Below are 1,022,466 nucleotides of genomic sequence, written 5' to 3'. Positions count from 1 at the left end.
AACTAAAGCTGACCAGGCTTTTATCATCAGGTCCCCAAGGCTCTGGGACTCCTCGCCTGAGGAGAATAAGACTTGCCAGCACTTTAGCTGTTTTTAAACCGTTGCTTAAGATCTAATATAAGTTCACACGAATCACAAGATTTATAAAATTTCAGTGTCTGCTTTAGTAGACCTTTGTTGACGTAGTTACAATTCAGACCATGTGGGCTGTATGTTTCTATGTTCGTTCTTTGTTTTTAATCTATTTGCAGTGTGTGTGTGTGTGTGTGTGTGTGCGTGTGCGTGTGCGTGTGTATTTAAACTTTTTAACTTTACCCCTGCACATTTTGACCTGGACTCCCTGGCAGAAGAAATATTGTATTTCACCAACAAGGTCCCAATGAAATACAAGGACAAATAAATAAAACAAAAAAGGTCGGGTGATGATTGGGCTCCTGATTTGAAAATAATGAATGTTGACTGTCATTGGAAACAGGTCCCACGATTTGGTGGAGTTTCTGTTGTTTTGGGGCATTTGTGAAACCCCTGGTGCTTTTCGAAAGAGGACAGTCTCACGAGGCTGGTAAATGTTTAAGATAAAACAGTTGTGGTTGTTTTTCTTGGAAGGGAAGTGTCCTCTGTGCCTTCATATGTTGCCTGTTTTCCATCCTTGTCACTTTTACCTTCAACTCGGGGCCTGGTGAGGGGGTTTGAGAACCACAAGCCTCCTCCAGTCCACATTTTGTTTTTAAAGGAGTCGCAATAAGCAGCAACAAGAACACAATCCCTCACCGGCTTCCACTTGTGAGCTCTACTGAACAGGCCTGCTTATGTGTTGTGTTGCTTTCCTCTTTGTTTCTGAAAAGAGTTGTACAATAACAGGATGGCAAACAATCCATTAATTAGAAGGGCACTTGGTAAAAAGCATAGATCTGCCAAAGGCCCAGCAGTCTGCTCAGGTTCAATCCAGCTGAACCAAAATACACACATTCATTGATATCGGTTCCCTAAATATGCCAGATTTTTTTTCATCAATGTTAAAGATAATTTCCTGGATCGGTCCCGACCAGTTTCGGGGAATGTATATTCAAGAAGGCCTGAATTTCAACTTGTCAGTGGAATCATTGTACAGAGGCTATAAAATGTTATAGACTCAACTTTAGATACATATACACAAATGGATGGATCTCTGTCTGTTTCCAAATACAGTATATATATTCTGTCCATATTCCGTATATATAGGGTCTATAACTTAAATAAAAAAAAAAAAAACTGGAGAGACACTACTTTGATGAGATTTTATTCCTGATTCATGGCAGCATCACATATATTCTATTTATTTGTCTGTGTGGGAATCAGATATTTTCTCACAGATGATGACGCGAGACAGTAAATTATTGTCCAGAGAAAATTACGGCGGTTTTGACCTATTGGAGTTTTCCAAACAAACTTTACCACTTTGCCATAATTCATGGTGATATACAGGCTTGTAGGCACCTCCGCTCTGTAGACTGTTTACTGGGATTCTGTTTATTTATTTCAGGGTTATTTTGAAAGAGAGAGACAGCTTTTCTTATTTTCTAAGCTTTCCAGGCCTCAGCTGTGACTGTATCCATTTTTATTATATTTTATAATTGTGAATTATTGTTTACATTCTATAATATTTTGTCCCTGTCCAGAAAATAATGGCGTTAAAGAAAACGAAGCAGGCCTCACATCCTTCAGTCCTCAACACAACTCAATGCAACTATCACTGGTGGTTAAACCTGAGTTACACATTTCTACTGTTGTTTCTTTTTAACACTGTCTACACCCCCCAACCCTCTTCTCCCCTTACTGCATTCTTCTGTGTCTGTGTGTTCGGCAAGTGACAGTGATCCTTGGCCTGGAGCTGAATAGCACAGGAGAGGAGTGAGGGATGAGGAGATGGGCAGAGGGGGAAAAAAAGAATGGAGAGAAAGAAGCACATTGCGTGAAGAAGGAGGGAGGGAAGATAGAGGGAAGAAAGATAAGGAAAGACATGAGGGGAGGGAGAGTGAGGTTTAAAAGAAGAAGGTGAAAACAGGTGAGACCAGGACAGAGAGAGGAGGAGGAGGAGCTTTTACTCCTGTCTGGATCAGATTTCTGTTACTCTCACCTCAATATGGAATGTACTTTCCACTGAACCCTAACTTAACCACACACACACACACACACACACACACACACACACACACACACACACACACACACACACACACACACACACACACACACAACACAACACAAAGCAATGTTCATGTTCACATACAAGTCACAGACACACACACACACACTGTTTCACAGGAACCTCAAGAAAATAATTTAAGTGTCTCAAAAACACATACGAGCAGGAAGGAAGTTGATGACAACAATAAGATGATTATGGAACTTTTAAAATGTTTAACAAAGGGAAAAAAGTAATTATGGAAAAAAAAAAGACTACACATTCTAAAGATAACATTTAAAAAAAAACATTTAAATCAATTACATTTTGAAAAGAAAAAATCAAACCCAAATATTGAATGTTACACGGTCGCCCGATACAAGTTTTCCCAGCGTGAAGTTCGTGACTTTTCCCTCAGGGCCTCTCGATTCCTTGGCTCAGTTGTTGGCTCAGTCTCATATTTACAGCACACACACTCTCACACACACACACTCTCTCACACACACACACACACTCATGCACTGCCTTTATCTCCCCGTCTCTTTCTTTTGCTTACACACTCAGATGCTCTCGCTTACATGTGCAACATTTAATCTGTGAGGACCAACACTTCTTTTTGCTTACACTCAACATTTCATCAAAGGCCGAAGATGTCCTCGTCCGATGTTGTTTACCGACGCACAAACACACACGCACACACAACTCTTGGCCTGATGCTCACGTGTGTAGAACAGCAGAGTGTATACGTCCGTGTGCAGATCCTCTCAGAGGGTTTTGGTTTCCTGGCTTGCATGTCGGCACACAAGGTCTCCTCTCTCTGTGCCTCCCCGGCTCCAACGTGCTACACACAAAGAAACCCCCATAGTCTCTGAGTTCAAGCTATAGTCTATTTGGTTTGTGCTCATTCAGATGACAAAGGGCATAAATAACAAGAAGAGGGTGAAAAGTTTAATCTGAATTACAGAACAAAGCCCGGTTCGACTGAGGTCTACTGGTGTGGACTTTGCATGTTCTTGCTGTGTATACATTTTGCGGCATCACTTTTTCATCCTGGGATATTTGTTTTCATTTTTTTTCTTTAAATATTGCATCCATCGCTTGATGACAAAAATGTCACTCACTTGCGGTGAACCCTCAGTCGAATCTTCTGCTGTATTCTCACATGGGCTCATTAGGACATTATCTGGAGTTTTTACCAGGAGGCCGCCAGGAGAAACTCCAGAGAGCGTCCACAGCAACTGACTTGAACATTTGCGTTCTCACGTACAGCCCCTCTGGATAATTTCAGGAGATTATCTGGAGTTCAATGCAGGTCTGAAAGCAATTCATGTCAGTCTGTTGTTGAGCATCAGTCTCCACTCAAAACAAATCAAATTAATCTGACCGCACTACATTAATCTGAGAGGGTAAAGGCTTATCCTAAAAATTAGGATTGTGCATCTGTTTACAATTTTTTCTTTTATTCCTGAGAGGGGATTTTTCTGACAAACACATTTTCCTTGATTGCCCCAACCTCTACGTTGTAGGAGTACAAGATAGGATATCCTCTACTCTGAGGTGGAAACAATGTGATGTGGCGTCACTGGCAAATCGCAGCAGTTAACTGCCACAAGGTTAGGATCAGCTTGATAGTGTGTGCAATGTGTGTGTAAAACGATTAAGCACAGGCCTAACAAAGCAAAGACTGTGGTTCCATACATACAGTATTTCATTCTGCAACTTGTAGCTGCGCATGTCGGATACATGCTTGGCAGCTAATTTAGTGATTCTGCGATCATTCGGCACTTTTACATCCTCATCTGCAAGAACAAACATGCTCCTTTGACATGGCCCCTGAATGCAACATCTGGTCTTTCCCGTCTTATTGTGGCTCTCGTGGAATGTGCCATTACAGGTTGAGATGAGATAGCATTTACTGTGTTTGCATTCTTTCTAAATGGATTGAAGATGACGGCAAGAGTGAGGATGCTTTCGGAGGAAAATTGGAAAAGACGTCTTGGGAGTTTTACAGGAGTTTTAATGAGAGCTCTGTTGAAACAACAGCTCATAGATGAGTGACATCTGTTGGAGGTCAGATGTTGACCAACGCGGTCGCAGGAGGGAGAGCGGGGATAACAGTACACCTCCTTCCACGAGGAGTATTGGAGCTAAAGGAAAGAGGATGTGTTTTGTCTCAGTTACTGCTATCCCGCTCTCTCCCTCCCAGTCATTTGCATATAAACACACACACAGAGACTGTTGTGTGGGCTCGTCCAATCCCTCGCTTACTAACCTCAAGCGTGAGACCATGTGGAAAGTCACAGAGGACAGATAGAGGGGGGAAGGAGGGAGGAGAGGACAGGAGGGAAGGAGGGAAAGGGATGAGGAGACAGGTGGAGGAAGAGGAGGAGGGAGCGAGGAGGGTAATTCAAGGCCGCAGGTTTAGTTTACCTGTCGTGGCAGCCAGACGGCAGGGGAGCTGCTGCATTAGATCACTCTGCCAGATAGGAGAGAGGGAGAGAGAGAGAGCTTTTTTATTTGTGTGGGTGTGTGTGCGTGCGTGCGTGCGTGGGAGACTGTACAAGAGCACAAGAGAGTTGTCGGGTTAGATTGCCGTGTCTGATAAGTCGGCAGTTCCCATATGGGAGTACGGAGGTAACAGGTAACACTAGAATAAGTGGTCCTCCTGGAATAAATAAAGACTTCTCTTCAGTGAAAGGGGAAGAGGAATTGGGAAAGCAAGTGAAACGTTTATACGGCTGCTGAGTGAAATACGACAGCGTCTCGATTCGATCCTCGATTCATTATTACCTGCGCCAAGGAGAATATGTTTTCGTTTTGTCTGTCTGCAGAATCTTCCAAAAAAAAAAAAAACTACTTTCCATGAAGTTTGGTGGAAGGATGTGGTATGGGTCAGGAAAGAACTCAAAATGTACGGATCCAGGAAATTTGGTTTCTCTTTCTCTGCAGCAAACTCTAAAGAGAGAAAGAGACGTTCTCGCCTGAGGGAGAGAGCATGTTCTCAACGATGAGGTCTGACTGTCTGCGTGGATGGTAAGAGATTTATGGACAATAGCCCGAGCGCACAACCAAGCACAAATTAGAGATCTCTTACATTGGAGAAGTGTTAATCATTGGAGGGTCAAATTAGAATATGGCGGGCCACCACAGTCTAGAGAGTTAATGGGAAACACTGCTCTAACGTGGAAAGATAGGGCATTAGGTTTGTTGGAGACATGGGCTCTCAGAGACCAATAAACCTAAACTAGTCGCAAACATGTATTTAGGCTTGTAAAACAACTCAATATTTCCTGGGGGCATTAAACCGAGGCAGTGCCCCAGTGCAGCCAGTACATGCCACCGTCAGATGCTGTGGACACTCAAAATGACTTTGTCAAAAAGTCAAGTTTGAGTCGGTTAAAGAATTGTAGGACTCGGGACAGCCTGCCTGTCTTCTCCAATCAAAAAGTGTGTAAGAAGAAAGAAAAAAGAAAAACGGTGCTCGATTTCTTTGGTCTTGTCCGATGGGGTAAGACTAAACTACACATGGATTCCAGCTTGTGCATTTATGAAATCATGATGTTGGGTGGGACAGCTATTATTCAGTGAGAAAAGAGCAGTGGAGTTGTGGTGGTGCTGTGGTTAATATGTTTTACCACTGGTTAGAAGACTGTCAGAGGACGTTGTACTGCGCCTGTCAACGTCTCATCTTGGGCTCAGCTCTTTTGTCACTTGAATCTGATCTTTCAGATTAAAAAAGTTGCCGCTGAACAAGAAAATATTTGTTCAGGTGAGTTTCACAGCAGAGCCGCTTGAAGTGTTTGACAGTCAGAGTCAGGAATGATAACACAGGGCATGACCCCCATTTGTTACTACACGGTCAGGAGCTCAGAGCCAATTACAGTGGTTACAATGGGAGCGAATAATAAACTCTCAACCTACAACACTTGTCACTATGACTTCTTTCCGGGTCCGGACTCATTGAACCGATCCACAGCTCGTGGTCCACACACTTCTCCTGTGAGCTCACGCAGAGTTTACACTCATTTTTCCATTTAATGTCAGAGCTAAAACCAACCAAATACAGCGTAATCTTGTAAAAATGCAGCAAATCTAACTTGCTCAGACGTTCTTAGTCTCTATGACATACTGTGGATGACAACTATTGCATCACTAACGGAGAAAATACTTATTTAACCTGGAGCTGAGACTGAGAGAAACAAATTGTCCTTAGTGAGCCACCAGAGTTCAGCGAGTTTGAGATTTACTTCTGCCTCAACAACATAAACGGAATCAAGTGAACTCACGGCGGTGCACTTCTCATTGACGTGTTTCCGTTCTGTTCAATTCAGAATATTATCGTCCCCTAAGGGAGTTTTTTGGAGCAGCGTTGTGGTAATGAAAAACTAATAAAAACACAAAGTCCAGAAACAATAAACTGCAGCATAAGCAATTAAGCTACATAACATACAATCACCTTGTATAATTTGTAAACATGTGCTTGTATGACTGGAACTGAACTGAGGGTTATATAACCTTCACATACTGTACATACAGAAAATAACTAGGCTCCAAACACGAGCAGGAAACAGAATGACTTTACATACATGGCCTTGTGTGTAGTGATATACAGCATATCTGTGTTAGGTTATTTAAAAATGTGTGTCTCATATATTTTAAGTGTTTTAACATTTAGCAAGTAAATCAAAACAGCAGAATATAATATAATAAATAAAAATAATTAGCTTTAATCCGATTGTTAAATCTAGAATAAAAATAAGCAAAACTGACATGTGGCAACTGTTAACAGGTACATGACTTGTCATTTGTGTTGTTATTGTTCCTTCTAACTGATTTTGATATTCAGTCAAAACAGCGACAGGAGCAGAGAGTCGAGCTTGTGAACTTGAGGAAGCACAGAGCGGTGGGACCGTCCCGCTGCTCCACACCGGCATTAACTGCATCAGTGTTTACTGGCACTGTAACCATGCCGCCGCACGTTTCCATACAAGGACGCTGGCTCTGATAAAAGCAACACGCCATAAAGCTTACGCTGAGAACGGGGGAAACGTACAATAGAAAGGAAAAGGGTGTTGGCCTGTGGAGAATTATGAGGGAATTTAGAGTCACTAAACAGTAGGCAATTAACAGTAGAGGTAAAGGCAGACAGGAAGGGCGTGATGCAGGAGGACAAAGTATTTTGTGTAGCCTGGGCTCTTAAAGGCAGACAGGGAGGGAACTTATATTCCCGAACCAACCTGACATTGTCTTTAATTCACTCTAACGTGCAGGAGTCTGCTGCTGGCTTGGTCTATGTTTAACATTATTGATTAGAGTCTATACACTGTCAAAAGTGTAACAAAGGGTTACTTGGCAAATCTCATTTCACAAGGAAAACACATCTATATTTAAGAATGAGCAATAGTTGTTTAGATTTACTAATTATGTGGGTCAAATTAATTTAGATTTAATGATTATATGCAAAAAAATTAGACTAACAATCTATGTGAAAGAAATTGATTTGAATTCACTAATAATCTGAAGTAAATTAATTTGGGTTAACTAAGTACTAACAGTCTTTATTCTAATTTATATTTCAGCACATTGTTGCTAAGTTCAAAACGTTTACAGTAATATTCTTATTTATCTCTATATTTGTTAATTGTTTCAATTCAAGGTGTAATTGGCATCAAAAGACTTATTATTAGATGTCACTTTGTTGACATAATTTTCCTGTGTACTATTAACTCAATATTATCCTTTCTGTGCAACAGTTAACTTAAGTTTGTTTAACAGATGACACCAGCAAAAAGAAGAGATTGTTGGGATGTAATGAAACCTGCACTTTTTCATTTTTAATACTATGCATGTACATATTTTTATGCCAGAGTTGAAAAAGCTTTCAGAATAATGTCACTAAAGACGTAAACAAGTCTCTTCAGTCCCACTTGCAGCACCTGTCACTTTGTCCCACTGGCCTGCGTGTCACCTCAGGGTGAATGATGCCGGCCATCTGGGGTCTGTTGCAGGGCGTGGCTGGGTGGGACGTCGCCCAGAGGAGAGCAGGACACTGTGTGCTGTCATCGTGACAACAAAAAAACCCTTTCATGATGTTCCTCATGTGACGTTTATGTCAGTTTAGCCTGAAGAAGCCTTCAGCTACATGTCACAGGTCATGCATAGAGAAAAACAGAGTGGCAGAGGGATACAAATCTAAACAAGGTTAATAAGTAGCTGCAATCCTGAACAGTTAATGTGCATTTTTCGATTGAGGACAGAACCTTTTTTGGACAGATTTGATTTGATCTATATTTGGAAATGACCGTTTTGACCCTTAGACGGCACAAAAAAATGGAGGACATGACTGCTCCCTAAAAGTGTTCGTGGATTGGACATGAGCCAAACAAAAAAGTCAATGTAATCATAATTAAAAATGTTCTCAATGATGGTTTCTATGACTTTTTAGGTAGTTCTTATCACACAGATTTATTCTCAAGTGGTCATTTTGTCCGCTTAGTTTGTTTTTAATTAGTTATTTGATGCTATAAGAACGCAGTGAAAAGTCATGATTGACAGCTGAGGCTGACTCACAGTTGGTCGGGTGAGTGTATCAGCGGGACCTCGCTATCACTTCACCTCGCTATCACTTCACCAAGTCAAAACAAATTCCAACCATATACTGTAGGAACAAAATCTTAATTCTAATTTCAGATAAACCTAATGTGCTCATATGTTAAGCAAGTTGAAGATATACAACTACTACAACTCATATGTTGTTATAACTTGTCTAATTGTTTCTCAATGATAAATCATGTCGGCAGAGCAGGTGTGTAACTCTGGACCTAACAGCGTAACGTGATACAGCAGAGAAAGAGAGAGGCCTCGACGCTACACAGCAACCTCGAGGAAAAAGGAAGCGAGAAATGAGCAGGCTTTCATTGTCAATTTGGACTTTCCGTCCCCTGTTCTCACGGCAGTGCAGTGTTTTCACCTGCTGGAGGGTCAGAGGAGCAGGAAGTCTCCTCCCGGGGTATAGCCCGGGTCACAGGGTTGAAGCCAACGCCTGGGTTGTGTTATCGCCGCTTGGCACAGACCTTGTTGATGCATTTAGATGCTTTAAGTTGAACGGTGCAAACAGCTGAATTATTAATTGACGGCTCAATTTCTCTTTGTCACAAAGTGGCCGTGTGGTGTTGCTGCACTGCGCCTCTGAGGGATCACAGATCAGTGTGGTCAGGACCGCAATGTTCAATGTACATAATCTATGAGGGACGCCCATTGCTCTCCAATATCAAAATGCGTTGATGTACTGTATAATTTAATATGAATCAATAAATTCAAAGTGAAGGAATGAAGAATGAATATATTTACTGTTAAAACTGTCTAACAGCGTCAACACTAATGGAAAAGTAGACTCAAGCATGTTTTTGACATTGCTGCAGAATTAGTCGAAACTCCAAATACAGTTAAGATATATTTCGGATATGTTGTATTAATGATTATTATTTATTTGTGTTATTTGATATTGTTAATTGTTCATTTTGATGTGCAACGGTCCTGTTATTTGATTGGTACAATGCTTGTGTGGGAGCTCGACTGAAAACAGCAACACATGTAGCTGGTTAACCAGTTTGCGGTCAACGCTGTTCGCCATTTGGCTTTTCCCATGATTTCAGCACTTCTGCACTTGTCTCTGCCCTGATTCAAAATTGTGGAGTAACATGCTGAGGTCACCAGACTGGGACCGAGGTTTGGCAGCCTGCTCATTTGCAATTATCACGAATGGACCCATGAAAGCAACACCACCTATGTTAGCATAAGACAGGTTTCCATTTAATTGACACACATTTGAGCCAAATATACATTTATGTGTATTTCCATCCGCAGCTGCTGCTGTGTGAACATCAGAGGACGGACCGTTAAAATAAGAAGATGGTGGCAGTAATTTCCTAGTTGAGTGCCATTATAATAATAGAAGAATAATAATAATTTTAATTGTATAGCTCTTTTCAATACAATTGAAAATATAAAACTCACAAATAATGCTAATAATATCAAATGCGATATACATCACGTGGTAAAAAAAAATTTATACAGATGTTTCTTAAGCAGTAAGATAATTAAACTATTTCAGAAGAAGATAGAATGTGAAGATAATAAAATGAGATAGTAAATCAAAAAAAATACAAATACATCATTCCTGTGTGCCTCCTGTATAAGTGTGATGACAGCTCCACACTTCTCATCACTCCACACAGCTAGGTGTGGTTTGGCATTTGGTACCGCACGATATTACACTCACACCCCCACCTACACTGCGGATGTGGTAGATTGCATTGCCATTGTCAGTTTAAGTTCTCCTCCTAGATTTATTACTTAAAAAAAAAAAAAAAATCGGTTGATTTGCTTGATGTTGTGGGTTTCCTTCTTTTTTGTCACGGCCGTGATTGTGACTCCGCTATCCAAATCTGATTTGATTTTGGCGGATGTTCGTTGTCCTGACTGATATAAGGTTTAATTTGTAACTGCATGCTGATGGCTGAGAACTGTGGTGAGGGATATGTCCAGCACAACCTGTTTCTGGGGGGATTCATGTAGAAAAGCAAAGTTCATTTGGTTTGTTGGCTGTTTCATGCAGAGGAGTTCAGTGGGGCTGGCAGGGTGTGTTGACTCAAGTGGGTGAGTGTAAGCTATCAGCAGCGATTGTGTGGTCCCCTAGTGTGGTAAGATGTGGTTCTTTTAGGGGGGGGGTTCCTGTCATACATTTAGCAATTTGGTGCGTTGGGGCTTGTTGTTTTGTTTTCCCTGGTTTGTCCTTTTTGTGTGGTGTGCTGTGGGCCCGAACAGTGGGTCACACGCTGTATGTACCTCGTACCAAGTCTGTTTCCACTGCACTGGGTCACATAAAAGGTGGGGGGACAGGGGAAACCTGGGAGACACCCACCCAGGGGCTAATAAGTGCAAGAAATATGATGCATTGTTTGGGAAATGACGATTTATGTGCAATAGGAACTATTTACGGGTTACAACTACTGTGTTCATGAGCCATTACAGTGTGTGTGCATGCATTCCTGTCCATGTTTGGCAACTCCTTTTGGCAGATCAATCAAATTGACATTTTAATATGAATGCATTACCTGTTCTTTGGTTTCAGCATGGTTAACTGGATGTGCTGGTGTTTGTTAGTGCCAGACCTTCAACTGGAATATTAACCCTGCTCGGGACATGCTCAAACATTGCTCGATGGAAATCACGGAAACATTTAGTCTCTTTATTATTTCTCGACAAGCCCAAGTGCAGATAAAACAGTAGCAGTATCATGTTTAGCCCTCTGCTGATCCAGCACCATGGTAGTAGTGGTACAGTAAGCACATGTACACCGCGGCTACGGGTATTTGTTTAATTAGCCAGGTATTTGTGTTGCTGGATAAACAGTCAAAACTGTGTGTGTGTGTTTGTGTGTGTGTGTGTGTGTGTGTGTGTGCGCGCGCGCTTCCGTCAAACCAGTCTGTTTTCTTTGTGGCTTATTATCAGGCACTTTGTGTTTTCTGTCCTGGATAAGAGATAATCATTCTGGCTGTCACCATTTAAGTATTTCTCTGATTTTCTATTTCCATTGCTGCTGTAAAGCGTCGACTGGGCCTTCATTCTCAGCGCAGATATCAGACAGTTTTGTGTTATGTCAGATATGGTATCAAGCATTATTTACCCAAGTGAAGCACCGCCCTGCCTCTCACACAGAGTTTTCCCCACAGTCGAAACCTGGGTGTGAGCAGCATGTAAACCACACATGTCTGCCTCATGTAAAACCTGTACAATTATACATAAAGGTTCCATTGAGGCTGCGCACTCAAGGGAATGACGTCAAGACTAATAAAGAATCAGTGTCCTATTGTTTCCTTGATCTGCTTGAACATGCAGAAGGAATTTAACCTCTCATGTACTGCTGAGCCAGTAATCTTCCAGTCTTGATAACCATCAATAAATACAATCGTCCAAAAAAAAACACGACCAACCATTTAATTTAACAACCAACCACAACCGACCTAATAAAACAGTGGCTGTCGTACCTGCCTGTCACGATCAGACCTGCCTGCCTGCGTGCACCGGGCTCTCACTGAGCACGACCGGACTCTTCACAAGCTTGGACGAGAGGCCCGATGGGAGGGGATGGGACGTATCGTTGCATTTTTTCAAAGTGTAGCCTCCTCTTGCTAGCTTTAAATTTTTGCATAAATTAATTTAACATGAAGATATGTATATGTATTTATGTTTGATTGAGCACAGATATGATCCATTCATATTTACCTTGGTTAAGACAACTGGACAATTTGGAAACACCATCATGTCATTGCCAACGTTACTCAGAATGGTAAATGAACTGCATATATATATATATAGCACTTTTATATTCAGTGCTTTTCTATCACACATCATTCACATTCTGACATAACAGCCATCAGCAGCACTTTAGGGTTTAGTGTCTTGCTCAGGGACACTGATGCATGCAGACTGGAGGAGCCAGGGATTGAACCACTGACCTTCTGGGTAGAGGATGACCTGTGGGTGACGGCTTTAACCTGCAAGGAAAATGACCAGTAGCACAAATCAGTCTGCATGCTGCTGCTGGAAGAGGCAAGACATTGTCCTCCAAATATTTTGTTTCCCGCTTCCAAATACCAAACAGATACATTTAGATACAGACCACATAGTTGCCAGAAATAAGTGTGAGTTGTATGAATCTGTGCCAAAGGTGTGTCAAGACACACTATGATTTCAAGCAATGATCGCGTTGTGGCTCTTGCTAAGGAAATGTTACCGTCAGTTAAACACAGCAACCTCCTGAAGCAGTGATGCTAAACAAGGCTGGTGTCTTTGCATTAATGTCAACGTGACATGACCAGATCTTGTCTGTGTGTTGTGTTGAGACAGAGACAAAGTGATTCTAATGTCTGATGTGACAGTCAGATGTCTTTGACCTTAAGCATTAACATCAGGTGAAGCCTGCTCAGGGCGCCACTGTTTCCAAACCACAACTAGATGAGCTGGAAGATTTAATTAATTGATACCCATCTGAATGTCAGTTAGTCCCTCTGAGGTGCTGTGGGGGTGATGGAAGGGATGATGAGACAGAGACATGGAGCCAAGAGGGTGAACAGAAAGCAAGGGATCGACCTTGATCATCAAACTGAGGTCGAAACCAACGTGGTTTTTTTAAGGTGCATTCAATGAAATTTAAATAACTGCCTTTTTTGGTGCTTCTTCGCCAACAATGATGTAAATGAAAAGTCAGAATCAATCAAATCTCAGCTATTTGAAAGGAAAAAATGCAGGACACTATGAATATTAGAATTCGGGCGACCTTTATTGATCCTCCATAGAGGAAATTCACAAATGACACAGCAGCTCAAGAAAGTACCAGTGTAAGGGGAAATATAGTAGGAATAAAAAAATAGAAATATCTTATACAATAATAATGCTGTAATTACAAGGCTGGGTTTTTGCAATACAGAGAAAAGGATCAAAGTTGTAATTGTGCAATGTGTCCATTCCTGTACTGTACACAGTACAAAATGTGCAGCAGTTCTTTCCTGACATATAGATTTCAGTGTTGAACTGTGTGGCGCTGGGCAGTCTAATGGCTGATGGCACAAAGGAGCCCCCGAGGCACTATGAAGCACGTGGCTCTGTCCCTTCCTGTAGAGGGCCTGTCGGATCAGTCCAGTTTGTCATTTACACACATCCCCCCCCCCCCCCCCCCCCCATTGATCCAAACAGGGGAGGGGGGATCTCCTTCTGTGTCATATGTCCACTACCAGCTCCTTGGTCCCCTAATGTTGAGCTGCAGGTGATTTCTGCGCCACCATCATGTCTCTACACTTTATCAGGTAATTTATTTAACTTCTTTTAAAGATCATTGTAAGTTAATTCTTTTGTGTTCTGTTTCTTATTGTTCCCCAATTTTATTGTTTTTGAGAGCGGATCTTTTGCGCTACCCGCTGTATGATTAGCCTTGTGTCCCTGTGCAAGAACCGACTGACCTGATCACATTGGAACAGGCCCTAATCACAACAGAGATTTATGAACTGCATGTTCTCATGTGATTACTGTGGAACCCAAAGGCTCAATTTAATTACAACATTTAACCTGATTCTCGTGCAGAATTAATGCGACCGCCCACCGACATGTTTTTAAAACAATTGTTGTCCACTTCCTTGCCTCATATCTTTTACGTCACATACAGTAGTAAAATAAGGGAAATGAAACTTTCAAGGGGGCAGTACTCATAAACATCGCTGGCAAGTTCCGTTTTTGGACCTTGGTAATTCTAAGACAGGCATATGCTCATGACCTTTGTCACACACACACACACACACACACACACACAGCGACTACACTATCAGTGATTAAGGGAGATGAGGCATCGTGCATTAAACTGCGTCATCAGTCCACCTCCTCTCTGTCTCTCCTTAGCCTCTCTCTCTTTCTGTCTCTCCCTATTAATCTGGGTAAATCACATCTGATGTTCTCTCTGCCCCCACAGTAGCTTCCTGATCACCACAGATACACTTACTGGCAACAATGGATGACGTTTGGTTTGTGTGCGTTTTTTTCCTCCATGAGAATATTGTAAGGCTTTGAAGACTTTATTTCCAACATTGTGGTGAAGTGTTGTGCTCCAACTTGTGCCTTCAATTGCATTTGCCACATATGATTCACTGGTTCTATGAGCTCATATTTCACTTTCATAGTTTTGTAGCTAAATGAAGAAAGATCTTCCCTGTCAGAGGCATTTTTGCATCCATGAGTAACACTATACCAGTTTTTCAAAATAAAAACCTTCTGCTTCTTTTATATTTTTTATTGGAGGGGGAAACCGTATAGTTCTAAATACTAAAAGGGATTACTGATATAAAATATTAACAATAGGTTTGATAAATATATTTTATTTAATTGTGTACAACGTAGCGAGACGTTTCATTTTTAATAATGTCATATCTGTTTTTCATCTGATCGTAACTTTATAAACCAGATTTGCACCATTGCACGTACATTCTAAACCGCATGTCTGTCCCTGGCTCATTGAGAACAACATGCCACTGTGCGCTATGTTTCACTTGAATGTTATCTCGTCCTCTCCATCTGTAAACCAGGAGAAGTGGAGCATTTCTTTGGTGCAGCTGAACGCTCTGTCGGCTCTGTTGATGGAGCAGAAACACTGACTTACGAGACCGTCCTCCAGCACAGGTGGAGTTAGGTGTATTTGTTTTTTTTAGCTTTCTGTTCGTGTTTTTTGACATTATTCGATTGTTTACTTGAGATTTGGTCCAGAGCTCAAACATCACCTTTTAACACAGCTCAGCTCATCCGAACAAATGTACATTAATTAGTGGATTCTCTTGGGGAGAAGGTAAATCCACAAAAGAAAGAAAAAGTAAAACATTTTCGCCTCTGACCCGTTTTCACAGCTGACATTTGAGGAAACATTGAGAGATTCCAAAATGAAGGTTGTGTTACTGACTTTTATGTGATCCTCATCCGTCAGACTATTAACAATAGACTGTATTTAAAGATGGACGACGTGACAGCAAACCGTACAACTGTGCCACAGTTTAGTCTGATAAAACAAGTAAAAGTTTTATAACATTTGAAAAGCTCTGGAAAAAAAGATTCTTTCTTTATACAGCACCATTCTAACTGAAAGAAGATGGTTTGTTTTTTTCATTGAGATATGACTTAAATCCAGCTGACAGTCAGTAGGCTTATTAACCAAAAACTGCCTTTATTTTGAAAAAACAGTACAGTCACATTTTGTATTTCACATTTCAGATTTTCGTTCACCTCCCTTATTTTGTTTATAAACAAATTCTCCAGCGTCATATCAGAGTATAAGAAACGGTGTCTTGTAACCGAACGCTCGCAGGCATGGCTCACAAATGTAGTTGTTATTCCAGCGTCTGAACAGAAAGTGCCCTTTGCATTTGTTTAACAGTCTGTCTTTATGGTGGAATAAAAGCGTGGCGCTCTGATAGTAAAATCTTATATCTGCCCCGTTTAAAATCCGCTTTTACAGCACCCTGCTTTTATCGTCAGTGAAAGATTTCTCAGATGCTTTGATGCAGCAGTCTGGTTTACAGATGGAGCCATGTGTAAAAAAAACTGTTACCTGCTGCTCAAAAAGAAATCCCTGCTTTGCTTTTGTTCTATCTCCAAATCTGTCAGATGTTATAAGGAGCAGTTTGATAACTGACTGTTTCAAAGCCGCTTGTGTTAGAATCAATCAGTTTGGTTTGTTGCAGCCGGTGAAGCTTGCCTGCAGTGATAAAGTGGGACTGATGGAGGAGAGATGCATGCGAGAGCCACGACCCACAGTCAGCATTTCTTTATGTTTCATTACAGCTGGCAGAAAGAGGGCGAGAAAGAGAAGAAGGGGAAAAAAGCTTTTTTAAATCTTTAAAAACCAAATTGGAGCAGGAGGTTAAAAATGCTTTACTGGCGGCATCTTTAGACGGTTGAAAGTAATGAGAGAAGATCATAAAATTTAGAACCTTTCAGTCAACGTGAAAGAAAAAATAACTGGAGATAAACATCGTGAAATTATAGGGGTCGTGAAATTATAGGGGTTGTTTTATACATTTTGTTATTCATATCATTTGAAGTAGTCACCTTTTAGAAGGGAAATCTATTATCTGATGGTCCATCTTTGAAAAGTTACTCGGCTGCAGACTCGGCACAAAAATGGTTGAAGCAGTTACCGATTTTAGGCAAACGGAAGAATAAATCTGCCGTTCTTATACCTTCACAATCTCTAAGCTGCAAGGCCGACCTTTAGAGAGGCAGGTGCTCAAGGTTAAAAACATGGAACCAGATTTTTTTAAAACCATTCATCAATATAATTCAGGACAACCTGTTGAAATACAGTTAGCCATATTCAAAGAGAAAGTCAAATGGAATTGTTCTCTCCACTCATATCTCCTGGCTCATTTTCTTCTCTTTGTATCCCCGACCTCATCTATCAGTTTCTCTTTGCTCTCCATCTGGCAACAAGGTACCACTTGCTGTTGTAGCATTCATTTATTCAACACCTCGTGCAAATAATCAGTCATGAACCCACCCTCATGTGATGATAGCAAACTTTCAAGACCCAATTGACTTTTGTTTGAGCAAAAGTTCAATTATTGCATCCAAGAAAGTACATATGTGTCTCTGTGTGTGTCTGTGTGTGTGTGTCTGTGTGTGTGTTTCGTTTGTGTGTGTGTGCGTGCACACAGCTTGTTCTATAGCCAAACTGCCAATTCAGAATCTGTCCTCATAATTTTTTTCTACGTTTGGAAATACCAAATAGAGGCCAATGCTTGTTCTGTGAAAAATTGAAATGCTGTTCACTTCATCCTGTAACACAAACCAAAACAAAGTGGAAATAAACTTCCCTGTTTTAAAGGTCAAATTAAACCTCAACATTTCTCCTACTGAGCGTCCGTCTCCAGCGTCTCAGGTCGCAGCTGAATCTCTAGGAAATGACAGATGACCTCATGTCATCATGTGATGTAAACTGACCCACAGCAGCCGGGTCAATTTATCTGTAGATAAATCATTAGTAATTGTTAAGGCCACAGGAAGGCCATAACTAAAAAAGAAAGTATTTAAACTTTGGACTTTAAGGGGCAAAAGGCCACACCCACTCTCCTACTGTTTTAACCATTATATTTGTAAACCTTATTCTGATAGGAAGCAAAACAAAATTCTATGTTATTCGGGGCATGTAAGAAATAATACAAATAAAGGCATAATTATAATATTGTGGGGAAGATGAGAGGCAGTGGGTTTTCATCTGTCTGAAATGGCTGCTGAATAAAGACGAGGGAGTGGCGCTCAGAGTAAACAGGCTCAGGTGATGCATCACCTTGTTACACTTGACTGAGGGTTAATAAACACATTACTGCACTCCACTGAGCGACACCAGCCAGTCACCTCAGACCAGCACACACCGTCTACCAAGACAAAACCGATAATAAGGGTTCAATGGGGGGTGGGTCTGGCTCGTAATGTGTCAGCCTCCTGGAACTATTTTGCATTACGGTGAAATTAGATTATATGTGATAATCTATGCCGGGGTTTACACAACAGGAAGGGCTGTTTTTTTTCAACTCGTCCCTGATGGATTTTGCATGTTAGACGTGCAATGAAAAAGATCAGACTCGGATCATGTGTAGATTAAAATCTAATTTCATTTTTTTTTGAAAATCCTGATACGTCAGGAAGTGATTTCTGTCCTTGGACGACCTGTATCACTCTGTCGGCATCTCTCCATTGGCAGCGTGTTCCACCGTTTATCATTCGGCAGAGAATGCCTGCCGAGGCTTGGAGGCGCGCTATCTCAACTGTCAAGATCTTACTTTTGGCTCTTGAAAAGCACCTACACGCATGAGTTATGATATGAGGGAAATAAAACCCAGAGGACAAAAAAAACAAAACAAGCCCTTGGTGTTTGAAAGCAAAATGTGAAATATTGGCTGTCAAAAATCTCCTGAGCATCCCAAGAGTGAAATTAAAAAAAGAAAATGGACATAACATATCATGTGTTAATGTATGTTTGGCAAAACAAAGCTGCCTGGAAAGCATGTATGCCTAGATGGCGGAAATTTGCTGCAACTGCATAAATTACATTTGCATAAATTACAAATGTGATCTACCCAGCTGTACCGTGTCAAACCAAATATCGTTGCTTTACTTTATTTTTATTATTTGATTGTATGTCATTAAGTCTACTTAACATTTTCTTCCCATAAGAAACTTCCAACTCATGAATGAACTATCAGAGGCTGTGCTGTCCAATGATAGCTCCTGTTGTCACAGGCAACAGATAGTGGCACGGTGGTGTAGTGGTTAGCACTGTCACCTCACGGCAAGAAGGTTGTAGGTTTGAACCTGACGGGCCACCAGGACCTTTCTGAATGGAGTTTGCATGTTCAGGTAATCCAGCAGCCAGGCATGTTTCCCCCAAAGTCCCTTGAAACTTTGTGGATGTTTGACACAGGCAAAGGGACCTTGAATTGTCTTCATTGTTATTTTCATCAATGAAACTCTGCTGGAATAAGATATGATATTCCCTCCGTCACTTAGATTATCAACCATTGTTTGAAACAAAAAAAATTGGTAGGTTGAGAGCGCTAACAAACAAATAAACTACAGTTCTCATGATAAAATCCACCTTTTGCGTGAATATTTCAGCAAATCACGTGTGGTTTCATCAGTCACATGAGGGAGAAGCTCACAAACGTCGCCCTCGGCCTTAAAGGCAACCCTCAATTTGTATTTTAATCTAAAACACAAGTAATTATAAGATTAATAGTTTTACATTTTGGGGGAAATCGTTTTCTTCCTGAGAATGTCTGAGAATCTTAATTAAGTTGTAAATGCTGCATTTTTATTTAGACCCCTGCATCGGAGGAAATTAACTACTTCCTCTCACAATTGTTAAATAAATAGTTTCGATGTTCTGGGAGACGAAGCACAGAATGGCAAATTAAATCCAGGTTCATTTTGATTAGAAAATAGTGAATCCTTACAAAAGAATTTGCAGAACATTTGTTTTTCTTTGTCTGCCACAGATTTTACTCGTCCCATACACACACACACACACACTTTGTGAGAGTGAGGTCATTTTACCTAAACGTCTCTAAAGATGTCAAACAACTTGTGGTAGCTGCTCAGTTGACGGACAGTAAACTACAAGGGTTTATCCTTTAAAGAGAACAAGGGTGGATCGTGATATACATGTTGCAGTACACTCTGGGCAGTTATGTGTGTGAACTCGGACCTCCTGCAGTTTTACAGCGGCCTCTGACCAGTTACTCCTGTCAATTCTCTGCTCCTCTCTGTGGAATTTAGCTGCTGATGATTTGACCGGCTGCTGCTCTGCGCTGACATTTTTACCCTCACTCCCGCACCACAGCGTTGCCCGGGCCGTACGACTGGAGCGGAGATGATGCAAAACAGACGTTACTCAGCTCGGGGATCATCTGTTAAAAACAGACACACTGGCATCCCGAACTTCTTTTTTTTGTCTCCACCATGTGTCTGCTCTGCCGCTGTTATCTTCAATTCCTGTTTGAAAATAACACTCCAATTACACAGCCCACACGAGGAAATAAATGAAAAGATGATGTTTTTTAAGTTCAAAGCAAAACCTTAACCATTTTTTAAACAACACATTCTTTCATAAAATGACTGATGGAGAGACATTAACACTGAAGACATCAGTTTGTAACATCACAGCTACTTTCTGAACAAAGGGGAAAGCCTTAGATTAGATTAGACTAATTGGCCCTGTACACAGCTGGTGTTAACATGTGGTTTTTGTGATCTCAGGTGAACACCACTAAATACAGGTGTGAACGCACTCGGATCGGATACAGATCCAATCCCGCCAGACCATATTCGGAGGTGGTCTTGGCCACATGTGCCCACAGTCTTTAAACAGTGTGAACGCAAAGGCGTCCTGGGCCACATATGAAGGACCTGCTCCTCAGCTGACCTCCTCTGACCCGCTGCAGCTTCACTATGAATCAATTGTATTTTTTCTCTTTGTGACCCCTGCCGACCACAGTATCAATACTGATCCCCACATAATGATCGATACTTTCCGTGTAAAAACAAATCCCATAGTAACTATAGAAAGTGTCATGACTGGTCAGTGCATTCTGGATAGCAAGAAAAGGAAAATAAATTATGGCATTATCAACCTGTCTTCAGAGTCCTCCACATTATCCTCCAAGGCATCACACACATCCACATCCACACACACACACACACAAACACACTTTCCAGGGGAAATTACCATGAAATTGCCGCACAAATGTGCTAAACTGCTAGACAATTCCTTGTGTGTGGTAGTGGTGACTTGGAATAAACAAAACCTTAGCAATTCTTTTCAACTCTGACATCAATGAATGCAAGTGTCTTTTTCTTTTGACTCTCTCATTCAGTAAAACACACGCACACACGCTCGCACGCACACACACGCACACACTCACAAACCAAAATGTTGGGTAACACCAGACACATTGGCAAATTGAAAGCAGAATCACTTATCCTTCTAATCTCTATCAGACCTGTATTGACGGGCGGCTCTCTTGATTTTCAATTACTTTCACATGCGGGTTGCTTACAGACACATGCACACACAACCCCGAGAGTGAATTAAGACAGTGTCAGAGTCGACTCGGTAGCAAAAGGGTGCTCTGCAAAGTAATAGTTGTGAGCGACAGAGAAAGTGTGAGAGGCAGTTCTTTCCCCCTGCAGGTGACCTTATACCACAACCGTGACTGTGACCCTGACCTTTGACCCCTCCCGGGCCTCCAGGCATACTCAGTAACTCTATCCGAAGTTTCAAATTGTACATTGTTGAAGACACTCTGGGAAAGTTGCTGCTCCTCCAGGTTGGGTTTACGGCAGATAATTCCACATAACAGAGCACATAAAATCTGCAAGATTAGTTGCTGCTATATTTTTAAATTTACGTAAATTTCTACTGTCTCTCAATTATATTGTTTAATTCAGAGGTTTATCATGGATGGCTTCATGTTTATCTAACAAGATGCACTGTGTTAAATAATTGATGCACTGTTCAGTAACATGATGTCAATCATGGGTATACCTCAGGGATCAGTGTCAGGCCCCATATTATTCAGTCTGATAATCCTCCATAACAGTGGATAGAATTGTACATTTATGCCAGTGGTATTGACCTGTTGTGTACACCCATGTAAAACACCTGGGCTAAAAGCTGTACAACAGCTTAAGAATCCCATAAACTAATGTGCGGCGCCCTATAATTACTGAATTTAAATATCTTGGTGCCATAATGGTTACAAATCTTAATTTTAAGAAACAATGAAATACCAAATTGGAAACATTCGTCCTGTGGATGCAGCCAAAATAAGTCTGCATCCAATGAACCTTTCCCACATGTCCTAATGTGTTTCATGCTGTGGGCATTACACTGCCCATGTGCTGGGCCAACAAAAAGACCATCACTGCAGGAAACTGGAGAAACATATTATTTTTAAATGTAAGATTTTTAATTGAGACACGTAGTCCATATTTTCATGATCTTATTTTCTTTAAGTTGCAGCTTAAAGTCATACAGCTTTTTAAAATCTCCCGTGAAATCTATAAAATCCTCTGTAAGAAATTGTGTTAAAATTGTGCTCTACTGAATTTGGGAAGTCACTAAAAGCCATAACTCAGCAGAGGGTCCTGCGAGATGACCTAAATTCTATCAATAATTTTAAAGCCTATAAATTATACAGTCAGTTAAAGGAGCAACAAATCTCTCCTGTTTGTTTAGTCTTTTCATGCTTTTCCGTCGATGTGTACACATTTAAAAAGTCTCCTGCCAAAACGCGGTAGATAAGCAACCTCTGGTACAAACCATTTAAATGGTGACATTATAAGCAAATTGTACATGATCACCTACAAGTTAAATAGATTTTCTGGGTACATTTTTTTTTTCAATGGGCAAAAATTGTGATTTGAGATGTGTTTCACAATGTTCCATTATAAAACAACAAATATTTCTACATGGAAAAAAACCTGTGAACGTATATTGCATTTGCAGAAACCTGGATAATGTCAGTGAGGTTCGACTTATGGGTGGCTTCTATTTTTGCCAGAGTAGGCATCTGTGTTTCTGGTTGTGATCACCCTCAGCCTTAAAACATTCTTTGACATCATAACAAAAAACAATCATAAGCATTTATTTAAGAACCAAATTACTGGCACTTCTAATAAAAATCATGATTGTGCTTTTTATTGTTGGCAGCATTTAAAAGTAACTTAATATAACATATGTGGAAAACAGCACCTTTTTTTCATCATCTGCTAGCGCATATGGAGCGATGGCTAAGGACAGGCAACCTCATTGAAATCTAGTGGTGCAAATTAGTGTGTAGTTTGTGCGATTTTCACTCAAGTTAATAAACATGTAAAATTATGTATTTTACCTTGTTTACCCGTGTTCTGTTGTGTATTAAATGGTTGTAAAAGGCCATTATTTACATGACAGGCAGGAAGTGTTTGGGTTTATTCCTAATGAACCCCTGTAGCCACGTCCTGACAATTATCCCTAACTGCCTTCTGCTCACAGAGATCAGTGTGAAATACTGCCATCACCGTTTGTTCTGTCAGCTACATGTGTACATAGACAGTTCGGAATTTTCACAGCACATGTGTTTTTCTCAAGAGCAGCTTAGCCTTCATATGAAATCCATCATTTTGGTCCATTACTCATCGTGCATCTAAGCCCAAAAGTCCTGTAAACCTTTTCTTTTCAAAATATGGCACTTGAGCACATGAGCTCATCAAAAATAGTTAAAGAGTGTTCTGTAATGAAAACGACATCTTAGGTTTGATTCTTTAAAGGTGCTTTCGACGTTTCTCTATCGGAACAGCATCAGTGATAGAAGTGATAGAAATAGCAAAGCAGCTTTGTAAAACAACATCAAAGCAGAAAATGGCTCTGAACAAGAGAATACAAAGATGGTTTTGGTTGGTTAGGAAGAACCCAGTCTGGTTCTGACAGCTTTTGACAAATAAGGGAATTATGTTTGATGCTATTTCTCCTAGACTGCTGAGTAAACTGCAGTTCATACTTACAGTCAATACATAGCAATAGCAAAAACCTAAAAATAGCACCTTGAATGGTGCGTTCCCATCAAATGCAAAGTACATTTTTCGCACACCATGGGATAACATGTACATTCAAACTCAGTGCACAGATGCAAATACATGCAAATAGTTTTGAAACTCGTGCCGGGCAACACGAACGGCCTGGATGTTGTGAACTGGCTAATGACACTACGGGATATATACGCAAATTTAGCATAATTTGCATCACAAATTTGTTGACATTATATGGCAAAACCAATCAGCATGGAAAAGGGAAACTCACTGGAGACGGGTCCTGGCATCAAACTGGCCACTGGTGGACCTCAGGTTGCCCTGGAATCGGCCGTCATCCAGACACAGCTCCTGGAGCAGTCAGAGTTATTCACCGAGCTGTGTGGGCCTCCAGATGGTCTTGCGGATTCCGCTCCTCTTTTCTGTAGAAAATGCAAATATTATGCTGTGGTCAAACTCGTTGGAATAACACGACACAAAAATTTGCTTCGGTGTGAACACGGCATTAGATTTCCTTCCTGGTTACTGCTGTACTGCAACATCAGTGTCATTTCTTGTTGCTCCCTAAACATCTCAAACTCATCCACTGTCATAAAAAAGTAGTGAAAAGATCAATTCTTGTTTTCTTCTCTTCTACTCAGACAAATCTTTGCTGACACATACGGGGTTTCCTCTGAAGGACCTCGCGTTTCAGCAGTTGAACACTTCTATAATGTGAAGCGGCAGCAGTGGGAGATGTTGGGTTTACATTGGCAGTTACATAATCCAGTTCTGATACGGCAGCAGGAGAATGAACAGTAAACAGCGACACTGATATAGAGGATAAAAACATCTGGATTACACACTCATTTCCTGTAAATGTCTTGTGCGTGGGCAAGTAATGTAAATCCCTCACAGGAACCACTAAGTCAGCTGCTGCCAATGAAAACAACTATAGTAAAGGTAATTACTGAACGTAAATACACTGAATGCTTATTCCTGGAAAACCTTCATTTCCACCAAACAATTTAGTGGAAGAAAGTCTCAAAATAAGATTTTTTTCTTTTTTGATTTGCACCTGTTGGGTTTTCTTTAGAGCACCCATCTTTTGCTTTCATAGTCACTTCCCTTTTTTTGCCTCGGCTCTACATTTAGACCTTTCTCCTATTCAGTAGTTTCTTTTTAGTTTCCCTGCAATTTCCTCCTTTTTTAGCTTTCCCAGGGGATGACCGTTCTTCCTCTTCCACATCCCTGATTCAGAACAAGAAGGGCTGTAACACACACACACACACACACACACACACACACACACACACACACACACACACACACACACACACACACACACACACACAGAGAGTAACTTCAGTGCAGAATCTCAGGATCAGTTACTAAATTAGCATCCCAGACTGCAGTAGCAGGAAGAGAGAACAACAGAGAGATATTTTTCTATAGTTCTCTTCTTCCCCTCCAGCATTGTTTCCTTTGTGTCTTCCGGCTCCGTCATCTGTATGACACTGCAACCTGTTCTTGAGTCAGTGTTGAGAACATGTGATCTGTGCAGACAAATCTGCACAGCCACGGCTACATTTTCACATTATCATTAGAAAAATGAAATACCACACCGTAAACAGACAAAGGTTATTTCCTTTTTAAGAGTGATTAGACCCATGTACACACATGCTGTCCCATGTTGTCACAGGTCACCATCCTGGATCTGGAACATTACCACTGACCTCAAACTCAACTGCCCCAATTCAGGACAAAGCTTTTTCCCCTATTGGACATGCTGCCCCTAATTAACTGGTTTTAGTCTTTCAGTCAGATATCTGTTCCCAACACACACACACACACACACACACACACACACACACACACACAGTGAAAAGTGACCAGAGGGTATAGCTCCTATAGGGGCATGATACTACACATTAGATTAAAAAAGAATAGGTTCATGTTTCTGTCAAAAAATCACATGGCTCTGATTACAGGCCAGAGTGTGTGTGTGCGTGTGCGTGTGTGTGTGTGTGCGTGAAGAGGTAGAAACACAAACAGGTTTTGTTGTCAGTGCTCAGTATTATAAAATCAAATGACCACACTTATCTCTAAAATTCCTGGGTTTTAATGGGATTAAATCATGTAACCAACAACCTGGTCACAGTGCAGTGCTCCTCAGCTCTGTGCAACTGTAACGCCCGGGCCACACTGGGTGCGTGTGCAGCATGTGACGGCTGCGTCGCTGATCTGCTGCATCTCTGTTGTTCACACAGGGAGTGTATCTACATGAGGTTTTGCGATTTATCATTCTGTATATACGATAAATCTGTATTGGATAAATCACTACATGGTATAATCACACAATACTTAGTCATCTCTTTTATTTACCTTCAAACAACCTGCTCCTTATTAATAACCCACTATTTCTATTCTGCGTCTTAAGATATTGGAACTTAGTTATTCCTATTGTGCAGTTGCATGTTTGTGTTGACGTATGTGTAAAGCTTCTATACCTTTTGTGAAAATTTTATTTATATTACTTGTAACTTGTCATCATTGGGGATCTAGAGGGTGTAGCAAGGCGTGGGAGAGCTTCTGTTTGAATGTGTATGAGTGTATTCCTGTGGTTTGTCTGAAGGAAATGAGATAATTCATCTGAAGGGCTTTATCCTACTAATAATAACAAACATGGAGCCTTTACAGATTTCTGATCCGACTAATGGAGACAAGTTGCTAAACCTGTATTCTATCTGAAGTGGATTTGTCCAGAAATGAAACATTTGCAGCTTGGTATCGTGCATTGAGCCATTACAAACTAATATTGTATATTCTTGAAATTAAATGTTGCACCTTCCATGAAATTACCCATGGGTTTCTAGGTCCTTGTTGCAAAGTTCTTGACAAGCACCCTGGAGTCCTTTTTAAAAGACCTGCATGGGACGTGACCTTGAAAGGACCCCAGGGGGTTTAATGAGAGGGTATCAGAGGCCACATCTGTTTGAGATGGTTCCAGGGGTTTCCAGAGGAGATTCCAGCTCAAATCAGAATCCTATCAGTTTTGAGTTAGCCGTCTATAACATCGCCTAATCATTTCGAGCTGAGACTCAAAGTAATGAAAGGATTTGCGGTTGGATGAGTTAAAGGTTTTTTTAGGGTCCTTGAAGGAATTCCTGTGTAATAGAGGGAGGTTCAGTGAGAGGTTTTTCAGATAAATATGAGTATATATTACATAAACACATACATGTTTACATCCCCTAACCAAGGATTTCAGCATGCGTGTTATACTTTTATTATAATTTCCTTCCTTTCAACATGTGTTTATCTGCTTATTTGTACTTAAGAATGCAACTTCGGATTTCAGATAGCAGGGGTTCTGACTCACTCACTCGCTGAGTTGAAGCAAGGCACTCAAAACAGCAAACAAGCCAAGTTTTAATGACTCTCTCTCTGTCACACACTCTTTTCTGCCTCCCGCTTTCACCCTCCCCATCAATCTTTCTCTACGTCACATCTTCCTCTCTTTTTTTTTTAGAAATAGTTCTCGTCTCCTCTCCTCCTGTCCCAGACATGTCGGCAGTTTTTTTTTTTACTTTTTCCCAGGGAAGACAGACACAGAACATGAATTATTTCCACGGGCCCTGTCCTGTAAAGAGAGGCAAAGGGAGGGATTCAGGACACCAGAAGTCACTCCACATCCTTCATCTTCCAGCTACGCCTTCAGTCAGTGAATCAAGAACTTTCAATCAAATCTTGGTACATGTAGGATTGTTAAACCGGTGTTCTGTTGACCTGCTTCTGAAAAGAAATACATTTTGCCAGAGCTGTCTTTATGCCACTGCCTCTGAGGAAGAATATTGAAATACTGCTCATGTGTGCCAGAGTCAACAGATGAGGAAATCTGAAGTTATCAGCAGAATTGTTTGCCGATGCTGTTCTTTTTTTGGTATTCGGGAATTTCTGCTCAAGGCAACTGAGGAGTGATTGACGTTTGGATTACTTCAGATTCCTAGTGTGAGATTCCAGAAAAGGTCACGCCTTACTGCTCTGTCCTTACCCTCAAAACTGCAATGACTGCTTGTCACAACCTGACTCATATGACGAACCCCCAAAACACTGTTCCCAGCAGTCAAACAGGAATACTTTGTTAAACTAACTGAGGACACTTAAATACAAAATGAAAACATTAATCTATGGAGTGTGTATGCAGTACCATCCGCAGTGTAGGAGGTGCACAGGATTGGGAAGTGTGAGTAGAAGTTCTGCAAGTACATGAAAACAAAGTCAAAGAAATTTCATAACACGATTTTTTACGCAACATAAAGGAACTCTAACTTTGCACTGATACTCTAACTGTGTGCAGCGTTCTTAGCCCTGCTGTCGTTCTCTCTTTCACTTTCTCTCCCGCACCAACATAATGATCATCTGTCACTGGGAGAAACCCCACCCACCTTGGTGGCCCATTAAAACATCCATAAAGTTTTTAACATCCTCCATAGGCAGGCAGGATTCAGCTTAAACGCTTCCGCTGCGTGCATTCACATGACAAGCACACAGTTCTCAGCAGGCGGGCAGGCCTCGGCTAAACACTCGCCCTGCTCTGTCACAGCATACTGAGAGAGCCAGCAAAGGTGATGGACTGGGAACACTGGTTTAGCAGATATGCAACATTAGCATTAATTTACATATATTTACCATTTTTGATCTCCTGAGAAGAATTTCTTGCTCTTTAGCTTTAAAACGCTCCACTTTGTTCACCAGCTAATAAGTAACTTTATCTATATGCTGTTTGACGCTAAGCAAGGAGTAGACAATGGAGTCTTAATAGTCCACTGTGTGCACAATCAAGACTTGAGAGTATGACCGCTTAGGAGGCAGGAGGCGAAGAGTCGGGATGTGAGAGTGGGGACGTGATGGAGGCAGAGAGAGGTAATGGAGAGGAAGTGAAGTGTTGGGGCTGCCGGCAGACAGCAATGTCAAAACTTTGTCTGATGGGGGCATGATGGATAGAGAGAGAAAAGCAGAGAGATGTTTTGGCTTCCACTCAGGAGGTTTTGTTAAAGGTTTCTCATCTGTCATTGCCCTACTCTTTCTTCTGTCAACATGAAAGTTCACGTGTGAGAAAGTTGTTACGCTTCTCTGTTTCACGTCCCATGGGTTTTTGGTTCCACTCGAAAATGTTTCCTTGATTCCTTTCAGCACGAGCTGTTGCTGTTTTTTAATGAAATAAACCTGCTTGTTTTCCCCCGTGAGGCCGAGAGCCTCCGCTGGCCCTCTGATGAGAGACAGAGACGAGATCTGATTTCACTTCACTGCCACCAAAAGTGTCAGTGATTTCAACACTCAGATTTAATTAAGAGTGAAAGGAAGCTGATTTTCTGCTGCCTGAATTTACACAAGAAGAAAACACAATTCTTATTTGCTATTCTATAAGTAAATTGGATGTCTTGGTTTTTTGAGTTTTATTTGGGGATAAGGACATTTCACATATCTTTTTTTATTTAATTGTAGTGTACTGTTGAAGCCATTTACCATTTGAAAACTGTCGTTAAATTATTTCCATCACATGGCCATGACATGCTGGAGCTGATAATAGGATGCAACGGAGGATCAGCTGACCCGCAACTATCAATTCAATTTCACCAACAAAGCGGCTTTGACTTGTGTCACTGGGTCATTTCTATAGATAGACAAAAAATCTTAAGGAAACCAAAATCCATCTACAACCCAAAGCTTCAATTTAATTGTGAATCCATGCACATGACCACAACAACAGTAAAGTTGATGTTACCTGTGAACTCATCCCCGACTCACATGAACGCATTGGAGGCTCCAATCAAAACATTGCTCATTCATTTTGAATGGGATGACATCATTCAAATCAATATGTTGACGCCAATTTTGTCATCTGTACAAACAGTCAGGTGTAGACACTGGCCAATCAAATGTCGTAAATCCATCAACCAAATTTTATTTGTATCGCCAATGTCAACAATTTGATTTGTACGGCGTTAATGTGACAGAGGCAGCTGAGTAACATGGTGTGTGTTCATCTGGTTGTAGATATTATGTCCTGTGTATGTCTCTTAGCTAGTACTTTAACGTTAGCTCGAAAGCGTTGTGGTATTTTCCCACGGCCGTAGTTGTTGTTGTTCAACGTCAATCCAGCGACAATGACGTAATTCGAGTGGAGATTTCTGGCACAACCATTGTTGTTGTCCGGCGATGGCAGCACCGAGCCTCGTCACCCTCGTCCCCCCCCCACCTGCCTCAGAAGGAGTTCTCTGTTAAACAACAGAGAGGCAATGGTCATATTTGGGGAAAATATGCTGGGTTGGAACAAACATGAATTATCCTTTGAGGGGAGACATTACAACTGTCACAAGTTTGACAACATGACCTGCTTCCCACCCACAAACACAACCAGCTGTGTTTTTTGAAGTGCACAAATTAGGCTGAGCTGTTGTCGTCCAGAATTGAGAAAAATTTGGTGACGGAATTGTGAGCCTGTCCAACCCATATGTCCATTGTTGATTTTACAGCAGAAGTGTCAAACATCCACATTTTCACTGAAATAGTTGTGGGAAAAGCTGAAAAACTCACTGAAATCCGGCTTTGAGGATTTTAAAATCACACCCACAAAGCCTCCACAGCCACTTCAGATAACCCTATTAATCTTCTGTAATGACTGTGTAAGATAGTAGCCTGTTCTGGGTCTGTTTTACTGGGAAAAAATGACAAACTAGCATTTCCCAGGAGATAAATACTGGTCTGAATGTGACGCTTTATGGGGCCCAGAGCTAAATATAGTTACCCGACTGGCAAAGTCATCTGAAATCCACATAAAAATATTACTGTCACATAAAAGAGCAAAACAACTGCTTTAGATAAACAGTTGAAAGGTTTTGAGAACTTCATAACCAATTACAACAATGATCACACAACATATTAAATTTAATCAGTCTCGTCTGTCTGTCTTACTCGATTTTATTTGGATGCAGTCACCCTGTTTCACCCTCGCCAGTTGTGAGGGACTCAAACATTTGACATATGGTGAAATAAATAACTTGACTGGGAATAGCTCCTAAATTCTTTCCCATGTAGATGGCCGGCACAGAGCCATGTTGTTTCCTAGCTCGCCATACTGGTGCCAGTGGAGCGTGTCTGCTGATTTGTGTGCCACTTCCAGGTATTTCCAGCTGCTACAGTAATGATTGATGAAAGACAATGATTCAGCAATCCAAAGAATAAAAGGATCAGTCGAGTTTGAGAGCTCAAAGGAAAATGTTTACCCCAACGTTCAAGAATCCTGTGAAACGAAGGCGATTTCCACAGAGCATTGGAATGTGGGCCACCTCAGGCAAGGGTGTGGCACTCCTCGTCTTCTTCTTGAGACAAAATGGATTTGAGACTAATGTAACCCACATTTTAAATAGCAAATGTGGCCTAAATATCCCAAAACAAACGCTGGTCTTTTTTGGTGAATGGTCTGTAAATGGTTTACATAGCACTTTTCAACCAGTATAGTTCTTTCCATCCACACATTCGCACACATATTCCTACAGTCGATCTATGTGCAGCACTTTCTCTATCACACATTGCAAACACACTGCCGGCAGGGCCAATTTTGGGGTTCAGTATCTTGCCCAAGGACACTCCGGAATGGGGAAGACTGGGATCAGCAGAGGCTTGCAGTGCTCTAGGCAAAGTGTAATCTGGATGTGAACCTATTAAACTCTGGGCCACCTTTGCAAGGGTCTGGCACAGTCAACCTAGGCTTATCAGGAAGCACAAAGGGACACTTTAAAGAATAGATACATTTCATAGATTCTTAAAATGTATGACATTTCTCAATAGCAAGTCTGTACTCTATATATGAAGCTGCAGCTAGTTGATAAAATTGAAGTTGTGATCTTGCGGTTATGACAAAGTTGTGTACTTGCTATTCAAGTGGTCAAGTTGTGGGAACACCATTGCTAGGCAACAGCAACATGGACACTAATATTGACGTTATTTTCTGTGTTATGAAGCCACAGAAGCCAACAGTCTAGTACGCTGGAAGGCAGGTAGCATAATACAGCAAATGGAAAAGCATGATAACAAATGGAAAAGATGGGGCCGCTGGTGATATCAACACTTCTGTCTCCGGTGTGAAAAGGGTATTTCAACTAAAATAAGAATACACTAACTTAGTAACCATTATGAATACCATCAGAGAGGCATTTATATGTATTTAACAGGTGAACTTATAAAAACCACCCCATTTCAAAGCAGCAAAATACTAGAAACATTGAGAAATAGCTAGACTGGTGAAGTAAAATCTATTAAAAAACCACTTCACTGGTTTTATGGAGGATTATGTGCTGCAACCTCGCTGCAACATACTAGAATACCCTACTTTACACTACAATTAAACAAACCAGCTATAACACATATTAATATTAGATATTAATGAGCTGTAGGGTTACTTGTAGGCAGTTTTGGTAACTTTTTAGTTTTCTTTTTCACCGTTTCCAGTCTTCGCATTGAGCTAATGCAGTAAACTTATTGTGTAGCTCTTCAATCTTCCCATCGAGCAAGAAAGCAAATACTCATCAAAAAATTATTTACCAACAGCCAAATTTAAAACTTGATCAGCTGTAACACATGAGGAAATGGATGAGAGGATTTTCGTCTTGAGTTGTATTTAGTCGGATAGTGGGAAGGAGACCGGGGAAGTCATGGGTCAGCGGGAGAACGTACTCCTCCGAGTATTTGGGAATAAATGTGTGCAAGAGACAGGAATGTATACATTGATGTATAAAGGAGATTAACAGTGAGAAGTGGTTCCTCCATTTTGACCTAAATGGTGCTCTCATCCCTAGAATCTGGTGTTTCAGGAAGCATCAATGCCACATAAATCTGTGTATTCCTGACCGTTTCTGCAGGTCCAAACTCACCAATCGGGCCGACAACGGTACCATTGTCCTAAGAGGCTGCTGTAACACACAACACTGTACCCGCCGAATTCCCCTAACTCCAGCAAATACAGTATTAATAGAAAGACAGAGCTTGTGACATCAAGGATACTTAACAGCACTTGTGAGGAGTTTGTGTAAAGCTCTTGTGTGGTGTCAAAGTTAGTTTGCGGTTAAATCGCGGATTCCAAATGTTTCATTGTTCTGCGACATCTCTGTAATAAAAGAGGTCTCAGATTATGTTTATCAGCGCCTCTAGCCAGTCCAGACCCTGTTATGTAATCAAGTTTCTCAATAGTGAATCTCTTTCATGCACATTGAGAAAAGCACTGTGCTTAGGACAGTCAGGATCGAACTTGTTTGATGACGGAGGTGATCTAAGGTTCAGCCTATAGCTGCATACTATGGAATCTCATCTTGTAGTGTTTCAGCGGGGGTTTCCATAGAGCACAACAGTAGCATTCATTTAAATGTGTTTCTGACGACCTTATGATTGTGAGTTAAGTATCCACATTACTTATACTTTAACTATAAAGACAATATGCTCTGCTGTGATCGGCAGTGAGTCAGTAACAGTGTCTGTCTGCTGTTTGGAACTGGGCAAGTACGGACAAGTTTAAAACTGCAGTCACTTTTCACGTTACACATGATGTAATGTTGATCTGAAAATATGTGTTCGTAAGTGCCGCTTTATCAAATTGTTAAAGCTTAACCACAGCTGCTTTACAAAGCTGTGATGTGGTTTGAATACAAAATTAGTTTATTTAGCTAGAAAATGAGGGATTTAACACTCAAGCTTTTTGTGGTTGAATTAATTATCCAAACCGTCATTATTGTTGATCTTTGTTGCCATTTTTGTGGGATGGTAATACATTCAACCCCCATTAAAAAGACAACCGCATTTTACTTTTGCAGATTTTACAAATCAAAGAAATTAAAGAATTTGACCAAACATGATTTTTGTTTTATTTATTCCATTGTAATTTCAATTTAGTGGAACAAAAATGATCAAAGCATCACCGCTCAAATACGCAACACCATCTCTAACTGACATGACGCACCGCACAGTTATCTTGATTTAGTTTTTCTGAGAAATTATTGTTTTGTCTTATTCGATATGTCAAACAGCATCTGATAGCACAATACAGAAGACACCAGTCAGAAGGGGCTACAGCAGGGCTCCGGATAATTCATCACAGTCACGAAAAAAAAACACTAGATTCATCCAAAGTGCCAATCCATAATCCAAAAGTGCAAAGATTTAAATAGTAAAATGTATACAAAGTCTTCCACATAGTCCATCCTCTAAATTCAGCGTTCCATAAGCCACACAGCAGCAGGTTAATTACTAACTTGCCGGGTTAACCCATATCGGATATAATGTACGTGAAACAAACAAACAAAAGTTGCATAGCATTTGGTAACGTTATGTCTGGAAAATGTGCTAAACTGAGATTCACATTCATGCTCACACAGTTTCCGGGGCCTGTCAGTGAACTTTTGCACATTCAATGCACACAACTCGGAATCAAATGGTAGCATACAAGCTAACACATCTAACAAGTAGTTATAAATGTTCGAGCTAACTTGCTAAACCTCTATCGATAAGGGTTCCGATGGGATAAGTGAGCGAGTCGAGATCTTCACCCACATCAAGCTAGCAGAACAGCGCAAGACATAGAAAACAAGCAAAAGTTATGAATTATTTGTGTAATAACTACAACGCCAGCTCAGCATCTGTCCTGCATCCTTTGGCCTCTTTCCGTTCTTGCCAGCAGGTGAACTATGTTCTGATATTCATTCTTGTTCAGTTTCCTACTCTGTCACTTTCTCATTTCCTCTTCTTTGTTTCCTCCGACAATGTCCTCTTCAGTTTCGTCTGTGACTCTGTCAGTGATCCACTCTGAGAAGGTCGAGATACTCGTCTCTTAGAGCTAGCTGCTAACTCTGGTTGTTGGTGTTTGACATATATGCCGTAAAGAAAGGTTGTAATATTCCAGTTACATATAGTGCAGGTCCAGGACTCCAGGGGGCGCTGTGGCAATGACAGACATGCTATTGTAAGTTTGTGTGGCAAGAAAATTATTTTGAAGCTGTTATTTCAAGGCGTTGCTTCAAAACTGTCCACTAAACTTAATATGTGTACTTTTTTCCATAAACCATAAGTTTTCCAACAAATGTGGTCCTTATTTGCACCCAAGCATTGTCGACGTTCGACGTGAAGGGTTGATAGAACCATCACAACAAGAAAAACAATAACAGCATAAAGATGAGCAGAAGATTAACATCAAACATTTGCATAGAAGCAGGCTTGTGTTCAGAGGTGCATGGAAACAGCAGACAAGTGTAGCTGTTACAATAACACTCTGTTAGCGACCATTACGAAACCTCATGAGGAGTATCCTGGTTTGACCGTGTCAGAACAGGACATTTCATAACAGCTGCCGTAAAACTGTATTATAAGAGGCAGAGTGTCTGTGGACATCACTGGACCCTTGTAAATCTACACTACACTCTAATAATGACTGTACTGTAGTGTTATGTAATCTGCTTTTTCAACAAACCATCTCAGTCAGAGCAGACATTTGGTAAAGAGCAGCCAATCTCCTGGGGGGGGGGGTGTCTTTGTCAGTCTCTGTCTGCTGAGTGCTACAGGTTCCCATACCTTTTTAAAAAAAAAAAAAAAACTCTTAACGCTCAGAGGCAAATCGGTAAATTTCACTTAGCTCATAAACGCAGCATTGTTTCCATGCCATCTTCACAGCACATGAGACGTCTCAAATTGTTTTGGTGGCTATGGTGGGTTTGGCTGACATTAACGGAGCGAGTGTTATGTAATCAACAGTGCGATCAGAGGCGCCTTTCATGAACAGATGCAGCCCATATTGTCCTCAGGCTGTGATCACACCAAGAGCCCATTTACAGTGCGCTGACAATGCAATGTTCCTTGAGCCATCAGATAGCACGCTGACTCCACTTATCTATACAAGAAACACCGGTAAACACAGCAATAAAGATTCAGTTATAAATGTTTGCAGACCGTCTGGCTGTGGCCGAGTCCTAGTCAAGAGTATGAGGTGATAGGTAATGTCAAGACGCTTACAGTCACTATACTTAGTTTATTTCAGGGGTTTAGCTGCTTTGCTTGTGGTGGTTTTAAGCAGCATGGTCCTAGGAATGGAGTTGACTGATTGGAATCTCTCAGCGATTGAATGGATTGGAGTTCTTAACTTTTTATCTGTTCAAAAACATTACTGCGCCAAACTAAGGATCCTTCATCTCTCACACACACACACAATGGGAACAGATCCACTTATGTTTTCATCCATTCATCTGCATAAACAGGCCACATGACGGCTCACATTTGAGGATGTACTAGTAGAACCGCAGCGTGTTTCTGTCTGTTTACTTCCGTCCTGCAGACGTAAATGAGTGATCACATGTTGGTAACACTCTGTAAATATACTTTGTAGACATTGTGTTAATCTTGGTCTATGAATTACGCATCAGTGTAATGGAGCATCTTGATTTGTCAGGGATTTGATTTCCTTGATTTCCCAGAACAACAAACAAACAAATAAATAACACATCCTATATAAGAGCATCAAAAGTTGTAAACTTTTTTTTCAACTGATTTAGTAAAAACTTATTTTGCTATCATATTTAAATGCGTACTTTAATGGTTAATTTTATTACTCCCAGTTCTAGTTCAACGTGAAATGAAAGGTCTGTCAGTGTCACAGACAGTTTGAACAAATACAGTGTGAAGGGAACTGTCTTTGTAAGATATGCTTGCTCTACTTGTTATGCAAGAAGATATGAACTTCATCTTTATAACAGTTGCTAAGTAGAGCCTCTCATAAGACTGTAAATTATGGAGTTTAATTTCTTTCTTTCCTCATAAGGGTCGTGTTTTCATTTTCTAACAGCCCCTGCTCAAATTTGCAGATGCACTCTGCTCCTCTTCATCTGTGCTCAGTATACAGTTGATGCACAAATGCCCTGTGGAATTTGAGTTCTTCTCCTCGTGCTCAGGTTGCTTGTGTTCACTCAATTGAACACCAGGGATGACATTGACAGTTTTTAGGGGAAGCATCACACAGTCTGAAGAGGAATTAAAGAACTGGTGCTTTCAAGATGAAAGACCACACTCTTGAATAGGCTTTGGTGCTGAAATCTGGTGATCTGTGATGCTCCGTGTTCAACACTTTGCACATCAGTGGGCAGGGGGGGGCCTCCCTGGCCCTGGCCCTGGCGGTGGGGAGACAACTGATGAGTTTGGAGCTGATATGGAGCTGATATTGTTATTAAGTGTTAAATTAATGTGTCTGGGTCAGGTTTTATGCATGATGTGATTTAGTTGACTGTTCCTTTATCTTATAATCACGTGTACCAAGGTTGAACAGACTCTCACTGTTTATCCTTTCACTTGTTGTGGCTGGGAGCAAATGCAGTGTTGGCTGAAGATCTGCCACAGAAGTATATGATGACGTAATTCTCTGTCTGATTAAAAACTGCACAGTAGCAGAAGGGAAATGAAAAGAAAAGAGAGTGATCTTATTTCACGTTGTTACTTACAAGGCTTATATTTGAGTATCTTTGCTCATATCTTGAACATGTCATGGACTGTCCCACTAAAATAAGTCTGATGTAATCAAGATCTACAGAAATGCTGACCAGTTTGTTTTTATATTTACTGTCAGTACCATTTTATCAACTTAGACCACAACCCAAGATCATACTTTTATTTCTGAATGAAATGTCCAACGGTCCACTCAGGGTCAGCGACACAGAGGACGCGGGGTGGGTCACCGTCCCCGTAACGGGTCACATCCTCCTGCCGCTGTCGTGACGGTACACGCGATGATCACAGACTAATCCACCAGGAAGTGGAGATGAGCGTTAATCACTGCTCTTCTGATGGCATGCACGGATTACACACACGCACACAAACTCCAATATGGATACACACATGCACTTTTATAATTTCATGATACTATATTTCTAGTTCATCATACCAATGCTAAAGCTTATAGTTGACACCATGAACACTTTACATCCTGTAACTGTCGCCTTCTGGTTTCGGTTCATTTCAGTAGACTATATATAAATGGGGGGGGGGGGGGTTAAGTCTGACCTATTGAATATTACATGTCTTTTTTAAATTACTAAACAGTAATAATCATTGTTACGCTACTTTTTTTTTTTCAAGGAACAAACCAATATTTGGCAAATACTCTTGGTGAAACCCAAATGCCCAGTTCTGATTTTCACATTAAAAGCATAGTTTAAAGCTAAATTGGAAAACCTGAATTTCAGACTGTTTTCATCAAGATATAAGCGCGGCTGAACAGTTAATATAAAAAAAAAATGAAAAAATAAAAACGTCTTAACTGTCTTTCGCTTCTCAGAGACTTGATTGATTTCCACACCTCTGTTTGACCACAAAACTGCCTCTCGTTTAAATAAGTCACAGCTTTGCCACTAGGGGTTAAAAGTCGGGCCAAGTTATTTTTTTCCTTTGGGCAAATGCAGACATAATCCGAACGTCGTAATCTAGCACAGAGGTGGCGGAGTGGGCCATTAATCCTCCTACAACATCATCAGGGAAGCCCTCGCCATCACCACCCCCCCTGGATTGAGTGAACACATCCGTTTGGGCTTTACATCGAATCTCATTTCTCTAATGAAGTGGGATTGTGGGAAAACTGGGCAGTGGAACGTGGCGCAATGATGAGAGGGACAGAGCGGGAAGAGGGAGATGAAGAGGATGTAGGTGGGTTTAGTATGAGATCTGTTTAAAATCAGACATGCGGATTACGAGGCCTTTTCATCCGCTGAACAACAGACGTCCATTCATGAAGTGCTTTGCACGTCACAGCAATATCCTCTAGCATTTGTCCCAGTGGAAACCTCCCCAACGTGACGTCAAAGCGTCTGGACCATACGGACTGTTGCCCCTATGAGAAAGGCAATGATACAGGAGCACTTGTGCCCGAGTACCTATGATACTGCGGAATACAAGGTATCATCTTTCTCTGCTGGTGGCTCCTGGAGCAGGGGTAACTATTTGGAACTAAGCTCACTGAGCTATATTCAAATATTATAAAAAAAATATGAACAGATGATTAATTATTAAGAGGCTGTCTAAAGAAAAATCTTCATCAATTTAAATATTTTTTGGTGCAGAGTGAAGTTAGAAAACTTTGTGTTCATCCTACCTGGTTTATCTGCAGTGAAGATTGTTTAGTCGTCGTTTTTCAGAAAATTAAACAGAATTTCTTTATTATTGTTCATGTGTTTGGTTTATATATACGTTTGAATGATGTACTGAACTGGTGTCATTTTTTTCACACATTACATATGGGCTGTCTCAGAGGTCTGTTGAGTAACAGTCGGCAGACTGATGTTAAGGCACGCTGCCCCCGTCCCCATTCACACACACACACTGACTGTTACAGAACACTGTTTGCTTATTGAACGTATCTCATGTCGAAATCAAACTTGCCACCGCACTTCCTCTGGGAATTTGCAATGCGCATTCCAAGTGTGAAGCCCACAAGATGAACAATTCGATAGAGATGCGTTCCACATACAGACGGATGTTTGTGGAATGAGTAGGTAGATTGGAACGCATTTGAAATTGCCTGTACGATCACTAACAATGCCTCTGCTGCTACGTGATAGGCTAACCTTGTTCTCAATTAAACTGTCTCATCTTTATCCACCATTCTTCCATCGAAACCAAAATCCTTCCTTCGGTCATTGTCACGTGGTTTGGTGTCATGGTGTACATATACATGGTTTACTGGTTCAGCACATCTGGTTTGTGTACGCAGAGATTATAAGGCTGGCGTAGGTGATGATCGCACTATTAAACAATGGCAATAGGTTGGAGAGTCAATTTTAGGAATGTACAAGGCAAAACCTATGACACTTGGAACATATCAATTCAAATAATTGTTTTGGTCATATTTAAATTATTTTGCCACAGATAGGAGCGGCCAAAACAGAAGAAAATCTTCTTGCAGCTGTACCAACTAATGTACCCACTATTCTAAATAGAACATGAAGGAATAATTTGTGGTCTATGAAATCTAATTCAGCAAAAAGAGAGAAATAACTGTGGTATTTCTTTTAAGGTTGGTGTGAAAACCATGAATATCCCTATGACCTTTTTCCTGAGCTGGTGGTCTTTAATTGTGGGCCTTCAGGCGACTAGTGTTATCAGTATTTTTATTCCAGTGGCTGAAAGAAAACATCATTTTAAAACCAGAAATCATTATTATGACAACATTATTAAGACCACATGATTGGCTAAGTCTTAAACCTCTGTTCAAGCCATTAATTGCAAGTCTGCAGTACTTCCCCTGAGTGATTTCTGTGGAATTCGCCAACACTGTGTAGATTGATATTGGTTTATAAACATATATACATCATATATATATGCTTGTTTCATGCCCAGCATTGGTATTCAATAAAAACCCCTCTGTTTTCATCTTATCCACCATTAAGTTAATAGTAGTAATTATTTAGTAGAAGACAGTTATTTAGAAGGTGACACCCTGACGTCCTGTATCAAACCATTCCAGAAACATTTACTGGTGTACCCTTATTATTTTTGGCATCAAACTCTATTATTTAGATGTCTTTTTTCAACCCGTCTTTGCTATAGGAGTCGATGTGCAGATGTAAAATAGAAGAAGTAACAGTGATCATCCTGCCGGACCAGATGAGATATCAGGCAGCCAGACTTGGCCGCGATAAAAGCTGCAAGGCGCGCAGAGGATAGCACGCTGCAAGTTACATAACAAGGGGTTCATTTGGTAATAGAAAATGATCTGTGGAATGCAGATTGAGGCTTGGAGGTTATACTGGCTGACAAACAAGTCTCACTTATTTATTGAAAGTCTCTCCACACTGCTTTTAGTTGTAGTAAATATTACAATGGTACCCTTTGGGAAACTGTCTCGGTCCATGGGAAAAGTGTAACGAGGACAGAAAGACTGCCTTTGTTGATCGGGGATTTCCAAGTTACTGTAATACATTTTTAAATAAATCTAGACCGCCTTCTGTTCCAACACTGTCAATGCCATCATTACAAATAATTGAGAGTGCAGTTATATAACACTTGGACATTTGCAAGACTTCAAATTTATGAGCAGATTTAACATAGCTGTCAACATCTTTTTATTACCATATCCACATCGGTGCTAACTGAGCAATTGTTGCTTTCCTGTTGAAATCAAGTTAATTTCATAGCTGTACCAGTTGTACTTTCGTGTTGTCTTACTTATCCCCCTTACTATCCAAACAGTGAAGGAAGCTACATGTGCTCACTTATCTGATCTTTTCAGATAAATCAGATTTTTTTTATTTGATGTCAGTGTGAACAGCACAAATCAGATGGAATCTTATCATTTCAATTTAGATTTGGGCCTGTATCAGAATGTGACCCGTATCGGAATTCAATGCAACTTTTACGTTATTCTAGGATGATCCAGGACGTCACCCGGTGGAAACAAACAAGGAAAGACAGCTGCGACGGAGGGACAGTGTTGTTTTTTTACCTCATAAATACTTAGGGTGACAAGTCTGTAAAAGCAAAATTTGAGGGGCCGTATCGTAATTGTGTTGGAAAGCATATCAAGAGAAAAATGTAACCGTTCGGGCCTCCATGTTTATTACACACTTCTCCTTTTTAACTTCCGTACACGACGTACTTCAGGGCCTGGAATGTTTGGAACCAGCTCCCAGAGAACTGCAGGTCTAAACTAAATCAAATCATTACTGATTTTCTCTTATTATTTACTCTTTATGTCACTGATTTAGATTTATCTCTAAATGCTTCTAATTTGCATTGTTTTACGTTGCTTTTACGTTTTGTCATGATGCCCTATGATGTAATTAACTTCTGTGAGGCGCTCTGTGGCTACGGCCTGCAGCCGTGTGGCCACAGCAGCAGGAGTGTGTCTGGATCTCATGCAGCACTGGGCCTGGGCGGCTCTTTCATAACAACCCTACAAAGTTATCACACAGCAGACGACACAAACAAGTCATCCTTTCACATCATGTGAACACAGAGGCCTTCGACCTCTCTGATAAAATTAAACTTCATCTAATCAGAGAGGTGATGAGGTTCTACGACCTTTTTCCAATAATAGATGTATCTATTTATTTAACTTCTGCCATGTTCACATTTCTCATTGTTGCTATTCCCGATGTGCTTTATTTACTCCTCCGTAATCCTACAGCTCCAGTTATGGAAAATATCTTTTTTGGGTCAGTCAGAGACAAATAATGAAGATAACAGATACTGCTTTATTTTCCCAACTTTGTTTGGGTCCTTGTCCTTGGAGCTTATGTTGGAGAGAAGAGTCGAGAAATATTCCTCCAACTATTTCTGCTGGAAGTCATTCAACTATTTCAGAGTGATTGCTACCGAATGGGAACATAGTAGGAAGCTGTGGGCTCACGGCCAAATGTTGTACATCCGTCAGCAGCGCAGGCTCATTCTGCCACTTGCTCCTCATGTGAGGTCCAACATGAGGAAAAATACTCCTCTGCAGTCATGCCATATTTCACTTGATGCAGGTATGCCCCTCCCCCGGGGGTTTCAGAGACTGTGGACTGTAGCTTTAGTTGAGAGGGGGGGAAATGACAGAGAATCCTAATTATGATCATGTATACAATAGTTAGAAATGCCTCACAAACTAAATCTACTTGCGAAAACACAGGACAAATCAATGAAAGACTAAACCAAGGCTTCAAATAGGCTGGCAAGACCCAAACATGTACACACATTTAGTATTATACGAGGATCTGAGAGTAATCCGATAAAAAGAGTCAGTCTGGAGGCAACTTGAGGAGTGTGGAGGTGAGGGGGATGGGAGGGGGAGGTGAGGGGGATGGGAGGGGGATGGGAGAGCACCTTCACCTGGACCAGAGGATCGATCAGTGCAGGTGAGAGCTGTTAGCTGATTGGTCCTCAGCTTTAAAAGGCAGCAGTGGAGAGAGAGAGAGAGAGAGAGAGAGACTCAGAGACGGACACACACGCACATGAGAGACACGAGGGCTGAGCTGCAACGCTAACATGCCAGCACAAACTGCTGGCCTCTTTATGTTGCGTTTGATGTTTATGTTTATGTGTATGCATATACCTGGTCTCTGAGTAAAGCAAGTTAAAATGTTAAAGCCCGAGTGGTTCGTCTCTGGCTGGTGTGGTGGAGGAAGAGAGAAAGAGAGGGGTCGGACAACAACACCAAAACAGCTGCATCACTGTGGGCCTTTCACAAATCCAGTGGTATTATAAATACTGCATAAACATAAATACAAAATATCCTTCTCCCCTTTTATCTGACACTTAAAAGAAAAATCCTAACCAGTCTGGTCCGTTAACATTGTCTTCTTCATCTCTTCCTCTCAGGCTGCAGAGTGCATGACCGGGTTTGCACCAGTCTAAACACACTTTTGCAATATTCAGACCTCCAACTAAAATAGCTGGTTCTCCGGCAAGAGTTTAACTCCTCATAATATAAATACAAATTTCTTTGCCAAGTGATTATTTGTCTACATAAACAGTAGATGGTTAAGATTCGTTCACTGGTTAGGAGTAGGTTCAGTATAAGCAAAATAGGGTGAATAGAATGAAATGATCGATGTCTTGGCTCACTTAAAAAATAATAGAGCGCCATCTACAGTAACTATCTGACAAGTCAAGGACCAAGACACTGTCCCACCATCACTGTTTGACTGGCAGGTGATCTCGAAACATAAGATGAGAAAGAGAGAAATAATGTATAGCGAATTATGGAAAGTAAATAAATTAAGTAAAAAATAACGTTCTGATTTGAATCTGGCCCCTAGACTGTTTATAATGATGGACAATGTGACAGCTGTGCGAAGGTGAAGCCGAAACGTCTCGATTGCCTCCCGGTGGCGTCCATGTTAGCAAATGGGACATGTACGCCATTGGTCAAAAGCGTGTATAGGCTGGATCGAGCTACTGCAGAAAAGGCACAGGCATAATGAAGGACATCAGATGCGACTAAAATAAGAAATATTTCTGAAAACAGCAGCAAAGACATCACTATACCACAAGAGGGCGGTGTTTGTATAAAGTCTTCACCTGAACATGACGCCACGTGAAGACAGCACTGGTCTTCTCATCTCACTCTTGAAAAGAAACTTTGAAAAAAACTAAATTCTGCAGAGCAAGTTCATATTGAAACACTGAGACTGAAGAGACCCCTCACTTCCCACCAGTTCATGTACATTTACAGCAGTGACGTGAGCTGCATGATTCAGCTGAACCATCACCGTTTTATAGTGTGCAGTGATCCGAGACAGGCCGCGGGAACTCCCCGGCTTACATCAGCTGTGCCGGCTCCAAACAAACGTCACACTCTGTGAGCAGCTTTGTAATCACTCGTTAAGTTCAAATCCAAACTGTGTCCCCATGTGAAACTCCACCGTAACAGAGGCGTGGTACACGTGAAATATTTCAGGTAGTTTCCCGCTAATGTTATAATGTTTTCAGTGTGGAGCAGCAGTTTCTATGGACAGGACTTGTTCATTGATGTAAACGGTCTGATTGACTGTGTATTGATCAATAGATCTGTCTGTCACTGCAGTTGTCCGATGTGTCACTATTATAATGTCGGTTGATAACGGTTGTTAGAAGACAGTAAAAGTCAATCAATGAATCCATCAATCTTCATTTATATAGCACCGGCCATATAGGTCAGTGCAGTGAAAAATGCTTCTCAATATACTAATGAGCCAAGATTAGACAAAACAGACCAAAATGCAACTATTCCATGAAATAGATTTTAAAAGATATAAAAAAACAAATAAAATAGAAAGTACAATAGATGGAAGAAATAAAAGTAAATAAAACATGCACTCCAAATAATAATACAATTTAATAAATTTGAAGTATAGATGCATTCCAAATGTTTATAAACCATACTTCATTAAAAGCCGGGCTGAAACAACTAACTGACTTATTAAGTACAGATAGGACCTGACAAGCCGTACTGGAGCATGTGGGACATCCTGTACATGTGCTGGTGCAAGACCCTGAAGTGCTTCAAAAACAAGTCCAAAGTCTTCAGATCAATACAGAAACAAGCATTGTAAGGATTTTAGTACAGGAGTGATGTGAACTCTTGTTCTGGTCCAGGACAGCTCTTAGTCTGCATGCGAATCCTCGCTTTTATGTAATGTGGGACTTTTTCCTGCGACAGGGTGTTTTTCCACTGTGCTATCCTTTCTTCAGTTAAAGATCTGAATCCTCGTACCTAACAGGCCGCGTTAAAGGAGACCACTGTAGTCCCGACATAAAAGAGCATGCTCACTGTGACGTAAAGTCCCTTCGGTAACTTCTGACCTGATGTCAGCAGCTGAAGCCGGCGTTCATTCAGCATCGAAACTCTTACTTGTTTGCTGGAATATAACAAAAGCTGTATATTTACATAGCATTTACATACATATTTACATACAGCCAGACTGAATGCATCTTCTTACAGGGGAATTCAGGACAAAGGGTCAGTGTCCTCATTCAGTTCAGGGAAATGATGCGAGGGCCCGTTTCTGACCAGCACTGACCACACCTGCCGCCTCAGAAAGAACACATCACTTCTGAGAGGCACGACGCTGTTCTCACAACATCTCGAGTTCTGTAATCGCAGCCAAAATAGAAAGCGCATTCATTCTCCTGACAGGCAGTTTTTGACCCTCTCACTCGCAGCTTGTAATGTTGCCTGTGATTGTCCCGCTGGAAATGAACCTCTTGATCGTGCCATGTTGATTTAAGGTTTGCTTACATAGAATCAAGTGGCTCTGGAGCGACCTCTTAAAAAAGGGGGTGGCCTCATAGGGCTTGACAACATCCTCTGTCCAAAAAAACCTTGCAACCCTGTCAAGTAAGTGCTTTGAATTTGTGCGTCTAAGAATCTAAATATCAGAGATGTCAAATAATTGAATTCAATTTTGTGTTAAATCAGTAGTGTATAGTAGAATTGTTTGTGGCTTTGTTGTGTCCCTTAAATTCAGGAAAACTTCATTAAATTCTGTGTTACCTCCCTAATTGACATTAATGTTGAGTAATGTAAACCTGAGCTCCTCTTAAATCTTAAACCTTATAGCACCATCTGGTGTACACAGGTAGTATTGCCTCACTTTTTAACAAATGCCTAGAAAAAAAAGTTAACTTCTGTACTATCAGCATGCCACATTAATAATCATAAGTATTAATGGATAGCAATTAGTTGTGTTTTGCAGCGCGAAACAAATTTTGATTAAAATAATATATAGAAGACAGTACAAATGAATATACAAACACAAATCTTTAAGTATAAGTAATATACTCACAAGTCTTTCATTGCAAATACCCCTTTTAATTGGCAATCAGGCAATAGGACACAATGCAAAGGCTCAACCAGCAGGTGGCGTCACTACCGAAGAAACTAAGAACACTTGCCAACAAAGCAGCACATTTTTTGCTGCTGCCACAGCTACAACTTCAAATCGGCACAGTTGCTGTTTTGCACTTTTTTATTCTGGATGTTTGTCCACTCGGTATGAAACAGCAGCAGAAAATAAAAAAATTGCAACTTGGAAACTACTCTGTTAAAATCAGCTTCTGACAAAAACATGATTTTGAAACACTTAACACCTTACACACAGTTTTAAATACGCTCACACACATTCATGTGTATATCCATCTCATGTTTTATGCGTGTGTTTAGGTTTTGCATTTATTGCCCTGACTTAATTGTATGATGTGTACTGATATGGTCTGTCCAGCAGGTGGCGTGGTTGCTGCAAAGGTGGATAAATTCACCCAGCAGGGGAAGTGAACTATGTTCTTGCTTTTTTTCCCAAGCAGCTCCAGTGAAGCACATTTTACTGCGATTATTAACACCAAAGGCCCAGCAGCATGTGGGGGGTGGTGCTCATCATGTGAGCTGTGAGTCCGGACGTATACCTCCCCTCTGTCATCAGAATAATTCAACTTCTCCTTCTTAGAATAAGAAGAAGAAGAAGTTCTAAACTCAGTTGCAACTGTCTGCAAATTGAATTTAAGTCAAACAACAGCTATCTGGACGGTAGAAGAAACTTATTTGCACTAGTGGCAAAACTTAAATATATTGAAATACTGGAATTCATACAAAAGCTTTTGCAAGAAATGAAAATTAGACCTAAATCATAAATTGACCTTGAGCTAAAATCCTCATACTGACAGTGACCCAAACGAAAAGCCATTGTCAAATGGATAAATTAAGGTCAACAGCATAACCCCACACACACACACACACACACACACACACACTGCACTCCTTCACACAGCCAACCCATAATCCTATCAGTCCATACGTTTCCTGCCTTTTTATTTTCCTGTCCACTGCAAGGGCACAAAACCCCCTGTCCCCTTCCTGTTGAGTTCAGGGGGAAGCACAGTGACAGCAGCACTGCAGCCGTGACACGTTTCCCCACAGTGTAAACCAGCAACACACTTCTCAGTTCCCTTTTCATCTGAACAAGAACAATACAGTATTTATTTAACACATGTGATGTTCTCCCCTTCTTTTAATACAGGGTCCTAACTGCTTCTCTTTTCTTAATGCACATGAGCAAACCATTTTAAACTTTGGATTTTAGTCATTTAAATGGAGGACATCATGTTGCAACTTTTAAATGAATTTGTTGAACTCAATAGATCACTCACATCTCAGTGCTTACAATACACAGCAGATGTCATTGTTGTCAGTGCAGCAAACTGTAGCACTTAGATTGAATTTTTCACTTTGCTATTCCAAGTCAGACACCTACGGTGGGTCTGGAGCTGTTGTAGCCCTGTCTTTCCTGAAGAGGGCGCACACTCCCTACAAGATTCTCTCTCCTGTCACATGAGGGAACGACTCACTCATCTGTGTGGTCAGTGAAAGTGAGTCATGCTGGGAATCTCTGTGGGTGTGTGTGTGTGGGTGTGGGTGTGTGTGTGTGTGTTTTGTTGTTGTTTTATTTCCCTCCATGTAATTAGATTTTAATCTTCCGTCTGTGAGCTCTGTGAATGTGAGTGCAGGCTGTCAGCTCAGATTAGATTGCGTTATGAATTTAACGGGACACACACTGATCGCAGACGGACCATTAGAGAGTCAGACAGATTAAGCATGACCGCTCCTCCACCCACACACACACACACACAAAGAAAATGACTGGCCTCACAGATAACATATGCACCATGACCCACAGTGGGGTTTAATCTGCTGGTTCAGTGTTTGATATTTGAATACAGCTGCATCTGACAATCGTTCACTAACACAATAGCATACTGACAACACTGTCACTTATTATTCAAGAGGGAGAGGGAGGTTATCCAATGTACAGACTTTCTTTATATGGAGGTAGAGGAGCCTCCTGAACATTATCTAGACCAGCAAGGAACAATAAGAGCTCAAAAACACCTGCACGCACACGTCAAGCTTTCCAAAGATAAGGTCTTTAACTGTGGACGGAAAGGTCAATAACAATCTGATGTACTGTACCTGCAATACTTTTACTTTTGTTTTCAAGTAACCCTGCTCTCAGTGGGAAAAGTGTGTTTGTCTGAAATATGCAAACTGCACAAAATGTCTATGTACTGTAGTCTATGGCCCAATCCCATTTCACCCCTTCTCCCTACCCCTTATCCCTTCCCCTCCGTTTTGTGTGTTAGCGTGTAGGTGTAGTGTGTGCACACCTCAAACCGAGGGCTATGAGATTTTCCCAGAATACCTTTGCGGATCACCAGCAAGATGGGAGCGATACCCACAAATGTATTATTGTCAACAACCTTTGCATGATAATCCCATATTTTCATATAATAGGGAGAAGGGGTGAAATGGGATTGGACCTATGTATATGTTTTTTCCTCCTAGATTTACTGTCTGTAGGTAGTTAGGTAGGTAAGCTTGGTCGGTCGGTAGGTAGGTGTAGGCAGTTAGATGGTATGTGGGTAGGCAGGTTTGGTTGGTAGGTAGGTGGGCGGGTATAGGAATGCTGAGTGCTCACAATGCTAAATACTTGATGTTGGATTTATATGTGATCCTGCTCCGTGCACGTTGTTCTTAATGCCTCGTATCGAGATCAGGGTTAAGAGGATACACAGCAGCTGAGAGCAGATATTGACATATGAGTATCAGAGCTGCACTCTCACATGGTGTTTGAATGCATTAAGGTGCAGTTTACTGCTGAGTCAGAGACCTGCTGCACAGACAGTGCTGGTGAGAAGCCGCCCCTGCTCTTACTGCCCACACCGCTTCAAACCACTTGTATGTTATTGAGAAAGACATGTTTAGATCGCCACATTAAGGACTTAATTAACTGAATACAGGATAAACCAGTTGTCTGGGGACAGAAATGCAAAATTAATTCACACGTTGAGAAGAAAGCTCTGTGAAGACGAGGTCATTTAAAATGTTTCAATGTCAGGGACTGCTGGATCACATGGTCGATATTTTGAAGCAGAGACTTGTTGATAGAACAGAGGTTTGTAAAAGATCCTGGATAAGACCATTAGATCTGCCCTGCCGCTGACCACACAGAGGATCAGGCAGGTTAAAAGTTTCCGGGAATGATTCACCTGCTGTCACGCTGTCTGTCCTCTACGGCTTAAAAGATACACACACACACAAACAGCCCTGTGGATATACAGTTAGCTTTGGGTTTTAACTTTATTCACCCAATAGAAACAAATATTGAGATGATAAACGTGTAGTTTTTTATCTTTTTGCCTCTCACAGTGGCTCTTTAAAGGAGGTCACCTTCACCCCGTCCATGATCATTTTTGTCAGCAGGACAAAAAACTCCCAAACTAATTTCTACAAAACTTATTGGAAGGATGAACTCAGTAATTTTTGCTGTGGTTCCAGACAAAAGGGTGTATGGAGGAATCATATTCACGTTTTTTAACATTGCAAGTTTTTGCTTTTTGTTCTTGTTTTATATATTTTTACCAATTTCCCAGGTTATAAAACATGAATCTTGATGAGTGTGACATTTGGCACGGCTTGTTTGAATGAAAGGAGACTGTTGGGCCTTGGCAGGGTAAATATTCTGAGTGCCATTGTAGTTTCACTCATTTTAGTTTCACTTCAAGTGGGTAGCAAATAAATAGAAAAATCCTCACCAACCCATTGAAAACTGTATATATTCAAATGAAAAAAAAACACAAATCTACAAAGGTTGATATTTTTCTGTTGGGGGCGCAGGGGAGACAGGCGTCAGCTGGATCAGAAGTTTCGTTTTTTGCGCAAGTAGCAGGCTTTCACAAAACTTCGATCGCTCATGGGTCAACCTCAGGTCTCTCAGGTCTCTACCTCAGTGAAAGCCTGACGTAGGGGGAGTGGGGAAATCTAGTGCATCTACATTAGTGCTGTAGCCTAGTGATTCAATAAAGAAAATCAGTGAGTCTGTGATCAGTATTAACCGAGTGACTGCTTGGCAAACGTCATATGATGATGTACTTAATGACTTTGCATCAACAAGGGTCAGGATTCAGTTGTGCAATTCAGTTTGTGTGTTTCTTGTTCGAAGAGCAGTAGTGTAATAACCGGGCTCCCTTCTTTATAAGCGTTGTTATATGTGTGTCTCTTTATTGTGTAATGTGTTCTGATTTGTGATTGCTAGATTCTTTATTTTATTGATATTTATATACTAGAATTGTTTCTATTCTGCGTACTTCATTTGTGACATTTGTGATTATCATAATTGTGTATGAATTTGGGTATTTACGGTTGTTATCATTTGGGTTCACAGGGCTTCATACAAGCTGAGACTTCTAAATACGTTCTGATTTGCAGAAGTGCTTTGCTGAAACACAGGAAACTTGCACATTGAGAATCATTACTTATTGTGTTGAATGTGTCTTTGGTGTTTCACGCAGTTTCACATGAGGTACTTCCCCAAACAAGAACAATACAGCTCTTTCGTAATGAATCAGATTTAGACGTCTGACGCAGGCGGCATCAGCAAACAGGTCAAGTTGTGTATCAGCTGTCGTGCTGTTGCAAAGAGCAGCGATCCTGATGTTCTCTGTTCTGTTACACCTCATCTGCCTCCTCAATAATCCTTCATAATAACAACCCTGAGTTCAATCTATCCTAAAACGCACTTAAATCTCAGTGTGGGGAAATGTTTTCACACGGCGGCATCATGTCCTCATTGCTCTTCATTCGTTCTTCTTTAACTAAATCATCAACCTGACTCGTGAAATCCATCCCTGTATTTTTCTCAATGTTACTCTGTCATTAACTTTGCAGAGTCACTTTCCCTTTTATAGTGATTGGTACTCAGGCTGTGAAATAGTTCATCTCCTGACTTCTTCTTCGGTTTCTTGTTTTCCACCTGATGTTATTTCATCCTCAGAAACAACACTTTGACCTCACTTACCCGTGGGGGGGGAGCAGTCACCTGCACAGATACCCAACCACTCCTGCAGGTGCCTTGCGATACACGAAACGATTGGGAAATGTTGAAAAACAATCAATCTCACAATGTTAAAGAAATCCTGGACTTGCCCCCTGATTCAGACCAGCACCAAAGTTGAATGCGTTCTTTCTTGGGTCATTCCCCAAAACCCCTCCACAAAATGTAATAGAAATTGGCTGAATAGTTTTTGCATAATCCTGCTAACTAAACGCCAAAGAAAGCATAACCTCTAGAGCTTTTCTCTTTCATTTATGTCAACAGATCGATGGATCGAGCAGGTCACAGCCAAACTTACTGGCTGTCATAACACACACCATATACACATAGTTATCCTGTGTGTTTACCTCATATGACAGGAACTAGGTGTGAGCCAGTGACCTGAACAAGTTTGGTAACTGGTATTGCAGAATCTAATTGCAGCAATTTAAAAAAGTCAAGAAGTTGATTACAGTCATTCGAAGCTTCCCCCAATGTCTCAAGATAACAAGAAATAAAGTTGCCAGACAAATTTTCTACAATTTCTCTTATTTCAGATGTTTCTATATTTAATCCTGACTAGTTATTAGACCTGTATAAATGATGTAACACATAAGCAGAACAACATTCGCGTGTACAGTCTGTGAGTTTGTTTCCTGCCAGCAGTGTCGGAGCTGAGTGACCCCTCGACAGGGACGCTCACAGCGGGAACCTCCTGTCGCTCCACAGTTGCATAAGAACATTAACTCAAAGCATTTAGTGTAAACAGCAGGGAGTTGTTGGTACACAACCCGCTGGCACAATTGGCTTCACGGCGCTGGACCTGTGACATAAGCAGCTCCAATCTGTCTCAGAGCTCCACTCACCCTCTTCTGTATTTTTAGGCGAAGGTTACAGGTTTTTTGGCAGCTCCAGACACAGGAAATGTTCAATTCCTCCCTAATACCACTCTGCAGGTTGGTGCAAGTAACCTCCCATGAAACACTGACTGGACCCCACATAGTTAGGGTTTATGTTACCAGCAAAACAGTACAATATAATAGAAGCAACAAAGTAAAATGTGGGAGTCCTGGTTACAAATTACAAAAACATGGAATATGTTACATTAACATTATAGTTCTGGAAAACTGTTAAAAAAAAGTATATTGAAGAATCTAAAGATTAAAAGCATCAACCTCAAGACATTTGTAGCGTTGGAGCTGGATTCACTCACCAAAGACCAGAGTCACTGGTGCTGGTGTCGTCCCCCACATCCACTAATCTGGGACTGGAGGTAACGGATAACAGAAGCTTAACTTCATCAGAAAATTTGAAGTCAAACTAATGAGAGAACAGTTTAAAAAAACAAGGTATTTCAAGTTGATTTCTTAAGAAATATTATTTTTCGTATTATTTATCCGTCCATTATGTATACCCCTTATACTTTGAGGGTCAAATAGGGCCAGCTATATATATATACAGTATACTATACTCATCCACTTCTATCTATCTTAAGTTATAAAGTTGAAACCTTTTGTTTATATTTCTGCTTGTGAATTCCTATTTCCTGAGTCTGGAAAATGCACGTCATGAAATCCATGGACTTGGCCTCTTCCTGCACATTGTTACTGGAATACCACACACACACATACACACACACACACATTCTTGTACTTCTGTCTCCGTGAGTACAGTCATTGGCATAGTGCACTTCCTAACCCCTTACCTTAACCATCACAAGCAAATGCAAACTCTAAAAACACACACACACACACACACACACACACACACACACACTGATACAAACACAATAGTGTGAATCAATGAACTCTTGGTGCACTGAGGAAACGTCCCCTTGTCAGTCTGGGTCACCGACCAGGCCAAATTCAGCTCATTCCAGAGTTTTTCCCCTGACTGAACACACAATATGCAGCCCACTCTCTGTCTGCGCACACTGTGACTCACATGCCTGACGATCTAATGAAGCGTTTGGGGAGATGGTATTTTTCCCTTGTCTCGTTTTATATATTTTAACGAAATTAATCAGAAATGAACACGCGGACCACAGTTTCCCGGATTTGCCAGCAGAGATGGCACCACCTCAAACAAATGTGCATGCATATTCATAAAGAGTCACAGGGATCAGGTAAAAGTGTGTGCTGACTGGGTAACCTTGGAGGTGAGAGCTGTCAACTTGTGATGGGATCCCTCAGGACAGATGCTAATTCCAGGGCCTGTGGGGAGTTTAACCTCTAATTTGAGTTGTGACCTTGGGCCAACGCTGTGATGGCTGATCCATCTGGATGGAGATAGTCAGGCCTTAACATGCATCTTGGGTGAGCCAATCATTAGTACACAGCTCAACGCATACAGGTGTTTACATCCCACAATGCAATGAGGACGCATCCAGATCTGATCGCTCCGACCACATTCAGTATTCAAGTGAAGTCATCAAATTTAATCTTCAATTTAAATTCTCCTGAATCCATTACACACAACTGCAACACCAACGCCACAAACTGAGGCCTTGAAAGTAACTAAGAGTTGAATCAACACTGCATGGACATACTCTCAGTGAAAAGCTACATTTGAATCTACATAATGATATTTTCTGCTTCAGGGCTCTTGTAAGAGATTGTGTTGCAGCCTTCAAGTATTCATGTTCAGCAAGAGAATAACCAACAACATGTGTGTGCTACGGCTTCAGTGTTTAGATTAGTCCTGCTTATTTTCATCTTCACTTCACCTGTCACCAACTTTTACCTTAGAATCATCAACTGTCTCACATGGAAAGTAGCTGCTGAGTGACATCACTCGCTGCTTTGCATGGAACTATATTAGTGCTGCAGTGTGTACGTACCAACACTGTCAGCTTTGGATTTGGATCATTTGGATATCTGCGGCGGTCGGACAACGTTCCTGCAACTGTCAGTAACGAAATAGAAAAAAGAGTTTGGTGCAGAGGTCTCAGTTTTGTCATTTGCCACTGAGTGAATGTGTGTATGCATTATAACTGTGTGTGTGTGTGTGTGTGTGTGTGTGTGTGTGTGTGTGTGTGTGTTGAAACCCTGAGTGATTTCACCAGAAGAGGAAACACTTGAATCAACACATAGGTTTCTGGCAATTTTATCTGAACTGCTGCTTTTAGTTCCCCCCTCACACACACACAGACGGAAGATTAAAATCTAATTACATGGAGGGAAATAAAACAACAACAAACACACACACACACACACACACACACACCAGTGGCATTACTCTGCCTCAGAGGGTTCCCCCTCCCCCCCTCTCTCTCTTGCTGAGACTACGTGAGCCTCCACACGTCCCTTTTCTCAATTATTCATGCAGAGGCAAAAGGAAAAATGGGAAGAGAGAGATGGATGGAGGGAGAGGTTAGAGGAGTGTTTGCTATTTTTTATTCCTTCTCAACCTCCTCTCCAGTTCTTCCTCAGGCTTCATCCTGTGTTGTCTCTTCATCACTTATTTCCTTTCCCCTTCTTTGTACCCGAGCATCCAAATATTTCCCACTTCTCATTTGTCCCCTACTTTCCTTCCCTCTATTACCCCCTGTCTCATCTCCAGTGGTGGATTTAGATATGGGCCACATGGGCAGCTGCTTTTTCTCTATTTCTACAATGATCAATTGGTGTATTTATCTGTGTCTATATTTCTACACGTACCCAAACTCTAAATAAGGCAATTCTCACATGTACTGGCCAACTCAAAACAAAAAGTAGTAGACCTGCTCATTACATAACCAATCAGGCGTTGAACCTGCCTTTTTTTAAGTAAAGTTTTTAAGTAAAATCAGTCACTCGACAAAATGCCACAATTCATTTATAATGTAGCTTCAATTGTTATATTTTTATCTGGTTACTGGTGAAATTGTTAAGAATGATTTTAAACCAGTCTGCCACTTTATTAAAAATATGTTATGTTCTGTTATGATTCATGAACATTTCATTTTATTTACATTTGTAGACTAGAATTGTTTTTTTATTCTTCATGTTTCATTTTTGGTATTTGTGATTGTTATGTTTACTATTTTGTTATTTTGGCATTTGTTTGTATGGTATGGTAAGGACGCTATAAAAGCTAGAACGGCCACTGCTCACCTCTTCCTCTCCTCTCCCTCCCATCCCATTGTTGTCGTGTCTCCATCGCGGGACGATCCTATTAGTCATCTATCTCTAACCCATTAACTTGACGAGGCTTTAAAGTGTCGGGACAGCGATATAAGAGACAGTAAGCCGCTGTTTTCTAATAACGTCAAGAGCACTTTGAGGCCCTGGAGCCACCTGTGGCTACTCTTCCTCTTCTGAGACTGACCTCAGTCCAGCCACTAATCCGGGGTCTATTTCAGCCCAAAGGGAGTGATGTTCATCTCCGTTTGTGAATATGACCCAATTCCAGGTCTGATGTCCTCAGATGGAAATGATTGCAGTCTTCCACGGAAAAAAAGTCCGTCACACACTGTGAAGGCGTTGCATCATGATTTCTTCTTTCCACATCTGGATGATGAATACTAACATCATCAAACTCTTGACATGAAGTTTATGCAGATGATGGAGTATCATCAAGCATCACATAAAGTTATCACTGACTATCTACCAATTATCTTTTCTAAAATTGTAACATTATTTTATTTTAACCACAACATCCTGGTTTTACATTCAGCCGGGGACATTCTAATCCAAGTGTCCCTCGACAAACTATCTCCAATAAAGGCCACTAAGGCCAGTGGTTCGATCCCCGGCTCCCCCAGTCGGCATATGGAAGTGTCCTTGGGTAAGACACTGAATAGAACCACTGAGTCTCCATCAGAGTGTGAATGTGTGAAAGTGTTGCTTATAGAAAAATTGCATGTACGTGTGAATGGGAGAATGTGGCTTTTAGTGTCACTAAGGTTAGACAAGTTCTTTATACTAGAGGGGAATGATTCATATTGAAAGCAAACTGTGAGCTGAGTCTGGTTAAAAAAAAGGGATGTGATGATTGTGATGACAGTAACTTTCATTTTGAGTGAAAACTCAAACTACTCACTCAAAACAAAACTGGTCACTCAAAAACAAAACTCTCCACTTTCCCTCTTCTCTTGATGGCACCGAGAGATAAAAGCTAATACTGTTCTCTCCTATTATTATATATATTAATAAAGCATTGAAAAACCACAGAATAAAAGAGATGCAGACTGTTAAATCCATAATCTACTGATAAAAGTGGCACAAAAGACGAGATTAGTCCGACTCACTGTTGTAAGAGAATTTTTTTTGTTGCAGTGATGACACTGTGCACAGGATCACGTAAAAGGGCTTTTATTTGAGCGCCAGTGTAATCAGGGGTAGCGCGCGGCCTCTTTAATCTGCTCTGCCTCATTCAACGTCGGCTGAATGACTTATCCTGTCCATTCAGGGCAAAAGCTCCCCATCAATGGCCTCCGCACAAAGAGAAAGGGATGAGTTTTCACTCCACCTCACGTATAATACATTCCTCACAAAACGGCAGCAAAGACCACAAGGTCAACTTGAGCATGTGCATATGCTCATAGTAGTCACTACTTTAGTGAAGCTCAGCCAACATGCTCGGCAAAACTTTGACTTGCTCAAAGGCATTAATGATGGAAAGAAAAGTACATCTCACAAAGTGAAGCCAAAACATCCCTATCGCCCCCTTGTGGCCGATTAATACATGTCGTAAACCCCGCCTCATCCATGTTGGCGGTTCTTTTTTCGTGTTCTGGGGACGAATCAACCCAAGGAGAGATTTATAGACCAAAGAAATTATTTTTCATCAGACGTAGCTCCACAGCCCCGTCAGGTGAACTCAAAGCCCCCCCTCATCAACACCAACCATCAGGGTTCAAATATACTGCACATTTAAAAGTAATAAACTGGATGTTATTTAACCATAATGAACAATACTTATAAAATAATTATTATTTATCTCTGTTTTATTCAGATGTATTTTGGATTTTGTGTATTTATTATTATTTGAAATTTATTATATATTATAAACCCTTTGAAATGTATCATCTTGTTTTCGAGTGGGTCCCTCAATTAAAAACTAAATAAAGTGTTGCTCATAAACAAAAATCAAAAAGCGGTCCACAAGTGTATTATAGATAGATATAGATAGACAGGACAAATACATTGAAAAATGGGGAAATATCATTTTACCTAAATCCGGATTATGGGGAATAACACACAGTACCTTCACTCAACCTCACTTGGAACATTCCGGTAGTGGTATCAACCCATTTATTTAATTTCAGCTCTTTTTATTTGAAGTTGTTTGTTATTGTCACATGTAAAGAGTAATGTAAATTATGATCCAACTCTCTTTGACCTCTGCACTTTGTTAAAAACCTGAAAAACTTATCTAAATCATTAAAAGTCTAATTATAATTGTCAATTTCTTCTAATAATCTGAGATGATCCTCACCAACACTCCACATCCCCCCCTAGTGTGGAATGACCCCAATGGGAGCCGAGCAGCTGTGAGTGTGTGTAATTTTGTGTCATATGGGTCAATGAGTTTGTTTACAAGTGTATACTGTGTGTGTGTATGTGCTTTGTATGTGATGGGCATATGTAAACAACTTTAAATGAGACTGAGACACATGACCAGCTAATCAGGTCGACGAGCTGATGAGTCATGTTAAAGGAGCGACAAGGATAGAGGCACGATGCCGGGTCAGCTGCTGATGATGAGTCAGTGTGGGAACCAAGGTGGTTTGTTGAAGCTTTTGTTCATAATTACAAATATGACTCACAAGAGTTTTAATTGTAAACTGACCTCAGTCGACCAACTGGGTCCTGTCCTCTTTGTATACAGCCCACCTTTAACCTGGCTGATTGGGAACACACACACACACACAGTCCTGCATCAGCGTAGACTTAAGCAGCTATTTGTGGAGCTGCTGATGCTTGTTAACACCAAGCCCATGTACCATTCATACGCCTGACGCAGCAACTCAGCTCTCCCACAGGGATTACACACACACACACACACACACACACACACACACACACACACTGGACAGCAGCAGCAACAAAACTGCCAGTACCAACACCAGGCCATATGCAAGGCAGTAGTTTCAAGCACACCACACAGTCAGATTCTGAACTTCCCCAACTCTTATTTCAAACCTGGAGTGTTGACACAAGTTCTGCATGAAGAGCCGGGGAGATTACCCGCCCACACAAATCAAAGAAGGAGGAATGGGACGGACCATTTCTTGTCCTGCTCATGAGGACATTTTGGTCGATGGCAACACAGTCATGCGCCTCACAACAGATTCAAAAGTGAAGTTGAAATACCGGCATTTAATTGCAAATCTTTTTTTTTTTTTTGAAAGACAGAACTGAGCTTGAGCCTCAATCTTGTGCCTCTCCATTTTTGTTGCGGTTGGCCTTCTAAGCGGTTCCGTAATATAAATTTACGGCCAAACATGGCAACTTAAATAAACAGGGGTTGGTAACATTCTCAGTGAGACAACTTTAGCTAAAGACAACAATATACCAAGGTCTCTAGGTTTCAGTGAGCTGGTGAGTGCTGAGGAAAAAGTAAACCTGTCTGGAGTCACATACGCAGAAGTGTAAATGTGTGAGTACGTGCGTGTGTGAGAGTGAGCATCAGTACGTGGTGAGCCTGACTGCAGTCACATAGCCACAGACCGAGCCAGGACACTCTGCCCAGCATGATTCAGACAGGAAGGAATACCACAGTCGGTTGGCAAATGAGTGTGTGAGTGTGAATGAGTGGATGAGAGAAAAGTTACGTGTCACTACCATCTTTCAACTGAGGGCCAATTTGTGTTAATTATCAACTGGTTTTAAGATTTAAATATCCAAAAATGGCTGATTCTGCCCTTTGTCCGATGATGTCAGTGTAGCATCCTTAAACCCACAGCAAAAAACATGGGTAACCACTCCACACATCTGACTGCAGATTTCTCTTCAGGCAAATATCCCTTATATGGTAATTTTTTTATTCAGTGAGACAGAAATATTTGTCATTTGAAATGATTCCGAGCGAGTTTGCAGATACAGTAAGTTACCAGGAAAAAAGGGAAAGATGTAGTCGACTCTTCATGTCATTTTCCGCTGTCAGCAGTTTTAGATCTCCTTTTTGGTTTCATGTACAGTTCACATTTCTGTATGAGTCATTGGTAACTACTTGGTTTCAAAATGATTCAGTAAGTACGGGCCCTGTTTGGCCCTATAACTGTTTGTTGTTGTTTTTTAACACAGCCTCTTTAGTGATTGAGTTTGATGCTCTATAGCTGTATGCCATGTTTACCATTTTGCTAACTATCACACAACACAAAGTGTTACCGAGGCTGATGGGTATGTCTCTAGTTTAATATGTACTGGACACATGTAATTTGATTTGCTGGATGAAAAGTTTTTGTAATTAACTGCTGAGTTAGTGAGCACTCTATGCCTATAGATTTTATTTATTTATATGAACCTCAGTATCTGTAAGTTATATTATGAAGAGTATGGTCTTGACCTGGACTATATGAAGAGTGCCCCGAGAGAACTTCTGTAATGAAAAACTAAAATTGACTTGAGTTTATCACCACTGAACTGAAGGACAGAGTTTTTTTTTTTTTTCCGCCCATGCTGATGCAAGTTCACAGCAACATCCTGAACGCACCCAGTGTCAATTATCAGGAGTGTGTGACTCATGAATCTTGTGAACAGGTGGGATAGTGAGGGCAGGAACGTGCTGTGTGCACTGCAGATTATCCCCATCGATGGAAACACAAAAGAGTAGACAGGACATTAGAGTGGGGTTCGGGCCAAGAACGACAATAAGTAAACAACAAACACTTGTGTGTATTTTCCCGGAGTGAATTTATTGGTCCAGCAAGGCCAGCAAAATCAACTGTACAACATACTGTCCTCTCATGTGTAGTAGTCCTTCGGTCAGTCAGTCATTCAAAACTACGTATAAATAAATTAATAGTATAATAAAACAGTTTTTACAAAAAACAAATTTCAGGTATCTCAAGCAAACAGGTTTAGAGTTTTACTGAGAGACTTGAGCAGCAGCTTCGTTCTCCACACGCCTCCTGCTTTCCATTCAGTCCCACCACATACAAAAACACGATTACACACACACACATCCCCCACACGTCTCTCCTTACACTGTATGTACACTAAAATTTACAAGTATATTATTAACAGTACGCATTGTTATAACAAAAATAGAAGTGCTTACATTTGTGCATTGCAGACAATGACGGCAACAGGAAACCAAGCCAAATAAAGGTTCCCCCCAATCGGCGGAGAGAACTTTCTCAAATGATCGACACGTACTGTTTAAACTTCATTGTAATGAAAAATAAATATTCAAACTGTGAAAAATAAGATATTGAAATGATATGTTGAGTTATTAGGTGAAATGTGGGGCGCCTCTCCTCAAGCGATCAAGTCCATGGAAATAGCGAGAGAAGCGGCGTCAGGCTTGCAGAACAAGCACTACAGGCACTCGACGGTAAAACCATTAGACACCCATGGTCCTTTTTGAACGATGAAAGGTTTTGTCCTTTACAGACAAAATGACACATTCATCCAGTTGATCCTTGATGTTTGACAATTTGAGAAATGTTGCTTTTTTTTGAAAATCCAATTTCACTTTTCCTTATTTTTTTCCACTGTTATCGTCTTCCTTCGCCACTGATCCGCTTTCCGACCTCTTGAGCCCCGCGACACATCGGTGCAATTTCATTGGCAGGGCTGCAGGATGTCATGGCGGCCAGATGAGCTCCTCCTCAGGTTCTGCAAACACAGCAAAACGAAAGAAACAACGTTAAGACAAGTTGACAGGTCCTCCACAGTGAGGCTTATGATGCAATACAACACAAATGGCTACCAGGACGTGAGCAACAACACAAAAGGCAGCGCTCCTACATAAATATGCAGCCGGAAAAATGATACTGTCTCATGCAGCATAATCCCTAAACCACAGGTGACATCACCTGTGTTTTCTCTGGCCCTGATTTTCCTGTATGATATTTTTAGGGCGTGAAAACTGGCTCTGAGTTCATGAGTGTGTGAGCAACGGCCGCAGAGCGTTAATCCTCTGGTGATTATGAATGAAGCTGAGGAGATCATCGCACACCCAGCGGGCCACGCCTTTCCACTGTGACAGCAGAAAATAGCGAAGGCGTTTCCGTTTCTCCGCATGCACTCAAGTTCAGTGGCTGTGGCTGTTCACTTAACTACCTGCTGGGCTAGTGTTAAGAGCCTTTGGTTGAAGCTGATGTCATGAACTACAGAGAGAAACTAAATGAGGAGGAAATGAGGAAATGAGTCACGTTGGAGAAAGCTTCTACGGAAAGGCTTCGGTGGCCATTTGGGGGATATTCATTTTCTGTTAGCAAAACTTTTTCTGAAATAATGATGATTTTCATAAACAAAGGCTCTGGTGAAACCAAAATGAGGGGTGCCGTAAAGTATACTGTGAAGCGTGACATCCCAAATACTTTCAGAAACAATCACTACGATTAAAAAAGGTGCACATCTAATCTATTGGAACTACCAGTGCCAGAAAAGTTTTTCCTTTTTGGGTTACAGCTCCATAGGCCCCTAATTATTTTTCGGCCCTCTTGCAATTGCCCCCTAGTGTAAGTTCTCTCTATATTAGAAAGTGTCTGGTAGTGACTTCTAAAGAGTTAACTGTGGGATAACTGTACGTGTGTCAAACGAGGCTTCTGGCAGAAACTATGGAGCAACTGTAAAGCCACTACAGTGTGTTTACCTTTGGAAGACTAAGGGCGAAACCACTTTGAGATAGTGGAGGGTGGTTCGTCTTTAAGCAGCACATGGCGGGCCAAAAATAAACCAAACACAGGGACAAGAGCAGGGTAAGTCAGCATGAATCAGCATCGTATGAAGCAGAGTGTGGCGACGTCAGCACACAGGAATCACAGCAATGTAGACTGGGGAGTGAGTTCCCTGAGAACATCGTGGAAGCTTTTCCTCTTTTCCCTCACAGCCAGGAAACCGTGTTGCACAATACAAGGCATCATTTCCCATGAGTCAAGTCTGGGAAAGTTCAGACTACTAGTACTGTAAAACTACTGTATGTGTTAATGGAATCATACTTTATGTGTTACTGCATTAATCCTTATTAATTTGATTAACAGAGTGAGACCAGGAGCAGTCTTCACTTCAATATTATAGTAGTGGGTGGAAAAGAAACACGGAACACAGTGTAAACAAAACATACAGCAACAGGAAATGAGACAGACAAAGCGAGGCAGCTAGTGACACTGAGCTGAGCAGGATACTTACAGGCAGACTTTACCCAGCCAGTGCTGTGAGATGAGGAGAAGGCAGCAGGGGGAAAGAGGACGGGACACAAGTGAGTGAGCGTACATGCAAAGACCGTCAGAAAGGAAAGCTGCTGTTCAGAGGCTTCTCCGTCCATGATTTTCAAAAAATAGAGAATTCCTTGCAGGAACACGGACTTCTTTGCCGAATTGATCAGGAAAAAGCAGGCCCGAAACATCAGCTTCTCGTGACTTGGGTCTAAATTATTTGTTCCTGGCCTTAAGAAACCTAGAAATTTGATAAACTCACCTGTCCGGCCAAGGTGAGAGGGAGGTGCGAGGGGCTGCAGAGAGCCAGCGAGGCAGCCGCCGATGGAGGCAGCTCCTGGATCGGAGCCTCGTCCAGGTCATCGATTCGAGGTTTCTTAATGTTTGACTCGGGGCTGGTCAGGGGAGTCACGCTGTTCCTCCTGATCAAGGTGCCGGGGCCCCTCTTCACCTCCTGCAGGGGTACCAGATGTTACACATACTAGAAAGTCAGATATCAAGCAGCATATGGAAGTATTGTTAAGGCATTGTGTTTTGCCAACCACAAACGTTCTAAAATCAATCAATCGTTACCTCGGGTCTGTCTCTGTGGGTGTTCACTCCCTCCACATTCAAAGAGATGGACTCCACTTTGCACCCGTAGGCGACCGGGGTGAGCTTCAGCACCGTGTGCAGGGGGCATCTCAGGTAGGGCATCTCATCTGGAATGTCAGGGACACACGTATATGAATAAAGAGGAAAAGAGTATCGAACTCATCGTTTAGATTTCATTCTTTTAAGAGGGCTTCTGGGACTTGTGGTACCCACCTGCGCTCTTATCCAGGAAGTAGGCCAGCAGGCAGCGCATGACCGCCTGGTGGCAAATAACCAGGACGTTCTCCTGCCTCTCCAGCTCCATGATGACCGGCTCCACCCGCTGGACCAGGTCCTGGTAGGACTGCAGTCAGGAAGGAAGAGTTGTTGTTGAAATTGGGTTGAATTCATATAGTCTTTTTAATATTTGATTGTTGATTGGCCTAAATGTAACTTTATGTATGTGTGTATATGTGTACCTCTCCAGCAGGATAGCGGTAGTAGTATTTATCTTCATCTCTCAAAGCAAACTCCTCTGGATATTTCTCCTTCACCTCATCGTACGTCAAGTCCTCACACACTCCCTAAAAGAACATATATTCAAACAGAATTATTATACATAGTATTTCAGTTACAGGCAGGCAGAGCTGTGTGGTGTTGGTTTCAATGGTGTGTGTGTGAGAGTGATACTCACGGCATCGATCTCATTAAGAGCCTTCCACTGTTTGTACTGGACTCCCAGGTGCTCGGCAGTCTGGATGCTGCGACACAGCTGGCTGGTCCACACCTTCAAATTCTCCAGTTTCTGCTCCTCAACAAACCGGGCCAGGGTGGCTGAAAACTGTGGCAGGAAGGATGGTATTCAACCCCGGGAGATAATCGCTTATGATGTCTCAAATCTTGCCATCTTTCTCTCGACTTTCACTGTCTACTTCAGGCTCCTGTCTGCGGTTTTGTACCTGTCTGCCCCGCGGCGAGAGGCCAGAGTCCCCACCGAGCCGTCCCTCCAGGTTATCGGTGCTCTCTCCATGCCGACACAGGTAGATGGTGCGGGGCTGGATGTGGATGTTCATCAGGTAGTAGACGATCTTGCTCTGGATGTGATCTTGGATCCGGTTGACGAGGAACCGCCGGCCGACATCGATCACCTTGATGAAGGCGAGATCCCTGAAGGGACACAAGCAAACAGGATGGGATGATTAAAAACGTTTGTACAGGACGTTGCAGATGTCCTGACAGAGCCAACTCTGAGCATTTACCTGTCGTGCTGATCGGGGTCCAGGGGTTGGTAGCTGGTTTTGTAGCACTCGATTCTCCTCTGGAAATCCAGCATGGCGTCGGTCTTGTTGCAGTCCCGGTAGTCTGGACACGACACCTTCACTTCCTGCACAGGGAGGAAGACTGTCAGACGGCAAACAACACGCCTGAGGCCAGAGAGATGGGAGCACTGCAAGTTGTTAAAGGCATCACAATGATGCGTCGCCATGTGACTCACCATGATGTTGGACGCGATGACGCTGGGATCATCGCACACAGACTCGATGAAAAAGATCTGGGAATAAAAAAAGACAGATTGGTTAAATGCGACTGTAATGACGAAGATGCCATCCCTTGACTGCTAACGTCGCCATAGCAACGCTTACCTTGAAGCCGTTCTCATCGCCGAACTTGAGGATCATGTCTCGTCTTTCCCTTGTTGTGTTTGTGGCATCGAAGACCTAAAGGAAACAAGGCTGATGAGGACTTTTCAGAATAATGGTACAGTTGTTTCTTATCATGTTAGGAGAACGGACATTTAGAAAACACGATGAAAGACAGGAAACTCACCGCTACATGGCCTCCCTCGTCCTTCAGATAGGACTTGACATCCCTCAAGGCTGCTAAGGCACACTGCCTGAAGAACAGAGATGGTGGAAAACGTTTATTTTTCTGTTAAAAAGAAAAAAATATTGCTACAGTAATCATGTGTGTGTGTGTGGGGGGGGACTTACTGCCTGATTTTCACGGCACACTCATTATCAGACTTGAAGAAGTCATAGGAGCTGTAGTTCTTGACTGCCTCCCTGCGGTACTCTCCAACGTTAAAGACTACAACACGAAAAACAAGCAGAGACCAGAGTGTGAACACGTGGACGTGGAAACAGAAGTTGATACTTCCAGTATGAGCTACAGTGTCATTGTGTTCATTGTTAAGCTACTGAACAAACTGTGCTGGAATTGAAGTGTGTGTGTGTGTGTGTCCTGTTTACCTTTGGTAGGCATGCCGATCCAGTTGAGGTAGCGAGTGAGTTTCTTTGATATGTACGTTTTGCCTCGAGCAGGCAGGCCCACCATCACGATGACGGTGGGGGGGTTGGCCAAGTGGGGAGCGCCAGTTGCTGCAGAGGGGGGGGGGATGAGACATAAACCATGAGAACTGTGCCTGTTTAGAACTGCAAAAAAAGTAAATACGTCAATTTATGTGGCATTTATGTCAAAGCACAGCGAAGGAGCAACGTGAAATGACTCCACCAGCAGCCAGAGATCTGATGCAAATACCAAACGGCCTCCCACAGCGTCCACAACCTGCCTGCAGTTATTTAGTAACCACTCACCTCCCTGTGTCTGTCCGCCCTGACACACTCCCAGCGATGAGTCTGTGAATGTCTGCGAACGCCAGACTTTACTTCCACCTCACTGCACATCTGACCCACTTCTGCCAATATGAGCCAGGACGAGTTGCTTTCACGGGACCAAATATACTGTAACGCCCCCCCCTGAGGCCCATGAGAGTTTCTATATCATGTGTTACAGAGGGCGGAGGAATGCAGGGTGTTGATTCTGCATGAATGATATGATGTGTAGGTCAGTGAGTGTGTGAGTAGAACAGTGGATACCAACTGTTGAAAGAAAACTGAAGGTGCAGCATAGGGCTGGACGATGTGGCCAAAAATCATATCAAGATAAAGATGTTCATATCAGTCGAGACCGATTATTAGCACGATAAATGTCACATTACTTATTTAAAGATTAAAAACTGATTGTTGATCACACAGTCCTAGCACAGCAAAAAGCAAAGAATCTCTCATGGACTTCAGCTGAAATTTCTACAGATTTTAAAGTTTCCTTGTTGAACCAGATATAGTTATAAGGGGCAGCAGTGACCACTCATCATTTGATACATAACTAGAAGCTTAGATTCTTCCCTGTGCTTCTAATCTTGTGTCTCACACACACACAAGAGCCACGTTGCTCAAATGGAAAAACGGATCAAACTCTTAGTCAATACTCGACCACGTGGCTCATCCATCTCCATCATCTCACTTCCACCACATCCCACCTCTGCTCTTTCAACAGCCACACCTCATAGCTCCTTTTGTTTTTATCCTCTCCTCATGATGAAAAAAGATCCAAATGTACATTTACGACAAAGTTTCTTTTTTCTCATCAAACTCCTGAATCAGACCTGAAATGAATCAACTTCAAATGAGGACGACGCCATAATGGACAGTGAGCTTTGTCCTCCTCATTGATCAGTAAACCATGACAGGCAAATCAATAATCAATGAGCGGCAGCAGAAAATGCAGTGACTGTGAATCCAGATGTGAATGTGATCAAAAAACAAATACCCCTTCTCCTTCTTATATATTCTTATATATTCATAATCCTCTTAAACATTTCTCATATAGTTCTAATATTTCTCAATAGATTTAAATCCTCTCTAGTTGTAGCATTAGAAATTGAACAAATTAATTTCATATTACGGCACATACTTTCATATTTATATATATATATTTGCTTTTATTTTTTTAGATGTTTTTAAATGTATATTTCATTGTATAGCTTTTTCACTTGCTTTATATTTTCACTTTATTTATGATTGCTATGCACCAAACACCAAAGCAAATCCCTTGTATGTTGAAAACCAATCATCCAACCATTAAATACTAAAACAAAGAAAAGCAGAGTCTTAATAAAATCCTATATTATGATTTTATTATATTGTGATTTTTTTTATTGGTTTAAATTATCTAAAATAAAGAGCAATCTCAGTAAATGTGAAGTTAAAGTATTATAAGTCAATGATATTATATGTGATGTGTATCATTTGTCTCTGGACAAGAGACAGCGGCGGCCGGGTCGCACCATGCACGCGCGCTGCCGACGGACCAATTAGAAGCGGCCGCCGATCAGTAGCATCACACAGGTTGCGGGGCGCTGCGGTTGCCGTGGTGACGGGATATATGTCACTCTGCAGTTGCTAGGAGGCCGGGACGTGCCGCGCGTGCCGATGAAGAGACCACCCATGAGTGAACAGACCGCTGAAGGACAGGTGCACAGCGACGCTACACATCACCATGGAGACGTTTTAAGGGAAATGGAGGGAAGCGTTCGATTTAAAAGATATTTAAAGGTGTTTCTGTGTTGGCTGCTGGTGACACATGAGCCCGGGTACAAATAAAGATGAATCGATCCTGTAATCATGTGTCTGTGATCGATGACATGAACACGGTTAAAGAAAGGGGTTTGAATATGGCTCGTACCTCTCCGTGGCGCCGGCTTGTCATCTTTGGTGGGAACCCAGGTCTTTTGGGTCCTGTTCTGGGTCAGCTCTCTGGGCATTCCTCAGGGACCGAAGAGCCGCGCTGTACACGGGAACCGAGCCGCTTAGATCCGGGGTGAGGGGACTGACAGGAGCCGGTGGAGCCTCGTCCGTTCCGCTGAGGAGCAGCAATGAACCGGGGCTGTTCAGCGGAGTAATGAGAGCACGTTGAGCCGAGCTCATCTGCCGGTCTGCGGCACACATCCGCTATTTAACCCCGCCCGGCCGGGGCCGCCCGGGAAGACACGTGACTGCCGTGACGAAATTCACACACCCCCCTACACACACACACAGTGCACTGTACACTCACTGTGGATACACACACACACACACAGTGCACTGTACACTCACTGTGGATGGATGGATACACACACACACACACAGAGTGCACTGTACACTAACTGTGGATGGATGGATACACACACACACACACACACACACAGAGTGCACTGTACACTCACTGTGGATGGATGGATACACACACACACACACACAGAGTGCACTGTACACTAACTGTGGATGGATGGATACACACACACACACACACACACAGAGTGCACTGTACACTCACTGTGGATGGATGGACACACACACCAAACACACACACAGAGGCAGCCACAGCGCCGCTCTGTGGCGAACTCTATTTATTATTTACATAATTGTACAGGTAGTCTCTTTTTATGATCACGTACTGTATATTTAGTTCCTGGACATAAGCTGTAGCTCGTATTTACATTAGTGTTTTCTTGTGTTTATTACATTTTAATTACAGCTACATCTGTCACATATATTTGATCTTTTCTTTGTCTATAGATTTTAATAGACTATTTTCAAAGACTTATTTGGCCATTAGTTGTTTATTGTCATTATTCTTATAACTTTTTATTGTGTAGTATTTGTTGCTTTAAGTTACGGCCGGTGGACAATATGGTCAAGAATTATATCACGATAAAACGGTTGATATCAGTGGATAGGTGGAGGAATGTTGATTCTACATGAGTGATACGATCTGCAGGTCACTGAGTTTGTGAGTGACGCATTAAATACAGTCGGTTGAAAGTAAAACTGAAGGCCGAGCATAGGGCTGAGAAGTATGGCCAAATGTTATATTGAGATAACGAAAATTTCCTGTCAGTCGATATCATAGATATCACGATAAATGTTACATTATTATTTATTTTAAGGTAAACGACTGAGTTTGGCTCCTGCGTGAGTGTTGTGGTTTTAAACTCATCTTTTCGAGCAGAGAATGACAAACATTTTACAAATCTGAGGTCGATAAATTTCGTGTTTATAACGTCTCACTGTGCTGGACAATGCATAAGAAATATATATATCGATATATACAGAACTTTTGATGTTGTTTTTTATCTCAGTCCTATTGTAACTATTTATTTTGTATACATCTGTTATTACTTAACACTTCCTTATGCTGATGCACATGTTATCCAAATTTGGTATATCTGTTTTTAGGTAGCAGTGGGTATATGCAGTTTAATAGAAGTGGTGGTCATTTGTAATGTCAATATTAAATATATATTTTTATTTTTTTCAACAAGACAATGATAATCATGATGTGGCTGTTAACTGTGATTGAGCACTTCAGTCTGACATCATATACAGTGCCTTGCATAAGTATTCACCCCCCTTGGACTTTTTCCCATTATGTACTGTTACTAACTGGAATTCAAATAGACTTAAATAAACTTTTTCCCGTTTGATCAACAAAACATGCATAGTACTTTGGAGGTGCAAAATAAATTTTATTGTGACACAAACAATAATGAGAACAAAAAAGTTGACATCTGTTGGGTGCATAAGTATTCACCCCCCTGTGTCAATACTTGGTAGAACCCCCTTTCGCTGCAATTACAGCTGCAAGTCTTTTGGGGTATGTCTCTACCAGCTTTGCACATCTAGAGATGGAAAGGTTTGTCCATTCTTCTTGGCAAAAAAGATGAAGCTCAGTCAGATTGGATGGAGACCGTCTGTGAACCGCAATCTTCAAGTCTTGCCATAGATTATCTATTGGATTGAGGTCTGGGCTTTGACTGGGCCATTTTAAGACATTAACATTCTTTAATCCAAACCATTCCTTTGTAGCTCTGGCTGTATGTTTAGGGTCATTGTCCTGCTGGAAGATGAACCTCCGCCCCAGTCTCAAGTCTTTTGCAGACTGCATCAGATTTTCTTCAAGGATTTCCCTGTATTTGGCTCCATCCATCTTTCCCTGTATTCTGACCAGTTTCCCTGTACCTGCTGAAGAGAAACATCCCCACAGCATGATGCTACCACCACCATATTTCACTGTTGGGATGGTGTGCTCAGGGTGATGGGCAGTGTTGGGTTTTCGCCACACATAGCGTTTTGCATTGAGGCCAAAAAGTTCAATTTTGGTCTCATCTGACCAGAGCACCTTCTTCCACATGTTTGCTGTGTCTCCCACATGGCTTCTGGCAAACTCCAAACGGGATTTTTTATGGATCCCTTTCAACAATGGCTTTCTTCTTGCCACTCTTCCATAAAGGCCAGATTTGTGGAGTAGACGACTAATAGTTGTCCTGTGGACAGATTCTCCCACCTCAGCTGTGGATCTCTGCAACTCCTCCAGAGTAACCATGGGCCTCCTGGTTGCTTCTCTGATTAATTTTCTCCTTGTCCGACTCTTCAGTTTGGGTGGACGGCCTCCTCTTGGTAGGTTTGCGGTTGTGCCATATTCTTTCCATTTTCTTATGATGGATTTTATGGTGCTCAGAGAGATGTTCAAAGCTCTGGATATTTTTTTATAACCTAACCCTGCTTCATATTTCTCCACAACTTTATCCCTGACCTGTTTGGTGAGCTCCTTGGTCTTCATGATGCTGTTTGTTCAGTAATGATCTCCAACAAACTCTGAGTCCGTCACAGAACAGGTGTATTTATACTGAGATTGAATTGCAGACAGGTGGACCCTATTTACTAATTATGTGACTTGCAAATGTGACTTGTGAATGCAATTGGTCGCACCAGATCTTTGTTAGGGGTTTCACAGTAAAGGGGGTGAATACATATGCACTCAACACTTTTCAGATTTTTATTTGTAAATAATTGTGAAATCCATGTAATATTTCCCCCCACTTCCAAATGATGCACTATTTTGTGTTGGTCCATTACATAAACTCACGATGAAATAAATTTTAATCTGTGGTTATACCATGACAAAATGTAGAAAAGTCCAAAGGGGGTGAATACTTATGCAAGGCACTGTATTTGGGTCATGTGAAATCAGGACACACAATAACCTTTCTTCATACCCGCACATGTTGAAATTTTACAGCTTGAGGGAACGTGCAGAGCCTCACATCACCTCACTCCGCTTCCTCATACTCATAAAGGTGAGTTATGATTTCTCATTTCACCCATTAGATTACTACAAGGAAATGTTAATCAGTGATCAGATTAAAATAAGATCACCATCTGTTTTGCAGTTTCAGCGTGAACGAAACGACACCAGCCGACATTTAGGAGATGAAAACACACAAACATAAACAGCTTTCTGACAGTCAATCAATTCCAATAAAATCAATCTCTTACTTGCTTAAGTGGCTTAAAATTCAATGATCCTCATTACTCTCTCCACTGACCTTTTTTTTTAAAAATTGATTGTTCTGGGAAGCATTTTGTGACTTCTATTCAAAAAGTACTTTTTACAGATTTACAAATGAACTACTGGTGACTTGAATATTCTTCTGTCTATAGGAGTAATGTAGTAATTAGTACAATGTAAGGACTTGCAGTGATTAATCTTTTTTTTTCACAGTGAAATTCCTTGGTTGCCTTAGTCTGGACTTGCACTTTGAAAACACTCTGAACTCTCGCCAACCTCATCTCCAAAACCCATTTCCGGTTTACTGAGCAGGGTTTATTCATCAGAGTGACAAACTTGTTCCTGTTAACTCACATGAGCAAGGCTGTGATGTTTATGTTGCACTTTCCTGAGTACAACAAAAGTTTGAACTTGGACAAGGTCAGGTTGTGACCTCTCCCACTGAAGGTCTCATAGGTGTCAGTGTCCCAGTGTGAAGTGAGACAAAGTGTGGTTGTGAAACTGAACTGGGTTTGTGTCTTTTGTTTGTTCTGATTGTGAAACACTTGAAAGATAAAGTTTGGGAACACGGATGCAGTTTCTGGGTTTTCAGACGATAAGATTATTGCGTTCTTTCACTTCCCAGTAAGGCTAAAGCCAGTGAGAATGTTTTGTGTTATACATAGATGCTAATCCAAATGGAGCTACCGATACAGAATGTACGGGAATTTTTCCTTGGCGTGTTGCCGTCAGAGGACAGTGGACACAATTTATCCAGGTCGACTTCCCCTTACACACGCTGACCCTCAGCCACTTTAAGCCTCATCTCATGTCACACCTGCTGGTATGTAGGTCAGTGTTTAATGGCCACTGACAGCCAATCCCACCATTGCAGTGTTGTGCACGTTCAGGACACGCTCCCACCACTAGCCTCACGCCTGGTTCTCTCACACACACACAGTGATGCTATAGGACAGACTGTAGCCCCCACAAACCAGCTGCTGACCCTGAACTGCAGCATGGACACAGGACGTTGACACATTTTCTTTTAATCAGCTCTTTAAGTTTCGTACTTGATTCAAAAGCACATAAAGCATTTTATCTCTGCATCTGTGACCTCTATTTTGTATTTTCAGCTTTTGAAACTCAAGCTTTGAACTACAAATTGTGCTGTAAAACTTAATAAAACAGTAAAAGAAAGATGAGATGCGTTCCTCTGAGAAAATGTTACTTATGGCTGTAACTTCGTCAGGTTCTTTTTACAGAAGTGTTTACAGTAGTACGAAGAAACATTGAGAACCTTTAATAACAGGATGATTCTTTAGTCTTTCCACAGCTGGTCAAACAGCTGTTTTTATGCCTGTTAGCTCATATTCCCTCGACCTTTGACCCCCGGCCGCCCTGCGAAGTAAATTACAGAATGAAATCTTTCAAATGGGTCTCATTCTCTCTGCAACCCGTTTCCCTGATCTGAATTAAAACCTGCTCCGCCGGGACACCTGCTGACGTTTTCCACAGGAGCCTCCAGGGGCCTCTTTCGGTTCACTTACATAAGTTCTGAATGAGGCTGGGGCGGCGTTCACCGTCCCAGTCCCCTTCCCACAATCCATCAGGGCTAAGTTAGGACCACAGGGCCCTGGGGATGTGTTAACACTACTGTGGCGCCTGTGTTATGTCAGACAAAATTTCATAAAAGGGAAACTAGGCTTGGATATCATGTGCTCATCCAAAACAGGATGTGAGGATATGATGTGTCAGGTTTGATTCAGGATTTGACAAGTATGAACTATTTAACATTTTGAAGCTGAAAAACAAGGTAGTTGGCATTAGGAGACTCAATTGTAATACTGAATTTCAGCAAATAATTCGGTATAGACACTAATGATACAGGATATACGTGTAAAAAAATGTACATCTAAATGGAATACTGATAAATAAACAAAGAAAACAGTAAACTTGACATTATTTAGACCTTTTATTTTGTCAACATAAAGGTTATCTTTCATGACAGGAAAAAAGAAAAGTAAAACTCCACAAGTTGGTGTCGCTACATTCAGAAACTTCACTGCCGATCAGAAAATATAAAAAAAATGTTTATGTACAAGCGAGGAAGAGGAGGTGTGTTCATAGTCTGTTGGTGTATGTGTAGCTTCCCATGGAGACATCAGAACTGCTCCCCGAGATCCAAAACCCGAAACTTGTCTAGATTGTAGAAGCAGGCCTTGACGACTCGCCCGCCGAAGTAACGTCCATTAAGATCAACCACAGCTGCACAGGAGAGAGAGAGAGAGAGACACATGTAGGGTCAGTTTGTACCAAAATACATGGACATGGACAAACAGGATTAGTGCTGTGATGTTACAGAAACCGAATACGCATTCAGATACTCTGCAGTGTCCCAGGATGACAAGATTCTGCCAAGGGGCTTTGATATGCATGTGTTCAAAGGAGAGTGTAAGGAAATCGAGAAGAGTGTGTGTGTGTGTTTATTGCTAAAAGACAATTCTCTGAATCCATATGTATCCACATGTTGTGCTCGAGAAAAAGGGCAGCTGCACAGAGAAGCACCTGCTATTTACCTCATTCATTACTATTAGCATATATGTCGTTGATGAAAATATGTGTCGATATATGATGGCACATCAGATATCCAAAAATAGAACATAAAGACACCAAACACACAACCTTTTTTCATGGTTCACTTGTTCTAAGGTGTATTTTTCCCTTTAATCTCAAAGAACAGGCTCATATCTGTTCTCATGAGAAGAAATGTTTTGATGTGTCGAATAAACTGTTGTGAAAAGCTCCCGTGTGATGCAGCCACAGTTCCTTAATGTGAGTCATGATGGGCCAAGACGGAGCTATTCTGAGATAATAAGGTAGAATATGACATCAGCGTGGTTTCTCTGAAGTGTTTACGGCTAAAGAGGCAACGTACAGTGAACGCTGTTCTGTAGAACTAGTTCTCTTACACACACACACACACACACACACACACACACACACACACACACACACACACACACACACACACACACACACACACACACACACACACACACACACACACACACAGAGGTAACCTTCCAATTAAGGACAACTGAGACACACAGCGTTCATCCTGTCCTGTGTGACAGTGTTCACCTTATCAATGAAATGGACAATCTCATATTGTTTCTGTGCCTCAATCCAGTAATGGGTCCGATCCACTGTCCTTGAAGGACAGGACAGGATTTCCAACAGTCAGCACATTGTCCCGCAGCACCTTCAATTCCTGTGTGCCCACACTGTACCAAACAACGTGTGGGTTGCAGTGATTAGACGGAGCGAGGCTCTGACTTCACTTCTTTGAAAAGTGTAGTAGATAAACACCTCACTTGTTTTTTCAGTGAGTCCTCCACCGGTGGTGATTCAAGCTACATGCTGTTCTTCAGACTGAGCCAACTAGATACAGCGGTTTTATATGATTAATATCTATAACTGAATATATTAGCAATACACACATGAGCACATACATTAATATATATATACACATTCACACTTGTGATGCCCAGATTGCAGTTATACCCGCGGACTCGCAGTTGATCCGCAGGTCGGGTGGGTAGGGTCGTCATAAATGAACACTTCTGAATAATAGCACGTGGGTGAAATACGCCAATTGGAAGAGTCATCAGAGCGAAGTCGCCTAAATCCTGGCACAGTGGAAGCTATTTTATTCTTAGAATGTTCATGCGGGAGCGGGTTTCTGAATTTCCGAAAATAATTCCTTCGGTTGGGTGATGGGTTGATGAGTCAAGCATACGTGTGGATGAGGACGACGTCAGAGCCGAATCCGTGCATCTCTAATACAAACACACAGTGCATGTCTGAAAGTAGCTTCAGTCACAGAAAGAAACCAGGATCAGTTGGACTTGTGTTGTCAGGATGTACTGCTGATCTTTGGGCAAAGAGATCATCTCCAACCTGTCACTGTGTGCCCATCACCTTTGACCTCTACATGGTAGATTGGGAAGCAATGGCAATAGTCCAAGGTAAAAGCTCCTTCGTGGCGATAAAATCATCATCATCTATAGAAACCGACCGTGCAGCGTGACACCTCCGTATAATTCTTTATGACTGTGGCCCGCGTAATCGTTCTTTGAGTGCGTGTCCCGCTTTCTCGGGGCTGTGATGTAAGCGCGGTTCTGCCGGTGACGCAGGGAGACGGATGGGTTGCTGGGCCACATGTGATATAACACCACAGGGAGCAGAGTCTCACCTTGTTTCTGATCTGGGACAACTCATTTAGAATGGGACACACTTCCACCCACATTACTGGAGCAGTTATACAATGATAGGACCAAAATGATGCAATTACATAAAGTTGATCTCCAAATCATGAAACATTGTACACACATGACCCTTCTCAGTGACTATGTGTGACAACAAGTTCCCAAGGACCCATGTCCATTATTTCTTCTGATGTGTTCAGGCTTTACAAGAGGTCAAATGAGCAGGAGAGGCCTCGTTCAAAGTTGTGCACGAAAACCACAAGAAAGCACTGACCTTTGATGGCAGACTCCACCCTCTCAAACTCCAGAAATATCCTGACAGCTTCATCATCAGTAACCTCCGCAATCTGAGAAGGAAATTGTGTTTTTGTCATTGCTCTGTCTGATCACTAAACATCAAATCAAGCCCTGTGATTTGCTTCCCTCACCTCGAATATGACACATTTGACCACTTTGCCGTATTTCTCGCACTCTTCTTTCGTCTCTCCCTCCAGGTCTTCATCCACTTCTCCTCGGCCCACCATGTTCTGTAAGACAAACAACAAGGCTTATTGACATGGGACAACGGAAGATGATGAAATGTGATCTTGAAATCTGAAAAACCAAACTAGCCGCGCGTTCTTCCCACAAGGTTTTCTACTGTCTCCTTTTGACGGTCCTCTGATTGGTTCACTTTTACTCTATTTTCACCATTATTTTATGATTTTGTAATACACACAGAGACACACATACCCTCAGCAGAACCACTTTGGTTGGGTTTTTGAGGATCTCTGTGAGCGGGTTTGCATCTGACTTCTTGGAAGGATCCGCTAGTTGGAGGGAAACAGACACAAAGTTAACGTTTCTTTTCCCCTCAAAAGAATTTTCACATGCTGCTGGAAGGCTGGATGAAGCATCTGAGTGTGTGCAATAACAAATTGTATCATGTTGTATTGTTCAAGACTTGATCGAGCTTGATCGAATACGTATTGAATTTTTCATTATGTTATACATGTTGCTGAGAACCTGGTCTAAGTGGGTCACCTGTGCAATCGTTCAATTGTTAGTATTGCTGGATAAGTGACCATGCAGCAGGAAGGAAAACTGCCTTGCTCAACGGAACACTGACATATACAGATAAACAGTATTTATACTGTATATGCAGCAGCATACTGAACATTTTCTGCAAGTCTCTGATACCGATAAAAGCTGGTGGAACAGTTTAGCTGAAATAAAGCAGCAATACGTCTGACATCTAGTGGCCAAAAGCAGTCAATGTTTTCAGAGCGAAGCAATAGGAAACAACTACTCAGATGTAGCATTAAGAATGATATTTATGTCTTTTTCACATATTTACACACCAGGTTGTTAGTTCCAGGTCACAAAATGTCTAAAATCTCACTCATGTTATTGCATCTTTTTTCTCTTGTTTTGTCAGTCTTTATGCCAGGCTGACATCAGACTTTAAATTCAATAGTCAGATATGTGGGGGGGGTATCAATCTTCTCATCCAACTCTTCCTCAGAAAGTGAATTTCCCAAAATGTATAATTAGTTTCCCAAAACTATAACTTTAACCCATTTAAGCCCAATTTCATCATTGGAGGAGTTGGGAGAATGGGTTAATAAAAGACAGATACAGGCAGGTCTGAATCCGAAGCAGAGGTGTTAGAGAAGGAAAGGAGAAGGACTTTCAGTTTGCAGCTTTTGTAATAAATAAAGGTCACATTCAAAGTAGATGACAAAGAAGCCAAAGCTACATCATGAGAACAGACAGCGGCATTAAAAAAAAAGGAAGTGTGGATATCACTAACACACACATCCAACAGAAAACCCATGCAAAACTCTTAATACACCATGCCTGTAGGAATGCAATGTTTGCTAAACACCTATGCTTTATGTCTGGTTACAGGGAGTTTTAATAGTTAAGCAAATGCAACACACACACTTCTAAGTAAGGGGACATAGGAAAATGTAGATGAGGCCAACCTGAAAAGCCTCCGACTGAAGTCTCAGCAACACTTGACAGACTGGACCCTGCTGCTCAATCACACACACACACACACACACACACACACACACACACACACACACCAACAAACAAACATAGGCAACACAAACAATCGCACACACACGTTACACAGAATGAAAAAAGTATAAACATATGAAAACAAGGTCACAGTAATTTAACCAAATGATGCAAACCTGACATTACGATGTTCAATGATGAGTGTAGAGCAAAAATACACATAAAAGATCACTCGTGAAATCAAATGCATATGTTGTAACTTAAAGTCAATACAGATTAAACAGAATGAGTCACAAGCCTAGGTCAGCTTTCATGCCGTTGGCACGGAAACGAGACTTGAAAGCAAGCAAATTGAAAAAGACAAAGTGGACCAAGAAAGCATTAATCATGTGGATACTATTAACAGAAAAAAAGAAAAAATAGAGTGTCTTTACGTTTTTCTGCAGCATCGCCTATGATGATCTTTCCGCCTCTCTTGCTGGTCTTCTCCACAGACAGCGCCGTGCTGAGGCCCTGCTCATGCTTCCCCAGGCCTTGGCCTTCTTTGAAGCCGTACTTCTGCATGATCTTATGGGCCACCGTACCTCTGTGGGAACACGCAGGGAGAAAAACTTCCATCAACATAAAAGCTGATTGTCCATGCTTTGTAATTCACCATATCAGATTTCAACAAAATGTTGCATATGAAAAGAAACTAGATACAAATCATCTTTTTCGTTACAATACAAATGTCTGGTCTGTGTGTCTGTGTGTGTGTGTGTGTGTCCCCCACCCACCCCATGTTGGCCAAGAAGGAGCTGGTTGGTCCGGGCGGTGAACGTGGTCGCTCTGAGTCCTCATACATAGGTGGAGGAATTGCGGCCTTCGATCCTCTGGCAGGACGACCTTCATCCTCGTAGGAGAATGAAGAGGAGCCTGAACACATAAAAGAAACACAATCACTTGTAGTGCTGCACTAAGATGTGGGTCTAGTTTGTCTTACATTTTTGTTGCCAGCTTGCCTAAAATACGTACACTTTAGGTGGATAACTATTAATAGACATAGGAAAAAGGTAACCCTAACCCTTATTCTAATACAGGGCTTCATGGGTCATCTATCACTTGTGCATAAATCATGTTCCTGTTCATGTCCTTGTTGATTCCTGATGTTTGTTTATTTTTCTTTAAATGAGTCTGGGTTTTCTATTACTGAGACATTATAACTGTGTATTCATTCAGCTACAGTTTCACCTGATGGATAATCAGACCTACCGTCTCTGTCCATAAGTGATGAAGGAGGAGCGATGGCTGCTCCACCCAAAGCTGAGAGAAACAAGTAGACAGAGAGAGAAAGAGGAGACATAAGTTTAGTTTTCATTTTGGCTGAAACACAATGACTGTGATAAAGACCTAAAAATGCAACTGTATTGTCAGTGATGGCCAAGTGTCCAGATAGTTTCATTTCCCACTTTGAATCCCATATATCACTCATGTGGTGCGATCTGTGACCAAAATGATAATTCCAGACGCAACATAAGCAGAAATTCCTCACACATAACAATGAAAAAAAAAATGTCAGTTCCTAAAAGTGACTCTTTGGTTTCAAGTCAGAAGAAGAAAAATGTTCCGGACAAGGCCGACATTCAGACCATGGCATGACTTTCTAATATTGATTGATTACAGATCAGTTTTTAAGGATCTGTTTTGACTTTAAGCTTTCAAACTTAAAGACAGCTCAATAACGTCCACTCAATCACTGTGTAACAGTAATGACAATGACTTTCTGCCAAGCAGTGGGAAATACTCACTTCGTTTTTGGCGCTCTTTCTCATACTCGTCATCCTCGTCTGAGTCTTCCTCTGTTGCCGGGAAACGAGAGAAACCGGTTGGAGCTACTCCATCGTGCCTGTCTTTCCTTTTCCTGTAAAACACCAAGTCTCAGATTCAAACAGGAGTCATGTGATTCTTTAGTTTTTTAGTAAACGAGAAATAACCCAATTCTACAACATTTACTGAGTTACAGATACATCAAGATTCCTCAAAAGAGCCCAAATAGCAATAGATGTGAAACGTAGAAGAATCAACTGATTGCCAATTATTCTGTAAGTGGAAGGGTAGATTCATTGCAGTATGTTATGTGCTACTTTGTCTCTTTTGCCTCCAACATTATTACTCTCCTGTTTAATCCCAGCTCTTGTTTTCAATCACTGTTTGGTCAAGTTAAACAAGCATGGCAGTACTTTTCTCTCTCCTCAATTTCCTTCTGCCGCTCCTGCTCCCTCAGCCGCTGTCGTTCTTCTCTGTGTCGCTTCACCACCTTCTCATAGTCGTTGGGGAACATCGGGTCATACTCGTCCGCCAACGGGATCAGCGCGTCGCCCGAGGAGAAACCACTAGGCACAGTGTCCTGAAGCAAGCACAAACCCATTATGGACACTCCAATATCGTGATGTGGATTTATAAACTCTTATTTTGGCAGACAAACTGAGAGATGACCACTTGTGATCGGATCTCTCACGATGTTAATACCAGGTCTGAAAAGGGTCTAACATTACACATAAGATTGAGTGGAAACACACCACAAGAACATCAAGCCAGAGCAGCATCAGGAGTGCTGACACTCTGGTTTGCTGGTTCACTGGTGGAGACTGACCTTGAGTCCAGCGGCAGCGTGTGGAGGGGTATCTATGATCTGTCGCTCATCACTGGAGCCTCCTCTCTTTAGGTCAATAACAGGAGCCAAGACAGTGGTCTGCTTCATTCTCTGCGTCTACAAACAGACACAAACACAACAAAAACAGTGAAAACACAGACATTTGGGTTGTTTGTTCTTGTTGTTGTGTGTACAACGCCCACTATCTTCACCAGGGCCAGTGCTGTAATACCTGTGTACTGTGTGCCTACCTTAGCCTGGGTCAGAGCCGCCTTCTTCACCTTCAGCTGGGACTGAAGCAGCTTGAAATTCTTGGACCACCCTTCGGTCTTGGTGTCACTGGCCCCCACGCCGAGATCATCATACAGCGACATAGCTGCCGGTCAAAGCTCTTGTTCACCACACACCGTTCTTTAATAACTAGCTAACCCTCAGCTAACGCCAGCTAATGCTAACACAGCTACTTAGCAATAACTAAACGCCTTAAAACGAATTATTAAACCCCCAAAAACAAACCACAGTTCACGTTTGAACCCACCGGTGTTGGAAATATCAGGACATTGACTAAAAGATGAGTGAGTATCACTAAATAAAGGTGATGGTGCAGTTTAGATGTAGCTCCTCGCTGAACGTGACAAGAGGCTGCGGCACAACAACAAGAAGTGAAGCGCGACAGTCAACGACAACTGCGAACACGTCCTGCTCCTGCGCCACCTGGCGGCTTGGGGGACTTCACCCGTCTCCACCGTCGCGCACCTTCTCTTGTGAACGTAAACAATGAATGTCCGGAAGTGTTGAGCTGCCAAATAACGTGTCACGTGCAGAGAATGAACGTGTTTAATAGACTTAGATAGACAAATAAATGATTTGTAGTCCAGCGTGAGGGCGTGATTGTTGAATAACTATTAACATGTCCTCCGGCAGGCGTCATGTGGCTGCCGCGGAGGAGTGGCGGGTCGAAAGTGAAAGTGACGGCGGGGTGGAAGTTTTATTGTCATTGAGGATGGTCTGTACCGGGGCCAGTTTACCTGCTGGACACGATGCAGTGAGAGGTCAGTGGTTCTCCAGATGGATCCGGGTTCACTGTCTCTCTCTGTGCGCGCTGTGATCGTGTGTCTGCTCGGGGCTGCGCGCTGCTCCTCCGCCGGTAAGCACCGTTCAGAACTCCCTTTGACAAACTGGCAATTTGACTGTGAGTGTTCACTGCGCTGTTCAGCTCAAACTCAGCATATTCAAACATAACGACAAGGAATGACATGCTGTCTGACATGTGTTCCGCGTGCATTATTTTCATTTATTATTTGTCTATATTTTTCTATATAATACATAACACAATAATAAAAACATGACAATAAATGTATGCCCGTGTTATATGTATTAAGTGATATCCGGAGGAGAGTCAGGCCCATTTAATCTATGGTAGATTTTATATTTTGATAGGAAATTACTCAAACCTTAAACAGATAGTTTCAGATTCAGTATTGCGCCATTCACTTTTTGAATGTTTTCTGTGTATCATTTTCATTTTAATTTTTGTTTATGTTTATTTATTCTTGCCTTTAGAGTTAAAGAGAGAAAAGTGTCATTTTACACAGCTCAATATTTAAAATGAAACGCAGTCAAGTCTCTAACAAGACACAGAACAAAAATAAAAAATAAAATAACAAGATTAATGTTCGCATGTGTAATCTACTTTATTTATGTCGTACATTTTAATAAAGACAACTTACCTGGGAAGAGGGTCAAGGAATTGAAGAGAGAGTCTATGGTAGATCTTGTATTTTGACAGGAAATCACTCAAACTGTATAAAGAGACACTAAACTTTCAAGAGTTATATTTTCATTTATTTATCTATGTTAAAGTTTAGAGTTAAAAGTAGAACATATTTAGTTTGCAGCATTAGTCATTTTTTACACCTCAACATTAAAAGTGACACCCAGTCAAGACTAACTCGATAAAATACATGGAACACAATGATCAAAATATCTAAACAAATGTACTCGCGTGTAATATACTGTATATAATATATTTTCATATCTTTATATCTGTTTCATTTCTATCTATCTTGGCTGTGACTTGTGCTTCTTTTACAATTGAAGTTATTAAGACTAGGTACCAGAGGGCCAAGGAATTGCATAGTCAGGCCCATTTAATCTATGATAGATTTTTTATTTAGTGTATAAACAGATATTGAACTTTTAGATTCACATTCACCCCATGGATTTACAGAAAAAACTCTGGCCTATAAGCTTTTTGAACAAACACCTTGTAGCACTTACAAACTACATGGTGCAGTGTTCGCAGGTGAGAGGTGAGATCTACTCCATCCACCAGAGTTCATGTGTAACTGATTAATTCATGCATGAGCTATAAAACTGATTCTGGAGTGACTGTAAAACTATAAGTTGCATTGTGTTTGAATATCCATCTAAATTCCACCAATATAAGTTTTCTAGTTTTTCCCCTTTGCAAATTAACTCACAAGAAAAAAACACTGTAATATGAAGCCGTCTTTGCATTGACCTGTGCGTCCATGTTGTCCTTTTGTTTTTCTTCCAGACAAAAGCAGTTGTTCTTGTTCAGAGATCCCTGTACTGCCTCTGACGGATCCTCCACCCGAGAACTGTTCTCGAGACTCTTTTCGCTACACGTGTATAGATGGTTACTTGAGGAAAGCGGGAACATCGAACCTCATCAAATGCAGTGGGAGTAACAGTGCTGCGAAGTGGACCACGGCCACGCTCCGCTGCATACGTAAGATTTATTATTGTTTGTCTTTTCATTTGAAAAGCCCAGTCTTAGAATTCAAACTGATTTCACAGAGATGGTTGCTCCTTGAATGAAGTAATACTGTATATCTCCCTCAAGTTTAATAACATAAGCAAAATGTTAAACATAAGAGCAAAAAAAAAAAACCGGAGCAGCACTGTGCGGGCCCGAGCACTTGCCATCTCGGGACCTGCTGCGGCCGCAGGGGAGGGCGCACAGGGACCGGGGCGAAACGGATCCGTGTTGCGTGCGTTTTGTGCATCGCGGGAAGGGTAAACACGTCACTTCCTGCCTCCGTCAAGCGGCGCTGGACGACGCCCACTAATCACGCATTACGGTTCACGCCACCAGGTGTAGACCACACAGTGAAAAATTAATGGAAGTCGAATAAAAGCTGTAAAACGAAGCTTACCTGCTTTTGCAGTAGGTGAAGATCGGTTGAACCAGACGGAATTGCTGCGTTTTAGGGGGCCCTGTTGAGCCATTTAGCCACGCCCATTCCGAATTACTTCAGAATACTTACATTTTCATCAGGCCTGACGCGCCCGCAAAGTTTGGTGAGTTTTCGAGTATGTTCAAGCCGTCAAACATGCGATTAATTTATCTGAATAATCAAACGACAAGCAATACAAATGCTCCTGTCAGTAGCAGTGGGAAGGAAGTCGACAGGTGTATGTTGTTGAGTGGGGACAGCTACTGTGACTTAAAGGGGACATAGCATGCCCATTTTACCACAAGTTGATATGGTTCCTTGGGGTCTTAATGAAATGTCTGTAACATACTTTGGTCAAAATACCACAAGGATCATATAAAACAGCCCTCCACAGAGTGACCTGTTTTGAGTGCCTGTTCCTTTAAATGCTAATGAGCCAGCTCCCCCCTCCCCCCTCTCCCCCCATGATTTTAAACGATATAAATTACATATTTTTATATGATATAAATTATCAAATATGCATCCCATACTTTGTATTCCCCTTGTTGTCCTGGAGTTTTAATTTTCCCAATCACATAATTAAATGTCCCCCTCTGCCCATCCACTACAAGCACACAAGCAGACAGACAGAGAGAGAAAGAGAGGTGGGGGGGGGGCTATGAAGACCATCATTTACCCCCGAACCCCGACATTCAACGGGTACAACAACAAGCGGAGAAAGCAGAATCGCGGGCTGACCTTATATATACAGTCTATGGGGCTGACCAGCGGAGAAATGCTCGTCCCGTGTGAACAGCCAGGCGGCTGCGCGCTTGAGAACGGCGCTGCGCTGCCTCGCAGCGGCGCTTCCGCGTCCGGTGTACCCCGGCGTAACTACTGTACCCCGGCGTAACTACTGTAACCCGGCGTAACTACTGTAACCCGGCGTAACTACTGTAACCCGGCGTACAGTAGAGCTGAACACTGCGGAAGTCTTCCACACAGCTGGCAGTGTGGAAGACCGCTGCGAGGCAGCGCAGCGCCGTTCTCAAGCGCGCAGCCGCCTGGCTGTTCACACGGGACGAGCATTTCTCCGCGCTGGTCAGCCCCATAGACTGTATATATAAGGTCAGCCCGCGATTCTGCTTTCTCCGCTTGTTGTTGTACCCGTTGAATGTCGGGGTTCGGGGGTTACAGTAGTGCTGAACACTGCGGAAGTCCTCCACACTGTTGGCTGTGTGGCGCTGACACAAATTCCAGCTCACGCACGGGAGAGCGAGCGGTCGCTCCCGAGCAGCTGCTGCAGCCTCCCAGTCCCAACGATCCAGACAAATGCCACATGTGAGTGAATCGCGGGCTGACCAGCGGAGAAATGCTCGTCCCGTGTGAACAGCCCGGCTGCGTGCTTGGGAACGGCGCTGCGCTGCCTCGCAGCCTCGCTGCCTCCGGTGTAAACCCGGAAGTAACGAGTGTGGGGGGACGGGGGGGTGGGCCAAGACCATGTAGGGAGACTTCCAGTTCCTTGTTACGACACAATACCCAGGAAGCGCAATCGAGTCGCTCAAGCATGACGTTTCTGACTTAGAGGAACTATAACAAAACGCGCAAGTGTTTTTTCCCCAGAGTTTTTGGGTTGGTAGACATGCCAGATACCCACATTAACCTGTAGAAGCACTAACAAAGTGGAATTTGCATGCTATGTCCCCTTTAAAGGGCCCATATTGTGTAAAATTCATTTTCTGGGCTTTTACTATCTGTAATGACTGGAAGGGGGTCAGTGGGGACCCTCAAAGTATGAAAACTGTCACTCCACGGACTTTTTCACTCAGTCCATTCTAAGAAATATGTTATTGAAACGTCTCGTTTAGTACTTCCTCACCCTTATGGTGTCATCATAGAATCGAACTCCTCCCTCAGCCCCACCCAGCGGGTACCAGTCCAGCCTCCGAACCCACCACTCCTCCATGTTGCTGAGCTAGCAGCTTGTTAGCTACCACAGGCTAACCACAACAACAACACTGAAGAAACACTGCAGCGTGGAGGGATGCAAGGAAGAGAATGTGTCCGTGCACATTCCTCCTAAGAACGTCACTGTTCGAGACCAGTGGTTACGCTTTATTTCTTCTGACGTGCCGTGTCGCCATGTTCAGCAACATTTACTCCTACATTGGCCGACTGTCCTGCTAACACTTGAACAAACATGAGGACGGTGTAACTTACAGTTAAGAAACATCCTGTTGTAACCGACTGTAAATATGTGGCTGGTCTTCTATAGCTGTATCCGAACATAATGTGACTTTCAGCTGTGTTTACCAGAGAGATCGTCAATGCGCCAGAATGAGACCGGTGATAGGCCTGGTTGCATGTCACTCAAAGTGCAGTTAGCCAATCAGAGGAGGGGCTCAAGAGGCAGGCGAAAACAGCCTGTTCTGTCCGCAGCTCCAGAGAGAGGCAGAAGAGAGGACATGGAAATACACATTGCAGCAGTTTTTTCGACTTTAAACCACTGATATATCATATTAGGGGGACCAATACCTCAAATTAAATCCCAGAAAGGTGTAAAATATGGGCCCTTGAAGACCTGTCTCCCTTAGAAACACTGCTGCTACAAATAGATGGGCATTCTGGACAAGGAGCGACATATCATCAGGGTAGAGTAATATCTAGTGCTTGGTTATGTATAGTGATGGATCATGATACACCTAACCCTGGAGAGAGCATTGCCAAGTGTGAGGTAATCAGGCGAAATCTACGATAGAATCATGGCAAGTATTCGATCCATCGTTTTTACAGCTTGCCTGATACTCTGTCTTGCACCTAGTTCCAGTTTTATATATTTATTTTTCTAACTTAGTCATAGTTTCTTGTTGCAGTTGATCGTTAAAAATGTCCAACTTCTCATTTGTTCTTTTTAGCCGACCCCCGGAGAACCACAACACGTCCACCAAAGAGCCCAGTAACAAGTGAGTCCTCCCTGTCTGCATGAATCAAGTGGAAAATAGTGGAAAGTCTTAACTTTCACAACATGACTTCCTGGCTTTAATCACTGAAGCGCAAAAGCACTGCTTATTAAAGAAGCTTCATTGTGTGTATTCAACCGTGCAGTGTTTGTCTGTGTGTGAAGAGCGTGCATTTAAACAAACAATATGCACAGTAAGATTGAGTATGTGCCATGTGAGGCAATTTATCATGGTGTGCGTTTGCAGATGGTTCAACAACATCACAACATCAGTGAGTTCTGTATTTGCTTGAACTGTTGGAGGTGAAGAGCAGAAAATTCTACATCTGTCTGTTTGAGATCATTTTTGTTAGCATAGGCAGCACGATGCAACGATACCTCACAGAATGAAGGTTTCCGGTTCGAATCCCGGTTGGGCCAGGGGCTTTCTGTGTTGAGTTTGCGTGTTCTCTGTTCCGTGTTTGCGTGGGTTTTCTCCGGGTACTTCGGCTTCCTTCCAAAATCCCAAGACAGAAAAGGTTGGTTGGAGCCTGTAAATGGACTCGATGTCTCTGTGTGTTGGGCCTGTGATGCACTGGGGACCAATGTCAGCTGGGATTGGCTCCAGCTCCCCCTGCATCCCTGAAAGTGGTATAGATGAGTCAAATGACCATAATGTGAAAGGTGTTGCTTTTAGTGCATTGTTTTTTGAATTTACTTCCCACAACTCTTCTGTCGGGGCTCAATACGTTTTTCATGTTACTTAGCGGTAGTTTTATAAATAGTAGTGATGGTAGAGGAAGTAACAGGGAAGTAACATAGATATTAGTAGTAGTGTCAGCAGTAGGAGTAATGCAGTCATGCCCTCAGCTGTATTAGTAGAAATAAATCTTGTCTCGTCATCAGCAGCGTCTTTCACCAACCTTCAGATGACTAAGAGCGGAAGCTTCTCATCTACAGGGCTTCTGGAGAAAAACAGCCTCGAGCCAACGTCACTTAGTGTGCAGGTTGATCACTCACAGGGTCAGGAGCTCACCACGCACGCACGCACACACACGCACACACGCGCACACACGCACACACACGCACAAACCCACGCACACAGACAATTTTGGGGATTTCCAGCAAATTACTCCTAGGCTGCATCGAAGAATTAAGATTCACTCTTGTATCCAACAATATTTTGTGTATTGCAACATATAAGATGAAAACATATACCTTGTATTTACATCTAGGGAATTATTGTAAACACCACCGTTGACCTAAAAATGACACATTTAGTCAAATGTTGGCTGTCATATTTAAATGACACATTTTTTATTCTCTTATTTATTATCTTTAAAACCCCTGAGTTGATGTATTTTACTGCAGCTATTATCACAATTTGTTTTCTTTTTTAATCAATATAAAAAAGGTTTACATGAGAAATCAGCAGTAATGTGTAAATCACATCTTGAGACGTCCGCAAGGCTTTCCACGAATTTCTAAAATCAATCAATGCAGATCTGTAAATGCATAATCGAACCCACAGGAAAATCTTACAAATCCTTTCTTTCACATCTTAAAAACGTAGCAACAGACCGGACGACACCAGCCTCGTCCAACCAGCCTCCCAATAACAGGACGGATAGTCCTCCCTTGTCCGGCCACACTGACCACAGTAAGTTTAACACTGTCACAGTACCCAGTTTCACCTGGTATCTCCTGGTATGTGATATTTGTAAATGAGCAAATGATGCTTTTAAAGGATAAATACACATCAGGACATTCAGTGACCCCCCTCCTCCAAGTTTCATTATAATTTTTGATGTTCCTAAGATTTATCTACTTCCTGTCGTTTTGTCATCTTCCCATATTTTGTTAGTTAAGTGCTAAAGAGATACACATGAAAGGCTTGGGATCACTACATAAAGCAAATGCTGTAATGAAGCATACAGGGAGGAAATAGCTTTACATTTAGTTTCCTTTGTTTCTTTTACAGGACTTGGCACAACAACAACAGCGCTGATTGTCTGCGCTTCACTGGTGATTGTCTGTGCTTTAATCGGAATCAGCTACGTGTGTTATAGAAGGTAATGATGTGAACATTAAGGATTTAGGAATGAATTATATACGTGGAATTATGTCTCACTACACTTTCTTTCGCTTCATGAAATAACTAAAATTGAGGTGGAACAATTTGTATGATTCACATTTCTGCATTAAAATCCTGTGTGTTCACTTAGGGTTTTAATTGTATCATCATTTTCTTCATACCTCAGGAAGTCTCAAAGAAATGACAGGCCGGCGACAGATGAAGAAACGATATCCATGAATAATGTTCCAGCTGAACCGGCGTCATAGAGTTTGTCCCCTGTAACCTTCTGCTGTCACAGGAAGTCAAGAGTTTAAAGCTGCAAGTCAGCCTTTGTAAACCCCTGTTGTGAATCTGCATGAAAAGTTCAAGTTTCAAGAAGTTTGACACTTAGTGCGAGTTTTGACTTGTTTTTATACCTGAATCCGATTGGACTATTACAATCCAATCACAAAGCAGCGTCAAACTGTCCGATCAGAGAACAGGTGGTTGAGCTGCCTGAAATGTGGGCGTGCAGCGTCCAGGAAGGTAACTGACTGTGCTTTGTGATTGGACTATCTTTGTCCAATCAGATTCAGGTATAAAAACAGAGTACTTGTAACGTAGTGTCGTACACAGTGTTTGAACTTCGGAAGACGCACACTTTCATTTTATTTTTGTAATACATATCATATATATTATATATTGATTTCCAACTACAGGGTTTGGCATTTCGCCGTAACGTCACTTTAGAAGCTGAAAATCTCGTCGACCCCAGTGAGAGCTCATACTAAAAGCACAGAAAAATAACAATTAAAAAGCTCAACATCAAGGTGTCGCTCTCGTATTGACTGCTGAAGGCTCATTGGGTTTGATGAGGTCAATGACTGATCAGCTGATAAGGTCATAACCATAGACTTAAAAACATGATGCCATAAAAACCATAGGAAACGTCCACACCAGCATCACTGCTGCGCAGATTCTGGCTCCAGAGGATGTTCTTGATGTCCTCTGGGTTAGGGTTGGAGACGTGCTTCCTAACCCTAACCCTTATATATTGTCTGTGGTTCATACGAGCAAGAATTTAACCATAAAACCATGTAAGAGGTTGTTTTTTTTATTACAGAACTTGTAAATAGCCCCTCAAAATTCATAAATATCAAGGAAGTGACCTCACTGTCAGAAATGGCAGCTACATCCCTGGTTGGGTGTGACATAGTTATCCTGTGTTTGTTCATGCATGGTGTTGATACAGGGCATGCCTTCTTTTACACCTGATATTATATATACACTGTATATACAGACAACTGAATGTAATGCAAATTGTTTTCAGTGTTTTGCCTTTATTTATTATTGTCACAGCGACTAGAGCCTCTGAAATATGTGCTGCTTGGCATTAACTCATGTTCTGTTAAAATGCAAACATGGCCTTTTGACAATTTAGTTTTTTATCTCACTTGTCTTTCCTCCTGTCATGTAAACAGCATTTTCTTTCTACCTTAACCTGATTAAGGTCACACTTGGAACAAGCAATACTTAAATTAAGACACGTGGTATATCAGTCGCATTATATAGAGATGTATACGTGTTATTGGCATTATTACGTCCTATCGGATTTTTCCGCAGTATTTTACGACATTGACATGTACGGATACCAACTGTTTGACATAATCACACTATGCTCTGTAACATGTAAAAAGCAACATCAATGGAATATTATATTAGCAACTCATGTAAACATAATCAGTGTAATGTCTTATTCAAAATAAAGTCAATAGTCAGAATATTGCCCTCCATGTAAATATGACATTCTTACAAGTCCTGCAGAGGAAATAAATACACTTGTAAACCCATTTGTCAGCAGATTTATGTTTTGAGTCAATGTTTGCATGGAAACACGTTGCTCCTTTAATGTCAGTCCTCCGGAGTAGCACTGGATGCTATTGGCTGATAATCTCAACTGTACATTATATAACAATCCCATTTATCTCATAGAGAGAAATAAACACAGATAAACAGTTTTAAAAAACAAGATCACGTGGCAGAGTCAGTAAGCAGTGATCGCTGGAGAGCACCTCACATTAATACTCTCTGTTCCTATCCTGAACAGTGCATTGAAGGTCACTAACAACTGGACGTAAACAAATAAAAAAAAAATTGTTAAAAAGGAAATAGCTCTAGAAACCACGGACCATAGGCTGGACAAATTGTCCTGGTATTTCAGCCATTGAGAGAAGGTCATCAGTCATGAGGAAGGCTGTAGGTCCGACGCGTTGCCACACACACCCCTCGCACAGCGGGCCGCCTTTGGACTCGCTATCAGTCTAGATCAGAGGTCTTCAACAGGGGGTCCGCGACCCCTAGGGGGTCCGCGTAGGTACTGCAGGGGGGTCGCGAAATTTTGGGTTGATTAGACAATTTTTTATATATTTTTTTATTGTTCCACGAATTTAAATGTCTTTAAATACACAACATGAATCTAACATATTGTAGTGAACGGATAAATGGAGGCAGAAGACGTTATCTTTCAGTCAGCAATGCACACACTTGCAGCTCAGATACCTTGCACATGTTTAAAATAAAAACATGAATATATGAACCTGTGTATTATTTGAATAGCTTAGTATTGAATGCACAATAACAGGGTAGTTATGTTTATACATGGCAGTAGGCCCAGTTTAATATAACACACAATTTTATACAATATATATAGTAGGGGGTCCCTGCTCCATCTCTCCATCAGTTTGGGGGTCCTTGGCCTGAAAAACGTTGAAGACCCCTGGTCTAGATACAGACAAATGAGGGAGGTTTTTAAAAATAAATCATAGGGAGCTGAAGGTATAACAACACAAGACTGACAGTGTAGTTTTAACACTAACTCTAATGCGAAATGGCCAGTTCAGGCAAACAATACATTCCTGGTTGTTAACCAGTTGAACGCTCTAATTCTGCCACAGCGAGGTGAGACAGCGCCGCTTTCATGGCGGTTAATGGGTTTACGTTTAAAAGAAATCTGCATACACCCGCTTATTTTGGTGGGAAAGAGGTATAAGTAACCTATTTAAACCCAATTTCATCATTCGAGGAGTTGGACGAATGGGTTAAAATTTCAGACAGATACGGGCAGGTCTGAATCAGAAGCAGAGGTGTTAGAGAAGGAAAGGGAAATAAATGATTTGTACTCCAGCGTGAGGGCGTTGTTGTTGAAAAACTATAAACGTGTCCTCCGGCAGGCGTCATGTGGCCGCCGCGGAGGAGTGGCCGGGGTGAGAGTGAGGGCGGGGTGGAAGTGTTGGTGTCAGTGAGGATGGTCTGTACCGGGGCCAGTTTACCTGCTGGACACGATGCAGTGAGAGGTCAGTGGTTCTCCAGATGGATCCGGGTTCACTGTCTCTCTCTGTGCGCGCTGTGATCGTGTGTCTGCTCGGGGCTGCGCGCTGCTCCTCCGCCGGTAAGCACCGTTCAGAACTCCCGTTGACAAACTGGCAATTTGACTGTGAGTGTTCACTGCGCTGCTCAGCTCAAACTCAGCATATTCAAACATAACGACAAGGAATGACATGCTGTCTGACACGTGTTCCGCGTGCATTATTTTCATTTATTATTTGTCGTTTTTTATTTGGCTATCTTTTAAGTTTTTCTAAAAATAACGAGATTAATGTTCGCATGTGTAATCTACTTTATTTATGTCGTACATTTTAATGTATAAAGACAACTTACCTGGGAAGAGGGTCAAGGAATTGAAGAGAGAGTCTATGGTAGATCTTGTATTTTGACAGGAAATCACTCAAACTGTATAAAGAGACACTAAACTGTCAGGAGTTATATTTTCATTTATTTATCTATGTTAAAGTTTAGAGTTAAAAGAAGAACATATTTAGTTTGCATCATTAGTCATTTTTTACACCTCAACATTAAAAGTGACACCCAGTCAAGACTAACTCGATAAAATACATGGAACACAATGATCAAAATATCTAAACAAATGTACTCGCGTGTAATATACTGTATATAATATATTTTCATATCTTTATATCTGTTTCATTTCTATCTATCTTGGCTGTGACTTGTGCTTCTTTTACAATTGAAGTTATTAAGACTAGGTACCAGAGGGGCAAGGAATTGCATAGTCAGGCCCATTTAATCTATGATAGATCTTTTATTTAGTGTATAAACAGATATTGAACTTTTAGATTCACATTCACCCAATGGATTTACAGAAAAAACTCTGGCCTATAAGCTTTTTGAACAAACACCTTGTAGCACTTACAAACTACATGGTGCAGTGTTCGCAGGTGAGAGGTGAGATCTACTCCATCCACCAGAGTTAATGTGTAACTGATTCATTCATGCATGAGCTATAAAACTGATTCTGGAGTGACTGTAAAACTATAAGTTGCATTGTGTTTGAATATCCATCTAAATTCCACCCATATAAGTCTTATAGTTTTTCCCCTTTGCTATCTCAAATTAACTCACAAGAAAAAAACACTGTAATATTAGGCCGTCTTTGCATTGACCTGTGCGTCCATGTTGTCCTTTTGTTTTTCTTCCAGACAAAAGCAGTTGTTCTTGTTCAGAGATCCCTGTACTGCCTCTGACGGATCCTCCACCCGAGAACTGTTCTCGAGACTCTTTTCGCTACACGTGTATAGATGGTTACGTGAGGGAAGCGGGAACATCGTACCTCATCAAATGCAGTGGGAGTAACAGTGCTGCGAAGTGGACCACGGCCACGCTCCGATGCATACGTAAGATTTATTATTGTTTGTCTTTTCATTTGAAAAGCCCAGTCTTAGAATTCAAACTGATTTCACAGAGATGGTTGCTCCTTGAGTGAAGTAATACTGTATATCTCCCCACACGGTTACTGGAGCTTGACCCACAGGCCTCAGATCATAGGACAGAACTTAATACACAACTTTAGCCCAGCACGTACAGTCAAATAGACGCACTACTGCCTCAAACAATAGTCCCTGATGCTAAGAGTAGCTGAGTAGCAACCCCAATCCAGTGGTAGAGTGTGGCCTGTGCTCTGCCTTGACAATGTAAAGAGATTTGGGATTTCACTGGAAGCCGCTGTTGTAATCCATCCCTCAAGTTTAATAACATAAGCAAAATTTTAATCATAAAATAAAAACGCCCATTCCGAATTACTCCAGAATACTTACATTTTCATCAGGCCTGACGCGCCCGCAAAGTTTGGTGAGTTTTCGAGTATGTTCAAGACGTCAAACATGCGATTCATTTTCCTGAATAATCAAACGACAAGCAATACAAATGCTCCTGTCAGTAGCAGTGGGAAGGAAGTCGACAGGTGTATGTTGTTGAGTGGGGACAGCTACTGTGACTTAAGACCTGTCTCCCTTAGAAACACTGCTGCTACAAAAGCTGTTGTTCCACACAAACGTCTCTTTCATGCACTTGACAAATAGATGGGCATTCTGGACAAGGAGCGACATATCATCAGGGTAGAGTAATATCTAGTGCTTGGTTATGTATAGTGATGGATCATGATACACCTAACCCTGCAGAGCATTGCCAAGTGTGAGGTAATCAGGCGAAATCTACTATAGAATCATGGCAAGTATTCGATCCATCGTTTTTACAGCTTGCCTGATACTCTGTCTTGCACCTAGTTCCAGTTTTATATATTTATTTTCTAACTTAGTCATAGTTTTTTGTTGCAGTTGAACGATAAAAATGTCCAACTTCTCATTTGTTCTTTTTAGCCGACCCCCGGAGAACCACAACACGTCCACCAAAGAGCCCAGTAACAAGTGAGTCCTCCCTGTCTGCATGAATCAAGTGGAAAATAGTGGAAAGTCTTAACTTTCACAACATGACTTCCTGGCTTTAATCACTGAAGTGCAAAAGCACTGCTTATTAAAGAAGCTTCATTGTGTGTATTCAACCGTGCAGTATTTGTCTGTGTGTGAAGAGCGTGCATTTAAACAAACAATATGCACAGTAAGATTGAGTATGTGCCATGTGAGGCAATTTATCATGGTGTGCGTTTGCAGATGGTTCAACAACATCACAACATCAGTGAGTTCTGTATTTGCTTGAACTGTTGGAGGTGAAGAGCAGAAAATTCTACATCTGTCTGTTTGAGATCATTTTTGTTAGCATAGGCAGCACGATGCAACGATACCTCACAGAATGAAGGTTTCCGGTTCGAATCCCGGTTGGGCCAGGGGCTTTCTGTGTTGAGTTTGCGTGTTCTCTGTTCCGTGTTTGCGTGGGTTTTCTCCGGGTACTTCGGCTTCCTTCCAAAATCCCAAGACAGAAAAGGTTGGTTGGAGCCTGTAAATGGACTCGATGTCTCTGTGTGTTGGGCCTGTGATGCACTGGGGACCAATGTCAGCTGGGATTGGCTCCAGCTCCCCCTGCATCCCTGAAAGTGGTATAGATGAGTCAAATGACCATAATGTGAAAGGTGTTGCTTTTAGTGCATTTTTTTTTAAATTTACTTCCCACAACTCTTCTGTCGGGGCTCAAATACGTTTTTCATGTTACTTAGCGGTAGTTTTATAAATAGTAGTGATGGTAGAGGAAGTAACAGGGAAGTAACATAGATATTAGTAGTAGTGTCAGCAGTAGGAGTAATGCAGTCATGCCCTCAGCTGTATTAGTAGAAATAAATCTTGTCACGACATCAGCAGCGTCTTTCACCAACCTTCAGATGACTAAGAGCGGAAGCTTCTCATCTACAGGGCTTCTGGAGAAAAACAGCCTCGAGCCAACATCACTTGGTGTGCAGGTTGATCACTCACAGGGTCAGGAGCTCACCACACACACACACACGCAGACACACACACAAACCCGCACACACACACACACACACACACACACAAACCCACGCACACACACAATTTTGGGGATTTCCAGCAAATTACACCCAGGCCACATCGAAGAATTAAGATTCACTCAAGTATTTCCCATCACTCTTGTATCCAACAATATTTTGTGTATTGCAACATATAAGATGAAAACATATACATTGTATTTACATCTTGTGAATTATTGTAAACACCACCGTTGACCTAAAAATGACACATTTAGTAAAATGTTTTCTGTCATATTTAAATGACACATTTTTTATTCTCTTATTTATTATCTTTCAAACCCCTGAGTTGATGTATTTTACTGCAGCTATTATCACAATTTTTGTTCTATTTTAATCAATATAAATAAGGTTTACATGAGAAATCAGCAGTAATGTGTAAATCACATATTGAGACGTCCGCAAGGCTTTCCACCAATTTCTAAAATCAATCAATGCAGATCTGTAAATGCATAATCGAACCCACAGGAAAATCTTACAAATCCTTTCTTTCACATCTTAAAAACGTAGCAACAAAGACAACTTACCTGGGAAGAGGGTCAAGGAATTGAAGAGAGAGTCTATGGTAGATCTTGTATTTTGACAGGAAATCACTCAAACTGTATAAAGAGACACTAAACTGTCAGGAGTTATATTTTCATTTATTTATCTATGTTAAAGTTTAGAGTTAAAAGTAGAACATATTTAGTTTGCAGCATTAGTCATTTTTTACACCTGAACATTAAAAGTGACACCCAGTCAAGACTAACTCGATAAAATACATGGAACACAATGATCAAAATATCTAAACAAATGTACTCGCGTGTAATATACTGTATATAATATATTTTCATATCTTTATATCTGTTTCATTTCTATCTATCTTGGCTGTGACTTGTGCTTCTTTTACAATTGACGTTATTAAGACTAGGTACCAGAGGGGCAAGGAATTGCATAGTCAGGCCCATTTAATCTATGTTAGATCTTTTATTTAGTGTATAAACAGATATTGAACTTTTAGATTCACATTCACCCCATGGATTTACAGAAAAAACTCTGGCCTATAAGCTTTTTGAACAAACACCTTGTATCACTTACAAACTACATGGTGCAGTGTTCGCAGGTGAGAGGTGAGATCTACTCCATCCACCAGAGTTAATGTGTAACTGATTAATTCATGCATGAGCTATAAAACTGATTCTGGAGTGACTGTAAAACTATAAGTTGCATTGTGTTTGAATATCCATCTAAATTCCACCCATATAAGTCTTATAGTTTTTCCCCTTTGCTATCTCAAATTAACTCACAAGAAAAAAACACTGTAATATTAGGCCGTCTTTGCATTGACCTGTGCGTCCATGTTGTCCTTTTGTTTTTCTTCCAGACAAAAGCAGTTGTTCTTGTTCAGAGATCCCTGTACTGCCTCTGACGGATCCTCCACCCGAGAACTGTTCTCGAGACTCTTTTCGCTACACGTGTATAGATGGTTACGTGAGGGAAGCGGGAACATCGTACCTCATCAAATGCAGTGGGAGTAACAGTGCTGCGAAGTGGACCACGGCCACGCTCCGATGCATACGTAAGATTTATTATTGTTTGTCTTTTCATTTGAAAAGCCCAGTCTTAGAATTCAAACTGATTTCACAGAGATGGTTGCTCCTTGAGTGAAGTAATACTGTATATCTCCCCACACGGTTACTGGAGCTTGACCCACAGGCCTCAGATCATAGGACAGAACTTAATACACAACTTTAGCCCAGCACGTACAGTCAAATAGACGCACTACTGCCTCAAACAATAGTCCCTGATGCTAAGAGTAGCTGAGTAGCAACCCCAATCCAGTGGTAGAGTGTGGCCTGTGCTCTGCCTTGACAATGTAAAGAGATTTGGGATTTCACTGGAAGCCGCTGTTGTAATCCATCCCTCAAGTTTAATAACATAAGCAAAATTTTAATCATAAAATAAAAAATAAAAATTGGGCGGCGAGCAGCACTGTGCGGGCCCGAGCACTTGCAATCTCGGGACCTGCTGCGGCCGCGGGGGGCGCACAGGGACCGGGCGAAATGTGTTGCGTGTGTTTTGTGCATCGCGGGAAGGGTAAACACGTCACTTCCTGTGTCCGTCAAGCGGCGCTGGACGACGCCCACTAATCACGCATTACGGTTCACGCCACCAGGTGGAGACCACACGGTGAAAAATGAATGGAAGTCGAATAAAAGCTGTAAAACGAAGCTTACCTGCTTTTGCAGTAGGTGAAGATCGGTTGAACCAGACGGAATTGCTGCGTTTTAGGGGGCCCTGTTGAGCCATTTAGCCACGCCCATTCCGAATTACTTCAGAATACTTACATTTTCATCAGGCCTGACGCGCCCGCAAAGTTTGGTGAGTTTTCGAGTATGTTCAAGACGTCAAACATGCGATTCATTTTCCTGAATAATCAAACGACAAGCAATACAAATGCTCCTGTCAGTAGCAGTGGGAAGGAAGTCGACAGGTGCATGTTGTTGAGTGGGGACAGCTACTGTGACTTAAGACCTGTCTCCCTTAGAAACACTGCTGCTACAAAAGCTGTTGTTCCACACAAACGTCTCTTTCATGCACTTGACAAATAGATGGGCATTCTGGACAAGGAGCGACATATCATCAGGGTAGAGTAATATCTAGTGCTTGGTTATGTATAGTGATGGATCATGATACACCTAACCCTGCAGAGCATTGCCAAGTGTGAGGTAATCAGGCGAAATCTACTATAGAATCATGGCAAGTATTCGATCCATCGTTTTTACAGCTTGCCTGATACTCTGTCTTGCACCTAGTTCCAGTTTTATATATTTCTTTTCTAACTTAGTCATAGTTTTTTGTTGCAGTTGAACGATAAAAATGTCCAACTTCTCATTTGTTCTTTTTAGCCGACCCCCGGAGAACCACAACACGTCCACCAAAGAGCCCAGTAACAAGTGAGTCCTCCCTGTCTGCATGAATCAAGTGGAAAATAGTGGAAAGTCTTAACTTTCACAACATGACTTCCTGGCTTTAATCACTGAAGCGCAAAAGCACTGCTTATTAAAGAAGCTTCATTGTGTGTATTCAACCGTGCAGTGTTTGTCTGTGTGTGAAGAGCGTGCATTTAAACAAACAATATGCACAGTAAGATTGAGTATGTGCCATGTGAGGCAATTTATCATGGTGTGCGTTTGCAGATGGTTCAACAACATCACAACATCAGTGAGGTCTGTATTTGCTTGAACTGTTGGAGGTGAAGAGCAGAAAATTCTACATCTGTCTGTTTGAGATCATTTTTGTTAGCATAGGCAGCACGATGCAACGATACCTCACAGAATGAAGGTTTCCGGTTCGAATCCCGGTTGGGCCAGGGGCTTTCTGTGTTGAGTTTGCGTGTTCTCTGTTCCGTGTTTGCGTGGGTTTTCTCCGGGTACTTCGGCTTCCTTCCAAAATCCCAAGACAGAAAAGGTTGGTTGGAGCCTGTAAATGGACTCGATGTCTCTGTGTGTTGGGCCTGTGATGCACTGGGGACCAATGTCAGCTGGGATTGGCTCCAGCTCCCCCTGCATCCCTGAAAGTGGTATAGATGAGTCAAATGACCATAATGTGAAAGGTGTTGCTTTTAGTGCATTGTTTTTTGAATTTACTTCCCACAACTCTTCTGTCGGGGCTCAATACGTTTTTCATGTTACTTAGCGGTAGTTTTATAAATAGTAGTGATGGTAGAGGAAGTAACAGGGAAGTAACATAGATATTAGTAGTAGTGTCAGCAGTAGGAGTAATGCAGTCATGCCCTCAGCTGTATTAGTAGAAATAAATCTTGTCTCGTCATCAGCAGCGTCTTTCACCAACCTTCAGATGACTAAGAGCGGAAGCTTCTCATCTACAGGGCTTCTGGAGAAAAACAGCCTCGAGCCAACGTCACTTAGTGTGCAGGTTGATCACTCACAGGGTCAGGAGCTCACCACGCACGCACGCACACACACGCACACACGCGCACACACGCACACACACGCACAAACCCACGCACACAGACAATTTTGGGGATTTCCAGCAAATTACTCCTAGGCTGCATCGAAGAATTAAGATTCACTCTTGTATCCAACAATATTTTGTGTATTGCAACATATAAGATGAAAACATATACCTTGTATTTACATCTAGGGAATTATTGTAAACACCACCGTTGACCTAAAAATGACACATTTAGTCAAATGTTGGCTGTCATATTTAAATGACACATTTTTTATTCTCTTATTTATTATCTTTCAAACCCCTGAGTTGATGTATTTTACTGCAGCTATTATCACAATTTGTTTTCTTTTTTAATCAATATAAAAAAGGTTTACATGAGAAATCAGCAGTAATGTGTAAATCACATCTTGAGACGTCCGCAAGGCTTTCCACGAATTTCTAAAATCAATCAATGCAGATCTGTAAATGCATAATCGAACCCACAGGAAAATCTTACAAATCCTTTCTTTCACATCTTAAAAACGTAGCAACAGACCGGACGACACCAGCCTCGTCCAACCAGCCTCCCAATAACAGGACGGATAGTCCTCCCTTGTCCGGCCACACTGACCACAGTAAGTTTAACACTGTCACAGTACCCAGTTTCACCTGGTATCTCCTGGTATGTGATATTTGTAAATGAGCAAATGATGCTTTTAAAGGATAAATACACATCAGGACATTCAGTGACCCCCCTCCTCCAAGTTTCATTATAATTTTTGATGTTCCTAAGATTTATCTACTTCCTGTCGTTTTGTCATCTTCCCATATTTTGTTAGTTAAGTGCTAAAGAGATACACATGAAAGGCTTGGGATCACTACATAAAGCAAATGCTGTAATGAAGCATACAGGGAGGAAATAGCTTTACATTTAGTTTCCTTTGTTTCTTTTACAGGACTTGGCACAACAACAACAGCGCTGATTGTCTGCGCTTCACTGGTGATCGTCTGTGCTTTAATCGGAATCAGCTACGTGTGTTATAGAAGGTAATGATGTGAACATTAAGGATTTAGGAATGAATTATATACGTGGAATTATGTCTCACTACACTTTCTTTCGCTTCATGAAATAACTAAAATTGAGGTGGAACAATTTGTATGATTCACATTTCTGCATTAAAATCCTGTGTGTTCACTTAGGGTTTTAATTGTATCATCATTTTCTTCATACCTCAGGAAGTCTCAAAGAAATGACAGGCCGGCGACAGATGAAGAAACGATATCCATGAATAATGTTCCAGCTGAACCGGCGTCATAGAGTTTGTCCCCTGTAACCTTCTGCTGTCACAGGAAGTCAAGAGTTTAAAGCTGCAAGTCAGCCTTTGTAAACCCCTGTTGTGAATCTGCATGAAAAGTTCAAGTTTCAAGAAGTTTGACACTTAGTGCGAGTTTTGACTTGTTTTTATACCTGAATCCGATTGGACTATTACAATCCAATCACAAAGCAGCGTCAAACTGTCCGATCAGAGAACAGGTGGTTGAGCTGCCTGAAATGTGGGCGTGCAGCGTCCAGGAAGGTAACTGACTGTGCTTTGTGATTGGACTATCTTTGTCCAATCAGATTCAGGTATAAAAACAGAGTACTTGTAACGTAGTGTCGTACACAGTGTTTGAACTTCGGAAGACGCACACTTTCATTTTATTTTTGTAATACATATCATATATATTATATATTGATTTCCAACTACAGGGTTTGGCATTTCGCCGTAACGTCACTTTAGAAGCTGAAAATCTCGTCGACCCCAGTGAGAGCTCATACTAAAAGCACAGAAAAATAACAATTAAAAAGCTCAACATCAAGGTGTCGCTCTCGTATTGACTGCTGAAGGCTCATTGGGTTTGATGAGGTCAATGACTGATCAGCTGATAAGGTCATAACCATAGACTTAAAAACATGATGCCATAAAAACCATAGGAAACGTCCACACCAGCATCACTGCTGCGCAGATTCTGGCTCCAGAGGATGTTCTTGATGTCCTCTGGGTTAGGGTTGGAGACGTGCTTCCTAACCCTAACCCTTATATATTGTCTGTGGTTCATACGAGCAAGAATTTAACCATAAAACCATGTAAGAGGTTGTTTTTTTTATTACAGAACTTGTAAATAGCCCCTCAAAATTCATAAATATCAAGGAAGTGACCTCACTGTCAGAAATGGCAGCTACATCCCTGGTTGGGTGTGACATAGTTATCCTGTGTTTGTTCATGCATGGTGTTGATACAGGGCATGCCTTCTTTTACACCTGATATTATATATACACTGTATATACAGACAACTGAATGTAATGCAAATTGTTTTCAGTGTTTTGCCTTTATTTATTATTGTCACAGCGACTAGAGCCTCTGAAATATGTGCTGCTTGGCATTAACTCATGTTCTGTTAAAATGCAAACATGGCCTTTTGACAATTTAGTTTTTTATCTCACTTGTCTTTCCTCCTGTCATGTAAACAGCATTTTCTTTCTACCTTAACCTGATTAAGGTCACACTTGGAACAAGCAATACTTAAATTAAGACACGTGGTATATCAGTCGCATTATATAGAGATGTATACGTGTTATTGGCATTATTACGTCCTATCGGATTTTTCCGCAGTATTTTACGACATCGACATGTACGGATAGCAACTGTTTGACATAATCACACTATGCTCTGTAACATGTAAAAAGCAACATCAATGGAATATTATATTAGCAACTCATGTAAACATAATCAGTGTAATGTCTTATTCAAAATAAAGTCAATAGTCAGAATATTGCCCTCCATGTAAATATGACATTCTTACAAGTCCTGCAGAGGAAATAAATACACTTGTAAACCCATTTGTCAGCAGATTTATGTTTTGAGTCAATGTTTGCATGGAAACACGTTGCTCCTTTAATGTCAGTCCTCCGGAGTAGCACTGGATGCTATTGGCTGATAATCTCAACTGTACATTATATAACAATCCCATTTATCTCATAGAGAGAAATAAACACAGATAAACAGTTTTAAAAAACAAGATCACGTGGCAGAGTCAGTAAGCAGTGATCGCTGGAGAGCACCTCACATTAATACTCTCTGTTCCTATCCTGAACAGTGCATTGAAGGTCACTAACAACTGGACGTAAACAAATAAAAAAAAAATTGTTAAAAAGGAAATAGCTCTAGAAACCACGGACCATAGGCTGGACAAATTGTCCTGGTATTTCAGCCATTGAGAGAAGGTCATCAGTCATGAGGAAGGCTGTAGGTCCGACGCGTTGCCACACACACCCCTCGCACAGCGGGCCGCCTTTGGACTCGCTATCAGTCTAGATCAGAGGTCTTCAACAGGGGGTCCGCGACCCCTAGGGGGTCCGCGGAGGTACTGCAGGGGGGTCGCGAAATTTTGGGTTGATTAGACAATTTTTTATATATTTTTTTATTGTTCCACGAATTTAAATGTCTTTAAATACACAACATGAATCTAACATATTGTAGTGAACGGATAAATGGAGGCAGAAGACGTTATCTTTCAGTCAGCAATGCACACACTGCAGCTCAGATACCTTGCACATGTTTAAAATAAAAACATGAATATATGAACCTGTGTATTATTTGAATAGCTTAGTATTGAATGCACAATAACAGGGTAGTTATGTTTATACATGGCAGTAGGCCCAGTTTATTATAACACACAATTTTATACAATATATATAGTAGGGGGTCCCTGCTCCATCTCTCCATCAGTTTGGGGGTCCTTGGCCTGAAAAACGTTGAAGACCCCTGGTCTAGATACAGACAAATGAGGGAGGCTTTTAAAAATAAATCATAGGGAGCTGAAGGTATAACAACACAAGACTGACAGTGTAGTTTTAACACTAACTCTAATGCGAAATGGCCAGTTCAGGCAAACAATACATTCCTGGTTGTTAACCAGTTGAACGCTCTAATTCTGCCACAGCGAGGTGAGACAGCGCCGCTTTCATGGCGGTTAATGGGTTTACGTTTAAAAGAAATCTGCATACACCCGCTTATTTTGGTGGGAAAGAGGTATAAGTAACCTATTTAAACCCAATTTCATCATTCGAGGAGTTGGACGAATGGGTTAAAATTTCAGACAGATACGGGCAGGTCTGAATCAGAAGCAGAGGTGTTAGAGAAGGAAAGGGAAATAAATGATTTGTACTCCAGCGTGAGGGCGTTGTTGTTGAAAAACTATAAACGTGTCCTCCGGCAGGCGTCATGTGGCCGCCGCGGAGGAGTGGCCGGGGTGAGAGTGAGGGCGGGGTGGAAGTGTTGGTGTCAGTGAGGATGGTCTGTACCGGGGCCAGTTTACCTGCTGGACACGATGCAGTGAGAGGTCAGTGGTTCTCCAGATGGATCCGGGTTCACTGTCTCTCTCTGTGCGCGCTGTGATCGTGTGTCTGCTCGGGGCTGCGCGCTGCTCCTCCGCCGGTAAGCACCGTTCAGAACTCCCGTTGACAAACTGGCAATTTGACTGTGAGTGTTCACTGCGCTGCTCAGCTCAAACTCAGCATATTCAAACATAACGACAAGGAATGACATGCTGTCTGACACGTGTTCCGCGTGCATTATTTTCATTTATTATTTGTCGTTTTTTATTTGGCTATCTTTTAAGTTTTTCTAAAAATAACGAGATTAATGTTCGCATGTGTAATCTACTTTATTTATGTCGTACATTTTAATGTATAAAGACAACTTACCTGGGAAGAGGGTCAAGGAATTGAAGAGAGAGTCTATGGTAGATCTTGTATTTTGACAGGAAATCACTCAAACTGTATAAAGAGACACTAAACTGTCAGGAGTTATATTTTCATTTATTTATCTATGTTAAAGTTTAGAGTTAAAAGAAGAACATATTTAGTTTGCATCATTAGTCATTTTTTACACCTCAACATTAAAAGTGACACCCAGTCAAGACTAACTCGATAAAATACATGGAACACAATGATCAAAATATCTAAACAAATGTACTCGCGTGTAATATACTGTATATAATATATTTTCATATCTTTATATCTGTTTCATTTCTATCTATCTTGGCTGTGACTTGTGCTTCTTTTACAATTGAAGTTATTAAGACTAGGTACCAGAGGGCCAAGGAATTGCATAGTCAGGCCCATTTAATCTATGATAGATCTTTTATTTAGTGTATAAACAGATATTGAACTTTTAGATTCACATTCACCCAATGGATTTACAGAAAAAACTCTGGCCTATAAGCTTTTTGAACAAACACCTTGTAGCACTTACAAACTACATGGTGCAGTGTTCGCAGGTGAGAGGTGAGATCTACTCCATCCACCAGAGTTAATGTGTAACTGATTCATTCATGCATGAGCTATAAAACTGATTCTGGAGTGACTGTAAAACTATAAGTTGCATTGTGTTTGAATATCCATCTAAATTCCACCCATATAAGTCTTATAGTTTTTCCCCTTTGCTATCTCAAATTAACTCACAAGAAAAAAACACTGTAATATTAGGCCGTCTTTGCATTGACCTGTGCGTCCATGTTGTCCTTTTGTTTTTCTTCCAGACAAAAGCAGTTGTTCTTGTTCAGAGATCCCTGTACTGCCTCTGACGGATCCTCCACCCGAGAACTGTTCTCGAGACTCTTTTCGCTACACGTGTATAGATGGTTACGTGAGGGAAGCGGGAACATCGTACCTCATCAAATGCAGTGGGAGTAACAGTGCTGCGAAGTGGACCACGGCCACGCTCCGATGCATACGTAAGATTTATTATTGTTTTTCTTTTCATTTGAAAAGCCCAGTCTTAGAATTCAAACTGATTTCACAGAGATGGTTGCTCCTTGAGTGAAGTAATACTGTATATCTCCCCACACGGTTACTGGAGCTTGACCCACAGGCCTCAGATCATAGGACAGAACTTAATACACAACTTTAGCCCAGCACGTACAGTCAAATAGACGCACTACTGCCTCAAACAATAGTCCCTGATGCTAAGAGTAGCTGAGTAGCAACCCCAATCCAGTGGTAGAGTGTGGCCTGTGCTCTGCCTTGACAATGTAAAGAGATTTGGGATTTCACTGGAAGCCGCTGTTGTAATCCATCCCTCAAGTTTAATAACATAAGCAAAATTTTAATCATAAAATAAAAACGCCCATTCCGAATTACTCCAGAATACTTACATTTTCATCAGGCCTGACGCGCCCGCAAAGTTTGGTGAGTTTTCGAGTATGTTCAAGACGTCAAACATGCGATTCATTTTCCTGAATAATCAAACGACAAGCAATACAAATGCTCCTGTCAGTAGCAGTGGGAAGGAAGTCGACAGGTGTATGTTGTTGAGTGGGGACAGCTACTGTGACTTAAGACCTGTCTCCCTTAGAAACACTGCTGCTACAAAAGCTGTTGTTCCACACAAACGTCTCTTTCATGCACTTGACAAATAGATGGGCATTCTGGACAAGGAGCGACATATCATCAGGGTAGAGTAATATCTAGTGCTTGGTTATGTATAGTGATGGATCATGATACACCTAACCCTGCAGAGCATTGCCAAGTGTGAGGTAATCAGGCGAAATCTACTATAGAATCATGGCAAGTATTCGATCCATCGTTTTTACAGCTTGCCTGATACTCTGTCTTGCACCTAGTTCCAGTTTTATATATTTATTTTTCTAACTTAGTCATAGTTTTTTGTTGCAGTTGAACGATAAAAATGTCCAACTTCTCATTTGTTCTTTTTAGCCGACCCCCGGAGAACCACAACACGTCCACCAAAGAGCCCAGTAACAAGTGAGTCCTCCCTGTCTGCATGAATCAAGTGGAAAATAGTGGAAAGTCTTAACTTTCACAACATGACTTCCTGGCTTTAATCACTGAAGTGCAAAAGCACTGCTTATTAAAGAAGCTTCATTGTGTGTATTCAACCGTGCAGTATTTGTCTGTGTGTGAAGAGCGTGCATTTAAACAAACAATATGCACAGTAAGATTGAGTATGTGCCATGTGAGGCAATTTATCATGGTGTGCGTTTGCAGATGGTTCAACAACATCACAACATCAGTGAGTTCTGTATTTGCTTGAACTGTTGGAGGTGAAGAGCAGAAAATTCTACATCTGTCTGTTTGAGATCATTTTTGTTAGCATAGGCAGCACGATGCAACGATACCTCACAGAATGAAGGTTTCCGGTTCGAATCCCGGTTGGGCCAGGGGCTTTCTGTGTTGAGTTTGCGTGTTCTCTGTTCCGTGTTTGCGTGGGTTTTCTCCGGGTACTTCGGCTTCCTTCCAAAATCCCAAGACAGAAAAGGTTGGTTGGAGCCTGTAAATGGACTCGATGTCTCTGTGTGTTGGGCCTGTGATGCACTGGGGACCAATGTCAGCTGGGATTGGCTCCAGCTCCCCCTGCATCCCTGAAAGTGGTATAGATGAGTCAAATGACCATAATGTGAAAGGTGTTGCTTTTAGTGCATTTTTTTTTAAATTTACTTCCCACAACTCTTCTGTCGGGGCTCAAATACGTTTTTCATGTTACTTAGCGGTAGTTTTATAAATAGTAGTGATGGTAGAGGAAGTAACAGGGAAGTAACATAGATATTAGTAGTAGTGTCAGCAGTAGGAGTAATGCAGTCATGCCCTCAGCTGTATTAGTAGAAATAAATCTTGTCACGACATCAGCAGCGTCTTTCACCAACCTTCAGATGACTAAGAGCGGAAGCTTCTCATCTACAGGGCTTCTGGAGAAAAACAGCCTCGAGCCAACATCACTTGGTGTGCAGGTTGATCACTCACAGGGTCAGGAGCTCACCACACACACACACACGCAGACACACACACAAACCCGCACACACACACACACACACACACACACAAACCCACGCACACACACAATTTTGGGGATTTCCAGCAAATTACACCCAGGCCACATCGAAGAATTAAGATTCACTCAAGTATTTCCCATCACTCTTGTATCCAACAATATTTTGTGTATTGCAACATATAAGATGAAAACATATACATTGTATTTACATCTTGTGAATTATTGTAAACACCACCGTTGACCTAAAAATGACACATTTAGTAAAATGTTTTCTGTCATATTTAAATGACACATTTTTTATTCTCTTATTTATTATCTTTCAAACCCCTGAGTTGATGTATTTTACTGCAGCTATTATCACAATTTTTGTTCTATTTTAATCAATATAAATAAGGTTTACATGAGAAATCAGCAGTAATGTGTAAATCACATATTGAGACGTCCGCAAGGCTTTCCACCAATTTCTAAAATCAATCAATGCAGATCTGTAAATGCATAATCGAACCCACAGGAAAATCTTACAAATCCTTTCTTTCACATCTTAAAAACGTAGCAACAAAGACAACTTACCTGGGAAGAGGGTCAAGGAATTGAAGAGAGAGTCTATGGTAGATCTTGTATTTTGACAGGAAATCACTCAAACTGTATAAAGAGACACTAAACTGTCAGGAGTTATATTTTCATTTATTTATCTATGTTAAAGTTTAGAGTTAAAAGTAGAACATATTTAGTTTGCAGCATTAGTCATTTTTTACACCTGAACATTAAAAGTGACACCCAGTCAAGACTAACTCGATAAAATACATGGAACACAATGATCAAAATATCTAAACAAATGTACTCGCGTGTAATATACTGTATATAATATATTTTCATATCTTTATATCTGTTTCATTTCTATCTATCTTGGCTGTGACTTGTGCTTCTTTTACAATTGACGTTATTAAGACTAGGTACCAGAGGGGCAAGGAATTGCATAGTCAGGCCCATTTAATCTATGTTAGATCTTTTATTTAGTGTATAAACAGATATTGAACTTTTAGATTCACATTCACCCCATGGATTTACAGAAAAAACTCTGGCCTATAAGCTTTTTGAACAAACACCTTGTATCACTTACAAACTACATGGTGCAGTGTTCGCAGGTGAGAGGTGAGATCTACTCCATCCACCAGAGTTAATGTGTAACTGATTAATTCATGCATGAGCTATAAAACTGATTCTGGAGTGACTGTAAAACTATAAGTTGCATTGTGTTTGAATATCCATCTAAATTCCACCCATATAAGTCTTATAGTTTTTCCCCTTTGCTATCTCAAATTAACTCACAAGAAAAAAACACTGTAATATTAGGCCGTCTTTGCATTGACCTGTGCGTCCATGTTGTCCTTTTGTTTTTCTTCCAGACAAAAGCAGTTGTTCTTGTTCAGAGATCCCTGTACTGCCTCTGACGGATCCTCCACCCGAGAACTGTTCTCGAGACTCTTTTCGCTACACGTGTATAGATGGTTACGTGAGGGAAGCGGGAACATCGTACCTCATCAAATGCAGTGGGAGTAACAGTGCTGCGAAGTGGACCACGGCCACGCTCCGATGCATACGTAAGATTTATTATTGTTTGTCTTTTCATTTGAAAAGCCCAGTCTTAGAATTCAAACTGATTTCACAGAGATGGTTGCTCCTTGAGTGAAGTAATACTGTATATCTCCCCACACGGTTACTGGAGCTTGACCCACAGGCCTCAGATCATAGGACAGAACTTAATACACAACTTTAGCCCAGCACGTACAGTCAAATAGACGCACTACTGCCTCAAACAATAGTCCCTGATGCTAAGAGTAGCTGAGTAGCAACCCCAATCCAGTGGTAGAGTGTGGCCTGTGCTCTGCCTTGACAATGTAAAGAGATTTGGGATTTCACTGGAAGCCGCTGTTGTAATCCATCCCTCAAGTTTAATAACATAAGCAAAATTTTAATCATAAAATAAAAAATAAAAATTGGGCGGCGAGCAGCACTGTGCGGGCCCGAGCACTTGCAATCTCGGGACCTGCTGCGGCCGCGGGGGGGCGCACAGGGACCGGGCGAAATGTGTTGCGTGTGTTTTGTGCATCGCGGGAAGGGTAAACACGTCACTTCCTGTGTCCGTCAAGCGGCGCTGGACGACGCCCACTAATCACGCATTACGGTTCACGCCACCAGGTGGAGACCACACGGTGAAAAATGAATGGAAGTCGAATAAAAGCTGTAAAACGAAGCTTACCTGCTTTTGCAGTAGGTGAAGATCGGTTGAACCAGACGGAATTGCTGCGTTTTAGGGGGCCCTGTTGAGCCATTTAGCCACGCCCATTCCGAATTACTTCAGAATACTTACATTTTCATCAGGCCTGACGCGCCCGCAAAGTTTGGTGAGTTTTCGAGTATGTTCAAGACGTCAAACATGCGATTCATTTTCCTGAATAATCAAACGACAAGCAATACAAATGCTCCTGTCAGTAGCAGTGGGAAGGAAGTCGACAGGTGCATGTTGTTGAGTGGGGACAGCTACTGTGACTTAAGACCTGTCTCCCTTAGAAACACTGCTGCTACAAAAGCTGTTGTTCCACACAAACGTCTCTTTCATGCACTTGACAAATAGATGGGCATTCTGGACAAGGAGCGACATATCATCAGGGTAGAGTAATATCTAGTGCTTGGTTATGTATAGTGATGGATCATGATACACCTAACCCTGCAGAGCATTGCCAAGTGTGAGGTAATCAGGCGAAATCTACTATAGAATCATGGCAAGTATTCGATCCATCGTTTTTACAGCTTGCCTGATACTCTGTCTTGCACCTAGTTCCAGTTTTATATATTTCTTTTCTAACTTAGTCATAGTTTTTTGTTGCAGTTGAACGATAAAAATGTCCAACTTCTCATTTGTTCTTTTTAGCCGACCCCCGGAGAACCACAACACGTCCACCAAAGAGCCCAGTAACAAGTGAGTCCTCCCTGTCTGCATGAATCAAGTGGAAAATAGTGGAAAGTCTTAACTTTCACAACATGACTTCCTGGCTTTAATCACTGAAGCGCAAAAGCACTGCTTATTAAAGAAGCTTCATTGTGTGTATTCAACCGTGCAGTGTTTGTCTGTGTGTGAAGAGCGTGCATTTAAACAAACAATATGCACAGTAAGATTGAGTATGTGCCATGTGAGGCAATTTATCATGGTGTGCGTTTGCAGATGGTTCAACAACATCACAACATCAGTGAGGTCTGTATTTGCTTGAACTGTTGGAGGTGAAGAGCAGAAAATTCTACATCTGTCTGTTTGAGATCATTTTTGTTAGCATAGGCAGCACGATGCAACGATACCTCACAGAATGAAGGTTTCCGGTTCGAATCCCGGTTGGGCCAGGGGCTTTCTGTGTTGAGTTTGCGTGTTCTCTGTTCCGTGTTTGCGTGGGTTTTCTCCGGGTACTTCGGCTTCCTTCCAAAATCCCAAGACAGAAAAGGTTGGTTGGAGCCTGTAAATGGACTCGATGTCTCTGTGTGTTGGGCCTGTGATGCACTGGGGACCAATGTCAGCTGGGATTGGCTCCAGCTCCCCCTGCATCCCTGAAAGTGGTATAGATGAGTCAAATGACCATAATGTGAAAGGTGTTGCTTTTAGTGCATTTTTTTTTAAATTTACTTCCCACAACTCTTCTGTCGGGGCTCAAATACGTTTTTCATGTTACTTAGCGGTAGTTTTATAAATAGTAGTGATGGTAGAGGAAGTAACAGGGAAGTAACATAGATATTAGTAGTAGTGTCAGCAGTAGGAGTAATGCAGTCATGCCCTCAGCTGTATTAGTAGAAATAAATCTTGTCACGACATCAGCAGCGTCTTTCACCAACCTTCAGATGACTAAGAGCGGAAGCTTCTCATCTACAGGGCTTCTGGAGAAAAACAGCCTCGAGCCAACGTCACTTGGTGTGCAGGTTGATCACTCACAGGGTCAGGAGCTCACCACACACACACACACACACACACACACACACACACACACACACACACACACACACACACACGCACACGCATACGCACACACAAGTTTGGGGATTTCCAGCAAATTACACCCAGGCCACATCGAAGAATTAAGAGTATTTTCCATCACTCTTGTATCCAACAATATTTTGTGTATTGCAACATATAAGATGAAAACATATACCTTGTATTTACATCTTGTGAATTATTGTAAACACCACCGTTGACCTAAAAATGACACATTTCGTAAAATGTTTTCTGTCATATTTAAATGACACATTTTTTATTCTCTTATTTATTATCTTTCAAACCCCTAGGTTGATGTATTTTACTGCAGCTATTATTACAATTCTTGTTCTTTTTTAATCAATATAAAAAAGGTTTACATGAGAAATCAGCAGTAATGTGTAAATCACATCTTGAGACGTCCGCAAGGCTTTCCACGAATTTCTAAAATCAATCAATGCAGATCTGTAAATGCATAATCGAACCCACAGGAAAATCTTACAAATCCTTTCTTTCACATCTTAAAAACGTAGCAACAGACCGGACGACACCAGCCTCGTCCAACCAGCCTCCCAATAACAGGACGGATAGTCCTCCCTTGTCCGGCCACACTGACCACAGTAAGTTTAACACTGTCACAGTACCCAGTTTCACCTGGTATCTCCTAGTATGTGATATTTGTAAATGAGCAAATTATGCTTTTAAAGGATAAATACACATTCAGTGACCCCCCTCCTCCAAGTTTCATTATAAATTTTGATGTTCCTAAGATTTATCTACTTCCTGTCGTTTTGTCATCTTCCCATATTTTGTTAGTTAAGTGCTAAAGAGATACACATGAAAGGCTTGGGATCACTACATAAAGCAAATGCTGTAATGAAGCATACAGGGAGGAAATAGCTTTACATTGAGTTTCCTTTGTTTCTTTTACAGGACTTGGCACAACAACAACAGCGCTGATTGTCTGCGCTTCACTGGTGATCGTCTGCGCTTTAATCGGAATCAGCTACGTGTGTAATAGAAGGTAATGATGTGAACATTAAGGATTTAGGAATGAATTATATACGTGGAATTATGTCTCACTACACTTTCTTTCGCTTCATGAAATACCTAAAATTGAGGTGGAACAATTTGTATGATTCACATTTCTGCATTAAAATCCTGTGTGTTCACTTAGGGTTTTAATTGTATCATCGTTTTCTTCATACCTCAGGAAGTCTCAAAGAAATGACAGGCCGGCGACAGATGAAGAAAAGATATCCATGAACCACGTTCCAGCTGAACCGGCGTCATAGAGTTTGTCCCCTGTAACCTTCTGCTGTCACAGGAAGTCAAGAGTTTAAAGCTGCAAGTCCGCCTTTGTAAACCCTGTTTACAAAGGCTGCAAACACTGACAAACAAAGGCTGCAAACACTGTGTACGACACGTAGTGTCGTACACAGTGTTTGAACTTCGGAAGACGCACACTTTCATTTTATTTTTGTAATACATATCATATATATTATATATTGATTTCCAACTACAAGGTTTGGCATTTCTCCTTAATGTCACTTTAGAAGCTGAAAATCTCGTCGACCCCAGTGAGAGCTCATACTAAAAGCACAGAAAAATAACAATTAAAAAGCTCAACATCAAGGTGTCGCTCTCGTATTGACTGCTGAAGGCTCATTGGGTTTGATGAGGTCAATGACTGATCAGCTGATAAGGTCATAACCATAGACTTAAAAACATGATGCCATAAAAACCATAGGAAACGTCCACACCAGCATCACTGCTGCGCAGATTCTGGCTCCAGAGGATGTTCTTGATGTCCTCTGGGTTAGGGTTGGAGACGTGCTTCCTAACCCTAACCCTTATATATTGTCTGTGGTTCATACGAGCAAGAATTTAACCATAAAACCATGTAAGAGGTTGTTTTTTTTTATTACAGAACTTGTAAATAGCCCCTCAAAATTCATAAATATCAAGGAAGTGACCTCACTGTCAGAAATGGCAGCTACATCCCTGGTTGGGTGTGACACTGTTATCCTGTGTTTGTTCATGCATGGTGTTGATACAGGTCATGCCTTATTTTACACCTGATATTATATATACACTGTATATACAGACAACTGAATGTAACGCAAATTGTTTAAAAATTGTTTTCAGTGTTTTGCCTTTATTTATTATTGTCACAGCGACTAAAGCCTCTGAAATATGTGCTGCTTGGCATTAACTCATGTTCTGTTAAAATGCAAACATGGCCTTTTGACAATTTAGTTTTTTATCTCACTTGTCTTTCCTCCTGTCATGTAAACAGCATTTTCTTTCTACCTTAACCTGATTAAGGTCACACTTGGAACAAGCAATACTTAAATTAAGACATGTGGTATATCAGTCGCATTATATAGAGATGTATACGTGTTATTGGCATTATTACGTCCTATCGGATTTTTCCGCAGTATTTTACGATATCGACATGTACGGATAGCAACTGTTTGACATAATCACACTATGCTCTGTAACATGTAAAAAGCAACATCAATGGAATATTGTATTAGCAACTCATGTAAACATCATAATCAGTGTAATGTCTTATTCAAAATAAAGTCAAGTCAGAATTTTGCCCTCCGTGTAAATATGACGTGTGTTGCTGCAGAAAATAAAATCTGATAAAACACAATATGCGAGAGTAACTCAATTAATTCACTTTCCAAGTTCATCTGAAATGAATTATCCAGACACGTTTCATTCTCGTGTCACGCTTGAGCAGACTGAACCTCAAAGTTCAGGAGCGCAAAGTTCTGTATATTAACCTGTAATAACATGTTTGAGAATTTCTATTGTGTGAGACGTGTTGTCATCATCAGGAATTCTGCTCAGGATTAATAAATCTTCCCTATCAGTCGATGTTCGTTGATGGTTCTTTCTGTCATGTTCTCGGGAAGCTGTGTTGTTTTTTAATCTTCACTGGAACGGTTGTCAGTGAACCGTGAAGCCGCGGATGATTAGATAGCAGCTGTTAGGCAGTGGATACTTGGAACAGAGCGAGCTTCCGTCAGAGGAAACCATCGTACACACAGGAGTTGAGGATTGTTAACGCTTGAACCTGAACAGCAAAAAGTGACATGCTTACAAGTCCTGCAGAGGAAATAAATACACTTGTAAACCCATTTGTCAGCAGATTTATGTTTTGAGTCAATGTTTGCATGGAAACACGTTGCTCCTTTAATGTCAGTCCTCCGGAGTAGCACTGGATGCTATTGGCTGATAATCTCAACTGTACATTAAATAACAATCCCATTTATTGCACAGAGAGAAATAAACACAGAGAAACAGTTTTAAAAAACAAGATCACGTGGCAGAGTCAGTAAGCAGTGATCGCTGGAGAGCACCTTACATTAATACTCTCTGTTCCTATCCTGAACAGTGCATTGAAGGTCACTAACAACTGGACGTAAACAAATAAAAACATTTAAAAAAAAAAAGGAAATAGCTCTAGAAACCACGGACCATAGGCTGGACAAATTGTCCTGGTATTTCAGCCATTGAGAGAAGGTCATCAGTCATGAGGAAGGCTGTAGGTCCGACGCGTTGCCACACACACCCCTCGCACAGCGGGCCGCCTTTGGACTCGCTATCAGTCTAGATACAGACAAATGAGGGAGGCTTTTAAAAAGAAATCATAGCGAGCTGAAGGTATAACAACACAAGACTTGACAGTGTAATTTTAACACTAACTCTGTTGTGAAATGGCCAGTTCAGGCCAACGATACATTCCTGGTTGTACACAGTCTAGGATTTAGGAGGCGTTAGAATATGTTGCATCTCAAGCCCCTTCTCCACTGGTCAAAACCCCCCCCACTAACATCTGGCTCTTGTCTGCAACAGTGAGGTGAGACAGCGGCGCTTTCATGGCGGTTAAGGGGTTTACGCTTAAAAAAAAAACCTGCGTACACCCTATTATTTTGGTGGAAAAGAGGTATAAGTGAGGGTTAGATATTTCCTTACAAATTTCATCTGTTGTTTGGACATGATGAACGCTGAGTCTGGCTGGATGCAGTTGGGACAGTTGGTGACAGAGCAAGGGAGCACCTCGCCCTCCTTCATCAGGGAGTTGGGCATCTGCGACTTCAAGAAGTATTCCTGTTGATGATGTGGTGGAGAAAAGATTGCGGCACACAGTTTAGATTGTTGTACAAAAAAGGGAACAGCGATATATTCATAGTTTTGTTTTAAAAATATTTTTAAGTGTACAGGCCTTTGGTGTATGCTTTTTTTCAAAATCACATAACGCCAGTTTAAATGATCTAAACTTTGTTATTGAGAGAATTAGTTTTAGTCTCAATGAGCAGTTGTGCTGTTTGCATTACACCCATTTCAGCCTGTTTTTGGTTTTTCAGTAAATTTGAGCTTAACTCAATGTTGTCTGTACTGTAAAAACACAACAAATCCTTAGACCTAGACAGATGAACGTTACCAGTAGCGACAAATATTTCCGGTACAAACTCATCAAACCTGTGGGATTGCAAACATGCAGAACACATTCCAGGATTCTGTCATCCTCAGAGATTAACAGATAAATCTGAGTTCATGTTGCTGTGCCGGTTGTTTGGCTCGACAAAGAGGGGGTCCCAAACTGAACTCATTGAATCATGGGTCTATACACACTCCAGAAGCTTGGGCTCTTGCATATGCATCTAATCTGTGTTTTGTTGCCAAGAATGTTGCATTCTGGTTCCGTCTCTGGCCCCAGTTGTTCTCTAGAGGAGGGCGTCAGAAAGACATCTGTTGGCTGAGTGCAGCAAAGTGGAGACTTTGGCCTCAATGACACTTTCCTTGTCTTTATAGACAGTAAACTGAATATATTTTGATTTTAGACTTCCAGTTAATTCGAAAGTATGTGAATAAATCTGGGTATTTTCCTATTTTATTGATTTCACGTTCAGATCTGCTCTGTTTGTGCTCAAACTGTGCGCTTGCAATCAGATATTTTGGTGATTGGACTGATGTCCTGTGCTCCAGCTTCAGCTCTTCCAAACCAATAGAATGCCGGGTGTAGTGTTGAAAAATGAAATTGTCCTGCCCTCGTTGTGGATGGGTTAGTGCTAGTCCCATCTGGGCTGTTGCTTTAACCGGGTTCGTAGTATATACAATAAAGGCCATTTTATTGACTTTTTATTATATAATAAAGCCCTGGACGGCAGGAGTGCAATAACCCTGTTAAAGTAACCTCTACACCTGGCATTCTAGTGGTATAGGAATTTCAACAGACTTGTTGCACAAAAAAATCAAAGACACAGGTGGAGAAGACAACAATGGTTTGGCGAGATGAGCCAAGGTTTAGATATATTTGTCCAATAGAGGAGCTCCACATGACTACTAATGGTGTATGGCCACTGTGACTTGGGGGGATTATAATTCTCCTTTTTGCAAGGCCAGCTCAGATTTGGTGATGCCAATACAACTGTTAACTTTCTGTAGCTTGGTCTCCCTGATGCATCCAATAGACGTCACCTGTCTCCAGAAAGGCTTCATTCCTTCCCCCTGCAAGATTTCCCTCATTGAGTTGCAAGTCAACACAGCACGAAACACACAGGTGCTCTAGTCAAGGGTCCCAGTAAGCAGCTAAATGTAATATTATTAAATGTATAATTCTTTATTTATTTACAGTGCTGCTTCTGTGATGTGTCTGCTGTGACAGACGGGTAGTGTGCTGCTGTAAATGGGTTCTCCTCCAACAGTGGAACAACAAGATTTTTCTGTTTTTACGCCACAGAAAAGGTGCTGATGCGAGTTTATGTGGTTCAACAGAAATGTGAGGTGGACGGCTTCCCTGGAGGAATCATTTTGTTTCCATATTCGTAATTATTATCTTGAAATGTATCTGACCTCTAACATGTGGTAGTGAATCACTTCCATGTGACGGAAGATGACAACAATAGACATCGATTCATACAAAGTGGGAAACAGAAGTGGGAACAAGCAAAGAGAAGTTCAAACAGTGAAGTGTTGACTCAGCTACAGTTTGGTTCCTGGTGTCTATGGAAGCGATTTGTTAAAGGGGACATATCATGGAAATTCCACTTTGTTAGTGCTTCTACAGGTTAATGTGGGTATCTGGCATGTCTACCAACCCAAAAACTCTGGAAAAAAAACACTTGCGCGTCTTGTTATGGTTCCTCTAAGTCAGAAACGTCATGCTTGAGTGACTGGAATGAGCTTCCTGTGTACTGTGTCGTCACAATACACTGGAAGTCTCCCTACATGGCCTTGGCCCACCCCCCACCTCATCCCCCCCGCCCCCCCCACACTCGTTACGCCGTGTTTACACCGGACGCAGCGAGGCTGCGAGGCAGCGCAGCGCCGTTCTCAAGCGCGCAGCCGCCTGGCTGTTCACACGGGACGAGCATTTCTCCGCGCTGGTCAGCCCGCGATTCTGCTTTCTCCGCTTGTTGTTGTACCCGTTGAATGTCGGGGTTCGGGGTAAATGATGGTCTTCATAGCCCCCCCCCCACCTCTCTTTCTCTCTCTGTCTGTCTGCTTGTGTGCTTGTAGTGGATGGGCAGAGGGGGACATTTAATTATGTGATTGGGAAAATTAAAACTCCAGGACAACAGAAGGGGAATACAAAGTATGGGATGCATATTTGATAATTTATATCATATAAAATATGTAATTTATATTGTTTAAAATCATGGGGGGAGAGGGGGAGGGGGGAGCTGGCTCATTAGCATTTAAAGGAACAGGCACTCAAAACAGGTCACTCTGTGGAGGGCTGTTTTATACAGGGTAAAAAGGGTGCTGTTTTAAATGATCCTTGTGGTATTTTGACCAAAGTATGTTACAGACATTTCATTAAGACCCCAAGGAACCATATCAACTTGTGGTAAAATGGGCATGCTATGTCCCATTTAAGATTTTTATGGTAGAACTACTTTAATGGTACTTTCAGCAGTTCTTATTGGCTCATTCATACGTTTATGTAAACAAAAAGATATTGATGGGTGATTACACATTAATGAAAACACAATTATTAATACTATGTATGTACACGTATGAATACTTTAATACTGTAGATCCCTACAAATCGTACATACTGTATCTTTAAGTAAAAAAAGCAAACGCATTATTTTTTCCTTAACAGTATTTTTACTGAGCGGTATGCAGCTTCCAAATCACTTCCACCGTCCAGCAGTTCCAATGATGCTCTGTCATATTTCAGATTGAGTTTGAGAACGCAACAGTCATTAGTCATTATACCCACTGATGCCTTTGTTACTTTAGCTAGGCTCGTTTCACCACATCTGCCGTTTACAAATCTGAAAATAGCAGCAGATCCACTGGGTCCACTTTGCACCAGGTCACTAACTTGGGGCTGTGGAGGCTGAAGGTGAACTTCAAGTTCTAAAAGTTGAACTCAAAGTAGATTGTTCTTTGAACACCTCCTCTCTCATGTTATCGTGTTATCAGAGGCAATATTGATAACAATAGCTATTAAAAGTAGCTACACGAGAAGTGAGAGGTCATCTCTAAGACACACTTGGAATAAAAAAAGATATATATACTAGTATCTGTGTATGTGTGTATATGTAATGAATACAACAGAGGAAGCATTCAGAGTAAAAAGTGAGGGGCATTGTCTGACATGTCCTACCCCAGCCACTGTGAGGATTTGGTAGATGCTCCTGGTGATGATCAGCGTCATCTTGGCACGAGTCACCGCCACATACAGCAGGTTCCACTCATCGTCAGGAATTTTTGCTGAACCGGAAAGAGAAGTAAAAATATAACAACTTCCCACAAGAGGGGCTGACACTGAAAGTATTCAAATAGTTTCTACTGGTCAGTACTTGATGCTTTGTCCAAATTTGAACCATAGCATGTGAACTTCTTAGTCCACCACCAATAATGTGGCCAATATGGCAATATATTGGTCAATCATTTTAAACATAAAAACATAAACACTATCAAAAAGAGCCTTGATTGCCATTTACTGGCTACGTAACAAATATATATATATATGTATATCAGCAGGAAACCACATCTGCAAATAGCTTCTATCTGCAGTTTTATTGAGCCAGACACACTGAACAGTAATATCCAAACACAAGAGACAGTTAGAAACAGAAACAGATCATCCTGTGTGGGGCAGAATAAGAGAAACATAAAGAATATAAAATGTGTAGAAGAGAAGAGTTTTGTCCAAGAAAATACTCACTAAATGAGAAGTTGCGATCGTGGCGCAGAATGTATCCGGAAGAGGGAATCTTGGCAAAGTCATCGCTGATCATTACAGTGTCGAACTCCAGACCTTTAGCCTTGTGGACTGTTCCAACTATGAAGTCTGGAACATGAGAGGAGTGCAAAAAAAAGCTGTCATTGCAAAATAGTTTTTCAGGGATTGTAAAGAGGGCTCTTCTGCCAGTAAACCACAGATCACAGCTCTCTGAAGGGTTTTTCAACAATTCCATTTCAGACTGTTTTTAAATGTCTTCACGGTCAAAAAACTAAATACATGAATCTGGAAAAACACGTACCTGGGTGAATGTTGTAATTCAAACAGGTAAAAAAAAATCATTCTTCAAGGTGTAAGAATCACAGTATTCTGTTTTTCAGTGTCAGCAAATCCCTTTTACTTGTTATTACGGAGGTGTCTGTGTAGCCAAAATCTGACGTATCTTTTTCCTCTGTGCTACGGAGCTTTGTTATTTCCCAAAAACTATTGAGAACGCCTCACTGAGCTGCACCTTTTATACTGGCTGACCTGTTAATTCATTACAATAACCACACACACTGGAGTTTATATCAAACTGGAGACCATTATGTGATGGGACCACAGCCGGCCGCAAGGCACATCAACACGATGATGTACTGAGCCATGACCCATCTTCAACGTTGGCCTTCATTTAGATGTTCTGTACATCTGTAAAGTTTTGGGATTTTATCTTGCGTGGTAGTGATGCTATGGCTGTGAAAATATCTGCACCCCCCCTCTCTCACACAGAGAGTTTAAAGTTGTCGGAGTGATTTGAAAACATTCCCACAAACACACATGCATCTCTCACTTGAGTTCACATTATTTCAGCGTGTCGTGTGCCTGCAAACCTGCTTTGCGAAAGTCTTCTTCGAAGCAGGTTTCCAGGCGCTTCACCAGTTGGGGAATTCGACTCCTATATTTTTCAACGATGGTGACTTTGCTCGCCAGCTCCAAGTCCTCCGTCTGATCGATGTATTTCTTCAGGGCGTAGAAGGAATTGTGATTTTTCTTTGCAAAGGAGCGAATTAGGGGATCCTTGAAGACTGAGGACAAAGTAACATGAATGGCAAAGGTCAGCGTGTTTAGTTCTTTAAAAAAGGGAAATAATAATATAAAATCTGCAGGATTATTTCATGCATGTGCATTTGTAAGAGCCTTACCATTTGGTTCTTGGTCTGGCGCTTGCATCAGCCGCCAGATGTCCAGGATCCTATTCAGGCCGATGTTTTTAACATCCTGAGGGAGAAGTTAGATCTGTGAGCACTTTATCAACGAGGGCCTTTTACAGTTATCAGTTGTGCATTCAAGTTTGTTCAAACCTGATGTTGTAACTCGAACTCTGATAATTTTATGCTGAAAATTACAAATTCTGAATGTGTTTACCCAAACTAAATTCTTATCAGAGCGGAACCACTGTGAGTGATCCGTCACGTGTGGTTTTGCTCTGAGGTTTGCCAGTTTTTTGTTCTTTTCTATTAAAAGGGGATTTTGGTAGTTTCTCCTCACTCTTGCTGAGGGCAGACTATGTTGCACCTTAAGCCCTATGAGTCAAATAGCGATTTGTGAATATGGGCTATACAAATAAAACAGCTTTCAATCAACTATGAATAGTAAGTAAACCTTGCTATAGGTTGATGACTTTTCATTTTGCAAGTTTGATGAAAAGATAGTTACCACTTTAATAGCAACAGCCAGCAGTTGGCTAGCCTAGCTTAGCATAATCACTGTTAGTAGAGGGAAATCTTAGCCTGGAAGAGAACTATAGACTGTATATAAAGATGGACAACGCAACTCCACTTCCTCCCACTATTCCAAAAATAAAGCTGAAATATCCAGGATACGAACACTGGGCATTCGGTCTGCACAGTAGTAGTGCGTGCAAAGCCTTTTTTTCTTATCATTTAAGTGTCTGAAATGTTCCTTCCTGTTTGCATCTGTAATCTTGACAACGAGAGAGAGAGAGAGAGACGCTATCAATGTTCTGATCAAGCACTTGACAAGAAGCCAAATACACTCGAACCGTCAGACAGAAATAGTGGTGATGTATGTCAAGTGTGTGTGTGTGTGTGTGTGTGTGTGTTTTCATCTGTGTTTGTCTGTCTGTCTGTTAGTTAGCAGGATTATACAAAAACTACAGGATGGATTACCACAAAACCTAGTGGAAGGATGAGGTATAGAACAGCAGAGAAACTATAGAATTTTGGTGTGGGTCTGGATCAGGGGGCAGATCCAGTCATTTTCCCCCCCACTTTCTTTAACATTGTGAGATATAGATTTTTTCCAACTTTTTGGAGGATTTCTCTGAGAACAGGGGCCTTGATGAAAAAAATGCAGGTATGTTTTGGCGACTGTTATTTAATGAGCGACAGAAATTTGGTGCAGATTCAAATAAAAATCTTGACCGTGTGAATTTAAATGTGGTTTCATAAAAGGACTGTTGGACCTCGGCGGAGACATACCCTCCAATGAGTGCCCTTCAATTTGCTCTTTCTTTGCGTGTCTGTTTTTATACACACTCACTCCTATGAAGTGGATCCGGCAGTGCGGGTTGACGTCTGTCAGGCTGACGGCTGTACTGAACACGCTGTAATTGCACCTAGACAAGATGGCAATCTTCCCCGGGTTAGGACTCACACCTGTCCTCACAGTCTCTGAGATCTCGACTGCAGTCTGGTCAAACACACCACCTACAGAATGGACAGACAGCACACACGCGTGTCTAATCTAAAAAAAAAATCGACCAATATAATCTCTTTATGTCTTATTAAATCAAGTTTAAGGGGCATTGAAATCGTGTCCCTACTTTTTCAAGAACAGAAAATATTAAAAGGCCCTGATTGGCTGTATTTACCCTTCTGCTTGCCTCCTACCAGAATCTTCTGGACTCGCTTACACACTTTGAGGATGGTGGCGCCCACGTAGGCGATCTCCGCACCAAACCGAAAACTCTGCATAAACACGAGTGCCACAAAGGTTCATTTTTTTGGATTAACACTCAGTAAAATGTAGAAAAAAATATAACCTCAACAATAATCGTAGTGAATATGGTGATGAACAAACCTTTGGAACAAACACTTATAATCTTCCGTAGTAATCAGTATCTTGCACATAACTTAATATATTCTAGATAGATGAACAGATTTAACAATAATATTTCACAAATTTAGAAAATAATGAACAGAAGTTACTGGAACCACTGCAAATGGGTTTAACTAAAATTAAAAGGACAATGACCCATGCTGGAGAAGTGGTAAAGAGGCAGGGACTCATTCTTGAATAGGTTATTAGGAATAAATCAGATTAAATCTCTTGCGGCTATTTGGATTAATACCAAGTTAATTCAATTGTCAAACGGCAGACTCTAAGCAAAGACCCATAATAAAAATGTGATAAAAGTCTGGACATTCCATGCACAGTCGCTGTTGCCTCATTACATTGTTGCGACACCCTGCAGAGACAATCCACTGGACCGATTTCAAACGTTTTTGTGAGTACCATTCATTTACACACCCCTATTTATTATGTTGTACATATTCTAAACTTCTCCTATCTGCAGTGTGTATGCGTTTACCTGTGTCAGGTAGTAGATATGTGTGTGGTCAACAACATGCAGAGCATTGACGGCTCCTCTGAAGGTGTAGATCTGCTGATGAGGATCTCCGACCAGGATCTTCCCACACGTCTGAGACAGCAGCACGTCCATAATGGCTGAGAGGGAAGAAAAAGAAGACGTCGTCATTCTCACTAAACAAAAGAGAAATCATGCTCTTCCACAATCCTGCAGGTCAGTAACTGTTCTTTATCATCACCTGGAGTGCAGTCCTGGGCCTCATCGATGAAAATGACATCGTACTGGTCAGACAGGCAGGGTTTTGGGGATTGGAGCTGCCATAATTTGAGATAACCTTTGAATGAAAAGCTCCAGTTACCATGGCTGCATTGTTTCTCTTCAGATTATAAACAGATATTTTATACATTCACTTTTTTTGATTTACCATCATGGGTCATGTAGTATGCCTGTGCTCTCTTTTCATCGAGATCTTTCATTTTGTTCCATATCGTCCGTGCATCATGGACAACCAACTAGGATTTCAAAATAAAAGACAGTTACATTTTATAATTTATTATGAAACTAAAAGCACAAAGTTGTGTCAGCTGTATGCATTCATACCAATTTTTCATCATCTTTTATAATCGTCCTTTTGCCGAGACTAGTTACGTGGGTGCTGGGGACGTGGCTGGTGGAGATGGTCGGGTCTGCTGAAGCCATGAATGTGTTGAGAGTCGTGGTCAACACTTTGGCCTTGGTAAAGCCACCTCGGCCTTTAGGCAGCACAGAACTGATGGTAAACGGCTTCAGGTTAAAGGTCAGCTTCTTACGATTATGATACCTGATGCAGGGGAAACCGCAGAGCACAGGAAGTGAAAATAAACAGCTGTCCGTTAGGTACAAGTTTCTACAGAAACCAGGGCAAGTCCAAGATAATTCTGCTGCCGTGCTTGTATGTCACACTGGATATAAATGGACAAACAGATATCCACAGAGGAATGGAGTTTCTTTAGCAAAACATTTAGACAGTTTGTCTTCATGAACACAAAACAGTCTAAATGTATGACTTCGACTTGAGTATCTGGGTTAGGGTTATCTGAGTTCTCACATCCGCCCGACATCACTGAAGGCCAACGAGTGGACGGTCTTGCTGTCCACATTCTTGGGGAAGCGGCGCTCCGCTTCACAAGCCACTGACTTATTGAAAGCCACATACAGGAAGCGGAGGTGGGGCCGCTGCTCGGCATACTTCACCAATGTGGTCGTCTTTCCTGTACCTGCGACAGACAGCACTGAAGATAAGATTCTGAGGATGGGTTGCGTCACACTGGCACTGATTGAAACTTATTGATAACCTTTTTCACATCTAGAGGCAGTTCATGTGTTTCAATGACACATTTAAGACTTTCAGACTACCTCCTGGAATGTTACCAGAGTTTTGAAGACACTTTGTACCAGAACACAGCAGAGAAATGTCTGCAAAAACCCCATGATGAGAAATAATCAAGACATCACATTTTCATATTAGACATCTGAACCAGCTCTTCGGAAAACATTGGAGCTGACATGCAGCTCAAAGAAACCTGTCGCTACATGATAAAACAAATGAAGATTTAGAATCACGGGTGGTATGGATAAACTGTCTAAAGGAGAAAGAACGCCCCCTGGTGATGTTTCAGATGTTGTGTAATTAAATCTAGTTAAGGGTCTGTTTTACACAAACAGGAAATAGTGCAACTACAGTGTTGTGTTAAATTGGTTGTTCTGTGGTTCCTGCATTTACTTGTGTTGTTATGTTGTGTTGGTTTTATGAAGCAGTCTGTATCCCATTTATAATGGCAAACAACAATATTGTATTTATCACATTTATCCTACAACACTCTCACTTAGGATCAACTATTCACTTCAACACTCACTAATTTCTATCTGTGCGATTCAATGATTTTCCACTGGTCAGAAGAACCACTGTGTGCTTCCAACTCTAATCCTGCAGATCCACTGGTCAGTGAAACCAATGTTGGTGTGTTCTGTGAGTTTAAGGACTGCAGAATGTGCCATGAGGAGCAGTGACCATCACACCGCCACCAACTCCACGTACCTGCAAAAGCTATGATCTTGACCACATGGTCGTCCTGGATGTCGTGACTGAGGATGTGCTGCTGTTCACAGGTGAGCTGAATCTGAGGCAGCCTAGCAAAAACACACGCGCACACAAAATGTTAAGACTAAAACGAATATCCTTCATATACTTATTACAAGTTGTACTTCATTCATTAAAAAGCTTGAGTGACCCACAGTTACCTTTAATGGCATTGATAACAAACCAAACAAGAAACAACATGATGAGTTCAGCTTTCTATGGATAAATGTTGGTACTTTTAGAAAACCAGCAAAAGCAATAAGGCTTTAATTGATATGTACATGTTGCAATCTGCATAAAAATCATGCAGGATCTGGTCAGGGCTTTAGTCATGTTAACATCAAATATACTGACTCCAGACACATACTGATTACATAACTTGGCCACAGGCCGCAGAGTTTGTTTAGTTTGTTTAGATTTGTTTATAAACATAAAACCTATTTGGTTCATTTCTGTTTATCAATGGTAGTGCTCACAGTAATCAAATAAAGAATCTTTAATTTGTCAAATACTGGTGAGCCGACACTGCAGATATTATGAATGATAAACAAAGTACGATTCATTTATATCTCAGACAAAATTTTGGCTCTCACCCATTCTGAGTGGATCCGACAGAAAAGGGCCCGTTTTCCATCAGGTGAAGCACGTAGTAGATATTGTAATGCAACCTGAAGAGGCAGAGAAGAAGAAAAATCATGGGGAGGATGACATGAAGTGATGAAGGATGTGGGAAGATAAATGGGGACACTTGGGAGTTTTACCTGTTACTTATCTGGATTTGACTTCTCTCTAAGGCCAGCAACATCATGGCCATGTGGCTGAGGTACTCTGTAATGGCGGAGTGCGACATGCATCCGGAGAGTAGAGACACCAAGTCCTGCACGTCACCAACATTCTCACTTAGGATCAATATGATCGCCATGGCTGCACATGGGTTGGGACCCTGGAGATCAGACATGAATCATGTGAAGATTTCACATTTTTCTCAAAGTTATCATTTATCCCTTATTTACCACTTTTTAATTGACTAGATCCGGATCTTTGTTTCGATCCACACCAAATTGCACACACTCATAATGTTTTTCATCAAGATCAATACATTTTTCTCTGAGAAATTAATGAAAATGTTGAAAAATGTTCTATCTTGCAATGTTAATGAAGGAAAAAAAATCCGGGATCAATCCTTACAATACTTAGAACTCGTAAAATAAGTTGCTTGTAAAAAGTGTTTGAGTCAGTTGAAGACACAGTTGACACCACATCTGCCTCATTTTGACACATTTAACTTAATTTTCTACACCTGATTATACAAGGAATTGTGAGTTTTGTTTATGTGTGTGATTTGTACCTCAGAGCCATGGTTAAAGTACTTCTGAATATCAGGAATACGTAATCTGATGGAGGCCTCAGCCTCAGGAAAGAGGCGATGTTTCTTAACACACACCAGGACGTCCTCGGGACTCACCCGCTCTCCAACCTTATGTTGAGCCATCAAACTGAACACACACACACCCACACACACAAAGTTAGGATATTTACCACAGTCAACATATGAAAATATATGCCAGCCTTCCCTTTCTTATGCAGACTTACACAACGAGGTGCCGTATGCTGTGCTGTGACAATGCTGGATCTGTTATGCTGCTGTCTTTCAGGTTGGACAACATCTCCAGCTCGGCGTCCTTCTCTCTCATCATGTAGCGGTAGTATTGTTTCTTGAAGGGCAAAAACTGAAAGGAGAAACACACAACGTCCAAGTTCATTTGGTGAGCTTAACTTTGCCTCTGAGTTTTAGACAGAAAGTCATGTGATATATCTATATAGACGTAGGAAAGTTGATCAGGTGAACACACATTTTTTTTCTAATGACAAAAAATCAGCTCAAACCCTTCCCTCTGTATATATACACATGCCCTATAAGACTTAGGTGCAGTATCTGAGGGTTTTTGCGCAGTGACATAACTGACTAAATGGAAAAGACTATGCGTAGTGTGCTTTAAAAAAATGGAGGTTATATAGGTTTAGTTTTTCAGAACTAAACAACTACTTATTTATTCATAATAACAGATATTCTTGTTGAAACAGTGTAACAGTCTTCTACAGTGTTGCATTATGGGTCGTTTGTACCCTTAAACCTTTGTCCATCCTGGGAGAGACATTCCTCACTTGCGACTCCTTTGAAGTTTCTGTTTTGTCCCCCGTTAAAAGTATTTTTGGGTAGTTTTCCCTCACTATGGTCGAGGGTTAGGGGCAGAAGATGTTGAATCAAATTGTTATGTGTCAATATGGGTTATACAATGTGCTAAAAGCCTTGTTTTTACCAATGTTCTTTTGTCAAGTGCACAGAGTGATAAATCATAAAAATGTGACATTACTTCTGGACAAGCTCTCTTTAAATTTGTTTCACTAATATTCATGCTAATGCCTGAGTGTATGTGAAGATGAACTTCAGTACAAACTGTGTTTTGTTTCACCTTGGTGTCCTGGACAATGCTCCTCCAGTGATGGCAGACGAGGCTGATGCTGCGGTAGAGGTCCTGGGCAGGGATGTAGCCCAGCACCTGCCTCAGCACCTCCACTGGAAGGTCGTCTATGCAGCCCTGGGGCTGCAGCAGGTCCTTGCTTCTGCCTACCAGCCCATAGTAAGCATCAGGAAGGGCCTCCACCTCCTCTTCCTTGTTGTGATTGTCTCTTTCACATATTTCAAAGTCATCATCTACCCCAAACATTTCCACCGTCATTCCCTCCAGGTAATCCACATTCTCCTCAGCAGCTAGCAGGGAGGAATCGTCAACCTCCTCCTGCTCCTCGTCCCTTTCCTGAGCTTCTGAAGAGAATGCAGCAGCAAGGAGGCTGACATCATCAATCTCATCAACCTCCTCTTCCTCCTCCTCATCCTTGAGCTGAGGCTGTGAAACCATCCCTTGAGAGTGAAAGAGAAAGGACAAAGATCTATCATCAATTTTATGAATAAAACAACAGAAAGGTCAGTGGATAAAACAGTCCATAAATATATGTCATGCACGGATGTCCTCCTTTCGGTGTTTCTTTAATTTGACAATCAGTGATATTAAAAAGTGTCATTACCACACTTCTGTCGCTTGTTGGTTGTTCTGGGGAAAAGCCACTGGTTGGGGTCACGGCTGCCCTGCCCCTGGTTGAAGGTGTGGGGCTGGGTAAGGGCAGTAGTGCCCTCTGCACTCTGTCCCAGTTCATCGCACTCGTTTGCGTTCAGGTGCCTCCTCTTGACCTTTGCTTGGAAACCAAAGCACACAAAATTCAGTAACACCAGCATGGCACAAGCTAACATATTGGGATTGTTCCTACATACTGTCAGCTACTTATTAGTATATCTACAAAGGTAAAACACACTGTTTAGTCAGTGTAGCACCAAATAACAACAGAGCTTAAAATGTTACAGAGAGACAGCCAACACATCAACAACACAATGAGGCGATGATGGAGTCCATGGAGAGAAGTGGTGATGGGAGGAGGAAGAGGAGAGAAGTGGTGAGGTGAAGAGAGGAGGGAGAGTAAAGTGAAATTAGTTTTTTTTTAATGAAGAGAGAAGGCAGAGGAAAGATGTGGTGAAGAGGAGGAAGAGGATAGAAGTGGTGAAGAGAGGAGGAGTGTGAAAAGGGTGCTTTCTCCCTCTTTTTCACTCGGCCCTGTCTCCCTATATTAAAACATTTGGTCATTTGATTATTATTTGAATTTTGACTATCGATTAGATTTTGTAGATAACCTGGTTTTGAGTTGTGTGTTGTATTGTTTTTACAGCAAGTTTGTGTTGACAGTTTATTCTGTTATGTTGTTGATGTTGCTCTGTTTTGTTGTTGTTGTGCCAGCTAGGTGGGGTCAGATCAGCAGGTCGATCAGGGAGAGTGACAACAGGTTTGCACGATCAGGTCTGTGAGAGAGGAGGAGCTGGGCAGACTCAAGGGGACAGAGAATGGGTGAAGTCTGCTGCGTTCGATTACATTTTAGTCAACCTATTGCATTTATCGGCTGTATTTTTGCAGATAGGTTGAATTGTGAGGACAGCAGGAGCCCAGAGTCCAAACTTGGTCTAGTCTTGACTGTGGTTTCTCTTTGTCTTTCTGTTTAGCTCACCTCATACTTACCAGCAGAGGTGGTAGGTTCCAGGCAGGTGAGGCTATAAAGCAAAATGCCAGCCAGTCGTGAGAGGGGGAGAGAGGAGTTGGCAGCTTCCGGTGAGGCTGAAGATCTTTCTAGTTTTGTGCTTTTTTTTTTTCTCCTTCTCCAGTATGGTTTAGTGGGTTTTTTTTGCATTTCCCAGGGATATTTTTGTCTTTCTGTTGTAGAACCTGTTTGTTGATAAAAGGCACATTTTCATCTACTTTTTTCTTTTTCAGTGCCAGACAGCCCCCCCTTCACCCCTTATCTGGGGTTTACGGCGCTACAAGGAGGAAGAGGAGAGAAATGGTGAAGAGGAGGAGAGAGGTGGTAAAGAGAGGAGGAGGAGGAGTGAAGTGGTAAAGATAAGAGGAGGAGGAGTTAAGTGGTAAAGATAAGAGGAGGAGGTGTGAAGTGTCAAAGATAGGAGGAGTGAAGTGGTGAAGAGAGGAGGAAGAGGACAGAAGTGGTGAAGAGGAGGAAAAGGACAGAAGTGGTGAAGAGAGGAGGAAGAGGAGATAACTGGGGAAGGAAGAAGAGGACGAGGAGAGAAGTGGTAAAGAGAAGAGGAGATAACTGGTGAAGGAAGAAGAGGACGAGGAGAGAAGTGGTAAAGAGAAGAGGAGATAACTGGTGAAGGAAGAAGAGGACGAGGAGAGAAGTGGTGAAGAGGAGATAACTGGTGAAGGAAGAAGAGGATGAGGAGAGAAGTGGTAAAGAAGAGGAAGAGGAGAGAAGTGGTGAAGAGGAGGGTGGGCGGTGCGAGAAAAGACACCAGGAACAGTTTGCCAGTGACTTAAACCCATAAGACCTTGGTTTCCCCTTTCTCCTTAGTACAGGTGAACATTTCTTTAAGTGACCTTTTGAAGAACTGCCGAACTTAGAACAAAACCTAGGAGGTGTGTTCATGTCTTTGTTACGAGTTTACTAACCTTTCACAGCCACCTCCATCGTCGGGTCTACCAAACATTTAAACAAAGCCAAGCAGGATCTCTCCGTCCTTAGCGGGTAGGCTCCATGAAAGTAAACAGTGACTGTTGCTAGCTTGGTCAAGGATGTTCCTCCCGTTTCTTCAAAAGACACAGCTGTGACACGCACTCGTTGATTTTTTTTTTTAACAGATTAAATAAACACCATTACCGACTTGTTGATGTGTGTTCGTAAGGAAAAGCGAGAATCTACTTCTAAGAAGCTAGAAGCTGCGGGTCTAAAGTTTGAGTCGTGAGTGAAGAAGGCATATGATTGGTCAGCGACTTGTTCTCCTCTTCTTTGAATTGTACCGGTAAACTAGCTTAAAGGTGCAGTGTCGCCACCTGCTGGCAGAAAACTATACTTCGGTTTGTTTGTGATGAACGGAGCGATCAAAAATTAATAATAGTATAATGTGTAGAGAAGTTTGGTGCATGTGTGAAAGCAGATTTATACTGAAACTAGGACTGGACAACAAAACAATATCAATCACCACAATATGATTTATCAATAGCAATAGAACACAAGTCTTGTATATATCGATAAATATTGTTTGAGCACTGTGAGGAGGTAGTGTTTGTCATTCTCTGCTCATAAAGAAGAAGAGTTTAAAACCACAACCTTCACTCAAGGGTAAAAATATAAAAGAAATAACGTGACATTTATCTGGATAATCATCGATATCCACTCATATTAACATATATATTTAGATATAGTCTTTGGCTATTTTGTCCAGCCTGAACTAATACTAATAAATCTTGTAATTATTTATGTCTTTGTGAGTTATGCGAAATTAATATAAGAAACAAAGGTGAAGCAAAGAATGCTGCTATCTATACCTGCTATCAGTCTGCACTTTGAATAGAACGTTCCTACCTGATGAGGCAGAAAGACACACACCGACCAATCAATAAACAGTGTGAGCACAAACTGCACCAGAAAAAAAGACTTAGTGAAAGTAAGTGAAATGTACCAAGTTAACTCAATATCACAAACGCACACACACACCCCAGCAGCTACTCTCCCCAAGTAAAAACACAAACACTTAAAAGACCTTGTGTCCCTCATTTCTTTTAGAATGTGCACATGCCATATGGCTTAGCTGCAAATTGTGTGTGCACTCTGCACTACATGCCTTTGTGTGCGGGCATAAATAGCTCTGTTGCCACTGCAGCAATGAAGGGGCTATCAACAGCAGAGGAGGAAGAAGAGCAGGGGAGAGAAGGAGCACTGAAGGAAAATGCATCAACTGTAATTTAAGAGTCAAATCCACAGTTTTTGTGCTCTCCAGAATTTGGACCTTAAGCTAAAGACGCAGTGTAGCCTGTCGTCCTTATGGGCGACACCTGATTAATGGGCTCAACTCCACCAGTTTCATGGAATTTTGTTTGGTAGTTTTTGTGTAATCACGCTGACAAACAAATCAAAGAACAGAAGCCCACAGAGCAAAGGTAGTATGGCATTTATTCATTCGTCAGTCATTTCTAGACTAATTACAGCATCACAGTTAATTGCACCGTAATGAGGTTAGAGGCACAGCACAGGATATTTCCTTTTGGTCAGTTACGGATTTGATCAGAACAGTACATCTGTTGCTCATTTACTATGGAGTCAAAAAGAAAAAACAAACAAACCTCATTTAGTTAAAACTGTTAATAGTCCAAAATATGTTACTTTTAATACATTGCAGGATATATTTTGTGACTTGGCAGATTGATAGAACTCTCTGTTAAATGTTTGTATCCAAATCTTTGATTCTTGGAGACTGAAACCAAAACCTTATTTGCAAAGTTATAGTTGAGAAAAAGAATGAATATATCAAACAAATAACCAGTTTTAAGTGTTTAGATGGATTGAGGTGATAGTTTTCCCTCCATATATTCAGCAAAACCTATATTAGGGCATGTAAGGAATGTTTCACAATTACAAGATTAAAAAAAAAATCCAAACAAATTTCATCCTATCAAACTACTTATAATCTCATAAAAACCTGTAAACAACTGTTAGTCACTTAAGGCATACAAGACTAAAGCCTGAGACGTATTCTGCCTTAAGCGTGCAAATACTCGGCCACCGGATTGTGCAGCCTCACGGTGTTTAACAGTTCCTCCATGCTGAGAGCAAACAGTCGTCCAGGACATGTAGCGTAACCAGGGCTCCTTCATAGGCTCAGTTTCTTAAACCAAGGCTTTTTTTTTTTGAAGACTTTGATTTTAATGATTTGATTTCATAAATGTCGTGTTCAATTTCATTGCATCTTCTGCCATGTTGCTCAATGGAAAAAATATTAAAATACTGTGTGTGGTTACATGGGGTCTAAAGCCACAGTTCAAGTCTAATTCGTCACATGAGGCCTTATTAGAGTGGGGATATCAACCGTTTCTTTAATAGTGCGTTTTCAAATCTTTCCAGTCCTGTGTAGGAGCCCTAGGAATATGATTAAAGACGATTATTCCCCTCAATCCCCGGGACGCTTCACTGCTTCAGGACAGGGAGCTCCCTCGGTTTGAAGAAGGCCTGAACCATCCCCATGGCGAAGATGTAAACTTTAGCATCCACCACAATTTTCTCTTTCTTCATCAGATCTGCAAAATCGAACCAACAAGTATGTTAGCGTTTTTTGCGATGGTGTGCTTGATCCTGTTGCTCTCGTGATAAGTTCTCTGCAAACCCCCCCCCCCCCCCCCCCGAGGTCTCACCGTCTATTTTCGTCTGGAATTCATCAAGAGGTAAAAGAATGACTTCTACAAATTCTGGAGAGAGAAGATACAAGTGGTGATGATGTCTGATGATTTGTCTTATGAAAGAAAAAAGATTATTTCTGAAAAAGTGGGAAAATGTAACTCACCTCCATCGCCTGTGGGAGAACACAACAGAAGATGGTTAATACCATTTATATGTTACATGCAAACACATTCATGACACAAAACCCTACTGTTGGGGAAATCATTTAAAACTAGAAGTGCACTCAGCCGACGATTAAATGATGACCAACATGGTGCAAGTGTTCCCACATGAGGGAAAGAGTAAGAGGTGGCAGGAATGAAATGAGCCAGAGACTAAATCATATAACTGAGCAAATAAAAGGATTAGAAAGTGTGAGAGGATGAGGAGTAAATGTTTAATGAAACAAGAGTAAGGGGACGAATAAATGAATCAGTAGGTGCATGAATGTTTGAATCCTGCTCACCGAGCTGTTGCGTCGGGTTGATATTCTCCATGTCGTCTCCGTTGATGTTGACCATGACGATTTGAGTGGTGCAGTTAGACAGCCCGGGGTCCAGGCAGGTCACTACCATCAAAGTAAGAAGATTAACAACACTACACACACACACACCCAGACTTCACCTGAAAACAAGAGATAAGCAGGAGAGGCAGCTGATGTATCGGGTGTTCAATATCTCTCTTTGTGGTGATACCTGGGGTAACTCCCGCTACTTCGCCTTTGTAGCCGGTTTCTTCCTTCAGCTCCCTCAGGGCAGCAACTTCTGCCGTTTCCCCCTCGTCGATCAACCCTGAGCACAGCAGACACAGATAATATATATACCATTGTATCGGTTGAAACCAAACTATATAGCATGCAAAGCTGGTTATCAAATGACTTTTCAATCGTTTTCAGACATGAACTGAGTAGATGTCTGCACATTGGGGTCTGGACTTTCTCCAGAGCAGGAGATTCTCTGCTCAGAGATTACCTTTTTGTTTACAACACATCCACACTACTACACATACTTTTATGCATGTATGGCACCACTAACATAATTATATTCTTTGTTTCATTTTTCATTTTTATGTCTGTCGCCTGTTAGAAACATCGCTTTGAGGATCTCCTTCTGTGTTCTCACTCGCTCATTCAGACATTATCCCAGTTTTTACTGGGGCAGTGGCAGGAGAAACTCCAGGTGATTATCCGGAGTTCAGTGCATGTCTAAAAGCTGCTATAGTGACATGCAAGGCAAATTACTCAGTGTTTAGGAAGCCTATGTGCGATTACAAAACATTGAAACTTTGTGCTCCCTGAGTCCCTTCCACAGTTCAAACTAAATGTCCATGCATGTGAGGGGGGAAAGAAGCCTGACCTGCAGGAAACTCCAGAGAGCAGCATCCCATAGGAGGACGAAACTGCTTCACCATCACTACACAGTCTTTATGGAGTGTCCGTTTCAGGAGGGCGATGATTCCCACACCTGCAGGAGAATCGTGTTAAACTCTGAAGAACTGGAATATAAGCCGACAACACAGGGAAAGAGACGGATATTGCTCACCGTCCACTTCTATGTGGGTCTGCCTCGTTGTCCTCTTCACAGTCTCCCAGGTTCTGGGGGAAGGAAAACAGGGAGTGAAAGCAGCTCAAGGAGAAGCAGCTTTGTTTTCTTTTGTAGGGGGTATTAGTGAGTTATAGAGCAGTACCTGGTGTTTCCAGCTGGGTCCACGTATGTTGTTTTCTCCAATTTCAACCATTTCCCCGCTGCCATGAGCTGGAACACAGAGGGCAGCATGAAGACACTGAGCTAGGACGACCTGAGAGGTACGAAACCCAAGCCCCAGCATATCTTTGTGTGGATTGTTTTCTTTTCTTACCGAGTGAAACATGAAAAGTGTCCTTGGGTCTCTTGAAAGGGGCTCTATAAATTCAAGTTTTTATTATTTATTATTAACGCGTCACTTAGTGATCACAACGCTTCACAGCTTAAAAGCTCCATACAAGGAAGAGTGTTAAGAAAAATGAATGTGATGAACATCGACTTTGCAGTTTTATTCTATATTAAAAAGTTGATGGTTACTTCTTATCTGTGGCGATCTGTGAGACAGCAGTGAGGAAGCAATGACAGAAAGACATCATGCAGAAGCATCTGATTTTTGAATCAATGTGGGAAAAGCGATCAGGTCTGATTGTACGGTTCCTCCTCCAGTTCAATCTAAGCTGTGAGGTAAAGCAACGGTGACACTCATCAGAAACTGGTTAGGTTAAGTAAACACAGGTTTGTGAAGCTTGTTCTTAAAATAGTCTGCTTAGAGGTGTTGATTCAACTCTGATGGAACACTGAGTGTCCTAGAATCACTTTATTATTTGAAATATCTTTGACTTCATTTTGTTTGACTCTTTTCACATCCATAATATTTTTACTCACAAAAATTCCAATATTAGACGAAATGAGGGCATAAATAAATACATAATTATATATTAAACACCAAAGATGTGTTGTATTGTACACTGTATCTGCACATTAGATATTATTATAGGCTGACGCATCCAGTTTGGTTCAGTGGCGAAATCCTCTCGTGGAAAAACCAACCGTACCTCCTCCTTCACTATGTGTGGGGCTGTGGTCACTTTGGGCTCCTCAGAGTTGTTCATTGTTGACATTAGGACGACTGCAAACGGACGAGAAGACAATCAGACAACTTCAAACCTGACTGGAACACGACATTAGACGAGGATTCAGTTACAAACCACAGTTCCCAGACCTCTTTAGAAACAGCCTGTGGTCGGGACGGGAGGTTTGTGATCATGTGTTGCTCAATTAGCTGCTGCTGCAACACACAGAGCCAACTCGGACCGAGGGGAACGTGTACAGACACAGCTGCGGTTAGCTTCTCTGCTAGGCGCTAGCCGCTCCACATGACAACACGTTTGAAGCTCGTGTGTTTTTAAAACTTTGGAAATAATCTGGGGGAAAAAGGTGGAAAACAACTAAAGTGAACTCACGTGAAACTGCAGCCTCGCGTCAGTGGTGGTGGAAGAGAAGTACAGATGTGTCACTCCGCTAGCACTTCCGGTAGGGCAAACATCACCCAAGTTAAGTTTCCTGAAAGACTGCATTTATTGATTTAAAATTTGTTAGTGTAGATTATATCATATAATGACTAAAGAGATTATTAAATTACATTTGTGGCTTAACATTACTTATATTATAGAATGATTTACGATAAATTAGCCAAATATTGTTTGTTGACATAAACAAAACAACACCAAATGAATTATAAATATTAAAATATTGTCTCAAATTCTTGTTTCATATCAAAAATAGATTTTCGTCTTCTATTGTAAGAATGAACCGGAGTTACGTCTGTAGTTTTTTAAGGTACTGAGTGTCAAGTCTTTCTCATAGACGATCTATGTTAAAATCAGCGGGTTTGCTTTAACCACGCCTCCGTGTGTACCTCGAAATAACGTCCCCACCTGAAAACACCAATTCACCAAATTGTTCCGGCAATAAATCAAATTTATTAACTGATTATCACTGTTGGAATTTAAACACATTATAAAATAATATTTACAGTGTTTTAAAAAAAATCCAGCTTGTTTAATTAAAATGCCGCAGAGAGACTCGGGGGAAAAAAACAGCGGAGTCGGAGGATATTTACCGATGGACACGATTTCATTACAGGATATTGCAGCATGAAGAAGGAGCAAGTTGTCAACTGTCAGTTTTCGGTTTGGTATCCGATATTCAAGAAACACACGATTAAAAGGTAAACAGCCTCAGTTTGTCCAGGTCGACAGGAGCCGCCCTGTCTTCTCCCTTCTTCCAGTGAAACACATCTCAGCGAGCTAACGTTAGCGAGCAGCCACACACCTCCACAGTCTTCTTCATCCTCCACCGTGTGTGGGACTGGACGTCCGAGTCCACAGCAGGAACCTCGCTGTCTTCTGATGTCTGTTATTCAATGTATTATTGGATGTGTTTATAACCCGAATGATCATGTATCTTGTTTTTCAGCCTGATTCTTCCACTGCCTCAGAATGTAATAGACTATTTACTGGACGATGGGACACTGGTAGTCTCTGGGAGGTATGAGGACACACACACACACACACACACACACACACACACACACACACACACACACACACACACACACACACACTCCTGAGTGCAGGTTGTGGTTGTAAACACTTCTTTATGGAAAAACAGTTGTTTGTATCATATGAAGAACTTAACTTATGGTTCTCACTCCGTTGCTGGTAATTAATGATTCTTCATCTTCCACGTGAACATGCTGGTAGCTGAATAAGAAAACCCAAGGTTAACTGGGATAATCGATAATTTAGCTTCGTATCAGGATGGCTAATGTTAAGTGAAGCAAGAGAGTGAAAACATATCCCGGATATGTTAAACCTGCTTTGTAATGCAGGACCCAAGTGTGGAAGTACAACAATTGGATAGCCTACATATCCTAAATAGTATTTAGCTATTTCTTCAGCTCCATCCCAGGATGCTTCAGCTGACCTTCAGCATCAATGTAAAGATGCCATGTGGTTGTTTGTAGCAGATGAACTAATGTTACTAGTCGGCATTACAATATCCTCAGAGCTGATTTGTGTCTTGTCAATTGGTTTTGATTTATGTCTAGTTTGCAATGCAGCTCCCAAATTGACTCTGTTCCTTTCTCTTGTCTCCAGTGACCACGACACACAGCAGACACACAGTAACAACAACGACTCGGATGCAGAGGAAGACATTCAGGTATAGGAACCGAAAACTGAGGTGGTTTGTTCACCTGGAAATGGTTTCATCCTTTACTTGTTTTTTCGAAAAGGAAATGATTCATTGCATCGCCAGCTCATAATTAGAAAATATATTTCACTTATTTAGCTAAATGCATGGCTTTTGTAACATAATGAAAAGGAGTCATGTTATGCTCATATTCAGGTTCATTAGTTTTATTTGGGTTATTATTTGGAAAGGTATTCATGCTCTAATGTTCAGAAAAAATATCACTTTCCTCAATCAGCCTCTTTGGTAATTGTTTATTAACCTAATCCTGTTTCTTGTTCTCTGTTTCCCTCTAGTGGTCAGATGATGAGACAACCACCACTGCCACAGTAAGGACATCAACGGTTTCTTATTAAAACAGTGTTCAATACCTGAAACTAGCTCTTGTCTGAATACTTCCTCTTCACTGTTATGGAGAAGTGTTTTGTGTAACCTTCACGCTTGTGTCATCTACATGACTTAATAATGCATCAATGTTTGTGCCTGCCAGGCTCCTGAGTTCCCAGAATTCACCTCGAGAGTGCTGGAGGCAATAAACGCCCTGGGTGGCTGCGTCTTTCCTAAACTCAACTGGAGCGCTCCTCGGGTACGACACTGCACGCTGCTGCTTTATGAAAAATTGAGGGAAAAAACCCAGTTTGCTCTCCTCAGCTTCAGAGAAGTGTTTCTATGTGACCTGTTCTTTTATTCGCAGCATGAGGAAGCACTGAGGCATAACGTAGAATGTTCATGTGTGTGTCTCTCTCTCTCTCTTCTCCAGGATGCTAACTGGATTGCTCTGAACAGTTCCCTGCAGTGTCAGAGCCTCAGTGATATATTTTTGCTCTTCAAAAGTTCAGACTTCGTCACCCACGACCTCACACAGCCGTAAGCCTTGCAGCCCAACAACACCAACACACACACACACACACACACACACACACACACACACACACAGAGAAAGTATTTAGACTCCTTCACATTTTTATCTGTGTTCTATATACATTTGATCTTAATGGCAACTCGATCCATAATGACGGAGTTAAAACATGCGGTCAGGTCAGATGTCAGTAGAACTTGACTGGAGTCCACCTGTGCTAAATTTAATTGATGGGACATAGCTTACAAAGTCACACATCTGTGTATATAAGGTCCCACAATTCACTGTGCATGTCAGGGCAAAAATCAAGCCATGAAGTCCAAGGAACTGCCTGCACGACAATGACCCAAAGTATATTGCCAAGACAACCCTGGGGTGGTTTCAGAGTAATTCTCTGACTGTCCTTCAGTGGTCCAGCCAAAGCTCGGACGTAAACTCCATAAAACGTGTAGAGAGACAGGAAGACGGAAGTTTATAGACTCTTGTGACAGCCAACACCAACAATTGACCGGGCTCGCTGTGCACCGGCTGATCAGAATCTGCAGTAAAACACGAGAGGCGGCTGGAGAAATCGCTGCAATGCCGATTTATGTTTCACGCTTCTTCACTGTGCTCGACAAACATTTACTGCAGCGAGTGATGTAGTGCAGCACGCAGCCTTAAAGAAAGCTGTTTGTGTGATAGATGCTTATGTAGTGGACCTTTTTCTTTTACAACTTTTATTTGAAACTTTCTCTGAGGAAAACAACAGTGGAACAGGTTCCAGGTCCGGCATTAGGGAAAAGATGAGAGGAGGAAGATTTATTTTCATCTCTTTATTTCATTTTTCAATTTCAGAATAAAGTTGAAATGTTGAGTATAAAGTCAACTGCTCTGGTCCATCAGATTCAGTCAGAAGAGTGTATGATAGAGTGAGTAACCAATATACTTTATATACAGTATAGATGGATGACATGACAAAGAATTTCTTTGTTACTTAAACAGTTGCTGAAGAACAATTTCATCAATTCAACTTGAAAAGGCATTTTATAGAGGCAGTCATAAGTGCTAACATTAGAAGTTTGATAATTTCTTAAAATCTGGAAATGTCAAGTTTAATCGAAACATTTTGACGTTATTCTCGAGATGCAAAATACAAGAAAATCTACCTCTTCTCATTCTTCTTCATGTCTGACCTTAATACTCTTCTTTTCCATATTGATGCTACAGAGCACACATTTCATTTTTCTTTCATTTTACATTTGTAATATTAATTGATTTCTTCATTTGCAGATTCCTTCATTGTAGTGACCAGGACTCCCCAGATCCTGCTATCAACTATGAGGTACAAACCATACATATTATATAACACATTGTCCCAATTAGTTTGAATGTATTTTAATATATATGTATTCATCTTGACCTGTGCCTAAGATGACTTAGTGGTCCATCATGTGGGAAACTTGACAGTTTTTCAAATATTATCAGATTTTGCTAAATTTACACATACCACCTCACCTGTGTTGCAATAGCAGTAATGCTCTCGGTGTTTAGGTATCACTGTGTATAAAGTGTACACATGCACACTCACACGCTCACCCCTATAGGTTTTATCACTCGTGTTTCTTCTGTCCTCAGCTGGTCCTGAGAAAGTGGAGCGAGCTGATTTCTGGTGGAGAGTTTCGCTGCTTTGTCAAAGAAAACAAACTGATTGGTAAAAACCCACCGTTCACTATCACATCATCAGCTACTGTTGTAAACCAAACACACTATCACAGCTCTGTCACATTTTACCAAGTGAGCTGCCAAGTTGACTGATGAGGGAAACATCCTGGAACCAAAGGGAACTGAACATGTCTTAAGGGGGAATTATTTATGAAACAATACCTTTTAAACTATTATATCTATAAGTTAATTGTTTGAACATTATATTTAGTTCAGCCGTCTTATTTCGAGACAGGTATTAAATTCAGTTTAATCTCACCGGATGCTGTATCTGTCCCGTCTCTCAGCTATCTCCCAGAGAGACTACACTCAGTATTACCAGCACGTCTTGAAGCAGGAGGAGCAGATCTGTCACGCCATACAGGACTTCTTCAGCCAGCACATCCAGTACAACTTCCTGGACGAAGACTGTGAGCACCAGCTTCCTTTTCTTTTATTCACACTTTCTATAAACTCCTTTTAACTTCTTAAGGTCATGAAGTATGTTTAACACAGGATTCTCTCAATCTAAACTGTTACAAAAGATGGACTAGTTTGGTATTATAGGAGTTGTTGTCCTCACCATCATTGCTGGTGGTCAGCTTGTCCCTGTTTAGGCATGGTGGTCACACATGTGCAAATGCAAGCGAAGGAAGCAAATGTTTTATCCGCCTTCTCGATCGCACAGATTGGGAATGAACGAAAGGCAAAAGTTCACCACTGAAATATTTGATAATGTGTGCGAGATTCCTTTAGTGTTCATTGTTCATTAGAGTAACATTTGCTAAACTTTCAAAATTAAATTTAAGGCAATTTTTAAAAACCTTTTACTTTGTCTTTGTGAAACTAGTTGATGTAATATAAATGTTAAGTTATGGGATGTTCAGTGATGAATACAATTATTTTTGTTTTGCAGTTGTGTTTGATGTCTACAGAGACAGCCAGGTAAGCACATTCATGAATTCTGTTTTATAAATTAATAAATTATCACGCCCCTTGCAAACCGCGTTTCACTCATTTCTCTTTGTGTGTGTGTTGCAGGGGAGAGTGTGGCTGATTGACCTGAACCCGTTCGGAGAGGTGACAGACTCGCTGCTGTTCAGTTGGGAGGAGCTGACGTCCGGAGAAGTCGCCCACCAGCAGGTCAGCCATCACCAAACATCTTTTATTCCAACAGATCATTTTATTTCATTGTCTGTTTGTACACAGATGAAGGCTCAACTGAGAAAGAAAAGTGTAACACAGTAAAACAGCTTCATCATCATGGTTTCTCTGTGTGTGCAGGAGGGCCCTGCGTTCCGCTGCACCAACAGCGAGGTGACGGTGCAGCCCAGTCCCTGCCTCAGCTACAGAATCCCACGGGACTTTCTGGAGCTCTCTACCGGGGAAGACGCATACAAGCTCATCGACTTCCTCAAACTGGTAGGACGTTTAAATATCTTCAAGCTTTAGTTTAGTGGAGTTTTCACGTTCTCCCCTTGACTTGTTTTTCATATAATTACTGTCAATCATTCAGATATTAAAATAAATATAAAATTATTTAATATTTTTACATCTCACAAATTTATTCCACAAGAGCAGTGTTTCACAGAATGCGGAGGTCTATATTCAGTCTGGCAGATGGAGGATGAATCTCCTTTAGAATTATTGAAGTGTAAAAGCAAAAGGACCAAAAGTATGCACTAGGAACTTACGTTACATCACATGGTCGTTTACTCTAGTTTTGATGGACTGTGCCTGACACAGCTGTAATTCTACTGGTATATAATTCAGTAAACTTATTTTGCTTGCAGTTACACTACTTGACAATAGGGGGTGCTGCAGCCCCTTCAAACTTTCTAAACTTTATTTGCCTTGCAGTTACACCACTTGAGAGAAGGGTTAGGAACATGAGACTATTACTTGAGCCGGTTTTGTAAACATAGCTGAAATGTACCAATGTTACTTTTGTAGTTTAATGGACAGAGGCTTAATTATGTCTCTCGAGAGGGGGGGGGGCAAATACTGAGCTTACTGAAAACTGCAGAACTGAACTTTGTGACATTTTTTCTTTTTGACAAAGTTGTTTTGAAATCAATTTTGAAATAATATGTAAGCCCCGTCTTTGAATTACCAAGAGAGCAGTCGCAATACAACATTAATTTGTTGTTGCTAGACACAATTAAAAGTTGTAATTAAAGGTTCCCTTTTGAGTTTTGCAGTTTTACTTTCCCTGTTTTGTTTATCTCGTCCACATGCACAAAGATGTGCATGCACACATACAAGCACACACATACGCGGATGAGGTGACACACATTTCAACAGTGAGGGTAAATGTGTTATGGTAACACTGAATGTAAATATGAGAGAAGTCCACTTGGCACCGTCATCTCTTTATTTACTGTAAGCACCATCTTACTCCAGTGTTACCCAAGTGTTTTAGTTTTGTAGTTGATTTGCCACAACCACATACTTATAACATTACAACTAAAATCCTAAAAATTGTAATGTCAGTTTTGTATGTTATCTATGGCTGGCATTTATCATGCTATAGCCACTAAATACATTTACATTCATCAGTTGCTTCCCTGCATGGTAGTTCGTTTTACTAGCGGTGGGCTCTACCGTTTCCGTGCTTGATTCAAATGTTGTGCACATGCACCAGGGATTCAGAGGAAATGAGATGCATCAGATGTGCCAGGCAACCCTCCGCACATGCTGTATATACACTCAGGGTAACACTGTATTTATAGTCTAATCGACCACCAAAGCACCTTCAAGTCACATTCACTGTTTCACGCACACATCCATGCAGCTCTTTCTGATTCACACACCATTCATCCTCTGTCAGCACAGCAATCAGGGGCAATTTGGGTTTCAGTAGCTTGGCCAAGGGCACTCAGAATGCAGACTGGAGGGGCTGGGGATCGAACGCCTACCTTCTGGTTAGTGGAGGAAACACTCTTAAATCCGAGCCACAGCCGCCAATCAGGCAGTGTGGACTTTTTTTACATTGTTATAATAAAATGTCATAATAACGTCATCAAGACGTCATTTATATATCATATTATATCAAATGATGGGGAATTATATTCTGACCAATATAAGCTTTAGAGGGTCTCTTTAGCTCGACTATTTGCAGACACCCGGCACGCAGAGCAGCAACACATGAACAGCACAGGCACGGTGGATGAAATTCAGATGACAGTTCATGAGCTGTGCAGTAGTTATGTAATGTCACAATCAGGAATTCCCTTGCTTTTTGAACAGAGTACATTTGGTAGAAGCCTCGCCAGAGATTTATGGAGAACTCGAGGGCTGCTTGTTTTCCTGGTGACAGTTTGCAACAAAATAGCTGCCTGAAGCCCATTGTCTTGCCCCAGTGATCAATAAATGTGTCATTTCAAAGGGAACTCTGGGACTTGTAGTGTAAAGACATTTTTATCGTTACCACCAGCAAACGCAGGTGCAACCGAATCAATGAAGTGAAATTACTGTAGAGCAGACTGTGAGAATGTTAAAGATATAATGTATAACAATTTTTCATTAAAATGTCTAATAACAACTAGACCTGTGTTATATATCTTGTCGACTTGTGTTCATGCATTATCTAAAATGTTTCCAACAATGTTCAAACCCAGAGAAATCGCCAGTTTTATTCAAGGTAACAAATGTTTTATTTTATTCGCCTTTGATATCATCTTATTCGCTTTACCCGTGGCTCTGCTCATCTCTGCTATAACCTCCGGGGCAAACGACGTACAACGAAGGATAAACGCTCTGCTAGCCAGTTAGCCAGTTTTTCCTTCCACTGTTTGGTCATTCATTAATAATGGGTCACGATTATTCATTGGCTGCGTAACGTGAATACAATTTTAATACATGGCGTCACCCGGGAACATGATTTGCGCCTGAATCGTGTCGGGTAGATTTTCATCGGCAATGGTGGTGAAGGCAAAAACTCCCATGATCCCACGCTGCTTCAGGAGTTCATCAAGCAAGGTCTTTTGTTATTGTTTTGATTGAGGGACCCCTAGTGGCTGAAGTGACATATTGGACCCCAGTGTGGATCTAGTTGACACTGGTTAGAATCAGAATTAAGTATGAAATTTTGATACTTGCTGTGTCTTAAACATTTCTCTCCTCCCCTTTTTTTTCCTTTCTCCAGAAGAAAAACCAGCAGGAAGAGTCTGAGGAAGAGGAGGAGGAAGAGACCGCTCAACAGTGACACAGTTCCCCCTGAAACCTGAAGAATAGCTGCTAGTGTCAACAGTCCTCTCCCTATAACGATGTCTGCATGAAGTGACTCTTTACCCTCTGTCCTCTTTGAACTTGTTATTTCTTTTTAGTTTAATTTCTGCCTGTTTCCTCTCTTGCTCCCCTGCTAACAGTACGTGATGTTCCTGGCATTTCTTAAATAGCTCTCTGGCGTTAGTTGAATGGAACATGTTAAATGAACGGATCATGTTAACGGCTCTTTCGGGACTCATCTTCTGTCGATGTGTTCCCTGCCTCTGACGCTGCTGATGGCCGTCTTGCTGGTCGTTATGTGAGCCGGGCGAAGGGAAGCTTCAGCAGAGCCAAACTGTCTGTTCTTTCATTTTGGTTATTTGTTTTTAAGAGGGGGGGGGGGGAAGTATTGACTAACAATGTAAAGAATACATGATATGCTTTAAAATAAGTGTATATTAGTTTCTGTATTATGTACTTCAGCACAAATGGTGTCTGGATTTAAAATGAACACGCACGCATTTCATTGTACCTCTGAGTTTGTGTTATGAGGCCGCAACAGACTTCTCTATTTAACACTAAGGCCGTTCATCACTTGGTCACTTCTGATTTCTCTTCCCAGCTGTCCCTGCTCCTCAATCTCCCCCTGCCAATTTCCCCCGAGCAGTTTTGACACACTCATTGCTCCGAGCCGCTCGGGGCACTCCCTTGTTTTCCCATCATGCATCGCTGTAGACTGTTACTCCAAAAAACACCATTAAATTTCTTGTCGTGTATTGACTCGGCTGTCAGTCTGGTGGGTGCGGTAAACTAGCACATTAGAAATTGATTGCGCTTTTACGCAAGCTCTCATTATGCCGAGGGCTAAATGAGCTGTGGATGCTCGGCGCGGGGCAGGTCATTTTGGGGTTTGTTTTTACTTATTTATTTATTTATTCGCCTTCAGCGGAGTGATGGAGCAATTACAGGGAGATGGAAAGAGCCGACGCGATGAGAGTTACGGGTCCCCAGCTGAAACGCTGTGGACGGGGGAGACAAGGCGCATATTGTCGGGAAGGTTTCACATTCATCATCATTAGGAAGATGAATTCTGGCTGTAAACATACCATCCAGACCTGGAGGCGGTGTCTGGACTTGATCTGCGGTGGAGGATGAGCTTCACCACTGATGTCTGTGCACGGAGTTTGAGGTGTTAAAGGCAAACATCAAAATCAGAGCAGAGCTGTGGGAATATCCCAAAGTTATTGAGTCTGTTGCTTCCTTTGCTCCTTTTCTGTGGTGGAAAATACAAAGATAGACTCCAGTCTGAAACCCACGAAAACATAATAGTGAAAATACTAATAAGTTCTACAGTAAAGATAAGTATGAAGCACATTTTGTTCAGCATAGGTTAAAGGAGTCACCTCTATAAAACTAAATAGCTTTCATCAAGAACTATTCTCACAACCTGCTCCTTCAGAGGAAAAGCAGAGTTCCTGCAAAGGTTCTTAGCTCCTGGGGAAAGTTGCTGCCATGGAAATGCAGCTTTTGACACTAACACATTACAGAAGTGTTTTCTCATTGTCAAAGACGTGTATTTGCTATATTGGGCTTCTCCTCTTCTTCCCACTGGGACGTAATCAACCAGTAACACTACTTCTGCCTGGGGGAAAGTTACCAAGGGAAGTTATCTAAATGGCTGTTTTCACAGCCGACTTTTCAACTTGTGGGAAAAGCACAGGTTTTACCAACATTGACAATGGCTCATGTTCTATTCAGGTATCCCAGTAGACCATGACCGTGAGCCAGCATGCACAGTACCATGAAGTCAACCATCATCTACTTTGTTATGTCCACCTGTGCATTTCTTATTGAGATATCCCACAATCCCCTCTGTGGAAAAACACATGGCTCATGGCTGTATGTGACCTGAGCTGCGTAACATGAATGAAATTTTAATACATGACTTAATCTGGCAACATGATTTGCGCCTGAATCACGTCGGGTAGATTTTCATCTGCAATGATGGTGAAGGCAAAAACTCCCATGATCTCACGCTGCTGCATGATGTCATCCAACTATTTCTTTTGTTATTGTTTTGATTGAGGGACCCCTAGAGGCTGAACTTAGCTATTGGACATTTAAAATGGTACCTTTGCAGAATCAGTCCGTGTTGACAGCCTCCAGTGGGAATCTAGTTTACACTGGTTAGAATCAGAATTAAGTATAAAATTGAGATACTGGCTGTATCTTATAATGTTCTCAGTGAGCCAGCATGCACAGTACCATGAAGTCAACCATCATCTACTTTGTCATTCCCACATTTGCTTTTCTGATTGAGAGATCCCACAAACCCCCTCTGTGGAAAGACCCATGGCTCACGGCTGTGACCTGAGCTGCATCCAGATGAGCTAATGTGATGAAATTAGCTCTCTGTAGTAGATGTGTATGAATCTGATCTGTCAATCTGACAGTATCCCACGCATTTAGAGGATATTTAGGGTCGTTGGATGACATGTGTTACAGAACTGCAGTGCACAAATATACAACAACCAAACATGTAATCTCTGGATAAATGTATTTATGATTATGAAAGGAAACTGCTTAGACAAGGAAAAGACGGCTGAATTGGTTGTCACTTTTGTTGTGAGAACAAAAATGAATTTCAGCCTTACTGAAAAGTATTATTTTATTAACCACGCTCATGACATGATTTCTGTATGTGTGTGCACCTGCAATTTATATGTTTAAGCTGCAAGCAAGAAGTCTGCCCCTTCATCACCCTTAACATTCATCCTCTATTATTTAACCATCTCTTTTTTTTTTATCCTCTCCACTCTCTGAGTAATCATCTTTCATCAGGAGGGAGGTCAGATTTGCTGACTCAGCATTAAAGGATGGGAGGATGAGGAGGGGGAGGATGGGAGAGTGGGATGGGGGGGCGAAGAGAGGGGAGTTTTCCTCGGTTGCTGCCGAGGAAGAGCTGCAGTAGTTTGCAGCCGGAATACTCATGAGTGGCTGAGGCTGCAACACGCTGTCCCCCTCCCCTCCTCTCTCCACCTCTCCTCCTGTCTACAGTATCACACACACACACACACACACACACACACACACACCAAGTAACAAGGCCAGTGTGTGTGCGTGTGCGTGAGTAGCCTGAGGTGACCCCATCCCCCTGCAGCTGTCAGAGTCCAGGGATCAGTGCCCCCCCCCCCTGCAAGTTGAACCCAGGTGAACGTGCAGCTGCGCCGGGTCACTGCTGATCCCCGGGCGGCTCTGCTGGAGCCTGTGGGGATCCCAAATTGTGACGGATGCAGAATGGTTGTTGTTGTTGTTGTTTTTGGCACAAGTTGGCGCACTGCGAATTTAGCTCTCACACGTGCTGACCACACACACACACACAAACACACACACTCTGTACCTCTCTGTACCTCTCTGTGTCGGACAGGATGCGCCAGCAGCATCCCATCATCCCCCTTTATTTATGTCCAGTCCAAATAAATGGTACATGTTCGCTTTTAATAGACTCAATAAGAGGAAACGCTCAATTCTAACAAATAATGATGATGATGAAGAATTGCAAAATACGTAAATGTTGCAGTCAGCCACGTTTAGACAGTTGCAGGTGACATCAGGTCCTCGGTCAAGCTGCACTTCCGCAATTAGCGTAGTACAGGAAGTTGAGGGATGCTGTCTTCAGAATAAAAGCACTGGAGAAATGAGGAATTAAAGAAAGTGATGACAGAAAACCTCACTGTGAGACTTTGGAGGGGAGGGGGGGCATCGTTCCTTTTGCATTTGAGTTTGATTAGATATGTATAGAATTATTTCCAAGCCTTTCATGGTTTATGAAATTGTTCTATATGTTGATCAGATCACATATTACTAAATCAATAAACACTACTATACATCTATATATAATCTACAGCTTTACACGATAAAATAGAAAGAGCCCAGTTAAAAATCCTAAACCATAAAAAATGTTGTGATAATGTCGTTGGTTTAATACATTTTAATATGTTTATCTTGAATTATTTATAATGTGTCAGGTTTTTATCTATGATTTTTCTGTGTCATCTGTTTATTTGATATTATTCAGTGGAGAAAAATGTATAAAGTACAGATTTATAATTTGATTAAAAACTCAAAAGGTCCAAGTTTTAGTTTGTCCCGTTTGGGCTACTGTAAAAAACATGGCGGGCTCCATAGAGAGGACCCGCTCCTGATGTAAATATAATGTATTTAAATATAAAGGGCCCATTCTTGGGTAAACAAAACCACAATTCATCAATTTAGATGAAGCACACTAGTGAAAACATCACTAGGATTGTTTAATATTTAATTTCTGCTAATTGATCCATTTCAGCTAAATGTTACACACTGAACCTTTAAAACAAGATAAAATATGACAGGCCAGAGGGAAACAAAACTGTCAATGATACAAGATTTTTTTTTTTAGAGATGTTAAACGACAAGTGGAAACAATATGTTGTGTTTTCACGCAAACACAACGTGCAGGGGAAGTGCAGCTCTGTTATGGCTGACTTGACGGCAGCTGTCCAGGCGGCCGGAGAGGAAAATAGGGGAGGGAGGGAGGGAGGAGAGAGAGAAGGAGGGAGGAGAGAGAGAAGGAGAGAGGGAGGCAGCAGGGACACAGCAGGGACACAGTAACCTGCGGGAACACTCATCTGGTCCTGCAGCAGAGACACTCTCCAGACCTCCCGCTCCACCCGGCAGCTCACCTCCATTCTCCCGCGGCTCCTTCACAGACACCCTCCCGTTGTTTGCATCCCCCCCGCCCGCAGCCCCCAGTGTCGGTCGCACTCGGGCCGGTCGAAGCAGCGCCATGGCTCGGGAGAACGGAGACGCCGGCAGAGGGGAGACATGGAAGAAACAAGTGGACGACATCAAGAAGAGGTTCGACTTCAAGGAGCTGCTCGGCACGTGAGTACGCGCGGGCTTTGGACTCACTTCGCCCGGGGTACATCTCTGTGGTAGTGGCCCCTCTGACTGTACTGGGACCTCGCTGCACTTGTTGGCAGTGTTGCAGTATTTTCTACGGTAGTACCACAAAGACTCATACGTGTACCTCAGTGCTACACGTTTCTTCTCCCACAGTCTTATTGTGTTAGCAGCAGCAGTGGGTGGAGGTTTCATCTCACCACTGTCTGCGCTACTGTTATTTTACCAGTGTTATGGCATCATCTTTACCATCAGTGGAAATCCTCATGGCAGTCCACATTGACTTAATAACATTACCATTTATTTATTATCAACACTTTAAACTCATTCATTCATTCCATTCAGCTAAAAATTTAATGTGCTATATTTAATTTCGATTCCATAACAATGTAATCATTACTTTCAGTCATTTTAATCAGTAATCATTTACTTTCAGCATTAGCTAGCAATTTGAACTCGCTATCCACGAATGTTAGGATTAGCTAACTATTTGGACGTATAATTTGGTACTTTTAGCACTAGCTAACTGTTTGAACTAATTATTTATTAAATTAAGGATTAGCCAACTATTTGAACGCATAAATATTTGAACTTGTTACTCGTTACTTTTAGTGGCAGCCTACTATTTGAACATACTATTCATTGCTTGTGGCACTAACGAACCACTTGAACTTGTTAGCCATTACTTTTAGCGTTAATATTTAATCATTTAGTATCTACAGTATTTTCGCTATCTATTTTGTTCATGCGTAACCTTGAGCTAGCAGGGCCTATTTATCACATTACACATAAGTCATTTTGTTGTTGTTGGTTAATCCCTAGTATAGTAGCCACAGTATGAAATCCCAATAATTTCCCTACAAAATTACATGATTAATATTCAACGCCCCATAAACCTCTGACAGTCAGTCCCTGTCAGTGTCTGTTTGTTTTCATAAATCTGGTTGGACGGCATCCTAGAGGCTTGGCGGCGGGTGGGCGGTGGATACAGATTGGGATTAACTATGCAGGGATTAGCTAAATTTCCCCTGAATAAGAGGAAGTTCAGTCACAGGATGGGACACCAAGCTGGGGGGGGCGGTTTGGACCGGATCTGAAACTCTCAGACAGACACGCTTTGGATGCACACTGGTACAGGACTCGATGATCCGAGTCGGCCATGTTGCAGACACACATTAACCAGAGCTGCTGACGGATGTTTGAACCTGATGTATCAGCAGAAGGGGTCTCTCTCTCTCTCTCTCTCTCTCTCTCTCTCTCTCTCTCTCTCTCTCTCTCTCTCTCTCTCTCTGTCTCTGTCTCTGTCTCTCTCTGTCTCTCTTTCTCTTTCTCTGAGTGTGTTTGCAAGGCAGAATGAGGAAGAGGAGAGGTGGTTACAGTGCTTAAATTAGCAACAAATAAAAGCTTTGATCACCTTCATGAGACAAAGAACAGAAATAAAAGCAGCAGCATAGAACAAATGCCCGCTGATGGCATGATCGGCCCTTGGGAAATTGTCAGCAACAACATTAACACAAACTGAGATACGGATCTGAGTGTTTGCAGGGGGGACAAGTCACTTTGTTGAGCAGCAGCGTTGTGTTCAGGTGCAGCAACGCATTTGGGAAATCTTGAATTTAAGATTAATCTCAGTGTTACTGCTGCTTTGAATTTTCTGTGTCAGCTCAAAAGGGCTGACACGGAAACATTCTGTGCAATCTGTGCTGAGAGGACGCGTTGTCACAAATCTGACACTGATTCGTCATGTTTTGTCTCATCCACTGGCCTGTGTGTGTGTGTGTGTGTGTGTGTGTGTGTGTGTGTGTGTGTGTGTGTGTGTGTGTGTGTGTGTGTGTGTGTGTGTGTGTGTGTGTGTGTGTGTGTGTGTGTGTGTGTGTGTGTGTGTGTGCACTTTATCACCTCCTCCACCTCCCCTAACACAGGATTAATCTCACAAATCTTAACTCATGCTGGCAGATGTGTGTTTGTGTGTGTGTGTGAGAATGTTAACAGACACGTACATGCGGCTCTCCTCAGTGTCTTATTACCCTCCCCTGGTGTATATTCTGTCTGTGTCCCTGTTGCTCACCATTCAATAATTCAATACCAACAGGAGTGCGTGCGTGCGTGTACGTGCGTGCTTGTATGGCTCAGGTATGCAGCTCTCAGCTGGAGGGAATTGAAAATCACAGGGAAAAATGTCCTTGTGAGCCATTTTTAGGTACCTGACTAGGACTCAACACAGTGTGTGCTAAACTTTGCATTAGCTCCATATTTAGTGCTCTGGGTTCAGCTCAGGTGTCCAGATGAAGTCCGGTGAAAGCCTAACCTCCGGGAGGCCTATACACAGTCAAAGTGTACGTTAGAGCAGAAAGTAAAGTGGTGGCGGTGATGGTAATGCATTGTGGGAATGTCACTGTGCCATCTAGGGCACGCTGCCCTTAATTGATGCTCCACTTCCCCGCTGCTGGCACTGTTCTCGTCACTGTCTCTGGGACTGCACAGCCCCCCCCCCCCCACTCCACCTCCTCTTTCTATATCTTGCTCTTTATGTCATACATCTCCCTGTGTGTCCCTGTGTTCAACTCCAATAAGCTTTCCTTTTTTTTCACCGTGGAAGCAGATTTTTTAAGTTTCTTTTCTTTTATCACTGTCATAATTAGCATCTTATAAATAGAACTAAAGATGGTTGTTTGTGTGACAAAAAAAAACGTCATGGACCGTAGCCCACGTTTGTGTGTGTGTGTGTGTGTGTGTGTGTGTGTGTGTGTGTGTGTGTGTGTGTGTGTGTGTGTGTGTGTGTGTGTGTGTGTGTGTGTGTGTGTGTGTGTGTGTGTGTGTGTGTGTGTGTGTGTGTGTGTGTGTGTGTGTTTAGTTGAATGTTTGTCATTTCCAGACACATTTTTTCACAGTGTAGTGAAATGTGGAAACTTACAATATGTTCACAAGCTTATCCTCTGTTCATCTTTCCATCTGTGCTCTTCTCTGTTTTCTGCCAATTTTTCTTTCAGTCCCAGCATATTGAGCTGTGATTGGCTGCTGTTGTTGTTATTGTTGTTTGTCGATGACATTGGGTGGAGGAGGCCATCAACCCCGTCGGTGGTTATTGCTTACTCATGGTTTTGGTGTTGTCTCCACTTTCATGCTGGCTGATGATGTCAGTAATAGAAGTCAACAAGGTCAATCATTTGGTTACCTGGTAACAGCTGATCCATCCTGTTACTGATGCTGTGGACACACCTACGTTATGTACCACCTTGAGTTCAAATTTCTGCTTTGTTGATGACGCTGTCGGTGATGCTATTGTTATTGACATCATTGTTGACCTTCTATGCTTACCTTCTAGTTACATACACAGATTAAGGTTTCCACGCAGATTAACGTTGAATGTGATGATCTTGGTTTCGCATCTCAGTGCTATGAAATTTGAGCTATACTGTCATGTGTCACACACACACACACTATTCTGTGCAATCTGTGGGCTATCAAATGGGCTATTTGAGGGTTAAGACTTGGTTTTAGGGTCAGAATTAGGTTATGGTTTAGGTTTAGGCATTTAGCTGCGATTGTTAAAGTTAGGGTAAGGGGCTAGGGAATGCATTTTGTCAATGAGTGTCCACAACCATAGAGAGATATGCATGTGTGTGTGCGCGCAAAGGGGGAGTGGCACCATCCTTCTCTATGCACAGATTGACACGTGTGTCCAGACCTCTGAATATTAATGATCATAAACTTTAGTCCATTATCGGATCAGTGCTCTATTTTAAGCCTCTCAGCGACCACATCCAGCTTATAATGGCCCCGAGCTGAAAGCCTGTTGTCTCTGTGCAGTTGTGGCACACGCTGGTATGTTGCTGTTCATGTATGTAAACATAGGCACATGTTGGAAAAGGTCTCCAGAGAAACATTTGACAGGTTTGACGTGGAAACAACGTATCTGATAAAATGTAAATAAGGGAGCATGCCGAAATAATTTGTGTGTTAGTTCAGCCTGTTTTCCATAAAACTTAAAATTGTATTTTTCAGTTCAGTTCTTTAGTTTATTACTGTAGCATTTACTTCACACTGTATCATTTGTCGCACATAAAAAGTCAGGTATTTGTGAAGCTTGACGTTATGCATCAAAAACACTTTACACTCCCATTTTCTTCTGACAAAATGCTGTTTCCTGGTGACCCATTGCATGACAATTCTTTCAACAAACCGAGCTCAAGCAGGAGATATTACACTTCCTCATCCTTTTATAAGATCTGCAGATAAAGAAAGGAAAAATGAATGCAGTCATTGTGGTGCAGCTGCAGAAACACGACACTCAATTGTAATGCTACAGTTTGTTTCTCCTGGAGGATTTGGTTTCAGTCATGTTGCGCAATCCTGAATGGTCTAGACAACAACATCTGCTACTCCAAAGGGAATTCAGGGACACAGCCTGCTGGGACACCACGTTTACCAAATGCTCGCTATGGTGAATTTAGCGCCTGGTGGGCGACCATGTTGTAGCGATCAAGGACGTCAGTCAAGTCAACAGAGGACATGTTGCCTTAGTTTGGGCCTAACTACATCTATTACTGCTCCTCTCTCAGCAGAGAGGCGCCACTCTGTGATGAGTGAGCGCTTTGGTGAACTAATATGTCAACTTGTGCATTTTTGTTTAAATTTCTTGCAAAACCTGCTTCCTGAGTAAATCATAGAACGTGTCAGCAAGTGTCGTGGTTCCTGTCATTGTGGGTTTGGAATGACATTGCTCGCAGTTTTACATCAAGCTTTCATGCGTCTGCATCTTTTAATGAAAACGTGCACATGGAAGGCTCTCTTACAGAGGACCAAAAAGCCTGCGGTCTGCAAACCATTACAGTGATTAACTTAGCTTCATTTTCATTTGCAGATTCACGATAACTCATGTCATTCCAGTAGCAGCGCCTGAGGGCTAATGAGATTCTGTGGTTGCGTATTTTCCCTCTGACATTAAATCGTCAGGGTTAACGAAGGATCAACACGGGTTGAAGGTCAGGGGGAACATGTCCTTAGCATTGCACACTAAGGACCTAGTGCCATTCGATTTTGCTTTAACCTAGCTTCACTTTCATTTACAGATTCCCCATTACTCATGTCATTCCAGTAGCAGCACTTAAAGACTGGAGACACAAATGAGGTTCTGTGGTTTCAGAGTCCGACCACATAAAATATTTGGAGCAGTAAATGGAAAACCCTTTTTTTATCTCCACTGAACAGGCGACCAGAAGTGATGAAGATCTCAATGTCTATGAAGCAGTGACAGGACAATCTTTTTTTAAATTTATTTTGTGTAAAACTTACAGAGCAGGCCCTGATGGCTGTGATCCAGAGCAGCTGAAAGCAGCTTAGCATATCTACCCTCAAGGCTCTGCTGCAGACTGAGGCAGTGCAATATATAAGACAATACCAGAGCAGAGGAGGAAGAAGAAGAGATAACGCAGTGGTAATGAAAAGAAATCTGTGTGGGGTTGAAGCACATGTATGCCTCAGGGGGTGGCCTCGGGGCCCCTAATGGTGTCCTGGAGAAATATGTTGGAAGGGATTTATCAATCAGCCTTTCCTTCCTTCCACCATCTGCCATCACCACACACTTGTAAAAGCTTTTGCTCTGAAATAGCACCATCTTCCTGTTTTGAGCTGTAAAGCATTTCCATGTACAATGTAGACTAGAAATTATGTTTATGATCTTGGTCTGCTGCAGCAGTGTTAAAGGTTCACCTTGGAGAGGATGTGGGACAGAATTCACAATGAACCATCAGTCGGTGTGTCTCAGTCTGGGATCCGTCCATCTCTCCTCTCTGCGCTCTCTGTGAGGCTTTGTCCACCGCAGGAACACAGAGATCTGAGCTCTCCTGTCTTTCTTCTCATCTCCTGTTGCGACGGCAGAGAGCGAGAGAACCGGTTATGATTGATTTTCCAAGCAAGACTTTGCAATAAAAGCTATATCCAGCCTCGTTCACAGATGCAGTGCTGAATAGTAATGTGGGTTACTTTTGATGTCCCCCTATAATACATAACTCTTTTATATCCCCAGCAACCTTATACCAGTTTGACTGGGCTGGTGAAAGTCAGGCCTCCCTAGCGTATAAGATTCAGTCTGTCAACCTGCCTTCAGGTAACAGACATGTAGGTGCATGTGTGACTGTGTCTTGTAAGATACATGTGCATATGAATTAGGAAGACCTCAGCTCCCTTATCAGTAGTTTATGTCTGTATGTCCTAGAACAAAAAAATTAAACGGTGGCAAAGAAAATAAACTAGAATGGCACTGAGCAGAGACTATACGTCTACCAAGCCCCAACATTCCCCTTATATTTAATCAAGCCACACCACATTTCACACCCTTATAGATATCAGTCTCCTAAATCCATTATGTCCGATTTTTTTATATCAAGGTCTATGAATTTTTCCCTGAGAAAACTGTGAAATGTAGAAAAATTGCAATGTTAAAGAAATTGAAAAAATATTCCTTCCACCAAAATTTATTGGATTCTTCAAACAAACCTACAAACCAACAAACCAACAAACGGGTGAAAACATTAGAAATCCTCATGTTGCACAAATTGAGAGTTAAATTGTTCCATTCAGCTCGTCAGTGGTCATCATTTTCTTGCAAATGTGGCCGACCTGTTAGAAACTGTCTTACCCCTTGTATAATCGAATTGATGACGAGAAGCACGAATAACGGCTCTGAAACTCTTGATGCGGTTCCACCTATTTATCTGCCTCCTGATATACGGGTTTGTGTTAATCTCTGTCAGTAAGCGCCCCATGATGAGGTGACAGATGGAGGTAGCATGTGTGCATGAGGATGATGGTCACTCACATTGGCTTTGGGAGGACAGATCATTTTTAGCATTAACACACCACTTTCAACCTAGTACACAGAGTGGTTGTTTAAGTGTTGTGTTAATTGTATTTAGGCTTTAGTTAGCAATAAACAGGCTATGATTCTCTATCCATCCATTATTTACACTCTGTTTATCACAGGGCCAATATACAGAGACAAGTAGCTATGATTATAATAAAATAAAATAAGTAATCCATGATTTCTTGCATCAGTCGAAATTCACCATTTGGTTACAAATATAACACATAAAATTTGAAATCTTTTAGAAAGAGCATGGCACTAAAAATGGGTTGGGCTAAATTCCATTGCAAAGCTGTTGCAAAGATCTAGATTACTATATTTTAACATGTAGCAGGAGGAACGGCAACTTCTGATCATATTGCTCTAACATAGCTGCAAACTTGTCATCTTTTTGCAATGTTTACCATTCTGAATCAAAAATACGATCCTCAAGTGATTCGTGATGTTTCATTTGGTGGTGGGTGGTCCATACTCTGCCTGGGCAAATCACAGACCCTATTCAGACCTGGTATCATCATCCATCCTATAATGAGCCAATCACAAGTGGAGAGCTCTAAGTATAGGTGTGAACGCACCTGAGTGTGTCCTCAATGTGTCTTGAGATCTAATCACTCAGACCACATTCGGAGGACCTCTGGGAGCGTTCACACACAGGGGTGGTGTCCTTTTCTATACATGCTTTCCTTACAACACCTTGTGCAGCTTAATTCTACTGCAGTAGACCACTTGTTCACTTCCACCTCCAACCTTGATTTATCTATAAATGAGGGAACAATTGAATGATTATTTTACAGCAGATGAATCAGTGACCACAAGTGTGAACGCACTTTAAAATGTACGGCTTTTCATCCTCCATAGGAAGCTCTACACATGGTAAATCTTTTTCCACCAATTCATGTGTTTTATTTGTTAAAAACTCACAGCTTCTCATCTTACTTTAAAATCTACTTCACCGTAGTCACCTTGCTGTGTCTTCACCCGAATGCAATCAGATGACTGTGATCAGTAATCGAGTAACAACATGTACCCAAATAATATTTGGCAAGCAGATTTGGCAGGTTGCCTTAGCAACAGCTAGCCGTTGCCCATCAGATTGTGAATGATCGCTGGCGTTAATGGAAGCAGCGCAGCAGAATATCCGCTGCTGGCCAGCACACACTCTGTCTTCTGGACAGGTAATTTAGGGCCAACTGCACACACACACACACACACACACACACACACACACACACACACACACACACACACACACACACACACACACACACACACACACACACACACACACACACACACACACACACACACACACACACACACACACACACACACACACACACACACATATTGTTTAAAACATATCAAAGGTAATGTAAAATATTCTGTTGTTCCTGTTCTAGTAAGCATTACCCTTCACAAAAGTGACATACACACATACACTTCCACCTTGGAGGCTTGTTCTGTATTATAGCAGACCTACTTTCACTGAGACCCACTACTGTGCTTAGATCTCTGTGTGTGTGTGTGTGTTTGTGTGTGTGGCTGTTTATCTGGCTCAGCTTGGCCCATTTACACTCAAGTTGTCCTTGAACAGAACACAATGCACCACACACGCACACAGATCCAGCTGTTTGTGTTGTTGTGTGTGCGTGAGAAAATGTTGCATGCATCACCGGTCTAGTCATCTCAATCTAGCCGTGCTCTCCAGTCATTTGGACTAAGTTGCAGTTTACTGGTTATTTCTTTCAAAAGTTACTTTACTAAATACTGAGTTACTTTAAAATGTCTTCTTCAATTCTCTTATTAATGGAGACATAGCTTATATATTATGTAAGTGTTGCTGAGCCTGTGAAACAGTGTGGGACTAGACAACTGTCAAATGTTGTGACTGTACCCATTGTGACTATACTATGAAGTAAGAAGTGGAACTATAAAACACAACTGATGTGTTCTGATAGGTCCATTTATTGCCGCCTCAACAGGTCTTCAAATCAAGTTAAGTCAGTAAAACTGTTTTGGCCGCGTGAACTGAAATTTGTCAAACATTTACCAGGTGCTGCAGGAGATTAGAATTACTTTAGAACATAAAGTACAACTCCCCAGTATATTTTTGTCCCTGACCTTCAAGGAGGGAACAATATATTTTCAGGAGAAAAAGCTTGTATTACTCTGATGCAGCTGTTGTGTCGGTAGATTGATTTATGAGCGATGGCTGTATTAGTCTGCCATAGTCTGCAGTCACCTCTTTTAAGAAGGATGTAAATGAAGCCTGTGAGGTTTTCTTGCCCACATTTCTTGCCCTCTGCCCAATTCTTTTTTTTAAATGACCTATTTACTAATCTACACATTTCATTCCTACAGAAACTAAAGTGTAAAAACAACCTTTTCTGGTTTTATGTACTGAGCTCTTTCACGGTATCTCCACTGGTTGCCTCAGTGAGTGTAGATCTGTGGTTCTGAAATTTGAGTCCGTGAAAACTTTCCAGATTCATCCAATAAAATGATTATCATATGTTTTTTTTACTTATTACCTCATGGAGATCTCACATTTCAGGTATGTAGATGACCCCACCATCCGCAGTCACTAAGCGAGTGTGCTTGGCTGCTGGTGTGTCTCTCTGTAACCTCAAGGCCAGCCGCATCCTCAGCAGCCGTCTGCTTATAATGACAAAACCCCATTGCTATGCTTTTCTGTGTAATTATATTAATTTGTAATCGGTTGAACAAAGCCAAGATAAAGCTGTTTAGGTGTGACACAGCTCTGGTAACACCTGTTCTCCTGTATGTGACTGTCGGGGGGGGGGGGGGGTGATGACAGTATATCTGGTTAGGTTTATGCCTGGAAGCGATACAGCAGAGCTCCTGGGAAAATACTTTTATCAGAGGGAAAAACAAGTATCAGCACGTACGTGTGTTGGTCATGGGAATTGCTGAGCATTGTCTTAACCCTAACCCCGAAAGAAAATCACCCTCAAATATTTGCATTGGCCTTGTTTGTTTATACTGACACAACCAATATAATAGAGGCAGCTTTACCACTAAGCTCTTTAGCAAACCTCTAATTCTCTATTGGTGAGAAGATGTGCCAGACTGGAGAGAAAGAACTACAAATAAAAGCATGTTGCGGTGAAGCTGTAAGCCCTTCAGTCGCACTCATTCATGTTCTCATAGAACAGTCTGTGAAGTTTTTATGGATGAAGGCATTTTGTTTTCAGGTTATCAATCAGTCGCCATTAAACATGATATCTCAAGTACATCTGGCACCAACATTCACTTGGACCCAATGAGAACCTGTCAGAGGACAAGGTCACTGTGACCTCACAAAACACTCTCTTAAACACTATTTAAAAAAACGCCTGGAGAGAATCATTTCAAATTTGGCTCAAACATTCACTTAGACTCGCGGATTAACGGATTAAATTTGGGTGGTCAAAGGGCAAGGTGACCTCATAAAACATGTGTTTGGCCTCTTGAACATGATGTCTCACGTCTGCCTTCAGGGAATTTCTTCAAACTTTGATCAGTTATCACTTGAAATCAAAGATGAACTGATGAGATTTCAGTGGTCAAAGGTCGACTGTCGAACTGCACTGGTTAGCAAAGTGGAATTATAGTTGTTTTTTCCAAATAGAGCATGTTGTTGCAATTCATTATTTAGCAAAACTGTAATTTTTGTTCGCAAAGGTTTCGGAGCTCTTAAAGAATCAAAACAGCGACAGTGAGTTTGCAGGGAGTACTAATCCATCTTTTGTAATCACAAGAACGTTGTAATGGCGGTGCTGTACACCTGCATGAATATTACTGGACATTAATTATCAAACCCTGCAGCGGATGAATGAGCCTGTGATCATGAAGCATGAATGAGCTGATGCCAGTCAGCCAACGCAAGATTGATTTTCAGCTTCAAAAACATGGAGAATTGGCCTCGAGCTTCTGAATTATGAATCTGTTTTGGACTGTGCACACTCACAGCACTTTCTACTTTCTACAGTGGCCAACAGAGTACTCAGAGGGAAGTCGATATGTTGGCCTCCTGCCTCTGCACCACGCTCCGCTCTGTTAAGATAAAGGGAATGGAAACATAATGAAAGGGCTGTATCATAGGCAAATAAAGTGATGTTTGCTCACAGTGTGTGAGACATGTGGTTAAAATCCCCAGTCAACCAAAAGGTGATGTACAGCTGCTGTAGCTGGGATGTGTTTTTCTCTCTTCAGTGATTTTATTTTGTCAGATTAAAACTGTTTTCACTTTATGTTCTCTGCATTATTATCACGAAGGCAGGAATGAAAGGAGTATTTTATCCTAACTTTCCTATAAACCACAACGTCGGAGTCACTGGGATCTGTTATATATGTGCTGAGTTTGAATTGTAACGTACAATTGCTCCATACATGTGACCTCTCCTCTCAGGATACGAATCAACTGGCAACCACATTACTCTGGAGTTTTAGTCTGGAGGTAGAAATTTAGATGTTTGGAAACGATGACGTAGACACAACTGCTTGCTTTTCAGTCTTCGCTCATTCGTCAGGCTCCTATCACATGACCCCCTCTTGAAGGAAACAACTGTATAATCCATAACATGGATAATCCATTACAAGCATTGCTGACACTGTTGTCTTTGCTAACAGCTGTTGTCGGAGACGAGCTGTTATTCGAGCAATCGGCGACAATTCCTGTGTACACAAGCACATACATGCCCAGTGTCCGTGAGCGGTCATGTGATATGCGTTTTTAGGCATGTTAGTATTGACTTGGATCAAAGCTTATACAGAGTCAAAAAGCTTATGTAGACAGAGAAAGCATGGATGCAGCCTCAAACCGTATTTGATGAAAGACTCTTTCTTCTCATCTCGTGACAAATCCACTTTAATATTCTCCTCACTGCCTCCAAACCTGGTACCAGAGCGGAGCACCGCTGGGGTGGCCTTCGGCTTATTAGGTCATATCTTTTTTATCTCCAGGCGTTGGATAAAAGGACGAGTGAGGGAATGCTGTCTTGCTCATTGACTCTACTCTTTCTGCCTCCCCCCATCCCCATTCTCCTGTATGCCTCTCGTTCTCTCTCTCTCTCGCTCTCTCTCTCGCTCTCTCTCTGCATGGCTCTTGTAATACTTACTAGGAGTCTCTGCTGCAGTGCTGGCACACCATAGCATATTTGATGCTATTGTGGGCCATTCTTTGTGTGTGTCTGTGTGTATCTGTGCGTGCGTGTGTGTGTTTGTGGTGAGAGGAGGAATATCCAAGGTCAGAGGAGACGAACTGCTGAGTCACCTGCTGCTCTCTCATCAAAACAGCTCAGTCTCTCTCTGCTCTTTGATAAAAGGGTGATCTGCTATTTTATTGTGGATGTAAGGTCATTTTCTACTGTTAGATCCCTTCATGGCTGCTAGCGCCTCTGCTAGCTGCTTCTACAGGCTACATTTGTGTCTTCTGTGCATGTGATTATTTGCAGCGACTCCATACACAACTTGCATTTTGAGATTTAAGAAGACAGCGAGAGTCATTTTTGCAATGAGCCCAAACCTCTGACATAAAAACAGAGGAGTTTTGTAAAAGAGTCTTTAGTGTTCCTCCTGCAGGAACTGTTTACAACCAGTTTGACGACTGACATCACTGCCTTCCGCCATGTTTTCATACGAGTAACGGGCCTCCATACCTGTGAGAGACTGTTGCTAACTTGAGGGATTTTCAAAGCGTGATAACCCAAACCCCAGTTTTACTAATTAAAATTTGAAATGGTAATGCTAACCTTTGGTAATGTCGGTTGTGGTTACAGTGGGACCAGTAACTGTTTCATCCCTAGCCAGGAAACCATATCAGTCCTAAAATGCTTTGCAGAGCTGATAAGTTCTGCAGGGTTGGCTCAGAATATATGTAGAATGTGGACATAGTCATTTGATCCGTTATTGATATAGAACATTGCTAATGCAGTTTTAAATAGGGTTTCAAGACTCTTTCGACACCACAGACTTAATTATTAATAATAAAATCAAGTTCTCCGAGGCAGTGTTGATATTATACATCTGACGGTGAATCAAGTCACGAGTGGAATCACCCTTGTTGTAGCACATCCTGACATTAACAAGAAGAGTCTGAGTGAATTAGCTCTTGTAGTGACTGTTCTGCTGGATCGCAGCAGTTAACTCTCATTTGCTGCGGTGAGCAGTGATGCGGCCTGACAGGTTGTTTGGTATCATTTATCATGTTTTCTTTTCTCTCCTCTTTTGTGTTGCATCGTAGCCTTGAAACATCCGCTGCACTCTCTCTACTTGATCTATGTTTATTCATTTGCAGTTCCAAATTTTGACATTTGTTTTCTCTCTCTCTCTCTGACACACACATACTTTCACACACATATATATACACAAATATACCAGGAACACACAAACGCAGTCTCTGGCTTGCTCACACAGCATTGGATTACCCAGAGTCCGTGCACTTCCTCACACACACACACACACACACACAAAGGCTGAAGCTGTTTCCATGGTGATTAATGTAAACAGATACCACTCCCACACTGTTTCTCTTGTCTCGGGGGAATTCAGGTCATCACGCATCATTGTTATGAATGCTAGTCAACAATTTAGCTTTCAGCAGGTAGATGAAACAAAATCAGTTTAAGCAGAACCATTCATACAACAAATATTGAACATAATATGAGATAAATCAACGTAAAACATTAACCACTCCCGTCCTCCAAGTTTTGACATGGCAAATCTTCTGTTATCAATCTGTTATTTCAGTTTTTAAGAAGGAAAACTCACATACTTAGTTTCAATCATCTCAGTCAACCATCATTTTTATTAGATTTCAAGCTTTCCAAGCCTTTATTTTCAGTTATGGAATATGGCATGATTTTTATCCCATATATATTGTCATCATAATGCAAAGTGACCTGAAATAATCTCACCCTGAATTCACTGGTTCATGTCAACGTCAATGTTTAATTTTGTCCTGCAGAGCATGTATCTGTTATGGGATTGCTGTTGAAGTGGAGCATGTTCGTCACATCCATATGGATGACGTGTTGTGTTGTCTTTAGCTTTCCGACTAAATTCTGTTTAACGCGTCAGGTCTGTGGATTTATGTCTTAATTGCAGGGAGGACTAGGCATTTTCCTTTAGTGCTGCTTCCCCATTTTGCTCTTCTGCTTCATCCTCTGCTGTCAGAGTCACAGTGAGAATACAGACTATAATTGGCACTTAATTGCTGCCGTGGCAACAGTGCTATTTAAGCCTACACAATTTGCAACAAAGGCATATGTAGTGCACACTCCCAAAAAATGAGGAAGACACACAAGTAAGGAGCCTCTTAGCTCTTTGTGTGTGTGTGTGTGTGTGTGTGTGTGTGTGTGTGTGTGTGTGTGTGTGTGTGTGTGTGTGTGTGTGTGTGTGTGTGTGTGTGTGTGTGTGTGTGTGTGTAAGATGAGACCAAACATTGGTAAAACCCACTGGAAACATCATAATTCTGCAGTCGTGATGGATTTTTAATCCCTGTAAATTACTAATAATAAACTATAGTTACTCAAATGATACGCATCACTTATACAGATCAATTGCAATATTGTTTCCTGAACAGTTCATTTGTTCTTGGTTCAAAAAGCACATCTTTACATCACAAAATACTCCATTTGTCCCTCGGTTCACTTGGAAGCATTTCAATGTGGACAAATAACTGGATGTTTCAGTCCACTGGAAGTCTGACAAGAAAAAACAAGAAGCTACAAGAAATGACTCCATTTGCAAGGGATTATGGGTGAAGGATGACTAAAACTCCCACTTGATAAACTTGTTAGTCTCACTACAAAACATTGTAATTTGATTTTAGAGGAACCCAATATGCAATTTAAGTCGACGACAAAAGGTTTTGTGATACCCTCTGCTCACATCCTCCACCTGGTCCAGTGACCTGGGTGTGTCCTGGACAGTGCTGAGGTTATGCGTTGGATTCCCACTGCACAAAATACTCCATTTGTCCCTCGGTTCACTTGGAAGCATTTCAATGTGGACAAATAACTGGATGTTTCAGTCCACTGGAAGTCTGACAAGAAAAAACAAGAAGCTACAAGAAATGACTCCATTTGCAAGGGATTATGGGTGAAGGATGACTAAAACTCCCACTTGATAAACTTGTTAGTCTCACTACAAAACATTGTAATTTGATTTTAGAGGAACCCAATATGCAATTTAAGTCGACGACAAAAGGTTTTGTGATACCCTCTGCTCACATCCTCCACCTGGTTCAGTGACCTGGGTGTGTCCTGGACAGTGCTGAGGTTATGCGTTGGATTCCCACTGCACAAAATACTCCATTTGTCCCTTGGTTCACTTGGAAGCATTTCAATGTGGACAAATAACTGGATGTTTCAGTCCACTGGAAGTCTGACAAGAAAAAACAAGAAGCTACAAGAAATGACTCCATTTGCAAGGGATTATGGGTGAAGGATGACTAAAACTCCCACTTGATAAACTTGTTAGTCTCACTACAAAACATTGTAATTTGATTTTAGAGGAACCCAATATGCAATTTAAGTCGACGACAAAAGGTTTTGTGATACCCTCTGCTCACATCCTCCACCTGGTTCAGTGACCTGGGTGTGTCCTGGACAGTGCTGAGGTTATGCGTTGGATTCCCACTGCACAAAATACTCCATTTGTCCCTTGGTTCACTTGGAAGCATTTCAATGTGGACAAATAACTGGATGTTTCAGTCCACTGGAAGTCTGACAAGAAAAAACAAGAAGCTACAAGAAATGACTCCATTTGCAAGGGATTATGGGTGAAGGATGACTAAAACTCCCACTTGATAAACTTGTTAGTCTCACTACAAAACATTGTAATTTGATCTTAGAGGAACCCAATATGCAATTTAAGTCGACGACAAAAGGTTTTGTGATACCCTCTGCTCACATCCTCCACCTGGTTCAGTGACCTGGGTGTGTCCTGGACAGTGCTGAGGTTATGCGTTGGATTCCCACTGCACAAAATACTCCATTTGTCCCTCGGTTCACTTGGAAGCATTTCAATGTGGACAAATAACTGGATGTTTCAGTCCACTGGAAGTCTGACAAGAAAAAACAAGAAGCTACAAGAAATGACTCCATTTGCAAGGGATTATGGGTGAAGGATGACTAAAACTCCCACTTGATAAACTTGTTAGTCTCACTACAAAACATTGTAATTTGATCTTAGAGGAACCCAATATGCAATTTAAGTCGACGACAAAAGGTTTTGTGATACCCTCTGCTCACATCCTCCACCTGGTTCAGTGACCTGGGTGTGTCCTGGACAGTGCTGAGGTTATGCGTTGGATTCCCACTACACAAAATACTCCATTTGTCCCTCGGTTCACTTGGAAGCATTTCAATGTGGACAAATAACTGGATGTTTCAGTCCACTGGAAGTCTGACAAGAAAAAACAAGAAGCTACAAGAAATGACTCCATTTGCAAGGGATTATGGGTGAAGGATGACTAAAACTCCCACTTGATAAACTTGTTAGTCTCACTACAAAACATTGTAATTTGATTTTAGAGGAACCCAATATGCAATTTAAGTCGACGACAAAAGGTTTTGTGATACCCTCTGCTCACATCCTCCACCTGGTTCAGTGACCTGGGTGTGTCCTGGACAGTGCTGAGGTTATGCGTTGGATTCCCACTGCACAAAATACTCCATTTGTCCCTTGGTTCACTTGGAAGCATTTCAATGTGGACAAATAACTGGATGTTTCAGTCCACTGGAAGTCTGACAAGAAAAAACAAGAAGCTACAAGAAATGACTCCATTTGCAAGGGATTATGGGTGAAGGATGACTAAAACTCCCACTTGATAAACTTGTTAGTCTCACTACAAAACATTGTAATTTGATCTTAGAGGAACCCAATATGCAATTTAAGTCGACGACAAAAGGTTTTGTGATACCCTCTGCTCACATCCTCCACCTGGTTCAGTGACCTGGGTGTGTCCTGGACAGTGCTGAGGTTATGCGTTGGATTCCCACTGCACAAAATACTCCATTTGTCCCTCGGTTCACTTGGAAGCATTTCAATGTGGACAAATAACTGGATGTTTCAGTCCACTGGAAGTCTGACAAGAAAAAACAAGAAGCTACAAGAAATGACTCCATTTGCAAGGGATTATGGGTGAAGGATGACTAAAACTCCCACTTGATAAACTTGTTAGTCTCACTACAAAACATTGTAATTTGATCTTAGAGGAACCCAATATGCAATTTAAGTCGACGACAAAAGGTTTTGTGATACCCTCTGCTCACATCCTCCACCTGGTTCAGTGACCTGGGTGTGTCCTGGACAGTGCTGAGGTTATGCGTTGGATTCCCACTGCACAAAATACTCCATTTGTCCCTCGGTTCACTTGGAAGCATTTCAATGTGGACAAATAACTGGATGTTTCAGTCCACTGGAAGTCTGACAAGAAAAAACAAGAAGCTACAAGAAATGACTCCATTTGCAAGGGATTATGGGTGAAGGATGACTAAAACTCCCACTTGATAAACTTGTTAGTCTCACTACAAAACATTGTAATTTGATTTTAGAGGAACCCAATATGCAATTTAAGTCGACGACAAAAGGTTTTGTGATACCCTCTGCTCACATCCTCCACCTGGTTCAGTGACCTGGGTGTGTCCTGGACAGTGCTGAGGTTATGCGTTGGATTCCCACTGCACAAAATACTCCATTTGTCCCTCGGTTCACTTGGAAGCATTTCAATGTGGACAAATAACTGGATGTTTCAGTCCACTGGAAGTCTGACAAGAAAAAACAAGAAGCTACAAGAAATGACTCCATTTGCAAGGGATTATGGGTGAAGGATGACTAAAACTCCCACTTGATAAACTTGTTAGTCTCACTACAAAACATTGTAATTTGAGCTTAGAGGAACCCAATATGCAATTTAAGTCGACGACAAAAGGTTTTGTGATACCCTCTGCTCACATCCTCCACCTGGTCCAGTGACCTGGGTGTGTCCTGGACAGTGCTGAGGTTATGCGTTGGATTCCCACTGCACTAAAGCCCCTCAGCCTGTTAAGTATAATGGAATATGCCTCAGATTAAATGTTTCTGCCTAAGAACCCGGTGGCGCATGCTCGGAACTGAAGCAGGAGAATGCCAGACCTTTTCCACCAAACCGCAAATCTCCCTCTCTCCCTCTTCATCAATATCTTTCTTACTCCAAATCTGCTGCACACAAACTCTCCCATCATTTCCCTGTTTTTCTGTTGCTCTTTAAATTTTCTCTACCAACCTACCAGCTATCTTTCCCTCGCTCTCATTTTGTTTGTGTGTGTGTGTGTGCAACTGGCCTATCTTTTCACTGGCCTCAAGACAATGACACACAGTTCAGGCAGATTACTTTGTATTCAGATCACATGAAAATGATGGCGCATGTGTGTCAAAGTGTGTGTACGTGGTCTACGCAGTGATGACGTTATTTGGAGCGTTATATATTTGTCCTTGTCCCGGCTCTGTCAGTGTTAGCCCTTGTGCTCAGTGTGTGTGTGTGTGTGCATGAGCTGCCCCTACCCATCGCACACAGGCTCCAAAACGTTTAGCTCCAAATCTTCTCTGTGAACTGAGGGTTTTTCAAATGGTTTTTTTCTCTCCTTTATTTCATTGGAATAGACCTTGCTGTTCACATCCACTTGTATTTAGACTTTTGTAACTGATCTTATTACAGGGATAATAAAAATTGTAAAATGGAGGTTGGCTTCTACAGATATAAACCCCTCAGTGTGCAATGTTCTCCGAACAACAACAACAAAAGATTAGATTGCGTAGGGAGGTTTGTGTTTGCCCCCGACCTTGTGAGAGATGTTTTAATATTGTCTCTAAAGGAATGCAATCACTCAAAACCATTAGTGCCAACTCAGAGCCTCCATTTATGTCATCCACCCTACCTGTTTTCTAAGCCGAAAGAAAAGCAGTGATGGAGACTGTCCTGGTGTTGTTCTGGGTTCGTCTGGCATTGACTCGCCACCTCCCTGTTTATGTAGATTTGTTAATACAGGTGTGAAATAAAGGTGATAACACAAAAGCTTGTTCCATTTTCACGTGACCATTAAGTTGCTTTAATTATCAAAGAGGGGTTTAAATTTGTGTCTATTAATAAACCAGCTTCGGCCACAGCAGGTGTTGCATCGGAGGATGAAGCACAATGGAGGAAGGCTGGTTTGTTTCAGCATCACGTGAATGTGACGGCCTCTCAGACACTGGTTAATAAAACTATGTTGATGGATCTCACAAACAGATGACCTTGAGATTAACCGTAGAGTTATGGCTTTAGAATTGCACAACTCTGATTGGCCAATGCCACATGTTGCTGTCACATGGCCTTGTGGTAAACAAGTTTTTTTTGTCAGACTCCGCTGTCAATCATGACGTTACACCTAATTTTGATAGCATCAAATAACCAATCAAAACCAAATTTACTACTGATGTAACATACATAAACGCGACAAGAATTTAACTAAAAGGACAGAAACCATCTTTGAGGAAAACGTATTTAATTTGTAAATTTTTTATTTGGTCCATGCCCCTTTTACTTACATGGAGGAAGTGGAGTTTATTACCTATACTGCAGCAAAGGCTTTGGCTTCACTGATGGGAGCTGTCATTTTCTCCATCTTTATATACAGTCTATGCTTCAGATAGAAGGTTCTGCATTGGAAATGCAGTCATTTCCACAACTCTGGTTTAGGAGAACTCAATAGCGGGGAATTATTAACATGGAAAAGGCTGGCAGAGGATGAATGATTGAATGAACTTAGACAGTTATCGTTCTTGTGGCATCAGCTACACATGTGTAATCCAATTGACTTTGAGTCCAGCAGCTGTTTTTGTCCATTGAGACCACCGGTGATTGAACAGTCTGACAGCAGCGAGAACAAAAGGCCGGCGGGATAGCATATCTTCACACACTGGAGATGGAGCAGCCTGTCACTGATGGAGGAGCCCAGAGCGCTCCAGGTTTTATATAGGTGGCAGGAGTTGTTGGTCATGTCTGTCAGTTTGGTCATCATTCATTTCTCTCCCACCCCCTCTATAGAGACGAGGGACCTTGGGGGAAAAATGGTACCTTCAGCATCCAGAGTGATAGACAACACATTGCTTTTGTAGCCATGTTAGTAGCATAACTCAAGGGAGGGTAATGTCTTACTGTCCACACTGAAACACCTATCTCCACAGGTAGGGATTGCAATGAAATTTTGCACAAGGATTTGTGAAAATGCAGACTGCATCTTCACAAATCCTTGTGCAAAATTTCAATGCAATCCATGAATTACCATAAAATTTGGTTCATACTTTCATGTCCCTCTCAGGATAAATTGTTATCACTATGGTTATTCCAGGGTGGCACTGCCGCCTCACACAGTTCTTGCTCCCCAGTCCCCATGCTTGTGTGGGATTTCTCTGGGTACTCCTGCTTCCCACTGTCCAAAAACATGCAGACTGGGCTAAGGTTAATTGAGCCCCTTTCCCACTGGTCAAAAACTCACTAACACCTGTTAACATCAGGCTTTATTCTGTGAATGGACACAATTTGCATTAACATTACATAGGTTTTTATCAGCTCCGGCTCTGATAGGCTGGCAGGAACAATGACACCGCAGTAAATGTGCTATAATCCTCTTTGTTTTGGCTGTAGATGCTAACCTTTTCTGCTGCTACATTATGGCACGAATTGGACGAGGCATTGGTGCATAAATAGCCTTGAATGTATGTGTACTTTTTTACATCCTGGGATCAATTTTTTCTTTCTATCAAAAATACATATACCCGCTAATTTTGTTTTAGAAGAGGTATAAGTTGGCCCAGGTTTATCCAGGGTGTACCCAACCCATCGGCAATATCAACCCGGATTAGATCCAGCCACCATCCCCCGCCACTCAAAGGTTAAGCAGCATAGATAAGGGATCAGATTTTCATCTTGTCCCTTCTTGATGGTTAGTCTGCTGCTGCATTGCATTCTGCTCTGTTTTCCTACTGTGACCTCTTGGCCTCTTCTATAATGGTTTTCACTGTGTATGATTGTATGATGACAACAAAAACCAGTGTCTACCACTGCTGCATAAGATCTTTGGTTCACACCTTAGGCTGTAGGTGGATGTTTGCTTTCAGTAAATCAGAACAATGTAATGACAGAACAACCTTTTGTGGTAAATGTGCTTTCAGTTTGACATTGAGAAGCACCGATGGCTGCTGTCAGTCCTAATGTTAAATGTGTCACTGTCACCTTGTCAGCCTATTCTAGTCTCTCTTTCTATCTTTGTCTTACACTCTGTGTGTGCATGTGCGAGTGTGTGTGTGTGTGTGTGTTTGAATATATGCTTGGTGGAAAACACACATGGTCACACACCCACTCCTGCTGCAGAGGCAGTGGAGCTAAGCTGACACAGTTATACAGGTTCATGCTGGAGAAATTGCGATCATTGTTGCCGCAGGTAACGGCAAGCAGGGACTGCCTGATAGTCAAACCTCGACATACACACACACACACACACCTATACACACAAAATACAGCTCAGTGTGTGAACTCAGCTGCCAGATGTTACACAAGCTTACTTCTTCCAATCAAATGAACTACACACCTTCTTTCTGTGTTGTGTTGTGGTAGTGGTGCTGTGCATGTGTATTTGTGTGCACCTGCATGTACATTAGCTTATTTGTTAGTCCATTCTGCCTTCAGTCACATGTTAGGGTCTCTCGCTCTATCTCTCTCTCACACACACACACACACATTTCTGACCTTTTTCATCATTTCAGTTCAGTTCAGCTTCATTTTTTTCTTCCCACCATTCAGACACAGAATTCAGCATGAATGAAAACAGTCTGAACTGTGTATCAATGAACATCATGTACAAGTCATTTCTTCACTAATGCATTCCTCATTTTTTTGGTAATTATCATAACTGCTAACTGTTGATTAGATCGAATGTCGTTTATTTTGTGAGATATATTTGTATTTTAAAGTGTATTAACGAGATAAAGTGGAAGCTTTGGTATGACTTCAGTGCCAAGCAAAGAAAAACCTCAATCAATGAGCTGTGACCATAATATTGAAATATTATCTCCTTATAAAGTTAGAAAACAGTTACATATTTAGACATCTGGCAGAGTCAGAGTAACCTTAACCCTCAATTTAGAGACGTGTCCACTAACATGGAGGAGGCAGGGTTTATGACCTATACTGCAACCAGCCACCAGGGGTCGATTAAGACCTCTTGGCTTTATTGACAGTGTACAGTTGGTTTTTGAACAGCTATATTTAAATAACACACAAACATTCGAAGTGTGTATGAGAAAGCTTGAGAGCTTTGTGCAAGTGTATCCCTGTGTGGCTTTTTGTTCTCAATGGATGCTCATTCATGTATGTGCCAGTCTCTCTTTTGTGTGTTTCTTTCAGGGTAATGAATGCAAAGCTGTGTGTGTGTGTGTGTGTGTGTGTGTGTGTGTGTGTGTGTGTGTGTGTGTGTGTGTGTGTGTGTGTGTGTGTGTGTGTGTGTGTGTGTGTGTGTGTGTGTGTGTGTGTGTGTGTGTGTGTGTGTGTGTGTGTGTGAGAAGCAACAATACAAACAGCACGGCTGACTTGTAATATCTGGCTTTGACGTCATCAGAACCTGCAACAGCCATTATCAGTGCAAACAGAGGAGTGTGTGTGTGTATGTTCATGCATGCGTGCCTTGTGCGTGTGTGTGTGTGTGAGGCAGCTGAATTGATCTCATTGGTTGGCTGACTGTCCACTTTGATCACCAGGGGCAACCAGCTGTATGATCACTTGTCACTGTAAAAGATGTGCGGCGCGAGGTGAGAGACAAAGAGAGAATGATAGAGAGAGGGAGGTAGCGAGGGAGAAGAGGAGGAAATGAAGGTGAGAAGAAAACCAGGTTCTCGCTGAGAAGCGTGAGAAAAACACCAAGAGCAAGCTCCACAGGAGAGGAATCGACAACCCGTTTTATTGCATGTGTGTGTACCACTGTGATGGGGGGCTGGTGTTTTTTTAATACCAGTCCCCCTTGTGGCCGACGGGGCTGCTTGTCAAATGTGCTCCGGTCTGAAGTGCTCGAGGGCTTTCTGCACGCCAGCACACTATTGATGCGACAGAGAGCTCATTCACAACAGCTGCTTTCCGCTCCAATGAGTAGAGTAGAAGACACTTGCAGCACAAATGCACAAACCAAAGTACACCCAGATGAAACTATGAATGAATTCAAACTTCAGTATTTACAAGAGGCGACAGGTGTGATGAAGTTGTAGTATGCTGGTTGAGTGTATGAAAAGCAACCAACACTATTCTTCTAAGGAGGCAGGTTTGTAAGACGGACAGATGGATATTAATTCATCTGTGGGTTCTGAACGAGTCTTGACTGATGTAAATCTAAGGCCTTGATGGATATTAGAAGGAAATGTTAAATCAGCAGAACAATCCACCAATGCTTTCTTTGTGTCTTATTACAAATCAAAGATTTTTTTTAAATTTTGCCTTAACACAACATTCAGCATGAAATGGGGATAGAGAGTGAGGAAGATGCAGAGCAAAGGGCCTGGTCGGAACCGAACCAGAGGTCGTTGCAGGGGGACTTAAGCCTCGGGTGCCTGCTATTGCTCACCTGCGCATAATATATATAATATATAACAATTATAATATAATTAACACTTCGGATTGTTTCCATTCAGATTCTTCCCTATGAAATTGATTGCTCCTGTCAGTTTTCTTTCGGATAATAGATAATAGTAACAACAATATTTTTAATAAAGCACAATACACAAAATGCACTAGATTAACCACACTCAGGACGCATCTTACATCTGCAGCAAAAAGTGGGAACAAGGGTCTTTGCTTGTGTCAAAATGACGCACTTGTCATTTTCAAAGTCCAGCCCCCTTTGTTTAAATAGAAAATGCATTTGTTTCCATCTGAGCACCCATGGGTGTGTTGATCTTTAAATGAGGTGTGTTCAAACACATTGTTGTCTTGAGGTAGTGAAAAGCAAGTGATCAATGAAAACCTATTCTGAAGTCAGTGGTGCAGTATTTCCCTGTTATTTGAAGAAGCATTGCACAACAGCAATATGCCCCTACATGAATGAGCACACAACACACATGGACTCTGCTTGTTACACAAACAGATGGGGTGCTCGTGTGTTTCTTGCTGACTGCCTGGCAGATCTGCCATCATGATAACACTCCGTCAAGGTGCAAGCACATCTAGCTTTTAAGGGAAAAGGGAGATGGCACTCCATTTGGTTTACTGCATGTTTCACCCAAAACACACCCATGATCAAAAGGAGTTATTCTAGAGCTGTAGATCCCTGGATGTACATTTTGTCTCGGCCTTAATTTCTAAGCCTGACTTTCAGAACAGAAGAGAAGACCTGAGCATTTCAAGAAACAACACATATAAGCTCACATGGGACTACAAGGTCAGAAATATAGACAGCAGAAAGGCCATAACAGAATCCTTAATTGGATTGCGTTTTGCAGTTACAGGGTCTGTGAGCATCATAAATTTGGATTTGTTTCAGCTGCAGATAGGATGATTGTTGAGCAGGAAGAGATAAAGAGAGAGAACAAGGAGGGGAGCGAGAAGAGATAAGGACGGAGAGATTTTTACTCTAATGTGACATCAGTGAAGCTGAAGACAGATCGACACATGAGTCAACGCTCGGTTCAGGCAGATTAACTCGCAATAGGTTCATCTTCATTCATCGCCGTGCTTCTCTTCCTGACGCACACACGTACACAAACATACACACACAGACACACACACTCCTACAGGAGCTGAGATACTTCACCGAATTTCAATTTCTAATTATTTTGCCGAATAATGTTTCCAAGATTGTTATCAAGTTTTATGATGCGTGAAGCAAAAATTCTAAATTACTTTCAACCTTAGCTGTCGTTCTAGGTGAATAAACACAAAATTGCGGATGTTCTTCCCTTGGCTGATCCAATCACGTTAACAATGCAATTCCATTATCAATTTTCTGCATATTAGGATCAGCAGAGACAAACTGCACCTGTTGGAAATGGAATCTAAATGGTAAAATTACTGAATTTGAACAGAGTTAAATCTTGAGCTACGTTGACAATGTTATTGTTTTTTACCGAAAGCACAAATGAAAATATCAGTTTACATTCTTTAAAGAGAATTTCTGTTCAGGTTGTTTGAGGTAGAACTGACCAGCTGCGGTTCAACAACACAAGACAGATGCTTTTCCTCGACCTAGGGATGAAAGATTTTGTAATGTATTTCTTTTCTTCTTTTGTATATCAATTCAGTTTATAATAACAATAAAACTTTATGTAGCACATTTCAAGGTTCAACAGGTTCACAGACATAAAAACAGAAAATACATGCAGTGCAATTACGAGTTTAAACAAGTTAATGCAGTTAAAACAAGATACATCATAACCAGGGATGGGTATTGTTAACAAATTAATGATAGTACTATTGTGCATCTGTCCACCGGTATGTGAAGGACATTCATGAGATATTGCTCTTGTTTCAGCTGCAGGCAACTGACTGTGTTGCCCTTGTGACAACGAACTCTGACCACATTTTAAAAATGTTTTAGTTCTCTGTGCCATTGCCATCAAGAGGTGTGTGTGTGTGTGTGTGTGTGTGTGTGTGTGTGTGTGTGTGTGTGTGTGTGTGTGTGTGTGTGTGTGTGTGTGTGTGTGTGTGTGTGTGTGTGTGTGTGTGTGTGTGTGTGTGTGTGTGTGTGTGTGTGTGGGTGGGTGGGTGGGTGGGTGGGTGGGAGAGAGAGAGAGAGATGCCTCTGCCTCTCGCACACAAGCTCCAAAAGAGAGAGATCTGTCCTCTGGATCTTAATAGGGAGAATGCATCCTAGATGAATGTCGTAATAGGAAATGGAATTATGTGCAAGAGCTGAAAGGCACTAATGTCTGTAACAATTCATGCCAGGTGCCAGTTTAATACAGGGTTTTGTTGCTAAATCCTGATTGGTGTACAGAAATATGAGACAACTATTTCCCACTGAGCTCCACCCATATCAAGCGAGTGAATAGAGCTCAGATTGAAACAAAATACAGAAATCTCTTGTGAAATAACCCAAAAAGCGTTTCTGGTTTATGTAGATTTTATGTGTTTACTGGATATGAAACACATCAAATATGTGGTTAATTAGAGCTGCTGATTGCTGCGGCTAATGAGACATATTTATGAGAAGGGATAGCAACTTGTCTGTATACTGTACATGCTCCTGTTAGAATATCCTCTAAATAAACACTCCTAGTTGTGTGCTCCTAGTTCCTCCCAGCCACCCTACTGTGGATCATCAAATTTAATTTCTTTCTCAGCATCATGAAAACTTACTCCATGTATGAAACCCAGTTGGACACCAGAAGATGGAAGTTGCTGCTGTCTCATCAACTAGCTGCTGGTGACTCACGTGACTTTCTGTTGGTGTGTGTTCACAGAGGAGCCTTTTCAGAGGTGGTCCTGGCCCAGGAGAAGCTGACCGGCCGGATGTTTGCGGTGAAGTGCATCCCCAAAAAGGCCCTGAAGGGGAAGGAGAGCAGCATCGAGAATGAGATCGCTGTGCTGAGGAAGTGAGTGCTGTGACACACACACACACGCACACGCGCACACAAATGCTCATGAGCCTCCTAATTCCTGGTTACCGGGGAAACTGTGCACTCTCTCTTCCTTTCTCTTCCACGCATCACGACCCCCCCCCCCCCCATCCCTCCCAGGTCACGATCCACAGCCCACCTACCACACATCCATACGCATGCACACATCACGACTCAGACTACTGTCTCTCTTTCAAAACAGCTGCGCAATATCAACTACAAGAATCAGAGACTGTCTTCTTCACTGACGTTTAAAGAAAATGTGAATGGTCCGGTCCATTGAGAGAAAAAGTCATGGCTGCACTGACGGGAGAAGAAGTCTGGTAGTTTGCCTGATTTAGTCACCATCTTATTGGAAAAAGAGAAATACTACATGAGGTTAGAGTAAACAAAATGGCTCTTCACCACTTGGCGAACAGAATTTTGACACGATTTGTTTCTGAACCGTCAAAGCACCGATGCTCAAGAAATATCTCTCCATGGTTACTCTTACGGTATTGCTATGGCAACCATTTTGACTGTACTTTTAGATGTAACTGTGGGTATTTTGTATACCATCTTTTCCATGTACCGTTTTAAACACCTAAGGGCAACACACATTTGATGCCAATTACACACCAGGGATGCACTGTGAAGGTAGAAGAAGACGTCAAGGTACAGTAGCTGGAATGATCCAGTTCAAAGAGCAGAGGTGATGTGTAATTCTTCCTCAACAATCATGATGAGGCTGGTGTTTAATGGGGGAAGGTATGACATGTTGTGTGCCACAGTAAAAGAGTGTGTTGTCTTTTACTGTTTGGACTTCAACAGGAAATAAATGTCACTCCAATCAGTGGCAGCAAAGCGGGTAATTGCCTGGGGCCCTGAGCTCAGAGGGGGGCCCCAGGCAACGTCTGCACAGTTTGACCTCATAGTCTCTAATGCGAGAACTTATCTTTCACTCTCTATGGAAATACGCAAAGGTTGCAGGTCAGTGTTCACCAAAGTTCCACTTCAAGAGAAGCCATGCTGCAAATGTATTATTCGCCGCCACGCTCTCACAGACTTGAAGTGAGCCAAGGATTGTCGCGGCTACGATCGCATACGTGTGACCCTGCCCTTATTCTCTGTAGTGACCTCTGTGCGCGTGCATGTGCATCCCTGTTACCGCCATAGATTGGATTAATTCTGTGGGAAACGCTGGTTGAAGTCTTGAATGTATCTATCATGTACTGTTTTCTCGGGGGGGTTTCGGTTAAGTTCAATGTAGGTCTCCCAGATGCCTTTTGCATAGGGCTCCCAAAGTCTCTTGACATGCTACTGACTGGAAATCCCCAGAAACCGCACTTGTCATCCAACTCAGAACTTCTCACTTAATACTGTAAAACAGAGAAATTCACTCACACACACACAGACACACACTTTAAAAACATCCAGTTAAATATTCATTACTCGACCCATCAGTCAAATATTTTGCACGTTGAACAGCCACCAGGAGTCATATCACTATTATTTGTATGGCAGTTATATGTGCCAGCTGTCGACCACCAGTGCTCCTGTGATGGCTGGAAGCCATAGAAACGTCCTCCTGCAGGTGAGCAGATTTTAATGGGAATGAATGAGCTACTATGTTTGGATTCATCTTGCGGTGTTGAACAATGAATAATTAGTCGGCGCAGCTGGTTAACATACAATGGGAATAAAGTTCACCTGATACAACCAAAACTTTCAAAGGAGAAATAAACTACTATGACACAGTTACACCGAAATTTCAAACTGTTGGGTTTCTGCTTGCTGCGACATTAAGGATGTGTAACGCTATTAAAGCAATACATTTGTTAATTTGTCTCTAGTGTGTAACATTAGAGAAAATTAGAATGGCTTCCAATAATGAGGGAGAGAGTCGCTGTAGACAAATGAGGGTCGTTATTGGGAACAAATGAGAGCATCACCGGGCAGAGTGGCAGTCTCCATCAAACCCCACAGTGTGAGACACCAGGTCCTGTTGATTCAACTGCACCAGAGAAATCGCGCTGCGCTTCTCAGAATTTATGTGGGACATTTCATCTACATTCAGCCTGTGAGCATCATTGCTATGGATATAGAATTCTGTGATGTGCACAGAGGCTCAATTTAAACCCTTTTCACGGCACAGACCTGTCTTTTTTATTTTCTGTTCAACTTTATCAATTTATCAACTCATATTTTCCATCCATCCATTAACTACACCACTTATGCTTTTGAGGGGCACAGAGGAAGCTAGAGCCAGTGCATCACAGGGGCCTCATACACAGACAAACAACCATTCATACTCACACTCATATTCACTAAGGTGAATTTAGAGTACCCGGAGAAAACCCACTCAAACTGCCGAACAGGGATTTAAACAGGGAACCTTCTTGCCAACCACAGCACCACTGTGCAGCCCGATTTTAAATAAAATATACAAATAAAATCACAATACATTGTAGCCTTCAGCTTTGTTGCACAGTAACAATGGACACGTGCAGAAGAAATCCATGAATGATGAGAACTACAGTAACTGCAGCACAAAGCCGGTAATGTTTGAGAGGGTTTTTCTGAATGCACCCTGACTCTACTCTGCCATTACACTCAGGCGGTTTGCTGCCAGCCCGTCATTATCCCAGGCAAGGGCTTAAATGCACACACATTATCTTTCAACTGCACGCCTATATGTGTGTGTGTGTGTGTGTGTGTGTGTGTGTGCGTGTGTGTGTGGATGAGTCACGTCTCAGCTCAGCGGTTCATCGCCTGCCTCCCGTCGCAGAGATCATACGCTCCATAATAAGTGTTAGATGCTCACCTGTGCACCTGCTGTGCGTGCGTGCGTGCGTGTGTGTGTGTGTGTGTGTGTGAGAGAGAGAGAGACAGACCAGGGGGAATTACCTCTGTTCACAATGTAAAAGATGATTAGCCCACAGAGAAAATCAATCAACATATGAGATGCGATAACAAATAACACACCTACACAAGCACACACACAGGAGGTGGCAACACCCTCATCACAGCGCTGTAACCATGGAGAGATCTGGCGAGAACTGATGAAAACTGAGCAGAGAGGAGGTAGAAAGATGAAAATTAAATAAGTTGCTGTTCGAAAATACCTGAAGATTTGTGCGGGGAGCAAATGAGAAATATGGTTAGAGTGTCAAAGCTTTCAGGTGCTTCTCATTGTCTTCATCCTGTGTCAACAAGGCTTAATCTGCTAATGCAATTTTCCGGGCCGTTGCTTTTCATCAATGAAGAATTCAGCAGGAGTCTTTCTGGTTCAGACATGTTCACAAAAACAGGGAAATGTCCCTAACATTCAGTTTCACATCCGTCATGTTTTAGGAATGTCATCAACACCTTTATTTGCTCGCTGTGACGTATTCCTGCTGTATTCTCACTTGGACTCTGTCAAAAACCGGAGCAACTCTTTTCCATTGGGGAACTGAAGTGAGCTTTTTTTTAACCGTGGAACAAACCTTGTCAGGTCCATTTAGGTTTTGAGCTGCTGCTTTCTGATTTGGGAACTGTTGTGTTTCTATATAACTTTTAAGGTCTTGACCTTCTATGTAAAGTGCCTTGAGATAATGTATATTATGATTTGGCGTTATACAAATAACGTTTTATTGAATAACATTGTCTTCATCAAATCATCAGATCGAATTTGCAAGAATCTGGGTGAATATATTTTTTTTATTCGAAATGGAACATCAGCGAACATCAATATTTTCACGACTATTGGCCAGACACTCTTTTTGCTGATGAAGTTCATGTAACGTGATCGAAGGCTCTAGAACAGCCACTGAATGGACATTTAGGGTGAGGCTGCCTTGTCGAGAGGGAATTCAAGAATTAACCTTTATTCTTATAACAACCTGACAAAAGCTTCACTGGAGCAGGTGGAAGCAAATCTATTGAAGAGCATCAAAAGCAGTTGAAAGCTCCAGAAAAATACTAAACGGTGTGTCACAGTCAAACCTTATTTTCTTTTCCTCCCAGCACTAAAAGAAAAGACCTAATCTGTACAGGGAAATCTGGATTATGAGTTCACACTGGGTAAAACACTGCCAGAGCATTATGCTGGATTATCAGTTTATCAACGTAAAAAAAAACAAAGTTGGTGTAGTACAAACCTTCATTAGGATTAAGAGTCATGTGGTTCTGTTAATGGTTTATTGTGTGTGTGTGACCAAAAACATGCTGCAGTTTAATAATCTTGACTAATGGTTTGTGCTTCACAGGATCAAGCACGAGAACATTGTGGCTCTGGACGACATCTATGAGAGTCCCGACCACCTCTACCTGATAATGCAGCTGTGAGTGGAAGCTTTTCTTTTTCCTTCTTTGCCCTCTACAGTGAGCTCCATGCTGACATTTTACATTTCACACACAAAGTTCAGTCCACTTGTTTGAAGGAGCACCGCTCAACCTGTGAAATCAGCCTTTGCAAAATCTCTTTTGTGGGACTGGAGGGAACTTTTTAAAGTTTGAAAGTCATCACGGTTATAAGCTGGAAACTCATTTCAATTTCATTCCAGTTTCTTTTTTGTGCATGTTTCCCCCTCTATCTGAAACAGGCAATGAGTGAAGGGGATGTTAAGTTGTTTTAAATGTAAAACTAGATTGTCCCACATTATATAAAAACAATGATTAGAGACAGGCTGAGTACGAGTGTTTGATTTAGAATTGAGGGATAGCTATTTTGTTGTAAGATTTGGTTTTCAAAAATATAGGTTTATATATATTACTGACGTATGAAAGTCAGAACGATCCTTCTTACATGATGAAATAGTCTGTCATGCTTAGGGCTTTGTTAAAATATGATAACACCTCATCTCTGTCTTTCTCACACTTTTAATCCTATTCTGCTGCCCACCTATCAATGCATGCACACACATGCACACAGACATTGTGCACTTCAATGACTGTGCTGAGCTGACAACACACCACACGCTAACACACACACACATGCCTACAAAAGCCCACCTGTCCTCCCACACACACAAAACAACATCTCTGCTTTTATGGTCAGCGCTACAGTGAAACAGGATCGTCCATGGTTCACCCATGGGTGCCCCACTAACCTCCTCTGCAAGGTTAGTGCTGCTTACATAAGTGCAGAGGTTGGTCTGGGAGCTTGGCATTGGGGCTGGAAACATTTCAGTGAAGTTCAGGTGGAAGTCATGGCTGTGGATTACACAACAGTGGCTATGTTTACAAGCTGGCGTCAGCAGATTATCTCCTCACCTTCCGCATGTGTTTGAGTCGTTTCGATTTCCAGGCCAACTCTGCTCAAAACACAGGAAACTACAGTACTGCAGGGAATGCTCTAGTTAGTGCACTATAAGAGTATTTTACTTACTTTTAAATGGCATTAAACAGTCAATGTATATTTCTACTTTATATTCATGTCACTGTGGTGTTGCTTTTGGAAATGGAACAATGATTTCTACAGAGGAAAAACCACACAGCAAGCCTAGTTAATCAATGATAACGTTTTCATGAACTAACTGTAGAATTAGACAGAATCACATGATATCAGTCAGTATACATCGAACATTTATGCAGTATATGTGTAAAGGGACTCAGGAACAATTAGATCAGTCTCCAGGTTTTAAAATAAGATTACATTTATTATTAATCCATAATTTTTCATTTTTTTATTTCATAATTTCAAAGTAAAATTAACATTGAGGCAGTTTACCTGCACTTTTTCTCTACATATTGAACTGGTTAATTGTATTTTCTGTGATCTGCTTCTGGATTTCATGAAAGAATCAGTTCAAACCATAGATATAAAGATGGATGTTTCCACTTCCTCCCACTATCCAGAAATGAAGCTTATTTATCCTGGATCGTTTATATAAGCTCAATTCTAAGATAGCACATTCATAAAGTTTACCAGCAGCAGGTTGTGGCTTATAATAAAACGCAAACCAATTGATGCTTTGTTTAGTAGTTAAACAAACAATCCACAGACACTAAAAAAAATCAAATAGTAGCATCAGCAGCAAAGAGGAAACCTGGGAAGCTGTCTGTTTTTTCAGCAGCTTGTTGAAATCAGAAATCTACTGTCGCTGCAGCAGCTTGTCGAGCTGTGGTTGTAGTGACATTCACCTTGGAATGGATAGGCTGATGAGGTAGACATGTTTACTAAGTAGGTTACTGTGACATAGTTATGTCAGACCTCATCAGATTATGGACGTTTGAACTGACACCGCTGATATTTAATGGTATTTATGTTCAGCAGCAGGCCAAGTGGTGCACGCAGTAATGACCTTTTCTATCCGAGTCTTGGGAAATGCCTCGGACATTAAGTGGGTTTCAATCAGGAGAGACTTCAAACAAAATTTGTATTGCCGTGAATACCATACCAACTTAAGAGCTAATCATCCAATTGTGTGCTATCTTATTTTTACTGGCTACTATTTTGCAGGTTCTTACCTCAAATGAAAGAGCTTTCAGCGTCAGAAAAATACAGAAAACAGATTAGATCGAAAATAATTTTAAGTAAGTGTTAATACTTTAACAGTAGCATAAGAAGCACAGAGTCATAAAGTCTCAGGGAAATGACTCAGAAAGGTCAGTTACATAGAGTTATACATGTAAGCCAACATTAAAATTAGCGGACATATGCTACAGATTGTGTTGAATTCAGATGAAACTCTTCAGTTTTAAGAGAAATAATCAAATATTTCTTCTCACTGAAAGTAACCTATAGCTACTTAGCTTTTAACTGTGAATTAACGAGCTGGCATAATTATGATATATGACAAGTCACAACAAGCAGAGTAATCATATCTGTTGTTTTCAGACAAAGAAAATGGTAAATTAAGAATCCCATTCAGCCTCTCACAGAGCTGAAGTTTTCTAACATGCCTGCTGAGGAGTGTGTTACGTGACCTGAAATCCTTGTGTTGGCCCGACTCCCGTCACAGGTCCTTCTCTGATTAAGCTGTTTACCCACAGTGGCAACCTTCGGATTGACCTTCCTGTTGTCATGAATAAACCTGATCACACAGTATTTCTGTTAACTGGACGACAGCTTGTTGTTTATTGGGTTTCTTTGCATTTAAAGGAATCAGCGATCCCCATTTAGACAATTTACTGGGAAATAAGGTAAGGATTTTACACAGAGGCTTACAGTTAATGTTAAACGTTAGCGCCACATCACTCAACAGTTCCAGGTGAAGGTTTCAGATCATGACTGACACGTAAAAGTGATTGCTGCAAAACGTTACAGTTGTAATTACATTTTCACTTTCTCGAGAAACAGGATCCCAGCACTTAGTGGTAGCTATTGCTCTCACTGCTGCGGTTAATGTGTCTCTGGGTAGCTGGGTGGATTTTATCGGAAATGCTCTACGCACAGTCAGTACATCATCCTCCAGAGAGGTTTTCACTGCTCAATTTGTTGTTTTACTTTGGTTCTTTGACTGTCTTTCTTAATTAAACGTAACATAACTTGCTTGGAGAAGAAATGAGGTGGAGAATTTTCACAAAAGGTGGCAGAGACACCTCACCCCTGCTCCCTCCACCTCCTCTACACCTCCCTCTCCCTCTATCCATTTCTCACTAACCACCCCCCCGCATAGTGCATACACTCCACTCACACCTTGCTTCCATCGCCATCACCTCTTAGCTTTTTTTTTTTTTGCTCACTTGAAATTTCTTTTTCCTCTCTTCCTCCATTTAATTCCATGGCACCATCATCTCATTGAATCTGGGTTTGTTGCCATAGTTACTGGGTCAGAGGTTACGTCTGAGTTGTAAACAACCTTGAGAATGCAGCAGGAAGTTATGTGAGCATTACACATTTGATGTGAGGTTTTGAAATAGCTCAAAACTTGAAATGGGAAGTAGCTGCATCTCCATTCACTGTATCAATCACAGACTGTAAATAAAGCTGCACGACATTGATGGCAAATCATCTTGATCGCCCTCTGGTGGCTGGTGCAGTACAGGTCACAAAGCCCACCTCCTTCATGTTAGTAGGTGGGACATGAATCAAAGTAGAAAGACGAAGTACCCTTTAAAATACTTTTTTTCTCAAAGATGGTTTCTGTTATTTTAGGTAGTTCTCATCACAATGGTGTGTTAATTATTCATATACTTTTGGGTTTAGTTAGTTATTTGATGTTTAAAAAAAATGGGCTATATATATTATAGCTTCATTTTTGTAGCAAGTGGAGATGCATCGTCCCTGATAATATACAGTTTATGATCCTTATGTTATCATCAAGATAAACAATTCACTTATTAATGACATGTCATCAGAGCAGAAGCTTGTTTTGCATGTGCACAATAAGCAAACAACACTCATACTGCACACTCATTGTTGAGTGTGATTAAAGGAAGACATGACGTTATAAACACTTTAGTTTCTCTGTGAATAACGAGCTTAAATTCCCCACCTGACCTAAGACATGTCCTCTAATGAACTAACATTGCTTAGTGTTTCATGAATGTGTAAGTAAGCAACTGTTCACAAGCTGGTTCAACTTCAAACGGCAATATGTCAGCGTCGTGTTTACAGCTTGTAGTGCTGCTCTGAGGAGGCAGAAAACATGAAGGCTAAAGCTGTTCTGTGCGTGCTCTGTGTGTAAATAGACAAATGTGAATGTGTTCTTCAAAACAACCTGATAAGATGATAACATGCAAGATATTGTGTTTTCAGCTTGTGCCACTGCCCCAAAATGGCAAAAAAATAAGTTGTTAATACAGCTTAAATCAAGCAGTAACCCAGTGTTTATGGGGTATTGCTAATCTAAAAGCATCATTAATAAAAATTAATAAATTAATAAAGTTTTATTTTTGCTTTGTTGTGTTTACAATGTTTTTTGGAACTAATGTTTTCAAGGTTGTTTTAAGCTACTTCATATTATATGGAGAGACAGCGAGTCAGAGGGTGAAGTGTTTTACTTTGGAGAGAAATACTGAAATATTTAAGGCTGTATTTCACTCTCCCTTTTGATCTGACCTGAGAGCTGCAGGCTGTTCTTCTCTAAGCAGGAGCCTCATAACTGTACGACTGATCTTTTTTAACTTAAATCATTTGTGTCCATCATATCTTGCAAAACGTTTACCGCAAAACTGTGTTTTACCCAGGCACAAATTCAGAAAGTAAAACGACAGCTGTAATAAATAATGATATAATTTGTTATAATTATGTGCATTTATTGAGACGTCAAGTTTTTTTAAAGTTTTTTTCAACAGACAGAAATCTCATTTAGGGACAAGGCTTTTTGAAAATGTTCTGTGTAATTGCCGAGTGGTAGATCGATGCCGTCTGCCAGCGTTTCCTTCACTCCCATTCATCACAGCTTGTCTTACGTAACCTCAACCACAGGGAGGCAATCAGTCCGCGCAGTTATGAAAATCAATGCAACCAAGTGCAACGAGGGCTTTATATTGATGTTGCTTATTCTGTGAATTGCATATTAGTAACTGATAAAACACTTACAGTGGAGAGACAATCTGGCATTCATCGAATCAAGTAGGTGAGGACAAGCATGTGATTACGATGATGCATCATCAAAGCTAAGGATATGTCTCTTTCAGTTTTACTTTTAACTTGAAATATAGTTCTGAGTGCGACTCCACTGTGGTTTCTGCTGGGTTGTTAGGACGCTTCTATTACAGAACACATTCATAAACTGACAGCTTTTTACTTGTTGATCACAATTGTCCTTTGACTGCAGAGGTATCATCATCACTATATTTCTAATAACAGTTTATTTGAATAGTAGTTTCACTATTTTGCCTCCAAAGTATAATCAATGCAAAATACTAGAGTTTATTGGTAATTTTTAAGGGAAGACGGAGGCTGATTTACTCTTGAGTTTTACACAAGCCCCCAAACACTGCATGTTGACTCTATATTGTTATTAGATGGATCGTACCATTGTAGAAAATCGAGTTTACAAAATGTGATTGCAAGCAAATTATAATTAGAGGCTGTGCGTCTGAAAGAACTGGATGTCTCTCTCCTGGTTGTTCTGTTGCACCTGGTGACCCGCTGCTTGGGGCATGAATGCTAATGTTGTATGTGTCCCAACCCCTTCTGCTGTCAGGGTGCCCCACTACTCCACTTTTCTTTAAGTTTCTACTTCTTTCATTTCATTTAATGAATGACAGTATCAATTTGTTCTCAAAAGTCTGATTGACATTTTGGAAAATGTAAGTACACAAGTCAACAAAATATATTACATAAGTATAGTCATTTTCAGAAACTGAATTGTTAAATGTTATATCTTTAGTCGGTCAAACGTTATAGGCTCACTTAATGTGATTACTTTGCATAACTTTGTTCAAAAGAAAAATCATTGAAGTGTTAACATGGTTCCATGTTTTAGCCTAAATTTGTTTGACAATTTGATTGTCAAACTAGGTCCATATTATGGTGCAAGCTTCTTATTTTCAAGGTAAATTACCAAATCAGATTTTACCTAAACATTAAGTTATTGTTGAATTGCTGCCAAGCTGTGTTAATCAGGTTATGTTTAGACAGCTTAGGAGTTTAATACAATTAGTATACTTAGAGTGTTAACATGACCGTTTCCACAGTTTTACCTTAATCTGATAAAAGTGGTAAATTCAACAAACATGAGGTTTAAGTGCAGGCGTGTAAACAGTTGGGTTTTCCTCCGGCGACTAATCACCTCAACAGCTCATCTCCAACCCTGTGCTGTGATTAGTTAGTCTGGTCCTAAGACTGCAATGGCTCTCCAGTGAACAGCATACATCACATACACACACATACACTTGAAATTAAGGCTTGCTGTCAGTCATGATGCATAACCGTTGCAGCGAGAGAGAGAGCGATACAAGTGATGGCCTGTCAACGGATCTGCTGTTAGAGGAGAGATAGATGGAGATGCAGTGAAACTGGAAGAGATGTGAGGCAACATTAACACTTGAAGATACATGGAATTCATCCTATGACTCTACCACCAGAAACATACTTTAAAGGCCCCATATTTTACACCTTTCTGGGGTATTGGGAACTAAAAAACGTAAACAAATTGCAGCATTGGAAAAAACATTTTAATACTAAATTTCTGCTGGTTTTTCGACAGTTGTCATTACTGAAGCCTCTGTGGTTTAGTCGAACCCCCTAACCTGCGTCCCTCAGGGACACCGGGGTTTAGCACATGATCAATGACTCGCTCTGATTACATCAGACACAACTGGGGCTCGTTCAATCTCAAAACGTTTGACACCATTTTGCTGCAGTTGAAAAACATGTTTGCTGGAAATGGTGTGAAAGGGGCTCCGAGGTATATTTTCTCTCGTTTGGTGGGTGTGTCAGGGGTGTTGCTCAATCAGCAGCAAGGTGTGTATAAACCCAAACACCATCCAAACATGGCCCCTTGTGTATCCGTGGTAACAAGGCACAGAGATGACAGCAGTGACATGGACACCTGTGAGAGGGAGACATTCTCAACTGTATTTTCTCTATGCACTTTGCATTATCACAGAACAACTCTTCATCATGAGCCATTGTCAGCAGTATAGTGTTTATTCTATGTTTCTTCATTCTGTTGTGAAATGTGTGTCGTGCATATATTTCACACTCAGAATTTGCACACAAATAAAATGACGAAGGATGAATATTCTATAGTAAATAGGAAGTGATATCAAACCTGAGACATTATACAAATGATCAGGTCACTGTGACCTTTGAGCTTCTTACTCTTGGATGTTTTGTTTTTATAATTTTTTTTTATTTTACATTAGTTAAATAAATGGAGGTAATTTGACAAGCCTTTGGCCTCAAGCTACAGCTCCTTTTGTGCATGTTGCGTGTGTGACACTGCACACTGGAGTGTAAATCATGTTTCTCTTTGTGTATATGTATATATATTTATGTGTGTATGTGTTTGCTTTCTTTAATATGTTTGTGTGTGTGTGCCCTTGGATCTGTGTGTTTGTGTATGTGTGGGTGCTCCTGTCTGATTGCCATAGTCTCCTTACGCAAACACTTACGTAACCATGCAGCCTGGTGGCTGATCTCCCTTTTGGTGTGTGTGTGTGTGTGTGTGTGTGTGTGTGTGTGTGCGTGCGTGTGCGTGTGTGTGTGTGTGTAGCCCTTTCTTGTCATTCCCAGACATGACTGCCTCTGAAACCAAACGAGCCGCTGCCCTCTTTGAAGAGAGAGAGAGGATTAGCAATTAATTCTGATCTCTTTTTTTCAGAAACTTCATTAGGGTTTAACTTCCACTGGCTTTAATCTGATCTGTCGCCGTGACGACGCCACACAGATAGACCAGGCGACTGTGTGCGTGTGTGAGCATATTTGCCTTTGTACGTTTAATGGTGTGTTGTATGTTCATGTTTGGGGCCACTGGTGCACTGGTGTTCTTGTATAAAAAGAGTAGATATAGAGAAAACAACACGGTAGTTTGATTACTGCTGCCCATACTATTATTACTACTAGTAATATTATATTTTTTCTACCATTTTGAATTGCAAGTAGTTCATCTCTAATGCCTATGAAACAACATCATCATTTTTAGATTGTTGTGTTTGATCTGAAGGAGGAGCTACCCTCCAGCAGGGGGAGCTATGGGCCTGCACAGTACACTGATGAGCCAGGTCTCATCTGTACACACTGAATGTACTTTGTACCTGAACAAGTTAATTCATGTGGTCTGCAGTCATAAAACCTGAAACCCACTGTTGAAAGAATCTGCCAGAGGGGAAGAAATGCAGATTAACTTAAATGTTTTCTTGGGTCAAATGTGAGTTTTCCCATTTTTCTTTCCTGAAGTAACTGATTTCAATACCTCTGCTTCATCACACCTGCTTTACCTCCTTCCAACAACAACTTTAACATTAAAAAAGTACTTGCCACTATGGTTCATAATTCCTTTCACACATAAGCTGCAAATCGTCTAAGAATCGTCTGAGAAGCTTTCTGATAACTGTGTTGCTCTGATATTAATTGAATTGAATTTCTAAAGCCAAGGAACATGTTTGAGAATAAGAACACAAAGGAAGTGGATTTTACGCCACTGAAAGATTTGGACTTGAGTCTTAAAAATGCAAAATGGCCTCATCTTTAAAGCTCACAGAGACACAAATACACACACTCACCAGCCTTTCCTGTCTCTTCTTGCTCTTACTTCTTTACCATCGCTCCTCCATGAATCTGCTGCTGCTGTTCTGGAAAATAACATGCATCCAAAATAAGAGTTCAATCAGGCAGAGAGAAATCCGAGACGTTTAAAAGCTCATTTGGAAATTGGTGTGAAGGATGCAAGGAAAGAAAACACTCTGTAGGGGAATGTGTTCTTCAACTTTAATCACATTTTCAAAAATAACATGGAGATTTTACAAGGTATAGTAAACACCGCAGGGAATATTAGTATGTGTGTGTGTGTGTGTGTGTGTGGGCGTGTGTGGTAGCACATGGCTCGCAGCTTCCACTCTTCCAGCTGGAAACATCTACAGCTCATAAACGACCAGAAATCTCAGCCCAGCACTCCCCCCCCTCCCATGGCTTGTCGCCAGTTACTGCCATGTGTGTATGCGTGTGTGAGTGTGCACATGCTAAGGTTGTTGACACACTCCTTCTTATTCTACAGGGTTTCTGGTGGCGAGCTGTTCGACCGAATCGTGGAAAAAGGTTTCTACACGGAGAAGGATGCGAGCACGTTGATCCGACAAGTCCTGGACGCAGTTAACTACCTGCACAAGATGGGCATCGTGCACCGGGACCTAAAGGTACTGTACTGATTTACTGCAGCAATAAAGGCGGTGGCCTTGACACATGCAGTGCATCATGGGTCAGCGTGGTGCGTGCCGGCTGTTGGAATAGAGCGGATTGGATAGAGCGGCCTCCATAAAGCATCCAAGTGTAAAATGAGGAAGAAAAGAGGCAGTGTGATGCTTTCTTTTTTAAGGTTTAACTCATATAATAACTGCTCAGTTTTTTTCTTTACACACGACTTGATAACAAATTAGATTTAAAACCAATTAAAATCATAGATATGGAATGAAAACCCATTATTCTCTCTCTCTCTCTCTCTCTCTCTCTCTCTCTCTCTCTCCAGCCAGAGAACCTGTTGTATTTTAATCCTCAAGATGAGTCAAAGATCATGATTAGTGACTTTGGTCTCTCCAAGATGGAGGGCAGCGGTGACGTCATGTCCACTGCCTGCGGTACTCCAGGATATGTGGGTAAGTTCATCAGCCTTCCCTCTGACAGTCTGGTTCCTCTTCCCCCAAAAATTCTCAGTGTGGTGTCCTTGAAACCTGTCTCAATCGTTGCTGCTACTTAAGGCCTGTCAGGTTTTCCATTCACGGCAGATGTGCCAGTGACGGCAGACGTAACACTCAAACTTCAGTCCTTTTTGAAACACTGTTTTTTTTTATTTCAGATCCAGGAAGATAAAAGTATAGTTCGTCAGCTGAAATGACACAGTTCTTTTTGGCTAAAGTTTGGTGCTTCAGCTCCTTGAGGTGGTTGAACGCGATGACCGCAGCATCCTTTTGTCAAAATTTGCAGCAGACTCGATTTAAAACAAAACCTGATGGCTACAAACATGATATTGTGCTAAAAGACTAAAAGGCTACAGCTGCACATTACCCAAAAAAACATCCTCACCAGTTAATGATTATAGAAGACATGGAATAAAGCACTGTTCTTTAGTCGCAGTGCAGTCAGTCCTGCTGTTATAAGTATGATAAGGGAAATTTTTTAATCTGATGTTTTCAGACTAGACTTGGGAAAATGTCATAAAGTTTGGTCTGGGCATTTTTTCCAGAGTTTGTCTTTCTGATATGAAGAATGCAGCAGTAGATTTTCTGGGTCAGACGCGTTCACTACAACAGGAAAATGACATGACAGAAAAGGACATGACGTATAAATTCCACTGCAGGGATTATGTTTTTGTTTACAGGACATCTACACTGGTGTCTGCTCTTATCAACAACTCTCAAATCTCATTATCTTTCCAAATTGATAACTTGTTCTGCGTCTTCTATGTTAGTACGTTAGTTTTCCGCATCATCTTCACTTTGATCTGTATCATTATGTGTGTGTGCGTGCATATATGTGTGTGTGTGTGGGTCTCATAGTCAATATTTGTACCCCTTACAAATACACACCAATCATATTTATCACTCTCTGACACACACACGCGCGCACGCGCACGCGCGCGCGCACACACACACACACACACACAGACCCCTGTTGTATGTGTTAGCGTACTTTAATCCACTTGTTATGATCTACATGCGAATGCTCACAACGGTTTCTATTTTGTGGGGGTTGTAAGGATGCATGTTTTTGTATCTGTTTGTGCAGTTGCTTGTGTGTGCGACGATTTCGATCTTTGCGCGTGTGTGCGTGTGCTGTTACGAGAGACAGATGTTCGGATGTTCAGCGTTGAAAGCACACACACACACACCCATTGTGCAACACAAACAGACTGGTTATAGCATGTGAACTCTCACATAAACCAATCTGTCGTACAAACATAAAATAACTGTTTTAATTTTGTTTTGTTGCACTAGCTGGGCCTCATTGTGTGGAACAGTTTGAATTTTCACACGTTATTACATTATCAGCTGCTCACAAACTGCCTGCTGTTCTTTGTTTTGGTGTAATAGGACTTTTAAAACTCTGCAGGTACTAATGACTCTGATGTAGACCTGCAGATACACACACACACACACACACACACACACACATCACCCAGTACTTGACTTTAAATGGTGATATCCTTGCATCAATCACTCTGACGCTCCCCTCTAGCCTCCTTCACTTAACCTCTCTCATCCATTCATCCCCATCATCTCGGGCCCCGCTCTCACCCCCCACACTGCTCAGAGGAGACCAGGGAGGGTCGAGAGGTTTGCTTGGCCACAGGGCCTTTCCACTCCAGACAATGTGTTTCTAAATATAACTGAGGTATAAATAACCATGGAATGCACCAAATTAATACCAGATCAGAGTGATGGCAATGACATGCTTTGTTTCACCACACTTCAGAAGAACTGCGTCCCTTAGGCCATCGTTGTAACTGATGCCAGATCACCATACCGCAGGAACCTAAATTGAACTTATCTTAATGACAAACAAACTGGAGACAACAAGTTTTAATAAATCAAATGAAATGTGCACTAAAACATTCAAGAAAAAGAAATTCCTGGGTAATGGAGGTGAAGTCATGCTGCTTTACTTGTTACTAAAAAAGTCAAGTCAGTCACTAAACAGTTGTGCCTATTGTCATCATCCTGGCAACAGACGATGCCTATCCCTCATTAAACCACCGATCTATTGGTTTTGTTGGATTGATTTAAATTTAAGGATTTAATTATAATATCATATAATGGAACATGACCAGCCAAAATCTGGGCTGAATCATGTTTTATAAAAGTCTCGATAGTTCTCTGAAACTCCTTTTTCAGAATTCCCGGTGAAGTCGTGGATATTTATGACTCTGAAGCAGCTGCAGGCGCACAGTCTACTCTTCATATTGAGGAGTCACTTTGCTGCAAATGCCAAGAAGTACATTTAGATGAGAAAAGCAATTTAATGATATACCAGTGACATGACTTCGTGTGACTGTCGAGTACAAACAGCCTCATAGGTCCTTGTCTAAAACTAACCAACAAACTTAATCGAACTCTGACTGTTTCACAACCATAATCAGTGGACGGTATATGAATAGTGTGTAATCATTGGCAGATCTATGATTTTTCTAAATCAGGGGCCATAAAAGGGGCTGCAAGTTACACAGAGGGGCCAATCATATGTCCAACATCCATACACAATTCCTGATTCAGCAGGGTGGACATTTAAGTAATTTCTTGTTTACGGTTAGCGCGATAGCTTTGAGCAAAAACACAAACAAAGGAAAAAAAGAAAAACATACAGAATCGCTGTATGAATGTTTGTGATAATGGGTGACGGTGACTTGTACTGTAAAGCGCTTTGAGTGGTCGATTAGACTGGAAAACCACGATACAAATACAGACCATTGCCTACTTAACTGCATGTTTGTTACTGTTACCATGATGATAGAGCTCCAGTTCGCTTGCTGGTGGCATCTTCCTATGGGTAAAATTATTGCAACCAAGACAACAGTAGGTTTGAGGACTAATTGGATTTGTGGTGTTTGTTTTTTTGTTTTTTTAACTACAATCTAATCAGATGAGCTCATAGCAATGAGACTCAGCTGGTGGTCACAACAAAATCATCAGCGTCATCGGGCTGTTGGGAAGTAACAATAGAAGAGCTGGTTAGTCATCGTTTGCTGGAACAGAGATTCAAACATCATTAACTGAAAATCCAAACTGGATGAGGTCCCACCCAGTGTTCGACAGGGTATTTGTTGTACAATTAGTACTCAGCAACAGAAAATGAGTGAAAATGAGTGAAAATGAGTGAAAATGAAAAGAAAAATCAGGTCATTACTATTTGAATGATACAAAAACATTAAGTTGACTCTAAATCAAAAGAATGTCTTGACCCTACTTTTTGAAGCATGGAGCCCCAGCCATAATGACCTCAGTGTGTTAAAATGTCCTAATTCTGAATCCAGCAAAACAAGAACACACACACACACACACACAGTCACCTTCACGATGAGTCAGGGCAGACGTATAAGCAAACTCTCTGATTCAGCGCACGTGTGCAGAGTTTATATTTTGCCCCAGATATGAGTAGTATTTCTTCATATCGTGTGTGTGTGTGTGTGTGTGTGTGTGTGTGTGTGTGTGTGTGTGTGTGTGTGTGTGTGTGTGTGTGTGTGTGTGTGTGTGTGTGTGTGTGTGTGTGTGTGTGTGTGTGTGTGTGTGTGTGTGTGTGTGTGAGAGAGAGCCAAAATCCATCTGGAGCCAGCCATGTGTGTGTACGTGTGACGTGAGGTTATGGTGAGCTCATCGTCAGCGGCAATTCTCTCTGGCCTCGGTAACGAGGTGCAGAGGAAGGTCAGACCAGTCCAGTCAGTCAAAGACCTCGGGCAAAGCAAAGCCACAGAGATGACCAGGGTTTAGGTTTGCACAGGTTTCTCTGATGTCAGGTACAAGTATTTGAGGCCGTGAGAACCTGCACCTCCAGCAGAACATGTCCCACCATTAAACAAACGGACATGTGATTTTAATTTGCACAGAAATGGAGAGCCCGTGTGTTGTCTTTGTATTCAGGCTCATTAAACAGCTACGTTTTTTCACATAACAGTCGCACACGGCTTTTACTAGGCTTCAAGCTGACAAGAAAGTAAACTGCTATTTAAAAGCAGAGTAAAACAAGCACCAGGTTTACTGCAAGATGGAGTTATATTGCAAGAGGTGTACACAAAATAACTAACCAGGTGTTTCTCTGATTCTCCCTCAGCTCCAGAGGTTCTGGCTCAGAAGCCGTACAGTAAGGCAGTGGACTGCTGGTCCATCGGAGTGATCGCCTACATCCTGTGAGTACCTACCAGTCTGTTATGCAAGAAGTGGTTTCATCACTCAGCACTCTGACCGCCATCTCTTCAATTTCAGCTGGTGACCGATTCAATTCAGTTCAGTTTTGTTTGTATAGGCCCAAATTACAACAGACATTATCTCAAGGCACTTTACATAGTACGGTTGAGACCTGACAATGTTTAGACAAACCCAACAGCTCCCAAAATGAGTAAACGCTTGATGACAGTGGAGAGAGAAAAACTTGTAGAACCAGACTCGATCTGGGCCGCCATCTGACTCGACCGGTTGGGGTGAGAGAAGAATAATGGGGAATACAGGAGTGGTGGGTGGAAAAGAGGGGAGAGAAGATAGAGAGAGATAGAGATAGAGAGAGAACAGTTGTGTAACCGTCATAACAGTGATACTTATAGATTTCACAATATTATAGCAGCACCATAGTATTAGTAATGATAATAATAATGCTGATGATAATAGTATTAGTTAATCTCAGTTGCTCGAGTTGGGAAATCTGAAATTTGTATATATTTAATCACTTTATATTATTTACGGGGAAGTGCAGAGTCCGGTTATCATCCTCTGTGACTTTGCCACAACAGTCAACACCTTTCACATTGCACGTTGTGGAATACTACAATATCTATTTGCTGTCTGTGATGGGCCCAACATAGTTTTAGAGTGCATGTGGAATGTGTACGAGGCTACGGGTCATTGTGCATGTTTGATCTGTTTCCCCTGTGTGTTTGGGTGTGTGTGGGTGTGTTTTTGTGTAGAGCGTGACCCCTAAGGTGTGAACGATGCTGCTGACACTTGAAACCACTGCTTTAATTATTTTAAGGTGTGCGTGTGTGTGTCTGTATCTGTGAGTCTATTTGTGTGTGTGGGGGGGCTGGGGGTTCCCACCTGACATACACACTACTATCTCAAGTGTGAGGTCAGACCAGGGGTCCCAGGTCAGAGGTCAGCAGCAGGTTAATGGGATGCAGAGCATGGGATGTGGCAGGGAGGAAGTCACGCATGAACTGTGTGTCCAACTTGTCTGTGATTTGTCTCTATAGTTAAAAACGAATGTCTCTGCTCTATCTCTTCCTCACTATGTCCTTCATATAGAGTATTTTTGTGTGTTTGTGTGACACTTTTGAGTAGAATGAGGTTTTGGTGCAGCAAGCGGGGGCGGTGGAGAGAGTGACTTTGTGTGTGTGTGTGTGTGTGTGTGTGTGTGTGTGTGTGTGTGTGTGTGTGTGTGTGTGTGTGTGTGTGTGTGTGTGTGTGTGTGTGTGTGTGTGTGTGTGTGTGTGTGTGTGTGTGTGTGTGTGCAGAAATTGACTCCCTGCTGGCAATTAGCACAATTAGTGTTGGGATTCAGACCTTGTTAGCTTTTAGCTGTTGCTCAGGTGGAAAGATCAAATCAGGTAATCAGCCATGATAATCACCTCGGGACCCTGTGTGTGTGTGGGTCCAGTGGGGCGGATGGTGACTGATCTCTGAGTCTCCAACCATCCAACCAAACGTGAAGCATCTCTTCACACCAGGTGGGATCTTCCCTCCTGGTGCGTGTATGTGTGGGCGTCTGTGTTTGTGTGTTAGTGTGGGTCAGGTGAGTCTTTAACCAAATGATAAACCAGAAAAACAAATGGAAAGACTTCCTATCCTCACGGCAGGCAGAACCTTTCTTCCTTCCTTTTTTCCCCGGTGTATTTGTGTGTGTGTGCGTGTGCGTGTGTGTGTGTATTGATGGAGAACGGCATTTTAATGAGTTTTTATGAAAACCTCTCGGTGCATCCAGAGCTTGTGTAACGAGGTGTAGATGACGTTTGTGGCTGAGCAGCAGCTCTGCTGTTGGTCCAGGTGGCTCATTATAGAGTCTCAGACCAGTTCACCAGCACTGGGAACCAATAATCTCAGGTTAGCTTGATTAAAGTCGAACACAGAGAGTAAATGGGCTGTCCCATTTACCACAGCTGGTATTAACATCACTTTGTCCACTGCCACCGATGCGGCTATGACATACAGGAGCGTAGCAACAGGGTGGGCGAAGCAGGCAAGAGCGTTTGACACTGGCGTCTGCTCTTATCACAAAATATCAAATACAAAACACTGACTGTAATAATAATATCAATAATAATGATAGTAAAAACAATACCCAGTCATGTCAGTCATTAAGAGCATTTGAACACTGTTGTTGAAAGTGACTAGATTCATGATTCATTATTACCTCTTAATAGATCAATTAGTAAATTAATGATATCTTGATTTGTTGCTTATGAAATGTGTAAATGAGTTTATAAATGCATTCAAGACCGAGTGATCAGTCAAATGAAAAAAAAGAATAACTGATTGGATAATTGGACGTGAGAATCATGTTGTGATTAACTGAGTCATCTCCTCGTCTGCAGGCTGTGTGGTTATCCTCCGTTCTACGATGAGAACGACTCCAAGCTCTTTGAACAGATCCTGAAAGCCGACTACGAGTTTGACGCCCCGTACTGGGACGACATATCCGACTCAGGTGAGCTTTCCTCTTTCCCTTCCTTCAATTCCCTCGTCAGTCCTTCCTCCCCCTTTCTCTGTCCCACATGTGGCACAGATGGACTGCACACCACTTCTCCATCACGGCCTCTGACATCATTTGCCTGGAATGAACGTATGTGGTATATTGTGTGTGTATGGGTTCACTCACCAACACTGTTAAGTGCACAGTCTGGCAGTAAAACCACCATTGCGTGCCTGGAAACCCACATTTGATAAGATATCTCTGTCATACTGTCATAAAAAGTAACATTCTATATAGATGTCTATCAGTTTGTCACCACTTTGTTCCAGACTCAAATATTTCAACAACTGTCATATAGAGTGCCACGTCTAGACATTTGTGGATGCAAGATGATAAATCCAGATGACTTTGCTCAGACTTTTTCCTTTAGCGCCACCAAGACAGTGAAACTTTTGACTTTGAGTTAAAAGTCCCAATGTCATTTTGAGGGATTGCTGTGTAATGTGGTGCAGATACCCATGACCGTTTCTTCTTTCCACCAAGCACCATCACCCCGTCGACATTCTAATTAGTCTGATAAATTGGTTCGTAGAAAACCTGCACCAGACTTTCCCATCTGCCTAATTAGCAAATGTTAGCCTCATCTTTTCTTTTCTTTTTAAATGTTAAATTCAAAATGTGGCTCGGGAGGTAGAGAGGGACGTCCAGTAAGTAGAAGGTCGTGGTTTGATCCTCGGCTCCTCCAGTCTGCATTCTGAATTGTCCTCGGGCGAGATGCTGAACCCCAAATAATGCTACTGGCTGTCGACAGTGTGCGAATGGTGTGTGATAGAAAAAAGGGATTTACATAGAAGCACTGGATGAAAAGTGTCTGAATGAGTAACTGGAAAAGCTCCATAGAAATACAGTGCATTTATCATTTATACTGAAACCAGGATGTCTATTTAAAATATGATGCTCCATGTCGCTGGACATTTGCTCATTGAAATGTCAGTATTTACTAATCTTATTTGTGTCACAAATTGCGTTTTTAACTTGATCAGTTCAGAAATCATGTAGAAAAATCCATTTCCTGTTGGTGTGTGTTCAGTTTTTTGAATTTTTCTTCTTCTCTTAGCCAAGGATTTCATCGGCAGTCTGATGGAAAAAGATCCAGCCAAGCGTTTCACCTGTGATCAGGCACTCAGACACCCCTGGTGAGAAACACACACACACATGCAGTGTCAAACAGACTAACAAAAAGGCCTTAAATCAATACAGATATTGATGTACCGTCAGAAGTGTTAACAGAGAATTTCTGTGCGTGTGTGTAAATATGTTAGGATCGCTGGGGATACGGCTCTCTGCAAGAACATCCATGAGTCAGTGAGCCGACAGATCAGGAAGAACTTCGCCAAGAGTAAATGGAGGGTAAATTTTGTCTACTCCACTTTGTTCTCTGTGGTCTTGGCTGTATTGTTGCAGACTGCTGCATAGCTCCCGTACACCTGGCTCGCCGTATGTGAACCACAAGAGTCACCTGCTGATATGAAAGAGATCACACTTTCCTTAAGAGCTGCTCCTCACACAGTCCGTCAGTTTCAGCACATCGTTGTTCCAGTTTTTCATCCATCTTGACACAGATGTTATTAATGGAAGATTAAGGGGAAGGAGAAAACCGTATCATGGTACTTTAACACTAGTGTTTCTTTATTGAAAGCAGATTCTAGTCTGTGACTTCAAAGTCTCTATGACATGAAAAATCACTGAAAATAATCCCCTCTCCTACTCGTGATACAGTGCATTGATCTCATACCAAACAAAAGGTTGAAATAAAAACCTCTCTGTCACTGATATTCATTAGGTTTACCTCTCACTGATGTCACACATTGTAATCCAATGGTTTTTATGTTACCAAGAAGTCAAGGTTTTTTTTAATCATCTTTCCATTTCCATCCCCTCCCCAGCAAGCGTTCAATGCCACCGCCGTGGTCCGGCACATGAGGCGGCTGCAGCTTGGCAGCAGCATGGGCAGCAGCATGGACGCCTCCAACCCAAACCAGACGCAGAAGCCGGCCCAGGGCTCGAGCCCGGCGGTTCAGAACCAGTCAGCTCAGAGCCAAAACACGGCGCAGAGCCAGAGCACCAACATAGCCGCCAGCAAAACCTCTTCCACTGACAACAACATAGCAGCGCCACGCAAGGAATGTGAGTATGAGTCAGGGTTGTCGTAACATATGTAGATGACAAAAAGTGAAAGACTTGATGATTCACTGAAACCTCCAACAGCAATTGTACAACTCTAGTTTAGCAACCGAGAGTAGTGGTGTTTTTAGCATTTCCAAAACCAAAACACAAGAGCAAAAGAGATTGGATTAAACAGCGTATTTGTCTGGTTTGACGTGAGCGGCAAACCCATACACTGAATATAAACATGGACAGAGCATCTCCAGTTCATCCCACTATCCAGAAATGAAGCTAAAAATATCCTCGATACAAACGCTGCCATCTTGTGCCGATGACGTCATTTTGGAGTCATTTTAGCTGACTGAAACAATCACCAGGTAAAAAGGAGTCAGATAACTATGTCTGAATTAACTATGTCTGACTTTGGAGCCATAAATCTGCCACCATTATCATCACAAACTGCAGACTTGCTGGTAACAAAGTGTAGCAGGACATAGTGAACAGTTTTATAAAACTTGCTGCTGATTTAAGAGCCAACTTTTCCCTCTCAGGTGTGACTGCGCCCGTCACGCCCTGCAGTCTGGCGTCTGCGGCCTCGTCCCCCGCTGCTGGGGCAGAGCTGAACCGGCCACATCCATCAGCGGTGCCCGCCCCAGTGCTCACGGAGACCAAGTGACGCCAGGTCCAGCGGGGAACCAGCTGGGAGGCCACAGCACTGTGAGGCAAAGAGAAAAGAGGAGGACAACCCGAAGAGGAAGAGGATCGCCCTCTTCTTCGTTCCGTCTTTTCACCGTACTTCCTCTTGGATGCCGTCCAGCCAGTTCCCCGCCCTGCTCCCGGGAGAGCAGAGGACTTTTCCTCCACTCCACCAAGCCACACAGCGCCATACTGAACGCCCGCCACCCACCCACCCATCCACCAGAACAGCAACAGCATGGCCACTGACTCTCAGTGCAGATCTTTGTGCGGCCGGCTGTGATTGGTTGGCATTTGATGATGCGTGTCGACTGCCCTGAACTCGAGCAATGATCAGTGGCTCAGGAGGGGCGGTGGTATCATATTATTCAATGTCAGACAACATCAACTTCCCTCTTTAATCTTTCCTGCGACACTTTGTTTAGCTTTTCTCCAACCTTAGGTTTGACTGTTGGTAACTGGATTGTTTTATATTTTACTATTATTAATGTTCATTTAAAAGGTGCTTTGTGTAACTTTAAACAAATTTATCATTGTCAAACTGATCTTTGGTATCATAGCTGTAAATGAATAAGACCCGAGACAAGGTGACAGCTTGCTATCAATTGTGCAACTGTTTGTCAAGATTGAGACCCTATTTCCCATAACCCCCTTTGTTTCATCTTCATCCATCACCACATTGTCTGAAATCAGTAACTTTCTCTGTGAACCAATCAACAAGATTTAAATGCAGAAAAGAGGACGGGCAGACTTCTGAGTAATGACCTCACCAGTTTACACAAATCACACTAATGTTGTAAACTTGCTTGACAATGATTTATCCATGTGAAAATGTTACACACGCCACCTTTAAGACCTTTTCTATGTCCATATGGGCTTATTTGTTTGTTTGTTTGTTTGTGCTTTAAGAAGTGCTTTAAAAGTACCATACGACTGTTGAGATGTGAAAACATGAGTAAGCGCTTTACCTACTTTGCACAGAGAGGGTCAGATATGTTCTCAGACACAGATAAGCCACTCTCCACTCAGAACTTTAAAAACTTTAAAAACAGAAACCCAGGGTGGATTTCAAAGCATTTCACCACTTATATATTGTCTGAAACATTCTGATTTATTCTGATTTATTTATTATTTTCTTACTTTCTAAGACTTTTATAACAATCACCCCTAAAGGGGAACACATACAGGTTACTAAGAAGCATGCAGCAAGTGAAGGATAGGTTAGGAGAAGATGGAGATGTGTATTTACTGGAAGAACTGCCTCCATCTGAGAATGTTTGTGGCCGATAGCTCACATTTCACTTCCCAAACGAAGGAGCCAGAAGCAGCACAGGGAGCTACAGGACATACAGATGTTATGTTATATTCACCTGCCTCCCACGTGAACCTTCGGAGTATTTTGGCCCATGTGGAGTCAAAAAACCAGTTTGGAGAAGCTGCGGCCTCCCATCGTTCCTTCCCCCTCTAATGAAGCCATGATTTCCCCTTCTCGCGTCATGAAGCTGTACGCAGATCAGAAGTGCTCAGGGAAAACCGCAGCTGTACTGTGTGCTGGCCACCGCTGGTTTCCTGGTTTAGGTGTTTCCGTCATGGTCCAGGTGATGTGGCGTCGCAGTTAATGATCCAGGGCTCCAGACGTTAGCCGTGTCCGTACTGCAGAGTTTTTAGTGACTCGTGACTCGAGCATTTAGGACTTACAGACTTAGGTTACAGACTTTACCACCACTATGGACTGGGTTTTGAACCTTAAACGTTACTTTCTTTTTCTCAGTGCTACCTTAACGTCTCACCTGATCAACTGTTTGGTTAATAGTCCTAATCATCGAAAAACAAGAATAGCGTAGAGTGCATATACCTCCGCCAAGGTCCAACAGTCCCCATTAATTCAATCAAGCTGCAACAAATTGCACACACTCATAAATATCAGTCCCTTAAATGTGCCGGATTATAATAATAATCAAGATCAAGATAAAATCAAGATAAGTTTCCCTGGGAAATTGATGAAAATGTCAAAAACTACCCTATCTTGCAATGTTGAAAAAAAAAAGAAGGGATAAAAGAATTCCTGGATCCACAATTTCACGGCAAGATTAAATTGGTTCCCTCTTGGCCCACGTCCCAAAACTCGGTTTAATCTGACTTTTTTTTTTCAGACTAGATTTAACTGTGACCTTGGTATTGACCTTTTAAACATGACTCAGAGTGCATATGTGAAAAATGTTGGATGCTCAGTCACACATATCAGATTGTCATGTCTTTATTAGATGCAAATCTATTGATCCCTTTATTGTCAATTGTGGCTAAAGACTAGTGCTGGGTACTAAGATAATTTGGTTCATTCGACAGTACATGGTGAATTAACCAGAACAGAACTAGTCCGATTTTAAGTTGCTGAAGTGAACATTAAAACGTAAGGGCTGAATTAATCCGGAGAGACATCATTGACTTTTGACTTCCTCTTCCTACCCTGTTGCCATTTGCCTTTTTTTGCTATCTCCACTCAGTGCTGCTGAAATCTATCTGCAAATTATTCATAGTGCTTGTTTTAATCCGTTTGAGGCGAGGTGCCAGTAAATCAACACTCGCCCAAGCTGTCTGGAATTCACTTTGGCTCCCTGCTTCATTTTTTTCTGTGTGGATGTGTTCAGCCCAAACTATCTGGCACTGAAATCAACATTAAGAAAACATGACGAGACATTTGTGAATGTTGCCCAATCTCAATCTGTCGCTCCTCAACTCGCTCTGGGAGGACAATTCCAGGTTTTGATTCGTTTTGCGACTCTTTCAACTTTAAGGAAGTGCAAAACTAAATCACTGGAATACCCCTTTAAGAAATGAGAAACTTTTCACCTTTAATGATGCTGGAATTGTCCTTTAACAGAACACCTTGCATTCAACTCATTTATATGTTTGGAGCTTTCAGACACACACACACACCACAGATCTGCTGCATGGTTCCCCAAACACTTCATACCTTATGTTAGTTGCATCTGTGGAGACAGCAGGAGCAGACACTTTGTTGTCCTCATGGAGACTGGTATTAAGGTCCTTTTTAGACACCTTGCTGTTACTCGATGCATGTCCTCCTTGCAGCTTCTCCAATCATAGATGAGTTCTGGCTCGATAAGGTTGAACTAGTGTGTGAGCAAAGGCCAGTTAACCTGATTTATTGTGTTTTTTTTAAATGTGCACATCTCAAAGCGGTTAGAGAAAGCTAACCTCGTAGTGTTTCTTATTGAACGACAACACCCATGTGTCTACACAGGAGCCTGTATTTATTCTGGCGAGGTCTTGTGTTACATTTTTTTCCCCCTCTAACCACACGTTTCGAGTCGGTCCATGTAATTACCCACGTGTCACAACAGAGGGAAACATTTCAACCATGTAAGGGCTTTATATTCCAACGATCACCTTAATCTGATTAATCACTGTAACCGTGTGTAGTACGTGCCCATTTACTGCTATGCATTTTTTAACACTTTGGAGTGGTTTTTTTTCAGTGTATTTTCTTGGAAGTGAAATCAGGAAACACAGAGGAAACATCAGCAGCTATAGTAAAACAGTTACAGACACTGAGTCCCTCTCAGACAATTTCAATCTGTTAATTATCATATTTGTCATTATTATTGAATGAGCTACGATGTGAGAACGATGTTCCAGGTGCTTCTCTGGCACAAAGAATCGCCTGCCAGGACTGTAAGCTTGATTAAATACGATGTCGTCCATTTCAGTTGGGACGCTTTGGGTTTACAAATGTGTCGTGAGGCAGGCAGAGGGTTCAGGTTCATGCTCCTCTGTGGTTTCATGTCGGCTGTTAGTTTTTTTTTTCTCAAGAGACAAAGACAGAGATTAAAAAAAAAATCTATCTTTCCATGTTAAAGATGCTCCTGTAAATAGATTGTGAATACGAATGATCATTTTCCAGATAACATATAAGAATGTTTTGCTTTTCAGGCACGAGTGAGTGGATGAGCGTGTGTCGAGGGAAGTTGATTGTATTCTTTGTGGAATGTTTAATGTAGACAAGAAAAAAAACAAAAAAAAAGCTGACTTCCCCTTTACTCCCCACCGCAGTTTGCTTTTATATACTGCACCGCACTGTGTGACTGCCACCTGCAGAGCTGCACAGTTCAATGCCATCAGTGTTCCACCACCACCTCAGTCACACCAACTGAGGGTGAGAAGTATCGTTTACTGAACTCAGGCTTACGTTTTTTTGCCATTCTAAAAGGAAGAAATCCAAAGCTGTGACCGACTCAGAAACAGAAGACAAAGCTGTTTCGGGGCGACAACGAGCCGCTCTCATCCGCCCATCGTCCTCTGACATTTTTCTTTTTTTTAAACGAAGGCGCTGCCGAAGTGCATCGTCGCAAAAAAAAGATGAAAACACAAGCATGTCGGGGGGGAAAGTGCTTCAAGAATCCAACTCCACCATGAGTGTTTGCATAATCTTGTATCCCCTTGTATGATGTTAGTATCTCTGTATTATGTAAGGACGCGCACAGGTTCAGATGCCAGAGTGAACATTTTTTCACATTCATTTTAAAAGACATTGTGCTCCCCTCACACGTGAATAATGTAAAAATGTAAGGATTGGCCAAAAAGCACAAATAGTTACAGTAAATCATCTATTGGTGGTTGTGTCCGAAAAGTTTTTGCACGGTTATTTGGCAGTATACTTTGTAGTACATATTACAAGTTGATTTCTTTTGGCCAGTGGTCTTCAACTTATCTACACTTGTGACTGTGGACCCTATAGAAATATAGCCTCGTAGCTTAGCACCATTTTTTAGGCCTTGGTTAACATCGTAAAAACTCAAAAACATAGCTAGATTAGCTGAGGCTAACACCACATCTCATACAGTATCTCATTTCAAGAAAGTAAAAACAAAAAAAAGATTTATTGTGTTCTACCTTGAGTCATGCCCCACCCCTCCAAAAGATTTCATGGAAATCGTGTCAGACAGTAGCTTTTCGGAAATCCCGCTACACCTGGCGTCTCCATGTGCGCGTCCTCGTCCAGCGCCTGCTGAGCTAGCTGGCTGTATTTACTCTCTGCATGTGACCACGACAAACTCCCATCTTGTGCACTGTCGCCACGTTGGCGCCACCCTCACGTCTCCGAGCGGGCGCCGCCCGCCGCACTTATTGTGCTGTGATGAAGATGAAGATGACTTTCTGTTAATGGGGCTTGTATATCCGATGCCTTCGACAATCATGTGCACATATCAGAGTTACCATGACCACACAGGCCAGAGCGATTGATTGTGTTTCGTTTGTCTTTTCTCCTCGAATAAATCCTGAATGATCGTAAGATGACCCCTCGCCCAATTATTCTTTGGTTGTGGTAATTTTGTTGTGTGTTTTTGTGCGTACAAAATAAGCGATGGCTTATTAGTGTAATTTATACTCAGAAGAATAACAACAGTTCTACAAAATATAAACCTGTGCATTTATGTGTGCAGACACCAGACACTCACCGCTCTGACCGACATTCAGCCCATATATATGCTGCACAGCAGATGTTCAGCAGACAGGCAGATGTTGAGGCACATGTTGGGATACATCATTATGGTTAAAGCATTAAAAGCACATTGGCCACAGATGTTTCTTCCCTTCGTGGTTTCTGCCTTGGGTTTCACTCACAGTATTCCCACTTCAACAATGTGCATTTGCAGCAAAGGTTTCAGTTACAACAGACCTCGTATCAATTTAGCAATATCAGTGAGTTTCTGTCCTCACATTTACACTGTCACACTTTATTTCTCCTCTGTCCTGATACCTACAGAGGGCCTGGTGAGATCCATTAGGGCTGTTGCTGTTCTCTTGCGAAAATGCGACCACCTACTGCAGCAGACAACAAATTCTGCAGTGTGATAAACAGGCATCTGTGTGCTCCATTAACTCGAGATGCATTTGTGCCATATTTGAATTCCACTCTGGCCCTGAACACAACTTAAGAGAGAGGAAGAGTCAGAAATATATCAACATGAGACAGAGGAGCTGCAGGCTGCTTCCTGCTCCTCTGAACACCACAGTTCATAAGCTCTCATACAATCTCACTTTTGGAAGTCAACTTTTAAATTATCTTCAAGTGAAGTGACGCACTTTACTGACTGTTGCCTGCTGGGCTTCCTTGCATGAGCTCGTCGCATGATACGTTGTGTTACTAATTACAATATTATTGGTCCTTTATTAGCAGAGTTGTATCCTGAGGCAGCTTTTTGAGGTTCAAGTCATCAGATTTTCTTCTGGACTGTCCTTGTATATCAGCTTATTGGAACTCTCTCTCTCTCTCTCTCTCTCTCTCTCTCTCTCTCTCTCTCTCACACACACACTGAATGTGCCAGCTTAGTCAAAATAATTCATCCCTCTCTCACACACATTCACCAAAGCATTGAAATGAAAATTGTGAAATCAAAGTATTTTGCTCCCCTTTGACGCTCCGTGCCTAATAGCGTGCACACACAACATCATGCTCAGACACACACACACACACACACACACACACACACACACATACACACACACAAATTACCCTTTACAGTTCTTGTTGACATTGGCTGTCAAGCTGTGTTTGTGCTCCAGAGTCACTGATCTCTCTGCCTCTTAAACTGATTTCTCCTCATCTTTAATTCAGGACTTTGCCCCCACCGCCTCCACCAGCCCCCCCGTCTCCCACCCTCTCTCTCCCCTGCAGAAACATGGTGTTTTGTTCCTCACTAATCGCCATAACAACGCTAATTACAGGCGGATCATCTGAAACTGCGAGATAACGCACAGCCTCGCGGGAAGCAGAGCAGGGATCGTGGAATTCAAGGTGTTCGAGGGCGGCCCGTGTCATCTGGGCGGACAGTTCTGAGTGCGAACAGCAGGCGGTGATGTGATGTTTCCCCCTGCTGCCCCTGAAGAATAACCCAAACTGTGTTGAAAATAAACTTGCAGCAGTGTCATTATGCCACCAGTGACCTTAAGAGACATCTTCTTCTAGAGGCATGCAAGATCATGTTCTTTTAAAAGTAGTTACAGAACTCTATAGAGAGAAGTGACAGGAGAGTCAGGCCAAAACTGTAACCTGCCCTAAAATGTCCATGAGTGAGAAACCCTTGATTTGTCTTTATTAGGCAGTTATTTGTCAAGAAACGGACAACAAGGGGCCATGATGCAGAATCTGTGAAGACTCTTAGTCATCCAGGTCATTGTATCTTCAGGAGTTGAACATGTGCACACAGACAACTGGAACTCCAGAGGTTATATTGACACTGCAAACAAGTAAACTAAGAAGGTAGATACAAAGAGCCAAATGTTCTAGAATGACCCTAAAGTCAATGGGAGTCAGGTGGACAAGGACATAAGTGAATACATTTAAAGCTGAAGAATGACAAAGGGGGGCATCAAAAAACGACCCCAGTAGATTGAACTCAGGGTCACTTTGGTGGCTGCTTGAAAACAAGACCAAACAAGTGTGTGTGTTGTTAGTCTAACAGAATAGCTAGGGTTGGTAATCCTGGAGAAGTGGACTCGACACACCCACCCCCTTCCCCCAAAACACATGAACGCTCACCGACTCACAACTGCTAATGGCCGACTTTTCCATGCCTGGCTCACTAGCTTCTGTCTCTGCTTTAGCGGTGTACGTCTCTCCGGCTGAAGACTCTGGTCGCCGGCAGGGTGCGAGCAGGCAGGCAGGTCAGTTAGTGACAGACAGGTATGACAGCCAATCATGTTTGATCGTTGGGTTTATCACAGTCCTGCGAGGGCCAGACACTGTTTTCAAAAAAGTGTTTAAAAAACAACCTTTAAAACATTTTAACAATCAAAAAGCTGCAGCAATCGGGCAAAGATCCTGCCCAGTAGCTTTAACACCTTAGATCAGGGTAGCATGTCTAGACATTTACAACTTGTCACAACATGCATTTGGAAAGTTAATGAGTTTTTTTTTATAGTAGTTGCTGTATCTCTTTGAGTGACTGAGCTCTGCAGCAATATTATATTGTGGTGTGTATTAATATAGAGCTTTTCTTGTGTGATCGACCACTCAGGGCACTTTACACTGTTGGCACAGCCTTCAGGGGGTTCAGTATCTTGCCCGAGGACACTTTGCAGCCTGGACCAAGGGTCAAACCCCCGACCTTTGGAGTGGCAGTTCTATCCTGAGCCGCCCTGGCTGTTGCAGTGTTACTGAAGGCATAAAGAACTTCCTCCACATGTTTTACTTCTCCATCTACTCAGCACAGACCAGGAGGATGAAGGTCTGTTACACCTTTAGCAGAGAGTAAATTAGCGTTGATGCTGGCGTTGACCTGAGCCAGGTCATAACTCAACTGCTGCTTTACCCCGCACCTCATCCTCCCATCCCCGTCCGTCCAGCCCTCCTCTCACTGTGGTGAGTTTAGTGATTTGTTTTCCTCTCATCGACCGGGGTCTCGTGATGAGACAGACGCTCGCCTCCCTCCAGAGCTTTTGGATTTCCAGACTGAATTAGAGGAATATTTCAGCGACGTCCTGCTGTTCAGAACACTGCTGCCCACAAAAACACATTCCAGTCACTTGATGGACCAGACGGACACACACACATACACACTCCCAAATAGTGCACATATACACATACAGTGTCTTCTCTGACCTTGACTCACTGCATGATATCGTAGAGATTAAATGATGTCGTAGAGATTAAATGGATCACTGGTGTGTGTGTGTGTGTGTGTGTGTGTGTGTGTGTTTTGCTATTTGTACTCTGATGACCCAGATCTTTATATTCTTCTTCAAAACACTTCAAGTTCACACTGTTATTCATCCAATTTCAATTTTATAAGCAGAAAAACGTTCGTACAAAAATATTTACATACAAGCTGACGCTCAGACTTGAATTAATAACAAATCAAACATCCAATAACTTTCATTCACAGACATAAAACTCTCTCTGAAGTAACAGTTGACTAATAAGACATGTTAAATATTGAATGTAATAAGAACAAATATTGTATTTAAATTGCTGATATTGATTCTATGAAGACAGTGCACTTGCCAGAGCCCGATTCTAATGCCCAAATTCTGACTTTACCACTGGATCCATAGTGCAACTCAATGGTGTCCTTAGGGTTAGGGTTAGCAAAGATAACACAGTCGACTTCACCGTGATTATTTGAAGGGGGCTCCTTGTGGCAAGAAAAATTAGCTGTGTCCCATTTCAGGGGCCGCATCCTTCACAGGCCGCATTTGAAGACGGGCCTGCATCACAGCGGAGAAACTAGGCTGTTCCATTTTGAAGGCTCCCTCAAGTGCGTCCTTCCATTCCTGAGCAACAAAGGATCCAACAGGTGTATCCTTCTCAGCCCAACCTCTCCCAGGATTTATTTCGCGCTGGTGAGGAAACTAACAAGCTCGTTGCGCATGTGGCTGCAGTAAGTGCAGTCGTAAGAGTGGGACAAGCTAGGGACGCAAATAGGAAATCCTCTGTGGAACACACCGTCTCATTTCAGCTCGGCATTCGTGGACCATGTCCTTGAAAGAAGGGGGCCCCTGAATTCAGACACAGTTTTGACTATTGAATGTAAAAATGCAAAATATAGGTGAAGTGTACATTTTACTTTCTTCTTTTCTTGTTATTGCTCCTGCATAAACAGATCTATACTTCATAGATTTCGTTTCAAAGCCTGGACCTCAAAGGTTGGTGGAAACACAATATTTGAGAATGGCATGACCATGATAACGTGTCACTAGCATGGACCACGCCACAACGATGTATCGTTACATTTTTTGAAGGAACTCAGGCTGTATTGGATATTGTGGATGGATGAATGGATGTGAAGGGCGAGGAAGAGGACGGATGAATAATGTTTCTGTTAGGCTGGTCTGGGAGGATGGATCTGGTTCTGTCTCAGGCACATTTTCGCCCAAGCTGATGTCGAACCCCCCAGACTGAACCTAGGGAGAGACATGAGAGAAAAATGCCCTGGATGGAGCTGGAAGGGATGAGGGAGGGGAGGATGAATGGATGTAGGTAGGGATGAGGAAGGAAGAGGGAGGTAGAGATCTGAGACAAACGGAGCAGGATGGGTTGACCAGGTATAAGAAGGGTTGATGGGTAAGTAGAGGGGTGGTTGAGGCGTGGCCCAGCTCCCGAACCTAAGTTAAATTATTAACTTCATCTCTTTACACTCCTACGAGCGCCTGCTGATGTTTTTACTGTCGCTCACTCACAGTTGTGCCTAGTGTCAGGAAGTCAGCGGAGCAAGAAGTGCTGCTTATCGAGAGAATAAATGTTGGATTCTCTTTCAGGAAACTTTTGTCCGGTGACCATGGAATCATCCTAACCCTCACTGTTGTTGCAATCAAAGATATAAAAGAGAGAATTAATAAAACAAAACTACGTGGATTATTACTTTACAGCTGATTTTGCTCTTATATGAGGATAATTGTTTGTCCCTGCCCTTCCTTAGAGGCCGCCCAGCAGCCTCTCACTCTCCACAGCCAGTTTTCTGTCCAGGCGGGTGGCAGGTTTGGGGCAGGTGGGATTAGTTAAAGCTGCATACGCTGGCGCATCGCTGTGCTCGCATAACGCCCGGGTGGAGGCTCCTCCTGCGTGATGGCGTTGAGGTGGTGCCCATCCCTCCGCTCGACGGCCTTCAGCTTCTCCTGCAGCTCCTGCACCTCCTGCTCGGCCTTGCGCGTGGCCTTGCGGGCGTTCCTCAGGGAGCGCTTCACCTTGCGAACGCGCTCCTTCAGCTGCCGGTTCCTCCTCTCCGCCCCGGCGAGGCGCTCCTGCAGCTTCCGGCCTCGCTCCTCCTCTTCAAACAGCGCCCCCTGCACCGAGGAGCACATCAGCTGCGGGGGGGGGGCGGGGGGGGGGGGGGGGGGGAGAGACGGAGAGGGAAAGTGTGGAAGTTAGTGAACTTAAAGGAAGGTGTGTTTTTGTAGCGACTAGGCAAACAGTTGTAAACCACCAGTTGCCATCTCGTCAGCTGGTTGTTTAGTGTGGGAGCACTGGTGATGTGATTTTCCCAGCAGCCTCTCTGAGAAAATGACAAAAAACAACATGGGTCTTTTGATCTGCACAGCGCTGTTATTTCTCCTCTGCGATCACACTTGGAAGGAGGGAGCATTGGGAAAAGTGGAGGTCCTGACCCTCGTCATTTGTCTTTATCCACATAGGCGCCCTGCTCGCAGTTAAAAAACACATGAGGGGAATGTATATGCTGCTCGTGTGTGTCTGTGTCACCCACAGACCCCCCCACCCCTCCCTGACAATGTGAGGGCGAGCACTCTGATGTTCCAGGGGCCCTAATTTTCCTTCTCATCATTAGAGCAGAGCTGACCTGAACCAGTGGGGTTAGCAGGGGTGAACGCTCTCACAGTGGGGAGTGTGTGTGTGTGTGTGTGTGTTCCTTCCTCAGGAATACAAACTCACACCATGTACACTAAACCTACACAAAATCATTTTGAAACCACAACAGTTTATGGTCTCTGTGGCTGTTTTTTCACATTTCTGCAGTTGTAGGATGCTATTTTTGATAAATGTGATAATGTCACTGAGACATTTTAGGAAATACACATATCAGCTTTTTGGTCAAGCGGTAGCTGATAAGATAGAGAAGATAGAGACGAGAAGAAGATGTCACTCTTGTTCGTGTAGGTTTGGAACAATGATGTTTAACTGCAGTGCTGACATGACATGAGACAATACAAGAGGCAACGTGGTTCTTGTATGTTTGGAGGTGGTGACGGTGACGGTGTCGACTATGATGTCCCTGATGATGGTGGTTTGTATTACGGATAGCAAGATGCTGATCCCTTATTGGACTACATGTTCATGTTCTTTTATGTGTTTATGTTTCATGTCTTGTGTGTCGTAGCCCCTGCTGTGAACACAAATTGCCCTTTGGGGACAAAGAAAGTTGAAAGTGGGACAGAGTTAGCTCTTCTTCTTATCATCTAGTGGTAGCAATCTCCCAAAATGACAAACTACTGTTACTTGAGTGAAAGTAACTGAGGTTTTGGATTTCCACAAAAAAATCCATCTTTAACTGAAATTACCAAATGTGTAATTTAAATATTCAACAAGTGAAATGTACTTTGACTCTGAAATAATGTTTTTAAAGGCAAAGATTAGTTATAAATGATTAAATGTACGAGCGTTTGTATTTGTCTCCATGTTGAAAATACTGCATATATTTATTTTGTATAGTCAGTTCACCAAGGACATGTCATGCAACAGAGTTCACTGGCTCGAATCAAACAGCCTTTGCCTTAGAACAAGGAACAAGAGACAAATATCCTCGAAGTCTTTTTCTTCCTGTAACATTGATACTCTTTTTTTTACAGTTTGAACTCTTTGTCGTAGGAAGGCTCTCAGTCTGCTGCATGACCCCAACAGACACACACCACCTGTCAAAACATCTGGGTGTCACCTGCCTGCTGTTCATCATCATCTGTATAAACAGTATTTAGAGGACATGTGCAGACACACACACACACACACACACACATGAATGCACACAATGTCCTCAAATACAAGTATGCTAAGTTTTAAAGGCAGCAACACAGAAAGACAATGTCTCTATTGTCCAATACTGTAGAATGTCAAAACAAAGGGGAGGTGACTGTCATACATATGGATAGATAGATAGATAGATAGATAGATAGATAGATAGATTTCCATATCATTATTTTTATATATCCCATCAATTTCATACTTTGATGTCTATGTTGTGAACTTGTTGTGCTGACCCCAACGGCAGGAAAGTGAGAATACCAGGATTGGAATATTTTTTTAATAAAAAAAATAAGATATCACTAATTCTACTAATTCTTCACTTCTGCTGACGTTTTCTTCTCTCTATGAGGCCTGACACTGCTCGATGAAACAAGCTTCATGTTCTCTGGGATGTCGTCTGTCCTACTTCACTTAACGACCACATGGGGGATTCAGTGTCACTGTGGATGTTTCACTGAGGTTTAATGTGAGTAAACTTAATGTAGGAGCCTTGGCACCGTGATATTCAGTATATTTCCCCCTGGACCAGACTGCAGCACAAATTTTATCTAATTAAAAAAACAATTTGAATTTGAAAAAAATAACAGACTGAGGAGGAAAATTAAGAAAATAGAGACTGTAAACAAAAGAGCTCATTTATTTCTGAACTTTTGGAAATGAGCAGGTCGCCAGGGTTTCTCCTCTTCCTCCTGGGTGAGTTTTATTTTGAGGTGTGTGTGTCTGTATGTGTGTGTGTGTGTGTGGGGGGGGGGATGTGAGCGATAAAGAGATAAAAAGGAACAGAAGGGAGGCAGAGAAAGGAAGAAAAACAAAGATGAGACAGAGACAGTGGGAAATACACACACACACGCACACACACACACACACACACACACACACACACACACACACACACACACTGCATTCATCCTTAGGTTTAACTACTCAGTAAAACAGGCAGAGTAAGCGTCCACATAAAATGTTAATGACACAGAGAACTTGTTAAAGGTGTTTACTTGACAGTTACCACCAGAGTTTGCTCTCGTTGGGGTTACAATCATGTCATTAGGCTGCACGTAAACACAGAAAAGTGCTGATTTAGAGGTATTTGGGGAATTCGTCTATATCTCACCGTGACCTGAAGGCTAAAGAGCCCATGATAAGTGAAATCTGTATTAAACATACACAGATCTTACAAGAGTCTCTACCTCTGGCTCATGGTAAAAGCGGCTCAGCGCGCTGCCGATAAGAAGAAGCTTTGAACAAAAGTTAATTGAAGGTTTTGGCAGAAAAGTGGAGGAAGCGTCTTTTCTCTCCCTCTGGAGGGGCGTCTGGTTCCCACGAGGCTGAAACCAGAAGCAAACCACCTCCCAACTCCTATTTTTCAGGGACGTCTTGTGTTTTTAACTCCAGCCGGAGGAGGTCTTCAATCCTCCACGCACTTGGAGAGGGATACGACCGTGGAAATGCTTTCAAGACCCCTTTGGACCAAACCCAAAATTCAGGACGTCGAAATTAGAAATAAGATCTTGTGCTACTTTTTAATTTAGTTTCATTTGCAGCCCAAACAAAACAGAGGGGGAAGAAAGACATGAGGGGTTTTCTTTTGCTTCAAATCTGAGTTTCATCTTCTACTAAGGGCGGGGAAGGTGAGACATGACGTGGAAGTAGGAGGTCCTGCCATCTCAACACTCCTCCATAAATTCCCGGAGCGAAACATTCGTTTGGCGCCGTGGCCTCGCCTGAGGGTCACGGCCTCTGCATGCGGGTGCTCGTCCACTAAATGAGCAGCGCATTTAACCCCTGTCTGACTGACCTCTGACCTCATGGCTCAGACCTGCAGGTCAAACATGCAGAGAAAGGGAGAGGAAGACACCACCCGCACCTCCCGCTCCCTTTAATCCATTCCAGGAACCATTAGCCATGTCAACTTGTAGGAACGCTGCAGGCAGAGATGGGCTCGGTCTGGAACAAGGTGCAGTTTCCACAGAACAATGCAACAAGATCTGAGATGGCACAGTCAATGATATAATGATATACATGCGAATTTAGCAATTTTGTGTCTTAAATTACCTGCAATGTGTTGATTTCTGAATTACCGTAATGATGCAACTCGGTTCAAATCTGTGTTGTTTTGGAGCATGTCCATGTCTCAAGACATTCAACACAAGTCGAGTCAAAAAACAATTAAAAGACTGTGGAGACACATCAAGTCAAACATATTTTGGGACGAGTCAAATCTCATGTCACTAGATAGAAGACCCAATTCAACGTCAAGTCCACAAACACAGTCACGTTTTAAGTCAGTCAAGCTTTGTCAAGTATAACATTAGCAACAGATGAATTCAAGTCAAGTCTGAAGTCATTTGCGATTGTGTACATTTTTCTTTGGCCATTTTAAAGCAACCCTATGCTAGCTTTCGACATTCAACAGTTTCTCCTCCATCTGCTCTGCGTAAAGCAAAGCACTTGTGTGTGTTTTCCTCCTTGTTCTGGCTTGTTTCGAGGTGCGACCTGCTTATTTCAGTCAGAGCAGGTGATAAATGCTTGAACATCTGCATCAGCCCATCGTCTCCTGTCGAAAGGGCTCAGCTTATCTCTGGTCTCAAGTCAGCAAGATTGACACACTTTCAAACTGCTGTCTGCACAAAGATGTGGACCTTTGCCATTTGCCCTTTGACCCCTGGACGACCAGTATCCTGAGGAGCCAGACGGACGGACCTTGACCAATCGGCGATCGCTTTGATCTTCAACTTGCTGGGACGTGATCACACAGGACCAATCACACGCTGCAATTCTATAAAAGAGGCGAATCATTTCTTCTGTGTGTGTTTGTGTGTGTGTCTGTGGATACCTAATCTTTAATCTTTGCTTGAGCTGTGCTGACAGGAATGTGGTCAGGATCCCTAGAATCTGAATTTAACTACCCTCTGGCACAACACACACACCCACACACAAACCAAGACCTCACTCTGTCACACTTTCCTTCCAACACACTTAAATGAAATTCACACTTCATCACCACAGTGGATTTAGGAAGTGTGTGTGTGCATGTGTGTGAGTGTGTGTGTCTGTGTAATAGTTGAAACAGTGTTGAAACAGGCCGTTACCCTGTTGTCCTCCTGGGCGTCCCACTCGGGGCTGAAGGTGTGGAACGGCTGGCTCCCTTGGGTGCAGTTGGAGAACTGGAAGAGGCTGGAGAACATGCGCCTGTTCTCAGAGGTGTCTGGGAAGATGGCGTCCTGGAAGTTGACGCCGTGGGGGAGGATGTTGTAGTTCTCGTCCATCCTGGAGGTGACATGGACAGGAAGAGATGTGAGGAGGAAGAGTATAATTTCAAGTCACTTAATGGAAATGCTGAAGCAGCCAGCACATCAGAATAGCATTGTATTGTAAGTGCAGGAGTCTGACTCTACATAGTTTGCTCCAAAAATTAAAAGACAAGAGTTGTTGAATGTTAAAAGTTGCTATTTTGCAAAATGCACTTGTGTCTGGGAGTTTGTGTGTGTTTGAGAATGTTGAGAGTAAGTTGAGTGAGTCTAAGCATCTGCTGGATGTGTTTGCAGTGTGTGTGTCCAGCCCTTGCATCCTCACCTGAGGAAGAAGAAGTAGGAGTAGTTCTCCATCACCGTGTGGGACTGGCAGGACAGGTACCCCAGCCCAGTCAGATTGAGCCTGGATCCGGTGGGTACCTCCAGCATGCTGCCCCAAGCCTGGTCGCACAGCAGCTCCACCTCCGCCGAGTACAGCAGCCCTTCCTCTGCGCCCTCGTAGCCGTACCCGAACCCGAAGGACAGCGAGTTGTACATGCTGCCCTCCCCGCCCAGGGGCTCCCGGTGGAGCGCCAGGACCCGGGCGTACACGATGATCTCCGCCAGCTCCGCCCGGCAGCCCTCGCTCAGCGGCCGCCACTCGGAGGGCAGCTGGCAGCCGTGCGTAAAAGTGTCCATGTGCGCAAAGACGCAGAGCGCAGTGAGGAGGAGAGTCGCGGAAAACATCCCGAAGAAGTCCGTGAACACACTGGATGATGCAGCTCCTAATATTGTGTTTCAAAAGTGTTATTTGTAAAGAAGTCAACACTTCTGGTGGTTACCTGATCGCTTCAGGATGCTCTACCTGACCCAAAATACCCAAAAGTCAAATCTCCACACTGCATGCGAGCATCAATCTTGCAGAGATTTGCATGTTTCACTATTTAAGTTCATGTAAAAAGTATAAAATGAAAAGATCAATGCGCAGAAAGTCCAACAGCTCCAACCTGTTGTGTTCGTGGAGTTTCTCTCTCATCTGCTGCTGCAGGAGCCAGAGGAGCTTCTCCAGAGCGCACCGGTGCTGCGTTCACGGTCTGATGTGACGCTCTGACATCTGAGGTTTCCTTGTGGGACGTTCACTGCATCCAAGTGCTATTTGTCTGGGATAAGTGGGATGAACTCTATTTTGAACTGGCTGAACCAGATAATGTTCTTCACACATACTTATATAACCTAATTTAACACATTTTGAACAAATATTATTGGTAAACTATTCAGGACGTTACATTTTATCACTTAATCACACAAGATATGTTTCAGATGCAGATGCAAATTTCTCTCACAGACACAGAAGTCACTGTAGAGCAAATACAAGTATGTTTTTTTGAAAATGTAATTTCAACATCATTTTCCAACATATTGATTCACTGCTCTCAAACCTACAAGTTGCTCTTTAATAGAAATCATTTCTTCCCATTAGGAATTTGAAAGCATCTAAGGAGGATTCAAAAAGGATTTAAAAAAAAACAAGTGGTTCCTCAGTGAGGTAGAAAAGTGGTGTCTAATCTTAGAGAACATATTCAGTAGAAGTTTTTGAGTAGTTTTTCAGGCAGCACTGAAGGATTTCAATTCCCCAGGGAAGTGTCCTAAATTCTGTTTTCCAGGGGACACTTAGAGTCCCTGACATGGACTTACATGTAGGTAAGTAGGTTTCAGGCAATGGTCGGATTGTAATGAAGAATATTTACTTCATTACTGTGCTTGAGTACATTTTTCATTTATCCTACTTTACTTTAAGTTGATTTATTATCAGGTACTTCCCACTTTTACTCTTCTTCATCTATCAGCAAATATCTGCACTTTCTACTCCACTACACTTTTACAATGCATCGTGTCACATGTTCACATTGTTTTTTTTTAAATATCTTTAGTAATCAATAAGGATTGATCGAGAAGTGATTAGATATTGATCCAATCAGAGCGGGCAGGTTCCATTAGACCCCGCCTCTTGCAAGAGCAGCATCACTGATGAAGAAATGAAATGGATTTGGAAGAGGCCGAGTCTCAGCCATCAGATGTACCCCATCCCTGGTCTGTCCTATTCTTGTTTTAAACAATATACAGGATATGATGTAGTAGACCGATGCGTTCAGTAAATACTTTTACTTTTAATACTTTAAGTAGATTCAAACGCAAGTACTTATGTGGGAATTAAAATTTGACTTGAGTACCTGTTTACCTATTTATTTGTACTTCTACTTGAATAAAACATATGAGTAGTTCCTCCACCACTGGTTCCAGGGATTCCTGATCCAGGTCAGTGTTAAGTCCATGATAAGAGAAGGTGTTGGAGGAGCAGTGATGGTGCTCCTGGTCCTAGATCCAGGGGCTTTGAGGGATTGAAAGGCCTTCTGCTGGGGGCTCAGTGGGACCTGTGGGGCTGAAGAAGAGACTGATGAAACTCCCCATCAGTCCTCCCACCATCAGGCCTTCTGGAACTGCCATGTACGGTTTGCTTGGGCATCACTGTCATCTAGTGGAAGTTGTAGTGAAATGCAACGTGCGCTTGTTTTTCTTTGTGCGTAACAAATGCTCAGAATGGATTAATTGAAAGGTTGCTATGGAAATGAATACAAATAAAAGAGGCAAACTGGTATTTGACACCTATGATATTAGCAGAATACATATGCCATTACAGTCTAATATTTGTTTTTGCAGTGGTAGATATTCCACTGGGATTTATTATGCTATATTTTTCTGTATAATTGTATTATATATTTATATAAGACATGACTGTGCGGGTGTGTCTTAGGGAAACTCCAGTTCCTCCTCTCTCCAAGTACAAGGTGACACCTGCAGGGAAATCCCCCTGACAGCAGGCCCCGCCCCCAGCTGTCAGACTGCAGCTGATGTATAGAACATGTGGATGAAACTGTGAAGCTGCGGCTCCGCCACCGACGCGGCTGCGCTTTATATACACATCTTTGCTGCTGCATGACGTCACTTCAAGGAAATGAAAGCCCCTGCAGAAATCAACACAAGTCAGAGCTGCGTCAAAAACCAATAATTAGACCAGTGCGGACAGGAAGTGAGAAAAGTGAGCCTGAAAAATAAAATAAAATAAAGGGGAAAAAAACTACTTTACTACAATTTAATTTTTTTTTTTTTTAAATTGAGGTTCAAGTCAAGTGAATTTAAGACCTAACAACATACTTAGTTGAATCATTAGATCAAATAAAATAGAATCAAGTTATTTCTGAATATAATAATGTTGTATAATGTGGTCCGTTAAACTGTAAGGGAGATACGATTTTTTTGTTCGTTTTACCTTTTGAAATATTTTTTATTTCCACGTGTTGTGTATTTAATTTAATTTAATTCTATGTATCGGTTTGTTTTGTGACACAATGTTAACATGTATTGAAGCCTAAACAACTACATAACATCAGAGTAAAAAATAAAAATCTGTTATTTTACAAAATCTGTTATTTTACATTTACTTTAAAAACCATGTATTAAGATGTGTTGCTAAAAGTTTATCTCCAATCTTCTACCTTTTCCAGACCGAACCACACATCATCAAAGTGTGACTTTATTTGTTTAACCCCTTCCCGGAAGTGTCGTGTTGCTGCTCGTGAACTGACGTCAGCACAGAGATCTGGGTTGTGGGACACTTGTGTGTGTCTGTGTCTCCATGTCTGTGATCTGAACACACTGCGAACACACACACACACACACACACACTGTGTTTAGCTCCGCGGCTCCGACAGCAGGTGAGTGAAACGACTTAAAAACCCCTTTTTACACCCCCCGTGTGACGCAGTTGGTTCGGACTCGGACTCGTGTTCCGTGTCGTGTGGGTCGGTGTTGAACTTTTCAGTGAGTGGCAGCAGTGGGACAGCGGACAGGCCCACAGAGGAGAGGGTTCAAACACAACAACTATCTCCGTGGAAACAGTGAGTCTGTGGTGTTACAAGGCGGGTTCCAGCTGTTTGTTTACCCCCCTGTGGTTCACATAGTGTTTATAAAGGGACCGACCTGTCCTGTCACATCCCTCCATTGTTAATAATGTGTGATTCATCAGAGACCTGATTCCAGTCAGTGTGTGAGGACGGAGACAGACAGGGGCTCCCTGCTGTCTTATTATGTAATGGTTGAACATTCATGTGACCTGCTGCTGTGATCACTCCTTGTCTGTGGCTGAATCACTGACTCACTGGCTCCTGTCAACAGGCAGATAAAGTTGATCCTACTTAAAGGTCCAGTGTGTAACATTGAGCTGAAAGGGATCTAATGGCAGAAAGTGAATAGAAAATAATCCTAGTGATGTTTTCACTGGTGTGTTTCATCTAAAATGTACAAATTGTTGTTTTCTTAACCCAAGAATGAGAGAAAATACATTGACCTCTCTACGGAGGCCGCCATGTTTTTTACAGTCGTCCAGACTGACGAAACCGTGACAGTTGTTCAGACACCGAAAGTAAACAGGGATTGAAAGACCGAACAAGCTAAATCAACAGTGAGTGACAAAGGTCAGACGGACATAACAGACAGACAGACAGGTGATATATGTGATAATATGAAAAGGGTTCAGTGATAAATAGTGGGTCTGGCTCCCCAGAGATGATGATGATGATGATGAGAAGAGCCGCAATACCTTAATGTAGAGAAAAGAACAAAAAAAGAACCGTGGGTCTGTTGATTTGTGTTTTTTATTTTTTTAAGTAAATGCTTAAATAGAAACAAATAATAATTAAATATATGAATAAAACTTTGAATGTAAAAACACTACCAGCGATACAAATAATATAAATAGCAGTAACAGTTATGAGCTCACAGTCATACGAACAAGTTATTTCCTCTGTTATTTACCATGTAGTAAGCCTTGTTAAATCCATATCTGAAGAACATGAAAGGCCTAAATTCTCCGTCTCTTCTTATTTTCGTCCTCTCAGCATCATGGCGTCTGGAGGCCCTGTGATAAACGGCGACATCTCTCGCTCTCCCAGTCTGTCGGGCCCGCTGGAGGACACGCTGCTGCAGATGAACATCCTCATCCAGGAGAACCGAGACCTGAAAGGTGAGTGCGAGGGACGAGGATGTTGTGGTCAGAGCAGCAGGCTCATGTCATTTGTTGCTGCTGCAGCATTGAACCATGAAGAACTCTGTCCAAGTCATTATCTAGACTGGCTGTGCCGTATGGGGTCAAAGGTCAGATTGTTTTCCTGACGCTGTAGTGTAATGACACCGTGTACGGATGAAAACAGCAGTAGAAACTAATGTAATTCAGTACAATGTGCATTTATTCAAACTTTTTGTCTGACTCTCGTCCCCAGAGGCCCTGCGTCAGACCAACGTGATGATGAAGGAGCGCTTCGAGGGTCTGTCCGTGTGGCGGGAGAAGCAGCGGGATGAGCGGAACTTCCTGCATAACAAGCTGGAGGAGGCTCATGGCCGCATAGAGGAGCTGACCCGCGACAACCAGGAGCTGAGCAGGAGGTTGGAGGTGGTGGGGAGAGCTGGAGGAGGAGGAGCTCCAGGAGGGAGTCAGGTGAGGGTGGATCGGAGCAGCTGAGAGACACTGTTATGTTCCTGTGTTACATTATATTAAGCTACTGTATTATAACCAAACAGAGTGCGGAGGTGGATGCCCTGCGTGCCCATGTTGCTCGCCTGCAGGCGGAGAAGAACGACCTAGTGGCCATGAACTCTGAGCTGCAGCTGAAGGCGGACGAGGACTCGCAGGAGGACTCCTTCATCGAGATCATCAGGGTCTCGGTGAGATGCAAAACGTTTACACACACATATTATATAAAAGAAATTATAAATCAGGTTTCTTCTGTGATTATGGTCGTAAACTACATTTTTGCATCTAACTGGGTGTTTCTCTTCCAAGGATGGAGGCGTCGATGGCGTGAACAACGTGTGCGGCACAGAGCGAAGCACACGTCTGGACATGAGCATGACGGCGTCCCGGCTGGACAGCAACAAGGAGGTGACGGTGAGCCAGCTGCTGCAGTTGCTGAGGAACGAGACCCAGCGGGCCGATCAGCTGAAGGAAGAGCTGCAGGCTTCTGCTGCCAGGTTCGATGACATTAAGCATTAAAGAACACTTCACTGCATCCATATTTTTTTTTTCAGTAATGCCATTTAGTTCACATTTAAAGATTTTAAGAATTTTTCAATTTGTTATTAGTGCAGCGTTTTCATTCAATCTCACCTCTTGAAATTTGTTACAACAGAGTTACAGAGCTGAGGGAGAGGAAGAGTAATGAAGACGAATCCACACAGACGACACAGCCAGACATCACAGTGACCAAAGAGGATTCTGAGATGGAAGCGAAGGTCTTTTTTTTTTTTTTACTCAATTCTCGATAGATCCTTATCTATCTATTTATATTTTATTTATTTATGTGAAATGGTCACGTTTTTGTAGTTTATCCTCTCTAACAGTTCAGAAGAGGAGGAAGCTATGTCTGCTTTGCCCGATGGGAAATGTTTAATGTGTAATGTTTGTGTGCCATTCTGGAAATATTCAGACAGCATCTGAGGTGGAGAATCTCAAGTCTCAGACAATGACGCTGTTCAAAGAGCTGCAGCATGCTCAGAGCAAGCTGGACGAAGCAGAAGGCATGAAGAAGAACCTGCAGGACAGGTTAGACACACACACATGCGCGAATATGCAACATATGTAACATCTAGCCACATGAATACATTTTAACATTCAAACAAATTAATAATAAGAATGCACCAATAATTTAAGTTACCATAATTTGTTTTAATTTTGCCTTATTTAAAATAAAAATACAGGGAGATGCAGGAAAAACATTACAAAACAGGTACAAATGTTTCTTCTTCCGTATCTGATGTCCCTGTCCTATCTAGATACCGGGAGGTGGAGCAGGACGTGGCGACTCTGAGGGCTCAGCTGGTGGAGAAGCAGGTGGTTCAGTCGGAGAACGACCGGCTGAAGCTGCAGCTGGACAGCATGCAGGCCCAGAGCCTGATGGAGCAGAAGAAGGCCGGGGAGGAGAGGTCAGAGGACACACAGAAACACAGCAGACACAGACATCAGCAGGCCACGTGTTACGTTTGAATCTCTGCTGCGTTTTTGCTCTACAGAAAAATGGCTTTAGTAAATGACAAAGCATAATGTTTGACCTGATTAGGCACTGGAAACCACCTTTTTCCTCAAGCCACCATGAGAGTAATTGTCCCTGAGCCTGACTCACCTGTAACTCCCTCCTTCACAGAAACACATTAGGCCAGCTGAAGGACGCCTATACCAAACTGTTTGAAGACTACAATGAGCTCATAGAGGAGGAGAAGAAGAAGAAGAGAGAGGTATTTTTGTGTTGTAGCATGAGGACATTTTTATTCAAACGCTTTACACCAAACTACATGCAGGTATACAAGTGTAAATCTGGAGCAGTTCTCGGTGCAGTGGAGATCTTCTAGTTTAGGTTAAACCAGAGGCAGAAATTCAACTACATCTTTATAGCTAAGGCGGTAATTAGTGTTGTAGTTTTACTGGACTGCATTATATGTACATATAATATAACTGAGGACAAAACATTAGAAACACCTCACAATATAATTCTGTCTAGTTCAAAATCACAGCAGACTACAACCTCAACTTGTAGTTAAATTATTACATCTCAACAAAGTGTGTCAACACAGATGTTGTTGTTGCAACAGATTTTGTGTTTAGTGTGTGAAATGGCATCTGCGTGTTTATGAACATTTAAACTAGAAACATATTATATTATATTAATATTATATTATTTAGGATGAAAAATACATTCAGTAAGAAAAATCTGTGAAAAAATACCCAAATCAGAATGAGCAAAGTCAGACATGACAAATTGCTACATCCAGTTTTGAATAAATATTCTAGCTACTGAATTTGATAAGAGTGAAGGCGAGTTGCAGGCTGAACTCAGACCAGGCAGGAGAACTGGAGCCATTAATATCAGTATCAGGAGCGAGATGGAGTCTGTTATATTTTTGAATAACTACAGCCGTCCCTCACTGTGTTCACTGTACTTCCTTCATTTTGGTTGCCTGATTTTCAAAGATTAGAAGCTGTTCGCTGGAATATCTCTCGGGGGTAGAGGAGATGACCTCACTTGTGATGAATAGTCAAAGCTCCCTGGCACGAGTTGTAATATAAACGATTTACAAATGAAATCCAGTCACGCTTGACCTTTGCCCTTTGCTCCGGCAGTCTCAGCTCGTGAAGAAGGATGTTGTGGACGAGCTGCAGGTTCGACTGACTGCAGCAGAAGAGGCTCTGGCAGTAAAACAGAGCAAGATTGATGACATGAAGCAGGAGATTTTCATGAAAGAGTCGGAGCTGGAGACCGTATCTGTGTTCCAGGCGCAGGTCCGTGTGTGAATGCATGTTTTCATGTGACGTTGTGTGCTTACATGTTGTCCAGCATTAGACCTGGAGTATCAAGCTCACATGGCTCCCTTCAGTCCCACGGTGTTCATCATGCTTTTTGCTGTGTGCAGGCCGAGGTCTACTCCTCCGACTTCTACGCTGAGCGAGCAGCGCGGGAGAAACTCCACGAGGAGAGGGAGCGTCTGGCTGCCCAGCTGGAGTTTGTGAAGAAGCAGAACTCGCAGCTGCAGGATGAGATGGAGTCACTGGGCCGGTATGGAAACAAAAAGAAGACTTGAAGTGTTTTTAGTTGTACAATATCCTGGACTCCTTTAGTCGTTTATCAGTGTGCCCTCTGTTCAGTGAAGGCTTTTGTTGTCCGTCTCCACAGGCACTCACTGAATGAGATGCAGAGGAGACATGTGTCTGTGGGAGGAAATCAACGTGGAGCCGGCGCATCTCTGGTTGGAAGAGGTACAACTTAATTTATTTTATCACCCTGAATTTAGCCTCACAAAGATGCCTTCCTCCCAGGCTGCGTACAATAGAGTGCATATGAATTTGATATGATAAATATGTTAGTACACTTACAAATCCAGCAGACACAGAGCTATTTTAGCTTTAACCACACGGCACAACTTAAAACATGTTATGCTTGTAGTGATATATAACACAGTCTGGTGTACAGGGTCGGGGACCATGGAAAAGTACTGGCAAAAAATATAAATATAAATTCACAGGTACAAGTAAAAATAAAATAAACGCAGATGGGCTGGTGGGTGAGAAATAATGTATTTACGTACAATTAAAATGATTGTGCAGTGTTTAACATCTTAATAAGCTTATATAAAGCCTAGTCGGTTGCAAGGAATTGTTTTATTGTGAAAGCCCATAACACCACCTTTGACTACTTCACTTCTGAACTAGCTAGTAGATCGAAGTGGTTCACATAAAGTCAAAAAATAGCCAGTTGTGAATACGTTGTCAGTGGCTTTGCTGCTTGTAAAAAGTGCCAACATGTATGAGCTTTTTCTAGTCACAAGCTGGTTATGCCATCACTGAGGAAACACACTGACAGCTGCAGGAGCCCAGGTGCTCTGACAATTCACAAAAACATTTCCAACAACACAACTCAGCCACAAAAAACGAAGAGGCCATAACCCAGTATAGGGGGGTAGCGGACTTGGAGTTAATAGCTGGTAATGGGTTGTATCTGGTATGGAGCTTTGCAGGGGAAGGTGGGTGCGGGTTTGAAAACATGGACCCATGCAGGACTCTGATCACAGCTGGTAGGAAGTGCTTGTTCAGTATCTAACCATCAGGTTCACGTTGTGATCAACGTCTCTGACCCTCAGGTACAGACTGGCAGCAGGGGAACATTCCCGAACACGCGTGTCCCAAGTGCAATGAGATCCTGCCAGACCTGGACTCCCTGCAGATCCACATCATGGACTGCATCATCTAGCCCCCCCCCCCCCCCCCCCCCCCCCCCCCCCCCCCCCCCGTCATCACCAGTATCTATGACAACAGCAGCAACATTAGCACCTTTATCTGAGTCTTCCTCTGCTTTGACATGTACCTCTTCTCCGGTCCCTGTGACAGCACTTCACATAGGCCCTGCAAGATCAGTAATATTCACTGTTGGATGGGGACACTTACCGCATTACAAGTCAATGGATCCCAAAGCTGTTTCAAGGGTCACAGCACAGGAAACGTCTGGAAATTGTTTTAAAAAGATGGCGTCTCAAGTTTGAAAATGCTGAAAACATTTGGAATAGCACATAAATAATACTGTGGGACACGTCCTCTTGTAGGTTTTGTGTCTATGCTGTTTGTTTGTTGCTATGAAAACAAGCTGAAGGGGAAATCCTTCGAGGCGAAAGAAATCTGGAACATCCAAACAGAAAGTGCACAAACCCTTTGACAATATTTAAGTGTGGTGTTGCCTTCCGGCTGAGTACTCATTAATGAATCAACCAAAGCTGAGAATTTATAATTTGTATTTGTGTAGCAAGTTGATTGCTTAAGGCAATTTCTTTATTTAAAAAATGTTTCCTTGTCAAATTAAAATGAAATTCTTTCTTTATTTTTTAACTTAAGAAGGATATTTTAGGCTCATAGCTGTTTTTTTTGGTGTTGGTATAAAAAGGAGAATTTGCCATGTAGACATTTTAATATGAATATATATTTTATTTTGCCTCTGCAGATGATATCTGGGAATTAGAACACACTATACTTAACTTGTTAATCAACCTATGACTTTAAGCAGCAGCCTTTGTATGATACATCCAGGAGGCTTCAACACCATGTTGATTCTGTGCTCTGTAGATTATAAAGGCCTGTTAAATCAATGTTGTAAGTCTGTGAATATAATAAATAAAATGATTTCCAAACTGCTGTCTACTTTTACTAATATCAAAACCTGGAAGTAAAAACATCTACGATTAGTATCCATATTTTACATGATGATAATTAATGTTTGTACATTGTGACAAAATTTAAGAAGGTCTATCTAGTTTATTTATTTATTATAACTTTTGTATTACAAAATACATATTTATCAGACAAAAACATTTACAACAACAATATAAAACTGAACAAATTCAATATAAATATATATTAATATGCACAAACACGAAAATCATAGGTGCTATGGTTCAAAGTAAAAGGAATTTTAAATAAATAGATAAATAAAATGAAACTCTGGGCACAATAATATAATATTATAATAATAATCCCACTCACAGCCCGTTCCTCAGCTATGTAAATACATATTGTAGGCCCTTGAGTTCGCCTTGAAAAAACTAAAAAACAAACAATATCAAACTGATTTTGTTGTAACATTTTCTTTAATTATTCACAAAAATAATTGATTTTGATCAATTCGATCTTAGTTTTTTTGTCGAACTGCTAGTCTACGTCTACGACACAGAAACCTCTTCTTTTCAATCAGGCAAACTATTGGCCACCTAACACAGCTTTGACAACACAGCGGGGTCCTCCGTTTAGCGCCAGTTTAGATTTTTCTCCCTCGCTCTGAGTCTTTGTAGAAGAAGCGAGACGAACTGAATGTGACGTTTTTACTAAATATAACTGTAGTAATGGATCATAGCTGTGTTTACTGTTAATTGCAGGGACATATGTGTTATATTAACAGACCGGACGTGTTTATAAAGTCTGTCAAAGTTGCTTTTGAGCGAAGGACCCAGAGCTTCACAAGATTCCGAGGTGAGTCGGCTGTCATCTCAAAACTTAAAGTTTTATGAAATACTGTATCAACAGTTTCGTTCTGATATGCGCAGAGACATGTCATTGTACTAATCTCTCAAAGTTGACAGTCAAGTCTCTGTTAGAACATTAAGTGACTTTAAATGTCAGTTTAAATGGGCCCAGTGAACCAGGGCATGGCCTCCTCTGAGACACTGTAGTTTCCACAGGAAGAACCCGAATCAATACTTTACTCAACTCCTTTGTATAGAATGGGAGGGTTTTTTAAGACGTGGGGACACAGGACAAGAGTCTTTCCTGCACAGATCTGTGCTGGACTGTTGTCACAGCACCACTGGGTTACAGATTGTATACATAGTGGGAATGGTGCTCCCATTTACTTGACATACATGATAACATGAGAATGACATTTCTCTCAGAATACAGCTTCTTAGAAAACGTACATAGGTTGAAATGATCAATGTTTACTTCATGGTGTTAAAGTTTGATCAATCATGTAACTTATATTAAGAGTCATATGATAATCACATTGAAAATGAGCAGGGTTTTAATTGTGGTCACAGCCTCATATATATGTGAATATCTGATCTAGTGTCATATAATATAGGACATCCACATTTTAAAACGATGTCCAGCTTGTTCACTCTCCCGAACCAAATGTTTCCTGCAGGTCCGGGAATCAAACCACTGACCTTTTATATACATATAAGAAACGTTATAGTGTCAATCTTTGAATGAAATACTCACCTATGTAGAGAACATAAGAATTGGTTGAAGCTGCTAGTGCAACAAGACAAGTTATCATACTTGAATTTAGACACTATACTGCAGAGTGCCTGTTTAACATGAGAAAATGTGCAGTATGGCGTGATGTAAACATATAAATAAACCTGTCAACTACACATTTTAATGTGAGGAAAATATGCATGATAGGATTAAGTATCATGGGTCTTTGTAGCAGCAGATGCCATTTTAAATAGGGAGATAAGGGAGGAAAGACCCATTGAAATTGAGGTAAACAAACCATGAAAGGCTAAATAATGATTAGGTTACCCACAAGGCAAGTCTAGTAAGAATTGTCTGGATCATCATTTCAGTCTGTTTTGCAGATTTTGTGGATCCAATATACCAATGAAATAGACAATTATTATCCATATATCAGGTTTTCAGGTCTTTCGTCGGTTGCTCCACAATGAACATTTTTGAACCTTTTCTTATTATCAAGTTAAATTTAAAAGGTGTGTGTTTCTAGAGAGAAATGCTTTTTAACTTAAAGAGCTGCTGAATTAGATTCTTATTCTGCTTCCCTATAGGTCACCAGGTTATCTGAAATCAGCCCCATCGTCAATATCCCTAAAATGGACAGTAAGTATCAGAAGACTTATAATAAGCTTTACCAGTAGTTCAGGAAACACATATTTACACTGGTAATCTGCTCAGGTGAGGATGATCTGGACATTTTGACTGCGCTGCTGGCCGAGAGCGAGGATGTTGGCGAAGATCAGGCCGGTCAGGAGCAGGCAGACGACTTAGACGGCCTGTTTGATGATGACAACAACGAGGAGGAGGAGTACAAAGAGGGCATAGAGGAGGAAGAGCAGAATGCAGGAACGGATGATGTGGTGTCAGATCTCTTTGGAGATGTGGATGACATTGAAAATGAGGAGAAACACACTACAGGAAAATCAAGTGGAGCAGAAGCCAAGTCCAAAAAGGATTTACAAGGTTTGTGCCACAGCAGTCGCTCCTTAAATCTATTCATGTGCAAAGTAATTTAGTTCAGTAAAATGTTGCTCGATGAGTCTGTGTTCACCCCTGGAACCTTCTTCCCTCTCCAGAGGAGCTGAGAAAGATGCAAGAGCAGATGCAGAGGTTGCAGCAGCAGCTGGAGGTCAGTCAGAAGGTTTCCACCCCGTCATCCACTCCAGTCAGGACAGCAGGGCGCTCAGCTGCTCCCAAACGTATGACCCCCAAACCAACACCTCCCCGACAGCTCACCTCCAAAGTGACTCCGGCTAAATCAGCAGCTGCCACACAGAAGACACAAGCGGGTAAATGTTTTGTTGTTTGCTATTTAATGTTACACTTTAAGTACAAAATAAATCAGCAAGGGAAACAGACGATGATTGTGTCTCTGTTTCCTGACTGCAGCAACATCTTCATCCACTCCAGTCAGAGAAGGAAACGTGAAGGTCCACGAGTCCGCTGACTTCTCCGACCAGCTGAATAACGCTGACTCCTTCAAACGCAAAGCCAGGCTAGCCCACCAAGCCAAACCCAGCACATCACCAGGTCAAACATCGCTTAAACCATCTTTTCATAAATAACAGAATCGCTAAAAATGTTCCTTAATTGTAATTTGAAGACTGATGTACTTTCCTTTCTGTTTTCCCCTCAGAGGAAAGGGGGCCACTGGTGGAGATAAAGCTCGGCAGCACCTTCCAGCCTTTGGAGAGCACCAGCAAGGTTTACAAGCCTCTGCGTTCACCTCCGGCCACCAAACCTTCACCAGCTGCATCAGCGGCAGCCAAACCTTCTTCTCTCCCTGCTCTCCCTAAAGATGTGGCTGTTGAGAAATACTCAGGACTGCGGCTCAGGTGAGGACACTGAAAATGTGTGATTGACATTTTATTTAAATGGAAAAGATCCATACGCAATAAAGGCTTTTCGATCTGAATCGCGGCTTCTTTTTTTTTCGATTTCAGAAAACCTCGGGTTTCCTCCATTGATATGGACCGCAGGATGGGTGACCGCCGTCTGATCCGACTGTCGCAGGTGCCGGAGTGTTTGGCTCGGGAGAAGCTGGAGGACAGTGACTGGGTGACGTTTGGAGTATTGGTCAACAAGGCCACACCACAAAGCAGCAGCAGTGTAGGTCTATGCACCTTCCTCCCATTTTGGATTGTAACTCTCTGTGTTTTGATGAATACTGTTGTGTGTCACGTGGAAGGAATCTCCAGGTTCTAGCAGCTCTGCAAACAAATAAAATGTGGATAAATGGATTTTGACTCACTATTCACTAAATTAAAGAGAAACACAATTATCAGACCAACTCAAACTTTTCAGCAATACTTCAACTATGGATTTCTCGTTCCAATTAAAATTTTCCGAGCTTTTCTCAAACATTTTTCCCATTTCCATGTTCCCATTCTGTGCAGCCGTATCTCCGTAACGACAAACACTGGGCGTACATTATAGATCGTATGACTTACAGTAAACTGGCAGCTTCAAATTGTGATTAGTGGAAGATCTCTGTGATGAGTTTTTTTTTTTTTTATCGCAACAGTAAAGCTCCATCTAATCTAAAATGTATTGGAAATACTGTGCACCATCACACTCTTGTCTGAACGCATCTTCTCTACAGGGCAAAACCTTCAGCATCTGGAAGCTGAACGACCTCCACAACCTGGACGTGTATGTGTCTCTGTTGCTGTTTGGCGAAGTCCACAAAGAGCACTGGAAGACGGAGCCGGGCACCGTTATCGGACTCCTCAACCCAAACTCCATGAAGCAGAAGGAAGGATACGATGGGGTGAGCGCACAGTCTGGAAGTTTCCAGTTCCCAGTAGCACAGCTTGAGGATAGTTTTCTCTCATTATCTTGACGTTTGTGCAGTTATTTTACCAGATAACCTTTATGAATGTCAAAATCCTCAAGCAAGCTCCTCCAATCATCACCTTTTATTTATTTAGTGTTGTTGAGAGCGGTTGTCGACATTCACAACTGTCAGAAAATCCCCAGTTAAATATGATGTCCACTGAACAGATCGGCTGGAGGCTTTTTGGTGTTTCAGGTTCCCCAGCCAAATGTTTCATGCAGTTCTGGCTAACCCACCAATGATCTTCCAGTTGCAAGTCTGGGTTCTCTCATCCCTTAACTTACAACGATCTCCTTGAAACTCTCCTGTTGTAATATTAAGAAAATTACAGTTTTATCAGAAAGGCTTCCGATAAAAATCATAAACTTTTCTCTCAAAGATCATCGACTGTCTCCGGTTTTCAAATAATGAAGTTAAGTAAAGATAATTTATCATTTGGCGAGGAGACGAGAGCAACAGTCAATTTCAGAGAACCTTGAGAAAACTGTTGACATGATATATCCTCTTCCTAACTCCGAAAGTAAGAGTTTGTGGTGAACTTGCACAGGTCAGCCTGACGGTGGATCACCAACAGAAGGTGCTGCTGATGGGTGAAGCTCAAGACTTCGGCACCTGCCAGGCCCCGAAGAAGAACGGAGACCCCTGCTCTCAGATTGTCAACATGGTGTGTGCATCCTTTCAAGCTCCTTCTTTCCCTAAGTTGTACCCGTGTTTTTAAGTCCACATCCTCACCAGGGATCAATATTTCATTGTTTCTATGTGCTTGTTTGTTTCCAGTTCGAGTGCCAGTTCTGCCAGTATCACGTCAAGGCCCAGTATAAGAAGATGAGCTCGAAGAGGGCTGAGCTGCAGTCCTCATTCTCTGGAAAAGCTCCCAACAAGTTCAAAGGGAAAGGCAGCAGCTTGAAGGACCGGCTGTGTCAGGACGGCTTCCACTATGGTGGCGTTTCCTCGGCCGCCTGCGCTTCGTCACTGTGAGTCAATAGATTGATTGTATGTTCTTGCAAGTCTCATGCAATGGCAAACATATAAAGTTTTTTTTAATGACACAGTCATTCATCAAACTGAGATAACAAACCGGTCCCAGTTTAGATTGTGGCAGAAATTATCTTTGCACTTTAACTATGTGTATGTTGAAGTCACTAACGGCTGTATTTAAAGCCAGCAGCACTCTGGGTCTGGTCAGAGTCTCAGCCGCCTGGCATTTTCACGAGCACATCTGTGTGTTACAGAAAGTCCTCCAAGCCCGTCCAGAAAACTCTGGACAAGCTGTTTGTGAAAGGCTCGGCTCAGCTCGCGGATAAGGCCAAGAGGCTCGGTAAGGAGGAAGACCCACACACACACTCTGATCAATTATATTATTTCTATAATTTTCATGGAAATGCACTTCGATTTTATATCCTCTTTACTGTTGATTTGAGCAAAGGGCTGTAGAGGAAGAGACGTGGCCGCGTGAGGTGAAAGGATGGATCATGCTGGTGTTCTAAAAACAACAGACAGTCAGCTGCCGTGTCCTGACTGATGACACACTCAAGGGAGTTACGTTTAAACCCCTATTGTTGTAGTGAGCGCTGAAAGCCTTTGACCTCATAACTCAAATCTAAACACCATCCATAAAATCACTGAGAAAGCATCAAAGAAAAATGGTGCCGAGCTTGCCTGGGAATTAGTGTTTTTAGGTTTTCTTCAGTATTTAGGTAATTCGGTTTTAGTCGTCTTACATCATGGGTACACTGCACGGCACTGCTAATAGTTTATTCAGTGGATTTTGAATGGTGCCTGTTTGCCCAAAAATACATTTAAATATTTTAGGATTTGTTTAATAGTGAAACAATTCTCTCTAAAGTTATTTTTGTTGTGCTTTTTTATTTATATAGGTGTGCAGTCCGGTGAAGTTTCAGGTTGTACAAGCGACATTCAAGAGTCTGATGTCGTTGCCAACACCGGGAGCTCTGCAGCTGAAGAAGCACTTAGTCCAGGGCAGCAAATCAGGTACACAGCTCTGTCACAACCTTTGTGCCTTCACAAACCCTTAAAAACCTACAGACGTCTGTATGGGTTGATACCTGACTGGTAGCCTGGTATTTACAGTGCCCAGATATTCTCATTATTGATCTGTTGTCCATCCTCAGTCCCCAAAGATGCGACTGGTGCTCCAGTTCAGTCCATCACAGCCTCTGACCTGCTGAAGCAGCAGAAACAGATGCAGCGGGAGCTTCTGCAGAACCGTCGACAAAGAGCGGAGGAGATCCAGAAAAGGGCGCTGCAGAACTCTGCAGGGGTCAGACCCGGATCGTCATCGTCCTCACGGGCCCAAGATGGTCTGATGTCCCCGAAAGCAGCTTCTGAGGTCCCAGATCCACCCAAAGCCCCGCAGCACCCCATGCGCCCACCCTGGGCCGAGGCTTCTCCGAGGGTGACGACATCCTCTTCTTTGAGAACAGCCCCCCTCCGGCCCCTGCGGCCAGCGCTCTGAACCTATCAGCATCCAAGCTGGCTGCTCTGAAGAGACTGAGAGGAAAAGGCACGAAGCTTAAAAAGGAAGACCCCAACTCTGTGAAGAGGAAGAGGAGTAACGACGGGGAAATCAGCGCTCGGGTGGAGAAGAATCTGACCTCACCCCCAGGTACACACACACACACACACACACACCACACACACACACACACACACACACACACACACACACACACACACACACACACACACACATACACACACACAACACACACACACACACCACACACACAACCCACACCCCACCATACACACACACACACACACACACACACACATTTTTTCCCTGTACCTAATGTTTATTTAGTTTGTTTAGTTCTATTTTTATTGCTGACACATCGTGTGTTGGTTTAAATTAATTGTTGGTATTAACAGGAGCTTTTAAAAGTGCAGATCCTCACCTTTTCAATATCTGGCAATAATATTAATTTGCTTCTGTTGTATCTTATAACCTCTTTTTTCACTTTCACTGTTATTAATAATTTCCTCAATTTAACAACACCAACTTACTTGTACTTTTAAATCATTCCGTTAAAAGAAATCAGGACAGGACAAGACATCCACTAACATATGAAAAGAAATGTTCACTTCATTTCAGAACTCTTCGACAGGAAGTTAGCTCATTTACGTTTACCATCACCTGCTCTTCATCTTACCTGAACAGGTGAATCGTCAGGCAATGAGGAAGAGGAGCCAGCCGAAAAGAAGAAGAGAGAACAGCTCCGCTACATTGAGTCAGACGAGTTCCAGAAACTCCTCAACGCCAAATCTCGCCACGGGGCCGTGCTACAAGCGGTATGACCAGTGCATCTATTTTCATAGCCCAGTTTGATTAAAGTACATCTGATTTTTCTCTGTATTTTTTTACATCAGATGCTTTTCTACATATAAATCGTAGTAGAATGTGTGGAAACTAAAGAAACTTTCTCCCCTGACTTAGGCGGAGTACCAGCTGCAGGAGCGCTACTTTGACGTTCTGGTGAAGAAAGAGCAGATGGAGGAGAAGATGAGGGCGTCAGAGAGATGAAGTGTCGGGCTGTCAGCTGTAAAAGGTACTGAGCGGATTAGCGAATGTATGTGATGCTATTTTCAAAAAATCTTTAAGCTAAGGTTTTGTATGTCCGTGTCATAATCATGAACGAGAACATGGTGCGGATGATTGGTCGCCTCTGACCATCTCAGAAGTTGGAGAATTAAGCATTTTTTCCCCATGTTCCGCTGATTCCAGTGTAGTTACACCTACTTTAAGCCCGCGGATCGCTGTGTGGAGGAGAATCACGCCCTGCGGTGGCACGACGCCCTGAAACGTTTCTTCAAATGTCCGTGTGGACAGAGAGCCATCGCTCTGGACAGACTGCCGCACATACACTGCAGGTGAGACTCCGGCTGTGTCTCCAGCTTTTGTTGTCTCTTTCTCACGTTTAATGTTTTTTTAAGTGTCAGAGAATTTGAAATGGTTTACTTTCCATTAGTTCAGCAATAGTGAGTGGAACCTAAACTCGACTAGCACCTCTTATTGAATACAATCAAATGTTAAAAAGTTGTTTTCAGTTGATTGATTTTCTGTCTCTTTTCCCTTTGTCACATGAATAACTAATGTTGTTTTACCATTACAGTAACTGTGGTCTGTTCAAATGGGAGCGTGACGGGATGCTGAAGGTAAACTTTCTCTCTGGCTCAGATTTCCTTTCATTTAAAGTAAAATAAATATACTTTTATGGCTGTGAAAGAAAACACTCCTGAGGTTGATGTTCATATTTTATTACAGGAGAAAATAGGACCAAAAATCGCCGGAGAGCTTCTCCAGCCTCGAGGAGAGGAGCATGGAAAGTTCCTCAACAGCAGATGAAGTGACTTCATCTTCATCCCTGCGGCAACCCGGTCGTCAAGGGAACAGCGTGTACTTGGATATTTTTTTGTTTGTTTGTCTTGTGTCTTTCTACATGTCTATGAATTTTGTTTTTAAACATGTTGATTATGGAGATTTAAATGTTTGTGATTATATTGACTGGAAAGAATCTTATTAAAGTAAGAATTTGCGTAAGATTTCACGTGAAATGTGTGTGTTTCTACTCAGTTTGCAGCTGATAAACTTAAATGAAGAAAAGCTGAGCAAACAGATGCTGTATCTAAGTATGAAACGTCTAAATATGCAATGAAATTAGATCAAAATGGTAAATATGTCCCTCAGGTCAAAACAGCAACATCAGGTCAATTTTTAAATAATCTTACAGAATAGTAATGATTTCCTTCTTTCCTCTTTGTTGGACTTTTTCACAACAGAGGTTTTGACTTGTCGCAGTAGAAAAAGAATGTCTGAACGCATGATGGCTGCATTCCATTTAGCTGCTTCGGTCTCAGGACCCTGTTGTTGTTGTTCCTGCTGCCTCACAGTCACATTGTCTTATGACATAAACTGAACAGAGCCATTGTTCTTATAAATAAGATCTGTGCTAGTCCTCCAAAATGTCTGCTATGAAAAAGGATTATCCAACTAGATAAAAACTACTAAACGGATTTCCACGAAACCTAAAGATAAGTCCTCGGCCAAGAAGGAACACTTATCAATTTGGTGCAGATCTGGACAGAGGGGCCAAAGTCAGGAATTTCTAATCACTGTCTTTAACGTTGTGACTTTTTCACCAAGATTTTCCCAGATTTCCCAGATAATTTTTTTTTTTTTCTGGCGTATTTAGGGAACTGATATAATGTGTGAAATTTGGTGCAGCTTGATTGAATTTAAGGGGGCTGCCATGTCTTGGCAGTGTTTTTTATGATTATCATCAATATTGGTTGGAAGTTAAGATACTCAGAATGTAAAAATAAGGCAGTTTGCTTATATATCCAACTTATTTTTGTATCACATTAGTGAGGAGTTATTACTCTGAGTTATTACTCTGAGTTATTACTCTGCTAATAGTTCTGAACTGAGATATTTGGGTCATGGGGACTGAACCAGTCTCCTGTGATGGGACACAAACACCCACTAACACGCTCCATGTGTTGGAGCGATGACTGCAGAGGCCAGGTGGCACTCGCTCAAGTCTCCGAGCCAACGGTCTTAAAACAGGAGAGATCTGAGGTGGAATCATGGTATAGATATGAAATAAGGTTTTTGGATATATGTAATTATACAGAGTCAAGCCTCATCATTTTGAAGCTTTAATTTTCGGCTCATTACCCTGTTGCTGCTTTTTTTCCCTTCCTCCTCTCTCTACCTCTTGAGTCTCTCGGCTTCCCAGTCTAATATTTCCACTGTGGAATGTGGAATGGATTTCCGCCTGATGACTTCTGCAGCTCACCTCGTCTTCTCTTTTATTCCACACCACCTCCCTCCCTTTAAATTCTCCAAATACCAGACAGTGCTCGCTTGAGTCAAAACAGTGGCCTGGTAATGAGGAAATTCCTCTTTATTTGTTATTTACACTTAAAGTAATGACGTCACTCTCAGGCTGACTGAAGGACACTGTATATAACCACGTATATGTGTAAAAGGCAATAAAAACAAGCATGCAAAACATCAATGATAACATTTAGCTTCAATTCAAAAAGTGCACTTTAAATGCACTTTACAGTTTAACATGGAGACATATTGCATAGTTTAGGCTGTATAAAAAATAAAGCAAAAGAAAAGTTTCATCCTGCAGATTAAAGTAGAAAAACAACGGTACGAATTTTGGCACTGGCTCTCAACGTGTCAGTGGCAGTACCACTGCTGCCCCAGTGAGAGGCGCTGTAGCTTCCACACCAGCAGGTGTGCTCAGTGGAACCACTGGGAGCGAGGGTAATAGCCGTCGTAGTGATACTCCCTCAGCTGCTCGTTCGTCTCCCTCGATCGCTCATTTGTCTCTGTGGAAAACAAACGTTCAATTAGAGCAGCTATAATCAATATTTGTATAGTAACTCTATAGCCCCTAGAGCGTAACTGTTCTGTAACTACACGTATCGGCAATAGTTTGCTAATATGTCATATTAATGTTTCATTGCAGATTTGATTAAATGTATTTAAAACCCGGAACATAAATCTTTCGCTAAAATATCATTAAGGTTAAATACTAGTCCTCTAAACTGTTAGCATTTAGCTAGGTGCACATCAACACATCATCGTACAGACTGTTTACAAGCAGATAAGTAAAAAGCAATTTATCTCCCATGCAGCCATTGTAAACTAAACATATTGGGAATTTCTGATATCTCCCATTCAGTGAAACCAACGGCAAGTGCATGTGTCAACAACCCACTAACAAAATGGCGGCAAAGCCAACATCACTCGTTAATGTGCAATTTGAAAAAGCTAAAGTTTCTTTCTGCTTTTGGGACTGCAATGGGGTAGCCATCTTGGAATAGAATTCTTTTAATTCAGTATAGCAAGGTTTTTTCCTCTGTTCATGCTGAAGTAGTACATGCACTGACCCTAAACTTAACCCGAGGGGCTTTTTATGTAGCATAGGGACCAATGTAGGAATCTGTGCCTGCTACAGATGCTTGAATGTTTCGTCCTCTAACCCCAAAACAGAAAACAGCAATTTGACAGAGTCTTGACAGATGGTGATCAGTTGTCTTCCTTCAACCGGAGCAGATCTTTTTTGTTTTCCTAAAATAACTCGTTACCCCAAACACTGCGTCTCTGACATAAAACCGCATAAAAGCAGTCACATGTTTGTGGTTAGCAGTTCTTATTTTAGAAATTGTTGCTTTAACTTAATCATGCCGACAGACAACCACAGAGAAGATTGTCGGTCTGGGGTCAACCACAAATTAACACTTTAAATCGGTGTGGAGTCTTCGGCCCTCTGCTGCAGCCCACAGGCTCGTGGGTGCCGAGGGGTTCATCCAAGATCCAAACAAAAACTCTGGCTTCCCTTAGTCGATTCTTTCATTGAGCCTTTGTTGTGATAACTGATATTAAAGGTTGTCAGTGTCTATGCTCCATCTTTCTCATGAGATGTACTGACATTGGTATTTCCAGCCCTCTGTAGAAAGCAGGGAAATGAGGGACAGATGGATGGTGGTTTCTTCTTTATTTCACATCTGTAGAAAGTTGTTTTCACTTGTTCTACCTCCACCAACCAAACCAACCAAAAGCAGCCGAATCCAAGTCTTACCATCGCGATCCTCCTCGACGTAGTTCTCGTACTCATTCCTCTGCTCCTCGTTGTACTCCCTCCTCTGCTCGTCCGCTTTAATGAGTATCCTCTGCTCAGCTGCAGAGAGGAGAAGACGACAGTGTCATCTGTGTGCACCCACTCATGCTACTGATCGATGAAACGGGTGCAGCCATTTTCTGTTCCCTCCTTAAACAACCTTGACGCCCCATTTGCTGGCCTGGTTCACATTTGGCTCAAAACATTGCTAAGATGGATGTAGAGCCAAAGTCTTATTAACTATTAGATCACTGGAAAACCTCAAACTAAATCTAAAACACCTCCTCCATCTCTGTGCAAAACCGTGCAAAACCGTCCCCACCCATGCAGGTACAGAGCAGCCACTGTATATATTAGACGTTACTACACTGTCTGTGTTTTTCCCTCAATTAAATAATCAGCTTATAAATGTAGGAATTACAACACAACGTTCCATGTAAACACAGACCTGCCGCTACTCTGCAAACTTGTTTTTCTCATTGATTAGTGGCTTGTCGCACTGCAGGACATGGCTCACGTCCACCCTCACACCAACTTGTAGAATATTAGCACATCTCATAAGAACCACACAACACGAAACATTCATGTTATATTGAAGTATTAGTTCATTCTGTGCCCTCTTTAAAGTCATTTGGTCGTTCCACCACTTTCATCCAAACTGAAACTACTGCATTGCCAAATCGTGGGTGGCCAGTACCGGGAGTGTGTTGTATCAGTTGCATTGTAGCTGTGTAGCCTGCTCTATCTGTCTTTTCCAGGATTACCAACCCTAGCTTTAAATAATGGTGTACAATCTAGTACTTTTTCTTGGTCAATAATGGTCTTTTGTAAATGCTCCTTAAATTCTAGCCTTAGCTACTGCACATCACAATCATAACAGGGGGACAAGTGTCAAGGTCCCTTTCTCACACACACACACACACACCGTTCTCATGGACTGGGCTGGTAAGGTACACAATCAACCTTTCTCCAGGAATGTGGGTCTGTGTTTTCAAAGCCATGACCCTGTTTGGTGCTCCGATTGGCGGGCAAGACGAACCCGTCTCCGGAGGCCTGTTCAGGGGCACATATGTGCTTCTCTGATGGGTTTTCCAGCAGAAAAGAGAGAAGTTCACAAAGAGACACTTGAATAAAAAGATGGGAAAAAAATGCTGTCTGCTGAATATTGGCAAGTGTGGCCCTTTCCATGCTTTTATCTCCATTAACCGACTGCCCGAATCTGCTTTCAGTTTGTGAAAGATTGATTAAGAGGCACACGGTGTTGATATGATCCTTGTATGTTTTCACAATTCTCCTGCAACACCTCTCGTGTGTGTGTGTGTGTGTGTGTGTGTGTGTGTGTGTGTGTGTGTGTTGTGTGGTGTGTGTGTGTGTGTGTGTGTGTGTGTGTGTGTGTGTGTGTGTGTGTGTGTGTGTGTGTGTGTGTGTGTGTGTATCGTGCTGATGCTGGCAGTGGAAGAATGAGCTTATTGTACAGAGAAGCAGAGAGGGACAGCCTGCTCCATAGTACCCTGTGACTCCTTCTGCAGCCTCCAGCTCGGCTGTGCATGCGTGTGTGAGCAGCTACTGAAGCACCTGCCTCAGATTCCCCTTCTCTGTCTGTGTTTCTCTCTTGAACTTTCCCAGCTCGCAGTCAAAACCTCAAACCTTTATAATCTTCAGACTTTAAACCACAAACCAACAAAGCAAAACTCCCCCAAAGACCCACATACACACGTTCTGGGCAATCATGCCGTAGTAAAGGCTGCCCAGTGTGGCCACATCAACCACTCGGGCAGCGTTTGGGCAACTCAACCACAAAAAGAAAACCAAATATGAATAAACGCCACAGTCGACCCTCGTCTCCTCCTCACCACCAAACAACTCAGTCAAGATCCTGCTGGTTTTCTGCCACTGAGCTGACAGACACGACCTTATGAGATTCTAAAATGAAAAAAAGTTCTTAAAGAGAAGTAATATTGCTTGAGTTAAACTGGTCTGTCAGGTGCAAAGTCAGATGATTCCCAAATATTTTCCACCATTTTATGAAAATTACATCCACTTTCTGGCATGCAGCAGCAGCCTTTATCTCAGCCTCACCTTGGAACTCATAGTATTGGACCGAACGGCGACTGCGACCGCGACGTTTGAAGAAGTTGGAGGCGTCCGACTCGGGCATGAACACCTGCCGTGCTGCGCCTGAGGGTCAGATCACATGTTTAAGGTCACACGTGAAGACAAAGTCAAAGTCATGTGAAATAGTGAAAAGTGTAGAACTGGTGCCACCTTTGTGGTCGGCTGGTTTAGAGTCGTCCCGTACTGCGGCGTTTTCCACCACACTGGAAACTGAGGGCAAAAGGAGAAACTGTTATTTATTGTTTTTGCTTTTGTCTTTTTATCCTAGTGATAAAAGACCAATCGTACACAAAACCCCATGCATCTAACAAATTGATCTTGACAGCCACACAAAAGTTTGATCATGAAATATTCTTTATTTCGTTACACATATTAGTATCGGATGAAAACTATAATGGCCACCAAGATTTGTGGAAATCCATTCAGTAGTTTTTGTGTTGACTTTCTCACACACAACCAACTGAATGGACAGAGGTAAAAACTAAAAAACTCCTTGGCGGAGGTATTTTATCCATAATTGCAAAGCCATCTTCCAAATTTCACTTTACAAACTAAGAATCTTCAAACTGAACTGAATCAAATCAGTAACATTTAGCAGTGCAGCTCCGATCACTGGTGACGGCACTAATGAAAGCTCAGACGATTTTAAAAGTCAGTGGAAGCCAGAGAAACAATGACAAATTGATAACTTTGTCTAAATCATTTGGCTGCTGAGCTTTTGACCTCATGAACAAAGCTTTTACAGATACACCAGCTCGAAACTAACCAAATGTGTTTGTACTGCAGAACAGAATCAGGGCCAAATGTAACTTCACTTAAGAAAAGAGTGAACAATCCTAATATATTTCACTTTGATGCAAATATTTTTATTGAAGGTCTAATACAAGAATTATCATATATTCTGAGAACTCGACCTGCTATTATTAGTTGAAGTTTGAAAATAACGTTGAAATCAACAAATGAACTCTTATATTAAAAAGTGAAGTTAAAGTCAAAAGTTCTCCCAGCTTAATAAATATAAATTTTCATACAAAGAGTGACAGCACATATCCATATATGGTGCTGTATACGCTCAAACCACTTCTGCTTATCTCCCCTGAAGATGTAAAATCCCCAAATACCCTCCTTCCCCCACCCTTCCCTGTCCCCACCCCGCCCACACACACAATACTCACAGGTGAGGATGAGGAGGGTGGTGAGCGCAGAGAGGACAATCACTCGAGTCCAGGACATGTTGACAGAGCCAGGTGAGAACCGTACTGGACTTAAACAGTGCACCTAACTCAACTGGGAGAGGAGAGGAAGATGAGGGAGGGAAGGGAAGAAAGGGAGTGGGAGGAGATGGAAAAGGGAGAAAGGCTAAGAGAGGGGAGGAGGGCTGCTGGAATTTCAATCTCCCAAGGGTACGGAAAGAAGGAGAAGAAGAAATCAAGGAGGTAAAGGAGGAATAATGGATTGAGCTGATTTTTTTAATTTTTTTTAAGTAGAAACCAGTTGATGTTCATTCAATTTTAACTTAGGTCAATAGTTCATTTTACAAGATTCACTCACAAAGGTTTAAAGCTGAAATCAATCCTAAATCTTCTTAAAAGAAAATATAATATTAGACAGGTAAAACATGTCAGGAATAAATAATGTGTAGCTGTTGCAAAATAATCCCAAAGTATGACATATTATAATTTAACAGACTGGGCTCAGAAATGAGTTTTTATTCTTTTTTTGTTGTTTTTTATCACATGCTCTATGTCCATTGTTGTGTTTCTAAGTGAATGACATGTATTTAACAGGTTGAATGTGTATAGAGGTGGTAACATCTGAACCCATTTGTTAAAGCTCCAGATGTGTATGATCTCAGAAGGCAGCATACACCTGTACTAACCTGTGTTTAATGCTTCATCATGTTGAGAGATGCTTGGTACACACAGTAGGTTTATGTGGATTGTTCCTTGACTGTGAGTGTTGTAGTTCAATCTGAAGTGTGTTTCAGTTCACCATTCACGACATAGGGATTCACAATCTGCACGAGATGCAGCATCCTCCGTCTGTAACCATCAACCAGAGTGAGGAAAAACTACCAAAGACACTTGAAACTGGGGAACAGTTTCCTGCAAAGGAAACTGGGCAGAGACGACGGGCCCACTATTTTCAGATCTGGAGTCTGGGACATATTTAGCAGCAAATGAGCCTGAGTGAGGGTGAAACTATTTGCTGTGTGTGCAATAGTGTATTTATGCGAATATGCATGTGCAAAATGTATCCTCGTATTTTGCTTGCTGGTGTTTAATTATTAAATGGGCTCTTCTGTGCATTTGTGTGTCAACATGGGGTTAGGCCAAACTTACAAAACTTATCGGAAAAATGAACACAAACAAACTTCAGTGTGATAAGAACTACAAATGAAAAAAAACTATCTGGAGAAAACATGTACTATAACATGTACTTTGACTTTGGTCACTATATATGCTTATAGTCATTACTGTATGTAATGTATAACTGTATCACATTGTAGACGTATCGTATTTTACGACTGACCATTATTATATTAAACCACGTTTCACAGGTCAAAGTGGCAGCTTTGTCTGAAACTGTAGAGAAAATAAAAGCAAAGTGTCATAATCATAGCAGCAATTTTTTATTATTAAGCTTATTAAAACTTTAGAATTATCATACAAACAATATTAAAACCCACTCACTCGTTATCAAACACTTATCAATCAACAGAAACAAGGACGATTTACACAGTGATACGTTTATAAGCAGTTTAAATCAAGGCTGGGGTCGAGATCCTAAACTCTGTTCAAAGTAGAACCAAATCCCCTGTGTTCTGCTTATCAGCTCCTAGAGATATATGATTTGTTTTTGTGTTAAAGTTAGTTTGTTGAGTCATTGCTGAGATATCATTACTTATCTGAAGTGGCAACACATCCCTAATTCCCTAAAATGTTGTCGAACAACAGACACATGTAAAATAAAAATGATCATATGTATCTTTGTGTCTTCAAAGAATAAAGATGTTTTTTGTTATCTAAACATTTCACCCATTTGTACCGTATTGGAATAGAAAATCGGAATCGATGAGCAGAATTGGAATCGATAAAATTCATGATACTCAATCCCAATCCTGACCCATGTTAGTGCTTTAATCAGCCAGTCAGCAATACTCATTTTTCTGTCAAAGCAACATGCCACAAGTCTTTCTCAGGCTTACATCTTCGCACTTAACATCCCTTTCTTTGAAAACTAAATTACAGCTTTTTCCATTGTTCCACACAGGTCTGTTTCTTTTTTAAGTGCTAATTCAGCTTTATTTTGTGCTGCAAAACAAGCAGCACGAGGTTGAAAGAAAGTCAGAGGATTCATTTTCCTCAGAACTCTGATGAGGTAAATTATATATATTTCATATAAATCTGATTCCCTGTCTTTATGTTTTCTGTTAGGACCACATGACCTTTTCCAGAACAAATCTCCCAACTCTTCTGAGCATGATTACATGTACAGTAAGTAGTCTTAAACGCTCTATTCCTCCTCTGCTAAAGGAATTTAGGGATTTTACTTTAAGGAGCTCAGCACTATATTAACCTACTCTCCTCTCAGCTCAGTGATTGGTCATTCTGCCGTCATTTCTGCCGTCATTTCTGCCGTCATTCTGCCGTCATTCTGCCGTCTTCTGATCAATGGCGTCCTCACAGTGAAATCCTCTCTCCCTGCACCAGACGACCTCTGAAAGCCCAGGTATCCTGTAGAAGAAGAGTTAAAGATTCAATTCACCTTTTTTTTCAAATGTGCCTTTTTACAATAATTTAGCAATAATATTCAGACCAGAGCTTAGATGCTAAATATTAACAGTCAAGTAGAAAGTCATTTTTATCAAACAGTTTTTTGGTGAAAATAGGGAAGACTGTGAAGCAAATACTGGACTTTTAAACCCATCACATCACATTCTCACACTGAATACTTAGTCATCCTTGTGTTTGCTCTAATTCTAGGTTCTCTGTCTAATTTGTTACCATCACTGCTCTCTCATTGCTCTGAGCTTTAAAGTACTGTATATGCTCGCTAACTCATTTGTGTGATCATGTGTTTTGTGAAATCGTGCATTCATGTGGGATTCTACGGTGGACGAGACAAAAGCGTATACCAAACGCAAAAGCCACCACACAACTGCCACCTTTCTGAAACACAACCACAACAGAAGCACCCAAAAATGAAGAACATAAACATTTTTACTTTATCCTTTTTGGCTTTGGTGCTGAGGATTTTGTCTTCGTGTTGTGGTTTTTGCAGTTGTGCTGTAACTTTTGCAGTTGTGTTGTGGCTTTTGCATTTGTGTTGTCGCTTCAGTATTTGTGTTGAGGCTCTTGCATCCGTGTTATCACTTTTGCAGATCTGCTGCGCTTCTTCAGTTGTGTTGTCGCATGTTAAGAGGCAACGGGCTTGACCGCGGAAAGTAACTCTGCTCGCTTCATTGTCAACATTGTCGTCACTCACTTTCGCTGTTATTACATTGTGTTACTGTTGAGTGGCTTTTGTAGTTCTGTGGTGGCTTTTATAGTTGTGTTGTCATCAAACAGTGCAAAACACCTCAAAATCCAGGAGTCTATTACACGTAACATTGTTTCAAAGAAAGTAATATGAATGTAAATCGCTGACCTTGAATGTGATTTCGTCCACAGCGTACTTCCTGGACGCGATCTCCTTCACCTCCTCCTCTATGTTTTCCTGAGTGGTTCCTTTCACGTCGATGTAATAACACTCAGCGCTGGCGTAGTGACAGGAGATGGCCTGGGAACACACACATGATCACACAGGATCACACACAAGTGCCTTTGAATTCATAATATTTTTAAAATCACATCTACCAATACAATTTGTGGTTTTTAATTCCGATAAATAGTAGCGTATAAACCCTGTGAATTTACAGGGTGTTTGGTCTGGGAAACGCTGGACCACCAGGTGCATTGAGGGTAATGTCGTACCTTGCGGAACCCCTGTGTCTGATTCATGCCGGAGCCATGGATGAGCAGCGGGTGGAAGAAGACGGTGTCGCCCTTCTCCATCTCCAGGTGCACCCTCTGGTGCTGCGAGTCATAGCCTCGTACACCGTGATACATCTTGTTCACCCCACCCTGAGGACAGACACAGTGCTGAGATACTGTACGTGTGTGTGTGCTGGTGTGGTCCCGCTTCTGGCAGTGCTTTTTGTGTGCGTTTGTGTACCTCCCACTCGGGGTAGTCGTGCTCCTGCAGCGTGCCCATGTGAGTTCCTGGCAGGACGACCAAGCAGCCGTTCTGCCTGTTCACTTTCTCCATGGCCGTCCAAGAGCAGACAATCTGGTCGGCCGGTCGGAACGGGAAGTAGTGCAGATCCTGATGCATCGGGTGACGGGACGTCTTCTTACCTGAAACACAGGACACACACCAGATGACTAATTTGACCAATCATGGCATGTAGCAATATTTTTTGCACAAGGACTTGAGCAATGGGGACTGGGCAGCGATTGCTAGCTAGTAAATAATGCAGGATTAAAAAAAAAATAGGAAAAACTCTGTTAATAAGAAAACTCCACAGGGCACCTCTAAACTTAAACTTAGGATAAATTATATCTGATCTTTATTTTTTCAGCTGGAATTGGCTCCTGACCCATTTCAAGCCTTAAAGCAGGGATGGGGGACGTCCAGCCTCCAGGCTGTATGTGGCCCGGAGGCTTTTTTCGTGGAAGTAAAAGTTGTTTGATCCGACCAACAGTCCAAGCAGCGCCTTAGACCATTCGGCCGTCCTGGCTGTGAAAACATACATATGTTATGTAAAATGTATAATAATCAAGAATAAATAGAACGATCGGAGCAGGAGGTTGTTGTGTACACAGCCCATAATTTTCATGTTTTCGTTACAATATTAGGATAAAATTTATTTCACACTTTCCATCATCTTTCAAAACTCAGGTCTGAAAAACTGGTGTTGTGGAGGGTGAATTACTCAGCACAATCAAGATTGGAAATAGATGAAGACTGGTGTGATGAACGTGGATTTCTGCTGTCACACGTGATGGGATCAGAGTTTGACCTCAGCAACATGGACCCATCTCTGCTAAATGTCAGTGGTGTCAAGAGTGCAGTCTGCTGCTGGTGTAATGCTGTGGAGAATGTTTTGCTGGCACAGTCAATCCTGGTTTGAATGCCACAGCCTATTTAAGTGTTGTTGCTGACCATGTTCATCCATTTATAGCCACAATTCACCATCTGATTGCTAACTCCAACGATATGTTGCGTCACAAAGATAAATAAGGTTCCACCGAGATTTGAACTCGGATCGCTGGATTCAGAGTCCAGAGTGCTAACCATTACACCATGGAACCTGTTGATGCTGCCCCCTGGTGTTATGTAATCGTGTCCACAACCCACAAATATTGAGTTAATGATCATATACAGCAAATCAGCTGGTGCAGCAAATTTTGATCAATTTGATGATCAATCAACAAATCGGTTCACCTCAGATGAAGTGGTCTCCTCACTCCTTACCTGCATCAGGAGGTTTGTTGATCAGCATGGTGTGCATGGCCATGATGTTTGGTCCGGTGAAACACTCCACGTGCTTCAGGATCTAACACAAAAAGCCAAGGTTTTGTTCATCAGTGCTTGGGTTTGAATTATTTGAAAACTTAAGTTGCTTTTCAATCAGAAAGAAGTTTTTGCCTGTGGATAATAAACACGGCCCCAGTAAACAAAAAAGGTCTACCCTAACTAATTTGACAGTAATGCACAGCTACCACACTTTCAGTATTATTGGAAAGGAAGTGTTGAACATCTAAGCCACCAGATGAAAACCCACTGTACGTGTATGTACCTGCGGTAGGTTGCAGTACCGGAACAGCTCGGGATCCTCCTGGAAGTCCTGGAGTTTGGAGACGGCCCTCTGATCCTGGACGAACTCTGACTTGGCGATTGCCACGTCCTTCATCACCACCAAGCCGGGAACTTTCACTCTCTGTCGACAGATGCGTTCAAACTCCTTCCTGCAGAATGTACGTAGAACTGTTTAACAGCCGACAGCACATCTGAGGGAAAGAAACTGTTTCACTGTGGCGTTGTAGATTTTTTTATCGTGAGTATTTTGATACCAACGTACAATGAGACTAAGATTGAAAAAGTTAATGTCTGTGGTTCTCATTGGTTGATGGTGGTCCTTATCACAGGAGACTGTGTTACAGTTACTACTCTTAATATTATGAGTTTATACACTTGTTGTAAAGCTCTGTTTCCTTCGCAGGTGCCAGAGTTTGTGATGGTCACCTGAACTTGTCGATGTCCTCCTCCGACACCAGGTTCTTGATGAGGATGAAGCCATTTTCCTCATAGAAGAATCGCTGCTCTGGGCTCAGCAGGTCCGTCTCTAAGGTGTACCTGCCGAAGAAAAAGTGACAGTAAGCACAACTGAAGCTCCCTGCGTGTCGGCCCCGTTTGGATTTGAAAGCTGTTGTGGACTTTTGGTCAGAGGGGATTGATGGACAGACAGTGTTGCATTGAAAGTCTTATTAGATTTACAATGAAAAGGCAACTACATCGGTGCCTCTGTTCATCTCTGTATCATACAACTCTGTGTCTACACCACCTGAAAACAACTTGACAGTTCTAGTTGTCACTTGAACCCGCAAGGCACAGCTGTCTGCTGATATAAAACTGTGTCAGAGGTGAATGATAACAAGGCTTGTCTGGTACAAGAACCTTTGCCCTGAGGCAACTGCTGAAGCTGCCAAATGCTGCGACGGAATGAAGGAGTCCCTTCAAACTAAAGGTGGATCTCACCTCAGTTTGTGTGGCTGGCTGCTGTGCGTGAAGGTTTGAGCTGAGGTCGGTGCTGCTCGCTGGAGGAAAAACAGTTAAGGAGGGGAAACGAGGCCACAGTTCACAATGTCTCAGAGAGAGAGAGATTTCACATCTGTCAACTCCCTCAGTTAAATGTTGAATCCAACCAGGCTCTCTACACTTTAACATGTGATAATAATATGATAATAACACATTTTATTTTGATAGCACCTTTCATCCATTAAATGCAACTAAAAATGCTTTGTTAAATATTAAATAAGATAAATTGAATGAATAAAATAAAAGCATAAGTACAGGTACATGAAACAATAACACATGCAAGGTTGTTATAATAATCAGCAAGTAAGAAAAAAGATATAAAGGCATAAAAGACCAGAAGCCATGTTTAAACCAAAGACAATAGAAGAATACAAACTTCAAAATTAAAATAGATCCGTAGAACAAACAAGTTCTTCACATTCAAAGATCCAACTATAAATCCACTCATAACATTCATATACAATTCATATGATGTCTTCTTGTTGATTGATATGATCTCTTCATCTTAACTGTAGGGATGTGATCTCTTCTGTTTGTTAGAGCTGCTACATTTTGTCCAAGTTGAAGTTTTCTAATGCATGTCTAGTTAGCAGGAAGTTACAGTGACATAATCATGAGAAGATAACCTAACTGTCTAACTTCCATAACACATCATGCTTCTGCTTTGTTGTTCTGGACAAGTCATGATGTAAATCTTTGATGCACGTTCTGTCTAATAGCTTTTCTCTCGTGTGAAAAGATACGTGACAATCAAAACACAGAAAGCATGTATACGTTAGCTTGTGAGGATAAAGGCTAGTAGCATATAACGGGTTGTGAGCGGACAGGTTAGCCTTCTGAGCTACTTAAGCTAATGCCTCAGATATAGAGAGACATATTGAAAGAGTCTGGATGTGACTGAGACTGAGACACATGTACAGTTCAGCAAAATACTCAAACCTCTAACTTCCTGTTTCTGTGGATGGCGGCCCGCTGGCTGCACGGAGACCCCGGCCTGCTGCACCGGGGCTGCGCCGCTCGGTGCTCCGCTGACCGGGGGTCGGTCCGTGCGGTCCCGTGGAGCTCCGGTGGTACAGAATAAAGACACCGTGCAAACGAAAGGATACGATCGCAGCTTGTGATCGATCCAGGTGATGGATCAGCAGTTTGAGTCTGTCCGCAGCGCGAGACATCCTGCAGCCAGGTCGAGTTCAGTCCCGATGAGAAACTGAGAAACTGAGAAAGTGGGACAGAGGTTAAATGATGATCACACACACACACACACACACACACACACACACGCACACACACACGCACACACGTACACACGTACACACTATAGGAGGTGGAGTCAGAAGTAAGTTGTGTGTTTGTATTAGCTTTGGTTAAACTTGAAACTTGGTTAAGGTAAGTTTAGAGACAGCTATGAAGTGGTCATGGTTAAGGTGATAAGGTTTTGGCCAGACTGTCATAAATGAATGGAAGTCAATGCAAAGTCCTGAACTACAAACCGCAGATAGAACAGAATCATACTAACTGTACTTTGCTCCGTCCAGTCTCTAGTGTTTACTTATACAACATATTGCACAATCCCTCCCTGGTGCTTATAGTACATTTTATATTTCATTTTGGTTTCCTATTTGTATATGTTTTATATTTATACTTGCACAAATACACCACAGCATTGTATCATTTCCTTTTTATATGTGTATATGTGGTCCCTATATGATAAATCTAAAAACACCCAGGTTGTAATGTTCAAGTCTCCACATGGGCTGGATGCAAACACACACTGTAAGATGTCCTGTGAACACCAGTTTATTATGAACACAGTGCAGGTGTAACACAAATCCTCATATTGAACACTAAGATCATGACATTTCTCAGCAAACCTTGAATAACGGAATAGTAATGGTTTTAGGGCCTCTGGATATTTGAGTGTTATAGCTGAACATCCCTTTATAGCCACAATTTACCATCTTCTAAAGACTGTGTAGGTCCCGTGTGAACGTGTATAGTGTCACAAAGGAAAAGGTTTTATGAACATAATGAAGTGTCGCTCCCCTTCATTTCATCTTAATGCAATAGAACAGCTGTGGGGTGTGGTAGAGCAGGACATGACGCAGCAGCCACTGCCGGCTTTGTAATTTAACCAGGACAGAAAATGTTCTGCATCCTCAGAGGATTTAAATAATAATCTGTGTCCACATTTATGTAAAGTCTGTCTGAACAATGTTGATCAATTGCAGTACAATTAATTCTTGCAGCTCCAGCTTTTGTCCGGCAGATGGCGGTGTGCAGCCCAAACAAATTCGGCTCGACACAAGTCTTTGGTTCTTTGTTTCTATGGCTACAATTATTCATCCTTAAATCAAATTGAATGAAATTGGGTCAAGAGAAGCGAAATTCTCACAACATTCTGATTTCCAACTTGAAACTAAGAAATAATTTTTTACTGCTATTCATTTTATATTCCGGCATATAAATTAACTCAAAAGATATTGCATGGATAATCTTAAAATATACAACTGAAATATAACATGTTTTTTCACAAGCAACCTTTTTAGATTATTTTTCTATTTTCTTTTTACATGAGGTCATAGCTATGGGACTTGTATTAGTCATTTCCTGTCTTCAGGAAATGACTAATAAGGGACAGCAGAAAGTAAATGATTCAAACAAAGATACTATTGTTTCGGTTATCTTCATTTTACATCCCTGCTTCCAGTTTCATCAAACATGAGAGCGGAAATTCTCAAACTATCAATCAAGCCATAACATAACCCGATGAATTTATGTCACGAGTATATATGTCTAAAATGTTATGTTATGAGTATTTGTTACTTATTTGGAACACTGTGACCGAAAAAAGATGCATTCATGCCTTTATTTTAAAAGTTGTCCAAGATATCGCTGAATGGTGCTAAATTAATTTTCAAAAAATATATTAAGTTATAAGATTAATATTATTGTGAAATATTGACACAGTTAAACCTCAAAGAAGAAATTCCAGCCTGTGATTTAACAATGACAGTTTGCTTTTTCAGAAGATGAATAATAATTGTATTTATAGTCTATATTTACAATGTTAAACATTTACACTACAATCATTCTTGCAGGTGCAGCTTTTGTCCAGCAGACGGCGGTATGAAACCAATAATTATACTTAATGCAAGTTCATGGTTCTGTGTTTCAGCCTGATCCACAGATTCTGTCTTAAATGATTAATCCTTTAATAACCCTCAAGTCAAAGATAAATGCAATTAAATTAGGTGAAGAAAATCAAATTTTCACCACTTTCTGATGACACAATAAACTTTCAACTTGAAAATGAGAAAGTAAAAAATAAAAATAAAAATCGTATTTATTGTAGAAATTACATCAAGGATCATTTTGTTTCTTTTGAAATGAGATCCTAGCTTTGGGCCTGTGTTCCATGTTGCTCTGAAGACAGGAAATGACCAATAAGGGACAGCAGAGAATAAACTAATCAAATAAGGATACTATTATCATATGATTGAATAAACCACGACATAACCAGGTAAATGTAGGTAGCGTGTTTGTTACTTATTTTTGAACAAAGTGGCTTAAAAAAAAGGGACGCCTCTTATTTTGAAAGTCTTCAAATCCGCTTTTATCTCGACACGCCACAGGAAGCTCCTCCGGGCTGCGTGTGTTCAACTGACGGCAGCCTGACACTCCTCCCTGCTCAGTCGACAGCAGCGGATCCTCCTCCTCAGTTTCCCCCGCGTCCTCCGCCTCACACACGGCATCTCTGTCCGGTCGCCCCCCCCCCGCCGGTACCCGTGTGACGGAGTGAACGTGTGTTTTCTGGGGGGATATTTCTGTATTCCTCCCTGTTTTCTGTCTCTCTGTCGGAGCGTGTGGAGCCCGGACCGAGCGCGGACGCAGCCCGTGTCTCAGGCTGCACCGGTGGGCGGATAGAAAGCGGAGGAGGGCATCCGGAGCAGGGCCTGGCACCTCCGGAGAGTCGCCTTGAAACCCACGGAATTCACCATTTTCAGGTAAAGAGACGGAACACATTCTTCCACAGTCACATTTCTCAACGCGATGTCTGTCCGATAATGGACTCCGTGCCGTTACACGTTGTTCGACTGGGAGGGACGGGGAACAGCGCTCGGGTGTAAATGTCAACACAGAGGAAACGGAGGCTGTAGAATAATTCTTGCGTTTTTTTTCTTATTTTACAGCTTCCGTTTTGACCGTTTATACACGTGACTGTCATGTTCCCTCCTCCCACATGATCCCAGTATATAACATCTTCTATGTGTTTGTTTGTTTACACAACACACTGTGTTATTGAGCTGATCTACCCCCCAGACACAGGGTCCCTATTGTAAAATGTAAGAGGATTATATATATATATATATATATATATATATATATATATATATATATATATATATGAGGAATTAGCATCATTTCAGCTCAAACATAACATTTAGTGACTATTAAGAGACAGAAGAACATTACTGCATTCTTAGTGTTCATTTGCAGGACTGTCATTGTAAAATCAATATCATACATTTAATGTAAAATCGATTTATTATAGCAACATCATACATTTTCTTCAAGAACCTCAGCCTTTAACTACTGACCGTGGCTGTGCCTTTGTATAAATGTAATGGAGTGATGTTTCCTTCCACATTTACAATATATATTTATTATTATAATATTATATTTAGTTCTACTGAAATGTTTTTGTTGATTACAAATATCTTTCTATTATTGACTGCTTTAGTGTGCATTCGTCTCTAAATCTGAACTAGTGTTTAACATCCTATGTTTTGTCAAACACCTGAATAGCACTTTGAATTGCATTTGATTTGTTTGAAAGTTGCTATATAAATAAATTGGATTGATTGATACAGCAAAGCAACATTTGTCACAGTGAAAATGTTCAAATTTTGCCATTACTTTTTAATAATACAATTTTTAGTACATGGAAGAGTTTAGTTCTGTTTGTGAGGAAAACGCCTCCGTCAGACCTGACAGCATCTGTTGACTTGTTGAATTTGCCTCCACTTGAAATGACTTGTGTTCAGAATAAGCTCTCAGGAGACCGTTGACTTTCGCCAGTCCTGTCGAGATGCTTTTTGTGATTCGTGACTTGAGGTGGGAGATAATCCTGCTTTGAAATGACCTCTTTAGTATATGGGCATAAAACTCTCAAGTGTACACCATTCCACCATCCTGCTGTCACCTTGGCAACTGAGTTCTTGAGGGAATTGGTGTCAGATGAAACGGCATCTTAACTCCCACAAAAACATTGATGGGCTGTGAAATTGACCGCTCATCATCAGTATGTGATCCTCTTCATCATTTAGACCCTTGCCCACTTCCTGTTTGACCTGGATTTACTTCCACTTCATGTAGATCAACCGGCCAGTTATTTATATGTATGTGTGTGGGTGTATTGACCCACATTCACATCGAGACTTGGCTGAGAGACTGATACACCCCCACAGAACAGAGTAATTACCCTGACAGCCCCCTCCCCATGTCTGTTGGCCGGTATAGCAGTGCTGGTATTGATCTGCCTCTGCATTATATGGCATACAGCAGGAAGATGAGAGCATGTATTGTGAATGTGTGCAAACACACTCATACCAACACCTCCTCTCTGTCTGTTTGAATGGATGGATGGATGAGGGTTTCCAGTGAAGTGAGGTGTGTCACATAGAGCGACGTCTTCAGATGTGTGATTGGTTTCGGTTTGAGAAGTTTGAGCGATGTAATGGAACCACAGAGGTTGTCAGTGATTGGCTGGACATTTCCTGTCAGGGTTAAAAAGAGTATGAGCCAGAAGTCAGGTTAAGAGTTTTCGGTGGACGCATTCCTGTCAGGAACTTGTTATATTGCTCTAGTCTAGAGCATCTGATCTTATTGTTTGGAGAGGATGCTGTCTGGATTGATGCTCATATTCAGCTAGTTGTTCATCTGCTGATTTAGGAGCGTCTCTGTCCACACAAGTGTTTTAGCTCCGTATCAGTTTTAATCCCAGTCTATACTAACACACCTTTACCACCACAGCAGTTGTATCATTGTAAAAAGCAGAGTGTAACTGCACAACAGCTGTTAGCAAAGACAACACTTGTAAGTGATTATCCATGTTGTGTTCTACACTGGTAAAGACTAATGCCAGTTGTTTTCTTCTGGAAGAGGGTCATATGATAGGAGCCTGACGAGTCAGTGAAGGCTACATCGTGACCCAAAAGACTCAACTTTATTTGTGTAGCGCCAAATCATAATATAAATGATCTCAAGGCTCTTTACATTGTAAAGAGTTTGAGAGCCGCCAAAACAGGGAAGTTTAGAAACGCTGCTGGCCTCATTTAAAAAAATCTAGTAGTATGAATGAAGCCTTTTCACTGATTAAATCAATTCAAGTTCAAGCTCAGCTTGTGAAAACAGTTGAGTAATGTTCTCTGTGGCTGTGGGGGAGCTTTCTGAAGTCTGGATGAAGTAAGCCTGATGATGTTATTATGGGTTATCTCCATTTTGGCTTTAAAACAAAAACATACCATTTTCTATAAAGCTTTGTCTGCCTATATTTTCCCTCAACCTTCAAGAGCAGTACTAGATCACTGAAGTGTCCCTTTAAATCTGCATAAACTGAAGAGACAAGTGTAAATCCTACTTGTTAGAAAAATCTGTGAAACGTCGTTGCTGTGAGGCACAGAGTTTGCTCACAGTTGAAAATGTTCTGAATGCTGCTGTCCCATAATGTTCATGTTGTTTATGTAAACACTTATTAATACAGTAAATGTATCTGGAGGCAGAATCACGAGGTAGCATCATCTGTGATATCCCACCATGCTTTGCAGCAGACTTGGCTGCACTTACTAATGAACAACCTCCAAAACACTGTTGCCATTGACAACCAGGCCAGCAGCTTGCTATCGCTCTCATTTATGTAACTCCAACTTGTGCAGTGTTTTATTGATCAGATAGGTGTGTGTGTGTGTGTGTGTCTCTCTGTGTCTGTTTTTGCATGTCTGTATTGTTGCTTGTCTCTGTCAGTGTGTTTTTATGATTCTCTCTGTGTGTCTTTGTGTATGTGTTTGAGTCTGTATGTTTCTGCATATGTATATGTAAGTTCAAATGTGCACAAGTGTGTGGTTGAATGTGTTCCAGTGAGTACAGCTCAGCAGATGTATGTTTTAGTGTGTCTGCCACTGTGCTGCCGCAGGGTGGGCATCATGTAGCTGGAGTAGTAATTATTGGGCTTTTTTGGGGTCTGACTAATTCTAGGGCTTCAGAATGAGTACATTTAGTGTGGGCTGGGTGCAGCTTGAATACACACTTGCACACATTTGTAGTCATATGAACGTACACACACACACACACGAGGAAAGTTATGTGAGCCATGCAAGGAATGTGGAGTGTTGTGAGTTCATTCTCTCTCTCTCTCTTTCTCTCACACACACACACACACACACACACACACACACACACACACACACACACACACACACACACACACACACACACACACACACACACACACACACACACACACACACACACACACACACACACACACACACACACACACACACACCACCTCTTCATTCTTGCTCTATAAAGTGAAGCATGCTGGTCACACAACATCAACCACCTATGTCACTGTCACTGTTTGGCCTCAATCCCTTTATTGGTTGTTCACCTCCTCACCTTCACCCTGTGATCAGTAAAAGTAAAAGTCGTCACCATCGTTTGAGGTACACATAGAGGCATAGAAATCCACCAACTAGCGTTTGGTAGTGTAATCGCAGACGGACACAAATACACCATTGCCAGCAAGTATATCTGCTCACTATGGTGGCTTTACGCCAATCCTACATATAAACTATAAACCAGAATGTAGTGTGCTTTTGAAGCCTGTTTTTTTTCTTTCCACACTGTCTCTCCTCAGACACACACACACACACACACACACACACACACACACACACACACACACACACACACACACACACACACACACACACACACACACACACACACACACTTCGTATGTTTTGGCAATGTGTCCTGTCCAGTTACCCCTTGGATAAAATGTCCCATCGTGCTTACCCGGGGGTGTGTTGTTTTGGGCGATTGGAACAGGCTCATAGACTGGAGATTAACTAGTGGCCTTGTTAGAGCAGCAGTAGGTAGGGATTACACACACACAGACACACAAACACAAACACACACACACCCCTCACAAACAAACAAAAAGTCACTTCCCTCATGTGGTGAACACTTTAAACCGTAGTGGTGTCATTTGACAGTGAAGATACTGACATATTCATCTCTCACACACACACACCAGTGATGACCTGAACACTGAACCTTACTGTTTTTGTGTTTTTCTTTCCTGTGTAGCTTCATTTCTCACTCATTTAACACGTGAAGTTCACCCAAACAAACTATTACTTTAAACTTAATTAAATAGAAAACCCGTAGCTGGCTGTTTAAAGAAATGCAGCTAAAGTTGCTTTCAGACATGTACTGAAATCCAGACATTAGCTGGATGTGAGAACTACATACACTTTTGCTGAAAAGGGCTGTGGTCAGTGTTAATGTGCTGTGAACAAGAACATGTGATTTCTGCAGCAGAATTTATACGTCATGTCCTGCGTCCTGCTGCTCTACCCAGGTGCCACCCCTCGCCTGAATGTTCCGCACATTTTCCTGTTGTTGGGAACGATGTGTTTGACCTGGACAATTTCCTGCTGCCTTCTTCATTTGTAAAAGACAACTCTGGAAAATGTCTGCATCCAATTTTCTAAACATTTTCCAGAGTTTAAGTCAGAAACTAGCTATAGATTAGTGCGGGGCATGATGAAAATGCAGGAAAACATATAATTGCAATTATTCAGACCCAAAGTGCAATTTATATTGCATCTTTTTCCCATAAACACATTAATTGAAAACAAACTACAGGCTTGTTGGTGATCTGAGTCGCATTGAACAAGACAAGATTGTTTCAAACATAAATGTTTTTATAATGTAAGTTACAAAGCACAACAATTATGCACAGATTTAATATTATATATTATTAATGGCATTGGTGATAACATTATGTGAATCAGTAACAGCTACATAATAACAAACCACTGAGTAGTCACATCTGAAAAAAGATGTATGCATCTGCCCGACATCCCCTCATGATACTGCTGACCTTACCATAACTGCTTCAGCTAGCGCTAGCTTCACAGACTGATGCTAGTTGAGAGCCACAAATCCCCTCAAGGTTCTAATGCAGTGCTTTCAAGGTGATGAGCTTAAAACAACGATAAGATGTGCTTAGAAGGTTAAGTGGCAGATTGTCAACAACGGCTGCTAACCGTATTTTAGAAGTGATATGACGCAGCTATACTTCAGTGAACTAATTCTACAGCAGGCTTAGTCATGGTTGAGCAATTGAAACCGTGCCTCTGATTTAAGAAGTGCAGTCAAATTGTGTATTCAATATAAAAACAATGAATTGTCCAGCTGTCTCAAAAAAGGCTTTTCATAATACAATGCACACACAAATAAGAGGTACAGTGACAGTACCACATATAGTCGTCTTTAGTTGACACTCTGCTGTTCAGTACAGCCCGTCCTTCATAACTCTCCATCTGCCTGCTTCTCTAAAACAATCTTTGCAACTTATCGCTCATAGTCATAATAATCAAATTATTCTGCCTGCATTTTAAATTTGATTTACTTTACTCAATTTAGACAAATTTCAAGTTTTAGAAGATGTTGTTCTGCACACTGCTTTTGTTGGGGTTGACCCTGAGACAGATTTTGTGACCTTGTTCCTTCCTCTTCCACAGCTGCTCCTTTAAATTAAACTTTAAATCCTGGTTTCTTTGTAAAGTGAGTTTCCTTTTTAATCTCAAGTAGGAATCTCTAATTATCTTTCTCTCGTCCCGCTGGTTTGATCATTGCCTGCTAGACAGGCGTTATCTGCAATTAGTGCCGACAAAGTGCATCGAAAGTTCACAGGAAACAGTCTCAAAAAGTGAACCAAAGACTCAAGAAGCTCAGAGAGAAAATAGTTGTTGTTTATTAATTCAGTAATTTTTAATGAATTCTGTCAGGAATGTTTCCGTAATGAGCAGAACCTGCCGATGCTCCTCGTAAGTTCCATACTTCCCTTCTCAAGCTCTTCACTGTATCAGCATCACTAAGCACCTGATTCATTATTACCCAAAAGGTCAGATCTATTTGAGCTCGACAGGGTCGGAGACATTAACACACACGCACGTAATCTGGTCTAATCAGATTAACACAATTAATACAATCCATGAGTGACGATTTGTGCTTTGGCTGAACAAACAACAATCTACAGAGACTGAGGGAATACTAATCTGGACTGATGGACAGGAGGTGTCTCAGAAGCATAACACAGCACTGAGCACATGGCTCTTAAAATAGAAAGTAGATGAAACAGTCATCTGTCATCGATGCAGGAATTTTGCTTATGGCTGGTAACATCCTAAATTATTTAATTTTGGAAAATACACTTATTCACTTTCTCAATGTATGTTTGTATGCGAGGTATCAATGCTGCCGCTCCCAGCTGGTAAGCTTCACAGTGTAAAACGACTGGAAACAGCTACTATGGGTTCTGTGCCAGGCTATTTCTTGGCCAGACACATGGTCTTTTTTTATTTAGATAAAGTTCAGGGCAGTTTACAGCAGCCTGTGTTTGGAAAACATTTAAAGAGCCCGATCGATACTGGATTTTTGAGGCCAATATTAGTTGTAGGGAGTAAAAGATTCTGAAATTGATATATTCCTGAGATGAACCGTGCTTCTGCTACAGGCATTCAGGGGAAACTTTCACTGTATCTGTTTGAAAACCAGACTTTTCAATTTACGATTTTTGATGACTAAAATGCCATTATCTTCCACTCAACTGACAAGCTACGTAAAGTAGCTATGTGCTTGGACAGCTAGCCAACCAGCAGGAGTGAGTAAAATGGCGGGCAATGTTTATTAACATTGTAGCATTGCATTTTACCAACTACGTATCAATGTAACATGAAGTCAACATTCAACAGATTCAATGCACCACCGCATTATTATCTACTGAGCGTCAGAGTGAAAAGGAAGAGATGCTTTGATGCCACCACGTCGATAGTCGAAAACAGTCTGTGATAGGCTTGATTTTGTATTTTGTTATTTCTATGGAAACTATGCTATCCAATTGATGCTAGCATACAACATTTTACTACCCAGCCACAGGTGTGATGATGACACTCAAATGCAAAAAGGGTTTTGATGAATCTGCCTTTATAATAAGCCTTTTTTACAAGCTCCAGCAACCAAAAATGTCAGGTTTAACTATTGTGCATCACAGCAAATGAAATAAGAACAATTAATTACTGGTGTAATGATTTTATGGGATATCTTTGCCTCAGGCCCGGATGTCCCACCTGCCCTGGCACATAAAAGAGAGAAAAAGCTCAGGTAATTTTGTTGGATGGTGTGAGCAGAAAACACACATCAAAACAAACCACCTTTGGAGAGGCAACACCTGTTCCTGCAGGCCTCGGGGGGGATTGGAGATGGCCTTGGAGGCCGTGTTTGAGGGAGTGGTGGGGCGTGAGAATGCAAAGCCATAAAACGGACAGAAGAGGAGGAGGGGAGACGATTACAGAAGGAGGGATGTTAAAGTCCTGTTGTGTAAGAAGACCTGACCTCCCATAGAAAACTCTCTGTGGAGAAGCGTTGCCTTTGTTTTCGTGTTGTTGGGTGTGTTTGCCTGAAGCTGTCGTAGGTTTTATATGGCTACTGAGTGAAGAAGTAACCAGGTTTGGGTAATAACAGAGAACATGGAATCAGGATTATGCAATTACAAGTAACTATAATCAGCCCAGATTATTTGATTAATGGCATCAGTAATTACAGGATCATAGTTTTATAGTGACTTTAAATAATCACAATTTTAATATGGTGAGACTTAACTATTGCTATTAACCAATGAAAAACTTCTCTGACATACTTACACACCAGCTTGTGACGGTAGACAAAGAACAGTGTTGGGTCAAGAGAGGAGGTTCAAGCAGCAGCTTCAGTCCAAAAATTGCACTTTAATATGTATTCAGTAGGCGACTACATTTCAAAGTAATCGGACCGACCCCTGGAGGTAACTGACGTGAGCTTCTCTGGCCAGGAATTTAAGCAAAAACATGAATTATTGAAAACTTTGTGTGTGTGTGTGTCAGCTCAGCTCAGCTTATGCCATTTCCCCATCTCTTGCCACTGGAATGTGCCATCTCCAGCCATGTGTTTTGATTCACCAACCAAACACCCAGACAGGAAAGCGCATTCTTGTATGTTGTGTTCATCCAGCTGTGTGTGTGTGTGTGTGTGTGTGTGTGTGTGTGTGTGTGTGTGTGTGTGTTTGTGTTTGTCGGACGGACCGGAAGCTTCCCGTTTACCCTCGTTTGTCTGGTTTAGCTGTAATGAGACAGACGAGCGTTATGTAACGGACCGAGCAGAGGAGAATGCGGGTGTTGATTTCACAAACACAAAGGAAGAGGGAGTTGTATATGTGTGCAGGAGCAGCCGCAGATCACTGTGGTTGGAGGAGCAAAGACAGAATTAACAGCAGGTGGGACTGTGCATCACACGGGGTTGAGGGAGAAAAAAGGCGCTCTTATTTTGATGCAGTTGAAGTCTGGTTATCATTGTCGATTAGAAATTATATTAAGTACTGCATACAAGTGTGAATCTAGATAAAGATCTTAATACGATGAATCATGCAGCCCGACTAGTTAGACACAATACAAGTGATTTTAAAGCAGCGGTTGGGAAATCTTGGCAGCAAGAGGCAACTGACTTGGACTTGCAGCACAATAAGCATCCATGTGCACAGATAGTGACAGCAAGGCTTTTGTTTACACTGTCAGAAGCTGCAATGACGTAACCAGGACATCATTCATTGACAATAAAGCCGCCCGTCTCATGTAGGAGACAGCGCACGATAACAACCACTTAAATTACACAAACAGCATAGTGAGTGTATGTAAATTTAGCAGTTAACAGCAGCGATGACAGAAAGCAGATGCACTGAATAAGTATAACACCAGACACCGAGTTTATATCTACCCCTGATCAACGCGTAAATGATCTCATAGCTGTATCATTCACTGCTATATCCCTGCTGCAGATACTTTTTAACTTTGCACTTTTGACCAAATTTGTAACTCTGGTTTTGAAAGGCGCTATAGAAATAAAATTGGTTATTTTTATCATTACATTAAGAAAAGATGAGCAGTGATTCCTGAGATATAGATATTCTTAAAGTACACAAATGCTCATCTTTTCTGCATTGTTTATTCTGGAGAATTGAAATTGTTGTATCAGCAAACATTCAAAGACTAAACTTATATGTCTGTGAAATACCATCAGCCAACCAATAAATCAGTCAGGCTCTATTCTTTATCATATCAGTTTTGAGAAACCCTTTCTGTTTATGAGATTGTTTTGGCCTTGTAACAGCTGTACAAGGACAAGCTCTAAAAACAACATTCACATGATCATCGTAACATCGTTATGATCTTATAAAGTTGATATCGAGAACAAGTAAGGAGACACTAAATTTATCAGTCTGATGTTGGTGATGGGCAGGCATTTCAGATATTTTGTGTTTTTGCTAAACAAGGTTGATGAGAGCAGTGAGACTGAAGCATAACAGTAAAGTTGTGGAGCATACAACCTAATCAATAAGCTGAAAAACACTTAACTTCCTTAGTTGAGCCGAGGTGAACTGCATTTTTAATAATAATTCTCTCTGTGTGATTTACTGCACAAAATAGTGTTAACCTAGGTTTAGACCAATTTACCTGATGCTGACTCCACCACCTACCTCCTAAGTGTTTGTGTATATGTGCGTGTGTGTGTGAACAACTGATAAGAGATCTGTCCTGCACACGGTCTCTGTTTTGTAAAGAAGATGAAGTTCATCACTTGTGGGATGACCTCAAGCTAACCCCCTTCACACATGTGCACACACCCATACATATACAGTGCACTGTATACCTAGCTTGTTTGTTTTTTTCGAACCTCACACTTCTCTTGCTGCAAACAGATGATACTTAAGTGTTTGGGCATGCAGTCAAACTGTGCGTGTGTGTGTTGTGTGTGTCAGCTGAGCTCCCTGTGTGTTTTGTGGCCTGTGGGCCTTGTGTTTGTCATATGGCAAGAGAGTGATAGGATAATGTTGCTGTGTTTACATTTGTTTGAGTGTGTGTGTCTGTGCAGCCTTCACACCTAAAAATAACGTATTCCCTGCAGCTCGCCCTTCCTCTCCTCCGGCTTTATCTTCATTCTTTCCATCAAAAAACCTCTAGAGCAGTGTTCTTCTCCTTCCTCCTCTCCTTCTAGATTTTTCTCCATATATTTTAGTTTTCTTTTTATCTCTTTGGTAAATTATTTGTTTTACAGTGCTCAATATTTAAACGTCAGCATATGTTTAGGGATTTACAGGTAGGAGTCACTAGCTCCTTGAGGAGCAATGCATTAGGGGATCAAAATGTCCATTCCCTGCCACTTGGTGTTCTTTTTGGAGGGAGCACTCTAAGCAAGGTAACCTTGACATGACACCCAGGGCGTTTACAGGCCAGATGGGATGTATACTATATGATCCCGAGTGCTGTTGTGGATCTACCCCGGGGCCTCCTCACAGCTGTATATGGCTGAAAAACCTGATCACCGCATGCAGATGAATTCAAAGTAAACAAAAACAGGTTCTATTCCAGGCTTCTTTCTAATGTCTTGTCTCATGATTGTCCCTATAGGACACCCTGCGAAGACCATAGATAGATTAACTGATAAACTGAGAGCTTTGTCTTCAGGTTCAGGTCCCTCTTTATCATGATGGTCAAATACATCACCTGAACTACTGCTGATACACGTTTTCTCATGATCAATCTTACCCTGTATCCTATTACAACACTTTGATGTACTTTAAAGATATCATATCTTACAATCCTTCATGAAATGTCCAAAAACGATAAGACTTAACTTGTGTATTTTGTTTGACTTGCCCTTACATGAACCAAAAGGTTTCCAACAATGTTCAAACCCTGAGAAATTCCAAATTTTATTCAAGGTAGCAGGATGTTTCAGTTTGGTCACCTTTTAATTGCCCGATCTTAACTTAACCAGTAAGTTGACCAGAGACTCTCAAACTGTGCCACTTCTCTTTAAGTATCTTCCACGAAAGCTTGTGAAACTGTTCTCACTGGTTTATCTTCCCTTCCTTAATCTCTTTGTCATCAAAAGACTTTTTTTTTTCTCATGGTCACTGGTAATTTCCTGCTAATATTAACATCGCAGCCTTTTGTGTGATCACAGGCACATAGTGTTATTTCAGCTCACCCCTCTGGGTCAGTCATGCTGAAGCTCCTTTTAAAACAAAGGGTCTTTCAGTGGAAAGCACCCACTGTACCGGACAGCAGCACTGATGCTCTGTTTGTGTGTTCTCTTCACACAAACACATGCTTGTGACTGTACTCAGTAGGGTTCAGCTGAAATAGCTGCTTGAAGGCTGATAACAGTGGTAACAGTTTTGTGATAAGGTTGAAGATATTTTCCGATTTTTAACTTATGCAATGTGAATTTTCCTTTTGTGAAGTTGGGAAAGACTCAGAAAAACTGAATCTATATACACCATTGCAAAATAGAGAATTCTGGAAATTCATTCATTTAGTGGGAAAGTTGAAATTGCATAATTGTGTATTATATTGACAATTGGAAAAACTACATTACTAAATGAGAATGGCACACTCAGAGCTCAAACCTCCGCCAAGGTCCAGTTAGTGAAAATGTGAAAAAAACACCTGATCTTGCAATGTTCAAGAAAGTGATAAGAAGTTCCTGGCACTTTTCTTGGCTTGTGTTCCATCCTTCCACTAACTTACTTGGAAATCTGTTTGGTAGTTTTTGCGTAATCCTGCTGACAAACCAACAAAACAATGGCACTTAGTAGAGCCCACTGCTCCACCAAGGCCCAATCCTTAAATCCACTCATAAATAGTCCGCCTTAATTTTTTTAATTAAGAAAATGTAATCAGCGAAATATCTAAAAACATTAAGACTAGAGAGATGATGCCCTTTGGGGCTTCTGGCGTTTGAAGCCTTTGTAGTGGTGAACATCATGTAGGTCAGAGTGAGGTGCTTTGATTGTAATGTATGTCAGCAATAAGAAGGGAAACTCCCGGGTGTCTTCGTGTGCACTGCTGTGATCTCTGATCTATGTTAGCAGTGATGTAAGTGGACCTGGGGCATTGCAAACATTATACCCTCCTCTTATCCTAAAACCAGACATATCTACATGAGTAAAAGTCAAACGTGAGCACCTGTGTGTGTGTGTGTGTGTGCTCAGATTTTGCCCTCTAGCCTTTTTGGCTGGACTCCAGTCTTTCATCTAAACTGCTTTGATTAGTGTGCGTGTGCTTGATTACCATTATTTGGTGTGCACGTGGGCAGCAAGCGAGCTGTGAATGCAAGTCGGTCGGTGAGAGACATTTGCAGATAAAGGACAACTGAACGAACTTGCAAAAAAACATGTTGTGACCCAAATTTCTTAGATAATCATGAAGATGCAGAGGATGTTTAGCGTGGAGCTAAACTCATGAGTCAAAGCCTGAAACTGTGACAAAATTAAGCTTACGGTAGCTGCTGCCAAATGTTTTTGGTTGATCCTAGAAATTGCGGTTTCAGTTGTTGCCTTCATGAATTAAATGTCAACATATGAAAGGACAAAAAAAACCAACTGTTTGTCAAAGTGTAATACTTTTTCACTTTCTTATACTGTCTGTGACTCTTACACCTAAGCCCAAAATCACTACATGGTGTGTTTTATTTATTTTGAAATGTTGTAAAATATCTGGGTTTTGTAGATTTCAACAAATTTCCTTTAAGAAGGAGTAAATGGTGCATTTGTTTGGAACTATTTTCAGCTGTGGATTAATACACATTTGTTGCCCAAGTAAGCATTTTACTGCAAAAGGATGGTGTACATGATGACTTATAATGAATGTTTGTGTGTGTGTGTTCATGGTGGTGAAGAAACATGTGACTGTGCAATGCTGTGGCTCACTGATGTGTTTTTAATAGTCTTCGCACAACAATGGAGCTCTATGGCACAGAAGAACAAAATATATCAGGCTGGTGCTAAAAGTCGTTATACCCCCAGGAAAACTGTTTTTGTCTATACAGGCAATACTTGTTTCTAAGATCAATTCATTGTTTGTTTTAGACTTTTCATGGGCTTTGCTGATACTTGAAAATCAGGCCATTAAGTTGCTTCATATTACAGTATTATACATGCTCACTTTGTTGGATGCATGACCCTCCATAACACAATATTCCATAACATGCACACAGCAATGCTTGGACTCTAGTCGAGTCTTAAAATAGCTGTGATTGAACAAGTATGAGAACATTTCAGTTTATAGCCAGTATGTTTTGGCATTGTTCACATACATTCTTTATTACATGTTGCCAGTCATTTTTAGTTTGTAGTCAACCTATGGTAAGAACTTCTCACTTTCTTTAAATGTACAGTTGGTGAGAGCGGCAACACAAATCGAGCTGATATTGGTGATGCCTGTGGTGTGTTCAGAACAAATGTAAACAAATTTCTTTCCATGCATTACTCGTGCAAGTATGGCTGCTGGATTGTTTCTTGCTTCCAAATGTCTCAGCATTTGCCCGTCCATAAATACGCAAGCTAAAATGGAGGCAGCAACATTTCCCTTGAACCAAACTTCTCAGTTTTAGTTGCTTGAAAAGAAAGGGGTCGTATCGGGCCCACAGATGCCAACATAAAGTCTATTTTCCATTTCTGATTCTCGTGACTTGAGGGGAACACTGTATTATATTAGCGTATATTTGTGTTTGCCTGGCGTATATCCGCAGCTATTCCTGTCATTGCATTGTAATTGCACATGTAATCACACCGTGGGAAGACTTTGCTTTGCACTTGGTCTGAACACATCATTTAACTGAAGACATAAGAGACATAACCATTTTTTGAAGTTGCTATATGTGTTTAATGAAAGCACAACATTTTCGAGTTTCACAGGCTTGTGAAAAGTTCTTGTGTATCCTACCTCTAATGATTTCAAGGGTGTATATATGAACGTTATTTGTTTTCAAGTCAAATGCTTATTTATACAGTATATTATATAAAATGTTCATCTCATCCTTTTAGTCCATAAACAAACTTCTATTTCAAACATTTGCATTCAACTCCAATATATAGTGTGTTTACCCTGTTTGCAGTAAGTCTTTTTTGTTGGACAGCGTTGCTCCCAGCATGTACTGTATGTTGTAATATTGTTGTGATATTTAATCAGCCGTGCAGGGCTACAAATGACTGGTGTTATCCATGACCTGATCTGACCCACACTCCCCAAAGGACAGTTAGAGTCAATGAGCTTTAAAGAACAAACCACAAATAAAACTTTAAGATCTCTTTGACATGTGAGCTCTTTTACTCCTCAGGCTCTGTCGGACTCCTTCCTGTCTCCTTTCCAAAAGGAAAGTGATGACTCTGGTGTCTTTTTAAAAGTGCCTGTGATTCTCATATGAGAGAGTATTATTTTAACAACATTAACGGTTGTTTTCCTTTTTGCTAAAATCTCCAGCGACTGTTAAATATTCCCTTTAACTGTCCCTTTGTTCCCTTTTCTACTCATTTCCGCTCCAATTCTGTCAGTTCCATGAACTTTTATAAAACAAACGCAAGTGTTAAAGGGATATGTTATGACATAAGGTTGTGTGTGTTACTTATTTATAGTGTTATCAGTGTTTGCGCATGAGCTCGGGCTCTTTATGCTGAGGTTAGAGTTAATGGTTTTCGGAATTATGATTAATTTAATCTCTAATATGAAACTTAACTAAAGAACTACAATTTTTCTTTTTTGTATAAACATTGTGGATTTTGGGAAGAAATACTGTTTCGATCGGGGTCAGTCGATGACACATTAAAGGAACCAAACAGCTTATACATTTTTACATTTTGGGAACACACACACGCTTTATGCTTTTAAAGGACAAAGGTTTTAAAGGAACAGTCCAGCATTTTAATAAGAGTATACCTATTGACTTTCTTGCCCCAGAGTTAAAGGATGAGTGCCATTCAAATTATAATCTGTACTTTTCATTGTTACTGTCATGAGTTTGCTTCTCCCACATGGTGGTCAGGTCACATACCGAGATTCACAGGAAATGAACTGGGCACGATGCAAAAAGACGAACACAAACTTTTTTTCCAGTTTGATTTGAGGCAACATCTGAGAACTGCTTTCAATTCCCAAACCTCTCATTAAGCTACTGAAACCAAACTTAATGTCGACTGAACCACCGCTACTCTCAGTATATCTCTCCCTGTGTCAGCAGTACTGTACATGTCTGCAGTCACTTGGGTGATTTCATGGATCTTAACCAAACACAAAGACTCCATTATGGCTCCGCTCGCTGAAATAAACTCACTTTCTCTCCCCCGTTCCTTCTCTCCTTCCTCTTAGTCGTCTTCTTCTTCCTGCTCCCACTCTCTCCTCCTCCTCACATTCACACTTTCACCCACATCTCTGTTATCGAATATAAAGCCTCATTTTTCCTGACATTACCTCACTCTCATGTCTGAGTTGGAAATGAAGAGAGGGAAAAAAATAGAAGAGGAGGGAAAGCGAAGGGACAGAGGACAGGGAATGGATGTAGGACAGTGGTGGTGGTCTCTGTGTGTGTGTGTGTGTGTGTGTGTGTGTGTGTGTGTGTGTGTGTGTGTGTGTGTGTGTGTGTGTGTGTGTGTGTGTGTGTGTGTGTGTGTGTGTGTGTGTGTGTGTGTGTGTGTGTGTGTGTGTGTGTGTGTGTGTGTGTGTGTGTGTGTGAGATCATTAGCCTGGTAATTAGGCCCCGACACATTTTGTCTCTCCCCTTGCTCGCCCTTTGAAGTTCCCTCCTCCAGACTACCCACAATGCACTAGGGAGGCATCCAGGAGGGTACAGAGGATTGATGGTGTGGGGGGGTTGTCAGGAATGTGGGTCAAAATGTGTATGTAAGAGAATTTCTGGAAATGCTGATGATAAGAAGAGAGAGAGAGAGAGAGAGAATTGGGGGTTCAGTTCTCTCTCTGTCTCTCTGTTGTCTTTTTATGTTATTCCCCCCTCATGCACATCATTCATATGTGCCAGATGCTGTGCTCTCAACACACACACACACACACACACACACACACACACACACACACACACACACACACACACACACACACACACACACACACACACACACACACACACACACACACGAGCCTCTTTGTTTTGAGATAAAACCCAGCTCTGTTGCACCACTCTGTAAGGGAGACAAAGAGTGCTTATCTCACTATCTCACATATAGTGTGTGTGGGGGGGGGACAGAAAGTGTGATTGTGTTTGTGAGAGTGTTTTCCTATGAAGTCATTATACATTTGTATTGTATTGTTATTTTCATGAGCCGGATTTTCTGCCTCATTAGATTAAAATTGGTCTTTCCCATCTTAGCACTTTCGTGTGTGTGTGTGTGTGTGTGTGTGTGTGTGTGTGTGTGTGTGTGTGTGTGTGTGTGTGTGTGTGTGTGTGTGTGTGTGTGTGTGTGTGTGTGTGTGTGTGTGTGTGTGTGTGTGTGTGTGTGTGTGTGTCATCAGATCTTTATGCCGATAGGGCCAGCATCACACACATCGCCTGCAAATGTGGGCTAATCACACACCGGTTACATACACATGATAGTTCTGTTTAGCTCAGTGGTCAATTCTGAGACTTGTAGTGTTTTTAAGCATTTTATTCCCCTGCTATATTACAAGCAGTGGAAATGTTACAAAATGTCTGTAGACATTCAGTTTATTTTGAGTGGCTGAACCCTGTGAAAAATACAACATAATTATGCAGGTTAATTAGACCAACTGCAGGACACACACACACACACACACACACACACACACACACACACCTAGAACAGATTCTAGGTTTGATTCCTTAAATGTGTGTTTTGTACTGTACAGGACATATTGTATAGGATGTGTGTTGCTGTGTTAGTGTTTGATTGCGGTCAAACACCCCTGACACTGATTGATGAAGTGATTCTCGCTTCGCAGTACCATGAATGAAAAATTGCTGTGTGTGTGTGTGTGTGTGTGTGTGTGTGTGTGTGTGTGTGTGTGTGTGTGTGTGTGTGTGTGTGTGTGTGTGTGTGTGTGTGTGTGTGTGTGTGTGTGTGTGTGTGTGTGTGTGTGTGTGTGTGTGTGTGTGTGAGAGAAAACAGGCAGATGGTGTCTCATGAGTATAAACAGAGCTAACGACCTTGAAAGGGAGAAGGAAAGAGAGGAAGAGAGAAAGAAAGAGATGGAGAGAGACGGGGAGGGATGGTGACGGCAGGGGTCAGCGTGTTCTGCGTTGTCGGTCAGGAGGTACGGGCGAGGCATTTCTGCTGCTGCTTCCTCAATGCATTTCCTCCACTTGCACACACACACATACATACAGTATTTGTACACACACACTTGCATGGGGCGTTAACACAGCAACACAATGAGCAGGGACTGGCCTTAGGCAGATTGAGCAAGGTGTTTCCTGTGACCTGAAAGGCTGCTGCGTCGACACAAACACACGTCTGGAACGACACTCTCATGTGGTTGTAGCAGAGCTTGTGTGTGTGTTTTGTGTTGACTGATTTGACTCTCTCCTCAACCAATTAGACGTCATTAATCTCTCCGTGTATAAACGTGTGAGTGTAAGTGAAAACAGCTGTATTTAAGTCTGTGATATTCATCCTTTATTTATGTTGTTGTCATGGTTTATTCATGTGCTGCTCTGCCATTTGCAGAGTGAATGAATATTGGATTAAAAGCGTTTTTATTTTATTCATGAGCTGAGAGATATTTTGGCCTGTATGGAGGCTTCTGAAATCCTCACTGCTGCACGCACACGCACAGACACACAAAATAACAAAACATCCCTGTCAATGTTGTTTGTGTTTGTCTTTTTGTGCATCAGTCCTCTAAACAGTGTGTTTTTGTGCGTCTTACAGGCTGCACACTGCCCCGCTATGGAGAAGATGAAGAGGATCAAGAAGCGTTTGTCGTTAACGCTCCGCTCCAGTCACACCATCGACGAGTCCCTATCTGAACTGGCCGAGCAGATGAACCTTGAGGATGGCGGCACCAAGGACAATGGTCAGTGTCTGTGTTTGTTAGACCTTTTAAGAGCTTCCTAAAAAATTTTATTTCTAGTGTCCAGTGTTTTTAACACTAACTGGCAGCTCAGTTCCAGATTCTTTAGATTTCCTGTAACTGCAAGATTTAAGGAACCGTGTTTGTAATAAAAACACCTCCGTAATATACTGTATACTATCAGCATCCTCTTGCAGCAGGAAACCCAACAATGTGTGGATGCATGGAGTCGTAAAAAATGTCGGGAAATGATTTGCTCCTTTTAAAAGCTTACACATAATAATATTTCTCAAAATTATGTAATTTTGAAAAATATTTCGGGGGAAATATGTTTAAACTGATCTGTTTCATAAAAAAAGATTTACAAAACACATTTTCTGTTGAAAATAATTATTAAAAATAATCTGGATAAAATGTGTCCAAATATTAATTTTATGAGAGATGCAGTTAATAATATATATAACATATATCATGTGAAATCTGTCAAAAAGATAATAACAAAGCTGCATTCAATGCTGAAAACAGTATTGAAATGCTGTTAGAGCATCAGTGCCACATTCAATATCTTCCTGTACATTTCTGTCAGCACTGGCATGTAAAATACTCACACACACACACACACACACACACACACACACACACACACACACACACACACACACACACACACACACACACACACACACACACACACACACACACACACACAGAAGAGAGAGAGAGAGAGAGAGAGAGCTTCAGTGTCCTGGCAGCTCTTTGGGAAATTTAAATTATGAAGCTCTGATGAAGATAAAGAGAGAGAGTTCAGCATGTAACAGCTGTAATGGACTTCCAGTGAGGAGCTCTCTATCTCGTTATATAATAAGAGTAAGGGCGAGGGAGCTGCTTCATAACACTTACACACGCACACAAACACACACCATTAGATAGCAGTGATTGAGAAGAGAGAGAGAATCAACATTTACACACAGGCAAACACTTTCTCAGACTTCTCTCTGTTATGCAATGCCAAGCACCAGTGTGTCTCCAGCGAGCTGCTGCTGTGACGGACACGTGTCATTGACACATGTGATTGACAGCTGCCAGGATAAATTGACACACACGTCCATCTGTTGCACACTTTTTCCCCTTTTTAGATATTTGCTTTTGGTTCCACATCCACCAAGACTCAACAAAAGTTACAGGCATCAGGAACAGAGGCCAATGTCGTCTTCATAATTATCATGTAGCTCCATAATAATGGTGCGAAGAAGCCATTTGTCATCTTAAATAGTAGTTCCACATTTTGAGGTTTATTTTGTTACCTTAGGACGGAGCCATGTTAGCTGTTTCCACCTGTTTCCAGTCTTTGCTATTGGTGCAGTTAATTCAGCTGCTGTAGTTTTATACTTGTGGCATCTCATTTAACTCTTAGCAACAAAAGCCAGTGAGTATATTTCCCATAATATCAAACTGTTTCTTTAAATGTTGTATTTTATCATAGACAAAAAGGTGGCTACATGTTTGATCACAGCCGAGCCCCTCATAATTAAGTTTTTATCAATTAACTAATTTCTTGCTAAAATGTTTCCGTCCACTTAGCCCTGACATTTTTACCTTTTTAAATTCTGACATATCTGACAAGCACATTTAAGTTAGTGATGTTGACACCGCAGACTTTCAGCTCAGAGTTTAAAAGGTTGGTTAACAAAATAAGGTTGACAGGGGAAGACAAATGAATCCACGAAATCTGACAGACCTACGGCCTGCAGCTACGGGTGTTGACATTGTTCTGCCCACAGGGAGAACACTGAGTCTCAATATTTTCCACTGACAAATTCCTGGGCCTCTATTACTGAGAGAAAGCCCATTAATGAACCCATGTGGCTTATCCGTAGAGTCAAATTGTCCTTTTTTTTATCGATCATACAGTAATGCAAACAATTTTGTAATACCAGGAATGTTCAAATTACATTTTATTCTGCTCATATTACGTAAGTTCAGCAAACCCGAGTGAATGCAACATTACATAACTTCGGAGAGTACTTGAAATCCTGTTATTTTTACACATTTCTCTGTAATTGAGCCTGAGGGTTGGTTGTTTCTTGAAACTTCAGTACTGTGACTTAAATGTCAAATAAAGTTGTTTTGGTTTAAACAAAGCAAGGCCACACAGCTTGTGTTTCAAGTGAAGAACACAATGCTCAGAGCAGATGTTTAATGTTGCTCTGTGTTCGTACCTCATGTGGCTTCTTGAATATTTGTGATGCATCTGTAGAGCATCTAATTTTCAGAGGACCAGAAATGATGGCAGTTGTTGTTTTTCAGAGCCCTTCATGAGGAACGGCCGCCCCCCCACCTCCCACAGCATGCACTCCTTCCTGCACCAGTACACCGGCTCCTTCAAGAAGCCCCCGCTCCGCCGGCCGCACAGCGTCATCGGCGGCACCTTGGGATCCTTCATGGCTATTCCACGCAACGGCAGTCGTCTGGGTGAGATACATGCATGTGTTCACACAGTCACACACACACACACACACACACACACACACACACACACACACACACACACACACACACACACACACACACACAGCCCAAACACAAATGGAAGGAAGTGAGTAGAGGGAGAGCAGATGGCATCCGGGAACAAACAGGAAACGTGTCACGGTCCTGAGATTTCCGTCCTCCTTATATTTGAAAACACGCTCTGGGCCAGTGACTGGCTGTCCTTCCCGTGAGGCCGCTTCTCGCTCTTCGCACTCAGCAGGGCTGTTTCTACCCGAGTGACAGCTGGATGGTAGATTCAGTCAAACGTGACACAGTGTCCTGTGAGAACTGATTCATCACACTCGATCCGCAGCAACGAGTCCCAACCTCAGGGTTGGAAAGGAGGTGATGCTGATGATTCAAAGCAGCATCACATTTGAAGCTGCGGGTCGGGACAACCCACAGGATGACGAAATGATTCATGGGAACAATATGTGGGTATCAAGATCTACCAGCCTCCAGGCTTTTTACATTTTTAGTCAAGAAGAGCTGGACATATTTTGTAGGATCTGAGCCGATGAGGTCTGTAGTGCACAGTTACAGTTACAGTTAAAGTTCAAACATTTTGTTACTCCAGACTTTACCTCACTTGATCCTTCTGTTTACACCTCACACAATTCTGGCAAATATTCATGTTCACAAAATAATAAACTGCACTGATATACTGCACTGTATGTTACCAAAGACGTTTAATCTAACAGCACTCGATGAATCCATAAGTGGTGTTGAAAATCCCAGTACCGCACATTTCCTCCTTCAGTAGAGTGTCACAAGGCTTCTTTTTGTTGTTGTGGAGGTCATGAGTCAACTTGGAACTGAAAAAATTGTGAATATAGAAACTGAACACGCGGCCATGAGATCAGTTTTTTATTATTTCCAAGAATTCACTTTGTTCTTAAGCTTGAAAAGAGCATTATAAATAAAATGTATTATTTTATTATTTAATTCATTCATGTAATGTTTCTGTTAGTGCTCATTATATAAATACTGTATCTGGACTCTGATTGGTGCTTCTCTAAGCTATTTTTTGTGATACCCTTGAGGGCTGATAAGCCTCACACTGGACCCTGGCCTAGATTGAGGGACATGGATCTAAAAACAGGACATTTAAGTAGGACAGTGATGTACCACATATTGTTGCTACACTTTGTGTGCTTATTATCAAAGCTGCTAAAAATGGTAGCGATCATCAAGTCTCGAGTCACAAGTTCAAAAACTCGTTCAGAAGAAAGGATATGTGGAGATGATTAGGAAAGAAAGATTAAAAATAGATGGAGAATGAAATTCCATAAGAGAGGTGCAAAGGAAAAAAAAAAAAAAAAAAAACTTGAACTGAGATAAGAAATCTGCTTGTAGGGTTTTTTTTGGAGTGAGAGACACGCGCTGTTGGAAAGTGAATTCATAATGAAAAGTGAGAGAAAGAGTTTCAGGGGCTTTTGGAAGTTTTTTGAAGAGGAGTAGTAGGAGATAGTGGAGAGGCACGTTATGTGAACGGAAAAGAAAGTAGGCCAGAGGAGATCATTTTAAGAAGCAGCAATAGAAAAGTGCAGGTAGTGGAGGAATGTGTTGAAGCAATAGAGAAGGAGTCAGATGGACCAGTGCCAATTAAAACTACACCAAAGACAAAACAAAACCTGGGAAAATGAGGAATATGTAGAGTGACAGCAGTGGTGGGAAAAAAAATTGGTGAGGCAAGAAATATGTGAGAGAACAGTAACAGAAAAAGAGGGACGAGAGGTTGTGTGGATGTTTTCAAAGCGTAGACAAGAGAGAAAGTCACTGAAGAAAGTGCTGCAGTCACAGGGAAGAACTTTCTGGAAGAAGTCAGAGTAAGGTGTTGCTCTCCTAAGGATGTGTTTCAATAAGTTCTCTATTATTATGATGGAAATGCCTGTACAGATGAAAACGTGGGTATTTATTCTTGAACACACACATTCAACCTTTGCACAATGAACACTTTTAAAGGTTAAGTGTATGAGATTTGAAACAAAAATACTGCAGCCAACAGCTATTTTCTATATAAAGATACAGTGGAACAATGGCGTCATAAGCAGCAAATGAAGACCCCCTCCCTCTGTGTGTGTTGTGATCCGAGCTTCACTGCTCTTTGTTTTGGTAGCTGGTCAAGGTGCACATTCATTTTAGAGGGTGTGATTATATTATAAAAAGAGATGACCCCATTTTTCACCCCTTTTCCACACTGTCATACCTTTCAGAGCTACAAACACTGTAGACACACCTGTCACCTGCCCAGCACAATGTTGTTTGACTGCCTACTTACTAACAATATTAGCAATGCTAACGATCTGTTAGCTGCCATGTGCTGGGCATTTGGAAACACATTTAACCTGGTAGCGCTGGCACCTCACATTCAGAGGCGTGAGTCCTGCTGCAACAGCTGCAGGTTCAGTTCCGACCCCGGCATTTTGGTGCGTGTCCTCCATCTCTCTCTCTGTCCCCATTTCATGGTTAATACCCTTTCAATAAAGGTGAAATGCCTAAAAAAAATATCCAGGAAACACATTTTCCCACAGAGGTGCATTACACCGCCCATAAGACATGATGTCTGCAAGGCAGTTTGCTGGATTCCTCTGCACACAGTTTAATTTCAGTTGTAGTTCTGTGTGTGTTTGTGTTGTGTCTGTTGTATCTATTGTGTGTTTAGGGACTATACACCCTGCTCCTGAAAACAAAGGTTTCTTTGTCTGCCACGTCACAAGGTAGCCTGTGGCTCACCGGGACACGGCTAATTTTATTAGTAGCATCTGTACTTTTCATACTGTGACAGGTCAGAATGTCTGCTGTGTTTAAAGGCCTGTTGCAGTTCACAAGACTGAAGTATCTCAACAAAATGTTGATGAATTTCACACTCGTGTTCCCCAGAGGATGAATCATACAGATTTTGAATGTGATACCCTTATTTTTCCTCAACATCATTAGGTCAAAATTTAAATTTGTTCAATTTAACTCAAGGTCTTAATATAGCCTCAGAGAGCTGTTTTTTTACGCACCTGGCAACCCATTCAGTATAATGAAAATTATACCTGGTAAAGTGGGAATCAAGAAAGCAGTCGCATGAGACTCATAAGTACCTCTCCAGATTAATATACCTTCTGAAGCATATTTTTCGAAAGAAACAGTGTATCTTTAAATGAATTAAAATGAATGAAAGACCTCATTACCTCATTATTAATGCAGATGAAATACAATTGAGTGTCATTAACAGATCCTCAGGTTCTCTTGTCACTGAGCCAGCTGCTCAGTGATGCAGCACCAGAGAGAATCAAGTACAAATAGAGCCGCTAATGGTGTAATTTCCCTCTGAAATGTGTTCAGGCCTGATAGTTGACAATCTATCAATTATGCATACACGGCTGGCAGTAAAGTTGGTGTTTGTGTGTGTGTGTGTAATTTAGGCAATAGTTTATCCCAATTTACATCTGTGTTTGTTGTATGCATATAAATTAGTGTGTGCATGTGCAAATAATGTGCGTATGTACAGTTGATTAATGGGTCCCCCAGGAAAGGAAACAGGAGATGGATGAAAGTAGATGGCTGCAGAGACAAAGGCTAGAAAAACAGATGAAGAAATGAGGAAGGTGTTTGAGAATAGATGGACTGAGGACGGATGAAGCACAGTGAGAGGATAAGAAAGAACATAAGTCATTTATCTCCCTCTATTATGGAAACATTGCCACCATTTCTTGTTCGTCCCTCTTTTCTTCTTCCTTTTTTATTTATTCTTTGTACCCTCACCTTCTCCTGTCTCCTTCCTTCTCTTCCCTCTCAACAAATATGTCTCTGACGCATTCTCTCCCCTCCCTCCCTGCAGGTACTTTGCAAACCCTGAAGTTTTTATATTTTCTATTCCACTTAAAAAACCCTGCTGTCGTATGTCGAGCTCTTCCCGTGTGCCAGAAACTAGAGTTCAGCCAGAGAAGAGGCAGAGAAACCTCACACCAAATGATCTGTGGAAAAAGCGGAGTGACATGCAAAGTGCAGTAGAACGGAACAGCCCCAGAGGAAAATCCTGAAAACATTTTTGTTTCTAAAAGCGGATCAGCGGTTCCTATAATCTGGGGGGGGGGGAGACTTTCAGTTTTAACCAGATTACCACAGACAGGTTCACGTTCTGCAGCCTTTGGGTTGTGGCAGCACCACAGAGTAATGAATTAGCATTTTATGAAGTGGGGTTTGTCAATAAGGTGCATGAATAGAGAAGGAGAGGTTTGTTTGGGTGTAAACCAGCATACTTTTTTACAACATCTAAACTAACAAGTGTAAATAATCGTCTTTGGTACGATATTAGAGAATTAATCAGGATTATCATGTTATGAAATAAATGTACAGAGTAAATCTCCATCAACAGAAAGCTGACAAGAGATTTCTTTCTTCTCGTTCCTCCACTCTGCCTCCGCATTTGATGACAGACTGCATGGTTGAAGGCGCTGACACAATGATGACAGAGAACTGCTCAGCCGTGGCTACTCATTAACTGTGTGTGTGTGTGTGTGTGTGTGTGTGTTTGTGGAGGAGAAGGTGGGCATGTGGTTTGTACATCAGCGTGTTCACCCCTGCTGTGCTATGGCAGTAGTGGTAGTTTTACAGCCCTGGAGGAAGTGGTGCAGGTTTGAGTGTTTAATCTTTGGCCTCGGGAGTCACAAGGGTCTGAGAGATGAGAGAGATAGAATGAGAGAGTGGGATCTGTAGAAATAAAGATGCATATAAATAGTTCATAGTATATAATGTTGATAAATAATCAACATTATATACTATGAACTATAATCTATAATATAAGTAACCCATTGTTTATCAAGTATCAGTATGAAACTTGTAAATGATAAATAAACTGTTATGTCAATAGATATTTGTTTTCTCTTGTCAGATATTGTACATGAGAACTTGAAGATGGGCTCAGACGGGGAGAGCGACCAGGCGTCTGGAACGTCGTCTGATGAGGTTCAGTCTCCGACCGGCGTCTGTCTGAGGAACCGAGTCCACCGGCGGATCTCCATGGAGGTGAGACGCCCACACACACAGCACATAGACACACATATGCACTCACACATACATAGACACACACACACACACTGCACAGTAATTGTTAAAAAATGGCTGACAGGGCACGTCTGCATTTCTCCCTTTACCCCCCCGCTCATCTCCTTCTGCTCTGCTCTTCAACACCACCCTCCTCTTCTCCCCCTCGTTCTCTTGGGAGATCCAAGTCGGGAGGGGGTTGGGGAGGGGATCGTTCATCCCCTAATGGGCTCTCAGTGTCTGGGCATCATATGATACTGATAGCAGTCCTGCTCCCTGAGGAACGCAGCAGCGTCTGGTAAAGACATGCAGCGTGATCGTCTGTGCTGTGACCACATTGGTTTACTACATGTTGGCTGTGTCAGCACTGCTCCAGTGCATGCTGGGACTGGAATCTGCTTTGTTCCTCTTTTAAGGACATATATAATGTACATACACCCTTTAATATCTTGTTGCCATAAAAACATCTTCTTGACATCTTTACACCAGTTTTACTTCAATATAATTTCAAATGAAACTAGAAATTATCTTTTATATTTCCAGAGCTCTGCCATCTGTAAATGTAGAACTCCATCCTTTTCAGTCAGTAATTCCCCTTTTTTTAAATAATTTGTAGCTGCACGCATCTCTTTTCTCATCAAAAGATTCTCAGAACAGGCTTTTAAAATGCTTACTGAGTCAAATACCATGAATTGGCTCTGATGGCCCTCAGGGTGAATTCAACACAGTCACTTACACAAGCTCAGCAAATAATAAATGAACTGGATGAATTGAGAGGAGGCTGCATGGTTACCATGGGATTATTTTTGTCTACTAGTTTCTACTTGAACTGTGTTTTTGTATGAATTTAAAATTGTTTCTTCTCCGGACCAACATACATTTTTCAAAACAGTTATATTATTTTTTGCTAGTGATTTATAAGTTATATAAGTTGGAAGAGGTGGTTCGGCAAATGAAACGATGCTAAATCTTGGCTTTAAAATCATCTTTCTTATGAATCTCAACCTGGAGGACTCCTGCCCTCTGCTGGCAGAGGATTGTACTTGATCTTAGAGTGGGGTCACACACACAAACACAATTATGCTGACCTATTTTTCGCTTGAGTTAAAATCATTTGTAGTTGCATTAAACCTCACACACACACACACACACACACACACACACACACACACACACACACACACACACACACACACACACACACACACACACACACACACACACACACACAAAAATATGTTACATGACCACAACTCCACTGCTCTTCTTCTGGCCACAGTGTACTCTCACTTTCTGACCTATGTTAAAAGATGAGCAGCCTTTTGTTTTTTTAGCTCCGACTCCACACTCTAAATCTGTCCTCTCAATAAATTTGCATCTTGTCGAAGTGTCCTTAAAAATGAGACTGAAACCAAAATTAGCCCTGACGGCTGTGCTGACAGTTTGTAAATGGTGTGTGATAGAAAAAGCGCTGCATATAGAAGCGCTGTTTGTGTGACTGTGACTCTTTTTGTAAATTTATTTGAGTAGTCGATAAAGACCAAAAAAGCAGTAATACAAAAGAGCACTAACACCAATACTTTTTTTATCTTCAAGGAGCCAATCAGCAAAAACAAAGAATACAAATCACAAACACTGATGCATTCACTGACACTTAAAACAAAAATGTATCAGTTTTGTATGCTTTAGTTTATTTTCTACTATTTTCTATGTAAGAGCTGATCCTGTCACAGAGTCTTTAAACCAGTTCACAGTGTAATAATCACACTGTTTAAAAGAATAAAATATATTAACCCCAAATCTCCCAAAAAATGAACAAGGATACAACAAGTGGATCAGTTTCCTCTCCTTATTACACTTTACCCAATTTTAGTGTGTGTTTTATTTAGGCAAATGCTTTTGAATAGATATAATTTAACAAGTGTCTTTCATTAATATGTAAAAACGACACTATAAATTAACATGTATATATTCCTCATAGACATGACTGGAAAAGTACATTTTTCTGTGTGATCAGTTGTTTTTTCAAATTTTCTGTCGATTGACTCATTGAAACAATTATTTCAAGACTATATCGAAGTGTGTACACATGCAATTTTCAACCACAGTGAAAAGTATTGTGCACAGTGAGTGAACAAAATAAAAATAGATGAACTGCAGAGAGGATGGACCAAATTGAAGACTGACACTAAAGAGAGAACAAGCAGCACTGAGTCGTATTATGTAATAATTTTCCTCGTCTTCCAGACAGCGATATGCTCTGCATGATGTGAACTCTCCGTTGTCATAATACTGACAACCTTTCTTAGCAGCTCCGTGATAAAGAACTAAAGTAATGAAAAGAAATGAGATGATTTAAAAAACTGGTGTCATTTTCTCTCAGTGTATTTTTATTCCACTTCACATCTTTCAGCGTTATGCAACTTCATGTCAGATGTGGTGTTTTTTTGATCCTGGAATAGATGCGATGTGCCGTCCACAACAATAAGATATGAGCCCGGTAATATTGAGAGTGACAGCCTGCAGTGTGAGCTCAGACTGACAATAAAGAATATTGTACGACCTTTTCTTATCCTCACGTGGTTTTGTGCGTGTGTCACAATCTGATCTGTATAAAGTTTTGCTGTTCAGCAGCAATCACGCGTCCAAACACCACCTCTTACTTTTACCCCTCATGAGATGGTGATCGACCTGATCTGTCTTCTCGCTGTGGGAGTAGCAAGAGAAGAAAACAAGTTATTTTAAACACTGTGCATGTGTGTGTACGTGTGTGTGTGTGTTTTTATGTGTGGGTAGACTCAGTTGCCTACATTGCGTTGTGCTACTTGCTGCTGAAACAGGTCCCAAGCTTCACATGGACACAAGGCATGCAGCAGTATTTTTCTCGTGGTGTGATGTGAGCAGATTGCCGAACAGCAACAGTGTGACATACAATCATAAGCTCATGCTGTTAACTATCAAAGTGTATAAGTATGAGTGGCACGAATTTAATCTGGTTTTAGAGATTTTCAGCTCAAAATACTCTGTTTCTTTTCCACAAGCCGCAAACTTCTTAATAAACTCGACATCCACCACAGGAATGTCAAATTAAAAGCTGGCCTCAATCCTTAACTGTGTTTTATATGGGTTTGTGTTGCAGGACCTCAACAAGCGTCTGTCGCTGCCAGCTGACATCCGAATTCCCGACGGTTACCTGGAGAAGCTGCAGCTCAGCAGTCCGCCCTTCGACCAGCCACTCAGCCGACGCTCCCGCCGGGCTTCTCTGGTCAGTGCATGTGTGCGTCTGTTTGTCTACCTCTGTGTGCGCCACCTTTATTGCTTTGTGTTGCTCGCAGACTCCTCTCTGTGCTGGTTACCATGGCAACAGGCCCAGTGTGAGCCGAGGAAGGTTTTATCTGGAGTCACCAGCGACCACCTCCCGCCTTTAGCCCATCAAATTAGATTATATTACTCAACTGGGGTGTGATCATGCAGCTTATTTGCAGACAAGGTGGCATGGTTTATGTACATGAGGACCAAAGATGTCTGACAGTTTCTAAAGGAACGAATGAAACTTGTCTCTTTTTTAAAAGTAACTACTGATCATTTATTTAGCTTTTTTCATTCTCCACCTCCAGATATTTCCTGAAGCTATTACAGAGAGTCTGGGGGGGAATTCAGACATTGTTCATAAGAACCATGTTGAAAGGACAGTCTGTAAACCTCTGATCTAACACGTTGACTGTTCTTATTATGTTTGGTGTCGGTGTCTCTGAAACAAAAATCTTCATGCTGCATTTCTGCATCGTTGTCCAATACGTGAACAAGAAATCCATCACATTAGAAGCACAGACACCAACATGAACAAAGGACTGACCGATATGAAACACAGCTGCTTTTTGTTTTTAACTGAAGAGTTATCTTGACTTTCTGAATTAGAAAATGGTACTGTAAGTCTGCAGAAATAAGTTTGACTGTTGCAAGAGCAGTAAAACCACACATTCTCAAATCCAAAATGAGTTATAGCCTTATAGACATGTCTGATTGCTGATCATTATTGTAATTTATACTTAATCTTGAGTTTCTTCTGCCTTTTCCTCAGTCGGAGATCGGTTTTGGGAAGTTGGAGACGTACATTAAGCTGGACAAACTGGGAGAGGTGAGGAGGGACTGAAAATCCAGATGTGCCAATAACAAAAAAAAGACTATGCTTTGTAACTCTCTTTAAGTCAGTAATGTTCATCCAGCATTATGTTGTGGTTTTAGGGAACCTACGCCACAGTATTCAAAGGACGCAGTAAGCTTACGGACAACCTGGTGGCGCTGAAGGAGATCAGGTTGGAGCACGAGGAGGGAGCGCCATGCACCGCCATCAGAGAGGGTAATTCTACATTTTACACCTTTTACCGGCAATAACTCGGCTTCATCAGCTCCATGTTACATTCCTATGGGAATAAAGGTCTTGTCATATTGGTGGTTGATTTTCTTATGATGATCACAGACTGGAGGCTGAAAGGTATCTATATTTATCTATTATTTTTAAGTGTGTATGTGTGTTTATCTCTGTTTCTGTCTTTGTAGTGTCATTACTGAAGGACCTCAAACACGCCAACATCGTGACGCTACACGACATCGTTCACACTGAAAAGAGCCTAACGCTCGTCTTCGAGTACCTGGTGAGGCTCTTAGTTCTCAGAGCGTGATGGTCTTCATGAAAACACATTGGCTGATATTATTTATGAATTAAAAAACAATTACAGCATTTTAATTGTTTTCTCAACTGTTTTTACAAGCATTCATCATAGTTAAAGATCACACCCACACACTTTTGCCAACCCTCTTAGGTTACTTTATTCTTATTAATTTACAAACAGCATTGAAAACAATTAAGTCTATATTTGCCATTCATCATAGTGGATGAGAAGTAGTCATGTTTTGCAAAATCTTATTAGAACGATGTCAGGTTGCCATCATTATTTATTCATTCTGTAAAACAGAAAAGTGATGAGGTGAAATGTATTTGGAAAAAAAAAGGAAAGAATTGTGAAGGTGGAGGTCTGGGTGTTTTCGTATCTTGTCTGTCTAATAGCTCCTTCTTTTCCTGTAGGATAAGGATCTGAAACAGTACATGGATGACTGTGGAAACATAATGAGCATGCACAATGTGAAGGTGAGGACACTTTCCAATTGTTTCAATTCCCTCCTTGTGGAAACATTCAACTCTGCTTTCCCCCTTCTTGTTCTACATTTGTTCAATACGTCGATTTTAGCAGGACAAAGGTTTCAACATAACATTGCACTAGTCAATGGCCTTTTTGTTTAAATAGTCTGAGCTACTTCGGGCACTTTCACTTAAGTCCACTCCCTATATTGCAAAGGGAAAACTAAACCAACCAGATCAATTGTAAACAATGTAACAAAAGACATGAACTCTTGTTCAGACTTTCAGATGTGAAAAAGCTGCTGATGTGTGGTGTAGTCTTTTTTGTTATTTGTTTGCATTTCCATCCCATCTGAAGAACTGAGACATTTGACCCCTATGATAAAGGAATGTGTATGGAAGATATAGGGTTTGCACATGATAATGCTTATTTACACTTCAGATATTTCCCTCATGTCTTTCCAGATCTTCCTGTTCCAAATATTGCGAGGGCTGTCATACTGTCACAAGAGGAAAGTTCTCCACAGGGACCTGAAGCCTCAGAACCTCCTCATCAATGAGAAAGGCGAACTCAAACTGGCTGATTTTGGTGCGTGGAGGATCACATTTGTTATTTTTGCACGATATCTGTTTTATTTCCTCTCTGTGCTATGCTACTTTCCTGTGTGAGAAATCCTGACGTGTGTTCATGTCTGTGGTGGGTTTGTCAGGTCTGGCGAGGGCCAAGTCCGTCCCAACTAAAACCTACTCCAACGAGGTGGTGACGCTTTGGTATCGGCCTCCTGATGTTCTGCTGGGATCCTCTGAGTACTCGACACAGATCGACATGTGGTACGAGTCTCACAACAACCCTGCTACTAGATAGATAGATATTTGACTTTTTTACATTAGCAATGCATTGAATGACTTTGAGGTGCTAAAAAGTTATATAGTAGATAATATGAATAAATATTCTGACTGTGTGTCTGCAGGGGCGTTGGTTGTATATTTTATGAGATGGCTGCAGGTCGGCCGCTGTTCCCCGGCTCCACCGTGGAGGACGAGCTCCACCTCATCTTCAGGTTACTGGGTGAGCAGCTTCTGCCAGATCAGATCACCATGGCAACACAAATGTTCCACCACACGTTATTCACAAACTGTGTGTTGGTTTGCTGTGACTGTGTGACTTCAGGAGCGCCCAATGAGGAGAAATGGCCAGGAATCTCCTCCATCGAAGAGTTCAAATCCTACAACTTCCCCAAATACAAACCACAGCCGTTAATCAACCACGCTCCCAGGTACTGTGTGTGTGTGTGTGTGTGTGTGTGTGTGTGTGTGTGTGTGTGTGTGTGTGTGTGTGTGTGTGTGTGTGTGTGTGTGTGTGTGTGTGTGTGTGTGTGTGTGTGTGTGTGTGTGTGTGTGTGTGTGTGTGTGTGTGTGTGTGTTCTTATGAGTACATTTGTGGTTGTTTTTTATGCACCCATACCTCTATTTTTTTGTGCGTGTGTCAATGTGCCACTGGCAGGAAATCCTGTGGAACATTTCACTGACGGCTGGCCACTTCCTTCCTCCCAAGAGCCCCTACATTCCCATCAGCCTCTGCTGCACGCAGACAATAAACTGTTGCTCTTCCTTTTGTCTCCTCTAGGCTGGACAGTGAAGGCATCGAGCTGCTGCTGTCTTTCCTCAGAGTGAGTGCTTACTGTCTTTATATTACCCAGAATGCACATCACTGAACAGATTTATAAAGCAATTACCCTCATCTATATACAATACTTATGGAAACGGCACAATTCCCCTTCATAAATATTATTACTATTGGTAGTGGTTGAATTAGTGTTTAGAGTTTTATGTGGTTTCATTGACAAACGTAAAATCGTCATGAGATTATATTTGTTATTTCTTTTATCTCAAAGTTACAGCTTGTTATGAGACAAATTTTGATAAAATCACAAAATACAGTAAAATAATGACTTGAATAATGCGGTTTCCCACAATATACTAGTTTATCAGATGCAATTTTGTCTGATGAAAAAAGTAATAGTTATCGTTTATAAGCATTTATAAGTATTGCCTTCAGTACTAATTGTAGACAGCAGGGGGCGCATTACTATCAGTGGTGTCTGAGCAGTTCAACCACTGGAGACTGGAGACATTATTTAGATTAGGTTGATGTTTCCTGTTCCTCTCCTCACAGTACGAATCCAAGAAGAGGATTTCAGCGGAGGAGGCGATGAAGCATTCCCACTTCAGGCAGCTCGGGATGAAAATCCAAACACTGCCTGAGAGTAAGATTATAAAGCTGCAGTCTTTTCTGGCTCTTTCTTACTGTGTGGTGTTTTTTTTTTTCCTACGTTCAGACAATTTGCTGTAGATTGAAACTTTCCTCTGTGTTGCAGGTGTATCCATATTCACATTAAAAGAAATTCAGCTGCAGAAAGACCCCGGCTACAGGAACTCCTCGTATACAGAGTCAGGTGGGAACTCATCCAGATGCTTCAGCATGTCACCTAATGATATCATTAGATAAAGATACTTCCCGATTCCGATACATGGATTTTGTGTATCTGCAGCTACCGAGTACCGATCCAATACAAGTACTTTTGAAAAAACTGTACTTTAACAGCTGTATGCTACTAACGCTGGATAGAGGTGATGCTTGCCATCATTGTGTGGCACTAATGTTGTAATGTTGCAACACTCGAACTTAAAGTCTCGAACACGTCATCATTTTACTTGTTGGATTTTTTTGTGTGAAATGTTGCCAAATTGCTGTCATTGTTGCTAGCTCTGGCTAATGCTACTCTACTGTCTTTTGTGGAGACCCAGTCGCCGCTTAAAATTTGATGCTTTCTAGGTGTCACGGCACAGCTGCCCTTTTCCTTTTCGGCTTGTCCAGGCACGTGTACTTGTCTACTCAAATAGACAAGTATCAAGTTTAAAGCTGCAACTGGCTTGTCGAAAAGTGACTCTGCTCATTTCAGTCAACATCTGTTTTCGCTTACTTCCATTGTGGTTGTGTTTCCGTGGTGTGGCTTTTGCATTCGTGTTGTGGCTTTTGAGGTTGTGTTGTGGCTTTTAACTTTTATATTTTCTGTTTATGCGCTTGTGTGATGCTTCTCAGCCACCGTATCACCCCCCCTAAAAAGTGACTTTATATAATAGCGTCATTGATATAAGGCAAATGCATTATGGGTATTGTATTCTTCTTTTCTTCCAGGCAACGGCAAGATCAACAGGAGGCAGAGCATGCTCTTCTAATGTTCAGTGACGGTCGACTGCCCCCCCTCATCATCACTCCCCATCAATCTCTCGCATGAGCCCACCTCCTTTCAGAGTGACACCCCTCCAACTACCTACACACACACACACACACACACACACACACACACACACACACACACACACACACACACACACACCTCTGAGCAATTGACTCTGGGTTGAATCTGTTTGGAAACTGTGTTTATTTATTGGGGGGAACGGGGTGAGGTTGAATTTATTTGCTGCTAAACTACTACTGTCTGTATTTAACACACTGTGTGTGTGCATGTGTGTGTGTGTGTGTGTGTACATGATGTGAACTCGAGACGCCGTGCACAGTTCAGCAGTCAGTAAGGTTACTTTGTCTTCTGACTGCGATTCTCTGGCTTCGTTTGAGTTAGAATTCCACGGATGTTGATGTCGACGCTGTGATCCCAAGTTGTTGTTCTTGTTGTCGTGCTCGGAGACCGAACGCTTCAGTTTTCTCCATTTTTTTCCTTTTATAAATATGTATATCTATATAAATATATATTTGGAGTTTATGTTTTGTTTTCCTTCGAGCTTCCTTGACCGAACTCCACAGCATTTCCAGGTTTAGAAAGACTGGGACAGCTAAATTGTTGGGGGAAAAAATGATTCCTCTGGATTCCTTATCATCAGTCGTCCGTAACATTTCAGACGGACTCTGCTTTGAGAGGTCCGGCTGGTCTCAAGGGGTTTCCCTGAGGGTCTGTGATCGGACTGTGTTAACTGAGGGTTAAGAAGCACACAGAGTCCAGTAAAGCTGGGAGAACCTTGAACCAACTTGTGGTTCTTTCCAACCAATCTGGCTCAGCAACAAGACCGAACCTGAGGAACAGGGGAAGGCAACCAGTCGGGAAGATGAGCAGAAAGCACAGATGAAAGAGGAGGAATACTGGAGCCGAACAGGAAACCACGTGATATCCCACAGGAAGCCAGAAAGCCTTCCGTAAGACCCCTCAACAAACTGCCAGGACTTCTGTGCTTTTTGTTTTTTGTAATGCAAGCTACACCTTCTCGCTCTGTGTCATTCGCAGATCTCACTGCAGTAACTCTTTGTTTTTAACTTGCACTTCAGTGTGGTGTTATGGAATCAGGGACCCGGGCCTCGACACGGCCGAGTTTACCCAACAGTATTAAGATGTGTACTCTGTATCTGTGAACTTTGACCTCTCCTTGTGAAACAACGGTGTCATTGTGGCATGTTTTGGGAGGGGGCGGGGTTGGCGGGGTGGGACAGCGGGGACCAGTAGAGTGTGTTTCAAAGCAAAATGGTTGTTTTCCACTTGGCCTCGAACCACTGCTCTCTCCAGCTTTTGTACACAAGACGACAAAAGAAAAGATTTCAAATTGAAATGTTCGATTTAACGGCCCGCTGTGTTGTTTGCAACTGACAGTGATGCTACAGATGCAGCATGTTAAGAAGTCTCACTTTTGACAGCTTTTTCTACTGGAGCTAAAGAACAGAGCCCCGCCCCCCCAACAGCACTTGAACCCTGTGACATTGATGTGCTTTGCATTCCTGGTTGAATTTAGTTGCATGCATCATTTATTTTATAACTGGGAATCAACATAGGTGTAGTCGAGATACAGTATGTCCAGCAGCTGTGTGGTGGTTTTACCATTATTAAGGAAAAGTTCAACATTTTGACAAACACTATTGATATTGTTCTCGTGTCTGTACGGTAAACTAGCTTAGCGCCTCCAAAGCTCTCAAATGAACATGTCACATCTTGTTTGTCTTATCCCAACAAGTGTCACTCACAGTGAGTAGAAATAGCCTGGACTTACCCTTGGCAACTAGGCATTTGTACACTTCTGTATTTGAACAAAGTAAATGAAACAGGTTTTCAGGTTAGCTGTTCCCCCATTTCCAGTTTCAGTGCTAAGCTGAACTCTGATAACTATCTCTTATATGTAATGCACAGACATGAGACTTTCAGTTAACTTTTACTAAACATTGTGTTTCAGTGGTGTTTTAGTCTCTTGAATTTCCAGAGCTGCAACACAGAACAACCACACAAAGAGAAATCAGTCGTGGAAAAGTGAGTGAAGTGAAAAGGCTTCTGCACTAACTGACCCCAGGGATGCATCGGACATCACAAGTTAAACATGAACGAGTGTGTGAATATCCGAGGGGGGGTGGGGTTCTGTAACTGCAGCTTATTGTCTGTCGAGATTTCAATGAGCAACAACCCTAGAGTTCTCTAATTGGTAGAACAGATTAGAAGCGTGCAGGAAGCACCACTAATGCTCGATCAATAACAAACGTCATTAATGTAATAAACATTAACGGAAACACAGTTTGCCGCTGACGGTGTAATAATCCTGTAAACATACTGTATTACCTGTCATTCCTGTAGTTTGTCCTTTCAGTGGTTTTATGAATTAATCAATTAAAGTTCAGCACAAACGGTTACAGCCGATAGAGATGAAGATACCGTACATGGTTTATATTTCTAATAATGTAACAGTTATTGTGTTCATACTAAAACATCCTGTATTACATTGACTCACAGAGCTACGGTTTTCCCCTTGGTAGTTTCGAGTATCTGCATTTTTGGATGCTTCACTTAAAGACCTGTTAACACACATAAGGATGAAAGTTTATTCCAATATTAGCTGCAAACTGTGTTTCTGTTAATGGAGCATTTTGTATATGAACAGCAGTAACATGCATGAAAGGAGATTTCTACAATGGCAAACATATTTATCATTGTAAAACTGTACTTTTTTCAAACGTATGAATGACCTGACTTCATGTGAACATGTCTGAATGCGTGTATGTGTGTGTATGTATGTGTGCCTGATGCATGGAAGGCCTGCTGTGTTGTGAATACGACCTCTCGGAAACACTGAGCTGCCGGTGAACAGTTGGTGTGTGACTTTTTACTGGAACTATTTATTTCTCATAACCATCGAAAAAGTAAATTTAATCTGTTTCATAAACAGTCTGTGCAGCCGTCATTTCTCTGAGTGGTGAATATGAGAGTGTGTTACCAACTAAAGATGAGGTAGCATCTCTGAAAAGTCATTTTATTTTTCAAAAAAACATTTCTCCCAAGCAAACAAATCATGAGAATACACTTCCATTCATCTCTTTATAAAAATAACCAGGACCCATTTTACAAAAAAAGACACTTCTGTGCAGTTTTGACCTGGAATGTCTGTTACAACCTTGTTTTTAAAGCTTAATACATTTACATAAATCTTACAATATCGAAGGCACAGCTGGTACGAGGCGTCAAAAACAAACAAAACAGTGCATTAAAAACAAAAGCATGAAACTGCAGCTGAAGTTAAGTTCACAGCGTCGAGTCAACTTGTCAAAGCAATGCAAAAAGACCGCTCCGGCCAGCAGCTGCTCTGCTAGGAGTCGGTGAAGGTGTCCTCTCTTGTGTCCACGTGTCCAATTTTATACTATTAAATAACTAGCAATAGATATGGTCTATTGAAACTAAGCACAGGGGTAAAAAACTTGACTTGCTATCAGTCATAGCAAGGTCTCTTTACAGGCCTATGAAGCCTGTAGCGTCGAATCATCCAGTTATGGTCCCAGTTCTGGATTTTATATTTGGAGACTTGAAACAGGTGAGAACAGCCCAACATCTGCTTACCTGCACGTCTAACTCTCACTAGTTAATGTGTTATTGCCTGTTTGTTTAATCCCTACAAAGACCAAAGTGTAAAATTGACATGTTGTGGTTTCAGCGTGGTTAGGAGCTGAACTACTTCTTGGCATCACCTTGAATTTGACAAAATAACATTCAGTCCTCAGTAAAAAAAATCTGTTTTCCTTACACAGGTTTTCTGATGGATATTTGGTTATCATGTCCTAGATTTAGATTTTAATTGCATTTCCTGTAGAGCCCTCGGCGACCTGGCTCCTCTCCTGTGGAACCAACATCTCCACATTTAAGGTTACACTTAAAACGTTCCTCTTTCATAAAGCCTCTAGTTAGTTCTGGATCAGGTGAGTCCTGAACCATCCCTTAGTTATGCTGCTATAGGTCTAGACTGCTGGGGGGAACTCCCATCATGCACTGCGCACTTCTTAAAAAACTATTATTATAATAATAAGTCTAGTCATGATTATCTGGTGCTGTTATCAAGAACAACATTATTACATCTATGAATATAACTCTAATAATTTTCATTATATTAGCCAGTCAGACAGAACTCAAATATGAGGGTTACACAACTGTTCCTGGTCTCTCTCTTTTCTCCCCCTCTCCTCCTCTCTCACCCCAACCGGTCGAGGCAGATGGCCGTCCACATTAAATCTGGTTCTAGAAGTTTCTTCTAGGTAATGAGGGAGTTTTCTTTTCTCTCCACAGTCGTCAGTATTTGCTCGTTGTGGGAACTGTTGTGTTTCTCTATAATATTGTCAGGCCTCGACCTTACTATGTAAAGTGCCCTGAGATAATATCTGTTGTGATTTGGCGCTATACACATACAATTTAATCGAACTGAACTTTCTTGTGAACATCTATTCATGTAATGAAGCTGCACTCTGGTCTCATAGGTTAATGACATTCTGTAGTAAACTTATACAGTCTGTCTCTGTGAGGTGTGAGAGTTTCGGATGAGGATTTCCCAAGATCTCCATTGTCTGAGTCGGGGCAGAAAATAAAATTCATAAAATTGCAGTAGACTGCAATAACAGTCCGTGACTCTTAAACCTAAACCAAGTGGAGCGAGATGAGAGAACATGAGATGAGATGTGCATTTTTTTTTGCATTAAAATAAATTTAGAGGATTTTTCATCCTTAAAAGAAGAAAACATTAAAACAGAAATGAAATGAACATGAGCAGTTTAACTGTGGTAAACACACAAAGCAAAATACTCCTCTCAGAGAGCAAAGCTTCAGAGTGAAGCTCCCGTGTCTTTACGTGATCACTGTAAAGAAACTGGTTTCAAATCAAAGTGTAATCAGACTCAGGGGAAGCCTGTCTCCAGAAATGATGTTCCTCAGCAGAGATTAAAGCTGACTGGCTTTGTCCTGATCTGGACCCGCTCAGTCTGGTTCGGCCCAGCTCTCTTTAATGGGGTTGACATCAGGACTTGTGGGAGCCGGGGGACAACAGCAGGGGAGCATCCATGCAGGGGAATGGCATTGGGATGTGTCCGTTTAACAGAGTGGGAAACTGTCGGGAGACAAGTTACAGTTAAATGCTGAAATGACTACAAATAAAAAACTTGTGAGGTCCAAAAACATATAGCCTCTTTACAAAAATCTGCTTTAAAAAACAATGTATTGACTCTAACATAGAGTGAAGAAACGAATCACAAAAACAACATATTTCAGTCTCTATTTCTTTTTTTTAATCTATGAAAAAATATTGATGCAGAGTAGTCACACTAGCAGTACTACACTAATAAGCAGAAGTACAATAATGTTACTGATTTCACTTCAATCCATCAGAGCTTAAATATGGCCATTACACAACTGCTTCTCTCTAACACCTCATTTGTTAGTGGGGGTAATGTGATGTCATCCCAAAATGTGTAATGTCGCTTCGCGTTTGCGGACATGGGTGGGAGGGGCTCCTGACCAAAAAAAGCCCTCACCCTCTCCCCACCGAGCCAACAGGAAGTTGCCCCCTCTCCTCGTCCACACCAGAACGGAAACATCTGTGGCTTATTTTGAAACCCTGGCACACGGTGAATCACACACACACACACACTTACACACACACTCACTCCGCGAAAACAACAGTAAAATGTAAGTCTGTAGTGTGAGGTGACTAGACAGACCCTGTATTAATGAGAAAGGGCGTTTTTTTTAGCAGGCACAGACTTTTTATCAGTCACCGACAGAGAAAATCAGACTGATGAAGGTCTGTGTGTTTTATTTAAATTAATAGGACTGTCAGAACTGACCCCATAAAAGCCCAATTTACATCAGTCGTTTTCAGACATGAACTCCAAAGGATGTCTGCAGAAGTGGGTCTGGACTTTCTCCAGACTTTGCCTTTCACACAACAACGCAGCAGGAGATTCTCTGCTCAGGCGCTTTCGCAACAACACAGAAATCTCCGGGGGCTAAAGTAAGGGGAGGTGTAGCAGGCCTGTAAACAGCACATCGACACCGGCATCGGCCCTTATCACCGAAAACCCCGTTCAAATCTTGTTAATTGTAAAACACAATATTTTCAGTAAGCTCCCGACAGCTACTTTAAACTACAGTGATAGCAAGTACGACTATGGCAGCAAGTGTTTCATATTGTAGATAAAGTTGAAAATAAATTTCAAATGTAGCTTTATCTTTATATTAGGGTATGGGCTAAACTCTATGTCCAGCTTCAAGCACCTAGTCTGACGACATATGTCACAAACTAGTCTGTTTTAAGTGTAACCAGCTGGTTCTGTCTTCATCTGGTTGGAACTAGTCAGACGTTCTGATGTAGTTTAGGGTACGGGATGAGACAAACTGGATAAAGAATAAGATGAGACAAGACAAGCATGAAAAAAGGGAGCAAGAAACAAATGTACAAGGCTTACCTGGAAGAGGGGGGCGTGGCTCTGAAGCTGTGCAGGGCTGAGGGGTCCCACCGGGCTCAGACTGGACCAGAAATGGATATTGGAGAGCAGAGGACTGGGTGTGAGCAGCAGACCAGACGGAGTCTGCACAGACAAAACCCCACATTAAATATCAGAGGATAAATTCACCAAGATTCACAAACTGTTTATTCTGGCAATAATTCCAGAGAGCTGTACTTCTGCGGTGAAGTTTTCATGTCAGTCTCACCCGGAGCTCAGAGCCACGTCTGCCCTCTCGTGAACTCGCGTCCACCAGACAGACTGACTGACTTGGCAGACTGACTCCATGTAGGTCAGGAAGCTCCATTCATACAGAATTCATGACATCTATTTTCTCCTGTCTCGTCTTTCTTCATGTTTAACTAAGAGCAGTTGGGTTTTCTCTCTGGTTCTGCAGGAGAACATACGTCTCTGTTCCACAACAACAACAACCAACAATTAAACTGGAAATGTCAATATTTTGCACATCAGTGTGACATTTGCACATCACTTGAAAGTCTGCCTGTATAGCAATTACCAATTATATTATATTATTCCATATGCCTCTTATTGGGAAATCCTCCTATTATTTATATATATATATATATATAGTATGCTACAGTGAATTTATACACATTTATATACAGCACATACCATTTTTATACTCATATTCATATTGTATACCATATCTGCCTATATACTAAAAGTCTATATATGCATATGTATACGTCCAATTCAATATGTCATACAAAATGAACAAATACATTATACAATCATCCCATGCCAACTACATTTCTCTACAAACAATATTTCAGTCTGAAAGGTGTATATTATGTACGTATTCTGTGTAGTTTTATTTTAGTGCTTTAAACTATTGTCAGCTGTTTAATACTAGCTGGCTAATAAAGACATAAAAAGTATGAAAGCTGTCTTTTAAGGCAGAAACTAAGTCTACAATACAACCTGTGAAAATAATAACAGCTCTCACCTTCAGCTATACACTCTGACTTGGCCACTAATCAGTCAGTACATTAATTTCCCTGCTCATTTATAAACTTTACTAAACTTCATTTCCACTAAGCTACTTGTTAAGGAGCAGCTTACGATGGGCTTTCATCAGTGTTTTAACGGCTTCCGCTGATTCACTTGGCAAATCAAGTCGACTAAGAAGATATCGACTTGAACGGCAGCCACTATAAACTGGTTTGAGGCTCTTTAATCATTTAATTTGGGATATAGGCCACAGTGAAAAGGGAGGAAGCGTCTTGAAAAGGTTCCTGTATTCTGAAAAGCAGGTTGCGAGGACAGACAGCGGCTGTTCACATGACCACACTACAACATGTAATGACTAACGAGTGTAGTTGAGCCATCAGCCATATTTTCCATCAGCGATGTACACATAGCAGTGTATGATTACTGGGTCTGGATGAAAGCGTCAGCTGAATGCCTGAGTGTAGTCAGACTGTCCTGGTTTGGTCAGCGTGTTGTTGCCAGTGAATCTGGAGCTTCAGGAACATGTGGCTTCACTTATGAACCTCCTCCCTCCCTCTCTCCCTTCCTCCCTCGCCTCCTCCTTTCTTTCCGCTCACCTCTGTCTATCTCCTCCCTGTCTGACTTTCTTCACCCGAAATTTCCCCTCCACCTCCTCTCCTCCCTCGCCCACAAACCACTGCCTTCACAGGGAGCAGTGTGCGTGTGAAGTGATGTTAATACCCATGTGATGTGACACTGTACCTGTGCGGTGAGGAAAGCTGGGGTCAGGGACCCTGAAGGCAAAGCCGGGCTGTTGAGGGCGATGGAGACAAGGTCACTTCCTGTCAGCAGGAGGGAGGAGGCGGAGATTTCCAAGCCTTTGGGTTTCCTGCTCTTCGAAGGCCCACCATTGGCCAAGCCCCTCCTCTCTGGCGTGGTGGTGCTCTGTGACCTCTCCCTTTCTCTCTGACCTGACGACAGGTTTAAAGGTTGAGCGATCTGCTCCGACTCATCAGTATCTGTGCTCTGGCTCCGCCCCCTCCAATACGCGTGGTTGGGGCTTTGTTGCGGAGAGGTGGAGCAGGTGGGTGAGTGGGCCGGCCCGGGAGACGGCCTGGAGGAGTGTGAGGTGTCACTCGAGGATGGGGGTGGGGTGGAGGGGAGGGAGGAGTGACCACGGTTAGTTATGAACCGGATGACAGAAGAGCTGTCATCGTGGCGACCGGACCGGGGCTCCATCTTGATCGGCCGGTGTTGTTCCAGGGAGTGTTGCAGGGAGCTGACAGTGAAGGAGGAGTACAGGCCAGAGTGGAGGTATTCGTTTCTGCCACTCCCGTCCTCGTCTTCAGCGTCCGGCTCCGATGTCGCACTTTCCTCGCTGCAACGACCAGACTCCACCATCGCAGGGTCCATCTTCAGGATCTCGGGGAACGACACAAATTTGTAGACAAACTTCTGGCCGATCACTTTCTTGATGATGTTCTGCAGAAGACATGTGGTCCGTGAATTAGAGTTTTCCTACTTCAAAGATATGAGTTGGAATTTCATCAAATCTGTTTTAAACTTTTGCTGTCGTCGATAGGTGCACGTGTCGCATACCTTGTCGTAGTAGTAGCGCAGGGCTCTGCTCAGCTTGTCATAGTTCATGTTGGTCTTGTTCTTGCGCAGCCCCCACAGCTTGGCCACTTCTTCTGACTTGAGCAGCTTGAACTCGCCGTCGTTGGACGTCCAGCGGATGAGGTGTTTGTGGCTCTGGTCGAGCAGAAGCTGCAGCAGGAACTGCCAGAGTGTGATGGAGCTCTCCATGACGGGATGACACCAGAGACACAAGCAATCTGCAGAGGTCAAAGAAGATGAAGACGTAATGAAATCACATCAACCAACATATATTGCAATGTACTGTCAAGACGTATAATGGCCGCTTCTGTTTTCTGTTAGGTTGGGAGGGAAATGAATGGGATGTCAAATCAGGACAGTGGCCCTTTTTTTGAGTACAGCTAAAGCTAAAGTTTCACTTGACAAAGTCTTTGAATATAGGGAAACAGGAACAATTGTTGCTGATGGGAAATGTAGTTTCTCATTTGGAAGACTTCAACGTTTTTTGACTACAGCAAAACAAGCTGTAAACTCAACATTGGCATATTTATCAGTTATGGCTGAAATGTCAGCTGTTTTGCTGAGGTCAAAAAACTTTGCTAGATTGCAAGCTGTATGCTGTAAATCCAAAACAATAAGCTGAAAGATGCTAAAATGACCCATAGAGTTGACAGAAACTGCACACTTGAGTGGCCTTGTTACTATGAGTGGCCTTTTTCACATTACACTGTAGTTCTTTGCTTCATTGATGTTATAAACATATTGACTGTTCTTCCATCTTTAATATTCATTATTAACGGTGAAATTCAGTTGTATACATGAAGCCAGTCTATAGTAAAACATTCTAGATTAAAAGTGTACATGCACTTATGTAGAAAAGGTATTACGATGTGGAAATGTTATCATTATACCTGACATTTGGTAGCGTTTAAAGGTATATAAATAATTTCACACATCCTCAGACTGATTGAGATGGAGACGTCACAGAAAATATGAAAAGAGGGTTTGCTTCCTCTGAAGCGAACCCAGATAAAAACCACAAGCATAACATAGCTGACCATACCCAACAACACCACCCCCGACTCAGACTGGGAATTTCCTGTCCCAAAAACCCTGAACCCACAAACACACAACAACACAAACATGTCAACAGTTTAAAGGCTCCACGGGACAAACCATGTTTACTGTGTGTGTCCCTGACTACGATTCTTGAACAAAATCACACAACATATAAAACCTATATATAACAACAAAACAGGACAAACGCTGACACTGATGCTCCTTCTCCTGTTAATCTAAGAAAGAGTATATTTTTTATACAGTAGGTTGGCAAACTAAACCTTGGATTACTGAATGGAGAAATGAAATAAATCCAGATGCTTTGACACATGACATAAGAGGCCACTGAGTCACTTTCAGGGTTTTATTTCCTTGTATTCATCATATATGAATCTGTTATGACTGAAAGGACATCATGCTTAGGTTCACATCTTTACTTACAGACTCTCAATAAAGGAGTTGTGTAAGTTTCTACATAAACAACTAACCCTTCCTTTACCATGGAGAGACTTATCATCCTTTAAAATAGACGTCAGCATCCGGCCGTTAGCGAGATCAAATTACATTCTGTCATAGATTATTCATACACCTTACTTTTCACCAAGACAACAATTTGAAAAACATTTCTACCAAAGGCTGCTGCTACAGAACAGTATCACTGTGGAGATATCACTATCACTATTTATAAACGTGATGGGATTATCGTTTAAATTTTACACATTCATGTATGTTTTTGCTTCTACTAATGTGAACAACCATTGTAGGCTACTGGGGGGAAGATGCGTCATTGGTGTGTCCATGCGTGTGCGTGTGTGTGTGTGTATGTGTGTGTTATAGAGCGAAAGGAAGAGAAGATGACCAGACATTGGATGGTTTTCAAATGTTTCCATGGTGATAAAGCAGGATGTGGTCAGTGACCTGCCAAGACAAGCATGGGTCTAACCAACATGTTTACCTGGAAGTCAGACTGTGCACGCCTGTCTGTCTGTCTGTCTGTCTGTCTGTCCTTTGCTCTGTCTCCCTTCCTCAGATGAATTCATAATTAGTAGGAAATACAATACCACACACCACCAAAAGAAAACCATGACAGTTGCATCCAAAATCCCCATGGCAACCACATCTGCTTCCAAAGTGGAGAAACATTGTAGCTGAAGACCTCACCTCCAAAGGTAATGGCTGCTCCACCTGCCCTCACAACAACATGGTCCAGTAAGACTATCGGGCATCTGAATCAATACAAAGACACAGTATGCACTGGTCTTTGTTTCATTGTCTTTCTAACAGGAAACCAACCAGCAGAGAGGGGAGAGTCCATGTGGTGCAAACAATGATCCACCATCACAAACACACGTACAAGCAGCCATATCCCTTGCTTCCTTTTTCCTGCAGGGTGTGTGTGTTAAGTGATGGAAGAACAGCGGGGCCTTCTGTCTAAACCAGGACTTCCTGTCATTCAGCTTCAGGGGTGTCTTTCCTGGAGAAAGGCCTTCCCTCTCGGGGAGGCAGGACTTCCGGTCACCGGGATTCACCAGGAACACACATACACACACACTTATTTGTGTTAATATCTATTATTGTCAACACTTAGCGGATGCAGAAGTTGTGCACCACCTCAACACTACACACACACACACACACACACACACACACACACACGCAGATTCATGACAATACATGTTGACGCACATATGTCCTGATGTCTATCTGTGCTCAGCCTCTGACGTTTTTTCTTCTCACAACTCTAGACTGGAAAGAAACAAAGCTGAAGAAACTATTGATAATGAATTTTCTGAAAAGTGTCATGCTTCCCCAGTCTAACAGTTTGACAGTCTATGAACTCTCTGCCTCTCTCCACATAGACCCCCCCACACACACAGTATGGACCCCCCTCTCTAAATGTAAATGTATCAGATATCATCAGCCTTGTGTATCGTGGACCGTTTTCAGTCCAACATAAACAAACCAAACAACACATGACTCGACTCTCCATCCATATTCTATGGGCTACTTATTTCTTATTTTTGGACCTGTGCGAGTGTGTGTGTGTGTGTGTGTGTTGGGGGGGGGGATGTTCTTGCTGGAACTCAAATGGTTCTTTGTTTTGCACCAGTGACTCATTTTCAAGATGTTGTCTGCTGCCAGCTTCAATCCGGAAGCGCATGGCAATTAGTCTGCGAGGTCCAGACAAACCAGAAAGTCTACTACTGGATTTTAAAGGAGCCACGGCAGATTTTTCCACTGCAGCCTGTACACTAACCTCTTTTCGGTCACTTTTCAAATGTGACAGAAATTGGAGCAACTTTACGCATAAGCTTGTGCCAAATGGAGGCTTCTGGAGCGTGACTAAAACACATTTTACGCACAACTTCTACGCGCAGTTTTAACACGTCATTATATGTTGTTTCCGTGTTACCTGTGGGCATCTGAACATACAGTGAATACGGAAACAGCTAAAACAAGTCTGCCTCTTCCTCTCCATTACGCACAAGCGCGCAGATACATAACTCAACAAAGTTGTAGGGATCATGCACCTACCCGGCGGTGGACGTCGGCTGTTCCTCTGTCCGTCTGCCCGTGAGAGACGTGTGCGTGTGTGTTTTTGTCTTAAAGCGGGGAGTGTGCGTTGTGTTGGGGCTCCATGCCGCTGCCGCTGCCGATGTCTGAAAGCGGATCCGGAGCTTTTCTCTCTCCCTCCTCAGAGCAGGAAGTCGGGACGCGCAGACGGAGAACCGGCGCACTTCCTCTGGCGCAGTATTCCCGTCTGTACACACACGCACGCACGCAAACACACTCACAGAGAGAGAGAGAGAGAGAGAGAGAGAGAGAGAATCTCAATTTCCGATAAACACACCCCCTCCGTTAAATCACTCTCTCGCGCGCACGGACTGAAGCCACGCGCAACACACACTCTTTCAGATCTGCACACACACTTAACATCACGCACATAAACAGCTCAAAACAGTTTACATGCAAAGTATCTCTCTCTCTCTCTCTCACAAACACACACACACACACACTGAAATATTGCAGTTCCGACTGCAAAGCCAACTGACAACTGACGTCACCCTCTTCCTGTTCAACGGGAGGGGTTCCTGTTCCTGGACGCGCACACACACACACGCACACAGACAGACGCATTAATATGTTGCCCAATTTTGTGTATCACTTTCTGAAGGGGGGAAGGGGCTGAATTCGGCATTCAGACAAATTAAGCACGAATTAAAAGATATAATTTTTTAGCCAACCTTTTTTGGGTCATCAGGACTAGAGAAGCGCTTTATGGATGCTGGTCATTTACCTTGTGCATAATTAAGCTTCTCGTTTATTCACATTCTTTGTGTATTTTAATTAATCATTTTTTGTTATATGACTTCATTCCACATTTGTGCATTGAACGTGTTTACCACAATTAGTGTCTGTGGTATTTAATACTGACTGTAATGTTATGTACTGTGGATGAGTTTTAGGTTTAGAACTGCTGACGTCTCACATGAGCCATTACCACGTGACATAGGATGGAATTATTAGTTACCAGTAAAGGACCCAGATCTATTTCCATCCTGTTGGCTTATAACCACATTTTGACATGGATGTAAACCAGAAGCATCTTCACAGTTTCAGGGTCTGTGTGCTTGACACAAGTTTGAGAGAGCTGGATTTGGATTTCACGTTTCCCCCAATGCAACTCAATGGTATCTCGTGTAAGACTTTACTTGGTCAATGTCTTTACGTCCAGTTTATAACACAGACTTTATAAACATACATCTTCCAAGCCCAATCTTTTTTGCTATACATAACAATGCAAATTTGCTTATATTGGATTTTGGCTATGTAGGTGTATGAGTTTGTATACATGTATAAATATATACATAGCCTTACTTTTATTGTTTTATTATTATTTATATTGTATTTATTATTACATATATTTTTTGTACATTAAATTCAATATACAACACAGGTAAACAATATATTTACATACTAGTATAAGTATAAGATAATTATTAATTCATGATTAATGGAGAAGGGGTGAGATTATAAATCAAAGCTGAGATGATTGCAGATGACAGACAGCTGCCTCCAGAGTCACACACAACGCTACACATCTGTCTGGATGGGTCGCATACTAAACTACATCCTCGTGAGTAAAGTCAATTTCACCAGAGTCAGGTTGGTTTTACATTCATCGAGTATAGTTTTATGTAATAAATATAAATATTTAGCAAACAAGTCAGTATTTCCCTTACACTTCCTTCAAATCTTGATACACCGATAAACGAGGCGGAGTGAGAAGTCGCTCTCATGCTAAATCTCTGATGCCCCGTTAGGCCCCGCCCATTTGTTTGAAACACCAACAGCGCCAAACCTCCGAGTCTGAAGATGAGCGCAGACTTTAGCGCAGAGCCGCAATGGAGGAGAGTTCACACGGTGACCGGGGTGGTGCCGCGGTCCAGACACGGGCACCGAGCCGCAGCCATACGGGAGCTCGTCGTCGTGTTCGGCGGTGGAAACGAGGGGATATCCGAGGACCTCCATGTTTACAACACGGGTAAGCTAACGCTAGCCCCGGACGCTAACTAGCCCCGCTAGCGGCTATTGTTTTTAGCATGCGAAGGAGTGGAAAGAGCCACGCTAGCTCACGTTGCTGCACGTTTTTTGTGGTTTGTTCTTATCATCGACAGCTCTAACATTACTTTGTTTATAATGCTGTGGGTTTGTTGCCGTTGACTTGTCACCAACTTGAGCTGTGTGACGGTTCTTCAGCTCACTAGCTAGCGTTAGTTAATTGTCCGTGTTAATTGTTGGAGACAGGATTAAGAACAGCAGAGGCAGGTGTTAATCAGCGTAGCTAACCAACAGGCAAGTGCTAATGCTAATCATGCAGGTATCAGGTGTTAGCAGGGTTAGCTAGTGATGTTTGTAGTTTGGCATTAATGTTAATACACGTTGCATGTAGTGGGCACTTTATTTAACAAAAGACTACATGATGCTACTGTGAATAAATGACGTGTTGCAAAGGCCATGGTGTACACAAGGCATTAAAGTGTAATGTAGTTGTTTATTAAAACTAATTTCAATGGGGCGAGGTGATGAAGAACTGTGTTTAGTACGTTGTTTCTCCACCGGAGTGTGTACAAGTCAGCAGTAATCTGGATGTCATGTTTAATGCAACGTCCGTTCTTCCAGTCTCCAAGCAGTGGTTCCTCCCTGCTGTGAGAGGTGACATCCCACCGGGCTGTGCTGCCCATGGCTTCGTCTGCGAGGGCACTCGAATACTGGTGTTTGGCGGCATGGTGGAATTCGGCAAATACAGTAACAGCCTCTATGAACTTCAGGTAACCTTGAATAACATTTTTAAAACTAACAATTTAGTAGCACTTAAAATGGCACTTAATTATAGCACTTTGTAGTTTTGCTTTTTTGAAGAAATTGTACTTTCTCTATTCTTGTTGTTCTTGGTTTGTACCCTCATGGTTGAATGCACTTATTGTAAGTCTCTTTGGATAAAAGCGTCAGCTAAATGTAATGTAATGTAAAGGTAACGCCGTCACATTCAATAACTGGTGTTTCTGGAACTGGTGCGGTCACGTAGAAAATATAAAATCGTGTCGTTGCTGTTGTGTGGTTCAGGCCAGTCGCTGGCTGTGGAAGAAGCTGAAGCCCAGAGCCCCCAGGAATGGCTTGCCTCCCTGCCCTCGGATTGGACACAGCCTTACTCTTGTGGGTAATAGGTGCTACCTGTTTGGAGGCCTGGCCAATGACAGTGAAGACCCCAATGGCAACGTACCAAGGTAAGCTGCAAAGTTGACTTTGGCCCCGTTCAGACCTGGTATTAACATCCGCCCTGAGAGATCCTAACACATGGAGACAGCCTTAAGTTCGTCTGTTCACACCTGAAATTAAAATTCCCTTTCACTCTCCCACTCTATATGCAAAAAAATTGCCATCATTTCTGTTCATGAAGACCAAATGATGTTGCTTTTACCCTGTGTGTGTGTGTGTGTGTGTGTGTGTGTGTGTGTGTGTGTGTGTGTGTGTGTGTGTGTGTGTGTGTGTGTGTGTGTGTGTGTGTGTGTGTGTGTGTGTGTGTGTGTGTGTAAAGATGGAACTCTCCAAACTTGCCATTTTCAAGGTTCATTTCAGTTCCTCATCACATCAGCTCACTTTACTTTGCCTAAAAGACTGCAAGTCCCATAATGCACCACCAACAGGCCAGTGCAGGCTGCTCATTACTCATCAGTTGGAACACCTGTGAATGGAAGGGACTGAGAGAGAGAGAGAGAGAGAGAGAGCTCATGGTACAACCAAAGAAGAAAGAGTTGTCCCGTGCCTCCTTTGGGGTTCATGTACCAGGCCATTTCAAGTTGGGCAAGAGTTGAACAAAAAACCTAAGAACTTGACAGTTAGCTTGAGCGAGAGAGAAAGAGAGTGAGCAAAGTCTGGAGGGACTGAATGACTGTGCGGAGCTCTGAAGATTTTACCAATCTAAGAAAACATCAGTTAATACTTGGTGATTAGTGTTCATATTGTGGCTACAAACAAATCAATGTACGGACACCGAGAAACGTGGGTGAGTCGGCGGGCCTTCATATGTTGCCCAGGACGGATTGGCATTCAAACAGTGAAAAGAAGGTGGCCACATGCGTCCCAGACCGACTCCAAATGTGGTCTGAGTTGTCAGATCTCAGGATGCATTCATTACACATTTGAGTGTGTTCAGAGCTGGTGACCATTTGTGATCGAATCAATCAGTGCTAGTACCAGGTCTGAACAGGGCCATTGTCGAATGCAGGGCCTCCAGTAGCTTGCTCTTACTTCAGATGCTAAACTGAGTCAAATGGGGTCAGAAACCTCACTCTAAGCGTACATCTTTCTACCATCTTAGGTACATGGGTGACCTTTATGAGCTGGAGCTGCAGGCAGGATCAGGTGTGCGAGGCTGGAGCATCCCAGAAACAAAAGGTGGTGGTCCTTCAGCACGGGAGTCTCACAGCGCAGTGGCTTACGTTGGCCTCAGCTCGCCGAAGCTCTACATCTTCGGAGGAATGCAAGGATGTCGGTTAGACGACCTCTGGCAGCTTGACCTTGGTAGGACGACATTTTTTGACACATATCTACGCTGAAGTTTCGGAAAATGCAACTGCAATTTTCTTGCTTAAATACTAAAGTGTGGTTTGCCTAATTTTATGTCTGTACTTCTACATGACAGTGAGAAATAAATTGAATATTCAAATGACCTAATCTTCATCCTTCTCTCCTCTTCAGACACAATGATTTGGTCAATGCCCGAAACAACGGGTTCCATGCCACTTCCCAGAAGCCTTCACTCTGCCAGTGTAATCGAAAACAAGTAATCAACTCTTGGATTGGACTTATTGTTATTAATTTCCCTTTTAAAGCAGGTTTAGTTTGCTTGTGACACCTGATTGAACTAGCCATGGACAAACTTCAGGATGTCCCTCTATCTGCAGGATGTATGTGTTTGGAGGCTGGATTCCTGTTCCAGAGTCGGACAAACACAACGCTTTAGAAACCAAATGGATCTGCACCAACTCTTTAAGTGTGCTCAACTTAGGTCAGTAATTCTCACCACAAATGTTACTATAGTTTCATATTTCCACGGTTGTGACTGATTAAGTAGATGTTGAAACTTGCTACTGTTTTCTTACCACAGAGACGATGAACTGGCAGAACTTAGGCCCAGAGGAGCAGGACGAAATCGAGTCCCAGCTGCAGAGTCAGGGACCCCAGAGTGACGACACATATGCTTGTAGGCCCAGAGCCAGGGCCGGCCACTGCGCCGCCGCTGTCGGATCCAGGCTTTACATTTGGAGCGGACGCGACGGATACCGTAAGAGCTGGAACTACCAGGTCTGCTGCAAGGATCTCTGGTACCTGGAGTCGGGTGAGGACTTGTTTTCAGGCTTGTGCAGAAAAAAACTGAAAAGAACCAACACTGCCACTCAATATACTATTTTGTGTCCTGCCCTCAGAACGACCAGCCACCCCAGAGGCAGTGTTGCTTGTCAAATCCACCGTCAGCATGCTCCATGTGGCATGGCGCCCCCTGGCTGCAGCAGACTGCTACATTGTTCAGATGCAACCTGTGTGTCCTAACACTGCGGCCAGCAGTTCGCGTGACAAACCAGTGGAGACCGCACAAACAGGTGAACAAGAGGGAAAGAACAAAGATCCTAAAGGTGAGAGAGGGGGTACAGACTCAGTTATCTCCTTGATGAGGGAGTTTTTTCTCTCCACAGTTGCCAAAGTGCTGCTCATTGTGAGAACTGTTCTTTATAATTTTTAAGGTCTTGACCTTCTATGTAAAGTGCCTTGAGATAATGTTTATTATGATTTGGCGTTATATGAATAAAATTGAATTGGGCGTTATACAAATAAAATTGAATTGATTAGGTTAATGTGTCTTTATACGCTTAGCACGGGCCACAGAAAAGAAACATGGAACTGTAAACAGATGTTTTTAGCACACTGATGAGAATGTCAGGGTGTAGAAAATATGCCAAACTTTCTGTCCTGGCTCCTAACCATGATTTGCTTCACTCTTTTCTCTTAGGAGTCCAGTCTCTTCAGACTGAAACTGAAGGAACCACAAACAGACAAGAGAAGGCTTCAAGTCAGGTAGCTCCCTGTTCTATTATAGAATTTATATAGTGAATAAAAGTACTATCATGGACTGAGTCCGAACACACTGAAGCTGCTTTTCGTGGTTCATTCGCACTGATCGTGTTAAAAGCAGCTTCATCAGACACTGCTTTCTCCTTTTTTATTTGTTTGTTCATGTTACAATAATGACATTGAAAGAAATGCAGACATCAAGTTGAGTCTTAGGCATTTTTACAGAAAATGAACAAAAAAGAAAAAACAGCCATATACATTAAACAGGAGTAGTTGCATAAAGGAATTTCCGTGCAGTTTTTAGTTTAGCAAAGTTTGTTGCTTTCTGAAGAAATACTGCGAGTTGGCACAATTCAAGTTCCACTGTAGTTTAGAGTGGAAATAGGACTTTGACTTCTAGCACTGTTTCCTATTTAGAACAAATAAGTCTTGTGCTTTAATTTTCTCCTCAAATTTCAGGATGCTTCAGGGCAGCAGGAAACTGTGGTGAAATCATCCGGTGGCTCAGCACAGACACAAACACCAGGAGGGAAGAGTGATGCAGGGAGAGGCGCAGACATTTCAGACACAAAGAGCGGCTGTAAGTCTTGTTGCCAGTCTCCCCTTTCAGAAGGCAGCGCCAATAAATGTATTGCCTCCGTTATTACTTCTTCCCTATTTCACACACAGCGTTTCAGAAATGGTGAATTGGTTTTTAACTCCACACACAAACATTGTCATCAGACACATCTCAAACTTTTCCTGCTGGTTTTCTGCTTCTCTGCATCACCTGGGGTAACGATATGTTGTCATTGATTGTTGGAGGAAGAAGGAGCAGTTGTTTTGATTCTGAATGAGTGAGAATCAACATCATGGTTTTATGACAATTAATCCTGCAGCCCTAAGCAGCTGTTTAGTCTGAAATGATGTCATTTAATGCTGTTGTACTTGTAGCAGCTGCTGGACACGAGACATCAGCAACAGAGGTCCGCAGCTTAGCTCAGCCCCTGTCAGGTAATGATGATGCTCAAGTTTAAATATTAATGATAAATAAGACTGAAGAAAGGCTCATTGTGGGTTTTTTTAACAGACAAACCTGTTCCTACTGATAAGACTTCTGATTTCTACGCCCATGCAGATCAGGTCAGGTCCATTTCCCGACAAGAACTTTTAGTTCATTCACTTGGCTTGTTCTGAACTGAGAAATGTTACTTCCCACATTCAGCAGAATCCAGAAGAAACGGCATGGTTTGATGTTGGTGTGTTTAAAACACTCTACTCTGAGGTCAACCACTACTTTCTACCCGATGATGGTAACCAGGTGACTGCAGCTGTCAGCAGCCGGCCTCCGAACACTAAAGAGGTGGAAACTCTAGATACTCTACTCTGTCCTGTGCTTTCTATTCAAGCTTTGGCAATTCCACTCACCCTCTTTCCATCCTTTCCGCTCCCGTCAGGCTTTCCTACAGAGGAAGCAGCCGGGGCCTCAGGACTACCAGGGCAGAGAGAAGCAGGAGCTCACTCCAGGTCAGACCTACAGGTTCAGAGTCGCAGGCATCAACTGCTTTGGTCTAGGAGACTTCAGCACAGTCAGCGAGTTCAAGACCTGTCAACCTGGTTTCCCTGGAGCGCCCTCTGCTGTCAAGATCACCAAGGTGACATACTGACACATGTACACAATCGTCTGGGGAACATGGAGAAAATCTTTTTTCCATCCCCTAATTATTTTTCTTTTTGTATTTTCTGTGTAGGCTAATGATTCAGTCCATATCACGTGGGAGTCTCCGTCCTCTCCGTCGGGCCGCATCCTGGAGTATTCCATGTACATGGCTGTGAGGAAAAGCCGCTCCACCTCCTCGGAGCGCCCGGGTACGATGGCTTTCATCAGGATCTACAGGGGCACCAAGACTTCCTGCTCCATCAGCTCCACCCAGCTGGTCAACGCCCACATCGACTGCTCAGCCTCAAACCGTCCAGCTATCGTCTTCCGCATTGCTGCCAAGAACGAGCAGGGCTACGGCCCGGCAACGCAGATCCGCTGGATCCAAGGTGGATCTCAGTTTGTTGTAGTTTCTGCTCATTTCTTTTATATTCCTTTTTATTTTGGACAGAGCTTTATTCAATTCCCTCTCTGTCTTTTCAGATTCCATTAAATTGCGACCCTCTGCATCCAAAGCAGACATAAGTGCGGAGGCTGGCGGAGATGCTGCTGACAGGTAACCAGAAAACGCTCACCTTTTCTGTCCAGTTTTACTTTCCAAATTAGAGTTTTAAAATCTCTCTAAATAATTTGTCTTTCATTCTTTTTTTTGTTTTCTTGCAGCTCCAGCTGAAAAAGTTAGATCCTGTGATGTTTGAAAAATACGGCCCTCAGGAAGGTGGTCATGGCACTCAGATGTAATTGATATGTCTTAGATAGTTTTGTTAATTTATTTTTTTATGTATTTAATTCTTCCCCTGTAAATATATATACACATTCCCAGAAGCTTCACCTCTCGACTATTTTACATAACAAATGTTTTGTTATGTAATAATGATGTGATATGATCAGAGTACAACAAGCACCAGTATTTTTTTGTATTGATTATTTAAAGCTCTGTTAACATTGGAGGTGCCTTATTTCCTGTTTCACCACAGACTTACACGTCATGTGTCATGATTGTGAAAGGAAACACAAGTGGGGAGAGGTTTTCAGCACCAGTGCACACCAGTGTTTTGTTAGTGGGGACCACTTTTACAATCCTTATCAACACCAGCCAGGTTTGATAATGAAATGTTGTTTTATAAGCAGACGTTTTGGTTCAACATATTTGTGAATGTGCTTTTCATTGTAAATGGCTGCATCACTGCAAAGGATCTGTATACACACATTACATATCTGCATTTCATTTATTGGTTTATGATTTTTGTCACATTTTTTTTTTCATTATTGTCAGATAATTTTTCTCAGCGTGATATATCATCAGATAATCCAATATCACTTTTGACTTCAAAATATAAGCACAGCTTTACTCTAATTTGTGATATTAAAGCCAATGATAACAGTCATACTTTTAAACATAAAACTTTCTGGAAGAGGTTGAGTGTAATTATTCTCCTCCATCCTGTCAGGACTCAGTGTTCCAGACCTTTTTCAGAATCAGAAATAGTATTATTAGGGTTTTGCTCTAAAATTCTGAAATAATATATACAGACCAAGACAATGACAACAAACAGAAATAGTAAATATAAGAGAAGGTATACAATGAAAATGTATGTGAATTATATTACAATATATAAAAGCAAGCCGAATGAGAACATGTAAAAATACAGTGTATACAACAGAAGATATCTCATTGTAAATGAAGGTGTAATGTGCTAACATGGTGGAATAGGTGCCGGGCCATTGACTTACAAAAAAAGACAGTGTTGCACTACTTTCTCCCTATAAATTGTTATGAAAAGATTACATGTTTGTGCTTTCATCCATAGAGGAGCATTTATGTTTTTGTTCTTTTGTTAACACACTAAAAACTTCCAGATGATAATAGCTCAATGTAAATTGTAGTTAGTTTTTGTAATGATTCTTGAAACAATGTTCAGGAAAGTTTGAATCAGCTGCCAGAGTTTTCACACAGAGTATAAAGTTTATTTTATATAGACTATTTGGTTTATCTCTCTATTTATTTGTGTGAACGTTTAGAAAACCCTGTGGAACCATTTGATCATTGCAGCATCAAAATGATAGACTTCAGTGGTGGGATTAAACCTATTAGCGTAATGAAGGGTAAGATCCCAAATAGAAAACAGTCTTAATTGTCCCGATGAGGAAAGTCATTGCTAAACAAGCTGCACTAAATCATTTGAGATGCGGTGTGTGTATAAAACAGCTGAATGCGTCTCTTTGGGGATGAGTAAAATGGACCAGAAAAACAATATGGTTGTCATTTTCCTTTTTTGAAAAAACCAAAGCGTGTGAATGATGATCCCTGCTGCTCTAAATATGTGGAAAGCTGTGTGTTTATAAAAGTGGTTTATCTGTTACATGGTCAGAATAATGGGGACTTTAAGACAGTGTGCTTATAGTATTTTTTATATTTAACTTTGTTTCCTATTATTTATATTTGTTATATTTATACTTGCACAAATACCCCCAAAGCAAATTCCCGGTATGTGTAAACTTGCTTGGCAATAAAACCAGGTTCTGATTCTGGTGTAGAAATATCAATATATTACCTGCCAGATTACAGATGGAGATAGATATGTAGTTAATTGATACCAAATTGATAATTATTGAATTTGGGCTCAATTAAGTAATTACACCGAAATTAATTCACTTATGAACGAACTCAATCATTAATAATTATAATAATTAGGGCTGTCAAACGATTAAAATCAGGGTAGCTGTGATTAATGTGATGTGTTTTGTTATGAATCGATGGTGTCGGGTCATGTCTGCGTGTCGCTCCGCTCACTTTAACACTGTGAGCGTCTCGTGTTGTACTGAGCACAACATGCTGACGAGTCATTTTTCCTGAATTATTAAAAATGCAGCCTCATAAACTCTGGAGCGAATCAAACAAACACCCAGTGACTTCATGTGCTGATCAGGTCCTGATAACTAGTGAGGAGTGTTTATTAGTTCCAGTGTCAGCAGGTCAGAGTGGAGGAGGACACAGAAACTCCAGCTCGGTGCAAACCACCTGCAGCTTCTGCTCTGATCACTGAGCAGCTGAGACCAGAGGAACTCTGTGTTTTCACTGTTTCCACTGTTCTTCTACGAAGTCACTGACCGGCTGCTTCACGTGAACGAGCTCTGACCTCACTGCATGTGTCGCTGTGAGCGAGTGAGTGAGTGGGGGCGGGTACATGCAGCGGCTCATTCTGCGCGTGCGTTAAAAAAAATTACGCTTTAATTCCACAAATGAATCATCCCGCGTTAACGCGTTAATTTTGACAGCTCTAGTAATAATACGAACAACTCCTTACTAATGATAATAATTACCGCTTGATAAACTTTCGTGTGCGTTTGTTTTTCATCGCGGGCAATGCACTTCGGGAAAAGACTCCCATGATCCCACAGTTTGTAGTTCCCAGATTAGCTTGTTAGCACTGGCTATCAAAACGGAAAGAAAGGAGCGTTCGGTTCAGCAGCAGGTGAACAACTCTGCAGAAATCTGTCCACACAACTAAAGGTAATAACGGTGTCTTTCAACAAAACATTGTGGCTTCGTGTTTGGTTGCGAGGCACCACGATATACACAGTTTGTTTGCTATCATTGGCCTAGTTAGCAAGCTAACCTCAGCGGTGCTAACGTTAACTACGTGGCTTCCCCAGGTGTGGCTATAGCTAGCTAGCTTGACTAGCCACGTAAGTCGCTTTGAATTTCACTTGAGTTGAGATTGTTTGCGTTTACACGGACTAACCCGGTCTGAAGCGTGCTAACGACTGAGTGTTTACAGTCTACTGCCACGACTTAGCAAGGGAAACCTCCAGGGTAGTGGGTGTCCGACAACGGACGCAGCTAACAGGCTAGGTAGCATATCTTGTCGCGGGTCGTAGAGCGCGATATTTAAAACCGACTCGGAGCTTTTGACTGAATTCAGCCATGACTGGACACGTTCACTTAATTATACTTTAATACTTTATACTTTAGAACTTTAATAGCTTGTATTTGCTAAGAGCCGCCAACAAACAACCAAGCTGTCTGTTTTGGGATTAGCGTTGACTCTTAAAACTACACGAGCTGTTATTAAAGCAGTTAAGAGTTATATTTATTTATAGCCTGTTGAATATTAAGTGGACGCTGTTGTGCAGTAGTTGCAGACTCTTGATCCACAGAGGCAGCAGCCTGCGAGCTGAGCTAACTAATCACTTGAGATTGATGGAGAGCTTTTCCTGAGGCCGAGTGTTTAACAAGTATCTGGGGACTCCTCTCACAGCCTCCATGGTTACTGACAACACCACCAGGCTTCAACTGTCCTCTACGAGCTCCTCACACACACAATCTTTGTCACTGTTAAAGTCCACTCGTTCATTCCTTTATTGTGACACAGACACATCAGCTGCTTCCCTTCACCTCCCTCTGACTCTTCCCTCGCAGAGGTGAAATGACCTCGTCCGCCCTCGGCCAGTCGGCGCCTTTCGTCCCAAACCTGAGCTCCGGGATGGGGAAGTCTGCAGCCGTGCTGGGGTTGTCTGCCGGGCTGGGGGGAGCAGAGATGGAGCTGCAGAAAATGCTGATCGATGAGAGGATGAAGTGTGAAAACCACCGGACCAACTACCAGACTCTGAAGGCTGAACACAAAAGGTAAAGCTGAATGGAATTTAATATTTAGTGATTTATTTGTTAAGCCCTTATCTTTATCTGTAGTTATTTTCCTTAATGGATATGAATTTTGATTTCGATCAGATTAGGGAACATGCAGTAATGAAGTAATCATCTCTTCATTACAATGTATATCCATTAGAGAGTGAGTAGGCTGCAGTTTAATTCTGTGTTTACCATGTTCTCAACTGAAAATTGTGCTATACCTTATATACATGTATTTATTCAGGATGTACTTGATTTTTTTTTTACTTAATTTTAAATTGAGTTTCATTATTTGTCCTACTTTCTATTCTTTCATTGAGCCTGTGTTAAGTTAATATGACAAATTACTTTGAACCTGGAAAGCTTTGGTTGGTGTCAGTTAGCTGATTGCGTGATCCATCTCAATAGTGGTGTCTATTTTTCTCGCAGTCTGCAGGATGAGTTCACGCAGTCGCAGGGTGAACTGAGGCGGCTGCTGAGCGACAGGCAGGCTCAGCAGGAGAAAGTGCAGCTGTTGTTGGCTGAGCTGCGAGGAGAGATGATGGACAAAACCCGGGAGCTGGAGGAGCTTCGACTGCAGGTACAGTTTGATCAAGAAGAGAGGAAGAAGAAAAAATGGAACTTAAGTAACCCCAAAAAAGATGTAGATTCATACTTGATTGGTCAAAGGTTAGAGACTCCATGTACAGAAAGATGTTTGTTTTCATGTTTAAATAGGTTATTTTTGGTTAGTATTTCTGCATACAAGTTTGTGTGTGTGTGTGTGTGTGTGTGTGTGTGTTGACCAGGTGATGACCCCTCAGCAGTTGGAGTTGCTCAGAGCTCAGGTGCAGCAGGAGATGGAGGCTCCGGTCCGAGAGAGGTTCAACAAACTGGAGGAGGTTAGTATCTTGCTAATTGTCAGTCACCCTTAAGCTCTCTGTGGCAGAGGGACACAGGGTGTCACTGACAGAGCTCTGTACTGTGTCTTGTTTGCTGTTCTCTGACATATTGTAAAGCATTTAGATCAAATCATATAGAAACTTGGTGAACTGCTGTCCTGCCTCACAAAGATGCTGGAAATGAAAAGATGTGATTGTGCTAATTGATTTGAGAGATTTCTTGTCGGAGACTTCAGTTACATTCTTTGTCGATTCGATTGACACCAAAGTCAGCACAGTGAAAAATAGTAGAAAATGTTTTTCGTGTCTTTTAATATATTAATGATATGATACATTTTATTGATGTAGTGCTTTAACAATGCTCAACGACACTTTCCGTATCTTAAAATTCTGAGCAAATAACTGAAATATAAAATGCACTTCATTATCACATATTCAAATATAATATACACATCATAAAACTACTATTTACTCTCAGGAAGGATTAAATGTTTTATTAATACATGAATTAGCAGCTGCAAATGACCTCTGCTCGAGAGTGAAGTGGCCTCTTATCCTTCAGTACCTGCTCTAAATAGGACATTAGCAACTGGGACTATCGAATCCATAGCAACGGTCAAGAGATTAGCATTGATTGCCTTTTGTAAAAACCTTTGAAAGTGAGAGCTTTCAAGGGATAGTGGCTCATTTCCATTTTTGACTGCCTGATTGCGCCTGCTCTTCTTTGACTGATGTGTGGCTAATGTGTGGTTATTGTGCCTCTTCACAGGAGACAGAGAAGTACAGGTCTGACTACAACAAGCTGCGGTATGATTACACCTTTGTCATGTCCCAGTTTGAGCACCAGAGAGAAGAACATGCTCGTATACTGGAGGAGAGGAGGATTCACTTTGATGCAGAGGTAGGTGGAGTTGTTATGATACACCTTTGTAAAATGGTCATAAATACAAAATCAGAACATGAGGTCTAAAGTATTTAACATCGTTTTGTCAGCTCTCTCGCCTGGAGAAGGACAGGGAAGACCTGGTGGCTCAGTACCAGGGTTCAGACCTGCTGCGTGACGGGAAACGAGTTGAGGCTCTGCTGAGGGAGAAAGCTCAGCTCCATCAGAGGCTGAAGGGGCTGGAGGGGGAGGTGGGCGAGCTTCGAGCCCAGAAAGAAAACTGCGGTCAGCAAGCTGAGAACGTTCAACGTATTCAGATCCGACAGCTCTCAGAGTCCCAGTCTACACTCAAGTCAATGGAGGTGAGTCGACAGCAGGCTCGTCACAGTCGTGTTTGCATGTTGCTGCACTTGGTATTGAAATTGTGCTAGCTTTTTTGTTTTGTTTTCTACAGTAACTTTTTCAGTTATAAAGTATAAGATTCAACAGTCTGAATTTTTGTCTTGAATGCATTAAAATATAATTTGAATATATTTGGTCTAAATGATGTATATTTTCATTAAACGCTACCCAGGTCATGCTTTAAAATAAATACAAAATTTAAAAATAACTATTTTGGCACTTCTTGCAAAGAAGTCATGTTTTGTAGTGCTGTTATAAAACTGCAAATAAGGAATTGATAACTGATAATCTAGAAGGTCAGAGTGGATCTCAGTAAAATCAGCTTGTCTGGGGGAAGGACTATAAATACTTGGTGTCTGTAGTTTAAGAGAGTGTGGTGTTTTGAGGGTTCGTCTCTTCTATGCTACTTCACCTTATCTTCACTTATGTGGAGCTGTAAATAATTCTGTGAGTCTGATGTCTTGAATGTCAATCATTATGATCTTAAAGTCTTAAAGGTATCTTTTGAAAACTGCAGAAACTCTGTTTTAGTTTTTTGCTGCAGCAATGAGTAAACTTACTTGCAGGGTGATCCCATTTTATCTTGTGAGAAATGAATTTACTAAAATTGCGACAAGGAAAATTATATTTTTCTTTGCATTGGTCATTGTTGAATCTGATTCGTTTGACAGGCAGAGAGACAGTCACTGCACCTGAAGCTGGAGCGGAGGGAGAGCGAGCTTCATCTGAGCAACGAGCAGATAGTCCAGCTCACCGGGCGACTGCACAAAGCTGAGAGAGAGGTCCACTCCCTCACCTCTGAGGTACGCTGCTCTGACCTCATCATCACATTATTGTGATCGCATTATTGAGCTGTGTCTGGGTTTCAGTTTCAGGTCGAGTGGGAGGGTTAAAATGCGTCAAGTTGATTCTTAACTGTTTTTGTCACAACATGATTTGAGATGTGTTTTGTTGTCATGAGAGGATTGCGGCTAAAATCCAGTCAGACCTGTTTTTGATAGTGTTTTCAGACATGAAAGTTAGCCTTTCTCATATGAAAATCGCAGCAGGAGATTGTCAGTATCAGATGTGTTCACAACAACAGGAAAATATGCAGAACATTCAGGCGAGGGTTGATGTCTGGATAGAACAGCAGGAGGCAGGACATGAGTTATACTATTGACTCAGTCGTACTGTTTTTTTTTATGATGACAACTGTACTACAAGCATTTGGACATGTATATAATCTATCAATGTAAGAGTTGAGAAGAGTACGTTGTATGTTGAAATGTCACAAAGGACGTGAGTTTTCCAGACATTTTATTTCAGTATTTACACACAGGAATATTTAGACATTTCCTGGACATTTTAACAGGTGGCTGACAGGAAAGGTTCCAGAGCATGACACATGACATTTGAGTTGTCACATACAACTCCTTCAGTATATGTCAAGGAAATGTCTGCACTTCAGTGTATGTCTGAAAGCAGCTTAATCAAATTTCTCACTACCCACATGTGTGGTTAGTAAAGGACTGAAACAGTAAACAGCTTATGATATAGTGCTTAAGTAACCTAAAGCTGCCTGTTGAGTCCTAGCTAAGAATAAAGACAACTACAGCAACTGGGATTGTACTGGAAAACTAGAGCTCTAACTAACGCTAGCAAAAATATGTAGGTGACGATAGAATGAGACATTTTCAATAATTGCATCCAGCAGATGTTTCTTGTCTTTCCTGTAGCATAACTCATATGAATGTTGTCTGTCTGTTCTCAGATTCAAAGTCTGAAACATTCACATAAGCTGGAGATGGACGGTGTCAAACTGGAGTGTAACCACTCGAAAGGAGAGATGGAGAGGGAGAGAGACGCGCTGCAGGCGCAGAGCGATGGTATAAAAAAACAGACACACACACACACTGCAGTGTATGCATATATGTAGATGCCTAATCTCATTTAGTTTTGTTGTAATGTGATTCATTGAACAAATTTACTGACATTTTCAGGTCAGGGATTCAGTGGGGTCTTAAAAACAGTCCAAAATATAATAGTTTGAAAGTATTTATGAATCTGTTCAAATATAATGTTGTAGGTGTTAATTGAATGCTAATATTTTGAAAAAGTATTTTTTTTCTGCAGCCTGCATAGATTGTAATGCTTTGTCTTATATCAATAATATTGAACAAAAACTTAAGGTGTCCACACGGTGACGTCTTGAATTAACACTCGCAGATGTATCATTTCACTGCAAAGCAGAATGCAGTATACTTGTGAGACTCTGTCGGACTGTCATGGTAAGTTGTGTGTTTCAGGTCTGCAGGCGGATGTGGAGGTGCTTAAAGCTCTAGTGGAGCGACACAAAGATGTCCTGGTGGAGAAGGAGAGGGAGATGGTTAGGAGGGTGCAGGCGGCCTGTGAGGAGGACTTCCGCAAAACTGCAACTCTGCACGAGGAAAAGTGAGGATCATCTTTCATTAACAGTTTTAATCCCATAAAAGAATTTTGAAAGCATATGTGCTTTTTTTGATTACTCCACCAAAGTTGACATTTTAAAAGTGTTATTGGTACAACCTCATGACCAAAAGTTAGCTCTCTGCAACACAAACATTTCTTTTATTTTAGTTATCTTTTACTCTCTCCTGCTGTACGTGTCATTTTAAACCTTTTTCTACTGTATATGTCAGATTGGAGTTGGAGAACCGTCTTGCTGCACTGGAACAGCAGAGGGCGCTGCAGGACGCTACAGATCACGCTCAGAAGGAGGAGTGGGAGGAACGTGTCCGCAGCTCCCAGCAAGGGGAGGAGTCTTCCCGCAGAGAAGTGCAGAACCTGAGGTCAGTATCTACTCAGCTGAGTTTGTCAGCGAGAAAATCTGCTGCATGTGCAATTTGCGGTGACATTATCTGAACTGTAAGGTTAATTCCTCTAAATATAACCAATTTAAATTGGGGGTTGTGAGATGATGCACCTTCTCACAACAATCTTAATTCCCTTTTTAGCCTCTGCCTCAGTTTCCGTTCCCGTAGAAACACTGAGGAACAGAAACAGGGCAAAGCAATGGTGTCAGGGACTGATCAATGTGATGTGAGGACATTTTGACCAATTTGTGCAAGAAAAAAGGAGGGAAAGCACTTCAGCATTTTTGAATGATGGAATTATATTCATTGTTTTATTTAATGTTTTACTCAGAAGCAGAATTCAGCAGCAAATGTCACAGCTCGAGGAGCTGGAGAGACAGAAAACAGAGATTGCTGATCTACAGCAGGTAAACACAGTCCTGCAGTTGTGACACCTTGAAAAATGAAATCATACCAAGGAGATTCTGTTTCATTCTAATTAACGGTGATTTTGTTTGACCCAACAGCAAAACCAAGCTGTAGGTGTTCAGCTTGGGACGCTTTCACATTCTGAAAGTGACTTGATGGAGAAAAACCAGCGTCTCAGAGAAACAATGGACAGACTCAGGGAGGAGCTGAGGACGACCCGAGGTCAGGCCGAGAAGAGCCAACACGAGGCAGAGAGGTACGCCTGCATATTAAGAAAACTGCTGGAATGAGTCTGGAACATGCTGTCATTTAGACACTTTTTTTATTTGCGTGTTTTCCAGGATGTTGGAAGATCGTCAGGTGGAGTGGTGGGAGGAGAAGCACAAGCTGCAGCAGCGAGAGTCCGAGCTGCAGCACAAACACTCTCGGGTCAAAGAGAAAATGCAGAGGGCAGCGGCGGCTCAGAAGAAGGTAGTGATGCTTCCTACAGACTTTTCAACAGGAAACGTTAAGATGTTTGGTTCTAATAATTACATTCACTTACAAATGTGTCACACTGAACAACTCGAAATCAAACCCATTATCAGGCCCAACAGAAAATCTTTTTCAGTTAAAGTTTCATTCCAGCCCTCCGCTTCAATAAAACTTCCCCATACATCCCAATATTTATTAAATTCATAATTCCTTTTGGCAACATATCCTCACAAGACAGGTTTGCCGATTGTTTTATATAATAATTTGAGCACTTGCTTCCATGATGCAGGACCATCTAAAATACCATACCATTTTGTCCACAAGTATTATATGGAATAGCTAAGTATTTAGTATTTAAAAAGTAGGTTTTGTTGCCCTGTAGCATGTCTACAGACATTTTGTAACATTTTACAACTCAAGTGGCTTTAAAGGAGACTTTAATTTAACTTTGCAGAAGTGTTAGATAAAATGTGTGTGTGTGTGTGTGTGTGTGTGTGTGTGTGTGTGTGTGTGTGTGTGTGTGTGTGTGTGTGTGTGTGTGTGTGTGTGTGTGTGTGTGTGTGTGTGTGTGTGTGTGTGTGTGTGTGTGTGTGTGTGTGTGTGTGTGTGTGTGTGTGTGTTGTACAGAGGAAGACGCTGACAGAGAACAAGGAGAAGAGACTGCAAGATAAGATCCAGCTGCTGCAGGCACAGAAAGAGGAACTGGAACTGGAAACTGCTGCAGCCAAGAAGTAAACCTCAACTCTCATTACAAGAAATAATCACATTAAACTGATGTCCTTCTGTATGTCACTGGTCAAAGTTGTTAATACATGTAAATATCCATTAATCTTAGATCCTTATTTCCTCTCTCCCTCCAGACATTCATCATTCTCAGTGGAGCAAGCGCAACTCAGCAAACGGCTGAAGGAGCTGCAGCGTCGACACAATGAGTTTCGACACCTCCTCCTGGGCAGCGGGGTTTCTTTCAGCGGAGGCCCAGCGGTCCTCACCTCCTCACCCAACCCCTTCCTCGGCACTGAGGGGCCATTAGCTGACATCCCAGTAAGCACAAGCAGGCGAATGCACACATCTGAAAATGTTTGAGGCCTAAATCCAATTGCAGCAAAAACTGTGGATTTTTAGCTAAAGATGGACGACATGATTGCTCCCAAAAGGGAAGCAAAAAAATCATCTTGATTGTCCTCTGGCGGCAGTAATAGGTCATAAACAATCACAAAATATGCATGTATATACCTTAACGACCAGGTGCGACTTTGCGTGTTTCTCCCTTTTTAGAGCTGGATAAGACACGTTTTATACAATGTCATTGTTTTCAAGCGACTCGCGATTATTGAGCATGTGTATCAGAGGGACGATCACTACTGCACAGACTCTCGCTCCAAATGATGTCAACAGCGCAAGCCCCCTTATACCGGATTTGACTATAACGAGAGGGATCATCCTCATCTCATCATTACATTTAGCTGACGCATTTATCCAAAGCAACTTACAATAAGTGTGTTCAATCATGGGGGTACAAACCCAGAATCAAGTAAGTGTCATATAAGTCAGTATTTAAATTCTTATACACCATAGTTGACGGTGGTTTATTAAACATCTTCTTAACCAAGGTGTAGTCCAAAGAGATTTGTCTTTAGCCTGCGGGCAAAGATTTGTTGATTTTCAGCTGATGTCAATGGGGAGCTCGTTCCACTATTTAGGAGCCAGGACAGCAAACAGCGGGGACTCTGAGTGGCTAGTGAGGGAGCACCAAGCCGATTGGATGGGCTGGGGTGTAAGGTTTAACCATTTCCTGGATGAAGACTGGGCCTGACCTGTTCACAGCACGGTACGCAAGTACTAGTGTCTTGAAGCGGACGCGGGTGAAGGGTTCGGTGTACTGCGAGTGAACTTTTGAAGACCAGTGGAGCTGCTGCATTCTGGATGAGCTGCAGAGGTGGGATGGCACTAGCAGGCAGACATGCCAGGAGGGAGTTGCAGTAGTTTAGGCGTGAGGTGACCAGAACTTGTGCTGCCTTCTGAGTGAGAATTGAACGTATTATCCGGATGTTGTGCAGCATGTATCTACACAAGAATGTAAATGTTGCAATGAACAGGTATAGAATGTGTTGAGGGTCAGGGGTGCGAGGTACAGCAGTTTGTATGGCAAATAAGGTTAATAGTAGGGAAAAGAGTGAGCTAGCTTACTGAACTTATTGAAGTCTCAAGTACAAAATGGAAATCTGACCACATTGTCAGTAGTTAGCATATAACAATTTGCCTTGTTTAGAATGTAAGGGAAAAAATTACATATGCTATTGTAAAGGAGAACGGGTGGATCTGTCGCGCTGTGTACGGGCGCTGCCCACTGACTCTTACAATAAATTCATAATACTTTATAGGATTGATAACCTTGCCATCTGGCCCCACCACATATGAAAGAACAAACACACACAATATTTTCCCCAAACCCCAGGTTCATATAGTCCCTCTGTTCAAACGAAATAGTTTGTCACTTATAGTCCTGAATCCCAAAAAACGTCCCAAAGCAAAGTTTAAGCACGTGTGGTGTAGTGAGATTGCCGCAAACAATATACAAAATAGTCCACGCTATTCTCACCGCCCAGAATAAGAGTCCAGTCCTCACGGTAATCCCTGAACGTTTCGCCCAGGCAATAATCCAGTTTATCAGGTCCGCTGTTTCACCGAACTTTGCTGGTTGCTCACTGGCCCGCACAAACAAAACAACTGCCGTCACTTCCCACTTATAACATTTGGATATAAAGAAACCAATCTATACACAATACATACAATTCTAATTTAAGGCTTCTGACAGATAAATATGCACAGACTATATATTATGTAGGTAACAAGAGCAGATTCTCTGTCCTCCCCAACACATTTCCTGTACATATAAAGTGCACTTAGGTTACCTTTACAAGCAAAGTTGAAGGATTATGGAGCTCTTGACATTGTCGAGGTTTGCAAGATGGACACTTGTGTGACATTAATAAAGACAACGTGTTTTAAAAGGAACTAAATTATGAAACAATGTATAAACACAAACTAACTAAAGGTGCACTTACTATATATGAGTGAGTGAAAGTGGTGTCCAAATGGCGGCTGGCCACAATGAAACAAAGGAGCAACGGTTACACCATGTGGTTGAGATCACGTGTTACCTCTGCAGAGGCTAAAAGAAGTAACATTAGCTTTGAAATAACATTAGCAAATCTCACAACGACACCTCAAACTTGTAAAACATCACATGGATACAATTAAACAGGCCTGTGCATTGCCTAGTGTAATTAGGCCAATTGTTTGAAGTCTAGTGTAGCTGGTTGTGGCACATCTGCTTGTCAGGCCTTTTTGAAGGTTTTAGCAGTCTGCTTGGGTAGTGAGACGTGCCCCCTGTCCTCGTGGAGAAGTCAGAAAAGTCAAAGCTGTTATCAGCCTGGTGAACTCACCGGGCCCACAGGGACCAATAGTGGTAGAAAGTCTCGTTTCACGTAGTTGAGAAGACGAAGCACCCTGGGAGACTGAGTTGTGGAAGCTCTCTTTTTCAGAACAAAGGAAACATGCGGTCGCAGGCTTTGGCTACACCTGTAGGCCCAAGTCCTCCCCAAAATCTCCTAAAGGACCTGGTAGAAAACACAAATAATGAAATTCTAAAGACAGTGGAGTCAAATGTGGCAGCGTGTAGAGAGAAAAAACTTTTACCAGTGGTGGATGTCTTGGCCAGTTTGATCCAGGCTTCCAACTAGGAAGTCAAGAGATTGCTAGGTAGCAAAGCCAGAGAAGACGTTTTTCAGTTTCCAAGGCCTCCTGGGACGGGAGACGTAGGGGTCGCCGCAGCCGTCAGCCTCCCCGGAAGACTCCTCGTCCTCCGAGTCTTTGTACGCTGACACTTCAAGGCTCGGTGGCTCTTTGTGCTCTGCGCCTGACGATGCTCAGCTGCCGCGTGCAAACGGGGTCAATCACGCACCTGCTGCTAACGGGCCACCTGCATGCCACACTCTTTCTTTAAGTCGCTTGGGATCAAAGCACACACCACTAAAGCCACATCAGACTTTAATCAGTGAAGAGGTGAGTTGAGCTAAATCTCCAAATTTACCTCACAGGTACAATTGAATGCACTTTTACTCTTAACTGCTTCTCTTCAACTCTGAGCTACTTGAGTGAAACACAACTCAAGGTTAGACTAAACACCAATCTAATTAACTTAACAGACCTGATACATTAGAATTCTAGCAGACAAAGTTATTTCAAACATTACCTCAGCTGTCCAAATATAGAGTAAGGCATCAAAAAACCAATGAACATTACATAGTTAAGCATCTGAAAACACATTGCAGTATAGTGTTCAAATGTGGCAAGTGTCATAGCTGAGCTTGTAGACCACAGTAAAAACCAGATAGAACAGAATGAATTCCAAAGTGTTGGTGCCGTACCTTCATGTGGCCGTGTGAGTCGAGGCTGTTGGAGCGTCACCTTGCTCTTCCTGTGTGTTCCGCAGGACCGCAACCAGAGGGACTTGTCTCTGCTGCGTCGCAGGCTCCAGGATCTGGAGAGCGCCCAGCAGCTGCAGCTGGAAGAACTGGGATCTGTGGCGCAGACTGACCTGGCCTGACCTCTGACCCCTACACTGCTTCACATTGGACTTGCACTACAATGAGCCCAGGTTTCCAATCAAAGACACCAACAGTGTGTTTTTTTTTTACTAAATACTTTGAAAGTTTATTGATGCATTTACACGTCTCGCTACTGTGATGGTGAAATGCCACGGCACCTTTTTCAATCCACCTCAGGATTTGATGTTTTTGTACTTTTGCTCTCGAGTCACAGAGTTGATACAAAGGTTGAACACACTCCAGGCTGTGAATTACAATGTTTATACCGACTGTTGATGTCACATCCACCCTGTTTTACATGAATGATATTGATAAAAGACAATGATTTACCGATAAACACTTTTTGTGACACTTTTGACTTTGTGTATTTAAGTTGATATCGCAACAGTTAAAGATTCTTTGTGGAGGGTTTAGGGCAATCTATGGCCATTAACCTTAAATAGACAATCATTTTCATAAATATCTTTGGATCCTTCTACAATCACCTGAATCGTCGCTGCTTAATAGGTCATAGCATAGTGCTTTTTGGTCACCCAAAGACCACCGGAGCTTCTTCTGCATGCTTACAGTAACACAGGGGATTCTGTTGGTAGCAATCTCCACCCTCACTGCTAGATGGCCCTAAATCCTACACAATGAATTTTTAACAACTAAATGCTCATCACAAATGAACTACAGACAGGATGCGTGTCCCTGACAATTACTACTTAACACACAAACATGACGGTTACCGGCTCCCGCCACCTTCCTGTCGTGGCTCAGGCAGCTCAGCTCCACGAGCAGCTCTTCAGTCCGTCAAACTGCGTTTTCGCATGATGCAGTTGCTCCGTCAGCTCAGTAGGGGCGCCGTTCTCGTTCAACTTGTCTTTAATCTGGAAAAAGGCATTTTACAACACAGTTGCTTTTTACAATGCCATTGCTTTTTTCTAAATAATGTTTGGTGGGGCCACGTGTCATAAAAGACTTTAGAATGAAGCAGATTAATCCTCTTATATTAAGACAACTCGTGCAGTCATTTCTATTCAAAAAAGCTTAGTGTTTCGCTGCGATGACGTTTGAAAAAGTGCACAGGAAGCCACAGGAGAAGCAAAGGCTCATAAATCTCATATCCTGTACATGTGCCATCACATCACTGTTAGTTTCGCGAGGGAAGTCACTGTGGGTTGTTGCATGTCAACCCTGGGGCTACAGTAGAAAGACACTGAGCAGAGCACATAACCTCATCAAGCCCAAGTTTCAGTGTCTCAAACACCGGACGATTGACCCACCTCTGTGAAGTAGCTCTGGATGAATTTGTAGAGCTCTCTGAGGGCTGCCGTTTCGTTGAATTCATTGTCGTGTTTCTGAAATCCAAACAAACTGTCATCCTCTCGCAATGTCACCTTTATTCCTTCCTTCGTTTCACATCTAGTACTGAAATGGACGTTACCTTTGACTCCTCCCGCAGGAAGCTCTTGAACTCGGACTCTGATATTACTGACTGCTCTCTGATCTGCTTGTAGTAAGCCCTCACTTCCTGTTTGAACCTGGGAATGTCTTTGGCGTACAGGAGCTTGTTGGTCGGCGTGTGCTGCAACACAACAACATTCAAGTTCAAACTTTCAGCTGCGTGATTTGCCTTTTACGTTTGGCTCCAGCTCCGCCGGTATTGTGTGTGGCTCTTCACCTTCCCCAGCTGGAACTCGGTGAGGGAGAAGGAGTCCATGAAGGCCTGAGCGATGACGGACAAGCAGCCGTCGAGCTGTGGCGTTTTCTCCATGTCGAAAACAAACTGCGGGTTTTTCAGGATGTTGATCCAGAAGCGCAGAGGTAAACTGAAAAGATACAAAAACACGTTAAACTTGTCCACCTCGGCAGGTCTGCTGTGTCTCCTTCTTTCTGTCCACACAGCCGTACCTGTTGGTCTTCCAGATGTGCAACACCTCCGGATCCGTGATCTTCATGTCGGCTGCCTGAGCGTCCAGGAAGTCAAAGAAGTATTTGATGGCGTGTGGAGCTCTGCCGTGCGTCAACCCCCAGATGGACTTAAACAGGTTCTCCACAAACGAATGCACTGCCACCTGACAGACCGAGAGAAAAGGGGAGGTAAAGCCTTCTTTAATGTTTACAGCCCGATAAAATCAGCTGTTAGGAATTCTAACCGGGTGAAAGTGGGCGATTTTGGTTTTGTGTGTATTGTCATTCTTTTGACTTTGTTCTATCTTCTACATATTATAAATACTACACAATTGATTTGACGCAATATGTCCAGTAGATAATCTGTGTTGATTGATGGTTATGCCTCACAAAAACATGTTTTTTATTTTACAGAATATTACATATTGATGTTTACATTTTACATAAAAACTGTCATGGAAATCTGGTTTAACTGTGTTTGTCCTTTGTTCAAAGAACTCAGCTGACTGACACCACACCCTCATGATACTATTTCCTCTCCAACACATTTAACACACAGCCTCTATGTTCCAGACACACAACACAATGCTGCCAGCTTTAAGTAGAGCGCAGCTACAGTTTCTAATCTGCTTGGACTCCTCTCTGGGTTAACGTCATGCCACCTCCTCTCACCATAACCCTAAACTGTCGCTGTTTAATTTCCTGTCACAAAGGGGAAGCTCCAAAAAAAAGGTGCTCTTTGCAGTGCCACACAAATAGCGCTTTGGTCTAACTGAAATGAGGCTGTGTTCCTCTTGCCTTGGTGGACAGCAGCTTGGTGAGGTGCACTTCCTTCAGTTTTAACTTCTTCCTCTCTGGGTCCTTCCTTTGGTCCTCGTCCACATCAGGATCAATCTGCGTTTAAAGGACACACCGGCCACCAAGTGGGCTCATCTCAATCCAAGAAGAACTACATTTAATGATTCACTTCAAGAAACATCAAACTCATTCTTACCAAGTGGAAGTATTTTCTAGAGAAGTTCTCATCATCTAGAGCGAAAATGAGAAGAAATGAACATTGATCGTTGGGAGAAAGAATTACATTTGTTTGATGGGTGTTGATCAGATTGTTCCTTTTTCAAAACTGTCTCAATAAAATGAAGTTATGCTCCACATTAACTGCAACTGACTAAGATCCTTTTCTATACACCTGTGCTTCACAGGACAAATTGGGGCCATTTTTTTAAGGTGACACGCTACACGTGCAGCTGAAAATAGTTTGTTTCTCTCAATGAGCATTCATCCATGTTGTAAGAAACCCAATCTACATGTGTGACAAAATAATCACCAGTCAAACGGAAGCAGACTGACTTATAGGTTTTGCTTCAGTGGCGACTCAAATACAATTTCAATCTGCAAACCTCCGCCAACTTTTATGGAAATCAGCTCAGTTATTTTGAGTTATCGTGCTCACAAACAAACCACCAAAGACAAAGTTGGAAACATAAACTGACATAATAATAAAAATCTGAAAGTATTTTTCTTTCTCTAATAGAAATAACAATGGGAAAAAAATGTCTGAATTTGCATCTTATGACTGCACATTGCAAATATATATATTTTTGGAGTATGTGATATCTGACAATGGACATTTTGGGCTACGGGTTTATTAATTTTTTTTTACACTTCAGAGACTGGACAATTTATTGCTTGATCCAAAAAAGGAGAATTAAAATGAGTGAGTTGTGGGTCAGGTTGACATTACTTGGACATTCATAAAAATTATAGCAGGAACAACTCCCACAGTCAATTCAAACTGTTTTCAGGAATCTAAATGTGAAGAGGAAAAAAGTGTCTCAGCTCTCACCCTTCACACTTCCCTGTGGACTCAGAGGAGGATGACTTTTCCTCTGAAGCACTTTGATCGTCGCTCCATCGGGAACCTGAACGACCAAAAGACCGTCGCAGAGAAAAGGTCAACAAATCAGGTCCATTTCAACACATTGCTGCTCCTTCGGTTCTCTTGCTGTTAATACTGATGGGTTCTGAGGATGTGTGTGTGTTGTGTTACTATTTGAATGTTAAAAACAGCTTGGAGATCGGTTGGCTTGTTTTTGGTGAAAATTAACATTCTCTGATTTCAGGTTTTTTCCACAGTGCTCGTCTAATGACAGTAAATATCTTTGGTTTGTGGATGACGCGAGCCACTTGAGGAGGCCGTCTTGGGGATTCAGATTTATGGACCAAACGTAATCAACAGATAATTGATAAAGAAAATAATCATTCATTGCGGCCTTAACGTACATAAAGTTTAACTGCATTTCGAATATTACCGGAAACATTTGCAATGACTGGTTTGTTATCTACACTCTGAGTTCAGTTTTCAGTCTGTGAACCTCACATAACCACCACCACAGGTACAGTGGTGCACATTGACCAGCGGGCGGGGACAGCAGCAGTGAAGCTGAAAGTAGGAGGAGGAGTATGCCCAGTTGTAGATCTGTACAGGGTGTGTTTCAGTTTCTGTGAGGTTACACCGCAGCAGCTTCCTCTATCCAACACACAACAACACAACCCACAAGAGTCTGTATGACAGGGAGCAAGGGGGAGGGAGAGAGGGAGCCCTTGTCATCCGTCTCACCTTGTAGTGCTTCAGTGTGTTGAGCATCGTCACCTCCCCGATAACCTCAGAGCTTCTATCCACTTCCTCGAGAGGAACAAAACATCCGTCCCTCTCGTACTCTGGTGGGAAAGTTGTTGTTAAACAGCTTGAAGAGACATTTTTTTTTTTTTTTTTACAGGTAAAGACAAGTTTAGGGAAACTTTGATATCAAATGTTCATTTCATAAACCATCATGTAAAATGGACAAAAATACTTCAAATCACGTGCTGTGCTTTAACAATTAGATCTGCCATTGTTCTTCTTGCTGTGGGCAGTTTCTCAAACCTTTCTGTGTACATTTGGTGACAAATGTTTAAAGACATACTTGTCAATGCTTAAATAATAAAGGTCATAACAATCATAAAGATACAAAACCAATTATTAAGTAAAGAGGAAAAAATAAAGATCTATCTTTTTTTTCAGCTGTGTTTAACATGCTTTGATCTGTTTGATTTGATTCTGTAAAGTACTTTGTGGCTGTTTTTAAAAGCGCTGTACAAGTTACGACGCAGACACAGACACCAGACCTGTGTGTTGCTACTGACCGATACAGACGTCACTGAGGGGAACGTTGAAGGGGAAACCGAACTTGCTCCTGAAGGTGGACAGGATTTTCTCCTTGACCTGCTCCACTGTGTCGCAGCTCAGACTGTTGACCTCCAGAGGCTCGCTGAGCTCCCCGTCACTGCCCACAGCAAACAGCACCTTCAGCTTCTGCACACAGAAAACTGACATGTTGTATTTTCTAATCACCCAAAAACTAAAAGTCATTGATCATTAAGAAAGATAAGCACAGAGTACATGACTGGGACTAAAGGCTTTCCTCAAGATCACGTGTACACAGTAACTTGCAGTGATACTCGTAGAAACCACAACAATAACCACTAATCTCAGTTTCACCATCATGAAAACTCAGTGAAACAACACATTCAAGTCATTTTTGGAAAGTGGGAGGGAGCTTTGAGCGGAGGTCAATGAGAGGCTTTCAGAGCAGTGACATCAAGTGTCTCCATCTTTGTTTATCTTCATGCAGTTTGGTGGTTAATGTTTGCAGCAGTTAATGGAAGTGAGCAGTAAACTGAGCAGTGGTGGTTTGTTGTATACAAAAACGAGAAACACAAGAGCACTTTTCTACACAAACATACAAACTGCTGTACAACCAAAATCACATGGTTCAAATACAGAAAGTACATAGTAATAATAAGAGACACTTGTATCCTCAAGTCAGAGTGGACCCTGAGGAACACTCTGTCCCCCCCCCCCCCCTAGTTTTCAGCCTATGGATTCAGCTGGTAAATCAAGAATCAAAAGATCAGAGGTATGGCCTACTGGCCGTGAACAGCCTTAAAACTAATCTATACATTTTTATAATTAATCCAAAAACAAACCAATGTAAAAACAATACCTTTTTGGTTTTAATCACTGATTGTGAATACACTGGTCGACCAGCGCTGCTCCTCTTATCCACAATCATTTGGGGGAATAGTGCAGCAGGTGCACATATTCAACACCGCATAAAGCTGCAGCCCAGTGTGATCCAATACTCCATCTAATACTCAAGGTTCATTTCTTCAGATGTTTCTCTAATCTTTGCTTTTCCCAAGTGAAAAGTAAAAATTACTTGTTCAGAACTCAGAGCAAATCACTCTTACACCGTATAGACAGATACAGCTGATGTCCGTCACACAAGCTCAAAGGGTTGGGAGCCACTAATTTACATTAAGCTTAACCTGCTGCAGTTTTCATTTAAGTCCTTGTCTCAACCCAACATGTCAATCGCTGTTTCTATAGCGCAACATCTCTATGTTGAGATGCCCTCCCACTCAACACCTCCTGTGTGTGAGCATCTGGGGTCATACACTTCTTTATCCACTCTCTGATCAGTTGAGGTGTTGACTCAAAAAGTCTAAAAACATCTCTTTCACGGAAATGCCAATATTTTCGCAGCTTCCTGAAACGGGCTCTGCCACAGCTTCACTGTGATGTATTTTGGGGTTTCGCTTCAGCAGCAACAGCACATTAATGCTAATGAAATAACATGTCATGGCTTACCACGTTTTAAACTAGCTATTGGCTCCTATATATGAGGGACCTGTATTTTATTCAGTATGTCAAATGTCAAGAAGCTGCAGTGTTTGAGCAAAAATACAGTAAACATTTAAATGCCTTCTTTATATACAAAGCATGTCAACACAGTGAAGACACACAACAGCTTTAACTCTCATTCTTAAAGCAGATATGTCCTGACACATACATTTTTCAGTTGCAGTAAAAAGCTAGTGCTCAACTCTTATTGGTGGATATACGAATTTACAAATGTACTTTCTATTAAGTGATGGGTTGAGTTTGATATGCACAACTTTTAGCCCTTTAGATGTTTACATACTTATTGATGGTGCACGACAATGAGCTTCAGAGGAAGGGTCACGCCACATTTTGATTTGATTGAAGAATCTCTTCTGTTTACAGTTTATACAAGTTCAACTTCAGACTTTTTGGGTCCATATTGAATTCTATTTAAGATTTATGTCAAGTATGATAAGATTAAGGAATATCGCAGTCCCACAATAACTTATACTTCGCCCTAATTGAAAATAAGGGGAAGAAACCTGGTAGAGAATAAACATGAAACACCGCGTTGTCTCGCAAACTACAGGCAAACACAGCAGGTAGACTTTCCCACAGACAAGGATTTGTCTTGTTTTAATAAAGCATTGCGGCACAAAGATTTGTTTAGAAGAGATAAATACTTTTTAAGCACAATGGAAGTAGCGTTAAATGAATGTTAACATAAATAAGACCTAGTATGTAATATTTCAACACATTTAAAACCTTTTAAGGTTATTGATAGGTTATAGATTATTGAACCACTAATAATCGCTGTTTATAATAGTTGTTGAAACTCAGTTCCCAACCAGTAATGCCAGGTGTAGTGATGATGAATGAAATTGTCCAGCCCTTGTTGTGATTGCGTTTACTTAACCTGGTTCATGCCCTCCTGTAAGGGACTCTTAAACAAGTAAAGCTCACGCACAATTTCAACAGACGTGTTGCACAAACAAAATCCAAGCGCAGAAGACAGACTTCAAGAGTAGAGGAGAAATCCCAGAGCAGACATTTCATACGCACACAGGAGCAGCACGAGTGCTCGGGGAAGCTCCAACAGAGGAAATATGTCCATGCTTGCAACAAAATATCAGCAGCTTGAGCACAAGCAGAGCAAATCTAAGCACACGCTTACGGGGTTTTCAGAGTATGACTGAAAGAGAGAGAAAAAAAATATCTGAAGTAACCACACAAACCAAAGTGTGTGTGTGTGTGTGTGTGTGTGTGTGTGTGTGTGTGTGTGTGTGTGTACCAGGGAGCTGAAGTCCTGAGCCTGCCACAGCAGCCAGTCCTCACTGAGTGTGTACAGAGCCTTCTCTGTCACACAGTCCACAGGTCCTTTTTTGATCTGCTGCATGAGAGCGCTCACCATCAGGAACAGGTGCTGGCCGACACTTTCCTGCACAGAATCACAAACAGGAACTCGGTGCGTAAAAGACACCATGGCAACACTTCGAGTGGTGGCAACCACAGCGGGGAAGTTTAGTTTAGTAACAGTAAGAGTTAAAAGTCAAAGGCTGCCGGGCTAGTAAACCATCACATGGGTTGTGTAGTTACAACAATTTAAAAGGGACAAACGCATGTATGAATTACGATCAATACTTTATGTATAGTATGAGATATAACCTGGGAACTAATGACATGAACACTCCACTGACTCCATTAGAGCTGTCTGTTTTTGGCAGAGGAGGTTTAGTGAGGACAGGACTTGGTTTATCAAATTTAGTTCTAGATTAATAACCTGATGACAAATTAGTGACAAACCCCGAAAACATCTGAATAAACACAAGTAAATCATGGGACAAGAATACAGCAACATAACAAGTACAACACGTCCTTCTACTTAGGTTTCATGAACAGTAACCCACACATATTCTGATGCATGGTCTGTACAGTGTAATTATTAACAGGTTTACTTCACACGTTGCATTATATCGAGAAATACTTTTCCCCAATGTTATTAATACCACTGCGAGTCACAAGTAAAGGCTGCACTGAACTCCGCAGACCCTCCAGCCTCCGCAGTTTCTGCAGACTTTCTCCAACTGACCTTTGGTGACGCTTCTAACACGCACTAGACGCAAAAAAAGATAAAGAAAACTAATATCTCCAGCTGAAAATGCGGTGTCGCACTCTCCGCCTCTCGCCTGAATAATGCAGAGGATTTGATGCTGTTGTGAACACGTCTGTGCAGGAAACCTCTCGCTGTGTTGTGCACATGTGAAAGGCAAACTGTGCGCAAGTTTTCACACATGCGCAGGTCATGTCTGAAAACAACTTAAGAGTCTGACACAGTGACTGTCTTAGGTTTCGCAAACCGGTCGCCGTTTTAATATATAGTCTTAAACCACAAGGACGGTCCGGCTGACAGACAAACACTGGGCACGAGCTCAGCTAAAAGGAGCAACAAAGATTACAAGAAACAAAGTGGACGGACCCGCAGGAAGCCATAAAGGCATATGGACATCCAGTTGGTCAGCAGTTTCTCCACCGTTGACTCAGTGCCTCGTAGCAGCAGTTTGGAATGAGTGTTGCTGTTTTGCAGCATCAGATCCTTCAGCAGAACCTCCATCACCTCCGTCAGGTACAACAAGTCGCCGTGGAGCGCTACTGTTAGTAGAGACGCCAGCGAACACCTGAAACAGAACAGAGGAACACGAGGAGGAGACCAAGAGGACAAAACAATGCTTAGCAAATGGATAACAGGTAAGAGACGACGAAAACAGAATATAACTGCATTACGGAAAAGAGGGAGTCACTTAAAGAGGGGACTGACTTGTCCTTGATGGTGAAGCTCTTCTGCTCCTCCAGGGCGTGAACCATAGACGTGAGGAAGAGCCGATTGTGGATCAGCTGGGACAAGACGTGGCAACACTCGTCAAGCTGAACCTTCACTGCGTCCTGATCCAAGGTCGGGTACAACAACAATGCATCACTGACCCATCGCTGACAAACTGCACATCGTGAAGTGAATCGCAGCTGGTGTCCAACCTTACCTGACCAATGTCTTTGATGCACAACTTCATCAGAGTCTCTCTCTGGGAAACAGTAACACAAAGGAAACATCTGGATTATGGATGATGTCTTTGATTTTTCGCGACCTACAACATCAGTTTGAGGGATGTGGACGGTTGTTTTCTGTCCAGTTGTTCACTGTACCTCAGGAAAAAAGATTCTGGAGGCAAAGTGCTTGTAGTCCAGGAAAGGAATCGCTCCAACGTTTTCCATCAGGTCAGTTTTCTCTGTCTGCAGATCCACAAAACCTGTGCAGGACAATGAAATGATGGGCAGCAGACAAAGGAGTGACCAAGCAGGTTTAATAAACACACATACATGTTTGTACTTCTGTCTTAGTGTGGACACTCATTGACAAAATGCATTCCCTAGCCCCTACCTCTGACCATAACCATCCAAACTTAATGCCTAAGCCTAATTCTAACCCTAACCATAACTATACTATTCTTATCTTACTTATTCAAGGAGACATATTATGCCTATATTCAGGTTCATCATTTGAATTGGGGTAATTACTTGAAAATGTTTACATGCTCTAATGATCAGTGAAAGGGACGTCTTCATCAACAAACACAAACATGTCACCTTCTTCATACTGTCCATTGCTGCAGCTCCTCTTTTCATCCTCGACGTCTGAAACACTTGGTTTTAACTCCCGTCTCTTTGAGACGGGCATTGTGATGTCACGTGACTTTCATATACAAAGAGCGGGAAGAGCCAAAGTGAATGCTATCCAACACTTGAAGACACATAGGAACTCTCATGTCAATTTGTTCATTTATCTAATGCGTATGAATATATTGCTGTAAAGGCACCAGAGAGAACGTGTCTGATTCTGTTTAAAGCGAGACTGCAGATGAACAGCAGTGGAAGAGGATTATGCTGTCGGGATGGACGTTTGTATTAAAGCATTGATACTTGATCCACACCTTCCTGTTTCAGTACGGACACAGGGCGGGACTTTGTGACTGACCTTGTCTGATATCGTTCCTGATGTCCAGCTCCAGGTTTTCCATGAGTCTGTTCATGTTAGCAGTGAGCTTCTTCTGTTTGCTTCGGTAAACTAGCACCACCGCTGGGGGTCAAAACCAAGTGGTTGAATTTCGCAGATAAAAAAAAGAGGAAATAGTTTTCTTGTTGGAACAACATGGATCCAATCTTTTTGTACTCACTAATAATGCAGGGTATCGGCAGCAGAACAAGCAGCACCCAAATAAACAGAAACGATGATTCAAGGCGGAGTATTACCGTCTTGTCCCCATACTTTATCTGTAAATAAGCAATAATCACAGTATATTTGAAAGAAATTTTACAACGCACAAATACATGTTTACTACTTTGGAACTTTAGTACCAGAAAATACTTGTGAGGCAGTATGATCTGGCTTGCTCTGTTTCTGTGACTTTAAGACTCACCATTAACTGCTGAAATTCAACATCCAGTGTGTTTTGGATTTCACAGGCAAACGTGTCAGTCTCATTGTGACTTTCTTTGGCCGTCATGATGCAGGAGTAATGATGTCCTCCCAGAACGCCCCATACTGACAACTCTGCTGTCTCCATCTCCAGTTTGTCTGCCTTTTTCTGAGATGAAAACAAAAACCAACGCTGAACTTTTGAAAGCCCCGTGTTTGTGAATGTGTGATAAAAAGATGAGAACAATTCTTTACCTGTATGGTGATGCGCACGTCGCCCCCGACACGGATGAATTTGAAGCTGAGAAACTTGGGCTCTGGGTAGACGGTGATGTTTGGGGTGCATGGTAACGTTTTATTGGCTACTTTCAGAAACACAGTGCTGGGAAAAGGCCCCTGTGCATTTACAGCTGCAACTGTTTCAAAGGTGAGATTCTGCAGAGAATTAAAAGGAACATTCTGTGTTATATAGAATATGATATACTGATACATATTTCTATCATATCCCTCCACTATACTATAGCTTTACTAAAACTTACTAATGATAATAAATTAACAGGAGCAATCTTCATTGATTTGAAGAAAGCTTTTGATCTGGTTGATCACTGCCTTCTTTTAAACAAACTGTTTTGTAATTCTATACTACGGTTCAACTCTTATCTTCATAACAGGAAACAATGTGTTGTTGTACAAGAAAACCGATCTGATACATGAAAACAAGAACGAGGTGTGAAACTAGGCTCAAGTCTTCATCCACTGCTCTTCTCTTTTTTTTTTAATCAATGATCTCCCCACAATTTGTTCAGAATGTTGTGTTCATCTTTATGTAGATGATACGGTAACATACACGTCTCAAACGGATTTTACGTCTTACTAACGCACAACACTGGCTCGCTGCTAACAAACTAACACTTAATAAAACTCAATCTAATATGCGGATATTTGGTACTCACCAAAACATTACATAAAACTACTCATGTGTTATTTCCTGTCTTGATGCCACTCCTTTGCAAACAGCTGAACACACCATGAACAAACTAATGCATTTTGTTTTGCAAACACAAAACATATCTGACAAACAAATACACTACTTGTTTCTAATGATGCTTCAGAAACAAATGGCCTTCCACATTTCGTACAAGTACAAACAATTAATATTACATGTACAAATATGTATTTTGTAAACAAAGCATTTCTTGTTTAAAGCTCCTTCTGATTAGAATAATTTACCAGCAAATATTCAATCCATATCATCTTTCCATATCTTGTCAAAATGTACTTGTACGGAAAACAAGTTGATGCATCCCAAGGGGTTAATCCTAATAAAGAATTTCAATAGCATAATGTAATAATGTGACACGATTTGACATATGAGCTTCTCTCTGTATAGCTGTTTTCAGACATGGACTCTGGAAAATTGGATCTGGACATTATCTAGAGTTTGTTGTTCAGACATGAAGAAGGCAGCAGAAGACTGTCTGGACAGACACGTTCACAACAGCAGCAACATTTCCAGAACATTAAATGCCCTTATCAGCAAAAGCTCTCAAATCTTGTTGTCTTTCCAAGTCCACATCCTTGTCTACATCTTCTATGTGTATGACACCTTTTTTTTCATTCTGACAAATTTGTATTCTTCCAGTTTCACTCTCTCCAATTTCTCCAGACATTTTCCTGCTGTATCTTCAGGTGACATTTTGCGGACATTTAACTAAGGGGCTGGAAGGAAACGTTCCAAAAAAGGTCTAAAAGCGGCGAGAGTTTGTGACGTTGAATAGATACATGTGACTATTACTAATGTTATAATGTAAAATAATAGACATAATGCTAAAGGTTACTTGGGATGATTTGGCATGTTGTGATATAATGTGACAGTGTAGTGTAATTCAGCGTGACGTAAAACCAGACAGTGGAACACTGTCCGTCTACAGACCCACCTGATAGGTCCTGTTTTCAGGAAGTCGGACTTCCTGCGGGGCGTGGCTCTGCGTGACCCCTTCCACAAAGTCCAGATGAGAGCCTATGATCGCCAACTTCCTCTTCCCACTACCAGGAGACAGGGCAGCAGCCAATCAGACACAGAGAGAGAGAGAAAGGGGCTGGGGGTTCAACTCTCTAATGTGTTTATCGTAGTTAAGTGAACTAATTGAGATAAGCCTTAGAAAACCATTTAATGAGTCTGTCACCATAATACTGACATTAAATGAAGCAGTCACATCCCCGTCAAACCTTGATGACATCACAAAGGCTCTAAAATCCAAATAGACTAAATTACATCACATTACTTTCTTTGCACACCTGCTGTGTTATAAAACGTTCATGTCCTATATTGTCCATACAACAAAAAATATATAAAGTTTTTGTAAAGACTCAAAGACAAAGGCAGAAGTGGAAGTTGCTGCAAGTAAAAGAGGAAGTGGTCTTAAGGTGAAAGATGTTGCTTTGGGGAAGTGGCAATCTTTCCCCATCGGTTAACCATCTACCACTCGCTGTTCCTCACTTACTTAGCGTACCGGTGGTGCATCTACAAATAGCCTACTTACATTTTTACTGGCCTTATGTACTTATTGTATTTATTTCTGCTCGCATTGCTTCGTGTCCCCTCCCCATTAAAATGAGCTGCAAAAACTGATCCCAGTGATTATCTGGTTTGATCAGAATCCTTACTCTTCGATTTCAGAATTGATTATGTGATGATTTGCTTATGGCAGCACGCTGAAGCACTAAACCGTGACTTTAAAGAAGTTACCACTTGAGAAGTTCTTGTTTAACAAGTTCCCAAAAACAAAAACATTTTCTTCCTCGTATCTGCTTATATCTGATATATTTCCATTAGTGATGTGCGATAAGTTCTTCGCTTTGGAGAAACACACATTTCTGCAGCTGATGGAAACATCATTATCCGAATAAAATCTGATGTTTTCCCATTTATATCTGGACATTTTTACTTCCACCAAGGAGGTCATATACCATAAGACTATAAGAAAAGCTACAGGGCTTTTAATTTCAAATGACAGATATAGGAAGTGGCTGCACACGGCCGACAAGCCAGTCACTCGGTAAGTCGACGACAGACTTTCATAGTTTTAGGGTGGTTTGTTAGTTAGTTAGTAGAAAGGATGCATTATGGGTCAGGGAAGAACTTTTTTAATTTTGGTGCTGATCCAGAATTTGTTTTCTGTTTCCTTAACATTGTGAGACAGGGCATTTTACATCATTTTTATTGATGTCTCAAGAGGATCATTAAAACAGACACGTTTAGGGGAGTGATATTTAAGACTGTGTCGAATTTAGTCTGGATCCAAAAATCTGGATCTAGTGAATTTAAATGTAGAGAACTTGATGGAGGTATGCGTTCTACTGAGTGACATTGTAGGATTCAGCATGAAAGAACCAACAAATCCAAACATACCTGAGCCAGGTGCTGTTTGGTACAATGTCGGAGCAGGATGGGGATGACTGGTAGGTGATGGTGCTGCTGCCATGGCAACTACCGTCTGGGAGGAGGGCACAGACTTTGACCACGCCTTTACTATCTGCACTGGGAATGTGGAACGTCAGATTCATGCCTGTGTTGTTCCAAACAGGAGATCTGACAAGAACGCACAGGATGAGAGAGAGGAAACATAAGGACGCAATTAAACATCAATTTAAATCTGACTTAGATGGTTTTTCATAAGCTTAACACATCAGAATCATAAGTCTACCGGTGTTATACATCATATATCATATCTCAACCCTAAAAAAGAAGCCGAAATGGACAACGCCCAAGGTCACACGAATCAAAAATTGTCTTATCGCTGAATCCCCAAACTTTCAAGTTTACCATCAGACAGCAAAAAGTCTGTCAGAGTGATAATGTTTTAAAGGGAAACATCACATGTATAAATGATTCTGTCCATCATCCTCCACTAATCTGAGACTCGGGTCAAGTGGAAAATTGGCCAAAGTAGGGTATCCCAGACGTCCCTCTCGACAACCACACTTTCAAGTTCGTCCTGGAGGATCTCGAGTCGTTCCCAGGCCTGATGGGATATCTAATAATGTTTCGGACTATCTGGAGCCTTAAGATAATAAACCAAGTATGTAGTTTATAATATAGGTTTGCTTGCATGTGTGAAGCAAACAAAAGCTTCATTTTACTGAAAGTATTCACACAAAGACCTTGTTGATTACGTCTGTGAGCAGAACCATATTTTACATCCACACCCAGTTTCTGGCTTTAGGAAAGAGAAGCACATTCATATGTATTGACAGGACACTGACACGTATCGAGTCACCTGTCAATACTGTCACCTTGAATGTGTCAAGTCATACGACAGGTGGCATTTCCCCTTTAACGCCTGCTCTCTTTGCATAATGCATAATCGTAGTCGTCCGTGAGCTGACTCACTCTTGTGGCGTGCAGTCTGTGTGCGCCTGCATCCTCACTCTGGTCACGTCACTGAGGTTACGACCGTATAACACCGCGTGGTTTCTGCCGTAGAAAGACACAACGCCGGGAGCGATGGAGGAGATCTCTGGTGTCTGACGGTAAAACACACATACACAGATAATTATTTAGTACTGCCTACTGATGTTTTGAATTGGACTAAATGTGAATAACGTGAAGCATGTGTGTGAGAGTCGAGGGTTCCGACTCACAGAAAACTTTATTCCTGACACCATCCTTTTGCAAACACTGTCCTGCAGGAGGAAGCAGGAGGAATAAATTCAGCAGGTTTACAGACATTCGCATGAATTAACAGCTAATAGCAGTAAAAAACAGCTAGCATGGTAGAACAAACAACTTTAATTCTGTCTTATTTACATGTTGTATGTATGTGCAGAGATAAATACAAATAAATAATAATACAAATTAGGTAAAAGTTCAAAGTCAAAGTTTGTAAGAATGAAGCTATAAATATTTGGTATTCCTGACAAAGGAAGAAATGATGATTGGGATTTAAATCAAAGCAGAATCAACACATTTTCTGTCTGATATTTGATCTACTTTTTGATAATTGCTGAGGTGCACAACCACCAGGGTTTCAACATCAATTTCACTATAAAATAATGTCTCCAATGTGGTACAATACAGAGGAAGACTGGAACGTATGAACGTATGATAGATAGATAAAAATGGGCATAATTACATTTCTGTCTCCTTCATTAGCCCAGGAACACTTGTTTTTGCTCCAGCCGCATCCGGCCTCGATACACTGCCGACACCTAAAGAGAAATCAAACCTTACAAAACAGGCACCGAAATACCAAAATTACAGACAAGGTTTTTCTTTTCAGATAAACTAACTGGAAACTTACAACAAAGTATTAGGGCCATTTTGAAGAAAAACATTCAGAGATTTTAAGGATAATGTTACAAGAATGAAGTACAATTTTATGAGAAAAAGGCATGACATTGTGAAAATAAATTCGTAATTTTAGGAGGAAAAAAGAGTGGTAATATTGCAAGAATAACAAAAAAAAGTGTGTTTATTATTGGGAAACTACAAAACCCCTTTACATATCCTGCAGCTATTTTCCTTCTCTACAAGAGAGAATATCCTCCTTACTCCCTCTTGTGACAGGCTGATCTCCTGATATTCCTCCTCTGACACATACTGTACCTTAAAATTGCGACTTCATTCTCAAGAGTAGATTTTTTCCCCCATTGAGTGGCTCTATTACTCCATCGTACAAACTGATCATTTCTTCAGCACTTGCATGTTTTATCTTTTTCACCTATGATCGATATTAAACATGTGTTCGCAGTAAGTGTTTTGATTTGTGTAGAGCAGCGGTGGACTTACAGGACAGAGCTTGGCGGACCCCTGATGTCAGAGCAGTTGGTCAGCGTCAGTCGTTCCGATAACTGCATCGTCCCAAGTCTAATTTTTACCAAGACTGCAGAGATAAACCAAACAATGAACATTACAGCAAAGAAAGTTCATCTCATCATAGTTTTCAGTGATGAAACAGTTGCATTGAAGAGGAAAGTTAGTCCAAAGAAAGACGGAGGTAATGTGGCAGTATCCTCGCACTGCTAATTTCACTTTCACCATTATGAGACGCAGACTGAGATGCAGCTAGTAAATACCAGCTGAATGTTAGTAGTTGCCATTCACACACACAGCTATTCTATACCTAGGAATTTGCATGCATCTCATTCACATGTGATTATATTTATCAAAGATTACTAACCTTCTGCGGGAAGTGTGCCATTAGGGAGGATGCAGGTGCATTGTGGGAACAGCGGAGGAGGGCCACTGGTGCAGTGAAGTGCACTGGACCCTGCAGAAAACTCACAGGCGAAGTTAGACCGTGCCGTCTGGCCTGCGGTCAGGTGAGTCTGGACGTTCAGTGTGATCTGAGAGAGGTCGGGATGTGAGGGTTTAAAGCGACAGACACAACTGATGATAGTTCAAACTCTGTCCTTTATCTCTACCTGGTCAGTTGTCTCCTTAGTAACTCTGTGGGAAACCATTTTCTCTTGATAATCCTCAGGAATGGACAACCAGTCTGAATTTACACAGTCGTCTTCAAACATGCAACTAGGAAAAGAAATATATCTGAGAACTGACTTTACAATTGTTCGGAGCTGTTAACAGATTGATTAAAGATGCAGATGTTTCCTCACCTTTTTCCTGAGCCACACCAGACACAATATGGATCCTGTGCAGACCAACACTCCGTCACATCTCTGTACGTGCTGCATTTTGATACAGGAACACGCTTCATCTAGAACAAAACCCAACACTTAGCTACACTTGGATAAGTTGGGTCAGAATTATCAGTTCACCACATGTATGTTTTTACTTACCTGGTTTCTTACTGGCACGTACACATGGTTACGATCCACCGGATCCAGATGAATCTTGGGAAACACTTGGCGATCGTCATCAGCTCTGTAGAGCACCATGGGACAGGAGGTGTGATAGTCCTTATCCACAGCGAGCTGATGACAAGAGTACAGCTCTGGTTATGTTTCTAAGAAACTGAGCTGCTGTGTTGTTGAATATTTAAAAAGGTAGAGATAATATCGGTGAATAAAAAGAAAAAAAACTGCTTTTACTGTGTAAAAGAGAAAAGGGTAAATGTTCCTCTGTTTATGAGCAGACACAATAAAGTTGGCTATAACCAGCTGTAAGCTCATGTGGCCAGTTTGACTTTGGATGGATGGCTCAGCTAACTAGGTAACTTAGATCAGTCCTATGACTACATGCCAGGGTTCATAGCAATGGATACAAAACGAATACATTTTTTATGTCATGAACAAATAACATCAAACGACCTGATATGCTAAAATATTTTGATTTGTTGAAAAGGCTGAAAAAGGTCTTGAAACCACTTTCCTTCATTTTGGGGGGGATTCATTTAAGCTTTATTAAAATTAAACATTTAGAAAAATTGTATTGTTAAGAACTTTATTAAAAAAGTTATAGAATAAAACAATCAATTCAATAAATCTATTTTCTGTTCACCAGTCTTGTTCATTGATAAGGGAAAAAGTCTCTGGGTGCTCATGTGATCACGAATTTCAGCACAAGATGACAAACACAATACTTCATGCATTACCGCCCTTTATGTCACTGTGAAGTAAACAGTGACCAGAACTCTGTTTTCTAGACCTTTGCTTGTTTGCTGACTGCGGTAGTTTAGATGTCTCGTGCCGATGAGCACATCTTTGTACAGTTTCTCACGTGTTAGCTCTTCAATAAATAGCATTTTTTAGGGACTATTTTCAGCTATGGAATAATACACATTTGATATGCCAGAGTGTGTATATATGTACGTCAGCAAGACAGTGCAAGGGGGAAATGAAACCAAAGTAATGTTCATCAGAGTGAATTAACACTTGATGATTATTATTAATCTAAATCAGATAATTGTAGTTTGGTTTTTTAACCCTTTAATTCCGATTTGACAAACTTCTTTCTTTCTTAATTATTGCTGCTTTTGACCAATTGTTACACTTTAATCCAGTCCAGTTTGCTGTATAGACATGAATGGAAACATTATCAGCTGCTGCGATGAGTGGCTGTGGTGAAGCGGTGGACTGTGTGTAGTTCAGGACGCGAGCTAATGACCGCCACCATTATGGTTGTTGAGGCAAACCTTGATCCACTCGTGCCTTTCAGTCCTAATGGAGGACGCTGGGTTTTCTATAAGAGCTCACGCCATAGTAGAAAAACAAAATGCAGTGTGTCGAAATCTTCAAATCTTCGTGCTGGCTTTTCTGTCCCCTCGTCGTGTCCACATCGTGTGACTTGCACTACGTTGCCTCACTTAGCCATCAACTATACAGGATATGATGCAACTGTATGTTGCGTTGCTCAGGGTAAAAGGTTCAACAGAAATGTCATAGCGATGCCTGCACTCTCTCCATTTGTAATGTTTAAAATGGAAACAAACACGTTGTCCTTTCTCATCAATGTTGTACATATTGTTACTTTGTTGATGTGCTGTGCTCCAGGTGACATCTATCGTTCCTCTGTCTGTCCTGGGAGAGGGATCCCGCTCAGTGCTTATTTCCCCCTTGGTTAAAATGGGTTTTATTTGGTACTTTTTCTTTTTCTTGCTGAGGGTTAAGAACAGAGAATGTCACACCCTAGAAGCCCCATTTGTGAATATGGGTTATACAAATAAAACTTGACTGACTGACTTAATTGATACAACAAAAACAGATGAAAGATATCAGTAGCACAGATTGAGATGATACACACCTTAATGAGCTGCCCATCTCCAGTCCCGATGAAGAAAACCACCCAGGTATTGTGCCTCACTGCCAGCACAGAGGTCATGTTGCTCTGCCTGAAGAGCACGGCTTTCGGCCTCAGTGTCTTCGGCTGACAAACACAAACACATTGATCGTCACATCTGGAGCCAACAGAGCTCTAAAGGAGAGGTACTTGAAATAACATGTCATTACTCAAGGCTCAATACCAAGTCCTCAGGTAAAGACAGTCATGTTCATGTTTTAAGTCCAATGACTGAAGCTGTAAGTCCAGCTGAGAAATTGATAATATGATGAACTTAGTGTTGGATTTTACTTTTTTGAATGAATCAAATTCATGTCACTTATTAGTAATACACTTTATTTCTTATATATTTTGCTCTTCAATAAGATCAACTCAGTAGCTACCAGCTGGACTCTCATACAACCCACTGGCTGCCTACTTACAGTTACTGGATAACCAATATATTGATTATGAATTATTCTGTTATGGAATCTATAAAAGCTTCATAAATGGACCCATTACCTCTGGGGCACTTGACCCCTTGTCACCGCCGCTGTAGAAGTCTGGATCTGTATTTGGCTTTCCGGTGAGATCAGGGCTGATGTCAAACACAAGCAGCTCGGTGTTGGTCCGTCCCACGTCCGCACTGAACACTCCGCTCCACAGCACCGGCTGCGCCCCCGGGATCACCGAGGAGGCCACGAGTCTGTGACCTTCGGCTTCAGAGACCCTGAGAGTTGCACCTCGCAGCGACTTGAGAGTCAGAGACTTCCTGCCTTTACCCTCGAGCCAAATCAGACGGATTCTGTTGCTTTTATCGCCAGAGCGCACGTTGGAGAGCAGATACATGGAGGAACTGATCTGAAATCCATCCACAAACTCCACTTCGCCCCTGCTTTCGATCGATGGCGTGCCTTGTTCGCCACTGAGAGAAAATATGCCTCCATTCTGGTTCTTCTCCGCGTTGTGGAGCTGGACAGTGTGTAAGTCAGATGTGCAGCTGGGTCTCTCCTTCTGGTCCCAACTTTGCTGTATCGCGGTCAGAATGTACGTGTCGTTCTCGGTTGGATTCTTCTCCACCTTCACCAAGACTGCGACGGACGCGCTGCTGCGACTCAGTGGACCCAGCTGGACGCTCTCACTGTACTGGAGGCTGGAGATGTCCATCAGCTTCAGAATCTCGCAGTGGCCACACTCTTCTTCGATCACCCCGCAGCTGATCAAAGTATCGCTCTCAACGAATGGCAACAACACGTTGATCCTGAAAGTTGCGTTCGACCAAGCCGTCTCAGAAACCCGGTGAAACTGCTTCTCGTCCGGCCGCAGGACCCCGCCCTTCAGAACTCCTCTCTGGGGCACACTCTGGACCAGGGTCAGGTCGTGGCTCAGCTGGTACAGCCTATCCTTTGTAGCCACGTAAACCATGTTGGTGGCCACGGCGTAGTGGTGGATATCTCCATTGAAAGTGAAGCTTCCATCCTGCCCCCGACACCGAGCCGCTTCTCCCCAGAGAATAAAAAGCAGACCAGGCAGCAGGATCATTTTAGAGCAGCGATGGCAGCTTTACTGGGAAAACCCTCACACACTGACGGCCTGCATGGCACCATACACTCCACCACACTGTCACTGGAGCCGTGCGTAAAAGCGCAGCGCCTCAGCAGAAAACAGAAGTGGTGAAAGTGGGAGGGGAGCGCGCATCGAAAACGAAAACCAACTATCTTAGTGACATGATGACTTTGCATCATTATTGGATTAACTCAGCTAAATTGATCCCACTTTAATCGTGTTTAAAACCAGATCTACAGAGTTTCAGTCTGATATACCCAATGACGCGTGCGCTCCTGGGATGGTTCCTGACCACGACAGCCTCCGGATGATATCCCCACAGGAACAAAGTCGTGGGGCGCTGGGCGAGAACACCCCCCTGCCCCTCTGTAGCCCACTTCATAAGCTGCTACCACCACTGCTCACTGACCACACCAGAGCAGAATGAACCACAGACGATGTCAACAAGAAACGACTGGATGACATGTCAGCTCTGCAAAGTTTATTCCCCTTTGACATTCAAATAATCAATAAGATCAAATTATAAGCATGAGTCAATGTGAGTATACATTCATAGTTCCAGCTACTTTATCACTGCCATTACCGCTTCATCGTAAAAAATGACTTATAAACAGTTAGCAACATTACGTAGAGAATATTTTAAAGAGTCGTATACTGCCCTCTTGTGGTTGAACTGAAAGAGTTTGAATCCAAAGCCACTCCAGTTTGTGTGAATGATGCCCATATTTCAGAATTAGTTTGTTCTTGTCACGGAGGCCCACATGTTTTCCTGATGTAGTTTAAAGTTTCCTTTTCAAATTTTTTTATTTATCATTTAGCCATTAAGAGGCGTCTAATATATGTTATTTTTGATAACTTTGTTATTTCGAACATAGGTTTCACTCTTTTTGTTGAGTTCCGTTCCAGATTTGCTGGGGTCAATGTCAGAAAGACTTTCAATAGCACCAACACCTTTAAAAGTCACTAGTTAATATTGTTTGTTAAATCTGTAAAACATGGGTAAAAAAAGTTTGGTATTACAGGGTGTTATACGCTGACTATTTCTGGACCTACGTGAGCAACTATTTTTAGTCAGCCAGGAACCAACAGCGGCTCTCAGAAGGACGCTCCAAATAAAAATGTTATCAAACATTTTAAAAATGAAAGGGGGCCTCCTTGAGCAAAGATGCTGACGATGTAATTGCAATATTGCTAGTTTGATTCTGGTTCAGGGGGAATCAGTGAGGATTAAAACTGATGGTGGCGTCTTAAGACCAACACTGAAAGAAAAACAGTTACTGATTTAAACCAAGCTGACAAAAAAAAGTAATATCAATGCAGCGGAAAAGGTTCTCAATCAGTATTTCTACCACCATTGGATCCCTAGACTCAATTGAAAGCAGCAGCAAAATCCTTCAACATTACACTGTGTTATTGAACATACCTGGACACAATTATACAGAATCATAATCAAACCTTGATTTATGTTCACATTTTTATATAGATAGTGGCTCCTAAAGACATATACTGTCCAGGTTGATGCAGTTTAAATAAACGAGTTACCTTAATTGCTTAAATTCAGCGTTCGGTGTGCTGTGAATTTCATGGATGAAAAAGTCACGTCTTCCGAGTGGTTTCTTTGGCCTTCAGGATGCAGGGATATCACTTTTTCTGAAATGACAACACAAGCAAATGCTGACCTTTCATGAATTGGTGCCATATGTGTGTACATGTGTGCGGAAAATATGCTATACCTCTATGGTGGATAGTGGGAAACCACGTGGATGTGAAACCAGTAAACACTGGGTCTGAATAGTAGCGTATTTCAGTGCAGCAGCACAAGGGTTCAGACACAGTGCTGGTAAAAATCGCTTGTGTTTTCTCAGCTGCAGGTGCATCATAGGTGAGATTCTGCAGTAGTTGGTTTTGTATTGCCCCATACATCGACACATGATTCAAATATGCTCATACTAGTGAAAAATACAGTGTACAATGATTTATAATCCAGCCAGCTATTACACAAAAGACTAAGGCGTTCTGTGTGATTCGAGACGGACCAGACTTAAAGGTGGAATTTGAATGCCGGGGCTTACAGACACTTGGATGACACCACATGTCCTGCTCGGAGCTTGTTTCCACTCTCAGTCGCTAGAGGTCGCTGTCTCCCTGGGTATAGACATGCAGCGGCATGCAGCAGCAGCAGCCCGGTCAGAGGAGGCAGAGTGTCGGGATCTCCAGCTGCTCCGCTCCGTATATTTTCACTGACCCTTCGTTTCAGAGCTTCATTCATCCCAGTGAGAGCTGCTGCTCGGTCTCTGTCCTTCCATCCAGCTGCACACATCCCTCCTCCCATCCAGCGGTGCGCTGCGTCCACATCTGCATCTGGGAAGGTCAGACGCATCTTTTTTTTTCTACAGACGTCAACTTGCTATCAGAGGTTTATAGTCTAAGTGGTTTTAGATTCTTTTTATGTTAGGGGAGTAAACGGCATCGATCAATAATTCTGTCAAGCAATAACAGACTTTTCTAAATTCTTTGTAAGTGTAAGCATGATGTGTCAACCTTAACAGAGACAAACTGATGATTAAGCATTGTCCTTCTATTTGATCGAATTGCGTTAATCACAGAAATCTCTCATTCTGTTCAAAGGCGAGATACAACCTGACAGACTTGAGATGAAGGAAAAGGAACTGAGTGCGTCAATGTAACACACTACATGTGTCAGATAATCAGCTGTGTCACCCATCTCTGTTCTTTCAGTAATTGACTCATCTGCATAATATGGACATGGGAAACAACTTTGATTTAGTCTTGTCATGAGCATGAAATGATAAAGTAACTGTATTTTATGTACAAACAACTAAAAACTCAACTTGATCATGTGTTTGCTAAAAATGTATGTCATTATAAAAACTTAAGACTTTAAAATAATGTTTAAAACGTGGTACAAAGAATTTCCACAGAAACATATTTGAAAATGACTTCTCATTCTGATCATCATCAAACATTTGCAGAGTCTGTCTCTCTAACTGGCAACAGTCAGAAATATCAGCAACTCAGAAATCACCAGGAACTGTTTCCGGAAGTGGAGACATGTTGTCCAAACCTTTATATACAGTCTATACCCATAGCTATATGTAGACAGGTAGTCCATCTGTTTCTGCACCCTAAAAGCTCTGAGGCTTCATTAAACTGTCAGAGAAGCTGAAATTCCTCATTGTGCCAACACACTGTTTGTCCCTCTCCATCCTCCTCCACTTCCACATATAATGAACACATTACCTGCTGCCTGGAGCTTCCCCTTGTCCTCAGAGAGGCACAAGGTGAGTCTCTGTCATTCACCTGATCTGTTGAGCTCTCTGAAGGCGGATCGACCTGCTTCAGTGTCAGACCTCCTCCTGTGTTTCTATTCAACGGCACTCCTTCGCTCTGCACACTCAAAAGGTTGAACAAATATTGTTTTTTGCCAGAAAGGATATTTCTGGAGTAACGTTCCTGGCAGCCAATGTTCTGTGCCTCTTCTCAGTTTAATATGAGCAAACCAATTAATCAGCCGCCTCTTGAAACACACGCGTATGAAGTGGTGGACCCATAAAGGGAAATGATTATGTCACATTAGGGTGGGATTCTTTAATGTTAATGCCTTTTTCTTCAGCTGAATTATTTTTAGAGCCCACCTCCAACTCTCCCAGCCTCCACATATTGTTCATTCTCCACTTTTGGTACCTGACGTCCGTCACTGTCCTCGACTGGCGTGAGTCATCGCTGTTATTTCCCTCCTTGCTTTAAACCTTACTCTCTTGAGATTAGCAGTGCTTTTAAAATTTCATGAGGGATCCATTAAGTATTTTCTTCCATTGCTTCTGAAGCTGCTTATCGGCTGAGGTTCTGGCTCATTCAGTGATATTTGATTTATTAACAAGTGACATCTGCCTTCTTTTTTGAATTATCTAGTTTTAATTTCAAACTTTATTCTGCATGTCTTTGGGGCTTAATAAAAGGAGACTTAGATTCTCAGTCCATAACTACCTTCTGGCATCAGTGAGAGAAGGCAGTCTAAGAAAAGTCAAACTAAGATCTATCTTGGCTGGTCAAATGCCATATGCACGGGGCCCTAAGGAGAATGGCTGCCCCACCCCCCCCTCCCTCGCTGCCATTGTGAGCTTGTGGAGCTCGTCCAAAGTGGAGCGCAGGGGAGTTTGTTTGACCTTTACTGTCATTCAAAGTGAACTCGATATATACTGTGACTTGTTGTGCTCAAACAAAGGGGCATGCCTCTTCGTAGTGCAAAGGCTAAGTGTATTCAACTAGAGGTGCATTGAAAAGTTGAAGCTTTTATACTGTATGAGGTAGAGTGGCACTTTTAACTGGATGAACTGACAACTGCGTTTGTGAATCAGCGAAGCAAAAATTAATTGGTTTTCTTCCTACGAGGTGTTTGCGTCACCTGCTTTGGAGACCAAAATAACTTCATTTGTTGAGTCAGATCTCGACACACCTCTGTGTAGTTACTGAATAGATGTGAGAGCTCATATTACTGGAGGCATCGAATTCAAATGAGTTAAACCCTCAAATGTTTTAGAAGTAATTAGACATGATTAATGGTATTTTTTGGCAGTAAAATGAAGTAGAGATGTGATCTACTTTTTTGTCATTTAACCAGCATTAATTGGTTGTTGGCAACTTGGAATCAGCCTAAACACCATCTGTATAGACTGTATATAAAAGATGGACGACATGACTGGCTGCAGTGTAACAAAGAGCCTCCAGTATGTTAATGGAGGGGACGTGGAACAAACTAAAAACTAAAGGAAATCAAAAAAACACTCATTTTAAGTTAGTTCTTTTCACCCTGTTCTCATTTTTTTCTGATAAGTTTGGTTATAATTAGTTATTTGATGCTATAAAAATGAGGTGAAACCTCATGATTGAAAGCTGAGACAGCAGCATTCATATCCAAGATATTTTGGTTTCTTTTCTGGATAGTAGGAGAAAGTTAAGAATCCATCTTTATATACAGTCTATGGTTTCATCCCCCAGCAGACATGGAGCAGCATTAATTTGGACTCAGGTAAACCTGATGATTTGATGTCCAATATTTATTTTACTTTTATTGCAGTGTGAAGTTGCTCCGAGACGGCAAGGATATAGTACAGTATAGTGTTCAAATGTGACAATTGTCATAGCTGAGCTTGTAGACCACAGTAAAAACCGAATAGAACAGAATGAATTCCAAAGTGTTGGTGCCGTACCTTCATGTGGCCGTGTCAGTCGAGGCTGTTGGAGCGTCACCTTGCTCTTCCTGTGTGTTCCGCAGGACCGCAACCAGAGGGACTTGTCTCTGCTGCGTCGCAGGCTCCAGGATCTGGAGAGCGCCCAGCAGCTGCAGCTGGAAGAACTGGGATCTGTGGCGCAGACTGACCTGGCCCCCGGTCCCCAGCCTGACCTCTGACCCCTACACTGCTTCACATTGGACTTGCACTACAATGAGCCCAGGTTTCCAATCAAAGACACCAACAGTGTGTTTTTTTTTTACTAAATACTTTGAAAGTTTATTGATGCATTTACACGTCTCGCTACTGTGATGGTGAAAAGCCGCGGCACCTTTTTCAATCCACCTCAGGATTTGATGATGTTTTTGTACTTTTGCTCTCGAGTCACAGAGTTGATACAAAGGTTGAACACACTCCAGGCTGTGAATTACACAATGTTTATACCGACTGTTGATGTCACATCCACCCTGTTTTACATGAATGATATTGATAAAAAACAATGATTTACCGATAAACACTTTTTGTGACACTTTTGACTTTGTGTATTTAAGTTAATATTGCAACAGTTAAAGATTCTTTGTGGAGGGTTTAGGGCAATCTATGGCCATTCACCTTAAATAGACAATCATTTTCATAATTATCTTTTTATCGTTATACAATCACCTGAATCATCGCTGCTTAATAGGTCATAGCATAGGGTATTCAGTTGGTAGCAATCTCCACCCTCACTGCTAGATGGCACTAAATCCTACACAATTAACCTTTAACAACTAAATGCTCATCACAAATGAACTACAGACAGGATACGTCACTGACAAATCAGGAAACCCTGACAATTACTACTTAACACACAAACATGACGGTTACCGGCTCCCGCCACCTTCCTGTCGTGGCTCAGGCAGCTCAGCTCCACGAGCAGCTCTTCAGTCCGTCAAACTGCGTTTTCACATGATGCAGTTGCTCCGTCAGCTCGGTAGGGGCGCCGTTCTCGTTCAACTTGTCTTTAATCTGGAAAAAGGCATTTTACAACACAGTTGCTTTTTACAATGCCATTGCTTTTTTTCTAACTAATGTTCGGTGGGGCCACGTGTCATAAAAGACTTTAGAATTAAGCCGATTAATCCTCTTATATTAAGACAACTCGTGCAGTCATTTCTATTAAAAAAAAGCTCTAAACACCGGACGATCGACCCACCTCTGTGGACACACACACACACACACACACACACACACACACACACACACACACACACACACACACACACACACACACACACACACACACACACACACACACACACACACACACACACACACACACACACACACACACCTGCAGTGTGAGATTAAAAAAAGCTAACTTGTGAAGCAAGTGTCAATTTGCAGGTAACAAATACAAAGAGGGAGTGAAAATGGATGTGGTTCTGCAACTTACTTTTCAATACTTGACTTTAAGTTTGGATACTAAAACAACACTTTATACTTTATACTATACTATTCTTATCTTACTTATTCAAGGAGACATATTATGCCTATATTCAGGTTCATCATTTGAATTGGGGTAATTACGTGAAAATGTTTACATGCTCTAATGATCAGTGAAAGGGACATCTTCATCTAATTACAAACACGTCGCTTTCTTCATACTGTCCATTGCTGCAGCTCCTCTTTTCATCCTCGACGTCTGAAACACTTGGTTTTAACTCCCGTCTCTTTGAGACGGGCATTGTGATGTCACGTGACTTTCATATACAAAGAGCGGGAAGAGCCAAAGTGAATGCTATCCAACACTTGAAGACACACAGGAACTCTCATGTCAATTTGTTCATTTATCTAATGCGTATGAATATATTGCTGTAAATGCACCAGAGAGAACGTGTCTGATTCTGTTTAAAGCGAGACTGCAGATGAACAGCAGTGGAAGAGGATTATGCTGTCGGGATGGACGTTTGTATTAAAGCATTGATACTTGATCCACACCTTCCTGTTTCAGTACGGACACAGGGCGGGACTTTGTGACTGACCTTGTCTGATATCGTTCCTGATGTCCAGCTCCAGGTTTTCCATGACACTGTCCATCTCAGCGGTGAGCTTCTTCTGTTTGCTTCGGTAAACTAGCACCACCGCTGGGGGTCAAAACCAAGTGGTTGAATTTCGCAGATAAAAAAAAAGAGGGAATAGTTTTCTTGTTGGAACAACATGGATCCAATCGCTCAGCTCAACTTTTTGTACTCACTAATAATGCAGGGTATCAGCAGCAGAACAAGCAGCACCCGAATGAACAGAAACGATGATTCAAGGCGGAGTATTACCGTCTCGTCCCCATACTTTATCTGTAAATAAGCAATAATCACAGTATATTTGAAAGAAATTTTACAACGCACAAATACATGTTTACTACTTTGGAACTTTAGTACCAGAAAATACTTGTGAGGCAGTATGATCTGGCTTGCTCTGTTTCTGTGACTTTAAGACTCACCATTAACTGCTGAAATTCAACATCCAGTGTGTTTTGGATTTCACAGGCAAACGTGTGACTTTCTTTGGCCGTCATGATGCAGGGGTAATGATGTCCTCCCAGAACGCCCCATACTGACAACTCTGCTGTCTTCATCTCCAGTTTGTCTGCCTTTTTCTGAGATGAAAAACAAAAACCAACGCTGAACTTTTTAAGGCCCCGTGTTTGTGAATGTGTGATAAAAAGATGAGAACAATTCTTTACCTCTATGGTGATGCGCACGTCGCCCCCGACACGGATGAATTTGAAGCTGAGAAACTTGGGCTCTGGGTAGACGGTGATGTTTGGGGTGCAGGGTAACGTTTTATTGCCTACTTTCAGAAACACAGTGCTGGGAAAAGGCCCCTGTGCATTTACAGCTGCAACTGTTTCAAAGGTGAGATTCTGCAGAGAATTAAAAGGAACATTCTGTGTTATATAGAATATGATATACTGATACATATTTCTATCATATCCCTCCACTATACTATAGCTTTACTAAAACTTACTAATGATAACAAATTAACAGGAGCAATCTTCATCGATTTGAAGAAAGCTTTTGATCTGGTTGATCACTGCCTTCTTTTAAACAAACTGTTTCAGAATTCTATACTACGGTTCAACTCTTATCTTCATAACAGGAAACAATGTGTTGTTTTACAAGAAAACAGATCTGATATGATACATCTGATATGATACATCTGATACATGAAAACAAGAACGAGGTGTGAAACTAGGCTCAAGTCTTCATCCACTGCTCTTCTCTTTTTCATCCACTGCTCTCCTCTTTTCATTACAAAAAACTACTCATGTGTTATTTCCTGTCTTGATGCCACTCCTTTGCAAACAGCTGAACACACCATGAACAAACTAATGCATTTTGTTTTGCAAACACAAAACATATCTGACAAACAAATACACTACTTGTTTCTAATGATGCTTCAGAAACAAATGGCCTTCCACATTTCGTACAAGTAGAAAAAGAAAATATTACATGTACAAATATGTATTTTGTAAACATAAAGCATTTCTTGTTTAAATATTCAATCCATATAATCTTTCCATATCTTGTCAAAATGTACTTGTGCTATTGCGTTGAGGACCTCTTGAAAACGAGTTGATGCATCTCAAGGGGTTAATCCTAATAAAGAATTTCAATAGCATGATGTAATAATGTGACACGATTTGACATATGAGCTTCTCTCTGTATAGCTGTTTTCAGACATGGACTCTGGAAAATTGGATCTGGACATTATCTAGAGTTTGTTGTTCAGACATGAAGAAGGCAGCAGAAGACTGTCTGGACAGACACGTTCACAACAACAGCAACATTTCCAGAACATTAAGGCGAGGGGTGGCATCTGGGTCAGAGCGTGTAGGAGGCTGGACGTGATGTACAAATCAAATACCCTTATCAGCAAAAGCTCTCAAATCTTGTTGTCTTTCCAAGTCCACATCCTTGTCTACATCTTCTATGTGTATGACACCTTTTTTTTCATTCTGACAAATTTGTATTCTTCCAGTTTCACTCTCTCCAATCTCTCCAGACATTTTCCTGCTGTATCGTCAGGTGACATTTTGCGGACATTTAACTAAGGGGCTGGAAGGAAACGTTCCAAAAAAGGTCTAAAAGCGGCGAGATTTTGTGACGTTGAATAGATACATGTGACTATTACTAATGTTATAATGTAAAATAATAGACATAATGCTAAAGGTTACTTGGGATGATTTGGCATGTTGTGATATAATGTGACAGTGTAGTGTAATTCAGCGTGACGTAAAACCAGACAGTGGAACACTGTCCGTCTACAGACCCACCTGATAGGTCCTGTTTTCAGGAAGTCGGACTTCCTGCGGGGCGTGGCTCTGCGTGACCCCTTCCACAAAGTCCAGATGAGAGCCTATGATCGTCAACTTCCTCTTCCCACTACCAGGAGACAGGGCAGCAGCCAATCAGACACAGAGAGAGAGAAAGGGGCTGGGGGTTCAACTCTCTAATGTGTTTATCGCAGTTAAGTGAACTAATTGAGATAAGCCTTAGAAAACCATTTAATGAGTCTGTCACCATAATACTGACATTAAATGAAGCAGCCACATCCCCGTCAAACCTTGATGACATCACAAAGGCTCTAAAATCCAAATAGACTAAATTACATCACATTACTTTCTTTGCACACCTGCTGTGTTATAAAACGTTCATGTCCTATATTGTCCATACAACAAAAAATATATAAAGTTTTTGTAAAGACTCAAAGACAAAGGCAGAAGTGGAAGTTGCTGCAAGTAAAAGAGGAAGTGGTCTTAAGGTGAAAGACGTTGCTTTGGGGAAGTGGCCATCTACCACTCACTGTTCCTCACTTACTTAGCGTACCGGTGGTGCATCTACAAATAGCCTACTTACATTTTTACTGGCCTTATGTACTTATTGTATTTATTTCTGCTCGCATTGCTTCGTGTCCCCTCCCCATTAAAATGAGCTGCAAAAACTGATCCCAGTGATTATCTGGTTTGATCAGAATCCTTACTCTTCGATTTCAGAATTGATTATGTGATGATTTGCTTATGGCAGCACGCTGAAGCACTAAACCGTGACTTTAAAGAAGTTACCACTTGAGAAGTTCTTGTTTAACAAGTTCCCAAAAACAAAAACATTTTCTTCCTCATATCTGCTTATATCTGATATATTTCCATTAGTGATGTGCAATAAGTTCTTCGCTTTGGAGAAACACACATTTCTACAGCTGATGGAAACATCATTATCCGAATAAAATCAGATGTTTTCCCATTTATATCTGGACATTTTTACCTCCACCAAGGAGGTCATATACCATAAGACTATAAGAAAAGCTACAGGGCTTTTAATTTCAAATGACAGATATAGGAAGTGGCTGCACACGGCCGACAAGCCAGTCACTCGGTAAGTCGACGACAGACTTTCATAGTTTTAGGGTGGTTTGTTAGTTAGTTAGTAGAAAGGATGCATTATGGGTCAGGGAAGAACTTTTTTAATTTTGGTGCTGATCCAGAATTTGTTTTCTGTTTCCTTAACATTGTGAGACAGGGCATTTTACATCATTTTTATTGATGTCTCAAGAGGATCATTAAAACAGACATGTTTAGGGGAGTGATATTTAAGACTGTGTGGGATCTAGTGAATTTAAATGTGGAGAACTTGGTGGAGGTATGTGTTCTACTGAGTGACATTGTAGAATTCAGCATGAACGAACCAACAAATCCAAACATACCTGAGCCAGGTGCTGCTTGGTACAATGTCGGAGCAGGATGGGGATGACTGGTAGGTGATGGTGCTGCTGCCGTGGCAACTACCGTCTGGGAGGAGGGCACAGACTTTGACCACGCCTTTACTATCCGCACTGGGAATGTGGAACGTCAGATTCATGCCTGTGTTGTTCCAAACAGGAGATCTGACAAGAACGCACAGGATGAGAGAGAGGAAACATAAGGACGTAATTAAACATCAATTTAAATCTGACTTAGATGGTTTTTCATAAGCTTAACACATCAGAATCATAAGTCTACCGGTGTTATACATCATATATCATATCTCAACCCTTGTGGGCGGCTGTGGCTGAGGGGGTAGAGCGGTTGTTGTCCTCCAACCTGAAGGTCGGCAGTTCGATCCCCAGTCTTCCCCATCTGCATGCCGAAGTGTCCTTGGGCAAGATGCTGAACCCCGAAATGCCACTCATAGAACAACAAAGTGCTGCTAATAGATGCACTGTATGAATGAATGTGTGAATAGGTGAATGTTAAACTGTACTGTAAAGAGCTTTGAGTGGTCATAAAGACTAGAAAAGTGCTATATAAATACAAAACCATTTACCATTTAAAAAAGAAGCTGAAATGGACAACGCCCAAGGTCACAAGAATCAAGGATTATCTTATCGCTGAATCCCCAAACTTTCGAGTTTACCATCAGACAGCAAAAAGTCTGTCAGAGTGATAATGTTTTAAAGGGAAACATCACACGTATAAATGATTCTGTCCATCATCCTCCACTAATCTGAGACTCGGGTCAAGTGGAAAATTGGCCAAGATGTCCCTCTCGACAACCACACTTTCAAGTTCGTCCTGGAGGATCTCGAGTCGTTACCAGGCCTGATGGGATATCTAATAATGTTTCGGACTATCTGGAGCCTTAAGATAATAAACCAAGTATGTAGTTTATAATATAGGTTTGCTTGCATGTGTGAAGCAAACAAAAGCTTCATTTTACTGAAAGTATTCACACAAAGACCTTGTTGATTACGTCTGTGAGCAGAACCATATTTTACATCCACACCCAGTTTCTGGCTTTAGGAAAGAGAAGCACATTCATATGTATTGACAGGACACTGACACGTATCGAGTCACCTGTCAACACTGTCACCTTGAAGAATGTGTCAAGTCATACGACAGGTGGCATTTCCCCTTTAACGCCTGCTCTCTTTGCATAATGCATAATCTTAGTCGTCCGTGAGCTGACTCACTCTTGTGGCGTGCAGTCTGTGTGCGCCTGCATCCTCACTCTGGTCACGTCACTGAGGTTACGACCGTATAACACCGCGTGGTTTCTGCCGTAGAAAGACACAACGCCGGGAGCAATGGAGGAGATCTCTGGCGTCTGACGGTAAAACACACATACACGGATAATTATTTAGTACTGCCTACTGATGTTTTGAATTGGACTGAATGTGAATAACGTGAACTTCAGAGGGAAGCATGTGTGTGAGAGTCAAGGGTTCCGACTCACAGAAAACTTTATTCCTGACACCATCCTTTTGCAAACACTGTCCTGCAGGAGGAAGCAGGAGGAATAAATTCAGCAGGTTTACAGACATTCGCATGAATTAACAGCTAAGATAACAGTAGAAAACAGCTAGCATGGTAGAACAAACAACTTTAATTCTGTCTTATTTACATTTTGTATGTATGTGCAGAGATAAATACAAATAAATAATAATACAAATTAGGTAAAAGTTCAAAGTCAAAGTTTGTAAGAATGAAGCTATAAATATTTGGTATTCCTGACAAAGGAAGAAATGATGATTGGGATTTAAATCAAAGCAGAATCAACACATTTTCTGTCTGATATTTGATCTACTTTTTGATAATTGCTGAGGTGCACAACCACCAGGGTTTCAACATCAATTTCACTATAAAATAATGTCTCCAATGTGGTACAATACAGAGGAAGACTGGAACGTATGAACGTATGATAGATAGATAAAAATGGGCATAATTACATTTCTGTCTCCTTCATTAGCCCAGGAACACTTGTTTTTGCTCCAGCCGCATCCGGCCTCGATACACTGCCGACACCTAAAGAGAAATCAAACCTTACAAAACAGGCACTAAAAATACCAAAATTACAGACAAGGTTTTTCTTTTCAGATAAACTAACTGGAAACTTACAACAAAGTATTAGGGCCATTTTGAAGAAAAACATTCAGAGATTTTAAGGATAATGTTACAAGAATGAAGTACAATTTTATGAGAAAAAGGCATGACATTGTGAAAACAAATTCGTAATTTTAGGAGGAAAAAAGAGTGGTAATATTGCAAGAATAACAAAAAAAAGTGTGTTTATTATTGGGAAACTACAAAACCCCTTTACATATCCTGCAGCTATTTTCCTTCTCTACAAGAGAGAATATCCTCCTTACTCCCTCTTGTGACAGGCTGATCTCCTGATATTCCTCCTCTGACACATACTGTAGCTTAAAATTGCGACTTCATTCTCAAGAGTAGATTTTTTTCCCCCATTGAGTGGCTCTATTACTCCATCGTACAAACTGATCATTTCTTCAGCACTTGCACGTTTTATCTTTTTCACCTATGATCGATATTAAACATGTGTTCGCAGTAAGTGTTTTGATTTGTGTAGAGCAGCGGTGGACTTACAGGACAGAGCTAGGCGGACCCCTGATGTCAGAGCAGTTGGTCAGCGTCAGTCGTTCCGATAACTGCATCGTCCCAAGTCTAATTTTTACCAAGACTGCAGAGATAAACCAAACAATGAACATTACAGCAAAGAAAGTTCATCTCATCATAGTTTTCAGTGATGAAACAGTTGCATTGAAGAGGAAAGTTAGTCCAAAGAAAGACGGAGGTAATGTGGCAGTATCCTCGCACTGCTAGTTTCACTTTCACCATTATGAGACGCAGACTGAGATGCAGCTAGTAAATACCAGCTGAATGTTAGTAGTTGCCATTCACACACAAAGCTATTCTATACCTAGGAATTTGCATGCATCTCATTCACATGCGATTATATTTATCAAAGATAAATATAAACCTTCTGCGGGAAGTGTGCCATTAGGGAGGATGCAGGTGCATTGTGGGAACAGCGGAGGAGGGCCACTGGTGCAGTGAAGTGCACTGGACCCTGCATAAAACTCACAGGCGAAGTTAGACCGTGCCGTCTGGCCTGCGGTCAGGTGAGTCTGGACGTTCAGTGTGATCTGAGAGAGGTCGGGATGTGAGGGTTTAAAGGACAAACAAGCGACAGACACAACTGATGATAGTTCAAACTCTGTCCTTTATCTCTACCTGGTCAGTTGTCTCCTTAGTAACTCTGTGGGAAACCATTTTCTCTTGATAATCCTCAGGAATGGACAACCAGTCTGAATCTTTACAGTCGTCTTCAAACGTGCAACTAGGAAAAGAAAAATATCTGAGAACTGACTTTACAATTGTTCGGAGCTGTTAACAGATTGATTAAAGATGCAGATGTTTCCTCACCTTTTCCCTGAGCCACACCAGACACAATATGGATCCTGTGCAGACCAACACTCCGTCACATCTCTGTACGTGCTGAAATTTTGATACAGGAACACGCTTCAGCTAGAACAAAACCCAACACTTAGCTACACTTTGAAACGATATACAAAACAACCTGGATAAGTTGGGTCAGAATTATCGGTTCACCACATGTATGTTTTTACTTACCTGGTTTCTTACTGGCATGTACACATGGTTACGATCCACCGGATCCAGATGAATCTTGGGAAACACTTGGCGATCGTCATCAGCTCTGTAGAGCACCATGGGACAGGAGGTGTGATAGTCCTTATCCACAGCGAGCTGATGACAAGAGTACAGCTCTGGTTATGTTTCTAAGAAACTGAGCTGCTGTGTTGTTGAATATTTAAAAAGGTAGAGATAATATCGGTGAATAAAAAGAAAAAAAACTGCTTTTACTGTGTAAAAGAGAAAAGGGTAAATGTTCCTCTGTTTATGAGCAGACACAATAAAGTTGGCTATAACCAGCTGTAAGCTCATGTGGCCAGTTTGACTTTGGATGGATGGCTCAGCTAACTAGGTAACTTAGATCAGTCCTATGACTACATGCCAGGGTTCATAGCAATGGATACAAAACGAATACATTTTTTATGTCATGAACAAATAACATCAAACGACCTGATATGCTAAAATATTTCCAGTTGTTGAAAAGGCTGAAAAAGGTCTTTAAACCACTTTCCTTCATTTTGGGGGGGATTCATTTAAGCTTTATTAAAATTAAACATTTAGAAAAATTGTATTGTTAAGAACTTTATTAAAAAAGTTATAGAATAAAACAATCAATTCAATAAATCTATTTTCTGTTCACCAGTAGATCTTGTTCAGCTTGTTCATTGATAAGGGAAAAACTGATCACGAATTTCATCACAAGATGACAAACACAATACTTCATGCATTACCGCCCTTTATGTCACTGTGAAGTAAACAGTGACCAGAACTCTGTTTTCTAGACCTTTGCTTGTTTGCTGACTGCGGTAGTTTAGATGTCTCGTGCCGATGAGCACATCTTTGTACAGTTTCTCACGTGTTAGCTCTTCAATAAATAGCCTTTTTTAGGGACTATTTTCAGCTATGGAATAATACACATTTGATATGCCAGAGTGTGTATATATGTACGTCAGCAAGACAGTGCAAGGGGGAAATAAAACCAAAGTAATGTTCATCAGAGTGAATTAACACTTGATGATTATTATTAATCTAAATCAGATAATTGTAGTTTTGTTTTTTAATTCTATTTTGTACAAAATATGAAAAATATCAAATATCACCAGTTTCATCCTGTTATTGTCCCAGTCTTACCTCCTGCCTTTTTTCACATTGTGTTATCGAGCCACAAAAATCTATTTTTGACGCTTTAATGCAACTGTATGTTGCGTTGCTCAGGTTAAAAGGTTAAACAGAAATGTCATAGCGATGCCTGCACTCTCTCCGTTTGTGATGTTTATTTTGCGGTGAATAATTATAGCTCGACATCATTTAAGAAAATGGAAACAAACACGTTGTCCTTTCTCATCAATGTTGTAAATATTGTTACTTTGTTGATGTGCTGTGCTCCAGGTGACATCTATCGTTCCTCTGTCTGTCCTGGGAGAGGGATCCCGCTCAGTGCTTATTTCCCCCTTGGTTAAAATGGGTTTTATTTGGTACTTTTTCTTTTTCTTGCTGAGGGTTAAGAACAGAGAATGTCACACCCTAGAAGCCCCATTTGTGAATATGGGTTATACAAATAAAACTTGACTGACTGACTTAATTGATACAACAAAAACAGATGAAAGATATCAGTAGCACAGATTGAGATGATACACACCTTAATGAGCTGCCCATCTCCAGTCCCGATGAAGAAAACCACCCAGGTATTGTGCCTCACTGCCAGCACAGAGGTCATGTTGCTCTGCCTGAAGAGCACGGCTTTCGGCCTCAGTGTCTTCGGCTGACAAACACAAAACACATTGATCGTCACATCTGGAGCCAACAGAGCTCTAAAGGAGAGGTACTTGAAATAACATGTCATTACTCAAGGCTCAATACCAAGTCCTCAGGTAAAGACAGTCATGTTCATGTTTTAAGTCCAATGACTGAAGCTGTAAGTCCAGCTGAGAAATTGATAATATGATGAACTTAGTGTTGGATTTTACTTATTAGTAATACACTTTATTTCTTATATATTTTGCTCTTCAATAAGATCAACTCAGTAGCTACCAGCTGGACTCTCATACAACCCACTGGCTGCCTACTTACAGTTACTGGATAACCAATATATTGATTATGAATTATTCTGTTATGGAATCTATAAAAGCTTCATAAATGGACCCATTACCTCTGGGGCACTTGACCCCTTGTCACCGCCGCTGTAGAAGTCTGGATCTGTATTTGGCTTTCCGGTGAGATCAGGGCTGATGTCAAACACAAGCAGCTCGGTGTTGGTCCGTCCCACGTCCGCACTGAACACTCCGCTCCACAGCACCGGCTGCGCCCCCGGGATCACCGAGGAGGCCACGAGTCTGTGACCTTCGGCTTCAGAGACCCTGAGAGTTGCACCTCGCAGCGACTTGAGAGTCAGAGACTTCCTGCCTTTACCCTCGAGCCAAATCAGACGGATTCTGTTGCTTTTATCGCCAGAGCGCACGTTGGAGAGCAGATACATGGAGGAACTGATCTGAAATCCATCCACAAACTCCACTTCGCCCCTGCTTTCGATCGATGGCGTGCCTCGTTCGCCACTGAGAGAAAATATGCCTCCATTCTGGTTCTTCTCCGCGTTGTGGAGCTGGACAGTGTGTAAGTCAGATGTGCAGCTGGGTCTCTCCTTCTGGTCCCGACTTCGCTGTGTCGCGGTCAGAATGTACGTGTCGTTCTCGGTTGGATTCTTCTCCACCTTCACCAAGACTGCGACGGACGCGCTGCTGCGACTCAGTGGACCCATCTGGACGCTCTCACTGTACTGGAGGCTGGAGATGTCCATCAGCTTCAGAATCTCGCAGTGGCCACACTCTTCTTCGATCACCCCGCAGCTGATCAAAGTATCGCTCTCAACCAATGGCAACAACCAGTTGATCCTGAAAGTTGCGTTCGACCAAGCCGTCTCAGAAACCCGCTGAAACTGCACCTCGTCCAGCCGCAGGACCCCGCCCTTCAGGACTCCTCTCTGGGGCACACTCTGGACCAGGGTCAGGTCGTGGCTCAGCTGGTACAGCCTATCCTTTGTAGCCACGTAAACCGTGTTGGTGGCCACGGCGTAGTGGTGGATATCTCCATTGAAAGTGAAGCTTCCATCCTGCCCCCGACACTGAGCCGCTTCTCCCCAGAGAATAAAAAGCAGACCAGGCAGCAAGATCATTTTAGAGCAGCGATGGCAGCTTTACTGGGAAAACCCTCACACACTGACGGCCTGCATGGCACCATACACTCCACCACACTGTCACTGGAGCCGTGCGTAAAAGCGCAGCGCCTCAGCAGAAAACAGAAGTGGTGAAAGTGGGAGGGGAGCGCGCATCGAAAACGAAAACCAACTATCTTAGTGACATGATGACTTTGCATCAATATTAGATTCACTCAGCTAAATTGATCCCACTTTAATCGTGTTTAAAACCAGATCTACAGAGTTTCAGTCTGATATACCCAATGACGCGTGTGCTCCTGGGATGGTTCCTGGGGGGGGGGGGGGCGAGAACACCCCCCTGCCCCTCTGTAGCCCACTTCATAAGCTGCTACCACCACTGCTCACTGACCACACCAGAGCAGAATGAACCACAGAAGATGTCCACAAGAAACGACTGGATGACATGTCAGCTCTGCAAAGGTTTTTCCCCTTTGACATTCAAATAATCAATAAGATCAAATTATAAGCATGAGTCAATGGGAGTATACATTCATAGTTCCAGCTACTTTATCACTGCCATTACCGCTTCATCGTAAAAAGAATACTTATAAACATTTAGCAACATTAAGTAGAGAATATTTTATAGAGTCGTATACTGCCCTCTTGTGGTTGAACTGAAAGAGTTTGAATCCAAAGCCACTCCAGTTTGTGTGAATGATGCCCATATTTCAGAATTAGTTTGTTCTTGTCACGGAGGCCCACATGTTTTCCTGATGTAGTTTAAAGTTTCCTTTTCAAATTTTTTTATTTATCATTTAGCCATTAAGAGGCGTCTAATATATGTTATTTTTGATAACTTTGTTATTTCGAACATAGGTTTCACTCTTTTTGTTGAGTTCCGTTCCAGATTTGCTGGGGTCAATGTCAGAAAGACTTTCAATAGCACCAACACCTTTAAAAGTCACTAGTTAATATTGTTTGTTAAATCTGTAAAACATGGGTAAAAAAAGTTTGGTATTACAGGGTGTTATACGCTGACTATTTCTGGACCTATCTGAGCAACAATTTTTAGCCAGCCAGGAACCAACAGCGGCTCTCAGAAGGACGCTCCAAATAAAAATGTTATCAAACTTTTTAAAAATTAAAGGGGGCCTCCTTGAGCAAAGACGCTGACGATGTAATTGCAATATTGCTAGTTTGATTCTGGTTCAGGGGGAATCAGTGAGGATTAAAACTGATGGTGGCGTCTTAAGACCAACACTGAAAGAAAAACAGTTACTGATTTAAACCAAGCTGACAAAAAAAAGTAATATCAATGCAGCGGAAAAGGTTCTCAATCAGTATTTCTACCACCATTGGATCCCTAGACTCAATTGAAAGCAGCAGGAAAATCCTTCAACATTACACTGTGTTATTGAACATACCTGGACACAATTATACAGAATCATAATCAAACCTTGATTCATGTTCACATTTTTATATAGATAGTGGCTCCTAAAGACATATACTGTCCAGGTTGATGCAGTTTAAATAAACGAGTTACCTTAATTGCTTAAATTCAGCGTCCGGTGTGCTGTGAATTTCATGGATGAAAAAGTCACGTCTTCCGAGTGGTTTCTTTGGCCTTCAGGATGCAGGGATATTGATTTTCCACCCAAACTCCCCATACTGACCACCCTGCTGTCATCATCTCCAGTTTGTCCGCCTTTTTCTGAAATGACAACACAAGCAAATGTTGACCTTTCATGAATTGGTGCCATATATGTGTACATGTGTGCGGAAAATATGCAATACCTCTATGGTGGATAGTGGGAAACCACGTGGATGTGAAACCAGTAAACTCTGGGTCTGAATAGTAGCATATTTCAGTGCAGCAGCACAAGGGTTCAGACACAGTTCTGGTAAAAATTGCTTGTGTTTTCTCAGCTGCAGGTGCATCATAGGTGAGATTCTGCAGTAGTTGGTTTTGTATTGCCCCATACATCGACACATGATTCAAATATGCTCATACTAGTGAAAAATACAGTGTACAATGATCTATAATCCAGCCAGCTATTACACAAAAGACTAAGGCGTTCTGTGTGATTCGAGACGGACCAGACTTAAAGGTGGAATTTGAATGCCGGGGCTTACAGACACTTGGATGACACCACAGGAGCAGCATGGAGGCATTTTATGTTTGTTTTTTTTTACGTTTAAAGAAGCGCTCACCATTTACTTCAAGTGCATTGGATTGGGCTGTTTACCCCTGAAACACTTCCCCCAACCCTCCATCGGCAAAGTGGTGAGTAGATAATGAGTGAATTTTCATTTTTGGGGAGAACTATCCCTTTAAGGACAGAGGGTTGTTTGAATCAGGACCTTCCTGCTCGGAGCTTGTTTCCACTCTCAGTCGCTAGAGGTCGCTGTCTCCCTGGGTATAGACATGCAGCGGCATGCAGCAGCAGCCCGGTCAGAGGAGGCAGAGTGTCGGGATCTCCAGCAGCTCCGCTCCGTATATTTTCACTGACCCTTCGTTTCAGAGCTTCATTCATCCCAGTGAGAGCTGCTGCTCGGTCTCTGTCCTTCCATCCAGCTGCACACATCCCTCCTCCCATCCAGTGGTGCGCTGCGTCCACATCTGCATCTGGGAAGGTCAGACGCATCTTTTTTTTTTTTTTACTAATCGACGGACCTGACAACTTTTATTTTTGTAAATCCATCTCCAGATCAGCGTTGTATCATCGGGACATTGTTACTGCATCCAGCGGGCTCTGGTGAGTGGTTCTCCCGGTGTTTTCCATGTGAGGTGCTTCCCTCTGCGACACATGAGGGGTGGCGAAGAGGGAACCGGTGGTCAGGCCACAGGGTTTGATCGTCCCCTGACAGTGTGAAACCTTTAGGGCAGGAATAATCCGATTCCTCACATGGATAACCAGCAGAATGAGAAGTAAAATTATCATTCTTTTATGGGAATTTGAGTTTGTCCTCGGTGTTCCTGATATCTGTTATCTCGCTTGATATCAATTTGACGTTTCATTCTACAGTCACTGTTAAATTTGTTTGTTGAGAGAGGAGCAGCAGTGTCACATTTAAAAAGTTGGATAAATATTTCCAGACTTTTGGGATATTGCATGCGAACCAGGAGATTAAGCATTTTTTCTAAATTTAAGAGAATCACATCAGTCGTGCATCATGTTTCGTGAATATGCAGTTTAATCTTTCTCTGCTGCTTGATGTCCCTCTTGGGTTTCGAGGATGTGATCAGCATTCACGAGCAGCTCTAAGTGTTGCATAATAGCCCACATCTCAATGGGACTTGATGCCAGTCAGCACATCCCACACGGCTGCTTGCCAAAGCGGGGTCCGGAGGGGTTGGGGGCTTTGAGGGGTCCTGGAGAAGGTTGTAGGTGGGACGGCGACAAAAATGAAGATTGTGTTTATACGGATAGACTTAAACATCCTCAATAATAAGAGGTTAAAGCAGCTGTCATGCACATATTAAAATAATGTGCCAATAGTGTAATGAATCAGAATAAGTCACAGTGGTGGAGAATTTCTATTTTGTGGAACTTTCAATGTTAACGTTCAAACATCGAATGTCGTGTTGTTTGGGTTTAAGGAGGGTTTTTATATGTCTTCCACCTCTAATGACTCATTGTTATTGCAGTTTTTGTGTGTGTGTGTGATTGCGTTTACTCCTTTCAAAACTAGAGAAAGACAAACGTTATCTCAGAGAGGAGACTGAGATAAAACATGATCAAACAGGGACAAACTGGTCCAAAGTCTAAATCAGTATGAGGGCTGTCTGACAGGGGCCTGTCACCACTGGCTGAAGTCACCAGCTGCAGGAGTATATACAGTAAAGACACTTTCTTTGCTTAGTTTATAAAATATTGTCTTAATATTTCAGGAGAATATCAGTATTGTAATACACTTCAGTAGGAGAGCTTTCTTTCCTTTCAGAGGCAGTACACAGTGCAGTCCACTGTATGTAGTTTGATGACAGCCCTGTGGTTTGCAGTCTTTCTATAGCCTGTGGCGCAGCGGGTCTCCTCCCATGGTTTGGAGCTCAGAGGTCTGCAATCTCCATCGACCACAGCACCACCACCCAGATTCATTTCTCAGGGTAAAAATGACACAAAGAAAACAGCAGGGCACAGCGCGGCAGAAAATACACGTGCATTGTTTGACAATTTGGATGGAGTCCACTGTGCAGCAGAGGGCTGTGGGTTATAAAAAATATATATATTATGAAGTTACAGTAAAGTGTGGATTCTGAAAAGAGGCCATTGGGTCCATTGGTCTCATGCATTTCATGATCCCATCCTGTGATGCAGTACAATTCACTGTAATGTTAAAGACAGGAGCATGCTGAAGACTGTTTCAAGTTGAAGTCACAGTTAGTATCTGTTTGAAAAGCAGTAACAGAATAATGCAGTCTTGTCAAACTATTAATTGGTACAGGTGATACTTCGTACTAGGGTGGTCATGATACAATTTTAGAGTTTGATATGATGCCAGTATAGAAAAAACTATGCTCAATACCCCAATAAAAAGAAAAAACATTTCATAACACACAGTACTGTACAGGAAAAGTCACTGAACTCATACCAACATTATTAATACAATTCTTCTCATCTTCCCCACCTTGGAGGCCTACACATTCTCTATGTCATTGCTTGGTATTTTTTTCTGCGTTATTGACATTTAATACTTTAAGTACATCTTCCTAGCTTACTGACTTACTGTGTATGTGACGCAGTCTAGCAGGTTTGTTGCAGGAAGTGTAGTGAGTCTGTCGATGTGTGAGAGAAGAACCAGCACGTTGAAGCAGTCACACAAATGTTCATACTACAAAGGATACGTTATGTTACTGTCAGCCGCAACGTGTAACAAGATACGCAGTATTCTTGTGTTGTGTCCCTTTATTGTGTTCGCCTTTTCGAAGATAAATAAAAAAGTCCCTGTTCTTGCAACGTTACTATGACTTCCTGTTACCAACGGAAACACTGAGAAGATTGAGGGAACAAAAGTTGTGCTTTGGTATAAAAGGATGTTTTAAACACGTGGTATCGAAATAGTATCAAAGTATCAGTACTTTGACGAACTTCATAAGAAGATTGATACTCCTGTCTGTTAAATATGAAGCCTGAAACCAGTTGGTTTAGCAAGATTGGAAGCAGGGGGACCAGCTAAGCCCAGCACAATGACTCACCATTCTACTCACCACATAACTAACCATTAAACCACAATGTGTTGTTTCTACACTGTGGTTTTTGTACTGATTAAACAAATGAGATGAAAATGTGTTAATTAGTCACAATCTAAGCCAACTGTCTTAGATTAGGTATGAATTTGTCATGGTTAAAGTTACATTAACCATAATCTCTATAAACAGATTCTGCATGCAACAGATTCTATATGAAGTTTGAGCAGGCTTTGGTTGCGTGCAGGTAAACATATTTTAAATGATCTACATTCATATGCCCATAGCTGTTAAGAGGAGCCCAAAATGTCACCTGGACCTAAAACACCTACAAAAGGTATCACTGTTTGTTTTTTGTGTTGAAAAAAGTTTGACTTGTGTGATAAAAGAAACTAGACGGACTATAAACAATGTACACCGAACAGAAGATGGAGTCTTGGCCCGGACATCCGCGTCCTCCAGAGGCCAATTCATCATCAGACGATAGCTGGTGGGCTCTGTGATTGGAATGAATGGAAGCCAACGCCAATTCCTAATGACTATAGCTGAGCGAACATTTGTGACCACTGGAATAAGGACAAGTTGGAAAATGAGGACATTGCATTTCTGATAGCCCATTCAAAAGGTTGAGGTTAGGTTTAAAAGCATTTTGAAGTGACGGTTAAGGTTAGGTTTAGGCTCTGGGGAATACATTATGTCAGTGAGTTTTCTCGCAAAGCTAGAAGTACAAACGTGTGTGTGTGTGAGAAAGAGAGCGAGAGAGAGAGAGTGTGAGTCAGGCTGGTGGGTGGAGTGGGTGGAGGCCATAAATGGCAAAATGCAAAGAAGAATGACCGTGTCGGCAGGGAGACACTGCTGCGTGTTCCTCTGCCTCGTCTCTCACTGGTGTTTCCCTGCTGCTGCGTAGGAGAGCGAGGGATCACTGCAGCAGTGTGTCCGAGTCTGTGTGCATCTGCTTGTGCGAAAATGTGTGAGTTTGTAAAACGAATAGAGAGGCAGCAGGTACACGAATGTACAGGAAGACAGATGAATCAAATCAGTTGTAACAGTAAAGAGCCACATAATCTGTGCATGTGGGCTGCTACTGTCCTCTTCATTCAGTATAACACTGGTTATTGAAGGAGGACCATTTACATACTTTCAGCTTTTGGAAGCATTTCATGACTAATACTTTCGTCATATAATAGGAGGGGACGTGACCCTCCATCCCTCGTGGCGATTACGTGCTTTTTTCCAAACACCTCAAACTAAATTGGATGGACAGAACAAAACATTTTTGTTGTCGCGGTTACTTCCCTCACAGCAGTATCGCTGTGTGATTCATTGTTTTGATTGTGCTGTCTGCACGGTGGAAATGCATCCACATGAGTAATGAAAGAAACAATAAAAATATTTAAATACGCTGACGGCTGCCATGATGCTGACGAGTGAGAGACACAGAGATGGATGATCCTAGCTCCACTAGAGCCACGCCGAGTGGCACACAGCCACACCATATATGGGTGTGTGTGTTGGTTCAAAAAGGGAAAGTTATCTTAAACCCCGAGTGTGTCTCTGCACTTGTATGGCTATACATTGAGAGGACCAGTTTGAGAGTTCAGGAAGCTGAGGACATTTTGTCCGGTCCAAGAAAGCTGGAAGTTTGCCGCCTCATAACTTTAACCAGTGTGAAGCTGGAGAACACGTTTCTGGCACTGACACACACCCATGCACATTTTTTAGCTTTTATTAAACTGGACACAGTGTGCTCAACTTGTGATCCGTTTCAGTTTTCTCCCATTTTTCTTGGACCATCTCATTTGAATCAACAGAGATAAACAGATTTTTTTGGTTAATTCACACAAAAGCAACGGCTGACAGATTTTTTCACAAACATGGCTGAATTCAGAAGTAACTCAGAAAGCTATATATTGGTTCTCATGATTGAGAACCAATAGACGTTGCCTGGAATCACTTATTTTGCCTCATCATTACATTACAATTCACAGGTTAACCATTCCTGTTGTCCTTCATTGGCGCTTGATCAAATACATTTTTGCCCATTTTATGTAGCTGTGTGATTTGTGCTTTCACAACTTTCTGCAGAAAAGACTTAACATGTTACATACTGGTGCATTACAGTATTTTAAGTAACACTGATAAGCCCAACAGGAACTGGAACTCTCAGAATAACATTCACACAGTAAGAACATCCTGTTGTGTTTCAGCCTGCCATTACAAGACCAATTTGCTTCTGCGAGAACAGACTCAGTCAAACAAAAAACAACATCACGCAGTGACAGAACATTGGGAACAGAAAACAACATGAAGTTATTTGTTCTTCTTTTAGGGAAACTAGTGCAGTGCCCATTCTAAATATAATTGTTTGGAAACGGCCATTTGCTTGGCCTGTGGTGATGCTGGTTGCAGCTTTCTTTCTGGAAAAGTAAAAGTGACCAGCGATCAACCGGATTCTGTTCTTTGCACCAATTTTATAGTCAATGCTTTGCATAAAATGAAACTCACTTTGCTTTATTACTGTTCACGTGTGAATTATACACATTGCATGTTGTTTATTTCAGAGGTTTGTTAACCAGTCGACACACTCTTAGACTCAAGTTCACAACATTTCAAAATAAAAGCTCTGTAGTTTTGCTCGGTATAAAGTGTTGCAGCAACAAAACAAACACATGCTCTCACTTGGGTTTAGACCATTTTAATACTCTCTGATTGGCCTGAGAATCAGTCTGAATGGGAGGAGGCCCCACCTGCAAGTGTCAATGAACACAAGCTCACTGATTGGCTAGTTTTGATTTAACTGTCTAGCTGTTGCATGCCGAAACAACCACGCAGGTCGACTAGGTTTCACATGATGAAGCCTCGTGAGTTTTTATTAAATTTCAAATGAGTGACAACATGGTATGCGTCTGTCAGTATTTTCATTGTGACACTTCGCTGCAGCATAGTGCAACTCTTCGAGGAAAACAAGAACTTATCTTCAGCTGCAGCTTCTCAGCCGCAAACTGCACAGGTTCAAACTGTGAGCCTCTACTTAAACCGTTACAATAGTAATTCCACTGCATGAATGTTAATGTAAACACAAGACTCAGCTTTGTGTGTTTGTTTTTTTGTTATCAGTCACAGTGAGTGTATCCGAGGATTCTTCTGCAGTCACAAGATACTGATTTCAATGAGATTATCCTCATCCTCTGGTTAATTTCAGTTCAAACAGCAGCCAGGAGTGTCTTTGGGGCAGACATTTTGAATCAATTATTTTGATAAAATAACTGCGCAGTGGGTTATTTTCTTACCAAACAGACTTGTGATTGGTTGTTTAATCGGGCAGCAGTTCTGTTTTCTTTTTGAAGAAGTGATTTTAGCTCTGTGCAAGCTCTGCTCTACGCCTCCCCGCTCTCTCCCTCTTCTGCTCCATTTATCAACCTTTCGCATCTGTTGCACACCTGCGGGAAAAATCTAGGAGGTCAACAACTCCGAAACACAGACTGATCCCACTGTCTCTGTGCTATACAAGCTGCACACTGTTTGAAACTGAGGCCATATTAAATTGTGGTCTTTGTATGCGTTATCTCCTGCAGATGGACAGACAGAAGCGTGTTAGGGCCGTCACCTTCAGCTAATTAAATCTGCAGCAGGAACGATACAGTGCTTGTCTCAATCTGCAGTGAGAATATAAGGAATATGCTGCTTAAAGTGCTGCACAACTGCAAATGACTAACACAGTGCAAGTGCTTTTGTAAGGGACATCGGAAAATCGTTTTCTCCTATTTGAAATAGTCATACTAGTGGGACTAAACTCCTGAAGATAATTTACTTAACTGGCTGTCACTGAAGTTTGCCTCATTCTGCTGATGCTGTCTTCAGCAAAAACAATGTAGTTATTGTGCTCCAGTCTCTTTTATAGATGAAGCCATGCTCTGCCACGACTGTACTGGCGTCAGTCATTATCCAAACTGCAAAAACTGCATGTGCCCAGCTCCACTAAGACAGAACGATATCATCTCTTACCCAGGAACATGTCCCTGTCACACTTTCTATCCAAACTTATTTCGTTGAAATCACATTTTTGCTCTATTCGTGTACAACCACATATATGTTAAGTTAGAAACATGATGCTGTTTGAGTGACATTTCCTGTCAACATCACAAGAAAACATGTTTTATCAACAAACAGGTTCAGAGAATGCAGTTCATTTATATCCCTCCTCTAACTAGCGATACCAGCATCAGAAATGTTTCCGTTACTGCAGAAATTGCCAGGTTGGGCAATGGCATTTACGTGTATGTGAATCTATATATTGATCCTATATCACATCTTTAAAGTATATTAGTTTCACTCAGATAAAATAGCAATTTTCTTTTCATAGAAATCCCTTCTTCGCCGCTCCAAAATAGCCACTGGAACGTGCTGTTTTTGGAGCGGCAAAGAAGAAGTGATTTCCGGTAGTGTAGTGTTAGCCAGAGCAAGCTAAAATGTCTGCAATTTCACAATATTTCCCACTGGAAATTCCCTCAAGAAAAATGGCGACGTATACCATATGCAAGACTTCTGTTTCGAGGGGCGGCACTAGTATTGCCGATCAAAACACTGGCAATCTCATAAAGCATTTGAAGAACTATCACACAATGGAGCACAAGGACTTCACCAAGGCGAAGGGTAAAAGGGACTAACTGCAGCAGCACCTGGAAACCGCATTCAAACAATACGATAACTTCGATTAAAACAGCCCCCCGAGGCAAGTTTTTATGCATTGGTATCGGGTCGGTACTCGACATCAGCCAATATGCAAAATCCAGGTATCAGAATTTGTATTGGGAAGGGACAAATTATGAAAAAGCAAATAGGACTATCTCTACCAATTATAACCAGTCATGAAATAGTCATTATCCACTTGAGGTAACTGAAGTATGATATTGTATTTAAAAGGTTATGTAAGTGTTTATAGAACCTGGTTGGAAAGATCATGGCCTTGATTAAAAATACAGATAAGGTCAACTTTGACTTAAATGAACATTTACCAGGAAATCCCTGTATGACGCACAAATCAACAAACAACAAACTTGTCCTATTTGTTTCCTCAGACACTCCTGGACGGATGGCTGACATCGGAGCTCACTGATTGGCTCGCCGAGCTTTGCTGATCGCAGCTGCCGTGATGGCCAAAAGCCCGGAGGTGAAGCTGGCCATGTTCGGGAGAGCGGGGGTGGGAAAGTCAGGTAAACAGCTGTGTGTTTGTGTTTATTTGCGTGCATGTGAGTTCTTACAAAAGCATCTCTCAAAATTCATAGTTTACTTCTCTCTGCATTTGGTCTGAGGGCAGCTCTGTGTGTCTCAGGATGACCTCTGCTTTCTAATGTTTTCCTCAGTCACCCTGTCGGCCTTTCTCACAATGTTTGCGTTGTCCATGGTACAGTAGGAGGTTGTTTTTGGTCTGGCTTAAATACCTTCACTCCCACAGATAAGTCTGTCAAGTCATTACCATTGGGTTGCAGCATTCCTCTGTAAGAAGCGGCAATAGCTCGGCCTCAGCTGGCGCCCCGCATGTTTTTTTCTCCAGTAGCTAAGACAATAACACAGACCATATGTTTCCTGCCAGCTGCAAAACAAGACGTATTGCTTCTGTGTTGCAATCAGCTGTTCGAAAAACATGCTTCGGGAGCTCTTCCATGTTGAAGGAGGCCATTAAAATGCCTGAGGAGGTCAACTCAAGGACTATTCTGCAAAGTATAATGACTGAGGAGTTACCTTAGGCTGAAAGGCGAGTGGCGGTCTGACGTGGAACTCTGAAACCTTGTTTGTGGAAAACCACTCAGTTTTTACAGTGACTTCCCTGTTCTGTAGCCAGCCTCATGTTCTCATTTGAAATGACAGAAATGGTTGATTAGGTTATTGGTCAGGCTTCAGGCACTGTCACTGCTAATTTCTTTGGAACCTCTGTGATGATAATTGAATAAGAAAACTCACGTTTTCATTTCCAATCTGATACAACCGCAGTCAAACCATGACTCAAAACAATCGCAGCTAGTGATATTTAGCTAAATATAATAGCAGATAACCAGTTGTGAGTTCACAACATTACACTTTCGGTACAGGTTTAAAGTCAGGGGCCGATAAATCTACATTGGTCGTCTCTGCATGCTATACTCCACTGTTCAGTTACACAGCTTTCCTAAAATAACCTTAGGGGGAAAAGTCAATATTCCGCCTGTTATCTGACAGCGGGTTGTATCCTCCAAGGTATTTCTCTGATCAGATATCTGCTTTCTGCCTTGTGTGATAACACCTTTCATCGAAGCAACACAAGTGTCTAAATCCAGAATTTCCACAGACTGTGCACTTGCTTGCCACAGCTGACTTGATGTTTGACCAGAGAAGAAAAGCAGAATATAGTCTGTATTGGATTTAATAACTGGTTTCACCCAAGGCAAAAAAATACTGTATTTTATCATTCAGTGGACGGCAGACATCTGTGCTATGATCAAAGTACCTTTGAAGACATAGCCTGCTGACAAAAGGCTAAAAGCCTGCAGCCAAGCTACCAGCTATGTGAGGCTGTGCTAAGGAATAGAGGTGCTTTAAGCAAAACTATGGCACCAATATGCTCACAGTGACATTATTAACATGCTGACGTAAATGTTCACCAACTTATCAGACATTTCAATCAAAACCACAGCCGCAGGGATGTTCCAACAGGGTAGGTCCCCAAGCAGAGAAGGGCCCCCCAGGGAATGGCTGATTACGAAAGTTCTCAGCAACAATTTTGTGAGAAACCTAGTAAATTATATAATCGGCCATGTACAGAGGACCACAACCATCATGGTTGGAAACCTCCTAACGATTCCCCATGCCACTAGTGTCTGCCAAGTTTTTAAAAAAAGATTTTTTTGGAGTGGGTAGGTGGGTTGGGCGGGCAAGGGGGCTATTGCACTTAAACATTACTACTTTACTATTATTTATGTGTATATCTTTATAGTTCGATACTATGGTCCTGCACAGCTGTAAGCCTCACGGTGGTGCTAGAAGAAAAGTCAGGCGATCAAAATTTAGTAAGATCTAACCCTGGAGACCATGAATATCTGTACAAAATTTCAGCGCAGCCTGGTAAGTTTTTGCTGAGATACTGGATCAGTTGACTGATGCTGGATCTCTAGACCATGCCACTTGTATGGCACAAATGAAAAAAATCTACTATTCCCTGAAGGTTTGTATTGGGAACGCTCTGTCACTGAGGTCATAAATGGGGCTATGGCTGATGGAGTGTCCTACTTAAAACAGATTTCCAGACAGTTCAATCGTGTTTTTGTCTCCTGACCTGATGCCTGGGCTTAAGTCAGCAGTGTGGAAGAACAGAGAAAATTAGTCTTAAGTCAAATGAGGGTGTCAGAAGTCTAATTTCCATCCTGCTTTTTGTCTAGTCCTCATAATGAACTCATTGCTTACTTGCTGGAAAACCCTTCAACACTGACTACAGCCTAACATTGGATTTTCCTGTGGACAATTGATTCAAGCAGTTTAGCAGATTGTCCTGATACTATCCTGTCACCTGAATGCCTCCTGTTGTTCTCTATGATGCACACAGCACTAGAGTAGTCATTGTTTCCACTTCTGAAGCTACATGTTGCCTCAGTGAACAATGAACGGCTCTCATCTAAATATAGCTCTTTGGTGGAAGCCCACAGATTCTAATTAATCGTATTTCTTCACAATGGCAAACATCTGGACTTGGGCTGTAAATTAGATTCCCACTTAATGTCCAATATAACAGGAAGGAAAAACTAAACACTGATGTTATACACATTTGACATGTTTTAAAAGCTTCTGGTGTGTTGGAGGGAGACTCGTTTGCAGTAAATAAAACTATATTATCTGTCCATTTTAGGTAAAGAGGTTTTAAGTGTTTAACATTAAAGTTTAACCTCCCAGAACAACATTTTTTACTGCTCTTTCTGTTTTCACAATGTTATTGTATTGACCAATAAGAGTAAGAGACTAGAGGCCATGCTAGCAACTGAAAATGCTAAAATGTAGCAGATATATTATTTCCCATATTCACCATCTTATTGTACCTATATGCCTTTTTTTACAGATTACACTCGTGGATATATTATATTTATATATACCTGCAGATACTTCAACCGAAGTATGAGGCAAACAAATCTTTGCAGATAAAAAATTTAGAATCATTAGATTTATCTTCTGGGCACTCTGATTGTAGGTGGTAATTTTTCTTTATTAATACAACTCAAAATTCCCATATATTTGGTAAAATATGTCACTAAAAGCCCTAATTTGCAATCTCATGGTGGTGCTGGAGGAAAAAGTCAGGGGATTACCAAAGTCATCCTCTGGGACCATGAATATCTGTAATTTCAAGGAATTCATCTGATAGTTGTCTGAACAAAAGTGGTGGACTGATTTCCTGATTAATATTGCAATTCAGTTAGCCATGTCACTAGCCTGACTAGTCATTTAAATCAACATCACCTGTTACCATTCAGTTAACTGAAATTTTGTGTGATGGAGCTTCTCTGTTCACAGCTTCAGACTTTAAGTGCTTGGACAATATTTATGTTCTAAATCCACCAATTTTCCCATCTTTATTTTGGATAGCGGTACTTGTGCATATGGGTAAGTGATGTGACGTGAATGGTACTTGTTTTAGTTGGAGTTCAGTGTATTTGCGCTTAAATAGTGATCATTCACATCCAGAGGCTGTTATGTTCCCACTGCTGGCTGGGGGAAAACAAAAAGAGTAGCAGCAGAGCCACTGGGTGTCTTGGCGGCTTTGAGGGTTAACCGGGCTCTTTGTGATGGTCTGACCTGGACTCCTGCAGAGCGATCCAGCGCTCACAAAGAGCAGAGTGTATTAAGTTGAGTGTGGCTGCTCTGGCACTTGGAAGCCTTTGGTTTATTGACTCAGCTGAGGAGAAACTGGGGTTCAGGAAATAAGATAAATTTGTCCAATTACTGTATCTCCAACTTGGACTCTGCTAAACACACGTCTACATAAGCACACACACACACAATGGATTTATATCATGAATTAAAGAACTCGCTGGCAAAGTTTCTCTGTAGTTTTGTCAGTTAGGTAAAAAAAAATGTACATTAAAGCTGCACAAGATTCAAGATTCAAGAGTTTAGTCATATGCACAACGATAACATTAAGCAGTCGCTTGCAATGAAATGCTTGGGTCACAGGCTCTCTTATAACAATGCTCAATCAAAATTTAAAATTTAAAATAAAATATACATATCTAAATATATATATACACCTAAAGAAAAAGAAAAACAATAGTGCAAGTGTGTGCAATAGTGCAAATATGCAATGTGCAAATATGCTAAGGTGCAGAGTTATGACAGATTGGAGGAGTTTAAAAGTCTTATGGCCTGGGGGATGAAACTGTCTCTGAGCCTGGTGGTGCGGGCCCGGATGCTGCGGTACCGTCGGCCAGACGGCAGCAGGCAGAACAGTTTATGGCTGGGGTGAAAGGGATCTTTAATGATCCGGTTGGCCTTCTTCCTACACCGCTGGGTGTAGAGGTCCTCCATGGATGGTAGCTCCGTCCTGGTGATGTGCTGGGCAGACCTCACCACCCTCTGTAAAGCCTTACGGTTGAGGGCGGTGCAGCTGCCGTACCAGGCGGTGATGCAGCCAGTCAGGATGCTCTCTATGGTGCACCTGTAGAAGTTGCAGAGAATCCTGGCATCCATGTTGAGCCTCCGCAGCCTGCGGAGGAAGAAGAGCCGCTGTCTGGCCGTCTTCCTGATGGAGTCTGTGTGGTTGGTCCAGGTCAGGTCATCACTGATGTGGACCCCGAGGAACCTGAAGCTGCTGACTCGCTCCACCGTAGTCCCGTTGATGGAGAGGGGGGCGTGTTCTACTCCTTGTCTCTTCCTGTAGTCCACGATCAGCTCCTTTGTTTTGCTGACGTTGAGATGGAGGTTGTTGTCCTGGCACCAAGATGTCAGGGCTCTGACCTCCTCTCTGTAGGCCTTCTCATTGTCGCCGGTGATCAGGCCTATGACGGTCGTGTCATCAGCAAACTTAATGATGGTGTTGGAGCTGTGGGTGGCCACGCAGTCATGCGTGAACAGGGAGTACAGGAGAGGACTGAGCACACAGCCCTGGGGGGCACCGGTGTTTAGAGTCAGGGTGGAGGATGTGGTGCTGCCTATCCGCACCGCCTGTGGTCTGCCCGTCAGGAAGTTCAGAATCCAGTCACGGAGGGCGATGTTGAGCCCAAGGTCTCTGAGCTTGGTGACAAGCTTCAGGGGCACGATGGTATTGAATGCTGAACTGTAGTCAATGAACAGCATTCTCACATATGTGTCCCTCTGGTCCAGGTGGGAGAGGGCAGTGTGAAGGGTGAGGGAGATGGCATCTGCAGTCGACCTATTTGGCCTGTAGGCAAACTGAAGAGGGTCCAGTGAGTCAGGGAGGGAGGAGGTGATGAATGGTTTGACTAGCCGCTCAAAACACTTCATGATGGTGGAAGTGAGTGCTACTGGGCGGTAGTCGTTCAGGCAGAGGATTTTTGTTTTTTTGGGAACAGGGACGATGATGGTCTCCTTGAAACATGCGGGGACTACAGACTGGAGCAGTGACAGGTTGAAAATGTCTGTGAAAACATCTGCCAGCTGATCTGCACACACCTTGAGAGCTCGGCCAGGAATGCCATCAGGTCCAGATTACCACACTGAAAGAAAATGGTTTGGCTTGAAGTGACAACCAAACAGAGAATAATAGGCCAACTCTGCAGCTCATAGCTCAGCCCTATGAAACGTTCTAGCTTCCCTTCAGCTGATTGCTTTGGTTTTATGGCCTGCATCTTTACTGGTGTGCTTCATTTGCAGCAGGCATCTATCTTAGAAGCCCTTCACCTCCTCTCAACCAACCAGCAGTCTGCTAGCTAATGAACATAACAGAGCATCAAGCAGCTTCAGGACCAGATTGCTGGAGAACAGCAATATAATGGCATTCAGTAGAGAACATACCTCCAGCAAGGTTAAACAGTCCCCTTGATTTCAATCAAGCTGCAATTTAGTGCAAGTTTCAGTAACATTGGTTCAGTAGTTTTTTCTAAATGCTAGTCACGATCCTACTTTTATCCAATATATCAATAAAATCTGGCTGTTTATTCTGTGAAAACACTGGCACACAAAGACATTTACATACAGTGTGCTTTGGAAAAAAGGGGTTGGAAAACGTTTTGTCCTGTCGCACCACCAATGTCCCACCTTACCTCAGCCAGAGAACAGAACAATTAGAAAGGAGGCGGCCAACATGTGTCTGGGTCAGGGTTACCAATACAACTGTTAACCTGCACTTCCAAAAGTGGGAAGGGACAATGAATCAGTCTCATGCACAGGGTGGTCTGGAACATGATGTAAACAGGCAGGCTAGACGAATCCACAACAAATCAATGCTGCTGGACAAACAGACAGCTATGTCCGACTGAGAGCTGACACTGAAAATCCGCAAATCCATGTTTTTACGAGTTTTGTGACAAGGTGCTGACTGTTACTGTGAGGAAACATATTGAATGACAAAGTGAAGATCTTTTTTCTTTTCACCACAAGAGCAATAACGGATGACGTATCACCACTTGGATCGGCCTTTTTCCCCTGTCCGTCACATCAAAAGGTTCTGGTCTCATCTAATGCTTTGCTGAAGGGGATAACAAATTACACCAACTTTACCTCCATGCTCTTTATTTACATGTTTCTGTTGATGAATCACTGTTATGTCAGCTATAAAAGGAACAGGAAATTAATCAATATAAAAATGGCTTAGATTTTACACTACAGCATGTGAGGTAACATTCCAGTGAGGTTAAGTATTCTCTCGTTTAGCTTTTTTTATCATTTGCAATACAACTGACATTTACATTTACAACCAGCAACTAGCACTCTGCCCTACCTTCTCTGCCCACCACCATATCTTACAGACATATCTGTATAACAGATAAAACTCTCATGTATTGTAACGCCCTATTTCACAATGTTAAAGAAAATGAAAAAAATTCCTGGATGCGCTCATTTATTTGGATCCGCTCCGAAATTGAGTGGGTAACAAACAAAAAACAATGACAAAAACACAACCTCCCTGTTGGAAAAAGAAGAACCACTCTGCAGACAGTCTCCTGAAGGAGGCATCCCAAAAACAACAATGTAGAGAAATGGCCTCTACTGAGCTGACCTTGAAAATGCCTGCCAAAACCACCCCCCTCATTTACATGAAAAACACAGATAATCTAGGATGGCTATACATCTAGGATGGGTTAGGTTTTAGCAAGCCTGTCATTTAGTTAGAGGTGTAATGTTGTAATATTGTCGATGGTATAAACTGTGTTGTATCGGGGATCTCTAATTCCTTTTAATGTACATAAAAACAGTCAATGTAGAGGACAATGTAACGAGATAGCAGCAGGTCTCTAAATGGTTTTGACAGCATTACTTTGTGAGCTCATGATAATAGCTCTGAAATTGGCTTCCTGCTGAAACATGGCACAGCCAACCTCTCACACTCAAATCACTTTTGCAGTGATCATGCTGCTCCCAAAATCAACTTTGTGTGATGTCTGCAGCAGGAAATTAAAGTCCTGGAAAGTAATCAAATAAATGACGGGCTTTCACATCCATCAGGCTTTTCTGTGCATAGCTGCCCGCTCTGCACCAATGAGCAATTAACAGGATGTAGAGACACTGGGACAGTGGCTCATCCTGCTGCTGGAAGTTTCCAGACACATCTTTGGCCTTTGACAACCGAGAGAGCCCACAGCTGTGAAGCTGGCTGCCTGCTTTGCCTTCCCAGATTAAATTCTGTCATGCCAGACAATGTGAGCAGCTGTAAGGTATGATTTGTTGACTACATTAAGCTGCGGTGAAAACGCTCTTATCAGCGTGTCAGAGGTATGTTTTACTCTTTTAGATAAGAGATCTGAAAAGGCTTTTAAGTGGCTTTAAGAACGACTGGAGTGATGTGTTCAGTGAGGGGTGTGTCTACTGTACAGAACATTTAGCGACTTTTATGAGCTAATGTGTGTTACATAAGACTTAAACTACCAAACTAAGCTAAGACTTCATTATTTTAAATTGTTCTTGTTTGCTCGCTTTGAGTTGAGAGTTCAGAGCTTTTTGCTGCAGTGTGGGTGAAAAAGTCAAATAAGGCCTTGGCAGCAGCACAACCAGGACCAGGTGTGTACTATATTAACATCAGATTGTGAAACTGAATAGGATTTCTGTGTGGGGGATGAGTGATGCTGTTGATGAGGGAGTGTGATGGAAAAGAACTGAAATTCCCAAATAAAAAAAAGCCCACTTTTATTTAATGCTGTGGGAAGCTTTGGATGTGCGTGTGTTATCTTTGCCAGAGACAGATTAAGAAAAATGATTTGATGAAATACTTTCAGGACGGAATGGGAAAGACATGAACCCACAGAGGTTATTTATTCAAAAAGTTATATAATAAGAAAATCAGTGGTCTTCACGAGTGACTGAAATGTATTTTAACTGGGTATAATTCAAAAATCTGGCACAAGGAAAAAAAGAACCGAGAAGGTTGTCGCAGAGTGTTTTTTCCCAAACTCCTCAAAAGTAAAAAAAAAAAAACACAGGCCAAGTCTGGAATAAAAGGATGGTGTGTTTTATTTTTCGGCCTCCGAGTTCCTCAATAACTCATAGTTTTCAGAACAATTCATATGACTGACTCTCGAGCGCCAAGTGTGCACCCTAGGTTGCTACTAAAACAGTGACGTGAGAACGGATAATGGTGAAGTTTATTGCCTGTTAAGTGAGAACGGGAAGGAGTGAGAGAAAAGCGTTCGATTGTTGTGTGTTTGCATCTATGAGTGTGAGTCTGTTTGTATCCGCTCCCCTGTCACAGACGTCAACTTGCTATCAGAGGTTTATAGTCTTAGCGGTTTTAGAGAGAACAAAAAAAATAACCCTAATCCTTGATTTCTTTTTATGTTAGGGGAGTAAACTGCATCGATCAATAATTCTGTCAAGTAATCACAGACTTTTCTAAATTCTTTGTAAGTGTTAGCATGATGTGTCAACCTTAACAGAGACAAACTGATGATTAAGCATTGTCCTTCTATTTGATCGAATTGTGTTAATCACAGAAATCTCTCATTCTGTTCAAAGGCGAGATACAACCTGACAGACTTGAGATGAAGGAAAAGGAACTGAGTGCGTCAATGTAACACACTACGTGTGTCAGATAATCAGCTGTGTCACCCATCTCTGTTCTTTCAGTAATTGACTCATCTGCATAATATGGACATGGGAAACAACTTTAATTTAGTCTAGTCATGTATTTTATGTACAAACAACTAAAAATGTATGTCATTATAAAAACTGAAGACTTCTCACAGGAATATATTTGGGTGGGGTGGGGTGTCAAAAGAAGTGTTTAAAATAATGTTTAAAACGTGGTACAAAGAATTTCCTCAGAAACATATTTGAAAATGACTTCTCATTCTGATCATCATCAAACATTTGCAGAGTCTGTCTCTCTAGCTGGCAACAGTAAGAAATATCAGCAACTCAGAAATCACCAGGAACTGTTTCCGGAAGTGGAGACATGTTGTCCAAACCTTTATATACAGTCTATACCCATAGCTATATGTAGACTTTTTGGATGCAGGTAGTCCATCTGTTCCTGCACCCTAAAAGCTCTGAGGCTTCATTAAACTGTCAGAGAAGCTGAAATTCCTCATTGTGCCAACACTCTGTTTGTCCCTCTCCATCCTCCTCCACTTCCACATATAATGAACACATTACCCGCTGCCTGGAGCTTCCCCTTGTCCTCAGAGAGGCACAAGGTGAGTCTCTGTCATTCACCTGATCTGTTGAGCTCTCTGAAGGCCGATCGACCTGCTTCAGTGTCAGACCTCCTCCTGTGTTTCTATTCAACGGCACTCCTTCGCTCTGCACACTCAAAAGGTTGAACAAATATTGTTTTTTGCCAGAAAGGATATTTCTGGAGTAACGTTCCTGGCAGCCAATGTTCTGTGCCTCTTCTCAGTTTAATATGAGCAAACCAATTAATCAGCCGCCTCTTGAAACACACGCGTATGAAGTGGTGGACCCATAAAGGGAAATGATTATGCCACATTAAGGTGGGATTCTTTAATGTTAATGCCTTTTTCTTCAGCTGAATTATTTTTAGAGCCCACCTCCAACTCTCCCAGCCTCCACATATTGTTCATTCTCCACTTGTGCTACCTGACGTCCGTCACTGTCCTCGACTGGCGTGAGTCATCGCTGTTATTTCCCTCCTTGCTTTAAACCTTACTCTCTTGAGATTAGCAGTGCTTTTAAAATTTCATGAGGGATCCATTAAGTATTTTCTTCTATTGCTTCGGAAGCTGCTTATCGGCTGAGGTTCTGGCTCATTAATATTCAGTGATATTTGATTTATTAACAAGTGACATCTGCTTTCTTTTTTTAATTATCTAGTTTTAATTTCAAACTTTATTCTGCAAGTCTTTGGGGCTTAATAAAAGGAGACTTAGATTCTCAGTCCATAACTACCTTCTGGCATCAGTGAGAGAAGGCAGTCTAAGAAAAGTCAAACTAAGATCTATCTTGGCTGGTCAAATGCCATGTGTGCTGTATTATATGCAGCTTTGATGCCACCACACGTTGCTGCCAAATCTACACAATAGTGAATGTGTGCACCCTCAAAAATGCACCTACACATCTGGGCGACAGCAGCTTGAGAGACACTGTTCCAATTGTGGTGGTTAGTTGTGCGGGTTATACAGGATTCAAAGCAAGTTCAAAGCAAGTTAAGAGTGTTAAAGGAATACGTGGAACAAGAAATAGTCTGGCACATAAGACTGATAATACTGCAACTTACTTTCACAGTTAAGTTTTTGCATTGATCAATTAAATACATAAGATACAGATGTTAATAAATGTGTTTTAGACATCCTGGTGAGGGATTTTGAGTTCTTTCCAGAGTCGGGCTAGCATTTCTCACCTGCTTCCAGTGTTTATGCTAAGCTAAGCTTACTGGTATATGGTTACCTGCATTTACCAAACAGAGGGTGGTACAGATCTTCTTACCAAATTAAAAGATGAGCATTTCCCAGTATGCCGATCAACTGCCTTAAAGAAAGACTCAAGATTCTGCTGCTTCTCAGTTATATGCATCAAGCAAAGCTACTTCCACTGTGAACGTTCACCTGACACTCACGTGACAGAAAATACACTTAACACAGTAACTGATTTAGGACTGCCCCTAATAATCGACCAAATGTCAGTTGATGAAAAGAGTCTTCATCAAGTTGTGATTGGTTGGTCGGTCGCAGGGGAAAAAACATTCACAAGACAATTCAAGAGACTATTGGATGGTTATCACACAATATGTGTGGAAATCCTGAGAGTGGGATCATTTTGAGAGAGTAAAGGACAATGACAAGAAGGAGACATGAAAACTAATTCGTCAAATATTTCTCGTCATTTTAAAAACGTCCAAAAATAGGCTAATGCTACCACTTAGCATGGCCACTCACTCTAATAAAGGAACTGAGCAATTGTTTTTTGTTTACTATGGCTCAATCTTGCTTGCATCACAGAAATGGACCTTTCCCTACATTGGAATATGGAGTAATTTATTCTTAAATTTTGACACTTGATGTGTGTTAAGGTTATCAGAATCACTCCAAAAACAAAAACAGTATACCTCTACTATATTGTAGAAAAGACAAAAGCAGAATCAAAGATGATTTTCTGAGGCAGTATTTGATCACATATTTTCCCTCTTTAAATACAAGTAACAGGCCTGATAAAATGTTAGAAAGAATGATGTTTTCTTGCTAAACAACAGTGCTTACAGTTGCTACAGTGTGGACAAGATATTTGTATAAATGCTATAATACACAGGTTGTCAGTTTTATTGGTAAAATTAGGTACTTCCCTTTCGCTCAGCTTTTCCTTGTACACGTCTTTACCTTCATGCCCGTAACCACAGCCCCCATCTGCCTCACACATGGCTCTTTATGAATAGCGCTGTGGTGCTATTGTTAGACTAAATTAAAGGGATGAATGCGGTGTCTGAATCCTCACGCCCTTCCCATTCTAACCCCACAACTGCGAGCTTTTGTCCTTTTGCATCTTCAGAGATGTGAAATCAAAGCCTCTCTGGTGTACCATTTTGCAGAGCCACGGGGCCCTAAGGAGAATGGCTGCCCCCCCCGCTGCCATTGTGAGCTTGTGGAGCTCGTCCAAAGTGGAGCGCAGGGGAGTTTGTTTGACCTTTACTGTCATTCAAAGTGAACTCGATATATACTGTGACTTGTTGTGCTCAAACAAAGGGGCATGCCTCTTCGTAGTGCAAAGGCTAAGTGTATTCAACTAGAGGTGCATTGAAAAGTTGAAGCTTTTATACTGTATGAGGTAGAGTGGCGCTTTTAACTGGATGAACTGGCAACTGCGTTTGTGAATCAGCGAAGCAAAAACTAATTGGTTTTCTTCCTACGAGGTGTTTGCGTCACCTGCTTTGGAGACCAAAATAACTTCATTTGTTGAGTCAGATCTCGACACACCTCTGTGTAGTTACTGAATAGATGTGAGAGCTCATATTACTGGAGGCATCGAATTCAAATGAGTTAAACCCTCAAATGTTTTAGAAGTAATTAAACATGATTAATGGTATTTTTGTGAGTGGCAGTAAAATGAAGTAGAGATTTTTTTTCATTTAACGTGCGCTAATTGATTGTTGGCAACTTGGAATCAGCCTAAACACCATCTGTATAGACTGTATATAAAAGATGGATGACATGACTGGCTGCAGTGTAACAAAGAGCCTCCAGTATGTTAACGGAGGGGACGTGGAACAAACTAAAAACTAAAGGAAATCAAAGAACACATCAAATGGTTTTCTCATTTTAAGTTAGTTCTTTACACACTGATGTTCAAGTTCTCACTTTTTTCTGATAAGTTTGGTTATAATTACTTATTTGATGCTATAAAAATGAGGTGAAACCTCATGATTGAAAGCTGAGACGGCAGCATTCATATCCAAGATATTTTGGTTTCTTTTCTGGATAGTAGGAGAAAGTTAAGAGGTGTCGTCCATCTTTATATACAGTCTATGGTTGCATCCCCCAGCAGACATGGAGCAGCATTAATTTGGACTCAGGTAAACCTGAGGATTTGATGTCCAATATTTATTCTACTTTTAGCTTTGTTTTGGACTCTACTCTCTACCAACTAAAACAACTTTGTGTATGGCACAAACTTTTACTAGTCAAGAATATGGTGAAGGATGACTCATCTGACCTCATCTCTTTTTTCTATACTTCAGTAAATCAGTTTCAGCTTTTTTACCACTTTACTCTTAATGATTGATCTTGTTAACATACTCTGATTAGTTCTGTTTTCGATAGTCACTGTTCCTATTGAAACACCACGCAGCTGTAAGGACATTGTGATTGAAGTTGTTTACTGCTGTTGGCCAGAAAACCCAAACAATGAACTGAAAGATGCTAAAGCTCAGAGTAGAGCTGAGGACAAATGCAGAGCCAGGTGATATTTTTTGGGATGTTCATCATGAGGACCATTCTTTTAGACTGAATTACAATGAGCTTTATTAAAGATCTAATTTGTTTGTCTTACCAACAATACCAGCTCATCTAATTACACTGCTCATGATTGCAGCAAATCCCTTTGCATTAGAGGAAACAATTAGTAGCTCAGGAGAGTAAAACCCTGCAGTGCATGATGGTTCGAGTGTGGTTTGATTTATTATGAGCACATCGCTTGAAATTGGCAAAGCCAATCTAGCTGCCAAAATGGCATCTCGTGAGGCAGGGAGCGTGTTTAATGTGTGTGTTTACTGCACAACTAATTTAAATGGTAGGCTGTGTGCCAGCATCAAACAGAAGCTTGAGCACACAGATGTTAAGTAGGATAGACTGAATGTCCATCCTATGTTTATTTTCGTAATTCAAGTTCTATACATTCGGTTGTTTTTTTTTGTTTTCTTTTTTTACAGTTATCTATAATAAAGTTTATGGTTAAACTTTAGAATATCAAGCTCCAATTACATTTCTTTGTCATTGGGCTTTAATAACTTCTTAGAAAGCAATTTTTTCCTCAAATATATAAATCACCTATTCAGCATTCATGAAAAGGGGTTAGTGGACTCAATTTAAAATTGAGGACATAATGCCATCATCATTTTCTCATCAAAGCTCAGTTATAGTGTTTTTAATTATCATAAAAAGGTGCTAAAAGGTTGGTCAGATGTTGGAGTCGGTTCCTTGATTTGTGCTTCGTCGGGTATGTCTTGTTCAAAGGCGATGTTTGGCTCAAACACAGAATTCCCCTTTAACTCAGCTCACTACACAAAGTTAAATATTGTCCCTGATTGGCCCAGACAGTGCCCTGTCAGAGTGGATATGTTTACTGTTGCCTTGTGTGTTATTGTTACTTTGCTCACTTCAGAATTCCCACAACCCTTCTCATAGGTTATTGGTTAAAATCCTAGAATAAATATAAATGGAGCCTTATTGGTGAGCTGCACTCTGATCTGGAAAGGGACTGGCATGATGAGATATCGGACTAGATCTCATTTATATTTGGCAGAAGACAGAGATGGAATATTTCCCCCTGGTACAGCAGGACCTCCCAAAAGTCCTTGTTCCAAAGGGATATGTACAAATGTCACTTTTGTCTATCAAGCAGTCCCAGAGAGACATGGTATTGGTAGTCTGGGATGCGGACGTGCCCCAGGGAGAGGCTAGTGGTGACAGGAACTCTGGGAAAGCTCTGAGACTGAGCAAAGTAGTGTGACCTTCTGTTCAGGAAGTGGTTTTTGTGCTTTTGTAGCTAGTTTGTTTGCCTGCTTCTGTCATCAGGATAGTCACTTCTCAGTGTGTGAAGAAACAATCCCATATTCCTACAGAGGCATTTTCACCAATGAAAAACAGTGGCATTTAATAGACAGACAGAGGTTGTATATCATTTAGAAACTGAAAATATGTTTCCATCTATATAGTGAGAAGGACTATGGGGGAAAAGAAGAATGCTTATGCCATTGTTCCATCAAAGTTATCACGATACTTTCCGACTCTGTGTCCGTCACATTAATAAAAAAGTTGAGGAAATTTGTGAGAACTCTGGGGCAACAAACAGGAACCTGTTTTCCATCTTTCCTCGTCAGCCTCTGCCCTCTACAAACAATGTTCTCCTGTGTTCGTACTTTGTTCACAACACGTTGAGTCTTAAGTTATTCTTCTGTGGAAGTGATTTATTCCTTGTGTAAATTCTGAAGTTAAACAGATGTTCAGAATTAATGTCTGAGCTTTGACAAAATGAGCTCTTCAAAACTGCCGCACTTTTACGTGTTGTCCTTTTTTCAGTCCTTGTTAATGTGCTGAGGGGATTACCAGGAAATCATAAATCAATAATCACGGCACAATGCAGTGTAATCTATCCAACTGTTCTCAACAACTGGTAATAACTGCTGGAGATATTGATTAGAGATGAGGGCCTGCAGCAAAAGTAGCAATTTCATAGCCAGTAATGAGTCTCGCCATCCCAAACTACTTGAGATAATTGGAACAAAACTGTCAATTGTGTTTTGCAGAGTAAAGGATAAGATGTGGAGCATATTTACGGAAACGATTAAATGTTGGAGGACTCCTCGAAACATCGTATTTCTTAATGCTTTGGCCCTTTACAAGCATTTGGGGCCACGTCGTTTGGAAATTGCAGCTTTGTGTCTGCCAACAGAACAGCAGGGCAGCAATCGTCTGCATTTCTTCGGACAGAAATGCAATAAAACCCCAGAAACTGCTCGTCTGGTTAATGATTCACCTCTCTTCTATTCACGTAAAAACATGAGACAAACAGTGTTCGCCGCCAGCAGAGGAGCAAATTTACAGCAGCTCTGAGGACATCATTCAGCACTTCTGAGCGCCATGTACAACTACGTGGACTTTTCCCGAGGTCTTCCCGAAGAGCTAATGCCACTAATAATTTATTAATATTTCTGAGCTCTCATGTGCTTAATAGAGATTAAGTTATTTATGAAGCCACTGATAGTTTTCAGTCAAGACAGTATAAGTAAGTCAAGCAACAAATTTACTCATCAATAAATGTACACATCAATTCAGACAGGATATTTTCCATCAATGCTACACTGCAAAGGTTAACGGCAGTAACTACAAAGCTACTACTGTTACTTTTGTACTGAAATCAATACAATATTTTGATGTTCAATTCAATATCTTTTAATTAAAAGCAGTGTAACCACATTAAATGCAAGGATTCCAATGACTCCATGCACATCTTACGTAAATACATATGAGTCTTATGAAGATGGTGACAATAACTTTGCAATGAGCCCCACAACTAAAAACATCTGTTGTCTGTTGTGTTTCTTCTACTAGAACTGTTATACAACCAGTTTGACACCTCCAGGATTTTAAATTAGCTAATTATGTTATTGTGTGACAAATTTTTTCTTCAATGAGCAAATGAGTACAGCAGACACACAACAATGTGTAGTGTTTTAACAAAAGTGGGTAAAACTTTACATTACTGACAAGCTATTAGCAAGCACTTTCCCCAACCTTTCACAGTGATTTCCTCTCTGCATGTTCTGCAGACAAGGTGACCATCTAAACATGACTCCAGAGCTTAGTACCACACTTCAGACATACTTTCATTGATGCTAAAAAAAAAAACAAAAAAAAAAAACACGTTCCATGCTGCAACTCTGCCTCACGGAGTCGGTTGTTAACTTTGGTTTATACTAAACAGTATTTACCCTGAGTTTCTTTGAAGCATGGTAATCAAAGCCAGTTTTAATGATAATTAACACCAACTGTCAGGAATGTTAGTGTGGTTTACAGGGAAACCAGTAAACATTTCATCCCTGCTAGCTAGTTATATTAGCTTTTGCAGGATTAACCTGAAGTTTTATTCTGCATCTGTCTCATTTATTTATGTGGAATGATATGAATTAACAATGTCAAAATTTTCAGTTACGGATAAAAGAGATAGAGGGAAATGATTTAGCTTTACTTAATGTTGTCCATAGCTACCATCTCATCAGCTGGCTTTCACTCTTGGGTCAACACTCTACAGCTGATTGTTAAACAGCAAAGTAAGTGCGAAGACAAGTTCAGCCACAGATTGTGCGGGAACCAATAGTGCACTACAGTGTTACTGCAGTTTGGCTTGGTTTTACTAAAATGCTGTTTTCCCCAAAATACAAATCAGTAAAACAGATGTTAAAAATCTGATTCAGGTCTGACTTTGGACCAAATATTTAGTCTTTTACCCCCACATAAAGTACTGGCACTTTTTAATTCTGCCACCTGATTTTTCAGCCAGTCCCAGTCCAACTATTCCCACTCCAGTTTTAGCAGCACAACTGGCCTGTATGACATGACATGACATGAATACAATAGGTACAGAACTTGGCTGCAGCTGCACAGCACTGGGAGAGACCTATTTGCCAGCCAGTAAAGAGGTGTTATTGTGGACGAAGTGACCAAAGAGCCGTGGGTGTCCGTCTAATGGCCGTGGGGAATCAATGAGTAACACTAAGCCAGATCAGAGCAGGGCCATGGGCGCCGCTAATTGCTCTTGCTTTATTTGCAATCAGTCCAACATTCTGCCGCTAATGTGATTAGGTCACTTTGGACAAAAGCTGCTTTTGGCAAACACCTCCCGTGAATGATGTGTTTGACGTAAATCTGAGAACTTGGCACTGCTCAATCCGTTCACTCACAGCAGCCTTTTGAAGTCGGGATTGTTTGATGAATTTGATAAAATAGGATCAGTCTTTCGGCTCAGTCTTCAGCTACAGTATTTGTTGGGGAATATCAAGCTGTGAAAATCCAGTTTGCAGGTTGAGAATGAGAGTAACACTATATTAGGTCTATTGGTCTAGAAGGCAAGAGGGTATTGATTTTGTCAGATGCAATATATTATATATAAGACCAGCTGCATTTAACATGGCAGGTAATTTTGTAAGCACTACACTGTATGAGAGGAAGAAGAAATCAGGGAACAAACACAACATCTGTCAGTTTTCAGGTGAGAAAATCTGTTCCTGCGCATGGTGTCAGTGTCACAGGAGACCTGTCAGTGCAGGTGATTGTCAGAACAGCTCTCTTCAGCCACCCTGCTGATACTGTATTGCCCACTGCTACCTCAACATTAAACTCAAGAGGCTTGCCAAACTATAAAACCATTCAACACTGATGAGTCTATGTAACAAATAATATATTCTCTCTCTAACAATTAAAAAGCTGAATTCATGAGCAATGACTACATTCTGGCTCAATGCAGCATGTGGTTTAGCTGCTTTAGTCTAAGTAGGTCTGGTCTGACACATACCTGCCCAAGGACACTTCAGAATGTGGACTGGAGGAGTCAGTGATTGACCCAACAACGTGTTGGAAAACAATTACCTACTGAATGTGTAATCCATCTGACATACAGCAAGATTACCACTGACCCCGAGTTGTGTTTCTGGCTACTTGGCAAAAGTAAGTCTGAAATGTAGCTTCGCTTTGCTTTCCACCAAGTGCTGAAGAAAATGTGTCTATTTAGCTCCTACATACCAATTTATTTGACTGCTAACCTAGTCTATGCTGTTGATGAAAGAATCAGGTGAAAGGTCATTTCATCCATAGTTGACCTAAAAACATTGATTAATGCAACTTAAAAGACAATTATTGACAATATTTTGAATATGACAAAATATATCACACAATCCCCGTTAGGGTTGGGGAACACTAGCATTACCTCCACACAGGTATTAGGGTTATCGTACAGTGTTTGGTCAGAATCTTCTAAATCTATTACTGATTGTATGTTGTTTTTTTCACGTCATTCAGCAAGTTTATTATAAGCACAATTGAACGACGTGTGATTTGATTTGATGAGAATTTTGGGTTTAATAATTATTATAGCGGTTTTGCCTTTAACTGACAGTCAGTGGAGACAGACAGGGCTGGGATGATGGGCTGCTGCTTAACCAGGTGAACTACAGTTGTGCCACCTGATCTGAAATTTGATCACCGCTCAGCTAACTCTCAATATAATCCTTCAATTAAAATGGAAAACGAACAACAAAACTGAGGACTTCGAAGCAGTTTGACTGACAAGTGCAAAGAGGCTTCTTCTTCTTCTTTCTTAACCAGCACCGATCTCAGCTTTCCTCTCACTGCACACATTTGCCTGTCTTTGTTATCTGGTCAGCTCAGAGCACACTATTCCTTGTGCAAACCTTTAGTGAATCTGGGCCACAATGTCCATACTGACGCACGATAACAAAGGCTCCTTTCTTCCATGTGTACATTTCTTTCCAGTGGCAGTGAAAAGCAGGAGATACAGTTACCTCTAATGAGGAAAGGACTTCACACCCCATTGGTTGTTCTGTCTACCTGGAATCCAGGCCACTGTACCAGAAACGGCACAAAATAACCTCAGTGGGAAAAATTCAGCACCGAACAAGAGAAGTAAATGTGGTCAGAGAAGAAACGGGTATCGGCCTTCTGCAACAGAAAATACGTAATACAACAAAACCAGGGTGAAGTTCTCTGTAGCTATTCCATTCATACAAATGACAAATTGAATCATCAACCACTGCCGTGAGCTCAAATGCTGGACTTCAGTTCTTTAGAAAAGTAATGAAACGTGGCAGAGACGCTCTGGCTGACATAATTGGTTTCCTCCCATTGTTTATTGTGGCTAATTATGAGCAAAGACAGGCTCAAACAAGATGGATGTTTTTTTCCCCAGTTCAATGGGAGAGCTCTTTCTCCATTGTCTCATTTCCATAAGCTGCAGCTCAATAAGATCACAAGGACACAGATACCTGCCTGGACTCAAGTGGACCACTCAGGCCCATTGGGAGTCATTCAGGCACATGACAACTCCTGTAGAGAAGTGGACTGGAAGTGTGAACATTTGCTTGTTGATGTGTCTTAGCAAACAACCGGCAAAATGCCCCAAAAAAATGCTCTTGTATGGGACTGAAAAAGCCAGGAAGGTGTTAATTCACTTAAAGATTTTTTTTAAAGTGTGGTTCCTTGTCCTGTTGAGGAGGATGTGCTCTTGCCTGTACAATTTTTGCAGGTATATGCAAGTTTTTTAAATGCAGGTGAACCTGCCATAAAAAAAAGACGATTGACTTTCTTCCCATTGCCAGTAGAGTACGTTCATGGCTACTTATGCGCCATTGCCCAGAAGTTCAATGCACGTAATAACATTGCGCCGAAAGTTGCAGCGTTTATACTACCAAAATAAAGAGGAAGAATTAGCATGTGAACTGACAGGCTCTGCCGGTCTTTAATGCTCTACTGATTTTGTCGCCTAAATGTGCAGGGTCATTCTTTAGAGAAGACAAACAGTTATGTAAGCATTTGCCTCCTGCCCATTTTCATTCTTCTGTGACTTATTCTAATCCACTAGGGTTCTATTTCTACTTCACAGTAAGATACTTGTAATTGTTTGCCACTTAACTCTTGTGATTTTCTCTCACGATATTAACAACATAAAACAAAACACATGCAGTGTCATGCGTCATAGAACTACCACAGAGGCCTCCCATAGACACGTTATAAAATCTGAAAATTGCAGTAAAGGTGAATATTAAAAAAAATATGAGAAGTTGAAACAAAAGAAAAATGAAAGCAGAAACGTCCTTAGTTTTGGTTACATCTTGAATGGGTGCCAATTTATTTTAATTTTGTTAAATCTTCAAGACTTCCCTAAAACCTTTTGCATCACCATCGTAGAACCACATTTCAAAGTGGTGATAACAGGTCGTCTCACTCAACAGCAAACACTGGTTTGTAGCTCTGTGTGATCCACACACAGCCACAGGCCTCCTAATTCTGTCAAATGAAGGAAATCAAAATTTCAATGCGGCAGATTACTTGTTGACGGTAAGCCATTAAGGGAGTGAGTCACTGACCTGCTGGGGATGTTTTGTTTTTGTTACTGGTGATGAAGGCTGATGTTGTAAAGGGGAGACTAAATAGCCCATGTGAGAGATGCAGCTGATGATGAACTTTGAGAGCCGATGCTTCATCCTGAAGGCTGTTTGAACTCTGCCTTAATGATGTGGAACTGTTCAAATTAGCATTTAGATGAAAAGTCTGATGAAGTGCTTTGGATCTTGTGGCCTCTTGGGAGCTTATCCATAGCTGATTAGCTGTGGAAGTAGTGGATGTCATATTAGGCCCGAAAGCTTGATAATCAGCACAATTATCAATCGACAGTCGGGCACTTCAGGTATATTTTTCATTCAATACACAGTTAAACAGAATCCTGCTATTCCAACGTAATTTCTACTTAATAAATTCTGGAAGCCATGGAGAAGAATCTGAACAGTTTCCATATCCTCAACATGTTTTTATCTGTTCTCTACAGCTTTGGTGGTGAGATTTCTAACCAGACGCTTCATCTGGGAGTACGACCCAACACTTGGTAAGACAATCAGATAACTGTTTTTATGACCACTGGTGCTGCCATTAATACTGCCGCTGTCTCTTTTTCTATCCCTACTGCAATGGTAACAGTACAACTGCTGCTACGATCAATGCTATGAATCACCACAACTACTTTTTCTCTTGCAGAGAGCTAGAGGACATGTTTAAAAACCTCTCTCTGCAGCTACAGCCTGTATGTGATTATAAACTTAGCATGAGGACTCAGGGGAATCAGCTAACCTGGTAATCCACTTACTGACACCTCTAAAGTTCAGTAACTGTGTCTCATTTCCGTCCAGGCGGGTTAAAGTGAATCTAGATCAAATGTAAAAACATCAGCTGGTGCTTTTCTGGGAAGAAGAGAATTTTTAATTTGTATTTACTCCTACAAGAAAATCATATCTAAAAGCAAGGCCACTTCTGCTGCAGGGCTAATGCTGCAGATCAGACTCAAACACCACTAACCTCTTTTACCACCCCCTACAAACATCATAATAAACAGTATGGAATGAGTTTACAGTTGACAGCAAAGTACAACAAGTACAATTGAGTGCTCAGAACAAAACACCAGACTTAGACGTTGCATGATGCTTCTGGCTGTGACCCCCCATATGACCTCAAGATGGAAGGAGGTAACTGCTGCTTTTGAAACTTACATAAGCAAAGGAATTGCGTCTATTCATATGGCAAAAGACTATCTGGATATGAAATAAACTTTAATGGGATATGAGATTTTGGTCAAATAAATATTCATAATTATTTGAAAATGCTATATTAAAAAGGTGTAAAAACAAGGAACACTACCAGCATAATTACATTGAAAATATATTAAAAAATAAAAAAGTAAAGAATTAGCCACACTCCATAATGCATCAAATGCGAGTGAAAAAAACATCACAAAAGTAAAGTCAGACATTAAATATTTATTCAGTGGATGTGTGGATTACATTGTAAAGTTTGGGTGATTAAAAGCTGAACTCAAGGTGATGCTATATACTAGTGTTGTCTAGCTATGAGTGTTTTTCCTGCCCGGGTGCAAAATATAGAATAGGTTTCCATATACACTGATGTTGATTGAGCTAATTTCATACACTGTAATTATAGGGCACAAAGGCATCGTGCCTCCTCTCTAAGGTGCTTTTCATTTCCTGGCTGCACACAGTCTGTCAGAGGCTCTGGATTGCTCACATGGTGCTCGACTCAACACCACATCTGTTCCTGAGGAAACATCAGGTGCAACATCTCAGCAGAATGCAATTACCAGCATAGACAGACTGCACTCTAAATTAAAGCTAGTCACCTCTTACATGTAAGAACCGGATGATCACAATCTTGTAGCCATGATGGCGTCTGTGTCACAACTTGTGCCTGTTTAGGTTTTAAGGTGAGAAAATAGAAACAGAGCTACCAGGAACTGAAAGGTTTTTCCCCCCGAGGACAGAACTCCAGCACCTTCTTTAAACATGAGTAGGAAAAAATAGATTTGTTTTTTTCCTCTAAAAATACAGCACAACAATAATCCAACTGATGAATTTTTGTAATGTGGGGTATTGTAACTATGTGTACCAGCTTTATACAGCATGTGAACTGTAAGAACTCCAAGCAGTGTGCATGTTTTAAAAAGCACGAAATGAGTGTAAGTTGGCGTCACAACACACAGAAGCTCTGTTCGTGGGTTTCTGACCAATCAGAATGCCTGGCTAAAATAACCCATGAGGTCAACATGGTAAAATCATAGTATGATATCATGCAGGTAGAGAGTGTGCATTCAATAGCTGTTTCCAAAAATCTACTTCAAATGAATTTGACTCAGTATTCTGAGTACAAATGTCAGCGCGAGAGAGAGGAAGAGAACAAGCAGAACGGGCTGATGAATTAATGCACAGCTATAAAGAAAGATTTGACTCAGTGAAGTAAAGTATCGATCATTATGTGATGATCAGTGCTGATACGTTTAAACTGTAGTGGTTCAGAGAAGTCAGCTAACTCGAATACGCCAGTGCGCAATGTTACCTTTCCCTCCAGATCTGGGACTATGATACAGAAGCTAAGCAATTTGTTTATAGTAATCAACCGCTTGTAGTGATAATTTGGCCCGGGACAAACATGATCACTATAAGCAGTTTCCACTGTATAATGGTAATGATGAGCCTCAGTTCAACATAACTCATTGCTGCTTGATGCCATCTCAGAATAATCTGACTGCAGTTTAATCTATTAATAAAGTTAAATGTACAGTGTACTAAACAACAATAATTGCACCATCTCATATTACAGACATAAAAGTGTGGATAACTGCTTAGGACAGTCTTGCCGCATACACTCAGTAAAAGGCTGTCTAAGTTTGTGTATGTTGTGGGTATTAGATACTCTTCCGCCGACCAGTTGGATCTCATTCCCTGTGGCACAGCAGCTGCTCAGAATACTAATGGGGAAAATATTGCAATAGTGATTTCTGCCCATGTTCAAAGGCTACTTACAGTCATATCTCCTTTGACTCAGCTTGGCATCATAACATCAACAATACTGCATCAGATGTGTGCATTAATAACATTTCTGGTGAGAATATTTGGAAAATAAGTAACTATAAAGCAGTTTTGATATTGATCTAGTTGATTTTAGAGCAGCACGCACCGATGACCTGGCTGACTGGCTTTTGTTTTTGACACTTGGAGTCTGGCGTGACACTTTCTCTCTCTCCTGCCAAAGCAGCCTGCAGGCAGTGAAGGGTTTTGAATTATGAGGGATAAATTGCTTGGTGCCAGGAAAATTACTGCGTTTGTTTCTTTCCAAGACCTTTAGAAAGAATAATAGGGCCGGATAAATCATCCTGGCCATGCCCCCTGTCAGTACATTTAGCAACAGATACACAGAGGGGGTGGACGAAGACCGATTTGCTGGTGTGCAGCTGACAGAGTGATGGCTCCTGAAATAGGCAGTCCCATGAGTCTCAGTGTCAAGACTGGTACTCCTCAGAGATGCTCCTCATGCCTCTGGCCAAACAGCAATAAATCGCCGTCCCACTTCCGCCTCTGGCTCTCTGTGACATTTCATTTACGTCACAGGACGCAGTTTATCCTGGAAGAGAGAGCACACCTGGGACACAGTGGGGTGTACGTGCAGGGACTGGAGAAACAGCACAGCTTCAGACCTGCTCTTTAAAACGCTCTCGTCGCAAAGTCTGAACATCTTTCTGACAGGTCTTATGTATCAGTTTACATGAGTTTTTCAACTTAGCACTAAATTACAGGGAGTACAACAGGTTGTATATCATTGGTGTAGCAGTTTCGTCATAAAGGGAAAAATATTCAAATGTTTTAGCACATATTCCCTGAGAAAGTTAAAATTCTAACATTCAATTCTCACATTAACATGAGTTAAAACTTTAAACTTCAGATGTTGGTCAAGTTTTTTTTAAATATAAATAACCCTGCTACTTCAGAGTAGTTTGTGTTGTTGCCGGCAGCCTCGGAAAAGTTGGCTCGGTTGACAAGATATGTTAGCTAGTTATTCAATAAGTTAAGTTAGCAAAAATACTAACTTTGGCACAACCTATGCAGCTTCCAGTGTTTAATCACAAACTGATAACATGCATTAAAATTCCCATTCAGATCAGGAGTGCTTCCAGGAAATAGCCATATGCTCACACTCTAAACTCCAACAATGACAAAAACTCACTCTCTGAAGTTTGTCTCGTTAATGGTGGTTTGGTGAGAAATATCCAATAACTTGACACTAGCTTCGCACTCCTTCGCGCTCCTTCGTTTACAGCGTGAAGCTTGTTTTACTACTGTAAAAACATTCCGAATTATTGTGTTCCTATGTTGAAGAATTTTGATTTCATAAGAAGAGATTTCATTAAAAGGAAACTGAAATGGTAGTGAGGAAAAATGCTTCCAGAACCACCCACCTCCTAAACATACATTTTAAAACTCATGGTGAACGGAAAAAGCTCAGCGATGGAAGGAACATGATTTAATAATTCTTATTACGAAAAAACTAAAGTCTGGTCTCTTTCTTCTAATATTGAATTTCTTCTTGCTTGTAAAACGAACAAAGATTCCCAATGGTCTCCCTTGACAAAATCACCATGCATCAAGAGATGGCAACAGAACAGGCAGGATATGACTCACAAGATGAAACACTTGCAAGACTGGAGTCACAACCTCAAGAAGCTTTGATAAAGTGCTGGCTTAACCCATCTGGTAGCAATGATGGCGAAATCATACAGAATCTGTCTTTACAAGAAGGCTTTGGGGGTTTGTGTCGGTGCTCTCTGCGAAGTGTTTACACAGATGGGAGTTTTTTACAAGGGAGCAATTCAGGCAGATAACTCCTGCCCTGTCCAAGGTGGAATGAAAGGTCACAGTCACAGTTCACACCTGTGTTCCTGGGCCAGGAATAAGCAGCACTTATCCTGTTTTTCAACCCAGCTAGAGTTGAAGCTCAGGCCATCTCAGGTCATTGTGGGAGTCAGCCATCTCCCGGCAACAAGGAGGGTCCAACAACCTGCTGAGAATGTCCGCTGAGAAGAGAACACGGTAACCGAGAACATGCTAAGAATGTAGCCCAGGAGTGACCCTATAGCAAATGATTAGGCCACATACCATACACCTTGAGCAGCAGGTCCCCAGTCCTCTATTACTGTGTGTAGCTCCCCTACTCTCCCTCACCATTTCCTGCATCTCCTTCACTATAACTATAAAAAATTATGATGGCATAAAAAATTATTCAATTAAAGTGAGAAGCTCACGTCGAAAGAGTGGAGCTTGTCAGGTGGACTCAGGTGTCACTGGTATCAAATGATTCACTGGATTGAATTTTCTTGTCCTTTGTGTCTTACAGAATCCACATATCGGCATCAAGCCAACATTGATGATGAGGTTGTTTCCATGGAGATTCTGGACACTGCAGGGCAGGTGAGAAAAAGGATCAAACCACTGTGTCAAACATTTGTCGTTCAGTAGTTGATACAAAACAGTGATTTCAAATTATGCATGCTGCATTTTCTTTTACTGTGGAACTGCACTTGAATGTTTTTTTTTAGTTGAAAACTAAGTTATGACCCAGCTTGGATGAAATATATTAATAATGGCTTTAATATCAAATTTATTACCAAATTTATAAATAATCGACATTTATGGGTTGAACATGGCTCTTAACGCCACCTAGTGTTTCAAACCATCTTGGACATTGGAGGGCCAAGGCTTACGAAGAGTAGAGTCAACCGTTTGGGATGCCTCTACATCATGAAATGTATGTAATGTATGTAATATATATATAAAAAATATGAAAAGGTTAACACCCTTGGTCCCCTGCCAACAGTGACTGCTCAAGTGGAAATCTGGAAAGCCGCATTCATTTTCAAATCTTTGTTGAAACTAAACCCCCTAAACCACCACATCATCTACCATTACCACTACTCTGGCTGTTCCTCTCACACACACACACACACACACACACACACACACACCGTCTGAACCGGATTTATGAGACAGCCACTAGCAGTTTAAAAACCTCAGGACCAACATGCTCCTCAGACCAGGTTTAGCCCCGGCATCTCAGCACCAGCTGCCTGTGCCAGCGGTTCAAATGGCTCAGAATGAACAAGGTCTTGACCATCAGGAAACTCTGGAGCTACTGGAGTCGTAGCTCATAGCTAGACAACCTAGGTGACTTAGCACTAGCAAGCTAATTGGTCTGTCGTATGTGTGTGTGTATGTTTACTATGTCTGTGTGAGACGGTACACTTTAACTGATTAACCCTTTATGAATTTTGACAAACATCATTTGCTCAATTCTCTTATCTACAATAATTTTATTCCAAATTGAGAAAAAATTTGAAAAACAATCCATACTTGAAATCATTCAGCTGAGTATTGACACGACATTTACTTTGGACGGACACTTGAGGTAAGAGCTGTGGGAGTGGATATGAGACTGAATGGCACTTAGAGATGGTGGTTTCCTGAAGTCTGACAGAAACATGGACATGAAGATGAACTTGCGTAAGTCCTCCAGCCGATGATAAATATGCTGCACTGGTGCGTAGGTGTTCTGCTGGCAGCTGATTTCCCCCTGCCACTCTTCAGCCAAGTCATCTCACTCATTACGCTGTGGTCTATTTTCAGCAGGCGTTGGGATGAGGTCTGAATGTTTCTGAACGAGGCTGTGGTGAATGTCGGACCTCTCCTGACTCTGATCTTATCAAAGCATGGTCCTAATTCTAACATGATTTGTGGGGCTGCAGTCTTCTTGGTAGCTCATAAATTCCAGGTTCAACAGTCGGTCAGCTACACAAACGTCAAACTCTCCTCGGTCCTCTGGAGGAATGCTGTATTTTTAAGCTTCCTCTACCAACAACTGTGAGATCAGAATCTGTGTGCCTCCCTATAGTCAGGGTATGCACAGTTAAGACCAGAACTACTAGATGAAATATTTCTGCTTTGCTGCTATCGAATTAAGAGCATATGCCTGAATGTTTGCACTATATTGCATTTCTAGCATAAGCAGGTGTGAGAGAGTGGAAAGAGTTAGAAATGAAACACTCGATAGGAGAACTAGGTGTCTTATACAAGCTAACATGGCTGAAAACTGCAAAGAATAAATATTTCTTTTGTTCAAAGCCAAAAGGGCAGAAAAACATAAATGCTTTAAAGTGTCACTAACACAAAAGTTCAGAACAAATCTTTGTTTTAAGCTTGAAAATTCCAATTTGAGAGTCATCTTTTTTGTTTTGATTTCAGGAGGATATCCAGCAGAGGGAGGGTCACATGCGTTGGGGTGATGGATTCATCATAGTCTATGACATCACAGACCGGGGAAGCTTTGAGGATGTGGCACCTCTTCGGAGTCTCCTAGAGGAGGTGAAGAAGCCGAAGAATGTCCCTCTGGTTCTAGTGGGCAACAAGTCAGACCTGGACCATGTCCGGCAGGTTGGCACAGAGGAAGGCGAGCGGCTGGCAGCTGAGATGGCATGCGCCTTCTATGAATGCTCAGCATGTGCCGATGAGGGTGGTGCGGTGGCCGAGGCTTTCCACGAGCTCTGCCGCGAGGTGAGGCGCCGCAAGGCCGTGCAGGGCAAGGCCAGGCGCCGCAGCTCCACCACACATGTCAAACAGGCCATCAACAAGATGCTGACCAAGATCAGCAGCTAGGGAAGACCCACAAAGTCGTCTGATCACACAAGAACAAAAATATATACATTTTTGTAAATGTTTTAAAGAATTTTTTGTTCCAAAATGGACAAAATGTGACTGATATGACATGGAATGTGTTCTTTGCTTATTCTATAATCATGTTCCATCAAAAGATCCAAAGTGCAGGTGCTCAACATTGCACTCTCCAATTGTAAATGTTTATTATTATTTCTCGCCCAAATACTCAAAATTATACTGGATACAGATGATACGAGATGGTTCGTGATGAATCATTGAGTTCTCAACTTGTTTCTTTTATCCTCTCATTTAACTCTTTGAATCAATAAATATTCCAGAGAGCAGTGTGAAACTCGTGCATGCAAACTGTCTCTTTTAGCATGCAGCAAATCCAAGCCTTTTCTGACGAGAAGATTCCTATCTGTATGTTGTCAGTAGGGGGATATTGTGATGTGCTTCGGCCCATGTGTTTGTGTCAGCAAAGGAAAATAAGTTCAGATAACTACTATTAGATCCACTGTCCTTTACCCACGTCAACTCTGAATATTTACCACAGTTGTCAACATCCTGTCCTTCAAGCAAACCTTGTAACAAAGTCTACTACGTTCTGTCGACTTCAACTGTTCTGCAGTGGACTGCGGCTCCCTGTGTTGGGCTAAGACATGTTAACAAGATCTTTTTCCTCACGGAAGCAAAGCACAGGTTCAAAAACATGTCGAGGCTCATGGGAGAACATTTGCTGAAGTTTTATTGAAACCTACGAAAAGAAGCAGATGGCCGTCCTAACATGGCCACATTCCAGGGAGGCTATTCATGGCTCTAATGTTAATACTGTAAACTACAGTACGAATGAGATAGAATATTGCCTTAAGCACTGCTGTGTCTTAGGTGTATACAGAACCCAAAGAAATATACAGTAGTTCATACTGTAACTGTAATATGTAATATCTGTCTCCAGTGTGTGACCCGTCTCTGAAGAAAACAACCAGCTGTTCACTTGCAATTAAAACCAATATATCCCAGACCTAATGAGTCCATATGTTTGGTTGACATCTATGTGAATGTGATTTGACTAACTAGGAGGCCTTCAACCAGACCATTAAAAAAAGCTGCTTTAAGATATGCACTGAAGTCTGAAAATGTTCCTGAAATTCTGACAGGGCTAATATATATATATATACGCAAATATCCGAGTCAGTTGCTCCTGATGTTTTCCTGCTGCACATGGGAGAATATAGCAGGGAAAGTGCAGAGTGAGAGGGCATGTTTCTGCCATGTCAAGCACACAACAAATGCAAAAATGGAAGAATACAAATGTCCCTGAATGAAAAAGAAGTGTTGTATAAATAGAACACACCGACAAAGATGTCCCTTGAAAGGACGAGATTTCAGGGCTATTGGTGACGTATTTTTCAATGTGCTGTGCTTTCCGGAGCAGATTTTATTCACCATGTCCTACCTCCTGCATGTTCTATCTAGGCGCCACCCCCTGAATGTGCTGGAAATGTTCCTGTTGATATGAACGCCTCTGCCTGAACAATCTCCTGCTGCATTCTTCATACATGAAAGGCAAACCTCCAGAAAATGTCTAAAACCAGCTAGAGTGACGTAGTGTCTGCAGACCAAACTTACACTTGCTTTTACCCAACTCCTGAAACCCATTTGCAACCTACGGTTCTGCTGCATGTTATTATTCATGTTTAAATCTGGAATTTTTTTTTCCTTTTGCATGTTAAACTATTCCACAAAACTTAAGTGAACAAATAATACCTTTGTGGTGGGTTATGGAGGAGGCAGTCATGAACAGCTGAGAGGTGTCATTAGTGAAAAGCTTCACAACCATGTTTTTTGGACATGTAAAAAGACTGTTTACTCTAAACCTGCCAAGTAATGTAAATCGGATGATTACTGTCTGATTAGGTTATATAAGGATGACTGGATCTCACTGGTCTGCACATTTAAACACGAGGACTTCTTGATTTGTTAAAGGTCAAATAGACAGAATAATTTAAGATGCATTGTATCATTTAGACATAACTCAAAGGATATAAAGAACAAGTCGCACAAGCACATACACGAGTTCAATTGCTGAGAGAAACTGAGATGAAGAGCATCATGGACCCTAATTACTGATGTTAAATAAGTAAAATATCAAAAGTACAAAGACACAATTAGTATCAATTCAAGCACTTTCAATGGCCGATGTTTAAGTACAAAACCTTCTTCAAGGCCTAGATTACTTCTTGAATTCATGAACTTTCAAGGACTCATTGCAGCCCTGAATATTAAGCTTATCAGGATTTAAACAGAACACACCCAGTTCCTTATGTGCCTCTGCTTCTCTAAACTAGTGCACTGACAGACACGTAAAATCACTCCACACACTCCTGCTCTCATTCAGTCAGGAAGCTCCAGGGAAATATAAAATATCAAAATAAACACCTCTTTTCAATTAATCATTTTTATTGCTGTGAAGCCTGAAATTTAAACCTATTAAATAAAAGTTTTTTTCACTTCCTTCCACACACACACAGGCCAAGAATAGCAAAGCTAAGAGTTACCCACTTCTGACAGTGCACAGTATTAAAAAAGAAAACCTCCAACTAAACACACCCAGTAATTTCAAATAGATTGCTGAGTCAGGAAGAGGACACCAAAACAAAGAATAGCTTACTTTAGCTTGGGTGAAGCAGGAAGGAGTAGCCCAGCTCTATCCTCACTTAATTACTAGAGGCAAAAATCCCATAATAACAAGGGAAAGGAGCCACAGAGCTGTTCCTCATTCTGACCAGACTGTTAAAGTACAATGTCAGGTTTTCCCATTACTGACTGAATACAGAAAAAAGGTAGTTTATCACTGTTGAATGCAACTGGAGGTTTAACTTTTCACTGGCGAAAGGATCATTCTACCAGAACTGATGCCGTAGGGGTAAAATACTCCCTTTATCCTGTAGTGTGAACGATGCATCAACATGACTGAAAGCACAAACAAGCATCATCTGAGGTCACGTTCCTCCACCACTCCACGTTTGCTATTATTTATATTTTAAGTTGCATTAAACTGATTTAGGGTGTATAGGAATAAGCAGGGTTCCACACCTTCTTAAACATCAAATTCAAGGACTTTGAGGACTTTCCAGCCACAACTGCAAGGACCCACTGCAGAGTTATAACATGGATCCAGGTTCATTACTGCAACAACGCAGAGTTTACAGAAAACAATAAAAAAGATAGAGTGGTCTGGATATGTGAACATTGTCTCAGTTGCAGTCTGCAAACTGAATGTGGTCTTTTGCCTTTTCTAACACAGCACAGCAGCATAATATAGTGTACAGCGGGTTGAACGACAATGACAGAGACAAATTTAGTTCAAGAGCGGAGAGATACTGTGAGACAAGGAGCTGCATGTAGCCTAGTTACTAATGGTAAATAGATAAAATACACAACAAAATAAAGGATTTCAATGGCCTACGTCTATGCCTATTTTCAGAATATCCTGAAATCCTATATTGCTGGATAGTGGGAGGAAGTGGAGCTGCAGCTTCCATCTGTGTATACAGACTATATGCCCCCCCCATCCACCCCAAATCCAGAATCAAATGGGTTCTGCAATTGAACTAATGGAATCTAATATTCAGAACAACAACAAAAAACTATCTTAATTTAATTTACGATGGTGATATGATATTTAAATAAAGTTCAAGTTTAGTCAAATCTGAACCTGGATAAGCAGCTGAAAATGAATTGATAGAAGTATGAGTATAGTCTTTTTACACTATAGTACCATGTAGTTGTGTACCCTTCATGTGACGTGAGGTGTCATGTGATTACTCACTGTTCCTTCAGTCTGTCCAGGGCGCCGTGCACGTGCGTGTGCAGCAGGTAGACTCCTCACGCACGCGCGCCCCGTCCCCCTCTGCTACTGCTACCAGAAAATCCACAATGATGACACATTATAATTTTTTAAACTGCAAATGTCCACACGTGTCTATGTTTGTAAATACTGATAATACGCACGTGTTACACGGGAAGTCTCCTCTCGGCACAGCTGGCAGCAGCTTGAACTAACGAGCTAGCATAAGTCCGTCACCTGCTAGCGGCGTTCAGGTCTAATATGTCGGACTTACGTTTCTGTTCGACACGGTAACACAACGATATAAATATCAGCAGCTTCCGACTCAAGTTCCAAACGTTAACTTTACTCACTTTAACTCTAAACATACGTTTCTTTCATTTTGTACTTTCTGCGTTTACACTCGATATCTATCACCGGTTCTCTTTGTCCCGCCCATCTTCAAACGCGGTAGGTTATGGTGCTCTATGGTCCCTGATTGGCTACATCAGCGATTCCGACACCTGACCAACCAATGAACAACAAGTAAATAGAACATGAGAAGTTCAAGGGTTCCTCTAATCGGAGGACACTTTAGTTGCTTCATAAAACTAGTAGTTTAATCATTAATGAGCCGCTCGATATTTTTAAACAAAACACATTGGTAATCTAATATCGATGTCCAAAAAAGTATTATTTAAACACACTTAAAGTAGGGGGGTCAATTTAGAAGTAGAATTAGAGATATTCCTACTTTTCGCTCTCTTGTCCTATGGCACCCTGACACCAAAGAACAAGCAAACAATTAATAAATAAATCAGACTTTATTTTTCTAGCACTTTTCATAAAAACAATCTAACATAAAGCGCTTCACATAAAAACATCCCCAGTATACACACATACACAAACACGCACACACATCCAAGTGGCCTCTCCAGCCCAATGGCCTGGGACCCCAACCAGTGGGGGTCCCAGGCCATTAACCTCACTGGCTTCCATAGCTCGTCCCTGACCTTGGAATTGTTGACGCTCCAATATCTGGGTGTAGGTTGAGTGTCAGAGTTTATTGTTGACCTTGAAACAGAAGTTGACAAAACCATCTCACTTAATCTGCTGATAAAAAAAAACACGTGATACGATCAGACACTTTCAGAACAAACATCAAATGGAGCTTGTTTGCGAGGTCAGAGAGGGAACTTTTCATCAATCAGCCGTAAGATTAAAACTTGTATCAGATTTCAGTGGTGCAGCTGATCAGTGTGTGTGTCAAGCTGGACAAGACGTCCTTAAAGTGATTAGAAAATGTGAAGATTAATTTAAGCTTGATTTCCTTTTGAAATCTGGTCACTGCCAGTTGGACTCATCACTGCAACAAGTTGTCAGATGCAGAATGTAATCATCATCCTTGTCCTTGAATGTAGCACGAAGCAGCCTGTGTTTATAATTTTCTAGTATTTTGTAGCATTGTGCTCAGTCGGAGGAAAAATATTCAGCAGACAGATCTGGAATGCACATCTGCTGATACAACCAATGCGAAAAATAAAATCCCCAGAATGGAAAATAATTCCCACATCCTCACACAGGCTGATATCTCCCATGCATCCTGTTTAGATATGCAGTCATGGGGAAAACGAGCTCTGCAGTGATTTGGGCACATTCACATAAATAACCACGATTGCGTTATGACTGACAGACGGGATGACTGAGATAAAAATACAGCAGAGGACAAACAGAGGTAGTCAATGAGAAAGATTTTGGATGCACAGCGTGTTTACTTTTTGGGAATAGAAAGGGGAGCACTGAGGTTCTGCAGCAGAGGAAATGAACGGCCTGCAGAGAGAGGGGGGACCGTTCCCTCTGTAAACAGCCGGACTCTCCAAAGCTCTTCTCTCCCCCTTCAGCCTAATCTCTTACAAACAACACGTACGTCTTACTCTGAGTGGCCGCACACTGACACACTGTTTAAGTTGAACTCAGAAGAGTTTATTTCTAAGAACACTGAACAGAGCATCTGATCTCAAGGAGGAAAACATCATCACCTCGGCTCCATCAGCCGGGTGTCTCACAGTATCCAGTGCTTGAAGGTGTAAGATTCTCCTCGGCCTCAGATCTGCTCGTCAACAACAACTCATATTGTATTAATAGAAAAAAACTTGGCATAAAACTCTGAAACTCAAATAATTACATTTGCAAAAGATCTACTGATTTAAAGGCTGATAATTCTTTAACACAATTTGTACAGTACCTAAATTCAAACAGGGCACTTTATATCATTGTAACCTATCTTCAAGACTTTTGGAAGAACAATAATGAGATTTATGCAATAAATTACTTTATTATTTCCTGATAATTGTAAACTTTACCCTACAAACATATTAAATTACAGGCTTGACCTGTCGTCCTATTATCAGCAAATCACATTGTTTCTTTTTCCCCAGGAATCTTCTTGGACATAAATTGAAAATAAATTGGAAGATTACAGACTGAAATTAAATTACAAATGCTAATGATTCCAGATGGTTTTTGGTTTCTCCTTCCATCATGCACAAAGCCAACCTTTTCACTTATTCATAAGAAACATAAAGATCCAATGGAAACAGTTATTTAAGAATGTACTCAGCGCATTCATGCTCTCCAGCAGATGAACTTGTTTTTGCATAAGACTATTCATGCAAGGAGGCAGATTAAATCTTGATCTTTGTAGTAAATGAATATGAATCTAGAGCCAACACACGGAGTCAGTAGCAGAACAAAATATTCCAGATACTAACGCATCTGGAATTTTTGCAGTAGCTATCGGGGGATGAAGCTTTGTTCTCAAGGTTTTGCAGATACATGCAGGTCAGTCTGTGTGTGTGTGTGTGTGTGTGTGTGTGTGTGTGTGTGTGTGTGTGTGTGTGTGTGTGTGGCCAAGTGCCGATTCGTCAGTCTTACTGTCTTTATGTGGACATCAACATGGATAAATGCAGACACAGACATACAACAAACTGTGAGCCAAAGTCGGGATTTCTGTCTCTCTGTTTTTCTCTCTGTCCCTCCGTGCTCACTGAGGCATCGCAGTTGCCATGACAACCAAGGCCTTTCTTGTTTTAAAGATACTCACTCTGGTGACCGAGGCATTGTTGTACAGTCGGCAGGTCTGAGAGGGAAAAGGGGGTTTCTTACACACACACACATACTTACAGTACTACTGCAGCACTACTACATGCACATCCACACAGAGCCCCCCTCACAAACCCTGGTTAAATGATGATGCACATTGAGACTCACACACTGAGCTGAATCAAACTGAGTGAAGGTTCAAGGTGCCACTTCAGCCTTTACAATGACTTATGTTCTTCCTGAGGGCCGTGTAGTTACACTGTGTGCCTCCAGTGAGGAGATATCAGCTTTAATGAAGAAATGTAAGATTCACAGTGTCTGGAGGAACTCTGTCTTTGATGGCAAATGCTTTCACAGAATCCAGAATTTGTTTTTAATAAAATTCTCAAACTACTACACTTCCCACAATCCATGTGACTTGTTTGTGTGATAACCTTTGACCCTCAGGCATCAGCCTTGTACCTGTAGCTGCATCACAGCCCTGCCAACGTCTTACAGAAAAGTGCTACCAGGAGTGTTTTAACATTCAATATAACAATTTACCTTGTGTGTATTTTTTATTATTATTACCATTATTTGGTATTCCACTTAGAGATAAATAATATTCCTCGTTGCTAAGCAACATCCTTGTCTGATGCGGTTAGATTAAAGCTGCTCGGTCTGTGGAACAGAAGAACACACTGATATATTGTTGCCTTTTTCATTTGTGTGTGTTTGTTCATGAAGAAAAGCAAGACACAGAGCGAAAGTATTTACTTACAGTTGTGTGTGTGTTTGTGTGTGCGTGTGTGTGGCCACCTGATGAATGAGAGTTTTTATTTTCCAACGACTCATAAATATCCCGGCCTCAGGCGTTTTGGATGCCTACGTTGACTGTGTGCTGTTGGTTCTGGGCAGATCAGGGTTTCTGATGAAATGAGGTTGAAGGGACAAGTAACGCAGTCGGCAGTAAAATCAAAAGGAGCTGAAGGACACGCAAACACGTCATAGATCTGAGGATAAATCCTTCTCTAGGGTCCAGCAGCTGAATCCCCTGTAAGACGTCAAAGTTTGAAATGGTCTCTCTCCTTCACCTGTCACTTCAGTGCCACGGCCACAGAGTGACTCACCTCCACTCTGGATACCTACAGTGAGTATCGTCCTTCACCCGTCCAAGAGTCTCAGCATCCGTTCCCTGTGTTCACTTCATTCTTCACATTGCTCACTCTCATCTGTTTTCTCTCCTGATTTGAACACAGAGATGGGTGATAATTCTCAGTGAGTTCGTATCTACAAGCTCCTCCTTCACCATTAATGTAAGAAAACATGTCTATGACGCAGCTTTTATATTTCTCTAGGATTCACATTATTCAGGGATCTCATGAAAGTATCTCTATCCCAAGTGCAAGAGTCTGCTGTTCATTTACCAAAGCATCAAACTGCTCAACAGTGACATAAACCTTATATAATGCACAAGTAATATGTTATACGTTATATATGATGGTGGAAGGAAAAATAGAAATGAGGGGGAAATCAGTTTCAGACAAAGCAGCAGTGTTTGCTGAAGCTGTTATTAAATGACCTGTAATTTTCCAGGTAACACAAACACTGTGATGTCAGTGAAATGCTACAGCAATGACCGACTTTCCATTTAGTCTCAATGTGTTTGGTTACAAGATTGTATTTCTCAAATGAAGACAGGACACTGAGGATCATGTCCACAGCTTGAAGCCAGATATGAAGAAGGATGGGTTTGTTTGGGAGGACACCACCCCCTACTGGTATGATTGATTCATTATGTGAGCGTATAACAACCCTCTGATTTCTGCCACTTTCAAGATGTGAAGAATTACAGACACAAACTTCACCATCTCCCTTCTCTCAAAACAAGTTTATACAAAGTGTTGTCACGGAGCTGTTTGTTGTCGACTGGCACACGGGGGCCGCAGGCAGGCAGGGACCTGCGGCAGATGAGGGATTGGACATTCCACCTGGAGAATGCACGGAGGAATCACACTGGCAGCAGATTAGCATCAGGCTGCCAGTCGTCTGGTATGCAACACGTGTCTCGGACTGGGAAACAAATGCGAAGCACAGCAGGAACTGTGGGGAGGTTTCGGGGAGGGTCAGAGGGTGAGGGGTGCAGGATTTTAAAGCACAATACTAACACAATACTCACACTGAAAACTGAATAAGAAGAGAGGTGCATCCCTTTTAAAGGACTAATGAAAATCACTTATATAGTATGAGGCAAATTGATAAATGAAAGTGATTCTTTAAGAAACACAGTGTTTTACATATAGATGAAAATATAGTGAAAATAATTGATTCCCCTTTTTGCCAGGGACCCCCTGCAACCACTCAAGGACCCTTGGGAGTCCCCAGACCCCACTTTGAGATCCTCTGCTGTACAGGCTGTGGTGTTGTTCAGTTCCTCTTTTTTTTAAAACCTTGTCATCCCTTCATTTTCTCAGTAAGAGTTCAGATTAAGTGTTGAATGCAAATCTCTACTTGTCTTTGTTCACAATCATCAGACAAATATCAGGAAATAATGATTCTTACTTGGTAGTTGAGTGGTTGTTTTTCTCTGTGTTCACCGGCGACCTGTGGCTCACACTTCGTGCCCAATGCCAGCTGGGGTTCGCTCCAGCTGCCCCCCCCCCCCAGCCACAATCCTTACAGGGTAATGGCTGCATGGATGGATGTTGTCCCACTAAATGTTTAGACAAGTTTTATTTGAGGGAGGTTTTACCCGGAATGCATCTAAAATCAAGAACAGAAACGTACAGATGTTCTCTGACGTAATGTTGACTATATGCAAGCTGATTTACTAACAGTGGTACTGTTAAAGTTTACAATACTCTTTATTCTTTTATATATGTGATCAATCAAGATGAATAGCTGGAGGTTTATATGAGTTCTGATATTAAACACATCAATCACAATCTCACTTAGCTACTAACTCAAGACGAAATGGTCCAGTCCACAAGAAAATGAACCCTATACTATTTTTTATACTATAAATGTTGATTAATGGTTCAAGATAATGATACATGACTTGTGTTTTAAATGATTCGTATACTGTATATCGTCGTTGTGCGTCGGTATTGTTGTAAAAATGAGAACTGCTGTTGTGCTATAGGTCTTTTAGTTTGACGTCTCTATACTGATTTCCTGACATATCAGGCCAAAACTGTTTCCTCTGTATTATAGAATATTCAATTACCCTTTGAAATACATAATCATGTCAACATTCACTATTTAAAATTGTAGATGAAGCCTCGTCAGTGTGTTTTCAGTCCATGAGTCTAAACGCTGCTCCGGACCTTTAATTTCATAAAGTTGCACTTGTAAATATTTCCATATTAACAATGGACCTTGTGTACTTGACTCTACAGCAGCGCTCTCCAACATCTTTCAGTTTATTGTCTTGTTGTTGTGGCACACAACGTTACTGTTTCGGTTCCGTCTTGCCATTCACGAGCGATTTTCAGAAAATAAAAGCCCTTATAAACCCACTGTATGATACCTGCAGAGAAACAAGTGTCAGGCAGACAAAGTAAGTGACTATGGCTGGGAAACGCTCCAGCTGCTTCAGAGCCTCACATTTCCCTCAGGTTAATGGAGGTCAGAACACAAGGAAAAGGAGTTGGTCAGATACACAACTACAAGTTAAAGCTCATACAGTGTATTTCTCCATGTCTGCTGCAGGTGTAAATTAGCAGGATGGCATTTAAAGTTGATGTAGGCCTACATCAACTTTAAATGTCACAATATCAGTGTTGTGTTTACTGTGGGGAGAAAATCTATTCATGCAGGTTTACAATAGAAATGTTAAACATCTATTATTTCAATGAATACCCTCAGTTCCAAGCACCTTTCTCCTGTTATTCCAAAAAGAACCAATATAAAATATTCAGAGGAATATCTGGGTGATGATGCCATTGTTTGAAAAGCAATAAAGCGCGAGGGTGTGCGCAGTGACACATTCAAGACTGAATGTGTTTCACATTACCTCTGTTAACATTAGGGCTTAACACAATTCATTTGAAAGCTTGACGGGAAGAGGGCAGCGGATGAAAGTCTGTGGCGGCGTCCAGCAGGTTTCCCTCTCTGTGGCCTCGGGTTGCCAGTCGCCTTTTAACAGGCCGAGCTCCAGGCCAAGAGGTATAAAATACGGTAGTAATCCAAGATGAAGGGATTTTGGGATTATCACTACATTTTCTCAAAGTTGCGTGTTGCAGACTGGATTTTGTTTAAAAGGTAGAGTGCGAGCCAGGACGTCTCCTGAGGTGACCATAAATGGAGAAAACCCCTGGAATCTCTGCGGGTGACTGGTAGAAAGTGGAATGCGCAGCCGCAGGTGTAATAAAAGTTTTAATAACAGAAATCTTGATTTTTCGGACAAAAGAAGTGAAATACAGAAAACAAACTAATCTTGATACTAATAAATTACAGAAACACATGAGATGCATCACACTTCTCACAAATAAGCAGCCAGACGTTAAGATCACATGACGACCGAATGTACACACCTGAGGCACACAGAGAGGGGAGGGGGGAGGGGGGGTCTGTTTTCATGCCACATTTACACCGATATACCGAACATCTATACACTTAGAGTATCACACGATATCGCCCACCATTCAGCGGAGAGGAAGGGACACAGTGGACTGAAAGATCGGCAAATAAACCCGTGCAATGACATTAATATTTTCACGTTTCATTTACAAATACCATATTTAAAGAGGACTTGATTTCCTTGCAGTATTAGCTGTATTAATGGCAAGTCTCTGAGGCTGCATATATTCATATATTCAGGCTTTGTATCAGTTCAACACACCCAGAGTTGAGCCAGTGACTCAACCATGTCGTAACGAAGAGGAAAGAAAACAAGTTACAAATAAATTGAGTATTGTGTTATCTCCAAAAAATATGAAAGACATAGTGAAGTGATGCAACACTTTTCAGTTTTGTGAAAGGAGCAGCGACGGTGCACACACTGCAAACGAATGTTCATCCGGGACATCAACAGCAGGTTTCAAGAGAGACATTTATAAGTTAGGAGATTTTGGGGCGAGGAAGGGTGAAGCTAAGGGCTGTGACTGGCTGAGAAAGCTGTCATTCAAACAAGTAACATTAAAGAACTTGTATCTCTAATTGTCATTAGAGGCTGGAACCATAAAAGAAACTGGGAACCGGGGCCGGATTAACCTGCAGGGGGGGCTAGGGTTAGTCTGGATGTTAAAGGAAATCAAGACTCTGGTCTTTCTGGGGTTGGTGTCACACACTTTTCTACAGCCCACGAATCACAACAAATTGAAAGGAAGCACCTCCGTCTCACTTTTCTTTGTCATTCGCTGCTCTTTTCACAAAACCTGTTCCAGTACTACCACTCTACAGTCAGTTCCTGCAGAGCACTGCTCAACTTGAGGTAGTTACTAGTGAACTTTGCAGCTCAGTTCAAATTGAGTCAAATCAACAAATGTATCAGGTGTGTTAAGCTACGATAAAGCAGCCGAGCGAGAGACTTTGTTATAAAACATTTTTAAAACCCAAACAAGCAAATAAACCTTAAATCATCTGACATCTGGTCACTGATTTTGATCTGACCTAACACATGAGCATACGTATATATATATATGTATATATAGATGCACATGAACATATGTATATAGATGTAGTTGGCAGCAACTACATCCTGAACTGCATTTTAAACCCAAAGTGCACTAAAACTGAGAGAAGTGACATCAGAGTTAACCTTTCATCGTGACAGACATACTGGTAATTCAACTGTGTGGACAGGCCACCTAACGTCTTTAAAGGTAACAGACACAGTGCTCAGAGTCAGTTCATCAGTGATGTCACAGCCGTTATTGCGTGGCACATAAGGGACAGTGAATCCTCATGGTTTAGTTTATGGCTTATCACATCGCAGTATAACACACTAAGTGGTAGGTATCTTTACAACAAAACAAAAACAATATGATTGTAACTGTCAGGGAGTCTCACGACAAGATGCTAATTTGGTCCGTTTTGACACAGTGCCAAAGGCGCTTGCAAAAAAGTGCTCAGTGACGAGACACTGGATTATCTGCAGATCAGTTTTACTTTTCCAAACAATCACTGGACGCAGATTTATGACGAACGAGACAACACTCAAAACAAGAGGTTTGGCAAACTGAAATGGCGATAAAAGAAAATATCACAAGCATAGACTTCCTGGTGTTTGAACGTGAGTAGGCTGACTGATTGTTTGCTGACCACGCCCTGTGTTCAAAGCATAGACCGTATATAAAGATGGACGACACGACAACTCCCCAAATGTGAAGCCAAAATATCTCGGACACCCCCTGGTGGCTGTCTGCAGTATAGGTCATAAGTCCTAACAAAAAATACAAGGTGCAACTCAAGGACATTTTTCTCCTTGAAATTTGGTTTTAACTAGTTATTTTATGCTACAAAAACAGGAAAAAACACCGTGATTGACAGCTGAGACTGACTCGTAATTGGCTGAGCACATGTATGGGCGGGACTTTGATATTGTGGCTCCACTCTACGATCACTACTGTGGCTCCGAATGACTGAGTCCAGGGACACGACGTTCATCTTTATAAACGGTCTATAATTCAAATAAAAAATACGAAGCAGACGTGTAAGAAACGGATTAGATAGTCGATACATGAGCTACAAATATTAGCGTGTTTGTTTGCCTAGCTTACTGCTAACAGTCGTAATGTTACTTTAACGGTAAAGAAGCTTTTCACACGACATTATTTTAGTTTTACTTCACATAACGAAGAGCATTCATGACACATACCGGCGAGTCCTCATTTTAAAAGTGAAACATGTATTTGGTTACAGTGCTGTGCGATGATGAAAAGCTAAACTTGTGTAGCAACAGCAGCTAGCAACTTGAGTTAGACAAACAACTGTAGCTCCACACACTGACGATAAAGATCCGATTATTTTTGCTCCAGAGCAACTGTTTGTTGAAGTAAAACTACAAACCTGATCATTGCTTCGTAACATTATTCGTTATGTTGAGTGCATTTTATTTTGTCAAGCTAACAAAGCTAACGCACACGGAGCATTTTTAGTGCAATGAACAAGCAATGCTAGTTTAAAAAAAAGGCTTGGTAAAAATAACGACTTGTCTTTAAAAACTAAATGGGGTAGAACTTATTATTAACAAAATTATTGCCAAGATGAGCGGCTCTTTTTTAGTGATCGTATCATTGATAATCAGAATGGCAAATTTACAACTTAACACACACACACACACACACACAGCCACACACGACATAGATTTTATACAGATTCATGCATTTGTATAAATGTTATCTTATAATAAGGACCATTATTATTATTATTATTATTATTAATAAATGTAATACTTTGGAAACATGACAGGTCCATTTAAACTCTATACTGCACAATGAATGTCCCCTTTTACACACTCTTTTTCATATTTTTCGTTTTTGTCCAGGTCCATCTAAACCAAATAGGAGAAAAAAAACATATCTCTGCTTATTCAGTTTTCTTTCACAGAAAATTATGGCGCCAACGACCAGACATCTTTATGTCCAATTCATAGATTATGAGATTGTGATTGTGTTCTGCATGAAAAGCAACATATACAGTCAAACTCTCTCTGGAGGCAACTGTTGCACCGAGGCTGAAGGAAATATTGTTTGGGGGAAATAATTCACCTTGCCTCATTCTTGTAATTTCAAATTGTAATGTTTCCGGTATAAGATGTAATTTGGTGATAACTATAAGCAACCGAGAAAGATAAATAATAGGAATTAGGTTTCTATCACCTAAATACATTTTTACATAGATCATAATAGCGTAGGTTGCATCTTAAAAGCAGATTTGGAAGGAAATTACCTTTGGGCTTATAACAAGTCCTGCATGTGGGTACCTATGCCATAAAGATATTTCTAACAACATGTGTTCAATATCATTTTCATCAAAATTTCTCTAAATAGTTAAGACCAAGATTTATGTTTGACTCTGTTTGACTTTACGTACTGTACATTCATTTACGTGCAGTTCCAAAGCAGGATGAAAGTAACTGATACAACACACACACACACGCACGCACACACACACCATGCGACCAAAAGCTAAAACAGGATGCTAAATGATCTGCTGTCCCAGCTGACACTGGTTGTAGAGAATAAAGGAGAATTAAGATGCGATGTTACACGACCAAACCAAATCTTTTTCTGTCTGAATGAAGCACATAATTAGTCTCAAGATATTACAACCTCTCCATTTACCTTTAAACACATATTAGTAGATAGTATTTTACAAATCCCCAAGAAAAATACTCCATAGTGCTACTCACTAAAAGCACGAAACATCAAGAAAAAGAAAGATCGCAGGGGGAAGATCTGAGCTGTGATGGAAGACCATGGCTGCGAGCCAGTCCAGCATTTGCACCTTGTGAAATCACAAGCTCATGAGTTGGTTCGCTGTCTTTGTTTTCTTGACCCAGTGCAGACGGGATGTTTTTTTTTTTTTTACTGCGTTGTTAAAAAGCACTTTGGTAGTTTTTCGGCCAAGGTAAAGGAGTAAGCCAATGTGTGTCTACAGCACGTGGATGTCTGAGAGATGTGCTGGAAAGACGCTTGAAAAGGTCGCTGGTGAACCGTGTGGACTCGGTGCATTTCTCATGAGCTCACGGGAACAGATTCAGATAAGTATATTGCTGTAGATGTTTGGAAGCCGCGCGTCAATTCAAGTCCTGGAAATAAATTCAAAATAAATATAGAAATAAGTTAAACATGAACAGTAAACAATTTCACTGGTTGGACGAACAAATGAAGAATAACGTCTACATAGCAAGCAGTACCAGCAAGATCATGATATACACTGTAGTTATTTAACACTAGAAAGGCCAAACTCATTAACTGCCTGATGATTTGCATGCAAGAGGGCATTCACATATTTGTACTGATGCTGCACTTCAAATTACAGCATCGACTTTAAAACTTTTTTTGTTTACATGAATCCTGCAGTGCTGTTAAATAAAGAAATACAAGGAATTATGGGTAAAAGGAGACAGTTGCACGAGTACATTGGGAAAAATCTGCTAAATAAAGGCTAAATTTATGACTATATGGACCTAGTGTATGTGTTTATATTTTCTTAAGTGAACAGCACTGTGGAGTAAAAGTAACAGAAATGTGAATGGGGTTTGGTTTGATTCTGCGTCTGCACTGGTATCCCTCATCTCTTAACATCTCCTGTGAAGAAAACAAACACAAATATGTCAGCTTTTAAAGTTTCACTCATCACCGTGGTGACCTTCATCTGAAATCCGTTTGGCCTTTCTAGTGATAAATTTATTGTGGATTTGACGACAGCGGGTCGCACCAGGTGTTTGACTTCACAAACATGGAGAGAGAACAGGAAGCTGAGGCTCGGAGGAGGAAAGAGACTCCATTACAGATTAACCCAGTCAGGGTTTGGTTTTTTTCTCCACACCTGACGACTGACAGGAAGAGGAAGCTCCTGGGAAAGTTTGTTAGTCGGAGAAGAGGCTGGCGAAGGACTGTCGGAGGCTGCGGATGGTCTCGGCTTTGGCCTCGTCGTCAGTCACACTTCCTCGTAACGTCTCTGTGAAGGAGTTGGTCAGGGACTGGGATTTGCTGAGAAGTCAACAGAAGACTAGTTAGAGTTTCTACATTTGTAAGAAAAGAGGACAGATGACAAGGTAAATCCTGCATGTAATATTTATTTTATAAATGTTCACCAAACCACATTCAATGTAGTTTTGTCAACAATTAAGGTCTATCGGTAAAAAGGAGACTCAAGTGTCCTATCTGACTCTGTGTCTCCCCCTAGAATCAGCTTTGGGCTATTTTTGTGATGAACATTAATAACCAGAATAAAACCCACAGTACACCTCTTTTAAAGGGCCCTTATGAATCCATAATTAAATTCACTTGATCCAGATGTTAATTTGGATCGGCACCAAATTACACACACTCATGAATATCAGTCCCCTGAACATGTCTGATAAAAAAAATAAATCAAGGTCCATGCATTATTTTCTAATAAATCAAGAAATGAAAAACGTCTTTTGTCACAGTGTTTAAGAAAGTGAACAGAAATGTTGTTTTTGCGTTATCAGGCAAACAAACAAACACAGACGGAGGTGAATCAACATGTTTAAGGTGAACTTTCCCTTCCTCACATGAAAACAGTAATTTAAATATTTATGAAACCTAAAATACAGGCTAAACAACGTTATTGACATTTAATAATTACATCCTCTAAACACGATCTTTAGTCTGGGACTCACTTTAGCTGTGGCGACTGCTTCTGAGCTCCAGGCCCGGAGGCGGCGGGGATGGGACCGGGCTGGAAGGCCTGGCTGGGCGAGGTGGAGGCAGACCGGGCTCGCTGAGGTGACCCCTGGGCTGAGGAGGACGGAGAGGCGGAGGAAGAGCGCTGTCCTCCTGCAGGAGATACACACACATTTATATGTGCATTAATTGTTTTGCTGCACTGCATCACTGCAGAAGCAAACTGTTGTGGCAGTGAAATGTTTTCTTACCTCGTTTGGGCTGTGTGGTCTGTTGATGCGGAGACAAACAAAGTGAGACATGTTAAAATGGATGAAGAGGTTTAGCATGTTTGCGTGTTCTGCTGTTACTTGCACAACTACTACAATAATTATAATTTATTCAAATGTTTTCAATGGCAGTAATTAAATGGAATATTATTATTAGAGATGTTAGAGGTGGTAGCAACATAATTACACCCCCCCGACATAAATAACAGACTCAAATATTTGTATCTGTATATTTTATAATCTATTACTTCAGTGCACTTTTACCAATTATTTTCTATAACATTAATTGTCCAACATGAGGATTTATATACTGTACCAAAGCCTATCCACATTTTAGGTAGTTTTCTTTAGTGCTTAAAGTATTAAAATGTTAATATAGTGAGTCTAAAAGCACTGGTAATATCCATGTGAAGGTTATATTTTCTTACCCTATAGTCCATTTAATGGTGTTAAGGTATTATATGGTAAATTAATTAATTTCTAGTCTTATCGACCACTGAAAGCGCTTTAGAGTACAAGTCACATTCACCCATTCACGCAAACACACATACAGCTCTTCTACATGCAGTGCCTTGTGTGTTGTACCTTTATAGTGGAAGGCTGAGGTGTGGAGACTCCCAGCAGCACTTGGGCCATCTTGTTGATGATCAGCTCTGTGATCAGCTGTCTGTCTTCCTCCACGTGTTCACCAATCAGAGGCATGGAGCTGTCCATCACCTACAGAGACAGACACAAAAAGAAACAGACTCCTGGTCAGCTCATAACCTGAATGAATGTCTGCCACTACTGAATTAGAACCTCATCCACTAGGTGGCACTGTTGCATCTCTTATCATGAAGATCAGATTGTGTTCAGCCTCCGAATGATGTCAGTGATAATGGACTTGGTGGGGCTTTGCCAGCAGTGATGAGTCATTTTTACAGAGATCACATACACGCCAATGCTCCTCACAGTATGAGCTATAAGCTACGCAACACAATATATCACCAGATAGACTGAGGGTGACACTGACATCCCGGGCTGAACCCACACACTCCCACACTCTTCAGAAAGTCCCTTCTCCTGGATCTGTGCAACTACACCCTCCAGTCAATGGAGCTGCAACAACTACAGTAGAAGAGTTAACAGGTTGTTAATCAGAGGTTTCAGACCCTATAGAGAATCAGATTCTTCTCACGTTTGCTTTTTGGTCTTTTGAATCCTCCTATCGCTTTAACCTCACATCCTGCATTGACAATAAATCACATAAATCCAGTACAAGTAAAAATGAAACTTAAATGATTTACATATTAATAAAACATATTAATAAGAATAACAACACACATTTTATATAGCAATTTCTTTCTTAGTTTGTCTAAGTTCAGCAGCGGGTCGGGGGCTCTGATAGCAAAAGTCTGGTCACCCTGTTATGAGGTGAGACCTGGGAGTAACCAGCAGGGCTCCATCCGCAGATCTGTGGTCGAGAGCACACCAGGCCAATAAATCTGAAAGATGTTTGGGTGTAAGGCCTTCAAAGTGAGCTATAAAGTATTCAAATCAATAGGAAATTCAACAGGGAGTGAGTGTAGGGAGGCAAGCACAGGGGTGATGAGGCAAAAGGGTTTTGTATACCTAGTTAGGTGCATTGCAGTGATCAAGGTTAGGAGAAATGAAAGCACGTACAATGTTTTGTAAATTAAAATGGTTTGAACTAATTGACCTTTTCTCTATCTAAACCTGAAATGGTATAATTTCATTCCATTCCTTAAACTGGTGGTGAAAAGGAACCAAGATTGTAATTAACATTGAGCTGCAGATAAAATGTGACTCCATCTGTAAATATTATGTTGCCCTGGGCATGACTTGGAAGGACACAGACCACATCCATTGCCGCACAAATAATAAACCTAAAAGAAAAAAAACACAACAACTTTCCCACCACTTGAGGACACATGCACGTACACGTGTACTGCAGAACCACAGAGTACACGAGGCCCTGAGCCCCGCCGCCCTCCTCCCTGAAGACCAAAACAAACAGGAGCAGCGGAGTGTGGCTGCTGGTACTGCTGGTTTGGGTGCAGATGCCTGGAGATGTTGGATGAGGCTGCTGCACCGCGCCCCAGCCACAGGCTGTAAACAAAGCGCAGGGCATGCATGCATGTGCTGATCCCCTCGTAGACAGTGTACACCAAGCAGAGCCACATTGCGCTGCAGAGAGTGTGCAGAGCTCCCATTCCAAACAAACACTGTGCCAGCTCACTCAATGTGCTTCTCCCTCTCTGCAGCTGTTTTTATTAGTGGCATCAGTTTTATTAAATTGAAAGCACTTTATTTGTCTCTCAAAAGGCAATTCAACCCTGATTTGCAAAGGTGCTTGTGGTGTCATTCAAATTAAATTATGTGACCTTTGATGGCACAAGACACTTCTGATGTACAGTACATGCTTATAATGCAGAGCCAGAGGCCTGTAGTTTATAATGTTTCACCCTTGAATGTTTCCATATAGCAGCTGCTGTTCTTGGGCCTCGGCATGTTAAACACCAGTGGGAATATTTTAGGATCATGCAGAACAACCTGGGCTGCAACAATTTGTCATTTTAATAATCGTTCAACTGATGACTGAACAATAATGTGGGAAACACCCATTGGAAGCTCTAAGAGCCAAAGGTGACTTCCTCAGATGTCTTGCTTTGTCCGACTAAAACTCTAAGACCTTGACAATTTGAAAACAATCTAAATACAGTACATTTTTACAAGAAGCTGGATCAAAACAACGTTTCTTTCACTACTTCATTTGATCAGCTGTAGAACCACCCAATCACCGGTTTGCCACATGAATTCCCCAATCAGCTACTGTCCAATCACAGCTTATCGGATGTCACAATGCATGAGACAGTGCATGACACTGTAGTATGAGCTACAATCAGCACAGCTTGTTTTTTTTTGAGTTTCCAAAACCAGTTCTAACCGCAAATGTTAGCATGCCCCGCTAACTTCTTGCTACCTTGTAATGCTAAATGTTAAATCCACTTCCGGAAAATATAAACAACTAATTAAGTTTATCTTAGCTTATGATTAAGTCGTCTACATAGATACAGCAGAAAAAATCTGCCAGCATTTATCTTATTAGTCTGCAAAATGGACTATTACAACGATAAAGGAAATCTGCTTCTGTCTGCATCTGTCTGAATTGTTTTTTTGAAGAATTTGAATCTTAAATCTGTCAGCGTGGTCCTGTGAACTCACTGGATACGTCCCGCTAGGAGCACGAAGCTCGACAGGTATAGACACAGTCACGAAGGGAAGTGGAGCTCAGTGAATGCTTGATTAGAAGTAGCACTTACGAGTAAAATTAGATTGTATATTACAGTGTAGCATCAATAGCTTTGTTCAAACATGACCGAGCAAAGCCATCCTCCACCCGACTCTATGAGGTCTCCTGGTGTTAAATCATCATGTTTCATAAGGAAATGTTCAATGAGACCTGATTATTTCTTGCCCTGAGAATGTAAAGTAGATTTTTCCAAATCCTGGGTTTTTATGTAAGAGTGTTGCAGATCAGTTTGAGATCTCACACACTGGGTTCATATGGCCCTACCACGTACCAGAGAACCCTTTAAAGCCCTTCCTTTTCTGCGTGTAGCCACCTTCTTGGCTAGGATTGGCGGCGAGGTAGGGCGTGGCACAGCGTTTTGGCCAGTTGAGTCATTACCACAGGGGACCGACCGCCAGGCTCCACTTCAAATGGTGTGTGGTGGCAAGCAGGGTCGGGATCCACCCTGCTGATTTATTGGGAAACAGAGTCATCCTGCAGGAGACTGGAGCTGCTATTGGCCTTTTCAGCAGTGGAACAGAGAGGTGTTATTCTGCACTTTTATTGAGCTGCACAGTGTTCTGTCTGGACAATGTACCCCACTGTATAGGAGGGTTCAGACAGCACAACATGTGAAATGTGCTCATTGAAAATTATGGTGCAGGGATGGGCAGGGGGGGGTGACGTTTCCCTGGGAAAACAGCTCAAGCTTTAAGATAGCGGCGCTGGTGCTACTCCCTCTCGCCAGCTTCATGGTTTTTATGATCCATTAAATGTTTAAACCAGTATCTGAGTTTATATGATTCAGCTGTGGATCCTTAAACCCTGTATCTTGTTTCACCACTCTGTCTCAGTGTCTTTCAAACATTGTCCAATAAATGTGTTATTAATGATATGTCATGTCATGACCGCTGTCTCAAAACCATCATTTCTTGTCAGATTAGTTGTGGTTTATTCGTCAGTGTTGTCACTTTTTGCTGAGTCAAATACATGCCACTAAAATGCATGTTCATTTATCACTTTCCACCCTGTTAAGTGTCAGAACGTCACTATTTCCAATCCTGTCATGTGACTATAGCTGTGATGTGTTTTTTATTGTTTACTCTAACAAAAACATTGTTTACTTCACTCAAAATATCAATATTGTTAAATAAAATACTCTGTTACAAGTAAAAATTGTGCTGAATTGTAGTTCAGTAGAAGTTAAGAATTAGCAAAATGTACAGTAAATAAATGTGATAGGATATCCCCTATTGGAATGTTTTATTCCTTTGGGTAATGAATTTATTGTACAGTTTGCTCTGAAATGTGGACGAAAAGTATACTAAACTGAATTTAAATGGAAAACTCAAGTGCTGGGACCAAGCTATTGTACTTAAATACAGTAAATCTGAGGAAATAAATGTTGCTTTAATTGAGTTTGACCTAATGACAGGACTTTATACAAAGTGAAGGGATTAAAAAAGAAATGAGAATTCATCCCATGTGGACATGAAACTCAATTTGATGACAATCCTGTATCTTGCCATTGTTGTGTAGTTAAATTGCCTCATAATGTTATGTTGCATGAAGTCATGTCAGTATTCTAATCCATCCATCTATTCCCTGAGGGTTGCTGGAGCCAATCCCAGCTGATGACATTGGGTGAGAGGCGGGGCAGACGCTAGACAGGTTGTCAGTCAATCACAGGGCCAACATTCAGGAACAAACAACCATCCCCACTACGTCAGTTGTATTTGATGTGTAATTGTATCACTGAGTCGTGTTGCACTGTTATTTTTAGCCATGTCATCTCGATTTTCTATTGTCACATGTCAAATTGTCATGTTGTGTAATACTGTCATGTCAGTTGACATTAGGTCTGACTCTGTGCTTCCTGTGTCCTGATGTTGTGGGAGATCAGGTCACGTCCTCCTCCTCTGGACACAGTCTCTACTCATAAAGCTTGAGATTGTAAACTGTTGAAGTGCCAGTGAGCAGCTCATTACTTTTCATTAGGGAGAGGTGTCATGGCTGATGTCTTTGTCTGAAACAACAACAAGAATTCTCACTGTGATGGACCAACGGCTCATCCTTGTTGCGGTTAATTAAATTCCATCGTGCCGAAGAATTGGAGAGAGAGACGGCGAGATAGAGTGGACGAGCAGGAGGAAGTGGCTCGCCAGGGAACATTGTTACTCGACTGTGTCACTGGTCTCTCTGTCCAAACAGTCCAGTGCTAAGACAACACGTCTCTGGGGAGCTGGTAGATATTTCCTGAGATAGTTTGAGTTTAAAAAAAAAACTAGGGGGGGAGATATTTTCCTACCACTGACCTCACCCAGTGCAGAGATAGAAGGAAGTGTGATGTCATGTTCTCAGCCTAAAAATGGGCATGTGAGACGCCCAGGCTGTTCCCTGAGATCTGAGGACACAGGAGTCCAATGTGAAAACAAAACTGACTGTAGATAATACAGTTCATCCCCTGCTTATAACCCTTAAAGATAAATTCCCCTACATATCTTCCTCTTACATGGTGAATCATCAGTCACTCCTTTGTGACGACAAAGGAGTGAAATACAGAAGTAAATAAAAGAATAAATGCGGAAATAAATAAATGTAGAAATAAATAAATAACTAAAAGTAGAAAATACAGAGATAAATAAATAAATGAGGAAATACAGAAATGGCCTTTTACAGTGAAAACTGTATTTACTTTTTCATTTATTTATGTATCTAACTATCTATTTCTGCACTTTTGTCCCTGGTATTCTACTGCTGCATCTACGCCCAAGCCACTTACTGATTTCCTGTTTCGCAAAGACCCCCCCCCCGCAGCGTGACTGATTGTGCATGAGCAGTTTTTTTTTAATGTGCCAGTGGAGAAAGTGACGACAGCAGAGATAGCAGAGTGAGAGCTCTTACATTTGAGAGGAACAAGTCGTGCCCCTCAGTCTAAACTCAGCTGTTTTGTTGCAGTGTTGCGTTCTCGGCTATTTCAGTCTCCTGCAGGTGTAGAGATTGCCGACTGCTTTTTACCATTATGTTTTTCTTCCTGTATGATTGTTGAAGCAGCACCTCTAAAAGGAACATTTTGTACTTCTTTCTGATGGATATGTTCACAACCAAAGACGGATGAAATAATGTTTGTCTGCTTCGTTACAAAACAGCTTAAAAAATACAGATATAACCCCCATGTTAAAACCAAACCTATATTAACAGTTTTTTGCCACTTAGCTGCATCAAAAACAAGCTGTAAACACAACAGCGACACATCATCACGTCAATACGAGCACACCAGCAGATACAGATCAAAACTGGCTGATTTTGGTGGAGCGGTAGGGTACTTCCAGGACAGGTCACCAGGATGATATACCAAGACAAACAACTATTCATGGTCATTTTAGAGTCTCCAGTCAACTCAACCTCAATCATACAAACTCCACACAGAAGGGATCGAACCAAGAACCTTCTTTTGGTGAGGCGATAGCATCTAACCACTGTCCCACCATGTCACCCCATGACCGAACCAAAACAGTGAAATTGTGGGCTGAACAACGAGATGAAAGATGCAGAAAGATACATTTCTTAGTTTGAACAACACCTTTCACATGATACAGTCATTATATTAACTGTCAACATGAAACAGGACTGAGTCGGGCAGCTTTCAACTCAAGATCCACTGTAGAAGAGACACATAAGCCCATTTATCTGCATAGAGGCTAAAAGCTCCCTAAAGGTCAGAGGAACCACAGAGCTGGATGATAACTCCCTGTTGGTTCACTAGTATGAGCGACACCTCTTTATCATGTGATGATACAGACCACTGAAAGCATACATCTGGCATGTGTGGCTGTAGAGGGAACTGAATTGTTCCCAAACCCTAAACAAAGAGCCAGGCCTAATTAGTTGTATCAGGTTGTGCCACTGCAATTTTATTTGTCTAAAAACTTCAAACAACAAGTCGAATGTCAAACTTAACCAGAGGCCTGAAATAAACAGGCGGTGATAGCAGACACCGTGAGTCAGCTGTTGACTCCTAATGTTGTTTTCATTGTGCTGCCTGTGTTTGGTCTACAGACGAATCATTCTCTCAAGGCTCCGATGATCAAGTCTTGCTACACCCTTCCCGGTTGACTTTCACCATGATATGAAGAGTTTAATCAGAGGAGATTTCAAGTTTTCAAATGCACACCCGGTGCATAGTATATTCTCATAGCAAGTTTGCAGCCCCTTTTTCCTGCGGACTGTCTCTTTAAATCATCATCGTCAGGCCTCAGACTTGGGTTGGGGGTTATGCTGAAAACAGACTGACCTCGATGATATAGTCGTTGCCGTCTTTTCCGTGGACAGCCTTCACTGCACAGATATCTAGGCCACCAAACATCTCAGCACAGGAGTCCACCCACAAGCGATATCTGGAACACAGTGACACAAATAACCGATAAGCCCGTCATTAAATCGAATATTCTGTGGAGATACCATGAAGGAGGGGCTGGACCTCACAGGACTCACAGATACAAATAAGCTTTAATTCTCTAATAAACCTAATAAAAGACGTTTTGCAGGACAAACGCATTGAATAACAGAGTATTAGGGCCACAGTAAAGACAAAATTCACAGATTTCCTGAATAATGTTATTACGAGAAATCGGTTGAAAATGACAATAAAGTTGGAATTAAGAATTAATTAGTAATATCAGAAGAAAAAAGTCATAATATTAAGAGAATTAAGTTGTAAATGAGAATAAAGTCGTAATATGACAAGAATAAAATTAAAAATGAGAATTAAGTAATATCATAAGAATAAAGTCTGAATATTTTGTGAATAAAGTTGTAGTTGACAATAAAGTCGTAATATTCCGAGAATATATACTCTGTCTTAGCATTGTCAGTGTTACTGAATAAAAGCTAGATGTCTTTGAAGGTATAAAATATACAGTAGACAGGTCTACATATTCCCATCACATCACTGAGTCACTGCTCACCGGTCAGTCATAGCGATCTGTTCCAACATGGCCGACCCTGTGTTCGCCTTCCAGTTGCCAGAAATGGACGTTCTCCTGCAGATCAAACAGAACCATCAGGAAAGAGGCAATGCTCCACCAAGAGTCAGTCACCCACAACGGGCTGAATGACAAAGCCCATGGGAGAAACAATCAGCGATGATAATTACCATCCCCACCTACGCCGTGTGTGTCAGAGTCATTTCAAATGCTTTCATGGTGAGACCGGGGGAAACGAGATGAGATAAGGCTTGGCTGCTCTGTTTAACTCTCTGTTTTTGGTCAAATCATTTCTTAGATGCAGAGACTTGAAAGTTAAGAGGGTGTTGACTCATATTCTGTGTTTCTATATGCTCGACTAAGTTTACAGAAAATGGTCTCTAGCTTCCAGATGGGTGTGAGGGTTTGAAGAGGGAGTGGGCCTGAGAACTGCCTGGAAATAAAGCAGCACTCTGTGAAAGACATGCATACATCATAATAAAAGCAGATTACTGAACATAACTTTTTTACAAAGTCAATTTGTGTTGATACTGACTGATGGATGCTGGCCTCTGATGTCTGTAAACTGCATACATTTCCATTTATTCTTAACAACACATAAAAATCTACATACATTGTGGCGGCTAATATGATTTTCCAGGTAACGATTCTATTGGTTGGGAAATTTTGACAGACTTGATGTACAAAAAAGCACAAAAAGCAGAAGAAGAATCCGAGAGCAGACGTTTCTCGCGCGCACAGAAGCAGAGTGAGTGTGAGAAGAGCTGAAGCTGGAGGGCAGGAAGCACAAGCAGGTTATATTTGAGTGTGAGCACAGGGTTTTGAGTGAGAGCCTTACACAATCTGAACATGAAATCAATAAGTGCTGCTCTCACACTTAAGGACCACACTCTCGAATAAAGAGGGGGGGAAAAAAAACCCATACAGATCACATTTACTATACTGGTGTTTTTATGTTTTTATGAAAGTAATTACAAACTTTACAGCTTGTTTCTTCATGTTCAAAAAACGTAATATTAAAATGTAGGCTTCTTAGTGTAAATGTCACCTGTGAGGGCCTGCGGTAGTCTGGTTGTGTGTGGCATCTCTGGCATGCGTCCTTTCCCGATTTTATCCTGACCAATGAGCCGGGTTATGACACACCTAACTTTATTGTATAACTATAAAAATGTACAGTAAAACATTTGATGGAACCATTGGCTCATACTTAAAGCACCCCAAGGTGTCGCAGTACCCACTTCAGGAGCAAATGGTATAAATATAATGAAATACCAGTTTTAGAGGAGAATTGACCCTTAGTAACACGTTAGTTCTCTGGGGATGGTGCTATCTGATGGCCTGGGAACTGTTGGGGAATGTGAAAATGACACATGAAACGCCAGCCTCTTTACTATTGGAATTACTTGTCTAATCTACACAATGTACGATTTCTTCTTTGTAGTGAGTCAGTTCTTGTGGCTTCAAATGAGAATTCGAAAACACAATTTCTTAAGATACATCAGCTTTACAGGCAGCTGTTTAATGGTATGAGTCACCATATGACCTGGTTGAACCCTCCACAGTGTACGATGCGAGTGGTGTAAAACGTCTTACATGTACGCCTTGTAGTTGTTACCGATCTTCTGGATGCGGATGTCGTATTTGGACAGGACGTAGGGCTCGGTGGTGACGTAGGTCCCGGCCAGAGCCACCACACTGGTGATGTCCTGGAAGTCCTGTTGGTTTTCAACTTTGATCTGCGGGAGAGAAAACACTTGTTGGTGAGCGGCTAATTACAAAGCGAGTCGTCAAAGCTGGCAGCAGCTGCTTAGAATCCCACAGGAATTTAACACTTTGTACAGAGACGGGATAATGAACGCTCCCTGGATGGAAACATTGCAGAGGGCAGCTTTGAACTACATCACTTCACCTCTATTAAGTGATTAGGGTGGCAACTAATGAGGGGAAATGACGCAGTAGCAACGCATCAGGATAAACACGGCTTTTACATCAAACTCGGTGGTGCTTTACACTTTAACTTTTACATAATGAAGTAACAATGAGATATGTCATCGTAACATAGGACGGAAAGTGAATAAGTGACTCTCTAGCTGTGTCCCGATTCAAGGGCTGCATCCTTCGCCGTAGACCAACTGCGAAATAGTGGCACGACTAGGCTGTCCCAATTTTAAGGCTCCCCCAAATGCAGCCAACAAATGTGTCCCTCCATCCCTGAGCAACGAAGCCTCCACCGGGTGGATTGTTCCCGGCCTATCATTTCCTACGATTCATTCCCCTTAGTGACAAAGTGTTTCTCAAAGAGGTAATGGCGGCAAAAAGCAAGGTGAAAACGTCAGGAGCATATATTTTTAAATGTAAGTACTCAACTGTACACATGTTAAAAGGGCGACGGCTAGTCCGGATGCGGCCGCTGAATTGAGACCCAGCTTATTTCATATCCGCTTACTACGGTCCCCACGCATCACCTAACATTCAAACGGCCGGAATCTGATGTCATCTATCAATCAAATTCACTAAAATTTCACAAATTACAATTTCTCTCAGAGGGCTTAACAAGGTGCGACATCCTCTGTACTTAATCCTAAAAAAACGTAGACTTAGATGCTAATATTCTATAAGTTATGTCTACACCAATATCTGATTTTGTAGACGAGGGATGAAAAGCACAGATCTCGACTTTCATCTTCATGTGTCAATTTGTGAGCTCCACGAAAACAGTGTTCATGCCCTGTTTATGAGGTTTAAGGTTTAGTGCACTCTCACACATAAAAAAACCCCAAAATAACCACTGAAAAAGAAATACAAATTGTTTGGGTGGAACAAAGAATCTCAAGGGGCTTTTAAAAATGATGCAACCTTCACCAAAAAACGAACAAGAGAACCGACGGTAGGAAAACTAATAAAGCAAAAACTGAGCAAGAGAATGGTACCAAAACCATAAAAAGTAGTTTTAAATGCTTAAAAGATGGGCGGGCTACTTTGATGGTTCCTGTGGTCCAATAAACAATGTTGCCACTTTGATGGGTAATAACATTAATATGCTTGTTGAAACCCACATATGAAGCTGTTCTAATGAAACTGAATCCATTAGTCTCTCAAATGAGGTCAGGAGGCAGACTAGCCAATATCTTTACTTTTTGAAGACGATAAAGTCAGATAGCAGTCCGCAGTCTGTAGTTTTTGTGTAATCCTGCTGAAGAACCACCCAGCGCAGGGGTGAAAACATAATAAACATAACCCTCTTGGTGGAGTTAAAACACATTTCTTTTCAAGTACACACTCTGACGTTATATTGGAGGGAATATGGACGTCAGAGTGATTAAATGTGACTTCAGAGGAAAGAGAAACATGGAGGAGGACTTAGTTTTTCAGAGACCCCCCCCCCCCCAAAAAAATGGATGCAGTCATGGCTTAAAAAAGGCATACAAATACAGTTTGCACTGCGAGCTGGAGGTGAGTTGGAAATGTGTTGTTGTTTTTAGTCACAGCTGTACAAGTACGCAACATCTGGTTGGTGACACTTCCCAGTAGCTCGCTCCCTCACTCTCTCTCGCTAATGCAGGTTTCTGTCTGAGCCAATTATAGCAGACATCACAATGTTTGCGATCGGTGAGGCTTCGACTTAATCGGTAGCATTAAGATTTTTTTGTAAACCCCCCCACACTTCAAGATTATTGGGGCAGATAATCGGCACCGAGTCGGGAACAGCCCCACGATTGTCGGAAGGGGCAAATCGGGTCTAAAATTGTCCTGTTATCCTCTAGTGTGCAGCAAACTTAATACTTTAAATTCAATGTTTCATATGTAAAAGTTTGAAAGTTTGAAAAGTGACATGGTGTCCCTTAAATGTTGTGTTTACTGTCCATGTGGCTTATTTCTGTTGACAGTGTGTTAGTTTGTTGTTATTTTGAACCAAAGAGCATTCTGTTTAAATGTTTGTGTATCATTGTATGACTTTATAAATGACATGTAGATATGTCTACCTATGTATTCGATGGTTATTTCAAATGTGTGTACTCAGGTAACTCTTTTAATATTGAGTGTTGCTAACAGACAGAGTGAAACATTGAGGGTAAGCACTGAACGTTGCTTGTTTACCGTCATCACCAACTGAATGAAGAGAAGTGACACACAGTTCACATCATGGCTCCAGAGGTAGAACCTGATAGTTAGCAGCAGGTCCAGCACTGAGCTGCACGCATTACGAACCCATCCAGAGTATGACGCAATTCCTTTGAGAGACTAAACAAACCGTAGTGATGCAAACAGAAAGTAAAAAGGTAAAGAAGGTGACACACTGGCATGAAGATGAAGAACTGCCTCTGGTGGAAAAACTCATTTCACACTGGTCAGTGTCCAGACTCAATGACGTACCAGCAGGAATACAAAGCCTGAATGGTCTTAAAAGACGTCATGAAACTGGGTGGAAATCTTTCTGCTACTGTTATGTCAGTTATATCTGTCAAATGAAAGAGACCCATTGAGAAGCCTCATTTATATAATACATACACCCCATTAGGATATGAATATTCTAACATATTTATGTCCAATTAATAATAAAACATCATATTAGTGTTGTTTTTAGCTTTTTGTTAATGACCTAAGGAAGTGAACGTAACAAACTTTTATCCCTTAAGTTGACATGAGGGATATCATGTCACTACAGGTGATGAAGTATGAAGATTACACAGCCTCTTGCTCGCTGTGAATTCTCCGGATGTTTTCCTGCTGTATTCTCACATGGGCTCACACGCACATGTTGCTAGGGGTCAGAAACTGTGTGGAGCAAGTGACTCTGATATTTGGGTTCTCACATACAACCCCTGCAGAACATCAGGAGAACATCTGGAGTTCTTTCAACAATAAAATTGTTGAAAGTAAATAAGCTTTTGAAGAACACTGCCCTCTACCTGTTCAGAAATTCATCATATTTGATTCGGTGCAAAATGTAATTATGCATATCACAGTTTCCTCATTTATCTGCACAGTTGTAACGGCAATGGTTCAAAATGAATGTAGTAATGATCTTAAGTGCCACATGTAACCACTTTAATCTATGGTTGGTTTGGTGTTATTATAGGAAATATATATAATTAGTGTTTGGTCAAGTAAATGTGGTATTGCTAATTGGTGGTATTGCTAAATGTGGCATGCTAATTCACCGTCTGTGCTCCACTTGCAGATGCTTTACAGGTTTCTGTCAAAAGCAAACAGAACAGCAATGGCCCAAGTCCCACATATTTGTGTCTGTTCTCAGGGCTCTGTGAGGTCTGAGGGGTTAAATGAGGTCCTGCTCTACAAGAGTCAGCCAAGTTCCCCTCAAGTCTTATGGGAAATTCTATAGCATGTCTGGCTCCCGAACAGGAAACCAAGCCCGTCCAGGCAGACGAGGGTAAAGAGACATATAGGAAGTGCCTTGCCCTGTGAATTCAAATGACTGGTGGGTGAAAGAGACTCGTGTTTAACAGAATAACCTTGTTTTAACTGACTGTGTAACCATGTCCTCAAATCAATCTAAATCCATTTTAGGTGCGGTTTGGTCTTTAAGGATAAGTTTAACGATACGTTTTAAACGATAAGTCTACGATAAGAGTGGCTTTTTTATTGCTCAGGCAAATTGCAAGTTAAAATTTAACATATTAAAGTGGAATTAATTTGAATATAAAAATAGAAGTGCAAAACTCTGAACAATTCATGTACTGTAACAAAATCACATGATAAATATAACCTAACCTAAATACAATTATTTAACACTGAATAACAGTTTCAGTGCTTAGTACAACATGATACTCCAGCTCCAAACTCGTCATCAATCGTCTCCCCGGTGGTGGCCAGGGACGCTCACACCGCTGGCTGACGTGTTTGACGTGTCTGAGGTGAGGTGATTTCAAATGTGACCAGGTGCTTCGTCCCCTCCTTCCTCTTCTCTCGATTTCCTGGTGGATTGCAAACGACAAGGTGCATACCACCACCAGCTCTACAAGCTGCTGCTCGGACATTTGCTTCACGGCACGGTGTCAGAAACCTTTCACGTGAAATACAGCCACAGCCATGTAGAGAGTGTGTTGCCATCAGAGTTAAGTGTTTTGTTAACTAGGCACGTGTGGTGATGAATCTGTTGTTTAGCAGGTAACTATTTCTGGCACTGAAATGAGGCAACGAAACCAGTGTTGTTATTATGTCCGGTAGGTATTGACTTTATCGTAACTGGATCTCGGTACCCAACCCTACTGTTCATTGATCATTATGTAATCATCAGTCTACAGTTATTTCCATCTAGCAAAGTGTTGTTAGTAGCATTTGTTTGTCGGTCAGACTAGTGCATGAAACAGTCAAACTGCTGCTGCCGTGTACTCCGACCTGATCAGTGTGCTCCTCTGCCTTTGCACCTCAGATATCTGCTCAGTGAGAGTAAAGCCCAAGAACACAGAACTCACTCATCTGATCATAGCTGTGATTGGACCATCATGACTGATTTTAAAGATCAGAGACAGACAGCACCGATCTGCAGAAACTAGGACAGACCAGCTCTTTCTGGTCTCTTGCCTCCTCTTTAAACCTCAGACTTGTCAAGGCAGTTGGTATGATGGTATCACGTGTTTGATTTCCATGACTGGAAACTAAACTAATCTGATGCTGCTCTCAGACATGCACTGGACTCCGCAGCTCCTCCATTTTCACCGGAGGAGGTGCATGTGTGAACGCAAATGTCCGAGTGAGAACCTCCATAGTTTCTGCAGACTTTATCCTCCTGGCCTCCTCGTATAAAGTCTGTAAAAAACCAGGAGAAGTCGATGTGTGAACACAGCAGGGGATCCCCCGCTGGATTCATTGCGAGTGAGTGGGGGGGTTGATGACGCTATTATAACGCAAAAATTTAAAAAAGCTAAAAGAAAACAAATAACTCCCAGTGAAAAACACAGCTACATACACATAGAAGACACAGACGAAGATGTCAAGAGAGTTTGAGGTGATAAGAGCTGACGATGATGTCGGGGTGCTGATCTTGACAGTTAATACGTCACTTCCTGTCTCTGCCTGCTGCGCCCGGCTTCTCCACCTCTCGTCTGAATAATGCGGAGGATTTGATGCTGTTGTGAAAGCGTCTGTGCAGAGAGCCTCCCGCTGTGTTGTGCATGTGTGAAGGGAAAACTACGGGTAAACTCCGTAGCCTATTCTCCGGATTTTACCCGTAGGTCATGCGGCAAAAGGGCTTGAGTGTGATGCAGTAATCTGTGAGCATTGGGAATCTGAATTTGTGAGCTTGTTTTCAAAAGCTTTTTGTTAAATGCGATGCAGATGCCTTTTCGCTATCGGTTTGACGTTCTCTAGCATCTTCCAGGCTTATGATATGAATGAAAGAAAAACCTGATATGCAGTATATTTAATTTCAAATGCACCCTCACCCCAAACCCTGTTGTTTCAGGTAATGGAGTTTGAGTTATGCTCAATGCTAAGGTTACTTTTATAGTCTGGGATTAAGGACTACTGTCTGTGTATATTCATTTACTCACCTTTCCCATGCCAGCGTAGGCGTGCCCCATCTTGACCACCACAGGGTAGGAAGGAGTTGTAACCTGCAGAGAAGGACAACAGCATATTATTAGCCAGTGTGCTAACCTCAGTCTTTCTATACCTGGGGGTGGTGATGGTGTTTGTATTTGCTTTCTTGGCAACCAACTAGCATTCCAAACAATACAAACTGTGCGACGCTGATTGCAAAAGTAGAAAAGCTGCAATCCCTGGGCCACAATCAAGGAAGTGCAAGGTTAAATATACAGTTTAGTTACATTTTCGGTTGAAATCACATTTGTAGATTTTATGTGCAATTTCAAGGCAGCAGGAATATAATGTAAACACAATCACTATGGCAACTGTCTCCTGTGTCTACAAGTGACGCCAAAGAGAGTGGAGAGAATGACGCCTTGTGTCCAGTGTGTATCATTTTGTTTTTGTGTCCTAAATCCTGTTTATTATACGAACTCCGCCCACAAATGTTCAACGTACAGAAATACCTTCCCTTTATGGATGGATAGAGACGCCACTGCAGCCAGTGAACACACTTTGAGCTGACTCGCATACGGACACAGAGTTAGTTGGTCCGTAAAACTACAACAATGAGAATCTGTGTAAAGCTTTGTGGAGGTGCTACACAGCCAGGTACTCTTTAGGTTTGTCACAACATGCAATTCCTTTCACATCTCAAATTGAATACATTGTTAAGATAAAACTGTTGTTATGAGGGATCAAATGTGCTGTAAGTTTGCTTTAAGGACAGGGAAGATCAGAAAGTGTTTATGTGAACATTTTGTCCCACTAAGTAAGAAGATTCAGAACTTGACATGGTGTTCTAAATATACAGTGAGACCGACATGTGGTAAACACCACGTCAACCAAAAGTGGAAAAATGTCTTTCCTCTGCAGCTGATTTGGATGTGTACATGAAGTGTCCTGAACTGTGTCCTCGTAAAGAAACGGCCTCCATGCCATATACCACTGAACGTAAAGCTGCCCACTTTGAGAGGCATGAATTGCTATAGGAAGAATGTTGGGTTTGTTACACCAAACAGCGAGGCTCTGGGAAGCTAGGCGGAGTATCACAGTCAAACCCAACTGGCCGCAAACATGCTGTTTCTTAGAGTTTGTAGAAGTGAAGAGGATGAAACAGCAACAGATCATATCAAACTTCTGCGGTTCAGACGCCCCTTGATAAATCTACTGATTAGATTGTAAGTGGAATGTAATCTCAAGAGGGAAATACCTCTTCAGCAACAAAGCCAGGTTACATAAGGGGCCTTTAAATCAGGTTTACAGCAATAATGCTCGATAATAAACAACACATTTGTGATGACTTATTGACTTTTAAATATAGATACTAAACATAATCATCCAAACTTTGCATGCAGGTCTATTTCTGGGTTCCAGGAATGTTTTAAACTGAGAATGTGTTGTGCATGTTGCAATTTCACAAAGGCCTGAGGATGTACGAGGATGTAAGTGATCATTGCACCTCTAGGTGAAGCATACAATTTAATAAATACAGAAACAGAAAATGTTCCCGCCTCAGGCACAAGGCCAGATCATGCCTGGAGAAGTTCTGTCCCGCAAGAAGAAGCAAGGGGAACGCCAAAGCAGCTGCAATCAGTTCGTCCAAACCCTCCTTGAAACTGACAGGGCCACACATCCTAATGTTGCTGTCAGCTTGTTTGGTGCAGAGCCATTAACAGACATGGAGCTGCTTGAGGGTGTGAGCGCCGCCTCTGTTGACAGGTTCTAACAGAGCAGCCCTGGCCGACGTGCTGCCAAGATGAAGTGTGCTTAATTGTCTCCATTATCACTTCACAAGTGCCAGAACACAGACGGGAGTTGAGACTGTATCAAGGATTCGCAATCCATTTTCAAGAGTCGCGTGTATGAAGCGTTAAGTGGAGGGAGGGAAATTACAAACGTAAGAATTGGACAATAAAGACACATAAAACAAGAAGTTCTTGTGCAATGTCTTAAATGGCCATCTGGCCTGTTCATGAGCTGATGAACCTAGGTGCAGCATTTTTAAACTATGGTTCAACTCAAATGATACCAACAAAACTAAACATCTGTGGCCAGAGGTGAAAAGTGATTTACAAAGTGACACTTTTCTGTCGTTTTCAGGACTGAAATGCAACGTACGACAAGTTTTAACTTTTAATCCTAAAGACTTTTAACAAATCACTCCCTGTTTGATATGATTTATGGTCATTTCTCAGCTATACCTATTCAGTTTAGTTTCTTTTTTAACAAGCAAAGAGCTGACTTTCAGTTTGATGCGTGTTGAACAAGGCTGGATAACCAACCAGGAAAAGTGGGCAAATGGCAGATCTCCAGAGATTTACAGCATACTGCTCCTCATCTTCATGTCTATTTTACAGTATTATTGCCCAATTCAACCTTATAATTAGTAGCAATTAAGTTGGTTTAATAGTTAACAACCAAACAAGATCATAATCCTTGTATTATAATCTTTTAAAAGTAGTGCGATATGAGGCCGGTCACAAGTTTCAAACCTTTTGCAGCAATTACCTGTGTGCGTCACATGATGATTGATAAGATGTCTGAGGTTTAGCGAGTATCTGAGGAGAGGCCAGCCATAACACAGTGTGTATGTCTGTCTGTCTGGCTGGAGAGAGAGAGAGAGAGAGAGAGTGGAAGGGGCTGCAGCCACCCACTCTGTCTGGACATGTTCTTTCCAGCCATTCCCATCAGCATGGCAATGACGGCAGCCACTAAACATGTCGGGGAGAGCTGACCACATCCTGTTCCCCCTGACGAAAAGGGACCATCAGACGCAGACATGCACTCACTGGTGTTTCCTCCATTGATTCTCAGACCACAAAAATGCACCGTCACCTTAATGATATTGCATTATCACGGAAAGATTAAAGAAACATTCAAAGGCCTTTGTGTACGTGCGCTTAAACTTCTTTCTATTTTGACTGTACTGTGGTATTTACCTCTGATAATACTTTATTCACTAAGCAGTTATAAAGAGGGGAAAATGCTCTATGAGCTCACAAACCTGGTAGCTTTGGATTAACAAGCTTGTTAGCTATGGACATAATGCCAGCTCTGTTTTTCAAAAATACATATTTGTATGATAAAGGGGTTAATAAGGGTTAAAGTAACTTAGTTAAGAAACTGTAGCTTCTGATTGACTGCAGCATTAATCGTTTTGCCAGAACATCTTTAAGTTTCAAAGGCTTTTGTGACTGAGCCTTGAATTTTTACAGAATTAGCTCAGTTGATGTTATCAGTCTTCATTGGTGACTTGTATTTTCTAACTTTCTACTAATATAAGTTTTATGGTTTTAATAGTTTATTTTCGCTGTTAGTTTCCAATATTTTCTTTATGGCACAGAGTAAAACCTCTTTTCCACCTAAAGTAGCAGGTATACGCAGGTTTTTTGTTTATTCAGGAAAGCTTGTTAAAAAAGGCGATTTACTCCCATTGCCAGTGGAGGAGTTTGACTTTCTGAGGTGCTCTCAGATCAAATCAGATGTTTGTGCATTTGTGGGTTTTTTGATCAGTGGAAAAGAGGCTGAAGAGAACTTTTTGTGTCAATGCTGTGAACTGTGAACCCTTTTCCTCAGACATAGAGACCATTTTAGAAGAGTCTTTATTTGACAGTAATTCATATTCTCTATGAGATTGTTTAACAAAACAAGATTATGTCCCTAAAAACCATCTTGGTGGCCGTTAGAGCCTGTGAGGCGTCAGATGTGGAACTTCTGGTTAAAAACTTCAGCTTTCCGTTTCATTGCAGCTGCGTAAGCGCCACTCGGCCTTTTGTTCCCAGCAGAAGTCTGTAAAAGGCATCTAGTGTGGTAAAGACGTTAAGAAGTCACATGCTAAGAAAGCTAATTATATGGTGGGTGATTTCACCAGTCTAGGTTTTATTTCGTAACACAGGCCCACTTCATTTACGGCAAATGTACCAGACGACCAAGCCTGGCACATGATGGAAATACTTCAGGGAAGCCCATCCACCCCCGCGGACTTCCCCTCCTTCTGGGCCATAAAAGCTTGTTGGAAGTGAGTCACGCAGGACTGTCGCTCAGGTCAGTGTCTGAGGTGAATCATGCGTCCCTAACTTCAAAACACCTCCACGTGACATTCCGATGCTAAAAAAACGTTTGCAGTCGACTTAAAGTTTCCACATCCCACAGTGGAAATTTCAAATGTGAGAGCAGGACTGAATCCACTGGTGTAATATTTGGAGGTCCCAACAGTGTGAAGACCTTTAGACTCACAAATGAAACAGAATCGCTCACAAACAAATGCATCCCTACTATATAAACTAGTCCGACTCATGCGTTTCCAAACCACATGTTGCCCAGGTTTGTGGACTAATATACACACATCAAAATAATAGCTTCAAAGCAACTTGCAAACACTTTATCTAAAGTTGGTATAGCAATCAAACTAACTTCTTTTGCATTCCACTGAATTACTACATCAAATTAATGACTTAAATATAGTCACAATATGTATTTTTTTAGAAGTGTGTACTTCTAAAATAGAGTACAGGATCAACTTCTGATAAATAACCTCCTCCAGAAGGAGTATGATAATACAGAACCATATAAACTGTATCAATGCCTACTTTGAATTTATATATTACAATAAAATAATGTAAAAGTCCACTATAGTATCAAACACAAAGCCAAGCATATAAGGGTCACACACTATATCCAAGGAAAACTTGTATTGAGTGTTGGAGTTAAACTTCTCCTAGTGACCACATGCATCATCCAACTAAACACATGGTGCATCCATCCTGCATTTATGATCTCTCAATTTTTATTATGGCCGCTCGAATCTGCCACATCAAGGAGAAGACGTGAGGCGCGATGGCTTGGGCAGACGACGAGGGCAGGGGACCCCGACCCAGAATCCTTTTCAAGAGTCCAACCACAGTGGGACCATAGACAGCCTGCCCACATCAAACCCTGCCTGTGGATTATTGTGAGCCCATGGAGACCAGTAATGTTTATCATGCACGTCCCTGCTAAGTCACAGACTGAAGTCGTACACCTGAGAGGAATGGATACAGCTGCATTTGAGTGTCTGTGTGTGAAGGTTTGAGTTGTTTCAAATGAAGGCAGGAATGTTACCTTTCACTACAGAGTTGTATAAAGTATATAGCTGGGAATAAAGATTTACTAGTACAAAAGTCCCTTGATAGACTTTATACTGTGACGACGGGTACAACAGCTCAGGACGGACTGCGGATCAGCTGCAGGTCAGCTATTTTTTTTCACATTGACATGCAGTGTTTCAAATCTCTGAACATTTACAGCTCAGTAAATACTGGACAGGAGGGGAAGTGTGACATGGTACCAGGAATGAGTCAGTGTCCCAACAGGTACGTATATATGCTACCAAATGGTTTACAACAGATGGATGGGTGGATCTTTTGAAAGTTATCAAGCCGTACACACACACACACGCAATAATTCAGCATTTTGAAATGATCATATTCGTTTTCCAGACAAGAGTAAGATGAGAAGATCAACACAATTGCTACCTTATGTCTGTGCACTACATATGAGGCTTAAGCCAGGAACCAATTAGCTTAGCATTGGCCTAAAGGCTGGAAACAAGGGAAGCTCACTAATGGTACCCATCCAAAAACGGGAGGAGTTAAGTGTGGAGAGAATTAGGTTGTAAAATCACTAAAAGTAGTTTCAACAAGTTGGTTTTTGGTAAATTTGAAACAAAATAAACAAACAATCTATTGGTATTAAAAGTGTAAACATATCCCACCTTCCTCTAATCTGGAGAACTACTACAGATCATCCCGTTTCTGATATTTTATATATGACATCCCTTATTTAGTAGGAATTAAACTTGATTTTGTCTTGGCTGTAGTATTTTTCAAATAAAAAAAATCACAAATGTAGACGTGCTGATTCTTATTTATACATGGGACAAACGGAAATTAGTTTCAAGTGAACAGGACACGACCAGACCAGACTGTAAACCCTCAGACCAAAACTTTACAAAAGTGACACAAGCATGACACATGCAGTAGTTCCTCCACACGCCCCCATAATAGATATTTATGACTTGTCATGGTAACCTCTCGGACTAACATCCGCCCACAACAACAACTAACAGTAGATACTCATTGTGTTAAAGTGTGCACAGTAAAAACTGCCTAATTGGCCGTGGTAATTATTGTTGTGGAATTTCAGCTCATCTGGCTCCCATTACTCCATCCTGCTGTATTTCCATGAGGGAGACAGACGTCTGGAAAACACAACTTATTCCCGAGGATGGAAGTTTCCAGGGTGGAACGCTTCCCGACACCACCGAGGTGTTGATGGGGAGGTGACAGAGATGGTCGGTGGCATCTTCTAGTGGTCACAAGCCACATGCTTTCTCATCACAGCTTGCTAACTGACCAGGAGAGGAGGAAATTTACAGCATCTTGTTTTACTCAGTCTAAGAAACGAGCTGTGAATAATGTTATGATGCTATAATGTATTGCTGTATTTAATAATCGTAATTAACAGTGATTCCATCTACAGCAAGTCACTGAAACTCTAGTTTTTAGATTGTACAGATTTAGGCTTTCACACCCAACTTTTTTTGGTCGGGACCTTTGGACCTTTTAGTTAAGTCTGAACCAAAGTAACAGGTGTGAAACAGGTGACCAAACTCTGACCAAAAGAGGTGGGATCGATCAAGATCAGTGTGAAAACACTTTTTTTGGGATAGTTTGGACATTTGGACCAATGGTCACACACTAAACAAGGTTTCACCAGGAGAAACCCTGACTTACCGTCTGGTTTCTCTTTGTACGACCTTCAGCCTGTCCTGTGCTCTGATTGGCTGTAGTAATCGCAAATTTGTCTAGATTTTTAGCCAGCTAGAAAGTTGCAGGCAATGTGTCGGTGAGCCACTGGAATCGCGTATTTGAAGCATTCACACAAAGCAAGTGTTGACTGCTGAACAAACGCTGATGTAGCATTTACATGTATGTACCACACAGTCTCACCTTACAGCACCTACAAATCTCCCTTTATGCATTCTTTGACAATATTCAAACAGAAAGTGCTCTCATGGGAGAATTACTTGTAATATCTCAGTAATCTCCCAGGTGGTTAATATTACAGCTGCTTAACTTATATGATTTAATAAGAGAACACTGCCACTACTTGTGTCCAGTCCAGTTCATTTCACATAAACACAGGTTTGTCTGAAAGTCTGTGTTAAGTACATGTCCAGACTGTACTAAAGAGGAGCTATTTCAGTCCAGCTTCTCTGCGGCCGTGCTGTAATATGGACCTTGACAGGCCTTATTAGCGCTAATCAATTCACTAACCTACATTCCTGCTTCAGAAGGAAAAGGGCAGCCGAGCTTCGGGCGAGCCAGTCCTGCAAAAACTATCAACACGGTGCCACATTCCTCTCTGTCTAAAAGGAAAAGCGATGTTTCTTTCCCATTTTCCAGAGTCTCCTTCAGTATTAGGTCTCGGAAAAAGGGCTGAGAAGAAATGAGGTGCTGTTTTGGATTCTCTGTCCAATGGAATCATTCAGTCAGGCTTTGTGATACAGACAAAACAAATCATAGATCCAAACCCGCATCTGTTAAAAACCTGCACGGATAGATTTGTATAAAAACAGGCAGAAAGTCGAGTTATTATTATTATAATACTACAGAGGAAGTTGAAGGGGAAATTCAAAGTTTTGAACACACATGCAGAAGCAGGGAGGTCAGAGGTCAGGGTCCCACACATACAATTTAATTCCCTCTGATCGTGTGATGTCCAACAAAATGTCTACACTATCTCTTTTCTTGAATTATTCCTTCCTGCATTGTTTCCCACCCCAATATCCTGTTTCCATAGAAAATACAGGAAGCTGGATGTCCAACATGTTCATCAGATATGAAATATGTGTTATTAGTCTGGATTTAATGGAGCAGATGGATTGCTTCAAGTAAAATTACACTGGGGTTTAGATGGTGGTTTGCCACAGTTTCATGTAACATTGCCAAAAAACATTACTCAACTCATTCATTAAAGTTGCCTTAAAAACATTCTGACCGTAAACTCAATTTACCTGACTGGAGGTTTTCAACATACGCTGAGCACCTCCCCAAGAGGGTATGAGAGAGCGACTTCACATGAAGGTCTTTAAAACAAATTACCTACAAAAGATTCACACTCTATCATTCCCACAATTGAAGCACACACACAGATCCACAGATTCATACCTCCACTAGGGCCCAGCAGTCTGCCTAAATTCAATCAAGCTGAATCAAATTTCACACACTCAATCATATCAATTCCCTAAATGTGCCATATGCCAAGAGCCATGAATTATTCCCTGGGAAAACGGTTAAAATGTTGAAAAATACTTTTTGGCTCTGCCCCTGATCTGGATCCACAACAAAAATGTAATGGGTTCTCATATGACCCATGCTCCCACCAAGTTTTGTGGAAATCTGTTCGGTTTCTTTCGTATAATCTTGCTTACAAACAAAAAAACAAACAGGGCTGAAAATATATATAACAGGACAGAAAAATGCCATTAATTTAGTTTTTTTTCAGTTTACAATATGACTATTTTTGACAGTAGAAGGCCGAGGTTTGAGACCAAGGAGGTGTTGTCGCACTGACTCAAAAGTCATACGTGACGGAAACATTATGACACAATGTATTAAGAAATGTTCCCTGCTCTGTGTTCCTTATAAGGCTCAGTAAATGAAAGGATACAAGAGGCCAGAGGTGTCAGCAACTTTTTTGACAGCAGAGGAAGGAAAGGCGGGCTTCTGCACAGTGAATACCACGGCTCAGCCCAAATGTCAGCACAGCCACTGTTTTCAATTAAGACACGGTACATTGGGAGGAGAGAGGAGGAACATCAAGGAGGAAGATGTTTAGGAACAGCTGGAAGTGGCAAACCTAATCTGTATTTATACCGGCTGTGCAAGCAGCAGGAATGCTTGGAACGCTGCAGTACACTGCAGGAACATTACAGCCACGACTAAATTACACAAGTTATAAAAAATACCTTGAAACCAACCAGGCTGTACAATCCTTTAGAAATGTTTTTATAGCAATTTATAATCCCTCATGTGTATTTGCAGGCAAATGCACGTGGTGATAATCCTGCTGATTGGCTGACGGCTGGTCTTTCGAGAACACTATTTTGGACTTTGTGCAAGGAGGAATTGTGCAAACTCTAAACAGAGTTAAACTCATTCAAGTGTATTGTCTTACTAGTGCAGTCTATTGGTAGTTTGCTGGATATCTTGTAATAAACATGCCAAAGTGGTCCAAATCTAGAAGAATTTGGTGAGTATGGAAATGGTATGGAGTTTGAACAAGCAAACTCATGGATATGTTTGTTTGTTTTTGCAAAAAATCCAATTGAAAATCTCTTGCTCTAGAAATAATCATATAATTGAAGAATATTCTATAATCTTGTGAAATAGAGATTTTTGCTTAACGGCTTAGGAGTTATGGATCCTCGTAACCATAAAAAGCATAGATGAAAACATAAAGTAAGATAAATGCAATTTTGTGTTGCAAAGTTTAGATTTTTCTTGTTTCTTAGTCCTGAAAGAATCTTGCAACCCCTTCAATGTGTCTTGTGACTCCTTAGGGGGCCTCCACCCTCAGGTTGGACTCCAGCACTACAGGGACATGTGGACATGATATAAGTTCTGTATCACAGCACAGAGAAGAGGGGTTTCCCTCAAAAGAAAGCAGCTTTTATATAGTCTTTCTCGGGTCTGCATTCGTTCAGCAGTTATTTATTTCTAAATGAAATTCTGGCAAATCAAACAGAACAGAGAGTCAAGTGTTTGTGATACATTATGACTCAGATACCAGGACAAGATCCTCTGAACAAAGACGCTGTTATTGTAAGCTATCTAAACATCATTATGCACTTCTTACCAGCTAGAAAAATAATTGCATAATGCGACTGGGTCTCCACACTGAGCATAAATGTTTGTGTAGAGTCTCTTGTCTGGTTAATGGGGGATTCCAGCCATAAAAATACATGTGGGATGACTTACTTCTTGCTGTGGTTTGTACAGCAAACCCTGGTCAGCTATGGTCAACAAAACCAACACCCACTGCTCTCAGCTGCAGGGAAGGTTCATCACTACCCACAGAAATACTGAGCCATCCAAAAGACAAACGTTTAAAGGGAGTTCTCCCCACAACGCTTTATCATGACTCAAAACAAACAGTGGTGGAGTATGTGGGATCTCTCCGTCGAGATTTCAGTGTTTTCTTTATTATTTGGTCGACAACGTAGCAAATATAGACACATGATGTCAACAAAAGAATGTTTTAGCGATCTAAAACTGTGGCTCCTAAACTGGAGAGAGATCCCTAGACATGTCTAAGGGGCCACAAGATTATCAAAAGGATAAGAAAGAATAACATACAGAGCAATTTTGTTTCCACAAATTAACCTTTCAGACTTTTTTCAATGTAAAACTAGAGAAAAAAAAATTTGCCTTGACCTTTTCAGGGCCTTCGGAAAAAAATCTATCTGCAAAAGAAAAGACAAAAAAAATCTTTGGTTGAAAATTACATCTACACAAAGATGTGATCACAATAAATATTGGACAAGCCAGTGACATTGAGTGGGTCCATCCAGAGGTGCACACAGCTCAGAGAATTCCACTTTCTCATCCAGCAGCAGCACCTGAGGCTGAACAGTGGCCAGTTTGATGACCTGCTAGCTCAGGTCGGTGCCAGGACCTGTCTCAAGTGAGTCTCTTTCTCAATGCTGATTGGCTTTTGCGATATCACATCACGAAAGCTTTTTTTCCGCTCAAGTTCAAATATTTCAACTTGAAAGATTGAAGCGAATGACTCTTGTCTTTGCACCTATTTGCGTCTTTGCATTGACTTTGTGTGTAACTGCGTGAAAAATGTGCTTCGTTCTGTTCTGGTCTCGACCTCCATCAGAGGGAGATATCTGCCTCTTTATTTGATAAAAGCTCTCAGCGAGTTGCTAACTTTGCTGTTTAGAGCGGGACTGGTTATACAATTGGTTTATCAAAACTTTTTTAGCAGCTGGAAATGTGACAACAACTATAAGAGTGAACCAACCCATTCAAATTGTAGGCCGTAAAACCAAAATGTGTTCAGAAAGATGAGGAAGAACTGAGGGTGAACAGTCGTGTGGGGTTGGTTGATAATTGTCTGATTTGTTACTATGAATGACACCTTTCGTATAAAACATATGAACCATTGTTGATTTAAAAAATACATATGAGCAGAGCTTTAAAACATCAAAATCCATTGTACAAGAGGCACAGTTCTCCACACACTAGCCCGCATTACTACAATGTAGCGCAACAGGTTGAGCACAGCGACATGTCAGCAATCAAGGGGTTGAACAGGATAAATCCTTGAAATGCTGCTTGTCATAATCCACAGAACTGAGAGGAATCCTTTTGTTTTTTGTGGAAATGTTAAATGAATAAGAGTCCTTTCTGTGGCACTTTTCACTGACCACACACTTACTATTCTTAGCTCTTCTGTATGCAAAGGTTAGATGACTCACTCATAAAACTGTACCTCATTAATTGCCGTAAGTTTCCTGCCAAACATCATGGGTAGATAACAAAGCTCTGAAATGGTTTCGGAATGAAACCACAGCACGTCTGCTCCACAGACAACAAGGAAAAACTGACAGGGGTGTCCTGGTGGTGTGATGTAATTTCTAAATTTAAACCTGCCAGAGTCCCTCCACCCACCAGTGTGTGACGTCAACATCCTGTGGACCCTCCGTTAACACCCTTGACCTCTGACCTGCTGATGACTCACTCGACCATCTTCCCTAAATTAACTTTCTCTCTCCTTCTCCCACACACACCTTCGCTCCACTGCTCAGGTTTCCGGGAAACACTGGCCATTTACAGATTTCTGAATGTGTTCCAGTTTTACTATAGCTGCTTTCAGACATGCACTGAACTCTGCAGTTCCGTTGTATATTCTCCAGAGGAGGTGCATGTGTGAACGCAAATGTCAGAGTGAGATGCTCCGCAGTTCCTACAGATCCAGAATCCAAATCCAGAAGAAGTCGATGTGTGGGGGGGTTGATGATGCTTCTAACACACGACAGACGAAAAATGGTTAAGTAAATAGCCAATTCTCCAGATTTTACCCGCGGGTCATGTCTGAAAACGGCTTATGAGTTCCATATTAACTCTGTCTGAGGCATTTAATGGGGCAAACACAGTTCTCACATTACACATTAGTCATTAATCCATTAATAATACATTTTTATTAATGTAGCTTTAGGTGCTTTGCATATTTGGCTGCATATGTATTCAAATGTCTTGGTTCTATTACTGAAACATCCACCTTTATAACATATTTTGTCATTTTCATACGTAAAAATGTTTTCTTCTCCCTTTTTTAACTTATTCTACTTTTGTTTAAATTATTAAAAATGTCCCATATTGCTGCTACGATGACCTAGGTTGAGAGGAATTTTGCCGGAGCATTATATGACCAAACCAAACAGACATTTTTCACTGCGCTCGGTATCGGACTGTGTTTAGGCATTCTCTCAACCTAAAGGAATTCGTCCAAGCTATTTCCATGCTGCCATGTGCCCATGCTTATGGTTAGGCCTGGTGTCTCATTGTCTCATGCAGTAATACAACATAGTCATTTTGTGGGGTTTCCTGACCGCTCATGCACCAAATATGTACAGTAGAGTACAGCGGGGGGACCCTGCGTCTGAGCAGCGAGCGCTGTGGTTGCATTTGGCCGGCCGGACGAGGAAGTTACTGACCGTTCATCATATTTTATTGCAGGGGGAGTCCCGATGTGAGCAGGCTCATGGGTCAGGGCCATGTTTGTGTTTCTCTCTCTGACTCCACATTTGATGATAGACATGCTACAGCTAAAAATAGGTGAGCATCTGCCGAACTGTTCTGTGGATTGGGCTGACTGAATGATTAATGAAAGCTCCGCCACTTGATTTCATTTCCTTTTCAACTGGGGCGGAGATGAGAATGTCACCCAAACAACCAATACAGGTCTCACTGAGGCGTAATATACTTTCTTACTGTTCAGCCTCCGATTATCCGAATTTAGCAGGGTACCTAATGTCAAGTCACTCAAAACAAATGATTTCTGAATGCTCCTGTTTCGGTTTTGTCTCAATCAGGTGTCAGTGATGGTTCAAGCACAAGGTTGTTCCTCACACTTCTGAAGATTTCACCAGACTTCTGAAGTCTGAGGAAGGAAATAAATCCTTTCACGGGAGCTTTAAGCGAGTGGATTTTCTCTTCTTCAAATGTTTTGTGATGTTTTATGATCCAGCACCCATCAAAACATTTTCTACTTCATGGTATTCCCCTTTTTCTAGTCTTCTATTCCACCCATAATCCCATTAAAAAGCCCACTGACCACTGTTCAGTTACTAACAGTCTGTATTTCATTCAGTGGCCTACAGGTGTTTCCTGTCTGTCAAAGCAGCCACCCGGGAAGTTGAGAGAGAGATCCGCTGCCAAACCACGAGATCTCCTCGCAACCTCAAAACTCTCTACAACGAGGAAACATCCAATCAATGTTTTCCTCCTGTGACACAACTTCCAAAAGCCGTTGTCCTCAAAGCCCAGAGCTGCAGAGCAGGGGTTATCCTGTCTGTCCCACTTAACTTAAATGGCATGTGAATGGTGGGTGAGTCAGGGCTGGACGCTGTCCCTCTGTGACCGTAGCTCTCGGCGGTGCTGTATCTTTTCAAATTTCGCCTCTTCCTGTGACTCTTTTGGAGCTTGTCAGTCGGATGAAAGGTATTTCCTCTCAGTCACTCCCCTGTTCCCTTTTGTCAACCCAGAATCACGCAGGCCTTAAAGACCTCCAGTACACAATGCAGTTGTCTCCTCCCCCAGCGACTCAAAATAAGCCTTTTTCTATAATTGGACTTTTTCAAATAAAATGCACTCTGCGGCTGCATTATGTTTACAGTATGTTGGCCTAGTTTGGTGACATCCTTTCTAAAGGGTCCTGACTTTTATGTCATAGTGACACACACACAGCAGCATCATTCTGGAGAGTGGCTTCTGTTTCATCTTGTCCCATTTTTGATGGTAAAGTTAAAGTAGAGCATGCAGTGGCCCAAAATGTTATTGGTCTAGCCATGATTTTCAAACATAGTGACCTCGTTGTTGGACGGAAACACAGACCTCGTGTAACTGATTGTGCTCAAATCTCTCCTGCGAGGACAGCTGCAACAAGACAGACTGATCCCACAGAAACATGGTGAACAGAACTTTGTGGTGAGGCAACGAAGGGAAGGTTTTTATTATTATAAAATTGTCCCAATCCACCTTTTAATCAACTATCTTCACTGTACAAGTGAAGCTAGCGATACTAGAGGAAGGTTTAGGGGATCACTAAGTTAATATGATTTGTCTTTTGGGACAGATAAGCCAATATGACCATTTCGAGACCATTTGATAATCTATCTAAGAGCTGCCAAAAATGTCAGGGGATTATCAAAACCAGTTGGATCCATCCTCTGGGGACCATGAATGCCTATGAAGATTTCACTGCAATTGACAAACATGTACCAACCGCCCAACCTCATATCAGCCCTCTTAGAGCCACACTGCTAGCGAGGCTAAAAGCATAAAACAGAGTACATTTAATTTATACTGATCGGCCACAATATTTATTACCAGAAAGTGCTTTTAATGTTGTGGCTGACCAATGTGTATTTAGCTTCAATGACATCTGGTTTATTTTTATGCTCTTGTATGTGCTCAAACTGTCAAGATGGATTTCTCTCTGTATGATAGTTGAGCATCTGTGACAAATTACAGCTGTAGAAAGAGTAAACTGCTCATAACGTTTACATATATAAATGAATGAGCGAAAACACTGTAGCTGCTGGTCATCTGGACATGACAGAGAGTACACATCTGGGGAATTATCAATGGGAAAAAAACACAAATGGATGCAGAGATGCTATACACAGCTACCACCATACAAATTCCCCTTTAAAGGATACGTGTTGTTCCATCTCATTTCTTATTGTCAACAAAGTAGGAGTGGGCGATATGACCGGAAATTCCCTGATCACTATCAGAAAATACAGTTCCCACAATCATTGTAAGGAAAGAACAAGTCACTCAGTGCTGTGGTGTATGTGTTGTGAATCGTTTTCAGAAAAGACTGTGTACTGTGTACTTTAGCTATACATATACTTGTTAGTAGGATCAATTCTTTCTTGGTTTTATTATTTTTGTAGGATTTGTTACGATAATAAACATGTAGAATATTACCGGCCTTATCCTGTAACCCAGTCTATACATTACTTTTTCCATATCTGGTTCGTTTCCTTCTCTTGGCTTGATTCATGCCGTTATCTTTGGGATATGCAGAATGTAAGGAATGCAGAGATGTTTTACCTCTTCATGCATGAGTCATATGTGTCATTCCCTCCTTTCACCGGTCTCTATTACTCTGAATTGTCCTGATTTCATCGCCTCTTTTAGACACTAAAAAAAACAGAAGTCCGCCATGTCATGCATGCCAATCCACTGTCTAGCTAAGGAATGTCACAAATATGTTGATGCAGACTTCAGGGTGGGGGCTGAAATAATATCCGACCGGGCATTATCACAGGTTAACAACGGCTACGCAGCTGATGCATTTCCGCTTTTGACTTTTAGATGCATCCAATGATCCATGATGATGATAATGACTTTGCACAGTTAATAAATATCCTGCTGTTCTCATCTTCTGGGCTGAATCCAGAAATGTGTTAGTGTATTCTTTCTAGTCGAAGGACAAACACAAAGTGGATGATGAATTGATTTCTGTGTCACGGGTGAAAGGTAAATGAAAACTATCATTTTAGTCTAAACACATCCTGCTTGTTGTATTACGCCATTGTTGTCTTTCCTACGGTAAAACAAGGACCAAATACTCAGATTGTGACCAATAAATCTCTTAATATGAAATTTATGAGAAAATACAATCCACTTTTTAAAAACGAAATTGAAAGCATGCACTTGTCCACGCCACGCCAAGTACAAAACAAAGTCTATATCAGGCTGTGCAGGCTCTTTGAAATGAGATAACTGCTAATGAAGGCTCATGAAGGGTCAGAGTTCCTCGACCCGATTATTTCTGGCTTGGTTATATAACTGTGAGTATAGGGGCAAGTCAGCGCTGTCAGTCTCTGCAGATAAGACTCTGCAGCTATAATGCAGCTCCACTCAGGTCTATAAACAGTCAGGAAGTACAGACAAGAGACTTTAATTGGCTGATTTGACTGACGGCCACTTGACTGAAGCAATTTCAGAGTCAAATCAGACAAAATGAAGCTGTAGGTGCTGCCTGCGAGGCCATGTAATGTAAGCAGCTGCAGGTCTTTAGACTCAGTGATGTTCTGCTTACACATATTAAAACAAATATCTAACAGAAAACCGAAGTCTTCATTTGCCTTCACACTATTAGTTTTCACAGTTAGGGAATTAACAGTCATCTGGTTGCCTCTGACTGTTGCTGCAGACTGAAGGAATCTCATTGCACCTTGTATTCAATATTCATTAAGTACTTTTATTCAAGGGGGCGTCAGGGGGTGGGCAGCATGACTAAGTGAGACTTCTGGGTGGGAAGTGAAAACTGAAATGCTTTTAAAATATTCATAATCTTGTTTGAAGTCATCAGGAAAATGGATTTCTGGGGCTCAAAATGTGTGAGAGCCGACATGATTCATCGATTAACCAATTATCAGATCAAAATCAGTGTCATCTGCAATGTTTTTGATAATCAATTAATTGTCTAAGCCACTTTGACAAAAATGTAAAAGTCCTCGCCTCTCAATCATTATGCTCCACTGTCTCTTTTCCAGGCATTCTGGGCAATTTTATAGTTTCTCGTGACCATTTCCAGTCTTTCTGTCACTGCCACTTTTTTCAGTGCAGGAAAAAAAACCCGTGAAGGTTTATATTTCTGCACCATGTAGACATATACAGTCTTTTTGTTGTTGTTGAATCCAGGAAACGAAGCTGGAGCAGGATAAACTTCCAGTAAAGAGTCTGTGATTATTCTGAGGGCATCGCCGGCCGCTGATTGGCCGCCACCGCACGCGAGCCGCAGAGGAGCTCGGAGGGGGGCGTGCACGTCGGTGCGGCGCGCTTATATGTACGGCCGCGCGTGTGTCCGGCAGCAGGGGGAACGGGATCGAGCGAGAAGAGACGCAGCAGCGAACAAGAGACGAGACGCGGGACACTTTACACAGAGACGACTCCACGCGCACACACACACACACACACGGTGTATCCCAGCTGCAAGCACAGAGGAGCGGGGAAGTTCGCAGAGATGCAGTCGGTGTTCCAGCACCTCATCAGCCTGCTGTTCGTCTTCAGCAGCCTGCACCTCCACCAGCTGACGGAGGGCTGCTCGTGCGCACCATCGCACCCGCAGGACGCGTTCTGCAACTCCGAGATAGGTGAGTGAGTGCGTGTGTGTTTGTGTGTTTGTGTGATGATCGGATGGTGTCGACCCGCTGTAACCGCTGCTCAAGAGCCCGGTGTCGGTTCAGCCCACATGTGCAGAGAGAGAGAGAGAGAGAGAGAGAGAGAGAGAGAGAGAGTGAAAGTGCTGCCAGTCAGAGGCGAGTGTCCGATCAGCTGACTGCTAGTGAAGCTTGTTTTCATCCAAATCTCTGCGTTTGATCCCCACTTTAAAAACACCTCAGATCAATGGGGGATCTATGAATCTCATTCAAATGTTACCAGAAGTATTGCTACTGTGGCTTGTGTGCTTCTCGGAATACTATTATAATATTATTAAGGCTCTCTCCACCACACAAGTACTCAAAGGCAAGTTATTTGACGTTTATTTGGTCATAGAAGGACGCCGCTGATGTTTCTAAAGGTCATGGCTGTTGCAGCAGCTCAACGTTCCTTTTGCTTTTTATTCTTAAATTGATGGAGAGGTTTGGGAATCGCCAGCATATTCGTTCCTCCACCTGATTCTCCTCATTTCACTTTCTACTCTAAATGTGGGAAACGCACCAAGTTTCAGTGGCGTCTGAGAGCTGAAGCTGAGAGGATTGTGAGGTCTCACAGAGAAGTGAAGCATGTCACTTTTTTGTCACTTCCAGGGTCCCTCTGATCATGAGGTTATTTTCGGTCCTCAAACTGAGCTCGGTGTGGGAGATTTTGAGCTTTTGCTTGTGATACCTTTTAGTTTCTGTAAAAGACGTTCAACTAAAAATGTCTTCAAGCTGTTGGAATGAGCAAGCACAGTCGGCACCGATAAGAAGATCTACAGTCAGTTTAGCCGCTTTAAACGCCGCTTATTTATCTTTCACAGTCTGGTATTTACAGCCGCCCAGTTGTAACTCAGATATGCACGACCTCTGCTTCGCCAACAGCGGGTGAAGGAGGTTTACATAGCTTGTTTTACTGCTTGGTTATTCTCTTTGACTCCCCCAGAATAATATGAACTTGGGGATGTGGCTTAGGGCTGGAGCGCCGGTCCCACCTGACCTGTGTTTCTAGATAACACTGGGAAAGACTTGAGGATTATCTGATCTGCCCTGGAAGCAGAGAGGCTGTTTATGGGTTGAGGGTTTCATCAGGTTTGGGGCTGAAGGGAGGTTTGTGTGGGGTGACGGCAGAGGAACACACACACTCTCCCACACATGCTCTTTTGCAAAGGCAACAGCTAATAGTTTTTTGTGTGTAGCTGATATTTTGCCCGAGTATCATTTGACCCAAAAATGTGAAAACATCATGCAGCTCTCTAAAATCCTGACACGTCATCAAACAATAATCCCTCAGTCTAAAGTGAGCGCACGTGCACTAACACACACACGCACACACACACACTACAGCCATGTGCGTAAGCCCATGTGTTCACCCTGCCTTCTAGTGTCGACCAACAAGGGAAGTCCTAGTTCTGCAGTAACACCCCTGCACACATTCACACTCTTAATGCTGCATTTACTACTGGTCACCAATAGAGGCTGATAGTGATGATAAATGCTTTACTTTTCCCATGTTAAATAAACCTACAAAATTAACACATAAGGATGATTTTTATTTTTTTATTCCATATATTGATGAGAACATTTTGACCACCCTAAATTTCAAGCTCGAGCTAAGCTAACTGTTGCTTTTTCACATGTAAAACCTTTTTCTGTTCTAATTATTAAGCTAAGGCTTACTCAGAAAGAGCTAGAGGAGCAGACTGACATCATGCTCGTGTCTGTACACTTATCTGGCAAACAGATTATAAACAAGAAAACAGCTAACATGTCTCTCTCCAGAAAAAAACAACAACTTTAGCACCTCTAAATGACGAATTAACAAGTTTCATCTCATTAGTTTAATGTTGAATGAGTAAGCTTATAGGTGGACTTTGTTGGTTTTAGAAAAAACATGTTTCCAGTCTTAATGCTAAACTAATAGGCTGCTGACTGTATCATTGACACACGAGAATGGTATAAATCTTATTATCTAACTCTTGGCAAGACAGTGAAGAATTGTTTGCCTTAAAATGTTGAACTGTTTCATAAAATATAACCTTATTTGTTTGAAAACTTTTGCCCCATCGTGCGATCAGTAATTTGATTTACACTTGAGAATTATCCCTCTGCAACAACAAGAAATACTTAAAGGACACAACATGCCTTCAAAATGATATTTTAATTAGCAGTGTCCTATTTCTAGACTCTGTGCATCACAGTCACTCTACAAGGCTTTCCTTGTTCAAAGGCTTTGTCAAATGTGACTCACAAGGAAACTTAATTTGCTTAAATTCGGAGGATGCAACTAGGACGTCTTTGTTGGAGAAAGTCATTCCCTTTATCTTTTATGTACAAGAACTCACAATGATGGTGGCAATGAATCCTCTGCAGAGCGTCAGGCGAGGAGCTTATACCTTTTATATGAGGAAGTCCCTAAAATAGGACCCAGATATTGTGTCTCTAAGGACCCAAAAGGGCCACTCTGTGTAACCCCTTAGTAAACCCTAATCACCAGGCCTGTGAGTGCATCTTCAGCCAAGTGACCCGGTTGGACCGAGGGAGAATGCTGCACACTTGTGCAATGCCTTTCATAGTCCTTCAGATCTTCAGATGGCTCATGATGCTGGCACCCGCTGAGACTTCCCAGTGTAGAATCTGGGACTGACTTCAATGGATGCAGTGATCAGTTGTGAGCCTCATAAATCCCATTTCCAAGGTCCCAGCTTAGCGTGAAGTGCGCTTTGAATGCTTGTGGTCCCACTTGTACTTTAGAAACCCTTCTACAACAGCAGCTGGATGCAGAGCACAAAGGTCACAGCTCGTAACATTCTTTAACCTGCCACAAATTCATTCATATTTGATGTTATTCAAAGTTAGGATTGTCACAAATCCTGCATTTGTTTATGCTGACATTGACAAAGTCCAGAATTTTAAGATCTACATAGGAAGCTGTGATTTACTGTGACTTTTTCACAGATTCTTCAATTTAAGGTCCTTTTCTTTTACCTTAAACTTAAACCTGCACTTCTGCTTGTGTCACCAAGCCAAGATAAAACACGTGTACAGACATGGAACACAAACAAAGTATGGGGTTGAAAAGCTAATGCTGTGAGGGAGAAACCCTGTAATTCTCACTGTCAACATCAAAGCAGACAGGCTCTGAATCTTCCCAATTTAAAACCTGTAGTTGAGTTCAAAGTGTTTTGCTCTTGTTTTCTTAGCCCATAATCACTTGCAGGGACGCCGCCGGCTGAATTATAATTGGGTAAAAAGGCTGGAAATTGGGATATTTGAGTCTGTCCTTCTTTATTACATAAAATTGGAATATTGATGAACATGAAAGTGCTCTAAGAACAGACAGCTGTAACTTCTTGGTAAGTTTCTAATGTCTGACTTTTGCTTCATTTTGTTGGTGGCATTTTAAAGAGACCAGGAATGAATTGGGGCCACCCATTGATCGTTACCCGTTTAATGTTGTGGCCAATCGATTGTTGGCAACCATTTGAGTATTTGCTGATAAAATGTCCTTTTTGTTAGGGTTAGGCTCATGGTAAAGTCTATTCCAATCAGGTTGGACCAATCTTTTTCGGTTTGTCACATACCTGAGCACCAGTGAGCGACCCGGCTGCTTTCTTTAACAGAGACCTAGTTGGCTGCTATTAGGCATCTGTGTAAAAGCGGTCCATTCACAAGGAGAAGTGAGCAGCGCTTGTTTTTCCAAAGCCGTTCGAAGGCAAGATTAGAGGCCCGGCAGTAAACTTTGACCCTGAGATTTAATATCGCTGCCTAACAACGCTTGTTCCCAAGCGCTCGGGTGATAGGAGCAAACCTATGCATGCTTGCACTGTGAACCAGGTCAGTTGCTGAGGATTAGCGTGATATGTGTTTATGCTTGGTTTGGGATTGAGTATCAGGCTGTAAAAGCAGATTCTGTCGTGCTGTGTGTATTTTGTTGTGCGAGGAGCTTTGTAAAACAGTGCAGCATTGCAGGTTTAGAGCGATGTACGGCCTGGAGCTTTGTGACAGCGGCCTCCTGGTTCCAATACATCCTCCCTCTATTACTATTAATGAGTTATGTACAGTAGTTAAATCAATACTCCCTCTGCGAACCGCTGTCCCCCATTGATCTGCAGATCAACAGGTGACAGATGAAGACATGAGCGAAGCCAGGACTCCTGTTATGCAATGCATTATGCAAGCGTGGATCAGATATCCCTTGTTTTCCCAAAAGTTAGTTAAAATACGACGAGATGTCAAAGGTTCTGGATTCAGTACATGTTTTGAATGTTCTTCCCCTGAGCCAGGAGTATCAAATCTCCAGTCCATCCCTCCCTTCTCTGATGACCACACAGCCGCCCTGGGTCCAGTGTTTTAAACTAGAGGCCAGCACAGGGGAACAGACTAGCACCCACACATGAAAATTCCGTTACTTATGAGCCATAAAACATGGATTTACTTGCCATTGGTTATGCTTTTAAAGGTGTTATTATGTCATTTATGACCTTAAGCCATTTCACAGTGAAAGTAACATGATAAATACAACACCAGAAATTCACGTGAATCAATGGTTGCCTGTAACTGTGCAAGAGCAGTGATGGAGAGCATTTTAATCCAACTATGGACTTTTTTTGATATGACTGGCATTTAAGCAGACGCAGCTGAGAGGGAGAGTGAGAAAAACAGAGATATAAAGAGCTGTTGTGACTCTTGTTGTGACTCTGCCCTGGAGAATTCATTGATACTCACTAATTTGCAGACAAGGTTTGTTGTGAAGCAATTTATCTTAAATACTTTGGTCAAAGCTGACTAAAGGCACCAATTTAAGCTTTGACAAGTAGTATTTTTGAGGTACGCTAGCATGACCCTTGAATTTTAATGACTAGTTGGTTAAAGATTCCCATGCCTCTTTTCTACAGAAATGGGGGGGAAAAAAGGCCTTGTAGGTTTTTTCATTCACCGAATCAGAAATGGTGACTGAACTCAAGGTTTTTGCTGTTACGGCTTCACTTAGTCTGGTATGAAACTGTAGGTTATGATGACGACCTGGATATTTGTGTAACTGTGGCTACATCCATTCACGTTTTTGTTTGAAAATACATCAACTCTGCAAATGATAAGCCACAACAGTTTTAGAGCTACTAAAACAGTTTGCAAAGGCTGATGGCCCTGTTGGTTAGAACGTTACTTTGAAACAACCTCTTGCTGATTGGGTCTTTACAGTCACAACGTAGCCTCTGCTGCATCGTCAGGCATCTATCACATTTCCCCTTCCAGAAGAAAACACCCAGCATTAGCCTCGGTTACCAGTGTAGAACGCAACAAGGATAATAATTTACAAGCGTTGCTGATCCTGTTGTTTTTGCTAACAATTGTTTAATTCTGCATTTCACTTTTTGCCTTTGTTGCTTCTCGTTTGTAGCCTAGCTCTTTCTGCAACAAACAACCTTCATGTTTACACTGGCACACGAATGCCCAGTGTAAGCGAGTGGTCACATGTTATTTGTTTTCAGGCTTGTTTGTATGGTTGGGGGTTAAAACGGATACGGAGCCAAGATGCTTGTGTGTAGGGAGATCGGTTTAGTTTTCCAACTGACACGTGGTAGTATGGACGTAGCTTGACATTGCAGAGTCAGTTATCTAATCTTTTGACTTTACCTTATTACTTGTTGTAGTTTTAAACTGCAATATATTCATTGGTTGGTCACTTTAAATCTGACCGAATTCAAAAGCCGTTTCATTAAAACGCTATTGTCATTCTAAAAGAGGTCGTGACACATCAGAGACGGTGCTGAAAACTCACCTCACCTCACATCAAACCTCACTTCATGCTTCATAAGCTGCCTTTGCATTTCACCAACCAGTGAGTGGACTCTACAGACTTAATGCTCCAGCGTTTTCCATCTGACACACAGCTCTACAGCAGGGATTCAGTTTCAGTGTTTATTTTTGAGCGTGGTAGCACGTCGTCCTGAGAATTCCTCTTCCTCCCACTCGCCTCCTCAAACTTGGACCACTTTCTGCATACTAAAATCACCGTAACCCACCCTGCACCTCGCTTGCTTTCTCTCCCTCTCTGTCTCTCTCTCTCTCTTTCTCACACACACACTCACACAAATGAGTCACCTTATTCTTGTCATGCCTGCAGTTTGCCACATTGTACGTAGGCTGAAATAAACGTTTAACTAAATTACATGCTCACCTTAAGATTAAGCATTTGAGCTTGTGTAATCCCCTGCTTTAGGGCAAGAGATACTGAGAGAAAACGAATATTTTTTTCTTTTTGCTAGACCCTGGTTACCTCTCTTATCACAGAAATCCTCCCACTCGTGAAAATGTATGTCCGATCCTTGAATCGTTGTGCGTCATTGCACTGGCCTGTAATTCCTCATATTTAACTAAGTAAGAGGGAGAGATATTGACGGATATTACAACTCAACTTTATTAACCTCTGGGTTAGCAAGGGGGCCAGGTGACTTAAATGGTGCCTTAAACCTTAAACTAGGCAGAGAGTAAAAACACTTTTGCTAACTTAACTTACACAATGACTTGGCAAAAGATGGCTAATAGCTATGGTACTGGTTGATCTATTGCTTGATGGTAGAATAACCTGAAGAAGACTTTATACACAATATGTCCGTAGTTTCCAGTTCAACCAGGGCGATCAGATTCTAGTCTTAAACATGGTGACATAAACACTTGTGATGAAGACTTTTTGACGTGAGTAGGCAGCCATGCGGTTGTATGTAAATATAACTACGGAGCGGAAGGTCATGGGGTCACTACAGGGGGAATGACACAAATCCTCAGCAGCTGAGGCCCTTCACACATTCCTTTCGGTGATGGCACCACCACTGGCCAATTAGTGGCTGCCGTCCAACAAGAGGGGTCCTATCTGGATGTACTTCAGTTGAATCAGCTGACCCGTTGGCCCTTCAAATGCGAACATTTGTTTCTCCTGTGGGCTGGTTTAGAGGTCAGGGCAGAGTAGGAAACTAGGTTTTGGGATCCGCACATATCTTTGTAATTGTTTCCCCCGGTCCCTCCGTAACTGCAGTGGTAAATGTCTGTCAAATACCCTTTGGGTACAGTTATCAAAGGTCACTCAGGTAATAGCGCCTTATATTAAAATAGATGACAGATTAATGGATCAAATGTTCTGCAGCAAGTTACTGTGAGAGGTCATAAAGGGGAGGGCAGGCAGGGAGTCAGTACAGAGCATTAACAATACGAGGCCTGAAATGAAAAAGATTTACCTTGGTTGTGTGATGATTGAAAAGCTGCAAGTGAAAGTCACTCGCCTACGAGTTCTACTGAAGAGAAGTGTTACTTCACATTCAATTTGAATTCTGTTTTAGGCTCAAAGGTCACACTGGAGCCTAAATAAAACCTAGTAGGGATGAAACATAACATGGAGTAAGTTTGAATGAAACCCATGTTGCCCAAACTTCAACTACATGTTAGATTTGATGCTCCTCTCCCTTGCAGCACCTACTGGTTTTATTATATCTATATCTATCTATATATATCTATATATAGATATATATATAATAAAACATTTTTCAACATGAACACCAGTGGAACACGTCATTAGTAAATGCAACAAGTGAATAACACTGCTGCTGGCACTTAGCACTTCCATTCCTAACATGAACAAAATGAATGAAAATGGACCACATAAAGAAAACTGTATTTCTCTTGGAAAGCTCCTGAATGGCCACATATTTTGAATCTCCTTATTCTGGCGGAAAATATGAATTTGTGTGTTATATTTAGAATTGCAGGGTCTTCGTGTCCAAAATAAATTTGTGGTCACCTCTTTTGGGTGGTCATGCTTTAACTGCTTCCTGTTTGAATTTTCATTCCCATTTCCATTTGCCTGGAAGCAGGACAGCTAGACAAATATAGACCAAACCGAAGATGCCACATGCCTCTTTTCTTCTTTCTCCACTTGAAAAGAATGAAAGGCTTCTCGTTTTTTTTTCTTTCTGGGAATGTGAGCCCCCAAAGAATGTGGGAAGGAAATTCCACGAGGAGAAGATAACAAACACAGCCAGTGTTAGTTGTGTCTGTGGCTGGTTGGCTGTGGGCAGCAGGTGAACTTCACAGAAGATTGACCGCTTATGCAGGGCCCGCACGTCTGGGTAGACTCTATTCACTGGCTCAAATTATCACTCATTTCTACACTCCCCACTCCTGGCCTTCCACAATAAGCCCCCTTACTTCCAACATGAGTGAAAGCAAACAAATCAAAGTCACCACGGAGCGTTTTCACCTCGCCAGCATTTACATGAGGGTCCTGCATGCAGATAAGATCTTCAGAGCCCTAATCCCAATATAGAGGGAAGCCTGTTTAAACAGAGGACACACACACTGCACCCTGTTCCCTACAAACGACTATGTTCAGGTTTTTTTTTTTAAATCAACAAAAATACTGACTGAAGTCACGTTTTCCCTTTTTGATCTGAATAATAACCCTACATAATCAAAACCTAGCTGGATGTAGCATCCTGTAACTGTTAGGGGTACCATATTTGAATGGATAGGAGCAGTCATCCCAAAAATCTTGATCTTCCACGGTACACGGAGAAGGCCTCTTACTCTTTCCCTTGAATTTCTGTATCAAACTGAAAAGGGCCTTTAGTGTTTTTTCCCCCATTGGTCCTCATTGGCAAATGGCAGCAATGCAGAAAATCGGATAAACGGATTAAATGTGGTGCCAACCTGGTGCTGAAATGGTATTTATCAGGGGGTTTGCTAATGCCTCCTACTGGCAGAGGCAGTGTATTATTTGATGGCCCGCAGAGGAAAGCCCAGAGTTATGTGTCAAAGGTATCCGGGAGTTTGCTCTGATCAGTCTTTCTCCTCTCTTCACAGTGATTCGTGCAAAAGTTGTGGGCAAGAAGATCCTGAGAGACGGACCTTTTGGAACGATGCGCTACACAGTCAAGCAAATGAAGGTGAGAGAGTCGATCGTCATGCAAGACACCATTTCTCGGTTTTAAGCAAAAAGACACAAAGGCATGAGAGTGGTATCAATCTTCTCATCCAACTTTAACTCATCTAACTGGAGCGATAAGGCAGTGGGCACATGGTTAGGTTGTGATGTAGGGGCGTACCCGTGAGTCTAAATAATCAAGCTAGAAGATGTTTAACTGTTAAATAAATGTCTTTAATATTATTTGCTTAAAGTGCCCACCGCCATTTGGGGTTGCCATTTTTTTAGGCTCAGCGCTCAGCATCCCAGTGAAACATGAGGTGTGGTTTGTTTTTGATGTTATCGCAATGATTCAAGTTATCATCACCTTTTAGGGATCCATAAGTAAAACAGTACCATTATTAGATGTTAGCTTCACTTTTGGTTTGGTTTTCGTTATTGCCCCTTATTTGATAGGCTTCATTTTAATAGTGAGTGGACATTTTCAGGTAGAGTTGCAGATGGCAAAATCTGTGATTCTGATTGTGAACGGAAAAAAAAAAATTGCTAATGAAATTAGAAACAAACTTATTTTTCTTCTCATTTAAGAGGTTGGTCTCACTTTAAAGCTCTTACATTTAATGTTGCAGAATCTGTTTAGCTACAATGACGTCTGTCCATCCCCTCAGCTTCTGTGTGACAGCTGAAAAATCAGTTCAGGATGCTAATCCCGCTCTTCACTTCCTCTGTATTCTTACATAACACTGCATATTCTGACAGATGCCGACATCGGCCCATTGCTCAGACAGGAGCCAGGCCGGAGGATTAGCAGGCTTACAGGCATTAGAGCTCAACCAAACTCTGCACTTCGAGTGTAAACATTGCAACAGAGTCGTGCACTGCATCTGTACAATCAATAATAAAGGCATTGAGTGGCCTCTTGGTAGTGAAGCACACCGATCACCACTATAAGGATTATCCTCAGGAATTAGATGTGACCTTTGTACCTCTTGGGTTATTTGTTTGTGTTACAGCCTGTTGGTTTATACTGCATACAGAGGTTTTCTATGTGGGCTGATAAAGAACACAACTCCTTCAGAATTTCAACAAATCCTATGAGACAAATGCCTTCAGCTTTACCAAACCTCCACAGTTTTGGGCCTGAGTAACAGTTTGTTCTGTTTTTCTGGGAGCGACAAATCTAAACAGGGATTTCCTGTTGTTCCCAGACAAATAAATCACACTGAAATAAAAGTTCTCAGGCCAAACACTGACTTCTATCTCTACCTGAGTTGACAAAATGGACCTGAAGCCCACAGTTTAGCAATGACCTTGCTCAAACAGCATCAAAGTCGCAGCACATTAAACAACATAATCATGTTATCTATGATTTAGTTATGGGCAGAGTCTAATACTCTTTTCCCCCACGAGGCTTTCCTTTGGGAATGTCATCTGATAAAGTCGGCGCACTGTTTTCATTCCACGTTATTTATGTGTGATGTTGAGTAAAGGCTGCAGTGGCAGGGTGAGGGGCACAACATAATTCCATGTTTGGTTCTCATGTCTTACAGATGTACAAAGGATTTGACAAAGTCCAGCATGTGCAGCACATTTACACGAGCGCCTCTGAGAGTTCGTGCGGCGTCAAGTTTGACATCAACAAGTACCAGTACCTGATAACAGGTAAGATGATGGTTTTTCAATTCTGGATTTATCACAAAGCAAAACCACTTGTTTACATTTCTCAACCTCTCTGTGGGAAAATATTCTCAAGATTCATTTCCTGCCTTTCCGGGACCTGTCAACTATGTCCCTTTTTTAAAAATTGAGTTTTGCTTAGGTGTCATCAGTAGAGAACTGCAGTGAGATAACAGGTGGTTGTATTATGTATGTTGACAAAGATTAGCATCTACCCATATACAAGCACCTGTTATGACATGACCCAAGTTCTGATGTATGAAAAAGAAAGTTCCATTCACTGAGGAAGACGCTGCAGGAAACCAAGCCAAGTATATAAAACAGATACGTTTTTCCCAGGTGAAGAATGAATCTTGGAACTTTTTATGTGTATTGCTAAATGTAAATGTTATTGGCTGGTCCTGTATACAGTCACCACATCAGGAAGACCTCGGATATTGCTGAAAATGTCAGGTCGGGCATTGGCGAGTACACAAATCTATGTACCCACCTCAAACCTGTATTGATAGATGTTTTAATTTGTTTTTTTTTATCAATAGTGAAATGACATTATTCTGAAAACAAAAACCCCTCTACCCCTTTCTCACCAAGGATGTCTTCAGTTGTCCTGTGACACAAACTTTTCCACTATTTATAACCTATGCCACCGTGCAAGGAGGCAAATGCGCTCATTTCCTTCAGCTTCTCAAGCCAGGAACAGCAGAGAGCGTTTTCTCTCACACACAACTTGTAATTAACAGCTATAGCAGGAAGTGGCTGGCATTTTCCAGCAGAAGCATTTTATGAGTTGCTATTTCCAACGGAGGTGCAGTTTACTTTGGACCCTGCGGTGCTTGGTGTACGTAACCGTTGCTAAGACCTGACCTAGAACTACTGCAGCTATACACCCCGCAATACGAGTGCAACGAGCTGCCGTTACCAGGCAGCCACGGCGGTGTTTACGCAGCCTGGGTGCGAGTGACATCACAGACGTCTTTCACTGCTCTCAGGGCTTCTATAATAAGTCCTGCATATGATCAGGACTGCATTACAAGCAATTTAAACACACCAGGGCGGGTGAAATGAGCTCCTTCAGTCTGCTTTGATCAAGCTCTGAGTGCTGTAGCCCTGATTAGTATTTTAGGAGCATGTCACACACTCAACACCATGTAATAAGCCTGCAAGTGACGCCAGTAATCCCAGTAAGGGGATGCGAGCCGAGCGGAAGGGTCGAAGAAGCACATATTTGCGAGCTGTCAAATTCCTGCGTGGTGACAACACCACGACAAATCATGATATTCCTGAGTGCTCGCGGGCTGTTGTGCTGCACCTGTCTCAGGAGTCGGTAAGCCGCAATAGGTCCCGCGCTAAAAATAGATGTCTGCTGACCTTTCGATATTCAGGAATAGGGGTGTTGGTATAATATGGGCTTACTCTGTGAGGTTGTCTTACCATACATAAACAAATTGGATTGCTTGAGCAATGTGTTTATATTATCCTATGTTACATAGAAAGGATTATGAAATTAGACAAGTGTCTAAGAGTGGAAGTATGATCTCATTGTTTAGTGTGGATCGCAGATCGCTATGAAATTTTGCACAGACATTCATGGTCCCCAGAGGCTGAATCATCCTCATGCCATTGGATCTCATGACCCTTTACACAATGCCAGCATGAGATATATAATCCCCTCATTTTAATAAAGGCACATACACTCAACACGTGAACTTATCCCTTTCATTCTTTGCTTCCTCAGGTCGAGTGTACAACGGCAAGGTCTACACCGGCCTGTGCAACTTCAACGAGCAGTGGGACCGCCTCTCATTGGCCCAGAAGAAGGGGATCAACCATCGGTACCAGCTGGGCTGCAGCTGCAGGGTGAGTGCAAACCAGAAACCTACGTCCAGCGAGGACAGGAAAGATGAGGCGGGAAGAGGAGGCTGTACAACTAAAAACAAAGACTAAACTGCTTATATAAAGTCCACTTTAGCGCTTATCATTGATAAGAGGCAGGAAAACGCTTAATATTTACTGTGACTCTATGAGAAGGGTTAAACCAGTTCAGGCTCTACAATGCTACTGATTAACTACTACATCAAATGGAGACTGAGAGCAACACTAAAAATGACCTTCATGGTTACATATCATTGGTGCAATATAACCAGTCCATAGAGACTAATTTCCACCATTATCCACCATGGAGGTCAAGCATAGAAAGAAATGGAGAGAAAACTGGTTTTAGGACTAGCCTTGGCAGTTATTAAATGACAGCTCTGGAATCTCTTCATTCCCAGTTTTATATGACTCAAACACGTAGCCTGCCGCTGTGCAGCTGCTGACCCGCCTGCTAAACATCCTACTGTACAGCAGTGTCCTGGACATCTGCTAACACCATCGGCCCCTATCAGAATAAGTGGATTAGCAGAGAGACCGTTTTGTTCCCCGTTTGGGTCACTGCCTGCATACTGTGTTCAGTGTGTACATGGCAGCAGCCCAGAGGCATCCAGAGAGGGCCGTCAATCAACTGAGATGTCAGCGTGAGAGTCCGTGAGCACAGACAGGCATAAACATCATTGCACTTATTAAACTGCACGCGTCCTCCGCATTGCTCCTCAAGTTTAATGCGCTGGAAAGCAGGAAGCGTGTCATACCATTTAGAAAATTAAAAGCACTCAAACTAGGAAGTTATGTTGAACAGCTCTGAAGCGTGGAGGGCAGACTATGACAAAAACATCCAGAATGGGAAGTGTGCCCTCTAATTGAAATTGCTGTTGCATTCACATCCAGATAAGTGCAGCTCTTTGCCGCCGATGAGTCTTTGACTCCGTTCATCACCTCTCGGAGTTGTCATGTGGATCTTCCTGTCGGTTCATGCTGCACATTCATCCATGAAGCTGCTTTTTGTGCGAGCACCTGGGGGAGCAATGCACCAGTACAGGCTCATTCGCATTTAACTAAATCCTTCAGAAACATCAGTGCTTCAGGAAGCCGGCTGATGTTCATTTAACATTTCACAGCAGAGCGTATGCTTACTTGATTTGCCCGTAGTTATTTCAATAGCTGCTTTTTGACACATGATCTGTCAATCTGTTGCAGTAAATGAATAAAAGCAAAAGCGGAAAAGCAAAACATTTAGGATTTCATTTCAAATTACACACTTCTCATAATAACATTAAAGATCTCTAACTTGGTGTGTGCAGCGCTATTTGCTATGTGCTCGCGCTACGGTCCATAAAGTTTTTACTATTCATGCAGACATCGTAGTTTCAGCTGCAGTTGTGGCATACAATGCAGATCTTTCTCTCACGCGAGAACTTCTATTTCACTCTTGTACTAATCTGTGTTAATCATCCTATTCAAGAAAACAAATGAGGTTATTTTCCTGTTAAGTTGTAAATAAGTTGAAGTTAGGTAAAAGAGATAGACAACTATAAGCTAAAGCTAAAACTCACTGAGTCTACATTAGTTGTTGCTTGTACACAGTTTTTGTTTCCTCGAGGTTAAATCTTTACCTTTGTCTCTGTCTGTAGATTAAGCCCTGCCGCTACCTGCCTTGCTTTGTGACCTCAAAGAACGAGTGCCTATGGACAGACATGCTGTCCCACTTCGGCAATTCCGGCTATCAGTCCCGGCACTACGCCTGCATCCAGCAGAAGGAGGGCTACTGCAGCTGGTACCGGGGCATGACCTCCCGTGACAAAACCACCATCAATGCCACCGACCCCTGAGCCTAATCGCACCCTGCCTGAAACCCACTGTCGCCTCCCTGACTCCGTCCCTTCCCCGAGTATTTCAGGACTCTTAAAGCTCACTGGCCTGGGTGACTGCCCCCCTCAAAGGGGCAAAAAAGAGAGAAAAGAACAAATCCATTACAGTGCCTGTTTCGTAGCACTTCTGATAGAAAACAATACCTCTTTTGTTTTACAAATCGCCCTTTTGAACTCTTGGTTTTCCCACATGATACGATCTGTCTCTTTAGGGTTCAGTTGTGTTAAAAAGGCAACAAAGACAGACAATTGAAGAGCCAATAACCTCAATTGGGATATACAGAGTGAAAAATGTACAACCAGCAATGATGATTATGTATATTTGAGGTGAAAAGCTGTTGCATTGTTGCTACTAAACTGAACCTGCGATACAAAACACGTCTGCGACAGAGACCAGAGCCAAGAGTCTCACTGAGAAAACAGATTTAGGGCCAATGTGAAAAGTATGATCCCTGAAAATTATACCTCGTATTTTGGCTTCAAAACAATTTTTGAAAATGGTATTGTTTCACAGTGAAGTATATTGATTATGTTCGGTTTTTACTGTAACGTGTCTTTACAGATGATAGTGTCTGTTTCCCTGAGTGTTTGTGGCGTAACACATTTTGCAGTTACGTCACAAACAGCAGTCTTTCTGATGAACACTGATGAATATCAGCAAAATGCTACAAAATGTCTGTCTGTTACAGTGGCTACACAGGGAAGAGCTCATATCTCGCAGAGATGGTGATATTTTATTTTTTGCTGTATATAACATAAGCTAAAGAAATGAACTATCAGCTCAGCTGAAACCTCTGTAATACATTTATTTATGTTTAATGGAATACACATTAACCATGTGGTGTATCTGCAAAAAATATATATGAATAGTGACAGGCCAAAACTACATTGTGACAACAATCACGGCCTGGGCAATCGTCCAGAATGAAGGACCAGCATCTGCAAGTTATATATCATGGTACTTTTATTGTTTTTATTTGCTCGATTTAAGTTCCCCTGACTGGTGGTTCTCTTCACCTATCCAATGAAAGTACAGTATAAGCAGAGGTTTCAGAAGATGATTTATTTTGTAAGTGTATATTCAATCTTTTTGTATTTAACTATTTGAAATGGACATCATTCATATTATATATATATATTATATATATAGATGACAGTAACAATATTGTCTCTAAATTCGTTCTTCACCTGTGCCCATCTGGGGAGTTTTCCCAATTTTTTCCCGTGCAGTACCTTCAGTCCATTCCATTACCAGACACAGATCTGCCTCAAAGGGAATAACAACCTGTTCATCATGATGGATACCACACTCATGTTGGCTGGTTAGCTTAGCTTACAGTTGTATAAAGAAAGGAAACCAGTGGCCTGTTTCTGTTCAACAGTGATAATATCTGTCCAGTAGCATCTTTAAAGCTTGCTTATTATCACACTATAGTCGACTTCATTTAATACGTACAAATTCCAATGTGTAAATGTTGAGATATGAGACAGAGTTATGTGCTAGCACTGTGACGTGACGCTATGTTGTTTTTCTTGCAGTTTTGTAATGTATTAATCAGTGAGCTTTAAAGATGCTTATGTATTGTTTTCTTTTACAACTTGAAGAGAGCCATGCTAGCTGATTTGTTTCTTGTCTATGCCAATCTGAGCTAGCTAGCTGCGAGCTTTCAGCTCCAGATCTAACAGACAAATATGAGGGTGGTATCAATCTTCTCATCTGAGCGAATAAGTGGATTATCATAATGTCTAATACCAATCCTAGGTCCATGTATTCATATCCATTCCAACGTGACAAGAATGTTCCATCCATTGTTTTGAGTGTACAAAAGACCATCACAGGAAACTAACGCAGTTAAAGGAGAAAGATCGACTTGTATCTGATTCTAAATAAAAATCCAATACTGGCCTGTTATATAAATGAATGTAAAATATCTGATTAAGTTACATCGTCTACCTTTTTTGATTTGGCAAGTATTGAATTCTGACTAAATATCTCTCAAAGAATCTCAACAATTCATTTTCTTTTGCAAATTTTTTTTCTTTTTGAGTAAACTACTTATTAGTCCTCCACCTCCCTTTGATAAAGAATCAATAAACCGGTTTTCTTTGGTTTTCATCAGCTTGTACAACATGTCTGTCACATGTTGTCACAGTTGTTTTGTCTTTGAGACGTCTCAAGAAAAAAAGAAAGTTGACCTTTGAGGGAAAACGCTTTACATCATTACACAATGCAGTTACTTAATATGGTGTTTAGGCTGTTTCTCCCACTGTGGCGTTTCTGTGTCGCTATTTCTGTGGTTCATGTTTGTGTAAATATACTGTCTGCTTAACACAGAAACACTCGGTCAAGTCTGATCCTTAAAAAAAACAACCCTCAAATCATGGAAGCTGTGTACAGTTTGTTTGTAAACACTGATTCCTGAAGTGTGGGTGGGGGGCGTTTCCTTGTAGGGGTTATAGAAATGTTTGACTTAATTTCTGTGTTTTATATTTTTATAATAAAGATTTAATGAAAAATGGGCCTTGGGAAGTCTGTGGTGGATTTTTTCCCGCATGTGATTTTGTTTGTTCTCTGTGGTGTTTAAATGAAGAATAATATCTGTGAGGCACTCACCATCTGCGTGTGGTTGGGATAGAAGGTTTGTTCATTCAGGGGGAATTTCTCCGGACCCAGGGAGTGGTAGAGCCTAATCATCTGAGAAAACTGCAAACAGAAATAAACAAAGGCAGTCAGATGTCACGTCGGCAGCGGAGGAGAGCCGAGGTTAGACGGAAGCTTTTAGGGGTTACACCTGTGTTCACTGCACTTTTATAACCACAGGAAGTCAACATCTGGGAACAGGATGGCATGAGGTATTTTGACTGAATAGACAGTAGACACGTTAACATGGACACTAATATTCCGATCTTAACCTGATAAAGACATTACTCTGAATAAGACACTGCCAAGTAAACAGCATTTTCTGATTTACTTGACCTGAATAGTCATACTCAAAATAAGCAAAAATGGAAGTAAGACATTTTCTGACTTTAGTGGCATAATGTAGATATGTAGACGTCTATGTTTTCTTTTTCTGTATTTATTCAAGAGCTTTGTCTTTAAGTTTGAGAGCTGCACTTTTACTTAAATCCCTGCGCTCACACTCAAGGTCCAAGTGCAGAAGACAAAGGGTTTTGTAAAGACCACACTCTTGAGTAAAGACAGGGGAAAAAAACATGTAGTAGTGTATGTAATCTATAGCTTCCTATTGGAGATAGATTCAAGTGTAAACAAGACGTAATGTTGTTGAGAGTAATGATCAGACTCTGCTCTGAGACACGTAAACATGAATACGAACAGAATATTCTATTAGCAAATCATGTAAACATCATAATCGACATAACGTCTTATTCAGAGTAAGGTCAATAGTGTCCATGTAAACATAGTGATTGTTTTCCTGACCCACTCAGGTGGGTTATAAAGTCTGACCCAGTACCAGTAGACCAACTCTGACTGAGGACTAAAGGAACATCTATTTCCACATTATCAGGAGCAATTGATTTTAGAATTCATTTAACGTTGAGGTGGTGTAACCTCCCTTCATGCAGGACCTACTTCCTGTTAATGGCCTCACCTGCTTTAATAAATGTTTTTTGAAATGGTTGCATCCACCAGCGGGTTAATATAACAGGTGTGAGCTTGACAGTGTAGCTGCATTGTGTTCTGGGAAAGTGTCACATCACCACATTGGGTTCAGAAGTGTGTCTGCCTGTTTTATAATGGTCTGTATTGTTCAACGTGCAATTGCAGCTCGACAACGATATATATATATGAGCTACAATATGAATATAAAGAGAAATGCGTGTGTTTAGTCTCTTGAAGAATATACTCTAAACTTAAACTGTAGGAGATGAGACCATTTCGAGCCCATGCAGAGCCCATCACTTTTCACAGCAGTCTTGTATCTCGTTTTCTCTCACTACAGGGTGAGTAATAACGTGTAGTGGTGGCGGTGGTGGTGGTGGAGGATGCCTGCTCCACTGGCTCCACAGACAGGTGTTTCAGCTCCCTTTAATAGCCCAAATAAATCTGTCAGAGGCAGTCGCAGAGGGAGGGATTGGTATCACCTTTGTGTGGGTTAAAGTAGAGCAGTGAGAGCTGTTAAAAAGCGCTTACCACCCAAGGTTTGCTGCAGAAGTTGTAGATGGAGAAGAGGGAGTTGATGCTCGCGACGCCGCCGAAATGCAGGCCGATCACAAGGTTCCTGAAGTCCTCGCCGGGGACCATGCTGTAGGCGTGCTGGCGAATCAGGACGAAGTCTGGCTTGAAGGATCTGCGGCAAGACAGACATGGAAACCAAAACCATCAGATAGGGGGATTGTTTGGGTTACCAACCTGCAAGGTTTGCAAAGAATGTAAACTGACTGTTAAGGTCTTGGGTGGGAAAATTCGGTTTTGTTTAAGAGGATGGGGTCTCAGGTCAGGCGACGGAAGAAGGAATTCACGTTCCACACAATGTTCTGAACATGATTTAGAAAGTTATTAAGCCTTCTTTCTGTTATAATCAAAGTTTTAAAAGAGTCATCTTTGGTTGAGCACCTCTAACACGACTGTGCTCAGGTCAGACCTCTCCACCACATTAACTCCACCTGAGCCTGCTGCTCTGTCAGCACATTAACAGTGTACCAGCACCTTGTTTTTATAGTCAAGGACTCCATTATTCACTGACTGTGTCGGGCTGAGGGGGTGAAGAAATGCTCCTTGGTGCACCTAATCTTTTTTGACCATCTATCCAATTAACACAGCCTAATCCTTCCTTTACAAACTGTTCTGGGAGCAGGGCCAAGTCACCCATCAGGCAGCTGGAGGCCACCTTTAAACAAGGCACTCACAGGAAATTCACTTTGACTGTAGTATTTTTACCAGTTCATGCTTTCAGCTCTTTTTCAAGTATACGTGAAAATGGGCTTGTTTCACATCTGATTTTAACAATCTGTATTTGTACATGAAAGATGAATGCTATTCTTTGTATATGAACACAGGATGTGCAATTTATGTTCTCTGATTTTAAAGGCTTTTATATAACAAATAGGGGGGAAAAAAAGGCTGAATTCATTATTTTTCTTATTTAGTTAGGTGTTAATTTTGTCCGTTTGCTGGTTAATAAGAGCAGCGAGACTGAACGACAGAGTTCTGGGCCGTAAAACCAAAACAATGGACTGAAAGACACTAAAACGCTCTGAGGAGACCTGCAGAGATGAATGATACATTACTGTGAGTTTGTTCTTGTGAGAAACACATTACACGTCCTATTATCATTTGATCAAAAAAAGTAAAATGACTTCTTGTGTTTTTCACATGGTAACAATCCAACACCTGACCAGCAGCTGAGAGAGCAGTAACAATGTGTGTGTTTATGTGCAGGTAATCACACTCTCACACTCACACTCACACACACACACACACACACACACACACACACACACACACACACACACACACACACACACACACACACACACACACAGGAAGTGAAGGGCTGTGGGCTGTGGGTTAAAATTACAGCCAGGCCCTCAAACAGACTCTAGTTCCTCAAGTGTTGCTTATGTTGAGCGGCTCGGTCAGGACCGGCGGGACAGCTAAGGAGTAATCTGGTCTCGGCGACAGAGCGACTACAGCTGTTCCTCCCCACTGCTGCTGCACTCAGCCACAGTGGCAGCAGACCAAAGAATCGGCTATTTTTACTGGACGGAGCCGCTCGCTGAGGCTCCAGGACCAGACCAGACTGAAACGGTTCATGTGGAACTCGAGTTCCTGATAAATACACCGGCTGAGTCATGTAACATGCTTTTAGTATCAAACACCCAATGTTAAAAAGAGAACAACATTCTGCCGGAGAGCGTGCAGTTTAACGATGGTAGGATTTATAAGCCCAATAGTCCTGAGTCTCAGAGGAGCAAACCATCCCTGCTGACTGACTGGAATCAGGCCAATCCTAAACAGATTTTATCTAAGTCTTTTAAAATATATTTATATTATTTACTCAACCAAAGAGACGATCTTACAAATGACAAAATCATAACTTTGGTGACATTTGGGTCTATCATCGATCAGTTACCAGGCTCTGAATGTTAAAACGAATCTACTGAACTCAGTGACCTTAATCTTGATCATAGTGCCGAGAGGAAAGGTTGGGCCTCCTCTCTTAACTCCTTAAGCGTTATTGCGATGTAGCTGTAACGTTTCCAAACTGCCTGAATGGTACAAAAAGTAACCTGAACTTTAAAAAAAACAAAACAGAGGTGGTTAACTCTCTCAAGCAGGGGTTAAAAACACATGTGTGGTATACAGAAAGCCAAATAACCTTGTTTTCATGCTTGTGCATTCATGCTTTGGAGGGCAATATCACAACTTCAGCATTGAAGTGCACTCTCGTTACTCATTGTCTTGGAAAGTATTGGTTCCATGTTAAGCATGGTCACCTCACCAGCAGGTAATTGGATGCACTTCCACTCTTCTTTCACTTGGCAGCCCGGTGAGCGCAACGTGGATGAACTGGAAGCAAGAGTCTGGGAACAAGTCCATCTCTATGACCCCTCATTAATGCAGGAGCATAGAGAATCCTGGACGGCTCCGAGAGGGAGATTACAGAGACTTTTGGTAAAGACGAGACATTCTGCAGGAAACTATGGGAAAACCTCTGCGACTGTTTTGACAAGGAAAGAGAAGTGCGCACAATCCTGAAGCGGTGCTCCTGGAACAAACAAGCCAGTGCCAAAGCTGTTGTGTTTGCGTTCATTCAGCTTTGCACTGTTAATGGCGATGTGGTTGTATTTTTCTCAGTGACAACACCTATCGTTTAGGAGAAGACTCCACCAAGTCATTTCGATGACACAGTTGCTGCAAATAGGGAATAGGAATCCTAACCATCTCAAAGACCATAAGACTCATACTGATGCTAACTTGTGTTTGCGTAGGATTATTCCAACCTTAAAATAATACGTAACCACCGTAGATTTAAAAGGGTAAAAATATGACAAAGAAAATTACAACTTCTGATACCTCTTTTACATTTAGGCTGAAAATTACTATATTGACGATATTCATTGGACATTCTGCATCAGTTCTATCTTTACATAAAGCACCAAGACTGTTTTCCCTTCACAATGCTAAAAGCATGCATGCATAAAACCAGATAGCCGACACCCTTGTGCGACCTCATTATCACAGAATGGCCAGATCCAGAAGATATTCACCTTAACAGGATGGCTTTCATCGGGCTTTGGTTAATGGAGGCTGTGCCCTATAACATTACTGACGTTTGTCACCCATTAACTTTGTTTTTCTCTCTCCTCACTCGGACTCTTTCTGCAAAAGCAGGGTGCCTCGTGGGTTGTGGATTACACTAGAGCGGGACATTTATGCTTTATGATCCAAAACGCTCGGGCCCAACGGTCATCGGTCCACGGGCGATATGCTAATGCGCCCTTTGAATGGGTTATCAGTGGAGCAATAAAGGCTGATAACAGGCACTGATAGGGGATAACAGGGTTATAGATTAGGACAAGAGGGGAGAATGGATCCGTGTGGAGTAATGAGCCTTCTTGAATAGTAAATTGGGAAAGATAAGGAGCAAAAGAAAATCCATTTTAGCAATCCATTCTTATCGTCAAGTCAGATGAACCTTTGAATAGAAGAACGCTATTCAAACCAAACCTCTTTAGAACTGATTCTATCAACTGTGTTGTCTCTTGACTGGTGATCTTTTCACTTACTTGTAGAAACAAGTTTCACCTGGAGAAACTTTATTTTGAATTATTCTACTCTATTAACACATCAATACTGACAATGACCCTGCATTACTGCTGCTACAATCAATATTTTTGTTTCAACAAAAGGAGCTTGAATGGGAACGTGGTTGCTCGTAATGAGGAATCTAAAGCTGCTTTCAAACATGCACGTAAGTCCGTACACTTTCCTGACATTTTCCAGTGGGGCTTCATGTGAAAACGCAAATGTCGATGTCAGTTGCTCCAGATATTTTCCATTCCGCTTCCATTTTCCTGCCAGCCCCCCTATTAAAATGTCTGGGTGATCCTATGTGAGAATACAGCAGGAAAATTAACAGCCTGCGAGTGGCCGTGTCGATGTTTCTAACAAGCAATCGATGCAAAACTGCAGGAATACAAATGTTGCAGGATGAAAAAGAGATGCCATAGACATAGAAACTGGCACTTAAAAGTTGGAAAAACAGCAAGATTCAAGAGCTTTTGGCAATAAGGGTCAACGCCAGGGTCCATGTGCTGTAAACAAAATCACCTGAACGCTTTTCTTGCCGTTGGAAAAGTGTCTCACTCGGACAATCTCCTGCTGTGTCCTTCATGTGTGAAAGGCAAACTCGTGTCTGAAAACGGCTTCACACAGACTCATCAGGTCCTCTCAACAAGACCAATACAGAGCTGAAAGAAGAGTGAATATGTATCTGCTGGGAAGATACACAACTCATTATAGTGTCTCTCTGCTGTTTTACTAGGTAGATCATCATATCAATTCTATATGTGTCAAAGATGAAGCCTCTTTCCTCTTTCCCCAAAGATGTCAATGAAGGATCAATTCAGTGAAATAGAATGTTGTAAGGAGGTATATTCCCAAAAGCTCCAATAAACATTGTTGTTTAAATGGCAGAAAGAAGATCACCCAATCGTGTCTGTACGAACACACTGCATGCCTGACAGTTGTATAAGACCATTACACAATACTATGCAACCAACAGGATGTTTTTAGCAGAATTCCTAAAGCAGGAAACATTTCAAACCGAAGACAATATGCTGCTGTTCGGTCTCCAGATCCTTTTATCGTACGGAATCTATGACCTTCTAATAGGCTCCACAGGGATGTTTGAATTGCGGGGGGAGCATTTGTCCTCATAACGGCCCCGTGCCTGACGAGCCTTATCTTCTTCCATCAGGCTGTGTCTCATTGATAAGGATAATCGGGTAGAACACTGCAGGAATGCCACAAATGTCAAACCGTACATGCTGTGGATCAGCGCAGCCCTCGCACACAATGGCGCATTGTCCCAAACTGGTTGTCCGTCATTGGAGGGAAATGTACCTCTGGGAGAGATCTTTGCTTTTCTGTTAGGAGGACAGACACTGAGGCAAAAACAACCCAACTAAGTGCCAACATGTAACTCCTTCCTCCTTTCCTCTGGAAAATATGCTAATTTGCTTTTACCCACTTCATGAGCTCATTATTTAAATGGGTTGATATCTTTATATTAGTGATATAAAATGTAATATTTGCTTTGGCTCCCTGCAAAACTTTTGAGTATGCTTTTGTTTATGATCAAAATGTATTGAATGCAACCATTGATTATTTTTTTTAGTTGGTGAATTGAGATTTTGGTAGAACAGAGTTCAAAGTTTTTGATGTTGTATACCTAGTATCTATAAACACATAAAACTACCATATCCAAAGAACTCTGGAGAATTCCCTGTTCTCTGTGTGTGCAGTGACTCCCTGTAGCCTAACATCATGTTGTGGTCCCCTGGCCTGGATGTTGGACGCCTTGTGGTTGCGGCTGTGGCTCCAGGCCTGGTGGCACCTGGCAGCGGCTCACATCCTGGGCGGTGGCCCGGCCAGGGTTTGCCGGAGCTCGGGATCGCCTCCAGCTGAGATCGCGCACTTCAGGTCTCATCTCCACTCAACAATGAACATGCGCCAACAACTATACCAACAAAGGGTTGTAGATTAATTTGTATTAAACTTCTTAAATCCAAATAGGAGAGGATGTTACTTGAGCACATTTATCAGCAACACAAATCAGTGAATGTTTAGTTGCGTAACAGCGATTTTGTCAAAGATTTGAAGTAGAATCCCATGGGAGGCCAATGTAATGAGCAATAGAGCACCAAATGACCTCTGGCAGAAGGGGAAATGTGCGGAAATGAGTGTTTTGAGGAGTTTGAGTGAATTAGCGAGGCCATTTGTATTCATGGTTATATCACAAAAGCCAGGAAAGTGGAGTGGGCCTCATGGCCGCTGTACACTTTCATTACGGTCTGAGTGATCCTGAAGGAAACCCCCCTCAGGCCCACTAAAGCCATGTCTGAACTCAGCATGTCTGTGAGTGGGATTTATTTGCTAGGTAACAAGATGAACCTGGTATTAGGTGTTGAGGCTGTCCAGGCAGACAGTCCTTCACTGATTAAAATTGGCTTCATAGAGGTAAAAGGAAAGGGAGGGGGGGGCTAACATTTGTCTTTGAGTGCGTGTATCTGAATTGTCTCTGTGTGGTCTCAGTGGTAAATCATTACCTGAGGTAACCAGAGGAGAAGAGTCTTGTTATGTGTGCTGTGGGTATTGGAAAGAACAAAGAGGGTGGCCCCATCTGGCTCCCCCAGTAGCTTTCAGGTCAGAAAATTAAATGGAAGGAGAAGAAAAATGATGAAATCAGACATGGATCTGCTAATGTAATCTGGCTGCCTACTTTCCTGCTTCTGTGGGGCAGAGGGCGGCGAGGAATGTGACGAGGCATTGGGAACAACATACGACAGAAAAACACCCATATGAACACATGAACTGAAACCTTTCTAACATGAGTGCTGACTCTGGTGACACTAGTTTCAGCTATTGTGAGAATTTCTTTATTCTACACATATTTACAGACAACAAGATGAAGTCGATCATTCCTGGTTGTCCTGCTTCGACCACTGCTGCTTGGTCATCCTGCTATGGTGGCTCTCATAGATCAAGCAAATGACAATTGAGCTAAATTCTCAGTTAAAGTCGTAATCTCAATGAATCTAACCCTCAGTCAAAGTGAAACGCAATTTCCACACACTGTTAAAGTGTGGCTGAGGCACCCCAGTAACTTAATGGTTTGGTGCATACTACAAAACCAAAATGTCCACAGTGCAAGTCGTGGCCATTAGATCCTTTTTACATGTCATAACCTTCGCTCTCCCCATACTTCCTGTCTTTCTCTCTCTATATATAGAGACATTTAAACACATTATACATTGTAGAACTGACAGTTACCCTGGGAGGATGCTGTTGATGAAGCGAATGAGAAGAAGAGGCTGCAGTATGCGGAAATGGCCTCTGAGGCAATAGTCCCCCCCAAATGGGAGTTGGCTGCAGGGGTTTCATAGCAACATCCTCCATCAGGTTGGCTCAACAAGCTGGAAATCCACAGACAAGCCCTACACCAGACCAGAAAGGAAATATCACAGACTGCACAATGCTGCAGCTAATAGCTCTGGATCAGGAGGAAGACCTCAAGTGGGCCACAAGATGTTAGGGACAAACACCCAGGTCTGATCAGCCAGTGTTGGGCCTTAGAGGAGGCCGAAACGCCCAATGACACTAAGGTACACAAATGATGATAAGTCCCTGACATCCACTGGTGGTCGCCAACATGCTGCCGGTGGTTGGAAACTTAACATCAAACTAGCGCAGAAGATCTTCAAACGTACAAGTGGGATCAAAGGGTGTGTCATTTTCAAGTATGGTCCCCACTGTACACAGCTGTGTTGAAAGTCGACTCATAGGAATCCACTTTATAAGTCAAAATCAAAGTGACATTTTATTTAACTGCTTCAATTGCTTCCAATTTCAGGAAGGCTATGAATGAATGAAATGAAAATAAATGGCTGTTAACTCTGATTCTGAGGCTCCATGTATCTCACTGTCACTTCAACAGCCCTGCTCCTAGTGAGCAAAATGAGCTATAAAGCTCTTTTTAACTTGTATTATATGTGTTTGTTCAGGTCTTCCAAGCAACAGATGTGCATTCAACTGAAATTGACTACATCCTTTTGTTAAGTGTAGAGTCACCTTTATGAAATAAAAATTTTGATTTAAGTAAATTTTACTTTTCATAAAGCTTTGCTGTTGTTGTTTTTTGGATAAGATACTGTTGCAGGTTCAAAGTTCTTGATAGGTACACTAAAAAAATGGTTCCTAGTTTTACTATTAAACGTGACACATTCAGTTTTAATAAATCATCTTGTAACTGGATGTTTTGGCAGTCTTCATGTGTACAGTATTCATTAATGTTTAATGTTATGTTATTCTGACAATGTGTACAAATGTGCAGTTTATAAAGCTGTTGAGAAGCAGTTAGGTGGAAGTGGCACAAAAAAGCAAAAAACAATTGGTTTTGGATAATGAACAAACTTATGAAGTGTAATGATCAATACACAAGAATCTGTCAAATTTGTTCTACGTTCTATAAAAGCCAGTTGGACTGGCTTGAGGTTTGTCTCATGGACATTCAGTGTATCACGGTCCTCATGGGTACTGTAATGTGTGTAGAGGTGTTAATTAGGCCCTCTGAGAGCTATAACTTTTTATTGAGTTCAGATTTTTACCACACTAACTTCAGTGCTACATGGTAGAGAGGGCTCCCAGCAGTATTAAAACCGCCACCGCTCATTTAACTTTGCATTCACATTTTGGCCATTCAGCTGACGCTGCTTCCCAAAACTACTTCCAGTGACAAACTCAATAACCCCCTCAGTCACTGACAGTTAACACACTTACTGGGCAACATTAACCACTGATAATGAATTAAAGTATTGATTAACCAAAGCAGAAGCTGTGAGGATGGTGGAGGAGAGAATCGCTGCTCTGTGGCTTATCATACTTTGGCCACTGTCATCTGACTTTCAGCCAGACCAGCGTTCCCCACTTTGAGCCGAGCAGTTTGCTGGAGGTTTTGGCAGCGGAGAGTGGAGAAGCCAAAGGGCTGACTACAGCATTGCAGCAGGGAACAACATGTCATAACTACTGTACCTTGTGGCGTGTTGCTCTGCTTCACTGTAGGCTGTGCGGTACGTGCCACGTTGCACGTCGCACATAGTCGTGGCAGAGAGTTGCTTGTAAGCTCCACTTCATTATTTCATGCTCTGGAACCAAGCAGTCAGACTTGTTATGTTGTCATGTTAGTGCTCATCAGATCATCAAGGCTGTTCTCAGACATGACCAGCGGAGGATGTCCAGAGATTTGGACTTTCTCCGCAGTTTGCCTTTGACATATGCACAACGCAGCGGGAGCTTCTCCGCTCAGAGGCATTCACAACAACAACAAATCCTCCAAAGGATTCAGGCGAGGGGTGGCGCGGCGAGCAGAGGCAGAGTGAAACCTATATGCGGAGATCTAGTGACTTTGTTTATAGCATCGACACCGGCGTCGGCTCTTATCACTCAATGTCAAACTCTTTTGACATCTTCGTCTGTGTCTGCTACACGTGTGAGACTGCTTTTTCACCCGGAGATATTTGTTTTCTATCTATTTTGCGTCTGTTGATCTCCTGTGTTCTCAAATCGACTTCTGCGGACTTTATACCAGAAACTCCGGAGATACACTCCACACATACACCTCCTGAGCAGAAACTGTGGAGGATCCCCAGAATTCAGTGCATGTCTGAAAGTAGCTTAAGACAAATCTGTGAGAAGAGGCAGATGGTAGCAATATGAAGCCAAAATAAACACATCCACCACAAACCCTGCTGTCAACCAAAGGATAAAAAACATTTAAATCTTTTGCACCATTCAATGTATTTATATTATGTAACAACCACACTATATTGAGCTTCTGATTGTATTCTAAAACCTTCACTGGGGGCTCAGCTGGTCTTTATTCTGTAACAGTCACAGGTAATGCTACGTATAGCTAAGTTTTATCAGTACAAACCATAAAAGTGCAGGAGCCTCTGTGTGGCGTTCTCCCTGTGCCTGTGTGGATTTCCTCTACTACTCTTACTTCCTCCCACAGTCAAAACACACAGCGCCCTGGTTGATTAGCATCTCTAAATGGCCCGTAGGTGTGAATGTGATCGTGAAAGGTTGATATTCTTTTTAGCCGTTTTCAGACATGACCTGCGGGTAAAACCCGGATAATTGGATTACGGAGTTTACCCAGAGTTTGCCTTTCACACATGCACAACACATCGGGAGGTTCTCTGCACGTTAACATTAATGTTGCTCTCCACTACTGGAGACAGATGTTTGAAATTAAAAAAAGGAAATATGACAGAACATTTTGTGTGCAATTGGAATTAAACAGCTGTTCATGCTATAGTAGCCAATCAAAGATTGCAGCTCCCTTTAGTCATCTCATTAAATCTTGAACTATTGAGTAGATTCATTTCTTGTTATGTATTGTAAACATGACACAAGTGGAAGAAACTGCGAAACCACAGTAGTGTGAGAAAGTGTGCCGCTGCATGGAGTCAGCTGAGGAGACGTGTTCAGAGAGCACGCCTGTGGACAGAGGTCAGAGGTCACCGTGCTGTGAACACAACAGCCAGAGGAACTCGTGGAAAAGCAGGAACCTGTTGTAAATACATATACAGTGTGAAGAGTTCGTTTGCATGCAATCCTCCCATGAATGCACCCGCACACACACACACACACACTGCAAAATGTAAGCTGACAGAGAGCATGATAAATAAGTGTTGTATCTGTCCTCTGTCTATCTGTGGATATATTACGGCATTCTCCTGGCTGAGAATAAAACACATTGCTGAGGAAATAATTAGCTTTCATTGGCAATAATCTATGACAAGGACAGATTGTAATTAGTTCTTACTTAGAGGTTTTAGCCAACGATTTAATCCAGAGAAAGACCAGGTGTCGAACTCAATGAGGAAACTGATGGAAACATAGCAAACTTTAGACTTTCCAGTTACATGGCTCTCTAACCACCATACATTGTTAGTCATTAGCCAATCAAAGAACTTGTGAGAAAGAACGGTAACACTATCTGTCGTCCAATTCAGAGTCTTAAACGACAAACTGAACCACAGCAAGTTGGCAGTGAATATCAGTGTTTGGGAACAAGGCAGCAGTTGGACCATCTGCATCCAATTTGGCTCCTGTCATTGCAGCAGTATCTCCAAAAATATTCAACACACAATAATGACCTCAGTGTCAGATCTGACAACGGGCTGCATTGTAATATCGGCCGCATTACTGCCCGTGTCCGTGATTATTCTCGCTTGATTCCACCGATAACAAAGTTATTTCACAAGTCCAACTGCGGAGTCCAAGCCAGAGCACAGATTAGCTGATTACGCTCCAGACAGCCGAGAATTAGGGCTGACACTGGACCCAGTTAGCCCATCTGATCGACCAGTCAGGTTCTTATCGGCCTGGAGAAGCAGGGGACTATTTAGGCTATTAATATATATTATATAACCATGTTGGCCATGTTCAGCCATGACAGTTGATGCCCTGTCGAGAACAAGTAAACTATCACTGGCTATTGTTCTTTTGTCACTGCATCAAAAATGTGAATCTGTGTACTAAAGAAAGGAGTATAGGTTAGTTAAATAACCAAGCGCTGGTGACATTCATGGAGTAATACAGATACATTGATTATCATCGTTTGTGTAAATAATTCAATGTTCAGAATCAGGGGAAGAAGATGACCCGAGGAGTTTCCTTGTAAAAAACAGTGAAGTTTACAGTTTGTTAAATCTGCATTAACACATTTTATCCACATGGGGGTAGCAGAAACAAGATGGTTAATGTGCCTATTTGCACAGTCTTATATTAACCTTGCTTTTAGCTCTGTTTTGATCTCCACCGACTAATGACGGAAATATCTGACTCTTTAGCTTAGGTCATCTGGAGCAGGCCTTCTGGTTATTTCCTGGGGTCTTTACAAAAACTGGTGAAAGTGCTTTGAGCTTTTACGCTTGAAGCCACTGGAACATGCTACTATATCATGTTAGGTGTTCTCCAACACTACCGTCTTTTAAATCTAAACTAAAAACTTTATTTTTCAGCTGTGCTTTCAATAGTCTTTTTTTCAATTTTATAATTATTTTAATCTAATTTTATTTAGTATATCATCTTTTATTATAATTTCTTTTAATGTTTTTTTTATTTTCAACCTGACCCCCTATTATTTTATGTCTTACTTTTTTATTTTACACATGGTTTTGTAGCTGCTACATCTGTGGTAGCTCACAATCTGTGCAGCACATTGTGCGTCCACCTGGAATGAAATGATATAAATGAAGCTGTGCTTGCTTGCTGTGTTCACTCGCTGGTTATTAACTTTGTTAACTAACTGTCTGGTGTTGGACAGGGAGCATGCAGTCCCTTTTTAGAGTTTTTTGCAGGAGAAGAAAATCTGCCTGCTGTTGTGGAAAATCTGCTGATGAGAAATAAAAGCGTGACGTTTCAATCTTGTTTACTGATTTGGTAAATAAAGCATTAGTCACATTCAGACAGGAACATGGTGTCATCTTTGCCACCCAGATCAGCTGATCATCAGCGATCCCCTTGAGCTGCAACTTCACATAACAGAGCCGTCTATTTAAACACCAGCTCCACGTGTTGAACTGCTGCTGCAACAGGAGCTGCTGTCTGGCCAGAGGCCACCTCTGCCACTGTCACGGTTTTTTTTGTTTTTTAATTTCAGATGCATCAGCACAGCAGTCAAACTCAAAAATAACACAGTTTTTTATGAGCGGTATAAATAAGTGCAATAAAAACTGAATTAAAAAAACCAAAAAGATAACTAGCCCTCTTCGTTGCTGAGATTGCAACTAGTGGGTGAGAAGTCTTTTTTTAGGTTTTTCACTGGCATAATCACATTACAGTCTTGGTTTCTCTGAGTGCAAGCAGTGTTATATTTACACAGAGTCATGTCCAATGCTACTGAGAGAAAAGAACTGGAGCCTTTGTGCAGGCTCACTGAGGCAGATTACAGATTGCGTGGGGAAATGCGTCAAAGGAAAGGAGCACTGTGTCGGGCCTTGAGCAACTCACCTCACCACTTTACTGCCACCTTTGTTGACCTGCATGTCCACCATACATCCCAAGTTGACGTAGGAGGCCAGGTTGATCTCTGAGAACTCCGCCTGGAACACAGAGGTAGAAAACACCACCAGTGAAAAGATGCATACGACAACAACATTAAAAGGTTTTTCTTTTCTTTTTTTAAATAAAATTCTAAATAATGAATAGCACTTTGACTTATGAATGATCTATACAGATTATTGTTTAAAAAAAAATAATCAACAGGAAAAATACCTACAAGAAAGCCTACAATAGATTATTTCACTTCATTTTATATCTTTGCATTTGTAAAGCTGATAGTAAAGGACAAGAGTCACAAAAACAGAGGGACTTTGCGAGAGGAGGCAAATTAAGTTATCCCCAGTCTGTGGCCTCCCGGACAGTTAGGGCCTTGTGAAAGGCTGTAGCCCGGCTACCTAATGAGTCTGTCAAACTCCCAGAGATCCTCGAAAGGAGGGGCGACAGTTGATTTCTGGGAATAGACTCTCTGCATGGACGCGGACCAACGAGGGACAACTCAATTTTCTTTCTAATGACTGTCACTGCGGTCAAGAAATCAACAGTTTTTTATGCTCGAGCCAAATTTAGCTTTCCTGACATGAGCTTTTCTTCTGCCACAATAATGACGGCCCTTTACCACAAGAGGGAAAATGCAGTGTGAGAAAAAAGTTTATGTTACAGGGGGCGGGGGCATTATACTCTTTTAAAGTAAGTACACCCATTAACAATATTAAAGTTATACAAACAAATTAACTCAAACAAACATAGAAGCAGCTGAAAAGTGATAGTACCCAAGGGGGGGCATCACACTTGCTTACACCCAACATACTCATCAGACTCAACCCGGGTAAAGCCTGAGGAACAAAACCCAGCGCAACAAAAGGCCGCTATTGCTAGTGATACACATACGCTTACACATACGCTTACACATACGCTTATACATACGCTTATACATGTGCTTATGCAGGCGCTTGACAAATTGTGAGTCAGTCTCAGCTGTAAATCATGACATTTTGCCCCATTTTTATAGTATCAAATATGTAATTAAAACCGAACTTACAGCATCAGTGCGATAACAACGCCCTAAAATGACTAGAAACTACCTCTGAAAAATGTATTTGACACATACTTTGGCTTCGTTTGGTCTGTGTCCCATCCACTGACACATAGAATACACATATATTTATACACGCATATTTATGTCACATGAACAGAGAAGAACACAATCCCAATGTGTGTTTTTGTGCTCCAGCAGAATTTTTTTGTAAAAGTTACATAAGACATTAACTTTGTTAGTGGACACAATGATTTATGCTTTTCAAATACTTCTTAAGGACATTGACAGAGCAAATTCCCTCTGGAAGGATGTGTTGCATTTTGAGGGAAGCACACATGTACAGCACATGGCTAATGGCTTTTGGTAGTCATCTAATCAAAGACATAGGTTTGTGACTGGAGGGTCAGTGGATTAAATCCCAGGCTGACAACATAAATAAATAAGTAAAAGCTCAATCACTGATCAAAGAAACCTTTGTAGTTGCTTTGCATTCTAAACATTTTTTGTGCTTTTGTAAATTCTGACATTCAAAATGAAAAGTGGCTGGATGTCCTTTTTCTTTCTCCTTCCCAATCAGGACGATAGGGCGCCGCATGAGCTTTTTCAGACTTGACAGTTAATGTGGTACATCAGCCTTAAGCTATAAAGCCGCACTAATTCATATATTTCTATTAGTAATGAGTCAGAGGTCGATGTTTAATATAAGAACATATATGCAGTTGACTACACTGAGCTTTTTAGTATCTTAAAGCTCATTGTTTTGGTTTTACCGTGCACGATTGTACTATTTTGTTCCAGTCCCACAGTTCTCTTCCACAACTAGCCAGTGAACATAGGATTTAATAAATAAAGAGTCAGGTGGTTCCAAAACAAAACGCTGCCCCCGAGTGATCAGACACGAAGAAAATCTGTGAATTCACATAACTGCACTGGAATCTTCAGCAAACCTCTCTTCTCTTCGCTAATGAATATTTTGTGATTTGTACAGAAACCTCACAGCTAGCATGATAAAGAGCAGCTGTCTAAATGACATGCTGCTGTACCTTGTATGCTTCAGGCAGTGCAACACGCCTCATACAGACTCACCAGCCTCCACACACAACAGCATGGATGGGGATGGAAGCAGATCCTCCAGCTGACCCTATATTCAACCCATCTCCTGCCAATTTCCATGGCAAATTAAGGCAATTTCTATCTACACATTCTCATATACTGTGATCATCATTTGAGACGTTAAGCCTGCTTTACCAGGCTTTACATGGGCTTTCATCTCCATGAAAAGGAAATATTATCAGCAATATTCTTTCAGAGATAAATTTCCCTTTCATCTAGTGCCCTGGCCCATGTAAACGCTGTATGGGGGAGTGATTCGGTTTTGAAAAGAATGCGCCAACGTAACAAAACTAGCTTTTTTTGCCAAGAGAGAAAGAATGAGAGAGAAAAAAAAACACCAACCTCTTTTATTCATTGTGTTGCTCTCCCAGAGGAAGAGCAGGGGGCGAGTAAATGCCGTAATCTTATTTACGGGACAACGAGGCGCCACTCAAACTCAATGCGCCTCAAGGACATGCACTTGGCTCCCTTCCTTTTCTCAGCTCCTCTCTACTGATACCCACCTCTGAAAGAAACATCTGTGTGCTCAGCAGCTCTTGCCTGGCTAAAAAGCCCTCTTAAATGAGTAATGCACCCAGACGCACTGTGAAACACAGACACACACATATCATTCATCAGTGCATCTCCTCATCAAATCCTATCTCCTCATCAAGTCCCATCCCAAACACAGAGGCCTACGGTGACTTTTGCTGTGACCAGATACAGCCAGAGAGCGGGCACCATTTTGGCCAAGGGCCAAGCAGTCTACTTCACCTCTGATTGGCTGGTTCTGGGTAAGAGGAGTGCTTACAGCTACTGTCATTGGGCGGTAATGGATGAAGTGGCTGGTGCGGGGCACAGGCCCAGAAGCCAGGACAGGAGGCTTTTCACAGCGCCATGGTTACCATCACGGTAACACATTCAGACACTTGTCTTGGAGCAGCTCTTGCCTGGGAAAGGAAAACAGGAAGTGATACATGGAAGAACTGCTTCCAGAGCTGATTCTTCCCCAACTGTTGACCTGCTTTGAGGCTGGTTTTCAGCTGACCTGTTAGCATGAACACACTCACAGGACACAGCATGGTTGCCATTAGGTATAACCACAGTCTGTTGTTTTAGCTTCAGCCATTGTCACTCCTACGGCTCACTGCTACCTAATTCATTTATGTGAAACACAATGATTTCTCTCTATCACAGGAGAGTGGCTGATGGAAATGCTAACATAGTGCTAATATACATACATGTATCTATTTAGAAGAAAGGAGCACCTTAGACAGGTAGATTATGGAGCCCTTATAGATCCTGACAGGTAATATTTCTTTATCTTGCACAAGATAATAACCTGTGCACACAAGATATGGATTTAAGGGGCTCTGTAGTGGTGCTATCCAAACTATCTATTATTTTTGATAGACAGTACCCTGTACCTGACACATGGGTTTGGAGTTAAATGCACCATAAGAGCTTTTGAAGAACAATTTCCGAGCCAGCCTCACTTATCACTGCATGCACTCTGGCCTCACTGCCATGTCAAGTGAACCTGTGGACGGTACAGTAAACACCACTCGACAGTAGCTCATTTGGAATCTTTGTGAGTATTTTTAGATGTGGACTTACTGTCTATACTGAGATTCATGTGGTTATGGTGCCTTTTGTTTGCTCCTGAGTCAAATAGTAAACAGGATCTTTGGTCCTTTCGCCCAAAAACAACTTGGAGGGACTGGTCAAGCTGCATTTCAAATATAATTTGCTGCTAAATATTCTGAGCAACGAGACAACTAATAAAAACAGAATGTTGCAATGCTTGCATTGAAGGTATTCGACCACTGTAAACAGGTAAAAATGTGTTACAATTCTAATTCAGTTTGAAATACTACAGGAGTTACATTCTGATTTGAAGCACTAAAAGAAGTTGAAGTGTTGGTTAGAGCTGAAGCAGTAAAATGGTTTGAATTGTCATATGAAGTAGATGAATTATGTGTTTCATAGACTCCAAATGAATGAATGAAAAAAACTTGGAAGGGTGGGACATGAGCCAAGAAAGAACCCATTAAAGTTTGGCGTGGATCTGTATCAGGGAGCTGATCCAGGAATTGTATAGCACTTTCTTTAACATTGTGAGTTAAGGTGTTTTTTGACATTTTCAACATTTTTTGACAAATCTGGCATCATATCTGGTATCTGCTTGATATGAGTGTGTGCAATTGGTGCAGGTCCATATAAAAATCCTTATGTAGCACATTTAAATGTGGTTTCATAAGGGGAATGTTGTCTTGGCGAAGGTAAGCACTCTACTGAGAGCTATTCTAGTTTTCAAATGTAGCTGCTGCACAACAGTAGGTAGTTAAATTCCCGTTTCACATTATTTCGTGACTACAGAAAAGCTCTGTTTGTAATACGTTTTTTTTAACCTGTTATTTATTGTTCAAACTGTTTTAATACAACAATGATGCCTGAGATTACAAGGTTGTGTATCTGAGGTGGACAACTCTGCAACACCAGGTCACACTCACAATTCACTGTCCCAGCTTTTAAGTCCATGTGTGTGAACGGCCAGATGAGAGCAGTTGAGTTCTCATTTCAAGAATGAAAAGTGAAAGCAGGTCAACTGTAGGTTAAAGTGGAAGAGAAAGAAACATTTAAACTGTCAGTTTAAAGTGTGAGAGAGGAAAGCAACTGAGGGGTCATTAAAGGTGTGAGAGGTGAAAGCAATTGAAATGGTGATTCATTCATTCAAGATGCAATTAAAATATGGGAATGTTATACTGTGGATACTCTATACATAGTCTGAATTACACTGATTGTAAGAGACAGCACATAAAGATTCAATACTAAAAGTACTATATACTTTATGGTAATGCTTTGTGATGATCATTAGGATTTCTAATTCTAAGGCAGCTAAAACAAGGAGCCACTGAAGGCACAGTAAGAAAATCTGTCTATGCAGATCTGAGCCATAATTAACTTTACTAATTGTTCCTCTCCACAGATGATCATTATAATCCTTTTATCATTGATTTTATTCCACTGATAGTTGGTCCCCGGTGGAGGGGCTGTTGATAAAAATTGTTTTCGTATTACGTGGTTTCCTTATTACGTGGTTTCCTTTCATTTGAAAATAGATGTTTTTCTCTGGGACATTATGTGTTCCTTTCACCTCCTCAACTCTTTATTTCCTGCGCGGAAAACTTTGACAAACACAAACCTGGCCGAGATAAAAATACTTTGAATGGGAAATGTTACACAAGTCCCACATTGTAGCGCATGTGTCATAAGTTGTCTGGCAAACTGTGAAATAACATGAGGTGAAGTCTGCAGGGCAGATGCATTCTGGTTGACCATGTCTGGATGTTTTAGTAATTCCTGATAAACTTGCTAGAATCACATACTGATGCAATTGAGAGGTCTGAGGTACAGTGGACCATTCATATGCACCACAGAGAGGTATTTGCAGCTAATTACTCCCACCTTGTACAACAGTGAAATAATCCATTGAGGCATTAAACGCTAAAATGTATGACAGATGCTAAATGTAGTCGGGCAACAGAAGGCACGAGGGCAGCTGGGTCAGTCAAACGTCTGAGAGGAACAATCTTAATCATCTGTCTTAAGCTAACTTCTACCCAGATGCTCTATGTCATGGGCAAATACAAGCCAAAAAAAAGGCTACGGATAACATACAGCCAACTGCCTGTGCGCTGCCATGACTGCAGCAGAAAGGACCGCGGACAGCGCTGAGGTCATGCGCCTGTCGAGCAGATGTTCCCCCGCGCGACCCAAAACCACACATGGTCCGGCAACGCTGAAGAACTGGCCCTTGTTCTTTCACCAACAACAGGCCTCTTCATATTTAACTGACTCATTTGTGCAGCCGTGTAGATTGCTGCGTCTCCGACCTGTAAACATTCAGATTGTCTGCAGAATATTCACAACAGACCGCCGTCATTTTGACAACGCCCAGCATCGCTAGCTGGGTGACAACATGAAGGGGCCACCGCCACTGTGTTACTCACATCCAAGACCCTTGAAAGGCATGGGAGGCAACACCTAATCCTCTAAGCTCTGGTTCTCTGGAACGCACCACTAGCCTGGATACACACACCAAATCTCTGGGTCTGAGAACAAAGTGGGGAGGATATGTTAAGATTACAAATTGGTTAAACTGAATTATCTTCAGCCACCTACTGTGAGATAAAGAAAGGAAATTTCTACCAATAAAATAGCACATTGAGTCATTCAGAAGACTGGGGTCAACACTTAAAGTGATGTTACATTAGGATTTTGTCACATTTGTCATCATAGAAATTAAAAGGTTAATTCTAAAATAGCTAAATTTGATACACTCAGTGGTTATACATTGATCTATATTTTGTGTTGGCAATCTTGAAGTCTATAACAGACATTACTGTCAGAGTGCGCTTGCACATTATCTCAATATTGCCACTTGTCATTCCTTCATTTTTCTGATCCTAATTTTTGAGGCAAAATTTACAGACATATGTGAAGAGTTGGTCTTTTAATCAAAATATTTGTTTGTGTTTTTCAGCTGCTCATAACTGAAATTATACTGTAGGTACTGTAGATCAAGTTTACTCCTGAATACTCCTGTAATAGACCAGATACCAAATATAAACTTCAATTTATGTTTTATATCATGTTTATTCATTAATACAAAATAAATGCTAATCAATTTAAAAGTGTGTGGGTAGTGGTGAAAGTTATTTAAATTGTTTGCCCTTCAGTCGGGTGAAACGATACAAAACCTCTGGTCTACTACTACGAAAACACATCAGGCCTTTCTGCTCTGTTTAAAATTGCACCAGTTGTTCCTCAGATCTTATTCTGGTGTTATAAATTCTGATGTTCAATTATCAAACCCTTATTGTGCCAATTGTCAGACTAGTGTCAAAGTAGGAATAAACAATAACTTTACAAAAATATTTTCCTGCTACGATCTTATAACTTCTCAGCTTAACCTTAACGTTTTAGCATTCCCATGACTATACAGCTCTACTGTAAGACTTGCTCAAACTTTTACTGGAATGTTCACAGGAGAAACAACAAGAGAATATATTTATCTCATGATGCAAATGAGTCACAGGCTCTGAATTCTCAAGCATGAGATCTGATGTTACATTTCTGGTTGCATGTCATCAAACTGTAAAAACAGAACTTGGACTGAACATATTTAATCTAATGTGATGAAAAAGCTGTGTTGTTATTCGTAACAGAAGAGCTCAAAGAACCACCAGCAGTGCTCCCATGAGCTTCTGTTTAGTGGTAAAAAAAGAGAAAAGAGTTACCCGGTGAACACGGGACCTCGGGCGTCTGCCAAATGAAACTTCAAAGTGGGTCATGGAAATGAGCGGGAATGAGCTACAACAATGGGCTCGCAAATTTGCTATGGGGCAGTGGCTGCGTGAGGTAGAGGTGGCAGGGCAGCCTTAATGAATTATCACATCCGAGAATCAAAGCTGCTCTCTCTCTCTCTTTCTTGCACACTGGCATCAGGCCTCCCTCCTCACTGCAGCATGACATGCTTGCAGTGAGTCCACAGATTGTACCTTATATGGCAGCAAGCACTGCGGAGAAGAGTTATGATGATGGTTTGGGGCTTATGAGCGCTGCTTCAGATGGCACACTGCATGAAGATGATAGTTGACAGGTTGCAAAGGTTAGTTCAATGTCCCCCCCCCCCCCAAAAAAAAGTCTTGTATGGGCAATAACTTAAACCAGATTCATGCACTCACGCCTACAATTTCATTTGTCAACACTACACCTGGTATTCTATTGGATGGGAATTTGACAGACTTGTTGCACAAAAAAATCCAAGAGCGGAAGAGGAGAGATCTGAGAGAAGAGTGTCTCATGCGCGCATAGAAGCAGCATCAGTGCGAGGAGATGAGCTGAAACTGGAGCGCAGGAAAAACTAAAAAACTAAAAAAATATCTGAGTGCACAAGAAGAGCAAATCTGAGCACAAGCAGGGGCTATATGAGTGCAAGCGCAGCGTTTTGAGTGAAAGCATGAGAAATCAATAAGTCCTGCCCTCAAACTGAAAGACCACACTCTTGAAAAAAGATATGGAAAAAAAACATAAATGTAAAAAGCACAACATGTAGCAGGTAAGAATAACTACGAGATTGTGGTGAGTTCAATGTCGGTGCCCTGTTTTTGAATCGGTGCAGGTTGTTGTAAAAAGTCTGCGTTGAAATTTGCTGGGTAGAGATGTTTCAAAGCCAGCAAGAAAATGGGATTGAAGAGAGTGGAAGAAAGTGCAACGGGCCTCTCTGCTTTTATTGTCATCCCCTAAAAGGGTTCATCTCAGCATGTCGCCTAGTTTTCCCACAGAGATTGGGTTTCCATCTTCCTCAGGCTCTCAGCGAGGTGCACACACATCCTATGAGGAGTCTGGCTGCTGTAGGCAATTAGCGAACTGACTTGTTAGCGTCAGTGCGCAGGGCATGTGGGAAAGAGGAGCCAACAAGATGTAAGTAGGTCAGTGGGCCTTTTAGCACAGCTCTGGGGGACTCGTATGGTCCCCCACAACATCAACTCCAGGGGCCTCTTTAACTCTGCCAGTTTTTATTGGGGTTCAATAACTGTGACACCTCAAGAAAAAAAAAATATATATACAAAAATAAATCACATCTCATAGAAAAATCTGGACTCACTCCTGCTGCCACCCCTCCCAGAGAGAGGATGTGACCACAACAGTAGAGAGTCGAGCAATGAGGCTGTAAAATCACCGGTCCAACTTTCTGTGGTCCCTCTTTCCTTCTCCCATAAAAACCCACCACTCCATTTCAAAGACAGCTCCAGTCTCAACAATGGGTTGCAGATGTATAACCCACCAGTTACGTGTGTTATCTACACACCGTAAATACTGCGTGTCTAGACTTATAAACATATTTGTGTGCACACTGAATTATGCAGAATTATAATCAAGCTACATTTGGGGAAATATGGTTCTTCGCTCCCTGCTGAGAGTTAGATGAGGCGATTGATACTCTCACGTCTGTTAGAGCTAGATCCAGGTGGCGATTAGCTTAGTTTAGTTTAGCATTAAATATGGATAAATTGAATAAAGTTTTGAAAGGATGTATCAAAACACTTATTGGATAAGAGAGGTCAGGGTAGCCACTTTTCAAATTCCCCGCAGTCTAGATTTCACAAGGAGCCTCATCTCACTGGGACAGTTCTTAAAATTCGAAAAAGAAAAATCATAAGTGGAAAAGTATAAGAGTGATGATGCACAATGGTGTTGCAATATAGAAAGAAACTATTTTTTCATACTGGTACACTTGTTGTGCATTGTCACTTGGTGAGTTTGTAATTGCATAATTTCTACCCCACGACTGGATATAAAGATGGATGACACATCTCCACTTCCTCCCACTTTACAAAGATAAAGCCCAAATAATTTGGAGCCAGAGGCTGCACAGTGGGGATCGTGGTGTGGAGCTGCGGTTTTGAGGTCGCGCCAAAACACGTGCTTGATCAATTGCGGGGCCAGTCTCAGCTGTCAGTTATATTTCCGTTTGTTTTTATAGCGCCAAATACGTAATTGAAAGCAAACTTGTGTACTTCCTAGTTTGGTCCATGTCCCATTAATTAATATGGAGGAGGCCTTTATGGCGATCCAGATGTTTCATGTCACTTTCATTTACAATCTTTATTTCAACCTCATTGCGTTTGATGAAAGCCAGTGGCAGGTATAGCCTGAGGATAGGTTTCTGACTAACCTATGAAGTTCACAGTACTAATCAATTAAAGGAAAGCAGAGCACTTAAAACATGTCGGGAAACGTTTATAGCTTTTAAACTATTAATTCAAATATTTCATTAGACAGAATAATTAAATGTACTGTACCTGCTCCACCCGGATCTCGTATTCTCCATTCAGCTTCTTCCCTCTGAAATACTTCGCCCTGCGTTGGAAAAAAGAGACAAACCGTTCAGGAACAGCCAAAAAATGAGATTTTCATACAGATTAAGAGTCTTTAATTTAGGTTGAGTCCTGCACATGTGTCATTTAAACAATGGAAATCAAGTTTCAAAGGGTGTAGTATAAAGAGAATGCATAGATTTCTGTGTGGATCACACGTGCACATCAACATGTGGATTCCTGCCCTGCACAAACAGTACTGTGCATGTGCTGCAAACTCTCCCAACAGTCAAAACAACCTTAAAATAACCTTTTGTTTATTTGATAGTAGGAGGGCTGAAATTTCAACAGACCTTCCAAAATACCTTGTGAGACGGACAAAATAATGACTCATATTTTCCGTGATTACAGAATCTGACCTTGCAGGGCTTCTAGTGAGCAGAATCCCTTGGCAAAGAATAGCTTGTGAAATAAAGTGCGTTTAATAAAAGGAACTTGATGATCGAGGGTTAGTCTTTCTGTTTTTATTTTCTCCTGTGATATTCTGACATGTGGTTTGTGGGCAAGGTGAAGCTGCTGCCTTGATATTTATGAGTTCGTATCAGAGTTTATTTTTAAGTAGATGTTCTAGATGCTAAGATTCATGATTTCAACAAACTCAACAAGAATATTCAGTATAAGGCAACAGTAAAATTGTGATTAGTTCTTTGCAGCAATATGTGACATGAATGTGCCTTGGTGGCTTAATTTATTTGGCGTTTGGAGAACATCTATTGTAGTTACATTGATTTCTGATTTCTTTGTAGTTTGCAGTCTGAACCTGTGCACTCCCTTATACATAGACTGTATATAAAGATGGATATAGACAGCAACCCCCAAAAGTGAAGCCAAATCATCTGGATCACCCCCTGGTGGCTGGCTTCAGTGTAGGTCCTAAAGCCTGGTTCTTCATGCTAGCAGATTAGACATAGACCCAAACAAGTCCAGATTATAGATTTTACTGTCATTTTAGGTTGTTCTTATCACACTGTTTGTTCAAGGGTTCAAGTTTTGCTAAGTTTAGCTTTAATTCGTTATTTGATGATATAAAAGCAATTTGAAACGTCATTGACCACTTAGAATTACTCGCAATTGGTCGATCATGTGTATCAGCAGGACTACATGGCTCTACACCACGATCACTACTGCTGTGTAAGATGAAGTGGAGCAACATCATCCAACTTTATATACATTGTGTATTGTCTGTGAGACAAACCAAGAGATATATTGTATGCTATCCCCCTGGGTTGGGTCAAATCTGGCTGGATTTCCCATTACTTCATTGTCTAGCAGTGCTGTGAGGCCGCTGTTCTTCGGTACAACAATTTTACAATATTACCACATATATTGTTTACCACGTTCACCACCTGCATTTAGCAAGTTGCCTAACATTGGCTCAATGGCAGTAAACACAAAGTACAGCTGGGAATCTCATTAGTTTAACAGGCATTTGGTCGTGAACCAGTGTTGCAACAACTTAACATCTGACCTGATAACGGCTCAGAGAGGGAGCTTACAGCTTCACCAGAGTTATTACAGTTCATGCCCTGACCATGAATGTTGCAATCCATTCAATAACAGTTGAGACATTGCTATCCGGACTAAAGAGGTGGACCCACCAACTGGCACCAACTTTCAGTCCTGTCTGAATTTCATCCTTATGTCTTTCATATTGGCACTTATGGCATGTTCATTCTCTACCAACAGATTCTGCATGTGAATGTGCAGAAGCAACAGAGCATGATTTTGGAGCCGGAGGCCTTTTGGTTTCCGTTTCTAGTTTGACCAATCACGTTTGAGCAGGCTTTGGTTGCCCACAGGTAAAAAGTCTTTGTGAAGGCAAGAGAGAGAGAGCACATTGACCGAAATTCATTAGTTATCTGCTTTTTAACTACGCTGAATTCATATGCAGATAGAAGTTACCAGAGATAAGCCACAATTTCGTCTGGACCTAAAACATCTACAAAACTATTTGTGTTTTGTGAGGAGAAAGGTTCGACTTGCCTGATTATAGAAACTTGTCAGACTGTAAACGGTGTAGAGCAAACAGAACACGAGTCTTCGCCCTGCTATCCGCTGTCAACACCAGAAGTCCCAAAATATTGTCTGTTGCCTCCAGAGGCTAATACATCATCAGATGATGGTCGTCCTAACCCTTTATTCGGGCACACCCACAATGTCAACCTTTAGCAGTCTTTTTTTCACAATGTAGTGGACCACCATGCTGTAAGTAAAAATGTGTTGGATCCATTAATGGCATGAAAACACCAACTGTTTTCACAGTGACAATAATACTTTGCCTCGGCCCAAAAACTCAAGCTTTCCCAAGTTCTCAAGGTTTTGCTCCTACCTTCTGTTAGGTAGACGCAACAGTAACACAGTCATTGTTTATTCATTATCTACATGTAAGGCCGTAACTATTGCTCCACAATGGTATTAACTGAGCTGAACCTTTCAGAGTAAAGGGCTGAAATTAAGTTTTATTTTGGAGAAACACCAAAACTCAACAGATACATATTTACCCTCTATTTGACTCACATGGTATTTTGACAGTGACATAAGAACTAAAAGCTGTAGACCTGTGTTAGCTTGTGGATTGAAGTTTCTCTAACACACATTCTCAAGCCATTATATTGCTATAGTTGTGTCCCAGTGCTTTACAAGCACTGAACTCTCACCCCTCACAGGAGAGGGACAGTGAACAATCTGTTGAGGGCTTCAGGCTGGAGCTGTGTGTAGTTGAGGACATGCTCGAGGCCTTCGGTTTACTGGGCCAGGCTGTTTTGGGGATTTAGAGTGCCTCTCAACTTACCCGCAACTAAACACATTTTGCTTTTGCAGCGTTTGTCCTCAGAGCCACTCACCAAACAAAGCCTCCTTTCTCCTGCGCTTGTCTTCCCAATGTCTGCCTATTTGTTTTTCATCCCCCTACATCTGTCCTTTTACGTCCGTTCATTATCATTCATTACAGTCACTGAGGAGGATCTTGAAGTTAACATCTCCCAGCTGTTGGACCTTAAACGTTTTGGGTCCCTTGCCGTCTCATTCTCTGTAATTTTGGAAGCCGTGAATCTTCGGCATGACTGACCTACATACTAGACAGGCAATGCCCCCTCTCACCCTGGACCACCGTCGCCGCCACCATGAAGCATGAGGCGGGGGCCTTCATGCTCACTTCCCAAAAAAATGAATGGTATGCATTTCAATATATTGCAAAACATGTCGTCACTCCAAGTGATCAATCTAATTTACAGGCTGCCGGGCCCTCTGGTTTGAACAAGCCCTTTACGCGTGTTTCAACATAAACATTTAGCTCCGCAAAGAGGTCCGGGCTTTCCTTCTCCCAGTCGTGCACACGCCCACTAAATAAACACCATGGAGCTGAATTCCTTTTTTACTTTTTAACCATGAGAAAATGTCCTGTTTTGGACCACTAATAGAAAGTGTATGAGTCATAAATGGAGTCAAAAACCAACTGCTCCTATTTGCATCCACTCTAAACTTGATGTTATGCTAATACTGCAGTATTTACAAAAGATATAAAATAAAGTATTACATGTGTTGGTTTAGTTAATGTTTTCTTCCATCAAGGACACATGGTTTCTAGTATTAGGAAACAGTTTGTTTATAATTGAACTGATAGTTATTGTCCATCGATAACTTCTGTTATTAAATGAGTTTTTCGGCCACTTTTAATCAGTTATTTGATGCTTCAAAAATGGGGAGAATGTCATGATTGACAGCTGAGACTGGCTCACGATTGGTTGAGGGCATCAGTGGGACCTAGATATTGCAGCCCCCCCACCCTAATCGCTAGCCTACTGGCTCTAAACGTGAAGATGCCAGCTTTCATATCCGGGATAGTTTGGCTTTCTGGATAAATGGAGGAAATGGAGATGCTTTGTCCATCTCTTCCATACACACTGTGGTTTAAATTCATATTTCAGTGGCCAAACAAGTGAATTAAATCACGGCCCATAAAACAAAAACAATGAACTTAAAGATTCTAAAACGTTGCTTAGGTCTGAGAGCAAATTATAATTTGTTAGAACCATTGCAACAAACAAAATTGTCAACTTGGCTGGTGAGGAGCGGGATGTGGGGCAGTCAGTGTGAAGCTCTGCATCTATTAAAATGATCCTGACATTGAAAAGAGGGTTTCACAGTCTGTTAGACGATCAAACATTCGACTAATTTTAAGTTGATTGAGCCCCACATAACTTCCCTCAGTTTTTGTCAAAGTTGCTGCAGTGGTAAAAGTTGAAAACAAAGTATCACTACAGGACTGCTATTAGGCCAGCACCATCCCTTGCAGCCTCACCAAAGTCTGACCAGAGATTTATGGGATGTGATGGTTTATGGATCAGGAAACGCTCTGATATGATCAAAAGAAATGGCGAGACTTAAGGGGACTACACTTGATTATGTACTTAGCTGTTTTTCCCTTTTAAGTAAGTTTTGAGAAAGTGCTTGTGCAATCTTGGCACTTTGCAGCTCATGAACTTTTGCCCCTTTCGCGAAGCCACAAGAAGATGTTCCACCTCTTCTTTGCCCTTGAGACGTTCAGCAGTGTGTGGGCTTCCTGCTTTAGACTAAACATGAAATTAAAACCCTCTTCAAATGGCTCAGAGCGAGCAGAGGATCACGCAGAGCTGCCGACATACACGAAGAACTAAACGTGTTTTGCCGAAGAAGGGCTGAGTTGAGCAATCGGATGCTCATATCTTTCAGAACACGGCGCAAAACAGATGGACAGCTTCTTGGCAAAGCGTCGCACATGTCAGCCTGAGAGCGAGGGAGAGAGGCGAGACACAGGGACACAGAGAGAGAAAAGGAGGGATTGTTGGTGGTGACGGTGATGCTCTCGGAGTCTTTGCCTCAGTGCTGTGTACTGCTATTGTGGATCAGTCATTGCTGGAGGCCAAGCCTGTCAAGACAGAGCACCGTTTCCGCAGAGACCTCAGCCTCTCTGCTGGAATGCCCAGGAGGAAATTCAACCCAAAGGCAAGCAGGGATGGACAGACGGACGGACACCCTCCTCTCTTTCTGCTTTGATGCATGTTCATATGTCTGAAGGACAAAAATTGAGCCTCTTTGCAACAGATCAAATGTAGCTGTGTGGTTTTCTTTAGGCCCTGACAGAGAATATGTGTTGGCGGATGCTTACAAATTGCTGAAGCTGTTGATCAGTTTGTCCTCCAGATAGAAACTATTCTGTCGGCTACTGTGGCCCAAGTCAAAGCCGTAACTACAGATGGACGACAGAACCCCAGTTTTGATTTATGGAAATATGTGAAAAACATAGCACATCTGTTTGACTCCTGGAAGACTTTGCCCAGTGGTTTAAAAATAAAAAAACAAGATTACATCTGGAATCACTACAGGGCCATAAAATAAATTACAACTTTGGCCAGTGTGGTTTGATTTTGATCTGAACTATTTATTTTCAGCAGCCCTGCGCAGAGATTTCACCAGAGAAGCATTGCACAGTTCACCTACTGTAATTCCCAATGTGCCTAAATCCACAGCAGCGAGAGGACTCCGTTGTCCCAAAAGCAGGTTTCACATTGTTCCTAAAGCAAACACTGTGACAGAGAAGGCTGACACCATGACACAGACACGTTGCCAAAGCAGCAGCCAAATATTTGGTCTTTTTTACAAGTTGCACTTGTCTCAGGAGGCCGAGCATTAACTGTTTAGCTGCTTCTTTCGCACCAGACCTCTGATTCTGAAGTGGCCTCTGAGTATCAGTGACATTCCTATGTCACACAAATTAACCGTCAGGGAAGCGACTCGGATTAAGAGACACTTTTTGAGCAATTTAAAATGACCATGAGGCAGAAATTGTGCTGCAAGGCTTACACTGCAGTACTTTACTCCTGAAATAAGGTATTAACGTTTCTCTCTCACAATGATGGTCCATATAATTGCCATCAATTCTATTGTTCTTTTTAGTTTTTTTGCAATCCAAGAGGTTTCCAAGGACTAAACTGAGACAACTTTGCCCCTATATTTGTTTATCTTTAAATATTTTATTCTAAGATTTGATTGATGAGTTTTTAAGCTTTACACTACCCAAGCCCCTGGATATATCAAGGATTTAATAACTCCCTATGAACATGCGCGCCATCTTAAATCAGCTGTCTGTCTTCTGGTTTCCTGAACCTGATAGGTGAGTAAAGACCACCATGCCCCCAAACTGTGAAACGATTTATAATCTCTGGATGGATTTAAAGGTTTATATCTCAATTTCCATTGCTCCTTTATTGTTGTTTTAGCCTCTTGTGAAGCACTTGTGACTTCAAGTTTATTATTATTATTATATTTTGGAGGATTGGCAATGCATAGACACAGATCATTGGATTACTTGTCATGATTCTCAGGTAAACTCTGGATTTACAGGAAGCATTTTCCCTTTCTTCAATTTTAAGTGCGTTTATGGACATTTATTTGTGATGCACATCAGCAATAATGATATCCTTGAAAAGTGTAAGTCCCACTAAATCTAAAAATATGTGAATCATGACTGTGTGTTGACAGTTTAAGGAACTTATGACCCAGTAAGTCTTTTAAATAATTGTGCAGCCTTCATGGACCATGTGTCAAAGCCACTGCTGCTGCTACAACTGTTAACTGTGTCAAAGTAAGATAATTAACTTTGGATTGTTTTAAGAGAACCGACAAGCATCCATCTCATAGTGTCTTTGCTTCCCATCACTACCTTTGCACATAACCTTCAACTCTCCTGCACACCTCTATAGGGAGGCCCCCCTCGCAGTTTGAAGTCCTATGATCTAAGGTTTGAGAGGGGTGACCTTGATTTGCATAATTATGTCAATGCCGGTGATAATTATTACTTTCAAGCTGCAGTTGCCCGTTGTTTAAATGGCACATCTGCTCCAGCAAAGCTTTAGGACGACGTCCCTGAAGTCACACAGTCCAGGGTGGTTGATGAGACTAAACAGAGGTAGGTGCAGCTTTCTCTGGATGAAGGATGAAGGGCTCAGTTCGGTTTCACTCGCTCTCTTCCAGTGAGAGCATTTACATTAATATGGACACACAGCGCAACTCCACTAAAACATGTGGACTGATGGAGATTAACATTAACATCCACTCTTTATAAGAATCATTTCAGTGTAAAAAAAAACATCTGGCTTCTACTGAGAGGAGCTGCTGCTGATTCCAGATCATCTGTACACTCAAACTCTGCTAGTACCTCAGATAAAGCTCAGATGTTATCAGACATCACCATCTGCTGGTCACAGCCCTTCACTTCCCCAAAGAAACACAGCATGAGAGGTGACAAGCATTTCTCTGTGAAGCTGTCACTGAGCTACAGTGCCACTCGGTGGACAAAATATGGAACAGTCCGAGTAACAAATCCAATCCAATCTAATCCAAGCTGATCTTTAATATACATTATTTTTAAATGCGATACATATATGTATCTATATATAAATATAAAACAATGTCAACAGTGATAAGTTGTTACATGACCATGACATTTGCATAACATTGATGAACCTTTCTCAAAAGAGAAAAGTTAATGTGAAACATCCCCACCAGGCATGTTGTAAGACACGATAGAATACTCTGCATTGAATAAAAGAGAGGACAGAGAGGATTCTTTCACCCTTCAGACGAATCTAAGAACAGGTTTCTAGTGTGAAAGGAGCCTATGTGAGTTATAGTTGAACAAAATAATAGTAATCAACTACGATATAGTGCAATTCAAGAAAAAAGCACCACCAACTATGACATCATAAATGACCATATAAATAAATAAGGATCTTTTAGTCCCAGTCAGAAAAAACACAATTACAGCTGCGTAGTTGTATCCCTCTGCCAACAAGTCTACATAGACTTTTTTTTTAGACTCATACAAGGCAGACTTGAGAGATCATGTTCAAAGGGCCAATAAACATTTTGTGAGGACACTGTGACCTTGATCTTTGGCCACTCAGAAGGATCCGAGAGTCTAAGTGAATATTTTTACCGAATCTGAAGAACTTCCTTCTTGAGATATCATGTTCACATGAGTGAGACGGACAGAGGGATGCACAGACAAACAGACAGACAACCCGAAAACATAATGCCTCAAGCCACTGGCTGTCGCCGGCGTAGAGGCATAAAAAAGGCATAAAACATTAAAAGGTCCAGAAAGGTAGGATTTATTGCAGAGGTGCTGCACTGTATTACATTATACTGTACATGTCTTGCTGCTGCAACCATAACAGCTTCACAAAAAGGACTTTTCCTCTTGTTCATTTGCTGAAAAAGCGACCGACCCCTTCACTTATCAAAGCCTCCATTACTCTCTCTTTTAAGTAATTGAGTTTGGTGAGGTGAATAACAACCCCTGCTGTTCTCTCAAGAGTGAGGACACTCCCTCACAGCGTCTGAATGAGCCTGGACGCTTCAGAGGGAGGATGATCCCCTGATGAATCATGTCCGACACACCGGGATGTGAAGAGGAACGGGGCCCATTTGGGATTTCAGCCAGCCGGCATTAAGAAAAGAGGCCGCCAGGCTTTTCAGAAAATTGAGAGCAATTTCTGTGGCTTTGACACGGCTGACAGCGGGGTGCTTTAATTTAGTGATCATATTTAGACCGAGGCCTAATCTCCCCACTGAGCCGCAGATACAGATGCTTTGGTTCATAATGATCCCCACTAATTCAGTAAATAAATTCAAAGCGCTGGAAATAGCTAATAACAGTTTCGCCGAGGACGATTTACCGGCAAATGTCAGGCTACAGAATAACAATTCATGAAATGGAAGAGTGGTTTATCGATTCAGTAAGACAAACACCGGCAGCGCAAGAAATCAATTCAGCGGCAGCAAAAGGCAGCTGATAGCAGCCTCTCACATGTGTGTGTCGTGGGTAAAAGATGGAGTCATCTCTCCTCATTAAAGCTCATTTATTAGGACCTTCCTCTTGTTACCATGACAATTTTTACTCCAGCACAAAGAACCGTGGCCTGACTCGGCTAAAGCCAAGGACATACAAGTCTGTTCCTAACAATACAACCTCTCACACCTTTTGAAACTGAAACTAAACTTTTTTTTTGTAATGATAAAAATTGCTTTGGCTAAACTAGCTCCAGTCTGAGCTAATGGGGGATGTGTGGTAGTTTTTTGTTATTCATACACAAATAGATAGAAATAGCATATAAATCCCCCTTTAGCCGGGAGACAACTTCTTCCTCCTGACTTTTCTTCTGAAGTCCTGTTTGATCATGAATGTGTTCCACACAAAAAAACTGAAGAAGAAGAATATCAGGCAAGTTCTGTGAGATTTCAGTTCTCTGGATCAACCCGTGTGTGTGTTCTGAAGATTATATGATTAAAAATCGGTTAAATCTGTCATCATGTCTGTGGTCTCCCACGTTATTGAATCCTATAACAATCCTCTAGTGTGTAGCAGCCCAAAGCTAAGCTAACATCCTCCTCCCTCTGGCTACGTACTTAAAACACATGTATATGCAGAACATCATTTTGAAAAGTAAAAAATGATAGCACACCTGTTATTTCATAACCCAACAGCTATAATCCACACAGGTTCATTCAAACAAAACCTGGAGATAAAGGACTGAAAAGAAGTGCTCAATTATTCCGTTTCATACTTTGGAAACAAAGGTCAAGCTGTCATCTTTTATTTTCCAGACACAGATACTAAGAGATGTTACGACCAGTCGGTGAAGAGAGAAAGTGAACTAAAATGCTCATGGCTCTTTGTGATCGTGGACATTTTTACTGGAGCCAAACTGAACTGGAGCAAATTTGGCACCGGATGGAAGATAACTCCCAGTTCAGTTATTTTTCTGTTGAACCATGTACTGATGTGAAACAAATCCTGCATCATTCAATTCATTTATAAGACAGCTTTGTGTGATTTTTTTGGGGGGATATGAGCAGCAGGGTTTATAAAACATGCAGCAAACGGACTATTATGTGCTCAGCGAGCCACCTCCACACACGCTAACCCCATGAAACTTCCACTCACCAGTCTGTGTGTTGATCATCAATCACCAGCAGGATCTTGGGCTTGCGTATGACAGGCTTGGCTGGCTGACTGTTTCCTGCAGCGGCGCCATCGGCTGATGCTGCCGCTGATTTGGCGTGTGCAGCAGCGGCAACGTTTTGGGCCATCTGAGCACTCTTCACCACGCTGGAGAAGGAGCTGAGGAAGCTCCCTGCACCCAGGCCTGGAGCTGAGCCTGAGCTTGAGCCTGAGCCTGGGCCTGAGCCTGGGCCTGAGCCTGAGCCTGAGCCTGGGCCTGAGCCTGGGCCTGAGCCTGAGCCTGTGCCTGTGCCTGTACCAGAGCCCGAGCCAGAGCCAGAGCCAGAGCCAGAGCCCTGGGTCTGGCTTGGCATGCTCGGGGGCTGGCGCCTCTCTGTGGCCGGGGAGGCAGGCGTGGAAGTGGATGAACCAGGAGGAGTCGGTCTCTGCAGATCCATCATGTAGCCATTGGGGAGGTTGGCCACAAAGCTGCTGTCTGATAGGCGCCGGCGAAGATAGTTCATGGTGATGGGCTGGTGCGTCTGTCAGGCCAGAGGAGGTGAGGGGGAAGAATGACTGAAATCCTGCACAGGAGACAAAAGAAGGGAAAACATTATAATCAGCTCATATCGGATGATTTATCTCACCCCAACTCTGTTTTAATGAAAAATATGTCATACTTAAGCTGCACAAATCAATATTTTTCAACAATGGGGAAAAGAAGTCTACATTATGTGAAAGCTGTTTCTTGTGGTGATAAACCCACAGAAAATTACTACTCAACAGTTCCTCTAAGCTCTTAGGAGCGTTTTAGCACTTGTCGGCTATTTGTTTTGGTTTATAAAACCCACAGGTTAAACTTTTTTAATTGAGTTTCACTGCTCTAATTACACCTGATTCTCACCACAGCAGGCAGCTGTTTGGTGCAAAAACAAGAATCTTCCCCTGAACCCATATCACACAGCAACTCTGACAAACTACTAGTTAATGATCATATGTGGAGCATTTAGTGTGGCAGCTACAGAGACCGTTTCATTCAGGAGTAAGTGGAAACCAAAACAGAGCTTAAAAAAAGTGAATATTGAACTTACAATAGTCAAGAGGACTAAAAATATGACTCAACATAATTCCTAATGTTGCTTGTTATTTGTTGTATGTGTAAATGTTCAGGTGCCTGCCCGTTTACTACCGATCAATTTTACAAGGACGTGATATGTCACTACTGTGTTCACCGTTTCTTTCTACTGCCCCCAAGTGGCCAAACAAATCAATGAATGCATGAATAAAAACTGTTTAGATTGTGAATATTAAATTAAAAATGTTTTTACATATTGTCCCAATTACTCGTAGCATATTGCTCAGGGTGGAATTTTGTAACACAAATTAATTTTGTACTGATAAAAATAGATAAACAAATGTGATGCTTCTCCATTTCCTGATTCTCACATTAATTAGCAGACATGGGAGCTGAGGTGAAAAGAGTGAGACCCGGAAAACATTCAGATGCAAATGCAAAACAATACCTGCTGTTACATTAATTGTGTTTTTCACTGTAGAACCTGATTTGCATAAGGCAAGTAACTCAGTGACAGAGCAGTGACGATGCAAAGTTGGAACAGTGATTCACAGCTCATTTGGTTGTACGGCAGACAAAACCCCTGTGGGAGAAAGGAAACCGTTATATAACACATGGAACCCAGCGTGGCGGAGAAGAGACATTCAAACAGATTAGCTATCAAACTGCAACGAAGCAAAGAAGTCCCTTAAAGCTGATTGAAAGTGGGACACTCTCATAGTAAATGGAGCTTGGATGGGATGAAAGTGCGTTTGTTACTGAGGCGCCACGTCTCAGGCCGAGGTGCCCGGTGTTGGGAGCAGGTGTGTTTTTCTAGTTAAAGGGGGAGGAGGGTCTAACATGTCAACAGCGGGAGGGAAAGGATGTGGGGCAATCACCAACAGGAAGTCTTTGCATGAAGTTGTCGCTTCTGTCTACTTGAACTCTGCTGGATCTGTGGATCTGACATCTGAGCTCCATAGAGGATGTACAGCGTTAGCTTGTAAGTAGCATGACTGATCACAGCTGCTCTGGCAATAGTGCTGTGACATTTCTTAGTCCAGTACTGCAGCGATTACCAAAAGGGGAGTTTTCTTGTCTTGCTCCAGAAAGAAGTCAGTGGTCTGTGGTTACATAACAGAGGCCATGGAGCATAGACTCTGTAGCCCCCTGTATTGATTACCTGTAATACCACTGACCGGATATCATTTATAGGTTTCTGTGACTTCTTTCAGATTTCACTGACGAGGTGTCCTTAGTTTGTATGTATTTGTATGAATTGAGTTCAACAGCATCAACAAATTAAGTTTCTTTTTGTCTCTGAAACTCAACAACAACAAAAAAGACCAAAACCAACAATGTGATAGTCCATCTCTCAATGTTCTCTTAAAACGTCTCCACCCTGTCCAGGGCCGCTTCAAGGGACATTGCAATAGTTCTATAACGTTATGGTGCGAAACACGGCTCCACTGGGTCATCAAACCAGGACTAAACACAACACTGACATATTAGGACCTCATTAAGTTGTTGTCAGTTGTGGCTAATGTGTATACATCCTGCACACGCAACATTAGGATGTGAAATCGTTGTTCTCGCTACCTGTAAAATAGAAGAGGGTACAGGGCAGGGCTGGGCTGGGTGATATGATACGATTAATGAACGAATATTTAATGCTCTCAGTGAGAGGCTATAAATTGTCGGTTTTGATACATTTTCGGTTAATTGCCCAGCCCTACTTCAGGTGAACTGCTAAGTCAAGTGAATTCTTTTTGGAATTATCACAACAAATGACCCCTTTTAAATGACGTGAAAACCATTTAAGACACAGTTAGTGAGAAACTATGAATTATTAAACTGCTCTAAAATGGGTCAGAAGCATCTGGCATAATTTATTGCAGACTATTTTTAGCTGATGATTAAAACAAACTTTTGCGGAGCTTGTGTTAATGCTAATGACATAAACATGTCACTCAGTGCAAAGTTGAGGCTCAATGATGATTTCATAGTTTCTGAACAGTGTCAGAGCTCTGAGGCACAAATTGATGAAGACTTCACTACAAAGGCAACACCGAACCAATTCAATCATGGTTTTGCTCTTGAAAGTGTATTTGTTGTTAAAGCTCAGAATATTATGAGAGTAATCCTTAAATACTTGAGTTTGGGGATTCAGTGTTTTGCCCAGCAGCTATTCAGCGAGGCAGATGCTTGTTGTCACAAAGAATAACACTAAAACAGGAGATGCAGTTTGCCTTCCAGCAGCCAAGCTGTACCGCCGACCTTATCCCTGAGTGAAGGGGCTTCCCCCCTGGAATAATGCCTATGCATCAACCACCACAAATCTCTTAGAGATACTAGCAGGGCTCAAGACAAATCATAGAAAATTGCTGGCGAACAGACAGAATAAAGATGAAAAAACAAACAATAGCAATTACAGTCACAGGGTCTCTGATTGCCAGCTCGGCCCTCTTTGTCACGACTGGATCCCATTGGACAGATAAGGGGCTGTCTGCTGAAAATCACTATCTTTACACTTTTGCTGGCACATTCCCCACTTTCACAGCACCTCTTAAGCTGCTTTCTCTCTGAGTCCGAGCACAGCTGCCTCCCAGCTCTACCTGCAGTACATCCAGCACCGTGAGGAAGCTGTGAACCCTGTGACCTGGTGGCAGACACGTTTAGATGGACACCAATATTCAATGAAGACAATAGTCTGAATAAGACACTGTCATGTAAACTGCAATTTCGGATTACATTTACCTGAATAAGGTCATACTCTGAATAAACAACAATTTTGGAGTGGATCCATAAATAGTTTTTTCACTCTCTTCAACATTTTATGATGGTCCGCATTTTCTTTAATTACTCATAGAATTCATGGATCTTAATTTTTATTTTTATTCTTAGGAGACTGATATTCATGAGTGTGTGCTATTTTTATACTGATGCCCATTGTAGGTCAGAATAAGGTCAATATTTAGATTATTGGAGTCCATGTCAACAGAGACAGGTGTAAAAGAGTTATCCACATATTTCTGATCTTTTAATAATAACAACCTAAGATCCATTTTAAAGAGCTCGCTGGGCCTCAGTGTGAAATGCAATAGAGAGGATGTGACTGTTGGGTCAAATCATATATTTGATTCTCCATATTTCTGCATATCACCCAGATGGTATCCTATGGCTGAACGCTGATTAGTGGTACAGTACAGTAAGAGGTGTATAACGGAGAGGTCCTTCAACTGTAACAGCAAACAGGATTTGGCTCAGCAGTAATCACAGGCTTTGTTCAATAATAACAGTGGAAGAGCAGGATAATGTCACAGCACACTCAGGGACCCCCTGCTGATGAACAGTGTGTGTGTTTTTCTATATATATATATACATACATACATCTAAAATTACATATATAAGTGATGAAGACAGCACTAGGGGGATTGCAGCTCACTCCTGTTGGACAAATGTTTCGCATCCTCGGTGCGAATCTGTTAAATCTATCACATATTCTGAATTGCTGTTCTGTGAATTTACACGTCACAGCCTGGTGGAATCACTGAATAATTAGTGAAGGGAAATGCAGGAGTTTCATCCCATCGTCTTTGGCAGTGTAGCGTTTGTGTTTCCCACCTTTCATTTCTGAATTTTTCAATATCTTAAATATGCATTTTCAAAATGTACAGTGAATACACCAGATACTGATTTTTGTAAATGATGTGAGGCACACTTGAGATTTGAGACTGACTGCAGTTGGTTCCGCAGTAATGTTCGAGCACCATCCTCTTGTGAAAACTATCTCACACTCTGTATAAAAATATAGTTCGTGTGTATTTATTTTTGGAAGGATGGCAGATTGGTGGTGAGGTGCAGGGAATAGCCTTATTTGGAGCTGTGGCAGATTGCTGCACATGGAATAAAAGTAGTGAATGTGGCAAAAAGGATAAGACAGATAACGGAAACCACAAAAAAGCAGGGTTTTCATAAATGTGGAGCTTCCAGTTGAAATGAATATTCAATTTCCATTAGGTGATCAATGGAAAAGAAGTGTCTCAACAAATAGAGTTCAACATAGGTTCCAAAAGTAAGACTTAGCAAAAGCTATGAGACTGTGAAATAATATTATACGCTACCGCAGAAGCCACAAGTCTGTATGATATCAACTGCATTTAAAGACAAACCTGTTTTACTGGTGCTGTCAAGGAGAAATACTACACTACCCACAATCCTAAGGTGTAAAATTGACGTCTCTGACTGGTGGAGCTCGCTGTTACCATGGAAATGTTACCACGAAAATCACGTCGGCTGCTACGATCAGATTGTTCACCATTACATCACCTTTACCTCACAGCGACCCTGATTTCCCTTTTAAACATGCTGCGTTTTTTTAAGAGAAGAGAAAAAGAAAGGTGGGGAAGTCATTACAACAAGGTTAAATTCAAGAAGAAGCGCTGGAAGTCGTTGGAGAGGGATAATTAGCAATGTCTATGGGGTACGTGGTTCCTTCCCTGGTACCTTCATCTATTTTCAGTTTTTTGGTAACAATTCATCTCGTAGCTGGTCGGCCTGATTCGAGACATAAAATTATTCTAATAATTCAAATTTCTGGAATGTCAATTGAGAAAATGATTTGGAAATTTACTTCCAGAACCAGAGCCGTATCTATAGGGATGTACTGTAATGAAAAATACGCATAAATGTTAATCGGAAATGATTTAGCATCCTTTCTCAGGCTCTTAATAGGAACCTCCACACACCCCACACCAAGTCAATAACACACACACACACACACGTTTTAACACTGGTAAACTGTAACGATCTTAACTGTGCAGCATGTCACCACGAGCGGTCAAACACAGCTTTTATTATTCATGATGAGTCAGAGCAGAGGGCCGCTGGACTCAGGTCAATGTGAGGATGAACGAAATTGAAGAGAGGCGGGAGAGCGTGAAGACGGAGAGCTGGGACGGGAGGCAGCATTCAACCTGCCCTAAGGCATCCTGGGAGATTACAAATGAACGTGTGGGGCTTACTGCCAGATAGATGATCATAGATTCCAGTACAGTGAAAACGATATGGAGTAAAAGTGTTCTTGATCGTGAAGTCCTGTGAGCCGTTAGTGTATCGCAATACCTTACTATCAGAAATAATTATATAATTTTGTAACGCCATCCTGCCCTCAGACTCTAAGAATAATGAAAAAAGGAAATTGAGATATTTTTGTGTCTGTCCATTGTTTTTACCTGTAGTCTGGTTTAAGATTATTAGTTATGTTTCTTTTGAAAACATATTCCCAGGCCTCATATGAGCCTCCTCTTATCTTAGGTATTAGAGTCTGACAAACACAATTTAATTTAATGAGATTATTTCTGTCTTTAAGCAATGCTTGTCAATCTAAACACGCCCTCTAATTTGTCTGACTCACTGGCTGTAAAGTAGAATACTGGTATAAGACTGCTCTGGTTGATCATTTCAGGCGGCTTTCACTGCTATTACGACAATAAACCTGCAATTTAAGTTTCATTTTGATATTCATGGTTTACTATGACTTTTTGTGCAAACGTTCATGGTCCTAGAAGATGACCACGTGAAGAGACTCCAATCTGCCTAAACTAATTTGCAAATGCTTGCATGCAAGCTAATAAACATCACTGTGTAAGCATGTTGACATAAAAGTAGTAGATATGCACTGAACTCCAGTCCAGACATTTTCCTGAAAAGTTACGGATATTTTCCTTTGAATCATCTTGTAAAATGTCAGAGTAAGAGATAATTACCAGAAAATTCAAAAGCGAGAGAGTGGGCGAGTTAATGACGTTTCTAACATGTTACACAACCCCTTCCCCCAAAAATGCCATGCACATTGAAGAAGCCAACGAAGATGCCAACTTGCAAAGACTATGAGATGTGCTGTAAATAAAAACACTACACGTCATGTCCTTCATGCTCTACTCAGGCGCCACCGCTCGCCTGAATGTTCTGGGCATTTTTCTGTTGTTGTGAATGCGTCTGACCAGGACGATCTCCTGCTGCGTTCATCATGTGTGAAAGGCAAACTCCAGAAAACACAATTTTCTGTACATTGTCTGGAATTCAAACAGCGTACCAAAGCAACTAACGCGGTTCATATTATTAAGGGTTAAAGTAAATATTTACTGATTATTTCTGCCTGAACATGGGTGAAGCTAAAACTACAAATAGCTTCCAGCTATAGCTTATCATGACTACAAAATCCTTTGACTACGTCATACACTGCTCCTTGTTCATATACCACATGTAATAGCATCTTCTAAACAGGTATGTTTGCTCTTAACCTCAGGTACATTGTGGTGATAGAACAATCTGTCTGATGAGCCGTGGTGTTTTTGCAGTCGCTGAGCAACTCGATCCTTATTTTACCTTTGCGAACAAGCGATGCAGAAATCCAGCCACGCAACACAGCACTCGTACTTTACAGGGAACAGTAACATTATGACTCATCGTCCCTGTGTGTCTGGCGCTCTGCCCCCTTCTTAATGTTGCTACAGGGAGTGCACCAGGAGGCTAGATATCCCTTCTATAAAGCCTTTGTCTGACAAAGTGTCATCGTCATTACTCACCATTAATAATCGAATGGTGTTTGAGAAAATGCGTGTGCAGGTATCATCAGTAAAGATGATGATGTGTTGTATTATGTGCTCTCTACTAGAGTTTGACCGGTATCTTCTTTGCATTTTGGAGGCCAACACTATAAAAGAAAAATAACTATTGATATTTAGGGCTGATAATCAATATATCTTATAATGTCTACACAGGACTAAGATAAGAGTATCAGGGACATTTTATAGGGGCAATATCAGAAGATCAGTCTATCGTCTGTCGCCAGCGATAAAATGAGGAACATGGAGCATCTTGTTAAGTTTTACTTTAAGTTTCATAAATAATGAAATTCCTGTTCTTTTGTCACATTAGCTGCACATTATCATAAGTATCAGGAGTTTGAGAAGACTGTGTAAAAAACGGAGTCTATTCTGAAGGAAGAATCACACAGTGGAGTCTCTATGTGGAGGAGGAACTGTTTGGTAGTGGTCGGTGTGATATTTAAAGACGTTTCTCAAGAAACAATGAGATTGTTAATAATCAAATTGGATCCAGAAGTCGTGGAACTCTGGCGAGCGCGAGTTCTCCTGGCTTCTTATTTCCTTTAAAAATCATAATAATACAAATTTTTGGCTCTAAAACTCCATCGTACTATGTTGCAGTGGTAATAATCACACAGAATCACAGTGGGACATTCTTCATATCAGAGATGGATACGATATCTGGTGCTTCAGATGTGAAGCTGGTACTAGAATGAATTTAGAGCTGAAATCCTTCACTTCCTACAGCAAAGATGGTGTTGAGTTGTTGTGGGAGGTTGTGTGGAAGCCTGCTGCTTATTTTATTAGCCATCACTGAACTTGTAAAGTGCCAGCTTGTGAAGACACTATTAGGCTTAGACTGTGCATGAAAAATGAAAACGTGCTGTGAAATGCTTTCATTGCACTGCCTCTGTTTGGAGCAGGGCACGACGCAGTTAGATAACAAGAGCATGACTACAGATACATCTCCAGAATTGACTTATAAATGAAATACGATGAGGCTGGACACCGTAAGTGAAAATCTCACTGCTCTCTGCACTTGGAGAACTACCCGGCAGGAAGGAGAAAGTCGTCGGTGAACTGTGAACCTTGACGACTGCAGCGACAGAATGTGCTCAGTGACACACATGGTGTCTGCTCGCTCACTGCCAGAGAGTCTGCATCAGCAGCAACAGCAGCGGCAGTGATGAGTTGGCGAGGCGAGGAGTCACGGCAGAGTCACCACACAGTCACCTCTCCTCACTTCCCACTGCAGATGCCACAAGAGTATCAGACTTCTCTTTCTCCTAACCCATGCTGGACTTTCTCAGAAATGAGGCAGGTTCCCTCGAAAAAGATCTCAAGACACCATCAGATGTGCTTCACATCGGGGAGAGGAGACGAATAACCAGAGATTTCCCACTCATTTTCTGAATAGAGATATTTATTATTAGCCATAATATTGTTACCATCCAAGGTAGACTTCGCACAAGCTACGAGATTGTGAAACACTGATATATGCTCCTGTAGAAGCCACAAGTCTGTATGATATGAATTGTGTTTGAAAAAGAAAACATGTTTTATTGGCGATGTCAAGGGGAAGTACTACACTACCCACATCCTCAGGTCAAACAGTGGCGTCTCTGACTGGTGGAACTCGCTGTTACCGAGGAAATGTTTACCACAACCACGGAAACCAAGTTGGCAAGAGATGAGGAAGAGTCCAATAGTGAAAATCACCAAAACAAGGATAAATTCCATTAGTCGGTGTAAAGGGGTCATTTGCAATAGTTTATAGGATGAATGGTTCCTTCTCCCTAAAAATAATGATGTACATAGTCTTGTACCTTTGCCCCCTTTTCTGTTTTTAAATAGTTTTTGGCTCTGAATCAAATGGTCATGATTCATCTCGTAGCTGGTCGACCTGCATCCAAACTTAAAAATGCATGACTTCAAAAGACCCTGAACAACAAACCATCACACCTGCTTAACACAACATACCACCCATTCATATTTGAACTCTGACTAAAAGGCAGTTGAGCAATCATTTCCATTTAAACAGCATCAGCAGCGTATTGATTCAAAGCTCCATTCACTACAAACCAGCCCCCACATTACTACTACTGGCCTCTGCATCGTAGTCTCCTCCTTTCACAAACTGGACACTTTCCTGCATGAAGGCTGCTGCACGGCGAGCAGCTAATTAAGGACAAAAAGGTCACTGCCATTTTGCAATTCATCATTTCACAAAAAAAAAAAAGAAAGGTGGGGGGGGGTCATTACTGGCTGCAACAGCATCTGCTGGGAGACAAAGTAGATAACTGGTTATGGATGAAACACGTGAGTCTGCCCTCTGATTGGCTGATTAATATTGCATGGTGTTTTTTTGGCAGTATGGCGTCATTATCATAAATATTCAGGGATGAGCTGAAACAGTGTGTTCCACGTATGTGGAGGTGTTGTTTTTCATTAGAAATGAAGTTACCATACATCCGTATGTACGACATCAGCTCTTATCATATCAAATAACTTCATTTGATCTGCTCCATCAGGACTGTGTGGCTGTGGTTAGATCAGTGACAGCAGCTTGGCCCTGAGCCTGGGTCATTAGATTCTGATTTGGGAACAGAAATACATCACAGCCAGTTTTTTCATTCGCTTTAAATCCTTTTAGAGGAGCACAAAAAGAACAGTATAATCTCTTAAATTGATCTAAAAGGTCGTTGTTTTGATTTTGCTGCCATCACTTTACACTCATCAGTATCGTTTTCAGCCAGAGTGCTTAAAAAATGTAGTGTCCATTACCTGCCCAGCACCAGACAACATGCAGACAAAGCTAGTAGCTAATAGGTGCACACATTGTCACATTAAGGTGCTTAAGAGCCAGGTATCATCTGATCAAAGAAAATATATATATATATATCATTTCCCAAAATATAGAGCAGGAAGAGATTATAATCTAAAGGAGAGATATAACTTTGGAATTTGATGTGTATATTTTAAATGTTGTTTGTTGTATTTGTTTGTCTTCATTACAATGAATAAACTGTAAGTGAATGAATAAATACATAAATAGCAGAATTAAAGCAGAGTTACAGTCAGCAGGTGGCCTGAAACAGGACTCCAGGTGAATGCTAATGTTGCTCCATGTCCACCTGGAAAGTGAATCACCTTTTTCTTTGCTTGTTATATCTACCTACTAATTCCACAAATGTCAGCCTGTGTGGAGCGCACTTCTCGAGAACACAAATAATAAAATAAAAATTAAATAAACAGACGAGCAACATAGAATCTGCAGCAGTCAGTGGGGGGCGGGGCAGTGGGCCTCCAGTCTGCAGGCTGAGTTGAAAAAATTACCTCAGTTAAGTAAACCCTTCCAACTTATTTAGACTTAACTTTAAAATCTTCACTGACGATAAACCAGGTAGGATGAACACAAAGTTTCCTAACTGTTTATTAAAAGCTCTGCACACAACCTCCAGCGCACAAACAATAAAAAATGACAGTATATTGTAGAACTGCTTGAGGAGGACTCACTAATGAGAAATTAAAAGCATGTGTTTGCATGTGTTGCTAGTTTCATCTAGGGCTGGGGGATAAATCAATATTAATAATTATTGCAATATAACTTTCATCAATAGTAATACAACAAAATTCAAAATATATAAATAAAATGCTTGCATGGATTAAATATTATTGCCTGTTTCATTCTATTTTTATACTTTCTATCTCATTCGGACTGTTTGCTGCTGTACGAGTAAATGTCACCCCAGCGTGGGATCAATAAAGTTTTATCTTATCTTATCTTAAGCATTGTGCACGTACAGTGAGGAGGTATAACACAAAATTGAGAGACATCCGATCTGTAAAAAATATGTTGCTGTTTATCAACGATCAGTCTTTAAACATAGACAGAATATTATCATATTCATATCGTGATAATTATCGACACTGACCGATATGAACAGTATTATCTAGATATCATTTTTTGTCGATATCGCTCAGCTCTGGGGTTTCACAGTCTCTTAAAGGGACGCTGCCAGGGAAAATGAAAACAGGTTGACATGAGCATCAGTGTGGTGATCTAGCACGCACACACGCGCACACACGCGCACACACACACACACACACACACACACACACACACACACACACACAGCCTGTGATGAGGGGCTGCAGAGACATGGCTGAGGGGGGGAATCCCTGCACACATCCCACTGTCCACCACTGAAGCATCTGTTCATTCACACCAGCCTGACGCAGCACAAACACCGCGTCCACGCGTCACACCGCAGCTTATCTCATCTTCCCTGCTACCGAGGGACCCCCACTCTAATATCAATATAAATATATAGATACCCGGAAAAGAGAGGGGGCTTCATTTCATTGTGAGGTGCAGCTGCTGCTGCTTCTTCTTCTCCCTCCTCCTCCAAACCCGCACATCCCGCAGCAGGAAGCACGCACCTTCCTCTGACAACAGAACGTGGGGACGATGCTGCGAAGAAATAAATGCGCAGATGTACGAAGTATTTACCTGAGTGAGCGACGGTGTCTTCTTCTTCTTCTTCTGCTGCTGCTTCGTCTTCTTCTTCTTCTCCTTCCTCTGATGATGCTGCTTCTTCTTCTGCGCTCTGCTCCACGGTCCTCCTCAGCCTCCAGACCAACCTCCTCTCTCTCTCTCTCTCTCTCTCTCTCTCTCTCTCTCTCTCTCTCTCTCTCTCTCTCTCTCTCCTTCCTTCTCTCTATCTCTCTCTCGCTCTCTCTCTTTCCCTCCCTCCCTCTCTCTCTCACTACTTCCACACAATGCATGCCGGGAACGTGAGGGGTGTAGTTCATTGATTACCGCAGTCGGTCCGTGAAGTTCATTGGCTGACAGCATAATTAAGCGTCTCTCGATAAAGGGACAGGATAGGATGTGATGAAAAAAAAAGAGAAAAGGGGAATAAAACCAAAAACCACAAATATAAATAAAGACATTATTATTAATATTATGATTATTATGATTATTAGTAGTAGTACTATTATTCATATTATTATTCGTATTATTATTGTAGTAGTGGTACTTTAGTATATACAATGTTTGAATATTAGGTTTATCTTAAAAAGAAGCAGTTTTTTTTTGTTTCTATCATTTATCTTTGCTCACTGCCAGAGAGTGGTCAGAGTTGGACTGTACCATGTCAGTTCACATAAGAGTTTCAAGTTGTATTTGTCATATGCATATTAACACAGTCCAATGAAAGGCGTTGGACAAGAAGAAACCAGTACAATAGTTAAATGAAAATAAAAGCAAGGTAGAAAGAGTCAAATAAAATACAATTTGAATGTTGGGGCTTCCGGACACTTGGATGACACCACAGGAGAAGTATGGAGATATTTAATGTTTTTTATTTTATTTTTTTACGTTTGAAGAAGAATAAGAAATCACCATTTACTTCAATTGTATTGGATTTGGCTGCAACGCTGTTTGGCCCCGAAACTCCAACATGACTAATTACGACCCTTCTGACAAAAAGATAATTCATGCAGCAAACATCTGTGGTAAGCGGAGTGATTGAGATATCTGCCAGGCTGGTATCAGCAGAGGTAAATATTAGATGATGGCACTCAGGCGCAGAAGGAGAACATGTCGACCCACAGCTGTCACTGATGTAACGGTGTGTAATAACAACATCATTCATCTCTTCTCACCCACAGTCTGCAGCTGTAACGCCACTGAACAGCTCTGGTCTGTTTGATGAGCAAGTTTGGTGCCATGACAGAAACGCCTCTGTATGGTTGAACTTCAATCAAACACCACACTGATACATGTACAAGTAGTTTGTTTGGTATCAATCAATCAACCAAACAATCATTCAAAATGTATTTGTATAGCCAGTGTTCACGAATCACAATTTGCCTCTTAGGGCTTGACAAGATGTGACATCCTCTGTTCTTAACTCTCAAGAAAAGTGAGGAAAAACTACAAAACAAAAACTGTTACCAGGAGAAAAAACACAGAAACCTCGGAGAGAGGCACAAGTGACTGATCCCTCTCCCAGGACGGACAGAGGTGCAATAGATAGCGCTTGTAACAGAGCATGAAGAAAATAACAATGTTTACAACATTGGTGAGAGAAGACAGTGTCTAATATAGAGGGGCAGAAGTTTAAAGTAAATGGCTGCAGCCACAATCCAGGTTTGGCAACAATAAAGCACAAGAACTCTGGGGAAGAAGTCAAGTCAGTGGTGGCAGAGGAAAGAGAAGCTCAATGCGTCTTGCGTCCGCCGACAATCTCCCCATATATTTAACAATATCTATACAACATGAGCATTTTACAACCCTCCCTGCATTCTGCCTTAGACAGCAGGATCACTAGCACAAAGCTGGAGTAAGAAATCATTCAATTCATGAATGAATGCACAAAGCTTGTGTTGGTGCTTACAACACTTTAATGAGACGCTGTGGTCCAGCTTCCAGCCCCTTGGAGGCAAACACGTTCACAGATGCTGCGATAGTGAATAATTAATTCCACATTTAATGTTACGCAGCAGTTTGATCCTCTAAGTCACATATTCAAAGATAAATGTGTGAATCTGAGTGTAGCTGCTTCATTTCAGCTTCAGTCCTTCTTTTAGTGTCAGTGAGAATTCATGACAGAACCAACTCTGTGCCATGAATGTGTTTATTGCTCCCTCATCATCAGTGAGACAGATGATTACAGTATTATTTTTAGTTTTATACATTATAATTTATGATTACATTAAATGCAGTCAGGCACTGAATATGAATTACATGCCTATTTCCATAATAAGTAGCTTAATCCATTGGATTAAACATTTTTTTATCTAGTCTGAATACTTTTCGAATTAAAACTATGTCACCTTACACTAATTAATTCTTTAGTATTTTTTACCATCTTTACATTGGTCAACAACATTATCATTTTAAAAATGTCCCTATTTTAAAGACGTAATAGAAATAGAATAATATAATCCTCAACAATATAACTACTGTATATTCTAATTACACTTAAAAAAACAAACATAATCTGGGTTCATGGATAAGATTTTGTAATCTTGAAACTCCATAACCCTTAATCCCTTAATCAAAGGTGTAGTCTATAAAATACAATGTGTTGTACTTAGAGCGCAGCTTGTCTGAACCCCGACAGAGCAAGAGAGAAAAGTAACCGAGCCTTGCTCTGGCTGTGTTGGGCCCCACGATGAGCGCCTCTGGTGCAAAGTCCTTTGCCACCCTGGGTCTGGCAACACAACAAGACGACAGCAGCTGATATTTTCCGGAAAGTTATATAGCATGAATTATTTAATGGTATGAAAATGGGGTGAAACGTCATTGTTGAAAGCTAAGACTGACTCACTATTGTTTGAGTGTGTTTATTCACCACTGACTTCGTATTCTGATATTTTAGCTTTGGTTTCCACCAATAGGACAAGTTTCTTTCAGGTTTGTGATCTCTCAGAAATTTTGTGATTTACAGGAACAGAAACAACTTTAAAAAAAACTGTCCTTAATAATGAGCTGATCAACAGGTGCTTTATTGATCCACTGAGGCTCCACATACAGAGATAGCATATAGATATGCTGACTCTGTTATTTCCTTCCCCAGAAACATCTCAGAAGCTCAACAAAAACTTCTCCTGCTACCAGCCAATTAAAGATCTGACTCACTTCCACCTACCCTGGGGTTTAGACCGTAGCATTCTTCCATCAGCTGGAACTAAACCACTATCACTCAGCAGAAACATAAACACCTCAAACACCAGGAGGGACGGACACACACACACAAGGGAGTCATTTTTTATTCATAAGCTCTTGCGATGCAGGGAAACCAGATTTCCTGATACGCAGAGGCCTGGAAGATCCGACTACTAGGAAACAACAGCCAGGGCAAGACACAGCGGCACACACCAGACAGGAAGTGGCTGCTTAGGCTGGTTAATGTCAGTGGCTATTTACTGTCACTGGGTGGGCTACTGCGTCCTGCAGGGCACAGCTGCATTTACCAGAGGACAGCCCCATCTTAATAGGCAGCAAACGCATATAAAGCACAGGTGGTGGAGAAATGGATGCAGTGGCTGTGACAGCTCAAATCCATTTTCACCCTGGGAAATATGTCATCTGCTGTATAGCAGAAAATGACACCTGTATGTTTTGAACTAAAGGAGAATAAAAGTACTGGATTAAGGCCCATGGTGCTTTGGGGAAAATGTACCAAATCCACCAATCCCAAAGTATTCAGCACTGCTCATGAATCCACTCACAATATTATCATTCATACATATTCTTCAAAATTCAGATAGCAGTTTTATTTTCAAATGAGAAAAGACACCATAATAACAAGATGTGAAACCAGCCCCTAACAGCACCTGACCAAACTGGCATTCATTTAATGTGGTGACTTAAGTATTGTCATAGAAACAGAAACAGAAAGAAACAGAAAGAAACAGAAAGTGATTTTGTTTGGCAAGGAGCTGTAACACAGAAATATTCCCCTCCACTGTTGGAAGCATTCATTTAATATCATGTTTTTGGCAAGTCAGTCCAGTATTTGCACCTTTGTTTTTGGTCTCCACCCACTTCTGAGACAAATATCTGCCTCTTCAGCTGCAAAATGCTAAGATGCAAAGTTAGCTGAATGTTAAGTGGTTGAGAAGTTAAAGCAAAACAGCAAACTGAAAGAAGCCAATGGGTCAGTGCAGAGACGTGTGATAGTTCCCTGTTTGCCTAATAGAGCCACCAGCTGGAAATGGGGAAAATAATTGTACGGCTCTATTCAAACCGTAGACTGTATTACAAGATGGACGACACAACAGTCCCCCAAAAGTGAAGCCGAATTGTCTGGGTCGCCACCTGGCTGGCTAGTTTCGGTCATAAACCTTGCCTCCTCCATGTTAGTGGATGGGACCAAACTAAAAAGTACACTTTAAATACATTTCTCTCAAAGATTGCTCCTGTCATATTTGGTAGTTTTTTTATCATTCTGATTTTGAAGAGTTCATTTTTCTGTTAAGTTTGGTTTTAATTAGTTGTTTGATGCTATAAAAGTAAAATGAAACGCAACATCGACAGCAGAGTCTGACTCCCGATTGGTCAAAAATGAGCAAGATGGCAGCATTTGTATCCAAAATATTTTGGCTTCATTTCTGGTAAGCCGAGACGCACCGTCCATTTGTATATACAGTCTGTTTGTCACTACACCTACAGAGTACATGGGGGAGAACTTTATACCTAAATATGTAATATTGTCAGTAGTGGGTGGTAAATGTGAGATTGGTGAGGGAGCGTGAGAGCTGTCTGCAGGTTGGATGATTCTCTGTGCATAGTTCAAATACACTGCAGCATGTTGGGAAACACAACAGGAGGTGGATGCTAGTGTATATGTTGTGTGTGTATGTGTTTGGGGGGTGATTTGCAGGCCTAATGTCTCATGTCACAGGAAGCACTGGCAGCCATATTGATCATCATTCATGCCCTGCCTCATTTCACTAAGAGCCCCGACACGACCGCTGGTGGCATTTTCAATTCACTTAAGAGAGAGAGAGAGAGAGAGAGAGAGAGAGAGAGAGAGAGAGAGAGAGAGAGAGAGAGAAAAGAGAGAAATTATAATGTGAGCCAGTTTTCCATTCAAATTATTATTTATTTTTAATGCACAACAGTATAAACGATACAATATTTTCAGCGACAGAGGAATCATACTGTAAATAACTACGCATTATCTGTAAGTGTCGATTTCAATAATCAATAACTGCACACTTTCATTGTGTGAAACCAAAACCATTGACATTTTGGGAAAGAAGCCATCGAGTTCATTTTTGAATTGACGAGAATTGATTGTGTCGCCCTCTAATGGCACTGTGCAGCAGCATCTCTTCATTACACAATGACTTAGTGAACTATCCATTGTGAGCATTTTTAATCGGATTGTAGTGTTTAACATTTCCTCAGCACATCTATCAGAACTACACTCGTGTTTGTTACTTTATTAGTGTTAAAACAATGATGGTTACTAATTATTTTAAGGTGTAAGACTGGAAATTTAAAAAAATTGATATAAAAAGGTTAAATGTGTGTCAAAGGTTGAAAATCTGTTATACCAAGGAAAACTAAATTAATCATAACGTACCCGAAGCATGGAAATTGATGCAATGAAAAACTGCGAAAGAGGAAATGCAAAGACTAATAGCGCCTCGCTGAACAATTAGCACTATCAACTGTTTACAAACTATAAACATTTGCAAACCACTGGTTGATCAGCTTAAAATGTAATGCTTACCCGGTTACTGTAAATCAACTTGTCATTTATATTTCCTGTTTGCTCACTACTGTTTCTATCTATGTGGTTAATAATTTGAGTTTAACCATGTTAATCGACGCCGTCACGGGCTTCATAAACGCCTCTCTACTCCTCATTACACAATTTAAGGTTTCTTACCATTTTAAATCTATGCTCCAAATTATCCAAAGCATTCTGCATGAGCTCTTTCAACTCTCCTCTCACGTCAAACAAAAAGGATTTCTACTATTGCACGATCCATTCACTTCACCTTTGCACCTAAGCAATGACACAGGAATCAGATTTTTTCTTGTTGGGTAGAGATGAAGACGATGGTGAGCGTGGGTACTGGAAGGTGGCTGAGTTGGAATTGTAACTCAAATTGCTGGGTTGGTTTGAAGCTGTGTTAGACTGAGCTGATGTGCTGCGTACAAATGAGGGGTAGTACAGGTTGGTAGCGATCGGTGGCTGTACTGTCTTGAGGCCTGAGGTCTTGTACTGCAGCAGGTACTCGGGGTATATTTGTTGCCTTTCGAACACAACGTAGATAGACGGGTTTGTGACGTCATCTACGCAGCTGTCGTAGAGGTTTGCGCCCCTGCCGTCCTTGGAAGGAGGGCGGCGGTAGTCAGAGGAACCTTTGGTGAAGTCTCCCACCAGCACCCGTGAGATGAACATGGATTGGACGTCAGAGTCATCGGTGTAGCTGTGGGAGTATTTGGCGTCGCGGGCAAAGTAGCTACCTGTGTTTGGAAACAGAGAGAGATGGCAGATTTATGTTTTAATGTGAGAAAACATTATAATGTATGTGGAAGGAGACTAAAGCTACTCATTCAAGTAATAAATATGGTTACAGAATGTTTTGTCAAGTATTAATTATCATTTGATGGGAGTGTAAAATGTTCATTACTTCCCAGTGCCCAACATGTTTAAAACCAAAGATATAAAAGTTCGAAGCCCTGGACGAACATTTCTTCATCGCACCTGTGCCAAAAGCGGTTCCATGAGTTCCACAGATCCTCCAGTCAAAGTTGGTGAGGCAGATGGCATCCACGTGCACGGAGTCGGTGCCATGGAAGAGCTGTTCTTCTCGCACGTTGCGTCCACCATTGTTGGTCCTCATCTGAGTCCTCTGCCTTTGTTTAGGAATGAAAAAACAGTATAGCTAGGGTTGGTGATCAAACCCGTCTGAACGCACCCACACTCTTATGCTCAATGAATCCGATCACTTAGACCACATTCACAGGATGTCTGGGACGTATGTGGCCTCAGTCTGTTTTGCTGAGAACGAAAATACGTCCTGGGCCACATAAAAGACGGCCTACTCAGCTGACATCCTCTGACCAGCTACAGTTTAAATGTATCTTTAAGTTTCTCAATGTCTATACTTTGATTCGTTTGTTGCCATAATATCAACACTGACATGAGATGCGTAAATGAAGGTAATGTATATTGATACACTTTAAGGTCAGATGTGAACACACAGATGTTTATACCAAATGTAAACAGGGCCAAAAAGTTAGAGTAAACTGAAAGATAAGTTATGTCACAGCAGCAGCAATCTAGTTACCGAACTGAAGCTGACGTTGTAAGGTGTGTTCCACTTTTCATTTGCAAGAAGAACAATGTGTCAGTTCTACTTTCAAAGGTTAAACAACAAGACAGTGACGTGACCAGAACAGATGCAATAACAACAAAGAAATTAAACTCACAACAGATCAGAAGGAAGTGTTTGACTGGTAAGTTCACCATACGTACAACTGAAAGCTTTCCCACAGTGGTTTGTTCTGAATCCTCTCGATTTTGACGATGTCAAAGCCTCTCATGGTTGTAAAGAACAGAGCTTCAATCTCCGTAAATTCCTGTGAGGTGTGCTTCAGGGAGACTCGCTGGAGAGCAAAAACCACACAGCACAGTAAATTATCTTTTCCAAGTTCTCTCGAAAAACTCAGAGGCAGCGTTGTGAACACAACTTTGACAAATCTTCATCCTCTTTTAATTTGATAGGGCATTTTTTTTTGTGTATATTGTTAACTTGCCTTTGATGAACCCAAATAAAAAAGTGATTGTCACCAAAAGATTCTACTTTTGTCTTCTACCAAAACCATGTTTTTTCAAAGCACCTACCTACTAATTGAACAAACTGCAATTTGACTTCAAAGTAAAAGCCCAAAGTTAGTTTTGTTGTTGTCATGCTTTAAATCGAATTATCAAGCTTTTATTTTGAAAAGTTGTGAACTTGGGTCTGAAGATCTGAAGACGATTGTTTGAGTAGCAGAGTGTAAGATGTCTAAGGCTCTCTTTGCAAACAATGGGATACAATCCTCATATCTAAGTTATATTAACTGTTTAGAGAGCCTAAAATAAAATATATATTTATATAAACAGATGCCATTGAACCATATCTATAGAAATCCTGTTTGTTTCCAAAGCTTCAGCTACATACAAAACTGTGATTTCACCTTTGAAAGACGATACAAAAAGAATGAATGAAAAAAACCTATGCATTCACATAAGAGCTGCAAGCAAGAGAAGGAGGAGCCTTCGTCCAGATGACCCCAGAGGATGAGGATTGGTGCCCTCCTCACCTGCACCATCCACATCAGAAGTAGTTTTTTTTTGTATTTCTAGTGGAATACAAAGATTTGTTCAGTTGAAAGATGAGGTGTATTCAAAAATACCTTGTATCCTGTAGCAGGAATCTGTGTCTTGTCCCAGTGGTCTGGTATAGCAAGAAAGTTTGGTTGACCCAGAGGCCTCCTGTAGACACACAGCAAACAAAGGTTAGTTTGTCCACATGGATGAAATAGGCTGACACACTATACATTGGATGTCTTGCGTACCTCACTCTCTTTGCTCTGACATCGGCTCCAGTGACGAACTGGGGCCGTCTCCTCACGAGTCTCTTTGTGCTATAATGGTTGTTTGTTTGTATCATGTCTGAGATTTAAAAAAGAAAAGAAAAGACATCCTTGTAATACTACCTGAATATTTCATAACTGTAAACATCATGCTCATTTGCATTATCTCTCTTTACCCGGGAAACTGAGTGAATACGACTGTGAACCAACGATAAAGTCCACCACGTCTCTGGGGTTGGCCAGAAACCTCTTCTCCAGCTCACTGCTTTCCATGTCTGCTGCGCTGTGTCCTCCAGTCTGGAAACCAAGATGAATACGTTCTGTGTTTACCACAAAACCAATCTCAGCTTTAAGATGAACAATCAGGAGCAACTTGGTCAGTACCAGTCCAGTAGTTAACATGTCACATGCATGCGCAAACAAACAAGTGCATACAGTACAGTCACCTACAGGGTTCCTGTGAAAATCATCCTACTGTTATTAGTATAGGGAGTTAACACCGTCGATAACATTTAAAACTGGCTAAATAGCAACAACATAAGAATCAAGAATGAAATAAAACAGCCGTCTGCAGCTTGCAGCTCTCTCTCTCTCTCTCTCTCCCCCCCCTCTGTCTATCCCTCTCTCAGGGTTTTTCCAGGCTGAAAACTAGGCGGGGGTGGTACTGAGCCATCAGAGTGGGGGTGGTTACAAGGCCCGGGGCAGACACCCAGAGACCCATGCACAGCCTCACTATGTTCGCTTACACTCTTCATTTGGACCATAAAAAAGTTATTTTTGCCTCTGACTGAATTTCCAACAATGACATGATCTCCCACTTGTTGACATTGACAAACTGACAACAAATATATATATATATATATATCTATATATGTGTGGGTCTATATGCAAGTGTGTTTCCTGTGTCCTATTGACAGAGCGTCACATCTCACAGACAATTTGTGTTGATTTGTTATTAGCTTCTTCTCACTTCTAGTATAAAAGTAGTATGTTTATTTGAAAATTTGATTCCATTATTCATGTATTTATTTAATTGGTGGGGGGGTATTGGACACCAAACACAGTAACACACAAACAGACAAATAAGTGTAACAAGGGAGTTAAATGTGGAATTGAATCTATAAATAATATCAATGAAACAGTAACACAATAAAAAGATGAGATAATTGATTTTGATGGGAGCTGTTCCTTGTCTGAGCTGAAGGTCTAAGGTCAGAGAAAGTGGTTTGCTGTACAGATAGTGAAGCCCCTTGAGGCAACGTTTTGATTTGCGATGTCGAGATATATAAATAACAGTTATTTGACTTGACTCTGTTAAATTGTAATATTCTTTCCACCCTGGTTCTGCTGTACATCTATTGTGTAAAATGTACTGGTCGTTGTAGCTGTAGCATCGAAGGAACATAACTGTCACTTTCTCACATCCTGACAAGGAGTCTGAGTCAGTTACTCACGGATGAAGCGTACGCGTTCCACTTTCCGAACTCATCCTCCCAGTACCAGACCCACTCGGTGGTGTGGAGGTAGGTCGGCTCAACCAAAGAGTTACAGGTGGAGAGTCGTCGTACTTTTCTGGGTCCACAGGTCATGAGGTCAAAATCTACAGGCTGGGTAGTACCACTAATGAAAGAAAAGAAAAAAGTTATAGATTCAATCAAGTGAACTATTGAGTTACACCTATATGTTAGTTTCCTGAAACATCTCACCATCACAACACAACACTAAAAAAAGCTCTAATTTCATCTATATATTATTACTTTTTCTTTCCGGTGTATGAAAGTGGAAATATTGATTGTAGTGATTTAAATAGTAAGGATTTATTTGTATAATCGCACCTCATTCATTTACCATTAAGACCGCATGCGACACCAGTGTGCGTATATCTTTAAGACCTCGTATGGCATCTGCGTCTTTATACCTTTAAGACCGGGTGCGACATCTGCGTGAATTTACACAATGTCATCGTTTAAGACATGTGACTGATGAACTACATTACGATTCGCTAAAAGTTAAAATGCATTATGGGAAATGCTCCCTGTGTGAACAGCACAACAGCTGTGTGCGAGACGCAGCAGATCAGCTACGCAGCCGTCACATGCGGCACACACACCCAGTGGGGACCAGGTGTAAGAAAATCATCTTCCCAGAATTACCGAACTATTGTACAATCCTATTGGATGTGAGCTGAGAGTACCTGTGGGTTTTTTGGGGGTCACAGAAGTCCTTTTCAATCGCCTCATTTTTGGGCAGGGCGGTCCACTGCATCTCCTCTCTGACCTGCCACCTGTACGGCATCTTGTCGTGAGGTCTGAAACACTTATCTGAGGACACATCGGTAATATGAACGGTATAAGTGATGCCTCATCAAAGCCATGAGCAGGTAAAGCACCAGTATGCTGATGATGTTGATTTCGCATCGATTACTCACCCTCATGTTTACAGTGTCCGATGATGAAATGCATACAGATCTCAGTTTTATCTGAAGGAAACAAACAAAATGTACAATGATGTTTCGTTTTGATTTTAGACAACAGGTTGAATTTATCCTGCAGCTGATGAAGTTTACCTCTGACAGGCCTTTGTCTATTGTTTGGGTCATCATTGTTGGTATTCGGCAGCCATTGATAATTGCCCCTGTTTCCCCTGTTGCCACGGTAACCACCTCTCCCATTGTCGCTGCTCGCATCAGTGATGGAGGAAGAGTTTAGTTGTTGCTGCTCACTGTTGCCTTCGCTCAGTCCGTCTTCAGTGTACAGATCTAAGGCGTTGAAGTCAATAAGGAAGTCACTATTGGAACCGGATGGTTGAAGCTGTTCAACGCCGTCCTGGTTTCCCCTGTTGCCTCGAACTCCCCTGTTGCCCTGTATTACCCTATTACCTCTATTACCCCTATTACCCCTATTACCCCTGTTACCCCTGTTACCCCTGTTACCCCTGTTACCCCTGTTTCCCTGGAAACCGCCTCTCCCTCTGTAATACTCTGTTGGTATGAAATTCGGACCGCTGGCGCAAGCAAAGTTGGCAGCAGCATAGCCGTCACTGGTAGAAGAGCCTGGTTGCTGCTGTTGACGATCTCCCCTTTGGCCAGACAACCTTAAAGCATCTTTGTTTCTGTAGACGAATTTCAAGGAGTGGAGGATTTCGTCAGGCACATCTTTCTCCTTCAGGATTTTCAGTGGCTGTGGAGCATTGAAGTTATGAGTCCTGGAGCAGGTGCAGTTACCCCTCAGGTACCGCTCACAGATGTGCAGTCTTTCGCAGCCAACTCCAGCCTGACACAGGCCAAACATGCCATCGCCGTTGTTGTAATCGTGACATATCTGTCAGAGGGAGGACGAGACAAGAGGAAAAAGGTTGCTACATCAAGTAAACAAAAACAATAATGATTTCCTTCAGTGAGCAAGTCCTTTATGTTATCCAACTAAACATGAGAGCTGATCAAGTCAACAAACTGGTAACTACGTTTACATGGAAACTCCAAAAGTGTTTTGTGGACTCAAACACTTCACCCACCCCTCCATAGGCATAGTGGTGACTAGACAATGAGGGGATTTTCATTTTTTGGGTGAACTAGCCCTTTAAGCTTAATATCAGAATACTAGTGTCCATGTAAACGTAGTCAATGATAAAATATGAAATAAATTAACAGGGGCTTCAGAAGTCTGCTCAAGCACAGTTACTGACACATAAAGTAAAGCTTAGTTTATGCTTGTCTTTGACTTTGTGCAAATGCTGCAACTGGCTCAACTTGGACTGTGCTGGAGTCAAGAGTCTGTGAACAGGTCTGTTTCTACAGCCATCTCTATAACCCCCCCCCCCCCCCCCCCCCCCAGTTATAACAGAGATTCATGTCAGGCATCCGCAGCTTAAGGTCTCCAGTGATCACATTTAGGAGCCATGTTCCCGTACATACACTGAGACGGTCATTTTTAGTTCAGATCCCCCCTGTGACCGATGAAACTATGTGGATACACCTTGTGTGTGTTGTCAGACTTACATTAGGCGTGAGCGTGTGGTCGTTCTGCAGCAGCAGCGTGCACAGCTCTGTCCTGCTCAGGCTCTCTACTTCATGCTGCCTCAGTACCCTCTCATTGTGGTCAGAGTTCAGCTCATGGGAGAAGCGGCATCGTCCCCTGTCATAAAACAACAACACACAAAGACCCAGAGTTTGATTGTTAATATACAGTGGAAATTTCTGTACAAAGACCACTGGAAGTGGGGGTTCTGAGGAGGCTGCAGCACCCCCTACTGGCAACGGGTGTAACCGCAAAGAAAAAAAAGTTTACATTGAATCTTGTATTTCCAAAATTCTCCCAAGTAACATTTTGAGAGTAGCATAGTTATGTTTTTATTTTTTTTATTTGATTAGATTTTTAGAACATTCAGTGTATTTCTAACACAAAAATGTAGGCTAGCTAATGTAAGGTTCAACTTCTGTCTGTTGGAGAGAAAAATGTTTTAAAACTGGTGTAAAATGTTAAAATTCATACAAAAATTATGAATGTTGCAGCTCTGCATTTCATACGACGCCATTATATACAGTGTTTTCATGGTGTGTCTTTACTCCTGACCCATAAGACTTATCAACACTAAAAAGGTTAAAGGTCACCATTTTATCAGAGCTGTGAGCTTAAAAGAGTGTGTGCAATGGAGCCGCCCTCAACTCCAATCGTGAGGGAGTCTTGGCTGTCAATCATTATGTTTCACCACATTTTTCACATCAGATAACTAATTAAAAACAAACGTAACATTTATTTTTTTTATTTGAACATACATCAGGGTGATAAATATCTAAATGACCGAAACCATCTTCAGAAAAAAGCACGTACTTTGATTTTTAGGTTTGGTCCATGTCTCATCCACTAACATGGAGCCAACAAGATGTTTTTGGCTTCACTTTTTTGGGAGCCATTTGTCATCCATCTATAAGCACCGACAAATGACAGGAAAACTGACTCAAACTGTTCCTATTAAGGAAATAGTTTGGAGTCTTGGGAAACACATTTATTTACAGCATTGATCTTTTTGTTTCTAGTTATGCAAAGATTCTAGTTATGTTTAAATTTGTAAAAAATATTAAGCAGGTAAGCTTAATTTGGCATAAAGAGTGCCGTCGTGCCTTTCATCTTTATATACAGTCTAAGGTTGCAGGTCACAACTGTTGTGACATTGTTTGCTAACCAACCTGACAGCTTTTCCTAGAGTATCATTCTTTAACTCTGCACCAGAGGGCGTCAATTCCCCCACAGTATCAGGATATTCCATAAATTGTGTTTTTCTTAAACTTTATAAACTTTGAACCTACATAAAAAAAAATTTAAAAAAGATCTGATAAACAATCACATTTCCAGCTGATGTGTTAAATCAGTCCTACACCATGGATGCAGACTTTGAAATGAAAAGTCAGGAAACGTCAACTGTATGCGTGTCAAGGCCTTTAAATCCAGGTCAACACGAAACGCAGCCATGATCCAGTAAACTGGGACAAGGAAACGAGCCTGACGGTTCAAAAACACACTCAAAGAGACGATGGCTGTAATCTGACGAATACTAATTACTTTAAAAACAATTCCGGTATCTCTCGAGTACATTTAAGTGCACAACAACAGCAACAGGCCAGTTTGAGGTTTTTCCATCGAACCTCAACCTGTTGTTGTTTAGAGTGTAAACTAACGCGTTGTTTACCTGTGCAGGCTGAAGGAGCAGAGGCCGCTGAACAGGAAGTGTTTACACAGGTGGAGTCTCGAACATGTCCCCGGACAGTCCTTGACCCTGCACAGCCTCAGCCTGGTCCTGGCCACCACCACCTCCTGGCCTTCTCCTCCTCCACCTCCACACAGGAGGAACCTCTCACTCCGGATGATCTGCGACACATTGGCGGAGCCCACGTTGCACAGTTCCTCGGTGTCCACCGCTCCTCTGTTGGCACAGATGAACTTGAATATGTCCGACTCCTCCATCTCTGTCTGTGCTGTCTGTGCTCTGTCTGTCTCCCTGCGGCAGAAGACGTACAGCCTGCTGCCTTCAAGGGGGGGAGGAGAGTTCACTGTCGTTTCCGAGTAATAGAAACCGAAACTGAACTACTCTCAGCTGGGACTGATGCTGCAGCGCCGCACCCGTCCACCAGGGGGTGTCACGGTGTTATAGGACTTCATACAGACTGTGGTTTTCCATCTGTCTCAACACAGATATTAGAAATGTGTCTTATTAATAGACATGTTTCAAAACTTATTGCAACGATACTTATTAAAGGTGAATGTGTCATTATTACTATTATTATATTAAAATTTAAACATCTGAAAATATATAAAAACACATGTGTACATATTTATATAGTTACACATTTGTATAGTTTTGAACTTCATATTACTTGTTAGTGTTATGTGCCTGATAACCTGCTGCATCTATCTATCTATCTATCTGTCTGTCTGTCTGTCTGTCTGTCTGTCTATCCACCTGGGGATATAGAACAATGTTTATGAGCAGTAAGTTACATCTCTCCTCCAGTGACCCCCAAAAAGACACACCAAGGGACTTGGCTATATTCAATAAAAAAATGTAATAGATATAATAAAAAATATTGTAGTGTCATTTTAATGCAATTAACTTACTGAAAAATGTCAACTCCACAGACTATTTTAAATTCTTCTAAACCATGTGATGTCAGTAAAAGTAACATGAAATCTATTTTTATTCATTAATCTAAATGCTCTCTGTATTTACTCCCGTCCGTTTTCTCTTAAAGTGTCTGATTAACGTGTGTCTTTTCACGCCAGGCGTGTAGGATTACATTTGTCACTTTGTTAAATCTGATTACTGAAATCCCATTAATGTAATCTGTCAATCCCAGCATCTAAAAAAAATCAGCCTACTTCAAAGACAGAATGCATCCTGCCCACACTTTGTCACGTTTTAGTGAAAACACTGAATCTGATTCAATGCATTTAAGGTTTTATTCCCACACAGATAACAAGGTGACTAATACCAGCTGCACCAAGGAGAGAACTGAACATATATTATTTTTATTTTGCAGCTCAAATACACACACAAACTAAAATGCATATTAAAAACTAGGGCTGCGAGCAGCACTGTGCGGGCCTGAGCACTTGCGATTTTCCCTGCAAGGAAATTGGTGGAAGTGTTAAAGTTAATGAAACATTCAAAGTTAAATGTTAAAGAAATTGATTTTTAAAAATCCTACTTCTGCAGCATATTCCTCAGCCATATGTCATCGTGTCCGTGCAGTTATTTATATGTGATGCTGCTATCTAACAAACAAACAAGCGGCGATGAAAATATAAAACCTTGATGAAGGATAAGTAACATGATAAAATAACATGTAAACATGTAAGTCAAATCATTGATCAGTCCTCTGAAACATCAGGATGTATTCATCATCCATCAGCATCACTCATCTGCATTTACCTCGGAGCACATTTCCCATCAGCCTCATTGCTTCCTGCCCCCAACCCCCTCCTTTGAGAATCTATACATGCTGGAAGTGACTTTTCCATAATGGGTACTGGAAGGTGGCTGAGTTGGAATTGTAACTCAAATTGCTGGGTTGGTTTGAAGCTGTGTTAGACTGAGCTGATGTGCTGCGTACAAATGAGGGGTAGTACGGGTTGGTAGCGATCGGTGGCTGTACTGTCTTGAGGCCTGAGGTCTTGTACTGCAGCAGGTACTCGGGGTAGATGTGTTGCCTTTCGAACATGACGTAGATAGACGGGTTTGTGACGTCATCTACGCAGCTGTCATAGAGGTTTGCGCCCCTGCCGTCCTTGGAAGGAGGGCGGCGGTAGTCAGAGGAACCTTTGGTGAAGTCTCCCACCAGCACCCGTGAGATGAACATGGATTGGACGTCAGAGTCATCGGTGTAGCTGTGGGAGTATTTGGCGTCGCGGGCAAAGTAGCTTCCTGTGTTTGGAAACAGAGAGAGATGGCAGATTTATGTTTTAATGTGAGAAAACATTATAATGTATGTGGAAGGAGACTAAAGCTACTCATGCAAGTAATAAATATGGTTACAGAATGTTTTGTCAAGTATTAATTATCATTTGATGGGAGTGTAAAATGTTCATTACTTCCCAGTGCCCAACATGTTTAAAACCAAAGATATAAAAGTTCGAAGCCCTGGACGAACATTTCTTCATCGCACCTGTGCCAAAAGCGGTTCCATGAGTTCCACAGATCCTCCAGTCAAAGTTGGTGAGGCAGATGGCATCCACGTGCACGGAGTCGGTGCCATGAAAGAGCTGTTCTTCTTGCACGTTGCGTCCACCATTGTTGGTCCTCATCTGAGTCCTCTGCCTTTGTTTAGGAATGAAAAAACAGTATAGCTAGGGTTGGTGCTCAAACCCGTCTGAACGCACCCACACTCTTATGCTCAATGAATCCGATCACTTAGACCACATTCACAGGATGTCTGGGACGTATGTGGCCTCAGTCTGTTTTGCTGAGAATGAAAATACGTCCTGGGCCACATAAAAGACGGCCTACTCAGCTGACATCCTCTGACCAGCTACAGTTTAAATGTATCTTTAAGTTTCTCAATGTCTATACTTTGATTCGTTTGTTGCCATAATATCAACACTGACATGAGATGCGTAAATGAAGGTTATGTATATTGATACACTTTAAGGTCAGATGTGAACACACAGATGTTTATACCAAATGTAAACAGGGCCAAAAAGTTAAAGTAAACTGAAAGATAAGTTATGTCACAGCAGCAGCAATCGAGTTACCGAACTGAAGCTGACGTTGTAAGGTGTGTTCCACTTTTCATTTGCAAGAAGAACAATGTGTCAGTTCTACTTTCAAAGGTTAAACAACAAGACAGTGACGTGACCAGAACGGATGCAATAACAACAAAGAAATTAAACTCACAACAGATCAGAAGGAAGTGTTTGACTGGTAAGTTCACCATACGTACAACTGAAAGCTTTCCCACAGTGGTTTGTTCTGAATCCTCTCGATTTTGACGATGTCAAAGCCTCTCATGGTTGTAAAGAACAGAGCTTCAATCTCCATAAATTCCTGTGAGGTGTGCTTCAGGGAGACTCGCTGGAGAACAAAAACCACACAGCACAGAAAATTATCTTTTCCAAGTTCTCTCGAAAAACTCAGAGGCAGCGTTGTGAACACAACTTTGACAAATCTTCATCCTCTTTTAATTTGATAGGGCATTTTTTTTGTGTATATTGTTAACTTGTCTTTGATGAACCCAAATAAAAAAGTGATTGTCACCAAAAGATTCTACTTTTGTCTTCTACCAAAACCATGTTTTTTCAAAGCACCTACCTACTAATTGAACAAACTGCAATTTGACTTCAAAGTAAAAGCCCAAAGTTAGTTTTGTTGTTGTCATGCTTTAAATCGAGTTGAATTATCGAGCTTTTATTTTGAAAAGTTGTGAACTTGGGTCTGAAGATCTGAAGACGATTGTTTGAGTAGCAGTGTGTAAGATGTCTAAGGCTCTCTTTACAATCCTCATATCTAAGTTATATTAACTGTTAAGAGAGCCTAAAATAAAATACATATTTATATAAACAGACGCCATTGAACCATATCTATAGAAATCCTGTTTGTTTCCACAGCTTGCATTTGCAATTGATCTATGACTATACAAAACTGTGATTTCACCTTTGAAAGACTATACAAAAAGAATGAATGAAAAAAACCTATGCATTCACATAAGAGCTGCAAGCAAGAGAAGGAGGAGCCTTCGTCCATTTGACCCCAGAGGACCTATAGATCGATATATTTACATGTGTATGTGACGATGGTCAATACAAATTTGGAAAACACTTGACTTCAATAAAGTTTATCTATTTAATTTCTGCTCTATTGTTCAAATCACACTTATTTTCTGTCAGTAGAGGTCAGCACATTCTCCTTGAAACAGCTCTTTTTCATTTAATTATGCTTAATACATGATGTTGTTATCTATGCTTTTTACATGTTTTGTTGTTGTCGTTGAGCAAATATAGATGCCATGGAAATGATGATGTGGATTTGGTACTTCAAGCAGTTACTTATTTTTCTAAAATAATTTACATTAGGTTTGTTTACATAACTTCTAACTCTGGGTATGAATATTAGCTCAAACAGTAGAGATTTTGATCAGTTGAAAGATGAGGTGCATTCAAAAATACCTTGTATCCTGTAGCAGGAATCTGTGTCTTGTCCCAGTGGTCTGGTATAGCAAGACAGTTTGGTTGAGCCAGAGGCCTCCTGTAGACACACAGCAAACAAAGGTTAGTTTGTCCATATGGATGAAATAGGCTGACACACTATACATTGGATGTCTTGCGTACCTCACTCTCTTTGCTCTGACATCGGCTCTAGTGACGAACTGGGGCCGTCTCCTCACGAGTCTCTTTGTGCTATGATGGTTGTTTGTTTGTATCATGTCTGAGATTTAAAAAAGAAAAGAAAAGACATCCTTGTAATACCACCTGAATATTTCATAACTGTAAACATCATGCTCATTTGCATTATCTCTCTTTACCCTGGAAACTGAGTGAATACGACTGTGAACCAACGATAAAGTCCACCACGTCTCTGGGGTTGGCCAGAAACCTCTTCTCCAGCTCACTGCTTTCCATGCCTGCTGCGCTGTGTCCTCCAGTCTGGAAACCAAGATGAATACGTTCTGTGTTTACCACAAAACCAATCTCAGCTTAAAGATGAACAATCAGGAGCAACTTGGTCAGCACCAGTCCAGTAGTTAACATGTCACATGCATGCGCAAACAAACAAGTGCATACAGTACAGTCACCTACAGGGTTCCTGTGAAAATCATCCTACTGTTATTAGTATAGGGAGTTAACACCGTCAATAACATTTCAAACTGGCTAAATAGCAACAACATAAGAATCAAGAATTACATTTAATTACCTAATCAGAGCAAACAAAAAACATAATCAAAAGCAGGGGAACACAGGTAACACCTTTCTGCTTCTCATACACACCCCTTCAGGAACAACACACCACTTGAACAAAAAAGATGCTGAGCATTATTTAGCAAACTTGTTTTTAACTACAATGAAATAAAACAGCCGTCTGCAGCTTGCAGCTCTCTCTCTCTCTCTCTCTCTCTCTCTCTCCCCCTCTGTCTATCCCTCTCTCAGGGTTTTTCCAGGCTGAAAACTAGGTGGGGGTGGTACTGAGCCATCAGAGTGGGGGTGGTTACAAGGCCCGGGGCAGACACCCTGAGACCCATGCACAGCCTCACTATGTTCGCTGACACTCTTCATTTGGGTGTCTGGACCATAAAAAAAGTTATTTTTGCCTCTGACTGAATTTCCAACAATGACACGATCTCTCACTTGTTGACATTGACAAACTGACAACAAATATCTATATATATATATCTATATATATATATCTATATATATATATCTATATATATATATATAGATATAGATATATATATATATATGTGGGTCTATATGCAAGTGTGTTTCATGTGTCCTATTGACAGAGCGTCACATCTCACAGATAATTTGTGTTGATTTGTTATTAGCTTCTTCTCACTTTTAGTATAAAAGTAGTATGTTTATTTGAAAATTTGATTCCATTATTCATGTATTTATTTAATTGGTGGGGGGGTATTGGACACAAAACACAGTAACACACAAACAGACAAATAAGTGTAACAAGGGAGTTAAATGTGGAATTGAATCTATAAATAATATCAATGAAACAGTAACACAATAAAAAGATGAGATAATTGATTTTGATGGGAGCTGTTCCTTGTTTGAGCTGAAGGTCTAAGGTCAGAGAAAGTGGTTTGCTGTACAGATAGTGAAGCCCCTTGAGGCAACGTTTTGATTTGCGATGTCGAGATATATAAATAACAGTTATTTGACTTGACTCTGTTAAATTGTAATATTCTTTCCACCCTGGTTCTGCTGTACATCTATTGTGTAAAATGTACTGGTCATTGTAGCTGTAGCATCGAAGGAACATAACTGTCACTTTCTCACATCCTGACAAGGAGTCTGAGTCAGTTACTCACGGATGAAGCGTACGCGTTCCACTTTCCGAACGCATCCTCCCAGTACCAGACCCACTCGGTGGTGTGGAGGTAGGTCGGCACAACCAAAGAGTTACAGGTGGAGAGTCGTCGTACTTTTCTGGGTCCACAGGTCATGAGGTCAAAATCTACAGGCTGGGTAGTACCACTAATGAAAGAAAAGAAAAAAGTTATAGATTCAATCAAGTGAACTATTGAGTTACACCTATATGTTAGTTTCCTGAAACATCTCACCATCACAACACAACACTAAAAAAAGCTCTAATTTCATCTATATATTATTACTTTTTCTTTCCGGTGTATGAAAGTGGAAATATTGATTGTAGTGATTTAAATAGTAAGGATTTATTTGTATAATCGCACCTCATTCATTTACCATTAAGACCACATGCGACACCAGTGTGCGTATATCTTTAAGACCTCGTATGGCATCTGCGTCTTTATACCTTTAAGACCGGGTGCGACATCTGCGTGAATTTACACAATGTCATCGTTTAAGACATGTGACTGATGAACTACATTACGATTCGCTGAAAGTTAAAATGCATTATGGGAAATGCTCCCTGTGTGAACAACACAACAGCTGTGTGCGAGACGCAGCAGATCAGCTACGCAGCCGTCACATGCGGCACACACACCCAGTGGGGACCAGGTGTAAGAAAATCATCTTTTCTTGCTGAGAGTACCTGTTGGTTTTTTGGGGGTCACAGAAGTCCTTTTCAATCGCCTCATTTTTGGGCAGGGCGGTCCACTGCATCTCCTCTCTGACCTGCCACCTGTATGGCATCTTGTCGTGAGCTCTGAAACACTTATCTGAGGACACATCGGTAACATGAACGGTATAAGTGATGCCTCATCAAAGCCATGAGCAGGTAAAGCACCAGTATGCTGATGATGTTGATTTCGCATCGATTACTCACCCTCATGTTTACAGTGTCCGATGATGAAATACATACAGATCTCAGTTTTATCTGAAGGAAACAAACAAAATGTACAATGATGTTTCGTTTTGATTTTAGACAACAGGTTGAATTTTTCCTGCAGCTGATGAAGTTTACCTCTGACAGGCCTTTGTCTATTGTTTGGGTCATCATTGTTAGTATTCTGCAGCCGTTGATAGTTGCCCCTGTTTCCCCGGTTGCCATGGTAACCACCTCTCACTTCTGAGCCTCTCATCTCTCCTCCTAAGCCTTTGCTCTGTCCCATATTGCTACAGAGATCGAAGGTATTGAAGTTAATGAGGCGGTCCAAGGAAGAGGATCGGTGCAGCTGTTGGAGGCCACCCTGGTTTCCCCTGTTGCCCCTGTTGCCCTGGTTTCCCTGGTAACCACCTCTCACTCCTGAGCCTCTCATCTCTCCTCCTAAGCCTTCGCTCTGTCCCATATTGCAAAAGGTATCGAAGTCAAAGAGGAGGTCACCAGAGGAAGAGGATCGGTGCTGCTGTTGGAGGCCACCCTGGTTTCCCCTGTTTCCCCTGTTACCCCTGTTGCCCTGGTAACCACCTCTCCCATTGTCGCTGCTCGCATCAGTGATGGAGGAAGAGTTTAGTTGTTGCTGCTCACTGTTGCCTTCGCTCAGTCCGTCTTCAGTGTACAGATCTAAGGCGTCGAAGTCAAGAAGGAAGTCACTATTGGAACCGGATGGTTGAAGCTGTTCAACGCCGTCCTGGTTTCCCCTGTTGCCTCGATTTCCCCTGTTGCCTCGATTTCCCCTGTTGCCCCGAATTCCCCTGTTGCCCCGAATAACCCTGTTGCCCTGTATTCCCCTATTACCCCTGTTGCCCCTGTTTCCCCTGTTTCCCCGGAAACCGCCTCTCCCTCTGTCGTACTCTGTTGGTATGAAATTCGGACCGCTGGCGCAAGCAAAGTTGGCAGCAGCATAGCCGTCACCTGTAGAAGAGCCTGGTTGCTGCTGTTGATGATCTCCCCTTTGGCCAGACAACCTTAAAGCATCTTTGTTTCTGTAGATGAATTTCAAGGAGTGGAGGATTTCGTCAGGCACATCTTTCTCCTTCAGGATTTTCAGTGGCTGTGGAGCATTGAAGTTATGAGTCCTGGAGCAGGTGCAGTTACCCCTCAGGTACCGCTCACAGATGTGCAGTCTTTCGCAGCCAACTCCAGCCTGACACAGGCCAAACATGCCATCGCCGTTGTTGTAATCGTGACATATCTGTCAGAGGGAGGACGAGACAAGAGGAAAAAGGTTGCTACATCAAGTAAACAAAAACAATAATGATTTCCTTCAGTGAGCAAGTCCTTTATGTTATCCAACTAAACATGAGAGCTGATCAAGTCAACAAACTGGTAACTACGTTTACATGGACTCATACAATCCGACTACTGACCCTATTCGGAATAAGACAATCAGTCTGATCATGGTGTTTACATGAGTTGCTAATAGAATATTCCATTCATATTCCCGTTCTCATGTTACAGAGCAAAATCTGATTATGACTCACACCATTACGTTTGCCAGTTCTAAAAGCCCAATCTGAAATAGTTACACGTACGATGCTACCATGTCCCATTTAGCGTGTTTTCTTTCTAATTTTGCAAAAGCTACAACTTTCTACTTGTTTACACCCAGGTCATGCGTCGTCGAGCAGCTGGTAACTGTCGTATGTCGATGTTTCAAAATCCATTGAAATAAGAATAGGACATTTTAATGTGATTAAGATGTACACGTCAACATAATGTGACAAAGGTCAGAATACTCCACACGTCTTTATTTGATTGTATCTTATTCCGTGTAAGACCTTATTCAGGTTAAGGTGATAAGAAAATGCTGTTTACATGGCAGTGTCTGATTCAGACTATTGTCTTTAAGGGATAGTTCACCCATTATCTACTCATCACCAATACAATTAATTTGTATTGGATTTGGCGGCAATGCTGTTTAGCCCCGAAACTCCAAAAGTGTTTTGTGGACTCAAACACTTCACCCACCCCTCCATAGGCATAGTGGTGACTAGACAATGAGGGGATTTTCATTTTTTGGGTGAACTAGCCCTTTAAGCTTAATATCAGAACACTAGTGTCCATGTAAACGTAGTCAATGATAAAATATGAAATAAATTAACAGGGGCTTCAGAAGTCTGCTCAAGCACAGGTACTGACACATAAAGTAAAGCTTAGTTTATGCTTGTCTTTGACTTTGTGCAAATGCTGCAACTGGCTCAACTTGGACTGTGCTGGAGTCAAGAGTCTGTGAACAGGTCTGTTTCTACAGCCATCTCTATGACCCCCCCTCTTATAAGAGAGATTCATGTCAGGCATCCGCAGCTTAAGGTCTCCAGCAATCACATTTAGGAGCCATGTTCCCGTACATACACTGAGACGGTCATTTTTAGTTCAGATCCCCCCTGTGACCGATGAAACTATGTGGATACACCTTGTGTGTGTTGTCAGACTTACATTAGGCGTGAGCGTGTGGTCGTTCTGCAGCAGCAGCGTGCACAGCTCTGTCCTGCTCAGGCTCTCTACTTCATGCTGCCTCAGTACCCTCTCATTGTGGTCAGAGTTCAGCTCATGGGAGAAGCGGCATCGTCCGCTGTCATAAAACAACAACACACAAAGACCCAGAGTTTGATTGTTAATATACAGTGGAAATTTCTGTACAAAGACCACTGGAAGTGGGGGTTCTGAGGAGGCTGCAGCACCCCCTACTGGCAACAGGTGTAACCGCAAAGAAAAAAAGGTTTACATTGAAACTTTTATTTCCAAAATTCTCCTAAGTAACATTTTGAGAGTAGCATAGTTATGTTTTTATTTTTTTTATTTGATTAGATTTTTCGAACATTCAGTGTATTTCTAACACAAAAATGTAGGCTAGCTAATGTAAGGTTCAACTTCTGTCTGTTGGAGTCTGTGCAGTGGAGCCGCCCTCAACTCCAATCGTGAGGGAGTCTTGGCTGTCAATCATTATGTTTCACCACATTTTACACATCAGATAACTAATTAAAAACAAACGTAACATTAATTTTTTTTATTTGAACATACATCAGGGTGATAAATATCTAAATGACCGAAACCATCTTCAGAAAAAAGCACGTACTTTGATTTTTAGGTTTGGTCCATGTCTCATCCACTAACATGGAGCCAACAAGATGTTTTTGGCTTCACTTTTTTGGGAGCCATTTGTCATCATAAGCACCGACAAATGACAGGAAAACTGACTCAAACTGTTCCTATTAAGGAAATAGTTTGGAGTCTTGGGAAACACATTTATTTACAGCATTGATCTTTTTGTTTCTAGTTATGTTTAAATTTGTAAAAAATATTAAGCAGGTAAGCTTAATTTGGCATAAAGAGTGCCGTCGTGCCTTTCATCTTTATATACAGTCTAAGGTTGCAGGTCACAACTGTTGTGACATTGTTTGCTAACCAACCTGACAGCTTTTCCTAGAGTATCATTCTTTAACTCTGCACCAGAGGGCGTCAATTCCCCCACAGTATCAGGATATTCCATAAATTGTGTTTTTCTTAAACTTTATAAACTTTGAACCTACATAAAAAAAAATTTAAAAAAAGATCTGATAAACAATCACATTTCCAGCTGATGTGTTGAATCAGTCCAGTCAATCCAGTAAACTGGGACAAGGAAACGAGCCTCTGACGGTTCAAAAACACACTCAAAGAGACGATGGCTATAATCTGACGAATACTAATTACTTTAAAAACAATTCCGGTATCTCTCGAGTACATTTAAGTGCACAACAACAGCAACAGGCCAGTTTGAGGTTTTTCCATCGAACCTCAACCTGTTGTTGTTTAGAGTGTAAACTAACGCGTTGTTTACCCGAAGGAGCAGAGGCCGCTGAACAGGAAGTGTTTACACAGGTGGAGTCTCGAACATGTCCCCGGACAGTCCTTGACCCTGCACAGCCTCAGCCTGGTCCTGGCCACCACCACCTCCTGGCCTTCTCCTCCTCCACCTCCACACAGGAGGAACCTCTCACTCCGGATGATCTGCGACACATTGGCGGAGCCCACGTTGCACAGTTCCTCGGTGTCCACCGCTCCTCTGTTGGCACAGATGAACTTGAATATGTCCGACTCCTCCATCTCTGTCTGTGCTGTCTGTGCTCTGTCTGTCTCCCTGCGGCAGAAGACGTACAGCCTGCTGCCTTCAAGGGGGGGAGGAGAGTTCACTGTCGTTTCCGAGTAATAGAAACCGAAACTGAACTACTCTCAGTTGGGACTGATGCTGCAGCGCCGCACCCGTCCACCAGGGGGTGTCACGGTGTTATAGGACTTCATACAGACTGTGGTTTTCCATCTGTCTCAACACAGATATTAGAAATGTGTCTTATTAATAGACATGTTTCATAACTTATTGCAACGATACTTAGTAAAGGTAAATGTGTCATTACTATTATTATATTTAAATTAAAACATGAAAATATATAAAAACACATATGTGTACATATTTATACATATGTATAGTTTTGAACTTCTTATTACTTTTTAGTGTTATGTGCCTGATAACCTGCTGCGTCTGTCTGTCTGTCTATCCACCTGGGGATATAGAACAATGTTTATGTGCAGTAAGTTACATCTCTCCTCCAGTGACCCCCAAAAAGACACACCAAGGGACTTGGCTATATTCAATAAAAAAATGTAATAGATATAATAAAAAATATTTTAGTGTCATTTTAACTATTTTAACTGCTTTAAATTCTTCTAAACCATGTGATGTCAGTAAAAGTAACATGAAATCTATTTTTATTCATTAATCTAAATGCTCTCTGTATTTACTGCCGTCCGTTTTCTCTTAAAGTGTCTGATTAACGTGTGTCTTTTCACGCCAGGCGTGTAGGATTACATTTGTCACTTTGTTAAATCTGATTACTGAAATCCCATTAATGTAATCTGTCAATCCCAGCATCTAAAAAAAATCAGCCTACTTCAAAGACAGAATGCATCCTGCCCACACTTTGTCACGTTTTAGTGAAAACACTGAATCTGATTCAATGCATTTAAGGTTTTATTCCCACACAGATAACAAGGTGACTAATGCCAGCTGCACCAAGGAGAGAACTGAACATATATTATTTTTATTTTGCAGCTCAAATACACACACAAACTAAAATGCATATTAAAAACTAGGGCTGCGAGCAGCACTGTGCGGGCCTGAGCACTTGCGATCTTCCCTGCAAGGAAATTGGTGGAAGTGTTAAAGTTAATGAAACATTCAAAGTTAAATGTTAAAGAAATTGATTTAAAAAAATCCTACTTCTGCAGCATATTCCTCAGCCATATGTCATCGTGTCCGTGCAGTTATTTATATGTGATGCTGCTATCTAACAAACAAACAAGCGGCGATGAAAATATAAAACCTTGATGAAGGATAAGTAACATGATAAAATAACATGTAAACATGTAAGTCAAATCATTGATCAGTCCTCTGAAACATCAGGATGTATTCATCATCCATCAGCATCACTCATCTGCATTTACCTCGGAGCACATTTCCCATCAGCCTCATTGCTTCCTGCCCCCAACCCCCTCCTTTGAGAATCTATACATGCTGGAAGTGACTTTTCCATAATTCTCTTTTGCCCTTTACTCCCTCCGCCTGTCTGCTGTCACCAGAGACTCTGATGCTTTAGGTTTCATTGCCCTGGAAGAACAGCATTCTTTCTCTTCCTGTTTTGTGCTGTGAGGCAATCCAGACTCACTGACCTGGAGGCTGACGACAGTTAAGTACGAACTCACAGCCGAGCATTATAGGATGCATTACACATTATCAAGAGGTGTATAGTTTGAGTCCAGGGGCCCTTGTCATATGTCAGATGCTCCCACAGGCCACGAGGGGTCAGTCTGATGGTGTCCGTTACCAGGTCTCAACCCAATGAACACCCATGGGAGACTTTAAACCAACATTTTTGACAGTACTCACTGCTGATTAATGTTTGGACCCTAAACATCTTATAAATGCTCTTTGTTGTTCTTTGTAAACTTGTAAATGTTATCTTTATCTTTAAAGAAAAACGTGTGTCTTTATAAGTAGCAAACAACTAGATTTCCTATTTTCACAACCAGACAGAGCAACATTACAATTCATGCTTAATTGAACACTGGGTTTCCAAAACAAAACACGAGGTTGATGGGAGCTTGAACCAAAGACTGTATATTAAGATGGACGATGTGTCTTCACTTCCTCCCACTATCCAGAAATTAAGCAAAAATACCCTGTAACGCTACCGTCTTCTGGCGAAGACATAATTTGGAGCCAGACTCTGTGCAGTAGGATCAAGGGATGGAGCTGCAGCAGCGAGGTCCCGCCTATACATGCACTCAACCAATTGTGAGGCAGTCTGAGCTGTCAATCATGACAGCTCAAAACATCAAATAAGTAATTAAAACCAATGATTGGAAAACACCCCCTTGACATACATCTGTGTGATACGAACTACCTAAAATGACCGAAACTATCTTTAAAACATATTTGATGTGTATTTTGACACTTTCATTTGGCCCATGTCCTATCCAGTAACATGGATGAGGCAGGGTTTATAACCTATAAAACAGTTAGCCACTAGTTGACGATCAAGACACTTTGACGTCACTTTAGGAGAGCAGTCATGTCGTCCAACTTTATATGAAGTCTGTGGCTGAATCGTAAAATCAAAACAATAAGCAAAAAGAAGCTAAAATGTTCGGCAAAGATGAAGTTAATTACAGAATGGAAAATATTCACTGTGGGTTTATCACAGCTTTCACATAACACAGTCATTTAATTCACTGTTTATGTGAAAATAGTAATTGCTACTTCAGAATTAACCAATAGCTGCCCCGAATCTAGTACATGGAATGTAAACTAAACATTTGTTTACCATTCAGCTAAACTGCTGAATGTGCCTTTTTTTCAACAAAGCTGATTGGTCCAAAGTAACAAGTACTTTTTTCAGTTTTAAAATCTTAATGAATCAGTGAAAAATCTTGCTGGTATGTAACATAAAAGAGGCCTTGATGTGTTGATTTCTAGAATCACCTTGAAAACAATTAGACTATTTCAAAGTTCTTAGTATTCACTTTTGTATCATACTATTTATGTAATCCAATAACCACTACTTACAGTAACCTGGGCCTTTTGTATTACAACTTTTATATTGTGTTTCGTTAGTGAAGGGGACTTGGCAGTGACCTTTTGGTTTTATAAGTATTACTTCGGAAATAATTCCTCTCATTGAGTCATCCTCAAGGCCGATATTCATTTATATCTCTCTTAGTTATGGTTTGCTGCTTTTGATGTTTTGATGTTTTGTTTTGGTTTAGAAAACATAAACACAGAGAAAACCATTCGGACAAGTGTGTGCGTGAAGACATTCTTGTTTCCTCTTCAGGGACCTTTCCCAGTATAAACTCTGACCTTGTCGGGACCAGTAGACCTCATAGGGACCAAAGCTCAAACCTAATGAGACCAAACACAATTTCTGAAGTCTTGGTTAAGGATAGGGGTATTAGGTATGGATTGGTCAAGGATAAGATCATCATATTAAATCTTATTTTTCACTTGTAGATCATGTAATTCAGAATCGTGGTTTATTGCCAAGTAGGTTAACACAAACAAGGACTTTGCTGTGGTGTGTTTAGTGCAAGCAAAGATATTAAAATGTAAAAAAAAATGGCAAACAACATAAAAATACTGTAGAAGAGAGTTGTGCAATGAGCGCTAAGATATTTCAAATTGAAGTGTGTATGGTATGACCGTTACTGGCCATGGGAAGCTCAAGTGTCACAGTCACAGGTGGGGACACAAACACATTTTTATTACTTTTATTCTAATTCCTCTCCATGATAAGGTCAAAGTCAATGCAGGAAGAAGGGAAGGTATGTGTGTGAGTGTGGTGGTGGGGGGGTGTATAGTTGTCTGACCAGAAGACCTCAAGGGGACCAAAGCCTGGCCCTTACAATGCAGTGTGTGCGTGTGTGCGTGTGTTTTATGGTTAAGGTAAGAGGCTAGGAAACGCAGTAAGCCAATGAGTGTCCTCACTAAGATACTACAAGGTTTGTTTTAAGTGTGTACTCGTAATTGTTCCCTCCTTAGGACCCGTGCAGTGTCCTAACAAGAGTAGCAGCGCAAACCTGTGTGCGCGTGTGTAAGTGTATGTATGTATGTATGTACGTGTGTGCGTGTGCGTGTACGTGTGTGTGTGTGTGTGTGTGTGTGTGCGACCTGCTGCAATTTCCTGCTTCGGGTTTCCCTTTAAAAGGGGGCAAGGCTCAATGCTGGGAATTCACGTCATTTCGCCGTTTTACACACATCCAGATCAATGAGAGAGAGAGAGAGAGAGAGAGAGAGAGAGAGAGAGAGAGAGAGAGAGAGAGAGAGACTCAGGGAGAGGGAGGCAGAGTGAGGAAGCGAGAGACAGAGAGAGAGAGAGAGAGAGAGAGAGAGAGAGAGAGAGAGAGGGAGACTTAGAGAGAGAGAGAGAGTGTGTGTGTGTGTGTGTGTGTGTGTGTGTGCCTCGCTCGCTCTTCCAGGAAGGGATTATTAACCAGCGCGCTGCCGCCGACATGTGAAGGAAAACACTCGCAGAGACAAAAGAAGTTTTCACGCCGCGGACAGAAGCCGCGCCATGGCCCCGAGCAGCAGATAGAAGAAGAGGAGGAAGAAGAAGAGGGACTACATGACAGAAGAGGAGAAACTACTTGTCCCACAGTGACTAGCCGAGCAGCCCCTCCGCTGCTGGAGAAGAGGTGAAGAAGAAGAAGAAGAAGAAGAAGAGACGACGGAGAAGTGGACGCAGAGAAGTTGACGGGAGATAATGTCTGAATCCTCCTCCGCTGCGACCAAGGTAACACCGTCCTCTCCTCTTTGTTGTCCTCTCGCGCACACACGCACCATCTTCTTCTTCTTCTTCTTCTTGTTATCATCGCAGTTAGTTTAAACCGCTGTGTGTGATGTTCCTGCAGGGACTATCTCTCTCTCTCGCTCTGTGTGTGTATGTGTGTTACATATAACCCCGTTCAGTAACACTGCTGTGTGTGTGTGTGTGTGTGCGTGCGCGCGCGCTCAGGGCCATTCACTCCGTGCTTGTACTCATCTGTTGCTCCACGCTCATTCCGCGGCGGAGGGGGACACGAGTCGTGACCGCCTCACTTCGCTCACGTCCGCGCGCAGAGGAGAGAAGTGACCGGAGCCGGCGCGCGAGCGTGTGTTCGTGAACCCCCACGCTACCGTCGCTTTAGTTTCGTGCTCGTTTCAAACCGCGTGCTCGTGCAGTCACTCGCCACTAAACACCAGGGGACTGGGAGCTGCTAACCTCACATGGCTCCCAACACATGTACAAATACTGTGATGCAGCCCTGACAACACCAGGGTGACCGGTCCTTACATCTACTACACACATATATGAAGGAATAAGATCCGATAAGATCAGTTAATGTTTTATTGGTGCCACATGGAATTTGCAGCAAAGAGGACAAAACACAGACTTCAGTAAGTAAATAATCAGTAAGCATGCACTATAAACGCAAGGAAATAGAATAGAATAGAAATAAGATATAGTGTAAACAGAATGTATACAGTGAAACGGATTGCACAGTTGATCAACTACTATTTTCGTAATCGATTCATTCCCATTTATTGGGCAGAAATGCTAATATTTGCAAACTCTAGCTGATTTAATGTGACGCTTTGCTGTTTGTCTGTTATAAACAGAATGTTTATAAAGCTGCAACTAACATCGTTTCTACTGAATTAAAGTACAATAGCACAACAGTCCCCCCCCTGTGAAACCACATTTTAATTCACGAGATCACGCAAAAAAAACGACTGAACGTTGGAAACTTAGTGGAAGAATGCAGGACATTGGCAGAGAGAGGACACGTTAAAGTTTGCTGTGTGGATCTGCATCAGGGGCCAGATCCAGGAGTTTTATTCCCACTTTCTCTAACGTAGGAATAGAATAGTTTTTGGACATTTTTATGGATTTCCCACAGAATAATTCATGGATCTTGGCGACAAAAATCTTGGGGACTGATATGTATCGGAATTATAATGTTGATCAAGTGAATTTGAATGTGGTTTCATAAGAGAAATGTTGGGCCTTGGTGAAGGCATCTGCTCTGCTGAAGTTTTGCTGATTTGCTGGCTCAGGCTCTTAAAACCTGAGGATTTGCTGCCAATGTGTTTCTTCTGTTCTTTTAATTTGAATATCTTTGGGTTTTGAACTGTTGCTCGGACAAAACAAGACATTTGAAGTGGTCACCTTATGGTTTCCGAAGTTTCGATGGGCATTTTATTCATAAAAAATAATTTATGAATGGCTGACACATTATTGTGAGCCCCAATAGGAACACAGAAATATAATCTGGGATGCCAGGATCAGCCTGAAACTACTGCAGACTCCCTGCGGACTTACAGTGAAATCTGGTGTTCTGTTTGGTTTATGAGGGACGTCTGCTCATTACTGAGTCTGATGTCACTGCACGATTGCAGCCGCGCAGAAATAAGACCAGCGGTTCGCTCTCAGAGAAGTTTTCCACCGTTGTAGACAGGACTCCCCCCCACCTTCACCCTGCAATCCAGATCTATCACAATTCACTTTCCCTTCTCTCTTCCTTCCATCCTTACTGCTGCCTTCCCAATGAACTGACCCAGGCCCAGCTGTGGGGATGGAAGAGAGGAGAGTTCTTCCTTTCTCTGGCCATTTTTTAGAAAGTGGACGTGAAGCAGACGGGAGAGAAAGAGAGAGAGAGAGAGTGAGAGAACCCTTCGCCTCAGAGAGGAGGAAATAGAAGACTGAAAGATTATTGCCTGGCTTCCACAGGAAATTCCTGGTACATCGAGTTGGTGTGCAGGTCTCAAAGTGGCTGGCTGGTGACAGCAGGCTCGAACTGGCGGGAGAAACGGGTAAAGGACTGAGCCGCGTTTCCTCATGAAACAGAGAAGGCTTCATTTGAAGGAAAGGAAACCAGTCAACAGAGAATGACCACAAAGTGGAAAATCTCATACCTTAACCCAGACTGAATAAGAGCTGAAACAACAGCAGAGCCACAACGTCCTGGAGAGGACTGCAGCTAATAACTAATATCAATAATGAGTTTACCTGAAGAGTATTTTCCCTATTTATTATTTGGTATTACACAGTGGTAAAGATATTGTTAAAGAAATGCCCATCACAATGTTCCACAGGTGACACAGTATTAAAATAGCTGGTTTTGTCTGATCAATAGTCCAGACTACAAAGAGATTAAGAATCATAGAAAATCTTCACATCTAGGACTATAAAAGCCCCTGTGATATTTTTGCTTGTTGACTGACCAGTGGTGGAGCCAGGATTTTTCTAAATCAGGGGCCATAAAGGGGCCACAATTAACACAGAGGACATTATATGTCCAACATCTATGCACAATTCCTGATTCATACATTTAAGTAATTCCTTGTTTACTGTTAGCTGTATAGCTTTGAGCAAAGCCACATATCATTGAATATATTTGGAAAATTGCTTCTTGTTCATGCACATTGTGTCCTTCAAAAAAGATTAGAAAAAACAATTTCACCAAATTGTTATATTTATTGTCAGTAGTTCTTTTATTTAAAAGAAGAAAAGAAAAATACTTACAGGACACAGGCACTTCAGGGGACAACCAGATTTCAGCCAGGGGCCCGCTCGGCCCGCTCCAGGATCTGCCCCTGTGACCGACTTCACAGATTGATCGATTATTAAAAGCTTTGTTGTGATTTAACACAGAGGCAGTTTCAGTTCCCTTTAAACTCTTAAGTATAAAAATGGATAGCTGTTCAAGTGTATGTACTGTTCTGAATATAACTGTTAATGTAAGTAATATTTACAAAGATGCTTAAGAAAAACAGCTGTATAAAGTTAGTAATTGTTACTACCACATCAGAAGAAATCAGAAATCCACATGGGTCATTTCCCCTTGCGTTTTGGTTTATCTGCTGATCTCTTTCTGAACTGATTGGTTAATGATTGAGTGGTTGAAGTAGTGAAGATAACGTCTGTTTTCTCCCAGCAAACAGTCCAACAGCCAGAGATATACAATTTCAATACCAGGGACAGAGTAAATTGGCAAATTTTGAAGTTTCAGATGATTGTGTTTTTGCTTTAGAAAAACTTCAATGATACATTGATTATCAAAAATAGTTGATGTTACATGAAGCTTTGGGAGGTTTATTTTTTTACAGCTTTCAGATTTAGTCAATGATTATTTCAAACATGAATGGAAGGATTGATCTATAAAAGTACTGAGAGCGTGGCTTAGATGAAGGTGCAGAGTGTGGCAATCAAATGTTTGTGCTGCTGAAATGATTTGTAGATTTATTATTATTATTAGTCAACAACCAAAAAGTCGACAAAAAAATCTGATCATAGATTGGACCTGTTTTGGATTTATTGCGCTAAACAAACACTGGTTCCAGCTTCTTACGTTTGTTGCTCTCATATTATTGTTAATTTAATACTTTTAGGTTTCTGACCAAATGATGAGTGAAATCCTCTTTGCTCAGTTTAGAACTTAAATGTGCTGCATAGCAATGCTTGCTTAAGCTTGTGTGGCATTTGGTGTATTGTTGCCTCCAGAATGTGCTTCCACAGCTCGACTGGCCGGTGTGTTAGACGCGCACAGTGTACAGCACACTGCGTGGAGATGCGACCAAGGCCAGTCGATGCTGTGGGTGCATGGCGAGGTGAGGCGAGTCGGCGTTGGGCTGTTTGGGTTCAGGGCCGGTGCGTCGTGGAGCTTTTGTGAGCCATGCTTTGTGTCTCTGTGTCTATTCATAGCAGGAGAGGAGCTCTTTCAGTCCTTCCGCGAACCCGCTGCCAAACTCCACTTCCTCCCCCGTCCATGCTCCCGCCGCGAGGCCAGCCAGCCGAATGGAGGACGAGCCTGCCAGGCTGCCTGCGCACCTGCGTGAGTCACACACACTCACACACAGACACACACAGAGAAGAGCAGTGACTCCTACAGACATTGATTAGTCGGTCATTTGAACAGCACAGATTGATTTTTGTCTGTGGTTTTAGAAGCTTGCACTGTAAATGTTTCTGTTTTGGCTGATGGGGTGATCGTGGAAATCTGATTTTTCTATTTGATCTCCTCCCAAAAATCTTGTGTCAATCAAGCTGATTAGGGGGGGACTCTGACTGTGGCATGTTTGATTGTCAGGTGGCAACATGTGAGAGTGTTGAACAGTAAAACTAAGCTTTAGACAGTGTTGTTAAAGTGAAAAGATTTAATAAAAATAATTGAAAATGGGGCAGAATACCAATGCATCACAACCAATTATGACCACACACACACACACACACACACACACACACACACACACACACACACACACACACACACACACACACACACACACACACACACACACACACACACACACACACACACACACACACACACAATTATCGCTGCATGACTGCCGGTCCAGTCCTGCAGCCGTTTCTCTCAGCTGAGAGGTGTTGAAGCAGATCCAAGGTCAGACGTCTGACCCGTACTGGCTGCCACTGGACCAGAACTGACAGACAGACACTGGAATAACCAGCAGCAGTTACTCAGCAGTCAGGTACAGATAATATGGAGCCGAGAACACACAGGTGCTGGGAGGGAAAGTTGCTGAAGAAGAGGAGGGCCGAGGTGTGAGGAGTAAGATCCTGACACGCTTCAGTAGTAACACTGTAATCCCAAACACTTTGAGATAAGAATCTCTAAAAGTTTAAGAGTTAGCTTCTGCCATCTGATGTATTTCATTGATTTACTTAGGTCCGTTCCTCATTGATGATCCTTCATTTTTTGAAAAACAACCGAGCCAGTCGGAGCTTGGTTGGCGGGGTTAAGAATGATTATGTCAGTAGTTACCAACAGTCATTGAACCTCACTTAAAGAAATAACAATTCTTTAAGTGACTATGTGACTTCTAAAAGAAGAAAAAACACATTCTTGCACAAACTAACAAACAGACAGACAGACAGGGTTGAAAACATAAACATAAGTATGTAAAAAATGCTTTGCTAATGTTTTATGAGGAAGGAAAAGCATGTTTGATTTGTGGAATGGTGGCTTGACTAACTAGCACATATTTCCCTTCACTTCTTCACCTGATCCCCCCTATTTTGTTGTAGGGACCATAGTGAGCACTGAATATTTACCTCAAGCTCTCTGTGCTCAACTAGTGTCGTCCCCAAGTTGTAAATCTCTTTGGAAAAAAGCGTCTTCCAAAGGGCTAAATGTAAATGTAATTTGAATTGGTACAAACAGCATAAAGGAAAAACAAATATGAAACAACGTTTTCCGCTTTGTTTCAAACCAAGGAAAACCACCTTGTCTGCACCTTGCTTGACTCATTTAACAGAGTTAAATAGCCGTCTGTAAATGAGTAATTTAAGAAAAAATATGTTGAATGTTTTGAAAAGGTGTAAACGAACTTAAACAACGTCGTGGCATTCACAGCTCTGTGGAGCTTCGGTGCTATTGCGTGGGCTCGCTGTCGCTTAACCAATCGTAGAGCAGGCGGGGCTGGAGCCGTGCCAAGAGATAGTCGATGTTCAAAGAGTAACCCTGAGCTGCTTTGTCCATGCGTCCGTCAATATTTAACCAGTTTTTTTTCTTGCAAGTGTGAAGTTCAGGGCTTTTGTGGGGTGTTGGACTGGGCTGAGGTTGGAAGAGACACACAGGAAACTCCCTCAGCCCACTTCCCTTTTTGCATTGTTGCAGAAAAAGGAAGAACGTTCAACAGGTCCGCGTTGAGCTTCCTGTCGAGTAAACTGATGGGTCAGTTAACATCCGCAGACACGTGGAAGTCCCACTTTGTTTTACACACATTTCAAACACAGCTCCTCGCACGGCCGTGACTCACACATCTGCAGGTCGGAAAAACGTCTTTCTCTTCCCCCTCTCTTCAGTGTTTAGTTTAAATCTTCTCCCCTCTCCTCTCTCAGTCAGACAGACAGCGGCACGTCTTTGTCAGACGCTCACACAGCCCAAAACACCTCTGTCCTTTCTCCTGCTGCCTATCTAAACACACATGTGCTGGAAAACAAACCGTCCATTAACCCCCACACTCAGAGGGAGTTTTGTCCTGAGGGGTGGGGGGTGGGGGGGGGAGAGAGGAAGAAAGAAAGAGGCGGAGGAGGAGGGAGGAGAAGGGGGGAGGAGAGAGAGGCGGAGGAGGAGGGGGGGGGGGCAGAAAGAAAAAGAATGAGGGAGGAAATTGCAGTGTGGGCAGAAATCCGCCTTCTCCATTTCCTGGGGAGGAAGTGGATTAGATCGGGGAGAGTTGCAGCCTGCTCCTCACACTAAAGAATGCTACCATACTCGACTTTAACCCTTTCAGTCAGACACACTACACACCTTCATCTGGTGAAAGCATATTTGGAAGAAGTTGTCTTCTTTTCTACTTGGCCCTAAAATATATTTTCATGAGGTTGCTTCCTTGTTTTTCCTTTTTGTGTTTTTACAAGGTTTTTTCACATAGTCCTTCAACAGTTTTTCTTGCTTTTGTTCTGTAAAGCACTAAATCATCAGTGAAATCCTTCTAATATTCTTTCCATTCTCTCAAATATTGAACTCATTTCAATATAAATCTGTATTCAAGAAAGAATTAAAGATCAATTTGAAGATTTTTGAAGCCAGGATGCTTTGAAAAAAGGTCTCTTTTTGAACCCACTGTGCAAGCTATAAATATATATATATTTTAACATTGAAAATACATATAGACCAATACTAATATAAATATACTGTATATATCAATATATATAACTATATGAATAACTATGGCACTTAGTAAAGCGCATACTTCCGCTAAGGCCCAACCGTCCCCTTAAATTCAATCAAACTGCACACAGATGTTTTTCATCAAGATCCACAAATTATTCCCTAGCAAATCTGTAAAAATGTCAAAAATGATAGGTAGAACATATTTTGCATTTACATATATTTTGTTTATAAAGTGAACATGTGATGTTAAAGTCACAACTAACGAACAAGGACAGGACCTAAAACATGGAGCCATCAATCTCTGTTCAACTGTTCCAAATCCCACCCATCAACACCTCGAAAGGTCAATGAGCAAGGTGCTAGATCTTGTTTGTTTTAGTGACTTCCTGGAGTCGTTCTGGTTGCCTGGAAACGTCACGGTGACAACACTCAAGGAAGTTATTGCACTCGTCCAACAGCCCCGTAAAAAACACAACCTGTCCTTTTGTTTTTTGTACAAATCAAACAAACAAGATTAGAAACAATTAGGGAGCATTAGAGGCGGATTTCAAACCTGCGGTTAGAGCCAGGCTAGCTGTTGTTCCATTTACAGTCTTTATGCTAAGCTATGCTAACCGTCTTCTGGTTGTAGTGTCATATTCAGCACACAGATGAGTGTGTGGTCAACCTTTTCATCTCGTAGGGTCTATGCACACCAAGTCCGTATTTTTCATAACCATTTTCCAACCAATCAATATCATCACATGCATAAACCTTGCACACTGGGTCTGATGCAGGGTTTTTTCTATTCATTCACGAAAATGGATATGCTACCAGCACAGACGCCGCATATTAAAAGTAAGAAGAAAAAAAACTGAATTCTGTGATCTAACTGATTCCAAACAACTCTCTGGAATGCATTAACGTGCATAGACCTTTACCTAATTAAAAGACACGTTGTATGTTGAGGACGTTAAGTTGTATGGTGCAACATTTTTCTGTTAATGCTCGAAACAAACAGTGTAGAGTCAAGGTTTATTTGGGCAGATGAGCTATGTGCTCGGAGGGCATTCTGAAGAAATAGACAGCCACAATTTTTTTAATTTTTTTGTGGCCTTAAAAAACTCTGCATTGAACAAGTCACTAAATGAATCATCGAGCAGTATTTGTCTGAGTGGACAAATGTGCAGCTTCTAGCAGCAAGCAGAGGAGGAGTGATGTTTTCTTCTGTGTCAAAAGCGAGACAAGTACTAAAAGGCCAGCTTCACCAGCACACAGTGAAGCAGCACAGACGCTTACCAGTCCTGGATATATCTTTATTTTTTTTATCCAGGCATCACGGCTCGACATGGTGCCCACACTCCAAATATGACGCAAGGAGAACTAGTCAGTGAGACAGGAGTGAATTATTTAAAGGTCTAAAACACAAGGTGCTGCACTGTTGTTTCACAATAAACATGAATGAATTACAAAAGAACAGGGGCTGCGAGAGAAGAAATATCTCTATCTCTAAGGATGATTTAAAAAAAAAAATCTATGTCCATGGAAACAAGACTGGCTGCTTTCTCTTAGTGTGTGTGTGTGTGTGTGCGCACGCTCACAGCTGGGTTTGCACTATGCATGCTTGTACGAGTGGGTGGATGAGTGTTAGTGAATCTTGTGTCTTTGTGCAAGGCTTGCCAGAGGTAGTGTAGGTGTAGTGTATGTGTACGAGTGTATGACTAAATGTGTGTGCACTTGTATGTGTTATCGTACATGACTTCAAACCCCCCACCATCTTCCTTTAGTCTCTCTTTCTATTTGTGGTATATTACCCATTTTAGTGTGAGGGAATCAGTTTTATAAAATGTGTGTGCGGTGTGTGTGTGTGTGTGTGTGTTTGGTCTTTTTGAGGGGAAATTTCCTGCCCCTGGAAGCAGCTCTTGTCCTCAGGAATTTCCTGAGTGGGCAGACAGCGCTTCCTGAATAAATGTTGTTGTTGTTGTGTTTGTGTGCATGTGCGTGTGTGTGTGCCCGTGTGTGTTTTAACTTGCTCTCTTTTCTCCTCTGAAAGGGAAACTGTTCTCACATGCCAGCGAGAGGGCTGAGCGCAACCCCCTTCTCTTCCTGTTCCCGACACACTCCACACATTGAACACACTTTCTTGTGTTCATTGTGTGATGATGTGTTGATTCCAGACTTTTGTAGGAAATGTCACAATAGCACAATTAATTTAGATAAATATCCAGCCAATGATATCTTGTCCATTTGGTCTGGGGGTTATTTCCCGCTCCACACAGGAAGTGTTTTGTTTTAAAACCTCTGGTGTGTTTTGAATAATAAAAAGAGGAAGAAGAAGTGATCCAATCCAGCCATATTTTTTATTGGCGGAAATCAAGCACATCACATCTGATCCTTTCTTTACTATTCACCTCAGCCTGAGAGTGTTCCAGCACTTATCAATGGCTGACTTCTCATGAGGAGAATGTCGCTGTATTGACAAATAACAATTAAGCTCCTTTTTCCACTGGTCAAAAAACCCACTAAAATATGGATTTTATCTGCAATGGGAATGGATACAATCAACATTCACTCCCAGGTCAAATGACTCTGCAGTGTACACAGGTTCCAATCGGCTTCAATCTGCAGGGATGGAAACGTTACAACCAGCTGAACAAGCAATAATCTTCTTCTTCTCCATCTTCTTTATTTTGGCAGTTGATGCGATGCTGCACCTTTTTTTGTTACGATTTCATGAAGTGCATTGAACCTCCGGGTGTTTGGTGCATAAATCGCCATGAACGTTTGTGTTTTTTCATCTTGTGAACAACGTGCCACGTGAGATTTTTCTTTGTATCGTGCAAGAAGCAACACTGATAAGACAGCGACACATTGGTTTCTTACGTGTTGGTAGGAAGATACCATGGCGTTGGTAGGAAGCCAACTATAGATTTTAAAAGGGACACTCCGGAGAGTTAGTATTGCACTGAGATCATGTTGGGGGATGTGCCAGAAATCGAAAACTGAAAACTGCAGCACCAGGAGATGTAATATTATGACTTTCATTCCCCTGTACGGGCTGAATCCAAACCAACCTGATCCTACACGTCCCATAATTCAACACTGATATGTCAAAATGTACAGATACAAGGATTTTTGTCCCAATTCCACCAATTACCCTCTTTTTAAATATATTGATGTTTGTAGTATACTGTAAAACTGCACTGTAAGAAATCAACATTCAAAACAGTTTTATATGAGCAGAAGATGATACAAAACTGTGGATTGGCAATAAAAATGTTAAAACATGGCGAAAAAGAATAGAGATGTATTGATTTATTTTTTTCATTGTAAAACAAGCAACACAGGCAGAGAGACGAGGATGACATGAAACAACTGTCCCCAGCTGGACTAACTGATTATGCAAAGCGGGGACGCTGCGATTATGTGGTACGCGCCTTGCCGAGACGCCCCCGATATTTCATTCTCATACATCTTTTTGTTTCCTGCCATCTTCCCAGAGGTGTATCGCCATTTTCCGCAATTTATTTTAATTTTATGCAGCTGTTAGGAGCTTGTAGGTTTCCTGCAAACACTGTGTGGTGGGCCAGTGGTGTACAAGTATCTGAGTGTTTTGAATATACTACTGTTAGTTACCTTACGGTGATTGGAATCTTGTTTAAATAAGTGCTAACCATCAGAAACAATTACAATAGAGCACATCAGAGAAGAATGGTTCTTAGCTAGGACTCAGGAGGTAGAGACGGTCGCCCACTAACTAGAATGGTACTGGTTTGATCCCCGGTTCCTCCAGTTTGCGATCAGATATGGCAATAGGCAAGATACTGAAATTGGCTGAGCGGACAGTGGGTGAATGGTGTGTAATAGACATAGCTCTGTATGAATGTGTGTGAACGGGTGAATGAGACTTGTAATGTAAAGCAATTTGAGTGGCCAATTAGACGAGAAAAACACTAAATAACTTGGAATGAAATAATGACTTCACTTTCTCCACATGGACAGAAAAAAAAGAGTTCACCGTGCCTACAGGGAGTGTGTGTTTCAACAGGCAGGGGCCTTTTGATATAGTTAACAAACGTCTTTGAAGCTTCCGCATTTTCGAAAAAAAAACCTGGCACCTGAACAAAAGGAAGAGTGGCGGTTAACGCTGGATTCAGGAACTAACCTACAAGAGCCGGCTTGCTCCCGCACTCGACAACAAGCTATCAAAAACAGGTTGCACTACTTCCCGGCCATAAAAGTTGTGTGTGATTGATGATCTGTTTTATGTTTGTTTTGACTGGATGAAGTCCAGTTTTGCTGGACGGGGACAGGCACATGCACGCTGGAGCAGGACGTAGAGGATGAATATGAGTGTGGGGGGGGGGGGGTCTGTTGATTGAAAAGTAAAGGTGCTTGTGAGTGTGTGTGTGTGTGTATGCGTGTGCGTGTGGAGGTGGATTTTCCCCTGCCACACCCACCTGACAGGGAATCGATGTGCAGCGAGACACAAAGTGATGAATAGTGTGTGTGAGGACTGACTTACCAAATGTGTTGCTCTCTTACTCAGCCTTCCTCCTTCCTTCCTTCCTTCCTCCCCCTCCTCCTCATCTGTCTGGAGAAAGAAAGAAAAAAAACGCTTCTCTATTGAGATAACAAGACCAATATCCGCCAACTTCTGCTTTGAGAGAAAAGGCAAACATTTACTGAAGAACTAAGTGACTAAGGAGTTTGGAGAGCAAAGTCTCTGCCTTATTGATGCAGCCATTTTTTGGGGGTGTTTATTTAGCTATAGTTATAAAGCAGGAGAGGTTTCTACGTTCATTAGTTGTGTCTGTGTGCAGACTGTTGAAAGGCTGCAGTTTCAGATCCTGGTATGACTCAAATATAGCATGCATGCAGTTTTGTTCCAGTTTTACAAATAAAAGAGAAAGTAAACCGAGAGGTGTGACGCAGTAGAAAAACTGAACAAATTCAGTAAGCCCCAGTTTTGAAATGATTAGAAATATGTAAATGAGCTGACTTGTTATAATGCAAAATAACAATGGGAAACAGAGGTTAGTTAATCTTTAGAACATAATGATTAAAATTTTTTTTTCAAAAGTTGATTTGCTTATTGACATTATACCTGAATGCTGTATGTCCAAGAAATTAAATTAACAGCGAGTGAGTGGACGTGTTGATGACGTTTCCTACACCTGACAGACACAAAACCGGACAAAACTAAAAGAATACAAATATCTAAAGATGAACAAGAGGTGTCATACAGGAAGAAGACGCAGATGAACACTTGGAAAACCCGTCAGTGTCAATGGGCGGTAAAGAAAACACTGTGCTTTCTGCAGCACAATTGATGTCATGTCCTGGCTCCTGCTGATGCCACCCTTCGTCTGAATGTTACAGAAACATTTCTGTTGTTGTGAACGCATCTGACCCAGACATTATCCTGCTTCGTTCCTGATATGTGAAAGACAACCTCCAGAAAATGTGTGGAAAATTGGGTCTGGCCTTGTCTGAAAGCCGTATTAGAGAAGTAGATACTGGAGTTAACATGTTAACAGAGCAAATGAACCTAGCTTAAAATCTGTAATGTACATCAATAACTACACGATCAATCAAAAAAACGCAGAAAGAAATGAACTGTTGAAAATTTCTAAGTTTTCCCCTGTATAAATACGATACCTTTTCATTTGGCCACTAGAGGTGTGAGTTACAGTTTGCCATTCTAGAGTAATTTTATTCAGTCTAGTCATCAACAGGCAGTTGTTTTTGCACTTTTCGGTCGGGCGAGTTAAGCATACACAGCAGTGTGACTGTGGGTGAGACGTGTGAAGGCTAAGCTGTGATTCTGGACGGGACCTTTTAGCTACACAGCAGGTCGGACCTCATTAAGTCGTCTGGCTGAGAGGGGAAGTTGAGGACTTCTGTACCGCAACAACGAAACAAGATACCAGTGATCTCATCCTCCTCTTCCCTTCATTCATCCCAAGCACTTATGAGTTGCCTTGGCAACATGTGCGCTCTGTGTGTGTGTGTGTGTGTGTGTGTGTGTGTGTGTGTGTGTGTGTGTGTGTGTGTGTGTGTGTGTGTGTGTGTGTGTGTGTGTGTGTGTGTGTGTGTGTGAGTGTGTGAGAGCATGAGCGGGGGCCTGAGAAACCACAGAGTGAAAATTATGTGTCATCAGAGAGGATTAGGAGCCCACGGTTTAGTAAAGGGCTTGGGATCCTGCTGCTGTGATGCTTGAGGGTTTTATTCAATGTAAACACACATTCCCAAAACGCACACGCACACACATGGGAGCACGCACGCACACACACTGAACCTGATATGCGTCCAACAAAGGCAGGGACTAATGACAATGAAGACCGAAATTGATTTTCTTCCTGTAACCTGCAACAAATCGGTAAACGATTCTCTGGCGGAAAACAACCAGAAAGGTCAAATTTATCAGCTGAAGAAACGGAGTGAATGTGTTGAAGGAACAGAGTGTCACTAGGGTCCAAGGGGCTCTCTGCTCTCCTTACACTCCCTGTGCCTGCTGTCCATTTTCCTTTTCACCTCGAGTGAGCATATAAGGTTTACTTTCCTGTCTAGATCCCATGGATATGAAACCAGCTCCTGAAACATGCACCTTGAAGGTGATTCAAGTTTTAATAACGAAATCTGAAATGATCATTGTTGACAAATAAGTCTTCAGTGATTCTCCCTCAGCTGTCATAGCTTTTGGCATCTGACTGAGCAGGGTTAGCATGGAGGACAAATTGTGCAGACTTGAAATACCTATAGGACCTGAAATACCTGACCAGTGTTGAATATTATTGGAATAGTTGGGATAAGCAGCCATTTCTCTATATATGCTAGAGTGATGCACCTCTCTCCTTTGGTTACATCTCACTGTTATTACTGTATTTGTAAAATCTAGACTCACGATGAACTGCTGTTTCCTATCTCTCTTATTGTGATATTGATTTGGACCTAAAAACGGCTCTGTCTTTATGAACCATTCATCCCATATTGTTTATCCTTCGAGGGTTGCTGACAGCAGGCAAGAGACAGGGTAAATGCTGGATGGGTCGCCAGTCTATAACAAGGCTAGAATAGGTATAAAGCATAAAGCCCCTTTTCCACTGGTCAAAAATCCCATTAACACCCACTAACATCTTGCTTTTGTCTGCTGTGGGAATGGATGCAATCGGCATTCAGTGCCACGTCAAATGTCTCTGTAGTAGACATGGATTTTTATCATCTCCGGCTCTGATGGAAACATGATACCTGGGTGTATGCGCAAATTTACCAGACAGGGAGGTGAGAGAGCCCCTCGGTTGTTGGTGCGCTCGTGATGTTTACCAGTAATTTAAAAACCTGCTTATACAGGAAAATGTTGGTGTAAAAGAGATATTAGAATGGAGAAAATGACAGCTCTTCAAAAGTGAAGCCAAATCGGTCATAGGTCATAAACCCAGCCTCCTACATGTTAAGATGGGATGGTACCATGACGGGACATGTTAAATACATAGTTTGTCATTTTAGCTAGTTCTTTTATTTTTTTCCAGTAACTTTAGCTTTATTTAATTATTTGATACTATAAAAATGGAGCGAAACATCATGATTGACAGCTGAAACTGACTTGTGATTGGTCGAGCGGGTGTATCTGTGAGACCTCAATAATGCAGCTCCATCCCCCCCCCATCACCACCGCACAGTCCAGTATGTTTTGGTTTCATTGCTGGATAGTGGGAGGAAGTGGAGATGGGTCGTTCATCTTCATATGCAGTCTGTGGTATAAACAGTTAAAAGAATTGCAAACGAGCAAGAATTCAGGACTGAATATGGCGCCCTGCCCTGTGAACTTGAACTAAGTACAGACTTAGTACACGTTTCCCTTCCTGTTTGCTTTTCCTTCCTTTTTTACACCTCTGTCAAGTTCTCTTGTTCCTGCCATTTCATCTCTTCTGCCTTTATTTTCTCTCCATCTCTACACACAATCTGCCACTGTTCCCATCACTCTTTCCCCTCTGTTTCCACTCTTCCTTTTCTCCTCTCTGTCTTGCTGCTGTCTGTTAATAAACCTCCCAGCGTCACCCTCTAACCTTGCCGCAGGAAGTTTCCTGTGCTGAAACGGAGCCCACGCTGGATTGCTTCCTGCCAAAGTGCGTTGTGGGACACATTTGTTTGGACCCCCCTTCTTCCTTCTTCTCCTCCTCCGCCTCCTCCTCTTTGCCTTCTGCTCCCCTTGTTGCTTCCTCCTCTGGGCTCTGTGCAGATGGCTGAGGCCGGCAGACCGGATCTCGGAGGGGTTTTGGCAGAGCAGCGCTGCTCTCCGGCCCTGGAGAGAGCATACCGCAGCCATGACCTCGTGACCCAGGCCGCACTGCCGCCTCGGCCTCGCTGCTCTCACAAGTCAGCCACGAAAGACAAACATACAGCTGGTGCACGTAGTGCAGATGGTAGTTTGATTCAATATTGACAAAAAAAATCAATGCTGAAGTCAGTTATGGGTATTCCGTTGTATCCTATGAACAGTCTTTTGTAGTAATTTGATGCTGCAAAAGGGAGCAAACTTTATGTAAAACACAAGTTTAGCACAGTCTCTGATTTTCTTAGCACATTGCAAAGCATTCTCGTTTAAAGTTACCTTTACTGCTCTATTCATCAGGGTGTGTGGAACTAAATACATGCATATTTACATACAGTATACACATAACAGAAGCAACAAATAAAATCCTATCTGCCCTCCATTAGTTCCTTTGGTTGTGAAACACCTGTATCCCAGACACACTTTTTAAGGATGTCTGTTGACAAGCTGCGGGGTCAGAACTCGACAGGCTGTGCTTCAGATAACCTCGGCCTTCCCGGGCTTATCGTCTGCGCTCGTGCCACTGTCTGAATACAGTGGACTTGGGAAGAAATGGGAAGCTGACAATCTAGACAGGGTTTCATTATATATTGATTGCTCTCTGTGAAAACTTCCTTTGTTTGACGTGTGGTGTGTGTGTGTGTGTGTGTGTGTGTGTGTGTGTGTGTGGGGGGGGGGGGGGGGGGGGACTGAAAGCGAACACAAGGTTCCTATTACTCGTGTGACAGTGACATTGGCGGCCAAAGATAACAGCTGTCCGACTCCCAGAGGAAGTGTTTGAGTCTGGCCGATAACTGAGATGTAAGAAATGAGAAGTTATGCTCTGTGTGGGTGTCATGGATGTTCTGATCGCAGCTTTACGCTGCTGAAAGTCTGTTTTTGTGTGTGTGAAACAGAAAAAGAGAGGGGGTGTGTCTGAGTCATAGTGTAAATCATTGGGTTACACATTGAGGAAAAATTATATGATGAGGTGGCCATGTTAAACAAGATAAATACTAATAAAATGAAAATGTACATCTTGCTATGTCAGACAATATCAGGAATATCAGAGTTAAAGATCATTTTATAAATAATGCTGGTTTTTGGTCAAAATATACCTTAGTGAGCAGAACTAGAAAACTATAGCTCATCTGTGGGGTGACCAAATTTGATTTTAACACTAGGTTAGGTAAGCGTATTAGCTATTTTGCTAATTTGGCCCAATAGCGAGCTGCCTGTTAAACATATATTTCCTCAATCTACAAATTGATGATTGAAAAGAAGATTGGAGCTAAAATATAACAAATTATTAAAAATGTATTCCCTGGAAATGCTACTTTATTTGTAATTTAGCTAGCTAGCTTGTGCACAGCTGTTGGTGGACACCAAAAAACACAGGAATTTATTGAAAATATATTTCTGGGAGAAAACAAAGGGGGGTTTAAGTCACTTGTATACAGTTTGAGTTTTCCTGAGGCCAGAATCAAGGCCTACTGAATAGAAACTATTACGTCTTAGCACAGTAGCCAGCCTTCATTCAGCTGCAAGATTCAAGATTCAAGAGTTTATTGTCAAATGCACAACAATTACATTAAGCAATCGCTGGCAATGAAATGCTTGGGTCACAGGCTCTCTTATCACAATGCTCAGAAAATTACAGCAAAAAATATAGAATAAAATATATAAAATAGAATATCAAAGATTAAAAATAGAAAATAAAATATATATATCTAAATGTATATACATCTAAAGAAAAAACAATAGTGCAATTATGTGCAATAGTGCAAATATGCTAAGGTGCTGGTTTAGTGGAGTTATTGCAGATTGGAGGAGTTTAAAAGTCTTATGGCCTGGGGGATGAAACTGTCTCTGAGCCTGGTGGTGCGGGCCCGGATGCTGCGGTACCGTCGGCCGGATGGCAGCAGGCAAAACAGTTTATGGCTGGGGTGATAGGGGTCTTTGATGATCCGATCGCCCTTCTTCCTACACCACTGGGTGTAGAGGTCCTCCATGGATGGCAGCTCCGTCCTGGTGATGTGCTGGGCAGACCTCTCCACCCTCTGTAAAGCCTTACGGTTCAGGGCGGTGCAGCTGCCATACCAGGCGGTGATGCAGCCAGTCAGGATACTCTCTATGGTGCACCTGTAGAAATTGCAGAGAATCCTGGCATCCATGTTGAGCCTCCGCAGCCTGCGGAGGAAGAAGAGCCGCTGTCTGGCCGCCTTCCTGATGGAGTCTGTGTGGTTGGTCCAGGTCAGGTCATCACTGATGTGGACCCCAAGGAACCTGAAGCTGCTGACTCGCTCCACCGTAGTCCCGTTGATGGAGAGGGGGGCGTGTTCTACTCCTTGTCTCTTCCTGTAGTCCACGATCAGCTCCTTCGTTTTGCCGACGTTGAGATGGAGGTTGTTGTCCTGGCACCAAGATGTCAGGGCTCTGACCTCCTCTCTGTAGGCCGGTGATCAGGTGATCAGGCCTATGACAGTCGTGTCATCAGCAAACTTAACGTGGTGTTGGAGCTGTGGGTGGCCACACAGTCATGCGTGAACAGGGAGTACAGGAGAGGACTGAGCACACAGCCCTGGGGGGCACCAGTGTTTAGAGTCAGGGTGGAGGATGTGGTGCTGCCTATCCGCACCGCCTGTGGTCTGCCCGTCAGGAAGTTCAGGATCCACTCACGGAGGGCGATGTTGAGCCCAAGGTCTCTGAGCTTGGTGACGAGCTTCAGGAGCACGATGGTGTTGAATGCTGAGCTGTAGTCAATGAACAGCATTCTCACATGTGTCCCTCTGGTCCAGGTGGGAGAGGGCAGTGTGAAGGGTGAGGGAGATGGCATCTGCAGTCGACCTATTTGGCCTGTAGGCAAACTGAAGAGGGTCCAGAGAGTCAGGGAGGGAGGAGGTGATGAAGGGTTTGACTAGCCCGCTCAAAACACTTCATGATGGTGGAGGTGAGTGCTACTGGGTGGTAGTCGTTCAGGCAGAGGATTTTAGTTTTCTTGGGAACAGGGACGATGATGGTCTCCTTGAAACATGCGGGGACTACAGACTGGAGCAGTGACAGGTTGAAAATGTCTGTGAACACATCTGCCAGCTGTTCTGCACACACCTTGAGAGCTCGGCCAGGAATGCCATCAGGTCCAGGTGCCTTGCGTGTGTTGATCCGGTTAAGAGATCTCCACACGTCTGCCCTGGATATTACAGGGGGGCAGCGGTCCTCCTGGGCCTCTTGTATCTCCACAGCCGGGGAGTTGCTCTCAAAGCGTGCATAAAAGGTATTCAGATCCTCTGGGAGAGATGCAGACACTACATCAGCACTGCTGGTCTTTCCTTTGTAGTCAGAGATGGTTTTGAGTCCAGCCCACATGTTCCTTGTGTTGGAGCCCTTGTAGAGTTTCTGCCTATAGGAAGGCAGCAGCAGAACTGAGACGTGATCCGATTTGCCGAATGGGGGGCGAGGGAGGGCCTTATACACATCCCGGAAGGGAGTGTAAACATGGTCGAGCGTGTTCGCTCCACGCGTAGGACAGCTGATGTGTTGATGGTATCATAACTCGAGTATTGCTGCCTCCACTGCAGCTCGGAAAAATATTTCAATTCTACAAAAATGTTTTGAGCAAAATTCAAGTAAAGTGAAAATGTATTTAGATTATTTTCACAGTCCTCTCTCTTTTGCCACTCAATGTTTGTTGTCAACAATGCAGATAATTCACACCCTGTTCCCACAGCAGTGAGAGAAACGTTTCAAAAGAGGAGACAAAAAGAAACTGTCATTCCCGTTTCCTCTCTTTCCTCCATGTCTCCTTGTCCATTTATACACAAACTAATAAAGTGGCTGTCCTCTAATGTGCCTGTCTGTCCAGAGAGCAAAGAGCAGAACTGATCATAACAGATCAAATGAAATAACTGTCCGACCGTCTTTCTCGTATACCCCCGTCCTCTTTTATCCTTGTGATTCATTCTGTATTCTTCCCCTTAACCTATCTTCTTCTAATCTTTTATTCTCACCCGCTCTGCCTTTCTGTCTCTGCCTCTCCTTCATCTTTTTTTTCTTTATCTCTGCTACGTTCCCATAATCACTCCCTCCTTTTGGCTTTTATCTCCGCTTCCTCAATATCCTTTTTACTGCCTCTGCCTCCTTCCTTCCTTCCTCTCTCCCCCCTCTCCCTCCCCCTCCCCCTTCCTGCCTTTCCTTCCTTCCTCGACCCCCCAACCCCCTGCCTCCCTGTTTTTCCCCTCACTTATCTGACTAATCTTTCTTTTCTTCCCTCTTTCCCCCTCCACCACCATTTTATTTTGCTTCTTCTTCACCAAACCCTGCTCTCATATTCTACCTTCCGCTTCCTCTGCCCCTCTCACCTGCAGGTCTGCAGCCGGTCTTTTGGAGCAGGGAAGACGTGGCCCAGTGGCTGCGATGGGCCGAGAAGGAGTTTGCCCTGCGGCCGATCACCAGCGGCTCTTTCCAGATGAATGGCAAAGCCCTGCTGCTGCTCACCAAAGACGACTTCCGCTACCGATCCCCCCACTCTGGTACTCCTCTTTTTTCCTTCTATCCTAGAGGCTGGGAAAACTGGAGACATAAGTTAAAGGTTTTGCAAATGAGTCACTTTCATTGATTGGATTAAAAGTTATTTTTGAGTCCAACTGGAGCAGGACTCAGACTGGAAAACCAGATTTACCAAGTAGGTAGGAAGAAGAGTGTAAGATCATGGAAACACTGACTGAGTGGGTGCAGGAAAATCATGGAAAAAAGTGCTATAACTATACATAGAAGCTGCTTTACTGAGGAAAAAACACCTGATGTCACAAAATGACTGATAAATAAAACTGAAAATTAATAGTTTGGGTCCTTCTCAGATGAAATGTGATCAATGAAAATGACCACATTTTGTTTCACAACAGAATGAGACTGGGGCAAACAAATTGTACATGAAGATCTGTGTTTGTGCAGCTTTAAAATGAATGTGTTCACAGCAAACATGCACCCTTTAAAATTCAATAAAGTCAGCTGGAGCAGAGGAGGGAGGGCAGCAGCGACAGTGGAGGGAGGCAGCTGTTACAGTGAGGCTGATGGGGGAGGAAGTAAGAGACAGTTGATCAGGAAGTAAAAAACAACCTCAACTGTCGCCCTGGCAACACCACGAACCAGGCTCGTGAAAATAAAGGGAAAAAAAGGCAACCGTCTTTCCCCTTTGCAGAGTTTTGGATTTCTATTTCAAAAATGAAAGAGGATTTCGTGTCAGTTTGCGTGTGACTGTTGGTGCAGAGTCATGGAAATGTTTCACCACACAGGGATGAAGTCAGTGTTGTGTGGTTCAGGGTTATGAGTGGGATGCAATGAGTGGTCAGCGTTGTGAAATATACAGATAAGCCATGGGAGAAATCCCCCACACACACTGGAAACTGTAGTGATGAAACGTCAGGTCATGTTGGGTTCAGAAATGTGCAGGAATCATATGGATTATAAATGTAAAGTAAATGCATAACCCAAACACTTCAATTCATAAATAGGATAAATACACAACTTAAAGATGAAATGAATACAAACATAATAAAATGAACATGTGAAGTGAAGGTGTTACAAGTTCTCAAAAAATTCAAATGTATTTTTACATTGCTGCAAATCTACAGTTTCTATTACCCTACTTCTACATTTGTTACCATCTATATTTCTCTGTACTAACCTCAGTGTACAGCAGTTTTGGTCCAGGATTGATTCACTCTTTTACTTTGATTGTGATATGTAAAGCGAAGCAGGCGGCTGCCCAGTAGGGTGTTGGATGATGGGCCAAAAATTACATCATTTTCAAATGAGTTTATATCGATAATTATCACAATCAATGTCACATTATTATTTCTTTTGTGGTTTTTGTTCATGAGTGAAGTTTGTGTTTTTTTATTTGATTTTATGAGCAGAGAATGACAAACTTAGTCAATTATGTGTTCTACCTCTATGTAGAAGTAACTAAAAGTTTCTCTGTACAGCTGGAGCAGTGTAGTGTACATCTGTATTCATGTTCAGAAGTGAAGAATGGAAGAGATCTTCAAGTGTTACGTAACGTGTTATGACACAATCTAAGAGAGTGAGAGACGTGGACCAGCTGGCAGCTGTTGTCCAGCTCCTGTATGGTTGTATCCTTTTCAAAGATATGTGAAAATGTTCATATCCTGGCAGATTTCAAAAAATTGAAATCTGCAAACTACGGCCTCCATCAGTCGGTACCAGAGATCTTGAGATTTTTTAGATATCTTTTCCCTAAAACTTAATCATGTGTTAATCATGTGGTGTCAAGTGATTACAATGACTGGTTACATTTCAACATCAGCAGTTGCTTTGGCTTTTTGTTGTTACTAACATCAGTGAAAATGTCACTTTTAGGGAAGAGAGATGTTTTGTTTTCGTGTGATGTCTGTTTCCTCCTCCGGGCATTTGTAAAGGTAAAGTTCCCATCAGTCCCTGCTGTGTGCCATATTTTCCTCCTACAAATATTGTGAAATAATAGAGCATGTATGTCTTAACCTCTCTTCCAATCACAGCTTCATGTTTAGACTTGATTATGTTCAATGGGAAGATTTAAAGCTGAAGCTTTACGTAGGAGTTATGGCTGCAAGCTAACATGACACTTTTGAATTTCCTTGTACGCATACTTCATAATGATTAATGTAGTTTTGCAGATTTAAGACAAAAAGCAAACCTCGAAGTTTAAACAAACATTTTCAAAATTTTAAACCAAAGGTTAATGCACCAGGAAGCAGGAAATTTCCCTCGGCTGCAACTCTATGCCACAGGATCAGAAAGCGAGAACTGAAAGGGGTGTGTGTGTGTGCACACGCTCACCATCGCTTCCTTCATGAGAATCATTTCCTCGTTATGGTTAGCCTGTAAGAGGAGGTGAGGCAATGGCCGCCTGTGTTAAAAATCACTTCCACATCCACCTGATTTGTGCACCATGCAAATGTTGTGTCATGGCGGCAGCTGAGACATCGTTGTCGGTGTGAAGGCAAAACAAACAGCTGTTAATCATTCAGTGAGCTTCCTACTCCGCTTTGTGCCGGGTGTCACCACTACTGTATAACCACTTAAAGGAGAACATCAGTCGTACAGAGCTACGGCCCATTTACTTGTGTCAACAGATAGTTGGTGTTTTCTGCCTCCAGCTCCTGATATGTGTTTTGATTTGTCATATTGTTATTTTTAAAATCTCAGTTTTTGTCCTGTGGGAATCTTCTCCTTCCCCTGCTGCTGCCTCTCTATGAAAACACACGCTCAAAAGAAATTTCTTTGAGTTTAATTCGATAAATTAATTTGCTCTGTGGAGGCTAAATGCTTGTTCTGTCAGAGCAAACTCACTGGGTACAGTCCCGCACCAGAGGGAAACTTATAAACTTTTGGCAACCTCTATAATCATTGGGGTTGTCAGGGTTTAATATCGAGGAAATGTTTTTCTATTTACAAGCCTGATTTGCCATTCCACACTCCCCTGAGACTGTCTGATGTGGTGTCTACATCCTCAGTGACTCTTCCATTATTGCTCAAGCTCTGCGATGCCTGGAAAGCAAAGAGAAGAAGAACAAGAAGGGAGAACCTGATTCTGTGGTTGACACCACCACTAATTTCCCCTCTTTTTGCAGGCGTAAAAATGCTACTGGGAGACGTACGGTAACCTCTGACCTTTTCATCTCTGCAGGGGACGTCCTGTATGAGCTGCTGCAGCACATCCTGAAGCAGAGGAAGCCCCACGTGTTTTACCCCTCTGCCTACTTCCCTGGGAACTCCTTCCACTCGCTGCCTGAAAGCCCTGTGCAGCACGTGAAGCTCGAAGGTCAGTCCAATCATTTTGTAAATCCTCAAACATAATCTGCATTAGAATCAATATTTTTGTTGATAATTTAAATTCCACACCAGATTTTTTTTTATAACATCATGACCAACTCAACACTCAGCATCTGTAAGACTTTATCAACTGAATGTAGCAGAAACAGAAACAATGTAGAAAGTGAAATTTCAAATAAAGAGAATGTTTTAGCTCATAAATCAGTTAATGTAAATGAACAAATCATGTAATTCATATTCAATCAATTGACATATCAAATTATAAAATATTTTGAGATTTTAAATTAAATTACATACTAAGTAGCTTAGTTAAGTAGCAGGTAAATTGTCAACAACACGTCTACAGTCATGTTGTCAAGTTGTGAACCACACCTCAGTGACACCTGAGGTGTGGTTCACACTGAATGAGTCATTTTCCAGCTACCTGTGGAAAACAACGATTAAAAAAATCCATTGTCAACTGAGTCGAGTCAACTACAATGTTGTCGAGTTGTCTAATATTAGCTCCCTAAACACAGGCTGACTTGAGCCACTAATAGCAAATATTTTTGATTGTGGCGCTTTCAAATTTAGTGACGTTGTTTGTCCGAAGTAGAAAATAAGAAGGTTCAACGTACGTGCACAGAATGTAAAATGTTATTACTGTGGGAAATAACCTGTGGATGGAGAGTTGAGGAAAACATACAGTTCACCTGAACGTTTTGTACAAATGTCCACAGGGATTTGAACCACTTAATGGAAACCTGTGGTAAAAATACAATAAAATATGAACTTTTTCAAAAGTGGTAAACAAACATTTGAAAACAAAACTCTACAGGAAATGCTAACATATTTTAACAATATGGTCAATATAGGAAGATAATTTATCATTTGTGTGCATAGTGCTGAAAAGTTTTTCTTCACTTCTTAGTGTCTTTGTTTGCTGTAATCGAGGAAGTAAGATTGTTACCTGAGATTGTGCTTTTGGCTCTGATTTGAGGAAATGTAATGGGATTGGATGGAGCAGTAATTCTGCAGAATTTGCTGTTGACAGTACAACCTGTTCCACAAGGAAATGTTATTTAAACAGGCTGTGGCACAGGACACCACACACAGAAGTGATTGGCTCTCTGGTATTTATGACTCCTATCCACCTTGTTTTGAGGTCACTGTGTTTTTGTTGATGGCTTTTGAAAGAATGCAGCAGAGCAGAATTCAAGCTGCTGCCAAGACAAACCAGAGAACTTTTACCAAACATAATGTTACCAGGCTTAACTGTAGGATGATAGTGACACCTAGTGTTCATATGTGTGAAGCGAGTATACCAGGGAACCAGGAAGTTAAACACCTCTAAAACAATATCACTTAATTTTCATTCTCTATTACTCAAACTGTCTGGCAAGATTGGCAATTTTATTTGCACTTTAAACACTGAAGAGTAGAAAAAGACTTCATACAACTTGTCAAATATGTACAATCAGTGGAAAAACACAACCAGGATGTCCCAGATTTTAATACAAGCCAGTATCTCAGATTAGTTCTACTCTTTTAAAACTTGACATACGGATTTTGTATTTGGGGTTTTTGAGGCGTCAAAGTCTCGTAATGTTTCTTTCTGAGTTCCTACAATGATTTTCTGCACAGTGGCTGCCAACCTCACCTTGATATCCAGTATGTTTTTACTGTTGCCAAACCTGTATGCCAAACCTGTATGGCAGAGACAGGAACTAGTTCCACTCCCAAACCATGTAATGAAATGAAATGTAATGTACCCAGAACACACAGCTGTTTTCATTACCCGCCCTGGTCAGAAATCCGTTTCCCAAATGTTTTTACTTCCCACAAGCCACAGATAAGACAAAATGCAAGAAAATTTGATTATTTGTAAAGTGTAACTCGACTGTAGATATTTATGCACGTTGTTGCTTTTGTATCCTCAGAAACGGTACGACGAGGGCCGCGTGGTACAGAGCCACTCCCCCAGCATCCACCAACCATCGAGCTGCGGCACCGCTCCCGCTCCCCTCACCACCCAACCCAGCGTCGATCCCCTCTGGGGCCCAATCACCCTCGCCCCGCCAACGATGACTCCCTCCAAACCTTCTCAGAGCTGCCAGACAGCAACCACCACCTGCACGAGGAAATGTACCCCTTGTCTGTGTCCCCAGCCGCACCGAACGGCCGCTGCACGACACCACGAGAACCCCCGTGCCCAGGCAGCCCTGGGGGCCAGGAGGCGGGCCCTCCTCGCGTCATCCAGCTCATGCCTAGCACCATCATGAACCCTCTGCTCCTCACCCCGAGCAGGAGCGGCGGGGCTGCCGGCATGGACTTCAGGCACAGCCGAGGCGGACCCCTGTCCCAGACGACACACGAGAACGGGCGTGAAAGTAAAATTCACGGCCACCACCATGCGATACCCCTGGCGCATCAGCAGCAGCACCTGCTGCAGCAGGAGGAGGCGCTCTACAGGAACCACGTCATCATGCCTGTGTCTCCTCCAGAGGAGCCGCAGATGCCCATAGGACGGATAGCAGGTGAGATTCAGCCCTGCTGAGGTTGAAGGTTAAATCTGTGTGAGGGGACGTCTTGATTTAAAAACACGTGTGTTTCTATAGTCACAAAGTGAGCAGATGTTCCCAGAGACAGCAGCATCTTAGAGACTTATCTCTGGGGAATTGCAGACACGAAGCAGTAGTGCAGCTTTGAAGGACAGAAGTCAGACATTAGAATCTTTTTTGTTAAACCCACTCTGTGTTTTCTGGTCGTGTCCCTGCAGACTGCAGGCTGCTGTGGGACTACGTCTACCAGCTCCTGTCAGACAGCAGGTACGAGAACTACATCCGCTGGGAGGATCCAGAGAGCAAAGTCTTCCGCATCATGGACCCCAACGGCCTGGCCAGGCTCTGGGGGAATCACAAGGTAAACACTCAAACACACACACACACACACTCACACACGCACGCACGCATTCAGGCACACTGCTGCTAGCGTTACCTAAGCAGGTGCAGCTTCAGATGGTTATGCATAGCACTGGTATTGACTCACCGGTTTAAAAAAACATCAACTGGATAAATGGACATGTGTCAGTGCTGCCTCCTAGCGGCCAAAACAGTTAATGCAGGTTTATTTGTTAGCACAGACAGGCCTCGGAAGCGACTCTAATAGATTTATTCTTAATTAATAATTGATCAAATGACTATGTAATGTGAACGGTATTACAAATACCGATGAAGTGAGAGATTTATCTGCCAATTTTACATTTCACCTTATGTCTACAGAGCTTTTTAGCCTCGTTAAGCTCATTGTTTTGGTTTTAAAGTTCACAAACTGTGTCTGATGTGTGTTAGTAGGACAGATATTTGTTTTATTTATTTAAAATGTTACAGATAATATATCAGGTGTTGTCTTCAGCTTATTGTGGAGTTACTCTGCTACCATGTGACCACAACATTAACTCATGCAGCTTTGAATGACACAGATAATTTAAAGATGGGGAACTGCTATAACTACTACTGTCATCAACAAACCACATTATTATTATTATTTTATCATTATTATTAATAACAATATTGTGCTTTTACCTGTTACAGAACAGGACAAATATGACGTACGAGAAGATGTCGCGAGCACTGAGACACTACTACAAACTGAACATTATCAGGAAAGAGCCCGGACAAAGACTTCTGTTCAGGTACGTCAACCTAAATCAACAATTTGGGACGAAACATAATTACAACAGGATTCTAAATAAATAACCAAACTTCTGTTTACTCATCCGTGTTCCCCAGGTTCATGAAAACCCCCGACGAGATAATGAACGGACAGACGGACCGACTGGAGCACCTGGAGTCAGACACAGACGAACAAATCTACATCAAGGAGGAGTGCTGAGGAACTCCGGGGGGGAGAAAAACTGTCCACAAACTCCTTACTACTTAAACTACTACAGCCGCTGATGCCTTTCAGACGCAGCTTGAACAATCGATGTTGAATCCGGAGCGCGCGGACGTCCCCTCGTATCATTCCTACGCAGCGAGACGTGAAATCTGATCCCTCTTGTGATTGCCTTAGGATGATCCTTTTCTGAAGTTAAACAGACACACACAGCATCAGTTGTTTTGATTTCCCTGGTGGGCAGAGACTTTCCATGTGCTCCCCTCTTTGTTTCTGAATGAACTGCAGAAGCCAATCACATGTGCTTATGTCACTTTTACGATTTTTGTTTTGTCTCTTCACTTGCATTATACTGCGGAATTTTGTAAAAAGAAAATTGTGTGTGTGTGTGTGCCCGTGTGCGTGCGAGTGTGTGTGTGTGTGAGTGTGTGTGTGTGTGTGACAGGAATGTTTTCACCACGGAATAAACATTTTTGATCAAACTGAATGTGGAAATTATACTCAACTTTTTTGTCCAGTGTCTGCATAAAAAAACCTAATGACTTGATGTGAAATACACAAACTAATCACATGGGGGCACTAGTCCACAACTTTTCTGAGAGGAGAGCCTCTCTGTGGATATTCGCCTCAGTTCAACAGTTCAGGCTCCACACCTTTTAAATGACTTGGTCATTTAGAGGGAAAATGATGCTACGCTTCATGTGGTTGTCAGAACTGGTAGAAGGTTGAACCAAGTGTCCCATAGTAGGGAATTTCTACCATTCTGTGGTGTTATTGACATGGAAAAGATCAGCGCTGAAGTCTAATAATTAACCTGAGTTATCAATGAATATCCATCATTTGTGTGTCCAACCTCATCTAAGACACAACAGCAGCAAAAATCTGTAACATTCGCAAAAAACACAATTAAGTTTATGTTTAGTGGATCATTGCATGTACAAATGAACCTTGCAATATAATGAGGGACAGGATACAACAAGGGGCGGGATAGAGATCCAGGATCACGTTGTGGTTCATTTGGATACAACAGAAACACTCTTTTTACGCACTATGACATTCAGAGCAAACAGGTTACATGCAAGTATGAAACAGATCCATGACAGTAATCGGATTACAGGTGTAACGGTGTCGGAGAGGGAATCGGCGGCGGCGCAGCGTGCGCTCCGGAGTCTCCATAAAAAGTTGTTGCGCGCAGAGCAGAGCTGTCAGACTGAGGAGAGACGCTGCGCAGAGAGGAGCTGAGGAGGCTGACGAGGACCCAACACACTCTCATGTGGTATATTTACACACATGTATCTATAGAATCAGTGTGAGGGTGGTCTGAGCCTTTGGGTGCGTGTCAGCCGCTAAAAGACGCACGGACAGGACGCATCCAACGCTCTTTATCCATCCGAGTGTTCCCGGACTTGTGGACATATACTGGAGTAAAATCACTGGTTCGGACGCACTGGGAATCTGCGGCGGATGAGATGTTGGGACAAGAATCATCCTGAGAGATTCTGCTGCTTCATTTTCATCCAGGAACAGACAAGTGCGCCGTTTTCCTCCTGAACGCAAATGTCTCCACATCACAGACTCAGCCCTGGATTGTAGCAGCGGCCCCCCCGATGGTCTGAACAAGGGCGTTAAGGTGCGGGAAGGGAGTGGGACAATTACAGGTAAGAGACATTCAACCGACCCCCGACCCCCCCTTTTTCCTTCCCTGAGACTCGGGTCGCTTTGAGACCAGCATCAATATCCAGTCACCACAAAACCCAGTGCATTTATTCAAAGTGTCACACTGTCCTCCAGGGACCAGATTAGACATTTTAATTCACGTGTTAACATTATTATAATGAATTTGTTCCACGTGGTAATAAATAAATTAACTTTCCTCTTTTCCACCATTAGACACTGAGGTAAAGCTTCATCTGTCTCGGACTCATAGAAATGATGCAGTGATGCCTCATATTTGCCTCCAGGATAGTAATTTCTTAATTTATTTTATGATTTCATTATATTTTATTTTACATCATTTAATCAAATTTTGTATTATATAGTTCATTTTATTTCATTATTTCATTCTATTTTACTGCAGTATCTGAGCTGAAAATGATGCGATTGAACATCAGTCATTGAAATCATCATATTTTTCCCTAGTTGTCATTGAACTTAGCCAGATCAGTGTGTTACCTGGGGTCAGTGGATGTTAATGGCCTCCACATTGGAATGAAATCACTCTGGACCCACATCTTCACTAAAACATCTCTGTCTTCCTCCCGAACACAACACCTCACTCATCCCTGTGTGTAGTGGGGGTGTCACTAGTGGCAGCAGCACGTTCTGTAGCTGCTCTCAGGACTCGAGTCATTCTGATGATTCCACCTCCCGCTCTCAGACTAACGTGAGCTCACCTGAAGCAAACGGTCGAGCATCATGCCACTCCTCTGATGATGTAATCCGGCGACACAGCAGGGGCGGCGAGGGGTTTGAGACGGAGCTGATCCGGACCTCCTGCACCTGCCTGCAACATACATACATACATGCAGGGCTTTTAGAAAGGGAACAGGAAGGGATGGCACACAGATACAAGGAGGACAGAGTGGGTGGAGGGACGTGGATCGAGCTGTGTCAGTGCAGCAGTGGTGTCCAAACTCATTTTCTATGTTTATAAAAGGTAAAATATACAGTTTGAGCTTCATTTCAAGGAAAGACACATTTTCTTAGTTGAAGGAAAACTTCAACGGTTGAGAAGAAACCGTGAACGTCAGCGGCTTCCACTTGTGAACCAACCCCGACACCATCAGGGTTAGTTCTTCTTTCAAACTCGTGCCATAGAACACATTTGAAAAGGCTGTGAGATTCACTCCTCATGACAATTCAACTGACCTTCATGAGTAAAACCACTGAACAGTCCCTTAGAGGAGCAGCACTTAGCTCCGTATCTTTAGCTTCCCTATTTCTCACCTTTACTTCAACATCACATGAGCAGAGAAATCCTTTTTAAATTCAGTCAGAAAAAGCTGAAGATGAAGCAACTTCTCCAACGTAGCCACTCGGTTATTTGGAAGAGACTTGCAGCTATAAGCCTGAGCCGCTTTCAGACGTGGTCATTTGTCTGCGTCTTCTACGTGTGTGTGGCTCCTCCTTTTCATCCCTTTGTGTTCTTCCAGTTGTGCGTTTGTTACATGTTCAAAACGTCATCGGCATGTCCACTTGCCAACGGGGACATTTCCAGAGATGTTCCTGCTGTATTGTCACATGGGCCCCTCCGATCACCCTCGCCGAATCGTTTCAGGCAAATATCACTGCACGTCTGAAAAGCAGCTCTAGTTCGTCGGACCACATTTGGAAAAAGAATGATGAATGTTGACTCCTCACAAATGAAGATGTGCATACTGTCTTTTCTAAACCTTTACTCGAGTGTTTCCGTATATCTAGGCGAACCTCTCGAATGTGAATGGTATAATTATAATATTATTTCAAGGCCTTAAGAGGAGATACTATTCAATAGTTTAAAAAGAGTCAAAAGTTAAAATAAAACAGACATATACTACAATGTGTAAAAGCTTTACCTCATCAATCCTCTCAACACCTCAGATTTAAGTTGTGACCCTCTGGAGGGCCCAGACCCTCGTGTTGGTGACCACTGGACTATACACTACCTAACTATGTATTAAATACTTCAGTCACATGGGTCATATTCTGCATATGAAGTAGTTTGAGGTAATTTACCAGGTTTTCTCTTTGACATAAATCTCTCTTTAGCTCGTAATGGAGTATTTCTATTGCAGCCCTGCTTCTCTGACTTCAGAGAAAGATCTAAATACGTTTCTCCTCCGCTCCAGTGTCTCTGCACAGAGCAGAGATGCAGCAAATCACACACTGACGTCATCTGGCAACTTCCAGCAACTTTCTCGCAGCCAATAGCTGCTTCCCTCAGAAAGAACTGGCAGCGCTGGCAGTCCCCAATTAGCTGGAAGCATTAGCGGCAGCTCCTCCACCATGAGCCATCAGGTTTAATGCTCCGGGCAGCCTCGCTCAGGTCAGGCCGCTCCCCCTCCAGCTGGGCAACCTGGTGCCGACTGTCTGGTCAGCGCCGGCCGGATCTGCCAATGTCACCTTTTTTTTTGTGCTTTTGGGCGGGTCACATGACCTTGCCATCATGCCGCCTCGCCATTGATCCAGAGAGATGACACAGAGACTTCATGGTTCGCTGCTCCTCGCCAACCAGGCCGACTCGGTCCTGCCTCCGAACAGCTGCCACGTGCAACACACCAGCAGCGGGGGGTCTTTGAAGTACTCCATCTTTGTTGGGCGCCCAGATCTTTTTCATTTCTTTTTTTATTTTATTTCACAGTTTTTTTCAAAGACGTAGCACATTTGGGACCTACGCTAACAAATAGCTGCATTAGAAAAGTGTTTACAGTAAAACATCAGAGACGCACAACGAGACGGCTCCAGGATGGAAGATGTCTTTAATAAAATGCATGAAAAAAAGTAATTAACACAGAACATTTAGAGCACATTTTCAACAGATTCAAATCCTAACAGGGCCAACAGTTCCAGTCAGAGCGTCGTGTAAAGGTTAAAGGACATTTAATAAGGTCCTTGAATATAAGACAAACCTACAGTGAACCTTAAAGAAACTTTGTAGTCGAGCGCCTGGATTTCACTGCCACTGTATTATCATTACGGTGTCACCGACAGTATCACCAACTTCAGTAGTCGAGGAGTAGGAGAAAACCTTTTCTTCTTCTATTGTTTGATGCGGTTGCGACTTCCTGCAAGTTGTCTAAAATAATAAGAACTATCCAGAAAAATCTTTTCAAACCGGAAATGAGCCGAACTATGTTTCAGTTTGATCTGGACCGAGTCCACCTCCTTTGGTCAGACTAACTTTTGGTCTGTTTGTCTGGACCATGGTCTGAGGCACCTTTCACACCTGCTGTTTTGGTTCAGAATAGAAAAGTCTGAAGGTCCGGACCAAACCAGGGAGGTGTGAAAGTGTACCGGACTGGTCTGCCCTATCTGTAATAACATGAATTATTAACATGGATGCTGATGAAGTATCTGTGCTGAACTACCTTGCACATGAAGTCCTAACAAATATGACGTTTCAGTTTTTATGGGTAAAACTGTTAATTGTCCCAAAGTTAGACTAAAAACCAATTCATATTTTGGCCACATTGTTCAGCCTGGCATCATATGTACAAATATGACAGTGGTATTTATCTTCTTATTTACATCAGGTCAGACAGTTTCTTTTGTTTCCATCCAAATCTAAAAGTATATCTTTGCTGACCTCGTTTCTCGCCATGTTAAAGAAAGTGAAAATAATATTCCCTGATCTGCCCGTTTATCTGGATTCGCTCAAAATCTTTTCTCGTTCCTTGGTCATGCACCACCCCTCCACAAAATTTTAAGGAAATCGGCCGAGTAGTTTTTAAGTTGTCCGGATAACTAACAAACCGGTGCTCTGTAGCAGTGGCAGTTGGGACTCATTAAGATAACTGACGTGGTCGATCACCACTTTACAGCACGACAACTGATTCTCCCGTTTGGGGTTCTGGGTACAGAGAACAAGGGAACCCACCAGTCCAGCTGCAGGTCTTTTATCAGCATCACCACAGGCCAAACTAACAGCCCGTTCCAAACAGGCAGGTTTAGAATGGACACTGCACTAGTGTTACTTCTTCATCTTTTAACTTAACAGAAAAGGAAATTATGTTTTTATCTGCTGGAATCAGAACATTGGCACTGCCAGGTTCTTCCACATTGTTCTAATAATTAAAAATTCAAAACATTTTTTTGCATGAACTGCCGGTGGATTTATTCCTCTCCGGTTCAAATGAAAGACTTGAGCGGAGGTCATGTGCTCGGCTGTGCTTCCTTGATAGGAGACTTTGTGCTCTCTTCTCCTCAAACTGTTGGAATGTGTGTAAAATATCGGCGGCTGATTGGCTCCCGCTGTGCCGATGTTTGATGTAAGTAGGAAGCTTCCCCCCCCCCCCCTTCACTCTCTCACATTCTATTTGATGTGCACTCGCTCTCACTTTCATTTGAAGTAAAACAAATCCAGCAGCCGCTGAATAAACAGCAGCTCTGCACAGATGATAAAATAATAGCAAAAGGTTCTATTACATTTTTCACTCTGACCTCGTCCCCTTCTGTCTCTTCTTCTTCTGATTGGATTTTCCTTCTCCCGACACTTTGGCAGGACTTTATTTTGACTGGTGCTTTCACCTTTCTTCATATCGGCTGTGGGATTTTCTTCGGCCAAAGGTCAAACAAATATTTTCCAGCCAAACTGACTGGCTGTAAACACCGTAAACTCCTCCTGTGACCTGGAGCTTAGAGTTTGAATCATCTCCTGTTCTTACATAGAACTATATAGCTTCAGCAAAGCACCACAAAGTGTACAGCTGCAGATTCTGCAGGATTTTTCCTTACCTGTGCCCAGTGGAAGGATGCGATATGGCCCAGGGAAGAACCCATTAAAATTTGGTGCAGATCCAGATCAGGGGTTGTATTCAGAAGCTTCTTTTAACTTCCTTTAACACTGTGAGCTAAGGCCTTTTTCAACATTTTCTCAGGGAATTATTCATGGCTTTTGATTTTAAAGAAAATCATACATATTTAAGGACTGATATCTGTGAGTTTGTGAAATTTGGTGCAGCTTGACTGAAATTAAAGCGACTGCTGGGCCTTGTAGGAGGTATACGCTCTACTGAGGGACATTGTACTTTGTTTGACAGCCCGAACAACAAAACCTGCCTGTTTTTACCTTAACTACAAGAAAATACTTTACCAAATACACTATGGCTACAGGTAAAAGCTGAATTTTCTATAATTTCTCTTCTACAGTTACCACAGTGACCACAGTGTTTCCTGTCTACCTCTTTGCAGCCGAATAAAAAAGAAAGGGCAAAATGCCATAAACTAATCCGAAAATAAGTTTATGGTTGAACATTAATTGCAGTTCACTGTGTGGTGCCATCAACCAGCCGCTCCCCTACGTTCGCCTTGCTGCATAAATAACACACTGCTTCCTACTTGACCGCTGAACAATGACATCGGGCGTAAATCATGAGGTGCAGAAGTGTCCAATATGATCATAATTCTGAAGGATGCTGCGCGTCTTGCTTGACCTATTAAAACTGTAGCTCCACGTTCTGAGATCCCAGCAGCGAAGGTTATAGTAACTGTAGAAACGACGAAGTACTATCAAAATCAAACTGGGATTGTAAAGGCATCCCTGTTAACACCTGAACGTTTACAGCAGCTGTCTCCTCTATGAAAACATCCACAGCTCATGCAGCTTCCCTAAGATATGCACAATTGCAGAAAAGCAGAAATGAGATAACTTGGAACTGCTCCAACGCGACATAAACTCTGTGCGTTGCAGGGGTGATCAGCAGGAAAGTGAGTTAACGCAGATAATGGAGCTGTCGTGGCTCCAGAAATGATGCCTTCCTCAATGGACTTGTGCGCTCGGTGTCTATATTTCTTGCCGTTTATTGCCATCCCAGAATCCTCCTCTGCGCTGCTCCTCATAGTATCATGCTGTCCTCCTCCTCATCCAACAGTCCTCCTCCAGTTAACTATGATCCTATTTCATGCAGAGGCAGAAAAGGAGGGGGAGAGACAGAAGCGGAGAGAGAGAGAGACACTGAAGAGGAGACTGCGAGAGAACGGAGATCCGCTGGTCTGTGTCCAGATTTCTCCCCCACGTGGCCATTTTATCTCTTCAGCAGCGTCTTAGCGTGGCTCTGTGTGTGGCCCAGTGGCTTATACACATGTGCCCGTCACGCAGGATGACTCCTGCCTGCGACGGCCTCCAAACCAACGCACCGACACATATGTTGGACTGCAGGAACATCTTTCTATTCCCCGCGCTCTCCCTCCTCTCCCCTCTCGTCTCCGCCACCCATCCCCTTCCCTCCGTTTCATTTCGATGGCTGATGGTGTGTGCAGAGCTGTGGGCCTACGGTACTTTCATGATGTGAGCCAAACCCATCTGGGACTCAATATCCTGTTTACCAGCTCTCAGCACTCTGAAAACCACAACAATACTGAGCTGAGGCAGAAGTTCAGAACTCATTACAGTTTGTTCAGGTCACAGCTAAGGTCGAACTCTTCTTCTTCTGTGTTACTTGGCCGTGTCTTCGGAGAGATTTTGATTTATTTATTTCTTCCAATCAGAACATGTTATTGTGCCCGTGGTTTTTGAGCAAATCTCCCAGCAAACACAACAAGACACTCTGCTGGCCTACTAGATAATAGAATCAAGGAGAGGTGAGTTATTTGACGCTGCGAATAGAGACTTTATTAGAAAAAGTAAACTCTCCGAGGTGGTAGATTTGGTTCAGGAGAGATTGTAGTTTCGGTTTTAGATGTCAATAAAATATCTTGTGCTGAAAGTAACTTTTAACCTTTTCAAAATGAATCATATTAAACAACAATCTTACCCAGACTCCACATAAACACACACACTTTTAAATTGTGCCTTCATTACGATGAACAGATGTATCTGTGATACGTTCATTTGCTGCAGTTATTTACGGTTAATAAAAATGATTTCTTAACAGGGTGATAAAAACATTATCTGGAGGACTTTGTGTTTCTTTTTCTTGCAAATTAACAGTTAAACAGTATTTGTGCACAGCCTCTAAAGGTTTATAGATAAGCGCAAAACAGACGAAACAGAGCAGTACCACCAGAAATTGCAGGGGGCAGTGTAGCCAATAGTACCGGATATATACTATTAGCCTCAATATGGTGTTACTCTGCCCGGGCAAAGGGACAAACATCTGTTTTTGCCTCTTTCTTAACAGCGACATTATCACACATTATGCTACCAGAAACTCTTCGATTCTGCGCTGCCATCTAGTGGATGTGTTGCTTAACAATCATGTCAACGTAAAGGATGCATGGAAGAATGTGGGCAGTGACAGTTAGTGACGTAAAAGCGGCATAAGTATCACCTTCATGTCCTTTAAGCTGTAAATGGAGGTTTCAGACAATTAAGGAGCACCATCAAGTGTATTGTTGCTTCACTGTAATATACAGTACACCTCCATCAATGACAAAGCATTGTGTTGTGGAAATCTACGGGAAAAGCTCTTGTACATGCTACTTTTCTGCTCATTCGTGGGAATTTTGGAGTTCACTGTATAACACATCAGTTTTACATTTAGAATTCAGACTCACTGCATAACACTTAGAGCTAAAAGACTTCCAAAATGGCCACCAGAGTCTCTGTGGTGATTAATCTTATTGTGATAATAAAGTGAGGTTTTTCTATTTATTTCGGTCCTGGAGCAGAGTGGCAATGTGCTTTGATGTCGGGGGAATGATCTGCATCCCAGAGAATCTGTTTCACTCATTCATTTAAACATGTACATATGGAATGTATACATTTTATTCTATCTCTGCACAGCTTATTAAATCCACATACATTGCTCTTTTTGAGAAAAGAATCATCCTCTTTATATACATCTACCCATCATTATTTCAATATTCATTTTCTGTATGTTGGTTCAGCGCCTTGTCGTGGTGTGTTTCCCTCTGCTAGAGTTTCCTCCACACACTGAGCTGCACGCCTCGTTTGGCTCACACCGCGCTCCCGGGCTATTTAACCCGGGGGCTGTAACCTAAAGACCTGATACTGGCGGCCTGTGGCTTTCAATCTGACTGCTCTCCCCCACTTATCTGGCAAATAAGCCGTTTTAATTGCTTACACACAGAGCCCTATCAGGCCATGTAGTGAGCATGGAGATAAGGGTTACACTGAGTCAGGCATTAGTAACAGGATGAGAGGACCGCAGAAAAACAGAGCTGCGGGGTCCCAAGAGGAGGACGGGTCAGGAAATAGCTATGGCCATCCTATTAATTTCAAACTCACAGAGCCGTTTCTCCAGCTTACTGTCGGGCTCAGGAGGCGGCTGCTGTTCACTGAAATCAAAGCAAATTCGAATGATCTCTTTAACACGATAGTTTGCTGTGCGCTGACATTTTCAATGGGAGGACTAGGAGTAACAAACGTGTAAAATCACACAGATTATTGGGCAAAATGACCACAGTGATTTTGGTTGTTTCGTGCATTGGTGCAGATAGGAAAGAGGATTGTGAGTCTTCAGAATCTTAATTAAGCCCAGATGCCAGGACTTGCATGACTACTGACAAGTGCACTGACAACTTATCCTACATCATTAGTCTGGGCGGGCAGAAACTGAGATGTTCGGAAAAGATGACGTAGACACTCAACTGCTTGGTGATTGGGTTTTTTCAGTCACAACTTAGCCTTTGCTGATTCGTCAGGCTCCTGTCACGTGATCCCATTCTGGCAGAACACAACCAGCATCAGCCTCGGCTACCAGTGTAGAACGTAACATGGATAATCAGCTACAAGTGTTGCTGACTCTGTCGTCTTTGCTAACAGCTGTAGCGCAGATAAATTCAGCATTTTACAATGATACAAATTCTTACATACGTGGAGGACGAGCTGTTATTTGAGCAATTTGTGCACAGTAATAACTTTATTTCTACAGCACCTTTCAAAACCAAAGTTACAAAGTGCTTTACAATAGTAAAAGATGCAAGATTCACCAAATCTAACGGCACAAAACAATATGAAATTGTTAAAATCTAATCCCAACAGTTAAAAGTAGGACCTTCGATAAAAATAAGTTTCAAGAGGAGATTTAAACTGCTGATGGACAGAAATGGTTTTCACAGACACTGACAATTCACACTAACTGAATTTCAAATTAGTTTGTGTGGGTCATTTAGAAGTGAATATATATTCATGTGAATGGATTTTGTGTTACTTTTTGGGGCATTTTAGTGTTTTTCTATGTCCACATCATTTCACAGGCTCCAGTGACCTTCCATTCCAAAGCGATTTGGACTGTGGAAGTTTCGCTGTGTATTGTTTTGACCCACGTGCCCCACATGAAGAGCTAGTCAACACGGCGGGTGGATAAGTGTCGGCCACACTAGGATTCTAATGAGAGCCGAGACGAAGCGGAGGCCTGACACCATCGTAGGCTCGGTGCTGAGAGGCTCATTTACATTCTACCAGGCGACAGCTGGAGATATGAGGGTGGAGATAGAAGCAGAGAGGAAGGCAGAGAGCGAGAGAGCCGGAGACACAAAGAGCCAGCATTAAAAAACATGTCAGCTCAGAAGTCTGCAAACATTTCTCAGTAACAAATCGTCTCATTGGTCGAGCTAAACCCCAGTGGGCGGGGACAGATTATTATGGTAACCATGGAAAAATACTAAAGATTTAGCCGTGTGGAAACTAATCTACAGAGATTGATCACCTGACTCAGGTTGATGCAGCATCTCAGCCTCTTTTAGCTCATTGTTTTGGTTTTATGACAGCAGCTTAATGCTCTGATGAACCGACTGTACACGACCTAACCAATACCAAACAGACAAAAGTAAAAGACGGACAAAGTTGGCAACTAGATGATGAACGTAGTCGAGCATTTAGCAACTATGGTGTCAATTATTTATTTCAGGAGATGGAAGAGACCAAAAACGGAGCTAAAATGAGAGTGAATATTGAAGTTCCATATCAGGTTCCTAGAAACACATCTCCAAAGGAATGCTGATGTTGCACCATCTCTGGTGAATGTGTAAATAAGCCACCGTTTGCCAACACGTCATATAAACTAGTAATGAGGCAGCTTGTCTTTGCTGCTCCCAACTGGAAAAGTTGACGAAGCCTTTAGTAGCTTTAGACTAATCATCAAATGCTTTGTTTACTTTAACTACAACCCTGTTGTCCAGCTGCCTCTCTCACAATCTGAATGAAATGAGAAACTTCAGATAGAGAATGAGGAGCAGTAGACTTTACATTATGTCCTCGAGTCTGTGGGTTCCTCTCCACTGTGGCTGAGCGTCAGGCCACCACACACTTGTGGGGAAAGGGAAACGCAGCCACATTGGCTTGCGAGCACAGGAACATCCCAGAGATGAGTAACAGAAGGCCCAGAGACTGCAGAACCAACTGAGCTCCAGTCTCAAGGATCTTTTGAGAAGTTGATTTGCAAGCCAGGTCTTCCAGGTGCCACTTGAGATGGTCGCCAGTCTGTGACAGTTGCTGGGTAGATTATTTTGAAAAGGCCAGGTATTTAGGCAGTCTGATAAATATTACTGAATAAGGAGGAGGATTTTTGTAAGTTTGTTTGTTGAAGTGAGGAAATGATTCAACCCAGCAACAACAAAATTAACTTTATGACTTAAATGCAGATGAACAGATGCAGTGGCTAAACAAATTTAAACTGATGATTCACAGGTTTCGTTGAAGATTTGCATTTGGACACATCAAGATATCTACATCACCAATGGGTCTAATGACTATGTGTAATGTGAAAGCCTGTAGTGACGAGCCTGCACAGAATTATCACCGGACGGTGATTCTGCTTGGTTTCTCTGAGCATTTTGGCATCATTCAGTTTGACTCTTTCCGCTCAGTCCCACTTCTCCCACCTAACTCATGTCTGGCTGCAGCTGGCAGATGTTTTGAGGGGAAAAGTTCTACTAAAACCACTGAACTTCCCAGTACACAGCAGAAGACAAAATCAGAGGCGAGCTGGTGACACAGAAAAGCATTCTGCAGCTATGGAGCCAGATATTTCAGGACAAAACCGGAGCAAGAGGAGACGCATTGGACTTGTGTTGACTGATGGACAGAAACAATGCTCCAAATAAAAGTCAGTGTTTCTCTGCGCTAGGCTCAAGCATAATCCACTTTATGTAGATGTTGTGTTTAAAGGGTTGTATATTGCCCCCCCGACATGGAAAAACATCTATTAAAACACGTCATAGTCAAATTCTACAAATTGTTCAACTGAATTGATCAGAATTACTCGATTCAGTGAAGTGATTTGCGATTAAACTGGAATGCTTCACGCCAAAAAACAGAAAGGGTCCCCGTCTCCATGTCTTCTCTGGACAAGCTGAGTTGAAATCCAGGTCCAGTATTAAATGACATGCATTGATATAGGATGTGACATTTGTCAGTTGTAGATGAAAAGCGTGACACACAATGTGACCAGTCTGAACTGGATGTGAGCGCTGGACCCAGTAAGCTCCTCAGCTGTCTAAGCTGCCTGTGTTCATTGGTTCAGCGCTGGTTTTCTCCTGATGGCTCCAACACCGCAGTGAGCAGAGTGTTTCCTTTTCTGTCACTCTGAGGGACACGGCGCAAATCAAGATCTCAAACACTCAACTTTAATGAGTCGAAAGCAGCAAAGGAACCAATTACATAGTCAAGCTCAAGGTACTGACAGCTAATTACAGAGGCGGAGGGGAGGAAACACAGTCCATCTTCCTCAGGCAGTTGACAGCCATCACATTTCTGTATGTTGAAAACCCACTCCATTATCAATGTGAAAATGATTGTATAAAGCCATATATCACAAATCACGAATTAAGTTCGAGGAACTTGAGGGAAGCAAGCGAGTAGTGACTAGAAACTTTCAAAGGACTTTCCAACCTTTGAGTTGTATTATAATTCTAGTTTTCGAGTTTGACCCTATTGGTTGGCTGATTCTTTGAACTACGACAGATTAAAAGCCAGCACACCTCTGCTTATGTTGCTTTGATTTCTCATTATCTTTCCTCTGTGTGAATCCCCCAGCTTCATGGAAGAGGAATACTCAAAAAGCACAGGAGTACACCTTTCGACAGGATTCCTGAGAGAAGCTGTGTCACAATATTTCTCTAAATTTGGGTTTGGGATTAGGAAAAATCTCAATATGGGGACAGAAGAAATCACCAACAGCTTTAAAAAAATGTAAATGTTTGCTCAGCATCCGCTTCATGAAAGCACTCGGCAGACTCGGCAACAACACGCAGTCGCTTCCTGAGGTGTTGTTTTTCTTCACCGGGCTTTATTTAAAGGTGCAAGATCGGATACATACTGAGGAGCATCTGCTCGACGTAGCACTGTCTGTATTTGTGATGAGACTGCAGGGATGTGTGTGTGTGTGTGTGTGTGTGTGTGTGTGTGTGTGTGTGTGTGTGTGTGTGTGTGTGTGTGTGTGTGTGTGTGTACTGTCCTGTTAATAAAAACATTCTGCAATCCAAAGCAAAGGGAAACTCGTAGCGGCTGACAAGAACAATTTGGGAAAACTGAGCGCGAATATCGATCTTTTTTTTATTTTGAGAAATTAAGAAATCTTTTTGGAAATGTTGCCGTTTAGTCGCTGTTACCAAAGCAGATAAATATATGAAACTTAGCTCAACTAGCTCTGCTCTTATAATTACTATTTAGTATGCAGGCAACTCGGCTCCACGTCCAATTTATAAATAAATTCTATAATAAAAGTTTGATTCCTCACTTGGATACTGTTATTCCTTCCCCCTCCAGTCTCTGGCTTCTGTCCACTGAGCAAATAATCAAAGCCAATTGATACAGTTGACTTGTAAATGTGCAGGAGCGTTCTCTGATCACAGCGTCTATTCGAGAGTTTATTATAATAATGCCTCGCAGTCTCAGTGTTCTCCGCAGAAATCAAATCAGCTATCTCCGTGGCACGACTCCACAGTTTGACATGGCTCTGGATGTCGTAGGGGCATTAAGTAATTATCCTGTTTACTGACTGCTATAGGCAGCAATAGGAGCTGCTATAACACTGATAAAAGTTTATGCCCTCGCACCAGAACACTAAACCGCTGCCACAGCCTCCTCTCAGACCTGTGGGCTATAGTGGTTTGACACAAAAAAGTAAATTTTTACCCACTAGGATGGAGAAACACTTCCTTTTATACTGTTCCACTTCAAAATTGTGATTTTTAGTATCATAGATTGTTGCAACATCAGCCGAACAGTGAAAGCTGCAAGGCCATGGACGTTCATTCTCAGTCTTGGGAATAGAACGTCTAACAAAATCATTTCAGGGGTAAACAGCGTTGCAGCCAAACCCAATACTTGTGGTGTCATCCAAGTGATTCACCCGCGAACACGAGGATATCAGCGGACATTTAGGCTAAAAACATGGTGGAAATGACCTTGTTTCGATTCGAATTTCAATGTCGGGGCTTACGGACACTTGGATGACACCACAGGAGCAGTATGGAGGCATGTTATGTGTTTTTTCTGTAGTTTTTTAACGTTTGAGGAATCGGGCGCCATTTACTTAAATTTTATTGGATTTGGCTGCAACACTGTTTCCAAAAGTGTTTTGTGGACTCAAACGTTTCACCCACCCCTCCATCGGCGTAGTGGTTAGTCGATAATGAGCGAATTTTCATATTTGGATGAACTGTCCCTTTAACCCTGCTCTCATACCTCATGCTCTTTTTTAAAACAGTGCAATATCACCACATTTATTTTATAATTGATGAATGAATGTGTATGGTGGTTGTTTTAAAAAAAATTAAACGCACTAAACTTGAGCACTGTTAATCTCATTGTATCCTGTACAATGACAATAAAGCCATCCATCCATCCATCCATCCATCTATCTATCCATCCATCAGAAAAACGGATACTGTGTGTGTTTGTCAGTTCAGTATTTAAAACTTAAAGAGTTCTGCAACTGTCTGACATTGAGTTCCACACATGGCAACATATTGTGGAAACACTGAGGCTGATTACACACCCTGTTTTCCCTGGCGAGAAAAAAAACCCTGCTATAAAACTGACATCACTGGCTAAAATACAGTGAGCATACATCTAATTTGTAAAAGCATTGATTCTATACCATATCTCCATGCAGCGGAGTGTGCTGAACCCCATGCTTTCCAGGCTTACGACACGCTGGGTGCAATCAATTACCCGTCCAAACAGCACATCAACAGCTCGCAGAGTGACAGGCCCCTTTCATGTCGGCATTTCAAGAGATTGCAGTCGTCAGTTTACCAAATGTGTAGAGTCATGTGGCTCCGGAGGTTTTTAAGGGGAGCTTCTGAGTGATAGTAATGAGCTCTTGGAGACAGCAGCACTGCGGTTGTAGTCAGCACGGCGCCCAATTATCTGCCGGCACCTGTCGAAGTCGAGCGTGGCGTTACGAAGTGGCAGTTTCAGATGGCACGCATGCAGTCCCACCCCTCTACTTCCTACTGTACGTCCTCTTATAATGAGAGAGAGGGGTGGGTGGGTTTTCTCCCAGTTGGAGTTGGGTTATACTAAAGAATTACTTAAATCCGCCCAATCTGGTTTACTTCAGTTGAATTAGAAGAGCCGCCACCCACCTCCATGTCAGTGTTGAATAATTATGCGGAAAATCTAAATAGAGACGCCAAATAATAAGCTGCCGATTCGAGTCGCTCATATAGTTTCTTGTAGCTTGAGAGAAACCTTGTTCCTGTGGTTGGAGCTTTCCTGGAGAAAGTCTTGGCCATGTTTACTTGTGACTGGGTTTCTAACCAGCACAATAGATCTTAGCAACTAGACTTCAGACAAAGTACCAAGCTGAGTGTCAGGACCTGCATTAAGTCCTCCGTTATCATATTCTACACACTTCAGACTAAAAGTGAACTAACACAAGTAAACCATTAGAAGTCGAAATAACATGAATATTTGTGTGTCCATGCATTGATGCTGCAGAGAAAAGCTAGAGAGCCGGTCCTCTCACTGAGTGTTCAGTGAAAGAAAAGAATCTGATCACTGAGCAGCTGCATGGGCAGTATGGGCAGATCCACAGTCTGATTCTACTGCGCCTGTAAATGACTTCTCTGAGTTCCTGCATAACCTGATTTCTCTGCTGGTACGTTCTGATGGATGAAGGCAGATATGTGCTTCTATGTGCTCGTTTGTTTAGTAGTTGGGTCAATTTGGAATCCCGCCCTCCCCTGACACCTTTCTGATGATGGACATGTTTGGAGGAGAGAAAGGAGCCAGGTCTAACACTTCTCTCCAAGTGTTTTTTTCAGTTTTAAAAATTGTTGTTCTTTTTTTTTTTAGTCAACTGTCATTTGAACCACCAAGTGCAACACTAGGACTGTTTTCCTGTCTGAAAATAACAACTGTTGTCGCCATATAGACATATATACAGTATTGTGTCTCCCTGCTTTCCATGATGGCTCTTCTGTGTATCCTCCAGTGTGGCTGTTTCGAACAACTCAAAACACTTGCTTCATGACATGGCACTGTTCTTTCCACTAATCTGACTTTCCTGTGATCTCCGTGGATCTACAGTTCTTGACTCTGTTATTTTCTGGTTCTTCTCTGTCAGTCTCTCCTCCACCTCAGTCCAGCCGCTACTGCATTAATAGGAGAGTGCCCCGAACCACACCCACAATAACATTATTAGGAATTGGGCGCTGTCCGGTGCTGAAAGAGGTCTTTTTTCATTTCCTTGTGGTCACTAATAGTTAGTTGCATATTCTTTGGCCAAATTTAATTAAAAAACAATATAGCTAATGTTATGTGTGCCATATGTGCTTTTATAGGGAAATGAGAACTTCCTTCTAAAGTAACTCCGAAAATTACTATTTGTTTTCTTAGCCTCAAGTCTTTGTCCAGCCACCCCATAGAACAGGTAGAGAACGTATCCTGGAGCCGGCCATGCTACAAGTCTACTGAGGTCCAATATGGTCCTTTGACGTAAATTTAATCTTCCACCCATGTCTGCCTGGGTACACAGGGTCCCAATGCAAACGCCAACTGTGCATATCGTCTGTGCATGCTCCAGGTAGAATACATGATCCAATGGAATCCTTGTGGGATCATGTACGCATGTGTGGAAGGCCAGACCTCATGTTATTATAAATGGAACCGCAAGCATGTAGGTGTGACTGGAACGGAGTCTGTAACGCTCAGTGGACACGAGATGTGCAAAGTCTGGTCAACTCTTTAACATGGGGGCCAGAGTGAAAACCAAGACATCCCGCAGGACTGTGGTGCAGGCACTAAAAAACAAAGTGTGTTGTCTGAAACAATCTATGATTATTTTCAAATTAGCATTTTGTAGTTTACCAGAAAAAGTATGGGGAGGAGTGCCGGGTAGATGGACAAAGAACACTAGAGACTGGAGTTTGCCTCCGGTCTCAGAGCATGAAGCTGAACCTTCCCTAAACCTCTACTTGTGAACCTGTTGCACAAAGTGTGAATGTGGAATTAATCATTTTTATAACATGGAAGAAGTGTAGAAATGTATCATCTGACACTGAATGGCTAAATGTCAGATTTGTAACTTTGCACATTTAGTTTCATGGATATATCAGTGACACACACACACACACACACACACACACACACACACACACACACACACACACACACACACACACACACACACACACACACACACACACACACTCCCATTATCTGTTGATAGATGATGAAATAACTCGATGAAATACAATAAATTGCGTCTGGTTGGGCAATAAATTCTCAGATAACATGACAGTATTACATCATGTGTTATTATATCTTCATGGGGGCATAATATAATGTTAAATGATGAACCAATAATATTAATAACAATAATTAGGGACAATATTGTTACGACTCCAGTTACTACACATCTGCTTTTCTTACAACCTGACACATTCCATGCAGCATTATGCACCTTCAGTGGAATCATAATAAAAATGTGCGACAACACTGACTTAATTAGCGCCATTAATCAATAATCAATTTATAGCACCGCACAGTAGAAATCTCGTCTTTAAATGGCTGAAATAAATCATGTCAATCTTTATAATGTGAAAGTGTCATGATGCCTATCACTCGTAGGGTTTGGATTGGGTTTAATGACTCGTAATTAATCTTGAAATAAAAATTTGGCCAACAGGGTGAGAAATCCACGACGACGGGTGATTGATGGGTAGAAGGGGAACAGTAACACAGTCCTCTACTACACTTGCGCAGCTCCACTCTTTGAGTGATTACTCAGAAAGTTTGAAGTTAATAACTTAGATAATTGAAAATTGCAAGTCAGCACTGAACTGAGAATATGGACATCTGCCTTTGTGCAGTCTTCAAGGACTCATCACCCAAGGAGGTCCATGAGGACATGGTGGCAACACGAGGGGAGGGTAGGGAAGGTGTCCCATCTTCCAGCACGGTGAGAAAAACGGGCAAAGCAAGATGATCGCTGTCCTAGGAGGTCGGTCACCGCCACCAGATAGGAAAACATGGACAAGATCTGAGTTCAACAAATCAGGGATCCCTTTGCTCCATAACCGTAAATTAGAGTGCGAATACCTGACCTGAGTCCTTTGGGACCCATTGGGAACCAATGAGTCAGGCCGGCTTCAGACAAAGATTTAGAAATTACATTTGCGTTGGTGTCAGGTTCGGTCATGTTGCCAGGGCTTTATATATTTTTTTTTTACGTTGTGCGTGCCTTTAATCTGAAAAAACGGCGGCCTCAGGTCGAGTTTGGACTAAAGGTTGCAGCCTGAGCTGTAAATGTATAGTGAGCTATGTTGGAAAATAAATGTACAAGGCTTACTACATTTGATTCCTTGCAACTTAGGCCATGAACACTGTCTGACGTTTTTTTTTTAAAGAAGACATTTGGTTCGCAATTTTGATTTGGGTTATTAATTGAAGAGGTTTACATGCTGTAACCTCATAATTTTCCTCACACTGTCCATTACTGCAGCTCCTCTTTCAAGCCTCTGTCAGAAACACTTGGTTTTAGCTCCTGTCTCTTTAAAGCCCACCCCAGCTGATAAAGCCCAGTCTGCTCTGATTGGCCAGTGAGACCACTCTGTTGTGATTGGTCAACAGCTTCCAGCGCATGGAGGAAATGTTGACCTCCGCTCTCACTGGCCACACAGCCGCTAGGTGTGCATTATGCAAATGTGGAATATGATGCTGAAGTATCAGCCGGACTACTGATGAGACGTTTCAGGAGCAGTGTTTTCTTTATAATTTCTCCTTTAAAAATCACTGTGAATGAGCTTAATCACTTCAATGGCATCAGGAAAAAATACTTTAAATCAAACTAAAGTTGTGTTTCTTTTCGGGAAACTTGTCACATAGAAAACTAAACAATGACAGAGTGAGAAAATGTTTCTCAAATCTGTTTATAGATTTGCAGCCTCCTGCTTTCCTGTCATTTCCAGCAGGATATGCATTCTAATAGCATACAGTTCCCCAATGTGGGCTCGGAATTGGAGCCTGAATTCCCTGCAACAGCCATGGATTCCTTAAATGGGAAATTTGATATTTTTGCATTCATCGTCATATATTACATTTTCCCCGACAAAAGGATGGGGGCCACCGTGTTCTTAATCACTTAAATCCACATGCAATCTGGCTCAGCCATCTTAGCCAGGGCCGCGGATCCATTAGTCTCTTCTCATTTCAGGCGGAGAGCTGCCAAGCCATTAGTTCTGCTATGCTCTGCTAGATTTCCATATCCTTTCATTTCAACATTTTTCTGCAAGAAAATGGGAAAAGTTGCGGATTAATTCGAACTAATCCTTTATTTTCTATTGCCTTTAATTACTTGTTCTGGCCTCTGACACTGAATGGTCATCAGCAATACGTTGACTTAGCATGGGGAAAATCTAATTGTTCAAGGAAAACTGTCTTGTGTCTGTGTTTAAGGGGATATCTCAAGACTTAAGCCTGGCATGAAAAGACCCCTCAAACACACACACACACGCTTTGATTCCTCTATGCTTGTGTTTCAGTATTGAGCCACATCAACACCACTGGATTCATCTCGTTCACTTTGACAGATCGACACTCCTGCAGAAAACCTATTTTCGTATTCCTTGGACTCTAACTGTCATCGTTCATTATAAACCGATCAAATTCACGGTGTGATTAGACTGAACGGTCGTCCGATCTCAGCTGGGTTGAAGTTTCACCTTCAGCTCTGCTTTCACACCTTAAGCTGGATCCTCCTTCGCCTGTTCTCTATCTGCCGTCAGGAGATTGAACATGACGGCGAAAATATGGTCTCCGAGATGCTCCAGCCCCCCCACCTCCTCTCTTACCACCCCCCCCAGCAGTCACACAGCATACAAGTCAATGTGACCGCTGAGGCAGAGCAGCCTTTTCATATCGCTAACGTTCAAAGCGGGACCAAACGACCCAATGAAAGTAATCTAATACCACAAATTAGCCTGTCACTTAGCCTGGATTAAAAGCCTCATGAGGGCCTCGGCTAAAATAACTTTAGCCTCGTTGTTCCGTGATGTAAAACAGCGGGGAGAGGAGAGTAACAACAACAACAGGGAAAAAAACAGGTGTGAATTCTTGTTTAAGCTTATGTGCTCTCCTTAATCGCTTTGTACGATTAAAATAATCTTTTTTTACCCCTCCCCTTCATCGGCCTCTTGCCCTGGCCATTCTCTCCCAGTAGAGAGGATGGCCAGGGCTCTGACCTTCGGAGAGCAGAGTGGCCCTGATCGGAACCAGCGAGGCGCCACCACGCGAGACAGGTCCACAGGAGGGAGTGTGTGGATCAGTTGTGACACACACCTTTGTCTTTCTACAATTACAGCAGCATTTTACTGGCTGGCATAGTTTGTGTCACTGCGAATCAAGACAAAGTAGGACGACTTATCAGCACCAGCCCGAAAAGCATCAAACGTCGTCCACTCCCATGATTACACATAAAAATGGATGATGCATCCTGCTGTACAAAATGAATCCAAAATATCTCAGATATAAGTGCAGCCATCTTGCGCATTTTTTAAAGTCCCAACGAAACACCCGCCCAACCAGTCGTGAGTCAATTTCAGCTGTCGTTCAAAACCTTTAACCTATCCTTATAGAATCGAATAAGAATTTAGATCAAACTAAAAATCATTTGTGTTTAACATACATCAGAAGTACCATAGTAAAACCATAGTATTTCCTCTCTGATAGCCTAGATGGGTCAAAACCTTTCCTGCATGCATCCACGCCACTGTCATCAGATTGAATTAATTTAAAAGCGCTGATTTCTTTCAGATGTTTAGGGTTGACGTCCATCCATCTCTGGTTAACATTGTTGAAAAGCTTTTTACTAAATTAAGGTTACAAACTGTCAACCGGATTGTGTGTACTGTGTGTGTGTGTGTGTGTGTGTGTGTGTGTGTGTGTGTGTGTGTGTGTGTGTGTGTGGGGGGGGGGGGGGGGGGGGGGGGGTTAGGACACACAAGGTGAAGCAGAAGGAGAGAAATGCAACAGGGAAATGTCGTTTCTTTTTCATCTTTATTCAAGAGCATGGTCTTTCATTTTGAGAAAAATCATTTCAACTTTGAAAAGGAACAAAGCAAATTTGCACACAAGCAGGGACTATTTAATAGAGAGGGCTGGGTTTTGAGGGAAAGCAAGAATCTCAACGTGAAATGAAGAATTAATGCTCACAAAGACCTCGCTCTCGAACAGAGATAAGAAAGAATCTCCATAAAAAACAGACCATGGAGAACAAACTAGACACCCTCACACTGAGATGAATGTGGATGCATAAATTAAGATAGAAAATATGTATAATTCTTAATTTTGATTTTCTTTTCCTTTAGTTTATTAGGGGGGCAGGTTCCCAACGAGGCAATGGTGTTGGGAAACACTGAACAATAATCTTTGAATAGGCAAGTGAATTTAGTTATTTTTATACCTAGTTAACTTAAACTAGTAAAGATGAGTTTACTTGGGATGCATTTGCATTTGAAATGAAAGCTAATGACTGATGAATGTAGGAACGCTGTAAGAACAGGGGTTACATAACCTTCAAAACAAGCCACAACCTAAGTTTGTGTGTGCAACTGTGCAACATGCACTCGGTACTTAAAGGTGACATATGCTCATAAACATATACTAAAGAATAATGCAGCTCCTATTTTCAGCCTCTGTCTGAAACACTTGGTTTTAGCTGCGGCCTCTTTAAGGCAACCCCCTCCCAAAAAAGCCCAGTCCACTCTAATCTACCAGCATGCATGCAGATTTATTAAAAACCTATACAACAAATGGAGCATCATATGTGTCCTTTAAACAAATAACACTAAACCTCTGGTTGCAATTAACAGATGAACCAAGAACACAGCGTGTCTTCTCCGCTGCTGTGACTTTATAAACTGGAGTCAGCCGGTAACACCATGGATTTCTCCCTGTATGACTGTTGAGTGGCGGAACAAAATGGCGACTGGAGAAAGACGCCCTTGGTCTTTACAGTAGATTTTCAGCCACATCTACATCGTAGCTACCGAAAATATCTGGAGAGATACTGGTACTTTTGTCTATGTTCTCTATCCCACGTATGTTGATAGTGGGATAAAACATCGTGCACAAATCTGTTCATACTGTCCAGATTTCCTTGACGTAAAACCTGGGAAAGAGTCGTCAAACGTTGTCCTCACTGAATATAATTAGCTAACAGATCCACCCGAGCTCGGGAGCTAATTAAAGAGTATCATAATCGCCTGTCAACCTCTCTCCTGTCGCTGGTGTGGCATTGAGAGGTTTCATTAGACGGCTAAAAAAAGATTTCCCCGGTGCTCAGACACCTCACTCCTCACCTTTTCTTCTCATCAAAGCACGCTCCGCAAATTGGCGGCGGCTAATCCGAGGTGGGAATTTTGGGGTTTCCGATCGCACAGACTGAGGGGAGCGCACGGAGGCTGAGCGTGCTGAGCGTGCTGAGCCTGTCATCACAGACAGCATTTATAGTCACTGGTGAGATGGTGTCGGAGAGGCAAGAATAAATAATGCAGCCGCAGTTATTGCTCTTAAACTTGACTGAGCCGTCATGATCTTTTCTTCTCATATCCCCCTGTCCTCTGCCGCTCTTTTACAGTTGTGCCGTAAACGTCCGCGCAAATTCTCCTCCTTCCTACCAGCTCACCTCTTCAGCTCAACAAAGAGTGAGGCAGCTGCAGCCCCGACAATTTCACATCGGGTGGGAAAACATCACAATGTTTTAATTGACACTCTCTTTGCAGTGTTTATACTTTTGCATTTTCTGTCAGCTCACTGTTGAGTTCAAACACTGCTGCATATCTTCCCTGTGCAAAAAAAAACAACCCCAGCTACGATTTAATGCCAATTATTACAGCTGACTACAAATCCTTCATTTATATAATATACTCTATTATTATTTCAGAGAACAAAAAAAAAAAAGCTCCTCTAGGTGCTTTTACTCGACAGAGACGAAAAGTAAGAAGGAGCAGAGGCAGAGAAAATCTCTCTCTCTCTCTCTCTCTCTCTCTCTCTCTCTCTCTCTCTCTCTCTCTCACACACGACTGAATAATGATGATAAATGGCGGGCTACCTGCGAGTGAGATGTATTTCTATTCCCCTATGTGATTTCTTAAGCAGCTTTTTGTTTCCCTTCCTTAAAGAGAAGTTGGCCCTCGTTGTGAATTTGAAACGAGTAACCGCGGTGTTACAGTAGCACTGATCACTCCCTCCTCACAGCACTCGGGATTTAGCCGTAATTTGACTGCGTTTACATTGTTTACGCATTAGGAAATGACATAAGCAGCAGCGCGGTGTAAAGCTCCCTCTGAACGAATCTCATCAGGTTCCCTTTTGTTTTTGCATAAATACATTTATGGGGCTGTTATTGTAAAAAAAAAAAAAAAAACTATGTGCGATTGTGAGTGGGGAGGTGTGCAACTGTATCTCAGTCAGTGTGCATAATCAGATTTGTAAATTTGTCACATAATTGGTAAATCTAATTCAGATTGCGTACTGTATTGAGATTTGTAAATATGTAGACAAAAATGCGAGTACATACATGAATATTAAAGCAAGTCCAAGGGCTGGAAATAGACACGAGTCATCAGTAAAGCTGGGCATACACTGTGCGATTTGAAATTTGACGTGATTTCTAAGTCGCGTGATACTTTTCAGAGTTGGACAGAGTTTAAAAAAAAAAATTGACCTTGGCCACCTTTAAGGAAGGCAAAGTACGGGAATACACATCTACAGTATATGCCTAGTTTTCAAACAAAGGTGATAACACAAAGTATATATCAAATACATACTGGAAATAAGACTAATAGGATCGGTTTTAACAGGAAGTATAAAACCTTTCACCTGTGTCTCCTATGAATTCAAATATCCCTCTAAAATGTGAAAGAAATGACTTTATTCTTTAATTGCTATTCCTGTCAGAGAGAAGGGACGGTTGAAAAATCCTTAAACTCAGGTCGCCATGTCCTACAATCCCCTTGTTATCCCTTGGACAATTTCCACTTGCTACCACAAGAGTATAATCACTTCTCTCTTCATTTTTAAGGTGTTAGCAACATGGCAGAAAGACAATAAGCGCTCCAGCCAATTTAATTTCATCATATCAAAACATACCAACGCATTAAAACTGCAATAGCATGAAATTGTGACACACTAAACTAAACTGAAATCAGACTGGGAGCGTCTCGCTGCCTCCCACACACCTGACTGGCTCTCGGGGAGAAATATACATTTTCGTACATCATTTACTTATTGTCCTCCATGTTGTTCTGCAGTCGCTGAACTGACACACATCCACACGGACAGAGGGACTCAGTGTCTCGGGCAAGGACATCCGGCTGTCACGGGGATCAAACCCACATCCTTCCAGTTACAGGACGGCCTCTGTTGCCACGAGGACACACTGACATCACATAGTGACATTAATTTATTTCCTTTTAAAAAGAGCTGACAAAAATGCCGCTCGGTGATTTAACCTGCCTTGGACCTTGATGCAGTTCTGACAGTTTGACTTCATTTCCTGCTCGTCCTTCACGTTTGGGTTTGTGAAATCTGAAACTTGTGAAACATGTATTTTTGCGATTGGTGTCCTCAGGGCACTCTTCTCTTTTTTTAAAACTTTGACAGATTTTCTTTGTCCTGATTTTACCTTTAGGTCATTTCTATTTTGTGTAGTATTTCCCTTATTCTCAACTACTCCATCATCAATAAACATTAAAATTCACCACTGACTCCAGGACTAATGAAGCTACTTAAGCATTAGCTGCAGTTTATTTTCCTATTCACTCCAAGTTTAATACTGAAAAGTCAGTGAAAATCATCAAGCTCATCAAGACATTAAACCTTTTCACGTGCTCCAGCCAGCAGCCAGTTCATTTAGCGTAACGGAACACTGGAAACAGCCAGTCTGTCAAACGGTATTAAAATCCACTAGCACCTCTAAAGCTTTCCAATTAAGACATAAACTTTGTGGTTACACGGAGGGCTATGAAGCAGCCAGTTTCCATAAAAAGTGGAAAAGAGGAAAACCGTTAAACTTCAGTTTTTGTAATAATTAAATGTATGTTCTATGCCTGATTTTTTTCAACAAGAAATATGCATTATTCCCTGAGAAATTAGTGGAAATATTGAAAATAAGGCCGGATCTCACAATGTTAAAGAAAGTGAGAATTCATTATTTTTCCATATTTCCCAAAATGTTAAACTAAATTGCAGAGTAGTATTAGCAACATATGTATTTATTCAGATGCGGAATGCGAATGTGTAGAATCTGACTTCCAAACAGTTTTTGGCTGGAAGTCTTCTGGTTTCTAGTTTGACCAATAACGTTTGAGCAGAAGCCTATTGGCTTATTGATTTATATGCATTCATAATCAGATAGCTGCTAATAGAGAAAAGTATAATACTTCCCTCTGAAATCGTGTGAGGGCACAAGTGTATAAATTGTATTAAAGTGTTTTAAAGTCAAGCACTAGGTGCAAGTTCTTCAAGTTCTTCACCATTGCCGATACTTAAATTGATTGATATCAGTTGAATATATCAGTGAGACAGTCTGTTGATGAATGTGCCACAAATGTGCTACCTTTGACTAAAATATTTAGACCGTGTTCATTGATAATTCATAAAGCCTCAGCTAAGAGAGCAATTACAGGGAAGCAAACAATAAGCTGTTGTGTTATCAGATCTTAACTATAAAAAGAAAAAGAGCAGAGACTCGCAGGTACACTGTGATCTGAGGGAGCGCTGCTAAACGCTGATGGGGCCATCTGAAGGTGGGGTTGGCCTGAAATAGCACAGTGGAGCATGAGACGGTGATGCATAGACACTTTAATCAAAGGAAAACTAAGGTTGGGGCCATTTGGCTGTTGCGGTTTTGATGAGCGTGGCCTCTCAGATAGCATCTCTACGTGTCGTTACGGAAGGTCGTTTTGGTGGTGAACTCCCTGAAAGGGCACTTAGCCCCAGTGTCGGGTAACAGCGCTGATATTCGCTCTGCCTGGGCTTCTTCTTTGTAGATATTTGAAATCAAGGCCGTCCGCGCTCGGGCTGCATTCAGGCCGCAGCTGGAGTTGTCCCAATCAGTTTCTCTCTCACATGAGAGACGTGAGAGATTTCGTTTACAATCAGTGTGAGAAGTGATTCTTGTGCGTGTGAGAGTGTGTGTGTGTGTGTGTGTCACTTTCTGCAGTTTTCATCAGAACCAGATGATTTGCGTTCTGCAGCTTTGCATAGAAACAGTGTGGAGAACAACTTGATTGGTGATTGGAGCACACGACAAAGACATATATTTGTCTTCACATGTGGACATTTCGCAGCGCTGCCGGGCCTTTAGTTTATAGATTACATGCCAGAGCTGATATGAACAGTCATGCAGATATAATCAGATATGAGGAGCGAATCAGAAGTGAGCTCGAAGGCCCGAGGAGGGAACCGAGCCACTTACAGTCTCGCATGACAGAATTTGGAGCGAGACTCACATGGCGCAGTCTCGCTACAGGCGTAACGATTTGATTAGCAAGTCGTCAGGACGATGTGCTAAAGCAAGGATCCTATAATAGTCCCATACGCAAGTTCATACATCAAATTCAACACGGCCCGTGACAGCTGTCTTGTCTCGTCTATGAAGTGAAAAGAGCAGGATTTGTAGCAGATGTTTCGCGGAGCGTGTGACAAAGAGTGGGCAAACTCCCTTGTTTGGCATGACAGGGTTGAGAGCTTCCCTCCTCAGCTGTCAGGAGGGAACATCTGTGTTTTGGCGAACGAGCCGTGTTTGTTCGGCGATGGAGCAATCGGCTCCCTGCAGCCGTCCGAGGTGACAGTCGCTCTGTCACGGTCCAAGTGAAGAGTGAGATAGAGATGCAGGGGTAGGGGAAGAGGGGCGGTAATCCCTATATCGAATCCAGCTGCAGAGACAGAGAGGGAAGGTCCAGCTTTTTTTTAACGGTTTGACAACACTCCCAACGCCCGCCCTGCAATCTCTGTGATACCATGGGATTACACACTTGCCTTGTGCATTTCAAGGGGGAAACTTCTTACAATTGAGGGACACTGAAAATTGAATCTTATACTTTTTAAATGGTTACTGGCATGAAAGTAAAGCACGTTACAGTTTATTATTAAAGCTGCTTACAGGCAAGATATTTATGGGAAAAATACGACAGTCTTATGAGCCCCTAAGTGTCTGAAACAGGGACAAACTTTCCACTCCCACTAAATTAGACACGTAGAGTCGCCTGCCACTTAAAATGTTTTTTTTTTATTTGAGCCTGACTGTGCAGGATAATATGTGCAGTTTGCACTATTGGGCAGTTTAACACGTAAAAAAAACAAATGGTACAGCAAAGTCATAGATCTGACGTGAAAAATGATTCATATTTATCTCAATGAAGGAGAAATGCAATTTTTCAAATCATTGATCAGGAAATTGTAATTCTGAGTATGAATTTCAAATGGTGAGGATCATGAACATGTCCCTTATAATTCACAAGAGCAAAACTTAAAAAGGGTTATTCTGTAGTAAAGTCTATCATATTGAGTCATATTCTAGACTAGTTTTATTATACCAATATTAATATAATATATTTTAGTGAAATTTACATTTAAGTTATACATTTAAAAACATCTACAGTACATTTCTTCAATGTTGATTAATGAATCAATGTGGAAAATAACTGATTTGTAACAACTAACTTAGCCTTTAGTTTTTATTCAACGTCTTGTGGAAAAATACATTATTTTATTGAAATGATTTGCAGTGTTGTAGTTGTCTCAAAAACTCATCGTCGGCCTTCAGAGAAGACAGAGAATTACACAGTTTTTCGCTCCTCCGCAAACAATATTTACTATTAATAGGCCGAGGTTCATAGAGTCTGTTACGGGCTAATGGAAAGTATGTAAACCCATCACAGGAGGAAATAAATGACACAAATGGGACAACAACGGAAAAAAGAGGTCAGACCGTGGATCCACAAATAGTCCTTGATTTAACTTCAGTGTTCAGCATTGCCCCTCTTCAGAATCAGATAAAAAAAATCTAACGGAAAATAAATTATAAAATATATTCAACTTTCCTTAAGATTCCATCAGCTTTTCTCTTCAAGTTTATATATAAATATGTTTTTTTTCCTGTTGTTCTTGTCAACAAACAAAATTCAGGAGTCAATGTAAATGTTTGTTAAGCTCTTACCTGCCTGCGTCTACAAAGTGTAAAATATAGAATTGTAATGGAGGAACTACTAATTAGTGGGAAAAACAAAATACTAATTAGCCTGAAACACATTTAACTTCATATTTCTTTGCTTTTAAGTTGAAATTCACGTCACCATCGTGAATGAAGTAGAGTATAAAGAGTATAAAGGGATATAGCACATCAGTCTCTTTTTAACTATATGCTTAAACAGCACAGTCTTTTCATTAGAAGGGCTTCACAGTGTATTTTACATTTTAAGTGTGGAATTGGGACAAGCAGACAGTCTCTATAGACATACTGGGTAACATGCTAATGAGCTGTTAAGAGGACAGAAACCCTAATATGGCCGCCAGGAGCAGAAGAAGGGAACATAACCTGCCACTTTGTTGTTGTTCAGTCTCAGCGTCAGTACAGGAGAATAAAAAATGATTGGTCAAAGTGACGAGCTCGGGCGTCGTTCACTGAGTCTCTCGACGGACGTACAGCGAATGTTGTTATTTCTCCATCAACAGCAATAAAGTGATAGTAGACGCCGCGCAGCGCTGCTCTTCAACCTGTCGCAACTTTTTCATTCATGGTATTTTCTTTCCAGCAGTTAAAAACAAATGAAACCGCAGAATAACGTCAAAACCATTTATCTTGCATCGAAAAGAAAAGTGGTAAAATTGTATGAATGCATCATAGCAAATCATAGAAGGAAATCAGATTTGCCTTGTTCATAATTCCCGTTATTGTACGGGTACGAGGCTGACAGCATGGTCGCAGCCTGCTAATGTCACTGCTCCCTCTGATTTGATAGAGGTGGGAATTTGCTGTGGAAGCTACAATAAGATGGTTTTATTTTGTGCACGCTGAAAATCTTTTCGAGGCGACAGCTCCTCAGTTAAGCCGCTTTCAGACATGACCTGCGGGTAAAAGCCAGAGAATTGGCCACGGAGTTTACCCAGAGTTTGCCTTTCACACATGCACAACACAGGAGGGAGGTTCTCTGCACAGACGCGTTCACAACAGCAACAAATCCTCATCATTCATTTTAGAACATATCCGCATTATTCAGGCGAGATGTGGAGCAGCCGGGTGCAGCAGGCAGAGGCAGGAAGTGACAGATTAACTCCGCTGCAGAGATCACGTGGTTTTCAACACACCGACACCGGTGTCAGCTCTTATCACCACAACCTCTCTTCACATCTTCGTCGTTGTCTTGTGTATGACGCCGCTTTTTCACAGGGAGATAATTGTTTTCTTGTTCTTATTTTTATTTTTGCATCTGTCAATCGTGACTCCAGCGAGGGATCACCTGCTGTGTGTATACTAGGAGGACAGGAGAGTCTCCATTGGACATTTGCGTTCACACATGCACCTCCTCCGGAGAAGATACGGAGGAAATGCGTAGGAGGTGCATGACTGAAAGCAGCTTTACTGTGTCCTCTCGCCAAGGTCAATCCTCAAGCGGAGTCTTTTTACAACAGGGCTCACTGGTCCGCCAACGTTCAATTTGCTTCACGGAGAGGCAACGGGAGTGGGAGGGCAGGGCCGAACGACTGAGGCGATCAGAGTTTTGGTCGGAGACGGGGATTTCTCGCTTCATTCAGTTTTAAACAAATTCACTTTGTACTCTTGAAAGGAAATCCGATGATCTACACCGCAGGCTTATACACCACACAACAGAGCCAACTCATAACAAAGGGATAAAAGTCTAATCTCTGGATAAATTTGAGCAGACGAATCCAGGAGAACTACTGAGGTGGCACCTGTGGAAAGAATATGTATTATTCCTTCATAAAAAGGCGCTCATTTGCATTTAAAAGTACGCCGCATGACAAACTGAAGACAGGAAAACGTTCCGTCTCTGCTGGCAGGAGGAGAAACACAGCACCGCAGAAAAACAGAGGATGACTACACACGTCAATTAAGCTTCAGTTTATTAGTGTTTGTCCCCCCCCATCTTCCATCCTCCAAACTTCAATGTGCAGTTCATGTTTCACACTTACAGCAATAATCTGCATAATATGTGTTTTCCACTGCAGAGCCTGTGACAAAAGGCATCCATATGAAGTAGTGTCGGATTGAAGTGCACAATTAAAACTTTGAACCATTATCGGCGGTTTGTAAGCCACCGACTTCGTTTCCTCTCGACACCATCGGGGACTTTGCTCCACTACATGTAGAAAATATGTGCTACCTATTCAGCACTAATTATCGTAATAATTAGGAAGACATTTATTTTAATTAGGGTTATCATCATTATCATCAGGGTTATCATCATACTTAAAGGAATAATTCAACATTTTCAAATATATGCTTACTTGCTTTTTTTGATGAGAAGATAAGATGTATAAACCTTAATTGATCCTCTGTAGAGGAGATTCACAAATGACACAGCAGCACAAGGAAGTAGCAGTGCAATGTAGTTTATGTAGTTAAACTATTTTAATAATAAAATAAAAATGTGCATCAGTTCTTTCCTGAAAGGTAGATGTTGGGTTTGACCGTGGGTGCTGTGGCGCTGTGCAGTCTAATGGCTCATTGCACCAAGGAGTCCCCCAAACGCCTTGAGTCTGTGGCTGGAGGTTGATCTTGATGCATCTGACTTGATTAAATTTATGTATTTACTTATTTATTGATTAAATTCATTAAACGTTTTTTTTAATTTTTTTAACAACACTGACATATAATCACCCAATAAAGTAATTACGCCAATTTTTGTAAACAGATAATGACCTAATTACACATCCAGCAGATATGCAGCGTCATTAGCATTCATTGGCTGTGGTGTTTCTCCAACAACTCATTCCCCTTGGAGCTTTGCGTTGGGCAGCAGAGGGAAGTATCTGGCTCCTTAGCTGCTCGAGGCTGGTACATCAGCCAGTTGATGTCTTTGTCTGCCGGGCAGGTAGTGAACAGAAGGTCTATCAGGCCTTTAACAATGGAAACAGCCTCCTGCTTTTGTCTGGCAATGACATTTTGGAAAGCTGGGAAACCGAACCGAACCATCAGTGGGATGTAAATTCACCTTCACCATAAAGCACACCCAATCAATGCAGTTTTAAATTAGGATTGAGAGGATTCTATTTTCTAATGCAGTCGCTGTAGGTGGCCCTCGCTGATTTCTGTTTTTGTGACCTGAGCTTTTAAACAAGCTCAGAGGAGACGGATGACAACACGGACTTGAATCCTACAGTTCTGGAAGGTGCAAACGTAAACGTTAACGCTTCTTCTACAGCAGGAAAGAGCTGCCACACTGTGTTAAAGCAGCAGATGGAAAAACCTGTGTGAACTGGATACAGGCTGGATCCCCTTGTGTTATCTCGGCAATAACGGAGGTAAAGAGGTAAAACGGTGGATTTAGACGACTCGATTCATGCAGCAGTATTTTTGTCGAAGTTGCTTAAGACCTCAGAGTCAAGGTCAGGATCTAAAATGGCCTCAAACTGTAACAAATCTTCAGCGACTCGCTCTGCCAAGCGCCCCCGCCGAACCACTGACAACACAGCACATTCGGGGACAATGAGATGTCATTTATAGAATTGCACCCTTAAAGAGCGCACAACAAATGATGCTGTGGAGCTTTGCCCACACATCATCGCCCTGAATTGCACAGCTACGTCGACCGGCCACCATTTGAGTCCAGGGTCCCATTCGTGAGGTAACCAGCGGCAATAAATCTGTCACCGTGAAGGTGAGCGTTAGCACCGGCCGCTCTAATAGGAGCACCTGGGTGTGCACTTTGAGGTCCATTTCAGCAAATACATAACCTCACCATTACGGGACTATCACACTCACGATTTGAGTGAATTTCCTTCCATGTGTCCACAGCTAGATTCAACTTTCTGCTAAGTGTCATGAGGCTAACAGTCTTGGCCTCTGTGAAGGGTTACATCCACAGGAAAACTAGGAAAAAAGCACTTTCCATTTAGGTGTTTGGTGTGTTTTTCTTTTCCTCTGGTGGATGAGTGGTTAAATGACCTGATGTTCAGATATTTTCCGTATGCCCAGCAAACATCGGAAATTTGGAATCATTAATATCATTACTAATAAAAAAAAATTATATGTAGACTGTGGTGGCCTGTAATTTGTCCTGCCACAGTTTCCTAAATATTTTTCACACTTTAGTCCGTGTATGCATCACAAGTATTGTAATTATAGTCATACAGGGTTTTGTCTTTGGAATTTTACAATACATCTGAGGAAACTTTTCCCAATGGCTTCATCTTATTCCTTTGTCTTTATGCCTTTTGCATTCCCTGCAAAACGTGACCCACGTGCTAGGTTGCTAAATTGTTAGCCTCTGTAGTTTCTAGAGGCCAACAACCACCACTTGAACACCATGCTAGGATCTGTCCAATTGTAAATCTAGCTTTTAGCAAATTGAACTAAAATGCAGTACGATGCTGAGTGATATATTATTTATTGTAATTGATTCATTGTAAATACAAATATGTGTGGGTTTATAATTAATATTGGAAGGCTGTATGTGATGAAGATGGAGCTAATTTTAACTTTTTGTTGGGGAGATTTACAACAGTACATCATGTTATATAGGTTAAGTAATGCAAACATTTAGAGAAGCCATGAGCTATATTCTTTGCTGTAATGTACAAATTTAGTAGTAGTAGTAGTAGTAGTATGTAACTCCTGCATTCAAATACAAGTAGTACAGTAGAAAGTACATTTCTCTATGACATGTAGTGAAGTGTAAAACATCAATAGTTCAAGTACCATCAAATTGTACTGAAGTGCTGTGTTAGTGTAAAAGAGATGAGATGTATTGTCAGTGATTGATCTCAGAACATCGTATCAGTCCAATCCCAGTTTTCTGTCTGAATGTAAAAGCTGTTTCATGGCAAACTGAAGGAGGCAGGATCCAGAGTGTATCTCATTGAATGTCAAGCTTTTCTTTAAGATGACTGACAATGAACTGCATCAATAAATGTTAAGCCGAGGCTCAATAAACACAGGCATTTAAAAACCTTCACAAGTGATGTCATGCTGGAGAGACAAAAGCCAGCGCCTGCTCCCCGCCTGCATGTCATGATGACACAACATCTCATTTATAATTTCAGAGGGCACGCTGAACGTCTGATACACTGATTCGAATTCCTGTGAGACACTGGCAGGTATAAAAAAAAAAAAAAAAAAATCCCTACAAAAAGGTCATGTTCGCTTTGCCAAAATAAACTTAATTACACAAATAATCTGAGAACCCCGACGAGGTTTAGCCAATCTATATGTCAATGAGGCAGGCGGATAAGATGCGGGAGGCGGTAAATAAGGCGTAAACGCAGCTTGTAACATTGTACGCTCGCGCCATACGATACCGCGCTTCTTCCAGTAATTACCGTGCCGCTGCTGCATCCCCGATTGAAACGTGATCTTTGTCTGTCAATGATAACACACTGTGCCAGATGGTTTATGCAGTGTGGCCTCAGCTCCAACACACTTCATTAGGAAGAGGGAGTGCAGGGGGAAAGTTGCTGCGGATGGAAGGATTAGCCACCTTGGCCTGCGCGCTCCCTTCCACTCCTCTGTAGAGCCTAGAGGGGCTTAGGGAAGCCTGTCGGGGCCGCAGAGGGTCTTCACCTCCTGTTCATGCTCCCGCTGCAAGAAGCTCCCGTTGGAGGAGCGAGGGGGAAGCAAGAGAGGATTTGGAGACAAGTGAGCTGGGGCATATTCACACCACAGCTGTAGTTTGTTTTGAAAAGCAAGGAGGAGGATAACAGCCTGCATCTCTGTGTGATGAGAGCAAATATGCATTTCGACATGCTAAGCTATTGTGAAGTTTAACCGGGAGCTCATGGAGCAGCAACCTCTTCCTGTTCTGTGCCATGAAGCCTTCAACTCTGAGGCTCATGCTGAAAAGAACGTGCAGACTGACAGAGATGCTTGGCTGTAAATGTAAATAAACCAGTGTCTAATGTTGCTGTACCAAGGTTCAAACTCCTGCTGGCTTCATGGTAACCCTCCTCTTTGTTTTCGCAGGATGAGTGAGCGATACACGCACATCGGAAGTAAAGTGGCTCTACTCGTAATGGTGCTCGTGGTCAGTGTCTGGGAGATGACCGTACCAACAGAAGGAGCTGCAGGTGAGAACGTCAGAAAAAAGATCCGTTTTATTTCTGTCTGGCTTCATAACTCTGGTTTCTCAGCCGCTGCAATAGAAACTGCTGCTGGATATCAGGTGCAACCGTCTCTACAAATTAGCTCCTTAATGGAACAAACGAATACTCCGGTGAGACGACATCACACTGGGTTAAAGCTGTCGCCTCCCGTTTCTGTCTCGGTGCAATCTGAGCGAGTTGACGACTGCGGAGTCACAACCTGAATATGTTCACGGCGCCACTTCACAAGGCTCCACAGCTGTTTCCCTACCTTGTTACATCAGGAGCGTTATTAGCAAACAGTCTCACAGAATATGTTGGTTCTATTATCTTTTTAATAATCACTTGTAGTGTGTGCGGCTCAGTTCATGTCATGTTCCGTCTCATTGGTTGTGACAGTCACAGCAGTTTTGACTGAATCAACACTATGTAAAGTGTGCAACTCTTGAGATTTGCGGCAAAACAAGATACAATTTATAAATAATCATGCTGTATTCTATATTTAAACCAATAAATTCCATGGAAATTAATTGGTCCTAACAAGTTATGCCTGAGTAGCCTGACTGGGTGAGATGCTCCTTTATTCACACACTCACTCACACCCTCACACACACTGAGGGTGTGAGGGTGTTTTCCTTTCTACTGGGAAAACACATTTCTTTAAACATTGTTTTTTAAAAGGGTACTCCAGCTATTTAATATAACGCTTACAATTTATAAAGCTGAGGGACTCATAAGAGATGGATAAAGACTAGATTTATCATCCTGCAGTTGTATGCATCAGTTTCAGTCTGTCTGGGTGTTCCTGATGCACACTAATATGACATCACTGTGACCTTTGACCACTGAATTTAATCAATTCCTCTTCGAGTCCAAGAGACAGCTGGTCAAAATGTGAAAAATGATTCCCTAAAGGCAGACTTGAGATATCCTGTTTGAGGCCGAATACATGTTTTGACTTTTGACCACCAAAGTCTGATCACTTAAGTTGTGAGTCTATGTGAACATCTGTGACACATTTAAAGGATTCTCTCGAAGGGGTCTCGTGAGGTCACAGTGACCTTGACCTCCAAATTAGAATCAATTCATCCTTGTTTACAAGTGAAGGTTTTTGCAAGTGAATTCCCTCAAAGCTCCAAAATTCTGCAGCCTACATTTCCCACAATGCAACTTGGTTTTGCTTCGCTCCCTCTGCCTGGTAAATTCCGTCTTGTGTTATAGTCCACACACCTGCTTTATAACCACGGTTTATTATACCCTTAAAAATATAGTCTCCAGAAATAACCCTGATGTCACCGGGGGTTATTTTCTTAGAGGTGTTAAACTGACTTTATACTGTACAGCTCTGCACAGTCTGAGTCATGCTCCTCATCACTCGTAAACTCGACATCACTCGACACTGATGTGTAAAATGGGAGTTCCCCTGTAAGAGGTGTATTGCAGTAGATGTATGGAAGGGGAAGCTTTGATGGGCAGTGACTTTACGCAGTGAACTGCTGCTCAGGAAACACGGCAAACAAGGAGGGACCATTAAAAGTTCAGCTGTATTCCTTGTTGTTTCCACCATCTGCTCCTTCAGCTCCACCTCCGATCCGACTTGTTTGATTTGCTCACCGTGTTAAGCCTCAACAGCGTCACATTGATGCAGCACTGACCTCCTGCAACACTGGGGGGAGGAATTCGGGACAAACAGACGGAGGAGTGCTGCCACAGTCGCTGCCACTTCTCCTGTGAGGTGCTTTGGAAGGAGATTTCTCACTGTGCTGCATCACAAATAAAATGTCACGGTGGTAAATGGGGGAATAATTGGATTGAAACAGCTATTTTGGAGGTATGAGTCAAACCCGTCTACCCGAGCCTCATTAAAATTGTTGGCCAATCGTCACTAGTAAACCCAGGGAGATCAATTATGGCAACTCAGCAACATTACAAGAAGAGGCCAACCCACGTTTCATCACCGGGAGTCCCATTGACAATACACCGCCTCAGGTAATTGGTGGTGTGCAGGCAGCACTGCTCTCCGACAGGATGTCCATCTGTGAACATGATCAAGACCGCGCACCTCTCTTCTCTTTTGTCGACCAATTAGACTGGAGCGCGGCGCTTTGATGTGCGCGGGCTTTGATTGGCAGCGATCCCCGCTCAAGGCCCTCATCATTTCAGCAGGAAGTGGATCCGAATAATCTTGCTTGCATTGGATTTCTCTGCGATAGCCGCCGCAACACCCTATTTTCCCCCGGGGTGATATTTCTGGAGCTGTAAACCTGTTATCATTCAGGGGATGAAATGAACCCTGAACACATCCAAAACAGAGAAACTGTATTTCTTCCACACAAGACGACGACGAAAACAAAGACCAGCAAGGAGCTTCTTTTTTTTTTTTAACATGGAGACGAGTTGATTTAGTGACAAACATATGAGCTTTGACCACTTTAAATAAGCGGTTTGTGTCAGCAAGACGACTTCACGCCGTCATCTTCTCTGACAGCGATGTATAGTCGGTTTACTTTGCGCTCTAATTTAAGAAGACAGAAGGTTTGCCTGTGCTCTCTCTTGTCAGACAGCCATACTGCCACTGAAGAGCCTGTCCTGCGGTGGATGTTTACAATACAAAATTAATGAGTGCCGGTGGTCATCCTGTTCACCTCTGTGCTCGTCCTTTATTGACCGGCATGGAGGCAGAGTGGATAGAGGAGAGAGACGGATTCACTCCCGGGCCGACTGGGCTCACAAGCTGTGAGGACATCTGATTCAGTTTAATTAGCGTCTCCCGTTGTGTTATATCCAGACTTTTTAAAGAGATAATAACAATAATAACATATGACCGTTTTTTTGATGAAATACATTAATATTTGTTTTAATATCACATTTATTCTATACAAAAAAAAAAATCTACACTTATGGGTAGATCCTGTTTTAAAACGCCACCTTCTGTTGTGTAAACCATTTGGGACGTCAGTACATAATGACATTTCTATGTATGCATGAAAAAGTTAACACTATTTAAAAGGTGGGCAGCGCTCGCCAACAGTGACCACTCGTCAGTGTGAAAGTGGAAAGATGCGATCATTTTCAATTCTATGCTGAAACTAACCTAAACCCCCACATCGACTACCATTGAGAGATGTCCCCCATCCCCTCCCGCCCCTCTCTCACATGCCAGCGGTTTGAATGGCTCAGGACCACCTCGCTCCTCACATGGATTAGCCCCTGCCTGTGCCAGCAGTTTAAACAGCTGAGAGTAACCGTGGTCTTGGCCACCGGAAAACTCTGGAGGCGAGAAGCGCTCGACTTCCTACGACATTTCTGTCGCAAAAGAGTGTGAGCTGCTACTGGAGTCCTTGACAACATAGAACTGGTATGTCATATTTGTTGGTGTGTGTGTGTGTTTTAATTTCCAGGGAGATACACCACAGCCAAAATGTAAAAGAGAGAATATGCTCCTGTCCAGTGTTTCTTGGTTTCGAGGCACTCATCATCGTAATCCTTCCACCCCCAGTTTGCGTGTAGTGTTTTGAGTATTATGTTGCAAATTACTCTAATTAAACTTTGGTGTTTTGGGGTATTAGACTTTATGCATAATTTAGGCCTAATTTAGGGGATGTGTCCAGGATTTGTTGGTAATTTGTGTAAATAAAGACATTTGAGCTTTATTACCTTATCAAATATTAATTTAACAACTAACAGAGCAAAACAGTGACCACCCACTCTAGAATGGATGTGGTTTCTGGAGGAGATTCCCAATTCCATTGATTATTCAAAAAATCCTCATGAAAAGAGTTGCAGCCATATTATGGCTGCTAATCAAAATATCTATTCAGAAAATGAAGGGATTTTTACTTGTGTAACCACATTGTTGAGCTCTATGAGTCTTTTAGTTTACTTACTGTTTTGTGTCAGTTATGTCAAAATCAGCTTATATCATGAGAAAAGTACAACAGGCATTGGATACATCTCTGTGGCACTTTCATAATGTGCCACATCTCAGAACACAGTACCTTTATATTGATGGTTGGCCGTGTGGGTGCAAGAGAGTAACAATTTTGACCTTCAAATTGTATTAGCGCGATCCCCGCAGACACACTACAGCCTTGAATTACAGTGTCCACAATGGGAAAACACTTGGCTAGAATCCGCACACATGTTGCTATGGGGGAACTTGAACCTGAGTGGAATAAAATATGTTTGATTGTTCCCACTGTGTATTTTTAGACATGGGGCACTCGGGTGGTGCAGGTGTAGTTTCAGTTTGCAGTGTGTCTTTAAAAAGGTGCTTCTCCTCCCTGTTGTAAATGTGACAACGACGTGTGTGACCTTGATGTCTGACTTACAGTGCATCCTGTGTTATAGTATGCATCAAACATTGTTGCTTACGCAGCACCTCAGACCTTCTGCACTAAATATGACATATGTGTTGCATAAAAACACATCTTGCCCAGGAAGGAAAACTCTGCGTTCACCCTTGAGAGAGCAGTAACCAAGAGTCAGAGCCTCTACAGGTCCCAGTGTGAGGAAAAAAAACAATAAATCCACATGCTCTGTTGCATTGGGTCTGGCTCCTTGAATCTGATTGTGTTTGGAGTAAAGCAGTTGCTCATGTTTCACTCTTCAAAGCGCCCACCTACTAAATAACAGAAAGGGGACAATCTGTTCGTCAATGTTAACACAACTGTTCTGCTTGTCATTATGTCGGTTTGCACAGATCATTTCTCCGTCTGAGAGCTTTGGCTGCACACTATGCTGTTTATGAAGCAAAGCAATGATTACATTATCATTCACAACAGCCTCATGAATGATACAAATTATGCATTATTTGCAGTTTCCTCTGTCTCCAGAGACTAAACCATTAAGCCTCTCAAGTAGAGCAATTTCCGCGCCGCACAGACAGAAAGAGCCAATCTCTTCTCACTGAAAGCAGGTCTGGTTTCAAAAGATTCGCTAAAATGAACAAGTGCCTGGTTAAAACCAAAATACAGTCTGATAGTCGGCTCAGTGTTGGCGGTTTATGTTGGAGTTGGGTCAAAGGAGCAGGTCAGAATTTGATCCCGAGCTGCTTTGAGGGTTTAACACATCTTAAAAGGTTATATATGATGGGGCCATCAATTCTATTCGAAAGTCAAAAATCCATTTGGATGTTGGGAGGAAAGTGTAATGATCCATTTAAATGTGAATATATAGCTTAGAAACACATCGGACCGTCTGAAGTGGTTTGTCTCCTGATCCAGCAGAGGGCGATCACCATCAGCTTGACCTTTTGAAAGCCCTCTTGACCTAGCAGGAAATGAAGTCGTTGCATTGTTTTGCTATGAAAATGGAGGACGCTAGCAAGCAAAGCCGTCCTGACACCAGAATACCTGGGAAGTATTTTGGGTTCAACACAGTAGATGGCAAAGTAACAATCAAGGGTTCGTTGTCTTTGTACCATGAAACTGTCTGATACGAATCTGTGGGCTCACCTGTTGAGGAGGCACCACATCCTGTGTTCCACCTCTCCAACAGTGTGCTCAGGAACAAATTATACATCATATCAAATTCTTGGAAAAACTGGCGCCCCCAATACACGACATGAATTCCCTGCCACTATATGTCGTACGACGGAAGACCTTCGGCATCTATTGGCCAAAACTGCAAATAACGTCAGCCTGTGTGCACGAGAGCCAGTTGGGTCATTTTCTCATAGACTTCTATAGGAACTGACTTCTTTCTGCAACCAGTGAAGGTCATTCGAGAGAATACAGGTTTTAGGCACTTCTGCATTGGCTTCACCTTCCAGAGTCTACGTCCAGTAGAGTGTGTTTAGTGTATATATTCCAGAGTGTATTCGGATTTTCTGGTATTGGGGGGGTTCTGCTTTGACTCACTCGCAGCCGCAGGACTGGACCCACGACGTGTTCCAGGAATTTACATAAATACTTTATTCAGAATTTTTCACACAGTTCAACACAACAAAACCCAACTGCCTCAATCACAAATGTAAGCAACTGAAGGTGTTTCTAACAGACCTTACCAGTAGCAGTAGAAAGTATGCGGATCCGAGTTTAAGGGGAAATATCCCTGCTTTTCATGTGACCACATTTGGATTATGTAACACCAAGTCGTGCTTGGAAAATGACAGAAATGAGCACTAAAGACGAAAGTGAAAGGCTTTTTATCAAACTTCGAGATAAGATTGCCCTGGAGAGCAAGAGGAGGAGGAAGAAATGGGAGGAGGAAGAGGAGGATAATTTATGAAAGAGGACGAGGAGTCCAAAATGTCTCCTATCCTTTGACAGAATGTTCATTTCAGACCTTTAATCTGCTATCTTTAAAATGTTATATTGTGGCACAGCATTGTGCCCTGATTTATTTATTTATATTTTCAGGGAGGTTTCTATTGTTGGAAACATAATTGCTGATTGACTCCCTCGATGTGGGTTTTGAAAGATCAGTCTGTCTGAAGCTACACAATTTGTTGCTGAATTTCTTCCAAACAGATTTATGAGACCTTTCCACTGTGACACCTGTGTTGAGGGGATTCGGGGAATCAACCTGGAAACGTGTAATTACCTATTAGAAGTTCTGCGAGCATATATTGCGCCTGTCTACTCTCACATGAAATCTGATCATTTAAGCAAAGATATTAATAGTTGTTCTGCTGTTTTCTTGTTGTTTGGATGTCGCTCTTTACAGTTTACCTTTTAGCTAAAAGGAAAAGCAACACAACATGTCTAATGGGTAACAGCTCTGCAAAGCTAAAAGCGTCTTGATCGCCACCCGGTGGCTGGCTGCAGTATAGGTCATGAATCCCACCTCCTCTATGTTCGTAAATGAGGTGTGAGCCAAACTAAAGAGTCAAAATACAACTCAAATACACTTTTCTCAAAGATGGTTTCAGTCACTGACGTTTGTTCAACTGTTCATTTTGCCAGTAAGTTTGGTTTTAATCAGTTTTTGAAACGTCATGATTGACAGCTGCGACTGATTCCTGATTGGCTGAGCGCATGTATCAGCAGGACTTCGCTACCGTGACTCCATCCCCTGTTCGCTGCTGCAAAGACTCTGACGCAAAGATGGCAGTGTTTTCCATCCCAGATATACCTTTAAATACAGTCTACTGTTTGTAACTAGCTGCATTGAATTTCCTTGAAATGCAAATTCCCCTTTTCCTTTTGACTCTTACATTATACACCCCCATATACCCAGTGAAAGTTCAAGAGATATTGTCATGGGAAACCGCGCCATTGGTCTGATGGACTTTTTAAGCTGAGATAAAAGTCTCACACAATCTCTTGTTACATGACCCTAATGTATAAATGCTTTTCTTTTTTTTAATCAATTCTGCCTTTTGTGATAGTGACAGAAAGGTTGAAAGAGAGAAGAGTATGACATTCAACAAGAGTCCCAAGCTGGAATCAAACCAGGGACGGTGCAGTTACTGTAAGGGACATGCATCTTAACCACTGATTCCACCAGGACACCCGACCAGCCTGATATTTAAATCTCATGGCACCCCCGTCTTATACAACTTTGAAAGACTCTGGAGACCAGAGCCGCAGCAGCAGCAGCCTGTCGAGAGCCGAAGGGATCCTCTGTGTCACAGCGGCAGCGCAGCATGATTAAAGCTGGACCGTGGCTTTGCAGGACACACTGATTCCTGAGTGAAATGCTCTCCTCTGCATCTTGCTGGCGGGGGGAAGCCGAGTCGGCGAGTAGAACTCCGAATCCAGTCAGAAACACTGCAGCCTCTCAGTGTGAAGCGTGTCCTTTATAGAGACACTGGCAGCACTCCTCTTACAAACATATAAAGCAGCTCAGCTGGCTGCGTGTTTGTCTTTCATATCTTTTCTTGTTTTGGCTGTGCTTGAAGCATCCCGCTACTTTTGGGCGACTACCTGCATTATTTTTGATGTATGAAGGACAGTGGGGGGTGGGGGGACTGTTGAAGCAAGCATGCAATCAACGGTTGAATGTAAAATCACAACGGAGTTTATGTTTCCTGTCTCTGTCTTTTTGTTTTATATATATTTTTGTCCTTTTCTACCTGCTGTTCAATCACACACTTAGTGAGCAGTTTATAAGGAACACTAAACTCAAAGTAATGCGGGCTAATAAAACAGCCCTGCAATATCTGCGCCCTTCATTAAGGTTATAATGTTGAAACAGGGGTTTATTCAGGCGTTTTGGAGGCTGCAGTTTGTGCTGCTGTTGAACTGTACTGCAGTATAACAGCTACTATTATATTGTCCACCCCATTTATATTAATAACAGCCAACTGAATAACAGAACCTCCTCTCTGGTGCAATGCAATAAAATGTAATAGTCTGCTTTAGTTTTAACTCTTTATTCCTAATGAAGTGTCGAGTTAGTTAGTTAGTTAGTGTATATTCCACCAGCAGCTTTATTCTAGCTGGGCAGTTATGCACCAAGCACCAGAAGGTCGGTGGTTTGATCCCCGACTGCTTCAATCCGCATGCCGAAGTGTCCAGGACACTGTATCCGAAGAGTTGACCTTAATTTACTGCATTCCGTGTTCGCTGGGAGTTGCATACCCGTTTCGATCAGACGTACAAGCCCATGGTTCCACTCATACTAAAATGACGGTCAGCATTAGTCTGGCATTGCACACATGCGTACCTGATCCCACATTCTATTCCTGGAGCATGCGTCATGTCGTGTTTCCAGCTACACGAGAAAGAAAAAAAACACAGCTAAATCATTTGCTGATAGACAAATATTAATCTGTCTCATATCTGATTCTACCACAGTAAGTCTCAGCAGGTGCTTTTTCCAGCAGCTGGAAACTGTTGCTATGCACTAATATAAAAGGTAAAAGTGTAATTAAGTGGGTTTAGCTGAGCCGCTGCAGTGTGGAGCAGCTTCACACAGTCATTTCATATTTATTGTTTACTTCAGCGGCAGAGAGCATCTCTACAGAAGGACAACTCATGAAAATGTCACATGCAATTAAAAGAGAATGGAGCAGCTCCGGCTCTAAATAATTCAGACATCGGAGCGTGATCTGGAAACCGTTTCTTAAAACTGCAGCGCTGCACTCTCCCCTTCAAATATTGGAATTTCTTTTTCTAAAAGTGCCTCGACTCATCGTGGAAAACTTGGATCGATATCTGTTCCTACCACGGACATCTCATACTTGAGGTGTTTATATAAAAGGAAGTGATTAGGACAAAAATAATGTCCTTAATTATGCTTATAATGACATGAGTCTGGTGTCAGTCCCATTGAGGTCATAAAGGGACCATGACCCTGGTGATGTCATCATGCCAATCTAGAAGTAAGTAAAATTAAAGTTCATATGTTATTTATCAGGGATGCGTTACTCTCCCCAGAAAACATCTGTGAAACCAGTTTTTATTATTTTATTATTCACTGCATAGGAGCACTGTTGTATTTGTACATAGTGCTTCACATTTCTTATGGAAGATATGTGTTATTAAAGTGATGGGATTTACAGATGTGGTTATTTACCAGCCAGGGACGAGTCAGGAGCACGGCATGATGGGAATTATACGTTCCAATGTTTTTCAAGCTTGACTCATACTATTAAAGAAGTTTTAAATCACAGAATAAGGACAATTCTGGAGCAAACACTACATGAGTTTAAAGGAGCACTCCACCGATCTAACAGTCATGTGCTGCAAAGCACCACACTGAAATTCAGTGGAAGCGACTAATCTTTTCTATTGCATTTTGGGAAATGTAGGATTCAGCACTTTTTGACAACAAATTAAAACTCATCATCTCGGCCTCTGTTGCCTTTAATTTGACCATTATCTCTTTTTAAACTGCCTCCTGTGATTCCCCCAATTTAATAATGAATTGGCTGAAATACCCATTTAATTTCTTACATTATCTAAAGACAATGAAGACCAGCATTCAGCCTAAAATGAAAATGAGGTGCTTAAAGAATGTTAGGCCACTCAAGCAAATGATACTTTAAAAAGAATATATGCATATAAAGATGGGAATGAACCCTCTGATAAAAGGAACCCTCGCTAGTCTGCTCTCCCTGGTAATTTGTTTTATTATTGAGACGGATGAGAGGGATGGAGCGGAGCAGGCAATAGAGACCCAGGAGAGAAACTCTTATGGGACTCAATCCAAGGCCAGCCGAGTGGGTGTGGAGATGAAGGCAATAACTATTACCCCACTGCTGATTATTCCATTTTCCCTGTCATTTCTCCAGCAGCGCACCATGTCCGAACGGGCACCTGCGAGGTGGTGGCGCTGCACCGCTGCTGCAACAAGAACAAAATCGAGGAGCGGTCGCAAACTGTGAAGTGCTCCTGCTTCCCTGGGCAAGTGGCCGGCACCACCAGAGCCGCCCCGTCGTGTGTAGATGGTACGCTCCAGCAGCTGAATATTTCATGGGCTACCCTCGTTTTTTTTTTTTTTTTTTTTTGCTGAGACTCCTTTCCACAAATCTTGAGCACTAGTTTTGCTGAGATCATCATATAAGTATTCCAGTGCACCAACTTAAATCATATTTCTAAGAGATGCTGTCAGGAGACGACATAAAATGAGAGCAAGCTTTGTCGTGCAATCAGATTATAACTGCATGAAAAGAAATAAGTATTGTTTGAAGTTATACAAGTAGTTTCTTTAATTACACAATAACAAATCCTTGTATTACTTATATTGTACACACAAATCTTTTTACGCTATATGAAGAAGAGAGTCGAGATAACTACATAGAGTGATCTGAATTAATGAATTTAAATTTAGTTTAAATCTCCATGCGGTGTGGGTTTTTAATTATTTTCTCAATAAATTGTTTAGTCTATAAAATGTCAGAAGGATTACAGCATTCTCCGCTCACCAGGCTTAAAGGCTCAGCCAGGTACTGGAGGTGCAATAAAACATTCAGGAGAAGAAAAACTTGCGCACACCAGAGTGGTCTAGGTGTATACGCTTTCCATGATAAGTCCAAGTTTAAAAGATGTGTTTACCTCTGACACAAGGTGAAACATGGGTACTGTAGTTTCATTTCATGTGCGGACTACAAAGAATACAAGGTTGTCTACGAAGGTGAGTAAAAGGTAGACAATATGTGGCGTAAAATGTCAAAACTCAGGCTAAAAAATAAATAAGCTGTTTCTATTTACAAATGGGTTAGTGTGTTACAATTATAATAAATACGTATATGGAATTTGGCTGATCAAAACTCAAAAACCTAAAACATCTGTTTGGGGCAAAGTAGTTGAAGTTTTCAGTAGTAAGAAGGCTAATGTAGAGAGTGTGTTGCGACCAAAGTCAAGTGTAATGTTAACTATAGGCCCGTGCGGCAATGTTGCCTGTAAGCAGGACAACTATTTCAGTACAGTGCTCAGCCCTTGAAATCTACATTATGTCTGTGTGCGTTAGGTAAAGGCTCGGTAGGAACCGGTGCCTGATTGGCACCAGATCTCGGCACCCAAACATAGTTGGGACAGAAATACTCAAACAGTAAAAACGTCTCGTAGCAGTAGTTTTTGTAATTCAATCATTAGAGCCGTCTGATTTACTGAGGACACGAACTGCATCGGTCTGACGTGTCTCTTGCCATATTTGCCTAAATGCACCCGGTGAGTGGAGTCCGGTGAATCCTGGGCCCACACAAACAGTTTTTCTTTTCTTTGCCAATGAACGAACGAGGAGCTGCTCACTGAAGGCCGTAAAGTCAATGACTTTTTGAGCGGGTCTCTTAGCATACTAATAGGTCAGACTGAAGTGGCTGCTTCACTTTGGTCTAAAAAGTGCCGGATTGTGGCTGAACTCTGGACCCAATCATGTTTGACCTATTCCTTGACATTTTGCTATTGACATTTTCCGCAAATTAGAGCTGTGAGCCATTGGCCTCAGTTTAAAGCTCTGTGGGTGATCTCCGAGAAAAAAATGATCAGCACTTAACCTTTTAATTATTCTTTCTTCTCCAGCCAGGGATTTACCTTTGGCTCAACTTTGTGTGAGACAACCTCCTCCTTTACATGAAGATAAATGAGCCTCCAGGCATCTGAGGAAATTTGAATAGATTTGAATGTGTAATTCAAGAGAAGGAGCCGGAAAATACCTGCACATTTCACTGACAGTGAAACATATGGGGACTTCTTGAGATAAATGCACATTCGCATTGGGGCAGATCAGCCGAAAACACTGGCATAAACACAAAGGAAACTTCAAGGGCTTAAAACTGAGTTGTTATGCTCTCAGATCAAGTGAAGTGAAACTGCAGATTACATCACATAACTACTTCATCATGAGAGGAGAAACTGCTGCGTGTCAGCAAAGCCTCTGTTTTCCTGGAGATAGAGCAGTGCTTTCCACCCTCGCAGAATCACTAACTGGGAACAAATAGACATGTCCCACTTTGCTTCTGCGCTCAATATCAGATCAGCATTAGATCCACCCACTGGACTGTAGAAGCAGCAGTTCACGGGTTAAGTCCAGTGGATGGACTGATGACTGCAGTGTGCACTCAACAGAAGAGGATGTACTATAGGCAGCAGAACCACACGTATATAAATGTTTGATTACTCCAATAGTAAACAACCTGCATCCATAATATTTTAATGCATTTATATTCAAAATGCACTGCAAGTATTTTAAGAAAAACTCTTAGTATGACACTAAGGTTATTATATTGTATATATTATAAAATTAAAGTACTTAATTTTTTCTGATGCATTAATGTGTATGTAGCATTTGACTGTATTAGTTAGTTGAGGTGGATCTAATTTGACTTTTGTTTGAATCTGTAACAAGAAATTATACTTTTTAAACTCAGTTTTCAATATGTATAATTCTAATAACTGGTAATTATGTGGCTGGATAAATGGTGCAATATATTTCCTACCCACATTAGTATGGTGGAAGTATAAACTCCCATTTAATATTTAGAGATTAAGCCCAATTTTTTTTTTACAGTACCTCAAATTTGGACTTAGAATCATTCATTCGTTTATTTTAACTCTAACAATATAGCCAAGTACAGAAAATAAACAAATCATTCTTGGACACAGAGTAAACACAGCAAAAATATGCCAGAAGACAAGGGTCAATACAGTCAATACGATTTAAAGTAAATGAATCAAACAACATAAGTGTTTCAGTAAATATAAGTTGCTTTGCTCCACTGATGCTTAGTGCTGGAGGCTTTTCACTGGTCAAAATCTAATAACATGCAACTTTTGGCCAATAAACCATCAGATGGATTTTAAACGTTCAATTGTTCGCGTCCGCCTCAAAATCTACCACCGTTGATGAGTAACCTGGTGTGGAAAATTGTGTCAGCGCTTCATAAACAGCTAAATTACAAGTGACAATCTGCTGTAGGTTTTCCGCGAGCTAATGTCACACTTGTTCCAGAACAACATGCTTTGGCCACGTTCCAAAGACCCAACACTGTGATCTTCAATACTGGCACATGAATGTAATCAAAGCATTCCAGTGTTTCATCAGAGGATAAATGTCGTGATTTTCCTGAACATAAAAACCTGATTATAGCTCAGCTCCTCGTGTTCTAACAGCATTAGAACTGAGTTACAAGTCATTTGCTACATAAACATGCAAAACACATGCCTGATTATCAAGGTCAAAGCAGAGATTTACAGCCACAATAAAATAAATTAAATTTAAAGTATCAATTGATTTTTTGGGGCTCCCAGATGTTTTCAGACTTCATGTTTTAAAAGCATCATTAACTGTTAAGTGAAATGTGTCCCATGCACTTTATGTATGTTTGGTCATCAATACGCCCATTTCATTTCACTAGGAACCTTTGTGGCTTCTTAATAGCCACTGTTCCACAACCACCATCTGCTTGCAGTTGACCTGATGCAGTTTTTAACGCCGCGCTGCAGCTATAACCGTAGCTGTGTGATACAAATTGATTCCCTTGTATCATAAAGTATCCATTCTGTGCAATTTACCCTGGCGAAGCTCCGGTGTTATATGTGGATTATAATAACCATTCTCTTCATTAGGAAGAGCGCTAATGGTGGTGGAGGGTGTGTGGAATGTAGATAATGACCTCTGTAATATCCCACATTTAAATGATGTCTTGCACAATGGAGTAGCAGAAGCTTAATGCTCTCTTTTATGGAGGCGACAGAGGGGGTGTCCTCACTGCAGCGGAAGGTTTCCCCCTCACATGATGAGAGTCATGTACAGTGGGCTACAACATGTACCCAACAAACTGTGCTTCACTCTAACACATGGATGTGTGCGACAAGGCTCTAAAATCGTGCGATTGTGACACAAGCTCACCACATCACGGAGGTGTGTTTGCAACAAAACCTAAAATATGTCCTAAATTAAGGTTCAGAGTAAAGCAGGAAGCTGAGGCAGGTTTGGCTCATTATTTTTGATTTGGTTATTTAATAAAAGGATAATTATGTGTCAAATCCTCACACTTTTACTTCGCACAGTCCCAGATCTGAATATTTCATGCTGATTGGGCAACATGACAAACCTACGGAACCGAAATCTAATGCGCCTCGGATCCAAAAGTCCTAATATCGCTTTAAAGCTCTTTTCCGCCTATTAATCTTAATTATGTTTTCCTCAGTATAAAAATAAACAGCATTTAGTGATTAAATCAGCTAAGATGAATTGCAAAAAAAAGTGGCATCAAATCATTAACGCTGCCTAACCACATCAACAATGTTGTTGGACAGCAGATAGTGATCAGTGCAGGGTCAGACACATGTAAAATACTCATGCACTACCTTGTTGATTGGCTCCCAGCCTACGGGATAGCGACTAACAAACAGACAGCATTTGTGCAATCAGGATTTTTAAGCTAAATATTAATTCAACATTCATTGCAAGTGGCAAAAAAACTGGGAGAACACCTGCAGGCTAGCACATTAGCACTAACAATAAGCTAAGCTAACATCAGCTACTATAACCATGACATAATATTAGCTATAGGGAACATTTAAATCATAAATCAAATTTTTTATTGTCATTCAGCATTTCCCACAGAATGAATTCATACAAGATAAGTTGAAACTATGAGGTCGGACTGTCTGCGTGGACGGTAATTACATTTTGGACCACAGTGAGAGGAGAGGATGGCGCTGCAAAAATGCGGTAGCACGACAGTGTGAGGGAGCATGCAGCAAATAGCCCTGTACACACCAAGTTAGAGATGTCTTATGTTATTATAAAAAAATGTTTTGGTTCATTATGAAACTGTGGTGGAACTAATTCAAATATGGCGGGTCGCCACAGTGTAGAAAGTAAATGGGAAACACTGTGGCTTTGCTAGCAAGGATGCAGTGTTAGAGATAAATTGGGGTGTAGGATCAGGTCTTTGAACATGACTTTGAATTACAACAATGATTAGTTTGTCTTTCACGTTTTCTTTTCGGTTTTATTTGTTGACATCTCTTAGAATACGTTTCATTATTTTCTGAAGGGAACACTGGCCTGATGGCCTAAAGACAACTTGAAAAAATTCATTTCTAACCCCAGCGTGTGTCTGCTAGCCTCGATAGTGGAGCAGAAGTGGTGGTGCCAGATGCATCCGTGCCTCGACGGGGAGGAATGCAAAGTTCTTCCTGATCTGAAGGGCTGGAGCTGTGCTACAGGGAACAAGATCAAAACCACTAAGGTAAGTTTAAGAGACAAACCTGTCACTTTCCTTGTATTATATTCAAACCTGTTGAATCTGACCTTAAACACGTCAACTCTTCAAAGTCAAGAGGCCGTGTCTTTTGTTACCGTCGTCTGCTTTGCTTTGACCTAAAAACAGCTAATGTTTGCAGGCGCTGCTTGGACCCCCAAGGGGCTTGTAATCAATGGGCTGCCATGTCTCCTTCGCACTTTCAGGCCCCTTCGAGCACCCAAACTGGCCAATTACTCACTCCAATTACGTGCTTTTAACATTGTAACACGATGCCCATATCCTTCACTCTGTTATGACGACCCGTGGACTTCAGTTCTGCCTCTCTCCATGTACTTAATTATTTAAGCTGCCCGCACCACACCTGCCTGGAGCCGGGAGCCTGGAGCCTGGGGCTATTGATTCAGGGACTTGTCGGGACCTCAAAATGATTTATATATAATTCTTTCTTTTAGCAGACGAAGCCTCTTAGACAATCCTGAATGTCGGAAACATCTGGAAATAGATCTAGGTAATTATCAGGTCTTAATAAGACCTGAAAGTATAAAAGCTAAATATATCTTTTTGTGTTTTTTGTTGTCTCTTGTGAACTGGATGACTGGAAAGATTTCTGCGGACAAAGAGCAGCTCTGGTAACAACAGATGCTTCACGGCAGAGTCCAGGTAAAGATCTGTTTTACTGTTTTATTTTACTCGGCCTTATTTATTGTTAACCTAACGTCAAATTGAAAAACATTGATTCCAAACAGGGATCATTATTGTGTCTCATGATTTCTTAATTGTGAAAATAGAATATTATCTCATTTTCCCGGAAAAAGACGTGTCAAATGGTTTTATTAACCACATTTCCCAGTAGTGTAACTCCACCTGAGAGAGAGGTAAGTGTGAGTCGAGGTGTATGATCCAAAGAGACAACAACAACCTGTTCAAAGCATCAGCATTACCCAGAGGATTCCTCTCGCGCACCTTTGAACTCAGCCAGAGAAACAAGTTTCCTGAGTTTCCAGTCTTTCTGCAGGCTGCCTTAAGCAGTGACCCCCCCCCCCCCCGGTCACGCTTTCTTCTTCACCTCTTTTGGGAAAACAGCACAACATAAACCTGGAACCCCCAGCCATACTGACCTCCATCGCTCTGTATCAAAAATGCATTCAAACGGACTGAAAGCACCTTGAGAATTCAAAGAGTAAACAATGCAGGCTACTACAAAGCCCAGGACACAGCGGGGAATATAGTTTGTCACTTTGGAGCAAATCTCCCAGTGATGAACAGTGTGTGCCATGCAAGCTGAGCTCCGGCGTTAAACTTTTGTCCACGTGCGGCACCTGAATGGCGGCGAGAGGTAACATTTAAAACTGTGTCTTTTTGGATTTGTAAACACAAATCCTGGAAGGGTGACCTAAATAGACTGCACACGGTGTTGGAGTGTGTGTTGCTTTATATCAGAGGGATGAGACTGAATACAGATCCAATGTTAGTAAGTGTGCTGCTGTTTACCACATGTTGTTTGAACTTCTCTATTCAGTCCCTGCTCATCCTGCCAGACGCACGGTGCAGTTTGAGCAGGAGGAAGTCGAAAGTGTCTCTTAGTTTGAAGGAGAAAAACAATTCTCAGGAAAGTTCTGCACTCAGGATGATTTTTTAAAGTGAGGTGTTTATAGCATCGAGCAGATTACTCCTATAGAAGAAAAAAAAAAAAAAACCCAAGAGAAGAATTGTGCTTTCAGATCATTCATTTGTGTCTGTGTTCCTGACCCGGGGACAGAGCTGTCTCTGCCACAGCGTCTGGCCCCAATGGGACCTGCCAGATTCTGACATTTGGAAATTCGACTCTCAGTGGATTTCATGTAATCCACCAATAACAAACTGTTCTGCAACACACAGAAATGTCTCCTTCTCACCATTGCAGATTGTTCAGATTAAATTCATCTCTGAAGAATTCATTTCAGAGGTTAGAGCTGCTGTCCAGTATTATTTTGTCAAAACTGAATCCAGAATTACATTAACTTGTTGAATCAAGTCCTCGGCATCCTGCTCAACTTGGCCTAGTTTTCAACATCCTCAAAGATCTTTAATCTTTTGTTTGCTGACAGATACAAACCATAGCAATGTGAACAATTTGTAGCTACATTCTGAAAAAATGTCATGAGCAGCAGAAAAAGATCTCCTATGATTTGGAAAACAGCTGCTACAAGTGAAGCTCATTTTACAGATGCTCCCAAGTCAGTAGCTTGCTTTACGTTTGTAAACTATCAAGATATTTATCAGTGACAAGTATAAAAGATTTCAAAGTCAGCAAACTTTTAGCATTTAAAGGCGGCCATAACATAGCTGCTTCCTCCCACAAGGCAGATATGAGGAGATATGAGTCTGCCTTTAGTTATTGGGGGATGGAACCGTGGTAACAAGGTCTGATACAAGTGCTCAACTAATTGCGAGCAGGTGTCAGCGGTCAAGCGTGACGTTAAATATTATCAAATAACTAATTAAAACAAAACTTACTGAGAAAACGAACACTTGAATATATATCAGTGTGATAACAACTACCTAAAAGGGCAGAAATAATCTATAAGAAAAATGTATTTGACGTGTGCTTTAAGTCTTTTGTTTGACCCGTGTCCGATCAACTGACATGGGGCCAGGCGGAGAGAGTCTGCAGAAAGTCCGGAGGCTCTAACTTGGGCATTTGGGTTCACACATACAAACTGTGGAGCATCTCCAGAGTTCAGTGCACGTCTGATAGCAGCTTTACAGTCTACGTTCAAGACTTTTGAACTCCTGAAACTTTCATTACAGTAACAGCTATTTCTCTACAGAAGAGTCTGTGTCACCGAACCACAAAACATGAAATTCACTCTGGTCTTTCAGATTCATGTTTCTTTTTTTAATCTATTATCTTTGGCCAGAGATACTGGCTTGGAATTATCACACTAAACAGCACAACAGCAAAATCGATGTTGTTGCTGTCATTTTACGCTGTGAAGCTTCAGTCAGAACTGGGTAAAAATAATAACATTGCTCCAAACTACTTAAAAGGGTTATAAAAAGAGACAAAAGCTTTGATGTGAGAACCCTTTGTTATTCAATCTGCTTCTTTGGCCAACTGGTGTCATGTTGCAGAAATTCTGGCAAGTGAATCTGCGAGAGAAAAAAGCAGAAGTGTGAACTCTTGTTGCCACTTGGGGCAGTGAAGGTGTTCTTGTTCTGTGCATATTCAGAGCAAACAGCCAGAGTCAGCCAGCGCCTCTCAGAGTTCAGTTTGCTTTGCTGTGCGTTTGTGGTAGATGCAGGTTTTTGTTTTAAGTGTGGATGACAAATGAATACTGAATATTTTCTCCTACCATCCATCCGCCCTTCTCTTAATTCCTAAGCTACCGTTAAAATGAATGCGGTGCATCGTGTCTTCTAAGAATTTGTCTCACGAACACTCATTGATTGAGTTTTGATTTGTGCTGATAATCCCCCATTTGCTCCGACAGTCAAACGTAATTTGGGTGGAGGTGGGCTGGCAGTGTTCTTGCTTTCTGTTTTTGCTGATGAAAAATCTTGCCTAGAGCAGCTTCAAAATGGCCATTCTGTGAGAATCCCAGTCTTGGTAGTTACAACACAAAACATATTGCGGAGAAGGACACTGCAGTGTGCCAATTACACGGCTGAATTACACGTACACAAGCCCGTGCACCTGCTGTGTTAAATCTTCCAGCCAACCTTACTCCAGGCTCTAAATGGAAATTAATCCTTTGCCAGTTAAATTAGCACTTGTCAGCCACCAATTACACCAACGCCACACCCGCTGAACACTTCCTGTCAGCATTTTTAGCATTGTTTCAGTCACTCAAATACTACTAATGACCCCCCCCCCCCCACAAAGTGAGACAGTGTATATCCATCTCTGAAGACGCAAGCAACGTTTTCTCTTCTGACAACAACCCGCTAGGCTCATTGTTGTTTCAGTGTGGAATTATTCTCAAATTAGTGGCACATTAATCACAGTGACGGCTCGGAAAGTTAATGACTCTGCAAAGGGGAAAATTCATTGCAGCATGTTCAGCGACCAACGAACTGAATTTATGGAAACTCTTCACCCTGTGTTTGATATGATTATGCAGGTTTTCTTGTCAAGCGATGGCCTGATGGCTTTTGGATTGTTTTGCTTTCCGGCATAATTGAGCGCCGCGCCTCTGCTCTGCCCCGTTCACTGTCAAATGACCCATTTGCGAATTAATCTAACCAGGCTGTCGGGGCTGTCTGTTGCCCATCAAAAGTTCAGCGACGATAATGGAGCCTTACAAGTTCGGTGCCGGCTTCCCTCAGTCCGTCAAACATACATGGCGGCTGACAGTCGGAATCGATAGCGGACGTCGTTATGAAGGTTGTTATGTTATGTTCCTCGAGAGTCTTTTCCAGAATGCACTTTTAGAGGAGCAGAGGAGCTGCCAGTCAGCCACTGAGCTTCATGACAGGCAATTTAATCTCAAGGAGAATGGAGGTCTTCAGAGTGTCTGACAGCATCGAACTCGGAGAGCGAAACCTCAGCGTGGAGCACAAACCCAGACTGCAGCTTCCTCTATCCTAAATACAATATTACAACAAATCAATCAATATGCTAGTTCAGGCCAATATAAGCCTTTTATTAGATACTGGAATCTGAAAGAATCCCACAGGTGTTTCCTAAACCATGACCTTAACAATTGACTGACTGTGTAGATGGTGTGAAGAAGCAGATTTATTGTTCTTTTAAATGAGCCGATTAGATTCCTCTCAAATACAAAAGAAATCTTCACAGAATTTAACCAGAATCGTTGTCTTTTGACGATCATGAATTCATTCCATGGCAAATTTTCCTCAGCTAGCATCATGTGCTAATAAACAGCCTTTCATGGTACCAAGAGGATGAACCTTAAAGTATGTATACGCAATAGTTTTATCTTGTCAATGGATAAAATTACTAAATATAATATGTTCACATTACTTGTAGTGTGAGAGAATTGGAAATCAACTTTTTTTTTGTGACTTACAGCTGTTTGGGTTCACTTTGAAAACCCTTACTCCTTTTGTTTAAGTGTAAGCAGGTTAGCTACTAAAGAGTTTCCTCAGAAACTGGTAGTGAACAAAAACGGAGCAAAAAGGAGATTGAATATTGGACTATCATTAGTCAGGTGACCAGAAACACAACTTCTAATGAATGCTAATGCTGGTCCGTATCCATTAAATCTGTATAAAGACCTAAGGTGATATCAGTGCTGTGTTGATATTGCACTGAGTGAAAGCGGCAAAAACACATCAAATCTTTAGTTACATTTTTTTCGCTCAAAAAGTAAACTGCAAGAGTGAGAAGAGGTCTCACTGTTGAATAATGGATCCAATTTTGTAGTTGATTTGACAACATCTTTGACATTCAACCAGTGTTGGCGGGAGTCTCACACTTTGGATGTTTTTGTTGATAATGTTGAGTTGTGTTTATGTAAATCTGATGATTGTTAGTGTTGTACCACTAAGACACATATCTGCAGAATATATCTGAAAATGTGATGTTATTCAAACACAATACATCTATATTTATTAGGTACATTTTATATAAGATGGGTCGGGTTTACTGTCGCAGCTTTGATTTCCTTTTAACACGAGTCTCTTCTTTCACAGGTGAATCAACGGTTCCGGTCTTTGATGGATCATCGAAGGAGAAATGAATAATGCTGAGGACCTTTGTGTATATAGAGACTCTTTCTTCTGGACTGCAGTTAATCCTTGGAAAACTCTGAATGCTTCTTCTTGAACTCAATGGACATGAAACAGAAGAGTAGATTCTAATAAAAGTACTGATCATTCAACACTTCTTTTTGGAGGACTAGCCTTACCGGACAACAGGATTTATTCTCTGACATTGTTACTGCTCGTAGTGGAATACAAAGGTGAACTTTGCTTACATGTTAATTTATAGAGTACTATGTTCTTTATAGGGGAATTTCCATCACAAGTTGACCGGGGTGAACAGCGGGGTCAGTTTGTTGAAAGCAAATCTTCATACAAATTGTGATTTTTGTTTCATCAGTCAGTTGTGACTTTCATATCCAACAAATTGTATTTTCAAATGAAGATGAAAACATGCGACGGGGCAGCAGATATTCAGGGTGATTCTCAAACCAAAACACAGCCCCATTCATCAATGTACCACACAAGGACAGCTGAAGTTCACCAGTGCTGTAAAAGAGCTGCAAATCTCAGTCAACAGGAATCCTTCAAATTTTGCTTATAAGATGAACGGTCCATGATTATCTTTTGGGGAAGAGGGTCTGTTTGCAGTGTATTTCTAGGACATTCCAGTCTCCAGAAGTAGCTGCAGAGTGAGCGCTCTTCATTCTCACTACCAGTTGAGTCGTTGAGCGACTTAGTAGTGTATCAGGCTTTTGTTTGATATCTAGTATCGACTAAAAGGTTATAGCACATTTCTGTTCATTAGCGAATTTTGGATGCTTCCGCTTGGATGGACAAATTGGCTTGTATCATGAGAACAACACGATCACCCTGGACGTCCTGCTGAACCCTAATAAAAGATCTGGCAGTTCAGGAATTTCAGGCTTGAAGAGCCAAATCTGATTCCACTGACCAAATTCTTAGCTACAGCACAAACTGATCAGACCAACAAGCTGTTAACGGTCAGAAAGTTGGATCCATGTTTTCTCTGAAAATCACTCTGCCATTTCCTGCCACTTTTACCAGATTTTGTGTTTTTAAGTCACAGCTCGAATTCAGATTCCATACACACTGGCTGTGTGATAACAACAACGATCCCCAAACGGTTTTCAACTAGTTACTCAAGTATGATTTGCTGATCACCTTTAAGTAGGTATCGCTGAACACTTCTTTTGTCTGTGTAAGTGATGACATCAGTAATAAACTATGGTTGTGTAACCAAAACCTTGTGTCTTTTTAACATATTTTAAGTTTCCACACAGCGAGCAGTTTTTAAGCCGTGCTAGCGGTGAGGCTCTATGGGTTTCAGGCCACGTCCATATAACTTCATTTTCATTTGAGAAAGGCGTTTTCAAGATGAAAGGATCTGTACATATTTAAGCATTATGGCTCTCTTTCAGTTTTCATCCCACATAAAAACGTAGTCATGTGGATGTGGCCTCAGTCGCCCATCACATACATCTATAGATTGTCCCAAATATGCTGCAAGTAGAAATAACAGGCAGCTGATGTATGTTAGGACCGAAGCTGCTGAACTATCACTGGGGCAGTTTATATTAGGTTTAGATTAGATTAGGTCTGATTTATTTAAATATATTTTACTAATTAAGGTCTCTTAATAAATGCATACAAGCTTTTTTTGCAAGATAATAATCCTTTTATTTATCCGATGGAAAACATTCAAAAAATCTAATCTTTAAATAAACAAATAAACATTGTATTTGTCTGAAAAGGTAGAAACGGTAATTTATCTTCAGAACAAGAAGCCTGGTACTGTTGAGATCCTGGTACACACCATATCCCATAATATCAAAAACATTAAATCTGAAAAACAGGACACTAACTCACATGTGACAGTGCTCCCCATTCTTATCAAACAGTTGTAGTGTTTATACATCAATAGATGCGTGCTTCACTTTCTTACTGCTTTTATTTATCTAACAAAGTGCTGAGGGAATAGTCTTAAAGGATTCAAGTTATCAAACACACCTCCTGTACATTCATTAATACAACAGCCCTGCAGTAAGTTCTACTGTTACAAAGCTTATTGTGTTGGATTAGGTTTTGTTGATATGGTGTCAGAGGTGTTGATTCAGCTGGCAACGCTTGCTAGTGGGGGTTCTGCCAGGACTGAAGGTTTTCTGATATGATGACGGATACAATGTATGAAACACATGTTACTGTTAATACAATACCAACTCTGAACTGAACAAAGACAAAACAACGGTCATCAAACCCTGGTTATGGAAGCCCTGATAAAATACTGCAGGGCTGTTGCATTGGATTAGAACAGTGCAGTGCCTGTTCTAAAGCCGCATGTTTGGAATGGGCTGTTTGACTGACCTGTGTTAACGCTCCAGAGCTACTTCAGAATTATCCCTCGTCAGAAGTGAGTCCTCTTCAAACAGTTCCACAATATACTGTCAATCTTTATCGTCTGTGTGCAGAGTCTTTGCTGCAGAGTGAAGTTAGCAAACTCTGTGTTCATCCCTCCTGGTTTATCGGCAGTGAAGATGTTATAGTCGGTGTTTTTCATTAAATGAAACAGAATTAGCTTTTTACGTTTGTGAATTTTATACGTTTGAATTTTTTATTTAAAAGGCTGTTGCCATGACAAAGGTCAGCACCTGTGCAGTGCGTCTGTGTCCCAGTTTGATATTAGAGCAATAGTCACCTATATATTCAGTTTTTATTAATATTGAAGATACTGCTCGTCCAAATGGCAAATTTGCACACTGAACTTCCCAGGATCACCATGAATAGTCAATAAGATGAAAGGTTTGTGAGAATCCATCGGACTTTCAGACCCACAGCTCCAGAAATTGAGATTTCTGATGACTCAATGAGTTCAGTCAAGTTCATTGTGCTGCTGTGCCGTCTTTTCAAACTCCCCAGTGACATTAAGGGCTCCTTACAGAGGTGTCACCTCGGAGAGGATGCTGAAGTTACCAAATCAACAGCTAAAGTTTGTTTTCAGCACTTTTCCAAAAAAAAAGCACGTCCAGACTCCCGTTGTCACAGTGGGTGAAATCCCGCAGCGTCGAGAAGTGAAACGTTTTGATGTAAAACAGCAGGTAAAATGGTCAATTTACTTTGATACGCAAAGCCCTGCTACAGATGTATCCCTTCTTTGTAGTTTCTTGTTAAATTGTGTGAAGTGCTGCTGTTGTTTTCCACACCCTGCCTTTCACAACAAGAGTCCTATCTGTTACGATGACATTGACCCCTTCTGGGTCCTTGTTCTTTATTCATTGAAAAAAATGAAACAACCCTGTGGATGAGGACTTTTATGTTTTGGTTTGTCCCTCGAAGGGAATTGGTGCAACCTGCTTCCCCAGAAAGTGTTCCAGGTTTACTAGTTGATGATTAATCACAACGCTGACACGGTATCTTAGAATTTTCTACATAGGAGGTTAGACTGTTAAATTAAAGCTACTATATGTAAAATTTCTACCATCAGAACATCAAATGGCTAGGTCCCAGGTCCCATCCACTAACATGGAGGCAGGGCTTATGAGCTATAATTGCAACCAGCCACCAGGTGGCAATCAAGTTGATTTGGCTTCACTTTTGGGGAGGAGTAATGTTCCCCACTTTTATACACAGTCTATAGCTGTGTTCCAATTCAGGCGCTGCATTCTTTGGAGGCCGCATTTGAAGACTGATTGTGTCACAGCCGTGCGACTAAGCTGTCCCATTTTGAAGGATCCTTCAAATAAGGCCGGTAGAAATATGTTCTTCCATTCCGAGTAACAAAGGATCCAATAAGTGGCTCGTTATTGGGCCAACATATCCCAGAATACATTGCATGGGGGTGGCAGGAAGTGCAGCCACTAAAAGGTAGCTGATGATGTAAGAAAAACCAGAAAAGCTGGTGACGCAAAACAGAAATATTTTTCATATAAATGTTGGTGTGTAACATTTAAGCAGCTCTTTCAGTGTAAGAGTTGAGAGTATGATGTCATTAGAAATCATCATTTGGAGAAAGTGAAGTCTAAATATCCCCTGCAGCTCTACAAAAACACATAAGTTGCTCTTTCAGCTGCTGCTGAGTTTAAATACTGAGCCTACAAAGAACTGTAAAAAATAAATGCATTGTCCAATGAATGAAAACCTGCTTCATCAGATCGTCACCGACAAGTTTCTCAATATTACACATAATTCTTTAGTTCAGATGAGAGGTTCTTAAATGTTTTTTAGCTGAGGACCCCGGAGAGAAATTAGCTTTCATTGCTCCGGGAAACAGGCTTATTAAAAAATTTCATATCCTTGTCGTAAAGGGACCCACCAGCAACAAGCCTGTAAGTCAATGTGGATCTCAACCCACAGTTTACCAAGCGGTAAAGATTACTGCTGAGGATTTCCCCTGCTTTTCTAGTTGCAATGCTGACACTCCTCGTTTTTAAAAAGAAAGGCTTCTCTTTTGGGAAATTACAAGAAAGAAAAAATGTTTCCACTCCAGAGGTGATGGTGTAATCGAGGGTTTGTTTCAGCTGCAGATGTCTGACAGACGCAGAGCGATGAGAGAATCTGAAAAAGTGGATATTACTTTTGTGTCATTCTTTTAAAGGACGTTGTTTTCATTTTGGAACATCCCCTCTGCTGTAGACACTGTTGCGTGTCCCTGCCAGTCAACCACAGTTACACTGAATGACTGAATTTCCCAGCCTGATATCCTTTTCCCAACGTCAAGTCTGTGACACGTGTTGCGCTGAGAACGCAAGACAAGCTGCCGAAAGCTTCCCTCTCATGTTCCACGACGAGTGAGCGCTTCCCTCTAACATCAAGCCCTTCGCCGAAGGGATCCTTTGGCGAAATGATTAACATTCTCCGTGAATCAAAAGTCTGTGACACCACCGGCCTTGGCGTGTCTAAACACATTTCCAGGGTCATTCCTGGACTCCCAGGCTGAGTCGCTTCAGAGGAGTTGGGCAGCTGAAAACAGAAAACCTCGCTTTCAAACCTTTGATTTCTTTCAAGAGATTTAAATGAAGTAAAAGCAGGCAAGTCTCTCTTTCTCTTTTTTTTGTTTCTTGCTGCAGTCATTACAAGAGCACATCAAAAGAATCTCCTCCTCGCACCATATGCTGTATAGTTTCATAATATAATGAGGGTTTTGTAATTACACAGTCCAACAGGGGAATAGAGCTCATCGATTCTCTGGGAAAAGAAATATCATTACACAGACCTACTGGAAACCATTGATTTCATCAACAGCTTTGTACTTTAATTTCATTTAATCGTTTCATATAACAAAAGGACTTGTTAGAATTACATGTCGGAGAGAGAATTACAGATGTGAATGCAAATCGCTCTAATATGGAGTCTTCCAAAACAGGAAGGAGGGGGGACGTTGGAAAATGAAAATGTAATTTGCAAATGTGCCAACTATCAAGAAATGTTTCATCTGTTCATGTAATTTGTTTTCTCAATGCAATGCCGCAGTAATGTTTCAATATATGCCTGATATACACAATGAATGCAGCTTTTTTTATGGATGCACCTCACATCCAGTAATAGGAAATCCATCTCTGATGCATTCATCAAGCCATCAAACGACAAACAAGACACAGGCAGTAGTGGACTTATTTATATACTTCTGCTGGTATAGTACACACCTATTAGAAGTGTTGATTCACAGTAGCCTCCCCTCTGCCGTGTGCTGGAATCCTTTTGAGTGAAGCCTGAGAACTCCTCTCTGAAAACTTTGCCGAGTCTATACTGTGAGATGTGACCAGAATAAAAACAAACAGCAGCTTATACAACCTACATTGTCAACGTCTTAATTCTATCCATCCATCCAAGTTCATGAACATCTGTTGCATGTGACATGACACATTCTCCTATATATACTATATGCATAGGCTTGACTGCTACAACAGAGAGACATTTTGAGTTATTACTTGAAAAGGTTAATGCACTAATGTTGCATCAGTTTCCTACTACTGTCCATAACTGCAGCTCCTTTTTCAGCCTCTGTCTGAAATGTTTGGATTTATTTAATTTGATGAATGAATTGTCGTTGTGTCAGTCGTTGCAACACAATTTTAGTATTCTCCTGTCAAACGACGTGGGTGAGGTAAAGATGTCTCTCTGAAGCTTTTTAGTGATTAAGTCAGAATTAAATACATCTTTAAAAAAGAAAATCACCACAGGGATCAGGACAGGAAATGAATTTCTATCAGATGTTGTAGCAACAAGTTGTGCAAAAAGCTGAGATGGAAAATAAAATGTTTAGAATAAGTATGAGGCATCACTCTATTTAATCAACAAGTGCTGTAGGGTCACCCAAGCACTGTAATTGGCCGCAGACGTGTTCACAATGCAGATGGTTGCCACGCACACGGTTGTAAAGAAAAGTTTTCATTCAGAACACATGCACCGGTAACTGCTGCATAAATGTTGAAACACCCCCCCCGAGGACGATCTTTACTGTTATTATAGGTGCTGCACTGATATATCGCTGTTGCACCCATTAATGTCATTAACACTGCCCTCAGGAGTGTTATCGCTATATTTAGTTATCGGAAATTTGATGAGGAATAGATCCCCGAGCACGTACGCCGGCCCCCGAGCTGACGTTATGAACAGTATCCGCTCCTTCTTACGCCAATAAAACTGAGACGTCTCTAATTAGCACCGAGATGGATCAGCGCTCCCCTGAGCTCCGTGAAACATCCCTCACAGCATAGTGTTGGATTACATGTGGATAAGACACAGGAAGAATAAGAGATTCTTAGCTGGTATAACACTTTATTTGCTGTGCCTCTTCAAAGACAATACACCCCCCCCCCCCCCTCTCCGCACCCAGCTCAATACCTCATCACAACAAGCTCTGATCCCACAAACCCCAGGGACGGGCGTCGAACAGTTAAAGGTTACACCGCGAGGCACATGATTGTTATTGGTTATTAGAACGGTTTACTAATTATTGTAATGGCTTAGTTCTGGGGATGTGCCGTCATCACGACAACAACAGGGTCCAGCAGGGCAGAGACACAATCGCACATAACAAACCCTCCATTGAGCCAGACTATAAAAAACTAAAAGCACTCATGTGAAGGTGAAGGTAAGTGGTCTCACCGAGGGTGGACACTGCTCTCATGTAAGTGCCTGGTTTCTAAACACATGTCCAATACATGACCATGGCAACGAAGAGAGCCATGGTGCGAAAAACGATGAAGCAGATAATTACACTGGCATTTGAATACTGGGGATATATAAACACCTTGTAAAAGATAATTCTAAATAAAATGGGCATAGAGAAACATGTTTTTTTTTTATTATATTCTCAACTTGTTATATCAATTAAATCATGTTATCAAACGTCTCCTTTTATTTTGAGTCATACCTTTATTTAAAATGAAGATGGGGGTCAGTGGATACCTGCAACCTGTAGTGTCTGGTTGAAGATGAGGCAAATATATAAACATACAAATGTATATACAGTATGTGCTGATTAATGTTGTAAAGCAGATTAATGTTATAGACCATATATTTCCACTGCTGTTGCTCAAATGTATTCACGCTTACGCGTTACATGTGTGTCTAATAGTTAGTTCTGGATATTTATTTTGATTCAAATCACCATTTGAATTGTGCAGGGACAACAGCTGCACATACCGGATGAAATTCAGAAAACAAGAGCGAGAGACAAATTAAAGGAGAAACCAACATCAAGGCGTTGGGCCACGACAATTAGATTCTGCAAGTCTCTGATCTTCACTGGAGGGATGAATACCAGTCTTCCAAAAGTTCTTCCCTCATTTGGTGTTTTGTTGATGGTGGTGGAGAGAGCCATCTAAGATGAAGGTCCGAAATCTCTCCCTACAAATAGAGCTGCCTGACCACCAGTAATGGCGACCAGCACTTTTAACAACCTTCTCTGCCAAGGACCGACAGTCCCCTTAAATCAAAAATCAAAAATCAAGCTGCACCAAAGTACAAACACTCACAGATATCAGTCCTCTAAATATGCCTGATTTTGTTAAACAAGATCCGTGAATTATTTCCTTGGACCAACTTTCGTGGAAATCCTTGCAGTACTTTTTGTGTAATCCTGCTGTCACACAGATATGACTTACTGAGAGAAGGTATTATCTTTAGGAGGCTGTACAGCCATAACTGACCTCTGACCGATAGTTAGCTTTTTAGCCTTGTAGGATTTTGCAGGTGGATTTTAATGTATTCTGTCAAATCGAACTCTGCTCTGGCAACAAGCTCTGAGGTTTAACTCCACCGAGTCCCGTTTTCCTTCTTTTTGCCATCATGTCCACGGGCAACAGTTTTTGGTAGTTCTTAGGGATAGTTCACAGAAAAATTAGAATTTCCTCATTATCTTCTCACCATGCCGATGGAGGGGTGGGTGAAGTGTTTGAGTCCACAAAACACTTTTGGAGTTTCAGGGGTAAACAGTGTGTGCGGTGTGAACTCGGCTCCAGAGGAGGATAACAGAGGACATTTAGCCTTAAAACATGGTGTAAAAAAACACTTGGATGACACCACAGGAGCAGTATGGAGGCATTTTATCATTTGTTCCTGTTGTTTTTATACGTTATACAAAGAAGTGCTCACCATTTACTTCAACTGTATTGGATTTGGCTGCAACACTGTTTACACCTGAAACTCCAAAAGTGTTCTGTGGACTCAAACCCCTCCATTGGCAAAGTGGTGAGTATATAATGAGTGCATTTTCATTTTTCATTATTCAGCTCTCACCATTGAACTCGACTGACATGAAAGAAAAAAAGTAGGCAGACTCAGCACCATTGATGTTGATTTTACACCAGCATGATTCATATCAGCACCGGTTTTTTCGAGAAAAAGAAATTTGTCAGGGATTTGCTTTCAGAGAAGTGAGCAGCTTTGCATTATGCTCCAGCGAGGTTTAGCAGCCAAATTAAAGAGGCACAGACACAATGAACACCAAGGCATCTGGCGCTGCATAATGTCTGTAGAAATCATTTTTCCTCAAAGCTGTCGCTTCATTGTCTGCCCGCTGACACAAATTTATCATTCCATTGTGAAGCTAAAATTGGTTTGAAAAAAAAAAAGTGGTGAAAGCATGAACAAATTAGATGCTGCTGAACATTACATCTACTACAACAAAGTAGAAAAACGGGATGGCATTGATGATCAGAGTGAGCCATCAGTGTCGTCAGACTTACCTGTGTGCCGCATGGAAAAGTGGGGCAGCCACGAGATAGAGATAGTGTGATAGTCATTTGCTTTGCCATTGTGTCGACCATCACCTCTACAATATAGTGTCCGGGCAGCCTGGGATGAATTTGCTATCATGAAACCAGGCCCCCGCGGCAACAATGGCAAGCAGGAGATTCGCGGTAACCAAATAACATGAATGAGAGGAACGCCGGCTTTTCATGAAAGCAAACCATTTCAATAACTGTCAGATTTCTGGTGCCACATCAGAACTGAACGAACGTGTCTTTTGTCAGCTGCGGCGGGAGCGTTGTTTCCTGACAGTGTCTTTATCTGACTGATCCAAACATGCCGTCTAGGTGTATGCCTGTGGATTCATCAGGGCCCGGCGGAGATATTATTTTCTCCTGCTGGCTTCTATATCTGCCAGGATACAGAGTCATAATAGTGTTTCTCTCTACTCCCCTGTGGCGGCTTTTCTTCTTTTTTTTTCTCATTCAATTATGAAGGAGTCCTCTGTGTACAATTTGTTATATTCCTCACAATTTTCACGCTTTGTGGAATTTCCCAGTCTCAAGTTAATTAATCAAGTAGAGACAGTGGCGTTACAGCATCTCACGACTAAATTACCTATATTTAGCACAAAGCAAAAACATTACTCTGAGGTATCTGAGGAAGAGAAAGCGGCACCGGAAGCCTGGCCCCTTCGTGTTCGGCAGCGATAGTTTCCGTTTCATCTCAGGGCCGCCGTTAACAAGATAAACCCACCACTGACAGTGACCCGAGATGAAAGTAGGAGGCACAAAGCCGACGAGAGTTCAGGGAAAGTTCTCCCAACACCCCACCAACCCGCCCAATCACGCCGCCTAAACCCCTCTCCAACCTCGTCCTGCTGCTGCTGCTGCGTGATGGGAGGGAAGCGGGTGGGGCAGCAGAGTGCGGCGGCGGACTTGAAAAGTTCCTCCGCTTCCCTTACAACTTTGCGGTTGATCCCACGAGGAGGCCTCGCTGGGTGCTAGAGATGCAGGGATTGACGGCTCTAATCTCGCAGACTCTCTCCGTCTCGCTTGAACTCGGCCTCTTCCTTTGTTCTTTAAGCCCGGGATTCTCTTGTTTCTACAACTCTATTTGGACACAGGGCGGGTTTCTGCCGAGGGGAGGGGAGAGGAGGCTGCTGCTGCTGCTGCTGGAGCCACAGGAGTGTAACAGAGCTTGTTGCCACGGTTGCGGCAGCAGAGGTTCATCGACCTCTAAAGGGACAAAGTAGTGTATGTCAACCTGCTGACCCATGCGTTTGACTGGGAGTTTAAAACAGGAATGATGTCATGAAGATTTAGTAAAATGAATTAAAGTGTATTTATACTGTAAGATGAAGGTAGTGCAAGCTATTTTTCACTCTAGCCTGTTTTTTTCTGTTATGTTATTTTTCTTTGACTGAAATTACAGCAATGCAGAGAAGGGAGAAAACGATGGAGGAGATGATTGAGCCATTGCACCGATTGAGGCAGAAGGAGAGAGACCTTACTGAGACGTGGATGAAAAACTATTCAGACATCTATTGAGAATCAGTTTAGGCCAGCATCTGATAACCTGGACAATCAAAGTTATTTTAAACCTCAACTCAAAACTCAAACCATATATTTGGTTTATGGCTAGCTGTCCCCTACAACCTGATGAAATGCAGTTTAACCACCAGAGCTGATGAGACTTGACCTGTTTCCATTGAACAGAAGGTCTGGTGTGATCTGTGATTTTGACCATTGGCCCATTATAATTATTATATGAAGTATTGATGGACTGGAAAAAGTCCAAGACTTGACAGAGTTTGACACGGATTAGACATTTAAAGACGTAAGAGTCTGATAGCCACAAGGTTAGCTTAATTGCCAAGTGAGTTCGGATCATAGACTGTAAAAAAAAAAGACACTTCTCCATGTCCTCCCACTATCCTGAAATGAAATACAAATATCTAGAATATGAACACTGCCATCATTGCCATTTAGAGCCAGAACAAATTTCAATGTGATAACTAACTTATATGACAGAAACCGTCTTTGAGAAAAATGTATTTGACATGTACGTTGACATTTTAGTTTGGCCCATGTCCCATCCAATAGCATGGTGGGATTTATGACTTATAGTGTAGCCAGCCACAAGGGGCAGTCTAGATGTTTTGGCTTCACTTTTGGGGGGCAGACATGTCATCAATATTATATACAGTCTATGATTCAGACTTGTTTTCCCCAGTGTCACAAAGGTGGCACTACTGTGTGGACTCATATCAAACTCTGCATTTCACTTCATTCATGTGGCTTAAATATTTGAAAGTTGCCAACTCTCACTAACTCAGAGGCTGGTTAACGTTCCCATTTTAGAAAAGTCATAATTGATGAACAGAAACTTTGCAGTTTGTTACATTTTGACCAGATTCCCATCTTTCCCATAACAAACGTCATGTGGCTCTAACTTCATTACCGTTTCATTCAAATTTGGGAATATTTTACTTGTGAGAGTTTGAAACCCAGTCCATTCGTGTCATTGGATCCAGAGAACATGGTCCCATGTAATTTTCATGAATTAGACACAGATTTTCTGAAGAGCTGCACTGATGTCGGCATGAATATTTACTCCAGCGAGAGCATGTTTGCTATTAGTTACACTGTGTAACACAGCAGCGCCTCATTATTCCTGTTCGGGGAGTTAGATAACAGGGTTGCTAATGAATATGTCCCCTGCTGCTCTAATCAACATATGGGGGAATGACAGTAAATCCTGACCCCCTCTCACTAACCCTTTGTCCGCTGTCTATTCATGAGTGTGTGCGGCCCCAGGATTTATTAGAGGCACAGCGCGGCAGCACTGATCCCTCTCTCCGGCAGGGAGCCTGTTTGTTTTACCCAAAGAAACCTTGGCGAGCAGCAGACCTCAAGTGGACACCAGGCTGCGACTGCGACACATGAACTCCGCTCATTGCTGCGGCATGCAGGCTCGCTCATTGAGGGCGCTGCATGTTTAAGCACCTGGAAGCATCGGCCAAATGACAGGATATCCCCTCATCCTCACAAATACCAACAAACACAGTAGCGGCCCAGCTGAAGGCAGGAAAGCAAACCCAGCCCCCCCCCATGGTTTTACTGTCTCTATTTCACCGAAGCCCAGGTTGCCAGGATGTTAGCAACCCAAGACTGAAATGACCCAACCTGTGTGAGTTCAAACAATTCTCTAGCCAAGAGGAGTGTAACTGTACACATATTATTTCTACCAGAAATGGGCACATATTTGTACCGAACAAATGCAGCCACGGCATGTGCGGAACTCAGTTTGAATGTCTGTGTTTCTGCGAGTGCAGTTCAAACACAGCTCCCCATGGCAATAAAGCAGCCTCCGACTAACAGTTCAGACTCAGCCAAAGCAATATCAAATAGATTACTGCTCAGGCCGCAATTTTGGTCCGAACCCGACCGAGCCTGAGAGAAAACTAACCGAGCCTGGCAGGCGTTCTGTATTTTGCATCAGAACCCAGAGCCAAGCCCAATGTTTTCCCTGACTTCTGCACATGCAGAGAAAAAAAAAAAAGGTAGAGAGTCCATCATAACAGAACCTGTGCCAAACCTTAATATCCAAACCCAGCTCAACAGGGTCAGGCATTCATGATCTAATAACAAATGCCATAGGTGTTTTTATAGCAGTGGATTAGTGACGGGGGTTTGAAGTAAATCTTGGATGTGATCAGATTTTTGATTTGCTTTTGTAATTGTACTTTATTAGAAGGTTGCACCCAGTTGCATTGGTATCACAGACTTTGAGGCTAGGTAAAGTAGTGATTAATTAAAAACGGTTTACCATTTTGTATTTGTTGTTTTTGCTGTTTTGAAAACATATTGAACCGTGACCTCAAAACAGCCCTACTCCTCTGAGTGTTATGGACTTGAACAAAAACCACATGCATTCTGATCCATCAGCACAGTTCACATCACTTCTAATCTGCAGCAAAAACCCTTTTTGAGGAGGAAACCCAAGATTGGTGACCTTGACTGACAGATGAGGGATTTTAGGCTTCAAGTAACTTAGCCAAAAATTCTAACATATATTTCCATATTTGTGGTAATAAGAGCAAATTTCAAAAAGTAATGATTAGTTATGGGTTATGTGCCATTTCTCATCTGATTTAGAGTTAATCAGAACGTGTCAATATGCAGATTCACAAAGGTAGAGAATAATCATTAACAGGCTCATTATCATATCAAGGAGCCGATTAATCATTAACTATTGATTAGAAGATAATCAGGAGCTTCTTGTTATTTATTCATGAATTGTGTCCCAAACATGGACAATGATATTACTCATGACCATTTTGTCCAACAAGGTGTTACCAGTAATCACCAGTTCAGACTGGGTGCAGGTCTACTGGGGCACTAAAACTTCCACAAGGACAAAAAACACACACATTATTCTACTGGCTTGCAGGCTGAGTCTGGATGATACTGTGTGAAGAAGCAGATGCCCCTCAGTAAAAAGCAGGAAGCTCGCTGAGCCTTCCCCTCCTCAGCGCTTTGCAGGGAGGAAGGAGCCGAGCCCGCTGTTGGCTGCAGATGACGGTCGGATCTCGACCGCGAATGTGTCAGTGCAGCGGTGCCGTGTGTGTGATCTGTGTGATTGGGCCAGGCAGCAGGAACCGTCTAGCCAAAGTCACAGATGGTGCTCGGAGCCGCTGGCGCTCTGCAGTCACCGGGGCTCAAGAAGCTCTCAGCTCTAACGCTGTCTTCATTGAGATTAAAAGTAAAAGGCAGACGTCAACATACAATATTAAACACATATTCAAAGCAGCTTATGATGTTGTCATTATTTGTCTGAAACTTTGAATGCTGCTTTTGTGACCATGGTGGGACTTGGGATTTGGTGAATTAAAGAGAATTCATATTAATTACTGTTCTTACTTTCTTATGGGTCTTTTTGCAGTTAGTGTTGATACACAAGAGCAATTTCTCTCTTAAGATCCTCCGCAGGATTCACCACGAGTGAGGAGGTGTGTTGATGACATTTCCATTATGGGACCAAACTAATATCTCAGAATGAAATAACGGTGCCATACACATAGAAGACACAGACTAAGATGTCAAGAGAGCTTTTGGTGATAAGGAAAAACATCGGTGTAGATAATGTAAACAGACACACACGATCACCACAGCAGAACTGACACATAACATCAAACGCAGCAGAGATTTCTTTGCTGTTGTGAACACGTCTGAGCGGAGAATCTCCTGTTGTGTCGTTCGTATGTGAAAGGCAAACTGCAGAGAAAGTCCGGATGCAATTCTGTGGTCATCCTCCGGAGTTCACTCCCGAAAACGTTGCTGTTAGTAGCAAAACCACAAAGAATCACCACCTGACTCTGGAGTTCCCTGGAGTGTTTCAGCACATGTCAGCTTGGGGTTTTTACAGCTGCCAAACTTACTGTTTGGATCCGTCTGTTCGCTGTCATCAGTCTCGTTTCAGCCACAGCAGGCAGCTGTTTGCTGTGAACTCTGAAATCTGACTGTATGCTACTTGCCCCGTACCCAACGGCAGAAGGACACATGTACAGAGTAGCTGTAGCAGTAAACTGTTGGAGACTGATTCTTTTTCTCAGGCGTTGGTGGAGACTGAAAAGAGCTGAAGGGAGATTAAATATTGGATTTATGTTTTTGAAGTGTACAGAAACACAAATCCAATTAAATGCTTATGCTACTACATGTCTTCTGGATACATGGAAATAGGCAAATGTTTGCTTCAATCGAAAATAGCGCAGCTTTCAGCTATAAGTTGTTGTTTAATGTGAGCAGCAGGTTAAAAAAAAAACGAATTACACTTGCTGCATCAGCCCCATCATTGTACTTCCAGCTAGTAGATGCTGTTTGATACCTCAATCCAACACTGGAGTTCTTCAAAGTCACAATCTCCAACTAAAATACAAAATGTGTCTCTCTGCAATGACATGAACTAAAAACTCTTTGACCTTCTAATGAGTACAGGACTTAACACCATAAGAAGAAATCTCCCAACTTATATCACCATACACCGTAAAGCAGTCGTGTTAGTGTAACAAAAATAATTGAGGTTGTGGCGCGATCACAGTCTCCTGTGTGAGAGTCTGGTGTTTTTCACCCCATCCATCCACCTCAACACTTGCCCTATATACTAGAGGCCGCCTGACAAAAGAACAAAACTAGAATGGCACTCAGCAGAGCGTGCACCTCCACCAAGGTCCAACAGTCCCATTAAATTCAATCAAGCTGCACCAAACTGCACACCCTAATAGATATCAGTTCTTCAAATATGCCTGACAAATTGGTGAAAATGTCAAAACACACCGTGTCGCTATAAAAGAAAATGAAAAAAAATAAATGGGCATCCACCCCTTTGTCTGCATCTGCACCAAAATGGAGTTCTTTCTTGAGCAATGCATGTCCCATCCTTCCACTAAGTTTAGTTGGATACACGTTCAGATGTTTTTGCACATAGCTGTTGATGAATAAATCAAACCCTCCTTGGTGGAGGTAATTAATATATGGTTTGGTAAACCTGCTGCTCCAGTTTGAAAAATTTGAATTTTCAGACGACAGAATGAAACCTATAACACACCTATTTTCAGATTTTTCCGCTACTGTAGATTTGGTTTAATCATAAAAACTGCTCATTTAGTTGAAGTGAAAAGGAACCTTCCATTACATATTACGATAATAACCACTTTGCTATGGTTAAGGAATAATGGGAGAGAACTACTGACCTATTTCTTGAGAAGAGGGTCGCTGTAATCCAGATGTTCAGAGCGAACTAACTTACTAATTAAAGTGGATTATTTGAAATATTTAGTTTCGACAAATAATTAGCTCTTGCTTTTATCATCATTTCAAAACTTTTGACAAGACATGCCACTTTGGATTTTCTGCTTTTGGGGCATTAGTGACTCAGATCCTCCTCGGCTGTGTGTTCTCAAGGGACATTATGTGAACGCACGCTCCTAGAACAGAAGGAAAGGCCGAGAACATCGAATGCTCGTGATTGCGTGAATATTCTGAAGACGGCAAGACTTTGTCGTCAAACTCTTCCACGTCAGCTGGGGGGTTTTTCTTGTCTCGCTGCTACTGCTAGGGACAGGGAGTCAAGAAGGTTTAATAGGGATGGTGGCACCTCACGGAAACCAATTATACACTGGCTCCGAAAGCCTTCATCATCTCCGTGCTGCAGCTTTGAATGGTTTTGATATTCCATGATGAATTACCGCAACCAAATGAGAAGAGGGGAGGGGAGGGGAGGGAGGGGGGGACGCGAGAGAGCAAGAGACTGAAAGAGAAAATCCTGGAGGAATTCTTCGCCGTCGACTCCCTTGGGGCGCTCAGTGTGTTGGTGAAGTACTGTACATTTCTCTGGCAAGTGCATCTCCGCTCTAACACCCACGCGAAAGTCTCTCAAACCGAATGAAGTCCCGGCGGAGGAGCTCCTTCATCCAGCCAGCGTGTGCGTGCGCTTGTGCTGCACACCTCCTTTTAATTACACAATGGCGATCGCTGAAAATGTTGTTTGACGGAGACTATGGAAATTAACTTCAGTGGAAGGGAAAATTTAAATAAAAAGTTGATGCTAATCTCCCAGGATATAGGTTCATTAAGCAGGGAAAGTGGGACTGAGCTTCATGGAGCCTCACGTGTTGCCTCTCCGTGGCTCAGCGTGTTTGTCAGTGATCACCGGACGTCATTTCACCAGGGCTTCTTCGTTTCTGCTCTCATGAGGGCCAGGATCCTCTTCTCTACGTGCACCTCATCTTACATCAAGCAGAGAATCCATCACTATCCTGACAATGCAGTTCTCTAGAGGCAGCGAGCATCCACACAGTTCCTCACAATAATTGTTTTCATCAGAATTATTGGCTTGGAAGAAAAAAAAGAAAAAAAAAAGTCAGGTTTAGCTGTGTTATGTCTTTGCTGCATCGCTGACTTTATGAAAATGCACACACACACTTCACACCCTGATCACTAGAGGAAATCTGCTTAACGCACTGTTTAAAGTAAAGCCACTGTTTGAATCAACTAGTTTTGTTTGACATTAGTATGTAAAACAAGGACAGGTCCATGTGGAGTTCCTTTGTCTAACGATGAGACACATGTTTGGAGAAAAGCCTTCATGGGGAGAGAGATACAAAAATCTAAAAAGGTCTGCAGCTGGTTCAGGCTCCAGTCTTGAACCTTGGCTGGTATCGATGTCTGGCCCTGATTATCTGACAGTGCAGGTTACAGAACCATTCTTAAACCTCATCGAGGCCGCCCACGATAATAAGAAAACATGTTTGATATTTAGGATTTAAAATAGGGATAATTATGCCAGTACTTTCCGAGTGGAACCACAACAGCCAGTAAGAGAGAAAGAGAGACCGGAGCAGCTGACGGTGCTGCCAAGCAACGGTAACGATAAGTGTTAGCTAGTGTGCTACTGTTGACAGATATTGTTACTGACAGTTAAAATCTCACAGGGAGAACCGCTTGTTCACCCATGCTCTGCTTTTGTTTAATAACATTAGAGCCAGTTGTTGCTCCACGCCACTCTCCATTTTGTTTACATCTGCTTCCCCATGAGACGTGAGGTTGTGTGTCGCTGCCTCTGGAGCAATAATCTTAATAATAATAAAAATCGTGGCCGTGTTTAAGATGATAGAGAAGTATATCTATCAATGTGATGTTTGTAATGCAAGTACCAACAATCTAATAATCACCTTTCGCCTATAAGGATGATCAGATATTGATTGATTAGGATGTAATTTAAATGTAATTAGGACTATTCATCAGTATTACTCCTCCATATTCTTTGCGGGGGTCGAATGTATGATTAAACACGCTTCATGTTTAAATGTTGCATCCCGTTAGTACCCTGCTCTCCTGTGTTTCCATAGAACCATCTCGTCCTCATCAAACTGTTGTGAGCAGATTAAAAAAGGAGCACAAACTGTAGGTAACGGTTGAGCCTAATTAGTGTTTGTCTGACAATTAGTGGAATTCTAGTAGACTGAGGCTGAGACCTGCAGTGAACCTGCCTCTCGTCTGTTTACTGGTGCTACTTGGATCTCTTCACAGAGGATGAACACTGCCACAGGCCTGTCAGCCAATTGAATGTTCTCTCTTTCTTTCTAAACAGTGAGACACGACAGCTTCAGGTAACCATTAATTAGTCCAGGTCTATATAAAGCTATTGAAATTGTTTTTGATGCCTCTTTATGCTTGCCAATAAGGAAATAATGTTTCTACATTACTCTAGATACAATAAACTAAATGAAAACTATGTAAGAGTAAATATTTATTATGTTATTGCAATTTAGGTTGTGATGGTTAATAATATCACTTATTTTATGAGCATTAGCAACAACAATCAAATAATTATCTAATTATTATCCCTTATCATTACTGGCCTCGAAATTCTGTGTCTTAAACTACTTGAAAAACTTCTCACACTATATCAAACAATTACATAAATTCTGTAAGCGGACAGGCATGTGAGGAGAAGCAGCCACTTTGCTCAGAAAAAGTAAAACTTTGTGATCAGTCGTATTGTGTCATTAGTTTGTTACCTCTGTGACACGCACATCTTATAATCAGCGTTTACCATGAATTATCTAGACTGTGGCGGTCCGCCATGTTGTAATTTGTCCTGCCGCAGTTTCATATCAAACAAACAAAACATTTTGTACACTTCCCATAATAACAAAGGAGATCTCTAACTTTGTGTTTTGCTCTGTGGCCACATTGTATAGCTGCTTCCAGCTCGGCCATAAAGTTTTTACCATACACCTCATGGTTTAAGCTGCAGATGTGAGAGTACCCGTAAATGGCATCAATATATTTTCTTTCTCATGTGAGAACTTCTCTTTCACTCTGTAGTCTGTGCACCTGTCACTCGGAAACTGTTGCTAGGGTTGGGGTCCTGTATTTTTATTCACTACAGCCACTACAGTCCACAGAGCAGAACAGCTCTAATGAAGTCATCATCATCAGTAGACTGCTGCATATAGGAAAAGGAAAAAGCTAATTTACTGTAACTGAAAATGCCTGATGAATACCTGAATGAACAAGGTTAAGGCAGCAGAGCCTGGGTGCAGGAGCTTATTCTATCCAATCAGGACCCTCCGATTTTACACTGGTCTTCAGTAGCTGTCCCCAGTGACATGACACGGTCAGTAATGACTTCTTCATTAAATTGTACTGCCGGTAGAATACTATACTGCTGTAAACCTTGTTGGCTTCTATTGAAGTCTGTGTGATAAAGGTTTCACTTCACACGCAGTTCAGACTCAGACAATTTGGCAGGAACGAGGTCGAGTGCTTCACAGATTCCGGCCGACATCTTCGCAAATGTGATTTATGCTCGCGGCGCGGTGAGGAGCTCAAATCTTTAATTACCGTGCAAATTACTGGCCACCGTAATTCATCAGTACACAACCAGCAGAACCTTGTTTCCACACTAATTTAATGAATAATTGCCTTCTTGGAAAACCTGCCTCTTCTGGTGTAATGGCAAAGGCCTCAGAGGATTCGGCGACTGATGCGGAGCCGGGTTCACACGATCAAACCGTGGAGCTCTGACCGCTACCTGTTTTTAATGGAAAGCTTGACGGTGCTGTGCGGATGAAATTGCTTTAATTGCGCCGACACTCACATCTTCATGCTGCAGGGAATTCAGCTATTGTGAAAAAAAACAAAAACAGGTTGTCTGGAATCCCTTGTGCTTTTATTTCCGTTTCACGCGGCAAAGAATGAGGGATTCACATCGACTTTCTGCCTTAATTTGCTCCCAGCTTGAGCGAGTCCACTGACCACAAACTCCCATCAGTGTTGGTGAGATAAAGCATGAATTACTTAAGCTCATCAGGCTGGATTCCACTTTATGCAACCATTTCATTACAATACCCCTGCATCAGCGTACTCCTACAGCCAGAGGAAATAATATTTGCGAGATGTTGCACTAAAATCTTTTCCAGCAGCACAAGATTTGTGAAAGGATTTTCTTCATCTGAAATTGTTTCTTTATCACGCTGCATCCATCTTGTGTAAATATTTCACTTTTTTTCTTAGAGTCAGAAACCTCACACAGATCTTAATCCTATTGCTCTGTTCGAGTGAAAGTGTGATTACTTATTGCAGCGACACAATCCATTTCTTTCCCCGCGGAGAGAGCCCCAAAAACATACGGTAAATCCAATCCCTTCTCTATTGATCCAGCCCTTCATGTTAACTCCACTTCCTTCAATAGAAAAGAGAGGAATCCGAAGGAAAAGCTGGTACAATGCGCTGACCTTCACTCGCTCCTAAAACACAAGATCCCGGAGCCGTGGACTTGTATCCAATCAATTACTCGGTGGCTTAATTGATTTGCAAAGGTAATCACTGGGCACACATCCACCAGGGTGGAGTATTTGATGTTTTAATAAATGGTTTTACAGCAGAACTGGACGACCGGATCGATTCGGCCTCTGCAACCTTGATTATAGCACGGGTTGGGAAGAAAAGCAGCAGTGTGGCAGCGTGGCGAGCCGAGCGATGCAATTGGTTGGCCTTACCCTCACTGTTTACACTGGAGTGTTGCACAGCGGCGTGGTGAAGATCGGAGCTGACCACATTGCTCAATTTCCTCTTCCTGGAAGGAAACTGAGACCAGACGCTTACTGTAGATCTTATAACAATATGCAGTGAAGTGTAAAAATAAATAAGAATCGGTTCTTTAAGAGTCACCTTAAGTTGACATTCAGTATGATGGATGCACACCGCTTTCCCAAAACCGTTTGGTGTCGAACGCAGGAGAAATGCCTCAACAATGGAGAAGCAGAGTCACCGTCACTGATCATTGCTTTTTGAAACAGTCAAGCATTTATTTGTTTTGCTGAACAAACCAATTCTGAGGATGTTCAAAATCAACAGCAGTAATAATCCTGTTCAATTCTCCAGGACCCTGTTTGTGGGTTACCTACCAGAAGGACTGGAATGAATTTTGAATTATAGGATATGCATGTACAATAGAACTAGTGCAGTGTGCATTATAGTTCAGTATTGAGAGAAAAGGCCCCAAACCTATTGATACATGTATAAAACGTAACTTTAGAATAACTAGTGTAAACCTGCCTGTTTGGATTTGCCTTTTCTCTTGACCTGTGTTAATGCTCCGGAGCTACTTCAGAATTATTCCTCATCACCAGTGATTCCTCCTTAAACAGCTCTACAATAAACTGTCACTCTTTATTATTTGTCTGCTGGTGGTAGTGTGCAGAGCTTTTAATAAACAGTCTCTGGTGCAGGGTGAAGTTAGAAAACTTCTTTCATAAAATGAAACTGAATTAGTTTTGTTGCTGTTCACATATGTGGCTTTTTATACAAGTTGAATGGATGATTTACTGAGCTGCTGTTATCTTTTCAAACGTTGCACGTTCTCTGTAACTCAGCTCGATGTAAAGCATCGCAGCAACAAAATGAACATTGTGTTTTTACTTTGAAGAGAAATCGCCAAACAGCAGGAGATTGTGAATGTTGACGAAAATCAGCAACTGCGACATCTGTGAATGTTGGTTTGATATGTTGACGTAAGAAAATAAAAATCATCTGTTGGCCCGCGGTTCGAATTAGTTGTGGACTGCTGTTGTAGTTTATCAGAGGAAGAAGAAGAAAACACGTTTTTTTTTTTTTCATTTATGCGTCTGTCGTGTGTTAGAAGCGTCATCAACCCCCCCGACTTGCTGGTGGTGGTGAATCCCGCGGGGGGGGGGGGGGGGGGGGGTGATGACGCTTCTAACACACGACAGACGGGGGGGGGGGATCACCTGCTGTGTTCACACATCGCCTTTTCCTGGAGCAGAAACTGCGGAGCTCCTCACTCTGACATATGCTCGCACAGATGCACTTCCTCCAGAGAAAAGACAGAGGAACTGCGAAGTTCAGTGCTCGTCTGAAAGCTGCTTATTTGATGCATCTATTAAACCAATGATCCAGCTCAACTTTAAAATACTGCAGTTACAGTAAACATGGACAAATGCCCTCACTACAACCACCTTGATGCCAAACTCAGACTGACTGAAGTTGTGACAGACTGGTTTAACGGTGTGTAATGTGTGGTAGTGGTTACATCTGGGCTTTAGACAGAAGAACCAGTATATCCACACTGCTGTTTCTCACCTGGCTTGACAACTTCGGTGACGTGTTTCGCAACACTGACCAGAGCGCAGCGAAGCATGCAACACAACTGCAGTGTTGTATTTCATTTCAGAGCCTGTAACCATTTGGCTCCCACCCTCGGGTCAGGGGCATTAAACTGTAACAGAAACATCACACCTGTGGGTGCTTTGTCACCCTCTGCACACATACAGTATGTACACTGCTCTCTCTCTCTGCAGCAGGGAGGGACACAGCTTTCACCGTTGACTGAACCAGAATGGTTCCATTTTTACTTTTACACCAACATTCATTCTGTCTCTCAGCCGGGTTAAGACAAAAGTTTGGGACCCGAGGACACAGGGAACATCTCAGAAGACAAGTGTGTCAACTGACCTCGGTAGAAGATGCTGAACTTCAGTGGATGATGATTTACATAAGATGAAAAAAGGTGCATCCTTCATTTGCTCAATTTCTTTATGATTTATGCAACAATTCAAGTTATTGACTGCTGATTAAGGAAATAAATATTGATGAATAAAAGCTATAAAGCATTTTAAAGTAAAGACATTTCTAAAGTATTTTCAGATATGTGCCAGGGTAAACTACAGCTCATGATTTATGATACAATGAGAAAAAAATGCAGCAATAACTCATGAAATTTTCTTTTAAGAAAAGTAGATCACAAAGAAAAGGTTTCTCCTTATAAAGCTGCCACAGTTCTGAAAAGGGAAATTTGCTTCAGAGATTGCTTCATGCAAATCAAATCTAAACACAAATAGATTCTCATCCAATCATTTTTAATTGGATTAAAACAATGTTTTCCAAGCCACACACTTATTATGACTGTATGAAACCAGTGGCTGGTCTAAACAACTACAGGGGACTTTTGGACAGCATTAAAAATGTTTTAAAAAAGTTAAAACTCTGCTAAACTTTGTCATCACTATCTTCAGCAGACAGCGCTGGAGCCACATCAGCTAAATACTGCAGGTCTCATTTCCCACAGTCTGATGGGTTAGTCTGACAAAATAGTTTGAAAGCACTAAGGTTGTGAAAGGTTCCTCCGGCCATGGTCCGGACCAACGGATCAAAATGTTGTCCGACCAAAAGAGGGATTCTCAGTCTGGATCAAACTAAACCAGGTTCCGTTCGATTGATGAGTGAAAACACCTTTTTGCAAACATTGAAACTTTTTCCATCTCTCTTGAATAAAAATGAGGATCATTTCTGCGAGTAGAGAAACTCTGAATTCAAAACGTGAGGCCTTCACAGCTCATTGGAGGCTCCGCCAGCCTCTCTGTGCACCGCTCCCCACCTTCACAGTGCGGAGACATTTCTCCAGTCTAACGTTTCCGTGGGTTTATTAGTTGAGAGGCTGCCCACCAGCAAGTTTTAATTGCCTTTTGGGGACCATTAGGGCAGGTCGCCCGTCACTGTGGTTCACAGCGTGTGTGTGTGCTCGCCTCGCTCTGGGATCAAACTGTCCACCGCCTGGTCAGACCATGGGTGCATTCGAATATTAGTTTGACCAATGGACTAGAGATTAAAATCAGCTGATATGAACTTTTCACACACATTTCGGTATCTGTGTTTATGTTTGCAGATATGAAAACCTTGCAATTTAGCTCTATGCACTTACAGCAACACGAAAATGTTTCCTGTTCAAATATCCAGGATTGTCTGTTCGGCTCTTCTCTACTTTACATCATGAAACCTGAGTAGAGTCCGACTGATTTATTGAGTGGCCAGTAAACTTTTTTTTTTTTTACAGTTTAAACAATGCAGATACGATGTGGATTTATATTGAACATTTACATTGAATATTAAGGTTTATTTTATTTATTTAAAGCCTATATATTTGGTTGTTTATTTGTCTTCTATTTATAATAAAGTTTATGGTTAAACTGTAAAATATAAAGTCTGAATTACAATTCTTTGTACTACAGGTTTGATAGTGACATCTTATGAATCAATGACAATTACACAATATTGGTGTCGGCACCAGCCCGTAAAAATCGATATCATTTGGTCTCTACAGCAAACTACTCGTCCTCTTCTAGTTTTTCAACTCGCTCAAATATTAACAGCCAGCTCTGACATTCCTATTGTTAATGTTCAGGTATTTTATGCAGCATCATAAAGAAGTTCTGAAAAGACAAATCTGAAAAGAGCTCAGACATTGACTCTGATATTTATACTCCCTAAAGGTCACAGACAAATGACTTAAAGAAATAATCAAATAAGCTGCGTGCAGACGGGTAATAAAGCAAGTCAGAGCTAAATCGAGACAGGCCTAAGATAGGATAAACAAAAAACGAAGCTGAACTGTGAGGCAGCTAACGAGAGGCGACTGCAGGTAAAACAGTCATTTCTGTGGAGAAGGTGATGTATTGCTGCGCGGCTGCGGCGGCGGCTGCTGCTCCCCTGGCTGCAGCGGGCCCCTCCGAGAGCTGCAGTCCACCGTCACCTGATTATTTTTCACCTTGTTTACGGCTGCGCTCCTTCATGGCAGCGCCTCCATCTCCCTCCCTGCAAGGACCAGTCTCATTACGTCCATCGCAACGAGTCACTCAGCCGAGGGAGAGAGAGAGGGGGGGGGGGGGATGGGACAGGTAATACAAGGACAGGTGAGAAAAGACGATTAGAGAGAGATGAATGCGGCGGTGGAACATTGTCTAAATCCGTCCTGACACGAGAGTAGAAAGTGTTTACTGTTAGGCGTGGAAATCATTGCGAGCGTGTAAATTCATGTGAAGCAGGACAGGCGGCGAAGGACAAAGTAGCAGCTCACACAAAGCGAGGCTGTGCTGTGTATCAGGAAGGACGTCTGTGAGAGGAGTAAACAGTTGTTACACGTCCACAGGCAGAGCCCTGCAGCGTTCCAGTTCCCATACACTGTCCGACACAGACAAGCAGGGAAAACTAATGTGTCTTATGTTCATCTTACAGGTAAATTCTAGTGTTCTTCAATTGTTACTTTCTGCAGTTTGGTCCGTACCACGTCAAGGAAAGTGTCATAGTTTCCATCATGGTCCATCACCTTCTCCTGCCGACGCAGCTTTTTACGTATTTATTATGCATTACAAGACTAACTGTCATCAAAATGTTATTATATCTATATATAATCTATATTATATTATATATTCACTTTTTTTTGCCAGGCAACCAGCAGAGAGTCCAGGAAGAGCAACTTCCCGGGGTCCTAGCCAAGAAATAGGTCGACAACATTAACCAGGGACCAGAGATTTTACAGCTAAGAGATTTGAATGCACAGTGTAACTTTAAGTGAGGGAACTTTTACAAACAGATCCAGGTCCCAACAACACGAGGAGCTCATATAACCTGTAACCGTCTGGTAGACGTCAGAGTGGGGTTTTGTTTGTAGTCGACAAAAATAGCTGCCGTGTAGAAACACAGCACAAACAACCGCCGAGTTACTGAAGCTCCAACAGAAAGTGTTACCGTCATCACAGGGGTTCAAAACACAAGTCAGACAGCGATGACGTATAAACAAACAGATTGTGGTCATACGTTAACAATTTGCTTGTATCATTGTATAATTGATGTGATAGGGACAGTGCTATAGTTCGCTGTATGAGATCATTTCCATCTGTTGTCATCGGCAACCAGAAGTAAAATAAATTGACCCATCTTATATAATCAAAACACACGATAAAAACTAGCAAATAGCCCGTGATTAAGATACATTATAAAAATTAAAACAATACAATGCAACACTCAGATTCAATACAAAACCGCAGATATGCATGTAAACTAAATCACGTAGGAAAAGTGGAACGATTACACACGAGTTTGGTTTGTTTTCAGCCGTGTCTTAGGTTTTGTATTTAAAGTTTATATAATTGTTATTATTGCTTAAATCAACAGATAAACAGTTCTGACTGAAAAGACTAAAGTTGCCATGTCCTTATACATGTTGCTAGCTATAAGTGCACGACTTGCACTGTTTTATAATACAAAAAGAGTCATTACACAACACAAGCTCCAAACAACTCAAGGCCCCACTCTGCTGAGCCGCCACCACCAGCAGCAACAGCAGCACAGCAGCTCCAGTGCACAGTCATAATATAAACCATCTGAACGGTATTAAATATTCACACGGCCACAGAGACAGACTCACCTCGTTTCAGGCTCAGGTCCAGTGCTGCTGCTGTTCCATGGTCCCACATCTTATATCCAGTCTCTGGTGCACATCCATTCACTGCAGCTTCCCACTGACAACAGGTCCACTGCAGCTAAACAACCAGCTGAAGGTACCACCAAGCTCCCAGTTGTTTTCATAACAATATTGTTGTTCACTTTGGGTTGTTTGGATTATTACTGACGTGTTTTCCACACAACTTCCGCTCACAGACATGACACTGACCACGTGTTCATCAGCTTCACCTGTTTTATCACACTAGGTGGGGTGCAGTAACATGTACTTGCCACCACGAGTTAGGGGGGCGCTGTTTCTCCTCATTTAAAGCAGAAATAAGAAAGCAAAACAAAGTGGGGAAAAAAACAAAATTATTTATTATTTTAACCAGATTTAATCATTCACTTCACTTAAGTATGACTTTACATGTACTTGCACTTTACTTGAGAATGTTGATTCCATGTTGGAGGAAGTGGAGACATATCGTCTATACAGTGTTTGGTAGTGAGCATATGAAATACAACATGTTGTTCTACAGTAAATGAAACCTCTCAACTTTATATCAAATAAGTAGTATTGCCTCTTATTGCCCTTATAAACAAATCTGTCTCATGTGCACTCAGAGTATTTAAGACTCTCGGGCCTTTGAAAGTGTAATTGGTGAATTAAAGTAGTGTTGTTGCGTCTTCTGATCTCAAATTAAGCTGTTTATTAGGCTTTACTGCAGAAACTAAGACTACCAATATAAATTACTTTGAATCCAATGTAATAATAATTATAATATTATATTTCAGTACAGTTTATGACAAAACCACTAACAGTAAATCAATGATTTTTCTTTGTAATTGTGTAAATTTAGTATAGAAACATTGTTAATAGTGTAATTTATCCATGAAATAAAACATGATTCACTGCAGCCAATATTAATCACCGTCAATGCATAAAATGGCCCAATAAGCAAATGAGTTTCACAGCTCAGGACAAGTTCAGGTGCAGCCAGTCACAGTTTGAGTCCAGAGACCAACGCAGAGAAACCAGTGTGGTGTAAAATCCAAACGACCAAAGTGTGAAAGAGTTTCCCAGCAGAACACACCGGGGGGCACGTACGACTTTACAGAAAGGATTTCATTTTCCACATCAAGCCGGAGCATTTTCTCAGTGTGTGGGACTGTGTGGACCAACGGCACAAAATGGTGGCAGGTCCAGGCGCAGCTTTGTCCATTTTCCTCGAGCACGGCAGGTAAAATGATAAAACCACAAAGTGAAAGGTTGTGCTTGTGAAAGTAATAAAACAGCTAAATCTGGATCCTGACATTTAGTAATGAAGGAGGCTGAGACGTCCAAACTTGACAGCGTGTCCCCTGCTCGGCGTGCCTCACATGCCTCATGTTGACGTCCTACTGGATCAAGCCGTACATCTCCTGTTGCCGGGGCCCATGGATCATCGATCTGTCCCCCCCCGGTCCCTCAGAGGCCTTCGCTCACCGCCCGCCACGTCCTGCGATTAGCTCGTCACTCTGCACATTTCTGGAGCAGAACTAATCAGGCTGGAGAAGACACTCGTCCCACTGCTACCCATGCGTGACTTGTCTTACCAATGTATGGCAAAGGCAAACAGAAGCACAGCAGACTGGATTTTATCTTCAGAATCTCTCCGGTGAGCTGATGGGAAACCATTAGAGACACGTGGAGTTCATCTGTCTTCTGTGTAATTGATCAGCCAGAGTGATTGAGTGTATCAAGAGGTAATTATATTGTAATTTACAGGTTTAGACTGACATATTAGTCCAGTATAAGAGGGTGACTGTCAGACAGTCATGTTACCTGATGTGAGCCAGTGGGAGCAGACACAGTGAAACACTGTGGATTACTCACTTTGATTTGTTTTGATATCAGGTCCATCAAAATAAAAGCACATCAAACTGGATTTTGAATATACTGAATTTACATTTTATCATCCATCTAAGCTAAAGGAAATGACCCAGCTTCTGTCTGGAGTCTCAGAGAGTAAGTTTATAACATTATATAATTTAATTACCACGTTTTAATGAGATCAATGGCGAAAATAATAAAGTGCAATTAATACACGATTGTGCTTGGGATTTCAAATAAGAAGGAGAAAATGCAAGGATTAAGGAAATATCATATTACTTTTATTTTCTGCTATTCTTTGTCAAAGATGTTTTTTCTTTGTATAATTTTCCAAATGAACTCCTGTAGTTGTTTTATTTTACCTGTATGAGCTCGGTGGAAGTGAGTTTCGTTAATTGGCTGAATATGTTTGGTGAAATGCAACAACCTCTTATAATTATCAGCTTCACATCAACACAAAATGTGTAATTTCCTGAACTGGCTGGATCCCTGCTGTGCTAAATGCATCCGAGCACAAATAATATATGAAAACATTGATTTCTACTTGGAGCGATTGGCTTTTAAGTGCTTTAAATACACATAAACACCACTGGGACTGATGTGAACTTGATGTATTGCGTGATAATTGGTCTGTGTCTGGGATTTCAGGTGTTTTTATTTATTTTCCATGGCACAGTGAGTCACGACGACAGTGAGGCATGTGGGAGCAACCCTGAAAGCAACAAGGCTCCGCACAGACAAATTAAAAATTCAGCTCGGGGATATAAAGTTTCTCACTTACATGCTTGGCCCCGAAAGCACTAAATTCTGCGCAAACATTTTCCTTTTGAAATTAATTCAGTGCCACACATTCGGCTGCATAAAATATTAACAGTATTTCAATATTTTAGTGCAAATAATGAGGGCTCTTGACCTCTGTATTTAAATTGAATCACGACATGCAGAATTTATTAGCTGCATTCTCCCTTGTCTGTCGAGGAAAAAAAATTTGCCAGTAACTTTACCGGGTGTGTGCAGAGCGATGAGGAATCTCTCTCTTCAGGAAAGACAAACACGATTGAGAAATCATTATGCAAGGATGGTCGTGAAGTAGCCATTCGTAAAAAAAAAAAAAAAACACATTCAGAGAGCGAGAGAGAATCTGAATCTGATCATTTAACTCAAACCAAACATTTTGCCACAGGAGGACATTGTGATAAGGTGCGAGGTGCCAAAACATGGGAGCGTGCGTCGGCTCCACCGCAGAGCGCGAGCTGAAGGTCACTCGCAGCGTAATTGCCACGTCCCCGCTCCCATTTGTCTACAGCCGGCAGTTTGTGTTTCAGAAATCAGCTGCAGGTGAAAAGGCATTTGGTCGACTGTCATCCTCAGTCACCTTCATGCCGGCAGATATCGGCGCGGGGCCGTGACGGGAGGCCACAGGTTGAGCCGGCGCTCTTATCATCAGCCGGAGACACATCCCACCTCAGATAAAAAGATTCATTCTTTATATTTATATCGTGGATTCACACTGAGTGAAATTGCACACACATACATACACACAGTGATACGGACTGTGAAGCTGTGGCTGTCATTCTCTCTCTGGTTGTGCATGGGGCCGGAATAACAGTATTTAAAACAGTATTTTTTTCATTTTCCAGGTTAGAAATTACACATATTTCACACTCAAAGATAGTATATGTAACGATTCTTCATAAAAGTGTCTAAAATGACAAGATCTATGTTATATATTTTGTTGACTTGCGTACTCATATTACCCAAAGATCCAGAGAAATCCACAATTGTATTCAAGGTGACAGGACGGTTAATGTTTGTTGCTGTTAATTTGCATCATAACCTCTTTATCTGTGGCTTCGTCCGTCTCTGATAGAACTTCCAACGACGTATAACGGGGGGAAACAAACTGCTCGGCAGTTAGCCAGTTCACTCCCAATGGATCACGATAATTCATTACAATAGCAATGGCGGTGACGATAACTCCCATGATCCCACGCTGCCTCACAGTGTCATCATGAAGGTCTTTCCATACTATTTTGATTGTGGGCCGAAGTTACATGTAGATCCTTGGTATAAATGCCCAGCTTTTCAGATTTCTGTGTCCAACCCTGCAGTATTATCCACAGACATTAGTAACATTTCATTGAAATGACAGTACTGTATGTTCTAGGAAGAGAAATATCCACATCGAGGTTGTTTAATAGAACATAGTAACAAGGACACTGCTCCGCTTTCAATGTTACGAGCAACAAAATCTTTTCAAATCATTTACCTCCACCTATACATGTACGCACACACACAAACACACACACACACACACACACACACACACACACACACACACACACACACACACACACACACACACACACACACACACACACACACACACACACCTCAGACAACTCAGCTAAAGAGTGAAGATAAAATGTCCCAAACGTCACACTGTCCCTTAAACGCTCATTGGGTGGATAAATGATGATTTGTACATGTTTGTTGTCATGGCTACTTGATTTCCCGATTTAGACATATTTAATGATGTTAATATAAAATGGATGCAGATAACAGGAATATAATGGGCTCAGCATGCATGTGTTATGTATATGGGTGTCATGATTATGATATTTTCTCAATGGGGGTTTGGATTCATCCTCAGATGAGAAAAGGGAATTACACAAGGGGAGATGCAAGTCTTCACAAAGTGTGTGTATGTGCATGGTGTGTGTGCAGCTGAACTTTATATCCACTTTATATGTTCAGTCCGTTATTGTGTCGAGTAGCCATGTAATTGCTCGTATGTTCCTCCGGCAGCATCTTTAATCTTTGAAGAGCTTTTCCAAACAAGCAAAATGCTGCTCTTGTGTTTCACCATGATAAATGAGTGAGGGAGTGATTATCAGCCGCCGCAGATTTCTCTCAGAAATCCAGAGTAACTACATTAAACTGGTAAAAGTGGGAATGCAAACAAGCAGAATATCCAAAGTGCCTCCATGCTTTTGTGCTGAGGACAATATCCCTGCTGCAACACTAGACTACAATCCCTGGATTATGGGATCAGATCAGATAAATACGGGGGGAAACAAATCAGCCAAAAGAGGAGACTTGAAGACGGAATAGTTGGTGCCAGTGTTCAACGTCCCTGCATTCTTCAACACCTCTGTCTGAGTGCCTGTTTTCCTCCTCCAGACGACGCCATTTGCTTCCGTCCACATTCTTGTTGGGGATGAAAAACAGCATCTACAGGGTGAGATAATCCATCACGGCAAACAACAATGTTTTATCCTTATTTCTCTGAGCCACGTTCGCTGTTTTCATATCAGTGCTGCATAATGTGACTCTCTGCTTGGTATCAATCACCTGGAACCCACGGAAAAAGCAAGTAATTTTAAGCAAGGCTTGAAATCTAATTGTATATAGTGAAAACTGCTCGGGGGACTGTAAACTCTGCATAGACAGAAGTCTATTTCTTAGAATCTATTTATTTAAAATTGCTTCTCCTCCTCTGAAGTGCTTGTGTTTTGAGAAGTCTCACATAAATGAAAAGTTATTACTATTGTTATGATAATAATTGGGATGTAACTCCCGGCCCACAGGAGGCTGTTTTCTCCTCTCAAAAAGATCAAGCTGCAATTTTTGTCCCTTCTCTGAGAAATTTGTCCCGTGTGATTGTCTCAAAGAGCTGCTGTCGTCTGACAAATGATAAAAAATGTCCCTGCGCAGAACACAGTACAAAACACACAATCCAACACACACTATACACTGTAGCAGGGACGTACTGATCTGCACTGTGGAAGTTACTGGGAGATACTTCGTCCGCCAGAGACAGAAATGGAACATTTTACCAGCTGTGTTTTGTTTTCATCAAGACCCCCAAAGGCTCACAGCAATTATTATTATTCTTGTTTTTGAGGATTACTTTTGTGTGATACTTTTGTGTTACTTTTACCATTCCCATCACGCAACCCCGTCATTACATTACAGGTGCAGTCCAATGAGCAGTCATCTGTAGCCGTGCACTTGAGTAGAGTTACTGGTTCCTAATGGAATAAGACAGCATCCTGCACGTCACCGGGCTGAGTTCGTCTGGAGAGACCTCTGGATCAAATAATCATTCATTACGTAACCATGCCTTTTGAGCACCGGTACTATATCAGCATACTTCATGCCCAGTTCAGAGTCAAATTCAATTAGTTGATTCATTCTGCAAGGTTGCGCTGGGCAAATATGAGCAGAAACGGACCCATGAGCAGCCAACAGGTCGGGCCAGGTTCGAACACTATCTGGGTTCAGGTCGGTCACGTTGGCTGGGCTGATTTTTTGTATTCAATTCACATGTCTGTAATCACAGTAAACAAGCAATATCCATGAGGGTGAGGGGGGGGGGGGGGGAGTAACAAACTCAGTGCAGGTTGTATTAACTGCATCAGGCTCTGGTCGGGTTCAGGCACAAAAAACGAAATGCCCGTCGGGTTCAGGTCAGGCTCAGTTCGTTTTCTCTTGAGCTCGGAAATTCGCTGTGGTGTATTTGTGCAAGTATAAATATAAAAAAAATATTAAAACAGGAAACAAAAGTGAAATATAAAAAATTTAAAGTACTACAAGCACCAGGGGAGGGATTGTGCAAAATGTACAGTTGGTCCGTTATTTGCCGGGGGAAGTGAAAGTGCCAGAGTGTCACAGTCACAGGCAGGGACAGCAGCGCAGTCCAGTGACCTCTTGCTGAAGTGCTCTGTTCCCACCAAAGGCAAAATGGATTTTGGTGCTGCAGGATCATTGGTCTTTACTCTGCGCACTCACACAAGCATCACAAGTTAACACAAGTATTCCCCTGTTCTCCTCCAGAAAAGATGAGAAGAGAACTACCGGCTGAAATAACTCAAATTGCTTAGTTTGAAGCAAACTTTTCATGACTGTCTCGTTGCATCACTTGTCTGTTATGTCATTGCACAAATAATTTCACTTTGTGTTTGGTGTGCACGCACCATGACACTTTCAGAAGCCCTGAAGACCTGTAGATTATCACATTAAATTAAGTGTAAATGTATGTAATTAACGTAAATCCTCAACGGTCGACACCTTTCATGTGAAGTGAGAGGGAGAGAGCGACACTGGTGATTGATTGACGCTTCCAACATTGCGCATGCTATGAATTTGCACAAGAAATATAAATAACAACTGACTAGTGTTCCTTCACTTGGCGAAATTGCAATTTCTTGAATCTCTGTCTGAGAAATGGGATTGGTTGGTTTGAGGGAATGAAAGATGGGGTGGAGGCAGAGTTAGAATCAGATGAACAAGCAGAATAAATTGAAAACGGAAACAAAATATAAGCAAATATAAAATGGTGGATGTGGGGTGCTGGTGAGTGCAAGGACAGGGACATATGGGAGTCAAAGCCGGGACAGAGAACACCTCAAAGACCTTAATTCTGCAAGAAAAGATGGATAGGGGACATTGATTCTTGGTGCAATCAGATACTGTACAAATTGCCTTTTGTCGATTGGTAATTATATAGATGAATGATTTCCTGGCAAAGCCCTGCTACTGATAAAATGCTTCTTTTTTTTTTGCTGATGCCTGGGTTAGCCATGCGAGGTGGAGAGAGAGCACAAGGGAGGCTTAAATCTAAATAACTGCTGGAGGGGAGGGGGCTTTTCTTTCCATCCCGGAAGTGTGAATATTGTCTTAATAACAAATTTCGGCGAGTTCAGCGGGAAACAGTTACGCTTGTCGTAAACACATTTCCATCTCAGTCAACATGACCTCGGGCCTCGGACTTTATCCACAGCTCGGGGGAATGCAAAAATAGATTTGTTGTGGTACGAGAGCGCGGCTCCGGACGACTGTCAGTGACAAGGACATGGATTTGTGTTTAATCTGTCTTCATTTGAGAGGCAGATAGAGAGCAATGAAAACTTACTTATTCTGTCCTCTAAGTATTTGCTGGCTACTATGCGATGCAAAGTCTGGGGACAAACTGCAGGCGACAGCACATCACCGTCATCATTCAGTGTTTCCCGTTCAGCAGATTGATGCGTTCTAAGGGTGAAAAGTGGAAAATGTTCCTGCCCTCCCACTGTGGCAGGGCTGAAATCCTGACACTGCCCTGCTGTGAGCCTCCGCTCCCTGATTTGTGTTTTCCTGCAGTTCCTTAACGACGACATCAGCCCATCAGGGTGCAGGAGCGAGAGAAAAAACGACAAAAGGTGATAGTTGCTGTTTGCTGTCACCTCTGTCTCAGGTGAGTTGCATGAGATTTACTTATTGTCACGGCAACGCTGAAATAATCCAATTAGAGTGTTCGAACATACTCGAATGCAGGTGGCATGACTGGAAATCCTTGAGGTCCTATGACAAATTAGTGAAACATCCGTGACTCTGGATTGGTTTATTGTGGTTTACACTGATTAAAGAACAGCAGTCCGACTCTCAGCTCTGACAAAATTCATTTTCATCACCTCAAAACGTTTTTATAATTGTAATGCCTCTGCAGAAATAACTTTCCGATATTTTTATATTAACAGCGGGATCAAAGAATTATGTGTAATGTGAAAGGTGTTGCTAAGAGCAACAAGACACATTGAATTATGATCTGACTCTTCTACATTACAGTCTGACGTGATTCACGTGATTCATTCTAACGGCTCTCATCAAACTGGTTTCCACATGCACCAGCAGGAAGGCTGTTGACAAACCGACTGTATGCTACTAACCCAACACCCAATGACTCTGGTGTATATTTAGTTTCGAGATTTGGGTGGTTTTTACATGCATGGATTTTGAGACTTAATAAAAACATCGCAAACATGACAGGTTAGCGACAAGCTAGCCATATATCAAAATACAAACGTTTAGGGCACCCCAACAATTATAAAAATGTATATTCAGATAGGCTTGTAAATGATATACTTGTACAAATATCTTAGCAAATAGCATGTTATAATAAGGAGAAAATGGAGGCTACATGTGTACTAGTCATAACAGAAACCTTATGTAATAATGTGAATAAGAGCTCCATGTAGAACAGTAGCAGCGCCGCAGCAGACACGATGGACCGACATGTCTGAGCCACAGCAGCTGAGCAAGGTATTAGCCATCACAGAAAGTGGTGTGGGCCAGAAATTCACATCCCTGATGCCTGAGAAATCCATCATCTCAGTCCAGCTTGCTGGTCCAGACGACTGTTCACACCACTGGTCAGTTTTACATCCAGAGAGTCGGAGAAAACAGGCTGACATTTTTTTATATATATTTCTTTCCTTTCTTTTTTTAAGAGAGTGGGCTTTCAGTTTCAGGTTCTTTCGTGATTTCACGGTCAGACTTTTTTTACGCTCTCACTCGAAACCCTGCGCTCACACTCAAATATACCCTGCTTGTGCCTAGATTTGCTGAGCTTCAGCTCTTCCCATCCCACTCACGCTGCTTCTGTGCACATGTGAAATGTCTGCTTTAGGATTTTTTTTTGTAATGTGCGCTTGGATTAGTTTGTGCAACAACAATTCTAACAAAATTCCCGCAGCCAATAGAATGCCAGGTGCGGTGATGTCATATGAAATTGCCCCGCCCTCATTTTGGTTAATTTTGGTTACTTTTGCTGAAAAAGGAGATCTGAGCACAAGCAGGGTATATTTGAGTGTGAGCGCAGGGTTTTGACTGAGAGCATCACAAAATCTGAACGTGAAATCAATAAGTCCTGCTCTCAAAGTGACAGACCACACTCTTGAATAAAGACAAGAAAATGTGGCACTAGCATAGCTTTGAGTCGATTTTATACGTTTGCTGTGATTCATCAGATGCCAGTTCATACTGGTTTCCTCCCAGAATAGGAACTGAATGAACAGGCTCAGACAAAAAGCTTCTGCTTCTCCTCGTCGTCCCACTCGAGCTTTGACAGAAATGTGCAAATTTTAAGAGACAGTCTGGATTTCCGGTTGGGCAGCTTCATTCATCTCTGTGTGCGAGGCAGAGAGAGATATCGTCTTCTTACCCTGCAGCCAAAATAAAAACCCAGTGGGGGTGTGGACGTCAAGACACTTTACATGCAAATGACTTCATACTTTGGGAGCACTTTGTAGTATAATGAAAGGAAATAGCAGAATTATGAATTTTCTTTTTAAAAAGGACTGCTGGGTGATTTTGTGCACCATTAAATGTACAGCTGCGTATGTTGTCTTCCTCGGTCGTGCTTCGGTTTCATTTTCTGAGGGTGAAATGAGGCTGCAAGGTGGAATAGTGTCTCTATACTCTCTCACACTTTCCCATTGCAGTGGGGCTGACCCGGAGCTTCACCACGGCAGATATTAAAAGATTATGCTGGTCAGAGGTTACAAAGACTGTGACAAGTAACTGAGACACGAACAACAATCTGAGCAGGGATATATCTCATACTAGTTTCCCGCCCCAGTCCCTTTATCTCATTCCTGTGGGAGAACACATTTGTAAGCGTCAGTCAGGGTTCATCGAGTCTATTCTGGTGGTGTGTGTTTGGTTTTAGCAGCTCTCTTACAGGCGGCGTTCACAGCCAGGATGATGCGTGAACTCTGCTTCCGTTCGACCAGATGAGAAAGCTGCAAGCTGGTGACAACAGACGGAGCCATGAAGGTTTGAGTTCCCTCAGAGGAGAACTGTGGTGTGGTTCATTACGAATGTGGATGCAATCCCAAACAACTGAATAAAATAAGAATCGTAGGTAGGTGGAAGATTTGTTTTTGCCTTATTGGTGTACAAACAATTTGTTCAAACTATATGCATTTAACGTTATATAAAAAAATATCATGTCACACACCAGGTCCGGACTTAAATTCGGAAAGCTGCCAAAACTGTCAGGTCTCAGAACTAAGTTACATACACTGCATATAAAGAGGGACGACACTACATCTAGTTGGTTGTTGGTACACAATATACACTTTAAAAAGTCAATAACATATCAGTGTTGCACTTATAACTTATAATGCCGCGTTCCATTACACCTCAGAGGTCGGTAATTCAGAGCTGAAAAGTTTAAGGTGAGTTCAGACACCAAGTTCTGAGAAAGAACACTTGTAAAAATGTGTCTTTAACCGAGATTTAAAAGAGGATATGGAGTTTTCCTGACAGATATCTTCCGTCAGATGGATATCTTCATAAGACTGGGAGCCGCAAAGGCCAGGTCACTTTTGGTTGTCACCTGGGACAGTGGAACGACGAGTAGGGCCTTCACTGAGGACATCTGGTTACGACCGGGCACATGTCAAATGATCTGAAATGTACTTAGTCCAGAACTGGCCTTAAAAGCCAGCAATAAAATCTCCCTAAAAATTCAAAAAATACAACAAAGCCTGTCAAAACGCAAAGTGGAGAGGATAAATTCAAGTGTAATTGGACACATGGAATCTCACAGAGGCATCTATTGCTCTGATTATACGCTGCAGAGTAATTGAGTTTTTGGCAGGGAAAGCAGCATTTGCATTTTTGATTTGCTCCTGATTCATCAACCCACAGACACACGGTGGTGAGGAGCCTTCACTCTGGAGTAACATGGACGTCTGGAGGCCTGTGATCGGATTCAAAACTGAAACTGAAGAAAAAACACACACATCCAAGTTTGAAAACTTTTAAAAATAATGAACGTGATCTAACCGAAAGAAAAAGAAAAAAAATAGTGCCATCCCCAATGACACTTTAACTGTCACTTCAGGAGCTAATTAGCTCTTCCACCACCAGGATTTGTGTCTTGGCAGCTAATCATCGGTCTGCAGTGGCCAAAAGACAGCAATACAATATCTGAATCAGGAGTAAAGTCTTACTTACATACACTGTTTTTCAAAGTCTTCATACTAAAATTACAAAAATTAATTAGATTCAAACGCAGCCCATCTGTGACAAAACCTCTCCAACGAATGAGTCACTTCTTGGCGTCTCATTTTTTTGTTTCAAACTAAATGAAGCTAAAAGCAAAGACACACAGAGAAGTGAACTTTTCCGCCCTGCTCCCGACTAAAGTAAATAGAGCAGGTGTGATCACACCCTCGACGCTCAGATGGCAAACGGCTCCTGGTGCAGTGCATCCTGCTCTGTGCGGTTCACATGGCAACAAGACCCTCCAACCTTGAGAGGTCTGCCACACGGGAATTCTGGGTATAGCTGGCCTGTCAGATCTGGCAGCCATTCAAGCGTAGTATATGAAGTGGCAGGGGAAAAGAGCAGCGCACACACACACCCACACACACACACACACGTAGAGGCAGACACACGTGTTCACTCAAATTCCCAAAATCCATCAGCATTACTCCCCATCCTGCATTACTGTTACACCACTCTGTGCCTGACTCCAGAGCTCCCCTTCTCCTCCCTGGCAGCCATCACGGTGCTTTGCCCGGGTTAAACTGATACTCTCAGGGGCCGGATGGGTGGCCGGGGCCCAAACTGGCAGGTGGGGGCCAGGGTTCCAAGGGAGGCAATTAATCTCGATCAAAAAACCCCCTCTTAGGTGTGATTAGAAACGAGCTGGGCTGAGAAGAGAGGCAGAGCGCTCCAGCGGCGGGACGAGCGGAACACTGAGACCGTGGATAATTTGTCTCGCTAACGAGGATGTAATATTGATCAGGATGCAGGATGAGATCATACAGCACCTCTGTAACATTTTCTCCCTCATATTGATGTCAAATTGCAGGTCACCTCTTCTAATAATATCTGATTTGGTTTGGAAGAGTTTTTTTTCTACTAAAATGGAGCTTAAATACATAGGATCTATTTATATGAATAGAGAGATACATATTTCATATAGAAACATGTATTTTCATAGGAAAGCCTTTTAATGCCTGGTTTTAATTGGTTTTAAAATATGTTTTTTCAAATATTTACTTTTATGTTCTTTCATATTTTTGTTTTGTTCTGTGTTGTTTCATTCCCATGTATTTTTTAAAGCACTTTATAACCTTGTTTGGATATACGCTATTGAAATAAAGTTTTATCATAATTTTTATTCTTAATTTATTTATTTCATAAATACAATTAAGTTATTATATACATATATGGTGATGATATAAATTTTTCCCCAAACGGCAAACAAATGTCTGTTTTTATTCTATAATATCTTTTGTTACGATGATGCTTTGATTTCATATCACTTCTTATTCCCTGTTCTCATTTTTCATGACATAATTGTTACCTTGTGTTGTGTGTATTACTTGTCTGTATAAATGTTATTTTTTTGCTCGTGTCCTCGGTAGTGTTTTCTCTTCATGCTTTATGCCGTCACTCCTGCCACTGCAGCAGCCCAACTCCCCCCTCAGGGATCAATACATTTTCATGGGATCTCGTGTTGTGTTTGGATATTTGATTCAAAACCAAACACTGAGCGGAACCAGAGATTAGAAGCTCCGGTTGCAGCGCCTTTGAATTCCGCAGCTTCCTCGGCGATAAAGACCCTTGATCCTTCCGAGCTGAACCTTCCGCGTCGACTCACACCGAAGCCATCAGTGCTCGGCTTTGATCACCATGTCAGCAGATATATCTCTTGCTCTCAAAAGCCAAAGGTGGGAAGGAGGAGCGTCGCGGGGATCCCAAGCCGACATTTTCGGCAATTAATAGGGCGTGCTGCATCATTAGTCTGGGTGAGCGCTAATAAAGCAGAGTGTTTGAGTGGGCCACAAGAGGTTATTTAAATGCAAAAGAGCCCAGGAGCCCTCAGCGGTTCATCTCATAAACCTGACTGTGGACTAAATGTTTGATTCATAATCTCCTAGTAATGACTCTGCTGTCAGAACGGGCGTCAGAGTCAGGTCTCATCCGAACCTTGCTCATATACATAACGCTGCGGGGGCCTTCAAGGTGCAAAGCCACGACAAAAGCCCATAAAGAGCCCCTATGCTCCTGATGGGAAATTTCCATGTAAAATCAGGCGATGTAAAGAATGATTTATGATGCGTTCACTAGCGGCAGGTTCGACGCTGTTTGCTTGACTCTTATTGCGTGCCTTTGTTCAGCTGTGTTTGTGTGGACCTCACCACACATTAAATCTCCAGTGGCAGCAACAAGGATACCAGGGGGAGCAGGAATTATTGGCTCCACTTCACCCAGGTCGTGTCTCCACTTCAATCGCGGGGCTCACTCCTCCATTCTGACCTTTACTGATCAGTTATCCAATACATGTTGCACTCCATTCATTTACCTTTAGATGCCGACCTGCAGTCATACATCAAAATGTAAAACAGGCCCAGTTTTCACAGACTTACAAATGTGTATCGCTGTTTGATTCTTCAGAAAGATGCATGTGGTTTTCGACCAAATCCTGTTTAATTTACCATAATGCTACACTGCAACACACTGATCTGGTCAACAGCACCTTGTTGTGTGTGCTGATCCTGATGTTGGTGTATACATATTCTGCCTGTTCTGTATGGCTCAGATTAAAACACAGAAAACCAATCATATCTCACCAAGTTAAATATCATAAATAGTTTGATTTCAGGGTTTAATTTATAAGCCCCGGCTGTGTGTCGACAGTGTTTCCCATTTATTATCTAGATTGTGGCGGCCCGCCATGTTCTAATTGGCCCTGCCACAGTTTTATAATGAACCAGTGTTTTGTATAGCAGCGTACTTGGCAGCTGTGTTTGCGTGCTCGCTCCATCGTCCATTAAGTTGTTACCATCCACGCAGTAAGACCTCATAGTTTCAGTTGTTTTGCACAGTTTTTCACGTACATGTGGTGTGTAATGCAGTTTTCTGCGTACATCTTGGGATTTGTTGTGTGTGAGCAGGATGTTTGAGCACCCCTTCTACCTCCATAGAGTGAATCCTGTGGGAATGATATAATACTAGTATATTATATATATATTTATACTGATACTGTATAATGGCAGTTTTTCAGTCACCAGTTCTGTGTTCTTCAATCACCAAGAGGTGCGACACACACACACTTCTGTGACTGCCTGCTGATGGAGGGCATCAATCTAAGAATAATTAGGAGCCATGCTTCAACCACACATGCCTTATAGCTTCTACCATATGTAATTGGTAGCATAGTATGGAAGAGTGGTGTTGCCACCTTGATTCGCAAGACACGATGTTGTGAGAGAAGTACGAGGGTTAAAGAAATCAGAGTGCACTTGAAAGTGCTGAACATATAGTCGCAAAATGGGTGAATGGCAAAAATCTGGACTGTAAAGAGCTTTGAGTGGTCATCAAATCTAAAAAAGTGCTATATAAATACAGACCATTTACCACTATGCCGCCTTTAAAGATCCAATGAAAGGGAGAGGAGCTTTTAGGACTTCGTCGGACTGCAAACTCCTCAATTATGTATCACACTGTATAGTTCGACCAACCTTATAATCCCCCATTTTCTAGATGGGATTGTAGATGTGTTCATTTGCAGTAAAACAAAATAAAGATAGATAGTTATAATGTCACCATAAGGGTTCTTACACTTTATGGGGTTTTACAGGTGCAGCAAGCCACGACGCAGTTTGCCGGTGCAGAGACACAGACGAGTGAAACGTCCCACCGCCGGCTGATTTGTATTGCTGCACAAAGCTCAAATGACATTCCACATAGATGTGTTCAGTGCTTTAAAACGCAGCGCACCATTTCCAGCGCTGGAGGTGTGAAGTTACCGATGTCATTAGATTCTGCAGTACACATCCATTTTCCCAACGCCTCGCAAGCCGGGCAATTACTGCAGAACCTGAGAAGAAGCAAGAGAAGAGGAACGTTAACTGCTCCTCACAGATGTATTTGCCAAACGTGAGCTTTATGCCTGATGATTTTAAAATGTCATTTATAAAAAGCCGCATGCATCGGATCTCTATCTGCTCCGGCGTGCGAGGCTCCGTCTGAAGCGCCAGCCTGGTGCGGGGACGATCCAGAGCAGGTGATATGGAGATCAAATGGCCTGCCAGCCAGCCACAGCGACCTGCGGCAGCCAGCGCCAACCCCAGCCGCCTCTTGAAAGGAGACACAATCCCGATAAATGTATTCCTGTCAACATTGCTGCGATGCCTTTTTAATACAGCCCCCGGAGGATTCATGGCAAGAACAGCCGGAGTCAAACTCCATTTCTCTGGGCTGAAAGAGAGATGTGACAAGAGCCGCGTGCAGGTCAGGGACAGTCAGGGACCGTCGGGCAGCAAGCAACCGCGGAGGAGCCGCCACAGAAGCTCGGAGAGCTGCTTTGTTTTTGTGTTCCCTTTGTATTGCACATCCATCCTCCATTATCTATACTGCTCATCCTTTTGAGGGTCGCGGGGGGGAGCTGGAGCCAATCTCAGCTGAAATTGGGCCAGAGGCGGGGAACACCCTGGACAGGTCGCCAGGGTATCACAGGGCCAACAAACAGACAAACAACCATTCACACTCACGTTTAATTAAGAGTCTCCAATCTGCAAATAGGAAGCTGGAGTAACCAGAGAAAAGAGGCGTAGACAAGATGCCACATGCAAACTGCAAACTGCACACACAAAGATTGGAATCAGGAACCTTCTTGTTGTGAGGGAACGCTGCACAAAGCAGAGCTGCATCTTTCAAGCTCTGATTCCATCACCTATTATTATTTGATTTTGGCACAGAAGAATGAACTGGCTGGTGGTTTTCAGGAACAAGCAAGCACAAGTGTAGAAAGAGCAATTTCAGGCACAGTAACACTTCCAGCACAGCCCGGTAACTTCAGTCGGAACCAGAGTGGAATATTAACTGTCATGCATCTTGGGTGGGTGTGCAAATGTTCCACATGGAGCTTGGAGATATTAAACTTTTGTCAGCGACTATGTTTACACGGACACAAATGGTCCCACTATTGACTGTATATTCAGAACAAGCCATTATGTGGATTATGGTGTTTACATGAGTTGCAAATAGAATATTTAATTCATATTACTGTTTACATGTTACAGAGCAGAGTCTAATCATGACTCATGTCCCAACATCATTACATCAGACATTGTTACGCCAGTGTGATAAAAACACTTTAAGGTTCAGTCAAAATCTAGAGATACAAGTTAAAATTAATAATTATCTTTGTCAAACATCTTATTTATAGTTTTTGCTTGGTACCTGAACATATCAGTTTACCTTTATACGGTTAATCCTGCACTATTTATTCATATTTATTTATTTTTACAGTGTAGCCATGTTTTGTACTGGGGTTTTGAGATATTGGATCTTTGCCTGAGACAGGAAATGCAAATGTTTTGCTCTCGTCCCCTCGGAGGAACCTTACACACCACGGAGCTGTGGCCTGATCTCATTAGGTCTGTTTTCTTCAGTTGAAATTGGTTTACAACAACAAAATGTTCTCAATAAGCTCCAAAGATTATCTTGAATCATCAGGACACTGATGGCAGGAAAAAAAGAACCTTTTGAACACAAGTGAAAAAATCCCATTGTCCTGAGGTGGATGCAAAAACATCTTCACCCGGGCTCACAAATCCAGAAATGCATTTGCTACCAATAGAATTTAAATAGCATTTTACAATAAACTATATGAACAGCTACTTTATTTAACTATTGACTGTATTCATTGCAACAGTTATTTACCCCTTTCTTGTAAAATTTGAAGAAATTCTCAATTTTTGCTCCGAGCAATATGTAAAAAATGTATGATGTTGCCTTGTTCTGCTTGATGCTGAAATACAACATCTCCTGTAAGAACACCAGTGGGGAGAGTCTGCTTTCATTTCATTTGCTCCTGAATGCATTTTTTTCTTTAAATGTACAGGACGGCGTGTTTAGTCTAAAATAAGATGTTACAGTCAGATCACATTGAACGTAGCCTCACTGCAGACTATGGGATACTTTCATTTAGAAACACCTCCATCCTTCAAGACGCCTCTCGAAGGTCCTTCACCTGGTGGCCGATATATCGAATGCGCTGGATGTCATGCCCCGGACATTACAGTAGCACGGCTTTCATGATGGGCCGTCCATTGATTTTATGTCCGGGAGGAAACAATGAGGAATTGATCATGGGAGTCCCTTGAACCTTTTTAAATTCAGCTAATTGTGCACGTTGCTCTATGGGGTTACAAGCTGGTTTATAGCACCCAGCCGGTCGCTGTGCTGTTTGTGGAGCCAGGGCGTCATTAAGCTGTGAGGGTTAACGCTGCAGCAGCTGAAAACACATAAGGTCACTCTCAACTTTTGTGGCAAGTGCAGGTCAACTCCTCTCGCTCGTTCTTTCTCTCTCTCTCTGTCCTGGTCCGGCTGTGTTGCGCCCTCAAGGTTTATCGACGTCTGAAAGGTTACTTCTGAGCGCCGAATACTGACCCATGCAGACACAGTGAAAATAGCAGGGCAGAAAGGTTGGAGGGAAGAAAGGAAGCTGCCGGTGGGCAACACATCCCTTCATATTTACTTGTCTGGGTGAGAGTGTCAGGCCTTTTTATCGCCCATCTGCTCCCATATGGAATCACAGAAAATATAACGTGCATTTGTGGAAAAAGTCTTCACTGGCTTTTAAGAGCACATTAGCTGAACTCTTTCCGATCCACAACTTTTTGCATTAGTTGCTTTCCAGAGTGTTTGCTCAGTATGAGATCAAAGTGGAGAGGAGGTACAGTGGCGATTACAGTGGACTGTTAGGTTAGGTCTGATGCCAGCGGGCTACTTTGGAACGGTCGAGAAGTGGCACCCATCTGATTTGTGTGAAAATAAATCATGTGTGCAGCCCTTCAATTACTCCACGTGCCCCCCCCCCCCCCCCCCCCCCCCTCACTTCACACGTGCAGCCGCTACCGCGTCACTGACATTTCTTTTTTTCATGAAGTAAACACTTGACAATGCTGTACTTTCATTGAACAACAGCCAAAGTAAATAGATCATTTGTTTCAATATTTTCATTTTTGTCAGTCAATAATTCTGCGACAACTCCAAACCCTTAATCGATAGACGTTTAATTTTCTGTATTAAAAACAAATCAATGTAAAGATTTGTTTTTAATGGTCATAAACATCTAGTGGTTATAGAAATATGACATCGTCCGAATTAATAAGTGGCACAAGAGGTTTGAAGGACAAAAGACTGATTTGTCGCATTAAGCTACGAACATGTAAAAACATATGTGCCTGAACGGAGCTGTGTGTGTGTGTGTGTGTGTGTGTGTGTGTGTGTGTGTGTGTGTGTGTGTGTGTGTGTGTGTGTGTGTGTGTGTGTGTGTGCGTGTATGTGTGTGCGCGCGCGCGCGCGTCATTGGTTGCTGTTTAGTTTTTTTCCGAACCAATTTTCCCTTCACCTGCATGTCCTGCTTTTAGTCCAATTCAATAAACACACACATTTTCACTATTCCGACCATGGACACTCACTTGATTGCTGTACAAGAGCAGAGAGCAGCAATCTCACTAAACCTTAGTATTATACGAGACTTGTATTTGAGGTTCCTGTAATTTCTATATGGTGGTTGGAGCAGGCAAGTGCTATTTTATAGAATTGGTTTTCTATATAAATATTACGAAAAGCACTCAGCTGTTATTCAGAGTTTTGCTGTTTGGCCTTGTACCAAGTCTGACAAGATGAGGTATAGTGGTATATAGATTGGTAGATTATCCGATTGGTCTTTATCACCTCGTTTTCACCTGCGTCGGTTTGTCTATCTGTAAATTAGAAGGATTACGTGAAAACTACTTCTGTAACATTGTGAGATGTTTTTCAACATTTTCATTCATTTCTCAGAGAACAATTCATCGTTTAAATAGAAGCAGGCATGTTTAGAGGATTGATGTGTACGAGTCTGTCTAATTTGGTTCAGATCCCAATAAAAATCCAGATCTAGTGAATTTAACTGGTTATTAATTTAACTGAGGTATGCATGCTACTGAGTGACATTCAAGTTGTCTTTGAATTCTGTTTAATCCCAAAAGTAAGAAAAAAAACCCTTCAATCAAAATTATGAATAACATAACTTTGAATCTTGATTTGAGGTCAGACAGCACATTGTAATCAGCACTGTGAACTTGTGCTCTATGGGAAATTATATATTCAGAGAGAAAAACATAATTTGGGCTCCTTTGAGGGGGAGCCTTTGTGAATTTAATAACCAAATGAGTCCGGGTGAAGACATGGCTGCACACGACCTTCAGTTGTTTTCATCTTTTATCGAGCTGTTGCAGCTTTTGGCAGCTTTGTTTTCTCCGTTTTTTGAAACTCTACACCCACTTCGGCACGAACTTCAGAAGACTCACTTTCTCTCAAAAATAATATTTTAATTGCTCGCAGCAACGAGGAGTCACAAGTTTTCAGAAGACTAATGATCAGCTCGGTAGAACCACGATCTCCTGGGACTCTTTTGTTGCAAAGCAGGAATAATGCAATACTACAGACCTTAATTAGACACGGGTCCAGAAGTCTGAGACCACCGAAGGGGAAAGCGGTGTCAGGTTTTCGGACCTCACTGTATGTGATCCAGGATCTAAATAAATACATATTCCGTTGTTTTCCACACAACTTGTAGACATCTTCAGGAACACGTTTAAACGTTTAACTCGCTTGCTTCCTGAGAAAAATCAAGGCATTTTCATATTTTCCCGGATGTCTACACTTTTTGTCGAGGCTGAAAATCGGGTAAAAGAAGTCGTCCCGTCTCTCCACCGAAAACCAGCTTCCAACTTAAACAAATTGGACTCGTTCTCTGGAGCTCGACAATCTTAGTTGTTATCAGCATCCCTCTGAACCAAACCTCCCACGTGTCATTCCAACAAATGATGCGCTGACAAATAATACACAGGGTACAAATGCATTTACATATAAATTAAACTCCAAACCGAGCTATGGCGGCGCAGAAATCCTGCGTTATGAGTCAATAATTTAGACTAATGACTGCAATAATAGCAGTGTTACAGTAAAATGATGTAAGGGGGACATCATTTGTATATTTGCAGTGTGGTGTGTGTTTCCCACACCCTCTTCTAGACACCAGCATCAGTCTTGTGAATTTATTTTCTCAGCAGCTTACAGAATAATGTGCGACAGACAAGATGAGAGCTGACTGCAGAGAGCACGACTCATTTTTTATAAGCGCATTATTGATCCCACTATGGAGAGGCTTTATATGAAAATAAAAGGCTCAATGTTACATCTTTATTTTTGACTCGTCAGGAATAGCAGAAGCGAGGCCTCGTTGGCTCCCGTGTTCACACAGCCCCGGATTAATTAACCGAGTGTTTATCGCAAATGCTGCCGCAGTTATTATTAATTTTAGAGGTCTAATAACTTAACAATGACAGTACGCACTGAGGAGCGAGGTGTTAATGAGCTGAAAACGATCTACACAAAAACAAATGCATCGAAGGCAGAGGAAAATAAAGACTCCTAATAAAGACTTCTCAGATGTTAATGAAGCACTAATGGCTTATATACTGTAAATCTTATTAAAGAACTAATAATGCTTAATTGGAATTTTCCCCCCTTGCTCAACTTATGTCAACAATTATGTGAACACACTCGTGCTACATAATTCCTAACACATAAATAGATGAAAAAAACAACCTCAACATTTAGCCTTCGATGAGTAGTTTTCTGATTTACATTAATTTCAGCAGATGTCTAACTCAAATCTGGTTCAAACACTGAAAATAAATATTTGAGCTTTTAGCTCATTAAATAGGTTTACATGGAAACCAATATTCTGATATTACCCCAATTCAGATAATAGTCTGATTGGGACACTGCAGTGTAAACAGCAGCTTCTGATTACCCTAACCTGAATAAGGTCATACTCAGTTACATATATACTACAATAATAACAATAAACAATAATGGAGTTTTCACAGCCTTTTGTGACATCGTTAAACTTCTAGCAGGAAGGTCAGACGCATGACGTAGTGGACATAATGTTAATGTGAGTCATAGACTATGTGGAAATATAAATGAAATATTCTATTAGAAACTCATGTTAACATCATTATGTGAGTAATGTCTTAATCAGAATAAGGTCAGTAGTCAGAATTTTGCTTGTTAACTTGGTCATTGCTTATTCACATCTTTAATATATAGATTTTCTATTTACATACATTTACTTTTACTCTGTGTATTAAGGCCTCATAAACATATGACTGTAAAACCAATATACATTACTGACACCTTAAAAAAAAAAAATTATGTAACAGGCGCCCAGAAGAAGTCCTAGAAACTTAGGTTAGGTCATTTGGAAATCCCCTAACTTTCCAACTGCAATGTTACACTAAATACAATAAATAAGAGAAAACAACAAAACCCTGATTCCAATGTTATGTTGCATAAATCCTAAGAGGAAGATCTTTGCCGCTCTTCTTCAGCCTGGTCTGGACAGGCTTGGGTTGGATTTGGTTGCTGTCTGATAGAACCTTACTTCTGACTCCAGTGGCCACTGACACAGCAGTACTTGGACACAGTGTTGGGACCATCGGCTGTACATAAAGAGGTTGAGACTGGACTCAGGCTTTCACTGGCCCTGAGACTCCGCAAAGCAACAACTGCTCTCGATGGGAAGTGGTCCTAAGGTTAAGGTTACAGTGTCATAGCTGCACAGATGCTGGACAAACGAGAGCGTACTCTGCATATATGCTGTCAGCCAAACAGGAGATAATTGTGTGGTGTGAAGCTTCTCCCCTGCTCCTCTAATGAGACTGTAAACTGACCGCGGGGATCACCTACCATGTCAATTGACTGCAATTTTACTTCCCCTGCAACTGTAGGACACTCTAGATCCCCCCCACTGTGAATATATGATGAGCTTCACTGTGAACCAAATAAAGTAGAAAAAATGTAATAAATAAAAATAGCATGTTGGAGTCGCATGGTCTGAGGTGCAATGTTACAAATCTGAATGCACCTCTGCTTCCTCTCCCCCCCCCCCCCCCTCACAGCTGTGCCTTCACTTCCTCTTCACTCTGCGAAAAGGTTAATGTGTTTTCCGGAGGCAGACCTGCACCGATTTATTTTTCTAACTTTCTTACGCCGAGTGAAACTGTCTGACAGCGAATCAGAGGCCAATCTCCTCTCTGGACCATACGCTGCAGCACGTGTCTCACAGGCTTCTTAATAATGCCAAAACATTGAGTTCCATATTGTTGCTGTCGTCTCACCCACCAGCTCTTTATCCTCCGTTCATGACGAATGTCCGTGACAAGTGTGTTGAATAACTCGGAGCAGAATAAAACTGGACTGATCACATTGGAACCTGGGGTATTTCATTTCCTAGAAAACTCTGCAAAACAACTGCATTGCCTTGGTCGCAAAATGTTGTCATACAATTACTTCATGATGAGATCGGAAATGTATTTTTTTTCAGTCACTGCTGTGGCCCTTCAGATGTTATAACATACGTTGCAGTCTTTGTGTGCAGATGCAAGAACACTCGAACAAACATCAGCGGGATAGGAGCTGCCTGAAATAAAAGAAACCATCTTTGAGAAATAATGATTTGACCATCCACTAACATGGAGGAGGTGGGGTTTATGACCTGAAAAGCAAGCCAGCCACCAGGGGGCGATTGAGATGCTTTGGCTTCACTTTTGGGCAGCTGTCATGTTGTTATCTCTATAGTCATGACACAAAAATATTGAGTTTCAGTCTTTCTAATGTCAGCAGCTCTGCTAATGTTTGTAAATACCACTGATGAAATATTAGCTTTATGTCGCCCGACAAAACTAGAACACACATCTCTGTCAATCGCAGTCCCCTTACATTCCATCAAGCTGCAACACATAGATATCAGACCTCTAGATGTGCCGGATTTTTCTCATCCATGAATTATTCCCTGGGAAAACGGTAAAACTTAAGGAAAATGCACGCAATGTTTAAGAAAGTGAAAAACCATTTCTGGATCTGCACTGAAATTTAATGGGCCTCTTCCCTGACCTCTACCACATTCCTCTACCAGGTTTCTAGGAAATCTGTCCTGTAGTTTTTGCGCAATACTGCTTCCAAAAAAAAACAAAAAAAAGGACAGGGGGGAAAACATAGCCTCCTTGGTTTGGGTAGCTATGGATACGATACCGTGACGAGCAACTTGCAGCTTAACTTGAATGTTTTTACAGCATCATTCCAGATTTCCAAACCCTTCCTGTAGCGAGGTGACACCATCCCTCACCTATTCCTCTCAAGAAGAGATGCATTTTAAACCACTTCAACGCCAACTCACTTTCACACTTCTCCTTTCCCTGTGCCATACCCGCTTCTGTATCAGATTTTTTTATTTTTTTTGCAAGGAAGGAAGATACTACTTCAGGAAGTCATTTGTATCCTTTTTGCAACCCAGCCCTCGGTGGGACCTTCACATGCCCAGCAAAGGCAATCGTTAAGAGCGTCTTTTTTCTGCCGCCATTAAGGTCTAATATATCAGTTGTGCAGTCAATTGTACTTGACAGGCAGCTTCTTGAACTTGAACTGGGTCATCTGGTGACAGATAACATGGCCTGTTTGTTCAATTTCCTCCTCTGCAATGGAACCGCTCTGAAGTGAGTTATTATAAATCACTGTGGATGCGTTCATCATGTATCTTGTCAGCGCCGGCGAGAGTGGTGCAGTGCGTTTCTGTGCATGTGTGTGTGTTTGTGTTGGTGTGTGAGAGAGAGAGAGAGAGAGAGAGAGAGAGAGAGAGAGAGAGAGAGAGAGAGAGAGAGAGAGAGAGAGCAATAGTACAGTATGTGAAAAGGAGAAATGGGAGAGGACAAATAGGACAGGTAACAACTTGAGGCCGTGTGCAATTTGTCACTTTGTGTTTGCATGACTGTGTGTGTTTCTGTATGTGAATGTGTGTATTCACAGGCTATTCATGTCATTTATTCACATCTACGTGGGTTTGAACGCATGTGACGGTGCTTATATGTGTTGTTTGTGTGTGTTCATACGTCAGGGGTCAGTGAAAACACACAGGCCCAGGTCGACCCTCAGGGGCCCTTGAAAGGCTCCAGTGTATGAGCTTTAATGTGACATGGAGATAATGAAGATCTGACCCCCCCCTCCCCATCACAGAGGGAGGTTATGGTCTGCAGTGGACAGCAGATACCGGTGGGAGGGCGGCGGATTACTCAGCCACGCTGTCCTCATTCAATCGACAACTCCTTCCTCACTAATATCACGAGAGATATCACAGCGACAATGTGCAACGCTTTTATCTCAAAGTAATAATCACTGGCATTTGTTTAGCATGTTCTGTGAGCGGCTCTAACGCAATGATCCAGACCGGAGCTTTTAGTTTTTTTGCAGAGGACACAATAAAAGCAGCCATGATGAATCTTATGGAATAATCGAGAACATGAACTGTATGTTTTTCTTCATACAGGTTCCCTGTTTTCCATTGGTTTCTGTGGATTCAGAACTGGATCGTCTAGTGTGTGCGTTCTCGTGATATAAAGAATAAAATCTGTGTCATCTGTCAGCAAGACCCGGATTTTTAAAATCAGATTAGATTAAAAAATCCTCTCGAGTGCAGCAGGCCTGACACAGACAGATTTTTTTCTTTTATTCCTCTGTCAAAAGTTGTTTTCTGAATAAATCCCCCACACCTGAACCTTTTTATATGGACTCCATATTAATCAGTTTCAGGGATCTTTCACTGCAGCGGACATTTTGACTGGAGGAACTAAGGACATTGACTCTGCTCCTGACATCACTGCAGTGGAGTAATGAACAAGGTTATTAGTTTCACCGGTGATTGACAAATCAAAGTTCAGTCGAAATAAATAAATAAACAAGGTCTTTGCTTGTCATGTTTCTCTTCACATTTTTTCTCTCTTCAGTGGCTCTGCACCCGTTCTCTTAAGGAACCCACCCCCTCGTTTAGGAAACCACTGGGCTCGTCCACGGAAAAACATACGAGAGTCTATTTTAGGTAACTTGTGAGCATTGATGGATTACTGAAGAGAACTACTGGACCTACTGGAGTTGAAATAAATATCCCAGAAAGACACAAAACAACCACAGAGACACACAGAACGACCATGGAGAGATGCAGGGGACGCAGATCTGAGCGACTTTTGGATACGGGACTCCCGTGTTTTCTGCACATGATCAGAAGTTTTGCAGTCTGTCCGTTACAAGCTCCGATATGAAACAGTGGACTTCGCCTCTGGATATGCATTTTACAGCTGGCTTGGGGCACACTAGATTTCGTCAGCAGATACATCATGTGCACACATTTACCTGGAGTGATCTTTGGTGTTCCTGCTTAGTACCTGCGTCTCCTCTCCTCTCCCCATCCCTGTGTTTCTGTAGAGGAAAGAAAGGGAGAGGGATCAGAAACAACTCGAAGAGATAGGTTAAGTTAAAGAAGATAGCTCCTAATACCGGTTGTTACTCTGTCAAATGTGCAACATCAAATGGATGCAATCCCCACTGGTTAAATTTGTCTCCGGCCTCCTGAACACAAGCATGTTTTAATTCACTGACAACATGGTTCTCTCAGGACGTTACAGTGATTGTATATGGATTTACATTCATGCCAGGAGACTAAAAGGAAAATCTGTTGGAGTGGGGCTTTGCATGACTAAAAATGATGGAATGACTCCTAGTGGAGGACTGGACCAGCACCAGCTATGCCCCTGCACCAGTCAGTGTGGAGGAGCAGAGGCTTGACAGGCTCGAGGGCCTGGTACTGAAGGAGTGCCTGGCTCAGCTGGGCAGTGCGGTGCGGTGGCGCATCTTTTTCGTACACGCCAGTTTTGTCCCCAGGGGAAGGAAGGAAGGCGACGACCACCATCTGTTCCCAAAAACCTAATGCCAAGGCCATGACAGATCTCACACCTGTGGCACTCACCTCCATCCTCTGCAAAAGGAAAGGGAGCTCACCATCATGGTGGATGAGAACCTGGACCCGCTCCAGTTTGCCGGCGGGGGAAACGGGGAGTCAACGATGCCAGGCTAATGACACTTCAAATTTCCAAAGTCATGTCAGGATTTTATTCATGGCCCTTATCATTTACTTTTAATACAGTGAGCACAAACACACATGTATATGCCCTGCACATCAACACACCACTGGTTTTATGGATTTCTTTTAAAAAAGGAAGGACAACATGTCAGAGTAAACAGATTAAAACCCCGAAACATTGTTTAAATACTGGGGTCCCTCAGGGCTATGTCTTGTCACTTATCTTCTATACCTACACTTAGGAAATAACCTGCAATAACAATCGACTGTCACTTCCTGAATACGCTGATGACATGGCCCTCTGGCTCCAGTCGGGCTTTGTGGTGGGGGGGCACCAGTCACTCCACATCGCCTCTCTGGACCCCACAGGTGAGTAGGGGGATTCTTACCCAATGTTACCAAGGACTGCATTTCCTTTGGTTCAAATGTCAGACAGGACATTTTAACAGCCATATACTGGTCACTCATTAGCCAACACCGTGTGCTGGTAAAACTTCCCCAGAGAAAAGTACGAAAACGGTGACGGGAATCTTCAAGCACTCAACCAAAGTCTCCAACTCCGCGAACCCAACTCTCACCTTTACAGTCACGCAGTAAAAAGAAAGAGTCTCCGTCACTGAGGACCCTTCACACTCTGTTTACCGCTCCCTCCAGGTACTCCCATCAGGCAGATGCTTCAAAGCACCTCTGGCCAAAAAGACCTGACAAAAACGCTTTCATTCCCATTGCAATATCAAACTCAAACAAGGTCAAATCCACTGTCACTGCTTTTTAATGCAGCTCCGCACACCTGCTCTCATTTATTTATGGAACCGTTGTGCTTTAATGCAATTTTATGTGAGCCTTTTTATGAGTGGATGTGGTTTGTGACCCCCTAAAGCGAGACAATTTTCTATCACTCTGTGAGAGACAATAAAGTTTTGAAACTTGAATCAAAAATACCACAAAGAGACTCAAAGCAGCCACAAACTGACACAAAATGGCCAAAATGAGACACAAAACCACCAAGCAGGGATCTAGAACCAACACAAGCAGATGCAGAGAAACAACAGGGACACAAAATGAACACAGAGATATATAAAGTGAAACAAAATGGCCTCAAAAAGGTGTAATATGACCACAGACACCATGGCTGTGTGGTTGGGCCTTTCACTCTGGGTGTCGCTTTATGTGCCCAAGAGCCCATTCCTTCCTCAAACATTTTCTTTGGCCTTCACATGCACCAGAGTAGCCATCATCTCGTGTGTGAAGCTTCTTGACAATTCTGAACGTATAAAACAATGTATGCCACTGCACCTTAAGGACATGCAGAGCTGCAATATTCAAATTTTTAATCATGTATAGTATTTGTTTTGATTTTACTAAATTGTAATACAGGCAAATTTTACTTATCAGTGCAGAGTCTGTTCTAAACCTGCCAGTTTGGAATGGACTGTTTTCTTGACCTGTGGTGATGCTGGCTGCAGCTTTCTTTCAGAAACTGTAAAAAGAACCTGCAGTAATTGAGCAGCCGCGGCGAGTAAAGACCGGCTGCAGGACTCAGCCCACTGCGCACTACATTCCAACATGTCGGCTATTTGAGAAGGGTGTTAATCAATCGACAATCAATCTTCACACCCAAGTTTGCCACCTTTAAAAATAAAAGCTCTATAGCTCGGCTCAAGAGGAAGTGATTCTGTGAATGTTGTTGCCATGACAGAGATCAGCACCCGCGAGCCACCAGTTGCCGGCCACAGCTGCAACTTATAAGGGGTAGAAGAAGAAGACACGTTCAACTACTGACTGCAAGGTGCTGGACACCGGTTTATTGAAAATGTATTCATATTGAAACATGTCACATGTCAAATTCGCACTAATTTGACACTGCACTTCCTCAGGCCATTAGGAATACACACGAGAAGTGTTCCACATTCAGACAGACGGATAGTTGTGGAATAAGCAGGTAGGCGATTTATTGTAGAAACAAACAATTTACAAATGTGATTTTTAATAGTTGAGTTATGTAAAATTTGTATTTGCGAATCTGCACGGAAACAAACACCACTTCTATTTTTCCCGAGTGACTGAGAATAGGCCTAGTTCACTTAATACTTATGTACAATTCAAAGCACATTCACATCCCGCTGAAAAGGAGTCATGTGTAACTGTGGTGCGTACTATTGTTTGACCACTTTTATCTGTATTAAAGAAACACTTCAATGACAATACGACTTCTACATCAAAATTACCGGACATACGCAGGGGTTTTTTTTAAACGCAGGTGAACTCACCAAAAAAGACGATTCCTTTTCCATTACCAGTAGAGGAGGTTGCCTTTCTATTTTTTTGTGCGTCATGCCGGACGTCAAGATTTCTCCGAAAACTGAGGCCCTCTCTCTCTCACTCCGCTGTCTTGCCAAATCAATGTGTTCACTCAGGTGTCACGTCAGCGGGTGTATGGGAGTTTTTTTGACCAGTGGAAAAGAGGCTTAAGTGAGGCTTTTGCCAACATACGACTCTCTGGATGCCAGTCCCTGACCCACTGCTCTGTGCACTGAAAGATCGAAATAAAACCAGAACAAAAATAATACCTGGTGTAACTGTGACATAAATGTCAATGACTTTCTTCTTCAAAGGAAACAAGGCATCTAGAATCTTATTTGTGGAGCTTTTCCCAGCTCTCAGCTTCGGCCTAGGACACAAGACAGATGCCAACTGTCCACATGGTTTATAGAGCAGTTGAAATGGTCACACTGGAGAGCTTCCTTCAAGGTCAACCAAGGATGAAGGATATGTGTGGAGCTTTTAGGGAAAAAAGAAATCCACAAAAAACATCATCGAAGCATCAAAAACACCGCCTGACTCAAACCTCAGTGCTGTGCTCTTATCAAGATGCAGAACAGCCCTTGAGCTTTATTTCAGTGAGTTAACTTGACAAAGGCCAGACGAGGAGATGCAGCCTGCACATTAGGAAATCGTTTCCATGCACTTTATTTACTTATTATGAATTCATCTTGTGGGGAATAAAGCATGGTCTTGGCAGGAAGTCGCAAACTATAGCCTGCAACACCTTGCTCAAACCTGTGAGCCGGAATAATTGTCAACATTCAAAGCACTAGCTGGTTGTTAAGTTTTTAGTTTAGCTTCATATCTTAAAAAGGAAAAAGGGAAAGCGATATCAATATCCAAACCATTCATTCACGCCACAGGGGCAGTCAGCTACCATGCTAGCCTGACCATCGGTAGCGGTTTGGGGTTGAGTGTCTCGCCCAAGGACACTTTGACATGTGGACAGGCCTCAGGTGATACATCTGGTTTGTGTTTGGTTGACACATTTTTTTGAGTTGCAAATATTAGCAACAAATTAGCCATGAATTCACAATTCAGCTTGTGGTTTTGTTTAAAGTAGGACTGCTGCAGTGGGAATTATGTGCAGACGATACAGGAGTAATTTAGTTTTGAGGTAGGTGAATGTGAGATCAATTAGTGTAAAGAGCTGGTCCTGCATAATTCCAGAAATCTGTCTGTGGCTTGCAAAACTCGAGAACAGTTCATCTTACTGGCTTCACATTTAGCTTGTATGTTGTAAAGCGGAAATGCAGCGTTGAATTTTGTGCAAACTTTAAATTAACAGTGCCCTGCAGTCAATGTGGGCGGGGCAATCTGTGGGCCGAGTCTTCTACGTCCTCGAAGTTACATGAACAGGTTTTTTCACTTTCCTTGATGAGTTAGGAGCATGATTGGCTAATCTAGAGGGACAGCGCCACTCACACACAAAATCAAACCGAGTTTGCCGACTCACACAGATGCAAGATTCTATAACCGCGGTTACGTTCATATATTTTGCTCATAAAGTTATGATCATGCTAGAAGGTCGGCTGTTATTTGGTTTTATGGCCAGACCTGAACATGATGCAACAGCATTACGATTACGTCTCCCATTTAGACAAATTTCCATTTACCCATGATGCAGTGTCACTAAATGCTTTAAGGAACAATATCATCTGAAGTTGTACTGTTGTGGTTACATCTAAGACTTACCCACGTGGATTTAATCCTTTGACGCTACAAGCAGGTTCCAGGCGAACATGTTGTTGAACAGGCACTGCACTCGTGTACATCTAATGTGAGGAAGGCTGAAATCTACCATTTCATTTAGATATAGGGTTTGTGTCAGGTGATGAAAAAAAACAGTTTGGCAGAACATTAGATTAATTCATATAACAATTTTTTTACCTTAAGGTCTGCACACTATCCATCATTTATTATAAGGAAAGATTTAGCTTCCTTCAGCCCAAACTGCTTAACAGTACATTCTTAAAAGAACTCTTGAAGCTGAATGTGGCTTTTTATTCACAAATAATAATCATTTGTTGTTTTTTTGACTTTGCGGTTGGAGCAAAATGAAAACTCACTCCATCAAAGCAGCAGCCTTTTCTTCGAAAACAACCAACAGATTGTGTGAGCAAAATACGAAGAGGCTGACTAAAACATCTCACTTCAAACGAGACACAGAATCAAACCGAAACACGAGCTACACAAGTGCAGAGTGAATTAGGATGAAGAAAAAAAGAAGATGAGAATAAACCGGGCCGCTCCTGAAATCAAAGCAGCCCTCATTTCTTCTCATTAGCTTCTCAGATTCCTGTGACAGAGCTACCTGTACATCACAGGGACCAGCAGCAGGCCGAGAATGAGTGAGACGCCAATTTGTCTTGACATGTTAAATTGTGACTCGATCAGATTACGAAACGCAGCAGCGTTAATGGACGAGCTTGAGCGTTTGTCTTTCAGCACTGAAGGCTGAACCAGATTTAGTTACCTCCTGAAGTCTGTGACCTTGCCAGTGTCCATCATGCAGTGGAATACTGACAAGTCGTTGCAAGGTTTCAGTCAAACATCAGTTGGCAACTTGCTGAGGTATCATAATCTAACCCTTGATATGCTGGTGTTTTGAAATAATACTTGACAATTTTACATCCAATAATAAGCCTTATTTTTTTTATTTCTTTTTATCCGGTCACTTAAAAATAATGCAGCGGTCAGTGACATAAGCTTATCCACACAAAATAGGTGGTGCAACTAGTCATTTCGAAGGCTCCTTAAAAAATGGGGCCTTTTTACCGCTTACCGCTGTCGTTGTCATTAGTCAACGACAGCAGTAAGGGCAGGACAAGCTTGTGATGCAAATGATCACCAAACCATCTTATTTATGTTCAGCCTTCACGTCCTCAGAAGGAGTCGGGCCTTGGATTGGGACACAGCTATAGTGACTACTCACAGGGCTAGTTGACAAGCTATAAGCTGCCATGCTAGCCATTAGCTTCCAGAGCTTCTGTTCCTTCTGTTCCATTTACTCTTTGCCTTTGACTCCTTACTTACAACTATCTTAAAACGACTATTAAACAAGATCAAGGTTAAACAAATGTTGCAACGCAGCTAATCCCTGCAGTTTGTGGGTATTCAACATACGGGGCAGAGATCACGTGATCTTCTTGACAACCCACAGGCTCCTCCTCCGGAGAAAGTGCGGAGAGTCTCTGGAGTTCAGTGCAGCTGAAGTGTGTTAAATAAAAGTCACTAAACTCCAGATTAACAACAGTCAAGCTCTGAGGAAGAGCTGATGAGTCACCATCTTTTTCCTCAACAAAACCTTTCCTATATACACAGACATCATTACGTGTTACATTTATCATGGTTTTGTCCTTCGAGTACTAATCACAGCTCAGGTTAATCGTACCCACATGGCTAATATATGCATTTGGTGTGTTACTGCCAGCTGTCCCTTTACGTCACACGTTCAGCCACCCTGTGACAGCGTTGCCCCCTGTGCCCTGTTCCAGTAGCGAGGAAATCTGTCACCTGAAGCCTGTCAAGGGCATCGTGGTCGCCTGATGCGCAACTCCACAAACCCATTCACATTTTTCCTTCACATATGCCACAAATGCAAACGTTAACAGCAACATAAATGCAGAAGATGCTGGATGCAGCGCGGCCAGTGCAAGACATAAAGTTTCTATCTCTACAAGACGATGGCTGGGACTGAATATTTCATAGTGAGGTACAACTTTACCACAAACGCTCAGAACAGAACTAATTAAGATGATTACATGTAACTTTGTTTATTTGATTGCTGCGCTGGTCCCTCGGTAAAATCAATTTTATGCTTCAAATTGAATCCCTTAATTAAGAGAGGTCATTTCTGTGTTTCAGCACCCATTACACTGCATTGATTGATGTCTGGTTTAGCGATGAGTGCAGGGAAACAGCAGCGAGGCATCGAATACTGCATGAGGAATGTAGGATGGAGCAGACAAAGCAAAATGGTAAATGTTCCGCCGGGGGTACAGTTATTAAATTATGTATCTGTGTGTGTGTGTGCTGGTGCATGTTTGTACCTGTGTGTGATTGTATTTGCACACATGCACATCATCTGACATGTTCAGTTATAATGATCTTGGCGTTGCACCTACATTTACTATTATAGATTATTTTATGAACACCAGAGATACTGCAGCAATTTAGACCTTTTAGTTTAGTCCATGTCCCATCTAACAACATGGTGGAGGCCATCTATCTACTTGATTGATTGGCATGAGCTCTGGAACAGACATTCATTGTTTAACAACTAATGTATTTTTGTATTTGAGTTTATTTGGTAATCCACTCATCGGATCAGATATATAAAGTTTGTCCCGACAACAGCACAGCATTAGCATGAATCAGCGTTGATAAATATGAGTTATTGCACAACACTTCTGTCGGAAACCAAGCAGTTGCCCCTAAATTATTCATGCGATATAATAAGAGGGTGGTTGCCACAGAGAGTGTTTGTCAATGAGAAGAGAACTGGGAGAAGATGGAGCTGAGAAGAGGGAACTCCATTGTACAAAGTGAACGTCTCTCAGTGAGACGGAAATTGGCAGTTAAGGAGTAAGGGAAGTGTGTTTCCACGTTACACACAGAGCCCGAGCCTTTTAGAGCGGAGACAGATTTTCGGAGGAAAAGCGAGACCTCGGCTTTGGCTTGCTTCAGGGAACGTGTTTCTAGTGTAATGTTATTCTGGCCCGTAGACATGTCGAGTTCTGCCACAACAAAAGGAGACTCACTCAAAGGGAGGGAGAGAGAGAGACAGCTTTCAAACAGCATATATTAAACATCCTCCTCTGCCGCGCTCACCTTCAGTGCTGCCTGTCCTTTGAGTTTGTCGCAGGTCCAGAGGCGACGGCACTAACAAGCCTCCCTGCTATGGTCTCTGGTCACACTATATTTACTACACTGTCACCACGGCTTCTGTGTAAATGCGATGCTTACAATAGCAGCAACTCCCTGCCTGAACTTTGAGTCTCTATTGAGTCACACGTTTTCAGACATTTTACAGCAGATGGCTTGAAATACTCTGGAAACAAGCGCAGCAACGAACAAGGCGGTCTGGGTCGTCCTGTCAGAACGAGAACGAAGCGAGCAGCTCAGTGACTCACAGGAATTCTACCTCAACCATTTCGTCTGAACTAAAACTCAACCGCGGGTTGTGCCAACTCAAATAATTGAACTGTGAACATGTTGTTCTTGTCTTTCTTGGAGACAGAAGACACAACAGTGATTTGGTGAGATGAGCCAAGGTTTAGATATATTTGTCTATTTGTTCTTGTTTTAGCTCCAGATAAGGACTAATGAGGATTTTTATTTTACTTCTTTTGATACCTTTTGCTGGATTTATGTTTTTATCCTAAGTTATTGTTTTATTGCTAACGTGTTATTATTAATCTGTCTTATTTCATGCCTTTGATTTTATTGCAAAGCACTTTGAGCTACATTTTATGTATAAAAAAGGTGCTGTATAGATAACATTTATTATTATTATATGTGGCTTGTGTGACTTGGTGAGATGAACTTGTTAAGTTTCTGTACAGCTCATTAACCTGGTCTCCCGAACGCAGCCGCTATTGTGAATAAATAAAACAAGCACAAGACGTCTTCTAGCTCCAGAAAACAACTTAACGCCTTCACCCTGCCAGTTCTAACTGCGGCTAAACATTTCCCACTTAGTCCATCAATTGTTATTGTGGGTGGAAATGCACGTATAGACAGCAGAGAGCATCAGTACGTCACCGCTTTCTGTTGCCTTTGCTAGTTTGGCTTTACTTGTGAAGAGGAAAGTCAGTAAATTGATCAAGTATAACTAAAGGTTGCATAAACTTTGTTCACCTCATTGAGCTTTGACAAAGCATTGCAGTTCAATTCCACTGCAGTAGAAAAAAGCATAATTGTCAATAAAAACTATTGTAACAATACTTTTTTTTCGTCATTTCGGTAGAGAGAAACAAAATGCATATACAGAGTAAATATGCAAATTATTTGTTGTTTGCTGTGGCTTTGTGCATTCTGATGACTCGTATTTTATTTGCATTTCAATGTGTTCCTACACAGAAGTTATATCCTGTGTGTGATAATGTTGTTTCTTGACTTTTAATTATGTTACAACTGACTCTGCTGTTTCTCCTTATTTATCAAAGCAGGAGAAATTCGTTTTGCTCGCGTTATTCCTTTAACCTTTTATAAGATTATACTATTCAACTCACACGGCCTCAGTGTTAGCACTGACTCCACACCCTCGCACAGGTGAATACAAAGTTTTACATTTTCCCACCTTCACTAAACTCCACCGCTGGCCTCTCTGAGCCGCGCCGAGCGGGAGCAGGTCTGCAGGGAGGCCGTGTTACCGTCAGGCAAGCTAATGGGTGGGAGACGAGAGCATCAGATCCATAAGAGGCAGAGAGGTTGAAGGAAAGAGTTGGTCCTCTTCCCAGGGAGTAAACTTGAGGAGGGGAAGTCATCGATGCTTCCTGACCTCCTGAAGGAGCACGCTCGCTCTGCCATTAGGAACCATGTTGCTACGGGAGCTGGAGGATTCGGTGCAGCAGCAGCAGCGGCAGAGAAAGCGCTCTGTCTGTGAACCCATTTGAGGAACACGCTGAAAGTGATTCATTTTATGCTCTATTGTTCTTTATATGATGAACAGAGAGGTGTTAATTACACTGAAATGGTTTCTACTGCCATTTAGAGGAAGATGATTAGTGAAGAGACACGCTGAAACTACAAAGGAAGTGTATTGATAGTACCGCCCCTCCTCGCTGTATGAGTCCCATGATGATATTTGTCCTTTTTCCCAGAGGATAAACTAAACTGACCTCCCTAAAGCTTTAGCTTTCCTCTTCTTCTCACCTCAGTATCCCAACAAAGCAGACTCACTATGGATTATTCTATAAACGCCTCAGTGTATGCAAGAAGTAAACAGGTGGAGAGTAGGTGTGTAGGTTTCGATGTGAAGTGTATGTGTGTCGTCACAAATCTGCAATTATTACCTCCACCAAAGAGTTTCTGGTTTCGTCTGCGTCTGTCTGCTAGTTAGCAGCGACACAAAAAACTACAACTACCATGAAAACTGGTGGAAGAATAATTCCTCAGACATGTTTAGCGGACTGCTATTTACGAGTGGGCGCAATTTGGTGCAGATCCAAATAAAAATCTAGATATAGTGATTTTAAATGTGGTTTCATGAGGGGACTGTTGAGAGTTAAGTTGCTCTCTTAGCGGCCTTCTACTTTTTGTTTTAAAAAATACTAACCACAAGTTCAGAATCACATGCATACAAAATAGATGTTTGCGGTTTAGTGCGACGTTTAAACACACGCTTTCCGCTGAAGCTTGATCAGTGTTGATGATTTCTCACTGGATTGAAGTGGGCGGGGCTCACTGCAAAAAGCGATGCCATGTGCAGCTGTGGCTCAGGAGGTAGAGCGGGTCATCCAGTAACCAGGCGGTCTGTGGTTTGATCTGCATGCCAAAGTTTCCTTGGGCAAGATACTGAGCCACAAATTGCTTCTGACCGCTGTGCCAATAGTGTGTGATAGAAAAAGTGCAGCATAGAGTGCTGTATGAATTTGTGTGTGAATGAGTGAATGTAGCTTTTACTGTAAAGCACTTTGAGTGGTCGATAAAATGAGAAAATAACAATATACATACATTCAGTTTACCATCTAATCTGATCAAACCACATCCACACTGTCATGACAAGATTAGTAAAGTATTTTTCAGGGGTTTTAAGTCATGCAATACTTCTAGAAATTGCAGACGCAGACATATTGTAAAACATCAAGAACAACAAGTATCCAGCTAACTCGCACAACAAAGGAAAAAAAACTGTGTCAGGAAAGTAAATATTTATAAGCCCATAAGTCCATTAGTATCTGATGCAGTTTCATTTCGCAGAGCGAAAGAAGCTCTGTGTTTGCTCTCCTCAGTCTGACTGGATGCCCAGACAGGTGACCTTTTCACCCTGCGCCGTGGCATGAAAGATGCAGCCTGCTGCTCTATGAATTCTGGGTAACCTTGCCTCGAAGACAGGCCCTCCCTAAGTATAGCCACCTGCAGTGTGATAGGTCAGGGGGCGGCCTGCTCGTCAGAGAAGACGTCTCTGTGATTAAAGCATCCCCGTGTCCTGCTGAAACCTGTGTGTTTGCATTCCAGCGAGACACGTTGGGAAATGTCAGAAGAAAATCTCCCCGAATTCATGCAACGGTCAGGAATCACTATGATGATGTGAAGTGACGTTAAGTGAAGCCGGGCAGGTTTCTGTAAGCTGAGAGAGGGAAACGAAGCGATATATAGAGAGCGCCGGAGACGTGCTGGCACCTGAGCCTGAAGTGAACTCTTCCTGCGGATTCCAAACTTCCCGCGGTGACGCTCCTGCAGGGCGGACGACCGTAATGATATGAGAGGCAGATCAGAATTCAGCTGAGGCCTGCGCGCACCTCAGCCTCCGATGTTTGTACATCTGCTTCCAATTAATATCTTGAATAATTACATTACTGCACATGCAGGGGACACATTGCGAATGGAGGTTTGTGGTTTTATGTTAAGCAGCTCAGTAATAAATTAGAGCGGAGACAGACACGGCGAGGAGTCTTGGCAGGGCAGCTGGTGAGACAGACGAGCACGAGCGGCGTCAGAGAAACTGCTGTGACTCGTGACGTATTCGCTCGGACGTCAGCAGTTCAACTGTAATTAAATACCGAAAACAAGTGCCCTGCTTCTTTTACCCGACTTTGTCAGTAAACTATCTCCGTACAGTCGGGGTGAAGGACATGATTCATGACATCAGAGTGTGACAGGAAGACAGAATCCGTTTGTTTGTTTGTGTGAGAAAAGCAATATTTCAACTAGGGATATTTATCGTTATTTATTTATTTATTTTTTCTGAATCAGGGGCCATAAAGGGGCCAATTATATGTCCACCATTAAATTCCAGATTCAGTAAGGTGCCCATTAAGTTATCCCTCATTTACTGCTAGGTCCATAGGAGTGGGGCCAGTGCCACCCAGGAGCCACCCCTATATCCACCCCTGCATCATTGTCTCCGAGTGTTAACAAACTGGACTAAATAAAGGTTAAATTGACTAAACACCACACTGTGAAGAAGCGTCTGTTGAAAAGGGAGTTATATCTGCATATATCTGCAGAGGTTGTTGAGTTTTCTGATGTTCTGATGTCAGCAGAGACGCTGCAGCTTTTTGCTTGATGTCTTTTTTTGTTTCTGGTCTTATTTGTTATGCTGTTTGCTCTCCACAGTTCCTGGTGTGTGTCCCGCCAGCTCCTGCCTGTCCTACTTTACTGTCTCCTTCAATATTATGATTGTTTTATTAAAGTGTCTGCAAGTATCCTTTTCCTTATTCTCTTTGAAAACACTGTGTCTGTTACTAAACCATCGTTGTTAATAGAAATTAACTTCAAAGAAAATAATAACTTTATTTGGGACAATTTCAACAAATGACGCCTGCAGCTTGTTTTTCTGTTGATCAGAGGAAGCTCCTACTCACACTTATTTTGACTTATTTTACTAAACTACAAAGTCACATATGCTTTAAGAAATACTTCAATATTAAGAAGAGATCACAGGGTTCACTTGTGGTGATAAACCCACGGAGAATTATCAGCTCTGCAGTTTCCCAGTGGAGAGTTTTGGTGTCTTTCCATTCTGTTTTAGTTTCTTTTGGCCTGATTACATTTTTTCAATCAGATTTTCATATTTTCCTTCACTGTTCCAGTTGTTTAAAGTTTTAAAAAAAAACTTTGAAAACCCACAGTGAGTTTAATTCCTGCTCAGCACCAGCACACACACACAGAGTGAGCTGGTGAACATAGTGAAGAATCAGTCAACTAGATGTTTTTTCATGTTGATTCATTTAACTGAGAAAGTCGTTGTGTTCAAACTATAGTGGCTGCCCCTGAGTGGTCAAAAAATAATCAATGAATGGAGGTTTTAATTTAAGTTACGATACTATGCTTAATTTCAAAATTTTATTCAATTTTTCAGAGTTATAAGATGCAAGAATTGTGAATAAAATGCACTTATCTAAAATAAAACTATTTGTTATGCAGAATGGCCCCTTCCAGGACATTTCTATATTATTATTACATTATATCAGACGCCTTGTTTGTTTGTGGAGCTGTGATGGTGACTAAACTTTGGACAGCTGACTTGTTCCTAAATAAAGAAAGAGCTTGATGAAGAGTATAATCAGTGATTGTACAGGCGGCCGCAGAGAGTGACATGATGACTGATGATGATTGATCCCAGAGAGTTTGTTTTCTTGTTTTGGAGCTTTTATACCCGAGACTTACTTCACAGTCAGGCTGACAGTTCTGCAGCACAGAAATCTGTCCATAAACCTCCAAAAAAGTAAAGAAAAGACAAATAAATCACCCTCAGCACTGACAAGAGTCCACAAATGTGGCCTCCCACTCACTGAGAGAGTCTATGTGTGACGACGACACAGTTTGGATTCTTCAAACCGAGCTGTCCAAAATAAAACAAGAATCCTCCGTCGGTCTGGCTGCAGGCTTTGAAAACTGCCTCACTGCCACCGAGACGCTTCAGACCTTATGGAGTTATCAGATCCAGCATGTAGCATCGGGGAACTTTCTCTTCTTTAATGACAGAGATTAGGAAACAGTGCGCGGAGACAAAAGGACACGAAGCTGTCCCGCACAAATGCAAAATCACTTTGATGAAACTTGTTCTCCCCTCCTTTGAAGCCAGCCCCTATAAATAACTTCCCAGTGGTATTACATGGTGGGAATGCAGAGATAAAAACATGCCAAGAGTGCCCTCTATGTGCAGGCTGCAGCTCTGTGTCTGCATGTGGTGTACAGTCATGCAGGGGGAGAAAAGCGCAACATGAGCGGACAGAATCAGACGCGTCTCACAGATGCTGAGCTGCAACACTGAGCTGGGGGGGGGGGGGGGGGGGGCAGCCTAGAGCTGGACCAATCAGTCACCATCAGTGGACACCCCGACTTAATTTACATTTTCATGACAATAAGCAGTGAAATTGATAAATATTACAATTATCGCCATCATTATCAGTGATTGTCATGAGGATGATAGCAGTGGTTATTATTTACTGCTGTTAAGTAGGATGGACAAGTATTAATACACTTCTTATTTTCTCTTTTTGTTTTATTATTTTATTTCTTATTTCTTCTCCAAGATTATTATTATTATTATTATGAATAATAGTAGTGGAAGTACTAGTATGTAAGATTAGTGTTGTAATAATGAAATTATTATCATAGTGGTTAAATTATAATAAAACATAATATATATGAAAACAATGAAAACAATGAAAACAAAAATATATATAATAAAAATTATAATATCAGCATTACAACACTAATCTTACACTACATTGTTCTTGTCCTGCTTGTATTGTTTGGTCAATGTCTTATGTTTATAACACGCGAGTCAAGCAGCCGAGACACTGCACGTTTCCATATGGGTTCAATATTCAGAGCATCTCAGGGAAATGTCAGAGGGAAGGCCCCACGTTCCCGATGCCCCCTCTAAGTGCTGTGTCATCAGAAGTTAAGTGGAGAGGCGGGCCAGATCAAAGCGGCAAAGCAGATCTTCACTGTCTGACTTTATTTCTGCCAAAGCCCGAGAAACCCTGTCACAACCTCAGATGCTCAAAAAACCATTTCCCTTCCAGACTCATTATTCCCTCCAGCGCCGGATGATGCCACACACACACACACACACACACACACACACACACACACACACACACACACACACACACACACACACACACACACACACACACACACACACACACACACACACACACACACACACACACCTCAGTCCAGTATAAGCTATAAAATGCAATTAGATGGAATAGTCTGTGGTAAAACCTCGGCTGATTTTCTCCAGTCAGATAATGCAAAGACAGTTTTTCTCCCGAAGTGACTCATTCTGATATTAACAGTCATCACAAATACAATTACAAATATCATTGGAAAGATCAGAGCTATGATTCATTTAATAAAATGATAACATGATGAATGTAACAACTCATATCAAACCGGTTTTAATTAATATTTTGCATAATATTTGTAAAAAGAAATGAATGCTGCTGTATAATAAAAACTGGCGGAAAAAAGTGCAGGAACTACAGAGAGAGAAAAGTGTCGAAAAAACAGTGAAGGCCAAACGTTTTCAAAGGCATAACAGGAATTATCTTGTTAACATTTTTGGAGGGCCATGTGTGAATAGAAATCGTCCAGTTCAACTCTTAAAATTGCCAATTAAAAGGGTCACACTGACTTTTTTCTTCCCCCTCAACCTGGCAGATCTCTGGGAAGTTACCAGTCGCCCGGAGCCGAGGGAAATGTAGCAGTCACAGCATGACAAAGAAACGTTACAACAGTGGGCAGCCAGTGTAGCATTTAGCATTAATCAGGGTTTATATAGAGATTAAAACAGAGAGGAGAGTGAAACTGGACTTTTATTTTTGTGAGTTGACAAGAAAAATAAGTGTGTTTTCACACCTGAAAGTCCAAATTGAGGTTGTTGTCTTTGTTACATAGTTTACGTTGGACCTGGTTAGTTTCAGTTTATCATTGTAAGTTAAGGAGCGCACTAAGGACTATTGTACGTCCATCACTTATGTGGGCGGTGTCTATCTGTACATTGATTGGTCTGTAGACGGGCGTGCAGCTGATGTTGGCGTGCTGTCAATTTTGGGGGTAGCAGTCTCTCTGTTTGAATTAAGAAAATAAGTTAAGAGGTCGTTTCGCACTCCCAGCATCACCAACTTCAGCCAAAGCACGAGTTTGAATCCGCCAAATGTTCTTCCTTGTGTTTAAAACGTTATATCTGTCAATAGTCTCATGATTCATGAGCGCAAACAGCAGTATCGACAATACATTGATAACATTTCTCAGTATGGGCTCAACATGTTCCCTGGAACAACTCGGAGGGGATAAGGTGCCAGAGTTGTTCAGCTTGTTTGGTCCCGAGTGGAGAAAATAGCTACGAATGCAGTTTTAAATCAATTTGTCAGAAAAGTCTTTCTTTTCAACACTCATTTTCATGCTAAAACAGACACGCATTTTTCAAAGACCCTTTGTTGGGCTCAGGCCGGTGTGTTTATACTGTTGTTGAATAATTTCCATTAAAGATAAGACCCATTGCCGCTGCAACATCAGGATGACGCCTTTTTGAAGCGTCTTCCTGACACGGAGCTTCGGCGAGATCTAGTCAGTAAGTGGCAGACCGCTTCGCAGGAGAGCGAAGCAGCCAGTTCTTCACTTCACAACCTGGCGCCGGCAGCAGACAGATGTGCTGATATGCCATCTATAGCCCCGGGCCTTTTCTGACTTCTAAAGGCTTCTGCTGTCAAAACGGTGCGCCTGGGAGCGCATGACACAAAAGTTAAATGAAGGTTAAACGGAAGCACTTCAAAGTGGGAGATCTCCACAGAAAAATAACGGAGGAAAGGTTAATGTGTGTCTTGTTGAGACACTAGAGCAGCTTGTAGCTTTTGGGCACGACGGTTTGAGGTCCGGTTTGGGTCAGAACGCCTCGGGGCCGCCGTGTATTGGTTCGGTTCGGCCGCTGTGTGCAGTGCGATAACAGGGTTTTAAAACGATGCTTGGAGAGCAGCTTTCATCCAGGGCAGATTTTCCTCTGTTATAGCATCACTGCATATTCTATAATACCGGAGGGAGACTATTTTGGCTTTGTGCATGCTGGATACCAGTTTGTAACATTCACCTCTGATATGAGGGGAGCTGATACATGAAACATGGAGGAACTTTATACATTTTTCAGTGGTTCAAGTTTTAATTACCAAAAATTGTTTTGGTAATCTGCAAATGAATGAGGTAGTTTTGGAAAAAAAAAAATTTCGCTTTCTTGCAGGGACGCTGGAAGTAGGGGTGCTGAGGGTGTTGCAGCACTCCCTACTGGCGATGGGCTGTAGCTGCAAGACAAACGTTTACTCAACGAATTAACGCAAAACTTTTTTTGGACAGTACAGAGTCAATTTACAATGGTTGTTTATTAAATTGTTGCTGAACCATAGCGTGGCTGTGACAAAGTCGTCAATTAAACTGTCCATAGCTGAACATGGTGTCATCCTGTGTTGACATGCAGGATGTTGTTGGTCAAGTTTGATGTCTGCTGTTTGTGTAAAATGCTCTAAAACCAATAAATATATATACACAATGTGGCCATTTAAATGATTACAAAAAGGATGCCTCTTACGCGGCATTCAATATGACGCCATTATACAACCGTCCCCTCAGCACCCCCCCAACTCTGACTGACTTCCAGCATCCCAGCTTTCTTGACAAAAGTCATTGCACCGTGAGAAGAAGTCGTTTCCCTGTGTCCAGTTCTAATGCTGAGTTAAGCTGCTGCATGGCTCCAGCTTCAAATTCAACAGAGGCACATGAAAGCAGCACTAACTCAATCATTCTGCTCTCAGAACGAAGAGTTGGGATGTTTAGGTCAAAACGCTGATCAATTTGTGAATAGTATTTGGACGAGTATAGCAGGTCAGAAAAACCCAATGAAACTGAATTGAGAGAATGATCAGATCTGATAGACAACCAAGATCGACCTTTAGTTTGCAGCAATTCAAATTGACAGGGAATGCCCGAAATTAACTAATTCACTGGACAACCACATCTAATGACAAGTTCATCTGGTCTGAATCGTGCAAAGCGTCACAGGTTATGACTATCAATCATACAAATTGGGCGACTGCACATACTTTTGGAAACTCTTTTCTTAAAGACAGTAATGGTGTGCGATTTGGAAGAGAAGTGAGACATTCAGTTCACATCCTGATCTGCTTCTTTACCTTCACTCACGTGTCCAGGTGCTGGTGAAGAAGACTTGATTGTCAGATTGTTGGTTTCGGAAAAAATGCTGCAAACTGCAAAATCCGAACAGCAGAGAGGATTTTGCTAGTAGACCTAATCACACCTAGTGATGGTCGCCTGGTTCATCTTAATGTTTACCTGTTTATAAGCAGCACATTCTTAGGTTTCATTCCACCTGTGTGGCAGGTATATCCAGAGGGCGGAGTCAAGCTGGTGACCTAGTTTGGAAGCACCTGGGCCCGTTGCTTTCAGCCAATAAGAAGCAGCCTTTTCTGGCCCCGGGCTCTTTCACCCAGCACCTGACTTTGTGTTCATGCATCCAGCATCTCTCTCATTCTGCACACCACAGTCATGCATCGGATCACATCCCATAGTATCTCTAGTTCATTCTGATGTTGATTATTTTATTAAATTCTTAAATAAACAACTTACCATCGTGCAGCTTCCTCATGTTTTGTCTTTAGAGCCGTGTCATGACAAACTTAATGAATTACATGAAAAAAAGGAGAAGGCCGGGGTAGTACAAGCTGATTAATGCTGCACACCTCTATTAATATGATTGGACATTACTGGTCAGGTGATAGGCACGAAGAGCAACTTCCCTGTCTACCTCCTATCAGAACTGACACTGGGCTCCATTTATTTGATCTATCAGGCATAATATCCGTCTGTGGTACCAAGAAATAATTATTTTCTTGTGCAATATCTGGAAAACATGTCCATTGTGCATTCATGCACATATTCAAGTTCGGCAATGCAGAAAACATGAAATACACCAAAAGTAATTGACAATAAACACTATCAGTGGGTTCTGCTTTTCCCCGATTTTTACATAAACATCTGGCTCTTACTCCCATCCATATATACTTGTACAGACAGATCACTAGTGAAACATCTGCAATACAAAAAAGAATGAGACAGTTCTGCCCACATGAGAGACACAGAGAGGAAAGGAAATGTGAGGAATAAAAGGTATTAAGAGCAGATATGCAATTACCAGCTAAATATCCAGATGAAAAGAATTGTCACATCTCCACTGAGCCGCCCGCGTCCCTTCAGTGTTTAACCCATTATCACAACATTGTTATGTGGTTGGCTTGTATGCCAATGCGACAGATAACTGCCAAGCCCCAGGACTCAAAGGCAGCCAACCCGAAACTCTGCAGCTTTACAGGGAATAGAGTTTGACACTGTTTTGAAGGTCAACTTATTCTGCATTCAAACCCCAACAGGTTCCCCCCCATGGGGGGCCTGGTCCTGCTGAAACGCCTATCACAGGGAACCGGAGAGGCTTATTGTTCTCTCCTCTCCTGTTGACCCTTACCGCCCCATTAAAATCTAGCCTCAAACCCTGCCTGAGGGTCTCCAGCCATCATCGGCACGCGCAGCCTCGCCAAAGCGTTGCATACCAATGAGTCAGAGGGTCGGAGGGGGGGGGGGGGGGGGGGGGGGGGGGTGCGGTGGCGGTCTGGTTTGCATATTTAAAATGTGGGTTGGGATTGGTCACCAGGCAGATTAAATGGAAGTCTCGTGCTTGATTATCAGTGGGTTTGATGCCGGAAGAGAGCGGGAGGAGTTGAGTGTAATGAGAGCTGCTGGTTCCATGCAGGTGATCTTGTGTGCTGACTGTTAATGGAAACACACACACACACACACACACACACACACAGATATGGTTATTCTTTGTGCTGACTTGCTAAAGGATTATTATCCCCGCCATGGAAATACTGCTTTTACTACATCTTTTGTTTTCCTATCTGTCAGCAGCACATCTGATTTATTCAGTGGTGATTAAACAGTGAATTTCCCACTGTTATCATTTGCTTGAATAGAGATTTGCTTTTCCATGTTGCCTCTCTGGGATTTTAGCACAATACATGTAGTTTTTTTTGGTACATTTGTACAGGAAAGAAATTAATGCTGTCATTAAAAAACACACCAAAAGAAATGGTGAAGGCCAAATGTTTTTATAACAGGAATCATCTTGTTAAAATGTTTGGAGGGCCAGTGTGAATAGAGGTTGTGAGGATGTTTTAAGAAATTGTTGATTAGAAGGGTGCCACTGACTTTTCTCAGCCTAATGAACAGCCGCCAATAGCTAATTAAAAAGTAGAAGTTCAGATAACACTGTAGAAAGTAGCAGAAATATCTTGTAGTTAGGAAATATATAATAAAGCTAAGTAGCAGAATAATAGCAGTGCTTGATTGTTAGCGTTCCTTGCTTGAGATGGATCTATGTGTCGCATTGTTCATCTCTGAGCAGTGTAATATTATCTGTTTTCTGTCTCCCACTGATCAATATTCATAGATTAGCAATTGATCGAATGACTATGTTTGACATAGGTCACTCTTAGTGAACCCACAGAGATTGAATCCGCCCTGAGCACTACAGTATTGTTTGGGTTTTACAACACGCAACTTCGATGTTTTTCATCATCCTTTCCAACAGGCAACTGTTTTCACCCACTATAAAGTAACTGATGAAATCACAGAATTAGCAACTGGCTGAAGAAAGTATTTTCATCATCTCACCAACCTTCATCTTAATTAAAGCCACTACGGTAGAATTTGCAAATGTCCATCTTTGGCTCCCCCTGTGGTTGTATCAAAGAAGTGCAAGCAGAAATACACAATGCTTAAAATAAAAATACAAACTCTAATTCTAGTAAATTCAAAGCACTAATCATTTTTTTCTATATACAGCGGCACCAATTGCTATGAGTAATGTTTTGCTATAGTGTATTATAGCTCAGCTCTACCGAGCATTTTAGCATCTTTAGGCTAATTGTTTTGGTTTCACGTCCCACAGTACCTGTTTCGAGGTGTAGCAACTGTTTGCTAACATATTAGCTATATCAGCTTTATTGATGTACTTCTTGACCAAAAAATACAGTAATACTGCTTTCAAGTGATATGAACTGTATCCTTGGGCAAATCAAATACGTAGGAAATGGGCACTTTTCCATATTTTGTCTTTCTGTACATGCAGAATCAACATACTGAAATTTAGGGATGACTGCATTAAATAAAATGAACTAGGAATTGCTTATCTAGTCTCAAGTTGGCCTTTAATTACACATTATTTATTGATTGCATGTTCAGTTATTTATCTTTGACTACAGTAAAGATAAGATTTTTTTTCTGGGCATTTTACTTGTTTAATCTTCCTCTGACTGTCATCACACTAATATAAGGCTGCCTCTGAAAAGTGACAGATGAAACACAAGGTAAAGTCATGTTTCATAAAGAGACCAGCAGCTCAGTCCAAATCTAGGACTAAAAATAAACAGTAAAATCATGGAATTATAAACAGAGTCATACGACGACGGCTTATTTGGACACATATTTTATTTATTTAGCCTACTGTGATAGATGATATCTTCATATTACAGTTACAAAAAAACAAAACATATATCAGTTTTGGAAACCCGTGTGGTCCTCACTCCGACATGACGGCTGCAGAGGTAGTGGAGACACAATCTGAACTGAAACGGTTTGATGCCCTGATGAGGAATCACACAGTGAGTCTGCTACTGGAAGGACATAATGGACTGAGTTCAGTTCTGAGACAAGCTACAGTACAGAGGTCCCAACATGTCAACACAACTAACTGTGTCCAATATGACATATATCTGCATCCTTGTCAAAGTCCTATTAACACAATTTAACAATATTCAGACTAGATATTTCTAGTTATGCAGCCTTGCAGCTAGTTTGTTCCTATGTGTTAATGTGGTGAACAGACAGACAGGAGTTGATTTTGTATTAGCAGCTATAGCTAAGTTGATCGTCTATATAAAATCAAAGAAACATGCAGACAGAAGGAGAAAGAGGACAAAAAAAATAAAAAAACGGAAATGTTTGAGCAACACAATATCATGTTTAGCGTGTTCACAGAAATCTTTTCAGAACATTGTGGCACAATAAGGCACAGTTAGCTTAACAACCAGAGATGTTATTGGCAGTCCTACAGCCTCCCAGTAGCAAACCACCTTGTTTACAGTCAACACCAACACACACTGACACACACACACACTGATTCAAGATTTCATTCTGCAGACTAGAGTTTGTTCAACTGAGCTTCTGTTATAGTGGCAGAATTTATCCCATTGGCTCAGTGGGAAGAGATTATTTAAAATCAATGGTTTTCAAAAGGGAGTTTTGAATATGTGGAAATCCTGAATTGACACTAAACTTGTGAAAGATTCTGATAGAAATAAAGGCTTTGGTCACTTTGATCAAAGCACATTCAGAAACATAATTCAGAATCAGAACAAGTAGAAAAATCAGGACAATTTTAATTAATTTCTCTGGTGGCTATGTTTACTTGGCTCTGGTTTGTAATGATTAACGCAACCATTCAGACGATGGGAGTTTTTGAAAGTCCAATCTGCTGTCGTTTCAATCAGCTCAACTGAAGCTAATTGTATTAGCCGACCAGACGACCCTAAAAATCTGAAAAGGGCAAGTTGCCGCATTTTCACGTGTCATTTGCATTTATGTATCTAACACCTCTTCTCTTTTATACCATTACAAACTTTAAACCACTCTGTGTGTTAGTTTCATCCATCCTAAGAAAAATAAACAACAAAACACAATCAAGCTATACAATAAAACCACTTTCAGCCAGTGAACATTTACTTTTTAATAAGTTGTGTGTTTACAGGAATAACAATAATAAATAAATAAATTCATAAATTTAAATTTATCCTCTGCTAAATGTGGTCTTAAGCAAACCTTAAAATATACCTCTTTCTAAATACAGGTATTATACATAAGAAGAAAATATATGATGCTAAGCAGTATATAATTGATAAGGCTATCGGTGCAGGTCACATCCACTCTTCATCATCTCTATTCAGATTCCATTATTATAGCACGTTTCCTTTTGTTCTTCAAATAAACATGTTGAACCAAAAGAAGTAAAAAATATATATATATTGCTTTAATTTCAATAAATATCTTCATGGTTTTGCAGAACAATACACAGCACAACATTTTAACCATGGTTTATTTGCTGTTTATGTTCTGATGTGCCCCGAACTCGCTTCCCTATTAGAAGAAGCGGAGGGGCCTCTAAAGCAGCAGTTCCTCCACCTTCAGATTTATTTCCCTTTAAAATGACACTACTTCCCCTACACAGATTTAAATTTGGTTCAGATTCTGAAATTCAAAATCCACAACACTAGGTCGGGAAACTCTGGGGGGGTTTCCCCCGCCTCCTGGTACACTGCTGTTCATTCTGCTCCATCTACAAAAGCAATAAAAGCTTCTTACTTATTGTTAAAGATTTTAGGGAAAAACCTGGAGTAAAAATCATAAATTGTACATGGCTCGGATGAAATTTAAAAAATATTGTTTTGTTCCATCAAACCATTGCATGGGTTGTGTTGTGTCCTAAACCTGTATATGTTGACATATAAACACCAAGAAAGAATATTCCCACCACCAAAAGAAAAAAAAGTACAGATGCATTTGCATTACCCATGAAACTGAAATCTTAAAGGTTTGACGAAAAAGGTAAAATATGAAAAATTTGTTTGTTCCTGTTGAAACTTGGCTTTTACCTTTTGGTCTGGGTGGTTTTGGAACCAGCAGGGGGCAGTGTTATTTAGTAGAGAGTGATTGCACAGCAGTGTGTTTCCCTCATCAAGCACAGTGAGCACAGTGAATAAAAGCAGTTCCTCTTTCCACTAACTAAGTGCAAGCTGGAATAGTCAACATTCATTAGGTATAGATCATATTCATTAGACAAAACTACAAGGAAGGTACACACATTGCAATATATGAAAATACTACAATCGGCATGAAATGAACAAAGTGCATTTTGGGAGTTTGAGTTACAGTCACTTGAGTCAGTGACTAAGAGGTAATCTCAACATGTAGGGACCTAACAAATGACAAGCTGGGGTTGTCTGTGTGTTGCTGGGGCAGACTGGCTCATTTCCATACGGCAGTGGTTCTCAAATGGGTCAGGGTCCGTGAGAAGTTTACAGCTTCATCCATTTAAATTATCATTAGTATCCCGTGTTGAAATGGTAAAAATATTATGTCTTATATCTTTGTATGACCTCTTCTCTTGTGTTATTCTCTCACATAAGTAGAGCTGTAAAAAAAAATAGGCTGTGTCAAATTATTCCGAGGGTCATACATGAGGGGGGTCCCTGGAATATTTTCTCACTTGTAGGGGTCCTTGGCTGAGAACGAATTGAGAAGAAGTTGTTTTTCTTTCAACAGTTTCCCACCAATACGCTGAGACTTCATCCACATTAAACCGTAGAGGATGTGACTCGGCTGTCATTATTCCTGGGTAAAGGTGGTACATTGTTAGAGCCTCTGCTACGCAGCTGGACATTCATTTCCATGAGTCTGAATACACATTCAAATATTCAACGCAGGAAAAAAAAAGAGACAATGACAGGTTTCTTTTGTTCATGATTGCTTTGACCAACTACATTTGTTATGAAAATGCGTTTGGCTGAGACAGGACACCATGTGGTCAGCTCCGAGCTTCAGGTGTCGAGACAAAAAACGACCAACAGCACAGTGTAGGGTGACATTTACAAAAATTAAAATAAAACATGGAATGGATGGAATATTGAACAACACTGACACTTACGACAACAGACAGTTACATTGTTACGTGATATGTTGACCCGGAACACGTTGAGAGCACACAGTGAGATTGCAAATACAGGTAGACTTGATCAGCATCCGTTCATTTGTATTGTCAGCGGTATTCCTTCAGATGCTTTAATGCTCGTTTTAACATTTCAATGCGGACGAATGGAGCGGATAACATCGAGTTCCTAACAGCAAAATAAGCGGTCTCGTTAAAGTGTATCAGCTTTGTATAATACTATCACGTATGCACTGTACAACTGGAATTACACTACATCACATTTAAGGCAATGCATCATAGATTGGACTGTTAAACTGACCAGGAGATATACTGCACGTTTCCCTGTATGCCTGCATTTCAATATGAGGGAGTTGAGAGATTTTGGTCATTAATACCTTATTAAGGCCCACAGAGGAAATTACATTCAACCATGATCAAATGTATTGAGTTGCAGCAGTTTTATGAAGAAGGTTGGGGAGTCGTATGGCCATTTTTTTTCTTTTAGTGCAGCATACGGTATATGAGTGCAATATTGAGCATTAGACAACTTACAAGGAGCCTTTTATGACTTGATCGAACGTATTAAAGTGGGACATTGGTGCAGTTTTACAACACGACATAACAGTGCTCAGGTGGGCAGTATAATGTGCGTGCACCAGCGTCACCAGCTGTGAACACATCTGCTCTTTATTTATGGAAGTGAGGATTTTAGGACGCCCAACTGCCATATGAAAGAATGCAATTAGGGTCGTTACATTCTGGTTCTCGCTGACACGTATCACGGATCAAGTGCACCGAGATAATCAGAAAGTTAAAGTTTTTGCTTCCTACAAAGCTGAGCAACCAGGAATCTCATGGCTCCTCTTTTGTTCTATATTGATTCGATTTCAGGAACAATAGCCTAAATGTGTCAGTGTTCTTTAAATAGTCAATGGGAAAGACTATCGAAAAGGTATTTTAAAGGTTGCATGTTGGAAAAAGACTGTATCCATTATTATTGCTGGCTTAATGTCTGAAATTATCACATCTCTTCATTTTCCAATGACGAATGAGCACCTCTGATCTGACTGTAAAGTTGGTACAATCAGAGCCTGGAAGTTCCCCACGATGAAATGCAACCGATAAACCAAGTTGGTTGTTGTGTTAACGTACAGTTAGGGATCAGTGTTCTTCAACACTTGACCCTGTGACCTTTCATTCAAAGAGAGGTCTTGTTAAACACCAAATCTTCATTTAGCAAGACTTCAGAGGGTTGTGAAGAGATCTTTACTCAACATGTGAATTCAGTTTGCTGGTGATGTTGGAACATTGGCAACACGTTGATACTGCATTCACATCATATCGGAAGACACAGAAGGAGAAACGGAGTGATGCTTGTTGCTACAGCTTGGGATATTTTCACTTGTTGCAACTGACCTAAAATCCTGTCTGACCACATTGCAGCAGATAATACTTGACAGCAGAGTTGATCGACTGACTGTTTTTGTTATTATCTGCCAACATCAACACAGATTTGCTGTTTATTCTCAGCTGACATAGTTTCACCAGAAACAATAATCTCATATTCTGTCTATAAGTGCAACTAGGTAATCTGTGGTGGAGATATTGATTCCTCAGTTGCAGTCTTGTGTTTACAGTAAATCCAAAATCAGGTGGAAGAGGAAAAAAAGAAAATAGTCATTTCTATACTGATTTCCACAATCATCTTCTGACTTTTAGCCTCTTCATATGCATACCGTATCCTACACGTTTGTCCCTGGTTAATATTTCTGTTAAAAGTCACAGCTGAAGCTGCTCGTCTCAGCTTCCTACAACACAGTTGTTGTTTTTCAAGTTAGTTTTAGAGAAATGCTGAGGACCCCAAATAGAGCTGAGTGGAACACCAAGAGGTGCCTCTTGACACGGAGCTCAGTTTGATCGTAGTTGAAAGTGTTGCAAGGTTGCGCTGGAGCTGAAGGGGAGTGGTTGGGAGAGCAGACGGATCTAGATGTTGGTTTCCCGCTGCATAGATTCCTCATCTTTCTCATCTTTGTTGACCAGCTCCTCAGAGGCCTTGGCTTCCTCACCAGCCTCCTTAAGATCCTGAACTTTGTCTGGATCTTCCGTTTCAGTCCGCTTGTACATTTCTGCACGTTTGCGCTCACGGTCCAAGAGTCTGTAGTTAATGAAGTTTCCAATGAAGAGCCAAATACTAGCCAAAATCACGATAGCTCCACAGCAAAAATACATGTACTTGTAGCTTTTTGTGACGTCTACCAGCTTCCCTGTAAGACAACACAACGTTTTAAAATGTTAAAGTATCGTCACAAAGTTGTATTATATTTTGCAGAAAATGTGTCTACAATTGCCAATTATTATGTGTGATGATTAAATAACAATGTTGTGGAATAATTTTTATTTAACCATTATTTAAAAAGGATTTCTCTTGATATACATGGTCTCTTTCACAATAAAATGGAACCAAAATGGCAACATAAGATTTGTCATTAATGATCAACAATCACTTGAAACACTACAGAAAAAACAGGACATTATAGGTAAGATATAACTGATCGAATGTGATAGACGGAAGAGCTAAGAACAAATGAAAGTTAAGAAAATTTAAATCTTGCATGTAAGTGAATGAAATATGCTCTTAGACATATAGATCATACCTGCTAGAGGTGGACCAAGAAGGACCGGGCAGCACTCCACAATGGTGGTGAGTCCCACAGCACTGGAGAACCTCGGAGCCCCGACAAGGTCCATCAGTGTTTCAAACAGCACTGAGCTGACCATGCCAAAGGCCAAGCCAAAGAACACTGCGTACACTACCAGGCCGGTGTAGCTTTCAACTAAAGGGCAGAGGATGTGGCACACCCCATTGTACAGCACAGCAAAGCTGAAGAAGTACTGGATCCTAGGTCGAACCCAACGCGAATTGGCCAGTAGCCCCATTGATGGCCTGGCAAACATGTCGACAAAAGCCAGGATCGAAAGCAGGAAGGCAGCGGAGTACTCATCCACACCCATGTCCTTGGCAAAGGCTGCAAGGAAGACAATAGGTGCGAAGAAGCCCAGGAACATGATGACATTGCCCACTAGGTAGATGAGGAAGCCACGATGTTTGAAGAGCGTCAAGTCTAGGTACTTGTTGACTGTTTGCCAAACGCTGCACTTCTCCTTTGTCGTAGTGCTGATGGCTGCCAACTCTTCTTCCTTCTTGACCTTGCTGGGTGGCGGCCCCAGAGGCCTCATGAGGGCACCGGCCACACAGCAGTTTAACAGCAGGCCGCCCAGGATGAGAAAGCTGCCTCTCCAGCCGAACTGGTTGAAGAGGTACTGGTTGAGAGGAGCCAAGGTGCAGAGGAACACCGGACTGCCGGCCATTGCCAGCCCGTTAGCAATGGGCCGCTTCTTTGAAAAGTATTTGCCAATCATAGTCAGCGCTGGCTGCAGGTTGAATGCTAGTCCAAGACCTACGAGGAAAGATTGGTGACCGTCATGCTACAGTTTCTTATGTTATCACCTGTGCAAAACAACACTATTTTACTTTCAAATTTCCTACATAAAAAACTGTACCTCTCATAATTAGCGATACGGATTGTCCAAATATCTGTCAAATAAATAAATGCTGCAGCTAAAACAGTAAAATATTCTCACATATAAGCAGACATACTGAAGGAATGTTTGTCTTTGAGCAACAACTTGTAAATACTTTTACTTTTTAAATGTACCATGTAAAGAAAATATGAAGAAGAAAGCAGCAAGTTTTGATTTTACGATTTGGTAAGTAGTGACAGAGTTTTGTTTCCATTTATGTGATACATTTCCCAGTTATATATTAAGTGTTATCAAAAGGCATTTTGTACACACTCCTTCTTTCAAATATAATGCAATAAAAAGATCAATTAAGCAATATCATTTGTCATATTACAGAATTAAATTATGTCCTATAAAGTAAAAACCACAAAGTGCTGATTAAGACATACAGTAGTCATGGGTTCTCTCTCTACTTGTGGGTATTGATTATTAGAGGGTAAATCCATTAAGGTTTAAAAAGGACACAGACTGATATTGATGGGCTGTATCTGCAGCAAAAAACTAAATAGACTGAGTAAACAAACACACACTATTTTCATGTAAAGGCTGTTTACCTTTCAACCTGCTGTTTAGAAGAAGGGGCTAATCAAATTAACTGAAAATTGACTTAAGTGGAATTGGACGTACTTACCACCGATAACTCCTATGCAGAGGTAAAGCTGCATCACATCGTTGCAGAAGGATGCTAAAATCATGCCGGTGGAGCAGAGGCATCCCCCCATCATGACGATGGGCCTGCAGCCGTACTTGTTGACCAGTATGCTGCTGATGGGACCTGGAACAAATGGAAGAAACAAAACAAAACAAATCAACCCACACGTCGCATGTTTACAGTGCAGGATCACTGAAATTGAGCGCATAATGATTTAATCTAGTTAGTGCTGCACGCCAGCACGAGCCTGGCTTCTATTAATATCAGCAAGCCGGCTGTTTAAATATTTAAACACTGCACTTCCATCAAGTAAGTGGCAATGTCATGAATTAGAAAAGACCTGCATATACGAATGTTATTTTTATGTTTGTGTATGTTGCTTTAACACACAACACAGTGTAGATGGTTATGTTGTGTCAAACTGTTTTTACATTCTCCAGTCTGTGTAGAACCTGCGTCACGATGCAATTCACTCACAAAGCCCCAAAAAACAAACGACAAAGCACTTTCTGAAAAATGCACTGTGATGCATCAGAGCCACTTGGTATAAGAATGTGAGTTTTGTATTCAGACGGCTTGAAAATATGAGCATACGGAGGCTGGATTCCTTCTGCAGGCCTAAATTATTAGGCCTTACTCAGCCACTTCCTGTTTTGTAGTACACACATATTTCGCTATGCTTAGAAACGTAACTGTTGAAATGTATGCCATGAATAGCCATAGACATTACGTGTGCATTCATTTGTATTTATAACCACAAAACATTGCATAACATATATGTATTTAAAGCCTTGTTGTTTAATATAAAACATATTGCATCTGGAAAATATGAGCAAGGTGGGTGCGATATTTAAAATTGAGTGTGGCACAGCCATAATAAAAATCAGCCATAATATATACATTCTCATTCAAAATGACAGTGCTGAGGAAAGTTTTCTCTTAGTATTCAGAATCTGTATCCTCTGTTATCACTGTAAATGCTGTACTAACGAGATTAATCACAAGTGTAACTGAAGAAAAACCTTTACATTACTGGGCCGGGTTGTTTTTATAGCTGGGATTCTCAATATGTTCTGACCATTTGAATTGTGACTCGATTCACTGAATGATAAGGTAAAATGCTGGACTCTGCATTTTATATAGGATTGTTACTCTATATTCTAGAGACCAGAGACTGATCAAATTGACATTTGATCAGTTGAATAAATCTCAGTACAAAACGTCCTCTGTTAAAACTTTTAGGAATCTTTGCATCGTATAATTGACACCGTCGCCTCTGCCTTTGCTGAATTTTAAGTACAGGAGGTGTAAATCGAATAGGGAGACAGAAAAGTAATGAAAGATGTATTTTTTTTGGAAATAATGCTCTCATTACCAGCCAGAAGATGTATCATATTTCTGCCAGACCCAGGGCAATTTAAAAAGCCACTACGGGCGAGGAGTCATCTGCCTTAATTTGCTCTGCATGAATCTTTTTTTCGACCTTGAGGAAAAGTTCGCCTCATTTGCATCCACGCCAGTGATCAGTATTCTCGGGGGCTCGGCGGGACCCGAGTCGGAGGAGATGAGGGAGCCCCTGAGCCTGCACATTACCTCCCTTGAAAAAAGGGCTTATCATGTGCTGGGCAGTGGCAGCGTCGGCTTCATTACACAGTGGACAAAACCACAAACTAAATATAACCACCTAGATACGAAAAAGGGAAGGACACATATAGAAATGTGTCTAACAGTTTTTTCCACAACGCTTTAATGTGAGCTGCAGCATCGAGGCTGCTGCGGCTCATGATGTGAGAACGCCGGTTATCCATCATCCATTCAAAAGAGGGTGAGGAAATGGAAGCAAACATCTTTTAGAAAACTATTACGGTGCAAGAAGAGACAGACACGGTTTTCTGAAGGGACAGTGTGTTTGGCCGCGGACCCATTACACAGATATTCCCAGGGACAGAATGGAGGGTAGACCCACTATTTAATAAAAGTTTATCCATATTTCTGGGTCGACCCGAGGCTGTGAGGTAAAGTTTAGAGTTGTGTAACTGGAGGCAGCAACAAAGTAGAAGATGTTCACATGGTCCAGATTAAAGAAGCAGGCTCGTGATGGGAAGGATTCCAGTTCTATCTCCTCTGCTGACAAGATAAAAGGGAGTGGGGGAGAGTCAGCCACCACCACGGCTCCGGTGAAGCTGCTCAGCGACCAGCAGATAAGACGGTGGTTGTGTGAGGCAGCTTCCAGATGTCCACATGTAGAACTAAGTCAATCAGAGTGAGGTGTGGCTGGATGAGCAGGACACTGCTCTGAGCCCTCAGCGGTTTTAAAAAGCAGTAAATGGCTTCCATCTTGCTCCCTTTATATTTATGTAATAAAGGTGAGAATAAAAAGATGTAAGATGCTGTTAATGGCCGAGCGTTGCCTTGTGGTGTATGACAGGCACAGTGGGTGTTATTGAAATAATAATGATGGGTCAGAAGAAAAAAATACAAATTAAATGTTCCTTTAATTTACAGTGCGATCGTTTTCACACCATAGTCTGGACCGAGGTTCATGTCTCTGCATTAATGTTTACATTTGATCCGGTTAGTTTGGTTTAACTTTGTAATGAAGGTCTGACCTTTCAAAACAAATGTTTCCACACTGTAAATGAACCCAACTATGGTTCAGTCTGATCCAGACCAAGACAACCTCTTTAGGTGGAAGTACATTTTGTCTGGATCTTGGTCTTGGTCTGAAAAGTCCTAAGTTCTGGATCATTAAGGTAAATGTGACAGCGCCCTTTGTCACATACACGCTGCTGGCCAGTTCATATAGATTGTTAATGGACTGCATTCATGTAGCCCTTTTCTAGTGTTAATGACATTCATTCAACAATATAAACCATATATACACACACACACATATATATACACATCATTCACACATCATTTGGACCTATATGTTTGTCATCAGTGTGGAAATAAAAGCAAATTCATGAAACCTCTCTACAAAACTGTAGTGAAGTATTCGTTTCTTCTTTCCCCTCATGATACAGCAGCTATAAGGTGCTTTATTTACGTTCTACCTGTCTTTATGGATGACAGTGAATGTTACACAGGTGTACACTGTTACTATTCTCACTCACACACACACACACACTCAGGATAAGTCACACCAATTTAACGCGCACGCACAGTCTGCAGCTGAAACACGTCAGCACGCAGAGCGACGCTCGCTGCAGTGCTTTGGGGAACGAGGGCTGGTTTGTTGGCAGCAGCCTGATGTAATGGTATGAAGAGAAACTTGTCAGATATCTCCAGCGAAGCGTTTGGAACAATGAACCACGCCTGCTTCCACTTAACTTACGAGCTGACACCTCATTCAGAAGAGAGAGTTCCTTTCGTTCTGCCTTTGGAGCGTCCATGTGCTTTGAAGTCGGAATGTGGAAAAAACATGGACGCTGCAAACAAAATGTGTTGTGTTTCATTATAACGAAGAGCAGATAAAGAGGATCAGGTGTGACAGACATAAATAATATCAAACGATTATAATAACGTCTATGTTGGCTAAAAAGGGGGGTTAGGTACTAGAGATGGACAGACAGCTTGCAAGTGACAAAAGTAACATTTGACAAGTTGACATTAAATCTTCTATTCAGCGCTGGTTGTAAAATTATCTGAATTGGTTTATAAGTGATGAAAGACATCAGCAACTAGTGGACCAAAACGTCTCCATCTTACTGAATTGTCACTTGAGATGACGTTCACGTAAATTTCCGGGAACCAATTGTCCCAATTATTCTGACACCACGTGAACGCATGATTAGTTTCATTCTCTGGGGACAACAATGTCTTTGTAATACATCCAGGATATAAACGCATGGACCAACATTCCTGTCCCTGGAGTTGTGTTGCTAGCAAGACTGCAAATAGATCAGAAACTGGAAAATGGAAGCAAACATACACCATTTTAATTTTCTAATATACCCAGGTTTGGTACTTTTAGTAATTTAGGAACAATAAAATGATTGTTGATTGTTCAGTCTGGAGTTTGCTTAGTTGGTTGATTTCCAATTGTGATTAATTGTATGTTATCACTGAAATCAGACTGTTTTGGGCTTAGGAAGCTCTGTCCATCAAGCTAGTTAGTTTCCATTGATAAAAAGGTTGGCAGGTTGTAAGGCCCGAGATGAACAGCACTGATATGTCAAAGGTCATTTTTGTAAATTCAATAGATTGGATTGTTATTTTTCTGGATGTCTGAAGCTGTAGCTCATTATCAGGCGGCCTCACAGTAATGACAGAGCTGTGTAAACACCAACACAGACACACACGCGCACGCACGCAGGGACGGGGAACTACTGAAGATGTTAAACATTCAAATAGAGATCGCTTCATCGGCGTAAGAGACAGAACAAGAGAGCAGGCGCTTAATGAATAGCTGATGAGCGCGATCAATGCGAATGAATGAGTAACAAGAGCCGTTCTCTTAGTAACTGCACATATTGACAAAGTCGCCACATGGTACTGACACAGTCACGCTGAGGCTCGAGCAGCAGCTGCCGATCAATGAAGTCCTATGATGTGGCGGACACACTTCATGGTGAGTGTTTTATATCTCGACAAGGTCTCAGGTCAAAAACTAAGATTTAACAAGATTTTTAAGTATATTTTTTGTGGTCATTTTGCCTTTATTGATAGGACAGTAGGAGTGAAATGGGGAGAGAGAGCAGGGAAGACACGGAGCTGGGCTGAGTCCGAACTGAACCCCACGGCCGCTCTGCCAAACAGAATAATATTCAGCATTCGCAGATTCAATGTGATGAAAACTTATGTCAATAAATCGATTAGTGGATCAAATAAAAAAGAATCTGCAACTATTCTGTTATTATTCAAGATAAAGTGTAGAAAATATCTGCATATTCCTCACTCTTAAAGAAGATTGCTTCCCTTAATTGTGTATTTGATGTCACCATTACTTCAAGAATTAAAAAAAAGTCCGTGCAGTAGTGACCAGGGGGTGGAGCTGCCGTAGCAAGGTCCCGTCGTTACACAAGCTCGACCAATCGCGAGTCACCTTGTAGATTTAATATATTTACCAGCACTTGGTGCAGTACTCCTACTTATTTCTAACAGATATTGCCTATTATATACTATATAAGTATAAGACTTTAAAATATCAGTCCATATTTTATTAAACCTTGTTTTAAACATTTGGACTATTTATAGTTATTGGAAGACTGAAGCTGAATGAAGCATCCATCACATTCTTTCACCGGTCTTGGTAGAAGGGATTGAATGAGCTTTCCAGGCCTGTTGATGACCAGTGCAGATGGTGACGACGGCAGTGCATAGAGTGACAGGAGGATTACAGCATGGACAGATGGCAGACGTGGCACTGCCAAGCAGGAGGTTGTGGGCTTGAAGCCAACGAGGGGAATGTAGCAGGTGCCTGGAGCATTATAGTGGAGTATAAGATCTGCTGAAAACACACATTCTTCTGCTCCTTGCTCAAGAAAGAGATAAGGACCAGGTGGAGCATTGTGACAGTATTTCATCTGATCACAGATTTGTCTTCGGTCTGAATCTGAAATCCGCTCTATTAGAATTTTTAATGTGTAGGAAATCTCATTCTGGAAAATACAATACACAATTTTTGTTAGTTTCCATAGCTTGTATATAATATAAATGTCTGGTTTAGACAAAGGTGTCACACCACCTGTGTATGCCTTGAAAAATGGCTCATATATTGTGAATTCTACAGGTTCCTTGTACACAATTATCCAAAATCATCAATGTTATGTTCTTACAATTGTTAGTCAAATGGACTGCTGTCTTTAGTTGCATCAGCTTTGCACAACATGGTGGTTTCCGCGTCGTGTGGTCAGGATGTGTCACTGTGCCTTTGATGCTGCGGTTTCAAATGTAGGTCATGATTTCATCACACAACCTACTTCTTTCTCCATCTCATCAGAAAAAGAAGCCCACACAGGAAAGTACGCACCATGCAAAATTGTAAACTAATAATAGATTCCCCTTAAAGAAATATTAACATTGTGATTCGAATGGTCATAGAGGAACTGGGTTTGAATTCCTATAAAAAAAAAGTTGACATTATCATAAATGATACATGAAACCTCACACTTTTGAGTCACTTCCTGTTTAAATTGCAACGGGCCCACAGACCAGCTCGATCGACACTGTTAGCTGTTGCTTATAGCCCCATCTGTGATATGAGCTCGTCATATGTTACTGTCTGTGTATTACAGTGACTCAGAAAACCTTATTATGGAATCACAAATAGACTGTTTATAAATTTAAATGATCCCAAAAAGTGACGCCAAAGCTTCTTCATTGCCCCCTGGTGGCTGGCTGCAGTATATTTCATACACGGTGCCTCCTCATGCGTTTGTGGGACACAGATGAATCTAAAAAAGTCATAGTACACATCAAATACTTTAAAAACATTTTTACTCAAGGATGATTTCTGTCATTTTAGGTAGTTCTTATCACAATGAGGCAATTTTTCAAGTAAGTTTGGTTTTAATTACTATCTCTGTGCTAAATTTGACAGCTGGGACTGACTCTCAATCGAGCACATTTACCAGCAGGACCTCTTTGACATGTGGACTGGAAGAGCCGGGGATCTAACCACCGACCCTCTGGCCAGGGGGCGACTCGCTCTTCCTCCTGAGCCACAGCCGCAGCCCTTTGGAGATGAAGGTCAGACGAACCACCAACTCACCTGCAGCATACATGACCGCGAGCATGATGGAGGAGATCCATGCGATCTGACTGTAGGAGGCATCGAAGATGATCTGGATGTCTTTGAAGAAGACTGTGATGGCCTTGGGAAAGGCGTACGAGAAGCCTATGGAGATGAAAGATGCCAACACCACAGCCCATCCCCACTCGCCGTCTGGGGGGGGCACGGCAGGGGGACTCGGTGGCGGCATCGCTGGCCCTCCTCAACACAGAGTATTCACTGCAACGACAAGAAAACAGAGAGGACATTAAAACCAACCAGGCGTTACTGTGCTTTTTTTACTCCTTATATTTTATTTCTGACATAATGTATGACTTCACTTTGTCCTATCTTATTTTTCTCCAGTGTCTGGGGACTTTAAGTATAGACATGAATTAACCAGAGCAGTTTATAGGAAACTGTCACAGATGATTACTTACAATACAGAGATAAATCAGATTACCAGCTGCAGCTCATATTGACAGTATACAGACGGCAGTGGGATTGCAAAGGAGGTCAAAGCTTTGTCCTTCACATGTCATTTAACAGAAACCAGCGGTAATGTGACACGGGAGGGAGAAGGACATACCAGAGGCCTGTATCCTGGAGGAGACGTGTGCAAACACACGCTCTGTCTCTCACACACACACACACACACACACACAGCGTAGTAATTATACAGAGGGCAAGCACTCACTCTAAAAGAGATACCAGACCAGACCTGCCCAGTATTCACCTTGAGCCCACCCCCAAGCCCTAAGGCGATAATGGGAACAAGTAGGAGGCTGTTGTTTGAAAATAAGGTGCCTCTGTTGACAATGCAAACACACCCTGATTACATGTGACAAACAGAGAGCACCGACTGCACACTCCACACTTGAGTTTTTGCGAGCGGACTGACGTGCGGACACACACACACACACACACACACACACACACACACACACACACACACACACACACACACACACACACACCTCATGAGAACCAAAACGGGCAGCTGTTATAGTTTAGCTCTGTCCGACCTCATTAGCGTCACCTCTCTGAATCAATCAGGAACAGTTTACAGCTGTATGATTAGCTCACGATGCATAGTGACATGATGGCAGCCTGTTTGGTTTTCACATTAATAAAACGGCCCGTGGGAGAATCCACATGTTTCATCGTGTTTGCACTGCAGCAACGCAAGGGTGCAATTATGTCAGATCAGCAAATCTAGACTAGGGATCAGCGAGTGCGGCTGAGCAATACACGACACCGGTGTTTGCAAGTTAAAGGGGAATTCCACCAATTGCACACATCAAGGTCAGTTCAAACGTCCCGTGGTTAATCTGTAAAAACTACACAGTGGTAAGTTTTCTCTGGCTCTGGAGTGAGCTTTCCAGTTTCCCTATTGGTTGCACAGATAACATCTTCGATTGTGGCAGTTGGATGATCGTACCAGAATATTCCCCAGGAGCTACACCTGCAGACATGCAAAGCTCACCTTTCGCCACACACCTGTTCCAACACGTTTATATAGTCACTTCTAACAGGCCTGTCTATAACGTTGTCACATAAAATCACACAGTAACCCTCTCCAAACCTTTCCCAACGAATTGAATGTCTCAAACACTCAATCATTTCATTGGATTACACTGCCTTCCCTGTGCGTTATCTCCCAGCCCAACATCCTTATTGACAGTTAAAGGGTTTATTTACCGAGTTATTACAGCCACTACATTTCCAGTGGAAGTACTTTCTGTTTCTGCTCACTGACCAGTAAATACCAGCACTGGGGATTTGGTCAGTGGAAGTCTACATTTTACAGCAGCGAGTTTAATTTAAGAACATTACAACCTTAAAAGGAGAGCGGACTCCTCAGTCTGTAAATGACCCGTGAACATCAGCCACCTAATATAAATAAATGATGCCGCTCTCTCTCCCCGTTGCCGCTCTCTCCCCTGATCAGATTGCGATGTTGTAGAGACTCATAAAAAGTTCTACTTTAAGTGTTGACATTAAGTCATTAATGATAATAACTCGTGCCAATAAGCACATTCGCCAAGTTTTTAAAAAACATAAAATTTGTAATTTGAGAGTTTTATAGGGTTTGAAGAAATCTGGGAAATAAGGAGGCACAGCTGGTTGTCATGGTAACCAGAGTGAGTTATTATTAGAGTTTCAATCAATTACTTTGTTGATACATGTATAAAATAATGATAACAAATTATTGATATTATATCATGTTTACATAATATATTTTGAATTAATTGAATAAATTATTATTATGATTATAGTTGTTCCATAACAGTTTTATATATTGTCTTATATATTTCTATGTGTATTTCTAGTCCTAATTTTATCATACTTACGGCTACACTACAAAATGTATTTTAAAAATATTGTATGACATTTTAATTTAGCTAAAACCAGGCTGGTGAATGGAAGTTTAATGCTTTGTGTACCACCCTTGCATTGGCCCTTCAATCAAAGTTAGAGATTATGCCTTTTTTCCCAGAGGTCCATATAGTGGGTTTAATCCACGCTAATCAGATTATAGGCTGTCGGCAGCAGCACTCGCTGTAGATACTGGTTTTGATTGATTGAACGTGACGACAACACACAAAGGAGCCTCAGAACTCATAAGCAGCTTAAATTGATGGGTTGGAATATGAAGCTCCAAACCGATTGACCATAAAAGAACAGCGATGAGTTCGGGGGGGGAAAAAACATCTAGACAAGCTTGACGTATGTGGTTTATGATCAACTATTTAAGTACGTAAGAAGTCAAGCGAAGCAAAGTTCCAATTCAGTTGTACAATGTCAACACTTCCCATGTGTCCGGGAGTGACTCACAGGCAGCTTCTACTGCCAGCTACTTCATAGGAACTCAGGTTGGAGCCAAGCCGATGCAAAGTGAGTGGAAATATTTGACCGTCATCTGTGGGTATTTTTAGGTGCCACACCTCTGTCCACGCCCACAGTTACGGTGCATGATTGAAGAGGTTTCTGTTAATGTTTATAGAAACCTGTGGGGATATTCCTTTTTCTTGTTCTTCTCACAAAAGAGCTACAGTCGACAGTATGCGAGCATTCCACCCGTCTTGACAAGCAGCCCTGCAAACCGTTTGATGTGTCCCTACCCGTCCCCAGACTTACCGGTTTCTAAATAAAATGGGATTTCTGTTGTTAAGCCTTGTAAAATCTTATCTCAACCCATAATCTGCATAGTGAAAGCAGCACATTCACACAGTGGCAGCAGCTCCGGTATAGGCCACTGCTAACTGAATGTTTCAGTCTCACATAGACCCAGATCACACCTGGTAAAACGTCTGTGTCTGGAGTGGACAGCTCTGAGTTCAGTAGTGGACGGACCTGAGACAGAGTGAGGACACTACATTCTTTTTTTCTGTGAGAATGCATGTGCCCTGGTCCACATATGAAGCACCGCCCACTCAGCTGACGCCATCTGGCCCCCTACAGTTTTTCAATGAATTGAATGAATTATCTCACACACACATGCACACGCACAAAGGAGCCGTCTGTCATAGAGAGTCTGGCTGAAGACAATAACGCACTTAGTCTTTGCAGACAGCCATGTTGTACACAGTTATGTGCATATAGAACGTGGGAAGTTTGATCTGATCACAAATTGTCATTCAAGACATATGTGGAGACGCGTTCTAATGTCATGTGTGTCGAGATGTAGCTGTCCACTAGTAATGGTCTGAGCTCTCAACAGCCTATGAGATTCTTTTTACGGATACATTTTTAATGTTTAAAAAACAATGACCAAAACCCACAAGCAACCACAACACAGAGGCAACTCTTACATTGCTTGTCTTACCGGCAAATTGAAAAAATTAATGAAACGCAGCAGAGTCCACACATGTAAGAGGATGGGGGAAAATAGCAGGTACAAAAGAACCACAATCAACCACAATCAACCACACGCGCACACACACACAGTAGTGTCTCCATTCAGTAGACATTACATGGGCTTACATCGATTTCCTGGAGAATTACTCTAACCTTAACCATAGTTACAACTTGCCTAACCCTAACCCATATCCTAACCTAAACCTAAACCTAACCATAACCTTAAAATGTCATGATTTACGTGATAGTGACTCATCTTTCATCCTCATAAGAAAGAAAATCCCCATAATGGGAATATGTAAACAGATTTAGGTCCCCACAACATGAGTAATACACAAACTTACGCACAAACAAACACACGCACACACACATGTCCTAGTTTGTTACTGGGCTGGGCACACGGCTTGTTTTGGTCCATTGTCATCTGCATGTACTTGAAATGACCAGCTGCCTTCACCTTGGCGAGTTTATTGAAACAGAAAAGTTGAATCAATGAGTTGCACGGAGGAGGCAGGAACCAAAATACTCTTTCTATAATCAAATTAGCCAAGTGGCAAAAACTCATAAGACTGAGTCACTCAGCACTGGACTCCTAAAGAACAGCTCAGTCACAGTGTTTGTGTGTGTGTGTGAGTGTGTCCTCCAAGGACATCACTAATGGTAGCACCTTGGCAGAGAGCCTGAAAGACTGCATTCTTTGTATTGTGGACAGACACAGGATCTCAGGTTTAACCCACAACAAGGGCCCAGAGGAGACCCCAGTGTTGCATTTCAGGTAAGTTTGAGTTTATGGGCGTGGCCTTCAAGGTGAGAGGTCGGAGGCAAACAAAACTTGTGCATACAAAGAGGCTGAGACACTGCTCGGTTTCTGAAGCTTGGATTTGGGTTTTGCCGTTTCCCACCGTGTTGTAGCCAGAAAAATCACAATCTGGTCAAATGGGGAAGACTGGAAGAGGAACAAACAAACACTACACGCTACACACTACACGCTACACAAACCCAGCAGTGTATGAGATGTGTCTATTGATTTCCTTGAGAGCCCATACAAGTCTTAAAGTTATCTGTTAATCTCATCAAGATAAGCTTGAATGTTATTATATCAAATATCTAGATAAACTGCAATTGAATCCCTTTATATTCTTGATTTGGCACCGTGTCATGTTTCAGTTTCTGTGTGGTGCACTATGTGGATGTGTAACCTGCATTAGTGGCCAGTTCAAGGTAGTTGACACAGTCCTTATACCACTCATTATTGCTCTATTGCTCCATAATCTAAACAGGGAGTGAATCATTAAAATCTTATCAGCTTGTTCAAACGTGTGACGTTGGTCATTCATTCATCAGAATAATAATCAGGATCTTACTAACCCTAGTAAAGTTTAGGAGTTGGAACCCAGGACCTCTGTGATCCTTCAAATCCCAATGTTAACATTCTCTTTAAAATGTTACACATTTTGTCGTGGGTTGAGAGATAAGACCACAACCTACGTTTGAAACCACAACATCATAGACACAGTATCACATCCTGAGTCTCCAGACAACCAGGAAACCACCATGTTCTGAGAAAGCTAAAGCAACAAATCACAGTTCATTTAACCATCAACTGTAGGAATATAATACAGATGTTGATTTTGGATCATTATGGACTAGGAGCCTGTGGAATTTGCAATATACTGTTCCACTCCGCAACTGGTGCGACACAAGGTTTCAGCTAAACCTGATATTGATAACATATATTAAATAATTTTTTTAAAGAAATCAAACAGTGCTACTATATGCTACAGCATGCAGACTACACAGAACCAGGGGATCGAACTACCAAACATCTGGTTTGTGGACAAACCGCTGTGACTCCTGAGACACGGCGGCCAAGTTGTGGTTGTGGTCACTGAATGAATGGTTGTTCTCCATCTTAAGGAAAATATCTGGCTGTGCAATAGCCAATTGTTCTTTAACGCTAAACAGCCTGGAACCAGTCTTGTCAGTGGTTGGACCAGATACGGTGGTTTTATTAGAGTTGCTTTGCTTATGAGAGCCGAGAGAATGAACCGCAGCTTTGGAATGCAAAATCAAAACAAATTGATGAATGCTAAAAGGCACAATAGAGCCACCATATATAAGCAACCTTTTTTTTTTTACATTACACACCATTTGGTCATATAGAAATATTGACTGTGATGAAAGGATAGCCAACTTTGTAATATGAGACAAATTGGGACTTACTACAGGTAGACTTTAATGGAGCAGTGGCTATTGCAGCAGGGAGGGAACAGTCAAAGCACCATGTTTCCTCTTATACAAGTTGAGTAACTTCACTGGTAGGGTTGGGCAGTGGTTTCTAAAGTTTAATTGGATTTTTTTTTGAAGGTCTGCAGGACTGAAACTGTAATGAAGAACTACAGGTTAGTTATGTCAGAGATACGGGACAAGAAGGCCTTCTTGTAAAACCCAGAAGTATAAGATTACTAGAAATCTTGAGCAGCAGCAATATTCTTTGGTCCCAGTTTAATGTCAATACAAATGAACTGGTGCCGAAAGCCCTGTAAGACTCCACGAAAGAAAACTTGTCCTCTACCGTCACCGGCTGCCAGGCTGACCATCAGCTCACCTTCCCCCCACCCCACCCTCGTCGGATTTAAGGTTATGGCAACGCAAGATTAGCTCTAGGGCAACCTCTAAAGTAACACTACTCACTTTGTTTTTGAGAGAGTTCATCATTAACCCAATCAGCAGCTCCTTACACCCTCGCCCAAACCACACATTATCTTCTTGTTAGCACCGTGACATCTAATCTCCCTACGGTGATCCTGTAAACACACGGCCCAGAGCACCGACAGGTAGAAGTACCACAAAAACAAAGGTTCCCTCTCTCAAACCTGTTTTCTAAAGAAAAAGACCACCAGGTAGGGCGTCCTCCAGCAAAATGTACCAAGATCGTTTTACTCTATCTACTCAATTGTCCGCCTGTCTACTCTGAGGCCCCTGGGCTGGGAATTCCTGGGAAAGAGCCTTGATTAAAAAAAACACTCCTCTAACCTTACCACTAAAAAAGGGTGGAAAACCTCCAACAATAATTTGCTCGATCAGCAACACAGTATTCTCTGGAACCCTTTTGTTTGTTGTGTTTGAGCACCTCAGCATGAAAACGAGAGCATCAGTCAACCCACCATGCACACACAACTACAGTGGTGTGGACACAACAGCACTCTGGAAAAGTCCATCCACTTCATGCTGTCATGTGGGTGGATAACACCCACATTTCCAAAGCCAAACCACCAATCAGATGCCTTGGCTCTGATGCACACCTCCGAACACGTCATGAAGGTCAAAGACACAGGTTAGGAAATGACGCATTTTTATATCGTGACAGATTTACAAATGATCTTGTGTGTGCCACCTTCGCAACGTTAATAAATGAATGTGAGCGTGTGTCACTTTCTAATAGCCTCCGTGTATAAGTATTTTACAGATGAGTGACTTTTATCGAACGCTTTTATTGTGGTAATTAAAACAAGGTATAAAAACAACTTTTTGAGGGTGTATAGTTTCTTGCAGCTTACACATTAGGAAGTTTTTAATTGTAACGTGTTACAATGGTTGTACTGTATCAGGTGATGTTGTTTGCACACAGCAGCAGGCTTGTGTCCACAATAAACTTCTCTGTTGAAACACGGATGTCCGGATCCAAACCTATACAGGCGCACATTGTCAGTGTCATACACGTTTATGTATATATATATACATGTATATCTGAGCACAACCTCAACAACGACATTATATAACAAAGTCTCAACTATTAACACTTGCATAAGGAAACCAGTGTTGGTCGCTCATAAAAAGCCTGACACCAATGTTGCTGCTTACATTGTGAAGGGGCGTAACTGCTGACAAACAGGGTGGACAACTACAGTGTGTTACTGTTACGGACACCTTGTAACTGAATGCAGGACGACAAGAACAAGAAAAAACACACAACCTCGGCTGGACTGCTACAAAACATCACACTTGTCCCAATTGAAATGTTTAAATAGCCGCAGAACAGTGTTTTTTCCCCCGTAGTTACAAAGGATCCTTCTCCGAAATGTCCTCAATAATGAGAAACTTCCCTCTAGGAATTTCCGAGTGAAGTCTTTTTTCTCTGCTGACAGTTACAATGGAAATCAATAAAGTAAATACAACCAGCAGCCAAGCAGGACATTAACCCCCGTAAAACCTCCATGTCACTTGTTCACTGTAAAGTTTGTGTAAAGATTAACTTAATGAGTTAACATATAGGCTGCTTGCTGTTTCCCAGTGTCCTGTCTGATGCCAAGTTAACTACCTGCTGAGGATAGCTTCATAATTGATACACAGAAATAAAAAAGGTACCAATATTGTCATCTAACGCCGAACAAGAAAACAAAGAAGAGGATTTCCCAAACTATCAAATAATTCCTGTCACTTAAAATTAATTTTCAGAGAGGGAGAAATAAACTTGCTTGAAATCCTGAGTCAATTCATCACAATCAAGAATTTGTGGATACAGCCTAAAGGCTCTTTTATGCTAAGCATTAGATGTCTGAGAAAAGGAAAAAACGCAATGGACGCATAGAAGTATATTAGCAGTGATAGTTACATTGTTTAAAGCGGATGCAAGTGTTGTTGTACGTAAATGGAGAATATATAGGAACCTTTACTTGATCTGGTTTGACTGCTAGTTTAGAAAGTTAGCTAACATCCCTGCCTCTATAACACCTAAAAGTGTTTTAAAGTAAGATACGACATTATCAATACTGAAGGACATTAGGGCGTGAGCTTGCTCCAAGATCTCAGTGACGCAACATAAAATAAAGAACAGAGAATTGAACTACATTATTAATTGTATTAAGTCTGAAAATAGTTCAAAGTTCAAGTTCAAAGCAGAGGAGGATCTGTGTGTTGAGGCAGTGCAGGCTGCTGTCAGGGCCAGTGAGTATCTTAAATATAAGTGAAAATAAAAAGTATTAAAAAGTATAAAGTGTATACCGGTAAGTAAGGGCAAGCTGTATATTTTTTTTTTAATTACACACTACGCATATTTATTGTTTTCTTATTGTACATGTATGTGTCACGTGACTATTTCGGTCCAATCAAAATCACGCCTGCAGTTCAACCAGCTCCACATGGATAATAACCCTGAGATGTCAGGGCAGGTCATATGAAATACTTGCGGTTTAATTCATTTTTCTTTTTTCAGCATCTGATCTCCACTCCTTGTGGGACTGTTCAGCCTGAAGTGTGACCGTTTGCAGGAGTTATTTTTACAGCAGCTGATCAGAGGAGGGCTCAGCTTGTGCTAAACCTGCTTAGGAGACAATAACACATCCTCATCACACCCATGGCTGACAACACAGAGTGAATACTGTTGTGTGTTACATGGTGAGAAAACCATGAGAAGCTGAGAGAGTGATGCAACAGGGTGAGTCCTCAGCACCACCGCAGCCTGATCATATGATGCTGCTGATGTAAGGATAGGGACCGGATGAAGCCAGTCTTAGAGAACCAGGGCCTACACGCGCTGCACCGGCCGCGCGTCTTTCCTCCTTGTGTTAAATCGCCCAACTGGTTATTCTTGCAGACATTCAACTGCGCGCCTGAGATTGCATGGATCTCCACCCTTTCCTCCAACCCCCCAAAAAGGCTGCCCCTGAACGCACCACGAAACGCACGGACAAACTCTCTCTCTCTCTCTCTCTCTCTCTCTCTCTCACGCATCTCCCGCTCATCGCAGCACATCCTCCTCCCCGCAAAAGCCGACAAACCCCGCACGAGAGCCCGGTGAGTCCTCCTGATCACCGGCCGCGCGTAAAGACGCGTTAAGCGGTACTTTACCTGTGGACTGGACGGATGATGGATGATGGAGCGCAGGGTGTCCGGCTCGGTGACCTTGCAGCAGCAGCAGCAGCACCAGCAGAGATGTGCTGTGTGTGTGTGAGTGTGTGTGTGTCAGTGAGGTGGACGGATCAGTGTGTGTGTGTTTGAATTTCCTGACTGAGTGAGTCGCTGTGTGACGTGGAGCTGCGGAGGGCGGCGCTGTCCCGGCCTCTGTTTCTATTTTCTGCCCCGAGCTGCTCCACACGATGCCCCTGGTACTTCACCACACGTTACTCGTTACATTACACACACACAAACACACACACGTTCCTCCACGCTCCTTCTGGGTAATGTAGTGTTTCAGCAATGTGTCCCATGCATATGAAGGACAACACATGAATAAATAAATAAAGTATAAATAAATAAATGTGGGTGATTAATGAATAAATTGATGAATGTAGAAATGAACAAATAAATGTAGAAATAACTTAATAAATGTAGAATTCAATTCAATAATTAGTTGATGTGTGAATACAGAAATAAATGAATAAATACATGTACAAATAAAAAATAAACGGAGAAATGAAGAAATAAATAAACAAAAATATTGACATTAAATAGATTTTTTTAAATGTAGAAATTAACAAGTTAATAGATGTAGAATTTATATAATTAGTTAGTTAACCGACGTGTGAATACAGCAATACATGAATAAATACGCCTATAGGTAAATGTAAAAATAAATAAATAAATGTAGGAATAAATAAATTGATCAATCAATAAATGTACAACTACAGAAATGAATGCATAAAAATGAATAATTAAATGTAGAAATAAATGTTGAAATACAGAACTAAATAAGTAAATAAAGAAATGTAGTTGACTTCTACGCTGATCTCTTGAAGTTCGAATGTCGGTTTAAGTGTGAGCAGAGGAAGTGAAAGTGCTGAAAGCGAAAGATGATAAATTTGGGTCTTATAAATACTCTGACTGGAAAGCAGCTGCCATGTTGGTCACAGTTTTTAGAGAATTATTATAGATCTTCTTCTTCTTCAGAACAAAACCCATGTGATAAAACATTACATAACATAACTGATATGTAATGCAGATGTGCCACGAGGGTTGTGCAATGTATACTGTATGCCATTGTTAGTAGTAGTAGTAGTGTGTGTGTGTGTGTGTGTGTGTGTGTGTGTGTGTGTGTGTGTGTGTGTGTGTGTGTGTGTGACAAACTGTTGTGTATGGGTTTAAAAGTGCATTGAAAGACATTTTTTATATGTGAGTTTTTAGTATATGATGATATGATGTATGACATGATAAATATAATTCTATCTTCTTTGGACCTGAAGGTCGGACTCCAGAAAATATTTCCTGCTAAACATATATTTTATATTATGTTACAATACAATACAATACGGTGTTGGATGTGGTCGTTCTCCTAAATGTTCTGTGCGTGCACAAAGCTGCTGACATCATCAACTACAAACCTAATCTGGGTCACTGGAGCTCAATCCATGGGATTAATTTGAAAGGGTCACAGTGAAGCTTGTGTAAATGATGACAGCGACTTGTCAAATGTCAAAGAAGTAATTTAAGAACAACTGAATATATGAAGCAACCAACATGAAAATAATTAGATGATGGCTGAACTCCACAATGGATTAAGTTGGTAATTGTAAAGCAAATTATTATTGAAGTAAAATATGTATTGTATGGGATTGCAACAGTATATCTGCAAATACAAGTTATGTTTGAGTACTGCAGATACAGGGTTGCTATACTGCCGTCTGATATAAACCAAAATTTTAACAAGATTTATGATTTAAACATATATTTTGGATTTTAAACATGAAATTGTATTGTCCTTAACCACATTCATTTAACCTTAACTCCATAAGGTGGCTATAAGACTTGGGAAGAAAAAAATATATATATATATGCGGACATATTTTGAACATTCCACTGACAAACGAAAGTCCATAACTATTTGGTTTAGTTCCTGACCCTAAATTCCTTGTGTACAATTTTTTTTATTTGGGAAAACTGACTGATACAGCCTGAAGCACGGGCCTTATGTACTGCAGCATATATGCAGTTAATCTTCAGTCGTCCAGCTCCTTTTCCAGGAAACTCCTCCAGAGGGCTCCTCCCTATAAATTCTTCAATATGTAAAACACATTCAGGGAACCTACATATACACAGCATTCCTGACTATATACACTTCTACTTAGGTCTTTCCACTCATCTTAATATAACATTTGCAGCATAAGCCATTCTCTGTTTTGTTCTCTGGGACATTATTCATTTAAATTAGTTTTTGGCTCTTTGGCTCCTGAATTCTCCGCTATAGGTTCCCCAGTAATAGTTGTTTACTTTGTCTACCACACCCCCTGTGCTGGGCAGGATGTGTACGGCCAGTTATTTTGTTTGGGTGAAAACAACTGCCTGCTGCTGTTTGAAATAAAGTGAGATTTAATAAAACATTAAAGCCGCACAAGCAAAACTATTTAATATTACTTCTCTATTTCTGTCATTATGGCCAGTTTTCCGACATGAACTCTGGAATATTGGGTCTGGACCTTTTCCACAGTTTGTCTTTCTCTATGAGGAACACAGCAGGAGATTCATCCAGGTCAGATACATTCACAACAACAGGATAATATTCAGGATCATTCAGGTGGGGGGTGGTGCCTGGGTAGAGATGCAGGAGGCAGAACATGACGTATAAATTCCACTATGTGTGTGTGTGTTTGTTGGCGTCGGCCTTTATCAACAAAAGCTCTCGAATCTCATTGTCTTTCCAAGTTGACATCTCCGTCTGCGTCCTCAATGTGTTTGCATTGCACCACTTGCTGTGAGTTTTCCTGCGGTTCTCTCACGTGGGCTCACTCAGACACTTTCCAGATATTTTACCAGGACGCCGTGGAGGGAAACTTCTGGAAAAGGTCTGGAGCAACTGAATCGGACATGTGCGTTCTCAGATATTTTCATCTTAGAGCGGCTTCTTTCCCACTACATGTAGTCACTATATCCATTCTTAATATAGAGAAGCATTGATTGGTGCAGCTTTAACAGTTAGTCATCAGTGAGGCTGGCGCTCACGTATCCACTGTTAGTCTCGAATTTGTTCGAATTTCACTAAGATTTATTTTTCATGCATAAACACGTAATCGTTCAGACGTCGCCAGATCTCTGAACGACACAGTGCTGCTAACACTGAGCCTCTGATGATGGTTTTGAGAGTGATTCACTCACACTAATAACAAACGTCAATTCATTGTCAGGACTTGCAAGATCATCAGCCCAAGTCGTTGAGTCATTTCTTCAATTCTCTGTGAATAATTTTTCCATCTGACACTTGAGTCTGCTGCGTGTGTGTGTGTGTGTGTGTGTGTGTGTGTGTGTGTGTGTGTGTTCATTCTGAAAGTTGATTTGTTTTCAGTTCAGTAGCTTGTAGTCAGAATTAATCTGATTCTGCAACTTCAACGGGGACGTGACTGCGTTTCTTGCCACTTAGGGACAAATGAATAAATGATGCTGAAATCACTTGCCTCTTTGTGTTTGAACCACATCCATCTCTTCTACCCATAATACTTAGTGTTTTGGGTTTTTTGGAGGGGGGTATCTCTGTGCTGCTATTTGCTGAATTGCCTGATTGCCTCAATTGACTATTGAACCAAACTGAAGGAGGACACTGCTGCTTTCTGAGTGTGCAGATGCTGGCTGTGAGCTCGGCCCGGGAGTCGACCATTACATTTTCATTCCTAAATTGCACTGGACTTGCTGAATGTTGCTCCAGGGCGACTCTGTGAGAGGCCATCAGGGACGTTATTCAGAATTACCGTGCATATTAATTCTGAATAACGTCTCCGATTCTCCCTGCATGCTCTCTGTCATTACTTTGCACTGTCAGGAGTATCGACCTTTATATATGGATGGAGCAGGGAATCGGAACAGATTTACCAGTTAGACTACATTGGAACATTTTAACAAGCATGTCAGGACTGTTCTGTTTTTCAGATATCTATTTTGATATTCAGGGATCTATTTTGATATACTGTAATATAAACGGTGTTCTATTGAAGATTTGTATGATTTGAATGGTACGTTCCATATTAATATTACCATGCTTGATACTCCGGTTGATGACTTCTCCCAGTTGGATGATGAGTGGACTCGACCAGGACACTGGAGGAAGAGGAGGGTTTGAATTGAATCACTGAAATGACAACAAATGACAGTGAGAGAGAGGAGAGCAGATAGAAACTTTGGCAGCAAAGATGTGATTGGCTGATTGAGATGATGCCCCAATCTGATTGGATAAATGTAAACACCCAAAAGTCAAGCTGATGTTAGGAAGCAGGGAGAGTGAGAGAGTGAATGATTCCTGACTGAACTTTCGCTCAGTTTCATAAGCTAATAGGATACAGTCTAAGTAGCCCACATGTGAAGTTCATTTTTAAATTCTAGGTTTATTTTCTTCACAAAAGTTGTTTTCACATCAGGCCTCAACGAGCCCTTCAGTATCAAACCCAACCGCCATAGAACGACACGGCCAGAAACCACGTGCTGTGCTCTGCATGAGTTCCCATCATCCTCGCTGTCTGATACTGTAAACTAGACTCTCTCAGCTCGCGGACAAAAACACAAACATGGGAGCTCAGATTGTAGAAGTGCGGCGCTCCCAGAATCCAAACAGAAACCTCACACTGCCTCACGCTGTGGAGGTCCAGGTGGGAGAGCCAAGCCAAATATCTGTTTTGTCTCACGGCAGAGTTGAGACTGACGTGAGGGAGAATTTAGGAGGAACATGATCCATAAGGATAACAAAAAAGAAAAGAAAAAGATTTTAATCTCAATATTTGTTACCTTTGGCACACAATTCTTACACAGACCATCAGAAGTGTATATTATTAAAAATGCAAAAAATTAGACAAGATGAGTTGTATATTTTATCAGTGAATGCTTTGATTTAGACTCACACACTTCAGGCAGCATTTTGAGAGAACATCTTTTGTGTTTCTCTCATTGTTATATCCGGCAGTAACTGGGTAATTTCAGTTCTTTGATGCGTGTTTCCTGTATGGTCACGTTTGAAACACGAGTCAGGTGTGTGACACAAGGTGTTTCCTGGTGAGAAGCTGCAGTGCATCAGACAATGAAGCCGTCTGGGTTCACTCGTCAGGAACAAACCTGAAGCAGCTCAAAGAGGAAAGAGAGAGAGATTCATTTCAGTTCAATGCTGGATCCCACAGAGGAATAAAGACAAAAAGACACAACAGGTTCATTTACCAGATCACCATGTGGAGATTTTCATTCAAAAAGGAACATGACTGACAAAATATATATCGGCCTAAGTGTGTTTACATCCATTTGTTTTAATTTGCAGCAGTAATGATCTGACCCAATATCAGCTGGGGTTGGCTATTATTACAATCCATATGCAAAATTATTATTCATGTGCAATCTGACTTCCATATCACTTACTCCTATTATCATTATCATTACTACCGTGTATTGCTACTTTATTTAAGTATTAGTTTACTCTCTCATGTAACTCATTTCATTTCTATTGTTATTTCTATTAGACACTGGTTCTGCATTTACTCCATATACACTTGATACAGTTGTTATTGTCACTTGTATGTATTTATTCTTAATTTTCTCTGGTTTTATTCTGTTGTGCGCTATTGTATATTGTATTGTTGGAGCAAGCTGGCACAAGAATTACCTTCATGTCTCTCTCATCTTATCTCCTCTCATCTTATCCTATTATTGCTATCGTCATTATCACAAGAGCAAAGGAGAACGTCAGGTCTCTTAGAAATCATGTATTTATAAGACTACATTTAAAGTATTTATTTAGCACATTGACCTGTTTATTCTTAAAAAAGACATTGAAATGTCACTATCTAAAATATAGGACAGCTGCCTGACAATAAAATACCTGTGTTGTTTTTATTGTTGACTTGATTTGGATCCTTATCAGCCGATGTGGAGCATCCGCTACTCTGCCCCTAGGTCCACACGAAACATAATACAAACAAAAAAACATGACATCAGCTTAGACACATAATTACAAACATCTATGATACAAAAAAATAATAGACTAAATTCTTTCAGGAGACATATTAGCTTTATATATTTGTACTGATTATAAAGTGAGTACACATATAGAAAATTAATGCATTTACAGAGTTTTTCCCCTGACTCCAAATGAGCTGCTCTGAGCTAAAACTGACGTTTTTTTCTTGCACTGCAAAAAGATGCCCTAGTAGTGCTGAGGGGCAACTAATGGACATGATATATCCCACCAGCAGAGGGCGGTGTGGTAAATGACTCCACAGGGTCACACATGGACAAAGACTGTCAGTGTCCTCATCTCACTTGGAGGAATGGAGGATTTATTCAGGATGGCAAACTCTAAACTGTCCTCATTGGTCTGTTTCTTCTTCTTCATCTCATTGACCTTCATCTGTGCCATCCTCTCTGCTTGAAGACGTATCATTAAATGTTATATTTAAAAACACTTTTATTTATTCATCATGTCTCTGCCTCTCCATTGGTGTCTTTTCAGCTGGAGCGGTGTGTATTTTTAGCTCCGTCCAGTGGTGTTTTTTTGCGAGAGATTAATCCGACCGAGCAGTGTGGAGACCTTCCCTGGAGATAAGACATCAGATTCAGGTTTTACAGTGAGTCAGGTTTTCAGTTAGCAGCAATCAAGGTGCACCAGAACAAACAGAGCAGGATTAGCCCACGCATTGATTTAACATATGATGCCAATTTGATAAATATAAAGAGCTCTTACTTGCACTGATGTGTCAAATCTAGAATACAAAAATCTATAATCTACTAGAATGGCCCTCAGTAGAGTGCATGTTTCAGCCAAATCCCGATAGTCGCATTAAATTCAATCAAGCTGCACTTATGTTTCATCATTGAATTATTCTAATCAATGAAACTATGACAAATTTAACACCAGTGGCGCGATGTAACCAAGCACATTTACTTTGCTACTGCATTCAAGCATATTTGTCATGTATCTGTATTTTACATATTTGCAGGTACTTTGACTCTACTATATATTTCAGCAAAAACGTGTACTTTCTGCTCCACGACATTTTTACAATGCAGTTACATTGTGACATTGTGTTTTTATACTTGTTTCACTGTTCCAATAAGAGCGGCCAAGTAACATTAGACCCCGCCTCTTACAACTATAGAGCAAAGGAAGACGCCACCGCCGAGAGTCAGCTATATGATGATATAATAGACCATAGCATTAAGTAACAGGCTTCACTCTGCAATGACTTTCATATTGAAAGCAAGTATTTACTTAATTTCACTCAAGTAGAATAGTTAATGTGGTACTTTTATTTTTAATTGAGTACATGTTTGTCTATTTATTTGTACTTTTACTGAAGGAACATGGCTGAGTTCTTCCTCCAACACTGTTAAAAACTCACTTGAAGTAAATTCAAGTGAGTTTTAAGAGGTTCATTTGGGAATACTGGATTCCCCTGTGCCCTGTTACTCTATTGTATATACAGCTATATAGTTCTTTCTCTCTGTCTGTCTCTCTCTCTATGGTTGTAGATGACATTGTAATACCACACACACATGTATATATGTTTATAAAAGGAAAGAGAAATGTCTTCTACAACCATGTTGTAACATGAAGTACTAGGACTGTGGATTTGCATTACCTTTTGCTACCTTTTTTTTTTTACAATGCATTTCTCCATACAGAAGAAGAGAAACTGGTGCACTGCTTCTGAAGTGAGTTTCAGTTTGAAATTCCTCAGAAAACCAAAACACTCAAATATGTGTTTATTTCCCCAAAACAAGTTGAGGGTACAAACCAAATATGATATATAATATTATATCACCTCAGAATCACCACATGTCTTTCTGTGAACTGCACTTACTTATGATGCAGCCCACTGAATGTCTCTCAAGCTCTACAGCGGCTTCTCAGGTTTTTCGAGACAACTCCCTCTCTTCATATTGGCCTGGATCCAGCTGAAACAAAAGGGAAAAGCAAATGAGTCATCGGGAGGATTTTCAAGTCAACATAGACAGGGACTGACGTGCACGAAATAAAAATGTGTGAATTCACTGTGCACTATCTTGACCCCTAGAGGTCCCTGTATACCAGAAATCTCCCTCACAATGGGAGAGGAGCAGCACTGGGCTCTCCCATCATCACATCACCTCTCACGCCATTGTTCCTCCTCTGCTGGGTGGATGTTTGCATTCACTGCCTCCGTCCTCTGATTTAGAGCTGTATTTAAACCGTGCAGGGGCCCGTGTGTGACTGATGAGACCACCGAAGGAAGACGCTCTGTCCACACCTTGGTGTTTACCTTTCCTGTCAGCTTGTTTCCACAAAGGCGGCGAGGACCCCGGCTGTTTAGGGTCAGAGAGAGGGGCTGCAGCTGGAGCAGGGAGCGCTGCATTCTCACCTCAACACCTCCCTTTTTTGGTTGTGAGGGTGGTGGTGGGAAGGAGACATCCAACAGCTGTACCCATAGAACTCTTGCATGTAAAAAAAAGTTTAAACAAGACAAGCATAATCAAGACTGAAAGCTTAGCAGTGACTTTGTTAGTGTGCGTTATTAAAGAACTTAAAATCTACAATAATGAAATGGCTTCAAATGTATTATATATAAGTAGTATATAGGTTGGTGTTGGTTTTGAAGTAAACATATACACAAGTATGAATCACCCACAACATACGTACCATGGTGTAAAAGATGTATCAAGACGAAAAAGACAAGAGAGGGAGACTCGACCCACAGAGCGGTGCACAAGTAGTACCTGTACTTCTGCTTGAGTAAAGAACGTGTGTACTACTGTGCCACATCTGTCCAAGGGCAAAACGATCATCCAACCAGCAACTCTGCAGCTCATAAATTAACCCATTTTATCTTAAAAGTATAAAAATGACGTGTTGAACCAGTCATTTACCAGTCTCCCTTGAGGGCCTGGCCCAACCTCATGGCGAAAGAGAGTCACTGTGGAAGGTGCTGTGTGAATATTTCAACTATTTTGTGCATTCGTTGGTAATTAAAGCTAAATGCTAAATAACATCAACTTAATCATCCCACCATAATCAATTAGGTAACAGGATTTGTTTGTTTTATTCTGCAGGTTTAAAGTTTTCAGACATTTATGCTTAATGCAGAAACCAACTTTGGCAGCGTAGAAAAAGTTTTTGCTACGGAATAACAAAGGGAGAAATACATTGTGACGTTTTCCTTTCTTTTCCAGGTGATTAGCCAGGTATCTCCTCCCTCCCTGGAAACAAAAAGCTCCAGCTGGGCTTGAATGCCACGCACCGCCAGCCACCAGACAATGGGGCCAGGATGGAGAAACAGTGGGAGGGTTGTGAGGGGATAAAAGTTGGGTAGGGGGCTGGTTGGAGTCATCGGTGTCCCCGGGGGGTGCTATCAAGGTGCTGTGCCCCCCCCCACCCCTCCTGCTCTCCACACACCACAGATAATCAGCCAATCCTCACAATTGAAGGGGTGTTACCCAATCACAACTGATAATCTCACATACATTTAATCACAAATCATTTTAGGGCCACGCAGAGCTTCGTGTTTCTGTGCAGCAGACAGCAAATTAAAAACTCACATCCCCTGCAGCCTCTCTCCCACTTATCTCCCATCAGATATGTGCACTTCCTCCAGTCCATTCGAAATGAGTGACCTATTAACAATACATTGTATTCAACAAGTAACCCTTTAACCCATCACTGAGCTCGCAGCGGCATGGTGCAATCTAACAAGTGCTCTTTGAAATGCAAATGTAACGACACACACAAACAATCAGAGCAAACAAACCGAAGCTCACATCTGTTACACCTCAGTTATTCTCCATTACAGACCTGTACACCGGTGCAGGTGCAGACATCACAGACACGTAGTTGTATGAAGTCACTTACCCACAAACATCTGGCTTTTGTCTGCAATGGGACTGGGTACAATCTGTATTCACTCTCAGGTCAAATGACGCTGCAGTAGACACAGGTTTGTATCGGCGCCGATCTGCAGTGATGGAAATATGACACACACTTGAACTCGCCAATTTCTTCTTTCTTTTCCCAGTCTAGACGCTGACTTTGCACTTTGTCTGAGTGAAGTTATGATTCAAATTCCGAGCGTTGGTGCGTAATATATCCATGATCATTTTTGTACTTCTTGTGTTTTATGCCTTCGTAACAAGCTGCAATCGTGATTTTTTTCCCCCCCCTCATATTGTGCAAAATGCTACACTGGAAAGAAAAGGGAAAAAACAGAAAGCGAAACTCCTCTACTGGCAATGGGAATGGAGTCATTTGCCTTTATTCAGTGGGTGTACCTGCATTTAAAAAACCTGCATGTACCTGCTGATTTTGGTGTAAGAGAGGTTTTATACTTCACTCTGGAACATGTGGCTGCTAAGTATCCTGAGCAAAGGAAGCATCCAAGTAAGAAGAAAAGCTGCATTGTCTGCTGCTGTCTTTCTTTCAAAGATGAATTACAGAGGTGAGGGTGTAAACGACAGATCTCCTCACACAGCCTCTCCTCAGAGCCAGTGTTCATTTTTGGTTCTCAGCTCATGGAAGTGGGAACCTCATGTACACCCACCGATGCTGGTGATCAGATCGTACATTCTGCTAATAGGATTCAATTAATTTGCTCTGAAGCTGTTACCGCTTAGCTTTATACTCATATTTCTTCTCTTTCCCATCACCCTCACTCTTTTTATTAACTAGTTACTTAGGCTTTTAATCATGTTTTTAAAAGGTAAATAATTAATGTAAAGAGAGCATCCGAACCAGAACATACATGATTTATGAACACGGACTCACTAACACACTGCATCTTGTAATGTGTGTGTGACCCTGTGCCTCTACACTTGTGCACTGATGGAGTGTGTTGAGATTTGTTCCCAGGGTGTAATTAGCTGCAGATGATTATCCACTAATATTATAAATTCATTTTAGGATGAATCTGAGTCTCGCTCTGTAAAACGGAACGTGCTGGCTTGGTATTTCAGTCACTTCAATCACCCTGTAGCAGTTGGCTGCACCACAGGTCATAAATCCCCCCTCCTCCATGTTAGTGGATAGGACATAGGCCAATCTAAAAAGTCAAAGTAAACGTGGAATACATTTTTCTCAAAAATGGCCTCAGGAGCACAGCAGCGTAGGAATGACTGCAGGTTAATATGTAGTGTTTAAGGCCTGTGTGTTTTCCTCTGTATTGTGGATTTGGCTTCATCAAAACACAGTACAGCTGCTTTCAGACATGCACTGAACTCCAGAGATACTGCAGAGATTCTCTAGCTGCCCCCCCCCTGGTAAAATGTCTGCAGAAACTCTGGAGGAGTTCATGTGTGAGTACAGCAGGAGAAGGGATAGACTCAAAAATGTAATAAACAAAAATCCCCACATGAAAAAGCAGAACCATACACATGGAAGACACCGACGAAGATTAATCGAATCATTGTGGCGATTAGAGGCTGTAATCACGTGTTTTGAACATTTATATAACTGGTAGAGCACAGCTGTTGATTAAGAAGTGTTTGTCGACTTTATGAGGCGACGTTCTGACCATGAAGTCAAACCAAGCCAAGCAAAGAGAAGAGTGGAGAGAAGACGAGGTTTTACCCTCTTTACTGATGTTCAGAGATTTCACACTGCTTTTTACGTTTAAAATGCAAAACACCCAACTGTAGTCTCTCACTGTTTTCTAATCGGACTCTGATGGTGAATAATAAACCATCCGCTGATATTTAATCTGTTTGGAAGGTTTGGGCCTAAATGCAACCGGATCAATGGCGACATCAATATCGTTACGTGCGGTACATCTCATGCTGATAGTGGTCTGAGTAAATATCTGACATCAAGGATCACAGCTTGAGACAAATATAAAATCTAGCAAATGTTTGATTCTCTAACTTTTTGTTCAGACATGATAGCTTTCCCTGAATTAAAGACCCTGCAGCTTCTTCCTTTAGCCACAAATATAACAAAAGCTCTTTTTGATTTAACTGTCTTCTAGTTTCTTCTTCACTGCAGTCGCATTTCTGTTAAATGGTGTAAATGAAGACCACTTTTCAAAAATAATAATGAGCTTATTTTGTCTTTCTGCTTCCATTTTCGTTTTCAGTTCACTTCATTCATTTGGTCCGTCGATGTGCTCGGAGTTTAAATATGCTGATGTTGTTTCCCTGCAGCCTCCCCCGCTGTGTTCCCTCCCGACTGTTTGAACAGCTGGGCTTTCTTTATCACTGCCGAAGACCCACCGCTGATTCTTCCTGGTGGGAGGGGGTAAGTGAGGTGAATATGTGAACGTGGGGGGTCCCAGAGTTGGGAGGGCTCCCAGCAGGAAGGAGGACTGACTAGTGCCTTGTTTTGGCGGAGCAGCCAGACTCATGGAAGAGACACACACACACATGCACCTTCTCCGACCGATTTCTGAGACTATTGTGTCCCCGTCTCATGAGATCAAGTCTCCAGGAGTTTGATACTCATGATGCTATTAGAGCAGAAAGGAAGAGGAACAAAGAAATTCAAATCATGCAAGAATCACTAAAAAGGGAGAAAAAGGGGATTTTCTTGGACAGACGATGTGTTGACCCAGTGTGCTTAGGTCAAAGGAGGTCAACTAATAGTAACAGTAAATACATGGACACCAAGATTCTGACTACATGATTACATGTCACAGAGCACAGTCGGATTATGTCCACTACGCCATTGATGTCATTCCGTCAGTTTTAAATCTCCAACATGAATGAGTGTAACGTACAGTTTACCAGTTTAAGTGTTTTACACAATTTCCCCCTGGGATCAACAAAGTATTTCTGATTCTGATTTCTGGTTAATTTAGCAAAAGCTACAACGTCGCAAAATGCAGTGAAAACTCCAATAGGACGTTATAATGTGCTAAAGACACATGAGTGTCTACATAATGCCACTAAGGTCATAATAATACTCATGTCTAGATTAGATTATTGCTTATTCAGAGTATGACCTTAGTCAGTTTGCATAAACAGAAAATTCAGTTTACATGAGAGCGTCTTATTAAGACGGTTTCTCAGTCAGGTTAATGTCAGAATATTGTTGTCCATGTAAATGTAGTCAATAATTCAACAGATAGACGGATAGACAGATAGACAGATAGACAGACAGATAGATAGACAGATAGATAGACAGATAGATAGATAGACAGATAGACAGATAGATAGATAGACAGATAGATAGATAGATAGATAGATAGACAGATAGATAGACAGATAGATAGACAGATAGACAGATAGATAGATAGACAGATAGACAGATAGATAGACAGATAGATAGATAGACAGATAGACGGATAGACAGATAGATAGACAGATAGACAGATAGATAGATAGATAGATAGACAGATAGACAGACAGATAGATAGATAGACAGATAGACAGACAGATAGACAGATAGATAGACAGACAGATAGACGGATAGACAGATAGACAGATAGATAGATAGATAGACAGATAGATAGATAGACAGATAGACGGATAGACAGATAGATAGACAGATAGACAGATAGATAGACAGATAGATAGATAGACAGATAGACGGATAGACAGATAGATAGACAGATAGACAGACAGATAGATAGATAGACAGATAGACAGACAGATAGACAGATAGATAGACAGACAGATAGACGGATAGACAGATAGATACTTGAGATTATGTTGTGAAGTAAAATGTCAGTGAGGGAAAGTGCAAAAGGTTGATTAAGAAGTTAAATTGGATATTGAACAGACTCGTCTGCATTTTGCTCCGTGTGTCTGCGTGCAGCAGGGTAATCATTGGAGAAAAAGCACGCCAGTCTAATGAGAGCAAACAAAATACAGGACAAGTGGGTTACAAATGAGAAGCAATTCCACCTCAGGCTGAAAGATAATTACAATCGATACCCAAACCTCGGGCTAAAGTCCTTTATACTCTGACCTTGAACCCCAGTTGAATGCATCTGTGCGGCGGTTGCTGGTGTTTACATTTAGATAACTGATATTGATATCAGTAATGATTTCCATATTAGGAGATAAATTTCCCTTCACACTGGTGTCAAGAGCAAGATAAGCCTGGATTAGGAACCTGCTCAAAGGCAAAGTTGGTGAGCAAAAAAAAAAAGTGTGAAAGGTTTTCAGCCAGTGTGTGTGTGTGTGTGTGTGTGTGTGTGTGTGTGTGTGTGTGTGTGTGTGTGTGTGTGTGTGTGTGTTTTGTATGTGGGGGAGGGGGATCATGGGGGGAAAAGGACGCATGTTGACAAATCGTACGGCCATCAGTCTGGGCCACCACACTACATGCCAAAGTCAGTCGTCCCATTAATTACGAGAGAGGCAGGCATCCTAACTGCGCTCAACACACTGCCCCATTTATCCCCACTGACCGGTTCACACAGCAGACATTTTGTTTTTCGGGCTGCGAGACTTGTAATTGGCAGTGGCCACACAACGCAGACCTTAACACTGGCCACTTTGGAGCCCCTCCGCCACCCGTCAACATCCACCTCACACAGGCACGGCCTTCACAACGCACACACTGTTCTGATGCTGAAATGATCCTGTGTTGGGCGCCGAGGACCAGAATATGGCACGACACCTGGAATGAGCCCTAACGCAGCGCGGACCAAAGATCCTCTCGTCCTCAGACATGATGTATATCCACTTAAAGTAATAACCAGAAATGTTTTCATGAAAATAAATGACTTACTGCTGATATCCAGTCTTTTCCAGTTCTTGAAAGCTGTCCAGTGGATCTTTATTCCCCTACAAAGAAAGCAATGCATTCTATGTTAGTGGTTTGTTTTGAATGGATACTCAAAGCTTTCTGTATACGGAAGACAAAAGAAAACCTGGGTCGATTTTTTTTACCAACTTAGGACAAAGATAAAAGATTTTATTTAATCTATTGTAATGATATATTTTAATCAAGCATTGTGTTTTATGAAAAGCCTGCTCTCTAGCAAACACTAGCTTGTCTATGTTTGACCTTGAGCTGAGCACATGACAGGTAGACTCCCGACATCTTTACATTCGTGTGAAATGGAAGAAACAGCAATACTGAGCTACTTTTCCTTAGCCACTTAAAGCTCATTATGTTCACTAGTTAGCTTTAAAATTGACTGTCGCGGTTGATGAGGTATGAGACAAAACTATTTTTGTTTTTAAAATGTTGTTTTGAAACTAAAACACCGCATCCACACAAATATGTAATAGTTCCTTCCTATACATGATAACAAAACTGAAAATGCATGTTACGTGACCATTCACTTACACATGGAGTCAAGTTAAGAATCAGATGGACCAAAATGCAGATGAAACAAACAGTCTTTAATTGGACTTACGGGTACGGTAAACAAATAACCAGTCTGCCAAAACGTAGAGGCAAAAGAAAGGTAAAAAACAATACGAAAACCAGGAAAACGCAAGTACTGACAATACACATGTGATTTATGATGAACAGATGAACCTACAAAAAAACTAGGGACAATGAGACAAAGGTGTGATATTAAGTTGCAGGAGCAGGGAAGCTATGGGGAGGGAAGTGACCAATATTGAAAGTGAACAGGGAGTGAAATTCAAAATAAATCAGGAAATGATACATAAGGGACGATAAGACAATGACAATCAAACACAGAATTTAAGTCCCAAAACACAAACACACAGGAGCAATGGGCGTGTGCTTGCCAGTGCAGTAAGGAGATTATCTTCTAAGTGGTTGCTTAGTTACAGAAAATACAATGAAAAGTATCTTTGCTTGGGCCGACAACCAGGTGGAACGAATTGTATTTGCTTTGCAATTACTGCCGGCAGTCGAGTCATGACTAACTGACCAGGAAGCAAATATGGGTGACTCCAGTTTAGGTGCTCGGAGTAGTGGGGACTGCAGGCGGAAATGTAGGAACAGTGATTTTAAAAGTAAAAACGTAATAATATGTAGCCTAATGCTGTGTTCTCACCAAACCTATTGCACATTTTTTATGCGATGAGATTACATGCAAAGTCAATGCAAGGACACAAATAGATGCAAATTCCATCTATTTGGAATTTGCATCCATTGTCTGTCGCACCAGGCGAAGCCAATGACGTGAACGGCTCAGCGCACTAGACGTGAACCAAACAGCATTCTTGCAGACACAGCTCCTGTAGAAGACTGTGTGTGCCTCAGAATGGTCTAGTGGACACACACACACACACACACACACACACACACACACACACACACACACCAGTCCTGACTTCTCTAGCTTCTTCACAACAAGTATAGAAGGTGTGCAGGTTGTGTTTACTCACATTGCTCGCACAAGTAAACACGAGCAAAACAACGTGAACAAATTCAGAGCTGGAATGTGAAGTTAGCACATTACATCATCTGAAGCATAAAATGTTTTTTCTACTGAGCCGTATTCTTCTCTTTTATAGAAGAAATACCCCTTGAAAATATATATGTACACACATACCTTCCCTACTACTTTTCCCATCCACTGTATGTTGTTACTGGCAGAGAGTAGTACTTTCAGCTAAGCATGCTGGGTAGGCAGTTTTCAGCACCGTTACTATTCTGAGTATAATGTCTGGCCGTCGGCCACGAGCAGCATTAGCTCGAGAGCTCACTGCCAACATCTGGGCTTCATAGAGGCTGCAGAGGCTCTGGCACCGTTACTCAGCTGACGGACCGACTTGTAGCTCCACATACCTCCACGCTATCTTCCAAACTGGGGGGCAGCGAGGGGTACGGGAGGTATTTCACAGCCATAAAAACATCTATCATGCAGGCGCCGCTGTGACCAAACAAATCGTCGGCGGCTAGAAAATATGATTTCACCGGGAGAGGAATGCGAGCGCTAAGGCTGAGAGGCTGTGCAAGAGAGATGGGGTGGGATCAGTGCGTTCAGTTGTGGGGACGATACTCGGGGGCCTCCAGCTTATGTGAAAGACCCTTTAGGTGCAGGGGGGTGAGGGGGCGGGTGGGGTGTTGTCAGGGCTGAAATTCCCAGTGACACCCTTTGAGGACAATTTTCAGTTTGTTCAGGGCCGAAAAACAAAAAGCAATGTTGATTCCAGTTGGGAAAAACAGAAATCTTGAACTATTACAGTTGTTTTACTTCAAAATAGTAAAAAATGTCTCCTTGTGCTTTTGATGAAACGACTTCACTTGGAGGAAGGTGTCTGTCTGGTGTTGGTTTTCAGCGTGAGGCCTCAGCATGAGGACGCCATGAGGAAGCAATCAGCCCATCGATGAGTGGGCCCGGTGGGACGGTGCGACCCCCCCCCCCCACCCCCCTCTTCTGTGCTCTCCCTAAATCCTGCAGAAGTCTTGAGGGATCTAATCAATCACTCCAAGCAGGCAAAATACCCACACATGCAATTCCTGAGCCAGATTTCTGCTGCTCAGTTGGCGTTGTGTTTTCCCCGCTGAAAAGTCGGCGCAACGAGGGGCTGAAAAAACAGCGGGTTCCTTAAAGAAAAGTAAGTTATTATCTGTGGTGTTGATCAGCTGAGTCTAGCAGGACTGTCTCCTCTATGGTTGCACTTATTCAGCTGCCGAGGGAGAATTTAATCACGTTAAATTTCAGCCAGTTGACACTAGATGAGCCAAATGGAATGACACTGCATGGCTCTTATGTCAAATTAAATTAAACCGCTCCTCGCTCAAAAACATTTAGATCGATGATGTAACAAACTATATATGGAAATAAGGTTGTCATTCATTTCCCAGTCGAACAACATTAAATCCCCCTCATCCTGCCTCGCGAGTATAGAATCGTTCGCACTGTTCATCGGCCCATTTTCTTTCTGGCACAATCCAATTTAATGACATATTTTAATTACAGATGACTGAGGATTTGAGCAAATGGAACAATGAGTTTAATCAGTAGAAAACAGACAATAGGCTACATGGTGGAACACGCTTAAAAAATATATAAGGTTTACCAACTTGATAAGTTGATTCGATTGGAAACACACGACTGAATCAAATTAAAGTTAACAAGTCAATATTCACACAACTGATAACTTTAACTTGAAAAAACTAAATTTTGTATGTTTTACCAAAGACTTTTGGGGAAGATGGTAGTTAACAATTTTCTTTTTTCCGTGAGGGTTAAATAAATAAAATCTTAAAAAACATTTGATTACATTGGGATTTGGAGTGTTGAAAGGTTCACTGACACCGAATGGGAATGTGTGCATACCCACATTCTGAGCACACGGGGGATTTCTTCTTTCGCAGCTGCCCCCTTTTTGAAAGGAAATGACAAAAGGATTCGCCTCACACCTGTAGCTGCAGCCCTGTTGGGCAGCTGTTACTGAGGCAATAAACCATTCACAAGACACCTTTCAGAAAACAATAGAATCTCTTATCATCCATCACCTGCATCGTAAGATCAAAAACTAACTACATCACACCAGAAACAGGTCATTCCTCCGGACGTGTATTTGTTTAAACTGACGTCTGGTACTGATGGACGGAGAATTACGTGTATTAACAGCACAGCATCAACAAAAACACAACGCAACACAACTTTAAGCAACACAATACAACGTATAAAGTAAAGTGGAAAAGATAAAGCAAAATTAGCTGCAAGTATTGTGGTTCAAACACAAAGATAATGACGGGAACCTAAAGTACAAGAGCAATAAATAATAAAGATATTCAATAAATAAAATATATAGAAAATAAAATGTATGCAATAAGTATAACACAATACGAAAATACGTGCAATATGTGCAGAAGATGTGCAAAGTAAGTACGTAGATAAACGACTTGTGTGCCGTGCAATTTAAACTAGTTAGATGATACTAGTTAGATATAAGAAGTAATGTATACACAAACTTCTAAAAGATTTTCAAATGTCTGGTGTTACCACATTTGATTCATATTTTTTTAATATAATTATAATTTTTCATATATGTCCTTTAATGTGGTCATTGATACAGGTTTGAATATTAGTCTTACACTTTTTCACACTTCCTTTATGTCTCTTTAGAGCATATTTCACCACATAGTGACTCATCACCCTTTTATTTATTTAATTCACTTATGGTCAGTCAGACTTTTCTCTGCATGTGGACAGAAGGAGCCTGTTTCCTGGCTGAGGGAGGAGGAAGTGCCGGCGGACAGTGAAAGTATGACCTGGGTCAACAGGAAGCTGTTGAGCACTTTGCCTGGGGGGGGGGAACCTGACACATCTGCCGGGACACGCAGGCCCATGGAGGAGCCCTTTAATGTGGAAATGAAAAAAGGAGCGCACACCTTTTAAATTGCAAATGAGAAAATGTTCTCCTGGCTTTCGAGTGCAAAGTGTCAATTAAAGCCTCTATTAGTGACTTTACACTGAAGTTGAATGTGTGTCCTACCACAAGGCGAATGTTAGCCTTCTGTCTGATTGCCACTACTAACTTTGGGTTTTTATTTCCTTGGTGAAACAAAACATGCATACAAACCAGTATATATCTGATATAATACATTTAATAATAACAAGAGGGAGATTGGTCAACTGTTCTAATCAGAGCGGGCTGGTCATTTGAGACCCCGACTCCTGAAGCAGCAGCAGTTCTGATAAAGAAACATGTAATATGAATTTGGAAGAGGCCACTGCTGAGACTCAGCCATTAGTTAATATGACGTGTTTTCAATAGCATCATCTGCAGCATTCTGTATTTATGACAGAGTCTGTGTTACTGTTGTATTAAACAAAGTACACAGTATAGGCACAGTGAATGGAGTTAATGGTGTAGTAGATTGTTGCATTAGGGAACAGGCTACAATCTGCGAGTACTTTTACTTCTAATACTTGAGGTTTATCTAAAAGCGAATACTTACTTTTACTCAAGTAGAAAAGTTAATGTGGTACTTTCTATTTGTACTTCTACTTAAGTAAACTTTCTTCCATTATCCTAAGTATCCTGTAGGTTTTGCAGAGCTGCTGTATCGGATTGCATTACTATTACACTTGTTGCAAAGTCCCTGTAAATTCACACTTAAAGTCAGCAACACAACAAACACTGGTTCTTCGATCAACTTAAGAATAATTTCAAAAGTACGATATTACACTTTGAAATCAAACACTTGAGAAACTTACCTGAGGCCCTGACTGTAAAGGATCTGTCACCTTCAGTTTAAAGCCTGGTCTCTGGAACAGTGAGAAGAGCTCGGCCTGAGGATTTCTAAGGCAAAGGTTCATGTGGGATTAAAAGTTATAATATGATCAGGAGTCATGCAGTGCCTTAAAAGGTAATCAACAAATTTGGTGAGATGTTACAAAGTACATTTGCTGTTCCATTATACCTCGGAGCTCAGAATTATCGACACCTGAGTCGGACGTGTTATTTCAGTGTTAGTATGTGCAAAATGCCGCTGAGTGCGTTATTATGAACTGGTTTTACTAACAATGGCTTGCTGGATAACGTAAACATTGTCGGCCGAGCTCTGAGGTATAATGAAACGTGGCACTAGTACCTTTTACACGTTTTCCTTTTTTGGGTATACTTCCTTTTCACATTACTTACTTACAAGTTCTTACTTACTTTGACTCAAGTCGAACAGTTAATGTGGCACTTTCACTTCTACTTGAGTACAATATTGTCTATATATTTGTACTTTTACTTACGTACTTTTCCACTGTTAACCATTCTGCAGAGCTTCTGTAAATGGACTGCATTCTTTTTTACACTTGTTGTAAAGTTCCTGTCAATTCACAATGAAAGTCTGTAACACCACACACACACACACACACACACACACACACACACACACACACACACACACAGAGTCTTGGATCAACCTAAAACTAATTTCAAATGTCTGATATCACACTTTGAAATCAGACACTCCCCCTCACTACAGTTGCAGGCTCCATCACTTGTGGACTGCATTTCCCAGGGTGCCTGTGTGGCCCCCCCCCCCCCCCCCCCACATACCTCTGCTGTGCGCTCACGCTGCTCGGTGGGGATCCTGCTCTGCACCAGTTGCCCCAAGTCGCGCGGAGCTCGGCAACAAAAAAAAAAAGTTCGTCCCCGGGAATGGGCACGTTTCAGAAGACCGCTTTTCTCTCACACCTCCACCCCACGACCAGGACCAGGGAGCGGATGTAAGGACCCGCTGTGGGTGATCGACACGCACCAGCACTTGGATCTTTTTTCTTTCTTTTTTTTTTTTTGGAGTGATTTTCTCACTTTGGATAAGTTGCGCTGCAGCTGAAGATAAAAAAACCCCCACAACAGGGCTGTTGGTGCGGCCACAACAGAAGATGTGTTCCTCCACGCAGCCTCGCGGGGCTGCGGGGCTCACCGTGGGGTTTCTCCTGGTGCTGGCACTACAGCGTGGATCCGCCGCGGACGCACGGACGTGTCCCCCTCCCTGCGCCTGTTTCGGGGAGCTGGTGGACTGCAGTCGGCTGAGAAGGGGCCAGATCCCGCACACGATCCCGGAATGGACGGTTCAGCTGTGAGTCCAGTTACAGAGCCCCGTGTGTTCCTTATCACTGTCATGGATCAATGTGTTTTATTTTATCCGTTCGTCTATTTTATCATGCAGTCACACCTTTTGAGCTGGAAGAACAAATAGGCTCGGATCAGTGTTTTCCCTCAACGCGGAGGGGGATGATCAACATTCCTGTAGTAGTGGAAATGGAACGGGCTGAAAACCACACGGAGAATTGGGGTTTTCAGCAGGAAAACACTAGATAGACTTTGATTTGACTGGAGTTAACTTCTGGAGTTAAAGTCAGGAAAGTTCCCAGAAACCTGTGGCAACCTCCCCCTGCCTCACTTTTCCCACTTGAGTCCTTAATCTAAAAGTCTTAATAGGTTTTGTTGATTGTGTTGGTTCTTGCAGTATCATTGAGAAGGCCAGCAGGGAAGCCCCTCGTGTTTTTACACATCAATGTGCTATTGTAAGCCTCTCCAATACCTCTTTATTAAGGTGTTAATGGTTCTGAACCATCCCCCCCCCCAATGCAGGTATTCCACTGCAATCAGGCTTTGTGGAGTAAAAGTAGTTGTAGCACCAGCAGATACAAACTGTAACAGTAGTAATTGTGCTAGTGCTTGTCGTTGTTGTAGTAATTACAACGCTATTAGTGGTTCGTAAACTCCCAATTTCCTTCCAGGTTTCCCTTAGTTCACACGGTTGCCAACTTGGGGCCGTCCACGATGTTCAGAATGGTTCGACAGAGTAGTTGTAGCGTTATTTTGCATTTAGAGTGATTGAAGTTTGTGTCTCAGTTTTGGTTCAGTCTTCAGATTTTCATTTCACAGACCTCTAGGCCTTCAAAGCCATAAAAGCATAAATCAGATGAAGTCCCTGCGCAGGAATTGGACTGTTTGTGGAGTAATATCTCCATCACGGTCTGTTTGTCTGCTGGTCCCCGAATACCAAACACAACTTTAACAGCATGTTCTTCAGTGTGTTGTACTTTACAGATAATTATTCTCACTGGATTTTTATTGCCCTGCATTTAGCTGGAGCTTTTTATTGTCCCGTGTCAGACTGTAGTGCTGGATTCAGTGCCTGGTTAAAGCCGCTGCTTCGCTGTTGAGTTTAGTTTTTCTCTTTTCTAAAATGTGCTGCTCTGGAAACTTGACGTTGCCAGTGAAAACAGACCCAGCCTGAGCCTCATAACCAAGGCCAGCCCACCAAAAAAAAAAGAAAAAAAAAAAAGGTTCCACATGGGGGGAAAATTCTTTTCACTCTGGCATGCTAATTTACGAGTTGCTCTCCAGCACATCTTAAACCCCTCAAACCACCCGACCCTTTGTTTTCCAGCACCCCATTATTTCTGCTGAATTAGCAACCCCAGAGCCAGCGATGGTACTGATTAAGGAGGAGCGTGTAGGATTAGTTTGAAACAAACTCACAGAAAGAAAGAAAAAAGGGGAAGGAGAAAGTAGGAGGGAGGAAAAAAGAGAGGAGCATGAAGGAGTAGGATTAAGTCATGAGTGTCAGGGAAGCTGTTGAGGGAAAAATATTTGATGCCATCTCAACTTTTAGGGTTTAAGAATAAGGCATGGAAGTAGTACCAGGTTCAAAACAATATGTGTACCAAGGGCAAAATCTTAAATGTTTAATAGATCAAGCACTTGGAGTCAGAGAATGACAACTGCTTCTTATAATGGTGATATATTGACTCCTTGATAGTTTGACAAATACCTTTAAGAGAAATTTGATTGTTTTTGTAGATTTAATACTTCATTTATTTGGCCAGGTAACTTTAATGCTCAGTGAAAATGGGATATATACGAGAGATGATATTGGGAATCTTTGGGGTTCATGTTATAGTTAATGTTAATTTACGACAAGTTAGCTACTTACCTGACATTCTGGAGTTAGCCACAAACTTAAGAAATTAATTTATTTCAAAACTGGAACATTAACTGTTCTGGACTCTCTTAAGAGTTCAAGTTTTGAGCAAAAAACACAATTATTTAAACAGGTAATGCTAATGCTAAATGAAAAAGATAAGAAAAGCACAAAAAGAGTTCGACAATATCCCAAAGTTTGGTGGTTTGGCTTTACATTAGCTACTTATCTGATGTGGTAATAGCTATGTCGTAAAGCTATATAGGAATGATAATACAAAAGTATTGTTCCTCCCTTCAACAATAATAAACAATTATTTTTCAGGGCAAAAACACAACTTCTATGTATGTTTTTACCACAGTTTGTTCTTTGACATTTGCTTTGCTATTTTGGCAAACTTGCAGTGTATAGAATGCACATCTATCCACAAGGGTGTAAAGCCACCATACTTTTTTTTCATCCCCCTATGAAAAACATTAATGAAACTTAATTTTACATCCACTGTGTCCCACTGTTATCTCGTCTAAAGCATTGATGACAGCTCTAGCAGCCTGAAGAGTAGGTCATTCATTCACTTTTCAGCCTCTGATAAGAATGTTGTGCGGTACATTTTCACCAGAGCAGCAGATACAGGCTGAAGCCTGTACGCAGCCCTGTGTGTTATCTTGCTCAGTTCGCAGCCTGCTTTGTGAGGGAAGTGGAAGTGTCGGGCTACTCAGGGTTTATCTAGGGAGTATGATAGCACACCTTTCCCTTATGGCCCGTAGTGCTGGAACTACAACAACAACAACAACACACAGCTGCTTGGAAAGAGACGGATGAGGAAGTGGGGGGGTTTAGCGTTAGCAGGTTGAGTAAAACTCTGGTTGAGTGTTTCATCAGACTTTCCACCAAAGAACAAAAACAGGCCCCTGAAAATTCGACAGGGGTGTTTCAGATGTATGAAAGGCGTCCCTCTCGCTTTTCCTGGCATTGTGAATACATTACCAGTTGTTAGGTTCTTCCCCTCCTCCTCGAGCTCCTTGATGGATTCCAGATGAGGGAGGTGAGGAGGAGGGGTAGGGGAGGGTAAGGGGGTGTAAAAAAAAAGTGTCTGGCAACACAGCGTTGATGGCGCACAGCAGCGTCCATAGCTCCGCCACTTTATGGCACACACGGTTCAGTTTCTTGCCAGACTCCTTGGGCTGGTTTTCAGACTTCTCGACAAAAACAGGCAGCGACGGCAAGAATCCCCCCCCCCAATGAGCTGCAGTCAGGATGGCTTCAGTCCAGTCAGAGACCAGGTTCCGTCAAGTAAGAGTCAGGCCCGGATCCAAAGGCGATTCAGACAAAAAGAAAACATTGACCAAAGCCGATCAAGAACCACGCAAGACTGAAACAGGCAATCAACAAACACAGCCCTCAAAAAATGTACAAAATGATCATCATCAACATTTCAACATCAAAGCACAAATAATGGCTAATCAATACATGGATAGTTTTGGTTTGAAAGTGGTGAATTTGGACCGAGCATTGGCCAGAACGGAAACCTCGACTCTGGCGCTTTTATCGACTTCCCTCGCCAGCATCCGGCCTCCTTTCATCGCAAAAGAATCTCGCCCCTCAATAACTTATCAGCTTGTCTGTTTTGGCTTTGCCTCTCAGTGGAGGCCTGGATATAAAGTGAGCTGTTTTGGCATGGCCGCGCTCTTCTGTGTTATGAAGAAGGGATGAAAAGCCAACACCAGGCCTTTAACTTGAAACCCCCCAAAATAGCCATTTTTGGGCTTGAATAGGAAAGGTTTGTTTTGGAACTTTTTTGTTGTTGATTTCAGATGTTAGTCACGCAGAATCAGTGCCTGGCTCTGATGTTTCTCAGAAAGGCTTTGAAGAATAGCATTCTGAAAATGTTGTTTCAGAGGTTAGACCTGGAAATAAATGTAGTTTGAAACCAAAGTCTTTCCAAGTCGTAAAAACTTGTCATTCAACCAAAATAAGAGGCAGTTAAATTACTTTTTAAAGAGTTTATTAAAAGACTGAGGTACTGACATTGGACTTGCGTTTTCTGTTTTATGCAATAAATTGGTAATAAATCTTGCCCTTGCCTAGCATCATTTCATCATCATTATCGATCTTGCAACAATTCTCTAAACCTTGCGGTTTAATTACAGCAAATTGTCTTTGATCCACTTCCTGTCTTCACGGTGTCAAAGCACAATAACACAGAGAATTTGTGTGTAATTATGTTTGTTGTGTCGACCTAAATGGAACACTGCAGCAATAGAAAACTGTCGTGCTTGATGTATACTTTTCCTTTACTTTCTTTTTTTTTTTTCTTCTACAGGGACCTGAGCCATAACAAATTGCAGGTGCTTGACAGCAATTTGTTTTCCAGACTACAACATCTAAGTGAAATGTGAGTATGCTCTATGTTCTCAGTGCTTTCTAAAGTAAAGGCAGGGTCCTAACAAACAGCTTCCACTGTCCTACATGTTACAAACCCATTTCTTTTTCTCATTGTCTACAGAAAGCTAAACCACAATGAGCTTGAGGCAATACCAGATTTGGGCCCTTACGCTTCAAACATCACAACGCTCATTCTGTAAGTAAACCACTTCTTAATTTTGATTAACACCTCTCTGGACTCTCCTGGGAGTCCTTGCCCGGCCTGGATGGTCTTCCTCTGCCAGGGCTGTCATTGCTGGTTAAAGTAGCGAGCTGGGAAGTGGTTCCTCCCCCGTCATTCCCTCTAGAGAGCAACCCTTTTGGCCGAGCCGGTTCCCAGACAGGGTAGTCAGAGACATGGCAGCCGGCCCCAGACGGGTCACGTGTTGGAAGACAAATGCCATCAACAGAAATGGAAAAGATTTTTTTTTTTGTTGGCTTACACTGCCGTTGGCGTATTTTTAACCTTGAGGGAGTGACGTGATGCTGCATAGAGAGAAATCTGTCGTGTAAAAGGAATTAAGTCCAAATTTGGGGAGTTTTGATGCTGCAGGTTTAGAGGAAGGATTACATGGTTCCGTGTGGTCCTTTATGGGACTCAGAAAGTCAAAATGGCCCCACGGTTGTTTCTCTAAACACCTAAAAATTTGATAATACCTTGAGCTGTCACCTTAAAGAAGCCAAGAATTCAAATGTTTCTTTGTTCCAATGCTTGACTTGGCTGATATGTAAGAAAAACAATGTACTTGTCATATTACATTACAAATCAGTCTTTAACCAGAAGAGGCTTTGGAACACTGTTGTCCAATACGTGCCTTAAGAACAACACCAGATATTAGTGTGTGAAACCTCAACAATTTTGTTTGTTTTCTGTGGCGTGCCTCTCCAAAACCGAGCAATGTGAAGCTATTGTGGAAGAATGTATCCGTCTCCTGGCTGGATGAGGTGTACTCCTCATCAAGCCCTGACACGACGCTCCCCAGCAGCCGCGGGGCCTGCAGCCTTCAGTCGCTGGCAATTTGTTTGCACGCTTAGCACAGGACTGTCACCTCCAGCTACAAGTGTCATCAGAGGAAGATAAGCTGGATGACACTGTTTTAGCCAAGCGTTTTACACCTTGGCTGTCACATTTCACTGCGTGTTTCGAGGCGTACCTCTGCGAGTTATCCTGCTGCACCTTATTTGTTCCAAAACACCTTGCGGGAAATGGTTAGAAAGAGGTCAAACACTCGTCTGTCACAACTACTATTTGTAGTTCAGTAGTGCAGGGTCCATTTCTTCTATTTGATTTGAGGATCCTGTTCGGTTTGGTTTACCAAAAGTTGTTTTGTCAATGTTTACTTGACTTTAACCCACTCCAGACAGTGACTTTTAATAAGTGCAGAACATTAGTCACAGAGTAACTTGAAACACAGAGCAAATAAACTACTTCTATTAAGTGATAATGCTCAGTAAAAAAGAAGCATAGGAAATGCTCATTTTCGTCAAAATCTCCATTCAGGGCAAAATACTACACCATGTTACCTTTGAACCAAAGCCACTGACCACAATTGGAAGTTGTGGGATAATAGTAAATATACAAATACAGTCTGCAGTGTGGGTTAATAAAATGGGTTACACAGAAATTGCGGCCTACTTGCTCTACTAGCAAACATCAATTCAATTTTATTTGTATAGCGCCAAATCATAATATACATTATCTCACGGCACTTTACATTGAAGGTCAAGACCTTACATTTTGTTTATAGAGAAACCCAACAGTTCCCACAAAGAACATTAGCCACAATTAACTTTGTGGCGCAGTAGAAGCACCTGAGTGCACTTAAATAACTTTTTGCTTATTTTTTTAGATTAATAAATATGTCATTTAAGGTGACATGTTATATATTTGTTATATGTTGTTTCAATTAACTGTTTAATCGAGATTCGTGTGAGGTACAGGATGATATAAAATGCAGACACTGGCTTATTTAAAAATAGAAGTAGAGTAAATTGAGCTATTTAACAGTTCTCAGCTGGTGAAGTCAGGTACAAACTGTGTTTCAAAAAGCTCTCTGGAGCCGAAGATGGAGAAGAAAGTGAAATTCACACTTGCTCTCACTCACACTGCTGGTGTTGGCCGCCGCTGCCGTCTTTCCTCAGATTAAGCGACGTAGTGAGATTTTTCTCTCCTGTGGAACATTTTTCCAGCATTTCTCTCCCTCCTTCAGTTTCTCCGAGCTGGGAGGGTAGTAAAGGAGAAAAAAAGACCTCGGGGTATCGAATACCACTTATTCAAACAGTCAGTCAGACATAGCGGCAGCTCTCTCCGACTTCTTTGACCTCGCAGCTCCGAGTAAAAACAAACGGCAATAACCCTGCAGCTGGTAGTAATTGAGTCGTGATCATCTTAATTAATTGAACAATTTCCCAGGAATTTATAGAGGGGGTAAACCCCACCGCTGCTAAATCCCTCCGCCTGTGTTCAGGGGGGTTGAACAAATGACCTGGAGATTCCAGGTCTGATTAGATATAGGAGGATGTAAACCTCTCGGTATGTCCATGGAAATTGGGACCTTGTGGAAGATGAGAAATACAAACCCAAACAGTAGCAATTATAGTTATTATGCATGACATTTAATAATGAATACAGCGTGTATTCAAAAGACAAACTATTGCTGCAGGTGATGAATCTTGTTATTATTTGCTGGGTAGTTTTATTTTTTATTCCTTCACTCTATAAAAATCTTTTTTGGATTTCCAGAAACCCTAAGGTGTACAATGACATACAAAAGAGAAAGACAGAACCTGGAAGCAGCAAACCTTTCGCATTTTTTTGCTTAATAATATATCAAAGCTAGCCCTAATTTATCGTCAATCCATTTATCGATTAGTTGTTTAAGTCTTAACGCCAAGCTTATGACACCCATTAACATTTGTCTGTTCTTTAGAGAAGAACCTGGTAGTTAGTACAACCAGGAATGGCTGGTCAGACATAGAATAGAGCGCCACCTACAGATACATTGTGTGATTAACAGGTAATCTCTGAGAGCTACTGTGCAGACTTGCACTTACTCGCAAAGAAGAATGCACACTAATAAAAAGGACAAATTTTAACGCAAATGCATTTTTGAACCTCAAATAACCTGCATCAACATGCGCTTTTAAGTATTGTAGGCAAACAGAAATGCGTCTGAAGAGCGTCTACAGCTCAATTGTGTGTAGAGTTCCTCCAGTTCACACGTGCATCCGATCTGTGCTTCTCTCCAATCCAACGAGTTAATCGACGTGATGAGATGATCAACCATTAGAGTGAGATATGTGCAGGGTTTAATATGGCGTCTCAACAGCAAACGCAGCCCTGGTTTTCATTACAGGCGCCACTGCATAGAGGGGGGAGTCATCAGATGGCTTCTCAAAACTCTGTTCTTTTTCCAATAGGAAATACCACACACACGGACGCACCACCGCACATATGCATGCGCACACACACACACACACACTATGAGCGAGACGGTTTTAGAAAAAGCCACTTTCCATTTAAAGAACTTCGCCCATTAAAAGAATTAGTTGCTGCTCAGTGGACAACAACAACAACAAACGACACCAAACTGGATTCTGGGATTTTATTTAACAACGTAACTTTTCACTGTATAAATGTGGTCAGTTTGATGGTGGTGTAGAGGCAGCTGGCAGGTACGTGCTTGTGTGAAACCATCATCATGTCGGTGTAATAAAAAAAAAAACTGCTTCATCTGCACTTATTACACTGTTATGGACTCAAGGTCTTTGAAAATTTGAACAGAAAACACTTGCAGATGAAGAGTTAAGTCGTGTTTTTTTTCTGTCGATGTTGAAAACCATCCAACCAGAGCGTTATACGGACTTTTTATGCAGACGAGACATTTTCTATGGTTGCGATCCCATTGGCCCGAGCAGCGTTCCTTCAGTCTCCCTCAGCCACTCGCCTCAGTTTAACGAGAACATATTTCATCAATGCCTCTGGCTGTTATTGACACTTGCCTGGCCCTCTATCGACTCCCACTGACAGCGGCAGAGCCCCGCGGCCACAGTTGTAATGGCTCCATAATCACGTTATCTGATGGCAAACTGGGTGAACAAATTTGAAGTGTGCGTAATTAAAGTGCACAATGCGGGGATTGTTTGTGTGTGGACAAGACAAGAGGAGGACTCACGGAGGGGACGTGCAGATGTCCAGATGAGATGAGGGACAAAGGAGGGACAGTAGGGTTCGCCATGTGCAGGCCGAGCTTTTGCAACTGTCCGGCCATGCAGTTACACACAGCTTACCGAGCCCTATAGAAGATATTTCTTAAAGGAAAATAAGTAATTTATCTGAGGGAGTTATTTCTGATACCCTCCAGCAGACAAACTTCAGGGTCAGTCTCCTCGTTCTAGGCAGGAAGTGCACACCAGCCCCCTCTCTCTCTCTCTCTCCCTGTGGCTCCACTTTCCCCCCTGAGAGAAACTGGAAAGACTGGTTCTTTCTCACCGGGCGGCCCTCCTTCTCTCAGCGACCAGTCAGGGGAACATGAAAACTGAGATACAGGTGGTGTGCAGCGCTTTTGTTCGGGACCTGGAGGCCGTGGTGTGCGGAAAGCCCTCTGCAAATCTCCACACAAAAGCGCTGCCTGTGCCGGTTTTATTGGAGACGACGAGCCGATGTATTTTTTCGGAACAATATTTTAGTGTATGTCACGATTTAGGCCGGTGAAAACACCTGTATGGTGAACAAACATGGGGATTCTGGCCTCATCCTTGAACAGACATGCCAACTGGACTGATCGTACACCAAACTAACTAAAATACGAATTTAATCCAGCTATGATTTGATTACATTTTTAAAGATTGTTATAAATTCCAAAGTTTGACACTTATGTAGCTTCTGCCCCCACCTCCACTCTGCCAGCCCCCCTGCCTACTGTCTGTCGCTGGCACGGCACCAAGTTTGACTCGAGCCCCGCGTACAGAGACATGCTCTGGCGGGTTTTATTCCAGCGTTGCCCCACAGTCTGCAGCCCGCCCTCCATTTTGGGTCTGTATTTAATGGTGAATCTCGTCTTGTGTCAGATGATTACCTAAACGTGCTGCACTCTCCAGATGGGGAATCTTGTTTCTGTATAAAATGGACTGTATACACCAGCAGTCAGCACATGTGGAAAACTGACTCTGGGTGTTAACGGCACGGTGTTTGGAATCAGTGAGACATCTTGATTTCACAGCAGTGCGGTGCCACGCTGTCTCTGCCTCAGGTGGACGCAGGGAATATAAAATCTGAGATCAAGATGCGACTCACCGGTAGTGTTGGCAACATGATACAAACATACAAGCACTTATTTCTATATGATATACACAAATCCTTTTCCTAATCATTTTATGAAAAAAATTTGACATTTTTTTACTATAACACTAATTTGTACCCGTATTTTTCTTTTTTATCTTAGTGTTATGAAACAAGGTGTAAATCATGGATTCACTCCAGAATTTTAAATTTGATGGAATTCATGGCCAGAGCTGCATCAAATAATTTAATTATCACTTAATCTGCTGTTTTCTAGTTTGGTCAATAAAATGCAAAAACGAAAAGAAAGAAAGAAACTGAGTTTCTTCAAATAGCTTGTTTTGAGAAGTCAACCCAACTATAGTATCAATATATTAGTATGGAAGTAAAACAGACAATAATCTGAAAACAAGCTGAAACATGGGAATGTTTGGTAAATTTGCCTGAAAAATGTATAAATCAATTCTCGAACTAATGGATTTTTGTTGTTTAAGGAATCTCCTCAGCTCTGTTCATGACAGCTGCCACTCTCCTTACTCAGCCGGCACCGTGACTGACAGATTCCAACAATTAAATATTAATGACACCACATCCCAAATTAAACCTGCATTATAAAACCTGTCGACACTGTTTGTTTTCATGTGCCGTTGGAAAATGAATCAGAAAAACTAACACAGTTCTGGTCAGTAAGGTGTAGCTGGGGGGGGGGGCCTGCAACCATCGGCATGAATACTGAAAACGAGGTCTGTAGTCTGGTGCATTGGAGGGAATTCCTGCCTCCCCCTCCCTCACGCTCTCACTCTCTCTCTCTACGGCCGAGTCTCATACACAAAGAGGGCACTGTACAAACTCTGTTTATAACTAAGCAGTCCCTGCACTGCAATTTAGGAGGCGTGCAGCTCAGGAAATTGCTGGCCTCTGCCGAGGCATGCTTTCACTGAGGGAATGGTATTCATCAGCCAAGTAATTGGCAGGTTACCTTTTTAAATACCTTGTTAGTAATTACCTTATAAACAAAATAACACATTTCTAAACCAAAGATTGTTTGGACTTTGTGTGAAGAGCAGCGGCACTGATCATAACGAACAATTTGTGAAATATGCTCCTAGCCTCAGCAGAAAAAAAAAGGAACTATGACACAGCTTCGCATTGGGTGGTATGTTTTTGATTCGCAAGCGCGTGAGAGTTCGTCTTTTTTTAATACCGCCGGCTAATTGAGGGACTTGACTGTTTGCGTATCTGGAAACATGAAACTGGTGCGCGCCACTAGTCAAATACACAGTATTTTTGTCATTTATTGGAGCGATGCTGTCTGTGTTTTCAGAGCAAACAACAGGATCACCAGGATCTCTGTGGAGCAGCTCCGGCCCTTCCTCGCTCTGGAAACGCTCGACCTCAGCTACAACAACATTGTGGATATAAAGGCCAGCTCCTTCCCCGCTCTGCCCCTCAAGAACCTGTGAGTGTCAACATCTCTGTTTGGGCCTGATGTTTGTGCCTTTTCTGTTTGGTTCTTTATGTGCGTGAAGGAGAATGGAAAACAGAACATTCCCAATCTGTCGTTTGAATCATGTGCAGGACTCCACAACACACCAGTACTTTTATAAATTGTTAATACACATCGAACCATCATCAGAAAAAATGTTATATCTTTGGAAACCATTGCTTTATTTCCAATAGTTACTCAAACTGAAGTGCAGTTTTTATTCTGTCTATAAGTTTTTAAATCAACCTTACACCTGAATGTTTCTCTCTCAGGTTCCTCAACAACAATCGTGTCTCCTCGCTGGAGACGGGCTGTTTCACCAACCTGTCCAGCAGCCTGCAAGTCCTCCGGCTCAACCGCAATCGCCTCTCCTCCATCCCAGCCAAGATCTTCCAGCTGCCCAACCTCCAGCATCTGTAAGCTCGCTGCGTTCGCGCATTTTCATTTCAAGCCAGGACTATTTCAAAAGAAACAATTATTTGGTGCATTTTGTGCCGTAATTCAGATTCTTTACGAGTGCAGCAGGACTTCAAAATGAAACTACACGACGAGGATTTATGCTCTGAATAGTAATGACGGGTTTATGAAGTTATTAAACAAGTTTTTATTATGGGATAGACATTGTGGCTTTGAAAGCTGATGACATATTTTGCGAAATCACTAGAGTGGCACCATTGTGGCAGACTTGAATTAAGGTTTTTAAGATGGTCTGTTGCTGATTTGCTTGTGCAACTTATGCAGTATTCAAATGTTATCGTAACATTTTTTACATTTGTACGTTTTCAAATTTACTACAAAGCATCTCCGTAAACTTCCTCATTTGACTTCTCCTCCCTCGTGCCCTGACGCTGAGTGTTTACTGTGTGCGTTTCAGGGACCTGAGCAGGAACCGGGTTCGCCGGGTGGAGGGCCTGACGTTCCACGGTCTGCATGCTCTCAGCTCCCTCAAGATGCAGAGGAACGGCCTCAGTCGCCTGATGGACGGAGCCTTCTGGGGCCTCAGCAACATGGAAGTCCTGTAAGGATATTTAGAAACGATGTGCATCAGGTTGCTGCTTCTTCCAAATCTGGTATAAAGCCTCATTTTGTACGTGTGGGCCTGCAGGCAGCTGGACTACAACAACCTGACGGAGGTGAGCAAGGGCTGGCTGTACGGCCTGCTGACTCTGCAGCAGCTCCACCTCGGCCACAACGCCATCAGCAGGATCCGACCTGACGCCTGGGAGTTCTGCCAGAAACTCAGCGAGCTGTGAGTCCACCTATTTTTTTTTTTTTTTCTCCCCCTTCGCCGGCGCCCTCTTTCTTTCTTCTCTCCCCTCCTTCTTGTTATTCCCACCTCACTTTCCATTCACATCCTGAACTCCCAACACTTTTCGGTCGCCCTCTCCTCCTCTCTGGCACTCCCGGCTGCCCTTTCTCACACTCCAGTTCCTCCCGTCACCAATCCCCACGTCCACACACACACACAAACACACACAGACAAAACAGTGTCTCTTATGCTCGGCCAGTCAGTGCCAACATTAAAGCACTGCCAAAATATTACACACCCGTTTGCCTCCTTTCTGCTCTGCTGTCACTTGAGCCAAAACATCGGCCTCCGGAAGTCCCACTTATTCTTTCCCATTGGAAATTTCATTATTATTTGCGGTTCTCTTCCATTGTAAAACAAAAAAAAGACATAGCGCTCAGACTCGATTTCCCACCCATCTACAAACATTCCTTTGAACGGATTGAATTTCCTTTGTTGTGGCCGTTGTTTACAGCAGCGGTCGGCTCAGCGCTTGCGGTGTCTGGAGCGTGTTTCACGGATAGGTTGTTGTTCTTTTCCCCTCGCGTCGCTCGCTCTTATCACGTCAACCTGAGCGTAAACAAGCCGCCCACGAGGCAGGGAGCGGGTCCAGCTATCTGATGGGTCCCCATCTGAGTTTACTTTAAATAGTTTGTTTGTTTGTTTCAGGATTTCGGTTTTGTTTGAAAATGCGATTTTTCTCAAACCAAAAAAAATAAAGGTTATCATTAAATTAAATCTCGATCAGACATTGTAGGTAACAGTCTTGACGTAGAATTTTTTGGGGGTTTTCAGACAGTTTGGTGATTTCATTAAAAAAAAAATTAAAAAATTCCTTGCAAACACTCTTCCAATAGAGGAAGGACAACAATCTGTTTCACAACATTTAACCAGAATTTGGATACAGTCAAGTTTTCCGAAGGCAAATGGCGGGTGATGTCTTCAGAGGACGATGCCGGAGGAGGTGTGAGAAATTAAGCGCTGGTGATTCTCGTGTGTGTTTGGGAGGTTTCCAGGCCTCCAGGCTTCCAGGGCACCGTTCTCATGTTGTTGCGTTGTCTGTATCTGTTCCACAGCAACCTCTCCTCCAACCATCTGTCCAGGCTGGAGGAGTCCAGCTTCGTCGGCCTCAGCCTGCTGGACGAGCTCCACATCGGAAACAACCGCGTGAGCTTCATCGCAGATGGAGCTTTCCGTGGGCTCTCCAACCTGCAGGCGCTGTAAGTGAAATTCAATGGTTTTTTTTGAACACCTCATTCTTTAGAAGCATGAAGGGCCTGTGTCCAACACTGGGAGGTGAAATGAACACGTTGATGGGAGCATTAACTGGTGTTCGCAAATTCTCCACTAAACTGAGGAGATTTTCCGCAGTTTCTCCACTCGGCTAACTCTTTGTGTGAACGCAAATGCCGGACTGAGAGCCTCCGGACTTTCTGCCGATCTCAATGTGAGGACCCAGCAGGGGATCCCCGACTGGATTCACTGAGTGTGTGATCTCCGCAACATGATCTCCGCAGCAGAATTGATACGTTACGTCCTCTGTCTCTGCACCCCCCTCACCGGAATTCTGCTGAGAATTTGTTGCTGTTGTGAACGCGTCTGAGCGGAGAACATCATGGGCTTTGTACATGTGTGATTGTCAAACTGCTGTAAAAGTCGGGGACCCAGTTCTCCAGAGCTCCTCTGCAGGACACGTCTGAAAACGACTCCAGTCAGTACATACGCTGCTTTAGAGGAAACATAATACCACTGTGCACATTGATGGGTTACCCTAAAATACACAATCTAATAATAAGCTGACCAAAATACCAAACATAAAAAAACATACCAAACTGTTCATTTGAAGCTTTTGCGGAGCGAGCTTTTTGCCGTCAGGGTTCCAGCATTACAACATGAACATCAAATGTACGTTTAAATCCATTAGTGCTCCGCAGGCCGCTGGGTCGCCCCTCCCAGCCTCTTTAAACCCACCTTCAACATCCATCCTCTGCCTGAGTGGAAATATCCTGCCTGATTTGTTTTGGGGATGTGAAATAGATTAGTGTGTGTTGAGGTCTCTCCACACACATAAAAAAAACCCCTCTGCTACACAACCCCCGACCTCAACAACCCCCCCACCCCCAACTCTCCCCTTACTCCGCCCAAGCCACCCTAACACACACACACACACACACATGCTCACCCATCCCCCCCCTTTCCCACAGAGGGGCTTCAGAACATTTCCCCTGGTTGGGATTGTTTTAACTGGAACCAAATGTGAGCTGTGCTGCTGAGGTCACCGTAGGGCAGGTGTGCAGCTAGGTGGACATGGACTGCCTCAGGGCTCCTAACCTGCCACCCCAACCCCCACCCCCCCACATTTACATACACCCTTCCCCAATCTCGATCGGCCATTGCCAGGCATGCCGAGGAGGAAAATAACAGTTGGAAAGCATTACACCAGCTTAAGGATCTAAGCAAGCAATTTCTCTGGGGGAATATTTTGGCTTTTTTCTTTATTCTGACACAGAATTTGTAGTTGATAGTGTATTTTTCTTCAAGCGGTGAGCAGAATAAATGTCAAGATATTTTGCCCTGATGCCCACAGGAAGAAATCTATAGCAATAAATCTATAGCAGACATGATGACCTGCGGGTAAAGTCTGGTGAACTGGATACAGAGTTTACCAGCAGTTTGGCTTTCACACAGCGAGAGGTTCTTTGCACAGACACGTTCACAACAGCAACAAAAGGAGGAGGATGTGCAGAGTTCAGTGCACGTCTGAAAGCAGCTTATGAGGCAATGGTCTCACGTACACAAATGTTGCAGTGGCGAACCTGTGCGAGGTGAGGGGGAGGATAAAACATTCGCTTCCTATGGCAATGCAAATCGCAGCGTGGCTTTGCAGGGAGTTTGACCCGCAAGGTTTGCATGGCATTTGCGTGTGCATGACCATGCTCCAATACACAGAGTTTTCTGTACCCACATTAGTAGAAAGTAAACTGACTTAATTAACAAGCTAACGTTCGCCGGTTGTACCCGCTGCTCCTACAATTAAACTGAGCCTCAATAAAACATAAGGGATTTCTTCAATATAACAGATTGCACCAGACTCGTTTTTACATAGAGAAAATTATGCTTTTTTTCATAGATAATCCACAGATAATACTAATTTCAGATGTATGATGTATTTAATGGTGGATGGAAGATCTGTGGTACATTTTTATTTTAGGTTAACCCACATACATGTTTGACTTGCACGCTGAGTATATTTATCCCAACAAAAAATAAGTTCAAAAATGCAGCACACATGTTGTATTGCCCCACTTCCTTGTAAAACGTTTTTTTCTTCCAATGCAATAGAGTTGCAGACTTTTAGAAGTGCCGCAAAGGCCGGGAAGGAACTTCCTGTGAGGCATGGAACCGCCTTGAATATAATTTTAAAGTCTCAAACATTTTCCCCCTCTCGCAAAAAACGTAAAGCCGCATAAAGTTTTATTAACATCGCGAGCGCAGTTGTTGTTTGGGTGTGGATTCTTTACAGTGCGGTCTCTCTTTGTTTCCTCTGAAAGGGACCTTCAAAATAATGAAATCTCCTGGACCATCGAGGACATGAATGGGCCCTTCTCGGCTTTGGACAATCTGAAAAAACTGTGAGTTCACATCCAGCGTCATGTTTGACTTAATGCAACACGTGAACATAATAAAAGGTCGGGGAGAGAAATAAAGTTTGAAACTGATGCAACGACGTTTGTCCCTTTTCTCAGGTTTCTGCAGGGGAACCAGATCCGCTCGGTGACCAAGAAGTCTTTCTCAGGCCTGGACGCGCTGCAGCACCTGTGAGTCCACCTCGTGTTTCACTGATTGTTCCCAAAAGTCGGAGCTGTAAACTAAGCAGGGTGAATCACACCGAGACACAGGGGCTGTTTGTTAGGGCCGTGCACCCAAACTGTCTTCTCCCAGTCCTCCGCTTTGATGTGGAATCAAGGGAAAAACTCTTGCCATTAGTATCTTTACATGTGTGCCAGACTATATCGATCACCAAGTCGCGAGGAGTGTGTGTGTGTGTGTGTGTGTGTGTGTGTGTGTGTGTGTACAACAGCTGCATTTGATTCTAATTAGAGTTTTTTCCCAGCCGTTGCCAGAGCTCAAAGCAGCCCAGAGTCGGGCCTCTCTTGATTAACGCAGCAAACTGCTGCCCAGACTTTTATTGTTCTGGAGCGCAGGCCTTCTTTTTCTTCTTTCAATTGAAGTTTTTGTAGCCTTCACTCCGTACGGCTGATGTTGGCAAAAAAAAAAAGAAAAGCTGCGTCCATTCCCCCCGAGGATCTTATCCAGTCCTAATTCCTTTTTTCTCTTCTCCTCCACAGAGATTTGAGTAATAACGCGATCATGTCCATTCAAGCGAACGCCTTCTCGCAGATGAAGAACCTGCAGGAGCTGTAAGTGTGATCATGTTCAAGGACGGTTTAGGTTAGAGCTTTTGTTTTGATGTGGGACAGAACACCAGGTGAAAGTCATTATGGTCTGCTGGGAAAGTGGGCACCGAACAGAACGCACTGCAGTGTTAATGGGAGCGGGTTCAGTTTCCTTTGTCTCCCTTCCACTGAGGGAGAGTTTACAGCAACAAGCTATGTGAGGGAATCTTTACTCTCAAAACGATTCTGACTCAGGCTACATCCACACGACTACGTTTCTGTATGGAAAAGCATCAACTCTGCCACGTATATGCTGTTCACACTACTCCTGAGGTTTAGAGCCGCTAAAACCCAGAAGTTTGGAAAGGCTGCTGGCCCCGTTTTAGTTTCAAACCTCTGAAGCAGCATTTTGTCTGGACGGGCAGAAACAGAGATGTTTGGAAAGGATGACGTAAACGCTCACATGCATTTGCTGATTGGGTCTTTTCAGGAAAACAACTAGAATTCACCTCATCTACCACTAAATAAGGCAACATGAATAATCAATTACATTTTATAATGATACAACTGCTTACATGCTTAGGAGACAAGCTATTGTTTCGAGCAATCATGCCCAGTGTACATGAGTGGTCACGTGATATGTGTTTTCAGGTGTTTTATTATGGAAAATGCAGTTTTCAAACTAAAACGTTGCAGTACGGATGTAGCCTCTAGGGGTTGCTTTTTTTTTTACATACATATATAAATAATTACGTGCATATAGTATCTGAGTGACTCGTGTTAAGACTGTGTGGGATGTCTCTAATTTGTATTTCACAATTTCTATTACAACATTTTAACTCAGACTCAGCTGATTTAATGGGAGAAATTCACAAAATCTAATTAACGCATGACAGGATTAGTCTGGATATGGTTTTGCATTTATCAAACTCTCCTGTGTTGACCCCTCTGTCGTCCACGTTCGAGTTACATTTTAACTTCCCAAACCGTGCGAAATATCACAGCCAACTCTTTGGAATAATCCTGCCGCAGTGTGAATTGAACGTTTCTGGTATCTCCTCCCCTGGGCAGGCGTCTGAACACCTCCAGCCTGCTGTGCGACTGCCAGCTGAAGTGGCTTCCCATCTGGGTGGCAGAGCAAACCTTCCTGCCCTGCGTCAACGCCAGCTGCGCCCACCCGCAAATGCTGAAGGGCAGGAGCGTGTTTGCCGTCAGCCAGGACGAGTTTGTGTGTGGTGAGTGATGCATTCCCTCGGTGGAACTCTACTTTACACACACATATATACTGTAATGCCTCAGAAACAGACATTATTCCAAGTCAATTTTTTCCATTTACAAACTGACCCAGATTGTTCAGAATTTTCCTCCCTGACTCCTGGAGGAACTAATGAGCCTCATGAGGGAAACATTATGGAAATTTACTAAGTGTTCAGCTGTCCTGCTGACTCTTACATAGAGCTAACTAGAAAATAATTCACCCCAGTTCTGCCAATGACCTGAACACATTGAAAGATGATTTTAAATGTTTCCTCTTGTTTTTCGCAGATGATTTCCCAAAGCCTCAGATCACCGTTCAGCCGGAGACCCAGTCAGCCCTCAAGGGCACCAACGTGACATTCATCTGCTCGGCGGCCAGCTCCAGCGACTCCCCCATGACCTTCGCCTGGAAGAAAGACAATGAGGTCCTAAACGACGCAGAGATCCACAACCAGGCCCACCTGCGAGTGCAAGGAGGATCAGGGGGCGAGACGGAAGTGACGGAGTATACAACCACCCTGCAGCTCCGTACCGTGGAGTTCTCCAGCGAGGGAAAATACCAGTGCATCATCTCCAACCACTTTGGATCGTCCTACTCCACCAAGGCCCGGCTCACTGTCAACAGTAAGCTTGGTTGGGAGAATCCAACTTTTTGGCATATGTCTTTATCTCAAAAGGTCCTTACAGCACCTGTCAAATTCTTCTATGATTCTTTAATGATCTTTTCCATTTCCAGTGTTGCCGTCCTTCACCAAGATGCCCATGGACTTGAGTATTCGTGCCGGAGCGACAGCCAGACTGGAATGTGCCGCTGTGGGTCACCCTTCCCCTCAGATCGCCTGGCAGAAAGACGGAGGTACTGATTTTCCTGCCGCACGGGAACGCCGCATGCACGTCATGCCGGAGGATGACGTATTTTTCATCGTGGATGTCAAGACGGAGGATATCGGCGTTTACAGCTGCACAGCTCAGAACACGGCGGGAGCCATTTCTGCAAACGCTACACTTACCGTTCTAGGTGAGAAACACGGCTTTCATAGCAGATTCTACAAGGGAATGAAGATTAAATAAACCTCTATGCTCAAGATTCTTGTCATGCTCATCTATTTCTTGTTGCTTCTTTCCCTCCGACAGAAACACCCTCCTTCCTGCGGCCGCTCATGGATCGCACTGTGGCCAAGGGCGAAACCGCCGTCCTCCAGTGCATCGCCGGCGGCAGCCCTCCCCCGAGGTTGAACTGGACCAAAGACGACAGCCCCTTGGTGGTGACAGAGCGCCACTTTTTTGCCGCCGCCAACCAGCTCCTCATCATCGTGGACGCAGCAGAGGCTGACGTGGGGAAGTACACCTGCGAGATGTCAAATGCGCTGGGCACAGAGAGGGGCAACGTTCGACTGGCAGTCATATCGAATCCCAACTGCGACACCGGCGTGCAGGGAGGCATGGGGGTCGGCGCCGTGGGTGGGAGCGGATCGGACGACGATGGCTGGACCACAGTGGGAATCGTAATCATAGCGGTGGTGTGCTGCGTGGTGGGCACTTCCCTAGTTTGGGTGGTCATCATCTACCACACCCGACGACGGAACGAGGACTGCAGCGTCACCAACACAGGTGAGGTCACATTTCCTTTTTGTGACAGTCGTTCTGTTATCTACTCAAAGGAAAGCGTGTGATATAATTTGATGCCTTTCTCCTCCAGATGAGACCAACCTGCCTGCAGACATTCCCAGTTACCTGTCCTCCCAGGGCACGCTGGCTGACCGACAGGACGGCTACATCCCGTCAGAGAGCGGCAGCAGTCATCAGTACATGCCGTCGTCCCTCAGTGGCTTCTACCTGCAGCAGAAAGACATGAACGGTAAACACCTGCCCTTTCTCTTCTTTGTCCTTAGACTGAATCCTGCTGCAGCATCACATTATTTATACATCAAACTGTCCATTCACCCATACAGGTCTTTGTCAGCTGGACACTGGAAGTGAAGCGGACTTGGAGGCAGCCCTCGATCCTCTGCTCTGCCACTATCAAGGACCAATAGGCTCGTTGCTTCGCAGAGACAACATTTACTCCACTGACCCGTCAGAGGGCTTCACAGGTCTGTACAGCTCGTTTTGCTGAATGAAACATGTTCCCTCGATAATTATTCTACTGTTAATGATGAACATCTGACGGAAATTGTCTCTCATTTTGTAAAGGGACTAATGAGTTTCTGTTTTTTTTGCTGTCAGGCTGTTCCATCGACCAAAGGCCTGCATGCATTGACGCTTACAGCAGTAGCCTGCCCAGTTCTAAAAGGAGGGACTACTTCCTGTCTGAGCATTTTGACGTCTGCTCCTCGACGGTCCTGATGCAGCTCCCCAGTGCCGGTCTCCATCACGGCCCCCCCCACCAGCCGAGCGACCGCCGACCATCCGCGGAGGAGGAAGATGTGAACGACTACGGCCGACCTCACGAGTGCCTCTCACCCTGCAACACCTTCATGGGTAGGTCTTGAGTTAATCCGTTTTCAAAACTTCAAAACTTTTTATCCGTGCTTTGGTTTGACTTCTTCTTTCACATCTCTCGTCCAGGAACATTTGGGAAAGCTCCCTGGAGGCCTCAGCAGGACCTGTACACGGGCTGCGGCCCGCCATCAGCGACACATAATGCAATGACGCCACATGAGAACCCTTACACGGCACCTGACGTCGATTCAGACCGCGAAGAGAGCAGTCTCACCAGGGACTCGTCGTCAGAGCACGGCAGCAGCGTTTACGAACATCCGTTTGACTGCAGCAGGACTGATCCCTTGCCACAGCGCAGAACGAGCACTTAGCGGAGTGATGCTCCTGCTGGATCTTGTTTTTCATGAAGAGGACGACCAAAAAAAACTCGAAAATGAATTTTCTACCTCACTGAACGGACACTTTTGCAATAAGGACTCCTCAAATGTGCAAAGAGTGAATGTAACGGACGATTTCCTGTTCCTACAGAAAAAGAACCAGGAACATATTAACAGCTGTTCTTTAAGGACACTGTTTAATGACATAGATGAATATATACATTTTTTATATAAAGTTTATTATATTTTGTAAATTGTACATAAACAGATTCCATTATTTTTGCTTACCTTTTGTGTACGAGTATTTTGCGCCCTGCCTATTCAGTTATTCCAGCTTTGAATGAAGCAATGTTTTGCACATGTGTAAACAATAAAAACACCTTAATGTGTGCTGCTACATTCACCTCAGTGCCCCCGAGTCTTCAGTGATGTTACTGTCAGGATCATGCAGGAGATGTGTTAGTAACTGGTGATGTGGGCTAAACTCTGAACAGAGCCAGAGACGGTACAGGTCTGACATCAGTCTACCCAGCCCTGGTGAAATGTCCTCTGGACTTTCATAAGCAGTGTTGTAAGGAACCTCAACAAGAATTCCACAAGGGAACTGTTATCACAAATGGTTGAATGTACTGCTACCTACTGTACTAATACATTTAAAACAGCTATTTCATATTACTATTGCTAGTTGAGTTTTTTCTATCAAGTAAGGCAAATAATTTGGCACTGAAATGCTAATTATACACAGGATTCTGGGTCATCGTTGCTCACAGCAAGCTCTTCTCACACATGCTCACCTACAGTCAGACCACTACACACATCAAGTGTATCAGTCTTTATTATTCACAACAATCTGCTAATGATCAACAAATAGTCTTGTCCTCATTGCGAGGCACAAAATCTCAATCCAACTTTCTCTCCTGTGTGATCTCTCAGTGCTGGAAGGAGAAGAACTCACAAAGAAAATCGCTTGGAACTGATTAAAGTTTTTTTCGCAAACAAAAGGGAACAAAGAAAAAACTCATTTTTAAACAGTTATGTGAATTCCGCTGGAAGCTAGTTATGTCCGATGGAACCTGGACCTGTCTTCTCCGGGGTTTACTGTGACGTGGATTGTTCCTCAAATTATCTACCAAATGAATAATTATACACATTAAAGACAGAAGACAATTATTTCCACTATTTGTAATATTTTCCACTAACGTTACGAGTATCATGTCATTACAACTAATTATACTCACAGCAGCCGTTCACTACATCACATGTCAAAATAGCTACTGGTCATGTTCTTCCGGACCATACAGATGATGAAGTATCCATACAGTATCTATACTGCTTATCCCTTGAGGCTCGCAGGGAAAGATGGAGCCAATCCCAGCTGACACTGGGTGAGAGGCAGGGTATCTCAGGGCCAACATACAGAGACAAACAACCATTCACACCTACAGTCCCATTTTGAATGTCTTTGGACAGTGGGAGGAAGGCATGGTACCCGGAGAAAACCCACACACACACGGGGAGAACATGCAAACTCCACACAGTTAGATCCCAGTTGATTCAAACTGGGATGCTTATGGCGGTGAGTGACTGTGCTAACCGACACACAACAATATATAACAATAATATTAATACATACATGAACTTAAAAGCTGGTGCCACTGCTCACTAAAAGTTTTTGCACAAAATAAGGACTGTTGCTGCTCCCATCTCATCCAATTACAGTTACTCTTGCAGCCAGTACTGTAATTCACACACACCCACACACACACTATAGATATTACAGCTGCAGCCTACCATTTATAATAATTACTTTATTAATAAAGATGCCAGCAATCAAATAATACTTGGAATAATTACATGTAATTTCTGTTAAACACACAATTACCGCTGGAAGAGTGTGGCACGTACACTGCACCATAGCCAAAGACTCAGGACTCTGTTTGCTGGATGACTCACCCGCCTCCCTCCCTGCCTGATCCCCCAGCTCTTCTCGCCGGGCGGTTTGTTGTTTCAGGCCTCTCCTCTTCAACATGAGGGAAAAAGGTGTGCTTGTGCACCCGGCTTGCTGTTGAAACTTGCACTTGGACGGCGTCATGCGGCTCGCTGTCTGCCACAGTGGAGCCGTGTTTACGAAATGGCAGATTCACGATGGTGGTGCCAGCAGCTCGGAGGGGGGGGGGGGGGGGAATTAAGTCAGATCCCCTATTCAAGGCCGGTCGCTTCGGTCTTGCATCTAATCTGGCAACATGAAATGAACTTAGTTTTGCTAGAAGCATGTGCACCCTGCAGGTCTGTGTTTGGATTTGACTCTTCTCAGTTTGTGTATGGAAATGCTGATGAGGAGATTTGCTTTCCAAGGGCATGTTATTTCCCTCCCATCCTCCTGGCTGACTAATGTTTAAGTACACCTGGCCATTGGCTTGGCTGCGCTGGTTTGTGTGTCTTTACCCCACTGTAAAGGAATGAGCGGGGTTTGTTGGAAGTCTTGCCAGTTCTTTGAGGAGGCTGCGATTAAGACAAGATGGTGGAGCCACACACGTCCAAACACCTGGGCAGCAGCTGCTTCTGCCGCCGCTGAGGCAATGTTCAAGGACCAGTCCACTTCTGGGTAATGACCTTATCTCAGTGTGGAGCCATGTCAGGTTAGAGCAGAATCCATGTCTGACAGCCCCGTCCGTCCAGGATGGATAAATGGGGCCTGAGAATGATAAATGATAAACTAACCGAGTTCTGATTCCACTTCTAGTCGAACACAATGTGGTGACACTTATGGGACTGACACGTCCTGGTGCTTAGAAGTCAATTTCAAACCTTTGCGTGGGTAGAATGATGTATGATGAGCTAGTGATGCATGTGAGCTGTAGATAAACAGATGTCAGACCAGAACAGAGAGATCTACCAGGAGCTGGTGGATACGATTAATGACAAACCTGGACTTCTGCATCACAAGTCATCATTAATGAAATGTTAGGCTAAAGAAGCAGGAGCGTTTCAAGGGAATTTTAGGAGCCCCTTGCAAAATGGGGCCTGGGGGGGCCATACATCGAATCAAACAACCCCCCCCCCCCCCAAGAAACACATGATTTATGCAAGACATTCAAGTCGTCAATAAAACCTTTAAAAATTACAAAGCTTTTGGCGGAAAGCTACTAGCATGGGGCCTCGTTAGGGGGTTTCCGACAATGGTATCGTTGCAGTGTACGTAGTTGACCACTGAATTAAAAGGGGGGGGGGGGTCTCACAAAACTTCCCAATCCTCTCAGATCGAGGCCCCTGACATTTGCCTACCCTGTTTCAACGCCCCTGTAAAGAAGTAAGTCAGACATTTTGAGAACTACTACACTCTATTACAAAATTTCTCCTGGGTTGTGTTGAAAAACTCAAAATTAAAAGATCTTTAACAGCGTAGAAGGATCGGGGGGGATTTTCTTTTCCTTGAACTACTTTGCTTCAAGGTCATTTTATGGCCATTGTGGGAAGAAAGTTTCTCCCCCTCTAAGGTTTGGCAGCTGGTTTGGTGGACTCAAACCCTTTTAACAATATGTGATCCCTCCTTGTAGTCAAGGTTTTACACTTCACTAAACTTGCATGTTACAATTAGGCGGGGGGGGATGTAATTCCCCTCACAGTGGTTTATTTACTCCTGTAGGAGTGTCTCTGAATTCGCTACGACCAACAAACAATTTGTGGCCCAACGAGCGACTGAGGCATAGAGGGGTTTCCACTTTTAAATGATGCTGTGGATACAGGAGTCTCCCGCCGAGTCTGCAGCCAGCGACAACCTTCACATTTCCAGCCGGGGGAAAAAGAAAACACCAGCCAGATTGCAGAATAATTTCCCCTCTTTGACTCTGTGTCCAGCAAAATGAGACAGGAAGTTGACTGTTCCTCCAGACCACCAGTGACTGGCAGACGAGTGATGGGAGTCCGCTACCCCCTGGTCTCAGATCAGCGATTTCCTGACCCCACTTTGTTCACGTTAGCAGTCAGACACTGATCCCAGGTCAGCTCCTCGGGCCATCTATGCTCTCCACACCCCAGAGACTCAGGCAAGAAAATGAATTTCGCATGCCACGGCCTTATCTCATTGCCAGACACTCTGAATTTTGTAGCTAATTTGCCTTCATTATTGCCAGATGTGGTGACATGCAGACAGATGTTTGTTATATTGAATAGCTACAGGCGGCTTTGCAGAAATGATTATTCCTCTGTTACGAAGCTCAGGAAATTTGCTGGGGGATTGCTGTCTGACTTTTACAACCACCGAGCTTGTTTCAGCATTAGATACGCTTTGTCAGTGCTAAAATACAGATTTTTAAAAAATGAGCGGACCCCAGCCTTCAGTATGTGAGGTCACACTCCATTTAACTCCCAACTCCCCAACTGCTGACAGACAAATCCAGCGAGACTTGTGCTGTGTTGCCTTCACACATAGTTTTTCTCTCTTACTGACTAAACGTTTGGATTTTCCTCTCATGTGACAACACTTTTCGATCATTCGCAGATTATCATCATTGGTCAGAATCTTTTGTCCATCGGATCGCAGGACCACAGAGGCGACACAAACTATGAAGCCAAGTTCGAACCCAGGAACACAAAGCTGCTGAAATCCCACGGTCATATACTATGTTCACGCGAGTCGCCATCAGTGTGAATCCCAGCACGGACGCCGTAAAACCCCGTCAGACCATCTCTTTTCCGGTTGGCCCTGCCTCTGCAATTGGCAGCCTGACAAATGTTCCACAATAACTGCAGCCCCCACCCCACCCTTCCAGTAAAAAGGAAAAAAAGAGAGAACGGGTAAAAGAAATGGAGGAAAAAAAACGAGCCTGGAATTTCTACCCGGCTGCTTGTAACTCTTTCAGGACTATTGTAAAGTCTCAGCCATGTCAGCACAGGTGGAAACCTGAGGGGTCGTAAAACCAGAAAGAAAAAAAAGACCGCCTACTCTGGGCTTTCTCTTTTCCCAACAATGTCTTAAACTCCCCGCTGTCCCAGCCAGCCCTCCACTGTGACTAATTCCACACAAATCTAAAGAGCTAAATCAGTCAGGCTGCCTGTGAGTCTGTGGACGGTAGTAACCGACACCCCCACGCCTGTAAAAGACGCAACCATAATGGCTGAGATGGAGGACGAGCTGTGAATCACAGTCTCGGAGGCACGGGGAGAAACATGCTGTCTACAGGCAAGTTTCAAAGCTCAAACCTTCCCCCCCCCCCCATCCTGCTACTTGAAAGTTCAGAAGCAGCAAAGTGCGAGTGTAAAAGTTTTATATTGATACTAAGGAGGAAAATCCAGTTAAGGACAGTTGAAGTTTTTTCTCTAACTTAAACTGAAATGAACTGTTTAAGATGTAATAAATTCCTGCCCACAAGTGATTTTTGACCCACATTTTGTCTGGAAGCTAAAAAACATTGTCAGGGTTGCCATGTCTGTGTAACAAAAGCAGCACAAGGGTCAATCAAATCAAACCCCAAAAACTCTTTCAATACCCAAAGTTGGTACTGAGAGGTGGGTACGTGAATATATATCTGTGTGTGTGGGATGAGTGTTAATGTGCTGATCTGGAGTCAGTTTGGAAGATGCAGATGTTAAATGTATAGTTATCTATGGACCTTAGAGATCCGACACTATTGTGACCACTTGTAATTTGATCTCACTTCCCTGCTATATATTCAAATACACACGTATGTCATTTGTGATCGCGAAGACCAAATGATGTTTTAACCCAGTCGAGCATATAAATAGAAATCATTAGCTGCTTTCAGACATGTAGTGAACTCTGGAGAACGGGCTGTATGTGAGAACGCAAATGTCCAAGTGAGATCCTCCACACTTTCTACAGAGTTTCTCCGGCTAGCCCCCTAGTACAAGGTCCACAGAATGTCCTAAGAAGCCGATGTGAGAACACAGCAGGAGATCTCACCCAGGATCCACAGCAAGCGAGGGGGGGGGGGGGGGGGGTGTTGATGACGTTTCTAACAAGCAACAGATGCAAAAATGGAAAAAAAGAAAATAATACTAATATATCAGGACGAAAAAAGCAGTGCCTTACAAGAAGAAGACACAAGCGAAGATGTCCAGAGAGATTTTGGTGATAAGGGCCGATGTTGATGTGCTGTAAACGAAAACACGTGATCTCCGCAGCTAAATCAACACGTTACATCCTTTACTTTGACTTATTTAAAAAAAGGGACAGTGTACATACAATTAATATGAGCACAATGGTTCATGTACCAGAGTTAGTTTCAGGTTCATGTTAAAAGAGAACAGACAAACTGCTGCACCCCCCGCCTGAACATTCCGGATATTCCTGAGTTGCTGTGAACGTGTCAATGTACAAATCAATGTATGCCCACTGGGAAGCTAAAAAAGACTTTAAATTCATTATGGAACTGTAGTGGGTCAGAGGATGTCAGCAGAGTAGGCGGTCCTTCATATGAGGTCACATGATGGGAGCATAAAAAAAATGAATGGAGGCAATGTCAGGACTTTTCTAAACGACGTAACCTCTGAGATTTCAAATGAAAATGGCCCCAGCAACTGCTCAGGGCTCGAATACTCTTTTAGTGTGGATGCCAGATTGAAATGTCACAAAAAAGATGCACTTCAAAACTAAATTGTATCAGAGTGGATGTGGCCTCGGGGTATTTTGTAGTGTGTTGAAGGGTTAGAGTGAGGTGACGGTTTGTAGTGATGAGAGTGATTTATGAGCGACACACTGACAACACACTGCTGGAGGCTGAGCTGTTTCCCTGCACCTGGGACACGTCGCCGTTCTTTGAGTTAAGTTTAAAGCTTTTTATATCATCTCTCAGATACGTCTTTTCAGGAATTCATGGTAATGCAGAGGTGGCAGCGGCAGCACAAATGATTCCAAATACAAAACTAACCAAGACCTTTTTCCCCGAAGGTACAGATTTGTCCCAAGTATCTAAAATAATGTATTTTGATTTCAGATTTGGTCATATAGTTGAAAAAGAAACCAACAAAATAGTCTCAAGTTTTATCAAACATCTGATGAAGAAAACCAGTTTTTCACTGTGAACTATCTCTCAAACCTGCCTGTGGTGTCGGTGTCAGAAATAATCCCAAACAAATTACCAATAAGGAGTAAATTGTTCACTGCTCAGCCTAAGTCAAACACTCGGCCCGAATGAGTCCAGACTGGTGAAGCGTTGAACCCCACGGGGGGATTTTCTTTTTACAAGCAACAGGAGGAGAAAAATGAGGAGAGGTGACCTTGTTAGTTTGGTTAAAGCTCCAGGTGGTTTCCGTGCATCCTGTCAACACTACCTGATGCTACAGCCCCGTTGCATTCCTCCACTGTATGCAAAGAGAGCTGTGACATGGCGGCTGGTGTTGCTGGCAGCCTGCAATCATCTTTTCAATTTGTTTGAGCCTTTCTGATCCCCCCCCCCCGTGTCAGACAGTCTGGAAAGCAGATGATGATGTCTACAGATAGATCATGAATAGAAAGGTGAAAATAAAGTGCGTGAAAACAAAGACAGAACTAAAGTACGAAAAGCGATATGTCTATTTCAACCTTTGTAACATCATGTTTCCACATAGCTCTGTGTCCATACGCGAGTCAACCAGAAGTTAATTCGTTGCTATGGCAACCTGCGTGATCTCCGATGTGTTGTGAAACTCCTCCCCTCCGGTATGTCCGGAATTGAGCGTTGAATAAATTGAACTTTTGCGGGGGATTTCAGTCAGACTGTATGCACTTTGTGCCACAGGAAGTTAACATAAAAACGAGTTCGCTAAGAGACTGATGTTGTTGACAAACTGTGTAATTGTACAATTAAATATAAACTTGTTTACCCAGTTTAACAAATTGTTGGCTAAAAAAATAGCAAGTTGTATAAATGTGGAAGAGTTCATATTACATTGTAGGGGAGGTTGTGATAATGTACCGTTAAGAAAGAGGCAAAAGTGGCTGTTTGTCCCTTCGTGCCTCGGCAAAGTAATGGCGTCTTACCATCTCGCAAAGTCTCTCTTTAAAAATGTCCGCCATTGTTGAAATTTCTTTCTCGTGTTCTATGATTGTCATGTTTTCAATATAGGCTACACTGCCCCCCCCCCCCCCCCATGATTTCCGGTGTTACTTTCAGAAGACGTGCACAAATACTGACCAAATGAACGCAGGGTACAGACAGGAGGCTCCGCCCATTTTCTCATACTTATCTAACTAGCAGAAACGAGCCTTTGGAGATGAAGTAAACTAATCAAGTATCTGTGAACTCTTCTCCCATGTGCTTTACTCCCTTTCACAAAGTGCTGTGTCTCAACATGTCCACAGTCTGTATTGTGACTCAAATCTACATCTTGCAATTTACATGTGGGCTCTTGCCTCAACTCCACATCATCCACACGGCTCATCATCCTTTTTTTATGCAAAGTGCTCATTGTGTTGTTCCCTGATGGAAAGTGGTGGTCAGTGGTGCAGTGGTGTCTGGAGAAGTAGGTAAACTCGTCATTTTTCAATTTCTTCATCCCGTCGAGCAAAGGATAAACGTCGTCTGCTATAAACAGTGACATGTCTTCTTCTATATTTAGTGCCCACAGACTTCAGGGTGATGCAGCTATGATGATGCATTTTGAGTAAACTAAGTCGTCGAGTCTGCCACCGTTATAAAATTAACATTATTTGTCGTGGAGCAGTTTGGAAATATCACTGTATAAATATTACAGTTTGCAAATATTACTATATAAATGACTTCACTGCATGTTATTTAATAATTTACAAGGTTCTGCTGTTAAAAAGTGCTCCCTGTGTTTGATGTCTTCACTTTAAATTGTTATACAAGAGGTAGAATTTCTGTCACCGTCAGCGTCCTCTCTGACGGGGGTGGGGACTTGGGGATGGAGCGTACGGCGGAGCCGGCGCTGAACTACCATCACTACCTGAGCTGCTGGCGAGCAGCACAGAGGAAGTAGAGCATCATGAAACAACACATTGGAAGTCCGGAGCAAAATGATTTGACAATGTAAAATATCTATTGCTCTGTTTAATCTGTCACTTCACTATATACTCCTTTGTGTTTTTAGGAATGATGGCTGGTTTTCCAGTGTTCTGACTGGTCAGTAATATGGCCGTTGACAGGTTTTGATGTTATCACAAACTTTAGCTGCAGGTTGAAGTTACCATGGTGATTGAACACCCAGAGTTAAACCTAACGCGATGTCGCAAAGATGCAGCTACAGGTACTCGAAGTCTTGACTGTTCGATTTTGGAGGTTTTTCTCACAACCAATCGTGTTTCTGAGAATCGACAAGTTTGCATCAGATTTCCAACGTCGAAATTTATATTTTGATACATTTTCAATTTTACAATTAAAACCCAGACACCCGAAAACTGTGGGATAACAGTAAATATTATAACGTAGTGTATTAAAGGACGAGTACAGAAGATAAACAGCTCCATTATACAGAACAACACTTTACCAACATTAGCCACGATCACCTCTTGTTCATACCAGACCAAGTAAGGATGCAATTTGTTTCTTATGATTTCAGCATTTCATCTAAAAGGTAGAAGAATTCCTTGACACGCTCACTGCAAGTACGTTACCATATCCTCATAGCCACAGAAAAAACTAACAAATACATAACCTGAGTATAAATGTGACTTACATAGACGATATATCAAGAATCGGAAAAGTATGATAAACTCGAGTCTATTTCAAAACGCACCATTCAAAGCCTCCAGATGTGTAACACCACATTTCAAAACCCCTCAGTCATCAGCCTCTACCTGACCTTTGACCTTGTTGAGAATCGACACTTCAAACACACTGGTGCCGAGTGTGTGCTTGACCCCGGACTGCGAGCTAACCCCCATTCAACCAATAAGTGGTATATAAAGTCCACCACTGAGATGATTAAGCAAACAGTGTGTGCTTATGTTACCTATCAAACTATACACATTGTGATGCCAAAAAGTTCCAAATATACCTTTAAAACTGTTTTTAGAAAACAAATGGAACCTTTGGTAGATTTCATATAAAGGCAAACACAGATTGACACATATTCAGGTAGTAACTGATCTAAGCTCTCAACTAGATTTTGAAACAATTTTCTGTTTTGTGGAGCCCCCCCCCCCCCCCCCCCCCCCCGCCCACCAACCACCCCATCAAAAGCAGTTTTCAAAAGGCGTGACAGAATGCCGTCCCTGGGAATGATGGGAAAGCCTTGTGCTGACAACGGGCAAACAAACACGAAAGGTTTTTAATTTCAGGGCAAGCCTGCTGTCGACAGCTCGAACAAATGAAAGCGAGGGAAGGAATGGGGACGGGGTGGAAGCGGAGAGGAGAAAGACCAACATGACACAGCGCTGATCGAGTCGCCTTCTTTTAAAAAAAAGGAAGAAATATCTCTTCCCCTTTGTTGACGCTGAGAGCTCTTTGTAGAGACCTAATCTGATAACAGGGTGTGAGTGTTTTCATAAGTTAACCCCTCACCACTATTTACTGAGACCGGCAGCCGCCGAATGGTGTTTGTGAAACCTGCTGTGCTACATTGAGTCTCACTAAGGGGAGTAACACTTCCAAACAAAAGTCTCCTCTTGGACTGATTATAGGCCTGCAGCCCGATTGGCTTTTCAATAGCTTCTCTGGAAAGGAACGTTTGGACTGCCACAGTTTATACGTTGGCTGGAATGTCAAAGCAATTAACTGCACTTTCTTCATGTGTGCCAGTCATTAATGAGTACAACATGGCCAATCCCTCCACATGCGTCGAATTCAGACTTGGCATGATGGCTTTGTGCGTTTTCCTAATGCGGAGCCTGGATTCAGGGGATTTAAAAATCCAACAGAGTAGAAACTAAAATGGTCACGTACCAAAGAAAAGACATTTCATGTGTTTATTAGCCAGCAGAAAAGCCAGGTTCTGCGTGTCCGTTAGTAAAAGTGAGGTCTGCAGGCTTCTGTCTTTCCAACCTGGTGTCTGACAAAAGAAAAACCAAACACACTCAGCTCCGCGAGCGTGTTCTGGCAGGCAGTGTTGAGCAAACAGTGCTGCTTTTTAGAACAACTGAGCTGTCGAATATTTATTGTTTGGTTAAGGTTTCAGTGAGAAATTACGACATCAGTCGACGGCACAGAAAGCGGCTCAGCGAGAGAAGGGGTGGGGGGGGATTTCCCACTTTCCCATTAGACCAGCTCTGTCTGAGCCTGATCAACGCACACATCTGTCCAGAAGGACTGCACGCTGCGTTGATGGAGAGCTTGACTTTGGCTCATTTTCTTTAAATCTAAACAATCATGACAAGTTTGACGGGAGCTTTTGACATACTGTATATAGTCTATTTCTGGGTTGAAGCAGCTCATAGCAGATCTTTTGTGCATTACAAGAGTTTGCACAAGTTTTATTCTGATTCATTCAGATCACAGGACGGCACATTTCTCGTCCAGACTAATGTAGGAAGTCAACTTTATTATCTCCCTCCTGTTTTCAGGCAAGATGCCAGATGACGTTAAATCTGACTTTAAATCATTTCTGTCATTTTCAGATTAAGAGAAAACACACCTACAGGTTTCCATCACACCTGCATTTCAAAGTCTTTATCTAACATTGTACCCAGGTGGATTGAAATTGTAATAGAGGCTTCTCTCTCCCAGATATATCTATATACAGGTGTAAATAATATATAGAAATATAGGGTGAAAACAACAAAAGTGGCAGCAAATAACTATACAGAAGGTAGAGTAACTGTATGACAATGATGTACTTGAGGGAAGATAGCTGTCATGTTCGAAACATAGGTAGCTATATTAAATTATATTTCATAAGTCTATTTATATAATCTTTTTATTATAAAGTTAATATTAGTATAAGGTTCGCCACAAAACAGGAAATAGACAAATAGGCTAACGGTTAGCTCAGGAAGCTATTGATCAGACATGATATTTACATCCAATCACAAGTGCTCAGCTCTAAGTTCATCTATTCACACCGGGTATTACAATGAGTCCTGAATGTGTCTCCTGTGACCACTTGTGATCAGATCTCACTTCCCTGTGTGATCAGATACCGAGGACACATTTAGGTGCGTTCAGACTTGCACTTGGAGCTGCTAGTGATTGGAATAGGACAGATGTTGAGGTCTGTACCGAGTCATTGTGACTGACCAGCAAGCGAGCATGTTCCCAGCGGGTTTGTGTAGCAGATAACTCGTCAGTGGTTCACCCACTCATCACTACATCAAGTTACACCACCTATTTTGCAAGGAAGCACAGCTGAACCAGGTTCTGGTTCGACCACACAGTCTGGTTTATGCTGGGCTTAGTTTTCACCAGTTTTCAATCTAAATGATTCAATCACACGCATCTACCAAACACCATAAAGCATATCGTTCCAAACCTAGAACCAAGTGTTCTGGAAAAAAATGCAAACACACGCTTTTTCAATTGTTGATCTCTGGGATTTATTTTTTGAGCTCACTTGTTTGAAAACAGTTTAAATAAGTGCACGATGTAATAAAGATTTAAGATTGGAGAGAGACCTCATATCAAAGCAGAACATCGTGGCTGATATTTAATGGCCTCATATATCAGTGTAACTCCACAAAAAAAACTGCTGAGGAACACAAAAATAATCCCTCACAGGCCTAATATGTCATGCGCTCGCGGGCCCACCCAGAAGAGTGACTACAGCCCTTTTGCCTTTTTTCATAAGCTATTTTATCATCCGCTCTGTTGTGCTGAAAACGTACACACGTCCTCCCACACTGACTCAGTGAGCTCCAGATGGAAAAAGGAGCCATCTTTCTGCCGTGCGACCGGCATTTTTGCGCTCTTTTTCATAACAAAGATTTTCAAATGTTTTCCAGACTGGATGGCAGCAGCCGCTGTGTGGCGACTCCATCAGCGTGTTGGATAATGTCTTGGCACCGTCAGGGCAGTTTGGGAAACATAAATAAGTGCTGGCTGGCAGGCGGGGGGGGGGGGGCGGGGGGGGGCTCCAGCAGGCCTCCTCCCTTGTCGTCTCTCGTGCCTCCTCCCTCAGTGGGCACAGGGGACATTCACATGCTTTTGTGTGCTGCAAACAGGTGAATGGGTTTGACGGTATATGTATGTACCTTCCCAAGCCTTAGAGAACAATAGTATTCATACCCAGACTTTACATGAGTCCCCAGGGTAATCTATGTGAGGCTATAAACTCAATTCACAGCAAAGCAACCACCAACTAATTACAAAAACGTCCGTCTGTCTGTATGTGTATTTGGCAAAATCTTCATTACAGATAAACCAGGAAGGATGAACACAATGTTTTCTAACTTCACTCTGCACCATAGATTGTTTATGAAAAGCTCTGCACATAACGTCCACAGAAATAAGTGACAATAAATAGAACTTCTTGAGGACTCACTAATGATGAGGAATAATTCTGAAGTAGCTCCAGAGCATCAACACAGGACAAGAACTTGCCCATTCACACAGGTTGACAATGGGCACTGCAGTAGTTAATGAAAAGAGTCATAGAAGGCACTAAAAGCGGGCAAAAAGGAGACGATTGCATGAAAAGAAAGATTGAAAGTCAAGGTATAGGAAGTAAAGAGAGGCAGAAAGAGAGGGAGGGGGAGGAGGGAAATCCTGCAGAGGCTACGTCTATCCTGGCCTGAATTACTATCATTATTGTAATGACTTTGTAATGTTTTCTTTCCTGGACCAGTAATTGTTACCAAGCCCGCTGCTCAGAGGTGCAGGTGGACAAATTGCTGCCGAGCATTACTTTCCATGATAGAGAGGGGAACATAATCATTTCCATCATCCAGCGCTCAAACAGCACTTCCCCCCCTTTCTCAATCGAACCAGCAAGAAATGTATTTAAAAACAAAAAGAGACATTTTAGGCACAAAACACAACAAAGACATCAATTAAATAGTCTCAAATAAGCAACTTCACAATGTCTATAAAAGGCGTTCAGACGATCAGCAAAGATCTTTTATTTTAGGGAAAGTGGAAGGAATGCCGTTTTCCTGACATTCTGCCATTTTTCCCTTTTCTCCGGCGCTCCACATGAGCCAGCGTCGTGTTGTATCTGCATGTATTGACCCTTTTAAACTTCCACGGCCCATATAACCCATATGAATCCCACCCACCGCCACCTGCGGCAAACTGTCCATGACTCTTAAAAGCAGCCAGATGTTGCCTTCACCCGGGGATTCCTACGCGGTTCCATGGCGAGGACTTGCAGGATTGATGCAAATGACTTGTCTGACGTGAGAGGGGTATTAATGCTGGATGAGATGAAGGATTATATATTTCTTTATTTAATCTATGAGGAAATTATCTCATTAAATTGACATAATGAAGAGAAAAGCTGTTCATTTGATTGCTGATTAAAGTAGAGCTTCCGAACGGGGCTGATGCCTCATGTTTCTAATAAAGTCAAATAACTTTATTGTCCTCTACGTGCCTTCTCCGCTCTCTCCTCCTTCCTACATTTCCCAGGGTGCCCTTCTACTACCCACAGGGGACATGTCTGGACTTGCTGCCTCCAGCAGTTTTTTAAGAGTAGGAGGAGATTATAATGACAACTTCACCACACACACACACACATCAGGAGAGCGTGAGCTGGAAGTCGGGAGTCATGTCACTGCACCTCCTCACTCACAACTCCACCTGTCTTGTAGCTGTTTTACCTTTTGATTTATTTTCTGCCACGGATGGAAAACAAATAATGGCGTCTGTGGTTTTCTCCTTGTCACTAGATGACAGCTAAACATCGGTGCAAATTAACTTAAACCAAAGTAACCTGCATTTGACACATCCAGCAGACACTGATGTGTAACATTAACTTTCTTCCCCAGCTCCTGAGGGACATATCTCCCTCTTTATCTGCCACACACACACAACACTACGCTCACCATCTAACTATAGGAGCTTTCAGACATGCACTGAAGTCCAGAAGTTCTCCTGAAATTTTCCAGAGGGGAACGCAAATGTCAGTTGCCTTTTCCAGAATTAAAATGTTCGAGTGAGCTCATGTGATAACACAGCAGGAAAATGTCCGATAAAATCAACCGCAAGTGAGCGATGACATTTCTAACACGCGATGAACATGAAACTGGAAGAATACAAATATACCAGGATGAAAAACAATTGTACAAGTCAATAACTAAATGTCAACTTGGAAAGACAATGACATTTGAGAGCTTTTGGTGATAAGGACCAATGCTGGTTTCATGTCTGAAATCGGCTTATGCTGTGTGCTGCTGCAGGTAACATAAAGTAAATATAATAATACAAAAATATATATATAATATATATAAAGTTTTTGCTCAAAGAAAAATGCTGCAGACAGTGGGTTGAAACAATGTTGATGAGGATGAAAACAGTCCCCGAAGTTTGTCAGTAACACTCGCAGCTTTCACATAAATACAGTGAATTTGAGAAATTTTATTAATTCATCAAAATAATTACAAATTAACAGTAAACCATGATTGTATAGCAACTTTTTTAAAGCTTATAATACAAACCACTGTGAGAATCCATTCGTGAAATGTCGCATAAATGTGGGTACATGATCACTGACATACGAGTACAAACTAAAGACACAACAGTCTCATCTAAGGTCTTGATTCAGAGAAACACTCTTACTCTTCAAAGAATATGCTTCATGCCATTTTCAGAGATTAACATGACGGAAGCATTTTCTTCTCCCCCCCCTCTTTCTTTTATCTCACCAGCGACTTTCTTTTCAGTCCCAGATGGTTCTTGTGCTGAGTTCTTTAAAGTCCTTGCAGGCGAACATACATCAAACGGCGAATTCCACATCTTTTGAAAGTGTTGCAATTACCAACGTGAAAGCAGCACATGTGTGGCGCACACTGCGTCCATCATACAGTAACACCCGGATTTTAATCACCTTGCCATGGCGGCAGTGATCGCCTTACTAAAGAGCTGAGAGCTACATGCTGGAAGATGGAAGAGTGGAATATTAAAAACACCACAATTTTTAGAGCGAAAATCTCAGCCACCAGCTCCCATTGTTTTTTAAATGAGAGAACAAATTCTCATGAATATATTGTTTTCTATTCCCGGATGTGCTTTTAAAAAACGGGCCTTTATAAAAACATACCACCACAGTGCACAAACAAAAACATAAAAATACAGATTTCTCAGTTTACATGACAAAGTGGTGAATCCTTAGGGGAGTCTCAATCTTGTAACATAATTACATGGTTTTTAATCACTGGTAATCCCTACATTTCCCAGAGGTCACCTAAACCAATCAATGGAGGGCAGCGATGCCTTCTCGGATGTTTTGTCAGTGATGCCGTTTACTGCTCATGCTAACTTTTCGGGTATTATTTGTTCAGGCTTTCTCAGTCTTCAGCATTATGTTGGCCACTGGGGGGCAGTGCAACAGACTGTAAACATAATTTACATAGAATCACCTTACTAAGTAGCCTCGGTTAATGTGTCAGCAAAGTTGCTAATTTACACATCCAGCCGACATTGGCATTCGTTCAGTGAATCCACGCATTAGCTGGCGTGGCTGGAACCAATCCCAAATGAGATTGGGAAAGAGAAGCGCTATCACAGAGCCAACAAATAAAGACAAAGAACAATTCAAACTCCCATTCACTACTATGAAGTTCCGTCGAGATACGTTTGCTCGACCGATAGTGAGTCAGTGTCAGCTGTCAATCATGACGTTTCACCCCGTTTTTATAGCATCAAATAACGAATTAAAACCAAACTTTCAGGAAACAAACACATACAAGATACAACAGTGTGCAAAGAACTATCGAAAACTTTCTTTGAGAAAAATGTACTTTGACTTTTTAGCTTGGTCCATGTTCCATCCACTAACATGGAGGAGGCAGGGTTTATGACCTTTACTGCAGCCAGCCACCAGGTGGCGACCGAACCTTCTCTCTGTGAAGTGACAGAACTACTACACCACCATGTCACTTCCAATATTTACTCTGCTTTTTGCTCTCTTTTGGTCTTCACCGCCCCATGAAGGAATTTTAAAAAAGCTGCAAAAACACTCCACATTGTTCACAAGCTAGTTGCTAACTGTGTCTGCAGTATATCGCTGGCTGAGAAATTGTAGAATGAAAAGAGATTTCATGCTAAGAAATATTACTATGCTGCATATTGAAATGAAGTTAATGAGAGTTCAATTTAAATAATTTAAGTTGTGGGATATAAAATTAGGGCAAACTCCCGTAAGCATACGCAAACCACAAGAAAACAGCAACTGGGAATGTCAGCGTTGGGTCATGAATATCTGCAGGTTGTTGCATTGCTTTGTTTTTGCAAACATACGGAAAATGCATGACGTCCTGCGTGACAGGAAAGAGCCTCGAAGCTGGAGTTCAAAAACACCAAATGGACTTTAATGAACTTCCACTCTCACTCTGTGGGTTTCCGTCCTTTACGACACGTTAAAGAGGCTTTTCTTGGTCCTCACGTGGATTTTGACTTTGCATATTTTGCTGGGCATCATTCACATATGTTCAGATGCAGCCTCCCTGGCTTATTGTCTTTGGCTCTCGCCCACCTCAGTGCAAGTCAGCGAGTATGGCAGAGACATGTTTCTGGTCAGTGACTCATGCCGCATGTTGAACCATGTGAAACCACAGCTCTGTGCCCTTGTGTGAGTCTGCCAGGAGGCCTGCAGTACTGTCGGAGCGTGCCTTACAAGCCGTTTCCATGCTCTCTCAGCGAGCAAACTTGCAAACAGCTGCGTTTTCCATCAGAAGTGGTTTCTGGAGATGTGTTTTTTTTCTCCCCCTTCGTCCTGAGGGGGGGGGGGGGGGGGGGGGGGGGGGGGGGGGGGGGGGGGGGGGGGAGTGGGGGGGTGACGGGATTGGGAGGCCGGGCTGTAGATAAAAGTGAGATGTGCCTCATACTCGGTGGTACGGGCCTGTGCTCACTGTTTATTAGCAACAGTCCTGAATCATGCAGACCAAGATTTACTGCTGCTGGAGACAACTTGAAGATGTTCACCTCGACCTGAGAGGTAAAACATGGGTGGAGAGTATTTTCTTAACTAATGAACTGTGAGATGATTCACTTCAACTCACATTATAGGGAATAACTTTTCAGAAATAAACGTTGTGTCTTTTTCTGACTGCAGGTTCACATTTCAATGTGTGCAGTTATTTAATGCAAGGATTCAAACGTAAAATAAATAATTTATGGAAACTAGAGGGCCACACCTCCCTCACACTGTGTTTGTATTCACTCTACAACACACACACACAAATGTGTAAATACAGGATTTAATTTGTATTTACATTATAATGCTGTTGTCAGTTCCTGAGGTTAGTTTACAGGTAAATAAATTGGATTAACGCCAGTGTGAAGTGAAGTGTTGCCCAGAAGGCTTCTTGTGTGGAACAGGAAGCAGCATCACAGCGTCCTCTAGTGGTTCCTTTAGTAAATACATTTGGGTTTTGGAGAAGGGGGCATTTTCAAAATCAAATTAAAAAAAAACTAATTGTACTGTCATAGCAACGTTTATTTAATGTTGATCTATTTTATTTTTATTATCATTATAATGTTGTATGGTAAAACTTACAATGTATTTGCAATGCACGGCCAATGTAAGTGTAAGAGAGACGCTGATGGTTGGATTGTCATTGGGGAAATTAAAATGTTCTCCACTTATCATAGTTATAGCTTAACTGCCCTTGAGCAAAGCACTTGAGGAGGGGGGAAAAAGAGCAGCTTGATCCCTTTTAACCCCCATTACCTTTGATATTTTGAGTACATTTTGCTGAAAATACTTGCACTTCTACTTAGTTAGGATTTTGAATGAAGAACATTTGCTTGGAAGTACTTTTATATTATTGTGTTGGTACTTTCCCTTCCACCACTGTATAAAAGATATTTCTGTCTACAATGTCAGATGTCTTTTTGCTCGTACAATGTTTCTCATCAATCTGTAACTTTTGCTATTCAGTGATACCTTAAGAGGCAATTTCATAATTTCTTAAGAAAACAGAAATACGATCTCTTGAAGGTCGGTATCAGACTGCTCATCTTTACAAGTTCTTTGTCAATTCACCTTCAGACATCTCTCCATTCAAATTCACTTGAACATCGTCGTGTTTCTCCCACTTCACCACATGAGATAACTGAAGTGTGTTGAGGTCGTATTCCAAATGTCTTTTCTTTTGGTTCACTCCTTAATTGACTGCTGGCTGTGGCAGAGAGAATTGCCCGAGTCGGCTGCTGATCAATAGTGTCAGGTGAGGGGTTAAAAGCTGGATGGTTGCTGATCCTGCATCACCCGCTGTTGACTAATAAGTGTAGTGTACAGTCAGTGCCATCCTCACCCTCCGGAATAATAAACCACAGGATGAGTTAGAGAGCGCAGGTTAACTCAACAAATGATAATTAGACGGAGCGATGTAACCGTTCAAGATATATTCTCATTAAGATTAATAGTTCTGCTTCAACGGAGACAGCATGGCCTCAACTAAAAGTTTATACTCATCTCAAAACGCCAAACACTTGCTTGATCACAACTGTAGCTGTAATTGCAGACGACTTGTTTCATCCACGTTGTTCAAGGACACTGTGGCGGTTTAAGGGATCAAACCTTTGCCCCTTCCAGTCACAGGTGAGCAGGCCTGGCTGTAGCCGCTAGCCCCCTTTTTCTGCCCCAATTCGTATCTACTCTACAAACGGAAACAATCCTCCTCCCCTCGCACACCCCTCACCGAAGACACAGTAATCCCTCCGGTTGTGGATGTTCAGGTTCAGCTGCTCTGCCGCTGCCAGAGCTCAACCACACATCCGTGACAAAGCCGCCAGATTGGAGGACAGTTATCTGGACTCGCAACGCAGGAGACGAGACGAGAGGTCAAACTAAATTGGCTCACCAGAGAGGGGGGTCCACCCTACAGGCAATCTCCTGTTCCTCCCTTCAATGAATTGGAGGTCCCACCGGAGCCCCCTGCTCGGCTCCGAGAAGACCCGGCCACATCGCTCAACTGGGGCGAATAGGAGAAAGAGGTGATCCTGCGGCGCCCTTGGAGTTTCGAATGATAAAGAATTTAAAAAGGCAGGAAAGATTTGGGATTAAACTGACTACACAGGGCTGACAAACTGCAGTCCGGCCTCCAGACCACTTCTCTGAGCCGTCTCTGAGACTAATAACACATTAATTTAGTTATATGTGGTTCATCGTTCCCGAGCACAGGATACATGGATTTCACCTGCGGAGACTCAATTAAGAGCTAATGGTTCAGCTAAAATCGAATTGGGTGTAAGCAGAAGGGTTTAGTGCAGAAATTACTCGCAGACAAAACCACATCTCTATTGATCTTTAAGAATCTTTTATCTTTAATGCAACTTAATTAGCTTCTGTTGTTTTGACTCATTCTGTAATTTCTTTGCTCAAGTGCGTGGATTACTACAACAAAGGCTACAACTTTGCATCTAATCCATGGATAAAAATAACTTTGAAAAGTTTGGTGACTTTTCCCTAAATTAAGGTTAAAACTATTTATTTCCATGAGGATCCAGATTAAAGCTGCTTCCAGTCATGCTGTAAACTCCGAACATCTTCCTGAAATTTTTCCGGAGGGGCTGTATGTGAGAAAGCAAATGTCCGCTTCAGTTATTCCCCTAACTTTTCCTGCCAGTGCAGAACCTGTCCGAGTGAGCCCATGTGAGAATACTGCAGGAAAATGTTCAGAGAATTCACAGCGAGCGACGTGGATGTTTCTATCATGTGCCAGACATAAAACTGGAAAAATACAGGATGGAAAAGAGGAGTCATACACTCTAACGATGAAGATGTCAACTTGGAACGACATTCACCACGTGCTACAAACGAAAAGGCGTGATTTCTGCAACGAAACTATACGTGAAGTCCTAATGTTACCCTTCAATGGTAAATACTAAAGATCTGAAAGAAATTTTTTGATATTTTAGTAGGAATGTAGCTTTGTAAACTTCTTAATGAAACACTGAAACACCAACAATTCACAAAACCAAGGAGAAACCATTTAGCTGTAGCATTTGTGGGCCCACATAGAAATTCAATAACTAAAAAATATTGGAAATAAACACAGTTGCAGGCCTGTGTGCAGCTTTAATGCCACGTGTGTGTGTGTGTGGTACCTCGGAGCAGCGCTGGTAATGTCTTCGCTCACTGAGCAGCAGTGGATTACTCACCCAAGATGCATAGCTCCAATCCGAAAGAGGTCTCATGCACTGAAGAACAGAAAGTCCACATTTGTTCCTCAGACGATGAAGAAAGAGAAAAAAACAAAAGCGGTCCTCCCTGGTCCTAAAGGTCATGAAGGAGCCAGAGGTGCAGCCGTGCTTTCCTGGTCACATGGTGTCTGGTGATGCTCTGTGCAGGCCTCAACGTTGTCCGTTAGCACAACACTAGCAGAGATGCTAAGTGACAAAGAGACAAAGCGAGCAGAGTTGGGAATTAGCTCCTTAAACACCCTAACATGATCAAACCTTACCAGCTGTTTAACACTTTATTACAATATTACTTTGACTTAAATCTTTATTGGCTGTAGCTACATTCGGAGAACAGAGACTCCACATCCAGAGTATCACACTGACATTTCTCTTCCTCCTTTAGTCCCGCCCTTTAACCAATCATCCATAAAAAATGGATGGTCTCTCTGTAAGGACCAATCATATAAATGAAACACACACGATCTCACCTGGTGCTAAGAGATTCAATCAAACTATGGTAAAGTTACCTTCTTAAAGTAACATACACATATATTTTAGAGTGACAGCTTTTAGTAGAGCAATGGTAGGATTTTTACAGCTATATAGATATCTATATAGATATAGATATAGATATCTTAACCCTGGGGCTTTTAAAATGTGAATATATTTTAACTCTGGGGCTTTTATATAATGTATACATTAACTCTGGGGCTTTTTTTATATTATGTATATATCAACTCTGGGGCTTTTTTTATATTATGTATATATTAACTCTAGGGCTTTTTTTATATTATGTATATATTAACTCTGGGGCTTTTTCCCAGGGGTTACATTGTGAACAGGGGGGCCTGGCTGGAAAAGTTTCAGAAACCTTTCTGGAGTTCATGTCTGATTTAACGTCTTGACGCTGTCAGCTCATCCCAACAGAGCACATGAACAAAGCAAGAGCTCCTGTCTGAAGTTTAAAATTAAACAGTTGATGAATCACGTCAAGTCTGTCTATACTCGCTGCCACCAATAGTTGGAACCATCGTGAACCTCAACTATGTGCTTGAGTCAGTGCAATGACACAAACAGCTTGCTATGTTTCCAGACGACTGGGTTTTTCAGTGAGGGGACTTCACAGACAATTAGGTTTTGGATTATTTAAGTGTTCATAACGTGACTTGCGCTACTTGCTAATGACCTGGGACAGACCTAGAGTGGCCAAAGTGCATCAAGGTTCTTAATCCACATATTCAAGCCCTAAATATACAAATATTAAGATGAATTTAGCCAGACCCATTGATTTAGTTATGTGTTCTACTTGATTTGCTGCGGTTTCATTCTGTTGTGGTTTGTTTTATTGTGTATTTTCCCAGTATTTGCTGCATTCCATTCTCCTTGAGTTCGTCATCTTGTCTCAATTTTTTGTTCTCCTCTATTGTGTCACTTTTGTTGCAATTCACTTTTGCCATGTCCTTACTTCCAGACATATTCAATCAAGAAAGTTAATCAAATTACTTTCCGAAAAAAGAAAAAGAAACAATACTTGTCAAGGTTAGCTGAGCCGTCTGTAAGGATTTATTAATGAGCCTGTGGCTTCAGGGAGAGTTAATAAAGACAAAAACAGCCCTGCTCCTCCCTGGGACATTGTCCAGCGGTTGTTATGTTAATCACTCAGGCCTAATTAATACCATGCATCTCATTAGCAAAGTGAAGATTCAAATGCCAGTGTGTCTTAATTACTGTTGTAGAAGTCATCTACATTTCTGCCATGAATGTTAACTGTCTGCCGGTGATAACTTCTCATGTGTGCAGTACAATTACTAAATGGCAGATTCTGTATGTTTTCAGGAATATTGGAAAGGAGTAAAAGAAGACGGAGGCCTATATTTGACAACAAACAGTGATCTATGTATTTTATGTGCATTTCTGTATTTGCTGTTTGACTGTCCAGTAAAACCTGTACTTACTTTCTTACAGGATGTTTAGCAGTGTAAAGATGATTTACTGTGTGAGCGAGTTGAAGGGGATTTCCTGGTATAATCTCCAGGCCTTTCATTCCTAATAAACCTTGTTCATTGTGCCACAAATCCCTTGACTTATCGCTGTTTTTGAGACAACGTGGGAAAAGGAAAAGGGCACTTAGACGACTCTCCACCTCCTTCCTTCTCTATTTGACTTGAATGACTGAAAACATGGCTGGCCACACAGGACAGGTCTGTCAGCGATTAACCACGGAAAAGTAGAGACTAATGTAATTTTTTATCTTAAAGAGCACAACAGTGTTGTAGATATTTCTCTTAAAGGTCCACTGTGTATGATTTAGGTGAAAGGGATCTATTGGCAGAGAAAATAGATAATCCTAGTGTGTGATCATCTAGATTGTAGCAATTGTTGTTTTATTTAGCCTAGACTGGGCCCTTTATATTTAAATACTTTATATTTACATCGGGAGGGGGTCCTCTCTACGGAGGCCGCCATGTTTTTCACAATAGACCACACTGGACAAACTTAACACCTTTTGAGTTTTTATGACGACTGAAGGCTGACACAGGTTCTCTCTCATGTTTGGAAGGGGAGGAGGAGGTGAGGGGTATCAAGCTGCAACAAGCTACTCCACCACTAGATGTCACTAAATTCTACACTATGAACCTTTAAAGGTACAATGTGTACGCAAATTAACATGCGACTTTAAGTTATGCCAGAACCAATCAGTAATTAAGAAAGGTTTTTACTTTAAGGATTTTAATGGACGTATTTAATACAAATCCTGCCTTTAAAGATACCAAACAGCTTTTATCTAATTCATTATCTAAAACATAAACCCACACACAGTAGACTGTGATGCTCGACGTACGCCATGGCAACATCTGATTAGATGAGGTGGTCACCACATCTCCTCTATCAGGAGGCTCAAACACACCATCCAATTATATTTGTAATATCAATATATAATGACGATTGTGTCTCTATTAATAATGGATTATTTTCTATATGGACAGGGGACTCGACCTGTCAAGATGTGACCTAGAGTTTCTTTCCAAATCTTATTTGTAAATTTCAAAATTGAAACTTTTCTCATTACAAATGAAAAACATGTAAATGTCAGCCCACCCCTGTACAACAGAGGGGAATTTAAGTAGGATCGAATATCTTTCAGTGTCCTCGCTTCTCAAGCCACTCCACAGAACGTTGAACATTGTTTACAGTTTTCGTAGGACTATTTGGTTCAAAGACAATGAGATCGGTGGATTATTCAGAGAAAACGTGTTTTTCTGATTAGCCTCAACCGACCATTGTGTTTAATGTATCTGTCTCCTGACTGTGAGAGAGACAGGCCTAAAAGTTGTGTTCACATCACATTAAATTACAGTACAACATTCATTATCGTACACAGAGCTGATAGCTTTAAACACGTCCTTAATTAATCCTCAACTTGCACACATAATTAATTGATTTACTTGTAGCACGGCCTCAAACAGTGCCTCCCTGCTGGGGAAGTTAATTGTCAGGTTAGACGGATTCTCCTCCCGGGGATTTGAGCCGTGAATTATAATGATTAATGAAACTTTTTCTTCTTCCACTGTCAGTGTCGCCTGTTAACAGCCTAATGAATAACACCACCTCCCAAAGTATCTCTTGAAAGAACTTTATTACGTAAAACCAATGCTTTGAGAGGTAACTCAAAATTTTACAATAAGAGAAAAAGAGATATTGGACTAAAATTACAGAAGCACAAACGTGGCAGAAATGCTCTTTTTTTATGCCTCATTTATTGTTAATATATTCATTTTTTGTCATAATATGAAATATAAGAGCCTGAGGTCTGTGGAGACATTTTAGAGCCATCGCCACAAGGAGGTCCTTAAATACTTTGTGCAGATAAAATCAAGGGACTTTTCAATAATGTATAATTTGTAAAGATTGTGTAAAGACTTGAGTCCGGTACAAACCAAAACACACCTCAAGTACTTAAGGTCAAAGCATCCCATGGGTGTATTTTAAAAAGCTTAAAGATATCATATTACCACTTTTATGGGTAATGCTACTACCACTTGATATGATAATACTTAAAGTAATAGTTTGAAATTATGGAAAACACGCTTATATGCTTTCTTGCTAGTTGATACGCGAAACATGAAGCTCACATCAAAAGCCAGTTAGCTTAGCACCACAGTTTATCGGAGTTAAACCACAAAGTGTTGTGAATTCTTACACTTTGTTTTCGTACATGTTGAAAAAGAGAGATTTTCCATTTGTGGGCTTTAGCATTTTCAAATTTTGTAGCTTTTATTAATTTATTTTTGAACATAGCATAACTTCCCTATTCTTCAAGCGAGGCAAAGAAGCTGTTGACTAACTAACGATAGTGCTAATACAGCTAAGGCCTCTAAACTGATCATTCTGCGAATCGTCCGCTGTGCTAGCTGTTAATTTAGCTCTTTTTTTAAACTGTTATATTTCCTCATGTTGTGGATGTTAATATATTTGTGCTAATACATGGTGTCAGCTGATAAAAGAAGTTTGCGGTGGCCATCTTTAGACATGCACTCTTGTCCTCAATCAGCTGAACATGATTGTTCTCCTCAGGCTACAGAGCAGGTGACTGGACTCAATATATTTTCTTTGTTCACGTGTTTCCCCAGAGTGCTGGAGACGGGACAGAAGAACGGCCATCTTGGCCAAAGGATGTCACGTCGCCCGGCTTTTCCCAAGGTCTCATCCTCGGCTTCTTTTCTTTCCGCTACGTTCATTTCAAAGTCATTCCGAAAAAAGGCTCGGGAAGCAAATGTTGTGTGCAAACTACTCCCCAAAACTCATCAGACATTTCTCTGAGAGGAAGTATTGTGCAGAAACGTCTTCTTCAAAAGCCAAATGGCACCAATATCTCAGTGCTTCTTCAAATCCAGCTAAATAATTCAGCGGCCTCTCATTATCGACTCCACCCAACACGAGGCGCGGACACGACTTCACAAAGACAAGTGGGTGTCCTCGCTCGTCGTCGCCTCTCCACGCTACAAGTAAATCTGGCATTATTCTAATTAATGAGACGAGTTCATTAGCACTCTCTGGGTTAATGTGTTGTCCTACAGCAGATTAGCTGAAGGGATTTCAGAGTTGCTGGAGCATCCTAATTAGATCACAGTGGGTGCTGCCTGCTTAAATAGATGGAATAATGAAAGTCGTCGCTCTTCTCAGCGGCGACTTGATTAGCGCGCCCCTATCTCCGCTCATGAAAGGCCCAACGTTCACCTGGAACAGAACTCAGGGAAATTGATTAAATTATGTGTATCATTAAAACATTGAGAGCTCTTTCTACTCAAGTTTGGATTGGACTGGCTTCATAAGTGGGTAACAACTCCCATCTAGTGGACAGGGACGGTGCTGCAGGCGTTAATGAGGACTTGTTTTTTACGGCCTCACGACACAATCTGATCACAGTGTAGCAGCTGATTGGATAATGACTCATGGTGCAGAGAAATATTGCTATAATTAAGTTTCTCTGCTTGAACTTAAACTGAAATGTTTGTTTCTGTTTCTATTTCAGTTTTGTTTTTGGATTGCAGCCCACAAATACTTTGTATAAAGCATTTTATCATTATTCTAAAAACATATATTGTTGTACTGGACTTGAAATACATGAGATATGCACTTTTAGGTCTGGGGTGGGGTGGGGGGTAAGGCCACGGCACTGAATATTTTATACTTCATTTGAACATGGCGGTGCGGGTGAGATTAGAGGAGGTGGGAGGGAATTACCTTCTGTGGCTGAAACATCAGATAAGACATAAGCAGGATGTTACATCCAGTAGTGTTGCGCAACTGTAAGCCCAATAAAGAACATATTGGGAAACATGAATGGCTCACTATGATATTGCTTGGTGTGTTTAAATAATTAATTGAGTCTATGTATAAACTAAATTAAGAGGGAAGATATGTGTTCATGGTCTAATCATCACGTTGAATAACTAGAATGACGTACCTTCGCCACAATCCCCCTATAAAACTATATTTAAATTCACTAGATCCAGATTTTTAATTGGATCTGCGCCGAATTACACGCACTCACAAATAATAGTCCCCTAATCATTGAGATCCACGAATTATTCTCTGATAAATATAGATAGATAAATAACGCCTAAATCTGCACCTAAATTGAATGGGTTCTTCCCGGACCCATACCACACTCTCCCACAAGGTTTTGTGGAAATTCATCCTGTAGTTTTTTGGTGTAATGCTGCGAACAAACAAACAAACAAACAAATAAACAAACACAGATGAAAACACATACTAGGTGGAGGTAATAGCAAAGTTCAGCGAGAGTCGGATTGCTCTAAAAAAAAAAGAGGTCCACACACCTGAAGCAGAACCTTATATAAAGCTCAGTGTCTGAATACTTACATTTACTTCCTGAAAAATCAGGTGATAAACTATGTTTCAAGATCCTATCGATGCCTCTGGTCAGCCAAATGCTTTAATATGAAAATGCGAGCCAACCAATTGCCAACAACTTTATAAATTTATGAGTCTGTTTAATTTGTCTTCTTCCCACTTTCTACACCTCTTTTTGTTTAAATAAAGGAATAGCAACTGAATCAGTCAAGGCTGTAGCTAGGACTATGCGATCTCGTCCTCTGCAGTTGTTTAGCAACATAGCAATCTTAACAACCTTGTAGGAGTTATCATTATATAATTAAACAGTAAACTTGACCTTCATTTTATCAGCTGATTCCAGTATTTTTAGTCTGAAGTGTGAGACATAAATGTGGAGGTGGGTTTGCAGCGAGGACTTGGACTCGAGAGCGTGAAATAAATCAACTTACAAATTCTCAACCTTGTTTGGCATGTCTAATTGTGTCAAATGTATTTAGCAGCTAGCATTTGATATTTACACAATTCCAGCAGTAATTCTGTTGTTTTGTATGATTTCTTTATTTCGCGTACTTGGGTCTACGACATTGGCCAAATCATTTCCTTCTGTTGTCCTCGTGTTAGTCTCACATTAGTCCCAGCGCCTTGAAGACGTTTTCATCATTTCCTCTATTAAGCTTCTAGAAGTAACTTAATCTTCTCCGCTCATCCCATCCCACCAACCCGCCTTGTTGTTTGGAGCCCACGCTCTTCTTGTGATTTCGCACTGTTCTTCCAGTGGAGAATATTAATATAAGTGGCATATTAACACTACGCCGGCAGACGTGCTGAGTGACTTTGTGATTAGGATGCAGAGGCTGTTGTCTTTCAGATAAGCAGAAGTGGAGGAGGCAGAGACGGAGGAGAGAAAGGGAGGATTATGAGGCTAATTCCTTCATAACGCCTTCCCTCATTAATCTCTGCGAAGCGATACGAGATTCTTTAAATGCTAATGTCCAATAAAGATGTCGGCAATGACATTTTACTGTGGTGAAGCAGATGTGAACAAAGTTGTCCATGTTGTTGTGGAGGAACTTGAAGGATCCTCTAACAGGATTAAACATAAATGTGTTATAATTAGCAATTTACTCACTAATCCTTTCTCCTTTCTTTTTTGGGCAAGTCAGACATACTAACTTTCTGTGCCAAGGTCGAACTCAACGAGAGGGGTGGTCTTGTCCAAAAGAAATAACTTGGAAAAAAACACTTCTTACAATAATGGGTGAAACATACTTTTTCAGTGGAATCAAACTTTAATTCTAATACATTTAATTCTGTTTAATTTATGCATTACCTGCTCTATTAACAAGAAGTTAGTGGAAGTTTGCGGCAACAAGAGAAACACTGTACATCCTTTCTTGTCATCGAAGGATTTCACAGCAAACATCGATGGACGAAAAGGAAAACCGTAGCACCGAATTATCACCTTAAATCAAATGACAAAAAAACCCACTGGTGCCTCAATGAATACTTGACTTGCAGAGCAAAATCAGTCCTTGCAATCCCCTTTTACAGAGTTAGAGTCCGTAGGCTAGAAAATGAAGTGTACCGAAGCTCCTTCCTTTTGCTTTAATTTTCCAAGGACGAATCATTCTCTGAAAATCCTTTTTTGAAAGGATATGATCGTTTTCAAAACAAAGTCAATCTGTGGAGGCGTTCGCGCTGACCGAGGCCCGGACGCTGCCGAGCTCTTGTCAGCATCGCCGCCAGTCCCAGCAGCCTCAGGAATGAAATGAGAAAAAGTCACGGCACTATAGGTTCGCGTAGTATCGATCTCTGCTCTCGTAATCTCTGTTGGCAAACTTGGCGTCCTTGTTGCTGTGCGGGATTCGTCCAAAGGGCGCGTGGTCGTTGAAACACGTGTCGAAGACCTCGTCCACTATTTTCTCCGCCTCCTCTCGGCTAATTTTCCTCACAGCCAGGATGGAGCGGAGGGCGCGGCCTCTGACGCATTCCTGTCCGAGGAGAGAGGGTGAGGTTAAGATTTGGATTAGAGACACTGAGCTGAAAGCTGCCAGAGTCACATTTATCCCAGCGCAGGTACCTGATGATGCTCCTTCAAGCCGAAGTTTAATCTGGCTACTTCGTTGCTAAAGGAGCAGTCGCCACTGAGGTTAGCTGCCCGGATCTGAAACAGTGACAAAAAAAGTGTATCTTTCAAAACTCAACAAACAAGATTTTTAGCTCTGTGAGATAATGGCATTGTGGGAACTGTTGGGATTCTCTATAATATTGTACAGTCTCGAACCCAGACCAGCCCGTTGGATCTTGACTGGCTGGCCCGGGTCTGTATGCACACTCTAATGATGTAACAGGTTTAATCATGACAACAGGACCATAACAACACTGGCAGAAACTAAACAGAACCAGATCAGAAATCACCATACACACACGGCAAATGCAGCCGGTGTAGAAACACAGTCTTACTCACCTCAGAACACGCGAGGTGTCTGAAGTTGTTGAACCAGTCCACGTGGGCCCGGCAGTGATCGAAGGCGTGGATGAGCTCATGTGTGACCACTCGGTTCATGTGGGACTGCTGGTGGATGTTGTTCTGGCATAAAACTATCTGCAAACCAGAGCAAAGATCATTACTGGCGAGGCAAGTTATCTTCCATCTTTTTTTGTTATTATTAATGTCATCTTCTTTCTTACCTGAGAAGAAGCTGCATCGAAGCCTCCGCTGACGGTCCCGTCACAGTCTTCACAGGAAAAATGTCGGTCTTTAAATATTTTGCTGTGTTGAGAAGAGAAGGCAAAGTCATCTGGGTGCGAATCAATCTGATATTGCTACAAGTAATCACTGGTTTGCAAGTATCACAACAAACTTGAATTAAACTTTATCAATTTGACAAAACATGCACTGCAAAGAAGTCACAACACATGTAAATACAGAAACGTGCTGCAAATTGCGAAAACGACAACAGACATGTTTCCAGGGGACCCAAAAAAGTGATGAACCCCTGCTGTAGTTCAATCATAGTTCCATCACCACTGACGAGTAGCAGACTTCATTAACTTCACAAAGCATTGAACTACAGCCAGGTACATCACTTCTTTGGGTTCCCTGGAAACATTTCTGTTGTCGGTTTTTTTTACAATTTGCAGCGCGTGTCTGTATTTGCATGTGTTGGGACTTTTTGCAGCTGCATGTATTGTCATATTGATGAAGTTGTTTTCTTAATTTGAATGTGTATTTTCTATTTGCATGTGCTTTCTTAATTTGCAGTGTGTTGAGCTCTCTCGGGCCACCGTACAAATGAGCACACTTAGGTATCCTGAAAACTAATATGATTGTTTATTATCAAAATAAGATGCATTAGCACAATTATGCTGTTTATTAATATAAACATTAGTCCTTCTGTATTTAACTACTTCTGTGTTCCAACCATTTGTTTAGCAAACGTACTTCCTGTCAGCCTGTAATATGAACAGTGTGAATAAGCAATGACAAACACATACTCACCATCCTGAGCTTTTCATGGCACTGAGGAGGAGTTTGGCGTAAGGACCTGAAGGAGACAGAGGCCGGTTAATGTGGTCACTCACACAGACCACAGCTAGCTAACAATGAGCTAGCTAACGTTAGCAGCTAGCATGTTAATCACAACCACCATGGACATAAACATGTGTGTTTCCACATCACTGAGGTGTCTCTGTGTGGGAAGGACAGTGAACTGGAACCTGAACTGGGACACTCACTTGTTTCCGTCGCGAACTGCAACATGACCTGACACTTGTGGTTGAACGTGAACAGACTCTCCGCGATGGAGCCCTTCTTGAACTTCGGCCTGTTCCTCTCCGGGAATAAGTCGTAGCCATATTCCTCCTCTTGTTTAGTCTGGTCCATGACAGTGAGAAATGTTAACTACAATGAGGAAGTGTTAGCATCGAGCCCACCCCCCGGTTAGCTTCCTCTAGCTAGCACAGAGAGGTCGTCTGTTGTCAGAGTCACGTGCTCACCAAGGGTCAAAGGTAAAACTAAACAAAAAAGGATCTTTGCTAATTTTTTTTTATTATTAACATTCACCTTGGACATAAAAATGCATTCATTGAATGAATTTCAATGAAATGAATTAAAGTGATAAAATTATTACAATGGAGTTTTCTTAGAGCCTTTTCTTGTATAGATCGTCTATTGAGAATCTGCAGAGAAGCTGTCAACTTGGAGCGAGATTTGTGGACCAAAATACTTAAAATAAACCAGCGCAATTACTGCAGCTGCCAGTACAATGATATTAAACTACAAATAATAAATAATACACGAGCCCATGGGTCATCTTTTAATAAACATATTTGTTTATATGTTGTTTTTTCAGGCTGTAACCTACTTTATTGAAAGCCCATATGCTATATAACGCAATTGTATGAATGTTGCAGCCACAGAAATGCTCATTTACATCGTTTAATATTTACATTTATACCTTTTCAAGGTGTTGCTTCTTATTTGTTGCCAATGAGCAGATTTTACCAACCGGTTGAATTGTTTTTGTATTTATTGTAACACAGACGATCTCTGTTGACGCACGGCGCAGCAGTGGCGCAGTGGCTGCTGGGACTCCGCTGTCATGGCTCCCAACATAAACAGAAAGTCAGACCAGCGATATACTCTGAGAGACATCAAGCCCAAATCGTGGCAGCGGCAGCAAGTAGAGGCACTTCCGGTGGCCACAGAAACTGCCACTGATTTGTAAAGGTAATTATGATTTTTGAACAGCATTTTTTTTTAATTAAGTGATATTACTGTTGGATACGTGTAGGCTATATTACAAACTAAAACACTTCTGAGGACATCATTACTACTTTGCACTGTAACAATGTGCAGCAAGTGGACACCTCATTGCGTCTGTAAATTCCCGTATTTCCATATGTATATTAATGTAGCCTATTGTGCATATCTTCATCTGATTCAATATCTGGTCTTTTTCTGCAGATATGCAAATCAGACCAGACATGGAATCCAAACAGTGTGGCATCCGAGGCAGCTGCCTTTAAAAAAAGTGTTGACATCAGAGGCAGCTGCCTTCACATATCAGTGGCAGTTTCTGTTGACACCGGAAGTGCCGCTACGAGCTACCGCTGCCACGATTTGGAGCTTGCCCTGACTCTGCATATTTTGTATAACCACTGAGCCAAACTAGCCACAGCTCCACGTTGAGTGTGTTTACCGGCAGGAGGGAGACGCGACAGGTACTTTACCAGGTTCAAGTAACCAGAGAGTCTCATGTATTCACTTTAATCCCCCGTAGTGTTTCGCGTTTCTGCTAGCTAGCTAACTAGCCGCTAGCCAGCGTGATTCTCGTATTTTCTTCCTGCCTGAAACAGCATCGACCACAACGACAGCAGCGACTGTTGTGACCATTGACTGTATATAAAAGGTTGTGACTTACAAATCTGTGTTTCACAGTAACATGTCCGGGGGAAACAAAGCCATCGAGTTGCAGCTTCAGATGCGACAGAACGCGGAGGAACTGCACAGCTATATGAAGGAGCTGGAGGGCTGGGAGTGTGACATGAAGACGAAGGATGAGGAGCTGAGGACAGGAGGAGCACAGGAGACTGAGGTGAGATCCTGCTGCTCGTGTTCGTCCTCCTCAGGAGCAGGTACTGTTCTGGATCCCCCTCAGGTGTCAGCATCTCTGTTTCATGTGTTGCAGGAGAAACTGCCACCTGTGCGCAACAAAAAATACAAAACAAAGATGAGGGAGAAGAGGAAGAAGAAGATGGAGCATGCTGGGACTGGGAATGGTGATGCTGGGAATGGTGACGCAAAAGCAGAGGATCTCCAACAATCGTCAAGGATAAAGGCGTATGATTATCAATCATGGGACAAGTTTGACGTGGTAGTTAGCTAATTCTTATGCACTATACTTCATATGACAAGTGAAATGGTGGAGTGGGTTATAAAATGCTTCTGTGTTCGCAGGACGAGGCTCTGGCGGAGATGGATAAAGAAGAAAGTCCAGTAGAGTCAAACGAGTCTGACTCAGAGGAAGCTGCAGTCGATAGAGAGAAAGCTCTGTCACAGAAGGAAAAGGTAAATACCGAATACCGAAGTGCTAAAAGGAAGGGTTAGGGTTAGTGAAAATAATGATTTCTTTCCTAAAGTATTTAACTTTTTCATTTTCAGGGTAATATGTTGTTCAAGGAAGGGAAGTACGATGATGCCATTGAGTGTTACACCAGAGGGATGAGTGCAGATCCTTACAGCCCTGTGCTTCCCACCAACCGAGCCACCTCCTTCTTCAGACTCAAAAAGTAAAGCACAGATCATGTGGCTGCTGTTTTGTGCTGGTGTCACGTTGGTGAAATGTTTGGTTTTGTCACCCTGCAAATTAATTCATCTTTGCTCATTGCAGGTTTTCTGTGGCGGAGTCCGACTGCAACTTAGCAATCTCTCTGGACAGCAACTACTTTAAAGCTTATGCGCGAAGAGGAGCGGCACGGTTTGCACTGAAGAATTATGAATCTGCTTTAGAAGGTAAAGAAGCAACATTTTTTGATCACCTCTCAATCTTGATTCCTCTGAGATAACATGAATCTTCCTCTGGATAGATTATAAGATGGTTCTGAAGCTTGACCCCGGGAACATGGAAGCACAGAATGAAGTGAAGAAAATCAATGAGGTGAGTGGGATCAGATCAGATCTGATGAGCGTCATTTCTCAAGCCTTCCTCTCTCTTTTTTTTATTCAATACTTTTTCGCTTTGTGGTTTCAGGCCCTTGGGAAGGAGGCACCGACTTTCCAGAGTGAAGCCACGCAGCCGCAGGAGGCTTCCATAGTCGACCCTGAGCAGCAGGGACTGATGGAGGAACAGCAGAGGAGGCAGGAGGCCGTTCTACAAAAAGACAGAGTAAGATATTTTGTGGTTTTCCCAGTTGGACACTCAAACTAAAAATGTGCACACACACAGAATATTTTCTCCACAGTATCAAATAATGTGTGGGGCAAGTTTACTCACCTATGCAGTGATCATGTTTGTTATTGTTAAGGTAAACATGTAATTACACCAAAGATAAAAATTCATAACACTGTGGGTAAAAGTGATTTTCAGTTCCTGATATTCCTTTAACAGTGGGTTTACTTGGAGACAGTTTTCCCCAATTGGTTTATGTTTTCTGATTGTGCTTCTCAGGGGAACGCTTATTTCAAAGAGGGGAAGTACGAAGCAGCCATCGAGTGCTACAGCCGAGGTATGGAGGCAGACGGCATGAACGTCCTACTTCCCGCCAACAGAGCCATGGCCTTCCTGAAGCTTGACAAGTAATCGTTTTCTCTTCACTATAAAATACAACATTACAATCTTATAGGTTCTCGAGAGAGGAAATATTTATATTGTAGAGGAAATATTTTAGGCAAAATTTGTCAATATGTACCATGTGCATTTGTCTAACTCTTACTACAGCAAAAAAACTAAATGACATTTATTTAAATTGAGTGTTAATTGCAGAAATATTGTTCTACAGTTAAAGAATGACAGCATACCTTTTCTTAATTTGTTGCAGTTATAAGGAGGCAGAGGAAGACTGCACTAAAGCCATTTATCTGGACAGTACTTACTCCAAGGCATTTGCCCGTCGAGCAACAGCCAGAGTGGCTTTAAGGAAACTGGAGGAGGCCCAACAAGGTGCTGCACAGAACAACACTGTCTTCTAAAGTTAAACAGCTGCCACAGTATTCCATGTTTTTATTTTTAATGGAGAGGCCCAGAAATCTGAAGCAGATCCACATTCTTTCTCTCGTTCTACCGTTTGTTTTATTGTCGCCTTTTCTTATCCTGCATCAACACAGTTCCCAGATATTTTTAATTACCAAGTTATCGCACACTCAATATAGACATTTAAAGAGTCGTCTTGAAATTATGTTTGTTAAATTGCATTGAAATAATGAGTAAAAGTGATTATTTGTATTAAACGTTTTGTGATGTGTATTCTCAGACTTTCAGGAGGTGTTGAAGCTGGAGCCAGGGAACAAACAGGCCTTGAATGAACTCCAGAAACTCCAGATTGTACGTTTCAAAATCTATTAGTTCCTGTGCACATATTTAAGTAAAGAATTAAGTTCAGCCTGTGAAACAAAACAGGAAAGTAATTCCTGTGTTAAAGAAGAAAGCTCTTCTGGTACTTGAATTCATTTCTGTTGTCTGGACGAACAGTGGACATGTCTGACTTCACTCCTCTCTCCTCTTGTTTTAGGACCTTGGTCCCAGTGGACTTCTTCAAACAGACGACAGCTCACAGAGGAGAACAGTTCAGCCGATTGATAAACCAACTCACCTGCGCTCAACCGTGAGTTCCTCATTTTTTTCCCAATTCTACTTTTCCCTCTTTATTTTTAGACTGTCAGAGAAAATTGACAATGTGAGGAAATTATTTTGTGTTAGAAATTACTTTGTTTGAGGAATCTAATTAATATTAATGATTATTTATGTTTATAAATAACTATTGCCAACAGTGAGTTATACTTGAAACAAGTAGATAAATTAAAGTAATCTACACATGTGTAATCTTCCCCATCTGCTCCATCACCTGGTTTCAACACAAACATGTTTATTATGCTCGAGCCTTATTTGTCCAGCATGTGGCAGCAGACATCAGTGCGTCACTTCATTATTGTTTGATTGGGGGGAAAAACCTGTCTGTGCTTTCTGTCTGATGCTCTCCAGAAACCTCTGAGGAGAATTGAAATCGAGGAAGTCAGTGGGAAAGCTACAGTGCCTGAGGTGGAGTCAAGTGGGTCCAAGACCTTGATCCAGGAAGTGGTGAGGGAGCCTGAGGAGGACTCCTCTCCACTGTCCACCTCCCCCAGCGCCAAAATAATCAAAATCGAGGAGATGGCAGACGCTCCCTCGCACGCATCAGAAAAGTTAGTGACACTGTTTAATTACTGGTTAAAACCATTTGACACATTTCAGTCATTATGTAGATTAATATATTTGTTTGTGTTCTGCCTTCGCTCACCAGACTCCCTCCCAGCAGACCGACTGAACAACCAGCGCAGGTGGAAATCAGTCACCCGCCTGAAACAACCACCAACACCCCCTCATTAGTTACAGACCTGCCCCCTCCACCCACCAGCAGCTTCCAGCTGGAGGCCGACATCCGCAAGATCGGAAAGCAGCCAGAAGTGATTTACAGATATCTGAGGGTGAGTTGAGTTTTTACATATTATAACATATTGCAGGCATCACATTGATTATAGAATTTTCCATTTTCATCACTATTTCTTAGGAATAAAATGTGATTACCATGATAACCCAGTCGGATTTTCAGACTTGTCAACATTTCAAATAAACAATATGGCTTGAATCTGAAATCATGAAAAAGTTAAGATTTCATGCGTCAGTTTTTTTGTGTTAATCTTTTGTCTTGTAGCAAATCAAGGCTGAATCGTACGTTAAGATTTTACAAAACTCCCTCGAACCCGACATCCTCAATCAGATCCTGACGACGCTGCACGAGTTCTATACGAAGTAAGTTTTTTGAAAAAAATGCCCAGAGAATAACTACAAGAGCCGATTTGTTTAGTAAATTTTGAATATTTTTTAAATGAGTTTTCTTAGTTCTTGTTAAGTGTATTCGTAGTTACTTGTTTGCATTGTATAATAAGATAAGCTATTGTGTAGGAATGAAACGCCTGCTGTTATACTGGAGATCCTCAGCAGTCTATCGAATGTGCGGCGCTTCAACATGGCTGTAATGTTCATGTCGTCCACAGAGAAGAAAGGTAAGAGTGTGTTAAATGTGCCGAAGCAGACGACTCACGCTTTCATCGTGTCTTTTTCATGTTGATGATCGCTGTGTGTTTTCTATGCTCCAGCGCTGAAAGACCTGTTTGACTTCCTTCACCGAGCTGAGCTGGAAGAATCAGCCGTCGCACTCTTACAGAAGAAGTACGGTGTGTGATGCTCCACTTCTCAAGCAAAAAACTTACACATCAACACAGAGCGCCACTTTGAATTCAAAGCAAATAAATTGTTAGTTTTTATTACTCAATTAACTTCCATTAAAGTTACTTAAAGGGATAGTTCACCCAGAAATGAAAATTCACTCATCTACTCACCACTATGCCGATGGAGGGGTGGGTGAAGTGTCTGAGTCCACATTACACTTTAGGAGTATCAGGGGTAAACTGTGTTGCAGCAGAATCCAATACAATTGAAGTCAATGGTGAGCTATTCTTCAGATGTAATAAAACTGAAAAAAACATAACATGCCTCCACACTGCTTGTGTGGTGTCATCTAAGTGACATTTATATTTGACTTGCAAGGAGGTCATTTACACCAAGTTTTTAGCCTCAATGTCCTCTGATGTCTCCCAACGAGGTGCATTAGGGACCGTCTGAATGCTAACGTCCGCTAGCTTAGCCACTTCCTGTGGACATAGCGGTGAACTATCCCTGTAAGCAGTCTTTATATCCAGTGCGTTTGAGCAACACATCCAATTAAATCCTTACATGGTAACATGGTTTTGTGAAAGCTACATCTCTATATGCAGATACAGCTTTCTATGCATTTTTGTTACTGTTAACATGTTGATGTGTTAGCATGGAGCCAGGTTACTGCATCTTACAAGTCGTCAAACCCCAGCTAGGATGCATGTCCTTTCAACAGAAGTGTGACTTTATCTTGAACCCAGTGTAAAAGTATGGATTGGTCTCTGTGAGTACTTTACCCAGTGTGAATGTTCCTCTCATTGTTGAAAGAGAAAAAAAGAAACTGACATTGCTCTGGACTAAACCTGCCTGACTGTTGTGTATATGTAGAGTTTGGACAACTGAATGACAAATAAAGGTGTATTTTGTAATTTACACGTGGGCTGTTATTGAGTCACTTCAACTACATCCACCTCATTTTGTTCTGGGTCACAAAATGTTTGGAACTCATCCCAGGGTGCATTGTGTCAAACGACCTGGTTAGGCCACCATACAGGCCATCACAGCCGAGAAGACAATGATTTAGCTAATATAGACTTACACGTACAACACGCCATTTATGCGCAGTGTTGCTTATGGGGGGTGAGCTGTTTTGTTCCATTTTAAAATCTTAATCCTACGTGATGAATTCTATGTTTTTGTGTTGCGACACATTTTATTTTCAAACAAATCATTTAAGTTGAGACATATCTCGCATTTGAAAGAAATCATTTAAAAAAAAAAGAGGTAACAGGGATGGAGAGGGGAACAGCTGGTTTATGGGAGAGCTCATGGTCTCCGTTATTAGAGGAAACTTTATTCATTAATTTAAAAATTGTCATAAATCACAATAAATACCTGGAATTAAATCTCTAGTGCTGGAATTGACAGGGCAGCTTTTTAAAAATCAAAGCGTGAACGATTAGAAGCCACAGTGAAGTACCTCATAGAAAGTATTCACCAGTGGACTGATATGAACCCATGGTATTGGTACGGATAACAAAACATGTTCCAATAAATACATGAAACAGACCTATAGCCTTTTTTATATAAGTAAAATATGTAGAACCACTTACAATTTCCCTTAATATGCAGTAAGATTTAATAATTGTATTTTGAGTTTCCAGATCTTTGTGGTGTGCAATCACCATCCAGCCGCCAGGTGGAGCCAAAGCTAAAGCAGAAATGTGATCACAAGAGTTAAACTACTACACACACCCACAGTGGTGTTTTTACAACTTACTCTACTCACCGTCCTGTGATCAGGTTCATTGACCTTTAATCATTTTCAGCATACAGCAGCTTGACTCAGCAGCCGGAGCGGAGACGTAACTGAGAAACCCTGTGTCAAGAATGGAAACCTGTTGGATCTGTTCAAGACTTTAATTGAAGCGTAAGACAGCGTTTTTACAAATCTGATAACTCTTTGTTATAGAAGTCAGTGTATATCATTTACGCATCGGCACATTTTTAGACTTTTCAGCTAAATCAGTGTTGAGGACAAATCGACCAATTCTGACATCCAATGCTCCTTTCTTCGCGCTGTTGATATTTAAGCACCTTTTCCACGTCACTCCCTGCAATGTGCAAACAGGGATCAGCCCTCTGTCAACATGTGAGGCCAGTGTAAAGGAGTCATTTGTAGAGTGTGTGAGTCACCAATTTCCCACAATTTAGAAAGATTTCTTTGTTACTTATTCATCCGCTGAACCTAGAGACACAAATGATTTGTATGAGGGAAAGACAAATATGTTAATACTGGACTATATTAGTGAGATAATATGTTGAGAGCAAGTAAAAAGACAAATTAAGAGTAAAATAATAAATGAACACAGTCAATCATGTTGCTTGGATAATAATAATTCTCCCTGCTCTAGTTTAAGAGCCTCACCTGTGTGCAGTGGATCACAGTGATAAGGCGACAGTCATCATGGAGGCCAACAGCAGCAGTGCTGAAGTCTCTTCAGGACGAACAGACAGGTTTCCATTTGACCCTGAAAACACACACAAGCAAACAAACAGAAACAGAATGCAGGTCAGGACAGTGTCACTATGATGTGAGAGCATACATTAAAGCATGTTCCAGCTTATCTACCTTTTACTTGTACACTTTTTAACACTGTGGCTGTCCTCCTGGAAGCAGTGTTTTGTGCCTCGCACTTGAGAGTGAAAGATTTAAGCGGATGATCCAATCTTATCTCAATCACGTTGCCCCTCACGGTCTGACCGTCCACAGACGACAAGTAGCGACAAGATGGCAGACACTCGGCAGAACACATGAACTTATACTTTTGTGCGATTTCTACAATGTCGGGGCCTTCGATCTGGACCTTTGATGGACCGGCTGAAACAAAGACAGTGAGGACAGATCACGACATCGCAAATTTGAACTGTACGTGATTCAAAAATACAAATGTAATAGACTACATCAATGCAAACCATGAAGAAGACCCAGAAGTTTGTAGGAAAACTCAGTAGGCTGTTTCTAAAACTGGTGTTTTGTGTAAAGACTTTCAGAGGTCCAGTACTGCAGGGTTGCCAGGTCTATGGTTTTCTCGTGGAATTGGGTTACTTTTAAAGTTGCTGCAGATTGAGAACACCTGTTTTGCTGTAAAAATATCATGTTTAACCTTATATAAGATAAAAAGGGACGCTGAAATCCAGTATATATACATAGCCCATTTACACATAACACACAATCTTAACTGTTAGGGTTTTCCTTTCTCTTCCCCGTTTCCTCCTCCTCCTGCCTGGAAGACATACATTTACTGTTTATAAGTCTTTTACTTGTATAAGTACTAGAATACACCTCATCATGGTAATTCATACAACCACTGACAGGTTTTAATGTTGTGGCCCATCTATATATATATATATTCTGTGAGTAACCTATATTATTAAACGGTTGTGAATTAACATGATAAGCTTTATCAGCTGAAATAAGGTAAATAAAATGCCAAGAATAGATAAATAGGCTATTTACACGTGTATTTATTGTAAGTATATGATTGAAATACAGTGAAGGAACATGATGAGGTGTTTCAGTTGAAATAAAGCACTACATTAACTACAGTAAATGCATAGGACATAAACTCATGTTATCCAGGCAGGTGGAGAAGAACAGAGCTTTTGTTTATTTAAATGTCTTATTAAACAATATTGTTTTAAGACCTTGGTTAAAGAACTGTGTGAGTTCTGGTATTGGGCTGGTTTTGTCTCACAGATCTGGCAACGCTGCAGTTCTGTCATGAACCAGCAGCTATGAGTTTAGAATTGTGAAACATCTTTCAAAGTAAAAGTAAACCTCAGTTACAGTATTTCTTCTAAATAATGAATCTAAATGATTAATGAGCTAATTAGCTAACATGTTAGTTAAATTAGAATAGTACAACATGCTTGTTTGCTTTCTTGCCTTGAGTTAAAAGACAATGTTTACACCCCTGTCATGCAGGCATGCTAAATAAACCACTGCTGGCTTAGCTTAGCATACAGACTGGGAACATGGGGCAACAGCTAGCTTAGCATACAGACTGGACACATGGGGAAACAGCTAGCTTAGCATACAGACTGGACACATGGGGAAACAGCTAGCTTAGCATACAGACTGGACACATGGGGAAACAACTAGCTTAGCATACAGACTGGACACATGGGGAAACAGCTAGCTTAGCAAAAAGACTGGAAACATGGTGAATAGCTAGCTTAGCTCTATATTATGTAATTATATGTAGCATTTCAGCTAAGCTAACCTCCTCATTGTGAATATCTATCCCTACAGACAGTGGTCAACCTTCTCATATAACCCTTGGGAAAAAAGCAAATAAGCTAATTTCCCTTTGTTGAATAGCTAGAAGCTAACATCAACATGCAGGGGCCTAGCTAGGAACCTGGCATTTTTCCAGGTTTGAGGCCTTAACTTTCAGCCACAGATAAATCATGAAACTCTCGACTTACTTATTACAGTAATGCGTCGCGTGGCAGCGATAAACAGCCCAGACACAGTGTTGGTGGCTTTGCAGGTGAGCACTGTGGAGTTATTCATCTCCTGAGGAACGATAGAAATCACATTTCCTTGACCACCAATCCACGGGCCATGATCTGACCTCCAGGTGTAGGAACAAGATGGCCGACAGTGGGCGTGGCAGCTGTAGGTGTGGCTCAAGGTTGGATTCATCAAATCAGCGCCTGCGATGGAAATGTTGGCAGGTCCGTCTAAGGAAAGAAGACAGATCAGAGTCATCAGGACATCCATATCCTGAAGGATCTCATACAACTGACAAAATCAGCAACCTCTTACCTAACACCTGTAGTTTCTTCGTTGTCGTGGCGGTCTGCTCTGTGTCCTCGTCTGTGGCCGTACATGACACCACTACAGCCCCCACCCATTCGTTTACAGTGAAGGCCAGTACGTTACCCTGACCCTGAGCGGTCTGCCCATCCAAAGACATGGAGTAGAGACATCCAGGGCATCCGGCATCGCACTCAACGGTGCTCGGCACTCCCAACGTCACATAGTCCGGACCGATTATTGTTACATTCACTCCTCCTGAAAATGTCGCTAATGGAGGAACATACATTTTCACATTTATTTACAGCAATCATACCGAGATATGAGAATTTAATTCTTGGTATTTAATATTTAACATTTTTGACACAGGCAACATCTTTAGTGTAAGATTTATTGTTTGATTGAATTTAAAATCACTTACTGTTATCATCACTATCACCTTGTTCAGGCTGCTCTCCATCCGAAGACAGTACAGACTGAAGTCCTATCAGGCAGTTGAAAATACTGACACTTAGCATTGTCTACAGCTTTTAATGATATCATCCTCTACCTGTCACCAGTGGAAGGATTTCTCCATTTGTCACAGAAAGTTGAAAGCCAGTTGACATTGTTTGGTCAAACTATAACTCAAGACTGAGACCTGATGCCTAATTTTGAAGCTTAAATACATGCTAAGGCATAAAAGTGCCATGGATGAAATCAGAACTGACATTAATAAGTCTAGTTGTTGCTTAATTTATTTTCTACTCATGCTGCTATCACTCTACTACTCTTAGATTTGACCATGATTTCATGAATGTGGCTTTAGGCCCCAGACATTATATAGTTTTCAAAATGCATCGTTCACAATAAAAGTATAGAAACTATGCAGAAAATTGTCTCTTGTGAGTAATATAATGTAATTATGTTAGTTGGTTATGATTACTGTTGTAGATGGTAGAGGTGGAGCTTACTGTGATTCCCATATTGTTGCATAATTTAATATATAACACTAATCTGCTATTTAGTCATATATACACATACTCATATATCCTCAATGTATAAACTATATCCAAAAAGTGGATTGATTTTGTATGTTAAATCTTAATATGCTTAGGGACTACTAACAATAGCTTTAAAATATATGTAAAAAGTACATTTCCTTCTGAAATGGAAATGAAAATCCCATTGTAGTGTATTATCAATCACATTTAAAAATGGTAATATACAGAGAAAGTGGTTTTCATAGAATAAACATAATAAAAACAAGAGTCAAAGTCAGTATGGCAGCATTAATGTACGCTGAAGTCATCACAGCGAAACAATTCAACCCTCCCACTGGTATTTTTATCAAAAGTAAAATAAATCCTTGTGTTACCTGCCAGAAGCAGCAGCAACAAAAGTCCGCTGAGGTTTGAGAGTCGTCTGTTCTGTTTAGACGTGCAGGTTTGATCCATCTTCTGTAAGAATCTGACGTGTAAAGGCAACCAGGAAATAAGGGATATGTAAAACATTAGCAGGCAACCCGCTCTTATCTGAGCGGGTATCTGCCTCATTGGTCACTCTGATGATAATATATTGACTGGATTGTTACCATAGTGGATATAAAAAACAAGTTTCCCTTTAATTTATTTTTCCCGATTTTCTTTAGCAGCAGCATTTTCAACATAATTATGACTGATTATTTCCTCAGTTTTCCAGATGAGACGAGAGTCCCTGCAGTCGCAGGAGTAAGTTCTTATGTTTCTGGCTCAGATCCAGTCTGAGGGAGTGATCTGCAGAATGTATTGGTTCTGAGAGTGAGTCCAAAACATGTAATGTCACAGTTCTGATTTCTGTAAAGAGGAAAATGCAGATTTTAAATCAGATTATTCGAAATAACGTGCAAAAGAATCATCGCTCTGTGTAAAAACATCAGCTCCAGAGGAAACAAAAAAGGCTGTGAGCATTAGTCCTGGAGTAGAGCTACAGACGCTGATATGAAGTGTGAGTCACCGTATTATTCACTTTTGCCCTCCCAGCATTCACTTTGGTGCTTTACAGTTAGTGACCTCGCCCTTCAGCTCCAGAAATAACCTCCATTATCTGAATAAATTATCCAAATGCATACAGATAAAAAACCTGTTGCATAATGGAAACACTGACTGAGTTTATTGGAGGAACAACAATTAGCAAGAACATGATTTCTATGGATGAAGGAGATAATAGCACTAAACTGAGCCTTTGAACCATTTCACAAGTCACATTTATTGAAAGCAAAAAAAATACTAATTACATCAGTTCAACAACATTATTTCTACAAAAATACAAAAAAGTCAAGAATATATTTGCATGTTTCTAAGTGGGATCTTGTGCAACTTTGAGTGTAAGTGTGTGTGTGTGTGTGTGTGTGTGCTCTTAAAGTGACGTCTCCTTCGAGTCCCTGTTCGGCCTGAAGGTCAGTATCTCTGTGAAGGTGTGACCTGCACAGACACAAAGGGAAAGATGATGCATCAGTTATTTTACATCGACACATTTACCTCTTTTCTTAATAAACCTGAATTTTCTTTTTCCTGCAAATACATTCTATGTCCATTAGCGCCCTCCTCTGGCGAACAGCAGGTTCTGTAACAACTCTGCTGGCTGCCGTGCCTCTGAATTTAACTGGCCTACAAATCAACAAAGCCAAAAGTTATTTTAAGGAGAATAAAACCTAAAACCTGCATTAATACATTTTTTCTTCGGCTTTTTTAGACAGTGCAACAATATGTGAACACAATGCTGATATATATTGTGGCCTTCATTTCATTGCTGCTCCTGGAAACAAGGCTGCAAAATGCAACTTCAGCCACTAGATGTCAGTAGATTCTACAGCCTACCAATTACATAGATAGTGTTTTGGCTTTTTAATGAGATCAAAATATTGGTGAAAGCAGCTTTAAACCCAAGTCATCCTCTCCGCTCCCTCTTACGTTTCCACTGGTCCAGCGGCAGGTCCGTGTTGTCCATGGTCTGATCATAGGGCAGCGCCTCGGTCTCCTCCTCTGTGTCTCTGAACTCGCTGAAGAAAGGCAGGTCCAGGGCCTCGGAGGCGCTCACCCTCCGCTCAGGGTCCAGGAGCAGCATCTTTTCCAGGACGCACACGGCTGCAGCGGTGCACATGGACACGTCACAGTCAGCACCACAGAACCCAGCAGAACCAACAGGTGGATTAAACAGGTGGAGAACAGAGAGCTGCACGTACCATTGGAGCTGGCTTTGGAGAAAACAACATCCAAATCTTTCTTTGGTACTTTTGGCAGACTTCTGATGTAGTTTTTGGCCTGTTGAGAGAAGTAGGGGACAGAAGATGGTAAGTTGAGGGAATGTTTTGAGCATATTTGAATGGACGATATTTTTTTCCCCCTTTCCTTATCTTTGTATTTGAGAGATTGTATTCACACCATCTAAATTCTTACAATGGAGTTTGAGGTCAAATACTCTTGATCATTTTTAAATCATTATTTCTCACCAATGAATAATCATTTAAAAACCTTAGAAATAATCACTATTTGTATCTATACCTCATAGGACTACTTTACAGATGATAACAACTAGCTAGTAGCCGAAGTAGGTACAGTAAAATTGGGGTGAATCTTAAATCGAATCTAGAAATCTAACAACACCATGTTTTATAATAGTTCATATTTTTCATCCAGTTTGACGATATGATTATTGGGGGGGTAGTACAGGTCAGCTTGAATTCAGTCAGTGACATCACATTTCAAAAAGTATATATACTGTGTGATTTCTGTGTATTTGTAACACAAACTATAAAAATGAAGAAGTCCAAACTTTCCCCAGTTGCTGTCCTCTTTGAGGTCTGAGGAAACAAACTACAAAGTACAAACATTTTGCAACAACCGTTCAGCTCTGCCCGACTCAGCCAGAGACTGTTTCACGCTCAGAAGCATCGAGTGTAACTTTAACGTGTCTCACATCTTGGCTCTGCAGCTTCAAAACGAAGTCGGCAGCCGGGGTTCCCGTGATCTTCATGATTTCTCTGAGCTGGTCCAGGTCTGACAGGGGCTACGGTTAAGTTCCATCTGCTACATGTGAACTTTCTACAGTGCTCATGTGAGCAACACGAAGAGACAGCAGAAACAGAGAAATAGGCAATTAAATGATTCTAATATGTCTTTACAGTCGGGATCTAAAAGAGTTTTAGCCAAGTACAACAGATCTAGAAGGAAGCTTCATTTCTCGTGCTGATAGAGCCCCACTGATATGTTATATGAATCAGATTAACCATAAACTTCAGGATAAATGACGGGAATCATAAAGAAACAAATACATAAAATATATAGAGCTTGAATTAAAGAAACTAACATTTACAATACAAATATAAATGCACGTCTTTTCTGTATTGCTTTTTCTGTCAAATAAAAGTTTTCATATCGTCAAAAACATAAACGCCGACACTGTTGTGCCTGTGAAAGGCTCACATTGGCCGAAATGCTCTCTGAAATGCTCAATGATAATGATATATCTGTATTTGTAAAGGATACGATCGCTTCCCTTGAACAGCGGCTTTCCCAGCAGCATCTCTGCCATGATGCAGCCTGCAGACCAGATATCAACTGCAACAGAGAACAAACAGCAGCTTTTCCCATTAATCTTTTATTCTTATTTTGTTTCACTCGCTCCCCTGTGGACAAACGGGAGTTCACCTGTTTGCGTGTAGTGCATCCAGTTCAGTATGACCTCAGGCGCTCTGTACCAGCGCGTCACGACGTAGCCGGTCATCTCAGCGTCCGCCTGCCTCGCCAGGCCGAAGTCAAGAATCTAAATCAGACAGGGAAAAAAGCTTTAACAAGAAAACGTGTAAATGTGTAGAAAATACATGTCAAGATATTTTGAGTTGGGTTACCTTTAACTCACAGTCCGGGTTAATGGCTAAATTCCCAGGTTTAAGGTCCTGAGGTGTGAGAGAAAGGAAATAATGACAATATTAATACATTAAGGATCATCAGGAGACATTTGTTTGACAATTTTTTGTTTTAAGGTGACACTGCCCAGTTAATTTAAGGTTTTTACCAAATTAATATATAAATATAATTTCGGAAAAAAGCTTTTGTTTTGTTGATAATTATTATTATTATAACAACAACAATAATAGTAATAATAATAATACTATTTTTTATCAATGCTCAAAGATGATTTACATGATTACAAAAAACAGAAAGCATATATATAACTTTAAACTTAAAATACACATTATAATCACACATTTAAATATGATCTACAATGTATATTAATGATATAATAAAATAAAATATGAATACTTACTTTAAAATAGATTTAAAGACATAAACAAGGGCTGAAAACAAACTAAATCCTTCTGTTCATTGTCAACATAACTAATTCATATCTTCAAAGCTAACTTCTACTATATCTGAAGGGCACAGTTGAAGAAAGAGGCTCAGACATCTGGGACTTTCAGTAATAACATTTAACAGCGTATAGTTCTGTTCTAACACACACAGACACACACTCTCACTCTCACACACACACACACACACACACAGAGAGTAAAGCTCCCTTTGTGGGAATCCGGATGAATGGAATTGGGCGTGAAATGAGCAAGAACCCCCAGCCCCCTAAAGCTCATAGTCTGAAAGGTCAAAGTTCACGCACCCTGTGGATGATCCCTGCGGAGTGGATATACTGAGGAGAGAGAGAGAGAGAGAGAGAGGACATCAGCAAGTTCAGCTCAACTCACTGAAACAAACACAGGAGCATCAACGTTTTTCTCTGAACTGTATTTACACTGCGAAACAGATGCTGCGTGGTGTTTGGTGTTCACCTTGAGTCCTCTCATCATCTGATAGATGAGGAACTGCACTCTGTCCTCGGACAGCCTCTCCAGCTTCATCAGCTTGCCGAGGTCCGTGCCCATGAACGGCATCACCAGGTAACTGTGGAGGAGAGGAGAGAACGGGAGTCTCATCTGCCAACAATTGCTCCGACATGCTTTCAACGTGGGTGTTTGGGAAGAGGCAGAGGAACTCACAAATCTCGAAGCCGGTCCAATGAGATCTCGGCGGTGAAAACATCCATTAGTCCAATCACCTGCTCGGTGAAGAGAAATAAATCTGATTATCATAGAGTGCACAAAACCTCAAAACAGGATGTTATTTTGAAATCATATGTTGTAATTTCCTGTTTTTGTTATTTCCTCAAAGAGCTTTTCTTACATTTTCATGCTTCATGTGTTTGAGGAGTCGCAGCTCTCTGTACGCCCTTTTGGCGAAAAGCTTGGACTGGAAGGGCCGGTGCAGTTTCTTGATGGCCACCTGCATCCCAGTGCGGCGGTCCCACGCCGAACTGAAACAGACAGATACTTATTATGCAGGAAAGTTTGTCCTGGTTGAGTTTTATTCTGAAAAATACTCATTCTGCAGGAAAACTAAAGCAACAGTGATCAATTTTTTCTGTGGCGCTAATCAGGATGTCCACGTGTGATAAATAACAAGGGGGACACCTCAAATGGAGCCATCATTAATGTTATCAAGTATAACTGAGTCTTTCCTGCGACTGCCAGTCACAGTGAATGCTGTGTGTGGGGTAAAGAAAAGGCCCTTTTTTGATTGAAGACAAAATAGTGGTGCGTTCTATGCTCTTAACTCGGGGGTCTTTGACTTTCTAACAATGAGACTGGGGGTGGTTTTTCTTTGTTCGCCCTCATCCACACAACACAATGCAAATAGAGGCCCTGCAGAGCCAGCTGTGGAGGGATAACATACCAACATACCCCAACACACAAGCACTGCTCTACTTTACCTGGGTAACATATAGTCCAAATGGTACACGCAAAGTATGGTGGTGAGTTTTGGGGTCGAGTTTAGGTGTATTGATAAGATATAATGTACAATAATCCTGTTTTAGTCCCACACTGGGGAAATTCACCGTGTTACAAAGAGGGAATCCAAAAATCCAAACTCAGTAAGGCAAAGAATAAATACAAGAATACAATATAAACACAAAGAGCTATACAAAAAAATTTAAAGTGTAAAGTACATGGATAAAATTGAAATTGCACAGATGAATAAAATGATTATTATAGCTAATTCAATGAAATTAGTTTCTTTGAGGATGTAAAGTAAACCAGAAAATGCAAAAAAAAAGTACTTGTTGGTTTCCTATAGTGGAGAGCTGCAATGAGACCAGTTCTCCTGTTGTTTCCACACTGAGCTCCCAGTGGTTTCTCTTTCAGGGACCAGGAAGCGCTGGTTTAGGATCACGATCCATTTGGTAAAGCAGCTGTTATGCATTACATAAACTCTGCCTCTCAAACCGCGGATATAAACAGTATTCAGTCAATAATCCTCTGGGCTTTTCTAGGGGGGGGGGGGGGTTTACTCACCTCACTGTCCCGTAAGCTCCTGTCCCGACCTGCTTCAGGTCCCGGTACCTCTCCGGAACCTCCCACACCGTCCGGTTCACCTCCTGCCGGTAGTACCCCGTCCTGGAGCGCACAGCCATAGCCCGACCTGCTCACACTCAACTCGGCTGAGGTCAGGGTGTGGGTCCGCTCTCCTCACGGGTCCGGTCCGCTCCGCTCATGTGAGGAAACGTGTGTTGGGTATTTACTTGTATTCCAGTCAAAGCCGGAGACGCGCAGTCCGTCCCGCAGCCAGAAGTTTGGTGCGTGCGTAAAAATTCCTCCAGACGAACCAGTCGACCACTTGTGAGACGCGCAGGGTTTCCCCGTTACACCCCCCCCCCCCCCCCCCCCCCCAACACTCAGACACACACAGGCACTCACTGGTCGCCCAGGGCAATATGTGGGTGTGTCTACAATGTGTGGAAAAAAAACCCACCAGCAAACCAAACATCTGGCCCCCTTAAATTACACCGCTGTAAAAGCCCCCTGGAATATACACTGTGATATGTACTTTATGTTTACATCACAGATTATTATACTTTTTTAAAAAACATTATGTATTTATAAAATATAGTATAGCGTTTTTGCTATTGATTTCTGCAGATTCTACTGCACTACATTTCTTTGACAGCAGATGTCTCTGTATATAAAACTGTATATAAAGTAGTTCAAACCAGCTCCAACTCCAAAAGCAAGTGTTAATCATCGAATGCTGCCATACATGATACTAATATCAGTCACAGGGACCAAAACAGTCAATTTACTTTTAATAATTTAATGCCTAAAATATGCTATTCATACTGGGGTCATGCATGTTTTGCTGTAGGACAAAAAGAAGTGACCCCACACTGACAAACAGAAATGATGGTGTTTATTCTGTTGAAGCCAAGACTTGCCAAGTGACGTTTACCCGTTAATGATGAATGAGAAAATCATCCGAAATATTTAAAAAATCTGAGAGCGCACATTCAGCGTGATGATTTGAAACTCATGGCTACAGCGGAATCACATGCCAACACGTATTCAAAAGACACTTGGAAGTCGTAACATACATACACACAGTATACATATACATTCGTTTTTGCAGTTTGCTATTCAAATCCATCACGTGTACAACATCCACAAAAGCACGGAACACTTGGAACATTCAGAGTTCTAACACGCTCGGACTGAGACATCTTCAATTCATTTGGACTGTCAATTCAACATTTCGCTTCCAGTGTGGATGGACAACTCGCACAAAAGGCTACATGTGCACCTCCAGTGGGACCCATGAAGGAAAACATACTTTAAAATGTCTCTCTTGTGTTTCTCCAAAATGACGCCAAAGCGGTAAAACAATGTTTCAGCTGTATCTATATTTTCCAGGTAGAAATAATCTAATCGAGTTGAACTTGAGAGCAGGCCACATCCCCGCATGACAATAAGGCAACAACAAATACACATTAAATAGGACTTCTGATGCTACTTCGCATTGAAAGGTCAGTTAGCCAAACAAACCGAGAAACTGCTGGAGTCTGTTTGCGCCGGCTGTTAGTTTCCAACTTGTATCCGGAGAGTATTTCGATCTCTTTAAGATCATATCTGCAGAAGTCAGATATGAGCCTAAGCCCAAGACGGATTGCCTGGTGATGTGCGGCTGACCAACGGCTGACAGTTATCTTCAGAAACATTTACGTTTACAACATAGACACACCTCGTTATTACCTATCGAATTTACGAATCCAAATTCTGCAATATCGATTGATTGGAGTACCGATTACTCGTAAAAGATATATTTGAATTTGAGAATGATAATGAGCGTATTAGACTGTAACATAGATATTTGAAAGTATTTTCGACTGAGTGTGCTTAAATTCCATTTATTGTAAACTGTCTCAACAGTACCTGTATTTTTTCACTTATTTGTCATTTAGCAGATGACTCATTCATTCAAACCATTAATCTGACTCATGAATGAATGGGTTTTACTCTACTTTGTGCAAACTTTCGTTGAGAGGATAAAAAAAATTGTAAAAATGACAGAGTAATACTTTGTGATTGCAAACTCAATGTTACTAACCTGTTTGTCTACTTTGCCATGACAGCTGATTCCAAGTAGAAATGAGAAATATTTTAACGTACCTAAAGAGCTACTTTTGACAAACGTCTGTATCCAACTTGTCTGATAAGTGCACGGCGTGGCTTTAAGAACATCTGGATATAAACTAGATTTATGCCTGCTGCTGATTTATGACCCTCTTAGCTCCCAAAACGTCAGCTGTCACCAAATGAAGCCTCCACTTGACTTCTTGTCCTTTTGCTTATCTCATATCTGGATCTGCTTAAACCTCAGATGACATTTTGTATCTTCCGTGCTTAGTAAGCCATTGGGGTGCTGCTCTAAATAGGAGCTGACAGTTAGATTACAGCATGTAGTTTGATGCATTTAACTTTAATGGAGAAAAGTTGGGGTTAGACGTTTCTTTTCTTCTTTCTTTTTACCGACCTTCACTGTTTCGCTACAAAGCCTTTGGTTCATTGGCACTGTGCTGTGTGGTTTAACATTTAACCAGATTATTTCTACCTCAGCAAAGCGTTTGTAGAACTAAAACTCCAGTCTGCCGCAACATGAATGACTCAGCGTCAGTGGGGAAGTCGGCCAGTTATAATAATACTCTGGATACGCATTGACCGCAAGCTGCTTGCACAAATGTCAATGTTGCAACGAGCAATGAGCTGCAGCTACATGGAAATGCCCACAAGTGAGATAAAGAACACACCCAGATGCTTTAATACGATGGTCAATAATGGATGTGTACAATCTGCATAATACTCGGGCATCGTGAAATCTGAAAGGAAGCCGAGGAGACATGAAGCATCACTAATGAGCTCCCTGGCTGCTTTATGCGGCGAATCCTCAGTCAGAGCAGTTGTTAAGTCATTTCTTGGACGGAGCTAGAAGTTTGGTACGATATATATATCTTTATCCAGCTCTGCTACACACATTCTGGACACTGTTTCCCACAGTTTACAAAAGGCCTGTAATCGTTATTACTGTAAACTCAACCCATGGCTGTGAAAGACACGGCGGAGAACGATGGAAACCTGACGGCACGGCGCCTCAGCCCCGACAAGTGATCAGAGATCTGTACACGAGAGAGGCGAGGTCACACTGTAAACACAGACCTGCAGCAACAGCCACTCCGTTCCAGCTTTGGCATATACATCGATGACCTTGCTAATTAATAGCACAGTTGGTGTTTACTAGTCTGTGAGCGGGAGAGGATGAGTGTCATCTGAGGGAGAGAAGCAGCGTTTGGTTTGCTTTTGCGTCTTTGACCGTGTTGAAATGATAAGAGTTGAAAGTTGGACACCTTCCTGGTAATGCCTCTCTCTGACCCTCATACTGGTTTCATACCAGTGTAGCAGATGCAATACACAGTCTTAATGGTTATAGTACAGTACCGGTAATATTCTGTAATAATAAAATGCACATAAATCATGCAGTAGTATGCAGGCTGAAGCTGTTCAGTGATATGACGTGACACTGCTGAAAGCGTTTAAACATGGATTTCATACATCTAGTTGTCATGACATGGGACTGGAGGGTGTTTTTTTTGTCTTTGCTTTGGAAATCCTAGTGTGCGGTTTTTTTCCCCTGTCCATAGATCCGGTTTGTAAACACAGTTCAGTTCCTTAAAGTTACTCCCTCGTATGAACCCTTGCGTCCTCTGTGGTCCCCGACGTTGTCCAGTCGAACTGTTCCTCCTTTTGCCATCGCCGAGTGGAAACATAAGAGAAGTCAACTTTCTGCACTGAAGAGATCCTTCCGGTGAATTGTAATGTGTGCGTCTGATCCTGTGAAGACTGTCCTTCCCCGCTGCTCAAACACACTCATGACGGGCAATCAAACACAGTCAAGCTGAGCAGGGGGTGGGGGTGGGGTGGGGGTGGGGGGGGGGGGTTCTTTGCCACAGTCCTTCTTCTCTCACCCACTGAGTACACGGCTCCCTCTCCAGGTAGAGGCAGAGCAGGAGGAGGCTTACTGCTCCACCTGAAGGCTGTCAGTTTTGTTGCCGGATGCTTTGAAGCTGCTCACCTCTTCGAAAACCAACTCTACACACGTGCACGTGAAAGAATCAAGGTGAAATTAGCAACGAGAGCAGATAGAAATATTCAATTTTAATTGCAAAAGTATTACCATGCACTTTTGTCCTAAAAAATGCAGGGTACTTTAATGTGAATACCAATATATTTCTGGTGCAAATTTTATTCAGTGCTATTGTAATTGTGCTTATTCAGCATGGCATACTAGAGTATCAGTGAAACTCAAAATTAAGATGCAAAACTACCCACCATGACTCACATCACCTCTGGGGCATTAAACAAACCATAAGACTCCCTGCTGAAGTGAATCATAATCATGATGTTGCAAAGGACATTGCTGAATATTTTAAACCCCATATTGCACTGGTGGTAAAGTCAGCATTCCAAGCTTAAAACTCAACATTGCAAAATCCCTGAGGTGAAGCACTCTGCAACTTCAAGTTCATTTCAGCTCAGTGGCGTCGAGCTTGTGCAACTTCTTCCTTTCAAAATCTAACTCTGCCCCCACCACAAATGTCTGTGAAAGGAAGTGAGAGCATTGAATCGAAAGACATAGACAACAGCTGCTCATTTGAAAATACAGTGAATATGCCCCAATCCCATCATGGTTTAAATTTTGTCTTCTAGGACAAAACAGTGGAAATATCTGCTTTGTTTTACAATCAAAGGTTATTTTAAACCATCTCCTCCAGATAGAGATAATTGCCTCAGGTAAAGGTCCAGAACATCGTAATATCTATTTAGTTTAGATAAGATTCAGTTGAAATATTACATGTATCAGTGTCTGTGTGTAGACAACAACTGACTGTTAAGTATAATGCAATAATAATTTAACAATATTGTCAGTTTTATAAACAAGTCTTTTCTCAAAAATTAAATACATTAAAAAAAAGGCTTTTTAAAAGTTTGCATCTTAAAACAAAGTGCTTGATTTTAGAAAATCGTAGAGATGCAAAACTTTTCTCAATGATTTATTGGTTATAGGTCCGGGTCGAGATTTCTGCTTATTGGTAACCTCTGATCTATTGTGTGACTTCCAAATCAAAACATTACCTTTCCATTCTTCTAGAGTTTGGTCTTTGCTCTCCAGCGTTTGATCGTAAAGCGGCGCCTCCGGCTCGTCGTCTGGATCGTGGTACTGGGAGAAGTACGGGTGTGACAGAGCCTCACTGGCCGAGATCCTCCCGTCACAGTCCAGAACCAGCATACGCTTCAGTAGATCGACAGCTAACAGAGAGACAGACACAGGGCAGACTGGTGACAGGGGGCTGAGGATAAATCCAAACCTGTCTAACTAAATTCCTTATGTATAATATGGAGTGAGCAACTTGAGCTTTAATAGCCTCTGTAATAAGCCTTGCAATTGGATTTAAGAGGTAGATAATCCAATCCGTGGAGCAGCACCCACCTAGTGGATTTGCTCCTCTAAAGATCTTTTCCAGGTCCTGCTGGGGCATGAAGGGCAGAGACTGGATGTACTTCTGCGCCTGCAAATAGAGACCAGACAATGACAGTGTGCATCATCTGATGTCAGCGATCAGTCAGCCCAACACTCACACATATTGACTATTTAATCAACAGCCATGTCAGAGGAGTGACCGACTAATCTGAGCAGGCTGCTTTCATCTGTGGAGGACGATTACAGTCTTTGTTCAATGCTTCTTCTTCACGCTCTTGTTTTACCAGTGTTCCCAGTCACCCTTCGTTTCATTCTGCCCTCCCTTACGTGTTCGGAGCAGATCTTCTTTAACAGGTCAGGTGTCGGAGTCCCGACCACCTCCATGATTCGCTTCAGCTGGTCAATATCTAAGAGAAGGGGGGGGGTCAAGGGTCATCAAGATTTTGTAAGAAGTCATCGAGCTACAACATCTGGCTCATCGTGGTATTTTATCCATATAAGTCAACCAGTCTTCTTCAAACGGCTCAAGGACCAAAACACACGAAGCCTAGATAACTCAGCCCTCTGTGACCGGCTCTATTCATCCCCCGGTTCTCTCCGTTGATGCACCTCCCCTTCAGAATGGCCTGGGATTGTGATGCAAATCCAAGAGAAATCTGCATCCACGGGGCTTTTAAAGAAGGTTGAGGCTACACCGTGCCGATAAAGGATACAGTCAGTGCCAGGAAAAAGGACTTTTCCCTTCAGGAGCTCTCCCATGATGCAGCCCACTGACCAAATATCAACTGGAACAGAAACACCAGAGGTTGAATCATTCTGCTGGTCTATAATGTGTCTTTAAATATTTAAGAGACTGGGCTTGATGGAATCTTACCATTCTGATTGTAGTGCATCCAGTTCAGCATGATCTCCGGCGCTCGATACCAGCGAGTCGCTACGTACCCTGTCATCTCGTCATCCGTCTGTCTGGCCAATCCAAAATCCAGAATCTGTAGAACAGGTGCATATTGTTTAAGGGATGGGGATCGCACTGTGGGGGTGAGTGAAAGGTTTGTACATTTCAACTGAAGGTCAGTCCTACCCGCAGCTCGCAGTCCTCATTTACTGCCACATTACTTGGCTTGAGGTCCTGAAAAACGATTGTAAATCAGACAAAGGAGGAGCGAAGCATGATTAGAATAAAGATGTAGTCTAACCAGTGTGTAGCTGAAAGATTCATGTACAGAGGAAGCTGCACGTTAGAAGGCTAGGAGAGATTTATTCTTTATTTTGAAATCAGGTAAACACTGCAACAATCTCTCAGGCTAGATGGAATGACAGGAAGAGCAAAGAGGGAGGCACTCACTCTGTGGATCAATCCCGCTGAATGGATGTACTGTTCGACAGGCAGGCGGGTGGGGCAGGAGGACAGGGGGGAAAGAGGACATAAGGGGAGACAGGCATCAATGGTCCAGTTCACCATATTAGCTCCTGCCTAAGGGAAGACTGCTTTTGTCCCTGTCCCAGGAGGACAGAGCAGCCAGTCAGCGCCACTAGACTGATGCTTATTTACAAAGAATAACAGGATGCATATTTTATTTGTGCAGCAGAGAGTCTGGTTTCTAAATTCTGACAGACAGATTGCTGACAGGCTGCATTCACACCAAGCACGGGACACTACAGTGATTCCCCTCAGGGGGTCTTGTACCCAAATGTTTATGTTGCCAGGGGACGAGAGATAAATGGAAAAATATTAGGGCCATATTGAAGAAAACAAATTCAGAGATTTCTGGAATAATGTCACAATATTATGAGAGTAACCAAGATTTTAATTTACAAGAGAAACCTAGAGAAGAGAGTAGAGTAGAGTTTTCACATTTCCGTCACCTCAAGTTCATTTTACGAAAAGCAAAACATTTTCCTAAACACTGACAACTTAATTATATGAAAAATCCCTGTAACACCATAATCAATATGCAATCGGTTTTAATCAAGTTCAAGTTTAAATTGAGTTCAAATGAACGCGTCTGGTTCATTATGGTGATGTTTATGAAAAGAATATCTGATAGGGCTGTCGAGGTAAATCCGACAAAAACAACTGGGAGCCCGTCGGTGTACCATCTGCATACTAACTGGATACTACGTTACATTTAGTATGACATACAGCACATGTATCATGAAGCAGTCGATTACCTTCAGGCCGCGGAGGAGCTGATAAATTAAGAACTGCACGTGCTCGTCTGACAGCCGCTGAAATTTAACGATGTTATTGAGGTCGGCGCCCATCAGATTAGTCACCAGGTAGCTGGGAGAAGGAGAGAGTGTGAGTATATGGGGAGGGGGAGGGGGGGGGAGGGGGTGTTCAGTTAGAGGAGAGAACATGTGCATTGCCATGGCAACTGTCAGACATCTCTACCATCCTACAATTCCCCAGGAATCGCCTCCATCACCATCACCGTGCCCTTCAACAACACAGTCACTGCATTTCTGGTGGAAAGTGGACAGTTGTGTAGCTTCTAGTGGTGAATAAGACTTACAGCTCATTGAAGTCTTCTAATGTTGCTGCAGGTGTGAAGACGTCCAGCAGCCCGATTACCTGCAGAGACAGAGACAGAGACAAACACAGCGGATCAATAGCAGAGTGGAACCACGCAGAGAACTGTGTCCGTCTATCTCGGGGTATTTTTATAAGGAGCACTAACATTCTCGTGTTTCATGTGCTTGAGCAGCCTGAGTTCCCGGTATGAGCGGCGGCTGTGGATCAGAGACTGAAACGGCCGGGACAGTTTCTTCACCGCGACCTTCTGCCTTAAGACCACATCATAGGCCGAACTGGAGAGAGGGAGAGAGCAGAGAGAAATAAATATTAAAAACTTGTCTGAGTGTACATCAACACGGTGAATTATTACTGACTGTATCCACTGACATTATGGTAGTAACTTGACAACTAACTGGTCACTTTCCAAAGGTGAGGTTATTCTTTTTTTATGAAAAACCATATTGCCTGTGTTCCAGAACATGCGACACTTAAATGTATTTAATGTAACGTAACTGACTTTTTAGTTTGTCCCATGTCCCATCCACTAACATGGGGAAGGCAGGGTTTAGATGAACTTAAGAGTTTTTTAGTCAGAGAATTTTGGTACTTTAGAAGAGAGCTAATTGGTTGCTGGCTCCAACCACCAATTTACTTGTTTATCTTATCTTCTCTATCTAACTCTCACCAAAATAGAGAGTCACCACATCTCCCCAAAACAAGAATCAATCTAGTGCTTGAAACATGATGTCAGCTGGTGATAAATGTTTGCGAGAGGAGAGAGGGACAAAGAAAGAGCTGCAGAGAGAGAGAGAGAGTGAAAGAGGATGTGGTGGAACGAGAGACGTGAGGATGTCTGATATTGTTAAAAGGGCCCCAGTTCATTTCATCTGCCTCTTTTTGAAATGTAAATGATGCCGCTGCCTTTGTGGCGCTGGCGTCTTTTCAGCCCTTACATGCAGAAGCACTAATAATACTACAGCCATCAGAGAGCGGAGCAGACAAACAGGAAGGAAACATGTGTGAGAATTGAGAAACGTCGTGGAGAACAGCAGGAACAGAACATGAAGCAAGAAGTGAAACACTGAAGTGGACTTTTAAATGAACAGTGAAAACATTTAGAAATGTGTCACTATGTGGTTTAAAACACTATTATTAGAATATAATGCTATGGATTTCTTGTCACCATAAAAGGAAAATCCCCTCTTGCTTACACTTGAACTTCTTATGAATGCGTGCTGTTCATTGGAGGAATTTCTCAGTAATGAGGCGAAACCACAATCTGACCTGTGAGACCTCTTTGCAGATAAATCTGAAGCAGAAGACTGGACCTGAAGTGTGCAGCTGTCGGTGCAATTCAGCCAAATGGCTCCCGTTTGCTTCGAGAGCATGAGAGCCATAGTAAAGATGACTGTGTCGTTTCATGGTGACCTGCACTGCTCACATGCTTGAGTAAACTACACTCTAGCAGCACTTGAGTGTATCCATGTGGCTCTGAAATCCCTCTGCCTCCAGTCCGGATGTCCCCGCAGGGCTTCGGCCAGGACAGCAGCCAGCTTCCTCTGTCGCTGACATCAAACAGGCCTCGCACATACCTTCCTCCCTGCCATCTTCCATACATGGGTCTGACTGCGCGGCTCTCAGCACACACAGCTCAGCCAAGGCATTGATTTCTTTTGTCTCTGTATTCTTCTTACATTCCCACTCTAATGATTCACAGTTTATCCACGAATGACAACAGCTTTTATGTAGATTTTCTGACCTTGATAGTTATTTACATACAGTAGCATATTTGTATATTTATACTAAATGACAACCAGCAGCTCTTTAACCTGGCAGCCCAAATTTGTATTGAAATACGCCAATAAGCTTTTTCTATAGGATTTGAGCTGCAACCAGTGACCACAACTGGACCCAGTATAGCGCTTATACCTCTGCAAAGGCCCAACAGTCCCCTTAAATTAAAACAAGCCTTATAATGAGTTCTTTCCTGACCCGTACTACATCCTTCCAACAAGTTTCGTAATGTGTCGCCTAGTTTTTGCACAATCTTACTCAAGTCAATACGATTTTTAAATTTTGCTTTAAAAAAATGACTTGAATAAACCAGTCAATCAATGGACTAATCAATAAGTTTCAGTGCTCCACAAAATGACTGACAGTTTTTATAGCCCACATGCATTTGTTTCTGTTGAGCTGCGCTGCTGTCAAATGCGCGTCCATCCATCCAATCACCTTCAGCAACCAATCAGAAGCCCAATCTCGTTTAATGGCCAATTTATCAATTTCCAATCCACAATCTGACAAGCAGCGACTTAACACGTTTGACAGGAGAAAACGAAGCAGATACTCGCAATTTGGCAAATCCATTTCTGCATAAGTGAGCAGCTGTTATACATGCAGACACGAGATGAAAGCAGCTTAGTGCATATCCTCCGCTGATGTTCAGTCTCGACTGGAACCAAAAGTGGCCCAGTTTCTGTCTGAGGACACAGACGCAGAAAAGGGAATATTCAATGGGTTTGACGGGACAAGGAATCTGGATTAGTCAAGAGAACTGACAGGGTTCTGTCTGCCAAACCTTTTGTCTCATGACTTATCAAAATTCCAGAGGCACTGTCTGCTAAATTATTAAACAGGCTTTATATTTATGATCTCTTGTGTCTGTGGTTTGCATGTCTGAACTCTTTCCACCGTCGCTCCTTAATTTCCGCTCTTACACCTACTGTCCCGTCCTCTTGCTAAACTCTGTGTCCATATCTTTCGGCTCCCCCTCTCCCGCGGGTGAGGCGGGTATAAGTTCTCCAGCTCTAGCTATAATGGATCATAGGAGCCGGCCGGATCCTTGACCTCAGGCTTGCAGTCTCAAGAGGGTTCGCTGAGAGAACAAGTAGCCATTTGAGATAAAAGATGAGAGGTGGTTTGCTGCACATCTGAAGAGGTGGCCTATACGAGATGAACCCCCATCCCGAGAAACACACACATACAGATGTCATACTCTGCACCCCCATCCCCCCCCAGCCATTTACTAACTGAGTCTCGTCATGAGAAAGTCAGTGACAATGGCTTGAGATCAACATTAACAATGCAGGGCAGTGCTCGGTGCTGTGTGGAGGAATGCCTTTTGTCTATAAGTATAATTTAAAAAAAAGAGTTCTAGGAACTATAGGCATTTCACCAGTGCCAGCAGTCATTATTATGAGATGTTTATAGCTATGATGCCCTGAGAAATACTATACTATCTTCGTCTGCTGTTTCTTATTCCTCTCGTTAGTCCAAACAAACCAAGCCAGTGGAATGAATTTGATATATTGAAATATTATTATTGAATCATATATAAATGATCGGCCTCTCTGGTTTTAAAAACATTTTATTTTCCTTAAATCACTTCCTGGAACATTGTAGAATAATTGTCTTAAAACTAAGGAGGTCTGTATTTTGCTTCATGATTTCATGAACTTACATTCCCTGGTGTAAATAGTTATACCGTGTTGACTTTTGTACTTTCTTACCGATCAATCAAAATAATGGATCACAGAAAGAGAGATGAGGTACAACCCTGAGCCTAAATACTGTGTGTTGCAACTGAGACTTCATTACAAACAGAGAAGCCGCACTCAGCTTAAGCCAGTGAATAATCACTTCAAATAAGAGTAATGGATAATTGGTTGATTACAAGTAATGACTGTTAATGCCATGGAGCTCGTTTCTCTTGGCAAAGACAAGCTTCACGTAACAACGAATGGATGCTTTGAAAATACTACTGTTCTCCGTGTGCACATAATCTTGAATCAGCTGAGAGCAAAGTCGTGATCCAGCTCTTTTCATTTTCGCTCTCTGTGCTATTCTGAGCAGAGCTCATTAAAGCTGCAATATAAGCTCGATGTTTATATACACAAAATACTCGTGTGGGAGCCTCAATCATCAATTGGAGCTCCGGCAGAGAAGCACATCTCATCTCCTGCTAATTCAGAAAGTATCTTAATCAACATCTTGACAAGAAGTCAGCAGATTAAACCTCCTTGAGTGGTGGCGATAAACAGGCCAGAACATGAGCTTCAAACCATTGTTTCTGACGAGCATGTAAGTGTGTGATCTGACACAATGCTTGATGATATCTCAGGGATAAGAGAGACACAAAACCTGTCTGACAAAGTGAGGATGAGAAGCAGTAAATTCAGCCGAGTAGCTCAAATTAAAAGTGGACTATTACTCTCCTGTGCAGACAAAGCACAGACAGAGAATGACGGCTCACGGGTGAAGATGTGCTTGAGACTTTCTCACCTAACTGGTTTGGCCGGGACTTTCTTACTTTTCACACCTGAATGATTGTGTCTTTGTTACATTGTTTTCATTTGATCTGGTTAGTTTTAGTTTCACGTTGTAATTTAGGGTGCGGATTAAATAATTCTGCATGACGTGCACGTCCTGTCATCATCACCTACGTGGGCAATTAATACTTGACATTGATTGGTTTGTGGTTGGGTGTGTGTCTAAAGGCAGTTTGTCAGTTAGGTGGGTCATTTTTCTGGATTTTCTGTTTGAATGGGGAAAATGAATGAGCGAGTTCATTTCTTTAAGTCCGTTGCACCTGTAGTATCATTATATTATTGCCAACAGTATGATGAACGTCCTCGTTGTTCAGATATAATGTCGTCGGAGGTGAAGACTGCAAGCAATCCTGTGAAATGTCTGAAGGCGCGGGCCAGACAAAATGTGACAGGCCCGAAAAGAGGTGATCTGAATGATAAAGATCACGTTAGTCTCCATTCAAACTGAAGAATTACTACCCACCCAATGGACAACACACCGCCATCAGACGCACACCCGACTACAAACAATTAAATGTCAGGTACAGGTAGACGCAGCCCATGTAGGTGAGGATGACAGGATGCACTTATGTCATACAGAAGTCTTTAGTTTGCTCCCTACATTGCAAAGTGAAACCGAGACAAACCTGATCCAATGTAAACAACGTAACAAAGACATGAACCTTGGTCGGGACTTTCAGGAGGTGTGAAAAGGGCTTGAGGCTGGGTTTAAAGTGCAGGGGATTAGATCAGCTTTAAAAAGGTGTCATTTCAGCGGGACGGCAGATCACTGCAGAGAACTTTCTTTTATATAAGCTTTGTGTAAGAAGTTCTGGAGGTGCAAGGTTACATGGAGCAGCTTCAACATCAAATTTGTGATTATTCCTCTGGGATCAGTCACATGAAAACACTAAACAGTCTTCTATTCATTCCCTCAGCCTGCAATAACAACTTAACTATTATTGACTCCTGGAGGTGCTTGCCATCGCCATGGCAACGGGATTCCACCATCTCACATCTACTGGTCCAGAATTAAAGCATTTTGCATGTTGTAAGGTCGATTGAATAAATATCCAGACTGTGGGACGCATTTTAAGGAGTTATGATGATGATGATGATGCATTCGCCTATATGCTGCAGACTTGCATTATGATCTCTACTGAGAGCAGCTGTGCCTGGATGGGTTTTCCCTCTCCAGATGTGGCAGGCATCTGTAGAGTCCCAGTAGACATAGCCCCTGCAGAGTCACTTGCTATTTTGAGATGGGTGTAGAGTCAAGAGTGTGTGTGAGGGGGTGTATTTGGGAAATTCCAGTACTTACACTGTTTCAGTCTATAATCCCCCTGCTACCAATGTATGAGCAGCAGACTGAGCTGTGGCTGAGCTTCTGTTTTTCTATGTCTGACAATAGCATGCATACAGAAATTGTATATTCATCTGCATGCATATTAAAACATGGAAATGATAGAATCAATACTATCATTTCATGTTTACCATCAATTATTGACACCGTAGCTGCAGAGGCAGTGTGTTAATAGCTTGATAATACACCAGTAATAACAACAATGACAACAATAAACCCATCATCAGTTCCCACAGGCAGCCTGATCATCCTGACATGTCCGTGCTGATGCATCATCGGCAGTTTTCAGTAAATGTTGCAGCCTCGCCCCTGCGCGCGCGCGCGCACATACACACACGCACACACGCACGCACACACACACTCACTCACCACACGGATCCATAGGCTCCGGAGCCCACCGGCGTCAGGTTCTGGTATCGCTCCGGAACCTCCCACACGGTCTTGTTGAGCTCCTGCCGGTAAAAGCCCGGTCTGGCGGACATTTCTCCGGGCCGTCTGCACGGGAGCAGGGGGGAGCGAGCAGGAGAAGAGACGCTGGATGTTAAATGAAGGGAGGAAAAGAAAAGAAACGGGAGATGAGACCGGAGGAGGAGGCTCGGGCCGCCGTCTGTTCACACATGCGAGCTGCTGCTGCTGCTGCTGCTCACACCGACCAGCCACTCACAGCCTGCCTCTCTCTCTCTCTCTCTCTCTCCCTCGCTCGCTCTCTATCACTCCCCCCAGCCTCTCTCTCTCTCCCTCTCTATCACTACCCCCCCTCTTTCTCTGGTCATAACCCCGTCACCCCTACACTGTCAAAAATAGCAATCATTATTAATAATATAACACAATATAATGTAATGTAACGTAATATAAAAGAATATACTATAATATAATGTAGTGTGATATCATATAATGTAATGTAATATAACATAAAATAACATAACATAATATGATGTAATATAATAATATACAGTTGGTGATATGTAAAAGTGAGCTAGTCGTACACAAACTAACTCCCTCAGGTTAAATTAAAGCAGCACCAAGTAACTTGTTGCTGGGCAACAGCGCCCTCTGCTGCCACAAGTGATACAATGAGCATTCACATGTACATTTAACTTTTTGCTGACTTTATTTCGCTGTTACTGTTAAATACACATCAAACCCTGTTTTGAATTCTTAATACCTTGCTGAAAATCGTTTTCACTGATCTGCAGTTCAGTGTCACTCTTGAGCTCTGGGAGATCAGATAGTGGAGGTCATCCTGATGGAAATTCATTGTCCCCTCTTCAGGATATTTTGATTAATATTTAACAGGGGCAATATTCCCATAATGACAATAGAGCCTATTTCACCTTTTCGCCATGTTTCTTCATGATGTATTTCATGATGTATTTCATGCTGTATAATGTGCTCGTCAGCCCAGTGTGTCCACACCTCATTCTTGATCTGATGTCCTTGAGTAGAGGATTGTTTTCAGCTGGGGTTTAAATAGTCTTCCCTCATCCACTGGTCCAATCCAGAGGCACTAACCACTTCAAATGAACCAATCACAGGTGTCGGGTTCTTCACCAAACCACCCGCAGAGGGTGGGGAGAGAGCCATGATCCGACACATAATTGGATGAGCTCCAAATCCAAAAGATATTCATAGAATATTCTCTTTCGAATTTCATCGTCACAACTGAGTCTGCCTGACCTTCCACGGGTTATAAATAAAGTTGATGTTTAAAAAACTAAGTGAAAAGTAGTGTAGTCAGATTCTGTATTAGTATGAAAGACTTAGTTGAATAACCTTTTCTCATTGACTCACAGTCAGGATGGCCGAGCGGTCTAAGGCGCTGCGTTCAGGTCGCAGTCTCCTCTGGAGGCGTGGGTTCGAATCCCACTTCTGACATACCTTTTTTATTTTCATAGATTTACTGTGACTGTGTGGTGTCTGTTTCTATGTAAACGTCTGTTGTGTTGTTACATTAAAGCTCATTGAGAGAGATTATTACCAAGTTTTAACATTTTAGGGTTAGGGTAAGGGTAACCTCACCCTCTTACACACTGAACTTTAAGGTTTAATTATTCTGTTCTGTATATGATTAACTATTTCTTATTTAATTATTATTAATTATTATTTTTTTCCACACACGTTTATGATTTAGTTTAGTGAACACAGTTGGAATTTAACTCTGTCTTACATCTTTTACCTTTATGAAATTGAATGTAGCCTTGTTTAGTCTCTATTGTTTCAGGAGAGCTCACTGGAGCTCAGTACCTGGTCCAGCAGACTGGTCAGACACTGCAGGATAAATACCCAGATACACAGGTAAGTGCTCAGCACAATGAAGAGCATGACATGGAGTACAATGTGGAGGAAGATGGTGGCTTCTATGACATCACAGTGCTGATCCCACCAGTGTCAGCCTCTGACTCCTGGTCCCTCTACAGCAGTGGTCACCAGCCTTTTCGAGCCCAAGATCACTTTTTAATTCCAAACTTAAGCCGAGATCTACCATTACATTACATTTCATTTAGGTGACACTTTTATCCAAAGCGACTTACAATAAGTGCATTCACCCATGAGGGTACAAACCCAGAACAACAAGAATCAAGAAAGCCAAACTATACCTTGAATAAAAGTTTAAACTAACAATTTAGTAGTACTCAAATAAATACCAGTACTACACAGTATGAAGCCGTGAATCTTTTTCCGCGCTTGCAAATATTTCACAATAATAACCCCTTTTTAAACAAGGGAATGGATTCCGTCAACAGAAACGCTCGAGTGCTTTTATTTTGAAAAGGCATACAGAAAGTGTTGCAACCATTTGTTTGTGACATAAATTCATCAGATAAACATTAAAAATCAGGTGAAAGATCATTTTCTCTGTTTATTCTGCTGTGAACCACAATCGGAATCTCTCTATGACACAAACGTATTTACAACACTCTCCGAACCCGTTTCAAAGTAAAAGCACTCCAGCGTTTCACCTTCTGAATCCACTCATTTGTTCCAACGGGTCTTTGTTTGTTATCGACAGACCGAAAGATGCGCATCTTCATACCGTAGAGTCCTGACATTTAGTTTAGTACATGAACCAACTTGTTTTTGAAGGAAATGCAGGAGACAAACCTGCAACTCCACCGCCAGTAGCAGACACACAGCGCGTGTGAAAAACAGACAACCGACACACAGCTGATCTGCGGCGCGACTACAGCCAGTGAGTCCAGAGAGTTCGGGGATCAACAGTGAAGACTGCGAGATCGACCGGTAGATCGCGATCGACGGGTTGGCGACCACTGCTCTACAGTAACATCTGGCCTCGGGTCACTGGCTCTGAGAACAGCCGGTCTGGGATTCACACAGCCTCTACTGGTCCCAGCACATCCACCCCAGCTCCTGACACTCTGTCCTCTAGAACTGCAGTTTATGTACCAGCTGGCAGTGGTGAGATGATGTGAGGTACATTTTTACCATCTGTACTTCTGTAGATTTATTTTTTGGTACTTTTACTGGACTACATATATCAGCAAATATCTGTACTTCATACTTCATGACAGTTTTATAATTGTATTGAGTAATATGTTCACTTAAAAGCAAGTACTTACTCAAATAGAAAAGTTAAAGTGGTACTTTTACTTTTCTACATATTTTGTACTCCAGTTAAACATTTGAGTTCCTCTTCCATCACTGCATTTTGAAGATATAGTCGGTGTCGGTTGACGTTATTGATTTGAGTTAACGAACATAATGTCCCTGGATACCAGCACATGGACACTGAGTACTTTACTGTTGGAGGGGAAAAAAATCACAATTTCAATATTTGAAGTCTTAATTGTATTTGTTGTGTGTTTTAACTCATCTATTCAAAAGTGTTTTTCTTTTATTCTTTGTTCCATGTACAAACACAACTGGTGCAATGGCCGTTTTTGTAAAGCAGACAACAACAATAATAATAACAATAGTGATGATTATAATGATGAAGAAGACAACAATGAGGTCACGTGTTATTTACACGTTAATTAACTTGACACTTGACAAAAAGACTCCACTCTGAAAGTGAGAGACAGAAACATGGTCACAGAAGGTATTTCCTGTACTGTTTTTCTCTTTTTTCTTCTCTATCCCTTCTTCCTCATTGTCCCACTTTGATTTATGAATGTTCCCTCGTTTGCGCAAACGCATTTTTTGTCCTGTTTTAGGTTTAATAAAAATGTTGGACGTGAGGACCAATCACATTCGTTGCTCCAACATTAGTGACCAACCGCCGTGGCGGTTTCTCCTCGTCCGTCTAACACTTCCAACTTTTGACCAATCACGGTACCAATTGTAAGTACTCTTCTTCGTGATTTCCTGTTAAAGATGTAGTTCCGGTTATGGGATATTTCTCCGTTTTGTACAACATGTCGTTTCTCGCAGTCAGGATGGCTGAGCGGTCTAAGGCATAAGGGTATTATTAAACAGATGAAAACTAAAATTATGTTATAGAAGGTAGCTAAATAAATGTTTATGAGAACATGACATATAAATATATAAATATAACCTATTACATTAGCAAACAGCGGCGGCAGATAAAAAGTGAAATAATGGTGAAAGTGTTAGTAAGGTAGAAAACTAAATAAATGTATATGACAACATGAAGTGACAGGGGAAATGACTCTTATATTTATAGTTATGTCATACCACTGTATTAAATGTGTAAATACTGAGAGTAAGCTGTATTCATAGTGTAGCCCCCCAGCCCCCCGACCCCCAGCCCCCCACAACTCGGCCGACACAAGAAAAAGAAAGCCAGTTTATAACGTAGAAAACTAAATAAATGTCAATGACAACATGACAATAGGGGAAATGACTTCTATGTTACTAACCCTAGAACCCACTTAAATAAATAACATTAACAAATGTCGGTCGATGACAACCAGCGAAATCCCCGTCAGATAACAGAGTGTACTTTAACGCATTTAGCTAAATAAATGGATATGACAACATGACAATACGGGTGGAATGACTTCTATACTTAAGGGCAAGTCATGCAGCTCTATTAAATGTGTAAAAAACTTACCATTTTGATGTGTAACCTCGGTAGTTTCAAATAAATGACTTGGTAGCTTTAGCGTCGTAACGTGCTAGCGTAAAGCTAGCGTACCGTAACCTCCGGCGCAGGTCCTCTGGGGTCAGCACGTCTTCTAGGACCGCCCCCTCACGCCACCGGAGGCAGCCCCGCCCAAAGCCGCTGTCTCCAACATTTCTGCCTTGTGATTGGTCAAATGTTGGAAATGTTGGAGCGAGGGGAAGAATCCGCCGCTGCGATTGGCCGCTGAATGTTGGAGACGCGAACGTGATTTTCGGGTCGCAGTCTCCTCTGGAGGCGTGGGTTCGAATCCCACTTCTGACATAACTTTTTTATTTTCATGTATTTACTGTGACTGTGCGAGCGTCTGTTTCTAGGTAAACGTCTGTTGTGTTGTTACATTAAAGCTCATTGAGAGGGATTCTTACCAAGTTTTAACATTTTACACGAACTTATACTGACAACATCCACTGGAGGGCAGCAAAGACCAGGGAACATATGAAAGTCCACTTTCTGTGAGTGCTCCTTAAAGGCTCTATCTATCTATCTATCTATCTATCTATCTATCTATCTATCTATCTATCTATCTATCTGTCTGTCTGTCTGTCTGTCTGTCTGTCTGTCCGTCCGTCTGTCTGCCTGTCTGTCGGACCTAGATAACGCAGATTCACACTCCAACACAAGGTGGCGGCAGTGACGCTGGCTGCCAGCCGCCTGCGATCCGAGCGAAGAAGAAGAAGAAGAAGGACATCAACAAACATGGCCGACAGGACGGGCAGCTATGCTACAAGAAAGGGCCATCGGGCGATCTGGGGTCAGGAGACCGAGCACAGCTTGATAGAAATATGGCAGGAGCACCAGTGTCTGTTCGACGTGTCCAGTTCTCAGTATCACAACCGAGTGGAGAAGGAGAAGGCGTGGAGAGAGATCGCTAAATGTCTCCAGCAGCCAGGTACGGTCTTCATGTTGCATTGGGATGAACATGAGACACTTAAACCTTTGCTGCTGTCACAGTTTGTCAGTGAAGACAGCTGCTGCTCTGGCTGCTTGTCGGTTGTTACCGCGTAACCCCTTAGAAAAATTGCGTTTGTTGTTGTGATATAATATAATATAATATAATATAATATAATATGTCTATATAAACTTTAATGATTTCACGCCTGGGAAATTCACTTGTTACACAGCAGATGGTCAGAATGAGGTACAGTGAGAACATGTGAAAATATAGAATAGAACAAACTAGAGAGAATAAGTACATAATATACACATTTCACTACAGATGGAAATACTATTTGTAGACAAATGTACTTGAGTAAAATAAAGTGGCACAGGATGATTGCACTGGGATGTATACTGTACATTATGTTAGAGAATTGTGAGCCAATCTTTTCCTTGAAAAACACAAACCGATTAATAGATTATTAAAATAGTTAGTTTGATTTAGTAGTTGATAATTAATCAATCATTGTTGCAGCCCTAACTTTTTTTGTATTCTAAAGAGCAGTGTACAACAGTAGTAGCATACAAATAGTGTTTACACACTAGTAGTAGTATACAATAGTAATAGTAGAATACTAAATAGCATTATACAATAGTAGTTGTAGTAATATACTAAATAGTACCATACAATAGCAGTATACTAAGGATAGTTTAAAATACCCAAACCAATGCATAACTAATGATAACATTTGCCTTCTTTTATTCTGTAAATGTTTGCCTTGCAGTTCAGGAGGTGAAGACCAGGGCTACGTCGCTCCGCACCCAGTACTCCAGGCTGATAAAGCCCAAGCCCAACGGGGGCGAGATCAAACCTCTGACCCCGAGGCAACAGTGGCTCATCAGCGCGATGGACTTCATCAAGCCATATATTGTGCATCGTCCATGTGAGACAGCTGTAAGTTACACAGTCTGAAAGCATGTTTCTCAGTGTACAATATACAATGAAATACACACTGTACATGAGGGCTATTTTAACTCATTTTTCTGAGTTATGAAAACATCATTACACCGTTGATGGTAAAGTTGAGAATAGTTGAATAATCGCATGATTTAGTGTCTCTACCCACCTGTGATGTTGACCGAACCCTTTCTGCGTCACCTCCTCCAGGTTGACATGTCGCTCTGTGAGCTGGACGACTCAGAGGAGCAGGAGGATCATTCAGACTCATTTGAATCAGCACTACTGTCGAGACCTGAGACTCCAGAAACCCTGATGCCCCGGGTGCTACGCTCGGCCTCCTCCTGCGAGTTGTCGGACGAAGGGGCTTCCCCGACGAGGGAACCTGCCAAATCGGTTTCAAGGGGAGTCAAGCGCAAGGCAAGAACAGAGGACATCGAGCTGCAGAAGCTTTTGGTTTTAAAACAAATGGCGGCTAAAGTTGACGCCGATCAAGCAGATGGGTTTACAACTTTTGGTAACCAGGTGGCATCCGAACTCCGCCTAATCAAAGACCCGGCAAATCTCACAAGACTGAAAAGGCGAATCGTCAACATGATATACGACACCCAGGACTCTGAAAGGCAGCAGCCGCCAGCGGCACACAAATACAAACAGAACACCGCACCTATGCCACTGGTTCAGTCCAAGTCGTAGGGTCCTCAACCACCTTATAACTGTTTTATATTCTTTACTTTAATGCTCAATATCAATTAATGCTCAAGTGTTTTATTTTCTATTTGATTCTATACATCATGTTTTCTCTTTGTGTCACTTTTATTACTCCATTTACTTTGACAATATATGTTTGAAACCACAGTTACAAGAATATACTTTCTATCAGACCTTTACACACAAAGTACACACCATTTTTTATTCCACAGCTTTATTTGAATAACACAATGGCTGTATTCAAAATGTGCAAAATGTGCATACACACAACAAAAAGGTCAAACTGTGCAAAAATCCGGTTGCAGAGAGTTACTCGGTGGTTGACGCTAAACGTGTTCCTCCTGCCAGGGGACGAAGCCAGCAGGGGACACAAAGTAGTCACTCAGAAGGTTTCTTTGCTTCTCTGCTGTAACTGTCGGGTCACACGGCTGTCTGTTCTCCACCGGCTGTAAATTCCCCGTGCCGTGATTCCTCCAGGCTCCATCGACAATCACGTGATCGGTGGTCTCCCAGTCGGCGAAGCCTGGAGGTGCGTAGGCCTCAGATCTGCGCTCGCACAGGAAATTGTGAATGCACAGGGAGGCCAGGGTTATTTTCACCACCTTCTCTGGCTCCAAGCAGATGGTGGACCTGAGGACCCTCAGCCTGTTCACGAGAATCCCAAAGGCATTTTCTGCCACTCTCCGTGCCCTCGTCAGCCGGATATTCAGGACCCGGTGAGAGTGGTCCACCTCCTGTGCAGGGTACGGCTTCATGAGGTCATTCCGTAGAGGGTGCGTGTCATCACCGACGAACATGTACGGCATCAGCACGTGTGAGTTGGGCAAAGGCTCAGGTGGAGGAAAGTTGAGCGATCCCCGGTCCATCGTTTTACGCAGGTCCGAGTGTTCAAACGGTCCAGTGTCTGACTCTCTGCTTTGCGTAGCCACTCTTGCATAGATGAATTTGTAGTTGGCGTCCACAGCCGCCATTAAAACCAACGACAAGCTGCCCTTGTAGTTGTGGTAGAGGCTGCTATTTCTTCCTGGAGGTTGAATGTGGATATGTTTGCAATCCAGCGCCCCAAGGCAATGTGGAAAGTGCCATTTCAAATCGAAGTCCTGGGCTATCGTCCGCCATTCTGCCGCTGTTGAAGGTGTCTAGTGATGGAAGGAAAGAACAGTTGCATTATTGATAGACATAAAATGAAATTGTATTTGTGGATGCTACATTTGTTATTGTTGAAACAGCAATTCTACTTATCATGATGCAAATTCTGGAGATCCACTGATGTTTTCAAAATGGAAATCAGGGATTATTTTTTTCATTTTGGATATATGAATGTAAAACTAGGGCTAATAACACTTGGTGTGTAGATGTAAGATTTTCAAAGTAAGATTTCAAGTCCACGGTTGCATTGTGGGAAATCTGGACAGTCCATTTTGCCAGAGGTGCTTACCTTCAGGAAGTCTTTCTTCATGACCCGGTGCAGAGCAGCACAGGTCTCCATGATGATCTGTGAAACCGTGCTGGTTCCAATCCTGTACTGCAACCGGAGAGACTTGAAGGTTTCTCCTACGTGAGAAATGAAATAATTACACAGTGCACAGAAACAGACACTGAACAGCAACAGAGTGTCACAGTGACCGTCCTCTTTTAGAACGGCTTCCTCTTCTCTAATTAAATTTCTGAAAGAGAATTGTGCAAATCCCTGCAAGTCAGAACCAGGCCAACGAGCCACGAGATGGGCCGTGACCATGAAAAGACACATTTATTTTAAGAGTGAGAGACCAACATTTCCCATCAACCATTGCAAATGTCCCTTTCCATTGTAAACGACCTGAATTGAACCTTGTTGTGATTTTCACTCTTTTCTTTGTCTAATATTGAACGAACGGATTGTAGCCAACATAATAATTGCGGTGGAGGAAAACATATCCATGGTAACAACAAGCTGCACCAATGACAGCCGTCAATATTACACCCGAGGATTGTGGGTTTATATCATACAGACTTCTACAGGAGCAGATGACATTGTTATACAATCTCCTGGCTTGTGCTAAATCCACATTGGATGGTTGCATATTGTGGCTGATAACCAAAATCTCTATTCAGCTAATTATTGGGATTTTTACTTCCAGATCCACTATTGGTGACAATCTGCGACAAAATGTTTGCCACCGAGAGGCTGAGGGGGGGAAACTTAACTGCTCCACGTGCTGGTTGGTCAATGAATCAGAAAAGGGGAGGTCCAAAATGTGTCTGGTGCTGTCACTGAGTGAAGACTGGTGGTTCAGCCTCTGATACTTTACTTAGATACTGAAACTGATCAAAACTGGAAAAGCCGTCCTATCACATATCATATCTCTGTCAGCAGCATCACTTCATTAGTTCCCAAGCAGAAGATAAAATAGATCTAATCACATTATCATTTTATTTATTTTCTTGTGAATGGTCTCACCTGTGATTTTTTCTGTTTGTGCACATCTATGTATATTTATATTTTTGCATTAAAAAATGTGAACACGTGACACCCTTTGTGCTTCCGTCAACAAAACCACGTGGCCTAATTAGCATAAGTAAACAAAGCTGCAACAATAACACAGAGTGCACGTGACTCCTCCAGCCACACGGTTATAGTGACCAACTGTAACCTGGCTGCGGCTCACCTGTCACCAGGAAGCGCAGCGTCAGGGAGAGTCGCTCTCTGGGGGAGATGGCCAGTCTCATCTTGGTGTTCTGTTTGGTTATGAGAGGTTCCACCATCGCCAGCAACAGATCAAACTCCTCTGCGGTCATGCGCAGCAGCTTCCTGAAGCCAGTCTGCTCCTGGGTCTGTTCACAGGGGAGACACAACAACAGATCAGGAGATGGGGAGAGTGTGTGTGTGTGTGTGTGTGTGTGTGTGTGTGATCACTGACCTCCAGCTCCCTCTGCAGAAGAGACAGTCCGGGCTGCACACGTCCACCACTCCACTCCTTCACCCAAACCCGTTTCTTCTTCTTTTCACGTCTTCCCTCCGAAGAGATCATCGCGCAAACGACCAGCAGCGCTTGTTTCTGCCGGACGTCCATAGTGGGAGCAGCAGTTCATCAGCGAGTCGTGTCTCGCGTCATTTCCTGTTTCACTTCTCGCGCGGTATCGCGTGACAGAGCGTGGTTTGGAGATCAGTTCTGTATATATTTGAGAGTATATATTTTTTTACATGTTTAGAATATGTAGAATTACTTCACGGCATTTAAACACAGATAAGAAAGAAAGATTTAAAAAGTGTAAAAAATATGTGCATACAATAAAAAACATGGCATCATTCAATCAGAAAAATAACAAGTACAAAGTAGTTGCCAAAGAGGAACAGAATACAACAGCAACAGAGGGAGAGAATAATTATGATTATGATCACTAGAATAATAATGATAGTGATAATGATACAAGGGGGGGGGGGGGGGGGGGGGGGGGTCATCTTTATTTCAGTTTCCTGTGTTAATTGGAAAACCTTATAAAATGTCAAACAATCTTTGTGCTTTTATTCCTTTAAACTAACTCTAAGGATTTCAAATAGGACTTAAATTCAGTTAAGAAGACGATACACTTTGGGGATGATTTGTGAATGAGAATTTTTTGCCAGAGATAGAATCACATTATTTATTTATTTTTCTAAATCCTTCTGCTCTCTGTCATGAAACTCAGCACATCCCATTCAACGAGCTTCGGAAGCCGGAAGCAGCGCTCATCATGATTTGTCCAAACATGGAGCACCTAGTCTCTGTGCTGCAAACAACTGTCTGATGGTCTTAAGATATGCTCCATCCATTGAAATGTTCAAAACCAGGTTGAAAACCTACATACCATCATCTCATTTTATTCTATTTTTATTTTACTAATTTCTCTCTACTTTCTTTGTATTATTTTTCTCCTTTTACGTAAATTAAATAAAATATATATTTTATATATTTTGCCTATTTTAATGTCTTTACCTCGTTTATTCTACTCTTTTATAATATATTATATTTTGCTGGTAAATTGTTCTAAACTCGGCTTTCTGATTTTAAATCCATTTGTTTTATCTCTGTTGTTTGTTTTAAATGTCCCTGTACAACACCTCCTTCATAAATAAACTGCACTGCCTTGCAGGACCTATATGTTTTTTTTAAATACACAGAATATATGTTTAAACAGTTTAATGAATATATGGTTTTTGATTTTCCTTTTGGTGTCTTACACTTTGGAGTATTGGGCCATCAACTGCTATAGAGTAACGAAATCAAAAAGGGTTTTTAAAGATAAATGTATCTTGATTATCACGGTAGTAACTTTTACTGTTACAAGTGTAACTATTACAATTAGTATTGGTATCAGTGGGATAGATTAAATACACATGGTGGTCTGTTTCCTGTTCCCTCTGGAGAGAGTTCAGTGCGTGTGGGCACAGCTGTCACTCATTAGGAGCGTCACCTCCACACCTCATTCTAATGAGCACACTGTGACTCACTAAAGAATACAAGAAAAATGTAAGAAATAACTTGTAAGATACAGAATCAACATCATCTTCAGATGGATTTAGTGGATTGATAATGTTTTAAAATATTTTTCAGGAACTCCTTCCAGTTTTCCTCCATGTGTTTGATCCTGGTGACGCAGGTCATATCGTTTGGTGAGTATAAAGTTCTTTGTCGCACCGAGGTGATTGTTGAAATCAAAGTTTGTCACATAGACTTATAGAGACATTCTTTGTGTGCACTTTCTTCCAGGACACACGGATGATACACAATTTTCTATTTGTTGGATGAGTAAGAACGAGGCTCTGGAAAGGTACACACTGTTTTTAATGTTGTGCTTTTATGTGTGAAAGCTCATGCCTGACTGAGTGCGTTTGAAATAGAGCCCCACGCCAAACCTCGTTCAGAAAAACACAGTTTATTGTTTCTCTGTTAAGCAGCAAACTTGTAGCAATGGTAAAATGCTCCTGCTGACTTATTATACTGCCCTCTTGAATTCGGCATTCATTTCAATTTATTTTATATATGTTCGATGATATTGAAATCAGGGCTGTGGACAGAACCATAATGATAATTTTAATTGTATAACACCTTTCAACCTTACAAAGAGGACAAATACAAAAAATCAATGCAAATCAATACAATGTCATGAAAATCAAAGACCTCAAACGATATGATACAAAATCTTAAGGCAATGACGGCAGATACAATTGTTTCATCTAAAAGTAAAGGTGAAACATTTTTACAAAAGAAACATAATGAAAGGTTCAGGGTGTAGTGTTTAGGGACATCTAGTGGTGAAGTTGCATGTTGCAGCTGAACACCCCTCAACTCACCCTCCCCTTGCAAACCTGAAAGAGAACATGTGGTAGCCTTCAGTTGTCCTAAAAACTCAAAAGGTGTTTAGTTTGTCCAGTTTGGGCTACTGTTAAAAACATGGCGGTCTCTGTGGAGAGGACCTGCTCCAGATGTAATTATACAAATAATAATCAAGTGTGTGTTCATGTCATAAGCATGGTAGCATTAAACAGGCAATAATGTGCCAGTGCTATATTATCTTTTTATTCCTTCAGACACAATGGAAACCTCTGGCTGAATAGGACGACCCTGAAGTCCATAAGGAGGGGGGGTAGAGTAAACTCCCTGACGGTGCACCCAGCTGTAGAAAACAAGCTCACCCTGAAGTATGGAGGCACCATTCACGCATGGACTTTAACTATCTCTCCTAGTAAGCATGCAAGCTTTAATATGATTTGAGATTTATACTGACTAAGTGTATATTGTACTATAATATATTAAATGAAGTTCTATCATTTTAAGGTATAAGGCTCAACAAAATCAAAGGTCTGCCCAGACCCCTGAGGCAACCAACAAATGCCACTGAGGTACTTTCAACACAACATTCATCAAACTACAGTTTTATATGGATATTTGGTCTTTCTTTGATTTAATACTCATAATGTTACACATTCATCTTACTGTGTGTTTTAACTCCTTTCCCTTCTGCAGAGCTTCCTGGACTCGATGAGTCCCACTGACGTGTTTGCATGTGAAAACGGAACAGTGTTCTTCTACCAGGGTGAAGACTTCTTTCTCGCTGCTGGTGAGATTATTTGGTCGTTTGTGTTTAGTGTGTGGGTCTCTAAGTTGTTTCGGGTTAATGTTGTGTTCGCTGTATATTGATCAGGTCTGAGGGTTGAACCACTTCTTTTGGGAAGAGTTTAGCATTTTGGGAAACAAGGGAATTCTGTTGGATGAGATGATCAATTGGTGTGTATTATTTGAATTTAAGGGGACTGTTGAACCTTGGCGGAGTTTCCTTCTAGTTATCATCATCCACGTCTTAGTCATGCAACTACATGTGTTTATTATTGATGGTATAATATGGTTTTTAATTATTGTCGGTGCCTCCTCTAACACTTTTTATGACTGACCTGCTGTTTTCTCTGGTCCTAGGCCACACTCTGCGTCTCCCTGTCAAGATTGAGTCCAGGAGCTCCTCTATGCTGCTGCTCTCCTGGTTGGAGAACAGTCTACATACCAACGACAGCCACACTGTGACCCTGTACCGCACTGATCCCACCTCCTATGCCATAATCGGCATGGACTCTACTCGACTGGACCACTACCAGCTCATAGCTCTGGACTCCTGCAGCCCCTATGTGGCCTGTGTGGAGATTGCAGGCTCTGCCTCCTTCACCTGCCTCTCTGCTCTCACTGGTACGTACTGGTGCTGATTTAGAGGAGGGTTAGGAGTAAACACCTTCACAGTCTCTTCTTGTTTTTCTACCAGACCCAGACATTCCCAAAGACTTTGAGGTGATGTCATGGAACAGCAGCAGCATATCGTTGACGTGGGACTGTCCCGAGAACCTCAAGTACTCTCTCTTCCTCCTGACCACCTTCTACCTAAACGGCACCGACCACGTCACAGAGGAGGAGCGCCTCTGGTTAAAGGAGGACGGCTTTGCGTTCACCCTGTCCGGCCTGCAGCCCTGCAGCAGGGTCAGGTTTGGCCTACAGACCGTTTGCCAGTTAGGGGTGAAGTCCCATTACAGCGAGATGATCCTGAATGATGGAAACTCTGGTGAGTCCTGCACAGAGGTAATGGACTGACTAAATGAGCTATCGCTGGATAGAGATAACAATGGTCTCCTGTTGATGTTGAGCTCCCATTGTTTCTTTCTGTTTCTGTTTTATGAATTAGCTCTGATGAGAAAGGACGTGGAGAAAGTGAACAAAAAAATACAAACCACCTTTTATCAATTGACTCTATGAATATTAAGATTCCTTCACAATCTTCACACTGTAGAGCTGAACAGATGTTCTCTGCTCCTCAGTCTACTCCAACATCTGGGCCTTGAGTCAGTCTTCGTTTGGCCCCGACAACTACACCCTGAGCTGGGAGGTGACGAACGCCTCGTTCATCTCCAGGTTCAGAGTTTACAACGATGAGGCGCTGCACGGCACCACACTCGAGACCAACTACACTGTCGGGGGGCTGTTGTCATGCCAACAGTACGAGGCCAAGGTGGAGGCGCTGTGTGGAGAAGCTGTGCTCATGAGCACCAAGACGGTCACTGCACACACAGGTAACGTAGAAAGGAGTCATTTAATTGGATAATACTAAAAAAAATGTAAATTAGAAACATTCAAGCATTTAAGAAAAAGGACAGTTCTGAAAGACTCTTTGCCGAGTTATATTCTGTTCCCTCATAAATACATTTCCACATTGGTATATGTGGAGCAACCAGAGACTAAGTGGTTCCTTATAGTCTAACCATAGTGCAGTGTGAGGAAAGTATAGCTATCGTTATGTGCATGATCTTCAGTATCCAGCAGTTGAGCTTCTGGTTAGAGGTAATGAAGAACGATACCTCTTATTGGTGCAGCAAAGTATGTCAGTATTTCAGCAGCTCCCTACAATCCAGCCAATGATTTGTGTTCATACAATTTATAATTCAGCAACCACAGCATATATTTATTAATGTTTGTAATGGATTGGCATCTCAGACAGTGGGTTAAATAAGTTTTTACATTTTTGTTGCTCAATGAGTTGGAAAAAGTAAAAGGAGCTAAATAAGATTTTTTTGATGTGTTTAATCCGGTTATCAGAACAGCTTATTGTTGACATTTAGGTAAGAGCAAGGTCACTGATGCACCATGTGATGTATTGGTGATAAAGCTCATCTCACATTTCAATAAATTTAATCCTCTGTTGCTTTGGGCCTACATTGTAATGTTTTTAGATTTTCTATGTGTACAGCACAATATATAAAAAAGTATCTTTTAAACTGTGTATCCAGGACCTCATGGTGTGTCTGAGCTCTCGTTCCGCTCTAACGACTCCACCGCCGTGTGGACGCCCGGCACCTCCCAACAGTCGGCTGTGGCCTTCCTGTACGAGCTGTCTTTGGAGAACGGCACCGCCATCCAGAGCAGCCGAGTGGCCGACGCCGAGCTGCGCCTCCCCAGGCTGGACGAGGGGAAGACCTACGTCCTGGAAGTGTGGGAGGAATGTGACGGAGAGTGGGAGTCCGAACATTCTCAGCTGTGTTTCCAGGGAGCCAATTCCTCTCTAGGGTTCCTTCTGAGGTCCGCTGGAGCTGCTGGACCTGGTCAGGACCTAGGTCAGTCTGAGGCACCTTCCAACAGGACGTCTGTAGTTGTGTGGTATTGTTATTTTGACTCACTAGTTCCATTCATCTTGTCATCAAGATAATCCACTGAACACTACAAGTGATAAACACGTTTTCAAGAAAGTTACAAAAGAAAAAAAACATTTATCTTTCTGAAATCTAGTTCCACATCTGATCATGATATACATAATCTTTCACAATAAACCTAACTTCTCTTATTTCCTGTTACTGTAGAGCTGGAGTTCGACTTTTACAGCTTGGGTCTCGTGATGGTGGTTCCCTGGTCCCTGCCTGAGGATCTCGAGGATGAGGCCTCAGAGCCAAGAGAGAAAATGAAGAAGATCTTCAAAGATAAGGTGTCACACACTGCAGACTCCGTTTTCATCCTAATCGTTTGCACTAATCATAGTTTATATCCAGAGGAGAGTTTTGGCGTCATAGCAACAATGAGAACTCCTATCTCATTCAGAAGTCTGAGATTTACACCAAACCAATGTATATGAAATGACAACTCTGGAAAGTGAAGCCCCCTGGTGGCTAGCTGTAGTATACAACATAGAACTCCTGTGTTGGCGCTATTTGTGGCTTTCTGTTTTTCTGTTTTGTTTAAAGAATACAACTAGTTGAATTTTAACTTTTAGAACTTTTCAGTTAGTTGTTGGTTGAAGACAGTGGACCCCAGGTGATTTTACATATGGGTCGGTGGGCATAGGCAGAAATGTGACGCCTGTGCAAAAAAAAAACAATCACATTAGCTTACTTCTTACCTTTTTGCATGTTTGTGTCTTCAGCTGCTGGAGCTGTTGAAAGATTTCGACCATCCGGTGCGTGTGGAGCTGGCCACTGTTGAACCTGCAGAGGATCCAGACAAAACAGAGATTCTGTTCATGTCCTTTGACGCTTCTCAAACGGACGAGGACGTGCCCCTTCCTGTGGACGACCAGCTGGATCACATTCGCGCTCTGAATGCGACCAACATCACAGTCAGAGATGGGGTCATTCACTGGGACGGTGGGTGATGATGGTGAAAACCAGTGCACTCTGGTTAAATGGCACTGTCAGTCCCGCATTTCCATTAATACATCTCGTCAATTCATAATCCTCTGATTTGCTTTGGCTTTTTTTTTTGTCAGGTCAAGATCTGTGTTCCGCCTCCAAACACAAAGTGTGTCCCCGCAATTCTCTGTGCATCAACACTCTGGGCTCATTCACCTGTGTGTGCAAACATGGATTCTATGATGTGAGGGCTGTCAGCAAACCTTGGGTGGCTTCAAAACCAATCTGCAATGGTATAGTTGCACCTTTTTGGAAGCTAACTACATTTACATGGCCACCAATACTCTGATATTAACCAGATTAAGACACAGAAGCAGTTGTAGGCATTTCTTTTCTTTTTAAATGTCTTTTTATAATCCGTTTTCTTTTGTCTTAGAATAAGTCTCTTTTAGAATAGGTTTCTGTATTCGGTGCTTTATTTATTTTCATTTATTTGTGCATTGTCTGTTTGGTACCGACCTGAGCAAAGTGAATTTCACTGCCTATCTATATCCATCTAAAGGCAATAGTCTGAATAAGGTAAAGATCCTATTGGAGTTTTCACAGCATTTGGCAACATCAACATGTGACTGTTACCAACTGCTTGATGATGCAGAACCTGTTTGTGAACAAGATGGAAAAATCTAAAGAAGATTTAGCTTTTTGGAAAGAAAACACTAAGAATGGTAAAAAACGGTACTCGGGTATTAAACTGTTACAGGTTGGGGTCTTAAAACAGTATCAAGTAATCATGTGAGTCTTAATTAGACCATGATCTGTTCATTAAAACTGGAATATGAATGGAATATTCTATTAGGAACTCATATAAACACAATCAATAATGTCTTATTCTGAATAAGGTCACTAATTGGAATATGTGTCCATGTAAACAAATTCCAATTGATCTATAACTGGGAGCAGGGAGACTGATTGGTTTGTGAAGTAAAAGTACAAACATGGCCGTCTCCAAACCAGAATATCATCCTAATAGAGCTGTTTATAGAGGTTTTGGTAACTCAAGAATCTACTCTCTTGAATCCGGAATGTATTCTCTCACACTGAAATGAATTGACAGGCATGCAGTATATTGGCCACTAGAGGAATTGCTAGTTATGGTGCTTCAACATTTAGTTATAACTGTTGTTACTCTGTTTAAACCACAATAATGGAATCAGTATTGGTGTCTACAGTGACTGTGTCCCTGCCCTCCCTCTGCTCCCCTTGTCTTCACACAGAAAATGGCCTTTTCAGCCACTGTCTGGACAAACTCATGTCTGGTGGAATAGCGAAACCCTACCTGACCTCTTACATCGGAGGAAAGGTCGACGTGAGGCTGAACGACGGGCGCTGCTCTGTGGACGAGAGCGAGATGTTCTATTACTTTCGCACCTCACGGAAATCGTCTCAATGTGGAACAGAGAGGCGGGTGAGTGACTGTGCTCAGCTGAAGGTTCTGAATGGTCAGCTTGTGTGACGGACAGATTCTGTACAAGGATGTGAGGGCAGATGAAGTACTCTTAACTGTATGTATGTTTAGAGAATATGAACAGAAGATATACATATCTATTATCTTAGCTTTATCTTATACCGGAGTGGGAATTAAAGGTGATACATAAACAACAGCAAAGATAAAGTTAGACATTTCATCAATTCAAACCTTTTTTTTTTCACAATCCAAAAAGCAGGGATTGAATCAACATTGATTTGTGACCAACTGGAGATAAACTATTAAGTCTTCTGGTCTGTTGTTGGGAAAAATTCCAATTCATGATAATATAATTAACACGATTCTTTCGATACTTAAACCAGTGACTCTCAGTACGAATATTAAGACCTGATCCAGGGTCGTACCCCCAGTGTCATGTGATATGTAGTGACGTTTTTTTGTATTTAATTTGTGCAAATTAGTTAATTAACAAGACTAGAGGAGAGGATCTTACAAACAGTGGTGGGGAGAGAGGGCTGATCAGCCTGAATGCAAATTTGAGCCGTGATCGAAGGGTAAAGAACACTGTGATTCTGTTGGGTCCAGGTGAACAAAACCCACATCGAATACCAAAACACTTTGATGGTGACCTTGACCAAAGAGGAGAAGATTAGCCGGCGGGACCTAAAGGTTGTCTGGAGGTGTGTCTATCCTCGACATTATATTCGCAACGCACAAGTCGGCGTGGATATGGAGTGGTGAGTCATATTACATATTCCAGCGTTTCAACACTATCATTTCCCTAAACACATCAGAATCTTTGTTTGAACAGTAGCATATAAGAACTCCTTTTACTTTTTTTTAACCATCCCCCAAACTCTTCCCTTCTCTTGTCGTAGGCTCTCCTCTCACTCCCTCGTGGAGTTCAACTCGTCACTGCAGCTGTATCTGACCATGACCCTGTTCACTACTGAGTCATACACAAACCGCTACACGGCTATTATATCCCTGGAGCCTGAGGACGTACTGTTCTTCCAGGTGGCTCTGCAGACCAACAACACGTTCGCTTCGGATGTGCTGCTGCAGGTGGAGTCGTGCTGGGCCACCGAGAGCACCGACCCACAGGACGCTGTCCAGGGTTTTCTGCTGCAGGATGGGTATTTTTTTTAAATGTGACTGGCTCAAGACCAGTTTATCAGTTTCTCTGCCTCCACAGCATCATATCCTACCTGCTTTAGTTGCTTTGAGTGACAGTGACGATGAGTTTCCTCCCCTTTGCTCCAGCTGTCCCGTTGACAACACGCTCTACTGGCTCTCCGTTAACGGCCGGGAACAGAGGAGCAGATTTTCTGTGCAGATGTTCACCATGCCCAAAGGGTTGCACATCTATATTCACTGCCTGGCAAACATATGTGCTCACGATCAAGACTGTACAAAGGTAAACTGACAGCTTGTCACGGTTGAATATACTTTACAATTACAAGTCCATACCTGTCATTATAATCACTCCTATTATCTAGATTCTTTGCACAGCGTGATCAAGTCTCACTGCTCCTCCTCCTCCAGATCTGGTCTCAACAATCTGATTTGTATTTCAAACACAATGTCTGCTGGGTGCATTTTTTCATCCAGACGGCTTGTTCCACCTTTAAACCAGGAACAGCGGTAGTCCTGGAGCCACAGACACGGTTGTGTTACACATCACATCTGTGATTCTAAAAGGCCGACATGAGATCTAAAATAACACACGGTGGTCACCATATGCAGGCTTGTTTGGTTCAGTGTAAACAAGGACAAGTAGAGTGATCAGTCCAATCCAGTTTCCCTAAATTTCACATGTTTTGTTGTCGCTGTAGAATTGCAGCAGCCAGCCGCGCAGCAAGAGGTCCGTGATCCAGATGAACAGGAAGGGGAAACCTGCCGCTGTAGTGTCTGCAGGACCTCTGCTGGTCAACAATAGAGCGATGTCAGGAGACCGTTCGTCTCACTGTGAGTTTGTCTTACTGCATCACAATCTGTCGTATCTACAGTGAGTGGGTGTTCACTGCAGGACGGTTCGATCAGAGGTTCATTCACTTTTCTGGAGCTGATGTTTACTTAATGGGGTGAATGTGCTCACACTTTGCACATTTCAGGTTAAGGACAACATTTCCCGATGTAGTTTGTCAAAGGTTTTTGTTTCTATTTTGAATGTTTGATTTTCAATTGTATTATTTAAATGAGCCAATATTGTATCCTGATAAAAACAGATCTGTTATACAGTCTGGTTTGAACTTAATGTTAAATTAACAGACGTAAATGCATTATATGTACACTCTAAATACAGATTTGTTGAAAGTAATTGTCTCCATCTGTTTTGCAGGGATGGAGCACATGAAGATGATCTTCATTGTGGGCGGATTAATGGGCTTTTTGGGCATCGCCATGCTCTCAGTGATTGCAATCAAGGCCATCATGACTTATTATAAACCGCTTCAGCAGCAATAAAATACTTTCAACATCTTCAGTAAGAGTCGTGTTTACTTATGACTGTTCACCACAAAACAATGAAAACAATTGAGTTATTGTGAATTCTTTTTCTTTTTTTACTTATTTCACACAATATTTCTCCGAATTCAGCTCCAGTAGAGGGATACAGTCGTAGCATTCCTCATAAAACAGTAAAAGTTAACAAAAGGAGATTTGCAGGCTTAGAACAACATGAATAATGAAAAATAAATGTTTTCATGATCATCAATCGCAAGCAAAAATGTATAAATAGTGTTGGAGTATTCCTTAGTGATCGTGTTGCAAGACTATGAAGTTACAGTGATACACTTCTGGTCAAATGTTTTATAACATCTCTATTTTCCTCTATGTTTTGGAAATTAAAGCATTGAATAAATACATTAAAAAATTAATCTATTCTTAAATCCTAAATAAAACAAGCTAAATTTCTTATTCAGCAGAGGAACACACTCATAGCGATCTGTCCACAGTGGAAATGAAACACGGTTTGGAAACTTTGCTTTGACAGTGTAGCATAGGTTTTTATAAATGTGTTTCACTTGTAAGACACTTTCATCTTCTTTCCACCTATAGTCAAGTTTATTTAAGAAGCACATTTTAAACAACAAACACCATAAAAAACAGTAAAGTAAAATATAATGGCATGAGAAGTTTATAAAATTAAACAACTAAGTTCAGTCAAATTTAAGGGAATTTAAAACCAGAGCGGAAAGATTCAAAAGAAAAATCTGTCGGGTATCTGGGTTGTTATCATAGACTGTTATATTGGAGCTTATGTCAAGTACATTGAAGGTGACCTTTAAAGTCTTTTATGTGTTACTACACATGCTCCATTGTGTTTCTCTTTTAAAACAAGTAAACATCTGGTTAAATGAAATATTCAGCTAAAGAACAGCATGTTAGACGTGCTCACTCACACAAACTTCCATGTTTGGCTGCAAGGTGGCGCTGTGGTAATCTGATTACAAAACTTCAGAGAGCAACGTAGCGCGAAGAAGAGAACCTTGTGCGTCACTTCCACTTTCACTCAACAATGGCGTCCTCCACGACGGGAGACGGCGTGAGTGAAACACAAACTGGGAAAAAGGCTAAAAAGACTAAAAGCGAAGGTGAGTTTGATGCTGTGGAGTTAGAAACTGTCTCCTGACGCCAGGCTGTCGACTCTGTGTGAAACATGGCGGAATGGGTCTGCTCATCCCTGTGTTTAGATGTCGGGTTGTGAGACACGAGACTGGAGCTAACAAGTGTGAGCGGAGCTGGGTTGTAAACATCTGTTGTTTCATGAAACTCTCCAAAAGAAAACTAACAGAAACAAACTGTTTATACTCTTGAAATCGTTTAGCTGTAATGTTAGTGATCTTGGATCATATTAAAAAAAAAACTGCGTTATCGCCTCTGTAAACTAGGACATGTGTCCTGTACTCTTTGCTTCTGAGCATCGAACTCAGGCAGTTTATCGTTGCCTCGCTGTGTTCAGAGCTGGTTAACATACAGGGTGTTTATATTTATCCTACTTGTCTGTGGCTCTGTGATAAGTTAATAAATGTGGCTGCCACAGTCCTCAGCTGTCTCTGTGAACATCCATCCTTTAAGTTCACTGTTGAGAATGTATCATAGGTGTTTGAATTCCTAAGATTTCATTTTTTATGTTTTAATGTAGTGCCAGAGTTGTTAGAAACTATTTGCTTGTAAATCGTTAATGACACTTAAGAGTCTTAAGATACTTGTGCATTTTTTTTGGTGAATAAATAAGTGATTTTGTAGTGAAAACAATATGTACATGCACACACGTGATAATAAACACAATTTTCTATAAAAATAGAAAAAAATGTAGTTAAAGTGATAATGCATGTTTCAAATATTCAAATTCTTGATTTCTGATATCTGTATTTGATTCTGTCCATTTCTTTAAAGCTGTTCACGTTTGACTTCCAGTTGTCGCTTTAAGGCAGAGTAGCTTCAATACTAAGTATCCAGTGTAGGCATCTTTCCATTTGTAATTGGAGTTCTGGTATTTTTATACCTAAAATAAAAAATTTTGGTTGATGTCCTGGTTTTATTTGGATTTATATTAAGTTTTTAGTAATGGGAAGAAAGACAAAATATGTGCTTTATTGATTGATGTCATTATTATGGAGGAGTCTGTGTTTGAGTGACATGGAGTAAAAAAATCTTGTTGTGACTTACCTTGGTTCTGATGTCTGTGTCATGCAGTGGATGAAACTGAACTCCTCACTGTTCCCGATGGATGGAAAGAGTCGCCGTTCACCAAAGATGACAATCCCCGTGGTCTCCTGGAGGAGAGCAGCTTCGCCACCCTCTTCCCCAAATACAGAGAAGCCTACCTGAGAGAGTGCTGGCCGCTTGTGGAGAAGGCTTTAGGAGAGACTGTAAGTTTCCTCTTGGAACACAATGCACTGAAAACAGACCAACACTCCCTGTTGTACCGGAATAAATATGTCTGCAGGCAATAGGAATTTGTTTTCATTGGTCGCTTACATAGATCCATAAATTAAGTCAGACACTGATAACTTATTCCTTCTTAATCAATTCCATCTGTATTTTGTACTTAATAGATTATTAAACCATGTCATCTCTTGATTGTGTGGATGATTTTATTAATTGATGGATTCTTTTGACATTAAATGCATATTGTGGTTGTTGCAGTTTGGGTCACGTGAGGTGGAGGACATGGACAAATGTTTAGAAGTCATTCATTAATGTGTCATTCCAGCTGAAATATTAAAAGTAAATCTGAATAAATACATGTAATCTTTCCTTCCTCGTCAGACTAAGTTGTAGGTCTTTACTATGTAGTTCAACTATTGCTTCTTGACTTCAAGCTGTTTTAATCCTGTGTGATGTTGATTTATGTTTCTCTCAGTACATAAAAGTGTCTCTGGACCTGATTGAAGGCAGCATGACAGTTAAAACCACTAAGAAAACGTTTGACCCATACGCCATCTTAAGAGCCAGAGACCTCATCAAGCTGCTGGCCAGGAGTGTCCCGTTTGAACAGGTGATGATCACTATGCTCGCACACATGATATGTCGGGTTGTGGTCTACTGATTACTGGTGCAGTATTTTACATTTTGTTTTCTGAAGCTCACACTCCTTTACTTTGACAAACACTCACAGCAGTAACAGCTGCTGTGGTGTCTGATTATTACGTTGCTCTGTTACCCCTTCATGTTGTTGTTTTTACTTCCAGGCTGTTCGGATATTACAGGATGACGTGGCCTGTGACATCATCAAAGTCGGAACCCTGGTTAGGAACAGAGAGCGGTTTGTGAAGCGAAGACAGCGGCTGATCGGTCCCAAGGGTTCCACCCTAAAAGTGAGGACCATACCATTCTTATTGGTTATATCTTCAGATATGACCTATGAGCAGGTATCCTAAAATAATAGAGAAGGCTGAAGTGCTTAAAACCGGCCCAGTAAAGTGTTTGCTCCAATACTGCAGTAAATATAAAAGAAGATGCATCATTTATTAAGAAATATTCAAAATTCAAGTCAAAATACTAAGCTATTTGTTCTGGGTTCTTTCACTTTACTTTTTCTCTGGTGCATTTCATTGTAAATCTCTCTAGGGGGCAGCATTTCCTCTAATAAGCCACAGTATCTGACTCTTATTGGAACAATTAATCAATGCTGTTAACTTTGCTCTCCTGTTTCTTCCCTCCAGGCATTAGAGCTGTTAACCACCTGCTATGTGATGGTGCAGGGCAACACGGTGTCGGCCCTGGGGCCTTACAACGGACTGAAGGAGGTAAGAACCCACCTCTGACTCCTGATTGGAGTCCATCTACTTATCTATTGAACCTACCACTTATTAGATATTTAACCTTAATATTGAAATCAGAATAGCACATTACTCAAAGAAATAAGGACGTAGAAGCGTTTTTAAAAAAGTTTTCTCCTTTGTTCAGGTTCGCAAAGTGGTGATGGACACCATGAAGAACATCCACCCCATCTACAACATCAAGGTACGTTCAGGCTGCTGAAGGAAACGCAGCTGCTTAGAGGTGTTCTGCCACAGCAGCAGTACTGCTCCGACTTGCACAGGCTGCCTTCATGCCCAATGAAGATATTTTCCATCCTTGTTCTTGATGTCGTGATTGAAATAAATCTCTCTGGGTTTGTAAGCCAAGGCTGGCTCGACCTGGAGCTGAGGGCATGTAAGAGGCACCTGTGTACTTCTGTAGTGACAGCCAGTGTTGATAAAACTGCAAACAAGACATAAAGTGTGACAGTGCATCACCAGCAAAGTGTCCCATTTTGTCATCCACTCACTCCTCGTCCCCTCTTTCCTTATTGGTTTGTTTGGCATCATCAGACGCTCATGATCAAGCGGGAGCTGTCCAAAGACCCTGACCTGCGGGTTCAGAGCTGGGAGCGCTTTCTGCCCACGTTCCGCCACAAGCACCTGTCCAAGCGCAAGCAGCCCAAGAAGAAGAGCGTGAAGAAGGAGTACACACCGTTCCCTCCGCCGCAGCCAGACAGCCAGGTCAGCACACGCTTGAAACTACATTTCTCTAAAACTACCTCAGCATTGTGTAAGGAAGAATGGTTGGCTTGTTTTTATCAAGTAGCATATCACATAGACTCATATTTGTACTGTGCTAAAAACCACCACCACAGGTATTATATAAGTCAAGATGACCAAAATCTGAAGATGGAATTCATTGTAAACTATTAATAGAAGGAGCTGAAGGAAAAATCCTGTAATTATTCAAACATGTGTTAACGTTTGTTTCATCTTTGTAGGTTGACAAAGAGCTCGCCACAGGAGAGTTCTTCCTGCGTGAGAGCGTGAAAAAGAGGAAGAAGATGGAGGAAATTAAGGTGAGTCAACCCGGAGTGTCTGTTCACACGACTGAGACGACAGCAACAAAGTCCAGCCGTCCTCGAGCTGGGGTTTTACAGGCTTAAAACTCAATCAGCTCTGAATGGAGGCCCAGCCCACAAGTATTATCAGGGCTTCAGAGTATCAAGGGGGAGAAAAAGAAAAGTTGCCAGAGAGCAGGTTAGCTTCACAGAGGACATTACCATGGTAACCGAGTCAGACTTTAAGGGATCTCAGGCAACTTTTTAAGATTTCACAAAAGCCAGTTTCTCTAATGCACCTCAGCCGGTCACCTTGTTTCTTTCATTGAAGCTAGTTTAGCATGATCTAATTATATGTTGCATTTTAAACCTGTGAAAGAGGCTCGCCCTGACCCGCTGAAGAAATAATGACTGTCATTGTTCCTCTTTCTCAGGTCAAACAAGCAGAGGCGCTGACCAAGAAGCAGGAAGAGCGGAACAAAGCTTTCATTCCTCCGAAAGAGAAGCCTTTAATGAAGAAGACCACGAAAGGTAGAACCGCAGAAACAAGCCTTTATCTGAATACAAAACGTGCCTGAAACTGATAGTATGACTAACCCACGTTCTGACTGTGTCACAGCTCCTACAGACGGTAAGCTGGACATCAATGCCATCAAGGAGAAAGTACGAAAGGCCAAAACCAAGAAGCTGGGAGCTCCGCCAGTGAACCCAGCTCCCCCTCCCACAGACAAGAAGAAGAAGAAGAGCAAATCGAAAAAAAGCAGAGGCTAATCCCAGGCTGACCGCTCCACTGTCGTTACATATGTGATGTGATACGTGTTGGACGGAGTAAGGACTCACACAGAGAGGATGGAGCGTCAGACAAGCTGTGTGTGCTTCCATCTAAACAAACAAACTGTCACAGATGTTTTATTGAACTATGTTGTGATGAATCTCTTGTTTATTCCTGTATATTCTCTCTCTGAAGACCAAGTGTTTGACACTCCTGTCTCCCTCACCTGTTGTCGTCTATTGATCACAATTGCCCAGATTTTGTTAGGTCAGGTCAGTATTTAAATATGGAAAAATATATTTTTCTCTTTAATAAAGACTGGTTTTAATTATGCCTCCAGGCTGCAGACAGCCAGTGGCCAGAGACATGAGAGACAGCCTAGTGAACGTATTATCACAGTGATGACTTGAGGGAATTTCCTCAAATTTGGTTCAAATGTTCACTTGGACTCAAGGATGACCTGATACGATTTTGGTGGTCAAAGGTCAAGGTCTCGCTGTTCTTGTGAGCGTGATGAATCCGGAACAGCCATTGGGGAATTGCATCACATCTGGCACCAACATTCTTATATGAATCTGGAAATAAATGATGTGGGAAACTGAACCGGTTGGAGGAGACATGGTTTATTTTTGATTCGCTCAGTTGTAAGAGAGAAGTGCACCGACCCAGAGCAGTAACACAAATTTTATCACGGGAAGGAGTAGCTTTTTATCACTAATTATCTGGAATCACAGACATTTCATGAACTATATTTACTTACACAATATTATGTGCACTACATATTCACAAGGAAGGTCGGGGGTGGGAGGGTAAAGGGGTGTGACTGGGGGGGTAGATAGGGGAGAGGGAGTAGTGGCGATTGGGTAAGATAAGTAGGCATGTTTTTACCATCTACATACAGTACGTACAGACATTCACTATAAAACATACACGCTGACTCAAAGATGCACTGATTTGATTTTAGTGGTCAAAGGTCAAAAGGTCACGGTGGCGTCAAACATGTTATTGTCCTCTTGAATGTGATTTCTCAAGACTGCCCTAAGTCGGGAAAAAAAGTACTTGTTTATGTACTTTTTGATAGTTTATGTGCAACTCTGGACTTAAAATCAATCTATAGACCAAAGGGTTTAATTCAATTCACATCATCTTAACACTGACTCTGATGTCCATGTTGTTCAAGTGGAAACGGGGGGAAACTACTCATAGCAGAAGACGTCAGGGTAGCGGTAGCGGAGAGCATATGCTGTGATGAAGGTGAAGAGGAGACCGATGGGCCGGACAATCAGAATATTCACGTAGTCAGGGGCTCCCACTGGGCTCCAGTTGTAGCCTGGAAACAGCAGAAGAAGAGTCGGCTCCTTTTAGTTTGTAACGTGACAAAGAAAGTGCACATAGTACTGCTACACCGTTCGACACCAGTGCTACTTTTAAACAAAGTATAGGTGTGAACGGTTGTTGGTCTCTGTTTGTTGGGTGTACTCCACCTCACACCTAATATCAGCCTGGATTGACTCCAGTTCCCCCTGCGACCCTCAAAAAGGATAAGCAGTATAGATGGATGTATATTTTACAGCATGCAGGATTTATATTAACATGTCCAGTGGGCAGGATATATAGACAGGGATGAAATCATGTGTTCATACATTAGAATTGGTTGAAATAGCCGTTTAAACCCTCTTAACTGAAGTTCCTCTGACACGCTTTTTTCAGCCTTTTATTAAGTGACTTGTTGGGTAGCCGTCGAATGATTCTAAAAGGTTTGTGTTGTGACTTTTTCCACAGGTCACCTCAAAAAGAGGAAAATATTTTACAAAAATATCCCAAAATGTAAAGGACAGAACAGAGTATTTGCATCACGTCAAACAGGATTGAGTACTCACGGCAGAGACGGTCCACACAGGAGCCTGTACATCCAGAGCAGGCTGCACCTCCAGATTCATATGGTCGCGCTGAGTTCATGTTACCCCTGCAAAAGGCACCATCATCAAAGTTCAGTCACTTTCACATATTGTAGGTAGAAGATTTCTGTTTGTGCTGTGGTCCCCTTTGCTCAAAACTGTCCTTATTAAACTGTCCTTTAAGAAATGCTGGCCTGTCCTCACTTTCAAAGATCCGTTTGAGGGTTAAGACTTGCTTTAAGGTTTAGGGTGATATCTAGGTTAGGGTTAGGCATGTAGTTGGGATGGTTAGGGCTAGAGAATGCCAATGTGTGTTTGTGTGTGTTTGTGTTAGCAGTAAAACCATGTGGGGCACTGATGTCTTATATTTTTTGGAAAGCAATGGATCTCTATCATACGGTGATTTAAGATACACCAGATTTTATATTCCCTCACAATACCTGCGCGTTAGTAGGATCCTTGTTATTGATAATTTCATGTCATCGGTTGAACCAATTAACATCTACAACTCTAAAGGTGTTGTTTGTAGTGTTCAACTCACGCTGTAGCATAGTTGCAGACAAAAACAACACCCTCCCTGGGAGTAAAGTGAGCGACTCCACCTGGGCACAGATGTGCGGCACAACCAACCTTGTAGCTGCTTCCCCACACAACCTGGAGAAACATGGTAACATTGCAGGCCAAATGTAAATATAAGGTTCCTCTTATATTTAAAGTCTCTGTAACTTTTAACACAAATTGGCAAACACAGAATAAGCACATTATTATTTTGGGACAAACCTGTGTATAGTGGCCACAGACTAAACTGCATTTGTTCCCCTGGTAGTTGTAGTGATCCTTTTCATCCACCCATTTCTTTAGTGCTCTCTTCACATCAAATAAGGAGGGTGAGCCTGTCCATATGTTCTCCCCCACAGAGGAGAAGTTGGGGTGCACACTGGGGTCATCTTCGAGTTTGGGGTTGTGTCGAAACACGCAGTGCTCTGCCCATGCTTTTGCAATGAGGGATAGGCCCTCGTCCCAGGTCTGGATTAGCAGAGGCAGAAAAGATCAGTCAACTGTCCCTCACACTGAGCAGCTCTCCAAGTGCCTGCTTCACCTACCATGTACAGCATGTTACTTGCAGGTGGGCGGACAGACGACCGTGCCTTGTTGTGCTCCCTCACACATTCGCCAATGAACTTGCTGTCGGTTGTTTCTGGCAGCGAGACTGAAGACGCCCCAGAGTCCAGGGTGATCCAGACCCACAGCAACACGAGCCCCACCGTGCTGCTCATGCTTCAAAATATCAACCTGCGCGAGTGAAGGCGCAGCGGCAGTCAAACTGTCACAGGAAATTACACAGTCAAGAGGAAGAGGATGACATGTTCTGACAGGAAGTGTGTTAACATATTTCATAGTTAGCCCAGTGTTTATTTAAATAACAAGGTGATGCTGCTCAGGCCTGTTTCACATCCTGTGTGCGATGAAGGTGTTAAATTCAGTGTAGTGAATCAGAAATGACAAATTAGTTGAGAAGCAGAGTGGAACATTGATTGCATGCTAAATTATGATTTTAGTTGATTGACTGTGTGTGTGTGTGTGTGTGTGTGTGTGTGTGTGTGTGTGTGTGTGTGTGTGTGTGTGTGTGTGTGTGATTGAGGTGTTTTTTTGCAGTTTAATGCACCAAACCAGGAGGCAAGTCCAACTTTATTTGTACGGCGATATTTCTTCACGTTTGCTTTTGGTTTTTAGCTTTCAGTTCCATTTCCTGTGTTTTTAGCGCCTGTGAAAACACAGCTCATGTAACAGTAGTGTCAGTCTGTTGGTCAGCTCACCACTTTAGTCCAGAATGAATTATCACTGTTCACTCACTTTAGAACATATATGGATGTTGAATATCTCTTGTACAGAAACTCAGAGAAGTGGCAGTGATCTGGAATTAAACTCATTTCAGTCACATTCAAACTGTTCTTGTAGTTTCTATCTTTGTCACCAGATAGCGTAGGAGCGTGTCCCCCCTGATGACGTCACAGTGTAGCAGCACCTCTCCACCTCTCTGGATGAAGAAGCTGTCGCCGGGTGCGGTGGCGCGCACCAGTGATCCCAGTGTCCGGGAGGCTGAGTCTGGAGGATCAGTGGAGCTCTGGATCTCTGAGCTGGGTGTCCGCACTAAGGTCTCACTGCTGTGATACTGTCTACCTGACAGGATGGAACCCTTATTTGGCAGTGTCTCACTGCTATGACCTTGATAAACAGGTTGTATGCCCTTATTTGGTGATGTTTTCTTCCAACTGGTACAGCGGACGGACTGACACAGCAGATAGACACAGATGATGATTTCATGTCTTTTATTTTTTCATATTATGTCTTATGAAACGCCTCTTTGTATAAGTTCTGGCTTTTGTGAACTTGCGGCCAGTTCCACTTTGAGCACCCGTGCTTGTTGTGTAACCTCTGCAGAGCTTACTATTAAAAAGGCTCAAAGGCAACTCCAGTCTGAGAATTTCATTATTTCAAATCTCAAGATGAATCTCCATCACAAACTTGGCGTCACGAACAGGATCCCTTGAAAGATTGTCTGGACCCGAGAAGTCTTCGGTGGTTGGCCACCCAGGAGAGAAAACCTTCTGCCTCTACCTCCAACAGTTAAGAGAAGAGAGGGCCGAAATAACTTGGGTTCCGGACCTTCTTCACAGGGATCCAAAGACCTCTCTTTGGTCATTTTATATCTGGTGAGATGCCGCTCAGTTTGACAAACATCCCACAAGGTTTGAACATGATTTTCTGTTGGCTCCCTGTTGCCCATTTTAATCTATTAGGAAGAGATTTGATGATTGTGTTAGGCCTCAATTTAGTATCCTCCCCTGATGGAGTGACGGTTACGCACAATTCTTCTTCACCCCCCTTCACAATGTCACAGACCACACATGAGCAGCTGTTTGTATATCAGTGGCAACTTCCTATAAATGCCTCCACTGACCTGCTCTCCACGTCACACTCTCTTATCACCCCCTTCTTTCTGATTTTATGCACACTGATTCATTGCACTGCACTTCACATGTGACAGACACAGCAGATCACGTTTATGAATCTCTGTTTTTGCCTTTACCTGATGATTCTCTGAAAGTGGCTGAAAGAGCCACCTGGATCCACGCCAGCCACTGCAAACGAGTACCAGCTCCATCTGACCAGCTGACGCCTTCAACTGAAAGTCTCTGATGATCTAACAAACTCCTCTTTTCCTACGGTGTCCTCTCAGACCCATCCAGCACATGCAAAATTGACTAGACACAAGAGAAGTGATTCAGGTCCCCTTGATCCGTAACCTATTCCCCATCCCTCCCTACCTGGACACTGACAGCACAGATGATTCTGATGACGATACTCAAATTTAGTTTTATTTCACTTATTTTTAATGCTATTTTCTCCCCCCAGCTTGCTTATGTGTTTCTGAGTGATTTCACCAAAAAAAAAAACTAAAAACAAAACAGCTACTGCAATTATCCTCTCAACTTCATATTTTATGATGCCTTAATTTGAATCTCTGTGAATGTTTAAGGTTGATGTGAGTTACTTTATGAAGTTTGTACATACTTAATCAATTTTACTTCCTAGCAAGAATTTAAAAAGTTTTTACTGGATATTTTCAACTTTAGATATACTGTATGTTGACATTTAACGTTTTATTACATTTTAATATGAGTTACTTTTGCCAATCAATACAGTTTGTTAAATTTTGATAATGGTTAATGAGATGATGATGTTGTTTGACCTGATTTCCTTCCATTTTCATTTTAAAATGCTTGCTCAATTACAGGAAAAGAACTTTTTCCTTTCCACAAAAGACAGCAGCGGCTACCTATTGTGACCTCATCGCCAGTGACCCTGTCCGTACGCAAAGTACCAGGGTTGAAGACTCATCGATATTCTTCTATGATTTGATGTTTGTTATGATGTTTCTTGATTATTTTTCGTTAGTGATCATATTTTTATTGATGATCAAAGGGGGAAGTGTAGTGGAAAATTCTACTGACCAGTGTCTAAGGTAGTGGAAATCCCCCTGACCAGGTGTCTCACTGCTGTGATACTGTCTACCTGACAGGATGGAACCCTTATTTGGCGGTGTCTCACTGCTATGACCTTGATAAACAGGTTGTATGCCCTTATTTGGTGATGTTTTCTTCCAACTGGTACAGCGGACGGACAGACACAGCAGATAGACACAGATGATGATTTCATGTCTTTTATTTTTTCATATTAAACGCCTCTTTGTATAAGTTCTGGCTTTTGTGAACTTGCGGCCAGTTCCACTTTGAGCACCCGTGCTTGTTGTGTAACCTCTGCAGAGCTTACTATTAAAAAGGCTCAAAGGCAACTCCAGTCTGAGAATTTCATTATTTCAGATCTCAAGATGAATCTCCATCACAGGTTCTCCTGGGGGAGCCCGGGACCACCAGGTCGTCTGAGGAGGGGTGCACCAGCCCAGGTCGGAGACGGAGCAGGACAAAGCCCCCGTACCGCTCAGTGGTGGGATCACACCTGAGAATAGACGCTGCAGCTCAGCCTGAGTAACACAGCGAGACCCAGACTCTTTATGTTGATGGAGACACACACACAGTCAAATATTGTCGTTATATGACACAACGACTCACACTCACTGTGTTTTTATCTTATTTCCATGTTAAAACCACAACTGTTTGATGGTCCTACACTGCCTCCACCTGGAGGAGAGGAGCAATGACCACACACACACACACACACACACACACACACACTTGAGCTGCTTTCAGACATGCTGTGAACTTTGGATAATCTCCTCACATTCTCTGGGGGTATGTATGGAAGAAGCCAAAAGTCTGAGTGAGATCCTGGATCAGGACAAACACAGGGAAGTATGGAAATGAAAATGGAAAACCAAAAGAATGTGAGGGTAAACTTTGAGCAGCTGAAAGGTTTACTCTGAGTGTGTGTGGTCATTGCTCCTCTCCTCCAGGTGGAGGCAGTGTAGGACCATCAAACAGTTGTGGTTTTAACCACACAATGACACAATGACATTAGTGTTTTAATTTTTTTTCCGTCAGGGCTTGAAGGCAGCAGCGGTGAGTTCACGCCCCTCGTACCCTCTCCTCCTCCCACCCGCAGTATGTGCAAGTGTGTGGCGTTCAGGGTCAGTGTAGTATGAGTCTGCAGAACAGTTAACACACGTTCATCTCATATCTCAGACTGCAGAACTCTGCAGCCAATGGCTCTGAATCAGGAAAAACACAGGGAAGAATGGAAATGAAAATGAAAAACCAAAAGAATATGAGGGTAAACTTTGAGCAGCTGAAAGGTTTATTGTGTGTGTGTGGTCATTGCTCCTCTCGTCCAGGTGGAGGCAGTGTAGGACCATCAAACAGTTGTGGTTTTAACATGGAAATAAGATAAAAACACAGTGAGAGTGAGTTGTTGTGACATATAAAGACAATATTTGACTGTGTGTGTGTCTCCATCAATATAAAGAGACTGGGTCTCGCTGTGTTACTCAGGCTGAGCTGCAGCGTCTATTCTCAGGTGTGATCCCACCACTGAGCGGTACGGGGGCTTTGACCTGCTCCGTGTCCGACCTGGGCCGGTGCACCCCTCCTCAGACGACCTGGTGGTCCCGGGCTCCCCCAGAAGAACCATATCGATACCGAACTTAGTGCGGACACCCGATCAGCACAGTCCGCTGCAGCTCAGAGATCCAGAGCTCCACCGATTCTCCAGACTCAGCCTCCCGGACACTGGGATCACTGGTGCGCGCCACCGCACCCGGCGACAGCTTCTTCATCCAGAGAGATGGAGAGGTGCTGCTACACTGTGACGTCATCGGCGGACACTCTCCTGCGTCATCTGGTGACCAAGATAGAAACTGCAAGTACAGTTTGAATGTGACTGAATGGAGTTTAATTCCAGATCACTGCCACTTCTCTGACTTTCTCTGTTCAAAATAAAGTTTCAATTAAATTAAATACATGAATTAAAAACATGTATCCGGGTGGTCTTGCTCAATTGTAAGTTTTTATTGTTTAATTATTTATTTTACGACTTTGTTTCGAGTGCGATATAAATACTATTATTATGATGATTATTATTATTATGGCGCAGGATCGTGTCCGCCGATGACGTCACAGTGTAGCAGCACCTCTCCACCTCTCTGGATGAAGAAGCTGTCGCCGGGTGCGGTGGCGCGCACCAGTGATCCCAGTGTCCGGGAGGCTGAGTCTGGAGGATCGGTGGAGCTCTGGATCTCTGAGCTGCAGCGGACTGTGCTGATCGGGTGTCCGCACTAAGTTCGGTATCGATATGGTTCTTCTGGGGGAGCCCGGGACCACCAGGTCGTCTGAGGAGGGGTGCACCGGCCCAGGTCGGACACGGAGCAGGTCAAAGCCCCCGTACCGCTCAGTGGTGGGATCACACCTGAGAATAGACGTTGCAGCTCAGCCTGAGTAACACAGCGAGACCCAGTCTCTTTATATTGATGGAGACACACACAGTCAAATATTGTCTTTATATGACACAACAACTCTGTGTCTTTATCTTATTTCCATGTTAAAATCACAACTGTTTGATGGTCCTACACTGCCTCCACCTGGACGAGAGGAGCAATGACCACACACACAGTAAACTTGTCAGCTGCTCAAAGTTTAGCCTCACATGCTTTTGGTTTTCCATTTAATATCATACTTCCCTGCGTTATTCCTGATCCAGATCCACAGAGATGTGTCTGCAGATGGATCCTTGCTGGTTACTTCCAGCTCACAGTTTGTGATGAAGGGACGTCAAGCTTTGCTACACGGAGAATCTCCTGCTGTGATCTCACATGAGCTCCCTGCAGTTAGGGAGCTGGCAGGAGAAACTCCACAGGCTTTCACTCAGACAGTTGGCTTCTTCCATACATACCCCCTGAGAATGTGAGGAGATTATCCAAAGTTCAGAGCATGTCTGAAAGCAGCTCAAGTGTGTGTGTGTGTGTGTGGTCATTGCGCCTCTCCTCCAGGTGGAGGCAGTGTAGGACCATCAAACAGTTATGGTTTGAACATGGGAAATAAGATAAAAACACAGTGAGAGTGAGTTGTTGTGTCATATAAAGACAATATTTGACTGTGTGTGTCTCCATCAATATAAAGAGACTGGGTCTCGCTGTGTTACTCAGGCTGAGCTGCAGCGTCTATTCTCAGGTGTGATCCCACCACTGAGCGGTACGGGGGCTTTGACCTGCTCCGTCTCCGACCTGGGCCGGTGCACCCCTCCTCAGACGACCTGGTGGTCCCGGGCTCCCCCAGAAGAACCATATCGATACCGACCTTAGTGCGGACACCCGATCAGCACAGTCCGCTGCAGCTCAGAGATCCAGAGCTCCACCGATCCTCCAGACTCAGCCTCCCGGACACTGGGATCACTGGTGCGCGCCACCGCACCCGGCGACAGCTTCTTCATCCAGAGAGGTGGAGAGGTGCTTATACACTGTGACGTCATCAGGGGGACACGCTCCCGTGTCATCTGGTGGCAAAGATAGAAACTACAAGTACAGTTTGAATGTGACTGAATGGAGTTTAATTCCAGATCATTGTCACTTCTCTGACTTTCTCTGTTCAAAGTTAAGTTTCAAACCAGTAAAATGTTATGTTTGTTGTGCCACTTGCTGCCACACAATCTCAAACGAGAACACGATCACAATAAAGCTTAACAGCAGAGTTCTTTAAGTTTTTTTTCCTTTGAAGATTTTGGTAAAATGGTTAAATATTAACTTCATCTGTCCTGAGTTCTGCAGTCTGAGTTAATTTAGATTAATGAAATTAAAAATATATATATATTTTTTCTAATATTATATTTGTTTTAAGTCTCTGGCCTGGACATTTGGTTTCTTCCAAACAACCCCACCAGAGAATGTAAGGAGATTATCCAAAGTTCAGAGCATGTCTGACAGCAGTTCAAGTGTGTGTGCGTGTGTGTGTGGTCATTGCTCCTCTCCTCCAGGTGGAGGCAGTGTAGGTCCATCAAACAGTTGTGGTTTTAACATGGAAATAAGATAAAAAAACACAGTGAGTGTGAGTTGTTGTGTCATATAAAGACAATATTTGACTGTGTGTGTCTCCATCAATATAAAGAGTCTGGGTCTCACTGTGTTACTCAGGCTGAGCTGCAGCGTCTATTCTCAGGTGTGATCCCACCACTGAGCGGTACGGGGGCTTTGACCTGCTCCGTCTCCGACCTGGGCCGGTGCACCCCTCCTCAGACGACCTGGTGGTCCCGGGCTCCCCCAGAAGAACCATATCGATACCGAACTTAGTGCGGACACCCGATCAGCACAGTCCGCTGCAACTCAGAGCTCCGGAGCTCCACCGATCCTCCAGACTCAGCCTCCCGGACACTGGGATCACTGGTGCGCGCCACCGCACCCGGCAACAGCTTCTTCATCCAGAGAGGTGGAGAGGTGCTGCTACACTGTGACGTCATCGGCGGACACGCTCCTGCGGCATAATAATAACAATCATCATAATAATAGTATTTATATCGCACTCAAAACAAATAAATGAAGTCGTAAAATAATAAATAAAACAATAAAAACTTACATTTGAGCAAGACTGCCACCTTTGAAGTCTCAGAGCAACATCTGGACAGATGAAGTTAAAATTTAACATTTTACCACAATCTCCAAAGGTCAAAGCCCCCGTACCGCTCAGTGGTGGGATCACACCTGAGAATAGACGCTGCAGCTCAGCCTGAGTAACACAGCGAGACCCAGACTCTTTATATTGATGGAGACACATTGATGGGGGGGGGGGGGCTATGAAGACCATCATTTACCCCCGAACCCCGACATTCAACGGGTACAACCACAAGCGGAGAAAGCAGAATCGCGGGCTGACCTTATATATACAGTCTATGGGGCTGACCAGCGCGGAGAAATGCGTGTGAACAGCCAGGCGGTGTAAACCCGGTGTAACGAGTGGGTGGGCCAAGGCCATGTAGGGAGACTTCCAGTGTATTGTTACGACACAATACACAGGAAGCTCATTCGAGTCACTCAAGCATGACGTTTCTGACTTAGAGGAACCATAACAAAACTCACGAGTGCTTTTGGGTTGGTAGACATGCCAGATACTCACATTAACGTGTAGAAGCACTAACGAAGTGGAATTTGCATGCTATGTCCCCTTTAAAACAAATCTAATATTAGAAAGAAAAAAAAAAAATTTTATTTCATTAATTTTAAATATCTCAGACTGCAGAACTCTGCAGCCAGTGACTCTGGATCAGGACAAACACAGGGAAGTATGGAAATGAAAATGGAAAACCAAAAGAATGTGAGGGTAAACTTTGAGCAGCTGAAAGGTTTACTCTGAGTGTGTGTGGTCATTGCTCCTCTCCTCCAGGTGGAGGCAGTGTAGGACCATCAAACAGTTGTGGTTTTAACCACACAATGACACAATGACATTAGTGTTTTACTTTTTTTTCCGTCAGGGCTTGAAGGCAGCAGCGGTGAGTTCATGCCCCTCGTACCCTTTCCTCCTCCCACCCGCAGTATGTGCAAGTGTGTGGCGTTCAGGGTCAGTGTAGTATGAGTCTGCCGAACAGTTAACACACGTTCATCTGGAGCCAGGAGACTTTCACAGCCGGACTTTACCTGCTTTTTAAAAATAGACGCTCAGGTAAACTTGTTATTCTTTACACATGATACTGCACGTTAACCTTAATAATGTTTCAGATTAGTTTACTGAATCCGAACAGGTTCAAATGAACTATTTGCTAAGTTTATAATCTCACCTTTATATGTCGTTTTATTTGTGTTGAGCTTTAAAGCAACTTCTGTCCTTTGTTGCAGGTTGAAAATTACTGTATTTACTTTCCCCACAGTTCAGTGGGGAAGTGCAGTTTAGCAAAAAACTACTTTCAGCCATTTAATATTTAAACTTTAGCTGAGAAGGTTTTTTATTCTCCTTTGTTTGGTTAAAAACACACAACGTTCAAAGTTATCAAGCTAAGAAGCTGCAGGTCATAGAAAATGAAGAGTGACGTGAAAACCTGTTGAATAAATATAGAACTTTACTTTTTTTTGTATAAATGTTGTAATAGGATCAGTTTCTCTCTGCTTTGTGCTGCAGTGTCATTTACATCTGTGATTGCAGCCAGATTTCACAACTTCAAATCTACTGTCCAGTGTTTACGGCTCCGTGAAAGATGTTGTGGCGTCAGAATGATAGAATTTAAATCTAAAGGACTGTCAGCGAAGTTCATAAACAAGTGAAGACGGCATTGAATTAGTAACCTTTGGCAGACATGGTGCAACAGCCACCGATGAGGTTGTGAGGGTCAGATGAAATGATGATGTAACAAGAAGCAGGAGAAGAAACAAAGATGTTTTCATTGGACTTAATGCGTCATGCAATATCAGATATAAACTTATTATCGGCAGTAATGTATTCCTGAGGACTTCTTTAAAGGTCCAGTGTGTAAGATTTAGGTGAAAGGGATCTATTGGCAGAAATTAAATGTAAAATAATCCTGGGGATGTTTTCACTCGAATGTTTTCACGAATTGTCGTTTTCTTTACCTTTATATTTAAATACTTTGTATATACATCAGGAGTGGGTCCTCTCTACGGAGGCCGCCATGTTTTTTACAGTAGCCCAGACTGGACAAACTAAACACCTTTTGAGTTTTTATGACAACTGAAGGCAGAGTGAGGAGCGGTTATAGTAAAAATATAAATAAAATCAGAGGTATGACAGACGGGCAAGTGAGATAGGGAGGGACTGGGTAGGGGTTTCCCTCCAGCGGTTTCCTGTCTGATATTACACTGAGACGTGCAGATCAGCTGAGCTAGTCCCGTGAGCAGCTAATTTAAGTATAAACCCACTGCCAGTGTGTCAGTACTGACCAGTCTGAGTCTGTTATGTAACAGCACTGACAGTCCATGTTGTGTCACAGCTCGTTATTTACCTGCTTGTTAATGTCTGGCAGCGACCCCCTCACTAATGTGTCTGTCACCTCTGCTCAGGACAATGTTGGCGCCCTAGGCGAGATTTCAGATTGGCGCCCCCCCCAATGCACACACACAAATGATGATGTCTTCACAGGTGACTCGCCTACGCAAGCCTATAGCCCCCCCACAAGAGATTATGTGCTTGTGTGTGTCCGTCTGTTTAGACACAACTGACAAATGTGTGGATTAAGTACATAATTAAAGATGGGGAAATTTCATCATGTGGGGGCAAAAATCTGGGAAATTTAAACTACAGGAGAAAAGCGGGGAAATCGAAAGTATGGGATGCATATTTAATAATTTATATAATATATAATATATATCACTTATATCCTTTAAAATCGATTTTCAGTGTGTTTTCCGGCCCGATTTTCTCGCGGCGAGCGAAAATAATAGAACAGACCCCGAAACCATCGCTGCAGATCGCGAGCCGGCCGCGGCGCTTCCCGGCGCTTCCCGGCGCTTCCCGGCGCTTCCCGGCGCTTCCCGGCACTACGCTGCCCTGTGCGAACAGCCCAATTATTTAACATGGGCGCGGAAAGGAGGCGGACAGCTTTTGGTGGCGCTTCGCGGTGCTTCTACCTCCGGTGCGTCCCCGGGGTTAGAGGATGATGGTGTGACCTTAATGCATTGGTTTACATTGCATGTATCACGTCATGATAAATCAGTCTCTTGTGCCGCCCTCTCGGCATTTTGCGCCCTGATTTCCATCTAATATGTATACATCGATATGGATATATTGTGCCTATATCTATACATATTTACATTTGTATTTGGTGGAATTGGGTAATAATAATGCCAGTATGGAAGGGGGACGGGAGCAAGGAAGAAAGGAAAGTCGATGAGGAGATAATGAAGTGCAAATAGAGGACTGTGGAATAAGGTATTTCGTAACGTTATCTCCAACAGCAAGTGTGCGGTGAGCAACATAGTGTAGCGAGTGTTGACACAGCAACACTCGCTACACGCTTTTATATCGCTTCAGCTTCACTGCGGTGGAGAGGCGTTGTTCCCCACAGCAGACCTAGACTGAAGCCGGATCAGGCTGTGATTGAATAACCCTGTGTTTCAAAGCTGCGGCTGTATGAACTAAATAATAAAGTTTATCATTTTCCATTACTCCAGGTTTCCTCCGCCTGTCATTGTGTACGCAGTAAAACCATTGTGTGTGCGGGCTCTCTACGTTCTCACATCCGAGACGAGGTTTATTCCAACATCATCAGAGGGATAGTGATTCAGAAAGCTCTCACCACACCGCACTCCAACATGAACAGTAGGTGTCTGACAACTCAGCAACTTAAACTGAGGTTAATAAAAACAACTACAGAGCCTCCAATTTGATGTCGTACCTTTTGTGTTGACAGATCTGATCGCCACCGTTCCGCTCCTCAATTTTCTGCTGTCTCAGTTTAATCCTGGACTCGTTCAGTGCTTTGCTGTTGCAGCAGGTCAGAGAACGTCATCTCTTGTTTACATTCATCTTGTGATTACAAAAAAAAAGCCAGAGAATAAACAAACAAAACCAAACAATGTCACGTGTGCTGTGTGTTGCAGGTGGAAAAGGATTTAGGCAGGAGTTTTACTGTGAGGCTCCAGACTGCGCTGCTCATGTCACTGTGGTGTTCTGCAACGACGAGCAGCTCTTCAGTGGTGATCGCATCGAAGAATGTGCCGGCCACCTACCACCCAACTCTGTCTGCCAGCAACAAGGTCGCGCATTCGTTTCCACCGTTTCCGGAGGAAACTGTGAATTCGAAGGCACTGACGGTTATATTGAGACCAAAAAATGCACAGGTATTTACTTTTACTCTCTAGAGTCCTTTGTATTTACAAACTGTACTAATACCGGTTTTCATTGCACACTATGCTTGAACATTGAACATTTTCATTTGTCCAGAGGATTTCACAGATTAAGTCTGTTCAGAGAAACCGGAGTTTCCTTACTCGTATGGAAACTAACTTCATATGGTTTATACTAGTTCACGCGGACAGAGGTGAAGATATAGTGTCCTGTAAATCACTTCTCTCAGGGTTTTAAGGACATGTAACACGCAAAGCTGTAATAATGTGATGATTATCTCTACGCTGCTAGAAAGACAAATAAACCACATCAACCTGAGAATATAACAGTGGTTAATGCAGCAGATAACAGCAGCTCCAGTTTCCTGTTTCACTCTGACAGAGGTGAAGATATAGTGTCCTGTAAAACACTTCTCTCAGGGTTAGGGTTAGTTTTTTTTTAGGACATGTAACACGCAAAGTTGTAGTAATGTAATGTAATGCTAGAAAGATAAGCAGATAACCGCAGGTAGCTCCAGTTTCCTGTTTCACAGACAGTTATGTAAAATTGTTCTGTAAATATGGCCAAATAAGTAGGTGTACTAGCTGAAATACATCTGCACAGTCATTCCAGGCTGAGGGTGCTGCTTTAAAAGCATTTCCTCTTTGGAAATTCCATCACTGCTGCCAGCTGTTGATCTGATCTTTAATTTGCGTAAAACAATGCAAAAAAATCTTAGTGACAAATTAGACCCTAGAATTATATTATTTCTGATGAATATGTTCCTTAAGACGAACAATGATGACACTGAAGATAAATTCGAATTTTACACCCAGCACATTTTTGGATGAAAAGTGATCATGATGACATTTATTATTCTGTCTCAGGGTTCAGGTAAAATACCACACAAGATAGAATAAAATATAAAGGAAAGCACAACAAAGTTTATATAAATATATTAATGTCTAAAAGAGAGATGATTACTATACCAATGCCTCCACAGCTGGAGTTGGTAGCATTTAGTGCTAAACATAACATTTGATAAAACCAAGATGACTTCATTTTCAGATTCAAATACATTTATACGGAAGATTTCTTAGGACGTATTGGAAAGTGTCGACTCCTGCAGCCACAAACATTTCACTCACACTTGACCGTCTCAGTCTCTTGAGTAATAATGTCATAGCCTCGCATAGCATCATGATAAGCAACTTCAAGTTTCTTTATGCTTTCGTTTTTTTATAGTTTGACCAAAAAATGGGCAGAAAAGAGAAGTGTGAACACTCTGATCACTAAAGCTGCGTAAAATAATGTTTGCTTATGCGTACATCCTGGAGTATTGCTTGTGAATATCATCATTATCTGTCTTCTCATCAGTGACCAAGATAATTTACCTTATTACTGACACCAGGATTACTGTCAGACAATTTGAAGTCAGGACATTTCTGCACATTTTTCCTCTATTGTATATTGTTAAATATCTTTGCTGGTGTCTGTATCTGATACGACACTGCTTGATAACACTTTGTAACATGTGTCTTGTTTTCTCAACTAGACCTTGACAGCACATGTGTTTTTACCACTGGTGAGTTTTACCTGCAGATACACTCATCACGTTAAGCTCCTCGCTGTTTTGTTCAAACATTGACTGGAGTTTTTCCCTCTTTCCTGCAGATACCTCACGACCGAAACACCTACACCGAGCCTACGTAGTCATCATCGTCTGTGGAGTTATAGGTAAGTTCTGAACTTCAGTAAACCTGACACTTTGTCTGCATGCACCATGTTTCCTTATCTTCTGAACAAGCAGCTGTCAACAGCAGCCACGTATAACTCTTTCCCTTCAACCCCTTCTAACCCACGTCTTTGCATTTACTTTAAGAAGATATGGCTTTTTGATACTTTTCCCACTTGCTCTCTCTCTCTCTCTCTCTCTCTCTCTGCCTTCTAGCTTTCTCTCAGGGCTTAAATGTTCGTCTTTCAAATGCTGAGAACTAGGTGACATCAACATTTTATGAGCGTTGTATCTATTGTGCATTTTATACAGTCCTCTTATATATTCATCTCTGGATTTCACAGGTTTTGTGATAGTCCTGTGATTGGTGCGAGACCCCAAGCGTACCGGTAATGATCCCTTAATGATCACCTTCAGAAACTTTGTTAAGAGTTTTACTTCCTCTAGATCAGAGGTCACTAACAGGCGGACCGGAGAGAAACAGAGGAGTGAGACGGAGAAAGGAAGAGAAACAGACGAACAAAGTGGGGGAGTGGGATATAAGAGGGGAAGAAAGTGATTCTAAAACTGTTCAATTGTTAAGATGTGTTGAGATTTATTATCTGTAAAATTGGTGCTTCTACCTCCGGTGCGTCCCCGGGGTTAGAGGATGATGGTGTGACCTTAATGCATTGGTTTACATTGCATGTATCACGTCATGATAAATCAGTCTCTTGTGCCGCCCTCTCGGCATTTTGCGCCCTGATTTCCATCTAATATGTATACATCGATATGGATATATTGTGCCTATATCTATACATATTTACATTTGTATTTGGTGGAATTGGGTAATAATAATGCCAGTATGGAAGGGGGACGGGAGCAAGGAAGAAAGGAAAGTCGATGAGGAGATAATGAAGTGCAAAGAAGTGAGCGTCATGAAGGGGTCCGCTCATTCTGCCAGACCCAAGATGGCAGAATAGAGGACTGTGGAATAAGGTATTTCGTAACGTTATCTCCAACAGCAAGTGTGCGGTGAGCAACACAGTGTAATGAGTGTTGCTGGCGGAGAAGCTTCACTGCGGTGGAGAGGCATTGTTCCCCACAGCAGACCTAGACTGAAGCTGGATCAGGCTGTGAATGAATAACCCTGTGTTTATCATTTTCCATTACTCCAGGTTTCCTCCGCCTGTCATTGTGTACGCAGTAAAACCATTGTGTGTGCGGGCTCTCTACGTTCTCACATCCGAGACGAGGTTTATTCCAACATTATCAGAGGGAAAGTGGGGGAGTGGGATATAAGAGGGGAAGAAAGTGATTCTAAAACTGTTCAATTGTTAAGATGTGTTGAGATTTATTATCTGTAAAATTGGTTGAGACTTTTGAGTGAAACAGAAAAAGGGAAATTCAAGCTTTTGCTCCCTTTATTTTATTTGTCTGAAGTTAAGCCCTTTATTTGAACATGCACAATTTTCACATTTGATTTATTTTCTCTTATTTTGAAATGCAGCCAATAAATATTGTCAAAACGTTTTTGAATCGTACTGAATTCATTTGATTTGACAGTCAGGTATTTTGTACATGCAGATGTTGATACAACTACTAGGCTACTTAAATATATATCACACTAAAAAGTTAGACATTATGATCTTCCGGACCTTTGCTTCAAGACATTTTCTCTAACTGGACCTCTTTAAATTTTAGTTGAATACCCCTGCTCTAGATAGTCAAGTTTTGCTGAGTTATCATAGGGGCATTGTGTATCATTCCTGCTACTGATTAGAAGTAAAAGGTCCATGTTTAGTGATATATACAGAATTCTTTGTGGGTATACTGTGGTCTATCGTTTTTTCAGTCAGTTTAAATAAAACCTGAAGAGAACAATTGTTGGTTGTTTTGTGTCTGTATAGGCCTACTATAAAAAGCACTTTGAATTTTTAATTTTGGTACTTGTACTTTTACTTTTGATACTTAAGTGGATTTCAACACCAGATACTTTTGATACTTAAGTACATTTAATATGAGCTACTTTAAGACTTTGACTCAAGTCATTTTCTTACGGGTGACTTCAGGTAAGATAAGATATCTGTACTTTTACTCAAGTATGGCTTTCAAGTACTTTATACACCACTGCCGGATACACGGGAGCAAGGAAGAAAGGAAAGTCGATGAGGAGATAATGAAGTGCAAAGAAGTGAGCATCATGAAGGGGTCCGTTCATTCTGCCGGCGACAGCTTCTTCATCCAGAGAGACAGAGAGGTGCTGCTACACTGTGACGTCATCAGCGGACACGCTCCTGCGCCATAATAATAATAATCATCATAATAATAGTATTTATATCGCACTCAAAACAAATAAATGAAGTCCTAAAAATAATAAATCAAACAATGATAACTTACATTTGAGCAAGACCACCCGGATACATGTTTTTAATTCCCATGTATTTGAATTAATGTTGAAGTAACATGAAGGTCAGACAGGGAGAGGTTCTCCATAAAAGAGATGTCATAATAAAATCTTACCTGCCACCTATGAAGTCTCAGAGCAACATCTGGACAGATGAAGTTAAAATTTAACCATTTTACCACGATCTCCAAAGGAAAAAAAACCTAAAGTACTCTGCTGTTAAGCTTTATTGTGAACGTGTTCTAGTTTGAGATTGTGTGGCAGCAAGTGGCACAACAAACATTATATTTTACAGGTTTGAAACTTTACTTTGAACAGAGAAACTCAGAGAAGTGGCAGTGATCTGGAATTAAACTCCATTCAGTCACATTCAAACTGTACTTGTAGTTTCTATCTTGGTCACCAGATGGGTAAGGAGAGTGTCCGCCGATGACGTCACAGTGTATTAGCACCTCTCCACCTCTCTGGATGAAGAAGCTGTCGCCGGGTGCCGTGGCGCGCACCAGTGATCCCAGTGTCCGGGAGGCTGAGTCTGGAGGATCGGTGGAGCTCTGGATCTCTGAGCTGCAGCGGACTGTGCTGATCGGGTGTCCGCACTAAGGTCGGTATCGATATGGTTCTTCTGGGGGAGCCCGGGACCACCAGGTCGTCTGAGGAGGGGTGCACCGGCCCAGGTCGGAGACGGAGCAGGTCAAAGCCCCCGTACCGCTCAGTGGTGGGATCACACCTGAGAATAGACGCTGCAGCTCAGCCTGAGTAACACAGCGAGACCCAGACTCTTTATATTGATGGAGACACACACAGTCAAATATTGTCTTTATATGACACAACAACTCACTCTCACTGTGTTTTTATTTTATTTCCATGTTAAAACCACAACTGTTTGATGGTCCTACACTGCCTCCACCTGGAGGAGAGGAGCAATGACCACACACACTCAGAGTAAACCTTTCAGCTGCTCAAAGTTTACCCTCACATTCTTTTGGTTTTCCATTTTCATTTCCATTCTTCCCTGTGTTTTTCCTGATATTATATTTGTTTTATGTCTCTGGCCTGGACATTTGGTTTCTTCCAAACAACCCCACCAGAGAATGTAAGGAGATTATCCAAAGTTCAGAGCATGTCTGACAGCAGTTCAAGTGTGTGTGCGTGTGTGTTTGTGCGTGCGTGTGTGTGTATGGTCATTGCTCATCTCGTCCAGGTGGAGGCAGTGTAGGTCCATCAAACAGTTGTGGTTTTAACATGGAAATAAGATTTAAAAAACACAGTGAGTGTGAGTTGTTGTGTCATATAAAGACAATATTTGACTGTGTGTGTCTCCATCAATATAAAGAGTCTGGGTCTCGCTGTGTTACTCAGGCTGAGCTGCAGCGTCTATTCTCAGGTGTGATCCCACCACTGAGCGGTACGGGGGCTTTGACCTGCTCCGTGTCCGACCTGGGCCGGTGCACCCCTCCTCAGACGACCTGGTGGTCCCGGGCTCCCCCAGAAGAACCATATCGATACCGACCTTAGTGCGGACACCCGATCAGCACAGTCTGCTGCAACTCAGAGATCCAGAGCTCCACCGATCCTCCAGACTCAGCCTCCCGGACACTGGGATCACTGGTGCGCGCCACCGCACCCGGCGACAGCTTCTTCATCCAGAGAGGTGGAGAGGTGCTGTTACACTGTGACGTCATCACAAAGTAGCAACAGTTTGTGACGTCATCAGGGGGACACGCTCCCGCGTCATCTGGTGGCAAAGATAGAAACTACAAGTACAGTTTGAATGTGACTGAAAGGAGTTTAATTCCAGATCACTGCCACTTCTCTGACTTTCTCTGTTCAAAGTAAAGTTTCAAACCAGTAAAATGTTATGTTTGTTGTGCCACTTGCTGTCACACAATCTCAAACTAGCACACCATCACATTAAAGCTTAACAGTTAGCAGAGTTCTTTAGGTTTTTTTTCCTTTGAAGATTGTGGTAAAATGGTTAAATATTAACTTCATCTGTCCAAAAAACTCTGTCTGATCCATATGTTGCTCTGGATCTCTTTTATGGAGAACCTCTCCCTGTCTGACCTTCCTGTTACTTCAACATTAATTCAAATACATGGGAATTAAAAACATGTATCCGGGTGGTCTTGCTCAAATGTAAGTTATCATTGTTTGATTTATTATTTTTAGGACTTCATTTATTTGTTTTGAGTGCGATATAAATACTATTATTATGATGATTATTATTATTATGGCGCAGGAGCGTGTCCGCCGATGACGTCACAGTGTAGCAGCACCTCTCCACCTCTCTGGATGAAGAAGCTGTCGCCGGGTGCGGTGGCGCGCACCAGTGATCCCAGTGTCCGGGAGGCTGAGTCTGGAGGATCGGTGGAGCTCTGGATCTCTGAGCTGCAGCGGACTGTGCTGATCGGATGTCCGCACTAAGTTCGGTATCGATATGGTTCTCCTGGGGGAGCCCGGGACCACCAGGTCGTCTGAGGAGGGGTGCACCGGCCCAGGTCGGAGACGGAGCAGGTCAAAGCCCCCGTACCGCTCAGTGGTGGGATCACACCTGAGAATAGACGCTGCAGCTCAGCCTGAGTAACACAGCGAGACCCAGACTCTTTATATTGATGGAGACACACACACAGTCAAATATTGTCGTTATATGACACAACAACTCACACTCACTGTGTTTTTATCTTATTTCCATGTTAAAACCACAACTGTTTGATGGTCCTACACTGCCTCCACCTGGAGGAGAGGAGCAATGACCACACACACACACACACACTCAGGGTAAAGCTTTCAGCTGCTCAAAGTTTACCCTCACATTCTTTTGGTTTTCCATTTTCATTTCCATTATTCCCTGTGTTTTTCCTGATCCAGAGTCATTGGCTGCAGAGTTATGCAGTCTGAGATAATTTAGATTAATGAAATAAAAAAAATATATATATTTTTTTCTAATATTATATTTGTTTTAAGTCTCTGGCCTGGACATTTGGTTTCTTCCAAACAACCCCACCAGAGAATGTAAGGAGATTATCCAAAGTTCAGAGCATGTCTGACAGCAGTTCAAGTGTGTGCGTGTGTGTGCGTGTGTGTGTGGTCATTGCTCCTCTCGTCCAGGTGGAGGCAGTGTAGGACCATACAACAGTTGTGGTTTTAACATGGAAAAGGGACAAAAAACACAGTGAGTGTGAGTCGTTGGGTCATATAAAGACAATATTTGACTGTGTGTGTCTCCATCAATATAAAGAGTCTGGGTCTCGCTGTGTTACTCAGGCTGAGCTGCAGCGTCTATTCTCAGGTGTGATCCCACCACTGAGCGGTACGGGGGCTTTGACCTGCTCCGTGTCCGACCTGGGCCGGTGCACCCCTCCTCAGACGACCTGGTGGTCCCGGGTTTCCCCAGAAGAACCATATCGATACCGAACTTAGTGCGGACACCCGATCAGCATAGTCCGCTGCAGCTCAGAGATCCAGAGCTCCACCGATCCTCCAGACTCAGCCTCCCGGACACTGGGATCACTGGTGCGCGCCACCGCACCCGGCGACAGCTTCTTCATCCAGAGAGGTGCAGAGGTGCTAATACACTGTGACGTCATCAGCGGACACGCTCCTGCGCCATAATAATAATAATCATCATAATAATAGTATTTATATCGCACTCAAAACAAATAAATGAAGTCCTAAAAATAATAAATCAAACAATGATAACTTACATTTGAGCAAGACCACCCGGATACATGTTTTTAATTCCCATGTATTTGAATTAATGTTGAAGTAACAGGAAGGTCAGACAGGGAGAGGTTCTCCATAAAAGAGATCCAGAGCAACATATGGATCAGACAGAGTTTTTTGGACAGATGAAGTTAATATTTAACCATTTTACCACAATCTTCAAAGGAAAAAAAACCTAAAGAACTCTGCTAACTGTTAAGCTTTATTGTGATCGTGTTCTAGTTTGAAATTGTGTGGCAGCAAGTGGCACAACAAACATTACATTTTACTGGTTTGAAACTTTACTTTGAACAGAGAAAGTCAGAGAAGTGGAAGTGATCTGGAATTAAACTCCTTTCAGTCACATTCAAACTGTACTTGTAGTTTCTATCTTTGCCACCAGATGACGCGGGAGCGTGTCCCCCTGATGACGTCACAAACTGTTGCTACTTTGTGATGACGTCACAGTGTATTAGCACCTCTCCACCTCTCTGGATGAAGAAGCTGTCGCCGGGTGCGGTGGCGCGCACCAGTGATCCCAGTGTCCGGGAGGCTGAGTCTGGAGGATCGGTGGAGCTCTGGATCTCTGAGCTGCAGCGGACTGTGCTGATCGGGTGTCCGCACTAAGTTCGGTATCGATATGGTTCTTCTGGGGGAGCCCGGGACCACCAGGTCGTCTGAGGAGGGGTGCACCGGCCCAGGTCGGACACGGAGCAGGTCAAAGCCCCCGTACCGCTCAGTGGTGGGATCACACCTGAGAATAGACGCTGCAGCTCAGCCTGAGTAACACAGCGAGACCCAGACTCTTTATATTGATGGAGACACACACACACACACACAGTCAAATATTGTCTTTATATGACACAAACACTCACTGTGTTTTTTAAATCTTATTTCAATGTTAAAACCACAACTGTTTGATGGACCTACACTGCCTCCATCTGGACGAGAGGAGCAATGACCACACACACACGCACACACACGCACACACTTGAACTGCTGTCAGACATGCTCTGAACTTTGGATAATCTCCTTACATTCTCTGGTGGGGTTGTTTGGAAGAAACCAAATGTCCAGGCCAGAGACTTAAAACAAATATAATATTAGAAAAAATATATATATATTTTTAATTTCATTAATCTAAATTAACTCAGACTGCAGAACTCTGCAGCCAATGACTCTGGATCAGGAAAAACACAGGGAAGAATGGAAATGAAAATGGAAAACCAAAAGAATGTGAGGGTAAACTTTCAGCAGCTGAAAGGTTTACTGAGTGTGTGTGGTCATTGCTCCTCTCCTCCAGGTGGAGGCAGTGTAGGACCATCAAACAGTTGTGGTTTTAACATGGAAATAAAATAAAAACACAGTGAGTGTGAGTTGTTGTGTCATATAAAGACAATATTTGACTGTGTGTGTCTCCATCAATATAAAGAGACTGGGTCTCGCTGTGTTACTCAGGCTGAGCTGCAGCGTCTATTCTCAGGTGTGATCCCACCACTGAGCGGTACGGGGGCTTTGACCTGCTCCGTCTCCGACCTGGGCCGGTGCACCCCTCCTCAGACGACCTGGTGGTCCCGGGCTCCCCCAGAAGAACCATATCGATACCGAACTTAGTGCGGACACCCGATCAGCACAGTCCGCTGCAGCTCAGAGATCCAGAGCTCCACCGATCCTCCAGACTCTGCCTCCCGGACACTGGGATCACTGGTGCGCGCCACCGCACCCGGCGACAGCTTCTTCATCCAGAGAGGTGGAGAGGTGCTGCTACACTGTGACGTCATCAGCGGACACGCTCCTGCGCCATAATAATAACAATCATCATAATAATAGTATTTATATCGCACTCAAAACAAATAAATGAAGTCGTAAAATAATAAATCAAACAATAAAAACTTACATTTGAGCAAGACCACCCGGATACATGTTTTTAATTACAAATGTATTTGAATTAATGTTGAAGTAACATGAAGGTCAGACAGGGAGAGGTTCTCCATAAAAGAGATGTCATAATAAAATCTTACCTGCCACCTATGAAGTCTCAGAGCAACATCTGGATCAGACAGAGGTGTTTTGGACAGATGAAGTTAATATTTAACCATTTTACCAAAATCTTCAAAGGAAAAAAAACTTAAAGAACTCTGCTAACTGTTAAGCTTTATTGTGAACGTGTGCTAGTTTGAGATTGTGTGGCAGCAAGTGGCACAACAAACATAACATTTTACTGGTTTGAAACTTAACTTTGAACAGAGAAAGTCAGAGAAGTGACAATGATCTGGAATTAAACTCCATTCAGTCACATTCAAACTGTACTTGTAGTTTCTATCTTTGCCACCAGATGACGCGGGAGCGTGTACCCCTGATGACGTCACAAACTGCTGCTACTTTGTGATGACGTCACAGTGTAGCAGCACCTCTCCACCTCTCTGGATGAAGAAGCTGCCGCCGGGTGTGGTGGCGCGCACCAGTGATCCCAGTGTCCGGGAGGCTGAGTCTGGAGGATCGGTGGAGCTCTGGATCTCTGAGCTGTATCGGACTGTGCTGATCGGGTGTCCGCACTAAGGTCGGTATCGATATGGTTCTTCTGGGGGAGCCCGGGACCACCAGGTCGTCTGAGGAGGGGTGCACCGGCCCAGGTCGGACACGGAACAGGTCAAAGCCCCCGTACCGCTCAGTGGTGGGATCACACCTGAGAATAGACGCTGCAGCTCAGCCTGAGTAACACAGCGAGACCCAGTCTCTTTATATTGATGGAGACACACACAGTCAAATATTGTCTTTATATGACACAACGACTCACACTCACTGTGTTTTTATATTATTTCCATGTTAAAACCACAACTGTTTGATGGTCCTACACTGCCTCCACCTGGAGGAGAGGAGCAATGACCACACACACACACACACACTTGAGATGCTTTCAGACATGCTCTGAACTTTGGATAATCTCCTCACATTCTCAGGGGGTATGTATGGAAGAAGCCAACTGTCTGAGTGAGAGCCTGTGGAGTTTCTCCTGCAAGCTCCCTAACTGCAGGGAGCTCATGTGAGAGCACAGCAGGAGATTCTCCGTGTAGCAAAGCTTGACGTCCCTTCATCACAAACTGTGAGCTGGAAGTAACCAGCAAGGATCCATCTGCAGACACATCTCTGTGGATCTGGATCAGGAATAACGCAGGGAAGTATGATATTAAATGGAAAACCAAAAGGATGTGAGGCTAAACTTTGAGCAGCTGAAAGCTTTACTCTGAGTGTGTGTGGTCATTGCTCCTCTCCTCCAGGTGGAGGCAGTGTAGGACCATCAAACAGTTGTGGGTTTAACATGGAAATAAGATAAAAACACAGTGAGTGTGAGTTGTTGTGTCATATAAAGACAATATTTGACTGTGTGTGTGTCTCCATCAATATAAAGAGTCTGGGTCTCGCTGTGTTACTCAGGCTGAGCTGCAGCGTCTATTCTCAGGTGTGATCCCACCACTGAGCGGTACGGGGGCTTTGACCTGCTCCGTCTCCGACCTGGGCCGGTGCACCCCTCCTCAGACGACCTGGTGGTCCCGGGCTCCCCCAGAAGAACCATATCGATACCGACCTTAGTGCGGACACCCGATCAGCACAGTCTGCTGCAGCTCAGAGATCCAGAGCTCCACCGATCCTCCAGACTCAGCCTCCCGGACACTGGGATCACTGGTGCGCGCCACCGCACCCGGCGAAAGCGTCTTCATCCAGAGAGGTGGAGAGGTGCTGCTACACTGTGACGTCATCGGCGGACACGCTCCTGCGCCATAATAATAATAATCATCATAATAATAGTATTTATATCGCACTCAAAACAAATAAATGAAGTCCTAAAAATAATAAATCAAACAATAATAACTTACATTTGAGCAAGACCACCCGGATACATGTTTTTAATTCCCATGTATTTGAATTAATGTTGAAGTAACATGAAGGTCAGACAGGGAGAGGTTCTCCATAAAAGAGATGTCATAATAAAATCTTACCTGCCACCTATGAAGTCTCAGAGCAACATCTGGACAGATGAAGTTAAAATTTAACCATTTTACCACGATCTCCAAAGGAAAAAAAACCTAAAGAACTCTGCTGTTAAGCTTTATTGTGAACGTGTTCTAGTTTGAGATTGTGTGGCAGCAAGTGGCACAACAAACATAACATTTTACTGGTTTGAAACTTTACTTTGAACAGAGAAACTCAGAGAAGTGACAATGATCTGGAATTAAACTCCATTCAGTCACATTCAAACTGTACTTGCAGTTTCTATCTTAGTCACCAGATGACGCAGGAGCGTATCCCCCCTGATGACGTCACAGTGTATTAGCACCTCTCCACCTCTCTGGACGAAAAAGCTGTCGCCGGGTGCGGTGGCGCGCACCAGTGATCCCAGTGTCCGGGAGGCTGAGTCTGGAGGATCGGTGGAGCTCTGGATCTCTGAGCTGCAGCGGACTGTGCTGATCGGGTGTCCGCACTAAGGTCGGTATCGATATGGTTCTTCTGGGGGAGCCCGGGACCACCAGGTCGTCTGAGGAGGGGTGCACCGGCCCAGGTCGGACACGGAGCAGGTCAAAGCCCCCGTACCGCTCAGTGGTGGGATCACACCTGAGAATAGACGCTACAGCTCAGCCTGAGTAACACAGCGAGACCCAGACTCTTTATATTGATGGAGACACACACACAGTCAAATATTGTCTTTATATGACACAAACACTCACTATGTTTTGTATCTTATTTCAATGTTAAAACCACAACTGTTTGATGGACCTACACTGCCTCCATCTGGACGAGAGGAGCAATGACCACACACAAACGCAGACACACTTGAACTGCTGTCAGACATGCTCTGAACTTTGGATAATCTCCTTACATTCTCTGGTGGGGTTGTTTGGAAGAAACCAAATGTCCAGGCCAGAGACTTAAAACAAATGTAATATTAGAAACAATATATATATATTTTTAATTTCATTAATCTAAATGATCTCAGACTGCAGAACTCTGCAGCCAATGACTCTGGATCAGGAAAAGCACAGGGAAGAATGGAAATGAAAATGGAAAACCAAAAGCATGTGAGGCTAAACTTTGAGCAGCTGAAAGGTTTACTCTGAGTGTGTGTGTGTGTGTGGTCATTGCTCCTCTCCTCCAGGTGGAGGCAGTGTATGACCATCAAACAGTTGTGGTTTTAACATGGAAATAAGATAAAAACACAGTGAGTGTCAGTTGTTGTGTCATATAAAGACAATATTTGACTGTGTGTGTGTGTCTCCATCAATATAAAGAGTCTGGGTCTCGCTGTGTTACTCAGGCTGAGCTGCAGCGTCTATTCTCAGGTGTGATCCCACCACCGAGCGGTACGGGGGCTTTGACCTGCTCCGTCTCCGACCTGGGCCGGTGCACCCCTCCTCAGACGACCTGGTGGTCCCGGGCTCCCCCAGAAGAACCATATCGATACCGAACTTAGTGCGGACACCCGATCAGCACAGTCCGCTGCAGCTCAGAGATCCAGAGCTCCACCGATCCTCCAGACTCAGCCTCCCGGACACTGGGATCACTGGTGCGCGCCACCGCACCCGGCGACAGCTTCTTCATCCAGAGAGGTGGAGAGGTGCTGCTACACTGTGACGTCATCGGCGGACACGCTCCTGCGCCATAATAATAATAATCATCATAATAATAGTATTTATATCGCACTAGTTTGAGATTGTGTGGCAGCAAGTGGCACAACAAACATTACATTTTACTGGTTTGAAACTTAACTTTGAACAGAGAAACTCAGAGAAGTGGCAGTGATCTGGAATTAAACTCCATTCAGTCACATTCAAACTGTACTTGTAGTTTCTATCTTGGTCACCAGATGGGTAAGGAGAGTGTCCGCCGATGACGTCACAGTGTATTAGCACCTCTCCACCTCTCTGGATGAAGAAGCTGTCGCCGGGTGCGGTGGCGCGCACCAGTGATCCCAGTGTCCGGGAGGCTGAGTCTGGAGGATCGGTGGAGCTCTGGATCTCTGAGCTGCAGCGGACTGTGCTGATCGGGTGTCCGCACTAAGTTCGGTATCGATATGTTTCTTCTGGGGGAGCCCGGGACCACCAGGTCGTCTGAGGAGGGGTGCACCGGCCCAGGTCGGACACGGAGCAGGTCAAAGCCCCCGTACCGCTCAGTGGTGGGATCACACCTGAGAATAGATGCTGCAGCTCAGCCTGAGTAACACAGCGAGACCCAGACTCTTTATATTGATGGAGACACACACACAGTCAAATATTGTCTTTATATGACACAACAACTCACACTCACTGTGTTTTTATCTTATTTCCATGTTAAAACCACAACTGTTTGATGGTCCTACACTGCCTCCACCTGGAGGAGAGGAGCAATGACCACACACACAGTAAACTTGTCAGCTGCTCAAAGTTTAGCCTCACATGCTTTTGGTTTTCCATTTAATATCATACTTCCCTGCGTTATTCCTGATCCAGATCCACAGAGATGTGTCTGCAGATGGATCCTTGCTGGTTACTTCCAGCTCACAGTTTGTGATGAAGGGACGTCAAGCTTTGCTACACGGAGAATCTCCTGCTGTGATCTCACATGAGCTCCCTGCAGTTAGGGAGCTGGCAGGAGAAACTCCACAGGCTCTCACTCAGACAGTTGGCTTCTTCCATACATACCCCCAGAGAATGTGAGGAGATTATCCAAAGTTCAGAGCATGTCTGAAAGCAGCTCAAGTGTGTGTGTGTGTGTGTGTGTGTGTGGTCATTGCGCCTCTCCTCCAGGTGGAGGCAGTGTAGGACCATCAAACAGTTGTGGTTTGAACATGGGAAATAAGATAAAAACACAGTGAGTGTAAGTTGTTGTGTCATATAAAGACAATATTTGACTGTGTGTGTCTCCATCAATATAAAGAGTCTGGGTCTCGCTGTGTTACTCAGGCTGAGCTGCAGCGTCTATTCTCAGGTGTGATCCCACCACTGAGCGGTACGGGGGCTTTGACCTGCTCCGTGTCCGACCTGGGCCGGTGCACCCCTCCTCAGACGACCTGGTGGTCCCGGGCTCCCCCAGAAGAACCATATCGATACCGAACTTAGTGCGGACACCCGATCAGCACAGTCCGCTGCAGCTCAGAGATCCAGAGCTCCACCGATCCTCCAGACTCAGCCTCCCGGACACTGGGATCACTGGTGCGCGCCACCGCACCCGGCGACAGCTTCTTCATCCAGAGAGGTGGAGAGGTGCTGCTACACTGTGATGTCATCAGCGGACACTCTCCTGCGCCATAATAATAATAATCATCATAATAATAGTATTTATATCGCACTCAAAACAAATAAATGAAGTCCTAAAAATAATAAATCAAACAATGATAACTTACATTTGAGCAAGACCACCCGGATACATGTTTTTAATTCCCATGTATTTGAATTAATGTTGAAGTAACATGAAGGTCAGACAGGGAGAGGTTCTCCATAAAAGAGATGTCATAAAAAAATCTTACCTGCCACCTATGAAGTCTCAGAGCAACATCTGGATCAGACAGAGTTGTTTTGGACAGATGAAGTTAATATTTAACCATTTTACCACAATCTCCAAAGGAAAAAAAACTTAAAGAACTCTGCTGTTAAGCTTTATTGTGAACGTGTTCTCGTTTGAGATTGTGTGGCAGCAAGTGGCACAACAAACATTACATTTTACAGGTTTGAAACTTTACTTTGAACAGAGAAAGTCAGAGAAGTGGCAGTGATCTGGAATTAAACTCCATTCAGTCACATTCAAACTGTACTTGTAGTTTCTATCTTTGCCACCAGATGACGTGGCAGCGTGTCCCCCTGATGACGTCACAAACTGCTGCTACTTTGTGATGACGTCACAAAGTAGCAGCACCTCTCCACCTCTCTGGATGAAGAAGCTGTCGCCGGGTGCGGTGGCGCGCACCAGTGATCCCAGTGTCCGGGAGGCTGAGTCTGGAGGATCGGTGGAGCTCTGGATCTCTGAGCTGCAGCGGACTGTGCTGATCGGGTGTCCGCACTAAGTTCGGTATCGATATGGTTCTTCTGGGGGAGCCCGGGACCACCAGGTCGTCTGAGGAGGGGTGCACCGGCCCAGGTCGGAGACGGAGCAGGTCAAAGCCCCCGTACCGCTCGGTGGTGGGATCACACCTGAGAATAGACGCTGCAGCTCAGCCTGAGTAACACAGCGAGACCCAGTCTCTTTATATTGATGGAGACACACACACACAGTCAAATATTGTCTTTATATGACACAACGACTCACTCTCACTGTGTTTTTTGTCCCTTTTCCATGTTAAAACCACAACTGTTGTATGGTCCTACACTGCCTCCACCTGGAGGAGACGAGCAATGACCACACACACACACACACACACACACAGAGTAAACTTTTCAGCTGCCCAAATTTGACCATCACATTTTTGACTTGGGATATAAATACACTCAACAATGTGCTGTATGTAATCTACCACACACAATGTGTATAATAGATAAGTGAGTGTAAATCTGTAAAATATGTTTTACTGTCTTGTTTTATTAATGACTGTCAGAACAGGTCTACCTCTTATATAGCTATGGTCTCTGTTTGTGCCTTAGATGTGATTTTTGTCCCTTTATTAATCCATTTAAATTTATTTTTACACAACTAGAACGCTCGAATTTATCAGGGCTGCTTTTAAACAGGGACTTATCTTTTTATTAATGCTAAATAATAGATATAGGAAAACTGCCATGGAAAACCCAGGGTTAGCAGATAAACATGCGTGAGCCACATTTTTCACCATTCAACTTGCCCAGTGGAGACATAATCGTCTACGTTGATCATTTCTTTTGTGGATTTTGGATTAAATATAAAACAGATTTATAAAATAGTTTTGTATGTGCACTTTTTCAGTGCAGGCCCCTTAAAATCAGACTCAATTAAAGTGACATTCAGAGTAAAGAGCAGACACTGCCCTTGCACTTGCTAACAGATCAACATTGAATATTTGAAGAAGGTGTAGTTCTGTTGCATACACACACAACGGAATTGCATACCAAAAGAAATGTGTTGCTTTTTCTAATTTGTTGTTTGCTATTCGTGCAAAGTCTGTTCTCGCAGGTCACGGATGCTGAGGCCTGGAGCACAGCTAATAGGAATAACACAGATACCAGCCACTTGTGGTAAAGTATTAAGACCATCACACACTATTACTGTATAAACACCTGCACCATTACTTACATATAAACTGGGGGCCTCTTTTTCTCAATTCCTCCTGAAAAACTCTGGTAAATTACACTTCAAACAGTCCGTTGCAGTTATCTCCTATAGAGTTCATTAACCGAGGATTGTATGGCACTCATATTACACCAGTATTGAAAGGGGTGTGAACGAAACCACACAAGCCTAACAGCCAACATTAGAGGACATTAACAGAACCCACTGTTTCCGGTAAAACCTCATGGGTCCATCTCACTCCAGCAAAATGCATGTTTGTTCATCTGCCTTCTGGAAAGCATCACAGAATACACACCTCGTTTTCATCTTTATGTTTGCAACTACTGGGCAAAACTGGCCCAAGCTAAAAATCTGATTGGCCCTTGAAGTGCCTCTGTCCCGTCAGTAGTCTTTAAAGGTTTAGTGTGTAAGAGTTAGGTGAAAGGGATCTATTGGCAGAAATTAAATATAAAATAATTCTTGTGATGTTTTCACTAGTATGTTTCATCTAAATTGTATTAATTGTTGTTGTCTTTACCCTAGAATGGGACTTTATATTTAAATACTTTATATATATATATCGGAAGTGGGTCCTCTCTACAGAGGCTGCCATGTTTTTTACAGTAGCCCAGACTGGACAAACTAAACACCTTTTGAGTTTTTATGACAACTGAAGGCTACCACAGGTTCTCTTTCATGTTTGGAAGGGGAGGGTGAGGTGAGGGGTATTCAGCTGCAACATGCAACTTCACCACTAGATGCCACTAAATCTTACACACTGAACCTTTAAAAACATGTCACTTAATAGCAATACTAACAATAAATATAAAAATTTGTTACAAACATTTCTACAGAAGTACAGAATGTGTTTAAACAGAGCTAGCAAGCTTTGCTCAAAGTATGTATTGTATTTTGGAAGTACATTGTAAAAGTGTTTAGATAACTGCTATATAAATAAAGTTATTATTATTATTATAAAATGGACCCCTCTGTTCCCCCCACTTCTTGTGTGAATTATCATAGTTTTGAAATATATAAAAACACACAGATGGCAAAATGTGATATTAATGAACAGCTAAAAACAACGGCGTGATTCTTCGTGAAGGCTTTTATTGTGAAAGGTCTTCCCCCCGGAAGTGTCGTTCCTGGTGGCAGCGGAGTGGAGCTCAGCTGTTCTGGGCACAACAGCGTGTTCTGACACCTCTAATGGCGCCTTGTGTTCACTGTTTCTCCTCCTAACTACACCCCGCTACTTCCTGCTCCACCCTCGCCGTCCCCCCCCCCCCCTCGCGTAGCGGGCCGCAGTGAGCGCTGTTCGGCGGCCGCGCTGGTGTCGTGTGCAGGATGGCGGTGTCCACATCACAACAAGTCGCCCTGGCTTTCACCGCCGTGCTCTTCACCTTCGTCGTCCTGCCGAGGATGTTCGGCGTCAGCAGCGGGACCGCGGCCAAGGACACGAGGTTCGACTCCCGCTACTCCAGGAAAGGTGAGAAGGAGGGAGATCCCGCAGCGACACGGCTCCTCCGTGCTCCCCCATGTCCGTCACACCAGCTGCAGCCTGCACTGACTAGTTCCCCCTCAACAGAAGTCCCACTAGAGGAGTGTATCTGCAGTTTGTGGGTTTAGTTGTGTGATGGTGCTGTTGGGTTCCTCAGAGTCCAACACAGGAGCAACCATCAGAGGCACAATTCACTTTAAAACAAAAATCCTCACTGTAAATACTCACATGTGACCCTTTTAACAATTCAGCGTCCAGATTCAGTGGCGGATCTAGGATTTGTCTAAACCAGGGGCTTCACGCGTTGTTCTGCCAAATTGACGATATGGCAGAAATATTAACGTTTCGTGGATTTGGAGAATAGCTTGCAGGTTAACAAATGCTCCAGTTTCATAGGAAAAGTGAGGAATAGGACAAAGGCTGCAGAGTCAGTGAGTCAGACTTGCTTTTTTATGTTATGTCGTGCTTTTACTGTTTTTTTTTTTTATCGTTTACTTTCAGCTTTTATTTTACTTGTTCATTTATTCATGTCATATTACTACTTTTCTGTGTTCATGTTTTCATCTGACACTGCTCTATATTTATTGATTTAATTTGAACACTACCTTGGTTATGACCACCTAAATGTGGTTGTCTGGCCTACTTGTCACGTTGCATCCTGCTCACTGTTATTTCTCTCTTTTCTTGCTTTGGTGTCAAAGCCCTTTGTAAACTCTGTTTTTGAAAAGTGCTTTATACATTTTAATTATTATTAAGAGAAATTAGAAGATAAGATAACAATATGTATTGGCAGCCGATTGATCACTAGCTTTTTTAATTCCCAGAACCAAAATGAAATATTTCGGTTCAGTTGGTTTGCATAAAAACAAATAAACAACAAAAAAAAGCAGGGTAAGCTCCTAAACTGCAAATCGACCCAACTCCAGATATGAGAGGAACACGACGTCTCAAACCAGTGTGATGTGATATGACAAATTCTTGGGAGCTTTTAATGCTGTCGAACAAATCCTAGTTCAGAAGCTAATTCGGATTTCTCCAAGACATCGTCACTTGAATGAATGAAACTGCATGTTTTTTTTACTTTTCCGGAAGCAGGTCCGGGTCCAGGCGGAGTCCGAGGTCAGCCCATGACCGTGAACGGCCCCGGCGCCCCTCAGACCGCTGAGAACATGCAGCAGATGAAGAAGCTGATGGAGCAGGAGCTGAAAGCTGACAAGTTCAAGTCCAACAACAACAACAACAAGGGCTACGTGTTCACACTGATGCCTCTGTACGCCATCGGAGTCGGAGTGTTTGCAGCCTACAAGTTTCTGAAGGTGAGAGAAACAGACGAGCTGAATCTCTTCTACCTCCAGAGAGACGTCCGATAAAATTCTCAAATGTATGACTTCAATAAAAGTCTTTAAATATTAACTCACACACAGCTCAAACAAGACAAACTTAAAAATTGAATTTAAAATATTAAATAAAATCACTATGTAGTATATGATGCCTGCAACACCAAAGCTGTTTTTCAGACATGAACTCCAGAGAATGTCCGCACAATGGGATCCGGACTTTCTCCGGAGTTTGCCTCTCGCACATTAAGAACACAGTAGTAGATTCTGATTTTGATATGTTTAATATTAATAAACTTTGAATTAACAGGCGGCTGACGCTCTGTAGCAGAGGAGGCTGTGACTCATTAATGTAGATCGCGACAACCGCGTGTTAGCAACAACAACTGATTCTCCAGTTCAGGGTTCTGCACACTGTGTTTAGCTCCACTGAACTTTGAACAAACAGGTGAACAGCTCTTTGTGCAGTAGTTGTGCAGCTTCAGGGTTCTGAGGACTGAGTCCTACATCAGGTCTTTACTTGCCACGACCCAATTACTGCAGGTGACTCTTACAGTTTCAGAAAGGAAACTTCAACCAGCATCACCACAGACCAAACAAACAGCCCATTTCAAATAGGCAGGTTTACAGAACGTGCACTGCACTAGTGTGAGAGAGAGAGAATTTCTAACTTTGACAATCAATAGTTGCAAAATGAGAATCAATCAATCGTTCTTTTCCCCCTCAGATCAAGTCGGCAGACGACCAGGCACAAAAAGACAAATTTGCGAAAGGGGCCAAAAAATCGGTGGAGGCAGGTGTGTATCACGTGTGCTCTAGTTTCTATTTGCATATCTGAGTTTGTTTTTTCCCTGGTCACACATATTTGGTTACCACGCGATATTTAGATGAAGACATTTTCTGCCCTTGTCTGCTTTTTGTTGTGCAGAGAACCAGTTGAACGAGCTGGAACAAAGACTCGGACAGACTGAGCGGATGCTCAACTCCATCCTCACACAGCTGGACCCGCTCACTAACTGGTGAGTGCTCAGCAGTGTCACATGCTTCGGCCCGCAGGTGTACAAACCACACCTCATCTTTATACTCTGTGTACATATCCATGATATATGATCCTTATTTACTGTGCTGCATCTTTTTGTCATTTAGCAGACATGTAATATATATACAGTGTATTCACTGGCATGAGTAGGGAAACATGGATCGTTTCCCGTTGTGTTAAACTTTGGTCCCTTTTTAATGTAAATGTCGACAACCCTCTGATCACCTGGCAATTATTTATAAATGGCCTATTTTTAAAATGTTTGACAACGTCCTCCATTATATTATAATATTTGGAACCTATTTACATTCTGAGTTAAATTCAAATATTTGTGTAAAAATCTAAATATCACACACTCCCAACACAAAACCTCTGCCACATGTAAATTAAGTCTACCAACCATGGTATCCAGTTGTTTCTATTTTGTCCACCCTATTTACATAGGTGAAGGTAGGCTAAATGTCAAACACTAGTCTGTATGACCAAATCCTGCTCAACAAGCTTCATCCTCCAAAAAACATTATCTAATCTCAAAATTATTATTCGCCTATGAAACGCAGTTATAATGTTTTTCACCACTGGCCCTGACGTAATTAATAATGTGATACTTCACTGGTTCCTGTCATTACAAAATCTTTCTCCTCCAGTTAAAGGCCATGTTCTTGCTACAAGGTAGTTTTCACTTCTCGTCTCTGTGCAGTGTGAAGTCAGTGGCCCAGGAGCAGAAAAACGAGATCATGTCTCAACTACAAACCATCCGCTTCCTGATGAAGAAGAGAGGAATGGACTGTCCACCGCTCAACATAAACGGTGGGCTCCTCAGCTGTCTCTGACTGTGTTCACCCCGCAGCCTAATCCAGATCAGAACAACTGTACACACTGTCTATGTTTACACGGTCAGCAATATTCTGACCATTGACGTCATTCAGACATTATTGCGATTATGATGTATACATTAGTTGCTAATAGAATATTCCATTCATATTCCTATTGACATGTTACAGAGCATAGTCTGATAGCAACTGATTTGTACAACGATGATACAAAACAACAACCTGCAGCTTATATAGTGAAATACCGATAACACAGCTTCATACCCTGCAAACTGTGTGTGTGTGTCATCAGTGTATTTCTTGTCCTGTAAAACCACAATTTGAAATTCAACTTGCGCTGCTACACTGATCCATGACTCCAGAAAAGTGTTTTGCATCCACTTTAACACCGTGAAACAACCTGGTGCATGAGCGTGTGAAGTTTTTCATGTCTTCGCTGCAGCAGGACTCGCATGTTTTTGCGTGAAGCCTGTGGTTCGGTAACGTGATCCTGTGTTTTTTTTAATCAGATTGGTTCACGCAGAGAGAACGGCTCATAAAACCTTCAGGTAGCGGCAGGATAAATGTCTCACAAGAGAATATTTAAGTATGGGGTTATGTCCCCATCTCTCTTCAGTTTCAGAGCAGGACTCATTGATTTCACTTTAAGATTTTGTAATGCGCTCTCAAAACCCTGCGCGCACACTCAGTTACATTAATCTTAACAGAGCTGGAAAGCTGGCAGAGTATCAGAAAGATTCTGTGAATGAAAACAATATGACTTGTTTTTACTGTTGCTGATGGAAATAGTGATGTGGAAATGTACATTACACTGAATTTATTTTGTGAACTGTTGGGATTCAGGTTATTCCAATCATCCTCAAAGTTTTTAGCCCAACAGTTTTTTAGCCATACATTGACATTCGGTCCCTAAATACAGGCTTTTAGAAAAGAATCCATCACATATACGTTTTGAGCTGATAGTCAGATTTTTTTCTGTGATCAGTGTCATCAGCGTGTCCCACCCTTACTGCTGTCGCCTAGCAACAGAGCAGGAGTTGGACATGATGAGAACGTTTTAGCAGAAACCTGATACTTGAGCATTGAACATCTTGTCATCCCCTCTTTGAAAAAATGGTTTGTAATCATGGTATACATTGGCCCGAGAAGGATCCACTTGTTAAATGGAATGCATTTGTCGGATGTATTTGCAGAGCCTTTGAAATGGGACAGTCTGGTAGTCTTATCGCTGTGACATATTCGGTCTTCAAATGCAACCTCTGAAGGAGACACAGCCCAATTATCTGAATTGAGACACAGCTTTAATATCACTTGTTTTGACTCTTTCAGAGGCCTCCTGTGAGAAGAACCTGGATCACCTCATCGAGTCCCTTGGGGTAAAGGACTTCTCTGCAGCCGCTGCTTCTTTGGGGGACAGCGAGACCTCTGGAGTAGCAGAGACCTCGGAAAAAGACTCTCCGAAAAATTCAGAAGCAAAAGATGAAGCTGCAACAGAAGGTGAAGAGATGAAGGAGCTCGTACCAGAGGAATCTGATGGGGAAGCAGAAAAAGAAGGAGATATGTCGGAGGAGGAAGAGGAAGAGGCGGAGGAAGAGGAGGAGGAGGAGGAGGAAGAGGAGGAAGAAGAAGAAGAAGAAGAAGGACTGGAGGACCGTGAGCTCATGCCTTCTTTAGAGGACTCTTATGAGCCAAACACTGGGGAGGTGTCGCCTGCATCCGGCCTCAGGCGACGCAACAGGCCTGAATGACTGCACGAATTCTGCAGTGTATAGAAATGTAATAGGTTATTCTGAATATTTATTATCTGAAAGGCTTTCCTTCCAAAATGCTGTCTACCTATTCATCCCAGACATATACGGCATTAATAAGAAACATTAACCTCATATCCAAAGACATGGGGCTGTATTTTCCTGTTATAGACACAAAGACAAGCACGAGCTATAGATCTTGTACACACCGCAAAACAGGGTATATGCAAGTGCATGCGCTATTTTTGCTCGTATGCCTGCAGTGTGCTACAATATCATGGTTTTCTACAGTTTCAAAGTAACCCAGTGGTAGTTCGTTATACATCCATGGGCACATTGTACAGAGACGGCCAATTGTCAGATGCCAGTTTGACCTAATGGGTCCAAATAACAGTCAGTAGAGCTATACCCCTGCCAAGGCCCCACGCTCGCCATAAATTCAATCAAGCTGCACCAAATATCGCACACTTTTAGATAAAAGTCCCTTAAATGTGCCGTTTAAAAAAAAAAAAAAAAAAAAAAAAAAATTCAATATCCATAATTTATTCTTTAGGAAATCATTGAAAAGGATAAAAGTAAGTGAAAAATAAATCCTGGATTCGCACCAAAATGTAATGGATTCTTCCCTGACTTGTACCACATCCTACACAGAGTTTTGTTGATAATCCGTCCAGTAGTTTTTGCGTAATCCTGCTAAATAATACAAGTTTAAAAAATTAAGGCTCACGTGCACAGCTAACACTAAATGACTCTGCTGCATTACACCTGCCTGTTCCACAGAGTCCCCAATATGTGTGAGCTGTAGTTCCAAAAGTGTATATAACAAAATATGCAGATGTTAGCAACAGAAGATTGGGTAACAAAATTACAGATGTAATCCTAATATAAAAAAATAATGCATAAAAGATCAAGTCATCTAAATAAAACATAATAAATAGAGGATGACTTCAGTAGTTTTAAATCTTGAGATAAACAATGGTCTAAAGTGTTGTGGTATACGTCTATCGCTTGTCAGCAGGGAGAAGAGGCTGTGGCAGGTGTCTGTGTCGCCTTTTAGTTTCCTTTGGGCTCTGCACAGGTGCCTTGTGTCTCTGAGATCTCCGATGCGCAGTAGATGGATACTGATGATGTTCTGCGTGGTTTTAATCACCTGCTGCAGAGCCTTCCCGTCCTCATGCTGCTGTATCCATCTTTTCACAGTAATGAGGCTCAGCTGGGCTCCACTGTTTGGGGATGCAGTTGCCCACCGAGACTTTGAGACTTTGGAAACATCTGCTCTAAGATATCAAAGCTACTGCCTAATCTAGAAATGCCAGTTTATGTGTGGGGAAAAAGTTTTTTCAGAAAAACCTACACTTTGCCTTGTGATGCCTCATTATCAGCATGGGACTGCACCATGTTAGCTGCACCTAGGCACAAACATCCAGAAGAGACCACAGGGTGTTCAACCGATGGGGAAAATGCCAACATAGCTACTTTTACTATTGCTTGTTGTTTGACTCTTTGTAGTGACATGAAAATAGAGCCCACACTGTCCTGTAGTCTCCTGTTGTCAGTCATTTTATAATACTAATAATCCCATTTTTAATCAGAATTAATAAGTCATCGGTTCAAGTTTTTACCTGTCAGAAAATGCCAATCTATGCTCCATGCTAAAAGGGGTTTATGCTGTGTTGTTGCTAGTTTGCCTTTACTGTTCCTTTCTTCATGCACACATCTACCAACATTGCTGCATTTCAGTCATGTCTCACTGGGACAGTTCTATAGTTTTATAGTTGCATCTTAACCCTCTTCCATCCTGTGCTGCCACCCCCAGGTTGCTATTGGACTAACAATCCAAGTGTCAGTCACGTTTGTATGAGGAAATGCATAAAAGTCTTACATGAAAATGTAAATATCCTTTTTTTATTTTGGATATATTCAATTTTTTTTCATCACAAAGGAAGTAAAGGCCTGTAGAATATTATAATGTTCGTTTTAGACGTGTGAACTCGGGCTTGTGCCATGTTGTCGATACATCCAATCATATCTATGCATGTTTTATTTGCCATTACTGTTTTCGCCTGCATAATGTTACTGCATGATACTTTCATTTACTCATCCGAAAGGAATATGACAATCATCTGATCAGCCAACTGACATGAATTCAACGTTTCTACTGCTTTAATGGTACTTAAAAGCAATCAATTGTCACTTATGCCTTATGTTTCATTACTCCTTTTGAAATTGTGGTTTAAAATCCATGGGAGAGTTTATCTTGATGAGGCTTTGAGGTTATTAACATCAACGTACTATCAGGGTGGGTCTAACTGTTCTAGGTCCTGAAGGCTGGTGTAGTAAAACGTGCTGAAATGTGGGAGAAATCACAATAAAATAATCGTAATTATAATTTTTGCCCAAAAGGACACGTCCCTATAAAATAGAATTTATTGTATAATATGATACAACCCACGAATCATTGCCTTATTCTGGATGAAATATTGAACCTGTACACCCACCCACACACACACAGTATGTTTGCCTCACTTTTCACTTCCGACACCCTTACGTAGGGAATTGATCACCACTTGGTACCACAAATCTCTGCCTTAAATTATTTGTTACATTTCTGTCGTTTCTTTCCCTTTTACCAAAGTCACCTTTCCGTGTTGAATATTGTACGTTTCCTGTCGGAGTTGATTGAAAAAAAAAAAATCTCAGCTTGTCTTAGTAGAAAATAAAACAAGAAAATAAGTTATGAAAAAAGTTTTCTTCAGTATCTCAAAGTAACCCAGTAATAGTTGGTTGTATGATCCTGCTAACTAACAAACAAACAAACAGACGGATACATCACCTCCCTGCATGGCGGAGATAACAAATACAAGTAAGAAGTTGGCTCACATGCACAGCTTACATTAACTGACTCTAAAGGGAGTGTGGTAGTTATGTAAAAAAGATCCTCAGCTTGTCTTAGTAGAAAATAAAAAAGTACTGTTGGTGTGTATGACATTTAAAAGCTATCATCTTAAGGTTCTCCTTTTAGAATCATAGATAGTTTTGATACTAATACTGGACATATTGTCTGCCAAACCTTTAAATCTCCTTCCTCTGCTGTTTTCTGCATTGGTTGTATTTTATCATGTCAGTGATAAGAAGTAGGGAAAGTCACATTATTTAGATAAAGGAATAATAGTTTTATTTATGAATTTATATGATTTAGTGTCATGGTGGTGGAAAAACCCGCTCAGGTGATAGATCAGGTCAATGCTGCGTTCAGGTCATAAAGGAATTTCCATCACGTCAGCGTCCGTGTCATCTACAAAAAATAATAAGGGCATTAATTTTCTGACAGTTGCGAATATTAATATAAATGTCAAGCATGTGCTCATTAAAGACATTTAAAACCACCGTCTCCTACAGAGACTGCAGCATCAGACCGTGGGGCGCATGTAATCGTCTGAGGTCTGTGAACTCAACACACCAATAAACATTTAGTGGGTTTCAGTGTCAACAATCAGTGCTGCTGCCAAAACAAAGCTTTGAGAGGAAAAAGACAAGGTAAGTTATCTTGTATTCACAGTGTGTGTTTATGAGCCTTAAAACCAAAGAGCTGACACATGCTAAAGTGTTGAGAAGCAGCTTTTATGTGCAGTGTTCATTTTGAAACTGTCAACTTCACCATGGACGCTGGAAGTCTGACACAAACCTAGAATCCTGTCATGTTGAATTCAATGCAGGCAACATTCCCAACTTTTTGTGTCATGTCAGTTTTCGAAAATTTTACACTGCATCAGGCAGGATATTTGGTTTCACGGCATTTAATTTGGCACAAGATACATTGTATCTCAATGGGACCCACCTGGTCAAATACAGGACAAACAGAATAATATAAAGGAAAATAAAATGATCAGATATTCTATTTATGGAGACATCTAACCTGCCATTACCACTTAAATCCATTATCCCAATAATTTGTGCCTTACGTCTGCCCCTGTCACATTCTACATTCACGCATCAGATAGCGTGTCACAGACAAATAAATATTAAACAGATTAAAAGGATGAAACGATCTGTTTTATCTCCCCCTATTCCACATTGTGAATAATACATGTGTATGATAATTTTAACAATGACTGCTTCTTTGATACGCTCCGGAGCCTACTTCAGATTTATTCCCTCTGTATAATGTCTGCTGTGAAAAAGGGTGTGAGGCAAACAGTATGATCACAGGAGAGTTTGTGGACAGGCCAGTTAGGGACAATCTGGAGAAAAGGTCTCATACCTGCACAAACACCTGTCTGTGTCAAACATGGAATTGTTGAGCCTTAAAATATCATTACATCTTTGTCATGCTACTTTGTAGGTGATGGTCGGATGATTCAATAAAACTTAATTCTATCATTAAGACCCATTTAATTCCACCTTTATCACTTCGGTCAACATTCTACCTCTTGCTTGCATCTGCAGAGTCAGAACCAGCATGCAGTCAGTCCCTGAGGTGGATTCAAACTACGGGCAGCACCGAAGCTCCCGTCATTACCTGCAGATGGAGCCACAGGAACACAGTTACAGCAAAGGCAGTAAGTTCTCAGGGAACATTGTTCCTGTAGCATATGTCAGCATGAGAAATCCTCAGTATTCATTTATTCTATGTGGAAAAAAACTACATGTAAAAATAGAGTCAGACAGAAAATCACTGAGGACTGAACATCAATGAGCAGGACAAACTGTAATACATGCTGCCGTCCTCATTAATTCCAACGAAGCTTAAGTATTTTTGAAGACTTCTTCAAACTATCCTACCCCCTCTAATCATAACTTCTAATTAGACGTACAGACTTTATAAATTACTTCCCCTCATGCAGCACAGGAAAAAGGTCTGGGATTCATCGCAAATTAGCTCGGCTCTCTGAACACTTAATCAGCTCAGTTTTCTTCCACTGAGATTTCTGCCTAATTCCATCCACGGGTCTGTGGTCGGCTGGATAATTTGTTTTGTATTGTACTCTGCGGTTGTGAATGGAGCTGAGAGTGTTTGTAGCAGAGGCTGCATGCAGGGCTGCAGAGAAAAACAAAATTCTTAATTCCTTCCACCACTCCCTTCAGGGCGACACTGGACTTCTAAATCATACCAAATTACCCTCAGGGGCATGAAAGTGTTTTGACAGTCTTTGTATTTGTGTATGGACTCAAATGTTTACATCACACTTAGCAGAGCTTTATCCGTTTTTGACGCTCCTTGATCAATCTGATGACATGGCTGAGACTATTAACTGCAGTAACTGCTTCTGTGTGGGGGTCTTCTATCCTCCATCCTACTCCCCCAGACTCACATGTTACCAAGCCATTCCAATCTATAAATTATTCTTCTTGTATCAAAGTTATAAACAAAGTGCACAGTGTACATTTAAAAAAAATAATAGTTAAGTGCAAAGCTCCATCCCAGGCACATACACACACATTTTGGCCCCTTTCCCACTGGTCACTGGCTTGTGTTGGCAATGGGAATGGATACGATCATCATTCACTCCCAGGTCAAATGACCCTGCAGTAAACACAGGTTTTTATTGGCTCCGGCTGGCAGTCTCGACACTGAAGCTGCACTTTTTCTCCGCGATGTTATGACGTTGGTGCGTAAACGCTCATGAACGTTTGTGTACTTGTTGGGTTTTACAACAACGTGCAATAGAATTTTTTTTCCTGTTTTATCAATGTAAAACTGTTGGTATAGGAGGATCGGTATTTCATTTTTGATAGTACGCTAGTGCATGAGATGAGATATGCCCCCTTGGGTGTTTTTGGAGTTTAGACTTTTAATCCCATACTAGGGATTAAAACGGTGGACACTTTGACCTCAGATGCTTTTGATCTTGACCTTTCTTTGTTTTTGATCTGTCTCTTGTGAGTCTGCCAATTTAACAAATGACCAGTAATGTAATATTGAGATGGAGGGCAAAACTAGAAGTGATGAGTCTATTGTCTTGATTTATTTATTGGAATAATGTTGGTGCTTTCAAGAAGATGGTACACTGAGCCCACTGGGCCTTCCTGTTATGCCACTTCTCCCTCTCACTGTTACAGAACAAGATCTCAACATGCAAGAATTTCATTTATTTATTTTTTGACCCGATTGGAATTGACTTTAGAAAAAGCTGAGTTTTATATTGTGGGCCTCAGACAAAGACCTGTCCTTTTGGTCCATGGATGTCTTTAAAGTCAGCGGGATTGTGTTGTCAGACCTTTGAGAGCTTGGCAGACGTATTGTGCTTCATCAGATAAAAAGCCTCCAGACAGTCTTTGCAGGACAGTGCAGAAAGTTCAGACTGAAAAGGCAGAAACGTCTCCGTGTCTTTGTCAGCCAAGGGCACTGCTCTGCAGTTCAATGCAAGGAATACATGTCAATAGTATTATTATTAGACTGAGACACGACTGTGATACAATCAACTTGTCTTTATTCTGATGACCAAGGCTACATCTATACTACTAAGTTTTTGTTTGAAAACGCACCAACTCTGGTACAGATACACCTTGTATCCACACTACTCTGGAGTTTTAGAACCACTTAAATGGAGAAGTTTGGAAATTCTGCTGTCCCTGTTTTAGTTTGAAACTGTGGTGCTACATTTTAATCTGGACGAGCAGAAACTGAGATGTTTGGAAATGATGACAAACAATCACAAATTCACAGACGCTTGCTGATTGGGTCTTTTCGACCTTCACTGTTTCGTCAGGCTCCTTTGACATCACTCCCTTCAGCAAGAAAAAAAAGGACATTAGCCTCGGCTACCAGTGGAGAACGCAGCATGGATAACCACTTACAAGCGTCGCTGACCCTGTTGTCTTTACAAGCAGCTGTTGTGTAGATAGATTCTGCATTTTACAACGATACAACTGCTTTCAACATTCTGCCATTTCTGCCATTGTGCGTAGCCTCGCTCTTCCTGCAACTCACAACCAAGTGCTTCCTGTGAACACCAGGCCGCGCATGCTATGAAAACACTGTTTTCAAACCAAAAGTTAATAGTATGGTTGTTGCCCAAAAATGTATTTTTACCCACTTCCTCAGTATTTTCTGTATCAATCACAGCCTCTTGGAATGAAATGAGCCATGCCCCCTCCTGTGGCCTAGATTGACGTAGTTTGAAATAAGACACTCGGACTCAAACCGACTCTTCTTTCCTCGACACAGACAACACTGAGCGAAATTGTATCATTCCCCATTCCTGCATTTCTGATTGATGTTATTATGAAGCTGAAGTGAAATCAGCCAAGGCTGCCTGTCTAGCCTTCATTCCCCTCCGGGACTGCTTCTGTGGTTCTAGGGAAAATGGACCAGCCTAAGTCCTTGGCATCCATATAGGCTTACTTATTTTTCTCTGTAGTTGCTTATAAAGATCAGCAGATCTGGCTGCTCTATTTTTAGTAAAGATTGCAGGGAGGGAGGCGGGGAGGGGGAGACTCTGTATGCTATTTTCTTCCTGCATTGTTCAGTACACGGACAGCCGTTTATGGGCCGTCTTGACCCACTATAGTCCCTAATACTTCATCTTCTGTGACGAATAGCCTCATTAGTAAGACATTAAAGGGATTTAGCATCCCAATATTCTGAATTCACCAGCTTGTTCATTTTAAATGGAAGCAGCAGCGTGTGGACAATGAGTAATGTTATCACAGTAGATGTTTTTCAAAACGTTCATGACCTAAACCGACCTCAGCTGGAGATCTATTACCATTAAGTCTGCTTCATTTTAAAACCCACACTGGAAAGGTCATAGAAAGTGAATGTTAAAGAGTCCCAAGGGATGTTGTCCCTGGTCCCTCGGGTTAAGGGTCACTACACCTGCAGGACTAATGTTGCTTCTTTTTCAGTGCATCACTCACGAGCCCATTTTCCACTGGTCAAACACACAAACACACCACTGACATCTGGTTTGTCTGCAATGGAAATTGATATAATCTGCATTTGCTTCCATTTCTACTGCTGAGCCATTTGACACACGGGAGTGAATGCAGATCGTATCAATAGATTCTAGTGTATGGATGTATGAATGGTGTAAACTCCTTTCCATGAAAAACAAGTATTGGCTCCTCAACATGTGAAGCTTTATATGGTCTTTGCTTTTTATTAGAGGTGGGGGGGAAATTGATACAACATATAATTGTGATATTTTGTGTGAGTTGATTCAGACACCAAGTATCGATATTTTAGTTTGCATACAAACAAAACTTTTTGGTAGTAGAATAAGGTTAACAGGCATGTGCATGCATTGTTTTTAGAGATATAACTCGTGATTTACAATCTTTAGAAGTGTGGGATTCAACTTTCTCCCATAGTTTTGTGAAAAGCAAACAAAAATCACAATAAATTGTAATAATGAATTGATACAATAACAAATACATACTGGATCAGCAACCGGATCTTTTGATTGTTATGATGGAATCGAATTTAGAGATTAGAGTATTGTCCCCGTCCCCTACTTTGTATTTTGGAAATTGTTTGGCTATTTTAAATGGGGTCAACTTCTCTCTTTGTTGGTGTGCATGTTTGGAAGGAAGGAGATTTGAAACAGATACCTTAATGTTCTTTATCATTTAGAAACCCTGCTCTTATCTCAGCTGGACAGTGCTGTGGAAGTGTGAGGTATATGTTTATTTGTAATTTGCCTTTTCTAAAACTGGGATGTTAAACAAAAAAAAATCCCTTCCTCAGCAGATGCGATCAGGAAAGTTAATAAGTAATTAGATTACTCAGAGGTTACAGTTTTACAAAGCAGCCAAACATCGGGGAATAATGATGCATGTAATTGTAGGAGCGCTGCCTGCCGTGTCTCCTCGTTGATTGAGCTGTGCTCCGACTCCCTAAAGATGTCACTCTCCCCTCCTCGTGCACTGTAGAGCACAGACTGACAGCTGACAGGCCTTCTGCTACACAGCTGCTTCTCTCCTCTTATCTACAAACCTGTTCGGATTCAGAGTGCCGAGATGGAATGAAACTTGGTTGTCACTGATGTACGCCATTGATGCAAACAGCGTTATCCTGAAGGAGCGGAGGAGTATAGTCTGCACCATCATTGACAGTGCTTTAAAAAACTTCACATATCGGTGGTTCCTACATAATGATTCTCTCGCTCCTGCGACTATATTGCACACAGTGCTGTTATTACTGTGGCCTCTACTTCTGCTATTGTGCCTCATAATTCTGGTATCACCAACACTACATGTGCCACTGCCTTTATTATTACTCTTACTAATACTTCTACAAATGCTACTTTTAGTCGTGTGTCTCACTAGAACTCTTGAGAATGTCTGCACAATTGGGTGAGGACTTTCTCTGGAGGTTGCCGTTCGCATATGAAGAACGCAGCAGGAGTTACTCAGTCAAATGGGCTCACAAATCAAGTCTCAAGAGTGCTCAGGTGAGGAGTGGAGCAGGAAGCAGCACTTAGCTTATACATTTCGCTCCGGGGATCACATGCTTTAGTTTACAGGCATCGTGCCTGTATCACCAGAAGCTCTGGAATCCCGTTGTCTCTCGAAGTTGACATTTTCTCTGGTATCTTCTACATGCACTTGTTACTTTCGGGTTTTGCGTCTGTCATGTGTAAGAAGCGTCATCAACATGCCCAATCACTTGTGTTGAATCCTCTGGAGCATCTGCTGTGGACATTATCCAGAGTTTTTTGAAGGGGACAGGCAGGAGACACTCTGGAGAATGTCCGCAGCAACTGACTCTGACATTTGAGTTCCCACATACAGCCCCTGCCGATAATTTCAGGAGGTTATCCATAGTTCAGTGCATGTCTCTGGTACAACCATACTATTACTGCCTCTTCTACTGTACTACAATTTTGTCAGGAGGCGGAGGTGGCACGAAATCTGATGGGGGTCTCTATGCAGGAAAAACCCTGTATACTATATGTTTTGTGTTACCACTGCTGCTATGAATGCAAACCACCAAATTACTCTGTGGCCTCTGATCCCCTGGAGCCACAAAGGCCCAAGGTGACGTGGGGCTTTTGCTTTGTCATAACTTTACTTGTGTAAATGTGTTTGGTAATACACATGATGAAGGTGCAATATTGGCTGAGATGAGGAGGGCATTTCAGGTACTTTTAAGGCCTGTCTTGTAGTCAGGCCTGTTTTATATTTTTGGTTCATATTGTGTTTACATTGTGCAGTCCCCAAATAAATATGTGTGTGCGTGCGTAGTTTACTGCAGACTGAAACAAAGCAAAACTTAGGGCTCATAAAGTAGCTAATATGGTTAGTGATGATTAGACAGTAGAGTCCCATCTCCTTCAGACCTGTGAGATTTTTGTTGAGCAAATAAAAACAAAACAAAAAGTGTTCATGTAGGATTTTATGATTCATAGTCACAATCGGATTGAGAAAAAAAGGTGTTCCGACCCTTTTACTGCAAGATAAAGTGCAAAGTGTGGAAAGAATAGGGGTCGAAAAGAGCTCACAGCTCATTTTTGTCCTAGAGTCCCCTTTGGCAGGTTTATTAGACCCTGCATGCCTCTAAACTGTCACTGAACTATTTCTATGGCACTTACCTGTCTTTACTCCTCGTGTAAGTGTTACTCTGGTCTCTACTATAATTACTTCTACAACTGTTTCTATTTATGGAGCACTGGTTCAAGCAGAACACTGCCTGACTGATTTACCGGAACGCCCATGTTATTGGCTGACAATTGCATCTCAGAGGTGAGTATTGACTTTGGCTACAATTTTGCCAATGCACGCTGATTTAGTCATTTCTAAGTATTGGCTCTAATAGGCAAGTATTACAGTACATGTCATTTGGCAGACTTATATCAGTGCATTCAACGTCTATGAGGGGCCATTTAGGGGTTCAGTATCTTGCCCAAGGACACTTCGGCATGCAGATGGGGAAGACTGATGATTGAACCGCCGACCTTCTGGTTGGAGGAGGACCACTCTACCCCTCAGCCCCCCCCCACTAATAGCAGTGGAGGCTTTATTACTTCTTTAAATAAGTCAGTTCTAAGTTTATCCAACAGAAGGAGCTACACAATCAGTTAATCTACATTACATTTTTTTATTGACACTAATTATAATGGAACTTATCCTTTGGCAGAAATCTATTGCTAATCCGTCTTTAGTGAAGAAATGTAACCGCCATGTTACTAATGGTTATAAATCAGCCCAAAGATGACAATTACCAACATAAACCACGATGTTCCTCCTGAACAGACGCGTTACAAGCGCTTATAAAAGTAACATTTGCAGTTTGGAACGTAAAACGGCAAATTAAAACTTCTCAGCAGTGCCTCATGGGATATGAGGGGCGTTGCTATATGCTCCCAGCGCGCAGAGTGCTATCCCAGCTGAGCAGACAGTGGTGCGGAGTCGGACTGTGGAGTGGAGCAGTTTGTCTGGCCTATATATATCGTCCCCTAAAAATCCATATCGGTCAGGCTCTACACTGAAGTAGCACGGTGTTTATCACTTCTCAGTATTACTCAAGAAAAGCCTTCATGCCAAGTGCGGTGCTTTAGTGTTATTGAACTTACTTTAAAATGTAATTTCAATTGCTTTATCTACAGTAGATGTGAAACCGCTCCTTTTCTTGAAACAGCCTACGTATGAAAGCCTCTGTAAAGCTTTATGAACACTGCTGCTATTACCCAATAAGATCCGAGGGTCAGATACATGCACTCATTCAGGGACACCTGCCTGATGCCGGGTTAATAAGTTTGACTTTAAAGTCACTTCAGTGCAGAGGCAGAGACCCAAAGAATTATTGTATCTCATTTATACAGCACTTTCTATAAAAGCTTCCACTGTATGAGTCAGGGAAATTCAACCTCCGTTTAAGTCATTCATGTTATTGTGCATGAGTAACGAGGATATTAAGGTTCTAGGTCGTGCTGTTACCTCATTCTGTGATGCTGAGGATAGACGCAACCCTCTACGCAACAGTACTGTGATCAAGTACACATTTAGGTACTTGTACTTTACATTGGTATCGGCATTTACGCAACTTTGTACTTCTATTCCCCGACCATCTCAGAAGGATATATTGTACTTTTTACTCCACTATATTTGTCTGACAGCTTTATTGATTTTACAGACGACGGTGTAAAACACTGGATGTGTTGCATGTTTGTGTTGAATGAACATTTCATTGTTCAGTTTATGTGTTTAGAAAATTCTAAATGAACCCCTTTAAAAAGCCTCTTGGATTAGCTGGAAAATGCATCGAGACAAAGCTCAACACAGGCGATTTTTCTGAGCTTGTGAAAAGTTTACTCTTTAGAGATACATGTTTGTCACAAGATGAAACTACCCAACAGGATATAGCTCAAATTAGTTCAACCTTAAACAGAATTGTAAAATATTTTACTAAGAACTTTTAGTTTTTTTTACTTTTACTACATTTTGCTGATAGTACTAGCCTACTTTTACTTAAATAAGGTTTCGCATAACTTGTATTTATTATAAAGTATTTTATAAGTGTGGAATTAGTACTTTAAGTAAAGCAACTGAATATACTTCTTCCATCACTGATCACAGACAAATTATGCTGGGAGCTACTTTAGAAGGATGAGAGGCTTCGAACACAATAAGAAGTTATTAGTTGAGTTGTTATTAATTCTTTCTTCTGCACCCGAAACCGATGAGTTTAGTCACTTTGTTATATCGAGGTAAACAGTGGCAGCAGCTCTGGAGGTGAGCGCTGATTCATGCCCCTGAATTTCTTAACCAAAATAAACTGTTCGCAGCTTCACTTGAGAAGGAACTGAAATTACGCGCAGTGGAGGACTTGTTCCAAGCAGGAATAAGCAAAGTGTAGATATCGGCCTACTTTAATTATTATTTTGAAGTGATTGTTATATATTGTGAGTAACGAGCCCGACGCTGACGAGCGGCTGTGCGTCTTGGAGAGGGCAGGGACGCAGGAGGCGCGCAACGGCAGCATCCAGCATCAGCGCAGTCTGCTTGGAGCCACCGGTTGAGATCATTCAACACTGTGAAGCGCTGCCTGTCTGAGCGGAGAGTGGCACGGCGACGACACCCCCACCTCCCTGAAATCACCCCCCCAAACAAACGATGGCCACCCTCCTCGCAGCGCACAAGAGCCACGAGAGCTGCGGGTGAGTGGGGCCGAGGATGCTGCGCGCCACGGCCAAAACCCCGGAGCTCCTCTGAGCAGGACTGTGGGTGTGTGCGCGCGTCGGGCTCGCTGCTGCCTCCGGACTGCACTCGCCAACTTCCCCCGCTCTCCATCAAGTCATGTCTGAAACCGAGCGATGGGCAAGTTTGACGACAACGAGAGGATAATCCTCAACGTCGGGGGCACCAGGCACGAAACCTACAAGACCACCCTGAAGACCCTGCCGGGGACGCGCCTGGCGCTGCTCGCCTCCGACTCGGACATCGACTCCGTGCTGGACCAGCTGCAACAAGTCCCCGGCTTCATCGAGTACAACGCGCGGACCAACGAGTACTTCTTCGACCGCCACCCGGGCGTGTTCGCCTACGTGCTCAACTACTACCGCACCGGGAAGCTCCACTGCCCGGCGGATGTGTGCGGACCGCTGTTCGAGGAGGAGCTCTCCTTCTGGGGCATCGATGAGACGGACGTGGAGCCCTGCTGCTGGATGACTTACCGGCAGCACCGGGACGCGGAGGAGGCGCTGGACGTGTTCGAGCTCAACGTGGACAACGGGGACGAGGACGACGAGATAGGGAAGAGGCTCGGCATTGAGGACGTGGACGCCGACGGCAACGTCAACCTGTGGAGGAAGTGGCAGCCGGTGATCTGGAATCTATTCGAGGACCCCTACTCCTCCAGGGCGGCGAGGGTAAGGGCGCACCGCTGCGTCTGGGGCTCACCAACCCAACACAGTAACCCCCCCAGTTCACGCGTCCTCCTTTGAGTTCACAGAAACACCACAGCTCGCACCACACACTACATGTTCCGTTCAACAAGTTATTTACCCCAAATCCTCCATGAAGTGTCCAGAAAGTCACTCCAAGTTAAGTCTTGAATTAGCATTTGTCTAAGGTGAGAGGTCTTGCAGTGGTGTGACATCACTTCTTTCATTTAGTTTGAATTATATTGACTCCTGGTGAAGTAATCTGCCCTAATTTGACTCATTAAAGACCCTTTTTAAGAGCCTGATTTTAGAACAAATGTCTTCACTACCAAAATCTTCAGAATTTCTTTTATTTCATTTGTCCTACGAGCAAACAAGGTGTTAACACTCTGTCAGGGTGGATATTCATAGCAGAGTTGCCTTGTAGGTGTGTGGTCTGTGCCAGAACGGAAGCTATAGCCTACATTTGTTGCAGTCTGATTTAGTTTATTTTAACCGTGCCTCCTAAATCTGTCTTCAAGCAGTTTCCCCACTCGCAGAGACTTTGTTTATTGGGTTGCAGCCCTGGAAATGTCATTTACCTCTCGGCTCTGTACTGAAGCGCTCAAGGTCTGATGAACCTAAAAGAAATGTGTGGGGCTTTATTCTTCTCCAGAATTGGAGCAGCACCATGTGGCATCTGTCGTTTGTTTTTGAACATCTCTGTGTTGTTTATTTCTGGCTGGTGTGCAGTGGGAGAACCATCAGATGCAACCGGTTGAATCACCTTTCATGGTAGATTCCCCCACTGCCACTTATTAAGGACAGGGGCTCTGCTAAACTCGCCTGAGGCTGCTGGTGAATTCTGGGATATGGACAGGAAATCATTACCTCATCGGCAGGCTGACGTATTATAGGAGTGAATGATGTCGTGTTGTGTAAATTAAAATGAATGCAAAACAGCTATCTAAACGCCTTCATTATGTCACAGGTAGTGCGTCATTACAACAGCTGATGCAACCACAAATGTTGTCGCTAAAATGTTGAGATTTATTTCAGGTTTGACTGATGGGAGCTCAATTTAACACCAAGTCACAAAAGGAAGACAACTTATGATTTATGTGCTCTTTCAACAACTAGACGGTCATGGAACTATTAACTATACCAAAAAAGAACCAGTAAGAATTTGACATTTGACTTGCATTTGTACAGGCATATATTTATATATTTAAGTCATGTATCTTAATGTAATTATTTGATTTTGATCTTGTCACTGAAAAAGCCTTCAGAGCCTGACAGGACACTGAAACACTTCACTGAAGGTCAGACTGATAATTAGCAGCGTTTTCAGCGCCAACCATGACACTGCTGCTGAGAGGCATGAGGATGGAAGGCTTCAGCAAACAAACACAGGGTGGCGAGACCGAAAAGTTTGGCCCGGATTAAAATGTTCTACAATACATAGCAGTGTTACCTGGCAACGCACTGTGTTAAATAAGCACACATATCAGTTAGAATACCTTCCAGTGTGCTCCTTCAGCCTGCAAGCATTTAGGGGAAGGAGAAAAATCATTGCTGCTGCGGGGAACTTTTCAAATTTTAGTCTTCATTTGTCTTGATTTGTCCTGGATTAGTTCTAAATATAGTGCCCCATTGATAAAATGTACCTGTATCAGCCAAATAGTTTACCTCTCATAATTTCATTGTTTTTCAATTCTCAAACTAAATTCTGTTTCTTATCTGTTCAATAGTGGAGGTTTCAACCCCTTAGGAGATGAAAAGAGAGAAACAGAACCCGGATTGGTTTTTATTTGTACTGTGATTACATTATTCTTCCTCCTCATTCAGTCTCCAAGTGATTGTTTGAACACGATTGCTTCCTTTTTAAAATGAGTTTAAAGAAAGGAAGCAGTATCTGTGATTTAATTTAACCCTAAATCTATTTAATTGAACTCTAAAGCATAAACAACGCTGACCTGCACTTTAATTGTTCGATCCTTTTAACATTCCCCCAATAATTGCTCACTGAAGAAGGCAGAGCTGCAACACCTGTTCTATCCCCCCATGCTCATGTGTTGCAACAATATAAATGTAAACATCGAATTAATCACAGTCTGAAAACCTTTCATTATATTTATAATACACACCCCAGTTTCCAACAAAGAGGTTTACCTCTGCTTAAAAGAAACACCCCATCAGATAGTTTTTAAATATTGTGACGTAAGACAAACACATATTTAATTGTAGGATTTATTTCCTGAAGAAGTAAGATTTACCCCATTAAAAAAAAGGACAAAACAATTTGAAGATTTTGGTGCAAGTTATGAAAAAACAGACTTGGATAATTCCCAGATTTTTTGTGACCGTTTGGCCCCTTTATTCAATCAATATTTAATTGTTTTCTCTGTCGCCCATCCACATTTTTAAAAGAAAGGGAGGGACTAGTGTGTGTGTGTGTGTGTGTGTGTGTGTGTGTGTGTGTGTGTGTGGGGGGGGGGGGGGGGGGGGGGGGGGGGGGGGGTGTAAGGGTGGTATTGGCTCCTCCTCCTCACAATCCATCAGAAAACTTTCCGACAGGATGAGGGCTGGGATTTGTCTTAATGTGCACGAGGAATGCTGATACAGGACGAGAAGATATACTCCTCAGTCAGAGTGTATTGTTCAACTTATTGTTAACACAGATGAACATAATTCCCACAGCTCATTTAATTAATTCAATTTAAGCTTCTACAAAAGCTTGCGAGATAACCACAGTTTAAAGTCAGTATGTTTAAATGGAGACTAAATGACCGTTAAGTTCAGTTGCTTCCTGTACTTGTCCACTAAATGTCACTGGTTATTTCTTACACTGTTTAGCACTAAACACTAATGTAACAGTTGTGAGTTAGTTCAGCATTCACCCTTGACCCTGACATCACGGGGCCGACGGCATTAGCTGCTAAGTGCTCTTTAACTGCAGAAACGACATTACCCTTAGTGGTGAGTAAAAAAGATGGCTGGAGGGATCGTACACGTCCTCCTAAACACTGATCATTATATGAAAATCAATCAGCATATGCAGAAAGGCTCTAAATCATTATACCACATACTGTATCTGTATAATCCGTTTCAACTTTTTCATCATCAGGTTCCGTTAAGATGTGCAAAACTTTCAGACACAGCAAAGCGTTGGTGCCCTTAGACCTCATTAAATCAATGAGCTGTTCTTCCTGAAAGGTGTTGACGTGAAAAACTCTCATGTCGGTGTGTGTGGCTCCCGCAGGACTGTTACAAGCACGACCAATCATTTCATTCAGACCGAATTAACTGATTCACTGTCGTACCTGTCTCTGCACACCTGTGCTCTTCAGTCGGGTGCAGCGGGGAGGGGGGTGGGATATATCTGTTGCATAATTTCAAAGTGTAGCCTGCTCTTGCCAGCTTTTTCAGGAATGCCAACCCTATCTTTAAACACATAGTGCACTTAAAGTTGGACAAGCAAATACTTCCTCTTTGCAACATTGGTAACAGGATTCATGGGAAATGTGTACTTGTATCCCTCATATCAGTGTGACAGCGACAGAGCACCAGTCCTCTCCATCGCGGTCTCATGTGTTCGCAGCAATTAAGTAACAACTAATTTGATTATTCTCCACATAGGAGCCTCCTAAACAGCACAGTAATTGACATGAGATCATTACTCACTGTCAGCTCAGCTGTCTGAGGCTGTCAGAAAGCTGAAAACCCCAAAGTCTGATCGGTCCCTTTAACCAACTCATCCACGAGTGCTCATGTGCCAGCAGTCAGCGTTAGCAGGCGTGTTTCTCCGGGCTCCCCACGCTATTTCTATTGTTGTAGCCATCCTGTTCTCTCCTCTCTCTCCTCTCTCTCTCTCAATGCTGCCTCTTTAATCTGCATGCAGAGTGTTTTTAAAAGCAGCTGATGGTGTGTTCATTTGTCTGAGCGAAACAGGACGAGGGAGAATTCCTGGTTGATTTTCCTCTGTTTGTGCTTATGTTTCTGAAAAGGGAAAAAGGGTGTGTGTGTGTGTGTGTGTGTGTGTGTAGGTGTTCTACTATGTGTTAATCTGTTTGTTTGTCCCTCTCATGTCTCTGTAGTTGGCCATTGCTGGATTGGATGGTAATAAAAAGAAGAGAAGAAATAACACCCACCACCTTTTTTTCATTTCCCATGTCTGTGCTCTGAGGCAGAGGTTTTGACTGATGCCCAACTTTATAACCCCCCCCCCCCACACCACACCTCACCTTCACCCACGCATCCCCCCTTTCCTCCCATGATCCCATCTGAGACTGCAGCTTGCTTTCTGCCACTTAAGAGGTTAAAAACCCAAACCGTCTGGGTGCCGCCTGCCGCACGCCTGAAGATACCAAAGCCAGGCTGCACGCTCAGCCTGCCTGTTGTCATGGCAACATCATCGCTCATCACCACGGCCTGTTTTCATTGAGATCTGTCCGGTCCGTGAAACTGATTGATTTCAAAAACCTGCTCGACCATGATCCCTTATTGCTCAGTAACCCCTTGTGTGCTAGCTTGTTAGTCTTGAAGCAGTGATGCAAAAAAAAAAAAGGGTGTTGGACCATCACTAACACAACCGATCCATGTGTGCATGTCTCTTTAACTGCTTTCTTACAGCTGTCAGAGGTGATACACGGAGATGTGCTCGAGCATCCTCACTTTTTGTTCCTGTTAAACCGGGTGCTACAGGTGCACGAGGGCCTGCCCAGCTCATCAGAGATCACATCGCGCGGTGTGACGTTGTAGGAGGCCGGGAAATGTGGCAGATTCGCTGCAAATAGACGCCAAAGCCCTGCTGAGTAAAATAGAGTCTGATGTGTAAACAGCGGCAAACCTGACGCTGGGTGGGCGAGCAGGGCAAATGGTGGCCCGGATGCTGGTGGTGACAGCCTGCCACTGGGCGTATTCGTAGCTGCTGCCAATCACATTAATCTGCCCCGCCAATCATGATCCTGCGCTGCTTTGGTTGACTGTAATAGCTCAGTGTAAAGGAAGAGTGTAGAAGGCTGTGGTAATTAATGCTCTAGGGGCAAGTGAGTGCAATATGACTTTTTTCAACATCTGGTGGTGTATTGATTGCTTAGCAATCTGATCACTTGTCTGTTGTGCAGTGTGGTGACTGACATCTTACTTGGAAGTGCACTTTGATCTCTATGGTTAGTTTCTTAGACATATAAGATTTAGAAAAATGCACATCTCTGAGGGGAGGTGGTGAAGCTTCCATTTGGGTGCTGTTATACATTAATGAAGCCTCAAACTCAGCCTCCAGCCTCTGAGGAACTGAGGTGGGGTAGTTGAGTTGAGTTGAGGGCAAAGGGTGGAGAAGCTGTGGAAACCATCATGCTGACTGATGAGATTTAGACATAAGTTATAAAAGTAACCATTATGATCATAATTGTAATTCCAGTCATTTTTAGGCAGCAATTAGTTTCCAATTTAAAGATGAACTAAAATGATCTTCCTCTTTAAAAATGATCAGTTGAATTCACAAGCAACATTTCTCAAGTGTTTTAAAATAAGATAAACGTGTGCATGCCACGTAAAGAGAGTGTTTATGCTTATCGTAATTTTTTTACATTCAAGCCATTATTTTCACATCAGTGATCTTTGGATTTTATCCTGCACTTTAAAATAGCTATAATTAATATAGTCTGTTTTAATACGAGCATGATAAATTAATCATTCGTCACCTTTCTGTCCTTTAATGGTGGTGAGTGAGATGTGGGTGTTTTAAAGGCGTTTCTATATTGTTTTATGGCGAACTGTGAGAGTGGAAATGAGACTTATAGGCCCTGGCCACAGTGAATGAGATTTATAAAACAGAACCATGCCTACATGTGGCTTTATAAAGCTGACTAAAAGAATGCATGTGTGCTTTGTGCATACACAGTTTTATTCAGTAGTCTAGTTTTATGCATCTGGCCCCAGGAAACATGTGGATTCTTTCTTGCTAAATGTCCTGAAGAGAATCTACATTTGCAGTCACTTGGTTATTACAAAACACTCACCTCAAAAGTTGCTCTTTTCAATGGAATAACAACTTAAAGGATCATTTAATTTTTTCTAAAACATTTTGTTACGTTGATAGTTTTTTGCCATGATTCAGGAATAAAAATCTCCAAATACAGCAGCAGTACTAAAAAGAAGTTACACGTAATAACCTATTTACCCCAGAAAATCCCACCAGATAGTACAAAGTTGAGAAGAATGTCAAAAAATAAATATATATGAAAAGCTTTTTGTGAATGGGGAAATAATACCACTTTGTCAGGATTGTATTCTATGAATTGGTGGCATAGATTGGGACAGATATTAATTCATATGATGATGCAGCTATAGCAACCACCACCAACAAAAGCTGATAAAGTGCAGGAAGGTGTTGTCGTGTGCATCCGGAGAAGCAGAGAGGCCTGTTGGATAGATAATGAAGGAGACTCGCTCAGTATGCATGATTGGACCTCTTGCCTTGCAGTTGCTTGCTATATACAGCATCCCACCAGGCCTTGCTCTCTCTGTCTGTCTGTTGGTCTCACTCTTTCACTCCCACACACACACACACACGCACGCACGCGCACACACACACACACGCACACACGCACACACGCACACACGCACACACACACACACACACACACACACACACGCACACACACACACACACACACACACACACACACACACTCCACTGAAATGAAGAACATGCTCACTCTCCCTCTCTCTCTCTTGCAAAGGGACTTTTAAATTATTACACAGTAGATTAAAGTTGCCAGATTTGGCATACATGATGAGGGTGTTGCTCTGAGACCTTAAACTGGGTCTTGATGGCTGATGTCATTCTTTTGTGTGGCCTCTTAAAGTCTTGGCAATAGTTGCAGAATATTCTCAGCACATATATATAAAGTGAGCTTGCAATCGTTTTTAAATTGTTCTACTTCGAAGTGTTTGTCTTTCACACAAATTGTGTTTTTTAGTTTAGTTGGATTATATGTCAAGGAATCATATAGGAGGGATAACGTAGTGACAATGATAAGAGTAATGGATTGCCGGTGATCATATCTATGGAGATCTGTTCATTGTTGATGAAGAAGCAAGCAAACGAAGAACAAGAGCAGCTCGGTTTCTTTCTTTCAACATGCAGCAACTCTGAACACCAGTTGGCATGATGTGCATTTGATTATGAATGAAGCATTTTGAAGCATGAGACAAAAAGTGCATGTCTAACTTTCCACGGTGGCGGCGCCCCTCTTTGTCCTGTTGACGGTCTCTGCAGGTGTTGATTCAACAGAGCATCGGACAAGAGTGATACATTTATTAACCCACTCCCACCCACCGTCTCTCCACAACAACCTGGCGGGGCTTACCAGTGCACATCTGAAAAAAGTAACAGCATAACGGTTAGTCATCAGAGCGTGTTAGGTGTTAAAATGTTTTGTGTGTGTTCTAGAAATGCGAGAGAGAGTGTTTTTTTTCCGGCGTGACAGTCACCTCAAAATGGTGGGTGGTTTTCACAAAATGCATGTGACTTAATGTCAGCCAAACTGGAAGAGATGCATTGCTCATTTTGCAAACACAGACTGATGTCACCGTGAACGGAGATGGTGAGGAGCACTGCCGAAACTGGAACGAATGGAAGAGAAGGAGCCAGGTCCTGTTCTTTGACGTCCGTCTCAGCGGCAGAGCACTGAAAGATACTGGATTACAATGGTTAAGCTTCACAGTGAGAATTGCCCTCAGGAGTGGGAAAGATAAGGGTTATGTGTCTATGCATTTATAAATGTGACGGCTTGCATGCCAAAGGTGTGCTCCTCCCGTCTGCCTTGCACTTCCTGTCGACCACCGGGAGGAGTCCTGGTGTGGCCCATGAGTTCTGTGAGCTGTAACGGATGGGCCATTAGTTTGGGCTGAATGCTGAATAATTAATGCTTCATCCATCCACTCTAAAAGATTGAGCGCTTCCAATTCCAAGGACAATGGATTTACTGAAAGTTCTTTGATCTGACACCATTTGCACAACCCCAAGGCTCGTGCATTAAAAGGTAATTAATAAATCAGTCTTTGAAGCTGATTTGTGTTTCTTGACTCTTTGCCCCCGTCAGCTTTCGTCAAGTTCTCGATCTAAATAAGAACTTAATCTGTGTTAAAACAACCGTTACTATGTTTGAGCCGTTATTCATTTTTTGGGCTCACACTGATATGTTTTCCCCTGATAAAGTTTATATAACTGAGCTGTTAGCAAACAGTTGTGTCAGATCCATCAAATAAAGGGCAACACTAGCATGATTTGAAGTCATGTCAAGTTACCTTGAAGTTCTGTTTGTGTCTCCACCAGCTGCTGGCTGACTTTGTAAGTATGCCGTATGGTGCTGGCCACCTAGTGTATGATTTATGTCCTGCCGGAAATGAAATTGATTGTCCGGGTAAAACAAACATTGAAGTCAAGAAGTTCTTTTTTTTAATGAAAAAAAAAATACAGCATGTACATTTTTTATCAGTCTGCCTCCTTTTGTATATGGTTTGATAATGGTCACTTAGCAACTGAAGGCTGTTGCCGTCTAATAAGCTTCACGGCCTTCAGACCTTTTGTCCTGTAAGCAGTATTGAAGAAGCACTTTCCCACTGCTTAGATTAACTTGTATTTGGTAGGAATGTACCCTCAGAGCCTGCCAGACTTTATAGGCTGCGATCAGGCCACATTTTCCGAGAGGCGCTCATATTATTGTTGTATTATTTATCTGGCAACAGTAACATTTATAGCACAGCGGGCTCTTGGGTGACAGCAGACAGCTCAGCCACCCTCACAGCTTTGATTTGAAAACCTGATCCCAAATAAACACGGTGAGAAACGGCGCTGCCAGACACGGATGAGGATCAGGCTGCAAAGTGAAAATGTCACATCAGCAAAGAGATGACAGGGGCGTGATGTGCACAGTAGGAGTTGTCATCTTGTAATAATGGTGACTAGCTGCGACCTGACCCTCTGTGACAGCTTTGGCTGCGATTGAAGCTGTAAAATGTGTATTTTTTCCCTCTCCCCACACAGTGAGGCATGCATATGGACTGGATGTTGCCTTTTTTTCACGGTGTCATTGTTGGATGCTAATTGCGTATTGGTTACTCTGCCGGGTCAACCCCTGCTCTTTCCGCTGATCATTCGCTCTGGTTCAAAGAGCGAATCTTTAAAGAAGATCCGCTGTTTAATGCAGCCACATCCGAGCGAGCTGGGTTCAATTAGAGGACACGCCGAGCCAAATCAAGACACCAAGACACCAAGGTGGACAGCTGGAGGGACTAAAAGTGCAAAGGGGGTAGATGCAGTTCAAGATAACTCGCTGATGGTCACTATGGTTCAACCACTGTGTCACACTGGAGCATCATAGCTGTGGTTTGATGTGTATTTAGCACTGCTCTACACACTTTGACATAGTGCTGCTCAATTGGGGGGAAAAACAAAACAATGCATGAGATACTTCAAGCGCTAACAAATTTGGACCTCCAGAGTAAAATCCTCTTCTCTCAAGGTGAACATGTTGGTTGCTAAGTTATCACATAGGCATTTTCCACTGCCAGCTGAGTTGGATGTGTTTTGAATTTTTAGTTTGTCGTAGTAATAGCAAGTTTTGTGGCCATGGCAACCACACCACACCAAAGGATTCCTTTGCAGGAGCTGATTTTGCTGGTAACGGAGTATCTAATTATAGCAAAATTAGCAAACCATCTTATAGGTGAAAATGATAAAGTGCTGCTGAATCATTACTCATCTTCAAAAAAGACATTTTGTGTTACAGAGCCCCATTGTTGCCCCAAAACATCTGCAAGTGGTTACCATGATCATTAATGCTGACACATTGAGTTTATTTTGACTTAATCCCAAATACACAGCTGCTGTTCACTTGATCACCAAATATGGATCAATAAACTATGCAAAATAGTTCTCAACAAATGTACTATTTTTCCAGTTTGGATAACATAAAATCTAACAATCTACATTGACCAGTTGTTTCAAAAAAGTAATACCAATTTGTATTATATAAAAAAATACTGTAACCCTATCCTATTGTCTACAAACACATCTATTACACTATCTGATGAAATTTGAGTAGGATTGCAGCAACATATATCGTACTACAGGTCTGTAACAGTAACTAAGGAAGAACTATCTTTGTCTTTTGGCATAACGTTACATCAGTGCATTTTTGCCGTGTTGATATTTTAGGATGAATGACTTTTGTGTTGCGCTACGATAACCAACTGTGAAATAACAGGATATTGATCACATCCTCGAGTAAAAAGTTACCACATTTATTTGTTCTCAATTGTTTTTTCATACTTGACTTGAGCCATTTACTGCAAGTAGCAGACAGTGTGGATCAGAGAGAAACAACACAACAAATTCAAAGCTCTCTAAATGACCTCAGAGACCAGACTCAAGTACTACAGTGTATTTTCTGTGGAACTGTAATTGTAAATGCCGTTAATGTAACTTCTTTCCGAACTGTCAGGGGTCTTTCTGGATGATGATGATGACATATGGTAATGCAGACTCTGCCAGCGTGATATCGACTGCAGTCAGTAACAGAAACCTCCCAGGAGATCGTCTCTTTGAGGGAAAAAAACGGTACTGTGAGAGTCGGTGCATTGCTTCTGCCCTCTGGCAGGAAAACACAGTCAGCCATGAAATGGAGCTCTGGACAATGTTTCTTCTTCATTTTTAAAATCATTTTTATTAAAGTTTTCAACAAGAGTTACCAGATTAGGGCAGATACAGTATATACCACATTATTATAAAGTGTGTACCAATGCAGCATCATTTAAAAAATGAAATGTAGAAGGGCTTCAAAGTGCCAAGACTACAATCGTTAGGAGCCCAGTGATAGTGGCAGATAACAGGCGGCCCCATGCCACTCTACTGAGTGTCTGAAATAGGATCTTGCCTATTTTCCGTTTCTTGAGATGTTCAGGTCCAGTGAAGGCGGGAGGGACACTGGTATAGATGGAAATAAACAAGTTAAGTTGTGGAGTACATTCATTTGTATTGATTTATTTCAAAAGCAAGGGACAATGTGAGAAGGGATCGCTGCAGTAGCAACATTTAAGCCTGATTTAGTACGGTCATGACATTTTTGAAAATGTAATTTGATTTGCTTGTGGCTCCTAAGTAACTGAATTGTGTTTCTTGAATTTGAAATGGTATGTCATGAAGCTCAGGTTAAATGCATCATTGTCAATTAGGAGCAATACACTTTTAGGCACCTTTACTGGCAGAGTAGAGAGAGCGCTGAACAAATGATCCATACAGACCTTCGTAATACTGACAATTAATACTGTGCTTTTGCGAGATCAAGAAGAAACTAGTCGCACAATCAGAGAGAAAAGGTCCTGCAGGGAGTGTGTGCTGAGCATATTAAATAAGAAATACATATCTGATTTATTTTTAATACAAGCGTGACATGCATTCTCTATCCCTAAGAACCCTTCGGAACCTGAGCTGTGGTGCGGGGCTGATTTACAACTGTGTCTTTGGTTTCAACTGGAAGTGAGGAATCTCTTTAGGGAGGACGTTCAATGGTCAGAAGCAAAGTAATGTATTTTTTGTTGACATCTTGAGGTATTACCCTACCTCAAATGTTAGCTTAAAGGGCCTATATTGCTGATTCCACTCCAAAACTGTCTAAATATTACTCTAAATAACAGCGTTCAGACTAGGAATCATATTTCTTAAGAAAAACAATTAATGTCCTGCTCTCTTGAAAGGGCTTCACTGAAGTGAAAGCTGGCTGACCCCATCCCTCAGTGCAGCGCAGGAGTCTTTGTCTGTCTGAGTCTTCTTCCATGGTTCACTGATACCGACCTGGCAGAACCAATCCTATTAGTAATTCTCTGCTGGATTCCGGCTCATGGGGACCCAGAGGAGCCCTCCACTCTTGCAGCTTCCTCCTCTGCACTGGGCTATAGCAGACAGGAGAGAATATTCACGCTCAGGTGCATTTGCTCTTCTCTAAAAACCACCAGGGGTTTGCTTGTACAAAGAAGGAAGAGGTGAAAGGCCCCACGCCTGAGGAGATTTCTCTCTTCTCACTGTATGCGTGCTGCAACCCTCGACTTGAGGCAGACAGGCATTTTACCTCACATTTGTATCCACAGTGGTTGATGGCAAAGCTTCATAGAACACGATGTATCATGTCTCCAACCATTTGCATCAGAGAAATTTTAGCTCTCACAAACCAAGGATCCAAAATTCCTGTACACTTCACATCGGTCAGGTGTAAAGTTGAAACCTGAATTAAACCTCTCTCTCAAGCTCAGGTCTACTTCTGTAAATAACTGCAGATTTCTCACGATTGATTGTAACTTCCCATTTTCTATGAGTTAAGAAATGTTTCCTTGAAAATGATATAGGATTTACCTATTGCCATTGCATGCTCAACAGGTTTCAATCTAGCATATATATACAAACTGTATGCAGGTCCCGTGGCTCATACTGAGAATTGTTGCGATGCCAACTCCTAGGCTGCACAAGCGGATGTGTTTTCATGAAATTGAGGGGAAAATCAAAGAGAGCTGTTAGGTGGACAGAAATACTTTGCCATTTTGGTTTGTATTGAATGATTTTACGATGCCGTCAGTGTAAGAGGAGCGTTCCATATTGTTACACATTTTTTGATCAATCTCACAGCCTTCTGCATAAATTCACGTTAGTTCATGCAAATCATGGAATGGGTCAGGCATTAGAAGCCTATGTGCATGTTGAGGGTCTAATCAAGTGGTGTTTTCTTTTTCTAAAATAAACTATTAATATTGAAGTTGAAAATGAATTCCCAAAAGTGTGGTAAGATATTTACGATTAGTACGAAAGTGTTTTCAGACAGAAAGGGAGGTAAATAATAATAATAATCCTCAGTCTTTCTTCTTTTCCTCTTTTTTCTGTATCTTATTTAAGAAGAGTCTTGACGCCCCAGGAATAGCTCAAATATATGTTAATGTTTCAACATATGGTTGTCTTGGCATCAATATGTGCTTTCCCCAGGCGCCCATAGAAAACGATCCTAAAGGTTTCCTGTGTAAACAGCTTATTATGATCCATAGTTACATTTTATTGTTAGGTGGCCTCTAGAGGCTGTAGCTATGACAGGAGCAAAGGAGGAAGTCAGAGTGACAAAGTCTGCATGTGAAGGAGGTTGGGATGGACAAAGGCAAACATGGGAATGTCACACAGGAAACGGCTATTCATTTATTGTGTGAAACTATTAGTCACCAGGTCAGGCACTTATTTTAACCAAGATCTTTACAACCTACCAAATTAGATTTTGGGCCTAAACTTGTTGCTGGTATGATACAGGAATGATTAACCTTCGTTTCACAGCTTTAAAGGTTATTTATGTTTTGCAGTATAACACTTTTACAGTATAACACGTTTATTGCTCCATCAGATTTCTTTTTAGAGCTCTCACCACCATCACCACTCACTAAACCGTTTCCTTGGTGGTTAGAACAGTATTATTACAAATGGAAATGAAGGTCAAAACCATATAATAAGGCCCCATGTTGTAATGAACCTAAATTAACCTTTAACATTCATTAAAAATGTACGAGGCAATGTTCTTTCTACTCCTGATGGATTTTTGATATATACATTCCATGTACAGTCCACGATTCCATGTGAGTCCATGTCCACACACTGTAAGCTAGTGCTGCATGTACCTACATGATATCCACAATGTCTGTCTGTCTCACATAGCTCACAAACCATTCATCTTATCGCCTTCACACTTGGCATGTGTATTGCTTAGGGCCCAGGGAAGTGCAGTGTTGAATTTGGTGTGATACATGTGATACACTCAATATCAAAGCACTTTGAATTAACAGGTGGGGGCTTGGCTTAGCAGTCAGTCAGTGGTCCGAGTTTAACATGCCTTCTTCTGCGTCCTTGGAAACCGAGAGCAGTGCTTGGCAATTGGCAGCCAGGCAGCCATTAGATCATTTTGCTAAGTTGTTTATTGTTTAGTTCACTATTGGACTGACACAGGCATTCACTGTTGTTGCAGGTGCTGATCTCTGTCCTGGAAACAGCATTCACAGAATCACTTTCTTTTTAGCAATTTGTCTACAAAGTAAAAGCACAACGTTGTTGCTGCCGTGCTTTATACCGAGAAGAATTACAGCTTTTATTCTGAAAAGTTGTGTTCTTGGGTCTGAAGACCTCTGAAGTAGCCAACATGAGATGCATGAAAAAAATACCAGTCAAGTAAATCATTTGAATTTGTATATAAGTCACACACGTGATCAGTAATGAAGCAAATTCAGTTTCCTTTCATGAAAAACACAGACTATGAAAATGGGTGCAGAAAACAGAATCCGGTTGATCAGCGATGCACAACTGCTTTACTGCAGAATAACCAGGTAGGATGAAGTTTTCTAACTTCACTCTGCACCATAGACTGTTTATAAAGAAGCTCTGTGCACATTGTCCAGCACACAAACAATAAAAAGTGACAATATATTGTAGAACTATTTGAGGAGGACTCGCTAATGACAAGGAATAATTCTGGAGCATTACCACAGGCCAAGTAAACAGGCATGTTTAGAACGGGCACTGCACTAGTAATACTAATTTGAATTTATAATGATGTGAAAAGCATTGAGTAGTTTTATTATTTCATTATTATCTTAGGGGATAATGCGTGGAAAATGTGGAGGGACCACTCGGACATCTTTTGCCTCTCACATCTTTTACCCATCACATCTGCCCTGGTAATGCACAGATAGGACTTGTATGAATCTTTTAAATGAATATCATCCTTAATATCATAACATATCATCAGTAAAGTAATTCATTTCAAAACATGAGTGGGAGAAACGCAAAGAGTGAATTACTTTAATTTATGAGAACTGCTCTCTGAGTGTAGCAGTCTCAGCGTAAATATTTTGCAAACTAGATGAGAAGTAGAGAAGAGTTTTTTTTGCATTTGTCAAAGTACAATGCTGATTCACTCCCACACAGGCAATTTTGTCATTGACTCGCAAATCTTCAGTGTTGCCGGAGAGCTGGGATGAGAACATTACCTCAGGCGCTGTCTATAAAGGACTCTAAAATTAATCTAATCTGTTTAATGATAATACTGTAAAAGTCATTTACCATAGAAGCCTTCGTCTAACCCAGTGACACCCGACCACGGCTGATTTGTCTGTCCTGGCTGAAGGTTTTACTAGAGAAAATATCTGACTGCAGAGAAGTGTTTATTTGTAAATGTATTATTTTGTGAGGTGATTTCTCCCTCTTAATAGAAGTTGTATTTTACCTGCTGGTGGAAGTGATGATATGATTTGGCTTGTCCACTTATCCACAGTTGTCAGGGTAACCTGCAGCATTCTCCCACACATTTCATACTTTTTTTTTGTTTTTTACCACTGCGAGTATCTATATCAACACGTTATCTAATTGTTTTTTTTGAACACTTTAAATACACTAGTCCAAGGTCTAGAAACATGACTTCATTGTTTCAACTCTAGCTCCTGAAACCAAACCCCTTGGTGTAAAGGCGGATTCTTACAACAGACTATTACAACCATACAGAAAATAATATTCATTACAAGAATAAAGTGATAATGTTATGAGAATTAAGTTGAAAATATCGCAAAATATAAAGTCATAATTTTATGAGAATAAAGAAAAGGAAATATCAATCTTTTTAAAGTCCTGATACTTGGAGCTGATGTGCCGAAATATTAAGTATTATGTTATTTATGAGACCTATAATAAAGTATAATCTAACAAGAAGCTCCATAATCCATTTTGATGCAGGCAACAGACGGATCTTCTGATATTCCCCTTGTTAAATGACACATAGCCTTGAATTACAACTTAAGTATTTTAAAATTATGAATTTGTTCTCGTAAAATCACAACTTTTTTACTTGTAAAATTCAGACTTTTCAGAATTTGTATTTCTTCAACATGGCCCTTACACGCCATCGATTTCTTGACCCTGATAATGATGCATATTTGATACTATAAAAAACGAAATAAGTTTTAAAACAAATCCTCTGTTAGCAGCTTCAATGGAGAAAAAAAGTATAGATCCAAATAACCAATTCACACAAACAGTAGATATCATGCCAGAAAGTCAAGTCCACACAGTGTCCTTTGCCACAATGTTTTTTTTTATTCACTGTGGAAATGTTTCTCAAATCTTCAGAGCTCCATATGAGTAAAAAGTAATTTTTCCTAACAAATAAATACTGGGAAGGTCTCCAGCCCCCATCCTCCACACAACATGTTGCTATATTGAAAAAAGTTGAAGGTTTATAAAGCTGCATTTTTTAGTTACTTTGCACAAGAAGGTTATTTAAACGCTTAAAAATGTGAATGCAAACATATCATAGGTCGTCACACATCGACATGAGGCTCACTTCCAGTCTGAGCTCAACCACCTGTTCCTTGAATATTGTACTGAGACAGTTAACCTGAATACTGTGGGAATCAGCTCGGCTCGGTGTAGAGGGTACAAGCATCTGCTCCCACAGGCTGAGGAGCCATTTTAAAAGCTTGAGTTCAGCGCTGCTCGAGCGCGAGAAATGCAGCCTCTCGGTCGAATGCCTGCTGTTATCCAAGGACAAGTGTGTTCCTCTAATGCTCCGGAAACTCGTGCATGTGTGAGTCTTCGTCTGAGCAGATGCATGCCACTGTGCGCCAGCTATCCCTCCTGGCATGTGATGTATATTAAATTACCCCTGCTGCTTACTGTCAGAGCGGGGAAGAGGACTGTTTAAAATCATCACGTCTCTGCTAAACGGCTGTTTAATCCACCACCCAACTTCACAACTCAATTCAGTTTAGGATGACTGGCACACCACGTTGCACAGCTGCCGAAGAGTTTCTTGTGGTATGGACTCAAATCAAATTAGAGTAAAGCAACAAATGTAGCAAAAGGACAGTTTGCTACAACATGATATTGTGCAAGATCTAAATAGAAAGTGTGTTCATGTGAAGCTGTATGACAATAGTACAGCACAGAGTACAAGGGCCATGTTGAAGGAGACAAATTCAGAGATGTTGAGAATGAAGTCGTAATTTTAGAATACGTGTCATTTTACAAGGGGAATATCAGAAGTCCCACCTGTCGCCTACGTTAAAATGAGGTATGAGGCATCTTGTTTTTTTGTACTTTTCGAAGTTTCACAAATAACGTAATACTTCATATTTTTGGCACATATGCCCGACATTATCAGGACTCTGAAAAGATTGTGTAAGATCTATATTGCCAAGAAAGAACCACACCGACCGGGTGGAAATTGCCTCTTTTTGCGTGATATTTAAAGTTGTTTCATAGTTTCACAATGAGATTGATTTTAGATGTGGGATACAGAAAGAGTGAAATTCAAGCAAGCACGGGGGCTTCTTGCTGCTTATTGTAAAATTACGACTTTCTTCTCGCATTTTTACCACTTTATTCTCGTAAAAATTACTGTATAAACTTTGGCTGCATCCAAATGTTTGGACATTCCTGCTTTTGCAGAGAAACGGTGCATTCACACACATGCACTTGGCAGCATCTGACTTGTCAAGAATCCTCAGTTTGGGGGCATGTTTGGAGCGTGGAATTTAAGTAATTGAATTTAATCTCTTCTGGCTGAACAGTTGCTTTCTGACATATTTGCTGCCAGCTATTTATTTCCTCTATTTTTTTTTTTTCTCACGCTCCTCTCTTGAATGCCCCGGTAACTCATTGGAGACAACAAATCAGCTGTTCCTCCATATGATGAAATATGATCTTACATTTTTCAGAAACAACTGTGGCAACAACATAAATGTAAAACAACTTCATAATATGAATGAATCAAGCCCTAGCAGATTTGACAACAAAATATATGATAAATATATAAATGCTAGCAGCATTAACGCCAGTTGAAACAATCTTATATAAATATAAAGCAATACAAGCAGTATTCATCATTCATTACATCATTAACATTATTGATATCACAAATAAGCATTTAAGTGATAGCAGACGTCTGTCTGGGAATGATTGATAAAGTTTTAACCTTGATGCAGATATCTGTGTTTTCTCAGATCTTCTCTGTAGCTGCTGAGCTGATCCATCACCCAGAGGTTTATTCGGAACATATTTCATGAACTAAGAGGCAATCCAGAGCGGAGTTAGTTTTCAAAAAGCACCTCCTTAAAATAACTCTAAATCGGAGAAAGGAAAGGATGAGATGGAAGAAAGAGGGAGGGGGTGGAACAGACAGATAGCAGGAAGATGAGCTGATGTATACAAGCAAAACAAGCAAAGTCACAGTGAGTCTTGAGTTTTATCTAAATGACCTCAGATATCACGTTCACCCAGATGCTAAACTGGGTCTGATTTTGAGGTAAACAGTTTGACTTTGGAAGGATTACTTTTGGAGCCCGTGGCAGCAAGAAGCCAGAACTCTCGGTAGAATAAGCCACACTCGAGTGTCAGTCACTGAGACTAGATGTCACGGGTGTTCACATGCTTGCTGCTCAGAGATGAAAATGAATACACTGCTCTTATGAGACTGCACCGAGGTTCACATCGTCACAGCTCTAAGAAATATTGGAAATGATGATTTGACCTGAAGGAACAGGAACAGGCGAAATCCACACGACTACATTTTGCTGTAAAATGTAGCCTCTAAATTTGCCATTGCTGCTTCTCGTTTGAAGCCGAGCTGTTTCTGCAACTAACAACCAAATACTTCCTGCAAACACCGACATGTGCATATGCAGTGTATGTGAGTGGTCAGGTGATATGTGTTTTCAGGCACGTTAGTATGGACGGGGGTTGAAACTGAGCCAAAACGCTTTTATGTGGACAGAGATGGTTTTAGTTTGTAAATACCAGTTTCAAACTAAAACGTTCTTGACTGCATGCAGCCAGAGACCATGGCCTCCATCCTCAATGTGATACTGAAGGTGATTGCTTACTTTTGGGAAAGGAAATGTAAACTACAGTGACACCACAGCTGCTTTGTATGACTGTCCATTTTTTACAATCTTTTTAGATGTATTTGCAGCCCACAAAGTTGTATTTGTATACTGGCATCCGCCCCATTACAACGTTTAAGATAAAACTTAGCGAACTACGGTAACTACCTGGAAAGTGGAGGCAGTTAGCCGAGCTTGCTAACATTAGCACCGGTCCCCTCTCAAGATTCCTTTGTGTTTGTGTAATTCTAACACCTGCTCCTACACACGCTCTGTGTTTGTTACACATTATGCAAAGAAGCTAATGTTAGCTGTCTCTCTTTAATAATGTTGCAAAAGACCAGACGGTCAACACAGCGATGAGTAGTTCTCTAACCTCACACATTCTGCATCTTACAGGTGATCTAAATCACGCCACATTCACACAGAGAAATACATAGAGGTCTCTAATGATCACAAATGGTAATACACAACAACTATTAACAACAGTGGCACCGAAGCAGCTTAAGTCCATTTGAAGTGATAATTTAGATTATTTTGTGTTTTCAGAGTTAAAACAAACAACATGATCAGTCAGAACCTAAAGCCCCTGCCTCCTGGAGAGCAACAACGTGCAGCTGTAGTTGTTTATTTCAAATTTTCTTTTTCTTTTTATTATAAGCATACCCAGAATTTGTCTAGCCATCTTAATAAAAAAAAGATATTCAATTTATTTCATGATGGCATCAGATCTCCCTCAGTTGGTCACTGTGAATACTCCACTCCCCACCCTCCTAACCCTCTTTATGCAGTTTACATGATCTGATATATGGTCAAACTCAGGTAAAATATTTACATGCATACTTATTGGCAAGAAAGAGGTTTGTTTGCCATACTGTAAATGAGTGACAGGTGGCTCCTCCTGTTTTCCTTCGTTCTAATGTGCTAACACCACATGCGAGTGCATGCCATTCAGCGCAATTTCATTCCACTATTTATGCAGCAAGCGTTTATGGAAGTGAAAACAATCAGGCGACGCGTGAGATCTGCGGGTTAAGCGCCGGCTGCAGTGTCAAATTTTAAATGCCGTGGTGTGTCTGCTCGTTCTCGCAACCCGGCATGTAAATATAACCTTCTCCTCTGTAGCACCCTCGTACTCCCACCCTCCTCAGACACAGGCAATTATGCTATTCACTCTCTGCCTAGCTCTGCCTCAAACCATGACTCTCTTCCCATTAGAAGTCACTTAAGCAGCGAGCTGGAGGAGGCCAGTAGAGCTTTGGAGAGGGTCTCGCACACGCACAGATACACACTTATAGTACTGTGTGTAATTGGCTTTCCAAATGCTGAGGAATCTTAATGTAATCTTCATATCTTGTATCATTCGGTTCCATCCACTTCAGCTTCCAGCACCTGGTAGGATTGCACTCAGGGAAGTGTCCGACCCGTCTGCTTCCTCCAGCTCCTTCATTTGGTGACGATATATATTCATTTGGTTTAGTTTGTTCACATAATTATACACCAGTGCATTTAATGTACACACAGCAAGACGTTGGTGTATGAAATAAGAAAACAAAACATTTCAAATATAAGACAAATGTCTATCAGTATTAAACTCTGCAACAGTGAATGTATGAGGTGGATGATGCACATTTTGGTGTCAGTACCCAACATTACCAGGTTATCACTTATACCTGGTACCTACAGCACAGTATGAATGTAGTAGTGCATGTATGATGATACTGACACTTTTAACTAGCATTTGGTATAATTTACAATTGAATTTGTTTGACAAAATAATACCAACTAAAGGTCCATTTGAAGGTGGGAGATTCTGTGACGACTGTTGATATGTGAAAACCAATACACCTGTCCCTTCACTGCGCTTTCGAAAGCCCCAGGCCCGACATTCATGCAGGCACATTGCCACGGTGCATCACTGATCTCAAAAGGTTGGAATTGGCCACCACAAGCATTAGCATTATCTGTAGACAAAATACGTCCTCCGTATTTATTCATTCTACACCGTCGACGACCAGAATCAGCCTTGAAAGAGATTGTCTGTCTGCCCTTGAAGAGGCAGACGGACACTGAAGGTGCACCACTGGTGTTATGTGACTGGCCGCCGCCCGCTTGGAGGTCGTTCTGTATCGGCGTGTGGTCACCGCGGTCCGCAGCACGTCCGGAGGCAGCGTCTGGAGCACTTGGAATTAGCCACCACCAACATTAGCAATGGGACAACTCAATACTGGCCTCTTGGTTCTGTAAAACAGCAAAAGAAAAAAACGAATGTTGACAAGTAGAAACAGAGCAACCTCTTCTTCCCATTTTTGCCCTTTCAACTCCCGGTGGTCCCTCCACCATTGAACATTTAAAAATAAATGTTTTCACCTCTCTTGCTGCTACCATTACCTATTGGAAAAACAGTTTGTCACTCAAGTGCAATGACTCATTGGGATCGCATTTGTAGCAACCTTTGAATTGGGACAGTCTAGTCGCGCCGCTGTGACGCATTCTTCAAATGCAGCGTACGATGGATGCGACACCGAATTGGGGCTATTATCTTGTTGGGGCTATTATCTTGTTTAAGATGTAATAGGTGAGGTTTTTTCAATTAGAAATTGCTCCGAGAAAGAAGAATAGCGTACAGTACGGTTTCATAGATGGATCACAAAATGACACCTGGGCGAACACCATCTGCTGATCAAGACCATGGGATGCAGTCAGGTTTCATAAAACGGATAATTTGACCTGAATTCAAGATTTATTTTTGGTGAAATTTCCGGGGTCAAGAATAAATTTAGAGTAGAACCACCTAGCAGCAATTAAGTTGTGTGAAAAGCAATTTATCAATGGGATAACAATACAGGCTGTTCATAATAAAGTAAACAGAAAAGCAACCAGAATGCAACAGCAGTTAATAAGCAATTATATGTAACTATACTTTCTGATGGGTAATAGGACATCTTTCTCGAAATGAATTTCTTACATATTTGTACTATTCCTGCTTTATTTCAAGTTACAAGGCTGCCAGATGTCTTCAAGTAAAACAACGTTCCTCCTTGATAATCCTCATTCCTCATAATTCCTCCAAATATGCCTGTTTCTTTATCAGATGGTTAATTCATACTGTCTATTGCCTCTTTTGCCCTTGATATTGAAGAAGATCCTATCTGCAGCTAAACAGACACCAGGGTGGATTCTCAGCCATGACTGTGCTCTCTTTGGCGACACCCTTGTGTTAAGATCGACCTGCCCTGAATGTGTGTCTGAGTTCAGCCGTCGTCTCCATCAGGTGTAGCGCCTCGCTCTCCCTTTTGATCTCCTTGCTCCGTGTCCGTGAGCGCAGGCGGCAGGAGGGCTGTGACACTGGAGGAGCCCTGCCTTGACACCATCTGTGCAGCTCTGGCTCCCTGCGCTCGCCATCTCGTGATGGCACGAACGTCCCTGTACTGCCACAGCAACAAACAGGCGTGCGTATACAGTACACACACACAGGCATTTACAGTATATATAAAGCACATTTATTTCAGATGCCTATACAAGCCAACACCCTGTTTAAATGTAGATACTGTAGGCATTTCATTACAGAAAAGGTCTTACAAGATTATATCTTATAAACCTCAACTAAAAAATGCACCCACACTGATGTATTACTCTCCACAATTAGCTGCCAGCTCAACTCAGAATATGCTCCTGGAGACAATGTGATATTGATCAGTTATTTTTAGTTCTGGGAAAACTGTTGGTATCTATCTACTAATTCCAGAAATCTCTTATCTGTCCGTTCTTCCTAATCGGTTTCACGCTCATCATGTGTAACATCAAGGGCCCAAGGTATTATCAAACTTGGTGTGATTTGGACATGTGCTATGTTCAGTGTTAATTAACTTTGAATAATCATGTGACCATCGCTAGGTAGCAGTCGCGTCTGGGACTCATCAGTGTCAGCGACATTGTCAATCAGGACAACAGCACATTAACAACCACGACAACTGATTTTCCAGTTGTTCTGCTTATTGAGTCGAGCTTCACAGACCTTTTGAATAAACAGGTGAACAGCTCTTTGTGCAGACGTAGCTCATTTATACCAGGTTCCTTTTACAATTTCAAAAAAGAAAGCTGCAACCGATATTACCAGGTATGTTTACAACGAACACTGCACCAATATTTTGAATGGGCTGACGGTCCTCGCGTCCCTCTTCCTTAGGTCTCTTTTCCTTTTTGAAAATGTATTTACCACTCTCAGGTTCGCCTTTGTAGCTTTTTGTGGCTCTAATCACAAAGGACTTGAAGACAAGACTTCCCTGACCTAAACGTTTTATTGTCTCACTGTAGTCAAAATGGTTTCCCCTTTTTTGACAACAATACATCTCTGCAGGGAAAACTAACATGAATAAGGCTTTAAGCATCATCAATGAGTTGTTGCCCTCTTCGCTCTGGGTATTAGTCCAATCTGCCGTCTGACCTCAGCTCAGTTTGCCTGACTTTCCAACTGTGACAAGCTGCAGGCTGCCACATGTAAACATCTCTCTCCTTGAACCCGTAAACCTTGGCATTAGAGGCGTTCCTCTGCTTATTCCTGGTACATTGACTCTGCTGAACAAAGAGCACAACAAGTGGTAGATCCAGACTGATTGAGTTCATTGTGCTTCATCAGTGACATGAAAAAATGGTTTTGTCCGAATAGTGTTTTAAAATACCTAGCCAATTTATCAGTTGGCTGAGAAAATTGTCCTTTATGAGCCTTTCACAGACCTTACATTGAAGTTTCTTAATTCAAGTTCTATATTTTTGGTTTTGTTTTCTTTCTATATATATATATATATAGTTATTTATAATACGGTTTGTGGTTTAACAGTAAAATATCTTGCCTCAATTGCCATTCTTTGTCTTAAGGGTTTGATAATGACATCTTATCTGCAGTATCGTTAAAAATGTTGACCGTTATTTAAAAAACACTGATTTTGTTAGATGTTTAGATTCCATAAATGTTTTCCATCTGAAACACTCCAGATGTCGGTGGATTGTTATTTTGTGTGAGGCTTCAACTGATGCTCCAAAAAGGACACGGAATTCATCAAAGAAGTCTCATTTCACCCTGAGGTTCCACAGTTTCCAGCCCTGCTTCACTCAATTAACCAGAACAGTAGTGTTTAAATGAAGGTTACATTCCCGCACTTGGCAAAAGTAAGACCAGAATATAAGCGGGACTTCAGTTGAATTCATCTTTGCATACATATTACTCCTTTTCCTCCAAGAAACCGTGCCATGTAGTGTCACACCGGCCATTCAGTTCCTGTTGAAGCTGTCAGTCATTGTGACTGATGGGTGTGCAGTCGTCCTGTGCTCAGTTCTAATTTAACACAGAACATAACAGGTCATAGCAACCGTGTGTGTGTGTGTGTGTGTGTGTGTGTGTGTGTGTGTGTGTGTGTGTGAGCTGCAAAACATGAGATGGAAGTTTTCTTCCTCAGGGCATAATGTCCTTCAGACAGTGCAGTAGATGAATGTGTGTTTGATCACAGCGGTGCGTGTGAGTGTGTGCTCGTGTGCGTGTGTTGCGGAGCTGTAAATATAGAACCTATTCTGGGTGTATATCTAAAAGGTGATGGTAAAGTAGTGCAAGAGGAGAACGCTGCTGGGATGAGTGGGAACATCTCTCTAATGTAAGAAAATAGGACCCAAAGACCCAGTTAGGCCTGAGTAGAGGACTCGAGGCAACGGGATCTCCATTTCAACCTCAACGTTTATTTAATTCTTTGACTTTTGTATCATCATTTTCTCTTTTTCACTTAAATGCACTTCCTTTTCTTTTCCCGATTTGGGGTTAACGTCTGTCATGGATTCAGTATCAGCCACGACAGTATCATGGATTCAGTATCAGCCTCTAAATCTGTCTCTCGCCCTCTGCTCTTTTCATCAAATCCCAATGTACAAAATACAAAGTTCACACAATTGATAGAGTGACAAGCAGATATTCAGGTGCAAGTAATTGACTGTGCTGAAAGTCAAATTTCTTCTTCTTCTGTAGCATTTCTCTTTCAAAGGGTTTGCAATTTTGCAGAAGTGCACAGTTGGTTGAGCAATGCTGAGCTGAAATTAAACGTTACTATATTGTTCTTATTACCCTTAGAACACTAATGCAATTTGATTCAAAAATCGCACGCCATAGACCCGGAGCTCAAATAGGCTCAAAGGGTCAAACCAACTAAAACGGAAATGTATTGATTTAGAGCTCAGTGTTACAACATTTGCAAGAGCTGACTGTTAATGATAACCTTTACATTTTATATTTATACACCAATACAAGTTGTAGGTGCCTGTGGTCTACAAATTCTCAGTGCAAAGCTTGCTGAAGCACATAGTGATGCTTATCAATGTCTAGCCCTCTCGATCCTTCTTGATCTTCCTGATTGTCACTATGACCATTTGCCAGGACATATTGTCCTTCATCTGTCCTCCCTCCTTTTCCCCACCTCGCATTGTCAGTCTGTAGTTATGTGTGTAAAGAGTCCCTGAACGCAACAATGGTGTCAGAAGGGACTTGTAAAACTGTCATGTGGAATGGAAGGTGCTTGGCCCAGAGGGGAGCGATTAGAGCCCCGGAGAAGGTCATGTTTTATGGGCCCTTCTTTTAACCCCTCCAAATAGAGGTGATTATAGAGGGGGGTGCAAATCCAGTGACCTGCTGTCCTACCACACTGCCTCATGTTCCCTCTCAGCCTGATGCTCCCATAATGACAGTCACGCAGTCTACACTGCTACGACAGGCAAGGCTTTCAATATGTACCCTCAGTTGAAATGTTGTGCACTTTAATACAACAACCCTACAAAAACTCCTTCCTACATGAGGACTATAATCAGTTTCTGTTAGAGCCTGATCAATTTATCAATTTTACCGATTTGAAAACGTTAAGATTTAACAAGTATATTTATTTTAATAATTCAAGTTCTATATGTTTGGCTGTATTTGTGTTTTCTTATTACAAAATAAATACAAATATTCGTATTTATATATATTTATAATAAAGTTTGTCGTGAAACTCTAAAATTATTGTATTTTCTTTGTCATAAGGGTTTGATATTGATATCCTTGGAATCATTGCCCATTCTTAAAATATATATATCGTCAGATATATCGGAATCAGACATATTTTCCTCCCTGGCATTGGCATCAGTCCACAAAATCCATATTGGTCGGACTTTAGTTTTTTTCGTGAAATTCTTTTGGAGGGAGTTGTTGATTCAAATTCATGGTTGTTTGGAGGCGGCAGGTTTTGGTGCTTTTGAATTGTGTTGTGTTATCTTCAATCATCTTTATAAATACAGATAATTGTTTCAAGTTTGATCAACATCTATTGAAAACAACTTCAATAAAAACTCAAAATAATAACCTTGATGAAGGATGATTCATTACAGGACTGTTGTATTGGACTGCATTCGTTTTAACTGGATGACGCGACGTCGGGTGATCAGAGCAACAGTTGACGCAACCTGTTTTGTTTTCATCAGGCATGGGGGGGGGGGGGGGGGGGGGGCAGGAACTCAGTGACCCTGTGTCTTAGGTGCAGTGCAATGAGTCTGGCATGTTTGTCAGCAAGCATTGATTATGTTTCCGATCTCTGCAGGAAATTTTAACCAACCAAGGTTTTTTGATTGTCCCCAAATTGGGAGTTAAAATCTTCAGAAGAAACAGTAATTTATATTTTATGAAAATAAAATGTTATTATTTTGATTATTACTAGACTAATTTGTACTTCTGATCATAGTTTTGCACCTAAACTTGTTGGATGATATATTTTGTCCTTCAGCAGACCATCTGATCCTATTTTATTACTAAGATTCCTTTTAATATGTTCTACCCACTAATTTGTTTGGATACCCTACTCATTCCTCAGGTATTACTTTTTTCCAGTATGTTTCACTTTGAAACCGAACTCCTCTCTGACTGAGAGTTATCTCGAGAGGTCAATTCAGTTCGATTTTCTATTTCCAGGAGGGTAGACGGGATAACTTTGGAGTTTAAGCCTGTGAAGGGATGGAGTACAGGAAGTTTCTGTCACTGGGACAGAAAAAGATAGCCACAGGGCTCGGATCTGAACCACATCTGAGCCACTGTGTACTTGTGCCAAGTACAAAGTGCTACGGCAAAATAACCCTTCTTTCTTCACCCTTATCCCAGTCCTGAAATCCTAATCTGTCAGCACCTTCTCAATTTGCCCAATGACCTTTCCATTTCTCTCAGGGTCATTTTATCTTTAATCCCACATTGGCAGCATTTACCAATAGTACTTTGTTAGTACTGCAGACACTTCTTTGCCATAGGTCAAACAACAGAGGGAATTTAAAATGCTGTTAGGCAATCAATGGTAAAGGTATTGGCCTATGTTAACAACTAGAGGTATGGTGGCTTTTAAATTTTACAGTTACAGGGTTGAACATTGACAAAGATGATCAATTTGTATCTACCTGTCACCATGTACCACAGTAGAGTAGAATAGCGTATGATGCTGTGACAAGACAGATGCATTTGTGTGACATTTAGGAGGCTAGATGCATCCTGATAATTCAAGGGTGTCAACTTCTTGTTTGTGTTTTTTTAAACTTAAGGCTCATCTAATGAAGTCATCTCTGTTTTTGTCGAGTAGATGTTGAGTATCAGCAACACATTTAACATGAATTACTCCCATTTTCATTGGTTACTATTACTAAACCTGTCCATCTTTGTAATCAGTTTACAATGATCACAGTGCACACTGCAAAAATATAGTCATAAGCAGCTAAACTTAGAGAATACAACCACCTTCTGATCCATTTCTATATATACATTTGCTAATGTGTATTTTATCAGATACTTTGGTTGTGTCCTAAATCACTCCTGATTTACTATACCGTCAGGGAGGAGGGGGTACTGGGACATTTTCCTCAAGATTTCTTGTACCCGTTAACATAGGGGGGTTGTGAATGAGAGAAAGAAGGATTCATTCTGTACACAAGATATGTCCGAATTCTGGGGCCGCATCCTTCTCAAATTGCATTTGAAGGCAGCGAATAGGCTCTCACATTTTTGAAGGCAACAGGTGGAACCTGCTTGGGTCAACCTATCCCAGGATTCATGCTGGTGACAAAACTAACAAGCTAGATATCTTGGTAGCTAAGCTGCACTAAGTGCTTTTGCGCACAGTAGCTAACTATGCAACGGTAAGAAGACATGTTTGTGACGCACCTGGTGAATCTGACCAGATCGCTCTACGCATAGACTGCGTCTGCCCTGAATTTGGACACAGCAAAAGTCTTAGTATCATTCTAGCCTCATGCATATCTTTTAAGCATATTGATAATAAAAAATGTTATTTGTTATTATTGTCAAGCTTGTTATGCTTAGTTACTGATGCTAAGCTATGATTGGACACTCACAGTTTTAATAAGTTAATAGTAAACTGGTGCCAATCTACTTTAGTGCAGTAACAATCAACTTGCTTGAAACAAGTAATCACATACATGCTTATTGTCTTTGATTGTGCACCGTCACATTGTCACACTCAATCATAAATTATCTTTTTTTTATTGTTAACTGGTATATGAACTGAAATCAGTGCTTTTCTGGAGGGTAGACAATCTCTCTCTGAACTTCTGAAGTCTTTTGGAAACCGATCTGCAGTGGTGGACATAAAACCTGTTCTCAAGTTAATGGACTAAAACCTGTAAAACCACCAGCACAATCTTTTAATCGGTACAGACATTAAAAGAGGGAGTTAAAGCAAGTTGTAAATAAATTATAGCAAGCAAGTAAGGCATTAGTACCTCTGTTGCCCAGTGATTTGTCAGAGCTCATCAGGATGAAGGAAGACGGTGGGACATTAAAGTTCAGGGAGTAAAAAGGTTCAAGAGAGGACTCATCTCCCTCTGGAAGTGTCCCATATCCTTTAGTTCTACTAGTTTGTCATTGTAGGAGTTCTATTCCTCAGAACTCACTTTACTCTGCAGTTCTGCAGTTGACATGTATTCCCAGCTCAAGGCAGTGGTACATATAGAGGAGACAGGGCTGATGGGTTGGGAACAGTGAGAACACCAGGGTAGAATCACCAGCGAGTGTTTTTAGGCTAAAGTGGATCCAATTTTCCCACTGGTATAATACACTTAGCCTGCACACATGGTTCATATACCACCTGTGAACTCTGTCTAACCTTTACTCACCTGTCTTCCTGCTCTCTCAGTCAGCTTTGGTTTTAGTTCAAGGATGGAAGTCCTTTTTTAATGCCAGAATGCTGGAGTCATGATGATCTGATCGGTGAACCATTGCTATCGATGCTAATTTCTGACTGTGCTGAGAAGCTTAAGGGCAGTTTTCACACGACCCTTTGCACAACGGGCCTCATTCACCAACGTGTGCGCAGAAAGGTTCTTACTCCCCTCACAAAATAAGTGGGTGCGCAAAATCGCCTCGAGCCAATTTTGTTCTCACCACCTTGCGTATGTTTGTGAATCTAAATCATTCTAAAAAGTGTGTCTGCTGTCTGTAATTAGCATACTGCCACGCCTCTATTTCCCGATATAAGGACATCCGTTTGGTGCATCATGAACATAGATGTTGAAGTTGACCCTTTTTTTGGGGTGCTCTTTTTAAAAATATATATATATATATTCCTGTTTGTTCACAGCTTCCCTGTCAAACCAATATACTGATTAAATAAAAAATAAAAATATCAGGTCGGGAGATTAGAAGGACAGATGCTCATTAAAGGAGTCTGCTTCCTCCTCACTCCCCCTCTGACCTGCACTCGCTTTACACTTTAACAATAAACACCAGCACTGATCACACTTACTTTGTGTTTGTTTGATTAGCTTTAGAGTTTATGAGACACATGTTTAAACCTGCCACACAACGTGTCATCAGGGGGGTTAAAGTGAGCGGAACGATCCAGACTCATGATCCGACATCATCGGTTAGTAACTAAATACATGTGATTATCAGTTCATGAGATGAGCACACACACACACACACACACACACACGCACACACACACACACACACACACACACACACACACACACACACACACACACACACACACACACACACACACACACGCGCAGACAGAGAGAGTTCTTCCCGCAGATTATGACCCAACACAGTGTTTTAACTTCATTGTTGCAGAAGAAGCGACGCCTCGTTTATTCAGAAACATAAATATGAATTCAGCAGGTTTTCATAGAAATGATGAGGATCAAAGGGCATCAATTTAATTTAATACATTTGGTCAATGCATCAGTAAATTAAATGATTGCTGTCTGTGTACTCTTTTCATTTAAATACATTTATTATACTATGCATTTAGTGAAAAGGGTGTGTTTACATTTTGTAGGACAGCCGGGCCTTCATCATTTGTACGTACGCATGATCTGAGGAGGTTCTAAATTTGTTCCTAGAGTACGAACAAATTTAGGTACGAACATATTGATGAATCCCAGATTTGTGCGTCAAACGTTCGTATAAGGTTTAAGGTTTTGGTTTAACCACTGATTTTTTTTCTTTGTGAATGAGGCCCAACGTTAGCTTCAAATATTCATCAAAACCTCATTTCACTGAACTTTTCTTTTGGCAAACATGTACGTTCACTTTATTTGTGCCCTCTCCTCTGTCCTTCCTTCTTTCCTCATTACTGTTTCACCGTGTTCTTTATCCACATATAATCCCCACTGAAATGGGGCATATCCCCTCACCAAGTCGGGTAAGTCGAGATAGGTGGCCACATCCCTCCATGTCTGCCTGGCATTGATCCTGCTGGCAGAGTCTGTTCTTTAGTCTCCTTTGAAGGAAAAGCTTTTGCACACTTTTTTTTAACGAGACCGCGTGGCTCTGCTTCCCTCCCTGGCCACGCAGACACATGAAACACCAAAGATCCCTGTGAGAATGCCTGTTTGGCTACGTTTTCCTGTAGCACACAGCGGGAGTCCTGGATGTATATCCAGAAAATACTCTCTTTTTTTCAGGTGTTTGTTGTGCAGCTAAGCTCTTCTGCTCACGTGGATCGTCTGTATTCACACCCTCGCACCCCTGGAGGTGATCTGTTGTGTTCGGATGTGGGTATTTTTGGAACACTAATGAATTCAGTTAAGGTGTAAAATGGCTGCCACAGGAGGTCAGATGCTGGGCATTTGTCATCAAGATGAGTTAAGTGTGCCTGAAAGACGGAAATAGCTGTGTTTGGAGTGCCAAGTCATTTAAAGACAATCTACTGGAACCAGAGGGCCCAGTACTTTTTCAGGCTCTCCATCTCTCCCAGGGTCTCCTTCATCATTCCCTGTCATATGAGGCCCTCAGGCATTGTCCGCCAAATGCAAAGACATCAATATCTTCCATCAGAAGAACATGTTTTTTCAACTGCAGTGCCTGTGAGCATGGCACAGTATAGTGTATATGAAGTACCATCAGTCCCACGGTGCTCAAGGAGCCTCCGGCAAATCATGTTCCCCTTGATGTCCCACTGTCTGCAGGTATTCCACCAGCTCTCTTTTCCTTCCCATAACCATTTACTCCAGTTTAACTGAAATCTTTAAAGTCCCGTTGAAGACCAGAAATTGGTTACCCTAAAGGTTAGGTTCGCCCAAATTACAAAAAACTCAAAACCTCTCTCTTACCTCTTGTAGTGCCTAGTTATGCAAAAAAGTATTTCTTTTCTGCCGGTTTTGAGATTGATTTCTCTGAGATTTCTGTCTTCATCAAAGCACAGGGGTAGTTAATGCTATTTGACTTTGAAAATTAAAAAAATGCAGCTCTCTTGAAAAAGTTTCCCCACGTTACTCAAATGCACGATACATAGTTATGTGTACAAATTTAATAAACTGAGCATTGAAAGAGGTCTACGGCAGCCAGCCCATTAAACGTCCCTCTGAGGGGCTGACCTGGCATTGCTCACTGCATATTTCCCCTGTTGATTTTTAACTCACTGTACATGACTCACGGCAAGTAACTTACTCAGTGTCCATTGTGTCTATTCTCACATAGCCCCATCCAAAAATGTTGACTCAGATACACAGTATTTGATAAGTTATACAGGAAGTGGGCCTTAGACACAACTTTTTAGGCATACCTACTTTGTTTCAATGTCCTCCTACTTCATGATTGCTGATGTCAACCCACAGAACTGTGGAGGAAACAAGTATTGCTGTGTCACAAGCGTTGTGGTCTTATTATTTAATCTATACTACCTACATAATATCATCTCATAACAGGCAGTCCAGAAATGTTCATAAGCATAGACCAAAGATAGAGACCACCTGTCTTCACTTCCTTTGTCTATTAAAATGCTTGAAATTTGGTGACAGCTTATAGCTTGTGGTTGCTACGGTTATCTGACTAATTCTAGGAGACACAGGGTCAAATGAAGCACAATAATGTGAGTAATTTAAGAGTCTTCATGTCAAGTGAAAAGCCTTCCTCTATTGTTTGCCTGCCACTGTGGCAACAAATTGGGAATCTCTCTCCAGCCGTCAGGGTTTGCTCTACACGACTGAGTGAGAAGGGCAGGTGGAGGTGGAGGGGGGGTGGTGGAGGGTGGCGGTGTGTGAGGTGTTTGGAACTGCAGGTGCACTGAAGCGTTGCATCCACTCCACACTGACAGACAGCCCCATTGGTCTCCATCGACACACAAGGAGGTCTGTTGATCACTGGTGTTTTATTTTGGTATAAAGTGAAATATAACGGTCCTGCCACTTCCTACTCACTACTGCAATTACTGCACCTGCTACTTATTACTGTCTCATCAAGTAGTACTGTGATTATGACTACAACTACTACTACCATTATTGATTTATTGTTACTGCTGTTACTCATTACAATGTAACTATGAGTACAATGATTTCTACTATGTTGTTATAGCTACGACTGCAACAATTAAACTACTGTTTATAAAAGCACTGGGCTCTACCTACCTTAGTCTTGAATCTCCTCAATCATTATAACCTCCCCACACACACACACACACACACACACACACACACACACACACACACACACACACACACACACACACACACACACCTCTGCCCGCCCTCTCTCTTCCAAGAATAGCACTGACCTTGAGCAGAGAATTTGGAAATCTCAAACCTGTTGGAGAGTCGAGGGAGAGATGGATGTCCATGGTTTCTTTGCCAGGTCCCGGGCCTTGTTTAGGAGTTGGGAGCGAGAACTGGGGAGGTGTGTGTTTTCATTACAGAAGGTGATAACCAAGCCCAGTGGCATGAGAGAGTCAGACAGACGGAGGGAGAAAGATTAGAGGGGAGAGAGTCAAAGGCAAAAAAAGAAAACGCTTCAGGAGCCCAGATGGAGGCTGGGTAATGGGAGAATATTCTTGGTTGTTTTGCCATTCTCTTTCTGAATCTCTTTCACTTTTACTTTTTCTAACTTTCTCTACTTTTTCTCATTAGTGCAGCAGTGATACACACTCTCTCAGAAACTCACAATTAGTACGCATCCATGTAATACACTGTGTACTGTCTGGTGTAGAGAGTATGAATTTTGATCATCGACTGTAAATAAGGATGTGTCTCAACTTCCTCCCACTGTAGAAAAATAAAGACACATATCTCAGGTCATCTTGCGCTGGTGATGTCATTTGGAGCCGGACAGTTTTTAAGTCAACACTGCATCTGGCATTCTATTGGTTGGATGCACACAAAGGCAGCGTTAGTGCGGGAGAAAAGCTTAAGCTGGAGCCCAGGAAATCTGATTGCATTGTTTGAGCACAAGCGGGGGCTATTTGAATATGAGCACAGGGTTGTGAGTGAGAGCATTATAAAATCTGAATGTGAAATCAGTAAGTTCTCTGCACTCAAACTGAAATACAATACTCTTGAATAAAGATGTTGGAAAAAAAACATATTCCTGCCCTGACAACTAACATGCAGGAGGCGGGGGGTTAATGGCAGGTTGTGCAGCCAGCCACCGTGTGATTTTTGCTTCACGTTTAATGATTTGTCATCCAGCCTCATATACAGTCTGTAATTTTGACGGTTTATTATTATCTCAAGTCAGACTTGAATGCACGTACTGGAAATGACATGAATTCTGTTGAATTGAAAATAATGAATCGTAAATGTCTTTACACTGTCAATGCACTCAAAATAGCAAGTGGGAGTATAGAAGCAGGCAAGCTGAGACACAGCCACAGCCTAATAGTACTGTTAAACCATAACACGACAGCACGCCACTCATACTGCGAGCTATTCATTCACAAACAATATGTACCCGCAGACGCGCACACATACAGATGCTGACACACACACCCACAGCCTCCATCTCTGCTTGATCTCTTATCATATCCCAGAACACTATAGAGTTTCCCTCCCTCTGGCAATTCATTTCATGTTAACACAACATCAATCTGCAGGCCTGCCCTCTCACTCCACACATCCACCCATCGCCGCGCTGCTTTATCTCAGTCACCTTCAGGGAAAACAAATGATGTTTCTATCCACCCTGTCTCGCCACTTAGATCACGTCCACCTCACTGTGTTTGTGGAAGCCCTGCACACCGCAGCGAGCCGGGGGGGTTCGTGCTACAGCAGAGTGTAGGCACGAGCTGTCCCCTGCTGGAGGCCTGTTGAGAAAGACACTTTCCTCATCCTCAAAGGGTAAAAAGAACCTACTGTCTGGTAGTTTAACAAGAAGTCCATTTGAATATGTTCACATATATAACTGAAATGAATAGTTACCACAGACATTCTGAGAAAGTTAGGGTAAACAAATCAAAGTTTTGGCATATCCTAGTTACTGTATGTGCTTTCCGGGCAACGTCTCCTGTTAAATTTGATGCATGTCTCATATCAAAACAAAAGCCATACATACATAAGGGTGCAAGGACTTTTCGATGCTGCCACAATTTGCTATTTGACTGTCAGCCTTCTTCATAAATCACTCTTGTGAAACAAGCTCCTGGTTTCAGACTCCCAGATAAGCTCTCATCATTATACAGTGGCGCTATATCTACATTTGTTACCGCTGTCTTTCTTCCATTAAATGATTCAAGATTCAAGATTTTTATTGTCATATATACGGATAACAGTGCAAACATCATAACCAGTTATGACATTTTTTCTCTCAGAGCAAACTCAACTCTATAGATTATATTACAGTTGGCAGGCATATATTACAGGGGCAATAATTCACATATTTTTTTATATAAATATTAACTTTTCATATCAAAACACGTTAAAACATAAAACCTTTGACACAACATAAAACGTATCAAAATACAACGTGATATTGTAAAATCAACACCAATGTAACTGTATAGAGATGCTTTGCGATAGTGGGACATTAACTCGGATTGTATGAATCAGCTAATTACCCAGTATGAAAATCTTTTCCCAGCTTTGTAAGCCAATAGCAGTTGCTGAACTTCAATAACAAACCAAATCATTTCAGGTTCCAATATCATCGTATGATCATTAAAATCAAGCATCAACAGATCCTTCTCAGGACTGAGAAAATACTCAAGTCTCATATTCAAACATGTTTTCTGTATATTTCGTCAGCCTGCTCCCTTTTAAAAAATGTCTGAAAACACCAAGTCTTTAAATCCACCATCAAATAAAGTGTCTGTATTGAAGCCAGGGATGTTAAAACCCTCAGACCACTTAGAAAGTGCATCAAGGAAAAGACCGCTGGGTGCTCAGTGGTACCTACACTCCTGCCTGTGGTCAGTGCATTTGGAGCTTAAGCTTTTCATCGTGAGTGAAGCGAAAATCTGTTTGGTTCTTTAGATCAGACAAGGTAACGTGATCTGGTTGAATAGCGGCTGCATTCGAAAGTTAGCGACTGTAAGATAAAAATAGACGTTCACTCTCGCTGTGTATGTTACAGAGTGTTTTCAGTTTTTTTTTTCCAGCTTAGAAGATCAGCATTAGTATTTGTGGGAGTGTGTCACTGTTCTAATCACTGCTTCAGGGCGTCTTCAGTCCGCTGGCTGCTGCGGATGGCTCCTCTTACTCCCCACCGGCTAATTGGCCCTAACTCAATCTAAAATGCCAGATAGGTTCACCCATAATGCCTAGCGTTGATATCTATCCACTGGGGGCTGCTCTTCAGTGTTTCAGCAAAAATGGCTCACTGCCTGTTTGTGTGTGTGTGTGTGTGAGAGAGACAGACGGAGACAGAGTGTATGTTTGGGAAGTGAGGGGGTAAGTGCGGGTGACAGTGGGATGAGTGTCGTCCCGTGTACTGTGTGTGTGCGTGTGCGTGCGTGCTTAGTGCTTCTGATGCCCTGTGTGTTTGTGTGTGCCTGTCTACAGTTGCGTGCCAGACTGTCTGCATGGTACAGTGCTAATACGCTGAACGCTGGCTGCTCCCAAATGTCAGTTTGCGCTGTGCAGGTTGCCTGGCAGCACGTCGAGGTTGAGCGAACACGCTAATTTGATGAAGAAACCACATTGTAGTGAAACTGATGAAAATTGGCTCACTCTTTATCCAGATTATCATAATTCCATATCTCATTATTGGAAATAATACATTCCATTATGTTAATTGCTGTAGTGTGAGGGGCTGTTTGGCATTAAGCATGAAAAGGTTATTGTCAAGAAAAGGTTTCTGTTAAATTATCAGGGAGATTGCTGTGATAGTGCAGTGACCCTTCACTTTGTTGTAGTGTGCTTAACTTTGCTTTTCTGTATTTTAGTGTGTTGTAAATTAAAGGTAATTGTGTACATTTTGCCCATCAGCCTATATTAAATAATCCAGTGGTGGGATAAGTACATTTACTTAGTTGCTGTACTTAAGTTTCAGCAGATATCTGTACTTTCTACTTCACTATATCTGCGTTTTATGTTCACATTATATTTTTAAACATAACAAGAGGGCCATTGGTCCACTAATCCAATCAGACGGGGCAGGTAACATTAGACTCCACCTCCTGCAGCAGCAGCAGCATCACTGAAATGGATTCAGAAGAGATTCAGACAGTTATTAATATGCTTGTGTGGTTTCCGCAAGTGTCCGCAAGCCCCAACATTAAAGGGGACATTGTATGCCCATTTTACCACAAGTTGATATGGTTCCTTGGGGTCTTAATGAAATGTCTGCAACATACTTTGGTCAAAATACCACAAGGATCATATAAAACAGCACCCTTTTTACCCTGTATAAAACAGCCCTCCACAGAGTGACCTGTTTTGAGTGCCTGTTCCTTTAAATGCTAATGAGCCAGCTCCCCCCTCCCCCCTCTCCCCCCATGATTTTAAACGATATAAATTACATATTTTATATGATATAAATTATCAAATATGCATCCCATACTTTGTATTCCCCTTGTTGTCCTGGAGTTTTAATTTTCCCAATCACATAATTAAATGTCCCCCTCTGCCCCCCCACTACAAGCACACAAGCAGACAGACAGAGAGAGAAAGAGAGGTGGGGGGGGGGGGGCTATGAAGACCATCATTTTACCCCCGAACCCCGACATTCAACGGGTACAACAACAAGCGGAGAAAGCAGAATCGCGGGCTGACCTTATATATACAGTCTATGGGGCTGACCAGCGGAGAAATGCTCGTCCCGTGTGAACAGCCAGGCGGCTGCGCGCTGGAGAACGGCGCTGCGCTGCCTCGCAGCGGCGCTTCCGCGTCCGGTGTACCCCGGCGTAACTACTGTACCCCGGCGTAACTACTGTACCCCGGCGTAACTACTGTAACCCGGCGTACAGTAGAGCTGAACACTGCGGAAGTCTTCCACACAGCTGGCAGTGTGGAAGACCGCTGCGAGGCAGCGCAGCGCCGTTCTCAAGCCGCGCAGCCGCCTGGCTGTTCACACGGGACGAGCATTTCTCCGCGCTGGTCAGCCCCATAGACTGTATATATAAGGTCAGCCCGCGATTCTGCTTTCTCCGCTTGTTGTTGTACCCGTTGAATGTCGGGGTTCGGGGGTTACAGTAGTGCTGAACACTGCGGAAGTCCTCCACACTGCTGGCTGTGTGGCGCTGACACAAATTCCAGCTCACACACGGGAGAGCGAGCGGTCGCTCCCGAGCAGCTGCTGCAGCCTCCCAGTCCCAACGATCCAGACAAATGCACATGTGAGTGAATCGCGGGCTGACCAGCGGAGAAATGCTCGTCCCGTGTGAACAGCCCGGCTGCGTGCTTGGGAACGGCGCTGCGCTGCCTCCGGTTGTAAACCCGGAAGTAACGAGTGTGGGGGGACGGGGGGGGGGGCCAAGACCATGTAGGGAGACTTCCAGTTCCTTGTTACGACACAATACCCAGGAAGCGCAATCGAGTCGCTCAAGCATGACGTTTCTGACTTAGAGGAACTATAACAAAACGCGCGAGTGTTTTTTCCCCAGAGTTTTTGGGTTGGTAGACATGCCAGATACCCACATTAACCTGTAGAAGCACTAACAAAGTGGAATTTGCATGCTATGTCCCCTTTAATATTTGACTCAAAACAAGGTCATTTACATCGTCTTTTACACCACACGAGCAGTATGGAGGGATGTTGTTTTTTTTCTGTTGTTTTATTACGTCTGAAGTCTCGGTCACCATTGACCATTGGCTGCTACAAAGTTTACTTCTTGAGACTCCAGAAGTGTTTTGTGGACTCAAACACTTCACCCACCCCCCCTCCATTTGCATAGTAGTGGGTAGATGATGAGTGCATTTACCTTTTTTCGTTGAACTATCCCTTTAAGTGATGCAATGCATTACTGCTCTGTTGGACACACAGTCAAAGACACCTCAAAGGTTTCTGCCAAATCTTTTACACCATCAGGAGGAACTCCTTCATTTTGAGTCGAATAGCTTCCACCTTTGGAATTTTGAATGACATTGCATTTGCAGCATAGCACTGACCTTTGACCTTTTAAAGCACCAGTGGTGGCCACTGCCATGTCTTTGTTGGACGGCACGACGGAAAAAACAGATTAAAGGTCAAATATCTGATTCAAGACCACAACTTCCATGTACAGCGCCTCAGCCTTGTTTCCTCTAATAAAAGGCAGAGCTTCAGAACTGCTACAGTTCATTGTTTCATGCTTCTCCTCCCCACATCTCGCTCACAGTTTCTCTGTAAATTGGTGTGACGGTAATGGGAGCTGCTTCATGAATCATTAAGCACATTTCTTTTTCCTACAATAGAGTGCGATTTGGCTAAATGGATGTGGACGATGAGAGCTTTTCCATCTTATCTGTATTATTTAACGAGGAATGGTTCGGGATGGATGGTCAGGATCATAGCACGTGAGCCGCAGCGAGCAGCCACATTCATTATCATCACTCCCTGTCTTTCTCTTTCTCTTTGTCTCTTCCTTCATAATTTCTGTTGTCTTGTTTTTTCCTCACTCTTCCATCTTTATGCCGCTGTTTTTGGAACCACTATTATTCCTTCCTCCTTCTCTTTGTCTCCGTCTTACGCCGCCTCTTTCTCCCTGAGGGTTTTTATCTAATCAGCTTTCTGACAGAAATGTAATTATTGTGCTAATGGTGTATTTTATTCCCGAGAGCTTTTGGGCACACTGCCATGACACCTAGGCATAAGAAGGTTGTAACCATGGAGTGTAATTCCAAATTTAGATCCATTTAAAAAGTCTTAAGCATCCCAATTGGACATTTAATCCTTAAGACAAAAGTAACGTGAAGGTCCAACTGAAAAGGGTTAATCCTCTAGCAAGCATGACTATGCTCCGAAACCTGTAACCTGCCCAATAGATATGAAAGTTTTATAAAAATTTGTAGAAAGAGTGGCAAAAAAAAAAAACTTAAATAATCTTTTGGTAAAAATTAGTATTAAACAAAGTTGTTTTTTAATCCTGATCTAACAAAACGAAGAAGTGTTTATCTAACTCCTGTTAGGAGGCAGTTTAAAACCGTAAAAGAAAAACTTTGTGTTGTATGTTGTGTCTGCAGATTGCATCTACTCAGATGTCATGTGTTGGACATATTACAGACTGGACGTTGTAGAAACGGCAGACTTTCAAGTAGTTGTGTTTATATTAGACTGCATGCATAGGCAGATGTGTTATGTGTCATGTTGATTTCAACAGTCTGCACTTGCAGTCCACAGTGTGCAGTCCACAGAGATCCTATAGTAGAAATTACTAGATGAGGGAATTCATTTCATTTATACCCTTGTGACTTTACTTCTTGAAATACAGAAGGCTCGAAGTAAAACAACAAAGCCCCGATATAGTTTAATTTGTATCATTTCCTGGGGCCTCATTTATAACCATTGTATACACATCTTTCAGAACTGATACACCACTTCTCACGCAAACGTCAGGATCAATAAAAACAAACATGACAGGAGAATGTGCGCACTTACACACAAACTTTAACCCATGCGTACGAACATTTTGGAAACAGGAAAGTGATGCTGACGTGAGGAGGTGAATTGAAACCAGATTATTGATCCACTTCATTATTAATATTAAAATCAACCGTGTTATTTTGCTTGCGCGTCACAAGTGTTCCATAAGAATAAAAAAGTTACGTAACATAGCATAAAATAACTTACAGAACAAGTTATAGTTTTTAATTATATCTTCTATAACACTGTGTCTGTATCACCAAGTATGGCTTCAGTTTTCATATAATGTGCGGTTGTGTGAACGTGTCTGTGCTGTCAGCCACAAAGAGCGTATAGACCGCACAGATTCCCAGAGTGAAGGTTAGGATCCCACTGATGTGTGAAGTAATCAGTCCGATTGCTGTAAACATATATACTGCGGTAACCCTTGTGCTTAATGCTGCTCGGTGGATTCACTGGCACTGATATTGGAGTACGTGGATAGAAGGATGAGGAGGAAACGAGAGTTCAGTGACTGATGATTTCCTGTCCCATGATAATGACTGAATCATCAGCTGACACAGATTCTATAGAGCTGTGATCTTGGATCTGTGTGCTGTCTGAGTCCAGTGTTACACAGGCCGACAGTTTATGTGCTCCCTAGATTGCAATGTGAAGACACAACTAACTAGATCAAACGTAAAGAAAGTAACAAAGACATGAATCTCGGTTCAAACCTTAGTTCAAAGTTTCAGGTGTGAAAACTCCCTGCAGTTCAGGAACTGTGCACACAACATGAAGTGGTTTATGTACAGTAGATGGCCCCTGTCCGGGGGGAAATTTCAAATCTCTCACCAAGTCTAATAAAATATGTTACTGGGTCTCCGAGACTCCCTGCGAAAACAAAACAAAAACACAAGTAAAGGAAGTGAAGATTTATGTGGATGGTTACGACCAATTCCACTTAAAATAAGACAATGAAATATTAAAGAATGAATAAATCAAACTGCCATTTGAAAGTAAAAGTGCTAGAATATATCATTTGACATTTAATTGATGAAGTTCTAGTGATAATTTGATATTAAATGAACAATGATATTGCGTAAGGCTTTTAAAAATAAATTCTGAAATACACCTTCACACCTTAGCAGTTCAGTGAGAGTTTCAATACGACATTGTTTCCTGAGTGATCAGTCGGGACCAGAATACACTTCTGATATGAATAATTCAGCAGGCAAGCCACAAATAGATTTACTGTAGCGGCCAACAGGACAGGAGGCTTTGATCCTTGTTGGAGAATAAACGGCTTCAAAAAGCTCCTGGTTGTTGCATCAGACATCCGACAGCGTTACAGATAAGCCCCACTGTCGAGCGGAGGTCACCTCACCGGAGTAAGCTGATGTGATTGGTGACACTCGCTGATAGGTGTTTTCATCACTTTGTTAATAACTATCCTAACGTATTGAAATTACTGCTTTCTCAATACAATGTGTATTCAGTCCTTTTTATTCTCTACAACTGTCTGAGTGACTCACCCAAGACACTGCACTTGATTGGACAAGGTGGTAAACTGGTGAATACCAATGGAATACACAGGCGTACCGATGTTAAAATAATTATATGAGCAGTCAGTACATGGCCTTTAGACACCAAGGCAGATACATAATTCATCTCTTGGCCAATTATTTTGCACACAGCTCCTCGTGGGTGGAGACAAACTGAACGCTATATTTCCCTGTGACACTAGCAATGAGGTGTGTCAGATTGAACAGAAGGTGTTTCACATTTAGCCGGGGGGGGCCTCTCATAAGTCACAAGGCCCAGATAGCAGAGCAGCATGGGCCAGATGAAAAAAAAAAACAACCTCAGTGCCCTGATCTTCACCTGCATTAACATTCCAGTTTCCTGTTTGTCCCTTGGGCTGGTAGAGGTGAGATGGTAGTGAGTCATATACATGTATTCATTGTTTCGGTTGTCGAGCCCAGGGGACTTAAATGGAGCCCAGGTCGTCTCCGTTTGGCAAAGACATCAAATTCCAATTTAGAGAAATATGGGATTCATGTCACGGTGATTGACGATCCAAATTTAGATCGTATTATTGGCTTTGTGATTATAACTACTACATCTGATTTTAAGCACTGACCGTTAAGCCCTCTGAAAGAAGACCTTTGTCACATTAGACACTAACATAGTAGGGTCATTTGATTATGCAAGTTGGTTGAAAGGTAGATATCAGGGTCAGAGGTCAGAAGAGGCAGCTTGTTTTGTTCAATGTTGGAGGGCCCATGAATACTTCCTGTACAGTTTTTCAAAGAAGCCCAAAAAAAAGGGATGGGGGCTTGATATGTATGTACAGTACAAACACACTAATAATGTGTGCAAATGCAATGCTTGTCAAATAGCTAGGGTACAAAAAACATCTTTAAAAAAGTGACAGTTGTGTACTAGCACCTGCTCAGGAAAATGTGTGTGTTGGTTATTCTGGCTTGTGAGTGGTGTTCTAATTCTGTCATGTTACTGCGTGTGGCACAGGGAGTCACATCCAACAACACACACACACACACACATACACACACACACAAATGTTGGAAGTTGCTCAGAGCAGACCACTGTTTTCTCCCAGGCATCAATATTGAAACTCCAACCCAACATGATACTGTATAGCCTGCCTGTATTCTCTGTGACCTTTAGTGGATCAACAGTAAATCCCACGAATGGTTATATCACTGGGCAGACTACTCTATATATGGTGTTATACTCACTATTTGCCCGTGGGCGCCCATCTTGTTGAGCATAATAGCAAAGTGGGACCTGCAATTTCAAGTTGCCTGAGGGGAAGGAGAGGGTTACACACCAGCCAGCTATGAGTGTAGTGGACGCCTCTCAGCTGTCCAGCTGGGGACAAATACATGGGGGTTGAAGACATGTGATAGATTAGTTCAAAGATATGAGATATATGAAGTCATAAGCTAACTCTTTAAAGTAACCAGCACGGTGATCAGTGTAAAATACCCAGTTCAGACCTGGTTCACAAATGGACAGCTCACTGCTCGAGGGGTGTTACTTCATCACAGCACAGGAACCTTAGGGGTGGGGCTTGCAAGCCTGATTGGCAGAGTACTCCAGAATTTTATTTTATTCAATCCATCTCCACAATAGCGTCATAAATCTGTTTCCTTACTTGTAGTCTGGCTTTGAACACACATTGTGACCAGTGCTTGCCTCTTTGCGATCAACAGCAGTAGGATCTGTATTGCCCCCAAGTTTACTATTGTTTTGGTGTTGCTCGATTTAGATAGTATCATGGTTGCTGTACAGTCTTCTTCATCACCGCCGCCTGGTGGACTGGGGTTGAAGTGCTTAAGGACGTTGACGTTGATACTAGCTAATTTGTCAAAGCTCTCCTGGTGTTTGAACATGGTGGAAACACAGGTCCACAGAAACCTTTTAGTTCCTTGAAAGAAGCTCCTGAGACTAAGAGTGGCAAGAACTTCTGGTCGAAAACTAATGATGAAGATATTTAAATCCTTTCTTTTAGTATTTTCATTGTGAAAAAGAGTAACTATGGAGACATTCACGATGTAGACATTACAGTGATATTATGGACAACCCAAGACGAGATGAGATAAATAAGCTTCCCCGGCAGGGAATATATATATATATATATATTCAAGCAAGGTTGTGATATAGAGGCAGAAGAAAACTTGTCCCAACTGTCTTAAAGGGTTTCCCTTACATTTGCCCACAAAATAATTGCATTTTCTATTAGGATCAGGGCAGATGCACATTATGATGGTATCCTTGTACCCTGCCGTATGATCTCCCTCTCACTCCCCCGCTGACCCGCACTCTCTATGCGTTTACAATAAGCACCATTACTTAGTTATTAGGACCTGAAAAGTACTGAAGTTTAATTTGTGTTGTTTGATTCACTCGAGAGTTTATGAGACATGATTTCAACAAAAAAAACTTACTCTCCATCCTCATCCTTAAAGGCATGAAGAAGCCACGGCAAATAGTGGAATACAAGCTGGGCACAGGCTGCATCTGATTTTTGTTTGACTGAATGTTTGGCATTTATCAAGTGAGCTTAATATTTTCATAATATGTGATATCAGTGTAAAAACTGTCAGACTGTCATGGAATTTCACAGCGGTGAAGGCGGTGGCATGCAGTTATCCTGACTTTTATTTTGGTGCAGCCTGTATTCAGTGTCTAAATGTCTAAATGCTTTCTGCATGTAGTTACCGCCGCGGCACGCAGTCACAGTAAAAAGTCTCAGGTACAAGTCTGCTGTTGAATGTTGGCTCGAGATCGTCGTGTTGTCATAACACATCAGCATTCAGCTCAAGGCCGATCCGTCTTTTGTCACAGCGCTTCTCAGTCGCCACTTTCACGTTCCTCATCACCATAGCAACAGTGGCTTTCCCTACCCCTGTCTCACAGTGCGAGCCACGGCCCTGAAGATGGAGAATAATGCTGATCTGCAGTGGGAATTAAAGAAAGGAGCAGCCACGGTGTGATGAGTTTGTCTCGCGAACTGAGCGCTCCGCCATTCAAACATATGAATGTATGAATATGTATTCGTCGGATTTTTTTTTAATGATTGGTAGAATGTGATTCGAGTCTTTTGTGGTGAAACTGATGACACATACGTAGATTAGACTTCGGGGATGCAAGATGATTAAACTTCACATTAAGGATTTACACTGTCGCTCAGCAACCTCACGATCGTCCGAGGGGGGAAAGTTTTGAACACGTGTAAATCCTGAAACAATGAAGCACCAGTAACACTGTACCTTACATTCTCCACCCAGCCGCCTCTCCAGCACCTGACCTCCACCCCCACCCTCCTCTCATCCCCTTCCCCTGCTTCTAAGTCACAATACTCACTGTTTTCAAGTCATGCCCCCTGCATGTATAACTTTGTGTAAATGTGCAGAGACAGCTATTTAACTATGCGCTTTCTTTCAATAAAATTCACCAGTCCAGACTGACAATTACATAAAACTGCGCCCATGTTCCGGCTCAATCGGCTTTGACCTTGAATCAGTGTGCCAGACATCACACCCCATGCTTTATTTATCAGAGCCTAGAGGTAAACAATACCTTCTCTCTGGACTCGGTTGGCAGCCAACTATGATAATTCATATCCACAGCTCACATTGGGTTTGGATTCCAATAGTCCGTACTACATGGACCGTGACGAGGGGGATCACTTTACCCAGACTGCTCTTCTTTAGACCCTGTCTGCCCGGATTTTTGTGTGTGGCCCACTTCGCTGCAGCTCTCGGCTAAATTAAGTCGGTGAAATCTGGAAAAGGAAGCTCATCAGAACACAAATAGTAGCACAGTGACAGATAGCGGGTTCATTTATTGGTGAAGGCACACATTGTTTTGGGCAGGTTGTGATTGAAGGGGAGGGCTGCAGATCTCAGCGGGATAAAGTCTGTGTCTGTGTGTGTGTGTGTGTGTGTGTGTGTGTGTGGACTGGATCACACACAAAGGGGGTATGTATAGCTGTTTGACTAGGCTTGTTTCTTTCTTTTATTCCTACTCTCCATATAATTGCATGTTTGTTTCTTTTAAATGACAATAATGTATTCATGAATTCAGGAAATCTTGGGAGGGCTGAGCAAATGCCTGCCAACTAGGCTTTTAATCACAACAGAAAAAAGCCCAGATACTGACATCAATTTTTACACTCCAGTACAGAGGCAAATACGCACGGGCACACACACACACACACACACACACACACACACACACACACACACACACACACACACACACACACACACACACACACACACGTACAAATCATATGTTCTTCTCTACTAATCTACAAATAGATGACAGGAGGAAGGAGCTCTCTAGTCTGTATTTAACCAGGCTGAATACACAACCAGGCAGTGTTGTTCCCAAGAAACCATGAAATAGACCACGGACTCACAACATGTTGTTGAATAGGCACAAAGTCTTTGTGTGAAAGGATTTTTTTTTTTTTATGTGTGCAAATTCAGCACATTTTTGAGTGCTGTCATTGGTCGAAGTTGTCTGATGTCACTGTTGCTTGTCTTTTACCAGTTCAAGTCAAATTTAAATCAAGTCAGTCAAAGTTCGAGTCAAACCCTGGCTGGAAATTTCAAGACTTCCAAGAGTTTCGAGCAGACTTTCAACTTCCAACCTGGCTCATACCCATGTGTCTAATTGCTGGTGCGACTGAGCTTGACTGTTATTCCCAAGGCATCGGCTACATTAGGTATAAGTATAGTGGAATACAATGTCCAGGATAGTTGCTCTTTCATTTGCTGCGTATTAATCAGGCCTCCTTTGAATTTTTGGGCCCTTACAGCATGCTTTAGGTACTTCTAAAGGAGGGGCGGGGCCAGGGGTTCTGTAATTTTATTTACTTATAATTTTAACAATAAATATGACAATTTGTTAATAATAATTTTCATCTACTATTTGTATTTATTGCATCAGGAATTATGCGTGGATGTTGGCCCCTCTGTCTAAATTGGCCCCTGATTTAGAAAAATCCTAGATCCTCCACTGTTCTGAAGCATGTGACTTCTTGCTGGCTCCCCAAACACATGGCTACAATACATGCAGGATCCTGTGATACTGAATACGGCCTCTGGGCTGAGTGCAGTTCATGTCTCTTTCCCTCTTCCTACTGGACTTTGTGTATCTATTTAGAAATATTAACGCAGATGATTGGTGCAGTCCGCTGGAGAAAGAAATATATTTTTAATAACTTTTAAGTCAAGTCATTGATGATGAAACGTCTTTTCTTTGTCACCTGTATTTTACGACACATTTGCTGTGATTTCTCATTGCAGGTTTTGTTTGATTCGCTGGTATTAGGTTGTCAAAATAGTGAGAAATGGGATTTTTATGCCAAACAATCCCCTTGAATGACTGTATAGTCTGAGCCGCATGTTAATATTTTTCTGACAGAAACCGTCAGCGTTGAATCGACTGAGAATAATGGACATGAGACCATATGAAAACAAACTAAACCAGTCTGCTTCACACATTTACCTTGCTTGCATGCTTACCTCGCTCCGCCTTGACCAACACGACAGCTCTTGATCCTGTTGTCTACTCAGGCGTCCTCGGCCCAAGAGACAGCGCGGCCCTGAGCACTTTGTGCCACACCAAATCAAACGTATTGCGAGCCACTGAAATACCAAGGCTGTTAAGTCAAATGAAGCGACTCGTCTTCCACTTGACCCTTGTCTTTCTGATCCTCCTCCGTTTCAGATTATCGTGTCGTCCTCTCAGATGTTACCCAGCCTTGAAATGTGATTAATGTCACATTTAGTCTCTGAGGATTTGGGAGCAGGCTGTGAGTGAAGAAACAAAGGAGTGCGTCTTTTATTGGGAAAATTGGTAGTCAGTGTCCTCAGTGGGGAACGGGAGTATGTAATGGAGTCTTGTAGGGCTATTAAGATTAGTGCTGATTTGCATGGCGTAGTAACTTTCTTTGGGGAGATTGGGGTGGCTTGGGGACAGGGGATAGATGCAACAATCCCTCTGGGACATTTAGGAAAGAAGGGACAAAAAGCCGCCTGTCTGTTAATATCAAAGTTTGGTACAATCCCCAAAATATTTCCCAACATTGTCATTGAGTGTATGAACTATTTAATGTTCACTCCCATACAAATGTATGGGGCCTCAACAATCAGTTGATCAAATAAAATAAATTAGAACAAATTTGTTTTAGTTTAATTCAAAGTTGCGTAACATTTACCTATTTTATTAGATCTTGGTTCATATTGACAGATTGTGTAGTGTTTGACTCCTGTCACCAGTCAGATGAGCGACTGTCGGGCGGTGTTGAGCTGCTGTACTTGGGTGGGAATGTTCCGTCGTGAGTATAGTTTTGCGGTTGTGCAGGCGTGGTTTTTACATGATGTAGTTCTCTGTTTAATGCAAGAAATTGTCTTTCACTCTTCACTCTGTGTACTTGTCACTTTGAATCTGTTGCGCATGAGAGCTACCTTCATGCACGTGCACCCACGCTGCCGCCATAGACTGGATTCATTCTGTGGGAAATGCTGCAAAGAAAGTGAAAAAGGAAAAACTGGATTGACCCATTTATTTACATATTGTACAAGATTTTGTGGGTTCTTCAATGTCCACCCCTCCACAAAACCTAATTTGTTCAGTAGTTTTTGCATAATGCTGCTAACAAACAAACAAACAAACAAACAAACAAACAAACAAACGCCAATGACAACATAACCTACTTGGCGGAGGTAATAAAGCCATCTCAATATATGCCTTAAAGACATTGGAATTGTGGAAAGAAGGGAAAATGTGAGCAAAGAAAAATAAATGCGGAGAGGAAAATGGTGCGTTTGTAAAATAGTGACAATTGCTGAAATTTGTGCTAAAAGTGGGATAAGAGTTTAAAAAACTAAATGTTCCTGGAAAAGAATAAATATTTAAAACAAATGTACCTGTAATTTAATAAAGAGGCTTATTAACTGATTGGAGGTAGTATCTTTTTTTTAGCCCAACTTTAATTATGGATATATTTAAATATAAGTTGGACATTTAGTCAGTTTTACCTCCACACAATAGTCCTGCTCTTCACTACAGTCTGAACACAGTCTTGTCCCGGTGATTATGAATGGAGCCTCCATGAATACATCACCACAGTCATTGCTAATATTTATGCTTCTATACCGCAGACGTGCTTTCATAAACAGTGGCTTTCATGAGTCGACAGCATGTCTGAGATATGGGCAAAGTGTTGCAATATTGATGGGTAGATGAACAGATGACAGAGAGAGGCAGTGAGGGGGAAGCGTGTTGGTTATATTTAGTGCCCCAGTCTCCCTGGGACCTTCAAGTTGCACTATTCTTGTCTGACTGGAGAAGATGAATAGAGCCTTTGTTTTTTTATTTTTGAGTGATGTTACAATAAGATTTAATCGTCGTCGTAAATTCTTTGTTTTCCACCAGGCAGTTCTTGGAACAGTTTTTGACAGCTGCGCAGCATTTGAGATACTTAAACCAATTTTCTGGATCTTTATTTGAGTATTGCTCATCTGTGTGGCCCAGTTCACAGCTCACAGCAGGGATGTTCACAGATATTTTAAGGGTAGTGACTTAAATTTGAGCTTCCCCAATCCACACCCTTACTTTGGCTTTCACTCTCAATGCAGCATGAAGCGGTGTCTCCAATTTTTTAGACTTGCCTTTGGATGTCGTTTAGCAACCGCAGCTGTTGCTTTTTTACTCCAGAAGGCCAAACCTAAAATCAGGTGTTCAGCTCAGAAAGTTTCAAAGCTTTGAGGAACTAGTTTTTTGCTAAATTACTAATTTCTATCAGTTTAAGATATAGGGCAAGTTAGATAGATGTGACACCTGTTCTCAAGAAAACCTAATGAAGCTGAGACAGTTGTCTTTTAATACATAGTATAGACCAAGCTTCAATTAAACTATTTTCAATATGTTCCATACAACCCTGTCTGCCCCTGTCTGCCACATCATATACATTTACAAAGAAATTAAAAGTATGACAAGAAATTTATTTTATGTTTCTGCAGTAGCCCAAAAGGATGGCAAAGGGTGTTCAGTTGGTTGCATTCTTCAACATTTCAACCCATTGTTACATTTTATTAACAATGGATATCTAGTGGCTCCTGTAATTATAATTATATAGGAGCAAAGGAAAGTTAGGTGAAATAGTATAAAAAGCAAAAAGTCAGTTTGAGGCGGAGGAGGTTTGGATGGATGGATGGATGTGTTTAAAAAAACAGACACACATTACATCATACCAAATCTTTGTTGCTGCTTTTATCAATGACCCCAATGAACCACATCAATAACCACATTTTATTTTTGCAATGACAACAATCATCATCAATCATATGCCGTAACTTTAAGGTTGTTTTTTTTTTTGACTACATTGAAATTTGTCCAACTACAAAACACACAAACTCCATAATAAACACGGTGTAAAGCCCCAGTTTAACTCATTACTTTCCAATAGGTGTTCTGAAAATGAAAAATATAGATGGGTTGTAGAATACCATATACTATACAAATAGTAGAGCATTTAATTTTGTAGCAGATGCAGACGCCTGTGGCTGGCATGGATTAGTCTGTCTGTACCTCAGCAGCCCCCCCTCCCCTCCGACGCTGGCTTGGCTGACTTAACGAGACAATGAACTGTTCAAATTGGAACGCCTGGAAAGTTTTGATAGGCTATTTTTAGCCCCAGCATCTGGTTGGCTGCCAGAAGCTATGGGTTTAGACGGGTTCCCCCGAGTGAGCTGGCTGCCATGTCACAATGAGAGAGTGTATAATGAGGATGGGTAGGAAGTGTGTGTGTGTGTGTGTGTGTGTGAGTGAGCGGGGGAAGCAGTGACGGACAGAACAAGGAGAACAGCAGATCCTCCTGTCATTTGGAAACGTTTCAGTGTTTTTGTTCTTGCTGTGTTTAGGAGTCGGGGATCTGTTTTCAGTGATGCCCACTCACATCCGGCTTCAGTCACTTGTAGATTTAAAATTTTAATAATTTATCGAAAACCCATTCCTTTAGTTGAGTGAGTGACAGAACATCCTGCTCATGTTTTGTGAATCTGAAATCTGAAATCAACAAAAAAGAGCTGTTGTTTTATCACGTTTGGGGAAAGGGAGACAGGGAGAGAGGGGAAACCCTTTTTCCTGCCAAGGAGCATCACCATTCATCTTCCTTTCCGCTGCCTCCTCCGCCTCCCACTTTTCCTCCCTCCTCTCTCTCTCTCTGCCTCTCTCTCTCTCTCTTCACACGTGCGATTTCACCGTCTTGCGCCGTCAGAAAAAGGGAAAAGGTGTCGTTTCCATGGCGGCAGCTGATCAAGGGGAAAATGAAAGTGCAGCCCTGTGTCAAAAACATAGTATTGTGCGGGGACTTCATTGTGGTGTAGGGCAATTCATTAGTAGCCTCCTATTCTTCCTTGTCTCTGATATTCCCTGGGACTCATCACTGTCCTCCCAGGCACTCGCTTTATTTTTATCCCACTTTATTTAATAAAAGAAATATCATCCAGCCTTGTCTCTATAGAATAAGGCTGAGATGGAAATCAATTACTTGGTGGTTTAATTATGTATGCTCTACGATGGTCTTTAAATGAGCCATTCAGCTAACTACACTGCACAATGTTGATTTAACCGCTGTTTAATTTTGGGATGGGGACCTTGATGTGACAGAACTTGCAAATGCAGACATCATGTCTGTTTCCCAGCATGCACCCTCCTCCTCCTACAGGCTGGCGAAGCACATATACTGGATGTGTATAAAGCTGTATAAAGCTGTTAGGAGGTTCTATCATTTCAAACACATATGTTTAAATTCCAGGCTGGATTTTAAGATTTCTAAAAAACACCACATGCTGCATGTTAGCCTCTCTGAAGCTCAAGATCCTTAGAATGTTCTATACTCCTCTGGTCAATAGCCCTGCACTTGATTTTGCATGGTACATATTTAGCAGACTTTCCTATCGGGAGTGAATTACAATGAGCGCAGCAGTAGAAGACAGCATAAATAAACATAAGGACACGTCAGGCTCTTTCTCCTTCATTCACACTCAAAAGGTCAAAGAAGTGAATGAGATCTATGCCCATGGATGGCGCACATGAAAAATAAAAGAGGTGCCATCCCTGACTTCTGTGTCGTGACTCTCCTTGGTTATTTTCGACATTTCAGGAGGGTGAATTATTGAAAAGGCATAAAAATGGAGCAAAAGAGAGACATTTTCTCTTGTGTTAAAAGCCATCATGTTTCACTGCTGTGAATTCTGGTCCATTATTGCCACTGATGGTCGAGAGCGGTATTTGGTTCTTTCCTGTGTCACTGTTGAATAATGGTGTTTCTGAGTGGCTGACATCAAGAGCCGACGTTTACACAGTGTGTAGAGACTGTATGGTGGTTTGTTTCTCCTGCAACACAATACCACATTTAGAATTTCAAATAAATTATATATATATTGGATTTCTTGGCGACAGAGTTGTCAGATTACATTTGTTAACCGGCCGCTTGTAGAGAAGGAGGGAGGAGGAAAATGATGGATAGATATATATATTTATAGAGAGAGAAAAAAAGACACTCTTGTCATTAAGCAGGTGATCAGTGTCGCTTCCTGGTGAGTGTTCAGTAACATGGGTTGGTGTTGGTGGAGGGTCGGGGGGGGGGGGGGGGGGGCGTTGTGGCTGCTTTGAAGTGACACAACACCACTGAGTGACAGACACAGAGCAACAGACGGAGGGATATCTCTGCCCGGGGGTCTCCGCTTCCAGCTGGAGCTGAGCTCTGTGTGGGAGACAGACACAAACACACACAGAGGGAGAGAGAGAGAGAGTAAGAGAGAGGCCATGCTGCCTTGTGTCTTTTCACCCGGTGAGTCATGTTCGACATCACAAAAGTGCCGGAAGCCCAGAAGCTGTCTCACATCACTATCTTGCCAGTGTTAAAAAAAAAATTGTTGTTGCACGTTGTTCCCCAGATGTAAAAAAAACAATATGAAAATAGAATTAATTCGTGGGTATTTACGTGCCAGCGCCTGTAAGTTTAATACACGTTGTAATGTTGTGCAGAAGAAGTGAAGCGTCAGTGTCTAGACTGCCAATATACAGAAGAAGAAGAAATTAGCGCGTCATATTTCCATCTGTGCCAATTGTACCTGGAGCTGATAAACACCTGTCGACTGCAGAGTCATTTGACTTGGGAGTTAAATGACGATTGTATCTATTTCCATTGCAGACTAAAGCCAGATGTTAGTGGTTTTTTTGACCAGATGAAAAGACTCTGATTCTGATTAATGAAGCTTTATTTAAATTCTTAATCCTTTAGAGATCAGTATTCTAGAAATTGAGTAGAACATCAGTTTGTGTGAAACTTTGTTTTCTTCACTTTATTAACCGGTCTGTAGTTACAAATGTTGAAAGTTCATGTTTATTACATTCTACATATCAGTAAAAAACTGTCCATTAGGTGTGTACTGATTCAGAGATTCTATCAAATTCTTTAACAAGGTCAGCAGTCAAATGGTTTGTGTGTTTGTCCTAAAGCTTAAGACAAAAACAAAATAAATGTCCCAAGGATGAATTTATACAGGATTTTTTCACGACCTGGCCAACTTAAAACTTATTGATGACTTTAATTGATGTATAAAGCGTTATGAAATCATTTATTGATAATAAAGCATTTAGTTACAAGTTAATTTCCCTTACTGGTGGTATCTTGAGATCCATATTGGCCTAAAATAAGATGGAATCTGACTCCACAGTCTGTCTTACTGAACAGTGATGGCTGTCGTCATGTGGACGTGGGGTTTAACACTTCTGCAGACTTCATTTGTGTACACAGTGGAAAAGCCCTAAATCCAGATTGAAATTATAACCGAGCAATCAAGTAGAAACAGAAGGGAAGACAGATACGAGCTCAAACCCCCAAACCCCACAGGTTTAATTAAGTTGGTGTGTGGATGTGGGCGTGTGTGTTTAAGATCCTCTTGGACTGTGCTAGCACCTCCGGGTTCCCCTCAGCCCGATGATGTCATGGCGTCTTACAGAGGGCCGAAGCAGCATGGCGCTGGGTGGTGGTCTCAGATCTGTGCGCACAGCTTCCACTCATTGTGTCAAACAGATGGTGGCAGTCCCAAGGAGGTGGGGGCAGCGAGCACTCTGATTGGATGAGCCAGCAGGGCGGTTTCTGAAACAGAGCCTGAGCAGGGCACTCGGTGTGTGTGTGTGTGTGTGTGTGTGTGTGTGTGTGTGTGTGTGTGTGTGTGTGTGTGTGTGTGTGTGTGTGTGTGTGAGGGCTGGGGGGTCAGTTGGAGGATGCCAAGGTTTGTCCATCCGACATGCATGATGTTGTGCCAACAGATGAAGTGATGTATAGAAATATGTGTGACCCATAAGGGTCATCCTGTTTTTAGCCCTCTGAGTGAGTGTTGGCACTACCAGGATTCACCACAGCATAATTCAGATATTGGCAGGGTTACAATTGAGATTAATTCTGACAAACAACAAAATGATTTTCCACCAGTCGATCATATTTTCTATTATACATCACCTTAATACTTAAATAATGCAAGAGCTTTATACCCAAATAGTGTTTTACCATGTAAAGCTTTAAAAACACTGTATCTGTAATATGCATATTAATTACTGCTATTAATTAATCAAGTACTTCTGGCTCATATCTTGTGTCTGTTTCTCGAAACCCACTGGGTCGCCAGTAAACATTACAGACACAGACAAGGTAACATAAATGAAATAAAGCTTTATCAATATGGACGAGCTGTACCTCGTTAGAATGGGTAGAAGCTCGGGTGTACCCCATTAACAACCACTTTTACCTAAACCAAACACAATTCAAACACCAATCAACTTAATCAGCATGTCGACAAAACCAGTACAGACCAGCATGCTACTTCACGCTAACAACATAAGCTAAACACGAGAGCCCAAATTCCACAGATTCCAACAGTGTCTTTCTTGTCTTTCTACGACCTAAACTCACTGAACCAGCATTGTTCAATACTTGTACCATTGTTCATAGTGTTGGGAGTATCCCATTGACTGTAAGGTGTTGCCGTGGTGTTTCTGTTTTAATTGCATTGTGGTGTGCAGGTAACGGGTGTGTTTACAGTGTTTGTGATTACAGTGTAAAAATGATCACTTTATAAATGTGTGGATAGCCAATGGTTTCACAGGGAGGGACTCACTTCCGCTCACGTTGTGAACGTATTCCTGGAGTAGCTACCAAAACAATAAACAGAGAAGCTTATAGTGAGGAAGGTTGACCACGATATCTTTCCTTAGAAAATAGTTGTTGGCTGTGATATGAGTGTTAAAATCTCATGTATGTATTTTTTATAGATAAACTCTGGTATTTTTATAAGTTAAGGGTCTTACAAGAGTGAGAGCCTGTGAAGACAATTCAATATTTTGTTCATATTCATCTATGTGTTTGTGTTAGTTTATAGATGTTTTTTTTATCTACTTATGAATTAATATAAATAAAGATCAGAAGCTTTTGCACATTACTGCAAAGGTTCTGCAAAATTGTCTTTAGAATTTTACCCCAATTTAACCCATCTTTATTTATGAAATTTACTGTGCTATATGTGTTTGTATTATCAGTGTACAGAAGCTACAGGTCAGTCACAGTTGATTTATCATTGACTGTTGACAGGCGTGTTCCTCCACTGTAACCTACAGACCACCAAGTTTTTCCTTTCCATTAGCTTTGCAGTGTGACGTCCATGCCGGTGTATCAGTTACTCTTTACAGCCTGAGGCTGCATAGCTCCAGTGTCAGCGTTCTGGCTTGCCGGCACTGCCGCTCCAGGCCAAGTGGCAGATGTAATGCACCGGGGAACTCGTGATCGGAGCTGTTTGATCTGGCATTTTCCTCATGTCTATTCTCCTGGACATGAACAGGAAGAGTTCCAGGGCGGGGCAGACAAGTAATTTAATAAATTATGTGATTATGAGGAAGGGCCTCCCTGATTCAGGACTGTGACAGCCATCACATCCCATCAGTATATGTGGTGGTGACAGGGCTGCAGACTGATTCTGTTTGGCCCTAATACATCACTGTTTGTACAATACATGCTTAGATACACAGAGCTTGTGAATTAAGTATTTAAATAATTTTGCTGTCATTTTGAGTTCATTATACAATCTACTTTACATTTCCCCGTAATTTTTAAATCAGTGTCATGTGCAATTATTCTGTCTAGCTTCTCCTGTCTAATGAGGAGTGAGACAGCACGGGTGAAATAATAAAGTAGGAACCACTCTTTCTTAGAGGAGGCTTTCCCTAGGTGTCGAGTAAGTGATACGAATCTTAAGATTAATGGTCCCATATTTTACACTAAGTAGTGCTTTAATGGAGGTTTTATATATATATATATATATATATAATATTTTCAGTTTTAAGTGCCAAAAAGCATATCTAATGGTTCTCTCTGGAGCTCTAACAGGAACAGAGCTTTTGTGAGCTACAGGTAACGAATTGCAGACTACAACTTACAGCTTGCTAAAGCTCACTGGTAAATGCAAATGGTGATGGTCAGTCAAATGTGGCCATTCCAGACTAAATGTCTCCATCTGGATGTGCTGTGGTGCCAACCCTAACCCAGAGCCAGAAGACCCTGGCATCTGGCAGGACACTGTCCGCACTCCGTAAGAATGCAGTGTCCAGGTCCAATGCAGAAGTGGAGACCCGCTGCCTGTGCCTTCAGTTCATGTCTTGGCTGCTAGACCTCCAGGCAGACTGGTACAGTGTCAAGACCAGGCAGGGGTCCATCAGGGAGGTGGGGGATTGGACAGCAGGGTCAGCAAGACTGAAAGAATGGAAGACTGCATATATGATCTATATGCTTCGCCGGGGCAGCAGCTGGAGACAAAGCCGTCAAATAGCTTATCCTTTTTACGAAGCTCTGTCTCTAGGCAGTGGAATTCATCGCTTAACTCTGTGAGCAAGTTTCTAGTAAACACACAGCCATGGTAACCGCTAGAGATTAGTCCATGTAATTAATGAAAGGACATTAAAATTCAAACAATGGGATCTCTATTCAACTCAGGCACAATGAAATAATGTGAAAACAAATGGGTGTTTTTTATTCCTTGTGTTTAATTTAGACCATTAAACTAATTGTTGGTCATAGTGAATGGGGAAAATGTATCAATAATCATTCAATCAAATTTGATTTGTGTAGCCCATGTTAATGAATCATAATTTGCTTTACAAGGTGCAACATCCTGTGTCCATAACCCTCAGCAATACTGTGATAAAACTATAACAAAACTCATGGAGAAACCTCACAGGATGAACAGAAGTGCAATAGATGCCGCGTGTAGTAAAGAGCACATCAACAAAATAACAATATTTACAACATTCAAAAGGCAGTGTCTAGCATATATGGAAAATGTATCGATGGTATAAGTATTTATACAAAAGAACATGCATGACAGAGATGAAGCGAGCAGTAATGACAATTGCAGTGACAGAGGTATTGCCACTAATAGTTGTGTATGTGAGCAGGCATATTGTATATCTACGCAATCTAGTTGTAATCACAAGCCACAATCAGCTGCCACCATGATTCATGGTCACGATCCATGATGTAGCCGCAGCCGCTGTCCTGAATCTGCAACGGTAAAGCAGAAGGACTCCGGGGAAGAAGTCCAGTGAGTAACATGTATGGATGAGACATTAATGTGATGAAAAGGGCGATGAGGGAAGAGAAGCTCCATGTCTCTTGTGTCCCCCAACAACCTTGGCCTATATCAGGATGACTAAGAGCTGGTCCAAGAAAAACCTGCGCCAGCTCTAACTATAAGCTTTATCAAAAGGCGTATTGAGAGGGTGTCTGCCTCCCGATAAGCAACAGCAAATGGTTTGTGGAAAAAAATCCATCTGGTTCAGGGTTCGGGGAGATGAACCACCAAAACATTTAAAACCTTAGATTCCACACGAGGACGTGAAATACTGACCCACCAGCACACCCACAGTCCATGGGCTAATTCACTCTTCTTCATGGGGAAATAACAGGTTGTCGTGCCTCTTTCTGTAGGTGGACATGAGTGTGTGGTAATCAGAGAAATCAATCATTGTTTACAATGAAATCTCGTGGCTTTTCGCAGCACATGTTGGCATTCAGATATGAAGGTCACAGCTTTGACCTCTATGGCCGCCACCTTGGCTCTTATCAATGAGCGAGAATTTTAAAAAAGCCTTACAGATAATGAAAAAGATGGCTGAAAAATGGGGCTTGTCCTCGGGGCGTATAAGATCTGCGTTGTTCAGTGGTGGACTGTCTGTGCCGTGTCTGCCCTGCTGTGCCGTCTTCAAAGAGCAATTTTATACAAGTGCAGGACTTATTTAGCATGCAGAGGGAGTGAGCTGGAAATCAGGATGTGGTGAAGCCTGTGCCTGTTGCAATCACATGGTAGGGTAGCATTTTTGCATTTTTAATGTCTATCATAAATAACCGTGTGTGAATGGGTATCAGTGTGTGCACCTGCATGTTAGTGTACTGTGAATGCATGTGCTTTCGGCGTCTGGCTGGTTAAATGTGACATGATTCAGCTGTTGCAAGATGGTGTGCACTGGGGAGGTGGTGTATCCTCACTCGGCAGACGCGAGCGCCACAAACTTCCAGCCCAGCATGAGGCGGCAGTATTCATTAGTCGGCACAGTATCTGAGCAGCCAAAGGAAACAGCTCGGGTAGTCCTGCTGTTGGTTCAGGCCAATGGGAAATGGAGATAAAGACACAGAAAGGGGTGAGATGGAGAGAAATTCAGAATTGAGCAGTAGGAGCAGAGTTCTTGCATTTTGAGTTTTCAGTTTCTTAAGGAATTATCCACAATATAACACCTCTAATACTTTTTGAGGTGCATTTTTTTTTTTCTTTGTGGTGTATGATTTTCACATGAAATGGGATTGTTGCTAGGGCTTTGGTTCATATTATTATAACTAAATTGCTCAAATTGAGACGTTTATCTTTACCTGATGTTTTCATGAGTTACCAAAGACCTTCGGTTGTGCAACCACCATTGTTGAAATGATTTCTGTGCATCAAGAATCATTTTAAACATAAACATAATTGGGAGGTCACAGATATGACGACAGATGAGACAATTTTTTTTATGTTTTCAATCAGGAGAATGCACAGACGATCCGGTAGAGGCGCCGGTACAAACACTTGGCATCAGGGGCCGATCCAGAGACAGGGCTGAAATTTTACAGGCCCAAAGTGCCCCTGTCCTGTCAGTAGTCTTTTTTTAAAATAAACTAGTCACTTAATACTAATAATAAATATGACAGTTTGTTAAACATGTTCGAAGCTTTTTTGAAGTACACAATGTGCTGGAACAAGCAACACTTTTCAAAATATATTCAGTGATCTTCAGTGTGTCTTTGCTCAAAGCTGTAGAGCTGACAGTATACAAGGAATGACTTAAATGCTCACCTCTGACGCAGGAGCTATGGCCCCTAAATTAGAAAGTTCCTAGATCAGCCACAGCTTTTGCATATAAACAAATGGTTTCTAAATAGGTGATTTTAGAGACTTGAGAACTCTCAGACACTTAAGTGATCAAGTGTGACTTCAGAATAGAAATAGTGTGTTTATAAAACAACTCAAATGCCAAATGTAGAAGTGTTTACCATTTTGTGAATAAGAAGGCTTACAGTGATGCAAGAAGACTGAAAACATATTCAGGATTATCATGTATTGTACATGTAACAAATTAAAAAGATCCATATGTGGTTCTTGAATGTAGAAAATTGATGGTGCTAAGTAACTGCTGAGTGATGCCAGGTAACCTCATTAAATTAAAAGGTGTCATTTTATACCATGCTTTATTAAATGTCACTGAATTAGCAGGATGAGCATTTGCACTTGATTATGAAGACAGGTGCACCATTAAGAGTGTGCACGCTAACAGCAGTAGAGTGAAAGCACGCACACGGTTCAGAAGCAGGGTGACCCAAATAGTGGCAATATTTTGAGTGTGTGAGTCATGCAATCTAAAACCGAGGCAGGGTGTAAAACGACTTGTTTAGAGCTCAGTAGGCAGAGCGCACCAGTGGATGGATTGTGGGAGGAAGGTAGAGAAACAGCATAGTAGGCTGCATGTGTGGAAATCTGCTCCGTCTACCTCTCAAAAAAAAAAAAAGAAGAAGCCAAGGATGTTGGCAAATTCAGCCTGAGCTTCTTCCAGAGAAGAGGAATATGTGCATGTCAGCTCTGCGTCTGACAGGTGGTTTGATATGCACTTTGCAGACGATGACCAAAACAAAACAAGATTTGTTGGATAAAAAATAAAATGTGCTTGTGACTCATCATTTAATCTAGTTGCCACACAGATTCAGATGCTTTCATTTTGCCAGCCAAAGACCGAAGTTATCCTGAGGCTATCCATGATTGGCGTCACCAGCTCGTCCCGCCCTTATTGTTGTTGCCTAGCAACAAAGCTGAAGTTGGACACAACAAGAACATTTTAATGTCCCTTGTTTTTTTTAACATGTGCCTTTTTACCTTTTTACCTTTTACCTTACCTTCTTTTTGAAGCGGGATACTCAAGCACTGGATGTCTCGTCACTTGCCGGCGACTTTACGTCTTTTAAAAAACAAATTGCAATGTATCCTGGGATAGGTTGGGTCGGCAAGGATCCACCTGTTGGAACCTTTGTTTCTTGGGTATGAAAGGATGTATTTGATGGCCACATTTGAAGGAGCCTTCGAAATGGGACAGTTTAGCCGCTACACTGTGAATGGCGTCACAGTCTTCAATTGCAGTCTCCCAAGGATGCAGCCCCTCCATTGAGACACAGTTTGTATAATACGTAATTAGTGTGGCTGAGTAGAATATACCATGAAGTCACAATGTTTACCTTTGGAAAGTGTACCTTGCCTAAAACTGGTGTATATATATATATATATAGAAGCCCAATAAAAAGTCTGTATTTCTTTGTATTTTTTCATGTTGGCAGTAGATATGAATGAAGGAGCCACAAAATGTCTCTCAAGAGGACTATTTAGGCGTCACTATCTCTGCCTGACTTTGCCTGCGGTCACTGTTGCCCAGACACCAGGGGAACGACCAAGAAAAGATGGCTTTCATTTTTAGCCAATTGAACTTTGCAGTACCTGTGTTTTGTTCTAAACTGAGACACAAATAATTGATTGCAGAAAGTGTTAAAGGTGATGGAAATGTTGATTGTTATGGCAAAAAGCACCTCCACCTCACAGATGTGCATTAGCACGTACATCAGGAAGATTTATAAGGATTCACTGCCACAAATTTCTAACCAAAACATGTTGAGCATGAAAGTTCATTCTTGACCTTAGAAAACATTTTGCTTGTTTGGGCTTTAAATAGCATCAAATGATCTTCATCAGCCGATGGTTATCTCAATTGTCATGCACAAACTAAAATTAACATTTATTACTGCAAAATTACTGACAGCACAGTGTTTTACTTCTTTATTGTTAAATCACTTTGTATCTGTTTTCGTTGCATAGCCTAGGGATTTGGAATGCAACATGGAATTTTAAAATAAACCCCCATCATTGCCTGTTTTTTGGTTTATTGTTTTTACATCTTTTTTTAGTTAGATTATACTTCTTAAAGAGGAAAAATGTCCATTTGTTGACCTGGTCATCCTGGAATCATTAGTAGAAACTGGGTAAATGGTTCTCGTACATTATAAGCAAAGCAACGACTTAGCAATGTAGTGAAACACAATGAAACACACGTTTTATTTTACACAAATGCACAAAACAAACTTTTTCTTTACTCAAGACCGATTCTGAATTAAATCTGACTTCACCTGTATTCCCATGCCACATTTCCAGCAGGATCACATGGAAGTGTGTGTTTATTTGTTGCTCTTGCTAATAGATTGCTCCTCTCTCTGGAGTCCGTTCAAATTGATGCAAGTTAATTAAACTTGTCTCAATTTACTCTCCCTCTCAAGAGTAAATGAACCAATGTGCTGTATATGCCATTTAAAAAAAACAATCATGGTTGACAAGAACCTGAAATGTCAGCAGTGTTATCATCTATAATCCTCTTTTTCTCTTTTCTTCTCTTGCAGTTTATTGCCTTTGCATCTTTATTCTTCATCCTGGTCTCCATCACCACGTTTTGCCTGGAGACGCATGAAGCTTTCAACACCATAATCAACAAGACGGAGCTAATGCAGAACAGCAGTGGGCCGGACTTGGGCCCTCAGTACGAGATTGAAACGGATCCTGCGCTCACCTATGTGGAGGGTGTTTGCGTCTTTTGGTTCACGATTGAGTTCCTGGTGCGTGTGACATTCTGCCCGGTCAAGTTGGAGTTTGTTAAAAGCGTGCTCAACATCATTGACTTTGTGGCTATCCTGCCTTTCTACCTAGAGGTAGGGCTGAGTGGCCTTTCTTCAAAGGCCGCCAAGGATGTGTTGGGTTTCCTCAGGGTGGTGCGCTTTGTTCGTATCCTGCGTATCTTCAAGCTAACACGTCATTTTGTGGGGCTAAGGGTGTTGGGCCACACTTTACGTGCCAGCACCAATGAATTCTTGCTGCTCATCATCTTCCTGGCATTGGGAGTGTTAATTTTTGCCACCATGATTTACTATGCCGAACGAATCGGCGCCAGTCCCAACGACCCCACTGGTAGCCTCCACACCAAGTTCAAGAACATCCCCATTGGCTTCTGGTGGGCTGTGGTGACTATGACTACACTGGGATATGGCGACATGTATCCAGAGACCTGGTCAGGCATGGTAGTGGGTGCATTATGTGCTTTGGCTGGCGTGCTGACGATAGCCATGCCTGTGCCGGTTATCGTCAATAACTTTGGGATGTACTACTCTTTGGCCATGGCCAAGCAGAAGCTCCCCAAAAAGAGGAAGAAACACATCCCTCAGGCAGTGCAGGGGGGGTCCCCCTGCTACTGCAAAGCTGATCTCAACACCACCTGCAACAGCACTCAAGGTGACCTGTGCCAGGTCAAAGGGAGCAGGGTACTAGAACGCAACCGCTCAGGTAAGACCATTTGGCCAGACACAGGCCATACAAGGCAGAAACCTATGATCAACCACACCTTGGTAAAGTTCACGTAACACCGAAGGGTATTATTTATGAAGTGACAGCGAGGGGAATCCATAAGGGAACTCATCTCAGGTAGAGAGGGGTGGCCATTTGACAGAGTCACAGAGACAAAGTACAACCGCAGCTTCCTCACAGAAGTCCTGTTTCCCAACAGCCTTCATCCCTGGATGCCACACTGATAAGGAATGTAACACAAAAGGCAATGAGGAGATGGTTGTGTCAAACAGCTCATGCTGATAAGAATACACTGTTGTTGTGTCCAAGCTTATCTTCCAGTCGTTGTGCGTTTGCTGTAAAGACCGTAGGCGGCTGTTTTTCCCTCGAGGCCGGTGTCGGTAATTTACTCTGACACATCTGATATTGATGGAAATTAGTGTCGACCTCTGTATATACTGGCATTCTTTGAATTCTAGTGCAGACATTCCTGAGGGTAGATGCACGCTCTGGGCTCCTCACAGTCTACTTGTTTATTAGGTCTCAGAACCTTACATTTAATAAGCATAGAATAAGTCATGCCTCAACTGAATACACAAACAGAGTCAACCTGCTTCTAGTTGCCTATGTGATTTCCTCGGAGGTCATTTGAAATAGCCTACACAGTGTGCAAGGTTACTGTCAGTGTTAGAGAACCTCATGCTTTATATTGCAATGTGAATGGTTCCATGTTACATAAACTGTGTGTTCATTTTAGTCATACATGACAGGACAAAATAATTAATCATTTAAGACTAATATTAACCTATGATTTAATAACCTTCTTTAGTATCTTAAAGAAATTAACTTTTACTTACCACTGAATCTTATTCATTTAAGCATGGGTATGATTGTCTGATTATTACTGTATTCATAATTATGTTATTATTTTTATACTTAGTATTATGCATTATGTAAATTGTCTCCTGATAATAATCGGCCATTGGCTAAAATTTAATTGAAACTGGATTTCAGTTACCTTATCATACTTGAAGTAACTTAATACAGCATTTCAAAAAAAGAATGCATGGATCATAAACTAATGAGGAGGTTGAGTATCGAGAACAAACGGCTTCATCTTCGGTCTTTTAGCACAAAATAATGTCTGTGGCCATCAAGGCCTTTGAAATACATATAAAATCCCTACAACTGTCATTTGCACAAAATCATTGGACATCACAAGCTGCTGTCAACCTGCAGTTTTAAAATCCATCAAAGCGATTGCAAGTCAGCCACAGTCACCACTGTAACCTGCATGTGCTCCTTATGAGAGCGGAAAGCTTGACAGGCAAAGCAGCAGTAAAGAAGGAGAGCCTGAGAAAAGGGTCATTTACACTCACGTGTTTAAAAACAAAATCAGATTTACCAGTGTCGCCGAAGCTAGCGACTGATATAACTTATTCTCTGTGCCACTGACCAATGTCATCCAAAAACATTGAAAACACACAAAAGAGCCACAGTGATGTGATTCATAACATGTTCCAAAACACTATCATAAAAAGGGACACTTCTGATTGTGAAACTGTTTTTTTTTAATGACTAACAAATCAGCTTAGATTAAAAAAACGTAAATGAATTCATATTGGCTGTAAATAACAGTGGGAGTGGCACAGAGAACTGCTTCCGGTGGAAAATCTGCAACAACCAATTAAAAAGCAGCCTCAGTGCCCATGGTTGCATGAAGTATAAAGACCCCCATTTAGTTCCAGCCGCCACTGCTTTTACATTTGGCACAAACATTCACTTGGAGTCAAGGAATAACTGATGTGATTTTAGTAGCCAAATGTCAAAGTATGTCTATGTATGTCTATGTTTTTCTTGAACGTGATATCTTAAGATCAGCTTATGGGAATGTCTTTGGTACGAATGTTTAATTGGACTCAAAGAATGAACTGATAACACTTTGGGGGTAGAAGGTTTAAAGGACAAGGTCACATGGTCTTGTGTTGTTTTGAACGCAATATATCAGGAATTTCATAAAAAACATTCACTTAAACTGAATATAATGTGGTGGTCAAAGGTCAAGGTCACAGTGACCTCTCGTTCCTGTGAATGTGATATATTAGGACTGTCTATCTTCTTTTTTGTTATTGTGGCTCATAAGAAAACAACATGTCTCCCTCATCCACTGGAGCTCCAAACACTGTCTGCCCTTTGACCTCTGCTGTGTTGCTTGGTGGTGCCTGTGACATTTGGAGCAGGTGTTTAATGGAGGAGGTTGTTTGATGTTTGTTATTTGCTGCACTCCCTCTACCCCAAAACTGCAGGATTCCTTTATGTTTTCTGTGCATAGACCACTGTGTAGAGCCTTTCCCACGTATTGTTCCCCAGAAACAACAGCCTAGTGTTGGTAGATTCAATGTGATCTGTTAGAATGGGAGGAGAAAAATTGTTATCTGGAAATAAATAAATATCACATTTTGTGATAAGACGTAATTTAAGATTTTTTTGTATTTATGGAGGCAATTATTCAACAAATTAGCATTTTGTTACCCTAAATCATTTGCATGTACAAATAAGCAACGGTTTAGCCCAATGTGGTGTTAATATCACATATTATAATATAGTATTTATTTGACTATACACTAAGAAATAACAACAGAAATCAAATTTCAAATAATTTTTCTCTAACACTGTATCAACAAAACAGTTCATTACAGTCGTCTAGTCAAGTCACATTCCTTTATATTGCCCAAAATCACAATAAATAGATGTTAGGCTAACCTGAAATTGATTATGAAATATGATATTTAGGGCAAATAAAGTTGTTGATACCACAGTAATGTTACCTACTTTATAATGTATTTGGTTAAAAGCCAGACTGGAAGGAATAAGGGAGTGAAATGATTCAAATGATATACAGGCCTATCTAGCATAGAGTTTATTTATTTAATAACTCAGCTAAAAATAATTTAAAGCTGTATGGCATGGTAGGTATATCCCATAATGCTGTTGAGAAACATAGCCTTTTTGTCTTATGAAACTACTTAAATTCAAAGCTTAAAACTTAAAAGTACTACTTACTGTGTGACCCATCGTGTTTCCTTCCTCACAGTTCTGTCGGCGGACTGCAGCAGTGACCTGACCATGTCTCCAGAGGAGACGGTCCCCATGCGAAGGTCGAGCACCAGGGAACAGGACCATCGGAGCGGGGGGACGTGCTTCCTGCTCTCTGCTAGTGACTACACCTGCCCTGCAGACGGAGGGATGCGAAAAACAGGTAACTGGATGGGGAAATTCAACTGTTTTGCAATATCGTTTTAATATTAAAAACTAATAGATTTTAATAAACTGAACAAACATTTAGAGCAGTTGATGTTTTACCTTTCAAATCAGCTGGTATATCACGTTTCAATAAAATCCTTCAACACAAAGCCATTAGTGAAAAATCCTCATCAGCTAATCCGTGTCCTTAGTGACTGGGACACCAACATCCCTGGAAGGGGGAAGGCTGTTTGTTCAGGCCTAGTCAGAGAAGGTAATGTACCCTGTGGACGAGCTGCTGCAGCACCCAACTTCTGTGGCAGTTCTGAAGGACAACAGTGTCCATGCAGCCGACTCAGAACTGTTGCTTTCTCCACAATTTATTCCTGTTTTCTTGTCGCCTGGAAACACGAATAAATTTCTGACCTCGTGCCTTTTCCGGCTTTTGCCAGATTCATCACCCATCTACAGCTCCCAAATAAATTGGGTATCATCCCTATAAGGTGATGATCCACCAGCATCAGTTTTTTAGGTTTTTAGCCGTAAAGAATAAAGACAAAGAAAACATGTCTCACACACAAATGTAGAAAGCTTAGTTATGTTCAGAAGTCAGAGCTTTACAAAGAGCTGAAAATCAATCTATCCTCATTGTTTATACAGTGTATTTTCAGCAGCCTCAAGCAAACACCAATTCCAGTTTCCTACTTGCAGCTACAGTTTCCATCAACATCCAAGTCTTAATTATGACTGGGAAGCAGCAGAGACCTTTTTGTTGTTGTTGAAAGCATCAACATTTCCAGCTTGGCACTTAATTACACAGAAGTGCCTGAGAACAAACAAATGTGGATGCTATACATCAGGCATAGCTCGATATAATTAGACTCACATTTTATGGAGTTAACAAGGTTTTAAGCTTCAAGAGAATCAACTGGAGCCGATGTTATACCAGCTTCCAAGCAGAAAGAGGGTCAGTTCTGATAAGAGGATAATAAGAATGTTAACTCTTGGCCTAGGAAGTAAAGCTGGGCTAGGTTTCTCTTTCAGGTAACCTGTCAACCAGGTATGCTGATGTTAGTAGAGTACACTCAATTAGACAAACAAATAGATGGATCCAGTCCTTTACTTTCTTGGATTTTTGGTTTTAAAAACTTGCACAATGCTCTAAACTCTTAGTATCACACGCAATAGGGCCTGAGGCTACATCCACATTACTAGGTTTTCATTTGAATCTATAATCCCCATTCATACTAACACGCCTGAAAACGTATAACACGCGACCACTCACGTACACTGGGCATGCACGTGCCGGGGTACATGCGCGAATAATAACTCGTCTCCTACACATGTAAGAAGTTACATCATTGTAAAGTGCACAACAGGAACAGCAGCACTTGTAACAGATAGTTGAGGCTAATGCCTGTTGTTTTCCTTCGGGAATGGGGTCATGTTACAGGAGCCTGATGAATCAGCGAAGGCTATGCCGTGACCAAAAAGGCCCAATCAGCAAGCGGTTGTTGGTGTCTGTCATTGTTTCCAAACATCTCTGTTTCTGCTCGTCCAGACTAAATGAGTTTTCAAGCTTAAACAGGGCCGGCAGCGCTCTCCGTTTTTAGCAGCTCCAAAACTCTGGAGTAGTCTGGACGCCAGGCGTATCTGTAGTGGAGTTGATGCGTTTTCAGACAAAACCGAGTGATGTGGATGTAGCTTGAATATCACTCTCAATAGAGCAATATGAACTGACATCAGATGCTTACCAGCCCTAATGTACCCTCTCATATCGCTATGTTATGACTGATATACGATTGCTGCTTGGAGGAGGGTTCAGCAAACAATCAATTCCAAGCCCTTTAACAATGTTGTCAGTGTGAACTTTCATAAAGAAGTCAATTTGCCCAGATTAGGAGTTGGTCAAGGCTCTGGTCAAACCACCAGAATGACCTGATTCTTGTCTCTGATTGGACAAGATTGAAACTTTGCCCCCAGGGTTTACTACCCATAAATCCTGACCTCATATTGTTAACAGTTTACATTGTTTCCAATTTGAAATATCACAGACACATTATGTCTTCAAAATCTGCCTTTCGATTTTCTGTTATCACCTTCAGTCGGGGGCCGATCCATCAGTGGAAAGGTCATGCTCAGACAGGGCTTGACCTTCCAAACACTTTGACCCAAGCTAAAGGTCATCGTGAAGTTCATATCTGCTGAATATCCAGGAAGTTGCTGTCCCATGGGATTTCAAAGACAGAAAAGGTCATGAATTAAAATATAAATTGACCACTTCACTCAGTAGAAATTGGGTCATGCTGTGGCTGATTTAACAGGTTTTCCACATGTGACGAAAAAAAAAAAAAAACATGAAGCCAAAGCATGTTTGTTAGATTCAATCCTCCATTTTATCTGCAGCATCCTGAGGCATTAATGTTGTGTTAATCTGCACTATAATGTGTAAGTGTTAAGCCTCAGCTAATTGCCTTCCATCAGAAGTTAACTGCCTCTCCAGGAGGCTAACTAAATGTCGTGCTCTTAATGTTACTGCTCTGTAGCCTCAGAGTGATGCTGTACTCACTCTGCAGCAGGCAAATCAATACTGTTACACCATTAGAGTGCCACTTGTAAATTGAAGATTTTGTTCATTTGAATTTCAGCTCCCATTTCAGTAAAACTCCCGGTTACCTCATCGAGGCGTGTTCTAAAGTGGAGTGCAGAATAAATGAAGATAACTTGTTGATGGGTATTGGTTCAGTCTAGCAGGTTAAACTGCTGCACATCTGGTGATCCCTCCCAGCAAGGCCCCTCATTGGACTTGTTTTTTTTAGCGTAGGCAGCGAAACAGCTGTGCCTTCGTCTCTGCTGCTCCAGTCAGCGGCTTCAGTTGCCGCCACACTGACGATAATGCATTAAACATCAGGTCTTTCCTCGCTGCTGCTGCCTGTCGGCACAGACCAGGGCTGTCCTTTGTCCTGCCTGCTCGGCTGGTTCTGAAACGGACCTGTTTTAATTTACCCCCTTCCTCCTGGTGAAACAAATGAGTGCCCTGTGCAGTATGGTAATGAGGCCACATTTCCATTAGCTGCTCCTCATCAGTGTTTACGCCAGTTGATTGGCATGCTCCATTAAGGACCTGGCTGCTTTGGCTTGCTTGTTTATTTTGCAGCAGATTCGCCAGCATGTTTTAAAATGCTGCATTTTTAGAAGTTTGAGCTGTTGTAAAATGTGAATCTGTACAGACAATGAAAGCATTCATAATTTTCAATCATCGTCATCAGTATGTGGAGGCTACACCTTTTTAAAAAAAAATCTTTATTCAAAAGTGTGGTCTTTCGTTTTGAAAGCAGGACTTATTGATTTCTTGTTCAGAATTTGTTATGCCCTCACTCAACCCTGCGCTCGCACTCAGATACACCCGGCTTGTGCTGAGATTTCCTGCACTCCGGCTTCAGCTTTCCTCCTCACGCTCGTGCTGCTTCTGTGCGCACATTATCCCTAGGATTTCTCTTTTGATCTTGGATTTTTTTCCACAACCAATGTAATGCCAGGTGTAGTTATAACAAATTACATTAAGTGCTGGCTCCACGAAGTACATTTTTTTTCAAGCACAGCAGGCTGGTGTAAGTCGTACAGGGCGGGAGTGCATGGACACAGTAAAGGTAACCACCACCCGTACAGGATTCTCAAAGACATACAGCTAACACTCCTGCAACAAGGGGGCGAGGCAATTTCACTTGTCAACACTAAACTGGGCATTCTATTGGTTGGGGAATTTTATCAGGACCACAGATGAAAATAAATCGGAGACCAGACATTTCTCCGGCACACAGAAGAAGCGTGAGCACGAGGAGAGGAGCTGAAGCTGGAGCGCATATCTGAGTGTAAGCCACAGACATAATCAGCACAGGGTTTTAATCGAAAGCATTACAACATCTGACTGTGAAATCAATAAGTCCTGGTCTCAAACCGAAAAACCATACCCTTGAATAAAAAAAAAGAAAAAATGTACATACAACCTGGATCTTTACACATACAAACACATATTTGATCCATAATGTGCATGTTGATCGTCTTAAGGTGTACACTTAATATGGCTGTTATATATTTGAAGTATGTAAATGTAAATGCACAATTAGTACAATCATCTTTTTGCGATTTAGGATTTAGGATTTGGATTTAGGACAAATTCAAAATGAGAAAATACTAATGATGATGCGTGAGATGAATGACTGCTAATGTGTTATTTTATTGTCCGGCCCTGCGAGTTTGAGAATAACACTGATTAGTTGACTAATGTGTTTGCAGCGTTAACTCAGCCCGACTGGAATTTAAATGACACAGTTTCTCTGAGAGGCGGAGCTGCTGTGTGGGTTAAAGCTGATTGGTTGAAGGGATGGAGCCAGAAAATACAGTAATTGTTAAGTGGCAACTTCAATCTTAACAAAGAAATCTGTGAAATCTGACAACAATAAAAATGTAATTTAAAAGTTTCATGTTGGAGATATAGGATAGTAAGGCTATCTTGTACCTCTTTTACACCAAGACTAGCAGGGGTACGTGGGTTTTTTAAACGTGACTCCTTTCCCATTGCCAGTAGAAACATTTCTTGAGACGTGTTATATAAACAATTTGATTCTGATTGTGGCCTCCGCCATCCATAAAAACTTCAGCAAAGACGTCACAACTCGTACTACAAGACTTTTACTTAATAAGTTGGATATCAATACTAGGCTTACAGCTTAGTCCTTCATATTTAAGATGGCTTGATGTATCTTTTCTGATCAGAGATGGTTTCAAGTTCCAGTTTCCTGTGCTGTGCGTCATAAACCAGAGAAACTGTGGTTCTTTGGCTCCACACACTCAGCCAATTAGGGTTTTTTTTACCGTCCTCAGCAGCTCTTGCAAGGATTTTAGCCAAGTTCCACTGGCACTGTGAGGAAATGTGCTGTGCATGAACTCACCATACAGTTTGTTACTGTTGCTCTGTCTCACTCCTGTCTCCTGTCTCGGTTCACTCGGTTGGCTCGGACTCGGATCGTTGCCTGCCTGCCTGTGTGTGTTCATGTCCTGTTCCTGCACAACCACAACCACCTCCACCACCACCACCTCTCTATCGCACCCTCATCTGAAGGCTATGAGAAATCCCGGAGTTTAAACAACATAGCGGGCATGACTGGCATGGCTGGTAACACCCTGAGGTTGTCTCCTGTGACCTCGCCCTACGGATCGCCCTGCCCGCTGCGCCGCTCTCGCTCCCCTATCCCCTCCATCCTGTGAGACCTCCAGCCCCGGGGCCTCTTCAGCCTAAACCACCCCACGTCCTAACCCCTAACAAACCACCTCCCTTTGGTATTATATCTGAACTCTTCTAGATATTGTGGCTAGTGGATAAGTGCTTAACCTTGTAGCTCAGACTAATGTTAGTGGCTTGGGCAACCTGAGCAACTCCTCTCTTCCCCCCTTGTCCTTGAAGGTACATGTGCTTAGCTAAAATCCTTAAGTTACTTCTCAGTTCTCCTGTGTCACTTGGAGTTCCCTTTTAGATATCGTCGTACTTTGAGACTTCAGACTTGCAATAAAAGAACTTGACTGGTGGCTCCAGAAGTAGCAGCCATAACATTTAATAAAGGACATATTAATAATCAGGGATATTAGATGTTGCTATATTTAGATACCATGAAAAAGACGTGCTTCCAAGAAGAAAAGAAAGAGAGATGTCATTTCATTTTAAACCTCATCCAACTGTGACTTTGTTTTGCTACTTTATTTTTTTGGGGGGGGGGTGGAGACCGGAGGGCTGGCTGTCGGGACGGACGATTTGTCTTTCAGGACTGTTTTGACTCACACAAGCACACGTCCAGTCTGTCACTCTTCACCTGCTGCTGGGCCTGCTCATGTTTCTTGCATGGATCATCCTGTAACCGTCTGCAAAACCGTGTAGCGAGGGGAAGAGGGACCAAAGAAGTACTCCTTCATATATGTTTATGTATCAAGGAGTATTTTTTATTTTAGATTATTATTTTTGTGCTGGGGTTTTGGGCACATTCAACTTGCATTGTGTCTCATTTTGCCATTGGCTTCTCCAACAATCCACCGAGGAGCAAAACCACAGAGCGCCAGCCGGGTGTTCGTTTCTCTCTGCATGTGGGACCTTGCTTGTTTACTGTTGTTTCCGATTAACTCTCTCCCCCCTCTAATTTATGTTCTTGTCTTTTCTTTGAGTGCCACCAAAGCTTTTTGTGTTTCTGGTTGTTTACTCACAGATAACTGCAAAGAGGTTGTCTTTACTGGTTTCACACAAGCAGAGAGCAGCGTTCTATCTTAATGGCTTTGGGGGAAGGCGCCACCATGGCGGAAAGGTAACCTTCTGAACGGGTGCGGGGGTCAGAACTCTGTGCAGAACCCTCTCACCCTCTTGGTCATGAATTATAATTTGTGTTTTTGTGTGTGAGATAAAAACTGGGGTGATTCAATAATACTGAGAAATACCCGAATGTGGTTGACATATACAACAAACACACACTCTTAATGGTACCATTGTATCTACTGCTTGTAGCATCAGTGGATCATTACCACATTAATATGAAGACATAAGCATAATTACTGTAAAAACAAATTAATCCATCATTGAGGAGCAAAACTACATCTTGAAATATGTGCTACTAGATTCACTTGGAAATTATTTACGGCCCTAAAATAGATCTGTTATCTGTTATGCAAGTGATCCATAACTTTTTCTTCAGTTTCACTTCCTGTCAGTCATCTCCAAGGGCTATAAGCTGCTCTCAAATCCCCAAACCACAAAGACTAACCTGAAGTCCCTCGGAAAACAGAGTCAGTAAACCTCACATTTAACTGAAGCAGCCTTTTTTTGTTTTGCTGAAAGGCTTTCTCATTTATTATTGATGAGACTTTTTTTCATGGCGGGCATAAATTGCCTCGGCGCACCAACAGGTGTGGGAAAGCAGACATAACCATGCAGCGATGTGCCTCACCCATCCCTACAGTATGTCTATACCAGTAGAAGAGGGTTGCTTAGCAACTGGCTCACAGCTAGATGCATCTTACACGTAGCTCAACAAAAAGTCTTAACAATTAAAAATAACAGCTCTCGCAAACATTTCTTTTTTGTCTGTCGACCAAATTATTGAATCACCCCATTTTAAACCACGGCAATACACAATAGAGCTTTTATAATTCTGCATCTACACTAACAGAGCACTGTCGATTTGTACTATGTTCTCATTTCTGTGAAGATATTTAAAGTAGCCAGTGTGTGCATGGCAAGGTCTTCTGAAATGATGCTCAACAGAGACAGATGATGCATTTCTGATATTTAGAGATGTGTTTATATTTTATTTAGACAATTCATTTCCTATTTGAATGACGGTGGGATAAGACTGTCATCGGTATGAGGACCTATTGCAGTGGGAGGACCTCATTTGGAGCCATCGGGCCACTGCGACAGGACAATACGGACGAGGACGCACGTAAAAAACCACAGACTGACGGCCGCCTGGTTCACGGCTCAGCGAGCAGGGACGCAAATGAAGACTTTGATAAAGCATTTACCTTTTCCTGCTTTCTCCTTCGGTTTTCCTCTTTAAAGACACTGGAGAAAAAGGAAAGCAAAGCAAACTGGACTCGTCCCTAAAAGAGACGACGTACTGCATAGATGCTTCTCCTGTAAATAAAAAACAACAGAACAGCACATCTGGGCCACGCGGCTCCGTCCACACATCTGTCTTTTGATGGTGAGTCAGGTAACAAGGCTGTTGGTTGCCAAGTTGCACCACGAACACTCAATGTCAGTCACTTTTCTTGCTGTGGTATCCCTCCTCGCAATAAGTGTATTAAGATGTATCAGTTGAGGCACTTTGTGTTCTGAAAATGGAGTGTATTCATATATGAAATCCTACATACAGTATATACAGTATAGAGAGACAAACGTGCTAAGTTGAATAAATGTGACATCATGGTCATCTTTGCTTTTGTTTCCCTCGGTAATTTTCAGTAGGTTAATTACTCTGCTGTGTGTTAATGTGTGCGTGTGCATCCTAAATCTCCAGGGTAAGATCGGGTCAGCAGAGACCAGTGAGTGAACGTGATGTCGTCACTCTTCCAGTTAGTTTTTAGCACAAACCTGAATGAGACAGTCCCCCTGTGATGCAGTCACCATTGTAGAAGTCCCCCCGTCCCCCCCCCCCCCCATTCTGCATTCAACATGCATCTATACCCTGCATCAGTGCTGCAGATGTTCGTCGTTTCACAAACCAAATTATTCTTACCAGACATTTCCTCAGAACCCCTGGTGACTAAAAAAAACTGCGTAACTTGATTCTTCCAAACTTTTCCCCCTGGTGGGGGGGGGGGGGTGGAGCAAAAGTGTAGCAGAAGACGCCCAAGTTAAAAGTGGGACTTCTAGAATGGCTACTTCTGCACTGTAGCAATCCCCTGAACCCATACAATCAGATTGGATTTGCAATAAGCACCCAAATCAAAAAAACAAAAAGCGCCGATCCACACTGTGATTTCAGCAGCCTGTTAGAGAAAAGCAGAGTGTGAATGCTGCTCTGAAAGCTGAGAGAAGCGACCGGCAGGTGGCACAACTTGTGTGTCGCGTTGGTTGCGACCTGCACGGCCGTCGACTCGCTGCGTCGCCCTGTACCCACAATCCTCCTTGTGTAGTACACACGCTGCTTTACTCTTTGAATTGACAAAGGGGTACCTACCGTTCTCTGTGTATCTCTAACGTGACTTGAAAAAAGAAAAAAAAGGTGTTTATTTTTTTTTAAATCCAGAACATGTATTTTTGTGTCTTACTGTTGCTCTTACTTGTGAAAGTCATGGTAGTCGGATGCTGTGCTTCTCCATCGTGTCCTCAAACTGTCAGGCTTCTGATCCCAGTTCATGTTTTGTATGTTTTATTGTGAGGAAAATTCTAGTTTGAAGTCTGTATTCGTGGAGCCTTTTGTTGGCATTCTAAAGTGCATGCTGAAAAAAAAAAAAACATTATGTCAACTTGTAAAAAAAAAAAAAAAAAAGAAAAGAAAAGACATACTGTATATCACAGTCAAGACGATGTGTATAAAGGTAAATGCTATGTGAGAGATTCACATAAACTATTTATCTTTTAACTGGCTGTTCCTCTCTTTGCTTCATTCCACCTGTTTTCTTCCTCACTGGGGTTTTAGCTCTAACTGAAAATATGGTATCCCCTTCAAAGTCCTGATGATTTCAAACATTTCCGCCTGTGTTCGGTCGACAAGCTGTTAGCACCTCTCTCCAAAGAAACAGATATCAGATTATAGTAAATCATCTCCAGCTTCTCAAGGCACGAGAGTTGTGGTTTTTCGTGGTCAGCGTAGATCGCAAAAGCTGAACAGAAATCTGACGCTCTGGTCCACAGATGAGTTCTGTGATTGGTTTCGCCATCTTTTTCTGCTCCTACTGTCGCCCAGCAACATGTGTGGCTTTGCTCAAAGCTATAGAGCTAACAGTAAACAAGGAATGACTTAAATGTGCAGTTTAGGACATCAGGAATTGAACATGGATGTGTTACATATAATTGGCCCCTCTATGGCCCCTGATTTAGAAAAACCCTAGAGCCACCACTGTTCTAAAGCATGACTTCTTGCTGGCTTCCCAAAACACATGGCTGGCATGAATTCCTTCCTGAAACTTAAATTCTGATGATACCAGTCATTTCAATGTTTTCATAGTTTATTTAGCAATGATTGTTAATGTAGACATTAACTTCTTGGGCCACTGTGCGTCACACAATCCTGTGATACCGAATGTGGCCCCCAATTCAGAAAAAAGGCTGAGACAGAAACTTTTTTTTTTTTTTAATAATCTGGAAAAAACTTTGTTTCTCCAAATTAAAATTCTCACCTATTCAGAGGCGGTGAACAACTAAGGGGGGGGGGGGGATTTGTTCAGCTCTTCACCTGCTGTAAACTCAGCCCCCGAGTCCATCACCATTCTGCTCCGGCTCTGATTCAGATCACTGCTGCTGTTCTTTAGAAAGATTCTGCCTTCTCATCCTCCAGGGAAAACAAGACACATGGAGGCCTCTCTGAATGTGTTGACTTAAAGAAGTGCCGGGTGTGTTGAACAGTTACGGATGGTGTCTTTACCCAGCATCAAACAGACCAGAGGCTGGAACATCGGGTTTGTGGCAAGTTGTCAACAAATTGTCCTCAATCTCATTTATCAGTGAGGTAATTGTTGTAACTTGACTTTATTACTAAGTCCAGTAACATCAGGTACAGCTGGAAAATGCCACATCCCATTGAGAGTGAAAGGGTAAACAAAGCGGTGGCTGCATCCGTCCGGCGTCCAGCGCTGATCTCTCCCTCAGGTTCCTGGAACACCGGCGCCCTGCTTCTCCCACTTCCTGTGTGCCTCTGCTCATCCTTCAACTCACGTCCAGCAATCAGCACCTCTCTGCACGCACTGCATCTCTGAGACATCCCGGCTATCTTTACTCCCATCGCCATGGAAACAGCCACAGACGTGCCAGAGAGATGTAAACAGCCGGAGTACCCCCCCCTCAGCCTTCTCCACCCACCCTTCACCTCGCTGCCCGGGGAGGGGGCAGGGTATACGGTGCCAGCTGCTGAAATCCAAAATACCAAATTCGTGACATGAATATTACATTACAGACTTTTTGGGTTCTTACTTGGTGAAACATCAGGTAACTCCCAGTTCACCCAGACTGAACTTACTTGACTGTAAATGTAAATATAGATTCGGGGGATTAGATAGGTTGTCAGGTCAAGTTGAACAAAGTGCTGTACAATAAAAACACAGAGTAAAGTCATAAAATAATACAAGACACAATGTGAAATATGAGAAAATGAATAAAATTAAATGGATTCAATAGTGTGGATAAAAATGTCTTAAGGACACTCAAAAGAACGCAAGAATATGAGAGTCTACAGTCTCGTCTTAAATATGTTGACAGGGAGCACTTGTATATGAATGGTGACTGTTCCAAAGCTTTGGGGCAGCTACAGCAAAAAGTATCGTCACCCTCACTTGTTCCTCGACCAAGAAACAGCCAGGAGCAACTGATCAGTCTGTAGTGGAGAGTGAAGTTAGAAATCTTTGTGTTCATCCTACCTGGTTTATCGGCAGTGAAGAAATGAATTTTATTTTATTATTGTTCGCGTGTGTCGATTATATTAAGTGTGAACGATTTACATAACTGCTGTTATTTTTTCATATATTACGTGTCGGCTATTTCAGAGGTCTGTTAAGCAAGCGACACAATCTTCAGACCCAAGTTCACAATATTTCAAAATAAAAGCTCTGTAACTCACCATGACATAACGCATTAGAGCAAAAACAGATAGACAGATGTTTGTAGAATTAGTGGGCAGATAGGTAGATGTTTTCAAAAGACCTTTTACAACGTATTGTAACATAATATACCTGAACCTCTACCTTTATATAAAACTCCTCAAAGTAACAAACAGAAATTGGCACAACATTGAAAAAAACTAATTCCCAGAAAGAATTCAAGTTCTTAAACTGTCATGAATCAGTGAGGAGACACGTTGATGCTCCGTCAAGTCACACCTGACGTGATTCTACACGGCGTAGGAAATGAGAACAAGCTGCCGGGCCCTGAAGCTGTCACTGGTTCAACCCTGATAAGTGCCAGGTAATGGGACTGGCGTCGTTGACAAGGGCACAGTGAGTCAGGCGGTAGAGTGGGGGCTCCATTTACAGGCTTTGTTCCAGGTGCCGCACTCATAAAGCCACGGGGACGCTCCAAATTACTCACACGCTGACACGGAGCCCCTTATTGACGACCCGAGGGCTGAGTGGTGGGAACACACCAGAGCTCTGGATGCCAGCGTCAGCTCATGCGAGACAACACAGAGATGTAATATCAATAATAACAATCAAACAACAAACAACCAATAATAAAGCAGGCATGAGGCGAGGATGGTACTGGAACTGCAACTGCAGCAGGAAGTGAGTCCACACAGGAGGCCGGCCCTTCAGCCATCATGTCCACCACTTCACTGCTGTAAGTATGTGGGATACTGATGTGTCCTCCTCCATACTTCTGACTTGTCAGCCTTTATTTAGCTGCGGATGGAGGGAGGCACTGCTATGGAAATGTTCTCTTCAGATACAGTAAAGATGTTTCATAATATCTGCGTATATTGTTTTCTGAAGCTTTGTTAAAGAGTTTTATGATTTCTGATGACTTGTGACAGAAATAAAAGAAAACAGTTATTTGGGCATCAGTGTTTTTCCCAGCGTCATGAGCACTGATATGGGAATCACTCTCTTATTATTCCGATCAACTATCAGTGACATTTTCAAAAAAATATTTCATAATTTCAAACATTTCATATAACCAACACGTTTCTCTTCTGATGTCTTTAATGAAGTTTCCCAACATTATTCGCTGAGAAACCGAGGAAAATGTTTAAAAAGGAAAATTAAGCAAAGGGATCTGTCCTTCCACTGAGTTTGGTGAGGGGATGAAACTGTGGACATGAAAACAATAAGACCTCGCTCTTTCATAAAGAATAATAATTAAAAATACATAATTCCTCTGCCAGCAAATGCACAAAATGACTACAACAGAGTTACATGACTTACTGAGCACATTGTCTCCATGAGCAGTCATGGATCAATCTGAAGGTCTGCCGGTCAATCCTTGGCTCCTTCAGTCCTTACATTAAAGTGTTCTTGGGCAAGGCACAGAAATTGCCTGAAATGTTTTTGAAAGTTGTGCCATTAGTGTGTGAAATGTATGTGGCTATATATAGAAGCACTGTGGTTTTTGTGTGTGTGTGTGTGTGTGTGTGTGTGTGTGTGTGTGTGTGTGTGTGTGTGTGTGTTTGTGTGTGTGTGTGTGTGTGTCACTGCCTCAGACTTTATGCCTCAAACATTTTAAAGTTTGCACAGGTTTACTTTCGTTGTGGCGGAGCAGCCTGCCAGACTCGGACCAACGTGTCCCCGTGAATATAGACACACGTGAGAAGTAAACAGACGGAGACAGAATGAGAACATTATGATCAGTAAACGTCTGTTTAATGAAGATGGCTGTGTCGGCCGACAGTAGATTACCTCATTCAAAGCTCCTCTCACTTTCAATTTACTCTGAAGCAAACTGCGGCTGCCAGAATCGCTGCTAAACGCCTCTTACTAAACATCAGGTGAGCTCGTTGGCTGACCAAAGGGGAAGGATTCGCAGCATATTGAGTAAAACGACTGGACGGTTTCCAATATCTTTCGGCTGCCCACAGCTTCACCGTGCACTGCAGCGGTGAAGCACCTCTGCATGCTGAGCCACAAAGTCCTGATGATAAGCAGACAGAGAGGGGAGCATTAAATGTTTTTACGTCAGACATTTCCATTGATCAGCCGAAGCCTCTTATCCAGCTCAGCCGCCTCCGTGTCATTACACAGAGCGAGATCACACACCGCCTGCACCCAGCGGCGTGCTAATGAGCCAGCCGAGCCAAGGTAAGCCTGTGCACACCGTTGCATCAGGCCTCGCGAGCGGCACTCGTGTAAGCAAACTAAATTTAGCACAGTGGGATTTCTGATCTCGCACGAGGTTGATGAGCATTTCCCCCGATGTCACAATTAAGCCCCGGCACAGCAGCCTGCAAACCTGGGAGCTCTCTGGAGATATACACTGTCTGATATTTCATAAGGCTGTAAAGTCTCAGGTTTGAATACGAAATATCTTTTGTGCACTTTTCTTATTTTGACAGGGCAAGTCTGAGCATGTCCAGAGGCGGATCAAGGATTTTGCTAAATCAGGGGCCGTAAAGGGGCCACAATTTACACAGAGGGGCCAATTATATGTCCAACATCCATTCACAATTCCTGATTCAGTAAGCTGTGTTTAATTCAGTCCTTGTTTACTGATAGACCTATAGCTTTGAACAAAGCCGCAAATCAATGAATATATTTCTTCCTTGTTCAAACACATTGTGTACTTCAAAAAAACAAAAAAATAAACGCTCTTTACACATTGCCATAATTATTGTTCGAATTGTTAGTAAGTCAAATCAATTTTTATTTGTATGGCCCATATTCACAGTTTGTCTCATAGGGCTTAACAAGATGCAACATCCCCGTCAAGAGTAAGACGTAGAAAGCTCAGAGAGAGCCACGTGTGAGGGATCCCTCTGCCAGGATGGACAGAAGCATGGAACAGAACAAATATTTACAACCCTGACGATGTCTAACAAAGATGAAGAAGTGTATCAATGTTTAAAGTATTTGCCCATAAGAAAATGATTTCAGCTGGGGCCAGTTCCCCCTGGCTCCAGCCCTGGATCTGCCCCTGGAGCATGTTACTTTGTAGAGGGTGTCCAGCCCATAACAAGTTTAAAAACAATGACAGAACTGCATACATACAACATACTGCTACTAAGATCACATAAAAATACTGTAACTGGGTAAAGCACTTTTCAGAATGAATACATTTTTCCATCAAGTAATAAACACATTTGTTTCCTTGAAAATAAAATGTGCACATTAAAGACCCATTGTGAGAGCTGTGGATCAAGGATTCACTTCCTGTCGCAAATGCTGAACAACTAAAACATTAAACGTGTATTTTGATCAGTCGAGACAACATGAACTCCATTGTGCATATTTTAAGAAATAAATGCGACCCCATCCCAACTGGAGCAGCAGCTGCTTCCACTGAGACGTCTTCAGTGATGATCACAGCGTAGAAGCTGAAAGTCTGCTCCCTAATTCCTCCGCATTGTTTGTGTTGACAGGACGTCAGCCTGACATCTGCACACAGCTGGAGAGCCGGAGTGACACAGCAGCAGACACAGACACTGTTCCCTCTGCTTGCCTGGCTTCACACCTCATTGAGAGAAAACGTGTCTTTAATAAACACAAACCGCCGCCGACACTAACATCCCTTCTCTCAGTTTACTGGCAGATCGCAAACAGATTTAAGGTGCATGTATACTTCCATCTGCTGCACCTGCTTTTTCAATACGTGTTTTACTCCAGGAGGGGAAATTACAAGCGCACTAACATCTGAATAAAAAAGCAAAACGAGTTTTATCTACATCAGCAGGGCACTGGTTTCATAGAGGGACATTCAGATTCTTTTAACTGTCACTGAGCCTTATCTGATAATGTCTATGATATATAGCTGCTCTGCCTTTGAATACAAACTGTCACATATCTCGAGAACCATTCATCTTATCGGCTTCTCTCTCTCGTTATTGTTTGCCCTCGTAAGTGTAGCGTTGAATGTGGTGAGATCTGGACACATGATACGATCAATATTAATCAAATTTCAATAAACAGGCGACCTGCGCTCTGTAGCATCTGCAGCTGGGACTCATCTATGTAACTGATGTTGTCAGTTGTCGAGCTTCACAGAACTTGGAATAAACAGGTGATCAGCTCTTTGTGCAGCTTCAGGGCTCTGAGGACCGAGTCCTGCAGCAGGTCTTTACTTCGCTGCAGCTCAATTACTGCAGGTGACTTTCACAGTTTCAGAAAACTAAACTATATCTAGTATTACCACAGACCAAGCAAACAGGCAGGTTTACAACGGGCACTGCACTAGTTCAAATAAAATGTTCATTCATAAAAACTCAAACTCAAACTTGCACACTCAAATGCACGGTCATCATGAAAGTATATTTTATCTCTGTCATTTTTTCGCAGGTTTGTGATGATAAATGTGACCATTTCTGCTAATCTCCATCTTCTGTATATACAGTGTGATGCTAACATCTGTTGCTGATACATGATGTCGTTGCCATTCACATGTGTAGAGTTAACTGCTACATATTTAATGTCTGCATGTAAAATACACACGTTTCCATCACATCACTGAACATCTGCTCTGTGTAGTAGTCGGTAATGACCAGTTAGTAATGAGATGATTGATTGCATTGATCATTGCATGATCGCATTAATATTGAGATGTTTAGACAGTGTTGTATTGTATTTCAAAAGATTAAAAGATTTTTATTGTCATTTTACTCAGGAACAATGAAATTGTAGGAGGCTTCTCTCTCCAGTCATTATATACATATTCATAAATATTGCAGAATGGTACAAGAATTCTCTTCATCTGTTGTTTTGCATTAACTAAGTCCACAAGATGCATTAATGTTCGATCGATCTAAAGCTGTTAAAAATGCTTCAAAAGGAACAAACCTTTTTTTTAACCGCTAAAACAAAACTCCTTTGCGTCACACAGTTGTAAAAATGTATCGGTCTCTGTTGTAGTGCAGTTTAAGTAAATTCCTGATGTATCCAGACATCCCTGTAATGGATTTGGACTGAAACATTAAACACTCTCAGGGTCTTGTTGTTTATTTGTGCTGTGGTGCATCCAGGCAGCAAATTGCAGAGAGAACACTGGAGGTGTTTGATAGCATCTATTCTCGGTTTATCTCTGTGCAGTCACTGACTCTCAGCTGATGAGTAATTAACATGGAACATTTCAAATCCGCTGCACTTGAAAGAAATGAGAAGGTAAATAACTCAAACGGCTTGTGCCTCATTCGAAATGAATAAAATGGCTGCTCCAGTCTTCATCTGTATCCAGAGCAGCTGAGCAGCTTCTAATCGCTGCCTACATGGAAATAAATAAAATAAGTAATTATAGAGAATCGAGGCACTTTCCTGCTGTGCATAAAACGCTGAAAGGATTGAATTACTTTTAAATTGCAATACTACTTCCCTGCAATTCCAGCCGTGTCATTTATGACATGCAGCATTTTTGGAGTCCATGAAGTGGCAGGCAATTTAGATGTCAGCCATCACCGGGGCTCCTGTGATGGACCCCACATGAACGTGACTCTAAGCTCTCCCCATCCCAAACTTGACAACTGTAATTGAGTGTGTGATGAATTTGGTTTCAATCAGTGGCACGCGGGTTGTATTCATCGACTCCACATGGCACTGAGGGAATTAGTTTTACTCTGTGTCATTTATGTTTGATGCTTTCAGGGAGGTTTCCAAAGCGTGGTATTTTCTCTGCCTGACTGGATTTGTGTTGGCTGACCTGACACAACCGGTAGGATGAGGGACCAGAGTCTGTGCAGAGTCAGAGGTTGTGGGTTCAAATCTCCTTCTCTCTACAGGACATTAACCACATCTGGTTTCTCATCGAATGACTCTTGTTTAAGGCTCAATGTAAAAATATTGAAATGAATAAAACACACGAAATGAGGAGCATCTGAGCAGCAGTGCATACAGTGTGTGCACGCTGTATATGCCCCAATCAGGAAAGGCTGTTTCGTATTGTAATAATGCAATTTCATACTTAAGTCATGATGACATCATTACAACCGTATGATCATAATTAATTGTTTGATTTATATAAGCTTTAGGTTGTGTCTATACATCTGTAGGATGTGAAGGATGCAACATTTCTGAACTATGTATGATGTCATTTTCTGACTTCTTCATGATGTCATTACTTAATTACTCACACACACACACACACACACACACACACACAGAAATACACACACCTTGTAGTCGAGAGTTTGTTTGGTTCTTTCTTCAGAATAGACATTATCCTTATTGCACAATCTTTCAAACTCCGAATATTTGTTAGACGAGCCAAAAGATGAAGTATTTTATTATTTGTTCTTGTCATGTTATGACTTTATTCTCATAAATATACGACTCTATTCTCATAATATGACCAACTTATTCATGTGGGTTTACTACTTTTTTCTAGTAATATTACAACTTTTGGTAATATTGCAGTTTTATTCTCATAAATTTACAAATTTAATTATGGAAATATTACCAATATTATTGAAATTTCATTTTATTTAATTGACTGACCTTTTTAAATGCAGTCTATGGCTCTGACTGAAAATGAATGTTAACTTGCTCATTACAAACAGCTGTGACTTGTGTGTGTGTGTGCGTGTGTGAGAGTGAGCGACTTTACTCTTGGCGGGTGTATATATACAGAATATACATATATAATGAATATTTATATTTTTTCCACTGACTCCAAACTTATACCAAATTGTATTGCTGTGCTACAGAATCAGGGCTCACCTCTGTTTACTGTGTCTTATATTTAATATGAATCAATTTATTTATAAAGCACCAACACAGGATGTCCGAAATGAATTAAACATGAGTTGGTATATAGAGACCAATGCAAACCAAAACAATGAATAAAAAAAAGCTAAGGTAATAATATATATATATATAGGATTATTCATATTTTAAAATCATATATTATTCTATAGCTTTCAATAGCTTCCTTGTCATGTGACCCACTGACTCCAAACTAATGCTGAATTGTTTTATTACCCTAGATAATCTGGACACGCATTTGTTTTACTAAATGTTAGTGTGTTTTATATTAATATCATAAATAATAGGATACATTTTTTTCAATAGCTTCCATGTCATGTGACCCACTGACTCCAAACCATTGCTCTACAGCTTTAACAGTTATAATCACTCATAATGCAGTTTTTTTTATTGGTGATGACATACAGTTGAGATAAATATGGACCTGGAAAAACGATACGAGAACAAATTCTCTGTGACACGTATTGAAGGAGGTATGACCAGTTAACATCCCCCCCCCCCCCCCCCACAAAGTTCTAACTCAATTAGGATCTGAGATGCAGAACATTTTGTTTCCATATTTTTCTCATACGATCAAATGGGCAAAACAAATGTCATTAAGATCTGAGATGGTGTGGCCCAATACTTTGACACGAAATGATCTGAGTGTATCGCTGGGGACCCAAAGGAAATGCAATTGGTTCATTAAGTTTTAAAAAAACTTCCATCTAGTTAATTAAACAAGAATAGTCTTGTTACAATATCTGTGTTTTTAATTACCATGGTTGGACGGCATCTCTCCATTTAAAACCTGTTGTGTGTAATTGGTTGTAACCAGATGAAATCCGACCTGCAGCTTCTATAAAACAATGTCCCCTTTTTCAAATGTTAAAAATAGGAGCAACACCAGTGTTGTTTTCAATGAATTGTCCCTGTACCTGAAGCTAACGATCTTTAACCTTTTATAAATATTAATAGTATCCATCAGTATAACATGATTACTATTTCTCCTGATGAATTAGATGAAGTACACCATTAGTCTAGGAGTCATACTTGCATTGGTCGACTGGCTCTCTCTGTTTTCAGTATGTTTAGTAATGAAGATGATCGTCTGTGTACACCAAGTCATAATCATTCAAGTGGACATCACGGCTACTCGTGTTCAGCTCGGACATAACATAGTAAAACGTTTAATTAATATAAAGTATTTAAAGTAATCAGTGGTGCGTTGAACGCCCGGTTGTAAAACATATGTTGCTACTATGGCAGATGAGAAGTCCATTCTGGGTGTTCTTGTGGAAGAAATGTCAGCGGTAGATGACGTGGGTTTAAATGTGTTTACGCTGACTGAGCACTTTATTAGGAACACCTGAACACCTTTTTGTTTATGCAATTATCCATCAACCAATCATGAGGCAGCAGTGCAGGGCATAAATTCATGCAGATATGATATGATATTATATAATATGATGAGTGGAGTATTCTTTTAACATCTCTTTTAAATACCCAAAAAGTAATGGTCTCATGGCAGCAGTTACAGTAATTAACTATTTTTTTCAATGTGAAGGGGCGGGTGTGGCTCAGGACATAGAGTGGGTCAGTCCTTAACCAGAATGTCAGCAGTTCGATCCCAGTCCCCCCCCCATTCTGCGTGCCCTAGTGTTTTTGGGCAAGATACTGAACCCCAAATCTCCCCGACGGCTCTCTCTCTCTCCGCTGGTGTGCGATTTGATGCGTGAAAGAGAAAATGCTGCAGTATAAATTAGTGTGTGAATGTGTGAAAGGTACAACTGTACTGTCAAGAGCTCTGAGTGGCCGTCAAGACCAGACGAGCACCATATAAATGCAGACCATTTAGCATTTGTGTCATTCTGTCGCTCACAGCTTCAGAGGTATCTCTCTCTGCGCTAACTGGAAAAGGACGTCGAGCACTTAACCCAAATTAAGGTTTCACAACATCCCTTCAGCAACCTGTTGTAGACCTGACAGATGGCGCAGTCATGCCGCCCCACGCGTTCTGCTATATTCATGAATTAAAACAGTTTGCACTAAAACGGCGACGTCCATTAGTGGAGCAATGGAAATACATGTGCGGTATAGAATGAAAGGCGAGAGAGCTGTAATTCACAGGATGCATTTTTACTGCTCTTAATGATCTGATGGATTACTGCCAGAAGGCGTCTCAGAGATAAATTCTAATGTGGTCGATGGTGGTTGGAGTCTTGTGCTGCGTTAAACAACAGCACTAATTACCACAGGTCAGAACGCCCCCGCCACCCCTGACCCCTGGAAGAGTGAATAATTCAGATGGCTGTGTGGCTGCACAGCCATAAACTACATGGAAGCTTGTTCATGTGACTGACTTACAGTATATGCCTTATATATTATAACTAGTGCAGTGGCCGACAAACCTGCCTGTTTAGAATGAGCTGTTCTCTTGTCTGTGTTAATGCTGCAGAGCTACTTCAGAATTATTCCTAACTCCTCAAACAGTTCTCCAATACACTGTCACTTTTTATTGTTTGTGTGCAGGACGTTATGCACAGAGCTTTTTATAAACAGTCTATGGTGTTCATCCCACCTGGTTTAGCTGCAGTGAAGATTTTATAATAACTGTTTGTCATCAAATGAAACAGAATTTTCTTTATTACTGTTTACGTGTGGATTATATATATATAATAGTTAAATATAAGTTTATATAAGTTTTAGTTTTTCATAGTTTACATGTTGGCTATTTCAGAGGTCTGTTAAGCAACTGATAAAATCTTCAGACCCAAGTTCACAACTTTTCAAAAATAAAAGCTCTGTAATTTAGCTCGATGTAAAGCATTGCAGCAACAAAATAAACACATGCTTTTACTTTGTAGACAAATTGCTGAAGAGGAAGTGATTCAATGAATGTCGTTGCCATGGCGGAGATCAGTACCCTTGAATGTCAGTGCATATGGTGCAATAAAAAGAATCAATTTATCCAAATGATCTGGTGACCATTTCGACCGGCGGTTCGACCCAAATGCTGACCACTGCGGTAGCTTATTCCGAGGACGTAGATATGATTATTCATATTTTAAAATGTCTCTCTTAACAGCTTTTTTCACCTCACATACACTGCGAAAATTGGTCAGGTATGGTTGGAGCTACAAGAACAGATGTCTTGAACGTATGAATGCATTCTGCACATGTTTTCCCCACTGGGTGCTGATGTTGGTATTACATACAGCTGACATCAGTGCAAACAGAATGAGATGAGTAACAACAGAGAGTAAACAAACGCTGAGTCACTGGGGCCCTTTGCACCAACGCTGCCTCCATCCACATGCAAAACACATTCATGCCTGCAGCGCCTAATGACAATACAACAGACACACAGGAGTCACAAATGAAATCAGTGCATGAGTAATGCAAATGAAAGGAGATGACGAATACACATGAATAACGGCAAAGAGTAAACAATAATCCTCGCTCCTCAGACGAGACTAAGCTCCTTCATAAACAGACTATCAAATAGCCGGATGTGAAAGTAAAGCAGCTTTGTGGTGTGTGTGTGTGTGTGTGTGTGTGTGTGTGTGTGTGTGTGTGTGTGTGTGTGTGTGTGTGTGTGTGTGTGACGAGAGTGAGTGAGTGTGGGGGGGGGGAGGTGGGGTTATTGATCTTTAGGCGCCAGGAAACCCTGTTCTCCCATTTCCACTGTAATGAAACATAATCGCCTTGTGAGTGGAAACTTTGTCTCACAGAAAGACTTCAGATAATCTGGGCCTTTTCCAGTTGGCACTGAGTTAGGCTGTGTGTGTGTGTGTGTGTGTGTGTGTGTGTGTGTGTGTGTGTGTGTGTGTGTGTGTGTGTGTGAGTGCATTAAGTTGAGAATGGGGAACAAAGAGAATAATACAATGTAGAGTAAGTGAAACCTCTTGATTCTACATGTTCAAAGTTTCAATGAAAAGACACTTAAAAGCAGACTGCAATATATTTTTTTACCTCCGCCAAAGAAGTAACGATTTCACCCCTATCTGTTTGTTTACTGGTGTGTTGGTTTGTTTGTTTGTGTGTTTGTTTGCACACAAGATTACACAAACACCACTGATCAGATTTCCACAGAATATGGTGGAAGAATGTGCTATGGGTCAGGGAAGAACGGATAAATGTGGATCAGGATCAGGGGGCTGATCCAAGAATTGTTTTTGCCCCCGTCTTTAACATTGCGAGATGTTTTTCATAGACGTTTTCAACATTTTCACCACTTTCCCATTTTGATGAAACAAATCAGGGACATTAAGGGAGCTGATATCTCAGAGTGTGTGCAGTTTGGTGGGGCTTGATTGAAGTTAATGGGCCGTTGGGCCTTGGTGGAGTTATGCTCTCTGCTGAGTGACATTCTCGTTGCTTAATGTGATGAGGCGTAACCTGCAATAAACCAATCAGAGGGCAAGATCTAGTTGAAAGGGATCTACTGGCAGAAATTGAATAAAAAATAATCCGAGTGATGTTTTCACTTGTGTGTAATCACCTAAATGGTGATAGAATCGGCCCTTAATATTTAAATACATTATATTTACACTGGGAGCGGGTCCTCTCTACGGAAGCCGCCATGTTTTTTACAGTAGCCCAAACTGGACAAAATAAACACCTTTTGAGTTTTTATGAAAACTGACGGTTATCATTAAGTTCTCCTCCATGATGGAAGTGGAGGATGAGGTGTATTCAGCTGCAATATGCAACTTCGCCACTAGATGTCACTAAATCCTACACACTGTAACTTTAAAAGCCAGGTTCACTCGCACCTTGGTAAATTGCTATTTTAACTTTGCATTCACATGCTCCTCTGAAGGTCCTATTTCCTGAGTTGGGAATTCTTTGTTCCAACGTTGTGTTTGTGTGCTTTGAATGTGGAGAAATCATGGCGACTGTCAACAATATGTGTTGTATTTGTTGTGTTTGTATTTGTTGCATTGTGTTTAGAGTGTTTAAATGACACCTTGACACCTCTTTCCAATATTTGGATCATAATGTGGAGCAAAGAAAAAGGATCAGTGTGATGGAAATATGCATAATTTAAAATGTATGCACGTTTGTCAGCTAAAAATCTTGGCCAAAAAGTCTTAGATGCTTGTGAGATGAACCGCTTAACATTTGACAAGTTCACATTAATCCTACTCTGGCTGTAAAATGATATTACTTTAGTTTATGTCTCTACCAAACTACACAAATTTCCGCTGACTTTCCAAGTTGTTGTCCCGACTTGAGGTGAATTTCCCCAATCTTTTTTAACTGCTTCAAGATAGTGATATGTTAACAACGCACTCGAGCGGTCGGAAACTAGCAAAAACACAATCTTCTCTGTAATTTGTATTTCGAAGACATCTGATCCAACCTGAATTGAGGATATTTCGGTGAGTTACAAGAGAAACTGGAACAGGTGCAGTTGCATATTAAACACAAAGAGATCAATTGAAGGCAAATAAAACTCATCTCCCTTTTTAAAAGAAACTCTGATTGCCCTGAAATCTGCTTCATCGTCTCATCTGCTGCATCTTCAGTTTGATTTTCATCCAGTGCTTATTCTAAATCTTCCATTTGTGCCAAAAAATACCTTTAAAGTTCTGCAGTAATCACATAGATATTCATATCCAATAGGGTATTGAAAAAGACTCCTATCACAGTATTTAAAGATACCCTCTGATTTTGTTATTGCAAACTAAAAGTTGGAATATATATATATATTTCTATAGCTATAAAACAACTGATTGATTGATCAACAGAAAAATTATCTGCAGCTGTGTGGAACATCCTTTGATTCTCGCTTCTCAAGTTAGATTTTTTGGCTTCTTTACAGATTACGTTGCAAATGGCATATTTTGGGCTTTTTGAGAATAAAATATATCACCTTAGACTCTGTTAAGTTGTGATGGGCATTCATAGACAATTGTTGATGATTCACAGACAAATCGAATGATCGATTACTTGAACTTCAGTACTGAAATAATACTTATTTTATCTTTCTATATAAACAGTTTTGTATATAAACATGTTTCTTATATAGAACCTTTTTTTTTCACTTTTTCCATCTAACAAAATAAGTCAAAGACTCAAAAAATACTCAAAAGTATCTCCCGGTGAAAAAGTGGCGACAGACACGTAGACGACACAGACAGAGATGTCAAGAGAGTTTGTGGTGATAAGAGCCGACACCCGTGTCTGTGTATCACGTGATCTCTGCAGCGGAGTTAATACGTCACTGCCGTCCACCTCTCGCCTGAATAATGTGGAGGATTTGATGCTGTTGTGAACGCGTCTGTGCAGAAACCTCCCGCTGTGTTGTGCATGTGTGAAAGGCAAACTCTGGATAAACTCTGAGGCCAAGTCTCTGGATTTAACCCGCAGCCTGAAAAACGGCTTCAGCAAACACTCGCTGCCAAACTGGAGTTGTCAGTTTTAGTCTTTTCTACGGTTGCTAAGTAGCAATAAGGTATTGACGTATAAGACTCAGCCCTATTCAATACTTGAAGGTAGACTTGATAGATAACTAAGCTTTTTATTTCCCTAAACTTTCACTTTTTGTATAAATGGCTCAGCTTGAGAGCTCAAAATACACGGTGAGAGAGGAGGAGAAATGTGCAAACAAAGATTTAAAGTTTGAGAGCAAGGGAGACTTTTTAACATATTAGCCCAACTGGCATTTACTCTGCCTGTCAGCAGCTGTCTGAGCAAACAGGACGGAGACAGAGGAGCGACCCCGGCTGTCAGGTAGAGCTGTGTGTCACCGAACACTTACACCCCTTTTATAGAAAAGAACAGAGGAGCGCAGCAGCAATCACCGGGCTATTTGTCAGAGTTTTAGCCATCTATTGTGAGCAGAGCAGAGCGAGGGACACACGCCTGGCTTATTATCTGATACAATGTTTAAGCAACAATTACTGTATTCCTCTTCCTCTTATTTAAGTAGAGCGAGTCGGGTTTTCTGTATCCTGATAATGACCGATAAATTCATACACATTTAGAAGCAGGGTCTCATGTTCCGAAAACGCTGTGTTCTTTGTTTCATGCTCGAGCACAAAGCAAAGCTGGCGTCATTAGAAACTTTGAGAACAGGAGCCCAAAGGCTGCGAGGAGCCTTACATCACTGCTGTTGCTATGCAACACAAAGTTCAACAACAAGTTACACAAGCTACATGTTAATTAGTGCTCCGCCAGCTAACGATGAGTAAAAGATGATGGAGATAAAGTGTGGGTTTAAATGTGCAGTTCACCCAAAACAAACATTTCATAGGTGGCACGAAGTCTGTGTAAATGGATAGTTTGTGTGTGCATATGCAATATTGCAATGAACGAAGGTGTACTGATCCAGCACCAGCAGGAACATGCTGTTATTGCACATTTTATTTCAACCAAATTCTCCTCTTCTTGTTCCAGTCCTCAAACGCCTCGCTCTGGTCTCAGTCTTACTATGTAAAGTGCCTTGAGATAATGTTGTGTTTTGGCACTAAACAAATACAACTGAATTGAGTAAGCAGCAGCCCTCACCTTGGCTGAAGGTTATTCTGGCTACATTTTTGATTTTTAGAGGCCTCCACCATGACAGTCAGGGCTGGAGTGGTAAAAGAAAAAGGTGCCAATAATCATCGGGCAGCTCTCTCATGCTGTTATACAAAAAGGTGGATAAACTTCAGTCATTGCAACCAAAACATATTAAGAGACAACAGTAAAATCCTGCTTTTACATGAATGCATGTGTAATATGAACACATAACAACATACACAGAGTGCATTGAAAATGGCCCAGACAGTGTAAAGCAATAAAAAATATATTTTCTGAGTTTGTCACACCACAGAGCAATGTGTTATCAACCACCCAAGCAAATTTGATTGCTTACTGACATGTAGAGCGTTTGAAGAGACAAATGACTGAATTTGGTTTACACAGTCTTTAATGTCCAGCCAGCATCATTGGAAACTAGGTTTGAAATGAAATTGCTATGATTCAGATAACTTGCCAAGATCAATGCAGCTAATAACTTCTTACAACTTAAGCCTGATTGAGTTCATCAAACATCACACAGGCATGTTGTTAGTCTTACTAACACATAAACAAGCAACCACCATTTACCATTTGCAGGCCTATAATTATGACTGTGTTATTTTTGCTGGATGTTTGGAAAAGTGACAGATGTCCATCCCTGTCGCTGTGTGTTTAAATGCCACTGTACTAAATCTTTAAGGTCATCACTGGCGCGAAAAACTCTGGGCCTATGTGCTCAACACGTCGTTGTTGGATTATTCTCTGTAAATCCAGGGGGCGTACACGCCCACACAGAAAACATTCTGTGAGGTCACCTGTGTTTAACATCGTGTCACAGACCAACATGGCTACACTGATCTCTCTCTCCTCTTCAAATTTTATGAGCTGCTGCATCACATCGAACTGTTCATCCAGCAAGAGAGGACCCACAGCAGCTCGGTCAGTTTAGAAGAGAGACTGGACTTTGAGAGTCTGCAGACAGCGAGGGCTGAACGATCAGGAGGAGGGGGTCAGGTGCCAGGCAACGGTGAGAAGGGCCGGGGGTGAGGTGAGACTGTGCTCTGAGATTCATATAATGCTCAGTAAGCAACAGTGTTGAATTTGACTCAAACTTTGAAAAATAGGACAATAACAAGTGAGTAAACCACCATAAAAAGCTGCGTAAACGCTATTTTGATATTTAAAAAAGGTATGTAAATGGTGTTTACGTGCATTTACCCCCCCACCCCCCCCCCCACCACAGCCCTGATGCCAAATGCTACTGTTTGTTCTCCATTAGCAGAGTTTACATCTCACATATCTGTGAAAAAAGCACCAGATCATTCTTAGTCCTTATGTTAGTATGGTAAACCTAATTTATCTAAAGTGTAATTTTCTTAATGATAGCCCCGCTATGGTTTCCAGCTTGGTACTCACAACTCTAACTTTTCTAATCTCCATCTCACTCCCTCCATACGTCGCATATCCATCAGTTTCATTCCCCTCCATCCACTTTGCTGTCGACATGGGCCGTCAGCGCAGCAGAGAACCGAGTGCTTTTAGGCGCGTTTTAGCCAACGAGTAACCAATCTGTCCTTTTATCAACCTCCATCCGCGCTGGTAATTTCCCACAGCAGCAACATTTTGCCCACCATCCATGACGTGAGCCTGCCGAGGCTCGCTCCATCAAGTTTGGTTTCATAAGCCAGCGTGAGGCAGTTTGCATGGCTAGTGATGCTTCACAGTGGCTCTGCTCCTCTGCTGACAAGAGTTGTTCAAAAAGTTATGAAATAGATAAACTTATAGGGAGTGATGACTGGCAGTTTCTTTTCTGTTGAATTTGAGAGCTAGATATTGATATTTATATTTTTTTTACAACCTAACCCAAAAAGACCTAAAATGTCTCTCACTGACCGAGCCTTGTCTGGATCTGAATCTTCTTCATTGTTATTTTCATCATTGTTTTTGTCTTTGAAACGTTGCTGTAATCTGCTTCAATGTCGCTTCCCTTCGCTTAGATCGTCTGCCATCGTCTGAAACGTTTCTTTAAATGCTTTTTGGCCGGCTGGAGGGCTAACAAACAAACTACATTTACAATAACACCTTTCCCGCGACTGTTTCAGCGAGCATGATGTATTTATCCATCTCTAAAGAGAGAAGTGTGCAGACGTCACATTCGGTCTTCATGGGTTAATAAAAAACCTTGCACCGTCTTTGTCACTTTTGGAAAAATGTTACTTCACTTCTCAGACAAGTAGAAGAGGACGTATCCCTCTGAAAGATTCTTGATATTTTGAATCAGGTTCCTGAGAATAGTCATTTTATAGCATACGATTTCCTACAAGATTTGCTCCCACACCGACTATGACCTATCATGTAATCAGAGCAGATTCTGAGTACACACGGGTTCATTTGGGTGCAGTTTTATAAGACCAGAGATCTGTGGCAGTAAAACAAGACTCTCGCAGATCCAAGGAGTTTGAGCACAGTTTGGTCTGGTCGGAGTTAATCCGTTGCTTCCTGAATAATACGGAGGATTTTTTGCTATTGTGAAGGTGTCTGTGCAGAGAACCTCCCGCTGCGTTGTGCATGTGTGAAAAACAAACTGTGGGTAAAGTCCGGACTGAAAATGGCTTTTGGTTCCTCTTGGTTCCTCAGACCTGAGTGGAGTCAAATATTGATAAAGCAAACCTGTCATGTCTGTGATCATGCTGTAGTTAGTTTTAATGTTGATTACCAAGATCTTTCAAACATTTAGATGAAAAATATAATTCAGAGCACATGTTTCTCTCTCTACATTCACCGTAGAAATACAACTGTGCATATTGTGGATTCTGGTAGACTTGGTTGATTTATAGCATGTGACTGTGAATTAACCTTTTATGAATAGTGTATGAAGAAATTTCCGTTTAGGGACCCTGTGCCTTTCCACCCATTTAGTCCAATCAGCTGATGTCAAAGGTGTTAAGCTGTCACCCATTCGCATCTTTCAAGTCTCAGTCGACCGGCAGCGGGAAAAGAATGAATCCCCTGGAGTCCTCGTGTTGGCGCTCGGTGCTGCTACGTCCATACGTCTCAATTATAGTCGGGCTGAAGGACAGTGAAGGGCATGATTTCTGAAGGTAAACGTATCCAGTGTTGGTCTGTAGAGGGACTGCACGCTCACACATGTATTGGTTAGGTCTTTGTTGTGCGTGACAACGTAATAAACCCCACCACCCAGTTAAAGAGACCCTGTATAGGCTTGGTATTGATCAAAAATGACCACTGGGGGAGGTCAAATAAATATTGGATCCGAATGTGTAATTTTGGTGTTTCCCTGGTTACCTGTATCCTTTGATTAGAGTCGCAGGAACAGCTGAGGTCAGCATTGAAAAAAAACATGACCTTGTTTTTTCACCCCCATCCAGCGCTTCGTAAGCTCCTACCTAGTGGTGCAGTTTATGTGTCATGAGAATAATGTTTTACAAATGACAAATTTCATTTCCAGTCCTCCGAGTGGGTTTTATCCCTGAATTAGGACTGGCGTGCCCTCCGACGGACAGTTCAGGCAAGGTAATTACTTCCATTAGCCCCGTTTCACCTACTGCGATAGTCAAGATTCATTAAATTTATCAGATTATTAATCCACATGTAATTAAGTGCTGGGGACCTCCAGGGTCCTGTTTGACAAATAGAATATCACCTGTCGCGCTATCAGAGGGTGACATTCATCGAGCGTGACTCTATATTGTGACTGACTTCAGAGAGCAGTCAGGAAGGGTCGCCACCCTCAGACACCCAAATTAGTCTCAAGTCAGGGAAAAGTTTCTCTTGTGTAACCAAAGTTAATTAAAATATCTCCTAAATTTGGTTTAATTAAGAAAAGGAAAATGCACGGGTCGGTTGTTTTACTTTTTATGTCCTGCAATTGACATAAAAATCAAGTAGGCAGGAAGAGGTGTTACTGATGCGACCCTCACGTCCTTGTTTAACCATCCTGCTCTTAAGATAAGACGGAAGATACAGGGAACACACATTTTCTCAGAGGCAGTAAATCATTAAGAAACAAAACAAAAGTGAAGGTTTCTCCCGGATGTTGGTTGAAGGTGGTTAAAATGAACTGGATGCCGACTCTGTTGTGTATCCCCAGCTGATGATCATCAGATCTGCAGGGCACTGGGGTTTTATTTCCTTCCCTCACATCAGCACCTGATTGTGACTGATTGAGCCGCTCGTCTCTATTCTCTCTGTAATTCCTACTGTAACCATGATTGGTGGAAGGAACAGGTTCCTTCCCTCCTCGGCTTCCGACTGTAAATAACTGGCCAGCTCTCATCTCTTTTCTGCCCTGATTGGTTGCTGATCTCACATGCAGCCCTGCACTGCTCTACAGGAGGTGCATACTGTATTTTTACATTCGAATCCACCTTACAGCAGCGTTACAACATGGCTGTCCCTAATGGAAGCCGAACCACTGACCATCCCAACATCATTCCCTCACTCTGTGTCCTCAGCCACACAGCGTCACTAATCTGCGTGTGGCTGAAGTCGGTGATAGTCTATCACCTGGACTCTTCACATCTCACGGTTGTCGGCTGGTGGTAATCCGGTTAACGTTTTTTCCCGCTGTTGATGGTTTTCAGCTTCAAAGCTCTTACTGGATTTGTCACATTGGTTTCTGTGGAAAGTTCGAAGTGTTTCAGACGGCACCCTCTGCTCTCGGCCTCCACGACATGAAGGACAAATTCATACAGACACGAGATTTTATGGTATTTTTCATAATTTTGCTGTTATCTGGTTGAGGACCATTATATTATATATTATACATAGTTTTAGTGCAGATACAGAGAACTTTGCATTTCAACAGATGAAATGCACCCTTGCTCAATACGACACACTCAGGGGATTTGGTTGTGACTTACACTTGGTGTGACATGATCAGCAACTTCTGATGACTGGTATGTAGATTAGTGTGTGGCTCACGCCGCAATTTTTCGGGACATTAAAGAGTAGATTTAGTTAATTCACTTGTCATGATAGAAAAAAGTTATATAACAAGTGCAGACAAGGAGGGCAAAGTCTTAAGCTTTATGCTTTAATACCAATTAAGTAAAAGATAGTGAAGGCCATACTATTGGTTCAGTAGATCCAAAAGTCTTTCCAAGTCCGCTGGTTGCCCCAATTCCAGTACTGCTCATGGCTGCAGGGCCACTGCCTGTTCAAAGTGCCATGAAGTGATTGTTTGTGTTATCAGTCGAAGTGGGCCGGAGCTGGGCCGGAGGCGCTGCAGGCCTCTTTGTTTCATTAGCACCATTTGATTATTCCCGGGGTATGAGTGCTGAGTATCTCTGGCATCACGCTCACAAATAAAAAGCGTCCGCCCGGGTGTGAGTGGGATGATAGTGGTAGGACTGTGACTCAGAAATATGTCGGGCACGCGTTTCACAACCTGCCGGTGTCGGAGGGAAAACTCCTATCTGCCAAATGTCAGCAGCGCTGTGTGTTTATCGTTTGATCCAGAGAAGAGGGCGGCTGGAGTGCAGAGGTCATCAACTTTGCAAGAGCAGAATTTTGAAAGCCGAGTTAAAATGAAGCCATGGCAATTGCTCCAACCGGAGTTAAACAGATGTGACTCAACAGCGGTTTAATACAGTTGTAGAGAACATTCAAATTCAGGCCTGCATGAATGTGCACTTATACACACTTACTTTTCTAGTAGTAATTTCTGAAAGACAGTCATTACCCTCACCAGGTGGGCACACTACTACTTCTACTGCACTAACTCGTAACTCTTGTGCGCCAGCAGATATTTGCAAATAACCAAGATCCTAAGAAAACTGCTCCCGAAAGTACTTTCACTTTATTGTGTTTTAGATTTAATTCCAAATGGATTAAATTGCCTGACAAAATGAAAATAGTTTTTTAGAATTTGAATCTTTCATTCTTTCAACCTTTTCGCCAATTATTCAGACATTTGTAATTCGATAGTCGTGTTGCATTCACCACTGGCCATTTATTTTACTCATGATCATGTAGTTGGAACATGAGGAATCAGGGTAAATTACACGATGACTCATCAGATCCAATAAGGAAGTGAGCGTGGGTGTCTGCATCGGTTTCTAAAAGTCTCAGTTTCTGCTCGTCCAGTCTAAAGTGTAACCCTGACTTTTTCTAACCAATATGAGGCGAGCAGCGTTCTCAAAAGTCTCAGTTTCAGGGGCTCAAAAACTGCCTTATGGTAGCAAAATTGATTATATTTGTTATTTTTATTTATTAATTGATCGGTCACTTTCATTGAAATTTTTCGATCTCTCTTTCCAGAGAGACATGAGAATAGGAGACATTCAGCAACAGCAAATACATAAAACACAACAAAGAGTTAATAATTAAGAGCAACAAAACAAGGACTTCATTCAAACAATTACAAGAATCATGAAAAACATTGGGTATTAGGGGAATGTAAAGACTTCAGTTGTGGGACAGATTGCAGCTCATTCCATCAAAAAGGTGCATAACCCAGTTCTGCCGACATTAGTGCTAGTGCAAGGGATATCTACTGTAATGTAGTCACCGTGGTAACTAGTTTTAAATGAGAGAGGAGAATAGAAGTAGTTTGGAAGTTTAATCAGTTGTAGTTCATAAATTAATTACATGAGATGACTGTTTTTTTCTTCCTCCAACCGAATGATACAGAGAACAATGATGAGTCACTTGTGGTCAAAGTTATGCAGTGAGTGTGATACACAGGTTTTAACTGCTGAGGTGTTGTTGGGGCAGCATGACGATTCAGTACATGTCTGTCATCAAGGACGGACATGGAATCAACCACAGTAATTTGGCTGCCATTCAAAGTTTTAATGGCAGGATAATCAGAGTCACTGATGGAGGTGGAGAACCTTTACTTTGTCTTTTCTGCATTTTAAACTACTCTGTGAGTTAATTAATGAGTGATGATTGGAAGTAATCAACGGTTGACTGAAGACAGATAAAGGCCTGCGTAAGAGAGGAACCTGAGGCGTATTACATTGTGTCATCAGCCAAAAATGGACTCCTAATACCACATGTGGTTGCTAGGGGAATTCAAAATAATGGGCAAAGCCTCTATAAACTAAATATACTAAATAAATTTTTTTTTTTAAATTCTGATGATGGTGAGTAGGGAGTTCCTTTTGCTGGACCATTAAAAACATTAAGGAGATAAAAGAATATTAACATTGAATACATTTTTCATATTTGTCAAGCTCCCATAAAGTTTTTATCCGGCCCTTTCTTTAGTATTTATTTAGTATGTATTTATTATGTATTTAGGCCAATGAAATAGATGTGATTCAATATTACACACATGCGTGGTGCAGTTTTGTGAAGTTTGAACCGAGACAAAACAGAACGAGAAGAAAAGAGAAAACGACAAGGTGTGTGTGTGTGTGTGTGTGTGTGTGTGTGTGTGTGTTTAATTGACGAAAACCTAACCCCTCCTCAGGCACAGTGCACAGGGAGCGTGTCCATCCTTTCCAGCAGAATGTTCAAGTAGACACAGTTGAAGTATTTAAAGCAGCAGCAGCCCTGTGCTACATCCATCAAGCTGCCAGGGAGGTAAGTACAGCAGCTACGCACGCAGCTCGTAGGCAGGCTGTGTTTTACACAGAGAAGCTGTGCTGGGCCAACAAGTGACTCCACAGCAGGGAAATGTCACCGCGATACGTAGTCACACAGAGGGAGAGAGAATGACTTTGCAGGGATCTAGATACAGAGAAAAAAAAGTGAGATGTAGAAGTAGGGCTGGGCAATTGACCGAAAATGTAGCAAAACAGAGATTTATAACCTCTCACCAACTTAATCTTGCTCATGTTGGTTAATACTTTCCCTAATGCGTGCATTCATGAACTGTTGGATTTCTACTATTCGACTTAATGGTTTGAATTTAAGAGGTTTTTTTTGCACAGATTGAAAAAAACACATAGAAAAATGACAAATGATAACATAGTGTTATTGTAAAGCCTCCATTGAAATATTGTTAGAATTTCACAAAATTAGAAAAAAAAAGGTAATTGACATGGCGAATAACTATGAGAGTAAGCTAATTCAAAAAAACACGTATAGCCTAATGAAAACAAAGAACAACACTTAGATCAATAGAAAAGCAAAAGATGAGTGTGATGTGGACACATGTGCAGATGCATTCACATGCATGGCTAAGTGTGTGTGTGTGTGTGTGTGTGTGTGTGTGTGTGTGTGTGTGTGTGTGTGGCAAATTCAAAAATGTTCTGGTCAGGTTAAAAATATTACCTGGTATTACCAGTATTGGTGGGGTTCTAGTTTATAATGCAATAGACGGATTAGATTGTTCTGTTTCTGGAGAGCTTAGGTGCTGTGGTGTGGCTTGTGGGGGGGGCAGGGGGCATTTGGTCGGGGGGTTATGGGTCCTTGTTACCTGATGTTATTAGAACTATGTATTTTCTAATCATTTTGAACCATTGTCATTACAATATTTGTTAAAAAAATGACTCATCACTTCTTTTTTTTTTCGAAATGTTGTTGTGGAGTTGTGTTGTAGTGTAATAAAGTAGAATAGAGTTGTAAAGTGTAAAGTAAGAGTGTGGATGACATGGAAACCTAAGGTGCACGGTGCAGAACAACATGGAAATACCACGGCAGCTCCTGCATTCACTCCACATCCCCAAAGTGTCAGGAGTTGCTTGGCAACAGACACAGAGGTGAATTGCAGTGCTAAAATGGTGGCATCCCTCGCAGTGATGACTCTGCTCTGAAGGATTTAAAATCCCACAAAAAAACAGTAACAGAGAGCAGCTGCCAACTGCAATAGTAGTTTCGCTCTCAGTGCTGCACAGATTGCTCCGACGTTTCGGAGAAAATGAAAAATGAATGGAGGAGATTTAGGTCTTCTTTTTCCTAAATCATGCATTTTGGTTGGAGTGCAGATTTCTTGGTGGAGGCTCTGCATGTATTTATGAGCACAGCTCGGAATATAATAACCAAGCCAAAGCTTTTGAAACATGATGCAATTATTCAGAGGTTGTGTGAAGCCATTGCCTCAAGTGTTGGAAGAGAAGTCCAACGTTAAGTCCTAAACTTTAAATATCTCCTCGAGTTAATGTACTTGTGGTCAAATATAAGGCCCACTTAAATGTTTCAATTATATATACACAATTAAAATGATCAACCATATGGATGTTAATATGATGCAGATCATATAATGTCTTTGTGTTCTGTTTGAACACGACTTTATACAATTATCAACCCTTCCGGTATGGAGTCACATATTCTGACCATTTTGTATTGACTCGCTTTAACAGAATTAAAATAGTCTTATCACAAAACATCAAATACAAGGTTTCTGAATTCTTTTCTCCTCAAACTGAAAATCTGCCAAGGTGAAAAGATGCTTGAAAAAATATGCTGCAGCCAAAGTGAAGCCACTCTATGACTTAAAAAAAAAAGAAACTGTCTTTATCTAGCATCCATGGAGACCGTGACATATTGAATTTGAGCTCTTAACCTTTACATGAAGGTGCTGAGTCTGAATCTTTGTGTTGTGAGAGAAACTCACAACACAAAGATTCGTCCTTGGAGCCTTCGGCAGAACTTCATCCATAGAAAATGACGTCTTTTCATCTCGTCTCCATTGAGCTGAATGGAAGGCCTTCTTGTCAACCTTCCATGCAAACCTACGCTCAGTGTAAATCTGACATTTTGGAGCCTAATGGCTGCTGGGAGATTTGAGGAGTGGTAAAGATCGACTAAAACACACGGTAAATAACAGGTGTATGTTTTTTCTTGTATTTCTGTATTTGGTATAATTTATTACATACATTTTAATTGTTTTCCTCAATATCAGTTTATGGAAATTTACGGTATAACAATGAAATAACAGAATTCTGGGTGTAGACATCCAAATATATAATATCCATCTCATCAGCGTGTCTCAGATCTGAATTCCTTTGCTGAGAGATCTCTAGTGGTTGTTTTGTGTGTTAGCATATCTCCCATCTGCTCACCTGATGAGAGTCATTATCATGGACTGACATATGTGTAAGCTATGCGTCAGGAGGAAACCCTCCGGCATAATGCTTGCTGGCAAGACCTCATGTTTACTGCACACAAGATGTATTTTATATCCTGGGAAATAGCTTTATATCCTGGGAAACACCTGGAAACCAAACCAATCCCAAGCTTGTATTTTGTTTTCTATCTCACAGATCGAACTCCATCTGTCCTGAGACAGGTCCGACCAATCTCAACCATTCATCTAAAGTAGGACGGCTTTGATGGAAGAGAAGCACCGCTACCTCGACAAACAAACTGGACAGACGTTTTCTCTAAAAGAATAATAACACTTTCCGTGATGGGGGACACTTTGAGACTGGATGTCAAAAGTGAAGACACAAGTTGGCCGTATACTAGCTCTGTGGAACAGCAATTTTCATTTCATTTCATTTATTTGTTTATTTGACAGGGACATTGCTCATTGATCAACAGCAAAATAACTGCAAATGAGCCAGAGTTAGGTCAACAGGCTCATTTTCATCTGTTGTCCCTGGCCAGTTTTAAAAGTAAGAATCAAATAAATTGTTATAATCAACACAGACAAGCTTTTTATTTTTATTTTAAGTGGGGGGGGTTCTGAGACAAAGCACAGAAAGAAAAACTGCAATTATATACAGCGATAACATGACAAATATGTTATTGGCTTACCAAGACAGTTCAAATGCTCCACAAACAGCCCTATGGCAGCCTCAGGTAAAACTAATCCAAACCTTTTAGTAAAAACACAAAGAAACATGAAATTGATAATCCTCATTTATTACTCCATTAGTCTTATCTTGAAGAAGTATAATATTGATGATGATAATAATTATACAAATTTAAATATTAGAATTTATCCCAGTCCGCCTGCACACATAACCTCAGAACCACGTCGAGCATGCCAGAATGCATTTTCCTTTTTGAAGAATGCCAGGCAGAGGTTATGTTGTCCTTCATCCTGCACTCCTTCCGTTCAGCTGGTCTGTGTTCTATTACACGCACGGTCAACCACGCATGACGTTCTGAGTGTGCACCCTGCACAAATAAACCATTAGCTAAACACTTAAAGGATGAATTTATACTGGTGAGAATGGTCTCTTAGTCAGGAAAGTATTAATACTCAACAGAATTTATAGTAAATCCCATAGAATATACAGAAAATCGATTTTTTAAGGATTTTGCATGGAGTTAAGTCTGATTCGAAGGAGATGGGCCGCAGCTTTAGTGCCGACTGCTGAGTAAACATTGTACTTGAGTCGAGCCCGGATACCTGATCAGTATGTGACAAATAAAATGTGGCAGATGGTCCTCGACGGCTGCCTCTGTTTGGTTTCCCCCAACCCAACCCCCTGCTGCACATTCTAAAAGGAGCCATGTTAAAAGAGCTGAAGTTTGTTCGTTTGTATGATCACAGATGTTCAGTGAAAAGATCTTTGAAGCTTGATCGGAAGTTACAGCACAAAACTACTTTGGTTTATTCAGTTGTGTGTGACTGATCGCAGGAAATCCATTAAGCCTAATTCTAATCAGTTGACAGTATACTACATGGAAAGCCTTGAAGGTTTAACTCATTTGAATTAAGCGATGTTCACACTAGCAGGAAGGGAGGCGACAGTGAGACGGTTTCATTGCCTGCTACTGTTCTGCAGTAATGTCGAAGACCATGGTTCTGCAGCGGAGCAGCATGTTGGCTCTAGTGCTCTTCCAGCTGAGCTTTGTTCAGTGGGATTATACCTGAGAATGGAAATTTGTCAGAACAGTTTTGACATTATGTCAAAGAAGTCTTTGTATTGTAAATGGACTGCGCCTTACACAACATTCATACAGCGCATTCATACAGTGCATCTATGGGCAGCACTCACAGCCAGTCAGGGGCAATTTTAGTAATTGCCCAAGGACACTTGGGCAAACTGCCGACATTCTGGTTAGAGAACAACCCACTTTACCCTGTGAGCCACAGCTGCCCCGATTGTGTTGCATCTATCATGTCCATCTTTACTTTGTACCTAAAGATGTGGTAGTGAGTCAGTCTGGCCTCATTCCAACATGAGAGGATGAGGAAATAACACTGTCCAACTTATATATATATATATATATATATATATATATATATATATATATATATATATATATATATATATATATATATATATATATATATATATATATATATATATATATATATGGCCTTTGCACATTAACAGTGGCTCAAATAAACAGCACGAGATAGCAAATAATTCTGAGGCAAATTCTAACCGCAGTGTGTCAAAACATAGTTAATATCATACAGACTTGTAGCAGAGCATACAACATTGATTCACAATCTCATAGGTACCATTGGATGCTTACAACATTATGGTTGATAATCTAAATCCCTGTTCAAATGAATGGCACAGTTGATCGAGGCCCTGAGACTCCCAAGCAGGTTGTAACAATAACCAGCTCTGAAGGCTACAGTGTCTACATGAAGATGCAGTGGTGTACTTTACTGCTTCTAAATTGATTCTGATTGCCTGGGGCTGTCAGCCAATCAACATAGTGTTATTATGTGCTAATGCTGCATTTTCCGTCATGGCTGTCAACTGAGAATACACAGCTCCTTTTTAAGAACTTCAGCCTGTAGGGTATAAACATTAACATGATGAATTCATTTTATTGTCATGGATGGTTGAAGTGTGTTGGTGTTGTACTAGAATACAATTCTAAACTGGTCATATTCCTTGTAATATCATTTTAGGTAAAGTGAGTTCACTGCAGTCAGATATCTAGCTATAATTAAATGCCAGTTCTTTTTGGAGGATGATAGTGGGAGGTGGGGTGATTAGGCTCACCTCTTCCTTACAGGCTGCTGCACACTACAGCATTTTCAACTCTTGACCGATTTTTAAAAAAACGTGGGAGACCACAGACACATTTAACAGATTTTTTTTTATCTTCAAATCTTCAGAACACACAAACTAGATGATTTGGAATGTAAAACCACACACTTGCCTTTTTGTAGGAAATGATTCATAGCCGCGATTCAAGAGACTTCGAATCTCACAGAAACTTGCAAGATTCTTCTTCAGTGTTTTTACGGCGGTTGGCGACAACTTTTAGGCGATTGACCTCTGGTCTGGAACCCGTTCATGAGGGAACAAATCAGGTCCGAAATCAGCCCGATTATCCTCTAGTGTGCAGCAGCCTTAACCTGTCTGGCCTAGTTTTTGACGAAAGAGAGAGGTGATTCTTCTTCAGGGAAAACCAGCTCACAGATGCCTCTCATTGTTTCTCCATCACCCAAGTAAGTGTCTCTATTTTAGGGCCATGATGGTGTATTTTGGACGAAAAGTCAAAAAGTGTGTGTGTGTGAGTGAGTGAGTGAGTGAGAGATGGATAGAGAGAGAGAGAGAGAGAGAGAGAGAGAGAGCGAGAGAGAGAGAGAGAGAGAGAGAGATGGATAGAGAGAGTGAAAGAGAGGGGGAAGACAGAAGGAAAGCTTCAGGGTCAATCTCTACAGGAATACAGTCAGCTGTGTTCCTAAATCAGGCTGTTGGCTGTGCCCCCACCAACCCCCCCCCACTCCCAATTTGCCCTTCAAACAGCATCCATCCCCTCATAGATCACCATGGCAACAGGGCACACTCTCAGGACAAAGCAGCAGTGAATATAAAAAGGATTATGTAAGAGAAATTTAGATGAAAGTGGGTTTGGTATTTAAATTCACTCCCGGCAAACATAATTGTGGGACTCTGATCAAGTGCATCAGGGAACGATACATGATTAAACAGCTGCGCTGGAGATGCTACAACAAAATACAACACATAAACCAAGGTGGATAACCTGAGAGGCTGTGCAACATGTTCCCACCTGATATTTACGTGTGTGTGTGTGTGTGTGTGTGTGTGTGTGTAAGAGAGTGTGTGTGGAAAGTGGGCTGTACATTAGTACTTAACATTTTGACACCCTTCCTCTGTAGCACTTACCAATTGTTTTGACATTCATAACAATCATAGTTACACTACATTCAATATTTTGAATGAATATGATTTACCATAATATTTAAACAGTTAATGGACCAAAGTTTACATGTGTTTTTGTGTTGTATGACTGTATCTCTTTGTTCTAGATAAATAGAAAAAAATTACATAGATCATAAAAACTTCAGTTACATGTGTGCATCGCAAATATACAAATCCCAAACCTGCTGAACTGCCAGATAGTCTGACTAGATAGAAAATAACCAACAGATTTTTTTTTTGTACAGATATATTACAAGAATTATTACTTTTTATATCTAAAGTGTCATTAACTCATTGTGTGACTTTCAAATGCTTTCAAATGCTTTCAAATGCTTTTCTGGTCTCGTCAATTGTCCAAAAAAATCAAATGTCAAATCAGTGTGGAGAGCACTGACCACTGTCATAAAGCTTTAATACTTTTTAAAGCACAAATCACGAGGCTAGTGATGACACACACCTCCGGTACTCACAGAGTGACGAAAAATGAAATCATGTATAGAAATAAAATTCTTCAATGCATCAAGAAGCATAGATAATCGTTCTATCATTGAATCGTAGCCCTCTGAATCGCATCGAATCATGAGGTGCCTGGAGATCCCCCCCCCCCCCCTAGGTACTGAGGCAGGAAAAATATGAGTGGGATACTCCAAGTTTAGTTTGGATTGCTCACAAAACAAATGCCTTTCTTTTTGTCCCTGCAAAATAAACGGGGTCTCGGTGGGTTTCAGTGTAAAGAGAATTAATTGGGAATAAAACATTCACATCATGAAAGTGTAATGAAATGGATTAGTAGAGCAAGAGACACAGTGTTTTTGTCCACAGAGAGACAAGTCATTTACTGGAGATCAGTGATGACAGATGAAAGTAATCATATTTGCAGATAACACTTGATTTTATTTACTCCGTTCTGAATAGATTATGTATCCCACGAAGTATCCATCATGCATGATAATAAAATCATTCCTTTGTCGCATATGAACATCAGATGCTCTGATCCTCAAGGGAGGACACACACCAACAGCTGTATGTGTGTGTGTTTCTTGGAGATTAAGTGCACAACAGCACAACATACATCCTGAAGGGTGAAATGTCAGATTTCTGTGATATATGCTTATGTGTGTATGTGTGTAATGGCAATGGGAACATCGATCACTGTTGACAGTTACTGTTGGACTCTCACTCAGGATCAAGGTCATCCAATGACACGGATGGTTGTCTCTTTCATTTCAATCTTATGTGTTTTTACCTGAATTATGGAATCACATATATAATTGTTCTTAGTCCTTAAAATACTGTAATCTACTGTAGTTGTATGATAGACACAGAGGTAGATGGATGTATGGCCAGGAGGCTACATCTTTTATACCAAAAGGAGCAGGTAAATGCGGGTAAACTTGCTTCAAAGGCGATGGACTCATTTCCCAGTGCCAGTAGAGGAGTTTGCCCCCGTCCTTTTTTCATGTTGGACGTCACAAAGGCACCGGAAGCTGAGGCGCTCTCTCTTTCACCTCTGCGTCCTGCCAGTGTTGCACTTTGCATCATTTAAAGAAAAAAAATCGCTTTTGCACATTGTTCCCAAGATATAAAAAAACAACAAGTACAAAAACATTCATGGTTCGCACCAATACACAGATAGTTCAATGCATGCCGTAACATTTCACCAGATAATGTGCGGCATTAGCATCTAAACAGCCAAAAAGAAGTTTAAAATTAGTGCGTTCACCCGAGTGTCATGTTTCCATCAGTGCTGATTGGAAGCTCGAGCTGGTAAAAAACGTTAAATTTGTTTTTAAAAATAATTATCACAGTGTAAATATTACCCACAGATTCACCCATCGATGACATCAAGCTGTCAGGCCAACAGCATGAAAGTCGGGGAAGTTCAGGACACTTGTTGAAATATTGTTGACTAAATTGAAAGTACAGATATTTCATCAAAGAAATCCTCCTCCTCTCTCAGCTAACTCTTGATTTTGTTCTTGCAGTGTGACTCCTCGCGGCCCTTTCAGCCCATTCTGTCTGTGCCACTGCCATCCAACCCCTGCCCCCCCCCCCCCAAACTCCATCACAATCAGCGCTGCTTCCTTCTCTTCCTCTCTGCGTCTCGCTTTCTTCAGGTGGTGCGGCTTTGACCTTGATAGAAATCAGTATTCATCACAAGCGGAGACCCATCAAAATGTAAATGATGACAGGTAGAGGCAGAAAAGTGGGAGTGGGCGCATCGTGCACCCAATGAGCCGTGCCTCCAGGGGCCAACCAAATTGCTCTGGTGAGATGGGCTGCTGGGGCTTCCCAGACGGCGAATGGTCGATAGCTCTGATGATGTCACAGCCATCTCCTCTCTGTGTGAGGCTGTAACCTGCTCGCACACAGTTTGTCACACTGGGAGGATTTAATGGAGATAATGGCTGGTTTCGTAGCAGTGGTTTCTGTCATCAGTTCTGTCTCTTTGATTTCCCCCCTCTGTACCAAAATAATCATCTCTGTGTGGCTCCAAATGCCTCAGTGACCTTTTCCGCTGCCTTATTTCAGCCATCTGTCTTAGAGGTTCGATCTCGCCAAAAGATATTGCACCCAAACTGACTTGAGACGGGATTCTGTCACAACCCCACTAAGGCTGCTACATGTAGGCTTTACCATTGGATTTAATGCCAGTGCTTGAATATTCACTGTATTCCTAAATTCATATAAAAAAATTGTGTTAACATGACCCATGTAGATGAGGTCTTAGTGGACTGATTCGTCAATAATTCTTTCGCCATTCAATTCTGGTTTTCAGTTTTCTACTGACATTCTGACTTTGGTTTTAGCTGACCATCATCAGACTCTTACAATTACTAAGTGTTTATAATTGTAACCATGGTGACAAAATGGTGTTAACCCAAACGTCGATGTTTACAAGCCTTAACCAACTTGTTATTACAACCTATCCTATAACCAACTTGTTTGTTTTTTTTACCTCAGAATTTAAGAATGAATTGGATGGCTTTTTGAAATGTGTTGCCTATAAACCAAAACAATAAACTAAAAATAAATATAGTAAAACACACTATAATGCAGAGGGGGACTGCAGAGTTGGTGATAATTCTCTGTATCACTAAGCAACACTTCATATTGAACACCGTAATTTTGGGTTTGTTCATAAAAAACTCATGATTATAATTCATCAGTGGTTTCAAATTATTATTTCTTCTTCATTTTTAAATTTATGAACTAAAAAGTAAATGTAGCTATGATCACTGTAATGTTTTACATGGTCTAATTTTGGGAAATAACTTGGTAGTAGAGATGAATTTAATAATATCTGTTGCAATTTAAGCCAATGGTTCTAACTTGGCCTGAAAAACTCTCTCTCCGCATCTGAATAAAACAGCTGCGGTCGTCAGGACAACAAATACTGTCTCAGGATTAAAATTCTGATTCGTGACCAATTTATTCAGCAACCCCCTCATCTGTCTGACCTCTGCACACCCCTATCAACAACCAGTGCGAACACATAGAATCAGAGGGGTCTCACTTGGCTGAGTGGAGTAGTGAAGCAATAATTGTATGAAAAATCTCCCAGTCACAAGATTGGAAAACAGACTCAATGTCCTTTTATTTCTATTTTTTCTCACGTTTGACATTCAAAATAAAATACCGCTCTGTTGTTGTCTATCCATATTTGTTTTGTCACTTTAAAATACATCAACCAAAACACTGACTTTCAACCAATATTGAGATCACAAGTGAATTTGCCTCAAACTGGAAAAGCTGAATACAGAAAGCTCCAGCCAAACCAAATAATGTTGGTAGCACTGTAGACAAGTTTTTACCTAACGTAAAATTAACCCATCATAAATTTGACGGATGTTATAGTAATATAAAAATGTTACAGATATTACGAGTGAAGGAGCCAGGTGGTTAAAATGCTTCAGATTCTTCAGAGCAGCCAAACTCTTGCTAGTCATTGTTGGCCATTAGCATTTTATCACAACTCATTGCCAAGAATCAAGTCACTTTCTCTGGTTATGTAAAAATTGACACTGCACTTTAGTTACAGAATTCAGGCTCAGATTACCACTGACTCACCCCACCTGATTTTGTGATTTTGAGTCGCTAACAGGTAAAATCAGCACCCGGAATTCATTCATTGAACACCTCTTGGATATAAATTTATTTGTATACTGTTTGTTGTGATGTTTAAACCCACTAACATCTGTAAACTTGACTGGGCATGTGTATTATTAAGGGCCAGAGGAAGAACAATGTCGTTTTCTACTTACAAAAAACTGAATAAACAGGCACACAGTCTGTAGGGCCGAGGCTTGACAGTGTGTGAGTCTGTGTACCGTCTTTAACATGTCTTCGTCCTTGCACAGCCCACAGCAGTGGTCAGGAACTGGCAGCAACACAACTGCCTCATCAGCAACAATATGTGTCCCGCCAGATCATGTTGACGATTTTTATTTCCCACAAATCGGACTGACACGGATATTCGTCACAGATACTGCTCTCCGTCATGGCAACAACATTCACAGAATCACTTCCTCTGAAGCAATTTGTCCTCTAAGTAAAACACTATTACGATTACTGTAATTCTTTATACTGAGTTGCTTTTAGAACATTTTAAGAAGTTATTTGTTGTTTATTCTGAATCCTACTAGCTGCAGCTCAATTACTGCAGGTGACTTTTACAGTTTCAGAAAGAAAGCTATACAACCAGCATAACCACAGGCCAAATCAAACAGCCCAGTTCAAACAGGAAAGTTTAGAATGAGCACTGCATCAAAAGACATTAGGTATCTTTTTAAATGGCAACTACAAAGATGGTGGAATGTTGTCGGAGAGCTGAGAACAGGAAGGGCTCTTTGAAATGTCACTAGGACGGACACGGCCCATTATAACGTGTCCTCTCCATAAGGACAAAAGGTCACAGACAGACATCTGTGTGCGTATAGCTATACACTGTGTGCGGCTTCCTCTGGAAAGATAATTGTGTTATCATCTAATCTTGTGGTGTGACTTTGTTTGTGATTGGAGAAAAGAAATTTCTCCTTGTGTGTGTTATACAACCTGATTACCATCCATCTGGGTCCTTAGTGTCCTCTGATGCTTTTTCTGACACTGACCCACAACGGCCCATTTTATTCCATGCAGCTCCACTCGTCTTAGTCAGTTCTCTTAAAGCTTTTTATCCCATTCTTCCTGACAGATCCTCTCAGGCTCTGACTGGTTGGATGTGTAGTGTCTGTGAGTTGCCATCTACAAGTCTCTCCACAGATGTTCTATGGGGTTTAAGTCTGAATTTACCTTTCCCTCAATTCTGGCCACGCTCCCTGGCCCTCCTCCCTGAGACGCTCCTTATAGCATGATGTTGACACCACCATGTTTCACTGTGGGGATGGTTTCAGCCATGTGATGAACCGTGCCTGTTGTTTGCTGGACACAGTGAATGGAGTTCAGTTTCTGTCTCATCAGACCAGAGAATCTTTTTCCTCATGCTCATCCTCATGACCGTTTTTGGTTCATGCTTCTTGACCACCTCCCTGAATGAAGCTCTTCTTGCCTGGTTGCTCAGTCTAGCCAGATGGCCAACAGAAGAGTTTTGGTGGTACTAAACTTCTTCACTTTCACAATTATTGAGGGCTCTGTGCTCCTGGAATACTCACAACTTTATAAATGTTATAACCTTGAAATGATAAATGCTTTATGCGTTTATTCCATTCATACTATCCAAAGTTTGAAATTGAATTTCCTAAACCTGCCCTTCCGCATCCCAGTTGTCTGATGTTTTCACTCTTCACTATTTTAGCCACATTTTCTACCCTTTTTCAAAATCATATGTTATCAGTTCTTTTCTTTATTCACTATACAGCACACACACACACACACACACACACACACACACACACACACACACACACAGAGTTCATACTCTATATATCTACACACACATGCTGCAAATGGCACTATCCCGGCACGCTGCACAGACTATTGTTTTATTGCTCAATCTAGCTCCATTACAGCATGCCTCCTGCTGTGGAAGTCATCTGAAGGTCTTCTTTAAATCTCTCTACTTCATTACCTGGAGCTTTCATGTGACGACCAAGTCCAGTAGATCATTATTATCCCTAACAGTTTGCTGCACAACACATAGCAGCCGCTGCGTTCCAGTGACTGCCTCGACTATTACTCCACTCACTGTTTCCTCATTACTGCTGGAGCGTGGTGAAGCAGACCCGGGCCAACCAATAGGTTTAATAGCGCTACAGATATACAGGGTGAACATGAACATGTGGTTATTCATTCCATACATGTTGGATTTACAGATCTGATAGATTTCATTTTCCTCCAGTTATCCTGGTGGGGGTGAAGGTAAAGGAGCTGTTAAGTTAATAGAGACTAATTCAATGACAGTAGGTGTGAGTATGAGTGTGAATGGTTGTTTGTCTTTATATATCAGCCCTGAGATGTGCTGACAACCTGTGCAGGGAGTACCCCCCCTCCTTTCTCAATGTCACCACATTTTAAGCAATTAAAACTATATTTTCTGAGTTTGTCACACCACAGAGCAAGGTGTCATCAACCAGCCAAGCAAATTTGATTGCTTGAAAAAAATCGCCAAGTAGGGTTAACAGTATTAGCTGCTCTCACACAGCTCTCCATAAATGGTTGTGGAAGCCACGTCCAGTCGCAGAAAAGGTCCCGCCTCTGTCTAGTTCTCTAGTTCTTATTAGTGTTGGGCTCGTTCATCGACGATGACTGACATTTTGATGCATA

General features: G+C 41.8%; 38 protein-coding genes, 3 long non-coding RNA genes and 2 other non-coding genes across 85 annotated transcripts; 23 read left to right on the top strand and 20 right to left on the bottom strand.

Moving 5' to 3' along the window:
• Positions 1-60,034: 60,034 nt before the first annotated feature.
• pfkfb3 (6-phosphofructo-2-kinase/fructose-2,6-biphosphatase 3) lies at positions 60,035-67,899 on the bottom strand. 7 transcript variants are annotated; one of them, XM_034578740.1, is made up of 17 exons: positions 67,607-67,899; positions 65,341-65,469; positions 65,083-65,179; positions 64,919-64,985; positions 64,735-64,809; positions 64,587-64,643; positions 64,351-64,475; positions 64,051-64,258; positions 63,786-63,932; positions 63,571-63,675; positions 63,326-63,455; positions 63,092-63,219; positions 62,781-62,972; positions 62,493-62,515; positions 61,957-62,007; positions 60,927-60,974; positions 60,717-60,813 (listed from the first exon to the last, which is right to left on the bottom strand). In XM_034578740.1, exons 1-16 carry the CDS (start codon positions 67,692-67,694, stop codon positions 60,968-60,970), a joined length of 1,629 nt encoding a protein of 542 aa, XP_034434631.1. In that variant the 5' UTR covers positions 67,695-67,899; the 3' UTR covers positions 60,717-60,813; positions 60,927-60,967. The 7 variants fall into 7 exon arrangements, with proteins under 7 accessions (XP_034434630.1, XP_034434633.1, XP_034434634.1 ...); XM_034578739.1 differs by lacking the exons at positions 61,957-62,007; positions 62,493-62,515 and having other exon boundaries at positions 60,035-60,813; positions 67,616-67,898; XM_034578744.1 differs by lacking the exons at positions 60,717-60,813; positions 61,957-62,007.
• A 5,300-nt stretch (positions 67,900-73,199) lies between these two features.
• Positions 73,200-80,850, bottom strand: rbm17 (RNA binding motif protein 17). The gene is made up of 12 exons (XM_034577666.1): positions 80,401-80,850; positions 80,150-80,266; positions 79,737-79,903; positions 79,305-79,417; positions 78,769-78,819; positions 78,294-78,432; positions 77,952-78,103; positions 77,478-77,528; positions 76,243-76,319; positions 75,939-76,037; positions 75,785-75,857; positions 73,200-73,507 (listed from the first exon to the last, which is right to left on the bottom strand). The coding sequence occupies exons 1-12, from the start codon at positions 80,521-80,523 to the stop codon at positions 73,404-73,406; spliced, it is 1,266 nt and encodes a 421-aa protein (XP_034433557.1). The 5' UTR covers positions 80,524-80,850; the 3' UTR covers positions 73,200-73,403.
• A 59-nt stretch (positions 80,851-80,909) lies between these two features.
• il15ra (interleukin 15 receptor subunit alpha) lies at positions 80,910-112,315 on the top strand. Its single transcript, XM_034577667.1, has 11 exons — positions 80,910-81,296; positions 82,710-82,904; positions 86,247-86,294; positions 87,176-87,292; positions 94,988-95,101; positions 98,990-99,103; positions 106,799-106,912; positions 110,803-110,916; positions 111,486-111,572; positions 111,886-111,976; positions 112,166-112,315. Exons 1-11 carry the CDS (start codon positions 81,218-81,220, stop codon positions 112,245-112,247), a joined length of 1,155 nt encoding a protein of 384 aa, XP_034433558.1. The 5' UTR covers positions 80,910-81,217; the 3' UTR covers positions 112,248-112,315.
• A 2,093-nt stretch (positions 112,316-114,408) lies between these two features.
• Positions 114,409-130,296, bottom strand: fbxo18 (F-box DNA helicase 1). Its single transcript, XM_034577665.1, has 21 exons — positions 129,951-130,296; positions 127,969-128,136; positions 127,356-127,804; positions 126,475-126,611; positions 126,230-126,377; positions 125,643-125,824; positions 125,475-125,549; positions 124,840-124,931; positions 123,850-124,018; positions 123,363-123,582; positions 123,187-123,274; positions 123,001-123,096; positions 122,763-122,899; positions 122,043-122,139; positions 121,712-121,878; positions 120,352-120,427; positions 120,040-120,234; positions 119,153-119,278; positions 118,589-118,695; positions 114,943-115,077; positions 114,409-114,576 (listed from the first exon to the last, which is right to left on the bottom strand). Exons 1-21 carry the CDS (start codon positions 129,967-129,969, stop codon positions 114,430-114,432), a joined length of 3,030 nt encoding a protein of 1,009 aa, XP_034433556.1. The 5' UTR covers positions 129,970-130,296; the 3' UTR covers positions 114,409-114,429.
• LOC117756995 lies at positions 123,920-126,874 on the top strand. Its single transcript, XR_004613014.1, has 3 exons — positions 123,920-124,057; positions 124,782-124,910; positions 126,537-126,874. It is a non-coding gene; the product is annotated as an uncharacterized LOC117756995 (long non-coding RNA).
• A 1,140-nt stretch (positions 130,297-131,436) lies between the features above and the next one.
• On the bottom strand, positions 131,437-135,793 carry nudt5 (nudix (nucleoside diphosphate linked moiety X)-type motif 5). 2 transcript variants are annotated; one of them, XM_034577671.1, is made up of 10 exons: positions 135,698-135,793; positions 135,290-135,363; positions 134,398-134,465; positions 134,253-134,305; positions 134,067-134,174; positions 133,407-133,502; positions 133,178-133,279; positions 132,836-132,844; positions 132,687-132,740; positions 131,437-132,572 (listed from the first exon to the last, which is right to left on the bottom strand). In XM_034577671.1, the coding sequence occupies exons 2-10, from the start codon at positions 135,353-135,355 to the stop codon at positions 132,463-132,465; spliced, it is 666 nt and encodes a 221-aa protein (XP_034433562.1). In that variant the 5' UTR covers positions 135,356-135,363; positions 135,698-135,793; the 3' UTR covers positions 131,437-132,462. The 2 variants fall into 2 exon arrangements, with proteins under 2 accessions (XP_034433562.1, XP_034433563.1); XM_034577672.1 differs by having other exon boundaries at positions 135,290-135,401; positions 135,698-135,722.
• A 550-nt stretch (positions 135,794-136,343) lies between these two features.
• On the top strand, positions 136,344-145,016 carry cdc123 (cell division cycle 123 homolog (S. cerevisiae)). Of its 3 annotated transcripts, none has more exons than XM_034577668.1 (13): positions 136,344-136,464; positions 136,713-136,784; positions 137,396-137,459; positions 137,786-137,818; positions 137,980-138,075; positions 138,250-138,356; positions 139,621-139,672; positions 139,966-140,041; positions 140,340-140,462; positions 140,948-140,976; positions 141,073-141,174; positions 141,316-141,453; positions 144,179-145,016. In XM_034577668.1, exons 1-13 carry the CDS (start codon positions 136,391-136,393, stop codon positions 144,236-144,238), a joined length of 1,026 nt encoding a protein of 341 aa, XP_034433559.1. In that variant the 5' UTR covers positions 136,344-136,390; the 3' UTR covers positions 144,239-145,016. The 3 variants fall into 3 exon arrangements, with proteins under 3 accessions (XP_034433559.1, XP_034433560.1, XP_034433561.1); XM_034577669.1 differs by having other exon boundaries at positions 136,353-136,464; positions 141,319-141,453; XM_034577670.1 differs by having other exon boundaries at positions 136,353-136,464; positions 144,182-145,016.
• Positions 145,017-148,829: 3,813 nt separating this feature from the next.
• camk1da (calcium/calmodulin-dependent protein kinase 1Da) lies at positions 148,830-200,093 on the top strand. The gene is made up of 11 exons (XM_034578201.1): positions 148,830-149,163; positions 175,514-175,645; positions 179,899-179,973; positions 189,247-189,385; positions 189,715-189,841; positions 194,007-194,082; positions 196,477-196,589; positions 197,692-197,770; positions 197,897-197,984; positions 198,521-198,761; positions 199,292-200,093. Exons 1-11 carry the CDS (start codon positions 149,066-149,068, stop codon positions 199,414-199,416), a joined length of 1,293 nt encoding a protein of 430 aa, XP_034434092.1. The 5' UTR covers positions 148,830-149,065; the 3' UTR covers positions 199,417-200,093.
• A 3,866-nt stretch (positions 200,094-203,959) lies between these two features.
• On the top strand, positions 203,960-204,766 carry LOC117757247. Its single transcript, XR_004613065.1, has 2 exons — positions 203,960-203,990; positions 204,028-204,766. It is a non-coding gene; the product is annotated as an uncharacterized LOC117757247 (long non-coding RNA).
• A 4,968-nt stretch (positions 204,767-209,734) lies between these two features.
• ccdc3a (coiled-coil domain containing 3a) lies at positions 209,735-216,211 on the bottom strand. The gene is made up of 3 exons (XM_034578202.1): positions 215,506-216,211; positions 215,022-215,199; positions 209,735-210,263 (listed from the first exon to the last, which is right to left on the bottom strand). The coding sequence occupies exons 1-3, from the start codon at positions 215,907-215,909 to the stop codon at positions 209,958-209,960; spliced, it is 888 nt and encodes a 295-aa protein (XP_034434093.1). The 5' UTR covers positions 215,910-216,211; the 3' UTR covers positions 209,735-209,957.
• A 2,570-nt stretch (positions 216,212-218,781) lies between these two features.
• optn (optineurin) lies at positions 218,782-225,942 on the top strand. Its single transcript, XM_034578200.1, has 14 exons — positions 218,782-218,935; positions 220,118-220,242; positions 220,499-220,714; positions 220,786-220,940; positions 221,059-221,246; positions 221,405-221,507; positions 221,702-221,817; positions 222,048-222,197; positions 222,416-222,506; positions 223,390-223,548; positions 223,680-223,822; positions 223,940-224,022; positions 224,904-225,013; positions 225,044-225,942. The coding sequence occupies exons 2-13, from the start codon at positions 220,122-220,124 to the stop codon at positions 225,011-225,013; spliced, it is 1,635 nt and encodes a 544-aa protein (XP_034434091.1). The 5' UTR covers positions 218,782-218,935; positions 220,118-220,121; the 3' UTR covers positions 225,044-225,942.
• A 623-nt stretch (positions 225,943-226,565) lies between these two features.
• On the top strand, positions 226,566-235,185 carry mcm10 (minichromosome maintenance 10 replication initiation factor). The gene is given in 21 exon segments (XM_034578917.1): positions 226,566-226,776; positions 228,090-228,141; positions 228,217-228,501; positions 228,615-228,827; positions 228,928-229,068; positions 229,175-229,373; positions 229,482-229,647; positions 230,141-230,308; positions 230,922-231,038; positions 231,152-231,348; positions 231,607-231,692; positions 232,252-232,289; positions 232,291-232,366; positions 232,507-232,742; positions 232,745-233,000; positions 233,556-233,686; positions 233,832-233,904; positions 233,907-233,942; positions 234,118-234,265; positions 234,508-234,550; positions 234,660-235,185. Coding segments are annotated over 20 exon segments (2,697 nt in total). The 5' UTR covers positions 226,566-226,776; positions 228,090-228,134; the 3' UTR covers positions 234,741-235,185.
• Positions 235,186-236,543: 1,358 nt separating this feature from the next.
• On the bottom strand, positions 236,544-241,537 carry ucmaa (upper zone of growth plate and cartilage matrix associated a). Its single transcript, XM_034578990.1, has 5 exons — positions 241,326-241,537; positions 240,301-240,360; positions 240,115-240,213; positions 237,997-238,095; positions 236,544-236,740 (listed from the first exon to the last, which is right to left on the bottom strand). Exons 1-5 carry the CDS (start codon positions 241,381-241,383, stop codon positions 236,652-236,654), a joined length of 405 nt encoding a protein of 134 aa, XP_034434881.1. The 5' UTR covers positions 241,384-241,537; the 3' UTR covers positions 236,544-236,651.
• A 1,737-nt stretch (positions 241,538-243,274) lies between these two features.
• On the bottom strand, positions 243,275-249,277 carry phyh (phytanoyl-CoA 2-hydroxylase). The gene is made up of 11 exons (XM_034578783.1): positions 249,120-249,277; positions 247,954-248,012; positions 247,441-247,551; positions 246,995-247,163; positions 246,670-246,751; positions 245,368-245,549; positions 245,127-245,276; positions 244,801-244,932; positions 243,807-243,887; positions 243,392-243,771; positions 243,275-243,353 (listed from the first exon to the last, which is right to left on the bottom strand). The coding sequence occupies exons 1-9, from the start codon at positions 249,183-249,185 to the stop codon at positions 243,834-243,836; spliced, it is 1,005 nt and encodes a 334-aa protein (XP_034434674.1). The 5' UTR covers positions 249,186-249,277; the 3' UTR covers positions 243,275-243,353; positions 243,392-243,771; positions 243,807-243,833.
• Positions 246,435-246,506, bottom strand: trnaq-cug. The gene has a single exon. It is a non-coding gene; the product is annotated as a tRNA-Gln (tRNA).
• Positions 249,278-251,656: 2,379 nt separating the features above from the next.
• Positions 251,657-289,429, top strand: cdk17 (cyclin-dependent kinase 17). Of its 3 annotated transcripts, none has more exons than XM_034578218.1 (18): positions 251,657-252,017; positions 270,080-270,224; positions 272,529-272,693; positions 277,636-277,769; positions 280,927-281,052; positions 281,869-281,925; positions 282,033-282,147; positions 282,348-282,442; positions 282,874-282,936; positions 283,393-283,516; positions 283,638-283,758; positions 283,899-283,996; positions 284,099-284,204; positions 284,555-284,597; positions 285,104-285,194; positions 285,306-285,383; positions 285,480-285,558; positions 286,127-289,429. In XM_034578218.1, the coding sequence occupies exons 2-17, from the start codon at positions 270,098-270,100 to the stop codon at positions 285,527-285,529; spliced, it is 1,593 nt and encodes a 530-aa protein (XP_034434109.1). In that variant the 5' UTR covers positions 251,657-252,017; positions 270,080-270,097; the 3' UTR covers positions 285,530-285,558; positions 286,127-289,429. The 3 variants fall into 3 exon arrangements, 2 of the variants coding, with proteins under 2 accessions (XP_034434109.1, XP_034434110.1); XR_004613066.1 differs by lacking the exon at positions 285,480-285,558 and having other exon boundaries at positions 251,658-252,017; positions 286,127-286,264; positions 286,297-289,429; XM_034578219.1 differs by lacking the exon at positions 285,480-285,558 and having other exon boundaries at positions 251,658-252,017.
• Positions 289,212-299,281, bottom strand: elk3 (ETS transcription factor ELK3). Its single transcript, XM_034578220.1, has 5 exons — positions 298,877-299,281; positions 295,286-295,521; positions 294,449-295,168; positions 292,697-292,819; positions 289,212-291,339 (listed from the first exon to the last, which is right to left on the bottom strand). Exons 2-5 carry the CDS (start codon positions 295,490-295,492, stop codon positions 291,250-291,252), a joined length of 1,140 nt encoding a protein of 379 aa, XP_034434111.1. The 5' UTR covers positions 295,493-295,521; positions 298,877-299,281; the 3' UTR covers positions 289,212-291,249.
• Positions 299,282-300,600: 1,319 nt separating this feature from the next.
• On the top strand, positions 300,601-308,400 carry hcfc2 (host cell factor C2). 6 transcript variants are annotated; one of them, XM_034577623.1, is made up of 17 exons: positions 300,601-300,887; positions 301,526-301,674; positions 301,970-302,130; positions 303,225-303,427; positions 303,605-303,689; positions 303,811-303,914; positions 304,014-304,244; positions 304,333-304,539; positions 304,914-304,978; positions 305,435-305,555; positions 305,912-305,968; positions 306,045-306,097; positions 306,180-306,317; positions 306,412-306,609; positions 306,706-307,003; positions 307,098-307,170; positions 307,278-308,400. In XM_034577623.1, the coding sequence occupies exons 1-17, from the start codon at positions 300,719-300,721 to the stop codon at positions 307,285-307,287; spliced, it is 2,322 nt and encodes a 773-aa protein (XP_034433514.1). In that variant the 5' UTR covers positions 300,601-300,718; the 3' UTR covers positions 307,288-308,400. The 6 variants fall into 6 exon arrangements, with proteins under 6 accessions (XP_034433514.1, XP_034433512.1, XP_034433516.1 ...); XM_034577621.1 differs by having other exon boundaries at positions 305,909-305,968; XM_034577625.1 differs by having other exon boundaries at positions 300,602-300,887; positions 306,183-306,317.
• A 1,459-nt stretch (positions 308,401-309,859) lies between these two features.
• Positions 309,860-322,232, top strand: cep83 (centrosomal protein 83). 3 transcript variants are annotated; one of them, XM_034577628.1, is made up of 16 exons: positions 309,860-310,128; positions 311,038-311,244; positions 311,677-311,827; positions 312,036-312,128; positions 312,898-313,029; positions 313,122-313,373; positions 314,085-314,216; positions 315,167-315,281; positions 315,702-315,846; positions 316,074-316,223; positions 316,579-316,654; positions 316,754-316,911; positions 316,997-317,126; positions 317,757-317,860; positions 317,990-318,173; positions 321,628-322,232. In XM_034577628.1, the coding sequence occupies exons 2-16, from the start codon at positions 311,045-311,047 to the stop codon at positions 321,739-321,741; spliced, it is 2,136 nt and encodes a 711-aa protein (XP_034433519.1). In that variant the 5' UTR covers positions 309,860-310,128; positions 311,038-311,044; the 3' UTR covers positions 321,742-322,232. The 3 variants fall into 3 exon arrangements, 2 of the variants coding, with proteins under 2 accessions (XP_034433519.1, XP_034433520.1); XM_034577629.1 differs by having other exon boundaries at positions 309,965-310,128; positions 310,991-311,244; XR_004613013.1 differs by lacking the exons at positions 316,579-316,654; positions 316,754-316,911; positions 316,997-317,126; ... (1 more) ...; positions 317,990-318,173; positions 321,628-322,232 and having other exon boundaries at positions 309,963-310,128; positions 310,991-311,244; positions 315,689-315,846; positions 316,074-316,215.
• A 230-nt stretch (positions 322,233-322,462) lies between these two features.
• Positions 322,463-361,117, bottom strand: LOC117756977 (plexin-C1-like). The gene is given in 33 exon segments (XM_034577620.1): positions 322,463-322,614; positions 323,011-323,085; positions 323,172-323,312; positions 323,409-323,556; positions 323,639-323,802; positions 324,437-324,532; positions 324,633-324,667; positions 325,485-325,560; positions 326,259-326,359; positions 326,825-326,993; positions 329,638-329,784; positions 330,823-331,021; positions 331,162-331,286; positions 331,382-331,423; positions 331,545-331,648; positions 332,374-332,475; positions 341,454-341,456; positions 350,588-350,684; positions 350,831-350,986; positions 351,074-351,253; positions 352,667-352,775; positions 354,094-354,273; positions 355,339-355,472; positions 355,602-355,643; positions 356,095-356,170; positions 356,753-356,846; positions 357,147-357,312; positions 357,401-357,506; positions 357,593-357,669; positions 357,671-357,694; positions 357,800-357,934; positions 359,460-359,582; positions 359,970-361,117. Coding segments are annotated over 33 exon segments (4,551 nt in total). The 5' UTR covers positions 360,990-361,117; the 3' UTR covers positions 322,463-322,509.
• Positions 345,289-400,811, top strand: rerg (RAS-like, estrogen-regulated, growth inhibitor). 3 transcript variants are annotated; one of them, XM_034577631.1, is made up of 6 exons: positions 345,290-345,468; positions 363,606-363,727; positions 371,238-371,372; positions 392,572-392,628; positions 397,476-397,549; positions 399,377-400,811. In XM_034577631.1, the coding sequence occupies exons 3-6, from the start codon at positions 371,312-371,314 to the stop codon at positions 399,785-399,787; spliced, it is 603 nt and encodes a 200-aa protein (XP_034433522.1). In that variant the 5' UTR covers positions 345,290-345,468; positions 363,606-363,727; positions 371,238-371,311; the 3' UTR covers positions 399,788-400,811. The 3 variants fall into 3 exon arrangements, with proteins under 3 accessions (XP_034433523.1, XP_034433522.1, XP_034433524.1); XM_034577632.1 differs by lacking the exon at positions 363,606-363,727 and having other exon boundaries at positions 345,289-345,468; XM_034577633.1 differs by lacking the exons at positions 345,290-345,468; positions 363,606-363,727 and adding an exon at positions 363,301-363,605.
• A 12,895-nt stretch (positions 400,812-413,706) lies between these two features.
• Positions 413,707-514,068, bottom strand: LOC117757480 (synapsin-3-like). Its single transcript, XM_034578674.1, has 14 exons — positions 514,007-514,068; positions 501,832-502,412; positions 491,772-491,829; positions 481,722-481,813; positions 469,107-469,263; positions 467,565-467,654; positions 433,083-433,145; positions 427,162-427,304; positions 425,551-425,625; positions 424,878-424,980; positions 417,877-418,008; positions 417,274-417,292; positions 417,019-417,175; positions 413,707-416,362 (listed from the first exon to the last, which is right to left on the bottom strand). Exons 2-14 carry the CDS (start codon positions 502,350-502,352, stop codon positions 416,239-416,241), a joined length of 1,734 nt encoding a protein of 577 aa, XP_034434565.1. The 5' UTR covers positions 502,353-502,412; positions 514,007-514,068; the 3' UTR covers positions 413,707-416,238.
• On the top strand, positions 450,277-467,471 carry LOC117757483 (metalloproteinase inhibitor 3-like). Its single transcript, XM_034578683.1, has 5 exons — positions 450,277-450,565; positions 459,467-459,549; positions 461,078-461,189; positions 462,940-463,061; positions 464,714-467,471. Exons 1-5 carry the CDS (start codon positions 450,436-450,438, stop codon positions 464,909-464,911), a joined length of 645 nt encoding a protein of 214 aa, XP_034434574.1. The 5' UTR covers positions 450,277-450,435; the 3' UTR covers positions 464,912-467,471.
• A 5,024-nt stretch (positions 514,069-519,092) lies between the features above and the next one.
• si:ch73-252i11.1 (uncharacterized protein LOC553517 homolog) lies at positions 519,093-528,723 on the bottom strand. Its single transcript, XM_034578673.1, has 12 exons — positions 528,296-528,723; positions 526,608-526,743; positions 525,177-525,930; positions 525,039-525,089; positions 524,805-524,931; positions 524,065-524,230; positions 522,787-522,907; positions 522,593-522,689; positions 522,431-522,509; positions 521,508-521,638; positions 520,734-520,885; positions 519,093-520,492 (listed from the first exon to the last, which is right to left on the bottom strand). Exons 1-12 carry the CDS (start codon positions 528,568-528,570, stop codon positions 520,029-520,031), a joined length of 2,553 nt encoding a protein of 850 aa, XP_034434564.1. The 5' UTR covers positions 528,571-528,723; the 3' UTR covers positions 519,093-520,028.
• A 1,373-nt stretch (positions 528,724-530,096) lies between these two features.
• Positions 530,097-539,713, bottom strand: LOC117757721 (protein mono-ADP-ribosyltransferase PARP12-like). The gene is made up of 13 exons (XM_034579101.1): positions 539,448-539,713; positions 538,064-538,199; positions 536,387-536,819; positions 535,709-536,350; positions 535,571-535,621; positions 535,337-535,463; positions 534,633-534,798; positions 533,121-533,229; positions 532,927-533,023; positions 532,765-532,843; positions 531,543-531,673; positions 530,769-530,920; positions 530,097-530,527 (listed from the first exon to the last, which is right to left on the bottom strand). The coding sequence occupies exons 1-13, from the start codon at positions 539,711-539,713 to the stop codon at positions 530,097-530,099; spliced, it is 2,820 nt and encodes a 939-aa protein (XP_034434992.1).
• Positions 539,714-544,025: 4,312 nt separating this feature from the next.
• Positions 544,026-585,360, top strand: etv6 (ETS variant transcription factor 6). Of its 6 annotated transcripts, none has more exons than XR_004613129.1 (9): positions 544,059-544,452; positions 548,404-548,533; positions 564,002-564,166; positions 567,325-567,459; positions 569,390-569,986; positions 570,229-570,371; positions 571,043-571,143; positions 571,241-571,756; positions 585,318-585,360. XR_004613129.1 is itself a non-coding variant. In XM_034578681.1 (9 exons), exons 3-9 carry the CDS (start codon positions 548,497-548,499, stop codon positions 571,341-571,343), a joined length of 1,281 nt encoding a protein of 426 aa, XP_034434572.1. In that variant the 5' UTR covers positions 544,059-544,452; positions 546,430-546,512; positions 548,404-548,496; the 3' UTR covers positions 571,344-571,833. The 6 variants fall into 6 exon arrangements, 5 of the variants coding, with proteins under 5 accessions (XP_034434568.1, XP_034434572.1, XP_034434569.1 ...); XM_034578681.1 differs by lacking the exon at positions 585,318-585,360 and adding an exon at positions 546,430-546,512 and having other exon boundaries at positions 571,241-571,833; XM_034578677.1 differs by lacking the exon at positions 585,318-585,360 and having other exon boundaries at positions 544,026-544,452; positions 571,241-571,833.
• Positions 572,484-629,247, top strand: LOC117757484 (chemokine-like protein TAFA-2). 2 transcript variants are annotated; one of them, XM_034578686.1, is made up of 6 exons: positions 572,484-573,004; positions 606,605-606,708; positions 616,910-617,062; positions 622,191-622,315; positions 622,934-622,990; positions 627,968-629,247. In XM_034578686.1, the coding sequence occupies exons 2-5, from the start codon at positions 606,606-606,608 to the stop codon at positions 622,961-622,963; spliced, it is 411 nt and encodes a 136-aa protein (XP_034434577.1). In that variant the 5' UTR covers positions 572,484-573,004; position 606,605; the 3' UTR covers positions 622,964-622,990; positions 627,968-629,247. The 2 variants fall into 2 exon arrangements, with proteins under 2 accessions (XP_034434577.1, XP_034434575.1); XM_034578684.1 differs by having other exon boundaries at positions 572,486-573,004; positions 616,907-617,062.
• Positions 629,248-681,412: 52,165 nt separating this feature from the next.
• On the bottom strand, positions 681,413-725,911 carry zgc:165507 (uncharacterized protein LOC561188 homolog). 3 transcript variants are annotated; one of them, XR_004613128.1, is made up of 7 exons: positions 725,688-725,911; positions 715,977-716,216; positions 709,241-709,384; positions 707,682-708,485; positions 706,250-707,291; positions 681,957-681,971; positions 681,413-681,423 (listed from the first exon to the last, which is right to left on the bottom strand). XR_004613128.1 is itself a non-coding variant. In XM_034578675.1 (5 exons), exons 2-5 carry the CDS (start codon positions 716,185-716,187, stop codon positions 707,011-707,013), a joined length of 1,440 nt encoding a protein of 479 aa, XP_034434566.1. In that variant the 5' UTR covers positions 716,188-716,216; positions 725,688-725,911; the 3' UTR covers positions 704,821-707,010. The 3 variants fall into 3 exon arrangements, 2 of the variants coding, with proteins under 2 accessions (XP_034434566.1, XP_034434567.1); XM_034578675.1 differs by lacking the exons at positions 681,413-681,423; positions 681,957-681,971 and having other exon boundaries at positions 704,821-707,291; XM_034578676.1 differs by lacking the exons at positions 681,413-681,423; positions 681,957-681,971 and having other exon boundaries at positions 704,821-707,291; positions 715,977-716,219; positions 725,692-725,911.
• Positions 725,912-746,968: 21,057 nt separating this feature from the next.
• lrig3 (leucine-rich repeats and immunoglobulin-like domains 3) lies at positions 746,969-768,368 on the top strand. The gene is made up of 19 exons (XM_034578671.1): positions 746,969-747,165; positions 751,343-751,414; positions 751,526-751,600; positions 758,049-758,183; positions 758,483-758,626; positions 759,085-759,228; positions 759,316-759,459; positions 760,575-760,718; positions 763,050-763,130; positions 763,245-763,316; positions 763,848-763,919; positions 764,967-765,130; positions 765,441-765,776; positions 765,889-766,170; positions 766,287-766,763; positions 766,852-767,010; positions 767,105-767,245; positions 767,379-767,633; positions 767,721-768,368. Exons 1-19 carry the CDS (start codon positions 746,969-746,971, stop codon positions 767,963-767,965), a joined length of 3,339 nt encoding a protein of 1,112 aa, XP_034434562.1. The 3' UTR covers positions 767,966-768,368.
• Positions 768,369-796,776: 28,408 nt separating this feature from the next.
• On the bottom strand, positions 796,777-801,051 carry atp23 (ATP23 metallopeptidase and ATP synthase assembly factor homolog). Of its 2 annotated transcripts, none has more exons than XM_034578665.1 (6): positions 800,934-801,051; positions 799,010-799,055; positions 798,199-798,280; positions 797,975-798,112; positions 797,588-797,671; positions 796,777-797,498 (listed from the first exon to the last, which is right to left on the bottom strand). In XM_034578665.1, the coding sequence occupies exons 2-6, from the start codon at positions 799,024-799,026 to the stop codon at positions 797,295-797,297; spliced, it is 525 nt and encodes a 174-aa protein (XP_034434556.1). In that variant the 5' UTR covers positions 799,027-799,055; positions 800,934-801,051; the 3' UTR covers positions 796,777-797,294. The 2 variants fall into 2 exon arrangements, with proteins under 2 accessions (XP_034434556.1, XP_034434557.1); XM_034578666.1 differs by lacking the exon at positions 800,934-801,051 and adding an exon at positions 799,246-799,651.
• On the top strand, positions 800,575-805,774 carry rpap3 (RNA polymerase II associated protein 3). Of its 4 annotated transcripts, none has more exons than XM_034578661.1 (17): positions 800,575-800,733; positions 800,951-801,107; positions 801,201-801,386; positions 801,470-801,580; positions 801,674-801,801; positions 801,903-802,024; positions 802,099-802,169; positions 802,263-802,397; positions 802,680-802,807; positions 803,050-803,171; positions 803,482-803,552; positions 803,740-803,832; positions 804,210-804,409; positions 804,508-804,691; positions 804,919-805,016; positions 805,170-805,270; positions 805,364-805,774. In XM_034578661.1, exons 2-17 carry the CDS (start codon positions 800,955-800,957, stop codon positions 805,447-805,449), a joined length of 1,989 nt encoding a protein of 662 aa, XP_034434552.1. In that variant the 5' UTR covers positions 800,575-800,733; positions 800,951-800,954; the 3' UTR covers positions 805,450-805,774. The 4 variants fall into 4 exon arrangements, with proteins under 4 accessions (XP_034434552.1, XP_034434554.1, XP_034434555.1 ...); XM_034578663.1 differs by having other exon boundaries at positions 803,752-803,832; positions 805,364-805,768; XM_034578664.1 differs by having other exon boundaries at positions 804,523-804,691; positions 805,364-805,768.
• Positions 805,775-807,309: 1,535 nt separating this feature from the next.
• Positions 807,310-811,697, bottom strand: LOC117757470. Of its 2 annotated transcripts, none has more exons than XM_034578659.1 (7): positions 811,604-811,697; positions 810,668-810,730; positions 810,256-810,516; positions 809,913-810,170; positions 808,054-808,302; positions 807,850-807,952; positions 807,310-807,669 (listed from the first exon to the last, which is right to left on the bottom strand). In XM_034578659.1, the coding sequence occupies exons 1-6, from the start codon at positions 811,680-811,682 to the stop codon at positions 807,864-807,866; spliced, it is 999 nt and encodes a 332-aa protein (XP_034434550.1). In that variant the 5' UTR covers positions 811,683-811,697; the 3' UTR covers positions 807,310-807,669; positions 807,850-807,863. The 2 variants fall into 2 exon arrangements, with proteins under 2 accessions (XP_034434550.1, XP_034434551.1); XM_034578660.1 differs by having other exon boundaries at positions 810,256-810,504.
• Positions 811,698-812,451: 754 nt separating this feature from the next.
• mapk12b (mitogen-activated protein kinase 12b) lies at positions 812,452-817,986 on the bottom strand. The gene is made up of 12 exons (XM_034578135.1): positions 817,610-817,986; positions 816,441-816,570; positions 816,257-816,315; positions 816,050-816,161; positions 815,881-815,910; positions 815,114-815,161; positions 814,914-815,028; positions 814,752-814,823; positions 814,183-814,262; positions 813,449-813,527; positions 813,177-813,350; positions 812,452-812,687 (listed from the first exon to the last, which is right to left on the bottom strand). Exons 1-12 carry the CDS (start codon positions 817,726-817,728, stop codon positions 812,623-812,625), a joined length of 1,083 nt encoding a protein of 360 aa, XP_034434026.1. The 5' UTR covers positions 817,729-817,986; the 3' UTR covers positions 812,452-812,622.
• Positions 817,987-821,559: 3,573 nt separating this feature from the next.
• Positions 821,560-832,026, bottom strand: mapk11 (mitogen-activated protein kinase 11). Its single transcript, XM_034578134.1, has 12 exons — positions 831,676-832,026; positions 825,800-825,929; positions 825,635-825,693; positions 825,291-825,402; positions 824,464-824,493; positions 824,200-824,247; positions 823,993-824,107; positions 823,832-823,903; positions 823,446-823,525; positions 823,128-823,206; positions 822,773-822,946; positions 821,560-821,728 (listed from the first exon to the last, which is right to left on the bottom strand). The coding sequence occupies exons 1-12, from the start codon at positions 831,786-831,788 to the stop codon at positions 821,655-821,657; spliced, it is 1,086 nt and encodes a 361-aa protein (XP_034434025.1). The 5' UTR covers positions 831,789-832,026; the 3' UTR covers positions 821,560-821,654.
• A 1,072-nt stretch (positions 832,027-833,098) lies between these two features.
• Positions 833,099-833,181, top strand: trnal-cag. Its single transcript has one exon. It is a non-coding gene; the product is annotated as a tRNA-Leu (tRNA).
• Positions 833,182-836,973: 3,792 nt separating this feature from the next.
• wu:fb74b10 lies at positions 836,974-839,100 on the top strand. Its single transcript, XM_034578137.1, has 3 exons — positions 836,974-837,299; positions 838,072-838,241; positions 838,455-839,100. The coding sequence occupies exons 1-3, from the start codon at positions 837,107-837,109 to the stop codon at positions 838,938-838,940; spliced, it is 849 nt and encodes a 282-aa protein (XP_034434028.1). The 5' UTR covers positions 836,974-837,106; the 3' UTR covers positions 838,941-839,100.
• Positions 839,101-839,136: 36 nt separating this feature from the next.
• Positions 839,137-843,189, bottom strand: LOC117757225. Of its 2 annotated transcripts, XM_034578133.1 has the most exons (5): positions 841,856-843,189; positions 841,604-841,769; positions 840,394-840,509; positions 839,388-840,094; positions 839,137-839,354 (listed from the first exon to the last, which is right to left on the bottom strand). In XM_034578133.1, the coding sequence occupies exons 1-5, from the start codon at positions 842,006-842,008 to the stop codon at positions 839,282-839,284; spliced, it is 1,215 nt and encodes a 404-aa protein (XP_034434024.1). In that variant the 5' UTR covers positions 842,009-843,189; the 3' UTR covers positions 839,137-839,281. The 2 variants fall into 2 exon arrangements, with proteins under 2 accessions (XP_034434024.1, XP_034434023.1); XM_034578132.1 differs by having other exon boundaries at positions 839,137-840,094.
• Positions 839,637-852,534, top strand: LOC117757224. 2 transcript variants are annotated; one of them, XM_034578130.1, is made up of 19 exons: positions 839,637-839,728; positions 843,530-843,588; positions 843,686-843,746; positions 844,507-844,661; positions 844,754-844,818; positions 844,943-845,036; positions 845,390-845,653; positions 845,727-846,020; positions 846,274-846,525; positions 847,240-847,563; positions 847,807-847,928; positions 848,364-848,583; positions 848,706-848,861; positions 849,843-850,033; positions 850,640-850,791; positions 850,933-851,190; positions 851,318-851,471; positions 851,890-852,022; positions 852,396-852,534. In XM_034578130.1, exons 1-19 carry the CDS (start codon positions 839,709-839,711, stop codon positions 852,518-852,520), a joined length of 3,099 nt encoding a protein of 1,032 aa, XP_034434021.1. In that variant the 5' UTR covers positions 839,637-839,708; the 3' UTR covers positions 852,521-852,534. The 2 variants fall into 2 exon arrangements, with proteins under 2 accessions (XP_034434021.1, XP_034434022.1); XM_034578131.1 differs by lacking the exon at positions 839,637-839,728 and adding an exon at positions 843,274-843,445.
• Positions 852,535-853,541: 1,007 nt separating this feature from the next.
• On the top strand, positions 853,542-858,744 carry krr1 (KRR1 small subunit processome component homolog). The gene is made up of 10 exons (XM_034578721.1): positions 853,542-853,650; positions 854,756-854,931; positions 855,426-855,560; positions 855,754-855,879; positions 856,228-856,311; positions 856,472-856,528; positions 856,879-857,049; positions 857,310-857,387; positions 857,804-857,900; positions 857,989-858,744. The coding sequence occupies exons 1-10, from the start codon at positions 853,575-853,577 to the stop codon at positions 858,138-858,140; spliced, it is 1,152 nt and encodes a 383-aa protein (XP_034434612.1). The 5' UTR covers positions 853,542-853,574; the 3' UTR covers positions 858,141-858,744.
• A 13-nt stretch (positions 858,745-858,757) lies between these two features.
• Positions 858,758-865,762, bottom strand: glipr1a (GLI pathogenesis-related 1a). 3 transcript variants are annotated; one of them, XR_004613136.1, is made up of 7 exons: positions 865,701-865,762; positions 861,143-861,363; positions 860,820-861,065; positions 860,581-860,693; positions 860,022-860,107; positions 859,282-859,471; positions 858,758-859,175 (listed from the first exon to the last, which is right to left on the bottom strand). XR_004613136.1 is itself a non-coding variant. In XM_034578722.1 (6 exons), the coding sequence occupies exons 2-6, from the start codon at positions 861,314-861,316 to the stop codon at positions 859,338-859,340; spliced, it is 753 nt and encodes a 250-aa protein (XP_034434613.1). In that variant the 5' UTR covers positions 861,317-861,363; positions 865,701-865,762; the 3' UTR covers positions 859,195-859,337. The 3 variants fall into 3 exon arrangements, 1 of the variants encoding a protein (XP_034434613.1); XR_004613137.1 differs by lacking the exon at positions 865,701-865,762 and having other exon boundaries at positions 861,143-861,575; XM_034578722.1 differs by lacking the exon at positions 858,758-859,175 and having other exon boundaries at positions 859,195-859,471.
• Positions 865,763-872,740: 6,978 nt separating this feature from the next.
• Positions 872,741-874,823, top strand: LOC117757509. The gene is made up of 4 exons (XR_004613138.1): positions 872,741-872,826; positions 874,368-874,397; positions 874,487-874,549; positions 874,764-874,823. It is a non-coding gene; the product is annotated as an uncharacterized LOC117757509 (long non-coding RNA).
• Positions 874,824-890,974: 16,151 nt separating this feature from the next.
• Positions 890,975-896,826, top strand: ccdc107 (coiled-coil domain containing 107). Of its 2 annotated transcripts, none has more exons than XM_034578365.1 (6): positions 890,975-891,328; positions 892,433-892,656; positions 893,405-893,474; positions 893,606-893,696; positions 894,417-894,526; positions 895,879-896,826. In XM_034578365.1, exons 1-6 carry the CDS (start codon positions 891,187-891,189, stop codon positions 896,295-896,297), a joined length of 1,056 nt encoding a protein of 351 aa, XP_034434256.1. In that variant the 5' UTR covers positions 890,975-891,186; the 3' UTR covers positions 896,298-896,826. The 2 variants fall into 2 exon arrangements, with proteins under 2 accessions (XP_034434256.1, XP_034434257.1); XM_034578366.1 differs by having other exon boundaries at positions 890,976-891,328; positions 892,436-892,656.
• Positions 896,827-909,189: 12,363 nt separating this feature from the next.
• On the top strand, positions 909,190-984,355 carry kcnc2 (potassium voltage-gated channel, Shaw-related subfamily, member 2). Of its 5 annotated transcripts, XM_034578362.1 has the most exons (5): positions 909,190-910,108; positions 971,941-972,874; positions 975,969-976,133; positions 982,372-982,467; positions 983,472-984,355. In XM_034578362.1, the coding sequence occupies exons 1-4, from the start codon at positions 909,554-909,556 to the stop codon at positions 982,431-982,433; spliced, it is 1,716 nt and encodes a 571-aa protein (XP_034434253.1). In that variant the 5' UTR covers positions 909,190-909,553; the 3' UTR covers positions 982,434-982,467; positions 983,472-984,355. The 5 variants fall into 5 exon arrangements, with proteins under 5 accessions (XP_034434253.1, XP_034434255.1, XP_034434252.1 ...); XM_034578364.1 differs by lacking the exon at positions 982,372-982,467; XM_034578361.1 differs by lacking the exon at positions 983,472-984,355 and having other exon boundaries at positions 982,372-982,620.
• Positions 984,356-1,022,466: the final 38,111 nt, after the last annotated feature.

The sequence above is a fragment of the Hippoglossus hippoglossus genome, chromosome 23 (genome assembly GCF_009819705.1).
Source record: "Hippoglossus hippoglossus isolate fHipHip1 chromosome 23, fHipHip1.pri, whole genome shotgun sequence".
NCBI classification, from domain to species: Eukaryota; Metazoa; Chordata; class Actinopteri; order Pleuronectiformes; family Pleuronectidae; genus Hippoglossus; species Hippoglossus hippoglossus.
The sequence above is the reverse complement of the archived record's forward strand: the minus strand, read 5'-3'. Positions and strand labels throughout refer to the sequence as shown.

Bases quoted from the DNA above. Each gene is read 5' to 3' on its own strand.
- ccdc3a (XM_034578202.1), bottom strand. From the start codon at position 215,909: ATGTTTTCCGCGACTCTCCTCCTCACTGCGCTCTGCGTCTTTGCGCAC. The intron at 215,200-215,505 runs GTGAGGATGCAA...TGTCACCTCCAG, and splicing joins TCCTACTTCTTCTTCCTCAG to GATGGACGAGAACTACAACA. The intron at 210,264-215,021 runs GTAACGGCCTGT...CCCCCCCCGCAG, and splicing joins ACGCCCAGGAGGACAACAGG to CTGATGTGCTCCTCGGTGCA.
- cep83 (XM_034577628.1), top strand. From the start codon at position 311,045: ATGACCTCGTCCGCCCTCGGCCAGTCGGCGCCTTTCGTCCCAAACCTG. The intron at 316,912-316,996 runs GTACGCCTGCAT...CGTGTTTTCCAG, and splicing joins AGCCAACACGAGGCAGAGAG to GATGTTGGAAGATCGTCAGG. The intron at 317,861-317,989 runs GTAAACCTCAAC...CTCTCCCTCCAG, and splicing joins GAAACTGCTGCAGCCAAGAA to ACATTCATCATTCTCAGTGG.
- LOC117757224 (XM_034578130.1), top strand. From the start codon at position 839,709: ATGAGGTCATTCCGTAGAGG. The intron at 839,729-843,529 runs GTGCGTGTCATC...AATATTTTTCAG, and splicing joins ATGAGGTCATTCCGTAGAGG to GAACTCCTTCCAGTTTTCCT. The intron at 852,023-852,395 runs GTGAGTTTGTCT...TCTGTTTTGCAG, and splicing joins AGGAGACCGTTCGTCTCACT to GGATGGAGCACATGAAGATG.
- rpap3 (XM_034578661.1), top strand. From the start codon at position 800,955: ATGTCCGGGGGAAACAAAGCCATCGAGTTGCAGCTTCAGATGCGACAG. The intron at 802,170-802,262 runs GTGAGTGGGATC...TTGTGGTTTCAG, and splicing joins AAGTGAAGAAAATCAATGAG to GCCCTTGGGAAGGAGGCACC. The intron at 804,410-804,507 runs GTTAGTGACACT...TTCGCTCACCAG, and splicing joins CCCTCGCACGCATCAGAAAA to ACTCCCTCCCAGCAGACCGA.
- si:ch73-252i11.1 (XM_034578673.1), bottom strand. From the start codon at position 528,570: ATGGAGGAGTCGGACATATTCAAGTTCATCTGTGCCAACAGAGGAGCG. The intron at 520,886-521,507 runs GTACGTATGGTG...TCCTAAACAAAG, and splicing joins CTGTGGGAAAGCTTTCAGTT to GCAGAGGACTCAGATGAGGA. The intron at 520,493-520,733 runs GTGCGATGAAGA...TTCCAAACACAG, and splicing joins TGGAACCGCTTTTGGCACAG to GTAGCTACTTTGCCCGCGAC.
- phyh (XM_034578783.1), bottom strand. From the start codon at position 249,185: ATGTCTCGCGCTGCGGACAGACTCAAACTGCTGATCCATCACCTGGAT. The intron at 248,013-249,119 runs GTATCCTTTCGT...TTTTTCCTCCAG, and splicing joins ATCGATCACAAGCTGCGATC to CGAGCAGCACCGACCTCAGC. The intron at 245,277-245,367 runs GTACACAAACGC...GTCTGTCCTCAG, and splicing joins ACGACTACCCCGAGTGGGAG to GGTGGGGTGAACAAGATGTA.
- mapk11 (XM_034578134.1), bottom strand. From the start codon at position 831,788: ATGTCCGCCAGACCGGGCTTTTACCGGCAGGAGCTCAACAAGACCGTG. The intron at 825,694-825,799 runs GTTAGTGCTCCT...CTGTCTCTGCAG, and splicing joins AGCACATGAAACACGAGAAT to GTAATCGGGCTGCTGGACGT. The intron at 824,494-825,290 runs GTAATCGACTGC...CCTGTCGAACAG, and splicing joins AGCTCCTCCGCGGCCTGAAG to TACATCCATTCAGCGGGATT.
- il15ra (XM_034577667.1), top strand. From the start codon at position 81,218: ATGGATCCGGGTTCACTGTCTCTCTCTGTGCGCGCTGTGATCGTGTGT. The intron at 110,917-111,485 runs GTCAGGAGCTCA...TTAAAAACGTAG, and splicing joins GCAGGTTGATCACTCACAGG to CAACAGACCGGACGACACCA. The intron at 111,977-112,165 runs GTAATGATGTGA...TTCATACCTCAG, and splicing joins AGCTACGTGTGTAATAGAAG to GAAGTCTCAAAGAAATGACA.
- cdc123 (XM_034577668.1), top strand. From the start codon at position 136,391: ATGAAGAAGGAGCAAGTTGTCAACTGTCAGTTTTCGGTTTGGTATCCG. The intron at 137,819-137,979 runs GTAAGGACATCA...TGTGCCTGCCAG, and splicing joins AGACAACCACCACTGCCACA to GCTCCTGAGTTCCCAGAATT. The intron at 140,977-141,072 runs GTAAGCACATTC...TGTGTGTTGCAG, and splicing joins ATGTCTACAGAGACAGCCAG to GGGAGAGTGTGGCTGATTGA.
- ucmaa (XM_034578990.1), bottom strand. From the start codon at position 241,383: ATGTCCTGGACTCGAGTGATTGTCCTCTCTGCGCTCACCACCCTCCTC. The intron at 240,214-240,300 runs GTGGCACCAGTT...TCTGACCCTCAG, and splicing joins TAAACCAGCCGACCACAAAG to GCGCAGCACGGCAGGTGTTC. The intron at 238,096-240,114 runs GTGAGGCTGAGA...TCCTCTCTGCAG, and splicing joins CCAATACTATGAGTTCCAAG to CTGAGCAGAGGATACTCATT.
- atp23 (XM_034578666.1), bottom strand. From the start codon at position 799,393: ATGGACCAGACTAAACAAGAGGAGGAATATGGCTACGACTTATTCCCG. The intron at 798,113-798,198 runs GTAAGAAAGAAG...TCTGGTTTGCAG, and splicing joins TCGATGCAGCTTCTTCTCAG to ATAGTTTTATGCCAGAACAA. The intron at 797,672-797,974 runs GTGAGTAAGACT...TCACTGTTTCAG, and splicing joins GACACCTCGCGTGTTCTGAG to ATCCGGGCAGCTAACCTCAG.
- hcfc2 (XM_034577621.1), top strand. From the start codon at position 300,719: ATGAGCGCAGACTTTAGCGCAGAGCCGCAATGGAGGAGAGTTCACACG. The intron at 303,690-303,810 runs GTAATCAACTCT...CTCTATCTGCAG, and splicing joins GCCAGTGTAATCGAAAACAA to GATGTATGTGTTTGGAGGCT. The intron at 306,610-306,705 runs GTGACATACTGA...TTTTCTGTGTAG, and splicing joins CTGCTGTCAAGATCACCAAG to GCTAATGATTCAGTCCATAT.
- krr1 (XM_034578721.1), top strand. From the start codon at position 853,575: ATGGCGTCCTCCACGACGGGAGACGGCGTGAGTGAAACACAAACTGGG. The intron at 854,932-855,425 runs GTAAGTTTCCTC...TGTTTCTCTCAG, and splicing joins AGAAGGCTTTAGGAGAGACT to TACATAAAAGTGTCTCTGGA. The intron at 857,050-857,309 runs GTCAGCACACGC...TCATCTTTGTAG, and splicing joins CGCCGCAGCCAGACAGCCAG to GTTGACAAAGAGCTCGCCAC.
- camk1da (XM_034578201.1), top strand. From the start codon at position 149,066: ATGGCTCGGGAGAACGGAGACGCCGGCAGAGGGGAGACATGGAAGAAA. The intron at 194,083-196,476 runs GTGAGTACCTAC...CCTCGTCTGCAG, and splicing joins GGAGTGATCGCCTACATCCT to GCTGTGTGGTTATCCTCCGT. The intron at 197,771-197,896 runs GTGAGAAACACA...TAAATATGTTAG, and splicing joins CAGGCACTCAGACACCCCTG to GATCGCTGGGGATACGGCTC.
- LOC117757470 (XM_034578659.1), bottom strand. From the start codon at position 811,682: ATGGATCAAACCTGCACGTCTAAACAGAACAGACGACTCTCAAACCTC. The intron at 810,517-810,667 runs GTAAGTGATTTT...TTCCTCCATTAG, and splicing joins AGGTGATAGTGATGATAACA to CGACATTTTCAGGAGGAGTG. The intron at 807,953-808,053 runs GTAGATAAGCTG...GTGTGTTTTCAG, and splicing joins AAAAAGTGTACAAGTAAAAG to GGTCAAATGGAAACCTGTCT.
- cdk17 (XM_034578218.1), top strand. From the start codon at position 270,098: ATGGAGAAGATGAAGAGGATCAAGAAGCGTTTGTCGTTAACGCTCCGC. The intron at 282,148-282,347 runs GTAATTCTACAT...CTGTCTTTGTAG, and splicing joins ATGCACCGCCATCAGAGAGG to TGTCATTACTGAAGGACCTC. The intron at 283,759-283,898 runs GTACGAGTCTCA...GTGTGTCTGCAG, and splicing joins TCGACACAGATCGACATGTG to GGGCGTTGGTTGTATATTTT.
- rerg (XM_034577632.1), top strand. From the start codon at position 371,312: ATGGCCAAAAGCCCGGAGGTGAAGCTGGCCATGTTCGGGAGAGCGGGG. The intron at 371,373-392,571 runs GTAAACAGCTGT...TGTTCTCTACAG, and splicing joins AGCGGGGGTGGGAAAGTCAG to CTTTGGTGGTGAGATTTCTA. The intron at 392,629-397,475 runs GTAAGACAATCA...TGTGTCTTACAG, and splicing joins GGAGTACGACCCAACACTTG to AATCCACATATCGGCATCAA.
- lrig3 (XM_034578671.1), top strand. From the start codon at position 746,969: ATGTGTTCCTCCACGCAGCCTCGCGGGGCTGCGGGGCTCACCGTGGGG. The intron at 747,166-751,342 runs GTGAGTCCAGTT...TTTCTTCTACAG, and splicing joins CCGGAATGGACGGTTCAGCT to GGACCTGAGCCATAACAAAT. The intron at 766,171-766,286 runs GTGAGAAACACG...TCCCTCCGACAG, and splicing joins CGCTACACTTACCGTTCTAG to AAACACCCTCCTTCCTGCGG.
- mapk12b (XM_034578135.1), bottom strand. From the start codon at position 817,728: ATGGCTGTGCGCTCCAGGACGGGGTACTACCGGCAGGAGGTGAACCGG. The intron at 815,911-816,049 runs GTGAACACCAAA...CTCTCTCCTCAG, and splicing joins AGATGATGAGAGGACTCAAG to TATATCCACTCCGCAGGGAT. The intron at 815,029-815,113 runs GTAACCCAACTC...TGTCTGATTTAG, and splicing joins ACCCGGACTGTGAGTTAAAG to ATTCTTGACTTCGGCCTGGC.
- rbm17 (XM_034577666.1), bottom strand. From the start codon at position 80,523: ATGTCGCTGTATGATGATCTCGGCGTGGGGGCCAGTGACACCAAGACC. The intron at 76,038-76,242 runs GTATGTGTGTCT...TTTGTCTTACAG, and splicing joins CCAAAGTGGTTCTGCTGAGG to AACATGGTGGGCCGAGGAGA. The intron at 73,508-75,784 runs GTCAGTGCTTTC...TCTCCTGTGCAG, and splicing joins GGTGGAGTCTGCCATCAAAG to CTGTGGTTGATCTTAATGGA.
- etv6 (XM_034578677.1), top strand. From the start codon at position 544,423: ATGTCTGAATCCTCCTCCGCTGCGACCAAG. The intron at 544,453-548,403 runs GTAACACCGTCC...GTCTATTCATAG, and splicing joins CCTCCTCCGCTGCGACCAAG to CAGGAGAGGAGCTCTTTCAG. The intron at 564,167-567,324 runs GTACTCCTCTTT...TCATCTCTGCAG, and splicing joins CTACCGATCCCCCCACTCTG to GGGACGTCCTGTATGAGCTG.
- LOC117757721 (XM_034579101.1), bottom strand. From the start codon at position 539,713: ATGGAGGAGTCGGACATATTCAAGTTCATCTGTGCCAACAGAGGAGCG. The intron at 538,200-539,447 runs GTAAACAACGCG...GTTTTATGACAG, and splicing joins AGCGGCCTCTGCTCCTTCGG to CGGACGATGCCGCTTCTCCC. The intron at 536,820-538,063 runs GTAAGTCTGACA...TCCCTCTGACAG, and splicing joins ACCACACGCTCACGCCTAAT to ATATGTCACGATTACAACAA.
- LOC117757225 (XM_034578132.1), bottom strand. From the start codon at position 842,008: ATGGACGTCCGGCAGAAACAAGCGCTGCTGGTCGTTTGCGCGATGATC. The intron at 841,770-841,855 runs GTCAGTGATCAC...CCCTGTGAACAG, and splicing joins TTCTGCAGAGGGAGCTGGAG to ACCCAGGAGCAGACTGGCTT. The intron at 840,510-841,603 runs GTGAGCCGCAGC...TTTCTCACGTAG, and splicing joins GCTGCGCTTCCTGGTGACAG to GAGAAACCTTCAAGTCTCTC.
- LOC117757480 (XM_034578674.1), bottom strand. From the start codon at position 502,352: ATGAACTATCTTCGCCGGCGCCTATCAGACAGCAGCTTTGTGGCCAAC. The intron at 467,655-469,106 runs GTAAGCGCTTTT...TTCTGTTTGCAG, and splicing joins TCTGCAGCAAACCTTGGGTG to TTTTCTCAGATGATTAGGCT. The intron at 425,626-427,161 runs GTAAGACGTTTT...TTTGATCTGCAG, and splicing joins AACAACTACAAGGCGTACAT to GAGAACGTCCATTTCTGGCA.
- ccdc107 (XM_034578365.1), top strand. From the start codon at position 891,187: ATGGCGGTGTCCACATCACAACAAGTCGCCCTGGCTTTCACCGCCGTG. The intron at 893,475-893,605 runs GTGTGTATCACG...TTTGTTGTGCAG, and splicing joins CAAAAAATCGGTGGAGGCAG to AGAACCAGTTGAACGAGCTG. The intron at 893,697-894,416 runs GTGAGTGCTCAG...GTCTCTGTGCAG, and splicing joins CTGGACCCGCTCACTAACTG to TGTGAAGTCAGTGGCCCAGG.
- glipr1a (XM_034578722.1), bottom strand. From the start codon at position 861,316: ATGAGCAGCACGGTGGGGCTCGTGTTGCTGTGGGTCTGGATCACCCTG. The intron at 860,108-860,580 runs GTGAGTTGAACA...TGCCTTTTGCAG, and splicing joins GTCTGCAACTATGCTACAGC to GGGTAACATGAACTCAGCGC. The intron at 859,472-860,021 runs GTGAGTACTCAA...TGCTGTTTCCAG, and splicing joins CTGTGTGGACCGTCTCTGCC to GCTACAACTGGAGCCCAGTG.
- elk3 (XM_034578220.1), bottom strand. From the start codon at position 295,492: ATGGAGAGCTCCATCACACTCTGGCAGTTCCTGCTGCAGCTTCTGCTC. The intron at 295,169-295,285 runs GTATGCGACACG...TGTCTTCTGCAG, and splicing joins TGCGCTACTACTACGACAAG to AACATCATCAAGAAAGTGAT. The intron at 292,820-294,448 runs GTACAGTGTCAC...TTGTCTGTGCAG, and splicing joins CAGCTTTCCTCACCGCACAG to ACTCCGTCTGGTCTGCTGCT.
- LOC117757484 (XM_034578684.1), top strand. From the start codon at position 606,606: ATGAGTGAGCGATACACGCACATCGGAAGTAAAGTGGCTCTACTCGTA. The intron at 606,709-616,906 runs GTGAGAACGTCA...TCATTTCTCCAG, and splicing joins ACCAACAGAAGGAGCTGCAG to CAGCGCACCATGTCCGAACG. The intron at 617,063-622,190 runs GTACGCTCCAGC...TGTGTCTGCTAG, and splicing joins CGCCCCGTCGTGTGTAGATG to CCTCGATAGTGGAGCAGAAG.
- wu:fb74b10 (XM_034578137.1), top strand. From the start codon at position 837,107: ATGGCCGACAGGACGGGCAGCTATGCTACAAGAAAGGGCCATCGGGCG. The intron at 837,300-838,071 runs GTACGGTCTTCA...TTTGCCTTGCAG, and splicing joins TAAATGTCTCCAGCAGCCAG to TTCAGGAGGTGAAGACCAGG. The intron at 838,242-838,454 runs GTAAGTTACACA...CACCTCCTCCAG, and splicing joins ATCGTCCATGTGAGACAGCT to GTTGACATGTCGCTCTGTGA.
- kcnc2 (XM_034578360.1), top strand. From the start codon at position 909,554: ATGGGCAAGTTTGACGACAACGAGAGGATAATCCTCAACGTCGGGGGC. The intron at 972,875-975,968 runs GTAAGACCATTT...CCTTCCTCACAG, and splicing joins ACTAGAACGCAACCGCTCAG to TTCTGTCGGCGGACTGCAGC. The intron at 976,134-981,239 runs GTAACTGGATGG...CCTCATCTGAAG, and splicing joins CGGAGGGATGCGAAAAACAG to GCTATGAGAAATCCCGGAGT.
- zgc:165507 (XM_034578675.1), bottom strand. From the start codon at position 716,187: ATGCCGCCACCGAGTCCCCCTGCCGTGCCCCCCCCAGACGGCGAGTGG. The intron at 708,486-709,240 runs GTAAGTACGTCC...CTTTCCTCGTAG, and splicing joins CTGCATAGGAGTTATCGGTG to GTCTTGGACTAGCATTCAAC. The intron at 707,292-707,681 runs GTATGATCTATA...GTTGTCTTACAG, and splicing joins TCTTGGTCCACCTCTAGCAG to GGAAGCTGGTAGACGTCACA.
- pfkfb3 (XM_034578739.1), bottom strand. From the start codon at position 67,694: ATGCCCAGAGAGCTGACCCAGAACAGGACCCAAAAGACCTGGGTTCCC. The intron at 64,259-64,350 runs GTAAATGCTCAG...GTGTCCCTTCAG, and splicing joins GACCCCGATCAGCACGACAG to GGATCTCGCCTTCATCAAGG. The intron at 63,933-64,050 runs GTACAAAACCGC...TTCCTGCCACAG, and splicing joins TCTCGCCGCGGGGCAGACAG to TTTTCAGCCACCCTGGCCCG.
- fbxo18 (XM_034577665.1), bottom strand. The intron at 121,879-122,042 runs GTAAATACAGCC...TCCATTCTGTAG, and splicing joins GGTAGGAGGCAAGCAGAAGG to GTGGTGTGTTTGACCAGACT. The intron at 120,235-120,351 runs GTAAGGCTCTTA...CTTTGTCCTCAG, and splicing joins GCCAGACCAAGAACCAAATG to TCTTCAAGGATCCCCTAATT.
- LOC117757483 (XM_034578683.1), top strand. From the start codon at position 450,436: ATGCAGTCGGTGTTCCAGCACCTCATCAGCCTGCTGTTCGTCTTCAGC. The intron at 450,566-459,466 runs GTGAGTGAGTGC...CTCTCTTCACAG, and splicing joins GTTCTGCAACTCCGAGATAG to TGATTCGTGCAAAAGTTGTG. The intron at 459,550-461,077 runs GTGAGAGAGTCG...CATGTCTTACAG, and splicing joins ACACAGTCAAGCAAATGAAG to ATGTACAAAGGATTTGACAA.
- nudt5 (XM_034577671.1), bottom strand. From the start codon at position 135,355: ATGTCAACAATGAACAACTCTGAGGAGCCCAAAGTGACCACAGCCCCA. The intron at 134,306-134,397 runs GTACTGCTCTAT...TCCTTCCCCCAG, and splicing joins GACCCAGCTGGAAACACCAG to AACCTGGGAGACTGTGAAGA. The intron at 134,175-134,252 runs GTGAGCAATATC...ATTCTCCTGCAG, and splicing joins GACCCACATAGAAGTGGACG to GTGTGGGAATCATCGCCCTC.
- optn (XM_034578200.1), top strand. From the start codon at position 220,122: ATGGCGTCTGGAGGCCCTGTGATAAACGGCGACATCTCTCGCTCTCCC. The intron at 220,941-221,058 runs GTGAGATGCAAA...TTCTCTTCCAAG, and splicing joins TCGAGATCATCAGGGTCTCG to GATGGAGGCGTCGATGGCGT. The intron at 222,198-222,415 runs GTCAGAGGACAC...CCTCCTTCACAG, and splicing joins AAGAAGGCCGGGGAGGAGAG to AAACACATTAGGCCAGCTGA.